The following is a 1066360-nucleotide window of genomic DNA, read 5'->3' as shown; positions in this document are numbered from 1 at the left end:
GTTTTAATAATACTATTATAACTACGTAGTATTTAAATGACGTCCTTATGAACTGATTCTTATATTTAAATATATGATCGCAGTAGCGAAGGGTGGAGGTAGGCTGTTAAGATCCGCCATAAATAGTGCATACAAAATTTTGTCAGTCATACGTATTTGTTTTCATAGAAATAAGACTACCATTTGCCCTGCGAAACCAAGCCATAATAGATAATAGTCAAAAATACTCGTATATCAATAAAATATCTAAAATTATGCAATAAAACCATACCTAAATAAAATTTCATATAAATAAAAAGGATTTCAAGTTATACACATTTATATTTTTATAAAAATCGATGTTTTTTAAAATAAATAAAAAAAAAACTATGAATTAGTCAAAAATCTGTACGAGGAAAAATTAAAAACTTAATTAATTAAATTTTAATAATAAATATGACCATAAAATATAATGTAATAGTAACGTAACTGTGTACGTAAATATGTAACAAATTTATCTTTGACCTAAAATAAAAAATATTTTTCTTTTTAATGTTTTCAGGTACATATTTAAAGTAATACAGTTGAAATAGTAAATTATCAAAAAAATGTCTCAAATAGCAAGCTTCGTATTTTTCCAATAGGTGCCTCTGGTAGGTAGAAGCAACCCCCTTAAGAGCAATCATTTCAATTGATCCAGTAACATGCCTACGTCTCTTTACTTGCCAACCCTGCAAACCATAATTTTAATCACCCTCATAGCACCGTTGTAAAATACCTACGTAACCATAAAATTAATTATAAATATAACAGTATGGCATTGAATTAAATTAATAATATATCGTAGGTTGACAGTTTCTGAATACAATCTGGTGATATGATGTCTACGGGAGACTTTTTTGAATGTGACTCAGACAATAAATAATATATTCTTTAAATGCAATCGAATGCCCCCTAATTAGGTACCGAATGCGGAGATAGCTCTTCAGGTCACCTAAAATTGGTAAATAAGATAATATAAACATTAAGTAGTTGGTTACATCATAATATTTATAATATATTAGAAGCAAATACAACCAACAAAAGTTTACTTTACCGTTTTTGGAAAATGAAATCTATTCAAAAAATGAATATTTTTTTTTCATTGTTATTTCACGGTAGAAAAAACATGGTATTAAGAAATAATAAACACGTGTTATGTTGTTATTATATTCTACTTTTGTACAATTTACACATTATTTAATTTAATTCAACCGTAAGATTTCTTCAACCGAACTGTAGATTGTCAAGGACGTATCCGGTCTTGAAGTAAGAAATAAAAATATTTTGAAATAATACAAAATAATTACAAGATAAAAAGAACTTTTTATATAAGTACAACGTTTTTAAATTTTCTGTTGAATCATATAAACTTGACTTGACTAGCTTAAACGATCAAAAAAATTGTACTTGATGGAAATACAGAATAAATATTGAGTACTGAAATGTCATTTTGACATTTTATATTGATTTTTATAGTAACGCATGTATATATTAATAATTTAGTTGCTAGGACCCCAGACTATCAACGAATAATAGTGTTTTACTTTTTACGGATTTCTTCCGAAATAACTTTTCATACAAAACAGAATTAACTGAAAATGAATTCAATTCTACTTAAAGATGGCTAAAAGTATTAAAATAATGCATTGGTATCGTGTTCTGATATATTCTAAAAGTTTCAAATGTCTAGATTGCAAGATTTGTACTGGATAAACAAGAATACGACCTAATAAAAACGTTGTAATAAAATACCACATACTAACTAATAAAATCGAGTACTAAATAAATCAAGTACTATGTCGTTACGTACTATATATTTAATAATTTAAATTGCTTGCAAATGAGATTTATAACCAACGCTCTGAGATCTCGTAAAATATAAGTACCTACAAGAAAGCGCTTATTTTACATATATTCTCCCAAAATACGAATTAATTATAAACATATAAGGTTGGATTTGCTTTTAATAGATTCATTTATCTTATTATCTTCTATGTAGGTGTGTGTGTTGTAGAGATTGTTTATGGATATCGACTTTTTGAAAACTGCGGTTATATTTTTTTTAAATCTCTTTGTGGCTATTAAAAAAGTGTGCTTACGAATAATATCTTTTCTGTTCACGATGAAAGCACAGCGTTAGGCCGGCCCTTTTCCGGTCTGTACGCCTTTTCGCCAAAATAAACGAATTAGGCGGGTTTTTTTATATCAGATTTGAGTTCTGAGCCTTATAAAAAATTAAAGATAAAAAAGTAATTTAGAAGAGTGTTTGAAACCTCGGTTTAGGATGACATGCATTTGTACAGTAATCTTTTCATCATCTCACAATATTATGTGTAAATTAGACGACGTTTTTAATTTTTAACAGTCCACGTATCAAATAATATGGAAGTAACCCAACTTGCTAGTCGCTAGTTTGGGGGCGTGCAGGCCCAACGCATCGACTGATTTTTTATGTAAAAGTACATAAGTATCTGTATGAGTGGTTATATTATGGGTCCATTTGATGTTATTTGCTAGGATTTGTTATGCTTCGGGTAATATGTTGTACACAGTTTGTGAGAAGTGTACGATTTCAATTTAATTTATTAATGGTATGACAGGCTTAAACTGTTTCGAGGCCTTCTTTTATTTCTGACAAATCTATCGAAGTTAAGTTAATGATAATAAAATTGAGGTTCTACTGTGCGTTATACGCAAGAAACACGGCTTCATATAACTGAACAATACACGCTCTCTTTATATTATTACTCTGAGGGTTTTTAAAAATATTTATATCTGAATCAATTTAGTTGAATATAGTTACTGCACTCCCAATTGGCATTATCAATAGTGTGTTAGCTATGCAGAAGAGTTATTTTGTACTGAGAAGTGAATAAGCAGGCTCCAGGAGGTGCGTCGAATCTCGTCGGTTTTAAATGACGAGCCTGCTGCCCAAGTAGTCAATAGCACGTCATGACGTGATAGTGCGCACAAAAAAGTGACATTAAACAAACGCATCACAAATTGACGTAAATATTTATATTAGCCTTGCCTATTTATCCTTAAATTAATTTTTGTCTAGAATTTTCAGTAAAATTTCATTAATATGGTCATGAAAATTAAAGAGCAAATTAATATTTTTTTTAATAATTCAAAGAAGTGCCTATGAATCATAAAGAAGAGACTTTATATTTTAATATTTTTAAATAATAGAGTGTTATTTATTATATACTATTGGCAGTGGCGTATCTTGGGAAGGAGGACCTTTTTTTTTTTTTTTTGAAAATAGGTATTTATCTACCAAGCATTTTATCATGAATAAAATAATTTTGCGTTGTTACATGTCCCAAATGGGTAAAACTGGAGACATTTGGGGCATATGCCGGCTCAAATATAAAGATTTTTTTCTCTCCATTAAATCACATAGAATGTTATTTTAAACGTCTTTCTTATAAAAATTTCAATAAAGTATTTATTTCGCTTTTTAAAATACTGTTGTCAACACGCGCTTAATTTGTGGTGTCGCCGACACGTTCAAACAGTTGCAACAACGCTTAAAATGGAAGATTTTACGGACCGGAGCGCTCGATAAATTTAAGAAAATAATATTAACAAAGTTATCCAATTTTATGTGTTATATTAATAAGTGTGTTAGAGTTTTTGTTATATTATAGCCTATCTAGTTCAGAGGGTCGAATTATGTTTTCCACAAGACCGAGTGGTAATTTTGGAGATTGTATGAACCGGGACGGTGCTCCGGTGCCCCCCGGTCCATTTCGAGTCCTGAGTTGCATTATCTATGGTCGGTTGAAAGTTTGCCTTGTACACATGCGCACTAATTATTAACTTACTAACATAATCAACTCATAACTATCATAATAATAATCAACATGTTTTTCAGTTGGTGACCTACAAAAACAATCCCACAAAACTTCCTTCTATCTTAAGGCTATACTTCGGTTGAGGCATGGTCTAAAAAGATCGTGGCTAGGCGATACGCGGATTGTGCAAATGACGCGTGCTGAACGAAATATAATTTGCCATAAAAATCCAACATGCGTCCATTTAATGTTATGTTTATTGTTATATTACTAATAATAATAGTATATTCACTGACATGTTTTCTTTTTTAAGTAGGTACATACGTAAAGTTTTTTAGTCATCTTTACACGATTTAAGAATATTTTCATCCGACGCCATGACAAAACAAATCGACGTGCGGACACCTCTACTTTCAGTCTCCGATTGGCGACTAAAAAACTTCCGTAGGTGTTACAATTTTACCTAAAATATATACCCACAAAAAAAACAAATACTTCCGATAAACAATTTAAATCTAGATAATGTATGGAGGTGTGGCGGCTGACTTACATTCAATATTGCGGTAAAGTGGGTTGTAATTAAGTTGATCGGGTGATTTGCTTAGAATCTCACATATGTGTCGAATCGCAGGATGCCGATCACATCCACTGGAAGTATTCTCATAATATTATGTTGGCTCAAATTCCGACCTGATCACAATAGCGAGAGAGAAGATAATTTCTGATCCAATGCCTCAACGGAAATAACAATATGTTCTTGCACACTATATTACACATAAATTACAACCATGGAAAAACAAAAATATCGATTTTTGCACACACCCAGCATAACTTTAACGGATAATATAAGAATAACTTTAACATAAAATGGAGCTTACATGGTATTTTCAGAGCATAAGCCTGGACATTTCTTAAACGTTGTAGATAATCTATTTATATAATTTTGAAGCCTTATTATCCTTATTATTTATTTTAAACATTTGATGATTGCATAAAGTATTTTTATTACATAAAATAGTATTCTTTTAAACCTCTCGATCTAATGTTTTGGAATATAGTCGTATTTCAGTACATCTATGTGCAGTGGTGTTAAGATTTTTTAGATTTATTATTTTTAAACATATTTATAAAACCATTCGTGAAATTGTTGTTAACTATAGTGAAATATTTACGATAAAAAAATATATTTATAATCTCTGTGATGCCAAAGATGACAAGAATTTACTTTCCTTTTGACAGCTTCTCAAACCAGTATTTTCCGACTTTCTTCAAGGTATGCTCGCCTTTCATTCTTTTGAAGCTCGTAGGTCACTTCTGCTATTAAAGCATTTTTCCCTGCTCTCGCGTGGTATAGTTTCCAATCCCGATATTCTGGTAAATTTGAATTTGTATGCACCCGTAAATTAGATGCGTGGTTATTTTGGGTAGCTGTTTCCTCATGTTAGGCTCACCAGGCACCAATAGCGAGGGCTGTACGGCTGGTCAATGCACTCCCTAGAGATGCAGACATTTTTAGCGATGCATTATGCATTCTGTTTTTTAAAATTCTATTTTATTGTTTAATTTGTATTTTTTTTTAATTATTGTTGTTTTTTTATTTTTTTTCTAAAAAATATTTTTTTCGCTTTATTATTTTTTCTCTAATTGATTTACTTGTACTTTTTATTCTAAATGTCATGTTGCGAACGTCTTGAATTAATAATTTGTTATGTGCTCAACGTGTCTTTTTTTAAATAAATAAATACATTATGTCGGATCTTAACAGCCTACCTCCACCCTTCGCCACTGCCCCCCTATTATTTATTCTGGTTACGCCCCCGTTTAATTGGCATAATTTTATGAACGAGTGGCAATATGAAATCAAAATACTTAAAACACTAATTTGTATAATGTACTTAGACGGTAGAGCACTTGAACTCGTGATGAAGTTTTACAATGATTCATCGTGCTTACATTTTTTTTTCATAATAAGAAAAACCTACAAGGAAGATTGAAAATTAGAAGCGTTACGTAATGTCTTAACTAAAACCTATAATTCTTAATAACAATTATTCGAAACTCTGATTGGCAAGATGACGTGTGACGTACGTTATTCTGCATCTTCAACTATAAAATTTTAAAGGCTCGTTCGCCTATTTTTTCCTAGCAATTATATTTTTTACGTTCAACTTCGCTGGAGATTTCCACCTTTTCGGAAGTTGTCCTGTCCTGCTTTTTGATATGGACGTCATCTTGGGAGAATTGGTTTGTCCATGGATATTTATTTTCCTGGTTGTATAATACGCCTTTCGTACTGCCTTTTAAGTAGTATATTCTTTAATCTTATTTCAATCTCAATATATTTTTTTAACATATTGTCGGCATTACAAATTATAAGTTTAAGACGTTCACAACATGACACGAAACATTATAAATAAAAAAATAATAAAAACGATAAAAATGGAAATATAAAAAGAGAACGAAAAGAGTAGTTTTGAGATAATCACGCTTTAATATTTGAACAAGTTATAATAGAAAACATGTCAGAATGTATCTATTCGAAATTGAAATATACCTATGGTTAATCGCCAGTTTTAAATGGAAACAATTCAAAATGCATCTGTACAAAACTGGCTCTCGGGGTAACTAAATTATTTTTTTCGAATTGTTTTTGTATAAAACTGGCAAGAGCTCATTTTCACGAATATTTGATACATACCAATATCTCAAAATGTCGAATTATTGACTTGTTACCGTTCAATACTGAGCCATCGATAATATAAACATACAAAAGCAGTGAAAATACAATTATACATAATATACTATTTTTAAAATTTATAAAATAGCGTCCATCTAAACTCATACTCACGCAAGTGGAATATATCAATACATGAAGCAATTTGGTTGAACATAGTTATCGCCCTCCTAATTGTCATTACCAGTGGCAGGTTAGTTCTGCACCTTGGGAGAATAAACAACTGATGCTCTCTATTTCTAAGATAGCTATCAGGGACACACGGGTCAACACTGCCCAGAATGACAGAGTTCTCATTTATACCTCGTATAAGTCGAAAAAAATACGTGGCTAAATAAAGATATCTTCTAAATTGCAGACTGCAGTATGTAAGCATACCTAACAGCCAGTGGCGCACCCAGGATTTAATATTGGGGGGGGGCCAAGGAGGAGAATGTAAATTAGTCCCATAGGCTCTTTTTCTTCTTCACAGCCTAATTTATCGTTAAACGGTCTTTTGTCTATTGCACTCGGTGTACCTATACAATGGTCCCCACATCCTGAAACGGGCCCTCAGGCTAGGATATTTGGCGGGCCCCCTACCTACCGCTAAGATTAAAGACAGTGTGAAACACTACATTAACGTTTTTCAAATTGTGTTATAGTTCAAATTAAGAGTACTTATACAGTGAATTATTGGCGATTTTCAATACATCTACTTTAATAATGGAGCTGTCGAGTCTCAACACATAATAATCAATAAATATATTGCACAATTATATAAGTAATTGAATTTTTACTATGAAAGCTAATTTATGATGTGTGTTTATCTCACTTATCTGGTCAACCCGACACGCCGACCCCCCACAGCCCGGGACCCCAGGCTAGAGCCCTGTCAGCCCTCCCCAGCCATGACCTACACCACTCCGGAATTCGGGTGGACACCGAGAATTTTTTGACAATTCCATTAGGGATTGGGTTTCTAAAAAAACCTGACATTAGTGTTTCGAAATTTTTGTGTTAGAAATTAAAATCTAAGAAATTTTTCAAAAAAAGGTGCTGGAGAATTATTACAAATCATTTTTTTGCCGTGTTTTTATTTGTCTAAGCCCAAAGGTATAGTTTATTGCCTGTCAATTTCAATGTTAAAAATCATTCTGATAATTTTCATGTTTGGGGGGTGCCAGGACCCCTTGCCGCCCCTGGGTGCGCCACTGCTAACAGAAAGTCAGTTGGATAAAGCCACGGATAGTATCCACTATCCATACAACCTCAAGTAAAGGAGTCTCAAGAATTTCTTCTGAACCCTTTCGACCATAAGTCCATACTTCAACTGATACGGCGTCCAAACAATAGACCCACTCTCAAGCCTGCTTCAAACTAAAGAATTAAACAAAAGCTTTAATACCGTAACATCCGAAAAGACCCGGCAAGTACGCATGACGAAGCCCAACATCTTAAGGCCTCTACAGCTCTAACTCCAACACTATATAAGAATAATATCCGTATAAGTAACGGAGTTTTTTTTTGCCTACGATAAAACTCAACTTACTCTTGCAACCCTAGGGCGCAAACACACGGCATTGCAGTCGACGTGACGTATAGACGTGCATCGACGCAGGTCTTATTTGATATCAATTGCATCTGATTACAATCACCAATGAGATAAAACTAATCCAATTAGTGATTCTAATCTCTAAATTCTAAATTCTACTGCATGTCGTGTATATACGGTTATGTACATGTAAATTGTACGTAAAACATTTCACCGTGGCACAGTTCGCCGTGAGTTTTCTATTGGAAAGAGATGACCGTATATATACATATATTTCCGATACAACATTTCATGGTGATAAGGCGAGTTGCATACATACAAGTTTCCGTTCACGTGTATTTACAGCCTTACCTGAGAGATATTCTAATATATTGCCAACCAGTATTGGCACTTCCATTCTTGTGTGTGCACAAGTGGGGGGGGGGGGTCTGTGAGTCTAACCTCATCTCAAATAACATCACAAATTATCTAGGCGAATGGAAAATTAATTATCGCGGTGGTATTCTAAAAAATGTTTGCTTTGATATTGCATCGAAAAGATAAGATAGCGCGATCCTAATAATAACGACCATCAGGCCATGTGCACATTATAACCACTTGTGGGTGTGACAAGTTGCTGCAATTTACAGGTAACCACCCCAGTGACGTCCCTAGATAAAATGCTGCTCCTAGGCAGTGTCAAAATGCCGCCATATTTTATTTATACAGTACTTTTTATCATCTTTTCGTGACTTCACTATCTAAGAAATGTGTTGTATGGATACATTACTAACAATATATATATACCACTAAATCTAATTTAAATGCCATTTCTGGTTCAATAGACAATATTGCGAGTCTACGATTTATTACGGATATAATACCTAATGATTCTCCTCGATTTGCCGCCTTTTGGGTAACTGCCGCCGCCAAGCGACGCTCAATCTGCCTACCCCCACGGGACGTCACTGAACCACCCTACATGTGGTGATAATCGCAGCCTCACAGTAGAACTTTATATCAAAGTGTGCGTATAAAGAATGTATTCGGTTAAGTACAGGGTTGCGCAGCTGAAGCGATAAATAATTTACATACTGGCGTTAAAACCGAAATAGCTATCGACTAAAAACATTTTTGTTTTTAAATTTATTATCCCATTTACTATCCCATTCATTATACGCCTTCCCAAAATTTAGAGTTTCAACGAATGATGAACAACCAATCATCTTACGAATGAGTTCATTAAAATACATATACCTACATTGTATTTCCTTTTGCTTTCTATAACATATAATATATCCGACATGTGACGTTGACAGGGCTCAAAAAGAAATGGAGCGCACCGGAGCGCCGTTCCGGTTCATACAATCCCCAAAATTATCGCTCTGTCTTGTGGAATAAAATATTTGACCATCTGAGCTAAATAGGCTATATAACAAAAAAATCTAACACACTTATTTTTATAAAATACACCCAAAATCAAAATTTGATAACTATGTTAATATTTTCGTAGACTTATCAAGCGCTACGGTTCGTAAAATTTCCATTTCGAGTGGTGGACGTTGACGATGATTTTGGCTATATTTCTCCAAATTTGTTGCTGCTCTAAACAATGATGTAATGCTGAGCTTAGACCAGTCTCTCAGATTCTTCAGCCAGGACGTTCTTCAACGGTCAGGACTTCGCTTACCAGAATTCTTATCTTGAATGATGAGACACATAAAATAATATCTTTCGGGGTGCCATATGTCGTATGATGTGATCAAAGTATTCTAATTAACCTAAACTAATCTACCTTTCTCAGTAGCGAAGGGTGGAGGTAGGCTGTTAAGGTCCGCCACAAATAGTTCACATTAAACTTTGTTAGTCATACGTATTTGTTTTTATTGAATTACGACTACAATTTACAGGTGGCATTGGTTAGTTTTTAAAAATCAATTAAGCCTTGCCTAAGCCAAACCATAATAGTTTTAGAATATTTTGGGCGATACGACAAAATTGTGCACACTTCTTCATTCACACTTATTTACTTTCGTTGGATTAAAAATACGTATTACACATATTGTTGGCTCATTTTTTTAAATCCACCAATCCCTGCCTAAACTAAACTATAATAATTGATAAAATAATATTATTATATCTATGAAACATTCAAAGTTATGTGTGATTTAATTGTCTAATTTTAGATATTTTATAGATAGACGAGTATTTTTTAAGGGGGGACATGCTCGTCGTAGGTCAAAATTGAGTTTTTATTGTATTTTCAAACCATGATCCTGGACACTCCTTAAACGTTGTAGATAATCTATTTACATAATTTTGAAGCCTTATTATCATTTATATTTATTTTAAACATTTGATGACTGCATAAATTATTTTTATTATATAAAATAGTATTCTTTTAAACCTCTCGCTCTAATGTTTTAGAATATAGTCATATTTCAGTACGTCCATGTGAAGTGGTGTTAAAATTTTTAAAATTTATTAATTTTTAAAAGATTTATAAAACCATTAGTAAAATTTATGGCGACATTATTATAGTGAAATATTTACAATAAAAAATTATATTGATAATCTCTGTGATCCCAAATTTGACAAGAATTAGGCATTTTATTATTCAAAAAAATGAGCAAAATTTACACATTTAAAGATAATTTTAAAGATACTAAATATAAGCTATGTCTTTGACCATTTAAATTTGATAAACATTCTACGAATAATGTTTGCTTTGTAATAATTATTGACCTAAGGATAAGGTAGTATTTTTTGAAATACACCATTTCTATTGGCATCAGCTAAGTAGCCCAGTAGCTAAGCCACAACATACAGCCGTAGCCATAAATTGACAAACAATAAATGAAGTAGGGAGTAAGATCATGTTAACGCGCGTGTTTGAACATGTACCGTTAAAAAAATCGGTTATGTACATGTTCAAACACGCGCGTTAACATGATCTTACTCCATACTTCATTTATCGTTTGTCAATTTTTGGCTAAGGCCGTTGTAGCATAGCCACTGGGAAATGCCAATAGAAATGGCGTATTTCAAAAAAATACTACTTACCTTATTCTTAGGTCAATAATTATTATAAAGCAAACATTATTCGTAGAATTTTTATCACATTTGAATAGTCAAAGACATAGCTTATAATCAGTATCTTTAAAATTATCTTTAATGTGTAAATCTTGCCCATTTTTTGAATAATGAAATGCCTAATTCTTTTCAAATTTGGGATCACAGAGATTATCAATATAATTTTTTAATGAAAATATTTCACTATAATAATGTCGACATAAATTTTACTAATGGTTTTATAAATGCTTTTAAAAATTAATAAATATAAAAAATCTTAACACCACTTCACATGGACGTACTGAAATATGACTATATTCTAAAACATTAGAGCGAGAGGTATTTTTTTTATGCAATAAAAATACTTTATGCAGTCATCAAATGTTTAAAATAAATATAAAGGATAATAAGGCTTCAAAATTATGTAAATAGATTATCTACAACGTTTAAGAAATGTCCAGGATCATGCTTTGAAAATAGCATAAAATCTACATTGACCTACGCGGCGGCGCACGTCCCCCCTTATTTTGGGCGATACAACAAAAATTGTGCACACCTCTTCATTCACACTTATTTGTTTTCGTTGGATTAATAATACATATTACCTACACATAATGTTGGTTCATTTTTTTAAATCCACCAATCCCTGCCTAAGCTAAACTATAATAATTGATAAAAAATATTATTATATATATAAAATATTCAAAGTTATGTGTGATTTAATTGCCTAATTTTAGATATTTTATAGATAGACGAGTATTTTTTAACTATTATCTATTATCGCTTGGTTTTCGCAGGGTTTAATTGAATTTTAAAAACTAACTAACACCATCTGTAAATTGTAGTCTTATTTCAATGAAAACAAATACGTATGACTGACAATGTTTAGTGTGCACTATTTATGGCGGATCAACAGCCTACCTCCACCCTTCGCCACTGACTTTTCTAGTTTTTACTTATCTTATTTTTTTTGACCTTTTTTATCCTTAATATTAGATCGGCATTCGTAACTTTGTCTTTTTAACTGATACGGAAATGCCATACCCCATACACTAACCCACGTTTTGAAAGCTTCAAATTTTCTGAGCGATCTTTCTGTGAGTGTCTAATAGTCAATGACTACGCCTTCACTCCATATGGTAGGCTTTCCTTATAGCAGCAAGACCATTCTACCATTTCGGTTTAGGTTTAGGTTTTGGTCATGGCCACATACTATTTTCCTCGGTCATGTAAAAGCCGCACTGGCTTCAGTTATATGGTATAGTCAGTTATCATCCGGGCTTAGTGAGGGCTCATCCAGCTAAGTGTGATAAACACACATCACAAATTTGCTCCAATAGTAAAAAAAAGTCGCCTGCGGTGCTATTTTACTTCAAGAATATTATCTTTTTTAAATATGATCAGGTAGGTATTATGATGATTGATATACTTTTTCTTTATTTAACCCATGTCCTAATAGGATCATATGGGCCTCCACAGAGTGGAGATTTTGTATTAACAAATTTTGTTTTTCCGAGTTTGATTAGATTTTGTTTTGCCACTTGCTCAACCTATTAGGTCCATACTCTGACTCATCCACAAATTGAAAAATAATATGACGTGTACTTGCCAGACAGACCCAGGATTCGAACCTGGGACCCACGGCGCTATAGCCCGATGCTTACTTAAATGATAATTATTCACAAGTAGAATCTTATTTTATATATTATATTTTTATTGTCAGAAGATAACCTCAACCTGGCTTGCCTGTTCTTCAAGCCGACCGGATTCCGGCGTCCTGGAAAGCCGCTAAATACTATCTACAGAATGTATACGGCGGAGCTATGGGATGCTGGTTTGACCTGGAACGAATCAAGAAGACTGGCGAGGGACAGGGATTCTTGGAGGCGCCGCGTGGTGTCCATATGCCCCAATTAAGGGGCTTATATGGAGATTAAGATTAAGAGATTAAGAAGAAGATTTTTGTTGTGTTTCCTGACTAATAAAAATGTCTATTTATTCAATATGGCGAAGTGTCGCGTTGTTACTTGGCTATTCAGCGCTCTAAATGGAAAAGTTTACGAACCGGAGCGCTCGACAAATATATTTACATAGTCATCAAATCGTATGTGTATTTTATAAAAATAAGTGTGTCAAGTTTTCTATTCTATGGCCTATCTAGCTCAGATGGTCAACATATTATTTCCACGAGACGGAGCGATAATTTTACAAATTTCACGAGCCGGAACGGCGCTCCGGTGCGTTCCTTTCCATTTCGAGCCCTGTGGCTATTGCAAAAAAGTGGTCGCGATCAATAGTTCATATGATGCCGAGTGCCTTAAAAAATCTTATATATACGTTTGTAAATAGGTTTTATACTATAATGTAAGTTTATTGACGCAAATATTATGTATCTTTGCTTTGATTATGCATGGTACAGAATTCACTATTATTCTGTAGGGATTTGATTGTGGCGACGATTTTGGGAGGTTTCCCGCCTTAATCAATTTCAAATTATTTTATTCCCTCCACATTATGGGCAGGACATTACCGACTCAAGTAGAAAGCCGATACATTCACAACGACTGGTCCTACTTTTTCCGCCCCTCCCGTTGTTGTCTATGTATGACCTGTCATTGATCTATAGTGTGCTCTTACTGACGCGTCTGTCGTGTTCACACAGGGAATGGTTAGATTTGGATAAATGAGTTAAATGATAAATAATACACTAGTATTAACACACCTTCTACAAATGTAATGCATAGATCAATGCCACATATTTTTTGGAAATCGATATTACCACCGGATTTTGTGTGAAGGACTAGCCTGACTTTGACAGCTGGTGAATAACAGGAATGCATATTATTTAAGTATACATAACACTGATAGTTAATATATTTTATTTGAGAATTTTTTTTATAATTGAATTTGAAACGAGAACGGGCGAATCAATATGTCAAGCAATCTGGGATCTGATTTTGACAGCTGAACAGTAGACCACTTGTTGCTTGTGCAAAAAGATATGCTCAGGCTTTATTAATATAAAGATGGCGTTGGCAGGATGCATCTTTTCACGTCAAATTGCGTTACTCTTATAGCAATATCCATGAAACATCAGACGAAAGGTCAAAGGAAAAGTATTATTATGTTTAATATTATAACCATAGAACCACCTTGTTTTTTTTTAATTTTATTTAAAAATTATCGTGACAAAACCAGTGACGGCTCGTGAGTCTTGAATGATTAGAAGCATAATAAAATTTACCATAATAAATTATTGTACTATTTCTAAAATATTATTTCATTCAGATGCCTGAGAATCAACGATTCAAGCTCTACTCTGTGCCACACATGGCGTAACACATTGGCAAGTGTCTTCAGGTTTTTAGAGATAAGTTCAAAGCTGAGATGTGAAACATTCAGATGTGCTTTGACTGAGTTTCTTTTCTTTTTCCTTTGACCATGTCCGACTTTCAGTTGGAGCATATTGGTACCACGTCACGTCGCCTCCAAGAATTCCTGTCTTTAGCCAGTTTGCTTGCGTCTACCCAATCCAGCATACTGTAGCTATATACCCTAACGATAGTTGTGGCAAAGGGTGGAGGTAGGCTGTTAAGATCCGACATAAATAGTGCACACTAAAATTTGTCAGTAAAGTGTATTAGTTTTCATTAAACTGAGACTACAATGTGTAGATAGTGTGTGCTAGTTTTTAAAAATCAATTAAATCCTGCCTAATCCAAGCCATAGTCGATATTCAAAAAATATTCGTTTATCTATAAAATATCTTAAATTATGCCATTAAACCATACATGATTTTAGATATTTTAGATAATTAGTTTGGCTAGATCTTAATGAATTTAAAAAAAACTAACCAATACCATCTTTAACATGTATTCTTATTTCAACGAAAACAAATAAATATGTCTGAAAAAGTGTGCATTATTGTTGTCGGATTGCCCATAGCATACCTACACTATTATAGTTTGGTTTAGGTAAGTTTTAATTGAATTTTAAAAACTAAACAGCACCATCTGTAAATTGTATTCTTAGTTCAATGAAATCAAATAAGTATGACTGACAAAGTTTAATGTGCACTATTTATGTCGAATTTTAACAGCCTACCTCCACCCCTCGCCACTGGTGGATAGTATTGAGTGGTATTCTAGTTAGCCAGAATCCGGTTGGTTTGAAGAGCCAGGTGGGTTGGAATTCTCTTGAGACATCCGCAGCACGTAGCTGAGCCAGGTCCAACGTCGTCTCTTCACTCTCGGTGTAGTGAGAGGTTGCTTGGTAAGTTATCTTATCTCCTCGTGATTCCTTCCTACTTCCTACTGAACATACATCAGTGAAACGGCAAATAATTTTCAATAGTAGGTGCGACGAAAATTCGCACTAGTCGCCAATCGGAGACCGGCAGGCGAGGTGTGAGCATGTCAATTTGTTTTGTCATGGCGTCGGAGGAATATATTCTTAAATCGTGTAAAGATGACTAAAAAAACTTTACGTATGAATTTGAAAAAGAAATCATATCAATGAATATACTATTATTATTACTAATATAACAATAAACATAACATTAAATGGACGTATGTTGAATTTTTATGACAAATTATATTTCGTTCGGCACGCGTCATTTGCACAATCCGCGCATCGCCTAGTCACGATATTTTTAGACCATGCCTCAACTGAAGTATAGCCTTAAGTCATACCACCCCACCGCACAGTCTTCGTAAGGTGCCATGACTCACTACCGTAAAGCAACACCGTGAGAATGAAAGAGTTGTATAACAAGACAAGTAACTGAGATTACCTAGTTAAATCCTTGACGTGCGATAGGATGGTGGAAAAACTCGAAAATTAAAAATTAAAAAATAATTCATATAAGTAACTATTTTACAGTTATTTTGGGATATACCTTATCCCAAAATATTATATATTTCTAATAAATATATCATTTTGCATATTCGAAAATTTCTCGAGAATTCCCGGCGGGAAATTCCCGAAACCCAACCCTAGTCACGACTCGAAAAAGCTCCGGAACGATGTATGTATCTATAGTCTAAGTCCGGAACGCATTTTGCGGATATCGTATTGGACATGTTTTCTCTCTTGCACGTATGCTTAGATTTTGTTCAGGCGATTTTCATTCGACTACGTCATTCAACCTTATAGTAGGAAAATATATTGAAAATTATTTAACTTATCAATACATAGATGGTACCTAGTAAAAAAATTGTGGGTTTTTTCTTTAACTCTGAATTAAACTCTATCCGAGTTGCTATGGCGATCAATAAAGTTTTTTTTTAATTTCAGGGACCTACAATAATTTAGTGTCTTTTTCAAATTTCAGTCATAAACATTAATTATGTTTATCTTGATTCTTTTTTCGACAGGTAAAATGAAGAAGAAAATACAAAAAATGGGATAGTACACTGGAAAAGGCGTAACTAGGCAAAGATCGCATCACGTGGGTAGGTATTAAAATTTGAGACTCATTATACCTAGATATTATATATTGCATTCCAAGACAAGAGGATATTCTATCTTCCTTCATGTTCGGTTTCCTGGTCAGTAGAATCACCTCTACGATAACCGATTTGCAGCTCTGCGATGAATGTATGCGAACAATATCGTCCCAAATTTCAGCGACATAGAGTCAGTAGAGCTGATTGTCAGACGTCTGTGAGCAGTGACGGCCCGTGGGGGTAGGCAGATGGAGCGTCACTTGGGGGCGGCAGTTACTTGAAGGGCGGCAAATCGAGAAGAATCATTATATATATAGGAATAGATACCTAAACTTAGTACCTACCTAATAACGGAAATATCTTTCCATTAAAAAAATAACCTCACCGTTAGGAAACAAAATATAAAAGGTTTAGTAGGACTGTATTTTTTTTGTTGGGTTCACGATGTCTAGTTTACTTCTGTTGTCCTTGGACGTCACGTCCTTGATGACCAGCAATGACACGTGCATATTTGTGAATTATAATTGAATTATAGGTAGGTACTTTTTCCGACCATGTCCGATCCTAATAGGATCATATGGGCCTCCACAGAGTAGAAGTTTCTATTAATAGATTTTCTTTTTTACGAGAAATGGATGTCAGCCACTTGCTCAACCTATTAGTTCCATACCCTGACTCACACACAAATTGAAAAACAATATGTGTACTTACCAGACCCAAGATTCAAACCTGAGACCCACGGCACACGCTTAAGCCGCGCGGCCACCGTGGGTGTTGTGGGTGGTACATACTTACCTAATTAATTTATCCAATTATTTTTACCAGTGATTCGCGAGTTTTGAAAGTGTATTTTTAAATGTATCTGAAACCGTGGACTCGCAATATTGTCTATTGATGGCATAAATTAGATTTTGTGATTATATTTTGTTAGTAATGTATCCATACAACATATTTCTTAGATATTGGAGTCATGAAAGGATGATAAAAGAATACTGTATAAAAATGGGGTGGAATTTTGGCGTAGCCTAGGGGCGGCATTTTGTCATGGGGCGTCGCTGTCTGTGATAACGTATAGGTCAGTGATCGGCAAACCGCGAGTCTTTGTGTGCGGCTCTGACACAAATGACTACGTGGGGATGCGCAGGCACGCCACGAAAGTACCTACTCGAAGCATAAAGTTACCTGTATTTAAAAAAAAAATAATCATGAGATACTTGCTTACGATTGCATCATTCATCTAGAAGCGCTTTGACTGCAGACATTTCCAGAAGAAATTTGGAACGTTATGGAATTGGTGATTAAGATTATCAAGTATTTTATAGCTTAAGCTTTTAATCATCGCCAATTTATAGAATTTTTGGTTGATATGGAGAGTAGGTACGCAGATCTTCTGCTGCATAACAAAGTACGTTGGTTATCAAGAGGACAGTTTTAAAACGTTTCCCTTCCTTATTAACAGAAATTAAAGCATTTCTCCTTGAGAAGAGTGTTCACTATCCAGAACTAGCGGACGATCAGTGGATCCAAAATTTTATTTCATGGTAGACGTTACGTCTCATCTAAATCTGCAGGGGAAATAAAATACAATTTCTTCGATGTTAGAAGAAGTTATTTTATTCGAAAACAAATTATCCTTTTTTTCTCAAAATTTTGAAAGAGAAACTTTGATTCATGCCTGCTGAAACATCGCCAAGAAAATAATTCTGATACTGACATTCGCTGTTTCAAAACAACAATTTTAAATATGAGGGTAGCTTTTCTCAATATTTTTCAGGAATTCAGAAACAGCAAAACAACTTTAGCCATTGTTAAAAAAAAAACCTCTTAATGCTACTGTAACAGAATTATTTTTTTCTTCCTTTATGACATTGGCAACTTTGAAATGCAAATTGATGGATTTAAATAACAAAGAATTATAGAGCTCTAAATTTGAACGTCTTTGTGCTGATATGGAAATATTGGAGAAAAACAAAAATGTTTACTTAGTTCACAGCACAAGTGGTCTTATTTAAAAGACCTGGAGAAGGAAGACATGATGATTTTTAACACGTGGAATAGTATACCTGACTCATATGATCAGTTGAAAAAAATAGCGTTTGCTGTTCTTTCCCTTTTCGGTTCTACATATTCATACGAACAATCTTTTTCAATCCCGTCCCGTGGGGGTAGGCAGATTGATTATCGCTTGGGGGCGGCAGTTACTCGAAGGGCGGAAAATTAAGGAGAATCATTAGACATAAATAGGTACCTAAGCTTAGTAATTACGGAAATATCTTTCCATTAAAAAATTCAGCTCACTGGTTGGAAACAAAATGTATTAATTACCATAAAAGGTTTAACAGGACTGTAATTTTTCTACGGGGGTTCGCGATGTCTAGTTTACTTCCGTTGTCCTTGGACGTCTCGTCCTTGATGAACAGTAATGATATGTGCAGATTTGCGAATTATATTTGAATTATAGATTGGTACATACTTACCTAATTAATTTATCCACATATTTTTGATAGTCATTCGCGAGTTTTAAAAGTTTTCAGGTGAATTTTTAAATGTATCTGAAACCATGGACTCGCAATATTGTCTATTGAAGTAGAGATGGCATTTAAATAAGATTTAGTGGTATATATTTTGTAAGTAATGTATTCATACAACACATTTCTTAGATATTGGAGTCTGGAAAGGATGATAAAAAATAATGTATAAAATGGGGTAGTGTTTTGACGCTGCCTAGGGGCGGCATTTTGTCAAGGGACGTCACTGCATGAGCCTTATCAAGAGTAAATTGAGAAGTCGTCTTATTTATAAGAACCTGACATCATGCCTAAACTTAAAAACAACAACATACAAACCTGATTTAGGTACCCAAACTTTCCAAGGAGATGCATTAAGACAGTGTTTGTCAGTCATTATCATGATTTAATTTTATGGGTACCTTACTTACAATTTAATTTTTATCAATAAATAAGATCATTATTAAGTATGATATCAAGTTTTATTCAGTATAGGTACCTATCGTTTAATTAAGACTTAAAACTTTAATTAAAGTTTATTAAGTTAATAACCAGTGTACATGCCTATTTAGTTTAAGTTTAAGAAATTTGGCTCTCAAAAGAAATCTCAATCGTTGTACTGTTGATATTTGTCTCTTTTGACTAATGAGTTTGCCGATAGGTAAATCGTTCTACAGTGGCACCGTATGCGACACGCGGTTATATTGGAATTGTTTTCTATAATGCTTGTTTCTGTGCTAGCAAACAATACCACTACAACTGCACGGTGCTTTTACCGTGTCCATGGTGCCACTGCATATCTACTGATTTACCTGTAAAAAACTGAAATAGTATGCAGTGGCGGGTGTAGGGACTTGGAGGGCTGAGGCACTGGCTTTTTTGACCCCCCCCCAAGATAAATGAAATAATGACCATAAATTTCAAATACCAACATACCCAGGAAACATTACAATATTATTACCATCTATCCAAACCTAACCAATTATTATTAAAGATTACAGTGATTACACATAATTATATTAGTCTATTCTGTGTATAAATAGATAGGTAAGTATGACCCTTTTGATGTTAGTTGCAGAAATTTTGTTATGCTTTGTGTAATATTTTATACGTAATTTCTGAGAAACACGCATCTTTAAAAGAATTTGATGTAATTTAACAATTTTATTATTTACCGGCAGGGGCGGCTCTACCTTAAGGGTTCGAAGGGACCATCCCCACATCGTTATGTCAAAAATACAGGTTCGATATTTTATCACTGTCATAATATACATAGGTACCCAATTACATGATTAAATTAACTATTTAATTTATTTTATCATACTGGGGAGCGAATCAAATGACCCCATGGTATTAATTAAGTTAATATTTTTGTGACGACTCAGGTATTCATTTATTTATTCTGAAAAATTACTCATTTCCTCATTATATTATATCATATTATTATAAATATCGTGGTATATAATGTACAATGTCAGAAAGTAGGTAGGTATGTATATTTAATAATAAATGGCTAAACCCCACTACCTAGAAACTCGTCGAGCCGCCACTGTTTACCGGTTTCAACTGTTTCGAGGCCCCCGTTTCAAATATTCTGACGAATCAATAGCGTTATTTGCGTCAAAGAAAACCGCCACTGAAAATATGCCCTGCTATTGGGAGACAGAATAACGCGGAGAAATCGTATAGCTAGAGTGTCTGAACACTGGATAATCACTCAGCTGAGAAGAAGCGATATGACAGTTGGTTGCAATAAAAGCCTCGCTAAACTTACTTGAAAACAAGATTCATTGTAGGTATATTGTATGTATTGCACCTGATATATTGGGCCGCTATTTGAAATACATGCATCTTGTAAAAAACTGATAGGTATGGCAAGTTGTGGTGTATGCAGGGAAGCGCCAAGGGTGGCTGCTGCCTGGGTGCCAGCCAAAATTGACCACCCCCTAAATAAAATAAAATATTTTAGTGGAATAATGACAGAAGCTAAAGAAAACTTGAAATAATTAGTAACAATAATAATTATGACATATTTTACCTATTATTTTTTTTCATCATAAAGTTCATTGTACTTATGTAATTTTTTGTAATATGATTGTAACTACATGCTTTTCTCGAATTTTTTCCGCCCCTGAATCCTATCGCCCGAGTGTTTCACACCCCTAACACCCCAGCTTGGCGCGCCCTCGGTTGTATGGCTCGGAACCCTAAAATACAGATAAAATGCTGATAATATTCGATGTAGGGAGCTCCGTGGAATGTTCGTTACCATAAAATTAATTACAGTCATTCAGGATGGACAAGGAGACATAACGAAAAACTCTATGGGTTGTACAAGGAGCCGCATTTAAAATCATTAAGATGAGACGTCTCAAATGATTGGGCCAACTCATGGCTCAGAAGGACCCGGTATGGCGGGTTGACCAGTTAAGTGAGATAAACATACACCACAAATTTTCTCTAATAAAAAAAAAGTCTTTTATTTTTTATCCAATATGGCGAAGGATCGCATATTACTTGGCTATCATAAAAGGAGATCGCGATCAGTGCTTCATATTACGATGCCGAGAGCTAACAGCTCAATAATTCAAGTGGATTTATTTAGAAACACAAAAAATTGCTAAAATACACTCGCGGAATTCTGGAGTTCCACGGAATACTATTTGGAGAACACCAATGTAGAACATTACACCTCAGTGATAGGTTGGGGGGCCGCCAAAGATCGTGGCCTGGGGGCCCACTTTAGGATGTGGGTCCCATGGGCCAAGTACCTACACGGAGTGGACCTGTTATAATATACCTAATACTAAAAGAAGATAAATACAGGTGAAAATTACTGATAAAAGAACTCTACCTGCGTTGTAATAATGGTTAATTTCCAAACTGCGATAATTTGTATACGTCAATATTATTGTTAAGTACTTTAATTTAAAATAAAATAGTTATATCAATTTTACGGGAAATTTTAAGAGAGATACATACATAATATTGTATGATGTCTGTCAAATATCTATAACATTTATTTAAACAGTACCTACTCATTGTTCTGTGATTATATTATATGAAATGTTGTAAACTAGTGTTTCTTAAAAAATTTACATTTGTGGACATTGAAAATAGGACTATTATTTATACAGAATATCAGGTTTAAGAGTTTTTAAATCTTGTACCACAACTAACGAATATAACATATTATTATATTTAACAGTTTGATTGTGAATAAAAAAAATATGTAGTGAAAATTCTATTGTTAGAATAGTTGACACTGTGGCATGTGGTTTCTCTATTTCATTTTACCACGTTTTTCCAGTACAAATCTTGCAATCGATTTTTAACTAACTTCCCGACTAGCTAGGCATTTGAAACTTTTAGAATACATCAGAACACGATGCCAATACATTCTTTTAATACTTTTGGTCATCTTTAAGTAGAATTGAATTCATTTTCAGTTAATTCTGTTTTGTATGAAAAGTTATTTTGGAATAAATCCGTAATCCAATCCACTATTATTGGTTGCAAAGGGTTGGTCCTAGAAACTAAATTATTAATATATACGTGCGTTACTATGGAAATCAAAATGACATTTCAGTATTAAATATTTGTTTGTTGCAAAATAGCAAAAAAATGATTTGTTGACAATTGTCTTATTTGTCCTAAATTATTAATACATAGAATTGTCAAGTTTATATGATTCCACAGAAAATTTAAAAACGTGGTACCTATATTTCTTTTTATCTTTTAATTATTTTATTACTGACATAGATGAAAAAACCTTCTCTTAAGAATGTGTAGTCGAAAATTCGGACAATAATTTAAATGATTTTAGTGATATCCAAATCTGAGATAATGTTTATTTTGAGTGGCATTAGAACAATAACAATATACATATACTTATATGTTTTTTTTTAGTGACGATTTGCTTGTAATGTTTGTCACATTATGCATTTTAAATGGGCGACACGACTATTTGCGGATTTGAGAAACACTGGTCTAAACTATAGATTATATCGGATGATATGGTGAATCATTTTAATTTATTGATGAAAAGAAACAGTTGCAGTAGTATTATAATTCATATTATATTGTTTCCACGGATAATTATTGATAATGTAAATAACCTAAAATTATAGTAAAAGTATATTATAAGACTATAAATAAAAACGAAAACAGAATTAAATAATAAGAAGAAACAATATAAAAAGAATATACAATAATTGTGGTGTATTTTAACTAATAAAATACAGTTACTAAAAGTGTAAAAACAAACACATAACATCGCGTCAGTTTACTGAAGGTGTGTCTATTAGAATCAATATAAACCTTACAATTCAACCAATAAGACTCTCTGTACGTTGAATATATTATTTTCGAAAAACCCAGTCGCTGGCACTGTCTAGGAATTCCCAGTCAGACAGTCAGTCGCCGTAGATATAACAATATTATAATAATAATTATGTTTTTTAATGTTTGCTGTCTATTCTAGGATTGCACAATACTTTTAAATATTAATAAAGTGACGCCGTGCGCCTATTTCAAGAAGAAGACGAAATTTCGTGATGTATTATCGCAATCTATAAAAGAATAAAATCAAAAGTTGCCATGATTCAACGTAAGAATTCGTTATTGTTCGGAACCTGTTTTATGATATTACGGTTTTTCGCAAATCTGTAATTATATGCTGCATGGTATGATTGCACAGTTACAGATTGGTCAAAATAATGATAGCTAGGTATATCAATTGCTGGGAAAATTTATTCAAATTTTTATATCGTACATCAATTTATTCTTCTGGGAAGTCTGAGAATTAACGCAACTAAAACCCACAGTTTCCAATCAACCGATAGGTAGACATTATCTAAATACAATTAGTATGCTATGAGTACCTAGACTAGTAGGGTATTAACAGGAATGTTAATTAATAAAATGTAATCATTCAAAAACCGTGTGTAAATACATAAATAATTAAGATTCATTGCAATATTCATAATAATGTAATTAAACAAATAAATCTCCAATTAACATTTTTTTTAATTTGACATACTTATTATAATTCACAAGATTTAAGAATGTAACATTCTAATTATTGAATATACATAATTTTGAAAAAATATATTATAACCAATATAAAAAATCTTTTTGAAAAAAGTAAGACACTTCGCAGGATCGAACCTGCATCTCTCGGGTATCGCGCCCACGCACAAAAAAATCTAGTGATCCGTGACGTCGGTTAGTGATTAAAGTAATACCTACTTTGATTTTAAATACAACAGACGATCGCCAATAGTAGCTCAATTTGGAAAGCGCGTCAGTGAGTATTAAAAGCTGTTAGTTAAAATTTGGTGTAATTTAAGTACATATGACTCCTTTAGCATAGTGGTCTATGTGCGTGGGCGCGATACCCGAGAGATGCAGGTTCGATCCTGTGGGGGTGTCTCATCCAGACCCGAATCACCTCCCCTCCCCCTCTCATGTGCGTGCCATAATGATGTTTTTTACATCACGACTTGCATTAAAATTTTTATAAAAAATGCTACGTTTCTCGCGACCGATCCGTTTTCAGATAAATTTTAAAATTAGAAAACCTCATGACTAGCTGATGATGAAAAATAAGTGGACGTTTTTCATGACGCTTTGTATTATTCCATTGTCGACTTTCTTCGAAAAAGCTCCAAATAATTTCACATTTTTTTTTTATTTCACCAGAGATTTACTTCAGGACGACCAATTATTTTTTATTCAACGGCAAACAATATCTGCGATACTTTTTTCAATTCGAGAAATCGAAAGTTTTTTCGCCTCCCAAATAGCTTCATTTCTTTATTGTATCAATTACTTTCTTCTTTGTCATAGGCATCAATCTAATTCCGGGTTGACTAAATGAAGGGCTCGAAATGGACCGGAGCGCCTATTCGTAAAACTATCGCTTCATCTCGTGGAAAAAATAATTTGACCATCTGAGCTAGATAAGCCATATAACAAAAAGATCTAACACTTATTTTTATAAAATATACATAAAGTTGATAACTTTACTATATTAATATCTTCAGAAAATTGTCGAGCGCTCCGGTTCGTAAACTTTTCCATTTCGAGCGCTGACTAAATGGCTATCAATCATTTCTTGTAAAATAGCATTTTAAAGTTTACCTTCTTTTAGTTAGTCTTCTCGTATTTGACAGCAGTTTTTATCTATCTCGTAAAGATAATGTGCCTATAGGTATTATCGACTCGTTTTCAAGATAACTCATCTCCAATACGGGTCTGCGTGTATGACGCAACACGTTGGCACGTGCGGCTCGCGTGAGATGATACTGGGAATGCATCACCCGAGAGTGGACTGTGATGTGAATGCTGTTTGTTGAATGCATTCTTCGAAATAAATAGAGTAATTTCTCTTCATTGGATTTACAAGTGCAATTCTGTATCAGTTTACCGTAATTTGTGATGAATCAACATTCCATTCAGTACCTAAATAGTTTTGCAAGTCAAAGACTAAGTATACCTGTGGGTCTATTCTATACTTATCGAACACTAAATTGATAAATAGTATCAAACTTAGGGTAGGTTTGTATCAAAATATTAGCACTTATTGTAACAATTACACGAAGCTGGTTTTTATTGTTGCAATAAGTGCGATATTTTAACAGCAGCAAGATAGGTGCTGTTAAAATATAGCACTTATTGCAACAATAAAAACCAACTTCGTGTAATTGTTACAATAAGTGCTAATATTTTGATACAAACCTACCCTAAGTTTGATAATATTTATCACTTTATCACTTTATCGGTCGATAAGCATAGAATAGACCCACTGATGTATAATTTGTATCATGGGACTTTTAAATTGACCGGTAGGAGTCTGAAATTTTAGTAAAATTAAGAAATAGGTTATGGTTTATATGTGCCTGTATTATGCCAGTCAGTGTATTCATTATTGAAACATAATTATTATGTATTTACTTGGTCATTTAGGTAGATACCACAGAACAGATAGTTCCCTGGAAGATACCGTGTTATGCCTCAAACGATTTTTTATACTTAAGTCAGTTTATAACTTGAAATTTTTAAGTACCTACCTGTATCGAATGTGTTTTGGTATGGTCATATTAAGGCAAATGCTCCACGTCTGCAATTTAATACAAAACGTACCTTTCTAATACATTTAAAAATATAATCCTAATAAAATGTGAATTCGTTTAAGGATCTCATTTTAATGTATGGTTATATTTTTCATTAAAATTTAAATTACGTTTTCCTCAATGTATAGAAAGCTTTTTTGAATAATTAACTTTTAATGCACCTATTTTACACTTCATTTAAAATACATCGATTTTTCTAAAAAAGAAAGATGTGTATAATTTATGTAATTCTTTTTTATTTAAGTGTATCGAATTTAGTTTTGGTAGGTATGGAATCATGGCCACCACAAGGGAGGGGCTGACAGGGCTCTAGCCTGGGGGCCCGGCGTGGCGAGTCTACCGAATACGTGAGATAACACACATAGTTAAAGTGGCGCAATTTTACTTACAATTTATATATGCGATGAGTTGTTGACTATTGTGTTGATACTTGACAAGTCTATAATTATTCAAGTGGATGTGGGTGTTAAAAAATACAATGAATACATACCCTTAATTTTACCTCGAACACCACTTGGAAAAAGCATCACACTGCCTTTAACCTCAGCAATAAGTAGTGAGGCCCTCCAAAATATTCTGGCCTCGGGGACCGTTTCAGGATGTGGGGGCCATGGTTATAATATTGAAACTTGATTTGAACACTTTTTGTGATGTTTTAAAAAAATTGCCCAAATGCAAACGATAAGTGTTTATTTTGCTACAAACGTATCTGCTGTGTGAATTGACTTACATTTAATATTCAATCATTAGTCTTAGAAATTTTTGATTCAACTTTACTTTCATAATATAATATTTTTTAGGCTTTTATTCCACGTCATTAGTAGAGATCTATAATATTATGATTCATCCATCATCGGCCAATGATTCCATGGTGCTGGACCATAAACACGTGTGATGTCAATTTGACGGTGCGGCTTCCAGAATACATACCATTGCCCCGTTCAAACGCTTCTTTGTGTCAACATCAGATATCTATCAACAAACACTCATGCGCCATGAATCGTGTCACTGCTGTGTAAGTTCAACCCTAGAATCTATTGGTAACATCAGTTCTCAAAATTCAGAAGCTGAGACATTGAGCTTTGGTAAAATGCCAGTGTAACAGCAAAGTGTTGCTGTATCTTGTAAATTAGTAAAAACAAAAGATATTTAATACACTCGTATCATCGAATATCTACCTTGTGTAAGATTCTAATACCCATGTTTAATCATTTAAGAAATCAATCCACAAAACCTTTGGTATTCGTACCCATACAATAGACTAAATTTAAACTTAATAAATACCAGCGCATCTATTCTATACACAAGGCTGCTATCGAGGGTAGTTTATCATATTTATGCATTGAGGTTTTATAATTGTTACAATAAATTAACCGTCCGAACTGTCAAAAAGTGCTATGTTTTAAGATCACCTCTCTTGGCTGTGTTAATTTTTAGAGCGAGATAGACAGTTTAGATGGCTAACTTATTGTAACAATTATAATACCTCAATACATAAATATGTTAAACTACCCTCGATAGCTGCCTTGTGTATAGAATAGATGCGCTGGAATAGCTATCATTTTATATAGACTTTGCTATTAACCCATTATTTCAATTTCGACAATCTATTTAGGCAGCTCAGAGCACAATACATTCACTCGTTGTGGGTACGTGAAATAAAAGCGCTGGTTACGAGTGTAACAATATTTATACTGATGATAGGTATCACAATTAATTTAAAAAAGTGTGTTATTCATAAATTTAATAGCAGCGTACAAAATAATCTTAACATTTAGAAGGACCTCAACTAAGAAATATTGCACATACCATGCATGTTATACTTAAGAAATATTAAGTTTATAACATATCAAAATAATATGAAACGTGTTTTTACCATGAGAAATTAAATAAACAATGAAGCAACATAGAATAATATAATTATACAATATGTATCAGTGAGGATCAGAAAACATGAATTGACACATAAAACATGCAATATATTTTATTTTGCTATATATAGGAAAAAGAAAGTCCGTTACCACATTGATTTTTTAATGAGTACGAAAAAAAATTCAATATATAATATATGAGTATCTAATTACAAAAAGCGACATGTCCACAATTCGATATTTGCGGGAAACAACGTTTTTATGTTTCCAGCTTCAATTATTTGTTTTAACGTAAGATTATTTTTTTATTTTTTCCGTTATATTTTATGTCGAAATTAGAACCAAATGGCAATTTGTTTCAGCCGATAAACTCTTAAATGTAATAAATATAGTCAATAATAGTATAATAATAAGTATAATAGCGCTACTTGTACCTAACTTTTTAATTTTGTCCGCATAAGGCACATATTTCCGTGGCACTGTCATGAATTTACCGGATGCTACAGCATGGGAGACGCCATTTATAATATTGAACGTTCCCTTATTGGTTGACTTAAACACGCGCGAAATCAACCAAGCTTTAAATAATATGAAACACGGACGTGGCGCAAAATATTTTTTTTCGTAGGGTTTTGTCGCGTTTTGGAATTTATAGATCAATACATAATGTGTAAAATTACACAAAGAATATGTCCGTAGTTTTTTCTCGATTTTGACCAAATGTGGACTTATCGCTTTTTGGAATTAGACGCCTCATATTATGAATTATGACCATTACTGTGGTTACATTGTACAATAGTGTATTAATTAGTAAAAAGACAGTGCTTATGTGAAACAGGAATAATGGAGATTTTTAAACTTATAGCTAAAAGATTATTTATAATAACCAAACATTTGTCGATAATATAAGATTAAACTATTGAGGTACTGAAGATTAAACAAGTACAAGTGAGATGAAATTAAAAAATAACAACTGTATATAAATCTAATTTAGATGTTTTGGCATGAATAATCCTTCTTCAAACACTAAAAACATAAAGAAATATCAATATAATAATAAAAAAGGAAAGTTTGAGAATGTTGAAAATAGTTATCTATAATTTCTTCTTTCTTTCGACCATGCCCGATCCTAATAGGATCATATGGGCCTCCACAGAGTAGAGGTTTGTATTGACAGATTTTGTTTTTTACGAGAAATGGATGTCAGCCACTTGCTCAACCTATTAGGTCCATACCCTGATACCCACAAATTGAAAAACAATGTGTACTTGCCAGAAACATTCGAACCTGGGACCCACGGCGTTATAGTCCAACGCTTAAGCCGCGCGGCCACCGTGGGCAACCTATAATTTACAATCGCATATTTAACTCTACTTGGTCACCAGTACACTTGTATCCGTTCAATCCTCAGGACCTTAGGTCATAATAAATTCTATGACAAGGTATACAAAATATTATTACTGCAATACTAACAAACTTGGAGTTGCCGCTGCCATTTAAGGCGGAATGACAATACTGGTAACCATCAAAATAACACGAAAACTATATTAAATTGTACGCTTCGTATTCTGTCGATAGATGTCTCTAGTAGAACTTCAGTGACACTGCATTTCAACAATAATTAAAAGAATAGTGACATTTTTATTCAAATAAAGCCAATCAGGGTGAATATTGGGTATTCCACGATAGTACATGATAAATATTTGACAGGTAATAGTTGACTGCTTTTGACTTATTACTAAAACATGAATGTTTTCTTACAAATTCTATATTTTAAAAATGGTTTTATTTTAACAAAAGTTTAAAAACACTAAATTCCATGGTAGTGAAGAGATTTAATATGATATCATATAACCCCACATGCTTATATATTTATTTGTATAAAAATGTTATTATTCATGGTAGTTATTTTGACAAATCACGTTTATTGAGACATTAGTGGGTGCAACGAGCACACATGACAGAAGTGAAACTTTTTATTTCACCATCAATTTTCATAATATTCATATCGTCGTCCGCAATGTACGGTAACTGCGCTCAGAGTTCTTGTTATCACTGTAAATCATTTCCCGAGGTTTTCTGACAATTTAAAAACATATATTATATTCTTTATAACACAACATCAAAAACTAAAAATAACAAAAATTTCCAATTACATCAGTGACTAATTTTACTCCATGTCTTCATCTGTATCCATATGAACACCTCCGAATGAAAAATTTAGACTGCCTGTATCACTGCTTTCCGAGTGATGCGAGCTTTTTCTGGACTTCCCGTTTTCAGCGGGATCAACTCCTGTGTGATGGCTAATAGCCGAATCGTCAAGTTCCGCAGACTCAAAACTTTCCGAGTGATGTTGGCTTCCTCTGAACTTCTCGTTTTCAGCGGGATCAACTCCTGTGTGATGGCTAATAGCCGAATCGTCTAGTTCCGCAGACTCAAAACTTTCCGAGTGATGTTGGCTTCCTCTGGACTTCTCGTTTTCAGCGGGATCAACTCCTGTGTGATGGCTAATAGCCGAATCGTCAAGTTCCGCAGACTCAAAACTTTCCGAGTGATGTTGGCTTCCTCTGGACTTCTCGTTTTCAGCGGGATCAACTCCTGTGTGATGGCTAATAGCCGAATCGTCAAGTTCCGCAGACTCAAAACTTTCCGAGTGATGTTGGCTTCCTCTGGACTTCGCGTTTTCAGCGGGATCAACTCCTGTGTGATGGCTAATAGCCGAATCGTCAAGTTCCGCAGACTCAAAACTTTCCGAGTGATGTTGGCTTCCTCTGGACTTCTCGTTTTCAGCGGGATCAACTTCTGTGTGATGGCTAATAGCCGAATCGTTAAGTTCCGCAGACTCAAAACTTTCCGAGTGATGTTGGCTTCCTCTGGACTTCTCGTTTTCAGCGGGATCAACTCCTGTGTGATGGCTAATAGCCGAATCGTCAAGTTCCGCAGACTCAAAACTTTCCGAGTGATGTTGGCTTCCTCTGGACTTCTCGTTTTCAACGGGATCAACTCCTGTGTGATGGCTAATAGCCGAATCGTCAAGTTCCGCAGACTCAATGCTTTCCGAGTGATGTGGGCTTCCTCTGGACTTCTCGTTTTCAGCGGGATCATCTCCTGTGTGATGACTAATAGCCGAATCATCATGTTCCGCAGGCTCACTGTTTTCTGAGTGGTGTGAGCTTCCCCGAGACTGCTTACTTTCAGGGAAATGAGCAATGGCCGAATCGTCAAGTTCTGCAGGCTCACTCCTTTCCGAGTGATGTGAACTTTCTCGTGGCTTCTCATTTTCAGCGGGATCATCTCCTGTGAGATGACCACTCCTGTAGGATGTTAATTTGTATAAATATAAAGCTTAATAAAACATCTACCTGTTTCTATTTTAATTTAATGACAGAAAATACCCGTGGCCACAAAAACCATTAATTTTAACACACATTAATATAACGGTTTTGAATCAATTTTTTTTGGTTAAGGGGGGACATGCTCAGCGTAGGTCAAAATGGAACTTTTATTGCATTTTCAAACCATGATCCTGGACATTCCTTAAACGTTGTAGATAATCTATTTATATAATTTTGAAGCCTTGTTATCCTTTATATTTATTTTAAACACGCTCGTTAACATGATCTTACTCCCTACTTCAATTTTAGTTTATCAATTTATGAATACGGCCGTATGTTGTAAACCACTGGGGAATGACAAAAGAAATGGCGTATTTCAAAAAAACACTACCTTATTCTTAGGTCAATAATTATTATAAAGCAATCATTATTCGTAGGATGTTTATCACACTTGAATGGTCAAAGACATAGCTTATAATGAGTATCTTTAGAATTATCTTCAAATGTGTTAGTTTTGCCCATTTTTTGAATAATAAAATGCCTTTCTTGTCAAATTTGGGATCACAGAGATTATCAATATAATTTTTTATCGTAAATATTTTACAAAAATAATCTCATCATAAATTATACTAATGGTTTTATAAATGCGTTTAAAAATTAATAAATGTAAAAAATCTTAACACCGCTGCACATTCATGTACTGAAATATGACTATATTCTAAAACATTAGAACGAGAGGTTTAAAAGAACACTATTTTATGTAATAAAAATACTTTTTGCAGTCATCAAATGTTTAAAATAAATATAAAGGATAACAAGGCTTCAAAATGATATAAATATATTATCTAGAACGTTTAAGGAATGTCCAGGATCATGGTTTGGAAATGCAATAAAAGCTCTATTTTGACCTACGCTGAGCACCTCCGCCCTTTATTTTATATTTGAGTTAAACACCCATCCTCAGAACGATCTAAATATAACTAAAACTAAAATTCACGTTCCACAAATCACGTCAGAAAGCAGTCATTTAGCTTGTACCTCAAAAATAACAATGACGAGACTTGATAGCAAACGATTATACAACATTTAATATCTATGTTGACTTGTAAAAAATTTATTATTAATTACGAGATCATTGAATTTTCCGGTTAGAGAATAAAATACATTACTCACAATTGGTCCGGAGATCTGGATCTCTCACGATGTATTGCAGCCGTGGCGGTCTCTTTTCTCCATCTCAAAAGCTGAGACCCATCAATGTCACATTTCTCAGACGATGAGCTACAACTCGTTATGAATTTAAAATCATATTAAACATTAGTCCTAGAGAAAAAGAACTATTACTTGAGGTGCAGTGATTTTGGAAAATTAATAACTCACAATACACTGACAAATAATAGTGACAATAAACCTTTTTTTACCTTTACATTCATAATTTTACGGTGTCTTAGAGAAGGTTTTCTTCAACAAAACCAATAAATTAATATGTAACATTGAAAGTAACGAGACCAACACCTAAAGAGTCACCTACACTGCCAGAAGAATCTGACACCATTCTATTACATATTATTTCTAATGCAGACTTTATTAAGAAAATCTGGGATTTTTAACTACTACAGTGATCTATTAAAAATGCAAAGCAATTTGGAAAGTAATAGCGCCTGTACACATCAATGGCGAAGGGTGGAGGTAGGCTGTTAAGATCCGCCATAAAAAGTGCACATTAAACTTTGTTAGTCATACTTATTTGTTTTTGTTGAACTAAGACCACAATTTTACAGATATTGGTTAATTTTTCAAAATCAATTAAACGCTACCTAAACAAAACCATAATAGTTTTGGTATATTTTGGGCAATACGACAAAACTATGCACACTCTTTCATTCATACTTATTTGTTTTCGTTGGATTAAGTATACATATTACACATATTGACGGTTAATTTTTTTAAATTCATTAACCCAGTGCTTTCCAAGCTTCATGTTAATACGCCTCCCTTTAAAAAAAATCTAATCTTGGCGCCTCCCCCCCTTTATTACATTAAATAATACAGACACCTTTTTAAATAGTCAACAATGTACTAATACAAAAATGAAAAAAAAAAATATTATATAAATTTTAATAAACAAGGTTTTACTACTTATATTATATTCATTTATAAATTAATTTGTTTTTCCTGCGATGAATGTGCTTGTTTATTAGCACAATCAATTTCAATAGTAGTCAATCCAAATTCATCACCGTTTATTGACAGATGGATTCTATCACAGGCCCCACACCCTGAAGCGGGCCCCCAGGCCAGGATCTTTGGCGGGCCCACCTACCTATCGCTGAGGTTAAGGGCAGTATGGTGCTCTAATGTAGTGTTTCCTAAATTATACACGGGAGTTATCATTTAAGTATTTTAATATCATATAGGTATCAATCACATCAAATTGCAACGCACAACCACATTTAAAATTCATAATAGCCCTGAAATAAAGCAGCTCCGCAGGCGACTTTATTTACTATTAATAAAATAGTATGAAAAGGAAACTAACCAAGAACTCGTAAATATATCTGGCGCAGAAATCATTTAAAAGTGGAAACATGGCGAACTTATTTTTTTTAAATTTTGATTTCCAAAGCTCCAACTTTTTATGAATGCTTTCACTTTGTCTTTTTAAATCAGTGAATGCATTAGTGGTCCTTGCACTGATTTATTCACTCAATTTTTTAAAATTTCAACCAAATAGACAAGTTTAACAACAAAATTATCATTCCTAAACAAATTTGCCTCAAATTTCAACATTATGATTGGACCCTTTTATGTCATTTTTTCATGAGATAGCCAGCACGCTTCACAATAGTATGGAAGTGAGGTATTATAAAATTAGTCTGAATCTTAGACTATAGATACATCTAGACGCCACCTGTTGCATTGCTAAATGAAGCCGCGTGCCTTGCGTTTGGTTTGTGGGCGAGCGAACGCATTCGTCTACAAATGTTCGAGACCATAGACCATTTCGCTAGTGCTCGCCCAAAGTGCTTGCACTAGACGCTCAGAATTAAAATATAATTTTCTATTTTTTTATGTTATATAGTATTTTTAAGCGGTCAAAATGCTACCATTAGATAAAGATATCCATAATTTAAGTTATTTTAAAGAAACACTAGGTCACTGATGTTAAAATATGCAATAAAATACAAATAAATTATCACGAACATGTATCAACTTACCTATGAAACATAATACCATCTTCTTGCTTATCAGTACGGCTACCATATTTTAAGACAACACACAGAACCATCTTTTCTACTTAATTAACTAAAAATATTTACCACTGACTTTATGTTTAACACAAAATATATCAATTTTAGCAACACGAGCTCGCAAGTTATCGACGCTATGTGAAGCGTTTCGCCCCGATTTGATGGCGATACTTTTGGAAACTAGCCCACACATATGTAGACCTTTTATCTTACTCTAGCGCGTGTCGCAGAGATTGTAAGGGTGCCGAATATTTTCTCACTCGCACTCATGCATCATTTGTTCAGACCTTGGTCTGAATATTTACAGACAGGTTTGCAAACAACTTTTTCTATGACTGTTTTTTATGTAGTTTATAACTAGCGGCCGTTATATAAATTTTGCAAACTGCAAACCTGTGGCTACATTAATTGTGTTAAACTTATCGCGCCACCCTTTGCAACACTCCGCGCCTCCCAGTTTGGAAATCGCTGCATTAACCCCTGCCTAACCAAACTATAACAGATAAAAAATATTATTGTATCTATAAAATATTCAAAGTTATGTATGATTTAATTGCATAATTTTAGATATACAAGTATTTTTTGACTATTATCTATTATGGCTTGCTTTTCGCAGGGTTTAGTTGAATTTTAAAAAGTAACCAACATCATCTGTAAATTGTAGCCTTATTTCAATGAAAAAAAATATGTATGACTGACAAAGTTTAGTATGCACCATTTATGGTGAATCTTAAGGGGGTGCATGCTCGTCGAAGGTCAAAATTGAGTTTTTATTGTATTTTCAAACCATGATACTGGACACTCCTTAAACGTTGTAGATAATCTATTTATATAATTTTGAAGCCTTATTATCCTTTATAGTTATTTTAAACATTTGATGACTGCATAAAGTATTTTTGTTACATGAAATAGTATTCTTTTAAACCTCTCGCTCTAATGTTTTAGAATATAGTCATATTTCGGTACATAACTGTGCAGTGGTGTTAAGATTTTTTACATTTATTAATTTTTAAACCAATTTTAAAAACATTAGTAAAATTTATTACGAGATAATTTTTGTAAAATTTTCACGATAAAAAATTATATTGATAATCTCTGTGATCCCAAATTTGACAAGAATTAGGCATTTTATTATTCAAAAAATCGGCAAGATTAACATATTTGAAGATGATTCTAAAGATACTTATTATAAGCTATGTCTTTGACCATTCAAGTGTGATAAACATCTTATGAATAATGATTGCTTTATAATAATTATTGACCTAAGAATAAGGTAGTGTTTTTTTGAAATATGCCATTTCTTTTGGCATTCCCCAGTAGTTAAGCTACAACATACGGCCGTAGCCATAAATTGACAAACTATAATTAAAGTAGGGAGTAAAATTATGTTAACGCGCGTGTTTGAACATGTACCTAACCGAATTTTGTTTTTTTTTTTTTTAAACGGTACATGTTCAAACACGCGCGTCAATATCATTTTACTTCCTACTTCAATTATAGTTTGTCAATTTATGGCTACGGCCGTATGTTGTAGCTTAACCACTGGGGAATGACAAAAGAAATGGCGTATTTCAAAAAAACACTACCTTATTCTTAGGTCAATAATTATTATAAAGCAATCATTATTCATAAGATGTTTATCACACTTGAATGGTCAAAGACATAGCTTATTATAAGTATCTTTAGAATCATCTTCAAATGTGTTAATCTTGCCGATTTTTGGAATAATATAATGCCTAATTCTTGTCAAATTTGGGATCACAGAGATTATCAATATAATTTTTATCGTGAATATTTTACAAAAATTATCTCGTAATAAATTATACTAATGGTTTTATAAATGCGTTTAAAAATTAATAAATGTAAAAAATCTTAACACCACTGCACAGTTATGTACCGAAATGACTATATTCTAAAACATTAGAGCGAGAGGTTTAAAAGAATACTATTTTATGTAACAAAAATACTTTATGCAGTCATCAAATGTTTAAAATAACTATAAAGGATTATAAGGCTTCAAAATTATATAAATAGATTATCTACAATGTTTAAGGAGTGTCCAGGATCATGGTTTGAAAATACGATAAAAACTCAAAATAACTGGCCAATACACAACATGGTGATATTACCTATTACTTTCCCTCTGATTCGATGAATACATAAAATTTCGGACTGGGGAGAAAATGCCATGTTTGTAATACTCACGTATTCATTGATACAGAAGAAATACTATTCACCAACTCTTCAATGGAAACTCGCTTCGGCTCATCAGGAGTAGATTGCCTTGAGGATACACTCTCTATGCAATGACTTTGAAACTCTTCTGAATCCTTATAAACGTTTTCGGAATCAACCACCGTTTTTATTGTGGGCATTTCCGTCTTACGTTTACTTATTACCAGCGACCTCTTGTTTGTCAACCTCCATTGTTTGACTGTATTTCTTTTTTTACCTTTGTACGGTTTTCGGTAACTGTCAACGATAACAAATAATATCCGATAAGAAACAAAATCATAGCAGGAAAAAAAATCAGCATGGTTATAGAAAATGAAAGGAAAAAAGTGAGACTTCAAAGTGCTGAAATAATAAGTTTTATTAACATATGTACAGGAAAAGTGGGATATTAAAAAGAATATTAACAATGACAAAGGAATTGAAATTCAATAATATAATACAGTGGCCTCTCATAATGAGCATAATTCATTTCAGAATCTTACTCATAATGTGAAACACTCGTTAAGCGAAACAATTTTTCCCACATAAATTAATGTAAAATATGATAATGCATTCCATGCGGAAAACAATTCTCAATATTTTTTATTTGTAACGTTTATTCAAAGAAAATTACTTATTAATTTATGACAATAACTAATTATTTTTTTTGCTAGAAAATTGTCTAGACATTTGTTTTTGCCAACGCTTCAAAATTTGGTGAAAATGTGACAGTCACCGCCTTATTAGGGTGATGCTTCTCAATATACGACGCAACAGTTTCCCATGCTTTCGGCATTTGCCAGAAGATTGTTGCTTTGCTACCTCCTCCACTGATAAACTCTTCTCCACAACCACAAACACGATTCAACTCCATAAGCTCTTCCGCATCACTCGTTATGCGGATTGCTCGTAATGAGAGGTTCCACTGTAATTGAAGGGTGTCAAGCATTTTGTATTTTATATCAAGCATCTTATTCCATGAACTATTTGAGGTAAGGATTACAGATCAAAGTTAAATATGTAATTATAAATTCTACAAAAATGTCAATGGTCTCATGTCTTGTCTTCAAATAATTAATATATTATTCCGATACCAAGAAGAAATATTGATAATTCTTTAATGTTTAAAGGGGTATAAGCAAAGAAAACAGCCAAATCAGATAATAAAATGAGTTCAAGAAATGTTTGTAATACATAAAAAATAAAATAATTATAATGTTCCATGCAAAGCAGTCCCACAGTTCAAACCTTATTCACTCATAAATATGTATATGGTGATGTGTGCTCTTATGTTACTTCTACTTCTTTAATCCTCGGTACCTCAATAATTCATTTAAGATTTTTCAATATATGCATAGCCAAGGATCGTTGCGCAAGGTGGAAAAGTGAAATCTACATTTTGATAAAACCTATTAGGCAAAAATTAATCCTGATCACAGCTATCCAAGCAGACCTCCGGGCAGGGTCCAAATAATACGTGAAGTCTGATGAGTATCACCCGCATGATAAAAAGCAGGCTGCAAATCCATATAACGGCAGACATCACAAAGTCGTTGAAATTCATATACATATTTTATCTTTATAATATATTGGGCTCGACGTCTATAGATACTGACAGGTATAACATGAGATGCGGCAGTTTGAAGAACTAATAGCTCACAGCACACCATCAATACTCACTATGTGTCTGTAGCGATATCGCCGCGCCTCAAGTTATAGTTGTCGGTATAAGTTTAAATATTGATGCAATTAATGACGGAACATGTTAATATTTATGATGTAATTTAATTACACAAGCAGACTTGTAGATGTATGCTGATCGTGAGCAATCATCAACCCTAACTAACAATAATTACACATGATTCAGATACCAATTCGATTGTGTCGACACTTGTTCATATTATCTAGCAGCATATTATTTTTGTTTTGTATTATTACTACATATGTATCTATTAAAATAATGAATAGTCAGGCGACTTATAAATTATAATGAGATTATAAAATGTCAACAAATATCAGAGCAACATATGTACTCACTTGAAGCTCACAGCTTCAAGCTAATCTGTCACCCAGATCATTGAGTTGTCAGGCTAAAGTAGAAATTGTTCTATTCTGCCCACGACTCATTGAAAAGATTCGTAATGACATTTCTATCGGCGAAACTGGTCGTGTAATCTGTGCTTTAGGGATCCCGTAGTAAAGCACTCATCTGCCACATTGCCCGTCCATAAATAAACCAACACTCGGAATAAAAAAGAAATCGACGGGTCCTGCAGATGGGTCGAGTCTTGGAGTCAGCAGCATCAGGATCGAGAATTATTGAGTCATATTACCAACCATTTATCTCTAGATTGATTAGAGAAGAAAAATTAGTGTAAAGCACTTTCGATTCAAATTTATTTTGACTACAGCAGTTCTAATTAAATTTCCAAAAATACTGATGTCTTAACTCTTGTGAAATGGAAATTTCAATTTCCAAGTTTTCTGTAAATCAAAATTTGCAGTTTTCTCGCAAACTGCATAACAATCCTAAATTGGGAGTTTGTAGGATAATTTTTCAATTCGTTATAGCGAAATTCCATATAACGAGCGTCCGTTAAGCAAAAGTTGAGTGTACTATATAATTTTATACTATAAAGGTCAAGTCAACCATTTTAACTAGGCGTTTCCTTGTTAATTAATCCATATCCTGTAAAAAAAATATCTATGGTTCAAAAGAAATGTTGGTGAAGGTGTACAAAAAAAATATTCTTCAATTGTTTATGATTTATTTCTTAAAATATTTAAAATACGTACAAAATTTGAAGAAAACTTAAAAATATCGCTTCATTTTTAGTACTATATTTCTAGCTAAGACCATTTTTATAAATATATTGTGTTAGTGTACAGATATTGTAAGTGCAATTTTTACCTAGATTAAAGTTATTAAACACAAAACACCCATTTTACGACATTCATGCTGTAAAAATATACATCCAAATGGGTATTCGAGAAGATATTGTCTTTTCAAACATATATTCATTTCGCTTTCAATTTGCGAAAACATACAAAACTGGACGTACAACATTTATCCACTAACACATTAATATATATATTTTTTAATGTATGTAATAAACACTGAATAATTACTATTCCTATGAACCTTGATATAAGAGACATGAAGTTATTATTTCTGGGTATTAATTCTCAACTAAATCAGTCAGAATTCCAACAAAAAATTAAATGAATTCGCCTATTTCGTTGAGAATTTTTTCCCTAATAATTTATTATGTCTTGTCATACCAAGATTGATAGGAGAATACGCTTGCCCAAAAGACACATAGGTCATATTCTTTGATATACTATTTCGTCACTGTTCAGGCAAAAGTCACCAACCCAAAAAACATCATTTCGAGATATCGTAATTTGAAAGTTTGGAGATGAAGGAAAAATCAGATTTTAATGTTTTTAAGGTATTATCTTATTTTCTCATATCTTCTTAATAAGTTATTTAGGTTACTTTTACTTTTTGATGCTAATTAATACATCTGGAAGGTTTTGAAGGAGGCAAGATGGCTGATATGTGGTTTGGTGACTTTTGCTTCTTAATAATCTGGACCAAAGCGATCTTATTATGACAAGTTAAAGTAGCTATTCCTGTTTAGTTATTGTTGCCTGTTTCAGACAAGTATTAGAAATTTTCAAATGACAAATCAGTAAGTCACCATACATAGTTTAGTAACTTTTGCTTCTATATTTATAATGAAGGATTTATTTTTTATAGTGTCAATAATGTCTATCTGCTTATAATGACTTATGCTTGTTAAGATTCTATCGAAAGTCATTCAGTGAAAAACAAATAATTCGGATTTAAGCAACATTTTACTAACTAATGTACCGTCGTGACGTTTGCATCTTAACCGCTTCGCCACTGTGCATTCAATTACCACATTTAATAACAAGCTAATTAAATCTAATGGCCCCCTAATGAGGGCACAACAGCTGTGCCGTCAGCGGTGAATGAGTTTTAAAGAACATAATTTTACGCTTCGGGTGACATACTCAACTCAAAACTGCCTTTTTGAGGGTTGGTGACTGCCTGAACGGTGACGATTTGTTATGAGTAATTTTTAACAATGCATACACTCAAAATATTTTCGGCTGATTTTAAATATACATTAAAAAAATCCACTATTGGATATTATTATTCACATTAAATCATTCTTATCCTGAAACCACTTACACATGTTGATTGAAAAAAAACAACATGTGGATTTAAATCAATCAATGGGAAAGACCATCTGGATCTATCGGGCACAATGTTGCCAACTATAGATCCACCCGTATAAGTTGTCCGCTGAGTGAGGGCACCACATGCGAACATTAAATTTGACATATTATCATTTAATACTTTTTATACTGTGATGAGCTTAGTTCTAAATTCAAACACCCGACGAATTTTATGATCTATAGACCATGGCATGCAGCAAATGAACACATTCATAATTATTTGTGTAAATAATGATTCAGAATTGAATTAAAAACAATATTGTGTTCGATTTACCATTAAAGTACATATGTATTATTTAATTTAAATTTTAAAATTGTATCATGACCATGTGTAGTTCTTTTGGGGCAAAATTAGTGTACATACATACATACTACTTTTGGGTAGAAAATGCATTTGTATTGGTAGAATTGTGACTTTTGTGAGGGGGAAATTATTCAAAGGTAGATAAGAATTTCCACACGCCCATCTCAACCACTTATACGAACTCACAAATGTCACAACTAAATGTAGCTACTCTACTTTAAAAAAAAAAATATTAAATTTTATTGAAGATCGATGAATTAAATCCATTAATAATAGAGATGTACAAAAATAATCCGATCCAGCGATTAGAATATAATTTATAAATAAAAAAAATCGGTTTCTAAATAATTCTATAACTATTTACACATAAGTAACATAAAACAATATCCTGAAAGTCCACCTCAGTACCTGTTGAAATATGAAAAAAAATGTTAGACACTTCATTGGATAAAAAATTCATTAACGGAAAAATCTCCCACACCAGACCTAAATAAATTTTAAAATAATATAATATAAAAATATTGGTACATTATTATAAACAGTTTATAAAAGTTTAAAATTGAATACATAACAGTGTGATAAATGGATATTTTTCATTAAATCGATAGATTCCATAGTGGATATCATTTCTGTCATCATCCAATAATTCTTTATAGTGTCATAAAAATAAATAATTCTCACACTGACAAATTGATTTATGATGATTATTTTGGAAGAAAGCGGTACAAATTTGTAGGACTCACCCCTGATTCTCTTGATCAGAATCTGCATTCTCGTCTACATCATCATCGTCTGCTTGACCTGGAGATAAAAAAAGATACTTAGTTAATATCCTAATACATATTATGTAAATCTATCTAGTGGAAGAAATTGATGGATCATCGGAATTGTATAGCTCTTTTACATTACGAAAACACTTTGCCGAGTTGGCAGCCTATTTTAATATTACATATTTTGAGAAATGAATCTCCATTGTGAAATGAATTACAGTAAATTTATTCATTATTATTAGTAACCTGTTTTCAGCTTCACTTTCATATTATATTTTTTTGGTTCTTTCTATATGGCAAAAGTTTTCACGCATGTCTATGATTTTTACAAATTAAAATGGTGTTTACATGGTCAAACTGAACTCCATTAGCATTCTTTGAAATTGAAATGTTTTGTTAGTTCTATGAACCAATCCAACATCCAATGAATCTACTAAAAATTTAAACAGTGATCATTAACGATCAGCTAATCATGTGGAAAAAGAGGTTACTGTGTTAACAAATCTGCTTTGGTCCTTGTACACGATGGTGGTCTAAGAGCCCATGCGGCCTGCCGCAACTGCGTATGGGCTCTAAGTACAAAATTAGAAAAACTTGTTCACGTTCAAACAATCAACACTCACCGTGGTCCTTGCGTTTCCTAGTATACACTCGTTTGGATGGTTGAGGTTGAGTCTCGGCTTCCCCATGCACGAGAGAATTTCTATAGAGCAATAGCGGTTGCCAGTCTTCGCCTCGCGATGAAGGCATTCCTGCTGCGATTCTTTGGTCCAATAATTTTAATCTGCAAAAAGAAGTCCACTTAATATTGAAATCCCAGGAAAATAAACAAATAAGTGTAATCAGGATTTTGGTTGTGATTTTCGCGGAGTATAGCATATCCTCATTAACCATCAAAACCGCTGTCCTGACAACTTTGTTAAAATATATTTTTTATATTTTCTGTTCATTTATATTAGATTTGGCAATGTTTTTCTTTGTTTAGACATTATTACGGGTATAAACAAAAAAAAATCGTAAAAATAAAAACTAAAAATGTCAGCAACAAATGACCGTATCATTCAAGCCGAAATGCAAAATGACAAACAATAACCATCGCCAATTGGCTAAAATAAAAGATCGTCCACCAATCACATGTGTAACCTTTCTTTGCTTAGTTTAATGATTGCCATACATTTAATTACATATAAGTAAATTTAATTTTTAATATTGTCCAAAACTTCATGATGTATATCGTCGCTTAAGAAACAACACCGCGTAAGTCATTTAATAAAAATTTTCAGGGGGAACAAAAAACGTCTCAAAAAATGGAAAATTGATACCTTTTAACTTTTTTTTTTTTTTGTGTTTAGTTAAAAAAAACATTTTTTTAGTTAAAAAAGTTAAAAGGTAGGATCAATTTTCCATTTTTTGAGACGTTTTTTGTTTCCCCTGAAAATTTTTATTAAATGACTTCCGCGGTGTTGTTTCTTAAGCGACGATATGTACATAGCACCGATATTTGAAAAACAATAATTCAATTGAATTCAGAACACTAGAATTAAAAATATGACAACATGGTACTAATACGGCCATACTTATTATAAGGGGTTAATCCAATCTTCGGTGAGTTTAGATTGGGCGATAATGACACAAAAGAGGGGTGATTAACATGAATTCATTCTTACACAACTCGTTTGTCCTGCTTGAGGAGTTTGTTGGTGAACTCGGTGAGGATCTCCAAGAACATGAGGTGGGGCGGTGGAGAGGAGAGGTCCATCCCAGGTGTCATGCTGCCATCCTCTGTGCCATTTGCGCCTCCCCACTCCTGGACGGCAAACGTTATCCCCGCTCGGTGAAGTGCCGTTATTGCTTCTCTGTTCTTCAGAGCGTCCAAGCCAAACGACAGGGCGAACCGCTTCGCCAATTCCTAAAAGAAATAAGAACATTTTGGATCAAAATCTCCCATAATAAAAGTTATATCTTCCTCTTTGTAGATTTGAGCCATAACACATTATTGTGGAACAAATTAACCTTGAAATTGTGCAGATTGTGATTACTACTGTGTACGAATTACATAGGATAAATTTAATTATTTTCTGACTATTCTTGCAAGATGCATATTTCATCGTTTTCTCTCGCTTACGTCAACTACGTCATATTTTCTGTCAAAACAATTGAACTTCACGCTTATATGGTATGTTTGTAGTACACAGATGTTGTATGTTTTGAGAAATGAATTAATCAAAACAAATACAAACTCGTCTCGACTGCAATATGTAAAATTTGTCGATGTGATTTTGTTGGGATTCACAGAACACATGTAACTTAATCTATAGCATCAACACAACATTGATGATTGAAAAAAACAACTGTTATCATACGCACACGACATGAATATCACTGAGGTGTGTGTAGTTCAAAAAGTCATTACCACACATACCTAGAGTCCATACTATTTATAATACACCAATCACTTTTCAAGCTAGTATAAATGATTGCCGCATGACTATGAGATCACGAAAGATCTTAAATAACATTCGTAATCAAATGACATTTCAGGTTAACAAATATTATTGGAACACTGTGCATTGGTATATTTCAAATTGATAATTAATGTGTTGCTCAGTTCACATATTTGAATAAAACAGTATCTTGCAGACAAGCGTGTCGCGTATATTAACTCAATGTCAGTGAAAAGTGGATTTACAACCACATTAATAGAGCGACATGTTCTTAACTTACCTTCAAATCAATGAATTCCTGCATGTTCCGTGCGACTCTGCCATCGCAAAGGGGTAACATGTCAGTGAATAGACTCTGCATACTTAGAACCATGGTCAGCGCACAGTTCAGCTTATTTATTTCACGTGCTTTACCTAGCGTCGCTTTGATAATATCTCCATAGTCATTGTAGCACTAGAAATAAACACAATTAATAATTAGTTTGAGATAATAAATGTATTCATATAGGATTACAATATTATTGTAGTTATGAAAATGAAGACATTAGGTATGTGTTTCACGAACAGATAATACGCGTTATGTCCTTTCGCTGTTAGAATCAGTAATGGAGTTTGCATTCGCAGTTGGAACTACCCAAGGATATTTGACAACCATATAATGAGGGTTAATTTTAGTGTAAATTTCTAATAAAACAAGTATCTTATGTAAACCGTATGTCATCAGTTTTCTCACCAGCATGGTATTTATGAGTGCTTGGTTATACATTCTATTTGGAAATTCAGAAATATCGTATGAGTTGCAGTTTTCCTAATAAATATGATGTGTGTTTAACTGTGTATTTGAGGTTTCACTAATATGTGTCATATTATTGCTTAAGAACAAATCAGTGTATGGCGTGAATATGTTGAAAGTCTAAAAACATCAATTCCGAGAACAGCTAGCTATATGCATATTTGGCTTTCTATGGTAAATCAGATTATGTTTTTAAATTTTAGTATGCTTGTAAATTCTCAAACTAAAATTTTAAAACATTTCTGATTTACCACATAATACCAACCTTACAAATATCTGCACTGAGAAATTCCATGCATGGAAATATTGCATTTAAAATTATTGTTTTTTATTATTTTATTTTTACTTTCACTTTATAGAGACGACATGGCAAAAATAAAATTTATAATAATCAATTAATATTACCCCCAATACTAGCCATTGGCAGGCCACTCATTATTATGAATATTTTGGCACGAAAGCATAAAAAGGTTCGCCATCGCTGCAATAGAAGAACTATAAAGAACTATTGAAAGGATGCAATAGCATGTTATCTGCATTGGGTTACTGACAATAATCTTTTTAAATTGTTTTAAATAGTAATACAGTAAAACCTCGTTAATAAGAACACGGATAATTCGAAATTCGCCGTAATTCGAAATTTTCGCAAAAAAGAAGTCCCTTGAACATTATTTTCATATAAAACCATACCTTTAATTCGAAATGATTTCAGAGTCCTGGCGTACAAAAATATTCAATAAATCGTAATAAAGTACACTATTTCATGAGCCAGTCATTGAAAATTGTGACAGATTTTTCTTATAACATCATAAATTACTTATTTTAAGAAGGTAATATAAATAATCCTGACATTTTATGACCCATTAACACACACGGAATCGGAAATTTCATAGGCGCATCTAAGATCGTAAACAAAATTAATGAAAATCAAACTTTTTTTTTTCAAAATTTTAATATTTTCCCCCCATACACTCATATCTCGAATTTTTTTTCGATTTTCGGTCTCGTGGAATTCGTACTAAGGAGGTTTTACTGTAAGTAGACAATTTTGGCATTTATATACCGGAGATCTGATAACAAGGACAATATCAATTATATTTCTCTTACCTTCACGTAGTGCTTAAAGATATCAGCTGCCCGTTTCGTAGGGAGTACATTGTAAACAATAAGTTTACAATAACCAGCTAAAAAGTTCCTCCGCTTGTGAAGCTCTTCTATTCTTCTTTCATCTTGGCCATCTAAAATAATAATCAAAGTATAATGAAGGCCTTCTTAACGTTAAAATAAAATGTTATTTGACTTATGTATGTGAATATATTTTCAACTAAAGGCCATTCGACAAGCAAGTTATTTCTAGTGTTAATAATAATAATATACTGTATGTTAAGAAAGCAGCGAAATAAATGCAATTGCTCGGTTATTTATTTTAAAATGATAAAAGGTTATTATTGTGTATTAATAATAATTGTAGTAGGTACATTTTGAAACTGTTTCAAGCATTTGTTTAAAAAAATACAGTCGAACTTGGTTATTACGAGGAAGATGGGACCGACTGAATTTGCTCATTATAAGTGTTACTCGCTATATCAGAGAATAGGTCATTTTAAATGAGCGGTCACATAACACAAAAAGTCGAAAATAAAAAATCTGAAAACCATCGTAAAAATCCCCGAAACAAGCATGGCATTCATAAACTACAAAAGAAGTTGTTTATTGTAATGAACGCTGGTAGGTACCTACTGACTTCACAAACCTTGGATTTTTTACTTATTTCAACCATATTATGCGTGGATACTTTTTCAATATTGTCGGCGAAAACACCAATTAGGTAGGTACTTAGACACTTAACTAGTAGACTAGACGTAATGCGGTCCCAGCGGCATCCTGTCTGGTCGGATTTTATTGCTTAGGATCAAAATGTTTTTAAACGATCGACACATTAACAGTTTTAAGAAAATTTTTGATGATATTTTAGCTCGGTATATCCGATAAGTTGCTCATTATAACAGTGAATAAATGTATGGAGAAAATCATAAACTAAAATGTCAACGAATGTTTCCTCATTATATCCGAGATCTCGCTATATCCGTGATTGTAATAACCGAGTTCGACTGTATATTTAATAAAAGCGCTTTACCACAAAAGAAACAAACCAATATTACAATAAAATAAAAGTTAGATTAAATATTCTGAGTGCGGCATGAGTATGTAGTTGTTTTGACACTGGGGAAAAATGTTAATATAAAACATAACGAAACACAAACAAACTGAAGAAAAATTAATGCAACCGGGCTAATTTTTCCTTAGTAATGATTGCTGATGTGTCGAGACAATCTCGTGTAATCCCGAACTGTCCCGATTGATTTTATAAAACTATTTTTCGAAAAAAAAGAAAAATTTTCCACAAAAAAACATATGCATTATTTAGAATGTACGAATCCGAATTGTACCGTTTATAATAACAACGTATCCGTATGCGCCAGAATATGGTTTAATCGGTTCACGGAAATATCTACCATCGTCTGGAGTTATTTTGGAATCGTGTTAAATTTTGCAGACGCTAAGTAACATGGCCGTTAGTCATTACTAAGGGAAAATAAGCAACCTTAATTTGGCAATGTGAGATAGACCATAATAATGTTCTTACCCAAATCGGAGCAATGAGTAAGCGGTCACGTTTTTTAATCGGTGTGACATGGAAAACAAAAAACAAACAACACAGAACATGAGCCGAATGCTTTCGTAAACTACCAACTATGTCACTATGTCACACTATTCCACATCATCATCATTGTATGTATGGGGCAGTATTCTGAATAATGCATATTATCTTTTGGCAGATTTTCGCTGAGGATCGATACTGAAGGCATTCTTCCAGAATAAGAGCCATCTCGACCGAAACATCAAATAATAATAGCGCTTACATAAGATAACTGTAGTCTTAAAATAAATGCAGTAAGTGATTTATTGGATATTGAAAGACCTACCGTAGTTCTGTTGATCGAAAACAAAGTGCTGGACAAACAGATTCAGTAATTCACACGTTTCCGAGTCAGGTTCGTACACGAGAGACTGCATTTTTGGTTCATCTTTATGGTGAACAGTGTAAAGTTGATCCGAGAAATATATGAGAAGATCGCAAACAGAAATGTATGCCTAGGAAAAATATAGTACACCATTAAAATAATAAAATTATAAGAGGATTCGTCCACTTAATAGTCAGTCCCTTATTTATATTACGAAATCGTGGGTTGTGATCAAAGTTTGATGTATGGTTTATTTAAGTTTACAATGACAATATAATTACTACGGCAAGTCTGATCATGTACCTAGATCAATCGACCAACGCGCTTGACTCTTGGCTGAACACAGCATATCCATTTTCAGAGGTCAGTTAAGCAAAGCTATTGTACTGAACTAGACGATCTACATAGTAGACTGAGCCGTACTCAATGATAACTGAGTGTCAAGTAGTCCTTTACATAGCAAAACGGGTGACCCCTTCTCTGCCTCTGCCTGAACAAGTGCGCGAGAAAGTATTTGAATACCCATGCGCTATTATATTAAAATTACGGATATGACATCAACATTGAGAGAACCACATTAGCCACAATAAACACATTCTACACTCTGAATAAAGTGTTAAAGTTAAACTTACTTCTTCTTTAAGTCCTTTATCAAAGCTTTTGGCAATAATATTTTTACATTGTTCAATGTAACTATGGAGTCGATCTCTAAGAATTTCAACACTGGTAGTAATGTCCATGCCGGCTAGCATTTTTTCTTCCAAGTCCATCAAGCCCCACGTGATCGAAAAGAAGCAGCATTTGATACAATACAAGAGAGCCTGAAAAAATCAATGTTTCGATTATTTTTTTACCTTGTCTTGAGATCGGAATACTTTCATACCAACAGAAATATTCCATACCTGCTTGGGAAAATCGGACGGTTCTATGCACTTGGGTAAATCCTCAAATATTGAATCCCATATATTTGTGTTGTTTAGATTGTGGCACATGTACATTATGGAAATTTTCTTTAGAGAGTTCGTTACGCTGAAAGTTTCGTCAGCATCTGGCTCCTCCCCCTAAAGTAAAAAAAAAACATAAAATCACTATAAAAATACGACAAACCTATTTTAAAAAGTCATAGGCATAAGCAGTTATTACAGCAAGCAGACTTGAGAGTGGGTCCATCGTTTGGGCCCCGCATCAGTTGAAGTACGGCCTTATGGTGGAGAGTCCAAAAGAAATTTTTAAGACTCTTTTACTTTCGGCTGTATGGATATTATCCGTGGCTCTATCCGACTGATTTTCTCTTAGGGATGCTTACATACTGTGTCACGGTGTCAAGTAGGAGGCAGAGGGCGATCGCCGATTAGGTAGCCTATAAATAGCATCAGCTGTAAGGCTTGTTGACGATAGAGAAAGGCAGAGAAAACTGAACCTGAATTCCACAGTATCCATTCCAGAGTAATCAGGATCCAGTCATGAGAGTGACCACATGGAAGAAGATGAAATATGCATCTTTCAACAAAGATTGTATTGACTGATTATAACATTTTGGTACCTTGGGAAATACTGTCTTAGGATCAAAAGATAAGTGTGCTAAATATTACAGCCTCTTTGAGTTGAGATCTAATTTCTCTTAATTTATTAGATTGGTTGAGAATGGAAAAAATTTCAACTATTTAGCGCGGAAATATTTACACAATTGTAGATAAAGCACTTACGCCTTCCATGAGATTACGCCACTCGTCAATGCCTTCTTTGTATCGGTTGACGCACATGTCTGTGATGGTGGACCGTGCAACATTGCAGCGCGTGTAAATCGCCGTGCCTTCCGTGCAGAGGATTTCCAATGTCTTCCCACACGTCTCCAACACCTCATTTTCAGTTTGACAAGAGACAATGTCTTTTAATTTGTTCAGCAAGGCGGTCAAATTCTGTAAATAAATTCTCCATTATTATCTTCAATACATTGACTGCTAACTAGATAATTAGTAATAATTTCCACATTTAAATAGTATGCTAATTTACGTTACGCGCTAGGCGCGTCGTTAGCGTTCAATGAGAATGATTGAAATTTTAATTGGGGCTTAGGTTTTGAATCAATAGATATTAAAAAAAGAATCATACAGTTTCTTGACGAGAAGTAGTGTACACATCCAAGTCAAAATATTGAGGAATGGCAACGAGATTTGACAGTTTCTCAGCGTCAGCACCGTATTTCTCCAAAAGAGGTGGTAAGGTTTGTATGAAATGAGCTGTCAGTCGTTGTCTATCTTCAGAAACCTGAAACATTAAATTTGCATCTATGAGAATAACATATCGGATAGGTACGATACGATACAGAAGGCTGATATTTTTACGAGCCTCACAAAGAATTGTAGAATTCATGCTATCCACACAAAGTTATGTAGCACTAGTGAAAAAGAGTACTAACATACGTTAAGACTAAAATTTGTGGAGATCCTGATGTCACTTAGGAATCAAGGTAAGTACCCATCAAGTAAGTGTTGATTCAATCCACAAAAGCCAGTCTTCAGTGGCATGAATATTATTTCATCGTAATTAAATAGTGCAGGTGGCTTAATTGGTACAGCACAATGGCCAGAATCTGATGGTTGCAGGGTAAGTTCAGTCAAGATTTATTCTAATAGGTATATTTCTGCGGTGTTTTCAAATTATGGATGCTAAATATATAAGACACCCATGATAGCCAAACAGTAATATGCCGGCTTATATTGCGTGTCAAAAGACCTGTCAAATTCACATATTTTTTTCTATGTTTGTTTGGACCGAGAGTATATATTCGGTAAGTTGAGCATGTGACCAACAACATGTGGATAACTAACAATTTTTTTAATAACTCAAAAAATAACAATGAGAAATAATGAATTTTCGAATGACTGGGTAAAATAAACTACATCACGTGTAAAACTATCATTCAGAGAATTCGGCACAAACCTTGTTCTGTTCTTTATGTGAGTGGTGGCCCTGCTTTCTTTGGGCGCCCCTACCAACGGGGGGCTCTCCCGTGGCGGCCTGTCTCGCGCAGCACACCATCAACTCGATGAGGGAAGACTCTTGCCGGTTGTCTAGTGCCTCTTCGCCTGCTCCCGCCTCTTCCAGGAGCAAATCTGTCATCGACTCCCAGTCTTTCATCATGGGATTGGATTCAATTAGAGAGTCCACTAAGTAGGCACCGTGTTCATGTAACTGAAATAACAAAATGTGCAATCTATTGAATCAGCACTCTATAATCACTGTTTTCGAGTTACTATAAGATGTAGGGTTACATGTAAGTTGTACGTATGCAGTTCTTCGTGGAACACTTATTCGTGCGCCGCAGTACGTGAAACATGAGTTCGTGCAACATTTAATCAAATGACGAGTTCTTCGTTGAACATTTCACCGTGGAATACATTTCACCGTGGAATACGTATTCTACAACATGTGGCGCTAGTTTGCTGTTCCAATTAGATTCAATACGAATTTTATGAGATGTCTTTAATGGTTTTAAATAATTTAATGTTGAAACTACATAAATAATATACCTATACGATGTGATTGTATTTATAATCTACTTACCTACCTATTTTTTAATGTGTGTTCCTTGTATTACGATGGTTTTATTACGTATTTTTAAGTGTTTTATGTATACATAATATTGTAAGTTACCGAAATAGCAATATTTTGTTAAATATTATAAATAAATAATATTATATTTATAATTCCCTGTGTAATATATTAGTATTAGCTAGTATTAGTATATTAGTAAGTAATATTGCACTTTAATGGTATAAATTATCAACAGCTATTGGTGGTAATTGGTAAAATATTATATTGTACGAGGGTGGGTCAATAATTCCTTAGAAAAAAGCATTAAAACAGTTTTTATTTTTGTATTTTTTTTTTATTTCTCAACATAATCTCCTTGGAGCTCAATACACTTGGTTAGACGTTTCTCAATTTTTTTTAAACCGTCAGAAAAATAAGTTTTCGGAAGGTCCTCAAAATAAGCATTTGTCCGATCGATGACTTCTTCATTTGAAAAAAAACGTTGTCCACTTAGCCATTTTTTTAAGTTTGGGAAAAGGAAAAAGTCACTGGGGGCTAAATCTGGCGAATACGGTGGGTGGTCGACCAATTCGAACTTCAATTCTTCAATTTTAGCCATTGATCGTAAACATGTGTGAACACGGGCATTGTCCTGATGAAAGAGGATTTTTTTCCTGTTTAAATGAGGCTGTTTTTCTTCAATTTTGTTTTTTAGCTGGTCCAATAAAGATGCATAATAATCCCCTGTTATTGTTTTTCCTTTTTCCAAATAGTCAACGAAAATAATTCCACGTGCATCCCAAAATACAGTAGCCATAACCTTACCAGCTGATTTTACGGTTTTCGCCTTCTTTGGACATGGTTCGCCTTTCGCAATCCACTGCTTTGACTGTTCTTTCGTCTCGGGAGTATAGTGGTGTATCCATGTTTCATCTACAGTCACAAAGCGACGAAAAAATTCATCCGGATTGCGTTGCATGAGTGACAACAGGGCTTTAGAGGCCACCACCCTATTGCGTTTATTGTCGACTGTGAGCAAACGCGGCACCCATTTTGCAGAAATTTTTCCATGCCCAATTTGTCATGTAAAATAGAAATGACGCTACCTTTTGAGATCCCTGTAACCTCAATTATATCACTCAACTTTAATCTTCGGTCACTTAACACCATATCGTGGATTTTATTGATCATTTCTGGTGTAGTCACCTCTACAGGACGTCCTGAGCGTGGTTCATCCTTTGTTGATGTACGACCACGTTTAAATTCATTTAACCAGTTATAAATAGTTGCAAGTGAAGGAGCAGATATGCCGTGAACTAAATCCAATTAATTTTTATTTCCTTTGCTGTTAACCCTTTTATATTAAAATGTTTAATAGCAGCTCTAAACTCAATTTTCTCCATTTTTGTAAACAAGCAATTTTTTTTTTTAAATGTACGAGAAACACGCAACAACCCGACCAATCTGATTGAAACTTCGCAGCATACTGAATCGGTAGTGCTGCTGCATGAAAACAAACCGCTTACAGTACTAGTCGCGCCACCTGTCGGCTTTTCTAAGGACTTATTGACCCACCCTCGTACCTAGTATCCGGAGTTAGGGTTTATAAATAAATGTACCTACCCATATAGATAAATGGTGTTATTTAATTCATTTTGAATACTACAATACAAAACTACATATAAATAGTATAGGTACCTATATTATGATATAATTGTATTTATAATATACTTACCTACCAATTAATTGTCTGCTGTGTGTCCCTTGTATTACGATGGTTTTATTACTTGTGGAAAATGGAAAAATGGAAAATGGAGAAAATTGAGTTTAGAGCTGTTATTAAACATTTTAATATAAAAGGGTTAACAGCAAAGGAAATAAAAAATGAGTTGGATTTAGTTCACGGCATATCTGCTCCTTCACTCGCAACTATTTATAACTGGTTAAATGAATTTAAACGTGGTCGTACATCAACAAAGGATGAACCACGCTCAGGACGTCCTGTAGAGGTGACTACACTAGAAATGATCAATAAAATCCACGATATGGTGTTAAGTGACCGAAGATTAAAGTTGAGTGAGATAATTGAGGTTACAGGGATCTCAAAAGGTAGCGTCATTTCTATTTTACATGACAAATTGGGCATGAAAAATATTTCTGCAAGATGGGTGCCGCGTTTGCTCACGGTCGACAATAAACGCAATAGGGTGGTGGCCTCTAAAGCCCTGTTGTCGCTCATGCAACGCAATCCGGATGAATTTTTTCGTCGCTTTGTGACTGTAGATGAAACATGGATACACCACTATACTCCCGAGACGAAAGAACAGTCAAAGCAGTGGATTGCGAAGACAAACCATGTCCAAAGAAGGCGAAAACCGTAAAATCAGCTGGTAAGGTTATGGCTACTGTATTTTGGGATGCACGTGAAATTATTTTCGTTGACTATTTGGAAAAAGGAAAAACAATAACAGGGGATTATTATGCATCTTTATTGGACCAGCTAAAAAACGAAATTGAAGAAAAATGGCCTCATTTAAACAGGAAAAAAATCCTCTTTCATCAGGACAATGCCCGTGTTCACACATGTTTACGATCAATGGCTAAAATTGAAGAATTGAAGTTCGAATTGGTCGACCACCCACCGTATTCGCCAGATTTAGCCCCCAGTGACTTTTTCCTTTTCCCAAACTTAAAAAAATGGCTAAGTGGACAAGGTTTTTTTGCAAATGAAGAAGTCATCGATCGGACAAATGCTTATTTTGAGGACCATCCGAAAACTTATTTTTCTGACGGTTTAAAAAAAATTGAGAAACGTCTAACCAAGTGTATTGAGCTCCAAGGAGATTATGTTGAGAAATAAAAAAAAAATACAAAAATAAAAACTGTTTTAATGCTTTTTTCTAAGGAATTATTGACCCACCCTCGTATATTACAGTGGCCAAATGTTTTTTTGTGCACACAATAACAATAGAAGAAACCTACACAATAAACTGACATAATTTCTATACAAAATCATTACCATCTGGATACGTCTTTTGTCTTTTTTATGAAATGCAGTCTCCAAAATACCACCACCAAAATACAACGGATTTGTAATTGATTTATTTCAAAACACTACATTTAAGTTATTGATTTTTTAATTATATTTAGGACATGTTGGTAGGTACTGCGTACTTTATATATAAAGATCAATATTATCCTAAATGAATTAAATAACGACTGCATTTATCTATATACCTCGATAAAAACATTTATTTTTTAAATTAAATAGGTATTGCTATCTTTGTGTTTTCAATAATACCTACTTACAATAAGTTTTAATTCACTTAGTCCACTGTCCGCACGCAAAATTATGTGTAGGAGAACATTTGATTAATTTATTTTTTTATACTTTAATACTATTATTACAATAATCTGATTAAAACATTTGAAACCATTGTGTGTTAATACAACGTAAAGACCCAATGGGTTGGGCGAATGGCTAACAAGTGACAACATTCTTCACAAAAAGTTTATTTATTAATATAATTTCCATTCAGTGGAACCCAATGTGTTTCGCTTTGGAGCAAAAATGTTAATTATTTAGCTAGGTACCTACTGTATTCTGTTTACTAAGTATTCACACATACATGATTTATAAATAATAATATATAATGTTTAATACACTTACGTTATGGGTTACTTTTGTTACAGTTGCATAATAGTGCATTTTAAATATCTATAGGTCATACCACAGAACTGAGTAATAAGATATGCGAAAGCCAGTCACCATCGACCAAGAATTTGAAGCCAGCAACACAAGAAATACTAAACCCGTTTAGTGTCTTCGAATATTGCCAATATTGAATGCGCGTTACGTTTATGTTAGAAACTTAAATGCATATTATGATACATAATGTAAATATTGAAAATAACATATTCTTTATCACGTGGTTGTTGACTATACTACTACTATGACTTATATACCTACCTAATATAATGTTTTCCTAATTCCCACCAATAAATCGTAGCTATAGTCGTGGCATCGAACCCACTCTTCATAAACGACCGCTCCCCCAACTCGGGCACAAATATTTAAAATTAAAGTAGGTACTATGTACTTATCTATAAAAATCAATAATATCCTAAATGAATTAAATAACAGCATTTATCTATATACCTATGTACCTATATACATTATTTTTTTTTAAATTAAAGTGGGTAGGTATTGCCATCTTTGTATTTTCAATAATGCCTACTTACTAAAGGTTTCAAATCAACTAGTCCATTGTCCACACGCAAAATTTATGTGTATAAGAAACATTTGATCTGGTTTTATATACAAATATAAATATACATATTAATACAATATAATATTTTACCAATTACCACCAATAGCTGTTGATAATTTATACCATTAAAGTGCAATATTACTTACTAATATACTAATACTAGCTAATACTAATATATTGCACAGGGAATTATAAATATAATATTATTTATTTATAATATTTAACAAAATATTGCTATTTCGGTAACTTACAATATTATGTATACATAAAACACTTAAAAATACGTAATAAAACCATCGTAATACAAGGAACACACATTAAAAAATAGGTAGGTAAGTAGATTATAAATACAATCACATCGTATAGGTATATTATTTATGTAGTTTTAACATTAAATTATTTAAAACCAATAAAGACATCTCATAAAATTCGTATTGAATCTAATTGGAACAGCAAACTAGTGCCACATGTTGTAGAATACGTATTCCACGGTGAAATGTTCAACGAAGAACTCGTCATTTGATTAAATGTTGCACGAACTCATGTTTCACGTACTGCGGCACACGAATAAGTGTTCTACGTTGAACTGTTTACGTACAAATTTCCGGATACGAAGATGTAGAGTTCAAATTACTCAGTTTCAACATCAAGTTTTAATCGAGGGTTGACTACACGATGGGTCTGGCCAAGTGATGGATGCTACAGGGGCTTTTAATAACCTCAGCTATGCGGACAGCAGAATGCAGGGATCGTTAGAAAGACATATGTAACTAGGAGATTTAAAAAGACAACAGTAGAGAATATGTAGATGAAATATTTAAACAGTATATCGCACCCTCGCAACTAAACTGCCACAATCCAAAAAACGTCAAACAGAGAAAATCAGCTTTGAAGTTTTTACCTTTCGCATTTTTCTACTGTGTTTTTGAAATATGTGTAGCTGTCAGTATATTAGCGATAATATATCAAATTATTCGACCATTCCCAGCGAATCATATTCCAGTAAACAACTTATCAGCGGATCGAATAGCGACATGAAATACGCTATCGCAATGGAAATGGATTCAAACATCTATTCCCATAATCTCATATTACATTACGACTGTAATAATATTATAACATTCACAGGTACTCGAATTTAATCTGCTGATTTCTGTAAGATAATTATGTACTAGAATATAATGTTATTGTTACTTTTGACTGTATAAATAACGAAGAATAATTTATCTAAATGTCACTCGAAGATACGTAACTAGTCTGTTACCATCGCAGTCTCGATATCGCTTCGCTCAACATCTGCCTGAGTTGGAGATCATCCATCTGACCTCGGCTCCGTACCTATCATATGTACTGTCATTGTAATCTGAACTGCTGTAACATCTATTGTACCGACCATTACGCTGCCAATAAAACTCGCTCCTGCATACGCCATTTACGACTTCATCATCATCATCCTACATCTCCCCATATATGTAAATTTGGACTTGTGGCGATTTAGTTGCGAGGGTGCGATATTATCTAATGTGTCCACATCTGAATATGCGGTCCAGCGTTTAATAATGTTTGTATGTTGTTTTTTCAATGGATGCTTCGTTCATAGCAAAAACTCAATGGGTTAGGCAAATGGCTAACCACCATCCCTCATAAAAATCCTTAAACAACCTCCACTCTATGGAGACTTAGAAATAAAAATGGTAATCTGCAGTAGTGTTAATATAAAGTTTATATTATAAACCTTCATTTTACCGATTATTAAACTCACAACTCTTTGCTTTGAGGTGATGATTAGCCAAATGATGCAGGTTTGTAATCATAGAAAAAAATACCGGAATTCGAAATTATGACATGATCCATGACGAAGAAATATGGTAATTTTTGCATATTTTTGTATATTTCTCAAATTCTTTATACATAAACGAAAACATATTGAAGATAATATAACATCTAATAGTAGATAAGTTTATTTACCTCAGATTCAATAAAGAACTGGACAAGATCTCTTATTAGCGGTGTATTAGGAAGCCGTCTTTTGCCTCTTTTTGTTCGAACACTCGGTGGATCATCTTCTAGTCTGAACAATCTGACGTTCAGAAACTCGCCGGCCGCCTGAAATAATACAATGTTGAGAAATGCTAACTTATAAACGGAGGAAGTCACAAACTTTCACTGTATAATGAAGAGCATCTTAATAACTCGTTACCTGGGCTACGGCTCGGTGAGATGAATAGACCAATTCATATACATGTTCACAGTCTTTGTCAGTCAAGATGTCATTATGAATTCTGAAAGAAGAAGAAATTATTAAGAGTTTGGAAAGTGTTACACATTGAATAATAAATATGTCCAGCCAAGTTAGAGTTATGTTAGATCTGCTTCAAAATTACAGCTGGGATTGAAATAATATAATACATAGATAGATATAAATTTAAGTGGAGTAATTAATGAGTCGAGTGACGGACTCGAGATGAGTGGTGAGGAGTTGATGGAGTGGTGAGGAGGATTGTCCTCGCTATTTATACAAACGAAATCAATACATTACAAGCAGAGTGTTGGAGTGGAGCTCAGAGCACGGAGCAATGGGATTTTACCCAGAGCAGGGGCACCGAAAATTTGTAGTGCTCCACTGCTCCGGATGTTTTTTTTCATTAATTTTCATCATAAAATCCAATGAATAGCATTTTGACTTAGCAACACTGGAATTATTGGAAATATGGCAACACTGCCGAGTGATAAATAACTTCACTTTTTTGACAGAAGAGGCAAATAATGAGACGATTTGCTGTCGGAAATTTTGTTTAATAGAATTAATTAATAATGAAAATGACAATTATTTTAAAACTACTTATTTTTTTTATTTGTATACATATAATACCTACTTATTAAAACTTTTTACCCGGAGTGGAGCAGACCTTGGAGCGGAGCCGGAGCAAGTGTTAGGTCCCGGAGCAGAGCAACTCAAAAAAGGGTCCACTCCAACGCTCTGATTACAAGTCATTGTCGCAATTAAATAAATCATAATAAGACACTGTTGATCTAGGTTATGATTGAGGAAATCCTGACAATCGCTTCCGCCACTTTGATTTGTTTTGACAACAAAACATAAATATTGAAGTGTCACAATTGAAATGCTGAGTGGTATGATTGAAATATACTTGAAATTTGGTACAATCAATGAACTGTTTTTACTTACTTTAATATGCTTATGACTAGCTTGACAGCTTGTACAGCCACATCATATTCTTTGTCTAGTGTCATAGAAACGATGCGGTCCTTGAATTTGCTGGTGAACAGCTCCAGTTTTCCCTTCAGTTCTTCGCAACTATACAGAGGTTGCAACGCTTGCAAGCATTTCAGTCTCACCTCACCCACCTGAAGCGAATATTTCATACGAAATGAAGATTTACTTTTCAAAGGCGAATATTTATATGACATGGAATGGCTGCGCGACAGTTTGCTGAATGGCACAACCACTCGCGTAAAATACAATATAAACTTATAGCGCAGAGCCACACCAGGCAGTCCATTTTATTGCCACGTGAGGCTCGTGCCACTTGAGAGTCAAGTTTTGCCAAAAAATCAGTTTTTTTATTATTAATTATAAAATATATGCTGTTGATCTACTTTCCATGATATGTAATTGAAGGCAAATATTTTCAGGAAAAATTTCTCTGGTGAACGCGATGTCATGCGTCTCAACTGTAGAGTGCGGTAGACATGCCACCCCACACCCTCTCCTGTGGGCTCTATGTAATATACTTCCCATTAAACATTTATGAAGAACCTTACCTTATCATGAAGGGTCCATCCGATATATTTCAAATAGAGATCATCTAAAAAGTTTCCAGGGAATTTGTCCATCCAAACTCCAATCTCCGCCATCGTAATGGCACGTATCTCAGGTAACGTATCTCTAAAAATAAACATTGCCGATTCAAAAGGCTATGTATGAATTTGACATTAATACATTGGAAGCTAAAGACGCACAACGATTAGGTGGCCATTTGATATAATTAGCATGCTATCTATGCTATTATAACATGCCTTCTTAAAATAAGTAGTTTGTGATGTTTTAAAAAAAGTCAGTCACAATTTATTTTCAATGACTGACTCATGAAATAGAGTACTTTATTACGATTTATTGAATATTTTTGGATGCCTGGACTCTGAAATGATTTCGAATTACGAAATTCGAATTAAAGAAATGGTTTTATATGAAAACAATGTTTAAGGGACTTTTTTTTCATGAAAATTTCGAACTATGGCAAATTTCGAATTATCCGTGTTCTGATTAAAAAGGTTTTCCTGTATAGCTTATACTGAAATTTTTTGAGTTAAGTAGAATATGGTGAGTACTGCATCGCTACAAATAGCGGTCATAGAATATATTATGAGAACCCATTAAAATACATGAGTGAATCACATCATTACCTGTATCTGTGTACAAAGACTGACTTAAACATGTAGGACAGCATATTTTTTATTTCGTCCATATTCTCTTCTAATTCTTGTCTCTTGGTGACCAACACCTCCAAGCGGTCGGATGCTCTCTTGTCTCTGGCTTTCAAACGCTCCGCTTCGTACTGCCTAAGGCAATTATCGGAATTTACACTACCCAATAACGCGACGTCCACTAAAGCCGTCATTAACTTCATTACTGGAAAATAAGAAAAATTATCATCACCAAACGGTAGATGGAATTCTGAAGTAGTCATTCAAACTAGGACTAAAAAGTAGGGACACATCTTTTCTGATTGGAAAATGTCACAAAAGTATGGAAAGATTCAAAGCAACAATGTAAGCCGGAAAAACCTCCTGCTAGTTTTTGTTTAACTCAGTTCTTTGTTTTGAATTATGATCAAAAATCAAAGTGATTCAGTTCATTAATCTGCCTCATTACAAGTTCATTTTTGATTGTGATCCATGGATTAAACTGGCTCGAACGCGACCCAGATTGAACATGTAATCCCTCTAACATATATGGCACGCGGCAGTGGCGAAGGGTGGAGGTAGGCTGTTAAGATCCGCCATAAATAGTGCACATTCAACTTTTTCAGACATACATATTTGTTTTCCTTGAAATAAGACTACAATTTACAGAAAGTGTTGGATAGTTTTTAAAATTCAATTAAACTCTGAGAAACCAAGCCATAATAGATAATAAGTCAAAAAATACATGTATATCTATAAAATATTTAAAATTATGCAGTTAAATCATACATAACTTTGAATATTTTATAGATAGAATAATATTTTTTATTTATTATGGTTTGGTTTAGGCAGGGCTTAATGAAATAAAAAAAATGAACCAATAATATGTGTAATATGTATTTTTAGTCTAACGAAAACAAATAACTATGAATGAAAAAGTATCCACAATTTTGTCGTATCGCCCAAATTAGACCAAAACTATTATGGTTTCGTTTAGGCAGGGCTTAATTGATTTTTAAAATATAACTAACACCATCTGTAAATTGTAGTCTTAGTTCAATAAAAACAAATACATATGACTGACAAAGTTTAGTGTGCACTATTTATAGCGAATCTTAACAGCCTACCTCCACCCTTCGCCACTGGCACGCGGCCATAAAGTAATCTCCGAAAATGTAACGAGAAATCAAATATCGGAAATACTTCTTGCGCAGCAAAGCCTGCATTAACTATGTAGAAATAGAGTGATCACGTGGAAACAATGACAAAATCCAAATCGAAACTACCTTATTGTATTCTCAAGTAAAAACATCTGCATTTTTTCATTATTTTTGTACTATGTTATTGACTGCAAATTAGGTTATGAGCTATCATAACAAGTGTTACCAATCCATTTTTCACTACTGACAACCCCACCCCACTTTTGAATATTATGTGAGCCATAAAATATTACCAGAATTTTTTTTTACGTTGCCGAAGGGCAGGTGATTTCTTTTTTAAATAAATTACTAACTAGAATGGGAGATTTTATTTCTTGTACCATAGATATTCTGGTGCCATATGAATTATGATACTTCATCAAACAAGTGTTTTTTTTTTTTTTTTTAATATATTATACTTCTATTTAATCAATCTATATTTAGAATTATTTATTGGAGAAACCTACCAGCTAATGTGGCAGTGTGTCTAAAGGCTCGGACTTGTGAATCGGAGAGACCGGTGAGGAGCGATATGATGTTGTCCATCAAGAACTGGTCATAGATGATGGAGTACTGACACAACTTCACCAGAGTCTGCACAAAGTCACAAAAGTTTGTGCGGAATTTCTTCCACGCCTGCCCGTTCATGATGAGAGGGTATTCACCGCTTTCCTAAAACATAAAACAGTATAAATAAATCTTGAAGAAGGTGTCCCCCGACTATATTGATTACCGCTGAACAGAAAATGTACGTCAAAATAAGATAATGAACATAACATGTCATAATTATTAAGATTCATAACATGTCATAATTATTAAGATTGATGTCTTACCTCATCAAACTCCTCAGTCATTTTTCTGATAATCATGACGTGTTCCATTTGAGCCATTTCGGGTGTGATGTGTCCTTTACATCCGGACGCGTTTATGAAGAACTGCATAAGTTGTACGAGCGCCGCCTCCTTGTTTGATTTGTAGCTTTCAATCCAATCGTCAACAATTGTCTGAAATTATAGTAAAAAAAGTTTTACAAATTTCCCTGGTAAAATTACAAATTACGATGATAAATTTAGAATTCAGAGAATATTATGGTACTTCTGCCCGCATAACAGGTATGTATACTGAAATAACAATATCATTTCTAAATGTCATGTTGTGAACGTCTTAAACTTATAATTTGTAATGTCCACAATATGTTAAATAAATAAATCAAAATACACTCAACAGGTTGACATTATATCAATGGGTCAGTGGCACATATTATAGTGTATGTCGTGTTTACCGAGATTGATACACAAAACACACGTCAGCATCATAATATGATATTATCTCAACCTTTATGCTCTAAAAGATTTTGTCTTACTCAAATCGACACCTCCTACGTACCTAACTGCAAAATGGTACTTTTCAATAGTACGATTTTAATAAATTTTAATGACATCTCAATGATAATTTTCATTGCTGGAATCGTAATTTTTTAGTTGAAATTATAGGTATATTATATTGATTGAATTTTTATTTATTTTCGATCTTTAAAATTATTTAATAAAGGCAATCAGGTCAAAATACCCAAAAACGCAATTCCGGCCTTTCACATAGGAGGTGTCGAAATACATAATGTCCATTTTGTCTTTAATTTCTTTTAAAAATATTTTTTTTGTAATTTCAAATCCTATGTAGTTTTTATAAAAGACATAAAATTGTATCAACTCTCAACCAAAAACCGCTCACGATGGTCTAGCACTAGCTGATTACGCGTCGGCTTACAATGTCGTGAGGCCCAGGTTCGAATCCTGTGTCTGGCAAATACACATATTGTTTATCAATTTGTGTTTGGAGTCAGAGTATGGACCTAATAGATTGAGCAAGTGGCTAACATACATTTCTAGTAAAAACAAAAATCTGTTAATACAAGCCTCCATGCTGTGAAGGCCCATACGATCTTCTTACAATCGGACATGGTCAAAATAAAAATAAAGAAATAGTGGCAAAAATGAGCATACACTTTTTTTATGATGTCACTCTTTCACAGATTTTTACTTGTCAGTACAGACTTGTCAATTATGCTTGTAATAGTTTAGATTCCATTGAGATTAGATAAGTAAACATCGCTTTGCATTATTTCAAGCACTAAAAACATTTCTTTATAACACAAGGGGAACGTTAAATAATCGCTTAATTAGAAGTCTTCGTTTACTACTAGTACACAATTTGTACTTTTGACGTGTGATTTTTGCGATTGTGAATGAGGCAAGTAATTTAAAACTTACATTTAAGGCTACTTTGTTGTTTCGGAGAACATAGTATAGACTGGTCTCATCGTCAGCAGTAGAAACAGTTTGCTGAGCAGCGTAATTCACTTGGTTGGGTTTGCGACCAGGCTTGCGTTTCTTGACCGGCTGAGAGATGGCATCCGGGAGCACCGCGGGCGGTGGCATCCGAGCTGATGCTGACGCGCTGGCACTAGCGCTTGCACTCACCACATTGTGAGGTACTTAAATAAATAAAAAAATATTTAAAGCCCCATAACCAATGAATGTTGCCAATAACCTTAAGACGATACATCAGTGAAACGGCAAATAATTTTCAACTATAGGCATGACGAAATTTTAGACTCGCTGGCATTTGGAGAGAGAACGTCGAGCTGGGAACACGTTAGTTTGTTTCGTGATGGCGACGGGGGTATTAATTCTTAAATCGTGTAAAGATGACTAAAAACGTTACCCATTTACTTGAAAAAGAAAACATGTCAACGAATATATTATTATTGTTACTAATAGAACAATAAACAGAACATTAAATGGACGCATGTTGGATTTATATGACAAATTATATTTCGTTTGGCATGCGTCATTTGCACCCGCGACCCACAATCCGCGCATCGCCTAGCCACGATCTTTTTAGACCATGCCTCAACTGAGGTATAAGCCTTAAGACTTAATTACATTGGCAGACGCGCGACCCAACCCGATCCACGCCGACCGTCGTGGCCAATGTTTTTACACTATTTGCAATTACACGCAACGATTCAATTGCGTTGGTCCTTGTTTTTGATTGGTTTAAAATAAACATAGTGTTGCTATTATTAAAAATATAGGTTGACCGAAAACTATTTCCTCGTTAGATTGTTGGCAACACTCAACAGTATTCCCGCGCAAATTTACGTCAACACTGAGCTGTCAAACCTAGTGGGCGGTGTTCGGATATCTTCGTACATTCTCGGCAATTTTCGCTTGGATCGGGACGACGGATAATAGAAATTATCCCACTTTACTCACGATCGCCCCCGATCCTTGAAAACCATAAAGAATAGATTTTGACAGTCGTGGCAGACGATCAGGCCAGACGCAATCTGCCAATGTAATTTGAGCTTAAAAACATTCCTTTGTCATGGTTAGGCGTAAAGCTTACCGACGGTCACACAACATTAAAGTGCAGAGCATTCCGTTCTCGAATTCCTCACCACAAGGGACACAAGACAGATTGAAAAAATTGTTGGTCGGTTGTCGAAAATTAACTTTTTCTTATTGATTTGATATCTTCACCATGCGATTCTTTGATTGGTTTATCGGTCTATCAAAGAGGATGAAAAAACCTTGTGCCAAAATGTATGAAATTGAAGCAAAAAAAGGATCACTGGTCCAGATATGAAGTTAGCTACAAGTGACTTCAGACTACAGAGAACTTCACTGCTATGACATTTGTTTGCCAATTTGCAGGGTGTATAAAAAGACAATCCATCACAATGAGAAGACAATCAGGCAGCATTTTATAAAATTTGTGTAAGTAATCACAATGAACATAAAAAAATGTCCCCCGTTGCATATGTAAGAAAATCGGAATGGCAACTGAGCGATCAACTCAATGTTTTTGCTAATTGATTTGCAAATAACACGTTAATTACAAAATTAAAATAAAAGTGCTTGCAAATATTTGTGTAGTTTACCAACTAAGCCACAATTCAAGCGCTTGCAAAATAATTTCAAATGTCAACTCAAAAATAACATATAAGACTCCTTCTATCTTTCTGCAAAAATCTTTCAATGTTCTTTCATTTGATATAGGCGACAATTAAAAGTGAAGGCAGTCACATACCTCTTCCTCTGCTTCGTGTAATCCTTTTAGTCGGCTGTGGAGTGGGCGGGGCATGCGGAGGTGATCCTTCGAACGAGTCCCCATCTTTCCCGGTCTCGTCCATAACACTGTATTCTCTACAATAGGTAAAAAAATCTTATTATAGATCCACCAGTATAAATTGTCTGCTGAGTGAGGGCGCCACATGCTAACATTTGACATATAATTTAATACTTTTAATACTGTGATGGGTTTAGTTCTAAATTCGAACAACTGTCGATTTATAATAGTATATCTATACCAAGGCATGAACAAAACCGCCATGTAAGTGTGACGGAGAATGTCTTCGAAAGCACTCAGAGAGAAGGACTCGAGTTGGTGAGTGCAGCCACTTTATCAATATTGACCTTGTAGGTGATCAGCCAAATACTACAATCACGGTACCATTTATTGTCATTTTTATGTTTGTGCAATGTGACAGGTAGAAGAGGCAACCACTTGAACTAAAAGCGATTTTGAACGCTACGAATAGTATGAATTCTGGATATGGTGACAACTTTTCGTACAAGTTGGGGTAAATGTGCCGCAGATGCCGTCATGAGATTTTATAACTTTCTTTTTAGACCAGACCAAACCAAACCAAACCAAACCTAACCTACCCCAACCTAATATTACCTAATATAATCTTAGTTTGTGATAATGATGCATCAAAATGTATAAAAATTTCAAATTTTAAATTAACAATTATTAGATCGAAAAGCCTTATGCGCCGACAGAAAAAGGTATTTATTATAATTGTCTACATGATATAAACTGTTTTCGTAAAAAAAAAATCATAAAAGCTCATGACGGCATATGCGGCACAATTACCCAAGTCGGCTATGGGGAAGCCAGCGGCAAACACATTTTGAAAATAGCCGATATACCTACTGAATTATTTGTTAGGTTGGGTTAGTTTAGGTTGATGAATTTTGACAAAATCGGCTATGACAATTAGCGCAGTTCCCGCCTGGCCTCCCCATAATCGACATGTACCCAACTTTTTGAACTACACACTTCAGTAACATGTATGAGAACTTTGTAGCAAGTGCTATAGATTCACCAGTATAAGTTATCCGCTAAGTGACGGCGCCACATGTTATCATTTGACATATTATCATTTCATACTTTTTATACTGAGATGAGCTTAGTTCTAAATTCTAACACCTGACGATTTATGTTATATCTATAACAGCTAACTTTTCAATGGACAATGTTGTGTAAGCCAGCTCTCACATCAAAACTCATCTTGCCTAAAACGTGTTGAATATGTCGATGTGACGTCATCGTTATTTAACACAAACAATAAAACATATATTGCCAAATCGAGCTCCGCTTGGCAGATTGGTCGAATGCGACAGTTTCGTTCGAAAAAAAATCTGCTGTTGCAATCGACAAGTTGCATCCTTCTCGGGCTCCGAGTCAAAATCACATACAAACACCTACAAATTGGTCAAAAGGCATTTTTATTTGGTGTGCCGTGGAACAAATCCCATTTACCAGTGTGCCGTGAAGTAAAAAAGTTTGGTAGACACTGATCTATACGTTTCGAAAGCTACGTGCAACTGTCGCTAGGTAGATGTGCGCGGTCATCACAAGCAAGTACTGTGCACAATAAGAAAATGTATGGGAAAATATGTACCTATTACCCTGCAGTTGGCAAGATTGCGTGCATGAACAAGTTTGGAAGGTTCCGAATTAAAGTAAGATTATTTTCGATCTGCGCCTGCGCAGTAGAGCGATAGGGGCGAACATGCCGGTAAAAAAACGAACTACTCATTTTGAGCTTAACCGTACACAGTACGTATTATCGTGCAAATTGCAAGACTGGATGCATGAATCAAAAAAGTTTAGAAGCTTCTGAATTTAAGTGACAATTTGAACTGTGCAATATCTGCGCATGTGCAATAGAACGATAGTAGCGAACCTGTCGGTAAAAAACGAACCACATCGCGCAGAGACTCATTTTAAGGTTTAACTGATTATCACTACCTGTCAAATAGTACTATAAAATGACAACATCGCGCCTCGCTTACTCTTGAAGAATGACATTGGAGAGACAGTCAGCACTTTTAAGCACTATTGCCGACAGTAATTCCATGCACGTGTACAGGCGCTATTATAAGTTTGTAAATATTATGATTGTGAAACGTAAATACATGTTCATATCTTTGTTGTATCGAGTGGAGAAATTGAAGAAAGAAACTCACGTTGAATTAATTGCTTCATTTTGATTGAATGCTGAGTAATTCATTTGAAAAGGCTCTGGTTCGTGCGTCGACTGTCCGCCATGGTCCACGATCGGGGTCATCGGCGTCATAGGATTTTCGTATTCCGGTGGAGGATCGTCCATCCGGATACGCTTTCCTCCGCGCCGCTGCATCTCTCAACGAATATTATTGTCTTCAATGAATAAAACAATGTCACTTTTACATTCCTGAAAGATAAAACGGACGTTTAGAAAATACGTGTATAGGCGTTGACTGATTTCAGACAATATGTGTTTGGCGGGAAAGCTATATACTAGCGTCTTGCTCTGTCTGGCAGATCAATAAAATTAATAACTGCAAAAGAGGACTGTATATTTCATTGAAAACTTTGCGGTTTTTTGCAAGTATCAAAAAGAATATTTATAACATTTGAATAAAACATATTAAAACGAGCACAGTGAAAGGTATGTTAAATAAATTTACTTTTTACGTCAACATAAATTTTCACAGCTACACAGAACACCACTGTCACCACGCCATTTTGAATCATCTATTTTGATTCAGTATTGCCATTTTTTTAAATGTAATTTTAGAACAACTAGGTACAACTCAAAAATAAAAAAAATTCTTCTAGTCGCAAATACCTACCTAAATCTTCTCTTTAAATATAAAAATCTCGTGTCACGGTGTTTGTGGTCGCACTCCTCCGAAACGGCTCGACCTATATTTATGATTTTTTTTAATGTATATTATTTGTTAGGTACAAAGAGATTGGACTCCTCCCTAATCTCTTTGGTTAGGTGTGAGAATAGATCGTAAAGTATATTTCATACCGCTAGGTGATTAGGGTGTCCCTATCCAGAAAAAAATTCTATTTTTTTAACAATTTTTTTTTATTCTCTCTCTTCTTGGTCGTGCACTCATGGCTGAGGATCGTATTTCGAGGACCACATTTAAATTTCGCCATCCTTTGAGCGACCAAGACTTTCCATCCTTCTCGATCTTCCGCTTCTCTCAGGGCAGAATGGATGGTGCCCCCAGTCAGCTCTTTCACTTGGTCGCTCCATCGCGCAGACGCTCTTCCTCTGCTTCGCCTTCCCTGGAGGCTACCCAAAACTACCAGTCTCTCCAGGTTGTCCGGTCCGCGCCTGACAATATGTCCAAAAAACTGCAGAATTCTTCTCAGACATATCGTCGAGAGCCGTTCCTTTATCTTCAGTCTCTGGATGATTGACCGGTTTGTCCTGTGCTCCGTCCTAGAAATGCGAAGCATTCGGCGCCAACACCACATCTCAAATGCATCAATTGCCTTCCGTTCTCTTGCCTTCAGGGTCCACGACTCGACTCCGTATATAAATATCGAGAACACTAATGTTTGCACAAGCATCATTTTTGTGGCAATCGAAATTCCCCGAGCCTTCCATATAGTGGTAAAGCGTATCATCGCATTTTTCGCAATCTGTGTGCGCCTTCTTATTTCTGCTTCGCATCCGCCCTTTCCACTGATGGTCGATCCAAGATATACAAACTCATCGACTGTGACGAGGTTTTGGAGTGTACTTGGTGTTGGTAGAAGGTTGGCCCGATCAACAACCATTAACTTGGTCTTATTCCTATTAATAAGGAGGCCGTATTTGCGACTCTATTCCTCTACCCGGTGTAGCAGCTCTGTGAGTTCTCCTTCATCAGCAGCGATTAGTGTAGTATCATCTGCGAATCTTAAGTTGTTTATTTTCTGGCCACCAATTGTTATTCCGCCTTGCCAATGATCATGGGCTCTTCGCATTATATGCTCTCCATATATATTGAATAACTGGGGAGATAAAACACATCCCTGACGAACTCCTTTATCAATTCGGAAACTCTCAGAAAACGCACTATTTACTCTTACCTTTGTGTGGCTATTGTTATATAAGTTTTTGATGAGACAGGTAAGGTGTGATGGAACTCCCATTTCCAGAAGTACCTTCCACATACAGTTCCATCTTACGCAGTCGAATGCCTTCTGATAGTCAATAAAGCATAACATCATAGGGGTATTAAACTCTCTGCATTTTTCAATTAGTTGTCTGATGTTTTGAATTTGCTCTCGAGTTCCCTTACCCATAACAAAATCTGCTTGTTCCTTGGGTATTTGTCGGTCGATGAAATGCTTCAGACGTCTGCTGATTATAATATGTAATAAGATCTTGCTTTCATGTGGAATAAGTGAGATTGTTCGATAGTTTTCACATTTACGTGAGGAACCTTTTTTCTGCAGGGGGATCAAAATTGACTCTGTCCAGTCTTTGAGCCATACACCACTTTTCCAGATGATGTTGCATTATAATTGATGTATGATTCTTTTTCGGTCATCATTGACCTTTTTAAGGCTTCTGCAGATATGCCATCGCCACCTGGTGACTTGTGGGTTTTTAGTATCTTTATTGCCTCTATCACTTCACTAAAAAGTATTTCAGGTTCTTGCTCATCGATACTTAGGTCAACCACCTCATCATCCTCTTCTGTATCTCTGTATAGGGCTTCACAATATGTTTTCCACCTTGCCGTGACCCTATCCAACTCCATAAGTAGTGTGCCATCCTCTTCCTCGATGGTCCAGTTCATTTTCTTGAAATCTCCTGTGATTTCTTTCACTTTTTGGAAAAGATCGCGAGTTTCTACTCTGACAGCATGGGTTTCGATGTCTTCACACTTATTTCTGTGGAAAAGATTCTTGTCCCGCCGACAGAGTCGCTGAACAACTCTGTTTTGTTCAGAGTACCTTGCATGTTGTATAGTTCAATTAAGTCCCTTATTTCTAAGATCGGCTCTTGTTTGTATGGCCTCCCATTTTTCATCAGATATCCAGATCTTGCGACGTTTTGGGATGTTCCTTACTGTTATTGAGTTTCTGGACTTCCTCCATCGCGCATAAGGTGGCTTCCTTCAACTTATTCCATGTTGTTTCGACATTGTCGCTAGGGTCTACTTATAGTGATGCCATTTTACGATTCACCTCCTCGCTAAATTGCGATGTCGTAGTATCGTTAAATATAAACGGTCGAGTATTCTCACATCGTTTAGTCTTTTTCAGCTTTAGTCTCATATTGGCAACAAGAAGTTGGTGATCGCTACCGCAGTCTGCACCTGGGTAGGTTTGTACATTAAACACTGATGACCGCCATCTTTTATTGATTGTTATGAAATCAATCTGGTTTCTACAGCGATCACCAGGTGAGATCCATGTATATAATCTCCTAGGGTGATGTTGGAACCATGTATTCATGATTGCAAGATCCTGCTCTACGCAGCACTGCAAAAAATCTTCCCCTCTTGCGTTGCGATTACCATGTCCAAATTTACCGATAAACTCTCTGAGATGATTGTCGTTCATGGTATTACCGACTTTGGCGCTCATATCGCTTTGAACAACGGTGATCTCTCTTTTGGGTATTTCTTGGATTGTGCTTCTTAGCTCCTTGAAAAATTCTTCGCTATCCTCGTCTGTCGATGCAGCTGTAGGCGCTTATAGTTGTATAATGCTGAGCAAACATGGCTGGGCATTGAGCTTTATTGTTATTATCCTGTCACTGATCGAATTGTATCCAATGACACTATCTCGGAGAGTTCGTGGTACAATAAAAGCTACTCCGTTTCGACTTTCGTCTTGTCCTGAACAATATACCATGTTGCCAAATTCAGTCTCGAAATGTCCGGATCCTTTCCAATGTGTTTCGCTTAAACCCATTATATTTACGTTGTATCTCTGCATCTCTTTTTCGATGATTGCGAGCTTTCCAGGGTGTTAAATATATAATGTATAGGGTATAAAAAAACCTATAACCCGAAATTTTCACCCCCCTACACCCACCCTCCCATTTTTAATCGCGACCCTCCCATTTTTTAATCGCGATTTTGGTATTTTTATGTAAACAAATTTAACCGTCGTTCGTATTTCAAACAGAACGAAATGATTTATGTTGTTGAATGACAGATGGCGCTACGTCCGAGAAGAATTCACGAGAAGCGTCGCGTCATTTTGACATTTCATTCGGCATATCACAACGCAGTGCGTGCAAAATTTTGTACGATTTATTTTAATTTATCTATTTGTGTGCGTGTATTACAGTGAACAATGCCAGCAAGACGCAAGGGGGCCCAATTGGGCCGTCGAACAAATAAAGCAACAAACATGTGAAATAGTAGAGCAGAAAAAACACGAATAAATCCAACAAGATAACGAAAATTTTCGTGTGAGCATGTCGCAATTGCGTGCATCTCGTGCAACAACGACAATTGGAACGGAGACAAGCGCGCCGGTTCGTAGTTAACACATGCAGAGCAAATGACCGACAACGCCAACAAGTACATCGAGCATTTACATCCGCTTCGTTCCTTCGTCTCGCTTTCGAGTACGAGCCAGATATTGAACATTCCGCTCATCCGAAAGTGCTGGTTGGTGCTATAGACAAAGAATGTCCCCATTGTCATGCGCTCAAATTCAAACATAGTCAGCCGGGATGTGTTGCGCATCAGGAAAAGTGCAACTACCAGAAATTGAGATACTACCAGAACCATTGAACGGCTTGCTTATCGGCACGGTTCCAGATTCAAACCTGTTCCTGAAGTCCATTCGCACATTCAATTCATGCTTCCAAATGACTTCGTTCGGAGCAACAGAAATAGTTCACAAAAGTGTGGCAATGGTCAACAATTCCATTCTACGTTCAAAATCAAAGGCCAAGTATTATATACCGCAATGTAGGCTCATTGCTGCCAATGCCAAACGAACTACATAATTTTTTACAAATCTACTTCATGGGCGGTGAGGACATCAATCGTGTGAATGCACGTTGCGGCTACAATAACCTCAATTCGCCAGGCGCATCGTCGCTGAACTGGACGCCCTATTGAATGAGCACAACGAATTATTGAAATTCTTCAAATCACACATGCACGAATTGCAAAGTGACAATCACGCTATTGTCATCAATCCTGATAAAACACCAGCTGGAGAGCACTTGCGTCGATTCATTGCGCCTGTTATTGACGACGTTGCTGGAATCATGGTTGGCGACCGCAGATCGACGCGAGAAATCGTGATTCGAAGAAGAAACAATAATCTGGAGTTCATCGCTGACACACACCGTTCATACGACGCTTTCCAATATTCGCTAATTTTCTGGAAGGGACAAGACGGATATTTCATAAACATTAAACAACTAGATCCCGCCACAGGTACTTAATTCATTAATTATGAACATCATTACTCATTTTGAATTAATATTTATGAATGAATTAATATTTTTGAATATGTTGTTACAGGAGCCGAAACAAACAAGAAAGTGAGCTCGATGGATTTTTATGCGTATCGTATGATGATTCGACGCGGTCAGGACAACGTCATTCTGCGATGTCGTGTGCTGTGCCAACATTTCATGGTCGACATGTGCGCGAAGGTAGAGAGCGAACGACTGCGATTCTTACGACACAATCAACAGAAGCTGCGTGCGGAAGAATACATTCACTTGCGAGACGCTATCATGAGCGACGCCGAAACCGCCGAAATTGGTAACTCTATCATTCTACCATCATCGTACGTAGGCAGTCCACGTCATAATGCAAGAATATAATATACAGAGTGCTATGACTTTCGTGCGCGAGTACGGACGACCGTGTTTATTTATAACGTTTACATATTGTAATCCAAAGTGGCAGGAGATTACATCTTTGCTATTGCCAGGCCAAAATGCAATACATCGTCATGACATTACAGCACGTGTCTTTAAACAAAAATTGAAGTCTTTAATGAGCTTCAATACAAAATTACACGTATTTGGTCCCGCACGTTGCTGGATGTAGTAGAATAGCGGTAGAATGGCAAAAGCGAGGATTACCTCATGCACACATTTTGATTTGGTTAGTCGACAAAATACGCCCTGAGGAAATTGATAGTGGAATATCCGCGGAAATTCTAGATCCGTCTACTGATCAACTACTCTTCGATATTGTTACCACAAACATGATTCATGGCCCATGCGGTGATCTGAATCGTTTTTCGCCTTGCATGGCAGATGGAAATTGTACAAAGCGTTTTCCTAAACATTTCACTAACGACACAAATGATGACGTATATCCAATATATCGTCGAAGAAATACTGATAATGGTGGACAATCATTTACGCAAACTATTAACAACGCAGACATTGACATTGACAATCGTTGGGTGGTACCATATTCGCCTCTGCTGAGCAAAACATTCAATGCTAATATTATTAATGTTGAGTTCTGCAGTTCGGTGAAGAGCATCAAATACATTTGCAAGTATGTGAATAGAGGTAGCGATATGGCTGTGTTTCAAATTTAAAATACCGATGTGAATGCTCCTCGATTGAATGACAACGACGAAATAATGGGCTACCAAATTGGTTGGTACATCAGCTCCAATGAAGCTGTCTGGTGTATCTTTGGTTTCTCAATTCATGAACGGGACCCAGCAGTTATACATTTAGCCGTCCATCTTGAAAACGGCCAGCGCGGATTTTTCACCAACGAAATTGCAATTGAGCGTGCCATAAATCCACCAAAAACTACACTCACCGAATTTTTCTAATTGTGTAATCGTGCGGATACTTTCGGTGCCTTTGCACGAACACTACTCTATTCCGAAGTAACACGCTATTTCACATGGAATCAAACAAAAAAATGGATGCCCCGAAAGCAAGGCACGCCAATTGTTGCGTGCCCCGGCCTATTCAAATCAAACACTTTGGGTCGAGTATATACAGTCAGTCCAAGGCAGATTGAGTGCTTCTATCTGCGAATGTTGTTGTTGGTTAATGTCACCAGCCGATTGTCATTTCAAGATATAGGTACGCAAACTGAATGGACAACAGTATTCAACATATAAAGATGCATGCCTTGCACTCGGCTTGCTCGAAGACGACAATCACTGGGACGACATGCTTGCTGAAGCAGCATTGGGCTGTACAGCAACACAAATTCGTCTACTATTCGCTATAGTGTTGACTACATGTTTCCCGGGACGAGCAGACACGTTGTGGGATAAGCACAAAGATACAATGACTGACGACATATTGCATCGTATTCGTACACGGTGCAACAATCTAACGATTACATTCAGCGACGCTATGTACAATGAAGCATTGATTGCTATCGAGGATCTTTGCGTTGTCATTGCCAATTTACCACTCAGTCATTTCGGTATGAGTTCGCCAAATCGAAGTACTTCTGATTTAATGGACACCGAAATGAATCGTGAACTGCAGTACGATACTGCAAAATGGCAGCGATTGTTACTCGCAATGTCCCACTACTGACTCATGAACAAAAAAATCATTTACGACCGCATTATGCTGGCAGTTTCGGCGGGACAAGGTGGATTCTTTTTTTTTGATGCACCAGGTGGAACTGGCAAAACATTTCTCATTTCGCTAATTCTCGCCGAAATACGATCAAATAATGGCATCGCATTGGCCGTTGCATCATCTGGCATTGAAGCAACTTTATTGGATGGAGGCAGAACAGCTCATTCAGCATTTAAGCTGCCACTGAATATTCAAAATAACCCAGACGCAGTGTGCAACATAAAAAAAACAATCGTCCATGGCCACAGTGCAAAATTATCATCTGGGATGAATGCCATAGTGCACACAAACATTCTCTTGAGGCGTTGAGCAGAACACTCAAAGATATAAAAAAAAACAACGACAAAATATTCGGCGGCACTCTGTTACTCCTTTCAGGTGATTTCAGACAAACACTTCCCATCATTCCACGTTCAACGTACGCTTGCTTGAAATCATCGCCACTGTGACGTAATGTTGAAAAAGTCCAGCTAAAAATAAACATGCGCGTCCAAATGCTACAAAATCCATCTGCTGACACATTCTCGAACCAATTGTTAGATATCGGCGATGGAAAAGTTGCTGTCTATGAAAATACTGGATGCATAAAATTGCCCACTAATTTCTGCATAATCGTTGATTAGCAAAATGCTCTCATTGACCGCATATTTCCAGATGTACGCACACAATACATAATTCATGCGAGGCTGGCAGAAAGAGCCATTTTGGCAGCAAAAAATGTGGACGTCGACGATTTAAACTTCAAGATACAGCAGTCGTTGCCAGGCGACTTGGTATCATATGAATTGATCGATACAGTTTGCGATGTCAACGAAGCTGTAAATTATCGAACAGGGTTTTTGAACTCACTGGATTTGCCAGGCATCTCAACACACCTTCTACGACTGAAAGTTGGATCTCTGGTTATTTTACTCCGGAATTTGAACCCACCACGGCTGTGCAATGACACGCGATTAGTCATTAAAAAATTGATGAAAAACATTATCGAAGCCACCATTTTGAATGGCAAATTCCGAGCCGAAAATGTTTTGCTGCCACAAAATCCAATGATTCTCACTGCGTGCCAATTGAATTCAAACGCGTTCAATTTCCTATTAGATTGGCATTCACAATGACAATCAATAAGGCTCAAGGCCAAGCGATGTCTGTTTGCGGCTTAGATTTGGATGTTTTTCACATGGACAATAATTACGTGGCATGTTCTCGCGTGGGAAACCATCGAGCTTATTTGTGTTGGCTAAAGATGGACTGACAAAAAATATCGTACACTCAATTATTGCTCTTCAAATTGATTTTCTTTATTTCATTTTTCTACTTTAGGATACAAAATATATTAATTTTGTTCACTTTACATTTAACTTTTAAGAGATCAAACAATGAATATGTACCTACGTTACTTTAATGAAATACTTACATTGAATTGAGAAAATGAATGGTTGGTGTTTTTTTGTTTTTATCGGCGGTCATCGTCTACAGCGCTCCATTCCTCTTTCTGTCATAGATCCCACCCCACACACTTACAATACATTAGTTATTTTTTTATTTATTAACAACCAAAATATTCACTATAAATAATTTATATGGCAGAACAACGTTTGCCGGGTCAGCTAGTATTATTATAATAAAATGAAAGTAATGAAGGGCAACAGTATATGAATAGTCACACTTATTATCCTCAAGCTTGTCAATGGAGCACCTGCATTATACATTTATATCAATATATCAATTAGAATATAATTTATAATCACACAAAAAACCATTTTCATGACAAAATATTTAGTGCCACACACTTCTACGCATGTATTCAGGTTTATATAATTATTTATTGAATAGTGAAGCAGGTATATTAAGCCTATTTGGTCTATGGAATAGTGTGAATGTTTTTAGTTTTTCTCTCACATGGCAATTATTAAATTTTTGCTCAGCGTCTGCCGACAGTTAACCTAAAATATTATTATTTTAGAATAACAAGTAAATATTGTTTTTGAATCGCTCTTTATCATATATTTTAAATAATTAATGCTTTCTTCGCCAGGATCATGTAATTTCTCATTTTTGTTTATGCAATGTTATTGAATATTTCTTTCAGAAATGACGATTTCAGAATCTCGTACCGAGTTTAAATTAAAAAATCCGCCGGAGGATACGATTTCATCTGTTAAATTTGCCCCAAAATCCAATCAGTTTTTATTGGTATCATCTTGGGACTGCACTGTAAGGCTTTACGATATATCCACGAATGTGGAACGACATAAATATACTCACGAACTGCCAGTTCTGGATGTCTGCTTCAAGGTAAATTTAATTGTTAATAACAAATCTTTGCTTTGTGAATAAAGCATTTCTTTTCAAAATATTTCCAAGTTGGCTTTGAACTTCGTAATCAGTGAAAATATCTTTAAAGAAAACCTTTCATTGAAGTTAACCTTGTATATGAAAAATCAAAGAAAATAGTTGAGTACAGTGTTCTCTCAGTAATCCGCCACCCCAAAAACCAGACAAGTGTCCAACTAGTGAAAGCGGCGGATTATAGTGCATACATACAAAATATGGTAAAAATTAAAACAGGTAATCGTAAAAATAGTTTTTATTGAGAAATTTGTACTAGCATATATTACTAGCATATAACTAACTTTACTATATTCAAAATAAAATATTTATTAAATTACATATATAATGTATATATTTATAAACTAAGTTTATTAACTACATAACAAACAGTAAATCACTTGACACAACCAGTTGTTCAGTGAGACAGATATTCTTTAATGGTCTAAGATTCCTTGCTTTCCCTATGACCAAAAGCTTCAGCTTGTGTGTCCCGGTCGCATTGGAGGACGGCATAATTATTGCGATGCGATCCTTGGGCACTTTCTTCGCGATACGTTTTACGAGGGAGAAGTTTCCAAAATAAAACCGTCCCATCTGCGGTGTTATTACGCGGTGGACTACTGAATTTGATACACGAATAAATTATAGAGCTTGTTTTTGTGCTTTCAACTAGTGAAAATAACAGCGGATTATAGTAGTTGTCGGATAATCGAGCGGCGGATTACTGAGAATGTACTGTACTGTGTTCTTTAATGTTGATGAGCAGAGATTAGTGCATTGCGCTTATAATAGTATCGGGGGACAATTTGAATCCTGCTTGCAGCAATTGAATTCACATGTTATTATTTTTAATATTTAGATCAAGGGTACCCAGAAGAACCTTTTGCAGTGCGTTTACTTAAGTATTGCAAATATAAATTGTATTTTCAGGATGCGGTTCATTCGTATAGTGGTGGTCTGGATAATACCCTGAAGATGTACGATTTCAATAGCAATATGGAGACCATAATGGGTGAGCATAAAGATGCCATTAGATGTGTGGAATTTGCTAACGAGATTAACGGCGTACTAACCGGTAGCTGGGATGGATCCGTCAAACTGTGGGACAGTAGAGCTCCGCAGTGCGTCGGCACATACAACCAGGGAAACGAACGCGTAAGATTTAATAATTACAATATAACTTAATGATTATTCTCATTATAGTTTTTTTTTATAACTAAAATGACATGCAAATGATCTTAATAAAACTGTAATACACTAATGGGGCGTTTTACGTGGGTGAAGTCGCGCGAAGCGTTGAGCGGCACGCGCAACTCAGACGTATAACCGTGTGTGAAAATGTTTGTAAACAGTCTTTTTTTGGTTATACGTTTGAGTTGCGCGCGCCGCTCATCGTTTCGCCAACGTCGCTCACGTAACACGAGCCGTTATAATACCCCACTATAGAGCTGCGCATCTTGAGCTGGTTGTATATATAGTACCTATAGGTCAAATTCATATCTGAATAAAACACTTAAAAATTAGTAATAACAACCACCGGAACACAAGGGAAAGACAGAAGAAAATAGGTAGGTAATTAAATTAGAAATACAATCATATTTATATTGATTTAGAATTCTAAATGATTCAAAATTAGGTTAGCAAGTAGGTGCACGAATGATGTGTAATTTTTTGGCCTCAATGCTATACGGTCATCTGTTTCCAGTATGACAGCTCACTATGACACATTTTTGTGGTGGAAATATGAAATTTGAATTTTTTTTCTTAATGCCATGCAAAATGAGTGGATTTGAAATGATTCGTTAGAAGGCATAAATATATATATATATATAATGTTGTATATGTGATGTTGGACCTGGTTCAGCCACATGCTGTGACAGCCGAAAGAGTCTGAGATTCTGGTGTCCTGGGAGGGTACTAGTAAATATCATCCACAGGGCATATACGACGAAGCTACAAGCTCCTAGCATGACTTATGAAGACGCAATAAGTCCCCGGCTAGGATGGACGCGTTCGGCGGAGCTTTGAGCGGCGTGCGCAACTCAAACGTATAAACGTATAACCAAAAAAAGACATTGTCTATGAATATTTTCACACACGGTTATACGTTTGAGTTGCGCACGTCGCTCAACACTCTGCCGGACGCGTCCACCCTGGCCGTACACTAAGACTTGCAAATGATAGGGATTTTCGGCTGTGTCGAATAGTGTCTATAACAGGGTCTATAACATACGGAAAAAATTAAAAAATAGTTATAAGAATTATATTTAAAAAGTTCTAAAAATATAATTGAGTTTTCGAGTATTACTTAGTTTGGTTCTTTACTCCAAAATATGCGCTAGAATTGCTCTGGTCAGACGAGACATTCTCACGCTAGAGTGGTCTCAAGTATTGTAAAGTGATTTAAATCAATCAAAATCAGAGGTTATAGGCGCGGCTTTTCCCGCCGCCTGTTGAGGTCAATGCGATAATACTATGTGTGACACATAAAATCCAAGGACTGATCTATGCAATTAAAATTAAACGCAATGCTTATTCTTGAAGAGTATCCGCCTACTATTTTTTATATAATGCGGGTCTGTCATTTATGCTTGAATTTAGTTTTCGCATCTATTGGTAAATATTATTAGAAACCGAACTATGTCGTCGTTATTTTTCAATATTATATAATATAGGTGCTTATATTTATTTGTAAAACTTTTTTCTAAAAAAATGTTTAAAATTATTAGGTATATCTATTTTTTTTCTCTTCAAACATTTGCGTGCCATGTAAGATCATCTCGCGTGCCACTAGTGGCATGCGTGCCATAGGTTCGCCATCACTGGTCTATAATATGCTGCACACAAAGAACTAATATAGACTAAAAAGAATTATTAGGAATGTCCTGTAAATCCCCAAAATTAATTAATCATGGATAATTTGAAATTTGTTGTAAATTGAATTTGAATTCGGAACTAAAGCTTTAATTACATTGAGCTACTTTACGAGCTGTTTGTTGGCGAATTTAATAGCGGGCGATTCAGCTACTGCGATTATGATGATGACACACAAAACTTTCCATTCGCTGAAAAGCCACAAGCCAGCGACTATTTTGACAGAACGTAGTTCGTTTTTTTACCGGGAGGTTGCTATTGCGCTCTACAGCACAGACGCAGTAGGCCCACACGCCGGCGTGTAGCGTGTATAGTTGACAGGCTTTCAACTTTTCTCGGCAGAGTGTTTACAATCTGCTTGTTAGCTTGTTTGATGATTACACTGGGCGACTTTACAGCCAAATTGTAAATTCGCCAACAAACAGCTCGTAAAGTAGCTCAATGTAATTGACGCTTAAAAGACAGTCTACAAGGACAGAGCGAATTGGAGATGTTTATTTGAAAAGACCTGGGCCCGCCCTGCATGTCTATAATTGTGGTTATTTTTACAGGCTTACATTATTGTTTGTGTGTTAATATTTTGGCTTCCTTGAAGGTATACACTATGAGCATCATCGGGGAGAAGTTTGTAGTAGGGACTTCTGGCCGGAAGATATTCGTTTGGGACGTTCGGAATATGGCACAAGTGAACCAAAGACGGGAGTCATCTCTTAAGTACCAGACCCGATGTATCCGAGTGTTCCCCAACAAGCAAGGATACGTGCTGAGCTCAATAGAAGGCCGAGTTGCGGTGGAGTATTTAGATAGCAATCCGGAAGTGCAGAAGAAGAAGTATGCCTTTAAATGTCACAGGATTAAAGAAGCAGGTATGGATATCGTCATTTTTGGTCTTCGGTTATTTATGTGTAATGAGTAGTTCTGAAGATACTCGTCCATTAGGATTACACCAGTGGCGTGCGGTGACTTTTAGTTGTTAAAAATCATAAAATATATTTTATTATTTTACTACATAGTAGGTATCAATTGCAACTGATTCAATCGTGGCAGGCAGCGGATGATGAAATATGGTGTTTATTATTGACGTATGGTAGCTCAGAAATATTCAAAAAATATTTACGAAATATACCATAAATAAATTATGAAATATTTCTGGGGATGTTTCGCATATACAGCATGTATGGACCGCACGTCTCTGGTGTACACCTATAATAGTGAAACGATTTAATCTTGAACATGTGCAGATGCGATTTCTTCTATAGATATACCATCATAAATCGTCAGGTGTTTGAATTTAGAACTAAGCTCATCTCAGTACAAAAAGTATGAAATGATATGTCAAATGTTAGCATGTGGCGCCCTCACTCAGCTGACAACTAAGTTGTCTTATACTGTCTTATACTAAGTCTTATACTGGTGAATCTATAGTGCATACGAAATACACATTGCAAATTTGATTATTGTTGCGGTGTCAATTCCCGACTTCACCTGAATCCGTCAAGCCTATTACATCACTTTCTCTTGCTGGGCGCCTCTCCGACTATGACTTAATTTCTGTCAAAACTATCAACTTCACGCTCATCTGATATGTTGTGAATAAGACCAAGTTAATGGTTATCGATCGGGTTAACCTTCTACCTGCTGCAAGTATTCTTCGAAATCTTGAAACAGTGAACTAGTATGTATATTTGGGATCGACCATTTGTCGAAAAGACGGATGTGAAGCAGAAATAAGAAGGCGCACACAGATTGCGAAAAATCCGATAACACATCTTACCACTATATGGAACGATCGAGGATTTTCTATTGGCACGAAAATGATGCTTGTGCAAAAATTAGTGTGCATAATATTTTTGTACGGTGTCGTATCATGAACCCTGAGGGTAAGGGAGCGGAAGGCACAACATATGAATATGTGTATTAATTAAGGCGCTAAGTACCAAAAAGTAGTATTGCTTGTGGTTACAAAATACTGAGTCATTACAGTAAAATTGCATGAAGCAGACATTTTTAAAAATATGTTTCACAGTGAAGAAATCTCGACAGCTTCCATTGTTTTAGGAATTAAGAACTCTTGAGTGTCAACACACCGTCGTCAGCCATTTTGTATTGAATGCCGTTGACCACTGCAGTGCTACTTACACCATTATAAATAAAACATGCCAACGGACTTACAACATCGCCAGATTTAAATATTTTGCTGTATTTTTTTGACTTGCTTGAGGCACTTAGACCATAGTTGACGTTATTGGTGTTGGTACGTAGAACATTTTTTGATAAAAATATCAGTTTTAAATTTTTTGGTACTTGGCCGCCTTATTCATATAAACGTATTTATATAAAGATTGTCTTACGTTTGAGTTTATGTAATCTTATGATTCATTGTACTTTTCTGTATTTACAGGCATCGAGAAGATTTACCCAGTCAACGCGATAAGTTTCCACTCAGCCTACAACACATTCGCTACGGGAGGTTCAGACGGCTATGTCAATATTTGGGACGGATTCAACAAAAAGCGCCTTTGCCAATTCCACCGTTACAACACGTCTATAACTTCGCTGAGCTTCTGTCACGACGGTTCGGCGCTGGCGATTGCCTGTTCAAATTTGGGAGACTCCGAAGATTCTGAAGATGCTAAACCAGAGGACACTATTTATGTACGATATGTCACCGATCAAGAGACAAAACCTAAATGAATAAGTAATGATAATAGTGCATAATAAACATTACCACATTTTCATGATTTCCGTGTATATTTTTTGTTGATATGTGGATTTATTATTAGTTTTTCCATCTAAAGAGCAAAGAGCAAAGAATTTACCAGTCATGTGTATTTTTTTTTGTAAATGTTACATTCATAATATTTTCTTTGATAACTTATTTCATTGCAAGTGTACTTTTCATTATGTATGTACTGAAATTTTTAAATATGTTCGATTCCTAGTTATAATCAACATGTGTTCAAATTGTAGAAGGAAAAACAATTTTTGAATGTCTTTTACGAAGTAAAATATTAATAAGTATCATATTTTATTTAAAACAACCGTTTTTTTATTCTTTGTGTTTATAGACTATAATTTATAGAATGTCATGAATCGGCCATTTTGAGTGAATATGTGTAGACTGCGAAAATTATAACTAGAAGTGTCATGGCCGCCGTTGTGGCGCTGCGATATATTATGAAAGGATCGCCAGTATTAGTAAAGACTTTTTTTCCCTACTTTGATTCAGAATGTGAATATTGAATACAATATCAGATGACACTATTTTTCCAATCTGTAGGGATATTTTTAGTTATAATTATGGTAACACTGAAATGTCAAAGAATATCTACCTGTCATTGCAGCGATTCTATCATCAACCTTATTTATGGGCCCAGTGAGCTCACTTTTTTTTTTCTTCGCAGTAGGCTATAACATGACTTATAATCCTCCTGCTATCACTCTTCAACACGAACTTGCAGCACACACAAATAACGAACGTCAAATGATTGCACGGCGAGGGGAACGAAGAGGAAAGGGTTAGGGAGGAGTGTAGTTCTCGAAACGGCCATGCTTCACGATATAGTTGCTGCAGTCTAGACCAGTATTTGTTTAAATGTGGGACCAAATATGGAAAGAGTCCATTTTATTTAATACTTATCGTATTCGAGAGAGAGAGATGAGGTAATACCATTTTCAAATTTGTTTTGTTGGAGTCTTCGGACTGCAATATAATATTTCAGTCAGTTGCACGATATTAAATGGACTTGTCTAAATATAAATAATTTGATCAATTTTTTTTAGCAAATAAAATTTAGCTTTAATTTTTTCAATCACAACAAAAGTGAAATTTGGTGCTGCCACCAGACGTTTCCATAGAACTGTCAATGTCAATTGTGCGGCCACAGTTAAATTTCATGTGAGAACCACTGGTCTAGACCGATGTGCGCGCTCGACAGATAGCCTGATAATCCGACATCTGTCATTTTTTAATCAGAAATTAAATAAACAATTTTAATTTTGCTTACCTCTTGACTCTATATTTTGACTATCGATTATATTATACACTAAGTAAGCATGTTCAACCAGAAGCGCGCTTCCGATTTGTGGGAAAATTTAAAAGAGGGCCTCCGAAGAGTTAAAACCTGCCACTCTGTTACAGTAAAACCTCATTAATAAGAACACGGATAATTCGAAATTCGCCGTAATTTGAAATTTTCACGAAAAAAAAGTCCCTTTAACATTATTTTCATATAAAACCATACCTTTAATTCAAATTTTGTAATTCGAAATTATTTCAGAGTCCTGGCATATAAAAATATTCAATAAATCGTAATAAAGTACATTATTTCATGAGCCAGTCATTGAAAATTGTGACAGACTTTTCTTAACACATCATAAATTACTTTAAGAAGGTAATAAAAATAATCCTGACATTTTATGACCCATTAAAACATACAGAACCGGAAATTTGGTAGGCACAGCTCTGGATCGTAAATGATATTAATGAAAATAAAAAAATTCAAAATTTTTATATTTTTCCCCCATACATTTCATAATTCGAATTTTTTTTCGATTTTCCGTCCCGTGGAATTCGTATTAACGAGGTTTTACTGTATTAAATTATATTGAAATTTGAAAAAAAGATGCATTTTTCTCACAAACTGAGTAGAAAATAGGTATTGCCCAAAGCATGCATAAAAGTAGGGGTTCTAATAGGTCTTGATTAGAAGTAAAAATAGGCTAATTAAGTAGGTACATAGATACAAGCAGTAAACAACAAAAAAATGTGCCTCATATGTATGTTTGTATCTTTGATATTGATTTCTTTTCAATGTACGCATGTACATATAAATATTAAGCAATTAACAGAGATCAGCTATTAAATTGGTAAGTATTCTGTTGTAGGTCATCTCCCATCAAGTGCGAGAGCGAGAACATGCATTCTCCTTCTCGCTCAGTAAGCCGGTTGACGGCATCGTCTCTTTGGGTCTTTGGGAGTGATCAACTCGGAATGATTGTCGAAAAACGGCGAGACTTATTTAAATAATACTGGTTACTACATTTTTATACAATTTTATCTGATTTTTGCGAAGGGCGAGATTGATGCTGTTTACAGTTTCAATGGCTAGAAGATTCTACTGCCAAAGATCTTTCGCGTTTCCGACATCGCTGCCGGGGAGGTATCGTTACCCCTTCCCCTTTGTGCAAGCTCACACACAAAAACAACGTTGCCGGCAATTTTTTTCAATGGACAAAATATAGAAATTTTTTAAAATAGATTTAGATACAATAAATTGAAGATTATAGTGTCAAAAATTGGTCTGTCTCATAATCGACCCTTATTCAATTCATATCACTATGAATCTGCTCGAAAATGATTCCGGCCTCTCTAGACCTCCAGAGGAGACATCCCGCGATTGGTGACAATTTGGGGATGTGACATGTATGTACCCATTTATGGATTATGATTTGGAGGAACAAAGGAGACTCATTTAATTAAACCATGTTTGCATAATTTATTCAAAATAAAAATTGCATGAACACATGGATTTATTAATTGGAAAATTAAAATTAGTTTGTTTTTTTTCTTAGGGGGTCTCAAAATCAGTCAGTGTGTCGGGCCTCTACATCACTAAATGCGCCACTGTGTTCAACACGTTGATCACTGAATGGATTTTGGTTGATTGCACGATAGTTCCATAGGAGTCGAGTCGTGGAAAATGCCTGTACATTCAGTTGTAATATAATATGATTTCATTGATATTTTGAAGGGGAGGATTTTACTCACCTAACCAGCTTAAGTGAAAGTTACCTAACAACATACAGTATAACCCCTATTTTACGTTTTTTAAGGGACTGGAAAAAAAAAACCTAATTGGAGGGAAAATGTAAAAGGGGGGTATTGAAATAAAGAACATAAAATTTTATGTTTCTAAAAAAATAACGTTTTATTAAAAAACAACATTCAATTAAAATTTTTATTGAAAAAATCATGTACATATGTATACTAGTTTGTTGCATTTTTGTTTTTTTTGTTATGTAATTCTCTTTCTACTATATAAACATTTAAAAGTGTCATCTTGGATATCAGCAAAGTTTGTAAAGTAGGTTTTTAAACCCTCGGTGAACCTCATTGCTTCTTCTTTTGTTGGAATATCAACCTCGTCTTCATCAGACAGTTCTTCAGAAGCGCGCGTAACTCGCATATTTTTAATATTTCCGACGTAAATCGCGGGAAATAAAAACGTAAATGTGGGTATTAAATGTACTGAAATACATCGGGACCGAAAAAATTACACGCAATTGCCGGGAAAACGTGAATACCGGGCACGTAAAAACGAGGTTATACTGTATATTATCTACATATATATGTCTAATAATATATGATCCATTTTGTCTTCAATTTTTTCCAAACATACGACATTTATGCACTGATCCATTGAAATTTTATCCTAAAGCAGATTCAAATTATATAGTATACATTCATTGTCATGGATTGGTAAGTTAAAGGTAAGGGTAAAACAATATCTTCATTCCGAGGCAGAAACCTGCATAGTTTGGAGATGACCGCATATAAGTTTTACAAGCAATTCAGATTTAAAATTTATTTCTTTACAAAATACAAGTTCAAATGAAATCAAATCAAATTTATTTATTTTACATATATAACAAATTATAAATTCAAAGCGTTCACGACATGACATAAAATAAGTGTTAATAATTTTTAAAAATAAAAATACAGAGAATAAGTAATAAAATAAGAAAAGAAATAAAATAAGTAACAAAATAAAAGTAGATGGAAGCACACAGAGTGAACTTTGATAGACCCTATCTTAAAAACTCATAAAACAACGTCCACCTAAATTCACCTCACGTAAGTGGAATATATCAATATCCGAAGCGATTTCATTAAACATGGTTACTGCCCTCCCAATTGGCATTACTAAGGTAATTATCAGAGACACACAAGCCAACACCACCAAGAATGGCAGAGTTCACATTTACGCCGCGTATAAGTCTGAAAAAATATGTTGCTAAATAAAGATCCCTTCTAAATTTTAAGCTACAGTATGTAAGCATCCCTAAGAGAAAATCAGTCGGATAGAGCCACGGATAATATCCATACAGCCGAAAGTAAAGGAGTCTTAAAAATTTCTTTTGGACTCTCCACCAAAAGGCCGTACTTCAACTGATGCGGGGCCCAAACAATAGACCCACTCTCAAGTCTGCTTCTAACTAAGGAGTTGTAGAGAATATTTAGTACCGTAACATCCGAAAAGACCCGGGAAGTATGCAAGACAAAGCCCAACATCTTTAGCACCTTTTTACAAATGGTATCTATATGACCACTGAACGTCAGTTTACCGTCAAACGTAATTCCAAGATCTCTTACAGATGATATTCGTGTTCCTGTTCGTGAAATCAGTATAATTATCGCTCCGCCTCGTAGAAAAAATAATTTGACCGTCTTGAGCTAAATAGGGCATGTAATAGAAAATTTAACACATTCATTTTTATGAAATACACGTATAATTTCGCACCGTGAGTGTAAAACCAAGACATGACATATTTTGGAGATATTAGGGTTTGAAGTCTTCGTTTTGTTAGAATAAATAGAGTTTCTAAAAAAAATCATAATATGTGTTTGGTTTATATCTACATTATATTGCATGTTCTTTCAGTTACTTCACTTTTACATTATCAAGTTTGCAGTCTCTAAATTGAAAAATTTGCAGATGCCTTGGTTTTACATTCACGGTGCGATTTGATAACTATTTAAATATCTTCATAAATCTGTCGTGCGCTCCGGTACATAAACTATTCCAATTCGAGCGCTGAAAGAAAGAGGTAGGTAGGTATATATCTTTTACTTTATGAAGGCGTACCCCCACTCTGGCAGCAGGATGCACTACATGTAATATTTTTTCCACAAAATTTATGATCCATTATGCAAAATAGAAAAATCAGAGGGAATATTAGTGGGGACGTGCCTTTGTGAGATAAAGGAATTATGATGTTATTGCCATTAGACAATGAATAGAAGAAAATTAAAAAAAACAGCACAATCATAAAATATCTTAAGATGGTACTTCGGTGAAATGGCAAATAATTTTCAACTATAGGTGCGACGAAATTTTGGACTTGCTGGCAATCGGAGAGCGAACGTCGAGCTTTGAACACGTCAATTTGTTTCGTGATGGCGACGAGGGTATTAATTCTTAAATCGTGTAAAGATGACTAAAAAACGTTCCCCATTTACTTGAAAAAGAAAACAAGTCAATGAATATATTATTATTGTTACTAATAGAGTAAATGTATCCATAAAGCACATTTCTTAGATATTGCAGTTATGAAAAGATGATGAAAAAAACTGTATAAAAAATGGGGCGGCATTTTGTCTAGGGATGTCACTGCAAAAAATATACAGACTCCAAGCAAAGAAGACTCAAACAGAATGTGTTTGTTTAGTACCTATGTACCTAGAGTTTATTCAATATAGTAAAACTACTAAGTAACAGACTCGAGCGAGGGAGTGTCAACAGAAAGTTAGTAAAATAGGTTTTTGAATGCGTGTGTAAAAAAATAAAGAATTTATTCAGAAAGAAACCTTTTTTATACATTCTATAGCAGTGGCTACCAAAATTTACATTACTACCCCCCATATCATTAATACCTAAATAAATTTTGTGGTGACAGGACGAATATTATCTTTAAAATCGCCTTAGTGGCTTAAAGTGGTGCGATAGTAAAAACATGAGTTTCTATTGTTTTATTGATTTAGGTGAAGTTAGGGACACTTGGTGAAGTTAGGGGGTTTTACGGTAAACTCTTGGTTTCGCCCCTTCCCTATTTCAAAAGTATATATAAAAATATTTTTTACAGGAAGCCGACAGTTTGGAAAACACTGTTCGGCTGCATGACATGACTGAACGGTGATTTTGATTTCAAAGTTCGCGGATAGATGGCATTAATGATCAGCCTTAATGTGATCAGCCATTGCCGACTCAAGTATCTAAAGATGGCCCCGATGGCGTGGATCAGCATAAAATTTTTATAGGTTTGCAAAAAGATTGGGTTCTGTCAAAACTCAAAAGTATTGTAGGTAGGTAGATGATAGAATAATATTTCCTTGTTCCCTCTAAAAATAATATTAATTGATTAGGTACCTATATCATCTAGAAATTGTTATTGTGTTATTGTTATCCAATGAAGAATAGGTACCTAGGACCTACCTACCTACAATCAATAGAATTATAGGTATCCCTATTCGCAAAATATAAGTCTATTCCACATTGGTCTATTCAGAGTACCTACCTACCTAAGGTGACACTTTCTTTGAACATATATTTTGAAGAATTTACTTGTTGAGGTTAGAAACTGAAAATAAAGCAAAACTGGAACTCAAAAGCTGAATTTAAATACAATATAAAACCGAAAATAAAATTAGAAAAATATTTTTAGGTAACGAATGTTAAATACAAAAAATTTGTCGGTGCCGCCACAGCGATGGTGGTGTAATGGTCAGCATAGTTGCCTTCCAAGCAGTTGATCCGGGTTCGATTCCCGGCCATCGCACTCCCCTTTTTGTTTTTCTTCATAATTTCCATAATGTTATCAATTTTATTACAGGTTACATACCTACGATTCATTTTTTTCTACATAATAATATATCACAATACACCTATTATATTATTACCTATGCCTCGGTAGTGCTCCAAAATAATTAATAATTGTGTTTGGTAGCTAGTTCTGTTATATTTTTTCGCGTGGGGCTTTTATTCTGCCTGGGTACCTACCTACTTATTTTATATTCCTTACCCACAAGCTAAAATATTAATATACCTACAAAATCAATAAACGCGAGATTCTCTGTTCATTTCATCACCTGGAAATTTTATCTTAGAAAACCAAAAAAAAATACATTGCTCTTGGGTTATTCGCGTTTTAATTAGGTCCTATGGGGCATGCCAAGGGGCCTAAAATAATGTAAGTAGGTAGGTATGTGCCTATAAATCTGTCTGAGAAAGGAAAAGGCGTCAGCTGTATGCAGAACTAGGTATTAATTATTCTAACTTTTGAAATTTTTGAGGGGAGAGTTTTTTGAAACAACTTTGAACTTGAACAACTTTATTTGAAATTATTTATGGGGATAGGCAAAGAGACTTTTGGCGTCTAAATTTGCTACGTATGTAAATAAGATTGAGTTTTGGGCAACTTCTGTTTTTATGTGAAAATTCTTAATTTATTCAGTGACGTTGATTCTACTCGTCAGTACATTATATTATATAATTTGGTACCTATGTAAGTAATTTTTCAAAATGTTAAACTTATCGCCCTTTTCCTTTCATGGGTGTTTGAACATCTTCACTAGGTACGCCACTGTACTTTACATAACTTTAATGTTGGTAGGTACCTAAGTACGTATTGTTAGTAGAAAGATATTTTATTTGCGTACCGATATGGATAAGTATTATTATTATTATTATATACCTATCAGTATTAGGTATATTGTAATAAGTATATACTTGCTAAATTAATATACTTATAACAATTAATACTTACTGCTATAATACGTAGGTAGTGTCATAGTACCTACCACAAAATTATTCAATACCTAATGATGAGGACCGGTTTTGTCTGTAGGTATTTTGTTTTCATTTTATATTACGTTACTTTGTTATATTATTTTAATCTATGATTACGGATAAAAATTATTAATAAGTGCATACCTAGGTAAGTGCTGCATATTATTATTTATTTGCATGCGCAATGAGATTATCACGCTGAGTAAAATCAATGACACTAGCTTTTTTAATATCTTTTGTTCAACTAGAAATATATCCGGTATGGTCTAGTGGCTAGGATACCTGGCTCTCACCCAGGAGGCTCGGGTTCGATTCCCGGTACCGGAATATCTTTTTAGATTTTTTTAGTAACATCCATAGCTTTTCAAATGACTTTTTTTTGAAAACTGTTTATATCTAGCAATAAATAAGAATAAAATGATGTGTAAAATTCAATTATTAGGTAGGTACCCATGTATTTTTCCCATTATTCCACGTCCCAATAATCCAGCACGTTCTTACGACGCCCAGAGAAAGCAATTTTTGTAAGGGATTAAGGGGGGACATGCTCGTCGAAGGTCAAAATTGAGTTTTTATTGTATTTTCAAACCATGATCCTGGACACTCCTTAAACGTTGTAGATAATTTATTTATATAATTTTGAAGCCTTATTATCCTTTATAGTTATTTTAAACATTTGATAACTGCATAAAGTATTTTTGTTACATAAAATAGTATTCTTTTAAACCTCTCGCTCTAATGTTTTAGAATATAGTCATATTTCGGTACAGAACTGTGCAGTGGTGTTAAGATTTTTTACATTTATTAATTTTTAAACGCATTTATAAAACCATTAGTATAATTTATTACGAGATAATTTTTGTAAAATATTCACGATAAAAAATTATTTTGATAATCTCTGTGATCCCAAATTTGACAAGAATTAGGCATTTTATTATTCAAAAAATCGGCAATATTAACACATTTGAAGATGATTCTAAAGATATTTATTATAAGCTATGTCTTTGACAATTCAAGTGTGATAAAAATCTTATGAATAATGATTGCTTTATAATAATTATTGACCTAAGAATAAGGTAGTGTTTTTTTGAAATACGCCATTTCTTTTGTCATTCCCTAGTGGTTAAGCTACAACATACGGCCGTAGCCATAAAATGACACACTATAATTAAAGTAGGGAGTAAAATTATGTTAACGCGCGTGTTTGAACATGTACGTAACTGAATTTATTTTTATTTTTTTTTAAACGGTACATGTTCAAACACGCGCGTCAATATCATTTTACTCCCTACTTCAATTATAGTTTGTCAATTTATGGCTACAGCCGTATGTTGTAGCTTAACCACTGGGGAATGACAAAAGAAATGGCGTATTTCAAAAAAACACTACCTTATTCTTAGGTCAATAATTATTATAAAGCAATCATTATTCATAAGATGTTTATCACACTTGAATGTTCAAAAACATAGCTTATAATAAATATCTTTAGAATCATCTTGAAATGTGTTAATCTTGCCGATTTTTTGAATAATAAAATGCCTAATTCTTGTCAAATTTGGGATCACAGAGATTATCAATATAATTTTTTATCGTGAATATTTTACAAAAATTATCTCGTAATAAATTATGCTAATGGTTTTATAAATGCGTTTAAAAATTAATAAATGTAAAAAATCTTAACACCACTGCACAGTTATGTACCGAAATATGACTATATTCTAAAACATTAGAGCGAGAGGTTTAAAAGAATACTATTTTATGTAACAAAAATACTTCATGCAGTCATCAAATGTTTAAAATAACTATAAAGGATAATAAGGCTTCAAAATTATATAAATAGATCATCTACAACGTTTAAGTAGTGTCCAGGATCATGGTTTGAATATACAATAAAAACTCAATTTTGACCTTCGACGAGCATGTCCCCCCTTAACATTATATTTTATTACAAAATATTGTGGTGAAAGGCTCAAGGCATCCTAGAAAATTGTGTCACACCAATTTTATTTCATCCTCATTAGTCACACTTGTTTTGTGTAGATATAGGTACGTGGTTAGGGAAATTAAAAATACCGCGCCGTTATTTTGGAGAACATAATATTTTATCATTTTTAACATGCGAACATATAAAAAGATGGAATCAGTTGGTTACCTACCCACCTATTATACTAAGTATATTTTATTCCAATATCATAATTCACGCATCGTTCAAAAATATTTTCAGCAGTATTAGGTACCTACCTTGGTAGGTAAGTATATTATTATCTCTGGTAAATGTGCGACAAATATAAATACATAAGTAAGTACTTAATAAAAAAACTGAATTTTAAAAATTGAATAGGCTCTTAATCCTTTTTAAATAACTGATCTAATTGAAATAACTGAAATAGTGATCTAATAGCCATAAAATAAAACGATGTTAACCTTTGTCCTACTATGTAAACTATTACATGCCGTTTCGTCCGGTGCCCATATTGTGTTACCGTATTATAATAGTTTATGATAAATATTTAAAAATTAAAATCCTGGTTTTGACAACATACCTATGTATTTATTTTGTCGATGCTTCAAGGACGAGAGGGGCCGGGGAAAATTCATTACGATAATTCCAATTGATTTGTGACCATACGTGGAGAAGTAAACATCTACATAAGATTATTTTCGCAATATTAGGTAATAATAAAATGTCCAAACCCAAAACTGACTTTGTATGCCAACAATTATTCCAACCATGACATTAATAAAAAATACGGTGTCATAATTAAATAAGTGTCAAATTCGCAGCAACAGTGATGTGTGATTCAGAAAATTGGTTGCATGTAAGTTGTACGTATGCAGTTTATCGTGGGACACTTATTCGTGCGCCGCAGTACGTGAAACATGAGTTCGTATAACATTTTATCAAATGACTTCGTTGAACATTTCACCGTGGAATACATTTGTACGTATCTTACAAAATGCGACGATAGTTTACAAATAGTACTGTTCCAATTAGATTAACCCTAACCTAACCTAACCTAATAAAGACATCTCATAAAATTCGTATTGAATATAATTGGAACAGCAAACTAGAGCCACATGTTGTAGCATACGTACACATATACTCCACGGTGAAATGTTCAACGAAGAACTCGTCATTTGATTAAATGTTACACGAACTCATGTTTCACGTACTGCGGCGCACGAACAAGTGTCCTGCGGTGAACTGTTTACGTACAAATTTCCAGATTCGCAGAAAATTTCAATCAGACAAAACGGATTTAGGAATCCAAGATGATCCACCGGCGAAATGACGAAATAATTCATCGGCGACATGATGAAATCGGTAATTGAATTAGATCATAGGCAAATAATTTATATATTATTATCACAGAAATTCGCATCTCCATGCTCTGATCTGATTGGCAAAGTGGACAGAATGAGTATTTACAGCATGTACAGCACAAACGTATGGACACGTGTAGAGTTGGGTTTCGGGAATTCTCGAGAAATTTTCGAGATTTTCCATCCCGAATCTCGAGAATAGAAATTTTAACATTTCGGGAAATCCCGGATCTCGAGAATCGTTTCTCGGGATTCGGGATTTGTTTATTATCAAATAGCGAAATACTATTAATTACTTAATTAATTAGTATTTGGAATTAAAAAAACGGGTTTTCGCAGAAGAGAAGCATTGTGAGGATATTATTAATGCTCTAAAACCTATACGTGTTGCTGTCGAAGCTCTCAGCGTATTATATTCTCAAAATTTTGTTCACAACATTGGAGAATCAGCACACCGAATTGGGCGACGAGTTCCTATCCAGCCTAAAAAGAAAACAAACAGATCGTAGATCTAGCCCTTTGTTATCTGCCTTTAAATATTTGCACGATCCAGTAAACAGCTGTCGTGACCGTGAGAAATCTCTATTCTTCCAGACGTGTCCCAAAACAGAATTAATTAAAGAAGTCTAAGCGTACCTGGTACGTCTTTTTTTCCATAATTTCCATAATTCAAGAAGAAATAGCAGTTTCCGATTCTGACGCTGATGCCGTATCCGTGATTGTGAACAACAGCGACGAAGAAGAAGATATGTCGAAACAATTTTAAAAATATGTCCAGCAATGCTCAAAACCAAACATTGCACAACATTCGACAATTGAACTTTTTCCGTCGTTTAAAAACGAAATAAATGTATATTATGAAAAATGTGGTCAGAAAACACAAAACGTTTAAAGACTGATCAGGGAATTTTGTGTCTCAAAAGCGTACGCGATTTTCAGACGCAGCCATTAACAGTCTGTGTTTTTTGAAACTCTATTTTAATAAGTAATGTTTTGAATTATTTTTGTTTTCCTGCTTCTATTTGTTCGTCTTAATAAAATTTTTTTTTTTGAATTTGTTTTTACACTGATTTTAGGATTTTTTATTTTTTCTCGATATCTCGAGAATTCTTTTCTGGAAATCCTGAATCTCGAGAATTCAAAATTTCATCATTTCGGGAAATCCCGAATCTCGAGATTGAGATTTTCACGGGAAATTCCCAACTCTAGACACGTGTTCATGGTTGTCGGGATAAAGAAATCATCATTTTTTGCATCAAGTTGCAGTTGAGTGGATAATTATTCATAATAAAGTCGAAAAAAATGATGTTCGCCGAGTGAAATGCCGGTTAGCCCCTAAAAGTAAAGAAAAGGGTTATTTTATGCATTTTGTGGAATGTTTGGAGGATATTTCACTTTGATTTTCGTAAACCAAGGGAAAAGTAAGTTAATTGCAGTAGTTTTTTTCTCGACAAAATTGGAAAGATTGAACCAGTAATTAGATGAGTAGATGATAATAATTATTAACTTAAAAAATAATTAACCGGAATGGGAAATTCTTCATCACTGGTTACTTAATAACCTTACAATAATAACCCGTAAAAATCAGGTCATTCAACCATATGACTTGAATATCGCTCAGCAGAATATGTATTATGTATTCAGGTAGGTATATGGAACAAACATTAAAAGATAAACGATTTACTAATGTGGACCCTTCACAGCCTCAAGGGTTTCGTCGCCGTGGCCGGCCCTCTCTCTACCTGCAGCAGTGTTACAAACGCGATCTATTGCTGCAGGTCTGAAATAGCGAGAGGCGCAAGAGTTGGCGATGGACCGAGGGAAACGACGCGAACTTGTGCTTGCCCTATGGCCCAATGCTGGGTCGTGACAGGGTGAAAGAAGAAGAAGAAGTATGCGGACGAAGTAAAAAAATCTTAATTCTTATTTCAATTCGAAACGGGTACTATTTTATGAAAAATGGAATCGAAAAGTTAGATGTTCGACAAGAGAGATGGGATACTAATTATTAATGGATATGAAAATTATATTCAGAATTAACATATGCCTAACCATTTTTCTTAGAAACACGTTTATTTTAAGAAATAAATGCTTTTATGCTATATTGATGACAGGGCTCGAGATGACGTGAGCGTGCCGGAGCACCGTTCCGGTTCATAAGATCTCCAAAAGTATCGCTCCGTCTCGTGGAAGATAATAATTTGACCGTCTGAGCTAAATAGGCCATATAAAAAAAATCTAACACACTTATTTTTATAAAATACACATAAATTTAGATAACTAAGTTAATATTGTTGTTCAATTTAATAAAGCGCATTATTTTTGTAGTACTTATTCCACTTTTAATCAATAAATTAGGACCGGTTTCGTCCGCCTCAGAGGAACATTTTCAACTGAGATTGAAAATGAGTTGAAAATGTCCCTCTGAGGCGGACGAAACCGGTCCTAATTTATTGATTAAAAGTGGAATAAGTACTACAAAAAATGCGTTTTATCAAATTAAACAACAATAGAATGCAGTTCCACCAGAATTGACAGTTAACAAAATAAAAGAAACTAAGTTATTGTTTTCGAAAAATTATCGAGCGCTCCATTTCAAGCCATTCGAAAAGTAAACTATCGTTAAAACTTATAATGTCGTTTACAATTAATAATTATCATTGCAAAGTGGACAATATCGGTTTTTGCTTACAGGCGCCTCAATTAAACTTTCATAAATCAACAGGTAGGTACTGACCAATCTAGAAAAATATGTATCAACTTATTTCAAAGACAAATAAGTAAACATTTTTTTAAAGATAAACTCACAATTAAAAAATATTGTGATATTATAATGTGCGTTCGTTGAACGGTTTCAGCTTATTAATTATTATATGATATTATTATGTTTTATGATAATTTTTTTTCATTGAAATGTAGTTTGATAAAACGTTCTCTCGAATGCGTATTGTAGTACTAAAATTGTTCAATAACTAATACTTAAATATATAATTTAAAAAACATCGATTATTTAAAAAAAAAAAAGTGTTCTAACAATTCAATTGCTTTTCTCTAATCGAGGTTAGGTAATAGAACAAGTACGTTGGTAGATAGGGCGATTAGTCGGAGCTAGGGATTGCAATACCGGTATTTCAAAACCGGACGGGGGGACATGCTCGTCGAAGGTCAAAATTGAGTTTTTATTGTATTTTCAAACCATGATCCTGGACACTCCTTAAACGTTGTAGATAATCTATTTATATAATTTTGAAGCCTTATTATCCTTTATAGTTATTTTAAACATTTGATGACTTCATAAAGTATTTTTGTTACATAAAATAGTATTCTTTTAAACCTCTCGCTCTAATGTTTTAGAATATAGTCATATTTCGGTACATAACTGTGCAGTGGTGTTAAGATTTTTTACATTTATTAATTATTAAACGCATTTATAAAACCATAAGCATAATTTATTGCGAGATAATTTTTGTAAAATATTCACGATAAAAAATTATATTGATAATCTCTGTGATCCCAAATTTGACAAGAATTAGGCATTTTATTATTCAAAAAATCGGCAAGATTAACACATTTTAAGATGATTCTAAAGATATTTATTATAAGCTATGTCTTTGACCATTCAAGTGTGATAAACATCTTATGAATAATGATTGCTTTATAATAATTATGGACCTAAGAATAAGGTAGTGTTTTTTTGAAATACGCCATTTCTTTTGTCATTCCCCAGTGGTTAAGCTACAACATACGGCCGTAGCCATAAATTGACAAACTATAATTAAAGTAGGGAGTAAAATCATATTGACGCGCGTGTTTGAACATGTACCTAACCGAATTTTTTTTTATTTTTTTTTAAACGGTACATGTTCAAACACGCGCGTCAATATCATTTTACTCCCTACTTCAATTATAGTTTGTCAATTTATGGCTACGGCCGTATGTTGTAGCTTAACTACTGGGGAATGACAAAAGAAATAGCGTATTTCAAAAAAACACTACCCTATTCTTAGGTCAATAATTATTATAAAGCAATCATTATTCATAAGATGTTTATCACACTTGAATGGTCAAGGACATAGCTTATAATAAATACCTTTAGAATTGTCTTCAAATCTGTTAATCTTGCCGATTTTTTGAATAATTAAATGCCTAATTCTTGTCAAATTTGGGATCACAGAGATTATCAATATAATTTTTTATCGTGAATATTTCACAAAAATTATCTCGTAATAAATTATGCTAATGGTTTTATAAATGCGTTTAAAAATTAATAAATGTAAAAAAACTTAACACCACTGCACAGTTATGTACCGAAATATGACTATATTCTAAAACATTAGAGCGAGAGGTTTAAAAGAATACTATTTTATGTAACAAAAATACTTTATGCAGTCATCAAATGTTTAAAATAACTATAAAGGATAATAAGGCTTCAAAATTATTTAAATAGATTATCTACAACGTTTAAGGAGTGTCCAGGATCATGGTTTGAAAATACAATAAAAACTCAATTTTGACCTTCGACGAGCATGTCCCCCCTTAAAAGTGGAAAGAAAATGTATTCATTAACATGGAAGGTTTAATTGTTTAATTAATTTAACTGTATTATTTATGTCTGGTTACGTCGTTAGTTTGTATTATCAGCCCTAGTGGCGAATATTTCATGATTGAATAATAATAATACTCTATAATGGACTTGTCTGAGCCTAATTTTTAACGTTTATCTATTAAAGAGTAGCCTATAGAATAATGAAAAAAATATAATTTTGTGAGCAACATTGCATTTTGTTTTACATTTACGGGATACAATTAAAGAGATTGCAAGTTATCAGTGGGACACAATATACACGTCGAAGAACAACTTTATAATAATATAAAGTTATTGAAAGATCATTCGAAGAAGAAAGTACCAATATTTCAACTACTAGGTATTTGTAAACATCGGTATCTCTACCGTACCTTACCATTACATAATTTTAAAGGTTTAAATAATTATATGTAGGTACCTATTTAGATAATTTTGCTATAGAATATTAATAATTTAAAGAAATTTTTGTATTTTTAGTTTTTTCATATATTTCACGAATACCGGTATTTAATAGGGAATACCGAAATACCGGTATTGGTATTTTCATTTGGTATTACAATCCCTAGTCGGGGCGCCAAAATTTGGAATACATTACAAACTATAAGTATATAGGTATTATATTTATATATTAACATTCAACTAAATTTGGGAAGAATACAATGACATCGGTGTTGCCAACTGTGGTTGACAAAAACATGCCAGACGAGGTATGAAAACAAGCTATTTGGAAAGAAAAAAACGCTAGATTTTGTGAAAATAAAATTTGCAAATAAATTTAAGTACCTACTTATTTTACCAAAGACGAAGTCCGAAGATACATTTGCTTTCGCGTATCGAAATAAAGTGCAAAATTGAAAAAAATGTTGATAAGTACGTGTAAAAACCACACATTTTAACAGAAACATATTTCAAAATTAACAACAAATACCTATATTGACTATGTCAATGGCGTTCAAGTTTCGTTTCATGTTTGAAGATGAAAGCTCCTTTCTTGTAGTCTTTCCATTTTATATACGCAGAAATTCGGAGTAATATAAGTACAAATAAAGCATGAAATTGTTTCAACGTGTTTTATTTCTCACTAAAATAGGTACCGACCTACCTGCATTAAGTATCTGATATTCAGAAATTTGATGTGCATGAAAATAAAGTAATAAACTAAATATCTAGCGTAGTAGATTTTTGGGTTTCCACCGTGTGTCCTTCTTCCTTCTTTACTCGACGTTTCGGACTCGTTGCAGAGGCCATTATCAAGAGATGATTTGATTCGGTGGAAACCCAAAAATCTACTACGATAAAAAACAACCGTGAAAGCCTCAAACATTATATAAACATCTAGCGTTTTTTCAACACATTTAAAGCTGTTGAAGGCATCGAAAAACCTTAGTAAAAACGCCACAAGCCAGATGCGTTTTTTGCAAGTTAGATGCTTATCAAAAAAAATCTAGATCTGGTAAGAAGAGCGCTAAATTGGCAAAGCTGAATGACATATATACATTTCCACTACATTATTCCACAGTTGATGGTTAATTACCGGCTATACAACTTGTAATCAACATTTGAGTCTTTTGTATATATGTATTTTAGCCTTTTGTTTTCTAGTTTATGTCAAAATGATACAGTACAATCACAAAATTCAGTAATAATGAGGAAAATAGTAGTTTGAGAATACTCTTGTTTCTGTACACAAGCTTTAGAGATACTAAACGGAGATGTATTTGATAATGATTACTGCTATTTACAGTCACCCATCGCTGATTAGATAACTTATGTAGGTACGCAACCGATTCGTCAGAAAAATTATAAGGGGACCACCAAATATTTCATTCCAGTCAAAAAGTTATTAAATTATACCAGAAAATAAAAAAAAATGCGTATCTACATATTTCTTACAAACTGAGTCTAAAATATTACCTAAATATATAAATTCATGAAAGCTATTTTGTCAAATACTGAATTGGTAAAAATTCTGATGTATGTATTGTGATTTGTAAAAAAAGGTGTTTGCTGCCGTAGGAGGTCTCTAAATTAGTCAGTGTCAGGCCTCTACATCACTAAATGCACCATTGAATTTATAGGGTACAATATTATCGAGATTAGTATATCTAAATACCTATAGTAATATAAACAATATTCAGGTCACAAGTGTGTTATTCGTATTACCAGACCAATTACATCTATATGTTTTCCATCCACGTCGGAAAACAAAAATACAAGGACATTTGTATAAGAACACATACATAATATTTTCGAAAATATACCTACGTAAAAGGTTACGAAAGGAATTTTCTGAAACACTGGTACACAATGTGTATACAATGTGTACCAGTTACCGGGTTTGTATACAATGTTCATTTGTTTATCGAACCGATATATCTAGTCTATTGCTACTGCGAGTACCAAGGTGAAATGCCATGGGCTCCGAAAAGTCACAGTCCGACTCTGATAACGACAACTCAAATATTATTTAGATTTAGGCTGTGCGATAAGAAATAGGAAATATGCAATCATACAGGTCATACACCTAGTGTGAGGGAAAATTCCCTGAAGGGGAAGTGAAGCTCCATGCATGGTAAAATTTGTGACTCATTACTAATAACTCGTTTTAGAACAGCCATTGAAAATTTGAAGTTATCCATCAAAGTATCTGACATTCGACGAGGTATGGAATTAAATGTATGGCTGAAGAAGATGTAGATTTGTTTAAAAATCATTGATATATTAAATAGTATTGAAATGATCGAATTGACTTTTCGAAAGAGGTAGACTGTGGAGATCAGAGAAAATAATTACAAGATAAAAAGAACTTTTTTTACACAACGTTTTTAAATTATCTGTTGAGTCATATAAACTTGACTTGACTAGCTTAAACGATCAAAAAAAATTGTACTTGATAGAAATACTGAATAATGAAATGTCATTTCATATTGATTTCCATAGTAACGCACGTATATATTATTTATAATAATTTTAGTTGCTAGGACCCCTAGCAACCAATAATGGTATCGAAATAACTTTTCATACAAAACAGAATTAACTAAAAATGAATTCAATTCTACTTAAATATGGCTAAACGTATTAAAAAATGCATTGGCATCGTGTTCTGATATATTCTAAAAGTTTCAAATGTCTAGCCAGTCGGGAAGTTAGTTAAAAATCGATTGCAAGATTTGTACCGGACAAACAACCACCGGACAAATAAGAATAAGACCTAAGAAAAACGTTGTAAAAAAGTATACTTACGGGAAATAAGAAGATAGTAGTTACGATATTACTACTGTGCGAAAACATCTTCTTGGCTATGCTTCTAGGCGCTGTTGTTTACTAAATGGGAGGAGCTTGTTAGTTTATAATGGAAGTGCAGTTAAAAATGGGCGGAGCATGTTAGTTCATAGTTTTAACACGTAGCCAAGATGATGTTTTCGCACTATACTGATGAATAGGTACAAACTCAAGACATAACGACATACTAAATCGATGAAATTTCAAAAGCTCACCGACGATATAAAATTGAGCGATGAGTTTAAATTATGTATTTTCCTAAACATTTATAAGTACACACAAAAAATCATAAGATAAAATTATTATCTATATTTATTTATATGTGATTTAATACCATAGATATTTTTTAAATATCTAATTATTAATTATTTTGGACAAAGCTATGGATTAGAGTGATTAGACAATAATAATCTATGCGCAAAGATTTTAGGCTTACGCATCAGAGCTTATCGTTTTGCATACATTGAGCTGAGATCACGTGACATAAAGTCCATACAAAAAAAAAACATCAAATAGCGCGCTGTGGCATATTTTTTAAAACATTTAACAGATGGTGCTGTAATCTGTATTTATTTATAATACATTCCTACATATACGACAGATGTCGTAAGCAAATTAAAATATTTTTATAGAATATTAGTGATTATACGTCAGTATACAATTAAAAAATATTTTTCTTAAGTACGCTTTAAATAATCGCCTAGTATGTAGTCTTCGCCATTATCGAATTGAAACGTAGTTTTACTTTAAATAAGAATAGAATATATTTTAATTTTCGTATTACGTACTCCATTTGTAAGTATTTTACCTGGGCTTTTCAGATTTCGCTGACACCTCCACCAATAGATTACAATCATAAAATGTTTTCAAATACCTACACATTGTTTTATAAATACACTGGGTGTTAAGTGCATTGTGATACAATTTAAATACTTGTAGCATAGTTATAGATTAGCTATAGATAGAGTCGCGAAAGCTTTACCGTAGTATATTTTGTGCAAATTTATTTCAGTAAAGTTCAGTTCAGTTGGCGTCGGGAGCTTATCGACGTCGGATGTACGATGTGTGTGCGACGCTCTCGGGCGCAGCCAATTTTTCTCGGAGTTAAAAACTGTTCCACTTTTACGTATTTTTTGGCGGTAAAACATAATAATACTGTCAATTTTTAAGAAGATGCTATATAAAATGATCGCAGTTCTTTTTGAATGAAAACTTTGTGAATTATTTGTTCAGTTACTGTTGAATACAAATTGATGAGCAGTCAAATTGATCACAATAATACAAGTTTGATAGTGTTGAAAACTTTTAGCTGTTGATAGAAACTGAGGCAGCTTGTTTGTTTGATTTTTGTTTATTGATAAACAATCATTTATTAATTTATTGTGTGGTATTTAAATTTAATGAAGTGAGCTGTATATTGACAGCTGAATTAGTTCGTGAACTTAATTTATTGAAAAGTGTTAGTTGTCTCCTTCCGTCTAATCAAAGAATTCAAACTGGCGGACGCAGCCATGATGGAGGGTAAGTAATCAAAATAAAATAAATAAATTACTATACTTAATTAAACTGCTACCTATCGTATTAGTATAAATGTCCCTATTCTGGTAATGTTAAATAACTAACTATAAGTACCTATAGGAATTTATGATTTCTACAATTTGTTCACTTATGGTTGAACTAGTTTTGTTCTGAAATTTTGTCAAGAAATCAATAAATATAGGTTTAGATCATTATTAAATTGAGTGGTCTATGTTATATATTATATATACATCACATACATACCGTAAGAGCCACAAATTCCAAAGCGTAATTTGACCGTGTCCGGAAAATTTGTACGTATGCAGTTCGCCGTATCACACTTCACCGTGAAATGTTGTATCGGGAATATATGATCGTATATTAAAGATTTTTACCTAAAACTCTTACAAAATACCTACGTAATAAAAACTACCGAAATACAAGGGAAAGGTAGTAGAAAATAGGTATGTAATTAAATTAGAAATACAGAACAAAGCGTAAATTTTTTATCTAGGTGCTATAGAGATGACCGTATAGCAGTGGCGAAGGGTGGAGGTAGGCTGTTAAGATCCGCCATAAATAGTGCATACTAAACTTTGTCAGTTCTACGTATTTGTTTCCATTGAAATAAGATTAAAATTTACAGATGGTGCTGGTTTGTTTTTAAAATTCAATTAAACCCTGCAAAACCAAGCCATAGTAGATAATAGTCAACAAATACTCGCATATCCATAAAATATCTAAAATTATGCAATTAAATCATACATACCTTTGGATATTTTATGGATAGAAAAATATTTTTATCTATTTATAGTTTGGTTTAGGCAGGGTTTTGGTTAATCCAACGAAAACAAATAAGTATTAATGAAAAAGTGTGCATGTATGAATGATAGATGAGTATTTTTTGACTATAATCTATTATGTCTTGGTTTTCTCAGGGTTTAATTGCATTTTAAAAACTAACTAACACCATTTGTAAATTGTATCTTATTTCAATGAAAACAAATACGTATGACTGACAATGTTAATTTGCACTATTTATGGCGGATCGTAACAGCCTACCTCCGCCCTTCACTACTGCTATGATCACAGAACAAATTAATAAATATAAATGTAAAAGCCAACGCCATGGACCAAAGTTCTGAAGCAGGGTAGTTAATGGCCAGACCGCCATAAAACCCAAGTATAAAAACCGCGTCGACTGTTCCAAAAAAATTGAAGCGCATTAGATTAACGTGACAGCTAAAATACATAGTTTTAACTTTTGAAAATAGGATATTCTTTTTATCGTTTTAAGTTTATCCTATATTTTTCCACACTCGAGATATTTAGAATGTTATAACCACACACAGTAGGGAAAGCCAGTTTCCTTTAATTTTGTGTTTCCTGACTATGATTTTTCACTAGAGATAGGTTCCTAACAATTTTGAAAATAAACCCAATTTAAATAATTTATTCGGAATAATTTTTAAAGAAATCATTGAATAAATTACCAATATTTGATTTGTAAGGAGAGTGTTATAATAATACAAACATAGTTTAACCGCATTTGATAACATTATTTTATTTGCGTAAACAGACACTTTTTTTACAAATCAAAATGCATACATTCAGCAAAATACCTACACATATAGTATTTAGCTTAATAGCTTTCATGAATTTATAATATTAAAATATGAATACAACGTCAGTCGGCGAATTACAATAATAAAGGTAAATCCCAGTGGCAAATGGTGGAGATAGGCTGTTAAGATCCTACATAAACACTGGATACTAAACTTTGTCAGTCAAACGTATTTATTTTCATTGAACTAAGACTCCAATGTGTAGATGGTATTTGTTGTTTTTTTTTAAATTCATTTAAACCTTGTCTATTCCAAGCCATAGTAGATAATAGTCAAACATATTCGTGTACCTATCTATAAAATATATAAATTTATGCCTTTAAACCATACATAATTTTAGTTATTTTATAGATAGAAGAATATTTTTTAACGATTATGGCTAGGTTCAGGTAGGGCTTAATGAATTAAAAAAACTAACCATCACCATCCCTACTAATGTATTCTTAATTCAACGAAAACAAATACGTATGACTGAAAAAGTGTGCACTATTTTTGTCGGATCGCCCATAGCATATCTAAACTATTATGGTTTGATTTAGGCAGGGATTAATTGAATTTTAAAAACTAACCAGCACCATCTGCAAATTATTTTCTTAGTTCACGACTGACAAAGTTTAGTGTTAATTATTTATATCGAATCTTAAAAGCCTACCTCCACCCCTCGCCACTGGTACCTACCTACCTTTGATCAAAATCTTTCAAAATATATCGACCCGGGCTTAGGAGGGGCCCGGCGTGATAAGTCGACCAGATAAGTGAGATAAACGCACATTACAAATTTGCTCTAATAGTAAAAAAGTCGCCAATTTTACTTTAAAGATATTAACATTTTAAAATATATGGTTATGCTATTCAATTTTTGATTATTGTGTGTCAATACTCGACAACTCCATAATTCAAGTACTTAGATGTTTTAAAAAATACAAAAATCGCTACATAAGTTTACCTCGAACACCATTAATTGGAAAATGCTTTTATAGTGTCACATTACGTTTAACCTTAGCAATAAGTATTGGGGAATGCACAAAGATTCTAGCCTGTAGCCCCGTTTCAGGATGTGCGGACCATGGATGTAGGTATATTATATTCACAATTTCTGCATTCAATTTTTGTTTTTAAGCAATTCATGACCTTTTTACTCCGACGAGATGTCACTGATTTTGTTGAAATTTGGTTTTGTGAGATACTGAGGTCTAAATCAATATTATATAAAAAAACATCAATTTAGAGAAAGACGCATAGTTTTTTGTAAACATTGGTATAATTTAATAATTTTATGACTCTCTTGAGGACCCCTTTTAAATTTTGAGACGAATCGGTTGCGTCATGTCGCAAAGTAATAAGGGTGGAGAAGGAAGCCATGGTTATACGAGGCATGAAAATGAGTACCTACCTAAACACATGATAAAGTTGATAATGCATTGATATAATTCTTAAATATTTCAGCAATGAGATTCGATGTTAAATTTGTTTATAACAAAAACACCTATTAATCACATGTTATGGAGCTTGCGGTTAAATTATTTGATAACATAATATTATCATTGTAAGAAAATATATTGGATTGCCAATGTATACATACTAGAGTCTGTCTTCTATAAGCTGGCGTTTACGTCACGTCATTTGCGGCGGAAAGCATTGTGCCATCGCGTTCGTCTGTTGCAAGTTTTCAATGGGAGGGAACGAGAGGAAATGCAGTGTTAAGATGCTGAAGCGGGGGGAAACCGCACGCCAGCTTATAGAAGACAGACTCTACTTGTTGTATTACAACACTTGATAGCGATTTCCGAACATAGCGTGTCGAGTTGTTGAATTGGTTGTCATAGAAAAAAAATCTATGCGTTGGCAGTATCTATTGTTTGTAAATAAATAAGATAGCGGCATATTTTGATATTTTGCGCGTTATGTGGTTGTTCATCTAAATATGTTTAATAGTGATACCTCATTGTTTTACGCTTGTAACATTTTTTTTATCTCAGTGTACCCCTGGCAAATATTTCTCAGGGTTGGGTTGCAAATGGGTTGCAGTGCGTACAATAATATTTTGGTATATTACAGTTATATATTTTTATACTTTGTCTCATCACTTAGGATGGCTATCCATATTGTTACCATCGTAATAGTACATCGGTAACACTAATTGTAAAACGATGCATTATTACAATCGTGATTAATAAGCCGAAGCATAGCCAGTTTGATTTTTGTTTGAAATCCACGCCATGATCCCGAGATGATCAGTAAAGCTGTCCTTCGCCTTTGCTAACATGAACAATATTCCATTAAAAATGTAACTTTCTATATCTTATATTTTTTCTGGCCGAGAGAGCGTGTTGTAATCTCGAGCCCCGTCAATAAGTTAAAAATCAAACGTACAACCCGTAAACTGTAAAATACCAGAAGTCCGGTGTCACAATATATGATATATCGTCCTGTAAAATGAATGTAACTATAAGTATATCTTTATTAAAAAAAATACTATCGACCGAGGGTACGCGATGAAATTTGAATTTAAATTTGAATTGATTTGAGTTTTGTACTATTCCATTTGAGTAACATTTTGTCAGTCTGTATTTGCCATTGGCAAGTGCGCATAGTGCCTGAAGTTGCCGAAAAGCGAAATCAGGCTCGCAAAAATTACTTAAGGGGGGAGGGAATGGGACGATTTGGCACCGCTAACTGGCCTCCGCCGATTGGCCTCCGGTAATTGGCCGCCGGTACAATCGAACGCCGGCCCAATTGGACGCCGACCCAATTCGACGCCGACCCAACTGGCCTCCGGGAGATTGGACGCCGCACAGTTGAATTAAATGCGCAAAGGAATAGACGTACGTTACGATTTGTTGGAGTAAATAAGCAAGTCAGTTTAATATGCTTCTATCTTCTCAGTAGGTGTACCTTATACATTTCGCGCTTGACACATTTTTAATATAGATTGAGAAAAATTATTATGCCTTATGATGTTTATTAAAAGAAAATAATTCTTCCCTCGCTAACACTATGTGCATAATCAATTAATTTATTTGTATTTTTTCATTTTTCGGGATTTCGGCCATTCGGGATTTCAGCATTCGGGATTTCGGCCTTCGAGATTTCGTCCGGCACCCAGTACCTAAGTAGTTTATCAATCAAACTACTAAAACATTTATACTTAGCAGATAACTTACTTAATATTTTGTTTGTAATTTCATACTTTCTTGAAATACGCATTTATGCATAATAATATACATGTTTAAGCTTTATTATAATATTAAGTCGATAAAACGCTGAAATATAATGTAATTTTCATTCTAACATCTAACATTATTTTTAATATTTGTTGTAAATATAAATAAGTACCCATGTACAGACAATAAATTAATTGACTATGCACATATTTAAGTTTTAGCGAGGGAAAAATTATTTTCTTTTAATAAACATCATAAGGCATAATAATTTTTCTCAATCTATATTAAAAATGTGTCAAGCGCGAAATGTATAAGGTACGACTACTGAGAAGATAGAAGCATATTAAACTGACTTGCTTATTTACTCCAACAAATCGTAACGTACGTCTATTCCTTTGCGCATTTAATTTAACTGTGCGGCGTCCAATCTCCCGGAGGCCAGTTGGGTCTGCGTCGAATTGGGTCGGCGTCCAATTGGGCCGGCGTCCGATTGTACCGGCGGCCAATTACCGGAGGCCAATCGGCGGAGGCCAGTTCGCGGTGCCAAATCGTCCTAGACCCAAGGGGGACATGCTCGTCGAAGGTCAAAATTGAGTTTTTATTGTATTTTCAAACCATGATCCTGGACACTCCTTAAACGTTGTAGATAATCTATTTATATAATTTTGAAGCCTTATTATCCTTTATAATTATTTTAAACATTTGATGACTGCATAAAGTATTTTTGATACATGAAATAGTATTCTTTTAAACCTCTCGCTCTAATGTTTTAGAATATAGTCATATTTCGGTACATAACTGTGCAGTGGTGTTAAGTTTTTTTACATTTATTAATTTTTAAACGCATTTATAAAACCATTAGCATAATTTATTACGAGATAATTTTTGTAAAATATTCACGATAAAAAATTATATTGATAATCTCTGTGATCCCAAATTTGTCAAGAATTAGGCATTTTATTATTCAAAAAATCGGCAAGATTAACAAATTTGAAAATGATTCTAAAGATATTTATTATAAGCTATGTCTTTGACCATTCAAGTGTGATAAACATCTTATGAATAATGATTGCTTTATAATAATTATTGACCTAAGAATAAGGTAGTGTTTTTTTGAAATACGCCATTTCTTTTGTCATTCCCCAGTGGTTAAGTTACAACATACGGCCGTAGCCATAAATTGACAAACTATAATTAAAGTAGGGAGTGAAATTATGTTAACGCGCGTGTTAATAGAATAAAAACTCAATTTTGACCTTCAACGAGCATGTCCCCCCTTAAATGGAATTGTACAAAACTCAAATCATAGAATATCATAATTACTTTGATATTTTATGTGCGTACTGTAATTGATAATATTTTATACGTAGGTACCTACGTATTTTCTTTGTTCTTGTTAGACTTCCTTTTCGTGTTTTTAACTGTCGAGGATCGTGACTCCATTCAAATATCCTCTTTATAGTCCTCTAGCGTTAGACCCTTGGTGTTTCTGCTGACGACGAGCGTGTTCAAATCGTCGTTTTCCCTTCAGACTATATCTACCTTAAAAGAACTACAGAACTCTCTGGAGACATATTTTGGAAAATAGGCCCTCTGTTTTTATTTCTTCCAGTACGGAATCGTTTGTACTTTTTGCCGTCGACGGAATCTTTAACATGTGTCTTCAGTACATATCTTATCTGTTAATAAATAAAATGAATAACACATTACGACAAAAATGTATTGTATTCTTAGAAGGGAACTCTATTACGAGAAAATATATAAAATAAAATGAAATCAACAGAAAAGGTTAACCTGATTTAAAAATACGTTTCCCCGTTAAGCACAATTTAAATTAAATAACAATGGTGTATATCCTCTGGGCTTTTGTCGAAAAATTAGGTGTATAAATGTAATTATACTCTAAACTGGATAAAAACAAAATTTCAGGTATAATTACAATGGTTCAGAGGCTAGGGGTGGAGGTAGGCTGTTAAGATTCGACATAAACAGTGCATACTAAACTTTGTCTGTTATACGTATTTGTTTTCATTGAACTAAGACTACAATAATTTGCAGATAGTGTTAGTTAGTTTTAAAAGATCAATTAAACTGCGTCAACGTAAACTAAGGCATTATAGGTTAGGCACAATTATACATAATTTTGGATATTTATAGATTGAAGAATATCTTTTATCTATTATGATTTGGTTTAGGCAGGGCTTAATGAATTAAAAAAAATAACCAACATCATCTGTAATATGTACTTATTCTTAATTCAACGAAAACAAATAAGAATGACTGAAAAAGTGTGCACTATTTTTGTTGGATCGCCCAAAGCATGTCTAAACTATTATGGGGCAGGGTTTAGTTGAATTTTAAAAACTAACCAGCACCACCAACAAATTGTATTCTTAGTTCTTAGTTTATTGAAAACAAATATTTATAACTGGCAAAGTTTAGTATGCACTATTTATCTCAAATCTTAACAGCCTATCTCCACCTTTCGCCACTGGAATGGTTTAAAGCAGTGGTACACAACCCAGCATGCTATTTATTCTCGGCAATCGATTAAACGAAATAAATCTTCAAAGAAAAATCTTGGTTTTTTTAAAATTACTATGTTATTACGTAGAATAGGTATTCTGTGAAACTGAAAATCCTTTCATCTGTTAATTATTAATTTTAAAGTTTACTTTTCTGCAATACATATTATTACGCTGCAGTGATTCCCAACCTTTTGTTTGGCGGAATTTTTTAAAATCTCGCGGATCCCCTGCTAGGTTGACACACATTAAAGTTCGGTTTGATCTTGGTAAGGAATAAGGTAATGACATTTTACCTAATCAGAGAAAATGTCAATAATCAGACTCAAAATGGCACTCCAATATTTAGTCTCAAATTAATGTTATCTGAATTCATTTACGTAGAGTTTAAGTTCTATATCGAGACGTACACGTCACTGCGGCCGTTTCTGGAACTAAAACCGTTGCAATACCGTTAACGCTCTTTTCACATTATACGGTTTTGTCCGTACGGCAAAAAATCGAACGGCGACATTATTTTAGTGGGTTGAAGAATAGCATGGCTCCGTATAGCAGTCGTCCATCCCACTGTATTCACGGTGGCCGGGCGGCCACCGATTACTCAGTCCTGGGTATCTCCTTCTAGGGCATTCCCGGCCTAAAACTTAACTAGATGCTTCACATCGCCAATGTAGGGCCACGTGATACGCCCGGTTAAGACCGGGTGTGGTGCGTGGCGGGTTTTGGTTTGGAGGGATTAACTTCAATGGTGCACGTGACCTAATGCACGCTTTCACATTAGACGGTTTAAAATCGTACGGTACAGCACGACACTCAACCACAAACTGAGCTTGTGATGGAAAAAAACCGTACATAAAACGTATAGTGTGAAAAGAGCGTTAACTTGTTGCCGATTCGGATTTATGTAAAAGGTTGAAATAAGGGTTAGCATGCAAAAATCGCGTGGCGTAATACTTGAATCGCAACCAGCGGCATGAGGTAGATGTCAATATATAGAAGGCGAACAGTAGGTACTCCAATTTTTATGTTGCTATCTTAAACAGGTAGGCCTACAGGTATGCATATAATTCACGAAACAGAACGATAATGTGAAGGATTTCATCAGGACCGGTCCCGATTGTTTTATGTGCGCGAGGCAGTAGCGAAGGGTGGAGGTAGACTGTTAAGATCCGCCATAAATAGTGCACATTAAACTTTGTTAGTTATATGTAATGGTTTTTATTGAACTACGACTACATTTTATAGATGGTGTTGGTTAGTTTTTTAAAATCGATTAAACCCTGCCTAAACCAAACCATAATAGTTTTGGTATACTTTGGGCGATACGACAAAATTATGCACACTTTTTCATTCATACTTATTTGTTTTCGTTGGATTAAGAATACATAATATTAGACATAATATTATTCGTTTATTTTTTTTAAATTCATTAAACCCTGCCTAACCAAACTATAATATCAATATTATTCTATATATAAAATATCCAAAGTTATACATGATTTAATTGCATAATTTTAGATATTTTATAGATAGACGAGTATTTTTTGATTATTATTTATTTTTGCTTGGTTTCGCAGGGTTAAATTCAATTTTAAAACCTAACCAACACCATCTGTACATTGTAGTTTTATTTCAATGAAAACACATACGTATGAGTGTTTTCAGAATTATGTATGTTAAATACGTATGACTGACAAACTTTAGTGCACACTATTTATAACTGATATCAACAGCCTACCTCCACCTTTCGCCACTGGCGCGAGGCCCCTCGGTATAATATTATGTATGCTCCATAAACGGTTTATTTCCCACTCCCAGTTATGTATGGATCATGGCGCCCACAAAGGGGGGGCTGACAGGGCTCTAGCCTGGGGGCCCGGGCTCAGGAAGGGCCAGATAACACATCACAAATTGTCTCGAATAGTAAAAAAAAATTGCCTGTGGCGCTATTTATCTTCAATGTTATTATTATTTCAAATTATGTGGTTGTACGATACAATTTTTAATTGTGTATCGATACTCGACAACTCCATATTTCAAATAGATGAATTCAAATATACAAATTACACTAAATATGCACATGAATTTGACCGCGTAGGTACACCATTTGGAAAACGCTACTGTAGAGCGTCACACTGCCTTTATCTTTAGCGATAGGTAGGGGGCCCGCCAAAGATCCTAGCCTAGGGGCCCGCTTCATGATGTGGGGGCCATGGTATGGATACTGTAGGCCAGTGCTCCGCAACCTTTTCTCACCCATGGCACACCAAAGGTATTCCCAGAATTCCGCGGCACACCACAGGTAAAACAATTTATACATCAAAATATGGACCCCACATGCTGAAGCGGGCCGCCTACCTATCGCTAAGGTTAAAGACAGTGTGATACTCTAAAGTAGGTAGTGTTTTTCAAAATGGTGTTCGAGGTAAAATTAATGGTATTCATTGTATGTTTAGCTATTTTTTGTATTTATTAATACAAACATTCCCCAATCGGATATTTAAAAATATTAGTATCAGCGTAGTAATATAGCGCCGCAGGCGACTTTTTTTAATCATTAGAGAAAAATTGTAATTTGTGTTTATCTCCCCCTTCACGCCCCCCCTGAGCCTGGCCCCCCAGACTAGAGCTCTGACGAAAGAGAAACCCGAAGTTCTTATCACCCGTCAAGTATGACCGCTTATCATTTTTAATTATAGGTTGAGTTGAAAAAAATTGCTCACATAGGTATATGTCGTATAAAATGGGAGCTGAACTGCGATAGCCTTGTCGGAAATCCGAGGATATTCTTTATTAACCAAAATCCAGAAAATACATGGAACATCGGCGAAATTAATTTTTAGCGTCAAGTCGTTCCTCAATTCAACAAAATTCCTCACGAATATAATTATAGTGCTTCTATAGAATTTCCGGCATTGGTTGCAAAAGGGTTTCGAATCCAGTCGAATTGATTGTATGAAAGTAATGATGAAATTTCTTTTGCAGCAAAGTTATAAGCTTTTGGGCCGGACCCAAAATTCATTGCTTGTTTTCAATGGTAGTGAATTTATTTAATATCCCTATGGTAGTGAATCATATCAATATATTTTCATTCTGACCTTGCATTTTTTTATTAATTTTATTCAGGTGCTAAAATATATTACCAGCCATGCACGCAAATTTGGCCATTAAGTAAGTATTGTATAAAATACAAAATTATTTGCATTTTTGACACAATGCGCCGCGTCGTCGACTTAGCATCGTCTCGCGGCACACCAGTGTGCCACGGCACACCGGTTGCGGAGCACTGCTGTAGGCTACGCAATCTACGTTGCCAATATTGGTATCTTAAAGATAAGAAAGCACTCCTCTCTTAAGTATGGTTCAGCATCACGATTTAAGCATTATAAATTTTGTTAATGCAGAAATGCTTAAAATAACATCATAAACATTACGTATAAATTTAGTACATCCGCGAGTCTGTGACCGATATTTTGTTATCAACAAAAGTATTTTTTTTTATAAAGAAAGTCTTGCTTAAAATAATTACGTTAAGTATATTATTTATAAATATTTCACTGTTGATTTATAAAGCATACGACAAATAGCAGGCGTTACTGATAAAATTAATAAACAATTTATTTTTGATAAAAAAGAAACACCCGCTTCCTAAATAAGATTAATTGGCTGGTCTGGTTTTTAATACGCAATGTTAAATATTTTATTGTTGTGAATGATTATTTTGATAAATGACCTTAACATACGTCATCAGATGTGGCTAGACACGTCACGTTATGTTGATATCGTGATTCATTAAAATTAGTTATATATATTTTTATATGAAGTATACTGTAATATCTACATCATATTATTGTAATACTAACTTATAACGTAGTAAATTGTTCATATACAGTAATATTAATTATTATCGTGTCCGGAAACTTGTACGTATGCAGTTCGCCATATCACACTTCACAGTGAAAATATGTTGTATCGGAAATAATATATGGCCGTATATTAAAGACCGTCCAATCTCTTTGGGTCGTATAGTACTTACTGACATAAAATTCATGTCTAAATAAAACACGGTTCTTGTCGGTTTACACTTTACAGGAAGGCAGCAGCAAACAAATTTTGAAAATAGCCGATATACTGGATTATTTGTTAGGTTAGGTTTTCATTCTTGAATTCATGAATTTTGCCAAGATTGGCTATGAAAATTGGCGCGGTTCCCGCCTGGCTTCCTGTAAACCGACTTGTACCTATAACACTTAATAATATAAAAATATGTAATAAAAACTACCGATGTACAAGGGAAAGACCGTAGAAAAGGTAGGTATATAATTAAATTAGAAATACAGAACAACGTGTAATTTTTTCATCTCGGTACTATAATAGAGATTACCGTATATAATACGGTCATCTCTTTCCAATAACCTCACGGCGAACTGTGATACGGTAAAATGTAATACGCACAATTTACATGTAACCCAGCAAAGCATCTTAAACAGACAAATACACAAAATTTTAAACTATTCTAACTAAAATCTTTAACTATTCCTGTAAACCGACAAGAACCGTGTTTTATTTCGACTTGAATTTTATCTCAGTACTATACGACCCGAAGAGGTTGAACGACCATACATTTCCGATAAAACATTTCACGGTGAAGTGTAATACGGCAAACTGCATACGTACAAATTTACGGACACGACCTAGCTGAAAACAAAATTCAACTTTAGAAATGAAAAAGGGCGTAATCCAAACAAATCAAATTTTACAGGAGGCACAAAAACGTTTTTTTTAATGTTTTCGGTCAAAGTTAAAATACAAAATAGACATTACCAGAGAATGATAATTAATTATTTGGTTTTTATATGCCTAAACTGATTTATTGAGTTAATTAAACCAAGAAATATGATGGTTACGTCGTTTTTTCGACTTCAATTCCTTCTTTTTTTTTTAAATAATACATCGGTATTTACAGCTTACGCCCTTTGGACACAACGTGTAATTTAGTCATGTACAACGTTATCTAAATAAACTTATTTCGAAAAAATGAGGGTTACATCCTTTTTCCTTGTTACAGTCGAAGTAATAAGATAGGTAAGTAGGTAGGTACCGAACGATTTTTCAGTCAATTTGAAACAAAATATGAAAGGGGGCAGTATTTGGGGCAAGTCTGTTTAAGGGCGGCGCTTTGTCTAGGGATGTCTCTGTGTTAGTAGCCGTAAGCCAGTGTTCAATGCTAGAATCGTGATCTGCCGTGATGCGGTCCTCGGTCGCGATGGTGAGCTGTAGACTGTTTGAACTCCATAGCGAATTGTATCTGGTCAACGCATGCTAGGACGTCACGAAGTCCCATATGACAGTATGGGGCATACAGTGTGCTACGTATGGTTACCACCGGTAGTTGTGGCTAGTAGTCATACATACGCCCACTATTATAAGGGAGTGGGTTAGAGTGGAGACAGTGTTTGAAAATTCTAAGTAAATGTAGAAGGATCACTATTTTATTAGTAAATTAATATTGACAATATCATTGTAAAGACTATTACAATTTAATTAATTAATATTCAAGTTTCCTGTTTGTCGAAGTTGTTTAAGACAAACACAATTAAGCCAAAGTGACTAAGTCTTGTACTTATTGATAGGACCTTGGCGCAAAAGATAAAGGCAATTTAAAATGTGCAAATAAAAATATATTATGTGGTTAGTGAAAAAGATATTATGTATTTTGTCGAAAATTATGACTAATATTTGTTTATAAATAATTGATATAAGGGGGGACATGCTCGTCGAAGGTCAAAATTGAGTTTTTATTGTATTTTCAAACCATGATCCTGGACACTCCTTAAACGTTGTAGATAATCTATTTATTAAATTTTGAAGCCTTATTATCCTTTATAGTTATTTTAAACATTTGATGACTGCATAAAGTATTTTTGGTACATAAAATAGTATTCTTTTAAACCTCTCGCTCTAATGTTTTAGAATATGGTCATATTTCGGTACATAACTGTGCAGTGGTGTTAAGATTTTTTACATTTATTAATTTTTAAACGCATTTATAAAACCATTAGTATAATTTATTACGAGATAATTTTTGTAAAATATTCACGATAAAAAATTATATTGATAATCTCTGTGATCCCAAATTTGACAAGAATTAGGCATTTTATTATTCAAAAAATTGGCAAGATTAACACATTTGAAGATGATTCTAAAGATACTTATTATAAGCTATGTCCTTGACCATTCAAGTGTGATAAACATCTTATGAATAATGATTGCTTTATAATAATTATTGACCTAAGAATAAGGTAGTGTTTTTTTGAAATACGCCATTTCTTTTGTCATTCCCTAGTGGTTAAGCTACAATATACGGCCGTAGCCATAAATTGACAAACTATAATTGAAGTAGGGAGTAAAATGATATTGACGCGCGTGTTTGAACATGTACCTAACCGAATTTTTTTTTATTTTTTTTTAAACGGTACATGTTCAAACACGCGCGTCAATATCATTTTACTCCCTACTTCAATTATAGTTTGTCAATTTATGGCTACGGCCGTATATTGTAGCTTAACCACTGGGGAATGACAAAAGAAATGGCGTATTTTAAAAAAACACTACCTTATTCTTAGGTCAATAATTATTATAAAGCAATCATTATTCATAAGATGTTTATCACACTGGAATGGTCAAAGACATAGCTTATAATAAGTATCTTTAGAATCATCTTCAAATGTGTTAATCTTGCCAATTTTTTGAATAATAAAATGCCTAATTCTTGTCAAATTTGGGATCACAGAGATTATCAATATAATTTTTTATCGTGAATATTTTACAAAAATTATCTCGTAATAAATTATACTAATGGTTTTATAAATGCGTTTAAAAATTAATAAATGTAAAAAATCTTAACACCACTGCACAGTTATGTACCGAAATATGACTATATTCTAAAACATTAGAGCGAGAGGTTTAAAAGAATACTATTTTATGTAACAAAAATACTTTATGCAGTCATCTAATGTTTAAAATAACTATAAAGGATAATAAGGCTTCAAAATTATATAAATAGATTATCTACAACGTTTAAGGAGTGTCCAGGATCATGGTTTGAAAATACAATAAAAACTCAATTTTGACCTACGACGAGCACGTGGGCCGTTAACGTAAAAGTACCCCCCCCCTACAGACAGATAATGATCATGACGTGGTATTTTCTTTCAGGAAGGCTTTTAAGTAATTTATTCTTCTTCTTTATGTGGTGGCGTCGTATAACAAAGGCTATCGGATGTGACGACACTGACATTATATAGACGAAGAAATTTGCACCTGTAAAGTTTCATTTGTTATTCCAAGATCAGAAAGTATTAATTAACATGCTCGGCTTTGTCCGCTTCAAAGGGGCATTCTCAGCTTTAAAAAAAAGTCAGCCGGTAATGATACAATATTTAAATTTTGGCAGCCATCTTGGAATTTAGGAACTTATAAATGTTAGAACGGCTCCACATCTTAAAAAATACCGCTATGATATGCCTATTCATCGTGCCATAGTTCAGGTTTTATACAAAAATGCATAATTGGTTGGATATTCCGATATATTCCGCCGGACTAGTAGGTATGTTTGATTTTTTTAAAGAACCGGAATGAAACCCCACGAGGTTTTTAATTTTTATTTCATGGCGGTGACATGCTATGTATTTTGTATTCCAAATTTTAATTTCTGTAAGTATAACATTGTATGTTTTATTATTTAATATATTCTCTAATTCTCTCTTGTGAGGGTAATATTTATTATAATGTAAATTTCATGTTGTTTACGTATTGAATTTAGATTTGTTATGTCCACAATGTTTTATTTTCTTAAATAAATAAATAATATATATTTCATTCCGCGTACGAAATGAAAAATTTTACGAACTGGTGAGCTCGATAATTTTCCTACCTTCCTAGCCTACCTAGCTCACACGGTCAAATAAAATTTTCCACGTGTCGGAGCGATTATCTCGGGGATTTTATAAACCGGATCTGCGCTCCGGTGCGCTCCAATTCATTTCGAATCCTGGATACATTGTAGATTGAAATTTAATATCGTACTTTCGAAATCTATTTACGATTTCCGGCAAAGATAAATGAATACATCGAAGTAATTAGCTTAAATGAAAAACAAGCAAAGCTTTCTCTAAGACCAATCGGAAAAAGTTCATCAATGAGATTTCCAAACAGAAAGCTTTTGAGTGAGTCAATAAGGATATCCGGCTGGCGCCTCAAAGGGCTCGGGGACGAGTTTCCGACAGGGCGCCTTTTACTGGATTTTTATCTTTCCCCTGTCACAGGGCTAGGCCGGGGATCAGAGAAATATCAAATTTATTTTCGTGACGTGGTGTGTTTGAATTATCGTCGAATGAATGACTTTTGTGGCGAGTGAAGATCGAATGTATAGGTAACCATTCAATGTCGCCGATGAGGGGTTTTCAAGGACAATAAAGCCTCTGTGTCTATGACCTACGTAATTTATCGAACGACATAGGTAATATATGAACTTACATATTATATTAATTTTATCATAACTGGATTTACTTAGTTAATGGCAAAAGGGTTTATGCTTTTAAACATAGATAGAATAAAATAATAAATTTGTGGTTAAAATAAAGTTTATAGCTTTCTTCTGCATATTATTATTATTGATCGTCAATTAGGTATGTTTTATTATTTTTTTTGCAATGATAAATCATATTTACCATTCCATCTAATGGTAGCCCTGCTGACTTACGTACATACAATTCACCGGGTTAAAAATACTACCGGTTTAAGCCGTTAGATTTTAAAATATATTATATGTAGTATTTTTCATGCTATTACTTTTATAATGGTTTAAAATATAATTTAAAAAAAAAGTTTTAAAGTGAAATACAAATTAGTAGAATAATTGACCTTTTATAAGTTAAATATTTACTTACTTAAATGAGATAATAGCGCCTGTAAACGTGCATGATTTTACGTGCAGCAATAGTATTTATGTATTTTAAGCTATCGCGATAATAACTGTTTACACGTAAAATTGCTGACTGTCTCGCTAATCTTATTTTTCAAATAAGCAAGTCGCGATGTTGTCATTTTATAGTACTATTTGACAGGTAGTGAAAATCGGTTCACCTCAAAATGAGTCTCTGCACGGTGTAGTTCGTTTTTTTACCGGCAGGTTCACCACTGTCGTTCTACTGCGCAAGCGCAGATATTGAACAAATCCAACTGTCGCGTGAACATTCAGAAGCTTCCGAACATTTTTGATTCATGCATGCAATCTTGCAACTTGCATGATAACACATGTTTACACGTGCATTTTCTTATTATGGCTGCGATAATACCTACTGTCAGCAGTAAATCCATACTTAAAATCCGAAATGAAATTGTTGGTTACTGCGCTACTTAATATGGTTCTTTACGCATAAATTAACAGCAGAATTTCTCCAATCAAATGAGGAATTCTCTCGCTACAGTGGTCTCCTCAAGCATTGTAAATCGATCAAAATCAGAAGTTCGCTCACGCGGCTTCTCTGTCATTTATTATAGTTAAAGGTATATTTTCTCTCTTCAAAATAAACATTCGCGTGCAATAGGTTCACCACCTCTGCTTTAGGATATAACGTGTATTTGTGTGAAATTATAATTGTTCATATATATATACAGAATGTAATGATATGTCAGTATATTGTATCAATCAAATATATTGGCTAGCCGTTAGTGTAACAAAGTTCCCAGATCTTTTTTCGTATATACTGCAATAAGCGTTTGGTACACGTATCCACTAAACTAACTATGTACAGAACACTTCTCGACCAATAAATAATTCTGTCACATATAAAATAAACTAACTCAGTTGAGACGAAAATAGAGCCCGTCTGCTTGGGTCAGTTTCCTCATGGGCATCCGAAAGCGATGTATCTTTGCTATATTTAATAATGCCAATGATTTTTAGACGTGCCAGCCGGGTAGTTTCGGATAATGATACTTTTATGATTGATACAATATGGTGGTCTGCTTTTAGATCGGCACTTTAAATTTATTTAATGGCATACTTTACTGAATTACAAAAATGTCTTCAGAAACACATATTCCGTGATGCAACGTATGCATATTGAATAAATATAATTCAATAGGTAGGCAGGATGGTGTCAAATTATTGTAGCAGCGCAGGCTACTGATTTGGGTGTTGACATATAAAAGAAATGAGAAAAAGTTAAAAAAATCTTTATTTTCATATAAATATTATGTATATTAAATACAATAAAAATTATCAGATATATTTTTAATAATACTATATACCTACATATATACTTAAAAAAATGTTTAATATCACGAAGGAAAACTCATTAAATAAATTCATGAGAAAATGTGTACATAATATTCATTTTATGTATAATATATTTTTTTGTAAATTGTTTTGTTTCGGGTATTTTGCCGCCCTGTTAAAACCTTGTTATAGTCCAAAATATATGGTAGGTTTTGGCACTGAAGTCGCATGGGAGATAGGCAGGTTATGCGTTGCATATGTGGTTCAAATAAACTAACGAACACAAAAATATTACAATTTTTGAGAGCAGTGGCGATTTTCCATTAATGGACGCATACACAATCATAACTATTGCTGTATTGTTATTCATTGTGAATTATGATAGCGATTTATCACACAGGCAAATTTTCCACAAAAGTCACTCCAAAGTTTTCAGTACCACTGACCTACACTCTGCTTGAGGGCGGCACTTTGCCTAATGATGTCACTGTATTGATAATTTGAAGATTAAATGTTTTGATTATGAATGTTCAGCTAAAAACAGCTGGTGTTACTGGTATAACATTATTGGCAGTATTATAAAATGAACCCACGTGCATACCAATTTCGTTTTTCACTGAGCATCGTCTTATTAAAGTAACATCACAACTTTGTAATCGTGGATAGATTTTCTACCCTATTACAATGTCGTAGTACCCAGTGACGTCCCGTGGGGGTAGACAGATTGAGCGTCGCTTGGGGGCGGCAGTTACTCAAAGGGCTGAAAATCGAGGACACTCATTAGGTATATCTAGAAATAGCTACCTAAACTTAGTAATAACGGAAATATCTTTCCATTAAAAAAATAGCTCACTGCTTGGAAACAAAAGGTAGGTATTAATATTAACATACAAGGCTTAACAGGACTGTATTTTTTGTCGGGTTCGCGATGTCTAGTTTACCTCCGTTGTCTTTGGAGGTTACGTCATTGATGACCAGCAATGACACGTGCAGAATTTCAAATTATAGGTAGGTACATACTTACATAATTTAAGTTTCATCCAAATATTTTTGCCAGTCACTCGCGAGTTTTGAAAGTTGTCAGGTGTATTTTTAAATGTATCTGAAACCGTGGACTCGCAATATTGTCTATTGAAGCAGAGATGGCATTTAAATTAGAGTTAGAGCTATATATTTTGTTAGTAATGTATGTATACAACACATTTCTTAGATATTTTAGTCATGAAATTATTGTAAAAAATACTTTATAAAAATGGGACGGCATTTTGGCGCTGCCTAGTGGCGGCATTTTGTCAAGGGGCGTCACTGGTAGTACCTAACTAGTACCACATTCTTAACATATATACCTACATAATATTAATATGTACTTGCTCATATCAATATCATATTATATTCAAAAGAAAATATTGTGTCGACGTCAAGTACCCAGTCTTAATAAGCGGGTTTCAACCGCTGGTCAGCGAAAAAGATATTACTAAATCATTAGTAGATACTTATTAGCTTATTACCCATCCGGAAGATGAATGTCCTAGGATTAATAATACCTGAATCGAATATGTCAGAACATGCGCACTTAATCATCGATAAAAAGAAAACCTGGTATCTAAACAAAAAATACAATCATTCAGGGGCACGTCAAGTGAGGTGTACGCAGCACCCGGGCGGCGGAATTCAAGTGCGGCAAAATATCAGATTTTTTAAAATCATAATTATTATTATTAAAACTATTGAATTTAATTACATGAACTGATATGTTGAAATAGATAAAGTATTAAGGTTACGATCGAAAGGGAAAACACTTACCTGTAGCGTGCAGTCGGGGTAGGCAGACCATGCGTTGCTAAGTTAGCTTAATTTCCTAATAGTTATCGTCATATAAATATTACAGTCTTTCATGAAGCGGAGATGACGTCATTTCATTATGAAGTACCGGCATTTTAGATTTTAAAATAATCAAAAGGGGGCCTCCAAACTAGTAAGCGCATGAAATCTTCATGTAGGTACCTAACACCACCGCTGTTTGAGAATTGATTTCGTAGAAATTCTCTAAGCCTCGGTAGATGATACGATTTTGCATACAATAATTTGAGATTTAAAATTAGCTGGACAGTATTCTAAATCTGCATTAGGGCAACACTTTGCCTAGGGACGTCACTGATACTTACTTATTGAAATAATTAACGTAACATGTTAATATGTTTAAACATATATATATATATAGTAAATAAACATAGGTAACTCGAAAACATCTCAAATATATACCTTCTAGAAAAAATCTCTTTTTCAAAAAAATACGACACCAGACGGGATTTGAATCTGTATAACCACTGGAATCGCGCAAATGTGATTTAACCAATCAAGCTACGGGTGTCCTACTTAATTAAGACAATTTTAAATAAAAGTTACATTAATTAATGGAATGTTACATTCTCAAATATTGTGAATTATTCGTTGAATAAAAAAAATGATTTACATATAATATAGATAAACCATTTCTATCATTCAACGAATAATTCACAATATTTGGGAATGCAACATTCCATTAATTCATGTAAGAACTACTAGTGAAAATTGTCGTAATTAAGTAGGATGTCCGTAGCTTAAATGGTTAAATCACATTGGCGCCATTCCAGTGGTTATATAGGTTCAAATTCTGTCCGATGTCATATTACAGGGTTGGCGAACCTTTTTGCATACGCGTGCCAACATTTCCCAAAAAATATTTTTCGACTGTCTGACGTGCCAAAGAGTTGACTCGTTTTTTCAAGGAAAATATTTTCTCCTCGGGCCGCAGATTGGTCAATTTTTCGCAGTCGGCTCGTTTTTTTTAGTACAATATTTTCGCCGCGGGCCGCAAGTCAATTTTTCACAGTCGGCTCGTTTTTTTAGATATATATTTTCGCCGCGGGCCGCAGGTTGCACAATTTTTTCAAATGTCGTCATTATTTTTTTTATATGTAGGTAAGTATAATATTCTTTTGTAAACCTTTTTTCAAATTTTTTATTGGTTTTCGTTCGCGTGCCGTGCAAATTCATCTCGCGTGCCATAGGTTCGCCACCCCTGTCATATTATATAGTATTAAGAAATCTTTGATCTGTGACGTAGTGTAATGTGTTTAAATAGTTTTTTCATGGATGGCAAAAAAACGGTTAATTTTACAGATCGGTAATTTAAAATTACTTCACGATACACGTATCTAGGTATGTTAAAGATATGTAACAATTAGTGATATAATATAAGAATGTATTTTGATGAAATAAAATTATTATTGATTGTTTTTTTATTTTTGTTTGTGTTTCTATGCAATTTTCAGTTACCACCTGGGCGGGAGCCACATTTGGTGTCACCCTGAAATTATTGTCTCGATTTTGGATATCACTGAAAAAAGAATATCCGCCTCTCAGTCACAGAGTACCTAATTAAATTGTTGGTCGTACTTTCAACTACTCGTACTAAATTGTGTGAGAGGACGTCTGGTTGAGCCCCTTCAGTGGAAGAACGAAGTAGATAAAACGAATAGAAAATAATATGTTAGTGCAAGGATTCTTTTCTCTGAAACTATATTGCAGTCACGTTTATCAAAATACTCCATCTTGTACTAGTTCATAAGCAGTACCTAACATTATTTTAATTAAAATATTGCATTCTCAAAAGTTTAAGAATATCCATTATTAATATTTTAATTTATTTCTTGGATTCAAGTTATTTTAAATTTAAATACCTACATACAGCAATTTTATTTTATAGTATCAACCCAGAGTCATCATTAATTTTGTTATACAACTCTTGGCGGGTCTTGGTCTCATTCAAAAACTTGCACGATCAAAAGCCGATACTCTTCAGTTGATTTGGACGAATATTACAGAGAGTTGGAGCGAACTTTTTTTAGATTCGCTCCGCTCCAGCTACGCTCCGGGACTTAATACTTGCTCCAACTAGACTCCAGGGTCTGCTCTGCTCCATGTAAAAAGTTTTAATAATATGTATTATAAGTAGTTTTGAAATAAGATTTATTATTCGTCCTTTTCATTCTTAAATTCTATTTAACAAAATTATCGGCAGCAAATCGCCTTTCATTGTCTGCCACTGTTGTCAAAAAAGTGAGGTTATTTATCATTCGGTAGTGTTGCCGTATTTCAAGTAATTCATGTGTTGCAAAGTGTCAAATATAATATTTTCATTTTATTTTAGGACGAATATTAAATTTAATAACAAAAATCATCCGGAGCAGTGGAGGACTACACATTTTTGGTGCTCCGGCTCTATTCCTGCTCCGGGTAAAACCCCATTGTTCTAGTGTGTCCGTGCTCCTGCTCCGTGCTCCTGCTCCGTGCTCCTGCTCCGTGCTCCTGCTCCGTGCTCCTGCTCCGTGCTCCGTGCTCCTGCTCCGAGCTCCGCTCCAACGCTCTGGAATTTTATTAATTAATCTTATGTGGTGCAGTCCAGCCATCTCAGTTTCGACTGTCAGGGTCTTATGTTGCCCCCAGGAACTGCGGACATAGCCTACCTTACTGGTAATGGTAATAGCCCAGCATTATATGCAGTTGGAAAATCAAACTCAGTTTCTGCATTTTTAAATGATCGTTTTTATTTGTGCTTTAGCGATCCGCGAAATATTTCTCATATTATTTTCAACGGTCCGTATGTTTAAAAAAGTTGAAAACCACTAATATAAATAGAGTTTTACGACATTGATCGTTCAATTGGTTCAACATTAACGCGAAGAGCAGATGATTGATTGATGTTTATTTTCCATGTCACTGATATTGTTTTAAATACATCGGTATTCGTGTTGAATATCGCTCAGGAATATTATTGTATTATTTAATTGTTTGTTTCGAAGAGAAAAACTTTCTGATAGACATCGATTAAAACTTATTTTTAGATTGATAGCAATAGATTAGTATGGCACACAGGGGTGGATTGGCCAAGCTTGGCAATTAGATATCCCATTTTACGGCTAGAGGTGGAGAAAAAAATAAACGGTAATTTAAGATAGATAATTGGTTGTATTTTAAAAATCAAGATAGATAATGTACAGTTTATAATAATTTATTCTAAAAATTAAAAAATAAAAATGAACCGAATTGTCCGGTGAGGCGCGCGCTGTGATAGCACGGCTATATACATAACTGACATCCGCCTTCTTAGAATTGTGGGACTAGGTAAAATGTTTGCTACACTACACAAACAATGACGCCCCCAAACAACCGGCCCCGCACCGCACTCAATTTTAATCTCGGGATCTAAACCATCAGCAGTTTTTTTAGGCCTAGTAATATCTCAAGAGCAGATACCCAAGTCTTGGTCAAGAGGTCTCCACGCTTCAAAAGTGAGCTTTGACTGAGTTGATTTAAGTTAATAAAAAGTGCTATGGGAGAGAAAGGCACGGAGAACTAACATAAAAGAAAATGAATTTAATTATAAATATAATACAAAAAGAAAGCTAAATAAATACGGATATTCAAAACCTACGCGAAGAGATCTTCACATCCGCAATAAGACGCCGCAAATTTTTTAAAAGCTATAAAGTTAGCCTTTGTAGCTACCAGTCGGTCCAACAGCTGGTTGGACCGACTTGAGCATCTCTTCCTTCTCGGAGCACATTCTCCGACACAGTGGCGCACCCAGGATTTAATATTGGAAGGGGCCCAAAGAGGAGAATGTAAATTAGTCCCATAGGCTCTTTTTCTTCTTCATATAATTATTTTTACATATTTTCACAATACATGTCGATATATTTGTACAGTTTCTCCTAGTTTTTATTAAATTGGAGGCATAGTGGCGGTAACCGTTGAGCGTGTCATCAGCGACTGGCGGATTGGAAGTGACTAACAGCGACCATGCTGGACATGTGCACCTAGTATGCTAAAACATTACTCAAATAATATCGGCTGTGCTACCCGCTTGGTCTAGAGCAGTGTTTCCCAAAGTGTGGTACGCGTACCCCCTGGGGTACGGGAAGAGTTTGGTGGGGGTACGCGCTGCACCGGGCTATGGCTGCGCCTGGTGCAACAAGCATTAATACAACATCCATGCTAGAAGGTTTATCGCATGCGGATTCTTGCAAAATAAATATAAGGAGTGTACTTAAACATCATCTAGGTTGCAAATGCAACATGTGTATCCAGTTTTAACAGAAAAAATCCTGAAATACATCTTGCCTTTTCCAACTTCATGGTGTGGAACCGCATCTCAGATTAAAATTAATAACCAGGGAACCAAATTACGATGATCTGTCGTTTCAACATAAACAATTTCATCCTTCTCATTGATTATAATGAATGTTATTTTTTATAATATAACTTTTATTTATATTTTATTATGAATGAATTTATTTTTCGTTTATTATTATTTTGTTTATGTACTACAAAAGGAAAATATAAATATATTTTGATTGTTATTAAAGTACTCATATGCATTTTTCTTTGACGAGGGGTACTCAGTGTTACGAGAATTATAGAAGGGGTACTCAGATGTCGAAAGTTTGGGGAACACTGGTCTAGAGAGTTACAATATTTATGCCGAATTCCACCGAAAAAAAATGTTCTTTTGATTTACACCACCACTGACTGTAGTGGGAGTAGTTGTTCTTTTCGCCGAATGTTTATCGTAGATTTTTGGTTTTGTAATATTGAGGTTCCAAAATATTAATTGAAAATGGACAAAAAAAAAGTATTATTGCATTTAACTTATACACAACCTACTCAACACAACACAGCCTAATATCTCGTTTATCGGTCTTTTGTCTATTGCACTCAGTGTACCTACACCATGGCCTCCACATCCTGAAACGGGCCCTCAGGCTAGGGTATTTGACGGGCCCCCTATCCACCGCTTAGATTAAAGGCAGTGTGAAACACTACATTAACGTTTTTCAAATTGTGTTTTAGTTCAAATTGAGGGTACTTATACAGTGAATTATTGGCGATTTTCAATACATCTACTTTAAGCGTCTACTGGAGCTGTGGAGTATCGACACATAATAATCAGAAAATATATTGGACAATTATATGATTTAAAATTTTCATGGTCATGAAGTATAATAGCGCCGCAGACGACTTTTTTTACTATTGAAGCTAATTTATGATGTGTGTTTATCTCACTTATCTGGTCAACGCGACACGCCAGCCCCCCCACAGCCCGGGCCCCCAGGCTAGAGCCCTGTCAGCCCTCCCCAGCTATGACCTACACCACTCTGGAATTCGGGTGGACACCGAGAATTTTTTGCGACTCCACCATGACCAATTAAAAACTGACTGGTGGTTTATTACACTATTATTTTAAATACTAAGTAATATTAATATTTGTCGCAGCTAACTCATTATTAAGCCGCATTTAGACCAAGCAAGCGAATGTTTTTTCTTCCCCCACTCCTGCGAATTTCTTATGCTCGCTCAACAAAAAGCGTTTACGTCAAGAGAATTTCGCTGGAGTGGGGGAAGAACAAATATTCGCTCGCTTGATCTAAATGCGGCTTTATACGAATGCCAGAAGACAGAATTAGTGTGAGGCCTCAGTGCCAGCGTTCGGCGCAGCGTTGAGCGTTTTGCGCAACTCAAACGTATAACCGTGTGTGAAAATGTTCGTAGACAATGTCTTTTTTTGGTTATACGTTTGAGTTGCGCAAAACGCTCAACGCTGCGCCGAACGCTGCCACTCAGGACGTACACTTAGGACGAATCTTCGGGTGAATTTAATGGTTAATTTGATGTTAGGCTGATAAGTCTCAAATGCAAAAAAATGTAGCTAAACTAATTTTGTAGATCGTTAATCACACATGTACAGATTTAATAAAGAAAATTAACATTTAAATGTAAATGCTGAGATGTGCAGTAGTTTTATTATCATGTTTTTTTTTTAAATAAATTTATAAGTATGGTTCTAGCAAAAATTTCTAGCACATGGAGGCAAGAACATGAAATGGCTAACGACCATTAAGATATCCACACCGTGTTATATCATCATCAGCCGGGATCAATCCACTGCTGGATGAAGGCCTCCCCAAGCTTCTTCCAACCCTCTCGGTCCTGTGTCTTTCGCTGCCACATATTTCCGCTCAGAACCGTTCAGAAATACCAGTTCGTCAATCCAGCGGCTTTTAGAGCGACCCTGTGGCCATTTCGTGTCCCTTGGGTACCATTGGATGACGGTATTTGTCCAGCGGCCATCCTTTCGGCGAGAAATGTGCCCCGCTCATCTCCATTTCAGCTGTTTGGCAACGTCTATTACATCGCGTACTCCTGTCTGCTTCCTAACCCATTCGTTTCTCCTACGGTCCTTTCGCGTGATGCCTCGCTGTGCGACTCTTAGCTTTTGGACATCTCTCGTGTTGAGGGTCCACGTCTCACAGCCATACGTGAGCACGGGTAGCACACATTGCTTGAACACCTTACGCTTAAGACATAATGGTTGGTCACTCTTGAAGATACTATTCATCGAAAGCACTCCATCCCAGCTTTGTTCTTCGAACAATTTCATCGTGCATGCTTCCGTCTATGGGCACCTACTGTCCGAAATAGACGAAAACTACTGACTTGCTCGAGTTGGGTGCCATTAATACAGATAATCGCAGGGTCCAAAAAGCAGTTCCTCATCACTTTTGTCTTTGAGATATTTATCTTTAGGCCGACCGTTTGACTGAACTTTGGAAGTGTTTCGGGTCTTGTGAGAGTATAACAATATCATCTGCAAAGCGCAGGTGACTGAGGTGTTTCCCATTAATTGGAACACCTTTTTCCTCCCAATCAAGTTTCCTGAATAAGGACCTTGCCGGACACCTTTGTTAATGGGGAATTTACACGACCGTTTGTGGAGTTTCACGCATGCTGTGGCATCAGTGGCGCACCCAGGATTTAATATTGGGGGGGGGGCCCAAGGAGGAGAATGTAAATTAGTCCCATAGACTCTTTTTCTTCTTCACAGCTTAATTTCTCGTTTGTCGGTCTTTTGTCTATTGCACTCGGTGTACCTATACCATGGTCCCCACATCCTGAAACGGGCCCTCAGGTTAGGATATTTGGCGGGCCCCCTACCTACCGCTAAGATTAAATGCAGTGTGAAACACTACATTACCGTTTTTCAAATTGTGTTTTAGTTCAAATTAAGGGTGCTTATACAGTGAATTATTGGCGACATCTACTATCTCTCTACTATCATCTAATACATCTACTTTAATAATGGAGCTGTCAAGTTTCGACACAAAATAATCAAAAAATATATTGCACAATTATATAAGTAATTGAAAATGTTCATGGTCATGAAGTGTAATAGCGCCGCAGGCAACTTTTTTTTACTATTAAAGCTAATTTATAATGTGTGTTTATCTCACTTATCTGGTCAACTCGACACGCCGGGCCCCCAGGCTAGAGCCCTGTCAGCCCTCCCCAGCCATGACTTACACCACTCCGGAATTCGGGTGGACACCGAGAATTTTTTGACAGTTCTCTTAGGTATTGGATTTCTAAAAAAACCTGACATTAGTGTTTCGAAAATTTTGTGTCAGAAATTAAAATCTAAGAAATTTTTCTAAAGAGGGTGCTGGAGAATTTCAAATCATTTTTTTGCCGTGTTATTATTTGTCTAATTTATTGGCTTTCAATTTCAATGTTTTTTTCAATGTTTTCAAATTTCAATTTTTGGGGGGGGCCAAGGCCCCTTGCCCCCCCCCTGGGTGCGCCACTGTGTGGCATCACTGTATATACTGTTCAATATGTTTATGTAGCGTCTGGAAATTCCATGGTTGCTAAGGGCGTCTGTAATTGAGAATTTTTTGATGGAATCAAATGCCTTTTCATAGTCTATAAAACCGAGATATAATGGCAGTTTGTATTCCTGGTAGCGCTCTATGATTTCCCTGACGACCTGTTATATAGCGGTAATTATTTTGTTTATTATAATTATGAATTTTAATTTGTAAAATATGACAATAGGATTTAATCGTAGCTGTTGTTATTTGTCGTTAATGAACGTGATCCATTGAAAAGTTCCCATCGTTATCTCTCCAGCGATTTTTGCTTTCTGCCGTCTGCATGACCGAAGATATCGAGAAGCCTGTAGAGTTCTATAGCATTGTAATATTTAACAAGAATTGATTAAAAAATATTGAATTTCGTTATTTCAAGATAAAATATATATTTAGTTGTTAATAATACAACTATTTATTCATTATTGTTTGACAACATTCTGGCTTAATTTTACTATAAAAAAAATCCTACACTTTTAATTATAGGATTTAAGGCTATACCACAGTTGAGGCACGGTCTAAAAAAATCGTAGCTAGGCGATGCGCGGATTGCGGGTTGCGGGTGCAAATGACGCATGACGAAATATAATTTCTCATATAAATCCAACATGCATCCATTTAATGTTCTGTTTATTATTCTATTAGTAACAATAATAATATATTCATTGACGTGTTTTCTTTTTAAAGTAAATGGGTAACGTTTTTAGTCATCTTTACACGATTTAAGAATTAATACCCCCGTCGCCATCACGAAACAAATTGACGTGTTCCCAGCTCGACGTTCTCTCTCCGCGAGTCCAAAATTACGTCGCGCCTATAGTTGAAAATTATTTGCCGTTTCACTGATGTATCATCTTAAGGGGGGACATGCTCGGCGTAGGGCAAAATGGAGCTTTTATTGCATTTTCAAACCATGATCCTGGACATTCCTTAAACGGTGTAGATAATCTATTTATATAATTTTGAACCCTTATTATCCTTTATATTTATTTTAAACATTTGATGACTGCATAAAGTATTTTTATTACATAAAATAGTATTCTTTTAAACCTCTCGCTCTAATGTTTTAGAATATAGTCATATTTCGGTACATGAATGTGCAGTGGTGTTAAGATTTTTTACATTAATTAGTTTTTAAACGCATTTATAAAACCATTAGTATAATTTATGACGACATAATTTTAGTAAAATATTTACGATAAAAAATTATATTGATGATCGTCTTAAGCGATGTCGAAAACGAATTAAGAAATTTACTTTTATGTTTATAAAATTTCAGTGTTTTACTTGTATGGGTGAAATCATCAAGGCGATTTAGAAATATCAGAAAAGTATTCGCGTGGAATGAAATAAATTGTCATCGATCAACACTAAACTTGACCGAATGATTGTGTTTAAGAAATAATAGTAATTAATTATTAAGGTTAGATATTTATTTAGAAACGGAGATCTTCAACTTATATTATATTAAAGAATTATTAAACATTAATTCGAAATAAATATGTATTAATAAATACAGAGGATTATTTACGTTCTTACGTTTAAAACATTCTGGATGTTCTCTTTGATTTACAATCTTTCAGAAATCTACATTCCATCTTCCGCGTGACTGAACGAATTCCACAGCGTCCTTTAAGATTTTTGTCTATAATCAGAATAGTTTAAAAAAATCTTTGTTCCACATTTTATACAATACAATAGAATAGTCAAGTCTCAAAATCAGTCGTAAGATCACTAAAAATAAAATAAATTATTTGATTATTATCTCTTAACATTCAGACGATAGTATCACTAAAAGCCATAGTGAATTTCACTCCACACATCACATTCAACCGATAGATGACAGTACTTAAATTAATATGTTTAATAAAGACTGATTTTAATGTGATTAGGTATGCTATTATTTTAAGATAGGTACTATGTATTATTATTTACATACTCTTATTCTAATTTTCATTTTACCACGTTTTTATTAGCTCGTATTCTTGTTTGTCCGGTACAGATTTTTTCTTGTGCAGTACAAATTTTTTCTTGTTTGTGCAAGACTTTTAACTAGCTTCCCGACTAGATAGACATTTGAAACTATTATATCAGAACACGACGACAATGCATTCTTTTAATGCTTTTGGCCATCTTTAAGCAGAATTGAATTCATATTCAGTTAATTCTGTTTTGTATGTTTCGGAAAAAAATCGTTAAAAGTTATATTTACTACTCTCTATTATTGGTTGCTAAGTGGGTTCTAGCAACTAAATTATTAATATATACGTGCGTTACTACGGAAATCAATATTAAATGTCAAAATGACATTTCAGTATTCTATAATAGTTATTCAGTATTTCTATCAAGTACAAAAAATAGTATTTATTAATACACAGAATTGTCAAGTTTATAAGATTCAACATAAAATTTAAAAACGTGGTATATAAAAAGTTCTCTTTATTTTGTAATTATTTTTAATTTAATTTTACGTTTTACGTAAACACTGAATTTCCACATTTCAACGTAAGTAATTTCGAAGAAAAGATTTAAAGCAACACAATTCTTCTTATTATTATCTGATTTATCGGTATATATCGTCGTTTTTAATTAAGTGTGCCATTGCTGAAATAAAATATTTAAAATTCTTTAATCATGAAAAAAGCTTCATTCTTTATGACATTATTATTACTTGTAATGAAGTGTATTAAATACTGACATTAAAAAGATTGCCTACAAAAAAACGTAAATGTCAGATATTGTTATTTAATTAAATAAATTAAAAATTAGGTACACGTTCATAAAAAACTGTAGTAATACAAATCGGGTAAATTATTATCAGTTATCGACTATACCTACACAAATAAAATAAGATACGAGTACGATAATATAATTGATTGAACCAACATTGGTTGGGCCAATTATGGTGGCCCTCATTCCTTTTTTCCCACCTACCTCAATCTATTCTATACACAAGGCGGCAATCGGCAGCTGTCGAGGGTAGTTTATCATATTTATGTATTGAGGCGGTTAATTGTTACAATATGTTAACCATCTGAACTGTCAAAAAGTGCTATATTTTAACAGCACCTCTCTTGGCTGTGTAAACTTTTAGCTCAAGATAGACAGTTTTAACAGCGTATACGGCTAACGTATTGTAATACAGTCGAACTCGGTTATTACGATCTCGGACATAGCGAGATCTCGGATGTAATGAGGAAACATTCGTTGACATTTTGGTTTATGATTTTCTCCATACATTATTATTCACTGTTATAACGAGCTACTTATCGGATATACCGAGCTAAAATACTGTTAATGTGTCGATCGTTTAAAAACATTTCGACCCTAAGCAATACAATCCGATCGGACAGGATGCCGCCGGGGACGGATTATGTTTATGACTCTAGTTAAGTGTCTAAGTACCTACCTAATTGTGTTTTTCACCGACAATAATGAAAAAAATATCCACGAATATTTTTTTTTTTAATAATTGTTAATAACCATGTCCTTGCTATTTCGTACAAGGTGGTTGTTAGTAATTTTGGACAATCACAAACACCCAGGTTTTGAGAAAAGCACATAAATATTGTGTCCTCACCGGAATCAAACCCAGAACTCTCGGGCGGAAGGCCAGCGCCTTACCCAGTGCATAACGAGAGCCGCCATCCAAGCAAATGGTTGAAAAATCCAAGCTTTGTGAAGTCCGTAGGTACCTACCAGCGTTCATTACAATAAACAACTTCTTTTGTTGTTTATGAAGGCCATGCTTGTTTCGGGGATTTTTACAATGGTTTTCAGATTTGTTATTTTCGACTTTTTTGTTATATGACCGCTCATTTGAAATTACCTATTATCTGATATAACGAGTACCGCTTATAACGAACAAATTCAGTCGGTCCCATCTTCCTCGTAATAATCAAGTTCGACATTATAATACCTCAATACATAAACATGATAAACTACCCTCGATAGCCACCGATAGCAGCCTTGTGTATAGAATATATGCGCTTATTTTGAAATTATGTATGTTATATTAATTTGAATTATACATTGGCGCCATAAAAGAATAAAATATTCACGACGGTCATATAACTGAATTTATTTATCTCCCAGTTGGTAAAATTAATTAAATTTAGACCCGGAAAATAATCGTCATGAGAAACAATACGAATAAAATCTTAATAAATCTAAAATAATTAAATTACACGGATACAACGAGTATTTCAAATTATTTAACATAATTTTTTAACATAGTTACCGCCTATATTTTTGGGTGAAGGTTAGGGCATTTTTATTGAATTAACTATGTTAAACAATCAATTATTGCCGCAGAGTGCTGACACAGAGTGCTAACATTTTCTAATTAATATCAACCGATCCCTTAACTTTATTTCAGTGTCCATATGAATTTTTTTTAAATATCGATTTTTTTAAATTTTTAAGCCTTTGAGGCGTGGTTGGAGACACGATTTGAAGAATTTAATAAAAAAACTAATTAAGAAAACAAAATCACAATAATAAAATCACACATAACCTGTCGAAGCATCAATACGTGGAAGTCAAAGCACGTAGAAACTAGTCTAGACTGTAACACGACGAAATTGTTGATGTGATTTTGTTTCCAAGGGGCGGTAGTTTATATGAAAGTATGGTGAAGCAAGCTAGGTATGGTGAAAAAGTATGGTGAGGCGGGCTGGTAATCAATTTGTGGCAAAATTTTCACGTTAACATTATATTATATGGGTACGTTATAATGACCAAAGTAAATCCTCCGTGATGCCCTGATTTTTTTTTATCGCGTCGCTATTTCTCGTAAGTTGTCGGCTACTGTTGGCCTGCTTCATTCAGTTCTTATTGCAGATTTCTTAGCCCTCTTTTTATTTAATATCTCTATGGTAGCCACATAGCGCCGTTGAAATATTTTTGGTAGAAAAAAACATCTGTCGCGTGTAACAAATTTCACTCGACATGGGCGCAGGTAGAATAGCAAAATGTCGCACCGACGCATGTGCAGAAGCTGCCTTTTTATTCATTTCAGCTAGTTACAACATTGCGCCTGGTTTTGATTTATATTGATATATCGATATTCACCAGACATGACGATTTTTTATGTGCGACCGGGCTAAAAGCAGGAAGCTCGTCCAGTGGATTCGCCATTACAAGGGAGTTCCTCATGCCCGATGCTTGTCGTCAGACATCTTCCTGCTTGCTCTCAGTCTGCAATCCATAAACGATTCCTCAAGTAAAACGTCTGTGGAGACAGTATTGTTCAGAAAATTATTATATTATGTTCTCTCTGTTATGCAGTATTTTTATGGACATATTTTTGACATAACATACCTACATCTTTCGAAGCGGCCAGGGAACTCAGAAATACTGGGAACTGAAATACCTAACGGGTGTGGAGTAACAGGAAACCGATCTCGAGTATGGAAGAATATGGGATAAACTTAAACACGTGTCAAGAATACGCTTGTCCTTCGTTCTGACAACTGCTCTCGGGTTATGCACTGACGATCATTCGATATTGTGGTTTTTGAAGGTTGGAACACACACTATTGCACGTCTATAATGTGTGGTTAATTTTCGTAGGATACTCACACATTCAAAACCCTGCGTTAAAATGTAGTGTAAGCCTATGGGAATTCTGTTCTGTAGAAGCGGCATAGTGTATTATTATTGGTAGAATCTGCAGCATTTTTAGAGGCACGATAATATCATCAATTTCATCAAATAACGATTAAAGAGGATTTTAAAAGTTTTAAACATTATTTTTCACTTAAAAGAAATCGGATTTCCCTTTTTTGATAAAAAAATCTTTATGTATTTTGGAAGATAATCTGCCGTGCATCGAAAAAGTTTCAAACTTGTCTTTGGTAAATTTTTATTAAAAAAAGAATTACGTCAGCATATAAAAATCGTAAATGATTTTCCAATATCTATATCTACCCTATATGCATATTTTGGGGGGTTTAAATTTATTATTTTTCATTTTTTTTTCAAGTAATTTTTTCCTCCGGTAGTTTATAATATCTGCTTGGAACTAGAAAAATTTATATCTGTCATCATATTTTGGACGCCATTATAAGTGAACGATTGCTATATTGGCGCCGGTAAAGATATTATGCGTTAGGTATATGAACGTTGTACATGTAGAAAAATAAATATCATAATAGTATGATCAAGTGAACGCAGCGCTAAATTTAGAACCTTGTACATGATTCCGAGTCTACATGATAACTGGTTTTGAAAAATCCCGATCTGCAATATTTTGAACAACCTTGTTTTGTTTCCTGAAAAGTAGAGATTTTAGACAAACAGTGCACGTTGACAATGGCAGTACTCACACATTATGGACTGAATCTCCCATATAGTATATCATCATCAGCCGGGGTCAATCCACTGCTGGATGAAGGCCTCCCCAAGCTTCATCCAACACTCTCGATCCTGTGTCGTTCGTTGCCACGTATTTCCACCGAAATTTACCAGTTCGTCAATCCAGCGGCTTTTAGGGCGACCCTGTGGCCGTTTTGTGCCCCTTGGGTACCACTGGATGACGGCATTTGTCCAGCGGCCGTCCTTTCGGCGAGCAATGTGCCCTGCCCATCTCCATTTAAGCTGTTTGGCAACGTCTATTACATCGCGTACTCCTGTCTGCTTCCTAACCCATTCGTTTCTCTTACGGTCCTTTCCCGTGATACCCAACATGCACCTCTCCATGCCTCGCTGTGTGACTTTTAGCCTTTGGACATCTCTTGTGTTGAGGGTCCACGTCTCGCATCCATACGTGAGCATGGGTAGCACACATCGGTCAAACACCCTTAGCGGTGAATAGTTTAGGTGAAATGGTATCACCTTGCCGGACACCTTTGTTAATGGGGAATTTACATGACCGTTTGTGGAGTTTCACGCATGCTGTGGCATCACTGTATATACTGTTCAATATGTTTATGTAGCGTCTGGAATTTCTTTGGTTGCTAAGGGCGTCTATAATAGAAGATTTTTTTATTGTATATATGGTATATCTATATATATAAAACAAAGTCGGGTTAGTTACACCATTTATAACTCAAGAACGGCTAGACCGATTTTTATAATCTTTGATTTGTTGGATTTGTCTCCGCCCGGAATAGCAGAATAACTATTAAAATATCGGATAAATCACAGGAAAAAAAATTATGAAGACAATTCATTTTCTCATACATTTTGACATTTTGAACAATGAATCTCGCGCATTCGAAAATAAAAGAAAATCACAAAAAATTTAAATCCATATATAACGCCATCTCTGATACATGACAGAAAGAATAAACAAGAAACAAACAAACAAATGAAAGGCGTTGTGTGCATTATCTATCATTTGACAGTTGATTCAGTTCAGCCGCAGATCCCAAAAGACTTTGTTGTAGACTCTGGCGAATTTTGGAGGAAGTTGTCCTGTCTGAATCTTTTTTACTTCTTCGACAGTACAACAGACAACATTGACCAGTTTCTTTTCGATTTGCTAAAGCGATCCGTTTGCACGAACGTTGTTCTACTCTGAGATGCCACGTTATTACACTTGAAACGCTTCATCGAAGAAATGTCAACGTCGTAAGCAAGGCGATGCGGTTTCTGATCATCCGGATATGCATTCTACTGATGCTCTTGGTCGTATTTACACAGTTCATCCGAAGAATGGCGAATGATTCAACTTGCGGTTGTTGCTGGTAAATGTTCGTGGGCCGACATCATTTGAATCACTTCGAACTGTCAAGTGTAGTGTGCCCAACATTTCGTGCTGCATGTCAAAAGCTCAATTTGCTTGAAAATGATACTCATTGGGACATGACAATCGCTAAAGAATTTTTTTCTGCATCTCCAAGTCAGATACGCACATTATTTGCTATCATTATTTCGACATGCTTCCCATCGAATCCACCTGAACTGTAGAACAACTACAAGGATGACATGTCAGAAGACATTTTACATCGAATTCGTGTCATTTCAGGGAATCCCGATCTTGAGGTGAATAAGGAGATACATAACCAGGTTTTCCTTTCCTTTCCTTTTGATCGAAGACATGTGTTACCTCATGTGCGGCAGTTTGTTAGTCAAGTCAGGAATGCCAATGCCACATCGTGGAGTGAATTACGCTTCCAATCTAGAATTGGAACGTGAACGTGAATAATATGATCGAGATGCATTGAACTAATTAGTTCGAACGAATGTACCAATGTTGAACCCCCAACAGAAGGTAGTGGACGATACGTTAATGAAGGTAATTGTTGATGGAAATGGTGGCTTATTTTACCTCGATGCGCCCAGTGGAACTGGAAAGACATTCCTCATGTCATTGATTTTGGCCACTGTTCGTGCGAGATCCGAAATTGCTGTAGCAGTTGCTTCTTCTGGGATAGCGGTCACGTTGCTAGATGGATGCCGAACGGCTCATTCAGCGTTGAAATTGCCGGTAAACCTTCAAACGACTGAAAAACTGACATGCAATATTGCGAAACATTCAGCAATGGCCAAAGTTTTGGTAGCAAGTAAAATCATTACCTGGGATGAATGTAGAATGGCGCACAAACGCGCATTGTGAGAGATGTTTTGGAGGCGCAATGATTCTACTATCTGGCGATTTCCGCCAAACACTACCAGTCATTCCAAGATCGACCGCTGCCGATGAAATAAACGCTTGCCTCAAATCATTGACTCTGTGGCGCTATGTGAAGAACCTTCAGCTGACGACAAACATGCGAGTTACATTGCTAAACGATCCATATGCCGAAGATTTCTCTAAGCAATTTCTGACAATCGTTAACGGCCGTGTTCCTGTCGACGAATCGAACGGATTGATTTCGTTTCCGCTAAATTTTTGCAATTTCGTGTCAACCATTGGTTGAGTGAACGAGCAATTATTGAGGCAAAGAACAAAGATGTGGATCACTTAAGCTTCACAATTCAAAATCAAATCGGTGGTCTACTGCATTCCTTCAAATCTATCGATTGTGTAAGTGCTCGGCCGTAGTAATTTGGTGGGCGCGGTGCGGCGGCGTCTTGCGAAACTCAAACGTATAACCGTGTGTATTATGCCCGAAAAAAGACACTGTCTACGAACATTTTACACATGGTTATACGTTTGAGTTTCGCAAGATGCCGGCGCGCCACCCCCGCGCGACCACTACGTTCTTGCACTAACAAACGAAGACGAAGCAACCAACTAGCCAACTGAATTTTTAAACTCATTGGATCTTCCTTGCTTGCCACCGCACAATTTACAACTGAAGGTTGGCTCGGTAGTCACCATGCTTCGAAATCTGATCTAACCAAAACTATGTAATCCATTTCATTTTTATTTGATTTTTGCACATTTATTGAACTTAATTCATTTTGAGTTTTCATTTTAACTTAATAAAAAAAATGAATTTAATTCAGCTAATAAGTTAACACAAGATTTTTGATTCTGAGGCGGTACGAAGTTCGCCGGGTCAGCTAGTATAGTATATATGGTACGTACATACACGCCATGTAGCATCCGTTGACCGGATCTGTGCCTACGTATTATAATGTATACACATAAAGAATAATTTGAAAAGGTGCTATATTCACGGATATACCTAATATAATGTACCAAAATATGGATTCAATCCTACTTTTAAAACGATGTCATTAACAAGACGTGTACTGTACCTATTAATACATATTGATCAGTGGCGTGCGGTTCGTGGATGCGGTGGATGAAAAGCATCACAAACATACTCGATGAACTATATTATAATGATAATTTTACATAATTTTAAACAATTGTATACACCTCGTTTTAAGATTAAATTAATTAAACATATAGTGTACGTATATATCAGCTATTCAAGTGCAAGCCCCTCAGAGTAATGTAATGGTATATAGAGAGCGCCTATTTTTCAGCAAAACGAAGCCGTGTTTCTTGCGTATAACGCACAGTAGAACGTTGATTTCACTATTATCAACTTTACTATGAAACGTTATACCATCGTGTTGCTTCTCAGTACGGCTACCAAATTTAAACACAACATAGTTAACGAAATGTTCTAGTAAAATAACTAAAGATAATTAAGTAACACTAACTTTATATTTCATACAAAACAATGAATTTCAGCAATACGTGCTCGAAGTTTTTAAATTAATGTAATCAGTAATCAGTCAATTACCGGCTACGTTTACAAAAAATATTTAATTCAGCCGTAGAAATTCTATCTTACTCCAACGCATACAGTGGAGATATAAGCGTGCTGAATGCTTACTCACTTGCACTTATGGTTCGTTTTTGTTCAGGCCTTGGCAGGCCTATTATCAAAAGTCACCGCAGACCACTGCTATTTATTACGTTTACGTGATCCTGACATAATTTATATAATATAAAAGATAGCACACCGTAGTGACTTTTATACATTTTACAACGTTTTTATTAGCTCGTATTCATATTTGTCCGGTGGTTGTTAGTCCGGTACAAATCTTGCAATCTTCTACTAACTAACTAACTTCTACTTACCTATCTAACTTCTTTAACTAACTTCCCGACTAGCTAGACATTTGAAACTTTTAGAATATATTATCAGAACACGATGGCAATGCATTCTTAGCATTTTTAAGCAGAATTGAATTCATTTTTAGTTACTTCTGTTTTGTATGGAAAGTTATTTCAGAAAAATCCGTAAAAAGTAAAAGACTATTATTGGTTGCTAAGGGGGTGGTCCTAGCAACTAAATTAATAATATATACGTGCGTTACTATGGAATTCAAAATGAAATGTCAAAATGACATTTCAGTATTCTATATTTGTTTGTTTGTTTTTTATTTACTTCATATCGAGTACAAGTTTGAGCATATTGAGCATAATAATTCAACAGAAAATTTAAAAACGTTGTACATAAAAAGTTCTTTTTATCTTGTAATTATTCCCTTATTAGGTCCAATAGATATCTCCTTCAGTCTTGAAGCGCCAAAGGTTTATTGTCGCTAATCGTAATAAAAATATTCATAAATAAACATTTATTTATGACGACAGAAAGAATGTTAAAATAACACATTTGCATTTCGTCAATATAAATGATGAATTGTGAAATTATTTAAATTTATATTAATGGCAGCAGTTGAGACCCACGCATATCCTGATCATTTTATTATGTATTTGACTGTCCGCTTTCAGATTGACCCCCCTAGCCCCTCCCGCGTGATGGAGCGCGTTCATCAACTTTACGATTCGTCTGAGAAAAACAAATTGCGGAGTCAGCCACTCTGAGACGACATTGATGGATGGTATAGTTCTGTCAACGATTCCTGACAGTTTATTTATTATTAATGGTAGTGGTACATGGCGAAGATTTAAACTGTGATTAGTATTACGGTACGGGTCCGTTGTGATAGTGTGCAACAAAAATGTACAACTTCATTTCTTAATACAAATAAATGTTTTGAATTTTGATTAAGCCATTTTTATTTCAGTCAATAATACAGTGAGATTGAAGAATATAAATAACAATTTTCCTATAATGTATCAGATAGATAAATCGGACATACTGTCCCTGCCTTTTGACGTATGTACGATTATACCTACGTATCTTTGGCGTATATTATAACGTTCATAAATCAGTCAATAGTTAAACCAGAGCGGTTTAGCGGAGCTCGGAGCAGAAGCAGGAGCACGGAGCAGTGGAGCAATGTTGTTTTACCCGGAGGACCGAAAATTTGTGGTGCTGTACTGCTCAGAATGGTTTTATTTTTTTATTATTAAATTTTCGTCATGCTGTTTCGTTATCATTCGTAATGTTGAGAAATGCTAACTTATAAACGGAGGAAGTCACTAGCTTTTACTGTATAATGAAGTGCATCTTTATAACTCGTTACCTGGGCTACGGTTCGGTGAGATGAATAGACCAATTCATATACATGTTCACAGTCTTTGTCAGTCAAGATGTCATTATGAATTCTGAAAGAAGAAGAAATTATTAAGAGTTTGGAAAGTGTTACACATTGAATAATAAACGAGTCCAGCAAAGTTAGAGTTATGTTAGATCTGCTTTAAAATTACAGCTGGGATTGAAATAACATAATACATACATAGATATAAATTTAAGTGGAGTAATTAATGAGTCGAGTGACGGACTCGAGATGAGTGGTGAGGAGTTGATGGAGCGGTGAGGAGGATTGTCCTCGCTATTTATACAAACGAAATCAATACATTATAAGTAGAGCGTTTGAGCGGAGCTCGGAGCACGGAGCACTGGGAGCAATGGGATTTTACCCAGAGCAGGAGCACCGAAAATTTGTAGTGCTTCACTGCTTCGGATGTTTTTTTTTTATTATTAAATTTTCGTCCGAAAATCCAATGAAATTATTATATTTGACATTTTGCAACACTGGAATTATTTGAAATGCGGCAACATTGCCGAGTGATAAATAACCTTACTTTTTTCACAGAACAGGCAGATATTGAAAGACGATTTGCTTTCGGAAATTTTGTTAAATAGAATAAATAATGAAAAGGACGACTGATAAACCTAATTTCAAAACTACTTAATTATTTATTTTTTATTTTTTAAGATTTGTACAATTACCTACATAGAATACCTATAAAAACTTTTTACCCGGAGCGGAGCTGGAAAGAGTATTAGGTTCCGGAGCGGAGCAACTCAAAAAAGGGTATGCTCAAAGAGATTGAGGAGTTGAGAGAAGAGGAGTCCAATCTCTTTAGGTCTGCTCCAACCCTTCGAGTTAAGCTGTGAATTCACGACGCTACTCTTTAACCGGTTCTATGCCTTCAGCAAGTTAGCTTGTTCTATGAGGCCGTGTTCGACAGGCCGCATATAGAAATTTCGCGAGTTATCTCGCCCGACTTTAAACCCAAATTACAAGCCACTGTCGATTGAATTGCATAATGTAAAAAAATAAAAACACAGTGACATCTGTTCGAATAATTATGAAAAACTAAGCCACAAATTATCGGTATTGCAGCGATTGTAGTAAGAGCTTCGCTCTACATTAAAGCGTGTTGTTAAAAATCTGCGGCCTGTCAGATACTGCCATAGTATTATCGTGAGGCATAAAAAAGGTTAATAGTATTTTTTTTTCTAAATTGAAGAACACGTCTCAAAAATACTAAACGTATATAAACTGTTACAATTAAAATACTACAGACGCTTGTAAAATGTTACATCGTATTCACAAATCTTGATATAAGATACCATCTGGTACTGATATAAATTGCGCTGGATTGCCATCCTAATTATGATCGAGTATAAGTAGTGGGTATGTTTCTGAGGCGTTCCAAATTATGTATGTTTAATAAATAATGCTACGTACTTCAATTATGTATACTAATTTAATGATTATATATATTTTTAATAATATTGTTGCTAGTACATTCAAAATATAATTTGCAGGGATCCTAAACCCATCTAGGAATCAAAATGAAATACCTTGATTTAAAATCATAAAATATGGTCGTCAATATTTTGGGAATTTGAAATAACACCTAGGACGCATAGGTAGGTGTTAGATCACTATTGAAAAAGTGAATGTGATTAATTTACCTGCATTGTATAATATTCTCGCAATTAGTTGATAAAGTGCCGAGAATTATCGGTAGTACTGTATCGAGATAAGCTTCGAAGGATCGACATGAAAGGACACCATTGTTGATATCCTTACAAAGACGATTTCGACATAATGGCGATAAAACAGCTGATTGATTCACATTTAAAAAATCTATAAAATAAGAAAACTGGTCTACAATTTAGTACCTATATAAAGAACGTTACTTAGATATTATGGGCAGTGGTCAATTTCACATAGAAAACGTCGGGCTGGGATAGTAAAAAAATGAATAAATTAAATATCGCCTTATTAGATCAGATAGACAGGAAAATGAAATCTGAAATAAATCCATTTATTTATATTTGCAAACGTGGCACAAAAAAAAATTAAATAAATGTTAAATAATTAGTAAACAAAATGATATAAGTAATACATTTAAATAAAACAGTTAGATACAAATTGATACCTACCTCAGGGAAATGATAATATAGAGAGCGCCTATTGTTTGGCAAAATGATGCCGTGTTTCTTGCGTATAACGCACATTAGAACCTCGATTTTATTATTATCAACTTAACTATGAAACGTTATACCATCGTGTTGCTTCTCAGTACAGCTACCAAATTTAAACACAACATAGTTAACCATTAATATGTTCTACTAAAATAACTAAAAATAATTACCACTAACTTTATATTTAACACAAAAACAATAAATTTCAGCAACACGTGCTCGTAGTTTTTAAATGCATGTAATCAGTGAAATCCAAATTTACCGGCTACGTTTACAAAAAATATTTAATTCAGCCGTATAAATTATATCTTACTCTAACGCATAGGACGGAGACATAACCGTGCCGAAAGCTAACTCACCCACACGTATGGTTCGTTTTTGTTCAGGCCTTGATACCTACAGTGTAATACGTATGTCTAAATAAGGTGATCGAGCCAGTGACGTTCCTAGACAAAATGCCACCCCTAGGCAGTGTCAAAATTCCGCCACATTTTTTTATACAGTACTTTTTATCATTCTTTCATGACTCAAATATCTAAAAAATGTGTTATATGGAGTGTGGATACATTGCTAACAAGATATAGGTATACCACTAAATCTAATTTAAATTCCATGCTTCAATAGACAATATTGCGAGTTTACGGTTTCAGATACGTGCGAGTACATTTAAAAATAAACCTGACAACTTCCAAAACTCGCGAGTGACTGGCAAATATATTTGGATACATTTTAAATTAGGTATGCACTTGTTCTGTTCACCAAGAACGTGAAATCCAAGGACAACGGAAGTAAACTAGACATCGCAAACTCTACAAAAAATAAAGTCCTGTTAAAACTTTTATAGTACCTAATTAATATATTTTGTTTCCAAGCAGTGAGCTGATTTTTTTAATGGAAAGATACTTCCGTTATTACTAAGTTTAGGTAGCTTTCGATGTAAGTATAACTAATGATTCTCTTCGATTTGCCGCCCTTTGGGTAACTGCCGCTCCCACGCGACGCTCAATCTGCCTACCCCCACGGGACGCCACTGGATCGAGCTTAGTATAACTAAATATTAAGAAATTATAAGATAATGTACACACATACTTACGCTAAACGCAGTTATCTATTCTTATCAAAATTGACATTACTAAAATTAATGGCAGGTTAGTTTTGCATATTGAGAGAACAAACAACTGATGTATCCGTCGAAAAAATAATATATATTATATAATATGTCTAGTTAAACAGGTAGAAATCTCTTCTAATATATACACTACAGTAGATATATTATGTATATACGATGCGTTGGCTAGGAGTTATGTCATACAAAATATGACTAAATTGACGATTATTGGAAGGCAGTGTTATCGTTAGGATGCAATGTTGTATTTTAGTCAGTGGTGTGGCGTGTCCAGCAGATGGTCACGGAAGTGAAAATCGCCATCTCATTGAAGTTTAATATTTTTGATTGTTTGGAAAACTGCGAATTATGTACGACACATAAAAATCTCTAAATATAAGACGATCAATTTGTGGAATGGTAGAAGGGAAAGACATATTTAACGACAGTAACATTGTAAAAAGGACCGCCATAGTCGCTTGGGTTTCTTGGTGACGTACGATGAATTATGACTGATAACCATGGCCCACACAAGGGGCGGGGTGCTGACAGGGTTCTAGACGGGGGGCCCGGCCCGGCGGGTTGACCAGTTAAGTGAGATATACACATACCACACATTTGATTTAACAGTAAAAAAAAGTGTAGACTTTTATTTTAATTATTATTAATGTGTTTCGGGACTAATAAAAATGGCTATTTATCAAATATCGCGACGGATTGCATGTTAGGGACTTGGATTTTTGACTTCTACAAAAAGAGATCGAGATCAGTGTTTCATAAGATACCAAGTGCCGACAATTCTATAGATCAAGTGGATATATTTAAAGATACAAAAAAGTCGCTAATAATACACAGAATGCTCTTAATGTTACCTTGCGGGACCCTGGAGGTCCGTGGAATATGATTAAGGGAACACTACTGCAGATAATTATACTGCTCTTAACCTTAGCGGTAGCCCGTCAAACGTCCTGGCCTGGGCCCGATTTCCTAACTATCGTCTCGTGTGGCACCAGACGACATGACGTAATTGTGACGTCAGCCAATACACGCTCGAGCGGGCGGCATGTATTGGCTGACGTCACAATTACGTCATGTCGTCTGGTGCCACACGAGACGATAGTTAGGAAATCGCGCTGCAGGGGGCCTTCTTTAGGACGTGAGGGTCATGCTGATAACTGCACAGTGTACGTACTAGTCGAATAGGCAATAACATTCACTACAAACCAGTTATTAGAGACAGCGTTCTGATAACAGTAAATTAATATTGTTACTGCTGACAAAGAAAGCCCTTTTAACAATTATAACTATTGTATATCTTCCAAAACCGATTAGAACTTGACAGATTAGAATAAAAGTTCACATCTTGATAGAAAATTGTAAAGAAAAAAATATCTCAGAACGCAAACAAAACTTTTCCTTGTGCCTTTTTGGTAATTGTGCGCACACCACTGATTATAATATACGGAGAAAGATTTATTCTGGAAAAAGATTTTCACTTGTACTTATCACGCTGAAAAAATATTCATATTTTTTTTGGTGACAGTAAGAATAGACGATATCTATTGTAGATCCGACGCGTGGAGAGCTTGGGCATTGTGTGACCCTCTTCACCCAAAATATTGTGGTAAAAGTTCCTATGCAAATTGGGTTGAAAACCCGTGAGAATTCCATCGTATATATTATGTAAATTTACATACCTGCCACGTGTTAAATGTGTTACAAACTATAGGTATACTATATTTTTTCAATCAACGTAAGTTTCACAGTTTTTTTTTGAATGGTGAAATGGTACTCGTGTGGAAATAGCCACAAGAAAATCATTCATGACTCATTTTCAGTAATTTTATTTTAAATATATTACATGACTGCTATATGGGTTTTTTTTACATCAATGAATGTTTAATACATTGATAGGTTAGCAGTAATTCCAAATTGGATTTCGCAGATTCCTGGGTCGTGCGTTGCTTAGAGCAATACATTCTGAGGGCGGCAAATTAAAGAAGGAATACGAATACGGAACGCGCGTGTTTGAACATGTATATGTTCAAACACGCGATTTAACATGTTCTTATTCCCTACTTTAGTTATCATTTGTCAATTTATGGCTACGGCTGTATGTTGTAGCTTAACCACTGGGAAATGCCAATAGAAATGGCGTATTTCAAAAAAATACTACCTTATTCTTATGCCAATAATTATTATAAAACAATCATTATTCGTAAGATGTTTTATCAAATTTGAATGGGAAAAGACATAGCTTATAATCAGTATCCTTAAAATTATCTTCAAATGTGTTAATCGTGCCCATTTTTTTTAAATAATAAAATGCCTAATTCTTGTCAAATTTGGGATCACAGAGATTATAAAAATAATTTTTTATCGTAAATATTTCTATTATTTAAATAGTAAACAATTTTACTAATGGTTTTATAAATGCGTTTAAAAATTAATAAATCTAAAAAATCTTAACGCACATGGATATACTGAAATATGACTATATTCTAAAACATTAGATCGAGAGGTTTAAAAGAATACTACTCGTATTTTATGTAATAAAAATACTTTATGCAGTCATCAAATATTTAAAATAAATATAAAGGATAATAAGGCTTCAAAATTATATAAATAGATTATCTACAACGTTTAAGGAATGTCCAGGCTTATGCTCTGAAAATACCATAAAACCTCCATTTTGACCTACGCGGCGCATGTGGGCCGTTAATGGTGGATTTTTTTGACCATGTCCGATTCTAAGAAGTTCATATGGGCCTCCACAGAGTAGACGTTTGTATTAACAGATTTTTTTGGTTTTACGAGAAATGGATGCTAGCCACTTGCTTTTTAAACTCATGACCATACTCTGTCTCCAAAAACAAATTGAAAAACAAAATGTGTACTTGCCAAACCCGTGATTGAAACTTGGGGCCCACGAATATACGTATAATATTTACGTGAATATTACAAAATTTTGGCGTACGACACTAGTTTGCAATTTATCACCATTGACAAATGTGTGCCAAAAAACGTTCAAGAGTTTTGTCAAACAAAAAAGGTTGGGAATCTATTAATACACTACGACCGTGTTTAGGAAAAAGGGCGTAACCCACACAAAACAAATTTTACAGGAGAGGCAAAAAACGTTTTTTGAATGATTTTGGTTAAATATTAATAAAAAAATAAGCACAAACATTGGGTGCATGATGATTGGTGATTTGGTGTAATATCTTTTCTATCTACTAATAATTAAAGAAGTTATTAAAGAAAATTGAGGGTAAATGGTTTTTTCCTTAAATTAAAACTTAATTAAAGCTCAATTAAAACCTGAATTTAGATAATAAATCGGCATTTGCGGCTTACTTCCTTTTTACAGAACGTGTATTTAGTTGTATACATTGTTAATATCTAATAAAAGCACTTTTCGAAAAATCGAGGGTTACGCCCTTTTTCCTAAACACATTCGACTGATACACTGTATAAATGTTTTGAAAAAAATCGTTTTTGTAAGATTAGAATTGATTTAAATTTGAATGGGACAATACATTCTCATATTAATAGTTGGGTATACAATATTTTTCCAACATACAGGTGTTTTGTGCATAATATTGCTCAATTTTAGTATAAACTGGAAATCCAATATCTGTGCACTAACCCATCGGAATATACAAGTAAAGTTATAACCCCCTACATACAATGTTTTAAATAATTTAATAGTTAAAGCTTTTGTGTAGATAGTGAATACCTAATATGAACATAGGCTTGCTATAAGCTGTTATGTTTTAAAGATATTCGAAATTTATTCATGGTGCGGTAGAAATCTATTATACGGACATGAGTGGAAGTGACTTGAAAATTCGATTATATCTATACTAGATTTTAATAAAGCTTAATAAATACCAACGACCATCTGCCCGTAAACAATATAAACGGTATATAATAAAATTTATGTACAAATACTTTAAATGATTTTTATACAAGCACCCATTTCTTTATATTTCTTTATCAGCTTTAGTCGCATGACGATTAGTTAATTTTGTTGTAAATAGATAGGCTGCAGGTGGCTAAATTGGTAAATTATATTAGCCGAAATCCGATGGATGCGGGTTCGAGTCCCATTCGGCACAATTTTTTTTAAAGTTTATTCTACTATGCAGGTATGTTTTTAACGAGTTTTTGAATTATGTATGTTTAATATATTATGTATTTGCACTTGCGAGTATTATTTTGAATATGTAATTCTTCTTCTTTCGACCATGTCCGATCCTAATAGAATCATATGGGCCTCCACAGAGTAGAGGTTTCTATTAACAGATTTTTGTTTTTTACGAGAAATGGATGTCAGCCACTTGCTCAACCTATTAGGTCCATACCCTGAGAGACACAAATTGAAAAAAAATATGTGTACTTGCCAGACCCAGGATCCGAATCTTAGACCCACGGCGTGATAGTCCAACGCTTAAGCCGCGCGGCCACCGTGGCTGATATATAATACTAAATGTTATATTATTTGCTGAAGATGCACAATTTGTTATAACCTACGTTTTTTTTACTAGGATTTTTTTAAAACTTATAGGTCAATACTCTGGGTCCATTTAATACACATTGGAAAACAATATGCGAATTTGCCAGACCTGGGGCCCACTACATTATAAGCCGATACGCTATTATAAATACTGCTAGGCCATCGTGGGTTTTTTCTAATATTACCTATACTATATTTCTAATTATAAGGTTTTTACAAATTATGTCAAGTATGTAATAAGTTTAAATAAACTATTTCTTTTTATTATTCAACGAATAAGATACAAGATTTCAGAATGTAACATTCTATATAAGTACTGAATATACATTATTTGAAAACATCTCATGCATATACACGCTAGAAAAAACGTTTTTGCAGAAAAAAATACGACGCCCTACGGGACTTGAACCTGTATCTGCTGGATTCGCGCCAGTATGTTTTATCATTAAACTACGGACGCCTTAGATAATTGCGACAATTTTAACTAGTAGTTGTTACATTAAATGTTTATCTCATTGCGTGATATGGTTGGCTATCGGTTTTGGTATATCAAATTAATGTAGGTATCAATTAATACCTTAATTACTAACCTACGTCGCGGATTACTCCACTATTTAATTTTTATAACGTATTTATACTTGCTAATAATTTTAATAAACTATTTTTTTTATTCAACGAATAAGACACAAGATTTCAGAATGTAACATTCTATATACTGAATATACTAGTTAAAATCGTTGAAATTATCTAAGGCGTCCGTAGTTTAATGGTAAAACATACTGGCGCGAATCCAACAGATACAGGTTCAAGTCCCATCGGGCGTGGTATTTTTTTCTGCAAAAACGATTTATTCTAGTGTGTATATGCATGAGATGTTTTCAAATTATATTATATTATGTAATAAGTATTTATAATAAAAGAACATTGTTTAAATGTCAAATAAAGGGAATAAGAAGGAACAAATTAAAAAAAGTAATCCCCATCCAGGCCAGCCAGATTTTATGAGAAAAATGTAAACAGAAAAATAATGAGGAAGCGTACACACTTCCGGTGGTCCATTTCAAGACTACGTAAGTACTGAAAATTCTGTACTTAGGAAAATTTTACGTTGAATAATGTAAAGCGGGCAGTAAGCCACTAGAAAAGTAATCTTGATGTTAGCGAACTATACAATATAATAATATACATATTTTAAGATAGTTCTAATATATAACAGGTATAGATTATTTTTCTCTTGATTAATACTTATATTTTTTTTATACAATTGAATGAAGCATTTTTTGTCATTGCTTGAGTGTGGAATAGTGATATAATATGATAAAAATATTCTTTTATGTACGAAATAGCAAATCGAAAATAATACTACACCGGATTGACTCACATAGGCACCATGAGGGAACATTATATGGTTCCATGTATTTGGCTTTCTATATAATATACCAGTGCCAAAGGGTGGAGGTAGGCTGAAGGTATCTGACATAAATAGTGTACACTAAAATTTCTCAGTCAAATGTATTTGTTTTCATTGAACTAAGCTACAATGTTTAGATTGCTTGATTGTAGTGTGATTTGTTAGTTTTTAAAATTCAATTAAACTCCACCTAATCCAAGTCATAGTGGATAATAGTCAAACAATGTTCGTTTATTTATGTAATATATTAAAATATTTAATCCATACATAATTTTAAATATTTTATAGATAGAAGAATATTTTTTTTTATCTATTATGGTTTGGTTAGGCAGAACACAATCTGTAATATATATATTTTAATTCAACGAAAACAAATAAGTATTACTGAAAAGTGTGCACTATTTTTTATCAGATTTCCCATAGCATACAGTATTGTGGCTTGGTTTAGGCAGGGTTTAATTGAATTTTAAAAACTAACCGGCGCTGTCGGCAAATTGTATTATTAGTTAAATGAAAACAAATAAATGTGACTGACAAAGTTTAGTATGTACTATTTACGTCAAATCTTAACAGCATATCTTCACCCTTCGCCGCTGCTATATACAATAACTGACAATGGTCAGATTACATATATGACAACAGTACCAAGAACATGGTAATATTATTAAAATATGTAATTAGTAAATTATACAACATTGTTTTATCGTCAATAGCTATTACAGTTTTAACGTCATTATTACTACCAAATGACCAAATATTATATACTGGGTTTTTGCTACGTAAACTCAAACTTAATTAATACATTGACAAGTTCAGAAAGTATAAATTAATGAGAATGAAATAAGTTAGCGTTTTCCAATTAATTAAAGTCACAGAACTGTGGGGTTCGATGTGCAATTAATAGTATGTTACCTAAACTTATGATAGGTACGGATCCGAGATCCGCATCTCGGTACAATGAGATGTTGTGCAAAGCGATACGGAGATTGAGATTCAAACAGACCGGGAACTTATATTCGAGTGACATTTCCGATGATTTATTATTCGCTATTTATATAATAAAAATAATATTCTTTTTATTGAAATAATTGAGTCAGCTATTATCTGGCATTACGTCAATGGATGACTGACTAAAGGCCATATTCCATTGGCAGACGCACAGACCCAACCCGATCCAAAGATCGACGCCAACCGTCGTCGCTAGCTATTTGCAATTACACGCAACGATTCAATCTCGTTGGTCCTTGATTTGATTGGTTAAAATAATACTAGTGTTGCTATTATTAAAAATATAGGATGAGTGAAAACTAGATATTTCTTAGATTGGTGGCTACACTGAACGCATTCCCGCGCAATTTTACGGCAACAAAACTGAGCTGTCAGCTGTCAAACCTAGCGAGCATCAGATCTGTTAAAATTTATGCGGCCGTTTGACATTTATAGAAAGTTTGTATACTTATTGTTAATTTACATCATGAATAACTGGGCGAGCTTGAATCTCCAAACCAATTGAGTAATTCGAATATCGAAATCGAATAATCCAAAAACTAATTTATTGTAGCGAGTATGGCTATATTTCAACTGGCTCAGGCGGTCAGGACTCGCCGTAAACGAAAACACTGGGTCAAAAGTTAGCTAACTGAAGAACAGCGTGATCGCCATTGAATATGGCGGGTTTTTTTACGTTCCACACCATATCTTTGGCGTGTATTTATTCGACGAGGACTGTGTCCTCGGTGATACCCCATATATATTTTTTAAGTTTTCGCCATCTTGTAGTTGTTCAGTTGAAATCGACCAGTATAATGAAATGAACGACCGTTTGCATGACTCAGGCGCATATTTGGCTATTTTCGTACGCTTTCGGCAATCTTCGCTTGATAATGAAAGGATCGCACGACGGATAATAGAAAATTTTCCACTTTCGACCCGATCGCTCACGATCCTTGAAAACCATAGAGAATAGAGTTTGACAGTCGTGGCAGACGATCGGGCCAGACGCAATCTGCCAATGGAATATGGGCTTAAATGAAAAATGGATATGCAGAATTATTTATTATTGAGGTCAGCTCCTTACCGAGTTTGCGATAATTTGACACTATGGAAAGTAGATATTTAATTTGTAATTCTATATCTCTACATAACTCTTTAATATTTTGTAAAATATAATTAACGAATCTCTGCAAGTATTTTTTGTAGCAATTTTGTAAAAATTGCGCCATAGGCGATTTTTTTTTCTCACTGGCAACCTATCCAAGTTCAAATTTTTCTCACGGTCAAAAATAGTGTTATATAACTTTTGCAAATATATTATTTTATCTTTCACATTTAAAATGTTTTTTTTTTCTTAGAGTTACAAAAATAATAAAGTGATAATCCTGTTAATACGTCCGAAAGAAATGCAATTTTAGAAAACTACGAAAAAATTTATGATCCAGAATATACCTATGCCGACAACTCGTGCCGTCGTTCAAATTTTGCCACCGGTTTTCTGAATGCAAAAGCAGCAGTGACGTTCCGTGAGGGTAGGCAGATTGAGCATCAGTTGGGGGCAGCAGTTACCCAAAGGGCGGCAAATCGAGGAGAATCATTAGGTATATAGAAATAGCTACCGAAACTTAGTAATAATGGAAATATCTTTCCATTAAAAAATTCAGCTCACTGGTTGGAAACAAAATGTATTAATTACTATAACAGGCTTAACAGGACTGTATTTTTTCTCGGGTTCGCGATGTCTAGTTTACTTACGTTGTCCTTGGACGTTGCGTCTTTGATGATCAGCAATGACATGCGCAGATTTGAGAATTACATTTGAATAATAGGTAGGTACATACTTACGTAATTTAAAATTCGCGAGTTTTGGAAATTTTTCATGTATTTTAAAATTCACCTATCTGAAACCGTGGACTCGTGGATATATGTATATTGAAGCAGAGGTGGCATTTAAATTAGAATATAGGTCTTGTTAGTAATGTATCAATTTCTTAGATATTGGTGTCATGAAAGAATGATACAAAATACGGTAAGTATAAAAAATGGGGCGGCATTTTGGCGCTGCCTAGGGGCGGAATTTTATTTTGGGACGTCACTAAAAAGCAGGACCGAGTGATGATTATTCATGTTCTCACGCATATTTTTGAATTATTGTAACTGTAATCAATTTTCATAAAATACTAACTAATCTAGTCTGATTCATCTAGCGTAGTTTTAAGTGTGGTTAAAAATATTTTTAGATAGTGTTCTTCAATCGCTTTCTCAAAATCATATCTACCAAAACACTTGCAGAAACGCTGGCAGTAATAATACTCAAACTATTTATAGAAACAGTGTAAAAAGAATATACATACTGAAATAATAATAAAATACTACAATTAGATGAATAGAATTATTATGAATTAACACAAGCAAATAAGCGAAATGCCTGTATGTTTTTTTATGAATTAGTAACATGACAAACGAAATTGTAATAATTTATTTAAGAAATGATATCGAAAACAAGTTGAAAATAAAAAAATCATTTCGAGAATATGCAAAGAAGTATTGAACATGTAAATACATGAACTATTAAAAAGTGAATGATTAAATGGAATTGATTTTACTAATAAAAAGTTTAATTTATAAAAATAAATATGAAATGGGTCGCATTTTTTCCAGAGTTACAAAATGTTGTGTATGTATTACAAAATTGTGACTACTTATTATTCAAATTGATAAGTAGGTACTTATTACTCTAGATAATATCCATAGTGGTAATACTTACTTCCTCTTTGCCAGTGGCGAAGACTTAATCTTATAAGATTATTTAATGTTTATCAAGACTTATAAAACATAATAATTAACAACGAGAATTTACTAAACGTACTATTATAATGCAATATTGCCACAAGCGCAAATTGATTTATTATTCCATAAGTAAGAATTAAAAATAACAATGTGAGAAAGTACAAATATATGTTATAAATACTACAAAAATATTGGTCTTATATAAAAAACTCTAGCTCCGCATTCTAGCGGAATTCAGTTTTCTATGAGTTTTCTTACCGGCGTTTTCCAAGGACCAATTAACCTTTAGAAGTTTTCTATGCAACTGCGCAGGCAAACAAATGGCAGTCTCAGGTATTATATTCTATTGAATGAATATTATCATAATATATTATATTGGCCTCTGGGCAAGTGCGTATTGTTATAATTATTATTATCTTTGTTGGATGATCTCTATAAAACCAGCAGTTTTCGACACTGCCTTTCGCTAGACGCCCGAAATGCGCTAGCGTCCACCTTTTGATGGAAGCGGTACCTATAGTAGTATTTATTCATCTTTATTCGTTTGAGAATTCTTCAAAAACTTAGTTTCTGAATATATCATCAACCCAGATCACTGTCAGGTTTTTTTTGATAGAACCATTTTTATATTTAGTGGTACCGTAAATGCGTCTATATACTCCATAAATAGGTATTGAGCATGGTATTATATCGATATTTTGGAACAACTTGAGTATTTCTTTGTTATGGTGTAGGACATATCTTGTTGTTCTATTTATTATTACTATGGGGGAAAATGGTAGATCACTGCCCGTTTTGATACCAGAAGCGAAGGGTAGAGGTAGGCTGTTAAGATCCGCCATAAATAGTGCACATTATACTTTGTTAGTCATACGTATTTTTTTTATTGGACAAGGACTACAACTTACAGATGTTATTGGCTAGTTTTTGAAAATCAATCGAATCTGGCCTAAGGCAAACCATGATAGTTTTTGTATATTTTGGGCGATAAAATTGTGTACACTTTTTCATTCATACTTATTTGTTTTTGTTGGATTAAGAATACATATTACACATATTGTTAGTTCATTTTTTTATATTCATTAACCCCTGCCTAAACCCAACTATAATAGATAAAAACATATTATTATACTATCTATAAAATATTCAAAGTTATGTATGATTTAATTGCCTAATTTTAGATATTTTATAGATAGACAAGTATTTTTTTTACTATTATCTATTATGGCATGGTTTTCGCAGGTTTTAATTGAATTTTAAAACTAACCAACATCTGTAAATTGTAGCCTAATTTCAATGAAGACAAATAAGTATGACTGACAAAGTTTAGTGTGCATAATTTATGGCGGATCTTAACAGACTTCCTCCACCTTTCGCCACTGTTTGATACGGGATACTAGCTGATAATAGCCAGCCTAAAATTAGACATGCCTGAAATAATAATATAGCATCGTACAAAGTGTATTCGTAATTGTGTCGCTAGATTTCAAAATCAGCCAAGTCCATAATAGATGAATAGGAGAAAAACATATTTTTGTTTTCTTAAATACACAGTCACAAGGGTGAAAGTTTATATTATTTCGAGTAAAGAATATTTAAAATTAATAAATTCCACATTTTGATAATGCAGAAATGTTAGATAGCAGTAGTTCTTCAGCAATTCACAAAAAAGTAAAAAATACCTAAAGGCCTACTTGTCTGATTTTGAAATGTAGGGACACAATTATTAAAGATTGAAATCTCTATCACGGATGAGGTCAGGCAATTATATAAAAAACAGCTTAAATACTCACATATTATGGCAATATTTATTCAACGGTGATTGCTGATTAGAGGAGGTATTGTAAAGTAAACGTACCCAAAGTATGATAACAAATTAAGATGATAAGAAACCACAGAAAACATTATGTATCAACTCATAAAGCAGGCAAATAGTGTGACAATAATAACTATTATTTATTCACACTGTGGTCAAATATTATGAATCAAGGGTAAACAAGTATACATTAAGTCTTGGTATTATACAAATTAATCCTATGTAACTGAGATAATCTTTTGATTACGTTGTATTGTAAAGATTGTGATATTATGTAATGTTTGCGATTTTTGCAGTGGACTGTAATATTAAGATGCTTGTGGATTAGGGATCTGGGGGGGGGGGTTAAACAGTGATTCAATACAGGTACTAACATTTGACGTTGAGAGGACTGGCGCGCTGGAGCTTATTTAATGTTTACGCACTCACGCACTGGTAAAAGGACGGTTTGGAATGTCACTCTCACGGTATCACTTGTGTTTTCGGATAAATGAAGAAGAAAAATTCAGGATGTATGATAGACACGACGTTCGCTCAAAAAATATCAGATTTAGCGTAACGAAGGTTGAACAGATGCATTTTGGATGAGTCACTCTGTGGTTAACACGGCATCAGTCGTATGGTATCGGATCACGGCGTGATGGAGTATTAGGTTTAACAAGCTTAGGCGCGTCCGCTGTCTTGAAATAAATGAATGTAACTGGATGTTCTACAATCATGGTCGACTGATGACCCGTAACTGCTGGTCGCCTTGACTTGCGGCAATATCGGGGTAGGTGGGAAAAAGCGGCCCTAATTGGCCCAACCATGTAGGTAACAATGTTCACTTTTTTGCTGCGAATAGCGTTTTCAACAGTTGAAAATGCCCCTCTGAGGCGGACGACCAGTCCATATTTAACTAATAAAAGTGGAAAAAGTACTAAGTACCTACTTATACAATTTTTTGTTTTATTAACATAATTCTTACGGGCCCATTTAATTAATTTTGTAATTAACGTGTTAATTTGCATTTGAAAAGCAATTAGCAAAAACACAATTTTGTGCGGCCCGTAAACAAATTGTTAAAATAAATTATTAATACAAAAAGCGATGATGTTCTCATTATCTGGGGATAATTAGTTCCCATAATTAATAAATTGGGTACCTCATTAAGCGAAACTGTTTTAAAAGGAGACAAAAATTATTTAATACAATAATTAATATTCACTGCTTTATGCTTTTATGTGGATTTTATTCCCGTTTATTATGTTTCTGTCTGTTTCAAAGCATTTGTGTAACTGCGATGACTCGTATACTGAAAGAATCTCTTGTTTTCAATGTTAGAGAATGTAATGAAATACTATTGAAAATGTTTGTGAATAGACAATTAAGGTTTTAAAGCCTTAATTAGTTTGGTGTAAGATATGACTAAATTTCCGGTGATATATATTTTATAATGGCAATAATTTGGATATGATTTATCCTGTAGTTATTATGGAACGGCGGGATTAACTTCATATAAATACCTTTTATATTTAAACTGACTTTAATAGAATGTAATATAGGTATATAATAGATTATGTTATGGACAATAACTTGTCAACCATCTGATTTGATACAGTGATTGAATGCAGTTGATGCGTCTTTAAGGTTGACGTAACATTAATTTGAAAAAATATTTTGATTCTATATAAAACAAACTTTAAGCTTTAAACTTTAAAAAAGAAGAAAACGCTGGGCTGAAAATAAACCAGTCAAAAACTAAGTATATGGTCAGCACACGCGATCAGGTACCGCTGCAGAATATAGACATAAGACAGCATGCATATGAAGGGGTGGACAAGTTCACGTATCTCGGATCCAGCCTAAATACCCAAAATAAGACAGCAGAGGAGATAAAAATCCGCCTTATCTCTGGGAATAAATGCTGGCATGCCTGCAAGCGACTAGTGGGGTCAAAAATTCTAGGCCGAAGAAGTAAACTTCTAATATATAAAACAATTATAAGGCCAGTGGTCATTTATGGCTGTGAGACGTGGTGCTTAACTCAAAACGAGGAAAACAAATTAGCTGTCTTCGAGCGCAAAATACTCCGAAAAATCTTTGGACCCACGTTGGAAAATGAGAACTACAGAATAAAAATGAACCACGAGCTGGAAGAGCTGATTAAACAGCAAACAATCATAAGATACTTTAAGGCCCAAAGACTACGATGAGCGGGACGCAAGCAAGGATCATGACAAAGTGGCTACCCCAACGGAAGAGACCCAGAGGCCGTCTAAGAAGGAGATGGGCTGACGCCGTAGAAGTGGACGGGCTTCATATATGAAGACCCGGTAACTGGAGAAGTGTGTCGAGAGACCGGAGTGAGTGGAGAGCGGTTGTGGAGGAGGCCAAATCCCACCCCGAGATGTAGCGCCGTGGAAGAAGAAGAATAAAACAAACATTATAAATATTATACATAGAATCTCAGACGTTTAGTTTGTTAAGAAAATTGGATATAAAACCATATGCGTTATAAAGAAGGTTTGAAACAATAAGCGATAAAGATGCATTGCGTTTTAGACATTTAGATTGACAATGGTAAGTATGATAAAGTAAATCTTTGTCAATTCATAACCAAACATTCATTATGCTGATTATACTTGATAAAAAACCGGTGTGTGTACTTATGTACGCGCGTTAGAAGTTATACTTATTTGGCGTAACAAAACAAAAACAAAACTTGTGATAATCTAGATTCTTCAAGTGGCTCTTAATTATCTTGTTAAATTACACACTCAAGAAAAAGGGCCGCATATTGGAGCACCGTTGGTTTATTTCTATACACTTTAACTTATATTACTAAATTATTTAATTATTTATCGTTGTTTTTATTATTTTAAAGTAACAACAACTGTCACTTTGACGTTTAATCATTTGTTTACTTAAGGAAATGCAAATGGCCGACAATAATAAATTCGTTGCCTATGCCACGGAACAATTCGACTACAGACCTACAAACTTATCTATAGAATGGCCAAAAATGGAACTACGAACTAAGACAGAACGCCATTTTGAAAATTTCATTTGAATGTCAGATTTTGTCCAGATACGAGTCTTGATTGGGTAGTTTTCGACAGTGGCTCCCCCATCAAATTCTTCAGGTAAGTTTGTGGGTCTGTATCAAACTTGCGCTTGTATAATAGCTGACTGATTCGCAGCTAACTTCATGGTGTCACTTCACTTCTTAACTAACGGTGTGCGCGCGCAGCTCTCAATTTCACTCAAACGCACCAAAAGAAGTATAAGTTCAATAAATAATAATAATAAAACACACAGTAAGTTTCTGGATAACTTATCCTGGATGAGTAATGGAGATAATACAAGTCAAAACAATGCTACCGGCATTGTCTTGATGCATTTGTTGAGAAATAGAAGATAAAAATGATATTGTTATGTTACATTTAAGTATAAACTAACTGAGATTCCATTGTGTTGTGAGGTAGTTTATCTCGGCGCTGACAGACGTCCAACAGGTGTTTGGCAAACTTCCAGGTAAATTAGCGCTGTTTCAAATACTGATTAATGTACTTACAGCTATTAATTGTCCGCTATGGGGGCGTTTGATAATATACTATTGTCACTCGAATGCATTATTTACAATTATTTTAATATGCCTCTTGGTATGTCGGTATGCAGAAAAGTATATTTATATTTAATTTCTTTATGTGTCGCTATGTAGGTTTTTTGATATACTGTATCATTTATGCTTTAGTGTAGGTATTAAAATAAAACAATGTGACCTCTACAGTGTGAAGATTAGTGATTTTTCTAAAACCCAAAATATAAGCTCACCTCCATACAATTACACAATACAATTTTTACCATAAATCTGTAAGGAATTACAAATTCGTTAAAACAGATGTCTAACGTTCGGTGTAATCACAGAATATATTATTAATAATAAATAAATACGCTAAAGCCAGCTGAGATAGATTAACATTTAGAAGGCAGTTTTGATTAATGACTTAATGGCGGTTAGGCTATTAATCGCAGTAACTACAAAACCCCCTGAGTGTCCTCAAATATTCGTTTACGTGACAAACTTTAGTGCATAATTGGAGGGGTTATCGCGAGACAATGATATGCCACATAAGTATGAATTTGTTGATTTAGAATAAAACCAATTCCCAGTGCTCATGTTTTACTAAAGACACTTTTTTAAAAAAATACTCAGATAATATGATCTATGTGTAGTTCTTGCAAATTCAAATTTTGTTCTAAAATGGTTATAACATGATACCATGACACACCAGTCAACATGGACACCGGTCAGTCATCCACGCCTTCTTGCTCCAAACAAAATAACCATTTGTGCGATATATCGAACATTAATTTAAATGCGGTAAGTAGAGATTTTTCCTGTTACAATATAGTGCAGGATCCCATAGACTTTTCGTATACGTAATATGCGGAACGCATTCTGACAATTGGAATAGGTTCTAGGGCTCACCAAGATATATAATGTCGATGTTGCCAGGCGATATTAGTGGTAAATTTTTTTTTATTGAGGTTTTAATTTTTTTTCTTATAACCCACCAAAAATTGTTCCGAGTTCTTCAATAAAACCAAGACCGAATCAGGGATTGATTGAAAATGCAATAATTGTACCATGCCATCGGCACGGTCGTAGAACGGTTCGTCCCATTTGAAAAAATAAAAATAGCGGGTACTGCAATGTGTTCAAAATTATCGATTCTTAGGATCCTCCTTGGCTTAAATTATTTTACTTAGTAGTATTTTTGTATAGAATCACCAATATTGCTTTTTTTATCATATTATATGCATATGACATTAGTTTTAGTATTATGGTTAATACAGAAACTCTGTAGGTTGCACATATAGGTAGGTGAATAAATGAAATAACGATAACCACTTACCACACTACGTACACATTTATTAAAAAAAAGAAACAAGTCAAGTGTTCAAACTGCTTTAAGTATCATGATCACAGTTTTTACAAACACTACTTACACATTTGCACAATGATAATATACATGTCAAAGCCGATTTCTTATAACTACATGATAATGTACGGCAGTTAGAATGACATTTGCATGGCTTAACTAAATAATTTGGTAGAGGTTCATTCGTCATTTTTCTTGGATACAAATTATTTTCTCGTAACTCAAAGCCAAGTTGTAGGAAATCAGTAGGCTCAATAGTGTATCAGATGAGCTTTTCCATAAATAAACTTGTGTTGAAGCCCTTAAACAGCGTTAAAGATAAAGAAAGATCCTTGAAGATTGTCCCTTAGATGTGGTGGATTAATTGCAAAGATTATTTTGTGAGTCCTCAAAATAAATTACAGCTTGTTAAATTTATTTGCAGAAATGCTCCCACATTTGCAAAAATCAACAAAGAAAGTGAGCTGTAGATTTGTGGTGGATTTGACGACCCCACACAATGGTTTAAATTGTAGTGATCAATTTTTAATGACGCCATTGATTTAAAATCAAAATCATTAGATTCTAGAATGAACTCTAGATTCTAGAATGTTTTGTTATATATTTCATGCTGTAAAAATGCAAAATTTGGAGAATAACACACTCCCGATACAGATCTTTTAATCTTAGGCATTTATTTCTGGATTAAACTTGCAACGATTGGTTGCCGTGGATTATGGTTTGAGGGATCTCAAAAGAAATCCCGTGGTTAAGGATGCCATTTGGCAGCTGAATCTCTTGGTGAAAATATTTGTAATATTTTGTCAGTATTACATTCTTTAACCGGCTGCTACACCACTAGTTGCATAGGTACAAAAAACAAGCTTTAACCATCTCGTCAAAGAGTTTTGTTCAGGATGCACTTTCAGCTTTAGGAAATGGTTTGTTGGAGACCACAGCAGTTTCAAGACCTGGAAAAAGTTTGCACTTACTTATTATGTAAACAAAAAACAACAGCGGATGAACTTCGATATAAATTTATTTCCCAAAATATTGGATTTAGTTAAAATTTGTCAAGAGTGATATGCACATATGATTCATTGTATTTACACTGTTTAAAGGCTTCAGCACAAGTTTATTTATGGAAAAGCTCACCTGATCCACCATTTGTAATTCTAACTGCCGTACACTATCATGTAGTTATAAGAAATCGGCTTTGACATGTATATTATCATTGTGCAAATGTGTAAGTAGTGTTTGTAAAAACTGTGATCATGATACTTAAAGCAGTTTGAACACTTGACTTGTTTCTTTTTTTTAATAAATGTCTACTTAGTGTGGTTAGTCGTTATCGTTATTTCATTTATTCACCAACCTATATGTGCAACCTACACTGTTTCTGTATTAACCATAATATTAAAACAATGTCATATGCATATAATATGGTAAAGAAAGCAATCTGGGTGATTCTATACACAAATGCTACTAAATAAAATAATTTAAGCCAAGGAGGATCCTAAGAATCGATAATTTTGAACACATTGCAGTACCCGCTATTTTTATTTTTTCAAATGGGATGAACCGGTCTACGACCATGCCAATGGCATGGTACAATTATTGCATTTTCAATCAATCCCTGATTCGGTCTTGGTTTTATTGAAGAACTCAGAACAATTTTTGATGGGTTATAAGAAAAAAAAATTAAAACCTCAATAAAAAAAAATTGACCACTAATATCGCCTGGCAACATCGACATTATATATCTTGGTGACCCCTAGAACCTATTCCAATTGTCAGAATGCGTTCCGCATATTATGTATACGACAAGTCTATGGGATCCTGCACTAATAGTGATGTTGGTCAAGAATATGTGAACAACGAACAAGAATGATAAATTGCTTATATCTCTAAACTAAGTTTAAGTGGCATATCATTGTCTTGCTATAACTCCTTCAATTGTGATACAGTGAAGTTACTATTAAAAATAACATACTATTCTTTAACAGCTGGTGTAACAAGTTTATTCCATGTTTCTCAACACCTACTTCCGTATTTTTGTGTTCCCTGGGTGAAATCTTTTCTATGGTAATTATTGTATGATGATAGTTATTATTGATTTTTGTTCGGGTGAGAGAATATAAGATTATTTATGTAAGGTGGCGGTCACTAATATTTGAAAATGTTTACATTAACTCAATTAGTGCTGAAAACGCGACTGGAACGTTTGCATTAGTTAGTCATTAGATATAATTAACATGATACTTAAATGTGTTAATTAAATATTAATTAACAGGTCAGCAGTGATTGTGAAAACAATGTTTTTTGTACATTTCGCACCAATTTTCTCCTGCCCACACAACGAAAACATGAGTTCGTGTAACATTTAATCAAATGACGAGTTCTTCGTTGAACATTTCACCGTTGAGTATATTTGTACGTATGCTACAACATGTGGCGAATTTTATGAGATGTCTTTACTAGGTTAGGTTAGGTTAGGGTTTATATAATTGGAACAGTACTATTTGCAAACTATCGCCGCATTTTGTAAGATACGTACAAATGTATTCCACGGTGAAATGTTCAACGAAGAACTCGTCATTTGATAAAATTTTATACGGACTCATGTTTCACGTACTGCGGCGCACGAATAAGTGTCCCACGATGAACAGCATATGTACAACTTACATGTAACCGCAATCAATATGTTTCTGTCGGCGGATTATTTAAAAAAAAATTGAATAATTAATTAAGAAATAGATAAATTATTGGGAGAAAAACTAGCACCTACTTATATAAACCATGCTATGTAAGTAAAACGCGTCATGTGGTGATGCTTTTCGCAAGTGGACTGTAATTTTAAGGATGATGTGGATTCCGGATCTAGGGGTGGGAGCGATTTAACAGGAAGCCAGACACTGACCTTTTATGATGTTGATCATGGCTCCGTGATCTGGTTGTACTATCACTCACGCGGTATTGTTTGTTTGGGTTACCCGGTGCGTAGCACTTGACGGTACACTGTTTATGGATGATAATGAGGTTGATGAATGATGATGATTGGTGATATGAATGATGAGAGCCGGTATCACGGCTTGGAAGGTATTCAGAAGTATTGCTTGAATGACGGTCATACTATATCAAGCTGACCCGGCCGGGGTCCACGAACTACTGCTGAATCAGTCTGTATAATAACGCTGTGCGGCAACACGCACAAGTGGTATTATTGAGCTGACTCTCGGGCGGCGGCGGTTTTGGAGTAACTCTTTTTGAGTCACGCTGTAGGTAAGAGACGACGGTAAAGTTTAACAACTTGCTCACGTCCGCTTGCTGCCTATTACTTGAGTTAACTGCAACTTATTTGCATCATGGTCTCTCATGACCCGTGTATGCCGGTCACTTGGTCTTGTGACAATAATACTGGGATTTGAGGGAGGTGGGAAGTAAGGATTACGGCCACCGCAATTTGGCGCAACCATATTGCTATACAATTCATTCGATTGAATCCAAATATTATTAGGTACGAGTATAATGCACAAGACTTCAAGCACATTATTTGTCGGAGAGTTTTTCTGTGGAGCGGTATTTTAGGATTGTGTTATAAATAATTAAGATGTAGTTACATAGTTCTGTAATGATTTTTTTCATCGGATAACAGCCGATACGTCATTTTTAGTCAATTTTTGCTGTTAGTAATACGAATTCAACTCGGGTTCATTGGTGAAGTAACCAAGTCACTTCTGTTTTGATCATGTCTTGACATCTTTATAAATTGTAGCTAAATTAATATATTTTTTATAGAATACAACGTTATAAAATCTTTACTGATCAATAAAATTTACGTAGAAGAATGTAAGCTATGCTATTAAATGATATATCATCAATAATCCATAGTAGCAGAGAAACAATAATATCTTATAAACTAATCTTATAATTCAACGAATAATTCCCAACCTTCATATTATATTAATACTATCGACCGAAGGTACTTGATGGAAGTTGAATTTAAATTCTAATGAATTTAAATTCTAATGAATTTAAGATTAATTTGTACTATTTCATTTGAGTCGTTTTTTGCGACCTGGGTTTCACATTTCGGCATCTTCAGGCACTATGTGCATTCACCAAAAGGTAAATACATACTGACATCGAATACAATTAATTCTAGCCTATATAATACATTAATACAATAAAGTAGGTAAAAACTATATCATCTAACTATTAAGCCACGCGCAATTGATAACCACTCGTGGATGCGGCAGCTCGCAATAACTCGTAGGTGAACACAGGACTCAAACCTATATCCATAGGATTCCAGCCAATATACATTAAGAGCATACTTCAGTGAAACGGCAAATGATTTTCAACTATAGGTGCGACGAAATTTCGGACTCGCTGCCAATCGGAGAGCGATAGTCGAGCTGGGAACACGTCAATTTGTTTTGTGATGGCGTCGGGGGAATTAATTCTTAAATCGTGTAAAGATGACTAAAAAACGTTACCCGTTTACTTTAAAAAGAAAACATGTCAATGAATATATTATTATTATTACTAATAGAATAATAAACATAAAATTAAATGGACGCATGTTGAATTTTTATGACAAATTATGTTTTGTTCTGCACGCGTCATTTGCACAATCTTCGCGTCGCGTAGTCACGATCGTTTTAGATCGTGCCCCAGCTGAAGTATAGCCATAAATTTGTAGTGTCTAATTCCTGACGCTAATTAGTAATCAAGGTAAGTACCTACCTGTTATTGGTACCTAATCTTCCAACGGCCACAGGACTTCTCTATCGTAGAATGGCAGGAGGATTGGGGCCAACCCTTTGAGAAGGTCTTTCGAGCCAAATTAAACGGGTCACTATCCTCAGTCATGAGGCCCTGACGAAGAGGAAGACGAAGTAATATTCCATTCACATAAATAATTAGTATTTTTTCCTTTACTGGTGAGTCAAGAGTCAATACCCAAAACCTCCCCCTTATGTGCGCGCCTGAGATTATGATGTTTTGTTCGTTGATGTTCTTCATAATTTTCAGGATATTTTTTTTTCTTAGCTTATCTATATTATTCACTATCGGATAGAGGCTTCTCCCATTTTTCTCCGCGTCCACAGTCCTATCTTACATGTGGAGTTATGCGATATTATTACTATGATGATTGTAAGTAGGGAATCCAATCCCGAGCCAAACTTCTGATCTCGGGATTTCGTTATTACAATTTGATAATCCCGGGATTGGCATTTTTTTCCATTGCTAATTTACAATTTTTATATTTACAAATAACATTGATAAAATCGGTCAAAAATAAATCTAGTATAATTTATACTATTTAAGACATTTATTGTTAATATTGTATACGTTCAATCTTGGAAATACATAAGTTTAATGGAGTAAATAATATTGTTATATAAATAATAATGTGAATTTAATATGAGATTTTTTTCTGACAGTAAAGACCTAATGAATGTACTTATGGCCTTTCCGCTTCATAAATCTAATTAATCAGCCAAATATGAAACCGCCGTAAAACGTATGAGATCGTGGTGGAATTACTTTGTTAATAGTGCGAAGCATTGTTTTTTTCCAATCTTTCTCATTTTTATTAATTTATGTGAAAAAATAAAATGAATCGGCAACTTACATATGGGTATAAATCAAACTTCATTCAACTCAGTTTATTTCTAATGCAGTTATTTGTTATTAAAAATATTTTTTCCGTTATATTTTCGTTTTTATTTTATTTTCCATAAAAAATGATAAAAAAAGCAATTAAGAAAGTTTTGGGATTATGTTTATCAATCCCGGGATTCATAGGTATCTAAAATAGCTCGGGATCCCGGGATTGGAATCCCTAATTGTAAGTAGCTAATTATGATGTTATTTTATTCGTTTTGTTTCTATTGAAAATTATAAAATTTTGCGGTCGTACTTTTGTAAATGCGTTTCCGTATTTCGCGCATTTGCGAGTGAGTCGATTTATAAATAAAATTAATCAATTAATTGCAAGCCAACATCAATAGTAAACCAATAACCATAAGTGTGTGGTCGATTATATTGAGTGTAGATAAATTTAATACAAAATGCTATTCAATTATAAAGTGCAGTATACAAACCAATACAATTCCGTTTTGATATTTGTATAAATATGATGTGAATTATGAATTGTCTGAAATTCATTGAAACATAGGGATTTCTGCATTAGTATTATCTATTCTGATCTAGATTCTGTGATAAAAAATAATTTATTTAGTTCTTAGCAAGTCTAAGTACAACACAAAACAAAATAATAGAATGATCCGTGACGTTAGTAATTAAGGAATTAATTTATACCTACCTTCATTTATTATAAAAAAAAATAACATTGTAACGGAATTCGATAAGCATTTCATGTAAGAACAACTAGTTAAAATTGTGGTAATTAAGTAGGATGCCCGTAGCTAAATTGGTGCTAATCCAGCGGTTACAGGTTCAAGTCACGTCGTGTGTCGTATTTTCTCTAAACTTATTTTTTTCTAGTGAGTATATGCATGAGATATTTTAAAATTATGCATGTTGAAATATAATGTTACATTTTCAAATCTTCTGTCTTATTCGTTGAATAAAAAAATAGTGTATTAAATAAAAATATGTTACTTAGTTAATTTTTTCAGTATATTATGTTTGTGTAAGTAGTACACAGTATTTTTTATGATTGATAAGTGAAACGCTATATATAGTTATGTAAGAAATGTGTTGACAATTCCATCGATAAAGCGTAATGTTTAATATTACGCTTAGGACCGGTCCTAGCAAGTACGAGGCCCAATTGGACCACTGCGCGAGGCCTCTGGGCTCTAGGTATGGGCCATGAATATTATTTTACATTAAAAAACGGTAGGTGCCCCCTCCCCCGGTGAATAAAAGAACGAACACAAATATAACTACTTTTGAGAGCAGTGGTGGTCTTCCATGAAGCAAGAAAGTCTTCATTATAAAGTAAATATCGATATCTTAGTTTAAAAAATAATTAAAGCATAAAAAATCGTGACAACATACTATGTGCCTCTATATATTGACATCAACGTCATGGCGCTGTCCGCGATGAAAGAATCACGTCACGCGCTTTTTGCATGCTGGCGGTATTGCAACGGTTTTAGTTCCAGAAACGACCGCGATGACGTGTATGTCACGATAGAGAAGCCGCAGTCTAACTATTATAGATACCTAATAACATTGAAATACCCATTGTAATACTTACATTTATTATACTGGCGGTTTATCAGCATTATCACAGATAATTCTTTTTCAAGGGTGCCTCCAAACTTGTCAGCACAACATATCTTCACGTACCTAACACCACTACTATTTGAGTGTAAATTTTGGGGAAATGCTCTTATTCTCTTTCGATGGTATATACTTTAATTTAAAGATTTTTGGTGTAAGTATTTATTTATTTAAGGTAGCGGGAAATAAATAATAAAATATGAAAGCTAGTAAATTTGCAGAAAATTTGAAAGAAAATAATTACAAGATAAAAAGAACTTTTTATATACAGCGTTTTTAAATTTTTCTGTTGAATTATTATGCTCAATATGCTCAAACTTGTACTTGATATGAAGTAAATAAAAAACAAACAAAAATAGAATACTGAAATGTCATGTTGACATTTCATTTTCATTTTCATTTCCATACTAACGCACGTATATATTAATAATTTAGTTGATAGGACCACCCCTTTAGTAACCAATAATAGTCTTTTACTTTTTACAGATTTTTCTGAAATAACTTTCCATACAAAACAGAATTAACTGACATGAATTCAATTCTGCCGAAAGATGGCTAAAAGTATTAAAAGAATGCATTGTCATCGTGTTCTGATATATTCTAAAAGTTTCAAATGTGTTGCTAGTCGGAAAGTTAGTTAAAAATCGATTGCAAGATTTGTACTGGACAAACAACCAGCGGACAAACAAGAATACAAGCTAATAATAACGTTGTAAAATGAAAGCGCCCGGTCTGCTTAAAGGCAGCATTCTGCCTAGGGACGTCACTGGCCATTTCCATTCAGACTGACAACTTTCTTTGTAAATTATCATCCCCAGGCATTTAATCCAGTACACATTGAAACAAACTTGATCTCATTTGATTGTATTTTTACATGTATCATCGTACTTCCGCTATAATTATGTACTATATTATATATATCTATGGAATTAATACTGCTTGTTGGCAACATTGCATAAATAATATTGTGCTCGACTTGATTAGGTAATAAAGAACTAATACGTTGGATGCGCATCGCCATATTATTTCAATTGATTCGAATCATCTTTGTATGAGTGATTACCTCTTGTGTTATGCCCTATTCATCGTCTCGGACAAACTGTAAATGGTGTCTACATTATCTATTACTTGTTGACAGGGTTGCCAACCGGACAATTGTAACCTAAATTGGTTTTACATCTATGAACGTATAACAGTGAGAAAATGTGAGGACGAATATTGACTCTTGGTACATTAAATTTAAATTTAAATTAATTAAAAAAATAATTACAAGATAAAAAGAACTTTTTATACACAACGTTTTTAAATTTTCTGTTGAATTATTATGCTCAATATGCTCAAACTTGTACTTGATATGAAGTAAATAAAAAAAACAAACACACAGGCAAGTATAGTAAAGAATAAGTCATTTATAGTAAATATAATGTGATTTTGACATTTCATTTTGATTTCCATAGTAAAGCACGTATATATTAATAGTTTAGTTGCTAGGACCACCCCCTTAGCAACCAATAATAGTCTTTTACTTTTTACGGATTTTTCTGAAATAACTTTCCTTACAAAACAGAATTAACTGAAAATTAATTCAATTCTGCTTAAAGATGGCTAAAAGTATTAAAATAATGCATTGGCATAGTGTTCTGATATATTCTAAAAGTGTCAAATGTATAGCTAGTCGAGAAGTTAGTTAAAATCGATTGCAAGATTTATACTGGACAAACAACCACCGGACAAATAAGAATACGAGCTAATAAAAACGTTGTAAAATAAATTACACCCTGCCTATTGTATAATTATTCACAAAGGTGAGAATGCAATACATATTTATATATATAGCTCCGTAGCTTACCTCCACCATTCTCCACTGATATAATAATATATATTAGGTACAGATTATTTGCAACACACAAGTTTGATAATTAAACGTATTGTTTTATTATAATATTAAAATAATATCTTTATCATGATGCCTAAAAAACGTTAAGATGCCTTTTGCCCCCTTTTTTAAATTAGGTAATTTGAAAAAATGCAGAATTAATAATTTTTTTGGGACAATTATAATATTTTAATTTGTACCTATATTGGAAAGAATATTTTCTCCTCATTCAAAAAATGTTGTGAATTATTAGGAAGCGTGTGGTTAGATTATTTCTTTTATTAGACTATCTGTTTATCTAGACGTGAGTACCTACAGATTCGAATTCCCTATCTGTAAAAAAATACATGTTGTTTGCTTAAGAGTAAACATCTTTCCTCTTGAATAATATACCTATATATTTCAGATAAAATTTCACTCTGTGGATTTCCATATACTTCGCTTAATGCCTTGATTACACGCAACGAGTAAAGTTGCGAGACAGGAAAATGTCACTAGGCTGAGAGAGTGGTGTGGGCGAGAGAGTGTTTAACGTATTTTTCTCTTTTCGACTTTTGTGGCGAGACAGTTCACTTTCGATCAAAAAGCAGGCTAGTTATGTGTAAGTACCGAAACGTACATTAAAAATATACTAAACTGCTCATACCACTCCTGATAGAAGAATTGAATGAATTATTGCGGGAATAAGATAAACGTCTTTGGACAAGACAGTAGATTTTAATGGGACCAGATCGTGGTGCAACATACACTCTTTTTAGTGGATTGGAGTTAGAAGACCCTGATGAATTTAGAGCGCATACGTTTTAATTACCATATTTAAATAACACATTAATTATATCGAATGGCCAACTGCTTCAAACCGCGCCAATCGCGGTGTTAGCCCTAAATGAGTTATTAAATTGTTAAAAATATTACTCCAATGATACAAAGAGAAGATACTGTCTTAAGAGAAGCTATAGGTACCTGCAAAGATTAAACTAAAAGTAGCTTTAAGCTATTTAGGCATGTTAAGACGAGTGGCGAGTACGCACCGTGTGTGTGTTTAAACATGTCGAGCGGGCTAGCGAGTCAGTGCCGGTAGGGTGTTGGGCACTCAGTGTAGTGAATGAAAAGGGTCCGGTGACTGTCTCGCCATCCTACTAGGCCAAACGCTCGTTAATATGTTTATACCAGAGCGTTGAAGCGGAGCGGAGCTGGAGCACGGAGCAATGGTTTTTTACCCAGAGCACCGACAATTTGTAGTGTTCCACTGCTCCGGATGTTTTTTTAATTATCAAGTTTTCGTCCTAAAATCTAATGAAAATAGTATATTTTGACACTTTGCAACACTGGAATAATTTGAAATATTGCAACACTGCCGAGTGATAAATAATTTTACTTTTTTGACAGAATAGACAAATAATGAGAGACGATTATTGCTGCCGGCAATTTTTTTAAATGGAATTAATAATGAAAATGACGATTTTTTAACATATGTATACATATAGTACTTATTACCTGGAGCGGAGCAGACCCTGGAGCGAAGCCGGAGCAAGTATTGGGTCCCGGAGCGGAGCAACTCAAAAAAGGGTTTGCTCCAACGCTCTGGTTTATACCAACCGAGCACTCAGACGAGAACACTGTCTCGCCACTGTATTCGTTACGTGTAATCAAGGCATAAGAGCGAGAACGGTATTTTTTTTACAAATATATATATTGTTATGTGGGTAATAAGTATGTGCATAATAAAACGTTATTTGGACTAGTATTAATTGTCATATGGTTCAGATACGTTCCCAGAAGCTGCAGATAGTCGAGCGGAAAATCATGCGAAAAATCTTTGGCCCGTCTGCGAGAATGGCATCCGGCAACGCCCGTCCCGTTATGATTATGAGCTCTATAAATTCTTCGTTGAGTCTGACGTAACCGAAAATATCACTCCTACAAATCTGGTATAGGCTGGCCAGTGGCCACCATCTGGCCCGTATGGATTATCGAGTATAAACGAAGCGATTCACGTTAAGTGGACCCCAAAATAGGGTCTGGAACGATTTAGCGCCGGGACAACTGGACGCCACGCATTTGAAAATAAATAGACGTTAGGTACTTATAGGTACATTAAAAAAATATTTAATATTAATAAATATTTAATATTAATATTTATTTTTAAATTATTATATTATGATTTAATAGTTGGTGAGAATTTAAATATACACACGTAAATAATGATTTAATCGTTAAAAAAGTTTTTATTTTTATGTAAAGCCTTAGGCATGGTAATTCTCAATCCGCAATAAAAAAACATTATGTTAAGAGTAAAATGAATTAAAACAATTAAGTAGTAGATAGAAACTGATTAAAATTCCTCTTCTACGTTCTGTTTACGTATATACGACAGTGCGGCGTCCAATAATTGTCCTGGCGTCCAGTTGTCCCATTCCCCCATATACAGTAACGGATGATGTGTATTTCGCTATATGTAAATAATACAGGAAACTCAGAAATAATTTTTACTAAAATACCTAACGGGTAAGGAGAAGCAGGCAACCGATTTCGAGTAAGGAAGGATACGGGATAAATTTAAAAACGTGTCAAGAATACGTTTCACGTCGAATACTAATTGCTCTCGGTTTATGCATTGACGCTCATTTAATATTGGTGTATTACACACACTATTGGACGTCTATTCATTTTTGTAAGACACTCACACATTCAAAATCCTGCATCAAAATTAAATGTATTGGTATATACTATATAGCCTCTCGGAATTCTATTTATTATCTGTTCTGTGTAAATAATATGATGCGCTGTTTCAAATAAACCAACGCCAAGTAATCAAAACACAAATATTGCTTTAATACTTTGCTATTCAAGTTTTTGGGAATATTAAGTAGGTAGTAAAAAGTAATATTAGATGATCTGTTGCCAAGTATTTCACAGCTGTGTGAGTTGGATGAAAGAGAGTGTCTAAAAACTTGTGAACGACCATCAGTTATTAAATTACAAAAATACAAATGATGTTTTGAAACAATGTATATGTTAACTCTACATACGAAATATCAAGAAAAATAGAGGGGAGACCTATGCCTTCAATGGATCCCATCGCACATGGGTATTAAGGGCAATGAAAGGTCGGATGATCTGGCGAAGGAAGCTGGCCAATCAGGGATGCCATATCAGTGGATACCAGAAAACCTAGACTGGAATGAGGGCTAAAGAAAATGTAACAAAGCATGTGGATAGATTTTCACCATAGGGCATCCCCAGAAAAGAGGAAATGGAGTAAGTCAATTCTACCATCCCAACGGTTGGTGCCCTGGTCCTTTAGAGAGAAATGAGCTTAAGCTGATACTACGGCTAAGAATAGGACACACAAAGGGTAAAAAATTTGACATCCTCGTGTAAAGAAGCGATTCGCAGCTCTGCGATGAATGTGATGTTTTGGAGAACATTGTACATAATAGCAATATAACAACACAGAGAACAGCTGCGAATTACGGATATCTTTGAGAATGTCGACGAATTGAAAGGTGCCCTGGTGGTGGGTACGACGGAAAAGCTTGGCAAAATTGTATTCTTTTACAGAATTGGAGTGAAGACCTGATCGGTAGATCCCCTTATAGAAGAGAAGAGGCGATATGACAGCGAGTCGCAGTCAAAGGCTCGGTAAAATCATAAAAAATACGAAATATCATAAACATTTCAAATAATTGTACGAGTACCTTCTAAAATAATAGTTCAATTATTACTAGACAATTATTATACTTTAAAAATTAATATTATTTACCCATATAATATAATAAAATATAATGTTGGCTTTTTCATTCACGATTTCATTCTGGTTATTATACTCGTATATAGCGACACGAAACATTTGTTTGTTTTTTGTACTGATATATGGGCATATTATGTAGCCTCTGTAATTAGAATCAATTGCCTGTGACATCGATTCGCAACGGTATATTACTTTAGTCAATCACTAATCGAGGTAGGTACTAGGGACTGCAATCCCGAAACAAATTTACTATCACGGTTACAAAAACTGTAATGTCGTATTTTACTGAAATAAAAAAGTCAGAACAAATATAAAAGATTTAAAAAAAAAATAATTTAGTATAAAATTGTATTGAAGCCGGTCACGTTGTTTTCCAATCAGAAGGCAAATCCTCTACCCACCAGAAACACCTAGCGAAAAAATTCGAAGCTTGCAATTTGAGACATTTTTTTTGATAATTTACAATTTAAAACAGTGGTTTCCAAACTTTACGTTACTACGCCTCCCTTTTAAAACAATCTAATCTTGGCGCCTCCCCCCCTTTATTTCATTAAATACATTCTTACACAAAGTGCTTTTTTCTACTATACGGGTTCGATATATGGATGTCATTGCATCTAATGCAGAAAATTCCGTTTCGAATAAATATGATGTTACGAATGGTATCAGTACCTACTCACATTGCTTTTCTTGACAAAGTATTATATTATTAGTCTTCAGTTCGATTCAACCAAAATTGAACAAAGGTTTTTGTTTCCATATAGCCATTTTTTAGTCAGGAAATACACTACAAATAATTATATTACAAAATTCACATCAAATTGTTTCATACAGACACATATCTTCTAATATATAAAAAATAATATTTGTGTGTTTGTTTGTTCGTATTTATTGCGCAGCCATACCGTTCATCCGATTGCGATAAAACTTTGTTAACTTATTGCTTGCACTTGCGCGAAGAGTATAGGCTATACTAATATATAAAAAATGAATGTCTGTCTGTCTGTATGTCTGTCTGTCTGTGTGTCTGTCCCGTATGCGTTCCTATACTATTCATCCGATTGCGATGAAATTTTGATAAGTGGTTGTATGCACACCCATGAAGGTTTCTGAATTAGAAAAATCATCATCTTCTTCTTCTTCTTCATTATATTTTCTTTTATTCGTATGGTTCCTATACCATTCATCCGATTGCAATGAAATTTTGATAAGTGGTTTTATGCACACCCATGAAGGTTTCTAAATTAGAAAAATCATCATCTTCTTCTTCTTCTTCATTCTATCTTCTTTTATTCGTATGGTTCCTATACCATTCATCCGATTGCGATGAAACCTTCGTCAGTTGTTGTGTTAACACCCGCAAAGGTTTCTGAAATAGTACAACCATATTCTTCTTCTTCTTCTTCCTCTTCTTCTTCTTCTTCTTCTTCTTTTATTCGTATGGTCCCTATACCATTTATCCGATTGCAATGACATTTTAATCAAGTGTTGTGCCCTTGCCCGCAAAGGTTTCTGAATTAGTACAATCATCTTTTTCTTTTTCTATTTGTATGCGTTCTTATGCCATTCATCCGATAGTGATGAAATTTTGACCAGTTGTTGTGCGCACGCCCGCGAAGGTTTTTGAATTAGTAAAACCATCTTCTTCTATTCGTATGCGTCCCTATACCATTAATCCGATTGCAATGAAACTTTGGTGAGTTATCATGCGTATGCCCACGAAGATTTCTGAATTAGAAAATCATCTTCTTCTACTATTCGCATGCGTTCCTATACCATTCATCCGATTGCGATGAAACTTTTGTCAGTTGTTGTGTGCACCACCTGCGAAGGTTTCTAAATTATTATTATATAAAATACAAAGTTTGTTGTTTGTTTGTTCCATCCAATTTTGTTTTTTTTTTACTACATATTAATAACATTAATAATGTTTTCATATTTTGGATTCGATTTTAATTTAGTGTTCTTATGTTTGACCTTTACTCCTATTAGAATTATTTTCATATTGCCATATTGTATTACACAGATATTTTAATTACCTCTTATTATTTTTTGTCAAATATCTAAGATAAATATTACCACGAAGCGACCCTGTGCGAAGCCGGGTACTTCAGCTAGTATATTATAAAATGTTAATATTCTGTAGGCGACTTTTTTTTTACTAATATAACGAATTTGTGGTGTGTGTTTATCTCACTTAACTGGTCTCTTGTTGTGGGGGCCATGCATGATAGTATAGAAATGGGGTACCTACCTATAATAAAATTAGTCTCCATATTATCTTCATACAGGTTTGCAAACAACCTAACTTTTATAGGACTGTTTTTTATGTAGTTAATAACTAGCTGCCGTTTTATAAACTATGCACTTTTAAACTGCAAACCTGTGGGTACATTATTGTGTTAAACTTTTTGCGCCAACCTTTGCAACAGTTCGCGCCTCCCCAGGGAGGCGCGCCCTCCAGTTTGGAAATGGCCGATTTAAACTGTATTAATAAATAAATACCTATGTGCTTATCTGAAAACATTCAAAAAAGATAAATTCTAATGGATTTAAGTTTTGTACTATTCCATTTGAGTCGTTTTTTGTGACTCGGGTTTCGCCTTTCGGTCTCTTCAGGCACTGTATACACTCACCAAAGGGCAAATACAGTGTCAGTGTCCATTAGAAATCCATTAGACCTTGAATTAAAATTCCATCAAGTACCATCGGTCGATAGTATTAATATTAAAAAAATGTTATAAAAATGCCAATTTGTTAAAGGATCTCATCTTATTAATACATATTATTTTATGGTTATGTTCATTATTAAGATTTTGTTTATTTAGTTTTCTATAATGTCAAGAAGAGATTTTTGACTAAAAATTCATAGTTACAATAATATTTTTTATATTTATTTTAAAAAACGTCGATTTTTATAAAAAAATATAACATAAAATCCTCTAGTTAGCAGAGTATTCGCCATAGTAAAGCTTGTAATTGAAAAAAAAATAAAAATAGTACCGGGATTGAGAAATCGAGATCCCGGAATTGTCAACCCTGGCTAATACATCTACCAATATACAAAGCAGGCTTATGGATATTATTTGCGATGTATTTTTGGATCAAGCATATTGTGATGGCTATTTATGATATTCCACTCCCCTTTATTGGATAAAACAGACCGCAATGTTATTATTTGAACAGAAGGGACGTGTAAACATTGCCCACCTAACACGCATTATTCTAAAAATACGACGTCTGAAATTATTATCAGACTGTTGGTAAAATCATAGGCATAAAATCATTATTTATATTAATATTTCGGAATGATAAATTCTGATAATAGAAAAAAATATATGTCGAACTATATATAGATATAAAAACATGGTTTATAAAAAATAAATAAAAAAGAATGGGTGACGATCAAACAGAAATTACATGTTTCGTTTAGATTTCCGTTCTCGGTCATTGAAGTTAATTAATCCAACGCTCTGGGTTGGAGCGGACATTTTTTTCGGATTGCTCCGCTCCGGGACCTAATACTTGCTCCGGCTCCGCTCCGGGTAAAAAGTTTTATAAGTATTATAATATGTATAAAAATGTTAAAAAATAAGTAGTTTTTAAATAATCGTCATTTTCATTAATTCTATTAAACAAAATTGTCGCCAGCAAATCGTCTCTCATTCTCTTCGTCCTCTTCTGTCAAAAAAGTGAGGTTATTTATCACTCGGCAGTATTGCAAAGTACGTGCAAATATACTATTTTCATTCGATTTTAGGACGAAAATTTAATAATAAAAAATAGTTCCGGAGCAGTGGAGTACTAAAAATTTTCGGTGCTCTGGCTCCGCTCCTGCTCCGGGTAAAATCCTATTGTTCCAGTGCTCCTGCTCCGAGCTCCGCTCCGACGCTCTTCACCAAACCACAACCGCCCCATATCACACTCGGTGTAATTGGGCGTATCACGGGACCCTACGTCTGATGTGAAGCATCATTTTTTATGACTGGGAATGTCTCAGGAGCAGTTACACAGTTACCCAAGACTAAGGTCGCCACGCACTCAAATGTCATTTGACTGAATTTACATGACTTTAAGTGAAGGCACCCATGGGAGAGATGAGCACGTAGAAGCAATATTAAAAATTGTAGTAAGTAACAAATTAAAGCTAACACAAAACTGCCGAACATTCTAATTGAAGAGATCTTCACGTTGGCAGTATGACACCGCAAATTTTTTAAATGCAATAAAATTGGCGTTTGTAGCGACCAGGTCGGACGGTCAGATGGGCCCATCATCATCATTTTCAATAGCATCAAAAAACCATAGTAAAAACGCCACAAGCCAGATGCGTTTTTTGCAAGCTAGATAGATGCCTATCAAAAATGCTAAATAGGGCAAGAAAAATGTATATTGGCAACGCTGATTGTTTTAATGAAGTACGTATGCATTTTTATACATACAATATAAGTAATTCAAAATTATGTGCATCGCACAGAGATAATAAGATTTAATGTACAAGTTATACAATAGCAGGTACTGCACTTTCGTCATGCAATGTAAATAGCCATATTATGTTTGGTTTCGTAATATTATGTTAAACTGTCAACCGTTATGTCGTTGTAAGTTTGATAGAAGATATTCGTTAACTACTATCGTATAGAGTTCATATAAGTTTTCAGTTACGTGAGCACATTTCACGGAACGGTGAGCGTTTCCGGTTTTTACTTTACTGGATAAAATGAGATGTGCATAATATGACGGGGACGGAGAACATTTTTCAGCTTGAATGCCATCGACAGAAAATCTATAAAAGGCGACTCGACGAGGTAGGTATTTGCGTGGTGTTTATGAGGCATTGCTCGACGCATACACAAAGCATTATCATTTCATTATCTCCGCAAGTAGATTGTGAAAAGTGGGTTAAACAAAATAATTTTTATTATTATTTATTATTTTATTTTACTATTTTTCTTCCTTAGTGGATCTTCTCTTGGTAATTGTTTGACAATAGAAAAGCTATCAACCAAAAACCGATTTGTTGATTTAGATATAATTCAAATCTGTCTCGATTAATGTACTTGTATATAATATTGATTTTTAGTTGTGGGGTAGTAATAATTTATTATTAGCATTAATATAAGCTATATAGCTATAAATACTCAATGACGGAAAGATCAAAAATTAAGAGTAGCGCAATGTGATGTGAATAGGATGATATTGGGGAAAACTCGATATGACATCAAACGTGGTTAGAGAAGCAAACATGAGTATGAGATCTAGCAGCTGAATTTTCACGAGCTAATTGATAATCGCTAGACCACCATACATAATATGTCAAACATAAGTCATACACATGTCACACTTGTCACAAATGCTACATATGTCACATACATGCCACAAATGTCACATATGCCACACATATATCAAAGCAGTAGCAAAAGGTGGACGTAGACTGTTAAGATCCGCCATAAATATTAAGCTTTGTTAGCCATACGTATTTGTTTTTATTGAACTAAGACTACAATTTACAGATGGTATTGGTTAGTTTTCAAAAACCAATTAAACCCTGCCGAAAACCAAACCACAATAGTTTTGGTATACTTTGGGCGATACGACAAAATTGTGAACACTTTTTCATTCATACTTATTTGTTTTAGTTGGATTAAGAATACATTTTACATTATTGTTGGTTAATTTTTTAAAAATTTATTTAGGCCTGCCCAACCAAACTATAATAGACAAAAAATATTATTATGTCTATAGAATATCCAAAGTTATGTGGAATTTAATTGCATAATTTCAGATATTTTATAAATAGACGAGTATTTTTTGACTGTTATCTATTATGGCTTAGTTTTCGCAAGGTTTGATTGAATATTTAAAATAACCAACACAATCTGTAAAGTGTAGTCTTATGTTAATGAAAACGAATACGTATGACTGACAAAGCTTAGTATGCACCATTTATGGCGGATCTTAAAAGAGCCTACCTCCACTCTTTGCCACTGTGTCACTCATAAGTCACACATGTGTCATACACATGTCATAAATTTATAAAAATAAGTATGTAATATTATATTATGTCATAACCTCCGTCATACATGTACCCTAAAATATGTCATACTATATTGATATATTGTACGATTACGTCAAATGTCACAATATAATATTATACAATATCTTATAAAATTAATTCGTCTTTGAAATAATTGTCAAGACAGATGACATGCAAACGTATCATACGTTGACTATATCTGAAATACATCATAATTAATGTATAATAATCTTCAAGACGGTACATTAAAGAGAGGTAAACGAAGTATTTTGTTAAACTACGGTTACAATAAAATCATCTAAGCAAGTAGGATTAACATAATCACTAGATTTTATAAATTGGCAGTTGTACGAATAGTACTTATATTATCAAGACTAAATACATTATTATCTACTACGTTCTAGGGTTTGCAATTCAGAATTTGTTAATGTCAAAATACCGGGATTTAAAATATAGGAGTACCGGGATTTCTCATATATTATGGAAAATTGCTCCACTTTTTTCATATTATTTTACTCTAATATTCATTGCAGTAATTGTAGCAATCATACCAATCAGCATTACAAGGGTGACACACTTTAATATATAATATGTTTTGTTGTCAAAACAAAACAATGTACCTACCTAGCGGAAGCGATTGTCAAAATTTATGCAGTCATAATCTAGATCTAGATAGAGTCTATTATGATTTGATTTATTGCGACAATGTATCTTGTAATATATGGACTACATTTGTATAAATAGCAATAACGATCCATAACTCGTCACTCGTTTAGAGTCCGGTCACTCGACACAGTCAATAAATATTCACTCGAGTCCAGTCTCTCAGTTATATTAACATCTCGATACATCGCCAGTCAGTTCATTAATATAGTCAATCTTATCAGTACATCCGCGTCCGCGACTATAAGACTTTGTCTCTTCTCATCTGATCAGTCCTCAAAAAGTCATTATTTCCTTTCCTCATATTAATTATTATGATGATAGGTATTGTTAAGAATGTTAAGATGAATAATTTACTATTATACAGTTTAGCTATCTACCAAATCACTAGAACAAATTACAATATTGTAAGATATTCGTCAATATGGCAATATTGTTTTTTTTTTTTATAGTAAAACAAAAAATAATTCAAATATTATTTGATTTAAGTTTTGTACTATTCCATTTGAATTAAATCCATTGACTTAATTTAAATTCAAATTTCATGTCTCGGGATTTTAACATTGGATCGAGATCAGTAATCTACTAATACCGAAATCCCGTGTTTGCAAACCCTACTACACGCTACACCGATTTGGATTCTTGTACAAACACCATCTGCTAAATTAATATCTCCAATAAAACCATAAAATTTGCATTAAATCTACTTACTGTATAATTAATATTTCCTTATTTGCAAGAATATACGATTCGTGTTAATGAATATATTAATGATTTAATTTTAATACTGATGTTAACAAATCATTTAAATGAGGAGGTTTTTATCTATATTGTATTATTACGGGTCAGAAACGTTGGATGAGAAAAGTTCACAAAATGGAAAATTAGCATGTTGTTTTTATCGATGTGTGTTTACGAGCCAATGGGTTTGGAGATTTTATTACTGTCAACCTTTGTAAACTAATTTGTTAAAGTACCTCCATGATGCAGGAGTGAAAATTTTAATTTGCCTATTAACTAAAAGCTTTCGAAAATGTAGTGAAGGCAACTAGGTACGAAGGTACCTAAATCAACGTAAAACATGTGAAGAAATAGGGCACGGGTTCGCAGCTCATGATACGCGTTCCCTGGAGAGTGACGAAAGGTTTTCTAGGTGGTCGCCAACCATCAAAAATAGTAAACTGAAAACAAATATAGTTTATAGGGAGAAACATATTATCGAAATTCGTTTTAATACGGATTTTCATAATTCTATTTATCAATGCATGTACATATTTATTATATTGGTATGTGACATTCGGAAAATCGACATTCAATTATCTTAGTCGACAAAAAATCAGAGAGTTCGACTGAAAGTGAGAACAAACAGGTTCAGTAGGTATAGAATTAATAAAAGTGAAATGAAATAATTACAAGATAAAAAGAACTTTTTATATACTTACCACGTTTTTAAATTTTCTATTGAATCATATAAACTTGACAATTCTGTGTATTAATTAATACTTTTTTTGTACTTGATAGAAATACTGAATAAAAATATAGAATACTGAAATGTCATTTTGATATTTCATATTGATTTCCACAGTAACGCACGTATATATTAAGAACTTAGTTGCTAGGACCCCCTTAGTAACCAATACTAGTGTTTTACTTTTTACGAATCTTTTACGAAATAACTTTCCATACAAAACAGAATTAACTGAAAATGAATTCAATTCTGCTTATTAATGGCTAAAAGTATTAAAAGAATGCATTGTCGTCATGTTCTGATATATTCTAAAAGTTTCAAATGTTTAGCTAGTCAGGAAGTTAATTAAAAATCTTCAATCGTCCAATACAAATCTTGGACAAACAAGAATACGAGTTTAAAGAAACGTGGTAAAATATATTCGTAAACAAAAAATGCCAGTTACTATTGAAAAAAAAAATAATTAGATGAGTTAGAATTCCATTTTACAAAATAAGAATATAATTAATTTATTGTAGAATTTAATATAAATTGCATTTTCGTTTTATAATACAATATGTATAGTCTTTATGATTCTAGGTATGACAGTAAATGTATTAAATGTAGTAAATGTAGTAATGTTTGCCAATTTAAAAAGAAACAAATTCAATGCGATAAACTGTAATGTTGACAGTCAACAAACTGACATTCATAATGTGAATAATGATCCATGCGAAAATACCAGTGGCGAAGACTCCATACTAGGCGATTATTTAAAGCCTAAGAAAAATATTTTTTAATTTTATATTGACATGTTAAATAATATAATCACATAATAATATATTCAATATGCCCAACGACATCTATCGTATAATTGTCATAATAATTTTACGATCTTTTCCACTATTTCAATAAGCACCATTTATGTTTGGAAGGTTTAAAAAAATAAGCGACATCTCGTTTCGCTTCACATATTGTATGGATTATGTTCGCGTGAATCGAATTTTTTTATATGAAGTTTGTTTCTCATAATTTCAAGACGTCTGCGGCGGCCCATATAAATTGGTAAGCTGTTTAAGAAGCTCTTACATTTTACGTAAGTGCACATTTATTCAAAATAATTTATTAGATAATTAAAAAAAAAAAAAATTCTATGGGATTCAATCACATATAAATATTGATTGTTGTTAAAAATAATAAATAATTTATCTCGTGATTTTTATTTGTCAGTTAGCTGATTCATAGACTAAGACAATTTATTCAGCCAATTATGTAAGTTGAAATCTGATATTGTATCTAAGTCTGTATTTTAAAATGTCTTGTTTACGGGTTAAATTATAAATTGTTATGGAACAGATTCACAACAACGGATATTTTTAATTTATTTTGAGCGTATCTTGCGTTTATATTTAGGAAAATACATAATTCAAATTAATTGCTTAATTTTATACCATCAGTGACCTTTTGAAATTTCATCGGTTTTTGTGTACCTACCTATTCATCAGTAGTTATGTCGGATTATCTTCTTATTTCCCGTAAATAAATCTAACAAGTGTGCTTTCTCCACAGCCTACCTGTTTTCAAAAGTCACTCTTCGCCACTGGAAAATACAGAGTTACTTAGAGAAAATAATAATATGAATGCGAAAATCAATAATTCACAATGTAAACTTGTATTTATGATTCTTTGAACTTATTCAAAAATATTTTTTACGAAAATATGCTGGGGGTTACTGCCTATTTGCATGAAGTATTTAAAGACGGTTACAACTTAATTGAAAATTCGTAGGAATAGAGGATACGTTTTTCATAATTTTAGTTATGTTAGTCACGAGTTTGAATTCCGCATCTGTCAAATACTGTTTTGTCAATATGATATTATCTATTCAACGTTTGCAATGAATTTTATGAATGGTTGATAACAATTACTCGCAAAACAGTTTCTAAGATAACCCCTCACCCTGGATGTAATAATTAAATTAGTACACCTTCATTTGAACATTTAGTGTACAAATGAATAAAATTGACAGATGTTAACTATGTAACTTTAATACGTAAAGAGGTTTGAGATATAGTCGACATATTTAATTCACAATGTAATGAAGATTGACAAACAATATGAAAATATAATACAAAGCGCGTCACCTGCATTGAAAATTGCCTCCATTCTCGCTTGGCATAATTATTTCAAGACGTTTAATTTTTGCCAGTTTCATCGCTATTAAACATTTTTTTTAAATTAAGCAAGCGTGTTTATTTTCTGTCAAATAATTTACTTTGCTCGGAAAAAGTTGTATAGTGACCAGCATTATAATGTACAGATAAGTAGATTGCATAATTAATATGTTATTATGATTGTAAATTGATTTGATTAAATACAGCTAATAATATGATTTAAAAAAATATATACTTAAGTATATTTATTTGAACAAATTTTCATATATACCAGGAGGTCAATGATAGTAACGGTTCTTTTTCTATCTTATCTGCTCTTGTTTAACAATGTTATAAATTTTAATTTCTCCCATCATTGTTTTTGGGGTAGAGAAGAACGTGCGTTGTTCAGTTTTCCCCACCCCCACCCTTTCTGTATTTTTGACTGATTTTGTTTTAATATGAACTCTGCAATATTTTTAGCTTAAAGCGTGTAGCTTTTATTTTGTATGAAAACTGACAGTAACATATTATTGTAACATTGATGACTAGGACCTTCAGTCTAACCCACAGAACAGATACATAAATTGGATTCCGATAGGCTATTATACTCCAATACACTACATTTTGACGGAGGGTTTGTGTGAGTGTCCTACGTAATAACCATGTTCGACTGTACGTCATTTATAATGTTGCAATTCTGTATCTTCTGTTAGATCTAATCTACAAGATTTATGAATGTTGATATAAAAAACAGCGAAATTCGAATGTTTTTGACCCCATTGACGTACTGAATTAATTAAAACATACAAATTTTAGATTTCCACCATAATTCATTTGTAAACAAGCATTTTCTGCCATGAGTTTAAAAAATAACGATATATTCTGCTTGTTTAAATTCCAATTTGCACCTCAGCCTTTTAGATGAATGGGTTGCAAGAGAAAACAGCTCAGAACAGATTAATAAATATAATTCCGATATACTCCAATACACTACATTTTGACGCAGGGTTTTGAATGTGTGAGTGTCTTACAAAAATGAACCACACATTAAAGACGTGCAATAGTGTGTTGCAAGCTTCAAATACACCAATATTGAATGAACGTCAGTACATAAACCGAGAGCAGTTGTCAGAATGAAGAACAAGCGTATTCTTGAAACGTATTTAAATTTATCCCATATTCTTCCACCCTCGAGATCGGTTGCCTGTTACTCCACACCCGTTACACATTTCAGTTCCCATTATTTCTGAGTTCCCTGGTCTAACCTAACCAAACCTGGCCTCACTGAGAATAACATAGGTACCTAACATAACCAGTATACCAGGCATTTTTGCATGTTTGGATTTATGGCTTGTCGGGACGTTGATCGGCAGGTACTATGAGGACTAATAAAGAATCCATATACATCAAAGAACATCGCAAAATCGTCATAACGTCAGAAAACCAACATTCCTTGTGTTCACAATACCCGAAGCCACTAGATGACGACTCATAGAATATACCTATTTGTAATCGTCAGTATTTTAAATAATTTTTAACTTAAAAAATATGGCACTATGAAACGTCATCAATATTTCATTATTACAATATTAATCTAATAAGATTTAAGTATAAGATTTCACTGATGTCAGTAAGTGCTCAGTTCGTAACATTTGAAACCGAGTATAGGTACAGCACAAAAGTTTAATTTCGCTTACCCATTCAGCGCATGCATATAACGCAGTGATACATACTATTTTAAGAAGATTTTGCACGTACGTAAACTAACCACTCATTATAAAAGTACGCAATATATTCGCCTGCATTTTACGCGTGCGCAGAACGCATTTCGGTCGTGCATCCAAACAAACTAAGTGCGAGTTCACGTGAGTTTTAAAATAAAATATTATATCGAAGTACTACTAATAGTAAAAAAAAATCGGCGTGTGTACTTATGTACGCGCATTAGAAGTTATACTTCTTTGGCGCAAAACAAAAACAAAACTTGTGATAACCTAGATTCTTTGACTAGCTCTTAATTATCTTGTTAAATTACGCAATCAAGAAAAGGGAGCGCTTATTGGAACGCGGTTTATTTCTATACACAACTTATATTACTAAATTATACAATACATTAACAACTGCCACTATGACGTTTAATAATTTGTTTACGTAAGGAATTGCAAATGGCCGACAATAATAAATTCACTGCCTAGGCAACGGAACAATTTTAAACTGTAATATTATACTGTATAATAATTTCGCTGCCGAGGCAACGGAACAATTCTAAACTATAATATTATACTGCATAATCGTCACGATTGGAGTATCATACTGTGGCGTAATGGTAGTGCGTTTGATTGATAACCGAACAATCGGTGGTTCGAATCCAATCGAGTGCGTTTATTTTTGTGTGAAAAAATAAATTATGTGTTACATGTCACACGCCAAAAATACACTCTGATCTGATTTTCCAAACGCACCTACAGAAGTATAACTTCAAAAATACTATATAATTACATTAGAATTATTCTTGCTGATTTTAAGCCGAATATTTTCCGATTGCGTGTTTTTAGTGGGGCGAAAACACGGACAATGTTGAGAGCCGCTTGCTTCAAGCTGCAGCTTCGTCATGATGGGAGTAGTTTATTTACCTCAGTTGACAGGAATCAGTCTGCGCCACGGCCATTGCATGTTTGTTTGTTTGTTTTGTTGAAGCTGTGACACGAACATTGTTGTTTTACGGATTTGTGAACATACTCGTAATTCTAAATAATTAATCAACACAACTAAAATAATACTATGAACGTGACGATAGTGAAAAATGTGTAAATAATTTAAGGCACTAATGTAGCTAGGTGAGTTTTTATGAACACACTTAATTTATAATGTATATAATAATTATTATTGTTCATGCATCGACATAAATGACATATATACATAATCACTTACTTACTATAAAATGCGTTGAACACTTAAGTAGAAACTTCAGTGAACACACAAAAAATCGCCGGATTTTGAGACACGATTCGAAAAATATCTAATAAATATAACATAATATGAATTTGTTAAGGTGATGTCTCTAGGTAAAGTTGTTATCGAAAAATAGCTAGAAAAGTTTATTAATCGGTAAATATATATTCAAAAGTAATGAGAAAAATAAAATAAAAAATTAAGATGTATCGTGGAGTTCTATATACCAAAAATACGTGTCAAATTCGGTACATTTCTATCGGGTGGTAAGAATGAATGACATAAGATTTATTATCAAAATTACGATAAAAATGTACGTAAATCTATTACCTAGGGAAACGCTAAACGTTAATTGGAATTTATTATATCCTTATATCTTTTTTTTCAAATTTAAAAAACATCGATTTAGAGGTTAGAAAGCATGCAATTAAAATCGAAACATCTCGGTTCAGATGTAGTTTATAGCAAAAATCGCTTAGCGTTTCTATTAAAAATATTATTTAATAATTTTTAGGCTAGTTATTTAAATTTAATCTTGTATTTTTGTATATTAACGAATCGATTGTAAATAAAATGAATATTTGACAAGACTTTATCGACATATGCTGCTAACGCGGAAATAAATCGAACTATTTTTGAAACAGTACTTGCATAGATTAAAAAATACATACACACACACATACATTGAAAATAAAGGTTCGCCAGGTACGAAGACAAAAACTGTGTTAATTCTGCTGTCAATAATTTTTGTTTGCGATATTGGAGCATATGTCAATGGACTACATATATCAACCTCCACTTTCTGAAATAGTGTTGTGTAATTATTTCAGATATTTATTACTGTTTTGACGTACCTACCTTTTATAAAGCGATTTTAAAATAAATATAGTTTCATAATAATATAAAGAAAGCATACGAGCGAAAATGCCTAAGATACTTCTGACACACATCAAATTTAATCTTTGTCTAGTAACTGTACAATTTATCCATAGTGTTTAAAATGTTATAAGTAAAAAAAAAATCGTCTATTCACGTGGTAGTCGCGAAAATTATGAACAATATACAATGTTAAAAATAATAAGAATTGTTAAAATTTCTAGTCACAATATTATTCAAAGACAAATTAACCCGATCAAAACAGCCTCGACAAACTTCCACTTCACTAACTTTTGTTCTATATGTTTATCCTGGATACAGCGGCAAACACAATTTTGAAAATAGCCGATATACTGGATTATTTGTTAGTTTGGGTTAGTTTAAGTTAGATTAGGTAATCCTAACAAATAATCCAGTATATAGGCTATTTTCAAAATGTCTTTGCCGCTGTATCCAGGATAACCGACTTGTACCCTAACTTTAATTACATACATACTATTGTACTATATTTGGGCCATCAAACGTTCATTCCTGTCTACGGCCTTAAAATTATTATCTACGTGCCTATATAACTGTATGCCGTCCTGTCAAAAAGTGGAGGTTGATAATTTAGTATGTAGAAAATAGAAGTTATTATTAGTCTCCATAAAATATAGGGTAAACAATTCAGTGAATGAACACATAAGAGGTGAATTTGAAAATAAATTAAATTAAAAACGATTAAATGAACTAAGAAAATTATAACAATAGGTAGGTACAATAAATTGTGTATAACCGTGGTATTACTAATTTTATGCCGTGATGCTTTGATAGTTGAACTTTTCATAATATTTGGATCACTATTTAGTTGCTCATTTATCTGCTACATCATAAAGTCGTAAATATTGTTTTTTTATGAAGCAATCATAAATACAAAAAATTAAGATCTACTTTTCAATCATAGTAGATACCTAGGAATATGGTATAGGTGTTGATAATTTTTAATTATTTATTCGAGATCTTCAGGGAATTACAAAAGTCCACACCTAGAAACCACTGGGCCAATAAGGTTTCTTTTTATATCTCCAAATCCATTTCACTTACACATTTATAGGTAAAATAAATAAAACTATCTTTTATTTTATCTTGCACTGTTCTTTAAAATCGACATTAGATTTTTTCAAAGAAGTAACGTTATGTCTTTTTCTTAGAATATTATGTAATCAGTGGTGCACTTACTTCAAATTCTAAATTTTTTTCTTACGTTTTACAATTTCTTTTTTAATTTGTCACTTATTTTGTCCTTGGGTTTGCTTATCAAGATTTGTTCGCATGTTTATTTACGTTTTTTCTTACCTCCAACTTCTTTTTTATTCAATTCGTTGCGTGTCTTACTTTATTCTTATCTCAGATATAGTTAGTTAGTTAATACAAACCGTCCACTCTGTGGAGGCCCATATGAACCCATTAGGATCGGACACGGTTGAAACGAAATGAATTGGGATGTCTATATAATATCGACATTGTCATAATTATAACTACAGTCGAACTCGGTTATTACAATCTCGGACATAGCGAGATCTCGGATGTAATGAGGAAACAGTCGTTGACATTTGGTATATGATTTTCTCCGTACATTTTTATTCACTGTTATAACGAGATACTTATCGGATATACCGAGCTAAAATACTGGTAATGTGTTGATCGTTTAAAGACATTTCGACCCTAAGCAATAAAATCCAATCGGACAGGATGCCGCCGGGGACAGATTACGTTTATGACACTAGTTAAGTGTCTAATTGTTGTTTTCGCCGACAATAAAAATACCTATTCTCTGATATAACGAGTACCGCTTATAACGAGCACATTCAGCCGGTCCAACCTTCCTAGTAATAACCAAGTACAACTGTATATTCCTTATTTTGTTTAATAATAATTCGAATGGCATTTGTTTTGCCATTCATTTCATATCATTCTTTTATTCCACATCTAGTAGAAATTCGATGCAATTGTACAAGATTAAACTCAATCTTATAAACATTTGTACTTAAATGTTCATTTACTACTATAAATGAATTTTACTGTAGAAAAATATTTATATTAATTCGTATTGACAACGTAAAAAAATCTGGTTCATTGACTGGACAGGATACCCTTGTATTGCCACTGTAAAAAAAACTACGGTAAACAAAATGTAAAAATCATAAACACTTTAAATCAAATCAAATAGACATGTTAGAATTGTAAATATTTTATGGGGTGAATATTAATTGTAAATATTTTTACATAGGTAAGTAAATATATAATAAATTTAAATGCATTTTTATCAAGCTTATGATTTTTAATATGTGGTGACACACAATATTTTATTTTATATTTTATTGCCATCTGGTTGCGATCGACGAAAGTTTTTAGTAACACATTTTTAGAAATTCATGGTAGATGCCTGTAGATGCCTTTAGATGGCGTTGAAGTCACATTTGATCGTAAATTGAGGCAAAGAATTCGCCTTAAGAGCATACATAAGTGAAACGGTAAATAATTTTCAACAGTAGGTGGAACGAAATTTCGCAGTCGTCGCCAATCGGAGACTGGCGGTCGAGGAGTGAGCACGTCAATTTGTTTTGTGATGGCGTCGGAGGAATATTAAATCGTGTAAAGATGACTAAAAAACGTTCCGCATTTACTTGAAAAAGAAAACATGACAATGAATTTACTATTATTATTACGAATATAATAATAAACATAACATGTAGTTAAGTAATGTTAAACGAAATATCAAAAGTTTGCGTCGGTATATTAAAGTAATAAAAGCGGTAATCGTTTGGTTTTTTTATATTCGCCTTATTGTATATTATGGCAATTCGATTTTTTGGTTCATCTTCAAATTTAAATTAGTCAGTCATTATTAATTGAATATTTTGCCATATTTCCATGTCAGTTTCTGTGTAGTATTTGATCCGTCAATAAACGAATGTGTAAAATAAGTCGGAGAAGCATTATTATAGTAAAATATTAATAAAATAAAAGGTCTATGGCTACACTCGAAATCATTAAAAATTAATAGTTATCCCGACGGCTCCCATAAGGGGCGGACTGACAGAGCTCTAATCTGGGCACCTGGCGTCGCGGGACGACCAGCTTAGTGAGGTAAACATACAACACAATTTTTCTGATAGTAAAAAAAGTCGCATACGGCGCAAATTCACTTTAAGAATCATAACATTAAAAACATATATTGTATGATACAATTTCATGTGATATGATGATTGATCTAATTAAATGATAGATTTATTTACGTGTAGAATTTTAGCGAGGGGTCTCATTTTACTTGGCTACTAGTAGGGGGTCACGATTAGTGTTTTATGTTATGATGCCGACTGCCGGCAACACAATATTTTAAGCGGATTTATTTAAAAATACAAAAAATCGCCAAAATTTTCCATTTCGAGCGCTGCATAGTAAGTATATAATATACACTATAAATCCACGTTTTCTATTTATAGACATAGGAAAATGTGCAGATTAATTAACTGTGTCGGCGTATCACAGTAATCATTTTGTACTTAAATAAATTAATTTATGAGATAGTCCAACGATCTTATTAGACATGGAATGATACACTAACGGTGTGATAAAAGCAATAACATTATATTATGAACAGTGCGAATTAAGTGTTAGTACAAATTATTAAAGAAATGAAACACGTGTTATGATTTACACATTTCGCTTACGAAACACTCAACATGTGATTTTTATTACTTATAGATATTTTTTTCGTGTCTTCCCTGTCCTGAAAAAATCGCCACATTATTTTAAAAACTTGAAAGACTACCATTATTTCTGTTTCCATAGAAGGCGTCCAAAGATTGAACACCGAGGTAACCTCATTGTGATTTCCCTGGAAATACTGTAGTGCAAAATAGGCACTAAGACATCAGTACCTAAGCCAAAAGTTTCTAATCCAAAAATAATCTTTGTTTACTGAATCGTTCAATAATATGTATGATTATTATCTCAGTGTATGCTTAATTAAGATCTAATAGATACCTATAGTTATGCCCCCCACATTCTGAAGCGAGCCCCCCGGCTAGGAGGTTTGGCGCCTTCTCCACCATCACCTATCGCTAAAGTTAAGGGCGGCAAATGGTATTCCCCGGAATCCGACGGTTCCACGAGGTAAAATAAAGGGTATTTTTAGAGTTTTTTTATATTTTTAAATTAATTCACTTAAGTTGTCGGCATTTGTAATCATATTACAAAGATTTGATTACAACCCCCTTTTTGTGATAGTCGAGTAAAATGCGACCTTCGCCATGTTGAATAAATAGTCATTTTTGTTTCACTGTCAGTCCTCCTCACGATGGATTTCATAATGCGTAAGACGGTTTGCCCCGACAGTGGGATACGCCTACATCATGATGACACAATCGATCTATGCGAAGAAAGACTGTGCGACGTGGAGTATGCAGACGACGCAGTCGTGTTTGACTCGACGATCGAGAGGTTGGAGGTGACCGTGAACAGGCTAGCCGCGAACTCGATGCGTGTGGGTCTTCATCTGAATGCCGCTAAGACCAAATCCATGTGCAGTGGTGCTTGCATCGACGCCGACACTCCTCTGCGGGTTTCTGGTCTGCCCGTCGAGCTGGTGTCCAGATTCAAGTACTTGGGTGCCACGGTTGCCGATGATGGTGGTATTTCTAGTGAGCTTGGAATCCGCATGGGTGTGGCGGGCTCTGCGTTCAACCAACTTGGAGTCGCATGGAGGTCAAGGCTGTATTCTGTGAGGACCAAATGTCGTTTGTTTAACGCGTGCGTGCTACCTGTGCTCCTGTATGGCTGTGAGACATGGCATCTTACTAAGCTTCAAGAGTCACGGCTTTTGAGCTTTGAGAATCGATGTCTCCGCAGAATCTTAGGGGTACATTGGTACGACCGCGTTACAAATATCCGAGTTCGTGAGCAGACACAACAGCCTTCGGTGATTGAAGTTATCACGAAGAGACGATTCACGTGGCTGGGACATGTATTCCGGATGCCGCCAAAGAGTGCGGCACTTCGTACCCTTGTGGCACAGCCTCAAGAGTTCCGTCGCCGTGGCCGGCCCTCCCTCACCCTGCAGCGATGCTACAAAAGCGACCTACGTGCTGCAGGTCTGACATGGCGGGAGGCACAGGAGTTGGCGATGGACCGAGGGAAGTGGCGCCAACTTGTGCTTGCCCTATGCCCCAATGTTGGGACGTGACAGGGTGAAAGAAGAAGAAGTCAGTCCTCCCCTTGTGGGGCCTTGCCTATAGTACCAAAATATGCCAAGGTTGTACATGGAGACTTTTCTTAGATCATTATATTACCGTAGGGCGTAGACTATATCATTATATGACATGAGGTTTTTTTTATGATTTTACCGCGGCTTTGACTACGACTTGCTGTCATATCGCTTCTTCTCATCTAGAGGAGTATCCGCCGATCAAGCTCTCACTCCAATTCTGTTAAAGAACTCTACAATTTTACCAAGCTCTTCCATCTTACCCACCGCCAGGGTAACTTTCACTTCGTTAACATTCTCAAAGATACCCGCAATTCGCAGCTGTACTCTGTGTTGTTATATCGATATAATATGTACAATGTCCTCCAAAACATCGCATTCATCGCAGAGCTGCGAATCGATTCTTCCCATGAGGACATCAAATCTTTTACCCATTGTGTATCCTGTTCTTAGCCTCAGTATCAACTTAAGCTCATTTCTCTTCAAAGGAGACTCTACAAACCAGGCCACTTTTCTAGGGATGCCCTTATGTCAGGGTTGGCGAACCTTTTTACGTGCGCGTGCGAACATTTCCCAAATATTATTTTTCTACTGTCTGACGTGCCAAGTACCTAGTTATGGTGAAAAAATAGTTTTTAAAAATACTATTTAAAAAATGACGATGTTCTAGATATCACTAGCATAAATGGGCACCAGAATTGCTTCGATCAGGTAAGGCATTCTCTCGCTACAATGGTCTCGAGCATTGTAAATCTATCAAAATTAGAGGTTTGCGGCGCGGCATTCCCCGCCACCCGATGAGGTCAGTGCGATAATATTATATGTATCGTATAAAGCCTAAGGACCGACCTATGCAATTATATATTTACATTAAACGTAATCTTTATTCTTGAATAGTATTTGCCTGCTATTTTTTATACAATGCGATCTGTCATTTATTATTATTATAGGTATTTTTTCTCTTCAAACGCGTGCCATGCAAAATCATCTCGCGTGCCATAGGCTCGCCACCCCTGCCTTATGTTGAAAATCGATCCACATACTTCGGCACATTTTCTTTATAGCCGCATTCCAGTCCAGGTTTTCTGGAATCCAGTGATACGATATTCCTGATTGGCCAGCTACCTTTGCCAGATCATTGCTCTCAATACCCTAAACGAGGCGGCTCTCGTGGTGCAGTGCTTAAGGCGCTTGCCTTCCACCCGAGAGTTCTAGGTTCGATTCTCGGTTAGAACACAATATTTATGTATTTTTCTCAAAGCCTGGGTGTTTGTGATTGTTCAAAATTACTAACAACCACCGTGTACGAAAAAAAAAGGACATGGTAATTAATAATTCTAAAAAAAATACCCTAAATGACACGAGTTTGTGGGATTTATATTCGATTCCGAATTTATATAAAAATATAGTTGATTGATGCTGATTGAAGTGTTTATAATATGATCCGCTTTAATTAAGACCCGATAAAGTGAATATAATTATCTAAGTTAAAAGAAAATATTATTCGTAATGAGCTTTAAAAATGTTAAGTACCTACCTGAAGTTCTGGCCTAATTAGTTCAAGGGATTAAGATTTCTCTAAAACTGGCGATTTCAAAAACGTTTGAAGTGCTTTATTGAAGGAAAATGAATTAATATCAACCTTCGTAATTTCATATAATTTCAATGAGAAAAGCTGTTGTGAATAATTAATTTTAATAATGTTTTATAAAAGAAAAATCTTTATTTTTCCGTTTATAATATCATTGTAACTAGGGAATCCAATCCCGAGCCAAATTTTTGATCCCGGGACTTCGGGATTACAATTTGACGATACCGGTATTGGCATTTTTTTGATAGTCAACATAAAATTTTTATATATACAAAAAACATTGATAAAATCGGTCAAAAATTAATAAAATAAATAATTTATACTATTTAAGACATTTATTGTTAATATTGTGCATGTTGTTCAATCTTGGAAATACATAGGTGTAATGGAGTAAATAATATTGTAATATAAATGATAACGTGAGAGTAAAACAGTTATATTTATTTATGAAATAAACAAATACAAGTACAATTAAAATAAAAAATAACATATTATGTTGATAATAAATAAAAGAAAAGTAAAAGAAAAATGAAATGTTTCATAAATAAAATGTTTGTAATATTAATACTATCGACCAAAGGTACTTGATGGAATTTGAACTTAAATTCTCATGGATTTAAAATATTTGTAAAAAGTAAATAATCATCGACAAACTTTGGTGAAATAAAATATAATTATAATGAATTATGGATAGTAATATATTTAAAAATCAAAGTAATATAACATAATTATTAAATAATAAACTAGTTACCCGAAACTACTAAAGCGAAATAGAGTAAAATATGTAGTGTGGTGTGAGATATGCTATATGATAATGAAAATAAATTATAATTCGTATAGACAGTGAAAATTTCAAATTTTGGTTTTAATAATACGTAAAGGTAGAATAATATTATACAGGCCTCTATTAAAAATGTATTTTTAAATAAGTTAATGATGTTTGACTTGCCTACTTTACATGGAATTTTGTTAGATGGCAATTCATAGATCTATGCTAGTCAAAAAAGGCAGGTGCTTAAATGATAAAAAAAATACCATCTATAACGTCTTTGTAATATGTACACATTATTTAATAGTTTATGGATTTAACTGATTGAAAAAATCTTCAATTGTGTTGAAAATATTGCAATGGTTTTTGACAGATGTGGGCGATAAAAGTATGTTGAAAATTTCTGATTTGTAAAATGACTTGTACCTAATTTCATTGTTAGTCTTGGTTATTTTTTTCAGCATCATTTTCTTACATTTAGATAAGTCTATTATATAGAACACGAATGTCTTTGATTACTACAATATGTATTATGTAAGTAAAAATATCGATATAATGTAATAATAATTGTTTAAATTATTGTTTTATAAGTGGTAAACATATTTCCCCCCCCCCCGTAAGTTATGCTAGTAAATTAATTTTGCCAATTTACTTTATTTACTAATAGCTACCCCAGAGTATCTATGTTGAAAATTGTGAAGGTTAATGTCATAGGTCTTGAATTTTATATTAATGAGACGCTTATGTCGAATCGGATTATATTAGTATATAATTAAGTAGGTAAGTACGGAAAATTTATAACAATTATTTATATTTTTCTGTTTGATCGTCTCAAGTCTGACGACTCAGCTGTGGAAACATAGCCTTTGCCAAGTATAATTAATAATTTCACACTCATTGGGCAAAGTTGCGCTCCGGTTGATTGGCCATGAAGTATCGTATTATTTCAATGACTTTTTAAAATTCGGGGTAACCTATCCATTAAATACCAATTTTCATATTGTTTAATTTGTTAAACATAATAAATGTTAAGTATCTATTTTAAGCCGCAAAATGCGACCCATTAAATACGGGTGACTGACTAACTGCCATATAGAATAAATTTCATATTATGTCTCCAAAATAAATAGTCTGATTATTACCTATTCCTAGACGTATATATAGTGCCATTTGCGATTACAGTTTTGTAAAAAATAATTTATTATTAATCGTCCATCAAACGTAGATGCGCCATAAATGCTGGTATACGCGTGAGCCTAAAAAATTACCGCCAACTTTTCTTTAAGAATGTAAAAGTTACATCTAAACTCGGTCGCATGAGGAAAATAGTTTCTACTGAGATGGTAGTCATAAATCAAAACGGTCGGCAATGTTGCAACTCTCTTCCGCGCGCACACGCGCAGCTAGTCAAAACTAATTTATTACTGACTGCAAAAAGCACTATCTCCGTATGCTTTAATGCAACATTTTGCTATTTTTGTACTTGCGGTCTATATCGAGTGAAATTTGTTACGATAAGTAGATGTTTTTAATACAAAAAATGTCGCACCGACAAAAATTAATGTTAGTTACATTTGCTGTGTAGTCCTGTGCGTGAGGCGCTGGTCTTATATCCGGAGGCTCCGAGTTCGATTCCTGGAGAGGCATGGCTCCCAGATCCTGAAGCGGGCCCTCAGGCTAGGATCTTTGGCGCCCCCCCCCTACCTATCGTTAAGGATAAAGGCAGTGTGACGCTCTACAGTAGCGTTTTCCAAATGGTGTATGCGATAAAATTAATGTGTATAGGTATTTGGTGTTTTTTTAATATATTTTAATACCTCCATTTGAATTATGGGGTTGTCGAGTATCGATACACAATTAAAAATTGTATCGTACAACCACATAATTTTAAATAATAATATTACTGAAAGAAAATAGCGCCGGAGGCGACTTTTTTAATATTAAAGCAAATTTGTGATGTGTGTTTATCTCACTTATCTGGTCGACTCACCTCGCCGGGCCCCTCCTGAGCCCGGGTCCCCAAGCTAAAACCCTGTCAGCCCCTCCTTTGTGGGGGCCATGCGGAGAGGTCACAATATATTAATGTGATTTTCTTAAAGTCTGGGTTTTTGTGATTGTTTTGCTTCTATTACTAACAACACTACTATCACTGGGCCTCATGGCCTGATGTAATATTAAATGTATAAAACTATATAATATAACAAAATCACACCAACAAATTCGACGTGTTGCCGTCAACACGAGTTTATATGTGCGACCGGGTTAAATGCCTATAAATAGGAAGCCGGCTCGGTGTGTGCGGCGGGTGTTTGTGATGCTTTTAGTAACTAACTTCTAAAAGTAACTGTAATATTATGCCTAACAAACTGGAGATAATTTTATCAGTGGTGTATATACCTAGAAATCGTGGGATATAATTCACGGCCCTCGTACTCCAAAGCGTACTCCACTGACGTGTGAGGCGTGAGGTCACTATAAATATAAATGCGATTTTCTCGGTTTGTTTCTGTGATGTTTTCACTGCTGCTACTAATACTATTGTTTAACTACACTACTAGAATTGGGCTTTTACTGTACTGTTAAAAACAAAGGAAAAAAAACATCCGCCATTTTTTAAACATAGAATGCCATAATTTCCCCCACATAGAATACAATACAATTTTAATTAGTAGGTATATAATATATCTGATTATAAGTTTCTTTTTTCTCGTTCATTGAAGTTCGAAAAAATAGCAAGTTTTTCAATTTCCATTTCTGGTGTTATTCGTTCAATGGCAAGGATAGTAGAATTGTTGAACCTTATTTGTAACATTGAATTTATTTTGTAATCTTTTATGATTTTAAACCTATTGGTATTTTAATAAATGTAGGCTTCATAAATATATTATCAACAGTGTGTATCTAATGCTCTATGATAATTCCAAGATTTTCAATTTAAAAAACACCAGATTTTATACTTCTTTACTTAGTAATAATGTTTTCATATTTCTTATATAAACGAGAATTAACTGTATTCTATATCAGTGTGCTTTTACCATTGGTAGTGTCTGAAGAGGCCGAAAAGCGAAACGTGGGTCGCATCAAATTATTCAAATGCAAATTTTAGCCAGTATCTGGCTACATTATTTCAATGACGACTCGCTCACGAGAAGACTGGAATCGCTCAGTTTCAAAACGTTCGTGACTAAACTGAAGAGACGCGGCATACTAGTCTCACAGTCTCTCAGTTTCCCCATAAAACAGTGGTGCCAATACGATAGCAGGTGCCCATAGACGGTAGCATGCACGATGAAATTGATCGAAGAACAAAGCTGGGATGGAGTGCTTTCGGACGTATGAATAGTATCTTCAATAGTGACCTACCATTATGTCTTAAGCGTAGGGTGTTCAACCAATGTGTGCTACCCATGCTCACGTATGGCTGCGAGACGTGGACCCTCAACACGGGAGATGTCCAAAGGCTAAGAGTCGCAGAGCGAGGCATGGAGAGGTGTATGTTGGGCATCACGCAAAAGGACCGTAAGAGAAACGAATGGGTTAGGAAGCAGACAGGAGTATGCGATGTTAACAGCTGAAATGGAGATGGGCGGGGCACATTTCTCGCCGAAAGGACGGCCGCTGGATAAATGCCATCATCCAGTGGTACCCAAGGGGCACGAAACGGCCACAAAGTCGCCCTAAAAGCCGCTGGATTGACGAACTGGTAAAGTTCGGCGGAAATACGTGGCAACGAACGACACAGGACCGAGAGAGTTGGAGAAAGCTTGGGGAGGCCTTCATCCAGCAGTGGATTGACCCCGGCTGATGATGATATGTTGTATATATATATTATAATATTTTATTTATATTTTGACAGTTTGAGGTTATGAGATTATTAATTCAATTGGGTTTCAGTAGCCATTGGCCAGTTTTTGAGTTCCATCAGCAACAAGTTCGTCGGATTTTAGTTTCTCCATGAGCGAAAGGAATAAGTATTTGACTTGGTTACTAGCTCGTCTGGCATACCGGAATCCCGCAGAGGAGTATCGGCGTCAATGCATGCAGCCATGTTTTTGGTCTGTTTGATATTTCAGTTTAGCAGAAGAAAAATCTTAAGGCTATACCTCAGTTGAGGCACGGTCTAAAAAGATCGTGGCTAGGCGATGCGCGGATTGCGAGTCGCGGGTGCAAATGCCGCATGCAAAAGAAATATAATTTGTCATATAAATCCAAAATGCATCCATTTAATGTTCTGTTTATTGTTCTATTAGTAACAATAATAATATATGCATTCACGTGTTTTCTTTTTAAAGTAAATGGGTAACGTTTTTAGTCATCTTTACACGATTTAAGAATTAATAGCCCCGTCGCCATCACGAAACAAATTGACGTGTTCCGAGCTCGACGTTCGCTCTCCGAATGGCAGCGAGTCCAAAATTTAATCGCGCCTACAGTTGAAAATTATTCGCCGTTTCACTGATGTATCGCCTTAATAGAGATATAAATATAATACAGCCATACGTTTGCGTCATTGGGGAATTATATGTCAGCTAACGACTCGTGTAAAGCCTTAAATAATAATAAAATACATTTATATTCTATAGGTATTTATAAAAATACTATCTATACAACATAAAAGGTTAAAATTAAACCAGTAATCATATTATAAGAAATATCATTGTTGCGTTTTTGTTGACCTTTTGCCAGTCAGCCTGTTGTGTGTTAAATTCTATAAGCTCCAATACTTCAATGCGCCACGAATGATTGGATGGTGTTATCTAAAATACCAGGTGCTTCATAATGTGGAGCCTTGGCTAGTATCCCAGGGGAAAATATCCCCCGTCATTTCGTCCACTGCTATTGCAAATATTCAAAAGGTCTCAGAATGCATTCCATTAGCTCGTGTCTGGCTATTTCAATATTAATTGACCATCGGGGATATTATTTAGTTAGCATATTGGCGAAAATAATAATTTATATATTTTGAAGTAGCTAAATGATAAATAATTATACTAATTCAGTGGTATTCCCGGAGGCGTCACAAACTATTCGTATACAATTTATTATCAATTCCTGCGAGGTTTTTCTAACATATCACTTAACATTAAAAAATAGCTATATGTGATAAATATATCACATTTATCAGTTTATGTATTCAGGCAGTTAATTATTACAATAAGTTAACCGTCTGAACTGTCAAAAAGTGCTATTTTTAACAGCTACTCTCGTGGCTGTGTTAACTTTTAGAGCGAGATAGAGTACGTCAAGTTTACATATTGAAAATTGAGATGCAAGATTCGACTATTTTGAAAAATAATTGCGTCACGCATGCCGCCTTAATTTATAGTTCTCCCTGAGCTGTCAAATAGCGAGTGGCTAGTAGCAGCTAGTAGTAACATAATATTTATTTTATTACATGCTGCAATCGCAATGACATGTACCAACACGAATATACCCGAATGTGGCCGACTTGTCTACCAACCTAAATTTTCGCCGTATTATGGATTACCAGTAGATAACCGTTTTGTGTATGGAATGCCTTCCGTATTAGTTTGGACCAATGAAAATAAAGGAAACAGTGCTAACTGTTTAAGAATAGCTGCGCTGACAATAATCCAACGCGTTGGTGGACGATCTCAATGAACAACTTGTGTGCTTATGTATCAGTTTTCTTCATTCAATTACAACATAATATAATCTGCTCTTCACTTATCGCTACAGTAACCATTCGTATTTTATTTTGGCGCTGTATATTTTAAATTCATTGTTAGTTAATAAAACTCACATTTGTCATTTATTTCTAAATCGGAAGTTTATGTTCGGTGAAATTTTGAAAAAGATAAAAATAGTTATATTGATTGACAACGAGAAAAAATGTCTTTCGCCTGATGCTTCTTCCTTCAAATGTCTAATCAGAATAGTTGAAAAAAGCTCCTAAAATGAATGCGGGTTACATTACTATAATACAGACCTAGGTAAATATTGAAAATAACATATTCTTTAACATGTTTATACCATATTTTTCCACACTCGAGATCCATACCGTGTTATCCATACATAGTACTGTAAGCCAGATCCTAATAGTTTTGATATTAAATATATATGCCATAAGTGGCGAAGGGTGGAGGTAGGCTGTTAAGATTGGCCATAAATAGTTCACGCTAAACTTTGTCAGTCAAACTTATTTGTTTTCGTTGAAATAAGACTACAGCTTACAGATGGTGTTTGTTAGTTTTTAAAATTAAATTAAGCCATGCGAAAACCAAGCCATAATAGAAAATAGTCAAAAAATACTCATCTATCTATAAAATACATATCTAAAATTATGCAGTTAAATCATACATAGCTTTGGATATTTTATAAATAGAATAATATTTTATTATAGTTTGATTTAGGCAGGGCTTAATTAATATAAAATAATTACAAGACAAACGTTTTTAAATTTTCTGTTGAATTATTATGCTCAATATGCTCAAACTTGTACTTGATATGAAGTTAATAAAAAACAAACAAATATAGAATACTGAAATGTTATTTTGACATTTCATTTTAATTTCCATAGTAACGCACGTATATATTAATAATTTAGTTGCTAGGACCACCCCTTAGCAACCAATAATAGTCTTTTACTTTTTACGGATTTTTCTGAAATAACTTTCCATACAAAACAGAATTAATTGAAAATGAATTCAATTCTGCTTAAAGATGACTAAAAGTATTAAAAGAATGCATTGGCATCGTGTTCTGATATATTCTAAAAGTTTCAAATGTCAAGCTAGTCGGGAAGTCCGTTAAAAATCGATTGCAAGATTTGTACTGGACAAACACCCACCGGACAAACAAGAATACGAGCTAATAAAATAACCAACAGTATGTGTAGGTATTGTGTATTCTTAATCCAACGAAAACAAATAAGTATGAATGAAAAAGTGTGTACAATTTTGTCGTATCGCCCAAAATATACAAAGACTACAGTGGTTTGGCTTAGGCAGGATGTAATTGATTTTTAAAAACTAACAAATACTGCCTTTTCTTGTTCCATTTTGTCACGACCCAGCATTGGAGGCATAGGGCAAGTACAATTTCGCGCCACTTCCCTCGGTCTATCGCCAACTCTTGCGTTTCCCGCCATGTGAGACCTAGGGCGATGGAACCCTTGAGGCTGTGCCGTAAGGGTACGAAGTGTCGCACTCTTTGGCGGCATCCGAAACACGTGTTCCAGCCACGTAAAGCGTCTCTTCGTGATAACCTCAATCACCGAAGGCTGCTGTATCAGCTCACGAACTCGGGTGTTTGTAACGCGGTCGTACCAATGTACCTAAGATTCGGCGGAGATATCGATTTTCAAAGCTCAAAAGCCGAGACTCTTACGCACAGGTAGCACGCACGCCTTAAAAAAACGACATTTCGTCCTCACAGAATACAGCCTTGATCTCCATGCTACGCCAGATTGCCTACGTTCATAAAAATTTAATTTTCGTGAAAACGGACCCCGAAATTTTTACTTTTGGTGTAACAACACAGAGATATTTTTTAAATACCGTTTTTTTAATGTTAACGAAAACGAGTTATGTAGTGACTGCTTAATTTTAAAATAATCTTTTCGATTGTAAAAAAATATAATTAAAAATTACGACTCCGTTTGGAATTTAATTTTGTCAGCAGACAGCGAAAAACATAACATTCTTAATTTTCCATCACGCGAGGCATTTAACACAAATGTTAAATTTTCTTTGTATTAAACGCGTTGATGAGTTTTCATCACGCCTTAATTAACTAAATGGAGTTTAATATTCATACAACTGGGCTTGTTAGTTTGTAGTTTTTTTTTGTTTAGCACGTCATATTTTTGTTGTCAAATAATAACTTAGGTCACGATTAATAACGGACTGTTCTGAGAGCAAAAATATTAAGGAGACATTATATTAGTCCAGTGGCATATCAAAAGAATTACTATGCACTTTTGTGTAAAAGTATTGGCATGGTCAGGGAACTCAGAAATAATGGGAACTGAAATACCTAACGGATGTGAAGAAGGGAATAGGACAACTGGACTCCGGACAATTGGACGCCGCACTGTCGTAGACACGTATACAGAATGTAGACGAGGAATTTTAATCAGTTTCTATCTACTACTTAGTAGTTTTAATTTATTGTAATCTTAATATAATGTATTCTTTATTACGGATTGAGAATTACCATGCCTAAGGCTTTATATAAAATAAAAAACTCTTTTTTTCGTTGGAACTTAAATAAATGCACGATTAAATCATTATTTACGTCTGCATATTTATATTCTCACCAACTATTAAATCATAATATAATCATTTAAATATAAATATAAATAATAATATTACATATTTTTTAATACCTATAAGTACCTAACGTCTATTTATTTTCGAATTACGTGGCGTCCAGTTGTCCCGGTGCCAAATCGTCCTAGACCCTGTGGAGAAGCAGGAAAATTGTGACGTTTGATGGAGCATCATATAGACCATATGTACAACCAGGGAACTCAGAAATAATAGGTACTATAAGGGGATGGAATCCTCTTTGTTCCTTCCCTCTTATTAATAAATTATAAGTCGTGGGTTCGACGAAGTGTGTAGGTATGGTATATTTTATCTTTTTAACTCTTTACATTACAGTAACTTGATACAACGCGAGTATAATAATTTGTGGGAATTTATAGTGAAACTACGGCATAGTCAGATCTTGTACCTAGGTTAATCGAATACCTAACGGGTGTGGAAAAGCAGGCAACCGACCTCGAGCGTGGAAGAAAACGGGATAAGCTTAAACACCTATTAAGAATACGTCATACGTCGAATATTAACAACTGGTCTCGGTTTATGCATTAACGCTCATTTAATGTTGATGTAGTGAAGGTTGCAACACACACTATTGCACGTCTATAATGCGTGGCTTATTTTCGTAGGACACTTTCACATTCAAAACCCTGCGTCAAAATCTATTGTATTGGAATATAGCATATCCGATTTATATTTATTAATCTGTTCTGTGGGTATGGTTAATGGAAGTATTTGTCACCTGTCATGTCCGTGCGAGATTTGTGGCTAATCATGCCATTCCAATCATGCCAAGGTCAGCATTGCGTTTCAACATAATATTACCGGCAGCCGATCATGTGTTTCGCAGTTTCCACGGCGCTACATTCATGGTTTGAAGATTCATCGGAGTACCCGCATTTCTTCATATTGTTTTTAGTTATGGTCTGGAATATTGAGATACTATCTACTTCTCGCTCTTTCCCAACGACCCGAAAGTAGCAACAGGTTATCTGAATCTTTAACTTCAGTTATAGTCGACCAATGACATTATTAATGGACAACTCACTCAGTACAGTAGCTAGCAAGTAAATTCGCTCATAGCGACATTCGCACATGCATAGGTAGACGTCAAACAATTTCCATTATGCGATATCACGCATCGGGAATTTATAGCAATATCACCTTTATTGTGATGGCGTTAGAACAGATTATGCCATTCGGCAGACCCGACAAAAAAGTGAGTGTCATTTTTTTGTCTAGATGCTTCGTCCATATTAAGGTCATTGTAGTCGACCCGCGACCGTTCAGAAGATGGATTTACGGACCAAAACAGCTGTCAACGTAAATAACAAACTTAAAGTAGAAATAAAACAAAACTATGGTGATACACCTATTTTTTCTCCGTTTATTTTTATTAAAATCTAGTTAAAAAAAAATCTAATAAGGCATTGACAATATTTAAAAATAAAAAGCGTAATAATAAGCGTCATAAAAAGAGTAAATTTAAAAATCAATATATATATATAAATATAGGTATATACGTACATAAGTACATAATTTTGAAAACACTTCTGAGAAAATATAATATTGTAACCAATAGAAAAAATCTTTTTGAAAAAAGTAATCGAACCTACATCTCTCGGGTTTCGCGCCCACGCACATAGACCACTATGCTAAAGGTACCATACTTAATTACGACAAATTTTAACTAAAGGCTCTTATAGTATTTTCTGAGGCGCTTTCTAAATTGAGCTACTATTGGCTATTTGTTTTCAAAATTATGTACGAGTATGTTCAATAATTATAATGTTACATTCTTAAATCCTGTGAATTATTATTCGTTGAATAAAAAAAGTAATTAATTAAAAATATATATATCTACAATTTTATTTTAATAATATGGAAGTACTTACACTGAAAAGTACGAGGACATGCATTGCTTTGTGAGATATTCCATCTGGAGAAAACATTCTGGAACAAATGAAATATCGGGATTTTAAATATTAAAAAAAGCAATGCGATGATATGATTATTTATAAGTGTTTAATATATGAAAAAATGTTTACAAAATCTCGGAAAAGTCTAGAATTTTGTGACTTTGCCATCGTTCCAACCCTTCGCTCAGCTGTCGCGTCAAATTAGCGTGTTGAACGTCACTCACATTTTTTTTTATCTTGCCCGCCTTTTCACCCTGCAGCGTGTCATATAAAATTCATTGCGTGTTACTAATAGAATGAAAAAATGTGGCAATGAGTTATTTTAATTTGACGAAGTTATATACTAGGATTAAAATATATGACAGAAACATGGCAACTGAGAATTATTGTGATATACCCTCATGTTAAAAATGTCTATATGTTGATTTATATTTGCAATTACTCCACGTATTTTACCGTTAAAACGATTAGAAGATGCACGTTTAACAAAAACAACAAAAAAAATACTTACATATAAAAAGCAATTTATATTTTTATATTCCTGCTTGTAATCAGGATTGGAAAGTATTTATTTTTTATATTCGTAAGTAATTTGATGTACCATTGTATTGTTGTAGAGAAGTCTCGGTTTTTGTTTTTTTTCCATGTTTAAAATGAGATGATACGAGATGTGTATTTTTTAAGGATTTTTTAACGTACAGATGTAGCTCAGTCATATTAGGGTTGTACCTATCTAGAAATAAATCCTCTAAAGGGGAGGCTTAGCAGTGACGTCCCGTGGGAGTAGGCCGATTGAGAGTCTCTTGCGGGCGGCAGTTACTCGAAGGGCGGAAAATCGAGGAGAATCTTTAGGAATATTATATAGAAATATGTATTTATACTTATCTAATAACGAAAATACAATTCCACTAAAAAAATCAGCTAACTGGTTGGAAACAAAATGAATTAATTAACATAAAAGGTTTAACATGACTGTATTTTTTTGTCGGGTTCGCGATGTCTAGTTTACTTCCGTTGTTCTTGGACGTCACGTCCTTGATGACCAGCAATGACACGTGCAGATTTGCAAATTATAGGTAGGTACATACCTAATCGTTAATTGATCCAAATATTTTTGCCAGTCACTCGCGAATTTTTAAAGTTGTCAGGTGTATTTTTAAATGTATCTGAAACCGTGGACTCACAATATTGTTTATTGAAGTAGAGATGGCATTTGAATTGGATTTAGTGGTATATATTTTGTTAGTAATGAAATACAACACATTTCTTAGCTTTCTATTTTTAAATCTGCGTCATGGAAAACCATCAGATGGTACTCGTAATATAGAATTATTATTTTTTATAAATAAAAAAAATATATTAAGTATGTTATATGGCTATACGCATATGTACACACTCAATATATAAAATAATATATTAAGTATGTATTAATAAAAATACCATATAAAATAAAACACTTATATCCAATTTACAAATGGGTGGTCCTCAAAATGTGTCCGTCCGTCTCCGTGAATGAAGAGCAAGACAAAAGGTGTTACTTCTCTCACGTGCGTTCGCTTCGTTCACATATGCAATTTTTTAACATTTTTTTTACCCACCCAGTGGGTATCGAACCTGTGACCCACCTATCAGATGAATAATAAGATAACTTCTGATTCACGATAGGCGGAAACTAACATATCATTAAAGTATGTAATCCTTATGAAACGAATATAATAATTTTATTTATGCTACAGCTTCAGATTTCCGAAATTGAAAACCATCAAGGGAATTCAGTAGGGGTTGTTTAATGAAGCGGTTAAGGGTTGGTTAGTTGAACCATAATGGTTCAATGAAAACGAGACAGTCAAAATATATACGCGACGTCTACCAACATAATATCAAAGGGGTGATTTTTTTGGAAATTGAAATCTGGATAATTCAATTTTAGAATAATCTCATTTCGACTGTATCTGAATTTAGTTTTTGTATGTATGAACATATAATATTAAGATTAATAAATATGATTAATAATTGGATTTCTCAGTGGGTTTATCAATTTTTGAATTAGGAATGTGGTGGCTTATTCATTGAAGGGTAATAGATAATAATTTAATTAAACTCGGGTAAGGATTTAAGTATACCTACCTTAATATTCTGGCCATAATGATCAAATACATTTTCTGAATTAAACTTGTCATTATAATATTTCTGTCCACCAACCCGGATCGAGATTTCTTCCAGATTAGCGACGGGAAATATTAGATCAGAGTGTGAACAGATTTCAATAACTGGGGGCACACATTACGGGAAATGTTACTTTACAAAGAGAGCTCTTTATCTGAATGCGAATGGTTGGAGCAATATTGAACTCGATTTGCAATGTCTGGGATTCAGGACGATACTTGCTTTAAGCCAAATGTCGCTTATTTGCTTATTGAATTCTGACAGAGTCTTGAGTCATGACACCTACGAAAGATAAAAGCAACCGTATACTGAGTTTCAACAACATAATTTTTTCGATGGACACTGAGTGTGTGGTCTGTAGGAGTAAGGATGAGATAAGAGAGTGGAAGTCTCTGACTCTGAAAGTGAAGAAGTGACGTTAGACCTGGTTCAGCCACTTCTACAGGTGCTTTAAGACAATTTAACTTGGCTCCCGTTCTTGAAGCCAACCGGACTTCGACGCCTTGGAAGGCCACTGACAGTGACGTCCCTAGACAAAATGCCGCCCCATGGCAACACCAAAATGCCGGCCCATTTTTTAGAGTATTTTTAACATCCTTTCATGACTCCAATATCTAAGTAATGTGTTGTATGGATACATTACTAACAAATTACATACTATGCAAGGTATCCATAAAAGCACATAGAAAAAAAAACAATTGTATATGTACCACAAAATTTCCACGTCCAGTCCAGTCCAGTCCACGGTTTCAGATTCATTTAAAAGACAACTGACAACTTTCAAAACTCGGGAATAATCGGAAAAAATATTTGGATACATTTATTAGGTAATTATGTACCTACCTATAATTCAAATATAATTCGCAAATCTGCATGTGTCATTGCTGGTCATCAAGGACGTGACGTCCAAGGACTACTGATTAAATTAGACATCGCGAGCCGACAAAAAAATATAGTCGTGTTAAACTTTGTATGTTAATTAATACATTTTGTTTCCAATCAGTAAGCTGAATTTTTTAATTAAAATATATTTTTGTTACTACTAAGAGTAGGTACATATTTCTATATATCCGAAATGATTCTCCTCGATTTGCCGCCCCCAAGCGACGTTCAATCTGCCTACTCCAACGGGACGTCACTGGCCACTGAATACTATCCACAGAGTGTATACGGAAGAGCTATGGGATGGCATGCCTTGGGAAGATGCAATAAGACTGATGAGTGACAGGAGTTCTTGGAGGCACTGTGTGGTGTCCATTTTCTATAACTGACGAGCGGATATGGTGAAAAAATAAGGAAACTATATTTTTAATGCCAACTAGGGACAGGTATTATAAAAAGAAATATTTATTATTTATAGAGGGACATTTAAATTAGGTTATTTTTTAGTCAAGGCTAACAGATAAGATTTAAGAATGTAACATTATGAAAATAAAAAAAATGCTTTAAGTAGCTGTAATTAATTATAATTAAAATCGAGTAGGATTCGAACTTACTTATATTGTATGCATGTGATTTATCAATAATTATTGTTGAAAATAATTTAAATATGTATTTTTGTTATTGATAAATATCGATATAGATAGATACTACTCGAGGCGGCAGCTTAATAATTGGTAAAACACTCGTTATTTCTTGTTATGTATTATATTTTGCAGTACATTTTTTTCAACATTATAAATTGTCTAGTACCCCCTCCAATTGGCAAATTCTAACAAACTTCTGTGATAATGATTAATTTTAAATATTGCTTACAAATAAAAATAATACATTACATTACATAAGTAAGTGATTCCCAATCTTTCTTGCGTGGAGGAACCGTTGAAATATTTTGAAAAATCTTGGAGAATCCCTACCTGACTGACCTACATAATATTTGCGTTACACAGTATCTTAGAATTATTTTTTGTTAATATAATATGTTAGTATTTTATATACTGTATTGCTGAATGATTTACCACCACGCGAATATCTAATTAAGATAAACAATTAAAATACTTTTCTGTTTTATTAATTTATAGGTCACGTGAAAACATTGGTTATGTTATTAATACTATCGACTGAGGGTACTTGATGGAATTTGAATTTAAATTCTAATGGATTCAAGCTCTGTACTTTTCCATTTAAGTCGTTTTTTGCGACCCGGGTTTCGCCTTTCGGCATCTTCAGGCGTCGTGTACACCATATATATGGTGTACACTCACCAAAGGTAAACACACACTGACGACGAACTCTTTTTACCTAGCTTATATAATAAATCGATGCAATAAAGTAGGTGGCCATATTTCTTAGAATTTACGATTTACACCTCTTGAGTGAAGTATTTTTATTGTTGATAAAGAATAATGATCTATTATTAGGCTTTGACGATTTATTATAATATGTTATCGAATATATTGTTATTAATAAGATAGGATTTTTACTAATTAGGTTTTTTACTGACACTTCAACTATTCATAATTTGTTTATTGTATTTTTTGTAACCTTTGACTTGATAGGTAGGTAATGGAGTTCTTACCTACTTTATTGCATTGATTTATTATATAAGCTAGAGTAAAGAGAGTTCGTTGTCAGTGTGTGTTTACCTTTGGTGAGTGTACACGACGCCTGAAGATGCCGAAAGGCGAAACCCGGGTCGCAAAAAACGACTTAAATGGAATAGTACAGACCTTGAATCCATTAGAATTGGTTATGTATTAAAAACAGAGTATGTATGACCAACATACGAGACAGACGTGCAACTATTTGTTTATTCTCTCCATTCTAAGACACACCGATTAGAAGTACCAGAAACTTCAAATTGAGCACGAAGCCCGATTGGGCCCAATCGGTCCGATCGCCCTAAGCCGAGGCATGAGTATAGGGCGTCTTATGCAGTTAAATTCTCATTTTTTTTATTTGGCGTGTGTTGTAATTGAATGTGAATTGTATATTTAATATGTGTGGTTTGAATAATCTATCTTTTCAGTAGTTTTAGTTTTTTGGTATTCTGGAGTAATCGCTGTACCTACTTGTGAGTGATATGATTTTTTTGAACGTTTTGATCATATCAGTTTTATCTTGTGTAAACAACACAATATGCTTGTCAATGATTTTGTCGGATCAGGGTTGTCTATTTGGGGTCTGGTGGCTGATTGGCTCTGGTTATTTCATCTGTAAAAAAATAAATATATATTTATAATAATAAATAAATATAATATAAAAATCCATTTTTCCAAAACAGTGGAATGGATTTCATTTGGAAACTTAATACTATCGTAAAAAGAAAAGTACTTAATGGAAATTGAATTTAAGTTTTAATTGATTTCATTTTTGTACTTTTGAATTTGAAACGTTTTTTAGAACCAGGTTTCGTCAATGAAAACTATACAACTGCCTAACATAGAAAATAGTTACTAACTGTTTTTTTTTTTAATATGTCCGAATGGAGGTTGTAAACATTTTTGTGTTTACGGAAAATTGATATTAGCCACATGCTCAACTTATTAGGTAAATACTATTAGTCAAAACACACATTGGAAAACAATATGGAATTTTCCAGACCCGGGATTCAAACCCAGGACCTGCGACATTATAAGCCAACGCGGTAACCGCTCGGCCATCGTGGGCGTGTATAGAATAAAAAAAATTCAGTACTTGCGCAGTTTCGATACGAATTATTATGTTATTCTGAAGATAACTAAGTATTTGAATTTGTTTATTGAAAGTAGGTACAATAAAACAATATAGTATTATATTTATTTCTTAAACACTTCTGATTTCCTACTGCTTATGCGTCAATTACATTGAGCTACTTTACGAGTTGTTTGTTGGCGAATTTAAAAGCGGGCGATTCAGCAACTGTGATTGTGATATGACACACAAAACTTTCCATTCGCTGAAAAGCCAACAACCTAGCGACTATTTTTACAGAACGTAGTTCGTTTTTTTACCGGGAGGTTGCTACTGCGCCTTATGCCTTGTTCGGACTGTGCCAGTGATTTAGTAAAGTAACGAGTGATTTGGTAAAAAACCGTGTCTGAAAAGACAAATTTTGTCGAGTAGTTTAGTAAAATGGTCAGTCAATCCGATCCATTTTATTCTATTATTTCGGGCGAGTAGTGATCCCCACTACCTCTCACTATATACTAAACAAGCCACAAAACAAGTCTGAACAGGCGAGTGCATTAGTTGTCGACTGCCGTAGGAATGGCACAGCGTTGAAACAAAGATTACTACTCGAAAAAATATAACTTAGGTATATTATTATACTTCAATGCGACAAAAAGTCGCGAACGTGTGTTGATAGATCCGTAGATAAATGGCGATATTTCACAGAAAGCTTGTTGTTATTGAGGATAGGTAAAGAGGTACACATTATCTTATAATTATTATATATATTATATTATTATATATAATTATTATATTCATTTATTATTCCGTTTAGGTACATTGTACACTCAGTATGAAGGACATTATGTCATGTCGGTAGGTAGTGTGGATAATTTGTTGATTAAAACTTTGATAAATAATGGAAATATTTCACAGAAAACTTGTTGTTATTGAAAGTAGGTAAAGACGTAGGTAGGTAGGTTAGGTACACAGTATCCTATAGATCTACCATCATAAATTGGCATTTCAGCGAGAGCGCTAGTATGACATTGAGAATGTTGCCATAACTAACAAAAAATGGTAATTTTTATTGGTAGTAGATATAGGTATAAATATTATTAAAATAAAAAATTAACACAATCAAAATAAAAACGTGTTACTTTTTTTATAACCATAAGGAAGAAATGCATAGTTGGAAAAATCATAAATTGGAAAATATAAAGTAGTATTGTGTATGGGTATTTTAGTCATGGAAAAAAATATAATAAAAAAGCGAAAGTAAATTAAATTAACTCTTAAGACAGTAAAATAGTATCAACATAAATGGAATTTTAAATGAAACCCGATAACTATAAATTACACAAACAATGTAGAAATTATATAACTACTATAATGGTTCAATTCCAGATAGACTATCATCTTGCTATCATCCGATTCTGTGTCACTCTTAGGACCATTTACAGTAAAAATAAAACCAGTCGAGGTCATATTATGGAATTCAAACTTGTAAATGTCAGTTTAATTAATATACTAAATTTCTTTATTAATCCGTTTACATACACAAATAATAAGTAAGTATTCATTTATATTGCTATCCGACATTAATTTTTATTTATATCATAACTTGGAACAAAACTAAAAAAAATAAGAAATTACTTGCGTTGTAATATAAATGCAACTTGGTAACACTGAACAACTGTCATGGCGACTGGTCGGTGTATTCCATTATCGATATAAATAATCATTTCGTTTTGTCCTTTTTCGTCATCGCAGAATTGCCATACTTTTAGAATGATGTCTCTGACATTTCCACGAACTGTTTTAGAACTATTTGCCATTATGCACTATACTTATTTCTTCTGTATTTTCAATAACAAAAAATATATCCCGAATTCTGCACGCTGACGTTTCAAAATGTAAACATTTGACTCAGTCTGGAATAAATTTGTCATAACGCCGAATCGCCCGGAGACATAATTCGTTGTTGATTATATTAAAATATAGCTTACTTTAAATACTTGCCAAATAATTGGTGCTAAGTAACTATCGAATAATGTCAAATATTAAAAGGTCACATTCGTTTATTAAAAATCGAAAATGCTCTTTATGTTTTCAAATGTACAAACAATAAAAATCTTGCGAGCAAGAAAAACAGCGTACCTACCTAAATTAGCAACAAACACTCATTCGATTATAAAATACTATATCAAATATAAAATTATGTATTAGGTACATTCCTTATTTAAAAGGAAAAAGCTTTTTTCACTTGTTGATATCTTTTTTTAATAGGTAGGTATATTTTATTTAGCAACACTAAATATAATGTGATCTTGATATTTTGACGCCATGAGAGCTAAATAAACGCAAGCGCAATCCATAATTCGAGAAACATGTTGTAAAATTAAATGGCGTTTGTGACAAATTTATCCTCGATAGACAATTTTAGTTTCAAATTCGACCGGCTGCCAATTTACGATGGTAGATCTATAGTGTTCATTAGAATAATTGTAATTTATAATTACTCATTGATCATTATGTTTATATTTTATAGTCAGTAAGGACAATGGAGCATAAAATCAGGGGCGGATCAAGTCAAGCGGAGGCCCTGAGCGGTAAAAATTTCGGGGCCCCCAAATTCAAGTTAGAAAAAAAGTTTTATACATAGAAACACTCATTAATTTATTAACATAAAATATAAAAAAGGTAATAGAAATAAAATAAAAAAACACGTTTTAAATAAATTTTCGTCTTGCAAATTCGTCAATTATTTTGGCAGTGTCAATTCGGTTTAAAATTTCTTGCTCTATATACAAAATTAAATCTGTTTCTCCCATAGTACTTCTCAAATAATTTTTTGCACGCTTTAAAGCAGAAACGATCTTTCACCTGATGCTAGGGAATCCAATCCCGAGCCAAAATCTTGATCCCGGGATTTCGGGATTACAATTTGACGATCCCGGGATCCCGGGACTGGTCCCGGGATTGGCATTTTTTTCCAATACTTAATATTTAATTTTTATATGTACAAATAACGTTGATAAAATCGGTCAAAAATAAATCTAGTAAAATTATATATACTATTTAAGTCATTTGTTTAATGTTTATGTTCAATCTTGGAAATACATAGGTTTAATGGAGTAAATAATATTCTAATATAAATAATAATGTGAAAGTAAAACAGTTTTATTTATTTAAGATAACATAACAAATACAAGTTAAATTTAAATAAAAAATAACCTATTGTGTTGGCAATACAATATAAAAAAATAATCTGAATATGCCCGAATTAATACCAAAGCATCTAGATTCTAGTGTTTCGTAATTTGATCTGGATCTAATTTTAGTAGGCATATTTTCAAATTTCAATTGTTGTTATTATTTTAAAAGGAGAGATAATAATAATAAATAACGTTTTTATTAATGACAAATGCATTAACCTCCCGGATGTTAGGTCAATTAAAAATAGTTGTCGTAACTATTACCGAGCATTAATACACAAAGATCGAAGAAACAAACTAAAAATAGAATCGAGTGTTGAATTCAGCTGTTATTGTTATTTTATTACATTATTTGAATAGTCAATTAGTGTAATTTTTATTAATGAAATGACTGGGGTTATTGTGTCTTCATATTACACTTCATATTTTATGGCATCATACTAATTTAAGCATAAAGTTGGGTCCACACTGTTTGAAAATATTATAATAATTAAATTTTTTTTATTTATTTATTTTAAAGTATTTTTCTGTTATAATTTCGTTTTTATTTCATTTTCCATAAAAATTGATAAAAAAATCAATCCCAAAAATTTCGGGATTATGTTTACTAATCCCGGGATTCATAGGTATCGAAAATAGTGCGGGATCCCGGGATTCTGGATCCCGGGATTGGAATCGCTACCTGATGCATTAGATAAGGGAATTGTTAAAAAAATATATCTACATTTGGGAATGTGTAAGACATTTCTTTGGCGGTTCGATAGATGTCTGGTGTGGTTTTGATGTTGTGCATAAAGTACTTATTTATTACCTAAACAAACTACAAAAATACATAGGCAAGCATACAAAAATGTATGCAACCACAAAAATATAATAGTTAGGTATCCTATGTAAATTAGTATTCATCAATAGGAATTTGGAGCATAAATCGATTTAATTCAACAACGCCGTGTTTGCATAGTGTCATTTGAAGTATTTTTGAAGTTACGACAGACGGCAGCACTCTCGTGTCGCGCGAATGGTGTCCGTTTTGAAATATCCGTCGCTCTTGACGCTCTGTTTATTTTGACGCGTCACTCACTAATGAACTGTGTTCGGACACTTTTCAGCTACTAATTCACTAAATCACTCGCCACTCTACTAAATCACTCGCCCGGTCCGGACCGGCCTTTACTGCGCAGGCGAAGTAGGCCCACATGCCGGCGTGTAGCGTGTAAAGTTGACCGGCTTTCAACTTCTCTCGGTAGATTGCTTACAACCTGTTTGTTAGCTTGTTCAATGATGACACTGGGCGACTTTACAGGCAGATTGTAAATTCATCAACAAGCAGCTCGTAAAGTAGCTCAATGTAATTGACGCATAAGTCAATTATTTACGTAATGATAATATATTTTCACGATCTTTAAATGCGTTAATATAGTATAGTATAAACAGTAAGCAGGTTATTATTGTCTGTGCCAATTGTACACTTGTCGTTAGTGAATATGCATAGTGCATGAAAACTTCCGTAAGGCAATATCCGGGTCGTAAAAGACGTTTCTAATGGAAAAGTAAAAAACTGAAATTATTTTTACATTAAGTTAATATAACGGGAGTCAGGATCATTTTTCAAAATGGTGTCTGAGACATTTGCTACTTTGTACAGCCTTTTTGATTATGTCAAAAAATATGTAAGTATATTGTGTAAGACATTTCATATTAATATCATAAAGTGAACGATTGTGTTGTTAGTAAAGTAGACAGTTTGAAATATTAGAAGATTCACTATAAACTTGCCTCATATCGCAAATTTAGAATGAACTAGCGGTTTGAATCATATTTAATAACGGTTCCAAATCTTTAAGAACGCAAAAAATAAACATTATGTGGTTGAACTTTATGTTTATGTTTTAGCAGTGATTTGCGCAGTGTGGCAAACTGCATATTAACTATAATATTTTAGCTTTAATTTTGGTATGCCTACTATATGCTATAATTATGTCATTGAAAAGAAAAAAATCCTTTATATCTCAATCCGAAAGGAACTTTTTCAATTGAAAAGTTAGAATACAGTCAGAAAAAAGTCTCACAAAGGATTAAAAAAACTATGTGAAATCTATGTATCTTTTAGAGACATCTCTCGGAATATTTGCATATTCACAGATGTCGCCAATAATTCTGTAGTTACAAATTTGAATGCCAGACAACATGATACAAACCAATTAAACATCTCAATTAATTCTTGACTTCATACGGTGACGCATCATTGAAACGCCAAATAATTTCCAACTGCAGGCGCGACGAAATTTTGGACTCGCTGCCATTCAGTGAGAGAATCTCGAGCCAGAAGCACGTCACTTTGCTGCGTGATGGCGAGGGAATGGGACGATTTGGCACCGCGAACTGGCCTCCGCCGATTGGCCTCCGGTAATTGGCCGCCGGTACAATCGGACGCCGGCCCAATTGGACGCCGACCCAATTGGCCTCCGGGAGGATTGGACGCCGCACAGTTGAATTAAATGCGCAAAGGAATAGACGTACGTTACGATTTTTTGGAGTAAATAAGCAAGTCAGTTTAATATGCTTCTATCTTCTCAGTAGTTGTACCTTATACATTTCGCTCTTGACACATTTTTAATATAGATTGAGAATAATTATTATGCCTTATGATGTTTATTAAAAGAAAATAATTCTTCCCTCGCTAAAACTTAAAGATGTGCATAATCAATTAATTTATTGTCTATACATGGGTACTTATTTATATTTACAACAAATATTAAAAATAATATTAGATGTTAGAATGGAAATAACATTATATTTCAGCGTTTTATCGACTTAATATTATAATTAAGCTTAAACATGTATATAATTATGCATAAATGCGTATTTTAAGATAGTATGAAATTACAAACAAAATATTAAGTAAGTTATCTGCTAAGTATAAATGTTTCAGTAGTTTGATTGATAAACTACTTAGGTACTGGATGCCGGACGAAATCCCGAAGGCCGAAATCCCGAATGCTGAAATCCCGAATGGCTGAAATCCCGAAAAATAAAAAAATGCAAACATCAATAATTGCGCAATTTTTGCAAGAGAGACAAAAACCCATTTTTTGCGGAAATATAAAAAAATGTAAAATACAAACATCAATAATTGCGCAATCGTGAGCGCAATTTTTGTAAGAGAGACAAATCCCATTTTTGCGGAAAATGGGTTTTTCCGATTGCGACAGGAGAGACCATTTTGTAGAACGAATGGATTTTGTGTCTCTTGAAAAATTGCACAATTTACGATTGCGCAATTATTGATGTTTGTATTTTACATTTTTTTATATTTCCTCAAAAAATGGGTTTTTGTGTCTCTTGCAAAAATTGCGCAATTATTGATGTTTGTATTTTTTTTATTTTTCGGGATTTCGGCCTTCGGGATTCCGGCCATTCAGGATTTCAGCGTTCGGGATTTCGGCTTTCGGGATTTCGGCTTTCGGGATTTAGGCTTTCGGGATTTCGGTCATTCGAGATTTCAGCCATTCCGGATTTCAGCATTCGGGATTTCGGCTTTCTGGATTTCGGCCTTCGGGATTTCGTCCGGCACCCAGTACATAAGTAGTTTATCAATCAAACTACTGAAACATTTATAATTAGCAGATAAATTACTTAATATTTTGTTTGTAATTTCATACTACGAGTATCTTAAAATACGCATTTATGCATAATAATATACATGTTTAAGCTTTATTATAATATTAAATCGATAAAACGCTGAAATATAATGTAATTTTCATTCTAACATCTAACATAATTTTTTATATTTGTTGTAAATATAAATAAGTACCCATGTATAGACAATAAATTAATTGATTATGCACATCCTTAAATTTTAACGAAGGAAGAATTATTTTCTTTTAATAAACATCATAAGGCATTATAATTATTCTCAATCTATATTAAAAATGTGTCAAGCGCGAAATGTATAAGGTACAACTATTGAGAAGATAGAAGCATATTAAACTGACTTGATTATTTACTCCAACAAATCGTAACGTACGTCTCTATTCCTTTGCGCATTTAATTCAACTGTGCGGCGTCCAATCCTCCCGGAGGCCAATTGGGTCGGCGTCGAATTAGGTCGGCGTCCAATTGGGCAGGCGTCCGATTGTACCGGCGGTCAATTACCGGAGGCCAATCGGCGGAGGCCAGTTCGCGGTGCCAAATCGTCCTAGACCCTGATGGCGACGGGTCAATTAATTCTAAAATCGTGTAAAGATGACTAAAAACGTTACCCATTTACTTTAAAAAGAAAACATGTCAATGAATATATTATTATTGTTACTAATAGAACATACGTTAAAGTGCCCACCACCACCCGTCATATATGCACAACCGTGGATATGCACGGCCGCTTTCTATGACGCTTTAAACGTGTCTGAAAGAAGTGATTTTAAGTGCTCATTCCGTCCCGAGACGGAGCCGCACGGGACTGATGCTGCAACCATGCACCGTAGTGCTGAAAGAAGAAAGTTAAGAAAGAAAATGTTTGTTTTTGGACTGGCTCTGCTGTCCGCTGACGTTAAGCGCTTTGTGTACCCGCATACTGAGTGTCACGAATTGAAATGGATGAGTCTACAGAAGAGTCGGGACTATCCCGCTCCCCATACGACGCTGCAAATTTCTCAAATGCCGCAAAGTTGGCCTCGGTTGCTACCAGATCTCCATGACCAATTGGGCCCGTGTGAGGACGGACCCTGGCAAACAGCTCCGCTCGTTCGAATTCCATAAGCGGGCAATCCCAGAGGATGTGTTCAACATCTTGGTGGTCATGCCCGCAGGTACAACCCGGCCCATCTACTATCAAGCCAAACTCGCGGAGTCTGGCGGCGAAGTTGCCATGGCCGGTGAGGAACTGGCTAATCCAGTGCGAAGGTTGGAGTCTTCTAGTTTGGTGCCTGCAGAATACGTCTGGAAAAAAACGGTAAGTGTGCCGCCCCTTGGGGGAGGCGGTCCACCTCGCCTGCCATGCCGCAAATGCGGTCTTGTACACAATGTCACTTACAGTCTTCCTGTAAGGAACGTCCTCGGATCTCTGCGGTGGTGTCAGATGGACACCGGCGAGTATTGTGCTGATCCCCCTCAAGAGGAGGGTGATCGATCCTCTGACTTGGACGTGCAGATCGAGGGGTAGCACCCCCGCGAGTACGGCAAGCGCGTCAGTAGAAGTTGTGCGGTAGGCTTTGGTAAGCGAGATCAGCGCAAGTCGCTGCCCGCTTAATAGTGCGCGTCTCACGAGAGTTAAGGAGTTTACTCGAGAATGCCAAATGCTGAATGCCCGTACGTACCCAGTCGTACCCAGTCGTACCAAAACGTACCCAGTCGGTTCCCTTGGTCCTGAAACGCCTCGGCAGTGACTCGCTCACAAGTGGAGCGAGAGACGCGTGGCCCCTCTCGGTCCTGTAGGCGAACGTGATCAGACGGTGGTCGCTTGCTGACGCTTCCAAATGGACAGTCCAGTTCACGACGCGTCCGGCAGAACCATTGGATATCAAAGTGACATCAATGTGAGATTCCCCATTGTTGGTAGAGAATGTGGCTGGACCATTAGAGTTATTCAGCACCGTCAGGTCGTGAGTTGCCACGAGTTCCTCGAGGGGCGCCGGATTGTCCCGGCCAGACCGCGGCCCCCGGGGGGCCCACAGCCATGATTGAACGTTGACGTCCGCTCCCACTATAATCTGTTTGCCGCGGCATGCAACCAGAATTTTATCGAGCTGCTCGACGCATTTCAGGATGTTTACGCTGAATTTAAAGTAAGAAGAGACCACCACAATGGAGTTCCCCGATCGGTCGGAGACCTCCGCTACGGCAAAGAGTTCGCTCGACAAGTGGGCAAGGTGTAGCATCACTAGGGTAGGATTCGCAACGAAGATGCAGGCCATGGACCCCAGGCCGTGGTGCATTACCCGACCCCCACTGAAACCCAGGTTGGGGCCGTAGGAGTAAGGCTCCTGCACCAGGACCAAATCGATGTCCATTTCCCGAACCGTCTTGATCAGCTCCGCCGTTATAGCCTTCCCTTTGCCCGCATTTAACTGACCGAACCGAATCATTGAATCGAATAATCCGTTCGGTTCCGCTCCTGTGCCATTGCGTACTTGCGCGCTGGGCAATCAGGGTCGATCGCTGCATGTTGATGCGGCTTCTTGTGCCTGGCGCAGGCCGGGCACTTTCCGGGGGCCTTAATATTAGGGCATTCAGCCCTATCGTGTCCTTCCTCGGTGCAATGGCCGCATGTGGTGCTTCTCGCCGAACAATTCTTTGCCATGTGGCCGTATAAGTGACACCTTGTGCACTTGACGACGCCACAAAAGTCTTTGGTTAGGAAGGATTCCCATCCCATATATATGCGCCCGTCATTGATGAGCGCTTCCCTCACCTTTGCCGGGACTGATATCACCATGTGACATTTTCCGATTCTGGGGCCTGCCCTGTGGCTCAGTTTAACATGGCGGTATGCCTCCGAGGGGAGACCCGTGACCTCTTGAGTGTTGGCCTTAATGGCTTCCTTAAGGTCGTCCTCCGTCGTCTTGACCGGCACGTTGAATACAATTATCCGCGGGAGCCTTTTTCCTGCGATTTCAGCCCGGAGACCGGCCTCCTTTAGACCAGGAGCGGCGGCCAGTCGTTTGGCCTCTTCCTCGGTTCTGGGGTGAATGATTACCCCACCTCCACGTACCATTCTCAAGCCCGTTATTTGGACTTTTAGTTCCGCGGGCACGATGGCTTTCTTGACGACTTCTTTAGTGGCCGGAGACTCCATTCCTTCTTGTGTAGGAAAAAAGAACACGCCGGGCCTTGCGGCGGTTGTTGGTGGCACAATTGGCCATTCCGGAGAAGTCTGTCTGACCGGCTTGGCGCCTTTTCGAGTGACGTCGCTCCAAGAATACTTGGTTCCTTCACTGACTGCGTCACCAGTGGCAGCGGCAACCGCGTTTATGTAGGAGGCACGATCTTCCAGTATGGCTTTGCTGGATTCAAGCTTGATTGCGAGAGACCAAGTCTCCGCGACGACTGCCTCCAGTTCCATTGTTATCGCCTTAATTGTCGATGCGGGGATATTTCCGTCGCCGGTGAGTAATTCTTTCACTCTTTGGATTGCTTGAGCAACCTTAGTAGCCCCGTTTTGTGAGTCCGTAACATCCGAGTCGGCTATCCTATCCCCGGGAGGGGCAACGCTCTTTGGATTCTTGGCGTTTGGCCTCGGGGTTTCCTCGGAGTCCTGTGGTATTTCCTCAGCCAGGGAACGTCTTTCCTTCCTGACCTTTTTGACCTTCTTGTTGGCCTTGGTGGCTGCCGCCTCTTCCTTCTCTTTTCTTTCTGTGGCCGCTTGGCGTTCGGATGCTTTGGCTTTCACGGCAGCTTCCGCTAGGATTTTTTCCGCTTTCAGATCCGCAGCCTTTCGAGCAAGGATTTTCGCCTTTGTGGCAGCCTCCGACCTAGTTCTCACCGTTTCCTTTTCGGATTTGGTGGTGTCAAGCACTGCATCTGTGTCAGAGTCCTCGGAGGAGGGGTCGGATTGCGTATTGTACCAGTCCTCGGGAACTATTGGCTTATCCCCTCCCGGGGGCGGATCGACTGCAGGTTTTCCCATGCCGTTGCTTTTCTTGTGGAGTTGCTGTGGAGAAGCTTATTATATAATATATATATATAAGATTAGTGGCATAAGTAAATGACTAAAGTAAAAGAAAAAGTAAAAAAAAAAAAAAAAATTTAAAATTAAAAAAAAAATTATATATTTTTTCAAATTATTGAAAAAAATATTTAAAGAAAAAAAAAATGTTATTTAAAAAAAATATTAAAAAACCATTTAAAAAATCCTTTTTTAGAATTATAAAAAAAAATAAAAAATATTTCTAAAAAATATATATAAAATATATATTCTTTATTAAAGAAACTAGGTAAATGATAATATTCAATTCAATAAAATAATCTAAATTAAATTTAAACTTAAAATATATATGCAAGTAATATTATTAATAAAAAAGTCCCTCGAAGTTTTCGATTTGCTCCAGTAGTTTCGAGAAACTTCTAGAAGGATTTGCAGTTAAGTGTAATTGCTATGCGGATTTCGAAATTCGATTCTTCCAGATCATTCGAGAAAGTTCTGGAAATCGTTCAAATCAAAACATGAATAATTTGCACGTGTTCGGGGAATGGTACAATACAAATTATGGTTTTTTGGAGCTAGAATCGGTTGGTCTGAACCGAATTTCTTCGGACAAACACCAAAACGTTGAGGGCACATACGCCTGTATCCCACAAACAATTTATCACTATAGCCCAAAGGGGGCCTTCACAATGTCACAAATAGCACAAAAAAGACAAAAAAAAATGGTTTTTCACTCGATTCACGAAGAACCTTGAGATTTTCCCAAAACTTTCCGACGACTTCGAATGCAAGGGGGCTCCCGTCGACGCCTGGGAGCAAAAACCGACTTTTCTGAAACACTTTCTCGCGACACTTTATCAAAAAACTAACATTCAAAAAGATTTTCCGGCTTTACGGCTTTCCGGAGGAATCTCTCGGAAAAGTTTTGTATCACCAGGTTGACATTCATGAGCCAAAACAGAGAAACCTTTTTTTTTTCAAAATCGGATGACTTTTCGATTTTTAAAGCACAAAAGACCCGGGAGCTACACGATGTACGTCTTACTCGAGAGTTTGTGGCAAAGCCAGTCTTACTAATAGAACAATAAACAGAACATAAAATGAACGTATGTTGGATTTATATGACAAATAATATTTCGTTTGACAGGTGTCATTTGCACCCGCGACCCGCAGTCCGCGCATCGCCTAGCGACGATCTTTTTAGACCGTGCCTCAACTAATGCATGGCCTTAAACCAGTAGCATCATCAATGTAACCCATTCAAATATCATTGCACGCAATTGGGCTTAAAAAAATGATTGTTTGGGGGGAGGGTAATTTATAGGGGGTTTTGCCCAGGAGATAATAGCCATCGAATTATCGCACAATATCGCGGTATTCACCCTAACTCATTCAAACAAAAATTACTTAACTTTTTTTTATTCGACGAATAATTCACAAGCTTTAAGAATGTTACATTGTTAAATCATGTGAATTATTCATTAGAATTTATTAGCAAGTTCAAGTAAGTTATAACAAAAAAATATGGAGTGATCCGTGACGCCGGTTAGCAATTAACGGATAGTGATTTAAAAATACAAAATCCGATCGCCAATAGAAACTCAATTTGGAAAGCGCTTCAGAGAGTATTAAGAGCCATTAGTTAAGACTTTTCGCAATTAAGTATGACACCTATAGCATAGTGGGTTCGTTTCCTGCGGGGTGGGGTGATTTACTTTTTTCAAAAAAGATTTTTTCTATTGGTTATAATATATTTTCTCAGAAGTGTTTTCAAAAATATGTATGTTCAAATATTACTTAAGACGATACATCAGTGAAACGGCAAATAATTTTCAACTATAGGCGCGACGAAATTTTGGACTCGCTGGCATTCGGAGTGTGAACGTCAAGGTGTGAATACGTCAATTTGTTTCGTGATGGCGACGGGGGTATTAATTTATTCTTAAATCGTGTAAAGATGACTAAAAACGTTACCCATTTACTTGAAAAAGAAAACATGTCAATGAATATATTATTATTGTTACTAATAGAACACACGTTAAAGTTCCCACCACCACCCGTCATATATGCACAGCCGTGGATATGTACGGCCGATTTCTATGACGCTTTAAACGTGTCTGAAAAAAGTGATTTTAAGTGCTCATTCCGTCCCGAGACGGAGCAGCATGGGACTGATGCTGCAACCATGCACCGTAGTGCTTAAAGAAGAAAGTTAAGAAAGATAAACTGAACATTAAATGGACGCATGTTGGATTTTTATGACAAATTATATTTCGTTCGGCATGCGTCATTTGCACCCGCGACCCGCAATCCGCGCATCGCCTAGCCACGATCTTTTTAGACCATGCCTATCATGTAAACAAACGAATAATTGGGGCCTTCGAGATGTGGCTATATTGATGTATACTCTTAATATTGTGAAGGTCTACTGTTCTGTTTCGGGTAGCAAATCGTCGCTGTAGGATTGGTTTGTCGAATAGATGAAATGTTCAGGAGACGAAAAACAAATTTCATAATCCTATATTTAGATACATCGAGATATTTAAATTGTTATTTTTGCAGCATCTGATTGATGTATTCGTTACCATAGTAATTTAAAGAAAAGGATGGTTCTAGTCCATCTAGATACAAAAAAAACATTCTGCATTAAAAGGTCGATTTTGACAAAAACGGATATTCGACAAACCAATCCTATAGCGACGAGATGGTAGAGCAAAGACCGTCCTGCTCAATTTTACTATTGTTTCAGTATCAATCCTCTCTCTACGGTTTCCATGGTTAGCATATTATTATGATCTTCAATTAATTACTTAAAACATTGTTTAATGTAAGGATGTTCAACCTACAGCACATGATCTAAGATACTTGCATAAAACTATAATCTAAATGTGTACTAACATGTTGCACGTTTAAGAAACACTGATAAGTACAGAATATTATGCATTATTTATCACGAAAATTGTATTCATTTTAAATTCACAGGCATTCTCTAAGTAATTTTTATTTTTTATTCTAATTTTAAAAAATAAAGCTGTTTACCCACAGTTGAACCGATTTGTATTTATTTCACACCGAGATTTCTTACTAATCATAAAATATTTTCCTGTAGTGTATTTTAGTATTCATGAAAGCCCCCTAGAGAAACTCGATAAAATGTGCCAGCTACCAGTAATAAGATAAAAAAGCAATTTTCGGTGAAATTTGCTGATCAATATGTTTTCAGAATCTATTTTAATATCACGAAATAAACAACATCGAAAATGGTGTTCGCTGGATATTTATTAAATGAAAATATACGTCATTTTATATTATATTTCAAAACAGATTTTCTGCAATATAATATGCAATTTTCCGATTTTTAGAAAAGTACATTTACCTAGTACCAATTTTAATATCGCTATTTTATTATTTTATTTTATCAAAATATCTGGTGCGCTTTTTGCAATGGACTGTAATATGAAGATGCCTGTGGATAACGGATCTACGTGGGAGGATTAAACAGGATGTCAGACACCGACCTTTTATGTTGAGAGGCCTGGCGCGCTGGAACTGGTTCGGTGTTCACGCACTCACGGTTTGGTAAACGGACGGTTCGCAATGTCACTCTCACGGTTTCGCGGCTTCGGTCGTATCGTATCAGATCATGGCGCGATAGAGTTTTTAACAGCGACCGCTGTCTTGAAGTAACTGCGACAAAGGTTCAAAGGGTACTCGATGGATGAATCACCCTGTACGCATAGTGGTTTACGATCAATTCACAAGTGTCAGTTAACGATGGTTTAGCTTTAACAAACCTAGGCCTAGACCTAAACTAAACTAAACCTACCCGATATCCGGGTTTCGCCTTTCGGTATCTTCAGGCACCATGCACACTCACTAAAACCATATCACTTAAGTAAAGGATCAAGTAAATAACATTTTTTTTAATATTTTGAATATTTAAATGGTTTGTTGATACCTGAAGATGTCGCAGGATGAAACCCGGGTCGCAAAAATGACTCAAATAGAACAAAACTCAAATCTTTTAGAATTTTATTTAAATGCCATGCAGGTATCATTATTGTTATGACGTTTCCACTTTTTCTTTTTTAATACATTTTCCAACATTGCGATGTTCACTCGCAGTGGTTTTCAACCTTTCCTATTTAACGGCGCCTTTAATGTGTAAAAATTCTTTCACGGGTTCTTACTTTTTTAGGTTTTTTTGTATTTTTTTCCAAAAAGTAGTCTAAACGATAAATGAGAAGTGGTACACTCTTCTTAATATTACGTTAGAGTTTCACTTAACCACATAATCTTGAGACGTTTATAACTCAGCCAAACATCAAACCGTTTTTGTGTATCTAAATATTTCTGAGAGAATATAAATCTGCAAGTATAAGTTATTACAATACCACTTGGTTGAAGCTAAAAAATACATATTGTAATATATACTTACATATTGTATACATATTATTATGAATAATATGTATTTTTGTTTGTTTTTGTTTTTATAATCATTAACTGTTATATATATGTAATAACAGTTGACTAATATACAGCTACATCAGTTTCAGCTGAGAATTTGTAGCTTAAAAATAATAAAAAAGAATGTTATGATAATTGCACAGTTTCTAATATAATGATCATTTTAACCGGATAATCGAATTATCAGGGAAATAAATTTATCAAAGTAATTAACTGTGTATCGTTTAAAATTAATGATTTTTTCTATAATCAATAAACTACAAAAATTATGACGTATTAACATTTAATGTGCGTCAAATTTTATGTAAAAATATTTACTCAACAGCCGCTGTCGTAAAATCATATATTAAAATACGTAAAATAAATTGCATGAGTGAGTCGTAAATAGTGTTGGATTTTATTTATCATTTTTGTGTATATTTTGGCTGCCAAAAATAGAATAGTAAATAAAAAATTAGCAAAGGAAGTGATAGAATCTGTAAAAGTTAACATGGAAAGATAAAAAAAAATATTGCAATGGATTGAAAGTTATTTAAAATAATAATGATCAAATCCATGACAAATAGAGATCCAACAAAAGATATTTGCATATATATTGAGAATGTAATGTATAAGTACCGATCCTAACTGTTGGATGATAAATTGCATGTATAATTCACATTGAAATACTTCCTAATCTACGTGTTTTTACGATATATCATCTTTTCAGACGTATATGGCGCATATATATATATATTTAAAATACGAGATATGAAACAAACATAACTTATAAAATGAACCCGAATGAAAAGATAGGAGGTATCTAATAAAAACAAAAATGTTTTTTTTAAATTGTGATATTTGTGGATATTTTCCAGGGAACTATATAGATATTTGTGTATAACACATTGCCATCAAAATCAAATCTATCAAAGAAATGAAACCAAGTTAGAATCGTCTGCTATTCAGGAATCTATTTTTTTCTTTTTTTATGTACTTTTAAATCATTCCGCATCCCGTTCATTTTAACCAGTGACGTTTGACGGAGCATCATCAAAGGCATAGGTACAATCAGGGAACTCATAAATAATAGGAACTGAAATAACTAACGGATGTGGAGTAACAGGCAACCGATCTCGAGTGTAGAAGAATATGGAATATATTTAAATATGTGTCAAGAATTTGCTTGTCTTTCGTTCTGACAACTGCTCTCGGTTTATGCACTGATGCCCATTCAATACTGGTATATTTGAAGGTTGCAACTCACACTATTGCACGTCTATAATGTGTGGCTCATTTTCTGAGGACACTCACACATTCAAAACCTTGCATCAAAATTTAGTGAATTTGTGGTATAGCCTATCGGAATTCTATTAATAATCTGTTCTGCGCTATTTTCTCTTCTAACCTATTCATTTAAAAGAGATGTAAATTGGAATTTAAACAAGCAGAATATATCGTTATTTTTTAAACTCATGGCAGAAAACGCTTGTTTACAAATGAATTATGGTGGAATTCCAAAATTTGTATATGTTAGTTGATTCAGTACGTCATTGAGGTCTATATTAATAGGGGTCAAAAACATTCGAATTTCGCTGTTTTTTATATTAAAATTCATAAATCTTGTAGAAAATATCAGTTTGCAGTTCTTCATGGCTTGTTGTGTTTTACATCTAACAGAAGATACAGAATTGCAACATTATAAATGACGTACAGTCGAACTTGGTTATTACGAGGAAAATGGGAGCGACCGAATTTGCTCGCTATAAGCGTTACTCGTTACCGATATCAGAGAAGAGGTATTTTTAAATGAGTGGTCACATAACACAAAAAGTCGCAATTAAAACAAAAATACACAATTAGAATTGTTCCCCGAAACAAGCATGGCATTCATAAACTACAAAAGAAGTTGTTTCTTGTAATTAACGCTGACCTACTGATATAACAAACCTTGGATTTTTTACATGCAATTTCAACCATGTGTGGAAACTTTTTCAATATTGTCGGCGAAAACACCAATTAGGTAGGTACTTAGACACTTAACAAGTGTCATAAACGTAATCCGATCCCGGCGGCATCCTGTCAGGTTGGATTTTATTGCTTAGGGTAGAATTTTTTTTAAACGATCGACACATTGAGGGGACGTTCTACAGAATTGGCCTTGAGAATTGAAAATACGATTTTTTAACATGTGGTCCATAATATCTGGTCTACTAGTTAACACAATGTAAACGGGCCCTTTTAATTAATTTTGTAATTAACGTGTTAATTTGCATTTGAAAAGTAATTAGCAAAAACACAATTTTGTGCGGCCCGTAAGCTATGGGTTAATATAAAAAGGTCGTGTCAAAGTTGTTCGTGTCAATAAATTTGCTCTATGACTCGCAGTGACGTCCCTAGACAAAATGCCGCCCCTGGGCAATGCCAAAATAACGCCCCATTTTGTATAATTACAGTATTTTTTATCATCCATGCACGTGTCATTTCTAGTCACCATGGACGTCAAAGGGCAAAGGAAATAAACTAGACATCGCGAACCTGACAAAAAAATACAGTCCTGTTAAACCTTTTATGTTAATTAATACATTTTGCTTCCAACCAGTGAGCTCCATTTTCGTTATTACGTAATAAGTTTAGGTAGCTATTTCTATATCTACCAGATGATTCTCCTCGATTTGCCGCCCTTCGAGTAACTGGCGCCCCCAAGCGACGCTCAATCTGCCTGCCCATACGGGACGTCACTGATGACTCGATCCGACTCATATTTCATCAGGGCTGTCGAAGACATAAATCATAAATATTTATAATTTTAAATTTTTATTTATAATATATTTTATTTAAGTTTTGTGCATCTAATGCCGGGTCCACACTGGCAACAAGTTAAGTTGCTGGCAACCTCGTTAGATTTTACGATAATTACGATGATTATCGTAAAATTTCTTAAGCAATTATGGTAAGTATCGTAAAATTTAATGAGGTTGCCAACAACTTGTTGCCAGTGTGGAAATAGCTTAATATCCACTGTGCTTCACATAGTGGCATGGACCTGGGGTTAACTAATTCAGGAAGTCAACACCCATGATAGAATTTTTTCAAGTTTTGGTTGCATTATATTCCAAAACCCTTCTGTAAAAATCGTTTCCGATTTTATAAACGGAAATTTCTCGGTGTACATAGTAAACAAACTTACGAATAAAAAAAGATAAGAAGGAACATACTTATTCATCGCAGTAAAATCTGGCAATCAAATTCGCCATTTTGAAAAACGACGATTTTGCGTAAACAAATATCACGTGGTCTGTACGTGTGCGGCAAACTTAATGTGTTTGTAATTTTTTGTATTTTATGTTTGTGTATCACGCATTGTCGGCCATATTTGCTGGCCTTTCTGATTGCCGTGATTTGTACACATCTTCCTTCCTGTCTTTTTTTATTCGTATAAACAAACAGTATTTTTTATTAGTTATATGAAGTTGGCTTTGAATCTGTAATAAAATAATACACAATTAAATGATTTTGAAATAGAAAAAAACACATTTCCAAGCTTTCAGCCGTGCTCACTCATGAATGTCATTCGTCATTTAGATAAGTATATACACATTTTGATGTTATCTTGCAAAGTGCGAATGTAATGTTGTCAAATAATTGATATAAATTAATTATACCATCCTTTTTTTTTTTTTCGAAATCATAAACATACTATAATAGTATTTGAGTATCAACCTATGTTCAATTTGAATTGGGTTATAATAATAATATACCTGTATATATATCAATAGTATGTTTGCTACAAAATCCACCCAAGTTATCAGTACGTACTTGCACAGGTTTGATTAAAAACTATGATGAAATTAACATTTAAAAAATATTAATTCATAATATTATTTTGATAGCCCTGTTTTCTGATCGGCGTACATCTTGCAGGTGTTTATAAAATAATAATAATGTTCAGCGGCAGACAAAATCAATAATAATAATATTGTTTCTTGAAATAAAATCTCCGATGATTAGTGATTTTTGCGAAAAGATCGATTTAAATTAACGTACTTACGACGCCGAGGTCTTTTTTATACTAACTTATATTCGAATGTCCAGCTCTTCAGCCTCCCCTTAACAGTAGATTTTTTTGACGATTTTTAGCTCGGTATATCCGATGAGTACCTAGCTAGTTAGATTTTGCTGGGATGCGCCAGGAGGAGGATATTAGAGGTGCGAAATATCCAGGAGGCAGAATTCAGGGGGCGGCCAAAGTCCGAAAGAACAATTTTAATCATATCTTTAAAAATATAATATGTTATTAAATTATTACATAAAATGAACTTTATGGTGGAACAAAAGTCGCATGCGGCTCAATTCTCTTTCATGCCATTAAGTAGTATAAATGCTTTCCTACTCCATCGATGTCAATATCAAATTAAATAAGAATTTACAATTTGTATTAATGGCAAGAAAAAAATTGTATTGGCATTTGATATTCAAATTATAAGTTTCCGAATTCCGGAGAAATATTTTTATTTGTTTTTCTCAGTAATGCCAGGTTGTGCAAATTTTTCCGTTTTCGTTTTAAGTTTTATAGAAAATCAAAGCTAATATAATATCATCCATTTTTCGTGTATCTTCGCGTGTCTTCTAAAAGAATTTCTAAAAGAAGTTATATTATTATCTTTTAAATTTCTTTAAAAACATTTAATAAAATATATACAAATAAAATAATAAAAGCAACCTATGATTTTTTTATAGATGTAAGATGTACAAAAATAAAATAATAATATTGTATCCTAACATTCTAATAAAAGTCGGTTAAAAATAACAATCATATAAAATAGAAGGAAATCTGATTTATCAAATCAAATTTTAACCATATTAGGACTGTCAAAAAGAACAGAGAGAAACAAATGAAAATACCTGCAGTCAATGTCGATTAATAATATTATCGCATATTAAAGCGGGTGAGTTATTAAATGACTCAACAGTTCTATATTGTGTTTGAAAATGAAAATATGAAAACAATTATATTTATTCACAAATTTATAATTAATATTATTATCTGGCTCTTACAATATGGAATTTTCATTGCAAAAACTGTGCCTGAATATTCTTGATTAAATAACTGTTCATAATTGAAAAAAAAATATATTGGTAACTTCTATTAATTTTACAACAATATAGTAAGTAGTCTATCTGTATGATACTAAAGCTATCATTGGTTGGTTTGTTATAGTCATCAGTGTGAAATCGCATGAGTAGAATGTTAAACATTTCATACAAAACATGTCAGATGTTCATGAAATTCTGAGCGGCATATCCGACTGATTTGGTGGAGGTGGCTATATACGCAGTTTCCCTTTATTCGTTTATCTAAGAGTCAGAACGAGAGGGTTGTCTGCTTTCTTATAAATAGAAATAATCAATGAGCCTTCACACCTAATGGAACTAATTTTGTGAGCATAAGCCGATCTATTTTTAATCTAATATTGAACATATGTTCCGGTGTAGAGATTTCGCAAGTCACTAAGCAGTGATAAATAATAATATGAACTCCAGTAATAGAACTTAGGTTTTTTAAAATCTATGTATCAATATGCCTGTTATTTTATTCGTTTCGTGTACAGAGGTTTAATGCAATTTAATCCTGAAACAGGGGAGCAATTTGCAAGAAAAAATACTTTAATAGTTTCATCATTATCATCATCATCAACTGCTGGGTGAAGGCCTCCCCTAACTCTCTCCACTCTTCTCGATCTCTAGTTATTCGCTGCCACGTAATCCAACGAACTTTATGAGTTCGTTTATCTAGCTGGTTTTAGGGCGTCCCTTTGGGCGTTTAGTGCCCCTTGGGTATCACTGCATGGTGGTATTTGTCCAGCAGTTCTCCACTCGCCGAGCAACATGCCCAGCCTATTGCCATTTCATCTGGTTGACGATTTCTATCATATCGCATACTCTCTGCTTTCTTATCCATTTGTGATCTTTTTGCATTATGCCCAAATTGCACCATTCCATGCCACGTTGCGCTACTCACAATTGAATGGCTTTTTGACAGAATCCCATTTGTTAAATTTATCAATTTTCAGGAGAGAGAAAAAACTTTCTCACGGGCATAAGTTTTATAATCATTTTATTATTATTATTATCAGTCAGGTGGGATTTTATCAGCGAATTGTTGTTGACAAGTTGTCTTTTGTCAGAATCAATGTTTTCCATGGCCTTATATTCCGGACATGTTTTATCAAAAAAATGTGAATGTAGAAATATAATCCCCAACGCCATCTACAAATCTGCATTAGGTATTAGATAATTTTACTCAATTTTTGACAAAAATGGGATTCTGTCAAAAAGACCTTCAATTTTTCTCTTACATTAAGAGTCCACGTATCATACGCACACGTGAGCGCTGGTAGCTCACATTGGTTGAACACTTTAGGCTTAAGACACAATAGGAGGTCACTTTTGAAGATACTATTCAGTCGCTCAAATGCACTCCATGGCAGTTTTGTTCCGCGAGCAATCTCGTCATACATACCGCCGCTTCCAATTGACATTTGTTGTCCAATATAGACGTCGTTGTTGACCCGTTCTATTTGTGTGTCATTAATGAGGATTGATTTTGGTTCAGAAAGCAGTTTATCATTATTTTTTTCCCTTCAGACATTTATCTTTAAACCTACTTTGCGGCTTTTATTTTCAAGGTCCTACATCTTGTTCTGAAAGCCTTCTGGGTCGTTCGCAAAGACAAAGGCAAAAGACAACAATATTGTCTGCAAAGCGCAATTGACAGAAGTATTTGTTATTTGATTATATTTGTCAATAATTGGCCTGGCCAATGGTATTAAGTTGTAACTTTAACACGAAGTAACCCATGATGGTGCACCTTTTTGTCATTGAAAATGATGTTCATTTTAAATAAGCCGACCAAATAAAATAAATAACTGATTGTTCCCATAATGTACCAAAAGCCGTTTTAGCTAAACACCCTTGACATATGAAAAAAATAATACGACATGCATTTTACTTATAAAGTATGCATTATCTATAATCACCTAAACAATTAATTTTATTATAAACTAAGTAACTATCTATGTTCGATCCTAAGGTATATAGTAAATGGTTACATGTAAATTGTACGTAAGACATGTCACCGTAGCATAGTTTGTCGTGAGCTTTCTTATCAGAAAGAGATGACCGTATACTATACGGCCTCCAATTTTATTAGATTCAATATGAACATTAATTTAATTTTCATAGGTGATTTAGGAAAAATTCATGAATTTAATAGGCCATCCACCCAATATTTTCGAATGCGATTTTACGCCAGATGGCATGCAGAACGTATAATTGCGTTCATGGAGATTTTGTACATAAGCATCTCGCCGAACCCGAGCACCTAATGCCCCTATACCATAAGCTTAGCAAACCGATTGCTAAATTCGGCAGAGTCGATTTTTGACAGATTGCAACTGACAGCCCGCGTTTGTTGATAATTGTCATATGTACTTGTTTTCTTCTGTATTTCATTATGATTCAGTGAATTATTTTGATTATTGTCTAATGGTATTATCTATTTTACAATTGATCCTATAATTGGTGCTTCATTTTATTCAATCATGACTGCTTTATTTATAGGTAAGTACTAAACTTTGCTTTCGTAGATGAAGCTAATCTACAATGCCGAAAATTTCGTAAAAGCGGCGACGCTTTCGAATTTAAGAGTCTCGTTAGTTATTTTATTTGATTTAGATTCATGAAAATCAAATAAATATATGTAATATAATATTTTTAACAACTCAATTCACATGATTATGCTGGAACTATTTATGCATAATAATTATATGGTAGGTAGGTATACTATCACGATAACCAGTTACTTTTATTTGTTTATATTGTAATGATTATATTTATTCAATAACGTTTATTGGGCATTCGGATTATCCGGCCATAATGTAATATAAATCGAAAAATAAAAGAAATAATATGAAAGTATGTAATAGCGAGTTCAAAATATAAAGACTACTAGGGATATCTAGCGGCAAAATGTGAAAATTTATCGTTTCTTCGACAGTTAAGTGCCCATAGACATCAAAAAGTGAACATAGAGAAAAAATATTGTTCTGTTTTAATATAAAGAATACTAATTGTTTCAAATAGACGTGCATGTACAAACACCGTTATTTGAATGGAGCATTATGGAACACGGCGGCACCCGAATATACAATTTTGCAGGCAAGTGGGTGAACACTCGACAAGTTTTATTACGGCAATTAACGGTTCCGGCGTAAGATGAGACCGTCATAAACGGTTCGTTTTGACCTATTTCCATTGACGGCCTATAAGAATGAAAACCTAACCTAACCTAACAAATAATCCAGTATATCGGCTATTTTCAACAATTGTTAGCTGCCGGCTTCCTGTAAAGTGTAAACCGACCATTGATATACTACTAGATGAGCAGTTCCCATACAAGTGTCATTTTAAAAATGTACCACAAAAGATATTACGAATATCGTCTTATAATATTTCCTTGTAGGTATAATGCGTTAAGACCGTTAACATGGATTCCCGAATTTCACCCGTATTGCCCTGGCTGTAAAACTAAATTTGCGTTCTTGGAATAGTGAACCTAAGGGTGGCTGCAACGCAAAACAGACAGAGCAAGTCGTCATGCGCTGACTATTAGTTAGAGTAAGATGCAAGCTAGAGCGGGCTTACTCAGTAAGTTTTAACAAAGGCCGAGTCGCTGAAAATCGGGCGTCATTTTAAGAAGCATATGATTCATCCAGTAGTATATCAATGAAACCGACAAGAACCGTGTTTTATTTAGACATGAATTTTATGTCAGTACTATACAACCCAAAGAGGATGGACTGTCTTTAATATACAGCCATATATTTCCGATACAACATTTCACGATGAAGTATGATAAGGCGAACTGCATACCTACAAGTTTCCGGACACGATAGTAAATAGTTTTGCTTATTATAAATAAAAATTAATATAGTGTTTTTAAATAAACTATTCTCAGTGATAAGAAAGCCTTTCACCACACCCATTTTTGGAGAGAGTACCTACTTAGTGACTTCGCTAACACGCTGTAATCGGGCCTCACACCTACATTTTTGAGAATGCAAAAAAACGGTAGCCAAAGGAATTGTAACCGAATTTTTACTACAGTTAGACAAAAAAAAAATGTTTTGTCAGGGTCTTTATCCTTTTTTGGTTTTTTTCCAATTACTAAATTTCATAAGACATCTTTTTGCTATCCTCTTTTTCTTGTTGAGCTTCTAAAATAAACCTAGTACATACTTTACCGTGAATTTATTACTTAGGAAAACCTCTTATTGGCCTCCTCTTATAAAAATGAATATGTACATACGTAAACATACATACATTCAACACTATCCAGACAAATAATGAAGATTATATCTTTTTATGGCTTACCTTATCTTGTGTATCTACACTATATTGATTGCAATGCTCGTTTTTAGCCAAAATATTACAATGTTTGCCAATCTTTGAAATTTTATCTAACGTTGTATTTACATAGTTTTGATTTTTCATATGTATAATGGTTCAAATAGACTAACATATATGCTAAGAGCGTTTTAGTGTCTATGATCAAATCTATGCCATTCCGACATATTATACATACATATTGTATGACAGCTATGACATCCTATTTATACTCTGTGACGTAGGACGCCAACATAAGAAACGGGTTTTTCGACATATAAATGACAAATCGTCATAGTGTATTTGAAGCATAAGTTTTTCTTTTTCGTCGTATCGGGTAAATTGTGCGAAATCACTTGTACGAATAATTATAGCTAATTGACATTTTCATCGACCAACATTTTGCCGAATGTACGATTACAATAATTCAAATTTATTTAATTTATTAATATTATGGTAGACATGTCAAATTGCTGAAAGCGTTCATTATGGAAACTTTGCTGGTTGCAATAACTTTTCATTATTATATTTTAAATTTTTGTAATTAATTTGTAACCGTTTGTTTCATTAAAAAAAAATAATATGACATACAAATGAAGAAAACAAGCAATACAAATATTTATAGAGAAACCATGGTTCTAAGAAGAATAAAAAACTACATGGAATACACTGAATGAGCTAAATAGACCCTATTTAAAATATGAGGTGTCTGGAAACAAAAACGGCAGTTTTAACAAATTGATAAAAACAAAAATGGAATTGTTCACCAGCTGCCACCATAATATTACCGTTTTTGTTTCTATCGATATATAAAAACTTATGTTTTTGTTTCCAGACACGTCATATTATATAAAACAACGTCCACCAAAACTCATCCACACGCAAGTGGAATACTTCTATAAATATGTCAAGTGATTTGGTTGAGCACAGCCATTGTCAATGTGAAGGTTGGGATAACAAATAACTGATGCTACCAATTTCTTAAGTTAGCAATTTATCAGAGTTATCAGGGATACATAGGTGCTACAACGAACGGTAGAATTCTCATTTACACCACGCATAAATCGGCAAAAATATGTGACCAAATACATTGCTTGTCTTCTAGCGATTAGTAAGACTACAGTATATAGGTAAGTATACTTAAGAGAAAGTCAGTCAGGTAAAGTCTTGTATAGTATCTAGGCATACAGCCTCAAGGAGTCTCAACAATGTCATTTGAACTCTCTTTACCATAAGGTTGTATTTCAATCGATACGGGACCCAAGCAATAGACTACTCTCAAGCCGGTTTCGAACTACGGAATTATAAAGATGCTAAGATAATTTTATATTACATTTCATCAAAATTTAAGACTAACATAATGTGGTAATGGGGCGGAATTTTCAGTCTGCATAAGGGCTGCATTTAGTCAAGGGACATCACTAGTTATTGCATATGAGTTAACGTGACTTTATGGTAATGTGTTTCTAGCAAAATTCTCTTCACCTGTCACTGTTTCTTTCTTGAGTGATGGCTTAAGCGGGCCGACACTTTTCCTCTGCTTTGCCTTCCCTGAAGGCTATCCAAAACGATCAGTCTTTCCATATTTTCTGGTCCGCGAAGAATGTGTGTCTAAAAAATATGCATCGATAATAGACTGATTTACTGGTGTGTAGTGTATTTTTATCCGAGAAATAAGAAACATTCAGCGTCAATTCATTTCAAAGGCATCACTTGCTTTAACTTCAGGCTCCATGACTTGATACCGTATCAAAATATGGAAAACAGTGATGTTTGCACAAGCATAATTTTCGCGGCAATTGGGATTCCTCGATTCATCCATTGGTGCCATCGCATTTTTGCGCAATCTGTGTACGCCTTTTTATTTCCGCTATGACTATAATGTTTAGTAAACAATCTTGGATACCTACAACTTGAGCACACGCGTGTAGCTACTTAAAGAAGATGTGTATAATTTAGGAACGTTTAACAAATATATAAGATGTTATGCCTGGTCCACACCGGCAACAAGTCGCGCGACAACTCGTTAAATTTTACGATAATTATCATAATTGCTTAAGAAATTTTACGATAATTATCATGCTTATCGTAAAATTTAACGAGTTGTCGCGCGACTTGTTTTCGGTGTGGACCCGGCATTATGTCTGAGACAAATGGCTACGTACGTAACACTATATTAATTTCATATTATGTCAGAGAGTAATGAGCAAACGCTGCAGTGACGTGTCTACTAATCCCTTCTCAAAGTAAACACTCTGCCAAATGACCTGACACGTTAACTTGTTTTACATTAAACTGTAGCTCTATGGAAGCTAACATTATTAATAAAATATAGCCAATGAATTAACAAAATAAATAAATACATATTATACAACAGATAGTTCATTTTCATATTATTATATAAAATATATAAATAGATAATAATTCATATAATATGAAATCTTTAGATTTTCCTAAATTACCACAACCGTCGGTGAGGCAGTACTAATGGATCTAATGGATATATTTGAATTTTCTACTTAGTGATAGAGTGGAGTGATGGCGAACCTATGCCACGCGAGATGATTTTGCATGGCACGTGAATGTCTTATTTTGAAGAGAAAAAATACCTTAAATAATTTAAAAAATAATGACGGCATAGCAATGCGTATTTTCTTAGATTTTTAATGTTATTTTTACCAATCGATACGCAAAAGGAAACGACGAAACTCATGCATAAATGACCGGTCGCTTGTATAAAAAATACCAGACAGATACTCTTCAAGAATTACGTTTAATGTAAATATATAATTGCACTGGTTGGTTCTTAGGCTTTATGCATTATACAAAATATTATTGCAATGACTTTATCAGGCGGCGGGGAAGCCGCGCCGCGTATTCTACCTCTGATTTTGATCGATTTATAACGCTTGAGATCACTGTAATGAAGAAGTGCCTCATTTTATTTCTACTTACAATAATGGTTGTATCAAATAAGGAACAAAAACTTGGTGGAGTTCAATTCTGGCAGACAGTGAAAATGGATAACCGTTCAGTTATGGGGAATATAATATTATGAAAAAAGCGTGGTTTAAATGCTCCCAAGATTACTTTGAATTTTTTTAAAACTAGAAAGATATGTAAAAAATAAAAGATAATATGTATTCGGCTAGAAACACGGTGAAAGATAGAATCTCAAGAACTCAATTGTAATTTTTAAAATGAATTCTTAAAAAATACATTTTCATTTTTCCCCCCCATAAATGACTGCCTGTTACATGTAAGTTGTACGTATGCGGTTCATCGTGGGACACTTATTCGTGCACCACAGTACGTGAAACATGAGTTCGATTAACATTTTATATGATTAGTTCTTCGTTGAACATTTCACCGTGGAATACATTTGTACGTATCTTACAAAATGCGGCGATAGTTTGCAAATAGTACTATTCCAATTATATTAACCCTAACCTAACCTAACCTAGTAAAGACATCTTATCAAATTCGCCACATGTTGTAGCATACGCACACATATACTCCAAGGTGAAATGTTCAACGAAGAACTAGTCATTTGATCAAATGTTACACGAACTCATGTTTCACGTACTGAGGCGTACGAATAAGTGTCCTGCGGTGAACTGTTTACGTACGAATTTCCGGATACGATGACTGCTCGGCACGTCAGATAGTCGAAAATTAATATTTGGGAAATTTTAGCATGCGTACGTATAAAGGTTCGCCAACCCTGTTATAGTGAGTGTTATATTTGTTGGATTCTAACACTGAGATCTGGACACAAATATAAAATTGATTTTGAAATAAGTTCGCATTTTCTGACAATATAATCTAGAGTGTCTGTATATTTGTTTGTTCGGTTTTAACTCAAAAACTATTGGAACAATTATTAAACTTATCTTATAACTTATCTTACTTATAGTAGACTTTTATCTTGATAAAAAGAAACTCATCGAAAAAATGCACTTGCAACACAATGCGTTGTAGTATGAGTTGAGGAGAGCGTGCCAGAAATCGAGCAATTAATAATACGAATCAGTATATTTCCGAACTGTGTGTATTTATCTACTCTTTCTAATCGTATTTCACAAGTATTTGTGATCATTAGTGTATTAAATTTATAATGTAATATTAATAGTCATATATTTTATCGTACAAAATATTGACGAAATATTCGTACCACTTTGAGTACGGTACATAAATATGATGATGAGCGTTGTAAACTAATATTTCCAGTGAATACTGAAATTGTCAGAAACAAGGATATGAGAGATTGGACCAGGTGAAGATAGGGCCATGCCACGGTGCTACGTTTTACGGATGTATTGATGGAAAAAAATCATAGCATAGTCTGCATTTTCTTCTAGCTAAGCAGGTTCCAAGGTTCTAAAATTCCTTTAAAGCACGGCAAAAAAATGATTTGTAATTCTCCAGCACACATTTTAGAAAAAAATCTTAGATTTTAATTTCTAACGCAAAAATTTTCGAAACACTAATGTCGGGTTTCCAATCCCTAATGGAACTGTCGAAAAATTCTCGGTGTCCATCCGAATTCCAGAGTGGTGTAGGTCATGGCTGGGGAGGGCTGATAGGGCTCTAGCCTGGGGGCCTGGGCTGTGGGGGGCCCGGCGTGTCGGATTGACAAGATAAGTGAGAAAAACACACATCATAAAATAGCTTTAATAGTAAAAAAGCTATTATACTTCGTGGCCATGAACATTTTAAATTATATAATTGTGCAATATATTTTTTGATTATTATGTGTCGATACCTCCATTATTAAAGTAGATTTATTAAAAATCGCTAATAATTCACTGTATAAGTACCCTTAATTTGAACGAAAACACGATTTGAAAACGTTAATTTAGTGTTTCACACTGCCTTTAATCTTGGCGGTAGGTAAGGGGGCAGCCAAATATCCCAGTCACTGATGACACGCTCAACGGTTACCGCTACTATGCCTCCAATTTAGTAAAAATTAGGAGAAACTGTACAAATATGTAGCCATCTATTGTGAAAATATGTAAAAATAATTATATGAAGAGAAAAAGAGCCTATGGGACTAATGTAATTTCTCCTCCTTGCCCCCCCCCCCCAATATTAAATCCTGTGTGCGCCACTGCTTACTACATCCAGTTGTTATATTTAAAAGTGAACTTGAAGTGATCTCCGTGCGAGAAAAAAAGACAATCTTAAAAACCCCTGTTTGCGTGCCAATGAATCAAAGTAGTGAGATTGCAATACATGGCTAATTTTTGTTATTTTTCTTTTCAGAGGAAGACGGGATGGAGCTAGAGGCTCTATATAGGCGATACTGCGTGCGCCTCAAGCACGCATTGTTCGTGTCGGCACTGTCTGTCGCGCTCATCACAACAGTCGTCGTGCTAATCGCGCTGTGTATATTACACTCGCACGTGAGTATAATAGCTACATACCTATTTTCCTTTTAATAATTCGTCAAATGATTACTTTCTGACTGCCTTTCTATGAGGCATTCTCGTAGGTCACTTCTGATCTTGAAACATTTTTGCCTGTTATCACGAGGGATGGTTTCCCATTATGGCATCCTAATTTTTTTTAAAATTTATATGCGCCTATCAATTACCTACGTGGTCGCAGTCATGACCTATTCTGGGTCAGAACTGTTTCCTCGAGTCAAACCTATCAGGCACCATTAGCGACGGGCGCAATACTTGTAAATGCGCTCCATAAAGACATACGTATACATTTTTAATGGTGTACTTTGCATTTTGTTTATGCAAAATTGTTTATGTTTTATTATCATTATTTTCTTCTTCTCTATTGTGAGAGTAATATTTATTGTAATGTAAATGTCATGTTGTGAGCGTCCTGAATTTTGATTTATTAATTATGTCCACAATGTTTTGTTTTCTTAAATAAATAGCAATAGGTACATTTTAAAATCATCAAAAGCCTGAAAGTACATTTTTGTATACAAATGCCGTGATTGATGCTAGTGTTGATAAATGTGTCCTCATGATACAGATTATGAGCATTCGTTGCTTGTTCTTTCAGGGTACAGAACTAACCTGTCAATAGCAATGCCAATCGGAAAGATAATAGCTGTTTTCAACCAAAATTTATTTGGATTTCCATTTGCGCAATGATGAACTGAGGTGAATGTTGTTTTATATATTATTATGGTAGGGTCTCTTAGTGTACTTTTTATGGTTTTGTTTATATACATTTTTTTTACATTTAGATTGATCACATTTTTTATTTAATCGTTCTAATAGTTTCTTTAGAGTTTAAAATGATCGACTAAAATCTATCCCACGATCGATATGTTGGACATGCTTGTCTTAGAAGAATAATATGTCAATGAAAGGTTATCGTTACTTATTATATTTAGGTATATTAGAAATGTAATCCCGAACCTATCTGTAAAAAAGCTTAATAGTATGAAAGAAGAATGGAACGTTGGAAAAACACTTAGCTGTCTTTAATGGGAATAATATTATGTACCTAAGTGTACTAAATATATTACAATATTTTTATTCAGTACACATTAATGTACGTACTTAATGGAATATATGCCTAAGTGCTGTGTTTGCTAGAGGTTTTAAGCAGAATCTCGTAGAAAGCTTTTACCAATATTTTTAATTCACCATCTTTATGAACCTGTACGGAGTGTCACACACCTGGAAGACATGACCAAATCGTGTCAACCGCTTTTCTGTGTTAACGTTTGCCACTAAGAATTCATGTACCTTGCTAATTCGAGTGTAGTGTACTTCTAAGATTCGGTTATATTGGATTTCTAAAACTCAAAAAGAGAGATCCATGAGCTTCGCGATGTCATATCGCTACACAGCAGAAATAGGAACATGAGCGTGGGGCATTTTCGGTCAACATAAAGAAAATTTTCGTCTGCTTTTAGAAACTTTAAAAAAGCTATTGTTTATCAGTAGTCACAGTCAGGTAGGGGGGGGAGGTAAACAGGATGTCAGACACTGACCTTTCATGATGTTGATGATGGCTCCGTAGTCTGGTTGCACTATCACTCGCGCGGTATTGTTTGTTGGGTTACCCGGTGCGCGGCACTTGACGGTACACTGTTAATGGATGATATTATGTGAGGTTGATGAATGATGAGAGGCGGTATCACGCCTTGCTAGGTATTCAGAAGTATTGCTTGGACGATGGTCACACTATATCAAGCTGACCTGGCCGTGGCCCACGAACAACTTCTGAATCAGTCTGTATAATTATTAAATTAATCAATAAACGGTGGTTTAGCGGTAACAGTCCTGCACGCACCAGTTGTTTTGAGCTAACTGAATGGTATTCGCAATTACGGTCATGTAATTGCTGGTTGCCTGGTCTTGTGACAATAATAAATAACGCTGTAAGGTAGATGGGGAAATAAGGGATGACGGCCACCATATTTGGCCCAACTAAGGCTAATATTAATATAATATACAACTATATCTCTAAGATGTCTAAAAGATTGTGTAGCTTAAGACAATTATATCATATTATTAATTATAGTTATTCATCTTCAATTACAGCGATCAGTCATCACATAAAAAATATAAAAGCAAGCAGCGACAACTGTCCTTTTAAAAATATTTATTGCCGATGTCCGGACATCAATAAATTGTATTACTTTGTGTGCGCAATTCACGTTTATGAAATTTAAAAAAATAAATTCAGTATTTCGGCTAGAAATGGCTGGATAGTGTTATTTGAATCTCCACACTCTTCACTGCATAGTTTTTTTAATGAGGCTCTGATTTATTAGTTGAGCGTAGACCCCATTAGGTCTACGCCTTTGCCTAGGTCACTCAAAAGGCTACCACCATCACACAAGGCCCTGTCCAGATGGCGCGATTTGACTCGCGCATTCCAGGTACATGTGATCTTATTGAGCCGTCCACATGTAATCGCTACGTGTCACTTCTCGCGCGCAGTCAAGGTACAGGTAACCTCATTGAGCTGTCCACATGCACTCGCGCCGTATCGTGGCGAGACACTAGTCATCTGCACAAGCTCTCACTGTGGCAACCAAGAAATTTAGAATCAAATATTTTCATATCAAAAATTAGGTACCCAATAATATAATACAATTATTTATTGTAATCAAATGAAAAGTAGGCAAATTTCTTTTAATAATTTATTATTAAAATCGCCTATAGTCTTTTTTAATTCGAATTCTTTTTATTATACAATTTTCCTAAGTAGTTAGTTACTTGAATATTTTATCGAAAACTTGACATAAGCTCAGCTCAAAGATGAATTAAAAATTTAATGTTGATAATTACAGAAATTAAAAATAAAATGGATTTTTAAAAAAAGCTGCGAAAAGTTTAAATTTAGAATGTAAGTACATGTCGTTATTTTTAGCTTGTACTATAATTATTAAAGCTGCGGGATATTTTTAGATATTGCTGTAATTATCTAATGACCAGACCGATCGATTTGTGTTTGATTATTTTTATTTTGGGATTATTTTTTTATTAATAGGTAACACATAAGTATTATAATACTTGTTACAATTTTGCTATGTATTATATTTTTGATCTGTAAAGATCTTAGATCGCCCACTAAATATAAAAAAATGGTGCTAGCGTCATTCATCTCAGAAAAAAATATAATGAAAAGCCGTATGAACTAATCCGACTAATAAAGTATAGTTGCTTGAACAATTTCAAAAGTAGGAAGAAATTAATATAAACTGTCAACTGTTAATTTTGATTTCAGGATATTACGAAGGCTAGACGTTACCATTGATAGTATGATGCAGTGGCGTAGGGTGGAGGTAGGCTGTTAAGATTCACCATAAATGGTGCACACTAAACTTTGTCAGTCACAAGTATTCGTTTTCATTGACTATAAGACTACAATTTACATAATTTGGTGTTGGTTAGTTTTAAAAATCAATTAAACCCTGCGAAAACCAGATTATAAATGATAAATGATTTGGGTCTGTGAAAGTTGTTAAGTCACACCCTGTGTTCCACCATTGAGGCAAGGAAATAATAAAATTGAATACAAGTAAAAACCTTTACATATTATGTCTCTGAAGCCGTGGGTCGTGGGTGTGTAAAATGCATGTTATTTTTTTATTGTGTGTTTAATCCCAGTGCAAGGGTCCAATCGGTTTGACAATAGGCTAACAACTAATCCTCGTAAAAAGAGGTAAAAAATAGTTTCTTGTAACTAATTATTTATTACGCCTACGATGGCCGAGTGGCTCAAGCGTCGGCTTATAATGTCGTGAATCGTGGGTCCTAGGTTCAAATCCTGAATCTGGCAAACAAACATATTGTTTTTCAATTTGTGATTGGAGTCAGAGTATGACCTAATAGGTTGAGTAAGTGGCTAACATCCATTTCTTGTAAAATACAAACATTGTTAATACAACGTCAACTCTATGGAGGCCCATATGATCCTATTAGTATCAGACATGGTCAAAAGAAAAAAAAAGAATTATTTATTAAGGCATCTACCTACTATATGGTTGGTGGTTGAAATTGCATTTTTGTGGTAATATATTTACGCCCACGAAGGCCGAGAGGTTACGCGTCAGTCCTATATTTTCATGGGTCCCGGGATTGAATCCCGGATATGGAAAATGCACATGATGTTTTTCAACGTGTGTTTGGATCCCGAGTACGCACCTAATAGCTTGAGCAAGAAACTAATAACACAACATTTTGTTTATAAAACCTCCACTTTGTGGAGGCCCATATGATCTTCTTATGATTGGACATGATTAAAATAATGTATCTATATATTGTAGGCTATTCGTGGCTTACTGTGTGGGTCTGGTAGTTGTCCGAGGTAGGCAGCTGAAATTTGGCAGGAATGTATTTCTGCCAAATTTCAGCTCCCACCATGAGACGGCGTATATGAAGCGCATAGTTTCAAAAGCCCCTAAAACGGTTTTCATAAAATTTTGAGTTAGATATATATTTAGAGATATGTTTTTGTCCACTATATGTTGGACAAAGTTATAGTTTCAAAAAGGCCTAAAACCGTCAATATTTATTATCAAAAATTAGGCTTAGTTTCAAAACCCCCTAAAACAGTTGGCGTGTGAATTTCAAATCCCCCTAAAATGAATAAGCCAATCAGCGGCTGATCTGATGGTCATGTGATACGGAAGTGACTTCGTGTTGATCGCTCTGTAGGTTAATAGTATTTTTCGATATTTATAATAAATGCTGAACTGATTAATGTCTTGAAACGTAAGCCCAATGAGTCAAGGAAGCGTTTACAAAGAAAATAAATGTGGAAAGTCAATATCGAACGCCAAAGACGGTAAGTGAATATTGACAATTTCTGCGTGTTATTTGTCCAATAATACAGTAGTGTCTCGTCATACTGTCCCAATTGTTGATTATAAAATTAATTGAATTAAAATAATTACAGTTTACCATTGAACACGTTAAATATGTACCTATTGACTTAATACTTTTTTCACATATTTCATTAATTATCAGGACCGGTTTTCTTTCTTCTTTTCTTTTGACCATGTCCGATCCTAATAGGATCATATGGGTCTTCACAGAGTAGAGATTTGTATTGACAGATTTTATTTTTTAACGAGAAATGGATGTCAGCCACTTGCTCAACCTATTAGATCCATACCCTGACACCCACAAATTGGAAAACAATATGTGTACTTGCCAGACCCAGGATTAGAGCCTGGGACCCACGGCGTTATAGTCCAACGTTTATGCCGCGCGGCCACCGTGGGGACCGGTTTTACCAACTTATTATTTTTTATACAAATATTTAAAAATGCATAATAACCAAATATAAAGTAGGGACAGCCACTAACTAGAATATAAATAATTATATGTAAACTATACCAATACCATTCATCCGATTACGATAAGAGTTTGGTGAGTTATTGCGTGCACACCTTCCAAGGTTTCTGAATTAGAAAAATCTTCTTATTCTTCTTCTTCATTCTATCTTATTTTATTCGTATTGTTCCTATACCATTCATCGCAATTGGATGAATGGTATAGGAACCATATGAATAAAAGAAGATAGAAGGAAGAATAAGAATAATATGTTTGTACTAATTCAGAAACCTTCACGGGTGTGCGCACAACAACTGACGAAAGTTTCACTGCAATCGGATGAATGGTATAGGAACGCATACAAATAGAAGAAGATAGAATAGAAGAAGAATAAGAAGATAGTTGTACTAATTAAGAAACCTTCGCGGGTGTGCGCACAGCAACTGACGAAAGTTTCATCGGAATCGGGTGAATGGTATAGGAACGCACACGCATAGGAGAAGATAGAATGAAGAAGAAGAAGAAAAATAGAGTTTTTGCAATTCAAAAACCTTTGCGGTGTGCACATAATAACTCACCAAAGTTTCGTTGCAATCGGATGAATGGTATAGGAACGCATGCGGGACAAATAAACATTCATTTTTATATATAAGTATACACTATTGTTCTATTTCATTATTATTTGTAATATTTTTAATTATATAATATGTATGTATACAATAGTAAATTCTATATCGTTAACATAATTTATATTGTTAATTTTAGTTAAGTACCTACTTTTTTAATTTGTACGAAACATTTTTATTTTTTCTCCAAGAAATATAGCCACAGGACGCCTTTTGCAATTTCCTCATGCACCATTGCTATAATGTAAGTTTCATAACCCCCTAAAATCATACATGTTAATTTCAAAAGCCCCTAAAACGGTAGTTGAGTTTCAAAGTCCCCTAAAATGAAAATAATTTGATTTTTAATATATTCTCTCAGTAAAATAAGCAAAAAGTGAGTAAAGGATACTAAATATGTATAAATCAAACAATAAATACATAGGTACAGTACACGCATTCAATAGATATGACTTTTTCTCATTTTTTTCAGAACTGTCAAAAGTCGTTTTAGGGGCTTTTGAAACTAGACGCTTCATATAATATCTGCATTATTAATACAAAATAAATGCAAACTAGGTATATCTTAATTATAGAAAAACTTTAAAATATAGAACGTTGATACGCGGACGATAACTAGTATTGTATATCTATTCTATATAGACAAGCACGTCCAATTTAATTCGTTGCCATCGGTGTAGGATTGTATTTTTTTAACCTTATAAAAAGGGGGTGAAAATGAGGAAATCGTTTTTCTATAATGATAACAGTTATCTATAATACTGAGCACAAACGTACATTTAAAGTGCTAACATTTTATGTATTTCAGCAATGGCTAGAAACAACAGTGATGCTGATCGTAAAAATATATTCGCACAATTTTTCAGGTTTCCAAATCATTTGAATACGAAGCAAATACCCTTTTGAATACCTACTATAATCAAGAGTTCAACAAAATCCCGGAAGAAATTTCGTAATATTCGGGAAAAGTCTCTCTAACATGTTCTAACAATAAAATAATGTTTCTAAAATCAGACAAACTTCTAAAAGCTTACAATTTAATTCTGATAATATAAGATAAAATAAATTTGCTCACTTTCCTGGAAACTAACTTATATGACAAATTTGAAAGTACGTAAATTGGAATACTTATTAAAAATAAATGAAACAACCTTTTCATCCCTAAACATAGAAGAAATAAGTTTTTGTAACACCTTTCTTTAGTAAATCGTGTATCTTGTAACCTAAAAGTTAAACTTATTCTCATGTTTTTTCCCGGAAATCTTATTTTGACTGTTAAATATGATAATATAATTATTGTAATGCCAGAGATAAAAGAGAAAAAAATAAATACCTATTAAGGCTATACCTCAGCTAAGGCATGGTCTAAAAAGATCGTGATTAGGCGATGCGCGGATTGTGTAAATGACGCGAGCCGAACGAAATATAATTTGTCATAAATATTCAACATGCGTCCTTTTTATTTATGTTATGTTTATTATTATATTCGTAATAATAATAGTATTTATATTCATTGACATGTTTTCTTTTTCAAATACATGCGGAACGTTTTTTAGTCATCTTTACACGATTTAAGAATATATTCCCCCGACGCCATCGCAAAACAAATCGACGTGCAAACAGGTCGACTATTGCTCTCCAAATGGCAACGCGGCCGAAATTTCGTTACACACACAGTTGAAAATTATTTGCCGTTTCACTTATGTACGTTCTTAAGAGGACGTTCTACAGAATTGGCCTTGAGAATTGAAAATATGATTTTTTAACATGTGGTCCATAATATCTGGTCTACTAGTTAATATAAAAAGGTCGTGTCAAAGTTGTTTGTGTTAATAAATTTGCTCTGTGACTGATCCGACTGATATTTCACATTTATTTCATCAGGGCTGTCGAAGACATAAATCATAATATATATTTATAATTTTAAATTTTTATTTATAATATATATTATTTAAGTTTTGTGCATCTAATGCCGGGTCCACACTGGCAACAAGTTAATTTGCTGGCAACCTCGTTAGATTTTACGATAATTATTGTAAAATTTCTTAAGCAATTATGGTAAGTATCGTAAAATTTAATGAGGTTGCCAGCAACTTGTTGCCAGTGTGGAAATGGCTTAATATCCACTGTGGTTCACGTAGTGGCATGGACCTGGGGTTAGCTAATTCAGGAAGTCAACACCCATGATAGAATTTTTTTCCAGTTTTGGTTGCATTATATTCCAAAACTCTTCTGTAAAAATCGTTTCCGAGTTTATAAATGGAAATTTCTCGGTGTACATAGTAAACAAACCTACGAATAAAAAAAGACAAAAAGGAACATACTGATTCATCGCAGTAAAATCTGGTAATCAAATTTGCCATTTTGAAAAGCGACGATTTTGCGTAAACAAATATCACGTGGTCTGTACGTGTGCGGCAAACTTCGAATGTGTTTGTAATTTTGTGCAAAGTGCGAATGTAATGTTTTCAAATAATTGATATGGATTAATTATACCATCGTACTATTTTCTCGAAATCATAAACATACTATAATAGTATTTGAGTATCAACCTATGTTCAATTTGAATTGGGTTATAATAATAATATACCCGTATATATATCAATAGTATGTTTGCTACAAAATCCACCCAAGTTATCAGTACGTACTTGCACAGGTTTGATTAAAAACCATGATGAAATTAACATTTAAAAAATATGAATGCTTAATATTATTTTGACAGCCCTGTTTTCTGATCGGCTTCATCTCGCAGGTGTTCATAAAATAATAATAATTCTCCGCGCGGCAGAAATTATCAGTAATAATAATAATATTTCTTGAAATAAAATCTCCGATGATTAGTGATTTTTGCGAAAAGATCGATTTAAATTGACGTAGTTACGACGCCGAGGTCCTTTTTATACTGAATTATATTTGAAAGGCGGGCTCTTCAGCTGGCCCTTAAGGAATCAGTTAACTTGGAGTAGGTGAATGTCGTAATCTTCACCTGACTTAATATCGGAAGTCTCACCAGTTACTGGCAAGTCTTCTAAAACCAAGCTTTCAATTTTTTAGTCAGTGAGAGAGTATATTATGATTTGTGATACAACATGTGTTTATCTTTTAAATTGGGTAAGTATTAGTATTAGTACACCCACGATGGCCACGCGGCTCAAGCGTCCGTCTATAGCATCGTGGGTCCCAGGTTCGAATCCTGGATTTGGCAAGTACACATATTGTTTTTCAATTTGAGTATGAGTCAGAGTATGGACCTAATAGGTTGAGCAAATGGCTGACATCAATTTCTCGTAAAAACTAAATCTGTTAATACAAACCTCCACTCTGGTCCACATGATCTTATTAGGGTCGGAAATGGTCGGAAAAAGTATTACAAATTAAAAAAAGTCTCTTAATAAAAAATAGATTCAATATTATGTAAGTACAAGGTACTTATAGTTTTCAGCAATCGATTGGCATGCTTATCTCAAAATCGACCTTTTCACTTTATCTATTATTGCTTTCAGGTAGTGATAGAGGCATTTTGATTACCGTTTTAAATTACTTTAAATTTCATGCCTTGGCGGTCATGATACCGTACCACAAATACATAAATAGCTGTTTTACATGTAAGTTGTACGTATGAAGTTCATCGTGGGGCACTTATTCGTGCGCCGCAGTACGTGAAACATGAGTTCGTATAACATATTATCAAATGACGAGTTCTTCGTTGAACATTTCACCGTGGAATACATTTGTACGTATCTTACAAAATGCGGCAAAAGTTTGCAAATAATACTGTTCCAATTAGATTAACCCTAACCTAACCTAACTTAACCTAGTGAAGACATATCATAAAATTTGTATTGAATCTAATTGGAACAGCAAACTAGCACCACATGTAGCATACGTACAAATATACTCCACGGTGAAATGCTCAACGAAGAACTCGTCATTTGATTAAATGTTACACGAACTCATGTTTCACGTACTGCGGCGTACGAATAAGTGTCCTGCGGTGAACTGTTTACGTACATATTTCCGGATACGACATAGCTGTACGTAAAAAACGAAATTGATTAACTACATTGTAACCATACATTTACAAATTAGCTTCCCTGAGCTTAAAGCTCTCAAGTGACCATACATAATAGTAGTAATAAATAGAGACGCTTTACCCATATGAAATCTACTGTCCCCACGGAAACGGCCTAAATTTGTCGGCGTCCCGCTTTGCAGTCAAAAACAGATATAAGAGGTATTCATCACATTATTATGGTAATCCGTGCTATGAATTTTGTCTCGTCGCGTAAGTAAAAAATTTATTTCACTCTGTCATTTTTGATCAGGTAATAAATTTTTGTCCGTCAAGCTATGGACTATTATTTCTTGCTTGATTTTTTCATGATGTCAATTTATTTTCTTTTTTTTAACAGAAGCTAAATATTAAGCCTATTATTATAAAAGCAAATTTAACGATATCAAAAACCATCTGAATTAGATTTTCGATTGTTTAAGATTGTTCTTTATGTTTTTCTAGGATTAATTCATATTTTGGAAGGAAAGATAATTTAAAAAATGTGTGAAATCATCTGAACATGAAAAGTTTGAACAGAAAATATATCATTTTCATAATCAAAACTTCTATAACTAATGTATAGTTTACAATGTTTACATAATCTTCAGCACAAAAGGATTTTAGGTCAAATCTGAAAATCGGTGTACTTTGCGAAATTCAAAATTCAAAATTCGAAAAGAAAACACCTCAGAGAAATATATATCCACTAGAAAAATCTTTATTGAGAAAAATACGACGCCCGTAGAATTCACGCGTGCTTTGCCAACTAAGCTACATGCATCATTTATAATTGAGACAAAATTAACTAACAGTTTTTACAATACTCTCTGAATTGCTTTCTAAATTTCGTTAATTTTTGGCAGTCGGCTTTTGTATTTCAAAACAAAGTATTAATATTACCTTAATTACTTACCGGGTTCAGGATCTCTCTAAATATTAGTTATAACGTACTTACACTTGTTTATAATTTAATTTACTAATTTTTTCGTCGAAAGGATGTTACATTCTTAAATTTTGTGAATTATTCGTTGAATAAAAAAATAGTTTAATTAAAACATATAGGTAACATAAATGAAATGGAATTGATTAATAGTGTTAAGAAAGTTGAGATAAAAATGTGGAGTATTGCAGACAGTAATGATCTAGTTGTATTAGATTCAATATGTAAGAATATTAATTTAAAATTGATTTGTATCAAATATATGGTAATATCGCTGTCATTATTGACAGATATTTGATAGGTAGAATGGTATCAGATTGTTGTTGCAGTGAAGGTGATTCATTTATGTGTCGTTATTTTCAAATCACACTAACACCATTCCAAAGCGGTTTCATTATGGTCGTGATGCGAGAAGAATTTGTCCTCCCTCCACTTGGTACTTAAAAGCTAAGCTAGTTCCGAATTAAGAATTTTTATAATATAAAAATAATTACAAGATAAAAAGAACTTTTTATACACCACGTTTTTAAATTTTCTGTTGAATCATATAAACTTGACAATTCTATGTATTAATAATTAAGGACAAATTGTCAACAAATTATTTTTTTTTGCTATTTTGCAACAAACAAATATAGAATACTGAAATGTCATTTTGATTTCCATAGAAACGCACGTATATATTAATAATTTAGTTGCTAGGACCACCTCATTAGCAACCAATAGTATTGGATTGGATTACGGATTACTTCTGAAATAACTTTTCATACAAAACAGAATTAATTGAAAATGAATTCAATTCGACTTAAAGATGTCTAAAAGTGTTAAAAGAATGCATTGGCATCGTGTTCTGATATATTTTAAAAGTTTCAAATGTCTAGCTAGTCGAGAAGTTAGTTAAAAATCGATTGCAAGATTCGTACTGGATAAATATAACCACCGGACAAACAAGAATACGAGCTAAGAAAAACGTGGTAATATACAATATGATTGTATTTCAAATTTACTTACCTACATATTTTTTTCTGTATGTCCCTTGTATTTCTGTAGTTTATATTACGTATTTTAGGTGTTTTATTTAAACATGAATTTTATATTAATGCTATACGGCCATCGGTTTCCGAAAAAACATCTCACGGTAAACTGTTAAACGGCCAACTACACACATACAAATTCCGGACACGGATTTGAGCATACGAGGTTAATTTTATTACTTTGAATAATTTTGCGGTATTCTCACCGCCAGACTAAAAATAAAAAGTGCACTATGACTACGAGAGGTTGCTATGCAAATGACGTGCAAACTTTTCTCGGCTATGTAAAATTTAGTCTGCTAAAAGTCATATTCTTTAACTTCTGTCATCATAGCGATTTTTTTTAGAAAATGTAACCAACCCTCAGCATTTCCAAGGATAAAATTCGGTTATACTCAGAGTTTTCATTTTGTAATAATGTTAGTGTTCTCGTATAAATAAAATAAAAAAGCCTTTTTATTTCTTACAAACAAAAATAAATGACAGTTAAATGACCATAATATCTAATGAATATATATATAACCTATGTATATATAACCTATATAACAGTGGCGAAGGGTGGAGGTAGGCTCTTAAGATCCCCCATAAATAGTGCACATTAAACTTGTTCAGACATACATATTTGTTTTCATTGAAATAAGACTAAAATTTACAGATAGTGTTGGTAAAATTTTAAAATTCAGTTAAACGCTGAGAAACCAAGCCATAATAGATAATAGTCAAAAAATACATGTCTATTTATAAAACATCTAAAATTATGCAATTAAATCATACATAACTTTGAGTATTTTATAGATAGAATAATATTTTTTATTTATTATAGTTTGGTTTACGCAGGACTTAATGAATTAAAAAAATGAACCAACAATATGTGTAATATGTATTTTTAATCCAACGAAAACAAATAACTATGAATGAAAAAGTGGGCACAATTTTGTCGTATCGCCCAAATTAGACCAAATCTATTATGGTTTCGTTTAGGCAGGGTTTAATTGATTTTTAAAAACTAACTGACACCATCTGTAAATTGTAGTCTTAGTTCAATAAAAACAAATACATATGACTATCAAAGTTTAGTGTGCACTATTTATAGCGAATCGTAACAGCCTACCTCCACCCTTCGCCACTGCTATATAACAGAACATGAAAAAACAGAACAGTGACAAAACAGAACATCATCATCAGGGGCGCAACAACCCGGTGTGGGTCCTGACCTCCTCCAACAGCTCCTTCCACCTGTCCCTATCCAGTGTGGCCGCTTTCCAATTTAGTACCCCCAGAATACGGCAGTCACTGGCAGCTCCATCCAACCAGCGAATCTTTGGCCTCCCTCTTCTTCTATGTCCTATTGGATTGCTGGACATCACGCCAGTGGAAAAATAAAATATTAATTTTTGTCGTATCTACTTATTAATAATTTAATATTTAAAAATTTTAAATTTATAAAATGAAAATATATACATATTTAATAATCTATTATATTATAATCTCTGCATGTTGTCCATTCGGCGTAAAAACCTCAATTTATTTGCTTGATTTTGATAATCATGCACACAACTTCACAGATATATTCAACTAATTTTTTGTTTGTTACCTAAGAATTTTGAACATAGGTATTACATGATTAAGACGAGATGTACCTAGCTTGCCGGCAACACCGAGTCGAATCCCGTATAATTGAGGTTTTCCAGCAATTAGGAATGCAGAAATGATTCATGGAACCGTTTAATTCATGATAGTGTCATGCATAACATACATGATTTCGTGGAGACACCATTGGAGACACTGACGGCATGAATTTTCTTGAGCCATGTTCACCCCTTAGCTGGAACTTATGGACACCACACGGCACCTCCAAGAATCCCTGTCCTCGCCAGTCTTCACGCGTTATTCCATGTTATACTAACATCCTGTAATCCCGGAATCCGGTTGGTTTGAAGAACAGTTTCGTCAGGCATCTGTAGCACGTGGCCGATCCAGGTCAAATGTTGCCTCTTCACTCTGAGCATGATGATGAGGCGGCTTGGTTAGTTCTCTTATCTCCTAGTTACTCCTAAAGTCATACCACCGCACACCCAGTATTCGTCGCAAACATCTGTTTTCAAAGCTCAGTATACGGTTGCTATGAGCCTTAGTATAGTACTCGTGAAAGAATACTGAGAAGAAAATATATTACGCACGACAAACATCAAAGTTTTATTTATTGTACGACAAAACATTTTAATGTTTTCTACTTAATTGTAAGCTTGAGTAGGCTTTGACTTACTTATTTCCCAAAGAGAGCCGTATTTTTACAGGTTTTTTATATTCCAAATATTGTTTTTCCATGTCGAGTTACATCTTTATTATCATGAAAGTAATAAAAATGGTAATGCAATGTACGGGAGCAATTTGTTCTGGTGACAGACAACAAGGTTAGGAAGGGAAACTACACAATTTATATTAAAATACAGTGGTGTCGTCTTTGCAGTATTAACAACTTGTTAAAATATGCCCTAATTTGCGAACCGGTAGTTAAAATTGGTAGTAGTATGAAAAAAATGTCTTGTAATATATAACTGGGTCTACGTATCACTATAGCCTGAGAATAATATAATTTTGAGCTATATCGAAATCATCATCATCAGCTTGAATCTATCCACTGCTGGATGAAGGCCTCCATAAGCTTTCTTCCACTTCTATCGGTCTTGTGCGTTGCGTTGTCACGTACTTCTGTAGAAATTTATCATTTGATCGATCCAGCGGCATCTAGGTCTAACTTGCTGACGTTTTGTACCTCTTGGGTACCACTGGATGACTATATTTTTCCAACGATTGTCCCTTCTTTGAGCTATGTGCCCATTTCCATTTAAGGTTTTTAGCGAACTCTATTACATCGCAAAACCTTGCCTGTTTCCTTATCTACTCATTCCTCTTATTTTACTCTCGCGTTATGCCCAGCATGCACCTATCTATATCACCACCTACCTATATTAAAATACCATTAACATAACATGCATATTTACGGAAGTTAATAAATTAATTGTTTCAATTTTATAAAATTCGATATTCCGAAGAACATTAAAATATTTTTTATTTGTAAGATTTATGATTAAACAATTCAAACGGCATAATATATATTTAATTTATAAATTAATTGTTAACTTTAAAAACTTTAAACTTTAAAAATTCGAAATTCAAATTTATTTATTTTACCTGACAATGAAGGTATAAATTCAAAGCGTGACATAAAAAAAACAAATAAAAATATTTGTTGAACACCATTTAAAAAATAATTTAGGGTTATATGAGTAAAAAACTACATGGAAGTACAGCAAGTGAACTGAGTTGACCCTACATTCATAACTTCAAAAACTATGTCCACCCAAACTCACCCTCACTTACGTACAATGAATTAACGGATTTATAAGTAAACTGGACCTAGTAAGCCATAGGGATAATGAAAAAGTAATAAAATTTGTATATTTTTGAAAAATTTAGTCTGTTTACGTTTTACATGTCACAGTGAAAATATTAATGTATTAAACGTATTTAATACCTGGTTTAAATGACAGATTTTCATTCAGATGTATTTATTTGCGATGCCCAGATGTCCATAATTGAATTGTCCCTTTTTTCATTAAACATTGCTGATTTGACCTTGGCCCAGCAGGAGGCTATGGAGCATATAGAAGAATTGAGAAAATCAGCATTTTGACAACTCTTTTTTGGTAATTTGTTGCTGCGCTTTTTCACATTGCAATTCATTGTCGATATTCGAAAAACAATATTACGTCAACAAGTAGCTTTGCGAACCCGTTGTGAGATCACTAGAGTGACTGCACTAGGAACACACCCCAGGCTTTTTCGTCAGCACGAATTCGCTTAATTCCTAAAAAAGTTTTTAGTTTCTGCCATTTCAGTTATTTATAAAATAAGCTTCCCAGAGGTTTATATACATATTAAAATGTATTTCTTACGAATAATTTCTCGAAACAATTTATTTTGATATTTTCGGCAGAGTGTAATAAGAATATTATTTTTTTTACAAACGAATTGTAAAGAGAGTTAAACATGTTGTATCAACATATAAAATATACAAACGTAATATGAATATAATTCATTTTATTTACTGTTTTTTTCTTACCGGAAATTGTTGATAGATAATATAAGATAAACAAATTTAACAATTTATTAAATTAGATGATAAAGTATATTAAACAAAAATAACTTTAATATACTATCGATAAAAGGTACTTGATGGAATTTGAATTTAAATTCTAATGTATTTAAGTTTTGTACCATTCCATTTGAATCGTTTTATGCAACCCGGGTTTCGCCTTTCGGCATCTTCACTCACTATGTACGATTAACTCTAACTTATATAATAAGTCATACATACCTACTAAAAATATCTATAGCTTGATAATTGTTAAATTCATTGATCCGAATCCAAGGCATGTGGGGTTGAGTCCCGTTTGGCATCATATTTTTTAAAGTTATATTATGTACCTATATCTGAGGTATTTTAAATTTATGGTTGTATCTTTAAGATGCTCCGTTAAAATGTCGCTGTTAAAATGAACGGGATGGAGAATGATTTAAAAGTGAATAAAGAAGAAAACAGTTTCCTAAATACCAAACGATTCTAATTTACGAGTACTTTCATTTCTTTAATATTTCGACGAAAATTTTATATATTTTGTTGGCAATGGGTTATAGTGGTTATGTATTTATACACAAATCTCTTAAAATTAGATAAATAAACAAATATGTAAAAAGAATACTACCCTAATTAAATACTCACAAACATTTCAATCATTAGAAAAAAAACATTTTTTGCTTTTTTCATTAAGTGTTATGAAAATAAGTGTTTATGAAAAACCCTTTAATTTTTTTGTGTTTGACTTATGTGTTATATACAAAATAACTTACTGTTCAAGATTAATTGTAGCAAATAAAATCAATTAATTTGATTAATTATTAAATTTACAAAATTTTTATTTTACACTTTTAAATTAATGTATTTTACACATTTTGCATCGCTTCTGGGCATTTAATAAATATGCGAGATAAAGCATATTTAAGTAATTTGAAATAACTAATAAATTTACTGTAAATATTGTATGATAAATAATATTAAATGCTAATCTGATTACACAAATATAACAACTTATTCTGGTCACAATAATTACGTGGACATTTTTACTCTAGAGCGAGCTTTCAAGCTTTTATCTAATATTCTACGTAGCCAATATGACCGCTTTAGGCAGCTTCTACCGTAATTAAGTTTTACCTTTACTCAATTTAATGCCTGCATATGACCGCTGATTCAATAATCTTCACTACCTGCCCTTGAGAGATACCCGTCTCTCGATGTGCCATCACGATATTAATCCACGTGGTATAATACATTAATAACATAATATTATTAGCTAGAAATTTCTACTCCAATATTATGATATTAAGTATTACATTCTAATTGATTTAAGTTTTGTACTTTTCATGACCTGGAATTCGCCGTTTGTCATCTTCAGGCACTGAGAGCACTCATCAATTCCAAAGGTACTATATTATGTAAATTCTAATGGATTTAAATTTGTACTATTCCATTTGAGTCTTTTTTTATGACCCAGGTTTCGCCTTTCGGCATCTTCAGGCACTATGTGTACTCACCAAAAGATAAATACACACTAACAACGAATACAATTAATTTAAACTTATATAACAAAGTAATGCAATAAAGTAGGTAAAAACTTTATTACCTACCTATTAAGTCAAGGATCATAATAAAAATATAACCAACAAATTATAAATAGTTGAAGTGTTTGTAAAAAAATCCTATCACTAATAATACAATCAATAGGAGTATTGTTGTTTTAATTTAATAAAACGCAATTTTTTTGTAGTACTTATTCCACTTTTAATCAATAGATTAGGACCGGTTTCGTCCGCCACAGACGGACATTTAATTGAAGTTGAAAATGTCCCTCTGTGGCGGACGAAACCGGCCCTAATCTATTGATTAAAAGTGGAATAATTACCACAAAAATTGCGTTTTATTAAATTAAAACAACAATACAATGCAGTTCCACCATGAATTGACAGTTAACAAAATCAAAGGAATCAATAGGAGTATACTTCGTCAAAACCTTAATAATAGATAATTATTATAAAGTTTATCATTTGATTATTTAAGTTATAATGAATTATTCTTTTTTTTTTTATTTATTTAAATGTAATGTTTTACTATGATAAACTAGGTAACCAACTATATTATTGAACAAAATATTTAATTAAAACGACCAGAAAATCATCCTGCGAAGAAAATATTATATTATTATGTAACGTTGAAACGTACTAATATAATTTTATATACGTATACAAAATAACAATATTACATTATGTCATGACTGCGGATCCTATAAATATTTATTATGAACCAATTTCCCAGCAGAAATACTCAATACGGATAGTTAAACCATAAGGGAGTAAAAGTATCTGGAGAGGTGAACACAGTACAATGTATTATATTTAACTAAAAGTTGTAGATTTTATTCCCAACAAGGGAAGGTAAAGTTTTGCCTTCCCGGATATTTATGACGGTTCCATCGTTATTTATCGTGTTATCAGTGATACCATAATTTGATAGCTAACGGTTAAACGGTAAAATTTTATTAGAGATATTACGTTCGGACCAGTGGTGGTTTACTGCAAAGGCACGTTGGGTACGTGTCTGTAGGCCCCGCGGTCTTGGGGGCACCTTGTCTAGCCAAAGCGAGCTTAACAAATTGTGGTGAATATTTTTCACTATAATTAGAGGGGTAGGTACAGGACTCACGAGTGAGCCATTTGTTTTCATATCAAACATCGTATGCATAAATAAGCTAATATAAAAAATGATTCTTTCGCAAGATAGATAATTTTTTTGCTACATATTTCTTCTTTCGGCCATGTCCGATCCTAATAGGATCATATGGGCCTCCACAGAGTAGAGGTTTGTATTGACAGATTTTGTTTTTCACGAGAAATGGATGTCAGCCACTTGCTCAACCTATTAGGTCCATACCCTGACTCACACACAAATTGAAAAACAATATGTGTACTTGCCAGACCCAGGATTAGAACATGGGACCCACGGCGTTATAGTCCAACGCATAAGCAGCGCTGCCACCGTATGCGACATATTTCGGTAACTTATAAATGAGCGTAGTTATGCGCAAAGCAGCCAGTCCACACAAACCTCAAACAGAGATAGAAGCACTTTTATGTAAAGTGTGTTTCTTTAAATCCAAAAAGCCTCTGTATTCTGTTTATACCTTTTGAAGATAGATATATAGTATATATAAGATCTATTAAAGAGATAAAAGCATTAATTCTTTGAAATTTTGGTGTTTTAGCAGTCCAGGCTGACTTTTGCAAAACCATTTTTTAGAATGTTCATTCTGTATGTAATAGAATGCAGCCAACTCTTATTTTTTCTCTCTTGTTTTCTTTAAAAAGACCTTCTAAAGTTACTCAAGTTTTATGGTAATTTCAAAGTTCTGAAAATAATTCGAAACACTTGTAAATTATAATTTATTATTTAGATGCCTGTAAGATATCTGTCAGATTCATTAGTCTTACAACGACTCGCTAAGTGACATGATTTGCAATACATTATTCTTTGTTTCCACGATACACTTTTTTTCTGCGTCAGATAGTAATTTTAAACACAGAATTACTAAAGTACCTATTACATAAAAACTCTATTCTTGACATTGAAAGATAAATCATTATAATAAAGATTTGGGTTCCCCGGCACGAAAATAATAAAAGAAAACCACAACACCTTTATATTTGGTTGACAAAAAATCAAGATTTAAGAAATCAAAATATTATATTATATTTTTACAGATTGTACGATTACATCATGGGATTAATAATAACTAATATAAACAGCCTTAAGTGTTTATTATCAATCTAAAAGCTATAACAAATCCAATATCCAGAATTAAATCTATGAGTATAACACCAATATAAAACTGTAGTTGACGGAAATATTTTTTGTACAACAAAATTAAAAAAAAATCTTTTTACGGGGCAAGATTTAGTTTTTTTAGGATTGGCGACTCCATAATGACGATGCAAAAAATTGCTTTTTCGCCTGCGGCGCTGAATTTATCGACTGCATGGGCATATCAAATTTATTATTATATATACATGCCCGTTTAGTATCTCTTAATTAATGATTAATATTATAGTTAGTAATACATTTTACATATTATTTAAAACTGAAAGCGATATGGATATTTGGAGTCAAAAATGATAAAAAGCAAAGAACTCAGAAATAATGGGAACTGAAATACCTAACGGGTAAAGAGAAGCAAGCAACCGATCTCGAGTATGGAAGAATACGGGTTAAATTTAAACATGTGTCAAGTATACGTCGTACGTCGAATACTGACAACTGCTCTCGTTTTATGCATTGACGCTCATTTAGTATTGCTGTATTACACACACTATTGCACGTCTATAATGCGTGGTTCATTTTCGTAGGACACTCATACATTCAAAACCCTGCGTCAAAATTTACTGTATTGGTATATACGTATATAGCCTATCGGAATTCTATTTATTATCTATTCTGTGTAAAAAAAAGTGTACTGCATTATCGCAACCACGAAGTCTACGAGAAAATTGAAAAACCCAACATAATATAAGGCAATCCAAATGGATTTATAGACGTAATGATCTTGTCTTGTAGGTTGTGAAGATATAACGTCTATTAATATTATGTAGAAGGTTGCTTCGTGTGTGTGATAATACTGATAATATAATGTTCGGGGTCACAATTGAAATGAGACACAGCTTTGATATGGATTGTTTTATATTGTCTTAAAACATTTAAGATCAATACGGCAGTAAAATAAGACTGTCACATTGTTTTTATACTTTGTTACTGAAGGTTACATAATGATTTCGAATGTGATATCGAAACTTTATGCGGAGTTGCTCGCATTATGACTGGATTGGTGAAGGCCCAAATTGCAACTGAATTGTTGACTCATTTTCGCTTAGTATTATTGTCTATGTTATACAAATGAACAAATACAATAATACCTCGGTTGTAGAGTTGGGTAAACCTCTACAGATTTGTGCCGACCAATCCAGAAAGTTTTTGAAGATAAACGGTCTGGGCGAAGGAGTGTCGGGAGATTCAAAGGAGTAAACGTCAGTGTTGAAAGCTCTCACAAAGCTTTTTAAAAATAGTTTAGTACTGAGTATATTACAGTGTTTGTTATAGAGCCATGGTACTGAAGCCGCTCGGTGACAATCACTGACTAAAAGGACTAATGTTAACAGTGTTAACATACAAGGATTGTACAATGTTCCGCTTGCTCGCAAAGAGAAACCTTAGACGGCCATATTACGGCCGATTTAAACAGATTATAAGGGTCCATGCATATTAAATGTTGGAAATTTTAGCGTTCGATTGTTTATTCACCTTATGAACTTAAATGGATTAACGTCAAATGAAATTACAGAAATAAATCTTGTATTTAACCTTAGGTAGCCATAAAGTCAATTGAGTTGAACATACATAATTATATCTGTAAGTTATTTAAATTAATCGGTGACAATAAAATTAATGGTTAAATAACATGATTTTGAAAAACCTCACAAATATGCATATTAAACAAAAAATCTAGAAAAAGTCGAACCAAGGTGGGTTGTATGGGATGTATGTTTTCAGGTTCATCAAAATTATGTTCATCATCATCATCATCTTCAACCTGAATCTATCTACTGCTGGATGAAGTCTTTTCCAAGCTGATTCCACTTCTATTGGTTCTGTGCGTTGCGTTGCCACGTAATTCCGCAGAACAGTATCATTTCAGCATTTCATCGATTTAATGGCCTCTAGGTATACCCTGCGGACGTTTTGTAGCTCTTGGATACCACTGGATGACTAAATTAGTTTGTCCAACGATTATCCTTTCTTCGAGCTATGTATCCGGCCCATTTCCATTTGAGGTTTTTAGCTAACTCTATTACACCGCAAACTCTTGTCTGTCTTCTTATCCACTCATTCATGTTTTTGTCCATTCGCATTATGCCCAGCATGCACCTCTCCATAGCACGTGGTGCTACTCTAAGTTTCTGGATCTCTCTTTTACTTAGGGTGCATATTTCACACGCATATGTGATTGCGGGAATGATTTGAGTTTCCTTATCTCCACCAGCCATGTATATACCGCGGTTTGTGCAAGGCGGCCTTCCATGACGCTCCACTCATTCCTTCACACATTCCACAACATGCACCTCTCCATACCACGTTGTGCTACTCTAAGTTTCTGGATCTCTCTTTTATTAAGGGTCCATGTTTCACACGCATATGTGATTACGGGAATGATTTGAGTTTCCCTATCTCCACCAGTCATGTATATACCGCGGTTTGTGCAAGGCCGCCTTCCATGTCGCTCCACTCATTCCTTCACACATTCCACCGCATGCACCTCTCCATACCACGTTGTGCTACTCTAAGTTTCTGGATCTCTCTTTTACTTAACGCCCATGTTTTTTTGTAATCAAACATTTTCAAAACTTTGTGTATATTCAATCTATCTAATATATAAAAAATCAATATTTGTTTGTTTGTTTGTTTGTTCGTATTTTATGCGCTGCCATACCATTCATCCGATTGCGATAAAACTTTGTCAACTTATTGCTTGCACTTGCACAAAGAGTATAGGCTATATCTTATATATAAAAATGAATGTCTGTCTGTCTGTCCTCTACGCGTTCCTATACCATTCATCCGATTGCAATAAAATTTTGGTATGTGGTTGTATGCACAGCCGCGTCGGTTTTTGAATTAGAAAAATCATCATCATCTTCTTCTTCTTCTTCATCATTCTATTTTCTTTTATTCGTATGGTTCCTATACCATTCATCTGATTGCGATGAAACCTTCGTCAGTAATTGTGCCAACACTGTTTCTGAATAAGTACAACCATCTTCTTCTTCTTCTTCTTCTATTCTATCTTCTTCTATTCGTATGCGTTCCTATACCATACATCCGATTGCAATGACATTTTGTTCAAGTGTTGTGCTCACGCCCGCAAAGGTTTCTGAATTGATACAACTATTTTCTTCTTCCTTTTCTTCTATTCTATCTTCTTCTATTCGGATGCGTTCTTATACCATTCATCCGATTGCAATGAATTTTTGATTAAGTGTTGTTCTCACGCCCGCAAAGGTCTGTGAGTTGATACAACCATTTTTTTCTCTTTTTATTCTATTCTATCTTCTTCTATTCGTATGCGTTTTTATACCATTCATCCGAATGCAATGAAATTTTGACCAGTTATTGTGCACACGCCCGCAAAGGTTTCTGAATTGGTACAACCATCTTCTTCTTCTTATATTCGTATGCGTTCCTATACCATTCATCCGATTGCAATGAAATTTTGATCAAGTGTTGTGCTCATGCCCGCAAAGGTTTCTGAATTGATACAACCATTTTTTTCTTCTTTTTCTTCTATTCTATCTTCTTCTATTCGTATGCGTTCTTATACCATTCATCCGATTGCAATGAAATTTTGACCAGTTATTGTGCGCATGCCCACTAAGATTTCTGAATTAGAAAATCATCTTCTTCTTCTATTCATATGCGTTCCTATACCATTCATCCGATTGCGATGACACTTTTGTCAGTTGTTGTGCGCACACCTGCGAAGGTTTCTGAATTAGTATTATATAAAAAAAAAAGTTTGTTGTTTGTTTGTTCCATCCAATTTTTTTTACTACATATTAATAACATTAATAATAATGATAATTTTCATATTTTGGATTCGATTTTAATTTAGCGTTCTTTTGTTTGACCTTTATTCCTATTAGAATTATTTTCATATTGCCATATTACACAGATATTTTATTATTAAAAAAATTATTACCTCTTATTATTTTTTAAATATCTAAGATAAATATAACCACGAAGCGACCCTGTGCGAAGCCGGGTACTTCAGCTAGTATTGAATAAAAAAAAATAGTAGTTAAATATTGATGATTTTGAAACGAATTTGTTCATAGTTTTTTACAGTCCTTGTCAGTTATAAACTCATATTTATAACAATAACTTTACTTAATAGAAATATCAAAACAACAGAATTTGATTCTTGATTCTAATATCATGCTACTACAATGGGAGTGGATGTTTTCAGTAACAGATTTGTTTCATCCGTACATAATATAATTCTACAAATTTAAATAAAAATAACATAATTTGTTGTGAACACTGAAAAGGATCATTTTAACAAAAGCTAAAATTTCGTATAAAGCAAAACACAAAAAGAACGTTCATTTAAAATATATGTACATGTGTATTTAGCAGGGGCGAAGGCTGGAGTTAGGCTATAAAGATCCGCCATAAATAGTGCACATTAAACTTTGCCAGTCATACGTATTTATTTTCATTGAAATAAGACTAAAATTTATTTATGTTGGTTAGTTTTTAAAATTCAATCAAACCCTGCGAATAAATAATGATAAAAAAATACTCGTCTATCTATAAAATATCTAAAATTATGCAATTAAATCATACATAGCTTTGGATATTTTATTGATAGAATAATATTTTTGAAGTTATACTTCTTTTGGCGCGTTTGGGAAAACAGATCAGAGTGTATTTTTGGCGTGTGACGCCGATGTAACGCATTTGACGTGTGACGGACGATGCGTGCGCCGATGCAACATAATTTTGTTCATTATTATGATTGTCCATTAGGATTTGAGGCTTTATTTATGTAAGTATTATTTATGAGTAAAATTATATATCAGTAAATAAATAAATTTTGTGAATGTTGAGTTGGTAAATAATTCAAACAATGATATGTTGTAAATTTACAATATTTAGACACTTCATACACAAAAATACATATTTAACAGTTTAGGATGATATTTGTCGCATATCCCATGTCAATTTATTTATTAGCGGTTTATAATAATTTAAGACAATAATAATTATTATGTTTCATCATAAAAGCCAGTATAAAGTTTCAGTTAAACCAGTGAATAGGCTATGTTTTACTTTTGATTTGTAATAAATTATTATTGTTACCTAACGAAAATAGTTGTACAGTCATCTGTTTGAGTAAAGATGGTAGAAGTAGCGGTTTGCTATTTTTTTTTGTTTTGATATTTTTTGTTTTGTTATTCTATTATAGTTTGGTTTTGGTAGAACTTAATGAATTTTAAAAAAGAACTATAAATATGTGTAATGTATTCTTAATCCAACGAAAACAAATAAGTATGAATGAAAAAGTGTGCATGGTTTGTTATGTTATGGTTGTGTTATGGTTTGGTTAGGCAGGGTTTCATTGATTTTTAAAAACTAACCAACACCATCTGTAAATTTTCTTTTGTAAAATGTATTTATTCAATAAAAACAAATACGTATGACTAACAAATTTTAATGTGCACTATTTATGCTGTATCTTAATAGCCTACTTTCACTCTTTGCTACTGGTATTTGGTTAGACACAATTAATTGTTATAAAAGAAAATTGTAGAATTTTTTTTTTTTCATTTTCATCAATTTCATTTTCATTCCTTTTTATCATATTTATTTATTTAGTATGCTATAGACCCATAGCATACCTAAACTATTGTGGTTTTATTTAGGCAGGGTTTAATTGAATTTAAAAAATTAACAAACACAATCATACATTGTAGACAATGAAAACAAATACGTTTGACTGACGAAGTTTAGTGTATAATATTTATGTCCTACCTTCACCCTTCGTCACTGCTATTTGTTGTTATTGTATTGTTGTATTTGTTATTGTTCGCCTCTTCACAATACTTCTACATTCTAAAAATTCTATTCGTCGAATTCCGCAATGGTACCTTTTAATGCAATGGCGAAGGGTGACTTTTGGAAACAGGGACTTTCTGTGGGAAAGCAGACTTGTTAGATGTATTTACGGGAAATAAGAAGATAATCTGACATAACTACTGATGAATAGGTAGGTACACAAAAACCGATGAAATTTCAAAAGCTCACTGATGGTATAAAATTAAGCAATTAATTTGAATTATGTATTTTCTTAAATATAAACGCAAGATACGCTCAAAATATATTGAAAATATCCGTTGTTGTGAATCTGTTCCATAATAATTTATAATTTAACCCGTGAACTAGACATTTTAAAATACTTCTATATTTAAAACACAGACTTAGATACAATATCAGATTTCAACTTACATAATTGACTGAATAAATTGTCTTAGTCTATGAATAAACTAACTGACAAATAAAAATCACGAGATACATTATTTATTATTTTTAACATCAAACAATATTAATTTATATGTGATTGAATCCCTAGAAATTATTTTTTAAAATTATCTTATAAATTATTTTGAATAAAATTTATATGGGCCGCCACAGACGTCTTGAAATTATGAGAAACAAACTTCATATAAAAAAGTTTTCGATTCACGCCAACGTAATCCATACAATATGTGAAGCGAAACGAGATGTGGCTTATTTTTTAAACCTTCGAGACATGCTATAAATGTTGCTTATTGAAATAGTGGAAATAATCGTAAAATTATTATGACAATTATACGATAGATGTCGTTGAGCATATTAAATATATTATTATGTGATTATATTATTTAATATGTCAATATAATATAATATTTTTCTTAAGAAGGTAAGCTTTAAATAATCGCCTAGTATGGAGTCTTCGCCACTGTTTTAATGCTAATAAAGCTCCACGCGATATCAAGTACACAGTAGCGTAGAATGTAGTAGCGGTGAAAGTAAATACGGGTAAAGGGTTTTAGTTCCAGAAATGACCGTTAACCGAAAGTCGCACTGCAGCATTGATGCACAGCAAAGGTAGCCCGCCATGACAACTACATCTTTGTTATAACACTAATAAAATTGTATTTAAAGCAAATCCAAAACCACACAATTGAAATGTAACTTTCAAGAATAATATTTACTTCTTCATCTGTACTGACTTTTAAAACTTTTAATACAATCAGACTATTCACGTAGAGTTAAAATCTTAAATGTTGTATTTAATGATACTATTTGATGTGTAAAGTGTTATAGCTGTCAGATAGTGAAACGTTTCTGTAAGTCTACACATCAAACGGCAGAGATCGTGCCAATATATAATATGTTTAGTGTTTACTTTATTTTTCTGTCTGTAGTAATATAAACATTAAACTTCGTAAGGAATTGCTTCAAGATACAGTTCAAAGCTAAAGATGCGCTCACTCGAAATAAATACTTTCCGATACGTTAAACTTCATCAAAATATTTTCCTTTTCGTAAAGTTTGCTTTCAAGATGGATGTTTTATGTATACTATAACATAGATACGGTTTAAATGCTCAGCCATAGAAAAACGATGCGATTTTTTTATAAAGGTTGTAACTTTGCAAAGCGAATTGAATATAAATTCAGAGTAACAATTATGCAACAAATGTCATCGTATTTACTACGGAAAAACTTTGCGTAGTGATAATAATTAGAGTTACTAAAAATACTATAACTACTCGTCTTACGTGAGCGACGTCGGCGAAGCGATGAGCGGCGCGCGCAACTCAAACGGATGCCGCTCAACGCTTCGCGCGACTTCGCCCACGTAAAACGCCCCGTTACAGTAACAAGCGTGAACAAAATTTGATGTAAACTGACTTCCAGATATATTAATGCACCACGCGCCACTGACGAACGTGGCAGAAGTCTACCGAATTCGTCAGCGAGATTAGGTATAAGTAGTTTCAGAACATAAGATATAAATTAAAAGTGAATAAAAAAAAACCAAAATAGATATATCAAACATTATGGGCCGGAGTACTGTGCGAAGGTCGATAATGAAGAATTTGAGGTATCTCTGTGAGCTTACCGTAGATAATCTGTAGACAAACAACGAATATGTCATTATGACAACATGTCTTTTCTTATCTAATTAACATTTAACGGCCCACATGCTCAGCGTAGGCCAAAATGGAGGTTTTATGCTATTTTCAGAGCATGATCTTGGACATTCCTTAAACGTTGTAGATAATCTATTTATTTAATTTTGAAGCCTCATTATCCTTACTACATAAAATAGTATTCTTGTAAACCTCTCGCTCTAATGGTTTAGAATATAGTCATATTTCAGTACATCCATGTGCAGCGGTGTTAAGATTTTTTAGATTTATTAATTTTGAAACGCATTTACAAAACCATGAGTAAAATTAATCCGTGTGATAGCACCTTTTCCAATCATTATTTTGTTAGCAAACACATTATAATATCGTCGCAGTTCTAAGAGCGCAGTTCCAGTTAGTGAAGTTATCGCTCCATCTCGTGAAAAAATAATTTGACTGAGCTATATAGATACCTAATATGAAAAAAAACATATTTTTATAAAATACACACTTAAGTTGATAGCTATGTTTATAGTATCTTTGTTGCTGAACCTCAGTTAGGGATACTCCACCTCTCCCACCTTTCAAATGAATATATTGCGAGTGATGAAATCACCGCCCCTGGAGGGAGTGCAGCTATAGTAATTTTAATGTATTTCAACTATATGAGTCTGATGGAAGTAATAGTCATGCTGCTAGATGAAATACTCCGCGACATCAGACATTCTAGTGCATGCCAACCAAGGTCTTGGGAAGTAGCTCCTGGGACACTTTCGGCACAAGTTACGCCACTATATACGCCTGCATAATAGGTGTGGAGACGTGGCGGGTGGTGGAGGGAAAAGCAAGCTATGTTTTTATTTTTAGAAAATTGTTCCGAAAAGCGTTCCGGTTCGTAAACTTTTCCATTTCAAGCGCTGAACTAAATATTTTTTATGATATAGTGATGGTATAACTAAATCTATACAGTTTCGAATATGCATTGTAATAAATTTATAATTTATTGGTTTTCCAAATAACGTTAAAATATACCTTAGTCAATTATTACTTGTAGTATTGATGTAGAAAATACTTTCCAAGTACATAATCGTTTGAAAGCTTTGACATTTCGATTGTGATAAGAGTTATTTATTCCTTTAAAGTTCTGAGCAAACAAAAATACCACACAAAGCTTACTTGATTGTTAATAATTATTAAACATGGCAACTTAAATAATCGCTTTCTCTTATCACACTATTTTAATTTTACTTCAATGTTTTTAAATTATGTTTTAAAACATAATAATTATCTAAATTATCAATATCCATTTCGGCAATTTCAGGCCATTCAGGCAACCAAATCGACGTGTACATTATTTCACTCTAAATGCCTGTTCGGACTGTTCCAGTGATTTAGTAGAGTAGCGAGTGATTTGGTAAAAACCGTGTCTGAACAGACAAATTTAGTCGAGTAGTTTAGTAAAATGGTCAGTCAAGCCGATCCATATTATTCTATTATTTCGGCCGAGTAGCGACCCCCACCACCTCTCACTATATACCTACTAACCAAGCCACGAAACAAGTCTGAACAGGCGAGTTCATTAGTAGTTGCCGACTGCCGTATGAATGGCACAGCGTTGGAACGAAGATATTACTCGAAATAATATAAATTATAATTATTATACTTCAACACGACAAACCGTCGCGAACGTGTGTTAATAAATGGCAATATTTCACGGAAAGCTTGTTGTTATTGAGGATAGGTAAAGAGGTACACATTATCTTATAAGTTATATTCATTTATTATTTCGTTTATTCTGTATACTCAGTATGACGGATATTATATTGTCATGTCGGTAGGAAGTGTGGATAATTTGTTGATTAATACGTTGATAAATAATGGCAATATTTCACAGAAAGCTTGTTGTTATTGAGGATAGGTAAAGAGGTACACATTATCTTATAAGTTATATTCATTTATTATTTCGTTTATTCTGTATACTCAGTATGACGGATATTATATTGTCATGTCGGTAGGAAGTGTGGATAATTTGTTGATTAATACGTTGATAAATAATGGCAATATTTCACAGAAAGCTTGTTGTTATTGAGGATAGGTAAAGAGGTACACATTATCTTATAAGTTATATTCATTTATTATTTCGTTTATTCTGTATACTCAGTATGACGGATATTATATTGTCATGTCGGTAGGAAGTGTGGATAATTTGTTGATTAATACGTTGATAAATAATGGCAATATTTCACAGAAAGCTTGTTGTTATTGAGGATAGGTAAAGAGGTACACATTATCTTATAAGTTATATTCATTTATTATTTCGTTTATTCTGTATACTCAGTATGACGGATATTATATTGTCATGTCGGTAGGAAGTGTGGATAATTTGTTGATTAATACGTTGATAAATAATGGCAATATTTCACAGAAAGCTTGTTGTTATTGAGGATAGGTAAAGAGGTACACATTATCTTATAAGTTATATTCATTTATTATTTCGTTTATTCTGTATACTCAGTATGACGGATATTATATTGTCATGTCGGTAGGAAGTGTGGATAATTTGTTGATTAATACGTTGATAAATAATGGCAATATTTCACAGAAAGCTTGTTGTTATTGAGGATAGGTAAAGAGGTACACATTATCTTATAAGTTATATTCATTTATTATTTCGTTTATTCTGTATACTCAGTATGACGGATATTATATTGTCATGTCGGTAGGAAGTGTGGATAATTTGTTGATTAATACGTTGATAAATAATGGCAATATTTCACAGAAAGCTTGTTGTTATTGAGGATAGGTAAAGAGGTACACATTATCTTATAAGTTATATTCATTTATTATTTCGTTTATTCTGTATACTCAGTATGACGGATATTATATTGTCATGTCGGTAGGAAGTGTGGATAATTTGTTGATTAATACGTTGATAAATAATGGCAATATTTCACAGAAAGCTTGTTGTTATTGAGAGTAGGTAAAGAGGTAGGTACATATTATCCTAGTGTTCATAAGAATAATAATTATAAGTTATATTCATTTATCATTCTGTTTATATTGTATAGTCAGTAAGGACAATGGAGCATAAAATGAGGGGCGGATCAAGTCAAGCGGAAGCCTTGAGCGGTAAAAATTTCGGGGCCTCCAAATTGAAGTTAGAAAAAAAAAGTTTTATACGTAGAAACTCTCAATAATTTATTAACATAAAATATAACAAAGGTAATAGAAATGAAATATAAAAAAAACATGTTTTAAATAATTTTTCGTCTTGCTTTATTTCTTGCAAATTCGTCAATTATTTTGGCAGTGTCAATTAGGTTTAAAATTTCTTGCTCTATATACGAAATGGCCATACTATTAAATCTTTCTTCTCCCATAGTACTTTTCAAATATTTTTTTACACGCTTTAAAACAGAAAACGATCTTTCACATGATGCATAAGGGGATTGTTAAAAAAATATTTCTACATTTAGGAATGTGCAAGACATTTCTTTGGCGGCTCGATAGATGTCTGGCGTGGTTTTAATATTGTGCATAAAGTACCTATTTATTACATAAGCAAACTACAAAAATACATAGGTAAGCATACAAAAATTTATGAAACCACAAAAATATAATAGGTAGGTATCCTATGTAAATAAGTATTCATCAATAAGAATTTAAAGCATAAATCGATTCAATTCAACAACGCCGTTTTTGTATAGTGTTATTTGAATTATTTTTGAAGTTACAAGTTTATCTGACAGACGGCAGCACTCTCGTATCGCGCAAATGGTGTCCATTTTGAAATATCCGTCGCTTTCGTCGCTCTCGTCGCTTTGTTCATTTTGACACGTCACTCACTTTGTTCGGACACTTTTCAGTTACTAATTCACTAAATCACTTGCCACTCTACTAAATCACTCGGCCAGTCCAAACCGGCCTTAAGAGCGATGGAATGTCGCTATCGTCATGAATGAAAATTTCAAAAATGATAAGAATAATGACTTCATATGTGACGTTACCTGAATACCTTAATGCGATTGTCGCAGGTGACGTTACATTTTGTTGTATGCATGTACTTTTAACGTTACTCGATATTCTATGCATCTCAGAATAAACAAAAATGGTGTACGGTATATTATTCGCAAAGAATTTTTCCCCATCACAATTCTTCAACTACAAATTGGCCGACGCATGTATTGAAAATTAAATAAGTATTTGATATAGTTATAGGGTTTCAAAAAGGGTTCATAGTATACATACTACTATTTGAATGATCAGTTGTAAACGATATACAAAACTCATATGCAGGCAGGAAGACTGATCATCAGTGATTTGTTTAGTTATTGTATAATATATGTATATATTATAATATATACATATTTTTTTTCGCGCGGGACTTGTTGCATATCGGTCTCTTCGACAAAACGCTGAACTACCAAGACAGTAGAATTTTATAGGACTTATATTAATAGTATGTTGTACAATTCGTTATATTATTATTCATGGACTATTTTCTATTTAATTACATAAGTACTTTATAATTTTGTTTTCTGAACATGATTGCAGTGTATTCTGAATTATTTTCTTTGTGAAATTTAATGCCTATTAAACCGAAAAGTCAGCTGGAAATATAATTATTATGTAATAATGAATTAAGGGTACATGCGATCGACTAAGTACCTACATACATCTTACATCAAAGGCGCCACACATTTGTATTCATTTTCTAAAAACGCCAAACAAATGCCGCCTAATTAAATATGGAATAAGGTAAAACGGTTTACATAAAAACACCGTGAAAAGACAAAACAAAATACAGGGGCGGGATTTTTGATTCAAATGCATTTAAAGGTTAATTCTTTTTGTTTCTTATTTCCTACCACTTAGTGTACTAATGAGCAATCGACTTCAATAGTGATTACGATCATTTTTGATTGGCAGAACCTTTGAAACATTTATTATAAAATCTCAGATAATTCATTCCTGGCTTTATAAACACATATTATATAGGTTCAATAGGAGTATAATGATAGAAATCATCAAGTTTTTTATTGCAGATTTCGCTTCCTAATGCTCAAATTACATTGACAGATTGCGTCTGGCCCGATCGTCTGCCGCGTTTGCCAAAATCGATTATCTATGGTTTTCCGGGATCGTGAGCGATCGTGAGCAAATTGGAACAAATTCTATTACCATCTGTCACAATCCATTCATTAACAAGCAAAGATTGCCGAGTACGTATAAAAAATATCCGAACACGTGTCCGCTAGTTTTGACAGCTGAGGTTTGACGTAAAATTGCGCGGGAAAACTGTTCAGAGTAGCCACCAATCTAACGAAGAAATAGTTTTCGGTCAACCTATATTTTTAATAATAGCAACACTATGTTTATTTTAAATCAATCAAAAGCAAGGACCAACATGATAGAATCGTAGCGTGTAATTGCAAATAGTCTAAAAAAGTTGGTCACGACGGTCGGCGTGGATCGTTGGATCTGGTTGGATCTGCGCGTCTGCTAATGCATTTAAGCCTTAAGTGAGAGTATACTATAAGTTTCTATATAGTAGATGCTGTACCAGTAGCGAAGGGTGGAAGTAGGCTGTTAAGATCCGACATAAATAGTGCACATTAAAATTTGTTACTTATACGTAAGTATTTGTTTTTATTGAACTGAAACTACAATTCACAGATGGTGATGGTTAGTTTTTTAAAAAATATTTAATCCCTGCCTACTCCAAACCATAAAAGTTTTGGTATACTTTTGACGATACGATACAATTGTGCACACTTTTTTGTTCATACTTATTTGTTTTCGTTGGATTAAGAATACATAATTACACATCTTGTTGGTTCATTTTTGAAATTCATTAAACCCTACCTATACCAAACTATAATAGATAAAAATATTAATCTATCTATAAAATATCCAAAATTATGTATGATTTAATGGTAGGTATAATTTTACATATTTTATAGATAAACGAGTATTTTTTTACTATTATCTATTATGGCTTTATTTCGCTGGGTTCAATTGAATTTAAAAAAAATAACCAAAACCATCTATAAGTTGTAGACTTAGTTCAATGAAAACAAATGCATATGACTGACCAAATTTAGTGTGCACTATTTATGGCGGATCTTAACAACCTAACTTCACACTTCGCCACTGTGCGTTACTATAGGTATACTATCATAAATCGTCATGTCAGTAAGCTCATCATATCACAGTATAAAAAGTATTGAATGATGGGTCAAATGATAGCTTGTGGCGCCCTCATTTAGCGGACAACCTATACTGGTGGATCTAAAACAGATTTTTTATCAGCCATTCCTCCACTCTTATAGATCCTTAAATCCACTCAAACACACATTTTATCCAGATTTTTAAGCCACATGCGGAATTAAACCTGAGACCCACGGCTTTCAATACCGAAACCAGTTTCGTTGTAATAATGATTTTTTTCTTGTGTATTGGCAAAGTATTCGTTTGTATTTATAATGTAACAATTTTGTGTTAATACTTATATACTTGTTATTCAATATTATTCAAAATACGAATAAAATGAAAACAAAAATTCAAAATGTTTCTTTGTCTAACTAATACGTCAGTGATATTTTAAAACCAGAAAAGTCAATTAAAAGAAATGTTTCAAGTATTTCGCTCGATTTTGTAAATGCGGTAAATGAGAATCAATGAACTAAAAAATATATATACATTTACAGGAATCAGGAGGTTTTTTAAGATAATAAAATATACCACTTTGTCAGATCATCTAATCAACCGTACAGTCTTGTGTAACACGTCATATACGTGTCAGTTCAGTAACCGTAATATATTTTCTATTAAATTGTGGAGAAGTTTTTGTACTATTCTCTATCAGAGGTAAGCCAACATAAGGGTGATTTTCACTAAGTGAAAGTCTTTGTCGTCTAGAACCAGAACAGTTCGACGGAGTTGCAGTCGTAATAATAATTAAGGTTATTACGTCACACATAGCGGCGTCGTCTTTTGTTACGTATGCTCTCCATCTTCCCATGATTTAACGAATGTTAGCTTTTTGTAGTCATATAAAGTGAGCGAGGAATTATAGTTTTTTTTAGTTCTGACGCTACGCGAAACTTATTGGATTTTTTACATTAGTTTATTGACGTCAATTATAATTGTCACCATGTTAGTATTGATGATACGTATATAGTCATATCTCTAAGGCTTGTGATATCCATTAAATTTCCTAGATTAGTGTTCATACTTCAATAACATACAAAAAGTATCTTGGTAAGGTTGAAGCTAAAGAAACGCCTCGTTTTGAGAAAGGGACTCATTGAAATATCAATTCTAGTTATAAACTGATTCATCTATATCGGTGGTAGTCAACCTTTTTTATACCTACCGCCCACTTTTGTATCTCTGTTAGTAATAAAATTTTCTAACCGCCTACCGGTTCCACAGTAATGGTAATTTATAAAGTAGTGAAGTAACTTTACCTTTTACAATTTATAAAGCAGAATTATAACAAGTTAAAGTATATAATAATAATTACTTACCAAATACTTTATGTCAGACTTTCGCTAAGTTTGACAGAATAAATCTTTATAAAACAACTTACGGTAGTTAAATCTATCTTTTTATTTATAAGTACTTTGCATACATAGAAGCATGAAGTCTGATGAACTTACATTTAATTAATTAAATTATTAATGAGATCCCTGAGGCTGAGCTAAATACTGGATATCTGGCTCAATTTTTGTGAGGAATAATAAAATTAATGAAAATGTTTTTAAAACCCCTACCGCCAACCATGAAAGCTGGAACGCCCACTAGTAGGCGGAAGGGACCAGGTTGACTACCCCTGATCTATATCTTACAATATTTTCTTTCATCGGTTACATTATTTATAATAAAACATCATTTCGCACAATTGTGACTAATTATAACTAACAAATTCGTTGATAGACGCGAGTTACCGGAATACACCCCCAGGGTTAGGTTTAATTTCGCTGTAAAATTGGATACTTTGCAGTCGTAAGGGCATCCCCCGTTGACTTTTATATTAGGGTCAACGAAGCTTATTTCGTAAGTCTCGGCCTTTATTCCGAATTCCAGAATAATTTAACAGTAGTGGAATTTATTATTTATTTTTTATTAAATACAGTTCCTGATCTTTTATGTTAATAAAAGTTCAATTATTTAGTAATGAATATTTTACTTTGTAGTACCCACCTATTGGAAAATTAGATTTATTATTTTGGTTTATAAAATAAAGGCTATAATATATAAGATAACGACGTATATATACATATATATTGAATTACTAATAATCATGTCCTTGGTTTTTCGTACAAGGTGGTTGTTAGTAATTTTAAACAATCACAAACACCCTGGCTTTGAGAAAAACACATAAATATTATGTCCTGACCGGGAATCGAACCCAGAACTCTCGGGTGGAAGGCAAACGCCTTACTCACTGCACCACCGTGCCGACGTTTATTATGTTAGTCTAAATATTTTTTAATATAAGTACATATTATATCTGTATATATCGATGGAAAAGTACCTCTTAGAGAATTTGTTGTATTAACTAATTGGTTTATTGTATAGGTATATTATTTTATCATTTTACATGGACCGTATTTACTTTGAATTCGGATATATACTTTGTAAACACTTCTGAGAAATATATAACCATTAGAAAAAATCTTTTTGAAAAAAATACGGTTTATACCTATATTTCTCAGAAGTGTTTATTAAATTATCTATGTTCAATAAAATAATGTTACATTCTTAAATCTTGTGAATCATTCGTTGAATAAAAAAATAGTTTATTACATTTGAATTAGGTACAAATAAATAAGATGTGAATATGAAAGCGTTGAAGAAAGCCTTATCTCTATATAGACGGAGCCCCATTTTGATGGAATGAAGTTGAGAAAGTTTACTGAGGCGAATGATGACATTAGCTGTTGCAAGTCATTGTAGAGTAAATTGTGGCAAATATCGCACTATTGTCGACTGCATTTATCTAAAACAGAAAGAATTTTAATTCAATATTGTTGCATCACTTAAATACTCAACTCCATAAATAAAATGTACAGTTAATGCCGAAAAAGCCCTGATAATATTATTATTTTGATATAAATCACAAAAATTATAAGCAAACAGTTTAAATGTATAAAGAACTAAAATTATTTAACAGGGTTGCAATGATATAAAATTAATTGTAAATATTTAATTAAAAATGAAAGCCGCAATCAACAAACGGATTTTTAGATTGATCAATCTGAAAAATAGCAAGCAATAGTATTTGGTTACGCTTTTTGTAGTGGACTGTAATTTGAAGATGCTGGTGGTATATGGATAAAAGGGGGGGGGGGGGGGTGGGGTTTAAATAGGATGCCAGACACTGACCTTTTTATGTTGAGAGGGCTGGCGCGCGCTGGAGCTGGTTCAGTGTTAACGCACTCACGCACTGGTAAAAAGACGGTTTGAGTCACTCTCACGGTTTCACTTGGGCTTTGGGAAAAATGATAATGATGATAATGATTTGGGATAAATGAGGATGGATGATAGACGCAACGTTCATGCAAACCTTATCAGATTTAGCGCCGGAAAAGTTGAACAGATGTGTTTTAAACTAGTCACTCTGTGGTTAACGACGGCTTATCTTTAACAAGCCTAGACGCGTCCGCTGTCTTGAAATAACCAACTATAACCTTCATCACGGTCGATCATGACCCATGACTGGTGGTCGCCCTTTCTTGTGATAATAATTGAGGATTTGAGGTTGGTTGGAAGAAAGGATGAATACGTCCATAATTGGCCATACCAGTATTTTATATGTAAATTATAATATAACCAGTGGCGGCTCGTGGATAAGATATTTGGGGTTGCTGCGGTTGATTAAAAATAAAAATAAATGTTTATTTGGATTGTATTTTACTATTAACATCAAAATTAAATATAAATAATTAATTATATTAATAATTAAAATAAAGAACTTTGCATAAATTGCTTGCAAAAATAAATTTTAGCAATGTTAATATATCATTATAGCTATATTTCCTTCCTCGGGGTGGCGCGCGTGCTCACGTGCGACGCAGAAACGGAGATATACTAAAATCGGAATGTCTGACCGGCAGTACCGATTAGGCTTCCAGCTGCGAGCATCGCTGCCTCCGCCCCTCCTTCGCCCACTCGAGAATATTCTATTGAAATCGGTACCTACTATGCAAAATCAAGTACATACCGCGGTGTATGATAATATTATTGGACATTGGATGGATCGCTGCGCGGGCGAGCTTATTACGCGCTTAATAATATTTATATTTTCATATAATATACATAAATTTATGTATATTAAAATATTACATTTTTCTCAATTTGCTTCGGGGTGCTGCAGTTCCGCAGTGCATATGGACGAGCCGCCACTGAATATTACGTCAAAGTAGGTGTCTCACAATATTATTTTTTACGTGAGCTCACTTAAAGTACTCTAAAAATTTTTGGAATCACCATAGATCAGTGGTTCTTAACCTGGGTTCGATTGAACCCCAGGGGTTCGGTGAGTCAGTCTCAGGGGTTCGGCGGAGGTCAAGACAAGAGGTGAGACAACAGATGTGAATGATGAATACCTCGATGAAATCAAATGAAAACAAATGGTAACGTACCCTGTTATTGTTACAACATATCTTTGCGAGCAATCCTTTTCGAGGATGCTGAACATAAAAACGAAGAAAAGAAACAGACTTTGTTGCGAAAATGAAATGAGAGTGGCACTTGCCAAGGTAAAGCCGCGCATTTCTGAACTGGTATCTGAAAGGCAACAGCAGAAGTCACACTGATTTGCAGTAAATATTCATTATTATGTTTTGGTTTTTGTGTGAAAATTATGTTTTAATGGTTTTGTTCTTTGAACACAGTGACGTTGATGCCCGGTTCATTTTGTGCACAAGTAAAATATATATATACCTATGTTTTGAATTTGAAAAAATCATATTTTATTTTTCCAATTAAGAAGGCTTCGGTGAATGCACATATAAAACTGGTGGGGGTCGGTACCTCCAACAAGGTTAAAAACCACTGCCGTAGATTGTTATAATAAAAAAACTTCAGTTATGTTAGGCTTACCATAATTATGAAACTCTAAACCGGAACAGGAACGGAAGATTGGTCAAAGAAACGAATTTAACCACCAAAACCTGTTATGAAAAGTATGTCCAAAAGAAGAATACAGAAAGTCTGCTGCAGCAGGAATTAAAATTATTCTATTTATATATTGTACCAGTTGTACCTACTTCTCGCTGGAATGAACTTTTTTCAGCACTTTTCAATTGCACGTAATGCCAAATGGCCAATTGAGTGATTCGAACTGTGGCTATGAACATATTATTTATATATTTTCACAAGAGCTAAAATTTTATAATGTTTGAGGCTTTCACGTTTATTTTTTATCGTATTAGATTTTTGGGTTTCCACCGCGTGTCCTTCAAGCGTGTGAGTGAACATGAGAGGGCATACCGACTTAAACATTACACGATGTCGGCAATTGCCGAGCACTCGATGGATACAAGACACAAATTTGACTTTGAAACCAAGATATTAGGTCGGAATAAAGGATATTTCGCACGATTGGCAAAGGAGGCCATTGAAATCCATAGAAACCCTGAAAATATTAATAGGGATGATGGATTATGGTTAAAAACGTCATGGCTTCCGGCACTATCAGCAAAATCCAATATTCGAGGCCAGTAGCGCACCCAGGGGGGGGGGCAAGGAGCCTTGGCCCCCCCCAAAAACATTGAAATTGAAAGCTAATAGATTAGACAAATAAAAACACGGAAAAAAAACTATTTGAAATTCTCCAGCACCCTCTAGAAAATTTTCTTAGATTTTAATTTCTAACACAAAAATTTCGAAACACTAATGTCGGGTTGTTTTAGAAACTCAATCTCTAATGGAAATGTCAAAAAAATTCTCGGTGTCCATCCGAATTCCGGAGTGGTGTACACCGAGTGCAATAGACAAAAGTCCGATAAACGAGAAATTAGGCTGTGTTCTGTTGGGTAGGTTTATGCACCTATAAGTTAAATGCAATAATACTTTTTTTTCAATTTTCAATTAATATTTTGGAACTTCACTATTAAAAAACCCAAAATCGACGATAAAAATTCGGCGAAAAGTACGACTACACCCACCACCATGGGCTGACAGGGCTATAGCCTGGGGGCCCGGGCTTAAGAGGGCCCTGGGTGGCGGCTCGTCTAATTGTGAGATAAACACACACCAGAAATTTGTTATATTATAAAAAAAAATCACATGTGGCGCTATAGATACTACTTCATCAAAATTAACATAAAAAATATGAAGTATGATGAAAATAATATGATACACGTAACTACATGATAATAATTCACGTGTATCATTTTATATTACAATTATTTTTAGTGTTTCTAGAAAAATAAAAATGTTTATTTATCCAATATCGATGGGTCGAATGCAACTTGGCTACCACAAGAGGGGGTCATGACCAGTGGTCTATAGTATGATAACGATCGATAATATGATATGAGGTCCGACAAATCAAGAATTCAAGGGAATTATTTAACAATATAGATATATCCACGGAATACCGTTTGGGAACACTACTGTAGAACATCACATTCCCCTTAACCCTGGTGATAGGTAAGGGGGCCCGCCAAACATTCATGATGTGGGGGCCATGCCCACCACAGTCGGTGGTGGTGTAAATTAAAAAAAAAACATTTTTTCGGTGGAATTCAGCATAAATATTGTGGCTCTTGACCAGTGGTTCTTAACCGGTGCACCGCTGGCTTGTTGCATGTGCACCGCGAAAATAATGATAAAAGCAGAAAAATCCGCGACATAGCGAAAACCGAAAAAGTCCTTCGTGAAATTATGAAAGCCGATGAAAGATCTAATGTGATTTCGATGTTGCCGAATCGATCGCACGCGTCTAAAATCTAAAATATCATGGAGGAATTTGTATGGATGGTGCTCCGTCAATGTTAGGCTCATTTAAAGGATTTGTTACCCTCGCAAAGACAAGAAATCCTAACATTATATCTACGCACTGTTTTATTTACACAGAGAATCTATAGTTTCGAAAACATAACAGCAGTGCTAAAACCTGTACTAGACCAATATGGTAAATTTCATCTAATCCAAACCTTTAAAAACAGGCATTTTAAAAAAAAACTTTGCATTTCTATGGAAGCTAAGTACGATTGTTTGCTTTTTCACACTGAAGTGAGGTGGTTACAGTGGCGCACCCAGGGGGGGGGGGGCAAAGGGCCTTGACACCCCCCAAACATGAAAATTATCAGAATGATTTTAACCATTGAAATTGAAAGCCAATAAGCCTTAGGGCTTAGACAAATAAAAACACTGGCAAAAAAAACACAAAAATTTCGAAACACTAATGTCAGGTTTTTTTAGAAACCCAATCCCTAATGGAACTGTCAAAAAATTCTCGGTGTCCACCCGAATTCCGGAGTGGTGTAGGTCATGGCTGAGGAGGGCTGACAGGGCTCTAGCCTGGGGGCTCAGGCTGTGGGGGGCCCGGCGTGTCAGGTTGACCAGATAAACACACATAATAAATTAGCTTTAATAGTAAAAAAAGTCGCTAATATACTTCTTGGCCATGAACATTTTCAATTACTTATATAATTGTGCTACGCTCTATGCTCTAGATGCTCTAGCAGCTACGTCTATATCGAACAGCAGGTGTCCATAGACGGAAGCATGCACGATGAAATTGCTCGAAGAACAAAGCTGGGATGGAGTGCTTTCGGACGTCTGAATATTTTCTTCAAGAGTGACCTACCATTATGTCTTAAGCGTAGGGTGTTCAACCAATGTGTGCTACCCGTGCTCACGTATGGCTGCGAGACGTGGACCCTCAACACGAGAGATGTCCAAAGGCTAAGAGTCACACAGCGAGGCATGGAGAGGTGCATGTTGGGCATCACGCGAAAGGACCGTAAGAGGAACGAATGGGTTAGGAAGCAGACAAGAGTACGCGATGTAATAGACGTTGCCAAACAGCTGAAATGGAGATGGGCGGGGCACATTGCTCGCCGAAAGGACGGCCGCTGGACAAATGCTGTCATCCAGTGGTACTCAAGGGGTACGAAACGGCCACAGGGTCGCCCTAAAAGCCGCTGGATTGACGAACTGGTAAAGTTCGGCGGAAGTACGTGGCAGCGAACGACACAGAACCGAGAGAGTTGGAGAAAGCTTGGGGAGGCCTTCATCCAGCATTGGATAGACCCCGGCTGATGATGATATAATTGTGCAATATATTTTTTGATTATTATGTGTCGATACTCGACAGCTCCATTATTAAAGTGGATGTATTGAAAATCGCCAATTCTTATGTATAAGTACCCTTAATTTGAACTAAAACACAATTTGAAAAACGTTAATGTAGTGTTTCACACTGCCTTTAATCTTAGCGGTAGGTAGAGGGCCCGCCAAGCCTAGCATGAGGGCCCGTTTCAGGATGTGGGGACCATGGTGTAGGTACACCGAGTGCAATAGACAACGAGAAATTAGGCTGTTTTACATTCTCCTCCTTGGGCCCCCCCAATATTAAATCCTGGGTGCGCCACTGTTCGAGGCGGTATCCCTGGTCGTAACGATTGACAGATTACTCTGAGCAACGTTTGCTCTTAGCTAATCAATCGGATTCCTTTTGACATTCTTAGAGCAATGTTTACATTCAAATACCTACACTACATTTTCATCATATAACATATCATCTCTTGATAATCGCCTCTGCAACGAGCCCGAAACGTCGAGTAAAGAAGAAAGAAGGACACACGGTGGAAACCCAAAAATCTACTACGATAGCTTCAATTTTAATTGGCAGACCATCCACAGTAGATTGAAGTGTACTGTGCGCCACATCAAATGCCGACGATATTAACACCAAGTTATTGTTTATATGCACAATTAAATCATTATTTACGTGTGCATATTTAAATTCTCACCATGTATTAAATTATAATATAATAATTGAAATATAAATAATTATATAAAATATATATTGTCATGTATGAAAAGGGATAGGTAGGTAAGGTGGGTAGGATGGGAATTACGAGGAAACGGCAGGGAATATAGGCAGGTGCGCCTGGGTACGGGGAGCGTGGATATGGGATATGAATGGGACGGGATAGGAGTGCGGCAGAGCTATGAGACTCGGGGAATGCAGGGTCGTGGGTAGTATGACATTACCTTTAAAACCTCAGTTACCTGTCGGTTGCTTTGCTCAAAATACATAGAAATGCAATGATGAATATATCTCGGTTTGAGCGCCACTCTATGAAATGCATGGTGACAATGATAAAGGTAATTTAAATAAAACGCGGGTAATAACTTTTAATAGCAGTATAATTAATGTATAAAAAATACTAGCGGGCGAGAGTGTATAAAAGTGTATAATAAGTTAATCAATTACGAGCGCCTGTCGTAGTATAATTTAGACAATTTAGATCACAAAAAAAATGCTAATTCAGTGGACCGTAACGTAATGAAATTACAATAAATACCACTATACAAAATATATGATCTCAGCTCGCTTCGCCCTCGATTCCTTCCAGGGCGGAATCGAGGAGTGTGTCTTCAATGTTTCGGGACTATGGGCTTCCTTCGATCTCCATGGCCTGAGAGGGACGTCCTTCGGTTGGCCATAATAATCGTCTCGAAACGTCAGGAACTGAGAGCCATGTGCTCCGGCCCGAGGCTCGGAACTTAAGAGCGGTCTTCTGAGAGAGGTCTTCTTCGCACCAACGTCAAGAACTGAGAGACTCAATCTCGCTTCGCCTTCGAGTTAAAAACCGTCTCGCTTTTTAGCGCCGGAAATAGTCTGCGTTCAAACTATCCGGCGTGCGCAGGCGTACTCCCGTAGCCTTCTCGCGTTGTGTTGCCATCATCACAAAAGTGTGGTCATGTAAATAACATGACAATATTTTAAATGTACAAATAATTCACAAACGTCTAGACTCTGGATGTTTTTGAATTTCATTCGATTGCGTGGCGCCCAGTTGTCCGGCGCCAAATCATCCTAGACCCGGAACGAAGGCGTATCTTGTAATAGTCTAGATCTATAGTTTAATGTGTGGTAGTAATGATAATGATGCTAATTTATTAATCATTCGTAGGCGAAAGTGTATACTATCGAAAAAAGATAATCATTTAAGTTTGAATTAGTAATATTTGCCGAATGTGTCTGAAAATTTTGACTATGTACATATTATTGAATTATAAAATTATATAACTGAGTTAAATTTTAGTTTAAGAGCATACTTCAGTGAAACGGCAAAAATAATTTTCAACTAAAGGTGCAACGAAATTTTAGACTCGCTGACAATCGGAGAGCAAAAGTCGAGCTGTGAACACGTCAATTTGTTTTGTGATGGCGTCGGGGGAATTAATTCTTAAATCGTGTAAAGATGACTAAAAAACGTTACCCATTTATTTGAAAAAGAAAACATGTCAATGAATATATTATTATTATTACTAATAGAACAATAAACATAACATTAAATGCACTCATGTTGAATTTTTATGATAAATTATGTTTTGTTCTGCACGCGTTGTTTGCACAATCTTTGCGTCGCGTAGTCACAATCGTTTTAGACCATGCCCCAGCTGAAGTATAGCCTTAAGAATAATATGAAATAAATAATTGAACAATTTCACTAATCTGGGAGTTGGAGACAAGGCAGGCGGAATCCCAGTACTAGTGTGTACCTGATAAATTTAATATTTGGCATTTGCGAATACTTAACAAGCCATGGTAACGGATGTAAAGTTTGTTTTTTCTCACTGGTTATCGTTCAACGTTGACACGAGTAAAAAGATGGCGAATAATTTCATGGCTTCAGCATGAATATTAATCAAATACATCAGTCGTTGGAATTATTCACTTTTACAAAATGAACAATTTATTATTGGTATAACTCATATCGGGTGCTGCAACAAATTTCGTATGTATAATATAAAAGACGTGGTTTATTTTGTTATTCGTCTACCATCGACGATAATATACGTGAGAAGTAATGTCACCATACTGAAAAGTGATCGTAACTCTCATTTATCACCTCCGTAACTTGATACTTGATAGGCACAGCAAATGTCGCGGCGATTAATAATATTTTATTCAATATGATATTGAGTATCAGTGGCGTGTGTGGTGACTTTTGTTTGTGGAGATTCTGGTGAAAAGCATAAATATTAATAATTTACAAAAATAAAAAATGTTATGTTTGTTACCAATACATTTGAGTCGTTTTTTGCGCCCCGGGTTTTGCTTTTCGTCATCTTCAGGCACTATACGTACTGATCAATTAGGTAGGTACCTACATATTTATTAATTAATGGATTTTATGAAGTTACGTATTTTTTATCATGTTCGATACTAAGAAGGTTATATAGGTCTCCACAGAGTGGATGTTATAGAGTTCAAATCCAGAATCTGGAAAAATTGTCATGTCATTTTTCTCATTGATATACGCAGTATATTCTGTGTTTTGTCTATCTGAGATGATAGTATATGCAAAAAATCGTGGTCCCAGGACCGGAAGTGGTTGTGTATGCCACTTTTCACCCCCCTTAACTGAGTCATCCTGAGCGCCAATGTGTTTGAAAAATTGAAAAAATCTCGCAAATTTGACTTGTTTAAGGTTAATTAAACCTGTGGTTTTTTACAATGCCTGATTTATAAAGTATAATCTCAGTATTTGTTTCCAACCCATATCAGCAATAAAATTATCACGACAATATAATCTCAATGATATGTACCTCAATAAAGCTTTATATTTACAAATGTCACGGATTTATTTTGGATTATCATAAATAACACGATTTACTGATGTTTTAAAGCATGTGACTTAAGTTAAGCCTTCTTTTGATGTGGTATTAGTGACTGTGTGTATTTCATAGATTGTAATATCACCATTATGAAGTCTTGTAAAAGATTTTAGAATTTATTATATAGACATATAATATATTATGATATAATATATGTGTGTAGGTTTTACAAAAATATCATACGTAGAACACGTTTAGTTTTACCAACAGATATGTTGGTGTCAATGACATATTGGTTGGTTTGCATTCGGGTAAGTACACGAAGGTATTTTTTTCGCATTATCAAATTACTTTGGTGCAGTATTGCCTAGGGATTGCAATACCGAATGAAAATGTCAATACCGGTTTTTCGGTATTTCTTATTGAATACCGGTATTTCTAAAACATTAAAAAAAACAGAAATAGGTGCTTATCAATAAAAATATAGCTATTAAAATCTTTTAAAAATATTATTTATTATGTTGACATTTTAAAATATGTATTAATCATAATTGTAGAACTACTAATTTTCTACAAATATTTTGAATATATTGATAATTTTAACAAAAGCCCTCAAAACTTCATCAAGTGCAAATAAGTCCGGCTGCAGGAAAAGCTTCTTAAATTCAACGCATGTACAGTCATCAATAATAAATTATAGAATAATTGAACATTTTTGTCAATTGTATACTTTCTATTTCGAAATAATATTATGATAATTCATCACGACAATTCAATGACATTAATATGGACGAAGCATCTGGAAAAAAAATGACACTCACTTTTTTTGTCGAGTCTGCCGAATGGCATAATCTGTTCTAACGCCATTACAATAAAGATTATATTGCTATAAATTCCCGATGCTTTTCGTCGGGTCTGCCGAATGGTTCGGCTCGAATGGGTTCGCTCAATTGAACATTGACACCAGAAACACTGTTCTAACGCCATTACAATAAAGGTGATATTGCTATAAATTACCGATGCGTGATATCTCGTAATGGAAATTGCGCGACGTCTACCTATACATGTGCGAATGTAGCTATGCGCGAATTTACTTGCTAGCTACTGTATTGAGTGCGTTGTCCATTAATAATGTCATTGCGACAATTAGATATAAATATATTTGATGAAATTTGTTATATTATTTTTTCACCTCTGTTGGATTCACTTAATATATTTGCATTTTAGCAGCACATAAATCATAATTCATTTTAAAAAACGTCAACGAGTGTGCTTTCTTGATACCGAAAATTCTGGTATTTTGGATTTTTAAAACGGTATTTCGGTATTGATAAATACTGGAATACCGATTTTGAAATACCTGTATCCTAGTATTGCCAACTGTCATTCATGAAAATATGCCAGATAGGGTGATAGAATAAGCTAGATGGCACAAAAAAATGCTAGATTTTCTCAACATATAAAAAAAATACGAGAAATTTGCATTTCAAAACGAGACATATTAATTATTTTCACCAGAACAAAAATATTGAAAGAAAAATGTTTCGGGGTCATGCTACAAAAAGTTATGAAACTAAACACTACTTCCCGACAACAATATCTCGGCGATAACAGGAAGTCACTGTAGTCGCTTGTAGAAGATTTACTAGTGTTGTCATTTTGGCAGATACAAAATTTGGATATCACATAAATATTATTGAATGTTACGTTCAGTTTTTGGTAATACAGCACGTTGATTATTTTTTAAAGCAATTCTACTGTAATATTCTCCCGTTTTTATAAGAAATTTGAAGCCGTTTGTAGAATCAAAAATGCAAGATTTAACACCAAACGCCAGATGCGTATCTTGCAAGCTAGATACACGATCAAAAATGCTAGATCTGGCAATAAAATGCTAAGATGGCAACGTTGCTGTGTTGGTCGCGTGGCAACGCGTGCTAATTTATTTTTCCCAACCATGTTCGATCCTAATGAGATCATATTATGGGCCTTAGGTTTGTACTAACAGATTTAGTTTTTACGAGAAATAGATGTCAGCCACTTGCTCAACCTATTAGGTCCATACTCTGACTAATACATAAAACTAAAAAACCATATGTGTACTTGCTAGACCCAGGATTTGAACCTGGGACCCATGACGCTATAGGCCTTTATCCTTTATAGTATATAATAATTAATACACCGGTGTAACTTTTTTTTTGTTTTTTCTCTTCCTGGCGCTACAACCCAATTTGGGTCAAATATGGAATTAAATAATATTTTTTTCATTCAATATTTGCGTTTTGCATTTTGAAATTAGTAAAATTGAATTATTCATTGCCTTAAGGAGTGTTTCATTGTTAAAAAATGCGTTCTACTTAAGATTTAAATAATTTAAAAAACCGTAATTGAAACTGAGGAAGGGAACTAATTATTTTCTCACACCATTCCACCTGCGTGGAACGTTTTAATTTAAAAATCGTTTTGGAGAGGGCGCCACGAGAGAGCCCATTATTAAGATCTCTTAGTAGAATCTTATCTTTTGCACTGCCAAAATGGTGTACAATACTTAATTGCTTTTGCCCATGATAATACGAGAGATATTCATATTAATAATGCCCCGTGAATCTAGGAACTTTTTAATACTGGAATTTATATTTTTCATTAAATCATTAAATCATCATTAAATTATAAAACGTTGTGTATAAAAATACAAACGTATAGAATATCTACAAAATGTGAGAAAAGAGATACTTCAGTGGCTATTATATATAAAATATAAAAGAGTTATTATCGGAATATCATTCTATAACCTCATACACACTTTGTTGACTTTAAACAATAGATAGCCACATAGCACCAATTATATATTGAAAAGAGGTTTCAAAAAGTAGGTTGACATTCGAAATGAGACATGTCACTTTCAGCTAATGGCGGGACTGTATTGAGTCACGTGACCAAGTATGTTGTCATACAATCCGACAGTTTGGTTTTTGTCGCGTGCGTGTTTTCGCACTGTGTTTTTATTTGAAAAGTTCATTTATCTCTGAGGAGTGAATAGTGGACAAGTCCAGTTTTGAAAAATAACCACTGACTTACTTTAAATTTCAATGAACGCATTGCTTGTATAAAAAGTGTTTGCAGTATATCGATAGGCGGATTGCGAAAACACTAAACAGCCATCCATAGACTGAAACTGCATACGGTTTTGAACCGTGTGCCGTACTAAACTTATGATTTCTGTTCATGAAAAATATAATTTCACTCATATTATAGTATCTAACCGTATCTGTTTAAATAACATATATAAAATTATGTAAGTATATACTGAAAATATATTCCCATGAACAGAAATCATTTCATCAAATCGGTTTAGTTTTTCACACAGTTCAATACCACATACGGTTTCAGTCTATGAATAAGATTTATGTTGTGTGTTCGGAAAAAGATTAAACCCTTACCCTCCTTTCACGTTATAAGGTTTTGACTGTACGGAAAAAAATCGAACGGTGAAAATCCGAATCGGCCACAAGTTCACGCTCTTTTCTCACTATATGGCTAATGCACGATTTTTTCGGCACAAGCTCAGTTTGCGGTGCTGTTTGGTTATAATGAATCGACTGACCGTACGATTAAAAACCCGTCTAATATGAAACCGTGCGTTAGGTCACGTACACCACTCAGTCATCGGTGATCATCCGGCCGCCGTGATTACACTGACAATGGACGGCTGCTATATGGTTTTGGTTTTTAACCATCGCCGTGTAATGTGAAAAGGGCCATGCTCTTCTTCACGCCACTAAAAGAATGTCGCCGTTCGATTTTTTGCCGTACGGTCAACACCGTATAATGTGAAAGGAGGAAGGGTGTACTCTTTTTCCGAAATATTAACATCAGGTCTCTATAAATTTTATTACGTAAGTGTAGAGATCGAAATAGACCCGGGTGCATATACTCCCCGAGATTATCGTTTCATCACTTGAATCAATATAATTTTGACCATCTTAACTAGGTAGGCCATAATTATAACAAACCATTTGTGTAACACATTTATTAAAAAATGTATACATAAAATTATATAAATATTTAGGGGTGAATGTGTAGAGATGAAAGTCTTATTGGAGTGGCTCGAATGAATCTAGGAGAGAGTTTATTTACTGACAAATAAATAAATACAATGGTAGAATGATAAGGGCAGAGTTATGATGTAGGGTACTAGTATACTGATAAGAATGACTATATTACGGACTGAGACCCATCAACACTATGACTTGCTATTTATATAAATTAATATTCAGTAAATTGCGAGAGTCATCGTTGATGTAGTGCATAATTAAAAAATCTGCATCGTTGTAACTTCGAGGCGTTTCGATGACAAAAACCAAAGAAGTCGACCCTCATCGAAGTATGGCACACCTGTTGAATGTGCTGATTGTAGATGGAGCAAATGTGCGATAATTGAATGAATCGATAATTCTTGCGCTGTCGTAATTAGGCTGATAAGACCCAAGGTTGTTCCCCGCTACAAATATTTTTTGAAAAATATCGAGCGCTCCGGTTCGTAAAATTTGTCAGTTTGAGCGCTGTAAGTAGGTGCTAGAACTAGGTAATTGAAAAAAAGGGGAGCATTCAAATATTAACAGGTTGTTTCAATACTCATTAGATATCTTTTGGCATTTTGGATTAGTATAATATATCAGTGGCGAAGGGTGGAGATAGGCTATTGGATATTTTATAGATACAATAATATTTTTTATCTATTATAGTTTGGTTTCGGCAGGGCTTAATGAACCAACAATATGTGCAATACGTATTCTTAATCCAACGAAAACATATAAGTATGAATGAAAACGGTCGCCACGCGGCTTAAGCGTTGGACAATAACGCCGTGGGTCCCAGGTTCGAATACTGGGTCTGACAAGTAGGTACACATATTGTTTTTCAATTTGTGTGTGAGTCAGGGTATGGCCCTAATACGTTGAACAAGTGGCTGACATCCATTTCTCGTAAAAAACAAAATCTGTTAATACAATCCTCTACTCTGTGGAGGCCCATATTATGATCCTATGAGGATCGGATATGGTCGAAAAAAAAAATAATGAAAAAGTGTGCACAATTTTGTCGTATCGCCTAAAATATACCTTAGGCAGGGTTTAATCGATTTTTAAAAACTAATCAACACGATCTGTCAATTTATTGTAGTATTCGTCCAATAAAAACAAACATGTATGACTAACAAAGTTTATTGTGCTCTATTTATGGCGGATATTAATAGCTTACCTCCACCCTTCGCTACTGTAATAATATATACTATTACGTTATTGGTCGTCTGACTTATTTAAATTTATTTTTATTTATAATATGTATTTTTTTTTAATTTCAGGAGCTGGAGACCAAGAGCACGTCAGTAGCGACATTAGTGAGCGTATCCGGAATCATAGCAGCAGTACTTTGCGCTACTAGATTGCCGGCATGGCTGGAGAGCGAGTTGGTCGCTCTGTTGGCCGCTCTGGTAGCCGCTATCGCCCTCGGTGCGGCCGCTCTATTACTCGCATCGCGACACGCGCCGCTGCCTCTCTTTTCTCTTATATTGGTAAGAAAAATAACTGTTATATTATTTACTGTAGTTCAATACGAACTGCACTGGGTTCTAGACGTATTGTGTCATCAGCTATGCATGACTGGCTGTCTGTGAAACAGACGTACACCAGCTTTAGCCGGCTCTCACATCAAAACTCATCTCGCCTTAAAACGTGTCGAATAGGTCGATGTGATGTCATCGTTATTCAATACAAAATAACAAAACACACGTTACCAAATGGAGCTACGGAGATTGATCGAATGCGACTGTTTCATTGAAAAAACATCTGGCTGTTGCTATCGACATGTTGCATCCTTCTCTGGCTCCGAGTCAAATGGTCAACGTCACATGCAAACACCTACAAATTGGTCATTTCTATACTGGCTTGCCGATAACCGCATTCAAATATCTATACCAGGGAACTCAGAAATAATGGGAACTAAAATACATAACGGGTAAGGCGATAGCAGGTAACCGACTCGAGTAAGGAAGAATCCGGGTTAAACTTACATAGTGTCAAGAATACGTTTTACGTCAAATACTGAAAACTGCTCTGGGTTTATGCATTTACGCTCATTTAATGTTGGTGTATTCCACACACTATTGCACGTGCATAATGCGTGCTTCATTTTCGCAGTACACTCACACATTCAAAGCCCTGCATCAATATGCGGCGTATTGAATATAGCCTATCGGTATTCTATATATTAACTGTTCTGTGATCCATATGTTTCGAAGGCTACGGGCGACTGTTGCTAGTTTAGTTCAGTTCAACTAGAGCAGTTCTCAGAAGTTTGTTTGGCACACGGACGAGTTTTGAGGTGAGAGCCGGCGTATGCGCATGCGTCATGACTGATTCATATATCATAATCAAAAAACGATGTTTACATTCAGCCAACGTCTTTCTTGAACATTTTGAAGATAGAGACGTGTCAAACGATACTTAGTTAATTCTCTGAAAATAGAAAGAAATTAAAACATTATCTGTAAATACGTTCGATTAGAATATTACTTAGGGGCCTTTCATCCAATATTTTCGAATGCGATTTTACGCCAGATGGCGTGCAAAACGTATAATTGCGTTCATGGAGATTTTGTACAAAACATTTCGCCGAACCCGAACACCTAATGCCCCTCTACCATAAGTTTAGCGAACCGATTACTAAATTCGGCAGAGTCGGTTTTTGACAAATTGCAACTGACAGCCCGCGTTTGTTGATAATTGTCATAGGTTCTTGTTTTCTTCCGTATTTCATTATGTTCAGTGAATTATTTTGATTATTGTCTAATGGTATTATCTATTTTACAATTGATCCTATAATTGGTGCTTCATTTTATTCAATCATGAATGCTTTATTTATAGGTACTAAACTTTGCTTTCGTAGATGAAGCTAATCTACAATGCCGCAAATTTCGTAAAAGCGGCGACGCTTTCGAATTTAAGAGTCTCGTTAGTTAATACACATCAGACTCAGATTCATGAAAATCAAATAAATATAATATAATATTTTTAACAACTCAATTATGCTGGAATCGATTTATGCATAATAATTATATGGTAGGTAGGTATATTATCACGATAACCATTTACTTTCATTTGTTTATATTGTAATGATTATTTATTCAATAACGTTTATTCGGCATTCGGATTATCCGGCCATAATGTAGTATTAATCGAAAAATAAAAGAAATAATATGAAAGTATGTAATAGCGAGCTCAAAATATGTGGACTACTAGGGATATGACGATACCCCGGTCCTGGAATAGTCTCAAAGGTACTTTATCTTCAACCGGTCCTGCCCTCGGACCGATTAAGAACCTTTGTTTGGCTAGCTCGGTACTATTGGGGGAGAGAGTGATCAACTAAAGTTCTTGATTGACACTTTTGGAATACACTTAATCAATATTATCTAACTTTATATTATTTAGGATCACCACCTAACAATAGGTTGGTGTCTAGGTTATTAATTATCCGATTGACTTTCAAATCGAATTTATTTTCGTAAATATTTACGTAAACGTCAAAGACAGCTGACTATCTGTCACTTTCCTTAGTATCAGATGTTTTTCGTAAAATGTTTCGTTGGTTATTTTCAAAATAAAAACTCCTTGTGGTAATTCAGTTTAAATTATTTATTAAATTATTCTCGATAAGTAAATTTATTTTCTTTAATTTAATTGTTTATTAACAATTATACACTTTAGTTTAATTTCAAATAATTGCATAATTATTTTATAAAAACTTATTTAACTTAATTATTAAATAAAGTTAATTAATTATAATTATTTTATATTTATTATATGTACGATTACACTCTTATAACTATGAGTCGCCGACCGAAAACTTGAGGAGCTATGCTCTTTCAAAAAAAATATTATCGCGGAAACAAACTCGCGAATGATGACGTGACGTGGTATTATTTACGTTATCAACTGACAACCCGAATCACACACGTCATCCACCGTGACGTCAGACTGTGACGCGACAGAAATATCCCGCGAACGAATATATCGGGGAAATATCCAAAAACTAAGCGAATTCGAATCGCCTTCGAGCACAACCTCCCAGCAATATTGAAAAATCGACGACTGACGGTATAGAAAAAACACGTTCCTTTATACTCTTTGGAAGGGAACTCCCCGAAATTTTGACGTCATTTGAAAAATGGTCCAATGGGAGATCTTTCTACCTCCTCTACAGAGCCAAGAGTCAAAGTTATGGACCAATCACAGAAAAGCCGTTCATTTCCCGGCTTTTCCGGAAAATTATGATCGTTTAATAGAATAAAAATAAGTAATTAGTTAATACCTATAGGTGGTACAAGTTTGGTAACATTCGTAAAAGTCTTTATAGTACTTTTGACATAGATTGTCCAAATATCTATTAATTCGTTTACCGGGTTAGCGGTAAAGAAAATGAAAATTTCTTTCGCTAAAAATAAAGCGTAACAGAGGCGTGAATCATTAAAACCACCGATCGGCTACGTATTCGCAAAGAGAATGGTAGAAATCGAACTTGTCCGTTTCTTTTATGCAGAACTTTTGCGGGCTAATTACGGACAGCCAGAAGGGATTACAATTAAAATTTATTTAATTACATTTATAGAACACTTTAACTTAAAGGTATAACATTAGTTTCAGTCTAAATTTCTATGACAAGTATTCATTTATTGAGTTTGAAAATTACCTATTTCGGGTAATTTAATATTGATCTGTCAGGGTTAATTGACAGATCTAAAGAACAATTTTTATTTGTAAATTAGGAAAGCAACCGAGTCCTAAGACTTACATTATCAGAATTTTCATTTTCGAAATTCCTTCATTTAACTTTTACAAAAGTAGGTACTTAAATTGGTACCCTTTTTATTACGGTTTGAAATATTAATTTATTATTTAAATTGAGTGTGCGTAATCAGTACTTACAAAACGTAATCATTAGATTTTAATTACGACAATATTTGATATCATAATTTATTTATTTAAGTTATTTTACTTTGGTATCGGCAATTAGATCGAGACCAAATTTGAAAAAATAAAATTTATTTTTATATAATTCAAAATCAGATTAAATGCAAATGGACATTTATTTACAATGTTTAGCAAATGATATCCCATAAGTCGTTTACAATTTATTATCTATTTTTAACCTCAATCTTATACATTTCAATTACTTACATTTCACCTTATAAGACCGTTTGGTCTCCTTGAAAGAAAATTCATCCGTAGTTCACTCTGAGGGGCTATAAGTCGCTCAGATTGTACTATGGGACTTAATACACAATTACTATTGCTTTGTTTAGAGATAGGCCGCGTATTTTCAAGTAAAATCGACAATTACGGTCGGATCGAAAAGTTGTGACGTCACTAATTCATTAAGGGGAAATGCTGGCTGATGGCCTGCATTTTGGGGCCGTGTCAGATATCTAGCGGCAAATTGTGAAAAATTATCGTTTATTTAACAGTTAAGTACCTATAGACATCAAAAACTGATCATAGGGAAAAAATATTTTTCTGTTTTAATATAAGAAATACTTGTTTCAAATAGACGTGCATGTACAAACACCGTTATTTGAATGGACCATTATGGAACACGGCGGCACCCGAATATACAAATTTGCAGACAAGTGGGTGAACACTCGACAAGTTTTATTACGGCAATAAACGGTTCCGGCGTAAGGTGAGACCGTCATAAACGATTCGGTTTGGCTTATTTCCATGGATGCCCTATTATTCGTGACTCGAATGACCTAATCAGTAAGAACGAGACATGACGTACTTGACGCGAAGACTTATATTCAAATTTAATTGATTCATTCCTTCATCCGGTAGCTTCCGGTCTATTTCACGGTGAGGTTACAAACTAAAATTACTATGTGATTTTCTCAAAGCCTCGGTGTTTGTGTGATTATTTCACAACTACTATAAATATTATTGTGATTGGGTTTCATGGTATGTTGTAATGTCAAATGAAAAAAAAACTTACATTGTCCTGAAAAACAATCTAAAGAAAAACAATGTTATGTTCATATGTATTTATTTTGAACAGTGACAGAAAGAATAGAGAGTGTGCCGAAAGATTCGTACATAAATACATTTACAAGTTTTCAAAAACTCAATTTTATTTTGAATTTCCTGGAAAGAAGTGATTTTATACAATTTCGTTTTCCTTTTACATCATGGCCCCCACAAGGTAGGGCAGACAAGACTCTAGTCCGGTGGTCCGGGCTTAAATGGGGCCTGGCGTGGCGATTCGACTAGTTAAGTGAGATAAACATACCACAAAGTTGCTTTAAAATTTAAAAAGTGCCTGCGGTACTATTTTACTTAAAGAATTAATATTAAGAAATATGTGGCTATCCGATGCAATTAAATGTGATATGATGATTGAGAAATTGAATGAAAATTCAAGTACTTATAACATTTTATTTTATGATTTATTTGCAGTGTTATAATGAGACGAAGTGTAGCATGTTACTTGACTATCACAAAAGAGGATTTTGATCAGTGCTTCATAATAATAAGTACTAAATAATTAAAGATTTATTTAAAAATACAGAATATCGCTAAAAATACATGAAATACTTGGAAATACCCATAATTTTACCTCGCGGAACCTTAGGGTTCCACGGAATACCAGTGGTAATACTACTAACACTGTAAAACATTATACTGCCTTTCACTTTAGCAATATGTAAGGGGCCCGCTTCAGGATGTGGGGCTATGTTTCGTACACATTATAATATATAACATAATCATTTTGAAACAAGTCTTGCATATTATATTTTACAAGTACCTACGTGGAATTTTTTTCGTATTAAAAAACAATCATAATACTATTCTGATACAATTCGCACAACACTGATATTCAAATTGACATAAAGTATTACTTATTATTATATTGTTTACTGAATCTTCGTGGATATTTTTTAATTAAATAATAACCAAAGCTATTACTGAATAATTTCATTTCACGTTCAAATAACGGTAAACCGAGTAAAATAGTAGATGTAAATCCGTTTCATATGAGTACTTTGGTACAATTTACTCGGAAAGCATTGAAATTATATAATACTTTTTCATTTGAATGGTGAGTAAGAACAAAAACAAACATTTCGCTCACAAACTCTGGCATGAAATGATTTAAATAAATAAAAAAGATTTTTTTCCAGAGAAAATAAAATATTTAGTTGTGCAGAATATACCGCCTCGGCTTTGATACCTACTCTAATAAACTCCCTTACCTATTTAGGTTTTGGTCATACTTATTATTAAATTATTCATGTTTATTCTTTTGGTCTGTCCTTTGTCCTGCAAAATATACGAAACGTTATTACTGTATTTTATAGTTACCTAAGTCAGGGCCGCTTCGAGGGGAGCATACGCATGTGTACAAAAAAATACCACCTTAAGCTAGAAATATCTACTAATAAAAAGAAATACTCAATCAGAAGCGACCAGGGAACACAAAATGAATGGTAACTTGCTTTCCCAAAAGGGTGTGGTAGTAGTTTTGAAGTAGGGTTGAGTATATTACTTTAAGCCATGAAAACAAGGGACACAAAGCGCGCCGACTGTCAGCTTGTTATTCTTACCTGCCAAACTTTAATAAACAAAATAACATACATGTGTTTATATTTTCCACATATCCGTATCCTGTTAAACAAGACTGCTATCGGCAGCTATCGAGGGTAGTTTTGTATCAAAGTATTAGCACTTATTGTAACTGTAATTGTTACAATAAGTGCTATGTTTTAACAGCACCTCTCTTGGGTGTGCTAAATTTTATAGCGAGATAGACAGTTTTGACTATTTAGACGGCTAACTTTACTTATTGTAACAATTATAATACTTCGATACAAACATATAAAAAAAACTACACGCGATAGCTGCTAATAGCAGACTTGTATATTCCAGTTCCAATTAAGACGGTACTTCAGTGAAACGGCAAACATGTCAATGAATATATTATTATTATTAGTAGTAGAACAATAAACATAACATTAAATGGACGCGTGTTGACTTTTTATGAGAAATTATGTTTTGTTCTGCACGCGTCATTTGCATAATCTGCGCGTCGCGTAGTCACGATCGTTTTAGACCGTGTCCCAGCTAAAGTATAGCCTTAATTTTATGTTTTCTGGTAGCGACACATTCTATTACGTCCTGTATATTATTACAAAACACATTTCTAACGTAAATTACCGATCATTAACGACGCGTACTTTAATAATTAAAGATTGTTTTTATTCAAATTGGCGCCATATATCGTCTATAATCATAGGCCCGAATTATTATGTACTATAATAATTACAAAAAAAAAAATAACTTTTTATATACCTACAACGTTTTTAATTTTTCTGTTGAATTATTATGCTCAATATGCTCAAACTGATATGAAGTAAATGAAAAACAAACAAATATAGCATACTGAAATGTCATTTTGATTTCCATAGTAACGCACGTATATATTAATAATTTTGTTGCTAAGACCATCCCCTTAGCAACCAATAATAGTGGATTGGATTTCGGATTTCTTCCGAAATAACTTTTCAAACAAAACAGAATTAACTGAAAATAAATTTAATTCCAATTAAAGATGGCTAAAAGTATTAAAATAATGTATTGGCATCGTGTTCTGATATATTCTAAAAATTTAAAATGTCTAGCTAGTCGGGAAATTATTTAAAAATCGATTGCAAGATTTGTAATGGATAAACAACCACCGGACAAATAAGAATACAAGCTAATAAAAACGTTGTAATAAGAAGACTATAGTTGATTCCATTCATCTAAACTTAACTACTCCGTTGATTTAGCGGTTTTAAGGACTACCTGTCGGATGTAAGTTGGCACCACTAGTTTTTTTCCAGATATTGTCTCATCTTTGAGCTATGTCCTGCTATTTCCATTTCACGTTTTTAAAAATTTCTATAAAATAGTATACCATGCCACCTACACTTCTTCTTCTTCTTCTTTGATGGCGCTACAGCTCAAGTCGAGCCCTGGCCTCCTCCACCGCCGTCCTTCAGCCGGCACGGTCCTCCGGACGTTTTTTCCAGTTTCGTATTTTTAGCAGCTGGTTGGCATCTTTTGTAATGTTATCCCCCATCGTGTGCGTGGCTTTCCCACTGGCCTTTCCCCCCTGGGTTTCCTTCGAGGATCTTCTTCTGTATCCGTGACTCAGGCATGCGCTGGACATGGCCTGCCCAGTTTAGCCTCTGGAGTTTTATGAAGGTGGAGAGTTTTGAATCTTGGTATAAGCGGTATAGTTCCGTGTTGTACCTAATTCTCCACTCCCTACCATTGGCGGCCGGTGGTCTTCAGAATAGCATTTTCTGGTAGTGCGCAATGGTTTACTACCTATACCCAGCATTGGAGCATAGGGCAAGCACAAGTTCACGCCACTTCCTCGGTTCAACGCCAACTCTTGCGCCTCCCGCCATGTCAGACCTGCAGCACGTAGGTCGCTTTTGTAGTACCGCTGCAGGGTGAGGGAGGGCCGGCCATGGCAACGGAACCCTTGAGGCTGTGCCATAAGGGTACGCAGTGTCACACTCTTTGGCGGCATCAGGAACACTTTTCCTAGCCACGTAAAGGTCGTAAAGCGTCTCTCCATGATTACCTTAATGACCGAAGGCTGCCGTGTCAACAAGCTAAGATAATATCTTAGTTTAAAAAGACCGAAACGTTGAACTTCTCAGAAGGTAAATTAAATATGTCTTTGTTTATTTATTATATTTCTTAAAAAGAGTTTTTAAACAGTTCAAATAATTTAATATCAATAAAGAAAAATAAATGTCACGGTTTACGACTTTACGCTCTGGGCAAACAATGCTTCAGCCAAATAAATAACCGCTGATGTGTTTTTTTGTTTATTGAATTTATTTGAGTGGTTTAGAAATAAATGCGGTAGTTTGTATTTTCGTAAAAGTTTGGTGATTCATTAAATCTTAAATGTGAAATTGTTAAAAATTAACTCGCCAACATTGTTATAAAACAGAAACTGGCGTTTTTGTTTCTAGAGTCCTAATTTCGTGCGCCGATCTAAAAGTGTGTAAAAAATTCTACACAACCGTCATTACGGGGCATTCGACCACGGTTTAAGAACTATATAATGACCTCATTGTAATCCTGTGCAAACTGAAAATCTGTTTGGATCGTAATCGCTTTGCGCACAAACGGAGTATTGTTCATAGTTCGCGATGTGAGTGATACACGTATGAATAACAATGAAAAGTTGAGCGATGTCTTCAAAGATGCAGGCGGTGCGTAGCACTTGGATGGTATTAGAGGAGCCGCCGCTGCTCCCTACCATCATTAATGGGTCCGTATATCCGCCTCAGAATCTTTCTCTCAAAGCAGCCCACCATTTCAGCTGCTTCCATATTTAGCGTCCATGACTCGCACCCGTATGCAACGACTGTGCGTATGACGGTTTTATAGAGCCGGGTTTTACTTTTTCTATTGACATTTCTGGATTTTAATATGGGCAGCAATAAGGAGTACGATTTATTTGCAGCGGCTATTCGGGCCACCTACACTAAAATAAAATTAATAATTCATATTATATCTCATTAAAAGTTATTCACCCCCATAGAAAAACGCTAAAATGCTGCACATGTGTGTGTAGTAAATAATCACACGTTACACATGTGATTACATTGCCTATTTCTCTGTTTATGTTCTGTGTTGATTAGCTGCTTTCTGCATAAATACGCTTAATTGTAATGCGGCCACCTGCATACGTATGCCTGAAATATCGCGGGAGTCACAGGGGCCTAACTACAAACATGCATGTTTTGAGTTTGCCCCGGTTTCAATAATGCCGTAATCATATTATTGGTGACACAAAGTTCTATGTCGTACATAATATCCGTTGACAAGACGTAGTTGAGTAAAGTGTGCTTTATTTAATGAATTTAATAGTATCAAAATCTTTATTTGTGTTTATCTCAAAACTGTGTTTTGTAGATAGGTCCCTGTGAGCCTACGAACCCGTCGGTTGCTGCATGTGACACAAAAACCGCTCATTTTTTTAGGCCGCCCTTATGCGATGCACACATTGCGTATAAGGAGGCGACGTCCCTGTTCTATATCATGCATTGTTTTGACATATAAATCCCAACCAGTATTCAAGGGATCGAAGAAAACATTCTGCTAAATAAATTCCATTTTGTCCAAAAATATTATCTCTGTCTTATTTGAATACATTTTTATGTGGGTTGTATATTGTATGTTTTACTCATACAAAATAATAATATTATTATTTTAATACCACTCCCATAAAAATCATTTCGAAATATATGCCACAAATTTTTGTAAACAGTTTCCACGAGAAAATAATTCTCTTTATAACGATTTCAAATAATTTCACATTGTACCAAGTGTTTCAGAAAGTATTATAATGTCGTTTATTAATATGATTGAAAATACACTGAGTATACAGTGTATGTATTTTATTGAAATAGAGGTGGTAAAATATTAACACTGAAATAAAAATGTAGTGTTACTGAAACGAAAATGTTTTTCATGGCAACAAGATAATTTATATAATATATTTAAAAATAGACACACTTGAGTTAGAAATTATGTGGTACATTCAAGTAGGTAGAAATAAATGTAAAAAAGTTTTTACATTTATTTGCGTTTGTTTGCGAATATGTACAGAATTAAAAAAATATATGATGTGTTTTAAAATTTAATATTAACTTTTAATCGATTCTACGATAGTAAATCTTCCCACTCTAACGGTGTTATTAACTTATTTCAGTTTTTAGTTGAAATATATTAGTAATCGATGTTTTTATTTTAATTAAAAATAAATATCTTATTTTATTATCTTATATAAAAAATATTCCTATGATAGAGTGTGATTTATTTGTACTACATTTTAATGATAAAATATTTTTATTATTGGATATACATAATTTGAAAACACTTCTGAGAAATATATACCACTAGAATTTTTTTTTTCGAAAAAATAAGACACCCAGCAGAATTAGTAGCGCACTTTAGAAAGCGCTTCAGAGAGTATTGTAAAAACCGTTAGTTAATTTTGTAGCAATTAGATAAGCTTCGTGTAGCATAGTGGCCAGTGCACAAGGATGCTATTCCCGTAGGGCGCAGGTTTATTTTGCTGGGTGTCGTATTTAAAAAAAAAAAGAAGATTTTTTCTAGTGGTTATATTATTATATTTCTCAAAAGTGTTTTCAAATTATGTATGTTCGATAAAATAATGTTACATTCTTAAATCTTGTGAATTATTCGCTGAATAGAAAAAATAGTTTATTCGATAAAATATTTTGTTATAAAAAGATGAATTCATCCAAAGAATGGGCATTTACAAGAGATTTTTTTTTAAATTTTTAATTATAAAGACGATTTTAATGTTTTTATGTATGTATTGATTAGGTATTGGGTATTGAGGTATTTAAAATGAAAATAATCAGTAAAATGTATTTAATTGCATTTTCCAAACTCATTCGTCGAAGCTTTAAAAATACTCACCAGTTTAAATAGTAAAGTTGTTTCAATTGCATTTTTTATATATAATAATATGTTGGCACTATCAAATTAAGTTGATTAATTCAGTTCTGATCTTGATTAAATTAGGACGATTAAGTACTGGTAATTTTGTAATTAATTTTAATTAATAACTATCTTGTCTTTCTTGCTGTCTTATAATTGACTATAATCACGACCATTATAGAACACTGCTGAACTTTATTCTGCCTTCTGTCAGCCATAAAACGGATATTAAAGGTTTTCAGTGATTTCTCCAGCCTAATCGCCTCATCTCATTACTCACGTCCTTTATATTTTTTCTTGGCAGACTTGATTACTCAGAACTGTTTTTGGGGTTGTTTAGTCCTTGGTGGGTAGTGTGCTGACAAAAACTGTACATATGTCGAAGGCAGACTGTCCTCATAGTAAGGTTTTTGTCACGTATTTAGTCCACAATAATCAATAGTGAGGGATTAATTTCGGAGATACATTCATTAAGAGAAATTTAACTTCCATAGATGACGTGTTCTTATTTCAAATTGTTTACGTACTGTATTGTATCTTCTATTAACATTATTGAAATAATTCAGGGGGTTTATTTATTCACGCAATAACTGAGTGTATTAATTATTTATTGTATTTACCATTTTGTATCGTATATGCGTTCAGTATTCAATATGAGAATGTTTAATTATGCCTCCCCCCGGACACAAATCTTAAAAAAAAAACTTTTTTGAATCCTTTTATTTCATGAAATATATAATTTTTTGTCGAAATGCTTAAAAACGTAGAACGTATAACGCAAGCACATTTTTAATACTAACATATTATAGGTGTTGAGAGTTAGTAGAGGTTATTGAGCCGCAGGCGAAAATTTTGCTATAGCTATATGAAAAAATGTGTAAGAAATAATTGTAACTTTTTATCCGAATTAGAAAATAGAATTAAATAATAAGAATGTCCATTTTACCTAAGTTAGTGACACAATATATTATTGTATCTTTTGGAAGACATGTAGGTACTTTAGTTTGAAGCGATGGTTGTACATCACTTGTTATGACATTTAACAACAAAAATATGTTAGAAAAATATGTTAGAAATATCTATATTACCATTGATGTTACCGCAAAAAATTAATAGTTGAATCAAAGTTACCCTTGCATGTTTCAAGCTGTAATAATATGATCATGACTCTCACATCCTGAAGCGGGCCCCCCGGCCAGGATCTTTGCCGTCCCCCCTACCCATCCCTAAGGTTAAAGGCATTCTTACGCTCTACAGTGGCGTTTTCCAAAAATGGTGTTTAAGGTCAAATAAAAATCGTGTATTATTTAGTGATTTTTTAACACATCGAATTATAGAGTTGTTGAGTCTCAACACACATCAACCAAAAAATACATCACACAATCATATATTTTAAAAGGTAATAACCCCGACGTAAAATAGCGTCGCAGGTGAATTTTTTAACCTTTAGAGGAAATTAAAGATGTGTGTTTATTTCATTTATCTGGTAGACCCGCCACGCCGGGCCACTCTTGAGCTCGGGCCCCTAGGCTAGAACTCTGTCAGCCCTGTTGTGGGGGCCATGAAAATGATAAGCCATATTGGATTTCCGTAATATTTCCGTAAACGGGCATTATAGACGCTGGGATCACTAGCAGGCACTGTAGTGTATTTTCATCACTGCTTGTGGTGAATTAAATTTGCTGAATCTTTGAAATTAACTTATTCAAATACATAGTTATAGTTACTATACAATAATTTTATGTTATGGCACGTGAATGTTATCGTAAATTCCACGCGTGAGGAATTCAAAAAGCCGTAAAGCGAAAGCAACTCATGCGTCAAAAACCGACATGTGTCTGCGTAAACATAGTTTAACAAAGTGTGAAACTTAGATCGAATCTATTTCACTTTTCGACGAAAGCTGTGTTTTATGGGAGCTTTTTTTCTTGGTTAAACAATTTCACACCTTTTTAAGAATAAAATATACCTATAAAGGTATAAATTCTTTTAAAAGTTTTAAGGTCATCATAAAAGTTTGGATCTATCAGAGATATGCGACGTTCACACCATTAGCTTTCTTTTGTTGTTAGTCCAATCGATATGAAATTTTCGACAACCGATTTTTAGTTGTCGATTTTCATAAAAGAATGTGCCGTCAATCTACTTTTAAATATAAGTACAAACGTTTCACTACGTTGTCGCCTTTTGTGTGCGTTCACCAAAGCTTCGATGCTTTCACAATGCTTTCTGTGTGCTTTCTGCGTCAAGTTAACTTCCACTGATATTATGACCATTGATAGTAGTTAATTATTGATAGTCAGTTAAGTATTTGTAAACCTTACGTCTTTGCGACTTCCATCCTTCAATATTTTGGTCTGCTCGGATATCTTCTCATAATGTGACCAACAAATTGCGTGTCTTGTACAACACAACTACCCCTCCAAACAAACCCTCCCCGCACCATACTCGGTTTTAATAGAGTGTGTCACGAGCTCCTACATTTGCGGCATGGCAGCCGAAGTCGATCGCCTCCCCCAAGGGGCGGCACACTTTTTTTCCAGACGTATTCTGCAGGCACCAAACTAGAAGACTCCAACCTTCGCACTGGATTAGCCAGTTTCTCACAGGCCATGGCAACTTCGCGGCCAGACTCCACGAGTTTGACTTGATAGTAGATGGGCCGGGTTGTACCTGCGGGCATGACCACCAAGATGTTGAACACATCCTCTGGGATTGCCCACTTACGGAACTTGAACGAGCGGAGCTGTTTGCCAGGGTCCGTCCTCACACGGTCCCAATTGGTCATGGCGATCTGATAGCAACCGAGGCCAACTTTGCGGTATTCGAGAAATTTGCAGCGTCGTATGGAAAGCGGGATAGTCCCGACTCTTCTGTAGACTCATCAATTTCAATTCGTGACACTCAGTATGCGGGTACACAAAGCACTTAACGTCAGCGGACAGCAGAGCCAGTCCAAAAAAAATCTTTCTTAACTTTCTTCTTTAAGCACTACGGTGCATGGTTGCAGCATGAGTTCCGTGCGGTTCCGTCTCGGAACGGAATGAGCACTTAAAATCACTTCTTTCAGACACGTTTAAAGCGTCATGGAAAGCGGCCATGCATATCCACGGCTGTGCATATATGACGGGTGGTGGTGGGAACTTTAACGTATTTAGACTTGAAGCATCAGCAGTTTTTTATGCCTGGCAATGTCTCAGGAGCACATACCAAGCACTGAGGTCGCCACATTCTCAAGGAGCTTTGACTGAAAAAAAATCACTATGAATTAACATAAAATAACACAGGTATAAGATAAGATACGTTTTTTGATGTTCAGGCTTTTCGATTTGTAGAAATTTGTATGCATGTCCATGAAATGACGAGGATACTTCACTAACACCACATTGCATAATATGCAATATATTTATTTACCATGCCCGATCCTAATAAGATAATATTATGGACCTCCACAGATTGGAGGTTTGTATTAATAGATTTCTGTTTTTACGAGAAATGGATGTTAGTCGTTTGCTCAACCTATTAAGTCCATACTCTGACTCCAAACACAAATTCAAAAACAATAATATGTGTAGAGCGTTTTCAAATTATGTAGGTAGCTACATAATTTGAAAACACTTTTGAGAAATATAAAACCAATAGAAAGTATGTTCAATAATTAGAATATTATATTCTTAAATCTTGTGAATTATTCATTGAATAAAAAAAGTATTTATTTAAAAATTCTTAGCAAGTTCCAGGACGCTAATATACTAAAATATCTTGGAGTAATCCGTGACGTCGGTTAGTTATTAAAGTAATACCTACTTTGATTTAAAATACAAAAGCCAATATTGCCAATATAGCCAATATTAGCTCAATTTAGAAAGTGCTTCAGAGATTATAATAAGAGCCATTACCTAAAATTTGTCGTAATTAAGTATGGTACCTTTAGTATAGTGGTCTATGTCTTATTTTTATTGGTTATAATATATTTTCTAAGAAGTGTTTTCAAAAATTATGTAAGTATGTTTCGTATTTTAAATAAAAGTATGTATTAGTGCCATTTCGTTATGTTTTCCTATATAATAGCCATAATATTTCAACAATGAAACCTCGTTCAATAAAGTAAACCTATATTTAAAAATAATGACTCAACAGTGTAAAATTATTTTCTTAATGACGCTTTTCCACAAAATTATTAGGAGACAATGACAGGACCCTCTCTATTTCTGAAGATTCTGTACCGTTTGATTTATTACCGGTGTTGATCCCATATACGAGGCCTTATCTTATCGCGGAAATAAATCTTGTCCCCCAATTTCCCAGCCCTCAATGTCGGCACATAATAGCACCCCCTGCTACCTCTTGTTTACCATGTCGCAACCTTATATATCTTATATAGATACTTAGATTTGTAGCTTCGTCTAGATTTACAGCCAACGTATCAGATAGAATATCAAGTGTTTGGCGGAAAATGTTTATTTTCTTTATGTAGGTATTAATAAACTTGAGAGAACACTCTATTGTATTGGTTTACTTAAACGACATATATATTGAGTTTACAGAAATTTAAGTAGAGGATAATTACTTATGGCCGTGGCGTGGCTTAAGTGCCGGTCTATAGTATCGAGGGTCCCAGGTTCGAATCCTGGGTCTGACAAGTACACATATTGTTTTTCAATTTGTGTATGAGTCAGAGTATGGACCTAATAGGTTGAGCAAGTGGCTGACATCCATTTCTCGTAAAAATAAAATCTGTTAATACAAACCTCCACTCTGTGGAGACCCATATGATCCTATTAGGATCGGACATGGAATAATAAATAATAATAATAAATAATAATACACTTGTCTTGTTTACTACTAGGTGGCATCTATAATAATATGAGAAAGTGGGTTCCATGACAAAACAGAACATGAAAAAACAGAACAACGATAAATATAACTATGACCTTTCAGGAAAAATATAAATTTATTATTGAAATTGTCCTATCTCTATTATGTTGATAGATTTTTAATAGCACAGATTTTCAATACGCCATAATAAATCAAATTAAATACCTAATTTTTACATTCCTAATCGCCAGAAAGCCTCAAATAAACGGGACTTTGCCGGCAAGCTTAGGATATCTCATCTTAATCATTTTGAAAATATTATGTTCAAAATGATTGGGGTGACTAGGTACAATGAAATAATGATCTAACCTAACCTAACCTAAATAGATTCCACAAAAATTAATGGTTCATTTTTCTCCTGGCTGTTTTGTTTTGTCATGTTCTGTTTTGTCACTGTTATGTTTTGTCATATTCTGTTTTGCCCGGTTACTGGTAAAGTGCCTCTTGTAAAACAATATAAATAGATAAATAATTACAATGAGTTAGGTAGTTGATTACAAAAATACGATTTTTCAGGAAAGAGAAAATTAATAACGTTTTCGTAGAAACAACGATTCTTCTCTTTATCGTGCCATCCCCTAACGGAGATAGCCCACCATCAGTGCAATATTTGCTCTATCAACCGCTATCCGGAACAGTTCAGCCAATCTGCACAAATCACGGAGGTTCTTAAGTCACGAATTGCAGCCTCGTCCTCTGATACATTGAGCATCAATATTTCCTAAAATGACAAGTTGAGGAATGCTGTACTAGAAACAACGATTGTTCAAGTTTAATATTTTCAGGTCTTTGAAATGGCGGCTCGACGACTTTCTAGGTGGTGGGGTTTAGTTATTAAGTAATTATTAAGAGCGTACTTCAGTGAAAAGGCAAATCATTTTCAACAGTAGGTACGACGAAATATCTCACTAGTCGCCAATCGGAGACGGACTGTCGAGGTGTCCGCATGTCGATTTGTTTTGTCACGGCGTCAGATGAAAATATTCTTAAATCGTGTAAAGATGACTAAAAAACTTTATTTATGTACTTAAAAAAGAAAATATGTCAATGAATATACTATTATTATTAGTAATATAACAATAAACATAACATTAAATGGACGCATGTTGGATTTTTATGACAAATTATATTTCGTTCGGCACGCGTCATTTGCACAATCCGCGCATCGCCTAGTCACGATCCATGATAGACCATGATAGATCCATGTTAGACCATGCCTCAACTGAAGTATAGCCTTAAATATACATACCTAGCTACCATATCATATTACATACCAAGCTACTTCTTTTGATTTAATTATTAAGGAAATGATTAATTTTTCAGAATAATTAATATTATTATCAGAGTCGTTACTTAAAAAGCGTGCTCAAAAATATTAATTTAATCAATAGTAATAACTATTATAGATTTTCCATTATCAGTTTTAAATAACGACATACAGCGAGCGTTTTTATTCACCTAGGGGTTATTTGATTCACTCGCCAGTATGCGTATATTAACGGCAATGCATTCACATCCTTTGTAGAACGAGATTTGTACTGCGGCAACGGGATGAGACTGAGTGACCCTAGTCAGTAAGGAATAGACGCCACAGCTTTCTTAATTTGTACATATGTGTCACCTTGAAATAGAGCGTATTTAATTTCATCAATTACTTTAATACCGCGTAATCAGCATTATGTTATTACATAATTTACAAACATTGTTTTATTTATTTGTATAATAATAATAATAAAAATCTCTACGAAAATGTGACAGATTTAGATGGATAAAATAAATTAAATAGTTCATTTAGTCATATTATTAAGTAGGTATATTATGACATTATGTTATTGAAAACATCAAACGTGTATTTTTGACATGATAACGATGTGGGGATGGTTCCTACGAACCCTAAAGGTAGAGCCGCCCCCGGGTCTATGCCATATTTTACAAGCAAAAACAGGGATATGTTATATATATATATATATATATATATATATATATATATATATATATATATATATATATATATCGTAAACGTCCGTAAGATGGCATTGAAAAATTGATTTCGATTATATCTTTTTTGTATTTGACTCATCGTTTTTTCTTTAAGTCTCCCTATAAAGCTGGCACTTAATCCCATCATTATCTATTTACAACTGCCAAGGAAAATGTCATGCTTATGTAAAATTATTTTGCCATAATTATTCATATCTAACGAAAACATTTAAATGGAAATCAGAACGTGATCTAAAACCTTCCAATAAATCTTTTACATAATTTAAAAAATGTTCCCATTATTTGAAGAAAGTGGATGTGAGGGTGGAAGTAGTCCGCAGACAGTGCAATGTGTAGATAGCAGTTAAAACCTAAAAATTACAACATTTTAAGAATTCAAAATTTTAATAATCAGCAAAACACTGCTGTGCGAACGGACATATGATCGCCTTTCGCCGGCTGAAGAAATGCTTACGTGCCGGGTGTCAGTTGTCGCATCACAGGAATGAACGAGTAAACAGTGCATTCCTGTCATTGTGTCGTGTGAAATCCATTGTTGGATTGATAACGTTTGTACCTTGATCAAATTTCGCAGACAAAATCCCAGGAATCAATCCGCAGTGTGGGAACAAGAACAATAATTTACCCACGCTGTGGATAGCATTTTCTTTGTCTACTTTCAATATAAAAACAGACGTGGCAATCCAACAAGAGATCAGTACCTTAAATTCGTTCGTCTTAATCACACGCTTCTCGTTTCAACGTTAAAATAATTTGTATTACAAACACTATCGTCGTAAATCTAGTTTATAAACTTTATATTGTACAAGCTGTAAATTGAATTTGTAATTTGTGTTAAGGGATAATAAATTTGGGGAATTACTTTTATACGCATCAAAACCTTCTGATTCTATTCATCACCTACCCCTCATCACACCATCCCTGGCAACAGATGTGAGTTCAATTTTTCATGTCATATCTGAGGTGTTTTAAAATTATGTATGTGTACTATATTATAAGTACTTACCAAAAAGTCAGAAACTATAAACCTCTATTGTATCGGTATCTACATAATTTAAAACGCTTTGGTTTAGTTTAGTATTTATTCGGAGGTAATGCTGTTATAGGGATGAGGTAGTACCGGGGGTGAAACATGAGATTGGCCTCACTGTAATTGCTGTTAGATTAGGTTTTAATACTATTAGTTCAATATTGTGATAGACAATAATATGTGACAGATTAGACTGTAAATATCCACTTGTTCAGTACTGAATTATTTAGTGAAGGTTACTAGTTATAGTTATATCTTTATTTTGACACAGATAAGGTGAAATCAGAGAAAGGATAGAAGGAAAGAAATAATTGACCTACTGAGAATTAAACCAATATAAGGAATATATTATTAAAAAATAGTTTAGAGCAGTTTTCACTCGAATACATTCATGGATATTTGGATGCGGCAATCGGCGAGCCGGTATAGGAATGACCAATTCGTAGGTGTTCGTATGCGTCCTGGCTTCTTCAAATCGCAGCCCGAGAAGCATGCGACTTGTTGATTGTAACAGTAAAGGTTTTTTTTCAAACTAAAAAGTCGCATTCGACCAATCTGCGGAGCTTCATTTGGGAACGTGTGTTTTGTGAATATCGATGACGACACGTTGCAGGCGAGACGAGTTTTGATGTGAGAGTCGGCTTATGGTTTGGTTAGACAGGGGATAATTGATTTTTAAAAACTAACCAACACCATCTACAAATAAGTAGTCTTAGTTCAATAAAATTAAATACGTATGACTAACAAAGTTTAATGTGCACTATTTATGTTTGATCTTTATTGCCTACCTCCACCCTTCGCTACTGTTTTGCATTAGTATTTTATTGTGAAGTCAACTTACGTGAACAGTTTTTTGACATTTTTTGTGCGCCGCAGTACGTGAAACATGAGTTCGTGTAATATTTAATCAAATGACCAGTTTTACGTTGAACATTTCACCGTGGAGTATATTTGCCGTATGCTACAACATGTGGCGAATTTTATGAGATGTCTTTACTAGGTTAGGTTAGGTAAGGTTAGGTTAGGTTAGGGGTAATCTTATTGGAACAGTACTATTTGCAAACTATCGCCGCATTTTGTAAGATACGTACAATTGTATTCCACGGTGAAATGTTCAACGAAGAACTCGTCATTTGATAAAATGTTATACGAACTCATGTTTCACGTACTGCGGCGCACGAATAAGTGTCCCACGATGAACTGCATACGTACAACTTACATGTAACCATGGCCAATATCTTTTTTAGTATTGAAACGTAACGAAAAAATATATAAATCATTCATACAACCACGAAAAGAGAAAAGGAGTCTGAAAACATTTATGAATTATTATATTTCGATTGCAGGTTATGTTATAATATATTATGTTGGAACAACTTGCGTTGAGAGGTTTCAGCAAAAAACAATAATTTAGCGCCATAAAATTTTGAAACTGTTAACATGATGTTCAAAGTTTACAGTGCACAATGTAAAAGTTTTCAGAGAGCGAAACGAAAGTTTTTGTTGTACGCATTATGGCGGTAATCTGAGTTAAATAATAAATTACAATGTAAAGCTAAAACTCTAGTTTAATTTAAACAATAATAAATATTAGCATAATGATTCATATTATCAAACCCCTCATAGAACCAGTTCTATCATATGGATCAGAAACTTACAAACTTTGCTCCAAGGAGTCTCAGATGTTGAAAAAAGTGTTTGAGATTAAAATCCTGTGAAAGATTTTTGAGAAATATTATCTGACGGTGTCGGTACAAGTGGTACAACCATGAGCTTAATTTATTTATTCAGTAAACAGTATTCGTGTCCAGAAACTTGTACGTATGCAGTTCACCGTATCACACTTTACTGTGAAATGTTGTATCGGAAATAAATGGCCGTATAACCTCCCGTACAACCTCTTTGGGTTGTATAGTACTGACATACAATTCATGTCTAAATAAAACACGGTTCTTATCGGCTTACACTTTACCATGCCAGCAGCCAACAATTTTAAAAAATAGCCGATATAATGGATTATTTGTTAGGTTAGGTAAGGTTTTCATTTTTGAATTCATGAATTTTGCCAAAATCAGCTATGCAAATTGAATTAATGTTCATATTGAATCTAATAAAATTGGTAACCGTATAGTTTACGGTCATCTCTTTCCGATAGAAAGCTCACGGCGACCTGTGCCACGGTGAATTTTTTTTATGTACAATTTACATGTAACCAACATAGCCGATATAATGGATTATTTGTTAGGTTAGGTTAGATTTTCATTCTTGAATTCATGAATGTTGCCAAAATCAGCCATGAAAATTGAATGATGAATGAATTAATGTTCATATTGAATCTAATAAAATTGGAGACCGTATAGTATCCGGTCATCTCTTTCCGATAGAAAGCTCATGGCGACCTGTGCTACGGTGAATTTTTTTAATGTACTATTTACATGTAACCAACAGTATTATGTAAAAAAGCAGTAATTAGGCAATGCACCTCAATACGCAGTACAAACAGGGTGCCTATACGGCGATGTCGGCGTTACCAAGGTTACAAAAAAAAAAATTCCATTGTATTGTTTTCTCTTCTGTACATAATAATGTTTGGGAAATTCCACATGTTTATATTTCGTGAATTAAAATACAAATCCGTCTCATTTTTCTTGCGTTGATTCAAATTTTGACCAAAAAATCTTTAAGTACATTTAAATCCTGGACAAACTTTACCTCTTATATTATTGATTTTATTTTAAAATGAAGTTGAATTTCTTCGGTATAAAGAGTATTATGGGATATATTGTTTTTGATTCGAAATTTTCAATAATTTTCACATTTTATAATTTTTCAGTATTAATACTTTTAATTTGTAATTATTTTAAAATATACACTACAGAAATATTCCAAAATCCATGAGTGGGTATAATGTTACGTGACTTAAAATCAGGACTGTCAGCCGAGTCCCTTAGAATATTCCAAAGGGTTGTTTTGTAAATAGGTTCCCCACAAAAAATAAAACAAAACAGCGGGGCGACCTCTTTTTATTACGTACGGACACCGTTTTTGTCTTTGGGTGGTCCCTTTATGAAAATCAAATCCCCGGTCTTATTAGTTTGACTTATTTTCCCATCCTTACTTGTAGCTTTTACATTTTGGGATGAGATGGAAAGTGTTGTCTTAAAATTAAACTGAAAAAGTTGAAAATAAAGCCTCTTTAAACCACTAAAAAGTACGGCAAAAATTATTAAAATTTACCACTAGCTCTCTGGCGACGCGGTAATTTTACCACGTTTTTCTTAGCTCGTATTCTTGTTTGTCCGGTGGTTATTTATCCAGTACAAATCTTGCAATCGATTTTTAACTAACTTCCCGACTAGCTAGACATTTGAAAATTTTAGAATATATCAGAACACGGTGCCAATTCATTATTCAACACTTTTAGCCATCTTTAAGTAGAATTGAATTCATTTTCATTTAATTTTGTTTTGTATTAAAAGTTATTTTGGAAGAAATCCGTAATCCAATCCACTATTATTGGTTGCTAAGGGGGTCGTCCAAGCAACTAAATTATTAATATATACGTGCGTTATTATGGAAATCAAAATGACATTTCATTATTCTATATTTGTTTGTTGCAAAATAGCAAAAAAAAATGATTTGTTGACAATTGCCTTATTTGTCCTAAATTATTAATACATAGAATTGTCAAGTTTATATAATTCAACAGAAAATTTAAAAACGTGGTATATAAAAAGTTCTTTTTATTTTGTGATTATTTACTTTTAATTTTAAATACGTGCAATTTATTTGATATACAATATTTAGGTATTTTAACATAATGATGTTTTACCTTGATTATACTTACTAGAAAACAATATATTGGTTTTATTGTCTTACAAAAATAAGCTGAAGATTTAACAGCCTCTAAAAGAAACCAAAGTGTCCGAATAATTTATTGTCGCAATCGATTATTTATTGCTACTGACAATATGTGATACATGTGTTTGAATTTAGTGTATTGGTTTTTTTTTAAAAGTGGTCAATATTCAGCTGTGTTCCGTTATTTCATATTTTATGCCAGAATAAATCTTGAAAAGGATCTCGCAATTATTGTTGTTGTCAGAGGAGACCGAGATCTACATAGATAGACTGAGCCACTGTAAACAATTGGTTATCGTTTTTCCATTTCACTTATAAGTTATCACATATTTCTATGAATATTTCTCATTATATTATATTGGAATTACGTATTTAACATAGTTTTCAGTATAAGTCGAACCATTCCCACATATTAATTAGAAGGTTTATTTGGCAGTAATACACGGTGACGTCCCGTGGGGGTAGGCAGATTGAGCGTCGCTTGGAGGCGGCAGTTACTCGGAGAGCGGCGGACCGAGGAGAATCTTTTGGTTTATATAGAAGTAGCTACCTAAACTGAGTACTTTAAAACGAAAATATCTCTTCTTTAAAAAAATCAGTTCACTGGTTGGAAACAAAATGTATTAATTAACATAAAAGGTTTAACAAGACTGTAATTTTTGTCGGGTTCGCGATGTCTAGTTTACTTCCGTTGCCCTTCGATGTCTTTGATGACCAGAAAAGACACCAGCACGGATGAGACATAATTTTGTATAAAAATGGGGCGGCATTTTGTCTTGCTTCATAAGCTGAATCCAATGATCGTAACCATTAGAAAAAAATAATGATGGAAGAAAGCTTTGATTAGTGATTTTATTTCAAGTGAGTGGAGTGGTAAAATAAATGATAATAAATAGTTTACCAAATGTTATATTAAAGTTAATTACAAACGAGAAGTTAGTATGATGGTTAAATATTTTTCCTCTTCTCCAAACAACTAAAATAGCGCAGTTCACATTACAAAATATGAATTATCGGGTCTAAGACGATTTGGCGCCGGGACAACTGGACGCCACGCAATACGAAAATAAATAGACGTTAGGTACGTATGCGTACATTAAAAAAATATATTCAATATTATTATTTATATTTAAATTATTATATTATAATTTAATGGTGCGAGAGAATTTAAATATGCACACGTAAATAATGATTTAATCGTATATTATGTTTAAATTCCACGAAAAAAGAGTTTTGTATTTTTATATAAAGCATTTGGCAGTGTTATTCTTAATCCGCAAAAAAAACATTATGTTAAGAGTAAAATAAATTAAAACTACCAAGTATCTAGTAGATAGAAACTGATTAAAATTCATCGTCTACGTTCTGTTTACGTGTCTACGATAGTGCGGCGTCCAATTGTTCTGGCGTCCAGTTGTCCCATTTCCGAATTATTTGTTGTATAGACAAGGGCGTGGTAAAATGGATAGTGATAAATCCGACCATCCAAGATCACACCTGTTTAATTTTTATAAATTGTATTTATTGTCAACACAATAGGTTATTTTTTATTTTAATTGAACTTGTGTTTGTATTTGTTATCTTTTCATAAATAAATAAAACTGTTTTACTTTCATATTATTATTTATATGACAATATTATTTACTCCATTAAAGCTATATATTTCCAAGATTGAACGTACACAATATTAACAATAACTGTCTTAAATAGTATAAATAATACTAGATTTATTTTTGACCAATTTTATCAACGTTATTTGTATATATAACAATTTAATATTAACTATTGAAAAATATGCCAATCCTTGAACCAGTCCTGGGATCCCGGGATCGTGAAATTGTAATTCCGGGATCAATATTTTGGCTCAGGATTGGATTCCCTACTTGTTACAGTGCAAATTCAGGAAATTGTGCAATTACTTACATTTTATGTAAAATACAATACAAAAAATGTGAGCGAACATTGGAGCATAGGCAATGTTCTACAATGAGGTGTAAATACAATGTGTCACCGGAAAAATATTATGTGTATATTGATTGTCGTAAAACACGTAGGTACGTTATTCTAATGGATTTTAGTTTCGTACGTTATTGACGTTATGGACGTTTTTACCTCTTGGATACCACTGGATGACTAAATTTATCCAACGATTCTCTCTTCTTCGAGCTATGTGCCAGCCCATCTCCATTTGAGGCTTTCAATGAATTCTATTACATCGCAAACCCTTGTCTGCTTTCTTATCCACTAATTCCTCTTTTTGTCCTTTAGCGTTATGCCCAGCATGCACCTCTCCATACCACGCTGTGCTACTCTAAGTTTCTGGATCTCTCTTTTACTTAAGGTCCATGTTTCACACGCATATGTGATCACGGGAAGCACACACTGGTTGAACACTTTGCGCTTTAGGTGCAGTGGAAGGTCACTTTTGAAGTTCAGGTGGCCAAAAACACTCCAGCCTAGCATTACTCTGCGAACAATTTCATCAAAAATATACATCCATCTATAGACACTTGTTGTCCGAGATAGATGTAGCTTTTCACCTTTCGAGCTGAGTGCCATTAATGAGGATCTCTTTTTGGCTCGCAAAGCAGTTGAACATGACTTTCGTCTTTGTTACATTTATTTTCAAACCTACTTTGTTTCTTACTTCAGCTATTTCCTGCATTCTGCTTTGGAGGTCTTGCGAAAAAATTACTATGTCATTGGCAAAGCGCAGATGACGCAGGTATTCTCCATTTATGGGGATCCTTTTGTCATTCCAGTCAAGTTGCCTGAATAAGTCTTCAAGGGTAGCTGGAAATAGTTTAGGTGAGATTGCATCACCTTGTCGGACTCCTTTGCTGATAGCAAATCTGCCTGATGGTTTATGGAGATTGACAGTTGCTGTTGCGCTATTGTATATATTATTGAAAATATTTATATACCGCCCAAGGATTCTTTGATTTCTGAGTGTGTCGATTATTGAACATTTCTTTATGGAATCGAACGCCTTCTTGTAGTATATTATAAAACCCATGCATAGTAGCAGTTTGTATTCCTGGCACTGCTCTATGAGTTCTCTGATGACTTGGATATGGTCCATAGTGCTGTATCCTCCTCTAAATCCGGCTTGTTCTCTCGGTTGGTTCTCGTCTCGTACATTTTGCAGACGGGTAGATAATATCATACATTCTCGTATGTAATACTCGTAATACTCGTACTAGCGATGGCCCACAACTTTGTCCCCATGAACATACATAATGATTTAAAAAATGAATGTGATAAAAACGAACTACTATTTAGTACATTTTTTAAGGTTGTAGCTAAGTTATTAGTAGACAGACATTTTATTTTAAATATAATGTTTTGTGCTTAGGTATTGTGGAAGAGGTGAAAGCCCTAAATAAAATGCAAATATTTAGAAAGCACAGATATACACTTCAATTTTATTAATAGTATAAAGGTATAGTGATATAATAAAATTAACTATCCGTAACACTGATTAGATTACCACAATTTAATCGACATGTTTTATCAGATAGGTAAGTGCTCAATAAATAAAAATTCACTTTTTGGGTTGATTATCTAATAAACTTGGCATTTTTGTTATTTTGTAATGTAAATATATTTTACTCTACCTAATTTTGCTTTTATTTCCGACTGATAACTCGTATTTTACAATATGGTCAATACATAACTATTTTTTTGCAAATGATTTTTTTTAATATCGCAATAAGTATGTAGTCTATAGTTTGTTTTTTGAATAAGCACATGTACCCGTTAAAAATATAATTAATTAGTGATAATCAAATACTTGTAGGGCCTGCAGTAGAGTGGTAGATGAAACTCTGTGATTGGCTGTTTCAAATCATTAATAATTATGGATATTAAGACAATGCCTAAAAATTAAATTAAATTTAACTTAATTATTATATAAGTATTAGAAACTTTCTATTTTAATAACGAATGTATATACATATTCTTGTTAACACTACAACTGGTAGAAGTGGAACAATCAAACACCCGGGTTATGAGAAAATCATTTAATTAATATATATTGTGACCTCATCAGGAATTTAACTCAGAGCGTCCGAATGAAGGGCCAGTCAGTGTCTTACGTACTTGATTACGATAGGCGCTATTCTTCGCAAGAAAATCAGTTTATTAATTAAAAGATAAAAATAACTTTTTATATACCACGTTTTTAAATTTTCTGTTGAATCATATTATAATCTTGACAATTCTAGGTATGTATTAATAAAAACTTTTTATTGTACTTGATAGAAATACTTAATAAATATAGAATACTGAAATGTCATTTTGACATTTCATATTGATTTCTTTCGTAACGCACGTATATATTAATAATTTAGTTGCTAGGAACCCCTTAGCTACCAACAATAATAACTTTCCATACAAAACAGAATTAACTGAAAATGAATTCAATTCTGCTTAAAAATTTCTAAAGGTATTAAAAGAATGCATCGTCGTTGTGTTCTGATATATTTTAAAAGTTTCAAATGTCTAGCAAGTCGGGAAGTTAGTTAAAAATCTTCAATCGTCCAATACAAATCTTGGACAAACAAGAAAAAAAATTAGTAGTGGACAAACAAGAATACGAGCTAATAAAAACGTGGTAAAAAGGGGACAGGTTACATCCATTGTCGATTAAGTACATACAAATAAATCTAATGTGTGGGAATCTTATAACGTGTGTATGTTTATTTTTACAGGCAGTCCACACAATGTTGCCAGTTTCCCGTTCCGTGGCTCTGGTGATTGCGGCGCTTTTGTCAGCCGCCCATTTGGCCCTGGCATTCGCGCTGGGATTTCACAACAACGAGCCTCTGTTCTACCAGCAGGTGAGTTTTACGACTCGCCATAAAGCTAAATTGTTTTTAACAGGTCGCCGATTTCACTACAACACAGTCTGTTGCGAATATTTGTCACTTTTTATCTAGTATGAACAATGTTTATACCTCTAGGCTCTGTACACAGGTAATGCATTCAATAAAATAATCTCATGGTACAGGTATTAATATATTTTTAAGATACTCGACATAGATCGGTGGTGTGCATTCACGATAACTTCTAAAATGAGTTTGTCACTTATTTTAAAATTGGCAGTAGTGAAACTCGGTGGAAGTGAGTACTATGTGGTGAGATCTGCTCAGTCCAAGGCACGATGATAGAGTGTACTACTATTATATCATATCAACTCTGACTCGCTATTTATTGAAATATTCGATAAATTCCGGCAAGCTATTATTGATGTAAGTCACAATTGGGTAATATACTGACTGTTTCACCGCTGCAACTTTGCTGCGTTTTGCTGACATGGCCTTGGGTTGTCCACTCTCATAGAAGTATGTCATACTTGCAGAATGTATTGACCGTAGATAAAGTGATGTGCGATACTTGTGTAACTAATAACCGAATATCGCATTGTTATAATCCAGGTCTGGGGTTGTTGACCCCCACAACTATTAAATTTTTATCTATCAATGTAATAGTTATTAATTTTTATTCAATATCGCAATGGGTATATAGTTAATCAACCTAATAGTTGTATTGAATAAGCTTGAAATTGTGCACAAAGTGAATTCTTCAAATTTCAACAATTTTCTTTCTTTCGGTTATGCGGTACTGCATTGTAGAAATTACAGGAAAATGATGTCTATTTTATTATCTTACAGCTATTCGCGAGGTCATACCATTACATTATACTAACTAATGCTTTCAAATTTAATTGAAAATTAGTAAAAATATGATGCGAAGTCATGATAGCACCTTGTAATGTCAATATTACCCCGTCATTGCACAGTGCTTCACTAAGAGTACGGAGTGAGTTATTAGTGACCTTTCTTAGGGTGCCCCTAACAAGATTACTTAACAGCACGCTACTGTGTCAACTCATAAGACACACTAAAGCGCTCTGCTTTGTCAGAGCTTCTCTTGAAACTCCTTCCTGCGACCTCAGTTTTGCTTTGACTCATCTATTTATCTCCTGTCTTTCCTTTGGAGGATGTATTTTATTGGATTTCCTTTAGAGCAGTGGTTATCAAATGCTGCAGCAATTTTCATTCATATATTTACACCCACGGTGGCCGCGCGAATTAAGCGTTGGACTATCACGCCGTGGGTCTCAGGTTCGAATCCTGGGTCTGGCAAGTTCACATATTGTTTTTCAATTTGTGTGTGAGTCAGGGTATGGACCTAATAGGTTGAGCAAGTGGCTGACATCCATTTCTCGTAAAAAACAAAATCTGTTAATACAAACCTCTACTCTGTGGAGGCCCATATGATCCTATTAGGATCGGACATGGTCGGATATATAGATGGATGTCATTATTATATTTGATGAAATTGTTCGCAAAGTAAAGCTAGGGCTGGAGTGCTTTTGGCTGCCTGAATAATGTTTTTAAAAGTGACCTTCCACTGTGCCTAAAGCGCAAAGTGTTCAACCAATGTGTACTTCCCGTAATCACATATGCGTGTGATTAGTAAAAGAATAAGTAAAAGAGAGATCCAAAAACTTAGAGTAGCACAGCGTGATATGGAGTGGTGCATGCTGGGTATAACGCGAAAAGACAAAAATATGAAAGAGTGGATAAAAAAGCAGACAAGGGTTTGCGATTGCATTAAAAGCCTCAAATGGTTGGACACATAGCTCGAAGAAGAGACAATTGTTGGACAACTTTAGTCATCGAGTGGTATCCAAGAGGTACAAAACGTCCGAATGGTAGACCTAGAGGCTGATGGATCGATGAAATGATAAAGCTATGTGGAAGTACGTGGCAACACAATGCACACGACCCAGAGAAGTGGAATAAGCTTTAGGAATGGAATCAGGAGAGGCCTTCATCCAGCAGTGGATAGATTCAGGCTGATGATGATGATGATACATACATGATAAGGGAAAGTGGTCCATTAAAAAAAAAGCATTAATAATTTATTATTGGGTTTCAAGGTAACGGGAGGGTGTAAAGTAAAAAAATCTAGCATGTATCACCGACTTACTTACTACATTTACCCTTCTTACTACTTATAGTTTCTCGTCGGTTCAACCGCGGACTTATCGCACTTTTCCGGTTCCATTTCACACTTTGATTACGTATGAATAGCGATGGACACCCGGTTACTGGAATAATGTAAAATCATTTTTTTAAAAATACGAGTATCGCAACATGGTATAGAAAAGAGCATATTGGGTATTACGCAGAAAAACTACAAAACAAATCAATGGATAAGAAGGCAGACAAGAGTGCACGATATGATAATGGCATTCGAGGTGATGAAATGGCAATGGGTCGGACATGTCACATGGTGAATGGACAACCTCTGGATAAATACAGTGACTAGGGATTGCAATACCGGTATTTCAAAACCGGTATTAAATTATCTATCGATACCGAAATACCGGTTTCAAAATCTAATATACTGGTATTTTCGGTATTAAGAAGCATACACGTTTATGATTTTCGAAAAATTTAATGTTATTTTGTTCATTATTAAATACTATAATGTAAAAGTTTTATTCTAACAAAAAGCAAATAATATTATATTGACTGAAACCAACAAAAGTTAAATAATATTAAATCAAAATCTTTCAAACATAATAAATTATAGAATTGTCGCGATGAATTAACACAATAATTTGGAAAAGAAAACATTCGTGGCAAATATGTCCAATTATTCTATAACCATTGATCCAATATTGATAGTACATCCAAAATCCGTTGTATTAGAGAGAGAATTTCTTGTACCCGGACTAATAGTCTAAACATATTTATAAAGTTCAACATAATACATGTAAGTAGGTTGCTATAAAATAGTGTTTTAAATAGATTTTAATAGTTATATTTATTGATAGGTACCTTCTTCTTTTTTCTATACTTAATATATTTTTACGAATGAATACCGGTATTCAATAAGAAATACACAAATACCAGTATTGATATATCCATTCGGTATTGCAATCCCTAAGTGGTGTATAATGGGCCTTACAAAATATCAAAAATCCGCTAGAAAAACTTATTCAATTAAATTCTATTCAATTTATTTATTTTTAACATATTGTGGACATTACAAATTATAAGTTTAAGACGTTCACAACATGGCATGAAACATTATTAAAAAGAAGAAAGAAAAAAAGTAATAAAAGCGATAAAAATGAAAATATAAAAATAGAACATAATATAAACATACAAAAGCAGTGAAAATACAATAATTATACATAATATATATATCATAGAAGTCCAAAGAAGTATACCGAGTTTGCTAAGGAGGCCCTATTTTGAAAGTTTGGCGGATGTACATCGAATACCTATGTACCAATAAGATTAAGGTCGGCTTGATGTGATGTAATGTTACCAACATTAATTAAATAATTGAACATACATAATTTTGTAAAACACTTCTGAGAAAATATATTAAAACCAATAGACAAAATCTTTTTGAAAAAAGTAAGACACCCGGCAGGGAATCGAACACTGCATCTCCTGGGTTTACGCCCCGTCCGTGCATTACCTCTATGCTACAAGGTGACATACTAATTGTGACAAATTTTAACTATTTGCCTTTTTAATACCTACGCATCAGCGCTCTTCTAAATCAAGCTATTTTGGCAATCGGTTTTGTTTATTAAATCAAAGTAGATACCTATTACTTCAATTCCTAACCGACGCGACGTCGCGGATTTCTCCAATATTTTTATGATGTAACTTACTTGAACTTGCTAATAATTTATAATTAACTATTTCTTTTATTCAACGAATAATTCACAAGATTTAAGAATGTAACACTTTTGGTTATAATATATTTTCTCATAAGTGTTTTTCAAAATTATGTATGTTCAATAATTAGAATGGCAGGTATATTCTTAAATCTTGTGAATTATTAGTTGATTAAAAGAAATAGTTAATTATAAATTAAATAATTGTTTATATAATATTATGAGATCATAGAAATATTAAAAATATGATTTTCGTTTCCATTTCTTACGTGTTATTATTTTTATAGACCTGTGATAAAACCTGATTAATTTGAAATAATAATGGAAAATTGAAAAAGCTCCATGTAATAATTATCTATTATAATATTTTTAATCAGTGTATTATATACTTGCTACGGCTCTAATTCAATATGTGTGTTCCGACATATTAATTTTGAGGATTTCAGTTAATCCAATTTCAAGATTGAATCAAAATACATATTATAATACGCGGTGGTATAATAATACTGGAGAGTAGAATTCCGGGTAACAATGACTTAAGCCTTGCGGATCAAAATATAGCAATGCCTACGAAAGACCAACCCTACATACACATGTGGTAGAGGGCTGATGCCAATTTAAAAAATTATTCTTACGGCATGTTAGAAAGAGAATAACGACATTTACATAAGGGCGTAACTTAATAATACTGTTCAAAATATAGTTTTGTCCAGGCAGAGATGTTATATTATAAAAAATAAGCCCACGACATTTTTTTTCACCATGTCAGATCCTAATAAGATCGTATATGAGCATCCACAGAGTGATGATAGCCCACGACATTGTCCGCATGAAATACATAAATAAAAAGTAGACAGATATACAATTGCGAGTCCGGAAACTTGTACGTATGCAGTTCGCCGTATCATACTCCATCGTAAAATGTTATTTCAGAAATATATTTCCGTATATTAAAGACCGTCCAACCTCTTTGGGTCGTATAGTACTGACATAAAATGCATGTCTAAATAAATTCAAATTCAATTCAATTTCAAATTTATTTATTTTGACATACGGCGAACATTACAAATTACAAATTCAAGACATTCACAACATGAATATTCGTTGTTCGGCAGGAGCTTTCAATTGTATATATTTTTTCAAATCATCAGGCCGACGCCGCGTCAGTATCACAATCGACTGAAAGCTTCAGTAACCCCATCAGATCGATACAAAATTGATGTAGACATGCGCACCTCTAACCTCACCTCACCTCATCATTGCACCGCTGCTATATGACTACTTTATCAAATCGTGATGAATTGTTGCTATTGTGAAGTTTTATTTTGTAACCTTGGAACTATGGATATCATGATAAAACTTTACTGAATTTGTAACTATCTACTGCTAGTATATGAGCTGTTTAAGTTTCACGTGGGTATATGCGAAAGTAATTTATTTAATTTTTTTATCCTTAGATTTCACAAGTGCCACTTTTCCACTGGGCCATATTTGTCGTTGTGTGAATTTGAACAGTGATATTTTTTTAGTTGCGTCGCCTTTCCAGTACGTATATGTGAGAAATATCTTCAAAACATGAACTGTTTTTATTATATTTTTGTCTCATTGTTTTACCGAGAATCAAAGATCGAATAAAAATTAAAATGTCTCTCCTGAATAATTGCAAATTTTGAGTTAAGTCACTCTTCTAATACATGTGCGTTACTTATTAGTATAGATAGACGGTTTCTCTCTTGAAAACCACTGGCTAAATAAGCGAGAGCCATAACTTCGAATACGTCATACTATGATGGGTTGGAAGTGCATCGGTGCCTCGAGGATACGTTGCTTTGAGAAATAAACTATATGAAATTAATCATAATAAGGACATGAATTGCTTTCTACAAAGCTGTGTGTAATATTGTAAAATACTTTTTTTTTTAAATAATTAAATATTGTGTTATTTTGTATTGTTACCAACAGAAAAATGGCCCTAACGACAGAAGACATAATATAGTGTTGTGTCTGGAAGACTTGACGAAAACAGTATATTTAATCGTTTAAGATTTTGGAAACACAAAAGATTTAACAAAAATCAAGTCGCCCTCCCTATCGCAGATGGTCAACACGGTTCTACATTTATTAATTCGTTTTATGGCAGTACATAATATTATCTGCTCCTAACTAAATTAGAATGAAGATTTATTTTGAAAATATAATACACATTGTGTTTACTGCATGGCCCCCGCAAAGGTTGGCTGACAGGGTTCTAGCCTGGGGGCCCGGCGTGGCGGGACGACCAGTTAAGCTAAAAAAATCGCCTGTGGCGCTACTTTCTTTAATGATTATTAACAATTAAAAATATGTGGCTGTGTGATGTAATTTGATGTGATCTTATGATGATTGATATAATTAAAAGATAATTCACGTACTTATAAAATTTTATGTTATAATTAATTTGTGTGTGTTTCCTAATTTACAAAATGGCTTTTTATCCAACATGGCGAAGGGTTGTATGTTACTTGGTTACCACAAAAGAAGGTCGCGATCAGTGCTTCATAATATTATGCTAAATCAACTGGATTTATTTAAAAATCGCTAAAAATAAAAATAAAAATACCTTCAACCCTGGGGTTCCGTTAAAACCACTTGGGGAACATTATCGTAGAAAATCACACTGCCCTTAACCTTAGCAATAGGTAGGGGGCCCGCTTCAGGATGTGGGGGTCATGGTTTACTGTGTGGATGCAAAAGGATTCAACCATCGTATTAGTATCCTAACTCACATTTTGAAACTTTTACCGTTTGAAAAAAAAAATCGGTTAGGTACGAGGGTGGGTCAATAATTCCTTAGAAAAAAGCATTAAAACAGTTTTTATTTTTGTATTTTTTTTTTATTTCTCAACATAATCTCCTTGGAGCTCAATACACTTGGTTAGACGTTTCTCAATTTTTTTTAAACCGTCAGAAAAATAAGTTTTCGGAAGGTCCTCAAAATAAGCATTTGTCCGATCGATGACTTCTTCATTTGAAAAAAAACGTTGTCCACTTAGCCATTTTTTTAAGTTTGGGAAAAGGAAAAAGTCACTGGGGGCTAAATCTGGCGAATACGGTGGGTGGTCGACCAATTAGAACTTCAATTCTTCAATTTTAGCCATTGATCGTAAACATGTGTGAACACGGACATTGTCCTGATGAAAGAGGATTTTTTTCCTGTTTAAATGAGGCCGTTTTTCTTCAATTTCGTATTTTAGCTAGTCCAATAAAGATGCATAATAATCCCCTGTTATTGTTTTTCCTTTTTCCAAATAGTCAACGAAAATAATTCCACGTGCATCCCAAAATACAGTAGCCATAACCTTACCAGCTGATTTTACGGTTTTCGCCTTCTTTGGACATGGTTCGCCTTTCGCAATCCACTGCTTTGACTGTTCTTTCGTCTCGGGAGTATAGTGGTGTATCCATGTTTCATCTACAGTCACAAAGCGACGAAAAAATTCATCCGGATTGCGTTGCATGAGCGACAACAGGGCTTTAGAGGCCACCACCCTATTGCGTTTATTGTCGACTGTGAGCAAACGCGGCACCCATCTTGCAGAAACTTTTTTCATGCCCAATTTGTCATGTAAAATAGAAATGACGCTACCTTTTGAGATCCCTGTAACCTCAATTATCTCACTCAACTTTAATCTTCGGTCACTTAACACCATATCGTGGATTTTATTGATCATTTCTGGTGTAGTCACCTCTACAGGACGTCCTGAGCGTGGTTCATCATTTGTTGATGTACGACCACGTTTAAATTCATTTAACCAGTTATAAATAGTTGCAAGTGAAGGAGCAGATATGCCGTGAACTAAATCCAACTCATTTTTTATTTCCTTTGCTGTTAACCCTTTTATATTAAAATGTTTAATAACAGCTCTAAACTCAATTTTCTCCATTTTTGTAAACAAGCAAATTTTTTTTTTAAATGTACGAAAATAAAAAACAACAACCCGACCAATCTGATTGAAACTTCGCAGCATACTGAATCGGTAGTGCCGTTGCATGAAAACAAACCGCTTACAGTACTAGTCGCGCCACCTGTCGGCTTTTCTAAGGACTTATTGACCCACCCTCGTACATGTTCAAACACGCAAGTTAACATCATTTTACTCCCTACTTCAATTATAGTTTGTCAATTTATGGCTACGGCCCTATGTTGTAGCTTAACTACTGGGGAATGCCAAAAGAAATGTCGTATTTCAAAAAAACACTACCTTATTATTAGGTCAATAATTATTATAAAGCAATCATTATTCTTGGATGTTTATCACACTTGAATGATCAAAGTAATAAGTCTCTTTAGAATTATCTTCAAATGTGTTAATCTTGCCCATTTTTTCAATAATAAAATGCCTAATTCTTGTCAAATTCGGGATCACAGAGATTATCAATATAATTTTTTATCGTAAATATTTCACTATAATAATGTTGACATAAATTATACTGATGGTTTTATAAATGCGTTTGAAAATTAATAAACATAAAAACTCTTAACACCACTGCACATTTATGTACTGAAATATGACTATATTCTAAAACATTAGAGCGAGAAGCTTAAAAGAATACTATTTTATGTAATAAAAATACTTTATGCATTCATCAAATGTTTAAAATAAACGTAAAAGATAAAAAGGCTTCAAAATTATATAAATAGATTATCTACAACGTTTAAGGAATGTCCAGGATCATGCTTTGAAAATAGAAAAAAAACTCCATTTTGACCCACGCTGAGCACGTCCACCCTTAAGCAATGTAAAAAAAATAGTAGGCTGTCAAAAATTATTTTAAACCTTGTGAAAAGTCTTTCTAATCAATCAGGGAGCTCTATTTCTCATAATTTGCTGTGTGTCTGCACCCTTAGGAGTATTATATATATTTAAAAAAAATAATGTAAATCGACCCACTCATTCATTAATATTCAAGAGAGTTCTGTACTTCTCTTCTAATTACATAAAACAGTGCTCTGGTGGTTTTTTGCGATTATATAAAAACTTGATTTTTGGGATATGTGAGTTATGACTCTAGGCAGCTCAATTATATCATAAAAAATAATCATCCTTCAGGAATCTAACCCTGTAAAATGATTTATATTCATTTATCAATCAGTTTCATTTAAATGAAATCACAACTCAAAGCTTTTCATTGAAAAGTAGCTGGAAGTCGAAAGGTTGCAGTATTTACTTAAATAAATTATTTAATATTCTCCCAAAAATTCAAATATTTAATGTCAGAAAATGAAAAGAAGTTAAGATAAGACATTGCTCATTCTACCAATAAGTTTATTAAAGGTTTTAGGTAAAATCTAATAAAAATTAGGACAATGATTTCTGTAATAATTATTGGTGACTTCAGAAAAGTAATTATTACTTATCTGAAGTCGGTTACAATCTGGGCAATCTTTCCTTTATAGGCCCGAAACATTAATTTGGCGGAGTTTCACTAGTAAGTTAAAAGATAACCCACGATTAACCCATCGTAAACATGTCATCATCATCATATTATATATCTGGACTATTTCGATATATAAGATTTTCATTCTACCTTATTAAAAATGTTGAACATTTTGTTATATTTACGTATTATAATATAAATATTCTTTTTAACACTTCAATATGCCATGAGTAGGGATTTCAATCCCGGGATCCCGAGCTATTTTCAATACCTACGAATCCTGGGATTGGTAAACATAATCCCGAAGATTTCGGAATTGTTTTTTATCAATTTTTATGGAAAATAAAATAAAAACGTAAATATAACAGAAAAAATACTTTTAATAACAAAAAACTAAATTAGAAATAAACTGAGTTTGAATGAAGTTTGATTTATACCCATATGTAAGTTGCCGATTCATTTTATTTTTTTACATAAATTAATAAAAATGAGAAAGATTGGAAAAAACAATGCTTTGCACTTTTAACAAAGTAATTCCACCATGATCTCATACGTTTTACGGCAGTTTCATATTTGGCTGACTAATTAGATTTACGAAGCGGAAAGGCCATACGCCACGATTTGATTTACTATTTTAAATCTCGCTAACCCATTCATTGAGTCTTTACTATCAGAAACAGCAATCTCATATTAAATTCACATTATTATTTATATTACAATATTATTTACTTCATTAAACTTATGTAGTTTCAAGATTGAACGTACACAATATTAACAATAAAGATGTCTATTGAAATAATATGAAAGAGATTTAGGTACTGTTCGGTTATACCGGAGGCAGCGGAAAACGCATTTTGAAAATAGCCGATAAACTGGATTATTTGTTAGGTTAACCTAACCAAACCTAACCTAACCTAACCTAACCTAACCTAACCCAACCTAACCGAACCTAAACTAACCCAAACTAACACATAATCCAGTTTATCGACTATTTTCAAAATGCGTTTTCCGCTGCCTCCGGTATAACCGAACAGTACCGAGATTTATTTATGACCGATTTTATCAATGTTATTTGTAAATATAAAAAAAATATATTAACTATGGAAAAAAATGCCAATCCCGGGATTGTCAAATTTTAATCCCGAAATCCCGGGATGAGAATTTTGGCTCGGGATTAGATTCCCTAGCCATGAGGCCCAATGATAGGAATTTAGTAATATAATGTGTCATAATCACAAACACCCAGACTTTAAAAATGAGCATAATTGTACTGTGATCTTACAAAAATTAAACCCGAAGCCCCTTAATGACAAACCACTGCATACGCGATTGTTGAAAGTTTCAGATTCCTACCTCGAAAACTTGTTTTATTTTAGTAAAATGCGTACGTACGTAGAAACATACTTAGCAAAGGTAGTTTAAACTAGAAAAAAGTTGGATAGAGTGTCCTGTACCCGGGTGAGTGCTTTTATTCTTTTAGCTATAATTCAGTTTCTGACTCATGCAAATTATTCCTAATAACTACGCTATCTGAGAGTTTCAAATTCTGCCAGTACCGTGACTGGAAATATTGCACCTTTGTGTTAAAGTTATAAATAAAAATATTAAAGATGTACATACTTATACAATATAATAATTACATGATAGTAATAGAAGTAAAACAATCAGAAATCCAGGCTTTGATAAACCTCACTGGGAATCGAACCGGGAGAATTCGGATGAAATGTCAGTAGTTCACGTACTAGATTATGAGGATACCCCAGTATAATAGCCCAGTATAATAGCCCAGTATAATACCCCAGGATACCCATAAAAAAGATAAACCCAAAATTAAAGTCGAGAGTTTTTTGTTTTTCCTTCTAAAAATTTTCCTCCAATCCAATTGGATTTCCTCGATTTCTTTTTAGGAAACCATGATGTAGGTATAAGAAAATGGCATACTCTGTCTAATATTACAATTCTGACTAAAATAAAAAAAAATAATAAAGCCTAATAAGTAATACCTAATCATCAAATAAACACAATATTTACAATTAATACCCTTAATTTGTGTTATTCTAAATATATATATCATCGGACTTGTGATTTATAACAATTATTCTTAACTTACATTGATAAATTTTATCTAGTAATTTAGTAACTAATCTATACATACGGGCAGTTAAAATGGTTTTTATTTTAACCTTAAGCGGCTTTTTCCATTTTAAACTTTCAGAGCTTAGTCATTAAATATCCTTGTTTGGATTCTGTGAGTCGACCGTTTGCGAAATGCAATTTTCCACGAAAATATTTTTTTGCCGTCCAATTTTCTTTGGGAAATGAATTGAAAACTTTTCATATCATTTTGCTCCTAACACAGTTTTAATAAAGTCATAGTAAATATTATATAGTATCCTAGTAATCGATGTGGATTTAATTGCAGTAAAAAATTAACAAGTTAAAATAGAGTAATAATTATGTATTCATTTTTGTTAGTACCAAATTATTAATAATAATAATAGTAATTAACGTAGATATAGATGTAACGTGTCCATTAATTGATCGTCTATATTACAACCCTTTAAACAAGGGTGATCACCGGAGGCATCGAAGGAAGTATAACGTGAAAGCAAGCGCTTTCCTGATGGACTAACAATATCAAAAATAGTAACTGAACTAATAATGACTGAATGCCCTGTATCTAAGGATTGAAATACTGGGATTTCAAAACCGGTATTCAATTATTTTATCGATACCGAAAGACCGATTTAAAAATCCAAAATATCGGTATTTTATAAAGAATACACTAAGTATGTTTTTAGGTACATATTATACTGTATATTCAATTTAATGTATACGTTTTATGCTATCAAAATGCAAATATATTGACTGAAACCAAGAAAAGTTAAATAATATAATAACAAAATCCCTCAAAAATACTTATATATATAGAATTGTCGCGATGAATTGTTAACATATTTCGAAAAAGAAAACATTCGTGACAAATACTTCCAATTATTCTATAACGTTGATACCTAGTACATCCAACAAATGTTGAATTTCACAGAGATTTTTCTGTACTCGGACTTATGTAAAAATTAGCAGTTCTAAAATATTATGATCTATACATATTTACAAATGTCAACATAATAAATGTAGGTGGGTACTTTATGTTGCTATACAATAGTGTTTTAAATACTTATATTTTATTCATGGGTACTAACGTCTTTTTTTCTCTATAATACGTATTAACGAATACCGGTATTGTTATATTCATTCGATATCCTCAGAAATGAAGTAAAGAATCTTAAAAGAGAATTGCCAAAGTAAAATTTAATCATTCTATTGAGAGAAATCACTGTGGGTTGGACTCAAAATAAATAATCATGCTTAGATAAAAATGTTGAAGAATAACCTTTATGAGCTTTAAAATGCATTAATCTTCAATGTGGCAAAAGGACACATCTGCAAGTGCACCACAAACACTAAAAATGCGAAAAGAGCCATCTGAAAATGTAAAAAATAACGTACTAGATGCCAGTTGGCACTTCTGCCATAGAAACTTCTGAAGATTTTTACAGATTCCATGTTATACATCACATGCGGACCATCAACATAAATTAATATGCACCTTATGAACAATACTTAGTATAGCTTGGAATTGAAAATAGCCTGTCCTCTGGTGGGCTTGTGCAGCTACTGTGACCGCATATGAGAACCACTGGTATGGATATATTCTACAACCTAAAAAATATCGATTTAAATACACAATCTCACAATAATGAAAAAATTTAATGTTTTTACTACCAATTTGAACAAGACAAAATCAACAAAATTGCAATAACATTTTCATGGCAAAAGAGGCCATTTGCATCATATTGTCAAATATCTCGATTAAACCGAATATGATTAATTTTTTCCCTCAAATTAACAAATAACACCCCAACAGGTTAAATAATACTACATTTTTTTGTGTATCACTCAATTATTTTGTTTACTAGAGTAAATTGAAATATTATTTTTGCTCTCCTGAACATTCTCGAAAATATGACTCCCAATATATTATATTAATTAGGTGTTGATTATATTTTCAGAAAATTGGCGTATTTATATGTTATAATATTTTTGGCTTATAAATAATTTTAGTATGAAATGTTTAGAACAAAGAAATTAATTGGAAATGTTGATTCGATTAAACAGACTTTGAATATTATAAATTATGAAAACAACATTAATAATGAAATTTGCTACAGAAAGAGGTACTTAGATAATATTTCACATTATTCATATCCGCCTACTTATATACCATAAGAGAGGATACATAATATAATTTTGTACCTGAGATCTAGTGTATCTTATATACACAAAAATAAACATTTTTGGAACAACGAAATATAAGATTTTTCATGACCATAATAATATAATGTTAATGTAAGTACCTACTTACGGCTTTATGATTTTAATAAAAATATCGAGTTTCTATTATGAATAGACTCGAAAGGTGAATACCTTCTTGGGTTTTAAATATATTATGATAATTTAGGTATGTACAAAGTCTATCCTACGTTTTAAATCATTTTAGACAAAATCTGATATAATTATGGATAGGGAATCCAATCCCGAGCCAAAATTCTGATCCCGGGATTCGCATTTTTTCCATTGTTAATATAATTTTTTTATATTTACAAATAACATTGATAAAATCGGTCAAAATAAATCTAGTATAATTTATACTATTTAAGACATTTATTGTTAATATTGTATACGTTCAATCTTGGAAATACACAAGTTTAATGGAGTAAATAATATTGTAATATAAATAATAATGTGAATTTAATAGAAGATTGCTGTTTCTGATAGTAAAGACTTAATGAATGGATTAGCGAGATTTAAAATAGTACCTAAAGCAAATAATCATGGCGTGCTTATGGCCTTTCCGCTTCATAAATCTTATTAGTCAGCCAAATATGAAATTGCCGTAAAACGTATGATATCATGGTGGAAAAACTTTGTTAAAAGTGCGAAGCATTGTTTTTTTTCAATCTTTCCATTTTTAATAATTTATGTGAAAAAATAAAATGAATCGGCACCCTACACATGGGTTTAAATCAAACTTCATTCAAACTCAGTTTATTTCTAATGTAGTTATTTTTTATTAAAAGTATTTTTTCTGTTATATTTTCGCTTTTATTTTATTTTCCATAAAAATTGTTAAAAAATCAATCCCGGGACTATGTTTATCAATCCCGGGATTCATAGGTATCGAAAATAGCTCAGGATCCCGGGATAACGGGATTCGGGATCCTGGGATTGGAATCCCTAATTATGGATACTCGTCTATACTATGGATCGTCTCGAAGCGGTACAAAAGAGATTTCGTAAGCACGTAAATTTTAAAGCTTACTGTTATGATTTATCTAATTCTATTTCGACTACTGCAACTTTTATGGTACTATCTTTGGAAAGTCGACATTGTATATCTGATAAATATTTTCTTTTTAAAATTATTATCAATGGTTTTGTTGACTCGCCAAACCTACTCGAAAGGGTGGGTTTCTATTGTCCATCAAGATTTACGCGAAACCAAACTTTGTACCATATCAGTCGTAGCGGTTCTAATTAGGCACAAAACTCCTTTATTCGGCGTTCTTGTTTAAATTATAATATGTATTTCTCCACCGTTGATCCTTTTAATAATCCACCTGTTTCATTTTAACGCGCTATCTCCAAAATTTTGTATAAATAGATATATATATATATTTTTTTTTTGTTACTTTTTTTGTATATAATTTAACTATTCATTATTCTTCCTCATTTTTCTCATGTAATTTTCTAATGTAATTTCTTTATATTTATGTTATTCTTACTCTCTATCTTGTTAGGCTTAACTATATTATAATGTATACATGGAAACTTTGCTGGTTGCAATAACTTTTCATTATTATATTTTAAATTTTTGTAATCAATATGTAACTGTTTGTTTGGCATGGAATCGAATACAATTTCGTTGTTTGCAAATAACGATACTGAAATATCGACATTATTTATATAAATATTTAGAAAGTTTTTTTTATTTTTTAGGTTATTCTTTTTTTAAACAATGATGACGATATAAATACTAAATATATAATACTATAATGTAATGTGGGATAGGGATTTATGAAAAATTGAGGATTACAACATTAATTAGGCTGTAATGTTTTCTGTGGTCGCCTGGTCTTACGACAATAATTTGAGATTCGAGGTAGGTGGGAAGAAAGGAATGAGTACCACCATAATTGGCCCAACCAATTATCATATGGTTAGTAATGCCTTGGGTTTTTAATATTTTTATGAAATGAAGTTCAATCGTCTACCTACGTCTTCAAAGTTTTCTTGCACTCCAGTTTAAAAAATACTGATATTGTGCAAATCTATAATTTTATTCATGCCATATTATACTATACTAACAAACAATTTAATGAAAAAAATAATCTGGTCTAAAAATAATAATTCGATGAAGAGAAATTGCAATGACAAGTAGGCAGTACCTATGTATGTTTCCTGGTTCTTTTTGCAAGCCCTAAGATACTCTGTATACGACCCTTGACGATGTTACGTCAAATTACGTGAATTTCCATATGGCATATAACAGAGATTCGCAATCGGTGTGCCGCGAGCAATTGGGAAGTTTGATATTAATTTTATTGTTGTGTACGGTAAAATTCAAACGTCTACTGAACGGTAGACAACAGATGGATTTTCCATATTCTATCCAAATATGAAACGAATATTCTAGTACTCGGCATCAGCGGGCATTTAGTTAAGTTAAATCCAATGACAGATATTATAATTTATAGACTTTCAAAATATTTCTTGCGTTTATTTTAATCGCTAGCTGTGTCGCAGTCCAGAAAAGCTATTATATACTATACACAAGGGGGCTATAGACGGTAGTTTATCATGCAATGAAAATATAATTAATATTAAATTCTACAGGTTTTTAAAAGGTTTGTCGATAGCTATTTCGGTTATAATACCATTATCAAGACTATTCAGATAGATCGCTTGCCTTTGCTTAAATACTATACGTGTATAGATGGAGACATAATACATTTTATTATTCATTCCAACAATATTATGAAGTTGTACACTTATTATTAATTGTAATATTATTAATACTTTGAAAACCCTAAGTGGGTTTTTTAATGGATATCAAAATTTACAAAATTTATCAAAATTACAGTGTTCGAGTACTTTGGTTATTTATTGACATTATTAATCAATTAAAATAATATTAGTATAATTGTCTTAATCGTGTGTTTAAATTATATTTAATAGTGGCGACAAATGCATTACCAAATTTTCATTAATTATGTGATTACTTTTGGATAATTCGCGATTAATTTCCAACTGTTCGAGTAAATTTAATTTTAGACCTTTATTACATATATGCAAACATTCGGGTGTTTTATTATTACTGATGCTATGCGAATTAGCATCAGTAATAATATAGTATTTAAGCAAAGGCAAACGGCCTATCTGAATAGTCTTGATAATGGTGTTACAATCGAAATAGCTATCGACAAACCTTTTAAAAACCTGTAGAATTTAATATTAATTATATTTTCATTTCTTGTAAAATGGAATTCTACCAAGTAAATGCTAACTCAATTAATAGTAGTTTATCATGTTTATAAATTGAGGCCGTTAATAATTGTTATAATAAGTTAACCGTCTATATTAACCGATAATATTTATCAATTTCGCCGTCGATAGCCGTCTTGTATACCTATAGAATATACCCACAGATGGTATTAATTATTGATACGAATACACTAATAATTGCTATGAAACATGCTTATTTTTATAATTTTTATATAAGTAATGTAATAATAATAATGAAACACCTTATTTTAAAGAATCATGTGTGGTTGTTTTTTCGTGTGAATATATAAATTTAAATGACTGAATAAAATTATTGGTAGGCATTATAGGTATTATTTTTCAGTATATCTACTGTGAAAAAAAATAAATTAAAGGTTCCATGACAAAACAGAACAGCGGCAAAATAGAACATGACAAAACAGAAAATGACAAAACAGAACATGACAAAACAGAACAGCCAGAGGAAAAATGAAACATTAATTTTTGTGGAATCTATTTAGGTTAAGTTAGGCTAGGTCGTTAGGTAATTATTTCGTTGTACCTAAATAAGCTACCTAGTAACCTAGTACCTAACCTAAATAGATTCGACAAAAAATAATGTTTCACTTTTCCCCTGGCTGTTCTGTTCTATTTTGTCGTGTTCCGTTTTGTCCGGTTACCAAATTAAACATGGTGTTGTTACGCGAAAAAAATTGACAAGTGCTGGCATTCCGCCTTATATTATATGAAAACACCGTAAAAAGAAAATGCCACGAACGTTTTGTTATTCCAGTGCTTTGATGTATTGTAAAATGATTTTATCCAAAACATTGCTTCACAGTCCTTACCTTGAATATCAAAATTACAAGGAAGTCCTTTCACAAACACACACATGTCCGTGTATTATTTTTAGATGGAAAGAAAAATATTTTAAACGGTATCTATTTGACAAGGAAATCTCATTCTAATTTTATTCAGTTGAACATGTTGTTAACGAAATATTCCATTATCATCATCATCGGCTGGGAACGATCCACTGGCCTCCTCGAGCTCTATCCACTCTTCTTGGTCCCTAGTACTTTGCTGTCACGTTCATTCACCGAACTTAATGAGCTCGCTGATCCGGCCCATAGTATTTTCATCTGCTTAGCGACCTCAATCACATCGCGTACCTACTCTTGTCTTCCATTGGTTTCTTTTGTAATCTTTACGCGTTATGCCCAACACGCACCTAAAATCGCAAAAGATACCTGCTTTGGGGATGTATCAAGTAAAATATAATAATAATATGTTGTTACTTGTTATTCGAGTTCTAACTTACTTTCAGTGTGATCTATTGTTTTGGGTTAATCGCGTTTAATGATTGAATTTATTACCCGTACGATGTCAATACAATATAATATATCGATAATCGTCATGATAGCAAAGACGTCCATTGGTACATAATACATTAAAACTGACATAAGACCAAACCTACACACATTTCTTATAATAAGATTGATGGAATATCTTTGGACGACAAAACTGTACACTGCGCAAACCCAAAAGTACGGCCTGCGTAAAATTTAGCTTGCTTGAAATTTAAACCGAGTCGCAGTCAAACCTGTGCGTGTGGATGGTGTACGGGGTACAAGCCGCGCTTGTTCTCAGTTCGTCGAAGGTTACGGTCGTGCAACATCTGTTTAATATTTATTTTATAAAATATATTATTATAATATACTATATGTTGGGCGATACGACAAAATTGTGCACATTTTTTCATTCATACGTATTTGTTTTCGTTAGATTAAGAATACATATTGCTCATAATATTGCTGGTTCATTTTTATAAATTCATTTAGCTCTGCCTAACAAAACTATAATAGATAAAAAATATTATTCTATCTATAAAATATTCATATTTATATATGATTTAATTGCATAATTTTAGATATTTTATAGACTAGTATTTTTTGATTATTATCTATTATGGCTTAGTTTTCGCAGGGTTTAATTGAATTTTAAAAACTAACCAACACCATCTGTAAATAAATTGTAGTCTTATATGTTATATATGTCTTAAAACAAATACGTATGACTGACAGAGCTTAGTGTGCACCATTTATGGCAGATCTTAACTGCCTACCTCCACCCCTTGCCACTAGTATATATTTAGCACCCCCAGTAAGATACTGTCGTAAGTCTGAAATGGGCGTTTTCGAGTTATGAATGTGGTTGGATTCGTTTTTTTTTTTTTGCTATTTTAATAAAATACTGTCGTATGTCAAACTCAAATAGTGTCAGAGAGAAAGCACTTAATACAGTACATTACTTTCCGAAAACTGTTAAATCGATAATAACGTAGTGTTGTAACTAAGTTACGGCAGTATGTTACAAGAAGCTTTCTAAAAAACTAAAACAATAATTTTCAAAAAAATACTGTCGTAACTCTGTTACTACAGGGAGATCTTAAGATAGAGCGTAATTTTCTCACTAGTTGCATGGATATTATTGTTCCAAAGTATTCAAACAAAAAAACTGGAAGCAGCAAAGGCAACAATTTTTGTTATCAACTTCAATTAAATGGAAGTAAAATACAAGTATGCAAAAAATACTTTATCAACACATTTAGGGTGAGTGAAAGGTACTGCTCCATTGCGTGGAAAACAAGAGATCTCCTTTCCGGAACGCCAATTCCAGAACAAAGAGGTCACCATAGCAATCACAAAAAAATGATGATGTTTTAAAAAATGATATGAGAGCTCACATTAAATCTTTCCAAGTGATCGAGTTAAATTATTTGCGTGCATAGACGTCTAGATTATATTTAGATGGTAAATTAACTTTAATAATTGTTGAAATGTATCGGTTATACAAAAAACAAGCTGCCATTTGGAAACAATATGCCATTTGACAACAATATGCCATGTGGAAAAGAACACTTGTACGCATCCATATTATTAATAACGAGTTTAATATCGGCTTATTTAAGCCTAAAAAAGACTAGAAAGTGCGTTGAATGCGACCTATACAATAATTCTTCACCAGAAGAAAAATAAAAACTTCAAGAAAAGTTTAGACACATCAACATGGAAAAAAAGAGGCAAGGGATGAAAAGACCAAAGACGTAGCAGGGTCTTAAACTAATGGCCAAAATAGGGTCATTAATATAGCTGTAGATGATTTGCAGGCTGTTTTATCGCTTCCTTGCGGAAATGTGTCAACTTTCTATTATAAACGAAAGTTGGCAATGTACAATCTTACAGTCAATAATATCACTGACAATATTGCAAACTGTGGGACGAGTCAAACTGCACGAGGATCCAATGAAATTGGTAGCTGTGTACTCGATTACATTGCATATTATATAAAATATCACCACATCGAGCATTTTATTTTTTACAGCGACAATTGTGCCGGGCAGGATAAAAATAAATACATTGCTGCAATGTATTTATAAGTCATCAAGAATTCACCAAAAATTAAAACGATCACCCATAAGTTTTTAGTCACCAAGCATGCCCAAAATGAAGGCGATAGTGTCCATTTTACAATTGAGCAGCAGAAGACTAGGTCTCTAAAATGTGGACCGATATTTGTGCCCAGCCAAAAAATTACCATTTTAAAGACAAGTTCGTCAACTGAAAATAGGAGAACCGTTACCAATAGGTGGTCTCAATTTATCCAAAGCATAATCAGAGGGGTCAAAAATAACGACTATTAAAAAAAAGGATTTGCTTTCTCTCTGCACTGCTAAGCATCATGAATTTTATTATGATTTTTTTGGTTCTCTTCCAAGTGATGATTAAAAATTAAAAATTGTACCTAAAAATTTTATTTGCCCATTAAATTAAATAATTAAATGATTTTTGTTGTTTTGAACTAATAATTGTATTTTTGTTGTTTTTTTCAATAAATCTTTAAAGATTGTACCATAACTTAATATTTTGAAATCCTTCCTTTACAGTGCCCTATAAATTAGTTAAAATTATTAGAGTGATGGTAGGGAATTTTACATAGGAAGTATTGAGTTGATTCAAATTTTAGCATGAAATTTTCAAATTTCCTAATAAAATACAGTCGTAACTCAGAAATATTCAAATATCTTCATTTGTATATGTTTTAGAGAAAAATCATGAATACAGTTGAAAATAGATCATGTTTTTCCATAAAAATGAGTAATAATTTTTACATTCAGACTTTTCCTGTATTTACTAAGAATATTTGAAACTTCAAATGGCTCTCCTGCAAAATGCCAATTTTTGGATTACTACAGTATCTTACTAGGGGTGCGTTATATTTAAACAAAAAATATTGATTTATTTATAAACATGGTCTACATAAGCTTTTAACTACGGAGACAAGTTTCTTAGCAAATTTATGTTACTTCGTAATTTGGGTATCACCATTCTTGAATAATTCCGCCAGTTAGCTGGATTGTCTCGTAAATCGTTGGTGAATTTATATGCGAGTCTATGTTTCTACTCAATAGCCATTATTTGGTCCACTTGGATCTGTAGGATTTATTTCTCTTTTTTTAACCAATGAACAATAGAAAAACGCTTGTGACAAACACAAATCGTCACTTGACGACATTGCTGCGATTCCGAAAAACAATGTTTTCACGACGGCGACTTCTGACGTAATGAAATTTGCGCAGTTTTACTTGTGCCGTGTGACCACGCGAAAGTGTTCCATTTTTTTTTGCACAGGCAAAACCGCACAGGCAAGTTGCTGCCGTGTGGCCGGCGCATAAAAATGATGAGTCTGGCTCCGTGGTCTGGTTCTCACTTACTAGCATTAACACACTCTCCCAGTTACACTTTACTTGTTGAGTCGTTCTGTAGTTTGTTGAATAGGTGTTTGGGTAATGAGTTTGATTATTTATTGGACGGACTGATATTTTTTAATGGAATTATTTCTGTGATGCAGAGGAGGTAAGGTAGAAGAGGTCCGGAGGTAATTAAATTGTCATTTATTTATTAATGTGTCTGGTACTGCAGTGCCTGGATGGCGGCAATAATTATGGGCTGGTTCTCACTCATTAACATTACCATTCACCCGGTTACTTTTTGCGTCACTCTGTAGTTTATTAAATATATGGTTGAGTAATAAGTTTGATTGTTTATTGGGCGAACCGATAAAATGTAATGGGATTATTTCTGTGATATACGTCTTGAAGTGTTTATGGTCTGGAGGTAACTGAATTATTATTTATTCATGAATGTGCCTGGATGGCAGCAATAATTAGTTATGGACGTGGGTATGGAATTTGTATGGAATTCGCGCTAGTATAATTGGCTCAAACAGCCAACTAGTTTTAGCATATTTTTACTAAGAGAGTTAGCTATATTATATGACAATCTCCTAATATAGAATATTGTCTTTTATTTTTTAGTTGTGTGCAGAAATGATACTATTATGCTGCGCTTCTGGAATCGGCCTCTACTATAGAGCATTGACGGAAGCTGCTCACAGAAGAACTTTTGCCGGTACCCGAACCTGCATCGAGTCTCGTGTCAAGCTCGAGTGCGAAAGGGAACAGCAGGAGCAGTTACTTCTCAGTGTCATTCCAGCGTACATAGCTGCTGAGGTAAGTGCTAAGCATTGTATTCCCTGACACAATTTTCAATCTTTTTCTAAAAATTTCAAATTGTCTGCCATTTGCACATAATTCACAGAAATACAGAGAGAGGCGTCTGATCGGGTGACTCATAACACTCGTGGTTAAAGACGTCATTCTTTAGATACAATACCGGTACCAGGATTCGATATGACGTCCCTACTTGTGGTCCTCGATTGACGATAGGTATATTCTCAAACTGTCTCAAACTGTCTCAAACAGTCGACATTATTATCACGTTCGAAAATACTCGATGTTTTAAAATATAAAGTAACACCGTTTAGTGTTGGCAGGTAAAACAATATTTATTTGTATTGCATACCCTATAAAACCATATAATATTATGTAAGTATTGTTTACGCAAGAATGTAAAAGCTGTATACCTATAAATTTAAAACAATACAGTGACTGCGTGGTCACTTATATTTTCTTTCAAATACACCACTCACTCGAAATGAAGTCACGACGAATAATTTTCTGTCGTCTATTAGAAAGTAATTAAATGACTAAAGGTCATAATAATTCCAAATATTATTTATAATCTATGCAATTATTTTTTACTATGGTACTGCGGAGAAAAAGTTTTTAGGTTCTGCCTACCCGATCGTGCATCCATCTGATTCCGATAAATAAATGACAATATATGGAGGCAACTTTCAAACACTTTAATAATGATCACAACCAGCATTACTAACTTAACGTTTTTCTTGCCAAATATATCAACATCTAACAAAATTTGTATCTGGCTTATATCGCTAAACCTAGTGTTTTCGGCACCGCAAACAGCTTAAAACTTGTCATAATAAAGCTAGAATATTTTACAAGATTTTATTTAAAATGAATAGGGTGATCTTTTGTACCCTTATATACCTTATAAATATTACATACAAAAATATGACTAAACTTATTATATGTGTGGGGTTCGATGTGGGTTACCACTGTGGGAGTCGTCGACTTGTCGTAGGTCATGGTGTTGAGGATGATGAAGAAATCGACGATGGATGTAGGAGCGAGGTACAATAATGTTACAGGAGTCATGTTACAATACTTACGAATATAAGTTACCGGTCTGTTAGAATTAATTTTATTATTTGTAAAACACGAATTTCTTCTTCGATCTTAGTTCTTGTAAAAGCAATGTTAATAATTTATGAGACATTTTTTAAATTTTGAGAAAATCTACCATTTTTTCTGCCATTTAGCTTATTTTCTTGCCCTATCTGACATATTTTTGTAGATAACAGTTGGCAACACTGATCACAACCGGATTCTGCCGATTATAATTACATCGCTAAAAGCTGTTTTACCATGTTTTTCTTAGCTCGTATTCTTGTTTGTCCGGTGGTTGTTTATATGCAGTACAAATTTTGCAATCGATTTTTAACTAACTTCCCGACTAGCTAGACATTTGAAACTTTTAGAATATATCAGAACACGATGCCAATGCATTCTTTTAATACTTTTAGCCATCTTTAAGTAGAATTGAATTCATTTTCAGTTCATTCTGTTTTGTATGAAAAGTTATTTCGGAAGAAATCCGTAATCCAATCCACTATTATTGGTTGTTAAGATGGTGGTCCTAGCAACTAAATTATAAATATATACGTGCATTACTATGGAAGTAAAAATGACATTTTAGTATTCTATATTTGTTTGTTTGTTGCAAAATAGCAAAGAAATGATTTGTTGACAATTGCCTTATTTATGATTCCAAAGAAAATTTAAAAACGTGGTATATAAAAAGTTCTTTTTATCTTGTAATTATATTTATTTAACTATTTATTTGCTGATCTGTGATATATTTTTGGTAAGCTGTAGTTGTAAAGCTATATACAATAAACGACTTCTCATTTTTTTTCTTTATTTTCATATTGATGCGTTTTATTGGTGCGTTGGGGGTAAATTTTTTGTATTTTTGCCCGCCCCCCATTTCGTTTTAAAATCTTTTATTCACTTTAGTAATAAATTCCGCCCCCCTAAAAAAAGTAGTTGAAAATGATCCATTTCAGTATTATGTTATGAAGCAATTTTATTCTCAGATAAAAATAAGTTTATATTTCGACGATTTTATGACGTCATATTTTTCAAAACTCTCCCTATCCCTTTTGCCACAAATTATCAAATTATAATCAAACTCTCTCCCCTACCTAAAGTCGCGACGATTATAAATGAACGACTCATTACGGCTATTCATTTTCCAAGAACACTGGACAGTATAATGGAAAAATTTAAGGAAAAATATTGTATTTCCTTTAAGTTACAGAATATTACAGTACTTATAAGCTTTTTTGTAACTATTAGTAAAAGTTAGTAGTACTTGAAAGTTAAAACAAATTGTTTGGTTCTTTTCATTAATTCTGGTTACTACTTAAGTTGTGGAACGAATTGTTATAAGTAATTTAGTATGAAACAAAAGAGTTTATGAACAAAAATATAACATAATGAATTATATATTATTATACCTAGTCACTGAAGCAAGCTTATAAAATATTTAGATAGGTATATATAAGTTTAACCAGAGTTTATTAAGCTAAATATCTGTGACCCGAAAAAGTTTATATTATATTTATTTTTAGTCAAAAATCAATTTCTCTCTTGTGTATTTAGGACATCGGAATTTATCTGAATTAAATTATTGATGCTGAAGAATTTTCATTTAAGCAAGAAGTATTTTTCGTTGTAAACAAATTTCTGATTTTGGGCAGCGAATCAGTAAAACGGATCGGGCAAAAATTAAAATCTTATACAATTTTGTTTACCCGTAAATAACGTAGTATGCGTAGACCTTATATTGAAAATATATATTTTTTAAAAATTATGAATGAAATATTTTAGATAGAAAACTAAAGTTTTTAAGAGTAGATTTTTTTTACAAAAGCATAAATTTAATATACTGGCCTACAAATGCGTTTTTAATACGGTGACGAAACACATATTGGTTGGGCCATTTATATTCCCATTCCACTCATTATCTCCTCAACCACCTCCTAATCCCCAGTGTTATTGCCACTAGACAATCAATAAGCAATTACGAGTCATGAGAGACAGTTGCATCTCGATAGCGGGCTTCTAATAGCTTTCCGTCACTTAAGTGATTGAATCAATATATACAGACTCATTCGGAATATATCACTATCATTCATACACCCTCACATATAATCCATAAAACTGTGTCACAAAGTGCGTGAGTGTACAAACCGGGTGACCCAAAACACCGCGCGAGTGACAGTTGAAACCAGACCACGGAGCCATCAAAAATCATCACAAAGGTCAGTGTCTGGCATTCTGTTCCATCGCCCCCACCACTAGATCCGACCTCTTCATCTTCCCTAAAAATAATTACAGTCCACTTGAAAAGCTCAACCACATATAAAATTGCAAAAAAAAATTTAGGATGCGGATTTTTTATGTTGTACAACCAAATAGAACTTCATAAATATTTTTGGTGTGGTATAAAAAAATGTTTGGTTCTAGGTGAAATAATTAATTTGCGCCTGTTAATTACCTACTTGGTCGCAGTCATGACCTGTTCTGGATCAGAACTGTTTTCTCGAGTCAAACCTATCAGGCACCATTAGCGAAGGCTGCAAGATTAGTCAATGCGCTCCCTAAAGACAGACATTTTCAATGATGTGCTGTAAATTTTGTTTTTGAACATTATTTTACTGTGTACAATTGTTTATGTTTTTATTTTTTTCTTCTCCCTTGTGAAGGTAATATTGGTTATAATGTAAATCACATGTTGTGACTGTCCTGAATTTTAATTTGTTTGTCCACAATGTTTTCTTTTTTTAAATAAATAAATAAATAATCATAAATAGAGCATTAATTAATTTTACCAGGGGGAAGGCAACTGCCTACACATTTTGTCTTACATATTGTCAAGACCCATAAGTACGTGCAGCCGCTATATAAAAGTAATTTTAACAAGTGCTGATGAAACGTTAGGTAATTTTTTTCTGTATTATATTTTCTGTAGGCATTGTATTTCATGACAACTTTCATTTCCGACGCTTGTCAATCCAATTGTAATAATATCCAATAATAGCTGTCATTATATTTTTGATTCTTAGCTCAAGAACAAGTTAAGGTCAAACTGGGTGCTACCCGAGTTTTTAGACTATTTTCTCTGAAAATTCTGAAACGTGATTCAAATGCTTCGAATGAATTTTCTTGATTTATCGCTGTTTTCTTTTAAAGTTACGTAGGTACTGTAAATGATGCATAATTTGAAGTATTATGTACAAGATCTAGCAAATATTACTAGTCATTGTTCATGTATTGCTAATGTATTTTTAACACAATGCTATAAACAATTCGTTGTATGTTTGTTGAATTATAGCTGTGTTTAATAAAATCATCACATATTGGTATATTTCACTTCACGTGAGATAAGTTTAGGTGGATGATATTTTAAGTGTTTTTTTTTTTTTAAATAGGGTCTACGTTCACTCTTTGTGGTTACACTAATATGTAGTTTTTATTTTATTTTTTGTAGATTTTTAATTTTGCATCATATTATCCAAAAAAATTTACGACCCCTTAGAAAACAACTAATATCATTTCTATTGAAAATTGTGATTATTATTTTAATTAAATATACGGTTGGATGATTTATCTACATAATATAATAATGATATTATTTTCATTTCTTACTCTCCATGTCAAGTGAATATATTATCAATTGTAGGTAATGTTTGAATGTATAATTTAAGAGGGTTTGACTTTAGTTGATTTATTTAGTTAAAATAGATAGATACTGTGATTTAATATATTATTGTTATTTAAGAATTATCGAAACCTGAGATTCTAATAAACTTTATATCAGTGGGTCTATTCTATACTTATCGAACACTAAATTGATAAATAGTATCAAACTTAGGGTAGGTTTGTATCAAAATATTAGCACTTATTGTAACAATTACACGATGCTGGTTTTTATTGTTGCAATAAGTGCGATATTTTAACAGCAGCAAGATAGGTGCTAATATTTTGATACAAACCTACCCTAAGTTTGATAAAATTTATCACTTTAGCGGTCGATAAGCATAGAATAGACCCACAGGGCCGCATTTACGATCACGGAGAGAGAAAACATAATTGAAGAGAAAGAATTCATTTTAAGAATAACTGAATGGAAATTACCTATCACTTTGATGATGCAACCGAAATTTTATAAAAGTTAAGAGTATACATAAGTGAAACGGCAAATAATTTTCAACATTAGGTGGAACGAAATTTCGCAGTCGTCGCCAATCGGAGACTGACAGTGGTGGTGTGAGCACGTGTCAGTTTGTTTTGTGATGGCGTCGGAGGAATATATTCTTAAATCGTGTAAAGATGACTAAAAAACGTTCCGCATGTACTTGAAAAAGAAAACATTTCAATGAATATACTATTATTATTACGAATATAATAATAAACATAACATTAAAAAGACGCATGTTGAATTTTTATGACAAATTATATTTCGTTCGGCTCGCGTCATTTGCACAATCCACGCATCGCCTAGTCACGATCTTTTTAGAACATGCCTCAGCTGGCCTTAAGTGAATAAAATTAATAAACATATTTTTATATAAGTACTTGGAATAGAAATAACAATGTGGTTGAAAGGGTCGACCGAAAATTAACCGCGGTGAATAATTGAGTATAGACTAAAAGTTACATTGTATTTTCTGGATATTAAAAACTATGTATTTGTTTAATTTATGGTTGCTACACTATTCACTAGTGAATAAAAAAACATTCTGTAGTGCAGTGTCGGCAAATATTTTTACGAACGCGTGCCAAAAAATCCAAATATTATTTTTCGACTCTGACGTGCCGAGCAGTTTTTCATGGAGAAAAAAAATATTTTTAAGAATTCTATTAAAAATGATGATATTATAGATATTACTCATAGAACATAGCATACATATAACTTTATTACTTTTTTTAATTACTCCATACATTTCGGTCTAGCAATTTTGAAACTGTCTGCCAGAAATACTACTACAAGCTCCACCAAGTTTTTGTTTCTTATTTGGCACAGCTATTTTTGTGGGTAGAAATGAAACTTTTTGTTACTATATTACTTAGTTTGCACGTTACTTAGTTTACGTTAGTACGCACACATTGACATGACAACTGCTCCGATCAGATGTGGCATTCTCTCGCTACGGTGGTCTCAGGCATTGTAAATTGATAAAAATCTGAAGTTCGCGGAGCGGTTTCTTCCACCGCCTGATGAGGCTAGTGCGATAATATTTATTATACGTGGCGCATAAAACTTTTTTGTACGTAATGCCTATTATTGAAGAGTATTTACCCACTATTTTTTATACAATGCAATCTGTCACTTATTATTTTAATATGTTTATTTTTTAAATTTCAAAATAATACATTGGTGTGCCATGCAAATTCGTCTCGCGTAACATAGGTTGGCCACCACTGCACTAGTGTAACTCATTCGATTATCTGCAATCTCAAATTATTCAAAATTTTAAGGAGGCATTGAAAATCTTATGTTATGTTATTTATTGTGAAGAAAATTAGTCCGTTGAATACACAATTATTATTCTTTTGTAATGGAAGACGACTGATAATTATTATTTTCTTCAATATTGTAATAATGAGTAAAGTTATTTTAATAAGCGCAGTCATCGATCCATATTATATAGAAAAAAATAGGTAAGAAAATAGAGCTGTTCATAATTAATTATTTTCTTTTATGGTGTTGATTGTCAATTTATTGTTAGTGGAAATACACTGTATTGATTAAAATAAAATATAATAAGCAGTACTAATTTTACTTAGATTAATATTAATCAAGACCGGTTTTGTCAGCTTCAAAGGGACATTGTCAACTGGTAAAGAAAACAATAATATAGATATTTGATAATATCACATATATTTGATAAGATAAGCGCAAGTATCAGAATTGCACTAATTCGATGATAAATACTCATATTATATTATTGAATTTATACAAGTAAGAAAAAGCCAAAATTTACAAACTAACTTAACATTTTTGAAGGGTTTGTTACTTATTTATAATATATAATATTTATTTCGTAATTACAATTTCCGTTACTAATTTTCTGTATTTATCTAGACTGCCCCGGGCACGTTCTTAAGAACTTCTAGGCAAAATGAATGAATAGTTATGTGTACAGTGTACTTGTTATACAAAGGTTATTGGATATTATATTTGACTTTATGGAATATAAACAAAGGACTATTGTATAGATGCCTAACAGCTATACTATATGTGTTTTGTTATTATTTACACGATTGTTATTCAAATTACCCCGTATAAGTTTAGTTATCCAAGTAGTTATCAAGTATAGTTGGAAAATCTTAATTTTTTTTGCAGAAGACTTGAGTAGGTAGCATAAAGCACTCGTCCAGTATGATGGTTTGAATCTTTGATTCTTCTTAGGTTTGATTTTTTTACGTATTTTTTTGACAAGTAGGTATGTTTCTGAGGTTATCTTGTTGTTATCTATTTTCAGATAATGTCTAATATGAAAACTGTCATCTCTTAATTTTCATATAGTATTATTGTCATTTTTATTCCAGTGCCGTAGAAACATTATCATCAGGGGCGCGACAACCTGGTGCCTCCTCCAACAGCTCCCTCCACCTGTCCCTATCCAGTGTGGCCGCTTTCCAATTTGGTACCCCTAGAACACGGCAGTCATTGGCAGCTCCATCCAACCAGCGAATCTTTGGCCTGCCTCTTCTACGCCCGATTGGATTGCCGGAAATCACTCTCTTTGCCGGTTTATTGTCATTCATACGGTGCACATGACCTAGCCATCGCAGTCTCCTAATCTTAATTGATTGAACTGCGCTGTAATCTTCGTATAGTCCGTAGAGCTCAGCATTAATCTTCTCCTCCAATTGGTGCCGTCCCTGATCGCTCCATATATACGGCGGAGAATTTTTCTTTCAAAAATGTTCAGGGCTCGTTCATTTTGCAGAGTTAATGTCCAGGTTTCCGATGCGTAGGTCAGCACTGTCTTTACACTTGTGTCTTGTAAAGAGTGCTTTTAGTTCGGCGAGATGTCGAGATAGATAAAATGTCTTAACAGGCCAGTGCCGTAGAAACAAGTACACTTAAATTGATTTCAAATACACAATAAAAATTATAACATCAGCATATTATAAATTATATTTTTAACTACGGATAAAAAGTAATCATCAATTTTGATACCTACGTATTATAATTCTATTGAAACCATTTTATTGAGATATTTTAGGTAGATATTTACAAATAGTTGGGCAGCATATAAAATACGTATTAATGGTTAAATAATTTAGACAAACTATGGAGTCATCATGTAATATTTTGTTATTATCTTTATGTAATAAGCAGTGACGTCCGTGGGGATACGCAGATAGAGCGTCGCTTGGGGGCGGCAGTTACCCGAAAGGCGGCAAATCGAGGAGAATCATTTGGTATATATATAAATAGCTACCTTAGTAATAAAGAAAATATCTTTCCATTAATAAATCCAGCTCACTGGTTGGAAACAAAATGTATTAATTAATAACTGTATTTTTTTTTGTCGAGTTCGCGGTCTAGTTTACTTCCGTTGCCCTTCGACGTCCATGGTGATAAGAAACGACACCGTGCACGGATGATACAAAATACTGTATAAAAAAATGGGGCGAGATTTTGGTGCTGCCCAGGGGCGGCATTTTGTCTAGGGACATCACTGGTAATAAGTAGAATGAAGGTTGTAAGCCGGTCACGGAAATGGAGAAATGTTGAAACGAAGATTTTAATAGCATGTTATATTATTATTTATTAGTAATGAAACTACTTAATTACATGTTGACAAATTCAATTAAGGACGGAAGGTGATTTTAGTTGGATCAAGCTGATGTTGGTTGCGTCCCGATTAAGCGAGTTTAATGATAGGTACTATCTGGCTGTTCAAATACATAAATATATCAGCGAGAGTCGATCCAATGCTGGATGAAGGCCTCCCCTAGTTCCCTATACTCTTGTCGGTCCCTAGCTATTTGCTGCTACGTACATTCACTGAACTTTATGAGTTTGTTTGTCCAGCGTATTTTAGGGCGTCCCTATGGGCGTTTAGTGACACTTGAAATGTGTCCAGCGGTTGTCCATTGGCTGAGCGACATGTCCAGCCCATTGCCGTTTCATTTGCTTAGCGATCTCTATCATACCGTGTACTATTGTCTGCTTCCTTATCCATTGGTTTATTTTGTGATCTTTACGCGTTATGCTCAACATGCATCTTTCTATACGTTTGTGTTACTCGTAATTTTTGGATTTCTCTTACGCTTAAAGTCCATATTTTACACGCATACGTGAGCGTTGGTGGTACACATTGGTTGAACACTTGACGCTTCAGGCACAATGGGAAGCAACTTTTGAAGATACTATTCAGGCGCCCAAATGCACTTCATGCCGGTTTGGTTCTGCGAGCAATCTTGTCATACATACCACAGTCAATTGATATTAACTCGCTCGATTTGAGCGCCATTAATGAGGATTGCTTTTGGTTCAGTAAAACAGTTTATCATTACTTTTGATTTTGAGACATTTTATCTTTAAACCTGGTTTGCGGCTTTCATTTGCAAGCTTCTGCATCCTGTTCTGAAGCTCTTCTGGGTCGTTGTTGTCAAACAATGTCATCTGCAAACCGCAGGTGACTAACTACATAATTATTGACGACAGTTTCATTACTTATTCATTATACATTATTACATCATTATTCTATATTATATTATATAATATATATATTATATATAGATTAATTATACGTTACTTACATCGTTTTTATTAGCTCGTATTCTTGTTTGTCCAAGATTTTTAACTAACTTCCCGACTAGCTAGACATTTAAAACTTTAAGAATGTATCAGAGCACGACGACAATGCATTCTTTTAATACTTTTGGCCATCTTTAAGCAGAATTGAATTCATTTTCATTTAATTCTGTTTTTTATTTACTACTCACTATTTTTGGTTGCTAAGAGGGTCCTAGCAACTAAATGATTAATATAATATACGTGCGTTACTATGGAAATCAATATGAAAATGTCAAAATGACATTTCTGTATTCTATAATATTTATTCAGTATTTCTATCAAGTACAAAAAAAAGTATTTATTAATACATAGAATTGTCAAGTTTATATGATTCAACAGAAAATTTAAAAACGTGGTATTTAACAAGTTCTTTTTATCTTGAAATTATTATTTTATTCGGTACGAGAGGCTACGTCATAATAATATTATTTAAACTAATATGTTGTAAATTCAGTTTTGTTATTAAGGTATTTAATTAAACTATTTTACCGAGTACCTACGCTACTTTCTATTTATTTGTCCGAGATACAGGCTGTGCTAACAAAACCTTCTTTATTGGATTCTTCGGCTCGATTTTTTTCCAGTCCATTGAACCAAATCAAATTTGATTGTCGCCTACCGACTTGATGCTCTTATCAACAATTAAAGAATCTGTTGAATACCTTCGACTTAGGTATATTATACATCACCAATTCTGAAAGTCAATATAAGAGAACGGACATATTGGATAATTTAGGTAGGTATATTATAATGATGGATTATGTACCTATACTTATATATATATATATATATATATATATATTATATTGTAGACAGTGACGTCTCTAGATAAAGTGCCACCCTTAGTCAGACTTAGAATACCGCCCCCTTTCATTTTTAGTCTCAAATTGTATAAATTTTTTTAGGTACCCAATTATTTTGTTATTTATTTTCGTGTATCTTAACCGGCTCTTACATCTACACTCGCCTCATCTACCGCACAACCATAAATCAAACCTTTAGGAAATCGCTTCTATGTTGCATAATACGAAGACCGCGAACATAGACACCTAGCGACAGTCAAGCATAGCCTCTCAGAACGTGAATATTTTGGGATGCGGCGATCGGCGAGCCGGTATAAGAATGACCAATTTTTAGGAGTGCGTACGCATTCTGGCGACTTCGACTCGCAGTTTGAGACGCATGGGATTTGTTGCTAGTAGCACAAGATATTTTTTTTCAAATTATAAACCTCCATTTGGGCACGTGTGTTTTGTGAATAACGATAACGTCTTATTGACGTATTTGACACGTCGTAGACGAGACGAGTTTTAATGTGCGAGCCGGCCTAAACAGACAAGTGCAAAGACATAGACATCATTTAATAATAATAAGAAAATTTCCACGAAACATACTCTCAAACAACGACAATTTTAGGTACATAGAGGTTCCCTTGTTATGTTTTTTTTTGGTACTTTCTGACAAAGCAACTGGATCATCTGATCCACGGAAAACCGTTACTACTCCCAACACTTTGTAATATTCGTAATATTCTGCTCCTAAACAACGCATGCCCTGCCTACACCCACGGGACGTCTCTAATTGCAGAGTAGCACAATGTAGTATGTAAATATGTTATTGTTGTGCATAATTTATTCATATGTATCACATAACACTTCATGGGTTTCCAATTTGTTTAAAGTCGGGATCTTCTTTTATTAGGTATATTATTATCTAAGTAACATGACGTGACTTCCAGCAACGATTAGGGATTGCAATACCGAATGAAAAGATCAATATCGGTTATTCTGAATTTATTATTGAATACCGGTATTCGTTAAAATATATAAAAAGGCAGAGATATTTGTTAGTACATATAGCTATTAAAATCTCTTTAAAACATTATTTTGTAGCAAAATCCTTCTTACCTACATTTATTATGTTGACATTTAAAAATATGTATTGATCATAATATTGTAGGACTGATGATTTTTACAAAAAATTTGAATACCTTGATAATTGTAAAGTCCTCCAAAAAGATAGTTTATCAAGTTAAAATTTGTCTGGTTGCAGAAAAATGTTATTAAATTCAACGCTTGTACCATATGATGAACATTTTGTCACGGATTTTTTCTATTTCGAAATAATATTATGTTAATTCATCGCAACAATTTTATAAATATATTTGATGGATTTTGTTTTATTATTATTTCACCTCGATTCAGTTAATATATTTGCATTTAGTAGCACATAACTTACACTCATTTTAACACAAAATAGTACAAAGTAATGAAGAAATAACATAAATTTATTCATTTTCAAACACGTTAACGAATGTGCTTTCTTAATACCAAAAAATCTGGTATTTTGGATTTTCAAAACCGGTATTTCGGTATTGATAATTACTGGAACACCGGTTTTGCAATACCGGTATTGCAACGATGGCATACAAATAAATTCTAATACGGTAAATAAAACATATTATAAATAATCATGACAAAGATATATATACGCGTTAATTATCAATATTTGTCATATTTGCTTTCACTTTATTATGTATACATGTGAATTTGTAATCTTCACATTTTGTATTTTAATATTACGCTTTTTTGATATCATACGCAATCATCATAACATTTTTTTTATTAACTTTGCATGTTTCTGTTTGCTTTAATGCCAAATATTACATTTTTTTTAATATCTGGAAGAAGATTTTATATTTTGTTCAAAATATGAAATAATGTTTTCTGATAATAAAGTATTCCGAACGAATGGAATGTGAGTTTAAAAAAATAATTACAAGATAAAAAGAACTTTTTATATACCACGTTTTTAAATTTTCTGTTGAATCATATAAACTTGAAAAATTCTATGTATTAATAATTTAGGACAAATAAGGCAAATGTCAACAATTTTTTTTTTGCTATTTTGCAATAAACAAACAAATATAGAATACTGAAATGTCATTTTGATTTCCATAGTAACGTACGTAGATATTAATAATTTAGTTGCTAGGACCACCCTCTTAGCAACCAATAATAGTGGATTGAATTACGGATTTCTTCCGAAATAACTTTTCATACAAAACAGAATTAACTGAAAATGAATTCAATTCTACTTAAAGATGGCTTAAAGTAATGCATTGGCATCGTGTTCTGATATATTCTAAAAGTTTCAAATGTCTAGCTAGTCGGGAAGTTAGTTAAAAATCGATTGCAAAATTGGTACTGGGTAAAAAACCACCGGACAAACAAAAATACGAGCTAAAGTCTAAAAGACAAGACACCGCGGATGACACAAATGGAAACTAACGATCCTAATGATTATGACTGTTAACCTGTGAACACCCTTAGTTATACCTGCAGGTCAGATGTTTATCTCTAGACTTAAGACGATACATCAGCGAAACGGCAAATAATTTTCAATTATAGGTGTGACGAAATTTGTGACTCGCTATCATTCGGAGAGTTAACGTCGAGGTGTGAATACGTCAATATTTTTCGTGATGGCGACGGAGGTATTAATTCTTAAATCGTGTAAAGATGACTAAAAACGTTACCCATTTACTTGAAAAATAAAACATGTCAATGAATACATTATTATTGTTACTAAGAGAACAATAAACAGAACATTAAATGGACGAATGTTGGATTTACATGACAAATTATATTTCGTTCGGCATGCGTCATTTGCATCCGCGACCCACGACCCACGCATCGTCTAGCCAAGATCTTTTTAGACCATACCTCAACTGAGGTATAGCTTTAAAGTGTGGAGTGTCTGGGTATGATGAATGTAGAAGGGGTAAATTTGGTCAGTGACACCTGCTAGACCCGTTAACCCCGTCCCCTCATCTGTCTGAAAAATCAATAAAAAATATTAAGTATGGATATTTTTTTCAAAATGGACCCCTCTCAAACTATTTTTCTGTGTGCGTGCCTGATATGATTATTTAAAACGCCTCTAAAGGCATCCTGTCAATGTAATCCTGTGTTAATTATATTATGTTCTGTAATTTCGCCTTTAGATGTCTCTAGTTTTTTTTTTTTTTTTTTTGAATTATTAATAACCATGTCCTTGCTTTTTCGTACAAGGTGGTTGTTAGTAACTTTGAACAATCACAAACACCCAGGCTTTGAGAAAAACACATAAATGTTTTTTGTCATGACCGGGAATCGAACCCAGAACTCTCGATCTGATCTGATTTATGATTAATAAGTTAATACTAAAAGCTTATCGTATTCGAAAATAAGCTCCTTCTGAATTTCCTGCCTACCTAAGTATTTACAGGAAGGCTTTGATCACTATATTATTTATCCACGTACGATTCGCCCACTGCCACCAAACGTAATTAACTTTGCTTGGATGGTGGCTATCCTTCATTTGATTTTTTTACTATTTACCTTACCGCTTGTGTAAATGAAGATAAAAAGCTCTGTGAAAATCAAATTTAATCGTGTATAGATGCAATAATTCAAAATGTGAAAAAGCTCTTCTGGAGTTCTGGTATTACGAAATATCCATTATATATATTATATATTTGTTACACCGAATGTGTGAAATTGCGTATTACACGAAATCGGCAATATTTTGCCTAATTCATGAATAAGACAACGGGCTTGCATTATTCATGAATTTAGCAATTTATCTGCCGAGTGCGTGAATTTGGCAGGGTATGGAATTCTTAAACTGTCAACATGACAGTAGAAAAAGTAAATTTAATACGGATGGTTTTATTAGTTATAATTGGACATAATATAATATTATTATTATTAGGTTAGGTTAGGTTTTGTAATTATGAATTCAACTGAATGTCCATTTTGAGGTTAGTTAACAAAAGTGTCAACAAACTATCAAATTATACTATCACAAACAAACAATCGACCATTGCCTGATACCCAAGCATGAATCAAATCGCAAAAATACCTTTTAATAAAATTCTTCCGTTATCATATTATAGTTCTAGTTTTTTTTGGGCATAGTAAATGGATATGAACGTCATTGTAGTTATTGATTGGTATATTTTTATATAATCAATGACATTTGACACATTTGGTTAGTTTAAATAGTTGCAAAAAACACCACCGGAGCGCGACCATCTATTTTGACCAATGCATGAGCACTCGACACATTTGATTTAGTTGCAAAAAATACCACCATAGCGCTACTATTTAATTTGCCCAATGCATGAACTAGGCAGAAAAAATACTGCCGAATTCACGCACTCGGCAGATATTTTGCCTAATTCATGAATAAGACAACGGGATTTAATTTTTCATGAAATAGGCAAAAATTTGCCGATTTTATGTAATACGCAATTTCACATATTCGGCGTAACATATATATAGGTAAGTACATAGTTACTAATTATTAGTGCGAGTATACCTATATATTATTATCTACAGTAAAATTAATCGTCTTTATATATATTTAAGACAATTATTACCTAGACATTTAAATTAGTAAATAGGTATATACAAAAAATGCTAAAATCATTATAAAATTACGTTAGTTAATTTCGTCGTGATAATAATATGGAAAGCAAAGTGTTCAACCAGTGTATGCTTCCCGTAATCACATATGCGTGTGAAACATGGACCCTAAGTAATAAAGAGATCCAGAAACTTAGAGTAGCACAACGTGGTATGGAGACGTGCATGTTGCGCATAAAGGACAAAAAGATAAATGAGTGGATAAGGAAGCAGACAAGGGTTTGCGATGTGATAGAGTTCGTTAAAAGCCTAAAATGAAGATGGGCTGGACACATAGCTCAAAGAAGAGACAATCGTTGGACAAATTTAGTCATCTTGGATCAATGAAGTGATAAAGTTCTGCGGAAATACGGGATAATGCAAAGCACAGGACCAAGAGAAGTGGGATCAGCTCGGAGAGGCCTTCATCCAACAGTGGATAGATTCAGGCTTATGATGATGATGATGGAAGTTATGGCACAGATGGCTTAATTTATAAAGTAGATTGTCCGAAAACCAGTGGGTGCTGGTTCAAGCCGCGTCCTCTTAGATAATATGTTACTGAGGTACCGATTCCAAATTATGTTTGGTTAATTAGTATTTATATTTATTTTCTCATCGTGCTCATTACAAAGACCATTCTCAAGAATGTATTCAGTATTGAAGTACAACACTGCTTACACCTACGTGTAAATGAGTGGAAAGAAAGTATACATTAATAACATACGTTGACTGCTCAAAAACCAAATATATAATATATATTTATATATTTAAAATATATTTAATAAATATTTATATATAATAAATATATTATATGTGCGTACGAATAGATTGGAAAGAATGGTTATTGATCGGGCTACTCTTCTACTCGCAGCAAGAATGCAAGTATCTAGAAACAGTAAAGGAGCTTGAATATTTATAATAGATCGACCATTAGTGGAAGTTGGATGTGAAGCAGAAATACGAAGGCCCACACAGATTGCAAAAAATACGGTGATACGAAAATTATGCTTGTCTAAACATGCATATAATTACATATTTTCATGTACGTTTTCATTAGACATGTAAGTAACCCGAGGGCAAGGAGCCGGAAGCCAAGTAGTGCCTTAAAATGTGGTATTGGCATTGGATACTTTATATTTATTGGACAGAGCATAGGATGAAAAAGTCAATTATTCAGAAACTTTAGACACATGTGCGGCTCTCGACAATACGCCAGACACGCAAGAGACATTCTACATCTTATTAGGCGCGGTCCGATACCTTCGAGAGACTAGTGGTCTTGCGAAAGCTCCATGGAAGACGAGGCAAAGAAATGGAGCAAACAAGTAAAAAAGCTTACTTAGGGACAGCCTTCACCCGGTCCTGAGAGAAGCAGAGGACCGTAAAGGTTCAAATATATTACTATGCTCACGTCTCGTACTGTTATTTTGAATGATCACTATCTCTATATATTCAATGATTGAAAGTGCCAACTCTAATGTATTAGTATTTTGAACTATTATTCATTATTCATGCTAATTTCAATTCATTTTAACAATTTGTGTGCGTACGTTAAAATTACTTGCGATATTGCATCCATAGATAATATTTTGAACAATACAATACAAACGCAGCCCTTCCAAACCAAACTCGGTCTTAATCAAAATATTTTGAACAGAACCCAATCTGCAGACCATAGATAATAGACAATATTCTTAAAGAAAATACATAGTGCCAAAAACTAAAAAAACACACGAGTCGAAAATGTGTAAGCATATAGAATATGATAAAAAACGTTAATTGAGTAATGTGAATGTCAATGTAGCGCGGTACGCGTGAGGTGACCTCATTGTTGTTCTGGTGATTTTACTACGTGACAATGTTCGTGTAAAGATTCAAGATGTGCTACGCGATGGGAGCATCAGTCTAATAACATTTTAAATACCAAGAAAAACGACACACTTTTCCCCGTAGCGGCAGCTTACTGTGACAGCATGTGACAGCACATAACGTGATCATAATGTGTTTGTACCTTGAGGAGTGGCACTCAGACGTTTACCGCATTTCAAGTTGGTTACGATCTTCATCCATAATCCATTTTATGTGTAGGTACACACTATTATATATGTACATTGTATGTAGTACCTACATAGTTGAAAGTTTTCTATATGAACATTCCAGCATTTCACACAATTTCCACGAGAGCCGTTACTACTGATGGCGCCAGCTTTTGAATAAAGAATAACACATTTTGCAATTTGGTGGGAAACTAGCTGTACGTCACCCACTGACAAGAGGTATTTTTCCACATCCCATACGAAAGGATATTTATTATATTTTTCGAATGTTGTTGGAAATTGTGGGCATTTGTTATTTACAATCTATTTTGTGGTTTTTATTTTAGCCACACCAATCAATAACGATTGCTTTGTTTTTTCTCTTTTCTTCGTTCTACGGACGAACTATATGGATTCGTAATGTATTGTTATATATTATCTTTTTGTATAAAATTATTATTAAAACTATTACCAGCTAATATTCATCATCATCTTCCTGTCACTACTATTCTCGGTTCTTGATTATCTCATCGATCCATTTTAATATATCTTGGGTACCCACCACTGCATAATAAAACTTCGATCCCATAGCTATATACGAAAACAACTAAAGAAACCTTGTTCTTATATAATGACGTTTGAAATTGTCCCACAAATTCTTATTTTATTTAAAAATATCGATTTTTAAAGAAAATTTTTATTTTAATGTAGTCCAATTTCATGCAGCTCAATGAAATTGTATAACACAAATTTAACTCTGAAATTTCTGTAAACTGAATTATGTAATGGTTGATCAAAAATAAATCCCTTTACTCGATTTAATGACACAATCAAATTGTTTTTACCATGTTTTTTTTTACCGAATTATGAAAGGTGGATCTATTATCTATGGCAATAATAACTCAAAACCTTAGGATTTTTAGTTATTTACCTACATAACTAGGGTATGGATTTGTCCAGCGATGATCTGTTCTTCTATCGATGTGGCTTGCCCATCCCCACTTCAAGGTTGTCTGATGATTGCTCCCTTGCTCGTTTATTTCTCTCCTTTGACCGACATGTATATCTTAAAATCCACAAAATTAACCACCCTTAGGAGATTATGGCCGGAATTAGTTTTTAGTGGTCCTAAATTACGAGTTATCTTAAATTATTAATGATAGCATTATTTTATGTCTCTAAACAAATATGTTAATAGACTAAAGAGTTTATTGTAAATTATAACAAATGTCTGTTCAATAGAATATTAGCGTTCCAATATTCTGAAAAGGTCGCACATTACCTCAGTGAGTGTCAGCTTCAGATAAGAGAGAAAACGGGAGGGATCGATAATTAGATATTGTCGTCATTGACCACTTATCAGAGAGTCAAGGATGACTCATAAGGCCATATTCCATTGGCAGACGCACAGACCCAACCCGATCCCACGATCGACGCCAACCGTCGTCGGTAGCTATTTGCAATTACGTGCAACGATTCAATCTCGTTGGTCCTTGATTTGATTGGTTAAAATAATACTAGTGTTGCTATTATTAAAAATATAGGTTGAGTGAAAACTAGATATTTCTTAGATTGGTGGCTACACTGAACGCATTCCCGCGCAATTTTACGTCAACAAAACTGAGCTGTCAGCTGTCAAACCTAGCGAGCATCAGATTTGTTAAAATTTATGCGGCCGTTTGACATTTATAGAAAGTTTGTATACTTATTGTTAATTTACATCATGAATAACTGGGCGAGCTTGAATCTCCAAACCAATTGAGTAATTCGAACACGAAATCGAATAATCCAAAGACTAATTTATTGTAGCGAGTATGGCTATATTTCAACTGGCTCAGGCGGTCAGGACTGACTGTAAACGAAAACACTGGGTCAAAAGTTGGCTATCTGAAGAACAGCGTGATCGCCATTGAATATGGCGGGTTTTTTTTACGTTCCACACTATATCTTTGGCGTGTATTTATTCGACGAGGACTGTGTTCTCGGTGATACTCCATATATATATTTTTAAGTTTTCGCCATCTTGTAGTTGTTCAGTTGAAATCGACCAGTAGAATGAAATGAACGACCGTTTGCATGACTCAGGCGCATATTCGGCTGTTTTCGTACGCTTTCGGCAATCTTCGCTTGATAATGAAAGGATCGCACGACGGATAATAGAAAATTTTCCACTTTCGACCCGATCGCTCACGATCCTTGAAAACCATAGAGAATAGAGTTTGACAGTCGTGGCAAACGATCGGGCCAGACGCAATCTGTCAATGGAATATGGGCTATACAGCTTCTGTCCTAAGCAGGCCTTCGCATTGCGTACCTATAGCATATGTATTTTTATAGTATAATCATCATTTAACAAATAAATATCTCACCCCTATCAAGTTAACGTATATTGGAACCACCCCCAGCCTTAATACTCTCCATACCTCGTAGTTTTACGGCTTCCACCCACTACAACGTTTAGCCGTCGTGTTTGATCCCGCTACACTCCGCACTCATTTCCCTCGTAGGAAGTGTGGAAGCTAGCCGGCGATTGATGCCTGTACGAGTGATAGAGAGACAACCTAAGCATCTTGTGGTTATGTAGGTGCGCGGCTTAGTTCATGTTTTGTTAGTATTGAAATAAGACCTTATGTTTCAGGAATATTGTGTATCGTCTCGTATATACCTATATATGTCTCATGGAAGATTTATCAACACATTTTTTGAATGTTGTAGTAAGTACATACGCACGTTCTTGCTCGATGGTTTTACGCTGTTTCCAACATGTCTCAACGTGTGTACCATCTGGCTCGATGGTTTTTTTGGTCGACATCGAACAAATTGCGCTATCCAAAAAAGATTGAAGGTCTGTAATTCTTGCGCGAAGTGATTTGAGTGAGGGAGTGAGGACGCACCGGCAAGGTGTGGCCTCGCTCTCACTCGTGGTCGAAGTCGTGGCCGTGCGACAGTGGCCTCACAGCGTCTTGTGTCGAGTCGCTCGACTGTGTGGACGCAACGACGAGCATGCTCGATCGAGCAAAACCGTCGAGCAAGAACGTGCGTGGGGGCAAGGCTTAACAAATCTTAAATGCGTTAAAATTATGAGTAGTATAACACCGACGACATATAATAAAACAATACGTTATTATTATTAAAAATATATTATCACATTTTATTGGTAATGAGATTTCATATTACAATGCTAAGATCTAATATGTTAATAAACATAATTAATATTTATAACATCACATTAAAATTAAAATAAATATTAATATAGAGCACAGCAATACAATAATTGTTAATAATTACATGAGCATTTTAAATGTAATTAATCATTAAAACTATTGAAACCTTGAGCACTCTCATGTTGATAGTTTTTCAACATCCAGATTTCTTCTTTCAGTATATATGGACTATTTAATTACAGTTGTATAATAAACAGCTATAAATATACCCTATAACATAATAATATATAGTCTGACGATTCCTACCAGTGTTCCAATTTTATATGGCATTCATTTTTAAATCAATTTCCATTAACCACCCTTTGTTGATAGCATTTAAAAATACATATTATTACACTATTTTTCAGTCTCAAAGGATTTTTTTCCCTAATGATGTGAATTGAAAAACTGCTTATTTAATATTCTCACGGAAGAGAACAAAAAAAGCTAATTTCTATTAAAAAATAATGTTACTGATTGGGCTATTGTGTTTAACTTTGGATGGAATAATCACTAAGTGCATGTTTTTAGTAAAAGCCATGTATGTAGGGAATTATACATTGATGTAGCCTACTAGTCTAGACTAGAATAATTGAAGTAATTATTAGAATAACATTATTCTGGTTCAGCAAGTCAGCATTTTTATCCCACAGAGCATCATAATTATTAAGCCTAGTCCTGAAAAATATACATCTGCCCACACACAAATTGTTTGTAAACTTTTATCTTGAAAATAATTCAAAATATTTTATAGCAAAAATATCACACTTTGAGCATTGGTATAAAATCATTTAAAGTGTGTTTTATAGAAGTCTTTAAAGAATTTGCATATATCATTTATTCGTATTTGGGTAGATGTACTTATATCAGTCTGGATAAGGCTATATTAGTATTTATTTAACCTATGGATATAGTAATAAACTGTAAATTATCTAACATACATAATTTTGAAATACTTCTGAGAAAATATATAACCAATAGAAAAAAAATGCGACGCGTAGCAGAAATCGAACCTGTATCTCTCGGGTTTCGCGCCCATGCACATATACCACTATGATATAGGTATCATACTTAATTGCGACAATTTTGAACTAATGGCTCGAACGGCGAAACCCGAGAGATGCAGGTTTGATTCCTGCTGAGTGTCGTATTTTTTCTTCTTCAAAAAAGAGTTTTTATATTGGTTATATATTTTCTCAGAAGTGTTTTCAAAATTATGTATGTTCAATAATTAGAATTTTACATTTTCAAATCTTGTGAATTATTCGTTGAATAAAAAAAAATAGTTAATGTAGGTACATTATCTGTTCGATCGGAGACGTTGTAATGATGAAACTATAAATACACGTGCATTGTATTTAAATATTGACTCTTAATGTAATATTCTCTACCTATAAATTCAGAAAACAAATGGTTTTTAGAGTTTTATTTTAGTCCTATACTCTACGTGATCGATCTATATTTCTTATTTCCATACATATCGCACATGTATTAGAAAAGAGACCTAACTCAAAATTTGTCGATTTTCAGTTATCATCACCACTGAAATCTCGCTAGCGCCATCTACATGTGCGAAAGTAATTTATGACATTTTTTTAGTTGCGTAGCTTTTCGTTTTTATTTTATTTTTGTCTCATTGTTTTGAAAATATGGAGAATCAAAGATCGAATAAAAATTAAAATGTCTTCTGAATAATTGCAAATTTTGAGTCAAGTCTCTTTTCTAATACATGTGCGATATTATTTTATAACATAAGAGAGAGAGATATAATTAGTTATGCGAATGGTTCGATAAATAATTTATAACTAAAATATCATTTTATTTACAACAGTAAAATAAACTGTTCTTTAATAACCAAGGGGTTAATTGTTACAAATATATGAACGTTTTCACCCGGCCAAGATCTTATTGGATAGTCAGTTCTTTGAACCAGAGTCTTTTTACTGTACGACTTATTATCGACAACCATCGTAGTTTTATTACTAATAGATCTACTGGTGAATTCAACTAATGCGCAATACGATTGTTTCGTGACTGCTACATTAGAATCTTCCACCTCATTCCTAAGTCTTTTCATGATTACAGATATGTGTAAACTAAAATTGAAAAATGAAATTTTGACAACAAACGCGTTCCCATGTGTCAATAAACATATCTTGTATTTGTGTCTCGTCATGGCCGTTCGCATCATCTTGGTCTCGAACCTCTCGATGACTATGTTGACTCTTCCTGAATTGATTGCTGTGATGCCGTGCATTGAGATGATGTGACTTCCAAGGTTATTCATTGGAAGGCAACAGCCACAAGATTCGTCGATCGGGCAAACTATCTGGCCGAAGCTGCAAGTAGATTCGTGGGCCAGGCGAGATTCTGAAGTTAATTTGGTTACACAACCCCACCTAGAAAGAAAAAAATAAATGGTAAAGTATCTCTGATTGACTATGGTATATAATTCTTATCGTATTGAAAAAGCTTTAGCTGGCCATTTGAACCAACGCCTATGTGGTAAATTATTTTTACAAAATGATGTTTGTTGTAAAATGGTTCATTAATTAATTTAAACGAAATAAATCTTTATTTACTGCAAACAGGTAAGCGCACTAAAGTCAAAAATAATCAATAACTAGCACTACCATCGAAACTCGCAACTTGATTATAGTAGGTCTTGGTTTAAGCCCAACGACAGGCGACACTAAATATATCTACTGTATTGTCTTCTTGACTATTCTGCACATTGCAACCAGCAGAATAAATTATATTCTATCAAAATTAACTTTAATAACTATTTTATAATATTTTTACCCCAAGATTTAACAGTATTAATATTTCATAGTATGTTTGAGTAACTGTTATCAATATTTTTTTTGTCTATTTATTGTAAATGGGCATTTTCGCCAAAGTTTGTACATGTTTGAAATTTGGGTGATATTATTTTTTCACTCAAATTAATCATTTTTATATAGCTAGCAGATTCCTTGTTCTGTTGCCGAATTAGTGACAGCAATTTTTCAGCAAAATATTGATTAATACAATATTTATATCATTTTTCTTATCAAATTGGGCATAATAAGTTTCCTTTCCGTGACCATGAAACTAAGCTTATAAAACATGAATGATACACTTTTAATCACTTAAAAAAGCTTTATTAGATTAAAAAAACCATACACTTAAAAATAAAACTACAAATAGTCAAAACATATTATTGAATTTTAATTCGTGGGCACATTTCGTTCCTCTCCGTTACCGTATGTCTATAATGGCAGAGCATTTTTCCTTTAGTTTTTGAAAAAACCAATCAATGTTCGTTCTGCTATTTTTTTAAAGACAGTAATCACTTTTACTACATTTTATTGGAAAAATACATAAGTTTCGTTATTTAATAATCAAATGAAAAATAGTTAACGTTCAACTTTTTTTGGGACATTTTCGGAATGTAACGAAATGGTAACGGAGTGTAATTTGTAAAGCTAAAGTTACATGTAACCATAAAAACAATTTTTTGTTTTATAAAATTTATTTGAATTTTTTGATAGTTAGATATTATTCAACGTGCGTCACAATAACAAAACAAACCAAACTTAATCACTAAAATAGACATATTTTATAATAAATTTCACAATACTAGTAAAATAAGGTAGGTAATAATTTTGACACACTACACATTACCATAACTTTTATTTGGCATTTATATTATTTGTAACTCAGATAAAAAATATTTTAAAGCAAATTAACAATATATGAAAAAAATTAAATCAGCAAGGGATTCGGACGCGAGTTCCTAGCGCGGCACGGAGTATATAACTTTTACGAAAATAATTACAGTCGAACTCAGTTATTACGATCTCGGACATAGCGAGATCTCGGATGTAATAAGGAAACATTTGTTGACATTTGGTTTATGACTTTCGCCATACATTTAATTTATTCACTGTTATAACGAGCAACTTATCGGATATACCGAGCTAAAATACTGTTAATGTGTCGATCGTTTTAAAACATTTCGACCCTAAGCAATAAAATCCGATTGGACAGGATGCCGCCGGGGTCGGATTACGTTTATGACACTAGTAAAGTGTCTAAGTACCTACCTTATTGGTGTTTCGCCGACAATAATAAAAAAGTATCCACGCATATGGTTGAAAACTCCAAGGTTTGTGAAGTCCGTAGGTACCTACCAGCGTTCATTACAATAAACATCTTCTTTTGTAGTTTATGAATGCCATGCTCGTTTCGGGGATTTTTACGATGGTTTCCAAATTTTTTATTTTCGTCTTTTTGTGTAATGTGACATGCTCATTTAAAAATACCTATTCTCTGATATAACGAGTAACGCTTATAACAAGCAAATTCAGTCGGTCCCATCTTCCTCGTAATAACCAAGTTCGACTGTATGTTGTCTTGAAATTTACTTGTATTCATCAACATAAAATGTAGCTATACAGGTTGATTGTAATCAAGACGTACTTTTCTGACATTTCGCGAATACCTACAGTTCCAGGTATTAAATCTAATAGGGTACACATTTCTGTTAAACGTGACAAAAAAATACTTTTTCATACATTTTTATAAATTTCTATGCCTAAAATGTATGGAGAAGTTTTAAAATTTTGGTGGCGTATAACAGAAAGAGTATGATAGAGTCAGTGCCTGTCTCGCAATTATTTCAGTCTGGTGTATTTTCTTTTCCTTCTGTTGTTTTTTTATCTGTCCATACTTTTATCTGCGCTAGTTTTGCGTATTCAGACATATCACATACTTTTATAATCTTTATTATATAGCCAGCTTATTTTCTATATTTTTTAATGAAAATATTTTTGTTTTTCATACGAACAGACAAAATAAAACTTTTTATAATCTATGAAGAACTAAACACACAATGTAAACCCAACTTTATGCATTCCATTTCGTTACTTTTACATTCCACATATACGTTACCACCAATATAGTTTCGGAACGGAAGTAACGGATTGTGTTTCAGAAGTGGTTGAAGCCAAAATTTAGCTTAGTTTTATTGTTAAACCTGCGATATGTTTTATTACATCTGTAGTATGAAAGATAAGCTCCATATATATAGTATGTGAAATGGAAATATGTGATTTCTTACCTTACAAATCGTGGTAACAGTAGTGGAACTCCTTAAATGACCAACCCAGAAAGCAACCTGTTCCGATAGCGATACCGACACACACCAACAATTTAAAATGTAAATGGCGATCAGTGTTATACAAAAGTGTTGCTACATTAAAAAAATACATATTTATAGTGGAATTTTTTCGCCTTCATGCTAAAATCGTGGTAACGGAATGTGGAATTCCGCTTTTTCAAATATCCTGGGACACACTTTAAACGTGATTTTTTTCAATATTGGTCCAAATTTACGGAAAAACCTGTATATGTTCCAAAAATATATAATGTAAGCTGTTGAAGACACTTCGAATTTAATTTTACACACTCAAAATTAATGACGAAATCAGACTTTGTTTATTTGAATTTAGGGGTGGGACATGGTAAAAACACACTACCTTTCGATCTAAATAATCAATTAAAAATATATACTGGTCAGACAGTTGTATTTAACTGATCGAATAAAGTAAATTAATAAATTTTCATGTTAAAAAGACATAACTTTCCAATATTCTATAATATAATAACTATGAAAAAATCAATCGAAGTCATGGGACATGCCAAAAACGCAATGTACAAACTTTGGCGAAAATGCCCAAATATCCAATGAAAGAACCCATGAGTTGGGCGAATGATTGCAACTATTCCTGCGCATCTATTCTATACACAAGACTGTTATCGGCCGCTATCGAAGGCTATTGAGGGTAGTTTTTCATATTTTTGTATTGAAGTATTATTTATTTATTTAGTAAAACAAAACATTGTGGACAAATTTTTAAAATAAGTTAGTTGTAATTTGTACAGTATGTGCCATGTTCTAACAGCACCTCTCATGGCTGTGCTAACTTTTAGAGCGAGATAGACAGTTTTGAAAATTTATACGGCTAGCTTATAGTAATAATTATAATACCTCAATAAATAAATATGATAAACTACCCTCGATAACCACCGATAGAGGCCGATAACAGTCTTGTGTATAGAATAAATGCGTTGGTGAAAAAATATGTTAACATAACGTCCTTTCTTTGGAGGCCCATATTGTGCACCATTTGTAAATGAAGTATATTACATAAACTTTTACGTCAGTCAATAAAATTTCAAACTGTTAAAAAACGATTTGAAAAACAGAACTACCAAAATAATATTATAATTAATTTAACATTGAAAATATATTTGTCGAAAGACTTGTTTTACGCATTCCAATTTTATAAAGACAAATATTATGTTAGGAATAGCGTTTTATACACATACGGCTATTTATACGACACATTTGATATGATTTCATTTCCGTAGAATTAATTATTGCATCTAACAGGGAAATTGTACTGATTATTTTGAAGAATTGTTCTCTTGTGAAATTGTTATGATCGATTTATATATTTTTACCCAAATACCACAGAAGTATTTCCGAATTATTTCATAAGCTATAGAGCTACAGATAGAGCTGGGTATTTCCCGAGAAAATCTCAATGTCGAGATTCGGGATTTCCCGAAATGATGAAATCTTGAATTCTCGAGATTCGGGATTTCCAGAAAATAATTCTCGAAAATTCTCGAGATATCGGGAAATTTTAAAAAAACCTGTAAATATCCTAAAATCAGTGTAAAAACAGACAAATTACGAAAAAATATGTTTTTATATATTTATGTAAGAAAACAAACAAAATAGAATTAGGAAAACAAAAATAATTCAATATATTATTGCTTATTAAAATAGAATTTCAAAAAACACAGACTGTCAATCGCTGCGTCTGACAATCGCGTACGCTTTTGAGACACAAAATCCCCAGATGTAGTAAAAATTGCGCCCATTTTGAGTTGACGTTGGCTTAATTGTGTTAAATGCCTCGATCAGTCTTGGCACGTTTTGTGTTTTTTGTCCACTTTTTTCATATAGAAAATCGTTTTTTCAATTAATATTTTTATAATAAAGAAATCTCGAATCCAGAGAAAAGGTTCTCGGGATCCGGGATTTCCCGAAATGTTAAAAATTTCAATTCTCGAGATTCGGGATGGAGAGTCTCGAAAATTTCTCGAGAATTCCCGTCGGGATTCCCGAAACCCAACTCTAGCTACAGATGCTGAAACAGGTTCAAACTACTTTCGCAGTATGGGTCGTATATTATATTATAATGCATTATCATAATTATTATTAATAAGTGACAATCTTTTAGATAATTTAACAATAAACTGATAATAATTTTATTATCACTGACATTAATCGGTATTGGCCGTATTAAAATAAGACATATTATTATTTACATACGTTTTATTTCAGATTTCTTCCTATTCGTAATATTACTATCTATATCTAGCAGAAAAAAAACAGACGGGAATACAAAAATTGTATTTATAATTTTTTTTTGTTTTTACTCTATAATATTTTCATTTCTCATACCTAAGGGCCGGATTTGTATATGAATGTCTAAAGTGAAGAATTTAAGGTATTTTTGCGTGCTTTGCATAGACAATCTGTAGACTCTGTAAATAAAACGGATATGTATGTCATTATGATACCATGTATTTTCTCTTCTTAGAAATTGACATTTAATGAACACGTAAAATATATTGATTCCATAAAAGAGTATTATTGTAAACATTGTCGTGTTAAAATTGAGAATAAGGCCGTATTTTTGGTACCTACATCAAATTTTTGTGGTTGAAGCACTTTTTCAAATTATAATTTTGTTAACACACGCATTATTAGGGATTGCAATACCGATTGAAAATACCAATACCGGTATTTCAGTATTTACTATTGAATGCCGGTATACGTAAAATAATTGAAATAAAAATAATTAGGTAGGTATCTACCAATAAATACAATATATGTAAAAATCTCTGTAACATATACATATTTTGTAGCATGTGTCATTGCTGGTCACCAAGGATGGCAAAGAGCCACGGAAGTAAACCAGACATCGCGTAACCTGACAAAAAAATACAGTGCTGTTAAGCGTTTTATGTTTATTAGTACATTTGTTTCCACTGTCAAAACCGAATATATCGGTATTGTCTGATTTTTACAACCGGTATTTCGGTATCGTAAAATACTGAGATTCCGGTTTTGAAATACCGGTATTGCAATCACTACGCACTATAGGTATGTCTTCAATTTTCATAAAAAATAACAGATTATAGTGAAATAATATATTCGGTAAATTATTAGATGGGGTTTGTGATCGATTCATAATTTTAGAGGAATTGCAACACTTTACGTTGCGTATTTGACTTCATATATATATAAGTATATGATTTTATAATAATATAGGTTTTTTTATAGACGGTCTGTTGGCAATTCAGACATGTAAAATCACGTTCCATTATCAAACCATTTTTTATAATATAAATTCATAGGTACATAGTTTAATTTTAATATGTGTACCAAATACGGCTTTATTATCAATCATAACACGACGACGCTTCAATAATACTTTTTTATTGTATTAATATATTTTATGTGGTCATTAAATGTTAAGTTCTAAGATGAGAAAAGACAAGGTATCATAATCACATATACGTTTTTCCTACAAAGTCTACAGACTATCTAGGCTAAGCTCACAAAGATACTCAACATTCTCAGCGCTCCAAGCCTTATATCTTTTGTACTAAAAAAATATATAAATTACTTTAGACTCTAATTTAGCTCCAATTATTAAATTTTCGAGGTTGAATGCGGCCTATTAGTCTGAAAAGCTTACCAAAACCTGCTGTACTTATAGTGAGAAAAATTTAAATAAAAAAAGAGCTTTTTTTTCATCTTACCTTTGATTCCTACACGGTAAACTGAGATCTCGTAGTAATCTTGCAAGGGCGGCGCACGGAGCTTTTGGTGGAGGGGCGCGACAATATGGACACTTTGTCATGCGACGAGCGCACATCCCGCACCATAGACCCCCACATCGGGAACATGCGGATACGCCAGAGTTCTATAAATAAAGATGCATAATTACGTTAATTGGAGGCGTGTTGATGGTCTGTTATCTTTGAAATATTAACTGAAAACATTTAAGGGCTCTGGAAACAAAAACGGCAGTCTCCATTTTCCCAATATGTTGGCGAGTCACTAAAAATGTCTTAGGTCAGCGCCATATTTAGATTAATAAAGCCTGAGCATATCTTTTTGCACAAGCAACGAGTGGTCCACTGTTCAGCTGTCAAAATCAGATCCCAGATTACTTGACAAAAATTGATTTGCCCGTTCTCTCTTTTAAATTGAATTATAAAAAAAATCTCAAATCAAATAAGTATATTAACTTTCAGTTTTATTTATAAATAATATGCATTCCTGGAATTCAACAGCTGTCAAAGTCAGACTAATCCTTCATACAAAAACAGGTGGTACCTAATAACGATTTCAAAAAAATATGTAGCATTGATCTGATAAAATACATTGTACTTTCATAACTAAAAATGTACAAATTACTAGATGATTGAGATAAAGGTTGGTCACGCGAGATTAGTATTAATAATCAAGACTCGGAGGAAATAATTTTAGTTTTTAAATCGTATTTATATTAAGATACCTAATATTGTTTCTTTTGAACTGATTATCAGAATCGCTGTAGCTCTCAACTACCTGGCTGGAATGTGACCTGAACGACCCTTAGGGTAAATCCTAGGTAGAGGCCGAGCATTTCGCCGCGGGCGAGAATGACAAAGAGGGGTGAACGTTCAGGGGTAGATTGAGAGGGACAGCGATAAAGCCAGGAAAGGTAAGAATCAGTTAAGTGACGTGAATCGCGATTTGTTTTTTTTTGTTGGCTACACAAGGTGCCCATACTTGTCTTGATAATTTAAAAATCGAGAAAATTAACTTAGATAACCCTTCTATAAATAATAGTGTAGCCGTGCGATCACTACAAATAAAAATATAAATGAATCTACTCGTGAAAATTTAATTAATATTCTGCAAACTTTTGACCGACCTTTAAACTCGAATGTACCTGTAATTTTATAAACTGTGAAAAACTTAATAATTGTGTACCTGTGTGTTGTGTTGTGTATGTAACCTTAATGTGAACCATAATAAATAATAAAAACCGTTGACCTTTGCGTCGATTAATTGGTGCGTTCATCATTTTATCATCCAGGCATCCTATATTTACCCAACTGTCAAGAATAACCTAACACTGAACGTGCTCTACCAATACCAAACCCAGCTTCGATTGACCGCCCTGAACAATTCACCATCACTGAGCTAGTCGAAGGGTGGAAGCTGGTCGTGTAACTTACATGTATTGACCGACGGCGCGCTACCAACGGCGTCATTAACGCCAGGTTGACCGGAGAGCTGAGTGCGGAGGTCGAACGGGCTGTGAGGCCCCGACTCCCCCTCTACCCGGACTTCCGGGGTGTCAGATCTATGCATTACATTATTGTAGAAGGCATGTTAATGCTAGTGTTTTGTTTATCATATAACTCATATATCCAAATAAAAGCGCGTCAGTATGAGCACTCTATAAAACAATCACAGGTCATCCATAGACAACAATGGGAGGAGGTAGGACCAGTCATTGTGAATGTATCGGCTTTCAACTTGAGTCGGCAATGCTTAGGTACACCTTTCTTATAGGTATAATTTCCGAAAAACGTATTATGACATGTTATATTATTATTAGTATACATACAATATATCAAAATCCTTTTTTTTATAGAAATTATACCTTGAAAAAAGATATACCTGAGACATTTTTAATGACTCGCCATCATATTGGAAAAATGGAGACTGCTGTTTTTGTTTCCAGTAGCCTCATTTCATATTTATTATATTTTGTCATATTAAGCTACACTGACTAGTAAGATAGAGAATCTGCAATTAATGTAGGTATTATCAAATTATTATAAACAAAATTTAATTAAATACATAATACATAGGTATCATTGTAATTTTGATTGTGAAGTACCTACACTAAATGGACCATAACTATAATTATATTTTATAATATAAAATTAATCTTTCTAATTATTTTGGTAATGGTAAAAAAAATAATTAAAATTAAAAAAAATCGGGGTGTGCACTTATGTACGCGCGTTAGAAGTTATACTTCTTTGGCGTAACAAAACAAAAACAAAACTTGTGGTAAACTAGATTCTTTGACAAGCTCTTAATTATCTTGTTAAATTATACACTCAAGAAAGAGGACCGCTTATTGGAACGCCGTTGGTTTATTTCTATACACTTTAACTTGTATTACTAAATTATATAATGGTTTCACGTTGTTTTTATTTTTAAAGTACCAACTGTCACTCGGACGTTTATTAGTTTATTTACATAAGGAATTGCAAATGGCCGACAATAATAAATTCGCTGCCTAGGCAACGGAACAATTCAAAACTATAATATTATACTTTATAATCGTCACGTTTGCAGTATCATAATGTGGCGTAAAGGTAGTGCGTTCGTCTTATAACCGAACAATCGGTGTTTCGAATCCAACCGAGTGCGTCTTTTTTCGTGGGAAAAAATAAATTATGTGTTGCATGTCACACGCCAAAATACACTCTGATCTGATTTTCCAAATGGGCCTAAAGAAGTACAACTTCAAAAAACACAATATCTAGTACTAGTTCCTCTTATTTTAAAATTAATTAGATCCGGTCTGATCCGATTCAAAAGGACAAGTTGACAATGTCTTTTGAAGCAGATGAAACTGGTCCTAAGTAATATTACAATATTATTTTTTTCCCAAATAAAATGCATTTTCACTATGAATAATTGACAGTTAACACTATAAAAGAAAGTAAAGAACATTCATTGACAAGACTATGTAATACGTCATGTTCCGCGAATTTATCAGAATAGTACCGAAGTGTGTGAAAACAAACTATTATTGTCTTACTTTCGTGTACTATGATATATTTATGCGAAGCATGATTTTCTTATTATGCTGCAACGAAGTCAAAGTCACACCAGATTTAATAACCCAACTAACCAATATTTGTCTGATACCGAGAAGATTTTCAAATTCAAGGACCCAAAATCATCGAAGATATTAAGATCATCATTCATTTATATTATGTTTATGTGTTATGTTATAAAAAGAATTAAGTACTAAATAAATAATAATTGTTTTTTCTCATTGTTCATTTGATTTCATTGATTATGTATTATTTAGCAGCAAAATTTGGGAAACATCATCATGAAATATCTAAAAAAATATATTGCAAAATGATACAAATTCCAATATAAAGTTTTACGAAATATATATTATTTTACTAAATTGCATACTGAATACATTACTGAAAATTAAATTAAATCTACACAAAATTAGTGATATAGTACCTACTAAATTTATATTATATTTAGTTCAGAAACCATTTAATATTATATAATTTTTGTCAATTCAACATAATAATATGATCAATAATCAATCCGATAAATTGACAAAAAGCTCAACATAAAAAGCTACTATTCGATCACAAATAAGAGTATAACATAACATTTTCTTTTGTAAAATGTTACTAAGCAAAAATTATTTAGGTATTATAGCTTTTCAGTGTTGAAGCAACTTTAGATAGGTTTTTCATGCTCGAATGATTAAACATAGGTTAAAGCTAATTTCACAGTCCGTAGACCACTGATAAGAAACTGGTTATTAAACCCTTTCGATTAAAAAACCTTTTACATACCTAACTAGATATATCTACCTTGCTCACCAATGTGAAAAAATCTAAACGTGCTTTGTTTTGATATTTATGAACCTAATAGGGATGACTTAGTAAAAATGCAAGTTTTAAATTGCTGAGAAAATTATCATTATTTTTGTTTGCAGGTTATATATTTTATAATATGCGATTATTTCATTACCCGACTTCTTCTCATGTTCATGTAAACGTTTATAGAACGTTATTGTTATTAGTATGCAAGAAGCAGTTTAATTCAATTATATATAAGTATAATATGAGGCACCAAGGCCAAATGGCCTTTTATCCTCGCCATCTGTAGTACTCGCGTTTGTACACCTATTAAGGCTATACTTCAGTTGAGGCATCGTCTAAAAAGATCGTGGCTCGGCGATGCGCGGATTGTGCAAATGATGCGTGCCGAACGAAATATAATTTGTCATAAAAATCCAACATGCGTCCATTAAATGTTATGTTTATTGTTATATTACTAATATTAATTGTATATTCATTGACTTGTTTTCTTTTTTAAGTACATACGTAAAGTTTTTTAGTCATATTTACACGATTTAAGAATATTTTCATCCGACGTCATGCAGACACCTCGCTGTCTGTCTCCGATTGCCGACTAGTAAGAAATTTCTTCGCACCTACTGTTGAAAATTATTTGCCGTTTCACTAAAGTACGCTCTTAACGAAGAGCGCATGACTCTTTGTCGTGGGTCTGAAGGAAGAAAAGAAAAAGGACAAAGTAATAAAGGGGTCATAGAGGTTTCTCCTTTGAATTGATGGAGTCAGCACAGAAAAATAATTTATTTTTTAAATCTATGCAGATGGAGAGGGAACTAAAGAAATTGTCTCCCGTTTGTCTCCTATTGTAGGAAAAAAATATAGACTACTAAGACATTGACACAGTGCTTACGGGCCCTTTTAATTAATTTTGTAATTAACGTGTTAATTTGCATTTGAAAAGTTATTAGCAAAAACACAATTTTGTGCGGCCCGTAAGCATTGGGTTAAGAGCAGTATTACTCGTGGTCTTGAAAATTTGGTGGAGATGGCTGGATCGTAATTGTTTAGATCTTTGATTGATTGGTTTGGGAAGTCTGCATTCAAGCAGTTCATAAAGCTCTGAGATATATAGGTCTATTCTTGCAAATTTCATAGATTCGTTTACATATAACTATAAATGACTATAAATTAATAAGCGTAGGTGTACATCGTAAAACCCTAATAATAGATCATTAAATAATAATTAATAAACACTACATTCAAGAGATCTAAAATCCTCAATACTGAGAATTTAATGAAATTAACTAATGAAATAATTATATCAATAATACCTTGTTATATTAGACAAATATTCTTACATGCTACTTTTTTAATATATAACAAATCCACAAATAAGCACACATACAATATACCCAAATACACACGCTATATGTATTAATTTAGTATATAAGTTAGAATTAATTGTATTCGTTATCAGTGTGTATTTACCTTTTGGTGAGTGCACATAGTGCCTGAAGATACTGAAAGGCGAAACCCGGGTCGCAAAAAACGACTCAAAAATAGTACAAAACTAAAACACATTAAAATTAAAATTTCATCAAGTACCTTTAGTCGATAATATTAATATTGTAGATGAATGTGTTTAAAAAATAAAATCGACCTTCATTGCAATAAGGGTGTAACAAAAATAATTACAAGATAAAAAGAACCTTTTATTTACCACGTTTTAAAATTTTCTGTTGAATCATATAAACCTGACAATTCTTAACTTATTTAACTTACTTTACAATAATTGATAGAAATACTGAATAAATCTAGAATACTGAAATGTCATTTTGACATTTCATATTGATTTTCAATAACGCATGTATATATTAATAATTTGGTTACCAGGACTGGACACAAGAAAAAATGTGTACTGGACAAACAAGAATACGAGCTAATACAAACGTGGTAAAAATGTATGCATTCATTCAATACTGAGTTTTTCTATATAAGGTTATATCATGTATAAGTCAATCCATTTTTTTGCAGTTAATTCGAATATACATTTAATGGGTTTTTCATAATGACATTAAAAATGACAGTGTCCATTATTTTTTTCCTTAAAGTGTTTCGCCTGGAGCGCTGCTATTTTTTGTTTCCTCAAATAAATAGTTACGTGGTTTTAAAATTTATGCGAATTGATTATTATGTTACAATACTCATCGATTTTACGATTGCATTTTAACGAAAAATATTTATTATTAAACAATATAATATAATATGAAAAATTCAATTAAGACTTTTGTACATATTTATATTTTTTGGTATCATGGCATTATTTTATTTAAAGAGAAGTATTAATAATAATAAATCCAGAATTTTTAAAGAATGTTTCCATTATTGAAAACAAAATTAAGCCGTCTCTGAATAAAATCTTTTTTTTCGCTACCTATTGAAATGTAAATTCATAAGAGTTTTCCATTATCATATTTTAGATTCTAAGAAATTTCCTTAATGGAATATTAAATAATTGATACGACTTTTTACAAGTTTTTTTCTTCGATAAGCATTTACTTAGAACAGAAAGAATTTTTTCACCCGATTTTTTCCCTAAATATTTTATACATACTTCATCAGTAAAGGAAAACTTTCATTTGGTAAAGGTTATAGAAAGATTATAGGAAAATAAAAGAATACGGTCGCTTGAGACTTCAGACTTATATTTTTAAACCTATATTATATGTTTCGTTCGCAAATAAATAACTCTTAAACCCATGTCTTATTTAAGAAACTATAATATTTAATAATACCATATCAAATTTAATGTTAAAATTTGTCTGAATTTAGAAATATTTTTTAAAACATTTTTATTATGTCTTGAATTTATATAAGAATATAAGGGATATTAGCAATAGCCACAATATAGGTACTTACTGATTTTTAAATATTGTCGGTCAAACGTATTTGTTTTCCATATATTGAGCATACATAACTTGTACGTATTCACGTTCGTATATACGGGTTCAAATCTCGTTTCTCGAGTTTCGTATTTTTTTCAAATATGATTTTTTTCTAATAGGTATAGTATATCTCTAGTATATTTCTAGTATATCTGAAGTGTTTTCAAGTTATTTAAGTTCAATATATGGAATGTTACATTTTTAAAATCTTGTGAATTATTCATTTAATAAAAGAATTGGTATTAGTTTTCATTGAACTAAGACTACAATTTGCAAATGGTATTGATTAATTTAAAAAAAAAATCCATTAAGCCCTGCCTAAACAAACCATAATAATTTAGGAATGCTATGGGCGATCTGACAAAATAGTGCACACTGTTTCACTCATACTTATTTGTTTTCGTTGAATTAAGAATGCATAATATTACAGATGGTGTTAGTTTTTGAAAATTCATTATACCCTGCCTAAATCAAACTATGATCGACACAAAATATTATTCTATCTATAAAATATCTTAAATTATGTATGGTTTAATTACAAAATTTTAGATATTTTATAGATAAACGAATATTTTTTGACTATTGTCTACCATGGCTTGGATTAGGCAGAGTTTAATTGAGTTTTAAAAACTAACCAACACTATCTGCAATTTTCAGTCTTAGGTCAATAAAAACAAATAAGTATGACTGACAAAGTATAGTGTGCACTATTTATGTCAGATCTTAACAGCTTACCTCCATCCTTCGACACTGAAACTAATACTGACAAAATTTTGTGTGCACTATCACTGTGCACTTTTTTTACCAATAATGAAATACAATTTGAAAATAAACAATAAAATTGATGTAGGTATCAAAATTTACACTAAAAATATATTTACTACATATTTTTACAGATCGAACTATTTTTTAAAAATCCCACCGTCAACAACAAAAGTTACTTTTAGGCATAAAGCCCATCAAGACGGATGAGCGGGCGCAGTCGGCGTAAGAAGCGTATATTCATAACCATAATCACACGCCTCTTGCCGCGCATTACCCTTCACCTATGTAATAAGGGGCCCAAGAAGCACAAAATAATTATTATTACAGCGTCTCTCATAACAAAGCAATAAAAATATTATATTATTTTTCGAGGCTTGTAATTAAATATCGGACACGCAATAACTAAACAAAGTGTACACTGTTCTTAATAATGGCTTCTCGCCCGTCTTATCGACGACGCTTCAAGGAGCGTGATTTTGCTTGCTGTGTTCAATGAATAGACTTCGTTGTATTTTCGTAAAATCGTATCGCTGAGAAGCGAAAAACGGCGACTCATGCGGCACGCGGGCACAAGGCGTCGTAAAATCCAGTGTGCGCTGGCGTATTTGATTACGTTGTATTTTCGACGATTTACGCGCTACTTGTAGAAATTTTGCGCGAGCGCCCCACTCGCTGCGTCAATGGGCTTTATGCCTTAGGAAACGAAAACCTTAACGAAAATACAATGGAGTCCATTCATTGAACACAACAAGCAAAATCACGCTCCTCGAAGCGTCGTCGATAAGACGGGCGAGAAGCCATTATTAAGAACAGTGTACGCTTTGTTTAGTTATTGCGTGTCCGATATTTAATTACAAGCCCGGAGAAATAATATAATATTTTTATTGCTTTGTTATGAGAGACGCTGTAATAATAATTGTTTTGTGCTTCTTGGGCCCCTTATTACATAGGTGAAGGGTAATGCGCGGTAAGAGGCGTGTGATTATGGTTATGAATATACGCTTCTTACGCCGACTGCGCCCGCTCGTCCGTCTTGATGGGCTTTATGCCTTAGACCTTCATATTATTTTTTGACGTTCTGGATATTTTATAAAATTTATTGTAAATTAAATTAATATAAATATATTTTCACGATTCGGTGAGGTGAATATTTTTTTACAATTTCTGGGAACTGTGTGTCTAAGTACAAATAATATCATATACAATGAATCATTACAAATGATTTGATATTTCAAAATAAAATAATATAAGAAATATCATACCATAACAGAATCCGATAATAGCGCGAACACTTAGGACATTTGAAACGTTGATAATAAAAGTGCAATTTTTCCGCGTAGAAAGTAAAATCTGTTTCACCGAAAGATTCCCATTGCTATCCGATCTGATATATTAACATAGTTACTAGTATTCTATTATAATTGTGGCTAACCTATGTAATGGTATGTGTAATATATTATATTTTCTCAAATCGATCTAAAATTCCTAGTAAATCGAATTTTTATTTGAAATTAAATTAAATGATTCAGAATATATTTACTTCTGACCGTGTTTTTCAAACACTATTTAAAACATTTTTAGTGAAATCCATTCAAAATTTCCATTTCAGTGAAATTAAAACATAGTTTTGTTTTTCGGCTGCTGTTGATTTTCCGTTAACTGGTCACCATCATCCCGCGACATCGCAATATATTGTTCTAGTATATGGGTCGAATTAACAGTTGAAATTTTACCATTTGAATATCGTGTCTGGAAATTTGTACGTATGCAGTTCGCCGTATCACTCGCCGTGAAATGTAACTGAAATTGATGGTCGTACATTAAATAAAGACTGTCCAACCACTTTGGGTTGTATAGTACTGAGATACAATTTATGCTTAAATAAAACACGGTTCTTGTAGGTTTACAGAAAGCCAGCGGCAATTTTTTTTGAAAATAGCCAATATACTGGATTATTTGTTAAGTTAGGTTACGTTAGGTCAGTAGCGAAGGGTGGAGATAGGCTGTTAAGATCCGCCATAAATAGTGCACATTAAACTTTGTTAGAGAACGTATTTCTTTTATTAAACTAAGACTACAATTTACAAATGGTGTTGGTTAGTTTTTAAAAATCAAATAAATCCTGCCTTAACCAAACCATAAGAGTTTTGGTATATTTTGGGCGATACGACAAAATTGTGCACACTTTTTCATTCATACTAACGTTTTCGTTGGATTAAGAATATATATTACACATATTGTTTGTTCAATTATTAAATTGATAAAGCCCTGCCAATCCATATTATAATAGATAAAAAAATATTATTCTTTCTATAAAATATCCAATATCATTTAATGTTGTAATTATAGGTATTTTAAAAATATACGGGTATTTTTTGGCTATTATCTATTATCGCTTGGTTTTCGCAGAGTTTAATTGAATTTTAAAAACTAACCAATAAAAACGAATACGTATGAGTAACAAAGTTTAGTGTGCACTATTTTTGGTGGATCTTAACAGTCTACTTTAACCCTTTGCCACTGGGTTAGGTTAGGTTTTCATTCTTAATTCATGAATTTTATCAAAATCGGCTATGAAAATGCTCCACGATACGCACAAAATAAATAACCTTTGAATATAGATACCCACTATAATTATATTTAATGTTATTTAGACACCATAATCGCTACATGAAGTAAAGCCTACACACAAATAAATTCTATCTCATCGAAATGGAATTTTCTATTCGATTTAACTATTCAATACTCGTTGAGAGAAACGTCGTGAATTTTACTTCTTTGAAAATAAATGTAAGATGAGGTGCTTTTCATGTTTTCAATATGATTTGATGATCGGTAAGCCTTACCTGCAGTGGATTCATGCATATTTCGCATTCTGAGAGCTTCGCCAGCAACGTAGAGCAGTTATTGCCGATGCATCCATTAGCGTTTTCTGGCTGATGCAACGTGTTCTCATCTGGAAAAATTGTGTCAAATTATGCCCTTGAACGGAAAACCGATAACCATTTTACTAAAAAATTGATTCAGCGTTTACACGTTGGTGATTTCATGTTGTTGTATTACTTTTTATCACATAATAATTGTTATGCTGACCCGCCCTAATGAACTCGACCGCTGGTTTTCAAAATACAAAATACCACATTAATACCCTTCTATCCTTATTAAAAATTTAAAAAAAAAACAAAATAAGCCGTTACCTGAGTCTATTGCTATTACAGTGGATTAGGTTGATGGAAATGTACGCGATTCATCTGTGTCTCATAAAGAAAATGATAATTGTAATTTAATTGTTGTATTGGACCTCATCTTTGCCATAGAGCGGTTATAATCGGAAGTGCCCATGATGAATTAATAAAAAATCAAATTTTAATATATTTTTTAAATTATTTGAATTATTTACCAACTCAACATTCGCAAAATTTATTTATTTATCGATATATAATTTTACTCATAAATAATACTTACATAAATATAGCCTCAAATGTACCTTTGAGACCGAAATGAATATAATCATTATAATAAATAATGTGTTACATCGGCGCGCGCAACTTCGTCACACGCCAAAACTACACTCTGATCTGTTTTCCAAAACGCGCCAAAAGAAGTATTACATATAATATTTTATTAAACTATTTTTTATATAATGAATAATATAATAAAGAAAAATATTTTAAAATTTACCATTCTTTATTGAATACTATTATGAATAGAATCGTAAAGTGTAGTTACAAATTAGTATTCGATATACATTTTATTGTATATGTTTACGAACGTTCTACGAAATAACTTTGTTCAGAGAGATATATTACGTTCTGTTTGTTCCTTTCTATATTAGTTTTGTGGTAGTATATTAATAATGTTGTAGGTATATGACAAAAGATGAAAACAAAAAGCCACCCTCTAAATTTAGCCGCCTTAGTGCGTTGGATATTTGCACAGTAGAGCGGGCATGTGATACATTGATATGTGTGATGGCAATAGGATAAAACCACTTTGACTCCTGACCCTTACATCAGTCGATTTTTTACTGGAGATGGTGAATTCGCTGTCAAACTCTTCGAGCTTGGACTTGTCACCCAATAATCATGTCCATGTGGCGGAGAAGTACAGGATGCAAACCACATTCTTTGGAAATTTCTGAGAATGTACTCCAAAAGGGAGTGCTCAAGTCAGTCCAACTTGGTTGCCACAAAGGCCAATTTTGTTGCATTAGAAAATTTGCGGCGTCATACTCTCAACATGAAGATCTGTTTACTTAGATTGTTTGGCAATTTAATATGTTTTGTTATTTGGTTAATTTATAAAATTTTGAGTGTACATAGAGACCCAGTCTTGGGTAACTGCTCCTTTAATATTCAGTCATCAAAATTAATGTTGCTTTACTTCCACAACGAGGGTCCCGCGATACATCCGATTAAGACCGGGTGTGGTTTGTTAGGGCCATTAATTTAATTTACAATTATTTATAACGATCGAGTTGGAATGACCGAGTGAAGGAATTCATTGGAAAACCGATAATATCGATCACAAGTAGGGAATCCAATCCCGAGCCAAAATTCTGATCCCGGGATTTCGGGATTACAATTTGACAATCCCGGGATTGGCATTTTCTTCCATTGTTAATATAAAACTTTTACATTTACAAATAACATTGATAAGATCGGGCAAAAATAAATCTAGTATAATTTATACTATTTAACACATTTATTGTTAATATTGTGTACGTTCAATCTTGGAAACACGTAAGTTTAATAGAGTAAATAATAATGTAAATTTAATATGAGATTGCTGTTTCTGATAGTAAAGACTTAATGAATGGGTTATCGAGATTTAAATTAGTAAAGCAAATCATCGTGTACTTATGGCCTTTCTGCTACATAAATCTAATTAGTCAGCCAAATATGAATTTGCCGTAAAACGTATGAGATCATGGTGGAATTACTTTGTTAATAGTGCTAAGCATTGCTTTTTTCCAAACTTTCTCATTTTTATTAATTTATGTGAAAAAATAAAATGAACCGGCAACTTATACATTTGTATAAATCAAACTTCATTCATACTCGGTTTATTTCTAATGTAGTTATTTGTTATTAAAAGTATTTTTTCTGTAATATTTTCGTTTTTATTTTATTTTCAATAAAAATTGATAAAAAAAATCAATCCCGAAAGTTTCAGGATTATGTTTATCAATCCCGAAAGTTTCGGGATTATGTTTATCAATCCCGAAATTCATAGGTATCGAAAATAGCTCGGGATCCCGGGATTGGAATCCCTAATCACAAGGCTTGCAGTGAAGATGGAAAGTTGGAGAAGAAAAATCCTCAGTCATTAGAGTGATGACGGGAAAGAAAATAAAATAGTCCTAGTTGTAGATAAATAAGAAAAAGTGACGGAATAAATGACGTGTAAGAAAAAAACAGCGATTCAATACCAACTTAAACAATATTAGGTAAGGGTTTATTTACGTCACAAAACAACTATATATCATGGTGACTGTCGTCTAAAAACATATATAAACAAAATAGATAAAGATTGATTTTATCAACGAATTATTACGGTATATATATTTTCTCTATATATCGAACACGTCATCAAGATAAAAACATAAATATGTGTATAGCGAAAAGTCACATAATATTTTCTACGTACCTAAGCCACGACACGTTAATTCATGAAATTAAATTAAATATCGGTGAAACACTTAGAAATTTACTTGAAAAAATAATTAACGTCATTTTTACAACTTCCGTTTGACTCACCTGTCAGATTGTTGGAATCTCCACCGATCTTTACTACGCTATCTGCAACTGAATCGTTGTCTGTCCTACTCCCGTACACGTCTCTTGGTTCCGTATCTGTCTCCGTCTCACAGACAGAAAGTCGTCGAAACTATAAAATAAACAAATAAAATAATTAAAAGGAATCCTTAAGCTTTTTATGAATGTGGTTGTTCATTGGAATGAATAATTTCGTAAAAAAAATCGTTAATATCTATCAAATGGCATTAGTTTAGGCTAATAGTAATATTATTCTTCTTTTGATATCGTTTTCTATCGAACATTGGCAACCACGTCGTCTTGTCGTCGTCGGCCAGTTGTGTCAAATCGGTTACATGTAAATTGTACGTATTACATTTCACCATAACACAGTTCGCCGTGAGCTTTCTTATCGGAATGAAATTGGGAAAATCAATTAGCTAACATCTATTTATCATAACGACTACCCGGTAAATGAGGCGACGCCATGGAAGCTAATAATCTTGGCTAAAATACGATATCATGCAAGTGAGCGTACTGAATGTAGCTAGGGTTAGCATTCATTCAACAGTTAGCAGATATACTACCGATGATATACTCTGGTCGGCGACATATAATGAAATTGATGGATTCAGAAAAGTATTGAGGACACGGAATTAAATTGTTTTTGAAATGTCTAAATGTAGATAAGCAAATATATTTCGAAAACTTTTTAGTAGGTAGTTTGATTTATATGGAAAGTTTCTTATAAATGTCAAGCACATAAATAATGGACAGACTTAAATCAAACTCCTGCCAAAATTGATGGTTGGAGAGTTGTTTGTTTTCTATTGTTTTATAGTAGGTTCTGTTTACTAACCACAGCAATACTATTAATATTGCGACTTTTCAAGCTAATTTAATTTAATTCAATAAGTATTTTCATGTAATAACTGCTGGTTAAAATCGTCGTAAGTATGGTGCCCGTAGCTTAATTGGAAAAGCTCACTGGCGCGAATAAAGCTGATTCAGGTTCAATTCCCGTCGTGTGTCGTTCTTTATATATTGTGTGTATATGCATGAGATGTTTTCAAAATACCTATGTATTATCATGCTAATTATTAAACTTGTGAACTGGGGAGTGTGGTATTATTAGGGATCTCCATCGGCATAATACGAAAGATTGTGACAATATCTAAGGTTTTTCGATGTAAATAAAAAAGGTTTCAAGTTAAACACGTTCATATTTTCAAAACAATACATACATAAGAATATAACTTATCTATAACATTCGTGATGTGTTTAATTAAACAAGATTTTAATGATTAAATAGCCATACAAGATCACTTAAACACGTGCCAAGAATACGTCATTCTAAGCATGTCCTTCGTTCTGGCGACTGCTTTCGGTTTATGCTGACGCTCATTCAATATTGGTGTATTTGAATTTTGCAACACACACTTTCACCCAAGAGATCCATCCAAGTTTGAGGACTTTCAACGCAATCGGAGATCCGGATTTGATGATTCACGTACTTTGGCACACCCTTAAGACGAAGACATTCACGATTAAACCAAGTTGTGATGATAAGCTCTGTTTTATTTTGTATTTCTTATATAATACGGTAAGTTTTGCCGTACTGGCTTTCTTAATTTCTTTTATTGTGTTAAGTGTGAATTCGTGGTGGAAATGCATTAAATTTAATGAAACACAAATTTTTTTTAGTACTTTTCCCACTTTTAATAATGATATTCATTATATATAATGATATAATATACGAAATTCCAAAATGTATTCAAATATTAGCATATTAATCACCTAATACGGGAATAAGGTTTTTTTTAATGAATAGGAAATATAATAAAATGTATTAAGTGGATAAGGAAGCAGACAGGGGTTTGCGATGTAATAGAGTTTATTAAAAGCCTTAAATGGAGATGGGCTGGACACATAGCTCGAAGAAGAGACATCCGTTGGACAAATCTAGTCATCCAGTGGTATCCAAGAAGTACAAAACGTCCGCAAGATAGACCTAGAGGCCGCTGGATCGATGAAATGATAAAGTTCTGCGGAAGTACGTGGCAACGCAATGCACAGGACCGAGAGAAGTGGAAGCAGCTTGAAGATGCCTTCATCAAGCAGTGGATAGATTCAGGCTGATGATGAAGTATATAACATAGCAAGGGACGTGCCTTAGAAAGGTAAAATAATTATACCTACTTACCTGTGGGTCTATTCTATACACAAGGCGGCATATTTATGTATTGAGGCGGTTAATTTTTACAATAAGTTAACCGTCCAAACCAGGGGTAGCTAAGCTGGTCCCTACCGCCCACTAGTGGGCGTTCCAGCTTTCATGGTTGGCGGTAGGGGGTTTAAAAGCACTTTCATTATGTTTTCATAAAATTCCCCATAAAATAATTTAATTAATGAACTGTAATTTCATCAGACTTCATGCCTCTATGTATGCAAAGCATAAATAAAAAAATAGATTTAACTACAGTAAGTTGTTTTATAAAGATTTATTTTGCCAAACTTAGCGAAAATCTGACATAAAGTATTTGCTAAGTAATTATTATTATATGCTTTAACTTGCTGTAACTCTGCTTTATAATTTTTTTAAAATAAAGTGACTTCCCTAGGTACTTAACTAGGATAAATCACCATTACTGTGGAACCGGTGGGCGGTTAGAAAATTTTACTACTAACAGAGATACAAAAGTGGTCGGTAGGTATAAAAGGTTGACTACCCCTGGTCTAAACTGTTAAAAAATCCTATGTTATAACAGCCCCTCTCTTGGTTGTGCTAACTTTTAAACCGAGATAAACAGTTTTGACAGTTTAGATGTCAAACTTATTGTAACAATTATAATACCTCAATACATAAATATGATAAACTACCGTCGATAGCTGCCGATAACCGCCTTGTGTGTAGAATATACCCCACTGGGAATCATTATGCGTATTGAGTACATATTATTACTAATACAAAATAATTTATAGGCAATGCCTCGTATGTTATATTATTATTTTCGAAGTTGCTATTTATGATTGACAAAGTTTTAAGTAAGTTTGCACAGTTAGAAATGTTCGAAACGAGCTACTGTCACTTTGATAAACTTTTATAACGTATTTACTTTAGAAGTTTGTAAGTACGAATAAGTAAAAGTCTTTTTATAAAATATATACTGTATATTTAAGTTAAATTCGAAAGTTGTTGCGAGATTGGCAAAGAGTATTTTGAAATATTTTTTCTTACAATATTGAGGTACGAGTATCTATTAGTTGCAAAGTCGATAATCTCCATAAACTTTTATTTCGAGATATTCACAAGAAAATGACTAGTTAATATGAATTTCGAATAATATATCTGCGATGACAAAAGTAGGTTCTATTAAATATAATGTTTGCGACTTTCAAAGTTGTTTGTTATATTATTAAGTTTTTGGGCTGTTACCGTGTGTATTTTTTATTTTTATTTCTCGTTGCATAGGTCCATCATTTATATTATCTTAAGACTGGAATTATATGTAACGTGCCTGAAATGTCGAGGAAAGAAGGAAGAAAAATACACAGTGACCATACCATCCCTACCAGACCCTAAACTACACAAATCCATAATATTATATTATCTAATAAAAAATATGTCCATTCAGCAGACCTCCCAAAAGATAGGATAGTTGGCACTGAACTTAAAAAAATCTAATGGAAACTAGCCAAAATATGCATGGTTGCATCATATATAATGTGTATAAATACGGTGACCATATTATTTTCTTGAAAAAGGAGAAATCTTAAAAAAAGTAGGTATATAACAATTGAAATGGATTGGATATATTATTTTCAAAACTATCGAAATACAGTAAGTACTTGTGGTTTGACAACTTAAAAATAAGAAAATCACAAATATTGCATACTAATTAAAGATCTTTTAAAATAAGTAAGATGTTTGTACATAATAATTAATATACAAGTCGAAATTTTGACCATCGAGAAACGCTTAATAACAACTCCCGGAGCAATCCATTTGAACTCGATATGTATTCTATACAAGCAAAAAATGATATAAACACTTAAAACATTATATAAAATGTATGACACTGGTTTCATTTATATGATCCACGAGCTCTTAAGCTGTCATTATATAGTTTAAGTAACAAATAGCCGATTAGAAGACAAAAATGGGTTTTAGAAAATAAAATGAATCTAAAAGACGGTGACCCACAATAAAGGATTGTCCTCTGTAATAAAATACATATTCTTCTTCTTCTTCTTCTTCCATCCTGTCACGTCCCAACATTGGGGCATAGGGCAAGAACAAGTTGGCGCCACTTCCCTCGGTCCATCGCCAACTCCTGCGCCTCCCACCATGTCAGACCTGCAGCACGTAGGTCGCTTTTGTAGCACCGCTGCAGGGTAAGGGAGGGCCGGCCATGGCGACGGAACTGTTGAGGCTGTGCCACAAGGGTACGAAGTGCCGCACTCTTTGGCGGCATCCGGAATACGTTTCCAGCCACGTAAAGCGTCTCTTTGTGATAACTTCAATCACCGAAGACTGTTGTGTCTGCTCACGAACCCGGGTGTTTGTAACGCGGTCGTACCAATGTACCCCTAAGATTCGGCGGAGACATCGATTCTCAAAGCTCAAAAGCAGAGACTCTTGAAGTTTAGTAAAATGCCATGTCTCACAGCCATACAAGAGCACAAGTAGCACGCACGCGTTAAACAAACGACATTTGGTCCTCACAGAATACAGCCTTGACCTCCATGCGACTCCAAGTTGGTTGAACGCAGAGCCCGCCACACCTATGGGAATTCCAAGCTCACTAGAAATACCACCATCATCGGCAACCGTGGCACCCAAGTATTTGAACCTGGACACCAGCTATATACACAAAATATATATTATAGGGTCTATATACCTATATTATTTTCATTGATGGTGAATTATCGGTGATATGTATGACGAGATTGACCAAACTGGCATGGAGTGAATTTGGGCACCTGAATAGTATCTTCAAAACTGACCTCCCATTGACCCATAAGCGTAAAGTGTTCAATCAATGTGTACTACCAAAATTAATGTATGCGTATGAAATATGGACTCTTAATGTAAGAGAAATCCAAAGATTATGAATGTGCTCAAAGATCCTAAAAGAAACCAATAGATAATGAAGAAGATAAGAGTACCTACGCGATGTGATAGAAGTCGATAGACAGATGAAAAAGCAATGAGCTGGACATATCGCTCAGGGTGAATGCCGTCATACAGTGGTACCTAAGGGGCACTGAACGCCCACAGGGATGTTCTAAAAATCTAAAACCTGCTGAATAGACGAGCTCATAAAGTTCAGTGGATATAATAGGGGACAAGAAAAGTGGATGGAGCTAGGGTAGGCTTTCATCCAGTGGTGGATTGACCTCGGCTATACATGTTTAATTTTAGCGTTATAAAGAGACCAACTAACACATTATATTATTATTTAAACTCACCGATTCTTGTAACTGGGTGTACATTTTCAATATACAAACACTTTTAACTGTCAAATAATATCATTCATAAACACTCACTGCTTAAAATCTAAAACCACACTGAAGAAAATTGCAAATTGGCTCTCGTTTAGACGCGGCAGAAGTGATTCATTTATCAGTAAATCTTCAGCTGATAATGTGTCGTCATATCAAGTTATCTCGGAACGACTGCCTTAGTGTTTGTTTTTGAAGTGATTGCGATTAGTCGGCAAATAAAAAGATAACGAATTCAATCTGTCAAAGAAGGAACATTCGAAAGTCTCTGCTTGTAGTATTTGCGAATTATTTTGATTTATCACCTTTATCAGCTGATTGTTATGAATTTCGGATTTACATAAATAATGTTAACGGCTGCTTTTAGCGTAAGTAAACAGAGATAAGCCGGACTAACATAAATGATGACATCTAACACAGGTAAAAGAGATGGGTTAATGTTGACATAATTAGGAAATACCTATCCTATGCTAACCGAAAATTTGTACTTCGATCAGTGTTACCAACTCTCGTTGATAATAATACGTCATAATAGCATTGATAGGTAAATCATTATACAGCGTGGGTGATCCGTGTGTGCATTAGAATTAATTTATTGCTACGATGCCTACATATTACTAGCGGCAATTTTCTTTTACGCAAAAAACGCAACTTATTCGTTAAAAAAATAGAAATGTAAAATAGAAACATAATTCAGAGCAGTTTTAAAAGCACATATTATTATTAATACATAAAACAATAAAATATACGTATTTCTCACAAATTGGTGTTGTATTTAAAAAAAAAATGATTTAGATTTCACAGTCTGTGACGTCCCGTGGGGATAAGCAGATTGAGCGTTGCTTCGGGGCGGCAGTTACTCGAAGGGCGGCAGAAATAGCTTACCTAAACCAAGTACCTAATAACAAAGATATCTTTCCTTTAAAAAACTGGTTGGAAACAGAATGTATTCATTAACATAAAAGGTTTAACAGGACTGTATTTTTTGTCGGGTTCGCGATGTCTAGTTTACTTCTGTTGCCCTTAGACGTTCTTGGTGACCAGAAACTATCCTAGCACGGTTGATAAAAAATATTGTGTAAACAAATGGGGCGGCATTATGGCCCTGCCCAGGGTCGGCATTTTGTCTAGGGATGTCACTGTTCACAGAACAAGTGTTGAACTATAGTAAACTCAATAACGTCACGTGAAAGTAAGCAAATCATGCGTTGCTAAGAGGTAGTAAAAAATCGCAGAATATTATATACTTAGATTTTGTAGACGTGAAATTGTTATTTGGCATCAAAATCAATCACTGCATCAGGCCTCTACGTCACTAAACGCGCACTTGCTTATCAATGCTATAATAATTAGCAGTTGGTTGCAATAGTAACTGGGAAAAAAGATTGCTAGATTTTTTCAAAATAAAACAATACTTATATAAAAATGATTATTTGAAAAAAAAATCGGTGTGTGTACTTATGTACGCGCGTTAGAAGTTATACTTCTTTGGCGTAACAAAACAAAAACAAAACGTGTGATAAACTAGATTCTTCGACTAGCTCTTAATTATCTTGTTAAATTACACACTCAAGAAAAAGGACCGCTTATTGGAACGCCGTTGGTTTATTTCTATACACTTTAACTTATATTACTAAATTATATAATTATTTATCGTTTTTTTTATTTTTAAAACTGCCACTATTACGTTTAATAGTTTGTTTACGTAAGGAATTGCAAATGGCCGACAATAATAATATACTGTATAATCGTCACGATTGCAGTATCAGCGCTCGGAATGGACAGGAACGCACCGGAGCGCCGTTGTGGTTCGTGGAATTCCAAAATATACCGTTCCGGCTCGTGGATTCATTTAAAATTGCGTTGCGGTTCGTTAGATTGAGATAATTATATATGAATGTATCTTTTAAAGTTTTTCTCAAAATTAAAAATTAACGAAGTTATGTTATGCCGGGCGTGCAAGGGTTAAAAATAAAAATTATGACATCCCTAAATTTCTTTCAACCTTCTTATTTTGTGTCGATATGTCCATGCCTAAATGCATTGTCTAAATAACAAGAAACAACCAGCTGCAAGCGTAAATTACTTTATTACCCAAAAAAATGTGCCTTGCTGACACTATTTGAAAACTCTTAAAAAATAAAGTATACATTGTTTAATAATTTCTAAAGGATGAAACATTTCAAATCTCAATACAATCTTGCCTTTGACTTACGCATTGTTAATTTACTTACCTACTAATTTATTATATTATTTTATTCGGAGTGACAAAAATTATTACTTCGCCATTTATTTTCGGGTGAATGAATTGTGTTTTAAAAGTTTTGTGTTTCTAAGTGGATAATCACCCTTACAATTATCATTTTTAATAAGTACTTTCCTGTGGGATACAAATTCGCCATTTTTACATAATTATATTATTACATATATACCTATATAGTATATACTATTGTCGCTGGTATCCAAACTGATTTAAGATAATTCTGGCCACACGCACAATTTGATAATTTTGTGGATATTTATAAAAATAATGAAGGCTTAATTACGTAGTAGGTACTTCGTGTAAATCTGCTAAAACATTAGGAATTCTTTCCGGTGGACAATACAGTGGCAACATCTGTTCTGTGATTCAACAATTATTATCATCTCAACAACTTGACTTGTGTTAAAAAAATATTTATGATAAGTCGTAAACCCCAATTTTCACAATGAATAATGAATGATTTTTTCTACAAAAATGTGTTTGGGCCATTGATGGTTTGGGCAGAAAATATTGAATAGCCTTCTGCAGAGTTTTATTTATTTGGGACGTTCCTATTGTATTACAATTATTATTACATGCATTGTAGCTTGTGACTTTAAAAATAATAGAAATAATACATAGGTAGTGTGGAGAGAACTTTTACTTAATTTTTGTTTGTAAATTTGTTTAAAAAAAATATAGGAATATCCTTTAATAAAAATGTACGACTATCATAATATCTGTATTGTATGTAGGTACCTATTATCATTTCCATGGCAATAATAATGTGAGTAGGGAAGGACAAACAACATAGATTGAATCGTTTAGAATAAGTAGGTACTAACAAATTAGGTACCTATGTGTCCAGTGCGGACATCTAATTATCTTAGGTGGTGTTAGTCATAGATTATTAAATAAATACGGTGGTAGATGTATATTACAATAATGGTAACCAAATCATCACCATTGTAACATAACATGCATACAATACAATATTAGTCCTTATAATGTTGAATATAGTAGGTACTAATTAATGACAATTTTATATTATTCTATAAGAATCGTGCTTAGCAACCTGAGTTTCACCTTCCGTCATGTTTTATCTTATATAAATGAAAATGACACACCATTGGTAATTTAATTACAAATAATGCTATGTTTACGTTGTTTGGATGACTTGAAACATTTATTAGATGTAGGTACGGCCTTATGCCCCTTATAGTGGAGAAGGTTCAAAATAAATCTTTGAGAATCCTTTAAAGCTGTGTGGATAGTGGATACTATCCATGGTTTTATCCTATTGATTTCTCAAGACGTATGCTTACATACTGTATTCTGAAAGTTAAAAAGAGAGCTAGGTATTTAGGCTACGTACTTTTCCCAACTTATATCTACCCAGTACAAATGAGAACTCTGCCATTATTGGTACTTAGTATTGATTTTATTATATATTATTTTATAACTTTCTTGATAATCTAAGTTGTTTGTTCTGCCAAGGTGCAATAATTGCTAATGATAATTGGGCAGGAAATAACTATGTTCAACCAAATCGCTTCGGATAATCGTATATTCCACCTGCGTGAGAACGAGTTTATGTGAACGCTATTTTATAAATTCTTGGTATAGGTAGGCACTTACTGTTTTTTCTAATACTATTTCTTTATTTTTTAAACACTATTTTAATACTATTTCTTGATGTTTGATATTCTGTGCTCGTATTTAAATGGAATTTGTAAAATTTTCTATAAGTACGTAAATATTTTTTTAATTTGAATCTATAAGGTACTTATGTGGATATGTTGTTTGTTATGACTAATTAATTACAAACTTATCTATCCCAAATGAGACAGTAAGTTATAATCAGTGACGAGTGGTGGTAGAGGTATCATGCACTGGTTATAGTGGTAGATAAAGTAAAAATAAAGAATAATACAATTTTTGACGGTATACTTTGTTAAAACAAGATTATTTCGCCTGCGGCGCTGACAATCCTTACCAACCTGCCCAATATAGATCCGCGTAAGAAGTTTAAAGTTTATTGTTGCATTTTTATATCAAAAGTACGTACGTACGTAAAGAAAGGATTAGCATAAGTACTTAGTTTCGGAAAATTATACAGCGTTCCTGTTCGTGAAATTTTCCATTTCGAGCACTGTGCAGTATCATATTGTGGCGTAAAGGCAGTGCATTCGGCTGATAACCGAACAATCGGTGGCTCAAATCCAATCGAGTGCGTTGTTTTTGTGTGAAAAAATAAATTATGTTTTACATGACACACGCCAAAAATACACTCTGATCTGATTTTCCAAACGCGCCTAAAGAAGTTTAACTTTAAAAATACCTCATAATTATGATTTTTTTTTCGAGGGAGTATTCAAAAAGATTTTTTTATTTCACAATTTACCTACTAGTAAATAAATTATATAACTAAAAATGAATGTCAGTATAAAATTTGGTAATCGTAAATCGAAATATTCTACCTATTTATAACAGTTTTTAAGCTGTTTTAACGCCATATTATGTATGGCATATGCAGGTTTTGTGCTAGATATGGATAGAAAAAATAAGTTGGCAACACTGGCCTCGGTGTATACAGCTACGAATACACAGTACCACTCTCAAATATATATATATAATTATGTAAATATAGATCGATCATATCGACTTTATCGATATTGTCGACTGAGAGTATTCGATGAAAAATTAATTTAAATTTAATATTGTTAGAAAATAGAAATATAAAGTAGGATAACACTTGGATTGATTCACATGTATGTTAAGAAAATATTAGGTACCTATTCACTGCGATACTTATGGATAATAATTTTCACTGTGATATTATAAAACAATAATAAATTATTGTGTATCGACCATTTTTTTTTGGAATGATTATGTATTCTTTATGATGTAAAAAAAGATAACCGATTGAATGAGTTGCTTTAGTGAATTAGTTATTTTATTTGTATCCACTTCTAAACAATACAGTAACGAAAAAAATGTAAATTAAACCAGTAATTAAAATACAACCACAGTATAGATAATAAATAGAATTACGAAAGGTTATTTTCAATACGCTACATTTTGATGCCGGGTTTTGAACGTGTGAGTGTCCAACGAAAATGAAACACGCATTATGCACGTGCAATAGTGTGCAGTGGCGAAGGGTGGAGGGCTGTTATAATCTGCCATAAATAGTGCACACTAAACTTTGTTAGTCATACGTATTTTTTTTCATTGAACTTAGGCTACAATTGACAGACGGTGTTGGTTAGCTTTTAAAATTCAATTAAACCCTGTGAAAACCAAGCCATAATGGATAATAGTCAAAAAATACTAGTCTATCTGTAAAATATCTAAAATTATGCCATTTAATCATATATTATTGTGGATATTTTATAGATAGAATAATATTTTTTTTTCTATTATTGTTTGGTTTAGGCTGGGGTTAGTGAATTCAAACAAATTAACCAAAAACGTGTATAATATGTATTCTTAACTCAACTAAAACCAATAAGTATGAATGAAAAAGTGTGGATAATTTTGTCGGATCGCCCAAAGTATACCAAAACTATTATGATTTGGTTTAGACAGGGTTTACTTGATTTTTAAAATTAACCAGCTCCATCAGTAAATTGTAGTCTTAGTTCAATGAAGTTCAAAGTTTAATGTGCACTATTTATGTCAGATCTTAACAGCCTACCTCCACCCTGTGCCACTGATAGTGTGTGTAATACACCAATATTAATTAATCAATATCAATAAATAAACTGAGAGCAGCTGTCAGTATTTGACTTATGACGTATTCTTGACACGTGTTTACGTTTATCCTGGGTTCTTCCTTACTCGAGATGGGTTACCTGCTACTCCTTACCCGTTAGATATTTCAGTTCCCATTATTTCTGATTTCCCTGAATACGACTTAGTTTTTTGTCTACGTACATTAATGGCTGCAAATTTTTCATAAACCAATCCATCTATCTATCGTTCTATATACGTTATCAAGATGAAGAGAGCCCTAAGTTTACTTATCACGTGTTTCTTTGAATGAAATTACTTATTTCCGCAATGTGATGATAAGTATAGTTTTGTTGTTTTATTAATAATATGATTTCATTCCAGGAACTGTCTCACATAATTCTCCTTACCATTAATTCCCTTTCAATTATTTGGCGTATATTAATAGCTTCATTTTTCATATAGATTAAGTTATTTACCTAGTATGATTTAGTATTTGGACTATGTGATATTGAGATTAATAATTTGAAATGTTAAAATGATTATTTATTTCGACATATTATTTGCGACAATTTTATAACTTCGAAGTTTTATTCGAGAAGAGAGAGTCAAAACACGTCATAGTAATAAAATAATATATACCTACATCCAGCACAGTGACGGCTCGACGACTTTCTAGGTGGTGGGGCTTAGCCATTAATTATTAAATATACATACGTATCTAATTTCTCATATTATACATTATAAAATATATATCGATGAAGGAATGTTCAATACTCGACGCACTCAGAAAACAAGGAATCCCACAAGGAATAATATATACAGTAGCGCAACAGCATCTGTCAATCTCTATAACCCATCGCGCAGATTTCCCATCAGCAAAGGAGTCCGACAAGGTGATACAATCTCACCTAAGCTATTTACGGCTACCCTTGAAGACTTATTCAGGCAACTTGACTGGAATGACAAAGGGATCCCCATAAATGGAGAACGCAAAGTGTTCTTCCCGTGATCACTTATGCGTGTGAAACATGGACCCTAAAGAGAGATCCAGAAACTTAGAGTAGCACAACGTGGTATGGAGAGGTGCATGCTAGGCAAGGACAAAAAAGGAATGAGTGGATAAGGAAGCAGACAAGGGTTTGCGATGTAATAGAGTTTATTAATAGCCTTAAATGGTGATGGGCTGGACACATAGCTCAAAGAAGAGACAAACGTTGGACAAATCTAGTCATCCAGTGGTACCCAATAAGTACAAAACGTCTGCAAGGTAGACCTAGAGGCCGCTGGATCGATGAAATAATAAAGTTCTGCGAAAGTACGTTGCAACGAAATGCACAGTACCGAGAGAAGTGGTAGCAGCTTGAAGAGGCCTTCATCCAGCAGTGGATAGATTCAAGCTGATGATGATGATGATACTAAGCTACTTATAATACTTCATATGATTTAATAATTGGGAAATGAGTAATTTTTCAGAATAAATAATACATATTATTATCTAAGCGTGCTTAAAAATATAAACTCAATTAATGATAATAATTATCATAGACTTACCATTATCAGCTTTGAACAAGAACAACAACATGCAGCGAGCGTTTTTACTCACCTAGGGGTTATTTGATTCGCTCCCCAGTATATTGCGTATATACTAACGCTAATGCATTCACATCCTTTGTAGAACGAAATTCAGCGAAAAATAGACGACATAGCTTTGTTAATTTATACATAGGTGTCACCATGAAATAGAGAGTATTTAATTTAATCAATTATTTTAATTCTGCTTAATTTGTTTGTATAATAATAATAATAAATATCTATATAAATTGCGACGGGTGTAGATGGATAAAACAAATTAAATTTGTCACCCTGACAGTCTAAATAACGTTGAGGATATATATCTCTAATAATAGAGCCACATCTTGAAGACCTCAACTCTTCATGATATTTATATCTTCATACCATAGAAAATAATTATTGGCATGCTATAATAACACAGTAGCGAAGGGTGGAGGTGGCTGTTAAGATCCGCCATAAATAGAGCACATTAAACGTTGTTAGTCATACGTATTTGATTTTATTGAACTATAACTACAATAAAGTTTACAAATGGTGTTGGTGAGTTTTTAAAAATCAATTAAGCCCTGCCTAAACCATACAATAATAGTGTTAGTATACTTTGGGCGATACGACAAAATTGTGCACACTTTTTCATTCGTACTAATTTGTTTTCATTGGATTAAGAATACATATTACACATATTGTTGGTTATTTTTTTTTAAATTCATTAAGTCCTGCTTAAACCAAACTATAATAGATAAAAAATATTATTATATCTATAAAATATCTAAAGTTATGGATGATTTAATTGCATAATTATAGATATTTTATATATAGACGAGTATTTTTTTTACTGTTACCTATAATGGGTTGGTTTTTGCAGGGCTTAATTGAATTTTAAAAACTAACCAGCACCATCTGTAAATTGTAGTCATATTTTAATGAAAACAAATACGTACGATATGCACTATGTATGGCTGAATTTAACAGCCTACCGAAACTTTTTGCCACTGACTGACAGCTTTGGGGATGATAATGTTGGAGGAGTAAGACTGGTTGAAGGTTACTCGAGTGAACTGAGGAGAGCATTTATTAATTACTGATAAATAAATGTAATCTGAATTTAACCGTGCAAAGTTACGCGCGGTGAAGTCAGCTCAGTTCGAGGCGTTCTGATGATGAGTACCACTGTCCGAGGCGTATTGGTAGAGTGCCATAATCCATCAACTGTGATTCGCTATTTATTAAAATGAATATTCGATAAATTATGCCAAGCTACTATTGATGTAGGTCAAAATTGTGTAATATGCTGACTAGTGCATTGCTGCTACCTCACAGCATTTCGCTGACAAGGCTTTGGGTTGTCGACCGGCGTATGTCACATTTGTAGAATGTGCTGACCGTAGATGAAGCGATATGCTGTAATCACGGAGCATTTGCTGACACGGCGCGGGGTTGTTGACTGTTGCACACAGGAAACCAACGCATCGTCCGGAGCTGGCTTTTATATTATTGACACAAAATCTCCACGAATATCGATTGATTGTAATATATAAGTATCTGATTAGGATAATACACTGATTGAGCACAATACAATCTTATCTCAATCGGTTTTGAGTGCATTAAAGGAAGCAAGATCAATTAATCAATGTATATTTTGAGTGAAGATGTCAGTTGATATATCAATATTTGATATATTATAAATGATTGTTTCCTTTCATATGTGTCAATACTTACGGTATAAAATGTGACGAGATCTAGAATTTGTGAGGGGTTTACAAGGAATAATTGCACAACACACAGACAGTACATGCGTTTTCTTTACCAATATTAGTAGGGAAGGGTGAAATATTCAGCATTCATAATCTCGAAAATTAACTCGACGGCATACTTTTTTTTTTTTTTTTTAAATATTTATTTTTGAAAAATAACCACGAAGAATCGATTGGAAAAAATTTCAGATCAATAGGATGCATAATAAAAACAGATACACCGGTGGCAAGAGTGTATTAAGTAATATATAAATACAATATTTTAAGTGTTACTTCCCGTTTAGGTAAGTGTTACTTCCTGTTTACAATTATTAATCCTATTTTTATCAAACCTTTTATACAACTTAAACGTATTCAATAATCACTATGACTTTCTATAAGAGCCCGTTTACATGATTCACTTTTCACGATCATCGTGGAGGAATCATCCCGTGACTCGTGTAAACGTACATTCATCAACGAATCATCGTAAGTAATCATCAGGAATCAAAATTGAATGAAATTCAATTGGTTCTACTTTTTTATCACTACGAATGATTCCAAAAATACTGCCCACGCCACGCATGCGTACTGCGCCCCTGAGTACTGTTATTATCACAGAACAGATAATAAATAGAATTCCGATAGGCTACATATCAATACAGTAAAGTTTGATGCAGGGTTTTGAATGTGTGAGTGAAAATGAATCACGCATTATAGACGTGAAATAGTGTGTGTAATACACTAATATTAAATTAGAGCCAATGCATAAACCGAGAGCAGTAGTTGTCAGTATTTGACGTATGACGTATTCTTGACACGTGTTTAAATGTATCCCGCATTCTTCCTTATTTGAGATCGGTTGCCTGGTTCTAAAGCTTAACCCATATTTAGATGCATGTCACGGTGCATGTCGCCTACTGTCACTCTGTCGCGGTGAAAATTTAGTCTATGGTTTCGTCATTTTGCAGAATATTTTGCGTAAATTCACTAAAGAATGACACTGATGAAGACTGCCTACTATATTATATTAGTAATTAGAATTATTATTAATTATTAATGCTAATTTCAATTAATTTTAACAGTTTCTACGTGTGCGTACGTTAAAATTACGTTTGACATGACATTCATAGATAATATTTTTAATATAACTCAACTTGCAGACCATAGATAAAAGACAACATTCTCATAGAAAATACATAGTGCCAACCGCTAAAAAAATCGTGATTTTGACATGACATTCGAAAAGTGCAGACATGTGGAATATGATAAAAATGTGCAAAACGTCATGCAGGTGCCGATGAAGTGCAGTTCAACCTGAAGTGCCCTCATTGTTATTTTAGTGATTGCGGCAGATTTTGCCAACTGAAAATGTTCGTTTAAAGGTTCAAAATGTGCTACGGGAAGAGAGCATCAGTCTGATAACATTTTAAACACCAAGAACAACGACATTACACACTTTTCCCCCCGTAGCGGCAGCCCGTGACAGTAGGCAACAAGCACCGTGACATGCGCCTCAATGTGGGTTGCGGCTTTAGTGGTAGCGGCGCGCAGCGCAGTGTGCAGCGTTCTCTGCTCTGGCCTTAGTGCACAGTGAGCATTTTGAGCGTTAACCAAAGTGAACATTTTAATAAGCGTCTCTCTCGCGGACGGAAATGTATTGAATGTCTTTTTGGGATTTTCTTTGCAAAGTGGTGTATATTAAGTAAAGTGATGGAAACGAGCGTTGAACATGCTTATCTAATAATAAAAAGCTACATGCATTTTACACAATGTTATAAGAGATATCAATGGTAATTTTGATCATCATTACATTATAAATAATATTGCTACAGAATCAACTACGCATCAATTCTCAGGTTAATGACGAAACAACAGTTCTTATACTAAATAAAAACATTATGTACCTTTAATTCCGACTTTAACTGGTGATTCCCTCCACCGTTTTTTCTTTATTACTATATTCTTATAAAGAGGATTAGAGCAAAGCCATATTTCAGGCATAGATTGTATTTCAGAAGTAATTTCTTCGAATGACATTACGAAAACAATTTGCACGCCGAACTAAACGCTGTTAAATTTCAAATTGGTATGTCATGCTCGCCCGCGCGCTAGTACGACGCAAGCAGCATCGCTGTTTTTTTATAGCCACTAAGGCCACCTGCATTTGCGTAGCACGTGTTCGTCCTACACGCTGGACTCCACGCTGTGCAAAACGCTGCTACTGAGGCCAAACACTAGTATAGTACACATGTATTGCAGTTCCCATTATTTCTGAGTTCCCTGGTCATCATATTACCCATGATATTACGTCACCTAACTGCCCTAACCCATGGTTTTATCCACCAACGTCTCTTTTTCCAATTCATCTTTCTCTCAATGAAATTTCCGCATTCATATAACAAATATTCACATATTGTTTGAATTCCAAACTGCACTGTAATTTCACTTGACGCCATTTTAGAATGAATTGAGTATTTCACTGTCGGTAACACGTGTAAACAAAAAGTGAATGCCTGGATTCAATTTCCTGCGGACGATCAACTGCAGTGATTCGTCTAAATGAGCCTATAGTGTTGACAGTCAAGAAAAATAACTAAGTATATGAGTATAAATGATGTAGGTATAACAATTGTAAAGAACATCGATAAAGGTGACACAATATTTTCAGTGTTTTTAAACCGAATGATAAATACAACTTACAGGTAAAGTTTACAGATAAATGTTATCACTTATCAGTATGTGAATACATTTTATTTGAAGAGAATCTCTTTCAACGTGCAAACTTTATAGGTAGTAATGAACGAATAACTGTTTTATGATTACAATAATCGTGTTATACTTTGATCTCACGTACATGCATAATATTATCAATTGTATATTTGCAGTTTTCAATATTTTATTATTAAACTAGATTTTACTAAATGATGCATTCTTGAAAATACTCATAAATAATGAAAATATTAGTGTCAGTCAATCGCTACCATTAAAAAATATATATTTTACTCATATTCCATTGCAGTGCTATTGTGGTGCTGTTAGAGAGATCTAGCTGTCAGTATCCATTTGTGTCGTCCACACCGCGTTGTTTCGTCTCTTGACGCTGCATGGCCACATTAAAAGCAAACATTTCTCTTAGTATCAGCAAGGATGGTTATATTTAATTAACCTAATTTGTATTTTGTTTTGTTCTTGGAACGTAAAATGTATGGTCTTCTTAATGTGAAATGGATAATCGAAGACTTCGACTAATAGATGGAATCCATAGCTCATGTCATATATATGTAATATTTTTTTCAGATATACTATATTATATTTCGTCACCACCATATTTACCAAGGAACAAAACTCATATAGAAAGACGACATATTTGAACATGTATACTCTTATAATCATCAGTCTTAGTCAATCCACTGTTAGATGTTGACCTACTTATAGCTCCTTACATTCTTTCTGGTCCCTAGTTATTTGCTACCACGTAGGTACATCCACTGAACTTTAGTTATATACAGTTAGTAAACTATGAATAAAACAGCAAGTAATGTAACGAAATCATTTAATTAGGGCATTTTATAGTAGTATACATTAATTTAATTCAATTTTAATGTATAATGCTTAGATTTTATTTATCGGATGGATTTTCCTGATAAATATAACACTTTTGATAACCACCCAAGATATCTTCTGTATATACGCTGGAAATTGTTATATAATAATAAAAAATAAGCATAACGTCTTTTACAAAATATCATTTAAAATATATATGATTATAGTAAAAGCTTAAAAATGAACAATGCGAAATCAAATTTTTATAACATAATTACTTCAAAGTGTTGTTATTAGGCTTAGTATCTCTTTTTAGTACATTAATATAGACATTAAATTTTATATCTTATAATGGTAGAAACTAAACAACTGTTTACTTGATTAGATTTATTTGGTTTTTGAACTGTAAACTACTGTGTTACATTACGAATAAAAATATAGAATCAATGAATTTATAATTGCACGTGTCGTGTATTTTTCCAACACATTTTATGGTATTAATATTTAACAATTTTGTCTAAACAAATCTGAACCTTTTGCCCCAAATGATATCGGCTTATCTATTGGCTAATACATAGCGTTGGTCATGCATGTACATGTTGTACCATCAATCTTGCAGATACCAGTGGAAAAGCCGTGGGCTATACAACGCATGTTACACTCCAGAGGAATGCAGGTTTCACCGATGTAGCTATGATCTACCACAGCAGCTGTAAAATAAAACGTAGAATTATACGACATGGTTATTAAAAGGGTTGGCTGTACTGAAATAAATACAATGTACCCGTCAGTCATTTTTGTTCTTACACACATACCTTAAAGTAATTTGCTTTTCTAGACTGATATTTTCTATAAAAATAATTTATAACTAATGTAACATTTAGACTACGCGCGGAATGGACCGGAACGCATCGGAGCGCAATTCTTGTTCGCAAAATCCAAGAGATTATCCATCTTCGTTTGGTGGAGAAATCAAGTGATAAAATTAATTAACTTTATATATTTAAAACTTGTTGGAATCAAAGTAAATAACAATATGACGCGATTTTCGTTTGTGGTGACGACAATATTATCCCTTAATTATGCATGCCACTACTTTAAAGACAGTTATTTACGCACTATATTTTAACAATCTGAGCTAGGCAGGTATATTTCTATACAATACATACAATTATTACATATCGAGCGCGCTCCGGTGTGCAAAATTTGGTTTTTCCAAACACATGGCAAACAGTTATAGTTATTATTGGTTCGTTGTAGAAATCGACACTTTAGAACTTAATAGATGTTTTGGAATCACGTAAGTATGTAAAGTTTGTTACATAAATCCCCGACCATGTCCGATTCTAATAAGATCATAATATGGGCTTCTACAGACTGGAGGTTTGTATTAACAGATTTTGTTTTTTTTTTACGAGAAATGTATATCAGCCACTTGCTCAACCTATTAGGTCCATAATCTGACTCATACACAAATTGAAAAACAATATTGTGTACTTGCCAGACCCAGGATTCAAACCTGGGACTCACGACGCTATTGACCTACATTTAATCCGCGCGGCCATCGTTTAAAATAACTATGGAGTTTCGTATCCTAAGTCATCACTTTTTATTGAGTTTAAATACGATTTAGAAACTGGAACGAATTACCTGCCGTCATATATCACAAAAATTGGTGAATATGATTATAATTAATGATCATAGTTTAAATATATTTTTCTTACAAAACAATAATTGATATTACAAAAAAAACACAATAAATTCTGTGTTACACACGCTGTCAACATTACATTGATAAAGTTGGAATAAAATAAAAATATCACGATTACAGGTTAATCACATTTTATCATCACAATCATAAAATTTTTTTAGTCGCCGTTGGTGCAATGATTTTATTATTGTCTATGGACACATATTATTATTATCTAATTTAACGTGGTCAGAATAATCTAATAGATAAACTGTAACCCTTATGCTATTTTGATATCGGTCCTTGGGCAGTAATTAAAAATATTTTATTTTTACCTTCAACACTGTTGTCTCTCAATTCTTCGATAGGTTGAGCTGAAGCCCAGGAGACTACAGCCACAAAAACGACTGTGAAGAAAATCAAGAACTTTATTTTAAGATATTTGGTAAATTTTAAAAACAATGAATGTCTTAAACCGGTAAAAGGTATCAATATCTTGCAGTGTTTCTCTAAGATTTTTTTTATGATTTGCACTCACTTTTTCACAGTTCCAGTTCACACCAAGGAAATAGTTCTTATAGTACTAGTAGTATGGATAGTACTATAATCTTTATATGGAAATTTTACGATTTGGTAAATTAGATTGCCAATATTTTGTCATAAATCGTAATTAGAAATAGTACATGAAATGCATATGCAGTTGATAAGAAATTTTTGTGAACGTGTATTGCAATAAATCTATCGGCAGCGTAATCGGTAGAGCATACCGCCTGTAATGCTATGGATGTGGATTTAAGTAACATTCAGTATATATTATATGATGTTTTCTGATATTTGACTCTACGGTAGAAGTCAAAGGACAGTATCACATATTAGAAATGGTTCTAGAAAAACTAAAATATAAAAATAAATTCAATGTAGGACATACATTTTTTTACAAATATGTTTTAATAAAAACGAATTACGATATTCATAACACATTTTCGTAAAAAATGGACATGTTATAAATTTTAGTATAAGCCAGTGGCGAAAGGTGGCTTTTTGAAAGAGAAATGCTGTGGGAGTAACCATGCTTGTCAGGTGTATTTACGGGAAATAAGAAAATAACCCAATATTACTACTGATGAATAGGTACGCTAAAACGAAGAAATTTCAAAAGCTTAATTGGTTTGTTATAATTAGTTTATAAAAATAAGCAATTAATTTGAATTACTTATGTATTCTCCAAAACATTTATAAACGTAGCATACGCTCAAAATATATTACCTATCATCTTTGAAAATATCCGTTGTTGTGTATACCTATATTATGTTCCATAACAATTTATAACTTAACCCGTAAAACTAGACATTTTAAAATACTTCTATATTTAAAACACAGACTTAGGTAGGTTCAATATCAGATATCTAAATTATCTAATGAGTGACCTAATAGGTACATAACAATCACGAGATAAATAATTATATATTTTTAATAACTATCAATACATATTCATGTGATTTAATCCCATAGAAATTATTTTTGAAATTATCTTCTTATTAATTATTTTGAATAAATGTGCTTTAGCGATGTAAGCGCTAACGAAACAACTTGTAGATTTGTATGCGGTACGCTAGAAATTTTGAAATTATGAGAAAAAAACTTCATATTGAAAAACCCGACGATTCACGCCAAAATAATCCTATAAAATATGTGAAGCGAAACGCGGTTTGTCTTATTTTTTTAAACTTTCGAGAGATGCCATATATGGTGCTTACTGAAATATGGGAAAAAATCGTAAAATTATGACAATTATTTATACGATAGATGTCTTTTGGCAAATTGAATATATTATTATAATACGTCAATATGAAAATATAAAATATTTTTCTTAAGAAAGTACGCCTTAGTACTTAGTTTCGCCACTGGTATAAGCCACCCCAAGAAGAATAATGACGAAAGAAGTAACTAATTTGCTCTTATCTAGAGACATTCTATATCATTTCATATACCTGAGCTCAAGCCTTTATGACAAAGGTAGCTGTGAGACGGAAATTCAAAAATGATGATGAAAAGATTTGCAAAAGATTCTTCACTTCACATTCTTAGAACGGATTAGTAGGTAAGAAACAAAAGAGCTTTTCGCCATTATTGAAATACACTACATTCACTTTTTGAAATGTTCAAATTAGACAAAAAAACTTTATAGGTCTTAATTTAAGCACTGGTCAAAATAAATCAGTATATTAATATAATATAAGTAATCAAAATAAATCAGTATATAAATATAATATAATACGATTTGTTAATTAAATATAATATAATACAATGTGTTAGTATTTTTATGCGCATATCCACCGCCATCTGTAGATTAATAAAGCCTGAGCATAACTTTTTGCACAAGCAACGAGTGGATAAAAAAGCTTGCAAGCAGAGTTTGGTATTCTATAATGACTGAAGAGTATAAATAAGTTATTAGTTATTTTCGTTTAGAATTGACAGTCAAATTGACAAACGTCCTTGTGTATTATGATATTATTATATGCAGAAGAAGTTTATTTACGTTGATTGTCACTTCCAATTATTAATAACACAGAACCACTAAATCAGATGAACTCCAAGGTCTTCAAGGTCTCCAAGATTCATTAAAATAATCTGAAAGAAATCTGAAACTATGAATACTCCGACAAGTGAACACGACAGACGCGCCAGTTTGAGCACTCTATAGACAATGACAGTCAACGACAGGTCATTGACATGACCCGGCTCACGGCTAGCTCAATAATGCTACCGGGCCGTCACTGAGGAGACTAGTGATGAACTAGGAGAGGTGGATCTCCTTTGTAGTATCACAACTTTTGAATTCCCAAATAAAACTCTCAGCTGGTGTGGTGCCGAATTTATTCGGGTTCTAGAGTTCACGGTTTCACAATAAAGTTAACTGTCATTGTTCCCGTAATTAAATCTCATTAAAGTATCAGTAAACTATTTATTTGTTCACTATGGATCTCTGTGAAATCTTTCACAAGTTTCCAAAAAGTCACACCTAACTCGGAGAATGTATACGCAGATATTCTTTGAATATTTTTATTTCATGAAATATTTTCCCGTAAGAAAAATATAAATTATTCTTTAGTCACATAGTATTGGGTTTATAAAAAGAATAGAATTTATTTTATTGTTGTTTATAAAGTTTATTTATGTTCACAGTATGTTTACAAATATTTATTTGTGTTTACAAACTTGTTTACAAAAGGTTTGCTTAATGTTTACAAATTTATTTACTAAAATTTGTTTCTTATAATTATGTTTACTTAATAAAGTTTCAAAAATTTATTTTATAATTCCGAAAAGATTTGTAAAATTTATTATTACGAACTGAGTTTATTAATTTGTTTTTATAAAACAAATCCGATCGCGTAATTTATCCCGATTACGTCACCTCGTATGATGAGTAATGAAAAATAAAATTACTCCGCGTCGTGCGTCACTACCGGCAGATACGTGTTATTCGCGCTACGTTTTAGCGGCGTACGTCACTACCGACAGATACGTGTTATTCGCGCTACGTTTTGCCCGCCGAAGGGGACTTACTGGTACGTATGAATCGCGAATGTACTGAGAACCATGTCTCACAACTTAGCAGTAAGGACTGCTGCTTGTTGAAGATCGCTGGTGAAGAGTGTAGAAACTAAAGATTTTACGGAAAAAGTGGTCGCCTTTTATACCCTTCGGATAGAGGTTTAACAGGAAACAGTCCGTAAGGGATAGCAGATGTATATCTTTCTCTCACGGGATAAATTTACGTATATCTCCCGTTCCTGACAATTTTCTAATAGAGATATCTTCTACTTTAGTCGGGTTAAATTTACTCTACTTTATTTCCGCAAAATTAAGACTTAATAGGGGTGTTTTAAGCACCCTCTAGAACATGTCCTTTAAATACGCAGTTACGGTGACGTAAGCAAAATAGTTGATTTTATATGATTTTTCGTGTTCAAACGAAGGGGAAAGTTTCTAGCTTTCCAACGAGGTATCGGAATAGGCATTCGTGTACTAGATAAGGGGATGGCAGTCTTTAAATTTAAAACGTCAAAACGAAAGGTTGACACCCACGTTCTGGTCTTTTCCACCACTCTCGGCCTTTTTAGGCCAATAGAATTTTACTAAGTTTTAATAAAACTATTTATTCCCGCAGAAAACGTTTCATTCGATATTTACCTTCCGGACGAATATTATTACGTAGAAACTCTATAATATTATACTTAACATTTCAACTTAAATATATAAATGCTTAATCCTAACAAGATGTTAATTACGAGCGACTACAAATTTATTTAATCTTTAATAGTGGCTTTTCCATAGTAATCTAAACGTAACCTTGAATCTATTTTTATCTTGCAACTCAACACAGCTGGGCCGTAAATTCGAGTCGAACAGAATTCAGTTAAAGTTCAAGGTCACACGTCAATTTGTATTTTTAGTTGCAGTATTTGATTCTTTTATTTACCCAAGATGCGATTAAGATTTATTATTGTTTATGGGTAGAAACCCATCTATACTAGAATTTTAAGTTTTTCCAATTGTTACTTTTACAATATTCATTATAGTCAGCGAGTTATAGCATTAATAAAATCTATAATTATAATTACGCGTCTATAAGTATAGGTACGCGTTTACAGTATTTTTATAACAGTAGTTAGCTTCTATCTTGTATTGATAAAATTAGTATTAAAATTTTTTATTCATAATTATACAGTATATAAATTTATAAATATTCAATTTTCTTTTTCAATTTTCATACACTTCCATTATTGCTATAAAAGTTATTGAAGCATGTACTGGCTAAATTTTACGTAAACAATCTCTCCCATAACTTATTTTCTAAGTTTAATGGAGATTTCCCGGAAATTTATATTCAAAATAACATCGCGCTGAAGTTTCACGACGTGACATTTCGAGGGCTGTGGTCACAGTGTTCCAATTACACTTGAGCAGTCTCGATTCTCCGAGGCGAAATTCTTTTACGTAAAATTTTATTACATTTACAAAGAAAAGGTTAACAACATACATTTTACTTCCTATTACTAAACGATTACGCTACTGGTTACCTGTTCATGGTCCCTTTCGACCATTTCTTCCCTGCTTCTTCCATAGTTTAGAACCATGGGACTTGTATATCCTGTTTATATCTTGTCGTGAGGTTGTCGCACGGCTATTGAGAAGTAGAATTGACTACAAGGCTAGATTTGTATAGTTATGTCGTTAGACCATACTCTGCCACAAACACTAACTGAAGGTCGGCGTTTCTGCTCGTGTCAAATGTCCACCCTTAATAAAGACATAACTGTATATGTCTAGTCTCAATTCACCATTGCAACACCTCAGGACACAGTAATATGCAAAGCGATAAAGCAACAGTAAAGCATATTCAAAATAAAATACACAAAATCTGCGCATGCACACAAAGTTTTTCTTTTACTTTTTGTAATTAATATTCGCCCAGATTCGGGTCTTAAAATTCTAATTAATAAAAGAAAATTATACATTGTAATAATTCTGAAGTTAAAAATTTTATTTTGAGGACGGTGAGTGCTGTATGGGACGACTACTGCTTTTCCTGCCGAGGGACAACCGCAAGGAAGAGGGCTCACGGAGACGCTCCCTTTACGACCCATGGGCAGAAGTAGATTTCGACTTCCCGTCGCGAATCACGTTCCCGCTTACTAGAAAATACGGCATAGTACCATGATATGCCAGGGAGACTCCCCTGACAATACCTTTAATATTAAATTACACAGGGTCATTTAAACCTATTCAATCTAACGCTCAATACCCCTAGCTATATATTACATTCTACAGAATTTGAAATCAATCCCAATCAAGAGACTTATTTCTCGCAGCTCCGAATACCAATAAGGACTTAGCGTGAAAGTTACGAACTTCCCCACGCCTAAATTAGCAACGCTCTCTTCATTTCGCAGCTCCGAATACTAATAAGGACTTAGCGTGAAAGTTACGAACTTCCCCACGCCTAGATTAGCAACACGTCTTCATTTCGCAGCTCCGAATACTATTAGGGGCTTAGCGTGGAAGTCATGGACTTCCCCATGCCCTAATTAGCAACACTTTCTTCGTTTCGCTCTCCCCGAAGACTTATTTCTTTCTCGCTTCGAGAAAAGACTTGTTTCTTGCTTCGATCAGAGACTTATTTCTTTATCGCTCCTCTCGAAGACTTGTTGTTTGCTTCGATAATAGACTTATTTCTTTATCGCTCCTCTCGAAGACTTGTTGTTTGCTTCGATAATAGACTTATTTCTTTATCGCTCCTCTCGAAGACTTATTGTTTGCTTCGATAATAGACTTATTTCTTTATCGCTCCTCTCGAAGACTTGTTGTTTGCTTCGATAATAGACTTATTTCTTTATCGCTCCTCTCGAAGACTTGTGGTTTGCTTCGATAATAGACTTATTTCTTTATCGCTCCTCTCGAAGACTTGTTGTTTGCTTCGATAATAGACTTATTTCTTTATCGCTCCTCTCGAAGACTTGTGGTTTGCTTCGATAATAGACTTATTTCTTTATCGCTCCTCTCGAAGACTTGTTGTTTGCTTCGATAATAGACTTATTTCTTTATCGCTCCTCTCGAAGACTTGTTGCCCGCTTCGATAATAGACTTATTTCTTTATCGCTCCTCTCGAAGACTTATAGCTTGCTTTAGTTAGAGACTTATTGGTCGCTCTAACTAGAGACTTGGCTTACAGGCGATGGCGGTAGCGATCGCTTTGAGCGACGCTTACCTGATCGGCCTATACGCTGATACTGACGTTTGGGGGGCGCATTCCGGATGGGGGCGTCTCGTAAGACTGCGTCCAACGCATCCCGCCACTCGCCAAAGGTAGTACCTTGATCTTTGCTCCCGGGCGTCGGGAAGTCGGTCCTCGCAGGGCGCCGCCCTCCCGATCGTCCCATCCTCCTAAATTCTCTCTTGGGGGGCGCTATCTTGATGGGGGCGTCCCGTAGGACTGCGTCCAACGCATCCAGCCTCTCGCCAAGGGTCATCTCTTCATTAGATATTGTCGACTCAACAATTCTTTCCACCTCAACTCCTCCATCGCTAAGTTCGGAATCTGTTCCTGAACTCGCCAGTAGTTCTTCCCGCACACATTCCTGCGCATCCATACGACGTTCTGACAGGGCGTGCACTCCCTCGTCTCCGTCGCTGGTAGCTTTGGAAAGTGGCGCAGGTGGTTCCACTGGGTCGTCCGCTCTTTCATTAGCCAGATTCTTCTCAAACTATTTCGCACCCCAGCTCCGAATACTCGTAAAGGACTTAGCGTGGAAGCCATGCGCTTCCCCACGCCTTAACTAGCAACACTCTCTTTGCTATTAATTTAAAATATATCACACTTATCACAATCATATATATCAATTTAACACTAGTATTTAAAACACTTTTAACACTAACATTTTTATCAAGTAAAATATTTAAACCTTTATGAGGTAAACTATTTCTATTACGTGCAATTGCAGTAGTTGGCAATTTCTCTTCACCCGGCGCATCCAACGTACTACCTACAATTGTCCACGTACTTCTGACTACGCTATTTGGACGGTCTGCAGTCGTTATAGATGGTAGTGTCTTTCGACACGCCGCAAAATTCTGTCCTCGACTACACCTGTCCCTAGGATCTAAAATATTTACAGAACCGAGAAAATCCGTAGAAATTTTGTTTTGTTGGTTATGGGCAGCCGTAGCTGAGTCCCATAACTCTTGTTCTTCGTCATTGTGTATATCACCGCCTTTGAGACGATGATCACACACAACAACTCTTTCGTCACTATATCTAGCTTTATCTATGTACATTAAGTTCATATTCCTTAGTTCAAACTTAACGCTATCAAAATTAATCTTATTAAGCTTATGTAACTTATTTTTAATAATCTTAATACTAAAGGACTTACATTTACTTGATTTTTGCTTAAGGGGGGACATGCTCGTCGAAGGTCAAAATTGAGTTTTTATTGTATTTTCAAACCATGATCCTGGACACTCCTTAAACGTTGTAGATAATCTATTTATATAATTTTGAAGCCTTATTATCCTTTATAGTTATTTTACACATTTGATGACTGCATGAAGTATTTTTGTTACATAAAATAGTATTCTTTTAAACCTCTCGCTCTAATGTTTTAGAATATAGTCATATTTCGGTACAGAACTGTGCAGTGGTGTTAAGATTTTTTACATTTATTAATTTTTAAACGCATTTATAAAACCATTAGTATAATTTATTACGAGATAATTTTTGTAAAATATTCACGATAAATAATTATTTTGATAATCTCTGTGATCCCAAATTTGACAAGAATTAGGCATTTTATTATTCAAAAAATCGGCAAGATTAACACATTTGAAGATGATTTTAAAGATACTTATTATAAGCTATGTCTTTGACCATTCAAGTGTGATAAATATCTTATGAATAATGATTGCTTTATAATAATTATTGACCTAAGAATAAGGTAGTGTTTTTTTGAAATACGCCATTTCTTTTGTCATTCCCTAGTGGTTAAGCTACAACATACGGCCGTAGCCATAAAATGACAAACTATAATTAAAGTAGGGAGTAAAATTATGTTAACGCGCGTGTTTGAACATGTACCTAACCGAATTTTTAAAAAAAAAATTTTAAACGGTACATGTTCAAACACGCGCGTCAATATCATTTTACTCCCTACTTTAATTATAGTTTGTCAATTTACGGCTACGGCCGTATGTTGTAGCTTAACCACTGGGGAATGACAAAAGAAATGGCGTATTTCAAAAAAACACTACCTTATTCTTAGGTCAATAATTATTATAAAGCAATCATTATTCATAAGATGTTTATCACACTTGAATGGTCAAAGACATAGCTTATAATAAATATCTTTAGAACCATCTTGAAATGTGTTAATCTTGGCGATTTTTTGAATAATAAAATGCCTAATTCTTGTCAAATTTGGGATCACAGAGATTATCAATATAATTTTTTATCGTGAATATTTTACAAAAATTATCTCGTAATAAATTATGCTAATGGTTTTATAAATGCGTTTAAAAATTAATAAATGTAAAAAATCTTAACACCACTGCACAGTTATGTACCGAAATATGACTATATTCTAAAACATTAGAGCGAGAGGTTTAAAAGAATACTATTTTATGTAACAAAAATACTTTATGCAGTCATCAAATGTTTAAAATAACTATAAAGGATAATAAGGCTTCAAAATTATATAAATAGATTATCTACAACGTTTAAGGAGTGTCCAGGATCATGGTTTGAAAATACAATAAAAACTCAATTTTGACCTTCGACGAGCATGTCCCCCCTTAAGATAACGATTATAGTCATCTAATGCTATGAGCTCTTCTTCATTAAGTTTATTTCGCCTTAATTTACCGAAGGTATTAATGTTTTGTAGTCGACGATTAGTTCGACTCTTCCTAATAATATTCTTAACGTCAGCCCCGTGGGGTCTGTTCGCTAATTTAAAAGGTGAGTCCCTTCCTAAAATTTCGTTGCTCGATTGCAACGACGATCGACTATCTAAACTACATACATCGCTATTAATATCAAGTAAACTGCCAGCTTCGGCTTTAGTATAGTTAGTACTATTAATATTTTTACACAAATGGTTAGCGGAAGCACAATAATTCGTTAAATTATTTGTTACAAGAGATCTGTCGTCAGTATCGACGAGACTACAGTTACTTACGTTTGCCGACGTTCTCAGCACACCAAGAGCGCCACTGCTTACGCCTTCGCCTGCTGCTACTGCTAGCTGTCTTTAACTGTTTATCTTGATAACCTTCTTCCTTGCCGCCAACATTTATTTCATAACTCCCTAATTCTAATTTATCTAAAAACTTTTTATATTCTATTCCGCCGCCGGTAAAAGAATTATTAGCTCGCGAAGTCTCAACATTGGACAACGTCTTACCGCTATTCTTTTTATTAAAATTTTCTACTATTTTACTAGCAGAATTCTTAATATCGCGTTTGCGATATTTCTCCGGTCTTACGCTGCTATCCTTTACAAGAGGACCTGTACAAAGATTAACTTGGTTACTGGGGCCAGCTTCGACCTCACAGTGAACCTAAGGGTTAAATGATTTCACCGGAAGGGTGTCCTTCAGTTCACTTTCACAGTTAACCCTATTCGCCAGAAGAGCGTCTATGTCACTAGCTAGAACTCGGCTGAACGGTGTTCGAGGAACGTTCGTGTCACTTTCTTGAATCTTCTCTTCGGCGGTCCGCCCGTGTTCGTCGTCTTGGAGCCATCGACGATCAACCCGGTCCGCGAGCCGTCTTCATGGCTCCTTTCTGGTCTGCTGAGCTGCTTGCCTGTCTGGGCAATCCTTGTTTTCATGGAAGCCAGGACAATGTTGACAACGCCTTTGTCTGGCACCGCCTCGCTCATCAATGCGAGGACGTGGGCGGTACGCAGGTCTTTCCGAATCGTTTTGCTGGTCCGATTGCCGTGGAGGCCTTTTATCAACAGCCTCCGTGGTTTTATCAGATTTCATGTTAGTCTCTTGTACCGAACGCGGCTTCTCGCGCCAAGTATTTTGCTGAGCGGGCCTCTTTTCATTATTCGCCTTGACGGCATTTAATGGAGATGACACGGAAGCCAATGCCGATTTCAATGGTCGAAGCGTATGAGCTACTTCAAGCAGCTCGTCCATCGTCTTCCATTTCTCTTGATTAACCCTTATCTGATCGCTCACGGTGAGTAGGTCATAAAAGGTTGAAGCCAGGGTTTCCGACTTCATTTCCGGAAGGAGTACCTCGGCTAATTCCATCTTCTTCAGGAGGAAACCATAAGCTCCCTCTTGAGGTCCTTGCTCTTTATGTTCGAGCTCCGTTCGTTGGGCACGACGTCTTGAAGGTGATTCGAAGTGCTCTTTCAGGTCGTTACTAAACGACCGCCAACTGTCCGATGTGTCAATATTTTTGGCCCAAGTCTTGGCCTCTCCTCGGAGCTGACGTATAGCCAACTCTGTCCAATTCTCAGCTGGGTACTTCACAGCTTCGCAATATTCTCTGCAGCGTCGGAGAAAAAGTTCAACACTCTGCTTTGGGCTACCCTCATAGGTGGAATGGAGTTCCGGCTTAACATGGCACGGGGTACAAACGGCTGGTTCTGGTGGTGCTATTTTTTGTTTGGGAGCCGACGTGCTTACTTGCAAAAATGAATCCTCTTCGGGGAATACTTGCGCGTTTTGCAAGCCTTCTTCCAATATAAATTCTTCTTCTACACTCGGACCCGGAACAGGGTTCGGCATAATTTCTTCGAATTCCTCCGTCCCCTGGAGTTGGAAGAAGCGGACCTTCGACCGTAAATTCATATAAAAATTCAGCTATCGATTACGCCAATTTTCAGCTTCTTACGACCACCCGTTCGGCCGCAATCGACGTTTAAAGTTTTTGGAGGGCATGCGCTGCTTGTCGCTGATAACCCTGAAGGCTTGCAGCTCCTGTTACAAGCGTCCAATCTTCTCCGTTTAAAATCTTATATTGTAATAGGTACAGGCCTTCATGTACCTACACCCATGACGTCACGGTAATTATGGTAATTATCGAGATTTTAATGTACAAAGTAGTATAAATTTATTTTTTTCAAAATTTTTTTTCTTTGTCTGGGTTCTTGTACCTATACTTGTATGGTACTCAACTTTAATTTAGAAAAAAGCTTAAAAATTCACGCGAAATTTTTTTTGTGCATTTTATTCTTAATTCTATTATTTCTGTTACGGTGAGTAACACAATTTATTTTTATACTTTCTTTATGGTTTAAAAGGGTCAGAGAGATCCTTTAGATAGTCTCATCGACATACTTTTGCTTAATGTCGGTATCTGACTCTAATAAATTACCAAAAGTATTTATTTTATTTATTCTTTCCTTTTCCAAGTATATCAAGAAAAGTATTCTATATACAGTCGCCTTTACGTATATATTCTTCTCCAAATTATATTTTTCAAAAGTATTCATCACTGGTTCCTCGTTAATGCGAGTTACACTTTATTTCATTGTACTCACATTTATAAAGTTGAGGTAGATCGCTCTTGTAGCTCCGGTATAAGGTTCTTAAAACCTCTCAGGTAACCACAATTCATTGATACACTTAACAATATATTGTTTTTAAAATCTTTTAGTAGATCTTAGTTGTAGGATCGTTCAGGTTCACGCAACCTGAAGATGCCGCACGCATTTGGGCGCCATAATGACATGACCCGGCTCACGGCTAGCTCAATAATGCTACCGGGCCGTCACTGAGGAGACTAGTGATGAACTAGGAGAGGTGGATCTCCTTTGTAGTATCACAACTTTTGAATTCCCAAATAAAACTCTCAGCTGGTGTGGTGCCGAATTTATTCGGGTTCTAGAGTTCACGGTTTCACAATAAAGTTAACTGTCATTGTTCCCGTAATTAAATCTCATTAAAGTATCAGTAAACTATTTATTTGTTCAGGATCTCTGTGAAATCTTTCACAAGTTTCCAAAAAGTCACACCTAACTCACCTAACTCGGAGAATGTATACGCAGATATTCTTTGAATATTTTTATTTCATGAAATATTTTCCCGTAAGAAAAATATAAATTATTCTTTAGTCACATAGTATTGGGTTTATAAAAAGAATAGAATTTATTTTATTGTTGTTTATAAAGTTTATTTATGTTCACAGTATGTTTACAAATATTTATTTGTGTTTACAAACTTGTTTACAAAAGGTTTGCTTAATGTTTACAAATTTATTTACTAAAATTTGTTTCTTATAATTATGTTTACTTAATAAAGTTTCAAAAATTTATTTTATAATTCCGAAAAGATTTGTAAAATTTATTATTACGAACTGAGTTTATTAATTTGTTTTTATAAAACAAATCCGATCGCGTAATTTATCCCGATTACGTCACCTCGTATGATGAGTAATGAAAAATAAAATTACTCCGCGTCGTGCGTCACTACCGGCAGATACGTGTTATTCGCGCTACGTTTTAGCGGCGTACGTCACTACCGACAGATACGTGTTATTCGCGCTACGTTTTGCCCGCCGAAGGGGACTTACTGGTACGTATGAATCGCGAATGTACTGAGAACCATGTCTCACAACTTAGCAGTAAGGACTGCTGCTTGTTGAAGATCGCTGGTGAAGAGTGTAGAAACTAAAGATTTTACGGAAAAAGTGGTCGCCTTTTATACCCTTCGGATAGAGGTTTAACAGGAAACAGTCCGTAAGGGATAGCAGATGTATATCTTTCTCTCACGGGATAAATTTACGTATATCTCCCGTTCCTGACAATTTTCTAATAGAGATATCTTCTACTTTAGTCGGGTTAAATTTACTCTACTTTATTTCCGCAAAATTAAGACTTAATAGGGGTGTTTTAAGCACACTCTAGAACATGTCCTTTAAATACGCAGTTACGGTGACGTAAGCAAAATAGTTGATTTTATATGATTTTTCGTGTTCAAACGAAGGGGAAAGTTTCTAGCTTTCCAACGAGGTATCGGAATAGGCATTCGTGTACTAGATAAGGGGATGGCAGTCTTTAAATTTAAAACGTCAAAACGAAAGGTTGACACCCACGTTCTGGTCTTTTCCACCACTCTCGGCCTTTTTAGGCCAATAGAATTTTACTAAGTTTTAATAAAACTATTTATTCCCGCAGAAAACGTTTCATTCGATATTTACCTTCCGGACGAATATTATTACGTAGAAACTCTATAATATTATACTTAACATTTCAACTTAAATATATAAATGCTTAATCCTAACAAGATGTTAATTACGAGCGACTACAAATTTATTTAATCTTTAATAGTGGCTTTTCCATAGTAATCTAAACGTAACCTTGAATCTATTTTTATCTTGCAACTCAACACAGCTGGGCCGTAAATTCGAGTCGAACAGAATTCAGTTAAAGTTCAAGGTCACACGTCAATTTGTATTTTTAGTTGCAGTATTTGATTCTTTTATTTACCCAAGATGCGATTAAGATTTATTATTGTTTATGGGTAGAAACCCATCTATACCAGAATTTTAAGTTTTTCCAATTGTTACTTTTACAATATTCATTATAGTCAGCGAGTTATAGCATTAATAAAATCTATAATTATAATTACGCGTCTATAAGTATAGGTACGCGTTTACAGTATTTTTATAACAGTAGTTAGCTTCTATCTTGTATTGATAAAATTAGTATTAAAATTTTTTATTCATAATTATACAGTATATAAATTTATAAATATTCAATTTTCTTTTTCAATTTTCATACACTTCCATTATTGCTATAAAAGTTATTGAAGCATGTACTGGCTAAATTTTACGTAAACAATCTCTCCCATAACTTATTTTCTAAGTTTAATGGAGATTTCCCGGAAATTTATATTCAAAATAACATCGCGCTGAAGTTTCACGACGTGACATTTCGAGGGCTGTGGTCACAGTGTTCCAATTACACTTGAGCAGTCTCGATTCTCCGAGGCGAAATTCTTTTACGTAAAATTTTATTACATTTACAAAGAAAAGGTTAACAACATACATTTTACTTCCTATTACTAAACGATTACGCTACTGGTTACCTGTTCATGGTCCCTTTCGACCATTTCTTCCCTGCTTCTTCCATAGTTTAGAACCATGGGACTTGTATATCCTGTTTATATCTTGTCGTGAGGTTGTCGCACGGCTATTGAGAAGTAGAATTGACTACAAGGCTAGATTTGTATAGTTATGTCGTTAGACCATACTCTGCCACAAACACTAACTGAAGGTCGGCGTTTCTGCTCGTGTCATCATCCATCATAGATAACGGGAGGGGCGGAAAGGTAGGACCAGTCGTGAAATGTATAGGCTTTCCTCTTTAGTCGGCAATGGCATATTTCAATGTATAAGTGCTATAGAGTTGCAGTAGCCCTCTTGCTTTTAGCCTACTCAGATTCAATTGAGCCCTGAAAAGTAGGTTCTTACTGTTGGTGTCGAAGGGAGAAGGTGATGAAGGCATGCAACTTCCATGACATTAAGAGAGATTATCCACCCACATAAAAGACACAAAACCACCACATTTGAGCGGTTTATAAGTGAATGCTGATTTAAGATATTCCATTATAAATCAACGTAATGCGGATGGTTTGAAAAACCACTTTAGATTTAATGGTTGTTTTATAAAGATAATGACCCGCATAAACCAGACACGATATAAACTAATTAAAAATTAATTACGAGCAGGGTTTTTAGAATCACTGTAGAATTGTCCTTAAGATTTTCTTGGAATATAATGCTCCTTTTAAATAGTTTTTAATATGTAGGTGCACATAAAGATAACCCAGTAAATACAGGGTGGCCACTGAAAGACTGAATGATATGAAACACAAATAACTTTTACAAACACGTCATGTTTTTTTTTTAAATTTTTTTATTAGTTTATTTGAAAATATAATAAACGATTTATTTTCAGTTTTATGTGTGAAAAATAACATTCCTCAAATGACCACAATTTTTTGGTCAGAAATATAGGCTCTTTTCACAGCATTTTCCATGACCGTACGCAAGGTTTCAGGTTCAAAACGTCGGATTTTGGCTCGAATGTTCTCCTTAAGAGCTCTTTAACTGACATTTAGTGGTCATATGGATACAATTTGTAAAAAGGCGCTACAAATGTTTGTCTTACGTGTTTTCCTGTTCTTTTCGGATGTTACGGTACTAAAAATTCTCTATAACTCCATAGTTAGAAGCTGACTTGAGAGTGTGTCTATTATTTGGGGCCTGCATCAGTACGGTCTTATGGTGGAGAGGGTCCAGAAGAATTTATGAGACTCCTTTACTTTCTGCTGCATGTATATTATCAAGGTGCAGAAGTAACCTACCATTAGTAATGCCAATTGAGAGAGCAATAATAATGTCTAATAAAATCGCTTCCGATGTTGATATGATCCACTTATGTGAGGGTGAATTTAGATAGACGTAGTTTTATAAGTTTTTAAGATAGGATCTATTAACCTGTGTGTTGTGTGCTTCCATGTTATTACCCTGTATTTTTATTTGAAAATTTTACTTCATGTCATGTCATGAATGCTTTGAATTTATAATTTGTCATGTTCAGTATAAAATATATAATAAATATATTTTAATTTGAATTTATTTTTGAATTATTAAGTTGTTGTTATCTTTGGCTAGGTGTGAAACCGAATAGCGCAATGCAGCCGCTGCTGAGTATTTTTGGGTAGTAAAGCTTTAAAGCTTGGACCATTTGGATCTTGTAGGGAAACATTTTCATAATCTTCTGAAGCGATGTTCTGACGGTTCCATGACAAAACAGAACATGATAAAATAAAATATGATAAAACAGAACATGACAAAACAGAACAGTCAGGAGAAAATAAAAGATTCATTTTTGTGGAATCTATTTATTAATTAATTAAAACATAATTTTATTGACCAGTATATAGATATTTAATATTTTCAATTTTTCAATTTTTAAGTGAAATCATCAACTGTTTATTAGGTACTTATATATACATTTTTTAAAAAACCGTTTTACAATGCTCTGACATTAAAATGTTGTCAGTATTTTCTCTGAATTTGAAAAACTCATTGAGTTTTACAACTATGCTGGATATCATACGTATCCATTTTAATCTACAAGGAATGCTCTATAATTTACGAAAAAAAGAAGATAAAAAATGAACAAGTTATGGTTTTTCAAACCCTTCAGTATTCAGTGGCCAGTCTGTATAATAAAATTCACTTACAGTGAAATAAATACACAATAATTATTAGATTGAAGTGATTTTGAAACTACGATCCTCTAGAACAAAAGAACTAATTAGTCAAGTACTTGAAAATAACAATAAAGGTAGTATCTATCATTAAGCAATTTTTGCAATGTGCTTCCTCGTACTAATTTTTATCAGCACAAACTAATCGAAGTGTTTGCAGAGGGCAGTGATCTTCCATTAACTAGAAAAACGGTTTTATGGAGTGAAGTGTCTTCTTTATATATATATATATATATTTAAAGTCGACAACTGATTGAATGAGTTACGTTAGTGGCTTATTTTCTTTGTATTTTCCTCTAAATAATGCAGCAACCATACAGTGAACAAATAAATGGTAAATGATAATGTTTTTTATTTTTTGTTTTATGTTAATAATTAGTTATTTTGGTTTTAGTGTCCTGTAAATGATGCATTATGAAATATTAATATTCAATTAATTCATAATAACTACCAAATGTGATTGCCATAATAATGTTTGATAGTCTACTGTATGGCCCCCACATCCTGAAGCGGCCCCCCAGGCTATGATCTTTGACGGGCCCCCTACCTAAGATAAAGGTAGTGTGATGCTCTACAATAGCGTTTTCCAAAAAATGGTGTACGCAGTAAAATTAATGTGTTTTAGTTTTTTTTTTGTATGTTTGAATTCATCTATTTGCATTATGTAGTTGTCAACTATCAATACACATTTAAAAATTGTATCGTACAACCACATAATTTAAAAAATAATAGTATTGAAGATAAATAGCGACGCAGGTGACTTTTTTTTTACTATTCGAGAGAATTTGTGATGTGTGTTTAAATCACTTATCTGGTCGATTCGCCACGCAGGGCCCCCAGGCTAGAGCCCTGTCAGCCCCCCCTTTGTGGGGGTCTACTGAAACGAGTTTGTGAATGTTTCTGTCTCTTTTACAATTTGTTTGTTATGAATTTCTGTTTTGTTGTATATTCTTTTAGTTGAAAATGTCCCTCTGAGGCGTCCACTAACTTAATAAAAGTGGAAGCAGTACAATAAAATGTGCGTTTTATTTAAATTCATATTGATACAATTTTTTGTCTACGTAAAAGTTTAAATGGTGGTAAATTTTTACTTGGTACTTTAGTAGTTGGATTTAATGTTTTGGGGTTGATTTTCTATCCTGGATGGTCAATTGTAAACCAGTCCGTGCTTCGGGCCTATAAGTCCCCAAACCCTTCTAACCCCTAAACTTCTTATCTTAGTCCTTTTCCATTCCTTCAAAAACGTCAAATTTTGTCACCCTGACAGTCTTTGAGGATAAAGGTATCTACAGAGCCACATCTTGAAGACCTTAACTCTTCATGATATTATATCTTAATATTATGTATTTTGTATTCGAAATTTTATTTTTTCTGTAAGTATAAAATTGTACTTACGAATGTTTTTTTTTTGTTATTATTATAATTATTAATAATATTACTTTTTATATTCTCTTCTTCTCCCTTGTGAGGGTAATATTTTGTTATAATGTAAATCTAATGTTGAATACGTCTTGAATTTAGATTTGTTATGTCAACAATGTTTTGTTTTCTTGAATAAATAAATCTTGAAATAATTAACATGCTATAACGGCTTTGTGGATGATTATGTTGGTGGAGAAAGACTGGTTGGAGGTTGTCGAGTGAATTGAGGAGGGCGTTTTTTTAGTGATAAATAAATACAATTACAGGTGTGAATTTAATGGTGCAAAGTAACGCGCTGTGAGATCTGCTCAATCCGAGGCGTTTTGATAGTGAGTACCACCGTCCGTGGTGCCATATTCCAAAAACTCGCTATTTATTGAAATGAATACTCGATAAATTGCGGAGAACTATTATTGATGTAGGTCACAATTGTGTAATATGCTGACTTGTGCATTGCTGCTACCTCGCAGCATTTTGCTGACAAGGCTTGGAGTTGTCGACCCTCATCAGCGTATGTCACACTTACATAATGTGCTAACCGTATATGAAGTAATGTGCAATAATTATGCAATTTTTAGATTATCGCGTTGTTATAATTACCAAGCATATGCTGACACGGCCTGAGGTTGTTCGCCTCCACACAGCGAACCACTAAATCATCAGCTGGCTTCTATAATATATTGATACAAAATCTCCACAGATATCGAATGATTGTGACATGGAAGTATCTGATCAGGTTAATACACTGATTGAGTACAATACAAGTTTATCTCAATCGGTATTGAGTGCACAAAAAGAAGCACGATCGATTGATAAATTGATGTATATTTGAGTGAGGATTTCGGCTGATCTATCAATATTTGACAGGTAATAAATTAATTGCTTGCTTTCCTATGTGTGAATACTTACGGCAGAAAGTATGACGAGATCTAGAATTTGTGAGTGGCTTACAAGAAATAATTGCACAACAGCAGATGCGTTTTCCCTATACATGTTATTAGTAGCGAATGAGTGAAATATTCAGCGTTCATAATCTCGAAAAGTAGTTTTTTTACGTTTCTATTTCAAAAATATCTACGTCGAATTGAATAATCGATTGGCAAAAATTTCAGAACCAAGATAACTCCTAATATCGAAATGTGTAACGCTCAAGGAAACACTTTCAGCTAACCAATTCAATTGTGTAAGTCAGACATACACCAGTATTGTTTTAAACTGAGTTCAAATATGTTTTTTCTCTAATTTGGTAGGCATGCCATCAATTATTTTTTAAAAGAATCTCAATGACTTGAATAGTCAGCCCAATGCTTCATGATAATAATATAGTCTACCAATAGATGATTCTAACTTATTTTTCAATTTCTTTGACTCACACCACTGTTGTATTTCTCAAAGGCTCATATATTATATTCGTCCAAGGAAGAAAACTCATATAGATCAACGACTTGTTTATAATACGTATACTAATACTTATAATTATCAGTCAGGGTCAATCCACTGCTAGATGTAGGCCTTCCTATTTATAGGTCCTTACATTCTTCCCGGTGCCTAGTTATTTGCTACCATATATATCTATCCAACATTATTTATACACTGTAAACTATTGTGTTGGTGGTCAACGGCTGGTCGTTCCCACATTAACGCCAGTAGATATTTCCATAGCAAAAGTTGGGAAATGCCAAACTGTCAGTAAGTCCCATCCTCTGGCCTCCTCGAGGCGACCTCCGGGAAATGCAGCGTATGTTGTAGCTAACATCAAGGGGCAAAGAGCGAGTGACGGGGACACAGTAGTTTACAGTTCAAAAACTAAATAAAACTAATCACGTAAACAGTTGCTTCGTATCTACAATAATAAGAAATAAATAATTATTATCTTGTTTTACATAACAATAAGTATACAAAATTTTTTATAAATGTCAAACGGCCGCGCAAATTTCAACAGACGCTCGCTAGGTTTGACAGCTCAGTTTTTTTGACGTAAAAATGCACGGGAATACGTTAAGTATAGCCACCAATCTAAGAAATATCTAGTTGTCGGTAAACCTATATTTTTAATATTAGCAACACTATGTTTATTTTAAACCAATCAAAAGCAAGGACCAATGTGATTGAATTGTTGCGTGTAATTGCAAATAGTGTTAAAACGTTGGCCACGACGGTTGTTGGATCGGGTTTGGTCTGCGCGTCTGCCAAAGTAATTAAGCCTTTACACCAGAGGAGGGCAAACTGCGGCCCGCCATCATTAATTGTACTTCTGATTACGAATAACTGTTTTATAACTTTAAAAAAATATTGATATTGATTAAAATTTGTTTAGCAATAGTACGCGATCCATTTTAAATAGATGTTGATAGTATACTGACAGAGCTACAACTTGAAATTATTGATCTGCAGTTTGACACTGATTTAAGAGAATTGCATCGTCGTGAAGAAATCTCCAAATTTTACAATGCCCTTAATTCAGATAAATTCGACCAACTTAAAGATCATGCAAGAAAAATATTCGTTATTTTTGGATCAACCTATCCATGTGAATAAACATTTTCGATCATGAACCTCAATAAAAATTCTTAACGATCAAATATCTCCGATGCCCATTTAAAAGCAGTTTTGAGAATACTAACTACAAAATTAACACCTGAATTAAAATAAATGTACAACAGTTTCATTCTTCTCAATATTTTTTTTGTAATGTTTATTTTTCGTGATAATAAATAGTGTATCTCCATAGTGTATCTCTAACTCATTTAGAATTCTTGAATTGGGACCTCCATCCAAAAAGTTTGCCCCGCCCTGCTTTACACCATTGGATTGGCTAGCTGTCAGTTTTGCTTGGAGAGTTACACATTTCGATATTAGGAATTAACTTGGTTCTGAAATTTTTGCCAATCGATTATTCGATTTGACGTAGTTATTTTCATCTGTTCTTGTGAATCCATGGAGGAGAATTGGACTAGGTACGGGTTATTTTCATTTTATATAAAAAAAAACGCTGATTAGCATGAATTAATATCTGGCATGCTTGTTAATATTCTAATATTGTATTTGAGCTCGTTAGATCAAGAACAGAACCAAAATAATATAATGATCGTTGTCATCATAAATTAACGGAGAAAATACTTTTTATAAATATCACTTTCCTACTTTGGCACTAAAATTCATTTCTTTTGAATATCATTCTGTCACTGAGAATAATCAGAAATTATTCACTTACATCACAGTAGTTCTCAAGGGCTCATTTATCATATTCATCCAAGGAACGAAACTCATATAGAAAAACGACATAATATTTGAACAGTCGGAGTCGATCCACTGGTGGATGTAGGCCTCTCCATAGCTCCGTACCCTCTCCCCGGTCCTTAGCTATTTGCTACCATGTACATCCACCGAACTTTAATTATACACAGGTACGTAAATTATGAATAATAAAGTGAAAAATATATATAAATAACTTTATTGTGGTATTTTTATAGTAGTATACATAAATTTTTTCCATTATATTATATATGTTTAGATTTTCAGTATCCGATGGATTTTGTAGAATAATAAAACACTTTTGATAACCATCCATAACACCTGTATATACGATAGAAATTGACATATAACAATATAACATAAGCATTATCTTTTATATATTATTTTAATACAATATGATAATTTATATTGTTTCAATGAGAAATCAAATTTGTATAATATAAGTACGTAAAATGGTTGCTATTAGGTTTAGAGTTTCTTTTTAGTAAATTAATATAGACATTATAACGTCGATCATTTAATGCAAAGCAATTTTATATCTTATTATTGTAGATACCAAATAACTGTTTAAATGATTATATTTATTTGGTTTTTAAACTGTAAACTACTGCATTACACTAAGAATACTGATATAGAATCTATGAATTTTTAAGTGGATCTGTCGTTAATTTTTAAACTTTATCGTATTAATATTTATAAAATCTCTATAAAGTCTCAATAAATTTGAACCTGTTTTTCCAAATGATATTAGCTTGTCTATCGGCTAATACATAGATATTTTGGTCTGACATGTACATGTTGTATCATTCATGCAGATACCAACGGCAAAGCCGTGAGATATGCAACGCAAGTTACACTCCAGAGGAATGCAGGTGTCACTGCTGTAGCTATGATCTATCACAGCATCTGTAAAATAGAATGTATCATTATACGACATGGACATATCGTGGTTAATTAAAGGATTGGCTATACTGGCGGTAACTTAAATACAAAGTACCTGTCAGCAATTTTAGTTTTTACACATTTATAAAAGAAATTAGCTTTTCTAAACTCATAATGTATATAAATAATTTATAACTAATGTAATATTTAGACTACGCTCGGATTGGACCGGAACGCACTTCGCGAAATTCCCGAGATTATCGTTCCGTTACGTGCAAAAACTATGGCATTCCGATTCGTGAATTATTATAAAGTTATTTTTTTTTATATATTTAAAAAAATATATACTTATAGTAATACAAAACTTGCCGTAATCAAAGTAATGAAATAATTATGACGCAATTTACATAAGGTATGCCTTAATCTTGCATGCCATAAGTTTAAAGACAGTTTGGTAGATCGTAGGTAAATCGAGCGCTGATTTTTCCAAATACGTGGCGAAAAGGTAGCGTTATTTTGGTTTCGTTGTAAAAATCACCATTAAGAACCTAATAGTTATTTTGGAATCTCGTAAGTATGTAATATTTGTAACATATTATATAAGTTTAAATAACTAGTCCTAACACAGGACAGATAGATAAATAGTATTCAGATAGGCTATGCCCCAATACATTACATTTTGACGCAGGGTTTTTAATGCGTGAGTGTCCTACGAAAGTGAACCACACATTATATAGGTGAAATAGTGTGTATTGCAACCTTGAAATACACCAATATTGAATGAGCATCAGTGCATAAACTGAGAGCAGTTGTCGGAACGTAGTTCAAGCTTAGAATTACGCATTCTTGACACTTGTTTAAGTTAATCCCGTATTCTTCCACTTTATAGATCGGTTGTCTGTTACTCCATACTCGTTAGGTATTTCAGTTTCCATTAATTCTGTGTTCCCTGCTCGTAAGTATGTAATATTATGACATATATTTGTAAAAAAAAAACTATAGAGTATAGCATAATAACTCATTACCTTTTATAAACAAAAATAAATTGCGTTTTATTAAATTAAACAACAAGGCATAAATAATGATAAATTATTTAAGACCGTTCGAATGTATTTTTTGTACAAAATAATAATTGATTTAATTTTTTTATACCTACATTTTAATTGAATGAATATTAACGAAGAAAAAACACAATAAATTCTGTGTCAACATTATATTGATAAGGTTGGTTTTAAATAAAAATATCACAATTACAGGTAAACCACAATATTTTAGTCGCCTTTGGTGAAATGATTTCTTTATTGTCTATGGATATATATTATCTAGTTTAATATGGTCAGAATAATTTATTATAGAATGCAACCCTTATGCTATTTTGGTAGTTATGTCATTGGGCTTGTAATAAGGCTATAATTAAAAACAATTTATTTATACCTTCAATGCTGTTGTCTTTCAATTCTTTGATAGGTTGAGCTGAAGCCCAGGAGACTACAGCCATCAAAACGACAGTGATGAGAATCAAGAACTTCATTTTTAGGTATTTGGTAGTCTTAATAACAATGAATGTCTTAAACCGGTAGAAGGTCTAAAGAATGTATGAAGATTCATCGCGTTGTAGCTATGTTTTATAGTCCATTTCTTGCAGTGTTTGTCAAAGTTTTTTTTTATGATTTAAGCGCACTCTTACATTACTAATAAAAATAAATATGGACGATGATATATGTTATATAATATTTCCCGATCGCAAAGGTGGGACGTGCGCCGCGTAGGTCAAAATGGAGGTTTTATGCTATTTTCAAAGCACGATCCTGGACATTCCTTAAACGTTGTAGATAATCTATTTATATAATTTTGAAGCCTTATTATCCTATGACTGCATAAAGTATTTTTATTACATAAAATAGTATTTTTTTTAAACCGATCTAATGTTTTAGAATATAGTCATATTTCAGTAAGTACATCCATGTGCAGTGGTGTTAAGATTTTTTATATTTATTAATTTTTAAAAGCATGTATAAAACCATTAGTAAAATTTATCTTGACATTATTATAGTGAAATATTTACGATAAAAAATTATATTGATAATCTCTGTGATCTCAAATTTGACAAGAATTAGGCATTTTATTATTCAAAAAATGGGCATGATTTATACATTTTAAGAGAATAGAATCTAAAGATATTGATTATAAGCTATGTCTTTGACCATTCAAATGTGATAAACATTCTACGAATAACGCTTGCTTTATAATAATTATTGACCTAAGAATAAGGTAGTATGTTTTTGAAATACGCCATTTTTATTGGCATTCCCCCGTGGTTAAGCTACAATATACGGCCGTAGCACAAAAATTGACAAACGATAAATTAAGTAGGGAGTAAGATCATGGTAACGCGCGTGTTTGAACATGTAGGCACCGTTTTTAAAAAAATATTTTTTTTTAGTTAGGTAATAATAAATTAATAGGTTAATAATAAATTTTGAAATGAGCCAAATTGAGTGGTTTATAAGTGAATGCTAATTTAAGATGTACCATTATAAATTAGCGTTATGCGGATGGTTTGAAAAAGCATTTAATATTTAATGGTTGTATTATAAAGATAATGATCCTCTTAAACCAGACACAATGTAAACTAATAATTAATAATGAATTACGAGCCTGGTTTTTAAGTATTATCCTTAGGATTTTCTTGGAATTTAATGCTCTTTTTAAATAATTTTTAATATGTATTTGCACATAAAGATAACCCAGTAAATTTAATAAAAATCACTTAGAAGTGAAGCAAATAAACAATTATTAGATTCGTAAATAACACTATTTTTAATATCATTGGCAAAAAAATACGAGGTAACAGTAATACTAATGGCTAAAGAACGCGTCGATTTGAATACAAATATTGATCGGTAGGTATCTATTTAGACAGAGGCGGTGTATTTCACATGGATAAGCGTGTGAACAAAATGCATATACGCGACTATACGATTAAGTGAAGCACACATTATTAGGATGCAACGTGCGTATTATATCTGTGAGATCGCGCAACAAAGGCGCAAAGTTTTGCATACGATCAGTAATAATATTAGGTTCATAGCGTTGCTAACTTCATAATATACAAGTAGCAGCTAACAGCTTACGTTAATTTATTGCCATTTTGGTTCTATTTGGTACATTGCAAGGCTCTCATTTTGGTCCAATATGTTGTACTTCAACGATAGGAAGTTCCAAATTCTCATTCCACTTTACTTTCCGCGTGTAACGTTTATAGAAAAGTAACATTGAAAAATGACAAATTTGATATGATTGTTGCAACGTATTTAAGTTTATTATATTAAATCGTACGATGATTTTGAAACAACGATTCTGTATAACCCAAGAATTAATTAGTCAAATACTTGAAAATAACACTCATGGTAGTTCAAATAACTGTAGTATCATGAAGCAAATTTTTGCAACGTGCTTCCTCGTATTGATTTTTATCAGCATAAAATAAACAAAGTGTTTGCAGAGGACAATGATTTGCCATTAACTGCACAAGCGGTTTTATAATAAGATAGTAACACAACTTTTAATAAAATTTGTAGACACATTTATCTAGCAGTGGCAAACACTATAATTTTTTTCAAACACTATAGTAGTTTCAAAATTATAAATGAGTTTTTAAGATTCTATCTGATACCGTGTTTCTAGCCGAAGGCATATGTATATAATACTATATTTTATTCTTTGTTTTTTAATTTTTCAAAGAGATTGTGGGAGCATTTTAACCATAAAATATATTTTTATCATTGAACGGTTTTCCATTTTTAATGATTATGTTTGAGGCAAAATAACAAACAGCTGTTTGAATGACGGTCGATAAATTTTATTACGTTTGTTGATTGATTGTTTTTATTTTTAATTGTTTGATCAATATTTTTTTTTGTTCGTCCTTTATTTTCCCAAGGCATGTTATATGGATTGATAATACCGTTTATTAACGAGGTTCTGTATACAACTGTCCCAGAATACAAAAAAAAATAATTCTTTGTTTTCTTTATTTCCACTAGCATTAAATTAAATTAATTTCATGCACTTGTATTCACTGACACTAATTGCTACGGCGAACATCAGCTGGATCTAATAATTAATGTACTTAACCAAAAACAAACATAACAAAATTTGTTGGCATAATCTTTGTTTGTTGGCTACACTACCATTGACATTTAATGTCCGGAAATACTATGCATAAAAAAGTGAATTTTTAAATCGTTCACGTGCCAGCTAAATTTTCGTACGTGCCACCTCTGGCATGTAGTCGTACGATTTTTCTTATTTTCCACAGTGCGGTACTACCTACATTATTTTCATACACATCTTAGACTGATCTATACATATCATAATATACGCCGTTTGTGGTAGTATTTCCCCCGCGTGCCCCCTATAACTATTTTAGAAATCTGGAACATCGGTAATCTGTTGTTTGTCATCCCAAGGTGCAGAACTACCCTGCAATTGATGATGCGAGTTGGGAAGGCAATATCTGTATTCAACTAAATCACTTATCGTTATCGGAGATTTACCAAACCATTGCAAAGCGAGCAGGTCTCTGATTAAATCGAGGTAATGTATTACTACTCGTAACACGACTAGTAGATGACACCAGATATTATGTACATATTTTTTTTTTTATTAAAAACTGAATTGATTTTTATGTCATGTTCTGTAGGTTTTAAATTCTGATTTGGAAATCTTCACTATACTAAATATATATATTATTGTATTTACTAAATTTCCAATTCTTCAGCATATTTATAGTTATTCAGTTATTCTTATAACAATTTTACAACGTTTTTATTAGGTCGTATTCTTATTTGTCCGGTGGTTGTTTATCCGATACAAATATTGCAATCGATTTTTAACTAACTTCCCACTAGCTAGACATTTGAAACTTTTAGAATATATCAGAACACGATGCCAATGCATTTTTTAAATACTTTTAAGTAGAATTGAATTCATTTTCAGTTAATTCTGTTTTGTATGAAAAGTTATTTCGGAAGAAATCCGTAATCCAATCCACTATTATTGGTTGCTAGGAGTATGGGGTCCTAGCAACTAAATTATTAAACAATATATATGTGCGTTGCTATGAAAATCAAAATGAAATGTCAAAATTTCATTTCAGTATTATTTCTATCAAGTACAATTTTTTTTTTGGTCGCTTAAGATAGTCAAATCAAGTTAATATGATGTGTTGTGTATTTTGTACAAAACGGTGACGGATCGAATGGAAATATTATTGTTATACGAAAAAAATCCGAAAATGCTCAAATTTGATGTGGAAAATGGTGTCTATCTGCATCGAAGTGTCTAGAAACTAAAAAGAAATATTATCTATCTGCCTGATTTATTTTATTATGACATTAAAATTTCCAAACATACATCTTAAAATGACTGTTTTAGTACTAATAATAAATCATTTCACTTGAAAAATAAAAATAGTACTGATACCAACAAAACCAGTTTTTTGAACTCCCTGAAAAATTTACTATAAATGTCAGATAGCTACTATTGCTAGATCAACGTCGAAGTATCACATACTTCCATATAAAATAGATAGGTAGTTATCATGATTCAGTAATAATTGTATTATTTTTACATTTAGGTAGGTAAATGAAATTGATGTGACGTTTAATACAAGTAGGTACTTAATTAAAAATTAATGATGTTTATATATTTTATAATAATAATTATTGTATATAAAATTACAATAACCTTTCTTCTTCTTTTATATCATTAGTAACTATTAATACCTACTCAATAAAAATAACATTCTAATAATGCTTCGTAATATGCATGTTGTTTGCTTTTTTATCATTCACCACTTATAAGTGAAATATAATATACTTATAGTGAAAAATAGTCAATTATGACATTTTTATTACACAATTAGGTACAATATTTATACTTACATAGTAGATACTTGCTATTTTTCCCACTTTTTTACATGATAAAAATAATATTTTTTTTATTTCCCCATCCAGATAATTTGTTAAATAATAAATTTAGCATGTTGGAATTTATTCATTAGTATATTAAGTACTTTAAAGAATTTTAAAATAAAATACCATTTTTGTTCCTAAGCAAAGCATATGAACACACCGCTTCAGGGTGGTAATTACGAGTATCTTAAAAGACGTTATGAGAAATAGTTTTAACATTTTTTCAATCTAATGGGATCTTCTCCTATTGAATAAATAACACGTATTATAACGCAATAATCTAAATGTAAGAAAAATTAGACTATCCTGTAGTGGCGATGGGTGGAAGTAGGTTGGATCCACTATACATAGTATAGACTAAACTTTGTCAGTTATACGTATTTGTTTACATTGAACTAAGACTACAATTTACAGATGGTGTTGGTGAGTTTTTAAAATTCAAATTAAGCCTGGGAAAACCGAGTCATAATACGTATCTGTCCATAAAATATTTAAAATTTTGCTATTAAATGATACATCATTTTGGATATTTAATAGATGGAATAATATTTTTATTACTGTTGTTTAATTTAGGCAGGGTTTAATGAATTATAAAAAACTAACCAACAACATGACGTGTAATGTATGTTCTTAGTTCAACGAAAACAAATAAGAATGAATGAAAAAGTGCAATATATAAACATATGATATTCTATTAAAATGTCAGTGGTAGCAATCGGCGATTGCCAGCTGTTCTGCTAGGCCTATCAGTCTGAAGTGGTGTCAGACGATATTGTGAAGGCCAGACTCCAGAAAAGACTACGCATATGACCCCAAATTTATATTGGCAGTGACGACTTGCAAATCGTAAAACTGACTAATCGGCGTAATGTCAAACTGTCTGAGGTGAATGTAAATCCATCCCGAAGGGAAAACTATGGCGCCGTCTATGCATACTTCACAATTATATTAATATCCAACACCGCCAAGCCACCTGCAAAACCTAGCGAGACAGACTGGCGACCGCCAGCTGGCTCTGCTAGTCTCTTATATATTATTATCCTAAGAGATTTTGGAAACCGCACCATATTTTTTATTTTAATACCGTTTTGTTGATTTTTAATCTATTTTAATTCATTTTTTAGAGTCCCGAATTTACTTCAATTTAAATCCGGCACAATCTGATAAAACTCGACACAATCACAGGTAATATCGTTTTTAAATCGCGTTTTATATCCGTCACCATACATTTTCGCTACTTTACTGTCTATCTACCGCAAATTAATTATAATGTCGCTTAAAACTTTCTATATAATCGATATTTCACAAATCTAAATTAATATTCCACAAAAATATTCAAATCTGAAATCGCCACATTGGCGTTCTATGGGTTTTAACAAGAAATAAATGCATATTTCTTCACTAATTACTACGAAAATATAATCTAAAACCACTTCACTGCCTCTTATCTGTCAAACTAATAGACTAATGATTGTCAATGTTTTCGCCTATAACAAGATCATTTGATGTGTCAGAATTCAAATTTAGAATTTGCAGGAATAATCGAAAAAATGTGACATTTCTATTAACACCCATAAATAATCAATTTCAATCAATACATTTATTGTAAGATGATTATGTTATTGTAAATTATGAATATTGGAAAAAATTACATTACGTATCATTTATTCTTTATCACCTAAAATATCACTTATTGGCAAATAATGTTATAATAGTCAATTATTACTATTTTACGCCATAATTAGGTAGGCACTATAATTAAGTAGTTACTACTTTTCCATTTTTGTACGTGATAAAAATAATATCATTTTTATTTCCTCACCCAGATAATTTGTTAAATAATAAATTAGGGATGTTGGAATTTATTCAGTAGTATTATTAAGAACCTACTAATTTTAAAATAAAATACCATTTTTGGTCCTAAGCAAAGCATCTTGATACACCCCTTCAGAGTGGTAATAACTATGAGTATCTTGGTATCTTGAAAGACTTATTACGAGAAATAGTTTTAACATTTTTTTTCAATCTAATGGGATCTTCCCCACATTGAATAAATAAAACTTATTGTAACGCAATAATCTAAATGTATGAAAAATTAGACTATCCTGCTGCGGCGATGGGTGGAGGTAGGGTGGATCCACTAAGCTTTGTCAACTATACGTATTTGTTTACATTGAAATAAGAATACAATTTACAGATGTTGTCAGTTAGTTTTTAAAATTCAATTAAACCCTGGGAAAACCAAGCCATAATACGCATCTGTCTACAAAATATTTCAAATAATGCCATTCAATCATACATAATTTTGGATTTTTAAAACTCATTCACCGCGGAGTATTTAATTACTAATTTTAATTACCACATTTAAATAACATGCTAATTATATCTAATGGCCATCTAATGCGGACACAACAGTTATGCCGTCAGCGCTTTAAGGATTTTAACTCATTTTTCCGACTATTTCCGATCCTAATAGGATCATATGGGCCTCCACAGATTAGAGGTTTGTATTAACAGATTTTTGTTTTTTACGATAAATGGATGTCAGCCACTTGCTCAATCTATTAGGTCCATTCCCTCACTCACACACAAATTGAAGAACAATATGTGTACTTGCCAGACCCAGGATTCGAACCTGGGACCAACGGCGTTATAGTCCAATGCTTAAGCCGCGCAGCCACCGTGGGCGTAACTCATTTACGGGGTGTTTTACGTGAGCGAAGTCGGCGCTGAGCGGAGCGGCGCGCTCAACTCAAATGTATAACCGTGTGTGAAAATGTTCGTAGACAGTCTTTTTTTCGTTATACGTTTATACGGTTATACGTTTGAGTTGCGAGCGCCGCTCCGCTCCGCGCCGACTTCGTCCACGTAAGACGTTGCGTTAGTCCTAACACCGCGACTGGCGCGTTTGGAGTACTTGGCCATTAGATATAATTAACGTGTTATTTAAATGTGGTAATTAAAAGGTATTTAAAAGTTCAGCAGTGATTGTGTTAATAGATAGAAGAATATTTTTAACTGCTATTGTTTGGTTTAGGCAGGGTTTAATGAATTATAAAAAAACTAACCAACAACATGCGTAATATCTATTCTTCGTTCAACGAAAACAAATAAGTATGAATGAAAAAGTGCAATATATAAACTTATTATATTCTATTAAAATGTCATTGGTAGGAATCGGCGATTGCCAGCTGTTTTGCTAGGCCTATCAGCCTGAGGTGGTGTCAGACGATATTGTGAAGGCCAGACTACATAATAGACTACGCATATGACCTCAAATTTATATTGGCGGTGACCACTTGCAAATCGTAAAACTGACAGATTAGCGAAATGTCAAACTGTCTGAGGTGAATGAAAATCCATCCCGAAGGGAAAACTATGGCGCCGTCTATGCATACTTCACAATTATATTAATATCCAACACCGCCAAGCTGTCTGCAAGACCTAGCGAGACAAACTGGCGACTGCCAGCTGGCTCTGATAGTTATTATTATTATTTGTTTTTTTATTAATCACCACAACAGGCCGTGAAGCCCAATAATAGTGGTAAAACTCCTAGGTTTGAGGAATTTACATAAATAGTAGATTATGTAAATATATTTTGACCTCACCGGGAATCGAACCTAGAGCTCCCGGATGGAAGGTCAGCGCCTCACGCACTGCACCACGAGAGAAGCCTAAGAGATAATAATTAAAAATGATACGATGGCCGGAATAGCGTAATTGGGACCGTGTGCGCCAGCTAATCGAATGGCATCTGGTTTGAGGCTAACCGACGTCGAAACTTTATTTTCCAATTGTAAGATCAATCATCATGGTTTTTCGTAGTAGCGGGATTCAGTTTACCGAAAATTTTTGTAATCCGCATATAAAAAAGTTAAAAAGCTATATTTTAAACTATGTATATTTTTTTTATATATTACAATGTGTAGTTATATGCCCACTATGGCCTAGCGTCCTAAGTATTGGCGTATAATATCGTGGGTCCCATGTTCTAATCCTGGGTCTGGCAAATACACTCATATTGTTTTTCGATTTGTGTAGGTTGAGCTGGCTAACATCCATTTATCATTAAAACAAAAATCTGTTAAGAGCATACTTCAGTGAAACGGCAAATAATTTTCAACTATAGGTGCGACGAAATTTTGGACTCGCTGGAAATCGGAGAGCGAAATTCTAGCTGTGAACACGTCAATTTGTTTATTATTATTAATTTTCTTAAATCGTGTAAAGATGACTAAAAAACGTTATCCATTTACTTGAAAAAGAAAACATGTCAATGAATATATTATTATTGTTACTAATAGAACAGTAGACAGAACATTAAATGGACGCATGTTGAATTTTCATAACAAATTATGTTTTGTTCTGCAGGCTTAGTTTCCACAATCTTTGCGTCGCGTATTCCCGATCGTTTTAGACCGTGCCCCAGCTGAAGTATAGCCTTAATACAACCTCCACTCTGTGGAGGCCTATATTATGATCCACTCAGAATCGAGTATTTTAAAGTAGGTCAGTAAGTAGTTAGTAATAAATGAATCACGGCATATCAATGCAATAAATAGCTAATTGCAATTTAATCTTATCAATATTGGTTACCTCATATTAGTGCATAATATAAGCTTTATAAACAGAAATCATATATAAGTGCGATGTACACGTATTCTGTGCATTTATTATATTATTATATATCTAATAATTGTAGACCTTAGTTATAAAATAGTATTGCGTTAATTGAATAAAGTTTAATTATTGCAATGACTAGCTGATATAATAATTATCGATTTGTATTGTTATTTGCTAAGCAACCAAAAGAATGATTAATAATTCACAATATATTCAGCTGAGAATTTCTACATATATAATAATATATAGGTATGTCAGCGGCAAAGACCGTCTATTGGACAGAAATAGACGATTAGCAAACGTAAAGAATACAAAATATATACACTTAACGGCCCACATGCTCAGCGTACGTCAAAATGGAGCTTTTATGCTATTTTCAAAGAATGATCCTGGACATTCCTTAAACGTTGTAGATAATCTATTTACATAATTTTGAAGCCTTATTATCCTTTATATGTATTTCAAACATTTGATGACTGCATAAAGTATTTTTATTACTTAAAATAGTATTATTTTAAACCTCTCGCTCTAATGTTTTAGAATATAGTCATATTTCAGTACGTCCATGTGAAGTGGTGTTAAGATTTGTTATATTTATTAATTTTTGAAAGCATTTATAAAACCATCAGTAAAATTTATGTTGACATTATTATAGTGAAATATTCACAATAAAAAATTATATTGATAATCTCTGTGATCCCAAATTTGACAATAATTAGGCATTTTATTATTCAAAAAATGGACAAAATTTACACGTTTAAAAATACTTTTAAAGAAATTGATTATAAGCTATGTCTTTGACCATTCTGATGTGATAACCATTTTACGAATAATGTTTGCTTTATAATAATTATTGACCTAAGAATAAGGTAGTATTTTTTTGAAATACGCCATTTCTATTGGCATTTCCTTCTAATACTATTTTATGTTATAAAAATACTTTATGCAGTCATCAAATATTTAAAATAAATATAAAGGATAATACAGCTTCAAAATGATGTAAATAGATTATCTAAAACGTTTAAGGAATATCCAGGATCATGCTTTGAAAATAGCATAAAAGCTCCATTTTGACATACGCTCAGCATGTCCCCCCATATCAGTATTACGTTAGATAAAATTACCCTAATTGCATAATAAAATTGTATCGGTGGCGAGGGGTGGGGGTAGGCTGTTAAGATTCGACCTTAAAAATAGTGCACGCTAAACTTAGTCAGTCATGCTTATTTGTTTTCATTAAGCTAAGAATATAATTCGCAGATGGTGCTGGTTAGTTTTTAAAATTCAATTAAATCCTGCCTAAAACAAACCACGATTTAGTTTAGGTATGTTATGGGCTATCCGATAAAATATTGCACCCTTTTTCAATTATGCTTACTTGTTTTCGCTGAATTAAGAATACGTATTACAGATGATGTTGGTTAGTTTTTTAAAACGTTTTTCTTAGCTCGTATTCTTATTTGCCCGGTGGTTCTTTGTCCGGTACAAATCTTGCAATCGATTTTTAACTAACTTCCCGACTACATTTGAAACTTTTAGAATATATCAGAATACGATGCCAATACACTCTTTTAATATTTTTAGCCATCTTTAAGTAGAATTGAATTCATTTTTAGTTAATTCTGTTTTGTATGAAAAGTTATTTCGACACCATTATTGGTTGCTAGGGGTCTGGGGTCCTAGCAACTAAATTAATAATATATACGTGCGATACTATGGAAATCAATATGACGTGTCAAAATGACATTTCAGTATTATTTCTATTAAGTACAATATTTTTGATCGTTTAAGCTATTCAAGTCAAATTTATATGATTCAACAGAAAATTTAAAAACGTTGTATATAAAAGTTTCTTTTAATCATGTAGTTATTTTAATTCATTAAGCACTGCCTAACCATAATCATATTACATACATACAGAGATAATTTAAAATATTATAATAAATAGTATAATCTATATGTTACGCCGAATGTGCGAAATTGAATATTACATGAAATGGGCAAAATTTTGCCTAAATCATGAAAAATGCAAGCCCGTTGCCTTATTCATGAATTAGATAAAATATCTGAAGAGTGCGTGAATTCGGCAGTAATTTTTCTGCCTAGTTCATGTATTGGACAAAATAGACAGTAGCGCTACGGTGGTATTTTTTGCAACTAAACTAAATGTATCAAATGCTCATGCATTGGTCAAAATGTACATATATTATCTATGGTCAAAATAGATGATCGCGCTTCGGTGGTGTTTTTTGCAACTAATCAAACTAAGCAAATGTGTCAAATGTCATTGATTATAATATAAAAATATACCAATCAATAACTACAATGACGTTCATATCCATTTACTATGCGCAAAAAAATCTAGAACTTTAATATGATAACGGAAGAATTTTATTGAAAAGTATTTTCGCGATTTGATTCGTGCTTGGGTATCAAACGTGCAATCGTCGATTGAATGTTTGTGATAGTTTGTTGACACTTGATAGCTAACCTCAAAATGGACATTTAGTTGAATAATTTAATGCAGAATTACAAAACCTCACCTAACCTAACCTAACCTAACCTAATAATAATAATATTATATTATGTCCAATTATAACTAATAAAACCATCCGCATTAAATTTACTTTTTCTTCCGTCACGTTGACAGTTCAAGAATTCCATACCCTGGCGAATTCATGTACTCAGCAGAAAATTTACCTAATTCATGAATAAGGCAACAGGCTTGACTATTACATGAATTAGCCAAAATTTTGCCCATTTCATGTAATAGTCAATTTCGCACATTCGGTTTAACATATTATATAAAGTGATATTTTTAATGTTGTCTATTTATGAAAAAAATAATAATTAATAAGAGATTATCATCCGTTAATAAACATATTATTATAATATATATTTGGAATACCTCAGAAATACACATATTTGTTTCCAGCAGGACTGAAACGTGCATGCATTTTATCTGAATACACATGGGTGGAAGAATAAATGTATTTATCTCCACCTTTTATGGAACTTTATTCAGTTAACATAACTAATTTTTATAAGCTATCATAATTATTAACATAAGTCAAGATAAACGGTAAATAATTGTTTAGTACGTATGCAGATTTTCCTTTCAACGTCCAATTCACAAAGTAATGAAAAATAAAATTAGAATCATATTTAATAGACTTTCAAAGCCGACAAAAATTCTGAGATTATGTTAAATTGGTGGAACACTTTAACGTTTGTCGTCTAGAGAAGACTATGGTTCGAAAACTTTTGGAGAAGTGGCACCTCTTAGGCCAGAGGGGGGCAAGCTTTTTGGATGGAGGGCCGAATTCAAGAATTCAAAATGAGCGGTGGGCCGCAAGTAAAATACCATTTTTAGATATACACTATTTATAATCACGAAAAATAAACATAACAAAAAAATTAATGAGAAAAATTAAACTGTTGTACATTTTTTTAAATTCAGGTGTTAATTTGTAGTTGATATTCTTAAAACTGCTTGTTAATGGGCATCGGAGATATTTAATCGTGAAGAATTTTTATTGAGGTTCACGATCGAAAATTTTTGTTCACATATTATATAGGTTGCTCCAAAAATAACGAACATTTTTCTTGCATAATCTTCAAGTTAGTCGAATTTGTCTGAATTAAGGGCATTGTAAGATTTGGAGATTTCTTCACGACGATGCAATTCTCTTAAATCAGTGTCACACTGCAGATAAATAATCTCAAGTTGTAGTTCTGTCGGTACACTATCAATATCTATTGAAAATGGATCGCGTACTATTGTTAAACTAAACTAAACTAAAAAGTCACCAAATCTTTGTGAAAAATCGTCATTCAACCATATTCCTCAAATTTATATTCTGGTATATTCAGCAACTTCAAAGTTGAAAATTGGTCCACGTTGTTATTCGATATTCGTCGAAGGAATAACTTGGGTTTTAATTGAAATCCATTCAAACTTTTTACAATATCATGGGCATATATTTTTTTTCCTTGCAACGCGGAGTTAAAAGTATTTAAATGTGTCACGAAGTTCAACGTAGAAAATAGTGGTTACATAGTGTGAGACGAGACGCAAGGAAGACGTACTGAGATAATTCATTTACGAAACAACTAATTCTTAAATTTTAATTTATTGTCAATATCTTTTTTAAAGTTATTCGTAATAAAAAGTACAATTAATGATGGCGGGCCACATGCGGCCCGCGGGCCGCAGTTTGCCCCCTTGTCTTAGGCTATCAAAAGATTTTAAGTATGGTTAGATATCGCATCAATAATTTAGGCTATTTTCGGCAATCTTTTGGCGAGTGATCCGATAATATGAGAGGAAAGCTAGAAACAGAAAATATTAAAAATGCGTCAATAATAAAAACAATATAATATATTATAAACGATAAAATAAAATAACACCAGTAATTATTTACATTGTATGTTATCAATAAATATGAAATAATGCATACATTAAAACTAATCATTTATTACGTATAGTCTAAGAATAATTTTCAAAAACTTGCTTCATAATATAATCTATTAATAATTAATATATATGTCCACAACATAATTACAAGGGTACAATCGGTACAATAATATAAATAAATAATTCTGTTTTGTATGAAAAAATATTGCGGAAGAAATCCGTAAAAAGTGAAACACTATTTAATTATTGGTTGTTAGGGGTCTGGGGTCCTAGCAACTAAATTATTAATATATTTATTTATTTATTTAAGAATACAAAACATTATGGAAATAACAAATCCAAATTCAAGACGTACACAACATGATTAACATTAAAACAAATATTCCAACATAGAATATAATAATAATAATAATATCAGAAAAACAAATTAAATCAAAACATACGAAAAACAAAATTTTAAAAACAAAAAACATGCAATTTTACACAGAAAAAAAAAGTTTCAAAAACAAAATGCAAAGTACATCACTGAAAATCTGAAAGACAAATCTTGCACCCCTCACTGATGGTACCTGGTAGGCTTGACACCAGGAAACGGTTCCGATCCAGAATAAATCATGGCTGCGACCACGTAGGTAATTGGCAGGCGAATGTAAATTAAAATTTATTAGGACACCAGGATTGGAAACCATCCCTCGCGCTAATAACCAAAAGTGTTAAGCAATACGTGCGTTACTATGGAAATCAATATGAAATGTCAAAATGACATTTCAGTATTCTATATTTATTCAGTATTTCTATCAAGTACAAACTTTTTTGATCGTCAAGCCAAGTTTATATGATTCAACAGAAAATTCAAAAACGTTGTATATGAAAAGTTCTTTTTATCTTGTAATTTATCTTGTTATCTTGAAATTGAAGTTTCAAAAAAAATAAAAAACTACAAAGTTTTGCTAGATTATTATCATTTTGCTATTGCATATCCTCAGTAATATTTTATATGGTAGTTTGACACCTTCTTAAGAACCACTGATCCAGAGAAGTGATACGGCAGCGTTTGGAAATCGAATTATTCCATCCGATACGGTTTTATTTGATTTTCAATATATACTTCAAAGAAAAAGTCATCCGAATAAATTTCAATATGAAAAAGTTTCACACTACGTTAGCAAAATGATACCCAGCAGAGTCGAGAATTCAATCCAATTTTTATTACTCTTATTTGCATAGACTTATGAAAGAATGCCGGTATGTATTTATTATCTTTCAATAAGCAGTGTTGTGAAATTTTCATGAAAAAAGTAAATAATATAAACCGTACATAATTTTGAGAACACTTCTGAGAAAATATAGATATAACTAACAGAAAATATCTTTTAGCAAAAATACGACACCCAGCCGGAATCGAACCTGCATCTCTCAGGATTCGCGCCCACGCACATCAACCACAATGCTATAGGTATCCTATATAATTGCGACAAATTTTAACTAATGGCTGTTACAATACTCTTCGAAGCGCTTTCCAAATTGAATTCCAAGTTGAGAGAATAATGTGTGTTGCAATTTCAAATACTTACACCAATATTGCGTCAGTGCATAAAACGAGAGTTGTTAGAACTAAATACAAGCGTATTCTTAAGACGTGTTTACGTTTATCCCATATTCTTCCGCACTCGAGATCGGTTGCCTGTTTCTCCACCCCTGTTAGGTATTTCAGTTCCCATTATTTCTGAGTTCCCTGATATAGCCATTAGAAAAAAATACGATGCCCGACGGGACTTGAACTTTAATCATAAATATTTGTTGATATTAATGTTATTGTAAGTGTTGATTGTTTCATATTTTTTGTTTTGTTAATATTTTAAAATAATTTGTTTAATGCCCCAGTGGGTCTATTCTATGCTTATCGACCGCTAAAGTGATAAAGTGAAAAATATTATCAAACTTAGGGTAGGTTTGTATCAAAATATTAGCACTTATTGTAACAATTACACGAAGCCGGTTTTTATTGTTGCAATAAGTGCTATATTTTAACAGCACCTATCTTGCTGCTGTTAAAATATCGCACTTATTGCAACAATAAAAACCGGCTTCGTGTAATTGTTACAATAAGTGCTAATATTTTGATACAAACCTACCCTAAGTTTGATACTATTTATCAATTTAGTGTTCGATAAGTATAGAATAGACCCACTGATGTAGTATAAAATATTAATGTCCAACGTCATTAGTTTTATATTATTTCTGTCGCCTTGGATTTTGTGTGATAAATATTGTTTTAAAAAAAATGTATTCAGTTGAAAATGTCCCTCTGAGGCGGACGAAACCGGTCCTAATTTATTAATGAAAAGTGAAGTAATACAAAAAAAAAACAAATAGCGTTTTATAAAATTAAACAACAATACTTGAACTTGTAACTGCTCGATTCACGCTAGTGTGATTTTCCAACTAAGCTACGGGCATCCTACTTAATTACGACGATTTCAACTAGTAGTTGTTACATGAGATGCTTATCAAATTACGTTATAATGTTGACTATCGGGTTTCGTATATTAAGTGTATGTATAAATTAATTCCTTAATTACCTATACCTACTTTAAAGTTGAAACATACATAATTTTTTTGATTTTTTATTAGATTTCGGCTTTTAGGATTTCGACCCAAACCCGTCAATCATCCCGTATAGTATACACAAATTTTCTATAATACGATGAGTAAATATGCGAATATAATTAATCAAGACAATAGATAAGTACCTCTGTTGTTCTCATTTTATAAAGATAAATACAATGTAGAATCTGACAAAGATAAATAATTAGCATCACTTTTTTGTTCTACAATATTATGAACAGGACAAAATTCAATTTATTTCGCGGAATATCTACGTTGCAAGCTCCATTAAGTTCATGCACCACTGACTGCACGTAGCTTTAGTTAAAAGCTTTTTAAAAGCATCAAAACGGTTGCTGATTGGTTGAAGTTGAAACACACACCAATTAAAATATATATTCTACATCTCCAACGCATAATAGATTTTAAGAATAATATGAGAGTGATTGTATTATATATATTATATATATTCATAATATAATTATATGTCTGTCACTTCGAAATATTTGCATTTCGTCAGCGTTTTGACTATTTGTAGGTATATTATTAGTTTAAATTGAACATACATAATTTGAAAACGCCTCAAATATAATATACCTACTACGAAAAATCTTTTAAAAATACAACACCCAGCGGGACTTGAACACGCATCCACTAGATTCGCGACAATGTATTTTGTGTGACGTTTAGAATAAAGAGTACATGTAAATACACTTTAAAAACAAAATACATATTGCATCGCTTAAAATGTCTACATCTCTAGGGAGTGCATTGACCAGCCGCACAGCCCTCGCTATTGGTGCCTGGTGAGCCTGACATGAGGAAACAGCTTTCACCCAAAATAGGTCATGGCTTTATGTAAGTTTCGTTTCTTAACCCTCGATATATAATTAATATTACCCATATTCTATCCACAATATATTTTTATAGAATATATTATTTTGTATTTTAATGAAAATCGTTAATAGTTTAGAGAATGTGTAAAGTTATAAACCATGTTAAAGTTGCTACTATTGTGTATGAAGTTACAAAATTTTAATGAAATGAAATGTCTATCAGACTAAATTGAATAGCTAACAGGCGCGAAATGGTATAAGCTAAATTTGTTTATAATACAGCCATCAAACATGTAAACAAAATCGTGAATTAAAAATTTAAATGGCATTTAGGTATTTGGGTATTTTTTTTATTATTTATTTATGATCACTTTAACGAATTAAAAATTATTCATCGCGATTGGTTATAATATTTAGATTTATCTAACCTATATATAGGTATATACCTGTAATTTCATTAAATACTTTGGTGTTTTTTTTCAGTTATGGCGGAGAGTAAAGTTTTTAACAAAACTTGCAATCAAATAATTGAACATTTTAATGATAACTTTTATTTTAAATAATCAATACGCATTTAAGAATACTAAAAAAAATTGTAGTTAAAAAATAAACTTTATAAAATGCGTGTTTTTTGGAAAATAGATTTTTATTAGTACATCATATTTTATAATTATTTGACATTAAAATGTAGCTGATAAGTTCTAAGTGATTTTTGAAAAAGATTTTTCAAAAATTCATAGTATTAACGTATTTTGTTTTTAATTTAATTTATCAATAAAATGTATTAAATTGATTCAAATTAAAATTTATTTATTTTACATAATTATAATGAACATGACAAATTATAAATTAAAAGCGTTCAAGACATGACATAAAATAAGTGTTTATATTAATTATATGTATTAAAAATACAGGGTAATATAAGTAAATAATACAATAAGAAAAATAAAAGTACATGGAAGCACACAGAGTGGACTAAGTTGATAGACCCTATCTTAAAAACCTATAAAACAATTTCCACCTACATTCACCCTCACGTGGAATATATCAATATCCGAAGCGATTTTATTAAACATAGTTATTGCCCTCCCAATTGGCATTACTAATGGCAGGTTAGTTCTGCACCATGAGAGAACAAACAACGGATGTCCACCTAAAATAATAAAATTATCAGATGTTTGATTAAATTCACTCGCTGGTCATTATGATCATTCTTAACAAATCAATAATAGCGATATTGATATTGAAATGAAAAATAGTTGGTATTAATTAACATTTTATAGTTATGTATGAACATTTTTTTAAATACCTAGTGTAACAAACCACGAGGCCCAACAGTAGTTTATTAAGAGAAAGAATCACAAACACCAAAATGTTGAGAAAATCACATGAATATAATATTGTGACCTCACCGAGATTGAACCCGGAACCTTCGGATGAACGTCCAGTCCCTTAAGCATAGAACTACAAAAAGTTGTAGGGATTGCAATACCGAATGAATATATCAATATCGGTATTTCGGTATTTCTTAATGAATACCGGTATTCGTCAAAACTTATTACAGAAAAAAAGTACCTATCAATAAATATAACTATCAAAATCTATTCCAATTACTATTTTATTGCAATCTACATACATTTATTATGTTGACCTTTATAAATATGTATAGATGATAATATTTTTTGAACTGTTAATTTTTACAAAATACTAGTCCGGGTACGGGTAAATCTCTATGAAATACAACGATTGTTGGATGTACCTACTATCAACGTTGGATCAATAGTTATAGAATAATTGGAGACATTTGCCACGAATATCTTCTTTTACGAAATATGTTAATTCATCGCGACAATTATATAAGTATATTTGAAGGATTTTGTTTTAATATTATGAAACTTTTGTTGGTTTCAGTCAATATATTTGCGTTTTGGCAGCATACAATTTATACACTACATATTTATACAATATAGTAGCAAATAATGAAAAAATAACAATAATTCATTTTCGAAAACATAAACGTGTATGCTTTCTTAATAACGAAAATACCGATATTTTGGATTTTTGAAACCGTTATTTTGGTATCGATAAATAATTGAATACCGGTTTTGAAATACCGGTATTGCAATCCTTAATGAGTTGTGATTATGAAAATTCTTCTTTTCTTCTTTCAACCATCTCCGATTCCAATAGGATCATATGGGCCTCAACAGAGTGGAGGTTTGTATTAATAGATTTTGTTTTTACGAGAAATGGATGTCAGCCAGTTCCTCAACCTATTAAGTCCATACTCTGACTCATACACAAAATTAAAAACAATATGTGTACTTGCCAGACCCAGGATTCGAACCTGGGACCCACAACGCTATAGTCCGACGCTTAAGCCGCGCGGCCATCGTGGGAGCACAACAAATATCCATTTTGACTTGTATTTTAATTGTTAGTTTAGTTTATCTCTTCGTGTGCAGTTAATAGCACATCACAGCAACTAAGTAATAATATACATAACAACAATGTGAAAACGTGCCTTCACTCGAGAATATTATGTTAATGTTGGATTTCTGCCATTTTCTACCTGACCTAGCTGACGTATTTCCATTTGGTTTGCGTCACATTTTTCCAAGATTGCTAGCATATTAATATTATCAGTAAGAGTGCTTGAAAACCGACAGATAAAAAAACAATACAGAATTTTTAGCTCTCCCAAAATTAAATCATATCAGTATGACAAGTTGCGTTACCTGCAAAAACTGCGGTGACTAACTTAGTTTTGGCTCACCAGCCCTTAAGCGATTTTGCTGATTGAGCTTTTATGATCGTGACCTGAATAAATAGGCCAAATAAAAAGCTCATTGGAGCTTTCAAAGCCTCTCTTCGCACAGACCACTCAAGATGATCTCGAAAGCCGCTCGAGTGACAGCCAGCCGCCTCCTAAAATTAACTCCGAAAGCTCAATTTGTGCTTAAGATTTTTCGCGCTGGAAGTCTTGAGTGGACGGAATTAATTTCGGAGAAAACAGCATTCAAAGGATTAAGTGAATGAAGTAATCGGAAGAAATTCTGATGTGACATACAAACTACGAGTATTATGTGTTAATAATTAACATACGTTCACTTTTATCACATTAACCGAGATTTATACAATCTGGACGCTGGTTTACATGATAAAATAATCAGATAGTATTTATTATTATTTGATAGAATTATATTTTACAATGCATTACACAAATTGATCGTCAAACAAGATTTTGTCCAAATTGTAGAATTTAATACATGTAGGTACTTGCTTTTCACTCCACCACCTGCCACGTCTCCACACCCGTTATGCAGGCGTATACCGTGGCGTAACGAACGATAGGCGCTGTTCAAATTTGTGCCGAAAGTGTCCCAGGAGCAACTTCTCAAGACCTTGGTTGGCGTGCACTAGAGTGTGCGTGATCCCTAATTCCATATAATGTATTACGGTCAATTCTCGATGAGAAAAGACCTTCTCGCTCGCCGTATAATGCCGCAAACTTTTTAAAAGCTGAGAAATTTTTCCTCGTAGATACCAAGTCACAATGGCCGACCGGTCCAACTGAGGGTCGGACCGACTTGAGAAGAAGCTCTTCCCTTTCAACCCACATATGGGGACACTCCCAGAGGATGTGATCGGCATCCTGCAATTCGCCACATAAGCAAGTCGGAGATTCTATTAGGCCAAGCTGACAGAGCTTGGAGGCAAAACCACCGTGTCCGGTTAAGAACTGAGAAGTCCAATGGTCTGGAGTCAATCTGGTTATCTTCATGCGCCACTTAATATTAGGAAAAAACAAATGCGTTTGTCTGCCCTTGGAAGAAGTGGTCCATCGCCCCTGCCACACACGCAGCGCCGTGTCATACGCCAGGTCGCGTACAATAACTTTTCGAGCGCACCGGCTCATGGATCCAAGACCTAAAGGCGGCGATATAAAGATACCGCCAACCTCCGCCCCCAGACCCCCGAGCAAGGCGGTTGTGGCACCACGGACTTGAATGTGCAGGTCTAACGGAAGCACTCCAGCAAGGACAGGCAACGCGTCGGTAGAAGTCGTCTTATAAGCCTTAGTGAGGGCAATTAATGCTGAGCGTTGACCGCTGAGAAGAGTTTTCCGGATGGACAATAACTTACATCTATGATACCACGTGCTGGCGGCATATCCAGCGATACTCATAAAGATTGCATCATAATCTATTTTAAGAAATCTGAACTTAAGACCCCAATTACTTCCAATAAGCCAGGAGACCTGATGGTAAGCCGCTTTGGCTTTAGCCACCGAAGTTTTGGCGTGGTGCAAAATGATAATTTGTCATCCAATAAAATGCCTAGATATGTAACCTTATCTTTGACTTTAACTAAGGTACTACCCATATGGATGGTGGGCGACCTTGAAGTGAGGTTAGCTGCTCCCTTGAGGAGGATGGATTCTGTTTTATGCGGAGCAAAAGTGAGTTTGTTAGTAAAACCCCAGGTCATAATGGTTTCCAAAGCCTCGTTAGCAGCTAGTTCAAGACCATTGCGGCTGTTCGCATAGGCATCCGCATAGGCAATAATACTACAGTCGTTTGGAAGCGTGATCGACAGGAGGTCATCAAAAAGGATAATCCATAGAAGGGGTCCAAGAACTGATTCCTGGGGACACCCCATTGTGGATTTCCTAGATATTATTGTATTGCCAGTATCATATAATATAGATCTGTCACTGAAATAATTTTGGATTAGTGCATATATGTCTCCCGGTACACGTTTTAATCGAAGTTTACACAATATTAATGGCCAAGAAGCACTGTCGAAGGCACCCGCTATGTCTAAAATAATGCCTAGTACGTATTTACTTGTTGCTGTTTCAGTGTAGTTGATAACTTTTCGAATCGCATCCTCAGTGGATTTACCCGGCCTGAAACCATATTGGTTCGGGGAGAGTGGAGCAGTCTCTGCGAGGTGAGTCTCAAGTCGTGTGCACATAAGACGCTCCAGTACCTTGCTGAATGTAGGCAAGAGTGTCAGAGGGCGACATGTAGGTACAGTGGTGGCTCGACGATTTTCTAGATGGTGGGGTTTAGTCATTAATTATTAAATAAACACACATACATACATTTTTATAATATTATACACTATGTATCAAGCTACTCGTATTTATAATACGATTTTATGAATGGGAAATGAGTAATTTTTCAGAATAAGTGTAATATAATACGTGTAAGTTGTACGTATGCAGTTCATCGTGGGACACTTATTCGTGCGCCGCAGTACGTGAAACATGAGTTCGTATAACATTTTATCAAATGACGAGTTCTTCGTTGAACATTTCACCGTGGAATACATTTGTACGTATCTTACAAAATGCGGCGATAGTTTGCAAATAGTACTGTTCCAATTAGATGAATCCTAACCTAACCTAACCTAACTCCATGTCATCTCCACATGTTGTAGCATACGTACAAATATACTCCACGGTGAAATGTTCAACGAAGAACTCGTCATTTGATTAAATGTTACACGAACTCAAGTTTCACGTACTGCGGCGCACGAATAAGTGTCCTGCGGTGAACTGTTGACGTACAAATTTCCGGATACGGATTATCTGAGGTAATTAAAATATTAACATAATTAATAATAGTAATTGTTACCATTATAGCTTTTGAAGAACGACATACAGCGAGCTGTTTTTAACTAATCTAGTGGTTATTTGAATCACTCCCAGTATGCGTATATGACGCTAATTCAGCCACTCAATGTAATCTTTAAATTAAACCAAAAACGTTGTTATTTTTAATTAAAAACAGCGGTCAAATTAGCTCTGTATACATTACTAATATAATATAATGTATGTATCTAAAAACCCCACAATTACTTAGGTAATTAGGTTTATTCACGTATTTTATTGGGTACGTGATGGAGATTATTAATATAATCATATTGTTTTTATGCTGCATATTTCATCCAATGGGTTGGGTAGACTATTTATCGCAAGAAAATCTTTTTATGTTACCTTCATATCATCATCATCATCAGCCGGGGTCAATCCACTGCTGGATGAAGGCCTCCCCAAGCTTCTTCCTATTCTCTCGGTCCTGTGTCGTTCGCTGCCACGTATTTCCGCCTTTACCAGTTCCTCAATCCAGCAGATTTTAGGGCGACCCTGTGGCCGTTTCGTGCCCCTTGGGTACCACTGGATGACGGCATTTGTCCAGCGGCCGTCCTTTCAGCAATGTGCCCCGCCCATCTCCATTTCAGCTGTTTGGCAACATCTATTACATCGCGTACTCCTGTCTGCTTCCTAACCCATTCGTTTCTCTTACGGTCCTTTCGCGTGATGCCCAACATACACCTCTCCATGCCTCACTGTGCGACTCTTAGCCTTTGGACTTCTCTCGTGTTGAGGGTCCACGTCTCGCAGCCATACGTGTTTACGGCTACAACACATTGGTTGAATACCCTACGCTTAAGACATAATGGTAAGTCACTCTTGAATATACTATTCAGACGTCCGAAAGCAGTCCATCCCAGCTTTGTTCTTCGAGCAATTTCATCGTGCATGCTTTCTGGTACCTGCTGTCCGAGATAGACGTAGCTGCTGACTTGCTCGATGCCATTAATACAGATGATTGCAGAGTCCGAAAAACGGTTTGTCATCACTTTTATTTTTGAGACATTTATCTTTAGGCCGACCGTTTGACTGACATCCGCGAGTTTTTGCATTCTACCTTGGAGGTCTTTCGGGTTTTGTGAGAATATGGGTCCATATAAGCTCATATTGTGAAATAGAAATTGTGTAATTTAATGTAATCAACAGTGTATTTTTAATTAATTGAAGATATTTTCTCAATATCTTACAGGAATATTATAAAAATAAATAAAATTGTGCATTTGACCATAAGTTTTAATTAACGGAAAATTACGGATCATTTTGCGACTTAAACAAATACGAATCGACTCGATTCAAAATAATGTTGTTTCTTCGTCGCACCAGCACATGTTAAGGGGCTGATTTTTCATTTTTTTCAGCTAGCCGCGTGACGTCACTGTCCCGGCCATGGGTTCGTATATGTATATATGGGCATGAAATAAAGTTGCAACATTGCTCCCGATGTGCGATCAGGCTTATACCTGTGCCACATGTCGTGTGAAAATTGTTGATTTCGACACGAGTGGATCTATTCTATATAACTATATAGAATATAAGGCAGCTATCGGTGGCTATCGATGGTAGTTTATCATATTTATATATTGAGGTATTATTATTGTTACAATAAGTTAGCCGTCTAAATCATCAAAACTGTCTATCTTGCTTTAAAAAATAACACAGCCAAGAAAGGGGCTGTTCAAACATAGCACTTTTTGATAGTTTAGGCGGATAACTTTATTGTAACAATTAACCACCTTAATACGTAAATATGATAAACTACTGTCGGTAACTGCTGAAAATAGCCTTGTGTATAGAATAAAAGGAGTTTTTTTAAAACTAAAATGTTGCATTCGAGCTGTGTGCGGAGATATATTCAATGACATGTGTTATGTAAATACCAGCAAAATGACATCGACATATTGCAATAATGCACCACGCGTTGCATTCGAAACGAAATAATAAAGCACATTTTTTTAAGACCTTTCATTTATTTTTAAATTATAATACGAAAAATCTCACTCTACCTCCAAATCTGAATTAAAACATTTTTTAATTGTATTTAAAATTTACTGTCTTAAAAAATGTATTGTTTGTAATGAAATTCAATAAAATCTGTAACAATGAAAATAGGGAAGGCCTGTTTAATTAAGTGAGATAAACGAGTTTAAATTGAAAAGCGAATCCGCCGTACCTCGTCTTAATTATGGTTTAAATTTAAAACTTTAGCGTAATTGGTGTTTCAAACTTTTAAATCATTATGTCCTCTCACAAAGAGAACTCGCAGATAAAAACTTTAACCTTTGCTGTGTCGTCTGCTTTACATTATATTTATTACTGTGGAAACTTTTGAGCGTGGTTAATTTTAATAAAGTTCCACTGTATATTTGATAGTAATACTAAGCACGACTTGTAATAAAAAAAATATATTTTGAACACCAGTGAGTTTAGAATAAAACTCATTTTGTAAAAATAATACAGTGCCACAAACTTATCTGAAGAATTGATGGTAGAGCCACAATCGAAAACTACCCAATCAAGACTCGCAACTCGCAGAATGAACAGATTCGAATAACGTTTTCAATAATATAGCGTCCATATGGTAGTTTTTAGTTCCATTTTTGACCGTTCTTCAGATGACTTTGTAGGACTGTACGTTTTGTTTATTCAATTGCATACGATCCCATTTGATTGATAAAAATGACTAAAAACTATATCTCGTAAAAGATCTTTTAATATAATTACCACTAGGGATTTAAATACCGGTATTTCAAAACCGAAATTTAATTATTGATCGATACCGAAATATTAAGTATTACGAAAGGATACACGTACCTACCTATATGTTTAAAAAAATGAATTTAATGTTATTTTTTCATTACCAACTACTAATTTGTATATTATTAAATTTATTGTACTTATATGTTTTATGCTGCCAACGCGCAAATAATTTATTAAGACGGTACTTCAAACGGCAAATAATTTTCAACTACAGGTGCGACGTTGACTCGTTGGCAATCGGAGAGCGAAAGTCGAGCTGTGAACACGTCAATTTGTTTTGTGATGGCGACGGGGGTATTAATTATTAAATCGTGTAAAGGTGGCTAAAAACGTTACCCATTTACTTGAAAAAGAAAACATGTCAATGAATATGTTATTATTGTTACTAATTGAACAATAAACAGAACATTAAATGGACGCATGTTGGATTTATATGACAAATTATATTTTGTTCGGCACGCGTCATTTGCACAATCCGTGCTTCGCCTAGCCACGATCTTTTTAGACTATGCCTGAACTGAGGTATAGCCTTAACTGAAACCAACAAAAGTTAAATAATAATATGAAAGAAAAATCTCTAAAATATTTAGAAAAAGAAAACATTCGTGGTAAATATTTTCAATTTTTTTTATAACTATTGGTCCAATTTTGATAGTACATTCAACAAACGTTGAATTTCAGAGAGATTTTTCTGTACCGGACTAATGATATTTATAAAAATTAGCAGTTCTAAAATATTATAAAAAAGATATTATATTCATTAAGTATTGCAATACATAATTACCACTATGTAAGGGTATTCAATAATCATTAAACGACAATGTGTACTTATTAGATTTAAATAAACTTATCGAATGTCGTGAAGAGACAATGTATCTATATTGAACGTAATGAGCTTATATATCTCTGATTATTTAATTATGCTCGATTCAAATGGTAGTAATTTTGGGACTGCGAAAATTGAAGTGTCAACGTTTAAAAACCAACAAAACGGTGTTTAAATAAGAAATTAGTGTGCTATTCAAGAGATTAAGCGTATTAATAGTATTATTCTTCTTTCTTCTTCTTTCACCTTGTCTCAACCCAGCATTGGGGCATAAAGCAAACACAAGTTTGCGCCATTTCCCTCGATCCATCGCCAACTCTTGCGCCTCCTGACATTTCAGACCTGCAGCGCCTAGCATCGCTGGAGAGTGAGGGAAGGCCGGCCACGATGACGGAACCGTTGAGGCTGTGCCACAAGCGTACGCGTCGCACGTAGTGTCGCACTTTTTGGCGGCATCCGGAACACATGTCCCAACCACGTAAAACATCTCTTCGTGATTACCTCAATCACCGAAGGCTGCTGTGTCTGCTCATGAACTCGGATATTTGTAACGCGGTCGTACCAATGTACCCCCAAGATTCGGCGTAGACTCTGATTCTCAAAGCTCAAAAGCCGAGATCTTTGAAGCTTAGTAAGATGCCATGTCTCACAGCCATACAGGAGCACAAGTAGCACGCACGCGTTGAACGTATTATAATGTAAATAAATATTCATTTTATAGGAAATGGTTTTTTCTAGTTCTTTTCGAATAATCTATTACCAAAAATCTAAAAAAACTATACAATTATTTGTTTAATTACTATGAAATAAAAAAAAAACAAAAATACAAGCATTTTCAAATAAAGCATACAATATACTAATTGATATACATCTAATAATTCTTGGTAGAAATTAATTCATTAGTGAGAAGTGTTGACGAACGGGTATTCGAGTTTTTTTAAAATAAGAATTTATTGCAGGTGTGGTAAATTAAATCGCTTTATCGTCTCATCAACTCAGTTTACCTGGAATTGACAGGTGACGGGAGAATCCAGTTTTACTTAAATGGATGTCATACTACGTACATATCGAAATGTGCGGTTTAATATTCTTTAATGGGCAAACCATTTATATTTTTAACAATCGTTATCCGTATCAGATTCCGACAATTTTCTATTCATTGCTATTTTTTAACGAATTTAAATGTTTTATTTTTAAGGCAGTATTGGCGGAGTTTGAAATACTACGCATCTATGCGTATATATTTGGGTCTGTCATTTAATTGGTTAAGACACCACCATCTTTAGATTAAAAAAGCCTGAGCATAACTTTTTTTGATTTGATTTGATTTAAAAATGACTGAAGAGTATAAATAAGTTATTAGTTATTGTCGTTTCGAATTGACTGTCACATCGACAAACGTCCTAGTGTATTATGATATTATTATTATACACAGAAGAAGTTTACTTACTTTACGACACTTCCAATTATTAATAACACATAACCACTAAATCTGATGAACTCCAAGGTCTCCAAGATACGTTAAAATAATCTGAAATAAATCTGAAACTAAGAATACTCCGACAAGTGAACACGACAGACGCGTCAGTATGAGCACTCTATAGACAATGACAGGCAATGAAAGGTCATCCATAAACAACGGGAGGGGCGAAAAGTAGGACCAGTCGTGTAATGTATCGGCTTCCTTCTTACAATAATATATTTATGCTGTTTTATGAATCCTAGGAATATAATTTTACAGTTTTTAAACAAAATATGCATATTGTGAGTTTTCGATAATGATTATTTTTAACTAAACTCTATGACAGATGAACAAAACAAATGAAATAGCGTTGACATCGTTCGCATTACGGACTGAAAAAAATATTAAAATAGTGCTTGATATACAATAATGTGATGTGTTTCTTATTATATTGCGGAATTGTTTGCAATGTATGAGAAAGTTTCGTATAGTAGTTTTAGAAAACAGTTTGTCCATTTACTCAAATGACTTCATTAACAATTACTAATTGTAAAAACAATATGTTTATATATCAGTATAGTAAAAAAGATGTAGATGACATTAAGCACCAACTTTATAGGAAAACTTAAGATAATATTTTCTGTTATTTTAGATGAGATGAAATTATAGATACCAGCATAATATAATTAACAACAATTTAGATGTTTGTGAAAAAAAGTTTTTATGTGTTTGATTCTACTATATCTAAGTTATTTTATGTTCACAGCAATGAAGCCATTTTTGGAACGGTTTACTATAACTGTAGACGAAGATTCAAATAACCTTCTTCTAATCTCGGATGGTTGTGATATATACCCTTTAGCTCTATCCTTGGTATTGTCACAATAATATAAATAAAAAAGAGTATATTAAAAATATTCCAGAATGTACTAAAATTCTAAAATGAATGTTTCATTAGCAGATGTCCGTAATTACTATTTTCTGTATGTTATATACTACTTGATTATTGATAATTTGTATTTTTGGTATTAGTTTTATGAATCCAACATAATACTGAAAGATTATCGTTGAGCAATTGTTTTTTTATTTTTGGACAGATTATATTGTCAAGAATAAATATATGAAAGAAATGATTTGCTTGGGAGGCCGTAATTATTATATTGTATCCAGTAGGTGGGTATAATATATTTTATGTATTACTTTATAATGAACAATATAACGCATTTTTTTAATAATTTATCTTTATAATGGACTATATTTTACACACTGTTTACATATATGTATATGTATGGATATAGATGTGTGGATGATTATGGATGAGGAGGAGAGTGATGTGTGGAGTATGTAGTAACGGAAGTATGTAGATTGGTAGTTGCCAGTAGAGATGGCGAGTTTATTTGATACATTGACAGGTACAGTCTACATGGATATAATGATAAAAGATCATCGCTAGATAGGTGTTTTTGGGCCGAGGTAATCATATGATACGTAGTGCCAGTTCTCTGCCAAAATAAAATGCGGACTGTGATATTTGTTCAATCGTGAAAGCATTTTTATTGAAACCCAGCACGATTAAAATGCTTGTACTGAGTATCCCAGGCCTTTGGTGAGAAAATGCATTTATAACATAATAAATATTATTAAAAATTGCTGAGGTGAAATTTGTATGCAATTAAAATAAATTGTGATAAACAATGTTATTTTCGGCGTTTCTCACTGAGTCAGCATTATTTAAAACTGCCGACGGTCTGTGAACAATGCACAAATAATAATTTTTAAAAATAATATCAACTTGAGAACTATTAGAATGTCAGGATTTTGCTGACACTGCTAATTCTCACGGGACTCGTTGATCGCCACACATATTATACTATATGTAGCGTTATGAAGAAGAAGCGCTCTTAGCTCCGATACCGTGATAGAAAAACACCGATGAAATTAACCAAATTTCGCCGTGTCCGGAAATTTGTACGTAGCATGAAATGTTGTATCAGAAACAAATGGTCGTATATTAAAGTATATTAGGTTAGGTAAAATTTGAACATTTTTTTATCTCAGTGCTATAGAGATGACCACAGAACAGATAATACATAGAATACCGATCGGCTATATTCAATACGCCGCACGTTGAAGCAGGGTTGTTGAATTTGTGAGTGTCCTATGAAAATGAAGCACGCATTACGCATGTGCAATAGTGTGTGTAATACACCAACATTAAATGAGCGTAAATGCATAAGCCGAGAGCAGTTTTCATTATTAGACGTACAACGTATTCTTGACACGTGTGTAAGTTTAACACGGCTTCTTCCTTACTCGAGACGGTTACCTGCTATCGCCTTATCCGTTGTGTATTTCAGTTCCCATTATTAATGGGTTCCCTGGAGATGACGGTATAGTATACGGACATTTCTTTCCGATAAGAAAGCTAACGACGTACTGTGCTATGGTGAAATGTAATACGTAGAATTTACATGTAACCGAATTTTGTATATATTATTTATTGTTTGAACAGGCATTTACGTGTTAAAGACTCTGATATTAACAGTTTTGTCACTGTAGGAATAAAATTAATAAAAATATATGTAAATAAAGAGAGACAAGTTATGCGTTACAGAGAAACAGACAGATAAATCAAGACAAATATAATTACTATAATGTAATTAACATAAAATGAAGTTTTGTTCATTACCTAATACTAAAATAGAAGCGTCATGTAGGGAACTTTTCGCGGTAGTTCAACGATATGGGGCGGTTAATCTTCAGCCAAAAAGTTTGGAGAGTAATTTAAAGCATATTCGGTTAACGGCTTTCCCACAAATTTCCCAGTCAGTGGTGAGATAATATAGATAAAGTATTTTGAAGTTGGCGTGGAAAATTTCATTACAAGCGAAGTGTGCGTTGAGGATTTTAGAATTTCTGCAAAGAAAAATCATGGAAAATTAACTGCGGCTGACACTCATAAATGTGAACGATTGGGAATTGGAATTTTTGTATTTTTAAGTTTAATATTTTTATCGTTATGACAACGTCATCATCAATCCAGACTGGTGTTTTTTTAATGGACTGTAAATTTGGATGTTGAGTTTGTATGGGTTGTATGGGTAGGGTAGACTTTTTTTGACTTGTTTGACAATGTTTTTCTTAGCTCGTATTATTATTTGTCCGGTGGTTCTTTGTCCGGTACAAATCTTGCAATCGATTTTTAACTAACTTCCCGGCTAGCTAGACATTTGAAACATTTAGAATATATCAGAACACGATGCCAATGCATTTTTTAATATTTTTAGCCATCTTTAAGTAGAATTGAATTAATTTTCAGTTAATTCTGTATTGTATGAAAAGTTATTTCGACACCATTATTGGTTGCTAGGGCTCTGGAGTCCTAGTAACTAAATTATTAATATATACGTGCGTTACTATGGAAATCAATATGACATGTCAAAATGACATTTCAGTATTATTTCTATCAAGAACAATTTTCTTTAATCATTTAAGCTAGTCAAGTCAAGTTTATATGATTCAACAGAATATTTAAAAACATTGTACCTAACGTTGTAAAAACGTTGGTATATAAAAAGTTTTTTTTTTATCTTGTAATTATTATGTTATCTAGTTATATGGTTGAGTTAATTTATTATTGCTGTTATGGGTTTGTAACTGATGTTTGTCAGGTGGCGGTTGATTCTATACTAAATTAAATGTGCCCGAGAGGTACATACATTTGGAAGGATTTAAGTGGGAATTTTGGCATATTGACCGTAAACAACATAAGTTTTACAATAATAACAAATAATTTAATTATTCAGTCTAGCAAGGATGTGTGATTTGAAAACTTTCTCATTATTTATCAGCGAAATATAGAACGTAAAAGTATGTCTAATTTATTGAATTTAAATTTCAGATTTTTTTTTAAAATTCAATTTGTAATAATATATACCTATCTACTTTAACAGGCCGTAGATATTTTTTAAAAACTTTTTATTAATACCACTTTCATATTCATATTATATAGTAGGTTTAACCCTTGATAATATTATGGTTAGGGAATCCAATCCCGAGCCAAAATTCTGATCCCAGGATTTCGGCATTACAATTTGACAATCTCTGGACTGGTCCCGGGATTGGCATTTTTTTCCATTGTTAATATAAAATTTTTATATTTACAAATAACATTGATAAAATCGGTCAAAAATAAATCTAGTATAATTTATACTAATTAAGACATTTATTGTTAATATTGTTTACGTTCAATCTTGAAAATACATAAATTTAATGGAGTAAATAATATTGTAATATAAATAATAATGTGAATTTAATATGAGATTGCTGTTTCAGATAGTAAAGACTTAATGAATGGGTTAGCGAGATTTAAAATAGTAATGCAAATCATGGTGTACTTATAGCCTTTCCGCTTCATAAATCTAATTAGTCAGCCAAATATGAAACTGTCGTAAAACGTATGAGATCATGATAGAATTACTTTGTTAATACTGCGAAGAATTGTTTTTTCAAATCTTTATTTTTAATAATTTACGTGAAAAAATAAAATAAATCGGCAACTTACACATGGGTATAAATCAAACTTCATTCAAACTCAGTTTATTTATAATGTAGTTATCTGTTATTAAAAGTATTTTTTCTGTTATATTTTCGTTTTTATTTTATTCTCCATAAAAATTGATAAAAAAATCAATCCCGAAAGTTTCGGGATTATGTTTATCAATCTCGGGATACATAGGTATCGAAAAAAGCTCCGGATCCCGGGATTGGAATCCCTAGTTATGGTGACATCCTTCCCAAATACAATTTGGCTTTTTCTATCGGAAAATATTCAAAGTATTCCTTACAACCAGGCCATGGGAAAATCGTTCCTACATAGTTAGAAATTATGCCAATAAATTATACATAATTTTGGATATCTTATCTATAAAAGAATATTTTTTTATCTATTATGGCTTGGTTTATGCAAGGCTTAAATAAAAAAAACTAACCAACACCATCTGTAATATTATGTTTCAACGAAAATGTATGACTGACAAAAGGGACTCTATTTTTATGATAGGATTGTGCATATTAACATCATACGTAAACTATTATGGTTTAGTTTAGGCAGGGATTAATTGTTTTTTTTTAAACTAACCAGTTTCATCCGAAATTTGTATTCTTAGTTCAATGAAAACTAGTGTGCACTATTATTTACATCGGATGTTAACAGCCTATCTCAACCCTCGCCACTCCAGAATAATAATTATATTTGATTTCTAACATTATGTTAATAATAAGACTAATTTAGGAATTTATTTGTTTTACCTTATTTGCGTTTTAAAATATATTTTCTTTCAAGATTTATGTTTTTATACAATAAGCACGTTGAATGCACCTGCGAGTACTAAACAAACTGTAACTAGGGAGTGATGTCAAAAAAGTATGGATAATTTTCAAAGACCCATCAATACTTTTTGATCGATATTTCAATACTTACATAAAATATGTATCCACAATTTTCTTTCATCTTTTGTCTCACGTGATATTTTTTTGCTGGGCAGACCTGAAAATAATGGGTGACAGAAATATTACCCCCTGGATTAAAATTGATGATGCCAGCCCCGGAAATGGTCGTGGCTCCCACTCCTCATCTCCATAGCTTGGTATTTTAAGGGCATTATGCGCACGCCTCATTTTCTTTACATAAAGATTCAAGGTACCAGCCTCAGAGAAGATTGTTCATGCCATGTCATCGAAAGTGCGTCGTTAATATTTTGTATACTCAGACCTAAGGATTGCAATACCGGTATTTCAATATTTATCAATACAGAAATACCGGTTTTAAAAATCCAAAATACCGGAATTTTCGATATTTAGAAAGTACACTCGTTTATGTTTTTAAAAATTAATCATAAGTAATGTGCTACTAAAATGCACATATATTGAGTAAATCCAACAGAGGTGAAAAAATAAAAAAACAAATTTCATCAAATATATTTATATAAGTAATTGTCGCGATGAATTATATTATTTCGATATAAAGAACATCCGTGACAAAAATGGTCAATTATTCTATTATTATTGATACAAGCATTGAATTTAAGAAGCTTTTCCTGCAGCCGGACTTATTTGCACTTAATGAAATTTTGAGGGCTTTATTTAAAATTATCAATATATTCAAATTATTTGTAAAAAATCACTAGTTCTACAATTATGATCAATACATATTTTTCAACGTCTTTTAAAAGATTTTTGCTATAAAATAATATTAAAAAAAAAATAATACCTATATTTATTGATAAGCACGTATTTCTTACCGGTATTCAATAAGAAATACCGAAAAGCCGGACATTTTCATTCAGTATTGCAATCCCTACTCAGTTTTTCATTTTAGATACCAGCTAGAGTCCAGTGTACTAACTAGCAAAATTCCTCTGCTGCACGAAAAATCTTTTCGACATCTAGACTTTTCTTCTGTCTCTTGTTATTTTTTACAATACGATACTTTTCTTTCGATATGGCATCCCTACGTGCCATGTAAGTCATAAATCAAAGTTTAGGAATTTAAATTAAATTTCGGTACCATGTTAGGAAACACTGAAACTCTGAAGGAGCGAACACTTACAACTTTGAAACCGTGATGGCAGAAAAATGAAAACGTGATAATGACTAAGTACCTACCTATTTTCTTAATTTACGTATATACATATTTGAATAAAAAAATTTTTTTTTCATCAAGTAGGGCACAAAAATTGCAGATCAAAAATAATGACGTATTATGAATTATGTCGTAAGAATTTTAAAGTTCAAGACTTAAAAAGGGTTTATATGTCGATTACCTGGTGTCCTTATGAGGTTTCCTATAAGCTTATTTTAGAACGCGTCCAGAAGAAATTTCTTCGATGTCTTTATTTTAAGACATATAACTATTTTCCTTTTAATAATTTGTCAAATGATTATTTTCCGACTGCCTTTCTACAAGGCATGCTTACTTTTCACTCTCTTGAATCTCGTCGGTCTCTTCTGCTCTTGAAATACGTTTGTTTGTTAGCTGCGAGGGATGGTTTTCAATCCTGGTGTCCTAATAAATTTGAATTTACATGCGCCTGCCAATTACCTACGTGGTCGCAGCCATGATTTATTCTGGATCGGAACCGTTTCCTCGTGTCAAGCCTATCAGGCACCAATAGCGAGGGGTGCAAGATTAGTAAATGCGCTCCCTAAAAACATAGACATTTTAAGCGATGTACTTTGCATTTTGTTTTTGAAACTTTATTTTTCTGTGTAAAATTGTATGTTTTTTTTTTTTCAAAATTTTATTTTTCTGTATTAAATTGAATATTAAAATGTACTTAAGAATGTTTTGATTTAATTTGTTTTTCTGTTATTATTATTATTATTATTATATTCTATATTGTACGAATTGTTATAATGTAAATCTCATGTTGTGTACGTCTTGAATTTAGATTTGTTATGTCCACAATGTTTTGTATTCTTAAATAAATAAATAATAAAAATATTATTGTTCGATATTCCAGTGATATTCAAAAAGTTATAAATTGAGCGCGATAGAAAAATATCGTATGTAATGTATGTCTGTAAAATAGATCAATTAAAAAAAAAGTGGTAACGTTTACCATGCCATTGGCATGGTCGTGTGACGTAGTTCGTACAAGTTGTCATTAAAAACTAAATATTGTTTATTTCATAATCTGTTTAGCGTTGTCGATTCATGGAATTCACTTAATTTATCTGGCAAATTATATACTGGTATTTTTGTAGATAAACACTACATCTGTTTATTGAACTTAATCTGACATATAGGAACTTATTTGACTTAAGAAAAAGCTCATAATATATATAAATGTATCGATGTGACTCTTCGCTGCTTCCAAGGATGATTCTACATAATATTATGCCGCATGCTCCATCATCACGTTAGCCCCAGGAATGCTGTATTGTATTCTATACCTAACGAGTGTGGAGTAACAGTCAACCGATCACGAGTGTGAAAGAATATGGGATAAACTTAAACACATGTCAAAAACATGTCATTCTAAGCTTGTAATTCGTTGTGACAATTATTGTTCTCGGTTTATGCACTTACGCTCATTCAATATTGGTGTATTTAAAGGTTGCATTACATACTATTTCACGTCTATAATTATTGTGTTTCATTTTCGTAGGACACTCACACATTCAAAACCCTGCTTGAAAATGTGGTATATTGGGGTATAGCCTGTCTGAATTCTATTTATTAATTTGTTCTGTGGGTTACTCTCATTTTTATTTGGTCTTTTGAAGAGGAGTTTCTTTGTGTTTAATTGTTTCTGAGACGACTGATTGAGACATGGCCTACGCAATGAAGTCGCCACATTTTTACCTGTGAGATGACGAAGATCGTTGTACATCTAATACGTAGTAAGCTTTTACCTCAACATGAAATAATTTCAGACCAGTTCCGATAGATGTAGTAATTACATTAATTTGCTAAAAAATACGTATCTACCGATTGAAACTGATGTTTTTACCGGATATTTGATAAAACCATAATTAATTGATGAGAAGTGATCCTTGTTGTATATTATTGGCCTTTTTACAGTATTTACTTTTTTTTTTAAATATACGTGCAAGGCAACAATGCTGTCTATATGGAAAACTGGCTTTTCCAAAAATGTAGTATTGACAAAATCATAAATCAAAAACAAAATATACCTACTCTAAAATTGCACTGTAAACGTAGACATAAAATAATTACAAGATGAAAAGAACTTTTTATATACAACGTTTTTAAATTTTCTGTTGAATTATTGTGATCAATATGCTCAAACTTGTACTTGATATGAAGTAAATAAAAAACAAACAAATATAGAATACTGAAATGTCATTGTGATATTTAATTTTGATTTCCATAGTAACGCACATATATATTATATTTTAGTTGCTAGGACCACCGCCTTAGTAACCAATAGTCTTTTACTTTTTACGGATTTTTCTGAAATAACTTTCCATACAAAACAGAATTAACTCAAAATGAATTTAATTCTACTTAAAGATGGCTAAACGTATTAAAAGAATGCATTGGCATCGTGTTCTAATATATGTTAAAAGTTTCAAATATCTAGCTAGTCGGGAAGTTAGTTAAAAATCGTTTGCAAGATTTGTACTGGAAAAACAATCACCGGACAAATAAGAATACGTGATAATAAAAACGTTGTAAAATGGCTTTTTCAAAAATGTAGTATTAACAAATCATAAATCAAAAACAAAATATACCTACTCTAAAATATCTCGCTTTTTTCACTGGCTTTTTTTCGCAGAAAAATATAGGTCCGTATGTATGAGATTCCCAAATTCTTTATAAGCTATTTAACCGATTTTCCACCATATAGCGTTGAAGCACTGTTTGTGACGTAAGCAATCTGACGTCACACGTCATTCAAATGGCTGCTTCATCTGTCACTTTAATAATGGATTCCGTACAGCAAACACGTATATTAACAGCTATGCAGCAGACATTTGTTGCTGGATTGATGCCATTGATGGATTCATTATTTAAATTATTATGAAATAACTAGAAGCGATCAATCGGATCAATTAGAAATGTCAAGAAGCGTTACCGGCAAAAACTCTATATGTTGCCATATGGAAATGTTTACTGGTAATACTCTATCCTTTCGTACAGTAGAATTATAAAATAAATGTGATAAAATAACTGATAAATTATTTAAAATTCACAATAATTATTCATTTATAATTATTAAATTTATATGGTACCGTTCGCACACTTTCAGACACATTTACAATTTCAAAATTTTAAATTAGTGATCGGGGAATGAAATTTTATAAGTTTGCCATTATATGAACGCAATGACACATAATGACGTCACATTCGTGACGTCACTAAACAACGGATTACATTTGTACTCATGCATGCAAACGAGCAGTATTTAGCTTATAAAGTATTTGGGAATCTCATGCATACGACCCTTAGCCGTAGGAACAACCCGACGATCAATGACTTCAGAAACGGTCGCTCAACCAACCAAGCCATAGAAGATGCTAACATTAAACAATAAAGATAATTATTTTATTTAAATGTACAGAATAAAAACCAGTGGTATACTCACCGTAGGTAATTATTCAACACGTAATAATTAAATATCACTTTTTTTCACAGGTAAAACGCAGCATTATGCTGAAAATGGCGGATGCCTGTCAGATATCCTCGAAGCAGACGCGTTTTCACGAGATGTACGTCCAGAGACATAACAACGTGAGCATCCTCTATGCAGACATCGTAAATTTTACACCGCTCTCTGAACAGCTGAGCGCCTCTGACCTGGTCAAGACACTAAACGAACTATTCGGAAGATTTGATCAAATTGCACAGGTAAGATTTTTATTTAAAATTTATTAAAAACGTAATCAAGGTACCCCACATGTATATATTTAATCGTTATGGTAACACCTTTTAAATTGTTATGAGTGTAGCAATTTATGTATAAAATTTAAAAAATGCATGTAGTTTTTATAACGAAATACAACTTTAATTTATACATATTAAGTATAATAAAATTTGAGTTTAAAAGTGTCTGTAGATGTGTTCTTTTTTTCAATTATAACTCAAAAACTACTTAATCAATATTGATGAAACTTGAATAGATTATTGACTACATTGATGATGCCAACTTTCTTAGTAGACCAGTATTTATAGTAGTAGATTTTTATCTCGAGAATCGATATGTCAATGAGGCGACTATAAATCGAACAATTTATATTTATTTTCCATTTTAACACCAAATCAGGCCACGTGACCTAATAATAGTAGTGTCCTAGTAAACATGAAACAATTACAGAAATACCCAGGATTTGATAAAATCGTATAATTATTCTCTAGTGAGTCAAAATCAAACCTAGAGTGTTTGGAAAACAAGCATGTGCCTAAGGGCTAAGGGCGAGTAGGGATTCTGGTGTACATGTACCGTTTTAAAAAAAAAGCATACATGTTCCAACACGCGCGTTAACATGATCTTACTCGCTACTTCATTTATTGTTTGTTAATTTATGGCTACAGCCGTATGTTGTAGCTTAGCCACTGGGAAATGCCTACAGAAATGGCGTATTTCAAAAAAATACTACCTTATTCTTAGGTCAATAATTATTATAAAGCAAACATTATTCGTAGAATGTTTATCACATTTAAATGGTCAAAGACATAGCTTATAATCAGTATCTTCAGGTATCAGGTTTCAAAATTATGTAAATAGATTATCTACAACGTTTAGGGATGTCCAAGATCATGCTTTTAAAATAGCATAAAAGCTCCATTTTGACGTACGCTGAGCATGTCCCCCCTTGAGCAAAAACAGTGAAACACAAATGTGGTGGCTTTGGTGAAACTTTATAAAGTCAAGACTGAGCTTTAGTGTGTGAAGTTTGTAATACTGATAATATGGGTATCGCTTTCATAAAATGAACAGAATTATTACACATTTTTGTTAAAATCCGTATTTTAATATTGCAAGGCGGTTTATTTTCCATAGCTTGCCTGAAATACGAAGAAAATTAATATTAACCAAGTTTTAATGATTAAACAAAAACTTACCGTTGTAAAACGGCTCCTGGAAATGTGTTAATTATATTTAGGGATTGTAATACCGGTATTTCAATACTGAAATACCGGATTTTTTGGTATTAAGATTACGTTTTTGAAATTGAATTATAAGTTATGTGCTTCTAAAATGCAAATATATTGAGTGAATCCAACAGAGGTGAAAAAACAATAAAACAAATTTCATCAAATATATTTTATATTAAGTAATTGTCGCAATGAATTATCATAATATTATTTCGAAATAGAAAACATCCGTGACAAAAATGTTCAATTATTCTATAATTATTGATGACTGTCTTCTTCTTCTTCTTTCACCCTGTCACGTCCCAACATTGGGGCATAGGGCAAGCACAAGTTGGCGCCACTTCCCTCGGTCCATCGCCAACTCCTGCGCCTCCCGTCATGTTAGACATACAGCACGTAAATCGCTTTTGTAGCACCGTTGCAGGGTGAAGGAGGGCCGGCCACGGCGACGGAACCCTTGAGGCTGTACCACAAGGGTACGAAGTGCCGCACTCTTTGGCGGCATCCAGAATACGTGTCCCAGCCACGTAAAGCGTCTCTTCGTGATAACTTCAATCACCAAAGGCTGTTGTGTCTGCTCACAAACTCGGGTGTTTGTAACGCGGTCGTACCAATGTACCCCTAAGATTCAGCGGAGACATCGATTCTCAAAGGTCAAAAGCCAAGACTCTTGAAGCTTAGTAAGATGCCATGTCACAGCCATACAGGAGCACAGGTAGCACGCACGCGTTAAACAAGCGACATTTGGTCCTCACAGAATACAGTCATGACCTCCATGCGCTGATCTGATGACTGTACAAGCGTTAAATTTAAAAAGCTTTTTCTGCAGCCATCCACTTGATGAACTTTTGAGGGCTTTTGTTAAAATTATCAATATATTCAAATTATTTGTAAAAAATCACTAGTTCTACAATTATGATCGATACATATTTTTAAATGTAAAAATAAATGTTGGTATGTTGGTTTTTTCTATAAAATAATATTTTTAAAAGATTTTAATAGCTATATTGTTATTGATAAGCACCTACTTCTATTTTTTAATGTTAAAGAAATACCGGTATTCAATAAGAAATATACCGAAAAACCGGTATTGACATTTTCATTCGGTATTGCAATCCCTAATAATTATATCATGTGAATTATTTAATTACTCTATACAAAAGATTGTATTAATATAAAAATCCAATATTGTATTCCATCACATCATATTATGAGATATAACCATTCAGATAATACCTACACATGATAAGTTTTATGTTTAAAACTTAAAAGCTATTAAATTCATCTTTTTATCATTCAAATCACAACTATTTGCTGACTATTATGTTGTTTATTAACAAGTGGACTGTATGGAATATTGGTGTGTGGGGGTGTTGTCGGTGAAGAGGTCGAGATTAAATTTGGTGGTTGCTCCGATGTATGGAGGAGCGAGTTTTATTTGCAGCATAAACAGTCAGTATAAGAGTAAATATGTTACAGTAGTTATGTTACAATACTTATGATACTATTCCGAGGTCCAAATCGCGGTAGAATAAGATGTTGTGCGGAGCGATATAGAGACTAAGATACTAATAGACCGGGAGATTATATTCGAGTGACATGTTCAATTAATCATAATGCGCTATTTATTGACGTACTCACAATCAAAATAACATATTGAAAAGAACATTTAAGATAAAGTTTTTATAATTAGTCAGCTACTATATGGAGTTTGCGTCATCGGATATATAGCTGACTATGTGATAAAATGAATATCGTGGAAATAACAATTGCAGTAAGCTATTCACTGAGTTTGCCATAATTGGATACTACGGGAAATGGATGTTAAAGAATTTGTAATTGCGGTAATGTATTTAATATCGCCGATCAATATGCTGTCACGAAATGAGTTGTTTATCCCCATAGGTGTAATTGCAATAATAAATAAATAGGTGCAGGGGTATGCAGCAATGCATATACGATGGGCTAACACTGGCCTTGAACGATGCCTTCTGACGAAGGTGATCGCACACACAAAATGTGTGCTTATTAAGCGAAATATGTGCTTATTATTATATGTCGCATCTGTTTTAGTTTTTTTTTACAGCTAAACAGGTGTTGCTTAGTAAACGTTATTTTATAGTTTAATTTTCACTTATCCACCTCAAATATCTACCTATATGTAAAGTCACAGCCGCGAATGTGTAATAATAATTGACTCACGCAGGACTGACGAGAGTATTTTTATAAAATATTTTTCTAAACAAAAAAAAAACATTTAGGACGAATCACAGAAGATGGAATATAAATAAATTTAATCATGTAAAGTTAACGATTCGTCACGCTTTTATGTCTCTAAAGATTTATGGGTGCATTAAATCTTAAATAATAAATGAGCGGTAAAATATTGTCATTTCCCCAAAGAAATGCGAATGATAGACAGTGACATCTGTTTCCGGATTTCCCAAGACTATTTCAGAATTTCCCGCCCTTGAGAATAATATATTACGTTTTTTTTCATTTGAACACTTTTATTAGATTGATATCAATCAGCAAAGGTGTTTTTCGCGCATGCCAGTGTCGAAAAAGTACTCATTTAGTTAGGCGGGTATTTTTAAACGCCGAATCATTCTCGGAAGAGGATTTTTGTTTGGTGAACGGAATCTTATTTTCCGATGATATATTAGGCCACAGCTTTCCAACTGGTGAGCCAAAACAAACCAAAGAAAAAAAATAAAGGAAGTGGGCTGCCTTCTAGGCGAGGTTGTAAGAATGTTTAACTCTTGAGTATATAGTGAAATATGGGATAAACTTTACTTTAACACGTGTTAAAGAATGTTTTATTTTCAATAACATATTATATACATTATAGTTTGTCACGTGAAAAAATCTGCTATATGTTTCTTGCATTTTATGGCCTGACCGTCATAAAGTAATAAACCCAATCCTGCTTCAAGGTATTAATCCACGACGACTGGTTTTCACATTTATATGTTATTAATATGTTATTTGGCCGCAATATATTACTGCATGTAACAAATACAGAATTAAGAAATAGACTGATTTAAATATTTTTTCAAATCAACGAGATATACAACGGTGGGATTTAGACGTGTACCCCTCTTTCGAAACCGGTTAATTTCCACAAAAATATTAGCATCAGTGAAACGGCAAATAATTTTCAACTGTAGGCGCGACGAAATTTTGGACTCGCTCGTATTCAATGAGAGAACGTCGAGCTAGAAACACGTCACTTTGCTTCGTGACGGCGACGGGCCAATTAATTCTTAAATCGTGTAAAGATTACTAAAAACGTTACCCATTTACTTTAAAAAGAAAACATGTCAATGAATATATTATTATTGTTACTAATAGAATAATAAACAGAACATAAAATGGACGTATGTTGGATTTATATGACAAATAATATTTCGTTTGACAGGCGTCATTTGCACCCGCGACCCGCAATCCGCGCAACGCCTAGCAACGATCTTTTTAGACCGTGCCTCAACTGATGTACGGCTTTAACCCACCAATCTACCGCTGCTATCAGTATCTGATCAGTTACCATACTCGTTATAAATTGTTGCAAGTGCATTATTTTTTTGAAAATGATTTATCTTGAAACTTATGAAATAATATGATATTATATGAAAATTTACTAAATTAGTACCAGTAATGTATTTTATAATATGTGTTAAGTCCACACTATTCTCGACTATTCATTATTAATTTATTTGATTGACTGCCCTTTACGCCTTTGATTTTGAGTTATTCTTGCATACCACTGAATGATTCTCCAGTCATGATCTGTCCTTCGAGCGACATATTAGACTCATCCCCACTTAAAGATCGTATTTTCTTCATTACCCACTTATTTATTTTTCGATTCCTGCACGTTATGCCCAGCATGTATCTTTCCATACCGCGCAGCCATGACGTGTTTTGGGTGAAAGCTGTTTCTTCATGCCAGGCTCACTAGGCACCAATAGCGAGGGCTGTGCGGCTGGTCAATGCACTCCCTAAAGATGTAGACATTTTTAGCGATGTATTAAGTATTTAGTTTTAAAAATTCTATTTTATTGTTTTTTTAATTAGATATTGTTGTTTTTTATTTTATTTCTTTTCTATAAAATTATTTTTTGCTTTGTTTTATTCTCTACCTTGTTTTTTCTCTGTTTGATTTACTTGTACTTTTTATTCAAAATGTCATGTTGTGAACGTCTTGAATTAATAACTTGTTATGTGCTCAATGTGTCTTTTTTAAATAAATAAATAATATCGATGATAATAAGCCAAAATAAATTATTTAAAACGTCATCTTCAGCCATCCAAGAGTGTATTATTATAATATATATGACGAGACCAATGAAAATTCTTTTTGCTTTGCTACTGTCGATATAATTACGAAAACCTTTGTTACAGAGAATTGCTAGTTTTCAGGAAAAATACGTCAATCGTGTTAATTTCAGAGTTTGTGGAAAGAAAGTTTTAGTGTGTTATGATGCATGAAGGTTGAAAAACATTGTATTATGTATTAGGCAAGCGAGAGAAAAAAAAACATATATTTGAGAGGAAAATAAAATTTTACTGCGAGGTAGGTCGTGGTTAATTTATTGCTCTGGCAACGAATCTACTAATAAAATACTCCAGATGTTGTCCTAAAAGCCACGAGGTTTTAAATAAATTGTGTTACATAAAAAGCCTGCACAAAATAATTTCAACTGCTGTAATAAATCGAATTATAATTATCTATAATCGAATGTCCAATTTTACCGAAAATAACTTGAGTACAGAATTTTTTCGTAAATTATGATAACTGTCAGGTCAAATTCAGTTTGAGTTTATTCATGACAGTTACATATCGACTGTTAAAAGGAAAAAAAGGACCTTACCCACACGAATCAAATTTTACAGTAGGTATGCACAAAAAGTTTTAGTTATGATTTTCAGTCAAAGTTAAAATATAAAATATACATACGTAAACCTTGATGATAATTAATTTGGTTATTTATTTTCCTGTGTTCCTTTTTACATGAGTCAATGAGAAATGGGACCAGTCTCAGGAAATAAAAACTAGAATCGAGATCTTAACCTAGGTCTGAGACTGCGTATGGTACGTTGTTATGTGCTCTCAATTCTTTTCTATGGTATGGAAGTATGGACGCTAAACCAAGAGATGTCACGGAGACTTGAAGCTGTCGAGATGTGGCTGTATAGACGCATCCTCAAAATTCCTTGGACTGACCGGGTGACAAATGTTGAAGTTCTCAATCGAATGGGGAAGGACCGAGAAGTTCTACGTAGTATCAAAACCAGGAAACTACAATACCTCGGCCACATTATGAGAGGACAAAAACACAGCATTCCCCAACTTGTCATTCAAGGAAAAATCAATGGGAAGCGTAGCAGAGGACGGCGCCGCATTTCTTGGCTTAAGAACCTCCGTGATTGGTACGAGTGCAGCTCCATCGAACTGTTCCGGGTAGCAGACGACAAATATAAGATCGCCTTGATGGTGGCCGACCTCCGCTAGGGGATGGCACAATAAGAAGAAGAATTTATTTTCCTAATCTGATATTAATTATAAACGTAGGTATTAAAAAAAATGACAGTTAAGTCTTTTTTCCTACTTTACTTTTTTCTTTTGAAAAAATATAGGCTAAATTTAGATAATAATTTGGTATGTGCAGCTTATATCCTTTGGAAACTGTGTGTTCGATGTTATTGTCCAATAAAACTTTGGGATTCACGTTGTAATGTAAAAGGACGAGAGAACCACGTAAGTCGTGACATGTGTTATAGAAGGAGAAGAGACTGGTTGGAGATTGCTCAGATAAATGGAGGAGCGATAAATTATTGCTGCATATCAGTATACAGTTGCTACAAAAGTAAATGCTACAGAAGAGATGCTAACGGTCCGAGGCTCGGTGGAAGTGAAAATTGAGTCCTAGACACGGTGAGAGAATGCTTCCGGGCGAGGCGCGTCGAGAGAGTGCACTGGCATGGTATTTATATACATGAATATTCGGTAAATTGCGAGTCATTGTTGATGTACTTCACAATTGGGAAATCTGCCGATAGCCGCATCGTTGTAACTTCGAGGCATTTTGATGACCAAGCCCGATATAGTTGACCCTCATCGAAGTATGTTACACTTGAATATGCTGATCGTAAATGCGTAAATGCGATAGTTGAATGACTCGCTGATTCTTTCGATATCGTAATTACGCTGAAAACGTCCGAGGTTGTTGACAGCTACACACATATAATTTATGATTATGTTATATTACAAGATTTGATAGTTAACCCGGAATACAGCAGTCATAAATCTTTACAAAAGCACTGTTGCGTCTGTTACTATATTATATATTCCAGCAAAAAACATTGTCAATTTATGCTTTTAATTGGTAGGTACCGATTTTAAAAATTAAAATATATTTTAAAAAAGTAAACTTGCACAATATCTTTGAAGATATTTCACCCTAAGGTATAATTTTCAAAGTCGACTATACGAAACATAATCGTAAACCCGGCGAAAGAAAATTTTTAGGTGTAAAATTTACGATTCCTTTTATTTGAGACAGGGAATGACGTGTGAATTGGAAAATTTAAGTCCCTACGCGCGAGTTTCTTCTTCAGATTATAACTCATAATGTTTTCATTTTTTTAATATGAAAAGCAATTTTCTTTTGATTAACGTGTAAAAAAATATAGTGATTATATAATTTAATAAATAATATTAGAAAGTAATATAAATTATTAGCAAGTTCAAGTAAGTTACACCATAAAAAATATTGAAGAAATCCACGACGTCGGTTAGTAATTGAAGTTATAGGAATCTTATTTGATTTAATATACAAAAATCAATTGCCAAAGTAGCTTGATTTAGAAGAGCGCTGATGAGTGGGTATTAAAAGTGGTTTTCAGTTTTTCAAAATTATGTATGTTCAATATAAGAAAGCCTAACTTTACTGTGATCATTAATTACCCTTCTTGCTACGTAATTTGGCCATAATTAAAGGCTTAATAATAGTATATTATCATGACGACCTTTTTGTAATATTGAGATGACAGCCGATGAAATATTTCATACTATCCCTAATAATAAACTCTATTTGAAATTACATAGTCTAGACTGGAAGGAATATTGTCATTTTTTTTCTATACATTGTCAAATATCGTGCATATCACATTTTTTCAAACGACGAAGCATTTTTCCAATAAATTTTGTTTCGAAATTCACGGTTTTCTCGGCAACAAAATGATATGGGACCAATTTACTAGAGATGAGAATTTAACGGCGACATATTATCTGTATTTGACACGTAGTTATTAATTTCTGATCTAAGTAAGAACTAAGGTTGGCAACGTTTTATAAGGTATATTATGGAAAAAAATATGTTGCATCAGAGAAGCACAAGTTTAAACATAATTGAGCGTAGTTATACGCAAAGCAGCCAGTCTACACAAACCTCAAACAAAGATAGAAGCACTTTTATGTAAAGTATGTTTCTTTAAATCCACAAAGCCTCTGTATACAGTTTATACCTTTTGAATGATAGATATTATATATATACTAGCTGAGCCAGCTGGCTCTCGCCAGTCTGTTCCGCTAGGTCTTGCAGACAGCTTTTCGTCATAATGACTTGGTGTTGGATTTTAATATAATTGTAAAGTATGTATAGACGGCGCCATAGTTTTTCCTTCGGGATGGATTTTCATTCACGTCAGACAGTTGAACATTTAGCTGATTTGTCAGTTTAACGATTTGCACGTCGTCACTGCCAATACAAATTTGGAGTTATATGCGTAGTCTATTCTGGAGTCTGGCCTTCTAAATATCGTCTGACACCATTTCAGGCTGCTAGGCCTAGCAAAACAGCTGACAATTGCCGATTGCTACCACTGTCATTTTAATTTAATACAATATGTGTAGGTATGTCCATTTAATAATAAATAAAATAATTATACATCTCATTCGTGATTATCATAAATAGCGATCCAATATATCTTTCGGGTCCCATTTACATAATAGAAAAAGGTTAGCAGTATAAAAAATAAACATTATTTTGTTTCATTGTCTATACAAAATAAATGCTTGGAGCTACAGAATAATATTTTAAAAATCATATTTTGATTTAAAAAATAACCTTAAACAATATAGTTTTCCGGTGCGGGACATTCATATCGAGACAAATGTTGATAAATAATAAATCAATACATATTATATCTGAGTCTATTCTAGACCAATTCTGATCTGAAGATTAAGAATTTATATGACCTAAAGATATGGAATCAGCTTAAAGAGTCCTTCATCCAGCATTCGATTGATACAGGTTAATGACGATAATGACGATATAAATGGGTAGGTATATAAAGTCACAAATTAAAAAAAAATATACCAGTTTACATAACCAAGAAAAGTAGAATTATGTTAATATAACCTTCATCCAGCAGTGGATTGATCTTGGTTGATGATGATTATGACGATATTATGAATGGGAAAATATAATATCAGCAATTTTGATAAATATAGCAATTCATAATTATGACCGACAGAAATGCAAACAACTTAAAGAGGCCTCCATCCACCAGTGGATTGATTCAGGCCCATGGGCAATATAAATAGATATAATTTAATATCACCGATTTTGATAAATACAGCAATTCAAATGACAGAAAGGAGTAGAATCAGGCTAGGAAGGCCTTTGCCTTTATCCAGCAGTAGATGGGTTCAGGTCGATAATGGTAAGGGCGACAGAAAAAGGTATAATATCACAAATTCGTTTAACCGCTAGTAGTAGAATCAGGTTGCGGAACCCTTCATCCAGCAGTGGATTGATCCTGGTTGACCATGATGATGCTGATGATAATGACGATATGAATAATATGTAGATAAATATAATATCACCGATTTTGATAAATACAGCAATATAAATGACAGAAAGGAGTAGAATCAGGCTAGTGAGGCCATTACCCAGCAGTGGATTGCTTCAGGTCGATGATGATAAGGATGATAGAAATAAGTATAATATTACAAATTCGTTCAACCGATAGTAGTAGAATCACGTTGCGAAACCCTTCATCCAGCAGTGGATTTATGATGATGATGACGATATGTATATGTAGATAAATAACATTAGCATTTTTAATAAATATAGAAATTCAAGACTGTCAAGAATACAATCAACGTAGAGAGGCCTTCATCCAGCAGTGGATTTATTGAGGCTCGTGATATTATTGGCATTATATATAGATAGGTAGGTAATAATATAATATCACTGGTTTTGATAAATATAGCGATTCATATGACCGACAGGGATACAATCAGCTTAGAGAAGCCTTCATCCAGCAGTGGATTGATACTGGTTGAAGACGATAATGACGATAATGATGATATAAATGGGTAGGTATATAAAACATAATATTTAAAAAATATGGCAATTTCTATGACCAAGAAAAGTCGAATCAAGTTGGGATGACCTTCATCCAACAGTGGATTAATCCAGATGATGATGATGATAATGACGATATGAATAGTAGATAACTTTACTATCGTAAATTTTGATAAATATATATTGGTTCCAAAAAAATTGTATTTATAGAGCCATACTTACAAAAAAAAATAAAACACTATCTAGGTATGTGTGTATTCATGTCTTTTGAGGTTATGGGTAGCTATTTACTTTTTGAGACGATGTATGAAATAATTCGCATTTAATATCTCTTGGAAACATGATTAAATTAAATAAAGTATGTGAATCAGTCGATTCGATTAAGAATAGTTTGTCAAAAATGAATTTTAATTTTAAATTCTATATTCAGGCTTTAAATAATTTCCATTGGTTCAAAAAAAAAATAGTACTGATAGCCATATTTACAAAAAAAGAACACTATGCGTGTATACATTAAATTTTATGATGACGTTACATATATTTTGAGGTTATGGGTACCTATTTAATTTTTGAGACGATGTTATGAATTAATTTGCATTTAAAATCTCTCGGTAACACGATTAAATTAAATAAAGTATGTGTATCAATCGATCCGATTAAGAATAGTCTGTCAAAATGCATTTTAATATAAATATCGCATTAAAAAGTATATTAGTACTACATTGTGACAAACATGTAAACGTGACAGCCATAAAAAAGTATTTAAAAAGAATCAAATTTGGAATTGCAGTGGCGGACGTTGCTGTCAAAAGATAATTTACGTAATGAATTGTACTCGTACCTAGATTATGGTTTTCTTACCGGAAAAAAGTGCGCTAATGCCTACATTACGATATTTGAATAAAAATAATTGATTCCGTTTGTCAATAAAGGATTAGAAGGTCTTAAGCGACGAAGACGTCATTCTGTTGTGCGTTCAAAGAAGTATGACGAATCTTATACGGTAAGTAAGAAGATATCGGATATAAACGTCACGTACCTGTAAAATCATGGAAAATTTCTGAAATGTGTTCAATTCAATCGGTAGATGAATCGGCAGAGCACATTTTGAAGTGAAAATGTAAAAATAACAATAAAATGGCGCTTAAATGAGCTGTTGGTGCGTTTTCCAAAATATCTTTGGATAATAATATATAGGAAACTAGCTGAGCCAGCTGGCTCTCGCCAGTCTGTCTCGCTAGGTCTTGCAGACGGCTTGACGGTGTTCGATTTTAATATAATTGTGAAGTATGCATAGAGTTTTCTCTTCGGAATTGATTTTCATTCGCCTCAAGACAGTTTGACATTTTGCTGATTTGTCAGTTTTACGATTTTCAAGTCGTCACTGTCAATATAAATTTGAGGTCATATGCGTAGTCTATCATGGAGTCTGGCCTTCACAATATCGTCCGACACCACCTCAGGCTGATAGGCCAAATAGAACAGCTTGCAATCGCCGATTGCGACCACTGACATTTTAATAGAATAAAACATGTGTAGTTATATAAATGTTTCGTTTAAACACGTGCATTTAAATATGATAAATAATTATACATCTCATAAATTCGAATATAAAGCAATGTATGTGATTATTATAAATGGTGATCCAATATAACATGAATATTAATCTTCCACGGGACCCATTTAGATAATAAAAGGTTAGCAGTATATAAATAATAAATGCTTGCAGCCGTTAAATAATATTTAAAAAATCAAATTTTGAATTCAAATTTAACCTTAAATAACATAGTCTTCCGGTGCGGAATGTTATTTTGGGTATTGTAAATAGGTAGGTATATAAAATCACAAATAAAAAAAATATAGCAATTTATATGACCAAGTAGAGTAGAATTAGGTTGGGATAACCTTCATCCAGCAGTGAATTGATCCTGGTTGATGATGATGATGATTATGATGACGATATGAATATGTAGATAAATAGCATTAGCATTTTCAATAAATATAGAAATTCAATACTGTCAAGAATCAGATTGCGGAACCCTTCATCCAGCAATGGATTGATCCTGGTTGATGACGATGACTATATGAATATGTAAATAAATATAATATCACAGATTTTGATAAATACAGCAAATCAAATGACAGAAAGGAATAGAATCAAGCTAGGGAGGCCTTTATCCAGCAGTGGAATTGTTCAGGTTGATGATGATGAGGATAATAGAAATAGGTATAATATCACAAATTTCTTTAACCGCTAGTAGTAGAATCAGGTTGTGAAACCCTTCATCCAGCAGTGGATTGATCCTGGTTGATGATGATGACTATATACATATGTAGATAAATATAATATCACAGATTTTGATGAATACAGCAATTCAAATGGCAGAAAGGAATAAAATCAGGTTAGGGAAGTCTTTGTCCAGCAGTGGATTGGTTCAGGTCGATAATGATAAGGATGATAGAAATAGGTATAATATCACAAACCGCGTACAATCAACGTAGAGAGGCCTTCATCCAGCAGTGGATTTATTGAGGCTCGTGATAATAGATGGGTAGATAATAGATAGGTAGATAATAATATAATATCACTGATTTTGATAAATATAACAATTCATGTGTAAGTAAGGAGTAGAATAAGGCTGAGGAGGCCTTCATCCAGCAATAGATAGGTCAAGATTGATGATGATAGGGACGATAAAAATAGGTAGATATTATACAAAATCACACATTTTGATGACTATAACAATTCGTATTAATTTCTTTCATTGTTTGCAATGGCAACTTTGTTAGTTTAATATGACTATATTCTGATCTATGGAAATAAGTAGCCTGGGTAATTATTCAATAAAAACAGATTGAGTGAACAGCCACAAAGAAGTATTTAAAAAAATCAAATTTGGAATATCACGTTATCTATGAAATGGTGGACAGTTGCGAACGGCGCTGTCAGAAGATATTATACGTAGTGAATTGTACCAAGATTATGGTTTTTTCACCAGAAAAACGTGCGCCAATGCCTACATTACGATATTTGAATACAAATAATCGAATTCGTTTGTCAAATAAAGGATTAGAAGGTCTTAAGCGACGAAGACGTCATTCTGTGAGGCGTAAACAGTAAATATGGCGATTGTATACGGTGTGTAAGAAAATATCGGATAGAAACGTCACGTACATGTAAAATAATGGAAAATTTCTGAAATGTGTTCAATTCAATCGGTAGATGAATCGGTAGCGCACATTTCGAAGTGAAGATGTAAAAATAACAATAAAATGTCGCTTAAATGAGCTGTTGGTGCATTTTCCAAAATCTCTTAGGATAATAATATATAGGAGATGATTTTGTGTAAATTATAAAGAGATAAAAGCATAAAATCTATAAAATGATGGTGCTTTGGCAGTCCAGGCTGTTTTGTGCAAAACGGGTTTTTTAGAATGTTCATTCTTGAATGCAGCTAACTCTTATTTTTGTAGGAAAAATCGTTATGTTTGCATCGATTTTCTTAAAAAAAACCCTCTAGGTTATTCAAGTATTATGGGAATTTCAAAGTTCTGAAAATAGTTCGAAAAACTTGTAAATTATACATTAATATTTAGCTGCCTGGCACTAATTTTTACATGAAAAATCTATAAATTATATTATATTATAATCAAATGAAAAACATATAATGTAATTGAGAAAATAATGTTTATTATTTATTGAATGTAGAAAAATACAGCTTACAGTCAAGATTTTAATAATTAGGTAAGTACATAATATTATAACGTGGTTGCTTTTTGCATATCGAATATGGCATATTTTTAGAACGCATATTTATATGACATTTTTGTATGACAGCAGCTTATTTGCTTTATGCAGATCATATTCTGCGATTTGCAAAATCTTTGAAACGCATTTATATGAGATTTTTGTATGACGGCAGCTTGGCTGATTTATACAGAATATAAAACAAACGTGTGAGATGATGGAAATCACAATAACTATTTTTTTCAAAATTGTGGCCTGGCTGCTTTGTGTATAACTACGCTCAATTGCTGCATGCATTGCATTTTTACTATGGGTACGTGAACAAATTATTTATACCTACAAATATTATGAAAATGGATCACTTTCTTCATTCTTCGCCTAGCATATTTTTGTCAATGAGAGTTGGCAACCCAGGTGAAGATGCACCAGCGCCCAAGTCATGTTGGCGATCCTTGATTTAGACTTATAGAGAATGAGCTTTCTCGAAGTTGTGTGTATAATTTTGGATTTCAAAAATATAATTTGGAAATGAAATTGCACATTAATTGATTGCTTAACTATATTGCTCACTATTATTAATGACAATCAAACTAGTACAATTTAACATTATAATAAATGAGATGAAAGAGTGTGGACTTTCGATAACAATTTTGATTCTATTAAGGTTAATATTAAATTCTTCTTCAAATCTTTTCGGTAAATTAAGTATTTCCACTAAAATTCTATTTTTAGTCAAAAACTTCTGACTATACTAAATGTTATCCACCTTCAAATTAATACGATGATGGAAATGAAATTTAAAAAAAAACACTTAAGTATCACAGCCCATACTATTTCACCGTGGCACAGTTCATCGCGAGCTTTAATCTTTAAGTTTTAACTTATCGGAAAGAGATGACCCTATACTATAAGGTCTCCAATTTTATTAGATTCAATATGAACATTAATTCACATTTCATAGCTGATTTTGGCAAAATTCATGAATTCAAGAATGAAAGAATAACCTAACTTAACAAATAATCCAGTATATCGGGAATTTTCAAAATTTCTTTGCTGCTACCTTCCTGTAAAGTGTAAATTGTCAAGAACTATGTTTTATTTAGACATGAATTTTATGTTAGTAGGTACTATACGACCCAAATAAGTTGGACGGTCTTTAAGGGCGGACGTGCTCAGCGTCGGTCAAATTAGAGCTTTTATTGCATTTTCAAAGCATGATCCTGGACATTCCTTAAACGTTGTAGATAATATATTTATACAATTTTGAAGCCTTATTATCCTTTATATTTTTTTACCGTTTAAAAAAAATAAAAAAAATTGGTTAGGTACATGTTCAAACACGCGCGTTGACATCATTTTACTCCCTACTTCAATTATAGTTTGTCAATTTATGGCTACGGCCGTATATTGTAGCTGCCACGTATGCCAATGTAATATATTGTAACCACTGGGGAATGCCAAAATAAATGGCGTATTTAAAAAAAACACTACCTTATTCTTAGGTCAATAATTATTATAAAGCAATCATTATTCGTAGGATGTTTATCACACTTGAATGGTTAAAAACATAGCTTATAATTAGTATCTTTAGAATTATCTTCAAATGTGTTAATCTTGTCCATTTTTTGAATAATAAAATGCCTAATTCTTGTCAAATTTGGGATCACAGAGATTATCAATATAATTTTTTATCGTAAATATTTCACTATAATAATGTCGACTTAAATTATACTAATGGTTTTATAAATGCGTTTAAAAATTAATAGATGTAAAAAATCTTAACACCACTGCACATGCATGTACTAAAATATGACTACATTCTAAAACATTAGAGCGAGAGGTTTAAAAGAATACTATTTTATGTAACAACAATACTTTATGCAGTCATTAAATGTTTAAAATAAATATAAAGGATGATAAGGCTTCAAAATTATATAAATAGATTATCTACAACGTTTAAGGAATGTCCAGAATCATGCTTTGAAAATGCAATAAAAGCTCCATTTTGACCTACGCTGAGCATGTCCCCCCTTATTTTTGACACGACATTTCACGATTAAGTGTAATACGGCGAACTGTATATGTACAAGTTTCCGGACACGGCTTTATAAAGTGGTTTCAGTTTCGCTGCTATCTTTGAATTAAATATATTACTACTTTATGCCCAGATTATGGATACATAATTTTGAAGATATTATACGTCCTACTATGTGAAAAAAGATAGTTAATTAAATTGCTCCTAGGTTACGACTTAAAACATTATGCCCGAGTAGAATTAGGTCAGCCAATTAATTCTATAACAAGACAAAGTCATACGAGTTAGTCAGTTGCCTTGATACTTAAAACAAACGAACTTTAGTCGTAGTTAGTGATAATTTTAATGATTATTTAAGTAAGTTTCATTCTATATTAAAATAGTATTAGTAGAAACAGAGTTAATATTATTATATACTGGTAATCCTTTAAGGAAGGCCATATTGTAATAAAATAATTCGAAAATTTAAGAAAGTATTAATTATTGTCCTGTGTATATTTTTTCCTGAACTTGCAAAACATTAATTATTAACATACTAATCAGAAATATAAAACAAATAATTAATTATAAGATAAAAAGAACTTTTTATATACAATGTTTTTAAATTTTCTGTTGAATCATATAAACTTGACTTGACTTATACGATTAAAAAAATTTGTACGTGACAGAAATAATACTGAAATGTCATATTGATTTCCATAGTAACGCACGTATATATTAATATTACTAATAATTTAGTTGCTAGGACCCACTTAGCAACCAATAATAGTTTTACTTTTTACGGATTTCTTCCGAAATAACTTTTCATACAAAATAGAATTAACTGTAAATGAATTCAATTCTACTTAAAGATCGCTAAAAGTATTAAAAAATGCATTGGCATCGTGTTCTGATATATTCTAAAAGTTTCAAATGTCTAGCAAGGCGGGAAGTTAGTTAAAAATCGATGGCGAGATTTGCACCGGACAAACAACCACCGGACAAATAAGAATACGAGCTAAGAAAAACGTTGTAATAAAATACATGTATGTACCTACCTAGATATAATATATTTTGTGGGTGTTAATATAATGTTAATGTCAATAAAGCTTATTATCGATATAGGTACTTTATTAAATTAAGAGTCAAACCTATCAGGCACCATTAACGAGGGGTGCAAAACTAGTCAATGCGCTCCCCAAAGACACATTTTCAGTGATGTGATGTGTAATTTATTTTTGAAACTTTATTTTACTGTTAAAATTTCTATGTTTTTTTATTATTTTTTCTTCTTCTCTCTTGTGAGGGTAATATTTTGTTATAATGTAAATCTCATCTCATGAACGCCCTGAATTTTGATTTGTTACACTGTTTTGTTTTTTTAAATAAATAAATATGAAACTGGGCTTAAGTTCCATTTGATAGGAAACATTCCAGATTTTTAAATACAAATTAGTGTATGTGAGCATATTATATTCTTCTTAGACTTGTGAATTATTAAAGTATACTCACACAATAAAATTAAAATTAAAATTGATTTATTTACATACAGTGAATAGAAGAAGTCATACTAATTACGAATTCAAGACGTTCACAACATAACATTTAAAACAGCATAAAAAGTAAGAAATAGACGTTGTGTTATAAAAACAGTATACCCAGTAAATAATACAAAAAATATAAAGTAGATTGGTACATGGAAGAAAAATTAGCTATGTAGATCTTATTTTAAGAATTAATAAAGCAACGTCCACCCATACTAATCCTCACGTTGGTGGAATATATCAATATCCAAAACGATTTTGTTAAAAAGAGATATTGCCCTCACAATTGGTATCATATGCATCTTAGGAGAAGAAAAAATTAACTGATGCTACCGATTTACAAAATAGTTATCAGGTGCACACAAATGTAAATGCTACCAAGAATGTCAAAGTTCTCATTTTATACCGCGTATAAGCCGGAAAAAATACGTGTTTAATCGAAGAATTAAAAAAGTTTATATCGACCAGAATCGAGTTTGATCACCTTTGTTGTTTTAGTAAAATTAATATAATGTCTTTCTACTGTGATTTAACTCTACATGAGTTAAAACCATTAAAATTCAATTTCAGAATACTAAAAATTAAATTATGAATGCATGTAACAGTGGCGCTAGTGAGTGTTGGCATTTTGATTATTTGTATTGTCTTACTAAACTAGTTTTAACATGCAAACAGAAATCAACCGCAATTGTGTTGGGTCGCGATTTTTCAATGCATGCTGATGACATTTTGATTCAACGAAGCAAGAGACCTCAGTGACGGTGTTTTGCGGGGCGGAGCGAGCAGTATGCACGTAGTGTTCACTTGTTTAACAATCATGTCGCACCCCGCTCCGCAAAACGCTGACACGCTTACGTTTATATTAGCTATAAATACGGAAAACATATGTATGCTGGTAAAATAAAATACTACGTAATATACTAATTGATTGTAAAATAAACCATTATTATTATTGAATAATAGTGCAAGTGTGAATTACTTATAGTCAAAATCATAGTTTATTCCATAGATAATTGAATACACGAAGTAAAATAGGAACTATAATATAGTTCAATATTTGAAATTAATGTCAAATAAGTTAAAGTTATGTACGCAGAAAATATTTATGTGCCATCGGTTACGCGTTAATAATTACAAGATAAAAAGAATTTTTTATATACAACGTTTTTAAATTTTCTGCCCTTTATTATGCTCAATATGCGCAAACTTGTACTTGATATGAAGTAAATAAAAAAGAAACAAATATAGAAAACTGAAATGTCATTTTGACATTTCATTTTCATTTCCATAGTAACGCACGTATATATTAATAATTTAGTTGCCAGGACCACCCCCTTAGCAACCAATAATAGTCTTTTACTTTTTACGGATTTTTCTGAAATAACTTTCCATAAAAAACAGAATTAACTGAAAATCAATTCGATTCCGCTTACTCGTCGCTTTAGGATTTGTTTCCCGAATAGACCAAATGTCAATTTTTCAGGAGACGAAAAACAAATTTCATTGTCGTATATTGAAATATCAGTAGATGTATCAATCATTCATTCAACACTGTATGATTGCAACATTATCTAAGAATAGATTCCAAGAATAATATACTGGTATAAATCAATAAATGCACAGAAAATGCGTTTTATTTACAAGTACTCGTTCTGGATATTCGGGAAATTTTGAGCGCTCTCTCAGAATAATGGATATTCGGGACAAAACAAGGACGTTCGGGACTTAAGACCGTAGCGTATTGCTGCACGGCCCACGGATTACTGAGTGGTCAAAAAGTACGCACCTCAAATGTTATTTTTATTTACACGATAATTGCTAATGATTACTTTTACTATTTAAATACTTAATGATCGTAATAACCCAAGTTCATAGGTAATAATAACATGCGGCATTCGTTTTTTTCGGTTTTTTTCGTAATAAGTAATAAAATAGTTTTTAATAATCTTTTTTTATTATTCAACGAATAATTCACAAGATTTAAGAATGTACCATTCTAATTATTGAACATACATAATTTTGAAAAACACTTCTGAGAAAATATATTATAACCAATAGAAAAAATCTTTTTGAAAAAAGTAAGACACCCGGCAGGAATCGTCCCTGCATCTCCTGGGTTTACGACCCAGTCCACGAATCATCCACTATGCCACGAGGTGACATACTTATGACGACAAACTTTAACTATTGGCCTTTTAATACCTGCTCATCAATATTCTTCCAAATCAAGCGACTATCGGCGATCGGTTTTTGTTTATTAAATAAAAGTAGGTATCTACTACTTCAATTACTAACCGACGTCACGGATTTCTCCAATATTTTATGATGGTACTTACTCGTACTTGCTAACAATTTTATATTAATACTTTTCCAAAAAAAAAAAAAAAAACTATGTATATAATATATCTGTATATTATTATATCTATATATTTCTATAATTAACAATTAAACTTATTACAAACCACCAAATAAATATTATATATTTACTATTGGAATGACAACACAAAATAATAGCATCTATAAATTAATTACCATTGGGTGCTAATATTAGGTAGATACCAATATCCTAAGTATATAATATTCACCAAATAAATAATTACTAACATACATATTAAATTAAATTAACTATCAGCGCATTCAAAAATAAATAATAGCATCGCCTTTATTTTCATAGAAATACCTAGATTAAAAGTAAAATAAAGACAAACAATGTTTGATTAAAAATAATTTGAAATAATAATTATTATTTACGTCATAGTAGTTGCCGGGTCATACTGTAGAATTCATATAACCGTTGGGATTTTGTGTCATTTATCAAAACAAAATGCAGTTATTTAGGTTAAAATACTCACTTCCATAACTTTACTATAAGTTCAGGGCGAACTGGTGATGTATCAGCTATAAATGATCTCTTCAAATTTGATGAATTCACTATTAAAACAATAGTAACTTTAAAAACAATATCAATAAGACGAAATATGAAAGAGCACTCCGGACGGCCGAAAAATATGAAAGTGGGCGTGATTGTTTTAGAGCTAGACAGCGTGAATGTGGGAGCGAGATGCACGGCGTCAGCGCGGTTTGATTGTTAAAAGTCATATTCGGGAAATAAAAACTCAGCCAGAGATTTATTTCGACCGAAATTAACTTGGATATTCAGGTACGAATAGTTGGACATTCGGGAGAACAACACGGAGTAATTGTAACTTAACATGGCGTATTCGGGTTTTTCAAAAAAATATCTCTGTTCCTAGATAAAAATATATTGTTTTTATAAATGATTTCGGTAGAGTTCGATAAAAGAAATTGAACTGCATTAAAATGTCGATTTCAACAAAATGGATATTCGGGAAACAAATCCTATAGCGACGAGATGGCTAAAAGTATTAAAAGAATGCATTTGCATCGTGTTCTGATATATTCTAAATGTTTCAAATGTCTAGCTAGTCAGGAAGTTAGTTAAAAAACGATTGCAAGATTTTTACTGGATAAACAACTATACGACAAACAAGAATACGAGCTAATAAAAACGTCGTAAAATGGAATTTCTTCCAATATTCCAAAATTGTCTATAATATAAAAATTATAAAACTCGTAAGAAATCTTCGTAAAAATACCGTCACGACATCTCTTCATAATATTATATTATGGTTAGGTTAGGTTAGGTTAGGTTAGGTTAGGTTAGGTTAGGTTAGCTTGTTAGTTAGTTGGGCTATGGAACCAGGGAATACAAAAATACTGGGAAATGGGTTTGCCTTCTGGGTGAGGCTGAAACAAGTTCTAATTCTTACTGTATGCATCATCACAATACGCAAAAAAACATTTTGGTGATATTTGAGGACATTTGGAAGGCTTTGTATTTCTTGTCACAAAGTAAATTATTGGTCTAGTATGGCGACTGACTTCACATGTTTAAATGTCTATTTATTCATTATGTTTTGTATCACATAGTGCATCTTAAAAATGTAAACCAATCAGCATGAAAAAGCTGTTGCAATTTTTTAAACTAACTATAGGTACCTCCCCTAGCTGTAAAATATTTTTTAGGCTGCATATTTTGCAATATTTTATTTCGAGTAAATTAAAATTCAAAAGCAGGAAAAACTTTTAAAATCATTTGGCATACATTGAAGTTCTCCCTGTGGCCTGGGAAAATGTTATAAATTTAACACCACTACATCCACAACTGCCTCGCACTCTGCCCTCAGTGATATAATTCACACTATTGTAATGTAATCACAGCTGGTGCAGTCGGGCTATTATTAAGGTCAACTTAGACATGTCACTGTATTTTCAGTATAGTGCCCGTACTGTTCTGTCAGTGTCAGTTTCAATCTATTGTTACCGTGAGAAATTAGTCTTTCCGTATATAAATTACTTTAACGGGCAAAATCAAGCTTGAGGAATTAAGGGTATATTTTATAAACTTTGTAATAGAGACATTTGTGTCATTATCGTGATTTATCTTTTTTTCTTAAGCTAATAAACATTTTAAATAATAATATATATATATTTTCTATATCATAAAATGACGTTATTTAAAATGTTTTTGCTTCAGAATTTAGAATAACGCAATATAGTGTTTCGTCAGTTATCCGTGGTTATAATTTATAGGAAATTGATTACGCAGATTATTGTCAAAAAAAAGATATATTTTTTATCCAGAATATTTATTTTCTTTATTTTATGGTTACTGCATTATTGAGAAATCAAGAAACTTTCAAACTCAAGATTTAAATACATATTGTTTTTGTAATGTGACACTGCTTGGGTAATGGTTTTTTTAAGAGACTTGTGAATCTATCCACGCGTAAAATTGTTCAGATACGCTTCCTGTTGGGTCGCCAATGAACAATAATTATTCATTATTTAAACGTGGCTTGAAAACAACGCGGTATAGATGCTAAATTTACAAGGTATCTACTAACTGAGATGTGTAAATCAGAGATATTAAATCCCTCAATTTCTTTCGAAAGGTTCGGTTCCGGGTTCGGTGACAGTATAAAAATCGAATAAGGTTTGATTTTTGGGTTCAGTTCTGTTTCTTTTATGGTTATATTTATTGGTTTATGTTTTTTATATCTTTCACAAACACCGGTATTGGTATTTTCATACGGCATCGCAATCCCTAAATGTAACCACCGGAATTCTGCCATTTTTAAAAGGACCCGATTCCGGTTCGGGGTTCTCAAGATTCTGAATTCAGGATTCCGGTTCGAAAATGATAAACGAGTTGTCATCATTCTAGTGTTCGGTTTTGGTTCCATTTCCTACTAGGGTGGACACCGTGCTGCGTGCATGGCAGGGGCAATGGACCACCTCTTCTAATGGCAGACAAATGCATTTGTTTTTTCCTAATATAAAGTGGCCCATGGAGATAACCAGTTTGACTCCAGACCATTGGACTTCTCAGTTCTTAACCGGACAGGGTGGTTTTGCCTCCAAGCTCTTTCAGCTTGGCCTAATAGAATCTCCGACTTGCTTATGTGGCGAATTGCAGGATGCCGACCACATCCTCTGGGAGTGTCCCCACATGTCGGTTGAAAGGGAAAACCTTCTCAAGTCGGTCCGACCCTTGGTTGCACCAGTCGGCCATTGCGACTTGGTATCTACGAGGGAAAATTTCTCAGCTTTTAAAAAGTTTGCGGTATTTTACGCCGAACGAGAAGGTCTCTTCTCATCGAGAATTGGCCGTAATACATTATATCGAAGTAGGAATCACGCACATTCTAGTGTACGCCAACCAAGGTCGTGGGAAGTTGCTCCTGGAACATTTCCCGCATAAATTTGAAGAGCCCCTAACGTTCGTTACGCCTGCATAACGGGTGTGGAGACGTGGTGGGTGATGGAGGGAAAAGCAAGTTCTTGGGTATACCTATACAATTTGACTGCGCAAAGAAATGAGTAACTAATATGGTTGCTAGCACACCTCACCAGGACACTTGTTAATAATGTGTACTTGATTTATTACCTGTAGTGCGCTTTCTTGCCACAGAAATAAATTACTTTACATTGTTGTTTATGTGCACGTATAAGGTTGTAGGTGGAGCTTTTACGTCTATTTTAAATTTTAAAGCTTTCATTATTATGGTATACCCACAAAGTATAATATAATAATATCGTACTATATATATATATATATATAATATATCAATAATTCCCAATATTTTTCATGTCACGGAACACTTTTCAATATCTTTGCAGTATGTTGAAGCAGTGACGTCCCATAAGGGTAGGCAGGCCATGCGTCACTTAGGGGTGACACTTAATAAAAAGGGGAAAATGAAAGAAAGAATATAAATAGTATAGCTTTTGAAAGCAGTGACGGTTTTCCATTCAGCTGACGATGTCGATGGCTCAGTTATATAGTGCTACAACTCGGAATTAGTAGTTTTAAGTAATGACTCACCTACTCTTACTTGTAGAAAAGTGACATTATAATACTCGTAATAAGTAATATAAGTACTAAGTGGGATTTGAACCTACATTCTTATATGCTTTGACAATTAAGCAAACGGTACCTACTACTAATCATGACAACCTTTCCTAGCAAATATGTAAGGGTTTTTTCAAATGAAGTTAATATTAGCCATTTTTATGCATTTATATTTAGATATTAACAATGCTTATTTTGATTTAAGATGCTATCATAATCTATTCAATGTTTAGTTTTAATGTACCTACTTGCACTTGTTGTTAGATTTATTAGTTAACTTTTTTTTATTCAGTAAATAATACAAAATAGTTATGCTTTAAGAATGCAGCATTCGTTAATGAAAATAATTTGAAACACTTCACACATTGTCTGGGTCAAAGTCATACCTATTCCAGAAACTATACTAGATATAAATATAAAGATTTCTAGTTATACAAAATTTTATGTTGTAAAAATCAATATTTTTTTTAAAATTAAATATAAAATATATTAAAACTGTGACTTTTTCAAAAACCTTTTCGACACATGTTAAGGTATAGATATGACGATCTTTAGATCTGTATCTGTCAAATAAGATAGCTTCAATAAAAATACGGTAAATTCCAATAAGGTATTGAATCAGGAAATTCAATAGTTATTAACGAGTTTAATAGCAGTATGAATAAAATGAGTTAGTGATTTTAGTACTGGAAGTAATGCATAAAAATGGAAACTCAAATCTAAGTCAAATTTTAATTAAATTTTACTTTAATTTATTTCAAAAGTGTCAATAAGTTATTTGTAATTATTGAGAGTTAAAACTCACTTATCAAAAATTCAAAAATTAGTTTTAAATAGAATAGAATATTCTCACTAGTATATTGAAAAACTGTGAACAAAAACTACCTAAATTGAAGTAACTTGAAAAGTTAATATTTCAGAATGTCCTTTATATGAAAGCGACCCACTGTTTTACCGGTGGAGTCTGCAAGTAAGTAAACTGTAGGAGACAGTTTTTATTTTAAAAACTAGTTCTGAAGGAACCGAGAGAGGAAAGAAAGGAGAAAAATTAGTAGCAGTTTGACAGTTGAATTCAAGGCAACTTGGACATGAGGTAAATAAGTAGCCCACGAGTGTTGGTCTTTCCCAACTAAAATTGTTAAAGAGGTACCAAACATATGGGAATCTGAGAAAATTAAGCAAGTACTAAACTGATATTCCCTTCGCTCCAAGTCCAAAAAGGCAATTACAGGCTACAAAAAGAACACAATCCAGCACCAACTTGTAATTTCTATAAATATTTATACTTGTAAAATATTTAAAGAGAGAAAAAAAAATGCGAAAGAACGCCCATATATTTAGTGATAGGAATAACTTGAGTTTGGGTTTTCAACTCGACGGTGTATACTAACTTACCATTTAGCAGTCCGTACATTTATAATTAATAGTTAAGTATTTAATTGTTAATTATTAATTAATTGATTGAATACATTAATTAATGATCAAAATAAAAACTATTTAAATTTGATAAATTTACTATATTTTTTTTAATAAGAAAGTTATTTATTCCTTTCTATTCAACAAAACTGTGTACCAATAGTTTGATTATATCGACTACTGCTAACACAAACATGACATTTTTAATTAATCTAGAAAAAGGACCGATTAGGTCTGCGAAAAAGTATAAGTAGTATCCAACAATTGTTAATATTTATTAATTCAGACGGGAGTCGTTTTATTATGATAATAGGAGAATGACTATTAGAAATCAGAAAAAAAGACTAAAGTAGGTATTTATGGTTGAAAGAAGCAAAAAATGTGAAATTCCAATACCGTTTAAGAAATAATGAATAGTATTCTCAAACAACATGGATTAAAAATTGGAAATTTAGTAATTAAATCTTAGATCAGAACCGCAGGAACAAATTGGAATAACTTAATAAATTTAATTAAATAAATTTAATAAATTAACTTAAGCTCTGTCGTATTACGGCACAATAGTAATTTCTAACTAGAACGATCACAAATAGAATAATAATTAAATTATTTACTACTGCTCAATATTTGATCCAAGCGAATCCTATATATATAAAAAAACCTACCTGCTCAGTATGTTGGCAAGCAGTTTATTGAAATGAGAAAAATCATCACTACCTAGATAGTATGTATAGGAAAGTAACTCTTTTCTCTTTTTAAAATTGAAAAACATTAAATATTTCACAGCAGATACACAGGGATCGAACCTGTGTTGTTTTGTTTGAAAATCCATGCTATGTTTGCAACGAACCCAATTTAATTAATCAGAAAAAATATTAGCAACACAGCACAATAATAATTATAAGTATAATATCACTATTATATACCTATAATAAGTTAAAAATAAACCCGTCACCAACATTGAAATAACTAACTTATATAGTAATGCCGCAAATAGATCCGAGCGAATATTATAATAATGAAAAATCCTACCTACACGATAAGTTGGTAAGTAGACTTTCATAGAGAGACAAAGAAAACCCATCACACACAAAAATTCTTCGACAGGAATCGAACCTGAGTTGTGTCAATAATCACACCTACCCAACTTGAGGGAGACTATCTTCACATCGAGTTAAAAGGAACCCACAGCGTAGGTAATTAGTAAATTTCAATGCTGTCGATGATGGATGAAAACAGGAATCGAACCTGTGTTATTTCGATTGCAAAACCGAAATATTGTTTGCAACGCACAATTCAATTCATCAGAAAAGATATTAAAATAGGTAATCCCGCAACAAAAGTCGTGCGATGGATTATCTAATAAACATACAGGAACATAGCAACAATACGGCCCTGTATAAACGACCCGCATGATTCACTGTATTAATTAACCATATGTGAATCACACAACAATTTTAAGAAAACACTTCAATAAATTAAATCCACTTAGCTTTTTATTCTTCGCTCCGCTATTTCTTCTTGCTGGAACAATCTCGATATGTGGTGAGCTGATGATTGTTCTTCTCCACTCCCTGCAAATCCGGCAGGAACCGACGTCCGCTGCACCTCCAAGAAACGAGAACTTCTCTCCCATCCCACAAGACACGAACGCAAAATAGACAGTGGGTAGCAAGCTATAGACAGGTTTGCAAAGAACATTAGTATTGAAACACCAATTAATTAATACAAAAAAAAAACGGGTAAATATTTCAAAAAACGTGCCGTAATCGAAACGACACCAAAAATAGCGAAGCACTATTTATCATTTTAAATACATATTTAAAATGCTTAAATGGTTTAACTATTAAAAGTTTAAATATTGAAGAGGGCAAAAAGTGAAAAAGAATGTTGCTGGTCGCACGGTTCGTCAAGGTAGATCAACTTCCAGTGAGAAGTTGTAACAAAATTAATTACCCGTTCTAGAAGGTAATTAACGAGCCGTGTTATAAAAAGTAACAACATTCGGCAAAAAATTCCGACCCCACAGAACATCTATAGGCATTAGGCATGAACAAATGTGTATAAAATATCACAAATCCGAACAGAAAAACGAGCACTGGAACACTTTCAGATTAATAATTGCAACAACAAAAAAAGCCGCGCACAAACTGTAATGAAATATTTTTTTTTTTTTACATATTCCGAACAAAATACACACGCGGTCGAAAAAATAATGCATCACGCTGTGAGTCACTTGTAACAAATTCGTCGCATAGACGCGGGCAAACAAAAATCCTCACGGTGGGTCGACACTGTAAAGCTATCGACACTCGACACAGCGTGCAATGAAAAAAATGCCCCACTTGGTTCGCCACTGTCAAGCAGTGCTCGAAATGGAAAATTTTACGAACAGGAACGCTCAATAATTTTTCAAAAATGTGCAATATTAGATATAATATCTGTAATATAAAAAAATATCTTAGTTTTACATAATGTACTTTATAAAACATTTTCCTCATCACCTTCGCCCGAATCAGTTGTTTGTAACATAAAAAATATATCATAATATAAGTTTACGAAATCGTTTACTAAAAAATACATCATTCATAATAATAATAATTATACAAATAAGTATACCTAAATGTAAGTATATGAATCTTATTGGAGTAGAAAACATAAAAATATATGAAATAATGGACAAACCAATACAATTGTCCATTTGTTTCGTCAGTAGTTTGAATAAAAACATGTAAATAAGTGTAAATGGAAACATGAGTGAAGATACTTTATCGTTATTGATTTTTAGGTTTTCACCACGTGTACTTCTTCCTTCTTTCCTCGATATCATATAATATCTCTTGATAATGGCCTCTGCAACAAGCCCGAAACGTCGAGCAAAGAATGAAGAATTACACACGGTGAAAACCCAAAAATCAATAACGATAAGGTATCTTATCTTCAAGTCTCAAACAGAAGATAAGTACATTGGTTAAACCAAGTTACATGCTACTTTATTTAAAGCTAGTACCTTAATTGGAAATATTTTGATTAAACAATTTTTTAATCACATCAAAATTTATCATGTACGAAAAAGTAGGAGCATGGTTCATAATAAATTAATTTAATAAAATTAAGCACTTAATGAATACACCAGTTTTACGAATGTAGCATTCATTATTAAATATGCATAATTTTAAACAACCCCAGACTTGTAGATATTAGAAAAAAATATTCAAATATTTACACCATGTGGGCATGTGGGATAATTTATTCTAATAGGTTTCTGATGTTGTTGAAACTATTAATTATTATGTTAGTAAATTCCCATTGGATTCCTCTATGATTTTATTTAAATGTATGCTACCTCTTTTATTTCGTCAACATCTATCGCATGAGTTTTCGCAATGTATTATTTGCTCAATGCAATCTATATGTTATGTATTATATAATATATAGGTGCATATGAGGGTGAGAAGAAACACGTCACACAGTGATGTTCCTAAACAAAATGCCGCGTCAATTTTTCTACAGTATTTTAAATCTCCCTATGAGACTCAATTACCTCTGTAATAAGGAATCTGTTCTATGAATATATAACAAAAAATACCTTTGCGATAATAGGTATATGAAATTAATAACTAATACGTAATATTTATTCGCTTTTTATGTTACTAGGTATAAGATAGAGTTTAGACACTTACCCAAATCACCGGAGTGGAAGGTACTATTCGATACCCAACTTCTATAGGGAAACAACTCAAAATACATTGTTCTAAGATTTCGTCGTTACCACTTGGCAATACCTACACAGTTTTGTTATTTTTACTCATTTGTACTCTGCTATTATTGTACAGTAGGTACCTATATAAAAATCCTTAGTACTATCATAGTACCACTATGTTTGTGGTTTGCATAGTATGCGACAAGTTTCTCCAATCACAAGACAAACAATAATTCAAAACACCAACAAAAACTCACAATCAATAATTATTATAGTAACTACTTGATTTAGGTGGGTATGTACTTTTTTATAATTATTATGGTTTTATAAATAAATACTACGACGATGTAAACGACCACGACCACGACCTCTTGTTAGTCTAGGATTGCTGTTTAAACTAATATTTTGTAAGAAAATTTATTCTTTCAAAGCCCTCAAATCAAAAATTACATGTGCTATTAGTTATTGTTTATAAAACCTTTTTTTGAGACAAAAAAATCTCTTCCTTACGTCACATTTCTGTGGATTTGGGAGCAATAAATCTTCAGCGACAATATTTTTTTTAATGCACAATAGGTAGGATTCATTGTATTATTATTGAATAGTAAACAGCTTTGCTACGTAGAAGTTTTGTGAAACAAAAAATATGAACTAAGTAGGTACCTACCTATATTGATTTAATGATTTATTTCAAAGGACCGTATTACTATGGTTATTTTAATATCCTCAACAATATATTTTTTCCATTAGCTTTATTTTCTGTATAACATGAAGGATAGGTAAAGAGTTTAGGTAGGTACCTACCTACGAGTATTTTTTCACTGCGAAGTATTTCTGCCGAACTAAAACCGAAATAAAAAATAAGAGTAGGTACCTAGCTCAGCATGATATGGGTAATACTATGAACGTTTAAATGTGTTCGTTCCCCCTGATGAAGATGCCCATACACGCAAAAATTGTACAGAGACCACTGACATTTTAATTTACTTGCACAATAGCGTTATTAAACCTCCTCGGTTGTATATCGCTCCATACCGATGGGAAGACACCTTGTTGGTTGCATACCATCTAATATCAACAGGTCGACTAATGAACGGCCTCGATTGTCTTATGATGTATTGTGAAAACTATGAATGCGTCAAGCCTACCTAGTACCTAAAGTTAGCTATCCTATATTTTACGCAATCGTCAATCGGACAGTTATTGTTTTGTTTCTTCCATCCATTTCTCTCCCGTTTCATTCCATAAAATATTGTGACTTCCACTCCCGTATTGATTACAAATTTAATGTACTCAAAATCATAACTGTTTGGGAACCCGCGATTTACACTCTTACCCAAGTCAGCTAAGCCCTGTGGTTCATACCAAAGGGTCTAAAATCCAAGTCTAGGTAGATACCTACACAGAGGTAATTTATTTAGTCATAAAACATTAATTAACAAATGAATTATTTTTCACAATACCTATGTAGATATTTCATGTGTTTTAATTGAAAATCAAAAAAAGGTGCGTAATAATTTAACGTTATTATCGATATTAGTAGTAGGTACCTACCCTAAATAAATGATGTATTTTGTGATTTTGTCTACAAGCAAAGCAAAGCAAGCAAAAAAAACTTGTTGAATAGCACTGAAGAATAGAATAATATACTATTATCTCATATTGTCTTAAAGAAAACGGAAGAGAGCAATACAGTCATGTAAGGGTGCTTTCTTCAATAAAAACTGTATTTTTTATTATCAGGCATGGGTTGTCTAGAAATGCATTGTTAGGAAAAAATATACCTAGATGCATTTCTAAGAAATTTGCCTTACTGTGGCACCCATTTGTATCGACATGTACGAATTATTAAAAATCAGGGGTAGTCAACAAGTAAAATCATTGTTTAATAAAAAGATTTTTTTTTTTTTTTAATATATTTATATACCAATTCATATTCCTCAATTTCAACACAATCTGAACCGGAACGCCATATTAAATATTCTGATGAGGCTCGAGAATTTTATGAGACATCTCGCTATCAGGATTCCACGAGAAGGAACGGTAGATTCGAGGAATCCACGAGACGGAACGGAATTGTCAACGAATTCACGAACCGGAACGGCGCTCCGGGGCGTTCCGCTCCATTCCGAGCGCTGTGTCAAGGTATAGATAATTACAATACTAGTGTGTACCTATAACATTATTACTTCTGGACTAGCTCAATAAATAACACAAATGGCGGTATAGCATAAGAATTCCCATCATAACCGAGGGTCGTGAATACCTTGACATCGGTTCGGAATAAATCCTCCAGGTTCCAGCACTTCAGGTCAATAATGTTACATTTATTATTATGTAATTGTGTAAAGAGGCGCCATCTTGGCCAGATTTCTCCTTACGGCATAATTAAATACACGGGACATATCAGGACAAGAAAATAATAAAACCGTTTAAGTACGTTCCAGAATGGACCCTATGCAAATTTATTGAAAACAGTAGAATCGACAGGTCACACGCGGATAAACCGCAGAAGTATAATAATAAAAGTTACAATTAGACTCGAACAAATGCCAAATACCTAACAACACAACTAGAGTTTTCTGTGGGGAGTTATTACGAGGTTAAAACAAGGAATCTAATCCTGTATTCAAGTGATACAATGGATACCTGTTGCAGGAGTTCGCCATGTTGGCCGACGGCCGACCGAAACCGTCTCGCACGTACAAAACGTGACTGCACTACGCCAGATCTGGATCAAGACTGCACTTCGCTGCGACGCGCACTTCTTGCAGGGCAACGCGCAGGAAGATACCATCTTAAGAATTCTTTCCGCTCAGTTCTGCCACGTCAATGATACAAAAATATATCCGGCAATAAGTGTCTAGTGTTCAAACGTAATTTATCCTTAGATACGGGAATAAATTACGTTACACACATCAGAGAATAAACTAATAATAAAGTAACCATAAAATAATATGAAGTGGTCGAATGAGATCCCTTAACAAACATAGATTTTAAAAAGTTTTTTTGTATTATTTTAATTATAAATTGTTTTACACTGTAAGTTGCGTATTCAGCCGCTATGTGCTTTAAGTAGATAGAGTCAGGATACGAAATGGACCGCTGCGCGCCGGAGCACCGTTCTGGTTCATAAAATAAAAAAATAATTTTAGTATCTGAGCTAGATAGGCAATATAAAAAAAATCTAACACACTTATTTTTATAAAATATAGATAAAGTTAGATAACTATGTAATATTTTCAGATAAATTATTGTGCATTCCGGTTTGTAAGTGCTGGACAGAGTAGGTATTCGCTTTAAGATATTTTCCACTGAAATTTATACATTTAAACAACATTGTATTACGCAAACTTTCGTTTATTGTAAGAATATAATATTATTTTGGTTGTACTGTTGACACGTTAAACTATCTCAGGAATTATTGTTACATACTGGATAACAAATAACTGTTTCTTCATTAGGTATGCCTTTGACACATGTACATACCAGTATGCTACGTATATTACGTCCACCTGTGGCAAAGATTGATATATTGTATTGTCATATTAAGTCAGAAGACAGCACAGTATTGGAGTCGTTGGATAATCAAAATGACATTTACGTTTTGTAATATAAAGCAAACGAGAGCTTTTGTGTAAAGCTTCAACCGATGTAAAGCTACCACTATTTAAAAAGCTCAAGTTTCAATGCTTACACAAAACAGTGGAAGAGAACGTACAATTGAATCTAAAATAAATACGGCACTTTGAAAATAAATACAGTTTGTATAATTCTCATTTGAAGGAAACTCTATAGTCGTCAATTCCACAAAGTAAAGAGGGAAAAGGAAAATTTGAAAATATTTAACAGAAAGAATAATAATAATTGTTATTTCAGATTCACAATACAATAAATTAGCCAATCTTTCATTTTACCTTTTTAAATAATATGTATTTTGTTTCATGGCTAAAATTAGATGAGAGTTTTATTAACAGCTTGTATTATGCAGCAACTCAATCTTTTATACCCACCAATATGTACACAGAACAGATTAAGGCGATGTCTTTACCTACCAGAGTCACCTAGCTGAAAAAAACGAAGCTTGCAATTTGAGACATTTTTTTTTGATAATTTACAATTTCAACTGTATTAATTATTAAATATGTATATTAAAAAGGAAAATATTTTTTATTTCAAGTCAAAGATAAACTTAAAAAGTGCCTCTGGTAGGTAAAAACATCTTCGTAATAAATAGAATAATTCCGATAGGCTATATCCCGATACATTTTGAGGCAGAGTTTTGAATGTGTGTGTCGTACGAAAATTAGCCACGCATTATATATGTGCAATTGCAACTTTCAATATATCAATATTAAATGAGCGTCATTGCATAAACCAAGAGCAGTTGTCAGTATTCGACGTATTCTTGACACGTGTTTAAGTTTATTCCGTTTAACCGTATTCTTCCGCACTTGATATCGATGCCTACTTCTCCATACCCGTTAGGTATTTTAGTTCCCATTATTTCCATTAGTTCCCTGTATGTAATGTATTTATTAAATTATATATATTAAATAAAAAGTAAGTTAATAATTAATTAAATTATTTTATTCTTGACCTAATATGAGGTATTTGGTGATAATTTTGAGCTGAGCGAAAGAAATCTAACAATTATTATGCTTTAAGGGGAAGGGCTATGCTATTCTGTTATTTTATCTTATTTAAGGGTGAGGAGTTCAAATAAACAAAAGATGCCTATATTTGATAGCATGACCTTCGCAAGTGGGAGGAAAGCTGAAATGCATCTACCCTAAGAGCCAGGGCTTAGGTGGAGCCCAGTGTAGCGAGTCGACTAGATAAGTTAGTTAAACACACATTAAAAATTTGCTCGAATACATAGAAAAGAAAGATAGTATCATGCAGCGCTATGTTACTTCTAAATTATAACATTTTAAAATATGTTGTGCGATACAATTTTTGATTTTTGTGTGTGGATACTCCACAACTCTATAGTTCAAGTGGATGTATTAAAATACAAAAAAAAAATACTTAATTTTACTTCGTTGAAAAAGCCATTGTAGAGCATCATACTGTTTTTAATCTAAGCGATAGGTAGTAGGGCCAGCCAAATATCCTGGCCTGGGAACTATCCTGGGAAAGCTGACAGTGTTCTAATAAACAGGACAAAAACAGTACTGATCGTTATAAAGTTTAGCGGAATTATTGCCTACTACATATTGCGTTTTATATTAATTGATACAATGTCTTTCCGCTATGATTAAAATTGACAGTTAATACCAACCAGTTAATAGCAAACAACCACGCATGGTTGTCCAACCTCTGACCTATATCATATATTGTATATCTATACCTAATATCTATATTTATTTTTGTTACAGGAGAATCAATGTATGCGGATAAAAATTCTGGGCGATTGCTACTACTGCGTATCAGGGTTGCCAGTATCCAGACCCAACCACGCATACAACTGCGTTAATATGGGGCTGCAAATGATTGAAGCTATCAGGTTTGTGATACCAAATTATTTTAGATTTCCTAGCGATTGTTTTAGAGCATTTATTTCATCAGCTCCTCACTTCCACCACTTTACCCAGTGCGTTATTTTCAAGTGTTATTTCCGTAACTTAAGAACCTTTGAGATGAAACTTCAAAAAGTTGGTACCTACAATATAGCCTAATTATCAAGTCTTATCAATACCAATTGGTTATTTATTTTTTGACTTATAACCAGAGCGTTGGAGCGGAGCTCAAAGCAGGTGCACGGAGCAATGGAGCAATGAGCTTTTACCCGGAGCATCGAAAGTTTGTTCTCAATCCACTACTCCGGATGTTTTTTTTATTATTAAATTTTCTTCCTAAAATTCAATGAAAATATTGTATTTGCCACTTTGCAATACTGGAATTATTTGAAATACGGCAACACTGCCGAATGAACAATAGCCTCAACTTTTTGACAGAAGAGGAAGAGGTAGATAGTGAAAGACGATTCGCTTTCGGAAATTTTGTTTAATATAATTAATAATGAAAGGACGAATAGAAAACCTAATTTCAAAATTACTTTTTTCTACGTTTAAGAAACAAAAGCCCAAATTCCGAAAGCCGAAATCCCGAAGGCCGAAATCTCGAAACATAAAACATTTCAAACAGTAATATTTGCGCAATCTTGACACTTATCTTGAATTGCGCAATTTTTTTATATTTTTTCTTTCTTTATATTTCTTCTATTTTCGGGATTTCGGCATTCGGGATTCTGTTCATTCGGGATTTTGGCCATTCGGGATTTTAGCATTCGGGATTTCGGCATTCGGGGTTTCAGCCTTCGGGATTTCGGCTTTCGGAATTTAGGCTTTCGGGATTTCGGCCATTCGGGATTTCAGCATTCGGGATTTCGGCCTTCGGGATTTCGTCCGGCACCAGGTGCACGTATTAGATCCCGGAGCAGAGAAAATCAAAAAAAGGGTCCGCTCCAACCCTCTGGTTATAAAAGAACAAACGTAAACGTACAGACATACCATTAGAGAGACAGTCAACCAAATTAATGTTATTAAGTAGTAATTATAAATTATAAAATAATACGTTTTATTATGTCATCTACCCATCCCTATTACTTTGACCATAGACAAGCTCAATATAACGATACGGCTTTTATAAATTGATCGCTATCAGATACTAAATAATAAATTCAACTGTCTAATACCGCCATCTGAAAAGAGCAGGGCCGCTATTAGGTTGACTATAGCTTACAACTATTAGGTATACGTAAAAATAGGCTGCTAGAATAATCTACACTCGGCCGAGCCCATACTGTACTGAGGAGAGAAGATAGAAATTTATTATTTTTGTTACACAGAAAATAATGAACAGCGTTTGAAAACTACTGAAATAAATGTGCAAACATTTTGTCGATTTCAAAAACAATGAAAGTCTATAATATAATATGTATTGATATTATCAAAACAAGATATCGGAAAGGATAATTGGGGTGCTGGGGATTAAAACGATATAAATTAATGTGATCAATGTAAAAAAATAGTTAAGAGCAGTTTTCACATAAATACCTACATCTGACTGTGTATGAAATATGCGAAAGAACACTAAAAAGTAAATAAAATTATCTTGTATTGGTCAGTAGGTATGTGAGAATTGTAATGACAGGTAATTTTATTCTATTAGTAGAACTGTTCTCCATAGATAAAATACAATAATAATATTATTGTGTATGCAAACTGATTTAAGCTACAAGGTGTTTTGAAAACTCATGCATACGACGGTATACTGTGTGACTTAAATGTAAAGACCTAATTGCACCAGAAGATTTGCAGACTCAATCAAATTCAACGATCGTCGTCTATAGATTACCTTTTTAGCAAAATAGCAAGCTATGGAGCCTAATGATAGTAGTGTATTAGAACAGTAGTGTAGTAATAGAAGTAAAACAATTGCAAATATCCAGGTCTTGAGATCTAATCGGGAATCAAACCCGGAGCCCAGCGCCTTACGTTCTAGACCAGTGGTTCCCAAAGTTGACTGGGCTCCGACCCATCTAACAAAAATTTCCAATCTTGAGACCCACCTCTTAGCTGTCTTAGAGAAGAGAGGGCATAAATATTCGTAATGCTCAGATTCCCTAGTGGCGAGTCGTGGAACTACTTAATGCTGTCTTATTTGTTCTAATTGAAATGAAAAAAATATTTTTTATAAGTGTTACCAATATGAAGGAAAGACTGTTGAAATAAGAAACATAACTTAAATAAAAAAAAATATTACTTAAATACCTACACCTGAAAGGTTTTTTTACAAAGTTATTTCAATGGGAAGGATGTACCTATTTGTTTCCCTTTTTTCTTCATAACAGTTTTAGCATCAACTTCAACGTTGGTTACTTTTAATCGCAGTGAGTTTGATATATCCAATTTTTTTCAGTATTTAGTTTTAATGTTCACCATAGCCGAAAATCCGACCTCACATAGATATGAGGTAGTAAAGAGGAGGAGGACTTTCATAGCTTCATCGAACAGGCAAGGATAATTATCAGCAACTGAGAGCCAGAATTTCGTTAACTGTTGAAACTATTTTTCAGTGACGTATCTTCTGATAAATCAATGAGTTCTTCACTTGCTTTTGTTGACATACTAGTTGGTAAGTCGTCTTGAAATGGGTTACAAAACCAACGCAACGAATCAAACTTTTTCATCTTTTCCCCAAAATAGTCGTCAAAGTTATTTATTAACAGTGATCATCATCATCATCATTAGCCGGGGTCAATCCACTGCTGGATGAAGGCCTCCCCAAGCTTTCTCCAACTCTCTCGGTCCTGTGTCGTTCGCTGCCACGTATTTCCGCCGAACTTTACCAGTTCGTCAATCCAGCGGCTTTTAGGGCGACCCTGTGGCCGTTTCGTACCCCTTGGGTACCATTGGATGACGGCATTTGTCCAGCGGCCGTCCTTTCGGCGAGCAATGTGCCCCGCCCATCTCCATTTCAGCTGTTTGGCAACGTCTTTTACATCGCGTACTCTTGCCTGCTTCCTAACCCATTCGTTTCTCTTACGGTCCTTTCGCGTGATGCCCAACATGCACCTATCCATGCCTCGCTGTGTGACTCTTAACTTTTGGACATCTCTCGTGTTGAGGGTCCACGTCTCGCAGCCATACGTGAGCACGGGTAGCACACATTGGTTGAACACCCTACGCTTAAGACATAATGGTAGGTCACTCTTGAAGATACTATTCAGACATCCGAAAGCACTCCATCCCAGCTTTGTTCTTCGAGCAATTTCATCGTGCATGCTTCCGTCTATGGACACCTGCTGTCCGAGATAGATGTAGCTGCTGACTTGCTCGAGTTGGGTGCCAGAAATACAGATAATCGCAGGGTCCGAAAAACAGTTCCTCATCACTTTTGTCTTTGAGACATTTATCTTTAGACCGACCGTTTGACTGACATCCGCGAGTTCTTGCATTCTACCTTGGAGGTCTTTCGGGTCTTGTGAGAGTATAACAATATCATCTGCAAAGCACAGGTGACTGAGGTGCTCTCCGTTAATTGGAACACCTTTTTCCTCCCAATCAAGTTTCCTAAATAAATCCTCAAGAGTAGCGGTGAATAGTTTAGGTGAAATGGTATCACCTTGCCGGACACCTTTGTTAATGGGGAATTTACACGACCGTTTGTGGAGTTTCACGCATGCTGTGGCATTACTGTATATACTGTGATAACAGTGATAAATAACTGAAAATTTCAGACAGTACGTTCATCTTAGGCTGCAATTGGTTTTCAATAATAAAAGTTTCAAGTGTTTCAAAATAATCATACTTGCCATTCTCAATACAACTCTTCCACAACATAAGCTTTTTCATGAACGCTCGAATTTTATCGTGAACTGCAAAAATGTCTGATCCGTTTGATCCTTGCAAATACAAATTAAGGCGTTGTATGGCGGCTACCCATATCTTCACATAGTTTTTTTTAAATAGGCGGGCTTGTAAGGGTTTTGTTTTAATATAATTTACAATTTTGGAGCTAGCGCCACAATGGGAGCCACCTAGGCTCCAATTACCCGAATGTCAACTACTTTGAAGGTTGATAAATAACGCAACCAAACCATTTTAAACCTTGATTCTGAAACTACTAAACAAAAATACATGTATCTGGCTATACAATGGACACAAAATATGATAAAATAAGTAAAATTTTAAGTACTTACGTTGATGTTTATGTATTGTAAATTGATATAAGGACCTAGCCCAAAACACACTTCCACTCGCCACGCGCGTGCACGTGCCACTAAGCAGCCGACAGCGATCGACAGGCTTAGACGACGATTGACGAAGATGTTTTGGTTATTTTCGAGTCATTTTAGTTTTAGATGGTACCTGTTTTGCAGTCGCTCCCATTACCCCACGCTCCCCTAATAGTTATATTATTCCAACAGACTGCTCTGTATGAAAACATTAGATTACACTACTTCGATGTATGTGTGTAAAAGTGTTGTTATTATCATTTTAGCAACGTATATAATTTATTTTGAATGTTTTGGCCTGATGTGACCTTCTTAGAATACTAAAAGCATTAATAAGCATGAAGGAATAACAGTATTTTTCTTCGAATAGTAATAACTAATCATACTAATTAGCATTGGATGCACTTGAATAATATTGTCGTTTACTCATTTAATCGTTTTACTTACTTAAGGCTATACTTCAGTTGAGGCATGGTCTAAAAAGAAATGACGCGTGCCGAACGAAATATAATTTGTCATAAAAATCCAACATGCGTCCCTTTAATATTATGTTTTTTTGTCATATTATTAATAATAATAGTATATTCATTGACTTGTTTTTTTTAAGTAGATACGTAAAGTTTTTTAGTCACCTTTACACGATTTAAGAATATTTTCATCCGACGCCATGACAAAACAAATCGACGTGCGCACACGGTCTCCGATTGGCGACGAGTGAGAAATTTCGTCGCACCTACTGTTGAAAATTATTTGCCGTTTAACTGAAGTACTCTCTTAACGTTGTCTTCGATTTACTAGAATATAAAAATGAGTGATTTATATTATTAGATTTTTCATTATAATATAACAGCAGTTCCAAGCTTTCTACTATTGTTATTAGTGGTAACAATATAATTCTATGAAAAGTATTACAATCCATTATACAACATTTCAATTAATTTGAGTGACCACTGAGTAATTACTTAAATAATCACACGATATTAAATTTACTAATGGAATCAAACAAATCATATGAAGTAGGATGTATCTATTCATTCGTTATTAAATCAATTGGGTAGACAAAATTACTACCAAATTTTACTAATACATTATTTTTAGTATATATCCACGTCATTGATTTATATAACTGCCCTATGTATACGCATTGTAAATAAACCAAAAGATTTTTATGGCAAAATTTAAAAAAAAATAACGATTGTGCACTGTATTAAAATATAAAGACGGTGATTATAAATTCAGAATTGATAAAACATGTCAGCTGTGCTGGAGTGCTATTGGCCGCCAGAATAATATCTTCTAAACTCTAAAGTGACATCCCACTGTGCCTAAAGTGTTCAACCAGTATGTACTTCCCGCAATCACATCTGTGCGTGAAACATGGACCCTAAGTAAAAGAGAGATCCAGAAATTTAGAGTAGCACAACGTGCACACGAGCTCCGCAAATTGGTCGAATGCAACTTTTTAGTAGTTGTTAGTAACTTTATAAAAACATCTACTGTTGCAATCTACAAGTTGCATGCTTTTCGGACTGCGAGTCGAAGACACCAGGATACTGGTCATTCCTATACCGGCTCGCCGATCGCCGCATCCAAATATCTATACGTTTCGAAGGTTAAGTGCGACTGTCACTAAGTAGATGTGCACGGTTTTCATATGCAATACCGGATCGACGTTCTTCGAAGGATTGATTTATGGTTGTGCGACAGACGAGGCGAGTTTAGATGTGAGAGTCAGCTTATACCTGTTACCCATGTCGAAAGAAATTTGTTGTTTATTTTTTCAAAACAAATTGTCTCATTCGAGTTCGGAGGTACATTAAATTACATGTACCTATTTTGTGAATATCAACATAATCACATCGACGTGTTGCAGTCGAAATGAGTTTAGATGAAGAACCCGGTTTAGGCTGGTGAACAGGCCCGTCATTATAAAAATAAAAACGAATGAAAAAATTGTACTTTTTACTCGATTTTTAATTTTTTAACCAGATTATCGTATTATTTACTATAATATACAAAATTTGACTAATTTAAAAATTAGTATGCCGGTCGCAACAAACCCGACGTCAAATCATAATTAAACTTTTACCAAGCAAGCTTAACTGGAAATTTTGACGTTTAGAGTTATTGTCCTATACATAGACATTATCTTTTGTGTTGCGAACACGATGTAAACTTTAAAACGTTAATATTTCCATTTTAACGGAAAATTCTCTCTCGCTGGGTGCTGGAAAAGCGTTTTATGTATCATAAATAAAAGAAAACTGTACATTTTATCAGCGGAAAATAATATGTTAAACTTTGTTTATACACATAAACGTCTATTTGAATTTCATTAATACCGCTAACATCTGTATAATAATTACCGAAAATAATAAAACAATAATAATAAAATTTAGTATACCGAAAATTAAAACCGTGCTTATATTATGCTATACAAGTAAAGTTATCATTATTTAAAATGTTTTTTATTACTATAATAACGATTTCAATCTCGAAGCTGATTTTTAGGACAGTGTTCTGTAACAGATGTACCTTGAAGCTTTTCCCAAACGTTTTGTTCGAATTGGTACAAATCATATACGTTAAAAAACCCTTCTCTACATATGCTAATAAAAAGAAACAGGAATCTAAATATTGAATCTTATATGTCACTCTATACGTACATTTTAGTTCAATATAAAAAAGTTTGGATGATCAAGAAAATAATAATCTGAAAAAATTAATTAATAATTTAAAAAAGAAAATGTATTTTTAACTTTGATAAATTCATGATTTACTCCTACTCCAAGCATGTCAAACTTCAATTAGTAGGCTGCGATTTACTATACAGCATTAAAACTGTTATGTGATCTACCCACACTCGAAAGTTATCATTCTTCAACTTCGAAAAAACGACTCAAATGAAATAGTACAAAACTTAAATCCATTAGAATTTAAATTCAAATTCCATCAAGTACCTTCAACCGATAGTATTAACATTATTAATATTGAACAAGCGTAACTCATTCGACGCGGATGACACGGCTGCCCTTTCCCCGTTAAGCGGCCGATCGATCCAATTAGCATGTTATTTAAATGCGCTAATTAAAAGGTACGCAGTTAAAATTCACTAAGGACACTGGAGCGTTACAAATTAAGCAACACCTGTCTTCCTTCCCTGGATAGAATTTATCCAAAGATTTTGAATATATACGGGATGGAGCTTTTCGAGGTATCCCTGTCGAAAACCGCTGAAAAGAGTTTCATGCCATTATAAACATGCATTGCTATGGAAATCTTCAAAAATAATGTAAAATTTGCTATTACTAATATACTATTAAAAAAGCTTTACTTGGCATTGCAGAGCTTTAAGAAGTTCTGCACAGTTAGAAAATTAATTGTGAGATTATTTTTCCCAGCAGTTCTTTTTATTGCTCCATCTCTATTTAAAAAAGCCTTTTTTAATTTCTTCAGTTTTATGTTAATTTTATTTGAATAAAAAGAAAAGTTATGTAAAAATACAATTAAGCCTCGTAGCGTTTATTAACTAGTCTTTGACCATCTATCAAATCTGGTAAGGCTATAGATTAAACTCATTCGATTAACTGGAAGAGCTCTCAGATACACGGGTTTCGTTTGTAAATAGTTCGGAAATAATCTAAGCTAATATACGCGTGGAAATTTCAACCATGATTCTGATAAACTTTATATTATATAGAGCATTATATTCCAGCTTAAAACTTTAAGCTTGATAATTTTAACGGGAATTTAGATGCATCGTAACTATTTGTGAGCTTTTGGCATTCTCGTATAAAGTTAATATCTTACTAGTTTACAATCTCTTTGATAACAGTATGCTGTTTTTGACTGGGTTTTGAAAACCATGGCGTATCGATAGTCTTCCTTTGAAGTATGTTTGGTAACGGAAAACGCATTACATACTATGGATTATGATCCTGATTTTTTATATCCAGGATGCGATTAGTATATTATCTCTGGTATCTAGCTCAGTACTCTATCCCTGTAAGAGCAGCGACAGATATGGGTGTTATGTGGTTATCTCAGCAACAAGACGGGTAGGTACGAGTAGACCGATCAATTTGAAAATTAACTTGTAATTTTATTCGTCTCAAAAGAGCACAAATATAAAGTATCAAATACAGGAATTCAGCGTCAAGAGTTTTAGAGGGTGTTTGAAATGAATATAAATAATTACAAGATAAAAAGAACTTTTATATGCAATTTTCTTTTAAATTATTATGCGCAATATGCTCAAACTTGTACTTGATATGAAGTAAATAAAAAACAAACAAACAAACAAAAATATAGAAATACTGAATACTGAAATGTCATTTTGATTTCCATAGTAACGCACATATATATTAAGGCCATGCATTAATTGAGGCACGGTCTAAAAAGATCGTCGCTAGGCAATGTGCGGATTGCGGGTCGCGGGTGCAAAAGACGCCTGTCAAACGAAATATTATTTCTCATATAAATCCAACATACGTCCATTTTATGTTCTGTTTATTATTCTATTAGTAACAATAATAATATATTCATTGACATGTTTTCTTTTTAAAGTAAATGGGAAACGTTTTTAGTCATCTTTACACGATTTTAGAATTAATTGGCCCGTCGCCTTCACGCAGCAAAGTGACGCGTGTCTGAATCGACGTTCTCTCAATGAATGCGAAGCGAGTACAAAACTTCGTCGCGCGTACAGTTGAAAATTATTTGGCGTTTCACTGATGCGTCACCTTAATAATTGAGTTGCTAGGTCCATCCCTTTAGCAACCAATATTAGTCTTTTACTTTTTACGGATTTTTCTGAAATAACTTTCCATAGAAAACAGAATTAACTGAAAATGAATTCAATTCTGCTTAAAGATGGCTAAAAGTATTAAAAGAATGCATTGTCATCGTGTTTTGATATATTCTAAAAGTTTCAAATGTCTAGCTAGTCGAGAAGTTAGTTAAACATCGGTTGCAAGATTTGTACTGGACAAACAACCACCGAACAAACAAGAATACGAGCTAATAAAAACGTTATAAAATACACTTTTTTTTAATTATTAATAACTATGTCCTTGCTTTTTCGTACAAGGTGGTTATTATTAATTTTGAACAATCATATAAATATATTGTGTCTTCGCCGGGAATCAAACCCAGAGCTCCCAGATGGAAGGCCAGCTTCCGCACCAGAGACCGCCTGGTCATTGAGGCTATGCTGTGCTACTGATTGATGTGTATATTTGTGACGTATGCTGCAAATATAATAAAACTTTTATTAAAAAATGATACATAATGAAAAAGAGAAAACATTTAATAATTTATTTGGATTTTGAAATACATATTAAGTCGGTATGATACAAGTTTACTGACAAAATATCAAGTATGTAGGAGTAAATAATTGTTATTCAAATGAAATGTAATTTTCTTTCTTTGCAAGAAAGAAAATAGTCAGCAAATTAAATATTCAATTAGTTATGCTGTAATAAATATTTGAAAATGGGAAGATACAAAGAAATAAACACCGTGCAAACTTATTTCCAGTATATTTTATGTGTTCTGAGTTTTACGATGAAAAGAATTCACCCTTATAAAAATGTTCCAGTAAATAGTTTTACATTATTTTCTTTCGGTCAGTATATTTAATAAAACAGACTAAGGCAGGGTAAGCGAACCTTTTTACGTAGGCGTGCCGAAATTTCCCAAATATTATTTTTCGAATGTCTGACGTTCCGAGCACTTCTTAATAAAAAAAAATGATTTTAGGAATTCCATAAGAAAAGTTTAAAAATTACAATCTAGTTCTATTTTAAAGTGTTTCTAGCCGAAGGCATAGGTATCCTTTATTCTTTGAATATTTTTTTTACTTATTTTAAAACTATCTAAGTAAAAAAATCGTGGGAGCATTTTAACCACGCTTCTTTCATGTTTTCCCGCCGCCTTAACGAGGTCAGTGGAATAATATTACATGTGATGCATAAAGAGTAAGGACCGTCATATGCAATTAAACGTATTGCTTATTCTTGAAGAGCATTTATTTGCATGCAATTTTTTCTATTACAAAGCGACCTGTCAATTATGCATCCATTTTGTCGTTTCCATTTCCGCATAGATTGGTAAATAATATTAAAAACTGACGAAAATACGCAAGGCTATGTCATCATTATGTTTTAATATGAAGTATATATAAGTATAATATATACCTATACTTATATTTTTATTTGTATTTTTTTTTCTTAAGCAAATTTTATTAATTAGGTAAGTACCTACAGTATACTCTCAGTAATCCGCCGCTCGATTATCCGACAACATCTATAATCCACCGTTATTTTTACTAGTTGAAAGCACACAATCAGGCTCTATAATTTGCCGGTATCCGATTGTCAAATTCAGTAGTCCGCCGCGTACAAGTATACAACGCAAATGAGACAGGCTTATTTTTGAAACTTCTCCTTCGTAAAACGTAGGTACGTTCATAGCGAAGAAAGTAATGTACCAGGGAGGAAAGTGCCCAAGTACCGCATCACAATTATGCAGTGCTCCAATGCAATCGAGACATGCAAAATGAAGCTTTTGGTCATATGGAAAGCCAGGAATCCTAAGCCATTCAAGGATTCAAGAATATCTGCCTCACTGAACAACTGGTTTTGTCAAGTGATTTACTGTTTAATATTTAGTTATTAAACTTAGTTATGTTTATAAATATGTATTATTTAGTAAATACTTGATTTTGATTATAAATAAAACCGTTATTTGCTAGTACAAATATCTCAAAAAAAAACTATTTTTACGAAATATCTTTTTTAATTTTTACCATATTTTGTATGTATGCACTATAATCCGCCGCTTTCACTAATTGGACAGTTGTCTGGTTTTTGGGATGGCGGATTACTGAGAAAGTACTGTATATATTTTTTTTCTCTTTAAAATAAAACATTCGCATGCCATTCAAAATCATCTCGCGTGTCACTGGTGGCACACGTGCCATAGGTTCGCCATCACTGGACTAAGGCGTCTGGTTAACCATTTTACTTAGTAGTCTTAGAGGAATTTTTAAAGTGCTATTATGAAAAGCTTATAAGATAATAATTATCTATTGCTTAGGGATACTATTATTGTTTTAAATTATATTATACTTACATGACCTGATCAATGTCAAAAAAGTATATGTTTTATTATTTTTAAGCTTGGTATTCTACGTAAATCTATTGTTTACAGCAGTTGCATCCAATGTAGGTCCGCAAGTCGATCCGTTGGCGTACGTGAAGAAAAAGTTTTATATTGTAAGAAAAAATAGAAATTGGTTGAAGAATAACAGTTTTTTTTTTTAACTTATTACGTGAATCCGAAATATTATTATGGACAAATATATTGTGTGTTTATGGTATATTAAAATGTAATAAAATCATTATACAGTAGTACCATAATTTATTTTGTATGATAAAAGCTGTATTGGTAAGTTTTACTATAATGCCTGTTTCAATGCTAGCAAATAATATTAATACAACTGCAAATCGCTTTTGCCGTACTTATAGTGCCACTGTAGAATAATTTCAGTATACCTACCTCGCTGATATATTCGAAAAAGTAAATATGCTCTTTTATCTATACTGAGACACTAAGCACAGAGGCCGTATCTGCATTTTAGGCAAGTGGGAGAAACGAACTCACACATTATTTTACTTTTGCTGCTTCTACTGTAGAACTTTTGGTTTATTTTATAAGCCTATTATGCTTTATTTTGGTGTAAGATTTGTTAACATCCCTTAAAAATCTCATATCTGTCATTTTTCACATAAATAATGCATTTACGGCCTCCTTCATACAAAGCATTTCTTAGAGCGCACTAAGGTAATATGCCCGTATCTACATTTTCTCCCCATTAATATCAGATATCTTTTTTTCACACAAGAATTCTGGAGTAAATGGGATATAATAATATTTAGGATTTCTTTAGGATAATAAAATAATATGGTTTATGATCTTAACATTATATTGTAAGAAAATTTATTAAAAATGAATATAAAAATAGAAAACAACAGAAAAGCAGTCATAAAAGTTGAAAGTAGTTAGTTGTAATTAATATCTAAAATAAGTAAGAATAAAAATAGAATTAAAACAATATAATATACTTAAATGATTTTAAAATCATATAAATCAGTATTTTGTCTAAAAGTTGTTAAGAGTTAACAGGCAAATCTTTCCAAAACTTACCTTAATAATAATACCCTTTCCAGAGTCGATTAATTTAGATATATTATTATCCTTTTTTTTCTTTAGTTATTCCAATTGGAGTTTTAATAATACTAGGAAAAGGTATACTGGATTTTAATACTTTTGCATACAAGAAGTTCAATTCAATCAGTGGTCCGGCAAATGTCTTTTTGTTTGTTAAAGTATTTTGTCCTTTATTTGCGATAACAGAAATTGTTGAAAAAGTAATCTTACTTTCAATACATAAAATAAATAAAAAGCACACGGAAAGGCAAGACTTGTACCATGTCATGCAAGTATGGCCTTTCCGTGTGCTTTTTATTTATTTTATGTATTGAAAGTAAGATTACTTTTTCAACAATTTCTATTTGTAAACATGATGCCTATTACATTTAATATATTTATGAAAACAATAAATACATAGGTTCGCTGCCACTTTTTATAATATAGAATAATCCCAGTGCCAATCCACGAAAACATAAAAATGAGGTCAAGTAAACGAAACTAACTGATGACGTTGTTATGTATATGCCCTTTTTTACTATATTTTATTCATTGTTATATTATTCTTTGTTACCCCTGTATAATATTGAGAAGCCCTGATGTATAATTATCAATACTTATCGTATTTACTCGTCGCGACATTATTTAAACTAACTAAGTGCTTTCCATTGTAATGTAAACAAACAATACTAAATTTCTAGCTAAATTACTTACTATCATAAACATACATCCCTGCATAATAAGTGCAACGTCCAAAACTTTCCTTTGTCTCATTCCATTATAAATTGCTAGATACTCACAAGTATCGACACCTCAGAGGCCAGTAATAATCCTAAGTTCCGACTGTCCAGGTCTATCCAGACTTCTCCGTATTCTGACTTGTAAGTAATGTAAGTGAAAATTATTATAACTGTACGTGTGATTTGTGTTGTGAATTGAATAAATAAACATAAAATAAATTATTAGTGTTTAATTTTATTAAATCCATAACAACGTGATGACTAACCATTTTCATAATATTTTTTTTTATTAGTTACAACCGGAGGCACCATAACTTAAACTTGACCGTGAGAGGTATTTGTTATAAGAAGTAATTGTAACTCATAAATTAAAAAAAAATTCACACTACCAATATAATGGTAACATTCAAGTAGACTTTGTGAATGTCGCCATTGAAAAATGGTCCAAACTATTTTTACACAGTTCGAGCCTGACCCATAAATTTGAAATTTAACGGTTCACTAATTGCTTTTATGGGGTTTGTGCTCACATGTTATGAAAAGTATCAAATATCACAGCAAAATGAGTGACCAGGCGTCTCCGACCGGCGCCACCGGCAGCGAACCTGTATGATAATGTTACGGTAAAACTTTCGACTACGTAAAAAAACAAATATTTACTTACTGTGCGTTAATCAACCAAAGTCAAAGTAATCAATTATAATATACTTCAAAACAAATATAAGATATTATCACTGCAGTTATCAATCAACTATCAAACAACTAATCAAATACACGGTTATAAAATCATTAGGTTCACACTGAGTAACAGTCAAATGTTGAATGCGGATTTTGCAATCACGCAATAGCGATCGAAATATGGTATTATAACTAAAGAAATTTGGCCGTAACAACAGCGATACTAAGCCAGTTCGGCCGTAAGTCCGAAAAACTAAAGGATGTTAGCCGTATCTGTGTCAGATACGTCTTAAATCCTTTAGTAAATGCTAGTTACGACCAAATCGCTTAGTATTTATCGTGTTTTTCCTCACACTGCATATATACGGCTTTTAAAAAACTCAATTTTCTTTGGAAATATAGCAGTTTTGGCTGGTTTCTTTTTACTGATCTTATACAAAAATTCTGCTGAATCCAAATTCATAAAAACATGAAAATACCTTAATACGTCAGTTACGGCCTGTGTGCTTAGTACGGCAGAAAATATCTCTTCAAGGAAAAGGAAAAATTTTAACAATTAAAGGAGAAATACCTATCTGCGAACTTATGCAATCATACTGTTTGATTTTACTTACTTGTGTGAGGTATTATTTTTGGTGATGGAATTATAACTAAGTATCGAGGAAAACCTTTTTATTGCACTACCAGTGAGCATCAAGCCAGATTTTTCAGATTATTATTAAGGCTATACTTAAGGTGAGGCATGCTTTAAAAATACCGTGACTACGCGACGCACAGATTGTGCGAACGACGCGTGACGAACAAAACATAATTTGTCATAAAAATTCAACATGCATCCATTTAATATTATGTTTATTGTTATTTAAGTAATAATAATAATATATTCATTGAAATGTTTTGTTTTTCGAGTAAATACGTAACATTTTTTAGTCATCTTTACACGATTTAAGAATTAATTCATCCGACGCCATCACAAAACAAATTGACGTACTTATAGGTCGACTATTGCTCTCCGATTGGCAACGTGGCCGAAATTACGTCCCACCTATTGCTGAAAATTATTTGCCATTTCACTGAAGTATGCTCTTAAACAAAAGGAATTCCTGTGTTTACATTCTGGCTGCGCTTTTTGTGGACTATATTATTGTATTGACTGTATAGTATTGAAGATGAGGTGTGATTCGATACTAGAGGGGGGTTATATCAAGGATACCAGACATTGACCTTTTGTTATGTTGAAGCTGGCTTCGTGGTCTTGGTCGTCACTCACTCTCACTATGACTCTCGCGCGCTACTGCTTATTTTGAGTCACTCCGTAGTTTATTGCTGTGTTGTTTTTTGACTAACGGTACGTTCCACGGCAGTAAGCTACAGATAGTTCGTATGCGAATTATTTTTTTAATGCACATCTAACCATGTTCATGTTTTGGAGGCAATAGATTTTTTTTTTATCATGCCTGGACGATTGTATGGAATTTATAGGTGATTGCGCTGCCATAATTGGCCCAACCATATTCAATTATAATGAGAAAACTTAATGTTTGTATTGAAGCTGTTTATAAAATAAATAATGTGTAATAATATAATTGTTTGTTTATTTTTATTATATTATAATGACATTAGGGCCTATTTTTCTTACAAAACTCTTCACTGTATATGTACCTATGCTCAATTAAATCGCAAATATACATGTATATATAAATTTGATTCTCTACATATCAAGGGTACACACTTTTTTCTGCCTTATAGGTAGGTAGGTACGCAGTCAAAAAAAAATAGAGTCTCTTGGTTTACTGGTAATCTGTAAGAGATACCCGATCTTTCTACACTAATATCAATTGGTCTATTCTATACTAATTATCGATCACTAAAGTGATAAATATTATCAATCTTAGGGTAGATTTGTATTAACGTTTTAGAACTTATTGTAATAATTACAATGAGTTCGTTGTAGTTATTGCAATAAGTGCTATATATTAATAGCATATCTCTTGGCTGTGGTAAAATTTAGAGTGAGATAGACAATTTTGACTGTTTAGATGGCAAACTTATTGTAAGTAACAAATTATAATAGCTCAATAAAAATATGTAATAAATACTATCACTTTATTACTTTAGCGGTCGATAGTCGCCTTGTGTATAATAAAGACCCGCAAGGTGACAAATAGTAGACATTTTGGTTATGTTTAAAACCAAAAATTAAATCTTTGACTACCACGAACAATCTATGACATTCTAAATAATATAAGAGAGTGCGGTCAGCTTCAGCACCATTGAGACTTGATCAGTTTGAGATTTTCTATGGGTGACGTCTGTACTGGGTACAACGAGGTCATGTCGCAACGGTTAGACGATATAGTGGACGCGCGCTGTAATCCGTTCAATCAGCAATTTTTATCAAAATGTTACTTATTATATTATTTGTTCTAAGCAAACTAAATACATATTTGAAAAAAATACAGTGCTGTTTGTACAAATTAGGAAATTGTAACGCTTTTTTTTTAATAAAAGAAATGAAAATAAACAAGATGAAAATGTAAAAACTAAAAGATACAACGTAATTTATTTAACGCCATTTCTGTTTATAGAAGTAACCCTTGTTTATTTCAGAATATTCCTAGCTTACTTTTTTTGTTTTTTTTTTTAATTTTATATCAGAAAATGAAAATACAAACAATATTCTAATATCGTTTGAAAACTCCGATCGAAAATACAAACAAAGAAAAGGTTGTAAACAATAAATGTTAACTTCATGTTGGTAGATCTCGGTAGAATCATATCAAATATAATACGATCATAAATAGTACAATATACAATGTCATATTATGGATGGTAGTTTGTAAAAAAAATCATTTTTACTTTTAGGCTTACATTTTAGGCTTTGACTGCGACTCGTTGTCATATCGCCTCTTTTCTTCTGGAAGGGGATTCGCCGATCAGGTCCTCACTCCTATTATGTTAAAGAATTTTACAATTTTGCCAAGCTCTTCCGTCTTACCTACCTTTCAATTCGTCGACATTCTCATAGATATCCGCAATTTGCAGCTGTACTCTGCGATCATATTTAGGGAATTGTACTGCTATACTATGTACAATGTCCTCTAAAACATTACATTCATCGCAGAGCCGCGATTGGCTTCTTTCTATGAGGACATCAAATCTTTTGCCCATTGTGTGCCCTGTTTTTAGCCTCAGTATTAGCTTAAGCTCGTTCCTCATAAAAGGAGATCCTACAAACTAGGCTACAAACCAGGGCACCAGCCGTGGTGATGGTAGAATAGAATTACTCCATTTCCCCTTTTCTAATGATGCCCTATGGTGAAAATCTATCTACATACTTTGGCACATTTTCTTTTGTTAAAATGTGCATTTATTTGTGAGACGCTTATTTCTTAGAAACATTATGAAAAAATAAAAATGTATTCCAACACGTCGATTGTTATTAAGTTTTAAAAATATGTAAAAAGCGTGTACATTTATTTGTAATAAAATATGATTATATTGAGATTTTTAAGGAGAAGAATTAACCTTTCATATCTTTACTTCCATTACACCATGCTACGGGCATCTTTTTAAATTACGCCGATATTAAATATAAGTCGTTACATGAAATGCTTATCAAATTGCGTTATAATGTTGGCGGAAATGCAGCAGATACAGATTCAAGTCCAGTTGGGTGAGATGTTTCAAATGATGTATATTTAATTTGTATATCATCAGTGACGTCCCTAGACAAAATGCCGCCCCTAGTCAGCACCAAAATGCCGCCCCATTTTGTTTATCATCTTTTCATGACTCCAATATCTAAGAAATGTGATGAATGGATACATAACTAACAAAATATATATCACTAAATCTAAGTTAAATGCCATCTCTGCTTCAATAGACAATATTGCGAGTCCACAGTTTCAGACACCTGACAACTTCCAAAACTCGCGAGTGATGTAGTGTAAAAATATTTGGATAAATTTTAAATTAGGTAAGTATGTACATACCCATAATTCAAATATAATTTATAAATCTTCACGTGATATTGCTGCTCATCAAGGACGTGACGTCCAAGGACAACGGAATTAAACTAGACATCGTGATCACGACAAAAAATACAGTCCTGTTAAACCTTTTATGTTAATTAATACATTTTGTTTCCAACCAGTGAGCTGATTTTTTTAATGAAGAGATATTTCCGTTACTACTAAGTTTAGGTAGCTATTTCTATAAATACCTAATGGTTCTCATTGATTTGCCGCCCTTCGAGAAACTGCCGCCCCCAAGCGACGCTCAATCTGCCTACCCCCACGGGACGTCACTGTATATCATTATTAAATAATATGTGAATCTCTATTTTTTAAACTGAGGCGTAGTTTATTCTGACCGTCGCTCAGTAGGCCCTTTTCACATTAGCATTAGGATAATAGATTGACAATAAGTGAATTAGTGACCAACGTGATGATTTTCACAACGAATGGGAAATTGAGTATTTCTTTGCGTTGGTCGAAAAACAAGTATTGTTTTCAGTGTCCTCAGCTGATAATATAATACACTTATTTAATTTGAAGAATGTCAATGAGACATAATGATAGATCATTGCCAGTTTTGATACTGACATTACAGCCTACTTTAAGTTGATGTGCCTGATGTATATAATATGTAATTAAAACGAGAAACGCCGATCAAAACCTTATGATATTTTTATTTGTTTCTTTATTTAAGAAAAAAAAACACTGTCGACTAAGGATTGCAATACCGAATGAATATATCAATACCGGTATTTAGGTATTTCGTATTTGAATACCGGTATTAATACTGATATTCGTCAAAACATATTATTGAAAAAAGAAGTATCTTTTGTCACACTTATGATTATTGGGCCTCTCCCGATAGATAAAATTAATTATTAGGTATAACCACAGAACAGATAATAAATATAATACCGATAGGCTATATTCAATACACCGCATATTGATGCAGGGTTGTGAATGTGTGATTGTCCTACGAAAATAAAGCACGCATTATGCACGTGCAATAGTGTGTATAATAATCCAACATTAGATGAGCGTAAACGCATAAACCGAGAGCAGTTTTCAGTATTTGACAAAAAACGTATACTTGACACGTGTGTAAGTTTAACCCAGATTCTTCCTTACTCGAGTCGGTTGGTTACCTGCTATCGCCTTACCCGTCATGTATTTCAGTTCCCATTATTTCTGAGTTCCCTGGGTATAACCATGTCACCTGACCTTCTAGTCAACAATGGGCGTACGTACGTCCAAAATTCTTTTATTAACTGTCAAAATATTCAACATGTACTTAACACGTAAGAATTGTATCTAATTATAATTATAGTATGTCAGAGAAGAATATGATTTACCGAATAAAAGAGACGAAAGCCAAAGGGATTTAATAATAAGGAGTATGTAAGGGAAGGATGGCAACACTGTTCGATAAAAAAAAGTCACTAGAGAGTAGAGGGTCGCCATTTTAAAACGGTGAACATCGGTCCTCACGACTCGGAGAGTAAAATAAATACAAATCGAGTATGGAAGTGAAAAATGGGATACGGAGTAAAAAGCCATAATTGTGAACGATAATAATTACTAATAACGAAACTAAAATTAAGAGCATAAAACATTTGGAGGTGTAACTAACATGAGTAATCTAACAATATAAATTGACCGAAATAAAATGAGTTTCATTTAATCTTACCATGAAACAGATAGCAATTTAGTTTAATTTTTGTGAATCTCGGGTCCCAACTAAGATCCCGAGCTAGCCACAGTATCCGGGATATCACACTATGAATAAATATAACTATCAAAATCTATTTTAAACACTATTTTATAGCAACCTAATAAAGTACCTACTTATATTTATTATGTTTACTTTTTTAAAATACGTATAGATCATAATATTTTAGAACTGGTAATTTTTACAAATACTCGTAGTACTGGGCACAGAAAAATCTCTGTGAAAATTAACGTTTGTTGGATGTACTATAAACGTTGTATCAATAGTTATAGAATAATTGAAAATATTTCCCACGAATGTTTTCTTTTTTGAAATATGTTAATTCATCGCGAAAATTCTGTATTTACGTATATTTGAAGGGTTTTGTTTTAATATTATTTAACTTTTGTTGGTTTCCAGTTATATTTTCATTTTGGCAGCATAAAACTTAAAATTTAATATACAATACAGTAGTAAGTAATGAAAAAAATACATATCCGTGTATGCTTTCTTAATACCGAAAATACCGATATTTTGGATTTTTGAAACCAGTATTTCGGTATCGATAAATAATTGAATACCGGTATTACAATCCCTACTAGGGACATAATAAATCAAAATTGAGGACGTTCACAATATGAGATTTATATTATCACAAATATTTCTCTCACAAGAGAGAAGAAGAAAAAGATGAAAAACAAACAATTTTAAACAGTAAAATAAAGTTTTTAAAACAAAATGCGCAAACATCATTAAAAATGGAGTGAATTGGAGTGCATTGACTAGTCTTACACCCCTCGCTAATGGTCCCCGATACGCTTGATTTGAGGAAAGAGTACTGACCGAAAATAGGTCATAGCTGCGACCACGTAGGTAATTAACAGGCAGATATAAATTTAAATTCTTTAGGACGTGGGATTGGAAACCATACCAGGGAAAAGTGTCTCAAAAGCTTTAGTGAACTACGAGATTAAAAGGAAAATAATTATATGTCTTAAAATAAAGATATCGAAGGAATTTCTCCTCGGTGCGCTATAAATAAAGTATGCTTGTAGGAAACTTCATAAGGACTCCAGATAATAGACCCATATTCAAGAATAATACTATAAAAGCCTAAATATAATATGAAAGTAAATCTAAAAAAAATATTACTAGGACAAATTTAATAATTATATTGCCCACAAATTTTGTTCTTCAGAGGTATTTCCAAATGATGTAAACATTGTAAACTATTAAATAATTATTAAAATCTTGCCATTATTTTTCTTGAATCTTAAATTTGTTTAATATTTATATATTGGCATAAGCTGTATGCATATAAATAAATATATTCTTAAGTGTGTGTTGTCAAAATTTTATGGCGAGATCTCCAACAGTAATCCAACATTTATTATTTGGTGTAAGATTATTTTTAGGTGTTTGTGTAAGTTATAGGTCAGGGTTGGCGAACCTTTTTACGTACGCATGCAAAAATTTCCCAAATAACATATTTCGACTGTCTCAAGTGCCAAACAGTTTTTTAGGGCGAAAAAAAAGTTATCTAAAAAAATAGTTTTTAAGAATTCTATTAAAAAAGTTTGAAAATTACAATAGAGTTCTTGATATTCCATATTTCATTGTATTTCTAGATGAAAGCATATCTTTTATTATTTGAGTATTTTTTTCCTTGTTTTCAAGTTTCTCAAAGAGATCGTGGATGCATTTAAAACACTCTTCTTTCATATTATATTCCTCATCACTGAACGGTTTACTATTTTTAGAGATTATGTTTGAGGCAAAATAACAAGCAGTTATTATAATATTTGAATGACTGCCGATAATTTATTAATTTCTTAAGGCTTGTTGATTGGACATTTTTATAATATTTAATTGCCCGATCCTAAGGACCGACCTAGTTATGCAAATGAATGCAATATTCTTGAAAAGTATTAACCTGCTATTTTTATACAATGCGATTTGTCGTTTATGCATGAATTTCGTCGTTTCCGTTTGCGCATCGACCGGTAAATAATATAATATAAACTATATTATACTAAATTATAATATTAAAATAACATACCATGTCGTTATTTTTTAAAAATATTATATAGGTACAAGACAAGTACTTACTTAACTAGGTACCTACTTATATATTTATTTGTAAAAAAATATATAAAAAACACTTTTTAAACATATAAAAATGAAACATTCGCGTGCCATGCAAAATCATCTCGCATGCCAGAGGTTCGCCATCCCTGTTATAGATACTATTGCTAGAGCCTTTTGCCGATTCGTCGTAATCATTAGTTATCTATTATACTACTATAAATTATTAAATTTCTTAACATCATTAATAATATTGTCGTATATGTTAGACGACGTGCTTTTTAGACAATATTATATGAAATTCTAATGAAATTCAAGTGAAATATGATAGGTACTGTATTTTAGTTTGAGTATTCATCACTCACGGGTGGTAATTGAATTGTAACGTAACTGTAACAAAGTATAGCCTGAGAGGAGCTTTTTAATACTGATTAACAAACGTATTAGGTATAACATCATGAACACTAGACACACTTAATTATTACACATTACAATATTGTAAAACTAAGTACTAATTCATTTTCTCAAATTTTCTACCCATAATTTTTAGTTTACTGTATTCGTTTCACTGCTTTATTTATTTTTCGTTGATGGCGTAATGACTGACTTGATCAGAGCTTTCCGTTTTCTTGCAGTCGGTCATCTTCATAATATATTCTTCACCAATGTAGTCCGTAGCCTGGGATTATCAAGTGTTAAACTTAAAAATGTATTAAATAATATATATTATGTTATGTGTAATATTAACAACGTGCATTTAAGTTTGTCATGTAAATGCAGCGTGCAATTAATGCCGCAAATATGCCCTTCATTAAATCATTAACCAAAACTACCGTCACTATCTTGGTCTATTTTTTGTTATTTTTCACTTCCTGAATTATATAAAGGTATACCAGAATAAATTTCTTAAATAATTAAAAATATTTTAGATATTGTTTCGTAAATCATTGGATGGGTTAATCCAGCCGTTCATTAACGGTAGCGTAGGTAACATCAGCGTAGGTCAAAATGGAGGTTTTATGCTATTTTCAGAGCATAACCGTGGACATTCCTTAAACATTATATATAATCTTTTTATATAATTGTGAAGCCTTATTATCCTTTATATTTATTTTAAACAGTTGATGACTGCATAAAGTATTTGTATTACATAAAATAGTATTCTTTTAAACCTCTCGCTCTAATGTTTTAGAATATAGTCATATTTCAGTACATATAATTATGTGAAGTGGTGTTAAATTTTTTTATATTTATTAATTTTTAAAAGCATTTATAAAACCATCAGTAAAATTTATATCGACATTATTATAGTGAAATATTTACGATACAAAATTATATTGATACTATCTGTGATCCCAAATTTGACAAGAATTAGGCATTTTATTATTCAAAAAATGGGCAAGATTTACACATTTTAAGATAATTCTAAAGATATTGATTATAAGCCATGTCTTTGATCATTCAAATGTGATAAACATTCTACGAATAATGTTTGCTTTGCCATGAAAATAGCATAAAACCTCCATTTTGCCCTACGCGGCGCACGTCCCTCCTTAAAAAAATAAAGAAAAGAGATAGATGGGTATTTGATAAGAAATGTTATTTTATAATAATTAAACATTTCAACTTATGTAACTTTATAAATGAATTTTGAAGTTTAATATTATTGTTATATCAAGAGTTAAACATAAAAGTGAAATAAGTAATCAACTAAAATATTTACAAAGAAAATTAATCCCACAAAAGAATACATAAAAACTGTATACAAAAAGTCACGTACAAAATATGAAAGATTAATACCGGTCAGTACTCGCTATTAGATATAAGCAGAGCGTTGGAGCGGACCCATTTTTGGGTTGCTGCGCTCCAGCTCCGCTCCGGGACCTAATACTTGCTCCAGCTCTGCTATAGGGGCTGCTCCGCTCCGGGTAAAAAGTTTTAATAAGTATTAAATGATAAAAAATAAATAGTTTTAAATAATCGTCATTTTCATTATTAATTCTATTAAACAAAATTTTCGGCAGCAAATAGTCTCTCATTATTTACCTCTTCTGTCAAAAAAGGGAGGTTATTTATCACTCGGAAGTGTTGCCATATTTCAAATAATTTTGGTGTTCCAAAGTGTCAATACATACTATTTTGTGGATTGAGTGGAGTACTACACATTTTTGATGCTCCGGCTCCGCTTCTGCTCCGGGTAAAATCCCATTGCTCCAGTGCTCCGTGATCCTGCTCCAACGTTCTGAATATACGCTTTACAGAAATTTTGCTTGTAGCTCTAGAGAAGTATATTTAATATTTTATCTGCGTTGGTAAGCATCTAATTTGGTTAATTTTTAGATATTTGCTATAACTGTTTGGATTGTGATGAACAATATCTATTACCTATTTTTTTCATATCCACCTATTGACAATGCTCTAATTTATTTATATTATAGATATAATTTGATATATAATTTATAATCACTAGACATTTTTATTTGAAAAGAATGCAACACCCAACAGGTATAAACCTGCGCCCCAAAGGATTGGCGCCCATGTGCACTGGTCACTCTAATATACGTATCCTATCAGATTGCGACATAGTTAACTAATATTTTTACAATACTCTCTGAAGCGATTTCTAAATTGCGTTACTAATTGGCAATCAGTTTTTTGTATTTTAAAGCAAAGTATTGAATTGCCTTAAATACTAACCGGTGTCGGGATCACTCTAAATTTTTGTTATAACGTACTTTGTCTTGCATATTAAACTATTTTTTTATTCAACGAATAATTCACAAGATTCTTTTATTATTTAAAAACACTTCAGAGAAATATATTACCGCTAAAAAATATTTTTGAAAAAATATGACATCCAAAAGGATTTAAACCTGCATTTTTCGACATTCACGCTCATGTGCCTGACCACTATGTTGTACGTGTCCTATCTAATTGCGACAAAGTTAACTAAGAGCTTTTACAATCGAAGCGCTTTCTAAATTGAGTTACTTATTGGCATTCGGCTTTTATATTTAACTTTGTTGCAATTAGATAGAATACATATAGCATAGTGGTCAGTGCTCATGAATGCAAATCTCGCTGGGTATCATATTTTTTCAAAAAGATTTTTTCTAGTGGTTAAGTATATATTTTCTCAGAGGTGTTTTAAATTATGTATGTTCAATAAAAGAATGTTATGTTCTTAAATTTTGTGAATTCTTCGTTGAATACAAATTTATTATTTTTATATAATATATATCTTATTTTTGAATCCGTATTAACCTCAAAAATAGTATATACACGGAAAGGTTATTGCTGTATGTATATTATATAGGTAAGTTTTTAATCGATCGTGAGCAGTTTGAATCTTAGTGGTTGAAGCAAAAATCCATGTTATAGATCCATATAATTTTGAAATATTTCAGAAACATGGATTAAAAAAAAACTTGGTACCAAGTAAATAGGCGACATTTTAAATTCTTTAATTAAACCTTCTTATTTCCACCTTCATCAATTCTTTTTTTCACCCCTACCAAAACTAAATAATAATAAAAAAACAATCTTCAATGAAACAAAGTTTAATGAAGGAATATAAAAAACATCCCTTCGTTGATAATTAAAGGAAAATACGGATTTCGTTTTAAGGGGGTTGAAAAGAAAAAAATATATAGAAGCAGGTCATTAAAAGGATTCTTTGGAAATTTTAGACGTCTTAACGAAGAAAAACAACAGTCAGCGTTTAAAATGAGAAACAATTATTTGACGTCCATTATATTAGGCTTTCATTTTGTATCCTGAGATTATTTTCTAGTGTAGATTACCTATAATATCCTGTCCATATTTAATAATTAAAGATTGTTTTTTTGTTTAATAAAATCATTCATTATAATATCAACATAATAACATTTATATAATATATTATACTTAGTATATTATAAGTAACGTATTAAATACTTAGAGACGCGCCAAGCGGTGGTGTGATATTAGAGGTGCGAAACTCCTATGTTGCAGAATTCAGGGGGTGGCAAAAGTCCGAAAATAATTATTTTCTATTGATTTTATTACATAAATGAAATGTTATGATATGATGTAATTTTATATACAGTCCCAAAGGACGGACACAATACGGCAAATTGAAAAAAATACAGAAAAGTATTCTTTCAAAGTCTCAATAGTATGGATTAGCTTCATGGCGTAATAATACAACGTTTATGCAAAATATAACTCTTTGCACGACAGAGGGCGCCATAAAATGAGAGTCATAATAATATATGGTTACGGCATTCCATGAAAAAAAATAGTTCGTGTCATAAGTTTCTTTTATGGACAGTAAAAAAGTTGCCTGAGGCAGAATTTTCCTTCCTCAGTTAATCGCCCACACCAAATATCGATATTTTAAGTGGCTTTACGTTATAATTCAGAAAATAATATTAAAAAAATTAAATAATTATTTCAAGTTTGCTCTGATATCTTTCATATTTCCATTGGAAATACGGAATGGGAGGTTGGGCTGAGATCCGGGCAGCGGACACGTTTAACTGTGGCCGTGCGTATAATAATAAATTGCTTATTAGTCCACAAGTATTTTATTATAGTGAAAATAATCATTAACGAGTGTGACATTCTCTTTTAATATGCTTGGATTATACATAAAATGACGCAACTTTAAAGCTTGGTGTCCACAGAACAGATAATAAATAGAATACCAATATGCTATATTCAATACGCCGCATGGTGAAGCAGGCTTTTGAATGTGTGAGTGTCCTACGAAAATGAAGCACGCATTATGGACGTGCAATAGTGTGTGTAATACACCAACATTAAATGAGCGTAAATGCATAAACCAAGAGCAGTTTTCAGTATTCGACGTTAAACGTATTCTAGACACGTGTGTAAGTTTAACCCGGATTCATCCTAACTCGAGTCGGTGACCTGCTATCGCCTTACCCGTTGTGTATTTCAGTTCCCATTATTTCTGAGTTCCCTGTCGCTGTCAGTGGTGTAGCAGTGACAAAGCTTATTTGGCGATTATTTACAGTCTACCTAAATAAATACCGTCATACTAAGGGTAATTTAAATAAATAGTTGTAGTAATTAGCAAGTAATGTATATATCTACATATGAGCGGTTCCATGACAAAACAGAACAACGATAAATATAAATATGACCTTTCAGGAAAAATATAAATATAAAATTTAAATTGTCCTATCTCTATTATGTTGATAGATTTTTAATAGCACAGATTTTCAATTATTATATATTACAAATCAAATTATATACAGTGTTGCCATACAGTATATATAGTGTTGCCGGCAAGCTTAGGATATCTCATCTAAATCAATACAATATGTTTAAAATGATTGGGTGACTAGATACAACGAAATAATGACCTAACCTAACCTAAATAGATTCCACAAAAATTAATGTTTCATTTTTTTCACTGTTCTGTTTTGTCATTTACTGCTTTGTCATGATCTGTTTTATCACTGTTCTGTTTTGTCATGTTCTGTTTTGTCATGTTCTGTTTTATCCGGTTACCATATGAGCGAACACCAACTTTCAAAAACATAAACATGATACACAATTTCATATCTCCACAGTGTGCACAGCAACTATAATGTAACGAAAAAAGTGAATTGTCTACATAAGTATTATAAAAGTTCTTTGTATATGGAAAAATGTTCAAATTCAGTTTTCCCCGGTCAAAGTAGATTAAAATTGATTGTGTGTAACACATAGGTATGGTAGAACAGTACAATTTTAATAATATTGAATTTGATAAAAAAAATATTTAAGTTTAAACACTATTATCGAGTCTGCAATAAATAAACAATCTTTACAAAGTTTCTTTACATAAGGAGTTGACTAAAATATAATATAAGTAAAATGTATAAGCAAGGACAGGCCAACATTAATATTTTTGTTACAGCGCTCGAAATGGAAAATTTGACGAACCAAAGCGCTTGATAATTTTACGAAAATATTTATATGTATTTTATAAAAATAATGTCTTCGATTTTTTGTTATTTGGCCTATCTAGCTCATATTATGGTAAAATATTTTTTCCACGAGACGGAGCGATAGTTTTGGGAATTCGGAAAACTGAAACGGCGCTCCAGTCCATTTCGAGCCCTGTCTTATTGTCTTGATAATGGAATAACCAAAATTAGTACCTAATCATATATTCAAAACTTATGTTATGAAAGTTTATATTATTAATATTGTACTGTTGTAAAATTGAACCATATATAAGTAATTATATTTTAGAGGTTTTTAATGTGGTCAAAATTATTATTATGGCTCCAGAAAATATTATGCTAATAACAAAATTGTCGGAAAACTGTAAAAACACATAATATAAATACTACAAATCAGCATTTTATTAATATGATTATTTTTTAAAAATTGATTTCCACACACAATTCCATCGAGTTAAAAATCTAAATGAAATTTATGAATTTAAAAAAACTGTACACACTATTTTTATCAATATATATAATTATAGATATGAATGATTGCATCTAGAAATTTCAATTCATTTAGAAACTCTATGGCAATTACGTACCTATGTTATGATTTTTTAACAGTGCATATTTGTTGTTTTTTTTTCAGCATTAAAATTAGAGAGGAGATTGGTACAGAGCACCCCAAGAGAACATGTAGTGTTAGGTGGAAAACAAAATGCTGGTTTCATGACATTTTTATTTGACAACTGCCCACTGAGGAGATTCAATTGAATAAGATAATCATTTTATTTTTTATTAAATGATGTTTTCTCTTGTGGTTAGATTCGTGCGCGAGGCGACCGGTTTCAACGTGGACATGCGCATCGGAATTCACACCGGAAACGTTCTGTGCGGTGTCCTCGGGTTGCGGAAGTGGCAGTTCGACGTCTGGAGCGATGACGTCACCCTCGCCAATCACATGGAGTCTGGAGGAATCGCTGGGTGAGTAACCAATGACCAAAATTATCATCGGTAATATTATATTATTTGTCACCTACAAGTAACACCCTATTCAACTTGGTTACATGTAAGTTGTACGTATGCAGTTCATCGTGGGACACTTATTCGTGCGCCGCAGTAAGTGAAACATGAGTTCGTATAACATTTTATCAAATGACGAGTTCTTCGTTGAACATTTCACCGTGGAATACATTTGTACGAATCTTACAAAATGCGGCGATAGTTTGCAAATAGTACTGTTCCAATTAAAATAACCCTTACCTAACCTAGTAAAGACATCTCATAAAATTTGCCACATGTTGTAGTATACGTACAAATATACTACACGGTGAAATGTTCAACGAAGAACTCGTCATTTGATTAAATGTTACACGAACTCATGTTTCACGTACTGCGGCGCACGAATAAGTGTCGTGCGGTGAACTGTTTACGTACAAATTTCCGGATACGATTCAACTTACCAAAAATTAAAAAAAAAAAAAAAAAAACCTTAAGGACGCTGCATTTCATTCTAAATAGTCTAACCATCTCGTTGTAGGTCTTTAGTAATTCATTTCTCTTCCAGTATATTAAAGAGGAGTTGAATTAGATGACCAATTATTTAAATAGGTCACAAGTTGAATCGAATTGCTGTAAAGGCGATACCTCTATCTAGCAGAGGCACCTAGCGGAAAAAATACGAAGCTTGGAATTTGAGACATTGTTTTGATAAATTAAAATTTCAACTGTATTATTTAATAAATATGTATCTGAAAACATTAAAAAGAAAAATATTTTTTATTTTAAATCAAAAATAAACTTACAATTGAGCCAAAGAGAAGTCGAGTGAGCCAACCGACATTTTTGAAACAAATGAGTTAGGTGCGTTATGGTATTCTACATGCCATAAATTATCATAAAAGTGAAGTGAGCTAAGTAAATATATACTAAAATAGTGTTTTAATGTTTAAAAAAAATCATTGAGCTATCGTATTATATTGTCAAATGGCGAAGTGAGCCAAGTCATTAGCTGACTTCACCGTTCTCACCAACTGGTTAACGTGTTGTTATCCTATAGAAGTGAACACAGCTAACACGCATGTTGCTATGGTAACATGCTTGTTAGCTGTGTTCACTTCTATGCATTCATGCAAGTTTCCCAAGTTTGTTTTGCAAGTTAGAGGTGAACACGACTAACGTAGGCTAAAGTAAGCCAAGTGACATTAATAAGTGAAGGTGAAGTAAGCTCACCCCTTTTATTATCTTATTACAATCAATATTATCCATAAATACTTTTTTCTATAATATATATAACTTTATGTAATAAACTTCCATTTAATATAAAAAATGAATACAGCTCCATATAAAAAATGATGTAAAAAGTTCATTAAACTAAAACCTTCAATAAGAAAGTTTCACCATTTTTTTACTTGGACTACTTCACTTCTTGAGGGCTCAATTATTGTAAAATTGTGTTGTGTGTTATGTGAATTTGTCAAAGAATCCCATCTTATTGTTACATATTATATTTTATGGTCATATTTATTTTTAAGTTTTCTATGTTTTGTCTAAGAGATTTTTGACTAATTCATAGTTTTAATATTTTTTATATTTCTTTAAAAAAAAAGTAAAATAAAAATATAAACGTGTATAACTTGAAATCTTTTTTATTTATATCAAATCGAGCTTCAATATTGGGACCATATCTAAATAAGATTTCATATAAATAAAAAGGATTTCAAGTTATATACATTTATATTTTTATAAAAATCGATGTTTTTAAAAATAAATATTAAAACTACGATTTCGTCATAAATGTCTTAGACAAAATATAGACAACTTAATTTTAAATGACTATAAATATTCTTATGCTTGATTAGATTAATTCTAGATTAAAAGTCATATTAACATATTATTAAGTTTAACGTAGTCCATTAAACATGCGATATTATTTGACATTCACACCCACGATGGACGCGTGGCTTAAGCTCCGGTCTATAGTGTCGAGGGTCCCAGGTTCGAATCCTGGGTCTGGTAAGTACACATATTGTTTTTCAATTTGTGTATGAGTCAGAGTATGGATCTAATAGGCTGAGCAAGTGGCTGACATCCATTTATCGTAAAAATAAAATCTGTTAATACAAACCTCCACTCCGTGGAGGCCCATATGATCCTATAAGGATCGGACATGATCGAAAGAAGAAGAATTATTTGAGTATCTATTGGTATAAATTTTAATAGTCTCATACAATTATATAGAATATTGATTCAAATCTTCATATCTCATATAATAATATAGAGCAGCTTTGCAGGACTTGACATTGATTCATTATTTTATTATTGACGTGTGCCATAGTTATTGCACACTAAATATTGTATTGCATCTATCTAGTTTAGTATTTGATACTATTCGGAAAATGGTAGTTATATTTTGTGAGAGAATTCTTGGAATAGATAGATGTGTTAGAATTATTCAAAAGCGGACGATTTTTCTTGCTAGGTTGAGTGTGCTACGTACAAGTATTACGGCACAGCGGACATGAATATAATACTTTATTTTCACAGTAAAACGCCTAAAGCCCATATTCCATTGGCAGATTGCGTCTGGCCCGATCGTCTGCCACGACTGTCAAACTCTATTCTCTATGGTTTTCAAGGATCGTGAGCGATCGGGTCGAAAGTGGAAAATTTTCTATTATCCGTCGTGCGATCCTTTCATTATCAAGCGAAGATTTCCGAAAGAGTACGAAAATAGCCGAATATGCGCCTGAGTCATGCAAACGGTCGTTCATTTCATTCTACTGCACCGCGATTTCCTAACTCTCGTCTCGTGTGGCACCAGACGAGATGACGTAATTGTGACGTCACGCTCGAGGCATGCCGACCGCGCACAGAATAACCATAGAAAATTTTATTATGATACACCTATATGTGTATGGTGACAATGAATAGCGCCGCTGTCTGACCACTCGCTATTTTCTCGAATGCTATTATCACTCCGGTAGTACGTCATAATGATGTCATATGACGTCATCTCGACCGGGAAGCTTGCACTCGCAAGTTCTAACATAGAGCCCCTGGTCGATTTCAACTGAACAACTACAAGATAGCGAAAACTTAAAAAATATATATGGAGTATCACCGAGGACACAGTCCTCGTCGAATAAATACACGCCAAAGATATAGCGTGGAACGTAAAAAAATCCGCTATATTCAATGGCGATCACGCTGTTCTTCAGTTAGCCAACTTTTGACCCAGTGTTTTCGTTTACGGCGAGGCCTGACCGCCTGAGCCAGTTGAAATATAGCCATACTCGCTACAATAAATTAGTCTTTGGATTATTCGATTTCGATATTCGAATTACTCAATTGGTTTGGAGATTCAAGCTCGCCCAGTTATTCATGATGTAAATTAACAATAAGTATACAAACTTTCTATAAATGTCAAACGGCCGCATAAATTTTAACAGATCTGATGCTCGCTAGGTTTGACAGCTGACAGCTCAGTTTTGTTGACGTAAAATTGCGCGGGAATGCGTTTAGTGTAGCCACCAATCTAAGAAATATCTAGTTTTCACTCAACCTATATTTTTAATAATAACAACACTAGTATTATTTTAACCAATCAAATCAAGGACCAATGAGATTGAATCGTTGCGTGTAATTGCAAATAGCTAGCGACGACGGTTGGCGTCGATCGTTGGATTGGGTTGGGTCTGTGCGTCTGCCAATGGAACATGGCCTTTACGCTACTCTCAAATGCACGTGGATTGTAGCTAATGTGGCATTTCAAACTCCACACATGTTTAAATACTTAATCCAAGCGTAAATGTTTGACAGTGTTATGCACATCTCGTAAAATTAACCTGAAATTATCACGGAATGAAAATTCTCACAAACGGAATGTAGGAAAGTTATTAAGGCAATTAAAATTTCGCTGGTAGAAAATCGTGGAACCCAGAGCTTAAATGTTTCAACTAAAATACCGATAACGCTTCTCTGTAATTAAGAATTATCGTCATTAGTTTTCGTTCAACTACTTTAAAACTGAAAAACTTCAAAAAATTGGACCCAGAGAGGCAAACTGATATCACCGTAATCAAAGCCATTAGAATTTTTTAAAGAGACAAATATTTTGTCAACCAATAAGTATCTTGCGATTGGAAATTACTTGAGTGTATGACAATTAATAATTGCTTTATCTGACCAAAGAAATAATAAATATTACAAGAAAAAAAGAACTTTTTATATAGGTACCACGTTTTTAAATTTTCTGTTGAATCAAATAAACTTGACAATTCTATGTACCTATTAATAAAAACTTTTTATTGTACTTGATAGAAATACTGAATAAATATAGAATACCGAAATACCATTTTTACATTTCATATTGATTTCCATAGTAACGAACGTGTATATTAAAAATTTTGTTGCCAGGACCCCCTTAGCAACCAACAATAATAACTTTCCATACAAAACAGAATTAACTGAATCATCTGCTTAAAGATGGCCAAAAGTATTAAAAGAATGCATTGTCGTCGTGTTCTGATATATTCTAAAAGTTTCAAATGTCTAGCTAGTCGGGAAGTCAGTTAAAAATCTTCAATCGCCCAATACAAATCTTGGACAAACAAGAAAGAAAATGTACTGGACACACACAAAAAAATTAGTACTGGACAAACAAGAATACGAGCTAATAAAAACGTGGTAAAAAATACAGTTTTTGGCCAAGAAAAGATATATATTTATTTAAGAAAACAAAACATTGTAGACGTAACAAATCTAAATTCAAGACGTTCACAACATGAGATTTACATTAAAACAAATATTACCCTCACAAAAATAGAGTAAGGACAATTTTATACAGAAAAATAAAATCTCAAAAAACATAGCACGTCACTGAAAATGTCTATGTCTCTAGAAAGCGGAGATTGACTAGTCTTGCACCCCTCGCTAATGGTACCTGACAGGCTTGACACGAGGAAACGGTTCCGACCTATAATAGATCATGGTTGCGACCACGTAACCATCCCTCGCGATGATAAAAGGCAAAAATGTCATGTGCTGTTTCCATGACAACGCAACAGTTTACACTATATAGTAGTTGCAATGAATTCAGTTTTGAATAAATTGATACATCATCTACTTAAGAAGTAGATTTATTCATTCTTTTTTTATATATAGAGAAATCATGGGTGGTAATTACGTTAAAAATTTGATTTGGCTTATTCAAAGTTGACAATGCGGGTATAGTATAATTGGTACGGCGAGTCTTATCATGTTTCTATTTCACCTTACGTAACTCTGATATGGTGACCGAATATAGCATAACCATTTTCAGAGGTCAAGCTAGTCTAATGTATTGAACTAGGCGAGCTAGATATTATATTGAGCCGAACTCAATGATAGCGGAAGGTCAAGCAGAGCTTTATTTAGCGAAGGTGGTGGAGAGCAATATTGGAACCGGTCAATAATAACAAAGACATGGCTAGAAAGCAACTACATGTTTCTGAATATCATGGTAATGTGGTATGTTTATCAGTGTGTTGAATTAAAAAAGCTTATACTGAAAGCTTAAGAATGTATTTTATTCACAGGGTTTAGGCCAAAGTAATAGATACGTAGAGCTGAAATTTGCAGTAAATTGACACAAGCTGTCGTGGTTCTTGCTTGATTTAAATTGGATCCATTTAGAATCAAGCAAGCAAAACCTGCGTTGACTTTAAGCGCCCTGTAATTTGTCTTTTACTTATTAAATTATCCTTTTATCGACAAGGTGAATTTATTCATAAATGAATAACATATAACAATGTGAAGTTCATATTGTTATTATTATGGTGGCACTTTTGCAGTGGACTGTAATTTAAAAGATACTGGTGGATTACGGATCTAGGGGAGGGGGTTACACAGGATGCCAGACACTGACCTTTTATGTTGAGAGGGCTGGCGCGTGCTGAAGGTGGTTCGGTGTTCACGCATTCACGCACTGTTAAACGGACGGTTCAGAATGTCACTCTCACGGTTTCACTTGTGTTTATAAGATGAATGATGATGAAAAGTTCAGAACGGATCATAGACGCGACGTTCGCTCAAGGTCAAATACTCAAACATATGCGTTTTGAGTCACACTATGGTTAACGACGGCTAAGTATATCAAGCCCGCACACGACCGCTTTCTTGATGTCACTCGAGCTAACTTTTGAATCAGTCTGTACAATTCAATTAATCAATAAACGGTGGTTTAGCGGTAAGAGGTCTACACGCACCCGTTATCTTGAGCTAACTGAATATTATTCGCAATCGCGGTCGTCTCATGACCTGTAATTACTGGTTGCGTGATCTTGTGAGAATAATAAATAAGGACGTGAGGTAGGTGGGGAATTAAGGAATAACGGGCACCATATTTGGCCCAACCGTTATAAATAATGCTGATAATAAAAGAAGAATATAATTTTTATATCAAATAAAAGGTATCTGTTATAATACCCTCATCAATGGAGATAACCGCTTTGACTCCGGATCATTACACCAGTCAAAACTTGACTGGACATGGTGGTTTCGCTGGCAGGCTCTTTGAGCTTGGACTTGTTACCCGTTCGACATGTCCATGTGGCGAAGAAATACAGGATGCAAACTACCTCCTCTGGGAATATCCTAAAATGTGTACGGAAAGGGAAGAGCTGCTCAAGTCACTTCAACCAGCTGTTGGGCCCATCGGACCGTCCGACCTTTTTGACTTATGACCTAGGCCAATTTTATTGCATTTAGAAAATTTGCGGCGTCTTACTGCGGGCGTGAAGATTTCTTCAAATATTTTTTGCCATCCGTTTTGCTAGCTTCGTTTATTGTTATACTTAAACTAAATTCATTTTCTTTTATGTAATTGCCATGTGCCATTCTCTCCCCGACACTTTACTTTAGAGTAAATCTTTAAAATAAGTCAAAGCTCACGTAGAGCGTGGCAACCTCAGTCTAAGGTATCTGCTCCCGGGACATTACCAGGCGAAAAAACTGTATATATGCCTCACATCAGTAATTTTTTTTACCCTCGTCTTGAAAAGTGTACTTCTAGAAATTTGACGATATTATTTTTATTAGAGTAGAGATCGTAATGTGCAGTAGTATGGCGTCGGGCCGCAGTGAGACGCGCCGTTGAAAAATGCGCATTCACAAACTGCATTCGCAATTCAAACTGTCGCCTTAATTATATTCCCGCGGGAATAAAAAAGGACGTCTTCTTTTATATTTAACTTTCAAAAGGATCTAGACCAAAGAACGGATTTCTCAGGCGAGGCGAAAATTTACTTAGCCGAACAGTTTTATTCTTATGCAAACGCAAACTTCAGTTTTTGTTTTTAAATATTCATTTTTATAAAGTGGGAAAGCGGATGATAACTTTGTGTGGAATATATAACTTGAATTTTAATAAGATTATTTACCCAGTTTTGCTTAAATTTATACTGAACTGGGAGAATGTAGTAAATATCTACTGATACTCATTCAAAGATGGCTCATGAAATTACCATAATTTAATTGAAAATAAGAGATATAATATTTGTAATATTCTGCGGGATGCCCTATTTTAAGGACGTTTTGTCCTGGAAAGCCAACAAGATAAATGGGTAGATTGTCATGGTGTTGGACATCAAAATTTATGATACACTCCCATCGATATGACTGCGATACACTTTCTCATTTTTAGGGCACATAGTTCGAAACAAATTGTAATATTTTACGACAGAAATGATTTTGGAAGAACATAATTATTATTGCCTTGATGCATATTTATTGAAAAAATATCTTTGTAGAACATGATATGGGTTCAAAAGCGCACACAAAAAAAATGATTGGGGAGGGGGCATTTTGTATTTTTAAATTCATTATTAATGCGGCGGGAGGAGCGGGGGGGAGAAGATTGAACGAAATCTAGCAGGTGCTACATTTACCTCATCTACTATTTATACCAGTGGCGAAGGGTGACTTTTGTAAAGAGGTAGACTGTGGAGTTACCACAGAAAACGAAAAATATACGTTGTTGTGTATAATGTGTTCCATAACAATTCATAATTTAACCCGTAAAACTAGACATTTTAAAATACTTCTATATTTTTAATACAGACTTAGGTATTAATAACTGATAAATAAATATTGAGAGATAAATTATTTTATATTTTTAACAACAATCAATATTTATATGTGATTGAATCCCATAGAAATATTTTTTTAAATTATCTTCTTATTAATAATTATTTTGAATAAATGTGCTCTAACGGATGTAAGCGCTAACTAAACAACCTATGATTTCGGAATAAAAAGCCGGACAGTGATCGGCGCCATGCGACTGAAGTCATACAAAACAGATCTGAAGAAGGGATCGAATTAATTCATAATATAGTTGAATCCAGACGGCGCTAGTTATGGTTATAAACTTTACTAAATAAAATAAAACTTCTAAATTCTGACGATAGATGACTTTCAATTGGCTTGGATTTTCCAGTGTATTTATTTATTTTAAATTAAATTATTAACTTGAAGAACTATTTTTCTTAGAAGGTAGGCTTTAAATAATCGCCTACTATGGAGCCTTCGCCACTGATTTATACCTATATCTAAATCAGGTGAAAGAGGAAACGCATTTATCTCTTTCGATCGTGATCAGAGTAAAGGTAACGGAGGCGGGCACTAGCAAATAATTAATAAAGTCAGGGTGTATTAAATTGAATAAGTGATTCTAATAATTGAATATTGAGGCATGTGGCATTTATATTTTATCCTTTGTGGTAGGGGGGGAATGCGGGCTATAAGAATATCATTAAAAGTTATGAACCATCTATGGGCTGTGCAAAATAGCCAATCTAAAACGACAGTGGCTTTGAAATTTAATGAAAATGGCGACATTGGTGAAATTATGCATAGCGTAAACCTTTTACAAGTAATATGCACGTAAAGTTTTGTGCGAATATGTCGGTTGCTTGAGCTACAAAGCTTTTAAAATACTTTAAGCAACCTTGGTTGTTATGATAATATGAATTTATAAATATGTTTAATAAGCACGCTGTAATACTGTATCGTACAAAATATGGAAATTTTGTTTGTAAACTAAAAATATACTAATGTAATATCTTTATAAATGAAGCAATATTCACTCAGCTCAAGAGTTTATATTTATATTATACTAGTTGCGCTTTTTATATTGGACTGTAATTGATTTTGATGCAATGATTGTCATGGTGGATATGGATGCGGGGGGGGGGGGTTATGTTGGGATGCCAGGCACTAATCTTATTGCTGTTGAGGCAAGCTCCATGATCTGGTTGCACTATCGCTCGCGCAGTATTATTTGTTGGGTTACCTGGTGCGCGGCACTTGATCAAGTTGACCCGGCCGTGGTCTACGAAAAACTTTTGAATCGGTCTGTATGAGCTTTGAATTACTCGTCACAGTTTAACTATACCAAGCCTAAAACATGCCCGCAGTCTTGGCCAAACTATATATTGTTATTATAATCAGTAATAAGCTTAATATGGACATTGGCCGCTTATGGGAAACGTCTGTAATCCTTTCTGTCTTGTGCAACCCCCTTCAATGCAACATGGATGCTGTGAATCTTTTTATACAGTCTGACCACCGCACTCGGAGTCTGCCAACCCTTCTTATTTTTCTCATCGAAGAAGAGACTCTTGGATAACAATGTATCTTATATTTTTGAAACATGGTCTACCCCAACGATTTCTAAACTGTAAGTCGCGCCTACCTGGGGAGGCGTGGAGTGTTCCAAAGGGAGGCGTGAAAAGTTCAACACAATTAATGTAGCCACAGGTTTGCAGTTTGCAAATGCATAGTTTATAAAACGGCCGCTAGTTATAAACCACAAAAAAAAACAGTCCTATAAAAGGTTGTTTACAAACCTGTCTGAAAATATGGAAACTAATTTTATAATACCTCACTTATATTCATACTATTTTGAAGCGCGCTGGCTATCTCGTGAAAACTGAAATAAAAGGGTCAAATCATACTGTTGAAATTTGAGGCAAATTTGTTTAGGAACGATAATTTTGTTGTTAAACTTGTCTATTTGGTTGAAATTTTAAAAAATAGTGAATAAATCAATGCAAGGACTACTAATGCATTCACTGATTTAACATAAAGTTTGGAAACTACTAGCTTACCCAATGGAATTACCCCATATTTACGTGTGAAGCAGAATATATGGCTTGATATGGGTTTATAGATAACTAAACTCACTGCACTATTGTCATTAGGGCTCGTTGCCGGTTGTAGTGTCGTAAAAAATAATATATATGTACAACGAATAAGGTGCTATGAAAAATTGTGCTAAAGATATTTTTTCAAAAACGAGTTATTAATGGGTTACATTATTTAAAATGTCTTATTTGTCATATCAAAAGATTGCCAAAAAGAGTCAATAAGATGAAAAATGTACTGTGTAAATTCTCAACAACACCCTTTTAATTTAGCAAAGCAGATAATATATTTATATTTTCATAATGCTGATTAAACAAGATTTTAAGGCATCATAGTGCATTGAAAAATATTTATGTAATTGTATGTATTTTTTTCAGGAGAGTTCACATCACAAAAGCAACCCTCATGCAGCTTGGAGACAGATTCGCAGTAGAACCTGGTGACGGAGGATCCCGCGAAGGATATCTTTGTGATCACAAAGTCGAGACGTACCTCATTGTTCCACCGAAGGTAAGCCGCAATTATTTTCACACAAGATAAGTCTCGCTGCGACACATGACAGAAGTGCAACTTGTATTTTTTTCCTCAAATTCATAATCTTCAAGATTGTTTTCAATAATGTATGGCAACTGTACGTAAAGTTCTCTTTTTATGACATTATTATGTACATTATAATGGTTCGTCTTTGATGATTCGAACACATTATACATTTTATTTAACTTTTAGATTTTTGTTTTGCTTATTTATTTTTGAAAATTTCAAAGCTGCGTGAACGTTGAGCAATTTACTCGGTTGGCCGGCCGAAGAGTAATCAAAGCAAACCACCTTATCTATTTTGTCGTGTATTTTTATGTTCTCTAAAATTTTCACATTTACCACTGACTCAACGGTGCAATTAGTAGCATGCTCAGCTATTGACCGAAATGTTGATGGGTTGAAGCCGATGATTTTTGTTTTTAATTTTTAAATTGATTGTGGTCATTACACAAAAGCCAGATTCACTCTACTGACGAAATTGCTATTCCACCAAAAACTAGTAGACCAAGTATTTTAATAACGATTCTATAGTATTAAATTTACGCGATAAACCAGTAGAATCAAGGAATCACTCGGAACAGGCTAACAACTAGTAAATAAATTTGGTTTAAAAGTATTTTTTTTAGTAATTTTGTTATAATTAAATATAATTACAATTAGATGCATGAAAATGTGTGATGTGGAGTTAAAATCATACCATCATGTTAGACGTAGCCCTTCTGATAGAGGTAGCCCAGGGGTCGGCAAACTTTTGGACCAAAGGAGCCAAATATGAGTGGCACAACGGTTAAAAAAATCGAGAGCCATACGTATATGTTTATAAATATGATTTGTTTAAATGAATTAATTACATTTTATAAGTGTTTATTTATTAAGCGAAGAATATTTACCGAATAAAACTAACGTAAATATATGTTTTTATTATTGAAATTATAGATATAATTTTTACAGAATATGAATTACATACAATTTTCCCGCATTCCTTAAAACTAATGTGAACAATGACCTACCTTCCTTGCATTTCTTTGGAGAGTTTCTGTATGTTTGGTATGTAACTTGTAGTTTTTAATTTCAGGCGCGACTCCAAATTCTCATCAGTTATTTAGCTTCTCTAAATGCTATTTATATTGTTCATGTTTGAAAATGATTGTTCACATACATATTATGTAGATTCAAATATGAGTTGGGAAAGCTATTCCATGTATTAAAAATCGTAGTATCTACCTTATGTCGATGTTTTAGAGCGCTCCACTTGTGTTGTGAAATTAAATTGCATTTTTCTCTCTCCAAATCCTCAATTTTGGCGGCAAGACCTACAAATTTGTAGCTTCATAACTCTTTGGTTGTTAAATCCACCGATAAAATTGTATTTCAAAAGTGCTCGTACCCAAACAACAACAATCGTACTTTTTTGCTTCAACCATCACGGAGGAAAAATTAGTCTCGCGATAATGTCATTATAAATAATACAATAAGTGTACAAATCCATGATAAAAAAAAATGTGAATTTTGCAAAAGTTTTTGTAAAAATTGGGAATTGGGAATTTGGCAAAGAGCCACACGCCGATACCCGAAGAGCCGCATGTGGCTCGCGAGCCGTGGTTTGCCGACCCCTGAGGTAGCCCATCCATCAAATAAATTTCTCACCGATTATTTTTATAATTTATTGTGAATAATGTAGACAATTGCTAATTATTTATATACCAGTGAATTAATTTCTAAGTTTATAAAAAATCAGTAAAGAACCAAATAAAGTTATAAGCAAGCTGGTTGTGCTTTTTGAAGTGAACTGTCATTTGAATATGCTTGTGGATTACGGATCTTCGAGGGAGGGGGAGGGGTTAAACAGGATTCCAGACATTGATTTTTTATGTTGAGAGGGCTGGCGCGCGCTAGAGCTGGTTTAGTGTTCATGCACTCACGCACTGGTAAACGGACGGTTTGTAATGTCACTCTCTCGGTTTCACTTGGGTTTTGGGATAAATGATGATGACAAGTTCAGGATGGATGATAGATACGAAGTTCGCTCAAACCGTATCAGATTTAGCGCAACGAAGGTCGAACAGATGCGTTTTGGTTGAGTCACTCTGTGGTTAACGACGGCTTAGCTTTAACAAACCTAGGCTCGTCCACTGTCTTGAAGTGACTGAATGTAACTCAATTACGGTAAACTCGTGACCCGTGACTGCTGGTCACCTTGTTTTGCGATAATAATACATATGGATTTGAGGTAGGTAGGAAAATAAGGAATTACGGCCACCATAATTGGCCTAACCACAATCAAAAATAGTAACGTACGATTACCGCTATTAATTCTACAATACTTTAAAGCAAACTTTTTGTGATTTTTAATCACTTCTGAATATTTATTAATTATTTAACTGTTCATGTTCACATAAATGTTTCAAAATATTTATATTTTGATCAAAATAGCCGTATTTCTTACAACGTTTTTATTAGGTCGTATTCTTATTTGTCCAGTGGTTGTTTATCCAGTATAAATCTTGCAATCGATTTTTAACTTACTTTCCGACTAACTAGACATTTGAAACTTTTAGAATATATCAGAACACGATGCCAATGCATTGTTGTAATACTTTTAGCCATCTTTAAGTAGAATTGAATTCATGTTCAGTTAATTCTGTTTTGTATGAAAAGTTATTTTGACACGATTTTTGGTTGCTAAGCGGATGGTCCTCGCAACTAAATTATTAATATACGTGGGTCACTATGGAAATCAAAATGACATTTCAGTATTATTAATTCTATCAAGTACAAAGTTTTTTGATCGTTTAAGCTAGCAAGTCAAGATTATATGATTCAACAGAAAATTTAAAAACGTTGTATGTAAAAAGTTCTTTTTATCTTGTAATTATTTTTTTTATTAAAATTAATGATATAAGTTTAACAGTTGCCGTTAAAATTTTCGCACGAGAATTTTATAACCCGGACAAACTGCACACATATTTTCAATGTGGTAAATTTTCACCTTTTATGAATGTTGATAGCTTCCATTTAAATAATGAGAATTTATGATGCCAACATGTAAATATGCAGTTTAAACCAATTTATTATAATACCGTGTGGTAATAATGTTGTGTCATTAACCAACATACTGCATGCTATTAACGATGTAAAAACGTTCATAACTCTTACTTTTTAACAAATCCGTAAATACTTTGGAATTTAGCAATAGGTACCGGTAATTCGGAACTAGGATTTCAGTACTTTATAGATACCGAAAAGGTACCGGTTTTTGAACCCATTGAAGACAATCAGCGCCGGTGTTATAGGATTCAGGACAATGTGGTGAAAATCAAACATTTTAATTATATTTTGATTTTTTTTAAAGTTAAAATTACTTAAGGCTATACTTCAGCTGCGGCACGGTTTAAAACGATCGTGACTACGCGATGCCATTGTGCAAACGACGCCTGCCGAACGAAATATAATTTGTCATATAAATCCAACATGCGTCCATTTAATGTTCTGTTTATTATTCTATAAGTAACAATAATAATATATTCATTGACACGTTTTCTTTTTCAAGTAAATGGTTAACGTTTTTAGTCATCTTTACACGATTTAAGAATTAATACCCCCGTCGCCATCACGAAACAAATTGACGTATTCACACCTCGACGTTCGCTCTCCGATTGCCAGTGAGTCCAAAATTTCGTCGCGCCTATAGTTGAAAATTATTTGCCGTTTCACTGAAGTATCGTCTTTAGGTGTAGCTATCACTTTATGATGTTAGTTAAATAGAGTCCGATATATTTTTAAGAATTATTTGATTTATAAAATCTATTTTTATTTAAATTTGTCAAAATAATTATCAGTTTGGTAGGTATGAGGTGTTTGAGACAGTAAAAAACAGATAATGGCCCCCTTCTTCTATATTCCAAGTGTCTTGAAGATTTTTATATTTAGCTCCAGTTCTAGTACATCTTTATTTACTTCTACCATGGACTTATTATCTATGTAATTTTGTATTCAAAAAAGGCTAAAAAACCAAAAAAACTATACTTGACATGTTTTCTTGATTCCACTGTTACACAAAGTTAATCTAAAATTTGAATAAATAATAGAATAATTCAATAACTATAAATATTTAAAAGATATATTATTTGAATTAAATGAATAATAAAATAAACGAGTCAAATCAATTTTAGTAATCAGTGTGCCTTTTAGTCAGTACTAATTCCATATAATTTTAAAGCGGACGAAGCCGGTTTAGAATAATATTAACGGCCCACATGCGCAGCGAACGTCAAAATAGTGATTTTATGCTATTTTCAAAGCATGATCCTGGCCATTCCTTAAACGTTGTATATAATCTGTTTACATAATTTTAAAGCCTTATTATTAAATGTGTAAATATTGCCCATTTTTTAAATAATAAAATGCCTAATTCTTGTCAAATTTTAGATCACAGAGATTATCATTATATTTTTTTATTGTAAATATTTCATTATAATAATGTCGACATAAATTTTACTAATGGTTCTATAAATGCTTTTAAAAATTAATAAACATAAAAAAATCTTAACACCACTTCACATGGACGTACTGAAATATGACTATATTCTAAAACATTAGATCGAGAGGTTTAAAAAAATAGTATTTTATGTAATAAAAATACTTTATGCAATCATCAAATGTTTAAAATAAATATAAAGGATAATAAGGCTTCAAAATTATGTAAATAGATTATCTACAAAGTTGAAGGAATGTCTAGGATCATCCTTTGAAAATAGCATAAAAGCTCCATTTTGACGTACGCTGAGCATGTCCCCCCTTAAGAAAGCGGAATTGGTACTAAATATTGTGATTTATTCAATTATTAATACAATGCATTTTTACCATGGATTGACAGTCAGCACGATAAAAGATAGTAAACTAATATTTAACCTATTTGAATATTTTTTTGAATGAATTAAATTTTTAGTTTTATTGACGATGATGATAAGGAATTCATAGGTTCTGATCCTGTTAGATTTCTCGTTAGAAGAAAAACTATAAAAAAACCACATCTAAAATGACGAAATCTAACATAACGAAAGTGAAATAATAACATACTCATCTATTTATTTAAGAACACAAAACATTGTGGACATAACAAATCTAAATTCAAGACGTACACAACATGAGATTTACATTATAAGTCAAACATTACCCTCACAAGAGAGAAGAAGAGAATATAGAAAAAATATAACAATTATAATAATAATAATAACAAAAAAATAACATAAATAAATATACTTAAGTACAATTTAATACAGAAAAATATAATTTTTGAAAACAAAAAACATACAATTGATTGTAAATTTTTACTTAAAGTCCAGCAGTTCTGTTAGAGCTATTGGTAATGAGCTTGGAAGAATTTTGGCTAAGTTATCTAAAGGCGGAGTAGACTGTAGCAAAATCGACATTGTGGGTCACAGTCTTGGTGCGCATATTGCTGGTTTTACCGGTAAATCTTTCAAGAAATTCTCCGGTAAAACCATCGGCAGAATAACCGGTCTTGATCCTGCAGGACCGTGCTTCTTCAATGAAGAATCTGACTTCAAGCTTAAATATACTGATGCTGACTTTGTCGATATAATTCATTCTAATGACGAATTGCTTGGACTTGTTGAACCGCTCGGACACGTTGACTTTTTTCCTAATGGAGGGAAAAGCCAACCTGGTTGTCTGAACCCAGCATGCAGTCATGGTAGAGCTTGGCAATTGTATGTCGAATCATTAAATTCAGGGGATGCATTTCTTGCTGTCAAGTGTGCTTCGTGGGATAAGTTTACGAGTGGTGCCTGCAAAAATAAATCGCGCGTCTTTATGGGAAAAGATTGCGATCAATCAGTGAGAGGAGTTTACTATCTTACGACTAATGGAAAATCACCATTTGGTATGAAGGAAAGAGGGATCTCGACCAAACCCCAACACATTTTGATAGATAGATTGCCAGTATTTTCAGGAACGGGTTTACAAGGCATTTAAAAGTACAAACAAATTGGGCAATTATGTATCGCCCATGTAGAATCGAAATGGGCGATACATAATCGCTCACGTAGAATCGAAGTAGTGAAAAAATTACGGATATCTACTTGAATGATAATATGCAATTATCTTTGTGTGCGTAGCAACATGATTTAAAAAAAGAACATTTTTCCAATAAAGGGTTTTTGTGACAGGAAACAAAAGAGTTCAAACACTAGAATTTTGCAAATTGGACGTAATTAAAAATAATAATAATTGTTAATCGGTATAAGCGGCGATTTCCAAACTGGGAGGCGCAGACTAGTGCAAAAGGAGGCGCAAACAAGATGGTGAATTTGAAAATGATAGAATTATCAAGCCATATTAAGAAACCTTAGCATAATAAAATTTTGGTTGAATCGAAGTGCAGATTATAATACTTTGTCAAGCAAAGCAATGCAAGCAATGCTGCGATCCGTAACATCCTACTTTTGCCAAACGGGATTTTTTGAATTAGCTGCAATTGATAGACTTTGTTCTAATAAACATGCACATCCATCGCATTAAAAATCCATTAATTTAAAAATTATTACCTATATTATTATATACTTTTCGTAAAACCTTGTTTTTCTGTCAATTACATTTTTTTGTATTAATACATTCATTTATTATCAATTAAAAATTATTTTTCGTCATAACACGCTTTATTTGTATTATTAGTATAAATTGAATCAATGCTAAAACTAAAAATGAATTTCACGATTTATGTAGTTTTTTACCGGATGTTTATATACATAATATTTATATTATGTAATTGAAGGGTTTGTATTTTTATCCATGAACTGTTTATTGTACTTTAAGCTTTGATTAAAACTTAAACTATACACACTGTCTCGCTGTAAAGTGTATAGCGAGTGCATTGTTTGTAATCTCTGTATCCGCTTCCGCTGACGTGACCGAGAACATGACGTCGTCCAGCGTCGCGATGCCCTACAAAGCTGCGTGGAGGCTTTGCGCGAGGGGGGGCTCTTTATTGAGGCGTGTACACATTTACGGTCGGCGTGGCTCGGATTAAGCACACCTCGGCGGGCCTTCTCTGCAGCCACGCAAGGAGGACGAATTGACAAAGCTATGCATGGTTGAAGGTTAAATTGAAAGCATTGTAGACAGAGTTGACCGTGTGTAGTTAGTCAAGGGTGATATATTATGTCTTACTAGCGGCAATGTCACAGTTAGTTGGGGTGTAATAGGTAAATAAATGACGGAATTAAGAGATATTTAATGTTTTATTTTATTTATTTATAGTCAACCAACGGCGATCATAGAAATATACAATATTAATGATTATATTATTTATTTATTTAAAAAAGACACGTTGACCACATGGCAAATTAGAATAAAAAGTACAAGTAAATTAACTAGAGAAAAACAAAATAGAGAAAAAAATTAAACAATAAAATAGAATTTTAAAAACAGAATGCATCGCTAAAAATATCTACATCTCTATGGAGTGCATTGATCAGCCACACAGCCCTCGCTATTGGCGCCTGGTGTGCCTGACACGAGGAAACAGCTTTCACCCAAAATAGGTCATGGCTGTGACCAAGCATGTAATTTACTGGGGTTATAATAATAATACCCCTTTACATGTGCATGGATTTACTGCTGACATTATTTATTATAGCAGCCATAACAAAAAATGGACGTGTAAACACGTGTTATCGTGCAAATTGCAAGATTGGATGCATGAATCAAAAAAGTTCAGATGCTTCCGAATTTTCCAAACAGGACCGTGTAATAATATCTGCGCCTGCGCACTACAACGATAGTAGTGAACCTGCCAGCAAAAAACTACACCGCGCAGAAACTCATTTTGAGGTTAACCGATTTTCATAACCTGCCAAATAGTACAATGAAATGACAACATTGCGTGTCGCTTACTTTCATAGAATGAGAATGGCCAGACAGTCAGCAATTTTACGTGGAAACAGTTATTATCGCGATAGTTTAAAATAAACACTATTGGTGCAAGTAAATCCATGCATGTGTACAGGTGCCAGAAGTTACAAAATAAACGAATAAGTGATGGTCCTAATAACAGGCGGACACAGAAAGGATTGTAGAAAGAGAAATTAAAATGACTACATAAACAGATAGTTAGTATAAGTAAACAGGTAGGTAGAAGAAAGAATAAAATAATCACACAATACTAGAAAAAATACAATTGACATATTATGGGTAATTTCAATTTAGAAAATCTATACTATTGACCAAGGGTACTTGATGAAGTTTTAATTAAAATTATAATCGATTTGAGTTGTCTACTATTCCATTGATTCGTTTTTTGCGACCAGGGTTTTGTCTTTCAGCATCTTCATGCACTTTGCGCACTCAACAATGGTAAATGCACACTGACAATGAATAGAGTTAATTATTCACGTTTATATAAGAAAATTAACACATCGTTTTAAGTTAAATCCTTATTACCTATTACGTAGTAGATCAGTGGCAAAGGGTGGAGGTAGGTTGATAAAGTTAATTTACCCTATTTTAATTCTTGCACAATTGAAGAAATAAGTTGTTTCACCATATCTATACAATTACACGCAATAACCATGTATTTTAATCTAGAGCAACGTTCAACAAATGAGCTCCGTGGAGAAATAAAAAAATGTACGTACATATTAAAAGTTAAACATAATATTATTATAGATACGTTTACATCAAGTATTAAGTATTAAATATTGTTTCAAGTTTTATAACTTTGCACTTTTTTGCACATTTTACTACACTGATACGCCTATTTGCGTGATTATCTCGCATAAAAATTAGATCAAATGATATTCAGTTATATGAATATAATATGTAGTAATAAGTAAATAAATAGATAATATACGTATTTAAAAAAATATTTTTAGAATAATATATTAGATCATTTTCATCCTAGTCGAAGTGCAAAGTGATGAAGCATAATATTATACTCTATTTTGGCTCTGACCGTATTTACTGTACAGCTTGTGTTCAAAACTGTCATTGTTTCACTTTATATTTTGTATTAGCCATATTTAAATTCGAAATGAATTTTGACAGTTGCTTAAAGAAAGAATTTTAAAGAAAGAAATATTTATTAATTAAAATTGTACGAAATGTACAGCAACTGAGAAAGAATATCAATGCAGCCTCCCAATAATTTACACACATTTATTACGCGCAGGTTTATTACGTTATGTCTATCTTTATATGAAAATATAATGACCGTGTTAAAAATCCATTAACACAAAATAAACCTGCCAGGTTTTCTAACGTAGATCGGCGATGTGATTATGTCAAAGGTAGATGTTTGATATTAAAAAATATTTTAAAAAATAAACAAATAATGATCAATTAAAAATCGACACAATTTATTAAAATACATGTCATTAATAAAAATAATCTTAAAAAAGAAAGCACCTAATCAAGAGAATTGTTTTTAACAATAATTATGTTTATTTAAAAGAAATAAAGGTTTCTAAGATATCGCAGATTTTTTTAAAAAAATACTTACCTAATTTAAAAACATTGGTTTTATAAAAAAAATAAAACGTGTTGTTATTACCATGCCATCGATTCGATATAAATAAAAGAATTTCAAGTTAAACACATTTTAATTTTCAACCACCTAGATAAACTACAATATTTTATATTGTGTAAAGGCTTTCAACCAATACTTTAACAGTTGTTATTTCATTGCAAGCAAATATTTCAATTACATTATTTTTTCTTTTGATTTTAAATAAATATACCTACGTTTTTTAAAAATTGAAGCAATTTATTACGTTAATTGTACTAAATTGCATCCTTTATATTATGATATTACATTTTGTTTCTAATAGTATTACATTCCCCTAAAAGACATTCGTAGGTAATCAATAAATAATTAGTGAAGTGAATTTCTTGAATATTTTGAAATAATATTCTATACTTATAAAGATATAAGCATGATTTTATTTTTATTTTTACAACGTTTTTATTCGGTCGTATTCTTGTTTGTCCGGTGGTTGTTTATCCAGTACAAATCTTGCAATCGATTTTTAACTAATTTCCCAACTAGTTAGACATTTTAAACTTTTAGAATATATCAGAACAAACACGATGCCAATGCATTCTTATCTTTAAGTAGAATTGAATTTATTTTCTGTTACTTCTGTTTTGTATGAAAACTTATTTCGGAAGAAATCCGTAAAAAGTAAAACACGATTAATGGTTGCTAGGGGTCTAGGGTACTAGCAACTAAATTATTAATATAAACGTGCGTTATTATGGAAATCAACATGAAATGTTAAAATGACATTTCAGTATTCTATATTTATTCAGTATTTCTATCAAGTACAATTTTTTTTTTGATCGTTTAAGTTAGTCGAATCAAGTTTAAATGATTCAACAAAAAATTTTAAAACGTTGTATATAAAAAGTTATTTTTATCTTGTAATTATTATTGAATTATCTTGAAAAGTTACGCTTTGAACGTGGTTATCAATGGAATGAACTTTACGGATCTCATGAATATTTTGCTTTCGCTAACGAAATTTGCATATATTTTGAATCGGTGCAATTTTCAGAGTTTTAGTTAAGCCTGTTTCAATGAACCACTAGCGACGGAAGTTCCTATATCGGTAATACAAAGCCTAGGCGAGTATATTTTGTGAAATAAAAATCATTTATCATTAATTTAAGTAAGCTAGCCCTATTTATTTTAATAACACTACACTTAACCTTTTATAATACAAAACTCGATGTGGTTATGTTGGTAGACATCGAAAAGTAATAATCTGTATGCTGCATAAGAAAATATATGGATGCGGGCGACTATAATTAGCCCAACCAGACTATTTTATATATTTTATGTAGTCGTCATCTTTGTTGGTATATTTATAAATAATGTGCGGTACGGTATGGGAGCATCAGTATGATAACATTTTAAATACCAAGAAAAAAGATACAATTTTTCCCGTAGCGACAGCTTACTGTGACAGCACATTTTTTTTGACCATATCCGATCGTAATAAGATCATGGGCTTCCACAGAGTAAAGGTTTGTATTAACAGATTTTGTTTTCTACGAGAAATGGTTGTCAGCCATTTGTTCAACCTATTAGGTCCATACCTTGGCTCACACAAATTTAAAACCAATATAAGTACTTGCCAGACCCAGGGAGATTCGAACCTGGGACCCACGGCGTTACAGTCCAACGCTTAAGCCGCGCGGCCATCGTGGGTGTAACAACACACTACGTGATGATAATGTACTTGAACCATTATTAAATTATTAATACAATGCATTTTCATACATGTCATAAAAGATATTTTAGTAATGTTTAACCTATTAGGATATTTTTTGAATAGGTGATAAAGAATTTTTTAATTCCATGACGATGATGACGAAATCATAGTTTCTGATCCTGTTAGCTTTCTCGTTAAAAGAAAAGGTACAAAAAACCACATAATATAAAATGACGAAATCCAACATAACAAAAGTGAAATAATAACAACTTAACAATATTAATAATATCATATCGAATTTATTTATAAATTTTTTAATAGATCCCGTTCATTTTGTCATTAAAACTGTTTATAATAAAATGTAATAATTGTATGTCATTTTCACATAAATCAATGATACTCGTGTGAAACAAACATTAAAATGAAAAATGAAAATTGTGATCATTTTAAATAATAAAATTGCATGCATCTTAAATTGAACAATAAATTGCGTGGCAATGGTGGGGAGTCACGTTTTTTTGCGTTATGTATAATATAAATTCATTTTTGACTTATTTTTTTAATCAAGTAATTACAAAAAAATGCTCGCAGATATAAAAAGCGGAAATGGATTAATTTAAAGATATGTTTGAAGACTACGCTCGATCAGTGAACATTATATTTGATTATCATCCGAATACGGGGTGACTTTGTTACATAGTACAAGGATGTCCAACATTTCCACACATTTCCACATTTGTGTTGGCTGCATGCTGCACATTAATGATGGCCAGATCAGTACTCTGTCAGATTGAGAAATTATTCTCAAATATCCAGACTACAGGAGAGAGTACAGTGTCAATTGTTTCCAGTCAAGGACAAAAGATGGTTGTTCTAGCTACTACATATGAATGTGAATCTGCGAAAACGATTCTTGGAGTGAATTCTAAACAGTTGATCGGAGACAGTGAACCAGACGTTTCGAAGTTATTAGTGGCCTTTTGGAAAGGTAACCAAAAGACGCTTTTTAGTATTGTCAATGCCAATACTACGCTTCTGTCAGGGACAATGATCAATAAAGAACTCCAAACAACCATCTTCCTGCACGGATTCTTCTCAAATTCTGAAGGTGATTCGGTCTTAGAGATTGTTAAAGCGCGGGGATACCAACGTCTTAGATTTGGACTCTGGTAAATTGATTGGAAATTTTTACTTAAAGTCCAGCAGTTCTGTTAGAGCTATTGGTAATGAGCTTGGAAGAGTTTTGACTCAGTTATCTGAAAGCGGAGTAAACTGTAGCAAAATTCATATTGTGGGTCACAGTCTTGGTGCGCATATTGCTGGTTTTACCGGTAAATCTTTCAAGAAATTCTCCGATAAAACCATCGGCAGAATTACCGGTCTTGACCCTGCAGGACCCTGCTTCTTCAACGAAGAATCTGACCGGAAGCTTAAATATACTGACGCCGACTTTGTTGATGTAATTCATACTGATGGAGGAGTGCTTGGACTTGTTGAACCGCTTGGACACGTTGACTTTTTTCCTAATGGAGGGGAAGCTCAACCTGGATGTCCGATTTTTCCATGCAGTCATAGTAGAGCTTGGGAACTATATGCCGAATCTTTAAATTCAGGGGAAGCATTTTCTGCTGTGAAGTGTGCTTCATGGGAGGAATTTACGAGTGGTGCCTGCGAAAATGAATCTCGAGCCTTTATGGGAAAAGATTGCGACCAATCAGTGAGAGGAGTCTACTATCTTAAGACAAATGGAAAATCACCATTTGGTATGAAAGAAGAAGGGATATTGACCAAACCCGAACCTATGTTTATAGATATATATAGCCAGTATTTTCAGGAACGCCATCTTCAATTTACAAAAGTGAGCATTAGTGAAAAAATTCCGCAGGTGGCGGTGAAGTGAGATTGTGGAAATATCGAGTAGACATTGTAAAGTAATATTCTTTACGCTAGTATATTGATAGATGATGGCAATAAAAACTATGGTTGCGTTTTTTATAGTGGACTGTAATTGATTTTGATGGAATGATTGTGATGGTGGATGCTGGGGGTGTGGTTATGTATAGGATGCGATGTGGAATTATCGAGTAGACATTGTAAAGTAATATTCTGTACTCTAGTACAATGCTCCGCAACCTTTTCTCACCCACAGCACATTAAAGGTATTCCCAGAATTCCGCGGCACACCACACGTAAAACAATTTATACACCAAAACATGGACCCCAGGCCAGAATCTTCGGCGCCCCCCCCCTCCTTATTGCTAAGCTTAAAGACAGTGTGATACTTTAAAATAGCATTTATCAAATGATGTTAGAGGTATAATTAATCGTATTGATCCTATGTTTAGGGATTTTTTGTATTTATTAATACATCAACTTGAATCAAATTGAACAATACATCAACAATAATTATTTCTCGAGTATTGACACAATAACAATAAAATTGTATCCCACATATCAATCAATGCCAGTGAAGTAAAACAGTGGACTGTAATTGATTTTTAAGGGATGATTGTGATGGTGGATGCTGGAGGTGTGGTTATGTATAGGATGCGCGGTTTAGGTTATAAGTGTCTCTGATTCCTGAACTTTAAAAAGATGTTATTTTTTGGAATAACACTTTATAGTGAGAGTCTGTATTTTAGACTCAATGTTTCTTAACCTTTTTACATCCACGGACCACAAAAAAATCAAAAAATGTTTTGCGGACCATCAACATTGGAATAAAATAATAAATGTCTATATTTACACTATTTTTGAAACAATTGTCGAAATATAATATAACCCCACTTCAAATGTTGGCTTTCTAGGTAACTATTTTGAACTGTAGAAAATTTTTGCGGCCCACCCAAAAATCTTCGCGGACCACCGGTTAAGAAACTATGCTCTATAATATGATGCTCAGTGCCAATAATTCAAATGAATTTATTTAGACACGGAATGTCCTTAATTTTACCGTGAAATATAATTTGGTATCACTATTGTAGAAAATCACATTGTCCTTAAGGGGGAAGGTGTTCCATGTCAGCTATTTTCTGGTATTTTCGGAGGTTAAGCCTGAATCTTACGTAAGATTTATAGAAAAACTATTTATATAATTATGAAGCTTATTCATCGGCAAATATTTATGTTAAACATTTGATAACTGCATAAAGTATTTTTATGACGTAAAATAATATTCTTTGGAACCTTGAAATGTAATAATTGATAACGAAGCCATATTTTTGTGACATTAATAGACTGTGTTGATAACCGTTTTTTCCACTAAATATTATGTCAAAACGTTTATTATAGATAGCTTTAATGTTATCAAACATAATGTAGTAAAATATATTCAGTATAATTATAATATTTGCAGTTTCTGTTCCCTCTAAATCTAACGGAATCGACTAGACATTTTGTTATTAAAATATGCTATAATTATAGACATTCCAAATAATCTAAAGCTACGTATCAGAAGGGTTATCATTAATCATTGAATAAATGATGAAACATCTTGTTAATTATAAATTTATAATACTAAATAGTGAAATATTTTAAACGACAATTTCCGTGAAATTTTCGACAAGCTAATCTTCCATTAGAATCGCCTACGAACTGGCGCATGATGTCTAGTATTTATAGCTCGTATTATTTTCACTTTATATGTCCAAAAAAATACGCCAACACACTAGTATTGTACACAAATTTGTTTGTAACACTAAATGCTACAAATTGAGCACAAAAATAGGTTAAATAAACGGATATTCAAGCGTATTATAGCAAACGTAAAATCATTTTGACAGAAGGATCGGAAAGCAAAAAAAATCTGAAGAAATTTGTGTTTGCGTAAATTCTACGTAATGTCATACTAAATCATACATTCTAATTTTTAACACTGTTGCAATCTATTTTGCCTAATATTGCAACATAGCAGTTAGTTTTCTGTCCCTTTCTACAACTATCTCCCTCTACATTCAAAATAATTATGATTGTAGTAGGTATGTATTTTATAAATTGTGATAGATTTTATTTTATTTCAGTGAAATATATCGGGTCGTCCAGTATTGCCATATCTACTAAAATATTATTGGATTGATATTTTAGTAAATAAGTGAATGAAGTTTTTCACCATTTGTATCTACTATTAGTTTTACTATTTTTATTTAATAAATAATACACATGAGGTTTTACGAATTTCACATTTGTTATTAAACATACTTACATAATTTAGAACACCCCAAACACATCGCGAAGTAAAAATATCTATATTTTTTACTTAGCCAAATTATGAATCTACCTAGGTTAGGTACCTACTGATATTTATATTACAGAAAATTTAACTTTTACTAAATTATGAATTTGCGAGATTATAATAATACAGATGATTTTAAAGAATACTTTCATCAAATAATAACATAATAATGGATGCCTGTACTTACATAATATTTTCCAATGAAATATTTTTTTCTTTTAAATTAACTTTAATTTCGAAAGTTTAGCCTGGCAATACTATGAACGTCATTTATTTCAGCGGGAATGCGAAATTTTCATCCTCGGTTTTTGACATAGGTACCTAACAATATTATCACAATTATTTATATCGATTGTACTTACAAAAAATGCCACGAACTCACTATCCGATGGCTGGAAGTTCCAAAAAAAGACGTAGGAGAAAAGATGGAAATATTAATACATTAAAAACACAAAGGTTTGAAATTATTATTTTATAATTTTACATAATTATACATAGTTGAAAAAACCACATTTCACAGAAAATTTTGGTTCACAATATTTATTTATCTTGCAAAAGGAAGTTTTGCGTATTACTTATTAATACACACAATTAAGTATAATGATCATTTGTACTTATATTATGTTTGTGCCATGTCTTATTCGAAATTAGTGTGTCTGTGACAAAAATTATAATCTGGTACAATAATTAATAGCAGCTATACATTTTGTTTTCTGTTAACTATCTACTAAACTAATATTTTTGAATGTATTATAGTATTGATATATTGCCGAAGACTATGCCTGAGCATGGAAATCCTCAAAGCATACTACCTGAACCAGAATTTCATCCCACATTTGAACACGAACACGAAGAATTTATTATAGAAAATGAAATTGAAGATTCAAGCCCTAAATTCCGTGTAGAAGGCCGTAGAATTATAGACTTTTCATATTTTTTCCAACAACTTCAATTAATTAGCCACCATGATTCTCCATTTAATTGTAATTTATCACATTTAGAAATTTTTGGGGAAAATCGGGATAACTTTAGTAGTACATTTTTTATCCAATGTAAACTTTGTGGTAAAAAATTAAAATTATATACCACTGAAATGAACAAAAACAAAATGAATCTGTGTGACGCATTTGTATCCAGTATAATCAGTATCGGCAGTGGATTTTCAAATCTGGAAGAAATGTGTTCAGCAATTGACGTACCATCGATTACAGCAAGAACATATAGAAAGAGTCAACAGAAGGTGTACGAGTGGTTTGAAGAAACCAAAAATAAGAGTATGGAAAACGCTGCGAAAGAAGAGCGACAACTTGCAATCGAAAATGGTGACGTCGATTCTTCTGGTATTCCCATGATATCAGTTGTTGCAGACGGCTGTTGGTCGAAACGTTCATACAGATGCAATTATTCCGCAGCATCTGGCGCTGCCACGATCATTGGTCAAAGAACCGGAAAGATTTTGTACATGTCAGTGAAAAATAAATATTGCGATTTGTGCGCCAAAGCTAAAAATAAAAATATCCCTGCTCAACAACATAAATGCTTTTTAAATTACACCGGTCCGTCAGCTGGAATGGAATCTACAGCAATATTAGAAGGCTTTAAAGAATCTAATAATACACATGGATTGATTTATTCAAAATTGATTGCTGATGGAGATTCCAGCACATACAAAAAAATTCTTGATTGTCACCCATATCCGAATGTAACTGTCGAGAAAGTTGAATGTAAAAACCATTTAATTAGAAATTATTGTGGCAAAATAGAGGCATTAACCAAAGACACAAGATATCCCTTGAATGTAAGAAAAATCATTGCGTCAAGAAAAAGACGTCTGCGGAAAGCCGTCATAGGGTGCAATCAAGTATAGAAAACTACAAGATAGTACTTTCGAAGAAAAGGTTATCGCTTTGAAAAAAGATTTAATTAATGGACCGCACCATGTTTTTGGAGACCATACTTCTTGTCTACCAAATTTTTGTACAAATGAACCAAATACAGAGGACATGCTTGATGTAAATTATGTACCAGCATTAAAAGAATGCAGTCTATTTTCTCAATTAATGATATATAATTCTCGTTTGGTGCTAAATTCAAAAAGTTTAATTTATAATTTTTCTACTAATATTTCAGAATCTTTTAATAACATGATTGCAAAATTTGTAGGCGGCAAGAGAATTAACTACTCTCAAAGACAATCGTACATGGGACGATGTGCAGCGGCGGTAATCGCATTTAATACAAATAAGTTACATTGCACAATTCAAAAACAAGTTTATAAAAATAGCCCAAAAGCCTTCATAAATCGCTTAGAATCAAGAAGGTTGAAAATAAATAAAAAGAAAATAGGAAAACCTTGGCGAAAACCAATACATTCTGTTCCTTTATCTAATCCAGATTATGGATAGAGTTGCCAAAAACCTGATATGGACAAAAATCAATATCAATAATTGTTAAAAGAAACTTTTTTGAAAAAACTCAAACTAACAAACTATGAGAGGAGGGATATAGAAAGACGCACTGTATTACAATCTGAATGTGCAGAATGGCTAGAAAGGCGACGAAACCTTCTTACTGCCTCTGTTTTTGGAAAGGTGTGTAAGCGGCGAGAAAATACAAAATTTGGGCCTTTGGTAAAACGTTTATTATATAGCCAATCATTAGCCAACGTGAAAGCGGTAAAATATGGTAAAGAAAATGAATCAATAGCTTTACAACAGCTTAGTGTACAAGAACGAATTAAGATTGAGAGATGTGGATTGTTTATCGATGATGTGTATGATTTTATCGGTGCAACGCCAGATGGCATCAGCGATGATGATACAATTATTGAAATAAAATGTCCTTTCTCAGCTGCTGGAATAAGTGCAGATGAAGCTATTGTACAGAAAAAAATTAAATTTTGGAAAGTAGATAAAGACAGGAATATGGTAATAGATAAAAATCACGATTGGTACTTCCAGATTCAGGGGCAGCTTCATATTACTAAGAAAGATGTCTGTTTATTTGGAGTTTGGACGGGACATAATTTTCCTGTTAAAATAGAATTAATCAAAAAAGACGAGACATTTTGTATTGAAACGATTGAAAAAAAGATATATCACTTTTATATGAATTGTCTACTGCCAGAAATAGTAGATCCCAGAACCAGTAGATCTATGAATATTAGAGAACCAGAAAGGCTGAATTTCTAAATTTTTATTTTAAATTTTATTATGCTTAATATATTTTCAACAAGTCTATATTACATCACTATTTTATAGTTCATCAAGATATATCTAATTTACTAATATAGTTTACTGTTACGAGACACCTAGAACGAGTGTAATTTTATGAAATTCAAAATAATATGTATACTTACATCTAAATAATGATACCTACAGATTTTGCTGGCGATTCCACTGTGCCATATTTTGTATAAGCATTCGTCTCTGCAGCCGTGGGGTTTGGTTCCGTGTAAAAAGTACATTTTGTTCTCAAGGTCAAAAACCAAATTGGTTGTGCCAATGGCTTATAACCATTCCTCATAAATGATTATAACTGATATCACCTCATAACTGATCAGTGCCACGCACGAGTTAACTCGCGGGATCTTTTAAACGTCATAACTTCTGAATGAACTGTTTGTGTATATTTTCTTAACAATATTTATCATTTTAGTGTGAAAATATTCACGTTAAACATGTTGATTTGGTAAATTTTCACAAATATTTATCATTCTATTCTTATTTCATATTTTTTAAGGGATTCATTTTATTCCAAAAATAACTGACCTACAAGTACCCACCTGGTAAAAATTGGATTTGGATTGGATGGAATTTCCTAGTAGATTTTCCAACTAAACAACATGACGCTTTCTATATATTATTTACTGTTAGTTTTGAAATTATTGTATTTGAAATAAATAATGTATCAATAATACACATAGAAATCAATAGATATATAAAATAGATATCACAGTTTAAAAATCAGAAAGATCAATGCATATTACCATTGTTTATGTTACAATATAAAACAACATTTATCATTGAACGTAGGTACCAAGAAAAATAGACTTCATTAAAATGTGTCAATATAGTATATACCCGATATAATTATATAAATTATTATATTGTTAATTACTCTGTGGGGTCCATATATACTGCTTCAATTGTAATTTAATTTTACAGTATAATTATTTATGTTAAGTACTTGATTTACTTATTATATGTACAAATGTAATATACTTACCTACTTATTAGGATATATCTTGGTGAATTTTAAAATAAGAGGAAATTAAATGGAGTTCATCGTGTCTAACTAGATGTCAGCCGTTGTTAAGTCTTATATAAATATTTATACATTATTAAATTGTTTTTCTGTTTTTTATTGATGTAAAGACATGGCATGTATTCAAAGTAATAACAAATTAGCTGTGTACTATTTATTTAACTTATATTAAAACCCCAAGATTGATTTCGTCTTACGACATATTTTATTCTTCTAAGTTTTACTATGACATTGTAATATGAACCATGGATATAGTATAGTACTTAAAAAAATCAAAACTGGTAATATATTATTTCAATATTTAATTGTCAATTTTCATTTGAAGTCAGCATTTAATTACTGGTATAACACATAATTATTAACTGATATCTACAACTTCAGATGGACAAATTAATTGATATATCATAATATCAGTTTTCATTTCCTTTCAACAATGTATTCATTCTAGCAGCTATTTTAAATATCTTACTAGTTTTTATGTCATGGCACCTTACAAAGGCTCCGAGCAACCGTATACTGAGCTTCGAGAACAGATGTTTACGACGGATACTGGGTGTGCGGTAATTTTAGAAGTAACGGGAGATAAAAGAACGCACCAAATAGCCTCCCATCACGCTGAGAGTGAATACGCAACTTTGTACCTGGCCCGGCCACGTGCTGCGAGTGCCTGAAGAGAGTCCCAATCTGGTTTGCCTGTTCTTCAAGCCAACCGGATTCCGGCGTCCTGGATGGCCACTAAATACTATCTATATAGCATATCTGGCGGAGTTACGGGCTGCTAGTATGACCTGGAACGATGCAAAAAAACTAGAGTGACAGAGATTCTTGGAGGCGCCGCATTGTATCCATATGCTGCAACTAAGATGCGGATATAGCCGAAGAGAAGAAGTAATTAATATACAGCATCTAGAAAACTTAAAGCCTTTGAAATGTGTGTGTATAGATACATGCACCTTTCATTGGTGTTGGAAAGACAATTTTTCTAATATCAAAGTGATATTGAGGCTGAAAAAGACAAGACTTGGAGAGTAAGCTCTACCAAATGACATACCTAATATGATACAAGTAACTGATATGCACAATTATATTATATTTTATATTACGAATCAAAATAGCAACTTTTATATCATTATCGATAATAATAAATTTAGTGCAAAAATGTTTTTATAAAATTGTTTTATTTTTTAAACATTAGTCACTTTATATTTACCTTGTGTAATTGTACTATTAAATCTATAAAATGGGTGTATATGCTTTATGGTCGACGTCATAAATCACGCCATGTTCGAAACGTACGCCGAAAGTTGGATTTATTTCATTATTAATTAAAAGATTTATTTCATTCCATCTTATTCATATGAAACCGTCGACAAGCAAAGATCTCGGTAGACATTTTCTCCATCTGCAAAAAACATAACATAGGAACTGTTAATAGTGTGATTTTTAATCTTTTATAGTTGGCGACTGTTTGAAGAGTGGTAATTAAAACGGATTAGTGATAATACAAAGCATCAAAAAAGATTGATTAACTAAAATAAAGTAATCAGGTAGGTAACATGTTTAATAACAACTAGAACGCCTTAGATTATATCAAACAAATATATATGAAATCACAGGTTTTATATAATTCTGGAATGAATGTAACTAACCTCAAAAAAAGGATTGTATTACGTCGGAATTATGAAACATTGAAAGTATGTATAGACTAAGAAAACAATAAATAAACACTTGAATAATATATGCAAAACACACAGAATACTACGATAGTAATAAATAACATAATATTGTACTTACAGATAGTGTTTCTTATTCCTGATATAAAACACAATTGTTTTAGGTACCTTGCAATTTGCAAACATAATATTTGACAGGAGAGAGATTTTTATATTAGTCTATGGCCAAAAATACGGATTTATTTGGCCGGCTAAAAAAAAGATTTTAATATAGCAAGAACATTTTAAATATGCGACAAATAAATAAAAGTATATATAATATAGTTGTTAAAAAAATCTGTGTACATTATAAAATATATTTAATATTATAAATACATATATTTTTTAAATTTATGTTATAATTTGTAAACGACGAAGCACGTCAGCTAATACGCATAGTAAATGTTTAAACTTCGGTAATCAAATTCGAATGTGACAGAAAGAGAAAGAATAACTTTTTAATCATATTAGCATGCGTAAAAGAGATGTAACATAATATCACTTTCACTTTAAAAATCATACCTAGTATTCAATGTCATAGTTCAACTTTAAATGAAAAAACAGAAACTCTAGGTAAGCATGTGTGCCCTTAACCTTAGCGGTATGTAGGGGGATCCGCCAAACATCCTGGCCTGAGAGGCCGCGGTGTGGGGAGCATGACCATTATTCTTATTGTCTGAAACATCTCAATTTAATATAATAATAACGACATCCTTTTCATTAACATTTTACTAAGATAGGAATAATTAAATGGAGACGATTTAATAACAGTTTAGCAGCAAGCAGTTAACAAGCTTTCTTAGAGGAAAACTTTTCCAACCACTAAAAATTTTCACGCCACAGAATTTCACTTGAAAGTTTTTCTGCCTTATAAATAAATAATTTATTGGCGGAGCTTTCTGAAGTTTACCATCCTGGTAAATATTGTTGCCCACTCATCGGGATACAATGTGAATATTATAATCTTATGAGAGAAGCTCGCCAACTTGCGTTACGATTTTAAACTAGTAACTTTTACTTTGCAAATTACAAGCGGTGGCCAACCTTATCTGTTAAAGGGAACTAAACGATAGTAAACCGAAAAGATTAACGCAAATTTCGTAGTTATACCCACGAGACTTAGTTTGGTATGATAAACGCGTTGTTCACCTTTGTTGGCTTTCTTAGCGGTAATTGTATCTTTTAAGTATAATTATGTTCACAAAAACTGATATATATTCACTTGTTTTTTTTTTTTAATATACCTTATGAATGGTTCTTTTTACAACGTTTTTATTAGGTCGTATTATTGTATGTCCGGTGGTTGTTTATCCAGTACAAAGATTTTTAACTAACTTACCGACTAGCTAGACATTTGAAACTTTTATAATATAATATCAGAACACGATGCCAATGCATTCTTTTAATACTTTTGGCTATCTTTAAGTAGAATTGAATGCATTTTCAGTTAATTCTGTTTTGTATGAAAAGTTATTTTGGAAGAAATCCGTAAAAAGTAAAGCACTATTATTGGTTGCTAGGGGTCTGAGGTCCTAGCAACTAAATTTTTAATATATACGTGCGTTACTATGGAAATCAATATGAAATATAAAATGACGTTTCAGTATTCTATATTTTTTCAGTATTTATATCAAGTACAATTTTTTTGATCGTTTAAGCTAGTCAAGTCAAGTTTATATGATTCAACAGAAAATTTAAAGACGTTGTATATAAAAAGTTCTTTTTATCTTGTAATTATTTAATTTAATTTTTACTAATAGCCTATAATTTATATTTCATGTAACTTTTGTAATACATGGCCAACAGTCACAACCATGTCACAACCTAATAATAGTTTTAAGGATACATGTAATTTAATCTCAAACTTTACTGTCTTACAAAAGTTTTCTGTAAATGTGTGAATTCGATTGGCCAGTTGGTGATTAAAGAATATAGGGAAGTAAGTAAGTAACGTCTAGCACATAGCACATCCAATTGTATGTATTCAAAAGTGTTTATTGTTTCTATACGAGTCTTTGCAACTTTGCTTTATTATAGGTATATGTACAATGGTAAACATGCGTGTTTTTTATTGGTTCAAACGGTTCAATACCTAACATTATTTTATTTACGTATAATTTTTCATGCATTTTATTTATCAGTAAGGTACCCACATGTCCATCATCAGCGTCATTCAGTTGTCCTGGCGTCCAGACGGTGACGCCGATTTGCTCTTTTCCCAGTAACTATATTCAAACTAGGAGTTATGCAGTGGCATCATGAGTACAGTAAGAGCGATTTGCAGTTGGAGCGGTATTGTTTGCTAGCATTGAAAAGGGCATTCTACCAAACAATGCTAATACACCTGCGAATCGCCAATGGTATCACTGTAGAATGATTTACCTATATCGTAAATAAATAAATACACGTAACATTCATTCGAAATGATGTCGTTGAAGGCTCTGAAAACATAAATTTAGGTACCTACCTTCTACAATAGTTTTCGCATAGTGCATCAGAGATACCTAATCATACAATATTTAGTATATAACATAACATTGTAGTGTCCCGCTCAACTCAGTCGTGTCTCAGTCTATTGCAAGCCTCGGAAGAAGGCACACGCATTACACAGTCACGCACACAAGTCAAAATTACATATTTATTTAATCAACTGAAATAAACGGAAGTCAAATGTGTCACATCACTTCCCTCCACCAACACATCCCATAATAGTGACCCCGACGTGATAAATAAATCCGTGTAGGTATGGCAAGAAAATGTTGATAAGTCTAAAAATATAAATTTTCAGGGCAGCTATTTGTACGTTTGGCATTCTGTGGTAAATCAGGAATGTTTTTAAATTTTAGTTCGTCGAGAATTTACAAATATTTTACTGAAATTTAAAAACATCCAAAAATATATAATAATTTGATTTACCACAGAAAGCCAAGCGTATAAATAGCTGCCCTCAGAATTTATGTTTTTAGACTTATCAAAATATTCACACCATTCACGGATATAACTATAAAATGAACATAAAAACTCCCGTGAAAAATTAAACGTAGCATCAAATGAGCAAGACGCTACAACGTTTTATTTAAATTAATTCAAAATAAAATTAATGAATTAATATTTTAATCGCAGCATGGCTATAGTAGTTTTAATACAATTATTATTATCATCTGACAGTTGCCTGACTAGTTAAAATTGCAATAATATTAATAATAGTTAGATTTAACTTAAAAAAAACGAAAAATTGAACGAATAAAATATCAATTTTATTTAAACCAATTGTGGCAGTTGCATAATATTGTAATGGCAATACCAATATCGATATAAAGTAAAAACAAATGTTCAGTTATGTAATTGTTTAGTGCTGAGTTTTCGCCAATGCTACTAAAGTGTGTGCAGGTTATATTGAATCAAGATTTATAGCATTGCAGCGGGAATCATAAATATTTTATAACGGAAAAATATATGTTGGGAAGGAAACTGTTTTTCCAACCGTACTTTAACATTCTACGTTCGATTTAGACGGAAAGACTCAATAGCAGGAAAGAGTTATGTATTGGATTTTGTTTATTGCACATAACCTGCTACAATAATATGTATGTGTGTAAGTACATGTAAGTGGAAGTATGTGTGTATATAACTTACTGTATTCGTATATACGTAAAAGAAAATATGAAATATTCTGACCGTAGATAGACGGAAATATCTTTGACGTTTGCTTTATCGGGTAACCAAGCATTAATATTTGTATTTAAAATTTTGAAATAATAAAATAAATATAAAATAAAAAGGATAACGGTGCACGCAGAAGCGATCATTAGCCACAGCCAACGGTGGCACTCACACGCTGCATACAAAATTTTAAATACTTGTGACACATAGGGATTGCAATACCGGTACTTCAAAACCGGTATCCCAGTAATTTTCAATACGGAAATACCGATTTTAAAAATCAGATAATACCGATATATTTGGAATTGCACGCAGAATCGATCATTAGCCACAGCCAACGGTGGCACTCACACGCTGCATACAACATTTAAAATACCTAATGATTTTATGGGTAGCTTGTGACACGTAAGGCTTGTAATACCGGTATTTCAAAACTGGTATCCCAGTATTATTCGATACCGAAATACAGATATATTGGAATTGAAAGTCTAAACAAAATGTGTTAATTAACATAAAAGGTTTAACAAGACTGTATTTTTTTCGAATTACGCGATGTCTAGTTTACTTCCGTTGCCCTTCAATGTCTTTAGAGACTAGCAATGGCACATACTATAAAATATTCATATTTTCAAGAGATTTTTATATATTACATAAGTACCTATATCTATTGGTAGATACTTCTGTTTTTTATAACGTTTTTCTTAGCTCGTATTCTTATTTGTCCGGTAGTTTTTTGTCCGGTACAAATCTTGCAATCGATTTTTAACTAACTTCCCGACTAGCTAGACATTTGAAACTTTTAGAATATATCATAACACGATGCCAATGCATTTTTTTTAAATACTATTAGCCATCTTTAAGTAGAATTGAATTCATTTTCAGTTAATTCTGTTTTGTATGAAAAAATATTTCGACACCATTATTGGTTGCAAGGGGGTCTGGGGTCCTCGCAACTAAATTATTAATATATACGTGCGTTTCTATGGAAATCAATATGACATGTCAAAATGACATTTCAGTATTATTTCTATCAAATACAATTTTTTTTGATCGTTTAAGCTAGTCAAGTCAAGTTTATATGATTCAATAGAAAATTTAAAAACGTTGTACATAAAAAGTTCTTTTTATCTTGTAATTATTGTTCTATATATTTCACGAATATCGGTATTCAATTGGAAATACCGGTATTAGTATTTTCTTTCAGTATTGCAATCCTTGGTGACACGTAACGGAGTACAAACGGGTCAGTTAGCCATTGCAACTGGATTCCAATAGTACTCATTTCATTTTCTTACCGCGTGTTGTTGCTTTCATGTGCGGACCCGCTAACTTGTTTACTAATATTCTTTGAATTACACCGAATAATTTGTGTTACCAATCAAAATATTTAATTAAATGCACGTACAGATTGATTGATACATAATATTAGAAATTCCAAATACTATTTAACGGATTAAATTAATGATCAAAATTATTGATCCAATTAGGAATGCAGATATTGTCAATTAATACTAATCTATCTATTTGACATAATTCCGATTATATCTATAGAGTTAATTGCGCCCAATTGATTTCCATTAATTATAGGTGAATATAATTATTGTCATGCATTACAATAGCAACTTAATAATAGTCAATAGCACTCAATAGCAAATATTAAATATACTCAATAGCAACTATTAAAACAAATTTGTGTTTGTGTTTTTCTCATTATCTGGTCGACTGGCCTCTCCGGGCCCCTCCTGAGCTCGTGCCCTTATCGGACTTATCTATGAAAAATGTGTTTTTAGATTTTCTAAAAATGACAAATAAAATGTTGTCTTGTGAAAGATATCATTAATATTATTGAAAATACAGAATAATTTTGTATAATCCCAATTATGTAGATACTATATCATGGGGTGTTTATGTTATAAAATAAGGGAAACATATTATGCTTACCATACATTTTGATTGCGAGGAATCACAATCAGTTCTCCTTGACTTACAAATTAATAGTGTCTTTTTCGGCCACTGGAGATAATTAACCTACTTATCTTACTTATGATACTGTTTTATGTAAATTAAAAGTAAAAATAAGTTACTGTACAATTTGGTATTTACTTATATTACCATTACATCGTGGCTGCAGACGTCTTAGCGGCAATCTGCTGAGCTACAGATCCAGTGATGTTCCGCGGGGATCGGCAGACTATGCGTTGTTTAGGAGCGTCAAACGTAGGAACGAATATGAATATTACAAACGTTGAGAGCGGTGGCGGGTTTTTATTTAGCAGATTATGCCGTCGCTTCATTAGAATGTGCACATTTTTTTGCACGATGGCCACGCGGCTTAAGGGTTGGCCTATTGCGTCGTGGGTTCGAATCCTGGGTCTGGCAAGCACACATATTGGTTTTCAATTTGTATATGAGTCAGAGTATGGACCTAATAGGTTGAGCAAGTGGCTGACATCCATTTCTCGTAAAAAAAAAATGTGTCAATACAAACCTCCACTCTGTGGAGGTCCATATGATCCTATTAGGATCGGACATGGTCGGAAAAAAGAATGTGCACATATCTTACTTTAAAAAAAAATGGAAGTTTAAAAAATCCTCGCCAACCTCCTATTTTTGTTTTGTAATACCTAATGGCGGCTCGTCACATAGGTGACATTTCCACAAAAAGGCCTCCAAACCTATCAGTGCCTCAGACCTCCGCGTACCTAAAACACCGATGTTTGAGGGTATTTTTCGTATAAGCGCTCTAATTAACAGTTGATGATGTGTATGTATTTTTTTTTATTTTAGCTTTAATAAATAGATAATGAAATGGGTAGATATGTAGGATGATGTCAGATTCTTTTGGTGATGCAGGCGGATCATTTAGGTGTTATTATCGTTACTTTGAAATGATACTAACACCGTTTCATTCAAAGTGATTTATTTCTGCTAGATTCATTAGTGCTATTAGTCCTTCGTGGCCAACCATTTTCTTCATGAACATAGAAAAACAACGCATTTTCTTAGTAAATCGTATATATTTTCTTTTGATCATTTACGATCTTAACAGGGTCGAGATCATATGGGTTTCCACAGTGTGGAGGTTTGCATTAACATAATATTTTTGTTTACGAGAAATGGATGTTAGTCACTTGCTATTAGGTCCATATTCTGACTCCACAGACACAAATTGAAAAACAACATGCGTTTTGCCGGTCCCAGGATTAGACCCGAGCCTGGGAACCACGGCATTATAAGCTAACGCGTAAGTCGCTCGGAAACTGTGGGTTACATCGTATATAGTAGAGAGTGACGTCCCGTGGGGGTAGACAGATTGAGCGCCGCTTAGGGGCGGCAGTTACTCGAAGGGGGGCAAATCGAGGAGAATCATTTGGTATAATATATAAAAATACCTAAAATTATTTTGTTTACATGTTGTACAAAAATAGCATAGTAAAAATGGTGTGAACATAATACATCTGTGTATTGCGAAATGGTACAAAACAAATGTGTCAGAAATATCAACCAAATATTATATTTATTCACTTTTTATATCTAAATTTAATTTTGTATGTTTTAGTGGTATATAATATTTTGTTAGTAATGTATCCATACAACGCATTTCATAAAAATACCATATTAAAAAAATGGGGTAGCATTTTGTCTAGGGACGTCACTGATTGTAGAATAAAATAAGTATTTATGCTGAGTTTTCTTTGTCTTTACTACAGCGCTACGCAACGAGTACCAATGAAAATGGAAAACTTTCTGTGGCATCCAATTTCCTGAGTGAGCGAAAAGCCAGCATCGTCAGCGGTTCCCTGGCACCAGAAACCTCGCCGACAGCTCCCGCCGGAGTGTCACCGGGAACATCGAGCCTCGCGATCCAAGCATCACCAGACAATTCCATTCAGCCGGCTCCGAGCCCCGAGCAGATCCTCAGGAATGCCTTGGAGAACAACAACATCCCGCCAGTCCAAGCCGCTGTCCTACAAACTGTTGCTGCGACTATTGCTCATGATGGAGTCGGTCATGGGATGAGTTTCGGTAGCGGAGGAGGCAGCGTCAAAATGAAGAGTCGGAGTGGATCTATCATACCGGTTAGTCCGGTGATGGGAATGGGTAAGTTTGTTTATAATTAAAAGATCATTTTATTACTCATTGTTACAGACTATGAATTATTATGAACCCGTTATTTTTTCAGAGTACCGACCTTTTTTTATAGCATTTTTTTTTTCGACGTGAATAGTTCAATTTATTCAATTTTTTATTTTTTAACATATTGTGGACATTACAAATTATAAGTTTAAGACGTTCACAACATGACATTTAGAAACAAAGATATATAAATATAACAGTATTACATAAAAAAGAGATAGATGAGTAGATAAATTAGATAGGTACAAGGAAGTACACCGGATGAGTTAAGCAGACCCTATTTTAAGAATTTATAAAACAACGTCCACCTAAACTCATTCTCACGTAGGTGGAATATATCAACACCCGAAGCAATTTCGTTGAACATAGTTATCGCCCTCCCAATTGGCATTACCAGTGGCAGGTTGCTTCTGCATCTTGGGAGAATAAGCAACTGATATAATCTGAAATATCACTGACATTGAGACGTCGAAAGGAAAAATTAACACTCACATAAGATTTGGTGAGATGGTCCCAATATTGAAGCTCGATTTGATAATATAAATAAAAAGGATTTCAACTTATACACATTTAAATATAAATAAATAAATATAAAACATATTAAAACTATGAATTAGTCAAAAATCTCTTCATTACAACATAGAAAACTTATATTATGTTTTAATAATATAACCATAAAATTATAAATGTGATATATTAATGATATGCTTATATGTGATATCATATGGGATGCTTTAACAAATTCATGTTTTCAGATAACGTCTTATAAATAATGTCTCAAATTGCAAACTTCGTATTTTTCCGCTAGGTGCATCTGGTAGGTAAAGACTTCGCCTTAATTGCGAAATTAAATTTGTTCATATTATAATATGTACAAGCAGAATGTTGAACAACTTTAAAATATTTAAAATGACACATACATACAAGTCAAACCGTTGAATTGTAATGTATTCTTTTTACAAACAAACGACACATTACTCCTGATGACTCAAGAAAGTCAGAAAGTGAGAGGTGTCGGTTTGTACTCATTACCCCTTTTGAGCAATGCACATATTATATCATTATCTCTCTTGTCTAAATTATTGATGTAGTTAGGTACTATATAATATACCTATATAAAGGATTGGTTGTATTAGGAGTAAGGATTTAAAAGGCGACAGAAATATCTACTATGTTTAATTTAATTTATAAAAAAAATATTAATTTTTTGAATACTCTACCTACTAGAGGCACCTGTCGGAAAAATACGAAGCTTGCAAATTGAGACATTTTTTAAAATTGACATTGGAACATAGTTTTATGTTTTATCCATTCTTTTATTATAATACAACTAGGTATGTTTTAAAATCATTTCCTTTATTTTAATCTAGGAGGTATCCCGAACAGACAGAGGCCGTCGAGTAAAATGACAAAGTACGTCGAGTGCTGGGGAGCTGATAAGCCTTTTGCAAATATCACGGATTCTACTCTTGCAAAGAATATCGGCATCACGGTTGGTTTTTTTTTTATCTTACAAAATTTATCATGATTTTGTTATACTGCTTGCTTTAAAATGAATGTAACTGCCATCTGTGCATTTTCTTCAAAAGCTGTTTAAAATACTATTATTAAATAATAAAGTAGTAGCATCTATACGCAATTATTAAAAGTAGTGTTATATTTAGTATTGACAAATTCGCCTAGATGTCCATTAAAACTATACAAAATAAAACTTATAATATTTTTACTTTCAGAGCATTGCCATGATTGAGTCAAATCTTCTTCCAAGCAGTAATACTTGCTGGGATTGCAAGTGAGTATCTACAAAACTATTTTCAATATTATCTCACTGGCCTATTTTCATTAAAGGTACTGTTGAATAGCGGAAAAAAGATAGTTTTCATCGACCCCTATCAAAAATTGTGCATCTAGATGGTTGGGTTTTTGGCCAATTTAAAGCTAAGCTAATGAACATATTATTATGTCAATATTTTGAACATTATTTATTATGTTTGTAATAAAATCTAGAAAGGTTTGGAAAAACTTTCACATTTTTAATTACAATTTTTATTTGAATTGTTTTTACCATTTTTCATCAGCAGAACTAAGCAATTTAGTTAATAAAGGGGTTTATCTAGATCAGGGGTTCACAAAGTGTATTCCGCAGGCAAATTATGTCCCGCGTGACTTTTTGATGTGTCCCGCGAGATTAAATCTGTATTACTTTTTTAATCTTCATATCGAATATTAAAAATTACATTTGAAATTAAAATTATCCTCTGGAAATATTGAGGGCTTTCACTTGAGGTATATCCAAATATAGTAAAGTTAAACATGCTCATCAAATGGCTTCTTTAATTGGAAGTACCCATACTTTGTGAACTTTTTTTTACAATGAGCATTAATAAAAAATCAAACTTAAGATCAAAATAATTAACTGACAACCATATCGAATTTGTTTTGTGTATTCACACACTAAAATTTGAGCCTAGATTGCAGGATTTAGTTTCAACCAAACAATTATTGAATAAATTACAATATGGTGAAAAAATTTAATATTATTGTTTAGTACCTATATTAATAAGAGTGTGTAATAATAATGTATATTTAGTTAAAAATATAAGTTTACACAATGAGATAAGAAATTTATTATTTTATTTATTTGCCTTATGTTTATTAAAAATAGAAAATATTTACAAACGAAAGGGAGGCCCAAATACTTTTGATTTCAAAATTGTCTCTTTGATGAAAAAGTTTGTGTACCCTTGATCTAGATGCTCCACTTTTACCACACATCTGCTACGACTGGGCATTGTGCAATGGGCATATTATGAAGGGAATTAGTAGCCGTAGACCGATAATGTGCTTCTTAGGGGTGACTGGGCATTCTAGAAGGAATATTACATAAAAATTTTGTTTTAAACATTTATTTTTCAGGTTTAATTCTGAGGAGCTCAATCCAGTGGCGCTATGGTTCAGACAAAATACTCATGAGCGGCAGTACAGAAGTCAGCCCGATGCTCAGTTCCGATGCTACGTGGCTTGTTCAGCTGCTCTATTTCTTGCCCTTACAGTCATACAACTCCTCACAGTTCCTAAGTAAGATACATTGATAGACAATATTATAATCATCTCTATAGGTCAGTGTTTCCCAAATGAAAAAATGATCCACCAAACAAAAAAATGAGAGGTAAAAATATAATATTGCAATTTCCGATATCAGCTGGGGAGAAAACGTTTGATATCTTAACCGGATGGCTGCCAATGACGTCCTAAGATGCGAACTTTTCTGTGAACGGAACGCCGCTTATACAAAAAATTACGTCTTTGGACGTCCGTCCCACTGTAAACGGGAAATGGGGGGTTAATCAATTAATTTAAACATACAAATATGTTGAACACACAACGACATACATAATAATATATTGAGAATGTCGTCACATACTCGGAATTGAAACAGAATTCATTTTTACCACTTGAAACGTTTTTATTTTTTTATTTTTGCAATAGAATTCGCAGCATTCAAGGTACCGCCATACATACACCTACCGGCAGTAATCTGCAGAGACTGAAGAGAAAACTCATAATAATGTTGCAGAACATTAAAAAATTACACACTTTCCATGCTTTAATAAGAAAAACTACCATCATCATTGGTAGGTACTACAACCCAATATAAATTAACAGCCTCTGGGAAATATCTCCACACCCTTGTTTGTCACAAGCTCCATACACTGCCTTAGCTTCAGGGATGCTGTCTTTATTCCTACACAGCCCAACAGTCGCAGTGTCACCCCTCTATTTCCTTTCTGGTCTGTTTTTTGAGGAGCTTCTTTGGTGGTTGGGTGTCTAGCATCGTTGACACGTGACCATTGGTATGCCGAGGGGTAACAGGGTGATCATTGTACAACATGTTAATAATGAGTTGGTTTGAAATCCATTCGTACAAGATAAACCAGCCAGAATTTCTAACATAATTTCAATTTAATGTACCTATTTGACAATTGAAAAATTTTTTTTTTTTAAATTCTCTTTGAATTTTCAGGGGTATAGTCTTATATGGTTCCTTTGGGCCGACGCTGATTACATTGGGAGTTTTCCTCTACCTATGTTGGCTCGATGGCGGGCCTGTTGAGGAAAGCATTGAAGATGAACTAAACCAACCCACAGAAAACCAGCACATCACTCGCAACGATTACTCAGAGAATTGTTCAAAACCTGGCCAGGTTGTGTCAGGAAGTCGGTGTTTGAGGATGGCCGTATTTTTGGTGTCTGTCATTTTGATATCAGCTTGCGCAGTGATAAACTTAGTGAGTATTTCAAAATTACAGAATTAGAAATGATACTATATGCCCACTTAAAAAAACATTTACAACATAAAATAAAATTATATGTACATAAACTTTCAGTAACATTAAACCTTTATACATTCTAAAATAAACCCACCAAACACCATAGAAAAATCATTTTGTAGAAAAAATATGACACCCGACAGGACTTGAACCTGTATCTGCTGGATTCGCGCCGGTATGCTTTTCTAATTAAGCTACGGGCATCTTAGTTAATTACGACGATTATTAATTTTAAAACACGTACATCATACATAGTTACACAAACTGATCAATGGATTATGACTAATTTGGTTCATTATGTTTTAGGTTGATTTCGATACTGATCTACCCGTAGAAGTGCAAACAAATTCAACCCTTGCTACTGATATATTTGAAATCAAACCAGTTATATTCGACAGGGGGTTGATTGAATCTGTACCTGTAAGTACTTACAAAGTTTAGCACTAACTATACAAATGTTGTTGAACATTAATATTATGAATAACATGAAGTAAAGATTTACTTGTATGCAATTAAATGTTATCTTTTCTATTTTCAGAGCTATTTATACAGTTCTGCGTTGACTCTGGCCGCCATTTCTGTCTTTCTGAGAGTGGGATTTCTGTTAAAACTATTCCTCATGTTGATCTCAGTCATTTTCCATGTGACGCTGTTCAGCACCATCGAAATTTTCAACCAATATCACCACTTACATAAAGATGAGGATGAGTAAGTATTTTTACATAAGTTCGCATTTTATAGGAACAGCTGCTAAAATATTCACAATGTACCGAATTTGGTTATAAAGACAATATGCCGTCTATTTATATCAGTTGCGTGTGGTGGCTTGCTTGTAGGGATACTTTTTCAAAAAACCTGCTTACCACATAATATTATTATCCGAAACCTAAATAATTGTTAAGCTTGTAGAATAAAAATACTTTGTCATTATGATACCTTAACGGCCCACATGCTCGTCGTAGGTCAAAATTGAATTTTTATCGTTTTTTCAAACCATGATCCTGGACACTCCTTAAACGTTGTAGATAATCTATTTATATAATTTTGAAGCCTTATTATCCTTTATAGTTATTTTAAACATTTGATGACTGCATAAAGTATTTTTGTTACATAAAATAGTATTCTTTTAAACCTCTCGCTCTAATGTTTTAGAATATAGTCACATTTCGGTACATAACTGTGCAGTGGTGTTAACATTTTTTACATTTATTATTTTTTAAACGCATTTATAAAACCATTAGTATAATTTATTACGAGATAATTTTTGTAAAATATTCACGATAAAAAATTATAATGATAATCTCTGTGATCCCAAATTTGACAAGAATTAGGCATTTTATTATTCAAAAAATCGGCAAGATCAACACATTTGAAGATAATTCTAAAGATACTTATTATAAGCTATGTCTTTGACCATTCAAGTGTGATAAACATGTTATGAATAATGATTGCTTTATAATAATTATTGACCTAAGAATAAGGTAGTGTTTTTTTGAAATACGCCATTTCTTTTGTCATTCTCCAGTGGTTAAGCTACAACATACGGCCGTAGCCATAAATTGACAAACTATAATTAAAGTAGGGAGTAAAATTATGTTAACGCGCATGTTTGAACATGTACCTAACCGAATTTTTTTTAATTTATTTTTTTAACGGTACATGTTCAAACACGCGCGTTAATATCATTTTACTCCCTACTTCAATTATAGTTTGTCAATTTATGGCTACGGCCGTATGTTGTAGCTTAACCACTGGGGAATGCCAAAAGAAATGGCGTATTTAAAAAAAACACTACCTTATTCTTAGGTCAATAATTATTATAAAGCAATCATTATTCATAAGATGTTTATCACACTTGAATGGCCAAAGACATAGCTTATGATAAGTATCTTTAGAATTATCTTCAAATGTGTTGATCTTGCCGATTTTTTGAATAATAAAATGCCTAATTCTTGTCAAATTTGGGATCACAGAGATTATCATTATAATTTTTTATCGTGAATATTTTACAAAAATTATCTCGTAATAAATTATACTAATGGTTTTATAAATGCGTTTAAAAATTAATAAATGTAAAAAATCTTAACACCACTGCACAGTTATGTACCGAAATATGACTATATTCTAAAACATTAGAGAGAGAGGTTTAAAAGAAAACTATTTTATGTAACAAAAATACTTTATGCAGTCATCAAATGCTTAAAATAACTATAAAGGATAATAAGGCTTCAAAATTATGTAAATAGATTATCTATAACGTTTAAGGAGTGTCCAGGATCATGGTTTGAAAATACAATAAAAACTAAATTTTGACCTTCGACAAGCATGTCCCCCCTTAACTTTTCTCAATTTGCATATCATCATTAATAAATTATTGATACTGTGGATACTTCATCGGGTCGTGAGCACCGAATATGCCTAAATGGTTTACTACTTACTTCACCCTGTCACGCTCCAGTATTGGGGCCACAGCCCCCAGCTAATTGAGATTAACATCTACATCAACTAGCATCTCAAATTTACTCTAATAGTCAAAAAAGTTGCTACTTTGCTTCGGGGCTATTAAATATTTAAAATATATGGTTGTTGTGCATTGCGATTTGATGTGATATGATGATTGATATACTTAAAAGATAATAATTACTGTGTAGAATTTGGGAAACACTACTGTAAACCATCATACTGCCCTTAACATTAGCGTTAGGTAGGTGGGCCCGCCAAAGATCCCAGTCTGGGGGCCTGCTTCAGGATGTAGGGGCCATGATTGACGCGTAGGGCTATCGCCACTTCCCTTGGTCCATCGCCAACTTCTGCGCCTCCCGCCATCTTCTCTCTGGAACTAATAAGTGAATATTTTTTAAGGGGTGTTCCTTATAAGAGCGAAAAACATTTTTCGATTGCCATTTTGCATTGATAAAGAGCCTTAACGATACTTTTATAGAAAAAGGCATTTAGGATTGTATATGAAATTTTATAGCTAAGAAATAAATGGTAAAACATGTTGTTAATGATGTCACCTCTTTTTTTCTTTCTTTCGACCATGTCCGATCCTGATAGGATCATATGGGCCTCCACAGAGTGGAGGTTTGTATTGACAGATTTTTGTTTTTACGAGAAATGGATGTCAGCCACTTGCTCAACCTATAAGGTTCATACTCTGACTCATACACAAATTGAAAAACAATATGTTTACTTGCCAGACCCAGGATTCAATCATACATTTATTTATTTAATGATTTTGTAATTATTTAACAAATTAGTTCTTACAAATATAGTAGAACAATTTAATTTAACCTTGAACATGCACAGATGCGATTTTTTTTAGTATGCACTATGCAGCAATAAAATTAGACAGGGTGAATGTGAATAGTGTTACCATTCTCGACTAGCAATTACATCACTTTATCTCGCTCAGTGCCGCTTCAAGTATGTATATTCTATCAAAACTTCATCGTAATAAAATTACTAAAATAATCTTATGATCAATATTTCAGCTTTGAAGTATTACCCTTTGGAGCTAAGGCGGCTCTGATGCTTTCGGTGGTGGTCATTTTACTTCACATATTGGACCGACAGATTGAGTTCACATCTCGGACAGATTTTCTATGGAAGGCAAAACTGAAGGTTGAACAGGAAGAAGTGGAAACAATGAGAGGGATCAACAAGGTAAATACATTCTATGTTCCATTATTAATAATATATTATTACATAATATTATTACCAAAGCGGTGAAAATAATGGTAGATAAATATTTTTTAATCAGAACAATCAGAACTCTCTGGTGTGTTGCACACATACTATAGTCTCAGACAGGGTAATGCCCTTGCCTGTTTGCTATTCAATATATGACTATAAAAAGTCGTCAGAGACTCTCAAATACAAACTACAGTGGTCATATACAATAAATGTATGCAACTCCTTGGCTATGCCGATGATATAGACATAGTGGCAAGATCAGAACCAGCCTTAAAAGAGGCATTTATCGCACTGGAAAGAGTTGCCGTAGAAATGGGACTCCAGGTCAATCAAGAAAAAACAAAATACAATCCTTCAAGTTCACCACTCACGATTGACACGTATCAGTTCGAAAGGGTCGACGAGTTCATATATCTGGGGTCACGTATTACCCCTCAAAACGACATCAGCCAAGAGGTTAGCAGAAGGATTACTCTGGGAACAAAATCTTACTACGGTTTACAGAGACACTTCAGATCAACACTCCTCTCAAAGAAAACTAAGATAAAGTTATACAAAACCCTCATCAGACCCATATTAACCTATGGGTCGGAATGCTGGGCTTTATCAAAAAAAGATGAGGAAGCTGGATATCTTTGAAAGAAAGATATTAAGAAGAGTCTTCGGAGCTGTATGTGAGGAGGATGGCACGTGGCGAGGAAGGTACAACCATGAATTATATGCGTCGTATGAAGATCCCCCTGTAGTCTCACACGTGAAAGTGGGGTAACTTCGATGGGCAGGCCATGTCTCAAGGATGGAAGACACCCAACCACCAAAGAGGCTTCTCTTCAACAGACCAGAAGGGAAAAGGAGGGTCGGGAGACCTAGACTGCGGTGGCTGGACTGTATAGAAAGAGACACAGCATCCCTGAGACTAAGGCGGTGGAGGGAGCTTGCGGCACACAGAGGGTAGTGGAGACGTTTCCTGGAGGCGGCCAAGACCCACATTGGGTTGTAGTGCCGATGATGATGAAATATTTTTTAAAATTGATGATTTTGTTTTCACACTTACCACTGGCTATGTTTGCTAATAATTATAACTGGGTAATACTTATAATTATAGTGGGTGTGAAACTTGACCGACTCTCAAAGAGGTTTCTTAACAATTTTTGGTCTATATAACATGTACCTGTTTAAAAATATATTTTCAGATATTATTGGAAAACATCTTACCAGCACACGTTGCCGAGCATTTCTTACTAACGAGTGCAAGCCAGGTGATTTATACTCTAAATTATTGATTAAGACTAAGTGATATGATATCATTAAATTGCGAGTTCCAATGGTAGTGCTAGTTAATGCAATACAGTAACGTGTTCGCAGTAAACGAATATTTTTGATTCTATATTTCGTTCATATTACATAATGTATTATTTCTAATATTTTTTAATATGAAACAATAGGAAACATTGTCAAAAAAAATATTTTATAATATTGCATTTGAAGTACATATACCTAAGCAATAACTAGTACTATGATCAAAATTCACAGTTGTGTGCTGTGGCCTGACTATAGATGGTTTTTTGTGATACTATAGGGCCCAGTGACGAACGGTGGACGTAGGCCGTTAAGATCCGACATAAATAGTGCACACCAAACTTTGTCACTCAAATGTTTTTGTTTTCATTGAACTAAGGCTACGATGTGCAGATAGTGTTTCTTAATTTTTGAAATTCTATAAATAAACCCTACCCAATCCAAGCCATAGTAATACACAATAGTGAAAAAATAATTGTTTAGTTTATAAAATATCTAAAATTATAGAATTCAACCATACATAATTTTAAATATTTTATAGATAAATGAATAATTTCTATTGATTACGGTTTGGTATAGGCATGGTTCAATGAATTTTGAAAAACTAACCAACACCACCTGTAATAATATAATATATTCACAATTTGCGAAATTAACGAACACTGATAAGTATGACTGAAAAAGTGTGCACTATTTTTGTCGGATCGCCCATAGCATACATAAACTATTATGGTTTGGCATAGCCAGGATTTAATTGAATTTAAAAAATTAACCAGTACCATCTGCAAATTGTAATCTTAGTTCAATGAAAACAAATAAATATTACTGACAAAGTTAAGTGTGCACTATTAATTTGTGTCAAATCTTAACAGTCTACATCCACCCTTTGCCACTGATAGGGATTATTATAAAGACAATATCATCTAGTGATTGAATGTGAAACACTAAATAGAAAACAAATTATTAGTATAATTTTTAATAAAGGATAAACTTGCAATTTTAAAAAGTTGTTATATAATATAGTCGGTTGAAAGGTTTCATCTTTTTATTTGATGTTTTATGACTGTTTTTATCATCAAAATGTAGTTTCAAATGTTTTCTTGAATGCAGAAGAGATTTTTTAAATGTCGATTGTGTTTGTCGATCAAAATTTGTTTATATTCAAACCCTTTTTATTCAGATCGAAACGAGCTTCAGTATTATTATTTGCAGTGCTCTTTATTTATTAAATTATTAAAACTTTGATTGTGTGGAAGAATATTCACAAATAATAAAAACACAACTATTTTTAATTAGTTATTCATGTTTTAAATAATGGAATCAAAAGAAACAAGTGAAAAAGTGACTCATTTGTTTCAATACAAATGCCAATAATAACAATATGATTCTATTTTGTTTTTAAAACAAATGAAAATACCGTAAACTGCATTACCGCTCGAGCTGTCATTTATTATTTTCACTAATAATTATTGATGTCACTACATAATTGGCTGCAATCTCTTGTTATAAAAATAATCAAATACAACCATCTCTGATTTGAAATTATAATGTATTTAACTGAATTTTTTAATTGATTATTTCAGCAAGATTTGTATCATGAGCGTTATTCTTGCATCGCTGTAATGTTTGCTTCAATACCTAACTACAAAGAGTTTTACGATGAAAATGATGTCAACAAACAAGGCTTGGAGTGTTTTAAGATTACTCAATGAGATCATTTGTGATTTTGACAAGGTAAATTACCTTTTGTAACTCATGTCCATTTTAAGGTAGATCATTTACAGATTTATATTTCATTCCCAGATGGCTCTTAGTGTGATACCTACGAGTCATCAGCATGTCTGAACATGCTACACAAACAGTCAATGTATTAGTAAAGCGTCAATTACATTGAGCTACTTTACGAGCTGCTTGTTGGCGAATTTACAATCTGCCTGTAAAGTCGCCCAGTGTCATCATCGAACAAGCTAACAAGCAGATTGTAAACACTCTACCGAGAATAGTTGAAAGCCCGTCAACTTTACACGCTACACGCTGGCGTGTGGGCCTACTGCGTCTGCGCAGTAGAGCGCAGTAGCAACCTCCCGGTAAAAAAAGAACTACATTCTGTCAAAATAGTCGCTGGCTTGTGGCTTCTCAGCGAATGGAAAGTTTTGTATGTCATCATCACAATCGCAGTAGCTGAATCGCCCGCTATTAAATTCGCCAACAAACAGCTCGTAAAGTAGCTCAATGTAATTTACGCTTAACTAGCAGTCCATCTGACTAGCGTGTGTACACCAACAAACCTACGAGTAGCTCATATATGACCTACACGCAAGAAGCATGCTTTTTCAAGTTGATTCCATTTCTCTTGATCCTATGAATTGCATTCTATATTGAACAATCAGCATTTGCCACTTAGTGAGACTGTCAATAATTATCAGATTTATGCAGGGTTATCCTAACATATCACTTAACATCGAAAAAGAGCTAATTGTGATAAATATATCACATTTATCACTTTACGTATTCTGGCGGTTAATTATGTAAAAAAGTTAACGGTCTGAACTGTCAAAAGTGATATCTTTTAACTGCGCCTCTGTTGAGCGTGCTAACTTGAAAACGAGACAGAGTACGTCGATTTAACATAATATTGAGAATTGAGATGCAAGATGTTTCGAAAAATAATTACGTCAACATTTCCGTGTCCGGCTGACATGACTGGCAAAATTGTAGGTTATGTTGACCGTTTGAGGTTTAAATGTTTAATGTTTATTGAAAAAACTTCGCGCATTTCGATGTTCGGGAACCAAAACCATATGACATGACTAATAAAATTGTAAGTCATGTTGATTTGTCAATACAAATTCTAGTGTTCGGCGCATTACCGATTAGATGGCGCTAGTGGCATAGATATGTGCACGAACATATCTGAATTTGACTGACATTTCTGCCAAGAATTAAAGATAGCCGCTGCTAACCGTTTAATCACGTTTAGTGTAAAGAATTCCTAATGTGATAATTTTGACCAATGATAATAACGGAAACATGCTAAAGTGATAACTGTTAAGAGACCTGCTGGTATGCATTATTTTCAATAGGAGAATTTTTAATGATTCATTTTATTTTGCAGTTACTGCTGAAACCAAAATTCAGTTGCATTGAAAAAATCAAAACCATTGGAAGCACGTACATGCTAGCATCCGGTTTGAGACCAGGAAAAGAGGATCAAATTGGGGTAAGGAATAATTATTATCTTATACATATTATTTTCTCTCAGATAAAAACATATTATTATAATGAATGAACAGTTTTGTCTAATCAACTGTTACAATTTATTTTTATGCCAATAATGAAGAATGAGTCAAAGGTGAGATTTTCAAACTGTCAAAACAATAGAAAACACGCATTTTTTTATTTCCAGTTTTTCATTTTGACAGAGAAATCTTCACATTATTTTCATATTGCAATGATATTTTCATATTGTGTTGCTATCCTACACGTTTTGCAGTTGTTAGTGTAATAAAAATCTGTGGCAACATTTTGTGGTAGTTTCGTATCATTCAACCTGAATTGAACAAATCAAATGGAACGGTTTGATTTGGGACCGTTTGGCAGAATGTCCACGGAAACGCTTTTCTGACGACTAATTAGTGTTGCCAGTACTTAAAATAATTTCAATAACATATTCGTCTCTAAAACAGACACATTTATTGAAACGTCAACTTGCTATGAAATTCTAACCTATCGTCGTCTACAATAACACTGAATAGGCAGCCATTTAGTACATTTATGTAGATTTATAGGTATGACAAAAGTTTTTAAAATTCGTTTTGACTAAAGCTTTTCATATTTGCCCACTTGTTTGATTGTTTTCATGTCGACAGTATGATATTGTGACTAAGACGACAATCGAACATAATAAATTCATAAAATTCGTTAGGTAATATAAAACCTGATCATTCCGAGATGATTTAACACAGTTTGTAGTTTAGAATCTCCGTTACAAAATATAAATAAAATGAAAATAAATTCTAGGTCTGACAAGTTAATTATAGTAATGATATTAAATCGAACTCTTTGCATAGAAAATATGGCTGGATTTTTGGATAATAAGACCTAAAGCGGCTTCTTGTTCGCATATGGTTACTTATGAATAATAGGTATTGATTATTAATCTATAATATACATATTTCAATTGAACTCCTATGGTGTAAATGTATAACATATTAATATGAACATCTCACGATATATAAATACCAAATAATGCTTATCAACACTTTGACAGATTGTCATTAGTCTCCGAATTGGTTTGACGTTTCATACATTACATATATTGTCTATGGTTTAGTTTGATTTGTTTGATTCAGGTTGAATGATACAAACCTATTAAATTGACAATATCTAAAAAAACACAAATAATATACCGAATGTAGGATAATAATTCTATACAGAAAATCTATATAGGTCATGTAAGTATTGCTCAAACTACTCCCATACCACAAAATGTTATCACATCATGCTTTTTCAACATACTTAGTGTAAATTATTACCATTTTTTTTTTATTACCTACATTAATATATTGTATTAAAATATTATTTGAATGATCATTAAAATATATAAATCATTCTGAAAATAAGAATCATTCTATTTATGATTGGTATTATATGCATTTATTATTATAAAGCTAAATAAACAACTATTGTTTTGCTGCATGTCCAAATATTTTAGATTTTAAAAAAATCCAATTTCATGGGAAAAAGTAACTATTATTATTTTCTAGGTTGCTTGCATATTATGAAATTTAGAGGGATACTTTAATGCTACTGGAGACATCTAGTGATGGAATTACGAACTTATTTAATTGCATTTACTGAAAATGATTTTCATTATAGGCTTTTATTTTACTTTTAGATAGTTTTATTAATCATTTTTATCATGGAAATGTAGATTGATAAGTCTTGAATATGTAGAAGGTTTAATCAAAGTATTGACGTATTTTTAATTAATATGAATATCACCGATTTTTATAGAAAATTAACTTGAAATTATTTGTATTTTATAAACTATTTTTGGGATTGTCATAGTAAGTGCGTCTTTTTCACCTATTGATGAGTAATTTTACAGTAAATGGTATTAAAATGCATGTTTTTTATTCCGTCACTAGATATAGCTAATCACCACACTTTCCTTTAAATGGTATGTGCCCATTATAATGTATTTAAAATATTTCAGGACGCCAGCAGGAAGCAGGAACATATCATTACAATCCTGGTGGAATTCGCAATCGCTCTGATGACGATCCTCGATCAAATCAACCGAGAATCATTTCAACGATTCAAACTGAGAATAGGTATTCACTTCATTTTCCAGTTTTGACTGCATCATTTACTGAATGTCTTGCAAATTTAACAATGCACTACTGATACCTACATAATTAAAATTATTACTGGACGAAAAAGATTTATGAGTTAGGTTTGATTTAATTTCAAACAGGTGGAGGGGTAAATGCTAATCATATTTAAAATTAAACAGAGACGTAAGTACAGAAGGGGGGATGTTATGGGTGGAATTAAATTTAAGGCTTTGCCCGCAAAGATGCTCTTTTTTTTTGACATACACATGGCATCTGTGCTGTTAATATTTTTTTCATTTGATTACTAAAGTACATTAATTTTATTATTTTCAGGGCTTAATCATGGGCCGGTGATTGCCGGCGTGGTGGGTGCTCAAAAGCCGCAATATGATATTTGGGGTAACACGGTGAATGTGGCTTCTCGGATGGATTCTTGCGGAGTCATGAACAGAATACAAGTCACCGAGGATACTGCCAAGTAACGATAACTTTATTTATCTGTATATACATAAATTTAATATGGACATTAAATGAAAGGTATAGAATATTGAGATCAAATATTTTAAATTGATACGTGTTGAAATGACAAGCATATACCAAAATAAAAATGACAGCCACATAACTTTTAATTAGTAATGTAACATTGCGAATCCACTAACATTATTGTTGTCATTAAAATTATCCTGATAATTAATTATTAAAATATTTCTTATTATTAATTTTTTTTAAAACATCCATGGTGGCAGCGGGGCTTAAGCGTTGGACTATAATGCCGTGGGTCCCAGGTTTGAATCCTGGGTCTGGCAAGTACACATATTGTTTTTCAATTTGTGTCTGTCAGGCTATGGACCTAATGCCAGGTCTACACTGGCAACATGTCGCGCGACAACCTCGTTAAATTTTACGATAATTATCATAATTGCATAAGAAATTTTAAGAAAATTATCATACTTATCGTAAAATTTAACGAGGTTGTCGCGCGACATGTTGCCAGTGTGGACTCGGCATAATAGGTTGAGCAAGTGGCTGACATCCATTTCTTGTAAAAAAACAAAATCTGTTAATACAAACCTCTACTCTGTGGAGGCCCATATAATCCTATTAGGATCGGACATGGTCGAAAGAAAGAAAAAGAAAAATATTTCTTATTGAATTATGAAAATTTCCCAATATAAAATGAATAGGTAGTTTATATAAAATTTAAACGGATTAACACATTGCGGATTAAGTATACCTAGTAAACACTATATAATATATTGTAAATGTATATTTTTTATTGACATGGCAAGAAATTCGTATGTACGGCTGTCTGTTTACGAAAATAAATATCAACATTGCTGATAACATTTATTGAATAATACTGCTTGTCTTTTCGTATATGCGTTCCACAATGTGTGTCCTCCAACAAATTTCACAAGTTATGTGGTTTTAAGCGGTTTATTTTTATCCTGGAACCCATCTCATGATTTTGCCTGAGCTTCATGTCTCCTTATCTAGGTGTCAGCATCTTTAAGTTTTTTTAAATTATATTTTTTTGATTTCCAGAATTTTGATGAATGCTGGGTATTCCTGTGAATGTCGGGGACCTACGTATGTCAAAGGAAAAGGAACTCTAACGACGTATTTTGTTAAAACACAGTTTGACGATAAATAATTTGTATTGGTATCAAACTGACTGATATGTGACAGATATTTCACAAAACAAGAATGGAAAATACGTAATCATTGTAGAAATGACATTATATCAGGGGCGAAGACTGCTTGTTGGACAAAGAAAAACGACTATATCAAGTGGAACAAAAGACACACTTAGACAGTGATCAATGTTTTATAATATACCGTGTGTCAATTCTTTCTGGCATATTTGACTCAACCTGAAAATATCTGAATAGCATACTGAATATTATATTAGGATAATTTTGAATATTTTTTTCTTCATTTCCAAATTGCAGCGCTGGTTATTTGCATATCGTTGCTGCACGCGAAATTCCTACAATTTTGCGAAAATGAGTTTTTGGTGTAGAAAAATGAAAAATTCCTTGATTTATTCATTATCTCTGACAAAAACATGCAATGCGCTATGTCGTTTTGGTTGAAAGCTATAAATCTCCAATGTGATGTATTTCTACCAAATTTTATGATGAACACAATATCTAAATAACTCGATTTGTGCACATTGGAGAAATTGTGCATGCACTCGCGATGTTAAATTGTGGCAACATAATAATTATGTACAGACTGTGCCAAATAAACCTCCAATGTAAAAATATCCACGTAAATAAACGTGGTTTTGCCACATTGGAAGTAAGTGGCGTGCAGGGATGATATTACATTATATTACCATTTCAATCCTAAGAGAATCATTTGCCCCCCCCATAGAATCTCAGCAGTGATTCAGATTTTTTTTTTTTACGAGAAATAGATGTTAGTCACTTGCTCTAACTATTAGGTTCATACATGTTCAAACACACATTGAAAAAAACATGTGAATTTGCTAGACCTGATTCGAACAAGGGACCCCAACATTATAAGCTAACACGTTATTACTCAACCATTGTAGGCATCTCCTACATATAAATAAAAGATATAATTACAAATCAATGATTTCATACTATTAATAATTAATGATGACTCAGGGGTCCTCATTATCCGAGTATTCGTTATCTGAGTCCCCGTAGTTATGAATATGCAGGAAAAAACTACAAAAACGCAATATAAAAACACAAGCACAATAGCTCACAATCGTCGACTGTCACTTTCAATCTTTCAAACCCATACTCTTATACCCCGTCTACACATGCATGGGATTACTGCGCATAGTAAGAAAATGTATGGGAAAACACGTACATATTATCCTGCAGTTGGTAAGATTGCGTGCATGAATCAAGCAAGCTTGGAAGTTTCTGAATTGTTCTGATTTTTTATGCGCAAGTAAGATCTGCGCCTGAGCGGTAGAACGATAATGGCGAACCTGCCGGTACAAAAACGGACTACACATTTTGAGGTTAACCGATTTTCAATATCTCCTGTCAAAATAGTACTATAAATGACAACAACGCGTCTTGCTTATAGCGCCTGTAGACATGCATGGAATTACTGTTGGCAATCGTGCTTATTTTAAACTGTCATGATAATAACTGTTTACACGTAAAAGTGTTGACTGTCTCTCCAATCTCATTCTTCAAGAGTAAGCGAGACGCGGGGTTGTCATTTTATCCTACTATCTGACAGTTCGTATTGAAAATCGGAGCTCAAAATGAGTAGTTCGTTTTTTGCCGGCATGTTTGCTACGATCGCTCTACTGCACAGGCGCAGATCGAAAATAATCTTACTGTCGCATTGGAGATTCGGAATCTTCCAATCTTGTTTGATTTTTGCACGCAATCTTGTCAACTGCAGGATAATACATGTTTCCCATACATTTTCTTACTGTGCACAGTACATCCATGCACGTGTAAACGGGGTATTACTATTGAATAATGAGATTGGAGAGACAGTCAGCACTTTTACATGTAAACAGTTATTCTCACGATAGTTTGGTGGTGACAGTAAATCCATGCACGTGTACAGGCGCTATTAAACTATTTCTGTCTTACTCACGAGTCTTTTTCTTTTTTAAACGTGTCAACGTGTTCCAATTAAGAGATATTTTTTCCGTCCCAATTACATATTTACAAGTCAACGTTAATGATAAATAACCGTTTAATATCAAATCTTTGCTACTGCATTATAATTAACATTCTGGTTGCTACCTATGTTACAAATGATCATTTCATTCTCAAATATTTATTAATCTATAGTAAATATTATAATATTAAAAATAAATTATCTGTAATTTAAAATATTATATTATGTAAGGTTAATAATTCAGTAGATATTTTTTAAGTATGTACTAGGTAGGATATTATTCTGGGCATTTGGTAAATTACCAAAATTATTAAAACTACCATTTACCGTTTAGTCAATTAGAGGAAATAACTACCTATATGGGCCTATTTTAAAATATTGATATTTGAAGACAAGTTATCTATAAAATATAATAATAATATGTTGACTAACATAGTAAATAATCAACGTACTGAGCCTAATTCTCCAAAAATATAATAATGTTTATAATGGTATTATTATTCCACAAAAAATATTATTCACTTCTTATATTATTTGGTAAGGATAATGAAAGTGTATATTATAAAAAAACTAAGTATTTTTTAATATTTACCCACTATTTATTATTAAAACAACAAAATATTGCCAAAGAGAATAAATAAATGTGACTGAATTAATTTTATTTTATTATATTATATTATATTACATTTTTTCTTCTTTTTTTTATTTCATTTTTTCTTTCTCATATTATATATTATTTGTGTTATCAATGTTAACATAAATAAAAGATTTATTATGCCGTGTCCACAATGGCAACAAGTTGCTGACAACGTCATTAAATTTCACAATAATTATCAAAATTTGTTTGAGCAAAAATTATTTTAATAGAAATTTAATGAGTTGCCAATGTGGACACGGCTTTTTAGGTAACATTATTATTATTAAAATAAACAATGTAAACTGTTAATATATTATAATGAGTATATTAAAAATTATCGTATTATTCACAGGCAACCTGTAATATTTTATTTATTATCGTAATGTTTTAAAAATATTTTAAAGTATTATAATAATTAATATATTCATAGATTACTACCTACCTATTACCACTTGATGTGCGGTGACTTCTGAGATGAGGGATGCTTTTCAAAATAAGTAATTTTATTTATCAAAATATCTAGTAATACGTTTAATTTAGAGATGCGCTGCATTCATAGCATCTATGGACTGCATGGCACTCCCTATTACCCGGTTATGCGAAGGGTGGAGGTGGTCTGTTGAGATCCACATTAATATTGCATACTAAACTTTGTCAGTAATATTTATTTGCTTTCATTGAAATAAGCATACAAATTACAGATGGTATTTGTTAGTTATTAAAATTTAGTTAAACCCTGCCTAAAGCAAACTATAATAAATAAAAGTAAAAAATGTTCTTTTATCTATAAAATATCTACAATTATACTATTAAATCATAGTACATAATAATTTTAGATATTTTATGGATAGAAGAATATTTTTTATCTACTATGGTTTGATCTTGATAGGGTTTAATTGAATTTTAAAAACTAACCAACACCATCTGCAATTACTTTGTATTATTAGTTCAATGAAAACAAATAAGTACGACTGACATTGTTTAATGTAGGTACACTATTTGTATCGGATCTCAACTAGAGGTGGGAAAGCTGGTCGATTTTGAAGACTAAGTATAGATACTTACTACCAGTATTAAAAAATACTTAGTATCAAAACTTGTTCCAAAATACTAACTAGTATTTGGAATACTATATAGAGCGGTTGGCGTGCGTATGTGACATAAGTCTCATACTAAACTGGAACTAAAACCATATTAGTATTTGAAATATCGACTTCAATAGAATTGCTAAAAATACACCGAGCTGGTCTTTTCGAAATGTCCCATTTATTATAAAATTTTAAACACATTTTAAATTTATGAGTTGTTTTTATGATATGTTATAATATTCTTGTTACCATAAAGTGAATTACAATGATTTTTTTTATTGTAAACTGCGTCACCTCAGTCACCTCACCACATTTCCGAGAGAATAATATGCTGCTACATAAAATTTATGCATTGTCATTCGCATGCATAGACTGATAAATTAAAATATAATTGTATTCAAGTGCTACTTGGCTCGCGCGCATTTAATGTCAATAGTATTGAAAATCTACCAACTAGCCAGCGACTCGCGATGATATCATCACAAGTTTTTTGGAACAAGTTTATTGGGTCACACGTACGGAGTATGGGTAGTTTCATCCGATACTTGAGTACACAGACTGGTGACAGTATTTCCAACTCACCTCTAATCTCAACAGCCTATCTCCACCCTTCGCCATTGCTATTACTTATAATTATTAAAAAAAAATTCATGTTATTTTCATTCAAAATATTATTAAATGTGTATAATATATTTAATAAAACATCAACAAAAATAGTTAGGCACGTAGGTACAGACCTATAAACTTATCTGAAGAATGAAATGGGGGAGCCACTGTCGAAAACTACCCAATCAAGACTCGTAACTGGACAAAATCTGACATTCGAATGAATTTTTCAAAATGGTGTCCTATGGTAGTTTGTAGTTTCATTTTTAGCCATTCTACAGATAAGTTTGTAGGTACCTACTTATCTTTGGTTTCAAAAATTATTGTTCTAATACCGTATCATAAAATATATTTATATAATTATAATTTTATACAATTTTCATGTATGTAGGTACTATGGTTTTGTAGAAATACGATTTTTTATATTGCTTGTGACAGTTTTTCAGGATCAATGTTACATATTATATTACAAATGGTGATTCAAATACATGATATTTTTATTTTTTGGTAATAATTAATAATATAAATACCTTATACCATTTTCCAAAATAATTATGTTACAATGTCACATGGGTACCGTGCGATGTTGGGCTTTAGAAATCACATTATGTCTTATGGTGTCGTAAATTGAATCAATCTTTATCACAATCGTTTACTATTACTATAACTGTGGTGTGAAGACGGAGCATCCTTCACCACTCATTCAAATGGTTCTTGTCAATATTATGTTACATACAATAATTTTGAGGAAAAAAAGGAAGGAGAGAAGTTGGCAACTTCAATAAGTAACTATATTCATATCCAGTCATATCAAAAAGCAAGAGAAGTGATTAGTCAGTTGAATTCCAAAATGATTATAAGAAACTTCTTTCCATGCGGTACCTCCAAGAATCTCTTGTCACTTTTCTTGCATCATTCCAGGTCATACCAGCATTTATAGCTCCACTTTATACTTATTATAGATCATATTTAGCGGTCTTCCAGGATGCCGGAATCTGGTTGGACTAAAGAACAGGCAATCCAGGTTGAGGTTCTCTTCTGGCAGGTGATGTGATGAGAGGCTGCTTGGTTCGTTCTCGTATTTCCTCGTTATTCCTAAAGTCGTACCGCTGCACACCCAGTATCTATCGCAGACATCTTTTTTCAAGGCTCAGTATTTATACAGTTGCTCAAGTATAAGAAAACGTATTGCCGTTTTTACTTAGCTCACTCAGTGGTATTAGAAATTTCCGTTAGGTACTGAAATATCGAGTATGAGAGTATGATGTGGTGATTAGAATTTTAGCAGACAAGGGACCCGACACTTTAATTTAGCACTATTTACCGCTGAATAACTATCATAAATATTTATGAAATTTAATAAATCACACCAACATATTTAAAATATTTTTATATTCTATATAAAACATATCTATTTATTCAAAAACTGTGACAATTTTCTGTAGTCAATGATGCAACAATATTATAACTTTTACAAAATATTATATTTTTCAATGTATTTACAATCTAATGTCAAATTATTGACTTCTACTCACTATCTCTACTACTGCCTTTTATTGGTACCTATTTAATATAATGTCATTCTAATGTCTTTATGTTAATCATTATTTCAATTAGGTATAGGTGTAGATTATTGTTTTATTAATTATTATAAAATTACTACACCAATAATTTCCTACCGAGCAAGACTTTCCTTTATTACCAATTTTATTATTAAATGGTGGAGTGTAATGCTAGTAAGGGCATCTAGTGACAGAATATGAAAGATACAATTGGTACCTATTATCTAAAACGTTCAACGATAAACTTACAATTATTAAAAAAACCTTTATAAAATGTGCGTTCTTTGAACACTTCTACCGTATTATTATGTGGTTGATTATTATAATATTATTTCACAGATTTTTCAGTGATTTTTTGAATAATTCATGGTTTTTTAAATCGAAATTGATTTTTCTATAAAATAAAAATTTATCTACTGTCATTGAATTTTTTTTTATTTATATCAAATCTAGTTTCATTATAATCACATTATTGAAGCTTTATTTAATATGTTATCTCAAGGAAGAGATCTTTGAAAAGTTTATGATGTTAATTAATATATTTCTTTTATTTACAATATCAAATTTAGTTTTGGTATAGTCAAAATATTGAAACATAATTTTATTGATGGTGCCTGATAAGTGAAGTTTTAATGGATGTTTGCCAGTGTTGTTCAACCTATTAGGTCCAGAAATAATAATATGTACCTACCTAACAATGAGATGAGACCTTTTGACCAACGCACTTTTTATAATGGTTTTTTTCGATTGAAATTTTATCACATTGTTGTCATGTAGTGATTAATTAAATTGCATGCTTCGTGTTTTGTCACTAATGTCCTAAGTAGGATGAGTGTCAACCTAAAATACATACCTGTCAGAGTTTACTTATAGTTGACGAGGCAATTTCAGCCTCCTCTTTTCGTAGATATCTATCTTATGATTTATTATTTTTCTGTACCTATGGAATAAGAATCAATTAATATTAAAATGAATTTTAAAAGATGTTTTATTATGGAACGATATAGAAGATGATAATATAAAACAATAGATATTTTTGAGTTTATAACAGGTGCGCACACAATGAGGGGGTTTTCGGATCCGGTCCTCTCCCAGGAATGGTGTATGGATTATAACTTCTTCTTTTTCATCAGGACCTTATGACTAAAGATCGTGACCCGGATGACTTAGCTGTCGAACAGCTTTCGGCATTCTATGACACACAAAGCGTGTGTCAGTGGAACTCATGGATTATTGCAACGACAATAATTGCTGTAATACTCGGACGCGGCATGTCTAAAGACAAGATAGCGTGGATGATACAAACGGACACTAACGATCATAGTTTTATGCAATAGCATTCGATAATCACTCGTGGATGCGATCGGTTGCAATAACTCATATGTGAGCAACCCTATTTATAAGTTGTGTCCAGATGTCTATAGCTGGACTCAATGTGTGAAGTGCCTGGGTATGGGGAATGTACCCAGAAAAGTGTGGGGCCCATGGTTGAAGCGACAAGAAGTTATACGTAGAAGACGGGGTAAATGCAGAATTCAATGCCACGTTAAAAAAAAAAATATTATTGATATTTTTTCGAAATGGACCCCTCATACCATTTTTCTGCGTGCGCGCCTGGGTTATGAAATGTATTAATATCACATTTATTAATTCTTTATATAAATTCAATGTAGATAATACTATGATATTTTCAGAAAATAATATTGCAATTATTTAAATGTAATATTATAATAACAATTTTAAATGTAATATTAATTAATATTATTAGTTAGTACTAAGTAATAGAAAAGGGTTTCTATGAAAAACTCAATAAAAAATGAGATAACAATATTAAAATTTCAGTGGAGTTTTCATGTTGGGCTATAGATGTCTAGTGTAGTAATAATCATACAATTATTTTTTAATGGTCTCTAAAAAAACTAAATTAATTTCCATGTGGTGATAAAATATTGATTATTATATTTATTATGAAATAATTGCTGTGATTATTTTTTATGCTGTACCAAATAATTTGGTAGCTTGAAAAAAGAGGAAAACTAAGGTTTGGATCATGACTAACATAGTCATAAAACTTTCACAATTTTATCATAGGTGTCTGTCAATTTATTAAGAAAATCAAAAATTATTAATATTGTATTTAGTGAAGTTCTCAAAACAAGATTCCAGGATTATTGGCCATAATACAAAATGAAATTGATAATCAACGGAAAGTAACTTTTACATAGGTAGCCGTTTATATTTCGGGAATTGGCAACTCTGGTGTTGCTAGGTGGAGTTTGACTTCTGTATTTTGAAGTTTGACATTTTTAACGGAAAAGTACTCAAAAAGTTTTAGCAAACAGACGCTTTTTGTTTTTGTTAAATTCATTTGAAAAATTTATCTCGGCCAAAAATGGAATTCAATCGTGAAAATTTTCGTGCGACTATTTTTCACAAATTTCGACGTAGATTATCGCGGGAACAGTGCATCGCTGAACTTAGTCTTTTATATGGCAATAAAGCACCATCAAAAACTACGGTATATCGCTGGTTTAGTGAATTTTATCGTGGCCGTCGTTTGCTCACAGATGAGCCGCGTGAAGGTCGTCCAAAATCGGTTGTTTCTCCAGAAAACATCGATGCTGTGCATGAACTGATAATACAAGATCATCATGTGACATACCTTGAGATTAAGGCATCCTTGGACATTAGTAACACTAGCATGTATATGATCTTACATGAATATTTAGACGTGAAGGAGGTATAGTCGCGTTGGATCCCGCATAATTTGACAATCGCATAAAAAATGAGGCGTGTCAATTGGTGCAAGGAAATGCTGAAAAAATACGATAGAGGTGCTTCAAAAAACGTTTACAAGATTGTTACAGGTGACGAATCTTGGATCTATACGTATGAGCCCAAAAGTAAACACAGTCGACCATATGAGTCTTCCAAAATGAGCTTAAACCAACAAAAGTTGCTCGCGCTCGAAGCACTTCGAAGCAAATGGTCTCCTGTTTTTTCGAAAAAACGAGCGATGTCGCAACTGTGCCTTTAGAGAATTGGAGAACAGTCAATTCTGAGTGGTACACAAACATTTGTTTGCCAGAAGTTTTTGGTGAAATAAGGAAAAGTAACCGTCGGCGTCAAATCATCCTACACCAAGACAATGCGAGCTCTCACACATCGGCTCAAACAAGCGCCGATTTGAGCACTCAAAATATTAAATTTATGGGTCATCCGCCGTAAAGCCCCGATTTGGTATCAAATGATTGCTTTTTATTCCCGATAATCAAAGATAAATTGCGTGGTCAACGATTTTCTATACCAGTGGGTCTATTCTATACCTATCAACCGCTAAAGTGATAAAATGATAAATATTATCAAACTTAGGGTAGGTTTGTATCAAAATATTAGCACTTATTGTAACAATTACACGAAGTTGGTTTTTATTGTTGCAATAAGTGCTATATTTTAACAGCACCTATCTTACTGCTGTTAAAATAAAGCACTTATTGCAACAATAAAAACTAACTTCGTGTAATTGTTACAATAAGTGCTAATATTTTGATACAAACCTACCCTAAGTTTGATACTATTTATCACTTTAGCGTTCGATAAGTATAGAATAGACCCACAGAAGAGGCGGTTGATGCATTCAAAAACCATGTTTTGGAGTTACCTTCTGCAAAGTGGCAAAAATGCTTTCCAGGTTGGTTCAAACGCATATAAAAGTGTATAAATTATCGTGGAGGATATTATTAAAAACAATAAAACTGTTTTCATTTATAAAAAAATCGTTTTTGTTTGTTGTTCCCGAAATATAAACGGCTACCCTCGTATCACTGATGATAGTGATGTCGAAGAATTGATTATAATTCTGATTATTTACAGAATTATTATTAATGAATTAAAGATGATGTCACATCATCATAATATTATAATGATATTTCGTCACATGTTTAAAACTTGTAGTAATGGAAAACTATTTATTGAATAATTCATGAGTATCTGAATATTGTGTACCTTTGGTCTCTCTTCAATATAAATTGCCATATTTTATAATGTTTCCTACCATGTATTATATTCTGTCATATATAAGAGCATGATAGCATAATAATATGTTTGGATTCAATCTAATTAAAATGAATCAAAATCGCCATTACAAGTTATAACTGGGATGATGAGTTATTTAGCGAAGCTATTCTATACACAAGGTGGCTATCGTTGGTAGCTTATAATATGTTTATGTATTGTGGCGGTTAATTGTTACAATAAGTTAACCGTCTAAACCAGGGTTAGTCAACCTTTTTATACCTATAGCCCACTTTCGTATCTCTGTTAGTAGTAAAATTTTCTAACCGCCCACCGGTTCCACAGTAATGATTATTTATAAAGTAGGGAAGTAACTTTACTTTATAAAATTTATAAAGAAGAGTTACAGCATATTAAAACATATAATAATAATTACCTACTTTATGTCAGACTTTCGCTAAGTTTGGCAGAATAAATCTTTATAAAACAACTTACTGCGGTTAAATCTATCTTTTTATTTATATTTTGCACACATAGAAGCATGAAGTCTGATGAAATTATATTTAATTAAATAAATTATTAATGAGATCCCTGAGGCTGATGCTGCGAAACTAAATACTGGATATCTGGCTCAATTTTTGTGAGGAACAAACGAAGGTCTCCTCTATCGGAAATATTCAGGCGGTTTCTTTCTTTTGTCATAATATGAGTAACAGCACTAAAGCCTGATTCAACAAGATATGAGGTAGGGAAAGGTATCAAAAAACTGCCATAGATACATAATGAAAATGTTTTTAAAACCCCTACCGCCCGCCATGAAAGCTGGAACGCTCACTAGTGGGCGGTAGGGGCCAGGTTGACTACCTCTGGTCTAATCTACAGGTTCTCAAACTTATTTTGACCACCGCCCACTTTGAAATTTAAAAATATCTAGTGCCTCCCATATTTTTTAACTTACCTTTTTATATTACCATCTGTTGCGTATCTTAAAAACAGTTAATGCAAATATAATTTTTAAACCTGCATTACTATATGGATAGGATAGATCTGATAGGGTGTGTGACCCATATCCTATTTCTAAGATAAAAGAATGTTTCAATGAGAGAAAATAAAACTCACACTTAATCATATTCAGAAGTATTTTTATTAATATTTAAAGAAGGCTTCGAATTTAAAACTTATCTAATGTGAAGGATGAATCTGATGCATTTCGACGAGTTTGTTAATATCAGGCTCGAATTCACTTAAAAACAGCCGTCAGTTGCCGCGTTCAGTAACTGGCAGCCGATTTCTCTTATTAGTCAGCAACTTTGCTACGGCACTAAATCCACGTTCACACAAATACGACGATGGAAATGCTATCAAAAATCGTTGAACAACCAACCATAACCCAGAGTACAGTTGACAGATTCTCTTCTGCAGACTCTAATTTAACCGTCCATACGGGACTCCAAGCATTCGAGTATTAAATCGCATCTCAAGTGGTGTCGTGTCTAGATTCCGTTGGATTTTTACAGATAGAATTTGTCTGCCGTCGCCCCTCTAGGTTTCCTTAACGCCCCTTAATTTTCTTTGAGCCTTCTACTGCCCCCCTGAAAGCCTCCAGCGCCCACGAGGGGGCGTTATCGCCCACTTTGAGAAAGACTGTTCTAAACTGTCAATAAGTGGTATGTTTTAACAGCCCCTCTCTTAGGTATGTTAATTTTTAGAGCGAGATAGACAGTTTTGACGGCTAACCTATTGTAAATAATATAACCTCAATAAATTAGTGATAGTATTTGCAATTGAAAGTGATAATATGTATCACTTTACCCGTCGATAGCCGTCTTGTGTATAGAATAGACCTATATAAGTCTACTAATAGAATAATGTTACACTTGAGTAAAATATTATTACGAAAATATATAAAAATACTATTTTTATTTTTAATAATAATATGTTATGGTTTTTAGGTATCTAATGCAATGCCTAATTATTGTTATATAATTAAGTATTCTTAATTTACAAAATATATCATACAAATATTTTTTTTTTAGAAATTATTTCCTATTGATTGAAATATTATAGTATTCTTATTATAAATAAATAAATTATACTTTTATTATTTTGAGGAATTGAGGAATGTTTGTAAAAAATATATTTAAGGTGAAACAAGTGTTTTAAATAATGCAATGTATTGCATTAATTTGTATGGCATGGTTTATAAAAGAAATGTTTATTTTTAAATTTAAGTCTATGTGTTCTATTAATATAATATATTGTTTTTCATTATAATAAATTATTAAATAATTACTGGTCTGTCATTTTTATTTGTCCCTACATCTAAATAGCCGCGTACTGACTGAGCGAGCAGCCTCGCGAGGCTGTTTCGCCCATTTGTTTTGCGAGGCAGCTCGCAAAAAAATTAACGTTATGCGAGGCAGCCGCCCGCAGCACCTTTGCGCATCCATAATCCGACAAAGATTGGATCGGTTGCGGCACGTACGTTTGCCTCGGGCGAGTCGCGTACTGACTGAGCATTTTGCCTCCCGAGGCTTTTACGTATAGATATTATCTATGGCGAAGCTGTCTCGCGACCACGCTCAATCAGTACGCGCCTAACAAATAATGGTAGAGTAAATAGCCTCCACATCCTGAAGCGGGCCCCCCTACCTATCGTTAAGGTTAAAGACCGTCTGATACTCTAAATTAGTATTTTTCAGATGGCGTTCGAGGTAAAATTAATAGTATTCACTGAATGTGTAGCGATTTTTTTCTTTTTTTTACAATTAGAGAAAAATTGTAATGCGTGTATATGTCACTTATCTGGTTGAACTGCCACGTCGGACCTCCCCTGAGCCTGGGCCACCAACTGTCTTGTCAACCAGTCTTGTCAACCTCTTGTGATAGCCATGGTAGAGTATGAAATGTGATTCTATAATATTTAAAATATTATCTTTCCTGAAATAACAACAAAATGAGAAAAAGTGACCCATTTGGAATGCAAGAGCAATACAAATACATTAGTTTAAAAATTATCGAAGCATAAAAATGAGTAAAACTATTGTTGTATTGTAATACCCATTGTAATACACATTATAATGTATCACACATGACAAATTGGGTATCTTCAAATCTGTTAACGCCATAGACCTCCACAAAGGTATCTAAAATCACCGCTTTTTGAGAGTAGGTTTCATGGAAATGTTCTAATTCTCAGTAGATGCTTACTGTGTTTGTGAATTTTAAGATTTTTGATATTGTATTTTGTATGTTATAGCCGAAATAATGCTAGATAGGTAGGTAACCCAACGAATTTGTAAATAATTTGGAATTAATAATGAAAGAGTGTGACATTCTAAGTTTGCGTAAAGGCAGTCCTTTGCATAGGGATGTCACTGGTTGTGGGCAGTGACGTCCCTAGGCTACGCCAAAATGCCGCCTCATTTTTTATCATCCTTTCATGAGTCCAATATCTAAGAAAATGTGTTGTAAGGACTTAGGATACATTACTAACAAAATATCAGACTAATTATTCGCAAATCTGCACGTGTCGTTCTGGTCACCAAGGACGTCGAAGGGTAACAGAAGTAAACTAGATATCGCAAACCCGACAAAACCAGTGAGCTAATTTTTTTAATGAGAAGATATTTTTGTTTATTACTAAGTTTAGGTAGCTATTTCTATATATTATTCCAAATGATTTTCTTCAATTTGCCGCCTTTTTAGTAACTGCCGCCCGCTCAATGCTCAACGCGACGCTCAATCTGCCTACCCCCACGGGACGACACTGGTTGTAGGCTATCTAAATTTTGCCGAATTCATAAATTATATCTTTTTAAATTTAAACTAACTAGGTATTTATTCTCTTACGGTAACCCTATTGTATTTTACAGTTACGATATAAATTATTTAGATGCTAATCTAGAAATTTAAGGGCTTTAACACTTTCTATCCCAGAATACAAGGGTTGGAAATTGATAGATACCCCGGGATCACAATCACTGGTAGAGCTAGATAACATATTTTTCAATCAGCATCCTTGAATGGGTAATCGTTAGGTATTTAAATTTTATAATGAAAAACAAAATATCTCACAATATATCGCGGTGAAAATGTTGGGAAACTTCATAACTGGCAAGAACTTTGACAGTGAGGTAGGTATCAGTGAGCGTTACTAACTTGAAGAATAATAACTGATTTAGAATATTTATCAACCTTTGGAGTGGTGCAATAATTACTAAACTATGTAGGTATGTGTCATTTTTAAATGTTAAAAGTTTAAGAAAGGTTGATTTATACCCGAATCAAGGGCTGCCCAACCTTCCCAGAAACAAAATATTGGATACGTACTACAGATTGATTAATTTATAGGTATGGTGTGTCGATAACGATTTTGGTTGTCACATCACCATTATCAAGGCTATATAATTATTATTATCCTAGTCTGTCAAGTAAATGTAATAAGAACATTGCTATTTTTTTGATAGACTAGTTTAATTAAAATGTAGGTATTGAGATCATGCGCTAACAAGATGGGTGGACAACGTCCAAATATTTTTGGGAATGTGGTCCGCTCAAGGCCTGAACAAAAACGATGCATAAGTGCGAGTGAGAAAATATTCGGCACTCTTATAATCTTTGCGACACGCGCTAGAGTAAGATAAAAGGTTTACAGATGTGTGGGATAGTTTGCTGTAGTATCGCCGCCAAATCTTAGTTTGTTGCTTAACTAAGCGTCGATAACCTGCGAGTGCGTGTTGCTAAAATTGATATTTTTTGTGTTAAACATAAAGTCAGTGGTAAATATTTTTAATTAATTAAGTAGAAAAGTTGGTTCTGTGTGTTGTATTAAAATGTGGTAGCCGTAGGTACTGACAATCAATAAGATGGTATTACGTTTCATAGTAAGTTGATACATGTTTGTGATAATTTATTTGTATAATATTATATATTTTAATATCAGTGACCTAGTGTTTCTTTAAAATAACTTAAATTATGGATATGTTTACCTAATGGTTGCATTTCGACCGCTTAAAAATACTATATAACGTAAAAAAATAGAAAATTATATTTTAATTCTGAGCGTCTAGTGCGAGCACTTTGGGCGAGCACTAGCGAAATGGTCTGTGGTCTCGAACATTAATTTGTGTACGAATGCGTTCGCTCGCCCACAAACCAAACGCACAGCACGCAGCTTCATTTAGCAATGCAATGGGTGGCGTCTAGATGTATCTATAGTCTAAAGGTCCGCTGGTCCACATAATGGACATGTGCGCTGGAGCGGGACGTGTTCATTTAGCTTTGATGTCCATGGTGATAATTTCGTTTTCAAAGACTCATGTTCTATTAATTATGATTAGCATATTATTATCATAATATCATATATCAGAACACGATGCCAATGCATTCTTTTAATACTTTTAGTTATATTTAAGTAGAATTGAATTCATTTTCAGTTAATTCTGTTTTGTATGGAAAGTTATTTCAGAAAAAACCGTAAAAAGTAAAAGACTATAATTGGTTGCTAAGATGGTGGTCCTAGCAACTAAATTATTAATATATACGTGCGTTACTATGGAAATCGATATGGAATGTCAAATTGACATTTCAGTATTATTTCTATCAAGTACAAGTTTTTTTGATCGTTAAAGCTAGTCAAGTTAAGTTTATGTAATTCAATAGAAAATTTAAGAACGTTGTATACAAAAAGTTCTTTTTATCTTGCAATTATTTTAAATTATTTTCGGCTATATACCAGTGCAACAAAAGTCTTAAAAAAATAATACATACCATCTACTGATGATTAGAGAATTACAACGAAAAATACTCTCAAACAGCGGTGCTTTAAGGTGCTTGAAGGTCTGAGGCGCTGATGAGTTTGGAGGCCCCCCTTATAAAAGTATTAAAACGCAAAATAGTACATACAGGTTGCCAAACATTAGTATGCTTCTGGCTCTTTTTAACGAAGCTACCGTATAGTCTGCTTTCATGGAAAACAACCACAGCTCTCAAGAGGTATAATATTTATATCCGTTACTTTATTTTCCGCCCCTAAGCAACGTACAGCGCGGCTTAAGAGTCGGCCTATAGCATCATGGGTTCCAGGTTCGAATTCTGGGTCTGACAAGTACACAAATAATATTGTTTTTTAATTTGTGTATGAGTCAGAGTATGGACCTAATAGGTTGAACAAGTGACACATCCATTTTTCGTAAAAACAAAATATGTTAATACCATACTCATTTAGTGCCAACACCGTGACTGGCGTGGTTTGGAGCAGTTGGCCATTCGATATAATTAACGTGTTATTTAAATGTGGTAATTAAAATGTAATTAAAACTTCAGCAGTCACAAGGCCCATCATAATATGATCTTATTACTGTCGAATAAGATCTTCTTGGCTACGTGTTAAAACTGTGAACTAACAAGCTCCTCTAATTTTTAACCGCACTTCCATTATAAACTATCAAGCTCCTCCCATTTAGTCGACGACAGCGCCTTCCGGCTTGTGAATAAATCTTCATGTTGGACAGTAGGATCGGACATGGTCTAAAAAATAAATAAAGGCAATGTACGGCAAAAAACCAAAAGGTTAAAATCTGAATCGGCAACAAGTTCTTCACGCCACTAAAAGAATGTCGCCTTTCGGTTTTTTGCCGTACGGCCAAAACCGTATAGTGTGAAAAGAGGGTAACGAGACATTGATTTTAATATACTAGCCCCGAATGGACCCGTTGTCGACAGTTTTCTTTCCCTGCACTAACTAGAACCGTTCTTTTAAGTCAGCTTATAAATTTAAAATTAAAGTTCTGTATCAAATGTCGGAATGACACGAGTCGTGGGTGAAACTATTATTTATGAATAAAACTCTTTAAGAGTGTCATCGCAGTTGTGATCTCGATTTTATGTAAAAATATTATCCGCTCTAACGTTATTTGGTCGCCCACATCATAATAATATTCTTATTATTTGAACAGGTTTATATTCTTGTCTAAAAGGAAGCGAAGTTCACGGAAAGGTTAAAGAATTTGAATTTATAGGAAATACACATGGCACACAGTGAAGTATTCTTTTAGGCTTCCACGCAAATGTAGTGTATAAAGTCAAATTAGTAATATGGGGATAAACAACTCAATCCGCGTCAGCTTATTGATCGGCGATATTAAATAACTGACCGCAATTAGAAATCAATTTATATCAATTTCCGTAGTGTCCAATTATGGAAAACTTAGTAAATAGCTTACTGCAATCATAATTTCTGCAATATCCATTTTTCCACATAATCAGCCATATCCAATGACTTAAAATCCATATAGAGTAGCTGACTCAATTATAATAATTATTTCCTAAATATTCTTTTCAAGATATTATTTTGAATGTGACTTCGTCATTCGTCAATAAATAGCGGATCATAATTCATTGGACATGTCACTCGAATATAAGCTTCCGATCTGTTAGTATCTCAGTCTTTGTATCGCTCCGCACAACAACTCATTCTACCGAGACTCGGACTTCGGAATAGTATCATAAGTATTGTAACATAACTACTGTGACATACTCTTGTACCGACTGTTTATGCTGCAAATAAAACTCGCTCCTATATCCATTGGAGCAACCACCAAATCTCGACCTCTTCATCCACACCATGACCCACACAGTACTATACATGTTTAAAACGTAATATCAGTGGCGAGGGGCGGAGGTAGGCTGTTAAGATTCGACATCAATTATTGATGAATAGTGCACACATTAAACATTGTCAGTCATACGTATTTTTTTCATCGAAAAAAGATGTTGCTGTTCAAGAATGGTGCTGGTTAGTTTTAATTCAATTGAACCCTGTCTAAATCAAACTATAATAGTTTAGGTATGGTATGGGCGAGCTGCCAAAAATTGTGCACACTATTTTAGTCATAGTTATTTGTTTCCGTTGAATTAAGAATACATATTACATTTATTTTATGGTGTAGGTTAGGTTAGGTTTTTTTAAAATTTATTAAGCTCTGCCTTAACCAAACCAAATTAGTCAAAAAATATTCTTCTATCTTCAAAATATCTATGATTTAATGGCATAATTTTAGATATTTTATAGATACACAAATATTTTTTTATTATTATCTATGTACCTATCTATTATGACTTGAATTAGACAGGGTTTAATTGAATTTTAAAAACTAGTTAACACTGTCTACACATTGATTATAGTCTCAGTTCAATGAAAACAAATACGATTAGCTGACAAAGTTTAGTGCGCACTGATTATGTCGGATCTTAACAGCCTATTTCTACCCGTCGCCACTGCAGCCATTTTTTTCTATTCACACCAAAATTGATATTTGTGTTCAGTACTGTTTGGCAAATATACACGGAAAGACACACCGTTGTAGAGCGTATACAGATTGTTAAAATGTATTACAACTTTCAATAATGAATCTATTCGAGCTATATTTCGGGTATTATGTGAAATTTATGGTCAAAATAATCGACCTACCTATTTGTAATTTAATTGAAAAGTTCGATTCGAATGGTAATGTTTGTGATGTTAAAAATGCAACCCATTAAAACCGTAAACGTACTGCTGAAAATATCGATGTTGTGAATCAAAATATAGAAGAAAATCCAGAACAATCAATTACACCTCGTTCTCAAGAGATTGTACTTTCTTATGGCATATAAATATTGACATTTGAAGGCGTATAAAATATAGTTATCACAAGGACTTAAACCGAATGACCATTTGGTGCGTCGAAATTTAGCTGATTGGACTTTAGAGCAACTTAAAACTTGAAGAAAAATTAATTTCAAGAATTACGAAACTGCGTGCGGAAGAGAAGGATCACCTATCCCATTAATTGGTTAATTTTCAGAGCACGGTGAAAAATCTTTATACCATCAGGCGAGTGTGCTATGAGAGGGATGAAAAAGTTTAAGAACCAATGACCTATGTGTAGAACACCTCTCAAAAAGTATGTTATTACTAGGGCCCGGATTTGTATGAAACAAAAAACATGGTTATATGCATGCACGTATGCACTTCAAATCATTAAATATGCACTAAAACCGAAGAAATATGCAGTTAAAAATTGTAATTTTTGTGGGAAAAAATTGTAAATACCCACTTTACCCAATAATACTGACAAAAAATCGAATAACTAGTTAATAATTTTTCAACATAATATGATATCAGAACAAAAAACACAAACAAAGAATATAAAGTTAATCAATTACAATTTTCAAGATAGTTTTTTCACAAGTACCTAAAAATAATTGAATAATAAATGCAATGTAAACCAAACATAACTTAAAAAACAAAAACGACACACTTAACTATTCCTAAATACTATTTTCTGTTTTTTGCCCGAAAAAAAATACATTATTTTTTTCAATATTATCAATATTATGCTCTGGCATTAAATTTTTCCGCATAAGTATCTGTCAGAATTTTGTTTATATGCGGAAAATTACCTCTCAACGTCCACTTGGGCAAACTTTAAATAATAGAGCCCGAGTTGACTTCACCTTTTCCACTGATAAATCTACAGCTCGGAGATGGCATTAAAAATGCAAGTGCATCTAAACTATCGTTCTTCCTAAATTAGTTATATTTCGATAAAATAATTAAAAAAAAACTAAAATTATACATTCAAAAGCTCTAAAATATGCATTTATTTATGAAATATGCACTAATGTCTCAAATATGCTCTAACGTCTCAAATATGCATTTATATGCACAATAAAATTTTATTTTTGGATTTTGTGTCTTTCAAAACAGATTTCTGTGCAACTCTCATAGCTGTGCATACACCCAAACAAAACATGCACTAGCATATAAATCCGGGCCCTAGTTATTACATAACCAAACTGATGTTGTCAATATGCTCCATCTTGCAGCGAAAATAGTAGATTACTTTACGTGTATTTTATGAGAGATTGTGAATACTTACTACATATATGGAAATATAACATACTTACACAATATAATAATAGTTCACCTTTAAACCAGATGATACGGTTTTACTTGAACTTAGGTCATATAAAAATATACACTCTCGCATGATATAGAAATGCCAACATGTGGCCATATATTTGTTGGCAAGGTGGGGTATATATATATTATATATGTATTGGCCCGAACATTTTTTTAGATAGTCGATGATTACTGTGATTTTCGGTCCATAACTCTCACTTAGTAGGTACATTGCCTACGCGCCAATGTGAAGTTAACTGCGTTTTGTCGGCAAACAGGTGTTTTCATTTGAATATCGTATTATTTTGAATGTATTCTTTCTATTAACCATATTATATTAGGTTTAATTGTGATCTATATTTATATTGACGGGCGTAACCGTCATTTTTTTCAAAATAGTTTTTTTTGTTGATAATAACGTTGTACATGATTAAATACAAGTAGTGTCCAAAGGATGTAAGGCTGCAAACGCCGATTTATTATCCAAATTTAGTTGGCAATTAAAAAAAAAGGTATAAGTGAAGTGGGAAAAATAACTGAACCATCACATTTGTTGGATTTTCTTTAATTAACTCAATAAATAATATCAGATTACGATTATAAAAACCAAATTATTAATTGTCATGCACTTCAAGGTTATGTTTATTTTATCACGTTTTTATTAGCTCGTATTCTTGTTTGTCCAGTATAATTTTTTTCTTGTTTGTCCAATATAAATCTTGTTTAACTAACTTCCCGACTAGCTAGACATTTGAAGCTTTTAGAATATAATATTATCAGAACACGATAACAATGCATTCTTTCAGCAGAATTGAATTAATTTTCAGTTAATTCTGTTTTATATGGAAAGTTATTTCGGAAAAAATTCGTAAAAAGTAAAACACTGTTATTGGTTGCTAAGGGCAACTAAATTATTAATATATACGTGCGTTACTATGGTAATCAATATGAAATGTCAAGATAATTGTCATATAATAATATAATTGTCAAGTTTATATGATTCAACAGAAAATTTTAAAACGTGGCATATAAAAAGTTCTTTTTATCTTGTAATTATTGTATTTTAACTATGACTGAAGGCCATAAAAACCTTTATTGCCTTCTATAAAATTTGATTTATGTAGATTACGCCCTTTTTCCTTTCTAGAGTCGTTATATACCTACATTTCTGTGATGTTCGAGTGAAAAACTACAAAAGTATGGCGAATTTTTTAGATTTTTTTCGCTCTACCTTTACTCTACGTGAGTCATCAGTAAATCATTTAAAAAAATATTATATAAATAGCAGAGAATTAACAAAGCTAAATTAATTTGATGTACCTATATGTGGCGTCAGGATTACTTCAAATTAATGTTGTCACATTCGTATACTGATATTACTTTTTAGTTTGAATGATTTTTTAAGGATTAATATCGAAGATTTAAAAATGATACTAGGTTAGATTAAAAAAAATAACTCAGTAGAAAATCTTGGTTTTTTTTAATAGACGGTATGAATGCTTCTCAGATGACTATAAGTTTAATGTGTATTTTTCATGGCGGATTTTAACAGCCTAGCTCCACCCTTTACTACTGATAGACGTGCAATGTGTGTGTTGCAACTTTCAAATCCACCAATATTGAATGAGCATCCGCGCATAAACCGAAAGCAGTTGTCAGAATGAAAGAAAAGCGTATTCTTTACAGGTGTTTAAATTTATCTCATAATCGTCCACACTCGAGATCGGTTGCCTTCCACACCCGTTAGGTATTTCAGTTCCCATTATTTCTGAGTTCCCTAGTCACCACTAACTTAGTCGACGGCCGAATCCAGGCACCTAACGTTGTGTGGGGTTAAGTATGAAGTCTTATCATCTGGGCCTAAGTCTGACCGCAGAGTGCAGATTGATTGCACCGGTCTCACGGTGTGTTACATCGGCTTGCGGGCCGTGGGATATTTCACACTTTGGGTCAATAATTGGGGCGACTGCTCGCTCACATATCGCTCGATTGCGCGGAAAGGACGAGTAGAAAACAATCATAAAACCATAAAAAATATACCCAAAGATCAAAGATAACCGCCGATCAAATTGTTTTAGATAGTTTTTTTTATTTTGGGAATTTATTGATACATTTTTTTCAAAACTAGACCGTATGAAATTGGTAATATGGGTACTTTAACATTTTCGCGTGGCATAAATAAAATTTTAATAATACACGCATGGCATGATCAGTTGGATTAAAATTGTCGGAATTTTATTCGCTTGAATCTTTGACACGTATTTTTGACAATAACTTACATATTTATGGGCAGTTTCATATCCGTCATTTTTTTACGTTCCCATTGATTTGATGTAGTAGGTATCTACAACTGATATTTTAAATCAAGTTGAAATATACGTACTAAGTGGCGCGTTTAGTGATGCCAGTGACGTCCCTAGATAAAATGCCGCCCCTAGGCAGCGCCAAAATGCCGCCTCATTTTTTTCTACATTATTTTTATCATCCTTTCATGAGTCCAATATCCAAGAAATGTGTTGTATGGTTACATTACTAACAAAATATCGAACTAATTATTCGCAAATCTGCACGTGTCGTTTCTGGTCACCAAGGACGTCGAAGGGCAAAGAAAGTAAACTAGATATCGCGAACCCGACAAAACCAGTGAGTTTAATTTTTTAATGTAAAGATATTTTCGTTATTACATACTAAGTTTAGGTAGCTATATATATTCAAAATGATTTTCCTCGATTTGCCGCCCCCAAGCGATGCTCAATCTACCTACCCCCACGGGACGTCACTGAGTGATGCAGAGGCCCGATGCACTAACTAATTTTGAGGAATTTAAATATTTCAAATAAATTCATATATTATGTGATTGATTTATTATTTTTATTTTCTATAAATTATAGCTCATGGCCTCCACATCCTGAAGCGGGCCCCCAGGCCAGTATCTATGGCGGCCTCCCTACCTATCGCTAAGGTTAAGGGCAATGTGATTTTCTACAGTAGTGTTCCCCAAGTGGTTTCCACGGAAACCCAGGGTTAAGAGTATTCCGCGAAGCGATTTTTAAATAAATCCAGTTGATTTATTGAGTTGTCGGCACTCTGCATAATATTGTGAAGCAATGATTGCGACCTCCTTTTGTGGTACTCAAGTAATATGGAACCTTTCGGCATATTGGATAAAAAGCCATTTTGTAAGTCAGGAAACACACATAAAATAATTATAAAATAAAATTCTACGCGTGAATTATTTTTTAATTATATCAATCATCATACCACATCAAATTCCATCGCACAGTTACATATTTTGAAATGTTGATAATCATTAAGGGAAATGGCACCGCAGGCAACATTTTTTACTTTTCGAGCAAATTTGTGTTTTTCACATTTAACTGGTCGACTTGCCACGCCGGGCCCACGCCTAAGCCCGGGCCCCCAGGCTTGAGCCCTGTCAGCCCCCCCCTTTAGGGGACCATGTTATAGCTGCAACCACTATTAAAAAAAACAATATAATAATACTTACCTACAGCAGTATTTATACCAGTACCATTTAATTTGTATACATGTACACTACTTGAAGGCACCCTTTTAAATTTTATTATGAATCGATTGCGTCATTTACGCCAGACAAAATTGCCGCTGTATATACTGATTCTTTGGATCAAATTGTCTTTATTTTGACTTGTTAATTATTCACACCTTCACAAAATGTAAACAAATAATTTAGATAAGTGGGTGAGTAGCATCCCCAGACATATTCTGTAAATTTATGTATTATGCCTAATCATATTATGTATTTATTGCGCGATTATGTGGAAAGTTGTAAACTACTATAATTATTCTTTTAAAGGTTCTATACCTATTATTAATTATGGTTGAGACTTTCCCGGTCGGTTTTTCACGTTTTCTATTATATGTGCGGATCTGACTAGTGTCACTCGTCACCCGGTGAAGTAAATTTACACCCCCCCCCCCACAAACACACGTAAATAAATCATAACATAAATCCGTACTTTCATCAACAATTATTGTATGAAACCGAGACTTCGGTAATTCGTCAAAAAAATCTTTTTTAATGATTGCGTTAATGCATTCGACGAATTCGAACGCATAATTTTTACTTCGCCAGCTTTCTGGAATATATGTGTATTTAGATACATGATTATAAATATCTTGTACAGAAAGCATAGAAGCGTTTTTATAGCCAATAGTAAATTATCAATTATTTTGACTAGACTGCACTATAACACTTTGACTAGACCGCAACCAAATTTTTTGCGCTCAGTGATCTTAATCCTATTTTTTCGTTCTTCTGGTGTTTCCGTCATTCTTTTCAAAAGTCCACCTTTTTTCAAATTGTTCAATTTCGTAATAACATCCTGGTGTACATTTTGACTTAAATGCCTTTTTAAAAGATACAGCCTCCATTCAATCCACTTCCTTCCAGACATAAATTCTCCTTCTTGCATATTTGCTGCGGAGCATATGATGCATTTGACACAATCATCACTGTTTCCGAATGAACAATTAATACCTATAACACCAATTCTTACTTTTTGCGAATGCATTGAAGATGGCATTTCCGTTTCGACGATTTCAGAGAGCCATTCCAATTTAAATTTAACGTAGGATTTCTTCTTAATGATCGCATTTGAAATATTACATCCACTCCTATGACATTTTTGGGGGACAAGTTTTCTATAATTAATAAGTATATTAATTGTACTATGTATTATGTAACTGTGTAAGCAATCGTATTGTTCACTTAAATTGTTTGTTACGTACACTGAAAATACCTGTAGTAATTACTGAAATCTGGCAAAGGAAACTTACTTTTTCAATATTTTTTTTTCAGGAATGTGCGGGGGATGAATGTGTGCGGAGACATTTTGATAGGTGTGCGCGCACACCTTACAAGGAACATTGATATCTACATAATACGAAGTCAATAGTCGTTATACCTACATGTATTTAACACTACAACATAACGGCCTCTTCAATTCTGCTTCCTCCATTCTACTTGGTCTCCAGCAGTTTCCGGTCAATCTTGCACCCTCCTTCACAACGGGGTGTTGGGTGAGAATTATTATTAGAATGCATGTATTTGACTTGTATGGTGGATATACCTTCCTACACATTAGACACGACATTTGCTGGATGCACTGTACCTGTCGTACAGTTATCCATCGTATCGATTTTTTAAAATACGTAGCATCTAACATCTTTAGGGAGTCAGAATCTCAGCCGGACAGTGGAAGACGTGAATTCAAATTTCAATAGGTCAAACTTTTTATATGATATTTTCTAATATATTCTGAGGTGGTTCATAATTAGGTTAATAGTAAAAGAAAAAAAAAACTTTATAAAATGTGAATTCGTTAAAGAATCCCATTTAACTATTACATATTATTTTATGGTCATGTTTATTATAAAATAAATTTCTGATGTATCGAAAAGAATTTCGCTACTTCATGGTTTTGATATTTTTATAGTTATCTAAAAAAATATATCGATTTGTTGAAATACTTTTTCTGTAATCATATTGTTAGTGATTTTAATGATAACCTTGATTACTTACATAGGTAAGTTAGCCTTCCATTGACAATAGGTATAACGTAGTTATTACAATTAATCCGGATGACTCAAAACGGATCAGTAGTTGAACGCATAAAAGCACCCAGCTGGATAGCTTTAAAGATGTGATGTTTTTACAAAATTATGTAGGTATGTTCAATACTAAGAATATTACATTATTAAATCTTGTATATTATTCAGTAGGTATTGAAATGGAATGAAAAATATATGTATTTTCAAAAGTTACTCAACTCAAGCAGGTGGACAACTAAGTCTACATCTCAGACAATAAAAATCTATATATAAACTTATGTAGTGACATCATCAATTTGCGAAAACAATAAACGAAAGCTTGAGCGGTAATGCAGTTCACTGCATTTTCATTTGTTTTAAAAACAAATGAGTCATGCTTTCACTTTTTATTATTAGTCGCTTTTTCACTTGTTCCTTTTGATTCCATCATTAAAAACATGAATACGTAATTAAAAACAGTTCTGTGTTTTTATTATTTGCGAAAATTCTTCTCCACGATAAAAGTTTTAATTGATAATAACTAAAGAACAATATACTTATAATTAATAGTTATTTTCATGAAAACAGAAAAGGGTGAATATAAATATTATATAATGAATTAAGTAAGTAAATACTTATATATATATTTAGATAGTTATTGAGAGTAATGAAAATATAATGAGAAAACCCAGTGCTTATTACAATGTTTTTCTTAGGTCGTATTCTTATTTGTCCGGTGGTTATTCGTCCGGTACAAATCTTCCAATCGATTTTAAACTAAATTCCCGACTAGCTAGACATTTGAAACTTTTAAAACACTTGAAAATTTCATTGAACAAACATTGAACTTTTAACATTTGAACACGATGTCAATGCATTTTTTTAATACTTTTAGCCATCTTTAAGCAGAATTGAATTAGTTTTTAGTTAATTCTGTTTTGTGAGAAAAGTTATTTCGATACCATTATTGGTTGCTGGGGGGTCCTAGCAACTAAATTATTAAATAATATATACATGCGTTACTATGGAAATCAATATAAAATGACATTTCATTATTCAGTATTTCTATCAAGTACATTTTTTTTGATCGTTTAAGCTAGTCAAGTCAAGTTAAGTATATGATTCAACAGAAAATATAAAAACGTTGTATATAAAAAGTTCTTTTTATCTTGTAATTATTTTTGTATAAATGTTTTCCATAACAATATGGAAGAATTTATGTTATGGAAAAGAAGTGTCAAGTAAAAGCATACTATATACTTATTTTTATTTATATAATCCATTAGTAGTTTATAACATAAACCTACCTGCTCGCTTGCGATGAACCATCGTGGTATGGTGAACTTTCCCACCTGGTCATGGCAATAACTTATCAGTGGAGCTTTTATATGGAAAACAATCAGGTCGTAAAGCATTTTTCAATGGCAGCGATGGACGACCAAGAGAACTCTCACGATGATCTGATTACGGTATTATGTAAGAATGGAAAATTATTGTGAATAGGTATAATAATAAATTATTGCTCCATTTATGACTAACTTCGTAGTGCATAATGTCTACTTTTTAAGGTCAGAAGGCATTTGATAATGGATAAATAAATAGCAAAAAAGGTTTTTTATAATCAAATGAAAAAAATGAATATTAAATTTGATACTCAGCTACCAAAGGTATTTAGGTAGTTGTAAAATTGTAATTTTGAATCGTTTTTTTTTGTTTTTCTTCAAAATAAAAATAATATGGTTTTTTGTAGCGACATGACTTCGAAAGGAGACCCACAGATGGCGTTGCCCATTTCCTGGATATCGCAAGCGTTATGCAGACGGATTAGGATTTAACCCTATGTTAAATCCGTAATTTTTACTCACAATCTCACAACCTCAGTTTAGAGCCTGTCCACATGGCGCTTTGTGAGTGCGAAAAATGCATTGCGCCCAGATGACGCGTATTACGCGCGAGTAGCAAAAATCCTTTGAGCTCAGTATTCAACATGGAAACCAAGGAAGCGGTAGTTATAGGTGGCGGAGTTGTATCGGAATTTTTACTTGATATCGGAGAGCGGATTAAAACTAGTCGACAAATCACTTCCGCGCGTGCTGGCGATCGCGATGTTACTGGGCGCAATAATTGGCGGTCTAGTACCTCGACTCGCGCACAACACGCGCGAGGTCGAGAGTCTGGCGTATGCCCGGCGCACTCTGCGCAAGAGTCGTCACGCGTGAGCACTTGTGGACAGCTGCATTGGGTCACATGCACCTGGAGAACGCGCGATTTGTCACTCGCGCGTAAAAACGCGCCATGTGGACAAGCTCTTAGTCTGATTAGCTTTGACTCTTTTGATCATTCATACAGGTCCTCTATTTGAAAACTAAGCACATTACACTATCAAAATTTTTTTCTAGCGTTAAGTGTGGTCATCTCTTTGTCAAATGTGATACTTACCTGGACTGAACAAATCCTTTGGCTAGTTCATATGGTTATTTGGTCGAGCCAGTCATCTTATCTTGTAAATCTATTTTCGTATTCTGTTTGAAGTATTCTCATTTATTATTGATTAATCTCTGTGAACTCTGAATAAATTATTGTTTTCTCTCCACCACCCGCCACGTGGTGGACGTATACAATAAAACGCCCTTCAAAATTGTGCTGAAATTGTCTCAGTAGCAACTTTCCAAGCCTTGGATGGCGTGCGCTAGAGTGTGCGTGATTACTAGTTCGATATAATGTAATATAACGGTTGATTCTCGATGAAAAAAAACCTTACCTCTCGTCGTAAAATGTCGCAAACTTTTTAATTGCTGATAAATTTTCCCTCATAGATAACAAGTCACAATGGCCGACCGGTCCAACTAAGGCTCGGACCGACTCGAAAAGCTGATCCCTTTCAACCGACATATGGGGACATTCTCAGAGGATGTGATTGGCATCCTGCAATTCGCTATATAAGGAAGTCGGAGATTCTATTTGGCCAAGCTGAGAGATCTTGGACACAAAATGACCTTGACCCGTTAAGAACTGAGAAGTCCAATTTATTTAAATAAATCACATTTTTTTTTTTATAAAATACTTATTCCACATTTAATTAATGTAGCCACCGGTTTCATGCGCTTAGCAGCATATTCTCAACTGATGAAAGTAACATATTATTATGTCGTGACGGGTGACAGTACTGACAGTTATTTAATAAATCGAAATTAGTGTTATAATTATGAGAATATTGCATTTTATTTTAATTATAATAGTAAAGCATAATAATATTGTTAATATTTTCAGGATGCAAAGGGACCTGTTATGTCATTAAATGTGATAGATTTAGAAGTCCTTATAAGGTTTATGAAGGAACACTAGTAGGCACTCGGCCCCTGAGGAGATGGACGTCCAACGTCAAGAGACTACATGTGATCGATTGGAAAAGAGCTCAGCATAGAGATAACTGGAGGACGATTGTGCAGTTGGGCATTAGCGTAAATGGTTTGTAGCATCATATTAATAAATTAAGTGGAGGTATTGGTTTCAAAGTCAGTGATCTACACTTTTACTTTTTTATATTTACTTAATTATAGCGGAAATCACACATAAAATCCAGTAACGTTTGTTAATAAAATAGAATTAAGCTGGAGTTTGATTGCAAATGAGATTATATTCATCAGACGCTATTTTTTATATTTTTCGACCAACTGAAACCATGATTTTTATTTTATTAATTTTAATGACATTAAAGACAAATTTTTGTTTCGCTTTTTTATTTGTTTAAAAGCGAAAAAGAAAATATTCTATGTGCAGTCCTAAATATGCTTGACGTTTTTGCGATTATCTTAAAATAGTGTAATATGGACATAATCGACTTGGGAACAAAAATTCGATCAACTCAATTTTAATTAACGTCACTTATGAAATTTTCATACCATATTACCAGACAAGACGAATACTTAGCTACGCAATCAAACGGGTATGGAGAAAGAAACCAGAGAGGCTAGAGATTAACACTTTGGAGGAGGCATTCACCCGAAGAGGGGTTCTTACAAACCAAACAAACTAATTACATACCATTGTTCAATTTATAAACATTATCTAATAGTATTAAATACGCGCGTTAACATAATTTTACTCCCTGCTTTAATTATAGTTTGTCAATTTATGGCTATGGCCGTATGTTGTAGCTTAACCACTGGGGAATGCCAAAAGAAATGGCGTATTTCAAAAAAACACTACCTTATTCTTAGGTCAATAATTATTATAAAGCAATCATTATTCGTAAGATGTTTATTACACTTGAATGGTCAAAGACATAGCTTATAATGAGTATCTTTAGAATTATCTTCAAATGTGTTAATCTTACCGATTTTTTGAATAATAAAATGCCTAATTCTTGTCAAATTTGGGATCACAGAGATTATCAATTTAATTTTTTATCGTGAATATTTTACTAAAATTATCTCGTCATAAATTATACTAATGGTTTTATAAATGCGTTTAAAAATTAATAAATGTAAAAAATCTTATCACCACTGCACATTCATGTACCGAAATATGACTATATTCTAAAACATTAGAGCGAGAGGTTTAAAAGAATACTATTTTATGTAACAAAAATACTTTATGCAGTCATTAAATGTTTAAAATAAATATAAATGATAATAAGGCTTCAAAATTATATAAATAGATTATATACAACGTTTAAGGAGTGTCCAGGATCATGGTTTGAAAATACAATAAAAACTCAATTTTGACCTACGACGAGCATGTCCCCACTAAAAAAAATCAAGTAACTCAGAAATAATGGGAACTGAAATACCTAATGGATAAGGAGAAGCAGGCAACCGATCACAAGAATACGTCATACGTCGAAACTGACAACTGCTCTCGGTTTATACATTCACGCTCATTTAATATTGATGTATTACACACACTATTGCACGTCTATAATGCGACGTTCAAAACCCTGCGTCAAAATTTACTGTATTGGTATATAGCCTATCGGAATTCTATTTATTATCTGTTCTGTGAAAAAAAATAGAGTCTAAAAACTGACCTGTTTTTTCGTTATAAAATTTGCTGTAAAACCTTGAATCTATGGTAGGTAGTTGAAATTATAATACTTGCGAGCTAAGACGAGGCTATCATTTAGCACTAAATCGACTGCAATTGATGATAATGATTATTCATCTAATACAAACGAGCATTTTTTACTAATATGGCAAGAACATTTTTAACAATTTTAGTGATAGATTTATTACGCCCACCAGTCTCAATTATGCAAATTAAATTGAATGAAATATTTTTTAATTTATAATCTATACGAGATTTGATGATACAGTGCTCCGGGCTAAAGTTGTTATTTCATACAAAATCTTCGGCGTCTATTCATTGCATTATTTATACTATTATTTTTTTTATCAGTAAATACTAAACACGACGATTCATTTTTTTCTAATTAATATTCAATTTGAGATTTTTATAAACGATAAGGATGAAATAGATAATTGAAAGAGAATGATGTATAAATAAACTAGTATTTATTTAAAACATTATTCATAGTAGAATTGCTACCGCAAATTCTTATTGTCTAATTACAACGTTTTTCTTAGCTCGTATTCTTATTTGTCCGGTGGTTCTTTGTCCAGTACAAATCTTGCAATCGATTTTCAACTAACTTTCCGACTAGCTAGACATTTGAAACTTTTAGAATATATCAGAACACGATGCCAACGCATTTTTTAATACTTTTAGCCATATTTAAGTAGAATTGAATTTATTTTCAGTTAATTCTGTTTTGTATGAAAAGTTATTTCGACAGCATTATTGGTTGCTAGGGGTCTGGGGTCCTAGCAACTAAATTATTAATATATACGTGCGTTACTATGGAAATCAAAATGAAATGTCAAAATGATATTTCAGTATTCTGTATTTGTTTGTTTATTATTTACATTAATATTTACATATTAATGACATTTCAGTATTATTTCTATCAAGTACAATTTTTTTTGATCGTTTAAGCTAGTAAAGTCAAGTTTATATGATTCAAGAGAAAATTTAAAAACGTTGTATATTAAAAGTTCTTTTTATCTTGTAATTATTTTTAATTAATTTAAAAGGTGAATTTAGTATCTAGCGAAGCTATTATAAAGCACCGGCTAGACGCTCATGCTTCACGCCAAGCTTATTTGCGCAAACCGGTTTGTATCGGGTAGCCCGTGTGTATGGACGGGAAAACGGTAGCTCGCGCAAACGGAAGAGCGCTGTAAAAGTGTTGTTGCACAAACTATACCGCGCAGGCAAGTCGCTGCCATCTAGCCAGCCACCACATAGCACTTAACATCCAAAAAGAGCTATATGTGTTAAATATATGCATTTATCACTTTACGCATTCAGGCGGTTAATTATTACGATAAGTTAACCGGAAAAAGTGCTATCTTTTCACATCTCCTCTCTTAGACCGTGTTAACTTTGAAAGCGAGGTAAAGTACGTAAATTTTACGTATTGAGAATTGAGATGCAGATTACGTATATTTTGAAAAATAATTATGTCGCGGCCGCCGTCTTAATTTATAGTTCACTCTCGACCTGACGCAGAAATGAGAGATTGAGCATATATGTGAATTCCCGTGCTTCAAACTAAGATGGAGCTCCGATTACCGTCACGAAGTAGGCTCTTTGCTAGTAGGAGAACAGTTTGTCAATGCATGAATGCGAAATTGAGGTGAAGGACAAAAGTTGTTTTTTAAGCATTAGTGTCCTCAGTCAATTAATATAATACGTTTGTTCAAGTTGAAGAATGATGATTTGATATTGTGGTTGATCTCTGCCAGTTTTGGTTCTGGATAGTAGATCACAGCCTTCTTGAAGTTTGACATGCCTGGAGTAGAAGATGTAATATTATCTTGGTAAGAAAATAAATATACGATAATAATAATTATAAGAAATAACATTTCTTAAGTATATTAGATTAACATAACCGTGTTAGTATTCTTTAATATTACACCTGAGATGAATCTATTTTCTTCTCTTTGAAGTTATCGCGGCTCGATAACGCAGTCATATTTGTTCATTGTGTTGAAATTCACGACATAGCGGGACAATAAACATAAAAAAACGCATCAAAATTATCAACGCCGTGTGATTTTCAAAATCATAACACCTTCATAATTCAAAGTTTAGTCGCGAGTCGCCCACTAAAATTGCAAATGACTATATTACACCATACGTTACAATTCAAACTATTACTCAGACGATAAAAAATGAAAATCATATGTTACATATATAATAATTACTACAATATCACCGGATAGGTTTTCCATGAAGACGTAGTGTTTTGGCCGCAAACTTGTAGTAAATATATATATTAACCATCACTCTATTTGATGAAAGCTTTATAAATACTAATTATCAATAAATTCAAATAATAATTATATAATATTATAATAATATTAATCAATAATTACAAGATAAAAAGAACTTTTTATATACAACGTTTTTAAATTTTCTGTTGAATTATTATGCTCAATATGTTCAAACTTGTACTTGTTATAAAGTAAATAAAAAACAAAACTGTAATAAACTGAATACTGAAATGTCATTTTGATTTCCATAGTAACGCACGTATATATTAATAATTTAGTTGCTAGGACCACCCCCTTAGCAACCAATAATAGTCTTTTACTTTTTACGGATTTATCTGAAATAACTTTTCATACAAAACAGAATTAACTGAAAATGAATTCAATTCTGCTTAAAGAAAAAATTATTAAAATAATGCATTGGCATCGTGTTCTGATATATTCTAAAGGTTTTAAATATCTAGCTAGTGGGGAAGTTAGTTAAAAATCGATTCCAAGATTTGTACTGGACAAATAATCACCGGACAAACAAGAATAGGACCTAATAAAAACGTTGTAAAAATACTAAGTTTTTTGAGAAAGTCACATTAATACATTATTGTGTCATCATCGGGAATCGAACCCGGAGCTCTCGGATGGAAGGCCAGCGCTTTACGCATTTTACCACGAGAGCCGCCTCCATTATATGAGTGATTCTAAATCGCCAGTATTAACTTCCTTGATTTTCACTATTTTATGCCAAAAATAAGTATTTCAAGTTATACACATTTATATTTTTATAGAAATCGATGTTTTTTTAAATAAATATAGTCAAAAACCTTCTCATCACAATATTGAAAACTTTAAACTAAAATTAAATTTTAATAATAAGTATGATCATAACATAATGTGTAATATTAAGATAAGATCTTTTACTGATTCACATTTTATAAAAAAAAATTTAATTGTAATTTTATCTATGACTTAAGAGCGTACTTCAGTGAAACGGCAAATAATTTTCAACAGTAGGTGCGACGAAATTTCTTACTAGTCACCAATTGGAGACAGACAGTCGAGGTGTCGATTTGTTTTGTCATGGCGTCGGATGAAAATATTCTTAAATCGTGTAAAGATGACTAAAAAAACTTTACGTATGTACTTAAAAAAGAAAACAAGTCAATGAATACACTATTATTAACAATAAACATAACATTAAATGGACGCATGTTTAGTTTTTATGACAAATTATATTTCGTTCGGCACGCGTCATTTGCACAATCCGCGCATCGCCTAGCCACGATCTTTTTAGACCATGCCTCAACTGAAGTAGGATAGCCTTAAAATAAAAAAATATTTTTCTTTTTAATCTCTTCAGATACCTACATTAATTATTATAGTTAAAATTGAAAATTAACAAAAAAATGTCTGAAATTGCAAGCTTAGTATTTTTCCGCTAGGTGCCTCTGGTAGTTCGCCTTAATTAAATAAAACCGCTGAGTTGAAGAAATACCTAACAAGTTTCTTGGACTTTGCTTGGAATATAAACAATCTTCGTAATGGTTTCCAAAGATGTGCGATTTGTTTGAACGACTCAAAACTGACACAGTCGGTCTTTCGATGTAATACAGCAATAATTATTACTAGAAGAGGAGAGACTTATCCATCTTAGGCGATGTCCCCACATTAATATCTTGATATGCGATCTCACGGAGATATCTGTTCCACCGCCCTACAGTTTCTGTAACCATATTTTGAAAGAAACATCGAAAATAAAGAAAAGTTAATAAATTAATCATCGCATCCCACCAGATGTTTCATGAATTGCGCGTATCAAATAAATCTTCAACTTTTATTTTTTGAGAAAAAAGTCCGGTTCATAACGTTCATACATCTATTTTTTAATAATTTCGATTTATTATCAGCGTAGATCTTGAAGGATTTCCAAAAATTTTTTATTATTATTATATATTAAAAAAATACAAGATAAAAAAAACTTTTTATATACAACGTTTTTAAATTTTCTGTTGAATTATTATGCTCAATATGCTCAAACTTGTACATGATACGAAGTAAATAATAAACAAACAAATACAGAATACTGAAATATCATTTTGACATTTCATTTTGATTTCCATAGTAACGCACGTATATTTATTAATAATTTAGTTGCTAGGACCACTCCCTTAGCAACCGATAATAGTCTTTTACTTTTTACGGATTTTTCTGAAATAACTTTCCATACAAAATAGAATTAACTGAACATGAATTCAATTCTGCTTAAAGATGGCTAAACTTATTAAAAAAAATGCATTGGCATCGTGTTCTGATATATTCTAAAAGTTTCAAATGTCTAGCTAGTCGGGAAGTTAGTTAAAAATCGATTGCAAGATTTGTACTGGACAAACAACCACCGGACAAACAAGAATACGAGTTAATAAAAACGTTGTAAAATACCAGGTGGTAGTGTCATACAGGTAGTACTATTTAATTAACAATAATATCACAAGAAAAATAACAATTTTAATAGCTAAAGAACGCGACGATTTATATAATAATATAGAGTCCGTATACTTTATGGTGGCGGAGGGGGGGGGGGGGGGGAACCGCACGCCAGCATAAAGAATACGGACTCTAGGTATCTAAGTCGGTGACGGTTGCAAGACAGAGCTACCACGCGGGCCTCGTTTGCATAATTACTATGCAGCGTAATGCAATTGCTCTGGTGCAGAAAGAGTGTGTGTGTGTATATGCGTACTGCATTACGTTACAGACTGATAAATCAAGACAAATATAATATAATGTAATTTGTCATTTAAACTTTGAACAGGGGAGTCTCCTTTTCAGAATAATTAAGGGCCGTATTGTACTTTTCAATATAATAATTAGGAGTTATTGTCTGTACCGACATGAACAACGAAACTTTGCGTTCAACTCCACGCTCGCCTGTCGACCCTTCCGCCGTAGTAAATGTAGAAACACGGGGCATACATACCTACATAACAATGGAACCACAGACGGCGTTTATGGGCATACCTATAATAAGCTTATTAATAGAATCAATGAAGAGATATTACATTATTTACCTTCATTATTATGCTGACAGATGTCGCTACAAATGCTCTCCATTTTATTAAAAGGCCGTGTAAATAATTCAGTCTCAAAACCCCCCTTTTTATAAATTCTATTATATTTCCTTGCGAATTAGGGTATTTGTCAAAGATCGTCTTAAGTTATTGAAGAAAATAAAATTTGATATACTGATGTTGTAGGTGTGAAGTGAAAACTGTGTTTTGTGATTTTTTATAAAATATAATAGAAATCTCTAAAGCGGATTTTGTGACACAGCGACAAAAATGGGCCTATATTCTAATCTGGTAACCACTCGGAAATAATACATAACGGGTAAGGCGATAGCAGGTAACCGTCTCGAGTAAGGAGGAATCCGGGTTAAACTTACACACGTGTCTAGAATATGTTTTACGTCGAATACTGAAAACTGCTCTCGGTTTATGCATTTACGCTTATTTAATGTTGGTGTATTACACACACTATTGCACGTGCATAATGCGTGCTTAAATTTTGTAGGGCACTCACACATTCAAAACCCTGCATCAAGATGCGGCGTATTGAATGTAGCCTATCGGTAGTCTATTTATTATCTGTTCTGTGCTGGTAACATTATGTTTATTTTTCTGTTTAAAAATAATATTGCTCCAATGAGACTGTGAAATATGCTTAAGTACTTATGCTCTTATACTGAAATGTGTACTTTATTGACTTGTTTTACCAGAAGAAATCAGAATAGTGAAGAATCATTGAAGATAAGTTAGTAGAATAAATTAGTGTTAGAAGTAATAACTAAGCTGAGGAATAGATTTTTATGTTCCAAATTATAATAAACTACAGTGACAGTCAATTTTTTTATCCGATGCCATTTCCAGAGTGAAGGCCCTAATAATAACGATACAATCGCGCCTGTCTACAATCTATCACGCTAAATCTCCCACCTTATTTGTACGTGAAAAGAACGATGTTATTAAACGGCATTATTTATGTCTCGATGGGAAGTCATAAATCAATGGATACCTCTCTAGATCCAGCGTTCGCGCAGTTAACCTCTCAGAGTACTTGCTCTGTGAACTTTGAAATCTTTTGATTCGAATGAACCGAGCATAGGAAAGCAGGTGAACTGAAATGCAGGTAAAGTGAGTTGCGTTATACCTACGTACTGTTGTCAAACATGTTATATTATTTTTATTTATTTATTTATTTACATTATCTACATAACAGTATCAGAATTCAGAACTTTCACAACATGACAATTATTAAATTTAAAAATTACTAGTTATATTATGTAATTATGAAAGTTAAATAAAAATGAACCTCAGAATAGAATAGAAAAATAGTATGTATCTGTAAAATTCGGCGCTTTGCGTCTCGCGGGGGTTCCGCCCCCCTGGGCCCCTCAGATGATGGTTACTTAAACCCTGATGGCTAAAATTATTAAAGATGGAACATGCTTTGCCTACTGATTCTCTGAATTCTGGTTGTCCAAATTCGAAAGAAAAATTATTTGTCAAAGTAACCGAATCCAAAGGATTCAAACAATTTTACTTTTCTGAAAATTATGTAATTACAATAATAAAACTAAAGAAGTAATAATAACAGACGAACAATACGTTGCACAGAATGTATGCTACTGCCGCTACTGAACGTAAAATGAAAATAATCGGCGCGCGTAAGTAATCGGGGTGGGGCGCGGGTAGGCTGCGCGTCTGTAGTTATTCTACGTCTATTTTTCGTAACGCTTTTGCGTAGGAGATTACGAGTAAATGTTAAAATCGGTGTGTGTACTTATGTACGCGCGTTAGAAGTTATACTTCTTTGGCGTAAGAAAACAAAAACAAAACTTGTGATACCCTAGATCTTAATTATCTTCTTAAATTACACACTCAAGAAAAAGGGCCGCTTATTGGAGCGCCGTTGGTTTATTTCTATACACTTTAACTTATATTACTAAATTATATAATCATTTCTCGTTGTTTTTATTTTTAAAGTAACAACTCTCACTCTGACGTTTAATCGTTTTTTTACGCAAGGAATTGCAAACGTCCGACAATAATATTGCCTAGGCAACGGAATAATTATACTATCAAACTGATGACCGATTTGCAGCTAACTTCATAATTTCGCGCACTTTCGTAACGGTGTGCGCGCGCAGCTCGCAATTTCACTTTCTACCAAACGCCCCAAAAGAGGTATAACTTCAAAAACAACTGGTTATGTAATAATATAAGTTGAATAAAAATTAACGTCAGAAGAGAATAGAAAAAAAACATAGATAATGTAAAACAATAAAATTTCAAAACAACACAGCACATAAATGAAAAATTCCATGTCTCTGGGTAGCGCATTGATTAGTCTCGCACCCGTCGTTAATGGTGCCAGATAAGCCTGGCATTTATTGACCAACTTCGAAATTTCTTTGCAATGTGTGACAATACAGCTCGTTCCAAATTAGAGGTTATAATTTTATTTGAAATCATCTGCAAAAAATAAGAACTCTATTCCATCCATGGCACTTACTATATCATTGACAAATATAAGGAACATAATTGGCCCAAGATTTGATCCTTGTGGAACACCTGATTCAAACCACATAGTGACAGCGATGGGAAAAGTAGGATTTAAAAACAATTATAAAATTAATGAATCCGCCTAGTCGTAGCCTAGTCCGCCTAGTCCTAGCCTAGCCAAGTTAGTAAGTAGTATATCATGATCAATTTGATCAAAAACCTTTGACATATCCATATTATAAATCGTGTCCACAGTCCACATGACAATGTTCGTCTACTGAACGAGATAATATAATATTCTCAGTGTATGCCATTAGGTTGATAACTGCTGACTGAGCAGATCGATATCTATGTTTAACGTTAGTCAGCTGACCATCCACATGTATAATTTTTTTTTTTTAATTAATTCAAATAATTTCGCCGGTGCAGCCAGAATAGCTACTTAGCAAAAGCTGGGTATTTCAGAGACCGAATCTTTTTTATACACTAATCTTACGCGACATTTTCAAGCTCCAACAACCAGGGAAAGTAGATATACTTTAACATAATATACCTACAGGATATATTATTTAATATATTATATTTTTGACGTAAATACATTGTAATTAGGGATTGCAATACCGGTAATTAAAAACTGATATTTAAAAAACGGTATTTAAAACCGGTATTCCAGTATTTATCAATATTGAAATACCTGTTTTAAAAATCCAAAATACCAGAATTTTTGGTATTAAGAAAGCACATCTGTTTAGTTTTTTGAAAATGAATAATAATATAAGTTATGTGCTGCTAAAATACAATATATTGACTGAATCCTATAGAGGTGAAATAATAATAAAGCAATATTCATCAAAATGTATTTATATAATTGACACGATAAATTATCATAATATTATTTCAATACAGAAAACATCCGTGATAATTTTTCAATTATTCTATAATTATTGATGACTTTACAAGCGTTGAATTTAAGAAATTGCACTTGATGAGCTAGTATTTTTGATGGCTTTTGTTAAAATTATCAATATGTATATTCAAATTATTTGTAAAAATCACGAATTCTACAATATCAATGCATATTTTTAAATGTCAACATAAAAAATGTAGGTACTTAGGTAGGTTTTTGCTATAAATAATGATATAAAAATATCCTAAAGTACCCTCCTCTGATTTTTTTAATGTTTTAACGAATACCGGTATTCAATGAGAAATACCGAAAATCGGTATTGATATTTTAAATTCGGTATTATAATCCCTAATTGAAATCTATCGTGGGTGGTTTCAATTTATTTTTGAATGAAACCTTTGCAAATCTTTATAATAATATTAATACAATTAAACACGTTATATAAAATGAAAAAGTATAATAATTCGGTTTTAACCACATAATTATGTATCTTCATGGAAAACGGTTACGTCTAAATTTGCGTTCTCCTACTCGCGCTTTACCTCACCACTCCATCGGCTGCTATATATCACCACTTTATCTACTTGTGGTTTAATTTGATTTTTAGCTCTGAATAATCTCGCGCGATCGATAACCGTTGGATGTAGGATCGCACCTCTCTACTCACACTCCTTTAAAAAATAAATAAAATTAATATAATATATCAATACCCTATTAGTCTACTATGACTGTTCGAGATTGAAGGAGGTTTTTATTTTATTTAATTCATTACGAACCATGCTCTTGTTAATTCGTGTAAGGTGGTTCAAAGAGATAATTAAATATAATTATTAATTACATATTGGGATTAAATTTGTCGTTCAGTTATTAAATATTTGCCAGTTTATAGTGATTTTCAGTTTCAAGTGATATTGGTAATGGATTATGTTCCTACATTAATTTTTTTAATTTTCTTAATAACCAGTGTTTCTTGTGTTATTTTGTTGTTTAGTAGTTTGTACATTTCATGATTATGTTATCAACATAGAATTCCAAAACCCCATCACTCTTTTTATATTATTGGGCAGTCGTTGATGACATGTCACACTGCTTGAGACGTTTAGCCGTCTCATGGACTCTCAATTTAAATATGTTTATATAGGCTCTCAGTGATCCGTGGCCGCTTAACGGCCCACATGCTCAGCGTACGTCAAAATGGAGCTTTTATGCTATTTTCAAAGCACGGGTTTATTCGGCTCATTCGGTTAGATAGAAAATAGTATAAAAGCTCCATTTTGACGTACGCTGAGCATGTCCCCCCAGTGAGTTTGTGTGATTTTTTTACGTTCCGGCAAGTGGTGGTGGACATTATATTTGGAATAATTTTTCATGTTATTGATTATGTGGTGGATGTTGTATATCTGCTGTTCGGTAGTTATATCTTGAATTCATTTGTCTATTTGTTTTCGTAGATTATGGGAAGTGTGTACGGGTTAGTAGCCTGAAACAGATGTCAACATAAACTACTAAATTATCATAGGATTATCAATAATAATTAAGTACAAGATAAAAAGATTTTTTATATACCACATTTTTAAATTTTCTGTTGAATTATAATATAAACTTGACAATTCTATGTATTAATAATTTAGGACAAATAATAAATAAAATGTCAACAAATCATTTTTTTTATTGCTATTTTGCAACAAACAAACAAATATAGAATACTGAAACGTCATTTTGATTTCCATAGTAATGCACGTATATATTAATAATTTGGTTGCTAGGACCACCCCCTTAGCAACCAATAATAGTGGATTGGATTACAGATTTCTTCCGAAATAACTTTTCATACAAAACAGAATTAACCGAAAATGAATTCAATTCTACTTAAAGATGGCTAAAAGCATTAAAAGAATGGATTGGCATCGTGTTCTCATGTATTCTAAAAGTTTCAAATATCTAGCTAGTCGGGAAGTTAGTTAAAAAACAATTGCAAGATTATTACTGGATAAACAACCACCGGACAAACAAGAACACGAGCTGAGAAAAACGTGGTAAAAAATAAAACTTTGTTTCATAACTATTAATTTATAATATGTAGGAGCTAACATTTTCTTTACGAAAATAAATGAACGTGTGAACAACAGAATAATGCCGAGATTCTAAGATTGGCCTGCAAGTAAATGCCTGAACAACTTCGTTTGGTTGTTAACATAATATAACACTACAATAAAACGCGTCCATTTAACTATATCAATAAACGCATTCCTTACTTGGATCTATCAAGATCGTAAAATCGTTGAGGGTGTACATCGAGAACAAATAAAAATGTCGAATTTCCCACTCAACACATTTTGTAGGTTTTAAAACTGTTCTTGTAGGGTCTTGTCTAGGGATTCCAATCCCGGGATCCCGAATCCCGGGATCCCGGGATCCCGAGCTATTTTCGATACCTATGAATCCCGGGATTGATAAACATAATCCCGGGATTTCGGGATTGATTTTTTTATCAATTTTTATAGAAAATAAAATAAAAACGAAAATATAACATTAATAAAAAATAACTACTTTAGAAATAAACTGAGTTTGAATGAAGTTTGATTTTTACCCATGTGTAAGTTGCCGATTCATTTTATTTTTTCACGTAAATTATTAAAAATGAGAAAGATTGAAAAAAAACAATGCTTCGCACTTTTAACAAAGTAATTCCACCATGATCTCATACGTTTTACGGCAGTTTCATATTTGGCTGACTAATTAGATTTATGAAGTGGAAAGGCCATAAGTACGCCATGATTATTTGCATTACTATTTAAAATCTCGCTAATCCATTCATTACGTCTTTACTATCAGAAACAGCAATCTCATATTAAATCCACATTATTATTTATATTACAATATTATTTACTCCATTAAACTTATGTATTTCCAAGATTGAACGTAGATATACAATATTAACAATAAATGTCTTAAATAGTATAAATTATACTAGATTTATTTTTGACCGATTTTATCAATGTTATTTGTAAATATAAAAAAATTATAATAACAATGGAAAAAAATTCCAATCCCGGGACCAGTCCCGGGATCCCGGGATTGTCAAATTGTAATCCCGAAATCCCGGGATCAGAATTTTGGCTCGGGATTGGATTCCCTAGACTCTTGTCTACAAATAACTTGACACACATTGGGAGATATTTATTTTTATTTTGAAATGATTGGAATCTTCATTAGTGATATTATTAACTACAAGACATTATCGTATCAATATCTGCGTTACGTAGTGTAGTAAAGAACTTTTTATATACCACGTTTTTAAATTTTCTGTTGAATCGTATAAACTTGACAATTCTATATATTGTAGTGTTCGATGTGTGGGTTATGGTGTTGAGGATGATGATGAAGAAGTCGAAGATGTATGCAGGAGCGAGTTTTATTTGCAGCGTAACGGTCGGTACGATAGTATAAATACAATGACAGTACATGTTATGTACTGAGATAGTTACGAGCCAGGTACTTAGATTCGAGTGATATTTTGATAAATCAGTATTCGCAATGTATACAGTCGAAAGTAATACCTAAACAGTATATTCCAATACATTATTATATTGAACGAGTCAGCGGTTTAAATACGAATAACTGTGAATTTTATTCATTATTACAGACATAATATAATAATATGATACTATGGGAATAGATATTAGACTAATTTTTCATTGCGATATCGTATTTAATATCGCCAATCAATCTGCTGACACAGGTAAACAGTTGTTTACCGGTATATGAGACACTGGGAATTTATTATTGCAGTCGAATAATTTGATACATTAAAAATAGGTATTTGATCAATAATATACTGACAGCTACACAGTATTAATAAAAACTTTGTATTGTACTTGATAGAAATACTGAATAAATATAGAATACTGAAATGTCATTTTGACATTTCATATTGATTTCCATAGTAACGCACGTATATATTAATAATTTAGTTGCTAGGACCCACTTAGCAACCAACAATAATAACTTTCCATACAAAACAGAATTAACTGAAAATGAGTTCAATTCTGCCTAAAAATGGCTAAAAGTATTAAAAGAATGCATTTTCGTCGTGTTCTAATATATTCTAAAAGTTTCAAATGTCTAGCTAGTCGGGAAATCAGTTAAAAATCTTCAATCATCCAATACAATTCTTGGATAAACAAGAAAAAAAATATACTGGACTGATAATTCCTATTTGATACATATTATTTTTTTTCAATTATTGTCCCTGGACTCAGATGAGATGATGGATATCCTATCTCTTTCATGATTGGATATTTTTGCAGTTCTTTCTGTATTTTCTTATAATGTACACATATATACCGTATACAATACTTTATATATACCGTAAAACGAAGTAAATATGACTGTTTTTATTTCATATTTAATTTAAAATTAAATTCGTTTGCCAAAAGTTGTGTCTGTGATTCATCAGTATAGTTTGGTGAATGTGAACACTCAATATTCACTCGCCATCGATATATTTTCCCAAAATTATGGTCTGTTCGTATTTACCAGCGAAACGGGGTCAATAGAAACGGAAAGGGAAAACCGAAAATTTTATTAAAACACATGATTAATATTTATTTAGAAAACAGAAACTGTGGTGGATTAGCTGGAACAAAAGTTTGTGCATATTTAATTGTGTTGAGTTCATTCTTGGCCTAGACACGTTAGACAAAGCTTTACCACACATGCAAAATATGCAAAAAGCAATAAACTTTTTCACGTCTGATGATTAAGGCTTCAGCTGGGGCACGGTCTAAAACGATCGTGACTACGCGACGCGAAGATTGTGCAAATGGCGCGTGCAGAACAAAACATAATTTATCAAAAAAAGTCAACATGCGTCCATTTAAAGTTATGTTTATTGTTCTATTACTATTGATAGTAATATATTCATTGACATGTTTTCTTTTTCAAGTAAATGGGTAACGTTTTTTAGTCATCTTTACATGATTTAAGAATTATTTCCCCGTCGCCATCACAAAACTAATTGATGTGTTCACAACTTGACTTTCGCTCTCCGATTGCCAGCCAGTCCGAAATGTCGTCGCACCTATAGTTGACAATTATTTGCCATTTCACTGAAGTACCGTCTTAACAAACGGTCAACTTTCCTGTCCGATCGGTGTTTCCAAAAGGCAGAAAAATAAATTATGTGTCAAATAACATACAATAATATATTGGAATGCAAACGATACCATTTTGGCAATTGCACCACTCTGAATCTTTTTATCGGGAACTGTTCCTATTCACCCCATTTTACGGTAGGTATACCTAGGTACAAGTTAATTTCTCTTTTAACTTTTCTTTTTTAATCCATTCTACAAACAGTGTAATTAATTTTATAAAATAATATTTAATATCTAAGGATTAATATCCTGAACCTAAAATTATTAATAAGCGCCTAGTATTTTATTTTGATGTTTAATTTAAGTGTGTACTATAATAATATTCAAACGATAATTAAAATTTCCCATTCATAAAATTTACACAGTTTAGAATCAATACTATCAAATTGAAATGATCGATCGAAACGCACTATAAGTCATTCATCGAAACGATTCCGATTGTGGATTGTCTGTAGCGAGCAGGATGCAAATGAAATAAAACATTCGTAAGAAGTGCGACCATCATAATTCAATTGATTTTATTGTAAGTCGTAAAATCTGTCTATATGTAAACACAGAATCGTATTAAATCATTCCGGAGAGCTTTTACAGTTCATTAGGAGTTAGAGCGTTTGTACGCTTTGATCGGTAACTCTGCAAAGATTGAAATACTGTTTGTGTAATGCGCGATTAAAAGCCCACCAATGAAGATATGCATATTATTAAATGGGTGGTTCAAACGAATTATGGACCAAGTCCATCAAAATGGATCCTGAGATATTTGGACCTAAAGTTAAAACTCTTTTTGTAAAATTCAGGAATGTTTTCACTGTATATACTTGCCATATTATTTTGATAGTACATGGATCAATTAAAATAAATAGTCAAAACATAAAGTATATTCAGGTTTTATTAACAATGACGTCCTAAGACAAAATGCCGCCCCTAAGCAGTGCCAAAATGCCACCACATTTTTTTTATACAGTACTTTTTATCATCCTTTCATGACTCAAATATCTAAGAAATGTGTTGTATGGAGTATGGATACATTACTAACAAAGTATAGGTATACCACTAAATCTAATTTAAATGCGATCTCTGTTTCAACAGACAATATTGCGAGTTTACGGTTTCAGATACGTACGAGTACATTTAAAAATAATCCTGACAACTTCCAAAAGTCGCGAGTGACTGGCAAACATATTTGGATACATTTTAAATAATGTATGCACCTGTCATTACCGTACACCAAGAACCTGATGTCCAAGGACAACAGAAGTAAACTAGACATCGCAAACCCGACAAAAAAATTAAGTCCTGTTAAAACTTTTATAGTAGGTACCTAATTAATATATTTTGTTTCCAACCAGTGGGCTGATTTTTTTAATGGAAAGATATTTCCGTTATTACTAAATTTAGGTAGCTTTATATGTATACCTAGTGATTCTCCTCGATTTGCCGACCTTTGGGTAAGTGCCGCCCCCACGTGATGCTCAATCTGCCTATCCCCACGGGACGTCGCTGTTTATTAATATTGGAATATTAATGTGAGCAAATACCTCTTTATACCGCTGAAGGTACTGTCAGAGTGGTCACGCCACAAGTGCATGTGGACGGCTCAATAAGGTCACATGTACCTGGGATGCGCGCGAGTTAATTCGCGCCATCTGGATAAGGCCTCAGCATACATTTGATTTCAATAGTATACGGTCATCTATTTCCGTTATAACATCTCGAAGCCGACTGTATACGTACAATTTTCCGGATACGGTCTACAACTACTCTACAATATAGTATTTCTGGCCACAGGGGTAGTAGAGGTGCATTGAAAGGTTAGTGGGCTGTATGGGGCATATTAATATTATTATTATGAACAAACTGACAACACGACAGGGTTATTATTCTCGTTCGTTATTATGTTTCATTTTACTGATTTGATTACTAATAATAGTGACCAATCTTTATTTTAATTTTAACTGAAAAGCTTAGCAAACTATGATGCTCAAACAATCTGTATTGTATGTACATGATATTGAATATTTTTAGCGGATAATTCTCATTTCTTTAATGCGCCTACTTATCTTATTTTGCTTGACTTGTTCCATGGCGCCAGCATACCCGCTTATGCCGGCTAAGTTTTTGTGTAAAACCACTAGAAGGCTCTTAATTGAGTATGACTATGTATTGTTCGGTTGCTAATGGCCAATTAAAATAATAAATCCCGCCTTTTTTGTCATCATTTAGTCACTTTAGTGCTAGCTGTTAAATGCCAATGAGGTTTTACTGTAAATGTACTTATTCTAGTTTTCATTATTTTCAGGGCTCGAAATAAACTGAAGCAAATCGGAACGCAGCTTCGGTTCGTAAAACCCTCGGGGTTATAGTTCCATTTCATGGAAATTTTATAAATTGCATTATCGTACATGAATTAATAAAAAAATATTAAATTAATTTATATTGCATATTTTTTCTTAAAATAATTTATAGTAGGTAGTGTCATTTCCCTCCATTTTCGTAAGTGAAAACACTCTGTCACTTTGCTTCGTTGTATGGATTTTCTTCTGGATTTAGGACTTGGAGGTGGACAAATAACACACCGGAATTGTGGTGGAAACGGCAAGGTATATTTACGTTAATATATTCTAAATGGTTACATTTTTATACAAATTCTTTTCAATTTAATTTTGACGGATAGCGAGGTTAACACTGCTTACTGCGTTGCTGTCAAAAATGCTTCTCTCGCGCTAAAACAAACGACCGTTTACGAGCGATACAAATGCGGCGTTGCCGTTCGTATTTTTTTGTAATGGCATTCAGACAATGTTGCTGGTCAGATATTTAACATTATTTAATTATTTTCGCAATCAACCCTTACTATTTGTTGGATTTGATACCAACTTGGGCCTGTCCATATACACAGAGACATCCCCAAATTGGGACCATTCGGGGGTGTAACAGTAGGTATATAATAGAAAAAAATGAGTACATTTTAATATTTTCGGGGCGATCCGTTCTGTAAAATTATTCATTTCGAGCGCTGATTTAAAAAAAAGTAAGAGTCGGATAAAGGTCACCACTTACTGTAGTCGTCTATCAAGATTGTGAGAAGACCGAAAATGATACGACATTGTGCTTGCTGTATGCTCCGAGACTGGAGCGTGATAGGGTAAAGTAAGTATGTTTTAGTCAAGTAGGTAATATTATTAATATTTTCTACTGTGAGAAGTATGATTTATTTAATCTCATAGTGATTGAAAAGGTAAAGAATAACAGTCATATTAAGTAGTAACTTAATGTCCAAGGCGTTGGTGATTTGATATGACTGGCGCAGGAGATGAACTGCCATTTTGTTGCCAACCTTCAATAGAAGATGGAAATATTTTAATTAAATATATGGGTGGATCACAATAATTATGTATCAAGTCCAATTTTTATAAAATTGGATTTTTTTAATTTGTGGCTAGATAAAATAGATTTCTATGTTACGTGTTAATATCACAATCGTGGCTCTACAATTTTTTGTATAAATAATGACAATACTATACTTGATAAGACATCACATTGAATGTCAATCATGTCCATTTTAACAGTTCCCTCAACAGTATAAAAATGTATTTGCTAACATTAATTTGCTAATATTAATAAAGCCTGAATATACTTTATGTTACGACTATATTTATTTAAATTGACCCATTTACTATCAAACTATGGTAAGTATATTTAAAGTGAAAACATTCCTGCATTTTACAAAAGGAGTTCTAACTTTAGGTGTAAATATCTCAGGATCCATTTTGATGGACTTGATCCATAATTATTGTGAACCACCCATATATCTAAAAATCTTTTAGATATACGTCAATATATTAAACCTTATGAATTTGATTTGTTGTATGCTTTTTTAATAACAGTAATTTATTCATATTACGAATGTGCATATTATTTATTTAGAAAGAGTATTACGGCATTACAGCGATTGGCCAATGCACCATAATACATAATTTATACAAAATTATAAAAATGACTTAATTACAAAATAATAACCAGTATAGCAAGAAAGTAGAAAAGTCAGTATATTATGCTTATGAAGATATTGGAGTAAAATGATAAATACAATTATAAATCTAACCTATTTAACACGTCCACAAATATGATATAGATATAATTATAATTATAAAAACAAATTAACCTTAATGGTGCCATCAAATAAGTTAATCGCACGATACACGGCATCATGAAACATCACATCTGTTCTGTGACGAGGTATCATGAAGACCGTAGTGTTACGAGTGATATTGGTGGAAACATGAAAATTAATATTTGCCAATATATAAGAATTGTAAATGAACCCACGAAGAAGTAAAAAGAAATGATTTAAATGAGCAATCACTATTCGGGTGGACAGCGATTGCATTGATAGTATACCCAGAAGAAAACTAGTCGGAAAATTTATTTTATTATCTTTATCATAAGGAAAGAATCCGTATGTCTTTAAGTAGATAAATCTAAGAAATCTATTGTGGACTCGATCTAACTTAATTGTATGGACGGATCTATTAGGACTCCAAATAATACTGGCATATTCAAGAATACTCAACACAAATGATACATATAATGTACGTAGCACTCGAACGTTTTCAAATGATATTGAAACCCTCATAACAAAACCAAGCATTTTGCTATATCTAGTACATACACGTATACACATTTTTTAAATATCCCGGGATTTAAATAAACCATTATCTCGTAATTCCGGAGTTGAATATTCTGTTAATATTGAATTTCTTTCTTAACTATTGACCGATATTTCTAATCATCAGAATATTATGCTACACACAAAAAAACAATATTCCCTAAAGATTTATTGTGATTTCAATAAATCGGTTTCAAAGTGCGCCGACAATGTGTATTAATCTGAAAATACCACGTTTCAGTCGAAAATAATTGATATCATAAAGACATCCATAAATTGTATGAATATTTCATTAAATTTTAATCACAGTGAGACCTGACTCTTTTAGGAGATGCTCCCAAAATGACCGCATTAACGGAAGGATATTATAAGGGATTGGAGTTGATGAAAATTTGGAAGCTTATTTTATTCTTATTATACACAACATTAACCTCCACTATGTGGAGCTCCATAGGATGGTAAAAAAATATTATAATGCATATATAAGGAGTAACATATTATGTGCTATAATCTAGGATATATTATTATGGCCTTATTTTCCATTTTTATTTCTATTTTCTATTCTTTATAAACTATTTATGTAATGATATTGTTTGTATGTAATCAACCTAATATACTTATTTTTTTTTCATATAACGTCGTGGGTCCCAGGTTCAAATCCTAGGTCTGGAAAATAAACATACCAATTTATGCTTGAGTGAGAGTATGGACCTAATAGGTTGAGCAAGTGCCTAACATCTATTTCTCGTAAAACAATACCTGTTAATACAAACCTCCATACTGTGGAGAACTATGAAAAAATAAATATGTGTATTATTTGAAATTGTTTTTATTTATAATGAATTGAGTTTCAATGTTTTTTTTTTTTTAATATTAATAAGCATGCCCTTGCTTTTTCGTACACGGTGGTTGGGTGGATTAGTTGCATTGATGTGGGACTAATTAGGTTCCTCCATTTATATCTTTAATTTTCTTTATGGCCAGGATTAAATATTTTGTGTAGTGTTCTTGTGTTGTTCTATTGCTTAGTACTTCGTGAGGCTTTTGGAGGTCAATTTCATGATTATGCTGTCTACACCGAGTCCTTAGAGTCCACCGCTCCTTTTCTAGTATAGGGCAGTCGTTGATGACATGCCACACAGTTTGAGATGTGTTGCCGTCACATGGACAAGAGTCATCATTAAATCTTTTTAGATAAGCTCGCACCGCTCCGTGGCCTGTTAATATTTGTGTGATTTCTTGTGATTTTTTTGTTTTTTGTTTTAATGTTATCACAATGCAACTTAGAACTTAGAATTTAAAAACTATGTATTTATTAATGATTTTGGATAATAATATGTTTTGATTACTTAAAATTAGTAGTAAAATGTTTTATTTTATCGCTAGATGCCTCTAGTAATTCTACAGTATCATTGCATTCCCTCTAAAGAGAGCAGAATACCCGGTCTTAGTTCGCCAATGTATAGCTAACTAATTCAGATGTAAGAAGAAAGGCCATTAATTCAGCGAGGTTGATAGTCACACCACGTAACACGTATTAAGCCAATATGTAATTTTAATAAGCGGCCTCGTGCTATAAAAAAGGCCACACTGACTGGAGAAGATTCCTGGGCAAGTGTCATCTTCTTCTTTCCGAGCCCTAATTGCGCCGTAATGAGTCAATTAGGCCCATTTCAGACGGGACACTGGTGTCGCGCTCGATATAATATAGGGGGTCTAGGACGATTTGGCACCGGGACAACTGGACGCCACGCAATTCGAAAATAAATAGACGTTAGGTACTTATAAGTACTTAAAAAAAATATTTAATATTATTATTTATATTTAAATGATTATATTATTATGATTTAATAGTTGGTGAGATTTTAAATATGCACACGTAAATAATGATTTAATCGTGCATATGTTTAAGGTCCAACGAAAAAAGAGTTTTTTATTTTATATAAAGCCTTAGGCATGGTAATTCTCAATTGTTAAGAGTAAAATGAATTAAAACTACTAAGAAGTAGATAGAAACTGATTAAAATTCCTCGTTTACGTTTTGTATATGTGTCTACGACAGTGCGGCGTCCAATTGTCCTGGCGTCCAGTTATCCCATTCCCAATATAGGAGGCATTTGTATTCGAATAAAGGTGCCTTTGTATTAAGTTTATGAACTCCCCATAGCTAATGAGTCAACGCATAATTTCGCGTTATAAATTAGAACATAAAACAGGCTGCGGTAATAAAAATAAGTGTATCGGCGGGTTGAGAATTTAACGGGCGACGGAAAAGTGTACCGGACACGCGTTGACTCATTAGCTCTGGTGCATTCATAAACATAATATAAATGACCTTTTATTTGAATACAAAGGCCTCCTTAATATATCGTCACTGTTCTGGCAGAAAACACTAATTCGAAAAAATGGCATATTGAGTTAGTACCAAAATGTTCCTTATTTCAAAATTTACCGTCTGGAAACCTCCTTAATAAATACACAGTCTTTATTTTAAAGTCATTCTTTTTACGATTTCTTAATAAACTCACATGATATACCATTATTTCAAACATTTTAACAACTTCAAAGTCAAATTACTCAAAACTAGTATTCTCCAGTTAGTGTGTTCTGCCAGAAAAGAGACGATATACGAGCGCGACACCGGTGTCCCGTCTGAAACGGGCCTTAAAATTTTGAGCGTGAATTTTCGACTTCGCCACATTTTCAGACAACTTTATTACGAAGGGTCAATCCTTAAAAACGGAAACCCTGATAATAATTATTAAGAGTACTAAAAATATTTTACGTTTACGGTATTTAAATAAGCTTTAATACAATATCGTAATTAATATACTTTTTTATTCAACGAATAATAATTCACAAGATTTGAGAATGTTACACAGGTTGCGAAATTAATCAGAATCCAATAAATACAGGTTAGGTTTGAATTTATTCTATCTGGCGTCATATTTTTTCAAGATATTTTCAAGTTGAATAGTCTAAGAGGCAGTTAGTGAAAAATACAAAGCTTACAATTTGTGATTTTTTTGTTGATAGTTTATATTTTAAAGTGTTTTAATTATTAGATACTCATCTAAATACATTAATACGATACATATTAATCGAGTTTTTATGTTGTGACTATATCAAAATTAGATTTGATATAAATAATATATCTTTGCTACTAAATGTCATGTTATGAATGTCTTCAATTAATAATTTGTAATGTACACTATATCTTTATAATTACAAGATAAAAAGAACTTTTTATATACGACGTTTTTAAATTTTCTGTTGAATCATATAAACTTGACAATTCTATGTATTAATAAATATAGAATACTGAAATGCCATTTTGACATTCCAAATTGATTTTCATAGTGACGCAAGTATATATTAATAATTCAGTTGCTAGGACCCCCTTAGCAACGATTTTTTTCCGAAATAACTTTCCATATAAAACAGAATTAGCTGAAATGATTTTAATTCTGTTTAAATATGGCGAAAAGTATTAAAAAAATACATTGTTGATATATTTGTATATATATTCTAAAGATTTCAAATGTCTAGCTAGTCGGGAAGTTACTTAAAATCGATTGCAAGATTGGACAAACAAGGAAAAATTTATACTGGACACACAAGAAAAAATCTGTACCAGACAAACAAGAATACGAGCTAATAAAAACGTTGTAAAATGAATAAATTTTGAATTTGAATTCAAAATTTGAATTTAGAATTTTCATCCAGCAGTTTATTGAATGTAAGTTGAAGGGTGCTGTTATTATTTTTTTTTGTTAATGCTATATCATGTAATAATTTCACCAAAATCGAATCATAAAATCAAGAATTGTATATCCGCGAGTGCCCGCAGGTGTGCGCAACCTGCGGCCCGCGATTAAGCCAACATCGCCGGCCACACATTACGCGACACGAAATCATGACACCCTGAAATAATTAAATTGTTATTAAACCTTTTTAATGTGGCAAGATGGCGGCCGAGGACAATTTAAATTGCCGATACGCCGCGAGGGAAGATTCTTGGCCGGTGGCCGAGGTTTACTTTTACCCACAATTCTGTATCAAGGTAATATTATAATTTTTCAAGACGTTGTATTATCAATACGGGTAACTTCGCCTATACTATAATGTATTTTATATTGTAACATTGGCACAATTGGTATTTTATTTTTATTTAGCGGAGCTGTTTTGTTAATGAGACATTGAGAGAATATCCCAGTGCTTTCCAACGTTTTATGTTTGGCGGAACAATTGAATTTTAAAAACGAACCAATATCATCTGAAATTAACATTATTAGTTCAATGACAACAATTACTAAATTTGACTCGTTTTTTGTGACCCGGCGTTTGCCAACATAATTTGACAGCAGAAAGATTTTTCTATTAGTCTATTAAAGATTTTAATATAGCAAAAACATTTTAAATATGCAACAAATAAATAAAAGTATATTTATAATATAGTTGTTAAAAAATCTGTGTATATTATAAAACATATTTAATATTATAAATACATATTTTTTAAAAATCTATGTTATAATTTGTAAACGACCAAGCACGTTAGGTTATACGCATAGTAAATGTTTAAACTTCGGTTATCAAATTCGAATGTGACAGAAAGAGAAAGTATAACTTTTTAATCATATTAGCATGCTTAAAAGAGATGCAACATAATATCACTTTCACTTTAAAAATCATACTTAGTATTCAATGTCATAGTTCAACTTTAAATGAAAAACAGAAACTCCAAGTAAGCATGTGTGCCCTTAAGGCACTATGTATACTCACCAAATGGCAAACATAGACTGACAACTTACCTACCTGTCAAAATGGACACCGGTCAATCATCCACGCCTTCTTGTGCCAAACAAAATAATTATTTGTGCGATATATCGAACATTTTAAATGAGGATATTAATTTTTTCTGTTACAATAGTCATGTTGATCAAGAATATGTGAACAACAAACAAGAACATTGAATTGCTCATATCTCCAAACTGTGTTTCTGTGGCATATCATTGTCTTGCAATAACCCCTTCATTTGTTCGAATAGGGACAAGTATCAAAGATTTTAAGGATTGCTCATTATTTTTAACAACGCTTACATTACTCTCACAAACGTGGTTTATTTGTTGGCCTTTTGTCGTCCCGTTTTGTATTGTTTTATTTCATATTATTTTCGCTGTGATTACGTACGGTGAAAGTTACACGCAACTTATTTATTGAATTGTTTATCGCCTGACAGCGATATCAGATAACAAGATCCTCCGAAAAGATATTCAGAAAAAATGTGTTTTTAAAATAATGTTAACATTATTTCGACTGAACCGGGAACTCATCCACTAGCTTTATACAAATAATATCGTATCGTATAAATAATTTCATTTGCCATTTCAACTCTAATATTAATTTAATATTTAATACATTTCATTTGATGTAAGACGTAATTTTTACATGTGCCTAATTGCTCGAAAATTTTGAGCGAGCGCATTTGATTATTCGTGTATATAATTTATACCAGCGATTTCAAAACTGGGAGGCGCGTCTCTCTGGGGAGCCTCAGGCCAGTGCTAAAAGAAGCGCCAACACAATGGCGAATTTAAAAAAGGATAGAATTATAATGCGATAATTCATTGAAACAAAATTTAGGTTGAATTAAAGTGAAGAATATAATACTTTGTCAAGCAAAGCAATGCAAGTAATGCTGCCATTCGTAACATTATATTATTTTTGCAAAACGGGATTTTCTGAATTAGCTGCAATTGATAAATTTTGTTCTAATAACAAGCACATACATCGCGCAAAAAATCAATTAATTTAAAAATGAATATATTATATTATATAGTACAATTTTGTTATTATACTGTCAATTACATTTTTTTAAATTTTTCTTTGTGTTAATACTTACATTTTTTACCATTTAAAAGTTATTTTATGAAATAGGGGGTATGCGCCAAGAACAGATTTTTGTATAGGGGGGCGTAGTAATGTAAAGTTTGGAAACCACTGCTGTATACTATCGTCTAAGGTAGATGAATCATAAAAGAAACTATTTCTCTAATATTATGTATAATCAGACGCACTGTTTACCTCGACTAATAATAATAACATTTAAATAATTTTATTCGTGTATGACGAAATTGCACGCAGAACTAATTTGGAAGTTTGAATAGTATTTTAAAAAGCGACCTGACCGACACGAATGCATGTCAAATATTATGTAGCTACCCTTAATGTGATAGAAATCCTAACACTACGATGGTGCAATGGATGAGGCGGCAGATAAGAGTAGCACGTTATGTGATAAAAGTCGCCAAGCTAATGAAATGACAATGAGCCTAATACGATGATTAAAAAGTAGGCGAACGCTATACGATACCAAGTACGATGAATCGAGTAATATATTATTATAAAGCTCAGCGGATGAACTTGGCAACGAAGAACTATGGACTGAGAAGACAAGTGTGGTAGGATGCTTTCATCCAATAGTGAATTGACTCCAATTTCAGTTGTATCCAATGGGTGTGAATCCTAGATAATATTGGTTGTTTTACAAATACTTAAAATAAGGTGTACTTAGTTCATTTGGTGTACCTTTTTATGATATTTCTATTTACTGAATCTCAAACTTTTTCATACCACGGCCCCCGAAATCAGGAAAAAAATCCAAGGCTCCCTCTCAAAAAATTTAGTCTTTAGTGACAACAGTACTTTATATACCATTAATTATTATTATAGGTACAGTTTTATTAAAAATAATACTTTATTTTACAATAATTTTTATTTACTTGCTTGTAAAGCAAAAATTAAAAAAAAAATACTTTTTTTTAGTATTTTTGAGAGATTTTGACTAATTTGTATCAGGTATCGTCCAGTGATCACATTTTTATGATTTTTTTTTCAAATACCTACTGAAATATTTCGCGACTCCCTGGAAGGAGCTTCAGTGGGTCTATTCTATATTTATCGACCGCTAAAGTGATGAAGTGATAAATACGACGGCTAACTAGGGTAGGTTTATATCAAAGTATTAGCACTTATTGTACCAATTACAATAAGTTGGTTGTAATTGTTGCAATAAGTGCTATATGTTTACAGCACCCCTCTTGGCTGTGATAAAATTTAGAGCGAGATAGACAGTTTTGAATGTTCAGACGGCTAGCTTATTGTAACAATTATAATACCTCAATTCAAATAATATGTAATAAATACTATCACTTTAGCGGTCGATAGTCGCCTTGTGTATAGAATAGACCCGCAGGGCCTTCCAGGGCACCGTGCCTTCCAGTTTGAAAAGTGCTGCTCTAAATTACGCTCTTTTCGTATAAATAATGTTTGTACTGTTACAACGTTATTTGTTTATTTCATGTCATATTGTCAAATTCGTGAATTTATAATTTATATAGTATTTTGTAAAATAAATACATTTTAATTAGGATTGGCAGTGCACACCAAATATATAAGTTAGTGTACTATATACTATGTATTTACAAACTTAAGTATTATAGCTATAAAAATTCTCACGCAAAAACCATAAAAATAAGTTAATCAAAGATATCTAAATTGATTATTGTGCAATAAAGAACATTGTGGGTGTTCCCGCTATGGTCGTATACAATAATAACCATAATTCTTTGAGAAAAGTGTAGCAAAATTTTAAGTTATGTGCGGATTTCTTTATTCGATGACTGTTCCAAAAAATGTGTCGCAGTTGTTGGCGTGGGCGATTCTGTACAAACAAATTTTAATAATAATACGTTTCCGATTTTTCATACTAACTGTTCGCCGAATTTTCGACGATGAGTGCATTTATATATTTTTTTATTATTATTAACTTTGTATTAACTTGGATTAATCTTGGGTTAAATTGATAAATTTTATAAAGAATCATGGTAGAAAAATGTTCCATTGTTATTATATTATTCACAATAATTGTCATATAAAACAAAAAAGAACATGTTACAATGTAAATAACAGCGATTAGGAAAAAAAAATAATATATTTTATAATATCAATATTACTTACTTAGGTACTTACTTAACCTGACACTACAGACCAGAACACCCACGATGGCCGCGTGGTTTAAGCGTCGGCTCATAGCGTCGTGGGTCTCAAGTTTGAATCCTGGGTCGGGCAAGTACACATATTGTATTTCAATTTGTGTATGAGTCAGAGTATGGACCTAGTAGGTTGAGCAAGTGGCTGACACCCATTTCTCGTAAAAACAAAATCTGTTAATACAAACCCTTACCCTGTGGAGACCCATCTGATCTTATTAGGATCGGACATGGTCAAAGAAGACAGACCTTTCAGGTCCATGACTGACTGCACAACCGTTCTCGAGGAATCAATATCAGGAGCTCTCTCTCTCTTCAATAGGTCACACTCTTAACGTTATACCCCCAAGGGTTGAGTGCATGGCCCCCACATCCTGAAGCGGATCCCTACTTCTACTACATACCTATTGCTAAGGTTAAAGGCACTGTTATGCTCTACAATTGCGTTTTCCAATTGATATTCGAGGTTGAATTAAAGATATTGAGTGTACTTTTAGCGATTTTTTGTATTTTTAAATACAAACACATAATTTATGGAGTTGTTTGTTGAGTATCGATACTTAATAATAAATAATTGCGTCGTATAATCATATGTCTTAAAATTTTAATATCCTTGGAGTGAAATAGCGCCGCAGTCGACTTTTTTTACTAATAAGTAGAGCAAATATTTTGTAATACGTGTTTACCTTACTTATCTGGTCAATCCGTCATGCCAGTTCTATTCAGAGTTTATTCTTCGTGTGGTGCCATCTTAGTATACCACCCTATCCTGGGTCATTTGTATTAGATTCCCAACGCCTTAGAAATTGAGCTACTTATGGGGTTGAGTAGCCAAGATGATATCATTCTACCTATATTCTGCATTTTGAGTAAATTATACTTCTCATTGCGCGGAAAATATAAATATATTACAATTTGGTAAATAAACAACACACATTATATCATTATGTAATAAACTATTTTTTTTATTCAATGGATAAGACAGAAGATTTGAGAATATAACATATATTGAATATACATAATTTGAAAACATCTTATGCATATACACACATTAGAAAAAATAATTTAGACACCCGACGGGACTGGAACCTATACCTGCTGGATAAGCATTTCATGTAACAACTACTAATTTAATAAGATGCCTGTAGCTTAATTAGAAAAGCATACTGTAGCAAACCTAGCAGATACTGGTTCAAGCCCCGCCGGATGTCGTATTTTTTTTTCTTTCTACAAAATGTTTTTTCTAGTGTGTATATACATGGGATTTTTTCAAATTATGTATATACAATATTATATTTTGGTTGAAGACTTTGTAGAATAGTTTAAAATTTATAGCGCAGTGTTCACAGTGACAGAATTGTGTAAATCCTATTGCTCGAGTTGGTCCATATAACACAATTAAACCGAACCACATACCTTAAAAGGTTACACTACCGTAAAGCCCACGAAATTTATTATTATATTTTAAAAGAGCATAATAAAGACCATTTTCTTTATACATACCTAAATTCCGGGTATGCTAAACAGAGGAGCTACCTGTTGACATGTTTTATTCCGAGTTTTTTAAAAATAATATTTGACCATATGGCATGTATAATGTAAAATTAATTAGTGTACAATTTTGGAGACTTCAATGAATTAAATTTGAATGAATTGTCATGCCAAATACGTATTGGTATTTAAATAAATAAAATAGAATATATTATTATAGTATTAAGGTGGTCCTCACAGTCCATTGCATAAAGCACTGACTTCTCCGGGCTCGATTCCTGGTGAGGTCGAAATATATTTATGTATTTTTTAAATATGTGATTGTTTCAATTCTACTACTGAAATACTATGTTTCACTACACTACTGTCATTAGGTCACATGGACTACCGTAGTGTTAAAAAAAGTATTCCAACAAATTACCCATTCTGGCGAATTGACACCCTTTTAAACAGGTTTAAAGTACCGCTTTTTTACGTCGAATCTAGGCTTGGTCTACTCAATTCTCCTCTTTCATTCTACTGGATAAAGTCTTGCATGTACCCAGATCAGATACTGCATCTTTTCATACTCCAAAGATCTAGCGGACTAGGTAGTGATCTTCCCAAATGTTTAGAATTTTATTCATATTTTTGTCCTGCTTGCCTATCTATGTATGTACCATCACACATTCTTCAATTTATTCACTATAGTAGAATTAGCAATTTATGTCTTTCAAAGATAGCAAAATGCATTGAAAAATAGCATTAAATTACATTTAAACTCTTTGTAAGTATAGTTACATTTTTTTGGTATGACATTTTTTGAAACAGAATGCTATATTTGACACAAGCTTCATAAAAAAATACTGTTATCAGACGTATTTCTGCAAACAGAATCCAACCCACACGATTTTTACTGGATAAACAACCACCGGACAAACAAGAATTCGAGCTAAGAAAAACGCTGTAAAATACTTGTATATTTATGTTAGATAACTTGTAAACGTTCTATATTTGGTTTCTTTATTCTGGTTGAGCCCATCTGAATTTTAAGTGTCGAAAATTTTATTCGTCAGTTCGGATCGTGGGCCGGGGTGATTATGGATCTCCGTTAAGTCGAGGTGATAACATAACTTACTGTCAAATGAGAGCGTCCGTCAGGTGAGGTTGTTCAACTTACGAGTCATTCTAGAGATGGCAGGTAGAGCAGAAAAAATGCCTATTACGAGATCCCTCACAGAAATAGATTATTGAAGTGAATTAAATGGCGCCGTATGGCATATACAAATTATTGAAGATGGAAAAAATGTAGGACTAACGTGTGTTTACAAATAATATATGTTATTATACTTATTATTGTCGTCAAAAACAAAAATAATGACGCTTCCTAATAGGTACAATAGTATGAAAAAATGTTTTTCTTCTAAAACCTAATCAATTTATTAAGTCCTCTGTTTGCCTTAAAATCAAATTTTACTCTTTGGGGCACGTTTTACTCTAATTATGCCATTGAAAAACTAGCGCCAGTTATTAGGGTGATGAAAATTAGAATAATGCAATGACATTTAACCAATAAGCTAATTCTAGAGTACCAAAAGGTTTATGCCTCAAATGATGGTATTTATTAACACAACTTTGAAAATGTTCATACATACCTATGAGTTATTTAGAGAAGGATTAATTAATTGTACACTATGAATGTGCTATAACATAATATTATCACGGTCGAGTTTCATGATTAACAATATAAAATAAGCAGCCAAAATCTAATTTAATCGTTTCATAAAAAAGTTAAGTGTGTTACTAATTTTCATCGAATTTAACCAATTCCTTGATTTAGTTTGCAATCACAAGGGGTTTGAAAAATGTCAAAAATATAGGTACTATTTAAGGTTGATCTATGTTAGTGTTGTATTAATTAAGAAATATGTAAATGAAAACATTAAAAAGATTTTTTTTATTTTAAGTCAAAGATAAACTTACAATTTATTATTGAAAAAAAATGTGAATTTGTTAAAGGATCCCATCTTATTATAAGGTCGATACATATTATTTTATGATCATATTTTTTAAGTTTTCTATATTTTATTTAAAAGATTTTTGACTAATTCACATATAAATGTGTATGGCATGAAGTGCTTTTTATTTAAGTATATCAAATCTTATTTTGGTATGGTCCCAATATTGAAGCTCGAGTGTACTTCCATGTATTTTACTTTATATTTTTTATATTCATTCTTTATACTGGTTTTATAACACTGCATGTTTTTCTTTATTTTTTAAATGCCATATTGTAAACGCCTTAAACTTATAATATGTAAAGTTTAATATTTGTAAATAAATAAATTTGAACTTAATTGAATAAAATAAAAAAAATTGGTGTGTGTACTTATGTACGCGCGTTCGAAGTTATAGTTCTTTGGCGTACCAAAACAAAAACAAAACTTGTGATAAACTAGATTCTTTGACTAGCTCTTAATTATCTTGTTAAATTACGCACTCAAGAAAAAGGACCGGTAATTGGAACGCCGTTGGCTTATTTCTATACACTTTAACTTATATTACTAAATTTTATAATTATTTACCGTTGTTTTTATTTTTAAAGTAACAACTGCCACTATGACGTTTAATAGTTTGTTTACGTAAGGAATTGCAAATGGCCGACAATAATAAATTCGCTGCCTAGGCAACGGAAAATTTCTAAACTATAATACTATACTGTATAATCGTGACGATTGCAGTATCATACTGTGGCGTAAAGGTAGTGCGTTTGGCTGATAACCTAACAATCGGTGGTTCGAATCCAATCGAATGCGTTTTTTTCGTGTAAAAAAATAAATTATATGTCACCGCCAAAAATACCCTCTGATCTGATTTCCCAAACGCGCCGAAAGAAGTATAACGTCAAAAATTGTACCATGAAATCTCGTATATTATTTTTCTTAAGTTGTGAATAAAATAAAAATCATATTTAAAAAAATATATTGAAAATTAAGTTTCTTGGAACCCTATTATATAGTACATATTATAACGATATACACTTTTTGCAGTGACTTGTATTAGAAAGAAGATTTCATGATGACCGACTCGCCTCCGTTTAAACGATGTTCGTTTCGTTCTAAATTATATTTTCTAGAATCATTAGAGCATTTTTTGCCTCTGAAAATTCACTATGTTTATGGTCATAATTGGATTAGCATGTGCAACAGTCAAATTAATATGAAACTGTATGATTGATTTAAGAGAGAATTAGAGAGGAATGATCATATGCAATTAATTATTTAATAAAATAGTATTTTAAAATTGATACTCGAATACCAATTTGAATATAATTATTATACTGGAAGTCATTTCTATTGTGGCTTAATTTTCTTTCTTACGAACCATAATGATAATGCAATTTTTTTAATAGGTACCTCTATAAACTTAATATATTAGAAATTACGGTACTGCTCGGTTATGAGGAATACAGCGGAAAACACATTTTGAAAATACCAGATTTACTGGATTATTTGTTAGTTTGGGTTAGTTTAGGTTAGGTTAGGTTGGGTTAGGTTAGGCTAGGTTAGGTTTGGTAAGGTTAACCTAACAAATAATCCAGTATATAGGGTATTTGTATTCCTCATAACCGAACAGTACCGAAATTACGTATATTGTTGGTAGTTGGTATAGTATTGTATATTGTCGTCATCATATTATCATGAAGGCGATTTGACATTTCGGCTGATATATTCATGTAAGTACTTACCAAAAGATAGTGAACACATGTCAATAATATACCGTTATATAACTATAATTTTCTTATTTGGTTTTTACTTTGGGTCAATCAAATATATGTATTTTAATTGAAGTTTTAATTTATTTAAGTATATTAGGTGGTATAGGGACTGTTCAAATCTAACATACGCAGTGAACATTAAATTTAGTCAGTCTTATTTATTTGTTTTCATTGAACTTATAATACAAATTGCAGTTGGTGCTGGTGAGTTTTTAAAATTATTATGTTATATTAAAAATATATAATACACACGTGAGTCGGCCCATTTACAAAAATCATTTTGTCCAGTTTTCACCAAAAAATTAACTGAATATTCAATTTTATTTCTTATTCAAAGGGGCACACACATATTTTATAAATAATTCCAAAAAACTTACAAAAAACTTACTTTGCTCATTACGGGAAGGTATATTATGTTCTGCAAAAGTTTAAAGTATTTGATTGAAAAAGCTCTGTAGTTAAAATGAATTTTGGAAATGGGCGACTCCTATTATTTTATATTCTTTAATTGAAAAGTGCGTTAACCAAGACATAATAGAAATAATTACAAGATAAAAGGAACTTTTTATATACCACGTTTTTAAATTTTCTGTTGCATCATATAAACTTGACAATTCTATGTATTAATAAATATTTTTTTTGTACTTGATAGAAATACTGAATAAAAAAAGAATACTGAATTCATTTTCATTTAATTCTGATTTATATGGAAAGTTATTTCAGAAAAATCCGTTAAAAGTAAAAGACTATTATTGGTTGCTAAGAGGGTGGTCCTAGCAACTAAATTATTAATATATACGTGCGTTACTATGGAAATCAAAATGAAATGACATTTCAGTATTCTATTTTATTTGTTTGTTTGTTTGCTTGTTTTTTATTTACTTCATATCAAGTACAATTTTGAGCATATTGAGCATAATACTCGTAATTCAACAGAAAATTAAAAACACGTTGTATATAAAAAGTTCTTTTTATCTTGTAATTATTTCCTTTCTCCTATTTTTTGACGGATCAACACAGTCTACCTGCACTTTTATGATTTGGTCTAGGCAGGGTTTAATTGAATTTTAAAAACTAACCAATACAATCTGTATTCTCAGTTCAATGAAACTATTAAAAAAGTATGACTGGCAAAGTGCAGTGTGCTCTATTAATTTAGAATCTCCATAACCTACCCCTTTGCCACTGATATGCATAATTATTATATTTACAGCCATACCTAATTAATTTTTTTATTTATATGTAATAACATTTATTTTATATTAATTGCATTTTTGTTGAATGAATTGAAATATCTCCCTAAATATAGGCACACTTGGCAAAGAGGTAGGTACAATCAGATTACAAAAGAAAATCCGAATTAGTGATAGTTCTATTTTACTCTCTATGTAACGTAGTAACTATCATTTAATATTCATTTTGAACTAATATACTAGTCGCTATAATATTTTATCGGTTCAACTACTTACAAGTAAAAGAAACGTTAATCATCGTAATTTTCGCGCACAAACTGAGCAAATGGGCCTCCATAGAGTTGAAGATATATGATTATATTTTTTTTTGCCGAAAACGGTTGCCAGCTATTTGCCCAAAGAGACTGATATTAAAAAATGCACATTCTCACCTATTTTTTGGAAAATGAGAGACGAGTATTTTTCAAAAAAAAAACACAACGGGGAATTAAAGTGGTTACATGTAAGTTGTACGTATGCAGTTCATCGTGGGACACTTATTCGTGCTCCGCAGTACGTGAAACATGAGTTCGTATAACATTTTATCAAATGACGAGTTCTTCGTTGAACATTTCACCGTGGAATACATTTGTACGTATCTTACAAAATCCGGCGATAGTTTGCAAATAGTACTGTTTCAATTAGATTAACCCTAACCTAACCTATTCAAGACATCTCTAAAAATTTGCCACATGTTGTAGCATACATACAAATATACTCCACGGTGAAATGTTCAAAGAAGAACTCGTCATAATTTGATCAAATATTACACGAACTCATGTTTCACGTACTGCAGTGTCCTGCGGTGAACTGTTTACGTACATACGTACATATTTCCGTATACGAATTAAAATAGGGCGAAATAAGATTATGAATATAGTACTAGGTACTTACTTATTTTTACATTATCTATGCATCTATATATGGAGTGAAAGAAAATACAGATAAATTTATTGTGAATTAAAAAAAAAAAATAACAGACAATTAACCGAGTAATCAACGTGGTGATTGTCGACAATAATCCTTATTTCACACTATACGGTTTTTAATCATAAAATCAAACGGTGAAAATCCGAATCGGCAACAAGTTTACGCTCTTTTCACACTATACGGTTTCTGCACCGTTTTTTCCCATCACAAGCTCAGTTTGTGGTTGAGTGTTGTGCTGACGGTACGATTTACAATCGTCTAATGTGAAAGCGTGCATTAGGTCACGTACACCACTGAATCATCGGCGGCAGTCAGTGGTCATAGACGGCTGCTATACGGCGCCGTTTCGGTTTTTAACCGTCGCCGTGTAATGTCTCTTCTTCGCGCCAATTGAATGTCGCCGTTCAATTTTTGACGCACCGTCAAAACCGTATAATCTGAAAGGTGCGTAACGCTCTTTTCACACTATACAGTTTATGCATAGTTTTTTTTCCATCTCAAGCTCAGTTTGTAGTGTCGTACGATTTAAAGCCGTCTAATGTGAAAGCATGCATTAGGTCACGTACACCACTGAGTTGTCAGTGGTCGTTCGGGCGCCATCAATACAGTGGTATGGACGGCTGCTGTACGGTAGGTACTGTTTCGGTTTTCAACCGTCGCTGTTTAAGGTGAAAAGGGCCTAAGTGTACAGAGTTTAAGGCTATACTTCACTTGCGGCATGGTCTAAAAATATCGTGGCTAGGCTATGCGCAGATTGTGCAAATGACGCGTGCCGAACGAAATATAATTTGTTATACAAATCCAACATGCGTCCATTTAATGGTATGTTTATTGTTATATTATAATTTTAACTTTTTTAAGTACACACGTAAAGTTTTTTTAATCATCTTTACACGATTTAAGAATATTTTCATCCGACGCCATGACAAAAAAATCGACGTGCGGACACCTCGACTGTCAGTCTCAGATTGACGACGAGTAAGAAATTTCGTCGCACCTACTGTTGAAAATTATTAGCCGTTTCAGTGAAGTACGCTCTTAAGTAGTTTAAAGCGCATACTTAAAGCGATGTATCATCCATATAATATTGTTAACGTCCGCAGTGTAAGAATGGCAGAACGCGTACATCCACAGTATCGTTCCGGAAGCTTGGATCCCCGGCCTGTGCCAAATACCCATTCTTTGAAAATACTTTTTAGATCCAGAGCCCATTAAAATCTACTGGAAACCCAACAAAATTAATAAAGGTGACGGGTTACGTTTGAATTTTAATAGCTTCTGGTTTCTTTAGAAAGATTCATCGTCCAGCTTAGCGCCTGTGATATTAATTGAGACATTTTTCATCTAATCACCATTCATTGTCCGCTAGCCCTAACATTTACGACCCATACGATTATGTAGGTATATATAATTAACTGGATTTTCAAAAAAATATATGGTTGCGTTCTTGGTAACTCATTTATAATTATTTCTTGTTAAATTGCATTCCGATAAAAAACGTCAAATTATTCCGGTAAGTTGTCGTACATGAAAGATTCTCGATTCATGGATACTTGAGTAATATTGCCCATATAACCCATATTTACCACAAAACGGTAAGCGAGTAGATGATCCTTATTTTTTGTCCAAGTGATTACACCGCTAAGCGAATCAATTACTGAGTTTTTCGTCCCTATTTTCGCGCCCAAAAATCGCCGATCCGCTTCGAAAAAAAAATTTTCATATTTATAATATTATGTACTTAACCGGTTTTGATGCATTAAAACAACTCACGGAATGTGATTGATAGCCAAATGTGTCGTCCATTTTTGGCAAAAGGGTGAATATACCATTCTTGTTTAAACTGAAATATTGTGTATAATCTATACTTTTTCTTTAGGTGTCATTTTCCACAGAAGTTGGCGTCCAAATTGTAGTTCATCTCCATAACCATAACCAGTAAACATTGAGTATGCCATAGTCAATGACATTATTAATAGACGACGCACTCAATACAGTAGCTTGCAAGTAAATTCGCGCATTCGCATGTATAGGTAGACATCACGCAATTTCCATTATGCGATATCACGCATAGGGAATTTATAGCAATATGGCATTTATTGTAATGGCGTTAGAGCATTGTTTCTAATGTCAATGTTCATTTGAGCGAACCCGTTCGAACCGAACCATTCGGCAGACCCAACAAAACGCATCAGGAATTTACAGCAATATCACCTTTATTGTAATGGAGTAATATAACCTTTGTTTATTGAAGAGACTGAATTTATAAATGATGAACTGATAAATAATTTTCCACAAGCTGTGTACTCTCTAACAAAAAGATTTAGGCAATAGCCGGAAGGCGCTGTTGTCGACTAACTGGGAGGAGCTTGTGAGTTCACAGTTTTAACACGTAGCCAATAAGACGTTGTTCGAGTATAGCTCAAAAATTATGTCAAGTGGCCATTGATATACTACTGGATGAATCATATGCTTCTTAAAATGACGCCCGATTTTCAGCGACTCGGCCTTTGTTAAAATTTACTGAGTAAGCCCAATCTAGCTTGCATCTTACTCTAACTAATAGTCAGCGCATGACGACTTGCTCTGTCTGTTTTGCGTTGCAGCCACCTTTAGGTTCACTATTCCAAGAACGCAAATTTAGTTTTACAGCCAGGGCAATACGGGTGAAATTCGGGAATCCATGTTAACGGTCTTAACGCATTATACCTACAAGGAAATATTATAAGACGATATTCGTAATATTTTTTGTGGTACATTTTTAAAATGACACTTGTATGGGAACTGCTCATCTAGTAGTATATCAATGCAAGTGGCACAGCCCAATAAACCAAGACGACACCGTAAAATAGCGTCTTTTCATTCTATAATAATCCGTATTCGCAAAATATTTACTAACCATCTTGGCAATGAGTTATCACCACTCCGATATCATCATCTACAAAAGTACCGGGGATGAAAGGTATCAATCAGGGAATACAGAATTAATGAGAACTGAAGTACCTCATGGGTGTGGAGTAACAGGCAACCGAGTGTGAAAGAATATGGGATAAAATTAAACACGTCTCAATAATAGGTCATTCTAAACTTGTCGTGTGGCGCACCCAGGATTTAATATTGGGGGGGGGGGCCAAAGAGGAGAATGTAAATTAGTCCCATAGGCTCTTTTTCTTCTTCACAGCCTAATTTCTCGGTGTCTATTGCACTCGGTGTACCTACACCATGGTCCCCACATCCTGAAACGGGCCCTCAGGCTAGGATATTTGGCGGCCCCCCTGCCTACCGCTAAGATTAAAGGCAGTGTGAAACACTACATTAACGTTTTTCAAATTGTGTTTTAGTTCAAATTAAGGGTACTTATACAGTGAATTATTGGCGATTTTCAATACATCCACTTTAATAATGGAGCTGTCGAGTATCGACACATAATAATGAAAAAATATATTGCACAATAATATAAGTGATTGAAAATGTTCATGGCCATGAAGTATAATAGCACCGCAGGCGACTTTTTTTACTATTAAAGCTAATTTATGATATATGTTTATCTCACTTATCTCGTCAACCCGACACGCCGGGCCCCTCACTGCCCGGGCCCCAGGCTAGAGCCCTGTCAGCCCTCCCCAGCCATGACCTACACCACTTCGGAATTCGGGTGGACGCCGAGAATTTTTTGATAGTTCCATTAGGGATTGGGTTTCTAAAAAAACCTGACATTAGTGTTTCGAAATTTTTGTGTTAGAAATTAAAATCTAAGAAATTGTTCTAAAAAGGGTGCTGGAGAATTACAAATCATTTTTTTGCCAGTGTTTTTATTTGTCTAAGCCCAAAGGTTTATTGGCTTTCAATTTCAATGTTTAAAATCATTCTGATAATTTTCATATTTGGGAGGTGTCAGGGGCCCTTGCCTCCCCCCTGCGCCACTGTAACCACCTCACTTCAGTGTGAAAAAGCAAACATTCGTACTTAGCTTCCATAGAAATGCAAAGTTTTTTTTAAAAATGCCTGTTTTTAAAGGTCTGGATTTGATGAAATTTACCATATTGGTCTAGTACAGGTTTTAGCACTGCGGTAATGTTTTCGAAACTATAGATTCCCTGTGTAAATAAAACAGTGCGTAGATATTATAATAATAGGGTTTCTTGTCTTTGCGAGGGTAACAAATCCTTTAAATGAGAGTAACATTGACGGAGCACCATCCATACAAATTCCTCCATGATATTTTAGATTGTTCTAAATATGAAGAAATAGAATCAAAAACATCTTGTCATGTCGTACGCTCGGTGAGTTCTTTGCAGCATAGATATTGATCCACTATTTTGTTATCATTTATGAAACGAAAACCTGAGGCCAACGGTAGACGCGTGCGATCGATTCGGCAACATCGAAATCAATTAGATCTTTTATCGGCTTTCATAATTTCACGAAGGACTTTTTGGTTTTCGCTATTTCGCGGATTTTTCTGCTTTTATCATTATTTTCGGGGTGCACTTGCAACAAGCCAGCGGTGCACCGGTTAAAAACCACTGGTCTAGAGCCACAATATTTATGCTGAATTCCACCGATAAAATGTTTTTTTTTTTAATTTACACCACCACCGACTGTGGTGGGCATGGCCCCCACATCATGAATTTTTGGCGGGCCCCCTTACCTATCACCAGGGTTAAGGGGAATGTGATGTTCTACAGTAGTGTTCCCAAATAATGGTATTCCGTGGATTTATCTATATTGTTAAATAATTCCCTTAAACTCTTGATTTGTCGGACCATCATATTATCGATCGTTATCATACTATGAACCACTGGTCGCGACCCCCTCTTGTGGTAGCCAAGTAGCATTCGACCCTTCGATATTGGATAAATAACCATTTTTATTTTTCTAGAAACGCTAAAAATAATTGTAATATAAAATGATACACGTGAATTATTATCATGTAGTTACGTATATCATATTTTCATCATACTTGATATTTTGTTATGTTAATTTTGATGAAGTAGTATAGCGCCACATGCGATTTTTTTATAATATAACAAATTTCTGGTGTGTGTTTATCTCACAATTAGACGAGCCGTCACGCCGGGCCTTCTTAAGCCCGGACCCCCAGGGTGTAGCCCTGTCAGCCCATGGTGGTGGGTGTAGTCGTACTTTTCGCCGAATTTTTATCGTAGATTTTGGGTTTTTTAATAGTGAAGCTCGAAAATATTAATTGAAAATGGAAAAAAAGTATTATTGCATTTAACTTATAGGTACACAAACCTACCCAACAGAACACAGCCTAATTTCTCGTTTATCGGACTTTTGTCTATTGCACTCGGTGTACACCACTCCGGAATTCGGGTGGACACCGAGAATTTTTTATTTCCCGACATTAGTGTTTCGAAATTTTTGTGTCAGAAATTAAAATCTAAGAAATTTTTCTAGAGGGTGCTGGAGAATTTCAAATCATTTTTTGCCAGTGTTTTTACTTGTCTAATATATTGGCTTTCAATTTAAATGTTTTGGGAGGGGGGCAAGGCCCCTTGCCCCCCCCCCTGGGTGCGCCACTGGACACTATTGTTTAATAGCGGAATTGTTTAGGATCCATTTTGTAGTTAATGCGGCGGGAGGGGAAAAGGTTAACAGTATATAGCAGCAGAACTATCCTTAATAGTTAACACGGCAAAAAGAAACGTGTTACCGTTATGTTCATTTCTCTAAATACATGAACAAGGCGATTATCTACAATAAATGGTAACACAGTGATAATTTGTAAAACGGTGTCGTGTAAAATACGTCTTATTGCGGAGCTCGGTCAAGCTCGTGTATGCTCGTGTAGCGTATCTCTAGTCTATGGCTTTCCTCTCCGAAGCCAATTTTTGTGTACAAACGTCAAACTATAATCGAACATAACCTACAATATTTGATAGCTCGGGGTACAGACCTACAAACTTATCTGGAGAATGGCCAAAAATCGAACTACGAACTTGAAAAACGTCATCTGAATGACAGATTTTGCTAGTTACGAGTCGTGATTGGGTAATTTTCGACACTGGCTCCCCCATCTCATTCTTCAGATAAATTTGTAGGTCTGTAGCTATAAGTTGAGGCGGTTATACGTTGTTCTGTACTAGCAATAGATAATGCATTTTGCATTATGTTTTTGAAACTGTATTTTTCTGTATAAAATTGTACTTAAGTATGTTTTGATTTTTTTTTTGTTATTATTATTGTTATTATATATATATATATATTTTTTCTATATTCTCTTCTCTCTTGTGAGGGTAATGTTTGAATTATAATGTAAATATCATGTTGTGTACGTCTTGAATTTAGATTTGTTATGTCCACAATGTTTTGTATTCTTAAATAAATAAATAAATAACTCAAGTCTCTCGAATTCACCTACATCACATATTCACACAAAGTATCGCGGCCACATCGCGCATGTCCGAATTGCACTGAAGTTTCGATATGAAGTAAAGTCTATGTTTACGCGTAATAAGGGGGTACGTACACAGAATCAATTACGCCACTATCGTGAGAGGTCCATCATAGCCACTTCACCCCTGGGCCACAAAAATTGAAATTAACACGCAATTTTTGGACGGAACGGCCTATCCGCATGCATTATGCATCGTGAAATTTGATTTTCGCAATAAGCATCTGCCGAGTAATTGATTTAAATTATAACCCATAGCCGATGAATGCGTGAAGATTAATAGAAAAATAATTGTTATTTAATATCAGGTAAATTATTTATACCTGTATTAAAATTTCGTATCGGAGATGACGACATAGTTTACATTCAGCTTAGGGCAAAAGTATCGTAATATAAACATTGTCTAATATCTAAGACAGTGATTCTTAACATTTTTATAGGAACCCTTAAAACAGGTTGTAAAATTGCGGGGAACCTTTGAACATTTTCAGACTCAATTATCTCAGAGCAAGGTTTTTTTTTTATTTATCTTTATATTGAACGAAAGTATATACATAAATAGTACCAACGTAAATATAGTATAATATTTTAATGTATGTCTAAATTCCTTTCCGAATAATATGTAAAGTGATTGTTTGTTAATAATTACTCTCAAATACTACTAATATCAAGGCCTGAACAAAAACGATGCATAAGTGCGAGTGAGAAAGTATTCGGCACCCTTATAATCTCTGCGACACGCGCTTGAGTACGATAAAAGGTTTACAGATGTGGGAGATGGTTTGCTACGGTGTAGCCGCCAAATCTTACCTTATTGTTTAACTAAGCGTCGATAACCGTTGCTATTTTTTTTATGTTAAAAGTCAGTGGTAAATATTTTTAGTTAATTAAGTAGAAAATATGGTTCTGTGTGTTGTATTAAAATGTGGTAGCCGTACTGATAAGCAAGAAGATGGTATTACGTTTCATAGGTAAATTGATACATGTTCGTGATAATTTATTTGTATATTATTATATATTTAAATATCAAGTGACCGTGTTTCTTTAAAATAACTTAAATTATGGATATTTTTAACTAATGGTTGCATTTTGACCACTTAAAAATACTATCTAATGTAAAAAAATAGAAAAATATATTTTAATTCTGAACGTCTAGTGCGAGCACTTTGGGCGAGCACTAGCAAAATGGTCTATGGTCTCGAATATTTGAATACGAATGCGTTCGCTCGCCCACAAGCCAAACGCACGGCACGCAGCTTCATTTAGCAATGCAATGGGTCTAGATGTATCTATAGTCTAAGACTAATATTCAATAGTGTGTCATTTTTTAATGATTTGTCTAAAAATATCCTGAGAAGTCTTCTCAGAACTTAAAAAAAGACGAAAATGTTTTATAAATTCAATGAATATTGGTGATGTATTTCCAAGATATCGACAACCTCATGGAATTACATTAACTTAACAATTTCAACTATGAGAGTAAAAACAACAAGAGAGAAAAAAATCGTATTAAAAAAATTGTACTAAAAACCGTTAACAAAAATCACATAACGGAAATGTTATTTAAATTAAGGATGATATATAAATGATGCATAATATACTCAAATTTGTCGTGATATTAAATTAGGACAAATGGATTAAAATATTTTTTTTCACGTTATATTTGAGTACTAAAATATTGCATCTAGATTTGATGTGATTTTTCATATTGTGGTTGTTGCAGTATTTTTTTGCATGAAAAAAATACCGCATAATAAGACATGGTGTTTTTCCACGCTAATTTGAAAATAAGCAGTAATTAATTTTAAATTGATAATAATTGATGAAGGTTTCAAGGGTTGTTTTAGAAAAAAATCTTATTTAAACAACTTAAAAACCAAGTAAGTATATGTATTTTTTACAAGTAATAACGCCAGTGTCGCATAGAAAAATATGCTGGAACCAACTCGATATATGTTTGTATTCCATGCTATTTCAAAATCATCATAACACATTTTTTTGACTTGGTGTATTATTTGATAATTAAATAAACAACAAGACCTGAACATTGTCCAATATCAGCCCAATTTCCAGGCAAATCTTTTCAAAAATTTTAGCTACCTTTATACAATGTTAGAACTCGCTGTCTACAAATTAAAAGGCAGGGTTTTAATCTACATTCCATTATTAAATAATGTGATTTGTTAACACAATAATAATGATGAGACTTTCAAAAACGTCACTTATAAAAGTGAAATAGCCGTGTGTTTATTCAGTTATATTATACAGGTCTTGTATTATTTTAAAAATATTAATTTTATTATACATAGAAACGATAAAAAATATATTTTTACCAACAAAAAGAAAACACGTAAATGTTCACCGTAATTGACGAGGAAAGTATCGCTTTTCCATACGCAAAAGCGGTCTGCAATTGGTAATAGCTTATTTTGGTAACACTGTCCATGTTTCCGATTTTGAAAGGATCATTCAGAAAAGCACGTCAGGAATACAAATGTCCTCGTTTACGTATGATATTTTCTTGATAAAGCTACTGTACCGTAAAATTTTATAAATGGATGAAGATTATACGTATTATATCTTCGTAAAATTAACATTGGAAAGTACCTTTATTGTTATTACAGCGCCCCGGACACAGTTTTGACCAGGTATTCTCTGGCTTCGTGGTATTGATACCGATATAACACGTTGAAGCTGTCCAAGGAGTATGCTTTAGGATTTAGGGCGGTATTAGAGTGTTTGAGTAATAATTTATCAAACGTTTTTAGAGTAGGGGTGCATAAACTTTTTCGTCAAAGGGACAATTTTGAAATCAAAAATATTTCTTTAGTAAATTATTTCTGTTTTTAAAAAACATAAGGCAAAAAAGTAAAAAAAAAATTTTGATTGTGTAAACTTATATTTTCACTAAATATAAATTATGATTTGTCTTATTAATATACTAAAAAATAATATTAAAATTTTTTCACCATGTGTTTTATGCAATTGTTTGTCTGTAACTAAAACCTACAATCTAGGCTCAAATTTTGTGGTGTGAATACGTAAACCAGTGCGATATGGTTGTATGTTATTTTTGATTAATGCTTATTGTAGAATTTTTTTTTAGAAATATAGGCAGCTCCAAATAAAGAAGCCATTTGATGAGCATATTTAACTATATTTTGATATACCTTTAGTGAAAGTCCTCATTCTTGCCAGAGGATATTTAATTGTAAATGTAATTTTTAATATTCGATAAGATGAATAAAAAATAATACATATTTAACATAAATCTCGCGGGACACACTTTGTGAACCCCTGTTTAAGAGTATTTATTTTACTATATACCATTAAGTTTAATGTACCCAGAGTTAATATTCGTCCTCACATATTTCCACGTATATACATTCATATATTATATAAAACCAATCTAGGTTACAAAAATTGTCTAGTGGTTCGATTCTGCAGAACTAAGAATCTTCACAGTGATCGAGTGAAACTGTTTTGTTCTCTTGCCGCCTTCGAATTAAGTTGATCCAAAATTTACGACTAATTATATCTGAACGACTGCTTTTTTGATGGTATTTTTAATTTCTTATATTGCATTCTCTATAATAAAATATACTTATAGTTTTTTATGTTTTTCTGTATTTTTCTATTTTTCGTATGGTTATTATTCATGTATTTTTCTTTTTAAAGCTTTTTCAATAACTCTCTAATATAACTGTACCTACTTAACACTTTTTGATCTAATTTAATTTGATTTATTATGCTTTTTTTGTCTGCCTGTTGGGATCATCACATTATTTTAATCAATAGTCTCATTATACTTATTCTCTGTAATTGATCCTATTGGTTGATATTTTTTTTTTTAAATGACCATTCAGAGAGAAAGAAAGAGAGGGGGGGGGGAGAGATATTTCATATTTTTCGTTTTCTATAATCAAAAAGTTTATGGGGTGTTAATTTCTTTTCGTCTTCCATTTTTAAACGTGCTGTCCGAATAGTATTTCAGTGTTTCCATGTTTACTGAAACTTAAGCATATTTAAGGCTATATTTTCGTATTTTTTTAGAAAAATAAATATTGTGTTAATGATCTTTTATAGTCTAAGGCCGGGAATATACGGGCAACTTCGTGTTGCTGTTGCCGGCAGTGGCAACTCGGAGAATCTCAATTTTTCCATACAAAACTCATAATGGACGCACACACAGCAACTCACTGCTGTCGACCTCGGCATCTGCAGTCGACGTACTGCCCGGAACCGCCGAGTTGCGGCAGTTAATTTGTCGCCGCGTCAAACATACACTCGGCAGCGCTGGCTGTCCAGTATAGCAACTCACCCCCTCCTACTTCTCTCACCGCTTGGCGCCTAGTCATGCTCACCGTCATTCCAATCCGAGTTTTTGCTAAAGATGGACGACAATAATTTTGACACGGACGCTTTTATAAGTGACAAAAAAAAACTATGAGTGTATTTGGAATCTAAAATATGATTTATCTGTAAAATGTGCCGTAGTTGCATATAGAGTATGAAATTTACCATGTCCAGCCCTTCGAGACATGATAGTATGTATCCAAAATCTATGAGTTTTTCTACGTCTTCTTTTACGTACTAAAAACACAAGGAACAACACAGCTTCTCCTTCAACATTCATTTTGGATATGAGTCGACATTCGTTCGTAAACTCCAGCTCCCGCTGACACATTTACTGCCAAGCACAGCAACATGAGTTGCCTTGGTCGGCAGCTCGTTTGCTGCCGATTACGGCAGCACGAGTTGCTCTAGTCAGCTGCTCGTTTGCTGCCAGCAGGAGCAACACGAAGTTGCCCGTATATTCCCGGCCTTAGGCGTAACGTAATACGAGTCTTATGTGTAACACTTTTACTCAGTTATCCTAATGATGTCACATGTTATAAATATAATATGCATAATAATGTAGGTATCTTTATTAAAACACTTTTATACAAATAAAATGCTCCATATTAGTATATTAGATAATTATATATATACACAGCTCTAAATTTTTTATGATTTATAAAATAAATGGTTGTGTAAGGATGAATAATTGCGAAGATGAATATAAACCAGAAATTTGGCATACTTTGGCCATATCTTGCGGTATCCATAGAAATATCAAATTCTGGCTTTTACCATCGAAGGGATGATTTTCGATAAGCGAGGCTTTTAGAAGTAGAATATTCTGAATAGAATATGAAGAACATCAGAAATTGATATGGTGCAAGTCGGTTATGTGGAATACAGCGGCAAACACATTTTGAAAATACCCGATATACTAGATTATTTGTTAGTTTGGGTTAGTTTAGGTTAGGTTTGGTTTGGTTAGGTTAATCTAACAAATAATTCAGTATATCGGCTATTTTTAAAATGTGTTTACTGCTGTATTCCATATAACCGACTTGTACTATTGATTTGGGTTCAACACTCCAGCCCTAATATATATATTAGGTTATTTTTAATATGACGATTCCTCTTGTATTAAATCGTCATTGAAAATATATAACAAATAACTGCGATTCCTTTTCAAAGTGGAAATGGAAGTAATGGACAAAGGATGTAGATATTTAATTAAATAAACAAAGGCACGCTTTTAAAGAAGTGGATTGAATGACAAAAGAAATTTTGCGGTAAATAAACGATACGCGAAACGAGGAAAAGAAACCCCAAAAGCGACTGCTGCGTACATCACCGATAATAAATGCCCCATAACAAACTGTTCGGCCATCTCATTAAGCGCTGTTAACCTGGCTGGAGATCGGAAATAAAGGCAAAAAATAAACCAAAACACCGCGAATATCGCCGGTCAGCTGATTTAATATCGCCATTAAACCGCGGAATGATTGTACTTGGTCCAGATTCATTCGCATGTTGGTCATGTAAAAAGCGCTTCGTTACAACTTCGCGACTGCAAGATGGACTGCGTACAAAGAACAAAACCAATGTTAATACTTGCTACTGTCATGTTATCTGTGATGCCAGATAAATCCGTGGTTTTAACTCTCAGCGTTATACGTTAATGGATCACGCTGAAAGTTAAAACGCCCAAAAACGCTAATTAGATTTCGAAGAACAAAACCAATGTTAATATTCACTACTGTCATGTTATCTGTGATGCCAGATAAATCCGTGGATTTAACTTTCAGCGTTATGCCTTTACGGATCATGCTGAAAATTAAAACTCACAAAAACGCTAATTAGATTTCGCTTTGAAATTTTGTATATCTAGATCAAGCGATCAGTAGCGAAGGGTGGAGGTAGGCTATTTAAATTTGGCCTAAATAGTCCACATTACACTTTGAGAGTAATACGTATTTGTTTTTATTGAATTAAGACTACAATTTTATTTACATAATACTAAACAAAACCATGGTATGATTAATTTTGGCGATTCGACAAAACTTTGCATACTTTTTCATTCATACTTATTTGTTTTCGTTGGATTAAGAAAACATATTACACTTATTGCTTTTTCATTTCATTTTCATTTCAAATTCATTAAGCCCTGTCTAAACCGAACTATTATATTAGATACAAATATTATTCTATCCATAAAATATTCAAAGTTATGTACAATTTAATTACATAATTTTTGATATTTTATAGATAGACGAGTATTTTTGTATTATTATCTATTATGGCTTGGAATCGGCAGGGTTTAATTGATTTTTAAAAATTAACCAACACCATCTGTAAATTGTAGTCTTATTTGAATGAAAACAAATACGTATGACTAACAAAACTTAGTGTGTACCATTTATGGCGGATCTTAACAACCTACCTCTACTCTTCACCACTGAGCGATATACTGTACCCAAGGCTAAAAGGGCTCTAGCCTGGGGCCCCGGAGTCACACTGTACAAATTTGCTTTAATAGTAAAAGTAGTTTATTTCAGAATTTTCAATAAACTATGTAACCTTCATAAATATTTTGTATATCTAGCGACAGAATACGACAGATACAATATTTTTACTGCATATAAAGTCTAAAATATTATATTATAATGCTTGAGACTTTCACGGTTGTTTTTTTATCGTAATATATTCTTGGGTTTTCACATTAATTATAGAGATGATGGGTTACGATTAAAACGTCATGGCTTCCGGCACTGCAAAATCTAATATTCGATCCGGGAACTCTCGTTGTAACGATTGACACATTACTCTGAGCAACATTTGATATCAGCTAATCGGATTCCTTTGGTATTATTAGAGCGACGTTTGTATTCATAGATAATATACACTAAACTTCACCAAAACAAATATTTTTGATAATAGCCTCTGGAACGAGCCTGAAACTTCGAGGAAAGAAGGAAGAAGTACATTTGGTGGATACCCAAGAATCTATTACGATATATACAGCATCTATACACCGCACGCCACTGGTAGGTACTTCATAAATTTAATGGCGAATAAGTTCTATTTTTTTTAATTGAATATTATCGTTGATTTATTAAAAATATTATATCTACACATCCACAAACTTTAGAAAAAAATGACAGTTTAAATATACAGTAACATTTCGATACCCTAGTTCTACCTATCTATAGGGAAACAACCCATAATACCTTGTTCTAAATTTTGCACAAATTTCCATTCAAATACTAAAGCCTTGATTTTTGAAGGAAATGTGTTTACTATTACCATGTTGTTATTAGCTCGTATTATTGTTTGTCCGGTAAAGATTTTTTCTTGTGTGTCCAGTAAATTTTTTTTCTTGTTTGTCTATGATTTGTATTGGACGATTGAATATTTTTAACTAACTTCCCGACTAGCTAGACATTTGAAACTTTTAGAATATATCAGAACACGACGACAATGCATTCTTTTAATACTTTTGGTCATCTTTAACAGAATTGAATTCATTTTCAGTTAATTCTGTTTTGTATGTTTCGGAAAAAAATCGTTAAAAGTAATATTTACTACTCACTATTATTGGTTGCTAAGGGGGTCCTAGCAACTAAATTATTATTATATACGTGCGTTACTATGAAATGTCAAAATGACATTTCAGTATTCAATAATATTTATTCAGTATTTCTATCAAGTACAAAAATAAGTATTTATTAATACATAGAATTGTCAAGTTTATATGATTCAACAGACAATTTAAAAACGTGGTATATAAAAAGTTCTTTTTATCTTGTAATTATCTTTTATTTAGTTCAAATGCAAAACAAAATAAAATTTTACAGCTTAACAAATAATTAACTCGACATTCCCGTTTATAATTGAAATATTGATTAATCCCAGAAAGGGTTATTCGATTTTTTGACCCGTTGAAGAGATTTTTGATATTTTTTTATTGAGTTATAAATTTATAATTTACAAATATTTTATTGAATGGCATTTATTAACTCAAAACCTTGAAGTTTTTAGTTGTTTTGATATAGAATTAGGGAATCAATTTATTGAATTGCATTTTCGTATTTTGTCACTTGATTCCTAGTAAATCCATTGTAGTATTGCACTCCCACTTAAATCTTGAATACTATTTATAAAAAAATATAAACAATAAAGTAAGATGCAGAAAACTACTGATAAAAAATGAATTAACATCTCATCTCGCAGAGCAAGTTACCAGACAGTTAAGTAGTGCTGTTTTGTGTAAAAACTGTGATTAATTCCCATAATAAATCATATGCGGTGCGGTAGTTCGACTTCAATCAGAGAGGAAAGCATAGAAAATGAATACCATGAAAAACAATCAACCAGTTGCCCTTATTTCTATTAACTTGTCAGCCGTCCATAACTGATGATTTGTGACCGCCGCGCAAAACTAGTCGGCTAGTTTAAAATACTATTCAGAGATGCTTATGTTCACAAGCGAAATCACAATCAGAATTCGAGTGCTTAAAGTCAGACAACGTTATCTACAAAAAAGTGTTTTTTTTTTTTAGATAACGTTATTTTACATATACGGCTACATGATAGTCAAACAACGTTATGTCAATCTTTTCTAATTTCTTATTAAATCGTCAGTAAAGTTTAACGCTAACTACATAAGTTACCCTTGTTTTCATATTTTTTTAAAACTATCCCTATAAATTTTAACATCATTATAAGCAAGATAAATGTACAATACACAATAAATTATAAAATATTAACACTAGGTTTTAAATAAACATTTCCCTTGTTGAGTTACAAGAATCTAAAATAACGATTTTTGGCTCTCCTGTAAAGTTGCACTTTTGTAGATAGTGTTGTTTGACACTAAGCCCTCGAATTAATAAAGTAAATATAAATATAATACAAATGGAGTGAGATCGTGAATTGAAATAGGAATTAACACGTTTCTCCTCAATTTTCTCCCTTGACACTATGCTATTCTACTGCATAAAATCATTAAATTTCTTCATTTTATAATCTGTATTATTTTATTTCCGTATTTCATTAAGATAAATCCATGGGGTATTGGTAATGCCAGAGGGTTATGTTTTAAGTAGTTGGGTAAGTAGGAAGACAGTCAATCTTCCAAGATTTATATCCTCAATATAACCAAGCAGATGACTGGGCTGAGAGCAGTGGTGATTTGCAACGAAGAAGTTGATGTGATCGTTTCCTCAGAACGACCTGTATAAAATATCGATTTACGTATAAATATCCTGGAAACGTAAAGTGGTTTCAAATTCTTCTGGCAATGTAGGTATGTCTGTAATGTTTAAATGATTTTATCGTGGTTGCAATGCCAGGAGAATCTATCTTTCCTCTACCTACCTCTACCAATGGCAAATTTATAAAAGAATTATATCCAAACCTGTCCTTCATAGATTGTCTGTCATTTATACAATTATTCTCCGCCCTTAATGGTGTTCAGATGGATGTCAGACTAGTCATATAATTGGCTGAAATGTTGTCATCTAAAAAAGTAGACACGGATGAAACCATCATCTTAAGCCTAGATACATCCATCGCTAGATGAAGGCTTCTTCAAACTTATTCTAATTCCCGCTGTCATGTGAATTATTGTTATGCCATACACTCCCGCAAAATGGCAGAAACAAATTATCACCACCTCACATGACATAATATGTTAGAACCATCAGAACATTCAATAATAAAACTTATAACCCACAAAAACTGTGTGTACCTGCCATTTGTAGCTCCTTTCAAAACCATTAAAAATAAAAATACGTGAAATTACGTGACTCCAAAATGCTTGAGGTTGGTGGTGTGACGTGTTACGAGTGAGGCAACTTCAGTGTGGTTTTGATACATGTATGCACACCATTATTGTCCGTGGTGTGAATTAACCTTGAACTGAACTTGTGTAATAAATAACGTGACGTGATAATACTGTGTTTCTGCCTTAACTGTCTCGTCAATCCAATGGGCTTTCGGACATTTTATATCTCTTAAACTAGATTTGTCAAGTGATTATCTCTTATTCGAGCTATGAGTCCTGCCCAATAAGAAATGAATTACATAATCACAATTAAATTAATTATAGATTTGAGTAAAATAAATTTTATTTAAATCAAACGATACTTATATGTTGCAATATATTATTTTTCAATGACCTATGTTCACATTTTTATTATGATTACGAAAATAAATATGGCGCCCTATAAAGCAATCATTAAATTATATAAATTAAAACATATTATGATTTATGATTTCATCCGTAAATAAATTAAGCAAAGCATTTTTTAGTATTATTAATGATACCATATTGTAATGGATTATTACAATAAAATTGAAAATAATAATATAACGTAACACTGAATTAAAAAAAAATTGAAGGTCTTCCGATACGTTGGGAGTTATTAGAACTGCTCAATTAGCTAGTTGTTACATCGCCAGAAGTAATTGATACAAATTTGGATCGTGTGAACTCGTATTTGGCTCGAATCACTTTCGTGAGTTGGTTCCACGGATTTAACAACTGGAACCAAATAGTTAATCGCGGACCGATTGTTACCGGACGATTATCGCATTAGGCGGCGTGTTTGGCTCAATCTCTATTCGTACAATCTTCATGATGGTGCGTAATATTGTGTTCGTGGTAAAGCGAAGCGGGGAATGAAAGCAATAACATCTTTTGGGTTTAATAGTACGTAACGGTATATTACAACGTTTTTATTAGCTCGTATTCTTGTTTGTCCGGTGGTTGTTTGTCCAGTATAAATCTTGCAATCGATTTTTAACTAACTTCCTGACTAGCTAGACATTTGAAACTTTTAGAATATATCAGAACACGATGCCAATGCATTCTTTTAATGCTTTTACCCATCTTTAAGCAGAATTGAATTAATTTTCAGTTAATTCTGTTTTAGATATTAATTCTGTAATAGGAAGTTATTTCAGAAAAATCCGTAAAAAGTAAAAGACAAGTAAAAGAAATTATTAGTATATACGTGCGTTACTATGGAAATCAAAATGAAATGTCAAAATGACATTTCAGTATTCGATATTTGTTTATTTGTTTTGTATTTACTTAATCAAGTACAAGTTTGAGCATAATAATTCAACAGAAAATTTAAAAACGTTGTATATAAAAAGTTCTTTTTATCTTATAATTTATTATGTAATTTAGCCAACACGATATGTACCTTATAAAAAGGAGCTGTACAGAAGATTGCATAGGTACGTATGATAGAGTAAGTAACGGGGCCTAATTATTATTTTTATTCAATATTGAATATACACAAGGCTTAGAATATTAATTTCTTATACTTAACTATGTCTTTAAAATATTAATACTATCGACCGAAGATACTTGATGGAATTTGAATTTAAATTCTAATGGATTCAAGCTCTGTACTATTCCATTTAAGTCGTTTTTTGCAATCCGGGTTTCGCCTTTCGGCATTTTCAGGCGTCGTATACACTCACCAAAGGTAAACACACACTGACAACGAACACTCTTAACTCTAGCTTATATAATAAATCAATAAAGTAAGTAAAAACTTCATTACCTACTTATCAAGTCAAAGGTCACAAAAAGTACAATAAACAAATTATGAATAGTTGAAGTGTCAGTAAAAAACCTAATTAGTAAAAACCCTATCTTAATAATAACAATACACTCGATAGCATTTATTACTCTAATAAATCGTCAAAACCTAATAATAGATCATTATTCTTTAATAAGTCTAATGAGTGTACACGGCGCCTGAAGATGCCGAAAGGCGAATCCCGGGTCACAAAAAATTACTTAAATGGAATAGTACATAGCTATGTCTTTATAGTAAGCAATATAATTTACAGAAAATCTAATCTACTTTAATATTTTCGGAAAATGGTTCTGGTTCATAAAAAAATATATTTCAGGCGATGAATATTATTTAACTTTTTGGAGTATGAACCTAAAAAATTGTTTTGAAGACGTAAAAATATATTGACTTTTCACAAAATCATACTAATGTTACAAAATTATTACATTTTATATTTAAAAAAAAAAAACAATTCGTCATGTCGTTTCAATAAAAATAGTATTTAATTTTGCTCCAACGCATGTGAGTAGTAGTATATGGCACTTAATTCTATCTGAACGGAGTAAAAAATTACTTGCCAAATCCTACACTGAATAGGGTTTGACAGTGCACTCTCTATAAGAGGTACCTATTGAAATAATTAAGTCGCTAAAAACTACATTGATGTGCGTCTTCTCCTTGCCTGACTATTTTTGTGATCAATAGGGTTTGGCAATCCACGGTTTGGTCTTTGGGCGAATAGACTAATTTAGATCAAATGGGGCTCGTACTATAGTTAACTCATTTGCTGCTGAGTAGATAATGATTTTTTAATTAGCACCTTTAAAATGCACGTTAATTACATCGATCGGCCGCCTGGTCATTACGCGCATGTGCGTCTTCAGCGTCCAAAGTATTAATTTCGGCCGTCGTTGCAAAATAAAAACAATAATAATAAATCGGCAAGAGAAAGATTGATTTGTGAATTTAATTACATATTTGATAGTATGATATAATCGATCTATTAAAAGAAAAACTTTCCATCCTGATTGTGAGTGACTTATACAACTGTCCAACAATACAATTTCGTCGATGTAGTCGCATATATAAGACTTCGCAGTGCCGTACCGCTCATGGCGGCAACGCATGTTTAACTAATGTATCGGCTCTCTATTTTTTAGATGCGACTCCTTTTCTTCTTTGCAATAAACTAAAATTTTACTAATAATAATTCTAAGGCCAATCCTGAATATTTTAGACATATTTTTATTATAAAAAATATCAAATTACGTAAATTGATATATCCGTACACCACGGAATTTGGGGGCGTTCCTCATTTGAAAACGGAAGAGCAATTAACTGTGTAGGAAGGGGATTGTTAGTTCACAGTTTTAACACGTAGACAAAAAGTTCTTGTTTGACAATAGAGTGTACTCCTGCCAAATCTTCCTGGAAAATGTCAATCGTACTGGTTTAATTCACCGCTTAACTTTAGTGTGTACACAATCTAATGAGGCCACATACGACTTTGTCAATGTCACGAACGTCGACGGAAGGCAGTTTAATGTCGCGGTGTTATTAATTTCGAATACAGTTTGTATCAATCATCAGTCATCATAAATGTCTCGGAACTTACAAACGGATTTACTTTTTATTGTGCGTGGATCTAATGCGAGCTTTTCTTGATAAAACAATGTTGATGGAATTTTAAAAATAACGCAAAATACAGTAAATGATGATTATGATTTATTATTAAGGTTTTACTATTGTTTACGTCTTTTCTTCGCGTCTTTTTCTTCTTACAGTGAAGATCGCTTTATCAGTCGTGTTTTGCAGATTTTGTTAAGGTAAAGGCTGGTAAGTGTGAACATAGATCATAAATGGGCTAAAAATAAATCTTTGATAATTGACCTCTATGGTATTCTGTTCAAACAATAATTGGCTATTATATAAATCAACAATTATTTTTATGGTACCATCTTTGGAAAGTCGACGTTCTATATCTGATCAATATTTTCTTTTTAAAATTATCAATGGTTTTATTGACTCGCCAAACCTACTCAAAAGGGTGGGTTTCCATTGTTCATCAAGATTTACGTGAAACCAAACTTTGTACCATATCAGTCGTAGCGGTTCTAATTATGCACAAAACTCTTTTATTCGGCGCTCTTGTTTAAATTATAATATTATGTATTTCTCCACCGTTGATCCTTTTAATAATTCACCTGTTTCATTTAAACGCGCTATCTCCAAAATTTTGTATAAATAAATATATATATATATATATATACATATATATTTTTTTTTATGTTACTTTTTTTGTATATAATTTAATTATTCATTATTCTTTCTCATTTTCTCATGTAATTTCTTTCTATTTATGTTATTCTTACTCTCTATCTTGTTAGGCTTTACTATATAATAATGTATAGGTACATGGAAACATTGCTAGTTGCAATAACTTTTAATTATTATATTTAAAATTTTTGTAATGAATATGTAACTGTTTGTTTCCTTAATAAAAAAAACAATTCATACAAGAATCTGCTTTTCCATCGGTCACCAAAATATTTATACGCATCGACTTGTAGAAATACATGCAAACTACAATTTATAATTAACAGCGTGCTCATAGAACTGCTTAATTCATCGATAAAAACTAAGTAGCGAGTTATTTTTTATATAAACACAAATGTATAATGAGCTTACGTGTAGTATACAAGTCAAAACGGCCGTAAATTCTATTTAAATTAGCAGAAATTTATGAATTTCACTTGCTTCACTAATAATGACATGGAAGGCAAGTATGAACCGATAGGGTAAAGTAAGTCGGGATGGTGTTTACACTTGCCTCATTCAATAACGTAATGGAATGCGTATTAACTGGTTATTTAAAACTTTACATATTATCTAATAATGGTTACTTATTATGTGAAGAAATCTTTAAGAGCTTTTAAACATAGCATCCCAGGAAAAATTTTATATCTTTTATATCAACGTGCATCGACTTCTTAGGGCATACTAAAATATATAATAATATAATAAAGTCATACTCAAAAATATTGTTCACGGACAGCGATATTATATAACTTGTAGAAAGCAAAATGGACGTGTTAATGTTAATGTTAAAAAACGCTGGGTTAAATTATGTTTCCTGGGAAGAGTGTCTGAGAATATTTCAAGAAAAATAGATAAAAAAACTTTTCAATGTAACATTTTACAACACACAAAATTTAAATTCAATACTGGTGAATACTAAAGATAGATTAGATAAACTTAACCAAAGTGGAATTTATCTATTAAGTTGTGACTCTTGTGATGCCAAATATGTTGGACAAACGGGACGTTATTTTAATACTAGGATCAAAGAACATTTAGCCTGTGCTAAAAATGGTAATGAATCTTCAGCTTTTGGAAATCATTTAAGTTTAAATAATCACTCTTTTAATATCAGTAAAAATTTTAAAATCTTGCATTTGAATGAAAAATCTATAAAATTGGATAAACAGGAAATCCTATAAATTAATAGGTATAAATTTTTACCCAATTCTAATTTGTTAAATGATCAATTATATTTTGTGTCTTCTCCATTATTATACCCTATTTAATATTTGGGATTGTCATAACATAACTTTATATATTGTACATTATTTATTATTTTAATTTTTATTCAGTTTTGACTCATATTTTGGTTGTAATTGTTTTTTATTCGATCTCACTTCAATTGATAATATTGTTTTATTTTATTTTTTATAAAATTTTTATTGTAAATTTTGACTAATCATAATTATTTGTTGATATTGATGTTATTGTAAGTGTAGATTGTTTCATATTTTGTGGTTTGTTAATATTTTAAATAATTTGTTTAATGCCCCTGACGTAGTATGAAATATTAATGTCCAACCTCATTAGTTTTAAATTAGTCTGTTATTGGGAAGGTATTATTGGACGGATAATTATTATGTACCTATTGTTATATTATTTCTATCGCTTTGAATTTTGTTTGATAAATATTGTTTTAAAATAATGTATTCAGTTGAAAATGTCCCACTGAGGTGGACGGAACCGGTCCTAATATATTAATTAAAGTGGAATAAGTACTATAAAAAAAAATGCGTTTTATTAAATAAAAACAACAATGAACGTAACCCTCAGATTTTTCAAAATAGGTTTTATTGGATAATAACGTTATACATGACTAAATACACGTCATTGTGTCTAGATCAGTGGTTCCCAAAGTTGACTGGGCTCCGACCCATCTAACAAAAATTTCCAATCTTGGGACCCACCTCTTAGATGTCTTAGAGAAAAGAGGGCACAAATATTGGCAATGCTCAGATTCCCTAGTGGCGAGTTGCGGAACTACTTAATGCTGTGTTATTTGTTCTAATTGAAAGATTGAATTACAAAGTTATTTCAATGGGAAGGATGTATTTTTTTCTTATTTTTCTTCATTACAGTTTTAGCATCAACTTCAACTTTAGTTACTTTTAATCGCAGTGAGTTTGATATATTCAATTTATTTCGGTATTTAGTTTTAATGTTAACCATAGCCGAAAATCCGACCTCACATAGATATGAGGTAGTAAATAGGAGGAGGACTTTCATAGCTTCATCGAAGAGGCAAGGATAATTATCAGCAACCGAGATCCAGAATTTCGTTAACTGTTTACGATTGAAACTATTTTTCAGTGACGTATCTTCTGATAAATCAATGAGTTCTTCACTTGCTTTTGTTGACATACTAGTTGGTAAGTCGTCTTGAAATGAGTTACAAATCCAACGCAACGAATCGAACTTTTTCATCTCTTCCCCAAAATAGTCGTCAAAGTTATTTATTAACAGTGATAAATGACTGGAAATTTCAGACAGCACGTTCATCTTAGGCTGCACTTGGTTTTCAATAATAAAAGTTTCAAGTGTTTTAAAACAATCATACTTGCCATTCTCAATACAACTTTTCCACAACATAAGCTTTTTCATGAACGCTCGAATTTTATCGTGAACTGCAAAATATTTTTTTTTTAATTCATGTATACAGTGGCGAAGGCCCACTCAATATTCGTTCGCGACCCACTGGTGGGTCGCGACCGATAGTTTGGGAAACCATGGTCTAGATGATTAAAGCTGTAAATGCCGATTTGGAAGGAAGTGAAGCGGGTAAAATGACTTAACCATGATTTTTGTTGGTTTTTCTTTAATTAACTCAATAATATTATATTATCAGATTAGGAATATAAATACCAATTATTAACTATCATGCATTTCAAGGTTATGCCTATTTTATATATATTTTTTTAACTTTGACCGAAAATCGTAAGAAAAACATTTTTGTGCTTTCTGTAAAATTTGATTTGTGTGGATTACGTTATTTTTCTTTTCTACACTCGATATATATTTATATATGTGGAGACAAAGAATTCGGTAGTTATATTAAAAAAATGTCATAAATACGGTATTGATGTCACTTTTTTCATATGCATTTTTTAAAACATTGAACTCTGTCGACCTTCGAAATACGCGAATTTTTCGACTTTCTCTTTTTTGAGAAACGATGTTCATCTGTTGGCATTTCAATAAATCACACGTAATAAAGCAATTATTTCGTTTTATTAACTTAAAAATGTCTTCGGTTTGAAGTTTAATCATAAATCAACATAACACTTAAACTTGACTAAAAAGGAATTATTAATACACAATAAAACGTCGTAGGTATCCTCCGGGCAAATCGCTGAAGCTGGTTTTATTTCACTAGCAGCACATTCGTTATAGACGCAATGAAATAATTATTTAAATGCTGACACTGAATTTACATAAAGCCCTACACAAGAGATGTAGTTAACCTGTTAAATGCCAACTACTCACCTCCCTGTCGCCTGCTGAGATTTCGCTGACGCCACCACTGCACCGGTATGTTGCATGATTTATGAACGACTTTCATTCATTTATTTTTAAATATTATATAAAGTATATGAAACATTTTACATTTTTATTGTATTTAATGAATACAGATTCATAGAAATTGATATTTTAATAATAACTTATTTAAATAATTGATAATAATATTATGCTTGTGTTGAATTGTCTAAAATAAAATTTTAAATACTGTCATCAATTCACTTTAACTTATTTGCTAAAACTCGCGTCATTGGACGTTCTAATTACACCAATTCTAATGTTAATTACTATCAATTAACTAATTGCGGCATAGAAAAGATTAAAGTGCCTCGTAAAAGAGCAGCGCGCTTGAAATGAGTTTGCCATCACTTATTTCTTGAGTATACGCCAGAAAAGTCATTAGTGTGTTGACGTAACTCTATTATTTGTAGTTATATTATTAATATAAACTCCGGATGAAAAAGACTTTCTTCATGCCAGAGGACGGTTGTTAAGATCGTTATAGCATTTTTTCCAACCTGAAACTTAATAGCGTGGAAGAAGTCTTCTGCACCCACTAGATATACTTAATTATTGACTAAGATCTTTAAAATTAGCCTTTTAATAGCCATTTTTCAACTTCAGTTAAACATTAATGTTATTAGTGGGTTGATGGTATAAAGTTTTAAGTCTTATATTGGTTAACCTTTCCCTTACCATGGTAAAAAAAATTACGCCCGTTCCCATGCCGTCCACTCAGTGTCCCGCTAGAAATTTGGCATTTTAAGGCATTTTAAAAGCTAATTGATTGCTTCAAAAGGTAAAGTATGTTTTTAAATACTATTTAGTCATCGTTTAACATGTTATTCTGTGTATATCACATGCAATTATCTTATAATCGTGTATAATAATCGGACATCGATAAATGTACGTCATAACCAAACCACGGTGTGTCTCGATCTGTTTTAAATGGAACAACGAACACACGCTGTCATTTCACGGAGAGTGGGGATGGCTAATTCATCCGAAGCGGACGAGGGTGTTGTAAGGTAGAATAACACGTGTGCAGGCGTTCGTTATTACGTTCGCCACATAAAATAATAGATACCTAGCATATTATGAAATAATATTGGCTTCGATATATTTTAATGAACACATTAAGTTTTATTGCTTACATTTTGTCCAATATATAGTGGACAAAAACATATATCTAAATATATATCAAACTCAAAATTTTATGAAAACCTTTTTAGGGCTTCTGAAACTAGGCGCTCCACTTGAAGAGTTAAAAAATACCAACAACATGACGTGTAATAATAATATGTATTTTATATTTAACGAAAAGAGAAGTATGAATGAAAAAGTGTGCACAAAATTGTAGGATTGCCCAAAGCGTACCGAAACTATTATGGTTTTATTTCGGCCTGGGTTTATCTGATTTTTAAAAACTATATAACACCATATTATGTAAATTATTGTAGTATTAGTTCAATACAAACAAATAGGTGCGTATGACTCACAATGCACTATTTATGTCGGATCTTAACAGTCTACCTCCACACTTCACCACTGAGAAATAATATAATAGTATATTATTATGTATATACCTACATCAGATTGAGTATGATAATATTTATTTATATAATAATATTATTTGGTAAGTACTTATGAAATTAGAATGATTCAGTAATCTTAATATGAATTTCTTGTACCTACATACAATCCACCGATATTATGGACATATTATTATATATAGTTAATAATAATATATAATATTATAACACAATATCATGTAAACACAACAGGTTCACTATGATTATTTATTTACATATTAGGTATGTAAGTAGGTACCTACTTTATAATTTTATTATTGGTACTTGTAAAATTAAAAAATAAAAATGCTGCAAACACTATAAAATATTTTTTGCAACTGTGTGTCTACTTCATAAACAAAAGAAACTCCACGTTTACTACCTAGTTGCACTTAAATTGCATTTGCTGACTCATTATTATTTTCGGATGAAAGCTATTATTAGTGATTTACGACGACAATACAATTTATTACGGTTCAACCATGGACCAACAAAATAATGTCTCATTTATAATCTTTTATAATTAAAAAAAACTAATATAGGTAGGTATTAGTAATATCGTCAAAAAAAGGATATTTTAGAATATCGTATTAACCGCACCGTACCGCAATTTACAAAGCTACAGTTAACTATAGATACAAATATATTATTATTGATGCTAGTCATTAGAACATACCTACATTTTCTGTAGCTGTCTGATTTCAATGCAGGGTATTTATTTAAATGGGTTTAATATTTGGGTTTGAATACAACATTTGAATGGGTAGGTACATCAATATTATGAAATTTATCGCATTGTATTATTTTCCTAAAATTCTAAAACAGAATGAAATAATATTACCCTTGCCAATATTTAACATATTGCTTTGCCTAATATGATAATAGTATAAACATGTAGAACATGTGAATACGCCACGCCACATGCTGTGCTGTTTTTATTTAGCCCGCTCGAGAATTTTTTTCAATTGCCTATGTCCCACAAACTGATGTAATCTTTACAAACCTTGTAGCAAGGGTCTGTATTCTAAATCCGGGAAAAAAGGTTTTATGACTTGACTAGACAATGGTCAATAGCATTGGATCCTTTTCGTTAATTGTTTATGAATAAACGCCACATGTAGCGAAGTTAACACGGTAAAATGAACACTAATAACATTGCGTTAAGGGTTGCTTTGGCGTTTATCGTCAGATGTATTTGAACAATGTATACTTCAAGGTTCGATATATTATGGGAGGCTATAACTGATTGCATTATTCACAGAATTATGTTGAACAAAGACATACATTTCTATCTCTGACTAACAAATGACATTTTAAAATAGTGTCTCATGTTTACATTACTATTATGCGCGTTTCTCTAACGTATATCTTTCTAGATAGCCCTATCACTGTCTTATCAAAATATTGATTAGACTTTCGAAAAATGATTAATTTTACATATAAAACATTCAATTCAACCACCTATATATTTTTCTTTTTATGCCTAAATATTTTATCTACAAATAGCTAAAAGTAGACGTTTATATACATAATAATAAGTGGGGTATCTATGATTTAAGGTCATTTCTAAACTGCGAGACCATCGTGGCAACGGGAGTGTTAAAAAATATATTTTAGTTAATGGAAAATAAACAGGCAGACAGAAAAAAAATACTATATTTTTGTTCTTGGAAATATACAAAATGCTGATAGATACTTAAATTTTATTAATTATTAGTATAGATAAAAATGCACTTTACAACGCATATTTATTATTGTATTATTGCATGTTAAGGGTTAAATCAATGAGAGCGATTGCAATCCTCGAGATGAGAACCAAACACGCACGCATATTAAACTACTGCAATACGCGCTAATTTTCCGATGTCTATCATTAGCTCTGAATGCCTATTTATGAGAGATAATATAAATCCATGTGATGTTCCTATCACTTAATTTGCCTTGTAATCGAACGCTTGGTTTTAATCTTCTCAAGGCATGTTTTACAACGTGTATTGGAATATTTCATTATTGCTATTAATTTTTATGTCTCAAATTTATTTATTTTACATATACTTAGTAAACTTTACAGATTACAAATTCAAGACACTGTAAACGTGACATGGTCAAAAAACCAATAAATAAGTAACAGTTTTAAGATCTAATTAAAAGAGCCAAATATCATCAAAAGTTAACGGAAAAAGGTCTAAGAAGATCCTACTTTATAAAAGTTTATAAAAAAAATCCATCTAAACTAAAGTCATCCTCACGAAAGTTAATATATCAGTATCCGTAACGGCTTATTTGAGTTTCTCAGTCACACAGACATTGCCCTTTCATGTGGAAGGTTAGTTCTGCACACTGGGAGAACAAGCAACTACTGATGCTAAAATACTCATCTGGGATACACAGGTCAATATAATAAATAATTACAAGATATAAGAAATAATACTGAAATATCATTTTGACATTTCATATTGAATTCCAAGTAACGCACGTATATATTATTAATTTAGTTGCTAGGACCCCAGACCCCTAGCAACCAATAATAGTGGATTGGATTACGGATTTCTTCCAAAACTAACTTTTCATATAAAACAGAATTAACTGAAAATGGATTGAATTCTACTTAAAGATGGCTAACAGTATTTAAAAATGCATTGGCATCGTGTTCTGATATAATCTAAAAGTTTCAAATGTCTAGCTAGTCGAAAAGTTAGTTAAAAATCGATTGAAAGATTTTTACCGGATAAACAACCACCTGAAAATAAAAAAAAAGTTGTAAAAAATAACAAAGTTATCATTTACACCGCGTTTAAGGGGAAAAAAATACGTAGTCCAATTATAGATATTAGCATACATAACGTGAAATCACCTCATATATGTACCATACTATTAAAAAATGACGATGTTATAGATATCACACATATAGCTTTATTACTTTTTTTAAATACGCCATTCATTTTGGTCCACCAATTTTTAAACTGTCTGCAAGAATTACTACTACAAGCTCCACCAAGTGTTTGTTTCTTATTTGTTACAGCGATTTTTGTGAATATAAATGAAATTGCTTGTTAATATATTATTTCGTAGTTTGGTTTTTTACGCACACATTTACACCAGAATTTCTCCGATTAGATGACGCATTATCTCGCTTCAGTAGTCTCAAGCATTGTATTAAATCAGAGCGTTGGAGCGAACCCTTTTTTGAGTTGCTTCGCTCTAGCTCCACTCCGGGACCTAATACTTGCTCCGGCTCCGCTTCAGGGTCTGCTCCGCTCCGGATAAAAAAAATAATAAGCATATGTATACAAATGTAAAAAAATAAGTATTTTTAAAATAATCGTCATTTTCATTATTAATTCCATTAAACAAAACCGACAGCAAATTGTCTCTCATTATTTGCCTCTTCTGTCAAAAAAGTTAGGTTATTTATCACTCGGCAGTGTTGCCATATTTCAAATAATTCCAGTGTTGCAAAGTGTCAATATATACTATTTTCATTGGATTTTAGGACGAAAATTCAATAATAAAAAAACATCCGGAGCAGTGGAACACTACATTTTTTTGGTGCTCCGGCTCCGCTCCTGCTCCGGATGAAATCTCATTGCTCCAGTATTCCTGCTCCGAGCTCCACTCCAACGCTCTGTATTAAATCAGAGGTTCGCGGCGCGGCTTCTCCCACCGCCTGATGAGGTTAGTGTGATAATATTATATGTAACGCATAAAACCTAAGGACATACCTTTGAAATTATATATGCACTTTAAACGTATTGCTTATTCATGAAGATGATTTATCTGCAACTTTTATACAATGTGATCTGTCATTATTATTCAAGTATGTGAGTATATATTTTCTCTTCAAAATAATACATTCGCGTGCCATAGGTTCGCCATAACTATCCTATATCATGATATGATATATATTATATATATCCGCTATATATTATATAGCGGATAGACTGACAAAAAGACGTACATTGGTTATCACTAACTACATAATTGATAAATTTTCCATCAGTAGGTATGTAGATTGATTGTCTTACACAATATATGTTATTAATTTGAACACTAACCTTTAAAAATAATACGTATTCATTTCAAATTAAGATCATTCTTTACCTACTAAATTCGTCATAAGATCATAAGATCAAAACCAGAAAAGTCATTAAAACATAATCATTAATGTAGAGAAAGTCATCATAAAGGTTTATAAAAAACTTAAATTGAAAAAGTGTGACTACACTCAATTACCTACGTATAATATAGTGACACTCCTTTATTATTTTAAATTAATTGAATTTATTAATGAAAATACGTATGCGCACTCAATGAGAACCATCTCAACAAAAGCTCCCGAATTTGTATGGTTGCATTATAAACACTCGTAAATAGTGCATTTTACAATCGTTACGGACTTTACAGTTGTATCAATGGCAGGTTAGTGTATCGTAATTTCTTTAATAAAAATCACCCAAATACAATTCGACAGGTATAAAGTGTCATCCCACGCTGAAGTCACCCACCATCTATTGTGTGATAGGTATGCGTTGGAGATTTTTTATTACACCGCGATATATTTAAATAAGTATTAAACACAACATTGTACCATAATAATAATATACTGATATAAATATATATTTTTACAATACCGCAATATATATATATATATTTAAATATATATTAAACACAACATTGTACCTACGATAATAATAATATACTGATATAAATATTGTAAACAAAAATCTCCCTATTAAGTTAGTGCCTTTTTTACTACTACCAAAGTATATTATGTAATAGTAATATTTCCACAATCAATAATAATTAATGAAGTCATATGAATGGCAAGAATCTTTTTCCTACAAAGTATTCCCCATTATTTTAACACTTAATTACATGGTGTTGCCTTTCAGCAACAAAGTGTATTATTTTTTATATTTTTTTTGTGAGAATTAAATTTTATTTAATACTTGCAGTTCTCTGCAGTGGACAAGGAATGTTGAAAAAATAGTTATAGTTTTTATTCGCAGGTGCCATTATTAATTTTAAACAATATTAAACAATAAAATATGTGATCGATTGGAAAGAAACATATATACCTATATTAAAGGGTTGTCATTACCCCTACTACTTATTGCGAGCTGTAATATCCACAAGTGGTTATCGAATGCCCGCGGCGTAACGGTCATACTTACAAGGATCGTTAGTGTCTGTTTATGTAGTCTGCGCTGTCATCTATTTTAGACATGCCGCATCGTAACATTAAAGAAAACATTGGATGTCTCAGATTGTAGCACCAATTTTTAAGTGCCGTGAGTTTTACTGTGGCCTCAGATCTTGCGTATCGTAGAATGCCGAGAGGAGTAAATCCAACATGCGTAGAAGGTTGCTCGAAAACCAAATCGTATGGGTGACGGTCCTCAGTTATGAGATGCTGGCGAAGAAGAAAAATAACTAGTAAGATATTGAGGTGTTAAATAATTAGTATTTTTTAGCGATTCTGGGATGGTTCAAATCCCCTTCTCTTGTGTGCGCGCCAGTCAATAGGATTTATACTTACTTAGGCTGTCACTGAGAGGATCTTAATATATAGAAGAAATTTACAATTTTTTGCATATTGAATATCGAGTAACTCATATTATTATGCATCAAGCACCTAATTAATAATATTGATATCCATGCATACTAGTACGCGCCTTCTTATCATCAGTACGATTGTTAATAAGAAGACATATCAAAATGGTAGCCATAAAGAAACGCAGCGGTTTTTTGAAATTTGTATCAGACTAAACTTTAATCTTAAACATTATTAATTTACGCACACCGTAAATAATTAAAACTGACATTACCATTTTGGTAACCGGCATATTGAGAAGAAAATAAAATTATTCGGATGTCATGCGCCCTGATAACAAGACAAGCACTTACACTGAGAGACCCGATTATCGTATATGGGAGACAATTATTACAACAAACACATAATTTAATATAAGTAATCATAATATTATTCTAAGGTCTTATTATTAAGGTCCGGCTTTTGAGCTTTGAAAACTGAATTGTCACCACCGAATCTTAGGGGTACATTCGATTGATACATTACAAACATTCGAGTTTGTAACGTTTCACGTGGCTGGGACATGTGTTCCGTATGCCGCCAAATAGTGAGACACTCCGTACCATTCTGACACAACCTCAAGGATCCCGTCACCGTGGCCGGCCCTCCCTCACCCTGCAGCGGTGCTACAACAGCGATCAATGGGCTGCAGGTCTCGTATGTTGGGAGGCACAAGAGTTGACGTACTTGTGCTTGTCTTATGCCCCAATGCTGGAGTGTGACAGGGTGAAAGAAGAAGAAAAATATTATCACGTAAATGCCAGTTCAGTTAACGAGATATTACAACTTAAAGAAAATAGTATTGAATTTTGCTAAATGTTGGAGCTTCAATCTGTAGCAGCTATTGTCATGACAAAGTTACTAACAGTGTAAGAACTTATTCGATAGTGGAAATCAATGCATGTGTCTGGTTGGTCGTAAATTAATTCGAGTTTCGCGGTGTGATGCAATTTTTTATAAGCCGGTTCCAGTAATTGCGATGAACTGAAATTCAACGATCAATTTTACAATGCGAGATATCATTTACGAGGTGCGATGAAAAAAAGACAAGTCACAGACAAATAATATACGAGGCGGCTCGCACAAGGAGACATCTCTCGTCCAAATCATATCGGGTGCATTTGTTATTACATCGTCGCCACTGCCTTATTTGGAAACCCATCCGAATCAAGCTTGAATTGGGGTAATCATTAAATTCGGTTCCAAGTGATAATTTGATATTGACCGATAATTCTCATATGAACACCTCTCTGTGTTATTACGTTGCCACTTATCCAAGAATGGTATGGCCGAATATAAATAAGTCTATTATCAGATTAACGAAAATAATAAAATTTTCAGTATGGAAAAATTTATTAATTGTCTTACCATATTTTATGAATATTCTAATTAAATCGGCTATAAAAATTAAAATAAAATACAGTATTATAATAATATATACAGTTGAATTAATATTGTATTTAACGATATTCATAACGGTTATGTTATTATTATTAATTTATTATATAACATAATATATTATACGAATTTGAATTAAAATAGCTTACCTATTTCCGGTAGATATATTGTGTATTTGAATTCAGAGTACCTAAGGGTTGAGGTAATAACCAATAGTTGTAAAGTCCGTAAGATCGTATCCGGAAATTTCTACGTAAACAGTTCACCGCAGGACACTTATTCGTGCGCCGCAGTACGTGAAACATGTGTTCGTGTAATATTTAATCAAATGACGAGTTTTTCGTTGAAAATTTTACCGTGGACTATATTTGTACGTATGCTACAACATGTAAAGATGTCTTTACTAGGTTACTAGGCAAACTATCGCCGCATTTTGTAAGAAACATACAAATGTATTCCACGGTGAAATGTTCAACGAAGGACTCGTCATTTGATAACATGTTATACAAATTCATGTTTCACGTACTGCGGCGCACGAATAAGTGTCCCACGATGAACTGGGTACGTACAACTTACACGTAATCCCGTTAGATTGGCATCATTTTATCTTACAAAAATGGTATTTAGAGTTTACCTGAATATACTTTTTTAAAATAAAGCGTGTTCCATCTTAAAGCTCTAAATATCCATACCTATTGATTAAAAATATATCAATTGTTTTTCAATGTTTATGCTTTTGTCTTTGACTTTTCTTCATGATAACAGGATTCAGGCATCCTGGAAGGTTACCAATTGTGCATATGATGAAGCTGTGGGTGTTGGCATAAGGGGTCGTCTTTAAATGACGTTCAACTATTTTTGATATTTTTTCCCTACCCATTCATTTAAAATGGTCGATTTCAGTATAATATTTTCACTAAAAATAATTATATTCTCAGGAAAAATGAGTTTATATTTTGTTAGTTTTGTGAAATTACCCCTATTACAAACAATACTTTTTCCTATTTGAAGGGCTCTAGAAACAAAAAAAGCAATTTCCATTTTTGAAAAAGGTCAATAAAATGTAAAATTATTATATTTTATTAGTATGCAAACAAAATAAAAAATTACTTTTTTTTAGGATAATAATATACCCATAAGACAGATAAATGATATTTTTAGTAATTCCCCAATATTTTCGAAAATGGAAACTGCTATTTTTATCTTTATGACTCTTCTTGTAAAGATTGATGACATATATGAACAGACCTTTACCAGTGTAGATGCAATGATTGATGAGTGAAATGTATTTTAAGAGGCATAAGAGTCCATATGCTTCAATGTTTTAATATGTTTTGAGTGAATGAAAGAAAGGATTTTTCATTTATGTGTTTTAATATTCCTAGATTCGCTTAGTCCAGTTAACATCAAACACAATATGAAACTGTAGAAAGATAGCCATTTTTTTTTGGAGCGTACGGTATATTAGAGCGAAATAAAACAACTGTAGCACGCACGTATGGTCTTAAAGAGAAATTGAATTTTGAAAATGATATGTGATCATCTTGATAACTAGATACTACAGCAATTGAATCAATGTATAGTCGAAGTGTCGGTTCGTCTCAGAAAATGTGATAATGACATTAATAAGAAGATATCATATTTCCATGTATGATTCTTACACTCAAATTACATGCAAATTTAGCGAATTTACGTTTCACACTTTCAAAACAAAATTTACATAAATACACCGAACTTTTTTTAATGCATTTTTTGTATTTATAATAAGCATGGAACACAAAAGTAAGCAAGTATAAATAATTATATGAAAATTTAAACAAAATGAGCTTTAAGCTATATATGACTTTTGCCTTGAAGAAAAATATAACATTTGGCTGATAAAGCTGCTTAATTGAATGTTAGTGTTTATATTAGGTAATTAGTTCACTTTCCTTATAATGATTGCGATAATATAAGCATGGATTTGTGGCCGTCATCGGATCGACGTGATCCAGTTCTTAAATTAAAACCATTTATTTAATTGTCATTTATAATTTTAAGGGTTCACAGGCAGTCAGCAGTTTTGTATAGCGCTGTCTCGATGAGAAAAGAAAATAAACAAGTTGTTCATTACGTATCTTCTTTTAGCACAAGTAACCACTTTTTCTTCTCGGTAACATTATTAATGTTTCTTTATATTGTTTTTTTTTTTTCACCAAAACCCTGAGATGTTCGTGTAAGCATTTATTTTAACCGTGCTGGATTAAATAAAAAGCTAAAACGATCGAACAAATGTATCACTTTGTAAAATCACTTCAAATCGAAAACTACCACTCGATATTGCCTCGTTATTATATTTTACAATTAAACCTGTCAAATAAACTCGCCAGGAACACAGCCAGAAACTACCAGTCTTCATACTTCAGTTCATTTCCTTCTCAAACCATCATCATAAACTACTTCTCTAAAAAGTCACACTTGCGCAGAACCGATTGACTGTGTAAGATGATTTAATTTGAACTAACGATAGTTTTACAGTAGTTATTCTAAAAAAAATATGAAAATAATTAGAAAAAGTCAGATGAGGTTTTAAGCCGCTAATCGCTTGAATGTTGGCTTTAGAAACTTTCTACCTCCAGATTCCATCTTCTTGAAAATTGCCAAAGATTCTTCACAAGCCTCTTAGAAATCCATTTTTCTAGTAGGTATTATTAAAATCATGAAAGTTGGTTCATTAGGTATTACCCATGTATTATTATACAGATTTATTATTTCAATTAAAATTACATTTTAATTTGTACTAAATTGATATTATTTTTTTAACATTTTTTTTATTTATCAACATCATCATCAGATGGAGCCGATCCACTTCTGGATAAAGCCCTCTCCTAGCTCCCTCCACTATTCTTGTTCCCTAGTTCTTCGCTGCCACGTACACCTACCAACTTTTATGAGTTCGTCTATCCAGCGGGTTTTAGGGCAATCCTGCGGATGTAGCCTTAGGCATAAAGCCCACCAAAGCGGGCGAGCGGGGCGCAATCAGCATGAGAAGCGTATATACATAACCATTATCACACGCCTCTTGCCGCGCATTACCTCTCACCTATGTAAAAAGCGGCGCCGATCACATTTCGCCTCGTGTTTTTTTGCAAAGCTATAAAATTTAGTAAATATTTTGTCTGCTCTAAATTCATTTTCACAATGATGTCTTTGTTTGCAATAACAATACTCTTCTCTGCTTCCTTATCCATTGGTTTAATTTGTGATATTTACGCGTTATGCCCAACATGGACATTTCCATGCTACGTTGCGCTACTCGTAATTGTTAGATTTTTCTTACATTCAACTATATCAGACTATACTGGTGGACTTTGACTCACGTAAAGTTTCTTAGCGTATGATAGTTTGTTTTCAAAATTTTTATTTTTCTGTATAAAATTATAGGTAAGTACTTAAGTATGTTTTTATTTTTATATTTATTATTATAATATATCGTCACTGTTCTGGCAGAAGACACTAATTCTAAAAAATGACATATTGAGTTAGTTATGCCAAAATTAAAAGAAAACAAACATTGTGGACATAACAAATCTAAATTCAAGACGTATACAACATTAGATTTACATTATAACAAATATTACCCTCACTAGAAAGAAGAGAATATATCGTCTCTGTTCTGGAAGAACACACTAACTGGAGAATTGTCTAGTTTTGAGTAATTTGACTTTGAAGTTGTTAAAATGTTTGAAATGGTCCATCATGTGAGTTTATTAAGTAATCGTAAAAAGGATGACTTTAAAGTAAAGACTATTTATTTATTAAGAAGGTTTCTAGACGGTAAAGTTTGAAATAAGGAACATTTTGGTATAACTAACTCAATATGTAATTTTTTCGAATTGGTGTCTTCTGCCAGAACAGTGACGATATAGGTATCACATTAAATTGCAACGCACAACCACATATTTAAAATATTTAACAGGTCCGATACAAAGCAGCGCTTTTTCTATTAATAAAATGATGTGAAAAGTGCATTAGCAAACTAACCAAGAACTCAGTAATTAGATTTTTGTTTGCTTCAATATATCTGACGCAGAAATCATTAAAAAGTGGAAACAAGGTGAACTATTTTTTTTGTAATTTTGATTTTCAAAGCTCCAATTTGTTATGAATGCCTCCGCTTTGTTTTTTTTTGAAATTAGTGAATGCATTAGTGGTCCTTGCATTGATTTATTCACTCATTTTTTTTTAATTTCAACCAAATAGACAAGTTTAACAACAAAATTATCGTTCCTAAACGAATTTGCCTCAAATTCCAACATAACGATTTGACCCTTTTATTTAATTGTTTCACTAGATAGCCAGCGCGCTTCACAATAGTATAGAAGTGAGGTATTATAAAATTAATCTCCATATTTTCAGACAGGTTTGCAAACAACCTTTCATAGGACTGTTTTATATAGTTTATATCTAGCGGCCGTTTTATAAATAAAGCATTTACAAACTGCAAACCTGTGGCTACATTAATTGTGTGAAGCTTTTCGCGCCTTCCATCGCAACACTCCGCGCGTCCCAGTTTGGAAATCGCTGCATTAGAACATGAAAAGCTCAGATTTGCGGCAACAAGAAAAAAAAAAGGCTTATTATTAGTTCTGTATTATATTTAAGTAAAATAATCCATTGTGATATACTTAACTCATGTTATTATATCCTCTTTATTACGTGTTACACATTTATGGAATATTGTATTTGGCCACTTATAAATTTTCTGCTTCGGCCTCACTTCCAATTTTCACATAATTCGATCGGGAAGGATTACTTTAAATCTCTTGGCGTTAATCTGGTCATGATCAAGAAATAAGTAGGTAGGTGTTCCAAGGTAGTGCAGTGCCCATTATCAAATTTTGCGGCCAACCCTATATATCCGAGTGTTTCAAAAAAACGTTTATTTGACATTAAATCAGCAAAATAAATGGGCGCTTGTCCCTGCTCACATATAAATATGATATATATATATATAAATATATTTATTATTCTTTAAATTATGTATGACATAATTTAAAATAAAATTAGAAGATAAAAAAAACTTTTTATATACAACGTTCTTGAATTTTCTGTTGAATCATATTGACAATTCTATGTATTAAGGCAATTGTCAACAAATCATTTTTTTGCTATTTTGCAACAAACAAATATAGAATACTGAAATGTCTTTCTGATTTCCATAGTAACGCACGTATATTTTAATAATTTAGTTGCTAGGACCACCCCCTCAGCAACCAATAATAGTGGATTGGATTACGGATTTCTTCGAATTAACTTTTCATACAAAACAGAATTAACTGAAAATGAATTCAATTCTACTTAAAGATGGCTAAAAGTATTAAAAGAATGCATTGGCATCGTGTTCTGATATATTCTAAAAGTTTCAAATGTCTAGCTAGTTGGAAAGTTAGTTAAACATTGATTGCAAGATTTGTACTGGATAAACAACCACCGAACAAACAAGAAACTAGAACTAAGAAAAACGTGGTAAAATATATGACGTGTTACCCTAAATGGTAATTTTTATTATTTTTTTAATTATATAAATAATATAGCTTTTTAGTGTCCCAGGGTAGATCACATATTATATTTATTGTGCAAATTTATATTTGTACTTTTGTCATTTCATATATTCGCATTTATGGCGATATTGAAAAAAATTGCTCGATTACAGGTTTTAGGTAAAGTGTGCAGTTAATTATATTCCTCCATGTATGTTTATGTGTTTTATTTCATTTATTGCCAGAATTAAATATTTTGTGTATTGCCCTTGTGTTAATTTATTGATTGGTATTTCGGGGTCAATTTCATGATTACATAAATTTCCGAGAGTCTATCGCTCCATTTCCACTCCAATCTTCCAGCTCCAGTCTCAATAAATGATTTTTTTCTTAAATTATTAATAACTATATCCTTACTTTTTTGTACAGGGTGATTGTTAGTTATTTTGAACAATCACAAATAGGGAATGGGACGATTTGACACCGCGAACTGGCCTCCGCCGATTGGCCTCCGGTTATTGGCCGCCGGTACAATCAGACACCGACCCAATTGGCCTCCGGGACGATCGGACGCCGGTACAATCGGGCGCCGACCCAATTGGACACCGGCCCAACTGGCCGCCGGAAGATTGGACGCCGCACGGCTGAATTAAATGCGCAAAGGAAAAGACCTACGTAACGACTTGGTAGAGAAAGTAGACACGACACTTTAATGTGCTTCTATCTACTTAGTGGTTGTACCTTATACATTTTTCGCTTATGATTGATAATAATTATTACTTATGCTTTATGCTGTTTATAAAAAGAGAAGAATTCTTTCCTCGTCAGAACTTGAAGATGTGCATAATTAAGTAAGCTATTTATTGTGTATTCTATTCATATTAAAAATATATAATATATATTAATAATGAATTGGTTAGTGAAAATAATATCTTTCGGCGTTTTCTCGATTTCATGTTATTATAATTGAACTTTATATTTATTCATCATCCGTAAATAAGTATTTTGAAGTTTATGAAATTACAAACAATATAAGTAGGTAAAATACTTGAAAGGTACCTACATATTACATTATATATTATATTATTGTTTGAAATGTGTTGGTCAATCGATCTTTAATAATTAGGTACAATTTATATTAATCAAGGCGTTTACGTAATAAATAAAATAAGTCTATAATAATTGACAAACTATACCGTATTCAGTACCTACATGTATTCTGTACCTACATTATTATATATTATGTTGACAAAGCGAATTTGTATGTAGGTGCACATTATTATCAATAGACTATCGTTTGAAATAGGTGTTAGGTTTCTTCGGCTTAAAATTGCTTATTCCATTTTTATTTCTAAACGTATTTTATAAAAAACGCGCTAACTCACATTAGAAAAATTTCAAGAAAAGTTGACTCAAAAAATTCAGCACGGTGCATAGGTAAATGAATATTTTTTCATAGTGTGGTATATTTTTTTTACATTATTTTTAAAATAACTGGAGTAGAGTGTACTAGATATTAATTTAAGTCAAAATGTTCATATGTTAAAAATTTCACCTTTAATTTAAAATGTGTACACATATTTTTGTTGAAAGATAAATAGTATGGCTAACATCAATACATTATTATAAACATTATTATGGACGCTAAACCAAGAGATGTTACGGAGACTTGAAACTTTGGAGATGTGGCTGTATAGATGCATCCTCAAAATTTCTTGAACTGACAGGGTGACAAATGTTGAAATTCTCAATCGAATGGGAAAGGACCAAGAAGTTCTACGTAGTATTAAAACCAGGAAACTACAGTACCTCGGCTACATTATGAGAGGACAAAAGTACAGTATTCCCCAACTTATTATTCAAGGAAAGATCAATGGTAAGCGTAGCAGAGGACGGCGCCGCATTTCGTGGCTTAAAAACCTCCGTGATTAGTACGAGTGCAGCTCCACTGAACTATTCCAGGTAGCAGACGACAAAGCTAATATTGCCTTGATGGTGTCCGACCTCCGCTAGGAGATGGCACAATAAGAAGAAGAAGATAAATATTTATTTCTGAAGAAAATCTCACAAATGGAAAATTCACTGTTGGAATATGAATACGTATAATATAACAAAAACAGTAAAACAAAATAGTAATAAGTAGCAGTGTAAACTTAATAATTATATATCCTCTTTGACAACAAAAGTCAATACCACCACCTGTCACCTGACCAAGGCTACTAAATACCATCCACACATTATATATATGGTGGATACAGAATGGTGACATGACTTGGGAAGATAATAAGAAAATAAATAATCTAGGGAAAAAAATTATATTGACTGGTGAAACATTTCACCAAGCATGGATTTATATTTTATGAGTTGTATTGTTTTGTGTAACTACGTCTAAATATATAATACTCGTACCTATTATATTAATCACTAGGAAGCCGATGTTTGTAATAGGGAATTATTTTTAATTTATCTGTGGAAATACCTGGGTACGTGGGAAAGCCCCAGATATTTAAAAATAATCTGATCTAACTACCTCATTAGCTCGATTAGGGGTTAGAAAATGATTGGCCTTTGTCATGAGAATTATTCAACATATTTTAATAGCGTTAGAAATATTTTTAATAGGACAAGAATTTCGAAAAATGTCTAACTCATCGGCTAACAGTCTAAGAGCCGGCTGTCCAGTGAATTCGTCCAAAAATATCAGCCAAATATAATATTAAACATTGGAGTGATCCTGAAATCGATAATTCAATACCTACTTTGATTTAAAATACAAAAGCCGATTGCCAATAAGTAACGCAATTTAGAAAGTGCTTCAGAGACAATTATAAAAGCATTAGCTCACTTCGATACAAGTAGATAGAACTCGTATAGCTTAGTGGCCAGAGCACGCATCTGGGCGCGAATCCTGTTGGATGTCGTATTTTTTTAGTTAGGTTAAATAATACTGGGTAATTATTGAGTTTGGAAGAAAATAAATCATTAAATCAACATTGACTGATTATATTGCAGCACGTTTTTATAAATTAAATAATTAGTATAACACAAATTATGACTTAATAAGTAGAATTGAACAGTAAACATATTATTAAATATATCGATGACCCAATCACATGAACCTTTTTTTAACTGCAACCGGTTTCGTCCACCCAGAGGCTAGTCTAGTCAGTACGATAAAAATTGCGTTTTATTAAATTAAATCAATAATAGGATTCATTTCCACCATGAATTTACAGTTAACATAATTAATAAAAGAAATATTATATTAAACAGAATTATACGAGTGAACACAGTTTGAAAACCCCTTTTTTTGAGAAAAAAATAGGTTTAATAGTATTATTTCGATCAGGGTTGGCGAACCTTTTTACGTACGTGGGCCAAAATTTCCCTATTATAATTGTTCGACTGTCTGACATACCGAGATTCATGAGAAAAAAATGAAAAACAGTTTTTAAGAATGCTATTGAAAAAGTTTAAAGATTATAATTGAGTTCTTGAGATTCTATTTTCACTGTGTTTCTAGCCGAAGGCTAATCTTTTATTCGTTCAATAATTTGTTCCTTGTTTTCAAAATTTCAAGGAGATCGTGGAAGCATTTTAGCAACGTTTCTTTCATATTATTATATTCCCTATCACTAACTAAGCGGTTTTCCGTTTTTAGCGATTATATTTGAGGTAAAATAATAAGCAGCTGTTTATATTTGAATGACTGCCGATAAATTTCACCAAGTTGTCATCATTGTTGGATGAATATTTTTATTTTTAATCTGTCATTTTTGCCTGACTTTCGTTGATTGGTAAAAATAATATTAAAAACCGAAGAAAACATTGCTCTGTCGTCATCATTTTTTAATATTATATACTTACTTATAAGAACATTAATTTATTTGCAAAACTTTCTTGTATATTATTAAATTATTGTAGGTTTTTTTCTCTTCTCAAAATAAAACATTCGCGTGCCATGAAAAATCATCTCGCGTGACACTAGTGTCACAGGTTCGCCATCACTGATCTAGATTCATTCCGCTGTAGGGTTAATGCTTTTAACTTTTGCATTATCTACTTAGTATTAGTATTTTGAGATGTTTAAAAAATACCTAATGATTATTTACCTTTGTATACATAGACCATAATTTCGGAGTATATTTTCGTGGCAAATTTTCATAACAGCTAAATATGGTAAAATAAAAAAATGTATAATCCTCGTCATAGACATTTTCTTTGATCATTGTAAGTGGCAATATGATGCAAATCCTTACTGCTTATTTTAATAATAATCTAGTTTATATTCTAAATTTAATTAAACGTTAAATTTTTTTTTCTAACAGTGCTTTAATGAATTAAATTTACAGAAAAGATGATCGCATATACATTACAAGTTTTAGGTAGATAGGTAGGAAGGTACCTAATATTGTATTATTAGGTTCCTCCATTTATTCCTTTATTTTTATGGATAGTAATAAATATTTTGTGTAGTTTTCGTATTTTATTTTGTTATGAGGTTTTTTGAGTTGAATATGTACGTATATTATGTTATTTAAATATCATAAGCAGGATTATAAAATACCCATACGATGTGTATTTATGAACTGCATTTTGTTTTTATATTATTAAAATGTATTGTCTAAAATAGGTTGTCATTGAAAATAAATGTATTATTATAATTGTCGTTTTATTTATCAATTTTGCTTAGCACTGCATAATATTGTGTTTTATTTTATTATTTAATATTGGTATTGTCTTTTCATAAAGGCTTCACTGTGAGTTAATACCGTTAAAGAAATTCATATGTAAGTATTATTATAAAAAATATGACTTAGCAAATAGTGAATATTATTAATTACTATAAGGTTACTTTACATATTTATCCATCAACCTACTGAAATATTTACAGCAGATTATTTTCTTAAATTTTTAAAGATATTTTTATTTACCCTAAAACACACTTTAAAATGTATTGTTTTAATTTAAGAAAAGTCTGAAAGAATATTATTTTCATTCAAACTGGCTCAATTTAACTAATAAACTAGAAACAGACAAAAAAATAAAAAACACACGACGAAATAAATAACAATAGCTTAAGTGTTTTATGGTTGTATTTTAAATCATATACATTAAATAAACTTTTAAAAAATATGTACCATATACGAATACATATATTTTGGTTACTTACTGTTTTTATTTGGTGTTTTTCCTCGCTTTCTGTAAAGTTGAGTTTCGCATAACATATACTTAATTATCCTCTTTATAGGGACACCTACAGATTCGTAAATATAAATAAAAATACGTAAATTTAATTGTGCACATCTTTAAAATTTTTCCATTATTTTTATAAACATCATATATATACTATACTTAAATAAAAATGACTAAAACTTCCAATAAAGTTACAAATTCGCTTTGTCAACATAATATCTAATGTAATATGTATATACCTTTCAAGTAGTTTACCTACTTATATTGTTTTTAATTTCATAATCTTCAAAATACTTATTTACGGGTTATATACACATATAAAGTTCAATTATAATGACATGAAATCGAGAAAACGCCGAAAGACAATATTTTAACTAACCAATTCATTATTAATATTTGTTGTTTTTAATATGAATAGGTAGGTATACACAAAAATTACTTAATTATGCACATCTTCAATTTCTGGCGAGAAAAGAATTCTTTTCTTTTATAAACAGCATAAAGCATGAATAATAATTATTATCTATCATAATAAAAATATATTAAGCGCAAAATGTATTAGGTACAACCACTAAGTAGATAGAAGCATTTATTAAAGTGTCGTGTCTACTTTCTCTACGAAGTCGTTACGTAGGTCTTTTCCTTTGCGCATTTTATTCAGCGGTGCGGCGTCCAATCTCCCGGCGGCCAGTTGGGCCGGTGTCAAATTAGGCCGGTGCCCGATTGTACCGGCGTCCGATCGTCCCGGAGGCCAATTGGGTCGGTGTCCGATTGTACCGGCGGCCAATAACCGGAGGCCAATCGGCGGAGGCCAGTTCGCGGTGCCAAATCGTCCTAGACCCTCAAAAATACCCACGTTTTAAGAAAATCACATAAATATATTATGTCCTCGCCGGGAATCGTACCCAGAGCTCCCGGATGGAAGGCAAGCGCCCTCTCTCAATAAATGATTGTGTATAATAACGTGGGAACAAAAATTTACAAGCCATGATAGAATTTGGTGCCGGGAATATGTTGGTAGATTGGACTGAACCTTCACAAACAAAAATATTACACATTATGTATATTTGATTGCAAAATAAATTATTCTACTTGCATATCAATAACGGCGCAAATTCTTGATCATGTCTATCTTTCTAGCGCGTAAACATGAGAGTTTGAATCAACACTCTATATTGCTAATCTCTCCGTCCCTAATTCGATAATAAATTAATTTTGTTTTATTACCACTGTTACACGTACGGTATATAATTAAATATATCATTTCCTGTAGGGGTTATATTTTCGGCATTATACATTATTAAAGTCGGACTTTGCAATTGGAAAAGTGGACAGTGCAGGTTGGTAACTGACTCTAAATGGGTAAGTAGTCGATCGTGCTCTTAAAAACACTATCGTCTTGTTATTGCCGCACGAGAAATTGATTATTACAATATAATGATAAGAATTAAGCCATACATATTTTATAAATTTGCAAGCAGGGTGAAAGTTTGTTATGCCACACTATATAATAAAATTATTTCAACAAAAAATCTACAGACTGCACTTGAAAATTAAATTTAAATTCAAACATAGAATATTTATCTAAAATGTTGACATTCTATTTTTATACATTATTGTAAAAGCTTTTTGATCGTGTGATCGTAAGTATGTGTGGTCTAATACCTCTAATGCGACCGTTTTGATTTTAAATTGACGATCAAAAAAATGATGTGATGTGATGTCGGTTAGTTATTAACGTAATATCTACTTTGATTTAAAACACAAAAGCCGATCGCCAATAGTAAGTAGCTCAATTTGGAAAACGCTTCTGAGAGTATTTAAGCCATTAGTTAACATTTGTCGCAATTAAGTATGACTCCTTTAGAATAGTGATCTATGTGCGTGGGCGCGATACCCGAGAGATGCAGGTTCGATTCCTGCGGGGTGTCTTACTTTTCAAAAATATTTTTTCTATTGGTTATAATATATTTTCTCAGAAGTGTTTTCAAAGTTATGTGTGTTCAAAATCGACAAAATTTATTATATTATGAGAAACAAGGTAATTTTGATACAGGTACATAAATAATTAGTGGATAGAAAAATTAAGTACTTCTATTTGGTGTCTTATAATATTAAAAATCTAGATTTATTTATTATTACAAGCCTGGAATAATCCACTATTAAATGAACGTATTTCCAAGTTAATTCAATCTGTTCCAATATGTAACGTACATTGCAACGGTACATATATCTACAGAATGTAACTATCTCGTCGAAATAGTGGCATTTAGGGCTGTCATCTAGATAATTTGTACCTTTAGAATACCTACCACTGGATGAAAAAATATTTTTTTTATATTATACACAATGATACTTATATTCATTTTATTAATGTGAAAGATTTTTTTAAATTTATTATTTTCTATATTATGCATTGTTTTATTAATTTAATTTTAATATTAACACCTCATTAACCATTTTATTTTAACCGACTTTACTATTAATAGTGTGTAAATATTGAGATACTTAGACAAAAAAATATTTTTCCAATAAAAAAATTGATTTCATAAATTTTGAATTAGGATGTATCTTTAAAGGTAGGTACATGCAACGTTATACAGTACTATATAGTGTAGTTATAGAATCTATAAGATGGTACCTCAAAAAAGATTCCCGCCCATCAAACTTGAATCTAAATATTATGAGGGTATTAGTTTCAAAGTTGGTTACATCTAAATTCCGCCATTTTAGATAATCGAAAAAAAACTGTCTAATTCAATATGTTAGACCAGGGGTAGCCAACTTGGTCCCTACCGACCACTAGTGGGCGTTCCAGCTTTTGTGGTGGGCGGTAGGGGTTTTAAAAACGTTTTGATTATGTTTTCATAAAATTCCCCAGATATCTTGTATTTAGTTTCACAGCATATGCCTCAGGGATCTCATTAATAATTTAATTAATTAAATGTAATTTCATCAGACTTCATGCTTATATGTATGTAAAGTATAAATAAAAAGATAGATTTAACCACAGTAAGTTGTTAAAGATTTATTCTGCCAAGCTTAGCGAAAGTCTGACATAAAGTATTTGGTAAGTAATTATTATTATATGCTTTAACTTGCTGTAGCTCTGCTTTATAATTTTTATAAAATAAAGTTACTTCCATAGTTTATAAATCACCATTACTGTGGAACCGGTGGGTGGTTATAAAATTTTACTACTAACAGAGATACAAAAGTAGGCGGTAGGTATAAAAAGGTTGACTACCTCTGTGTTAGACTACAAAGAGAAAACTTTATTTTTGCAAACATTTTATTAAGTTGGGTAAAAAATTGTTAGGAAAAGTGAAATAAAATTACTTACATAAAAGTCAATCAAATGAATAAAAAGCATGTCTTAAAAATTGGTCTAAAAATTAAATACTGCGGTTAATGAATATAACTGACTTTGCAACAAACTTCGGGCTTAATATATTATTATTATCAGCTAACAGAACTGAATTTGACATTTTAAAATATATTATAATATGATCGCAAAGTACTTAAAAAACCAGAAAGAAGAAAAACATAATATATTAAAATTAAAATAAATAATGTAGGTAACTGATGTTGAAACGTATAGTCTCATATAATATAAGCTTGCAAAGGTTTAATATAATATTATCAATATAATAAAGCCGACGTACATCTTCGTCTCCTCATGGAGAGGTTTATTAATAGATTAACTGATGGTAGCCACTTGCTTAATTCATTAGGTCCATGCTATTATGAGTTCAAAGACATGTTGAAAAACAACATTTGAATTTGCCAAAACCGTGATTTGAGTTCTTCGCGGACTTTTTAGGTTTTACGTTAATAAGGTTAAAAACGTTTATTTAGATACCTACTCAAATAATAAAACCAGCAACGGTAAAAGAATCAAATTTGTAAATCAAGCAATTGTAAAAATGTCACCCGCCAACGCAACTTTGGCACGAGTACAATTCATGCATTTTTGTTATCGTGAAATTGTTTTTTTTTCGTTCGGATTATCGACGTAATTGCGATAATTTATCCTCGAGTATCGCGCGAGCTTTACGCACGTCTGCCTCCATTATGCCCTTGTCACGTCTCGCACAATCACTTCGATTTCCGGCGTTTTAATTATTTTGGTAGCGCGCTTATAAATATAGAGCTTTTAACTCGATCAAAAGCTACCGAATTGATTCCATAGCGGATTTACGTAATTAAAACATTTCTTTGGAGTATGTCATATTTTACGTATTAATAAACCATTTATATTATTTATCGAATAATTCACAAGATTTTCAGAATGTAACATTCCATATATTGAACATGCATAACTTGAAATCACCCCAGATATATACCCACTAGAAAAAATCATATAGGAAATTTGCAAAGTAGGCGCGATACCAGTGGTTATACGGGTTTAAATCCCGTCGAGCATCGTATTTTTTTCAAATATTATTTTTTCTAGTTGGTCTGAGGTGTTTTCAAGTTATGTATTTTACGTATTAATTTGAATAAATAATAAATGAACGTAAAAAACATCATCTTCTTTTAAATCCATGTACTCCTTAGTGGAAGCATATTAAGATCCCGAGGCGACTCCAGATTTTCTGTTGCTCGTTTTATTGTGTCTTATTAGGTCATACCATGCAGCAGTGGCATAGGGTGGAGGTAAGCTGTTAAGATCCGCCATGTTACAGTAACACATTGAAAATGAAATAAGATTACAATTTATAGATGGTATTGGTTAATTTTTAAAATTCAATAAAAAACCTGCGAAAACCGAGCCATAATAGATAATAGTCATAAAAAAATCATCCAAACTTTGAATATTTTATGGATGTAATAATATTTTTTAACTGTTATAGTTTGGCAGGGTTTACTTAATTAAAAAAAATGAGCCAACAATATGTGTAATATGTATTCTTAATCCAACGAAACCAAATAAGTATAAATGAAAAAGTGTGCACAAATTTGTCGTATAGCCCGAAGTATACCAAAACTATTATGGTTTGGTTGGGCAGGGTTTTATTGATTATTAAAAACTAACCAGCATCATCTGTAAATTGTAGTAAAATAAAAATAAATACGGATGACTAACAAAGTTTAATATGCACTATTTATGGCGGATTTTAACAGCCTACCTCCACCCTTCGCTATTGTCATGCAGTATACGCGTTGTGAACGGTATTTAGCATATTTATAGGAGGCTAGAATTCCGTTGGATTGAATAATAGACAGGCTAGTTTAAAGGCCTCTTGATGCATCCATGGCATGGAACTGAGGCTCAATGTTACTTCTTCGCTTTAAAAATGACGAGGTGCTACTTAGTTTGATATCATATCTCCTGGTTACTTCCAAATTCATACTATAGTATGTGGTGGGTATCAGTGGCGCACCCAGGATTTAATATTGGGGGGGTGGGGGCCCAAGGAGGAGAATGTAAATTAGTCCCATAGGCTCTTTTCCTTCTTCACAGCCTAATTTCTCGTTTATCGATCTTTTGTCTATTGCAATCGGTGTACCTATACCATGGTCCCCACATCCTGAAACGGGCCCTCAGGCTAGGATATTTAGCGGCTCTCCTACTTACCGCTAAGATTAAAAGCAGTGTGAAACACTACATTAACGTTTTTCAAATTGTGTTTTAGTTCAAATTAAAACTTAATTATACAATTAAATTACTTATACAGTGAATTACTGGCGATTTTTAATACACCTACTTTAATAATGGAGCTGTCGAGTATCGACACATAATAATCAAAAAATATATTGCACAATTATATAAGTAATTGAAAGTGTTCGACTTTTTTACTATTAAAGCTAATTTATGATGTGTGTTTATCTCACTTATCTGGTCAACCCGACTAGCCGGGCCCCCCCACAGCCCGGGCCCCCAGGCTAGAGCCCTGTCAGCCCTTCCCAGCAATGATCTACACCACTCCGGAATTCGGGTGGACACCGAGAATTTTTTGACAGTTCCATTAGGGATTCGGTTTCTAAAAAACCTGACATTAGTGTATCAAAATTGCTGTGTTAGAAATTAAGATCTAAGAAATTTTTCTAAAAAGGGTGCCGGAGAATTATTACAAATCATTTTTTGCCGTGTTTTTATTTGTCTAAGCTCAAAGGTATAGTTTATTGGCTTTTAATTTCAATGTTTAAAATCATCCTGATAATTTGCATGTTTGGGGGGTGCCATAAGATCCTGCAGGTAGATTGTTTCTTCTAAAATTTTCACCTATCTTAAAATAATATTCATATCGCATGTTTTGAAAAAAATGTATCAGGCTCGCATAGAACGCTGCAGGTAGATCGTTTTTAAAAAAATGGCCATGTCTTCTAAAATTTTCAACTATCTTAAAATAATATTCATATCGCATATTTTGAAAAAAATGTATCAGGCTCGCATAGAACCCTGCAGGTAGATTGTTTTTAAAAAAATGGCAATGTCTTCTAAAATTTTCACCTATCTTAAAATAATATTCATATCGCATATTTTGAAAAAAGTGTATCAGGCTCGCATAGAACCCTGCAGGTAGATTGTTTTAAAAAAATAAAAATTTCTTTTAGAATTTTCACCTAGCTTAAAATAATATACATATCGCATTTTTTAAAAAAAATGTATTAGGCTCGCATAAGATCCTGCAGGTAGATTGTTTATGAAGAAATGACAATGCCTTCTACAATTTTCACCTATTTATTACTACGCTAAAAATAATATTGATATTCCATATTTAAAAAAAATGTATTAGGCTTTCATAATATAGATAAAGTAGATTGTTTGTGAACGAAATATAAAATCATCATAATGTTCTATTTTTCAAATATTATCGATGCACTGGAAAAAATGTATTAGGCACTCATAAACTTATGTAGGTATATATTGCTCTATAATCAAATAAAGACAATTCGTTTTTGATTATTGTTTAATAGTTACCATGGTAATTTCTTTTAGAATTTTCGCATTCTTACTAAATTTAAATAATGAATAAAGATATTTTCATACTAGGCGAATGTATAAGGTTCTTATAAAATCCCTGTATAGTGTAGGTAGTAGATGATGGTTTATGAAATACAAAAGAAGGTGTCATGATACTATTTACTTTAGTCTACATTCTTATAAAAGCACTGGAAAATGTCTAGGCACTCATACAACCCAGGCGATGCTTTTTTTTGAAGTTATACTTATATTGGCGCGTTTAGGAAAACAGATCAGAGTGTTTTTTTTGCGTGTGACCAGCCGCGATGTAACACATAATTTTTATAATTTATAATGCATTTTGGTTGCGTAATACTTTGAAATATAGATAGTTCGATGAACCAAACACTTTTATTTATTTTGTGAACCTGATTCTAAATCACCACACCAGAGCTAGCCGAAGAATCTAGGTTATTACAAGGTTTGTTTTTGTTTAGACGCCAAAGAAGAATAACTTCTAACGTGCGTACATAAGTACACACACCGATTTATGCAATATTTTTGATTGTTTGAAACTAAATACTGTAATCTAAGCTCAAATTTTGTGGTGTGAATACGCAAAATAGATGCGATATGGTTGTCTGTTAATTTTAAAATCTTATCATGATATAGAATCATACTACGAAACGGCCACAGGGTCGCCCTAAAAGCCGCTGGATTGACGAACTGGTAAAGTTCGGCGGAAATACGTGGCAGCGAAAGACACAGGACCAAGAGAGTTGGAAGAAGCTTGGGGAGGCCTTCATCTAGCAGTGGATTGACCCCGGCCGATGATGATACATAGTTCATATCACAGAATAGATTAATAAATATCATTCCGATAGTCTATTCCCCAATACATTACATTTTGAAGCAGGTTTTTGAATGTGTGAGTGTCCTACGAAAATGAACCAAACATTATAGACGTGCAATAGTGTGTGATGCAACCTTCAATACACCGATATTGAATGAGCGTCAATGCATACACCGAGAGCAGTTGTCAGTATTTGACGTGTGACATTCTTGACACGTCGTGTTTAATTTTATCACATATTCTTCCACACTCGCGATCGGTTGCCTGTTACTCCACACCAGCACCGTCTTTAGATTAATAAAGCCTGAGCATATCTTTTTGCACAAGCAACGAGCAGTCCACTGTTTAGTTGTCAAAATCAGATCCCAGATTGCTTGACATATTGATTCGCCCTTTCTCGTTTCAAATTGAATTATACAAACATCTCAAATCAAAATATATTAACTATCAGTGTTATTTATAAATAATATACATTCCTGTTATTCATCATCAGGTCAAGGTCAGACTAGTATTTCACACAAAAACCGTTGGTAATATCGATTTCCAAAAAATATGTAGCATTGATCTATGCATTACATTTGTAGAAGGTGTGTTAATGCTAGTGTATTATTTATCATGTAACTTATCTATTCAAATCAAACCATTCCCTGTGTGAACACGACAGACGCGTCAGTATGAGCACTATATAGAACAATGACAGGTCATCCATAGACAACAACAAGAGGGGCGGAAAAAGTAGGACCAGTCGTTGTGAATGTATCGGCTTTCTACTTTAGTCGTAAATGTCCACACTCAGAGTTCCCTGATAGAGTATATGCTTCATAACTTTGCACTCTGAAAATGATTTAAAATATTCAAAAATTTTTTTTTTTACATGTATTGTTTGTCTATTTATTTATTAGTAAATAATATATTATATTAATACAAGTAAATATCATTTGACCTAATTTTATGCGAGGTAATTACGCAAAGAGGCTTATCAGTATAGTAAAGAGTGCAAAAAAGTGCAAAGTTATAAAACGTTTACTCTGGCAACCCTTCGATATGCAGTATTAACTAAATTAGCCGTACAATTTTAGAATATTAATGGAAGGGGTTGCATTATTTTATTCTGCTTTAGGGCGGCACTTTACCTAAAGACGTCACTGTGTCTATGTGCTTGGTCAAACGGAATCTTTGATGGAATCTACTATTGTTATTGAATATATATACAATTATAGTTGATTACAGTGGCGCACCCAGGATTTATTATTAGGGGGGGGGGGGGGGGCGAAGGAGGAGAATGGAAATTAGTCCCATAGGCTCTTTTTCTTCTTCATATAAATATTTTTACATAATTTCACAATACACGGCGATATATTTGTACAGTTTCTTCTAGTTTTTATTAAATTGGAGGCATAGTGGCGGTAACCGTTAAGCGTGTCATCAGCGACTAGCGGATTGGAAGTGAACAGCGACCATGCTGGACGTGTGTACCTAGTATGCTGAAACATTGCTTAAATAATATCGGCTGTGCTACCCGCTTGGTCTAGAGCAGTGTTTCCCAAAGTGTAGTACGCATACCCCCTGGGGTACGGGAAGAGTTTGGTGGGGGTACGTGCTGCACCGGGTTATGGCTACGCCTGGTGCAACAAGCATTAATACAACATCCATGCTAGGTTTATCGCATGCGGAAGAAGAGCAATTGTTGGAATTACTAGCTTCAGACGGATTCTTGCAAAATAAATATAAGGAGTGTACTTAAACATCATTTAGGTTGCAAATGCAACATGTGTATCCAGTTTTAACAGAGAAATTCCTGAAATACATTGCCTTTTTCAACTTCATATCTATGTGAAGTTGCTTTTTCAGCATTTGTAGACATTAAGTCAAAAAAAGCAACAGCCTTTGGGTGTGGAACCGCATCTCAGATTAAAATTAATAACCAGGGAACCAAATTATGATGATCTGTCGTTTCAACATAAATAATTTCATCCTTCTCATGGTTTATAATGAATGTTATTTTTTATAATATAACTTTGATTTATATTTTATTATGAATGAATTTTATTTTTCGTTTATTATTATTTTGTTTATGTACTACAAAAGGAATATATTTTGATTGTTATTAAAGTACTTATATGCATTTTTCTTTGACGAGGAGTACTCAGTGTTACGAAAATTATAGAAGGGGTACACAGATGTCGAAAGTTTGGGGAACACTGGTCTAGAGAGCTACAATATTTATGCCGAACTCCAACGAAAAAAATGTTCTTTTGATTTACACCACCACCGTAGTGGGTGTAGTCGTTCTTTTCGCCGAATGTTTATCGCAGATTTTTGGTTTTTTAATATTGAGGTTTCAACATATTAATTGAAAATGGACAAAAAAGTATTATTGCTTTTAAATTATACACAACCTACTCAATACATCACAGCCTAATATCTCGTTTATCCGTCTTTTGTCTATTGCACTCGGTGTACCTACACCATGGCCTCCACATCCTGAAACGGGCCCTCAGGCTAAGGCAGTGGTCGGCAAACTGCGGCTCTTTGGCCCCTTGAGCGCGGCTCTGCCGGCTCTGATATGGCTACAAAGAAGAAGCAAAGAAAATGGAAGAGGATAGCCGTAAATGTAATGTTGAATAGACCGAGACTTCGCGTTTATTCAAAACTTAAATGGCTTACCGACCTTTATTTATGTGTCGGGAAAAATTAGCGCATTCAAATTTAGAGAGATACTACAACTAAAAACTCGTAATTTTGCGCTAAATATTCTGTCGATGATGCAAGGAAGAAAGCAGCTGAGGAGAAGAGTCAAGAAAAATAAAGTTCTGTATTTAATTAGGTACTGAATAAAATCTTTCAACAATGTTAATATTGCAAGTTTTGTGATTAGTTAAAAGATTTCCAAGAGAGGAAATCAAGAGTAAATTGAGAAATCGATTTATTGATGAGAACCTGGAATCGTGCTTAAAATTAAATCAACAACATACGAACCTGACTTACCCAAACTTTACAAGGAGATGCAAGGCCATTATTCACATTGAGTTTGTCAGTCATTGTCATGATTCAATTTTATGGATACCTGACTTACAATTTAATTTTTATTAATAAATAAGATCATTATTACGTATGATATTCAGTTTTATTCAGTGTACCTACCTATAATTTAATTAAAACTTTAACTAAAGTTTATTAAGTAAATTAGCAGTGTACCTACTTACTACCTACGCATATAATTTCAGTTTAAGAAATTTGGCTCTCAAAAGAAATCTCAATCGTTGTACTGTTGATATTTGGCTCTATTGACTAATGAGTTTGCCGACCACTGGGCTAGGATATTTGACGGGCCCCCTATCCACCGCTTAGATTAAAGACAGTGAAAAACACTACATTAACGTTTTTTAAATTGTGTTTTACTTCAAATTGAGGGTACTTATACAGTGAATTATTGGCGATTTTCAATACATCTACTTTAATAATGGAGTTGTCGAGTATCGACACATAATAATCTGAAAATATATTGGACAATTATATAATTTAAAATGTTGTGATGATGTGTGTTTATCTCACTTATCTGGTCAACCCGACACGCCGGCCCCCCACAGCCCGGGCCCCCAGGCTAGAGCCCTGTCAACCCTCCCCAGCCATTACCTATACCACTCCAGAATTCGGGTGGACACCGAGAATTTCATTAGGGAACGGGTTTCTAAAAAAACCTGACATCAGTGTTTCGAAATTTTTGTGTTAGAAATTAAAATCTAAGAAATTTTACTAAAAAGGGTGCTGGAGAATTACAAATCATTTTTTGCCGTGTTGTTTGTCTAAGCCCAAGGTATAGTTTATTGGCTTTCGATTTCAATGTGTAAAATCATTCTGATGATTTTCATATTTTGGGGGGGGGCCAAGGCCCCCTGCCCCCCCCCTGGGTGCGCTACTGGTGGGTATATAAATGGTATTATTGTGTTGTGGAAAAGAGATAATTCCAAGTCATAATTGAGTGAAGGTAGAAATAAGTGAGCATTTATGCATATAATATAAATAAATAACAAAATTGACACACCGTAGGATTTAACAGTTCAACAACGATATGTGATTTAATACTTATATCACATATTATTAATATAATATTATATATGAAAAATGAACTATTTCAATAAATTAAGCTAATTACACAAAAATAATATTATAATGTTTGGTGTAAGTATAGTAAAATAAAAAGAACTTTTTATATACCACGTTTTTAAATTTTCTGTTGAATCATAATATAAACTTGTCAATTCTATCTATTAATAATTAAGGACAAAACAAATCATTTTTTTCTATTTTGCAACAAAAAAATATAGAATAGTGAAATGTCATTTTGATTTCCATAGTAACGCACGTATATATTAATAATTTAGTTGCTAGGATCACCCCCTTAGCAACCAATAATAGTGGATTGGATTACGCATTTCTTTCGAAATAACTTTTCATACAAAACAGAATTAACTGAAAATGAATTCAATTCTACTTAAAGATGGCTAAAAGTATTAAAAGAATGCATTGGCATCGTGTTCTGATATATTATAAAAGTTTCAAATGCCTAGCTAGTAGGGTAGTTAGTTAAAAATCGATTGCAAGATTTGTAGTGGATAAATAACCACTGGACAAACAAGAATACACAAAATCCGCCACAGGATCAATAACGCAGAAATTTATTTAAAAAATAAACTCTGCCATCACTCCTGGCAGGAAGTTAAAAATATCACACGAACTCACACAGATTCTAACAGGCCACGGAGCGGTGCGAGCTTATCTAAAAAGATTTAAATTGAGGTACGAGTATCATGACTGTTGTCCATGTGACGGCAACACATCTCAAACTGTGTGGAATGTCATCAACGACTGCCCTATACTAGAAAAAGAGCGATGGACTCTCAAGACTCGATGTAGACAGCCTAATCATGAAATATACCTCCAAAAGCCTCACGAAGTACTAGGCAATAGAACAACACAAGCTACACAAAATATTTAATCCTGGCCATAAAGAAAATTAAAGATATAAATGGAGGAACCTAATTAGCCCCACATCAATGCAACTAACCCACCCAACCACCTTGTACGAAAAAGCAAGGGCATGGTTATTAATATTTTAAAAAAATCTACTCTTATTGGTTGCTAAAGGGGTGGTCCTAGCAACTAAATTAATAATATATACGTGCGTTATTATGGAAATCAAAATCTCATTTCAGTATTCTATATTTGTTTGTTTGTTGCAAAATAGCAAAAAAATGATTTGTTGACAAATTGCCTTATTTGTCCTAAATTATTAATACATAGAATTGTCAAGTTTTTATGATTCAACAGAAAATTTAAAAACGTGGTATATAAAAAGTTCTTTTTATCTTGTACTTATTTAGTTATTCAGACAGTGGAATGCAGGAATTGCTGAAGAGACACGACTAGAATATTTCATGATCCACAATACTGAGGGACGTAAAAACGAAGAAGAATATTTGACTGTAATCAACTCAAGTTAACGTGAGGCGAGAAATAATTATGGTAGTTTTATCTAGGTTGATTCCAATGTTTAAGACACTATGTAATAAATAGCAGACTAACTCACTCCACGAATTAGGATTTTTAAAGCATTAAATTTTTTTTAAAGATACTATGGGTGACGTAAAACGAAAAACATTCAAAATCACTGACTTAACAAGTGGCGACGACGCACGATAGGGAAACCATTAATTTCAATTTCCATTCGAAAATGTCAAATATTGTCAGTAAATTGTATACTAAGCCTCGTACCGTGAAATTTGTCGAATAACAAAATTAATGAATCGTAAAAAATGCTCCAAAATTTATATACATCGACTGTTGAACTGGTACATATTATAATCCGTTCAACTTATATGGGAATTCCCACGCACGCCCAGAAATTTAATATCTTATAACTTCGCGGAACGAATGAATTTCACAATTTCCGTAAATTGCCCCCAAATAAACGGATTATGTTCTTCTTTCTTTCGACCATGTCTGATCTAATAAGATCATAAGATGGGCCTTCACAGAGTGGAGGTTTATATCAACAGATTTTGTTTAGACGAGAAATGGACCAACTATGGAATTCAACCTATTAGGTCCATACTCTGACTCATACACAAATTAATAAAAAACAATATGTGTACCAGCCAGACCCAGGATTCGAACCTGAGACCCATGACGCTATAGATAGACTAACGCTTATGCCGCGCAGCCATCGTAGTTGTATAATATATTAATTAATTAAATCATATTAATATGTAGTAATGTAAATTCTACAAACAAATCAAAATCAAAATACTTCACGTCACAGAGATCAATAAGAATGATGTACGTGGTAGTAAAGAACGGATTGAGAAGTGGAGGGAGCTCGTAGATAATGATAATAAGTGTTATAAAATATTATTAGATATAAGATGTGAATCAATATTATAATTATATAATATGACTTAATGAACCTATGTCAATAACTGACCAAATTCTCACAGTGATATATAATATTGTTAATGTTATAGCAAGAAATGTTTTTATATCAACGAATATGAGATAATTTTTAGATTAGGTACTAATTATTGTAGACTAGATTTATTGTGTAGTTTTAAGAACTAACTATATTCCCACAATGTTGTGGGACGTAACAATATAAATTGTGATGTAAGCATCACGGGATCGATAGTTATGATGTTTTTGTGAACATCTGTTGAGGGACTCTCCTCTTATCATTGTCCGTATGAATAATATATCGGAAATACAATAAATCAGAGCGTTGGAGCAGACCTTTTTTTGAGTTGCTCCGCTCCGTGACCTTATACTTACTTCAGCTCCGCTCCAGGGTCTGCTCCGCTCCGGTTTAAAAGTTTTAATAGGTGTTATATTATGTAGGTACCTATACAAATGCTAAAATTTATAAAAATAAGTAGTTTTGAAATAAGGTTCTTATTCGTACTTTTCATTAATTGTATGAAACAAAATTCCGGCAGCAAATCGTCTTTCATTATCTGCCTCTTCCGTCAAAAGGTGAAGTAATTTATCACTCGGCAGTGTTGCCATGTTCCAAATAATTTCAATGTCGCAAAGTGTCAAATATAATATTTGCATCGGATTATAGGACGAAAATTTAATAATAAAAAAAACATCCGGAGCAGTGGAGCACTACAAATTTTCGGTGTTCCGGCTCCGCTCCTGCTCAGGGTAAAGCCTCATTGCTCCACTGCTCCGTGCTCCTGCTCCGAACTCCGCTCCAACGCTCTGCAATAAATGTATATGTATTCACTATCCAACAAAATATTATATATTGAGCATCTAGCCAATATAACGAGAGTATTGTATCAGACTTCATGTACCTGATTATTTATTATTATTATACAATCAAAAAAGTATTTTAATAAGATAAAATCAATTATTACTATTTATGGACCAATTGTACCAGTCTGGTCAAACCGTGCTATAACGTTAGGTACTTAGAGGTAATAAAATTAGAAAAAATGTGATTTTTGGTTGCTACTTTGGTATTTCATAAGGTTTCGATTAAAAATATCAAGTTGAACATCGAAATAATAATATAAGTACTATTAAATACGTACATATATGTTTAAATATAAAATCAGATGGTAGGTGATAATTATTTAAAATAAGAATTTTGGCTATCATCTAGGTATTCTATAAGCTTTCAATTGGAAAATTTAAAGTTTAACACCAAGTGTTCAGCACCATATAATATGTATCCAAACTGAAAACCAATCATATTAAACGGTAATTATAGAAAATTAATTTGGAGGGTTCTGAAAATACTTGGCAGCTCAATGTCTTATAAAATGATCCTTCAGATATGCCTATTATTTACAATGCGTTTATACAAAAGTGCACAATTCGTTGAATTTTTGGAGCCTGTGCTAGATACAAATAAAAATGACGTACACGTAGTCGTAAACAAACCCTTAAAAATAAAAAAGGGCTAAAAAGAGTAGGTGCAGTAAAATACTCACAAAATTAAACGAAAATAAAATAAAGTTAATATATAAAAATGTTTGAACATGCCAATAGTCTATTTAACAGAGAAAAAAATCCTTGATATTGAAGAATTCATGGGCATATTTTTTGTGTGCCTAGCGAGGATATAAAATTTGATTACACTATTCGTATCCACGAGTTGAAGGCAGCCGAAAACAGAATTTACGGTTTGAAACATAACTTAAATTGAAGTTATTTCTAATAAATTACGGTAGAGAATAGATTCAGCTAAACTACCAATTTTAAAGTTAATAAAATGTAGATATTTATGTTCACATTTGTGTCAATAGTTTGGATGTGAAATTATATGCATAAATAACCAATGTAATTCGAAGCTGTAACTATAAACAAAACACTTTGCGCAAATGACAATAGCAAAGTCGTAAATAACGACTCCGTGATAAAGCGATAATAAATGAATTGAATAAAACCTGGACCCCACAGGCTCTTGAGCCTGGAATAAAAGCGCAGAAGCTACAACCTTAATGATTTCCCAAGCCTCGTAAATTATAATCAAGCGCAAAATAAAGCCTGGCGTCATATCCGACTTTGAGAAGTTGTGCTTTCACATGTATGGGGGCGTTTATATGGAGAGCTTTGAATCATAGTTTTTGCAATATTCCTAATGAAAACTGCTAACAAAGTTTTTGCAAAGGTAATTTATCAATATGTTAGACTACCTTGGACTACCTATACCAAAATAATGCTACAGTATGTTAAGATATTTCTATTTTAAAATATGTAAAAGTATCTATACAATTTGAGTAGATTATATTATATTTTGTTAAGTACAAGTTGACATAAAATTTTAACTTGATATTAATTGAAAAATTCAATTATAAAATTTTAACAGCGGAAGTTACGGTATGACGATGAAATAATGTTATTTATTTTATAAAACTGAATTTATTACAATTTGAGGAATACCGTATTGTAATATACATTGGATGTAATATATACCTATATAGGTATATATTATAATTTAGAAAATCCTCAGAAACACATTTAATTGAAAAACTTGGACTCACACCCGTCGCAATCTGGGCAAAGATTTACCAATTAACAAATCGCGTCTGAAGTAGTTTTTATTCCGTTAATTTAAACAGAATTCAGTTATTGTTCAGTTTTCAATGATAAATAAATTTAAAAAACGAATTGTGAAGGATTTTTATTAAAAATTATAAATGTTTAACGCATTTTAGAAGTCAAATTCATAATATTATCATTTCCTTTAAAAATATTACAAAAGTTTGGTTCTATTGATGATGGAATAGATAGCTGGATTATTTGATAAAACTCTCGCTTGGATTACGGTGTAAGTATATAGGGTTAGATCTGAAATAAATACATATAATATTATAATGTATTCTGATAAATTATTAAATATAAAATTACTGGCCATATTATAAATTGCAACAGCTTCAGAAGAATGAGTTTTCAAAAAGATGTCATGAAAAACCATAATAATATATTAAATTTGTGAAATATTTTTAGATTTTAACAATGATTACGCATGTTACGGTATATTACAATATAGTAATATATCTGCGACATCTTTCACGTCTGAAAAATAACCATTTATATTTGATTTCATTAATTTTGAAGTAACTTACTTATAAGTTTTTCTCCGTGGAATTAATTAATCTGCACTACACCCAGATGTCCGTTATCTAGTTGTCCCATAGTCCAATTACCCTGATATCCAGCGGGCGTTGTTCAGTTGCTTGAACCAAATCTTCACATTCCCCGTCTGACCAAGCTAACAATTTCCACGTTATTTCCAATAATAATAACGTAATATATAAAATATTATTATATTGCAGTGTTCATTTACTTAATAATATAAATACAATATTTGCAATGCTTTCAATTCGAGTAAGAAATAAAAGCAAACAGACCAGAGCTTCCGACCAAGTAAATGATATTTTGCCTTAAGCGATTTTGTTGTAACTCCGAGTTTACTTTACATTCATAATCATTGTTTATGATTTCATTTAGTTATCTGCATATTTTGCTATTCACTTGTTTGATTTCTATGTGAAGACAGGTTAATAGTAAACATTATAGCACACCTGTAAAATACACTGATTTATTATCAGAAGCTATATTATTATACAATACAATGTAACATATTCTTATAATCAATATAATAAAACGTATATCACATGCATTAATTATATTATAACGAGTTTACTAGCATAACTTTTTATAATAATTGTTATGTATCCATAACTCCCATCTATGATATCTCTAGGGATTGCAATACCGAATGAATATATCAATACCTGTATTTCGGTATTTATTATTGACAACCGGTATTAATACCGGTATTTGTCAAACCTTATGGAAAAAAAGAGGTACCTATCAATAAATATAACTATTAAAATCTATTTAAAATACTATTTTTTGCAATCTACCTACATTTATTATGTTGATCTTTATAAATAGGTATAACCGTACCTATATGGCAGAAGCTTATGTCATTTTTTCGCATTTTACAGGAGAAGGTTTTTAAGGTTTAAAGAAGTGTCACAAATCAGGATATGAAGGAAATTGGATTGTTTAATGTTATTATTACAAAAAAACTAGTATATTTTTAAAATATCTTTAATAAAAAAAGAAAATCAAGTAATTCAATGAGTTATGGAGCATTTAATGACATTTGAGGTTTTGGCATAAAATATTTTCAACATTTTGACATATCATTTACAATAATAGATATTTTATTATATAAAACTTATGAAATTAAAACAAGATCTTGGAAATTAAATGAACACATGATAAAATGAAACTGACAGTATTAATAATAGTTGGTAAACAGTTGTTTATGAGTATTACTTATAGTATTTATATAAAAAATTAAAAGATATTTAAATTTATATAAAACGGATGATAAACCAGATCTGTCAATGGCAATAAACTGATGAGGTCAGCTTTCTTAGATTGATTTATTGGCAGAGGACTGTTAAAGCATTGCTTAATGTTAAAAATGTTCCTTCTTCCTCTTGTCGTATGGCGTAAATCAAGTTGAAGAAATGGGTCATCTTCATGAAATGAATGTTTAAATTTTATTTAACCAAACTCCGTCTCATACCTGAACCATCTAATTTTATTCCAAACGACATTTTTCTCCAACTGTATTAATTTTTCGCTTCACCAGTTGATTAGAAAGAAGGCTTGAATAATTGTAAATCTCATCCTGAGACATCTCTTTAACAATAAAAGATTTCTTGCCCCATACTATTCTAACAAACTGATACCAATCATGAGGAATATTAATTTCTATGTTGGAAGTTTTCTTGGATTTTTCAATACGTGAATGGTCAGTGTCACATTCAAGTCGCGTAATCCTGGGAGAAAATATTTATGATCCATGACCTGAATAGTTGGTGATGTACGTACAAAGTAAGATAGAGCTGCAGTTATTATGTTATTTTTATTTTGTCCCGGACAAAATTCAAAGGATGCAATAACACTTTCAACAGTTGGACTTGAGGTATTCAGAAGACTTATCATACAAAACACTATTTCGTTGGCTCCCCTTGCAGCTATTCCCTCGTGCCACATAGAACATGAGGTTTGGTTCGATGTGCAATTTCTTACGGTCAAATTATATGTGTACAATTGCCTTTTATAGTACACTATATTTGAGTGAAGAGAAGGCGTTGGCAAACACTGCTGCAGGTCGAATGCTAAAAAAGCAATTTTACCTTCAGATTGGAGAGCTTTGGTCTTATCGTTTTTTTTTTAATTCATAGCCTTCATCTGCCACTTGCAAACTTGTCAGTTTCCAATTTTTGTTTTATTTGTAAATCTGTAGCACAATTTAATTAAATATTGTATGTATCACAAATTTTTCATGTGTTTTTGCTAGGTACTTTAAATTTATATCCAGTGTTTTTAAAAATTGAAGCATACATACTATATGACACAAGAATAATATTTTTTTCCGTTTGCATATCACACAATACATTTCAAACATTTTTGATATGTTTAGCTGGCCAGACAGGGAGATATTCATTGGATATGCGACGACGTGAATAATGACTTTCATATTTTGGAAAGCTTTTTATATGTGCAGTAACTTCTTCCCTTTCGTTTGTTTTCTTGTTTATGGGTTAGTGTTATCTACAATTATCATTACCAATAAATCCTGTATCTTTACTTTGTTTGCAGTGATTCCAAAGATATGTTGAAAGATTTTTTTGCATACTTTATATTCCAGTCCCTCTGTATTGCTAATTTTATAAATTCAATAAAGACAGCTGCCAAAAATGCAGTATACCATAGATAAGTCTGCGCATGCGTAATTTTATATTATGCCAAAAGTGTATATGTCAGACATAATATATGCTTTTGCCTTGTTAGAGTTTGAAATTTTATATTATGCAAAAGCGTATATGTCAGATATATAATTATGCTTTTGGCTTATTAGAGCTTCACATTTTATGACATGTATTGTTTTTCAAGTCGTTTTATGAGAAATCTATAGGTTTAAGAGATATATGCTTTTGACATAACATAAAGTAGGCATTTTTTGACATATTGGCATTCAAATCTCAAAATCGCCAAAACACGACTTATATGCTTCTACCATAGAGGTACGGTTATAGATGATAATATTTTAGAACTGTTAATTTTTACAAAATACTAGTCCGGGTACAGTAAAATCTCTCTGAATTACAACGTTTGTTGGATGTACTATCAACGTTGGATCAATTAGTGTTAGAATAATTTTCGAAATATGTTAACCCATCGCGATAATTCTATAAGTTAGTATATTTCAGGGATTTTGTTTTAATATTATGTAACTTTTGTTGATTTTAGTAAATATATATGCGTTTTGGCAGCATAAAATTTATACACTAGTAAATAATGAAAAAAAAACATTAAATCCTTTTCGAAAACATAAACGTGTATGCTTTCTTGATACCAAAAATACCGGTATTTCGGATTTTTGAAACTGGTATTTCGGTATCGATAAATAATTGAATACCGGTTTTAATATACCGGTTTTTAAATACCGGTATTTCAATCCCTAGATATCTCCCAAATGACAATAAACTGTCTTTTGTTTAATTCATTAACACCCTAAGTAACTAATTATAATATAACCATTGTTATGAAAATTTATTTGGTGTGGTTTAGACTATTGAAATATTCGTCTTACTCAATACTGTATTATAGCGCTTGTACACGTGCATGAATTTATTTGGAGCATTAGTAAGTATTTTAAACTATCCGACAATAACTGTTTACACGTAAAAATGCTGACTGTCTCTCCGATCTCATTCTTCAAGAGTAAGCAAGACGCGATGTTGTCATTTTATGATACTATTTGACCGGTCGTACAATCGGTTAACCTCAAAATGTTGCAACAATCTTCTACGCGTACAGACGAAACCATGCCTTGTATGAATGACAATAAAATTACAAATTCAAAAACGACAAATTCGACATGTTGTAGAGACAAGCTTCTACGTGCGACCTGGTAAAGGTGTATAAGTTTATGCGTGCTATCATTCATTTGGAGGAATCAAATCATCTTATCATTCAAGGAAAAATTTACAAAAAGCGAGGCAGGAAAATAACATTTTAGTTCAAGAATCACATAGAGTGTGGTTGGGCCAAATATGCTGGCCCTCATCCTTTCTTCCCACCTACCCTCGAATCCTAAATTATTATTGTCGCCGGACCAGGGTGACCCGCAGTTACGAGTCATGAGTAGACAGTGGTTGCAATTTACATTCAGTTACTCCAAAACAGCCGAGCGCGTAGGCTTGATAAAGCTATCGCGCTATTTCTGATATGATACGAACAAGGCTGCGTTAACTACAAAGTGATTCATACAAAACGCATTTATGTTCGACCTTCGATGGTTTGAGCGAACGTCGCGTCTATAATCCATCCTGACCTTATCAACATCATTCATCAACCTCATATACCTATCATCCATCAAAAGTGTACTGTCCGTTTACCAGTACGTGAGTGCATGAACAACCGGCCCCAGCGTGCGCCAGCCCTATCAACATAAAGGTCAGTGCCTGGCACCCGTAGATCCGTAATCCACCAACCAGCATCACTATCCTTTTTGAACAGCGAAAAATAGGGGAAAAGATTAATATACTTATATAGCCCAAGAGTAGTTAAATATAAGGTTGGTAAAAACAAATTGACATAATCTTGATATTATATATTTCAATTTGTTTTAAAGCCTTGACAACCGTATCGTCCACTAAAACCGCTCTCACCGCGACAGAGTTAAAAGCTGTTTAATTACCCCTCTACAGTGTGTAAAGTCGCGATCCGGTAATATGACTCAAGCTGTCGATGTGAGATTTATATCCCAACTTGGATCAACAGACCTCTCCGACAATTAAACACTCGTTGGATTTATTGCGAATGAGTAGGCTCTGGATACAATCAGTATTATTTGTCAGCAATCGTTTAGACTTCATACTTAAGTTAATTATTTACCAATACGTCTTTCTACAAGAAGAACTTATTTCAGGGCGTCAAAAAACGTCGTTCGGCTAATTGTAAGTGACTAATTATTCGGTCACATACGAAAAAATATCCGAGAAGCCTGAAGATAAGAGCGATGTCTGATGGCGTCCAAATGAAGAAGTTACGAAGGCATGCATCTTCCATATATAGCAACTTTGTCAAGTAAGCGATTGAAGCAATACTATCAGATCAAGGTCACTCTAGAATCTAGAGAAGACTAAATTATTTAGCCCACTTCCTCCTTTCCAGAAAAACAAAACTCAATGCCCCCATGGAAATCTATCTCCAGCAAAAAAAAAAACAGAAAGATGCTGTGGCAAATTTCGTGTACATAATTATTTATATTTTTACCTACGAATCATACATAGTGAAGGAAGATGGTGTTTTTTTAAAATTAATAATAACTAAATCCTTGCTTTTTTGTACAAGGTGGTTGTTAGTAAATATTGAACAATCACAAACACCCAGGCTTTGAGAAAATTACATAAATATATTGTGTCCTCACCGGAAATCAAACCCAGAGATCCCGGATGGAAGGCCAATGCCTTAAGCACTGCACCACGAGAGCCGCCTTGGATATGAAGCATTAGTAGTTGTTTACGCCTGAGATGTCTCAGGAGCAGATACCCAAGATTGAGGTCGCCACGCTCTCAAGTAAGCTTTGACTGAGCTTAATAAAATATGTAATTTAACACAAAGTGTTATGGGAGAGAAGAGAAAGCAATGGCGATAAAAATAAATGAATTTAATGATATATAAGATAAAAAAAACAAAGCTAAAACAACACGGACAAACTATGCCGCCATTTCAACATGAATACCACCATCAATAGAGTTTATATGAAAGGAGATTATTAGCAACGCGTGTAATTCCAGTGATCCCCATCCTCAGTAATGAGGGAATGGATATAAATATATCGTGCGTTGAAATGAATAAATTAAATTGGAATTTTCCTGGCAAACGTTTGAATTCCAAATAAGAAAATTAAAAGGATTAATTTATTGTATAGAGTATCTTGTATAATATGAGAATGTAAGTGTAGAAGTAAATCGCTACAAAAAACGTAATGACCAAAAGGTATGTTATTGCACAAAAAAGGCAGTTTATTGCATTAATATAGATTACTTTGGGCGATTCATCATATTTAATTATAGGAAGTGGCAAATTAAATATCACCTCTAATTACTATTGCCACAAAACGATCCAGACGAATCAAAAATAACGAATTGATTCTACAAATATTATTTTATTATTTACCGGTAGCATTTATCTCAATTTGTGTTGGTAAATAGCCCCGGGCAATTGTCATAATTCATAATCATAATAATATAAAAGTGCTACGTTCATTAAATTCATTCGACATGCAGTATATACTCTGATAGGAGTATGTATACCAATAGATTGTTTTCGATTAGGTGTAAATAGAACGATAATAATGAGAAGTAGTTCTAGATGTTATGAGAAATATTGCTGAGTTAGCACCAAAGAATATAATTATATTACAGATTTAATGAGATTCACATTTCTGGGGTCTAGATATCTCAGATTATTTAAGGTTTAGTGTACGAAATTTATTAATTTATTATTAATATTATTATTAATTGAACATGTACGTAATCGATTTTTTTTATTTTTTAAAAACGGTACATGTTCAAATATGCGCGTCACCATGATCTTACACCCTACTTCATTTATAGTTTGTCAATTTATGGCTACAACCGTATGTTGTAGCTTAACCACTGGGAAATGCCGATAGAAATGGCTTATTTCAAAAATATACTACCTTATTCTTAGGTCAATAATTATTATAAAGCAATCATTATTCGTAAGATGTTTATCACATTTGAATGGTCAAAAACATAGCTTATAATTAGTATCTTTAGAATTGTCTTCAAATCTGTTAATCGTGACCATTTTTTGAATAATAAAATGCCTAATTCTTGTCAAATTTGGGATCAAAAAGATTGTAAAATATATTTTTTTATCGTAAATATGTCACTATATAATGTTATCATTAATTTCACTAATCGTTTTGTAAATGCGTTTAAAAATTAATAAATCTAAACAATCTTAACACCACTTCACATGGACGTACTGAAATATAACTATATTTTAAAACATTAGAGCGAAAGGTTTAAAAGAATACTATTTTATGTAATAAGAATACTTTATGCAGTCATCAAATGTTTAAAATAAATATAAAGTATTATAAGGCTTCAAAATCATAATATGATTTTAAAAATATATTATTATATATATAATTAATATATTATAAATAGATTATCTACAACGTTTAAGGAATGTTCAGGGTTATGCTCTGAAAATTACATAAAAGCTCCATTTTGACCTATGCTGACCATGTGGGCCGTTAATATTATTTGTAAAGTAAAACTGATAAATTATTTATTTTTATTTTAGTAAATGAATTATGCTTTAGATTAGCGATTTTCACAAGCCTCTACCATAACTAACCGACAGCAAATTGCTTCCGCGGCACCTAGTAAATACTCGTGTAATCTTTTTAAAGTTGCTCGTATGGATATTGATCATGGACAGACCTCCGAGATTAATGCCCCCATTCGTTAATTAGTCAATAAAACGCATATTAAAATGCAATTAATATCACAGTGGACTGGTCGTTATCCTTTTTGATTTAATTGCATACTGTCGAAAATCGTTTAATCTACTTTGGATTACGTCCATAATTACATATCACTACCGCAAAAAACTTGATTATACGACAAGTGTAACAATATTATATAACGTATAAATAAATAATCAAACTATTCAAATGTTAGTTTGTTACAATGATTTTAAAACTAAGTTTTTAAGTTTTGACAGCTCTTATCAATTTTCAAAAATAATTTTGGTAAATTTGCAGCAGAGGTGGACATGAGATTTTACAACTTTCTTTTTAGACCAAACCAAACCTTACCTAACCTAAGCTAACCCACCCCAGCCTAATATTACCTCATATAATCATAGTTTGTGATAATGGTGTATCAATGAAAATTTAAAATTTTCAAATAACGATTATTGGATCGAAAATCCGATGCGCCAACAGAAAAAGGTATTTATTATTTGTCTACATGGAATAAATTGTTTTCGTAAAAAAAATAATAAAAGCTCTTGTCCACCTCTGAGGCATAATTACCATAATCTTTTACAAATGGTTTTGTAGCTTAAAAGAGCTGTTTAAATTACAAATTCAGAAGTGTAGAAATAATAACATTGTATTGAAAAATTATTATAGTGTCAAATCATTGGTACTAACAAGGTAGGAACTGTCAAATGTCAATGAAAATGTAAACACTTGGATTTTTATCAGTGTTGCCAACTGTCGTTGACAAAAACATGCCAGATATGGTACGGAAAACCTGCTATTTGGCAAGAAAAAAGCTGTGAAAATAAAATTTCAATACTTTTTTTGCTTATAGAAAAAAAGTGCAAAAAAATCAAACGACATTTTTCCAGAAACTTATTTCTAAATTATTGACAAAAAATAATTAATTAATCTCAACCTACGATAAGTAATAATTAGTTAATTAATACCAGTGAGTGGAATTCCCAATCCAATGCCACATGCCTATGCATACAATAAATTATAATATCTGATACCATTTTATCACTATAACGCCAAGAATGCTCCCATTGTTTTATTGTGTTCTCAATCTCAAATACCAACCTACTTTTACTAAATATCTGAATAAATAAATTAAAGCTTATTTTCATCACATTTTAAGCTATTGAAGGCATAAAAAACGCTAATAAGAAGGCCATAACCCATATGCATTTTTTGCAAGCTAGATGCCTATCGAAAAATACTAGATCTGGCAAGAAACACGCTACGCTGGTAAATATTTAAAAAAAACTAATGTGAAAATATATAGGTAAAATGATAAATGATATTGAAATATTATAAGTATAGAAAACATATCTTTAAAAATGCAAGATCATTCATTTCATGACATCTATACCTATCTAACATATTACGTAAGTACTCTGGTGATGATAATTATGCCAACTAGTTTTTTTTTTTTAAATTATTAATAACCATGTCCTTCTTTTTCGTACAAGGTGTTAGTAATTTTGAATAATCACAAACACCCAGAGTTTAAGAAAATCACATTAATATATTGTGTCCTCACCGGGAATTGAATCCAGAGCTCCCGGATGGAAGACCAGTGCCTCACGCACTGCACCACAAGAGCCGCTAATGGCAACATGTTAAAACTAAATGAAAATAATTAATACGATACTTGAATACATTGTTATAAGAGAATGTAAAATTTTGGCTGGCTTATTGTAAAAACATTATCTATCGTTTTAATGGAACAGTTTTCGATCGCAAACAAAATCAAAAGTCGTTTACGCGGCGCCGAAATATGTTCCAGATCCGAGTACGTCCGCCATAATACCAGACGTATACTTAAAAATTCATTTTGGTCCACCGAGACACCGTACTTTTAGAGGAATAAGTCATTTTCGTGCTTAATTATCAATCATTTGCCAAACACGCATGCAAAATGATTATTGAGTCAATTGAGTCATTTGCGTGCAATTATTCCATTCACGAGGAAGCTGCGAATAAATCATTATTTAATATTTTTTCAGTTTTTGAACGTAAATCACCACCGCTAAGTAATGACATATTTTATGTATTTTACAGCAGTAAAATTTCTCTTTAACTGCATTCGTTTAAAGTACTTAGTTTAATATTTCATGACTGTTCCCATGAGTAATTTAAAGATGATAATTAAAACCTGTTTACATAATCCACTTAAACCGAATACTCATCATTTATACATTTATTATGTATGTGAATTTATATTATTCAATTTACAAGGCCATACTAATATTAAAAAAAAAAAACACTTATAATCTGTTTATTGAATAGGTACATCTATTTTTGGAAGTATTTAGAAGTAAAAAAAAAATACAAAGCCAAACCATTTTATACGTCTAATATAGCGTCTAAATAATTATGTAAGTAGGGATTGCAATACCGAATGAAAATTTCAATACCGGTTTTTCGGTATTTCTTATTGAATACCGGTATTTAATAAGAAAAAGAAGTACATAAGGAAAAAAGAAGTACCTAGGTGCTTATCAATAAATATGGCTATTTAAATCTTTTTAAAATATTATTTTATTTCACTACATACCTACATTTATTATGTTGACATTTAAAAATATGTATTGATCATAATTGTAGAACTAGTGATTTTTTACAAATAATTTGAATATATTGATAATTTTAACTAAAGCCCTCAAAAGTTCAAAGTGCAAATAAGTCCGGATGCAAGAAAAGTTTCTTAAATTCAACATTTGTAGTCATGAATAATTATAGAATATTTGAACATTTTTGTCACGGATGTTTTCTATTTCGAAGTAATATTATGATAATCCATCGCGGCGATTACGTAAGCATACAAATATATTTGATGAAATTTGTTTTATTATTTTTTCACCTCTGTTCGATTCACTCAATATATTTACATTTTAGCAGCACATAATTCATTTTCAAAAACGTTAACGAGTGTGCTTCCTTAATACCGAAAATTCCGGTATTTTGGATTTTTATAACCGGTATTTCGGTATTGATAAATACTGGAATACCGGTATTGCAATTCCTATATGTAAGCAAAGCTGAAAAATATATTATTAATTAAATTGGCGTTTACGTGGTTAAATATGTGAAGACGAATAAAACAAATAAAACCTCGTTACTATTACAGATTTATTTAAGAATGATTAAAAGAATGTTTCTAGAAAGTAAAAAGGTGTCCAAAATGCACTTTTTTTTAAAAGTCATGTCCTGGAACCATGTTTATAGCCTGAAAAAAGCTGTCAATGTAGTGAACTAAAATATTGTATAGTTAACAAAATAAAATATGGTCATGAAAATAAGTTACAAAATTAATGGGTACTAGCTGAGCCAGCTAGCTCTCGCCAGTCTGTCTCGCTAGGTCTTGCAGACAGCTTTTCATTATAATGACATGGTGTTGGATTTTAATATAATTGTAAAGTATGTATAGACGGCGCCATAGTTTTCTCTTCGGGATGGATTTTCATTCACGTTAGACAGTTTGACATTTCGCTGATTTGTCAGTTTTACGATTTGCATGTCGTCACTGCCATACAAATTTGGAGTCGTATGCGTAGTCTATTCTGGAGTCTGGCCTTCACAATATCGTCTGACACCACTTCAGGCTGCTAGGCCTAGCAGAATCGCCGATTGCTACCAATGACATTTTAATTTTAATACAATATATGTATAGGTATGTGCATTTAAATATGATAAATAATTATACATCTCATTTGTTCGAATATACAGCAATAATATGTGATTATCTTAAAAAGCGATCCATTATATCAAAATATTAATCTCTTTTGGGTCCCATTTACATATTAAAAAAAGGTTAGCAGCATAAAAAACAAATTTAAACATTGTTTTATTTCATTGTCTATAAAAAATAAATGCCTGCAGCCATAGAATAATATTTACAAAATCAAATTTTGAATTCAAAATTAACCTTAACCAATATAGTTTTCCAGTGCAGGACATTCAAATTGAGACAAATGTTAATAAATAATAAAACAATACATATTATATCTGAGAGGAATCGACCAATTCTGATAAAAAAAGGAATTTATAAAACCTAAAAATGTGGAATCAGCTTAAAGAGGCCTTCATCCAGCAGTTGATTGATACAGGTTGATGACGATAATGACGATATAAATGGGTAGGTATATAAAATCACAAATTTAAAAAAATATAGCAGTTTATATGACTAAGAAGAGTAGAATTAGGTTGGGATAACCTTCATCCAGCAGTGGATTGATCTTGGTTGATGATGATAATGACAATATTATGAATGGGTGAATATAATATCAGCAATTTTGATAAATATAGCAATTCATATGACCGTATGACTGACAGAAATACAAACAAATTAGAATGGCCTTCATCCATCAGTGCATTGATTCAGGCTCATGATATAATATAAATAGATATAATATAATATCACCAATTTTGATAAATACAGTGATTCAAATGACATAAAGGAGTAGAATCAGGCTAGGGAGGCCTTTATCCAGCAGTGGATTGGTTCAGGTCGATGATGATAAGGACGATAGAAATAGGTATAATATCACAAATTCGTTAAACCTATAGTAGTAGAATCAGGTTGCGGAACCCTTCATCCATCAGTGGATTAATTCAGGCTCAAGATATAATATAAATAGATATAATATAATATCACCAATTTTGATAAATACATCAATTCATATGACAGAAAGGAGTATAATCAGGCTATGAGAGGCCTTTATCCAGCAGTAGATTGGTTCAGGTCGATGATGATAAAGATGATAGAAATAAGTATATTATCACAAATTCGTTAAAACAAACCCTTCATCCAGCAGTGCATTGATGATGATGATGAAATTCAAGACTATCAAAAATACAATCAACGTAGAGAGGCCGTCATCCAGCAGTGGATTTATTAAGGCTCGTGATAATAATGGCATTATAAATATAGATAGGTAGATAGTATAATATCACTGATTTTGATAAATATAATATTTGATGTGTAAGTAAGGAGTATAATAAGGCTGAGGAAGCCTTCATCCAGCAGTGGATAGGTCCAGATTGATGATGATAAGGATGGTAAAAATAGGTAGATATTATACAATATCACAAATTTTGTTAACTATAACAATTCGTATTAATTTATTTCATTGTTTGCAATGGCAACTTAATATGACTATATTGTAATCTATCGAAATTAGTAGCCTAATTATTCAATAAAAAAGAGTTTGTGAACAGCCACAAAGAAGTATTTAAAAAAAATCAAATTTGTTATCTCTATATATATATAAAAATCTCGTGTCACGATGTTTGTGGTCGAACTCCTCCGAAACCGCTAGACCAATTTTTATGAATTTTTTTATGTATAATTTTTAGGTATGAGAATAGGTCAACAAGTATATTTCATACCGATAGGTGATTCGGGTATCTCTATCCAGAAAAAAAATTCTTTAAAGCTCGACCAATTTTTATGATTTTTTTTATGTATATTTGGTAGGTATGAGAATAGGTCAACAAGTATATTTCATACCGCTAGGTGATTTGGGTATCTCTATCCAGAAAAAAATTCTTTTATTTTTTTGACAATTTTTTTTTTTGTATTTTTTTTATTTGGCATCAAAAAATACCTATAACCCGAAATTTTCACCCTCCTACTTCCACCTTCTTATTTTTTAATCGCGATTTTAGGATTTTTGTATGAACAAATGAACCGTCGTTCGTATTTCAAACAGAACGAAATTATTTATGTTATTGAATGACAGATGGCGCTACGTCCGAGAAGAATTCACGAGAAGCGTCGCGTTATTTTGACATTTCATTCGGCATATCACAAGGCAGTGTGTGCAAAATGTTGTACAATTTATTTTAATTTATCTATTTGTGTGTGTGGGTTGTGTTACAGTGTACAATCCCAGCAAGACGCAAGGGGGCCTATTTGAGCCGTCAAACGAATAAAGCAACAAACATGCAAAACATTAGAGCAGAAATCACAGACGAACAAATCCAACAAGATAACGAAAATGTGCGTGTGAGCATGTCGCGATTGCGTGAATCTCAATCACAAGAGGCACGAGCTGAACGAAATCAACAACAACAATTGGAACGGAGACAAGCGCGCTGGTTTGCAGTTAACACACGCAGAGCAAATGACCGACAACGCCAACAAGTACATCGAGCATTATCCGCTTCATTCCTTCGTCTTGCATTCGAATACGAGTCAGATATTGAATATCCCGCTCATCCGAAAGTGCTGATTGGTGCTATGGACAAAGAATGTCCCCATTGTTATGCGCTCAAATTCAAACATGAGTCAGCCGGGATGTGTTGCGCATCAGGAAAAGTGCAACTACCAGAAATTGAGACACCACCAGAACCATTGAACGGCTTGCTCATCGGCACGGATCCAGATTCAAATCTGTTCCTGAAATCTATTCGCACATTCAATTCATGCTTCCAAATGACTTCGTTCGGAGCTACAGAAATACTTCACAATACTGCGGCAAATGGTCAACAATTCCATTCAACGTTCAAAATCAAAGGCCAAGTGTACTACAAAGTAGGCTCATTGCTGCCAATGCCAAACGAACCACATAAATTTTTACAAATTTACTTCATGGGCGGTGAGGACATCAATCGCGTGGATGCACGTTGCGGCTACAATAACCTCAATTCGCATAATGCTAGGCGCATCGTCGGCGAACTGGACACCCTATTGAATGAGCACAACGAATTATTGAAATTCTTCAAATCATATATGCACGAATTGCAAAGTGACAACCACGTTATTGTCATCAATCCTGATAAAACACCAGCTGGAGAGCACGTGCGTCGATTCAATGCGCCTGTTGTTGACGACGTTGCTGGAATCATGGTTGGCGACCGCACATCGCCGCGAGAAATCGTGATTCGAAGAAGAAACAATAATCTGGAGTTCATCGCTGACACACACCGTTCATACGACGCTCTCCAATATCCGCTAATTTTCTGGAAGGGACAAGACGGATATTGCATAAACATTAAACAACGAGATCCCGCCAAAGGTAATTCATTCATTAAACACATCATTATTCATTTTGAATTAATATTTATGAATGAATTAATATTTTTGAATATGTTGTTACAGGAGCCGAAACAAACAAGAAAGTGAGCTCGATGGATTTTTATGCATATCGATGATGATTCGACGTGGTCAGGACAACGTCATTCTGCGATGTCGTGAGCTGTGCCAACAATTCATGGTCGACATGTACGCGAAGGTAGAGAGCGAACGACTGCAATTCCTACGACACAATCAACAGAAGTTGCGTGCGAAAGAATACATTCACTTGCGAGACGCTATCATGAGCGACGCCGACACCACCGAAATTGGTAACTCCATCATTCTACCATCATCCTACGTGGGCAGTTCACGTCATATCCAAGAATACACACAGGATGCTTTGACTTTCGTGCGCGAGTACGGACGACCGTGTTTATTTATAATGTTTACATGTAATCCAAAGTGGCAGGAGATTACATCTTTGCTATTGCCAGGCCAAAATGCAATACATCGTCATGATATTACAGCACGTGTGTTCAAACAAAAATTGAAGTCTTTAATGAGCTTCATTACAAAATTACACGTATTCGGTCCCACACGTTGCTGGATGTATTCGGTAGAATGGCAAAAGCGAGGATTATCTCATGCACACATTTTGATTTGGTTAGTCGACAAAATACGCCCTGAAGAAATCGATAGTGTAATTTCCGCGGAAATTATAGATCCGTCTACTGATCAACTACTGTTCGATATTGTTACCACAAACATGATTCATGGCCCATGCGGTGATCTGAATCGTTTATCGCCTTGCATGGCAGATGGAAAATGTACAAAGCGTTTTCCTAAACATTTCACCAACGACACGATCACAAATGTCGACGGATATCCAATATATCGTCGAAGAAATACTGATAATGGCGGACAATCATTTACGCTAAATATCAACAACGCAGACATTGACATTGACAATCCGCGACCCGAGAACTACAAGGTTCTAAGTGTCGATTTTTGGCCAAACTAAAGTAATAATGAGGCAATCTTCCAAGTCACATTATCTACATACTATATCAATATGAGGTCGATATTTCTTATATTTTTTCATTAAACCCCAATACTACCGAGTTCTATGTGCACTTTACAAAATATCTGTGGTTCTACAGAGTTCTATATTAATCCAAAAAGATCCGTCGTTCTACAAAGTTCTATGTGCTTTGACATTTCGTGGTTGTGAATACATTTAAAGTTCTTAAAATGGTTTTAAATGCAATATGAAGAGTAAAATCTTGTTGTTTTCTATTTTAAATTTATTATTAAGACTTCATGCAGTGTATTTAACTATAAACCACGAGTATTTGCATAAACTACTATAGCTTCGAGATACATAACCTCAAAAAAATGTTTCGTGAGATTTGATATCAACAGAAATTGTGAACTCAATAATAAATGAATGAAACATAAGTAAAATTTAATTATATTATCGTTATTTTTTTAAATTTCGTTACAAACGACATTACAGTTACATATTCACAAACCGTTAATTATAATACCTACATAATTGATTATTTTCATAATGTGAATGTCGAACGAACATTGTACATTTTATTCTTTAACCTTTTGTTAATAATAATGTCTAAAGAGAGTATTTTAAGGCAATTTCATTCATGATTTATTGTTTTAGGTTTAAAAGTCTTCCTGGAAGTGATGTAAATGTTTGAAATGTGTCCAATCTCAGTTGATGAGGTGAAGAAATGGTTATGTTGTATTCTAAAATCCCTATTCCTGAGAATTCCCACACTACAGAGATTGAGTATATTATACAATATCATTATGGATCTGAAAGATATGCCTCTTGCTGGCTTGAAGTTTATTCTAAAACTGAGGCGAATAAAATTTAATAGAAGAATTTTTACACAACAGTCCCTCAGCCATTAGTAACAACAATCTTGTATACACAATAATTACAATAAATGTATCTGATGTAGATGAAGACAACAAGCCAGTTGAAATTGAACAATAAACATTGGGCTTGTTGCATCAACAATAGTTTTATATTTTCAACATAATTTTCATTTTAAAATGGTATTAAACAAAAATTACAAAAAAATATTTAAGCTTTTCCGAATTTCCCATTTTCCCAACAATTTCCATACATTTTCTGCGGGAAAAAGTATTATATTAGATAACATTCAAGAATTTTATTTATTTTAATATGAAAAGTGAAACCACGTGTCCTGAAACACCAGGATTTTCATACAAATTTCAGTTAGAACCTTGTAGTAAAGGCGATTTGTTTGAGTTTCAGGTGGACAAAGTTCTAACTGAATTTGTGATATATAAAATTAACCATTAAAAACTAGTTTTAACGTAGTTTTATTGATAGTTACAACATAACAGTACCATCATTGATATATTCAATCAAAAAAATAATTGAAAATATTCACAATTAACAAAATACAAGCGTTCAAAACTTCAACAGCCCATAACTTTTTTCCTGCAGTTGTCCATTTAGAACCCTGTAGTTCTCGGGTCGCGAATCGTTGGGCGGTACCATATTCGCCTCTGCTGAGCAAAACATTCAATGCTCATATTAATGTTGAGTTTTGCAGTTCGGTGAAGAGCATCAAATACATTTAAAAGTATGTGAATAAAGGCAGCGATATGGCTGTATTTCAAATTCAAAATACCGATGTGAATGCTCCTCGATTGAATGACAACGACGAAATAATGCGCTACCAAATTGGCCGGTACATCAGCTCCAATGAAGCTGTCTGGCGTATCTTTGGTTTCCCAATTCATGAACGGGACCCAGCAGTTATACATTTAGCCGTCCATCTTGAAAACGGCCAGCGCGTATTTTTCACCAACGAGACAGCAATTGAGCGTGCCATAAATCCACCAAAAACTACACTCACCGAATTTTTCGAATTGTGTAATCGTGCGGATACTTTCGGTGCCTTTGCACAAACATTACTCTATTCCGAATTACCTCGCTATTTCACATGGAATCAAACAAAAAAATGGATGCCCCGCAAGCAAGGCACACCAATTGTTGCGTGCCCCGGCCTATTCAAATCAAACACTTTGGGCCGAGTATATACAGATTGAGTGTTTCTATCTGCGACTGTTGTTGGTTAATGTCACCGGCTCATTATCATTTCAAGATATACGCAAAGTGAATGGGCAACAGTATCCAACATATAAAGATGCATGCCTTGCACTCGGTTTGCTCGAAGACGACAATCACTGGGACGATATGCTTGCTGAAGCAGCATTGGGCTGTACAGCAACACAAATTCGTCTACTATTCGCTATAGTGTTGACTACATGTTTCCCGGGACGAGCAGACACGTTCTGGGATAAGCACAAAGATTCAATGACTGACGATATATTGCATCGAATTCGTACACGGTGCAACGATCTAACGATTACATTCAGTGACGCTATGTACAATGAAGCATTGATTACTATCGAGGATCTTTGCGTTGTCATTGCCAATTTACCACTCAGTCATTTCGGTATGAGTTCGCCAAATCGAAGTACTTCTGATTTAATGGACACCGAAATGAATCTTGAACTGCAGTACGATACTGCAGAAATGGCAGCGATTGTTACTCGCAATGTCCCACTACTGACTCATGAACAAAAAAACATTTACGACCGCAATATGCTGGCAGTTTTGGCGGGACAAGGTGGATTCTTTTTTTTGGATGCACCAGGTGGAACTGGCAAAACATTTCTCATTTCGCTAATTCTCGCCAAAATACGATCAAATAATGGCATTGCATTGACTGTTGCATCATCTGGCATTGCAGCAACTTTATTGGATGGAGGCAGAACAGCTCATTCAGCATTTAAGCTGCCACTGAATATTCATAATAACCCAGACGCAATGTGCAACATAAAAAAACAATCGTCCATGGCCACAGTGCTGAAACAATGCAAAATTATCATCTGGGATGAATGCACTATGGCACACAAAAATTCTCTTGAGGCGTTGAACAGAACACTCAAAGATATAAAAAACAACGACAAACTATTCGGCGTCACTCTGTTACTCCTTTCAGGTGATTTCAGACAAACACTTCCCATCATTCCACGTTCAACGTACGCTGATGAGATCAACGCTTGCTTGAAATCATCGCCACTGTGGCGTAATGTTGAAAAAGTCCAGCTAAAAATAAACATGCGCGTGCAAATGTTACAAGATCCATCTGCTGACATATTATCGAACCAATTGTTAGATATCGGCGATGGAAAAGTTGCTGTCTTTGAAAATACTGGATGCATAAAATTGCCCACTAATTTCTGCAGAATCGTTGATTCGCAAAATGCTCTCATTGACCGCATATTACCCGATGTACGCACACAATACCTAAATCATGCGTGGCTAGCAGAAAGGGCCATTTTGGCAGCAAAAAATGTGGACGTTGACGATTTAAACTTCAAGATACAGCAGTCGTTGCCAGGCGATTTGGTATCATACAAATCGATCGATACAGTTTGCGATGTCAACGAAGCTGTAAATTATCCAACAGAGTTTTTGAACTCATTGGATTTACCAGGCATGTCAACACACCTTCTACGACTTAAATTTGGATCTCCGGTTATTTTACTTCGGAATTTGAACCCACCACGGCTGTGCAATGGCACGCGATTGGTCATTAAAAAATTGATGAAATACATTATCGAAGCCACCATTTTGAATGGCAAATTCCGAGCCGAAAATGTTTTGCTGCCACAAATTCCAATGATTCTTACAGACGTGCCAATTGAATTCAAACGCGTTCAATTTCCTATTAGATTGGCATTCACAATGACAATCAATAAGTCGCAAGGCCAAACGATGTCTGTTTGCGGCTTAGATCTGGGCACACCATGTTTTTCACACGGACAATTGTTCGTGGCATGTTCTCGCGTGGGCAAACCATCGAGCTTATTCGTGTTGGCTAAAGACGGACTGATAAAAAATATTGTACACTCAATTGCTCTTCAAAATTAATATTGATTTTCTTTATTTCATTTTCCTACTTTAGGATAAAAAATTTATAACTTTTTTTCACTTTACATTTAACTTTTAAGAGATCAAACAATGAATATGTTATCGGCGGTCATCGTCTACAGTGCTCCATTCCTCTTTCTGTCATAGATCTCATCCCCACACACTTACAATACATTCGTTATTTTTTATTTAACAACCAAAATATTTACTAGAAATAATTTAGATGGCAGAACAACGTTTGCCGGGTCAGCTAGTTAATTAATAGAAAACTCATCTTACAATAAAAATGTCTTGATTGAAATAGATTATTTAACATGCTAATAGAAATGTCACATTTTTCGATTGTTTCTGCAAATTCTAAATTTAAATTCTGACACGTCAAATGAACTTGTTATAGGCGAAAACAATTGAAAATCAATCATATATTTCAGTTTGACAGATAAGTGGCAGTGAAGTAGTTTTAGATTATATTTTCGTAATAATTAGTGAGGAAATATGTATTTATTTTGTGTTAAAACTCAAGAATACGCCAATGTGCTACTTACAGATTTGAATAGTTTTGTGGAATATCAATTTAGATATTTTGCAATATTGATTATATAGAAAGAATTAAGCGACATTATAATCGATTTGCTGTAGACGAAAGGCAAGATGCGAAAATGTATGGTGACGGATATAAAACGCGATTTAAAAATGATAGTATCTGTGATTGTGTCGAGTTTTATCAGATTGTGCCCGATTCAAATGGAAGTAGATTCGGGACTCTAAAAATTGAAGTGAATTCCTTTAATAATCAACAAAACGGTGTTTAAATAAAAAAGTTGACGTATTTTCCAAAACTTCTTAGGATAATAATATATAGGAGATTAATCATTTATAATAAATGTCTTTTTTTACATTAATTTTTAAGAAATACGTCGAACCTTTTTAATGATGGAGCCTTTTGTGGTTTTTCTATAAACAATAGTGAAACATATTTCAGTTCCATGTAACTAGTATTTTTATATGGAAGAAAAGACTAATATGGTGGAGAATGTATGGAGAGTTCGTATGAGAATTAAGGTCTCAGAGATCACTTCCAATTTCTCCAACATCCTTAATCACGCGTGTTCTGATATTTTATTTTCGCGTCTTAAATCAACAACGTCTTGAATTAAAAATAAATGTTAAGAGCACTCACATGGGCAGTAAAAGATGTATCCTTTTTAATGGATTTTTTCCCCAGGTTTATCAAAATTATGTATTAAAAAAAATAATATTATTGAATACTGTGTGTATTTGGTATCGAATGGAAAAATAATACTTTAATTTATAATAGGTAGGTATGTATGTTTTCAAATCAAATGTATATTTTTTAGAATGCTCACCATGACAAATGGTTGGTGGTGGTGTGAACTCACTTTTTCAGCTAGGAGACTCAAATGCCGTTTTAACTTATTTAGTCCATCTAATGTTATGTAAAAACATATTTTTTTTGACACATAGTCATAAAGTAGAGATTTACACAATTAATTTATTATTGATTAAATAAATAAAATTATTTTAGTACTTTTAATAAATGAAAGTTGAAGTTGAAAATAACCCTTTGAGGCGAACGAAACCGGTCCAGATTTATCGAAATAGGTTTTTGGGTTTCCACCTCGTGTACTTCTTCCTTTTTTCCTCGACGTTTCGGGATCGTTGCAGAGGCCATTATCAAGAGATGTGTGTTATGATGGAGTGTAGTGTAGGTGTATGAATGCAAACGTCGCTCTAAGAATGCCAAAAGGAATCCGATTAGCTAAGAGCAAATGTTGCTCAGAGTAATGTGTCAATCGTTACGACCAGAGATATTGGATCGAATATTAGATTTAGCTGACAGTGCCGGGAGCCATGAGGTTTTTAACCGTAATCCATATACTAATACTAATATAATCCCTATTAATATTTTCAGGATTTCTATGGATTTAGAGTCCGAAAAGTCGAAAGTCGAAAGAAGGAAGAAGTACACGCTGTGAAAACCCAAAGATTTATTATGATAAAAATTTATTATACATCGGTCCAGATTTATTTATTAAAAGTGGAATAAGTACTAAAAAAATTGGGGTTTTATTAAATAAATCAATAATACAATACAAAATGCAGTTCCACCATGGATTGACAGTTAACACAATAAAAAAGAAATATGATTTCATTCATAATACTTACAAATTTTTTCTTATGGCGGTTGATGTAGATGGTTTTCAATCTCTGAGTTTATTATCGTACCGCCAGTTAAAAATAATGACTACAGACTGAAAATCTGGAGTAATACTCCCAAATTGCTAAGTATGAAGTCTTTATTAAAGTAAATGTCATTGATCGAAGGTTGAAGATTATGAAAAATTACACGGACGGCGAAGAGAGGTATGAAACTTATTGCTGTTGCTATAATTTTAAATAATTCATATGCATGGGTGGGCTTTTAACACGAATCTATATTTTATTGTAAAATTATCAAGAATACTAAAATTTCGTGTTTTTCAACCTCTTTTAGTATGAGGCTCTCTTTTTCAAGTTTTATATTTATCTTTGCCCTCCTTACCCGGACCCATAATAGTTTGTCGGAGGAAAAATAAAAATTAACATTAAATAATTACAGGATAAAAATAACTTTTTATATACAACGTTTTTATATTTTCTGTTGAATCATATAAACTTGACTTGACTAGCTTAAACGATCAAATAATTTGTACTTGATAGAAATAATACTGAAATGTCATTTTGACATATCATTGATTTCCATATTAACACACTATATATTAATAATTTAGTAGCAACCAATAATGTGTGGAAATAACTTTTCATACAAAACAGAATAAACTGAAAATGAATTCAATTCTGCTTAAAGATAGCTAAAAGTATTAAAAGAATGCATTGGCATCGTGTTCTGTTATATTCTAAAAGTTTCAAATATCTAGCTAGTCGAAAAGTTAGTTAAAAATTGATTGCAAGATTTGGTAGTAGGACAAAGAACCACCGGAGTATGTGATATAATATGAGCTAATAAAAACGTTGTAAAATAGCACAGCTTATTTTAAAACCACAAAATTTTTATGAAATGTTATTGAAAAATAATATACAAGATTTCATGTCTAGCTAGTCGGAAAGTTAGTTAAAAATCGATTGCAAGATTTGGTAGTAGGACAAAGAACCACCGGAGTATGTGATATAATATGAGCTAATAAAAACGTTGTAAAATAGCACAGCTTATTTTAAAACTACAGAATGTTTATGAAATGTTATTGAAAAATAATATACGAGATTTCATGGTAAAATTTTTGAAGTTATACTTCTTTTGGCGCTTTTGAGAAATCAGATCAGAGTGTATTTTTGGTGTGTGACATGTAACACTCGATTGGATTCGAACCACTGATTGATTGGTTATCAGCCAAACGCACTACCTTTACGCCACAGTTTGATGGACTTTACGTGACGATCATAGTTTAGAATTGTTCTGTTGCCTAGGCAGCAAATTTATTATTGTCGACCATTTACAATTTCTTACGTAAACGAACTATTAAACGTCAGAGTGACAGTTGGTACTTTAAAAATAAAAACAACGAGAAACCATTATATAATTTAGTAATATAAGTTAAAGTGTATAGAAATAAACCAACGGCGTTCCAATAAGCAGTCATTTTTCTTGAGTGTGTAATTTAATAAGATAATTAATAAGAGCTAGTCAAAGAATCTAGTTTATCACAAGTTTTGCTTTTGTTTTGTTACGCCAAAGAAGTATAACTTATAACGCGCGTACATACACACACCGATTTTTTTTTCATTGTGACTGATGCAAACTTGCAAGTTTTTTTTTATTTGTTATTGAAATTCTAGTGAGAAACGTAGATCGCCATTATTAAGCTGTGGAAATGTACTCTTTTTTTTTATTTCTCCAGAAATTGACATTGTTTTATTTGTATTTAAACGCAGCTCTATGAGAATTTTTTGTAATTTAATTGCAATATCAATTAATTATTTCATTCATACTAAATCTATATTTAATTTAATCTGAAATATAAACAGTTTTCACTCAAAAAAGGTTATGGTTACGACCACGCATGTAATTGACGGGTGCATAGAAATTAATATTTTCCAGAATATTAGGATTGGAAACTATACCACGTGAGAGCAGGGAAAAATGCTTTAAGAGCAGAAATGATCTACGAGCTAGAAAAGAATGAAAGGCGAGCATGCCTTGAATAAAGTTAGTCGGAAAATACTCGTTTGAGGAACTGTCAATATCTTATATATAAAAATCAATGTTTGTTCGTATTTTATGACGTGCTGCCATATCGTTCATCCGATTGCGATAAAACAATGTCAACTCATTGCTTGCACTTGCGCGAATGTTATAGGCCTAGTAACTTACAGTCAGTCTTATATATAAAAATGAATGTCTGTCTGTCTGTCTGTCTGTCTGTCCCGTATGCATTCCTATACCATTCATCCGATTGCGATGAAACTTTGGTGAGTGGTTGTGTGCAGGCCCGCAAAGGTTTCTGAATTAGTAGTATATAAAATACAAAGATTGTTGTTTGTTTTTTCCATCCAATTTTGTTTTTTTTTTTACTTCATATTAATACTATTAATAACCTTTGCATATTTTAGATTCGATTTTAATTTAGTGTTCTTTTGTTTGATCTTTACTCCTTATAGAATTAATTTTATATTGCCATATTATATTACACATATATTTTAATATTAAAAAGATAATTACTTATTATTATTTTTTAAATATCTAAGATAAATTTATCCACGAAGCGACCCTGTGCGAAGCCGGGTACTTCAGCTTGTATTATATAATAATATTATGATGTCTTTTATTTCAATCTGTTCCAAATGCTCAATATGTCAATAGTCGCTAATGATTTTCGTATAAATTACGTTAACTCACGATGTCCAATATAACTTTGAAAAGATTGAGATTCCGAGATAAGTGAGAATGATTTTTTTTACACATAATGAGATAACTCTAATGATTTCCCCCGGTAACTGTTTTAGTTAAATTATTGTATTTACATAGGTATAAAATATTGTACTTTAAATATTCTGTGGATGTGTTAAATAGGTTAAATTTATAATTATATTTATCATTTTACTCTAATATCTACATAAGCATAATATACTGTCTTTTCTACTTTCTTGTTATACTAGTTGTTATTTTGTAATTAAGTCATTTTTATAATTTTGTATTAATGATGTATTATGGTGCATTGGCAAATTGCTGTTTTGCCCTAATACTTTTCTAAATAAATAAATAATATAAAAATAAAAAAAATAATAATACACTTGGAGTATTTATTTATTAGGTTGATAATGATGAACATGACAATGTAATGCAATATGAACATTTGATACATTACTTTTAAGAGAGCAACTTATACTTACCACATATTGGTATTTACATAATAATATAAAACTTGGGCACACTTAGATTTCATCGACCATACAAGTAGTGTACTAAACTTTTAACGATATCAGCCCAATCATAATAATATTTCAATGAGTTCCTCCTTCGCACATCTCCCACGACCCTTGGTGCATCTCACGGATAAGGTACCAGGAAATATGCTATTGTATCAATACTATTATTTATGTATGCTATAAATCACACAGGTATTAAAAATCATAAATTACTATTGCCGAAGTAGCGCCAACAAAAAAAATCTTTAATAAGTAGCCATACATGGGTGGATATTTTGTGATTAAATAATATTAAGGTTCATATTTTATTAATTTATATTACATAAGAGACTTTTTTGAGCAGAATTCGGTAAAGTCCAAGGGCAAATAAAATCATTTAAGTGCAAAATACAAGTAAGGTATACATAAAATCCTCATGATAATTAGAACATATTTAATTATTAAATCACAATATACAAGAGAGACGGCGCTTTTCAGTGGACTGTGATTGGGGTGAATTCTGGATGCTGGGGGAGGACAATTTATGCGGGAGTCAATCCAGGCTTGCTGTTGATTGGATAAAGTGATGGAGCTGGTCCTGGGTTTCGCGCACTCACGCACTAGTAAACTGACGGTGGTTTGTCACTCTCACGGTTATACTTGTTTTTTGGAATGTATGATGATGCTAAGTTCAGGATGGATGAGAGACGAGGCGTTTGCTCAAACTATAGCAAAACAAAGGTCGAACAGATATGTGATGGATGAGTTACCCTGTGGTGTTGTTAACGTGGCTTTAGTCGTATCGTATCATTTCACGGCGCGATGGAAGTTGAAAGGGTACTGAATAATTAATTTATTAACTTGGCTCGTATTAAAGTGCCTGATTGACAATAAATGATTGTGATATACAGGTAGGAAATATTGGATCATAATTCGCCCAAATACAAGAGGGCCGATCTCAACTGATATTGACCAGTTAATTTTGAGAATAAATTTCATTAAACCAATAATCAGAAATATACAATAACAATAGAAATCAAAATTTTTAAATATACCTACCTATACCATTACAAATTACGAATAAGTCAACTTTTAATTACTAAAATATTCACTGTATTTTTAAATCGATTATTACAAATTTCAATCAATACAAATAATTAATTAACTATAATATTTTAGGTATGCTATGGGCGATCTGACAAAAATAGTGCACACTTTTCAGTTATACTTATTTGTTTTCGTTGAATTAAGAATACACTTTACATATGGCGTTAGTTATTTTTTTTTTAATATATTAAACCCTGCCTATATCATACCATAGTCGATAAATATTATTCTATCTATAAAATATCTAAAATGATGTTAATGGCATAATTTTAGATATTTTATAGATACATGAATATTTTATGACTATTACTATTAATTGCTTGGATTAGGTAAGGTTTAATTGGATTTAAAAACTATCTACACATTGTAGGCTTAGTTCAATGAAAACAAATATGTTTAACTTACTAATTTTATTGTGCATTATTTATACCTCCATAATTTGCCACTGCGGTATATAGCTATTTTTTCCAACTGACAACGTATTTTGAGATTTCATAATCCAGATTTAATAATATTTCATTGTTTTAATCCAGGGATAGTCAACCTGGTCCCTACCACCCACTAGTGGATGATCTAGCTTTCGTGGTGGGCGGTAGGGGTTTTAAAAACATTGTCATTATTTTTTCATAAAATTAACCATGACAATTTGAATTTCAGAAAACATATCTACTATTTGTTTCGCCCTCGCATAAGTTTGCGGATCTAATTAATAATTTAATTCATTAAATGTAATTTCATCACACTTCATGCTTCTATGTATGCAAAGTATAGATAAAATGATAGATTTAACTACAGTAAATTGTTTTATAATGATTTATTCTGCTAAACAAAAATCTGACATAAAGTATATGGTAAGTAATTATTATTACATGCTTTAACTTGCTGTAACTCTAACTAGGGAAGTAACTTTACTTTATAAATTTTATAAAGTAAAGTTACTTCTCTACTTTATAAATCACCATTACTGTGGAACCGGTGGGCGGTTATAAATTTTTACTACTAACCGAGATACAAAAGTGGGCGGTAGGTATAAAAAGGTTGACTACCTCTGTTTTAATCTATCTAGATTTGTATTTACTTCATAGTTACAATCTTATACAGCTGTGGCAACTGTTTCTACTTATTTAAATATGGTTCTTTCAATTGACAAGATTTTAACTTCAATATTGCTTATCACCATGTATACTGTCTTTGTAGATAACAAAAAAACAAAACAGAATAATAAATCTTCACTTGTATGACTGGCTAATGATGTGGGCAATGGAATCGTACTGAGAACAGACGCGCGGTAGCCGGCAACTGTTGCGACTTGATTGATTTTGTAAATTATGATTACTTCGGGATTGAATTAGCGTCATTACTGTAATTGGATTTCAATAGATCGAGCTCGATTTTTGATATGCTTAAAATTAAACTCTCTTTCACTACTCATTCTTTCATATATAATAATACTCTATCCTTCTCTATTATTTCTTATCTTACATTCTTAGTAATGATGTTGTTTTTTTATTCTCTATTGAACGAAAATATTTTCATCAATGTCATTTTTATTGTATTCGAACAAATTATCAATTTGACACTAATCCGATTTCTATGGATATGTATTCAAATTAAAAAGAATTTTAAACTATTTCATTTATAAAAGATTAAGATTATAGTAAAATAAGGTTGAATTTTTCACATCATCAATATTATAATATGACGTAAAATTAAACTCATCAATTAAAATATGAACTGTCTAGTATTAATGTTAACCGTCAAATCTGAATTTTATTCTAGTATCATGACTGGCAAAAATGTTGAATAATCAACAAATTAATATGGTGCAGACCGGTTATTATATGAAGTTACAGTACAGGCAATAGGCTGACTTCTTATAATCAGGTATCGGTTGTTGGCAATGTACAATAGTAGGTATCAATTATTTGCCTTCTTGGAATTAGATCAGCTAACATTTGGAAGGTAAACACTTTATTACAATCTTAAGTTGATTAGATTTGTAGGTATATCGTAAACGTGTAAAATAATATTAATAATAATAATACATTAAATTGTAGCAAAGTTCTGGCTATGAGACCGTCAAAAGCCAATTCCGAAGAAGGGTCAGTTTAGTTTAGTGTTTAGTGGATGTTACTAGGTAAAATATGTCATATCGTCACCCCAGTTTTCAATTATGGATAGACACGATTTAAGTTGTAAGCAATCCAGAGGCAGACTCGGAAACAAGCAAGTTAATTAAAAAAAGTAAACATTACCGTCAGAAGATAGAAGAAAATAAAACATAAATTATGTTAAAATATTTTTTTCAAAAATAAAATACACAGCACACCACTGAAATTATAAGACTCTCTGGAGTGCATTGATTAGTCTTGAACCCCTAATGGTGCCTGATAAGCATGGTATGAGAAAACAGATATGATGTAGAATTGAATGAAAATTAAAGACAGAGCTGAGAAACGGAAACTTGAGAACTGGGACAGTTCTAAAAACATAATTTTATTATCTTTATTAAACGCTTAATATACAATAATTATTGCCTTCACTATTGTAATCTGATTCTTAGCAACAAAACTTCTTCCCTACAGTGCGACTTTCATACCGAGTCTTCTACGTCACAGGGCTGCATACACTGACACTATGGTTTTTGTGCGCTGATACTATTACCTCACGTGCTGTTTACGTGTCATATTGTCATAAAAAATACTAAATTGGGAGAAGTTAAAAGCTTTCTTTTCTGTTACAATACTTCTACATTCAAAATAATGCTCTTTTTTGCTTTTGCAAATGTTTCAATTTTTCAATTTTTTTTTTAAAAATATTGTGGACATTACCAATTATAAGTTAAGACGTTCACAACATGACATTTAGAAACAAAGATATATAGATATAAAAGTATAACATAAAAAAGAGATAGATGAGTAGATAAATTAGATAGGTACAAGGAAGTACACCGGATGAGTTAAGCAGACCCTATTTTAAGAATTTATAAAACAACGTCCACCTAAACTCATTCTCACGTAAGTGGAATATATCAACACCCGAAGCAATTTAGTTGAACATAGTTATATCAAACTGTTGATATCAAACACACAGAATTTTGGGTACGGGGAATTGTAGTGTTGAAAGTAAATGCGGGGGAGGGTTTTAGTTTCAAAAACAATCTTAATGATGCTGAAAACTTGATATAAAAGTCGCCTTGTAATGAACAGATAAAATGGGCATAACATAGTTGTGTCGCTACATTTCAAAATCAGCCAAGTCCACTTTTAGGTATTTTTTACTTTTTTGTGAATTGCTGAAGAACTACTGTTTTCTAAGATTTCTGCATTATCAAAATGTGGAATTTATTGATTTTTAATATTCTATACTCGAAATGATATAAACTTTCACCCTTGTGACTGTGTATTTGAGAAAACAAAAAGCTGTTTTTCTCCTATTCATCTATTATGGATTTGGCTGATTTTCAAATCTAGCGACACAATTTCACCAATCATGTTATCTAGAAAACCCGGGATCGTGACGAAAATGCAAAGCCAATATCCAGTATTCTATTATGGATAGCAATCCCTAGCAGTTTCAAATACAGTGAACTTGTTCCAAAGACATTTTAATCTTAACATTTTCTCGCGTCCGTACTATCGTTTCTCGTTGGTGTAAATAAATTATGCACAAACTAGATACGATGAAAAACACGTGTAAACAGAGCGTCGAGTGAATATCGAGGGAGATAGATAAATGTGCTAGGCTTAGAGGTTGAGTCGCAGACCTGTATATCGGAAAGCCTCCACATTTAATGTCTACAAAATATCGAGATGCGAAATGTTATCGCTATTCTGTTTATTTTTTTTATATAAAAAATAATAGGTAATATTTTTTTTAAATCAATAGCTATTTACGGTCATCTTCATAATATATCGCAATCTGTGTCTCTGATAACTATCAAATAAATCAAGAATTTATTTATTACAACGTTTTTATTAGCTCGTATTCTTGTTTGTCCGGTGGTTGTTTGTTCAGTACAAATCTTGCAATCGATGTTTAACTAACTTCCGGACTAGCTAGACATTTTAAACTTTTAGAATGTATTAGAACACGATGCCAATGCATTCTTTTAATACTTTTAGTCATCTTTAAGCAAAATTGAATTCATTTTCATTTAATTCTGTTTTGTATGGAAAGTTATTTCAGAAAAATCTGTAAAAATTAACAGACTATTATTTGTTGCTAAGGAGGTGGTCCTAGCAACTAAATTATTAATATATACTATTAATATATACTATGCGTTAGTATGAAAATCAAAATGAAATGTCAAAATGACATTTTAGTATTCTATATTTGTTTGTTTTTTATTTACTTCATTTATCAAGTACAAGTTTGAGCATATTGAGCATAATAATAATAACAGAAAATTTAAAAACGTTGTATATAAAAAGTTTTTTTTATCATGTAATTATTTTAAGCTTTAGGAAGCCAATGACTGTGTTCAACTAAATCACTTCAGATAACAAGATATTTCACTTATGTCAGAGTATAATATTTAGGTGGAAACCGCTTAAAATGTATTGGAATAAGTTAAAATCTAGACTTGATTCAAGTAGAATAACGGATGTTCTATGTCGAATGAAGAACTCGTAACAATAGCTTGCAATATTATAAAACCTACGTCTCGTGACGGACTCGACGAGTTGAGTGTAGATTCATAGATTGTTCTTCTTATTTAAATTAATGAGTACATAATATATTACAATAGTGATTGTCGTAATTCTCAATCAAAACAAACACTACTTACCGGTTTAGTTATGATTGAGAAAATGCTGACAACTATTATTGCTAATATTTTGTTTTAATAACAAAACGTACACATTAAAGTGTGCCACTAATTTAATGCAGAGTAGCATTATCGATATAAGGGCATTGGAAACAAAAATGGCTTTCTATTTTTGTAAAAGGTTGACAAGTCAATAAAAATCAGAGCATTGAAGCGGACCCCTTTTTCAGTTACCTAAATTCTTATATTTGTGTGCCGGATTATAATGGAACATTTAGGCAAAGGTAGCAAAAAATTGTAACTCATCTTTTTAGTTAATTGAAAACATTGGTAAATCTATACATGCATAGTATAGTAAACATTAGGTTGTAAAAATATCCTAATACCTACATCATTACAACGGTACCCGTGTAATCTATTGTTTTGAACCCATGATCTATATTCAGCAGGTGAATGCTTTAAAAACTTTGTGCGCCTAAAGGTGCTTGCCTATTAGCACTCTATACGGGTAGATTGTGCAGATTGCAAGGTTTAAAAACAGTTTCAAATAATGATTCAGGAAATAATTTTAAACCTTATTTAAATTAGATGTATTTACAGGTATTTTGGAAATTTAAATTAGATTTAATAAAAATTCTAATTAAATTAAAACAGGTATATATATTTTAAGGTTTATTATTGTTTGAGCATATGGATTAAAGTGTAAGTAAATCTATTTATAAAATGAATTCTTATATGAAAAGGTGAGTAAGTACCATCGCATTGAGATCGCGAGGAAATCTCACAACGGCGCCAGTTCGTGGGACCTTTACACATTACCTGGTGGTATCGAAGAATCAAGAATTCCATAAATCACAATATAGAAATAGTATCTATTTATTGTATTTTAGAAGATTATAATAGTATTACTATAATAATATATAACAAGGTCTTGTTAAACTTATCTACATATCTTACAAAACATACTTAGGCATCTTGTAATTATTTAAAATAATATCTATTAGTGCTGACAAAAGTAAGTTTTTCTAACCTGAAGTTGGATTTTTGATTTATCATTGTATATATATATATACATATATATCTATAGGAAACTAATACTTATGTATATAGATATGTTTAATCTCAATTTCTTCTTCCAGTTAGGTCCATTATTTGTTTGGCCTGCGTGATCTAAAGGCTGTCAAAACCGCGTGAATAATGCACCCCTCGCACGAACCGATGCACATTGTTTATAGCTGGCCGCAGAATTGACACTTCTCGCGAATTGCATTCGTGTATCATAACATATTTTATTATATAGGTCACCATGGAAACGAGAAACCAATAACTTTTCCATCATATACGTTATATAATATATTATAAAGATGTCGATGAAACCCTTCCTTGATCAAGTTATTATATAATACATATTAAGTTAGTTATTAGCTAAGTCTTAAATTGGTTTTAAAATGCATCACATTGTTTTCTAGCACTATAGTCCAAAGTAAAATTTTACATTATTCGCCATTATTATATCAGATCTATAGTTATAAAGACTAATCTATAAAAGGTAGAATGCCATAAGTCTCATTTCTAGGAGGACTTCTTCTTCTTCTACCATTGCACACGATCAAAGTTTTTGCTACTATCATTGAATCACAAATGCACAATATAGCAAGTAAATTCCCTGTATTTATTATTATCTAGTGTACGTTCAGGATTTGTTTACGACTAGCTTTCCTAATCTTTTTGAATTTTCCAGCTAGTATCTTCATAGATATTTTCCACAGAACAGATAATAAATAGAATTCCGATAGGCTATATACCAATACAGTCAATTTTGACGCAGGGTTTTGAATATATGAGTGACCTACGAAAATGAACCACACATTTTAGACGTGCAATAGTGTGTGTAATGCACCAATATTATATGAGCGTCAATTCATAAACCGAGAGCAGTTGTCAGAATTTGATATATTATGACGTATTCTTGACACGTGTTTAAATTCTCCTTACTCGAGATCAGTTGCCTGCTTCTCCTTACCCGTTAAATATTTCAGTTCTCATTTTTTTCTGAGTTCCTTGATATTTTCTGAATACACTAAAATTTTAGGTACTTACGCGAAAGATCGGTGAAATCGTGCGATAGTTTCCACACTTTCCTTTATATATGAATAATGTCAGATTGTCATTCGTAAACTCAATTTGCCGTCTTTTAAACCGTATTCCAGATATTCAGTAGAATAATGATTCCATTATAAGAAACATTATCAGAATTCTATAGTCTATACTATTTAAAAAAAATAGTTTGGATAGCTCTTGAGTTATTAAAATATCGCAATAATTACTCATTGAATCGTGTAGACGAAAATATTGTTGTCTTCGTTCCTATTTTGTCCAATTAAATGGGTCAAATAATAAGAAGGCTCGGTCCACCGTCACGTCTCGCATATTCTGCACGCAGCGCGTAGATCTCTGCATTGGTGACTTTATCCATAAGGTTGCCCCACAAGGGTACGGAGTGCCGAGCATCAATTGTGTGTTCTTCCAAGGTGCATAACTAGCCTACCATGGATGAATTGGGAAGGCAATAAGTAAGTACGAGAGAATGAATGTTGGACATTGTTTTATAAATTCTTAAAATAGGGTCTAATTAACTCATTCGGTGTACTTTCTTGTATCTACTTTATATTTTTCGTATTTACACTTTTTACTATTTTTTTAAATACTGAATCTAGGTATTTTATGTTTTTAAAAGTCATGTTGAATAACTTAAAAATTATAAAATAATCAACTTGAACATTTTAATTACTGCAAAGCAATATGTTGCTGTTCAAATATCGTCTGTGTTCTTGCAGAACACACTAACTGGAGAATACTAGTTTTGAGTAATTTGACTTTGAAGTTGTTAAAATGTTTGAAATGGTCTATCATGTGAGTTTATTAAGTAATCGTAAAAAGGATGACTTTAAAATAAAGACTGTTTATTTATTAAGAAGGTTTCCAGACGGTAAAGTTTGAAATAAGGAACATTTTGGACATTTTGGTATAACTAACTCAATATGTCATTTTTTCGAATTAATGTCTACTGCCAGAACAGTGACGATATATTGTTTAATAAATGGTAATTTTTAGTAGCAATAAATTAAATGTTTGTATTTTATAATATTTTTTCATTATTATTTGGTTTTTTTTTAAAGATACGTATTGTATAATTTAAGGAACATAATAATACTATATTAATAATTAGGTGGACAACTAATAACAAACGTGTTCATTTTTCGATGGAATCTTTCTCCCGGCGTGCTTTATAAATTAGTGTAACCTTAAACAAATGCTCAACATGTATCATCGAGCATATCGCTAAAGTAAATATCACACCTGAAATACCAATTTAAAGAAAATAACTGTCATAATTATTACAAAATAATAATATTTTTCTCAAAGACCTTTTACGTTAAAACTGCAAATTCAACAGGGAACAGCGTGTTTGAACATGTACCGTTTAAAAAAAAAGATTTTTTTTCGGTTAGGTACATGTTCAAACACGCGCGTTAACATGATCTTACTCCCTACTTTATTTTAGTTTGTCAATTTATGGCTACGGTCGTATGTTGTAGCTTAACCACTGGGGGATGACAAAAGAAATCCCGTACTTCAAAAAAACACTACCTTATTCTTAGGTCAATAATTATTATAAAGCAATCATTATTCATATGATGTTTATCACACTTGAATGGTCAAAAACATAGCTTATAATTAGTATCTTTAGAATTGTCTTAAAATGTGTTAATTTTGCCGATTTTTTGAATAATAAAATGCATAATTCTTGTCAAATTTGGGATCACAGAGATTATCAATATAATTTTTTATCGTAAATATTTTACTAAAATTATCCCGTCATAAATTATACTAATGGTTTTATAAATGCGTTTAAAAATTAATAAATGTAAAAAATTTTAACACTACTGCACAGTTATGTACCGAAATATGATTATATTCTAAAACATTGGAGCGAGAGGTATAAAAGAATACTATTTTATGTAATAAAAATACTTTATGCATTCATCAAATGTTTAAAATAAATATAAAGGATAATAAGGCTTCAAAATTATATAAATAGATTATCTACAACGTTTAAGGTATGTCCAGAATCATGCTTTGAAAATAGAACAAAAGCTCCATTTTGACCTACGCTGAGCATGTCCCCCCTTAAGGAGTCGATATTATGATATTATGAATACAGCTAATAACTATTTTGTAAGCATACTTTGTTCACCGCAGTTAACTGCGAGTTATTCAATGGAAAAAAATCACACAAAAAATATATATTATAATGAATAATAAAGACACACAAAGTTAAGATTACAGAAAACAAAGGTATTGGGTACTTGTTGTCTATTTATTTATTTAATTTTACATTTAATAATATTTGCTGTACATTTTTATTTATTTATTAAAATATTGAATGGTAAAAGTTTGTGATATCGCCTTCAAGAGAGAAGGCGATGAGAATACATGTTATCTATGCAGATTGGCGTTCACCTGTTGTGTTATAAATGCAAATGAGATGGGAACAAACTTACGAAGCCGAACACTAAACTACTTATAATGAAGTTGCTTAGAGATCTCTTACAATGTTTATATAATATCCTGTAGAGATTCACCTCACGGAAGTATACTTTTCTTGTCTCTTTTTCACAATCGTTAACTGTAATAGTGGCCTTGTTAATGGACCCGATAATGATTGAAGATACATTAATTGCACCATTAAAAAACGAATTCAGTAATTATTATTCATAGAATCCAATCAATATATTAGTGTATATTTTATGTGTCTAATTAAAATATCAATTATTAAGTCATTAAAAATAAACTTGTGTATTTATCTGGTTAACATTAAATTTCTATTTTACATACTGCCTTGAGATTCCATCAAGTACTCACCATGTGTTTAACTGTTACCTACATAATTTATTTTTTCAAACGTTATGTTATGATATTAATAGATATCTATTCACTTAAATTTAAAAAAATAACAACTGGCTTTATTAGATCAAATTAATTGACCGTAGATCCATACCATACAATAGATTATTAATTTAAAACAATATGTTAATATCTTGGTGTAACCGCCAAAAGGTGGTAGGTTTCGAAATCATGTTATGGTGTAATTGCAAGTTGAAAATTTAACATGCCTTCTAAAATTAGTTATAATGCTAATGTGCATGTTCTATATATCAGATAACCTTAAATATGCTTTATAGCATACGTGTATATATATATATATAGAGTCATAATCCATTGTTAACTCTAAATAGGTAAGTACCTAAATTATCGACTTACCAACTTTTGGCAGTAATATTAATATTTATTTATTTAAACAAACAAAACATTGTGGACATAACTAATTTAAATTGAAAACGTTCACAGCATTAGATTTACATTATAACGAATATTACCCTCACAAGAGAGAAAAACAGAATATACCTACACAATGATAAAAATAAAACAATACAATAAAATAAGTACAATTTTATTTTAAAGTAGAATTTTTTTTTAAATTTATTAAGGAAACAAACAGTTACATATTTATTATAAAAATTTAAAATATAATAATGAAAAGTTATTGCAACCAGCAAAGTTTGAAAACAAAAACCCACAATTTTATACAGAAAAATAAAATTTCGAATACAAAATACATAGCACGTCACCGAAAATGTCTACGTCTTTGGGTAGTGAGAGCGCATTGACTAGTCTCGCATCCCTCGCTAATAATTGTGCCTGAAAGTGGTTATTAAAATAATTAACAGCAAGGATTTTTACTAATTCTAATTCAAAAAACTAATCAAACTGCCGGTTTTGAAGACGCAAGGTTGACAACGTTGACGTATTATTATTTATAGCCAAAGTTACTACAAAATAAAATGGATTTAAAATTTTAGTCCGGCACTTCAGTGTCCGGAATCATTCCATATGTTTTTTGTAATAAACAGACATACACAGATAAACGTAATGCAAATATAAACTCTACCTAAATTATAAAGGTAAATTTCCAAACTTCGAATTAAAAAAAAAGATATGTTTAAAAAAATGTTCTACATATTGTGTGTACCTACTTAAAGTTGAACTGTACTTGCATTGCAATAAGGGCAGCGTTTGAAATGGAAACATTATGAACCAGAGCTCTCGTTACTTTTCTGAAAATATTAACATAGTTATCTAATTTTGTGTGTTTTATAAAAAGAAGTGTATTAAATTTTTTGTAATTATATGGTCGATCTAGCTTAAACGGTAAAATTATTTTTTCCACAAGACAATTTTGCCAATTTCAAGTACCTGAACGGCGCTCTGGTGCACTCCGGTCTATTTCTAGCCCTGAATAAGGGTGATTCTTATAGATTTTTGTCAGATGTCTATAACCTTTTCAGGAAAAAGTACCAATTTTTCTTTGTCTATGAAATGATGTATCCTAAAGCTATATCAATGATTGTTATAGAATACATTACACAAAATATCACTGGGAGTACATAAAAATATTGATACTACGCTGTTAAGATATTCAATTTTTAATTGTACCGATTCTTATCGGAGCTTTTAAACTTTCAATTCTGCCGTCGGTTAGCTGTCATATCAACGTAAAGACAAATAAGGCGATGTAAGTTAAGCATTAAACGGCCATAAAATCGCTTGCCAATGTAAATTAGTGCAGAAGACTCCTACTGACATGACAATATATCGAAATGGATTGCACCATGCGTGTAGAAATTACTAATTATTTTCATATTACCGTGAATTGTATGCTACTATTATCGGTTGAGCTGGCTGCTTGTTGGAGGACTAAATACTTTGAAACAAAAATATAAGTAGATATAATATCGTCACCTTACTATTAAGATCTCGTAAGTCTAATATTATGGAAAAATGAAGTTTTTTCGACAAAATTTAAACAAAAAAATCATTTTAAATCTTATAAAAACCTCGGTTCTCTAGACTAGTATGCTGTCCAATCGAAAAATTTTAAAAACTCGTAAGTCTCGTGGTTTCAAATATGGAATTAAAACCTCGTATTTCACTACCAGTTTAAGCAGATTCATCGATTAGAGAGATGTTTAAAATATTGTTTTACTACTTTTTTTACCTTACCCTCAACATTCTTCTCAAATAGACTTACGAGGTTTTAATAGTAAGGTGACGATGTATTCTACACTAATAAACGCCTAAATTTTTTATCAAAAATCCTGTAATCACTAGAATTAAGAAAAATATTTAACTTGTAATTTTATTATATTCGTTATTGTGAAACAGAACAATCAAAGGACGCTAGACTAGTAAGAAGTAATATGCTCTATACTATACTAATAAATAATTCTATAAAATTTTAGCATATCGGTAAATGTACATTTATTTTCACCCTCGCATGGCTTAAAGAAAAATATAACAGTTAGAATCACTAATATTCTGAGGTCAAGAAGGCTCAGATGGGCGGGCCACGTTGTACGATCTGAAAGATCTAGAACTCTCTATAGGATTTACAAAGGCACACCAGCTGGCACTCGACCTCTTGGCCGCCCTCGGCGGAGATGGGCGGACAACATTCAAAGGGATGCGGAAAGGCTGGGGATAGTCAACTGGGAAGAGAGAGCGCTGGACAGAGATGCCTGGAGAAACGTTGTGCAGTCGGCCATGGACCTGAACGGCCCCTAGCGCCAGTTTAATAATAATAAGTTATAGAATATATATATTTTGAAAATATCTCATGCATTATACACACTAGAAAAAATCATTTTGTAGAAAAACATACGACACCTGACGGGAGTTGAACCTGTATCTGCTGGATTCACGCCAGTATGCTTTTCCAATTAAGCTACGGGCATCTTAGTCAATTGCGTCGATTTTAACTAGTAGCTGTTACATGAAATTCTTATCGAATTGCGTTATAATGTTAGCTATCGGTTTTAGTATATTAGGTTAAGATAGGCATCAATAAATTCCTTAATTACTAACCGACGTTTCAGATTACTCGATTATGTAGTTTTTATATCGTAGGTACTTAGACTTGCTAATTATTTAATAACATTGTGTGTATATGCATGAGATATTTTCAAATTACGTATATTTAATATAATTATATAATATTACATTCTTTAATCTTGTGTATTATGTGTTGAATAAAAAAAATATCATTGAACTCCGATACATACCGTCTAGACGTGCCCCAAACCTAAAGACCACATAACAGATTAATACATAGAAATTTAAAAGCCATCACCATGGATAAAACTTTTGAAGCAGGGTACTTTTATCGTGGACATGACATAAAACCCAAATGCAACGAAGCATACCAACAGCTTTCAATATTGCATGGACGTTAAATTTACGTGACAAAATTTAATGCATATTATTATCATACAGACGATTCTATTGAAAATGACATATTATTTAACAATTGTTTAAGTTTATCACATATTTATCTCACTCAACAGCGTTAGCCTGTTATTCCACGCCCAGTAGGGTAAGTCAATTTTTCCCTTACTACATTGCGCACCAATGTGCGCGTACCAATCCGCCGATATTTTAACAATACTTATGAACACAGACGTAAAATTAGTACATAAAGTTACAAAAAAACATTGTAGCATCTCTGTCAACCAACAGTGTCTGTGACATCGTGATAATTATAAAATAAACTTACAATTATGTTTTTGTTCATTAGATAAATCTCTGTTCTATACTTAATATAGAACAGAAATTTATCTAATAAACAAATGATATTATTATATATTATCATATGTAAAAATACATACCGATTAGGTTTAGCTTATGACGTATAATTAGGTATTATAATAAATTATTTTAATATATATTATATAATTACATTTTGATTCATGTTAGTTAGTTAATTTTTTGCGAAGTTTGTGATTTGATTGCAGTTAAGAATTTAAAATAATGTTAATTATTCAATTATCTTACAATATTACGCTTCAGGCGGCTCTCATGGTACAGTGCATAAGGCGCTTTGGATCCGGGATTTCTGGGTGCGATCCAGGTGAGGACACAATAATATTTATGTGATTTTCTCAAAGCCTGGGTATTTTGTGAGTGTTCAAAATTACTAATAAGCACCTTGTACGAAAAAGTAAGGGCATGGTTATTACTAATTAAAAATAAAATTTTACGCTTCGGCATCCAAAGATAGACAAAATGAAATGCTGTGTCGATTCTTTTAAAGCCCGTAAATCGGTCTTGTATCACTCTACTAGACTTGCGGTCACTCATGCATATTATTAGTTGTATGTAGTAGCTGTTGACTAAATACAAATAAAATAAATGAAAAACTAAAAATATAAAAATTACAAGAACAAACCTACGTAGTAAAAAAATGATGGTAGCAGGTAATGATTAATCTTTTTTTGTCTGCTTTTGTAATAAAAACTGTAATTATATAGGCCAGAATTACTCAAACTTTTTCGAAACTAATACTTTATTAGTCAGTCGAAAATATTACAGAAAAAAAATATAAGTAGATAGATTACCTATAAGTAGAGTATTCGCTTCATAACTTTGCACTCCGGTTCTAGCATGAAAATTATATAATATATTCTAAAAATAACTTTTTCACATATATTATTTAGTTATCTAATTATTACTACATAATAATATATATTATAATAAGTGAATATCATTTGATCTAATTTTATGCGAGGTAATCAGGCAAAGAAGCGTATCAGTGTAGTAAAAAGTGCAAAAAATTGCAAAGTTATAAAAGTTATACTCTACTTAGGTACTTAATTGTTATTATTATTTTGAATTTTTATTATATTTTATTTTTAATTATTTTATTAGGTACAAGTCTGTTTACTGGAAGCCAGGCGGGAACAGTGGCAAGTTTCATGGCCAATTTCGGTAAGGATTCATGAATTCAAGAATTTTAATCTAACCTAACAAATAATCTAGTATATGGGCTATTTTCTAAATTTGTTTGCCCCTCGCTTCCACTAAACAGACAAGAACCTAATATTATAATACCACTTCAAATACATAAAATGACACTTACTGGATCACAGCCAGTAAGGTTTCGGCCACGGAAGCAGGTGCCTTGCTTGGTGGCTACGTGCTAGGTGACATATCCTAGTGAACGAACGCACACCATTCTATCGCAACGGCCACACTGCAAGCTTCGTGCCTCGCTACGTGATTATGAGTCACCTCGTGAGTCTCCCGGCGAACAAACGTGTTGGTTTTTATTGTGTCACCTAGTGATTTTGCCATTGTCTATGGATTTTGCAAGATGGCGAATGTTTTTTTAGTATGAAAAACGTCAAACACCGTATATTTTGAGGTTATGAGTAATGACGCATGGGATGAATAATTGACAGTACGCACCCAAGTTCGAATTTGAGACTTTCGAAATTTTAAGCTTAAATTCACTGTGAGAAGTAGCTTTCCGGTTAGTTTTGAGAATGACATATCGTTGTTAGCTTGAGCGCTCCCAAAATGTCAAATGAATTTGTACCTAAGCACGTAGCATGTAATGTGGCAGTAGTGTTGTTAGTAGACAAGCATAGCATCTAGCTCAGGACTAGCAAAGCATCTGCCAATGTGGCCGAAGCCTAAATGCAAATTTATTATTTTATATGGCTATAGTCTGGTCGCAAAATACATTAAATGATTTTAACTAGATTATAAAAAGCATGGCGTATCGATTTATACTCTTTGTCACTTTTTAGTAGTGGTTGGGCCGATTATGGTGGCCGTCATTCTTATTCCCCACCTACTCAATTCCCCTAATTTATTATTGTCACAAGACCAAGTGACCGATAGTTACGGGTCATGAATCGACCGTAAGTGCGAAGAACACTGGGTTATTTCAAGTGGTATGCAGCAAATGGACGTGGGAAAGTTTGTTATAACTTTACCATCGCTACCAACAAAGTGACTTCAAGAAAGCCGACGCGCGTGAGTTATCTCAACGATACGAACGGGTGCATGTTGCCGCACCGCGTAAACTACCGAGTAATTCAAAACATATATGTTCCACCTTTGTTGCAATAAATCTGTTATGGTTTGAGTGAACGTCGCGTCTATATCATCCATCCCAAAGTTCTCATCATCATTCATCAACCTCATAATATGTCAACCATCCAGAAGTGTACCGTCCGTTTACCCGTGCATGAGTGTGTAATCACGGGACCAGTTCCAGTGCGCGCCAGCTTTCTCAACATCAAAGGTCGGTGTCTGGCATCCTATTAACCTCCCATCTAGATCCGTAATCCACCATAAACCATCACCGTCAAATTACAGTCCAGTGCTAAAAGTTTAGTGATTACTATTGTGCCCTTTATCCATCAATGCTTCAATTTCGCCTACTTTAAGAATCACTGATATAGACTAATATTTCCAAGAATTCCAAAAAACCAGCTAAAACAGTCGAGATCACACTTTGTTTTGGTCTTGATAGTAAATAAAAGATTGTAAGGCAATCCGGTTATTAATGAAAGAAATCCAATTTGAAATATTCTCATGAAAAATAATTATGCCGTAAAATCTAATGGTAAGTCAGCTGATAAACACACCAAATTATAGTCAATTCGCAGATAAATCTAGGAGAAGATGCTGCGGCCATTTTTGTCATCATCTTATGTTTATTTGGTGACAAAGTATTCATAAGTTATAATATTAATTAATTTTTATAATATATTAATACTATCGACAGAATGTACTTGATGGAATTTGAATTTAAATTCTAATGGATTTAAGTTTTATACTATTTCATTTGAGTCGTTTTTCGCGACCCGGGTCCGCCTTTCGGCATCCTCAGGCACTATGTGCAGTCACCAAAAGGTAAATACACACTAATTCTATCGTATATAACAAATAAATACAATAAAGTAGGTAAAAACTTTATCACCTACCTATTAAGATAATGATCACAATTATGAAAACTTTTTATGGTTTGATGATTTATGAGTAAATGGAATGAACTAATGAGATATATCAATAATACGTATCAGTATTTAAAAAGTTATATGTATTTGTTAAACAAATATTCTTATATACTAGCTACTACATTTTTTTTAAATTTATTATTAGTGATAGAGGAGGGGTTATTTACAAACATTTAAATTATTTATAATTTGTTGGTTATATTTTTATTGTGATCCTTGACTTAATAGGTAGATGATAAAGTTTTTACCTACTTTATTGTATTCATTTGTTATATAAGTAAGAATAAATCATTGTATTCGTTGTCAGTGTATATTTACCTTTTTGGGTGGTGCAAATATTGCCTGGAGATGCCGAAAGGCGAAACCTGGGTAGCAAAAAATTACTCAAATGGAATAGTAAAAAACTGATATCCATTAGAATTTAGATTCAAATACCTTCGGTCGATAGTATTAATATTTTGTAGAGTTGTGAATTATTCAACTATATTGAAATCATTCTAGTTATATTATAGTCTAGTGTTATATAAATTTTGATTTGATTTCTCGTTTTTGAACAACACAATATTTATTTGTTTTTTTTTGTGCCTCTTCAAAAGCTTTCATTTTTAAATCATGACCAGTTACTTTGATTAAGTTGCTTCATAAGTTCAAGTTCACATGATTTACATTTGTTGTTATTTGATTATATTAATATTAATTTGTGAATATTACCGCTTGGTTACCATACATTACAAGCCGCCGGTGAGTCGGACATCGTAACTCTAGATTAATTGATTCCTTAATGTGACTTTTTGTAAGATTTAAGAAATGTCACCTCTAATGAAACGGACGCTTCAGAATGAATAAATTTTACTGATATAATCGCTCGAAGTAGATAAGACGTTAATTTCATTTAATGTAAGTCATTATAAAGCCTATTAGAACGTTACTTTCCTATTTAATTATCAAAGTATTTTTTTCTTGTATTATCTTATATTATGTATATGGGAAAGAAAGCGATTAACCTTTAAATTATTGTAAAACATAATATCGATACCAGATTTTTTACAAGATTTTCATTAAATAAATAATATTTATCGCATCTATTAGTAGCATTAGTAGGTAAAGAATTTTTATAGCGTAACAATTTTTTTTTTATAAAATAAAAATAGGTCCAACAAAATTGGATTCGAGATATAATATGAGTTATTCAATTTTTTTTTCAATCGACTGAATAATCCAACCTACTTCTCAGGTAATGTATTTTTTTAAAGTTATACTTCTATTGAGAGCTGCGCGCGCACACAGTTACAAAAGTGCGCGACAGTATGAAGTTAGCTGCGAATCAGTCAGCTGTTTACAAACGCAAGTTTGATAGTAGACGAATTTATAAAAAAGTATATAGAAATAAACCAACAGCGCTACAATAAGCGACCCTTTTTCTTGAGTATGTAACTCTTAACAAGATAATTAAGAGCTAGTCAAAAAATCTAGGTTATCACAAGTTTTGTTTTTGTTTTGTTACGCCAAAGAAGTATAACTCCTAACGCCCGTACATAAGTACACACATCGATTTTTTAAATTTAGGTCGGCCAACAGGATCAATCACAGAGAATAACCAAAATTATTATTATATATAATAAAATAATATGTGACGGTCCCAATCACACGCGGACACAAAAAGGATAATAAATCAAATTTAATTAGATCAAATTTAATATTAGGTACAGCTGTAACGAATATATTTATTGGAGAGTTATTAAAAATGGTTAAAAGTAAAAAGACACATTTAGTAGTAATCATATTATATAACCATAAGAAAAATAGAGAAAAAAAACACGGAAAAATATAAGAAAGTATCTAGGGAAGACAAGCAATATTAGAAAAGAAAAATATAATAAAAAGGCAGTCGTCTAGATACAATAATTAGTCGTGGATTTTGGAGTACCTTAATTTGAAAGAGGCAAGAGAACAAAATCGATCTACTCAATCACTGTGAATATTCAATGTTCTGCAGAGTCGAGCTACCGGCGAATAATTGTAACCTAGATTAGTTTTATATGACAAATTTTAATGTAATGATACCTACTAATTATATTACACATATTTATATAATATTTCTAAGTTAATATGAATATACTATCTAAATTTATCACAAAAACATATTTAACTTAAATGGTGGTAAAATAGTTAACTGATCACCCATGCTAATAATAATATGATATGCTTAATTTTGACATTCCGTAGTACACGTCATAATATTATGATTGTTGGCGTTCTAAATGAAGTTCTGGACCTTAAAACATTATGGATATGTGAAATAATATGTCTCTAAATTTGGAGTATGGGTATTTTTGATGAGCTTTTAATTAATTAATATTATTATAGTTACATATACATAATGTGCAGTAATTATTCCATATATTTTAATAATAATCAGTACCGGTTTTATTCGTTTCAATAAAATTTCTCAACTGTTTACAATATTACATCTACAATTTATACTGACCGATTTAAAATTTGTCAGTATAACTATAATTTAACATATTTTTTATTAGTTGAAAAATTCTTATTGAATCGGTCTAAACTTTAATTAATTTAACTTTATTAAAAAAATATTAAACAATAACTGCAAATTAGGTGTAAGTATATTACGTTAACATTAATACCTAGTTCAGTTGAAAGCATATTATGGGTAACTTAAAATAATACGCCTATCATATAATAATTAATGATAACTGTTTGATCAAATTTCACTTACGTGAGGATAAGTATTATGGGTGAGTATTGCTTTATAAATTTTTAATATAGGGTCTTCTTAGCTTATTCTGTGTACTTCCTTGTATCTAATTAATATTTTTTGTATTTACACTTTTCTACTGTTTAATAACTTAATATTGATTTTTTTTATATAATACTGTTTTAATAATATTTCTTTGTTTCTAAATGTCATGTTGTGAACGTCTTAAATTAATAATTTGTAATGTTAACTATAAAATATAAAAATAAATAAAGTTTGAATTTGAATATTTTTATGGGTAAAAAGAAAAGCTGTTTTATTATTTTTGAAAAGAAAATTGTATCGCATAATAAATGCCTATCCAATATTATTGCCAGTGTAAATTCGATTATATATTCCAAACTTAAGACCAAAAACCAAAAACACCTGCTTGCTATAAAACAAAACCTAAATTAACATGTCAACTTTGTTTTGTAAATTATTCCTCGGGCTTAAATTAGCTAGTATTAAACCTAAAAAGAGGTTTAATAATATTATTATGTATCTCACACAGATATTATGTTTTGAGATCAATAAATTTACATACAGAATAAGCGTATTATAATTTTATTTTCAAAATATTATAACATATTCACAGAATTCTCGGTGAATTATTTCTAGATAAAAAAAATAAAGAAATAATCATGAATTTCATTAAGTTTTAATGAAATCAAAAATCAAGTTTTATCGCAGAAATTATGCATTACTTTTAAATCTCAGTCGGTATTGTTAGTTAAATGATCATCCATCTGGATTTGCATACACAATCGATCGATTTATTTGAAGTAAGCCGTATATCTTTTTGCTAATGTGATATACTTAAAAATATAATAAGATCAAACAGGTTATAATATATGAACGCGTAGGCAGCAAGCACACGAGTATAACATATATAAGCATATTATGTATGACAGGGGCTACAATTATTGAAGTCGTATAATAAAAATATTCGTTTCTGTTGTGTGATTTCGGAAAATTCGAACTATTTATTTATCTAAGAAAACAAAACATTGTGGGCATGAAAAAATCAATATTCAGGACGTTCACAACATGAGATTTATATTATAACTAATATCACTCTTACAAGAGAGAAGAAGAAAATAATAATAATAAAACACAAACAATTTTATACAATAAAATAAAGTTTCAAAAACAAAATGCAGAAAAGTAGATCATTGAAAATGTCATTGTTTTTGGAACCTGTATAATTTTTCAGTGAATGCATGCTTCGGGATGGATTAATGCTGAAGTTTCCATACATTACAATGAAATAAATAATACTTATATAGTTTAATGCACAAGACATTGGCTTCTGGACTAGTTTCCTGACGATGTCACAATACATAAAAGTATGTGATTTTATCAAGTGTTTGAATGTATTCGTTTTAGCGACACTTCATTGGAAAAGTTCTGGCGCCTAAAGAATTTTTATGGTAGTTAGTAGTAATTTAAGTCAATAATGTTTGTTACGCAAAAAGAAAATACATTTTATTTTAAATCGAAATAGATACAAGACCCTGGCATTAACCTCAAAAAAGAGGGCTTGTCTGATTGAAAGAAAATATCTGGGAACAATTTTCTTTACAGATGAAACTATTTGGTCATAACAAACGCATCGTTACGGCATACTTACGGCTACTTACATTTACGACTGCGAGTTTTTTTTCTATACCTACATATAATTGGGATTATAGAATTCTCAATTAAATATATCTATTGAACATACATAATTTTGAAAAACACTTCTGAGAAAATATATTATAACCAATAGAAAAAATCTTTTTGAAAAAAGTAAGCCACCCGGCTGGAATCGAACATGCATCTCTTGGGTTTACGCCCCGTCCGCGCATTATCCTCTATCTTATCTATAAGGCGACGTACTAATTGCGACAAATTTTAACTATTGGCCTTTATAATACCTGCTCATCAGCGCTCTTCGACATCAAATTATGTATGTTCAATAATTAGAATGGTACATTCTTAAATCTTGTGAATTATTTGTTGAATAAAAGAAATAGGTAGTTAATTAAAAATATATCTATAATATGAAATTTGAAATAATAATTCTAAAAAGCCACTACAATATCGTTGAAAAAACGACACGCAATAAACCACTGCTTAAATTCCATTATCTCGAAAAATAAATTGATGACACCCATGTCTCTTACATTTCTACCTGAAAATCGTAAATGTAGAATTTCTTAGTACCTAACCGTTTAAGATCATCCAAAAGCTATTTTTTTAAGAACACTGTATGAGGACCCAGTTTAGAGTACAGATTTGTCTCAACATTTTAAATGAATTTATTGTCATTGTATTAACATAATATGTGTACCAAATTTGAAATCTATTGGTTGGTATGTTAACGGTAATATGAGAAAAATGAGAAAAACAGAAAACTTATCTTGTAGCGTCCATGACTTCGAAAAGAGATCAACATAATATGGTGCAGCCTACTTTCCTGGAAGTCGTACGCGTTATGCAGATGGAATAGGATTAAGTCCTTCGTTCACTTCGTAATCTTCACTCACAATCTCTCAGCTTCAGCTTAGTCTGATTAGCTCTGACCCTTTTGATCATACATTACCTCTATTTTGAGAATTACACTATCGAGATCCGTTTCTAGTGCTAAGTGTGGTTACTTACTTGTCAAATGCGATAAACACCTGAAGTGAACTAATCCTGTTGCTCATTGAATCGAGCGTGTCATTTTATCTTGTTAATCTATTTCCGTGTACCATTTGAAGTAATCTATTTTATTGTTGATCAATCTCTGTGAACTATGAATAAAATTTATTAAAACCGGAGGTGTTTCTATTTTTTAAATAAACAATCTTTTTATATTACAGACTAGAGAGTAATATTATATTTATTACAACGTTTTTATTAGCTCGTATTTTTGTTTGTCCGGTGGTTGTTTGTCCAGTACAAATCTTGCAATCGATTTTTAACTAACTTCCGACTAGCTAGAAATTTGAGACTTTTATAATATATATCAGAACACGATGCCAATGCATTCTTTTAGTACTTTTAGCCATCTTTAAGCAGAATTTAATTCATTCTCAGTTAATTCTCTTTTGTATGGAAAGTTATTTCAGAAAAATCCGTAAAAAGTAAAAAAACTATTATTGGTTGCTAAGGGGGTGGTCTAGCAAGTAAATTATTAATATATACGTGCGTTACTATGGAAATCAAAATGAAGTATCAAAATGACATTTCAGTATTCTATATTTGTTTGTTTGTTTTTTTATTTACTTCATATCAAGTACAAGTTTGAGCATATTGAGCATAATAATTCAACAGAAAATTTAAAAACGTTATATTATATAAAAATTTCTTTTTATCTTGAAATTATTTTTAGTATTAAATTAGAGTTCATTTACCTAACTGATTAACAATACCATTACAAATTATTAATATCGTATTTTTTGATAGTAAGTAGGTACTTTTGGGCTGATTTGAATAAAATTATTGAAATCTGTTGATAATAAAGAAAATTTAAAAAAAACCATTAATCCTCCAATTATTAATATTTTATCAAATACATAGAACAAAATATTTATCACGGTTTCTGTGATTCATAATTGTATCGTTTATAGTTTTTGCTAAAACAGGTTTGTGTGTGGAAGTGTCAATTAGATAAATGGTCAAAAATGCAAATAAGATTTCGGCACTGGTCCTTTTAATCATGTTATGTACATAAAGATCGGAATAATCATTAATTTGACGATTATTATTCAAAACAGTTGGCGTCTCTTTTACCCTCTTGTTTGGCGTAGATGTCACAACCGTAAGGATGTATTCTGAATCGACATTTTATTGAAATTTTGTTGGCGTGACGCGATCGTATTGAATATTTGCATACGAAACTTACACGAAAAGATCATAAACGTAGTCTTACGGCCATTGCTTCAAGTTACTCGGTCAACGTGTCAATAGCTGATTTTACTAACCATATTATAATATCCACTCGAAGTAAAACTGTTTAAATATCTAAGGGGGTAGTAAAATTATTATCTGCTTGATTGCAAAATATGTGATCATTTTACAACGTTTTTATTAGGTCGTATTCTTATTTGTCCGGTGATTGTTTGTCCGTCACAAATCTTGCAATCGATTTTTAATTAACTTCTCGATTAGCTAGACATTTAAAACTTTTAGAATATATCAGAACATATACTTTTAGCCATCTTTAATACTTTGGACGCGGAAGACGCACGCGGTGCGTAATGACCAGGCGGCCGATAGATGTAATTAACGTGCATTTAAAAGGGTTGCAATTAAAATCTCATTATCTCTTCAGCAGCGAAAGCGTTAAGTAGAATTAAATTCATTTTCAGTTAATTCTGTTTTGTATGAAAAGTTATATCGAAAGAAATCCGTAATCCAATCCACTATTATTGGTTGCTAGGAAATTATTAATATATACGTGCGTTACTATGGAAATCAATATGAGTGTCAAAATGATATTTCAGTATTATTTTTACAATTTTTTGATCGATTAAGCTAGTCAAGTCAAGTTTATATGATTCAACAGAAAATTTAAAAACGTTGTACATAAAAAGTTTTTTTCATCTTGTAATTATTTAATTTAAATATTTGATGTTTTACCTAAATTTCATTGATCCTTACCAAAAAAAAAATCGCTCTGTGTACTTAATATGTACGCGCGTTAGAAGTTATACTTCTTTGACGTAACAAAACAAAAACAAAACTTGTGATAAACTAGATTCGTTGATTAACTCTTAATTATCTTGTTAAATTACACACTCAAGAAAAAGGTCCATTTATTGGAACGCCATTGGCTTATTTCTATACTCTTTAACTTATATTACTAAATAATATAATGGTTGCTCGTTGTTTTTTTTTAAGTACCAACTGTAACTCTGACGTTTAATAGTTTGTTTACGTAAGGAATTGCAAATGGCCGACAATAATAAATTCGCTGCCTAGGCAACGGAACAATAATTCTAAACCATAATATTATACTGTATAATCGTCACGATTGTAGGATCATACTGTGGCGCAAAGGTAGTTCGTTCAGTTGATAACCGAACAATCGGTGGTTCGAATCCAATCGAGTGCGTTTTTTTCCGTGTGAAAAAATAAATTAAATCCGTTGCCTAAGAAACGAATTTATTATTGTGGCTATTAAAACGTCAATTCTATCTTATATCATACTTTATTATTTGACAAATCTGTAACATAGCGTCTCGCGCAATGACGTGATAATAGCCGACCATCGTGCCCATAGAATAAGGAGTATGGATTATTTTTAATAGTTTTCCAGATTTAATCGTTTTCCTCCTAATTATGTTGATAAGGAAATTATTCGTTGTGGAAAAACTATGTTTATTGTGATGCCTATATGCTCCGCCTATAAGAGAAGTAGTAATGTTATTATTGCGTTTCATACATTTTGTTACGTAATTCTAAGATAATATTAATATTATTACGTAACAAAACAAAATATTATTCAAGGTACGTGAACGAAATGCTGTAATTTTCGAGGAAAATTTTTTTTTTAGTAAAAAAGTACCTAAATATATAATAAAGTTACTATATTGTACGTATTGTGAGGGAAATTCTACTTTTCTAACAAATTATTTCAAAAGAAAATCAAAACAGTTGTCAGAGTTCCGGTGACTTCGACGTGCAAATTTTAAATGAGCCGGATCCGCTGGCGAGGGGGGGTTTTTTTTTTTTTTTTTTTTTTTTCCTACCTTTTCTTCTAACTGAAACCTTGTGAGGTCTGAGAGGCAGACCTCGGCTTCCTGACTACTATTTCTAGGGTTGGGTCTTGTAAGTACATTAATGCCCTTTCCCGCATGTAATCTAGCTAAGTATTGAGCTGTTGAATTTACATTTACCTTCGCTTTTCAAACAAGTCTTTCGAGGGAAAACAGTTAAGAATAACCCTCTTCCGAATATTGTCCTTATGGGTCCAACAAACAAAAAGTTCATCCTTTAGCGGGATGTTCGGCTTGAGATTATGATCTTGTGTGGATCATTTTATAACATCAAAGATGTTCGCCCAGTCCCTAGGGGGTATACCCCGTTTTCTGTTTTCCACAAGTTTAGCTCTCACCTGGGCTTTGAGCCCGAGTCTCATTCTGATGTACATTCTAAAGCTACCTAGTTTAACTCTTAGGGCTTCCAAACATTCTTTTACCTCTACCGCTAGACCCTGGAAGAGATCCGGCGGGGTCAGAGTACTTCCGGCCGCATCCGCTGTGGAAGAGGTACCTGTAATTGAGTGAGGAGGGGGTGGATCATCAGGATTTGGAGAGTCAGGGGGCATCATCTTATGACGGAGCCTAGCTTCCTTGCGCTTGTGCTTAAAATTTTGAATTTTGTTGGCAAATAGTGTAGGTTTCTTATGAGGCCCTTCTGTCAGTCTATTCAAGAAGGTCTCTCTGTATTTAGTTATGGTTTCGGCAATGTCGATTCCATCGTGTTTAGCATTGATGCGTTTGATGCTATGGTGAGGCTTGAGTTCGTAGACGATTCGAAAGCATCTGTTCTCTATTGTTTGCAGCATCTTTAAATTGGATTTGGTGATGTCAGTAGTCCAAATTGGGGATGCATACAGCATGGTTGGTTTAATAACCATGCTATATAGTGCCTTTTTGTTTTTTTCTGAGAGACAGCTTCTACGGTTGAAGATGGGTCTAAGAACCCCCATCGCCATAAAGGCTTTTCGCCTGGCTTCTAATAGGTGAGGTGTCCAGTTCAATCTATGGTGAAGGTATACCCCGAGGTATTTCACAGTGTTACTGAATGAACAGGGGATGTCACAAACAGTAATTTTTCCTTTATAGGATTTTTGGCTCCGCGAGAAGAGAATCGCCTCCGTCTTCTCCGCGTTAACTTTAAGTCTCCAGCGACTGAAATAATCAGTTAGCTGTCGAGTGCCCTTTTCTAAGTTCCTAATCGCCGTGTCAGTCTGGCGGCTGGTGGAAAGGATGGCTGTGTCATCTGCGTATAGCGCCAGTGTGCAGTTGGCGGGATTTGGCATATCACTTATGAAATGATTGAAGAGCCTAGGCCCCATCAAACTGCCCTGTGGTACCCCTTCATCGCTAGTGCGGTGAGATAAATTCTCCCGTTTGACCACTGCAAAAAGCGCTCGACCGCTTAAGTAGTTCTGGATGATTTTTGTGATGTACACGGGCATGTTTGTGGTAAAAAGTTTGTGGATTAGACCGTCATGCCAGACCGTATCAAATGCCTTTTCGAGGTCCAACAGAACCATACCAGTGGTCTTGCGCTGCCTCATATCGGCCATCACAATCCCGGTAATTCTGGAGAGTTGTAGGGTCGTTGATAGACCCTTCCTGAAACCATATTGGGTATCCGGGAGGACTTGATTGTGGGATGGGAGAAAGCGTCGAAGGATCACTTTCTCGAAAAGTTTGCTTATGCCATCTAGTAGACTTATAGGTCTGTAGTTTACAGCCAAAGAGTGGTCTTTCTTGGGTTTTGCTATAGCGACAACGTGAGCCGTTTTCCAGGTCTTTGGAAAGTATCCGCGCAGCAGACATGCATTGAAGATCTTAGCAATATGTATCCGCGCCTTCTCGGGAAGTCGTTTCAACATGTAATTTGTGATATTGTCTCGTCCGGGTGCCTTTCTGGCGATCAAGGTATTGATAGATCTAGAGATCTCGCGCGGTTCAACAATTTTAACATCATCGGGATCGATGTCTTCTTTCGCAAGTGCAAGAATTGAGTTGTTCACCAAGGCTTTAGTAGCTGAATCGGTGTCCGACTGGATTTTAGTATTATTGACGAACGCATCGGCAAGTGCGTCTGCTTTTTCGAGATCTGAGTACACGAAATTTCGACTAGTCGCATTCTCTCTGAGGGGCTTTATAACAGACGGGCCCGTTTTAATCGCCCTGGATAGTGCCCAGAGCGAGTTCCGCGGGTCGTCTGTATAAATTCTGCAGTCTTTGAGTTTATTGTCCCAATGCTCGGCTTGTAGTTCTGATACTATCTTCTTGATTTTACCTTGCAAAGTATTGATCTCACGTTTGATGAAGTGATTTGTGCGTCTAGCTTTGTTCCAGTCCTTGCGTAGCTGGTTTCTAGTATTGATGAGCTCTCTGGCCTCATCATTAAGATCCACCCTGATGGGATTTTTCTTGATTTTCGGAATATAGCGACGTCTCGCTGTGAGAATAGTCTCAGTGAGTTCGACGGCCGCTGTCTCTATCTCTACCTCCGTTTGAAAGGTTCTAGGCGTGAGATCAATGCATCAATTAATATGCCTCTTGAATAGGTGTCATTTGGCTTAAGAGTAGTCAAATTGGATTTTACTTTCTTTATCGTATTCGCCTCCAACTTCGAAATAAATTGGCAGGTGATCCGACTTCAGAGCATTAACAACTCTCGGGACACCGGTTTCTGGGGAGTTGTTTGCTATCACAAAATCTAAAACTGCTGGGTTGCAACGAGCTTGGACACGAGTCGGCTCGTCAGGATGTGAGATTGAGAAATCGTATTTCTCTGTAATCTTTAAGAGGGCATTGCCACTGGCGTTGTTGGAATGGCAGTTCCAAATCTTATTATGTGCATTAAAATCACCTGCTAGGATGACTGAGCCTCTGAGGTTGGCAAGGTAGACCACCTCTGCCTCGCTCATTTTTTCTTTGGCATGCCCATATACCGAAATTATGGCATGTAGGCGTCCATTTAAGTTTACTTCAACTGCCGTGGCTTCAAATCCAATGAGAGGCTTAATTGGGATGTGAGCATGTTTTAAGTCTTGATTGACTAGTATCATGACACCCCCACCCTTAGCTGGGAGAGGGCGGTCCTCACGATAACAGTCAAAACCGGGAACGGAGAAACGGTCTTTTGGTTTAAGGAATGTCTCCTGAATTAAAGCAATGTCCACGTCTAGTACCCGGAGTAGGTCAGTCAACTCCGGTCGCTTATCGCGCTGAGCAATGCTGCGGGCGTTCCAGGAGATTATTTTTAGAGGGCGTGTGTTAGCCATTTAGGGCAACATGCCGCATTTAATAAGCAGAGATTCGGCTCTGTCAAGCCTTTCCTCCATGGACAGGGTAGGCTCTGCTCGGATAGAGCGAGTCATTTTGATACATTCCAGTATGGCTGGAATGTCATCAATGGTGACACCATCCCCTCCATGAAGGAGTGAATTCAGTGCTTCTACCAGAGTTGAATGAATGGTCCTACTGTGGGGGCTTGACTGATTGGCTGCTGCGGAAGCAGATGTTTGCGGTCCCGTGAGAGCTGCCGTGTATGATAGTATTTGGGGGTCTGCCGCTCGGGAGACTGATTTGTGCGGCATGGCTTTGGTCTTAGGAGTCGCTGAGGCTGCTCTGCGAGCTGCTATTGCCTTAGCGTAGGCAATACGCTTAGGGCATTGCCTGAAATTGGCTGGGTGGTCCCCGCCGCAGTTGCAGCACCTGACTCCTGGGGAACCTATGGCACTACCTTTAGGGCGGGGGCATTCTTTTGATGCATGAGCATCCATACATTTGACGCACCTTGCGTCTCTATTGCAGTTATGGGCTGAATGACCGAACTGTTGGCATCTATAGCACTGAGTGCCACCATTGTTTGATTTGCCCCTGAATTTCTCCAGGGACACCTTGACATGAAAAATTTCTCTAACCTTGTTTGACATAAACTGCATGTCGGAGCCAGGGGGCATTTGAACCAGGAAGAGGGGATTTCCGGTGGTGGTCGGATTTTTGGATCTCATTAAGAGACTGATATTACCTCAAAGCCTCTCGCTCTGAGGTCCTCTGAGATTTCTCTCGGTTCTATGTTGGGAAGTCCCTTTATAACTACCTTGCAGGTTCTATCCTCTGCAAGGGTGAATGTGTGAAAAACGGCTCCAGAATCTCGTAGACCGTTAACAAGAAGTTTGTGCGCAACTACTGATTCCGTTTGCACGGAGTAGTTTGGTCCTCTAATTTGGATGGAGCATTTATACCCCTACGATATTTTATAGTGAGAAAATGCGCATGCGCGGATTTTTTGGGCGACCATTTTTTTCATAGAATGTCTTTTGTTTTCGATTTTTCTCGGAGCGGCTGTCAAAATCATTTTCCATTTTCAAATAACCACGTGGAGATTTCGATATCACATTTGCAACTCTTTGGTCAAGAAATAATATTGTTTTTTTTAATTTCAAAACTTTATCCCAATATAATAATATTATAGATATTGCTCGTGAGTGCCAAGTAAAATTCAGATCACATCGACTGCATGGCTTTCAACTACACTACATTATAATCCAATAATATGTACTATCGCCAAATACATCGTTTGATCGTGGTTGATCTCGCTAAAGCTCTGTAAGCCAGATAAAAGAGTGTATTTTTGGCGTGTGACATGTAACACATAATTCATTTTTTCACACGAAAAAATACGCACTTGATCGGATTCGAACCACCGATTCCTTGCGTATAACTTCTAACGCGCGTACATAAGTACACACACCGATTATTTTTTGTGTGTTTCCTAATAAAAATGATTATTTATCCAATATGGCAAATTGAGGAGAATCATTAGGTATATATAAAAATAGGTAGGGACCACAGCTTAGCTAAAATTCAGCTCATTGGTTGGAAATAAAATGTATTAATTAACATAATAGGTTTAACAGGATGGTATTTTTTTGTCGGGGTCGTGATGTCTAGTTTACTTCCATTGTCCTTGGACGTCACGTCTCTCAACATTGTCTATTAAAATAGAGATGGCATTTAAATTAGGTTTAGTGGTATATTTTGTTAGTAATATATCCATACAACACCTTTCTCAGATATTGGAGTCATGAAAGGATGATAAAATATACTGTATTACAAAATGGGGCGATATTCTGGCGCTGCCTAGGGGCGGCATTTTGTTTAGGGACGTCACTGTGTGAATCGTATATTATATTCTTAGGCTTGATATGTTTCGGGATCAATCACCCAAGATTAGAATTATGGTATGCTTTGATTAAATTTAATAAGTACTAGTTAAGCTTTTTAAGTGGACTGTAATTATTTGAAGGAATGATGAGGAGGTCCGATCCAGGGGTGGAGGCAATGGAACAAAATGCCAGACACTGACCTTTGTGATGATGTATGATGGCTCCGTGGTCTGGTTTCAACTTTCGCTCGCGCGGTATTATTATTTTGGGTCAAACGTCACGCACTTTGTGACACAGTTTTATGGATTATATGTGAGAGTGTATGAATGATGATAGATTCTTAATGAGTCTGTATATATTGAGTAAATCACTTAAGCGACGGAAAGCTATTAGAAACCCACTCACGCCCAATATCGAGATGCAACTCAACGTCTCTTTGCAACACGGTCTCTCACGGCCCGTAATTGCTTATTGATTGTCTGGTAACAATAACACTGGGGATTAGGAGGTGGCTGAGGAGATGGAATGTAATGGGAATATAAATGGCCCTAAAATTAATTATGGAGGAAAATAGTAAAGAAAAGGACAACTAAACATAGTACATAAGTCTAAGAACATGATCGCTTACTAAGTAAAGAGATTCTTTTGTTTGTTGTTTTATTTGCCGTATTTGTTTTTAAGGCAGTGACATTGATTCTTTGTGGAAACTGGATGGTAGGAGGTGTACAAGTGTTCTTTTTTATACACATTTTGCTTAATCGACCTTGCGATTATTAGTCATACCCTGTAAGGATGGCGACTATAAATTAGAAGAAGAATAAAGAGTAGTTTAATTTTTTATTTTATTTCATGTTTGAAAACAATTTTCAAAGAATTTAAATTTTGTGGAAAATGGAATTTAATTTTCACTTTCACGGTTAAAACTGAATGCTAGAATAAGGCTTTACGGTTTACAGTGGACATTATAGTTTTAAGATATTGTAAGTTCCACGCTTTCTGAATCGAAATTATTCAATTGTTCAGTCATAACTTCTTTGTAGTAAGGTAAATAGTAAAACAATATTATAGGGAACCAAATATGTTGAACAAAGCCTTCTTATATAGAAATTAAGCTTAAACATTTATATTATATTTCATACAATTTATGTTATTTATTGTACCTATTTCAATTTATTTCAATTTTTTTTAAACATATTGTGGACATTACAAAATATAAGTTTAAGACGTTCACAAAATGACATAAAACATTATTATATAGAAGAAAGAAAAAAAAAGAAAAGTAATAAAAGGGATAAAAATGAAAATATTAAAAGAGAACATAATATAAACATACAAAAGCAAAAGCAGTGAAAATACAAATATACATATTATATAGAAGTTCAAAGAAGTACACCGAGTTTGCTAAGGAAATCCAATTTAAAAAATATATAAAATAGCGTCCACTTAACTCACCCTCACGTAAGTGGAATATATCAAAACCCGAAGCAATTTGGTTGAACATTTTTTTCCTTTTCTCTTTCTTTCTTTTTATTTTTCTCAGTTTTTTCAAGTTCTGTTTTGTCCGGTTACCGAAAAAACATCTCAAATATATTATACCCACTAGAAAAATCACATTTAAAAAAATACGACGCCCGACTGGATCTGAACCCTTATCATAATAATATATCTTATAACCTGGTATCGCGCCAATACGCTTTACTACTTGTGGTTGGAAATACCTGATATATATGTAAATATACATAATTTTGAAAAACACTTTCTGAGAAAATATATTATAACCAATAGAAAAAATCTTTTTGAAAAAAGTAAGTTACCCCGGCCGGGAATCGAAACCTGCATCTCTTCGTTCTTCTCTGCGTTCTTCCAAATCAAGCTACTGATGAGTAGGTATTAAAAAGGCCAATAGTTAAAATTTATCGCAATTAGTATGTCACTGCGTAGCATAGAGGTAAATGCGACGGACGGGGCGTAAACCCAGGAGATGCAGGGTTCGATTCCCGGCCGGGGTGGCTTACTTTTTTCAAAAAGATTTTTTCTATTGGTTATAAAATATTTTCTCAGGAAGTGTTTTTCAAAATTATGTATTTTCAATAATCAGGATGGTCCATTTATAAATCTTGTGAATTATTCGTTGAATAAAAGAAATAGTTAATATATATAAATGTAATTAAAATTAAGTGGTTTCAGTGACAATACAATGAATTTATTCAGATAATTTATGATGTCTATCAACTAACCTTTGATGAAAAGGAAGATGTTCAGAATAAGTATACATGATATATTTTAATCGCCAACCTTTGATGAAATTGACAGGCTAGAAAGAATAAAATAAAAAAAAAAACCTCGGAAAATAAGTATTTATTATTCTACATCTCGTGTTGGCATGAAAATGTTGCCCGCGGCTGATAACGATTCCATAACGTAATGACAAAAGCACGCTTCTCTGATATCTGTTCCAATTTTGACACAACAGTTTGTTCGAGTGCCATAGAAAACGGTCCGCTATGCAGCTGTGAAATAAAGGTGAAAACATGATATCCGACACGGCAGGTGTATTCCAATCAAGCATTTAATTGCAGCGAAAGGTCTGCATGATGATGAGACATCTTGGTAAACCGATGCACCGTCACGAGATAATAAAATGTATATAATAAGATGGTATTAAATGCTAACTGTCTATTGTTGTGGCGGGAAGCTGTGCCACGTAGATAATTAATGGTGGTCACAGGGTGATATGTAGATTCACATTTATAAGATTTATCATAATGTAATAGTAAGTTGTCGTGAATCTAAATAAGAATATTGCAAATTTCAACTAGTACCTATTTTTGTGCCAATACAATAATGCATCATCGGTGCATGTGAGATGATTTACTGTTGTGCCCGGATGATCATTTGAGACCATTGAGCCATAAGAGACAATTTGATTTTATAGCGGCGTGACTTAGAAAAGAGACCTATAGATGGCGTGGCCCATTGACTGGACGCCGTAAGCACTATGTAGATTGATTAGGATTTAGCTCTATGTTAACTCTGTAATTTTTATCTCTCACAGTCTTACAGCCAGTCAGCTTAGTCTGATTAGCTCTGACCCTTTTGATCATACAGGTTTTCCATTTTAAAACTATGCACTTAACACTATCGAGATTCATTTATATTTGTAGTAATAAGACTGACAAGTGTGGTTTCAAGTTGTCAAATGTGATACCTACCTGAATTTAACTAATTCTTTGGCAAGTTCATCTGGTTATTTGGTCAAGCGAGTCATTTTAACTTGTTAATCTGTTTTCGTGTACCGTTTGAAGTATTCCCTGTTATTGTTGATTAATCTCTGTGGTAAGCACTCAAACTGGAAGTGTTTCTATTTTATAAATACTAAAACTGGCGTCCAACGTGGGCCAAAAGTGTTTCTATGTTATAAATAAATAAAACCATCCTATAATTTTTGATTTAAAAAATCGATAGGTCTTGAGGTTTTGAGGCAAGCAAGGTGCGATAGAATAACCAACGTACACCTTAATAATAAAACCTGAGTACCTGGGGACACATTTATATGTTGCAAACCTATTTTTTGGCAGTCGATGGCAAACAATGTGTTTGTAACAAAACCAGAAAACTGCCAGCATGGTTTTTAATTATAAAATTAAGGCTATACTTCAGCTGGAGCACGGTCTAAAACGATCGTGACTACGCCACGAAAGATTGTGCAAACGACGCGTACAGAACAAAACATAATTTGTCATAAAAAGTCAACATGCGTTCATTTAATGGAATATTTATTGTTCTATTAGTAATAATAATAATATTATATTCATTGACATGTTTTCGTTTTTAAATAAATGGGTAACGTTTTTTAGTCATCTTTACACGATTTAAAAATTAATTCCCCCGTCGCCATCACAAAACAAATTGACGTATTCACACCTCGACTTTCGCTCTCTGATTACCAGCGATTCCGAAATTTCGTCGCACCTATTTATAGTTGAAAATTATTTGCTGTTTCACTGGTTTTTTTTGGGTCAAGCTAAATTTTACAAAAAAACAACTTGCGCCTGCGTACCCACGGTGACTGAGCGGTTACCGCGTCGGCTTATAATGTCATGGGTCCGAGTTTGAATCCCGGGTTCAGAAAATTATTAACATCCATTTCTCGTAAAAAAAAAATACAAAATCTGCCCAATCTGTGGAGACCCAAATTATAATATTCTCAGGATCAGACATGGTTTAAAAAATTAAAATAAATCTCTTGTGGATTGTTTACTTACTGACTTCATATGTCGAGTACCTCATATTATAAATTCGTAAGTACTGTATCCTTTTTATGAGTGTTTTATCGATGAATCACAGTGGGCAGTCGAATCGCGTGACTTCACGGCTATAAGTGGACGAAATCAACTCCGTAAGCCTGTTCCGTAATCGAAAATTGTCAATAAAGTATTGTTACAAGATGAACGAAGTCATTAAAATATTTTTATTATCCTCATACATGGTATGGGTAAGAGAAAATTTTGAATACATAATTGTTATTAGTCAATTTCAGGGGTTTAATAATATACCTGCCAGCAGCCCGGAACAACTCCCAACAAGAGCAAATCTGATATGGTATGAGATTTGCTATTTGCCAATGAACAATAAAATTATTTTAGTGAAAATTTCAATTTTTTTTTCATAATATATTACATATAAGTGGAATAATAATAAAGGTATATGTTGAAAATTGTATTGTAAATAAGTTAATATCGCTTAGCTTACCTACATCACACACATTTTTGTTAGATAGCATTTTTTATATCTATATGTTAAAAAACTGAATATAAATACATATTATGTTCATAAGTCAAAAGAGAAAATACATTTAAAAAGAGCTTATTTACCTTGCCCACTCCACATGCAATTTTGTTACATAATAAATAATTCTTATATCTAAATAACTTCGAAAAAAAACAACTTAAATGAAAAGAATGAATAAAAAGTAGACAGTACATTTTTAAAATTGCCATGGCACCCAATTTGTTCCTATAGGTTTAAACATTTGTAGCAATCGAAACACAAGAATACGTTTGAAAAAATTACACTTTCTTTAATATTCAATAAACTATCATAAATAAGCAGTGTTTGAGTGTAAGTGAAAGAATATGGAATAGATAGGTATTTGTTTTTCTTTTAATCTTCTATAGAGTGAGTGAATAGTATGCAATTGACAGTATTTGCGACTTTCTTTTTTTTTTTTTTAATCTTGAAATTAGTGAATATCAGAATAATGCATTTTGAAATTTGAATTTAGAATATAAAGAAACATAATATTTATCGGAAAATTCCAAAAAACATTTTCACTACATTCCAAATAGACCAAGCTTCTTCATGTATTTTTTCATAATATCTAATCATCATCACCATCAACCGACCACGGACAACCCGGTGTGGGTCCTGGCCTCCTACAACAGCTCCCTCCACCTGACCCTATCCAGTGTGGCCGCTTTCCAATTCGGTACCTCCAGAATACGGCAGTTACTGGCAGCTCCATCCAACCAGCGAATCTTTGGCCTCGATCTTCTTCTACGTCCTATTGGATTGCTGGACATCACTCTCTTTGCCGGTTCATTGTAATTCATACGGTGCACATGACCTAACCATCGCAGTCTCTCAATCTTAATTGATTTAACTGCGCTGCAATCTTCGTACAGCCCGTAGAGCTCAGTATTATATAATCTCCTCCAATTGGTGCCATCCCTGATCGGTTCATATATACGGCGGAGAATTTTTCTTTCAAATAATAGTACTCTAAATAATTATAAGTCAAAATAGAGTTTTGTTGATTTCTTAGTTAAGTATCTCAAGAAGAATTTAATATCGTCAAAAATTTTAATCTATATAATTGTAAGCAAGATTTTTCCTTACGAATCAAAGGTTGTGGCCAAAACACTGGATAACCCACAAGCAGTGACGTCCCGTGGGGGTAGGCAGATTGAGCGTCGCTTGGGGGCGGCAGTTCTCGAAGGGCGGCAAATCGAGGAGAATTATTTGGAACATATAAATAACTACCTAAACTTATTAATAACGAAAATACCTTTCTATTAATACTATCGACTGAAGGTACTTGATAGAATTTGAATTTAAATTCTAATGGATTCAAGCTCTGTACTATTTTGTTTAAGTCGTTTTTTGCGACCCGGGTTTCGCCTTTCGGTATCTTCAGGCGCCGTGTACAATCACCAAATGTAAACACACACTGATAACGAACTCTCTTTACTCTAGATTATATAATAAATCAATACAATAAAGTAGGTAAAGACTCCATTACCTACCTATCAAGTCAAAGGTTACAAAAAATACAATAAACAAATAACAAAAAAACACTTCAACTGTTCATAATTTCATAATTCTAGAGTAAAGAGAGTTCATTATCAGTGTGTTTTTACCTTTGGTGAGTGTACACGGCGCCTGAAGATGCCGAAAGGCGAAACCCGGGTCGCAAAAAATGACTTAAATGGAATAGTACAGAGCATGAATCCATTAGAATTTAAAATATCTTTCCATTAAAAATTCAGCTCACTGGTTTTGTCGGATGCGCCATATCTGGTTTATTTCCGTTGCCCTTCGACGTCCTTGGTGACCAAAAACACGTGCAGATTTGTGAATAATGATGTCTGATATTTTGTTAGTAATGTATCCATACAACACATTTTTCCTTAAATATTGTACCCATGAAAGGATGATAAAAATACTGTAAAAAAAATGGGGCGGCATTTTGTCGCTGCCTACGGACGGCATTTTATCTAGGGACGTCACTGTCCAAAAGGGGATTTTTTATTGAATTAATTATGTTTGAAAAATTTTCTAGTATATTGTTTTTACCTAAATGATTGATTTTTTATAAGCTTTAGGATCACAAGGAATAGAATCCTTTTATTTAAAGGTTTGAATCGTCGAAATATTCCTAAAGAATTTTTATCAGCGGTATTGTATATCGTGTTCACTTATTTATACGTATACAGTAGGCCGTATTATAGTTTATCGTAAGCTGCAACATTTTAATATTTTTTATTTTATTATTTATTACAATACTAGCTGACCCGGCGAACTTCGTACCGCCTTAGAATCAATAATCTTGTGTTAACTTATTAGCTGAATTAAAATACTCAAAATGAATTAAGTTCAATAAATGTGCAAAAATCAAATCAAAATGAAATAGATTACATAGTTTTGGTTGGTTCAGATTTCGAAGCATGGTAACTACCAAGTTAATTTTCAGTTGTAAATTATGCGGTGGCAAGCCAGGCAGATCCAATAAGTTTAAAAATTCAGTTGGATAGTTGGTTGCTTCTTCTTCGTTTATTATACAGCCGATAGATTTGAAGGAATGCATTGGACCAACGATTTGATTTTGAATTGTGGAGTTTAAGTGATCCACATCTTTGTTCTTTGCCGCAAAAATTGCTCGTTCACTTAACCAATTGTAATTTGTGTGGTTAGCAATGACGTACGGGAACACTTTGTTGATGAGGTCGTCCTTCGCTGAGACGAAATTACAAAAATTCGGCGGAAACGAAATCAATCCGTTCGATTAGTCGACAGGAACACGGCAGTTACCGATAGTCAGCAATTGCTTAGAGAAATCGTCGGCAGATGGATCATTTAGCAATGCAACTCGCATGTTCGTCGTCAGCCAAAGTTTCTTCACATAGCGCCACAGAGTCTATGATTTGAGGCAAGCGTTCATTTTATCGGCAGCGGTCGATCTTGAAATGACTGGTAGTGTTTGGCAGAAATTGCCAGATAGTAGAATCATTGCGCCACCATAACATCTTGAGTAATTGCGCAGATTTTTCATAGTTCGATTGAGTGCTGCCAATGCGCATTTGTGCGCCATTGTGCATTCATCCCAGGTGATGATTTTACTTGCTACCAAAACTTTGGCTATTGCTGAGTGTTTCGCAACACTGCTTGTCGGTGTTTCAGTCATTTGAAGGTTTAATGGCAATTTCAACGCTGAATGAGCCGTTCGGCATCCTTCTAACAACGTGGCCGCTATCCCAGAAGAAGCAACTGCTACAGGAATTTCGGATCTCGCACGAACAGTGGCCAAAATCAATGTCATGAGAAATGTCTTCCCAGTTCCACCAAGCGCATCGAGGAAAAATAAACCACCATTTCCATCATCAATTGCCTTCATTAACGTATTGTACACTTCCTTCTGTTTGGGGTTCAACATTGGTACATTCGATCGAACCGATAGGTTCAATGCATCTTGATCATATTCACGTTCACGTTCCAATTCTCGATTAAAAGCGTCATTCATTCCACGATCAGGCGTTGGCATTCCTAACTTGACTAACAAACTGCCGCACATGAGATAATACATGTTTTCGATCAAAAGCAAAGCCTGGTTATGTATTTCCTCATTCACTTCGAGATCGGGATTCTCTGAATTGACACGAATTCGATGTAAAATGTCTTCTGACATGTCATCCTTGTACTTATTCCACAGCTCAGGTGGATTTGATGGGAAGCATGTCGAAATAATGATAGCAAATAATGTGCGTATCTGACTTGGAGATGCAAAAACAAATGCTTTAGCGATTGTCATGTCCCAATGAGTATAATTTTCAAGCAAATTGAACTTTTGACATGCAGCATGATATGTTGGGCACACTACACCATTGAAAGTTCGCAGTGATTCAAATGATGTCGGCCCACGAACATTTACCAGCAACAACCGCAAGTAGAATCATTCGCCATTCTTCGGATGAACTGTGTAAATGCGACCAAGAGCATCAGTAGAATGCACATCCGGATGATCAGAAACCGCATCGCCTTGCTTCCGACGTTGAAATTTCTGATGAAGCTTTCCAAGTGTAATAACGTGGCATCTTAGAGTAGAACAACGTTCGTGCAAACGGATCGCTTTGGCAAATCGAAAAGAAACTGGTCAATGTTGGCGCTGGAGATATTTCAGCACGTTGAGCAACATTCGATGCGTTGAAATAAACTTGTTGACCATTCTCCAGATGCACCGCCAAATGTACAGCAGTGGGATGACGTTCATGAATGGGGAATGAGAGAATACGCCAAATTGCTTCATTGCAGCTCACATATCGACCAACTTGATAGTGCGTGATTTCATCGTTGGTATTGGGAGTTTGAACGCCAAAAACTACAATATTGCTGCCTTTGGTGACATATTTGCAGATGTATTTGATGGACTTCACTGAATTGCAAAACTCCACGTTGCAATGCGCCTTGAATGTTTTGGAAAAAAGTGGTGAATACGGAACAATCCAAGTGTTGTCGACCACGATATCGTTTCACTTCATTTTCGTTGTGATAGTTCTACCGTTATCATTGAGTGATCGACGCCGATACAGTGGATAACCATCATTGGCAGTGATAGTCTTCGCCGTTAAACTTCATGGATAACGCTTGGAACACTTGACGTCGACCATGCACGGTGATTGGGGGTTGATGGCGCCACACTGTCCATGAATCATGTAAGTAATTACAACATCATGCAGGTCTGGATCGGTTTCATCTTTTTGGTCTGGTCGAATTCTTTCGACTCACCAAATAAGAATGTGTGCATGCGGCAAGCTTCGTTTTTGTCATTCAATCGAATACATCCAGCATCGAGTATCCCCAAAGACGCGACAATGTAGTTCATCAGCGACAGGATTTTTTGTTTAAACACACGTGCGGTGATGTCGTGCCGATCACTTGATGTTTGTCCGGGGAGTACCAGTTGAACAATTTCTATTCATTTCGGATTTCATGTCAAGGTGATGAATAGATTTGGACGACCGTAATGACGAACATATGTCATTGCATCTTGCGCATATTCATGCATATGACGTGGGCTGCCAATGTACATCGCCGATAGAATAGTCAATCGACCAACATTAGCTGCATCTCCTACGGTGCTGATTGCATCGCGTAAATGAATATACTCCTCCGATCGCAGTTTGGCTTGGTTCAACCGAATGAAAGTGAGGCGGTCCGTCTCGATTTTAAGCAATTTACGAAATCGCAGCAAATAGTTGTCAGCATTTTGATGAATCATCAAATGATAAACACTGGAAAATTAATCACATAATTCAAAATTACATAATGAAGCAGTTATCGATGCACACACAATCACAAATTTGATAACCTTACAAAGTGAACATCTTCGAAGGCAACTTACCGTTTGAAAATCACGATCGAAATAGCTATTTGCGCACCTAGCTGGTAATCGGCTCGATTATTTACGTAGATCGATTGTCGAATGAAGTTCGAATGATGGTTTTTGAAATTGGTAGGTAAATAATGAGCAATACCAGCAATGAGATCATGTAATTTTATCCTTGGCTTTATTTTTGGACGCTGTCGAAGAAGTAAAAAAGATTCTGGCAGGACAACTTCCTCCAACATTCGCCGGAGTATACAACAAAGTCTTTCGGGATTATCTGAGGCTGAACTGAATCAACTGTCAAAGGATAGATAATGCACACAACGCCTTTCATTTGTTTTTTTGTTTCTTGTTTATTCTTTTTGTCATGTATCGTTGTATATGGATTTAATTTTTTTGTGATTTTCTTTTATTTTCGATTGCGCGTTCATTGTTCAAAATGTCAAAATGTATGAGAAAATTAATTTTCTTTATAATTTTTTTTCCCGTGAATTTTTCCGATGTTTTAATAGTTATTCTGCTATTCGAGGCTGAGACAAATCCAACAATGCAAAGATCGTAACAATCGGTCCAGCCGTTCTCGAGTTATAAATGGTGTGACTAACCCGACTTTCTTTTATATATATAGATAGATTATTATTAACGATACTCTTGCTTTTTCGTACAAGGTGGTTTGTAAGCAATTTGAACAATCAAAAACACCCAAGGTTTGAAAAAATCACATAAATATATTGTGTCCTTACCGGAAATCAAACAAGGAGCTCCCAAATGGAAAGCCAGGGCTTTACACACTACACCACAAGAGGCGGCTAAGCTGTTGTATTGGAAATACATGGCTAAATAGTATTGATATATATTGCATGTCTAAACAAAACATTTAATAATTACAAGATAAAAAGAACTTTTTATATATAACGTTTCTTAATTTTCTGTTGAATTATTATGCTCAATATGCTCAAACTTGTACTTGATATGAAGTAAATAAAAAAACAAACAAACAAACAAATATAGAATACTGAAATGTCATTTCGACATTTCATTTTGATTTCCATAGTAACGCACGTATATATTAATAATGGACTATAACGCCGTGGGTCCCAGGTTCGAATCCTGGATCTGGCAAGTACACATATTGTTTTTCAATTAGTGTGTGTCAGGTTGTGGGTCTAATAGGTTGAGCAAGTGGCTCACATCCATTTCTCGTCAAAAAACAAAATCTGTCAATACAAACCTCTACTTTGTGGAGCCCCATATGATCCTATTAGGATCGGAAATGGTCGAAAGATATTAATAATTTAGTGTCTAAGACCACCCCCTTAGCAACCAATAATAGTCTTTTACTTTTTACGGATTCTTCTGAAATAACTTTCCATAAAAAACAGAAGTAACTAAAAATGAATTCAAAGGTGGCTAAAAGTATTAAAAGAATGCATTGGCATCGTGTTCTGATAATATATATTCTAAAAGTTTCAAATGTCTAGCTAGTCGAGAAGTTAGTTAAAAATCGATTGCAAGATTTTTACTGGACAAACAACCACCGGACAAACAAGAATACGAGCTAATAAAAATGTTGTAAAAATACGTAATGAAACCACAACAATACAAGAAAAAAATAAAAGAAGATATTATGTAGGTAAGTAAATTACAAATACAATCATATCATATCCTGTCAGCAATGATTCACAAACAACGCGCTATTTTTTTTTATTTTAATGCCGTACGCTCATCTCTCTCCGGTAACACAGCTCACGACAAACTGTTTTACTTAAGATTTACATGTAACCATTTTTATGTAGGTATAATTGTCATCTAAGAGTACCTACATGTAGTAGCTAATTAAAATCATTAAAATATTTTCAAAATAATCACTTTTATCGAATGAAGTAGTTAATTCAAAATATCACATGTTGTTCAATTCCTTTAATTAATCGATTTGTCATTGGTTTGAGATAAACAATAATATTGAGATTTTTATTGACACTGCTTAGCTTAGATATTATATTTCACTGAAAACGATATTGACAGTCAAATTAATTAAATATTTTTATTTTAGTTACTTAAATGGTTACAACTAATAATCGTTAAAATATTTTTAACTATCACTTGTTTTACAAGAAAACTATTTGCGGAACGGAAAAATATAATAGAAAATGTAAAACGATAGTTTTTTGGCCGATTTTTGACAGACATTGTGTTAAATGTAAGTTTGTTTTTTAAATTTAACCGTAATATTTACTCGAACAAACAATCAAACGACCGTAAATTAAACAAGTTACGATTTTTAAACTACTCATAAATGTCATTTGCAATTTTTAAAGATATCGTAAAATATTATTATTATTGAAACCGTTTTAATTAAAGTGGGTAGATAAAACAATTAAAAAGAATGAGTCTTTTACGACTCAAAATATCTGTTGAGCCTTTTTAGCATAGCGAAAAGGCCCGAATCATACTTCCTGTCGGGGTATAACAACTATATTATAACAATAAACAAATCAAACAGGAACATATATTTTTAATATAAGTAGCCAAACAGTCAAATATTTTTGATATAAAATATAGAAATCATCATAATATTGCATATCATAGTGCATAACTCTTGTAAAAATACAATATTAATCCCATATTAGGTGATTACGAGATAAATAACTGTAAAAATTTTGACATTCTAATTACAATATATTTGCAAAAGTATTAGAGAAACGGAATAAGATACAATTAAACATTTATTAATTATTGCAATAAAACATAATTTATAATAGGTACTATAATGCAAGGGACATATTATTTAATATAACTTTTAAAGCTTTATAATTGCATCTTTAGAGTCAACGATGTAGACGTGACGTAGTAAAATGTGTTTCACTTACTTTACCCTGTCAAGCTTCAGCATTGGATTATAAGGTACGCACGAGGTTGCGCTGGTTCCTTTCTTCCATCGCCACGTCTTAACACTTCCCCACCGTGCGAAACCTTTTGTAGTAGGTACCGATGCAAGCTAAGAGCCTGTCCACATGGCACGTTTTTACGCGCGAGTAACAAATCGCGCGTTCTTCAGGTACATGTGACCCAATTCAGCTGTCCACAAACGCTCACGCGTGACGACTCTCGCGCCGCGCAATGCGCCGGTAAAACGCCAGACCTCGCGCGTGTTGTGCGCGAGTCGAGGTACTATGCCGCTAATTATTTCGCCCAGTAACAACGCGATCGCCAATGTGCGCGGAAGTGATTTGTCGGCTAGTTTTAAAATATACATTATTTTTTTTCAAAATGGAGCGTGAATACTTCGATACAGAATTATTTATTGATGAAATGGAAATAAAGGAAGGCTATATGGAACATGGTATCTTCTGATTATTCTAATAGAAATATAAAACGCACAAGCTGGGAAGAGCTCGTAGAAATATTTTGTAAACCTGGTGATTCGGAAGAACAAAACAAATTCTAGGTAAGTGAACAACTTTATTTAGAAAAATTTAGGTGCTCTAACAATGAATTATAGTTAGTTATATAGTTATAGTAACTCTCAGTACCTAGAGCCGTATTTCAATTAAATTTACTTATTATTATTATTATTATTATAATAACAGTTTGTACAATAAATTGGTGACAGTGTATTTTTTATTTGTTATTTAAGTAGGCTCGGCAGGTACATAGATATCCTAGATTTTTGGACCGAATGGCCTAAAATATTTACATGTTAACCTTTTTCAAAAAAAAAAATGGTGACCGGGTGACAGGGTCTATGGGGAGGTGAACCCATGGTGAATGAATATATGAGTCGCCTAGAGTCATTACTAATATTTTTCAATTTTATAATTTTGAGTTAAATAATCAAGTGGCTTCAAATGCATTAATATATATAAAAAAAATAGTTGGCTATCAAAAGTCACTTTAAACCATGTGAAAATTGTTGAAAAAGGTGACTGTAACTCATAACTTACATTTTTCAATGAATGCTGCGAGTACTGTCATCAAGGTCTTTCTAACCAAATCAAGGAGCTCTATTTTCATAGTGCTGTGTGTCCGCAGCTTTAGGAGTATTGTATATATATTTAAATAATGTAAATTGACTGACTCGTTTATTAATATTCAAGGGAGTTCAGTACAAAAACAGTGCTTTGGTGTTTTTTTGCGATTATCTCAAAACTCGATTTTTGGAAGATGTGAGCTATGACTCTTCTAGGCAACTCATATTATGCGGCTTCACCAATAGTGTGGTAGTGTCGCAATGTCTGTTGGTATACTCAAAGCTCAGAAGTTGAGACGTTTGGGCCCTGATAAAATATGACGTCTCCGAGACACATAATTATGTAGAACGCACCCGTTGAACAGGTAGCATCTGGGTCTAATAGGATTATAACGTTGATCTCTAAGTAATATGTGTTGAATGCGATAGTTTTTTTTTTATAAATTACGATGAATTTTACTACTTAGGCTGCGCGCACACGGCAAAGCGAAGTTTCGGATTCATCCGCCAAACGACGTTTGCGTTTTATTTGCGTTTTATTTGCGAGCCGATTGCGTTTTAAATGCGCTTCAAATGCGTCAATATTTCGACAATGCTGTCCAAGAGAAAACACGGTTTTCAAGGGGATTCATAAACGCCTTTATTTGAAACTGCACCCTGCTGCGAGAGTATTTATCTTTCATTACAGTGGCGTACAAGGGTAAATAAATCAATATAAAATCAGTACGTAATATTGCATTATACCTACATTTATTTTCCCACTATTGCTTCTTGTGGGGCTGGACTGTTTTATATCGAAAGCGTTTTGAAAATTACCTATTGTTGAGCCTATTATATACCATCATCATCAATACTATCGACCGAGGGTACTTGATGGAGTTTGAATTTAAATTCTAATTGATTTAAGTTTTGTACTATTATTATTTATTAATACAATAAAAAAAGATTATAAGTTAATACACGAAGAAAGGGTAAAAACCTTATTACCTAGATACCTACTAAGTAAATGATGAAGTATAAAAACATAATATTTTGAATAATTTGAATATTTGCAGTGTTTCTAAAAAAACCCGTTGTAAATACGATTAATACATTCGGTAGGTAAGCGTATTAAAATGTCATTTCTCGTAAACAATAGTTTTCTCGTTGTGCAATATGTTGGGAGTTTAATAATATTAACTAATGAGAGATGTCACCAACTGTAACTACTCACTAAATAAAAAAAAACGAATAAACAATGTTAAGGTATAGTTCGTAATATGCAAATTTAAATAATTTTTGATGAATACCTATATACCTATACCGAAAATATTTATATAAGTACCTATAGATACGTATTGAATTACCCACCTACCTATTCATATTATATGAAATACATATTTAAAATAACACCATTCTTTTGGGAAGAATACAAGTAGGTATGCATTTGGTTATATTCGATATTAAATAAGTATGTATCTTTAATAGAATCATGCCTCCGTTTTAGTAGTAGAATCTTTATGTAGGTATCGAATCTATAAAATATTTTTATTAAATTTAATCTGTTTTTAAGCGTGAAGGCTCGCCATAACTATAAGGTAAACTAAACCATTATTATTTATTTTGTAGTAAGTATGTACTTCTTTAATTATTTTTTTTATTAGTTGACACTTTTATCTTCTATAGATACACTAAAATGGAAACGGGTGCCAATAATAACATATTGAAGTGAGAATAATGAATACCTTCCTACTACTATCGATAGGTATGTTCCTGTGTACTTGTGTAGGTACATGTATATTTATATTAATTATTGTTTTCGTGTTATAATATATTATTTGCGATTAATTGATAACAAAATTTAGATAATTTATCTATTCACCCGCTACAGTAAAATCTATAAAATATTTTAATTAAATTATATCTGTTGCTCTACATTGCATGAACGCCACTGAAGCAATGGAGTAATTAATTATGTCATGCAATACGTGCCATGAATATACTACCTACCACATGTTCTTTTAAATCTTCCCATTTAGGCCAGGACCGAACTTTTGAAAGCTGAAATTTATGGGGGCGCGTATTAAGAAATATTACTGATTAACCACATAATTATGTTCAGAAAGGCCTAATAAATTTTATTTACCAATGACAAACTCATGACCGGATGAGTGGGTATTTTTCATTAAAAACTTGGGTATAATGTAAAGGTTTAAGCCTACGCAATCTGCACCTAGCACATTGTCATATATAATAATATGAAGAATGTTAAATCTCAGTCGGTTCCATGACAAAACAGGACAGTGACAAAACAGAACATGACAAAACAGAACACCTGGAGAAAACCTGGCTGTTCTGTTTTATCATGTTCTGTATTGTTATTGTTGTCGAAGTCATGATGAATTGTTTGCAACCAGAAAGATTCACTTGAATGATTAATGCTTATTTGGACTATGTCTGCATTTGCGTATAGCTAACAAAAATCCGCATGAAAGTCATTAAAAATAATTTCTACACTATGAAAATATCATCAAATTAAAAAACGCTTTCGATATAATATAACAGAATTCTATTCCAAATCAAGCAATAGTGGAAAAAATAAATATAGGTAAAATGGTAAAAAAGAAATACTTAATAATTATGTAGGTAATGTTTACATATTATATTTTTATATTTTATTTATCTTAGTTCGCCACTGGCGACAAAAAAAAGGTTTTTTTTAATTCTTCGGATAGTGCAATAAATAAATTCTTACATAATAACACTAACGGTGAAAACAAAAAGTACTAATATCCATAATAGCTATAAGTTGGCGAACACAATAAGGCACATATTGTATGACTTAATTTATTACTTTAGTCCGAAAAAATTAAAAAAATCTTCCTTCTTTCTTAATTAGTGTCATCAAGAATTTCACAGTGGCGTTAATGCAATGGGGAAAACAGATATAATTTAATTAAAATATTTTATAGGTTTTTTGTATATAATTTGTTAGAACAATGTAATATATTATTATACCTATTGTATCTTTTATTAAATAAACATTTAAAACATATTATTCATAAACATTTGAAATATCTCCCCTTAAAATCTGTTCATATTTCCAATAGAATATTATTGCTTAGAATTCAATAGCTACATATTAAAAAGATAGCTATTGTAATGAGACTATATCAGGTAATTTCGTGTTAGTGTACCTACTAATATTTCAATCTATTTTTTATGAAAGGTGTTTTGAATTCATAACTACCAACTTTTTTTGAATATGTAATTGAATAATATGGTACTGTAGCGGCTAAATAGATAAATTATCAAAATTTTATTGTCAATTAATCGCAACTAATATATTATAACAAAAAAACAATAATTAATATAAATATACTTGTACCGATACAAGTACACAAGCACATACCTATCAATAGTAGTAGGTGGGTATTCATTATTCTCACTTCAATATATTATTATTAGTACCCGTTTCCATTTTAGTGTATCTATAGAAGATGACAGTGTCAACTAATAAAAAAATTAATTAAATAAGTACATACTACAAAATAAATAATAATAGTTTAGTTTACCGTATAGATATGGCGAGCCTTTCTTCTCGTGAAATACTTCTTCTCATAGCTGTGCTGTGTCACAACTTTTTATTATACGAGTATTTTGTAAAACTGCTTACCTACCGAATGTATTAATAGTATTTACAACAGGTTTTTAGAATACTGCAAATATTCAAATTATTCAAAATATTATGTTTTTGTACTTAATCCTTTACTTAGTAGGTATCTAGGTAATAAGGTTTTTACCCTTTCTTCGTGTATTAACTTATAATCTTTTTTTATTGTATTAATAAATAATAATAGTACAAAACTTAAATCAATTAGAATTTAAATTCAAACTCCATCAAGTACCCTCGGTCGATAGTATTGATGATGATGGTATATAATAGGCTCAACAATAGGTAATTTTCAAAACGCTTTCGATATAAAACAGTCCAGCTCCAAAAGAAGCAATAGTGGGAAAATAAATGTAGGTATAATGCAATATTACGTACTGATTTTATATTGATTTATTTACCCTTGTACGCCACTGTAATGAAAGATAAATACTCTCGCAGCAGGGTGCAGTTTCAAAAAAAGGCGTTTATGAATCCCCTTGAAAACCGTGTTTTCTCTTGGACAGCATTGTCGAAATATTGACGCATTTGACACGCATTTAAAACGCAATCGGCTCGCAAATAAAACGCAAATAAAACGCAAACGTCGTTTGGCGGATGAATCCGAAACTTCGCTTTGCCGTGTGCTCGCAGCCTTAGATAAATTACTGATGTTGCGTTCTACCCGTACTACGTTGCAACCAACGCAAAATATGTTTATGTTAACAATTTAACGATACTAAAATCGTTCTGAAAGTATTATGTAGAATATTATGTAGAAAAACGTTCGTATTGTTATTTGAGTTAATATAATAATGAGTTAATACTAACTTTGAAAAAATCTTAATTTTTTTTTATTAAAATATTATAACACTTATACTAACGTATATTTATACTAACTTATACTAACGTATAATGTAGATCGGTGTATTAGTATTAGTCGATAGCTTTTGCGGTTGTTACGCCATTATCAAAACTAAAAATATTTAGGATTTTTATCTGATTAGTTATTTAGATTATAGAAAGATATACGTATAGGAAACATTCAGAAGCATTCAGAAACAATTTCCTAATTATTAATATTTTTGGAAACCGTATTAACGTATTATTAATTATAATTTAAGCGAGATATTAAAATATGTTGTATAATTTGTATAAATTTGCGAGTTTGCATCAGCGTTGCCAGAAATCTCTTTTTCTAAGCAAAAATAGATCGTCCTGTACGGGATTACTAAATTCACGATTATTCAACAAATACCAATAAGACTACAAGTTATTCTCTGAAAAAGAGATTAAAAATATTTTTAAGCAAATTTTATGTATTTTAAGTATACCAACATCTAATATCTATACCAAATGGGTATTTTCTTAGATGAATTTAAAATAATTAGATGTGCTATTGAGTTGATTAAATCTGAATAACTTGTTCAATTCAACATGATATAAGTACTAAATTATAATGTGCTGAATTTTACCAATATATTAAACAGCAGAAAGAAACTCTTCAGAAAGTAAAATCTTCAGACAAGTACAAATAGGTGTGTGCCGGGAAAATATTGTTTAATATTATTATTTTGATAGTTAAAGAAGATTGTAGATTGTTTTGTGTCAGTTATGATTATAGAAATAATCATAAGAAATATTCATCTATGCGTATTTAGGTTATCCCGTTTTTTGCTCCTAAATCCAGATTTTTTTAATATCACGTAGTAAAAATCCCAATTTTGTAAAATAATTATCTGGTAACGCTGATTGTCGTTCCTCCAGGCATTATTATTATTAAATATTTAACTAGGTAATAAAAAAACATATTAAATAGAAGTTAATTATTATCAAAATTATTCAATCAACGTTTACGCGCCCCAACTGACGATGCGACCGAGGAAATTAAGGATAGATTCTATGAAGATCTGCAAGGAGCCTGCGAAAAAGTCTCTCCACATGATGCTCTAATTATCTTGGGAGACTTCAATGCAAAAATTGGAAAAGAGGAAGCATTTAAAGAAGTAGCTGGGCAGCACAGTTTACATGAAACGACAAGCGATAATGGTGAACGTCTATGCTTCTTAGCATCTGGAAATAATTTAATAATTAGTAGTACACGGTTTAAACATAAAAATATCCACAAAGAAACCTGGAACATATCTGGAAGTAATACATGCAACTAAATAGATCACATTCTTATTTCGAAAAGAAGAGCGACAACAGTGGAGGATTTGCGCGTCTGCAGAGGAGCCAATTGCGATTCTGATCACTTCCTGGTGAGAGCAAAATTAAAATAAAAAATCTCCTTAATACTGAAAAAAGAAGGCCAGAGAAGAACTTATTGGAAAACAGAAAAATTGAGGGATGAATAAATTTCGGATAAATACCAGGAATCTATAGAAACAAACTTAAAACTGACTTTAATAACCAATGATGTGAAAACTACAAAAAACTGTATTATCACGAGTACCACAGAAATTCTGGGGGAAAACAAAGCAAAAATAGATGCAAGATGGTTTGATGATGATTGTAGGCAAGCATTGTTTGAAAAAAATGAGGCAAGGAAGAAATTCCTACAAAGGGAAATGCGCCAAAATTACGAAACTTATAAAGAAAAGAGAAAAACTGCAACAAAGCTCTGTCGAGAGAAAAAGCGAATTATGCTTAAGAGAATACTTTAAGACATGGAATATCAAAGAAGAAATAATGATCCCAGAAAATTTATATAGACTCTTCGAAATCTAACGAAATCCTATCAACCCAGATTAAACTCCTGTAAGGATAGTGAAGGACAAATGCTGATCGAAAAGGAGGACATTATGGAAAGGCTATTTCACAACACTTTTAAATCAGGCTTATAGTGATGATCATGAGGAAACGGAAGAAGTATTGTACCACACTTCTGAGGAATTTATTAATGAAGCTACTCTGCCTGAAATATGAAGAGCATTAAGTGTTTTTTTATCTTTCATTATCTTTAATTGTGTAAATCTTGCCCATTTTTTGTATAATAAAATGCCTAATTCTTGTCAAATTTGGGATCACTATAATATTTTTCTTTATTGTAAATATTTCACTATAATAATATCGACATAAATTTTACTAATGGTTTTATAAATGCTTTTAAAAATTAATAAATATAATACCACTTCACATGGATGTACTGAAATATGACTATATTTTTAACATTAGAGCGAGAGGTTTAAAAGAATACTATTTTATGTAATAAAAATACTTTATGCAGTCATCAAATGTTTAAAATAAATATAAAGGATAATAAGGCTTCAAAATTATGTAAATAGATTATCTACAACGTTTAAGGAATGTCTAGGATCATGGTTTGAAAATAGCATAAAATCTCCATTTTGATGTACGCTGAGCATGTGGGCCGTTAAGTCGTTATTAAAAAAATGAATTCCAGAAATATTTGTGTAATTAAATTGTATTATATTAGTAGTTCAATCTATTTGGAACAATCCTATAAAGATGCTCAAACATTTTGTCGCGTCAGGCAGCCACTCTTAGCGATGATGCACACAGGACGCGTCGGGCGCGCGAAGTCCGCGTATGCAGTGTTTATTCATAACCATTATCACACGTCTCTTCCCGCGCATTACCCTTCACCTATGTTATAAGCGGCCCATGCAGCACAAAATAAATATTATTACAGCGCCTCTCATAACAAAGCAATAAAAATATTATATTATTTCGGGTCTTGTAATTAAAATTTACGATGACATTATTCAACCAGCGATAAACTGAACATGCAATAAAATAAAACAATGACTTCTCTGTAATTAAATAATTGCTTTCCGCCCGTCGATCGACGATGCCTCGCGCAGCTTGTTTTTACTCGTTGTGTTCAATGAATGGACTCCATTGTATTTTCTTTCATTCGTATCGCCGAGAAGCGGTGATTCGCAAAAAAACCATGATTCATGCGGCGCGCGCGTAAAATGCGTCGTCAAATCCAGTGGGCGCTGGCGTATTTGATTACGTTGTATTTTCGTTGATTTACGCGCCACTTGTAGAAATTTTGCGCGAGCGCCGCACTCGCTGCGTCAATGGGCTTTATGCCTTACACACTCGCATTGTTATTTCCAATGTACCGAATGACTTGAGTTTTTTTGACATTTTTTCTTTAGCACCGGCTTGTCGAAAATTCGGTACAAATTAGCGTGATAAGTAAGTGGCTCTCCTTTATTTAACTCACGATTTGACCTGACATTGAAGATTTATGGCTGTTGAAACAAGCAAATCATTAAATTGCCAGATTCCAGAAAGTAAAGCAACGTACACCAGTAATTAATGTCGCGTTAAATGGCGTTTTGTCAAAGAATTTCGAGAACGGTAAAAAGAAAAGGATAATTATTGTGGTACAATTATTTCGACTAATTAGAACAATGACTCCCATTCTTGTTTAAAAAAGAATTCAATATCACATCGCAAAAATGTCTGAACATTATTAAACACTACGTGAAAGTCCATGCAAGGATGTACAGAAAAATCTAAATTCTTGTAAATTATAAAGAACATTATGCTAGGGTTTTGGGTACATTCCTTATGTAAAATAAGAGGAAAAAAATGTCTAAAGTCCTCATATAAAGCGTGTCCGGAAACAGTTTGCCGTATCACACTTCACCGTGGAATGTTGTATCGGAAATATGTGGCAATATATTAAAGACCGTCCAACCTCATATCTAAGTAAAACACGAATCTTGTAGGTTTACACTTTACAAGTTTCTAGCAGCAAATAAATTTTGAAAACATCTGATATACTTGATTATTTCTTAGGTTATGTTAGGTTAAGGTTTCATTTTTGAATTCATGAATTTTGCCTAAATTATCTATGACAATTGAATTAATGCAGATATTGAATCTAATACAATTGGAGACCGTATAGTATACGGTTATCTCTTTCCGATAAGAAAGCTCACAGCAAACTGTGTCACGGTGAAATGTCTTGCGTACAATTTATATGTAACCCTAATAAATGGTATGTAATCTTTTTATCGTTTTTCATACTATCGCCAAGTAGTCTTGTGAAAAATATATAAAAAAATATTCTTTCCACAATTAATAATCAATATCAGATGAGCATAATATCTTGTAAAGCCTTTCATTATTTTGTTTTGTGCTTATTTCCTATTTTTTGTTCGACCATGTCCGATCCTAATAAGATCATATTGCCCTCCATAGAGTAGATGTATGTATTAACATATTTTGTTTTTATGAGAAATGGATGTCTGCCACTTGCTCAACCCATCAAGTCCACACTCTGACTCGTACACAAATTGAAAAACAGGTTGCATACTTGCCAAACCCAGGATTCGACCCTGGGACTCACGATGTTACAGGCCGACGTTTAAGCCGCGCGATATAGGTAATATTATTCATGTATAATGTAATTAATGAGGAAATATCTTTTCAGTGCGTAATGCGAATGATAGCAAAATTTGTCATTGACTGTCATTTTTATATATTTTAATAAAAAAAAACTCGGAGCTTTGCGCCTCGCGGTGGGGGCAAAGCCCCCTGGGGCCCTTAGATGATTGCGCCTTGTGGAGGGGAGGGCTCTACTCCCCTGGGCCCTTCAGATGATGGTTTTTTAAACCCTGACGGCTAAAATTATTAAACATGGAACATGCTTTGCCTACTGATTCTCTGGTTGTCCAAATTCAAAAGAAAATTTATTTGTCGAAGTAAATAAAAAGACTAAAGAAGTAATAATAACGGACGAACAATACGTCGCACAAAATTTAGGCTACTGAACGTAAAATGAAAATAATTGGAGAGCGTAAGCAATCGGGGCGGGGCGCGGGCCGCGGGTGGGCTGCGCATCTATAGTTATTCTATGTCTATTTTTTGTAACGCCTTTGCGTCGGAGATCATGAGTAAAACATGTTCCATATTAAAAAATATTTGGAACATCGTTGGAAACATTCTAAAAATATAAATTGAATTCACAGAATATCACAATCCAGATGAGCAGCTTTATGTTAGTCATTCTGTGTACCTACTTCAATGTGGGTACTGTTTTATAAAGGTTTTATGATTTTTTTGCCACTGCTATAATTACTCTATATTTATGTTTAAATATTGTTAAGGGGGGACATGCTCGTCGAAGGTCAAAATTGAGTTTTTATTGTATTTTCAAACCATGATCCTGGACACTCCTTAAACGTTGTAGATAATCTATTTAAATAATTTTAAAGCCTTATTATCCTTTATAGTTATTTTAAACATTTGATGACTGCATAAAGTATTTTTGTTACATAAAATAGTATTCTTTTAAACCTCTCGCTCTAATGTTTTAGAATATAGTCATATTTCGGTACATAACTGTGCAGTGGTGTTAAGATTTTTTACATTTATTAATTTTTAGACGCATTTATAAAACCATTAGTATAATTTATTACGAGATAATTTTTGTAAAATATTCACGATAAAAAAATATATTGATAATCTCTGTGATCCCAAATTTGACAAGAATTAGGCATTTTATTATTTAAAAAATCGGCAAGATTAACACATTTGAAGATAATTCTAAAGATATTTATTATAAGCTATGTCTTTGACCATTCAAGTGTGATAAAGATCTAATGAAGAAATATTGCTTTATAATAATTATTGACCTAAGAATAAGGTAGTGTTTTTTTGAAATACGCCATTTCTTTTGTCATTCCCCAGCAGTTAAGCTACAACATACGACCGTAGCCATAAATTGACAAACTATAATTAAAGTAGGGAGTAAAATAATATTGACGCGCGTGTTTGAACATGTACCGTTTAAAAAAAAATTTAAAAAAAATCGGTTAGGTACATGTTCAAACACGCGCGTTAACATAATTTTACTTCTTACTTTAATTATAGTTTGTCAATTTATGGCTACGGCCGTATGTTGTAGCTTAACCACTAGGGAATGACAAAAGAAATGGCGTATTTCAAAAAAACACTACCTTATTCTTAGGTCAATAATTATTATAAAGCAATCATTATTCATAAGATCTTTATCACACTTGAATGGTCAAAGACATAGCTTATAATAAATATCTTTAGAATTAACTTCAAATGTGTTAATCTTGCCGATTTTTTGAATAATAAAATGCCTAATTCTTGTCAAATTTGGGATCACAGAGATTATCAATATATTTTTTTATCGTGAATATTTTACAAAAATTATCTCGTAATAAATTATACTAATGGTTTTATAAATGCGTCTAAAAATTAATTAATGTAAAAAATCTTAACACCACTGCACAGTTTTGTACCGAAATATGACTATATTCTAAAACATTAGAGCGAGAGGTTTAAAAGAATACTATTTTATGTAACAAAAATACTTTATGCAGTCATCAAATGTTTAAAATAACTATTAAAGATAATAAGGCTTCAAAATTATATAAATAGATTATCTACAACGTTTAAGGAGTGTCCAGGATCATGGTTTGAAAATACAATAAAAACTCAATTTTGACCTTCGACGAGCATGTCCCCCCTTAATGCGGTTACATATTTCTTCGTTATTTTCCCCTAGCGGAAAAATACGAAGCTTGCAATTTGAGACATTTTTTTGATAATTTACAATTTAAACTATGTTAATTATTACATATATAAGTATCTAAAAACATTATAAGCAAAAATAATTTCTATTATAAGTCATAGACCTACAATATTGTAAAAAATGTAATAAAATTTGAATTTGTTGAATTGAACCCCATCTTATTATTACATTTATTTTATTGTCATATTTATTATTGTCAAATAGTTAATTAAGTTTTCTAAGCATCTTATAAGAGATTTTTGACAAATTCATAATATAATTTATGATATAAATAAAAAGGATTTCAAGTTAAACACATTTACGTTTTTATAAAAATCGATGTTTTTTTAAAATATATATAAAAAATAAGTGCCTCTGGTAGGTAAAGACATCGCCTTAAATATATTAATAATAAATAAATGACTCTCATAATATGAAAATAATAATTAGGAAATGAAAATAATATATGAAGAAGTAAATTAAAATATCGATAATCTTATTATCATTGTAATACAATTACGTAATATTAAATATAATAAATCTCTTGTCCAGTAATAATAATTATGTAATATGCGTGATATCAGAAATTTGCATTAATTCACTTATTATTTTTAAGATCGTAAACATTGAACGTTTTTCGTTACGCTGACATTTTTATGTACGATTCTTGCAATAACAATAAACATTTTTACACTCCTGATCGCCATTTTGTAATAATTTTATTGTCATCCTTATGACTAAAAGATGATAATATTGTACAAATTTATTATCAAAACGTGTTTATTCGCAATGTGTTACATTTGAGGGGACTATTTGCAAAGACAGTTACCCACATTAATTTATATTCAGAGATAATAGCAAAAATAACTCTGTGATATAGAAATAAGCCTACTAGACATTACGATTTTGTTGGTCGATTTGATTGAAGTGATTTGATTGGTATCTGTATCAACATTATATTGTTATAATAAAATAGTTTTTTTTTAAGTAACGTTTCGAATAGCCTATCAGAAGGAGCCGCGAAACCGGGTATGTTGAACTTCTTAGTCAACAAAAATACCAACATTATAACAAACGATTAAGTCAACAAAGACAAGAACACATAGCAACCAACCCATCCCTCCTACGAAGATCTCATACATGAACATACTATAACATGAAACAAAAACCATCTTCCAATACGGCTGGTCACCGAGGAAGATCACGACCATAACCATCCAAAGTAAAATACAACCACGCAATACAACAAACCTTGCATCTATCCCAGAGTCCAGTGGGATTTCTTTTTTTGGAGGAGGCCTACATCCGAAGAGGGTTTCTTACAATCCAAATAAACCAAAATATTATTTAAGTTACAAATACAAAAATATATACTATGTAAATGTTACGTAACACTGTTTAATATATAAACATTATTTATCAGTATTATATACAAAATAAAAATCTTAATATATATATGTAGGTATTATAAAAAAAATATAAAAATATACTTAGATAAAATATAAAAAAATCATAGATAGATAGATATATATATACATAACAGATATAATTATAGGTTATATATACATTAGATATAGTCAATTCATTGTCATTTACTTTTTATCTGTAAGAAATAAAAAAGCTCTTTTATTTTATTTTATTTTATTTTTATAACCTTGGAATACTGAGTCATAATATAACTGTCAGTAGAACACACACGTCAGAGCTTGAGAATACTTTTTTTTGTTACAATATTCATTTTTTGATAACAAATAAATAATGTAGCTGCTTGTGCGATATAAAATTTTTAGTTTTCGATAAAATATATTGCACGGATGCATATTGTGCTCATCATAAAACCATAAACTGATAAAATCGTAAAACCTTAAGTTAACACTCAACTCGACATTAATGACATTTTTAGCCAACCAATTCGGCACCTTATTACAACGACAATTAGACACCCACGGTGGCCACGAGGCTTAGGCGTTGGACTATCGCGCCGTGGGTCCCAGGTTTGAATCCTGGGTCTGGCAAGTACACATATTGTTTTTCAATTTGTGTGTGAGTCAGGGTATGGACCTAATAGGTTGGGCAAGTGGCTGACATCCATTTCTCGTAAAAAACATAATATGCAAACCTCTACTCTGTGGAGGCCCATATGATCCTATTAGGATCGGACGGTCGAAAAAAAAACTTTGTCAGTCATACATATTTCTTTTCATTAAACTAAGACAACAATTTGCAGATATTGTTGGTTAGTTTTTAAAAATCAATCATCAAACCACAATAGATTAGCTATGTTATGGGCGATCCGATAAAAATAGTCCAGACTTCAGACAGAGGTTGGACAGAGGTCGGAAAAATTCGTAACCTTTGAAAAGTATTGCAACAAAAATATCTGATTTGACAAGCATTTAATAAATTAGAAATATGTAATTATTAATTAATATTAATTACTAACTGACCCGGCAAACGTTGTTCTGCCATATAAATTATTTCTAGTGAATATTTTGGTTGTTAAATAAAAAATAACGAATGTATCGTAAGTGTGTGGGGATGGGATCTATGACGGAAAGAGGAATGGAGCGCTGTAGACGATGACCGCCGATTAAAACAAAAAAACACCAACCATTCATTTTCTCAATTCAAAATGAGTAATGATGTTCATAATGAATGAATTACCTGTGACAGGATCTCGTTGTTTAATGTTTATGCAATATCCGTATTGTCCAGAAACTAGCCAGAAAATTAGCGGATATTGGAGAGCGTCCTATGAACGGTGTGTGTCAGCGATGAACTCCAGATTATTGTTTCTTCTTAGAATCACGAATTCTCGCGTCGATGTGCGGTCGCCAACCATGATTCCAGCAATGTCGTAAAAAACAGGTGCATTGAATCGACGCACGTGCTCTCCAGCTGATGTTTTATCAGGATTTATGACAATAGCGTGATTGTCACTTTGCAATTCGTGCATGTGTGCTTTGAATAATTTCAATAATTCATTGTGCTCATTCAATAGGGCGTCCAGTTTGCCGACGATACGCCTGGCATTAGGCAAATTGAGGTTATTGTAGCCACAACGTGCATCTACACGATTGATGTCCTCACCGCCCATGAGGTAGACTTGTAAAAAAATATGTGATTCTTTTGGCATTGGCAGCAATGAGCCCATTTTGTGGTATACCTGGCCTTTGATTTTGAACGAAGAATGGAATTGTTGACCGTTTGCCGGAGTATTATGAACTATTTCTGTTGCTCCGAACGAAGTCATTTGGAAAGATGAATTGAATGTGCGAATGGATTTCAGGAACAGGTTTGAATCTGGAACCGTGCCGATGAGCAAGCCGTTCAATGGTTCTGGTGGTATCTCAATTTCTGGTAGTTGCACTTTTCCTGATGTGCAACACATCCCGGCTGACTCATGTTTGAATTAGAGCGCATGACAATGGAGACATTCTTTGTCCATAGCACCAATCAGCACTTTCGGATGAGCGGAATATTCAATATCTGGCTCGTACTCGAATGTGAGACGAAGAAATGAAGCGGGTGTAAATGCTCGATGTACTTATTGGCGTTGTCAATCATTTGCTCTGCGTGTGTTGACTACGAACCGGCGCGCTTGGCTCCGTTCTAATGTTGTTGTTGATTTCGTTCAGCTCGTGTCTCTTGTGATTGAAATGCACGCAATTGCGACATGCTCACACGCACGTTTTTGTTATCTTGTTGGATTTGTTTGACTGTTTTTTCTGCTCTACTATTTCGCATGTTTGTGGCTTTATTCGTTCGACGGCCCAAATGGCCTCCCTGCGTCTTACTGGTATTGTGCACTGTAATACACGCACACAAAAATAGATAAATTAAAATAAATCGTACAAAATTTTGCACGCACTGCGTTGTGATATGCCGAATGAAATGTCGAAATGACGCGACGCTTTTCTAGAATTCTTCTCGGACGTAGCGCCATCTGTCATTCAACAATATAAATAATTTCGTTCTGTTTGAAATACGAACGACGGTTAAATTTGTTCATACAAAAATAATAAAATCGCAATTAAAAAAATGGGAGGGTGGGGGTAGGAGGGTAAAAATTTGGTGTTATAGGTATTTTCTGATGCCAAATAATAAAAAAAATAAAAAAAATGTCAAATTTTTTTTTTCTGGATAGAGATACCCTAATCACCTAGCGGTATGAAATATACTTGTTGGCCTATTCTCATACCTAAGAAATATACATAAAAAAAATCATAAAAATCGGTCGAGCCATTTTGGAGGAGTGCGACCACAAACATCGTGACACGAGATTTTTATATATATAGAGATTAATATTGTAATTACCTATACTTTTTTAGTTAACCATGTCCGATCCTAATAAGATCATAATATCGGCCTCCACAGAGTGAAAGTTTGTATTAACAGATTTGTTTTTACGAGAAATGTATGTTAGCCATTTGCTCAACCTATTAGGTTCATATTCTGACTCAAACACAAATTGAAAAACAATATGTATATTTGCCAGACCCAGGATTCGAGCTTAGGGGTTGCTCGGCCATCGTGGGGATGAATAATTATATTAGAAAATCATATTTTGGTATTGGTCAAATATATCATTATCGGCTAATAACTACGAGTATTATTATAGATATCGCAACTTTTCAACTAAATTTTACTTGTGGAAGGAGCTGGATTTTATATTTTATGATTTGAATATAGTTAAATTAAAAATTGTACGTAGGTATGTATATACAGGTAAAAGTTTAAAAAGTGGAGATAACTTATTTTGCAACAAATATCCTCGTTTATCCGATATCAAAATTGAATTGACCGAATTTTATATTTTAATAAAAAAAATCAACAATAAATAACGTTTGCAACATTAAGTAGGTGCTTAAAAAAAACGTTATTTTTTACTGCCTGATGATTGTGTGGAGAAAATTATTATTGGTTACACTGAGGGGCACATAAAATATTCGATCATTTTTATAAATCATATCGCTTTTTATTGTCCAAGCCATTAAAGTTGCACACACGAGAATGTTCTAGAAATTATGCCAGTTTATAACGTTTGTTATACGAGTATATGATATATATAACAAGTTTCCAAAACAGTAACCTTATAAAATGCTCTTAATGTGTATAAATATATTATATTGTGTACTATTTTTTTTTTATTTATATCGAACCGACTTTCACTATGGTCAGAATACCGAATATCGATTCGTTATAACACTTATAACTATATTTGAATTTAAAAATCATTAATTATAATAAAAAATAAGTAATTTAAAATTAATATTATTATTAGGAAAATATTATATTAAATTGCAGCTTTTATATTTTGTTTACAACAGAAGCTTTACATCATTGATATCTAACGTTTTCTATATTAAGATCGTCTTTTTTAATAACCAAGTAACTTACAATCCTCCGCGACATTTGCATAAAGATACAGTTTAATAAAGCAAAAAACACGTAATATTAAAAATATTTACAAAATAAAACATCATTATTTTTAATTGCTACATTTTTATTACTATTAATTTAAGCTTATTTACTGTCAAAAATTACACTTTTTCGTATTTGATTTGATTCTACTTTTAATAATTACAAAATAAAAAGAACCACGTTTTTAAATTTTCTGTTGAATCATATAAACTTGACAATTCTATGTATTATTAATTAAGGATATATAAGGCAATTGTCAACAAATCATTTTTTTGCTAAGACCACCCGCCTTAGCAACCAATAATAGTGGATTGGATAACGGATTTCTTCAGAAATAACTTTTCATACAAAACAGAATTAGCTGAAAATGAATTCAATACTGTCTAGCCAGTCGGGAAGTTAGTTAAAAATCGATTGCAAAATTTTTACTGGATAAAAAACCACCGGACAAACAAGAATACGAGCTTAGAAAAACGTGGTAAAATAGCAAATATTATATTTAGTTTTACTTTGCCAGTTTTCTGTTTATATACTGTTAAAACTTAAGGCCCCTAACACATCGTTAACCAGTCGCTAGCAACCAGGTTAACAAGAACTTTAAAGCATAAAAAAGGAAATCACCATTTGACGCACGTGATTGCGGCAACAAGCCAGTGTTCCTGGTTGTTGGTAATCATGGTTGCAGGAAAAGAGTGGACAGTATGTAAGAAGGCCTAAGAGTCTCTTAAAAAGTTCATATAAAAAATGTTAATATAAAATTTATTTAAAAGCATAGCATTCAAAGATCCACTTAAAATTAATATTCGCATCACAGTACACACCTTTATAGTTTATATAAATAGTAATAATAATAGGCGAACACTACAGAAAACATATTACCACCTTTCTGAAAGTCGCTATCAATGCGTTGAGAAACAGTATTATAAAGGTATGAAAAAATCATACAATAGTAAATGTGTAACAGTATAACTAATGTTCTTTAAATTAATTGGTATAGATTACGATCACAGAATATGTTGAATACATACGAGATTCTGCGGTAAGTAATGACATTAGTTATCGCGTTCGTTTTTTTTAATCTTGCATACAATGGGTAAGTAGTATGAGATTTATGGAATAATGAATTTTGAAATTGGAATAATTGAAGTGAAAATGATTACATACATAGATTATAAATATCCAAAAATACTCTTTTTTAGGTTATTTTATGGTTAAATGTAAACACATCGTCATAAATGAAGACTTTTTCCGCATTGCATTAATGTCAACTTTATGAGATTATGACATACATTGTATTAGAAATAGATGAAAAGTTCTATTGATAGTTTAAACACAGCTATGTATGTATACTTATTCCGAGTGAAGTTAATAAGAGGTAAGCAAAAATCATTACAAGATTTTAGAAGTTGACGAATATTATCGTGAAGATAGAAACAAAGAATATGAAAATAAAGTTAGAAAAGGTTACTATGAATAGGTGCCTAGTATCACTTCCGAAGGGAAGGTAGATACCTTTAAGTACTCCTCCTCGCTGTATTTGGTATATAGTGACATCGTCTGCTGTTTTATATACTTAGAGTGATAAAGAAACAAGGATGGTTACTTAGAAAACATACATTACTGTGGAAAAATCACAAAAATCATAATATGAAACCATAGGTATATTGAAAATCGATAGAAGAAAAATATTAAAATAGGCCTCCTTATTTGTATAAATTATTTAATTCTGGAAACGTATGTTCAAAGTATTATTTTTATAATTAATATAATCAAATTGAAACGGTTCTTCAAATACATTCTTGTGTTGTAAAACAAATTCAAAAAATGTCTAAGTGATATAATATATTATATTCTTAAACTCTGTCAGCATTTATGAGCCATTTATTACTATATTATCCTGTGTATTATAGGCATGGTACTGAACAATGATTATAATATTTGATAGGTCTAATGTTACTTAATAAGGCAATTCAAAGAAATAATTTTCCCCTAAATTAGAAACGTTGTGATGATTTAAAAAGTGTCACACTTGCGAAATATAATGCCTCCAAGACAATATTTTTTACATTGTAAGATTACGAAAGTGATAGGGTATGGTATTTTGGACATCAGTAAAGTGGCAAAAAGCGATGCCTGGCATTGGGTTGGCAAGCATTCTTCGCAAGTAATCTCGTCGGCACGCGCGGAGTTATGATCTGGACCTCCATTGTTTATGAAACTGGTCCGAGATGGCGCTGTCTTCGGCAGTAACCAATTTAGCCAAATTGCCGCTCTTGTGTGATATCAAAATATTATCTGCCACTTTTAGCATAACAGCGAATTAAAAGTAAAGTATTTTAACTTGGCAATGTATAAGATCACAGTCATAATATTTTTCTACTGTTAAATTGAAACTTTAACTAAGAAAACAACTTAAATAAATAATTACAAGATAAAAAGAACTTTTTATATACAACGTTTTAAAATTTTCTGTTGAATTATTATGCTCAATATGCTCAAACTTGTACTTGATATGAAGTAAATAAAAAACAAACAAACAAACAAATATAGAATACTGAAATGTCATTTTGACATTTCATTTTGATTTTCATAGTAACGCACGTATTCATTAATAATTTAGTTGCTAAGACCACCCCCTTAGCAACCAATAATAGTCTTTTACTTTTTCCGGATTTTTCTGAAAGAACTTACCATACCAAACGGAATTAACTGAAAATGAATTCAATTCTGCTTAAAGATGGCTAAAAGTATTAAAAGAATGCATTTGCATCGTGTTTTGATATATTCTGAAAGTTTCAAATGTCTAGCTATAGTTAAAAATCGATTGCAAGATTTTTACTGGACAAACAACCACCGGACAAACAAGAATACGAGAAAATAAAAACGTTGTAAAATATAGCAACATCGAAAATCATACACATGATTTGGGTTCATTTTTCTAAAATTCGAAAAATAAGTCCTAGAATATAATACGAGTAGCTACATGATGATTTTGCATGTAAAAAAATTGCCTACGTCTTGTTGATTGACGTTATAAGGGGAGTAATTGATATTTGTTTGGTCAACTACCCCCGTTATTATTTTATATTTAGACGGTTTCTTTTGTATGTGAGATGTGATATTGTATGGGCAGTATTAAAGGAAACACACGTTGGTATTTATATCGTTGGTATTATCTTTTTCTTATATGTAACAAATACACTATACACTACACGGCAAGATAGCATAGAGTTATATTATACTATGTTTTACGTGTAAAGATTTATCATAATCCTTTTTACTAGGTATTTTGAAAAAGGCTGAGTGCCTTGTAACCTCTACTTTTATTGAAGGTCTCTAGACAACTGTCATTTCCGACTGGCTATTGTCTATGCTCTGAACGTGAGCAAAGTCAATACCATGTCAGTTGTAGAGCAGGATAAAACCTCTACAACGTTACTGATAATGTATATACATAGGTAGTGTCACCAGATGGAAATATCAGTTATCTGCCAATGGACAATTATTATTTAAATGTTACCCAAATTAAACATTACTATCACTAAACGTAGCCTTTTTGGGATGAAGTATGCCTAATGGACAGTGACGTTCCGTGGGGGTAGGAAGATTGACCGTTGCTTGCGGGCGGTAGTTACCCAAAGGGCGGCAAATCGAGGAGAATCATTAGCTACATGGCCCCCACATCCGGAAGCGGGCCCCCAGGCTAGGATCTTTGGCGGGCCCCCCTATCTATTGATAAGGTTAAAAGTCGGTATGACGATTTACAGTAGTGTTTTATAAATGGTGTATTCAGTAAAATTAAGGTGTATTTTTAACACATCCATTTGAATTATGGAGTTGCCGAGTATCGACACACAATGAAAAATTGTAATACACAACCGTATATTTTAACATAATAACACTATTAAAGCAAATTTGTGATGTGTGTTTATCTCACATATCTGGTCGACTCACCACGCCGGGCCCCTTCTGAGCCCGGGCCCCCAGGTAAGAGCCCTGTCAGCCCCCCCTTGTGGGGGTCATGATTAGGTATGTATATAAATAGCCACCTAAATTTAGTAATAACGGAAATATCTTTCCATAAAAAAAATCAGCTCACTGGTTGGAAACAAAATGTATGAATTAGGTACTATAAAAGTTTTAACAGGATTTTATTTTTTTGTCGGGTTCGCGATGTCTAGTTTACTTCCATTGTTCTTGGACGTCACGTTCTTGGTGAACAGCAATGGCACGTGAATACCTAATTTAAAATTTATCCAAATACGTTTGCCAGTCACTGGCGAGTTTTGGAAGTTCTCAGGTGTATTTTTAAATGTACCTATCTGAAACCGTAGACTCGCAATACTGTCTATTAAAGCAGAGATGGCATTTAAATTAGATTTAGTGGTATACCTAGATCCTTTTAGTGATGTATCCATACAACACATTTCTTAGATATTGGAGTCATGAAAGGGTGATAAAAAATACTGTACAAAAAAAAGTGGCGGCATTTTGGCACTGCTTAGGGGCGGCATTTTGTCTTGGGACGTCACTGCTAATGGAACTCGAAATCTTTTTTACTAATGTTGTAACTTATTACTTGAACTTACTTATAATTTTTATTAACTATTTTTTTTATTCAATTAATAATTCACAAGATTGAGATCGAGAAGAATGTAACATTCTAATTATTGAACAAACATAATTTTGAAAACACTTTTGTTATTTTTAATAAATATTATATTATATATTTCAAATTTTTCAAATTTATTTATTTTGCATATATTGTTTTATATATATATATATATATATATATACATATATGTTTAATTTAGAACACTCCCCCCGTTTATATGAACATTTTAAAATCGCATAACTGTACGAAACACTTGTAACAATAAGTTAACATCAAAGATTGCCAAAATATTCAGCCCATATCAATACAATAACTTCAACTTACACAACCATGCACTTTTATTACCAGTGCTAAGAGAATAATGATAAAAATGAACTAAAAAGCTGCGTACGCTTTACATATTTTATAGTGGAATCTTTGAATTTAAAGTAATGTTTCAGCCGAGAGTAAATTTGTAAAGCTCAAATTGTATTACATTATTTAATCTTAATGCCGAATCGACAGGTTCACGACAGGCCGTTTTGACGATTAATGCAACGCCTCAAAATTATGTTGATCCAACGGGCCAGATAAAACCGAGTAAGACTTAACCGTCAAAACATTTCAGTCATTTGACCGCCTATTATTTTTAACTGTTTTTCAAGATGCGTCGGTTTTGATAATCGTGAAAGAGAAATCGCGTCCATTTGGACTTTTGCGGATGGGTATTGACTGGATTTATCATTAGGTATTATGTCTTAATATTTTATTTTATTACAACGTTTTTCTTAACTCGTATTCTTATTTGTCCGGTGGTTGTTTGTCCGGTACAAATCTTGCAATCGATTTTTAACTAACTTCCCGACTAGCTAGACATTTGAAACTTTTAGAATATATATTATCAGAACACGATGCCAGTGCATTCTTTTACCACTTTTAGCCATCTTTAAGTAGAATAGATTTCATTTTCAGTAAATTCTGTTTTGTATGAAAAGTTATTTCGGAAGAAATCCGTAAAAAGTAAAACTATTACTGGTTGCTAAGTGGGTTCTAGCAACTAAATTATTAATATTTACGTGCGTTACTATGGAAATCATTATAACATTTTAGTATTATTTCTATCAAACACAAATTTTTTTGATCGTTTAAGCTAGTCAAGTCAAGTTTATATGAAATTTAAAAACGTTGTACATCTTACTCATATCTTGTAATTATTATAGAATATATATTATTCTGACATTATTAAGAATATCTAACCAAAACAAAATAAAATAAAAAAATATTCATAAAATATTTTACGATTGAAAGTATGAATTGAAATATGTGAACTCAAATTTAACTGGGTCTCTATTTTTTCTAGATTTATTTTAATTAGTAGATTTTATTAGATGATAGTGATATTTACCTAACTAAACACTTAGTATGGAGACAATCAACAAATCTAAATATTAAGACCAAGGAGACCAATGACACAATATCAGCTTTGAAGGGTGAGATAGGCTGGTAAGATCCAAAATAAATAGTCCACAATAAACTTTGTCAATCATACGTATCTGTTTTTATTGAACTAAGTCTACACTTTGCGGATAGTGTTGATTAGTTTTTATAATATAAATTAAATCCTGTCTAAGCCAAACCATAATAGCTTTAGTATATTTTGGGTGATACGACAAAATTGTGGACAATTTTTCATTCATACTTGTTGGACTAAGAATACATAAAATGATAGGTATTGTTGTTATTTTTTTAAAGCCCTGCCTAACCAAATTATAATAGATAAAAAAAAATTATTCTATCTATAAAATATCCAAAGTTATGTATCATTTAATTGCATAACTTTAGATATTTTATAGATAGACTTTTTACTATTATCCATTATGGCTTGGTTTTTGCAGGGTTTAATTGAAATTTAAAAACTCACTAAAAGCATCTGTAAGTTATTGTAATCTTATTTGAAAACAAATACGTATGACTGACAAAGTTTAGTGTGCACTATTTATGGCGGATCTTTCCAGCATACCTATACCCTTCGCCACTGCACAATATGCTTACCTTTTTTTAATAACATGGAATTTATACGAAAGATAAAAAATTCTCCGTCAAAATGCTAACAATATAATATAGCATTTTCTTTTTTTTAGATCTTGATATAGTATAAAAGTAGAGTATGTGTACTTTCTATATTTTCTATCAAGTACATAAATGGAAACATTGATAATATGCTCGTTTCATTTTTTTTGATCTTTTTACAACGTTTTTATTAGCTCGTGTTCCTGTTTGTCCGGTGGTTGTTTGTCCAGTACAAATCTTGCAACCGATTTTTATCTAACTTCCCAACTAGCTAGACATTTAAAACTTTTAGAATATATCAGAACACGATGCCAATCCATTCTTTTAATTTTAGCCATCTTTAAGCAGAATTGAATTCATTTTCATTCATTATGGAAAGTTATTTCAGAAAAATCCGTAAAAAGTAAAAGACTATTATTGGTTGCTAAGTGGGTGGTCCTAGCAACTAAATTTTTAATGTATACGAGCGTCACTATGCAAATCAAAATGAAATGTCAAAATGACAATTTCAGTATTCTATATTTTGTTTGTTTTTTATTTACTTCATATCAAGTACAAGTTTGAGCATATTTAGCATAATAATTCAACAGTAAAATTTAAAAATGTTGTACATAAAAAGTTCTTTTTATCTTGTAATTATTTGACTTAGATTATTAAAATCTGTTATTTTGGTTATATTTGTAGAAAAAATAGTTTTCGGTTCATTTTTGATTTCTCATGTATAGTACCTTTACATAACGTCGGTCCCAATTAAAAAAGTCGGATCTGCAAAATGCTATTTTTCAGTACGAGCAATCAAAGATCTTTTTATCCATAAAATCGTTAATTAATGAAATATTGTTACCAAATTTGGCAAAAACGCTTATTTTTAGATGGTTCAGATATTTATATTACAATTTTTGAGAATTACTTATAAAAACTCGAGAAAAGTCACATGCGACATTTTTAACTGGAATAAATTAAGTAATTTTGTCAGAAGTGTCAGTTATGACAATTTTAATGGGACTATGTTGAAATTAATATGTCGAATGTGTCAGTTCCGACTATTTTAACTGAAATTTGATGAAAATTTTATGTCGGATCTGTCAAATAAAGCAATTCCGAGTACTTAATTTAAAGAATGTATGTATAAAATCGAAATCACAGATAGATATAGCTACTTACAAAAAAGAAAACATAATCATAAAATTTACATTGTAAACATAAAAAATATAACTTATAATCATAAAAACTGGACATTGTTGTAGCTTAATAAAATTTCTATATATTTAAGTATTTTTTTAACTTAAAAATCCCCACAAACTATGGTTAGTAATACTATTACTATAACTATTACTATCAATGATATCCTCCGCTTGTATTTTTTAAAATCTTTCAATATGGGCGAGCTCCATGTAAAAGTTGTGATATTTTTCTGGAATAAGATTACTCTTACACATATCTTGCAAATCTTTATACTTATAGTAACTGACAGGAAGTGAGCCATCATAAGCTTCCTTCAGATCAAATTCTCTTGAAAATCTGAAAATGTTTCGTGTTGCACATCTTAGCACAACTATAGCTTTTACAGGTTCACTTAAATCATATTTATACTCAATCGTGTCGCATTGTTGTGCATTTACCTTTAGTTCTGTTACACGAGTCAATTACATAAATTCACGAAGTATTTTTTGTCCAATTTTTGTTTGCTAGTAATGATTTAAAATCCTATAGGTACATTATTGTAAAGACTTTCTTTACTATGTATGGTTCACCTTCAGCTTTTGCCCAACGAATTAAGCAATACCTACCATTTCTCAGGAACATACAAACATTTTGCGATCACTAGCTCTTTCAATGGTTGAGTGGACGCTGTCATTCTCATTCTGAGTGTGGTCCTTTTCCATAAATCTATGTGTAATGGTGACAGTGACTTAGTTGCAAGCATATAATGGGTATATACGATGCGGTTTCTATTCTGACCACCACAATTATTGTCGGACCAAAATTGAAATTCTTTTACACCGATAAATAATGCGGTTCTTTTATAAAATTGTACAGACAACTTACTAAAAACCTCATTTGCTCCCCGTTTTGTAATTCCTTCGTGCCATATATAAAAAGATCTGATTTTTATTTTCATATTATGCACAGTAACATTCAAAGTTGGTAATTTTCGTTTGTAATCAAAAATACGTCATACTTCCCCGTAGTCGAGTCGTTAGTACTTTTTGAAAGTCAAATATATAACAATTACAATACCTTTACTCTGTAAGCCTCGTTTTTATCTTCATTTTTAAGTGTGCGATGTGCCTTCCTAAGGGCTAAATGTTTTCCCTGTCTTTTTTTGTCTTCGTCTGTTGGACCGGTCTTGATCGAAAATGCATGATAAAATCAATCTTTTTTTGGCCGGTGAAATGCTATATTGAACTATTCATTTACAATATCTCTGTATTACTCTTTGGTAAGTGACTCGTTAGAATATTTATTCAGATCAAACCACTCGCGATATAAATTGAACATTCAAGAGTCACTTAGTTTACAGTTTTTTAGAATCTTTTCGAATATAGTGCGATTCTAACAGAGAAAAATAGTTTACGTGATCGCATATGCTTTTCACCATCTCGTTATCTATGACGGTTTTTTATGGTAGTATTTACCACGTTGATCAGGCTCAATACTATTATCTCCATCATGTTTCTTCCAAGCAGTGCTTATAATAGTACGTTTTCCAGATGAAATAGTATTCAGAAACATAGTCATACAAAATATTTCTTTTTTTTATCCTCAATAGGCAGATAATAAACAAATGAATTTCAACAATCATGCTTGGTGATTTTAGTTGTTTGACGACGCATCAGAATTTTCTCGGTATATTTTACGACTAGAGACCAAAATTTGTGAAAAATGTGTAAGCGTTGCTCTTCAGAAAAAAAATATTATAGCACTTCAGTCGGCATTTTGGCATGGATTCTTCAAACATTTTTCACTAGCTGAAAAATAAAAAAAGTCATTCTTAACGATATACTAAACTAAATAATGAAGAATAATATGTAAATTAGCCATTCTATAGATATTGCCCGTAATCCTTAAAAGTTAGTTCAAACATTTTAATAAAAAAATAATTTAATCAAAGAACATTGTCGGTACTACAATAATTTTAAAACACCAGTCCCATTAAAACTGTCGGTTCTACCACTTAACACAAAACAAAATTGTTGATGTACAGTGAAAATAGTCGGTTGTACCACTTATGACATTAGGCATAAAGTTTTGTCAAATTAAAAACGTCGGATGTCCCACATCCGACAGAGATCTTGTTAAAATGTAGGTTAAAAAAGACACTATTATTTGGAAACACCTAGTTGTGAACTATTTTTAGTACATGTAAAAATATTACTTATTTAATTTTATAAGAATGCCAGTTAAAAATAATAGTTTGGTAATATTTTACCTAACCTACCTTTCCTGTCAGAATGACCGTTGAGATTTGAATTTTCAGTGATCATTTCTTTCTTTTTCTCCGGGAATTTGTCACTATACTTTGAGCTTAAAGCATTCTTCAATATCCTTTGTGACCTATTGCTTACCATGATGAATAAAAATATGGATTATAGAAACTTTTCTAAACTTTTATAAAAATATCCGTCTGTCCGGTGAACATAGCAGCAACTGTAAGATCCGACGCATCTTGCTCACCCGCGCCCTGCCAACAATATCAGTTGGTAAGAACTGACATTGTTATTCGAACACTGTCGGTAGATCCGTCATTTTTAACTTGAGTATCTCGGAATTTTTCAAACAAACAAAAAAAACTGTGATTGTGGTATAAATGTTTAAAGTGTTTAAATAACTTTTACGTAATAATCCGAAAATGACAAAAATTCAGATCCGACTTTTTTAATTGGGACCGACGAATTATTATGATACATACATAGATAATAAAGCAATGCATTGAAAAAAAATTATATAGGTATATAATATTATACCTATGTATATAATGTACGAATAGTTTTTGAGAGCTAGTTTTCATTTAGTTTTGAATAATTTAATCTTATTAAACCATAAATCTACCGTAAACAATCTGTGCAATTTGTATTAATTGTAACTTAATGGTCTTCATAAGAAACATTGTTGAAAGAGGCCATAAAAACCTGTCAATCGGCTTTAGCATCTAACCTAACCTAAACTAAGCACCACTGTCAATTTAGATACTTTTAAAATAAAAACAAAAATATTATAAAGTTTTATAAGTGAAAAAAAACTATTGTTAGTACAATTTTAATATAGACGCTACATTAAAAGAATCTCTCCAGAATATCTGAATCCTGAATCAACTGCCATAAACCACCGAAAAAGCACTTTACAAAGCGTCCACCAAATTTATTTGTCAAGTGCAGTTTGTGTTGTGGACAGTGGACAATATTTTGTCGGAGATTTCACCTTGATTCGGAATGTGGTTGCGCGACAAACATTCAAACTAATGTTTACTTTTTACATACAAATATCCAGTAAAATGTATTGGAAGCGCATTCCTTTAGTGTGTAATATGATCCACCTAATGCAATTACCCACTTCATATGAATACGGTAGATAATTATTTAAATGTATACTTGAGTGATAAAAATAATTATTGAAGTCATATAGATCCCACACATTATTTCTTTGGTTCATCTTATAGAATTTTAGAATATTTTTTCGGGTATTTTAAAAACGGGATTTTTTTAAAAATATTTATTTGAAATAGGCAATGTTAAAGAATGGAAATAAAGTTATCTAAAACTGTTGAAATCGAAGTTTATTATTACCAATTATTTAGGATTGAAAAATCAATATTTTACAAATAAATTTATAATAAAATTGTTCTGTTTAAACTTAAGAACATTCATAAGTGAATCGGCCAATAATTTTCAACACTATGTAGGACGTAATTTCGGCCGCGTTGCCATTCGGAGAGCGATAGTAGACTTGTGGGCACGTCAATTTGTTTTGTGATGCCGTCAGGAGGAATATATTCTTAAATCGTGCAAAGATGACAAAAAACGTTCCGCATGTACTTAAAAAAGAAAAAATGTCAATGGATATACTATTATTATTAGTAATATAAAAATAAACATAACATTAAATGGACGCATTTTGGATTTTTATGACAAATTATATTTCATTCGGCTCGCGTCATTTGCACAATTCGCGCATCGCCTAGTCACGATATTTTTGGACCATGCCTCAGCTGAGAAAATTCATACTAAGCTACGTAGTACGTACAATAAGATACGTACCTATTAAATAAAACATTTCTTTTACAGATTTGAACATACATAATAAAACGTCTCACGTAGTAGAAAATATATTTTTTTTTTTTTGAAATACGACATCCGGTGGGCCTTGAGCCTGACACCATTGGATTTGCGCTAATGTGCTTTTTCAATTAAGCTACCGACATTCTACTTAATTACGAAGAATTTAACTAGTAGTTCTCACATGAAATGCTAACCAAGTTGTGTTAATAATGTCGGTTATCGGTTTTTGTATATGAATGAATTCTTTCCTTATGATAATGATAATAAAAATAATTTTCCGAATCGTTTTCTTCTGGGTATGCTATCAATGCAATCCTTGTTTACTCAAAAAGTGATTGCTTTGTAGAGCATTTTTCTTTATTATTTCTTATTGGGTTCATTTACAATCCGTCTATAATACTGGCAAATATTAATTTTCGAGTTCCCACCAATATCACTCATAACTCTGTAGCCATCGTGATACCCCATCGCAGGACAAATGTGATATCTCATGATACTGCGTATCGTGCGATTTACCTGTTTGATGGCACCATAAAGGCTGATTTCTTTTAAAACTATATAATATTGGTGGATGTGTTAAATATGTAAAATTTGTAATTGTTTTTATCATTTTACTTTAATATTTACAACATACTTTCTTTTCCACTTTATCGTTCTATTGGTTGTTATTAATTTCAAGTAGATAATTCTTACCAAAATGCCGTTATTTAGTAGTACTCAAGGAGCCATAGCCCCCACATCCTGAAGCAGGCCGTCAGACCTGGATCTATGGCGGGCCCCTCTACTTATCGCTAAGGTTAATGACGGTGTGATTTTTTACAGTAGTGTTCCCCACGTGGTTTCCACGGAAGCGCAGGGTTAAGGATATTCAGTGTATTTATAGCGATTTTTAAATAAATCCAGTTGATTTATTGAGTTGTCGGCTCTTAGTATATTATGAGGCACTGATCGCGACTTCCTGTAACATGCAAAAAGCCATTTTGTAAGTTAGGAAACACAGTTAAAATAATTATAAAATAAAATTCTACACGTGAATTACATATAATTATGCTTATCATCATATCACATCAAATTACATTGCACAGCTACATATTTTTTTAAGTTACTGTAGTTAATAAGCAAAATAGCGCCGCAGGCGATTTTTTACCATAACAGCAAATTTGTGGTTTTTCTCACTCAACTGGTTGACCCACCACGCTGGGCTCCCTCTTAGCCCGGGGCACTACAATACATATACGACCACATGGACGCCCTAAAACCGCTGAATTATAAATTTCGGTGCACGTACGTGACAGCGAAAAACTACAGAGAAGAGTAAACGGAGCTAGGGGAAGCTTTCATTCAATAGTGGATCGATCCCGGTGATGATGATGATGATAAATATTATATGTGAACCTCATGAATGATACAAATTAATACCCATTAAGAGTCGGAGAAGAAGCAAGTAAAGAGTATAATACAATTTTTTTAATAACACTTTTATTTATTCCGAATGTAATGCGTTATCCAAAATGTGCATTGAATCACGATTTTCCCTTAATAAATCGTATTTTAATCATATGTGAATAAAGAAAGCATCAAACTGAGAATCTTACATCAATTATTCGCCCGCGGATTTTATTCCAGTTCGTTTTTCACGTTGGTACGCATTATAATTTTGTGCTTTCGAGGCAATAAAACTTAAATTAATGCTACGAAGGGGTATCATAAAGATAAACAGCATGTATTACACTCGATGCCTTTATAAAGTATTAGAGCTTTATGCGTTTTCCACTATTTTGTCTTAAATACATTACAATATATCAACGCATCTCCGCTAGGGATTGCAATACCGAATGAAAATGTCAATACCGGTTTTTAGGTATTTAATATTGAATACCGGTATTCATACCGGTATTCGTTAAAACATTAAAACACAGTACTAATCAGTAAATATAGCGAATCAAATCTCTTTAAGGTATTATTTTATACCAAAAACCTAAGTATCTACGTACATTAAATGTAGACATTTAAAAAAATGTATTGATCATAATATTATAGAACTATTGATTTTTACAAATAATTTCAATATATTGATAATTTTAACTAAAGCCTTCAATTCAAGTGCAAATAAGTTCAACTGTCATAAACAATTGTCATAAATGGTTTCTATTTTGAAATACTATCATGATAATTTTATTCATCGCGACAATTATGTAAATATATTTGATGGATTTTGTTTCATTATTATTTCACCTCTGTTGGATTCAGTCAATATATTTTCATTTTAGCAACACATAACGTATAATTCAATTTCATAAACGTAAACAATTAGTGTGCTCTCTTTAATACCAAAAATTCCGGTATTGTGGATTTTTAAAACCGGTATTTCGGTATTGATAAATGCTGGAAAACCGGTTTTTAAATACCGGTATTGCAATCCCTAATCTTCGCGGTGTAACTGTAAAAACATTTTGAATCTTATCCCAATAATAATCAATATTGATTTAATTAAATTATTTTTATCCAATTAATAATAGGATATGATTTAAGATTGCAACGTTTCTTATAGTATAGCAAACAATATAGAATAAGCCTAAAAACATTATTAGTATATTATTCTTTTTATGTTTTTTTTTTAACAACTGAAAATAAGCTTTTTTCTTATGGTTTTAATATTAAGTGATTATGATGGGCAGATGATTGTCGAATTTTCTGGAGAGTTTCCGGTCAGTGAATTTTGGAAGGCTCATAATATGTTAGGACAAAAGTAATGAAAGAAATCAAGAATTATTATAAAAGATCCTTTACATTGTTGTGTCTGACATTTAAAATGGCGGCAAAATTGATTAAAATCATTGCCGTTCTTTATTGATCTCCCGGCGGAATAGTTTTCAATGAGTCGTTACCATTTGAACATGAGAGATGCAACAACCCATCGGCGGACATTGCAATGCGCTACTGCTGTTTGCCGGTTCAATTTGCGTATTTCAATGAATAAAAAAATTTCCCGCGCACGGCTGCGGAATTAATAATGGAATTCTCTATTCAAATTCAAATTGACTTTTGTATTTATTGCCTTTGAGGGTATCCGACCGAACCACTCCGACAACGCAGTCGTTTGCCATAGCCAATAGGAGTACCTACCCGTAAACCAATTATAAGTCAGTCATCATATTAATAAATAAAAGAAATGTTTTTTTCCATAATTAATAAGACTATTAAGGGCCCACATGCTCAGCGTAGGTAAAAATGGAGCTTTAATGGTATTTTCAGAGCATAACCCTGGACATTCCTTAAACGTTGTAGATAATCTATTTATATAATTTTGAAGCCTTATTATCCTTTATATTTATTTTAAGCATTTGATGACTGCATAAAGTAGTTTGGTTACATAAAATAGTATTCTTTTAAGCCTCTCGCTCTAATGTTTTAGAATATAGTCATATTTCAGTACATCCATGTGCAGTGGTGTAAAGTTTTTTTAGATTTAATAATTTATAACGCATTTACAAAACCATTAGTAAAATTAATGTTAACATTATATAGTGACATATTTGCGATAAAAAATATGTTTTATAATCTTTGTGATCTCAAATTTGACAAGAAATAGGCATTTTATTATTCAAAAAATGGGCAAGATTAACACATTTGAAGATAATTCTAAAGATAATGACTTTAAGCTATGTCTTTGACCATTCAAATGTGATAAACATCCTATGAATAATGATTGCTTTATAAAAATTATTGACCTAAGAATAAGGTAGTACTTTTTTTAAAATAAGCCATTTCTATTGGCATTTCCCAGTGGTTAAGCTACAACATGCGGCTGTTGCCATAAATTGACAAACGATAAATGAAGTAGGGAGTAAGATCATGGTAACGCGCGTGTTTGAACTCTAGATCTACCTTGCGGATATTTTGTACCTCTCGGATACCACTGGATGACTAAATTTGTCCAATGATTGTCTTTTATAATTTATTCAAAATAATATAGGTATCCTTTTTTTCATTGACAATCCGATATGGATCTTGGCCGTTTCCTGAAGAGTTTTTTTTAACATTATATTTTATTTTCACTTCATACTTTATCATACTCGATAACGTTGACTACTAAATAGGTATGAGTTGTACATCATTTTGAAATGTAGTAAATTTAATTATCACTTTACTGTGTTAAGATCCAGCGTTGGAGGATAATATGGGAAGCATAGGGTCGCGGCAATTCCATTGGTCCATCGCCACATCTCGTGCCTCTCACCATGTGGGGAATAGTTACATGCTAATTGTACGTAACACATTTCACGGTAGCACAGTTTGCCGTGAGCTTTCTATCGGAAAGAGATGACCTTATACTATACGGTCTCCAATTTTATTTGATTCAATATAAACATTAATTCAATTTTCACAGCCGATTTCGGCAAAATTCATCAATAATTCAAGATTTAAAACCTAATCTAACCTAACCTTACCTAATCAAACCTAACCTACCTTAACCTAACCTATCAAATAATCCAGTATATTGGCTATTTTAAAAATTTATTTGCCACTGGCTTCCTATAAACCGACAAGAAACGTGTTTTATTTAGACATACATTTTATCTCACCTATAGATACGACCCAAAAACGTTGGATGGTCTTTAATATACGACCATATACTTTACCATTATACCATTTCGATGTGAGTGAATATATCCCGGAACAAAATCACCAGCTACCAACGCGGTATAGAACGTAGTATGCTAAATATCAACAAAAGACAAAAAATAAGACACAGAAAAATAAGAAATGTTTCAAAAGCCACAGACGCTCTAATCCATGCTCAAAAACTTAAATGGAATAGCGGGTCATGTAGCGCGACTACAAGATAAAAGATGGACAAAAATGTTTACTTCATGGAACGGCCCAAAAGAGAAACGCTATAGAGGAAGACCCCATGCAAGATGGCAAGACGAAATCATATAAACAGCGGGCCCAAATTGGCTACAAATAGCCAAAAACAGAGTCCAGCGGAACTCTTTGGAGGAAGCCTTCACCCGAAGAGGGGTTCTTACAAACCAAACAAACTAATTACATATCACTGTCTAATTAATAAACATTATCCAATAGTATTATATACAAAATAAAAAATCTTAATATATATATATGTATTATACAAAATAATAATAATTAATTTTATATAAACTAGAAAATAAGTAGATAATACAATCATAGATAGATATATATACATAATATAATATATATATATATTCAAAGATTATAATATTATATATTCATTAGATATAGTCAATTAACTGTCATTTACTTTTGTTTGTAAGAAATAAAAAGGTTTCTTTTTTTTTATATATCCTGGATAATAACGTGTATACTTGACTCTATATAACTTTAAAGAGGACTGCTCAGTATATATATTATTAAATAAGTACACGTATTATTAAAGAGAAAGAGTATTTGACTAGTGGTAAAGTGAAAGACTGAGTGTGTTAAAAATAAGACCTTTTCTTAGCTTTCATGCAATCTGAATAAAAATTATCATTTTAATGAGGTGTAACTTTATATTAAATGGCTGATTATTGCACTCAAACAGTCTATAATAGTCTTGAGTGGAGTATACGAACAATGTAGTATTTCCCTTGTATTATAAAGTGTGTTAAAATGGTATTAATTCTTGTGGAGTTTACGACGGCGCTATGTTGGGCAAAGGTGGTCGGCGTCTCTCAAAGGCCGCATTGGTCTATCAATTGTTCGGAAAATGGTCACATGACAATGCCCATTTGATCATTTATAAATACTGCCGGTAAAGGCAAAATACTTGCGGCTTAAAAATAATCTATGGCAAGTATGGTGTAGTTATTATGTCCGCCTGATTAAATAATATGACAATTTTTATTAGGAAAATTGACTAAGTATATATTTTATTTATATTTGTGTTTATCATACTCGTCAACATAAATCATTACCCCTAACCAAAATCTAGTAAGCTTGGAATCCGCATGGGTATGACGGGTTCATTCAACCAACTTAGCTGTATTTTGTAAGGACCAAATGCCGTTTGTTCATCGCGTGTATACACGCTACCTGTGCTCTTATATTTGTCTGAGAGACGTGGCATCTTACTAAGCCTCAAAGGTCTCGGCTTATGAGCTTTGAGAATCGATGACTCCGCCGAATCTTAGAGGTACATTGGTACGACCACGTTAAAAACACCCGAGCTCGTGAGCAGACACAGCAGCCTTCGGTGATTAACGTAATCACGAAGAGACGTTTTACGTGGCTGGGGCATGTGTTTCGGATGCCACCAAAAAGTGCGACACTTCGTACCCTTATGGCACAGCCTTGAGGGTTCCGTAATCGTGGCCGGCCTCCCTCACCCTGCAGCGGTGCTACAAAAGTGATCTACGTGCTGCATGTCTGGAATGGCGAGAGGCGCAAGAGTTGGCGATGGATCGAGGGAAGTGGCGCGAATTTGTGCTTGCCCTTTGCTTCAACGCTGGGTCGTGACAGGGTGAAAGAAGAAAGAAGAAAAAGAACCAACATCAAATAGCTTCTGAATGATAGTCTTCTGTAGGTCCTTTAACGCTTTTGGGTTGCGCAATTGTGCCATTTCCTGTAATTTTAGTACATCCCCCCAGGTATTTGCACACTCAATGTATTTATAGGCCATCACTAATCACGGGAAATCTACCACAATATACACAACTATTTCCTGTATGGTAAATACATAGCTAACTAGTTTGTACGCAATGGGTGTAAATAAATTACTCGATTTTATAATAATCAGTTCATCAAGTTCATGTGTTACGTGACCAATTCAAATATTTGCATATATCATGATAGACAATCGTTTCATGGTATTAACCAGGCATCGAATGCTTTGCTATCATCTACAACAGTCGGCATCCGAGGCATGAGCATCTGCATACCAAACGCTGACGTGTGCCACTCCACCCTATTTCACACGGAGTCTAGAAAGAGTTACCAGGTCATTAAAAGGTAAACTATAAAAGTAAATTAATACATATTAGATAATTAATAACATTTATAATAATATTAGATTTAGGTATCTAAATAAATCTAATAAAAGTAAAAATTATAAAACATACATAATTTTGAAAACACTTCTGAGAAAATATATTATAACCAATAGATTTTTTTTTTATAAAAAGTAAGACACCCCACAGGAAACGAACCTGCATCTCTCAGGTATCGTGCCCGCGCACATTGACCACAACGCTAAAGGAGTCATACTTAATTACGACAAATTTTACCTATTTTTTTTAATACTCACTGAAGCGCTTTCTAAATTGAGCTACATCCTTTCCTGCGGGGGTGGCTTACCTTTTCCAAAAAGATTTTTTCTATTGGTTATAAAATATTTTCTCAGAAATGTTTTCAAAATTATGTATGTTTAATTATTAGAATGTTACATTCTTAAAATTCTCTCTAAAAATGGTTAATTAAAAATTGTAAGATATAATAATTTATATACCCATGAAAAAATGTTCATCGGATTAATATTATAATTACCACGTTTTTATTTTTTTCTTGTTTGTCCAAGATTTGTATTGGATGATTGAAGATTTTTAACTAACTTTCCGACTAGTTGAAACTTTTATAATATATCAGAACATGACGACAATGCATTCTTTTAATACTTTTAGCCATTTTTAAGCAGAATTGAATTCATTTTCAGTTAATTCTGTTTTGTTTGGAAAGTTACTATTGTAGGTTGCTAGGGGTCTGGGATCCTAGCAACTAAATTATTAATATATACGTGCGTTACTATGAAAATCATAATGAAATGTCAAAATGACATTTCAGTATTCTATAATATGTATTCAGTATTTCTATCAGTACAATAAAAAGTTTTAATTAATACATATAATTGTCAAGTTTATATTACGATTCAGCAGAAAATTTAAAACGTGGTATATAAAAAGTTCTTTTTATCTTCTAATTATTATGTTTGTAATTTTAGAGCAATTTAAATCAAAATTATAATACATGTTGAAACGTAAAGCCGTAATTGACCCATAGTAATTACGTGATTGCCATAACATAATATTAATATTATAAGGAAGTTTCTTTGGTCAAAATTAATAATTTAAATTGTTATTTATATTTTTATTTCGTCATTATAAGTAAAAGCATATTTAGTTAATAATCATAGTTTCAATTAAATAATAATTAAACATTAATTTATTACTCTCACACATCAAAGTAAACGTAAGCTGATCAGTGGCAAAGGGTGGGTGATATGTTGCTAAAATCAAATCGGTGTTATCAAATTATGTAATAAAAAATGTTTATTGACGTATAGTTTTCAATGCAATGCTCTTCATATTCTTTACCTTATAACTAAAGATAGTGATCAGTGAAATTACAGGCTTTGCAAATAATCTCTTTTTGTTGCTTCAATTGCTTTTTTGATTGTGTCGCTCCATCTGAAAGGCGCATATCCTTTCGATACCATCAGAGATTTTTCTTCTCTCCAAGCTGCTCAGATATCTTTTTATTATCTGACTGAACAATTGGATAACGCGTCTCTTGATGTTGGTTTAAGATGTGCTTTGATGTCAAGCACTTCTGGTACCAAGATATTTAAACGCCTGGCCGTCCAAGGAATACGGGAAATCCTCCACCACTAATACATCTCGAACGCGTATTTTTCCCCAATGGATTATTTGAAAATTCAGGTTTCAACACCTTATCGGGGGTAATAGGAAAACGCCTTTTTCGGGATGTGATGAATAAAACAAAAAAATGGTATTTTCATGGTTTCATATTGTGGTAATAAATTTAGTATAAACACGGCACAAAGTAAATGACTGTCACATTTATATTAATTGATTTAAGTAGATTGAATTTTGAATTTAGAAGGATACGCAGACGAGCGGTGTGTATTGATACCGGGGGGAAAGATGAACTCACAGGTCTTCTAGGTAGATGTGCGGATCCGGCATCACTTCGGGTTGCAGGTCATGTGTGGACATCAAGATACATAATTCAAGATAAAGCACGTCTTTGATTTGACAGTCCCACGTGGAACTACATTTATTTAGGCTAGGGCATAAGCAAACATTGATAATATTACATCATTTATATCTAAAGAGGTCTTAAATTAGTCACCACACTGTCTTTATATTAGGGGTCGGTTTATCATTATTATCCCGCGCACTAAGCACTGATTCACTTTTTCTCTCACTAGGGAATTGATTAACTTTCGTTGGATTTTTGCGCGAGTCACCGATTGGTATTACAACGATTACGGGTTATTAACGATTGATTTAAAAATGGGCCGGGAGCGCCATCAATAGCTCGGTGGCACACCTCGCCGGCGCGACGGTTATTTTTTGCGTTATCCTTTCATTGTAGGTAGATTCAAACTGACTTTTCTTTTCAAAAGCATCTTTTAATTTTGGCGGGTCCATTCTACGGAGGGGAAGAGAGAGGGGAAGGTAACTGAAAAACGGTACATTCACTCGGCCGCTTGCATCCCGTGGTAGGTAAAAAAATATGCACCCTTGTCCCTCGTCGGCACGCTGCGCCGCCGACAGAATGCGTTTGGCAATTATTATTACGTGGATCAGTGGGTCTATTCTATGCTTATCGAACACTAAATTGATAAATAGTATCAAACTTAGGGTAGGTTTGTATCAAAATATTAGCACATATTGTAACAATTACACGAAGCTGGTTTTTATTGTTGCAATAAGTGCAATATTTTAACAGCAGTAAGATAGGTGCTGTTAAAATATAGCACTTATTGCAACAATAAAAACCAACTTCGTGTAATTGTTACAATAAGTGCTAATATTTTGATACAAACCTACCCTAAGTTTGATAATATTTATCACTTTATCACGTTAGCGGTCGATAAGCATAGAATAGACCCACAGGAAAGCTAAACATTTAGCTGGGGGCGTTTTGATGTGTTCGTTGTTAAATTGTTGATTCGGAATTTGAAACGTCATCGCACCATAGTCTTTTTTATGTCTGGTGATAAACCTCCCTACTGCAAATTGTTTCAAATTTCATATCAGCGATCATGTAATGTTAATGGGGCGTGTATTGATAAAACAAAGAAAATCTTACTAATAAATCGCGGGGGTTTTGAATGGTTCGCGTTGGTAACACATTGATAGGGTTTTCATGGGGCACGTTTTGCGGTTACGGGGTGGATGTTGTCGAGATTTCTAGTTCATCTTGCGAGATACCCTCAGCAAGTGCCAACGATTCTGGAGGGGTAGCCGGTTTCAGTAGGGTGTCGTCACATCATAGGCTTCTTCGGACTGCTGCAGTGGTCGGGGTTGAGATGCCTTTTCAGGGGTAGGCAGAGGGTTGCAGATATCAGGTGTCGTTCGGCGGGAGGTGCAATCTGGACGTGTGCTCGAGTCCGGCGACGCCGTCACAGGATTGACGCGGAGATGCGAAGACAGGGCTGAGTTCTCGTGCTAGGGGTCGTCGAGCAGAGGAGGGCGGCCTAAACTGGGAAGTTGTACCCTGAACTTTTCCAGGACCTCCAGCGTCGGTGGTCTCCGACAGCTGCTGGTAGACGAAGGGCAGCTGCAGCATCGTAGGAACGTCCATTCTGTGAGAACCCACGTTCATGGCATTTTCGGGTTTCGTTGCACTTGATTCCTTTTCATGGACGTTAACATCGTTTTAATTTTTGTAGATAGATCATTGTATACCTAATCACTAATAATACATTTAATGAGTGTATTAATCGTCAAAACCCTACATATTATATCATCAGATAACTAATCATTAATTATACAATCAATAGGCGTACAAATCATCATTACTGGGGAAACAATAGTACTGGGTGACGTATTGAGAGTTAAATGGAGATAACTAATGAAAAATATCAATAATATCAATACCTACTAATAATAAATAACGATGGTTATTAACAATCCTTAATTGGTAAAAAAAAATGGTTTACTACCACTAAGGTTTTTGTGATGTTTCCATATTTTGGTTTGACCACTCATAGCGTTCTTGGATATTACAATTATACGACTCGTATTAACAAATACAATGAATGGATTTATTTTTCTTTTAATAATAATTATTGAATCGTTATAAACAATGAATGGGTTTAGAAACGTGACAGTATCATAACAAAGGATATTAAATTTAATGAGTATACTTAAAATGATAATACTACATTTATTACCTGTTGATATTCATTAAAGTTAGTATCGAAGGAAGCATGAATCCCTATCGTACACCTGCATTTCAGAAGTGCATAATATCAAATCTGATGTACGGTGTTATTGTGTTGACGCGTGCTTTACTATGCATTCTCGTCACGTTTGCTGCACATAGACTTAGGACAGAGCAGGTTTTCAGTGTTCATAAACATTTTAGTTATGACATTAAGGTAAATTCGCCTTCTACAACAGGCAGCTATTTGAAAAATACAATGCTTCTTAAAATTTTCAAAAAATATTTTTTTGTTGATAATTTACATTTCAAAGCATTAAATAGGTAAATAGATAACATTAAAAATAAGTTTTTTTGCATTTAAATTCAAAGATAAGCTTCTAATTAAAACGTTCTAAAACGTGAATTTATTATAGATCCATCCTATTATTACATATTCCCTATTAATAACTATTTTCCTTTTGATAATTTGTCAAATGATTATTTTCCGATTGCCTTTCTACAAGGCATGCTTACTTTTCACTCACTTGAATCTCGTCCGTCACTTCTGATTTTAAAATCATTTTGCCTGTTTTCGAATCCTGGTGTGCTGAATAATTTTAATTTACATGCGCCTGTCGATTACCTACGTGATTGCAGCCATGATTTATTTTTAATCGGAACCGTTTCCTCGTGTCAAGTCTATCAGGGACTATTAACGAGGGGTGCAAGACTAGTCAATGTGCTTCCCAAAGACGTGGATATTTATAGTGACACGCTATGTATTTTGTATTCGAAATTTTATTTTTTTTATTTAATATTTAATTTTTATTTAATTTTATTATTATTTTATATTTTATTATAATGTAAAACTCATGGTGTAAACATCTTAAATTAGATTTGTTATGTCCATAATGTTTTTTTTTCTTAACTAAATAAATATTATCACTAATAGTGATGTTTATTATTAAAATTTAGTTTAAATGTGAATACTCTACCTACCAGAGACACCTAGCAGAAAAATAGTAAGATTAAAGAATGTAATAGATTAAAGAGATAAAATTTTTACATACTTATTTAAATTGACGAAAACAAACCTATCTAAAAACAATAAAATGATTTTTTTATTTAAAGTCAAACATAGTGTGAATTGATTAAAAGATTCCATCTTATTTTTTACATAATATTTTATGGTCATTTTTATTATTAAAACTTAGTTTATTGAATTATCTCTCATGCGTTAAAAAGATTTTTTTTACTAATTAATAGTTTTAATGTTTTCATATATATTTAAAAAAAAAAAAAAAAAACATCGATTTTTTTAAAAACATAAATCGATTAGATCCAATAACTTAGATAATATTTACAACTCTTTACTTTGCACTCATATTCCAGAAGTTTTCATCGCTTTTCTCTATAAGTATATTGTATACCTACCTACGATCTTGGGGGTTCGGTTCGTTCAAACTCAACAATGGCCATTCCATCTGACAATACTCTCGCTATATCAGTTGACTCATTACAGTGCTAAGTATTTTTCTTCTACTGTTTAGCGTCCCTTGAAGTCAGCCGCTTATTGACAATATAAAAGAAATTAGGTGACTCTTAATTGAACTCTATTAGACAGTCACTTGGATAGGTGGGATACTGAATACATTTCAAAACAGAGTATATTTTTTGGATAATCTGTGTAAATATCAAATGAATTATCGTTAAGAATAAAAGTATATAAATTTGTGATTACTTGTTCTAGTATCTTGAAAGCATTTTGACTATGAAATAAGTATCTAAATTACTTATTAATTTATATTATAATACATTTTTACATAATAGTAATAAAATTAAAATTTCCAATTAGCCTAATGACTTTGGATTTTATGTATTTAAAAGCAGATTACCAAAAAAAGAAAATATCTCTATTATGTATATATTGTAGCCTGAATATATAAAAATGATGCTGAACAAATGGTTTAGAAGGTTATTAATAATTGTAATTATTTATTTCTTTTATTCAACAAATAATTCACAAGATTTTAAGAATGTACCATTATAATTATTGAACATACATAATTCTGAAAACACCCATGAGAAAAAATATGGCAGTTAGAAAAAATCTTTTTTGAAAAAAGTAAGACACCCGGCAGGAATCGAACCTGCGTCTCTTGGGTATCGCGCCCTGTGCATTACCACTATACTACGACTGCCATGCTTAGTTTTGTCAAATTTGAACTATTGGCCTTTTTAATACCTGCTCATAAGCGCTCTCAAAATTGAGTTACGGTAGGCAATCGATTTTTGTATTCTAAATTAAAGTACTTATTACTTTAATTACTAACCGACGTCACGGATCACTCCAATATTTTTTTCTGTTGTAACTTACTTGAACTTGCTAATAATTTTTAATTAACTATTTATTTTATTCAACGAATAATTTCACAAGATTTAAGAATGCACTATTCTAATTATTGAACATACATAATTCTGAAAACATTCATGATAAAATATTGCCAACAGAAAAAATCTTTTCCGAAAAAAGTTAGACACCCGGCAGGAATCGAACTTGCATCTATTGGGTTTCGCGCCCTGTGTATTTGTAATATTGTCATTTTTTCCTACTGCCATTGTTAAATAATAAAGGTTGAAAAAATAACTTAAATTAAACCCTCATAATCCGTATGATATAATTAATAATAGTGGTACATCATTTTACTACTGGTTTAAACGAGGCCTCATAGTCCAGTGTGTAAGGTGCTTGCTTCATCTGAGGGCTTCGGGTTCGATTACCAGTGAAGTCACATTGTCTCGAGGCTTGTGTTTTGTGATTGTTTTAATTTTATTACTAATCACACTACTGTCATTGCGTCTCGTGACCTGTTGTAGTGTGTAAAAAGAATATAATATATTTATATGAATGTGTATTATACAGGTAAATGCATAATAATAATTTACTTTAAAATATAAATTACTGTATACACACAAGCTTACAACATCATAATAAGACAGGAAATTAAACTTGAGTTGGATATAAGAGAAAAATAATTTAATCATTGTTAGCGCAATCTCTCGTGAAAACAGTTCATAGTCAAATAAATAATAATACATCGGAGTACAATGTCATTATTGTCTCGGGATCAAATCTCAGGTATTAGAAAATTCACTTTATTTTGTATTATGTACCCTATAAGTTGAGTACATGGTTATCCATTTCCTTCTTTGGGAAGTGGTCAAGATGTACATAGGATTATAGAGCGAATTACACAAAAAGAAAAAACGAATAAATCTACTTTAATCTGTGTATATACGGCTTTAAGTAGGTACCATTATTCCAAAATATATCGTGTGAATATAACAAAATATGATAAAGTTGTTTCATAAAAGTATTAAAGTATATATCCACAAAATAATACTTCGTGCGCTATAAATAATATTTCTGTTTGATGTGGGAACTTTTTTCGAGTGTGTCAAGACGCTAGCGTATTTCGAAACGAGATCAAAATTTAAACAAATCTATCACGAACTAACACCACATGTTACAATTACCACGAAAGGTCACGGATAAAATTAATAAAAGGTCGTGTCTTTACTTGCCGAGCAAAATTTTATTAAGAGGAGAGGTAACAAAAAAAAATGCTAAGTACTTTTTTTGTGAGAGAGGAGTTCAGTATTGTGTCGCTGTGTCAGGTCCGAATTCAGAATTAAATAAAAAAGATTACAGCTACGATATACAGAACTCTATAAATCGTCGCTATATATTAAATACCTCCTATGTGGTGGTTCTAAATAAAATCGATATTAAATTAATACTATGTGAGTGTTTTATCCAAAATCATGCATCGTAATTAATCCTATGTGAGCGTCTTCTGCAATAGATCGGTATATAATCTTATGTGAACCGGCATGATTCAACGAATTCAACACGGTGCATATAAAATTAATCCTATGTGATAAAAACATGGCAAAAGCTACAATTTTTCTATTAAATAATAGATATAGTATTACAAAAAATATGATTATCCAATTTTAATTTATGATTAGGATCTACAAAAAATGTTGAAACATATTATATTATGTACTTACATCATTTACGATTATTTTTTAAAACGGTTATTTTCGATTATCTCAGAATATGACTCAAACCACATAGGAAGTATTTAATATACAGCGGCAAAATATTATTTTATATTATATACTTTTGTATTAATTTATTTTAATCTGTTACGAACTGATTGTTATTTTGATTAATAATTTAATTGTCGTTTACGTAGTGAAGCTCCATTAAAATGATTTTACTAATTTCTACATTAAATAAGTTATTTACGTTGCCTGCTGTTTTGGACTCTTAAGGGCCCACATGCCCAACGTAGGTTAAAATGGAGATTTTATGGTATTTTCAAAGCATTAGCCTGAACGTTCCTTAAACGTTGTAGATAATCTATTTATATAATGTTGAAGCCTTATTATCCTTTATATTTTATTTAAAAAAATTGATGACTGCATTAAGTATTTTTATTACATAAAATAGTATTATTTTAAACCTCTCGATCTAATGTTTTAGAATGAAGTTATACTTCAGTACATCTATGTGCAGTGGTGTTAAGATTTTTTAGATTAATAATTTTTAAACGCATTTATAAAACCATTAGTAAAATTAATGTTAACATTATAAAGTGAAATATTCACGATAAAAAATTATATTTATAATCTCTGTGATCCCAAATTTGACAAGGCACATTTGGCACGATTAAAACGATTGAAGTTAATTCTAAAGATACTAATTATAAGCTATGTTTTTGACCATTCAAATGTAATAAAATATCCTACGAATAATGATTGTTTTATAATAATTGTTGACCTAAGAATAAGGTAGTATTTTTTTTGAAATATGCAGTTTCTATTGGCATTTCCCAGTGGTTAAGCTACAACACACGGCCGTAGTCATAAATTGACAAACGATAAATGAAGTAAGGAGTAAGATCATGTTGTCGCGCGTGTTTGAACATGTACATACCCGGAAACAAATCGTTTTTTTTAAACGGTACAACTGCATTGTATTATTGATAAGTTTAATAAAACGATTTTTTTGTACTTATTCCATTTCATTTAATATTTACAATATACAAATATTTATAACGATTAGTCAATATTTAATAAAATAAAAAATTAATTACAAATCATTTAAGTATAAAGTTTATAATAAAAAAAAAAAAAAAAAAAAAAAACACTTGATGGATACATACACCAATGCAAACGAAAAAATGTGGGTCGACATTTTTAATAACAATAAAATAAGTAAACACGTTATGTTCAATCAATAAATATTAAATAGGATATAACAACGGAGATGACACAAAATTTGAAAAAGTGGAATAAGTACAAAAAAATAAGCGTTTTATTAAATTAATCAATAATACAATTCTTTTAGGTAAATGTTACAATATTTTAAATATTAAAACATCACAATATGATTTTTGAAGTTATACTTCTTTCTTTAGGCGCGTTTGGAAAATCAGATCAGAGTGTATTTTTGGCGTGTGACATGTAACACATAATTTATTTTTTCAAACAAAAAAAACACACTCGATTGGATTCGAACCAACGATTGTTCGGTTATCAGTCTAACGCTCAACCATTACGCCACAGAATCACACTGCAATCGTGATGATTATACAGTATATTGTTTAGAATTGTTCCGTTGCTAGGCAGCGAATTTATTATTGTCAGCCAGTGACAGTTGGTACTTTAAAAATAAAAACAACGAGAAACCATTATATAATTTAGTAATATAAGTTAAAGTGTAAAGAAATAGACCAACGGCATTCCAATAAGCGGACCTTTTTCTTGAGTGTGTAATTTAACAAGATAATTAAGAGCTAGTCAAAGAATCTAGTTTATTACAAGTTTTGTTTTTGTTTTGTTACGCCAAATAGGTATAACTTGCACACATCGATTTTTTTGTATGATATTGTTATAATATGACGTATACTAATAATAATCGGCCTTTACAACATAATTTTACTTCACGTGGCTCCTTAAAAAGATTATTCCTATATAAATATGATATTTATTTTATTTTGTTTGTCTGGTATGTTTGAGAGCTTTGGATACAAGTACTTTAAATATGCAAAAAAAATATTATAATTTCAAGTTTGCTTCTGTTAAAAAATTAACAAAAAACACCTTATGAGTCTGTATAAAAATTTCGTAACGTCGTTTTTTTGTGTCGGTCAGACGCGGGTGTAATAAAAAATAATGTGAATTGAAAGATAAGTAGCTCTGGGCTGGCATGCTGACACGACTACTATACCACCTCCTCCATCAGAGGAGAAGCTCCTCCCCTCTCGCCGAGAGGGAAATAATAAAAAAAACTGCTCCAATTTCCAGCTGTTACCGTGAGAAGTTCAAAGATCGACAATCATGCTTCTCTCGAGACGCTTCTCCTTTGGCCCGACAATCAGAGTCAACACGCAATTCGAATACAATGTGATTCGGATGACAGGCTAATAAATATGAAGAAATATCAGCTCAAAATAAAAATGCTAACAATGCGATTGTTTTAGCATAACATATAGTTGCGTTTTCTATTAGCCAGTGTTTTTGTATGGATCTAGAATGTGGAAAAATATCAGATAAACTTAAAAACTTGTTAAAAATATGTTATTTTCAATAGCTACGTCCATATTATAATAAATTCTAATGTTTTTAAGTTTTTTACTATTCCATTTGAGTCGTTTTTTGCGACCCGGGTTTCGCCTTTCGGCATCTTCAGGCACAATGTGCACTCACTAAAAGGCAAATACACACTGACAACGAATACAGTCCATGACCGAAGATAGTCAGTTCAGGCACATAGTTCAACGAACATAGTCCATCAAGTACTTTCGGTCAATAGTATTAATATAATATATCTTTATTTGATGAGGAATGGACGATAGCTACTTGTTTAACCTATTAAATCCATACTCTGACTCCAAACACAAATTAAAAACAGTATATTTGCCAGATAAAGGTTTCAATCCTGGGATCCACCACATTTGAGCCGTCGTGTAAACCGCTCGGCCATGGTGGAAGTACATATTATGTATCAAAATAAATATTCATAAGTTGAATGCTTTCAGTATAATTTAAAAATGGTTTAAATTCAGTTATAATTTTAATGAAAGCTACGAACACGCTGTGAATGCTAGAGGCCACTAGTAGCTGTCGGTCTAAGTTAAGTACATGTTTATAAAAGATATGATTATTTGACTTTCGTGAGAAACATTTTGCCAGCCGAGAAGAAAAAGATCTCATTTTAGGGATTCCGTGACGCTGTAAGTGGTATGCCGACTCGCCACAGTGAACTATACAACGAGATACGTAACGTAATGTAACAGTGATTGAAATCAAAATAATATTTGCAAAGGTTATACTTTCTACAGTAGACTGCTCACTTTTCTTTTGTATACGTTGACTGCAAAATAATCGTATCCAGAAATTTGTACGAAAACAGTTCACCGCAGGACACTTATTCGTACGTCGCAGTACGTGAAACATGAGTTCGTGTAACATTTAATCAAATGACGAGTTCTTCGTTGAACATTTCACCGTTGAGTATATTTATACGTATGCTACAACATGTGGCAAATTTTATGAGATGTCTTTACTATGTTATGTTAAGTTAGGGTTAATCTAATTGGAACATCACTATTTGCAATCTATCGCCGCATTTTGTAAGATACGTACAAATGTATTCCACGGTGAAATGTTCTACGAAGAACTCGTCATTTAATAAAATGTTATACGAACTCATGATTCACGTACTGCGGCGCACGAATAAGTATCCCACAATGAACTGCATATTACGTACAACTTACATGTACCTAACCCAAAATAATATAGTAAACGTAGTAAGAATTGAATAAAATGTAGGTACTTTTCGCGCATGGTGTAGAAAGTTGTTGAAATACACCGCAACCCAATATTAACCACAACTGAAAGTTTTTCGTTTTGTTAATTATTCTACGATATTTGAATTATCTATCTTGGCAGCTATGTCGGACTATATCCATGGGATTAGAGATTGGAATACAAAATGAAAATACCAGTACCGATATTGCGGAATTTCCTATTGCATAACGGTATTCGTGAAATATATGGAAACAAAATAGAAGTGTCGGTACAAGTCGGTTATGAAGAAGCCAGCGGCAAACACATTTTGAAAATAGCCGATAAACTGGATTATCTGTTAGGTTTAGTTAGTTTAGGTTAGGTTAAGTTACGTTAGGTTAGATTATGTTAGGTTAGGTTTTCATTCTTGAATTCATGAATTTGCCAAAATTGGCTATGAAAATTAGCGCGGTTCCCGCCTGGCTTCCCCATAACCGACTTGTACCGAAGTATCTACAAAAAAAAAGATTTAACCGGGATTTCAGATATATCTACTTAAAAATACACCTGATAACTTTAAACCCCGCGAGCGACTGGCTAAAATATTTGAATACATTTAAAATTACGGAAGTAGGTAATGCAAATGTATTTCGCAAATCTGGTGCTTGTCACCAATGAAGTCAAATGGCAACGGAAGTAAACTAAACATCGCGTAACCCGACAAAAAAATACAGTCCTGTTAAACTTTTTATGTTAATTAATATAATATTGTTTTCACTTTCAATACCAAATACATCGGTATCGTCTGATTAACTATATAAAAGTGCTATTTTGGTATCAAAAATACTGGGATACCGGTTTTGAAATACCGTTGATGCAATCCCTACACGAGATAGTATACGATAAAATAATCCAGAATGAGTGGGTGTAATATTATTATGCTACCACCAGGTCTTCGTCTCAATCACAACGGTGGCGTGGTTTCATATTATATTTATTTATTTAAATATTTATTAGCCATTTTATTAAATTTACAAAAAACGCTGTTATTAACATAAGTATTATATTCTCTCATTCTATATTATATTTATCATGACTAACTGAGTATGAAAGTTTGCTGTAGGACTCTTTTAGGATGAGTTATCATAGATCATTCCTACGACATAAATAAAATTTTGTAGAATTTACAAAAGTGTTCCCGAAATTTAAATTTTGTATTATCAATATAAACCAGTAATAGAAAATGAAAACTATCTATTTCAGTGGTTCCCAACCTTTTTATCGCCGCAGACTGGTCAACGTTTGATAATTTTACTGTGGCCCGCTGAGGGGGGGGGGGACGTTGGTTGTATATATTTTAGAATGTTTTGATTTAATAATTTAAATTTAATTGTATTTAAAATTTCAAAATAAAATAGCGTTACACCAAAAAATGAATATATAGTGATTCGATATTTTAACTCACTAGAACGCTAAATCAATAAGAATACTGAGATGGTTTCTTTGAAACGAGATGGTTTCATCTAGGGGTAATATGATACAATGACACCCGAAGTGTGGTCATGCTTATGTCCAGTTTATTCCGTTGTTTTGTTTTGGTTGCTGTCATTGCAGAAAACCCCGCTTCACACAGATAGGATGTCGGAAATGGTAATAAGGATTTAAGTGCTGTGGTAGCAATCTCAGGGTATTCCGCCATGATTGTAATCCAAAACACCAGCAGAGTTCTTGTCTCGAACGTAGTTTTAAGGCCGCCGTCATTTGCAATCTCCAGCAGTTGATCTTTTTCTTGCACAGACATGCTAGATTCACCATGAAAAGTCGCAAAACCCGAGAGAAATACACCACAGTAAATAAAATGGAAATAATTTAATGTTCCTTTAGCAGCCCGGTCCCATTTGATTCACGGACCGGGGGTTGGGGACCACTGATCTACTTAACCAAAAACGTTAATTTCACCCTTAACCTTGTCCACTCTCTGATGTTAAAATCACACTACACTTCTTATGTACAAAGTCCGCATAACGTAAGGAGGCAGATGAGTTGTGAGGGTCGTTTAGTTAACGCCACTAAAGGTTATTAATTCCCTCCTGGAGGTTGGCCACACATGTCATGGCGATCATTTTTCGCATTTAACGGCAAATAATTTTCAACCATAAGCGCGATGAAATTTTGCACTCGCTCCCATTCGGAGAGAGAATGTAGAGCTGGAAACACGTCATTTTGCTTCGTGATGGCGACGGCCGTAATAATTATTAAATCGTGTAAATATGTCTTAAAACGTTACCCATTTACTTTAAAAAGTAAACATGTCAATGAATATATTATTATTATTGTTACTGATAAAACAATAAACAGAATATTAAATGGACACATATTGGATTTATAAAAAAATTATATTTGGTTTGACATGCCTTATTTGCATCCGCGACCCGCAATCCCCGCATCGCCTAGCGACGATCTTTTTAGACCGTGTCTCAACTGAGGTATGGCCTTAAGCTTTGCATCCTTTTTATCTGGTACGCAAAATAGTTCGGCGGAGCTGCATTTATGTCAATTAGGGAGGTTTATAAGCCGTGAAATGAAGAATCTTTCTCTGCCACAAAACACTTTTTACAATTAGTATTTTTTAAAAAATCGGTGTGTGTACTTATGTACGCGCGTTAAAAGTTATACTTCTTTGGCGTAACAAAACAAAAACAAAACTTGTGATAAACTAGATTCTTCGACTAGCTCTTAATTATCTTGTTAAATTACACACTTAAGAAAAGAACCGCTTATTGGAACGCCGTTGGTTTATTTCTATACACTTTAACTTATATTAGTAAATTATATAATTGCTTATCTTTGTTTTTTATTTTTAAAGTAACAACTGCCACTATGACGTTTAATAGTTTGTTTACCTAAGGAGTTGCAAATGGCCAACAATACTAAATTTGCTGTCTAGCAATGGAACAATTCTAAACTGTATAATCATCAAAATTGCAGTATCATTCTGTAGCGTAATGATTGTGCGTTCGGCTGATACCCGAACAATAGTTGGTTCGAATCCAATCGAGTGTGTTTTTTTGTGTGAAAACATAAATTATGTGTTACATGTCACACGCCAAAAATACACTCTGATCTGATTTCCCAAACGCGCCAAAAGAAGTATACCTTCAAAAAGTATGTGTATATTATATACAAAGCAGCTTTGTAAATAAATTTAAAAAAAAATGACATTACAAATGAAAACAGTCACAGATAATATACGCGACGAATAAGTTTCGATTTTAAGAATTGTGAGGTAGAAATAGGAATCGAAGAATTTATGCTCATATAATTTTAGAGGAAGAATGTTCCGGACATTCTGTAGAGGTTTACAGAACTCATCGAATCTACAACCGACATGTTTATTGACTATGCTCATTTATATAGCATAGAAAATAACGCAACGGAGACGACACAGTTGTTATATAACGCTTTCAAAATGTAGTCGACACGAGCAGGTCGTCCTTTCATTTTATTATCTAAATTCAAAACTATTATTATAAACCTTTACACTCAAAACATAGTTTAATATACTGTCATTTTATCGTACCTTGTAATATGTAATAAAATTGTGCTTCATACTAAATATTAATCAATATAAACGTCCACATGTGTTTCAGTATATAAGACCCAAACCATATTAGATCCCACACACTATCGCAACCGTCAAAAATATATGTAAGATCACAACTTCTTTCATCCCCGATAAGTTGTGACCCCGACGTCCTCTACGTCCTGAAAAAAAATGAAAGGACGAAACAGCGAACAATAATAAAATTATGTAGTCTCAGGTTAAAGCTGAGGTCTCTATTAGGAGGTATCACTTTTTGAAAAATGCACTGTCTATTTAAAAATAATTACAAGATAAAAAGAACTTTTTATATACAACGTTTTAAAATTTTCTGTTATATTAATATGCTCAATATGCTCAAACTTGTACTTTATATGAAGTAAATATAAAGCAAACAAACAAACAAATATAGAATACTGAAATGTCATTTTGGCATTTCATTTTGATTTCCATAGTAACGCACGTATATATTAATAATTTAGTTGCTAGGACCACCCCCTTCGAAACCAATAATAGTCTTTTACTTTTTACGGATTTTTTCTGAACTAACTTTCTATACAAAATAGAATTAACTGAAAATTAATTCAATTCTGCATAAAGATGGCTAAAAGTATTAAAAGAATGCATTGGCATCGTCTTCTGATATATTCTAAAAGTTTCAAATGTCTAGCTAGTCGAGAAGTTAGATAAAAATTGATTGCAAGATTTGTACTAGACAAAAACCACCGAACAAACATAAATACGAGCTAATAAAACGTTATAAAAATTGGTATCATTTCGCATTGAACCATGTTTTTAAATACCTACCTGATTAAAAATCAAAAATATTATGATGAAAATATGACCGTATAGTAAATAAATGTCAAAGATGTGCAATGTATGGCGATTCTCGCATACTTAAAAAAATTACAATAATCACACGTAAGTGTGTATTAAATTATAAACACCATCGCACATTGGAATCGAACGATAATAAAGCACGAAGTGCGTGGATAAAAAAATCAAATAACACTGCGATAAATCATTAAGTGCATGTTGTATCAGGAATGAAATGTTGCACCCACAGACCGTTTAGTATGCAAATACCTCGCGTATTTTTTCCCACCAGTGCAGTGCTGGAGTCGTGATGCTTGCGCCCCCCGAGGGTCGCGCTGGTACCGCACTGTTTCCGGCGCCTCCATTTTCGCGCTGGGCCACTCATTGCCGTACGCCGCCAGGAGTGCTGTGCGACCGCCACGTCACGATTAAAAGCATCTCCAAACATTTAGTTAGAAGTGAAACAGGAAGAAGTCGGTAATTATTGTGTATTTACTGGTGGGCATAATACTCTAGCGATATTTAGCGACAAAATATAAAGCATGCGATTCGCTGTATTTTTTTCCCGGATAATTAAGATTGAAACGTGCTTTAATCAATCAATAATTTGTTATTTTAAAGCCTGTGGTATTATAAGTACATACAGTTTTATATACGCTAAATATGAAAGCAGCTGAAATAGTGGACTGCTTTGAGAGAAAGATCCTGAGGCGGATATACGGACCCATGAATGATGGTGGGGAGTAAAGAATTAGGTACAACACGGAACTATACCGCTTATACCAAGATTCAAAACTCTCCATCTTCATAAAATTCCAGAGGCTAAACTATGCAGGCCATGTCCAGCGCATGCCTCAGTCACGAATACCGAAGAAGATCCTCGAAGGAAACCCAAGGGGGAAAAGGCCAGTGGGAAAGCTACGCACACGATGAGGTGATAACATTACAAAAGATGCCAACCAGCTGCTAAAAATCAGAAACTGGGAAAAACGTGCGCAGGAACGGCGGTGGAGGAGGTCAGGGCTCGAATTGAGCTGTAGCGCCATCGAAGGAGAAAAAGAATATTTATCGACTTGCCGTTATCAAATCTAATTCATTCGTTGATGTTTATTTTATCTTACTCTAACGCAGATATTAGTTATACGGGTGTAGAATGCTTTCTTACTCGCACCTATGGTTAGTTTTTGTTAAATATTTGTATCGATATTATAATTTAATTATTTTAGAGTTGTTTACTTTTTTTTGACATGTCATATAAAAATATTATTCAAATTAATTTGTTAAAATAGTTTAATGTCATTCAGCACCATAAAAAGTTATTATCAAGGTGATATTTTAAACGGTTATAAAAATTGCCCAATTTCAAATGAATTACTGAATATTTGTTTGAAGTCGGGTAGCTATTTGGCTGACAACATTCCATAACGATGCGACATAATGACCATCGAGAGTAATAACAGATAACAATAAAAATAAACAGTTTTCATTGAGCGGGTTTTATGCGTGAATCGTGTTCAGATACTTTGAACGAACGCAGAAAATGAATAAAGGTAACATTATTTTTGGATAATTTTGTTACAGATCAATCAGAATACAATCTTCCGACTTTCAAGACAAGATAATCAAATTTGACAAAAAAGAAAACAATATAAATGCTAATGTATATGATGTTTATTCAAAAAATAAATTACAGGTTTTCAATTACGATTTTAAAAATAATAATGAGGATTATATGTTATGTAAAAATATCTCAATAAAAAAAGTAATAATCCGACATGAAAATAGTTAAAATAACATAGGAACGGAATCCGACAAAAGCGCCCAGACATTGCCGTCAAACTAAATCCGCCCGAACCAGTGCACGTCAATTAATACTAATTAGTAGTAATTTGTAAATTTCTAGTGAGCTTGGAATCCGCATGGGTATGGCGGGCTCTGCGTTCAACCAACTTGGAGTCGCATGGAGGTCAAGGCTGTATTCTGTGAGGACCAAATGTCGTTTGTTTAACGCGTGCTACCTGTGCTCCTGTATGGTTGTGAGACATGGCATCTTACTAAGCTTCAAGAGTCTCGGCTTTTGAACTTTGAGAATCGATGTCTCCGCCGAATCTTAGGGGTGCATTGGTACGACCGCGTTACAAACACCCGAGTTCGTGAGCAGACACAACAGCCTTCGGTGATTGAAGTTATCACGAAGAGACGATTTACGTGGCTGGGGCACGTATTCTGGATGCCGCCAAAGAGTGCGGCACTTCGTACCCTTGTGGCATAGCCTCAAGGGTTCCGTCGCCGTGGCCGGCCCTCCCTCGCCCTGCAGCGGTGCTACAAAAGCGACATACGTGCTGCAGGTCTGACGTGACGGGAGGCGCAGGAGTTAGCGATGGACTGAGGGAAGTGGCGCCAACTTGTGCTTGCCCTATGCCCCAATGTTGGGACGTGATAGGGTGGAAGAAGTGAGAAGAAGAAGAAATAGTAATTTGAGATTTAATCCGTTCCAGCTGTTAGTAAAGTAATAACTTAAAATCATCAATTTAGCATTAAAAACAAAAAAAATGCCGATAATACGTGTTTAATCCGATGCATCTATAGTATTTTAGCGTATCCGGAAATTTGTACGTAAACAGTTTACCGCAGGACACTTATTCGTGCGCCGCAGTACGCAGTACTTTACTAGGTTAGGTTAGGTTAGGGTTAATCTAATTGGAACAGTACTATTTGCAAACTATCGCCGCATTTTGTAAGATACCTACAAATGTATTCTATGGTGAAATGTTCAACGAAGCACTCGTCATTTGATAAAATGTTATACGAAGTCATGTTTCGTGTACTGCGGCGCACGAATAAGTGTCCTACGATGAACTGCATACGTACAACTTACATGTAACCGTATTTTAGTACCTACGCGTACTTGGTACATTGTAAAATATTTTTTATGAGGTGAACACCTATTAATTAGTAGTATAATTTTATAAAATATATATAATTATTCATTTATATAAAATAATTATCAGTTAGTGTTTCGCATAAAATACGTATGTCATCTGTTTACTGTTGAAAAATGGGTTTAATACACAGGCATATGACAATATTGTTTATAATGTTTCAATTATGTTATAAAAATGCTTGGTTTACGTCACTTTAAACATTTTATTATTCATTATTTTGTTCAGATTTCTGATGACAAAAATAAACATTTATGTCAAAGTTTTTACCGCAATGAAATAAATATCTGATATTACAGAAAATTCCTGAGAAAAGCAATTTAATGCGCAAAACTTTATATTTTATTCAGTCTGTTAAAAAAACAAACAAAAATAATGATTGGTTTTTATTAAGTACACATTTTATCTGAGATAACTCTCTCGGAACAGTTAGTTAAGTTATAATACAATAGCGTGGTTAACGAGCATGCACCAATTCGTGATATAAATAACATGGCATTATAATCGGAGCTTACAAAACCAACCCCTAGGGTAAAGACAATCACTTTTTTAAAGTCGATCAGGCAGAGCTTTTCAGCTTGAAAGCGTGTTAACCCAGATCAAGAGAATACACATACTATTACACCATAAGATGTTATACATTTAAACTTAGTGTTAAACTTTTAAAAACTTTTGGACTTTCTGAAGGGTCTATCTATATAGACTCTTTATCAAAGCTGTCAATCCAATGAAATTGTCTTATATTGTAATGTCAGGAATTCGTATTTACTAAATTTGGTCTTAGTGGTCCACGCCTATTTTACATAGATTAAATAGAATAAACGATACAACGTTCAAAAGGTAAGTAATAAATTGTATAGGTTTAAGAATCTGAAATATTTTGAAAACTGAAAAAAATAGTAGTCATGTGGTAATCATCTACAATATTTAAAATCTAGTGAAACACTCAACATACGACGATGAATACAAATATACTCCGTATTAAGGATTGTAATACTGGTATTTCAAAACCTATATTCCAGTATTTATCAATACCGAAATAACGGTTTTAAAAATCCAAAATACCGGAATTTTCGGTATTAAGATAGCACACTCATTAACGTTTTTGAAAATGAATTATAAGTTATGTGCTGCTAAAATGCAAATATATTGAGTGAATCCAACAGAGGTGAAAAAATAATAAAACAAATTTCATCAAATATATGTATATACCTAAGTAATTGTCGCGATGAATTATCATAATATTATTTCGAGATAGAAAACATCCGTGACAAAAAGGTTCAATTATTCTATAATTTATTGATGACTGTACAATCGTTGAATTTAAGAAGCTTTTTCTGCAGTTTGCACTTGATGAAATTTTGAGCGTTTAAGTTAAAATTATCGATATTTTCAAATTATTTGTAAAAAATCACTAGTTCTACAATTATGATCAATACATATTTTTTAATGTCAACATTATAAATGTAAATTTTTGGTGTAAAATAATATTTTAAAAAGCTTTTAATAGCTATTTTTATTGATACGCACCTACTTATGTTTTTTTTTAATGTTTAAGAAATACCAGTATTAATATGGTATTCAATAAGAAATACCGAAAAACCGTTATTGAATTTTACATTCGGTATTAAAATTCCTACTCCGTATAAAGCTCTCTTACAATATCCTATAATATCGTTATAAATATTACATTATATCTTAAAGGTTTACGTTGCCGAGACTAACTGCTGCAAAACAGCAAGAAAACGGAAACCGAAAAAAGAATGTAGAGGAGGGATAACTTTGTAAATAAATAAAATCTCTACTTACGGTTAAAATCATTCCCTTCTTTCGTCCATCCTTCATTAAAGCAGCTAAAATAGTTTTACACCCGTAAAAAGTTGCAAAGGGCTAACGCATAATTCTGGGTCTGGAAAATATATGTTTTATTTTTCAATGTGTGTTTAGAGTATATACCTTATAGGTTGAGCAAGTAGCTAAAATCCATTTCTCGTACAAATAAAAATCCGTTAAGGCTATACCTCAGTTGAGGCACGGTCTAAAAAGATCGTGGCTAGGCGATGCGCGTATTGCGGATCGCGGGTGCAAATGACGCTTGCCAAACGAAATATAATTTGTCATATAAATCCAAAATGCGTCTATTTAATTTATTATTCTATTATTAATAATATTAACATATTCATTCACATGTTTTCTTTTAAATTATTTCTTGTAAATCGGTAACGTTTTTAGTCATCTTTACACGATTTAAGAATTAATACCCCCGTCGCCATCGCGTAACAAATTGGCGTGTTCCCAGGTCGATGTTCTCTCTCCGAATGGCAGCGAGTCCAAAATTTCGTCGCGCCTATAGTTGAAAATTATTTGACGTTTCACTGATGTATCACCTTAATACAAACCCCGACTCTGTAGAGGTCCATATTATGATCTTCTTAGAATCAGAAGTGATCAAAAAGTCTAACTTTTACACGTTTCAGTCATAGTTTGAACATCGGCGTTTTTTCATCGCGCAGAAAGTAGAATCGAATCTTCACGCATAATACTGCCGTTTTAAACAATGTAAAAGTAAGTACTTTACAATATTGATATCTCAATTTACAAGCTGCAAATTTGCGTAGAATTTCGTACGGTCAGTATAAAGTTGGCGTGATCGAGAACCATTCCAGTAAAGAATTTTGAGAATTCTTTCCTGCAACATGGTCAGCTTAAAACACTTAAGATCGTATCCTGGCACTTGTGTGTGCTGAATATTGTGTACTCCAAGCTTTACATCCTCTTTGGGATGAAAATTAGATAAGATTTACTTTAAATATACAACACGAATTGAGACAGCGTGAAGGCAACTGGCAAATTAATATACTTAATAGTTGCTACCCACCTTAAAGTTGCTTAGTTTAGACTTGCTCAACTTATTAGGTACATACTATGACTCCAAACACACATTGAAAAGCAATATGTCGACTGTAGAAAGAAAAAAAGGACGTAATCCACACAAATTAAATTTTACATGAGGCACAAAAACGTTTTTGTTATGGTTTTCGGTCAAAGTCAAAATACAAAATAGACATAACCGTAAAGTGTATGATAATTCAGAATTTGGTTTTTATATTCTTAATTTGATATTAATTATTATTAAATTAATTAAAGAAAAATCAACAAAAATGATGGTTAAGTCGTATTTTCCACTTCACTTTCTTTTTTTCCAGCTAAATTTAGATAATAAATCAGCATTATTTGCAGCTTAGGTACAACTATTGGACACAATGTGTATTTAGTCGTGTATAACTTTATTATCCAATGACACCTATTTTGAAAAAAACTGAGAGTTACATCCTCTTTCCTTTCGAAAGTCGATGTGTATTTGCCAGACCCAGGATTCGAACCTGGGATCCACGATATTATAAGCCGATGCAGCAGCCACTTGGCTATCGTGGTTGTTTTAATTTTAATTAAGTATTATCTTATTATACGGGTTAAATATTTCAACATATTTAATACACACCATCTATTATAAATAATTGTGATCTTGAATTTGTATGAATTTCTTTGCATATGTTTCAATAAAACAATGTTATTTATGGTTATTGGCATACTGAATATCACAGGTTCTTAACTAAATTATTATATAAGTACCTATACTAGTTATAAAGAAAGCTTTGCTTTGTATAGTTCAATCTAAGTCAATTAGAATACTACCGAATAACATATTATACATATAGCTGTTTGTTTTTTTTTGCAGTGGTGTAGTATTAATTATTATCAGATGACAAAACTTATGAAATATAATATTATGATGTTATAAATTTAAAGAACAAATATTGCTTTTGCAGACCTGTATTGATTATAATAATAATTTTGTTTTTATAGTTACAGATAATGGTATGGTATTGTCTTTTCAGAGGTGCCTAAATATGAAGCTTGCAATTCGAGACTTTTTTTGTTGATAATTTACATATGAGCTAGGGTGGAGAAATGGATGTCAGTCACTTACTTAACCTATTAGATCCATACTCTAACTCATAAATAAATTGAAAAACAATATGTGTACTCGCCAGACACAGGATTCGAACCTGGGACTCTCGACGCTATAGGCCAACGCATAAGCCGCGAGGCCATCGTGGGTGTCACATATTAAAGCATTTTATTTAATAAATACGTCAGTTAAACTAACAATTAAAAAAATGTTATAAAATAAAAATTAGTTAGACGATCCCATCTTATTATTACTTATATTTTTTTTTTTTTTTAAATTTATTTTAAAGAAAATTGATTTCATAAAAAATAAATAATCTTGGAGTCCTTTTTATTTATATCATTTTCAGACGTTTTAATAATTATATAACCAAGGATATGTCAATTACGTAAAATTGTTTGATACTCGACAAATGCATAACGTGATTTAATTACCACAACGTAAACGCCAAACGCGCTGAAATACAAATAGAGCGAAGAAGGTAGAAAATTTACCGTTCATTAACGCCCGCTAAAAGATCCAAGAGGCAATTTATTTCCATTATTTATACTCCGCCACTGGTATTATGAATATCATTAAACATTCAATGTGATTTATTGTCCATTTCAGTTATATTATCAACGATGCGAAGTTAGCCGTAATTAGTAAAAGAGTTTGGTTAAGCTTAACAACACAGTAAAGACGTATTATCTATTTTATGAATACCATAGAGAATTTTCACACTTATGTAAGTTCCTGATAGAGTTTTCTAGGGGGATTAAAATCATTTTATGGTTATGTTGTAAATATAAATTTATTAAAACTAACTGTACTCAGTTAGGAGAATAATAATAATTATTATTAAGTAATGTTTAAAGGAATTTATTATATAATTGCCTCTATAAACATACACATAATTACTATTTTAATGAGTGGGTCAACATAAAGTCAAAGACACTTAATTATTATTCACAATTCGCATCACATTGAATATGACCGGGGAAGTTTTTAAAAAATAGATCTTCCAATCATATCAACATCCTAAGCATTTGATTGAACAGAGTTATTGTCCTCCCAATTGGCATCATCAATGGCAGGTTAGTTCAACACATTGGGAAAATAAGCAACTGATGCTCCCGATTTATAATCGGGGACACGCAGGCTATGCTGTTATTATGCTGCAGCTAGACTTGACTAGTGACCAATTAAATGATTTATATGTGGCGTATATATAGTAAATACGTCTTATTCTTTTCTATATTATACAGCCCTGCTAATTTTTTTTTTTTTTTGTGATTTTACCGAGGCTTTGACTGCGACTCGCTGTCATATCGCCTCTTCTCTTCTAGAAGGGGATCCTTCGATCAGGTCCTCACTCCTATTCTGTTAAATGGCTTTATAATTATTTTGTCTAGCTCTTCCGTCTTTCTTTCTTTCTTCTTTAGACGCCAGTGTTTTATGCACCAGAATCGCTCTCCTCCGTATCCATCCCTTCTGTATTTTCGATACATCGTGTAATCATTGAATTTCAGATAGTCTAATTCAGACCTCAGCCAAGTCTCTGAGATTAATGCTATTGAAATTTTTTGTCTTATTAAGTAGAGTTCTATATCATCCTTTTTTTGCTTCATACTTCTGGCATTCCATTGTAAAATCCTAATTTGTTTTTTATTATCCATTTTGCTCCAGAACCTCCCCTAGAATTTTCTTTAAGTGCCCTTCTTTGAATTGTTTGCATACCCAGTCCACTGCTTTAATTATTAGTTGTTTAATGATCTGCTGCCAGTCTCCCCCTTTCAGCAAGACTTTCATAATTTCTCCCATCGCGTTAACCTCTGTCTTCCCCTTTGAATTTTTCTTATTTTTTGTAGGCTTTACGCTACTACCTGTAGATATTATTGTTGAGCCTGAAGCTTCTACCACCGCTTCTTCTTTCTTTTTGTTTTCCTTAGTTTTTTGAATTGTTTCGCTTTCATCTCTTCCTACGATTTTTTTTTGTTTTAATATGTCAGCATAGCTATTATTTAACATATTTTTTTTTGCTTCCTTGAAAGGTATGTTCATTTTTTTCATTGCTTCTTTGCAATTCTTTTCCTCTTGCCACTTTGGGCATTTTTGGCTGTTTGCCGCGTGGTTACCTTTGCAATTGATGCACGTAATTTCCTCATTTTTTTCGCAGGTTTTGTGGTTTTCACCACACTTAGGGCACGTTTCTACTGTACGTCCGCAATTGTTCGCGATATGCCCATATCGCCAGCATTTGTAGCATTGCATAACCCTGAATACATACGGTTCTACAGCAAAAGAGACTCCATATATGTAAATTGTTCTCGGCAATATTTTCTCCCCAAATTTAATACTGACTGACGAGGTCTTTGTCAGCTCTCCTGTATCACCTTTTCTTATCAACCTCTTAAGGTTGATTACTTTTGCATCACTTTTGATTTCCATTTGCAGTTCTTGGAGGTCCATATCAATATCGACTTTTCTTATTACTCCATAAGAGCAGGAGTCATTCTCTTTGGTCACAAAACCGAGATCTTTGAGTTCTCCAGCTTGTTTCACTTTATCTGCTTCTTTTTAGTCTTCTACTTGGATGTACGTCTTTAAATTTTTATTGTAAATTTTCTGTACTTTTACTCCTGCCTTATGCAGCATCTGCGCTATTTTCAATTTTAATGGAATTTTACTTCCCGTCGCTATCATGACGATGTTTTGGTTTCCCTTTGGAGTGACCCCAGAGTCTCTTCTGGGTTTTTTTCCAGAGGTCACCGTTTGCCATTCTTCTTCTTTTTCTCCAACCACTTCCTCTTCATCATCGTTTCTTTTCTTCTTCGTTTTTTTGGTTTCATTCACTTCCATCGTGGTGTTTTCCATTTTATTGCTTTTGCCGTTCACGCGGTCTTGGAATTCGCGCAACAGTGTGAACAAAAAACAGTGTGGACAACCCCTCGCTTCACAGCGTTTGACGCACTCCCCGCACAAAGTGCACTATCCGTGCAACAATAAATATTTTTCACTTTTTCTCAAGCACTGGCACTGATTGTCAAAATCACATGGGACCACACAGTTGAGTTTATTGTCAAATTCATTTACAAACAATATTATTTTTGTTGTATCCCGTATTTATAACCGTTCGCGAGTAACCAGGCGAATAGCGTCCCGAATACGCAAGCGAAGTTGTACAACCTCACTCCACCGCTGTTGGCTTCCGACTGCGCCCTGCTAATTAAAAGATAGTGTTTTTGGTTTTAAGTGACACAAAAACCCAAGTTTTTAACTAGCTTTTCTTTTATAGTGTGTACTATATAGACCGTTTATATTTAGAGATTATGTCAAAACAATCCAATAATTTTACATAATATAAGAGAAAATATAATTAAAAATTTGGGTTCTCATTCATTAAAACTAAATGCACTGTCTTTACATGATTCACTTTTGACGATCATCGCGGAGGAATCATTTTCAGTGGACCGTGTAAACGCGCATTCATCAACGAATCATCAAAAGTGATCATTCGGAATCAGAAGTGAATGAAGTTTAATTGGTTCTACTTTTGGATCATTTTTTTATCATTGCGAATGATTCCAAAAGTCCTGGGCATGCGCACTGCGCTTCTTAGTACTGACATAATAATTTCCCATGATATTACGTCGCATTACCCATGTATATTATTAGTCTATGGTTTTATCCACCGACGACTCTTTTCGCTATTCCTCTTTCTCTCGATGAAATTTCTGCATTCATATAACAAACAATCACATTTTTTTTGATTTTCAACCTGCAACGTAATTTCACTTGACGCCATTTTGGATGCAATGTGTGATACGTGTAAACAAAAAATGAACGCCTACATTTAATTCACTGCGGATGATTATCAGCAGTGATTCGTCTAAATGAGCCTTAATATCCAATAAAAAGGCAGTAATTGATATCAAAATGATAATACATCACTATATAAAAAACCCTGATATTCCAATACGGATCAGCAAATAGTTGCATCTTTACTTGGACGCCTAGGCAATGATTACCGACGCCATAAATAAGGCCAGCCGCAATAAATTCACAGGAATTACTCGGCTACTTGTCAGCCGGGCACCGTTTGTACGGTCTCGCTAAGCCTGTCCAGGTGACAGGCGGCATAAAGGTGAACATGTAAATAGCGATGCCATCTGCCGGCGCAATGCGGAATCGGCGCGCTCTCTGACGTCCGAACCGGACATGTACCAACCGGACCACGGCTCCTCCGGTACAATTATGTTACATGAGGCCTTTTGTACCGGCTGTCAGGTATATCGCTTCTGTTTGCTGGATGAAATGGAGTATCGATTTGAAGATATTATCATCATAGTCAGCAGTAAATTACGGCTTTCCGTAATACACACACGGGAAATCCTTACATGGACGACAGTTTTCTATTACTATAATATTTTCAACAGTGAAAACTTTTCGAATAGACTTATCGTTGTAAGAAAGCTTTTAAAAATACGAGCAAGTATTGTACGCAAATTTATTTGTAGTGTTTATACAAACAAGTAAAAATACCTATGCAATATAAATAGTTTTATAATTTTTATACCTTAAACTATTATTTTTTATTTAACTTGATAATTTATATTTTTATTCTGAAAAACATGAGATATTTCTTTGGCCACATCCGCCCCTTAGTTGGAGCATAATATGGACACAACGGCGCCTCCAAGAATCCCTATTGCTCTCCAGTCTTCTTGTTTTGTACCAGGTCAAACCAGCATCTCTTAGCTCCGTCGTATATACTGTATAGATAGTATTTAGCGGCCTTCCAGGACGCCGGAATCCAGTTGGCTTGAAGAACAGGCAAACTAGGTTGAAGCTTCTCTTTTTGCATCGGCAGCACGCGGTGCAGTATCTTGGACTCACAATTATTGTACTCGGTCAAAACCAAATCCCGCCTGTTCGACACTTTCATTCTGATGGTGCTGCTTTATGGTAGCGAATCATGGCACCTTACGAAAGTTCAAAGCAACCGTATACTGAGCTTCGAAAACAGATGTTCGTGACGGATACTGGGTGTGCGGTGGTTAGGAGCAACGAGGAGATAAAAGAACGCACCAAGCAGCCTCTCATTACACACATTCAGATTCTGACACTCGCCAAGACAACATCACGCTCTCCACCGATCTCAGTTCTACCGTTGAATTTATTCTGAAAAGAAAAAATTTAATAATCCTGACCATCGCAAAAGAGATTGATACTACTGCTCCACTGCTATTTTTCGCCAGCCAGAAAATACCTAGCCGACATCTTCCTGCCGCTGTATAGTCTTTTTCAAGATAGACAACGACAGCAGACCAAACTAGTGTTTTCATCCGGGCTATCATAGCAGAGCTGCAATACGTCAAACGATTTCAGATTTTGAATTCCTCTCCTCTATCATCCCCAAAGTGAAATATCAAGTGTGTGCCAGTGCCTTATACCAAAAGTGACAGTGTCTCAGTGCGTGAATCCGGGTATCTCAAGTGGCAAAGGCGCTGCTCTGTTCAGTGTGGTGTTGTGCTCGATCGCAGTCATCATCTCAACATAGTGATTTCGGCGACTGTGATCTTGTTGACGCCAGTGCTGTTCGGTTCAGTGCAGTTATCACCGAGTGCTTCCGGGAGTGCGCCTGAGCGCCGCGCCTGAGGAAACAGGGACACATCTGGATATATTTACTCACTCACTGTCCACAGCCGCATCCTCTCTTCTTTTCTTTTATTTTCTTTTATTCTCTTTTTCACTATACCACAAAATCATACATTATCTCCGTTTTTTCTTTTATTTTCCATAAATTAATACTTAAATTCATTGCCACTTACCTATACTAACATCATCATTGCCATAAAAGATTTCTTTTGAATATAACTTATCTTTTCTCCTCTATTTTTAATTCATATCACTTTACTTACTTCAACTATAAACATGTCATCGCCCAGATTTGATGAGATCCGAGAGGAAGCTACCGCAGACATAAATCACCTGATGGAGACCCCAGCAACTCCAACCCCCAGGCAACTTCTGGAACAGGACCCGGCGACGACTCTCCAGAATATCGCATACATGATAACGACAAACAAACGGCAAGACCCTCAAACAATTATCCGTTCCATTTTCAGCCTACTGATCTCCTGCATGGACCCCTCGACAAGAGCCCAATGTCGCACCCCATCGACCAGCCATCCAGCCGCCCCGAACTTCAACTTCAAGATCAAGAAATCAAAGAGAGGAACATCCCAGAAGAAGCTAGAGACCCTGCCAAACTCACAAGAGACGATAGCGGCCACTCAAGATGACTCGGAATATGAAGACTTGAATGACGACACCACCTTCGCCTCAGCCGTTCGCAAACGACAGAGGCAACCGACCACCCCAAACGCCACTCAGAAGTCACCACAGCAACTTCAGAAAAAGAAGCCAGCCCCGAAAAATCACACTCCACCAAAACAAAATACCGCAGCGCCCGCCAAAAACGCCCAAAAAACCAAAATCCCTCCAGTAATACTACACACCAGACGCGATTATACAACGATCGCTAAGGACATGAAGCTGGCCGGCATAACACCAGGTATTGCAACGTTACAAAAGGACAATACTCGTATCGACTTCGATGACATCATCACATACCGGAAAACAGTGGCGTTCCTCGACCAAAGAGGGATATCATTCAATTCTTACAAGACAGAGGAAGAGAAAACCTACAAGGCCGTCATCAGAGGTATACCGACAGAAACGGACCTCAACGATGTAAAAGAAGAACTAATTGATCTTCAATTTCCGGTAATTGCCGTCCAGAGGATGCGCCGCAGATTCGACCAGGAGCCGTTACCACTTGTACTGGTCGACCTGGAAAAAAGCGACGCGGGAAAGAGCATATTTGAACTAGAGACTCTACTTTACCACCGAATCAAGGTGGAGTCTCTAAGGAGAAAAACAGCCACCGGACAGTGCCACCGATGCCAGGGCTTCGCCCACTCGGGCAGCCACTGCCACGCACCACCAAAGTGCGTGAAATGTGCAGAAAGCCATTGGACTCACGAGTGCGATCACACTCGGGAGATGGGCCCGGCCACATGCGCAAACTGCGCTGGCCCTCATCCAGCAAACTATCGGGGTTGCCCGAAATTCCCGCGCCCAGGACAGACCAACCCCAACCACAGACGAACCTGGCCGTCTCCCCCATGGCAGAGACAACCCCAGCCGACCCAGCCTACCCAGAACGAGACCCGCCAAGCCCAAACCCACACACGACCCCAACAAATGGACCATCGCAGCGGTAGGACGACGCACACTAATAACAGGTCAGTCGCTTTCCCTACCCAATTTCCGATTACAAACAACTCGCCCTCCACCAACTCCAGTTCAGACCTAAAAAGTCTGGCAACTGCAATTATCCAATTGCAAAAAACTATGGAGCAAGCTACCGCCATGGTAGCCCAAGCCACGAAACTTGTCCAGCAAAATGGCTACTAAGACCAATCCAGCCTCACTACAGACGGCCATCTGGAACGCTCGCGGTACCTTAATTATTGATAAGGGGGAAATCATCAATTTCCTATCCAAGCACGACATCGACATACTCCTAGTTAGCGAGACCCACCTTAAACCTACTTCCCGCATCCGTTTTCCAAACTACACCACGTACAGAACGGACAGACCAACCAACAGGGGCGGCGGAACCGCTATTTTTATTAAGTCTCATATAGACCATTGTGAGGCACCTCCAACCACACAAAGCCGGGCACTAGAATCATGCTCAATCATAGTTAATACCCGCTCCTCCGGCAGCGTTAAATTCACGTCAGTCTACGTTCCTCCTTTCAAAAAGGACGATTCTATTACCAGAACAGATCTAGATAGCCTACTGGACACAAACGTTACCTCAGTAGTCATTGCGGGCGATTTCAACGCTAAGCACTTAGCTTGGGGTGGCCGCTCTTCAGACTTCAGAGGTAAAATGATCTACGAATTCACTGACGATAATAACATAACCATAGCCGCTCCATCTGAGCCCACGCACTACCCAGCTAATAACACACATCGACCTTCTATTTTAGATTTTGCTTTACTCGCGGAAACTGATTTCATTCACGAAATCAGCGTAGTTAACGAACTATCCTCAGACCACAAGCCGGTACTTTTACACTTAGGAGACCCATCAAATGTGGTCCTAGCAATTAACAGACGTATCAGAACCCAAACATCATGGGAAGACTTTAAATCATCGTTAGAGGAAAAGCTCACGCAACCAACCCTTCTCAACACTGAGGAGAGCATAGACTCCGCAGTCGCGACATTCACGGGCGAAATACTAGATGCCGTAAACGCAGCCACTGTAGTTAGACCATCAAATCATACACTCCGCCCAGACATATCACAGCGCCTTAAAGATAAAATCAGAGAGAAAAATAAAGCACGTTTGGAATGGCAGAAGCAAAAACTCCGCGCATCCAAAACGATTTACAACAGGTTGATACCAGAGATTAGGAAAGAATTAGCCGAACTTGATGACGCCAGCTGGTGCCAAAAAGTCAATAATTTAGTCAAGGGCAGCCCACCATACTGGTCCCTAACAAAACTTTTAAGACAGACCAGGCAGAAGATTACACATATTCAAGGACCGAATGGCCCAGTATACTCTTCTATAGACAAAGCTGAAGCATTTGCAGTCAGCATAGCAAAACAATTCTCTCCAAACACTATAGACAGGAATAATTCTGAAATAGTTAATCATGTCAGACAAATCACCAGGAAAGCCAGGGATATTTACAATAAGAGGTCAGATCCTCCCCCAAATCCTCTAACACCGGCCACGGTCACGGAAATCGGTTGCCTCATTAAGTGGCTTAATAACCGAAAAGCCCCTGGTAATGACGGTCTTACAAACAGAGCCGTCAAAAACCTCCCAGACAGAGGTATAGAAATACTTACGCAGATAGTTAACGCCAGCTTAGAGCTCCAATACTTCCCAGCAGCCTGGAAAGTAGCGGACATAGTCCTTATTCCAAAACCCGGCAAGGACCTGACGTGTCCAGAAAATCACAGACCTATTAGCCTATTACCGACTTTAAGTAAAATCTTTGAACGAGTCATAAAACGCAGACTTCAAATCATGATCGATGAAGCAGACCTCATCCCAGAAATCCAACACGGATTTAGGGCAGGACATTCGACCAACCATCAACTACTTAGGGTAATCGAATACATAACTAAAGCTTTTAATTATAAAACCTTTACAACAGGTCTCTTTCTAGACATAGCAAAAGCCTTTGATAAGGTCTGGATCAAAGGCCTTATAGTCAAGCTCTCAGAATCAGGACTCGACACAGCCATGATCAACATGATAAGCTCCTTTCTCCGGAATAGGAGCTTTAATGTTAAACTTAACGGAATTAGATCCTCAACAAAAATACCCACAGCCGGAGTCCCACAAGGATCCGTGTTAGGTCCCACCCTGTACAACTTGTACACAAAGGACATACCGATTCCCACCGACAGTTACGGTAGCTCGACCATCATTGCCCAATACGCAGATGACACAGCTATCCTAAGCAAATCGCTCAATCTCAACAAAGCAATTATGCAAGTCCAGACAGCGGCAAACCAAATATCCAACTGGTGCGATAAATGGCGTATTCAGATTAATCCAGCTAAGAGCGCTGCCATTCACTTTGCCAGGCATACGAATAGGCACCGCCTTAAAATGATAAATCTCAAGATGCACAACCACATAATCCCTTGGGATAAGTCGGTTAAATATCTAGGTCTTACGATAGACAACAAACTCACGTTTAATAAACACATACAAGAGAAAAAACGCCAAGCCATAATAGTTAACGCAAGACTTCGACCCATGATGGGCCCCAAGAGTAAACTGTCTACTCGAGCAAAACTTCTGCTCTACACAGCAATCACCAGACCAACAATCACTTACGCAAGCCCCATATGGGCTTACTCAAATCCCCGACACATTAAACTCTTTCAGACTATTCAAAACAAGACATTGCGACGAATCACGGGCGCTCCGTGGTACGTACGCAATACCACACTTCACAGAGACCTTAACATTGAAACCATCCACGAACATATCATGAAGTTGTCGAAGAGATTCTACAAATCCATGATAAACCATCCCAACGCGTCTATTAAAAATTTATTAATCGAAAATGGAAGCGACACAGACTACGTCTATAGGAGGCCGAAGGCAATCCTGCTGGACAAGCATCCACCATAGTTCCTTCACATCCTCACCACAGACTCCTTCTTACCCAAGCGACTAATCTGTTATTTTTCAGTGCAACAAGAAAAGACATTGATACCCGACCTCCCCCCGAGGATAATAAAAGATGAAGGGCACCCCGCCGCCTGACATAAGTGCAGGCGGAGGGAACCTTCCTCCCTAGTATTAAAAAATTTAAATACACACACATTTATCATGACTCAACACAGGGACTCAAGTATAAAAGACTAAATACTGCTCGGCGGGGTTGGACAATCGGACTATCAATGTCAATGCAGAGATCTTCACCGGATTCCACTAGACCAATGATTTGACCTGAAGCTGGGTCATATCATCATCCTACACCTTGTATTTTATGTTTGTACCCTTTCTTTTTTGTTGACTATCTCAACAAAGAAGAAATGTTTGTATGTGAGTACAAAATCGGTGCGTGCACTTGTATGCAATTACAAGGACAAGCACCTTGCCAAAGCCTCTCAACGCCATCATACATAGATGAAGGAGATAGGGGGCATAGCCCCGGGACTCCAATTAAAAGTAAAAAGGCAATATACTAAACAAAAAAAAAAAACCTCTCATTACGCTATGAGTGAAGAAGCGACGTTGGCCTGAGATATTCAGCATACTTATAAAACGTCCTAGAAAAAAAGTGGGGTGAATGGAGTTCATGCTGACATCTTTTACTGTCCCGATAAATGCTTTTAGTATTGTTGTTTTAATTTAATAAAACGCAATTTTTTGTAGTACTTATTCCACTTTTAATCAATAAACTAGGACCAGTTTCGTCCACCTCAGAGGGAAATTTTCAACTGAATACATTTTTTTTATAAAACAATATTTATCACACAAAATCCAAAACGACAGAAATAATATAACATCGACTTGAATCAACGCTCTCAGTTTAATATCTCGATCACATCGATTTCACCAGTACATCCGAACCCGCGATTATAAACTCTACGCTTGTCATCTTTATATTTTGTGTTTATTATATTCATGTACATACGAATAAACGCTCTTGTCACAGATCATTCATTACATATTTTGTGAAATCACACATGGAATTTGTGCCTATTTATCAGTGGCGACGGGTGAAGGTAGGCTATTAAGATCCGACATGAATAGTGCACACTAAACTTTTTTAATTATTCGCATTTGTTTTCATTGAAATAAGACTACAATTTACAAATGGTTTAGTTGGATTTTTAAATTCAATAAAATCCTACGAAAACCAAGCTATAATAGATAATAGTAAAAAAAATACTCATCTATCTATAAAATATCTAAAATTATGTAATTCAATAATACATAACTTTAGATATTTTATGGATAGAATAATATTTTTTATCTATTATACTCATAGTATCTAGTATCTATTATAATTTAAAATAATGAACCAACAATATGTCTAATATTATTATGTATTCTTAATCCAACAAAAACAAATAAGTATGAGTGGAAAAGTGTACACAATTTTACCGCATCGCCCAAAGTATATCAAAATAATTATTATAGTTTGTTGTAGGCAGGGCTTAATTGATTTTTAAAAACAAACTGACACCATCTGTAAATTTTAGCATTAGTTCAATAAAAACAAATACGCATGACTAACAAAGTTTAATGTGCACTATTTATGGCGGATCTTAACAGCCTACCTCCACCCTTCGCTACTGCTATTTTTATTGATAGATTTTGGCTATTGATGTACGTAAAAGTTTTTGAAAATAGATGCCTCATAATATTATGCGAGTTACAATTTTATATACTTATTATAACAATGTCAAATAAAATAAAACACTGTTAAAGCGTAAATAAAAAGACATTCCTAAAGAGATAAGTAATTTTTATACTACAGTTATGTGTGTTCATTATATCCGAAAGCATTAAATATTTCACCCACGGATCGTTAGTCACCAAAACCGTAAGAAAAAGTATTGCCGTGCCAAAGAAGCGCTGAATTACATACCTTTAGGCCTGACAGTATGAAAATGGATTTAAATGCCAGTTTGACAAATGAACTTGGTCAGTTTTGGCTGATATTAAGATGCGTGAAATATAAGTTATGAAACTTTTACTGCGGGGCGTATTGTAAGTAGATATTTTTAATATTAATAATTACAAGATAAAAAGAACTTTTTATATACCACGTTTTTAAATTTTCTGTTGAATCACATAAACTTGAAAATTCTATGTTTTAATAAATATAGAACACTGAAATGTCATTTTGACATTTCATATTGATTTCCATTGTAACGCACGTATATATTAATAATTTAGTTGCCACCAATTTTAGCAACCAATAATATTGAGTAGTAAATATTACTTTTAACGATTTTTTTTCCGAAACACACAAAACAGAATTAACTGAAAATGAATTCAATTCTGCTGAAAGATGCCCAAAAGTATTAAAAGAATGCATTGTCGTCGTGTTCTGATAATATATTCTAAAAGTTTTAAATGTCTAGCTAGTCGGGAAGTTAGTTAAAAATCTTGGACAAACAAGAAAAAGTTTGTACTGCACAAGAAAAAAATTGTACCGGACAAACAAGAATACAAGCTAATAAAAACGTGGTAATAAAACAATGCAACGGAATTTCGATTAAATAGTATGCTATTTTATGAATATTTCCATTCAATTATATAATAATTAAATAGTATTAAATGATATGAAATTTACTGGCAGCCCCAAGCTTTTCAATAAACAAGCATGCTATTTCATTAAACAAACCTGCCCACTAAATGCATGTCAATAATATGCTTTACCAATTAAACCACGCACGTCCTTCATAATAACGATGAAATTAAATTGTATTATATACCTACATCTGAAGCGTTTAAAAAATGCGTTAATTATATACCAATATGGTACCAATTGGTAGTTACATTACCTTAATTGCAGGCTTATGTCAGGAACAAGGACTTTTTCCTTTTTCATTGATGGATATCCCAACTAATGATTAACATCTCTTAATCAACAATATAAAAAGAATATCAATTTCAATAAACACCGGTGTTATTCAGTAAGAATGGATTATATGGAATAAATATCTACTACATAATTTGTACTGTGTTTTATTTTAATTGAATTTTTTACCAAGAATTGAAATCTAGTTACATTTTATCACATTAAACTGATCGAACTATTTTACTGTGAAATTTTGTAAAATTATAAATGAAATTTCATCATATTGATTCCCGATTCAATCAAAAATAGTATTGATGTCTTATTTGATGACCATAAAACAATATGACTTTACTCATATATTGATGTCTTATTTCGATATCATTTATTCATAAGCGTTGCCTGCATTCATAGGTTAATGGTTACTTTAAATATTCAATTGAACGTATTTTGCTATATGACATGAAATGAGTCTATGTGTATTAAGAAAATAATACAGAATCTATCGAAATACGTGACTGAAAGTCGTGTGGACATGGTTATTGAGTTATTAAATCGAAGGAAAATGATAAATACGAATTTGATTGTGTTTCAATTCTAGAAAATAAGCCACAGTTGAAGACAGGCAGTCAAACGCTAGTGCTATGTTATTTGAAATGTAAATATAAGTTTTTCGAATAATAATAGTGTACAATATTTGAAATATCCGAAAAAACTCTTTTACATAACTTCAATAATCGATTGTTAATATAGCAGATATAGTTTATTCAAATATAGATGTTTTGACTAATAAATTTAAATTAAAAGGTTACATAAGTGACAATATGAATAGATAAAACAAGATAATATATAAGATTTGAATTCATGATAACTCATTGTTATAATAATATACTTTTTACAAACAATATTTGGACACGGTAATGACGTGTAGTAAACAATAATATGTATATTGAACTTTATTATTCATAATAATGCCCAAAATAAACATATTGTAGTTATGCATCACTTTCCGTCGGGGTCACCATTTACAGTTGTTTTGTATGATGTCTAAAGTTACTAAGATTCGTTTTATATGGGTACATGTTTGATTAAGAAACACGTAACTCTTTTTCTGGATGTTTTCTTCTATGCACTTGTACACCATACGACATTTTTTTTGATGATTCAAATTCAAACGCATACAAATTTATTTATTTTACATAATGAATATTATAAATTGTAAATTCAAAACGTTCACGATATGACATAAAGTAAGCGTTAACAATTTTCAAATAAAAATATAGGGTAATACGAGTAAATAAAACAATAATAAAATAATAAAGTACACGGAAGCACACAGAGTGAACTAGGTTGATAGACCCTATCTTAAATAACGTCCGCCTAAATTAACCTCACGTAAGTGGAAAATATCAATATCCAAAGCGATTTGATTAAACATAGTTATTGGCCTCCCAATTGACATTATTAATGGCAGGTTTGGTCTGAACTTAGGGAGAACAAATAACGGATGTCCCCGATTTCTAAGATAATTATCAGAGACTCACAAGCCCATACTACCAAGAATTCCAAAGATGTAATTATTTTTAAATAATATTAATTTAGTTACCTATGTGAATTTAGTACTTAATGGTTTTACACCATTCTCTGACAAACACAGTGTGCGAGGAACGATTATTTAATTGAGAGATTATTTTGTGAACTGCGTGATTGATCGGTTTGATATCGACAAATCATATATATATATATAATAAAGAATAGTACTTAATGATAATTTGAGATGTCACTAGATCAACATATTATACGTAGTAGGTACGAACGCATTAATGAAAAGTGTAAGTATATATTTTATTTTAATCTAATAAATACTATTGTTTCTTGAGATTATTTTTTTATGAATAGATACATAATAATTTTATAAAATCTTAGATTGTTTTTGTAAAATAATCGGAGTAGGCACTTAGTTTGGTAGTGTTCATTCTTCCCCTCAATACTCCTTGAGGATGATGTAACGATTGATGGATGGTATTCACGATGCCAGGAGATATGGACATGGACATGAAAAGACGTTAGGACTATTATACTAAATATTGTAAAGCATGAAGAGTAGCTGCGTAGTACACGTTTAATTAAATTGTATAGAGTTTTAAAGAATAAACAGTGTTCAAGGTATAAATATCTTATTTATTACCGCCACTAGAGTGCTGAAAAGAAAGCGAATAAATAAAAATTAAGCACACAATGAGTTTCACTATTCAATAAGTCAAGATGAGATACACAGAACAGATAATAAATAGAATTCCGACAGGCTATATATACCAATAGTGTAAATTTTGATGCAGGGTTTTGAATGTGTGAGTGTCCTCTGAAAATGAACCACGCATTATAGACATGCAATAGTGTGTATAATACACCAATATTAAATGAGCGTCAATGAATAAACCTAGAGTCTTCTTCTTCTTCTTCCACAGTGTCACGTCCCAACATTGGGGCATAGGGCAAGCACAAGTTGGCGCCACTTCCCTCGGTCCATCGCCAACTCCTGCGCCTCCCGCCATGTCAGACCTGCAGCACGTAGGTTGCTTTTGTAGCATCGCTGCAGGGTGAGGGAGGGCCGGCCACGGCAACGGAACCCTTGAGGCTGTGCCACAAGGGTACGAAGTGCCGCACTCTTTGGCGGCATCCGGAATACGTGTCCCAGCCACGTAAATCGTCTCTTCGTGATAACTTCAATCGCCGAAGGCTGTTGTGCCTACTCAAAAACTCGGGTGTTTGTAACGCGGTCGTACCAATGTACCCCTAAGATTCGGCAGAGACATCGATTCTCAAAGCTCAAAAGCCGAGACTCTTGAAGCTTAGTAAGATGCCATGTCTCACAGCCATACAGGAGCACAGGTAGCACGCACGCGTTAAAAAAACGACATTTGGTCCTCACAGAATACAGCCTTGACCTCCATGCGACTCCAAGTTGGTTGAACGCAGACCCGCCACACCCATGCGGATTCCAAGCTCACTAGAAATACCACCATCATCGGCAACCGTGGCACCCAAGTATTTGAATCTGGACACCATCTCGACGGGCAGACCGGAAACCCGCAGAGGAGTGTCGATGCATGCAGCACTGCACATGGATTTGGTCTTGGCGGCATTCAGATGAAGACCCACACGCTTCGAGTTCGCGGCGAGCCTGTTCACGGTTACCTCCAACCTTTCGATCGTCGAGTCAAACACGACTACGTCGTCTGCATATTCCAAGTCTTTCTTCGCATAGATCGGTTATGTCATCGTGATGTAAGCGTATCCCACTGTCGGGGCAAACCGTCTTACGTATTATGAAATCCATCATGATGATAAAAAGAAAGGGCGCAAGTACACATCCTTGCTTGACTCCTGACGTGATTTCAAAGAGGTCAGAGGATGTTTCGGCTGCTCTCACGCGACAATCTGTATTGGAGTATAGGGAACAGTAGTGATTCCGAGGGCGGTGATCTCCGACGGAATATTGAAGGGATGAAATGGAGGTGGACGATTCAGGACATCACTGAAATGTTGGCGCCATAGCTCCTGGACCTTTGCAGGTTTAGTGACTGTCACTCCGTCAGAGTTGCGTAATGCAGTGACCACTGGAAGTTTCATACCGCTAATTGCTCTGGTGGTGCGGAAGAGAACACTTGGATTATTCTTGCAGGCAGCAGATTCCGCATCCCGAATGAGGTCATCCAGGCGTCGGCGCTTATCGCAGCGGGCAGAACGCTTTACCACACGGTCTATTGTCTGGTATTCCGCGCTGCGCTGTGGGTCGTATGTACCATTGTCTTGCAATTATTTCAGGAGCTTCCTCTTCTCAATCATCTCCCATGTATGAGGTGACATCCAGTCCGGCCTGTGCGTATGCCGCTCTCCTAAGGCAGTAGTTGCGGAGCTCATTATAGCATCCCGGAATAATATCCATTTTCCTTCCAAGGGGTCCGGGTCGATGAAAGACGTAAAAGTTCGAGCTTCATATAAGCGCTTCCGCAGCTCCAGCTCATAGGTTGCACGCACACGGGTACTTTTCAGTTTTTCCACATCGAGTCTGACCATCCTTTTGGGTTTTGGGACTCGTTTGAGGTCTATACGGGATTTCCCGACCAAGAGTTCATGGTCACTGTGGATGTCTGCACCTCTATATGTCCGCAACCTAGAGTATTCGATGTATGACGTATTCTTGACACGTGCTTAAATTTATCCCGTATTCTTCCTTACTCGAGACCAATCGCCTGCTTCTCCTTACCCGTTAGGTATCTATTTCAGTTCCCATTATCTCTGAGTTCTCTGATGGGATACTTAAACAGACAACATGTTTTGTTAACTCAAAACCTGTTAATAGACAATTTAGTCAGGGACAGTATTATGATATTTTTATCTAGAGTAATATTAGTATATTATTATTGACTTATATTTTTAATCTATAAAGACGGAGAATAATATTCTAAAAATGGATTAAGAGTACTATTTCCGGCTTTGAGTAAAAAAAATGAGAAAATTTCATTAGATTGTTAATGGTATGAAACTGTAGAATCAACTAAATATTATTTTTTGTCAATAAAATGTATCAAATACTATTATTACTTTATAGTATTATGTACCATTTTTATTGGTAATTATTTGATCGATAGTCGATGTAAGTAATTCATTGAAAGTCCAATGCAGTAACTATGAGTTTCTCACGAAGTCCATACACTTAGCATTTGAAATAAATTGAGAGCAATGATAATAATATAATAACGTAATAATAGTTGGTCACACGAGGCGTAGAGTATAGCGAGGCTTCCCTACTACACGAACAACTATTTCAACACTCCACTTAAAAGGTGTAAATTCAACCATCAACATAAACAATCACACTTGTTGCCCTTTTTTGCATCTCTCGTACACACCGTATTTTGCATGTGAAACGCTGCAGGCAGGTGTTTTGAATCTGTTCCAAGGCACTTAGAACAAACCTTAGCAGTTAACCCGTAAAATAATTACATTTAATGATGACATCTTTACTGTATTTTAGCATGTTTAAAAAAATCTGCTTGCCTGGAAGTTGCAATCGTTATGCAGACGGAATAAGATTTAACCTTATGTTCACTTCGTAATCTTCACTCATAACCTTTTAGCCTCAGCTTAGTCTGATTAACTCTAACCCCTTTGATAATAAAGGTCATGGCCCCCACAAGGGGGGGCTGACATGGCTCTAGACTGGGGGCCCGGCGTGGCGAGTCGACCAAATAAGTGAGATAAACACACATCATAAATTTTCTCTAATACAATTAAAAAATTCGCCTGCGGCGCTATTTTTCATTATTCATGGTTATATTTTAAAATATGTGGTTGTGTGAAGTAATTTTTAATTGCGTCGTTACGTGATAACTTCATAATTCAAGTGGATGTAAGTATTAAAAATACACTAAAAGATACCCTTAATTTTACCGTGAACGCCATTTGGAAAATGCTACTGTGAAGCATCACACTGCCTGTATCCTTAGCGATAGGTAGGGGGGCTCGACAAAGATCCTAGCCTAGGGCCCGCTTCAAGATGTGGGGGCCATGATAAAGGTCATATATTTTGAGACTAAGCATCTTACACTATTGAGATCCATTTATAGTGCTAAATGTGGTTATCTAGTTGACAAATGCGATACACAACTAGAGTAAACTAATCCTTTTGCAAATTCATCTGGTCATTGGGTCGAGCAAGTAGTCTTATTTTGTTAATCTATTTTTGTGTACCGTTTGAAGTATTCTCTTTTATTGTTGACACATCTATGTGCCCTCTGAATAAATATTAAAACCGGAGGTGTATTATTTTATAATTATCAATCTTTTAATGCACTTTTTATATCACGCGTAATCAGCGTATCATCTCAAACGTAAAATGCGTCGTGTGCCTCAAGTTAATATTATATTAGTACTGTTATAATTATTTATAAACTATATGCACATAGGTTCATACACAATTGATGTAGTTTTCCAGTAATGAGTCCACAACAGATTTCTTCAATTTTACAACGTTTTTATTAGCTCGTATTCTTATTTGTCCGGTGGTTGTTTATCCAGTACAAATCGTGCAATAGATTTTTAACTAACTTCCCGACTAGCTAGATATTTGAAACTTTTAGAATATAATATCATAACAAGATGCCAATGCATTTTTTAAATACTTTTAGCCATCTTTAAGTAGAATTGAATTCATTTTATTCTGTTTTGTATGAAAAGTTATTTCGGAAGAAATCCGTAATCCAATCCAATATTATTGGTTGCTAAGTGGGTGGTACTAGTAACTAAATTATTAATATATACGTTCGTTACTATGGAAATCAAAATGACATTTCAGTATTCTATATTTGTTTGTTTGTTGCAAAATAGCAAAAAAATGATTTGTTGACAATTGCCTTATTTTCGTCCTAAATTATTTATACATAGAATTGTCAAGTTTATATTATGATTCAACAGAAAATTTAAAAAGGTGGTATATAAAAAGTTCTTTTTATCTTGTAATTATTTTTACAAGGACATAATAATATGGACATATTTTTTCCTTGTGATAATGATTATCAAAATAATTCATCTACAATCCGTCTTTGTAAGCAAGTATTAATAATTGTCAGGTTCCCACCAATATCACTCGTAATTCTGCGATCTTCAAGCTTCCCCTTATCGCAGGACGGATGTGATGTTTCATGATGCTGTGTATCGTGCTAATAACCTATTTAATGATTGACATGTTTATTTAATTTTTGTGGGCGTCTTAAAATGGTTAAATTTATGATTGTTTTTGTTATTTTACGTTCATATTAACTTATTTTCTCTTATTGTTTCAAGTTTTATGTTTTATGATGTCATCACGAATTTAAGTATTTTTTAAATCAATTTCGTAATTATTGTACACTTACTTAGTATTGTATATTTTGCAACAAGCTACTTTGTAACTAAAAAAAATGTGCTAAACGATAAGATTATGTAAAGAATTAAAAAAATATATATTTTAATGAATATGGAGTTAGATAGTATTAAAAACTATTATGTCTGTTTTTTTATATTCTTGTTATAAATATTTATTGAACGCATTTTAAATACTAATTATTTAACAAACTGATTTTTTTATTCAACGAATGGTTAACAACATTGATTAATGTATCATTCGTTACTAAACAATTTATTATTATTGAGTAATTAAGGTAATATTATTACTTTGATTTAAAATACAAAATTGCCAAAATATAATAACGAAATTTACAATGTGCTTCAGCAAGAATTATAGAAAACACTAGTTATCTGTATCGCAATTAGATAGAACATACGTAGATTAGTAGTTAGAGCACATGGGCGCGAATCCCAAGGGCGCATGTTGCAAAACAAAATAGTACTTATTATTTATTTTGCTAATACTAGATGTAAAATAAAATATTTATTACCACCGTTATACATTGTTTATTTAAAATCACAAATATAAAATAAACATGTGAATCTGAAATTACTATCTGTCTAACAAAATAACAAATCTCACTGAATATTAATTAGTCCTTATTTAGGTTGTCCATTATGTTTTATAAAAGAATATTTTGTTTTCATTCAATTTGATTAGTGCAAAAAAAGTTAACTATAACATTTAAGGCATGCAATATATTTTTAAACGATTCATACAGTAAGCTTTACAAGCTTCTGGATTAGAGTAAAAAGCTGTCGGGCATAGTAAGAGCAGAGCTTATCAGATGATTAGGGCTCGCACCGCATAATTGTGGCCGCAGGATGACTGTTTAAAGGGAACGTACGGTTAAGTCAGTATAACCCGACTTTTAAATAAATTAAGTATACCTACATGTATTGAAATCCGGCTAAGACATTTAATTTTTGTACTATTTTGATTCAGTCGTTATGTTGCGATGCTGGTATTGCCTGTTTCGGCATCTTTAGGAACTATTTGCACTCGCCTATACTAAATACATAATGATACCAAATACAGTAAAAAATCCCCGTTTATATATCAAACAGATACAATAAAAGCACATGAAAAACTTATTGCAAAGTAAAAAAGTGAGAATAAAAAATAATTTTGGAATGTATGTACCGCCTTCCATGAGGCCATAAACATGTCTGAAAGAAGTGATTTTAAGTGCTCATTCCGTACCAAGACGGATCTGCACGGGATGGCAACTGTGCATTATAGTGCTTTAAGGAGGAAGTTAAGAAAAAGAAAAAAATGGATTGGCTCTGCTGTCTGCATACGTTAAGCGCCATTATATATCCGCATACTGAGTGTCACGAGCTGAAATAGATGAGTGTACAAAGGAGTCGGGACTATCCCGCTCTCCATACAACGCTGCAAATTTTTCGAATGCCGCAAAGTTGCCATCAGATCTGCGTGGCTAATTGGGTCCGTATGAAAACGGACCCTGATAAACAGCTCAGCTCGTTCAGGTTCCACAAGCAAGCAATCCTAAAGGACGTGTTCAATGTCTCGGTGGTCATGTCCGCAGATAAAACCTGGCCCATCTACTATCAAACCAAACACTGATTTTAATTGGATCGGACATGATGAAAAAGAAAAGAAAAAAAAGAGTCTATTAAATGTTACTAGACATGAAATTATTGGGAGCATATTTAAAAGACATAATAATATATAATACACTTTTGTCATGAGATTTAAAAATGCAAAATATAAAATGAAAATATTTTAATTATAATAAAAAAATCACCTAAATGATTGTTGAACATAAAGGGATCTTTGCTGTCATATCCCAAGCCCTCGGCGTTAGAATAGATTTTAATTGAGTCATTATTCTTGCAAAAGCTAGCGTATCGCTGGGAGCCAGGCTTTTGCCTATGCTAACTTCTTCTTCTTCTTCCTTCACGCACAACCTTTCTTATAAATATTAAATCTATTCTCGAATGGCGTGATATTTCAGGCGCTTCTATCTATATCATCTGGTGACTTTGCGAGTCATACACGTTGCACGCCTCTCCTCTGCCTAAGAAATATTCTCATTTTAGAACAGGACCGCTTTCAGGCATGACGTCGACCTGCCATGTAAACGCCTAATATTATAAAATTGAGATTTATCTCAAAACTATGTTTTAATAATCTGTAGACTTTGTACGAGAGATATAATATATTGACATTATTATGCAACGTAGTTTTTCATTTTACAAATCAAAATTTTATAATAATGTAAAATATATTTAAAGCATAAAATCACATTGTATTCGTCGTCGTATAAAATTCAAAATAAAACTGTATTTTACTATATAAAATATCCGTAATTATAGCAGTTTTTTTAAATTATTTTTTGTAAGTAAATGATATAATAATAACAAAGAGGTATTTAAATAAATTAAATATAGCGAAATACATGTAGAAAATTTTATACTTGTCTTTGCAATTGACAGGTTATTTTGAAAAAATGCAGCATGCTGTGTTCAGTATTTTCCGTGATAGTAGGTACTATATTTTATTATGCATGTATCTATTTTATGATATTACTATCTTAAGGTTTAACTTTCAGCATTTGAGAAATGCATGTTAGTTTTTCAAATTTTATTAATTTGTTGCTAATATATAGATTACAATTAGGGATCCCAAGCTATTTTCGATACCTATGAATCCCGGGATTGATAAACATAATCCCGGGATTTCGGGATTGATTTTTTTATCAATTTTTATGGAAAATAAAATAAAAGCGAAAATAAAACAGAAAAAATACTTTTAATAAAAAATAACTACATTAGAAATAAACTGAGTTTGAATGAAGTTTGATTTATACCCATGTGTAGGTTGCCGATTCATTTTATTTTTTCACATGAATTATTAAAAATGAGAAAGGTTGGGAAAAAACAATGCTTCGCACTTTTAACAAAGTAATTATTCTACCATGATATCATACGTTTTACGGCAGTTTCATATTTGGCTGATTAATTAGATTTATGATGCGGGAAGGCCATAAGTACGCCATGATTATTTGCTTTGCTATTTGAAATCTCGCTAATCCATTCATTATGTCTTTACTATCAGAAACAGCAATCTCATATTACATTCACATTATTATTTATATTACAATATTATTTACTCCATTTCCAAGATTGAACGTATACAATATTAACAATAAATGTCTTAAATAGTATAAATTATACTAGATTTATTTTGACCGAATTTATCAATGTTATTTGTAAATATAAAAATTTCATATTAACAATGGAAAAAATGCCAATCCCGGGACCAGTCCCGGGATCCCGGGATTGTCAAATTGTAATCCCGAAATCCCGGGAACAGAATTTTGGCTCGGGATTGGATTCACTAATTACAATACATATTCAAAAAGCTAAATTTCCATTTTTTATCTCTTCAGAATAATTATTAAGCTCATTATTTCGTTGTATCTAGTCACCCAATCATGCCGGCAACACCGAGTTGAGTCCCGTTTAATTGAGGTTTTCCAGCGATTAAAAATACAGAAATTATATAATTTGATTTTTTACGGCGTATTGAAAATCTGTGCTATTAAAAATCTATAAACATAATAGAGATATGACAATTTCAATATTAAATGTTATATTTTTCCTGAAAGGTCATAATTATATTTATCGCTGTTCTGTTTTGTCACTGTTCTGTTTTTTCATGTTCTGTTTTTTCATGTTCTTTTTTTTCATGTTCTGTTTTGTAATATTCAGTTTTGTCATGGAACCATTATAATAATGTATGATTTAACTCCATCCTTATTCTCTGGCACAAATTACATACTTGCCTATATTTATCTGAATACGTCTTTTTTTCATGATATAATATTCTAGCACCGGTTTTTAAATTCAAAACATAATAATATTAAATCCCACAAAATTAAATTTTAGAAATAACACTATTTAAATTATACAACATCTAGTATCTCATTCTCCTTTGGCCATGTTCGCTCAGTTGGATCATAACATGGACACGATACAACGCCTCCAAGAATTTCTGTTCATCGCTAATTTTCTTGTATCATTCGAGGTTATACCAGCATCACGTAGCTCCACCTGCTTTCCAGGACGCCAAAATCCAGTTGGCTTGAAGAACATGCAAGTTTGGTTAAAGTCTTATTCTGGGGTCCGCAGCACGTCGCCGAGCCAACTTTGCAATAATTCAATGAAATAATTATTTATATTATGATAACTATTATAAGACCTTAGCAAGGAAATAATAACAATACAGTGGGTTTTTAGTTACAAAAATTATCAATAATACGAAGTAAAAATATTTAAAATTTATTTCATACTTTTATATCATTAACAATGATATGACTTAATAGTTTTTTTTTAATTTGGCCTTTATGATGTCTCCTTATAATATAATATAATATTTATGTAAAAATTTATCAACTTCATCTGTGACAGCAATGCGGCACTGTGCAAGTACAGAGTGATCGAGAAGCGAAGATGGGCGTTGATTGACGCTAATGGAATATATTGGAATTCCAAATAAAAACACCCATAATGACAGTAATGGTATATATTTTAGAAAGAGTAATGTTTCCGCATATTGTAGCATCAGGATTTACATGAAATAGTTCATGGATATGGAGTTAACCATTTATTGCAAGATAGATGATCTAAGAAGTGTTTGCCTTATTATGAACGTTGTCAAACGACTGGGAAAATGTGAGAGATGCAGATATGAAACTATTATAATTTTTAAATTAATGCCACAGTTATCAAATTCACTTTACTGAGCATTAATAATTAATTGTTCAATTTATTCATAACATGACATGTAACACGCAAGAAAAAATATTAATAAATAACATAATAATATATAAAACAATCAGTAAATATAAGAAGGGTTTGCGTTCTATATATTTCAACTGAACTATTACTCCTATGAATAGTTTATCAATCAGTATATTTATTTTAGATTTAAAATGTCTGTAATCTGTCTTTCTTTCATACCTTTGCCTGTTTGATGAAAATTATTTTGTAATAATGTCTTACGACGAATGCTCATCAAAACGTACGAGTATATTAAATGTACTCATAAGCAATGTTCCCTCTAAAGTGTGCACGTGTGCGCGCGCACATCTACCAAAATATGTCCGCACACAATATGTTTTCATCCCCCGCATAGTTTTCACACAAAAATATTGTAAAAAAAAGTTTCAAGAAGGGATCACCATATCCATCTCATTCTATCGCTTGCCAAAGTATACGAAAAAAAAGATACATATTTTAGTGTTTAGTAATGACCACATATGTGCCGGGTCCTCTACATTTCTTAGTCTTTGACATGTTTCAACTTCCAAGAAACATTGTCAGTACAGTCTCATAGTAGTCCTTATTGTGAAAACATCACAGTTCTTACATTATTTTTTAAACGGCAAAAGTGTTCATGCCAACAAGCAATGTTTATTTACTTAAAATAGTTACAATATACAAATAATAATCAATTTTTGTAATAAATAACTACAGGTGTATTTAGTGTAGGTACAAGGGGGGAGGTGTAAATTTACCGCCTTGGATGCCACCAACCCTGCACAGATGCGTTGATGATCCGCACATACAATAAAAAAATTAGAGGGAACGTTGCTCATAAGTGTAACTAATCTATAGTTATCTCATAGACAATACACAATTTTGAAAACCTTAAAATAAATCTATTAGAAAAGAAATGTCCAAGTGACTGCTCTTATTATTGAGCTATCGCTTTGCCTACGACTTATATAAAATAATTATAATAATTTTTTCGGAGGTGTTTCGTCACTGACGTGCAACTAGAATTGCAATTAAATCAAGGTAATTATAATAAATTGTAATTATAAAAAAAATATGTTTTTAGATGGCGCCTGGTGTTAAGCCCACAAATTTATTCTGTATTAACCGGGAATAAGTAGGTAAGATTTGTATGAGATTTGGTATGTCGTATAACTTTAATAAAATTACATAAATTATTTAAGAAAAGTAGGTAAAATATTCAACTAATTTATAAAACTATTCCATTTCATTTGTTACAATATTTAAATATATATAATATTGCACAATTAAATTTAAATAATAACGTTTAAAATCATTCCATTGACAGGTTGCTTCTCGTGTAGTTATTTACTTCTTCCCGGTTGATACAATACTAATGACGTTCTTGCACTTGCTTATTATTCTTACTGTTTATATGGAATATGCAACAAATTTCAGAATGTGATAATGGAATAATGCAAATATATATTTGTAAAATCTCACACACATATTTTTAAGGCTAAGGCCACATAGGCAGGTGCCTTGCTTGGTGGCTACGTGCTAGGTGACTATCGCAATGGCCAAACTGCACGCTTCACGCCTCGCTACGTGATTATTAGTCACCTCGTGAGTCTCCCGGCGAACAAACAATATGTTGGTTATTTTTATTGTGTAACCTAGTGATTTTGCATGATAGCGGATGTGTCTTTAGTATGACAAATGTCAAACACCGTATAGTTTGAGGTTATGAATAATTATGCACGGGATGAATTGACATTATGCACCCAACAAGTTCGAAAAGACTTTCAAAATTTTAAACTTAAATTTTCTGTGAGAAGTAGCTTTCTGGTTAGTTTTGAGAGTGACATATCGTTGTCAACTTGAGCGCTCCCATAATGTCAAATGAATTTGTACCTAAGCACGTAGCGTGCAATGTGGCAGTAGTGTTTTTAGTAGACAAGCATAGTACCTACCTATGTGGCCGAAGCCTAAAAAAATATTATATTATTGTTCACTACTAAATACTTTTCCATACAAATGACACACGCATATTTTGCAGAAAATTCCATTCCTATCTTCTCACATAGGTACCTAAAACAATTAATATATTAAGTATCATATCAAACATTTTAGAACTTAACTATTATACATGGTACATGGCAATCAGAACCCACTGCTAAAATAATATCAAAAATAATAATCTTCTCTTGTCGTTTCACAGGAGCTTAAGAACTTGTGATATATTTTTCGATAACAATCTTTCTTTTTTGAGATAAGAACTACTGATCAAGACATTTTCTTAAACGCTTTATCTTATCGCGGTCTTCCTTGTTTCAGGAACGAGAGAATGTGGTATGAAAGCTTTGTACATAAGTAGGCTCTATGTTTTATTTTTTTACACACCTTAGCGGGCTCATACATTTAATATCGCTCGCAATTTCTTATACATGAAATTATATTCTTACTATTTTAAAATAATATACCTATAAATCATCCATATTTTTAAACATCGTGTTTGATCGTAGATATTAGTAGCAAAGGGTAGAGGTAGGCTGTTAAGATCTGCTATAAATAGTGCACATTAAACTTTTTAGTCACACGTATTTGTTTTTATTGAACTAAGACTGCGATTTACAGATGGTGTCGGTTAGTTTTTAAAAATCAATTAAACCCTGCCTAAACCAAACCATTATAGTTTTGGTATATTTTGGCGATACGAAAAAAATGTGCACATTTTTTCATTCATTCTTATTGTTTTCGTTCCATTAAGAATACATATTACACATATTGTTGGTTCATTTTTTTTAAATTCATTAAGCACTGCCAAACTATAATAGATAAAAAAAATATTCTATCTATACATTATCCAAAATTATGTATGATTGAATTGCATAATTTTAGATATTTTATAGATAGACGAGTATTTTTTGACTATTATCTATTATGGCATGGTTTTCGCAGGGATTAATTGAATTTAAAAAAAACTGACTACCGCTGTCTTAGTTCAATGAAAACAAATACTTTTGACTGACAAAGTTTAGTGTGCACTATTTATGGCGGATCTTATAAGTCTACCTTCACCCTTCGCCACTGGTAGATATAAATATTTGCAATATTTTGCTGCCATATACCTACATTTACCTAAACTTGATAAGTTCTTTTAATAAGTCAATTTTAAAGCGCTCTTTTGGGATAATATATAAGTAGTACAGTATGTATTTAGCGATTGTTCATTTACCAAGCAATATGCCTGGCTCATTGCAATTTGATTGCTTTCTGGTCTCTATCATTTTACGTACTCTTGTCAATCTCTTGATTCATTTGTTTTTGCCTTTACTCGTTATGCCTACAACGCATCTTTCAATGCCACGTTGTGTTAATTGTAGTTTTTCGATTTCTCTAACATTATTCACGTATAATGCCATTGACAAGGATTTGTTTTGAGTCATAAAAACATATAATTTAGAGAAATTTATCTGTAAACTAATTTTCCGGTTTTCATTTGAAAGTTCCTGAGTAATTGAATTTGTCGAATTTATTCAATGATAATGTTGTATGGAAAGCGCAGATAACTGATTTATTTACCGTTAATTAGAATTCCTATGTTTACCCATTTGAGTCATTTAAATTAATCGCGAAACTTACGGTGCATAGCTTGGGTGTGCCTTCGTGTTGCCTTGCCGAACACCCTTTCAGGAACCTATAAGAGAGAAAGAATGTAGAGAGATCTTACTGATAATGATGGTTATAATTATATATATGCCAATAGTATGACATAGGGGTTTATATATTTTATGCTGATTGTAAATCGGAATATGTTGTATGTATAAGATTTACGTCTTCCAATTCAATTTGAAATTCATCAAAAACATACTTACATAGTAGACCAATTTGTACTGAGATAAATTTGAAGCTGCATACACTAGATTCTGGCCCATGTGATTTACAGATTAAGCGACTAGAGTAATATTAATTAAGAAAAAAACTGTATACCCTAGGTAATATCTCAAATCAGGATCTTTCAAAAATTCAGATTTATTTGCATTTGCTGATAACTTTTATTCAATTATTTTTTATTTTAATAAATATTTTAGGTACAAGATTTCAGGAGGTGGCCGCGCGGCTTAAGCGTTGGACTATAACGCCGTGGGTCCCAGGTTCGAATCTTGGGTCTGGCAAGTACACATATTGTTTTTAAATTTGTGTGTAAGTCAGGGTATGGACCTAATAGGTTGCGTAAGTGGCTGACATCCATTTCTAGTAAAAAACAAAATCTGTTAATACAAACTTCTACTCTGTGGAGGCCCATATACGACCCTATTAAGATCGGAGATGGTCGAAAAAATACATAATTTAGAACAAATACAGTTTTTATAGTTAACATAATATGGTATGTAACTCTGATATAATTATGTAGGGTGTATATCTACCTTAAGTATATAATGCCTGAAAAATCTAGGTTGCTATAAAATGTATAGAAATAGAAGAGTACAATACTTTGATCACTCAGAAATCAGATTAAAATGTTCTTGGAAATATCGATGTGAGAGGTCACTAAATGTTTGAAAATATCAGGAGTTTGCATAGTTTGGAGAAGTAATAAAGATAAAGAAAAGGACGCCCGTTCAATTCCTGTCCAGATCATTGGGATAAACTCACCGAAATACGTCGAGAAATGCGAGAAATTCATCGCTTACCGCGAGAACCTTGGAATACCTTAAATGCCTTCCAGACTTTTATAAGTGTTTTGCTTAAGTAAAAGCTCATGTATAACTGAGTCTATTTAAATATATGCGTACGATTAAGAAAATGATTACACAGTAGTGTATTAATTTAAGTTAAAAGATAAGCAATTATAGTAACTCTAAGTGGATCGTTTGAATTTGTATTTATTATAGATGTTTGACAAAATTCATTACCAAAGGCTTCAGGATATATTAACAGTAGGTATACTAAAATAACTAGCTACAAATAATCTATCTTTATATATTATTTAATATTAACAAAGGATCAAATGCATAGTAATATTTATATAAATAGGTGCACTAATACGTTAGTCAGACTATTTTTGAACTCAATAGATCGACAAATGTGAAATTTAAAAATATTACAGTTCTCATAATTACGTATTAAAAACAAAAATTAAATAAATATAGTTATCAATCCCATTTAATTATTTTTCACAAAGCAAAATTGTGTTAAAGACTATCAAAATTATTAAAAAAATACGCAATGAAATGCTAAAATGTAATATTTTAATCCCATAAAAACAAAAAAATATATTTATATTGGTTTTGGGGTTGACGTTATTGAATTTTAAAATAATAAGATGTTAATTAGATATATTATTAATGGGCTGGGTAACCTAAGATGATAATGCCAAAATTTCTAATGTTTTAAAGTTTTTTTTTATTCGTTACCTATATTGTAACATAATAATAATATATGCTTTACGAAAAATGACCCGGAAATACTGCGATATTCTATTAATTTATAGGTTAAGTTTAAATTATTTAACTTTAACTTACTAAGCACCCCATTTTTAATTGAAAACGTCACTGACTTCTTATGGGACGGGATAGTCTATGGTGCGTGTTAGTTTCAGACGTATTTGTACGCGGAATGGCACAAACGGACTATGAAGTGAATAAAAGGGCGTCAGGTGCTGGCTGGATGTAAGGTGACAGTATAATGCATTCCTCTCTGCGCTGAGTGGTTATCTTTCGCGACTATCTTTGCTAAACGCTACTCTTCAGAATGGTCGCAACTAGGCACCGGGGAACCGATAACCGTGGGCCGCAATTATATTTATTTTCAATTTTTCTCTCAATTTCATCGGGTCATAATATATCTTTCATATTTAAATCAATTTGGCGGTCCAATTTGATCATGCAGTAAAGGATCTTCCAATATTTTCATATTCAATTTGACGCCTACATTTTTTAACGTTTCTCTCCCACCATTCCTCAATTTTACTCACTACCACCTTAGTAAAAGTTTTGTGATTAACCATTTTAAAGTTTTGTTCACATATTGATTGCCTCTGAAGCAACCATACCACTCAGCATTAAATGAGTGACTTACTTTAATATGTACGTTTTGTTGTTAAAACAAAAAATGGAGCGATAATGATTATCAGCATTTCTTGAATCATAACTAGATCAGTAGGGTCTGTTATTATTTGTTAATTGTGACTAGAGTTGGGTATTTCCCGAGAAAATCTCAATCTCGAGATTCGGGATTTCCCGAAATTATAAAATTTTGAATTCTTGAGATTCGGGATTTCCAGAAAAGAATTCTCGATAATTTCCAAGATATCAGGAAATTTAAAAAAAAACCTGTAAAAATCCTAAAACCAGTGTAAAAACAGACAAATTCCAAAATAATATGATTTTTTTATTTATGTAAGAAGACAAACAAAATAGAAGTAGGAAAACAAAAATAATTGAAAACATTACTTATTAAAATGGAATTTCAAAAAACACAGACCTTCAATCGCTGTGTCTGACAATCACGTACGTTTTTGAGACAAAATTCCCTGATGTTGTAAAAATTGCGCTCATTTTGAGTCGGCGTTGGCTTAATTGTGTTAAATTCCCCGATCAGTCTTTGAACGTTTTGTGTTTTCTGTCCACTTTTTTCGTAGAGAAAATCGTTTTTCCAATTAATATTTGATAATAAAGAAATCCCGAATCCAGAGAAAAATTCTCGAGATTCGGGATTTCCCAAAATATTAAAAATTTCAATTCTCAAGATTCGGGATGGAAAATCTCAAAAATTTCTCGAGAATTCCCGATGAGAAATTCCCTAAACCCAACTCTTATTGCGACAATATCTCTTGCACATCCATGCACTGCATTTGTATAAATTGGAAGGACAATCCATGAATCGTCACTAACTCATTGAGTCCATCACCCGACGCACTACTATTGTCACGAGTCCTTGGCTCAAGGTAGTAAATTGTCATTCCACTTGAATCAAGTTTCTTAGTTTATTAATAACATCAATCTCTAGACTACATCGATCTCATGAGTACATCAGTATCCGCGATTATAATCTCACGTTATTATCTTTATTAAGGTAATATTTTATTCTTGTATCGACAAATAAACTATCTATTCAAAACATCCAAGCTCCAGCGACCTTTTATCTTCCAACACCTCATCATTCTTATTACTAACTATGTTGATCTAATTTGCGACGAGTGCAAGAAAAAGGATGACTGTGTGAATGACTAGCATCAGATTTTCTGAAACTGTGGATCCGCTGGATGAGCTTCCTGACTTTAGCGTTCCTCGCAAATATAGCGTATGTTTGAACTGAATGCAATATAGGTATTCCATGTGTGATTATAGTATTATACCAAAGTGCGTCTTGAAATAGTTCTCAATTTGTGAGTGTTTCATGTTACATGTATAATGCCTATCATGGAGAAGTTTCAGCCATACTATTATACCGGGCTAAACCGGAAGCTATTGCTTCGATTGATGTCTCGTCGGTTCCGCTGTGATCTGTTATATGACTAGTTCTGTAATTTTATTACGTCGGTTATCTAGATAGATATATCGTCATTATAATGAGTTTGTACTAGCATGTCACCTGATTTTTTCATTACTGTTATGGTTAAGTGTTGCTTAATGCCACTTATGACTATGCATTTGACTATGAGTTTGAAAGTCGAATATCATCAGAGAAAAAATATAAGATCATGACCCTCACAAAGGGAGGGCTGACAGGGCTCTAGCCTGGGGACCCAGGTATAGGAGAGGCCCGGCATGGTGGATCGACCAGCTAAGTAAGATAAAAATACACACCAAAAATTTACTTTATCAGTAAAAAAGTAAGGCACTATTTTGCTTGAAGAGTACATTAGAATTAAGTGGCTGTGAGGTACAATTTCGTGTGATTTGATGGATTTAATAAATCATAATTTACGTGTATAAATTGTTTTAGTGTGTTTTCTGTCTTATAATAATGGCTATTTATCCAATATGGCAAAGGGTTGCATGTTGGTTGGTTACCACAAAAGGTTTCCGACCAGTGCCGAGAACTCTTTCAAGTGGATTTATTTTTAAAATTCAAAATATACGGAATACCTCTGATTTTACCATTAATTTGGGGAACACTAACGTAAAACATTACAATGCCCTTATCCTTAGCAATAGGTAGGGGGGAGAGGTGCATCAAATAATCTGGCAAGGGGTCCGCTTCAAGATGTGGAGGCTATGTATAAGATACATAATCAATAACCATAGTTTTGAATCATTGCTGTGTTACATATTATAAAAACCCTATCAGGACATAATTGATTATAATAAGATATTTTTATTATTTTTAGATTTAGAACTATCATCATGTGCTACTATCCTACTATATTTTTCACACTATATATGTTATTTATTATAGCAAACAAAAAAAATAAATGATTTAAAAAACCACTACATTTGAGAATCGAAAAGCGATCGCCCATCTTCGGCAAAATAATTCCGTTTCAGTGGTCTGCGCCTATTTTGGATTGAAGTTCAAATTGCCAACGTGTTTGTTCATTTGTTATTGTCGCCGGCTTTAATTACCTGCCGCTACTGTCTGATTGTTTGCATTTTTCTCTCAAACTGGCAACACTCAGATTAACTAATGATTCCTTTGGAGAAGTGCATTCAATATATTCAACATTATCAACAAAACTATTTAGTAATTGGAAAAATGGTTTAATTACTAATAATTGTAGCAATGATACAACTCAGCATTACATTGTTAATGACACACTTTAAAATGTAGGTTTTGTTATTACGGCTATAATACTTCAACTGGGGCACGGTCTAAAACGATCGTGACTACGCGACGCGAAGATTGTGCAAATAACGCGTGCAGACCAAAACATAATTTGTCATAAAAAGTTAACATGCGTCCATTTAATATTATGTTTATTGTTCTATTACTAATAATAATAATAAATTCATTGACATGTTTTCTTTTTCAAGTAAATGGGTAACGTTTTTTAGTCATCTTTACACAATTTAAGAATTAATTCCCCCGTCGCCATCACAAAACAAATTGACGTGTTCACGGCTCGACTTTCGGTCTCCAATTGCCAGCCAGTCCGAAATTTTGTCGCACCTTTAGTTGAAAATTATTTGCCGTTTCACTGAAGTACCGTCTTAAAACAAAACATTATAGCAATAATAATTGTCAGTGTTTACTCAATCATAATTAGACCAGTAGTGTTTGTTTTGATTGAGAATTACGACAATATCATGGTTATATATTAATATGTACTGCATTAATATAAATAAGAAGGAACATCTATGAATCTACACTCAACTCATCGAGTCCGTCACGAGACGTGCTGCCATTCTCACAAGTTCTTTACTTGACATAGTAGGTATATCCGTTTTTCCACTTTCAGAGAATTCTTATAATTAATCCCCTGATCATATCGATCTCACCAGTAAATCATTACCTCGCAATTATAATCTCACGCCATCATCCTTATTATTGTATTCAGTGTATTCTTGTATCAATTAATTAACTCTTATCTCAACAACCAAGCTACAACGACCTTCTATCTACCACCACCACCGCAGTTTATATTATATTATGACCCACTAGCTTAAATTGTCGTAATTCGAGAAAGGGCTTGTAGCATAATTGGTTAATGCACAGTTGGCGCGATACCAGGGATTATACGGGTTCAAATCCCGCCGAGCATCGTATTTTTTAAAATATGATTTTTTCTAGTGGGTATATATCTGAGGTGTTTTAAAGTTATGTATGTTTAATATATAGAATGTTACATTCTCAAAATCTTGTGAATTATTCGTTGAATAAAAGAAATGGTTTATTATGAAAGTGTTGAGAAGACATAATTTTCTTCCCCATTATATAAAAACTGTCGTAAATATGTTATGAAATTAGAAACTAATGACAGTAACACTACATTCATTTATATTTAAAATCTTTACTTTAGTATTCAATAAAAATTACAATGAATTTCAAAATAGGAACATTCCGCTTGTCAAATCTGTTATAAGTATCTGAAAATAGCCCTTCGAAGGAATTTGTTTTAGAAAAAACACTGCACGCTATTACCATTTATATACCAGTAGCGAAGGGTGGAGGTGGGTTGTTAAGATCGGCAATAAATAGTGCACACTACAATTTGTCAGTCATACGTATTTGTTTTCATTGAAATAAGATAACAATAATTTACAGATGGTGTTGGTTAGTTTTTTAAATTCAATTAAACCATGTGAAAAGCAAGCCATAATAGATAATAGTCAAAAGACACTCCTATATCTATAAAATATCTAAAATTATGCATATAAGTCATGCATAACTTTGAGTATAATTTTATAGATAGATTATTGTTATTTATCTATTATATTTTGGCTTAGGCAGGGTTTAATGAATTTAAAAATGTGTAATATGTATTATTAATCCAACGAAAACAAATTGTAAGTATGAATAAAAAACATATGTACAATTTTGTCGTATTGCCCAGAATATACCAAAACTATTATGGTTTGGTTTAGGCAGGGTTTAATTGATTTTTAAAACTAGCCAATACCATCTGTAAATAATAAAATTGTTGTCTTAGTTCAATAAAAACAGATACGAATGACTAACAAAGTTTAATGTGCACTATTTATGGCAGATAATAACAGTCTACTTCTACCCTTTGTAATTGCTATATACTTATCTTGAAATTACCGGCTCAGAATTTAACCAAAGATCACAATTATAATAATATTAAATAACAAAAATTTATTGCTGAGATAGATTGATTCGTGACCGTCCCGTATAAGTTATAAAAAATTTGCCCATGTATTACAATATTATGTTTGATACCAACCCAAGAGGTAAATAACATTCACCCGACATTCGTTTAGTGTTTGACCGATGAGTTTGGCCATTTGGACATCAAATTGAGCATGTTCGGCTCAAATCTTCATTATTAACTGTCCCTTTTGGTCGGAAGTTGGACGTATAAATTTATTACACTGCTACTCGTAAAAAATGATTCATTGGACGTTCGCTTGCAATCAAAACTTGCGCCTTACTTGAACTTTGTGGAATTTAATAATAATATAATATATGAACTCTGCAACTAAAATGTTATATATATATGTGACAAGAATGTTTGATCATTTGAAGGGATTGTGTGAGTGGTTAAAATAATAGATAATTTTTTAGATCGCTATCATAACGGTTTTGCATTTATAAATCTTCGTACACTGTGCACATTCAATACACAGAATATAGTTACGTCTTATTCTTGATCTTTTTTTCGATGGCTGAGGATTGTGGCAATCTAGAAATTCCATTATCTTTGAACGTCTTAGACTCTCCATACATTTTAATACCAAATAACGCTTCCATGACAAAACAGAACAGTGACAAATAAGAACAACGCTAATTTAACTATGACCTTTCAGGAAAAATATAAATTTAATATTAACATTGTCCTATCTCTATTATGTTGATAGATTTTTTTATAGCACAGATTTTCAATACGCCATAATAAATCAAATTATATTCCTAATTTCTGCATTCCTAATCGCTAGAAAGCCTCAAATAAACTCGGTGTTGCCGGCAAGCTTAGGATATTATCTCATCTTAATCAATATAATATGTTAAAAATGATTGGGTGACTAGGTACAACGAAATAATGACCTAATCTACCTAAACCTAAATAGATTCCACAAAAATAAATGTTTCATTTTTCCCCTGGCTGTTCTGTTTTGTCAGTGTTCTGCTTTGTCATGTTCTGTTTTGTCATGTTCTGTTTTGTCATGTTCTGTTTTGTCATGTTCTGTTTTGTCACTGTTCTGTTTTGTCATGTTATGTTTTGTCTGGTTACCAAATAACACAATAATTGCCTAAATTTCCCATCGATAATCCCATATAATCGACAGAATTGGGAAGAAAAATATTATATATAACTCGAGTGTAGTTTTCAAATTTTTAAATAAACGAATTAAAGTGAGAAAGTGAAATAGAAATACTTATTGAAAGTACCGTTGTTTTTTCACTCAGCGGGGCTCGAAGGATAGAGCCGCCAGTCGGAAAGCATCATTCCTTAGAAACCGCCTAACTGACCTACTCTCCGCATTTCTTTTTTTTCGCGCCAAAGTTTTGTTATTTGAGTTGCTAGAAGGTGATGGATTTCTTGAAAGTGGTTATTTAAAGATGAAAAATGCGCATTAAAAGAACTTATGCCAGCGCTTCATTGGCGAGCCAAAAGTCCGAGGACAATAAATCGTCCGATTTATCTATGCTCTGCTACTGATCAACGAACGAATAAAAAAGTCGAGTTGTCAAAAGTCAAAAGTTGCGATTATCGTAATGTCTTCCGATAATCCTATAATTTTGTGTTATTTATATGTAGACGTGCATAAAATAATAAAGCAGTGAAAACAACACAGGTTTTAGATTTTCTTTTATGAACTTCATAAATAAATATAAAAAAATAATTGATTAATATGACAAGACGAAAAATTTGATATAATATAATAATTTGTCAAAATATTAAAACCATTGTTTGTCGTCTACTCACATACTATTCAGTTAAGATTATTTATTTTTAGAAGGCAATGTGACAACAAAATTGGAACTTGATAATATATAGTATTTTAAAAAAGTATTTACATTAATTTAAAATGTACTTATGACTAATGAACAAATAATATAATATATAACATTTTCCGTTTAACAACTTGTTTTTTATTCATCGTTTCTCGTTTAATAGGAGTGATAGCTTTGACTAATTACACTCAATCAGAAGGGTAAATTAACTGCGATGTTTATTTTAGAATCCGCCAGCTCCCCCTTTCCTTATAAGGCCTGCCAATCCAATTCAACTTGTTCAAATACCTTTAAACTAATCATGAATAAACAAGATTTACTGAATGCATCCATTGCACATATCTTATAATTATATTAGTAACTACTTCTTAATAATATAACTGAACGAATCTCTAAAATATTGGCTTATAAAAAGAGGGGTTTATACGAATTTTTTCTAATGAATGATGTGACAGTAATTAATAGCAATAGAATAATTTTAGTATGGTTGAAAAATTTAATAATCTTCAAAACTAGAGTCACGAGATTTCACGTATATACCTACCTGCTTTTGATATTTTCGAATTAAACATTAAATTTGCTGCAACTTGCATAACATCTTGATGCTTATAAAATTGCGTTAATTTTTTAATCAGCTTTTGTGTAAATTAAATCAAGGTATCAATTATATTACCTAACCTAATCTATCAGACGTCCGTATCTTCCAATATTTTTAGGTATAACGTATTTGCACATTTAATATTTTTTTTATTCATGAAACATTTTAGAAGATTTTGAGAATGTTAGATTATTTATATTGAATATACCTACATAATTTTAAAATACTTCAAATATATTATACCTACCTCCAGTGACGAAGGGTTGAGGTAGGCTGTTAACATCCGATCTAAATAGTGAACTGTAAGCTTTGCCAGTCATACGTATTTCTTTTCATTAAACTAAGACAACAATTTGCAGATATTGTTTTTAAAACTCAATTAAGCCCTGCCTCCATCAAACCACAATAAATTATGTATATTGTGGGCGATCCGATAAAAATAGTCCACACTTTTTTAGTCATACTTATTTGTCTTCGTTGAAGAAAGAATACATTTATTACATAATATAATATGTTAGCTCATTTTTTTTTAATTCATTAAGCCCTGCCTAAACCAAACTATATGAAATAAAAAATTTTCTTCTGTCTATAAAATAATATCTTAGACTATGTATGATTGAATGGCATAATTTTAGATATTTTATAGATATACTAGTATTTTTTGACGATTATCTAATTATGTCTATATTCAGTGAGGGTTTAATTAATTTTAAAAAGCTAACCAATAAATACTATTGGCATATTGTAGTCTTAGTTCATTGAAAACAAATATGTATGACTGATAAAGTTTAATGTGCAATATTTATGTCGAATCTTAACAACCTACATTCAGCCTTTGCCAGTGCTACCTACTAGAAAAAATCTTTGAGATTGTATTTTTTAAAACGATGTTAATAGTATGTTCAATATAAAGAATGTTATTTTCTCAAATTTTATAAATTGTTCGTTAAATAAAAAAAAAATAGTCATTCAATAATATATGAACACCTTTAAAATGTATTTATACACATTATGAAAATAAACAGTTGGTATGCAAATATTATAAGGTTATTATAGGATAATTATATAAATGTGGATTTGTACCAGGCATCATGCTCATACTATGTGTTCAATATATTATTCAGATTAAATGCCATTTGAGACATTTACTTGAACGTTTAGTGAAGTCAGTAATTATTAGTGCTAGTAAGTGATATATAAATGCATGGTATCACTTATGACACAATAATTGGAGCGTTTAAGAGCGATTCCATAAAAACATTGACACCTCAGTAGAAGCTTGCACAGGATAGTGTTTTTATTAATTATTATGCACTGGTAATGGAATAGAATAGAGTATTAATTTAGTGTAATGTATGTAAAGATTGTAAAACATTTTAACTAATATACCCAGGTGCTCACACATTGGGGGTGGGGTTGAGGTCATACCCCCTCCCCGGAAATGGAAAAAATACAAATTATTTTTAAAGAAATATTCCTTCTTCTTTATCTTCGTCAGGACTTCATGACAAATGGTTTGACTTCGAATAGCCTTTTAATTAAACGGATTAGCTTCAATATTCTACGATACGCCGCAAAGCCTTAATGTCATTGGGAGACCCGCGGCACTCGTGAATTGGTGCAACCAACTGAGACATCCAAAGTTTGCTTTGATTTTAACACAGCATGTCTAAAATTCAAGACGGCGCGGACAACATAAACGAAAACTAACGATCCTAATAATTATGACCATTAAATGTGGATGTGACAGGTTACAGTAAATCCTAAGTGAGCACACGTAGTTATAGATGCAGGTCAGGTTTTCAACAATATACTCAAAGTGTAGACTGTCTGACTATGGAGAATGCACTTGAAAAAGTGCGATAGTCCGAGATTGAAGCGACGAGAAGCTATAAGAAGGGGTAAATGTGGAAGTTACTGTCACATAGTAAATTTTGTTACACCGCTCTCTCCCACCGCCTCAAAAAAATCAATAATAAATAATAATTATTGATATTTCATTCAAATAGACCCCCCCCCCCCAGCTATACCAAGTATAATACAATACATTTCATTTCTTGGTGGAAATACAATATGGTACCTATTTAGAAATAACAAACACTTAATTATATTTTGTTAAATATATATATATTATATTTTCCAGAATTATATTCACTCCATGATCAGTTTTGTCCATTTTCATTTAATTAATATTTTTCAATACAGGAAAAGAATATCGAAATTTGTAATAAAAAGTATTATACGTGTACATCATTTCATTGGTGTTAACTATCAATAAGTTAAAGTAAACTCTACGGTGAAGTAGTTGATAGAGCGCTCGTCTATGAAACTATAGGTTTAGGGTCAAATCTCGCAAGAGTGCAAAGGTGCGGTGGAATTAATAGGTAACGATGTGTCAAATACCATAAAATATTATATTTTGGATATTAAGACCTTCATCCTTCTTAAAATCGGTTTCTTGTTGTCATATTATATAGCACTCAACGTGATACATATCAATAATGAGAGATGAAAAATATATTATACCTAATATAAATCAATAAAAAATATCCTAACAAATGTTTATGTTTTATTGAGAATATAATTATATTTTTTGCCTTGGTAACTTCTTTCGTTCATCCTTATTTAAAGCCAGCCTTTAAACTATGCCAAGTATTCGAGAAACCGGTTCATTTCTTTTACCAATCAGTCGTAAATCAATCCGAATTCAATATTATTTGATCCACTGTCACTCCGGTCGATCATCTTTCACTACGGTTTTATTAACAGAATAGGATACGGTATTGTAATATAGGACTTTCTATTATTTTTTGTTTCGAACTTTCGAACACAATTAACTGTCAAGAAGAGCGCGTAATCTCTCAAAGCATCTTTGGCCAAATCAACAAGGATTACATCTGGCGACGCCACATTAATCGTTTGCTCTACAATCTCTTTGATGAACGTGGCATATGACAGATTTATCAAAACCTAACGTCTGATATGAAGACATGTAAAAATGAAAGAGTGCCATTAGAGCAACTCACAATAATGGTCCAAAAGGAAATCGAAATACAGGAGGTTTAATGGCTTTATAACAAATAAAAAACTCTGTAGTACTAGGGGTGGTTGACTGGAGAAAGTAAACGGAAGACCAAAGAGATTGGACAAGTGTGCTTGAAGGCTGTTGGTTGTGCCAGAGAAAAATATGAAAGTTTATTTATGAATTTTATAATCCTAGTGCCTACAAATATTCATCTCACAATAAAATAGCCATCGTTCTGCAAACTTATAATAAACTTATAATAAAATGGTATTATACTAATTATTATTAATTGATTCAGTCAATAAATTCAATATTTATTGTTCTTTATGAAGTCTTAATATATAAATTATCGCTTTAGGTACATGTCTAAAGCAATGTAATCAATGTGTAGATCAAAGAGATTTATATACATACATATTTTTTACCATGTCCGATCCTAGGAAGATCATAATATGGGCCTCCACACGGTGGATGTTTATATAAACAGATTTTGTTTTTACGAAAAATGGATGTTAACTACTTGATCAACCTATTAGGTTTATACTCTGACTAAAAACACACATTGAAAAACAATATGTGTATTTACCAGAATCATCTGGGACTCGGGGTTTTTTTTTCTTTTCATTTATTTAGAACAACCAACAGGATCAATCAAAAAGAATATATATGAATAAAATATAGAAAAAAATACATGTGATGGTCCCAATAACAGGCGGAAACAAAAAGCATAATAAATCAAATTAAAATTATATCAAAAATATTATATACAGCTGTAATGAATATAATTAGAGAGTTATTGAAAATCGTTAAAGAAAAATATAGAGCGAAAAAAAACATAAAAAAGTATATACATAGATAAGACAGGCAATGGAAGAAAAGAAAAACACAATTAAAAAAACATACAATGAAAATAGGCAGTCGTCCAGATAAAATAATTAGTCGTGGATTTTAGAGCAATTTAATTTGAAAGAGGCAAGAGAACAAAACAGATCCACTCGATCACTGTGAAGAGGTTCTGCAGAGTCGAGCCACCAGACAACCGGATATTACTTTAATATAATATATATACATAAGCGTGATGTTTTGAATAAACATATGGAATTTTAAATATCTTTTAGAATGTCGGGTGGGACTCGAACCCGTATCTATTGAAGTGCTACCTTTTTACAATGAAATTTGATAGTTTCAATATGACAGGTTTGTAGGGATTCAAAAATTGTGTTTATATTGACATTCAGCTTTTCGTCGTTGCACCTTCAAAATCGGCTATGTGTATTTTTCAAAACTTTACAGAAGAATCTAAAAACAATGAGAATTACAATTAATACTTGTTACCTACAACATCGAAATATTTTTTAAGCAATTCCAGAATACTTTTTATCATATTCATTATATTTTGGCCCTGGTATAGAAGGAATTATATTAAAGCTTTTTGTGCAAAAAACATGTTTTGTGAAATTTAGGCACATAGCCAATTTTGAAGACGCTACACCGTTTTGTAGTTAGTTTAATGCCAATAAATATTGTAATAGGCGGCATTTAGTTTTGACCAAGTACAATCGTGAGTCCCAGACATTCCGCATCGAGTTGAATGTTGCTCCAGCCATTCCCATTTGGATAGCGAGCTCTTTCTGCAAAATGCCATCTCCCGTGATGTGTACCCCCAAGTACTTGAAGCTGTCTACGCTCTCGATGTTTTGTCCGTCGCTAATCAGAGGGAAATTTGGATCAGGACAGGTGCTATTACACAATTCCGCCTATTCGACGCTTGCATTCTGACAATGTTGCTTTAAGGTAGCGAATCATGGCACCTTGCGAAGGCTCAGAGCAACCATATACTGAGCTTCGAAAACAGATGTTGGCAACGAATACTGGGTATGCGGTGGTATGATTTTAGGAGCAACGAGGAGATAAGAGAACGCACCAAGCAGCCTCTCATCACGCTGAAAGTGAAGAGGCGATGTTAGACCTGGCTTGGCCACGTCCTGCGGATGCCAGAAGAGAACTTCAACCTGGCTTGCCTGTTCTTCAAGCCGACCGGATTCCGGCGTCCTACAATCTACGGAGTGTATACGGCAGAGCTACGGGATGCTGGTTTGACCTGGAACGAAACAAGAAGACTAGCGAGCGACAGGGATTCTTGGAGGCGCCGCGTGGTGTCCATATGCTCCAGTTAAGGGGCGGATATGGCAAAAGAAGAAGAAGAATATTGTAAAAAATTCATTGAATAAATAAATATTGGTTGATTGTTTTTAAAAACAATGAAAAATAAAAACATAAAGTAGCAATAAGTCATTAGATAAACAATATATTTATGCTTATAATATATGGGTTAAAAATATCTCAGTAAATTAATGTATTGGCCTTCTTGAACATACTGGAGTATGCCATCTAATTAAGATGTTTGTAACCATGGCATCGCGGCTTCCAGAGAAAACCACATCAGCATTATCGTACTACCGTATCATTTTGCTCCCGTTTCGTGGTCCAAACGAAACAGGTGACCTGAATATTTATCGCTTAATTGCTTCACTCCCGAGAGAGATAAATTTGTCTCATCGACCAATAATTGGTCGTCAAAGATTGGGGTTGCGCGTCGATCGACCACGACTCAATTGTTTTTAATGTTTCCAGGAAGCGAAAGCAACAAAGCAACAGTTAATATAATTTATTACACCACTTCAATACTTTTTACAATCAACTTAAGGCGATGTCTTAACCTACCAGAGGCACCTAGCGGAAAAATACGAATCTTGCAATTTGAGGCATTTTTTTTTTGTTGATAATTTAGTTTTTTTTAATATTGATTCTGTTAAATGAAAATTATTTTGAAAACGCTTTCAATGAAATTAGTGTATTCAAAAAGTTAATAACTATTAGAATTCAAAATATAAATCTGAGTACAAAGACGGACTGTATAACCTATAGAAGTATAATTATATAATATCGTCACCTCAATTACTACAACTAGATACTTAACTTGATTTTTTCACTGCTTTTGAGATAGTTATTGAATATGATTCAACATTTCCTTCTCTACAAAATGATATAACTAGGCAAGTCAGAAGTTAAAGGGAACTGTATTAAGTTTGTATATAAAAATATGAAATAACTTTAAAACAATAACTTCACTAAAAATTAAAATAATATATCTACAATATTTCTTCATACAATTGAACATTATTTAATTATTGTTCCCAATTAGACAAGCAAAATTTTATATTATTATTTAATATAATAATAATTATAGCCTACATTTATGTTAATCATGTAAAGTTGAATTTTAGTCTCCCAACAATAACCAATTCAGAGTTATTTAGTTGAAGTATAAATATTGAGGTGACGATATAATATAGATGTAATGGCCAGCATACTAAACTTGCAACATATGAGAGATTCATTTACAAATTATTATGCAGAGGAGGAATGCCAAGGAGTTAACTTACTAGTAGACGATTGGAGCTGAACAGTAAAAGACAATTTTAGGCATCACAATAAAAAAAAATTATTGCCCAAACTCCATTGATATAATACAAAAGAGATGATTATTTAAAACCTGTCCATATGTTATAATTTATTATGCATTGTCCATTTATCTTGCTAATAATGATGTGAAAATTTAAAGATATTATTTTAAAAAAATATGTAAACAAGAGTAACTTTATGTAGTTAACGTTAAACTTTACTGTTAATTTAAGAAACTAGAAAAGATTGTCATAAAGTTGTTTGACTATCATGTAACCGAAAATGTAAAATAACGTTATCTAAAAAAAACATTTTTTGGTTGATAAAGTTATTTGACTAACTGATTTTCACTCGATAATCCATTAATAATTTAATATTAAAGAGAAACAATATCATAACCCATGATAGTTTACACGTGTATTGTACTAAATGGAATCATTATTTAGTATGAGAAAATCGAGAAGGAAATCGTAAAAAAGTGGGAATGTATAAATATCATGTAAACACATAAACATGACATTAAGAACAATTAACGTAATCAGATATGGAAGACGGTCTTCATTTGATGAGGAACAAAAAAGGTAATATGCCCTAAATGAAATGAAGCATAACTCTCACCAGGGATCATTTTTCCGATTCAGCGAAACATTTTTTAATTACCTGGCCGTCATGCGTCCGCAGGTATGTTAATGTTACAAATATGCGTAATTAGCGAAATCAGCTGCCAGGAGGTCGGCGGAATGGACCCTGCGCTGATGATAAAACAACCAAAAAGAGGTTTTACGATATTTTTAACGCAAAAAGACGTTGGCGATAAAAACGATGTAGGTATCAAAAAACGTGTCGACCAGTTTAGTTTGTTGAAAAAAGGCTCCAGAATTATTTCGCTATAAATACGAATAAAATATAATGATAATAAACATATTATAATATATTCAATAAAGAATAATAATATACTTTAGAACTTTTGTGTAATTATTTTATTCAAAATTACAAAATATGGTCATAGAAATTAATAAAATTTTAAAATACACCTCAGTTACTGTTCTGGCAGAACACACTAACTGGAGAATACTAGTTTTGAGTAATTTGACTTTTAAGTTGTTAAAATGTTTGAAATGGTCTATCATTTGAGTTAATTAAGTAATCATAAAAAGGATGACTTTATAATAAAGACTTTTTATTTATTAAGAAGTTTTCCAGACGGTAAAGTTTGAAATAAGGAACATTTTGGTATAACTAACTCAATATGTCATTTTTTGAATTAGTGTCTTCTGCCAGAACAGTGACGATATTATGTACTGATAAGAAATTTCTGTAGTAATTATCTGAGGCATGCTTGGCGATTCTAAGTCGGCCTCTGGTGATTTTGCAACCGCCAAAGGTCGATGTAAGTAAAGTAATATGTTGTATGGTGAGTTTATCACCTGAACCATCGTCGATTCCTTTCGGGGCTGTAGCGCTGCATTTCTGGCGTGTAAACCATAGGAAATACAACACTGAAGAACAAAAGTTGGCGCTTGGGTGTTATTGAATCGCTAGTAGATAATATTGTCACAGAAACAAAAGAAAGATTACCATACGTCAAAAATAAACGACTTTTCTACGCTACGTATGAAACTCACGGAATGAGATGGCTTGATCTCTTTCCGTTACTCTGGGAATATTTAAGAATCTTAAATGTTATATAATACCTATACATTTGGATGAAAAATATAACAAATTTATGACAAAACGTTTATTCAGGTTACAAAGACTGCAGTGAGCAGATGACATTGTAAAAATACCAGACAACTAGACTCCAATGATACTAATTAGATAGGTGCACCAATGGAAGCGATGTGGAGGTCGATCGCAAAAGAAGTAAATTTAGGACTAAAATTAGATTAAAAGTCCTGGAAACTGGAAAAGATTGGAGCAAAACAGGAATCAAACTATGTGCTAGGATGTAGCACCAAGGAAGAGCAAAGAGAAGATTTACAACTTTATTTTTTAGAATATTGATAGTTTCTTTACTTACACTATTTAGAAAATTATTGTTTTAAATACTTACAACATTTTTAATGGTCAAAATATAGTTTACAACGATTTTAAAATGTAGGTTTATCATCATTGTCAAGTTCCTTGGTCTAAAAAAGTGACAGTGGTTGTATACTAACTGCAAGAAAGATTGATAAGCAAATAGGAGTTATTTGAACGTATAGGTATGTAGGTATTTTTTTAAATATCTACGCAGTTAAAACGTATTGCTAATACGTTTTTATTTTATATTAGAGAACTAGTTGAAAAATCACTTAGGCTCATAAAATTTTATTATGAGAGATTTATAAAAATCTCCAAAAAAAATATTTTACTTAGGTACCTACTAAATAGTTTTATTGTTAGAAAACGATACTTTCATAAATTAATTTAATATAAATATCAGCTAAAGTATGTTATCGACTTTGCAAAATTACTATATTATAATATCCGATTTTATTCAAATTTTACTAGAAGATGTACTAATAGTATATATTAAACTGGAGTAGTGAAATACTTAGGCTTGATAAAATCACATACAATATAATATAATATGTATTGTGACTCCAATCGGGATCAAACTCAGGATCCGTGCAGCAAGAAGCCAGTGCCTAACATATTATCTATGTGCCTAAAGCATTGTACTTACTATTGTCGCCAAATGGTATGGTGGGTAAAACTCCCACCTCCGCACCCGTTATGTATATGCAGCCACATCATACGCGGCCGCCTAACATAACCCTTACGTGTGCCAGATCAAAGAATTTAAGCCCTCATTTTGTCCCGAGCAGAGCCGCACGGGACTGGTGATACAACCTTGCACCGAAGTGCGAATGCATGATGTTAATTTATATGGCAACTATCAGAGTGACTTTAATTTGAAGAGTCGCAAGGTGAGTCGAGAGTGTCCCGCTCTCCGTACGCTCTGGCGAATTTAGTAAAGGCCGCAAAATTGGCCTCGGTTGCCACCATGTCCGCGTGTCCTATTGGGCTTGAATGGGGTCAAACCCGGGCAAAAAACTCGGCTCATTCGGGGCCCATAAGTGGAGAGTTCCACAGGACGTGCTCTGCGTCCTGCTTCTCGTGTCCACATGAGCAACCCAACCCATGTCTTGGCAAACCAAACCCCTGCAGTTTGGCCGCAAAGTTTCCATGGCCTGTCATGAATTTAATGGTCCAGTGGGTCGGCATCAGTCTCCTGGTCATGTGCCTCACCGAGACATCTGGAAAGTATAGAAAAGTCTGACGGCCCTTAGGGGAGGCCACCTATTTCGCCTGCCATGCCGCATAAATGCGGTCTTGTAGACCAGCTCAGATACAATCTTTCTGTAGCTCACGCCCTCCACTCCGCCAAATGGTACGAGTATGTAATTGCTATAATTTTATTATTACTGATTTCAAATTAGTAATTTATAATGTTCAGAATTATTGTTCCTTGTTTTTCCATCCGCCACCTGTGACCTGTGACTTGTCCATATCTATTATGCAGGCGTAATTCTGTGGCGTAACGAGAGTTAGGCGACCTTCAAAGTTGTACCGAGAGTGTCACAGGAGAAACTTCTTAAAACCTTGGTTGGCGTGCACTAGAGCAGTGTTTCTTAACATTTTTACACCTGCGGACCACTAACGCAGGCATAAAAAATATTATTTATATGGTAACGTATAATAACGTCTGATCGTGGTAGATTTTGTCACTTAAAACTATTAATATATTTAAAGAACAAAAATACTTGCAGGTGCACGGATTTTGAAGATTTTATTGGATATTTTAGCATATGCATTTGGACGCCAAAAATTCGCGGACCACCGGTTGAGGAATACTGACTAGAGAGTGTGTAATTTCTGCTTTGATATACTTAGTACTTAGTAATTATGGCCAATTCTTAATCAGAAAATACTTACACTAAAAATAAATATGAAATTGAAATTGCGCCCACGGTATTGTGCTAAAATAACTGCCATTGAGCATGTAGGTGATTTTTATATACATATTTAAATAAAAACATTCAAATTCTATAAACAAAATAATTACAAGATAAAACGAACTTTTTATATACTTAACACGTTTTTAAATTTTCTGTTGAATCATATAAACTTCACAATTCTATTTATTAATAAAAACTTTTTATTGTACTTGATAGAAATACTGAATAAATATAGAAACAGTACTGAAATGTCATTTTGACATTTTATATTGATTTCCATAGTAACACACGTATATACTATATTAATAATTTAGTTGCTAGTACCCACTTAGCAACAATAATAACTTTCCATACAAAATAGAATTAACTGAAAATGAATTCAATTCTGCTTAAAAATGGCTAAAAGTATTAAAAAATGCATTGTCGTCGTGTTCTGATATATTCTAAAAGTTTCAAATATCTAGCTAGTTGGGAAGTTAGTTAAAAATCTTCAATCGTCCAATACAAATCTTGGACAAACAAGAAAAAAAATGTACTGGACACACAAGAAAAAATCTGTACCGGACAAACAAGAATATGAGCTAACAAAAGCGTGGTAAAATAATGGAGAGCATTGAATATAGATTTAAAAGGTATTTCTATAACTTGAGTAAGTATGGTTTTAGTATTTTTTTTTTTTAAAGTGTAATAAAGTATTAAAGGTTTGAGACGAGATAATAGAAAGTAACTTAACAAAATAAATAGTGATATGTAGAATATTTTTGAATCGTAAGAAAACCAAACATAATGATACATAGCTTTTAAACTAATAAATTCTTAACTGGTGTATGCAAATATTATTGTAATGTTAAACCACAAACTACACCAGTATTTAAAATTTACGATATCAACGCACGCAATTTGTTGATTGAGACCGCACGGCACTAGCTCTTCGGCCGGCATTTAATAATAACTTTACCCAGAAAACATCATACACGGAGAACTCGGCTCAAAAGCCATCGGTCGACTATACAGAATACATTAGCATTCTTATCAAAATTCGATAATTTACGACTCAACACGTGTTTTTTTCGGCTGCGCTCCTGCCTCGGATATGGTCAAGTATTGTCGAGCACTTTTGATTGATTCACATCACGTACGCCTGGCTTTTTGAGCAAGGGAAAAACAATGAAATACCTTGGACCGGTGGTGCTATGGTATGACGCGGGTGACACATTTGGGCATACAATGAGATCGCCATCCGTAAGTAGTTTTATTGCCGGACAAACGGTATCAACAACTTGTTTTCGTACGCCTTGGCAAGTTTTGGACGCGTTTTTTCGGCTTTACCATCATGGCATATGTTTCCGATGTATGAGTGAAAATTTTACACAATTCAGTACACTTTTCAATAGTACCTCTATAATATAAATCACTATTTTATAAATGACAGGTACTAATATCACATATTATAAATTTAGGATGAATACAGGTAACTAATAAACATTACAGTATTATTTACCATTAATTAGATACATAATATAGACAAATTATTACATATTATTAATACTATCGACAGAAGGTACCTAGTTGATGAGGTTTGAATTTAAATTATAACGGATTTATGTTTTGTATTATTGAATTTGAGTCGTTTTTTTGCGACCCGGGTTTTGCCTTTCGGCATCTTCAAGCACTATGTGCAATCGCCAAAAGGTAACTACACACATATAAGAAATACATGTGTGTATTTCTTATATTTTATTATTATTATTATTATAATTATTATTTTACCACGTTTTATTACCTCGTATTCTTGTTTGTCCATCACAATTTTTTTTTGTTTGTCCAAATCTTACAATCGATTTTAACTAACTTCCCGACTAGATAGACATTTGAAACTTTTAGAACATATCAGAACACGATGACAATGCATTTTTTAAATACTTTTAGCCATCTTTAGGCAGAATTGAATTCATTTTCAGTTAATTCTATTTTGTATAGAAAATTGTTTCGGAAAAAAAATCGTAAAAAGTAAAACACTATTATTGGTTGGTAAGGGGGTCCTGGCAACTAAATTATTAATATATACGTGCGTTACTATGAAAATCAATATGAAATGTCAAAATGACATTTCAGTATTATATATTATTTATTAATACAGAAAATTTATAAACGTGGTATATAAAAAAGTTCTTTTTATTTTGTAATTATTTTAAATCAGCAATAAACACTGACGAAGTCACCTTTTGGCGAGTGCACATATTACAAAAATTGAATCCATTAGAAAAATTATTATAGTATTAGATAGTTTTAAGTGGGCCTTCACAGAGTTGAGATTCTATTAACAGATTTTTGGTTTTACGATAAAGAAAGTTAGCCACTTGCTCAGCTTGTTAGGTCCATACTTTGGGTCCAAACACACATTGTAAAATAACATGTGACTTTTTGCCAGTCCAATGACATTATAAACCACCCAATCATTGTGGATGCACAGGCGAAAGTCAATTTACTTGTAATAAAATAGGCAGTAATTAAATCTCGTGGCTGGGACATGTGTTCAGGATGCCGCCAGAGAATGCGACACTCCTTTAGTGGCGAGGGTATACCTACTATGATTTGTCTTATTTGTTTTTATTGAAATAGGAATACAATAATTTTGAAAATAGCCGATTTATTTGTTAGGTTAGGTTAAGTTAACGTAAATTAGGTTAGGTTTTCATTCTTGAATTCATGAATTTTGCCAAAATTAGCTATAAAAATTGAATTAATGTTTGTATTGAAACTAATAAAATTGGAGACCATAATTATAGTATACGGTGGTGGCGAAGAGAAGAGGTAGGCTGTTAATATTCGATATAAATAGTGCATACTAAACTCTGTTAGTCATCCTTATGTCTTTTCATTTAACTAATAATACAATTTTCAAATGATGCAGGCTAGTTTTTAAAATTCAATAAGGCCTTGCCTAAACCAAACCACAATAGTTAAGGTATGCTATGAGCAATCCGATAAAAATAGTGCATAATTTTCAGTCATACTTATTTGTTTTTGTTGAATTAAGAATACATATTACAGATGGAGTTGGTAAGTTTTTTAAAATTCATTAAGCTATGCCTAACCAAACCATAATCAATAAAAATTAATATTTTTCTATCTCTAAAATATTTAAAATTACGAATGTTTTAATGGCATAATTTTATATATAATAATATGTATACGAATGTTTTTTGACTATTATCTACCATGTTTTGGATTATGCAGGACTTAATTGAATCTTACAAAACTGGTATGGAAGTATGGACGCTAAACCAAGAGATGTCACGGAGACAAAATTCCTTGGACTGACCGGGTGATAAATGTTGAAGTTTTCAATCGAATGGGAAAGAACCAAGAAGTTCTACGTAATATCAAAACCAGGAAACTACAGTACCTCGGCCACATTATGAGAGGACAAAAATACAGCATTCCCCAACTTATCATTCAAGAAAAGATCAATTAGAAGCGTAGCAGAGGACGGCGTCGCATTTCGTGGCTTAAGAACCTCCATGATTGGTACGAGTGCAGCTCCACTGAACTGTTCCGGGTAGCAGACGACAAAGATAAGATCGCCTTAATGGTGGCCGACCTCCGCTAGGGGATGGCATAATAAGAAGAAGAACAAAAACCAACAAACATTATCTATACATCGTAGTCTTTGTTTAATGAAAAGAAATACGTTTAACTGACAAAGTTTACTATGCACCATTTGCCACTGCACTCCGTATCCTTGTGGCACAACCTGAAGGGTTTCTCCCTCACCCAGCAGCGTTGCTACAAAATTTGGCATGGTGGGAGGCACGAGAGTTAGCGATAGACTGAGGGAAGTAGCCCGAACTTGTGCTTCCCCTCTGCTACAATGCTGGAATGTGGCAGGGTGAAGTAGTAGTGGTAGTAAATAAGGTACATGCACTATCATAATTTTTGGTAAGTAGCACCATATTATGTTTCTCATGTGTTTACAAATTATGTGCGTTTTTTTTTTAAATAATTACATACAATATGTATTTAAAAACGTATCAATTTGTTACTGAACATACGCAATTTGGAACACCTCTGATGGTGTTTAAATAATGTAATTCAAATACGTTCCATTCATACATTGGATAGTGTTTTCTTATTTATTTTTTTGTGGCTTCTGTCTTGGTTGTATTAAGAAATTTAAAAAAAAAGCCAATCGAGTGCGTTTGAATATCAAATTATTTTTTGTACATCGCACGAATAGTTGTATAAATCAAATTAAAATTAGTTTTTAAGAATCGTTTTTATAAATAAATATTAATTTGAATGCACTTAGTAAATTCGTGATTATATGTTTAATCTGACATGTATCGTTACCAATATGTAATTTTAATCTAATTTTTAACCTGAATTAAAATTAAGAGCACGATATATTGTTTTTATATCAATTTATATAATTTTAGTGTCTTTATCAGAGATATATAGAAAATTATATATTATTTAATTCGAATGATATTTAGGTATTATACATAATTGAGACTATTGAAACATCATAAATATATTATTATGGCACATTTTTAAAACCTGTTGGTAACATATTATTTTGTAAATGATTTATTTTTGAATCTCGTACAGATATAATAAAATTAAAAAAGCATTACCTATCATTGAGTGTATTGAGGACAGCAATCGTTTTAAATATTTCTAGAGATATAATATGAGTTGCCTAGAGTCATAACTCACATATTTATTCCAAAAATCGAGTTTTGAGATACTCGCGAAAAACCACCAGAGCACTGTTTTTTTTGTAATTAGAAGAAAAGTATTCAACTTCCTTGAATATTAATGAGTAAGTGAGTCGATTTACATTTTCTTTAAATATAAATATATGTTGAACTTCTAAGGTTGCAGGCACATAGCATACTATGAGAAATAGAGCTCCCTGATTAGTGAGAAAGGCCTTTATGACATCTAGCAAAATGCTTGGTTTTGTTATGAGGGTTTCAAGACCATTTGAAAATGTCCGAGTGCTACGTACATTATAATTATGTATAATTTGTGTTGAGTATTCTTGAATATGCCAGCATTATTTGGAGTCCTAATAGGTTCGTCTACACAATTATGTTGGATCGAGTCCACAATAGATTTCTTAGATTTCTCTACTTAAAGACATATGGATTCTTTCCTTATGATAAAGATAATAAAATTAATTTTCCGACTCGTTTTCTTCTGAGTATGCTATCAATGCAATCTCTGTCCACCCGAAGAGTGATTCCTCTTTTAAAGCATTTCTTTTTACTTCTTCGTGGGTTCATTTACAATCCGTATATACTGGCAAAAATTAATTTTCATGTTCCCACCAATATTACTCGTAACACTACGGTCTTCATGATACCTCGCCGCAGAACAGATGTGATGTTTCATGATGCTGTGTATCGTGCGATTAACTTATTTGATGGTACCATTAAGGTTGATTTATTTTTTATTAACCATGTCATGTTTGTGGACGTGTTAAATAGGTTAGATTTATAATTGTATTTATCATTTTACTCTAATATCTATATAATCATATACAGACTTTTCTACTTTCTTGTTATACAGGTTATTATTTTGTAATTAAGTCATTTTTATAATTTTGTATGAATTATATATTATGGAGCATTGGCCAATCGCTTTAATGTCGTAATATTCTTTCTAAATAAATAAATGACAGAGCTTACAATATTCATTGAAAAATGTGAGTTATTACACCTACAGTCAACTTTGTTAACAATTTTCACGTGGTTTAAAACTACTTTTGATAGCCAACTATTTTTCTTTATCTAGATTAATGGCTTTAAAATCACTTGGTATATTTAACTAAAAAAATGACTAAATTGCAAAATGTGTGTTTGACTCTAGGGAAATCATAATATGTAGGTATATTATTATATAATATTGTATGGATAACGCATTTAATATATTATTATTATTTTATAAACCAATTTTACAGTAGATGAGAGAAGATTTCTTATTAAGGAGAGTTGAATTTTGTATTCTTAATAATTTAATAATTGATTTGTTTTTTGGATAATTATTTAGCATATCATGGGCTGATACACTGCTGGATGTAAGTCTCCTCTAGATTTATCCATTTTTCTTGGTCTCGAGTTATTAGCTGCCATGTATATCCATCAAAAATAATGAGTTCATCAATCCAGCTAGCCTTAGTTCGTCCTTTTGGTTATTTAATGCCACTTCTATACCACTAACTATTTTTTTGACTGTTGTACACTTACTGTGTGAAATATCCAGCGTATTGCCATTTCATCAGCATGGCAATGATAATAATTATTAAACTATAGGAATTTATAGTTTAAAGCATTATACTAAATTAACATAATTTAATGAGAATATCATTAAAATTACATTATTTAAAAATATTTATTTGTAAATAGTTGTCGCCAATACCAACTTGACAAAATTGCCAACAAACGTTAAATATATTTGATTTTACATTATCAATTTATTTACTGTACAAACTAATAAAGTTAACAAGTAAAAATGATAGAAATTGGTTCAATAATTAAAAATTGTAAATTTGAATATAGTTTGTTAAAAAAGCAGAGTAAGTAAAGTTTTATAGTAACTAAAGAAACTCTAGATATTTACTACTTATATTCTTTCAAAATAACTAAGTTATTGAGCTATATGTGCAGGTTAATGATAAAGTCGTACTTTATTGACAATAAACAAAGTAATCTACAATTCTGTCGACAAATAGGATTTATTGCTTCTAAGACGTTGTTTTTCTTTAATTGGAAAACGACATAGTTTTTTATCTCTCTTAGGCTTCCAAAAACTTCGAATCAGATCCAACCAAACAACGTACGAGAAATTAACATAAATATCCTATTAACACTTACCAAACGACGGCAATTCAGTTGATAATGTACGATACCACAGCCGATACTAGGACGAATACGCTTCTATTTATTTTTTTAATTGAAATATACCGATTTAGTTTACAAAATTTATTTGATTCAACATTTTAATGGTAATACTACATGAAAATTGTCGATTAAAGGTTTTTGAGGTAATATTTAAGCGGGTGAAGAATGCGGAACCTTTATCTGTTTTCTATACAGAGCACAAGATGAGCCAACAGTGATGAATTGTACTTTAAATAAGTTAATGGTGCTTAAATTAGCTATTTCAATAAAATTACATTTCAATACGTAAATTCAAAATAACTTGTTCAGTGAACTACGAAAAAACTGGCTTCAATTGCCCATAATAAAAATAATGAGTGGCCACATATTATAATAAAATATAAATCAAGATGAATTCACATAAAAAACGTTTTGGTTCTTATAGAAAGTGGTTGGTTAAAAACAGGATTAATGTATTTACTTAATTTAAAAAAATACTTATATCCTGTTCAATAATTTAACACAGATGGATCTAAATAAACATTAATTTATATTTTTGAAGTTATACTTCTTTTGGTGCGTTTGAGAAATCAGATCAGAGTGTATTTTTGGCGTGTGACATGTAACACATAATTTATTATTTCACACGAAAAAAACGTACTCGATTAGATTCGAACTAGCGATTGTTCGGTTATCAGCCAAACGCACTACCTTTATGCCTCAATATGATACTGCAATCGTGACGATTATACAGTATAATATTATAGTTTAGAATTGTTTCGTTGCCTAAGCAGCGAATTTATTATTGTCGGCCATTTGCAATTCCTTGCGTAAACAAACTATTTAACGTCAGAGACAGGTAGTACCTACTTTAAAAATAAAAACAACGAGAAACCATTATATAATTTAGTAATATAAGTTAAAGTGTATAGAAATAAACACACGGCGTTCCAATAAACGGTCCTTTTTCTTGAGTGTGTAATTTAACAAGATAATTAAGAGCTAGTCAAAGTATCTAGTTTATCACAAGTTTTGTTATGCCAAAGAAGTATAACTTCTAACGCGTGTACATAAGGACACACACCGATTTATTTTAAGATATAAGAATGTAACATTCTAATGATTGAACATACCTACATAATTTTGAAAACATTTGATTATAAAATACAAATGCCGATCGCCAATAGTAAATCAATTTGGAAAGCGTTTCAGAGAGTATTGAGAGCCATTAGTTAAAGTTTGTCGCAATTAAGTATAATACCTATAACATTGTGCGCATGGGTGCAAAATCCGATAGATGCAGATTCAATTCTTGCTGAGTGCCGTATTTTTTTTCCAAAGAATATTTTTTCTATTGGTTATATTTTCTCAGAAGTGTGTTCAAAATTATCTATGTTAATTAATAATTAATAGTTGTAATTTAGTAACATTTTAAATATAAACTTACTTATGAGAATACCCCAAGCAGCTTCTCATCACTCTGAGAGTGAAGAGAGGACGTTGGCCCTGGCTCGGCTACGTGCTTTGGATGTCAGAAGAGAACTTCAACCTGTCTTACCTGTGTTACAAGCCAACCGGATTCCGGCGTCCTGGAAGGCTACTAAATACTATCTATCGGGTGTATACGGCGAAGCTACGGGATATTGGTATGGCCTGGATCGATGCAAGAAGACTGGCAAGCAACAGGAATTCTAGGAGGCAACGTGTGGTGTCCATTTGCTCCAACTTAGGGTGGGATACGGCTGAAGATGAAGACACGTCTAATGCAAGTAGTTTAAGTAATGAAATTTACAGTGTGTAGTGTAGTATTTATTAGTAGTTGGTTGAGCCAAATATGGTGGCCATCATCCCTTATTTCCCCACCTACCTCACATCTTTATTTATTATTGTCACAATACCAGACGACGAGTAATTACGGGTCACAAGACGACCGTGATTACGAATAACATTCAGTTAGCCGAAGAGAACGAACGGGTGCGTATTACCGCACCGTGATATATAGACTATAGAGTGATTCAACAGTTACTCCAAGACAGCCGAGCGCGTAGGCTTCCTAAAGCTATCGAGCTATATCTGATACGATACGAATGAGGCCTGGTTAACTACAGAGTGATTCATACAAAACATATCTGCTGAACTTTTGTTGCACTAAGTCTGTTACGGTTTGAGTCAAGGTCGCGTCTATATCATCCATCCTGAACTTATTATCATTATTCATCAACTTCATTATATTATCCATCCAAAGTGTATCATCCGTTTACCAGCGCGCGCCAGCCCTCTCAACATAAAAGTCAGTGTCTGGCATCCTGTGTAAACCGCCCCCCCCCCCATGATCTGCAATTCACTATTCACTATCACCTTTAAATAACAGTCCACTGCTAAAAGCGCCACCAGTCGTAAATATGAATAAAATACATACTTGATATTTTTGTAACTGTATTTTTAAACTAGACTCGATAAATTCAAAAATATTACACTTAAACATATCCAAATGTTTCCTTAATAGGAAAAATTGTAAATTATGGGTTTATATATCGCATTGACAAATGTGCCGAAAATACAAGTCATTAATGCCAGAAAACACGAAAACATAAAACTTGAGGTCGTCAACCCAATATTAATATCGCGTCCATTTGACATAGATTACATTTTTATGTGAAACATTCCGGCTTTACGACTAATAAAATATTAATTTTTATGATTGCCTCTTAAAGGATCAATGCCGTGTTTCCGAATTTTTGGAATAAATCAATCAGGCAAATCACAGGACTTGCGAGATTTTGCACTTAGCCAAATTAAAAATTATTAGCGAAAAAACCCGTATCTCGTTAAGTGTATAACAAAGTGGTGTGGTTTTATTTGAGATTTATTTATCTTTTGAAATCGCGATCTTTGCGGTCAAATTGCTTAAAATACTGCCTCTGATTTATATTTTAATTAAAGATACTGCATTCTTACCCTTTTTTTTTCAGTAGTAGGATTTGTATATTCTTTTTTTTGTTCTTTAATAATTGCAATTAAAATGTTATATTAAAACATGTTACCTTTTTTATATTATGCGTCACATATGTAATAAAATATATTTCGTATAATTAAGATTAAATATCGTAATTTTACCACGTTTTCTTTAGCTCGTATTCTTCTTTGTCCGGTGGTTGTTTCTCCAGTACAAATCTTGCAATCGATGTTTAACTAATTTTCCGACTAGCTAGACATTTAAAACTTTTAGAATATATCAGAACACGATGCCAATGCATTCTTTTAATACTTTTAGCCATCTTTAAGCAGAATTGAATTCAGTTTCAGTTAATTCTGTTTTCTATGAAAAGTTATTTCGGAAGAAATCCATAATCCAATCCACTATTATTGGTTGCTAAGGGGGTGGTCCTAGCAACTAAATTAACAATATAATATATTATACGTATATTACGTATATTATACGTGCGTTACTATGGAAATCAAAATGACATTTCAGTATTCTATATTTGTTTGTTTGTTTGTTTGTTTGTTGCAAAATAGCAAAAAAATGATTTCTTGACAATTGCCTTATATGTCCTAATTTAATAATACATAGAAGTGTCAAGTTTATGTGATATAACAGAAAATTTAAAAACGTTGTATATAAAAAGTTCTTTTTATCTTGTAATTATTTTATCATTAATTGAACGGTAAAGAACTCACCTTGAGATAATCATAATACAAAATAAAATTATTATACAATATAAATCATCATCGTTAGAATTAGCAAGGGTCGATCCACTGCTAGCTAAAGGCCTTCCCCTGCTCCCTCTACTGTTCTCAGTCCCCAAGTATTCTTGGTTGCAACATATATTCACAAAACTATAATTTTATTATGAGTTAGTCTATTAAGCAGGTTTTATTGCGTCCCTGTGGACGTTTAGTGTCTAGTAAAATCTCCAGTTACATGTAATTTGTACGTATGCAGTTCGTCGTGAGACACTTATTCGTGCTCCGCAGTAAGTGAGACATGAGTTCGTATAACATTTTATCAAATGACGAGTTTTTCGTTGAACATTTCACCGTGGAATACATTTGTATGTATCTTACAAAATGCGGCGACAGTTTGCAAATAGTACTGTTCTAATTAGATTGACCCTAACAGAGTAACCTAACCTAACCTAACTTAGTAAAGATATCTCCACATATTGTAGCATACGTACAAATATACTCCACGGTGAAATGTTTAACGAAGAACTCGTCATATGATTAAATGTTACATGAACTCATGTTTCACGTACTGCGGCGCACGAATAAGTGTCCTGCGGTGAACTGTTTTCGTATAAATTTTCGGATACGAAAATCTCCAACTTGCTTATGTGGTGAATTACAAGATGCCAATCACATCCTCTGAGAGTATTCCCATATGTCTAAAACAGAAAAAAAACTATCTAAAATCTTGTCTATATTATTCAGTATCTATTGGAAAAAATTACTAAATTATATTATAAATATTATTCAATTACCTATTTTATTTATGAAATTTACTCTAATATTATAATGTTTTTTTCTCTTGAGAGCAAGATTTTTATTCAATACTTTTCGACGCTCTTAGTGTATGTTTGAAATATCTATTGTTCTTCTTTGGCCATATCCGCCACTTAACTGGAGCATATGGACACCACGCGGCGCCTCCAAGAATCCCTGTCGCTCGCCAGTCTTCTTGCTTCGTTCCAGGTCAAACCAGCATCCCGTAGCTCTGCCGTATACACTCCGTAGATTGTATTTAGCGGCCTTCCAGGACGCCGGAATCCGGTCGGCTGCAAACATCTGTTTTCGAAGCTCAGTATACGGTTGCTCTGAGCCTTCGTAAGGTGCCATGATTCGCTACCGTAAAGCAACACCGTCATAATGCAACTGTCGAATAGACGGCATTTGGTTTTGACCGAGTACAATCGTGAGTTCCAGACATCCGGCATCGAGTTGAATGTTGCTCCAGCCATTCCCATTCGGATAGCGAGCTCTGTTTGAAAAATGCCATCTCCCGTGATGTGTACCCCCAGGTACTTGAAGCTGTCGACGCTCTCGATGTGTTGTCCGTCGTTAATCAGAGAGAAATCTGGATCAGGACAGGTGCTATTACACAAGACGTTGGTTTTCTTTGCGTTGATTTTCAAACCAACGCGAGAGGAGTTGTTGAAATATCTATAGCATTATCAAAATTCCAATAAGAATAAAAAAAACTTGGAAAGTTCACACTACGCTTTTTGACAGTTTAATAAATAGCTTTTACGATAACGAATAATAAGTTTGATGCACTTGTAAGAAATCCTGAAACAAATTGACTCGATAAGGCGGCACGCTTATTTGATAAAAAAATACCATTGGAATGGTAATATTATATATATTTTAATTGAATTGCACCACGTGAGTTTAACGAAATACAAACATTGAATTAATGTGTCTAGACTTGATCAGTCACCTATAATACTAACATGTTTAATAAAGTACCATAAAAGAACAAAAACAAATTGGAAAACATACACATTAGATGCATTTAATATAAAATTATTTTAAGTCAACAAACAAATAATGAAATAGTATTATGTTTGGGGTATGTTACTTTGATGGGTACCTAGATGCTCAGCCCTTACCCCCTTCATCTCATTATTTTTTTTATCTCTGGGGTGTGTAGTGAATTTAAGCCAACCCTGGAGGCTTTGCGTCCGCCAGAGGTATGTGTGATAGTGGATGTTTTGGTGATTTTATGTCACCCGGAATCTCCTCGATATTCCGTTGTGGTTGCGTCGATTCAGGAGTGGTGATTTTTTTTTTGAGACTATAGATTACATTAGACATATAATGAATAGAATATACAGACATTTGGTTAAGTAAAAAAATGGAGATACGCATTTTAATGATGTATCCTGTGTAACCTTATAAATGCACATTATTTTTTACAAGTTAATCTGATACATGCAATGATTGTAATTATTATCTTTAAATATTTCGGTTTACAAAACGTTTTTAGTATGACTGAATTAGGAATTGTGGAATAATAGATAATTAAATTTCAATTAATCGACAAAAATTGCTTTTTATATTTTGCTTCGGATACTTATTTACGTGGGTACGTTAATTACTATTGTAAGTATTTTTTCATTGTTATATTTTTTTTTCAATTGACTACAATCCGATACACGAGAAGTTTATAATATCAGGGATTCGAACCCTTATCAAGCGGATACTTTACCGGTCAACCAACGCAGGTATAATTGGAAAATCGTAATAATTGCACATAGAAACTTCTCCTAGGAAATAACATTTATGCAAGGCATTTATAATGTGAGTGTGGAATGTGGTGTGGTTTGGTGAAAATAAATTATACTACGAGGGTTAACTGAAATACGAAATTTTCTGCTATCTGATTTTCATATAACATACAACTTTCATAAGTTTACCAAAAGTTTTTAATAATAATTGATTAATTAATTAAATTAAACATCTTAGATAAACTAAAAAACTTACACTTTACTCAACATCAAAACCATTTAAAGTATATTATGCAATATTTTAATTTTCAGATGATAAAAATTGAGTATGTAAATTTCATTCATTCACACTCGGTATGGTGCATGTGGAGTGTATATAAACTCAATGAACTTCTTATCATTTGAGACATTTAAAAATAAAATATTTAAATACAAGATGAAGAGAGTGTAGTCATACAAAAAGCAGTCAGTCCGAATTTGTATACAAATGAATTGGTGTGTTTATTTTAAGCTACGCTAATAAATTATTTAATATATTCTTATTCTTTCGTGTCCATTTGATATTCCTTAAATCTTCTTAACCATTCCTTAGCCTCCGTATTATTTTAAACGTTTCATTGATGGTTGCAGTTGGATGCAATTAACAGATGAACCATTACGTATTCTGCAGTTTTCTCGGTGCAACATTCACGGCTAGAATAATTACGGAGTATTTTCTTCTTCATAATATTGTTTTTCATTCTGATTATTCCGGTTTGTATCCAATTTATTATCCTCAAACTGCCAATTTTTTTTATGCCATCATACCTATAGTAGTTTCTCATAGGACACCAGGTATAATCGAAATGGCTATGTATGCACATCTCACACCTCACCTTGTAGTTTTAATATAAAAAATATATTGGAAAGAGTATTTAAATCCATGTGCCCCTATATAATATAATGGAGCATATTGTAGCGTATAATAAGGTGGTATTTTAACGAGTTTATTATTATCATCGGTGATGATGAATTCTAAGAAAGTAAAGTTATCCACTCTTTTGAAATTATATGACCTGAATAAAACTATTCTTTACTATATCATTTTTACGGCATCTGAATATTATTTATTATTAATAATATTTTTTGGGTTTGTTTTGGGGCAGCATTTCTATGGCATCCTATATTTTTGCATTGCACTTAAGAAAGTACATTATTTTTACTGAATTAAAATCAAGCGAAGTGGGAAACAAAATAATAGTGTACTGATAGTGAGAAGAGTGAGGTGTCCAAGAGCTTCTCCGGCGGGGAGCATCATCTCGCGCCACTTTATTGGCTCGTTAATAACAGTTTATTTGTCGTGTTCACTGGGTTCACTGTAATTCCAATTCGATATCGGTTTTACGATATTATATTATTATTTCTGGTTTTTGAATAAACATTTCTCGCTCAGCGAATGGTTCAAATTGACCCCGATAAGAGAGGCGAACATTTTCGACAAGTCTACAAATGGTGAGCGTGCTTCTAAAACATTCCCAAACGATGCGTAAAAATAGTCTTCAATTAAAATAACAAACAAATAATTACAATATAAGAAGAAATTTTTATATACCAGGATTTAAAATTTTCCGTTGAATCATATAAACTTGACAATTCTATGTATTAATAGATATAGAATACTGAAATGTCATTTTAACGTTTCACATTGATTCCTATAGTAACGCACGTATATATTAATGATTGAGTTGCTAGGACCCCCTTAGCAACCAGTATTAATGTTTTACTTTTTACGATTTTTTTTCCAAAACCTACAAAACAGAATTAACTGAAAATGAATTCAATTTTGCTTAAAGATGGCCAAAAGTATTAAAAGAATGCATTGTCGTCGTGTTTTAATATATTCTTAAAGTTTCAAATGTCTAGCTAGTCGGTTGAAAATCTTGAATCGTCCGATACAAATCTTGGACAAACAAGAATACGAGATAATAAAAACGTGGTAATAATTAAGCATACCTACATAAATTTGAAAACACTTCAGAGAAAATATATTACAAGCAATAGAAAAAACTTTTTGAAAAAAGTTATTTATGCCCCGCAGGAATCGAACCTTCATCTCTCGGGTATCGCGCCCATGCACATATACCACTATGCTAAAGGCGTCATACTTATTCGCAACAAATATTAACTAATAGCTTTTAATACTCTCTGAAGCGCTTTCCAAATTGAGATACTATTGGCGATCGGCTTTTGTATTTTATATCAAAGTAGGTATTACTTTAATTACTAACTGACGTCACGGATCACTCCAAGTCTTTTTGTTGTAACTTACTTTAACTTGCTAATAATTTTGAAATAACTTTGTTTTTATTCAACGAATAATTCACAAGATTTAAATATACAACATTCTTATTATTTAACGTACACAATTCAACATCATCATAAATTATGTATGTTTAATAATTCGAATGTTACATTTTTAAATCGTGTGAATTATTTGTTGAATAAAAACATTGTTAATTAAAAATTAAGCACTTGATAAAATTTAAATATAAATTATAATTATTATCTGTTTAGGTTTTGAACTTTTCCATGTGTGTATTATTTACGAGCCGGGTTACGTATTGCCAAACCCTACTTTCGGACAGCTAGGCAGCGGAGTTGTCATGGTACAAATAGATGTAGTTTTTGACAACCTCATTTTAGTGAACAAGCAAAGTGTCTAAAGATGCCAGAATTTTAGTACAAGTTATTGACTAATATGGTACAGTAAACTGATCATTCTCAGTATACAAAAGTTTAACATTATTATTTTATAGTACTATCTTTATCTGTGTTACCATGTAAAAATATGTGATAATGACATTATGTAAAGCTCCTCGCAATATCAACGAAACCATATTAAAAAATGTAAAAATCTTCAGATCGAGGTCCTGATAACTTTGCTATCGATTAACCTTTTCTATGACTTGGCTCCACCCTCTTCGATATTCAGCGTCATATATTATACCTAGTCTGTATTAGTGGAAAATCTGTTAGTCTCGTTCTATTAATCAAAAACCTGAAAAAATGTGTCACATTATCTAGAGCTAGACTGTCAAACTTATTACTTTATGAAGTATAAATAAGAAGATGGCTTGCAGATTCAAATGAAGTAAATTCAAATTGGGTGCAAGAATAATATTTTCAACATATCGTCGCTATAGGATTTGTTTCCCAAATATCCATTTTTGTCGAAATCGACATTTTAATGCAGTTCAATTTCTTTTATCGAACTCTACCGAAATCATTTATAAAAACAATATATTTTTATCTAGGAACAGAGATATTTCTTTAAAAAACCCGAATACGCCATGTTAAGTTACAATTACTCCGTGGTGATCTCCCGAATGTCCAACTATTCGTACCTGAATATCCAAGTTAATTTCGGTCAAAATATATTTCTGGCTGAGTGTTTATTTCCCGAATATGACTTTAGCCAATCAAACCGCGCTCGCGCCGTGCATCTCGCTCCCACATTCACGCTGTCTAGCTCTAAAACAATCACGCCCACTTTAATATTTTTCGGCCGTCCTGAGACTTCTTTCAAATTTCGTCTTATTGATATTGTTTTTAACGTTACTATTGTTTTAATAGTGAATTCATCAAATTTGAAGAGATCATTCATAGCTGATACATCACCAGTTCGACCTGAACTTACAGTAGAGTTGTGGAAGTGAGTATTTTAACCTAAATAACTGCATTTTGTTTTGATAAATGACACAAAATCCCAACGGTTATATGAATTCTACAGTATGACCCGGCAACTACTATGACGTAAAAAATAATTATTATTTCAAATTATTATTAATCAAACATTGTTTGTCTTTATTTTACTTTTAATCTAGGTATTTCTATGAAAATAAAGGCGATGCTATTATTTATTTTTGAATGCGCTGATAGTTAATTTAATTTAATATGTATGTTAGTAACTATTTATTTGGTGGATATTATATACTTACGATATTGGTACCTACCTAATATTAGCAGCCAATGGTAATTAATTTATACATGCTATTATTTTGTGTTGTTTTCCTTACAATAGTAAATATATAATATTTATTTGGTGTTAATTATTGAAATATATAGATATAATAATATACAGATATATATAAATAGATTTTTTTTTTTTGGAAAAAGTATTAATATAAAATTGTTAGCAAGTACGAGTAAGTACCATCATAAAATATTGGAGAAATGACCGTGACGTCGGTTAGTAATTGAAGTAGTAGATACCTTATAATATATTTTCTCAGAAGTGATTTTAAAAAAATATGTAAGTATGTTCAATTATTAGAATGGTACATTCTTAAATCTTGTGAATTATTCGTTCAATAAAAAATAGTTAATTACTTAAAAACTATTTTATTACTTAATCCGAAAAAAAACCGAAAAAGCGATTGCCGCATGTTATTATTACATACGAACTTGGGTAATTACGATCATTAAGTATTTAAATAGTAGAGGTAATTATTAACAATTGTCGTGTAAATAAATATAACATTTGAGGCGCGTACTTTTTGACCACTCAGTAATCTGTGGGCCGTGCAGCAATACGCTACGGTCTTAAATCCCGAACGTCCATGTTTTGTCCCGAATATCCATTATTCTGAGAGAGCGCCAAAAATTTCCCGAATATCCACAGTGAGTACTTGTAAATAAAACGCATTTTCTGTGCATTTAATGATTTATACCAGTATATTATTCTTGGAATCTATTCTTAGATAATGTTGCAATCATAAAGTATAGAAAGAATGATTGATACATCTACTGATATTAAAATATACGACAATGAAATTTGTTTTTCGTCTCCTGTAAAATTGACATTTGGTCTATTCGGGAAACAAATCCTATAGCGACGATATGTGTACCTACCATCAGTGCCAGTGCAGTACTTTAATGTTAAAAAAATCCAAAAACTGTATATCGTATCGCAACATGATATAAAAAGGAGCAAACTAGTGATAATGCGGAAAGATGATAACATCAATAAATTGATAGACAGATAAGAGTACTTGGTATAAATAGGCTGGATATATTGCTCGATGACCGTTGAACAAATAGAGGTCAAAAATAGTAATCAAAATACACTAAATGATAACAAGAGCATTCTAAAACTCACTGGAACGATAAATTAATTGTTTTTTTAATACTGAAAAACTAGAGACCAATAAAAATAAAATGAGCTAAGAAATTCTTTTATTTAGTAGTAGCTCAAAATAAAACCATGCCTTTAAAAAGATATTTAGTTTTTTAGAAAACGAAAAAAACTCTAGTGAAAAGTTAGTGAAACTGTGATTTAAAAGGATCCATGCTGCCCCCGGATCTGGAAAAAATGACCCGAATCATTTACTAAATAACAAGTAATAGTGTCGTAATCTGCACCTCGCACGGCATATGAATGACGTTAATTGGTCGACTTGAATGATAATTTTGGATTAATGCCATGCATTTGAAATCATTTTCTTGTACAATGACACACGCATTATGCAATCGACTTAAAATGTTTCTCGGTACTCATCATCTAATCTCGTTATTTATTGGATTTGTATTTTAAACGTGAATAAATAATTTAGAGAAACTTTTCACGTATATCGCCGTTAAAATGGATTTAAAAGTTGATTACATGCTATAACTGCATTTTAAATGTTAAATTTTACAATATACAGTTAAAAAATCTGTGTTATTGATTGAAAAAAGGTGTGAAAAAAACCTCTTAGGTAATAATAATCATAAAGCTACTGTACGATAAATGCGAGGTCTGTTCAAAAAGTATTCAGCCTTTGGTCGAGAAAAATACAATTAATTATTGCGTGAAGTTTTCTACCCCTAATTCCCTTAAATTCCTAAATATTTTGTCATGCTAAGTAAAAAAATAGTGTTTTTGATTTTAGTGAAATAACAACCCGCGTTTTAAACTAACCTTTCTCTTATATTATGTAAAATGATTGTATGCACTTCTTGCCAATTTGGTTCTGCGATCAGTCTTGTCAGTACATACCACCGTCAATTGACATCTGTCATCCAAGATAGATGTAGTTCTTGACTCGCTCGAAGCAAAGCAGTTTATCATCACTTTTGTCTTTGAGGCATTTATATTTGAACCTGACTTGTGGCTTTCGTTTGCAAGCTTCTGCTCACGTTCTGAAGGTTTTATCCATTGCTGATTAAGCTGACTGTCTATAATATTTATTATATATAGATTAGACGGATTTTTCTGGACAATTAATTCTTACACCGACTTTCGGATCATTATTTGCACCTGATGGTATATAGAGAAAGATAGGTATTTTTAAAACTACGTTACATATAAGATTATTCCTCTAGTAGATTTATTAGGGTTTTCTTTATCCTGCTGGTTCTTCGTTCTTCATTAGTTCCAACCATCTTTTCATCTTAATCATCGTATAATACCTACCATGATGTTAGCAAACAAAATATCGGATGGCAAATCACAGTATTGGCAGATATTATGTTTTGTCATACAATTATACATTTCACTCAAACCGAAACGAAAGATGGCAAAATGAGATATTTTGCTTTATGAGCTTCTGTCAACTTTCGAAAATCAATATTTTGGGGATATAACAAAATGAAAATGCTCATAACTCCGATACTAGTGGGTCTACGATATATTGCCATCTTATAGATCTCAACGAGAGGAGTCTGAATATAGTGATAACTCAATTTCGTCATAAAGTCGAGTTATCAGGTTTTGTCATCTGAACACTGATATATTCCCATATATCTTAAAAGCGACTAGACTGACGATCATTCATAATATAGACTCCATACAATTTAGATAAAAACAAATGACGTTCAAAAATAACGGATTAACTACAATTCGTCACGAGTAGACAAAGTGGTCAAACAGCAGACACGTAGTGGCGAGATGAGGTACTGGCAAAGGGGCGCGTGTCCATATCCTTCTATTCGAAATGGGGCGAGCTTGAGCTGTCAATCATTGAGTTTGAAGCTGGCGTATGTATATATTTGTATAGTTATAAGCCACTTGCTTAACCTATTAGTTCCATACTCTGAATCGAAAGATACATTGAAAAAAATTGCAAGTGAGTTTTTCAGTCAAGGAATTCGAGCTCGGGACCCACGATAATATAAGCTGACCAATATAAGTTACCGCTTCGAAAATCATAATCGCATACATATTATAATATATAAGTATTAAAATAGTGTTGATTCACTGCTCTTTATAATTGAAAGAATATCACATCGTGGCTGCGATTAATTATGTAAAATACAGGTTATTCATTATTTCAAAGTTATTTTAATCCATATACCACGCTTTGAAGAAAAAAAGTGGATATGTTATGATATACCGAAAACATTATTAATATTCAAAAGTATATAAATTTTAATATATTACTATTAATATATGTACATTATTTAAGATGTAAATTTATCCTAAATATATTGAAAACTCACAACTGTAAAATAGTTTATATGTATATTTTTGTTATTTAGTGTTACAAATACTGCATCATTAACAGAATTCTTATATAAATAAGTACATAGGTATATTTTTCTTACCGAGTTAGCTTACTTGCTAGAAAATTGGTTTTTGCAAATAGAGAATACTATAAGCCTTGACAAAATTCATACATAAGGAACATGTTTATTTAATAATTATATAATATTTTATTATACATACCGTTGCTCTATATAAGTTAAATTATACGCAATCTGAGATCTGTGATTTACACTGTAAATGGTCTTCAATCTCGTAGTATTGTGTTAAATAAAGACTAGAATATGAAGACATGAACTACATGAAAAAGATGTTAAATAAAAAAATATTATTTTAAATTTAAAACGTTGATAAAATCACCATAGCAGATGAATCTTTGCTCGTTGTCCTGTGCAAAAGACGCAGGCTTTTCATCTGGAGCTCTTGGTTTAATTCCACATGAGATATAATAATGTGTTTTTTTTTACTTAGATTAATTACTAAATACACTATTGTCGTTGCGCCATATGGTCTAATACAGTGTTAAAAATAATATCTCTCTTCTTGGTCGTGCACTCATGGCTGAAGATCGTAACCAAATTTAAATTTTGCCATCCTTTGAGCGACCAAGACTTTCCATCCTTCTCAATCTTCCGCTTCTCACAGGGCATAATGGATGGTGCCCCCAGTCAGCTCTTTTACTTGGTCGCTCCATCGCGCAGACGCTCTTCCTCTGCTTCGCCTTCCCTGGCGGCTACCTAAAACTACCAGTCTCTCCAGGTTGTCCGGTCCGCGCCTGATAATATGTCCAAAAAACTGCAGAATTCTTCTCAGACATATCGTCGAGAGCCATTCCCTTAGACTATAGATACATCTAGACGCCACCCGTTGCATTGCTAAATGAAGCCGCGTGCCTTGCGTTTGGTTTGTGAGCGAGCGAACGCATTCGTCTACAAATGTTCGAGACCATAGACCATTTCGCTAGTGCTCACCCAAAGTGCTCGCACTAGACGCTCAGAATTAAAATATAATTTTCTATTTTTTTTACGTCATATAGTATTTTTAAGCGGTCAAAATGCAACCATTAGATAAAGATATCCATAATTTAAGTTATTTTAAAGAAACACTAGGTCACTGATATTAAAATATATAATAAAATACAAATAAATTATCACGAACATGTATCAACTTACTTATAAAACGTAATAAATACCATCTTCTTGCTTATCAGTACGGCTACCACATTTTAAGACAACACACAGAACCATATTTTCTACTTAATTAACCAAAAATATTTACCACTGACTTTATGTTTAACACAAAAAATATCAATTTTAGCAACACGAGCTCGCAAGTTATCGACGCTATGTGAAGCGTTTTGCCCCGATTTGATGGCGATACTTTTGGAAACTGGCTTGTAGCTAGTAGAAATGCCACAAAAATGATGATTGTGCAAAAATAATATATAGTTTAAAAAAATCTAAAATCTAATCTAAAAAATAACTACAGAATATTGGGCATTTATATATACTTAATTGTGAATTTATCGCGAAATATATTTATAACCCTCTGATCTATTGCAAAACGATTTGATTTTCAGTTTATATACAGATAATATAATAATATCTCTCTGAATATCATATGATTTTATTAAAAGTACCAAGCAAAAGGCAATAAAATTTACTTGACTGTAGTGATTTCATATCTAACGACCTAAATTTAAATTATTTTAAAATAAATAAAACAATTATTATAAACTAATCAGTATTATTTAGTAATTGTTATTTCCAGTGACGGAATTTGAAAACAATAAAAATTAGAAATAATTCAAACGGACAAAAATAAATTGACATTTTCTTTGAATAGTAAAGTTAACTAAATTTATGCAAATGATCAGTGAGAATATGTTTTCTCATTAACGAGAAACCATATTGAGAGATTGATGAGCGGGGTTTATACAAACATACTGGTTCTTGGTATTCATGTGTCATCTAAAAATTCCGCTTAATATAATCTAAAATCAGTGGTGCAATATGAAGAAAAATATAAACTAGATAATATTCAGTGAAGGAAATGACGCCTGAGCCATTTGAATTCATTATAATTAATTATTGCGATGAAAAATGCAATTATTTTGGAATGACCTGATAATATTTTAAATGTTTAGTATAAAAGCTGTCAATTAGTAACAATATGATCCGTTATCCCTCGGCGATGCTAATTTATGAATATAAGAATGCACCATAATATTGTATTATAATGTGTGAAATAATTAAAGTCTATCTAATTCTACTTAGCTGATTAGCTGATCGTTAACGGTATATCGTGATGTGATTGATAATCAAAGGAACCGACATTGTAAACTTAACATTTTTCTTGCAAAATTTAGATCTTCTAGTTTGCAAAATATGCAGCTGACATAATAGTGTTAAATGTAGAATTTTTAGATACCCCAAGTATCTTACATTTTTTCTTACAACGTTTTTATTAGCTCGTTTTCTTATTTCTCCGGTGGTTGTTTGTCCGGTACAAATCTTGTAATCGATTTTTATCAAACTTCCCGATAAGTTAGACATTTTAAACTTTTATAATATATCAGAACACGATGCCAATGCATTCTTTTAATACCTTTAGCCATCTTTAAGTAGAATTGAATTCATTTTCAGTTAATTCTGTTTTGTATGAAAAGTTATTTCGGAAGAAATCCGTAATCCAATCCACTATTATTGGTTGCTAAGTAGGTGGTCCAAGAAACTAAATCCTATGTGCGTTACTATGGAAATCAAAATGACAGTTCGGTATTCTATATTTTGTTTGTTTGTTTTTTATTTACTTCATATTAAGTACAAGTTTGAGCATATTGAGCTTAATAATTGAATAGAACATTTAAAAACGTTGTTTATAAAAAGTTCTTTTTATCTTGTAATTTATAATATAAGCTAAAATATTTCACCAGATTTACTTAAAAACCAACATTCTGGTCTTTCGTACCTTATATTATTAATTATCTTAACAATAAAAAAAAAATAATGAAAATCTGCATTCATTTTTACCTGTTATATCTTATGGCGGTATTTTTATGTGGATTGTAATCTACGGTTCTTTGGATTGTTAGGGTGAACTAAGGAACTCCGGGCACTAACTCTTTGTTGATAGCGAGCAGAGATAATCACGTACTCTTGGCTCCCAGTAACTCACTCTCACGGCTGTTTCACAACCTTATAACTTTACTTTATTTAGAGCGCACAGATTGTACAGATGCGTGGTCACCCTGTAAGTCAGTATTTATTCGTTTAATTATGTGTGTTTGTTGGTTTTGCAGATAGATTACAAAGCTACATACATTTGGAAGGATTGATGTAGGAGTTTGGATATATTTGGCGCAAACATCTTATTTATTAGAGAAAAAGTAATGGGTTCTTCCCTAATTTTTGTTATTGTTAAAACAACGCACACAAATTATTAAATATATTTTTAAAATGTTTTCTAGACATTTTTAAATTTTGAATTTAATTTGAAATACTTTAAACAATTTGCCTTTTTTTTGATAGCGCTATAATATATATTTTTTGTAATTTAAGTACCTCTTATATTAATTTACTGCCAAATTCATGAAAAGCGTGTAACCTGCTATTAAGCTAGATGCAGCATCTTACATCATCTAACAAAATACAGGCTGGGAACTGTTTTCCAAATTTTTTGTTGTTGGGCTGTCACATGGTGGTATAATACAAGCATTTTTTTAAATGAAATATTTAAAAAAAAATTGGTGTGTGTACTTATGTACGCACGTTGGAAGTAATACTTCTTTGGCTTAACAAAACAAAAACAAAAAACTTGTGATAAGCTAGATTCTTTGACTAGCTCTTAATTATCTTATTAAATTACACACTCAAGAAAAAGAACCGCTTATTAGAATGCCATTGGTTTATTTCTATACGCTTTAACTTATATTTCTAAATTATATAATGGTTTCTCGTTTATTTTATTTTTAAAGTACCAAATGTCAATCTGACGTTTAATCGTTTGTTTCCGTAAGGAATTTCAAATGGCCGACAATAATAAATTCGCTGCCTAAGTAACGGAGCAATTTTAAACTATAATATCTGTACCTCGGAGGCATACAGATGCAAATCCAAATACCCAATTGTTCAGGAGAGCCAAAAAACAATTTTTATTTTAAACGAATACTCATAACTTCTAAAAAAATATATATAGAATAGTTCTTATTCAATTAAAGCACTTCTGGAATATGTAAGAAAGGAATAAATATAATAAAATTTTGTATCTAAAAAAATAAAATAAAAAACGTAGTGTGGATTTGCATCCTTCTGCCTCTAAAGATATTTTGTTAATGTGGATTTGTATCTTATTTACCTAGCCAAAATAAAACAATTTATAAGTTAAAAAAATTTATAGGTATAAATATAACAAAGCAAAACACATTTTTTTTTAAATTTTTATTATGTCATCATCATCATCACCAGCCTGAATCTATTAACTGCTGGATGAAGGCCTCGCTAACTCCAAGCTGATTCCACGTCTCGTTCCTGTGCGTTGCGTTGCCAAGTTTTTCCGCAGAAATTTATCATTATTTCATCGATCCAGCGGCCTCTAGGTCTACCTTGCGGATGTTTTTTACCTCTTGGATACCACTGGATGACTAAATTTGTCCAACGATTGTCCTTTCTTCGAGCCATGTTCCAGCCCATTTCCATTTGAGGATTTTAGCAAACTCTATCACATGATTAATCCTTGTCTGTTCCCTTATCCACTCATTCCTTTTTTTGTCCTTTTGCGTTATGCCCAGCATGCACCTTTCCATACCACGTTGTGCTACTCTAAGTTTCTGGATTTCTCTTTTACTAAGGCTTAATGTTTCACACGCATGTGGTTACGGGAAGTACACACTGGTTGAACACTTCGCACTTTAGGCATTTTCGAAGAAATTATTCAGGCGGCCAAAAGCACTCCAGTCTAGCTTTACTCTGCGAACAATTCCATCAAATATACATCCATCTAAAGACACTTATTGTGCCAGATAGATGTAGTTTTTCACCTGTTCGAGCTGAATGCCATTGATGAGGATCTCTTTTTGGCCCGCAATGCAGTTGAACATGACTTTATTCTTTGATACATTTATTTTCAAGCCTATTTTGTTGCTTACTCCAGCGAGTTACTGCATTCTGCTTTGGAGGCCTTCTGAGTCTTGCAAACTACTATTTATTGTTATCGGCAAAGCGTAGATGACTCACGTATTCTCCATTTATGGGGACCCGTGTCATTTCAGTCAAGTTGTCTAAATAAGTCTTCAAATGTAGCTGTAAATAGTTTAAGTGAGGTTGTATCACCTTGTCGGACTCTTTTGCTGATAGGAAATGCGCGATGGTTTATGGCGATTTTGTTGCGCTACTGTATATATTATTGAAAATATTTATATAGCACCCGGGATTCCTTGATTTCTGAGTGCATCGAGTATTGAAAATTTCTTTATCGAATCGAACGCTTTCTCATAGTTTATAAAACCCATGGATAGCGGCAGCTCGTATTTCTGTTACCGCTCTGATTTCTCTGATGACTTGGATAATATTGTCCATAGTGCTGTATCCTCCTCTAAAGCTCGTTCTCCTGGCTGGTTCTCATCTAGTACATATTGCAGATGGTTTGAGAGAATTTCATCTTAGTGGATTATTGGATTTGCATCCTTCTGCTTCTAAGGTAGGTATGGCATTTGCATCTTTATGCTATGCATATCTTAGACTAGGACTTTCATCTCTCTGCCACTAATGGATAAAGTCTTTAGCATGACGATTCTTAAAAAAACTTATTTTCCCCAAAAACGGAGTTGCATCCGTCTGCCTCTGAGGTACAGATATTATACTGTATAATCGTTACGATTGCAGTATCATACTGTTGCGTAAAGGTAGTGCATTCGGCGGATAACCGAACAATCGGTGGTTCGAATCCATTCGAGTGCGTTTTTTTTCGTGTGAAAAAATAAATTATTTGTTTCATGTCACACGCCAAAAATACACTCAGATCTGACTTCCCAAATGCAAAAAGAAGTATTACTTAAAAAAATCCCTCACATGTCTAACTAAGCTCAACTTTCAAAATTGCATATCGCAGGCTTGTGATTTTGTAATGTGATTTTTTAGCTAGATATACAAAATGTGTCAAATTATTGCAAAGTTTTCATAAACTTTTGTGAATTCTCGCAGAACAGTGATTTTGAATCACTAATCTAATGTATAACGTGGTCAATTTATTTAATTTGGTATTCTATAAACTAACGAGAGGCTATAATTTCTAATGTCTTTTTCAAAGTACCATACTTTAAATTCCAATCGGTATTTAAAAATAGATAAAGTTGTAAACTATAATGGATCGCAAAAATAACCATGTTAACGATTTCCTCTTTACCTCAATTTATTCGTTCAATATCTAAGTCGACTGCTTTTATACGCAAATCGAAAATGAACAAAATAAACAAAGATTAATAATTGGATTTTGTACCTAATCTCTCTAAAAAGGACATTTCGAGTCGTAAAGACTCGAGAAAAATAAAATACAAGTATTTTATCACTAATAACGAATGTATATCTCAGATTTAACTGTGAAATTGTCGTTTTCAAAAATATTTCGACTTAAAATGGGTTAATAATATCGGCAAAATTTGCAAAGGAGTTTTCTTATCTAAATTCATTATGGGATCATGAACCAAGGCCTTATTTTTAGTAGAATTTTATCGTCAAAATAACATCATTATTAAAAGTATAATATTTCCATGAAATTGTGAAAATATTCGTTAAAATCTATTTAGGTATTTTAAATAAATACTAAATATATAATAGTTTTAAGAATGTAGAACCTATTACTTCTACTGAAAATACATATTTACCAATATATTATAGGAATTGTGATACCATATAAATGTATAAAATTATTTAACGTTGTTACTTTGGTAAAATTACAAAGAAAGCTGTCATATTGACGGTTTTTAACACATTCTCAGTTAGACACCAAATACCTCACGAAATACTGAGAAATAAAATAACACAGGAACACCATACCTACAAAATATACAATACAGGTAATTTAAAAAATTGAAGAAACAAATGGTGGAACTACAGAACAGATTAATAGGCTAATGTGAAGCCAGTCGCCATAGATCAAGAGTTTGAAGCAAGATTTGTTTTACGACTTATGCGCAATAACTATAAGGTCTCCAGAATGTCCTCAAATATTACTCATATTAAATGCGCATTTCATTTAAGTGACAAACTTATATAATACAGACGTAGTTATTAAAAATAGCGTATTAATTTACTCATGTTTAAGTTTAGTTATCCCAGGTTGCATCACCAGTCCCGTGCGGCTCTGCTCGGGACAAAATGAGGGCTTAAATTCTTTGATCTGGCACACGTAAGGGTTATGTTAGCCGGCCGCGTATGACGTGGCTGCATATACATAACGGGAGCGGAGGTGGGAATTTTACACACCATCCCATATTTCTATAAGTTCGAGAATTAAACCCTGTTACAGCCTCATCCAGAAAGCATCCGATTTCCCATTATATTTAGGGAGGATCATAAAGTGCCGTGTGTGTCGTCGATCTTCTTTATGAGACAATAACATGTAAACATAATATTAATGCATGTCGTCATTTTGCGCATGCAGCGAATTCAAATCTAAAAAAAAATACATACAGTGAACATTACAAATTATAAATTTAAGACGATCACAACATGACATTTGTACAGAAATGTGTTTGTAAAGAAACTTGTGCCAATGCAGTTTACTGTATCACACTTCACCGTGAAGTGTTGTATCGGAAATATATGACCGTATATTTAAGACAGTCAAACCTCTTTGGGTCGTATAGTACTGACATAAAATTCATTCAAAATAAAACACGGTTCTTGTCGGTTTACTCTTTACAGGATGCCAGCAGACAAGCCAGCAAACATATTTTGAAAATAACTGATATACTGGATTATTTGTTAGGTTAGGTTAGGTTTTCATTATTATGACAGAATACGGTCATGTCTTTCCAATAAGAAAGCTCACGGCGAACAGTGCCACGGTGAAATGTTTTACGTTCAATTTACATGTAACGAAAGTTATTACCAAATGTGAGATATTACTATAGTGAGCCAATTTTTATTGTTAACATAAAATCAACAATCAAAAGCGGTTATCAGCTTATATACAAACAATACCGACATAATTATATACTTTTTACAACGTTTTTCTTACCTCGTATTCTTATTTGTCCGGTGGTTCTTTGTCCGGTACAAATCTTGCAATCGATTTTTCATCGATCATCAATCGATCAACTTTCCGACTAGCTAGACATTTGAAACTTTTAGAATATATCAGAACACGATGCCAGCGCATTTTTTTAATACTTTTAGCCATCTTTAAGTTGAATTAAATTCATTTTCAGTTAATTCTGTTTTGTATGAAAAGTTATTTTGACACCATTATTGGTTGCTAGGGGTCTGGAGTCCTAGCAACCAAATTATTAATATATACGTGCGTTACTATGGAAATCAACATGATATGTCAAAATGACATTTCAGTATTATTTCCATCAAGTACAATTTTTTTTTATTGTTTAAGCTAGTCAAGTTAAATTTATATGATTCAACAGATAATTTAAAAACGTTGTATATAAAAAGTTCTTTTTATCTTGTAATTATTGTATTGCCTTTCCTACAACTCCATATTTCTTTCTCTTTAGTGAAAGAACTTATAAATGATAATTATATAAAACTGATTTAAAGAAAATTAACTTAAGTATCTACACTAAGTGCTGTAAATACTTTTATATAATAAATTAAGATGAAAACACCATAAGGAATGTTGTCGAGTTAACTATATGATGGATTCATATAAAAATAAGTGCAAATTTTTATAAGGTGCTATAAATCTCACTTGTTTTAATTCCTTTTTAACGACTACTCACGGAATTAAATAGAACGAATTAATAACAGACTGAAAACGGAATGTAAGTGAGAATTTGCTATACTTGCGTTAAAGAAATATTTATAATATTTCAGCCGTGGTATAGGTACCTATATAAAAAAATATATATTAATATTTTTTATTGCGTTCAGTAAAAGTAGTCGTATTTTATGAGAAATAGTTTACATAAAAATGTCTATTTGTATTATTTAATTGACATGCTTTTAAAAATATTTTTTTATTATATAATTGGATATTTATGTGAAGTATAACACGTTTAGTATCATAACTTTGGGGATATTTTATTGGAAGCTGTTAACAATTTACTAGTTAATAACCTGACATAAGGATGTGGAAAATAGTATAGAAAGTTATAATCCGAAATTTATTTCAGATAAATATTTTGTAACTTTTTAGTAATAAAAACAATTATTATTAGATACAAGAGAGAGGATATTACTAGTGATGTTTGTGAAATGTGTTGTTTATGAAGATTCCCCGAATAATTTGCATTAGGTATATTTACATAATATAATATTCCCAGAAAGTGTAATGAAAATACCTATAAGAAACGAATTTTTTTCTAATTATTTGTCACGTGTGAAATAACTATTTGCTTGTTTTTGCCACTGGTATTTTTACATTAAGTTAAGTGCCAAATACCTTGTTCAATTATTAAGAGTGTGTGAAATTGATATAATTTAAATCTACTGATTTCCACTTTGACTTGGGGTGATCTTGTGGCTAGGAGTTAACTTAAATTTAATATGACGTAATAATTAATATGTAGATTAATGTATTAATTGCTCAGTTTATGCATGCCTTTCTCAGAATTTTGGGTATGCCAACGTTTGATTGAGCAGGAATTATGTTATAATTTACAATAATTCTTATGGATAATCTAATTTTGACGGAATCATAAAATACTCTTCATTATTTTAATAATCATCTTCTAATTAATCTTCATGAGCGCTTAGCATTATTTGTGGGTATTTTATGCTTCTGTTCAAATTAGATTATTCTTAAGAAATTTTAATTAAAACTAATTTATTGCTCAATCTAACCTTAGCGTACCTATAATTCTAAGAAGTGCACACAGAAACTCAGCGACGCAACGGCTTCACGTCAAACCATGACTAAGGGATGATTATGATTATGATCACCTGAGATCACACACGTAAGTCATTCGGGTACTGTTATTTTAGTACTTTGCAGTGTGTGCAAAAGTGCATATTTTTTACCATGATACTCACAGATTTTTTTTTCGTTTTTAAGAAAACTGGACGTTAGCCAGATCCAAGATTCAAACACGGGACCCATATTATAAGGCGACACGTTATCCGTTCGGATAAATAGTTTTAGATTTCTATTAATAATTATAATACATTACGCTATAATTATCAAAATACCTCTTCGCCTTCAAATTCTTATTGATTATTATATTTGCCTATGCCTAGTCGTAATACTACGTTATAACATGCGGTTAATGTACAAGTGTTAAATGATCAAATAATGTGAGAGTTGCGACTGAACTGTCGAGCCGTGCGGACGTGTTTTTGCATCGCTATTATTTCGCTTTCGTTATCTTCAATTTTGACCCTGCTATTCACAAGTTTTTGATCCCGTTTCTATACTAATACCTTCGCCTGCCCTTGGAATACGATTTGTGAAACTTTTGTGTGTTTTCCCCTTGGACTTTCCCGGGAATTGTGACTTTTAATTCGTTTAATAATAGTTACGTAATTATTGTAACAATAATATTTATTGTGCGATAAATTGTGGTTGAGTGAGTGACGTGTGACGAGTGTTACCTAGCGCCATGGTCAACCACAAAGGGGACCCCATGCAAGTGGAAGGAATGTCCACTAGGAAGCGGAAGTCGGACGTGGCTGAGGGTATTGGTGACCCAAAGCAGGCCCCCAAGGTCAAGGATAAAAGGCCTGAGAAAGAAAAAGAGAAAGACAAGCAGACCACTTCCACCACTTCAAAGGGCAAGGGCGTTAAGTCAAGGGCTGGTTCAACCTCAGCATCTTGCGAGGAGATCAGTCCCGTGGCTTTGAGTATTCTCTCTGAGTCTCAGGAGAGTGCGTCCAGGGCGACGATTGCCATCAAAAGGGCGCTTGCCACCCTCGAGAAGGACAGTCGTATTGCCAGAGCAACCGTGAACGCAGTTGCCGAGGAGCTTGAGATGGCAATCACTGAAACGTGGGCCATGGCGATAGAGCTGGAGGCACACAAGGCAATTGTGAAGGATCGTGCCTCCTTAACGAGAGCCATCATCCAGGCTCCTTCTAATGCTCCTCCCAGGGCTCTTTGGAGTGACGTAACCCGTAGAGAGGCTCAACCAACTAGAGTCTCCGAATGGCCACCAGTTCCTCCGAAAACTGTCGCCAGGCCGGGGGTGATGTTTTATCCGACTAAGGAGGGCCAAGAATCGACTGCCACAAAGGAAGCGGTCATGAAGACTATTGTGCCTGAAACTTTGGGAGTGCACATCACCGGGGTACGCAAGATCCGGGGAGGCGGGATCATCGTGCATCCCAAAAGTGACGACGAGGCTAAGCGGCTCATGGCTGCCCCTGGGCTGACTGAGGCCGGCTTAAAGGCCCAAGTCGCGGGGAGAAAGCTTCCCCGCGTCATAATTTTTAATGTACCCATTGAGACGACAGAAGAGCAGCTCAAGGAGGCAATCATAAACAATACCCAGGAGGCGTCTGGCCTTGCATCTGAGGGTTACGCTGGAACTAAACTGAGCCACAAGGCGGGACCGAAGACCGAACGTTGTCATATGATAATGTCGATCCCTGGAAAGGCTCGAGAGGCGCTGCTTAATGATGGCAGACTTTTCATGGGGTGGAATTCGTTCCCTGTGCGTGACTTTTGCGGAGTTGTCAAGTGTGCAAAGTGCCACTTATACGGACACATGGCTAAGGGTTGCAACGCTAAGGTTACAACGTGCGGCCACTGCACTAAAGAAGGGCATGACAGAGCAGACTGCCCCACCGCTGACGAACCGGGCAAGTGCCCTGCGTGCACGCGCTACAAGAAGCCGAACGGCCACTTGGCCACCGATCCCGACTGTCCCGCGCGCCTACACGCTATTGAGGAGGAAAGAAGCCGCACTGATTACTATCCGCAATGATCTCCTTCGCTCAGATAAACGTGGGCAGAGGTCGAGCCACATCTGCCGAGCTACTTGAGGTTGCTCGGGATCAGAATACGGACATAATTATGATACAAGAGCCATACGCCTTTGGTCCCAATCGGGGCCTAAGCGGTGGCCGTATCATACAAGCTACCCCGAAATCTCTAGCTTGCATATTTGTAATTGACACCGCACTGACTGTGTTGCATCTCTCGCATCTATCCAATGAGCTCTTCGCGGTGGCGGAGATTGCTAATAACAGGGGGCTCTCCATTGTAGTTATATCTGCGTATTTTCAGTACAGTTCTTCTACCCTGTATTGCACAAAACAACTGGAGAAAATCTTATATGCTTGCAGAGGCAAGCAGATAATTGTTGGGGCGGACGTTAACGTCCAGTCCTTGCTCTGGGCCCCCTCTGGGCCCAGACGTAACAAGGACAAACCTGAGCCACTCGAGGAGCTCTTGGCCGCCTTTGATTTGACGGTGCTAAATGACCCTAACGGGCCGGCCACTTTCTCCACCAGAAATGGTGAGTCACATATTGATGTCACTCTGACATCCAGTGGCGTTGCCAGACGCGCCGTGGACTGGCAGGTCCACACGGACGCGGTGGCTAGCGATCACCGTCTGATCACATTTTCGTTCAGAGTTGCGGGAGATGCGGCCCCATTGAGCCAAACCGAGAGCCTACTACTTCCCAGGCGCTTTCGGACGAGCGGTGTCAATTGGGATGCTTTTGACGTCAAAATTGGTGGACTGGCCTCTGCCATGTCGGCTGACGATCTCCACCAAAGAGCCAATGACTTGACTGCGTTCATTACTCAAACTGCGGAGTCCACGCTGGGTAGAACCTCTCTGAGGCCACCCAACCTTGCGCCATGGTGGATACCAAAATTGACGTCTTTGAGAAGGACCATGAGACTTGCCCAAAGAAAATTGCAAAGAGCTAGAAGATCTCAGAACGACTTACCCAGAAATGACGAACCTACGGAGATTGCTTATAAATCCGCAAGGGCAAAATTCAAAAAAGAGTTAAATAAAGCCAAGAAAAAGCACTGGCGGGATTTTGTCTCTGAAATGGGGGGCTATGATCCGTGGGGACCGCCTTTCCGCGTGATAAAGCTGGGCTCAAGGCCTGGTAAAGTCATGGCGGCTATGCGGCGCCCCGATGGCACCTTTGCGATGGACAGCGCAGAGTCTGCATCCATACTGCTGGAAGCTCTAATTCCACAGGACATACCTACGGCACATGAAGATGACAGAACCTGTCAACTAAGACTATCTGCAATCTTGCCGTTGGAAACTCACCATTCTCCTGAGCTTACCCAGTCGGAGGTGGGATTAATTTTTGATGGCCTCAGGGCGGGCAAAGCCCCCGGACCTGATGGGATTAGCAATGTGATTGCCAGAAGGGCGTGGCTTCGAGCACCTCATGAGATAGTCGGGCTGTATGCTGACTGCATGAGCAGGGGCATCTTCCCGGACTGTTGGAAGAAGGGTCTCCTTAGGATTATACCTAAGATGAGCACACGACCACCGCATGACCCAAAGGCGTACCGTCCAATCACTCTTCTGCCAGTGCTGGGTAAGATATTGGAGCGGTTAATCAGCAGAAGACTGGAGGGCCACCTTGAGAGAATCTACCCTATCTCGGAGAGGCAATTTGGCTTTAGACCCGGCAAGTCTACTGAGGACGCTATCAGATTTGCACAGAAATTTGTTGAGGACTCAGAAGGAGTTATTGTGGCAGGCTTCTTTTTGGACATAGCCGGTGCCTTCGACACCGCATGGTGGCCATTAATTCTATCTAAGCTTCGGCTCCGACAGATCCCGGGGGACCTCTTTGCCCTAGTGCAAAGCTATTTTAGTAAAAGGGAAGTTATATACGACTCTAGCACTGAATTGATTTACAGGGAGACCACCATGGGGTGTCCGCAGGGTTCCGTGCTTGGCCCCTTGCTATGGAATATACTTTTTGACGATGTTTTGACGTTACCTCTGCCACCGGGCTGCGCGCTCGTCGCGTACGCTGATGACCTTCTTTTACTAGTTGGCTCGTCGAGCCGTCCGACACTCGAGCGCGTAGCTAAGGACGCATTATCGAGAATCCTTAACTGGGGTAAGCTTAATAAGCTTGCATTTGCACCTGGCAAAACGGAAGCTATCCTCCTAAAGGGCAGCTCAAGGATAAACATAAATAAGCGATCACCCGCAGTGCGCTTCGGCGACTCTGCTATAAGGTTTTCTCGAGAGGTGACCTACTTGGGGGTCGTTCTGGACGAGAAGCAGACCTTTTTGAAGCATGCTAAAGTAATTGTGGCTAAGGCCAACTCAGCCTATCAGAAGGTTGCTCGCCTGGCGGGCAACAATTGGGGCCTAAAGCCTCGGGCCCTGAGAATCGCCTACGAGGCTATATTCATGGGCATCGCTGGCTATGCCTCCAGCGTGTGGCACACCAAAGCCTCGCTGACAATTGTGAAGAAGGCTCTGCTTAGCGGACAGAGGGCTGCTCTGATTGGCCTTACTAAGGCCTATAGGACCACATCTTCGGATGCCCTGGCGGTCCTTGCGGGGGTCTTTCCCCTCGACTTGCACGTTCAAATTAGAGGATCGATCACTCTCCTTATGAGGAGGATCAATACAACTCTCGCCGGTGTCCCTCTGACACCGCCATCGAGAGTGGAGGGCGTGAGCTACAGAAAAACTGTATCTGAGCTGGTCTACAAGACCGCATATGCGGCATGGCAGGCGAGATGGGTGGCCTCCTCTAAGGGCCGCCAGACTTTTCTATACTTTCCAGATGTCTCGGTGAGACACATGACGAGGAGACTGGTGCCTACCCACTGGACTAGTCAATTCATGACTGGCCATGGAAACTTTGCGGCCAAACTGCAGGGGTTTGGTTTGGCAGGACATGGGTCGGGTTGCTCATGTGGACACGACCAGCAGGACGCAGAGCACGTCCTGTGGGACTGTCCACTTATGGGCCCCGAACGAGCGGAGTTGTTTGCCCGGGTCCGACCCCATTCGGGCCCAATAGGACACGCGGACATGGTGGCAACCGAGGCCAATTTTGCGGCCTTTACTAAATTCGCCAGAGCGTACGGGGGGCGGGACACTCTCGACTCCCCTTGCGACTCTTCAAACTAAAGTCACTCTGATAGTTGCCATATAAATTAACATCATGCATTCGCACTTCGGTGCAAGGTTGCATCACCAGTCCCGTGCGGCTCTGCTCGGGACAAAATGAGGGCTTAAATTCTTTGATCTGGCACACGTAAGGGTTATGTTAGCCGGCCGCGTATGACGTGGCTGCATATACATAACGGGAGCGGAGGTGGGAATTTTACACACCATGATCAAATAATGTGAAAATGATGGGGATGTTCTGAATCAATCATTGCAAATCCTAACCGTATTGCTTCCGACTTATGTTCTAATATTTGTTTAGTTTCTACTTAAGTAATTTAGAGGTCTGCACGATTTGTAATAATTTCATACTCTTCGCTGTGCCCGTCTCATCGTGACGGTATTGATTCAGATGCACATAAATCAGCAAAGTTCATCAGATTTGTATCAGAAAATTCAGAACCTATATCAAGCAGCGTGATTTTATAAAAGCTATTGTTAGCATCGTGACACATGTGAATTGATGGATTATTGTTTTTGTAATCGATTTGTTATAATACTTATTATTATACTTACCAAGTTTTGCAAGTTTATAAGGGTTAATAAATAATAGCCATGTAATATAATGCAGTACCTTCAGAATATTATTCTAACTTTAGCTAACTTTAACTCTAACTATTATAAACATAAGTGTTAGGCCGTCAGACGGTCATTCAACTATGAACCTATGCCGGACTTCTCACACAAGACATCAATAAACTAATTAAAATGTTATCACTAAAAATGTATGAAAAAGAATACGCACCTCATGTCTTTGTCTATTATTTTAAAATATTTGTAATGCGTATATCTGTCCGCTGTATTATGTGCTTGCATTTCCGTTGAATAGTTTTTAATCTTTTAACTTTCGTGAAAGTTTATTGCTTTCCGATCATTTTCTCGCCATCTAGCCTAAATACATTCCTAAAGGTAAATTACCTGACAATTACCATCAACCCGACGGTCTTTAAACGTAACAACTGTGAATACTTTTCAGGAGTTGCACATAAGTCCAATCTTTGGTAAGGAGATGAAGGAAAGATAACACCATCGAACCACGTCCTGTCAACCCAAGCTACCTATTTCCTTTGCCTTCATCATTGAGGGATATAACAGATTGATCAAAGCAGAGCCGGTTTAATTTTATTTGAAATTGGTGTGTTTTTAGCAAGACGTACCTTGTATTGAAAACAAATTACACTTTAATTCAGTCATTGCTTGAGGTACTATAGCATATCGCGATCTCGACCAATAATTAAAAAAAAACAATTGTGTCTAAATGCAAAGTGTTCAACAAGCAACCGATGTATATACTTCTCGTAATTAAACGTGGATGACAGGTATGGTACTTTAGTAAAAGAAAGGTTAAGAATTAATTCAGAATAACACAGTGTGATATAGGAATGTGTAGGCTGGTAATTATAGATAAAAAAAATCAAAATAATAATTATTGTATGTGGGAACAAACTGCGTGAACGTATACGTGTGTGCTTATTTTTTTTTTACTTAACTAAAACCGAAGACAGTTAAAGATGTTTAAATTAAAATTTGTTAAAACATACAGCAATATGTACTTGAATTAATATCTCATTTCTTGTATCAGTAACCGTTAGTCAATTTACAATAAATCACGAATAAAATCGATTTTGAGTCAGATTCATTTCAAATTATTAGCTCATCTCGGAATTCGAAGATATTTTAATGAGTCGATAACATTATCGAAAGACATTTGATTCGCGTGATATACTGTATCTCCCAATTAACTGTTTCAAACTTTTGAATAATAATTACTAAGTTATTCTGAGTAAAGTGTTATTGAGCGTATTATGGCGGGAATAAACATATAAACGTTTTGCTTTATCGCATTTTTTATTTCATTCATGTTCTAATATTTCACGGTTGGGAATTTTTTAATACAAAGTATCAAATATACAGCGTCAGTATAATCTCCTTGATCGATATCTAAATGAGGCATATGTACTGAACGAATTTATTAACCAACTTTGAATGAAACTGGTTATCAGTTATAATACGCGACAAAATTTTGGAAAAGCTTATTTCTCATAATATTATTCTTTTCGCGACTCACTTTTTTTAATTTAAATTAAAATTTGTTTAATAAACTATAAAAATACGTTCATTATTTAAAAAAATCGGTTCTGTTCGATTATCAGGAATACAGCGGAAAACACATTATGAAAACAGCCAATAAACTGGATTATTTGTTAGGTTTACCTTACGAAACCTAACCTAACCTAACCTATCCTAACCTTACCTAAACTAACCCAAACTAACAAATAATCCAGTTTATCGGCTATTTTCAAAATGTGTTTTCCGCTGTATTCCTGATAACCGTACAGTACCAAAAAATCTAATAGTCAAAGTTTATCAATAAAATCAATGAACCAACTACCAGTTTGGCGTAAATGCCTTTTTACCATGTAAAAAAAATAACAACATTTCCTCATTTCATAATACGGTATTATGTACGGTATTCCCAGAGCTCTTTTTTGTCTAATTTTTACGTGTTTTTGTTATAATCACAATAGAAAATGGTTTTCAAATTTGTCGAATTTAGTATTTTATGTAGATACAATAAATTTCATAAATCTTCAAATAGACAATCTAGAAAAACAAAAATCGCCCGGTGTTAGAATTTGCAATTAAACTTATCGGTATTAAAAATACTATAAATACTGGAAAATGTATTTTTTATGCTACCATTTGGTATTTAATATCACTCAGTGGACTTTTTGTATTGGTAGATTTACAATAATGTAGTATTAGTTGGCAGATCACCCGTATTTGTAGTTGTGGGTGCGATTTTGATTTTAGCGTCCGAAAAAAATCTTATTTTTGAAATTTTATATTTGTTACAGAGAAAGCAACCAATGCTTTAGGCAAACGGCTGACAAACAAATAAGATAGTGAATAAGAAATTCCATTTAGTGATATATAATATCGACTGTTTAATCTGAAAACCAGCTGACTCCACATTTGAACACACATAAGATTTCGATGACATTTTATTATAAGGCATGTTTTATATGGTAAAAAAAATCAAACTCCTAAACCTATAAATAAATGCATTATCGTTCTTCACACAAAACAGCCAACTGCAGGTGCTAATTTTCCAATATCGTAAACGGAACAACTCCGCTCTTTGTATAAATTTTCTTTATATGTAAACAGTGAAGCTAAAATACAGTTATAAATTCATAGTGCAGCTTATTAGTAAAAGTTACTCGATAGTTAAATTATTAAGTTTTTTTGGGTTTGGGTCAAAATTCCGAAGGCCGGAATCCCGTAGGCCGAAATCCCGAATGCTGAAATCCCGAATGGCCGAAATTCCGAAAGCCTAAATCCAGACAACCGAAGTCCTGAAGGCCGAAATCCCGAATGCTGAAATCCCGAATGCTAAAATCCCGAATGGCCAGAATCCCGAAGGCCGAAATCCCGAAAAATAAAAAAATACAAACAGTAATAATTCTCCACAACTACCAACTCGGAAGCAAAAAATACTACTTTTTATAAAAGAAAATGCAATAAAAAAATATATTTTGATAAATATTATTATCTAAGTTTCCATTTTTCCACAAAAAATTGGTTTTTGTCTCTCCTGTAAAAAATCGGCACCCAGTTTTTTTATATTTCCTGAACAATTTTTCGAATTCGGGAGATTAAGCAGTCAATATGTGAATTAGTTTACAAATCCGCAGATTTTTTAACATGCTCTCACTGTAATGACATATATCAATATATACAGAAAGTTAATAATTATAAGTATATAATAACACTTATATTTATATAAGAATCAAAGATCTTGGCGTATCTCTCACACGGACGTTATTTTATATTATTACTTACCACCTTTGAATAAAAAACTGGACATAGAGATTTTTTCACTTGAGCTAGCAATAAAATAAATAAGTAGGTGATTATTCTGTCAGATAAGTTAATTATTTAATTTATAGCAATCATCATGTTATGAGATTTATTATTAATTGTGGCGGTTTATGATAATATTTCTTCTAAGACAACTTTCTATCAAGTGATATGGTTATTTCCATGAGAAAATTAAGTTGTCTGTACGGTTCAGTATGTCTCTCTTCTTCTGTTTAGATATTAATTATATTTGTAACTTATTAATATAATATTTATAATTCTACTATAAATAAACTAGTATTTGCATATCAATTAAATAATCCGGGTAGGTATAAAGATTTATAATGGAAGCATAATAATAAAACATAATACCAATAAAATTCAATATTAAACTCTTTATAAAATAATAAATAGACTTTCTAATGCCAATTTAATAATAAATGACGCCTGTTGTTCTCGTGCATGGGATTACTGGCACCAATAGTGTGTAAATTAAACTATTGCGATAATATCTGTTCTTCAAGCTTAATTATGCCGTGTCCACACTGGCAACAAGTTGCTGGCAACCTCAATAAATTTCACGATAATTATCAAAATACATTTGACCAAAAATTATTTTAATCAAAATTTAATGAGGTTGCCAGCAATTTGTTGCTAATGTGGACACGGCTTAAACGAAAAGCGTCGCTGTCTTTGTATGGTGCTATTTCACTTGTTGTAAACGTCAAAATGCTTTGCGCGGTGTAGTTCGTATTTTTTTCGGCTGGTTTATCACTATTGTTCAACTGCGCAGGGGTAAATATCGCACAAATTCCAACCCTAGCATAAAAATTCAGAAACTTCTGAACTTTTTTGATCCATGTATGCAATCTTGCAACTTGCGCGATAATATGTACCGTCATCAATAAATCCATGCACGTGTAAACGCGCTATAATGTTGGCAAATATTTACATCCTCAAAGGAATGGGAAAGAACCAACAAATTTTGCGTAATATTACTACAGTTTATGCTAGAGCAGTATTCTTGTACACTCTTAAAGGTTCAGTAAATTCATCTCTGCCTTTAAGTAATGCTTTGAAGCTACAGATATTTTGTTCCATATAGGTAAATTATCTGGAGCCCTTATAAAGTCTCCTATAGAGCACACCCAAAAAATCTTAGATGTCTTAATTTTAACGCATATAACTATTTTCCGTTCGATAATATGTCAAACGATTATTTTTAGAGTATCGGCCTGCTTGGCTCATTTTACAATCTATTAAAACTTGTACTTCATTTCTGCTCTAAATACATTTTTTCCTGATCTCACAAAAGGTGCTTATCAATCCTATTGTCTTGAAAGTCTTGAATTTATATGCATCAGTTAATTACCTACGTGTCTCAGCCATGGCCTCTTATGGTTTAAAACTATTTTCTCATGTCAAGTGTCTTAAGGTAAATGGATAAATGAATAGAGTAAATGAGTCTACTTGTGAAGACCAAGGTCTGTTTAAGATAAAAAAATAAGCCTCTCAATTTATGCACTACACAAATATGGATTTTGACAGCTTAAAACTTACTAACCTAACCGAAGTACGTGTTTTTTACCTACAGCAATGAAAATAAAATTCTATTTATTGCGGCTTAAAGTGTATTTTTAATAAAAACAGATATATTATTATGTATATAATTGTATCCAAATACTATAAATGTCTTAACAACGTTTACAATATTAAAATTTAAAAAAACAGAGAGTAAGTACAGAACACATGAATGAAAATGTCTAAAATATAATATAAACAGCTTAACTGAATCTAATCGAAAGTTAGTGTTAATTAAAACCATATTCTAACCTATGCTCACGTCCATACAAGTAAATCATTCTAGTGTAATATAAATAAAAATTTAAAACAGTAGGTACATAACACTGTTGTATGAAGGTAAGAAGATAGATTAGATTAGGTTACAGTCGTTTTTTTCAATATGAATTGGGAGTTCCAAATGTTTTAGTTTGAGTTTATAAAAACTAGTAATTCTATAATTGTTCTGAAAGTAGTTTTATAGCCCAAAACAACTGTCAATAAAAATAGCTTAAATAGTATAAAAATTACAAAAAACTTTGTTTTTGAAAAAATATCATAAGATTAGTAAATATTCGAAATGGTGAGATGTGAGTTGAAAGCTTAAGCCGCTTTATTTTGCGATGACCATCAAAAATGTATTTCAATTTTGTCACCGATTATTTTATTCAGATTGCCCGTCGTTAAAGCGAACGTCTGACATATTTTTAACATCAAGATCTTAACATTATCGTAAATCTGTCGTAAAACGTCTTGCCTCGGTCGTGGAGTGCCTTAAAAACGTAATATCAGATCTAATATTCAATGGCTAATGGCATTGCTTGAAATATCTGGTGAATACTTGGGTGTGTTTGATACAAATATATTCGAAGATGTTCTCAAACTTTTATTCGATTTGGTGTATAGATAAATCATTCATCAGTAACACCATGAATACATAAAAAGGAATCTGTAGTTGTAGTGATATTATTTTTTGCTGGCATTAAAACAGGCATTGTCGCAAATAATACCAATTCACTTGCAAATTGGCGATGGTGTAACTAAAGAATAGTTTACCTCTACCTACAGCCATTTCTTTAGCAATATCTGCCTCTTAGCTGTTAATAATATTAATACTGTCGATCGAGGGTACTTGATGGAATTTACATTTAAATTCTAATGGATTTAAGTTTTGTACTTTTAAATCTGAGTCATTTTTTGTGACCCGGGTTTCACCTTTCGACATCTTCAGGTACTGTGTACAATCACCAAAAGGCAAACACACACTGACAACAAATACTATTAAATCTAACTAATATAACAAATGAATATAATAAAGTAGGTAAAAACTTTATCACCTACCTATTAAGTCATTCTCTCATCCATTACTCATCCATTAAATACCATAGTTCCCAGACTGGATGATTTTACACCTCTTGAGTGTAGTGTTTTTTATTATTTATAAATATTAATGATCTCCTATTAGGTGTTAACGATTTATTATATGCTTATCGACTGTATTATTATTGATAAGGTAGGAAATATTTTACAAACACTTATACTACTCATAATTTGTTTGTTATATTTTTTTATTGGATCCTTGACTTAATAGCTAGGTGATAAAGTTTTTACCTACTTTATTGTATTGACTTGTTATATAAGGTAGAGGTAATAGTGTTTGTTGTCAGTGTGTGTTTGCCTTTTGGTGATTGTACACATTGCCTGAAGATGCCGAAAGGCGAAATCTGGGTCGCAAAAAATGACTCAAATGGAATAGTATAAAAAATTAAATCGATTAGAATTTATATACAAATTCCATCAAGTACCTTTGGTCGATAGTATTAATGTTTTTTTATTCATTTTTTTAACCTGTATATCCAATTATTCAAGAAAAAAAACATGGACTTTATTATAACCCACTAATTATCAAAACTGATGGTATTTGAGTACAGGGTATTCTGAAATATCCTTTGGTAAATATATAAAAATAGAGAATATTAGTGTGATCACGACGTATATATTGTATGCGATGTGATTTGCGTAGAAATTCCGAAAACTAGAAAGGCAAAATCTTTTAATCTTAAATTCCGAAAGCTGAAATCTAAAAAAACATGTATATTTACTTTGAATATGTAAATTCTTTTAATAACAATAAGAAACTTTATAATAGTTTTTAAAACAATCTATAATAATGTAAATTTATTTTAATTCTTTAAAAAATAGTATGTATGTATTCATTGTAAAAAGTAATACTGCAACTGAACGAAATTATTTCTAATTGATTTAGGCATGTCTATTGTATTTGATTTTAGCTATTATGTAAATACAGTTCACAAATAAATAATCATGATATATGTAACATATTTTTTCCCCTTTAATAAGGTATTTCGATAACGCATAAATGAATGTAGTCATTTTTGACATAGAGGCGTAAATATAAAAACATACATATGAATAATAAAAAATGGCTTATTATATTATAACGAAAAATTGAGAAACAGCGCATTTTTTCACAACAAAATATAATATGTTTTTTTAAAATGAAATAATTTCATGGAATCGGTATAATATCTGTAACGTCGAGGTTCATGGTCAAACTTTTTTTTGAAATCTTCTTTTGGCCTGCTTTATACATCCTGTTAAATCTAATATGGATCATAGTTTAAAAATGTTGCCACCCATAACTGGTATCGCCGTAAATATTTTAAAAATTTAACTAAACATACGTGTAAAATATTGTATTTAGTTTATTAGCAAGGGAAGTATTAATTCGTTCTGACAATTATTAATTTAATAAAAAACAAACGATAAAATTTTATTTCAAATCAAGTGATCATACTTAACATACCTACTGTACATTTGAATTAATCTTATTTTAATCGATTTGGTGTATAGGTAAATCATTCAACAGTGACACCATGAATACATAAAATGGAATTTGTAGTTGTCGTGATATTATTTTTTGCTGGTATTAAAAAAGGCATTGTCGCAAATAATGGAAATACATACATGCAAATTGGCTATGGTGTAAATAAATAATGGTTTACCTCTACGTACAGCCATTTCTTTGGCCATATCTGCCTCTTAGCTGTTAATAATATAAATACTGTCGATCGAGGGTAGTTGATGGAATTTACATTTAAATTCTAATAGATTTAAGTTTTGTACTATTCCATTTGAGTCGTTTTTTGCGACCAGGATTTCTCCCCAGTAAAAGATAAATACACACTGATAACGTATACAGTTATTTATTATAATTAAGTAGATAAAAACTTCATCACCTGAAAGTGACTTAAAAATTGAAAAAAAACAAAAGCTTTAATACGGTTTCAATAAGTTTTTGTCTTGTCTTAGCGTTGAAGTCTTTTAGTACACACTATTTATAATAAACACGTTTGCAAGTCTATCCCAATTTTTAATCCCAAAATCAATGAAAAAGTGATAAAAATAAAAATACTATAACGTCTTACAAGACTAAACTGTCTTGATATATGATTTGTCAAAAGTAACGTTTCTTAACACCGGCAGCTATACTTACCAAATTGAGAACACTATTACAAGTTGAGGTGCGGTGATTGGGAAAATTATAAATACCTACACATGACACTGACGCCATCACTGTACCTAAAGTTATAGTTGTCATCGTCCATGTTCACAAGTTGTCAAATTTAATGTCATTGATTATATACGTAAAATATTTTCAACAGATTGCAAAAGTTATACATCACTGCCTTATCTATTCAACTTAATAAAAATGCAATGGGGTAGACTAAGGCTTTATCAGTGTCTCCTTAGTAAGAACTTTTTCTGACTATGTGATATTGTATAGGTTTCTGTGCATACGTTTATATTATTTTTCCTACTACCATATGAGTGTATAAATAAATTAGAATTGATTTTGTGTTGTTAGTAGTGATTATTTTTTGCATGTGCAACAAGTTCCCATGCTGAATTCAATGCAAAATCAATATAAATTATTATTTTATTATTTATCAAAAATATTCCGTATATATATATATATATATATATATATATATGATAGGGTCAATTCAATTATAGGAATGCTATGGTAGGTACTATGAGGAAGTGAACGAATGAGTATTATCACTTAAGCCAGAGATTGCATGGAAACCGATGAATACGGGTAGCATATCTTAACGGTCGATACTAATTTTGTATTGAATTTTATGCATCAAGCAGAAATCTCATAATTTAATTATTAGTGTTATTTATCTATATAAGTTTTTTTGTTTATTTGGAAGAATTTCATAACAATATATACCAAAGATTTATAAACACATACAATACTATAACTATATCAAATAGTTATATCCTATTTATATTAAAAAATAATAACTTGAAATACATACTATATTATTAATTATTATATTATTTCATTGAAAATAGTTAAATATATTAGGTACCTACATGGAAAATTAATAAAATATATCGCACACTGAGATCTATAGAGTCATAACTGCGAAAAAACCGAAAAATGACTTATGAATGCAGTTCGGTGGAAAAAAAAACTATTTTTAATGCTATATGGCATTAACTGCTACTTGGAAGCAGTGGCCTCCTTTACAATTGTGTCCATATGGTTATTTTATATTTAAAGATTTTATTTAGAGCTATATGGCATTATCTTACATGAGGGTTTTTTGCCTAAAAAATATTTCATCTTTTGGTACAATATTTATTGTGCTACACCGCCGTATTTGCAGATGATTTGCGTTCTGATAAGCACATATATATATATATATATATATATATATATTAATTGTCCGATATTGAAATAAATTATATTTCGTATCATATTAATGATTCGGTAATTTTTATTGTACTTCTTTATTTTTCTATGTTTTATATTATTTTTATTAATTTTTTTATTTCTATAATAAAACAATTTTTATAGAAAACACTAATTTTAATAAAATTTTATATGAAAATGGTGCATTTTATTTTTTTCTATTAAAACTATCAAGCCGAACCTGCAAGTTTGTTGGAAGTTTGTGCGTTCATTTTCAAACTATATGTCCGCAACTGCTAAAATCCCCAATATAATTTAAATAAATATATTCATAATTTATATATTTAACTACAATAGGATAAAGTACATAAAATTATTCTAACATGGTAAAATTTTTAGCAGTCTACTGCAAATTAATTAAATTGTAGTTAATTATTTAACATTCAAACTCAAATTACTCAAGATCATTTTATTTGCAGTTACGACCCTATAGATCTAAGTGTACGATATGTAAACAATATTAATAATAATAAAAGAGTAATACAAAATAACTAAGAAAAGGTATAACATTAAACGTTATTAATACATTGTATATTATATAAATTAATATTTATAAAACTATTGATATTCCAGGTTTTCCCAAGTATATATTATCTTCTAGTACCTTGGATAAATCAAGAGTACCTACAACAGTAAATGCATTACCTCTTTGGATTTATATACGTTTTTGATGTTTCAGTTACTCAGTTGATCGACACTCACCTGTTTTATCTGCCAAGCTACGACCAATCTCTGCCACCATCTTCGAACCAGAGAGTTCTCAGGATCCAAATGTCTCAAAACACAGGGGATAGATAATATTATTAGGTGACAGTCAGTCGTACATATGTAAGATGAATAAAATTCCAGAATGATAATTTTTAACCTATATATATATATTATCTAGCTATTTGCTATCTGCCCCATTAATTTTTAACTGGTCTAAGTATTAAAATTATATTTATATATTGCGCGTTTTTAGTATATTATATAATAATAATGAATACTTTTATATTATTTATCTGTTGATATATTATTATTTTTAATATTTAAAAAATCTAGTTAGGTATGAACGGAAACTTGGTTACTATAAAAATCTAGCTGAAATAATCGGCTTATACTTATACTATATATACTATATCTTACTTAACAAAACAATAATAAATAATATTGTGTAATATCTTCAGTATTAAATCTTGGCATAAAAAATGTCAAAATGAAAATAATTCTGACAACTATGTCAAATAAAAAAACATCAAATTAAAATCAAATCCAAAATATGCATACTTTATCATCTGTCGTTAAAATTTAAAATTGCAATTGATAGGAGAGGCGATTTGAACAAACAAGCTTAATATTTTTGGGCCAAGTAGAAAAAGGAAATAAATAAACAAATTTTGAGTTTCAAATATTATTTTATAGATAAATAAAAAAAAATATACGTCCATTGCACTTTGTTCTGAAAAAATGATTGCCATCTGATAGTGTGTTAGATTGCTTACGTAAATGTTCTCGGTTCCATTGAAGTCACAATCCTTTGACGAAGCTAACGCATCGACGGCAGATCAGCTGTGATGATTGTCACAGCGCATCTTCGATAGGCGGCCGTCCAGAGAAGAGACACGGGCTGCCTGTCTAATGGAATCATCGATATCTGAAGTCAATAAATATAAAGAGAGATTGGTTAATAGTCAAACAATTTGTCGACAAATTTAATCGAATAATAGTTTTTTAATTACTAATTTTATTTGAATGTTTTCATTTAAATTATTGTTTTAACATAGAGAATATAATAAAGTATCCTAGTTATCCTTCGCAGTATTGTGGCCGGTGACGTTATTACAACTATGTCCACAGATTACTATAATAATTGAGTCATCACAGAGGTTCTCTTTTGTGTCTCAATATAGTAGGTACTTATATTATGTACTGATAACAACTTTCAGTTTAGATTTAGACTGTTTTTAAGACCACAGAAGGTCTTTGGAGTTACTTATTCACCCGTAGGCATTAATTTTCTCAGGGGCGTGGTAAGTTAAGTGACCCCATGAATTATAAATATTAAAGATTTCTTCGCTACTAAGGTCCTGAGACTCCGTGAAGTATCGGGACGCACCACGACGAGATGGATCTTCTTCTCACTATATTATTAACAAAATCTAAAACAAAAAAATATTTAAACTACATTTTTATTGATTAAGTCATTTAACCCTTTATAGGACAACTTTTTTTTTTAAAGATATGTGCTTAATTATTTTTTTTATGTATTCTATATTCATTTTGATGAACAGAAAAAATATTTTTTTTTTTGAAATGTATATAGTTTTTTCGTAATTATCGATTTCCCAGCGGTCAGTTTTCTGACCAGTGTCCATTTAGGTAAAAAAAATATTTGTTCACGGAATTTTTTTTTAATAATAAAAAGACAGTTTTTTTAGGAAAAAATTATAATTTCATTTATTTCTGTAATAATAATAATTACTTTATTAATTTTATAGAAGTTTCTCAAAATAATAAACATTTCTAAGGCCTTGTTGGCTTTTTCTTTTGTTCAGATAATTGATACGGCATAAAACACGGTATGCAAAGGGATACTTTGCAATTTGTTACTGAGCTGCGTATAACTTTCAGCGTAGTGCTGCAATAACCTCATCTACGAAGTGTACATTTTTCTGGATAATGATTTGAATTGATATCGTCAGGAAATGAAGGTCGACCAACCCTTTTTCGTGAAGTAAAAGATCCTATCAGCTGATCAGCCAACTTGTTTCTAAAGTGAAGATGTATAATAGGTTTTTTTTAATTATCCTACACAGCTTCGTATTCTGTAATTCCTTCAAATAATCTCAGGAATGCGTCTTCACCCATGTCTTCAAGGTCTTTCGCACTAAAACCTCCGCTTCTCCCATTTTCCATCCTCAGACAATAAAAACAAAATTTTGTTCGGCAATATAGGCTTTTACTTATACATATAACATTCCATAACTATTTATTTCATTCTGAGATATGTATTTCAAAAAAATATTACAGTTTGAATGAAAACAAAAACAATTATTTTTACCCGCGATTTTTATGGAAAACATTTTTTCAAAGAATGACACATATCATCAAATAACTCGATAGCGACTAATTATCCACAAAAAATAACTAATAATTGTGAAAGTTCTCTATATTGTTATATGAAATTAGATGTATTGTGGTTTAGAAATTATTTTTAGTGTTTATATTATGTAAATCAAAAAGAGTCCAAATTATACAATTTGAGGTTAGATTTTCGACATGCCACTCAATAATTTGATATTATTTTACTATAACACATACAATTTATAGGTTAAATACAAAAAAACTATATATTTTTATGTATAGTATAAATGTACATACTTTGTTTTCAGTAAACAAGTCACAATTTTCGAAAAACAAGAACTTAAAAACACTGTTGTTGAAAAACTGGCAGCTATCATGTCGCTAAATGGACACTGGTCAGATAACTGACCGGGACACATTTTTCGTAATATACTCAATATGTGCGAACTTCAGGGCGATTGGTCAGATTCAAGACCTCTGTGCATTATCTGAGAATGATTAAAATCCATAAGGGTGATTATAACTTGTAAAATTATAGAAATATAGACCTTAATGTTGCCGGTCTCAAAACTATCCGTTTTTCGCTTATGACCTATAAAGGGTTAAACACAATTATTTAATGAGCTATTTAGACGGTTAAATAGTTTAATTGTAAAAGTTGTTTAAAGATTAATTGAAATTTTGAATAAGTAAATCTACTTATTGCCATTATTCCTCACAAAAACTTCGATAAAAATATTTTTTTTCCGGCCATGTCCGATTCTAATAGGATCATATGGGCCTCCACAGAGTAGACGTTTGTATTAACAGATTTAATTTTTTACGAGAAATGGATGTCAGCCACTTGCTCAATCTATTAGATCCATACCCTGACTCACACACAAATTGAAAAACAATATGTGTACTTGTCAGACCCAAAATTCGAACTTGGGACCCACGGCGTGATAGTCCAACGCTTAAGCCGCGCGGCCACCGTGGGCGTTAAAAATATTTATACTGCATTTAAATGAAATAACAAGCGATGGCCGAGTTGTAATATTATGTTGACTTATAAAAACGTAGGTCTTGACTTTGAATCCCATATCCAGCAAAATTACATGTTCTTTTTTTCAATATGTATTTATTACATGCATACGTAGAAAAAGTAAGTAATGTCTTGTAAAAGCAAATTTGTTACGAATTCTCTTCGTGAGGTGGCAAAAATCAGGTATATTGAGTAAATTAAAAAGCTCAGTTGTTTATCGTGGTTAAAAAATACTGTTGTATAAAATTGTGTAGTTATTGTATAAAATACTTTCTGTCAATTGTTTAGAAACGACTAATAAAGCCTACATACTATTAATTAATAAACTATAGATTTTTCAAACAAAAAACACTTGCCGACCAATAAAATACGGTAGATCGCTTTTCTGAAGGGGGCGATATGAGACTATAATTGCACGTTTATTGAATTATGGTCGATGTTTCAGTTTGTACCCATTCTCTGTTAACAACTAGACTTCCTGCCTAACGCGGGTGGTCGTAGTGTATTAAAGACACGTACTATAATTAATAATAGTGGCATACACCTGTTCTAATGTTTTTGTTTTCTCTAACAAGCAAACTAAATTCTATAGTTGATACTTACAATAATTTAAAAGAGTGACATTATTCTGTCATGTATTTTATAAATAATTATACTTTTATTTTTATTAAATGTTTACCCTCGCTTTAATATGTACGTTTTTAAATTAAACGAATACCTCCCAAAATTTAAAAATACAATATTATTTATTTAATATACTTACATAAGTCAGAAATACGTCAGGAATTTATATTATATAATATATTATTAGAAATAATCTAGAAAAAATGGATTTCCCAGAATTTGATAGATGCAAGTTTGAGTCCCTGTCAGCACCTATATTCTAATATGTGTATTTTTGAAGTATTTACGAATTATTATGTAGCTATGTACATTATTTCAGGTGTGTGTTTTCAAATTAAATGACGTGTTCTTAAATTTGACGAAAATGAGTTATGAATGCAAGAATAGGATAAAATTTTGAAAAAATATTTCTTATATAGAAGAACCGAAAAGCATTCAATCCAGTAGAAAAATCAACTTCTAAATCTGTGTTAGTTACAAAAGTAACTTATCCTAATACCAAAAACATATGTAACATCAACACCGTAAACAGTTTTTTGACGTTTGCCAAAAATTTGTTGAAATGGAATAAGTTCACTTTGAAAATACACCCCTCATTTATTTATTCAATGAATACAAGATTTAAATATATTATGTATTTATGTTAGATCAATAATTTTGGCTTAGTTTAGGCAGGGTTGAATTATTTTTTAAAAACTAACAAACAATCTCTGTATAATAATATTATTGTAGTCTTAGTTCAATGAAAACAAATACATATGACTGAAAAAGTTTAATGTGCACTATTTATATCGGAACTTAACAGCCTACCTCTACACTTCATCAGTACTAGAGATTGATAACAAATGTGAGATTTTTAGTATAATAAATTATAGTCAGTGAATTCATGAATTTTGAAAAGTCTTCTTAAAAATTATACTTATCAGACAATAAAATAAATTAATGTTTACTAAGTATTATAGCTGTTGGATGATGGTATGCACTATTATACTGTGGAAGAACTGTACTGGTCAGTTCGAAGATAAATGATTTTTCAATCAATATACCTGTATCTGAATCCTAAGAATATTAGTTTTTTGTATTCATGATATTATTGTATATGACTAGACCAGCTTTTTTGAAACACATACAATATAGATGAAACGTTTTCTGATCTATAGTTTGCAATCAAGTTTTTGTGCATTAATTATAAAAATGAGCTGCATTTAAAGATCACCTCTCCTATACGTCATAGTTTTTTGGCACTTATAACCATAAATCATGTTGAGAATATCATGTATCTAGTTCCGTTTGATATTATTTGACAGGTAAAAGTTGAATCTTCGAAATAATTTACTCCGATATATATATGTAATACTTAATATTATACTATATCAGATTCTGTAGTAAGTATGTTAAATATTCATATGTAAATATAACTAGTTATGAACCTTAGAGACAACATCTTAAAAATTAACTTTCCTACACAAAAAATCTTGAATGAACCCAGAATCACACCTGTTACAAAATATTAAAAAAAGTTGTACCAAATGAGGTTCAAACGATTATTTTAACTGTCCACGTGAGTATTTTTATCCTTTGAGCTATCGATACTTATTTTTATATCGTCTAAATAATTTATATATATTTTTGTAAAATTAATACTTGATAGTATTTGAATTTATATTCTAATTTTATTCATTTAAGTTTTGTACTATTCCATCTGAGTCATTTTTTGCGTTCGGTCTTATGAAAACGTCTAGTTTAGTGAATCTAATAATATTTGGCTTATTATGAAAATTATAAAATTGTGGTTGCTTCGACGCCAAAGAAATATTAAATAAGTATGCAAGTTATTTAGAGACAGTTCGTTTAGTTAACGTTTTATACTATACCATTTTACCACGTTTTTATTAGCTCGTATTCTTGTTTGTCCGGTACAGATTTTTTCTTGTGTGTCCAGTATATTTTTTTTCTTGTTTGTCCAAGATTTTTATTGGACGATTGAAGATTTTTAACTAAGTTCCCGACTAGCTAGACATTTAAAACTTTTAGAATATATCAGAACACGACGATAATTTATTCAGTATTTCTATCAAGTACACAAATAAAGTATTTATTAATACATAGAATAAAATTGTCAAGTTTATATGATTCAACAGAAAATTTAAAAACGTGCTTTATACCTTGTAATTATTTTACTCCATTCCACAGAACTTTAGAAGAGTAATACATAAGATATAGGTTATTTTGTTGGTCAGTAAAAAATGGAGACGATATTAAAATGACTGCATAATATATTAATTGAAATATCTAATTTATTTTTGATTCGTCGTAAAAAAGAAAACACTCATCCGTGATGCAATTGAAGTCTTGTGAATTTAAATCCTATTCACAATATAACTAATTATCAATATGTAATAATTACTGATCGAATGGTAGATTTTATGACGTTGAGAGGTGTGAAATAACTTCTATCATCTGCTCTCTAATTAAGTTGTCAATACTGATGAAGACTTCATTATTTATTTGAAAGCCGAATCTAAGTCCAATATAAAAAATCACAGCGGTGCTTATTTTGAAATAAACTACCTAGCAATTGTACCAAAAGTTGCAATAAGGATTTCTTTACAAGTTTTTTTTATAGTGTTTTTATGTGCATTATATAAAACATTGTAAATCTTAGAAATGCATATGTGATTTTTACAATAGGTGATATTTTTTTCAAAGTAGATTTCTCAGTAAATTAGGAACCTCATTACTGACAATCGTATTTATGTTTAAATTTTATCGAGGACTTAATACATTTCAAAGTTAAGACAATTTGAAAAATATGATCTAAACCAGAAATATATAAAGAAGACTAAGAAGAATTTTGGAATTAAAACAATTAGTTACCTGTTTGAAATAATACACTATGAAAACAATGATTATATATAATTTGAAAACATTTTTAGCATATACACACTAGAAATAATCATTTTGTAGAAAAAAATACAACACCCGATGTTTAATGGTTCAATTATATAGATAAACAACAATTATCTAAATAATGATTTATTGTTGTTTTTTTTTGACCATGTCCGATCCTAATAGGATCATATGGGCCTCCACAGAGTGGAGGTTTGTATTAATAGATTTTGTTTTTTACGAGAAATGGATGTCAACTACTTGCTCAACTTACTAGGTCCATACCCTGACAGACACAAATTGAAAAACAATATTTGTACTTGCCAGACCCAGGATTCGAACCTGAGACCCACGGCGTGATAGTCCAAGCCATATTGGGTTTTAAAAAAATCAAAAAAAAATTATTCTTTGAAACGTTATAGTGTTTCTAACATAATTAATTTGGGTTTTACCATTTATTTAATTATTAGCATAATATTAAATGAGTGCAATAATTATACTCCGATCTTTCATCTACTTACTTTTCTTTTTTATAATAATTCTCACTAGTATTTTTATAAAATTTTATATATTAAAAAGACAAGCTATTACGCCGTGGGTCCCAGGTTTTTATTTTACATGAACATAATACACGTGCATTACACACTTCCGCACACGAGTCTAAATTAGCATCTTTATTTAATCAAATAAACGGAAGTAAAATGTGTTCGAGAAACAACATTCGAAGTGAAAAGTCAATCAACAAAAATGCAAATTCAAAATAAAAAGTGCAATGCAAAATAAAAAAATGATTATGATACTTGTCAAATTGTATAATTATAAGATTTTTATGCATCAATTTACTAGGTATGATTATTGTTTAAAATTAAATAATAATCATTACGTCACACTTAAATACTATTACAATGCTACGAAATCTTTACTATAAGAATTTCACTACGAGAGGGATCCTGTAATGCCCTGCTCAATTCAGTCATGACTCAGTCCATCACAGGCATCCTAGCGCAATACATGCACATTACACACTCCCGCATATGAGTCTACATTAAACTCTTTACTTAATCAAATCAAATGCACGGAAGTCAACTGTGTTCAAGAAACAACAAACAACCTAAAAAAAAACAAGTGAAAGTCAAATGTGTTCACACGTGTTTCATTTGTCATCAACCATACCGATCCCACAGGTTGATGATGAACATATTGCATTGCTTAAATTAAAAAAAATTAAAATAACAGCTAATGTATTTAAATTAAATACATATCTACCATTATTATTATATTGTGATAATTAATATAACCGATCGGTATGCATAAGTACAAATATATTATATTAGACTATTAGAGTCTCAGACAAAGAGTAACACTGAAGGTTGATTGTGTAAAAAGTACGAAAAATAAGTTTTGAATACAAAATAATACATCATAGCACAATAACGGTTTATTAATGCTAATGGTTTTTCGAAGGTCACCATGTCATAAAATGGATCCCGTCCTGACACGTTTGATTCATGATTCGTCTACTCATCCAAACCATAATTATTTCAACCTTGATGGTAACATTACAAATAGTAATGTCGGACAAACATTGATCGAGATCACGTAGAGATCAGCCTGTGAATATATTTCTTGTAGATCACTTAGGCATACACAGCCGTTTTTTTATTTTATTATTAAATTATTACTATTGGTTATGTACACCAATAATAATTATTTCCTGTACCATAAACAAATACAAAAATACTTGTCAATAAACGATTCACTGTTAACAGTGTTGCCACCCGTACTAAATATAAAATAGTAGGTTATACCTATGTACTGTAATTCTACCTAAAATACCTATGCCAAATATTACTATAATGTTGAAGGATACAAATAAAAAAACTGTGTTATACTAGAAATTTTTCACATTTTTGTACTATATAATCAGCATAGAAAAATATGGCAAAGATGGTGTGTGATGATTTTGAAACAAAGTTATTTTGTTAACTATATTTTATCTGAGTCATTTAGGTTGCAGCTGTTTCGGGTTATAAACCGATTATCGGTACTGTGACTTTAAGATTGATCCGTGACTTACTGCTAGAAATTCATACATCTGAAAAAAATCACGATATAAATAATTATCATCAATATGGGTCGATTCACTGATAAGTGAAAACCTTTACTAACTCAATCCACTCTACTGTGCAATTTTAAGGTTAAGTTGATCCACTAATAGTCATTCGCTGCCAAATACATCCACCGAACTTTACGAGTTTGCTTATTCAGCGTACCGCATGGGTACCACTGTTTAACGGTAACTGTCTAGCGGTTGTCCACTCACTAAGTAACATGCTTAGTGATCTCTATCACATAATCATACTATTGTCTGCTTCTTTATATATTGGTTGATTTTGTGATCTTTACGAATTATGCTCAACATGCAACTTTCCATGCCCGCTACTCATAATTCTTGGATTTCTCTTAGATCATACTGGTGAACTTTGACTCACGTAAAGTTCCTTAGTGTATAGATGCTGATCGAGATCACGTAGAAACTATCATTTGTCAATATATTTTTTCAAATCACTCAATCAAATAAACCCGTACGAATACTGACATATTTTAAACAAATAGTTGTATATGTAAGCAAAGATAATTACTGTTGCAATGTTTCATAGCATACTTGAATAACATTTGAAAGATATTTAGTTTTTAAATTAACTTAGTTAATATATTTTTTTATTCAATGAATTCTAAATTCAAAATTCGTTATCAAACACAATCAAAAACATGTACACATTGAGTTTTTTTCCAAATTAGTTATGTTCATTTAAGAATGTTGGGTATTATTTGTTGATTATTATAAAACATTTACAATACTTATAAAAATATTGAATGTCGGTATTCTTACTGGACATAATAATATCCTGATGTCGTCAATAAATCAAAGTTAGTATTATTTTTATACTTCGATATCATATTTGAAAATATAAAAAAAAATATATAACACCTCAAATAAATAGTAATTATTGAGAAGTTATCGCGTAATTGAAAATTGTATTGGTAGCCTAATTGATAAAGCATACAGTCGGGATTGTGATTGATAAGGCTCAAATTTCTTTGCTGTACAATATTCTTTTATATAGGTTTTGTAATTGGGTATATCTCAGGGTGATTGATAATTACCCTGAGACCAAAATTCTAAGTTTCACGAATCCCGGAATTGACGATTTTTGACAATTATTCGGAATTTTGATGCAGAACTACGTATCTTTGTATGTTGACATGGGACATTACCAACTTTACTGCTCGGTAATGTTGTCCAAAAAAGTATTTTATAAGGATTGATTATACTTTTTAAAGAAATATGCATAGCGAAACAAAAATAATATCACTGTATATTAATAGAGTCACCTGAGGGTAAATTTCAGATATAAATCCATTGATCCCTCAAGATCAGCGATACGATTGTGGAAAACATACATCGATAACTACACCCCGGCGGCCTTTTTACCACCTTCGCTGACTAATTAACCATCAACTTTATTTACACAAATTTATTGCTTTTACATTTTTAAGAAAAAAATAATTGTTAGATAACATCTACTTCTGATCGTGTCATCTCCTAATAGAGGTCTTCCACCATTAAGAGGCAATCTTTGTTCTATCCCTTGCTACTTGAAACAGTTTGATGGAGCCGCACTAGTACCAATATTTACTACTATTTTTAATTATGTTATTAACAAAAAGTATCCAATAATCCGTAATATAGATAGTTTTATAGTTTCAAAGTGTAAAAATAATATAACTGTGAAAATATTAAAATGTGGTAATAGTAAGTTATAAATTATTTTTTTATTACAAGGGATGTAGTGATAAACAATGTTGATCGCAAAACCTTAACATTTGACTGATCTAGATAATTAAACAGCGCACCGATATTCGTGCAGGTGTCAAAAAGGTGGAATATATGATGGTTGATTGCAGTCATGCTCTGATATAGGCACTCACGATTTCTCTGAAGAGGCGAAGGTTTTTTTAAAAATCAAACGTGATTATCCATTTGAGTTGGGAACCGAACCAACGACGACAGGTGGCGTTAAATGAGGCAGTATTTTGATATCGAATTAAGTGCGAAATGATTTTTGATCTCCTTTCTCGAAAGCTCTTATACTTGAGCTGTTGACTGATAATAATTAAGTGTGTATAAATATATTATTTGGAAATTGGATGCATATAGTTATTTATTTATACTGGGTCTACAAAAAGATAAGGGCGATGCATATAATATTAATTTTGCCTGATTAATTAATAGAATACCAATGCATATAGTTAATAATTCAATAAATAATATACAAAATGTTTGCCCTCGTAGTCCTTTTAGTAAGATTCTCATCCGGGGACCTCGGGTTCGATTACCGGTAGGTCACAATATATTTATATCATGTTCTCAAATCCTGGGTGTTTGTGATTGGGAAAAAAATTAAAGACCATTCACTAATTATTGTAATGTTGCATCAAGGTACGAGTATTAACAATAATTAGATAAGTAGTTACCTTGACTCATATATTGCGTCAGGATCGTCAGGGCTGTCTAAGTTTTGTAAGAGGGTATGAATGTCCAAGTCGTCGGAGATATGATACTATTACCCAGGATAGGGAAATGTATCACAAATTGATGTGATAGAATGCAATTACTGATACAAATTGGGTATGTGAAAAGATTTATGAGTTAGCACAAATGAGAATATATAGTAGTTATAGTAAATGGGAGTCATGTATTGTATTATGTGCTAAAATGGCTTTTAATAAAAATTCGGAACAAAGAGGTTACTTGTAAATCAACTCATCTTTAAGATTCGCAACCTTCAAATATGATATAATAATGAAATTAAAACAAGTTTTAATCTGAGATAAAGGCATGCGAATAAAGGAATGGCTAGCCAGTGGAGCGCTCGAATTCAAGGGTCAGGAATTATTTGTTTCAATGTACCGTTCAACCAGTGACCGATTATTTAGATGATAGACTAGAAATAAAAGAAGTTATAAATGAGTAATTTGAATACATTGTGATAAAATTAACTGAGCAAAAGATAATGTTAATGTCCTGTAAGATTGTGTGCGAGTAATTAGGATTTAAATGGGCGCTATTTCTCACTTCAAGAAGTTATCAACGTAATTTTATTTACTTTATTATTAAATAGAACAGGTACAAATATTACTAGTAATTAATAAACAAACAAAAGTAGGTGTACAAAAAGATTAAAGCTAGCATATGGCTAATAATAATAATAAAATATAAGCTAGTATTAGTACCAAAATTCGGTGGAAATTTAAATAAGTAGACACATTACAAATAAGTAAAGACGAGACAAATTGCAACTTCATGGCATTGGTTATCCTCTGTTTGCCACCTCTAGGCGTCCGAAGATCTGAAGAGAACTGAAGAACGTCTTCTTCGTGTGAAGCACTAGGACTAAGATAAACATAACATCCTGCTAATAATCCTCTCAACGTTACTCGACCGACCCATTATTCGGCTGATATATAATACATATTGACAAGTTGTCGGATAAACTCAGGTAGTTTGATAGACCAATACGTAAGACGCTGACCTTTCATTTGGGGGCTCTGGGTTCAAACCTAGCAAGGTTACAATATATTTATGTTATTTACTCAATGTCTGGATGTTTGTGATTGGTTTACATCTATTATTTATTACACCACTGTCATTGGGGCTCGTGGCCTATTCTAGTGTTAAAAAAATATAATATATGGATATAAATATATATTATTTATATAAAAAAAATATAAAGAGTTGATAAGATTTGAGAATATAATGTTTTTATTGAATACACATAATTTGACAACACCTCAGATAGGTATATGTATTCCTTTTTTTCGACCATGTCCGATACTAATAAGATCATATGGGCCTCCATAGAGTAGATATTTGTATTAACTGATTTTGTTTTTACAAGAAATGGATGTCAACCACTTGCTCAACCTATTAGGTCCATACTCTGACTCTGAATCTGATGCAGGATTTGAACCTGGGACCCACGACGTTATAGGCCGACGCTTAAGCTGCGTGACCATCGTGGTTGTACCATTTATGTATGTATTCCTACTAGAAAAAATCTTTTTAAAGAAATACAGCGCTTCAAAAATGTAAAAACAACTAGTTAATTAAAAACATCGTAATTAGATATGACACACATGGCTCAATTAGTAAAGCACATTTGTGCAAATCCAGTGAAAGCTGGTTGGCGTCCTGCTGGGCGTCGTATTTTTTCAAAAAGTTTTTCTAGTAAGTATAATTATAAGATTCATGGGGGTTGCTGCCAAAAGTATTTAGAGTTAACAATGAATTATGTGTCTCTATATAAATAATATGTATGCTATAAAAAATTCAAGCTCATCCGATATTATAATATAGAACATGCACATAAAGCACAAATAAATCAGCATTATTGCTAATTATGAAATTGCAATAATATAATCCATAACATGATTTTGAGACTTACCAACTTTTGGCAGTAACTCCACGATATTATCTAAGGTTTCAGAATTTCCAAAATTATGTATGTATAACTAATAAAATTAGTCGGCAACCTTCGATAGACGACTGCTATAAAAGAATAATATAATATGATATAAATTATATTACGTCGAATGTTATATATCAGTGGTAGCAAACCTATGGCACGCGGGATGATTTTCCATGACACGCGTTTGAAGAGAAAAAAAAACCTATAATAATAATAAATGACAGATTGCATTGTATAAAAAATAACAGGCAAATACTCTTTAAGCGCCAGCTAGACGCTCATACTTTACGAAAAACTTATCTGCGCAAAACAGTTTGTATCGGACAGCCCGTGTGTATGGACGGAAAAACGGAAGCACGCGCAAACTGAAAAGCGCAAAAAAGTCGCTGCTGTCTAGCCGGTGCTTTAGAATAAGCATTACGTTTAATGTAAACATATTACTGCATAGGTCGTTTTTTAGGATTAATTTTTCAAAAAAATATTATCGCACCAACCTCATCAGGCGGCGGAGAATGCCGCACGGCGGACCCATAATTTAGATCAATTTGCAATGCTTGAGACAAATGTCGCGAGAGATTGCTTCATCTGATCGGAGTAATTATGTTGTCAATTTGTGCATAAATAACCAAACTAATTAATATATTAACAAATAATTCAATATCTACCCACAAAAAATAGCTGCACCAAAAACTTGGCGTAGTTCTGGCAGACAGTTTCAAAATTGGTGGATGAAAATGTATGGCGTAATTGAAAAAAGTGATAAAGCTATATGTGTGCTATGTTCTGTGAGTGATATCTATAACATCATAATTTTTAAATAGGATTTTTAAAAAACTATTATTTTCCATGAAAAACTGCGCTCGGCACGTCAGAAATAATATTCGGGAAATTTTGGCACCCGTACATAAAAAGGTTTGCTAGCCCTGTTCTATATATTATAATTAAGAAAAATGTTTAAATTATAATTTATGATTAATCAGAAAAAAAATGTTGATGAAACGAAATGTTAAAAATTACGTATGTACCTAATATACCAATCTGTTTTTTGTTATGTGTATGTTGTTATGCAATGTTATGGTTTTTTCATGGCTCACACACGAACGAACTAAGAAAATGAGATCTGGTTCATTATCGTGATTTATTGCATGACTAATAAATTATGGAGTAAATTCATAAACGCACTGCCATTATGCATCTTACGTTTTCCGATTAATTAAGATCACGTTTTACCATACGGTTCCTTGCGTCACTCTTTAACTTATGCAAATCACTTCTTTACCGGATTAATGTCTGAACACACGAATCTAATAATATTGAAAACCGAATTTATTATTATCTTGTTATAAATTAAAATTGTAAGTTTGTTAATACGAGATATTATATCACGATTAATTCTAATTAATTAAAATTATTTTGATGAACTCATTTTATACAAGATGGTGACACTTTTAGCAGTGGACTGTATAATTTTAAGGATAGTGGACTCCGAATCTAAGAGTGGGAGCGATTTATCAGGATGCCAGACACTGACCTTTTTATGATGTTGATGATGGCTCCGTGGTCTGTTTGTACCACTCGCGGGGTATTGTTTGTATTGTTAACCCGATGCGAGGCACTTGGCGGTACACTGTTAATGGATGATAATGAGTTTGATGAATGGTGATGATTGATTATATGAATGATGAGAGTCGGTATCACGGCTTGGAAGGTATTCAGAAGTATCGCTTTTACGACGGTCATACTATATCAAGCTGACCTGGCCGTGGCCCACCAACAACTTCTGAATCAGTCTGTATTTTACGCGGTGTAACAACACGCACTCGTTTGTTTGTTTGAGCTGACTATGCGCAACAGCTGTCTTGAAGTCACTTTTTTTGAGTCACGCTGTAGGTATGAAACGGCGGTAAAGTTTAACAACTTGCTCACGTCCGCTTGCTGCCTATCACTTGAGCAAACTAGTTGTTATTTGCATCACGGCCTATCATGACCCGTAATGGCTAATTGTCTGGTCTTGTGATAATAATACTGGTATTTGATGGAGGTGGGAAGTAAGGATAATGGCTACTACAACCAATAGGTAATAGTGATATATGATTTTAGATTGTATTTTTTCTTAGATCGCCTGTGTCCTCTTCATATGCTACGTACTGTCCGACAATAAGATCTTGTCTATAACCGGAAGTCTCTCTAGTCGCATATGGAAGACTTATCAGTAACATACCTGTCATGGCGGCAACGCGTGTTTAAATAATGTATCAGCTCTATTTTTAGATGATAATAATAATTTAAATATCACTCCTGATCGTTTTATATATATTTTTATTATAAAAACCATCAAATTACGTAAATTGATAGACCGTTACACTACGGAAGCGTAAAATGAAATGATAAATTTAGGGGTGTCCCTCATTTGAAGCGGAAGTACGATTAACTGCATATGAGGGGCTTCTTAGTTCACAGTTTTAACACATAGACAAGAAGTTCTTTTACATTTTTAAGTAAAAATTATTTTTCATTATAGATAAGTACCTTATTTTGAAAACATCTCATGCATATATACACATTAGGAAAAATCTTTTAGTAGAAAACAATACGACACCCGACGGGATGTGAACCTGTATCCACTGGATTTGCACCAGTGTGCTTTTCCAATTACGACGATTTTAATTAGTAGTTGTTACACGAATAACTAAATAATCAAAATGCGTTATTATATTCTCTATCGATTTTAGTATATTAAATTAAGGTAGGTATCAATTAATTCCTTAATTACTAACCGACGTCACGGATCACTCTGTTATTTAGTTTCAAAAGCGTACTTAGACTTGCTCATATTTGACGAGATGTTTTCAAATTATGTATGTTCAAAATAATATATTATTATATTATAATAATTCAAAATAGTAATGTACTTTAAAAATTTAAAATTTTCACTGTATAAATTTCATAATAACTTATTATTTAAATTAAATTAAATTTATTATTTTACTATTTAAATACTTATTACGTACCAAATTAAAAATCTCTATAAACACCATACTATTTTTTGTCACATAACGAGCAGTATAGAACAAGTAATCATAAGTGTATAAAAATTGTACAAGGTATTGCAATTTCTAAATACATTATTTCTACTCAATAATAACGTAGTAAACCTCAGTGGTACATATTATGCTAAAACCCACTGGAGACTATAGATATATCTAGACGCCATCCATTGCATTGCTAAATGAAGCTGAGGGAACGTATTCGTATACAAATGTTTGAGACCATAGACCATTTTGCTAGTGCTCTCCAAAAGTGTTCGCACTAAACGCTCAGAATTAAAATATAATTTTCTATTTTTTTACGTAATAATTTTCAAATTGCGATATCTCAAAACTATGCTTTTAGGGTTGGTGACTTTTGCCTGAACGGTGACGATATAGTATTTTTAAGCGGTCAAAATACAACCATTAAATAAAAATATCCATAATTTAAGTTATTTTAAACAAATACTAGGTCACTTGATATTAAAATATATAATAATATACAAATAAATTATCACGAACATGACGTATCAACTTGCCTATAAAACGTAATAACAGCTTCTTGCTTATCAGTACGGCTAACACATTTTAATATAACACACAGAAGTATCGGTTCTACTTAAGTGACTAAAAATATTTACCACTAACTTTATGTTTAACACAAAAAATATCAGTTTAAGCAACACGCGCTCGCAGGTTATTGACACTTAGTTAAGCAACAAACTAAGATTTGGCGGCGACACCGTAGCAAACCATCTCACATATCTGTAAACCTTTTATCTTACTCTAGCGCGTGTCGCAGAGATTATAAGGGTGCCGAATACTTTCTCACTCGCACCTATGCATCGTTTTTGTTCAGGCCTTGCACTGGATAGACGAAATCATAAAGTTCAACGGATCTACGTGGCAGTAAAGAACAATTGACCAAGAAGATTGAATGAAACTATAGGAGGTCATCATCCAGCAGTGAATCGACCTCGGCTGACAATAATGAAGATGACTAGATAATATACAATTTTCAATAAATAGATGAATGTGGCATTTCCTATATTTTAAAAAAATTATTTACGTGTAAAATTAGTTTGGTATTATACTTAAAATACCTAAATGAAAGACAGAATAATCTACATTTATGTAATATTAAATTCTGTACCAAATGGAAATTTCCACACAACACACGATCTGCTGTCATAGGTAAAAGTAACGAATTTGTGGTATTTTTAATATTTTTGGTTCATCATTCTGTTCCAGAGAATCAATTATATTTTGAGCATAAGTAAAAAACAAATGCTTCCATTTTCTGTGTTATGGTATATTATAATTATTATAATAGTCTTATTCTAGACAATGTAGTGATATGTAGAGTTAACATATATTTTTATTGTTATTACGTACCATTGTGTTGCTCTAAAACAGAGCACAAATATATTGCAATAAAAGGTGGTCATATTGACAAATATTTGCTTGGTAGTTACTTGTTTGTTGTGTTTGTGTATTCAACGTTCACATAAGAGTTTTTTCATCGAATTTTGACTTATAAAAGTGTATTGGAATGTAGTATGTAATTAAAAAGAATGCAGAACATAGACTTAAGTTTAACTTAAGTATATATTTGAATATTAAACAGATTATGAGCATTTCACAAAAATAATCAATATTAATAAATGAAAGTATTTGCAATCAAAATATATCTAGTTTTAAATTTGAATATTGATCATCAATTTAAATTAATGACATATACTCAAAGATATCGCGTTGATTAAAAGTCGGTCAGTACGTGAGCATGAAGTTTTTTTTTATAAAGTGCATTTGAAAATGATTGTTTTTTTATATTAGAATTTGTTTAAAGTTATTATGAAATATATTAATTACAGTTTTCACCAAGCAATATATTTCAGCAAAATGATCTTTGTCCATGTGAAACTAAAAAATAACTAGGCAATTAGTTTAAATATGGAATAAGCATATATTTCTAAATACTGAAAAGTTTACAGTTTAATATTTATGGAAAATGCCGTTTTTGTTGCAAGTAATAACGGATGATTTTACAGTTAATTTTATTTTTCTATCGTATACCTATTTTAAAATTAAAATATAAAGACAATCTGGGTTACCTACTATTATCCGGTGGGTCGATTCTACGGAACTATGAACCATCATAATGATCGAGTGGAACTGTTTTGTTCTCTTGCCTTCTTTAAATTTAAATTAAGTGGCTCCAAAATGTATTAAAAAATATATTTTTGTTTGCGTTTTTTTTCTAATATTGCCTGTCTTCTCTTAACGTACCTACTATATTTTTTTAGTATATTTAATTTTAATAATTTTCTTATAGTAACTATCTGTTTTTCATTTTTAATGAATTTTAATAGTTCTCTCACTGTATTTTTAATTAATGTATTTACTGTTTGATTTAATAGTGCTTTCTGTATTGCACTGGCGTATGTGCAGATGCTGCTGTCTCATTCGTTTCGGCTAGCAGCGTGACGTCATTATCCCAGCATGGTTTCGCCTGTCTACACGGAAGAGAGTTGCATTACTGCCAGCAGTTTTGATTGACGACCATATCCCAGGCGAGATGATTTGTATGACTTACAGGACTAATACTTAAACGCAATTTATTATGGCTGGTACGTATCACCAAACAAAGCTATCAGATTTTCTTTTTCTACGTGTGCTCGTCACATACTCTTAATCATTATTTCTCTTTAATCATTTTACTCACATCAATATCGATATACCAAAATATTAAGATGGGTACTTACATCTTATACTTAATAATTATTATACTTCATACTAAAATCTTAAGCGTAGGTAGTTAAACAGTTTATGTTTTCGTACAAAAAATACATTAATTATTATGTAAACCTAGTTTAATACCACGCAATTATGAAAATTATTTTCTTAATACCATCGGTCATTATGTTGAGATGACGTGAATAATAATAATAATTATTATTGTCTAACACGTTCTGTATAAGACCTTCAGATCTTCGTCTGTCCTTTCATTTCTCAGATGCATTATATTTTGTTACAATATAATTCGAAGAAGATAATGAATCTCGATGCAATTTTCCATCAATGTATAGTGCATGCAGTGACGTTCTTATAAAAAGTGCAATTCATAGCCACATAATAGATAATTAATATAGCATACTTGTATAAAATCAACAGTTAAACTATCCAATATTTCAAATTGAGAACTATCAACGAAAAATGTTTTCAATCAGTTATACCTACAGTGACATTCATATTATGCAATCGGAGACACATAAAAGAGACATTCACCATTAATACATGTTGTATAGAATCAATAGTCGAACTATCCAATATTTCAAATTGAAAACTATCAACTGAAAATATTTTGTATCTATTAGACAGTGACGTTTCTGTGAAAAGTGTTGTTTGTATCCACGTATTAGCTACATATAAAAATAAGGCATACGCATTATGTAGAATCAAAAGTTGAACTATCCAGTATTTTAAATTGAGAACCATCAACTAAAAATATTTAGAATCTATTATACAGTAATATTCATATGCAAAGTGCTATTTGTAGCCAGATAATAGCTACATATCGAAATATAACATACTTAATATATAGAGTAATAATTATCAGTCAACTATCCAATATTTAAAATTGAGAATTATCAATGAAAAATGTTTTGATTATATTATACATTATCATTACCATGTAGTCACATAATATAGAACTATAATAGCTTGTTGTGTATACACACAAGTTGAACTATCCAATATTTAAAATTCAGCATTATCAACTAAAAATGTATCGTATCTATTATACAGTAACGTTCCTAAGCATAGTGATATCGGCATCTGCATATGAACTGTACAGAATATGATAACATAATATGTGTTGCATATAATCAAAAGTAGAATTATCCAATAATCTAAATTGAGATTTTTAATAGTTAATATTGTGTATCTTAAACACAGTGACGCCCGTATAAAAATATTTAACATAAACTGCATTCTGGAAAAGCCAATGACATTATGAATGGACAACGCACTCAAGAGAGTTTATTTTATAGCAAGTAAATTCGCGCATAGCTACATTCGAACATGTATAGGTAGACGTCACGCAATTTCCATTATGCGATATCACGCATCGGGAATTTATAGCAATATCAACTTTATTGTAATGGCATCAGAACAGTGTTCCTAGTACCAATGTTCATTTGAGCGAACTCGTTCGAACCGAACCATTTGGCAGACCCGACAAAAAGCATCGAGAATTTTAGAGCGTTAGAACAGATTATGCCATTCGGCAGACCCAACAAAAAAGTGAGTGTCATTTTTTTCTAGATGCTTCGTCCATATTAATGTCATTGAGAAAAGCCCAAATAATGCTGCACATATGAGCAATAATAGTTATTTATTTTTTTAAGTTTTATTTTCTATCAAAAACTGATAATTATTATAATTAGTGTGTACATTAAATACATAATATATTTATATTTAATATGAATGAATTGATGTAGGTAGGTAGATATTTATTTAAAAAGTATCTGCAATATTGTAACGCAGATTTTTAAACTTATTACATATTATGATTTTTCATTATTGATTTCTTAGAATTATCACCAATTAGCAAAACCTCAATTGTCTCCAACGCACGTTACTGACCATTTGCTGCAAAATTATATTTTTGCAATAGTCATGGAATGCATATAAGATAACATTAAAAGTTGTTCTAATGCAGTGTATTCAAATAGACCAAGCCATTATAGATTAAATAAGATGCTACCACTCATAATGGGAGGCAGGTATGAATTGAATAAAATTATTACAAGGATTGCTTTGAAAAACATTCAAGAATTTCAGATATTATTTTTCGTAATAAATATACTTACTATTTTTTGTGAAAAAAATAATATAATATTCTTATTTTATGTATTCGAGAAAATAAACTACGTTTATGTAAAATAAAAGTATAGTCTAAATGTAATTAAAATATTTTTTATTAATCATCAAGTACGATGGTGACCGGACAAAACAGAACAAGACAAAACAGAACATGACAAAACATAACACGACAAAAATGAGCCAGGGGTAGACAACACTAATTATACCTACCGTCCACTTTTATATCTCTGTTAGTAGTAAAATTTTCTAACCGCCCACCGGTTCCACAGTAATTGTGATTATTTATAAAGTAAGAAAGTAACTTTACTTTATTTAGTTACAGCATGATAAAGCATATAATAATAATTACTTACCAAATACTTTATGTCAGACTTTCGCCAAGTTTAGCCGAATAAATATTTATAAAACAACTAACTGTAGTTAAATCTATATTTTTATTTATACTTTGCATACATAGAAGCATTAAATCTGATAATAATACATTATTAATTAATAAAATTATAAATGAGATCCCTGAGGCTGATGCTGCAAAACTAAATACTGGATATCTGGCTCTTTAAAACCCCTACCGCCCACCATGAAAACTGGAACGCCCACTAGTGGACGATAGGGACCAGGTTGACTAACCTTGGTCTAAACCATCTCCCGAGGAAATTTTGAAATAATTAAATTGTAAGTCACACATCAATTTTCATAATAAAAAATGTTACATTCTTAAGTCACGTGAATTATTCTTTGAATAAAAGCACATTTTTTGACCATGTTCGATCCTAAGAAGATTATAATATTATGTGCCTCCACAGAGTGGAGGTTTGTATTAACAGATATTTGTTTTTACGAGAAAATGATGGCAGCCACTTGTTCAACCTATTAGGCCCATACTGTGACTACAAACACTCATTGAAAATCAATATCAAAACAGAACAGTGACTAAACAGAACAGCCAGGGGAAAAATGAATCATTAATTTTTGTGGAATCTATTTAGGTTAGGTTAGGTCATCATTTCGTTGTACCTAGTCACCCAATCTTTTTGAATATATTATATTAATTAAGATGAGATATCCTAAGCTTGCCGGCAGCACTATAAGTATATACTGTACAGCAACACTGTATATAATTTGATTTATTATGGCGTATTGGAAATTTGTGCTATTAAAAATTTATCAACATACTAGAGATAGGACAATATCAATATTAAATTTATATTTTTCCTAAAAGGTCATAGTTATATTTATCATTGTTCTGTTTTGTCACTATTCTGTTTTGTCATTTTCTGTTTTGTCATGTTCTGTTTTGTCAAGTTCTGTTTTGTTTTGTCATGGAACCGTTTTTGTATATTATATACTGTGACATATTTCTTTGTTAACATTTAAAATTTATAATATGAACGGTTCAATAAGTATTTGTAAAAACAAATAAATTTGAATTTGAAACCACGAAAACATTATTAGAACAATACGATATTATTTCAATACAATGGGAGAAGGTTATTGGTTCATTTCATAAATCTGCGTGCACGGGTATATCATTTGAATACAAATTATAATCGTAACAAATTCATATCACGCTTTATCGTGTTACGGGTAAACTGTTTTTAATGTTCCATGGAACGATTCGTTTAAGCCACTCTGTAATAATATAATAATCGTATCTCTCATTGGTAATGTCTAAAAATATGAGCCTTGCTTTTCATAGTGTAAGTGAGTCATTTTCTCATAGCTGTAATTGAATGGCCTTCGCAATCTGTTTGCGGTGCACTCACACTTCCGTCGATCTATGCACGAATCAAGTGGAAAATGTAAAAATTAATATCCTTCTGTTTGTCTTAGTCACACAAAAGAAACAGGAAAATGAATGTTTGAATGATTTGAAAAATGACTCAATATTTTGAATATAATGATGCATCTGAAAAATGTACCTTGTAATATCAATGATATATATCAAGATTTTTAACTAACTTTCCGACTAGCTAGACATTTGAAACTTTTAGAATATATCAGAACACGATAACAATGCATTATTTTTATACACCACGTTTTTAAATTTTCTGTTGAATCATAATATAAACTTGACAATTCTATGTATTAATAAATACTTTTTTTTGTTTTTGATAGAAATAGGTACTGAATAAATTATAGAATACTAAAATTTTGAAATGTCATATTGATTTCCATAGTAACGCACGTATATATTAATAATTTAACGACCATCCCCTTAGCAACCAATAATAGTATTTTGCTTTTTACGGAATTTTCTGAAATCAATTTCCATACAAAACAGAATTAACTGAAAATGAATTCAATTCTGCTTAAAGATGGCTAATAGTAGTGAAAGAATGCACTGGCATCGTGTTCTGATATATTCTAAAAGTTTCAAATGTCTAGCTAGTCGGGAAGTTAGTTAAAAATCGATTGCAAGATTTGTACTGGACAAAAAACTACCGGACAAACAAGAATACGAGCTAATAAAAACGTTGTAAAATAATACTCCGCGTGTGCATATTGAAATGTACAAATTATAAATTCAAGATTTAAACAAACAAAAATGTATTACAGTATTGACAATTTAATATACAAAAGCAGTATAACTAGAAGAATATAATATAAAAAAATACACGGAATGAGTTAATTGGCCATATTTACAAAATTAATTAAATAACCGTAAACTATTGCTTTGCGAGTGGCTAAGACGTCGGCTGTTAATGTCGTCCGAGGTTCAAATAATGAGTCTGGAAAATATACATATTGTTTTTCAACATATTGTGTATTATTTTTTGTAAAAACAAAAATTATCAACAAAATAATACTAAATACGTGAATACAAACATAGGCTTAGCAGCCTCTAACCTAACCTAACCCCAGCACGCATTATATTATTATTAAAACATTACAACATACGCCTGTTTCAGTAACGCTAGAATAATATTTTAGAAAAATGTTTAATATTAAATATTATATTAATTTATTCGCTGATGACTTGAAACTCTTTTTGGAAGTTATCACCTCGGATGATTGTCGTCAGCTCCACTTAATATAGATAATAATTATATAAGATTCGGGCAGGTGTAACAAACAAGAATTCAATATTGATAAATGCAAACTTTTCTCGTTTACCAGAGCCTCAAAAGTGTTGCTTTTTCAATACTCGATGCATGACAGAGTTCTGTCACGAATATCATCTATAAGGAATCTTGGCATTACGTTTGAAAGTAAACTGACATTTATTAGCCATATAGTTACCATCTGTAACAAGGCGCTTAAAATGTTGGACTTCGTTATGCGTACTTCCCGGGTCTTTTCGGATGTTACGGTATTAAAATTTTTGGTACTGTTCGGTACAGCGGAAAACGCATTTTGAAAATAGCCGATAAACTGGATTATTTGTTAGTTTAACCTAACCAAACCTAACCTAACCTAACCTAACCTAAACTAACCCAAACTAACAAATAATCCAGTTTATCGGCTATTTTCAAAATGCGTTTTCCGCTGTATTTCGTATAACCGAACAGTACCAAATTTTTATTTAATTCTTTATTTCAAAGCAGACTTGAGAGTGGGTCTTTTGTTTGGGTAGCGCATCAGTTGAAGTATGGCCTTATGGTGGAGAAGGTTTAAAAGAAATTCTTGAGAATCCTTTACTTGAGGTTGTATGGATACTATCCGTGACTTTATCCAACTGACTTTCTCTTAAGCATGCTTACATACTGCAGTCTGCAATTTATAAGAAATTTTTATTTAGCTATGTATTTTTTTCAACTTATACGAGATATGAATGAAAACTCTGCCATTCTGGGCAGTGTTGACCTGTGTGTCTCTGATAACAATCTTAGAAATAGATACCATCAGTTGTTTATTCTCCCAAGGTGCAGAACTAACCTGCCACTGGTAATGATAATTGGGAGGGCGATAACTATGTTCAACGAAATTGCTTCGGGTGTTGATATATTCCACCTACGTGAGGATGAAAATAGGTGGACGTAGTTTTATAAATTCTTAAAATAGGGTCTGCTTAACTCATCCGGTGTACTTCGTTGTAACAATCTTTTTTGTATTTACACATTTCTACTGTTTAATAACATACTATATATCTCTATACTGATCTATCTCTTTTTTTATGTAATACTGTTTTATATTTCTTTGTTTCTAAATGTCATGTTGTCAACGTCTTAAACTTTAAATTGAAAATAAAAGTGTTAAATTTAGTAACTATTTAACTGACTGTATGTTAGATTGTCATGATCCAATTTCCCTATGATAAATGTCTAAAATCGTTTATCCACAAGTGAATGGTTAGTACCTACCATGAATGGTTAACCGAATCCGTATAACGTCACGTTTATTTGAGAGATGCTCTCAATGAAATCTATCATAATTTATCTGTTTTGTGTAATCCTTGAGCGTCTATCGTTTGCTCGTTTATTAAAAATTGAGAAAAAAATAATAAACATGTTTTAACGATGCGTTGTCACAGAAAAGATCACAGACTATTTTTCAATCAATAACATTCCAGAATATATTTAATGTACTAATAATCTCTTTCAAGTACTTTGATTTCAGCTACTTCAAGAGGGATGATGGTAGGTATGTATCCTTGCCGGGCAGTGGCTGAGGATGAAGGTAGGCTGTTAAGATTCGACATAAATATTACACATTAAACTTTGTCAGTCAAACGTATTTGTTATGATTGAACTGAGACCACAATATGTAGATAGTCTTTGTTAGTTTTTAAGATTAAATTAAACCCTGCATAACCAAGCCATACTATAATGATGATAGTCAAAAAATATTAAATTTGTTTGTCTATAAAATACCTATCTAAAACCATGCCATTAAACCATACATAATTTAATATATTTTATAGGTAAAAGAATATGTTCTATCGATTACAGTTTGGCTAGGCAGGAATTGATGAATTTAAAAAAACAAGCCAACACCATCTATAATATGTATTCTTAATTCAACGAAAACAAATAAGTATGACTGAAAATGTGTGTACTATTTTTTTCGAATCGCCCATAGCATGCCTTAACTAATATGGTTTCGTTCAGGCAGAGATTAATTGATTTTTAAAATATAACCAACGCCATCTGTAAATTAATTATAGTCTTAGTTCAATACGGATTACTAACAAAGTTTAATGTGCATTATTTATGGCGGATCTTAACAGCCTACCTCCACCCTTCGCTACTTTATGATGGTATGTATCTTTGCCGGGAAGGTTTTATGTTTTACACAACAAGAGATAAACAAATAACTGAACTGAATAAATGCAACATAAATAGATAATTTTAGTCAATGTTCGATGAAACTGACATATTATAATATGTTTATTTAAATATATTGTAACTTTTTTAAAGTTACTTATAAATTAGAGTACTCGTACCTAACTAACAATTTTATTTTGTATCATCATCGTCATCAGCCGGGGTCGATCCACTGCTGTATGAAGGCCTCCCTTAGTACTCTCTACTCTTATCGGTCCAGAGTTCTTTGCTGCCACGTATATTCAGCGAAATTTATGAATTTGTCTATCGAGCTGGTTTTGAGGTATCCTTTGGTACCACTGTATGGGGCGGTATGGTATTTTTTCAGCGGTTGTCCATTCGCCAAGTAACATGTCCAGCCCCATTACCATTTTATCTGCTTTGTGACCTTTATAACATAACGTACTTTTGTCTGCTTCCTTATCCATTGATTTTTTGTGATCTTTATGCGTTACGCCTAACATGCACCTCTGCCACGTTGCGCTTGTTTAATATCGCTATAATTATGATGGGACAAGAATGTTTACGCCACAGTGAAAGAAGTGACCCACGTACTTAATGGTAGGAAATAAGGCTTCATATATAAGAAGTTTTTCGTGATAAAAGAATGATTCAATGGCCAAAAAGATTCATTACATAATATTATTAAATAACAAAATTGTAGTTTTTCATCGAATAATATGGGTTATTTAAAAATGAAATATTATATTGAACACACAATATAATATTTATATAGGCCGAAAAATGTTATTACTTGAACGAGGTATCGCAGAACCAGTATTATTATAATATTTCAGTAGAAGACAATATGACTGTAAAAAAATCTTATTAAAGGATTTGATAGTGTTGTTTCTGTGTCCTTGGATTATTTTGTAGTCTTTCCGCGATATGCTCAACATACGTTTTTCCATGTCATGATATGCTACAAAAAGTTATGGTAGATATTGGTGGCGCTTTTCGCAGTGGACTGTAATTTGAAGATTCTGGTGGAATACGGATCGAGGGGAGGGGTTAAAGCAGGGTGCCAGGTACTGAACTTTTATGTTGAGAGGGCTGGTACGCGCTGGAGCTGGTTCGATGTTCACGCACTCACGCACTGGTAAACGGGCGGTTCGTAATATTGATTTCATGGTTTCACTTTTGTTTTGGTATACATGATGATAAAAAGTTCAGGATGGATGATAGACAGGACGTTTGCTCAAATTATATCAGATTTAGCGCAACGAAGGTTGAACAGATACGTTTTGGCTAAATTACTAGGTAGTTACCGACTGCTGAGCTTTAATAAGCTTAGGCACATCCACTGCGTGAAGTAACTGAATGTACCTTAATCACGGTCACTCATCATCCGTGACTACTGGTCAGCTGGTTTTGTGACAATATCTGGGGATTTGAGAATAGGTGGGAAGAAAAGATAAATGCGACCTAGGGGCGGCAGGTTGAAAGTATGCTAAAGCAGGCAGGTAATATAAAGGTATGGTGAGGCAGGCTGGTAATCAAGTTGAGTCAAAACTTTCACGTTGACAATATTTTATTATATGAGTACGTTATAATGACGGTCAAAAAGCCAAAGTAAATCCTCCGTGATGCTCTTCATTTTTTTTTTTATCGCATCGCTATTTCTAGTAAGTTGTCGGCTATTGTTGGCCTGCTTTGTTTAGTTGTATGAGAAGGCCGATTCCTTGCCCCTCTCTTTATTTAATACCTCTATCATGTATATAATCACAAATGAACTATAGTTTTTTTTATTATTGCAAATTTTCGTTAATTTATTTTGGCTAATTCGTTTGACGTTTTCATTTTACTATTAAGATTTTATATGTGAGAGATTATCCAATCACCGTTCTATTAATAATTACATAACATAATATTATATTTGGAAAGTTTTACTGTGAGTTTAAAATATTAATTGCAGCCAAGTAGCGTTGGTAACTATTTTAATATTGTAGGTAATAATTACGCAAAATGTTATGGGTGAAATATACAGTTTTTAAAGAATTCATATGGCTTGCATACCACGATACTATTAAATTGTCGGCAGGTGACTGAGAAAACAAATATGGACTTACATACTACGATCGTTTGATTGAATTCCTTACTTCCGCTTCGGCGCGATTTGTTCTGTGAGAAAATACTGCAAAGTAGGCGCGGCAAACACAGCCTTTTGCACAGCTCGACATACTGTGTGCAGTTTATGAGCGCATGCCTTAAAAGTCATCCCGTAAAACGTATAAAATGCATATTAATATTTAATTTTGTCGGCATAAATATATACATATTTTTAAATAATTTAAATTTATGTATATTATATTACAAGCTATAATGTGAATGTTTTAAAACTGTGGTTTTATGAGAGATAGATGATAGTCATGTAAAAGGAAATAAGATTGTTAATATTATATAAACATCCAGTTACAAAACAGATTAATACACATAAACATGTAAAATCAGTCTCCATGGGCAAAGAATTTGAAATTAGATTTGTTTTTACACTTAATGAATGTCAGGTCATAAAATCTATGAAATTAAAAACTTCTTAAATATCCTAAAAATGCGAACTTTGTTTCTGTCATAAACTTTAATGCGTAACTATTGAAAAATAACGTATTTTTATCACATATTTATCCACACTATAATTAAATCTTGTTTCAACCGTATCCAAAAGGCCCCATTATTTTAATGTTTACTAGGCCGGCGTTACAGATAATGCTGATATTACGTCACCATCATCAATTCACTGTTGAATGAAGATCTTCCTTAGTTCTTTTCAGTTAGCCGCTGCCATGTACATCAAACTTAATATTATATTATTGAACTTTATAAGTAAGTTTATAAGGACAGATCCTGATTAAGATTTATTCTCGTTCAAATACTTTTCATTTATTTATGTTTATTGACATGTTCAGTACCTTTAAAGTGCTTAAGCTCTGCAGTAAATAAGTATTTTTATTGTGAATTTAATTTGTATTATAATATAATACCATTAAGTATTTTCTTATTCAACGAACAATTCTATGGATTTAAGAATGTAACATTATTTTTATTAAACAAACATAATTTTGAAATCACTTCTGAGAAAATATAATATTAGCAATAGAAAAAATATTTTTTGTAAAAAACGACACCTAGCAGGAAGAAAGACGCAGGTTCGATTCCTGCTGGGTGTCGTAATTTTTAAAAAATAATGTAAGTGTATAATTATAATACCTTATTCTGTCATTTATTTTTATTATTATTTTAATATTTCTATGGGTTTATGTGTATCTTAAACTTTTTAAATATCATGCGCCATTTCAATATAAAATATTGAAATTAAGCTAAAAAGAATGCTACTAAATTTAATGAATAAATTACATAAAAAAATTGCTTTTAATTGGTTTTTTGCAAACTTTACTCGATAATCAGCCGTGTCTGTCAAAAATTATGAATTATAAAAATACGTAAGTATTGTAAACATAAATAATGCAATTTAAATTAATTGGTATTGTAACAATTATTATTTAGATGAAATATCGCCTAAAATTGCATTGTTTGTATTTATCAATGTCGATATTAATCGATATCAACTAATTTTTTAGTTCTGAATTTTCTCTTTACAATTCAAAATAGACTCAAATGAAGAATATTTTACGGAAAAAAATCTACATTAAAAATGTGTATAAAAACATACCATCGTCCTAGGTATCTCCTCTTCAAAAGTTTTTATCTTCGTCACGTGACACGCGAAGCTTCTGCTTTGTCCTAGGAGAGGTCAGTAATTGCAATTAAAAGTCTCTCGCATATTATAATCTGTTCCCTACATCTAGCGCACGCCACATTGTAAGCACCCTGTACTGCTGTAGGAAAACTTTAATCTTTGCGGAATTTATACCTACATTTTTATCTTGTGTGAAGAATGTCTTTTGAAAGAAAACAATAAATGTTTTACAACAACAATTTAAAAAAAAAATCAATAAGTTTAGTATCGATCTATTATACAAAACACCAAGAGTTTTACAGCTAAAAGTAATTTATAAATGAGTTGCCTAGAGTCATAACTCAAATATTATTTAAAAAATAGAGTTTTGAGATAATCGAAAAAAACATCAGATCACTGTTTTTTGTAATTAAATTAAAAGTATTGAACTAGGTAGGTACATTGAATATTAATGAGTGAGTGAGTGAGTCGATTTAGATTTAAAAAAAAATATAATACTCATAAGGCTGCAGATAAAAAGCACAGTAATTGGTTAGAGATACCTTGATGATAGAACTCCACTATTCATTGAAAAATGTGAGTTATGACACCAAAAATCAACTTTGTCAACGATTTTCACATGTTTTTAAGAGACTTTTGATAGCCAACTATTTTTATTAATATATTATATTAATGCCATTAGAATCATGTAATATATTTAACTAAAAAATGACAAAATTTCAAAACGTTAGTTATGACTCTAGATGGCTCAAATTCAACATTATTATGAAAATACGTTAAACGATATATCGCAAAACTTACCTTAGTTTTATTGGTAGGTAGTTTGAAACTTTAATAGTCGTAAAAGACCTGTGTAGGTACTTGTAAAACATTCTATATTAATAATAATAATATGGTTAAATAATGAAAAATATAAGTTAATGACGATATTTTGCATACCGATTATATTTTTTATAATGTTATTATTGTTATTATGTTGTGTTATCACAATCACTGCTGAACTTTTAATTGCCTTTTAATTACCACATTTAAATAACACTTTAATTATATCTAATGGCCAAGTACTCCAAATGCGCCAGTCGCGGTGTTAGCACTAAATGAGTTAATGGCACGTTACGTATCTTTCAATATGTAGAAACCCACCCCAACCCCTTCGCGGAATCTTATATATCAAAGACATTACTGTATCTCCTCTGAATTTTAATACTAATCCACTGCCGAAGATATGTACTCACTTGAAAGATACTTCCATATTGTACACTAAACGAAGCCCAATTTCATCCACTAAAATTAATTATAAAGGTAGAGGATCTCTGTAATTCAAAGGTTTTGAGCTCTAAGAGGCAAAAATATTGTATCGTTTTGTTTAAAATTGTTTTATAAGCCTTCTTAGTCGCTTATTCGTAAAGTATTGGTTTTGTATGCCAGAGATTGACGGTTGAATTTGTCGATGTTATCACAATCCATATTAATTATTATTTAATGTGTTTTTTTCAAGCCTGTGTATTTATGTGTGATACATGCTTTATTATTTTAATATGGTCATGTGGTTTTATTTGGTAAATATTTTGATATATTTACATAATTTTTACCTGAGCAGAGAAGTACTACCTATCTATAATAAATCCATAAAACAAAATTGCACAGAACGACTTAAATACCTCCTTATGAACCTAAAAACCTTCATGTCAAATATAAGTTTAAAGACGAAAGCTATATATATATTTGTTTTATGGAAAAAAAAGAGTTTCTGATTATTGAAGAATAAGCATTGCAATCATTTTTCACAACACATCCCGGAAAAAATCTTTCTCGTCGACAGTCGCAATAATTGATTTGAAATCATCACTATCAGTTAGCTCTTTATGCATTTAGTCGGAGACATATTTATAGACATAAAATGTTTTATTCTCTTGAACAAAGGCAAGTATGTCATTGAAATAATGGTAATTATAATAATATTACATAATAGATGTTATATTTTATTAACTTACTGTCCATTTGTCAAAATTACTTAAATAAATTGATAATCATCCATTAGTATTTCCCATTATTTGATAACCAGATTTCGGCCACTGAATTCTGTATTATATAGTGCATACGGCAAAGCTGCGGGATGCTGGTATGAACTGGAACGATACAAGAAGACTGGCAAGCGACAGGGATTCTTAGAGGCGCCGCCTGGTATCCATATGCTCCAACTAACGGGCAGATGTAGCCGAAGAAAAGATTTCCCATTATATGGGAAGAATTAATAATTAGAAAAAAAAATAATAATACTCTGGAAATAACATCCATGTACTTGTACGATGTCATTTGAGTATTTTTGTATCAGGCTCACATACATCGTTTGCATATTTAAAATATACTTTAACGCTGTTAAGGGCAAAGTGACGACACTTATCATTACTTTTCAATTCAACATACATGGCAACATTGAAAGTCCACCCTATGTATATATAAGATTCAGTGCCATGAAATCACTTGGGTACAGATTACAACATGTTATATAAACTTTGCGCAGTTTGTACTGCCTGAATTTCTTGCCGGAGCTTATAACACTTATCATTGTTTTGCAATGCAGGACGTATGGCAACATTAGCGATGCACCCGATACGGCCACGCGTGGAAGGAGCCACTCCGCTAACAAACGAGCCGCTAGTTGCCTGATAGATAGATCTGCAAGGAGCTGGGGAAAATAAAACTGCAAGGGGATCAAAACGAGCGATCGGGGTCGCTATTCGGACCGGCGCATCGTTGTCGGTATAGTTGATGACCGCGTGTGGTTAATTGGCTCTATAAAAGGCCGCCCTGCTCTTATATCTTTTCCTTCGATATTGCAACAGTCTGATTTTGTTCAGAAAATAAACTATACGTAACAAACACTGTCATAAAAATAAATATAGTATACGCTTTTAAAAGTTCTGTGTGTATTATTTTAAAACTGTTAAACTTCGAATATCATAAAATAGTTTTAAACATTATAAATATAATAAAACAATTATTGTAGACGCAAACTAATAAATAATTATTTTTTTGTTATAAATTTTTAATCAAGAAAAGCAAATAAGATTTACTTAATAATTTAAAATAAGAAATTGATAACGTCAGAAAATATTTTATTTTGAACAAAATAACCATCTTTATTAAATTATTTAAAAAAAAAAAACATATTATAGTGCTATTTACTATAGATCGTACTTATGATCTACGTGTCCGAGAATGGATAGAAAAGTCTCACTTTTACCGCGTGTATTCGATACACACACATTATCACCATTAGCCAGGATCAACACACCAGGATGAAGTCATCCCAATTTTCTTCCACTGTTCTCACTCTATAGTTCTTTGATGCTACTTGCACACACCGTAGTTTGCAGTTTATAAATCCAGCGGATTTTAGGACATTCCTGTAGTCGTTTAGTGTCCCTTGATAACCACCGTATGATGGCATTTGTATAATGATTTTCCACTCACCGAGCACCATTCCAGACCATTGCCATTTCATCTGCTTGGCCGCTTGGTTTATTTAGTGGTATTTTTGTTTATGTCCACCATGCAGCATATTGGTTAAATACTTCATGCTTAAGATACATTGGGAACTCAGTTTTTAAGGTACTATTCTAGCATTCAAATGCACTTCATGTGACTTTAGTTCTGCGAGAAATTCCATTTTGCATACCTCCTCCGTGTCAATTTACATTTATTGGCCGAGATAATGTAGTTTTTTATCATTATTTTTGTCTTAGAGACATTTAGCTTTAAGCATACTTTGCGCCATTTATTTGAAACATACTTACACCATGTTTTATGCTTTTACTGAGGCTTTGACTGTGATTCGCTGTCATATCGCCTCTTTTCTTCTAGAAAAAGATCTACCGATCAGATCCTTACACCTATTCTGTTAAAGAACTTTTCAATTTTGCCAAGCTCTCCTATCTAAGCCACCGCCAGGGCACTTTTCAATTCTTTGCCATTCTCAAAGATATCCGAAATTTGCAGCTGTATACTGTGACGTTCGTATTTAGGGCATTGCACTGCTATAATATTATGTATAATGTCCTCCAAAACATCATATTCATCGCAGAGTTGCAAATCGCTTTTTACCATGAGGACATAAAATCTTTTACCCATTGTGTGTCCTGTTCTTAGCCTCAGTATCAGCTTTACACAATTTAATAGGAAAGCAAAAACAAAGCTTTGAAATCAGTCTACCAAGAGTTAGTTTACAGGATATTTTGAAGTATTTTATATCAAAATAAGCGGATTTAGCATCCCAATACAAACTTCAAAGAAAGATCAAAGTTTTATCTATGTTTCATTTTAAGCAGATATATATTTTTGCCATATCAACTATTTTTCACATTTGGTTAGATGCCAATATAGCTTGATATCAAAGTAGGCCAAACGCCATTCTTAGCGAAGTGTATGTTTTAATTACTTATTGTAGTGCAAGTGATGCTCTTTTCAAAAAATGTAACAAAAGTATCAAAAACGGTAGTTTTTATAAATATTTTTGAGTTTAAAGTTGGTATGTTATATGAAAAATGGATACTTCTTACACGTCATGTTTGTGAGTCTCCTGTAAATTTTTGTAAATAATGGCGTTTGGCCTACTTTGATATCAAGCTACTCTCTTTTAACGTTACTTTATGACCAATAAAGTTGCAGCTCTAATATTTTGGCACATTAAAGAATATACAATTTGGAACATATTATTATAGAACAACATTTAAATATAAAAAATATGCACATGCAACCGCCTGCCATCACAATATTATCATTTGTATATATTTTTTTTAATTTTTTCCCTTAAGCCGCGTTGACATGGTCCAAGTACGATCCAAGTACACTTGGATCGAGTGCCATCCAAGTGACAGTTTCATACTATTTATTCCTATCCAAGTTAACTTGGATGAGTAGGATGCGGTCCAAGTAGCTTGGATAGAAATAATTAGTATGAAGATGTCTCATACGAGTGCACTTGGATGGCACTCGGTCCAAGTGTACTTGGATCGTACTTGGACCGTGTCAACGCGGCTTTACTACCATTTTATTGCGATGAAAAGTTGCGATCGAATTTTGCTAGCAAGAATCGCAAACGGTAGCAAATATCACCCATTGTAAACTGAAATAATAAAAATAAACCATCCACCTCTATCGATCGCTCCATCGATATACCGAGAGGCAGGCGAGACCATTGCGTGCAACTGAAACCTAAGATGATAATGAACGAACCTAAAGAATACTCCGCCATGTAGTAAGTGCTTATAGGAATTCCGTTTAGTACACTCTCAACAGTAGGCGTTAAGTGTTGCATCATTAAGAAAATAGCTTAATGATAATATCAATATTATGTACCTAACTAATAATAATTAAATACTCGATTAAGATCTTGAGAAAATTTCATCGCAACACGACTTAGTGGAATTTATGTCTATACCACTAGCATTTCTTATCAAAGATAATTTTGAAATACTATATTATTATAATAGTTATCAATGTAGGGATCTTTCAAATACTCCAAGAAACCGTCTCCGGTACCTATGCAGTTCGCCGTATCACACTTTACCGTGAAATGTTGTGTCAGAAGTATATGCCGTATATTAAAGACCGTATAACCTCTTTGGGTTGTAAAGTACTGATGTAAAATTCATGTCTAAATAAAACACGGTTCTTGTCGGTTTACGTTTACAGAAAGCCAGCGGAAAACAAATTTTTGTTACAAAATTCTGTTTAAATACTATTTCTTTGTTTCTAAATTTCATGTTGTGAACGTCTTAATTTTTAATAAATTTTAATGTAACTATGTAAAAAAATAAAAATCTTTTTTTATAATATTTGAATTTTTTTATTAGTAAAATATCTTATTAATACTATCGACCGAAGGTACTTAATGGAACTTGAATTAAAATTCGAATGGATTTAATGGAATAGAACAGTACTAAAATGGAATAGTATAAAACTTAAATCCATCAGAAGTAAAATATCTATTTTAGTGTATGTAGTTTTTTTTTATTGAAATAACTAAATAAACAAACTATATCCTACCTTCCTTTAACAGAAACCCGTTGCCACTTGTGCATAATAATAATATGTATATCACGTCATTATAAAAATAGTTTTTTATATGTGTTCATTAATATATACATGGAAAGGTAAACTAATTAATACCCCATGTAAACAGTGTTTAATTGCAAAATCAACGTGTATCGTAAAAAATCGTAAAACATTGCTTCAACGTGTTATCAAGTACTGTAGTTAATACATTATATGCGGTGAATACCAATTATTGATTTATATAATTTTGTTTGAGTATTGAACCATGACTATCAATGGAAACCTGTTATTAGGTATTTACCGATTTTTTTTTCAGCGTTGAAAGTATTATACCGGACAGTAAAGTTATAAAAAAGTTATATGTTTAATAGTTAAATTACGCAATGAAAACGAAACAAGTTATACTTTGTATAAAGAGCAATGAATTGCATTAATTCGCCACGTATTTTTAAATGTTAACAGTTCAAAAGGCTAAAATATGCTAACAGTCTTTCTGTTATAACTGGCAATTATAAACATTTAAACGTAAGATCCGCCGCCAATCAACCTGGTGCATTGTGATTAGTAGTGGCGTCCAATAAATCACTACACATATTAACTACAATTAAATATACTTAGTGAAATTTTAATTTTTCAATTATATAATACATAATAATTATATTTTTTCTTACTATTTCACACTATCACGGCTAAGAATCAGTGAACAGTGTAAGTACACGGTTTAACAACTTCAATCACCAAATCCTAAAGTTCTTATCATGCGAGATGATTTACTGAGTAGATCGCTATAGTCGCACTGCTGAAAGGTAAATGAAAAAAAAAGTTTGACCAAGGCGACATAGTTTATGGTAATTGGGCCACAAGAAAGTAGGTGCAACACTATTTAATGGAATATGAAACACATGAAGCGTCTTTTCGTGATTATGTAAATAATTGAAGACTAACGTATCAGTGTAATCCGAGTGTAATTTCATCATTCCAGTGTAGAGTTGCCACTTCATAACTTTGCACTCAGGTTCTAGGATGAAAATGGTAATATATTCAAAAAATTACATTTTATAATATGATTACAGGTGAATATCATTTGATCCAATTTTATACGAGGTAATCACGCGAAGAGGCGTAGCAGTGTAGTAAAAAGTGCAAAAAATATATATAAGCCGTATACTCTACCTTTAAGATTTTCCGGAAAAAATCGAGGCTTTTGGGTTCTGATAAAATGCTACATGTGCATCGTCTAACAACAATCATTATTTTATTTAGGATCTAATATACACATGATTTATAATTAGTCCCCTACACCGTTTATGTTTATGGTATATAAAAACCTGGCGTATCAAACAAGAATCATGAAAAATAAATGTTATTCATCAGGGGTTAAAAAAACGATATTACGAGTACAATAATTGTATTAATGGATATAATATGTATGTCGTATGATATAAAATACAGTGATCATAGAAAAGGAAGTACGTAATAATAACAGTGAATAGTCAATGAAATGAGTTAAATAAATTCTTTTTAAAGAATAAACTTTTAATTTCAATATAAATAATTTAAAAAAATCTCATGCATATACACACATAGAAAAAATCATTTTGTGGGAAAAAAATACGATAGTTGACAGGACTTGAACATATCGTGTCTGCTTGATTTGCACCAGTATGCTTTTTCAATTAAATTAGTTAATTAGGACGATTTTAACTAGTAGCTCTTACATGAAATGCTTATCGAAGAAAGAAAGATTTAAAAAAATTATAAAGCACTTTTATTCCAAATTTAATACACTATTGCGTGTTGATATTAAAATAACGACATCCTAAATGATTTGCTTGAACACAGTTATTGTTACCCCAATTGACGATCACCGATTAGGGGTAGTTCTTCACCTTTAGAAAACAAAGCTCTCAATTTATTTGATATTTTTTCAGGTACAGCCACATAGATTTTTTAGCTATAATGTCATTCCTCATTGACACCACATTTAAATCATACCCTATTACTTAACTACATTATTTTGTAATGATAAAAATAAATTTAATCCGGTAAAGACACTATAAATATTATAGTCATATAGCTTCAAGTAAATGTAGGCACTTCACTGGTTCATGCTGGCAGATATGTAAAATGTATGGGCATGAGTAGATTACAATGCACTAATCAGTGTCGGATGATACGACAATTATCCACATGCAATAATATCTATAGATATCGTTTTATGAAATTGATATGATAGCATCTAATTATATGCATTATATAATAAAAATGTATAAAAGTACCATTAACACCTATCACTGTTATATTTTAATTTTAGAATCAACGTATGATTAATTATAGTATTATAATAGTAGCATTTAGCATAAAAAATCTTAGGTATAAATACATTTTATTAATATTGCAAAATATATACTTAAAATATATAATATATAATTTTAATAAGTTTCGTGAAGGTTTAAATTATATATTTTTAATTAATACCTAGTTAGTATGGTACACTTTTATTGAATGGCCTCGAGGTGATAGAGAAAAAGATGCCACTGTCTCATTATATGAGTTTTATAAATACTAAATAATGGGAGTTCCATCACACCTTACCTGCCTCATCGAAAACTTATATAAGAATAGCCACACAAAGGTAAGAGTAAATAGTGCGTTTATGAGAGTTTCCGAACCTAGAAGGGAGTTCGTCAGGGATGTGTTTTATCTCCCCAGTTATTCAATATATAAGGAGAGCATATTATAATGCGGAGAGCCCTAGATCATTGGCAAGGCGGAATAACAATTGGTGGCCAGAAAATAAACAACTTAAGATTTGCAGATGATACCACACTAATCGCTGCTGATGAAAGAGAACTCACAGAGCTGCTACACCGGGTAGAGGAAGAGAGTCGCAAATACGGCCTCATTAATAGGAATAAGACCAAATTAATGGTTGTTGATCGGGCCAACCTTCTACCAACACCAAATAAACTCCAAAACCTCGAAACAGTTGACGAGTTTGTATATCTTGGATCGACCATCAGTGGAAAGGGCGGATGCGAAGCGGAAATAAGAAGGCGCACACAGATTGCAAAAAATGCAATGACACGCCTTACCATTAAATGGAAGGATCGGGGAATTTCGATTGCCACAAAAATGATGCTTGTGCAAACATTAGTGTTCTCGATATTTCTATACGGAGTCGAGTCGTGGACCCTGAAGGTAAGAGAACGGAAGGCAATTGATGCCTTTGAGATATCTTCGCATTTTTTAGACGGAGCACAGGACAAATCAGTCAATCATCCAAAGACTGAAGATAAAGGAACGGCTCTCGACGATATGTCTGAGAAGAATTCTGCAGTTTTCTGAACATATTGTCTGGCGCGGACCGGACAACCTGAAGAAACTGGTAGTTTTGGGTATCCTCCAGGGAAGGCAAAGCAGAGGAATAGCGTTTGCGCGATGGAGCGACTAAGTGAAAGAGCACCATCCATTCTGCCCTAAGAGAAGCGGAAGATCGAGAAGGATGGAAAGTCTTGGTCGCTCAAAGGATGGCAAAATTTAAATGTGGTCACGATCCTCAGCCATGAGTGCACGACCAAGAAGAAGAGATAAATACTTAAGCGTGGACAAGTCATTTATTTTTTGTGGTATTAATAACCGAAATAACTATCAACTTATAGAACATTTTGTAGAGTTTATTATAATTTAAATTATCATTTTGTAATATGTATATAAAATAATAGTATTATCACTACTGGTTTAAATTCAGGTTCAGATTGTTATTGTGACACTCAGCACTTAATATTGTTTGTACCGTTAAAGTGATGTAAAACTGATTAAACACACTAATAATCCTAAATATAGAAAAAATAAAAGAATTGAAATGACTGAAAGATTTTTTTAAAACTATTAATTTAAAAAGCAGATAAAACGATAGAAGAAAAAATGGTTGTATTTTGTATGAAATTTCTTTATATTAAAACGATGATCGTAGCTTTTTAGTGCCTATATGTTATATTAATATTTACTATGGCAAACCCAAAGTCTGGTGATTGGACAATATCCACAAAGATGCTATATCGGCTGGTAGAGATACCTGGAGGACACTAAAGTACGGTAGAATACATGAAGAAAGTTCTTGCAGGAGGCTACAACCTACCCTGGCATGCTAGATTACTAAAATATATATGATTATGCGAAAAAACCATGTATTTCATTAAATCATTTAACATGTCATATTCAAGTAATTATCAAATTACAAAAAAAAACTTGAACATTCCTGTCTGTATAAATAATATTATTCTTTAAAAAATGTATGGAATAATGTTATATGGACATCTAGATATTATTTTATAAATTTATTTGGTATTTGTCAATTTAATTCTCATTCATATAATAATATAAAGTAAGAATTTTAAATGTCTGATAAAGAAAAATAACAATGTCAACCGTAGCAAGTATAACACAGTATACCAAAAGAAAACTCATAAACACTGTTATGTATCGATTCAGATGTCTCAATATATATTGTGACATTATCGTATGTCATGTTTATTGGTTGAGTTTCAAAACATGTTCACTATATAATTTATATCGTTTGACTCATCCTACATATTATACAAATTTTTGTACACTTACGGAAAAAATAATTTCAAATTACTGATTCGCTTTTATATACTTATTGCTCGGCTGTTTTATATTTTTATACCTAGTTATTAGTTTTTTAGATATCAAAAAGAATATACAAAATTATACATATAGTTATAGTCATTACTGACTCTATGAAAGTAATGCAATATGAGTGATCTACCTACTAAAAAGTGGCACGAAATGAATCACAAAATAGAGTATTGGACCGAGGAATAGACACAATTGTATAATTCTCATGTACTTTATGACAAGTGATAATATTATGATTCCGCAATATGATACCGCTGCAACTTTTATGGTACCATCTTTAGAAAGTCGACGTTCTATATCTGATCAATATTTTCTTTTTAAAATTATCAATGGTTTTGTTGACTCGCCAAACCTACTTGAAAGGGTGGGTTTCCATTGTCCATCAAGATTTACGCGAAACCAAACTTTGTACCATATCAGTCGTAGCGGTTCTAATTATGCACAAAACTCTTTTATTCGGCGCTCTTGTTTAAATTATAATATGTATTTCTCCACCGTTGATCCTTTTAATAATTCACCTGTTTGATTTAAACGCGCTATCTCCAAAATTTTGTATAAATAGATATTATATATACTTATATATAGATATTTTTTTATGTTACTTTTTTTTGTATATAATTTAATTATTTATTATTCTTCCTCATTTATCTCATGTAATTTTCATATGTAATTTCTTTATATTTCTGTTATTCTTACTCTCTATCTTGTTGGGATTAACTATATTATAATGTATACATGGAAACTTTGCTGGTTGCAATAACTTTTCATTATATTTTAAATTTTTGTAATCAAAATGTAACTGATTGTTTCCTTAATAAATAAATAAATAAATAAATAAAAAAACAAAAATTAGCATTTGATAATATCCCAAAGTTATTATCAATTATAAATATACTAATTATTATCCAAAAAACTTTTAAAACTTCTACAATTTTCATAATTGTAGTTATCCAGTGGCATGAACCCAAGAGGCAGAAAATATCTGAAATGTAGATTTAAATTCTAGATGATTCTAGATTGATTCAGACAGATAATAATATGTGTATTTATATGTTTATAAATTTAGGATTCCCTATTTCATCTGTCATAAATTGAATCGCAGTGAATTGTACCTATATAAAATCTCAACTTATAATACTTATACATTTATAATATCAATACTATCGACCGAAGGTACTTGATCTAATTTGAATTGAAATTCTAATATATTATATAAGTTTTGTACAAATAATAGTTCAAAACTTAAATCCATTAGAACTTGTACATTTAATCTTAATGAATAGTTTTTAGGATATTTATTTATGTATCTGTGGACGTAAAGCTAAATACGATGAATATCGGTTCTAGTATTATTCGATTTAAATTTGTTCCAGATTTTTTTAAACAAGTTTGTTTTTAAGCTAATTCCAAAATATGTTCATAATATATTTAATAAAGAATGGTATACCTATTTTTAAATACTGTGTGTCATTCAGTCTTGAATAATATTTCAGTAATTATGCGGATGCAACGCACTGGGTCAAGTGGAATAGAATCAATTTAGAGAGGTTCTTACATTGATCAAAGCTTGAAACAAAAACGGCAGTTTTCATGTTCGTAAAATGTTAGCGAGTCATAAAAAATGAGCTATATTATCTTTCATATAAGTATAATATCTGAAAAACAAAGTATTTTAGATGTTGTTCGTGTACTAATACTAGATTTTATAATCCTTTTTTACAATAGAGAATTATGATATTTTTATTGTCTTTATGCAAAACAATAATTATCATCGTATTATCATTCTGTTTCAATTTGAATTGAATACAAAACTTTGTCTACGATTGTATAGTAATGTACAAGAGTGATATCGTCGCATGGGCAAGACAAAAACCCGAAAAGAAAAATGACTTAACATTGAAAAATAATGCGTTGGAATTAAACACCTAATGAAACGGTATTAATTTTAGATGTCAAGACAAGATAGAGTGCCAATATTATACGAGTGGGCGTGCGAATCGTGACATTTTTGAAAAGTCTTAATAATGTTGTCTTTTGCGGATACAGGCAATAATGTACATATTCGGAAACACGTGGTGACAGGTCTGTTGAGAAATTAATGTAACTCATGATTGATTCAGATGCATTTTTATTGGTAGGTATTAAATGTCACTAGTATGCCAAGGATCAAGGAAAAACACTAAATCACATTAATAATGATATTTTTATGAGATATAATGCCATATAAGTTGTTATCAAACAATCGAGTATTTGATTGATTATACTTTTAGACTTAATTTATTTTCACACTTAGTTTGCAAAAATTATAATTTATTATAACGAAATGGTGATTGGTAAAATGCGCAGAAGGTTATAGCTTCTTCATCTGGTAGTGCGTGCTTGTGGTGGTTTTGGTTAAATGAATTATTATCTATTTTAATTTCCTGATTTAGAGGATTATTTAATATATTATATAATATATATGTATATTTGTGGCGGGCATTGAAATTGTGTAGTGAATTGTATTTCGGAGTCAAGTGGTAGTACTGCGATATAATAAATCGAAATTAAGTTAAGAAGATCTGTAAAGATTTCACCCAAATCTACAACTGTCATGTTATTGTATATGCTCATTTTAAGAGCATAGATAATAACGAAACGGAAATGTCAGTTGTCTAGAAAACTTAAATTTATAGAAATAAAAAAGGCACAGGCTTTCTAAAAATATCAAATTAAAAGGATCATGATAAACCTTTACGTACAAAACATAGATTAATATACCTTTGTGTTGTCCTGCCGTATTATATCACCATTGTAAATGTGCTATCTATAAAATACAAAATGGTATAAATACTCACTCACGCGTGTTTCTTTATTAGATACCCAAATAATCTCAAATCCCATATTCAAACGCAACCATCTGAATACGATAATAACGGGGGTAGTTGACTAAACACATAACACCTAGACCCATTATAGATCATAATATGAGCTTCTACGTTGTGGAAGTTTGTATTAACAGATTTTTGTTTTAACGAGAAATAGATGTTAGTCACTTGCTCAATCAAATAGATCCTTACTCTGACTCCAATCAAAAATATAAAAAACAATGTGTATTTGCTAGACTTAAGATTTGAACCTAGGCTCATGACACTATAAGTCGACGCATAAGATACTCGTTATTCATAAACATATTAATATAATATTGGTTTTATAGATTTTTTGGAAAACAACACAATTAGACAATGAATAAATACTTCCATATAATTCTTAGAGGATGACTGTATGGATTATTTTTGTAGATGCTCTCCATCTACAGCATCTATGAATAACACGTTACCTACTGAGATATTGGAAATATACAATATATTTTAACTATTGTTATTAGGAAACTAACGAGTAGTAAGTTTATATTCAGTTACTACTTCGTCATTTAATAATAATTAATTCATATTTTTTACGCAATACTGAATATATGCAATACTTGAGAATGTCCGACCCTTTTATTAAATGTACCTATAGATATGTATTGTAAAAAAATATTATATTATTTTATATATTATATTATTTTTTTTAATCTTATATTCACAAATCTTGTATAATGTTCACTATTGAATATGAAAACAATATTTAAAAATGTTAGCTTGTGCATGGAAGTCATAACGTAAAATTGGGTAAATCTTATCGCCAGCTATTCATTTGCCATCTTAACTCTTTATATAGCGTTGGCAATAATATACTTAAATGATACACAGACCTTTTGATAATGTAATCAATAAGCTTAGTCTGAATCCTAATTGGTTATTTTTTTCAAATCTAATGTTACTGAGGTATTTCAAAAGTATGTGTTTTAACATTAAACATGTAAAATTTCTAAAACTAGTATCTATTAGATAAGAATATCTACATATTGAAGATACAGGTAATTGATCTACGAAATATTGAATTCAAATATCAGATGAAAAGATTAGAATAATATTAAGGTTACCTAATCTAGGCTAAGGGCCATGTAATTAATAATACTATTACAATCATAAAAGATCGTTATTAAAAATAAAAATTGAAATCATGTAATCAGCGAAGCATTTAAAAATTTAATTGTCGGTGTCATCAAAGTGTATGTATTTTATGACATTTTATATTTTAGGACAGTTTCATAAAATTGAGCGCTAGAGATTTTTTATTAAGAAGTTGTGACAAGAAAAAAATATCTAGTAATATTTAATTGATATAATTCCATTTTGATAATAGTCTAATAATAAATAAATGGTTTTTTCCATAGTAATAATAAGTAATAAAACAATAATTAAAATCATTTATTTTTTATGCTTTTCCGATTCGATTTGCGGTTTCACCATATTGTGTCTGAACATCAATAATTTAACATTGCAGAGATAATTCAGGATTCAATATTATCATATTATACCTTTAAACTGGATCCATTAATAGTTAAAAAACGTCATATTAAAAATATTCACAAGATAAACATAAAATAAAAAGTTTTTTTTAGTTCCAATATCAAGTCGAATTTTTAGTTTTAGTATTTATTTATCTAACAAACTGTTATAATACAATCATATAATTACAATAATGTCTTACGTAAGTATGCTTTCTATAAACATAATATGAATGGGTAGGTTCTTTTAAAATCTTTAATTTTTATATGAAATTAGAAACAATGAGTTTATTTTAAACCTTGTTATTATAAACATACAAGATGGATTTCGTTCACTTTATAACTTATAACTAATGACAAACCATTCTTCCATGAGCAGAATCGTGTATCTATGAGCGAGTGGTGATGACTCCATATTAGGTTAATATTTAAAGCCTACCCTTTTAAGATAAATAATTTTTAATTGCATTGTAACGTAGTTGAACAATAAACATCATTGTTTTATATTCTACAAAAATAATATAATTCTATTGTAGGTGTATATTATAAATTAATTGTCCGCTTGCCTAACTAGACCAACACGTATATGGTACTAATACATAACCAGCTATGGCACGAACACAATCAAAAATATAGGCTGCAAGTAATTTCGAACATTTCACGCATTCAACACATTGTACACAACAAAACAACATATTGTAAAAAACAGTCGCAAACGCACAATGTCAAAACCAGTGTCATATTATTGCGTGACCTGAAGCTTTATGTGTTTTAGCCTAACGTGCTTATTGTGATGTATTTTTCTAACTAATTACATAAATTCAGGTATATTAGGTTTGCTGCCAGGTAGCAACACGGTCAAAACGCTTAACTATTGTGACAGTAGAATTTTATAGCCAGAGCTCGAATCGTAGTTAGGTATTGGTTTTTTAAATATCTATTTTAGTGCGTTGTTTTTTCCGTTATAAATTTATTATAAAAAGGTAAAATATACAGTGTTTTGTTCAGTAAGATATACACGATTAACAAAATTTAAATTCAAGTCCTGTAAATATCGCTATACTCTTCGGTTACATTTCACAGTTTACCTACCTTCAGCAGGTACCATTCGCCATTTCTATGAGCCATTGCCCACTGAAGAAGAAAGCCGATACATTACACGACTGGTCCTACTTTTTACCCCTCCCGTTGTCTGTGGATGCCCTGTCATTGCCTGTCATTGTCTATAGAGTGCTCACACTGACGCGTCTGTCGTGTTCACTTGCTGGAGTATTCTTTTCTATTTTCTGAAAAAATATTCCTTCACTATTCATAATATATGGATACACTGCTAATAAAAATATGAGTATTAAAATTCTATTACAAATCGATATTTCTAGCTGCCTTAACACAAGCAATGGTTTGATTTGGATAGATAAGTTAAATGATAAATAATGCACTAGGTAGCATTTATTTAACTTTCTACAAATGTAATGGATAGATCAATTCTACATATTTTTTGGAAATCGATATTATCACCGGTTTTTATGTGAAGGATTTGCCTGACTGATAGCTGATGAATAACAGTAATGTATATTATTTATAAATAACATTGATACCTTGTTAATATATTTGATTTGAGAATTTTTCATAATTCAATTTGAAACGAGAAAGGGCAAATCAATATGTCAAGCAATCTTGGATCTGATTTTGACAGCTGAAAAGTGGACCACTCGTTGCTTGTGTAACAAGTTATGCTTAAGCTTTATTAATCTAAAGATGGCGGTGTATCAGTACAATAGTTTACGCATGTCATTTTATTATTCAAGTGCTTAGTTTATCAGTATGTTAATATTAATTGTTATATTAAACTTTGTTTTTAAAGTTTTTGCCTGAAAAGCACAATGAAGTCCAAAAAGTTATCAATTCGTAGCAATCACATTAGACTGGTCGTGCTTCAAAAAGGTACTACGAAATATGTTATTAAGACTTAAGGGTCATTTATATATCCTAATCCTTTGATTCATTGCTAAATATAACGGGAAAACATAACTAGATACTAGTTTTATGATACTAAAGCCATGTTGCACATAAAAATCGAAGCCAATGCGTAAACGCTGAAGCCAGTCTAATAAATTGTATGCAAGGTATAATCCATAAATCACGTTTCAAAAAACTGTAATTTTCAATGTTTCGAAATCAAAATTTCACTAAAGAAAAACATGTTTACTTCATTATTTACAGTCCGATTATACTGTAAGTATTAATCGTCTCCCGAAGTGATTCCGAAATGCATTTTTTTAATTTAATTATCGTTGAAAACTTACTCTAAATTCATACTCTGGATATAAATCAAACACAAATTGAATATAGGTACATAACGTAAATATTCCATAGACGAAGTAAGAAGCAGTCAGTTTGCGAATTTAAAAGTAGATAATCTGATTATAGCATTAGCGAAAGGTGGAGATAGGCTGTTAATATTCGCTATAAATAATGCGCATTGAACTTTGTTAGTTATGCGTATTTGTTTTTATTGAACAAAGACTATAATTTACAGATGGTGTTGGTCAGTTTTTAAAAATCAATTAAACTCTACCTAAATCAAGTCATCATAGTTTTGGTATGCTTTGGGCGATACTACAAAAATGTTTACACTTTTTCATTCATACTTATTTGTTTTCGTTAGATTAAGAATACATAATATATATTATTACACATATTGTTGGTTAATTTTTTTAAATTTATTCATCCTTGCCTAAACCAAACTAAAATAGATAAAAAATATTATTCTATCTATAAAATATCCAAAGTTATGCATGATTTAATTGCATAATTAAAAAAAAGAATAGTAGTTATATTATTTTTTTAAACAAATTTATTTTTATATGCTTCTATTTTGATGGTGCTGCTTTGCAAATTAACCTATATTGAGCACCAAGAATTGATTCTTGCAGTAGATACTGGGTTTTACTTTGATATATCTTAACTAGATCTGAATGTAGATAATGCAACATCTTACCAAATTATAAGTGAATAAATGACATTATGAAACGGACATATTATGAAACGGATACTTCAATTTTGTTTGCTTGTTTTTCAAACCAATCAGATTTCGGGGTCTTAAGGGGGGACATGCTCGTCGAAGGTCAAAATTGAGTTTTTATTGTATTTTCAAACCATGATCCTGGACACTCCTTAAACGTTGTAGATGATCTATTTATATAATGTTGAAGCCTTATTATCCTTTATAGTTATTTTAAACATTTGATGACTGCATGAAGTATTTTTGTTACATAAAATAGTATTCTTTTAAACCTCTCGCTCTAATGTTTTAGAATATAGTCATATTTAGGTACATAACTGTGCAGTGGTGTTAAGATTTTTTACATTTATTAATTTTTAAATGCATTTATAAAACCATTAGTATAATTTATTACGAGATAATTTTTGTAAAATATTCACGATAAAAAATTATTTTGATAATCTCTGTGATCCCAAATTTGACAAGAATTAGGCATTTTATTATTCAAAAAATCGGCAAGATTAACACATTTGAAGATGATTCTAAAGATATTTATTATAAGCTATGTCTTTGACCATTCAAGTGTGATAAACATCTTATGAATAATGATTGCTTTATAATAATTATTGACCTAAGAACAAGGTAGTGTTTTTTTGAAATACGCCATTTCTTTTGTCACTCCCTAGTAGTTAGGCTACAACATACGGGCGTAGCCATAAAATGACAAACTATAATTAAAGTAGGGAGTAAAATTATGTTAACGCGCGTGTTTGAACATGTACCTAACCAAATTTTTTTTAATTTTTTTTTAAACGGTACATGTTCAAACACGCGCGTTAATATCATTTTACTCTATACTTCAATTATAGTTTGTCAATTTATGGCCACGGCCGTATGTTGTAGCTTAACCACTGGGGAATGACAAAAGAAATGGCGTATTTCAAAAAAACACTACCTTATTCTTAGGTCAATAATTATTATAAAGCAATCATTATTCATAAGATGTTTATCACACTTGAATGGTCAAAGACATAGCTTATAATAAGTATCTTTAGAATTATCTTCAAATGTGTTAATCTTGCCGATTTTTTGAATAATAAAATGCCTAATTCTTGTCAAATTTGGGATCACAGAGATTATCAATATAATTTTTTATCGTGAATATTTTACAAAAATTATCTCGTAATAAATTATGCTAATGGTTTTATAAATGCGTTTAAAAATTAATAAATGTAAAAAATCTTAACACCACTGCACAGTTATGTACCGAAATATGACTATATTCTAAAACATTAGAGCGAGAGGTTTAAAAGAATACTATTTTATGTAACAAAAATACTTCATGCAGTCATCAAATGTTTAAAATAACTATAAAGGATAATAAGGCTTCAAAATTATATAAATAGATCATCTACAACGTTTAAGGAGTGTCCAGGATCATGGTTTGAAAATACAATAAAAACTCAATTTTGACCTTCGACGAGCATGTCCCCCCTTAATAGAACGACAAATAGCATTTATATAGTGCAAAACTAGAGAAGAAGCAAGAAGACACTAGCGACAAGGATTTTTAGAGGCCCCGCATGATGTCTATAATATGCTCCAACTAAGGAGGTGAACAACTACTGTTATTTTTACTTACTTAATTAAACAAATAAAATATTGACTTTTAAATTTATTGTAGATCTAAGACGCCTATTAAAGAGATTTTGTAAAACAGTTTAAAAACAAAAATTATTATTAACTATCTAATAAACTAATTAATTTCATGCCTTGAATCCAAACAACATGTTAAGCTGTCGGACGCAAATTTTACATCCAAGGTTCCACTTATTTACAATGAAAAACATATATATATATATATATATATATATATATATATATATATATATATATATACTGTAAATGTGATATATTTGTCATATACTTTACAACCCCTTACAATAGTGTAAAAAAATAATCAACATAATATTTATTATGGTTTTGAAACTGTTTTTTTTGTTTGTTAAATCTACTGATGGCTCTTTTGCATGTGTTCACGCACTCACTCACTAGTAAACGGATGGTTCGGAATGTCACTCTCACGGTTTCATTTGGTTTTGGGATGAATGATGATGAAAAGTTCAGGATGGATGATATACGCGACCTTCGCTCAAACCGTATCAGATTTAGCGCAACGAAGGTCGAGCGGGTCTATTTTGTCTGAGTCACTCAGTGGTTAACGTCAGATTAGCTTTAACAAGCCTAGGTACGTCCGCTGTCTTGACGAAACTAACTTAACTTGCAATCACGGTCGACTCATGACCTGTAACTGATAACATGCCTGGCTTTGTGACAATAATTGGTTGGGGATTTGAGGTTTGTGAGGAAAAAGGATGAGTGTGACTATAATTGAGTCGCTTAGAATCATAACTCACATATTCCAAAAATCAAGTTTTGAGATAATCGCTAAAAACCAACAGAGCACCATTTTTTGTAATTAGAAGAACAGTATTGAACTCCTTAGAATATTAATGAGTGAGAGAGTCGAATAACTTTTTTTTTTTTTTAAATATATATACCTAATACTCCTAACGTTGCAGACATACAGCATACTATGAGAAATAGAGCTCCCCGATTGGTTAGGAAGGCGTTGGTGACAAAACTATATTCTTTGAAATATACGACATATTACACCAACAATGAACTTTGTCAACGATTTTCACATGGTTTAAATTGACTTTAAATACTCAACTATTTTTCGGTGTATGGATTAATTCATTTAAAATCAATTGGCATATTTAACTTAAAAACGACAAAATTGCAATATGTGAGTTATGATTCTAAACGACTCAATTAGCCTAACCATCTACTTTATCTGAGTTATTTATATTGAGAAGAGTTAAGGGCTATAAACCCATCTTAGGAACGGCTGACATATTTTAAAATAAATATCATATAGTTCTACCACGTAAACACCACTTCAAATAATAAACAATTTATTATTCTTGTATAAAATTTTCCAGAGGCTTTATATCGTAAGCAATATGCGATTTAAGAAAGCGTTATTGATTTATTTTTTTAACTAAAAAAAATAATTTAAGCTAGTAATGATTATAATCTTTATGATTCTAATAATATATTCGACAGATATATAGGTATTCCTATATAAGAATATTTAAATTTTCTAAATAGTTACATTTAAAATACATAATTTCTCCAGAAAAATAAATTAGTTAAGTATTTAGACAGTTTTATATGCATACCACATGTTGACTTCTTTTAAATTATTTATCTGGAATTTAACCTAGAATACTAAATTTACATACTTGATAACATATTATGAGATAAACATTTTTTTTGCAATAATTTTAAATAAATTACCAACCGATAGTCGAATAAATTAAAAACATATAATCACTGAATTAGATAGCATTCTACTGATATATTTTATTCAAATGAAAGTATGGGACCATATCTCACCAAAGCTTTTCATAATACAATTATAAAGGGTGTTTTTTTTAGAGGTATAGAACTTTGAAATGAAATAAAATAAAGATGACTTTTTATATTGACATGAAATTTACTTTATTCAAAAGATGCTCTTCTGGCATTATAATTTAAATATGACTTATGGCATATGACCGCCACGGCTGGCTCCGACGTAGTCTAATCTGGAGGTCCAATTTTCGATGACTTTTTCCAACATTTGTGCCCGTATATCGGCAATAACGCGGCGAATGTTGTCCTCCAAGTAGTCAATCGTTTTGGGCTTATTGGCGTAGACTAGCGACTTTACATATCCCCACATAAAATAGTCAAGCGGCGTTAAATCGCACAATCTTGGAGGCCAATTCACGGGTCCGAAACGTGAAACTATGCGGTTACCAAACGTTTCCTTCAATAAATCAATTGTGGCACAAGCTGTGTGACATGTTGCGCCGTCTTGTTGAAACCACAGCTCTTGCACATCATGGTTGTTCAATTGATGAACGAAAAAGTCAGTAATCATGGCTCTATAGCGGTCACCATTGACTGTAACGTTCTGGCCAGCATCGTTTTTAAAGAAATACGGACCAACTATTCCACCAGCCCATAAAGAACACCAAACAGTCAATTTTTCTGGATGTAACGGTGTCTCAACATACACTTGAAGATTATCATCACTGCAAATACGGCAGTTTTGTTTATTGACGTATCCATTCAACCAAAAGTGAGCTTCATCGCTAAACAAAATTTGCTTATGAAAATCGGGATCAACGGCAATCTTGTTTTAAAATAAATTTTCACAATTTGGAAGCGTTGTTCAAGCGTCAGTCTATTCATATTGAAATGCCAAACCAAACTAAATATAAATCACTTAACAGCTGACAAAATGGTCGCCAATTAAAAAAGTGCTGCCAACTTAAAGTTCTATACCTCTAAAAAAAACACCCAATATAAGCAAGTTTGTGTTAATTAATCTCGTGCTACATAGGGCGATAGATAATTCAGGTATATGGCCAATTCGGACGTTTTTCTCCGAACTGTCAGAACAGACGTCTCTATATTAGTATAAGAGTACAAAAAGGATAAAGTATGTTTTTATGAATGTTGCCACCAGGATTCGAAATGAACCGGAGTGAATCGGTATATAATAGCTTTGCTTTGCAAAATTTAAAGATTGCGATCCAGTTCATGAAATTACCTATATTTACATAACACATTTTTTTCATAATTCAATGAACACATTTTGTTTTTATGAAGTGTTAGTGTATGATGCAACAACATTCCATTAGGGTGAGCATTTTAAAAGGGAATCGAAAAAACAGTATAAAATTATATTATATTTGGTAAAAATAAGATTAGTTTTTCTTTCTTTCGAAGCTTTCCTATTTTCAGTAAATATGTTTGTTAAAGTTTGAAGATTGTTAAAAACTTGATTTGTGGATGTTTTTCGAGCACTGGTTAATATTACAATTTATATATCTCTTCTAATGGCACCCATTTCTACAGAATTGACTTTGGTACAGGTTAGTTTGCCATATTTAAAGTAAGGTAAAAATATTTTTTTCTTCCACTAGTGTCAGAGTCGTCCAAATTATATATAATATTATGTACTATGCATTGTATTGAATAAATGCCATATTATGTTATACTAAACGTGTGTAGCATTGATCTTATTTTAATATGCATTATCTAAAATTCTTTTCTTTTGTCACATTATTTATATCAAATATATTTGAATAAATCATCAAAATTGAATAACAAAAAAACGCACTCATAACAAGATACATTTATTGTGACACTGCTGTTCATAATTGCATATTTACTTTTATATTAAAATCGTAAGGGGCATTGATGTAATAATTTTTGTTATACGAGATATTCCAAAATTTTAAATAAATTACTTTAACACTTATTAATTAATAATTTTAAAAATAAATGAATATATCATTTAATATCATGAGTAATAAATTAAAATTTAATTGTGTATATTTGAAAGTAAAATAATACAAAACTATTTGCAAAGTATAAAAAAAAATTATGGGAAAGTTTAAGCAAAAATTTTTAGCACTTAAGTAATTTATATCTATTGTGAAATCTTAATACTCCTGCATAATATGCAACACGTTTTTCTTAATAATGATGCGATTTATGATCAGTTTTTATTCAGTTTTTTTATAGAAAATATAATCTAAAAAATTCGCATTTGAAAACTTAGGTGTGAAATCGGAAAACCAATTTGTTTTAACTTATTTACAAATTAGTTATCTATTAATAATGATAAATGATAATAATATTCTACTTTTATGTAATATTTAAATCAATACTAAAAAGCAAGTCTATCATGAGACCTATTATTTATTATATGCTCACCAAAGGTACAATAATAGGCAGTTAGTACCTACAATATATTTTTTAAAGTAAGTATGTATAATTATGAATAATTTTTTTACAAACAATTTCAATTTATCTTTTATCATATTGTAGACGTATTATAAGTTTAAAACGTTCACAACATGACATGAAACATTATAATGAAAAAAGTTATAAAAACGATAAAAATGAAAATATAAAAAGATAACATAATCTAAACATACAAAAGCAGTGACAATACAAATTGTACATCTATAGAAGTTGAAAGAAGTGCACCGAGTTTGCTAAGGAGACCCTATTTTAAGAATTTATAAAATAACGTCCACCTAAATCAATGACATTAATATGGACACAGCATCTGGGAATAAAAATGACACTCACTTTTTTGTCGGGTCTGCCGAATGGCATAATCTGTTTCAACGCCATTACAATAAAGGTGATATTGCTATAAATTCCCGATGCTTTTTGTCGGGGCTACCGAACGGTTTGGTTTGAACGGGTTCGCTCAAATGAACATAGACACTAGAAACACTATTTTAACGCCATTACAATAAAGATGATATTGCTATAAATTCCCGATGCGTGATATCGCATAATGGAAATTGCGTGACGTCTACCTATACATGTGCGAATGTCGCTGTGCGTGAATTTAATTGCTAGCTACTGTATTGAGTGCGTTGTCCATTAATAATATCATTGAAGTAACCTGACTCTCACACAAAGGAAATATATCAACGCCCGAAGGAAATTGGTTGAATAATATAGTTATCGCCCTCCTAATTGGCATTACCAGTGGCAGGTTGGTTCTGCACCTTGGGAGAATAAACAACTGATGCTCTCTATTTCTAAGATATTTATCAGAGACACACAGGGCAACACAGCCAAGAATGGCATTACAGATTACTATTTCATTTGAATATCAAAAGATTATTAAATTAAGTATAGTTATTATTTGTTTAATTAAATAAAACGCAATTTAATAGCTGTTCTTATTCCGCTTTATTAACAATTAATCAAATAATACAATGCAGTTTCACCATGAATTTACAGTTAACACTATAAAATAAATTAAATATAGTTAGTTATTATTAAGTCATAGATTTATTAGAAAATGTACTAATTATATTACTTATTAAATTAACTTTGATAATATAATTATTATAAGAGCATACTAAAATCTATAAAGTCTGTTTGGTTTTTTTAGTAGTATAGAATTATAATATATTTTGATCTATAAGAAGTCTTGTGAAAGTCAAAATCATGTTAAACTCGTTTTGATTTTATTAAATCAATAGGTCTGTTCAAAAAGAAGCTCTCGCATGACCCCCAAGTCATGGCCTGCTCTTTGGAATATATATTTATTTAAATATTTCCGATATCGATCATAATAAAACTTTTATTTGCCTTCAAGAATACGTCTTCGACTTTTAGTTCAGATTTCTCGGGTCACCATTGAATTGCTTTAGATATGTACTAGGAAAAGTGATCCCTGACAGAATTTAGATTATTAGAATCAAAACGAGTGAATATTTCACTAATTATTTTTTTCTAATGGATTTAAGTTTTTTACTATTCCATTTGCGTCGTTTTTTGCGACCCAGGTTTTGCTTTGCATAAAAATAATAATATATAAAAAATATAAAAGTTGGTACAATGTAGAAGTATAATTGAGTATTGGTTGTTTAATACTTTGGACGCTGAAGACGCGCATGCGCGTAATGGCCGTAATAATAAATTCCATCAAGTACCGTCGGTTGATAGTATTATTTTTTTTTCTTATTTAAAAGATATAAATATAAATACATAATTTGAAAACATTTCTTAGAAAATATATAACCAATAGAAAAAACACACAGCAGAAATCAAACCTGCATCAGTCGGAATTTGCGTCCACACACATCGAGCACAATGCTATAGGCATCTTATCTAATTGCGACAAATTTTAACTAATGGCTCTGATAATGCTCTCTGAAGCGCTTTCTAAATTGTGTTACTATTGGTAATCGGCTTTCGTATTTTAAATCAGGGTAGATATTATTACCTTAATTACTAACCAACGCCACGGATTACTCCAAGATTTTTTATTGCTACTTGAACTTGCTAATAATTTAATTTGAAAGAATGTTACCTTCACAAGATTTAAGAATTATTTGTTGGATAAAAAAAATAGTTTATTAAAAGAAATAATATCACATAAATTGTTTGCATAATTAATATTATTATCATATAATTGAAACTACAAAAAAAATATGTCTTGGTCACCCACAGGAATGTCTCTACTACTCACTTTCTATGACAAGCTATCATAACTATCTTAAGCCCAAGTATATTAAATCTCTTTCTAGACAATGAAAACAACATAGTGTGTTTTTATTCAATTTTGGTCTAAGCTGCTCACTGTCAGAGCCGAGTTTATTCATCAAAGCATGTATGTCGCGTCAGGCCATGGACGAGTTATCTCGTGCATTCTTATAAATGTCATAACTTTTAAATAAACTGTTTGTGTATATTTTATAAACAACATTTATCATTTCAGTGTGAAAATATTCACGATAAACTCGAGAAACCTGTTGATTTAGTAAGATTTTACAAATATTTATCATTGTGTTCTTATTTAATGGATTTATTTTATTTCTAAAATAGCTGGCATATAAGACGTGTCCACCTAGTGAAAATTAGCTGAGAAATTTAGTGAAAATTAGGTTTTTACGTTCTTTTATTGTATTAAATTGATACTTAAACAAAAATTAGCTATATTTATTGTCAGTGTGTATTTCCCATTGTCAATATGTGATACCCGGAGCGAAAAAATACTCAAATGAAATAGTACAAAACTCAAATCAATTAGAATTTAAAGTCAAATTACATCAAGTACCCTCGGTCGATAATATTAAGTACTTATATATTTATATTTCATACTATATTTTATATTCAAAGTATTCAAATAATACTCAAAGGTTAAAGAAAATCAAAGGTGACACATCAGAATGAATTATTAATTCCGAAATCAATTAAAGCCTAATATAGTCAATGTTTTGAGGGCATGAATATCATGCATGGGCATGGGTCCATCATGTTATTAGATGCGATGAATCTAGAGCACTCCGTAAAGTTTATGAAGTAACCAATATCAGTGGCGCACCCAGGGGGGGAGCCAAGGGGCCCTGGCACCCCCCAAAAATGAAAATTATCAGAATGATTTTAAACATTGAAATTGAAAGCCAATAAACTATAACCTTTGGGCTTAGACAAAAAAAAACACGGCATAAAAAATGATTAGTAATAATTCTCCAGCACCCTTTTTAGAAAAAATTCTTAGATGTTAATTTCTAACACAACAATTTCGAAATACTAATGTCAGGTTTATTTAGAAACCCAATCCCTAATGGAACTGTCAAAAAATTCTCAGTGTCCACCCGAATTCCGGAGTGGTTTAGGTTATGGCTCGAGAGGGCTGACAGTGATCTAGCCTTGGGGGCCTGGGCTGTGGGGGGCCCGGCGTGTCGGGTTGACCAAATAAATGATATAAACACAAATCATAAATTAGCTTTAATAATAAAAAAGTCGCCTGCGAACATTTTCAATTACTTATATAATTGTGCAATATATTTTTTGATTATTATGTGTCGATACTCAACAGTTCCATTATTAAAGTAGATGTATTGATCGCCAATAATTCACTGTATAAGTACCCTTAATTTGAACTAAAACACAATTTGAAAAACGTTAATGTAGTGTTTCACACTGCCTTTAATCTTAGCGGTAGGTAAGGGGCCGCCAAATATCCTAGCCTGAGGGCCCGTTTTAGGATGTGGGGACCATGGTATAGGTACACCGAGTGTAATAGACAAAATACCGATAAACGAGAAATTAGGATGTGAAGAAGAAAAAGAGCCTATGGGACTAATTTACATTCTACTCCTTGGGCCCTCCCCAATATTAAATCCTGGGTGCGCCACTGACCAATATAGGCACCCGGCCCCTGGAGGAAACAGGTGGATACCATCATGAGGCCGAGTGTGACCGACTGGAGAGAGAAAAAGAGCTTGCGATAGAAATTTCTTGAGTACTGTTGTGCAGTTGATCATGAATCTTATTGGTCAGTAGCGGCAGATTAACTAAAATTTTATTATGTTAGTATTTTTGAAACAAATTACTCAACTCAATACGACAAACATTAAATCTACATATATCATTATCAAATCTAACATCACTAAAACCATGTGTCGGAAGCTTTTACATTTTGTACAAACCGTTTCATCTTTAACTGTAAAATTAATTTTCAGATTTAAATTAATAATTATGATAAAAATAAATGAAGTTCGAATGCTCATTGTAACGACAACATATTATGTAAGTATAATAGCATAAACAATATTTGTGTCGCTAGATTTCAAAATCAGCCAGTCCAACTTTAGGTATTTTTGACTTTTTGTAAATTGTTGAAGAACTACTAACTGCTTTCTAACATTTCTGCATTATCGAAATGTGGAACTTATTAATTTTAAATATTCTATAATCGAAATAATATAAACTTTCACCCTTGTGACTATGTACTTTAGAAAACAAAAAGCTGTTTTTTTCCTATTCATCCATTACGGACTTGGCTAATTTTGAAATCTAGGGACACATTTATACTGCTCGGGTAATTTACGCGCATTTTATGTATTTTACCTGAAAATTCATTAATATTATAATCTATGATTGATTTGCTGAATGATGTGTCATTTCTAACTTTATATGTATCTTAAATATTATTTAAATTTGTTACAATCATCTAAATTTTAATGCAGTAGGTATATTCACGAGACGTAATTTTTATTTTTACTGTGGTTTTTCTAGACTAGTACCTACTTAAATACTTAAATGAAAACTGTTATTTTTATCGATGTAACAATATTTTTAATACAGTATAAGTTGAGAAATTTTTCTTATAAATTTTGTAAAAATAAAACAATATTTTACCACTATAATAACCATTTACTTCATACCTTTTGCGTTAATAATGTTGTTTTTCACGAAGACGCCGTCATAAAAGTAAACGATTGTGTTTAAACTCTGAACAAAAACCGTTCCGACGCTTTTGCATTGCTAATAAACCGCCACGGTACTTGATATAACGGCGTAAAACAAAGCCTTGTGATGCAGCTTTCCGGACATGAACATTAAAATAGTTTACGCGGGTGGCATTGCCGAAAAAAGTAGGTTTCATTTTTGGAAAGTAACTGAATATAATATGATGTTTACAAAGCCTGATGTTATAGTACATAATATTGTACCTGTCAGTATATTAGTGATCAAATATCTATTTTTAATGTATCAAATTATTTGACCGCAATAATATATTCCCAGCGAATCATATTCTAGTAAACAACTTTTATCTGTATCAGCAGATTGAATGGCAATATGAAATACGCTATCGCAATGGAAAATTATTCGAATATCGATTCCCATAGTCTCATATTATATTATGACTGTAATAATAAATAACATTCACAGGTACTCGAATTTAAGCCGCTGACTTGTTCAAGATAATTATGTACTAGAATATAATGTTTATGTATTACTTTCGACTGTATAAATAACGAAGAATGATTTATCAAAATGTCACTCGAATCTAAGTACCTGGCTCGTAACTATCTCAGTAGATCATATGCACTGTCATTGTATTTATACCGATCGTTACGCTACCAATAAAACTCGCTCCTGCATACATCTTCGACTTCGACACACATCGAACAACACAGTGATGACACCAACAGTGGTAAACCCAACATTCTACGCAATCTTCTGACTAAGCAGTTCTGACATCACGACATCGACATCATCACCACGACAATATGGGCTTCCAAAGTTAACCAAGCCGCCGGACGCATTGAGTGGTTACACCAACAATATACTCTGATTTTATACAAGCTGGTGTTGTTCGATTACTTACTACATAATTACTCATATATTGTATTTTATTGTTTTAAAAGCACCCATTTAAATTCTTATCAAATATAAGAATTCGGAAAATATGTCATCTGGATAAACCTAAAAAATATGACAAATAAAAACATTTTTAATTAAAATAGTACTAAAAATAAAACGTAAAAAATGCTTTACTTTGTCTAATAATATTAGATGGAAATGATCGTCTGAATCAAATAAACTTATTTGTATACTTAACTACCAGTCGTTTTTAAAATCAAGTTACTTTCTTTATATTATGTAGGTACATTGCGAGCTTTCGCTCATGTAAGCTCAGCATAACGTAACATATTTTTTGTCTCAAAAGGTCCGTTTTTCATTTGTTCTCGTGTCACTTTTACAGGATCCAGCTCAACCGCAATTCGTCAACTTGCTGTCAAAGCATGTCACGTGACACGCCGCCCAGAATATTATTGCTTTCGCAGAGTCGAAAGTTTAAATTTTCAGTGGTATTAAAGTGTTGGTACACAATTATTTTTTTAAATATACCAAATATTCGTTTAATAAAATATTATATGTTGGTATAGAATATAATATTATATTTACCTTATTTTGAAAAGGTTCAAACTGACATTTTGGCTTAAAATGACTTTTTGGTGTGAAAAGGTTCCATTAGCCATATTATATCATATATGTTCATTTTAGAGTCATCTATTGTCAAATATGGGAATTAGCAGTATGCCGGAGTTCTATCTACATGTCTTTTTATATTGAAAATATGACCATTCCAAATTTCAAACGCTCATAGCTCAAAACATGGTCAAGTGCAATTAGAACCTTTTCAAAGTAAGGTAATGTATTGAATATTTATTCAATTTTTTTTAACATATACTTAGTGTTATTATATATGTTAATATTATTAAAACGGTATTATACAACAAAGAAATAGATCAGTATTAAGTTATTAAATAGTAGAAAAGTGTAAATACAAAAATTATAAATTTGATACAAGGAAGTGCACCAAATGAGCTAAGCAAACCCTATTGTAAAAATTTATAAAACAATGCCCACTTATACTCATCCTCATGCAGGTGGAATATGTCCATATCCGAAGTGATTTGGTTCAATAGAGATATTGCCCTCCCAATTGGCATTACCAATGGTCGGCTAGTTGTGCACCTTGCAACAAACAACCGATGCTCCCGATTTTTAAGATAGTTATCAGGGACACACAGGTCAATAATACCAAGAATGGTAGAATTCTCATTTCCATCGCTTATAAGTCGGACAAAATATCGTCTAGTGTTTAAACTACTGTATCTAAGCATACCTAAGAGGAAGCCATTTGGATAAAACTATAATATTATAAGGTTTCGAAAAAATATCTTCACTTAAAATTCTATTTAAATAAAATACCAAGTGTTTCTGTTTATTTATTTTCATTCAGATTATAGTAAAGTTTGTATTTTTTTTATTCGATTTTAAATCGGTGTTCTTTTATTTGATTTTTACTGCTGTCAGAATTATTTTGAATTGAAAAATGTAATAATTACTGATCATGAAAGCGATATCTAGCAAAACGGAGTACTTCAGTTAGTTCTATATAAAAATATTTACGTATAAATTATGATATCTGGATTGAATTGTAGTATTATTTGTTAAAATATTGTACCTTAATTTTGGTATAATATAAATTATACATAATAATAAATATATTCTATAGAAACTGTTGCATATTATTGTTTTATTTAAAAATTTGGAAAAAGGTAACATTTCAAATATTTAAAAATGTTTTATCATTAATCCTTACGTTACCTTTATGCTACAGTTTGATGAATATATGAATAAATAAAAGTAGGGAAAATACACTCATTCTTGGAAAAGAATGACTTATGAATTATTCCAAATTTGTTCACCTGCATTCCAGATTGATAACCAATACAAGGAAACGCTTTGATTTAAGTCAGGTGACAGTTTTTACATCTTTTTTATGGGAAAAATATTCATTTGTGTAAATTTTATGTATAAAATTATAAATAGTCATAAAAAATTGTCGTGCATCGGAAAAGCTGTTTTTTTAATAAAGACATTGGTTTTAAAAGTTGTTACATATAATTATTAAAACAGTATCACGAATATTAGGAAAGTGAATAATGTAATAAAAGAGAATGTATTTTTATATTTATATTATATTTCTAGTTTACGATTTGTTTGTATTTTGGAAAAAAACAATTATTTTTTCAAATAGACCTACTATAAATATTTAATTTCTTAACCATTATGCGAAAACATCTCTTTGGCTACTCTTCTAGGCGCTGTTGTCTACTAAATGGGAGGAGCTTCTTAGTTTACAATGGAAATGCGGTCAAAAATGGGCGGAGCATGTTAGTTCACAAAAATTGTAATATTAAGGTAATAATTAAATCCGTAATTTGAATTTTTCTGATATTATCTTGATTTTACATAACATGTAAATGGACTTTATCAAAAAGGAACAACACAAATAAAAAGATTAATACCTATGAGAGAGTCAAGGTATTTTTTCACGTTTTTTAGAAAATGTTTCTTTTATTTCAAATCTTAGTACACTACAGACATTCTTTTTATTTTCTGACACACGTAATTAATTTTTATTGAATTTAGAATATTTAAAAAATGTAAAAATAGGAATTAAATGTACTAAAATTGACTGAAATAAAACAAATCTGAATAAAATACACGCAAAAAGTTGGAACACCGAACACGTAAAATCGAGGTTTCACTATCTTCCACTAATCGTATTTTTTAATCCATAGTACACATAACTTTCACACCATAATCCAACTTATCTTGTAAAATAGAAAGCTATTAGCTATTTCTGTGTTAATTATTAATAAACTAATCTTGTTTAAAAATTAAAAGAACTGTTACTAACCCAATTTGTAACTTAGTTTTCTATTAACTCAATAAACATGTATCTGTCCCAGTTTATCTTTATGTTAAATATAGTTTTAAAATATAATTCATCAAACCATTATTATTTTTATTAGAAATGTTCGTGTAATTCGTTATAAATTTTACTTTTACTGAGTAATATAATAATTATAGTAAATAATATATTTAATATTCAGGAATATTTTTTTTTTTAAATAATAATTGCATATTTATTATTCGCGCATACAACATTTTGCGATCGTTAAAATATATGTTGATTTTTCTTTATGCGTGGCTCAGTTACATTACAGTGTAAAACAAACAAACAAAAGCTTGCACTGCAGTCATTGTTTGGACTATTTAAAGTCGAACTTGCTCTCCAAAGAAAAAGTCCAGACATAAACCAAACAAATAATACAGCATTCTTTTATTTCGCAAAACAGTCGGTGATTTATGATTTTCGTTTGCTTACAATCCAATACGTACTTTCGTTTTATGAAGTTTTTCCCAAAAGTTTGCTTGCGTATACAGGACATTGGTTCTCCAACTTACATAAATAAATATAAAAATTACAACATTCGCCGATTTTGATTAAAATTATTACTTTACCCTAGCATTAGGGCACAGGGCGAGCATAAGTTTGCACCACTTATCTCGGTCCATCGCCAAATATAGCGTCTCCTGCCATGCCAAACATGCAGTGGGCAGATTGCTTTTGTAGTACTATTGCAGGATGTGAGAAGGTCTATTAGTGGGATGACTCGATGGTTGAATGGCTGGAGGTAACCATGGAAATGCTCGCCACAAAATCTAACAGTATAGGTTTTCACCTGAATGCGGTGAAAACCAAATCTATGTACAGTGCTGAATGCATTGACGCTGATACTATTCAACATATTTCCGGTCTGCCCGTCAAGCTAGTGACCAAGTTTAAATACTTTGTTGCCACAGTTGCCGACGATGGCAATCTTTTCAGTAAGCTTGGAATCCGCATGGATGTGGCGGGGTCTGCTTGAAGCTAACTTGAAGTCGCATAGAGGTCAATATTGTATTCTGTCAAGACCAAACATGTTGTTTTTGTGCTCCTATATGGCGGTTAGTTTACATTTTTTTTAATGGAAAAAATATATATTAGCAGCCACTTGCTTAACTTAGTACAATACTTTAGGCCAACATAATAAACAACATGTCAATTTTTCAGATTCATAATTTGGACACGAGATCCACGATTATTTCATAAGCGGACATGTTACTAACTCGTCAATTGTGGGCATTATTTTGTCTAAATATTATACAAAAAATTGGATGGGACATTAAATCATAACTAAATTACAATAAAGAAGATATCTCGTAAAAATAGATAGATACCATCTAAAATTGCTACATAGTACATGATAATATAGACTGAGCGGGATTAACAACATCGATAGAATGACAGAGTCGATACTAATAAGGTGGGATATGTATGCATACTTTGACTGGGTAAACTGAAATAGTTGAACTATAAAGCGGGTGATTGGATGATAAACGTAGCAATTTAAATGCATATCATTTTTTAAAGATTCTATGGTGCACAAAATGACTTCGTCACTTTCTATAACATTAGGGCTCGTTTCGTCGTTCACCAAATCTGCTATTTAAAAGTGAGAACTAAATAATAACCATGTGCACTTCTGAGAAATATGACTTTTTTACTTATTTATTTATATTGAAAGATTCCATACAAAGAGTTCTTAGCCATTTGCCTATTTTATTAGGTCATTCTGTTAGATCAGATACCTTATTAAAAAAAAAACAGCATGCATTCTTTATTTGGCTATACCGTGGAATAGATCATGACGTGAATCCTTTCATATACTGTCGTTATACCAACTGAGCTATTGTAAATGAAAAATACAAATAACATGATCTATGAAGATCCATAGAAAATGAGAAGGCCAGATTAACAATAATTATTATTCAACATACACTATTATAGAAAAAATCAATAGATTAAAGTCATGGGACTAAAAACTTTGTTTCAAATCTAACCTAATTTGATATAATGTTCAATAATAAAGTTTATATGCAGCACTCTGTTAGTTTATAATATAATATATACCTATGTTATATCAAAACTAATATTTTTGTACTTAATATTTTCCTATTAGTAAGCAACGGCGGATTTTGCCTTTTTATAGGTACCCATCTTGTAAGTATACGGGAGCATAGCTTTTTCACCACTTTAAGAAGTGCTGATTGATATTGATGTATAAGAAGTGAAAAAGGAATCAGGTCTCTCATTGTGTGGATGATTTACGTGCGCATATTTTGTGATATTTTTATTCTTTTGAGCTTTCCCAACTGACAATAATAATTGATGATGGATGATTGGATGAAGAAATATATCGTAAAATACTGAACGGCTCTAAATGAAGTATTAAGTAATAAATAATAATAATTTTTTTTAACACTAATTATACAGTTTTAAGTTAATATTGTTGCAAGCATTTAGTGGTTTAGTAATTGTGAAGGCTTTGATGATAAATTGACTGTCTTTGAAACCATCGGCATGATTACACGGCAGGCATGAAAAACGTTTTTGAACGAATATTTTCTCCATTGCTAAGTCCCAATAGGTTGGAAAAATCACTAACAAGCATTATTTGTAACAAAAAGGATATTATTATAATTTCTATTATATGGAGACCAATATGCTCTGTCTTTTAACAAATATGGTAATTTACCAACTTTTTACCTATTGTACACATCTGACGTGGTATCAAGATTGTGAGTTCAATACATAAAGTTATTAGTTTACTGAAAGAAAAATGGAAATAGACAATTCTTAAAACAGTTTATTTATTAATTATTCAATGAACCTCTTATTATTTACAAAAAAACCTTTAATGTTGCCAATGCATTGAAAAGATTTTGTATACAATTCAACAATACTAATTGACATGGTATGATATTATTATGATAATGAAAAACAAGGCGCCGAAAAGAGTGAGAAGAGCTTGAAAAGGCTTTGATCCAGCAGAGTACTGAAACAGGCGAATGATTATAATGAATTCACATATTATACTCATTTAGCTTTTAGCCTCCAAATAAATATACGCTTTCTTACCATATTGCGATAAACATACTGGGCGCGTTTATAAAAATAAGGTTTAAAACAAATTTAAAAACAATCTATTATCATTTCACAAAATGTAACTAAATACATCTTTCTGCACTGTCACTGAAAGTTTTGATCTCTCCAGTACATACAATGGTATAATAAAATGTGTCAGATGATTTTTATGGCTTATTTTAAAGCTGATACTCGTATATATTATGTACACATCTGTTCATATACTGTGATGACATATACATGAAATTATTCAGTCGTATTGAAGAATAAGAAAGAAGAAACCAAAGTAAGTATTTTTAGTAATTTTAGTCTATAAAACATTTACTAATAATTAATTTTATTTGCATCAATATTTATTTTTACATTATAAAATAGAATAACTCTAAGGCCGATTTTATTCTGACAGACTAATAATTGAGAATGTACGTCAGGGCAAAATTGGTTTTTTCGGAAACGGAATTTGACTAGAAATATTTTATGTTTAAATACGTCGGACTGTCAAACTTTTACCTTATGCCTTTACCTTTACCTAATGCTAAAACAATTACACTCATTCGATTCATGACAATTTCCTTGAAATGCGGCGTCTTTTTTTAGCCACGTATAATACCATTTCTTATATAACAGGCTGAGAAATACTATATTTCTATTCTCTTATAATATATATAAGGTATTATTATATTTTTATAATTCCAATACCACGCAGAAATTTATAAGACGTAAATTTGAGAAATTTTCACGTATACGTATACATAATATATAACGACATCTCGAAGGCTTTACCATGTCCTTGATATTTCCTACTTAATTTCTCACACCCTCATGTCATTGATATATTTTTTAGTCTAGACTCTATAGCAGGGTTTTCCAAACTATTTTCCGCGGAACACCAGTGTTCCGCGAAACCTGAGTAGGTGTTCCGCGACAATTTGGAAAGGTTTTATACACTGTAATATATCTGGGTGGGCAAAGGCTGACTATGGCCTCAATGATGTATACTGATGCCAATAGGTCAGCAAATCCAAGAAAGTCAGCAAATCCTATCTCTAGCTTCCGCGTGGCATCCCTCGGGAAATGCAGATAATGTGCTGTATAACGCAACATATCTGTAGCTAATAGAGAAGGGTGCAAGGCGAAACTCTGGCGCCTTAAAATGAGAGACCTTTGGTTACGGGAAGGATCACCCAGACAGAAAAACCACACTTAACCGTCTGGACAGCGTGGTGTGTTATGTCCAAAACCTTCATATGAAAACAAAAACTTCTAAAACCCGGCCCTTATTCTCCGGAGGCCAACCTGATACTGATCACGGCAGCGATCAGCGAAGGAAGGCAGAGGGTGCTAACAATCCCCGGAGACCCGGAAAAGGCTGCCAACAGATGACCATTGCTACATATAACGCAAGAACATTGTCCAGCGATGCCAAACTTGTAGAGTTTCAAGAATAGCTCCGGAATATCTACTGGAATGTTGTCGGACTCAGCGAAGTAAGGCGTAAAGGTGAGAGTATTATCACTTTACAAAGCGGACATGTGCTGTATTCCAAAGGAACTGATAAAGGACGCACGAGCGGTATTGGATTTGTTGTCAAAAAAGCCTGGAGGGACCGCATAGTCGAGTTTAACTGCATTTCTGTCAGGGTCACAAGCGTGATACTTAAAATCAATGCAAGGTACCGGATTCAGATTTTGCAAGTATATGCTCCGACACAGAGCTATCCTGATGAAAAAGTGGAAGAGTTTTACGAGGAAATAACATCCTTGAAAAATAAAGGTAAATACCACTTCAACATCATAATGGGAGATTTCAATGCACGTATTGGATCATACCAAAGAGATGACGTAGCGGTCGGACATTTCGGACATGGCTCAAGGGATGGTAGAGGGGACATGCTTGTGAAGTTTGCTGAAACCAACAATCTTCACATCATGAATTCCTTTTTTCAACATAAACCTACACGTAAATGGACGTGGAGAAGCCCGTCAAGAAGGACCAGCAAAATCGATTACATCCTCACTGACAGAAAATATATATTTTTAAACTGTAAGGTGATCAATCAGTTTAACACCGGTAGTGATCACCAAATAGTGATATGTAAGATAAGATTGAACGTCAAATCAGAAAGATCCAAACTGCAGAAGAAATCAAATGCTCGCGTATACCTGCAGAACAATACTGAATTCCAAAATGAACTCAAAAATGCACTATCGGCTTTCTTAGATGAGAACGAAACCGTTTCCTTATCCAACGCGGAGGATATAACGAACATTATTCTACAATGTGCAGAAAAAACAGGCGTAAAAAGCTCATAAGTTACACCTTCCACCAAGCTTTCGAAGGCAACATTGAATCTTATGGAGCAGAGAAGAAAAACCAAGAGCAATAGACAGGCACAAAACGATATGGAGTTTTCATCACTTTGCAAAACCCTCCGAAGGAAGATAAGAGAAGACCTTCGTAAATTCAATGTAAACTTCATACAAGCAATTGTGAAAGCAGGCAGAAATTTAAACAAAAAAAAGCAATGCTTGTTGATAGGAAAACGTCAAATCACAGCACTAAAAGCAAAAGATGGTTCTATCGTCAGAAATTGGGAACACTTGTTAAGCCGAGTTGAAGAGTTCTACAGCGATCTCTACAGTGATGACACTGACAATACGACTATAGACTTAGATCTTCAGAGAAATGGAAATTCGGAAGACCATACTCCCGAAATCGCATCCTGGGAAGTAACCCATGCTTTAAATTACATGAAAAGTGGGAAAACCCTCGGGAAAGATGGTTTAACGATAGATATCCTCAAAAAAGCAGGAAAGGATGCAAATGAAGTACTTGCACAATCGCTCACAGCCTGCATATGCAAATAGGATGTCCCAGAGGTATGGAAAAATGCCAGCATTGTCATTCTTCACAAAAAAGGTGACAAAGAAGACCTAGCAAATTATCGTCCAATAAGTCTACTCCCTATTCTCTACAAGACGTTCACAAAAATTCTCTCAAACCGTCTGCAAAATGTACTAGACGAGAACAAGCCGGATTTAGAAGAAGATACAGCACTATGGACCATATCCAAGTCGTCAGAGAATTCATAGAGCGGTACCAGGAATACAAACTGCCACTATGCATGGGTTTTATAGACTATGAGAAGGCGTTTGATTCGATAAAGAAATGTTCAATACTCGACGCACTCAGAAAACAAGGAATCCCTGGGCGCTATATAAATATTTTCAATAATATATACAGTAGCGCAACAGCATCTGTAAATCTCCATAAACCATCGCGCAGATTTCCTATCAGCAAAGGTGTCCGACAAGGTGATACAATCTCACCTAAACTATTTACAGCTACCCTTGAAGACTTATTCAGGCAATTTGACTGGAATGACAAAGGGATCCCCATAAATGGAGAATACCTGAGTCATCTGCGCTTTGCCGATGACATAGTAATTTTATCGCAAGACTCAGAAGACCTCCAAAGCAGAATGCAGGAACTCGCTGAAGTAAGCAACAAAGTAGGTTTGAAAATAAATGTAACAAAGCCGAAAGTCATGTTCAACTGCTTTGCGGGCCAAAAAGAGATCCTCATCAATGGCACTCAGCTCGAACAGGTGAAAAGCTACATCTATCTGGGACAACAAGTGTCTATAGATGGATGTATATTTGATGAAATTGTTCGCAGAGTAAAGCTAGGCTGGAGTGCTTTTGGCCGCCTGAATAATATTTTCAAAAGTGACCTTCTACTGTGCCTAAAGCGCAAAGTGTTCAACCAGTGTGTGCTTCCCGTGATGACATATGCGTATGAAACATGGACCCTAAGTAAAAGAGAGATCCAGAAACTTAGAGTAGCACAACGTGGTATGGAGAGGTGCATGCTGGGCATAACTCATATCGCGAAAGGACAAAAAGAGGAATGAGTGGATAAGGAAGCAGACAAGGGTTTGCGATGTAATAGAGTTTATTAAAAGCCTTAAATGGAGATGGGCTGGACACATAGCTCGAAGAAGAGACAATCGTTGGACAAATCTAGTCATCCAGTGGTATCCAAGAAGTACAAAACGTCCACAAGGTAGACCTAGAGGCCACTGGATCGATGAAATGATAAAGTTCTGCAGAAGTACGTGGCAATGCAATGCACAGGACCGAGAGAAGTGGAAGCAACTTGAAGAGGCCTTCATCCAGCAGTGGATAGATTCAGGCTGATGATGAATATATTCTACAAAGATCTTCTTCTACGTAGAAGTAAAAATATAAGTAAAACTAAAATAAGTAAAGAAACTAGTAAGGACGATTTTAGGGTTCGGAATCTATTTTCCGTGATAGCTAAACCAGTAAGCTTAAGCGCATTTACTATAAAAATCTACCTAATTGGTTTAATTAGTGACTGATTTAAAACTAAAATCAGCTTCTAAATGATTTCTGGGCGAGTTTGTCAAAAGAGTACCCCAATTTTTCAAAACAAGCTATTTTTGTTTTACTTCCGTTTTCTACAACCTATTTATGGGAAAAGGGATTTTCTTTTTATGCTTCAACGAAGTCAAAGTACAGGAACAGGCTCGATGCCACACCAGATATTAGAATGCAACTTACCAATATTGTGCTTGATATCAAGAAGATATGCAATTCAAGGATTCACCATCATCAAAGTCATTAAGTGATTTATTTATTCATATTTTCATGTTTATATTATTATTATAGTTTTATATTTAAAAATAATTACTAAATAAATAATGTGTTTTAATAACATTTTTTTTAAATTTTCACTAGTAGGAATTACAAACTTAAAAAATAAGCCAAGTACTACGTTAAAATTTCTGGGTTTGTGAAGTGTCCCATTGCAAAAGAAGTTTGAGAAACCCTACTCTAGAGTAATGATTCCCAACTGGGAATGGCAAAATTTCTTTAAGGACTACTTACAGATAATGAGCGACGATAATTTGACTCCGCTCATGAGTGGCAAGTTGCTTGGGTATATCACTTTACATTGATTTTACACGTATGTTGTATAATTTACCTCTCTGTATCTCTGGAGTAGGTACCATCCAGAGATTTTACAAAATGCTCCAAGAGTTCCGCCATTTAGAAAAAGATTTAAAATCACTAGTCTGTAGTGATGTGTCCCGTGATACAGTGGTATCTGAAGCTTAAAAATTTACTCGTTTTTACTAATAAGTCTGATTCTATAACGATTATTTCACTATCAGAATATTATATATATTAAATTATTTAAAAATTATCTGCATTTAGTAATGTCAAAACATTAATTTCTTAAAAACTTCTTATAAAAATCATGCGTTCGTGTCATTAACAAGATATTATTTAAATGTATAAATAAAACATTTTTAATATAAGAGAAAAAGATTATTCAGAAGTGTGTTCATCCGCATTAGTTTATTATAAATCAATAAATATTTTAACGTGATCAAAGGTCATTAATAAACACCATATAATTCATTTTATTTAAACACCATTAATACAATTATTAATGTATGTTACTTGAAGGTACACCTTTTGTGAGCGCCAATCGAAATTCGTTTATCTTTGATTGACATTGGTCACGGAATACTTAAATTAAATTACGAACACTTAGGCGAGTAAAGGTGTATCTCTGAATGAATATTTCATCGAAATAATCAGAATGATTGCGATAAATCAAATCAATGTAATTTTAAGAAAGATGTTATTAATGAATTATGCGATGTAATTATAATGTTCGTGTCAGCCGTATGATGTAACAAAATGCTTGTTGTACAATGCTTTTGGCCTCTTAAAAAATGTTCATTATTTAATTTAATCAACAAGAGATGAGCTCATTGTTTTAAAATACATATCGATACCTCAGTTCCAAAGTATAACAAGTGAACAATTTTCAGTTTTGAGTAAAAAATAAGGAAATGTTTAGAATACCGATATCTACCAGTTTCAAAATGCAACAAGTGATAATCTATGATTATTTTAAAATATCTGGTTATCATTTTTAAGAATTATAGTATGTTAATCCTGTTGAAACCTCTGAAAATTCCTATAATAATATTATAAATATAAATATATAGATCTACAAAAATTAGATATACACTAGAAGATTAAACCTGCCCATAATCTTGTTTCTTCATTATCACAAAACTATGCCTTTTTGAGTTGTTACACTTTTTAACTGAGGTATTGATATATAAAAAAAAGTTAAAAAGTTCTAACAAAACAAATAAGACATATTTAATCTCTATACAAGTATTTATTTTCTTTTGTATGATTTTCCTTATTTAAAATGAAATGCAACATGTACTTAGTGCTAATTTCACTTAAATGAATAATAATTAGCAATGGGTTCGCCTGTTTCAAAGAGGTAGGTATGTCAACTTTTATAAAATATACAATACTACAGATAATTTATAATAATAACAATTTTTAAAAGGCAAAAATATTTAAATAAATAATAATGTTGAATTTTAGTTCTGTACTATTCTATTTGAGTCATTTTTTTACGATACGTGTTTAGTCTTTTGGCATCTTCATGCACCTTGCGCAGTCACAAATGGCAAATGCACACAGATAAAAACTGACAAATATGATTGTCACAGTATTATGCATGCTGCAGTGCGTAAGGCGCTGGTCATTCATACTGGAGCTTCGGGTTCGATCACGGTGAGGTATATTATTTATAAGATTTTCTCATAGACTGGGTGCTGTGATTTTTTCACTTCTACACTACTAAATATACTACTGTTAAACTACATCATTGTCATTCAGTCTCTGTGCTTGTTGCAGTGTTAGAAGAATATATATTGTATGCTTGTAATATATTACGAAGTAAAATAATACTGCATTAAAAATATAATATTGAAGAAAACATGTACGATTACAAAAAAAAATATTCAAAAAGACTAAATATAATCACGTGTGTTAAATTATAAAAAAATGGTGTCAATATATTTTGATATCGATAAAGAACTAAGACAGAATAATATAATAATATTTTAGCAATAATGTAAAATTTACAATAAAATTATGGCAAATCGACAAATTTCCTATAATTTAACGTGTGTTTACATAAAACTAATACACTTCCTCTTCCCAAGCCCAATTTGCCTTGAAATCACACAAAGTTGTTGGCGTAATGTTTTTATTTTAAGATATATCAAATTGATAGAGACATCGATCTTTGGTAAGTCCGCCCATGATGAGATCGAGTGTGGGCGGCAAAATGTTAATAGGTGGCTCCCCATCGACACGGGCGGCTACACTGGCACTCGTTCCTCAGGTACAAGAAGGTATTACAACTTTGTGTGTGAATGATAAATACTCACGCTACATGGTAAACGTATTTAGGGTGATAATTATTATTATACTACTTGAAATAATGCAAGTAAATATATTGATAAAAAAATATATTATTGTTAGCTTTATCTTATGCATGCAAATATTTCATACTTATATACTATATGACGAATAATAATGTAAAAATTGGCGCTCAAAATAGAAAATTTTACAAACCTGAAAATTCATTTATATTCAATTTTCGGATATGTTTAATTTTTCTGTTACCTACTATGCATTTCATATTAAACTTTAAGATAAAGTATGTGATTTAAATGAATCTAATATTTTCTAATAATTCACAAACCGTAACACAATTTATAGATTGTTTACGAAACGAAGTGATAGTATCAAAGATTTATAGACAAAAAACTGCGTTTTGGTTCATTTCAGGCAATTCAATTACTAGCATTTACTACCCAAAATTAAATTATTAAAACAATATCGTGTAAAAAGAAATTAAAATCAACTAAATTGTACGTAGACACAGTGTGAGCAAATAGTGAGATTAATATTATTCAAATTGAATGCATGAACTACTTTAATTTTAATTTTAAAAACCATTTTCATTATTCATTAGAAATTGGCAAACGATTCTGCGATGGCTTGAAACGAGGGTTCTCATATACTGATTTAATGACAATATAGATAGTAACAAATAAACAAAGCCTTCTGAAGAATAACTAATAATACATATAAAATGAAAATAATAGTTATTAATATAGTCGACTTACAAAATTGAAAAATCATCACGATATTTAGAAAGCCTTGCCATTATTTCAATCCTATATATATAATTTATATTTAATATATTTTAAAGTTTGAATTATTTCCAAAACGTTTATTTAAAACTTACTCCTATTTTCTGACGCCTAAAAAAAGGCATCAAAGAAAATCAGTTCACTTAATATTATAAAATTATCCTGCGCCCAATATTAATATATGGTTAAAAATTCTGGACACTTAAATATTAGCAATAGTAGAAAATATTAAACAGATAAATACATAGAAAAACAAAATCACACAAATCATTACGATTCGTTATATTCATGAGATTAATGGGAGTGAATTCATCACACGACATACAAAAAGCAGAATATTAGATCGTTAAGGGTAGATAATAGCAGGGTGGATAGCCTAGGTTGCCGAAACTAAGGTGGTCTAACTAGATTTGAAGATGCTGAAGCTTAAAGAATTGGAATACGTAATACTGAATCTTCCTGGATCCAGGAAAGTTTCTGAAGAAAATCAAGATCCAACAGGGTATGTATAGCCAAAATTAATAATCATATTATAATATTAATACTATCGACCGAAGGTACTTGATGCAATTTGAATTTAAATTCTAATGGATTCAAGCTCTGTACTATTTCATTTAAGTAGTTTTTTGCAACCCGGGTTTCGCCTTTCAGCATCTTCAGGCGCCGTGTACACTCAACAAAAGTAATCACACACTGACAACAAACACTCTTAACTTTACCTTATATAGTAAATCAATACAATAAAGTAGGTAAAAACTCCATTACCTACCTATCACAAAAAATACAATAAACAAATTATGAATAGTTGAAGTGTCAGTAAAAAATCTAATTAGTAAAAACCTTATCTTATTAATAACAATACACTCGATAGCATATTATTATAATAAATCGTCAAAACCTAATAATAGATCATTATTCTTAATTCGTCAATTCTAAGAAAATTAATAATTAATGGAGTTAGCTAATGAGATGTTAGTCTTTAATAATACTCTTACATGGTACCTACTTTTATAACATTATTTAAAAAAAAAATATACATATAAATTCGCTTAATATAATACATATATATCACCTAATATAATATATATGTATATACACATCTGTGCATACCTAAATCTTCATCCATACATTCTCATACATACATACAAATATAAATTTTGTGTCAATGACATTGACCATATTATAGTCTCATTTATGTAAAACATCATATCTAATATATAAAAAATAATATTTGTTTGTGGGTTTGTTTGTTTGTTTGTTTGTTTGTTCGTTTTGAATGCACTGCCATACCGTTCATCCGATTGCGATAAAACTTTGTCAACTTATTGCTTGCACTTTCGCGAAGAGTATAGGCTATACTAATATATAAAAATGAATGTCTGTCTGTCTGTATATCTGTCTGTCTGTGTGTCTGTCCCGTATGCGTTCCTATACCATTCATCCAATTGCGATGAAATTTTGGTAAGTGGTTGTATGCATACCCATGAAGGTTTCTGAATTAGAAAAATCATCATCTTCTTCTTCTTCTTCATTCTATTTTCTTTTATTCGTATGGTTCCTATACCATTCATCCGATTGCGATGAAATTTTGGTAAATGGTTGTATGCACACCCATAAAGGTTTCTAAATTAGAAAAATCATTATTTTCTTCTTCTTCTTCATTCTATCTTCTTTTATTCGTATTGTTCCTATACCATTCATTCGATTGCGATGAAACTTTCATCGGTTGTTGTGGTAACACCCGTAAAGGTTTCTGAATTAGTACAACCATCTTCTTATTTTTCTTCATTCTATCTTCTTTTATTCGTATGGTTCCTATATCATTCATCCGATTGCTATGAAACCTTCATAAGTTATTGTGGTAACACCCGTAAAGGTTTCTGAATTAGTACAACCATCTTCTTCTTCTTCTTCTTCTTCTTCATTATATCTTCTTTTATTCGTATGGTCCCTATATCATTAATCCGATTCCGATCGTCAGTGGTTGTGCCAACACCCGCGAAGGTTTCTGAATTTGTACAACCATCTTCTTCTCCTTCTTCTTCTTCTTCTCCTTCTTCTTCTTCTTCATTATTTCTTCTTTTATTCGTATGGTCCCTATATCATTCATCCGATTGCGATGAAACTTTCGTCAGTGGTTGTGCCAACACCCGCAAAGGTTTATGAATTTGTACAAACATTTTCTTCGTCTTCTTCATTATATCTTCTTTTATTCGTATGGTTCCTATACCATTCATCCGATTGCGATGAAACCTTTATCAGTTTTTGTGGTAACACCCGTAAAGGTTTCTGAATTAGTACAACCATCTTCTTCTTCTTCTTCATTATTTCTTCTTTTATTCGTATGGTCCCTATATCATTCATCCGATTGCGATGAAACTTTCGTCAGTAATTGTGCCAACACCCGCGAAGGTTTCTGAATTAGTACAACCATCTTCTTCTTATATTATATCTTCTTCTATTCGTATGCGTTCCTATACCATTCATCTGATTGCAATGAAATTTTAATCAAGTGTTGTGCTCACGCCCGCAAAGGTTAATGAATTGATAAAACTATTTTCTTCATCTTTTTCTTCAATTCTATCTTCTTCTATTCGTGTGCGTTCTTATACTATTCATCCGATTGCAATGACATTTTGACCAGTTGTTGTGCGCACGCCCGCAAAGGTTTTTGAATTAGTACAACTATCTTCTTCTTCTTCTATTCGTATGCGTTCCTATACCATTCATCCGATTGCAATGAAATTTTAATCAAGTATTGTGCTCACGCCCGCCAAGGTTTCTGAATTGAGGCAACCATTTCTTCTTCTTTTTCACCTATTCTATCTTCTTCTATTCGTTTGCGTTCTTATACCATTCATCTGATTGCGATGAATTTTTTGTAAGTTGTTGTGCGCACACCTGCAAAGGTTTCTAAATTAGTATTATATAAAATACAAAGTTCGTTTAATCCAATTTTGGTTTGTTAGTGCATATCAATAACATTAATAACGTTTGCGTATTTTGGATTCGATTTTAATTTAGTGTTCTTTTGTTTGACCTTTAGTCCTATTAGAATTATTTTCATATTGATATATTGTATTACACAGATATTTTAATATTAAAAAAATAATTACCTCTTATTATTTTTTAAATATCTAAGATAAATATAACCACGAAGCGACCCTGTGCGAAGCCGGGTACTTCAGCTAGTCTAATATATAAAAATTAATATTTGTGTATTTGTGTGTTTGTGTGTTTGTTTGTTCGTATTTAATGCGCAGCCATACCGTTCATCCGATTGCAATAAAACTTTGTAAACTTATTGCTTGCACTTGCGGAAAGAGTATAGGCTATACTAATATATAAAAATGAATGTCTGTCTGTCTGTGTGTCTGTCCCGTATGCGTTCCTATACCATTCATCCGATTGCAATGAAATTTTGGTAAGTGGTTGTATGCACATCCATAAAGGTTTCTGAATTAGAAAAATCATCATCTTCTTCTTCTTCTTCATTCTATCTTCTTTTATTCGTATGGTTCTTATACCATTCATCCGATTACGATGAAACCTTCGTCAGTTGTTGTGTTAACACCCGCAAAGGTTTCTGAAATAGTACAACCATCTTCTTCTTCTTCTTCTTCTTCATTTTATCTTCTTTTATTCATATGGTCCCTATAACATTCATCCGATTGCAATAAAACCTTCGTCAGTTGTTGTGTTAACACCCGCAAAGGTTTCTGAAATAGTACAACCATCTTCTTCTTCTTCTGCTTCTTCATTTTATCTTCTTTTATTCGTATTGTCCCTATACCATTCATCCGATTGCATTCAAACCTTCGTCAGTTGTTGTGGTAACACCCGCAATGGTTTTTGAATTAGTACAACCATCTTCTTCTTCTTCTTTTTCTTCTATTCTATATTCTTCTATTCGTATGCGTTCCTATTCCATTCATCCAATTGGAATGAAATTTTGGTAAGTGGTTGTATGCACATTCATGAAGTTTTCTGAATTAGAAAAATCATCATCTTCTTCTTCATTCTATCTTCTTCTATTCGTATACGTTCTTATACCATTCATCCAATTGCGATGAAAATTTGACCAGTTGTTGTGCGCAAGCCCGCGAAGATTTCTGAATTAGTACAACCATCTTCTTCTATTCGTATGCGTTCCTATACCATTCATCCGATTGCAATGAAACTTTGGTGAGTTGTCGTGCGCACGCCTGCAAAGGTTTCTGAATTAGTAAAACCATCATTTTCTTCTTCTATTCGAATGCGTACCTACACCATTCATCCGATTCCAATGAAACTTTGGTGAGTTGTCGTGCGCATGCCCACAAAGATTTCTGAATTAGAAAATCATCTTCTACTTCTATTCTTATGCGTTCCTATACCATTCATCCGATTGCAATGACATTTTGATCAAGTGTTGCGCCCTTGCCCGCAAAGGTTTCTGAATTAGTACAATCATCTTTTTCTTCTTCTATTTGTATGCGTTCTTATGCCATTCATCCGGTTGTGTTGAAATTTTGACCAGTTGTTGTGCGCACGCCCGCAAAGGTTTTTGAATTAGTACAACCATCTTCTTCTTCTTCTATTCGTATGCGTTCCTATACCATTAATCCGATTGCAATGAAACTTTGGTGAGTTGTCATGCGCATGCCCACGAAGATTTCTGAATTAGAAAATCATCTTCTTCTACTATTCGTATGCGTTCCTATACCATTCATCCGATTGCGATGAAACTTTTGTCAGTTGTTGTGCGCACACCTGCGAAGGTTTCTAATTTATTATTATATAAAATACAAAGTTTGTTGTTTGTTTGTTCCATCAAATTTTGTTTTTTTTTTTTACTACATATTAATAACATTAATAACGTTTTCATATTTTGGATTCGATTTTAATTTAGTGTTCTTATGTTTGACCTTTACTCCTATTAGAATTATTTTCATATTTCCATATTGTATTACACAGATATTTTAATATTAAAAAAATAATTACCTCTTATTATTTTTCAAATATCTAAGATAAATATAACCACGAAGCGACCCTGTGCGAAGCCGGGTACTTCAGCTAGTAGGATATAATAAAGGGCTACTAGGAAAGCTTAGTTGATCATTTAAGATAGGTAAGGTCTGCAACTGTGCTCTATTTATTTCTAATAGTTCTCAGTAGAATAATTTATAATCCATTTAGAATAATCCATTAATCCTTTAGAATTCCTAAGAATCCATTAGAATAATCATATTGTTTAACGTCAGAAAAAACTGTTTTTAAGTAACTTATATAACAATATGATTTCAATGTATAATAGTTTTATAATTTTTTTTTGATTCATGGTAGAACTGCATTGTATTGTTGTTTTTATTTAATAAAACGCATTTTTTGTAGTACTTATTCTACAACACAAATATTTTTATTCGATAATCGTTTTTATTTTAATATTTTTATCAGTAAAAAAACACAATCTATTTTATTTTTCTATATCTAATCAACATTACTCATAGCAATCGTTACTCTCCATAGAGTAAATATTATACACACATATTTTAGAAAGAGTAATATTGCCCGTTAAAATTAGTACTTACAGAGTGGGGCATAACGAGAATCGGTCACTTAATGGAGACAAATGGACCGCGAAGAGAGGCAACAAACAATGAATGGTTTTTGAGAAAAAAAACAGAATGAACAAAAAGTTCATTGACTGGTTAGAGTAACGGCCCCCTAAGTGAGTGAGTGTTTTTCTTAATAAGAGGTCAAATCATTGGCACTTATGAATATGCATTAGCTCATATACGCACCTTACATAAATGCCGAGTACTTTCGGAGACTGAATAAAAGTTTGCCAATTATGTTTACCAATAGCTGAAAGTTATTTTACATTGCAATTTAAATTGTAGCAAACATTACAATTTTGTGGTCTGTCAGAGTTAGGATAAAAAAATGTGTATTTAACAAAGATGAAACAATTTTTTTATACAATATACAAATAGTCATCATACTATTAAGACCTCGTAAGTCCGATATGATAAAAAATGAAGTTTGTTCGACAAAATTTAAACAAAAAATCGTTTTAAATCATATCAAAACCTCAGTTCTCTAGAAATGTATGCTCTCCATCTATCGACAAATTTTAAAAACTTATAAGTCACTTGGTTTCAAATATGGAATTAAAACCTCGTATATCACTACCATTGTTAGCAGATTCATCGATTAAAAAGGTATTTAAAATATTGTTTTTATTACGTTGTTTTCCTTCCCCTCAACATTCTTTTCAAAGAGACTTACGAGGTTTTGATAGTAAAGTGACGAAATATTATTTTAAATAAATTCAACTCATTTTGATTCAAGACTGAAGAAGATTTTAGAATGTAGCATTTTTCATTGAAAATATATAACTTTGCATTAATTTGTCAATTTCAATAATGGTAGCCATTATTGAAGGGAATTCAAAACACCTCAAATTACGCAGTTATCAAGAAATGTCTGTAATAAGTACTTTAATTGGAAGCTTAGTAATAATAGCACTCATTCGCCAAACGACAGACATCCGTTCAAATCCCGTGCGGTCAAAATTTTTTTGTGTAGTTTTTCCAAATTTTTAGATAAACAATCATAAAAGTCATAGTAACAGTATATTATTATCAAGCGTACAGCACATAATAAAAATTACAATAAGAGGTTATTGATTCCAAAGTCGGGCACCTCCATTTTTTATGTTATCCTTGATTCTGTTTCTTTACAATCATTCTAATAATAGTACTTGTAATTATGTATATTAATAAACTATCAAATCTTGCTCAGTTTTCTAGTAAAATTTTCTACTAATCGAAAACACCGTTTTATATTATTTTAAAGAACTTTAGGTAAATTTATTAGTAACTAATAAATATTTACGAAAACAACATATTCTACTTACAGTCTTAAATATGACAGTTTTTTTTGCTAATATTTCAAAATAACGGAATATGGAGATAATACATTTTGAAATTAATAACTTCAGATGATAAATAGTCATATTTAGGAAAACTAGAGTAAATAAAAAAAAACTTTAACCAGCTCTAATTCAGATCCTAATCGTATTACTAGCACTAGATAATCACATTTTCTTTTGATTTGTATACTACTAACACTGCTACATTTATAAATTCGAGCATTTTCTTCCACCGAACATACTTCCCAGTCTTTATTACTATAATCCGGTTTTTGACATTATCCTGAGTCTGGTAAATTCACATATTGTTAAAAATCATAGTAGATTTTTGGGTTTCCACCATGTGTCCTTCTTTACTAGACGTTTCGGGCTCGTTTCAGAGGACATTATCAAGAGATGATATGTTATATAATGAAAATGTAGTGTAGGTAGGTGAATGTTAACATTGCTCTAAGAATGTCAAAAGGAATCCGATTAGCTAAGAGCAAACGTTGCTCAGAGTAATCTGTCAATCGTTACGACCAGGGATACCGGCTCGAATATTGGATTTTGCTGATAGTGCCGGAAGATATGACGTTTTTAACCGTAATCCATCATCCTTATTAATATTTTCAGGGTTACTATGGATTTTAATGGCCTCCTTTACCAATCGTGAGAAATATCCTTTATTCCGAGTTCCGACCCAAAATCTTGGTTTCAAAGTCAAATTTGTGTCCTGTATCGAGTGCTCGGCAATTGCCGGCATCGTGTAATGTTTAAGTCGGTATGCCCTCTCGTGTTCATTCACACGCTTCTTTACTGTTCTAGAAGTTTGGCCTATATACTTTTTCTGGGCATCCGTAACAGCTTAACTGGTATACATCTGCCAAAAAGTCCAAAGGTTGCGAGTCCTTTACTGGTCTTAACATATTTCGGACCTTTGTCGATGTTGAGAATATTGTTTCGATTTCATGTTTCCAAAGTATCCTGAAATAGTGTCGGTGGTGTTTTAGAGAAACGTTTACATTCACATACCTACACTACATTTTCGTAATAAAACATATCATCTCTTGATAATGGCCTCTGCAACGAGGCTGGAACGTCGAGTAAAGAAGTAAGAAGGACACACGGTGGAAACCCAAAAATCTACTATGATAAAAAACAACCGTGAAAACCTCAAACATTATATTATTGTTAAGTATGTTTTGATTTGATTAAGGAAGTGGTCAACATCCATTTCACGTTATAAAAACTGTTAATATAACCTATACTCTGTGGAGGACCATAAGATGCTCTCAAGATTTTTTTCATTGGCATTTGTCATATATTTTAATATTAAATACCAATGGAAAATTAAAAATATCAATAGGTTCATGGTAAATTTTAATTTGTAAAGTAATATCACCATACGACTTTAAGTAACTTTAAATATGGTTGCAAAGAATAATATTGATGGACCGTTTAATATTAGAAGCAAATATATTGCTCCGTATTTGGCAAAAACAAACTAATTTTGTGTGAGACTCAGTTCGTGATTTACGAAACCAGGTGATCTCAATTATGCTCCCCTGTTTGGCGTATCAATTACTACGCGGAGCAAACATACCAGCTAAATGTGATGTGTTGATTTTTTGAGTTAAGTAGAGTACAGATCATTATTGTTCCACCGCGAGTTCATGATGTGATCATTTAGGAGGAGGCTACTTTTCTACTAACAGGTGTTAACAATGTGCCATTCATAAGTAGCTCCAGCTCATTTTAAGGCAAACAAAATATTCTCAATAACAAAGTTTTGAAATATTTTTTTTACGAAATGTGTGGGTGTGTGATAGATGTTATGTGAATGGAAACAAGTCGGAAGTGCTAATTTTTTTATCTAAAAAATCTAACAATGAAATTTCATACCTATATACATGAGCACCTTTTTTTTATTCCTACCAGAAACCTTATATTATTGTAATGAGATAAAGTTTGTGATATTTTTGATAATTTTTAAATTTTATCATAACTTTATTTATATAATCAAATCAAATCAAATTTTTTTATTTTACATATAATGAACACAACAAATTATAAATTAAAAGCGTTCACGACATGACATAAAATAAGTGTTAACAATTTTTAAAACAACAATACACCGAGATGTGACTTAATAATACAATAAGTAATAAAATAAGAAACAAAATAAGAAAAGAAATAAAATAAAGCAACAAAAATAAAAAAAATGGAAGCACACAGGGTGAACTATCAATAGACCATATTTTAAAAACTTATAAAACAACGTCCACCTAAATTCACCCTCACGTAAGTGGAGTATATCAATATCAGAAGCGATTTCATTAAACATCATCATTGCCCTCCCAATCGGCATCACTAATGGCAGGCAATTCAAGTTTTCAGGGGAGCATAAAAACAGTTTAAAAAATGTATGGCACTTGAATCAATTCAAAAAAGGGTTTTCACAATTTCAACGAAAATGCAATTTTTGTAAATTGTGTTATTTTGCATGTGTGTAAAGACGATTTTTTCGATTTTAATTATACAAAAATGTCAAAAACGCATATTTTGCAGGTAAGTATATAATTTTGCAATAGAAACGACGATATGTTGGCTTTGTATGGTGAATTTATCCGGTGGCGACTCTACAATAGGGGCTCAAGGAATGATACCCGGTTCCTAACAATTAAATGAAAAAAATTGTTTTTTTTTATTGGCATCAACGGTTTTTTCTAACTATACGACATATATATGTATTGTATTACAGACAATTCAATATATTATATACCATTGAAATTAATTAAGTATTTAGGTACTTACCTAAATTTTATATTTTATATGAAAATTTTTTTGTAAATGCATATCTGGGGTATTTTCAAGTAATGCACGTTCAATATATGGAATGTTATATTCTTAAAATCTCGTGAATTATTCATTAAATAAAAGAAATGGTTTTATTAAAATTGTTAGCAAGTTCATGTAGACGTTTTAACTAAAATATTTCGTGTGAGTCGGGGGTCGGTTAGTAATTAAGGTAATTTATATTCCTTGATTTAATACACAAAACTGATAATAACGCAATTATTTGATAAGCATTTCATGTATGATCTACTAGTTTATATTATTACAATTAGGCAGGACGCTCGTAGCATAATTGGTTAATGCAACAGTTGGCGTGATACCAGTGGCTATACGGGTACAAATCCTGTCGAACTTCGTGTTTTTTTTTCAAATATGATTTTTCCTAGTGGGTATATAATATCTAAGGTGTTTTAAAGTTATGTATGTTCAATATATGGAATGTTACATTCTCAAAATCTTGTAAATTATTCGTCGAATAAAAGAAATAGTTTTATTAATGTTGTACGAGTATAAAATTAATAGTAAATAAATTGATTTCGCATGTTAGTTGGCTACCAAAAAAATGGGGTAGTAATCAGTGGTTTATTTTATGATGCCAAGTACTGACAAGTCAGTAATTCAAGTGGATTTATTTTAAAATACAAAAAATACACGAAATATCCTTGATTGTATCTTGCCGAATACCATTATTTGGGAGATCATACTGTAAAGCATCATACTGACCATAATCTTGGCAATAAGTAAAGTGAGCCTGCCAAAGATCCTGCCCTAGGAACCTGCTTTAGGGTGTGGGGGCCACAAACAAGAAGTTAGGAAAAATGTAAAAACTTGGGTACGACTTAATCTACTGGTGAATAGTCGATGAATTTTGATGATGATAAATGCGAGATTAAATTGATTGAACTTGATGTTCTGATATACAAATGTAAAAGAAGATCGTGAAAAAAATCGTTAAAGTCACCAAAATGAACACATATTCATGGAATGCGTGCTAATAATAAAAATCAGTTTATTTTTAAATATCAGATGAAAGTGTCACACTTCTGACTCATTAGAAAAAATATCATGACATAAATTTATTAAAGGAAATCTCAAATGACACTCAGAAAAAGAATGTTCACCTTTTCCGGGTAAATTATCACGTATTGGATTTCAACTAATTCACTGATAATAAAAAGAAGTTTCACCGATTCATCTGCATATTTTGATAAGACAATAAGTACAAATGAATTTTAATACGAGCTTTCTATAAAAATACCGTATCCGTCCTAAATTTACGTTATAAAGATGGAAAAAAACTTTTATGTGCTCATGTCATCGTTACAAGAATTATTGCAATGTTTTTTGTTTCATTTTTATGTGTAAAAAATATAATAATAAGATAAAACAAATGCATGGCCTCCAGGTACTATAAAAGAAAAACTTAATAATAAATTAATAAAAAATTTATTCAACGAATAATTCACGCCCACGGTGGCCGCGCGGCTTAAGCGTTGGAATATCACGCCGTGGGTCCCAGGTTTGAATCTTGGGTTTGGCAAGTACACATAATGTTTTTAAATTTATGTGTGAGTCAGGGAATGGACCTAATAGGTTGAGCAAGTGACTGACATCCATTTCTCGTAAAAAAACAAAATCTGTTAATACAAACCTCTACTCTGTGAAGGCCCATAATATGATCCTATTAGGATCGGACATGGTCGAAAGAAAAAGAATAATTCATATGAATTAAGAATGTAACATTCTAATTATTGAACATACATAACATATTGAACATACATACTCGGGCGCGAAATCCGAGAGATGCTGGTTCGATTCCAGCTGGGTGTCGTATTTTTTTTTCTTCAAAAAAACGCTCTATTAGTTATACCTATATTTTTATAGAAGTATTTTTAAAATTATGTGTTTAATAATGGATATTACAGTGGAAATCAATGATTTTTGCAACGTATTAACATAATATTCAATTCTAATATTTGCGATACTAATAACTCTTTACGAAAATTGTGGAAAAATACGGTGCTTATGGCAAATGCAAATATATGTCATCAGCAATGCTTGACCTTAAATAATAATATAGATTATGTACGCTCACTCTAATACACGCCCAAGAAGATCTTGGATGGTTTCTTTTGGGATCCTCGCACACTAACACAAGTTTAAAATGCGATTAACATGTTTGTGCCACGGTATACGCCTGAATATTGGAATAGTTGACAGAACAGCGTGGAATAAAACACACCATAAAACAATTTTTATATTATGTTATTCAGTTATTGTATCGAAATAATATTTTAAATATAACAGATTAAAATGTAGTACTGATAGTATTATTTTTTTAAACCATGTCCGATCGTAGAATGGGTATCCACAGAGTGGAGGTTTATATTATCAGACTTTTGTATTTACGAAAAATTGATTTTAGCCACTTGTTCACCTTATTAGTTCCATACTGTGACTCAAACACAAATTGAAAAACAATATGTGTATTTGCTAGATTCCGGATTCGAATCTGGGACACACGGCGTTATAAGTCAACGCTTAAGGGCCATCATAGGCATATACATAATATTAATCAGGACCGGTTTCATCTGGTCTAAAGGGACATTGTCAACTGGTTAACAATATAATCGATAATCCAGATATTTTTACTAAAAAAAAAAAAAAAATACTTGTTGAAGTTATCGTGAAGATATTATCTACGAAAATTTGTTTTGGTGTATAAATTTGTATTATTGCATAATATTATTTACCAATTGACAATACCCGTTTGAAGTGGACAGACCTGGTATTAATCAATGTTAAACTAAGTGGAATTAGCGCTACATAATATTATACTGTTTTTTTTAATCACTAGATTACTCTAGTGATCAAATCTTAATTGGATAATCTCTTGCATAGAATACGATGTAATTTTAAATATTTATGTTTATCTATGTAGATTTATTTAGAGAATATTACATAGGCACATTAATCTTGTATATTATTCAGAATTGAATAGTTAATTAAAAATATATATTAGAGCGGTTAAATAAACAAGTTAAATTCAGTTAAAATACTTCGCTGTACTGCCAAATCACAGAATTGCCGTAGGTTATTTCCTGCCACAAAAGTGAAAATGAACAAAATGAGCCTCAGCACAATATGCACATAGTATAAGATCATGTAAATAATTTGATAGTATGCCCATAAATCACTTGAACCGTTCTGATGCTGCCAGCTATTTCGATGGTATCAGATTTCGTGTGCGCATCTTTCACCGCCGAGTTGTTTTATGCGAGGACTGTAGATGCGCACTGCGCATACTTTGTAAAAGTACAATATGCGCATGTCTTAAAATATTACACGCAATGTATCTTCGCTACATCAGTTTCGTCAAAGAAGAACGTGTAAGTGAGAGAGATATAAGAAGAATTTCTGTTATGCTGAATTATTGAAAGTTTGCGTCGTAATATCAGACAAAAAAGTAAATATAATAAAAAAAAAATAGTTAATTAAATTATTAGCAAGTTCAAGTTATGGCAAAAAAATCTTCGAGTTATCCGTGATATCGGTAAGTAATTAAAGTATCTAATACCTACTTTGATTTAAAAATACAAAAGCCGATCGCCAATAATAGTAACTTAATTTGGAATGCGCTTCAGAGAGTATTGTAAGAGCCATGAGTTAAAATTTGTCGCAATTACATAGGATACCAATAGGATTGTGGCCAATGTGCGTGGGCGCAAAATTGGAGAGGCGTAGGTTTGTTGGTTGGTCTATCAGGTTATATATTTTCTCAGAAGTGTTTTCAAATTTATGTGTGTTAAATATAATAAGTTTAATAGATTGTTTTTTTTGTAGAAACTTAAGTCATTTTCATCATGAAGCCACTTATAGCTCCTTATACCTTTTTTGGTTGATATTAATTTGCTGCAATGTACATTTGCTTTATGAGTTGTTCTATCCAGTGGTCTATTGGGTACCGCGGATGTTTACTTGCTGAGTGACATTTTAAACCCATTACCACTTCATTGGCTATCATCTAACATATCGCGTAGTCTTTTATACCACATTATCAATTACTTTATTTTATGATCTTTCGATGATATTCCCAACATGCATTTTTCCATGTAATGTTGCAGCACTTATATTTTTTGGATTAATCTAAGAATAATCTCAAGTCCGTTTTATAAATTTATAATAGCATATAAGGTAATAAGAAAACATGTCTTTTAATAAAGATGCTAATAATTTTGCAATTGCATTAGTACAATAATGGATAACATTATTTACTAATTAAAATAAAGCACTACAATGCATCATTATTATTATTATTATTATTATCAAGCTTATTAAATCTATTCACTGATAGATGAAACCTTCTCCTTTCTTTTATTTTGTTTACTGTCAATTCATGGTGGAACTGCATTGTATTGTTGTTTAATTTAATAAAACGCAATTTTTTGTAGTACTTATTCCACTTGTAATCAATAAATTAGGACTGGTTTTGTCCGCCTCAGAAGGACATTTTCAACTGAATACATTTAAAAAAAAAATATTTATCAAACAAAATCCAACGCGACAGAAATAATATAACAATGGGTACATAAATTATCCGTCCAATAATACCTTCCCAATAACAATTAAATTTAGAATTAATGAGGTCGGACATCAATATTTCATACTACATCAAAAAAAATGTATTCAGTTGAAAATGTCTCTCTAAGGCGGACGAAACCGGTCCTAATTTATTGATTACAAGTTAGTGGAATAAGTACTACAAAAAAATTGCGTTTTATTAAAGCTTCTCCTAACTGATTTTACTCTACTTAGTATTGTGCATTGTATCGTCACACTTCTTCACAGCTTCACTTTCAACATCCAAAATTAAAGTTACTAGTTGTGTATAGTACCTTAAAAAGTAAATTAAATTACAAATATTTAGAGATGACACAGTAAGAAGAAAATAAATTTATGATAAAAAACAATTAAATCAAAAGTAAAATCATCCAGCATCTGACTGCATCCAGATTTGTCCAAAGCTGCTTCTCACCCTTTTAGAATGCCCAAGATTTTTAAATCCAACTCCACACTATACTTTCATCTTGTATGACGTCAACCAGACCTTTATTTGTCTTCAGGCTTTCCAAAAGTCAGTTTTTTTGTCATGCGTGACTTGCCTATAATGTGTTCATAGCCCAGACATCTAAGGCAACCCAATTTTATAGTCAAAGCTAACAAATGAGTGAAATGGTCCTCCGAAAACGTCTATAACAACCTCACTTTGATACGAAACTTCAATAAAATATTAATTAGTATAATATATCAGCTAATAATAATATATGTATATAAATACATAATTATTATTTAACTGACAATTTTTATGACAATGTTTAACTGAAAAAATAAATAAAATATAAATTAATCACCTGAATCCTTTCTCTGTCTACTTTGTCTCACATCACATAAACTAACAGGTGTCCGCGTTCCTCGCATATATTTAAAACTAATGTTTATTTAATGCGACCTGCTCTAATACCTGGCCCTCTATATAGAGAGATAGATTTGTATTTCACTTGGCAATGTATTTACCATTTGATACCCACTTTTATTGATAGGTGTAAGTAGTCTTTCAAAGACTGACTGCCACAAGTTTTTGCAGTGGCGTATGATAAGGGTTGGTTATTAAATATTTTATAACAATTTATTATAATATATGTGAAAGCCCATTTAAGGATGTACAAAAATATGTCTGTATTCTTGTTAATTATTAAAATATTTTATGCTGGAATCTGTAATAATTTGGGAACGAGCCTAATATAAGTAGCAGAAAAAGATTTATTTAGGTCTTCGTCAACAAAAGTACAGTTCATACATGGTTTTTAACTTTGCATTCCGGCTTTAGGATGAAAATATTGTACTTAATATATTCCAAAAAAAATTTTTTTTACATAATATACTATCTATTTATTTATTTATTACTACATATTATATTAATATAAGTGAATGTCATTTGATCTAGTTTAATCTTATTGCAAAAAGGTGTATCAGTGTAGTAAAAAGTGCATAAAAAGCGAACAGTTATAAAACGTATATTATGTAATTACATATTTTATCACAATATTTTTTTAACACTTTAAGGGAATATAATAATATGTAAAACCTTCGAAAAATTGCCTTGCTTTGAAAAATATTTCCCATTATTTTAAGAAACCATTACGATATTAGATACTTGTTCATGTTTGATTCTAATCGTTATAGAGCTCCACAGAGTGGAGAATATATTAACAGATCATTTTTACGATAAATATACGCTAGCCACTTTCTCAACCGCACATATCCATACTCTGAGTCTAAACACATATTGACAAAAATAATACTTGTGTATTGGTGTACTTGGTTTCCAGACCCGGCATTCGAATCTCGGATTCGGACCCACGGCATTATAAACTGACGTAGTAGCTACTCAACCATCGTCTATTATACACATGTATAATAATTTTAATTGTTATGAGCAAGTAATGCAATTAATATAATTTGTTTTGTTCATTTGTGTCACCTACTTCAAAATGATATTTTTTAAAAACGGAACTGCTCAGAAGAGTTTCATCCTTCATTTATGAATAAAAAAATATATAAATACAGAAAAAACATGACTCATTACTTTTTCTTACTTAAACTTTAAAGTTAACTAAATTAATTAACCATTGCATAATGTATCGGATTTCCATAGTTACGCACGTATATATTAATAATTGAGTTGCCAGGACTACCCCTTAGCAACCAATAATAGTCTTTTACTTTTTACGGATTTTTCTGAAATAACTTTCCATACAAAACAGAATTAACTGAAAATGAATTCAATTCTGCTTAAAGATGGCTAAAAATATTAAAACAATGCATTAGTATCGTGTTCTGATATATTCTAAAAGTTTCAAATATTTAGCTAGTTGGGAAGTTAGTTAAAAATCGATTGCAAGATTTGTACTGGACAAACAACCATCGGACAAACAAGATTACGAGCTAATAAAAACGTTGTAAAATAACTGGTGTTTATTGCGAGATTTTTTAAAATCTCTCCATGCCATTTCACTTCGTGGTTTTTAATAGGTACTTAATAAAAAATATTTAAAAAAAATACGTCTTATAATATGATGTTCTTTTAAAGGTGATTTATATTTATTTAATTACATGAGACACTACACTGAATAGGTGGCTTCTTGCAATAGATGGCGTTTGGTTAATAAGGCGAAGACGAGTTGCGTTTCTCTGCCTTTGCTTTGCTTCGTGTTTGCGACAAACGGCGCGTTGTTTTGCGAATTATTCTACCTTTAATATATAATATACTATGTATTTTTTTGCCAGTACCGGTAATAAAGGGTGGAAATTAAAAACACATTTAATAAACCAACATTTAAAATAAAAAAAAATTGGAACCTTGCCACCATTAACATTTAATTCAGTTAGAATTTATTTATCGATCAATTACTAATTGAAGAGTGTGTATTATACGAGTATGATAAATCAAATGATATTTGTATAATTTTCCCAAACTAATGATCCTTGCTAAGATAGTGAAAAACTGAACTAGGTACTTACTAAAAATAATAAGGCAATTTCCAAGTGTAGAATTCAGACCAGCTTTCCTAGTGAACGCTATTGCATCTTGTAGTGGCGAAGGGTGGAGTTAGGCTGTTAAGATCTATCATAAACAGTGAAAATAAACTCAGTCATACGTATTTCTTTTCACTGAAATAAGACTACAATTTACCGATGGTGTTGGTTAGTTTTTAAATTTCAATAAAATCCTGCGAAACCAAGCCATATTAGATAATAGTCAACAAATACTCGTCTATATATAAAATATTTAAAATTATGCAATTGAATTATACATAACTTTAGATATTTTATAGATAGAATAATATTTTCTATCTATTATAGTTTGGTTTTGGCAGGGCTTAATGAATTTAAAAAATGAACCAACAATATGTATTCTTAATCCAATGAAAACAAATAAGTATGAATGAAAAAGTGTGAAAAACCAACACCATCTGATAATTGTAGTCTTAGTTAAATAAAAACAAATACGCATGACAAACATAGTTTAATGTGCACTATTTATGGCAGATATTAACAACCCACCTACACTCTTCGCTACTGGGCCATGTTGCTACCGCGGTTACTAGGTAGAAATCAGTATCATTTATTTGTAGTAATACAAACCTTGTCCTCACTATTTTACTCATAATATATTAATACTGGAAAACGAAGAGTTTTATATAAAGTTGTTTTGGTTTTCTTTGAGAGTGGTTTCTTCCTGAGAAGCCTTTATACCAAAACAGCACCTGTTGGCAAGGGTGATCGGGCAATTTATTTCGTCACTTGTGTTATTAGTATTTGTGAACAAATAAATAAGTAGGTGGTCAATCTACTGCTAGATAAAAGCTGTCTTTAGATATTTTTACCCTTTTTGAATTTCATCCGTTTGCTGCTTTTTAAATTCGTCTAATCAGAAGATTTTAGGGCTTTCCCATGTTCGCTTAGTACCCTACATGTATCACTGTATGACGGAATCTGTCCACTGTGACATGTCCACCACATTGACATTTTATCTGTTAAGTGACCTCTGTCATATCGTATAATCTTGTTTGCTTTCTTATCAATTAGTTCCATTTGTGGTCTTTCGGTAGTATTCCCAACATGAATGTTTCCATACCTGGTTGCGCTACTTTTATTTTTTGATTTCTCTTATATTAATGGCATGCGATTTGCTTAGCGACCTCTATCACACACACCGTTTTGTTTATATAGTAAATATTATATTAAATTAAGTATACATCTAAAACAAACTTCAATCAGTAACAGTAATCAGTAACAGTAATCAGTAACAGTAATAAGTAACAGTAAACTTTAATCAGGTAAACACAGTTAATTATAATTTTATGGATTTAAGTTTTGTTCTATTAAATTTGAGTCGTTTTTTGCGACTCTTGTGTATTTGCCTTTTGGTAAGTGCACATAGTGCATGAAGATGCCGAAAGGCGAAACTCGGGTCGCAAAAACGACTCAAATAGATTAGTATAAAACTTAAATCCATTCGAATTTTAATTCAAACTCCATCAAGTACCATCGGTCGATAGTATTAATATTAAAGTTAATCATAATTATAATAGTGTAGTAATAAATAGTTAATAATAATTAACTTGTATTATATTTAATTTAATAATGCGCGAGTAGATCATAATTGGAATATAAAAGACGTATTTTCTAATGTTTAATTTTTCGCACACATTTTTTCGTGGTTATTAATTTCTATATATTCTTAAACTTTGTTCCACTCAACATTTTCCCGTGTGAGAATTTTATTTACTGCATAGAAAAGAGAATACAACATTTTATGTATTATACATAATTATATATATAACCGTTGTTTCCCAAACGCCACCACTCAAGCTGCAGCTTGAAAGCTTTTATAATTATAATAGCTAAAAGTACAAACGATAGGGTTGAATTAATTGAGTTAGCATTTACTTGGTAGAATACCATTTTACAAGAAATGAAAATATAATTAATATTAAATTTTCATTTCATGATAGGGTTGAATAATGTTATAAATATTTATTCAAATATATATTTTACGCTAATTGATAAAAAAATACTAAGTTGAAACATATTTAAATAAAAAATAATTTACGGTGGCGGCTCTGTGTGTGTTTTTATACGATTTCGCATAATCTTTGCAATGCGAGCAAGCAGAAAAAAGATCTGTGAAGATTGAAAAATTTGTCTCGCTTATCTCGTTTTGGGCCCACTCGCAAACGGAAGGTTTTTTTTAAACAGAAATGGGTGCGCATAGTGTGACTACAAATTATATAAAAATGATATTATTATATAAGGTAAAATTGATGTATTTAAAATATACGCAATAAATTAAAGATTTTTGTAATGAAGTCGAAAGGCGTAGTAAACGATCCAATGGGAATAGCGCGACTTTGTGCTTGCCAGATGCGGTGATGCTAGAGCCTAATATGCTATATTAGGTTATTAGGATAGTCATTCTCATCACTTTAATGTAAACTAAAGCTCAAAGTCCACTGTGAGACTACAAAACCGACCACTGATCGTTGAATTTACTAATTAAATAAATTACATAATTATAGTTATTTATAAACTATAAAAACCATATATAATTTGAAACATAGATTATCATAGTAAATTCAGTCTTTTCCTTCGTCATTTGGAAGAAACAAGATGTATTAATACATGGTGACAGACCAAAAAAAAATACAATATTTAACCAAACCTAAACGAAAAACTTCAAATAATAAAATTATATTCCACTTAATTCGTTTAAATATTGGAATTCAGGAAAATAAGATAAAAGACAGCTTAGAAAAAAATGAAACTGATAAGAGGAGAATTTTGAATTATTTAAAAAAAAAACTACAACAAAAATAGAAAATACTCGTACTTAAAAAAAAACACGTACAACGAAAGGCAACGAGTATTTCTATAGTAAAACAAAACCCTTGTACGCCAAAAAAATGCTTGGTAGGAAAATAAAATTTTACCAATTATTTTTCGCTGCATTACTCATAATTACAATTTCGCAGTATCCCTAGCTCACTTAGCTACTTATAACAAACGATCCTAAATGTTATTCAATAATTAAGATATCACATTATTTGGTACAAGTAAAAGCTTCGTGAAAATCATCACTTAACTTTTTATGTTTATAGTTCAGCCAAACATCAATATGTTTTGCGTTTCCAATTATTTTTGAGAGAATGTAACTAACAATATAATGAATTATAATATTATTTCAAGTAAAAATGTAATAATGTACCTAATCAATATGGATATGATTTAAGTTACCCCATTTTCACCCGTAAAAATATATTATTATATTATGCAGCCGTACATAATATGTATTTTTTTCCATAATCACTAATCGTATAATTCTTAAAAAAATGTATATTGATCCATACATACTATCCTGAACCACATACATACTTTATAGTTATATATTATTATATTCAATCTTATTACATAAAAAAATATGTTCCGACGTGGCTAATAGCCTCCCATTAATGAAACATAAAGCTAACACATTAAATGACATAATTAATACAGTAGTCGCTATTCAATCTGTATCGGGAGATAAGTATGACTAAATAATATACAGACGTGTGCTTGGAACACTTAGCACTGCCACTTGCCCAGTCTTGTACGTATTATTTTTGTATCGCCGTAATCTGATACACATCTCTCAGAATTTGTTAAGTGTTATCGTTTAGGGAAACTACGCAAACAACTTTCATTACTCGAGACACTTACAGATAGCGAAATTCCCACAGTAATTTGATCAATATTTATAGAGCCGCTTTCATAAGCGGATAAGTTATGGAAGTGTAACAGTGGAATGAAACAGCGTTTGAGGTATGGATTGAGCAATAATAGTAATTTAAAGACAAGATTTGCAGGCCATACTCGAGATAAATACATTTATAACAAAGTAAATTGTTTAGAAGTTTTGGATCCTATTGTAAGAGTTTAAAAAATTCAAAATACAATAATATCATCATCATCAGCTTGAGTTCATCCACTGCTGGATGAAGGCTTCTTCAAGTTGACTCCACTTCTCTCGATCCTATGCATTGCATTGTAACGTACTTCCGCAGAACTTAACTTAACTTTGAGGTTTATAGTGAACTCTATTACATCGCAAACCCTTGTCTGTTATTTAATCCAATCATAGTCCTTTTTGTCCTTTCGCATTATGCCCAGCATGCACCTCTCCATACCGCGATGTGCTTCTCTATGTTTCTTGATCTATCTTTTACTCAGGGTCAATATTTCACACGCATATGTGATTACGGGGAGCACACATTGGTTGAACAGCACTTTAGGCACAGTGGGAGGTCATTTTTAAAGAGATTATTCAGACGGCCAAAAGCAATACAATAATATAAATCAAGGAAAATAAAAATGTATACGCAGACCAATTTCATAATTAATTAGAAACAAAGCAATTATTGTTTTATTGACAACTTACTGTTGATACGTATATGAAAAAAAAATATTCGGATTATAAGGTAGGTACTCGTATTTTAACAAATCACTCGATACGTTTTTTTTACATAATAATATTTTTAACAGGTGGCGAGAAAAAATTATAGTAATATAAAACATTACAAAAACACTCAGTTTTCAGCATAACAAATGAATAATATTATATTTACACATATCAGTGGCAATTGAACCCGGAACCCCGAGTAATGAAACATTATACTATGAAAACCGCCAAAAAACAGACCACAATGACTGCTGATGCTTTAATTACATTTTAATTACCACATTTAAATAACACGTTAATTATATAGAATGGCCAAATGCTCCAAACCGCGCCAGTCGCGGTGTTAGCACTAAATGAGTTAAGATAATATTTATATAGTGCATTCATCGCTATCATTAGCTGGTATATTCTATCCACTATCAAAGCTCCGTCTATTTTTATTTGCCTTTAGTTCTTTGCCATCACGTAATGCACCAAATTTAATGAATTCGTCGATTCAGCGGGCTTTAGGGCATCCCTGTGATGGTTTATTACACCTCGGGTACTACTGTATGACTGCATCGGTCGTCCACTTACCGAGAGTTCTTTTTTAATGAACCATGTTATCCGTTATCGCACGTTGGCAATGACACCATCGCTGCTCTAAATAATAGGGATACTGAAATACTGAGCTCATACGATCTTTATGGTTCTTGAGGCAGAATTTCTTCTACGAAGTCGCTTTATTCCCTTGAATGATAAGATGCAGAATTCTTGGGATGCCGCATGATGTAGCCTACTCATACCAACTTTGTTGTTTTTATTTCTAAGATTATTTCTCTGGTCTTTTAGATCTTCGGCATTATGTTGATATTCATAACCTTGTCTTCCCAGTTGATACGGAACATGCATCGATAATATTTTAAAAGCTTCATGTTTTTGAGCACTGTTTCTCTAAGTTTTCACTGCATATAGTAGAACTTTATAACTATATAAAGAAGAAGCAGAAAGAATAAAAAAAATATTACTATATTATAATAGAACACATATTACACAATCAGCTTCGGGATTGGATTAGGTCATGGTTATATAGTATTTTCCTCAGTCGAGCTTTTCATACTAAATATTTTCATAAGTCAATAAACTTTACTTTGACACCATCATTAAAATTAAGATAGCCTTTCTAAAATTCACAAGTAGGTAACTGTCAATTGAATTTAAAATATTTATATAATTACACACATTTTATAGTCATCTTTCAATGCGATTTGTTATACATTACATCACCTAGGTGTATTATAATATTAATCGTTTTAAAAATAAATACCGAAGTGTATTAGTAGGTAATATGATAAATTAATTAATCATAACATTTATAAATTGTCACAATTTTTATATATCGACTTACGAGGAAAAAAGGCGTAATCCACACAAAACGTTTTTGTTATGGTTCTCGGTCAAAGTTAAAATATAAAATAGACATAACTTTAAATTTCATGATAATAATTAATAATTAGGTTTTTATATCCTTAGTCCGATAATAATTTTTGGGTTAATTACAAAAAAAATGATTGTTAAGTCATTTTTTCACGTCACTTCCTTCCTTTTTTTTAAAAAAAAAAATTGCTAGATAAAATTAGATAAAAATCGGTTTACATAAATTTTGGACACAACGTGTATTTTTTAATCATGTACAAGTTATTATGCAATAAAACCTATTTTGAAAAAAACTGAGGTTAGCCTTTTTTCCTGTAGAAAGATGAGTAATGATTAAATTTTTATTATGTACCTGGGGATAATAGAGCTTGAGTTATTTTATATCATGATGTCCAAGGAACTTACAATGACCAAAATTCCCTCCATGTATGGCTTCATAAAATAGATCATTATGAGACGATAACTAGATATGAAATATTTTCGCATGTTTCGTCAAATCATGCAGCCACCGCCATCTTTAGATTAATATAGCCTGAGCATAACTTTCTGCAAAAGCAACGAGTGGTCCACTTTTCAGCTGTCAAAATCAGATCCCAGATTGCTTGACATATTGATTCGCCCTGTCTCGTTTCAAATTGAATTATAAAAAAATCTCAAATCAAATATATTAACTACCAGTGTTATTTATAAATAATATACATTCGTGTTATTCATCAGCTGTCAAAGTCAGACTAGTCCTTCACACAAAAACCGGTGGTAATATCGATTTTCTAAAAATATGTAGCATTGATCTATGCATTACATTTGTAGAAGGTGTGTTAATGCTAGTGTATTATTTATCATGTAACTCATCTATTCAAATCAAACTATTCCCTGTGTGAACACGACAGGCGCGTATGTGCACTCTATAGACAATGACAGGTCATCCATTGACAACGGGAGGGGCGAAAATTAGGACCAGTCGTGTAATGTATCGGCTTCCTTCTTCAGTGGGCAATGATGCAGCGCATGCTTTTGGTCAATCATATTATCATTTTTTTTACCTATTATGAATTAATTTATGATCTGAACGCGTCAGTAATTTTTATTACAGTCGTTTATTTTCGACGCGATTAATTTTATTTTAGCCAACGTCAAAAATATAAATGAAAATGTTATATTATATTTAATATTATGCCATAAAACTAACTTTTGATGCGTTTAATAAAATTTTATGAATCAGAATATGTAAATTAAGATATACTAGGTCACATATACTTATTTAAATTTATTTTATTTTCAGTATTTGATTCATATTTTGAACTTTCTGAAAAATTAACATGAAATACTACATAATAAGACATACCCTAGGATGCGTGTGCGGTTGGAATTGAAGAGATCTATCTCACTACCAACGATGATATGACAAGGCCAGGGCTTACTATGAAATATTACAACATGAGTGATGTAAAGAGCTGATTTATTTTCAGGGTATTTAATTTAAATTTTGTTCTAGTTTCAAAGCTTAAAAACTCGCCACTGTTAAGCTTTAATAATCAATGTTGCCACAAAACTACAGTAACAAAACGTCTAGCTTGTGAGTTGACACAGCAACCCTCGGTGGTTGAAGTAATCACGACGAGATACTTAATGTGCCGGACGCCGCCAGAAAGTGTGACATAACCTTAAACTTTCCATAGATGTGGCCGACCTGTCCTCAACCTGCAACGGTGCTACAAAAGTGATCTCTGCGCTGCTGGTCATACATGACGGGAGGCACGAGACGTGGCGATCGATTGAGAGAAGAGGCACGGAATTGTGCTTGCTTTATGCCTCAACATTGGGGCATAACAGGGTGGATTATTTAAGTAGTATTAAATGGATGTATAATGTTGCCCTTTTTACTATTAAATAATAATAAAATACTGATATAATAGAGTAAGTATATTTATTTTTGTATAAATAATAAAGTCAAATAACAAAATGAATAACAAAAAAAAAATGTTTGAGACTACAGTTTTCAACATTATGAGGACCATTAATTTAGTTGTAGTATTATAGTAGACACTATAAAATATTGTTGTCATATAAAAATATAGACTGCTGTCAATAATATATTAAACGGTTTAAAAAATACTCATAGATCAATAAATACAGTAGGATAACTTCATTTGTCAGTGTTGTTGTATGCGATGATTGATGATTTTCAATTTTTTGTCTATCATTTTATAAAAATAATAATTATTATGCTTTAGTTGGTAGACAGTGATAAACACGATAAAGTACATATACGATACAATGTCGCCCGTTTGACGTAAGCCGCCACCCAGGAAACTAGTGGCGTACATAACGATTAGTTCAAAAGGGTCTTTTGTGTATTATATTACCTTTTTCATTGTATAGGTTTTATTATAGTATCTGTTTAATCGAGAAAGTGTTGATCTAGAAATACTAATACAATATTATTACATCTCACAAGCAGGTAAAAATCTACAGACAATACAAAATATAAAAATTAGCTTTTTATTGTTAGCTGAAAATAGACCATTATTAAGCCACATAGTACCTACAGAATTTGATCAACATTCAAGTAAAATAATGAACTGGTATTAATTTACATGGTAGACTTCCATTAAATACTGTAGTCGACTGACTCTCTACCCTACACAGTAGTTATCTCCTCCATGGATAAGGTGAAGGCATCCTCAATAATCTCCTTTATTTAATCACTCTAGTGCTCTTACTTTGGTCTACTTTTTGTGATATATACAATATTGTATACCTATATAATATGTCCATTAGCTATAAAATGTTTTTACAAAGTTTAAAAATCCTAATATATAATGAGAATGAATTTCGTGGCTCGTGATGTCACATAATCCCTGAATTATTATCAGATAATTAATAATTAAGTTATTCCACTTCATGTAATTGAAAGAGGAATAACAGTATTAAATAAGTTCCTGATATCAAAAAATATGTTGTTATATAATAGGGTGACCTTAGGTGGACATTGTTTTAATATATATTAATAACTACTTAGTTGTTTCGGCGTATTTACTTTAATGAATTAAATTAAATTTAATGTAATGTTGTGAATGTCTTAAATTCGTAATTTAAAATGTTTTTGCCAAATCCTTATATCGAGTCATCCTTCTTACCTTCACGGTGGTACAACAATAACACAGCGAAATGCCACCGAACTAATACAATGCAGTGTTAAATTTTGTATTTTAAAAGTCATCAATGAGATAGGTAGGTGCTGATGTCTTATACGCCACCAACGCAAAAAATGTACTTCAACTGGGAATTTAAATCAACAAAGGTGATTCAATTATTTTTATATCCACATTCTCACTAGAATACACATATTTAGTGCAAAAGTCCATAGTAAGATTATTCTTTCTTTGTTTTTAAATGTCATGTTGTGAACGTCTTAAATTTATAATTTGTTATTTTAAGCATGTGTAAAATTAAATTAATTTGAATATGAATTTTTGAATTTAAATTTAATTTGGATTATTTACATACAACAACAACGTTAGTGCTTGTGAACCCACACTCCATAAATACAGTCCACTTAGATTCCAATCAAAATTACCTTGAATTCTAACCAAAATTGTTTGTATGACCAATTTATGACATACTTATTTTTCTGAGATGAACATGAATGGAGAGCCCTTGTTGAGTTTGTCACTGATAATATGGCAAACCACTTTGCGCTGCCTTGTCAGAAGAAAGTCAGTATGAGGAATTATTTTGATTCAACACCGATCCAGACCGAAAGATATTTATGTCATCGCTTTGTCTCTTGCTAACTGTGTTACCTACCGCAGAATAGTGATTGAAAACGTTGTGTTACTAAAACTTTATAGAAAATATTCAATAATTTCATACAAAGAATTTAACCATAGATATCAATATTATATAGATATCTCATCTTTACTTAGCTAAACTTCAGGTAATTTAATATTATTCGATATTAATAATACGATTCCTATCAAATTTTAAATTTTGAAATGATCTTTAATATTAATATGTAAGTATCTACACAATTTGATAACGATGTATTTTTAACTTAAGTATTTAAGATAATAGTACCCGGATACCTACCTTTATTATAATATTTCCAAAATTATATCATAAATTACAAATAAGGGAAAACAATATTTATTATGAATAATTGTACTGGTAATAAGGTTAAAAGGATTTAAAGTTGAAAAAGAGATTTGTGTTCTCAGGTTACGTGTTTCACTCACATTATGAAGAACTAGCGAGTACCCGGCATGCGTCGCAATGCCACTCAAAAAAATAAAGTGTTTTTGTTTTAATTCTGTTTATTAAAGTGCTTTTGGATACATAATATTTTTTGCCTTTCCGTCTGGTGCATACACGAATAAATAATAAGATATAAAATTTTCCAACGCGTAAGCAAGCCACATCCAGCTGTCCATGTGAGAAGCATGGATTTTTCAAATTTGGTATGGGAAAGAATAGAATAGAAGAAAAAGAAGACAGTTTTACTAATTCAGAAACCTTTGCGGGCGTGCACACAAGAACTCACCAAATTTTCATCGCAATTGGATGAATTGTATAGGAACCATATAAATAAAAGAAGATAAAATGAAGAAGGAGATGATTTTTCTAATTTAGAAACCTCAGCGAGTATACACACAATAACTCACTAAAGTTTCATTGCAATCAGATGAATGGTACAGGAACCATACGAATAAAAGAAGATAGAGTGAAGAAGAAGAAGATGGGTTTTCTAATTTAGAATTCTCCGCGGGTGTGCATACAACAATTCGCCAAAGTTTCATTGCAATCGGATGAATGGTATAGGAATGGATACGGGACAGACAGACGAACAGACAAACAAAGATCAATTTATATATATATAGATGATTATCGATATTTACAATTAAGTTTCATCAGATTTTGGTCAATTTGCTTAATCAATTAAGCTACGTGTATCATGCCTGATTATGTCGTAAATATGCGTCCAAGATTATATAAAATATGCCTAATTTTGGCGATTATCTCATATTATTTAAAAAAAAAGATTATTATAAATATTGAATTCATTTTTTGTTGAATAAAATATTAACTTAATAAACAATTATAATGTGCACCAATAACACGATTCCATAATAATATGTAATACGTTGTGTTTTAATTTGCATAATAAATTATTTAAATATGTATAAAAATATAGCAAAAATTATTCAAACATAAAATATATTAGTAGGTGGTACCTATGTTATAACTCGTTACAAAAGTACATTTTTTTGTGACAATATAATATTCTCAATCGTATTACTTCGTAAATATTTGAAACCCTTCGACTTTGACGAGAAGATAAACATTAATTTAGAATCTGTGTGCAATGTCCTGCACTTGGTAGGGCGCCTGTGACAAAGGCGCCGCTAGTTTTTATTATTTGGAGGCAAAATACCTGTCAGGTAACTCCTTGCTTGGCTGTTACGATTTGTGACGCCAATGTTTTTCTCTCTATGCAATTTTCATTAAAGAAACTTGAGTAGTAATGACTGTAATTTGTGATTTTGCCATTTACTTGTTTAACTGACAGTCATTTTATTGTATAATTAATTTATGTTACTAGTAATTAATAAATAGGGGAATATTATAATAATATTAAATACATATTAAAACTTTAAATAATTAATAAGATTTTCCCAATTTTATAATTATGACTAAAGATACGAAAATAGTATAATGGTAAAATAGTTATACAATATTGATGGTTATAATCTACACTTATGTACATGTTGGTGAATCATTTTTGGAAGACGATTAAAGTTATAACTTACTTAATTTTAGAACCAACAACATAATATTGTAAGAACCGTATTATATTATAAAGTTATTTAATTAAATTACATATTACGTGGATCAATTAATTAGCGATATTTTTTCCACTTACTAAGAGGAAGATAATTGTCAAGTTACTCATAAATATATTTTTATAGGTATTGATTGATTGAATCAATTATATTCCTTATTTTTCCACCTACCTCAAATTCTTATTTATTATTGTCGCAAGACAAGGGGGACCAGCAGTTACGGGTCAAGAGTAGACCGTGATTGCAAGTTAAGTTTAGTGACGTCAAGAAATTGGATGCGTGCAGGCTTGTTATAGCTTTACCGTCGATAACCGGCACATGAATTGTTCGTGAACCGCTGTGCGTCTGCGTATAGAATGCTAGAACTGAACGAGTACGCTTTAGACGTTACAGGTATTTACATCAAGACAACGGGCGCATGTAGGCTTGTTATAGTCGTTAACTACAGAAAGACTCCGACAAAATACATCTGTTTGACCTTCGTTGCGCTAAATCTGATATGGTTTGAGCGAACTTTGCGTCTATAATCCATTCAGAACTTGTCATTATCATTCATCATCAAAAAACAAGTGAAACCGTGAGAGTGACATTATGAACCGTCCATTTACTAGTGCGTGAGTGCGTGAATACCTAACTAGCTCCTGTACGCGCCAGCCCTCTCAACACAAAATCAGTGCCTGGTATCCTGTTAACCCCCCCCCCCCCCAACTAGATCCGTAATCAACTAGAATCTTCAAATTACAGTCCACTGCTAAAAGCGTACCCATTGATATTATAAGGATTTTTAATATAACATAAAAATGTACTTTCTCTATTTCGTAGCAATTTTTTTTTACTCTCGTCAAGGTTACTTATTAATTGGTTACCATGGTTGGTTTATATTAAAACCTATTTTGAAGTTAATACCCATCAATCAGATATCAGATAGATATTTTTTCGATGTATTTCTCATTATGTATAATATATTTAGTTTATCTCGATGTTCGCAATATTTTCCACCAAGAATTACTGTCATAATTAACACCATTAAAGTAACTAGAATAACGTTTTTATTATCTATATCTACTGTTAACAGAAGAAAAGTATAATATTGTTTATTTCTGGTAAATGAAGTATCCAACAATTGTTTAATTTACATGTTGTTACGTGTTACGAAATACTATAAGTAAGTACATAATAGGTTTAAAAAAAACACATGATTTTAGGTATTTCTTGTTCCGGACAGTTTAGTATATTAGTCAAATAAGCAATCTCAATGAATATTTTATAATATAATAATCTATAAACTCAAGAAAAAGAGGATATGTTTACCTCAGGATGATATTGCGCTGTAATTTAAATGACGATAAATATTAAATTTAGACTGTTACATAACTAAAATATCCATTCAAAACTTAAATTACTTAATTTAAAATACTTATTAGTAGTAGTGTTAGTTTTTATGAATCGATACTCAATTATTTATTATTAAAAGTCGATCACAAATTGTTGTTAATCGACTTTGTAAAAAATGTCTACAGAAGTATTGTTCAGACACGCTTTGTTATTATTTTTTTTTGTATTGCCATTTAAAATACTGAAGTTGATGGTCAGTCTTCAGATGTGTACCATATCTTTTTGTCAATTAAATATTTTTTTAAGATCTTAAGCAGTGATGGATTATATATAATATAGTTATAAAAATAATGTAGATTATTCTAAATATATAAATGTGTTTTTAAATATTTTGAGTATAATAAAATATAATATAAAAATTAAAGGAAAAGAGTATATTTATATAAGTACATTGATTTTAACATACACAACTTGTTACAAGTATCTTCAATAGATAGTACTGTTAAAAATAATAATATATTATATTTAATAAATGATTTTTTTAGATAGTATGTATAATTAATAAATACTTATGTTTCAAATGGATTTTTTTTCATAATTAATAAGACGTATTTAATAAACAAATCAAGAGAATACATATTAATACTATCGACTGAAAGTACTCGATGGATTTTAAATTTAAATTCTAATGGATATAGGATATTATGTAATATTCCATTTGAATCGTTTTTTGCGACACAGGTTTTATCTTTTCGCGTTTTTAGACACTATGCGCACTCACCAATGGTAAATACGCACTGATAACGAATACACTTAATTCAACATCAGCTAACCTTTTCCAATAGCCGATTGCTCTATTCAATTTAACCTAACCTGACCAAAACCTCATTTGAATATTATATACCATCACATTTTTAATATACATAGCATCACAGCGGAGCTATTATAATAGGTCCGATATATAATATTGATGAATTATGCATGACAAATTATTTAACTAAATAAAGTTATTTAGATACTATTAATTGTTGTACTTATGAAACAGGTTTTTGTCTTTTCTGTAAATTTTACTTTTATCACAATAAAATTAACAGTTAAATAAGAATATATATAAAATTTCCTGATCAATTTTTATTTTAAAATAGTAAAAAAGGCAAATTCTTATGTGATTTATAATTGCATGCAAAATGTAACTCAAAAATATTTATCTGTCAACACACATTTTATAACTAATAAACATCGCCCAGTTGGATACCAATTAAAACACACATAAAATTTTATTGTAAAGTAAAAATATAAATAATATATAAATTTAGTTCTTAACTATTTTTACCTGTCCAACTCTGAAAATAGTCTCAGACACCTGACGCGACTGAATTGAGTATTCCGCGTTCATAGTGAGCAGCCTTTGAAACAAATTACCGGTCGTATTTTTTATTGCTAATCTTTTCCTTGAAACGTGCATACAAACAATAAATGAATTAAATTGAATTTCATTTACTTCTTCAAGCGGTATTTTTCACCGCGACAGCATCACGGTTGTTTTTGCAAATGGCGCCTTTGAGATGTGTTTTATTTTGTCATTGAGCTAATTATAATGATTTGTCTATGGTATTAATTTTTAAAGACCACTAGTATAATGTTATTCGCTTAAAAAAATAATAATTCAATATGTAGGAAGACAAAAAATAAAATGTATATTATTGATTGCTTATATTATTATTATCCTAAGCCAGGCTTTTTAACACGACGCCCGTATGACCATTGTAAATAAGGTACTAAATATTAATAAAAAAAAGTTTATTAAACCAATTTTTTTGTTCAACGAATAATTAACAAGATTTTGGGAATGTAACATTCCACATATTGAACATACATAACTTGAAAACACCTCAGAATTTGATAAGCAATAATTCATGTATGACCTACTAGTTTAAATTGTGGTAATTAGATGGGAGGCTCGTAGCAAAATTGGTAATGCACAGTTTACGCGATACCAGTGATTATACGGGTTCAAATCCAGTCGAGCAGCGTATTTTTTTCTAGTGGGTAGGTATATATCTGAGGTGTTTTCAAGTTATGTATGGTCAAAAAAAATGTGTGCGAAATGTATGTAATGCACGCGTTTTGTACTATATTTTCTCTGGTAACACTGAAGCATACCATCTTACATTTAGTAGCGTTTATTAAATCAAATCCTATTTCGATTTTACTTAATCAATATTTTCAACGATTAAGATAATCATATAAAAAATACAGATTTTGACTAACCAATACCAATTTTGACCAACGATTGCTTACATATTGGAATATCATCATATAGCCCGAACTGTGATAAAGTAGTCGATAAAATTCACTGTCAAAGTTTAGTTTAATTTAAATATTAATCCAACTACTCTTTTCTCCGCCTTTATTATTTTTTAACTATATATTATATTTGTATATTTATATTTTATAAATAAATTAAATGTCAAATTATTTATCTATTAACTGCGTTTTTTTCTTCCTAATAATAACGATAAAGAATAATAAGTAAATAGTAACATTTTCACACTGAAACTATATACTAATATTATGTCCTATTTTGATAAGGAGTAAGTCTAATTTTGTAAGAATATAACATTATTTACCACTGAAAAAAAATATTGTTACTTTTTCCATATCTCGAATGTGTCCGCAACCACAAAGCTGTTCAAAACCTCTGATCTAAACCATTTTGAAGACTGTTCAAATTAATACCATGAGTAAACACCTTATTTGCAAGTTATTATATTGTGATAATCTCACTTTTACTTAGATATGTCAATAGGGAATCCAATCCCGAGCCAAAATTCTGATCCCGGGATTTCGGGATTACAATTTGACAATCCCGGGATCCCGGGACTGGTCCCGGGATTGGGATTTTTTTCCATTGTTAATATAAAATTTTTATATTTACAAATAACATTGATAAAATCGGTCAAAAACAAATCTAGTATAATTTATACTATTTAAGACATTTATTGTTAATATTGTATACGTTAAATCTTGGAAATACACAAGTTTAATGGAGTAAATAATATTGTAATATAAATAATAATGTGAATTTAATATGAGATTGCTATTTCTGATAGTAAAGACATAATGAATAGATCAGCGAGATTTAAAATAGTAAAGCAAATAATCATGGCGTACTTATGGCCTTTCCGCTTCATAAATCTAATAAGTCAGCCAAATATGAAACTTCCGTAAAACGTATGATATCATGGTGGAATAACTTTGTTAAAAGTGCGAAGCATTGTTTTTTTACCAATCTTTCTCATTTTTAATAATCTATGTGAAAAAATAAAATGAATCGGCAACCTACACATCAAACTTCATTCAAACTCAGTTTATTTCTAATGTAGTTATTTTGTATTAAAAGTATTTTTTCTGTTATATTTTCCATAAAAATTGATAAAAAAATTAATCCCGAAATCCCGGGATTATGTTTATCAATCCCGGGATTCGTAGGTATCGAAAATAGCCCGGGATTGGATTCCTTATATGTCAATTCACGAGAGCTTTCGCTTAATAAACAGATCTTTATAAAAAAATTACATAAGCAAAGATATGAATATGTGCTTTTTATAGTCGTTCAAAAAGAAATGAAAATTTAATTAATTTTCAATTTTACAGGTTTTTAAAGGTTTTGTCGATAGCTATTTTGGTTGTATCCCTAGATAAATATTCTTTATAATGGTTTTAAAACCAAAATACCTTTCGACTAAACCTTTTAAATACCTGTAGAATTTAATATTAATTATACTTTCATTTTTTGTAAAATGTAATTCTACCAAGTAAATGCTAACTTAATTAATAAGTCGTTTAAAACAATATACTATGTCTTTATTCGAACATATTCCACCAACATATTCAAACCCGTTAAAAATAATATATAAACAGAATACTTAAAAAATGCGTATTTCCCCATTATTACTGCAATCAATATATTCATGAAAATAAATATTATCTAATAACTCTGTACCTACAGTTTTATATACCTGATTATAATGTTTACTAATCGTTATAATAATAATATGTAAGATGCCATTTCACGTTTTTAATTATAAGTAGATTTTCTATCACTGGTGGAGGACTAAAATATCCTGGAAACTGGAGAAGTTTGGCATAGGATAAAATCCTGTGGAGTATAAATAAATACTCGTAGGTTAAGTAAAATCCAGCTTTGTGATGTGGCGTTGAAAACGACGAAGAATATTAATAAAATATTAGTTCACAATATGTTTTCGAAGTAGGTAATTAAATATACTTAATATATTATATTATATATTAGCAAATACATGCGTAGTGACTTCTAAAACGTGTACATTAGATCTGGAAGTATTTCAACCATAAAATGAAAAATAGGAAATCATTAGACTAAGTGCATTCACAGGTCGGCCATTTCCCGCATCGTGTTGGCAATAGTATGTCGCAAAAAATGCATGTGCAGTGACCGATACCGAGAAGTGCATGCGATAAAATCTCTATTCCTATTGTGTTAATGGTTAAGGGTTTGTGGCATTCTATCCAATGCGTTTCGGTGGGAAATCAATTAAAAATAAACACATTTTTTTTTTGTAAAACATCTAAGTAATGTGACAACAATTATTGTTTTAAACATTTTTCGTATATATAAATGTAAATAATTATTGTAAAGGTGTTGAAAAATACATCATTAGCTACGTTGTTTATTTGTTTTTTTAAATTCTTTGGATAAATTATGAAAAACATCAACAATTCTTATATTTAGGATTAGCCACGAAGTAATACGATGATGCATTCGTACGGGCTGTAAAACTACATGATGTTTTGTCGTCTAAATAGATTCGCATTGTGATTTTATGTCGTTCTTTCGTGTTGGGATAAATAACTTTTATTGGGATGATAGATTTTCTAAAGGCAAGATTAAAGTTATTAATTTTGTTATTTTAAATATATGCCTAAAGAATCTGATGTTTTGCGGAGTAATATTTTAGTGGGAAGTTATCAAAACAGTACCGACATATTTAATAATAATATGTTAAGTTATAGATCTAGATAATTCTGATATGAAACAAAAAATATAATATAATATGTACATAATACATGATTATTTCTGCATTATATCGATGCAATTTTTTATTTTATATGGCTTAAAGAAACCTAATAAAAATTCAGAAAATATTTTGGTACTTTTAATATATTATAAATATATAAATCCTTCAAACGTTTGCAATACAATAAAACGTCTTGAAACCTCGCCATTTTTGTGCATTTCTCTATTTATATTGACTTATAAATGTTTAAATATTTATTATTAAGTGGTTTTAGTAAAAATATTTAATGAAAACTTTAAAAAGAAAATTTTTATGGTGTTGATATTATATACTTACATATTTATTTATTAAAAATGCATATTGAGTACATAATAAATGATTGAGGTATAATAATATCAACATTGTTAGCACTCGCGCAAATGCTAACACGCTGATAGATCAAGATTAAAGGTTCGTATTTCATTTTAAGAGCACCTCTAAGTGATCGTTAATTCGGAAGATAAGTTTCAAATAACATATTTAATGTATAGTGGTGTGAAAGTAGTCTCATAAATTGAGTGAATTGCAAATTTTAATAAAATAACATGCATAATAATTAATGTACAATCCGCGAGTAATTTAAACACCAAGTTTGCACGATTCCCACATTTTTTTTACACTTTTACTTAAATTTATGTATATCTAGGAACAGTTTTTCTTGATAAGCTTGTATATTTAAAGTAATTTTCATATATTTTAATGATATCGCCAAACTTTTCGATACTGCATTAATATTCAACTGTCAAAAATCATGTCGTAGTCGCTCAATACGTTTTATATTATTCATATTTTTAAATAATTATAGTTGGAAGTAGTACAAAGATAATCTATATAATATAATAATAATATGTCTAATTACCAAGTATTTTAATAATCAAATATACAAAAATAAGTGATAATTTTAGAAGAATATGTAGGTATATTTATATATTAATATTTTTTATTGTTACATTTAAATATTATATTAAAAATTTCAGCCTGAGCTTTTATATCGGACAGATATGGCCATGACGCATTGAAATCAAAAAAATACGCGCTGTTTTTTATAAATGTATTTTATAAAATCATTTAGATGCGACGCTTGTTTGCAGACAGTAATAACGCCGGTACACGTGCAGGGATTTACTTGAACCAATAGTGTGTATTTAAAATTATTGCGATAGTGACTGTTTACACGTAAAAGTGGTGGCTGTCTCGCCAATCTCATTTTTCAAGAGTAAGCAAGACGCGATGTTGTCAATTTATAGTACTTTTTGACAGGTAGTGAAAATTGGTTAACCTCAGAATGAGTTTGCGCGGTGTAGTTGATTTTTTTAAGGGCATGTTCGCCACTATCTTTTTACTGCGCAGGCGCAGATATCGCACACTCCAATAATTGTCGCTTGAAAATTTGGAAGCTACTGAACGTTTTTAATCTATGCATGCAATCTTACAATTTGCACGATAATACGTCTTTACACGTGCATTTTTTCTGTTATGGTCGCGATAATACGTACTGTTCGCAGTAAATCCATGCATGTATAAACGGGGTACAATGCTCCAATTTTATTGTTTTAATTAACAACAATAATTTAATATTATTTGATATGTACAAGCAGTTACATGCTAAATTACTTTTGAAACATTCAGAATTCTATATAAATAAATAAATACGATATGATTGTATTTCTAATTAATTTACCTACCTACTTCTTTTATTCTATATGTCATGTATTTCGTAGGTTTTATTTTCAATAGGTATATATTTTAATATTTTAATTAGCTATTTATCTGATCTCAATAATATAATATATCGGTTTCTGCATACGTACAACTTTCCCGAAACAAATTGTTATAGAGGCTTGTGACTGCTAGAAAATGAAACATAGATAATTATACTTAATAAAAAATATTAGCTATGTATTATGTAAGCTTTAGTACCTAAGTAGGTTTACAAATATCTTATATATTATAATCGATCTGTTTTATTTTATTTGATAAAATCACCGCCATTTTATTTATCTTGCATTCAATAAATAAAACAAGGAAAGCAGTTACTTTTCAAGCCACTGAAGCTGCTAGTTGGTCGCAATATGAACAAATTGTGTGTTCTCGAAGATGTGTTATGGCTTGATTTATAACACGTGGAAATTCTGTATATGAGAGTCTGACCAAAGATGTTCACTCTTTATTTATGTTTATGTGTGTCCATATAGAGATAACGTATCTTTTGTCTACCCATTAACACGTCTTGCTATTTTTACTATAAAACCTACATAATACTTAGTTCAATGTATCATAGTTATTTTGTTGGATGTCTTTTATAACAGTATTTGTGGTTTTTGGTGAATTTATAGTGTTCATTGCACATATTATGTTCATAACATTGATAATTTTGGTATTGGTATGTATACAGTTTTAGTATGTGAGTATTTTAAACATTGTTTAGTATTATTTATAAATATATCGACTGTGTTTGGGAAAAAAGGCGTAACCCTCGATTATTTGAAAGGTGCTTTTATTAGATATTAACAATGTATACAACTAAATACACGTTCTGTAAAAAGGAAATAAGCCACAAATGCCGAATTATTATCTAAATCGAGGTTTTAATTGAGCTTTAATTAAGTTTTCATTTAAGGAAAAAAGTATTTACCCTCAATTTTAATGATTTTTTTGTAACAATATCTTTAATTATCAAAAAGATATTATACCAAATCATCAATCATCTTGCACCCAATGTCTGTGCATATTTTTTTTTTTGAAATTGAACCAAAATCATCCAAAAAACGTTTTTTGCCTCTCCTGTAAAATTTGTTCTGTGAGGGTTACGTCCTTTTTTCTAAACACGTTCAATATAAATATAAAATATTATAATTATTTTATAGTGCGACTTTTATGTCAAGTATTTTACATTACAGAGCTCTGTTAGGTCAAGTGCTCTTTGCGTTTTGACTTATCATATCAGATACTTTTTATTTGGATTTATTAAAAGGAATAAAAAAAAATTCTCTTCTGATTCTCCTCCTTACAATACTTCTACATATTTTTAACAAGAAGCTCTTGGACTGTTTCTGCAAAGTTTAAGACATTTTCATATTAATAGAAATCTACGGTATATCGAGCACACACTGTATTATGGGTGCGGGGTAAGTGAATACATGAAGATGGCTTTATTTCCGGTAACGACAGTAGTGACGTAAAAGATTTCTGTACTACCATATTTTAAAACTTGAATACTGGTTACATTATTTGGCATTTTCAGTCAAAATAGTACAAGGAAAAAAAATCTATACCTATAACAAATCAGTAGAAGTTTGTTATTTCTTAATTCTAAGCTATTACCACAGTGGTTATTGAAGGTCAGTTTTATAAAAATATTATTGCAGTTTTTACAGGATTTACTGGGAAAAAATCAAACACTTTGAATTCAAATTTCAGTTTTTCACTCAACTTTAAATTAAGCAAATAATATAGATATTTTACTCATAGCTCAAGTTTATGTAATATTATCATTTCCTACGAAAAATCTAAATTTAAAATATCATAGTAGTAATGACATTTTTAGATAACGTTGCTTGAGAGGAATACAAATACAGTTCTGATCTTTAGTTAATGGTTCGGAATTGTTCTATAATATACTGAGTACAGAGTATTTCCCCTGAAAATTGTTAAGAATACTCTTGATGGAAAAGTGGTCATGGTTATTAAATGAAGTAGTTTTTTTTTTAGTCATCTAAGTGGCGAGTTAACATCATAATATCGACAATTGAAATACTGACAAGCTTAAACCCTGATATTTTTATTATCGGGATCCAGATCGGCCTCCTATGAAAATAAGAGCCATGGTAACAGAGAAAACAGAATTAATTTTGGTACCTTGTAACTTAGGTTTTTTTACTTAGTTTTGGAAAATTAAAAACTAGCAATGATTAGAATAATTATTAAAAATTCTCCTGCCAATGCAAAATCAATGCTGGAGAAACATACTGACAAATTTAATATTTAAAATATTCACACTATGGTGAAATTTGAGTAACAATCATGATTTCGTATTATCTATCTTCTGTTTGAATTTATTACCCGAATATTTCCACCCATATTAAAATTTACTTATTCAGTAGAGTGGTTGTTTTTAAAGCTGTTTGATTTCGTTGCTGCAGAAAGAACATGCGGTTGTTTCAATGCGTATTTTATGCAGAGTAAAGAACTAATGTGTTGGGTAAATATTGATATCAATATGGGTAAATGATTAAAAAAAATACTTGTAAAATGTTTGTCAATATATTTTCCACGCTATGGGGGGGGGGCATAATATTATGTTCCACTTATAACCAGCTGATATTTATGTAAATTTACAGTTTCCATAAAAATAGCTCAAAATATACAAGGTCTTCTGTGAAGTTTAAATATAAAAAAATGAAAATATAATCTGTCCATATTATTATAAACATTGCAGTGCCTATTTAAAAAAATTGGGGAACATTTTGCAAAGTAGGTATGATAAAATATTAAAAGACACCTTCCTTGGAAGTGGAAAAAAAATATGATGGGATTAGAAAGATACAAACTTGAACTTAACTCTGTTATTTTAAATGAGACACATTGCCAGCATAAAGATCCTAATCATTAAAAAGAATTTAGTTATTTAGAAAAAAGCTATCGTGATGATTATTACTGAAATTATATTTTGAAGAAGCCATTTTTTTGTGCACCATTCTAGTATTTAATACCAATTTATAATAAATAATTTGTATCGAATATTATTTACAAACAAATACGTGATAGTACGTACGGTCAGTAGTAGCGGAAACGTCAAATTCGCAAGATAAGAAGAGGCAAGCAATTGCAATTTTTTCGCCTGTCGGACAGACTTTGGTGTTGTCTCACACCACATAAATTCAACGGCCTGGCCATAAGTCTGCCTCAGACCAAAACCGTACCGGTTTATTTATCCTCTTGCAATAATATATTCAGGGGTATTCCAGAGGTATTATTTTAACGCAATGAAATATGTAATTGATATTATCATTTTTCAATAAAAAAAAAGAAGTATTCTTTCCCACTCAGTTAGTCCCACTCGGTTCAACTCGTAATAGACATAATACTTCAAGTGTTTACGTTGTATTCTCAAAAGAAAATCATATTTTATCTACTGTAATATGTAATCCCTTAGTGATACACGAAAAACTATAAATAAATCCGTATCATAATTATCATCTCTGCATTTCTTTATCTGTTCTGGAGTAATGCCTCTTCAAGCTGATTTCATTCTTTTCTATCATTTGCGATACGTTACTACATTCATCCACATACTATTAGATGAGAAACACTGCAGTTGTAAAAGAAATAAGAAAGATGCAATATGATAAATAATTAACTTTCAATATCATGGCATGAGATTACGCTATCACGTGGATTTGACTAACAGAAAGATTTTATCTTTGAAAGATAAAGCGCATTTCAATCTAATTGAAATAAACCAAAAAGATGAGACATGATTTGAGTTTTTTTTAGCAACATAGACTTGTGATCCTTGTTTGCAGAAACAGAAAATTTGAAGAAACATTCTATTTAAATATACTAATAAAGCTACGTATTAAACTTAATTTAATTGGATGCCTTCGGATTGGCATCCGTCAAAGTAAAACTGATCAGTAAAAAGATCCGACCACAAGTGAAATCAACGATAGACTTCACGAGAAGAGAAGTTGAAAAATATCACTTTCTTCCTACGGTAGCGTTAAAATTTGAACGAAAAAGTCTCTATTAATCTAAAAATCTCTTGTATTTGTCGTCAAGGCTCTAGATCAGGGGTCACAAACCATTTCCTGTCGGAAGGCCGCATTAATTTTTCCTAAATCAAATAAGGTCGCATTTAAGAAACATAGATAAAAATGCATCAATATTCATCCCTCAATTTACGCGGTAGATAGGTTCCAAAAGATTTTTTAAGAAAAGAAAAATTTGTTATCCGGATGATATTCGGGAAACGGATGTTAATTCATTTGATGAACAGTTTCGCAGAACTAGGTTTTTACCTATTATTTAATCGGGAAATATTGATTATTATTGTTTTTCACTTACTTTTAGTAAAGTTAATCGTAGGTTCATGAATTATTTCAATGTTTCTTAAATTTTCAATTTATTAAAAAAAAAAAAAAAAAAACGGAATAATTTTAAGAATAACTAGAGAGAGCCTTTTTAAATATCTGTATTGCAACGATTCATAGCAATGAATTATTCTTCTACATTTTTAGTATCGTCAGTAAGATAAAAAATGGCGACTATAATCTTTTGTTTATTACTGCAATCAGGAGGTCGTTTAAATATTTCGGTATTATATTATAAATACAACCAAAGCGATTTATACAACCTTCACTTGATAAAAAGTCAAAAATATCAATTACCACTCAATCTTGAGATTTTTATAGCTCAGCCAAACATCAAAGCAATTTTATATATCTAATTGTTTTTGAAACAATATAACCAGTTATATAATACCACATGACGGAAACTTACATGTAAATATTATCTACGTAGGTACCTACTCACTATGAATGTGTATTTTTTTGGTTTTGTTTTGGTTAATTAAATGAAACAAGAGTATATTATAAATGTACCTATAGCTTATTGAGTCTAGGCTGAGACTTCTGTGAGGTCCATATTATGATCATTTTAGAATTGAACATGGTGATGTAATTGTAATGGATCTGTAATAAAAAAAATAACAATAGTAAATGATTTTTTTTTCTAATGGATTTAAATTTTGTACTATTGCATTTGAGTCGTTTTTTGCGACCCAGGTTTCGCCTTTCACATCTTCAGGCGCCGTGTATACTCAATAAAAGGCAAACACGCACTGACAACGAGCACTAACTCTAACTTATATAATATATCAATACAATAAAGTAGGTAAAAACTTATCACGTACCACAATCACTGTTAATCTTCTAATAAAATTTTAATTACCACATTTAAATAACACGTTAATTATATCGAATGGCCAACGACTCCAACCGCGCCAGTTGCGGTGTTAGCACTAATTGAATCGTCAAATCTAATAGATCATTAGTAATAATTGTAAACAATAATATTTACAACATAAAAAAAACTTTTTATATACAACGTTTTTAAATTTTCTGTTGAATCATATAAACTTGACTTGCTGGCTTATACGATCAAAAAAATTTGTACTTAATAGAAATAATACAGAAATGTTATTTTGATTTCCATAGTAACACACGTATATACTAATAATTTAGTTGCTAGGACTATCCGCTTAGCAACCAATAATGGTGTCAAAATAACTTTTTATACAAAACAGAATTAACTAAAAATGAATTTAATTCTACTTAAAGATGGCTAAAAGAATTAAAAAAATGCATTGGCATCGTGTTCTGTTATATTCTAAAAGTTTCAAATGTCTAGCTAGTCAGGAAGTTAGTTAAAAATCGATAATCGAAAAAACGTTGTAAAATACTACACTCAAGAGGTGTAAAATAGTCCATTCTAGGAACAATGGAATTTAATGGAGTTACATAATGTGATTTATCTATGATATCATTCTTTAAAAGTTACTAGTTTAACAATAATTAATATCCAATAATATTCTTATTTTTTCTGTTTCTTTATTAAATACCACAACAGGCGCCGTGAAGCCCAATAATTATTGTACATAGTACCTACTTTTTATGTTTATTTTTATTTTTTATAATATTATTTTTAATAACATATACCAATCCACAAATAAACCCACCTTATATATAATTTGCGATCCATTAGATATTTTTTTCTATCTATTTTACAATTACTGATAAGTAAATTTACTTGAAATAAAAAATTTTAGACAATTGTAGGCAAAAAATATTCACGTTACATCACTGGTTGATGCCAAATCAAACTATTTCGGAATGAAAAGCCCTGTGGCCAATAACTTGAGATGTACAGCTGAAAAAATATGTTCGAACATGTTTCCAATAATTTATTAACCTCTCGAGCCCCTAAAGTGAGCGTGTACCGTTCACAGAAGCTGAAAGCGGCTCAAAAAATTGTGTTAAACAGAAAACCGCTAAAAAACTCGATGCAACTTTTTGTTTTTCGCTGCTTAATGAAGAGTACATAATTTACGAGTTGAAAGGGTTAAAATCGTTTACCAATACAAAAATGGTGGTTTGATTTTAAAGGTGAGATATTATATTCTTTTTGCGACCGCCATAAGAATTTTAACGATATTTTAAGTAAAGCTTTTTACGGAAACTCAGTCGTCTTTTTAAAATAACGCTAATTTACTCATAATAAGGTAAGATTGCCTAAAAGGAAACTAAAATCAAAGTATCGGGAAAGCATGATATACTACAAGGAGGTTTGCGATTGGATTCGAATACGATATAACAGAGTGTAAGTCTCATTTCGTTAGTAATTAGTTATTCATGAGGTGAGATTATTTTGTAAAATGTTTCTTTACCGTTTTGACCTATGGCCTCAATTCGAGTTTAATATTTTTCTTTGCAATTTTTATATGGAAAATGAAAAAATACACGTACATTAAAAATTACACCGTTTTAAAGTAAAATCATTTTTTTTTTAAATTATAAAATAAATTATGCAATGTGACCCTTGTGACTTGTGCAAAGTAGGTAGCAAGTTTTTAATGTCTGGTTACTCTATTACTCTATGGTAAACAGCAAACAAAGATTGCCTCTATTTACAAAATTAATTTATGATGTCGGGATTTTAAAGACAAATGAATAACTTAACCAAAACCTAATTCAACAAAATAAGATATTTTGGGAATTAATGAAATAAAATAAATTTACTCTCTCCAATGGGCATATTATTCTTGATTTGTTTCTACCTAACTTTACTCATTCACTGCGGACCTATTAATTACTATTTAATTAACACATTTAATTAACATACTAATTGTACCTACGGTGGCCGCGCGGCTTAAGCGTTGGACTATAATGCCGTGGGTCCCAGGTTTGAATCCTGGGTCTGGCAAGTACACATATTGTTTTTCAATTTGTGTATGAGTCAGGGTATGGACCTAATAGGTTGAGCAAGTGGCTGACATCCATTTCTTGTAAAAACAAAATCTGTTAATACAAACCTCTACTCTATGGAGGCCCATATGACCCTATTAGGATCGGACATGGTCGGATTGTATCTAATGACCAACTAATGGTAACGCACCTGTTGCTTTGGATGCACAGAATGAGTTGCTTTTCAGTTTTATAAGTCATTTTCGTTACAATTTCAGCACCAATTACATTCATACCAAGTGGATCTATCACCAAATCTAGGATATTTTATTTATCATATCACTGAAAGAAACTTGCATATTTACATGTAGCTATTTTAAATCACATCAGCTCAATATTCATAAATATTACTGCGTTCACTGACGGCGGCCAATATAATTTTGATAGATTAACTTAAAAAAACTACGGTAAGAGTTCCTTTACACATATTTCTTTATTTAAAATTACTAGTTATTGTATTTTATTTATATAAAATACTTTGATTGTAAATCGTCTTCATAAAGTGTGTGTATTTTATTATGGTTAAAACTCGCTTACAATATTTTGTAGTGGCAAATGCCCGCATAGCTCTCGATTAAAATACATTTGTTTGGAAGTATATTATTATCTTTATAACCCCAACGGCGTGTTAATAATAGTTCACTTGTGACAAAATTATAATTATTTTTATACCGTAGTTAGTGCAAAAAAATATATAACTAAGCGATAAAATTCACTTTTCAAATAATTGCTCCCTTGTAAAGTTTTTAATTTTTTTTTTTAATAAATGACTATACTCTAATAATATAAAGTGGTCTTCGTTTAATGCTTAAGCAAGTTTCCTAATTTTATATGACCTCAAAATAAATTTACTGCTTTGAATCATTTTTTGTTCCAACACTCAAATAATGCTAATGTTATATGTCGTATTCAAAGTCGAAAGCGCTCAATGATAAAACAAATTATTTGTTGTGTCTTAACTTGTGAACACGTAAAACACAAGTCCCACTTTGTCATTCAATATTTATTAAATCAATCTTGTCTATTTTAAGTGCACGGCATATCGAAATACAGTGGTCATTTAGTAACCGTTTGAAACAGAAAAAAATGTGGGTTTATTTGAACGCAATCATTAGAATCACAGTAAAATACGTTTAGCTTGATAATAATCTTTGTTTTGATAGGTACTAATCTTGTTATTGATTTTTTAGGTTGCTTTCAAAAACTAAATCAAACATGAAAATATCAAGACTGTCTGTTAAAAACAATATAGAATACCAATTAAATACATGAAAGCTTTGTAGTATCGCCGAAAAATGGAAACACTATTAGCTTTTGTAATTATTAACACCGTGTCTAATGTGTCTCGAATTTGACATGGCGTTCGTTAATGAAGATTTCGGTACACATTCGAGATGCGACTATTCCTTTTGAATATTCAAAATCGTCAAGTGTTTTGGTCAATACTACTTGTCATTCTGGTGAGGTTCTTGGAATACCTATACGGAATACTCGTCCGTTGAATCAGTCTACGTCACATTTTATGTGATATCGTAACTCCATATTACCGAAAATGTAAAAATATACTTGAGTGTGTACATGTTTTTATGATATTGGTTTGCATAATGCGTGGGGGTCTTCATATTTTATTAAATCACATGATAATCTACCTACAGGGATATTTATTTATTATATACATCTGTAAAGAACCAATAAATGTATATGATTTTATAAATACAATACATACTAAATGTAATAGTTTATATGTGATATAATTTATGCCTTATGTAATATAATTGTATTTATTTCTTTAATTTAGTACACAATTAAAATAGTTACAATGCCTACCGTCTGTTAATTATACATACATACGAGAGGAGTTCCATAAATTCACGGAATGGGACAGAAAGAAATGAATATAGATGTTCTATGTTTTTATTTTTCAATATAATCTCATCAGATATGAATAAACTTCTTAGTTCTATCGATTAATTTCTCTAGACCTTCATTAATATAAATTCATTAAAAGAGAATCATATGGGTCGGCAAATATACTAATGACTTCATAATCAGCAAACTCTATATTTGATTGTCCTCAATTTGTCTTTACTGGACTGGAACGGTGTTTTCTACCGCTGACTGCCAATAAGGATGCAGCCATGCCATGGAGATGGCTGTCAAATGCCCAAATCATCCGTTATAAGGTCCCGAAGAGTATTTTTTTTTATATACGAAGCTTCCATAGCCGACGACAATAAAACCATCGCAATGAATTTCAAATTGGTGCTACAATACGATGGCGGTACTAGTTATTGACTAACTGAAAACACAACGCGGTTATCTGTTTGCAATAAATTAAGAATTTTGATTGCATATTTCGTCCAAATTACCATTTAATTCAATAAACAACTTCCATAAATATATAAGACATTCCAATACGGTAGTAAAAATTAGAAAAAATATATATTATAATATCGGAAGAAGTTGAACGCCCACGGTGGCCGCGCGGCTTAAGCGTTAGACTATAACGCCGTGGGTCCCAGGTTCGAATCCTGGGTCTGGCAAGTACACATATTGTTTTTCAATTTGTGTGTGTCAGGGTATGGACCTAATAGGTTGAGCAAGTGGCTGACATCCATTTCTCGTAAAAAACAAAAAAATCTGTCAATACAAACCTCTACTCTGTGGAGGCCCATATGATCCTATTAGGATCGGATATGGTCGAAAGAAAGAAATATATTATATATAAGCGCAGCAGTTGGATGTTTTAACTTTCCAACCACAGAATAATATATCGTTTTTTTTTTTTGGAGCACTATAGTCTTCTGAAGTGGCACCAGGCTGCCTGAGAGCATTTGTTACAAATCTGAGTAACAATGGCTTATTCAGAAGCAACCAGTCCGTGTAATCTGAAAGAACAATTTGTATATTGGAATATTTACGTATTTATTGAATCAACACTCGTTCTCTGACGTGACCGAGTATCGAACCAGATATTTTGTTATAAAATTAGCAGAGGCGTGTTTTCTTATGATAACATTAATATTATTTATAATATAACGTTAACAAATGATGAGAAACTTGGCTCACGATATAAGTTATACTGGAATTTTTGCTTTATACACTTTTTTCGTTTATGGTGAACTGTCAATAATCCTTGGTCGACGTACATTGTATTAATTAAAATAATATACATTATGTACAATAATACAGATATTTTAAACTAGCAAATTTTAAAATTCTAAAAAATTCTTTACTCAAAATTTAAACAAATTTATTTACTTAGCTTTTCAGAGCTTAATTTTAGTGATAAGCAAAATATATATGCTTTTTTGTATTCATTAGGTAAGTAGAAATTCCTCAAGGTGGATTTGGCCATGGACCTGAATAGTCTTTAGCGCATAGCTTACGTATGAGTAACTATAAATATCTGTATTATGGTAATTCTGTATTACTTGACAGTGTCTCTTTGAAGTGGGCGAGACCGGTCCTGATTATAATTAAACACAGTGAAATTAGTACTACATAATATTGTGTTTTATTTTAATTAATTTACACATTTTAAAGTTTAAATTCCTGAAGTATTTTTAAAATATGTAGGTACTTACTTTAATATTGTTAACTGACAATAATTATTAATAAACTGACACAGAATAATATGTAGTTGATTAAATTAAATTGGACCTATATTATTAATACTTTCGACCGAAGGTACTTGATGGAATTTGAATCACCTATATATACCTATAATTTGAATACCTATATTGAACGATCAACTCAGCTTTCCTAGTAGCCCTTTGTTATATCCTATAATATGATGTTTTACATATGAGACTATATTATGGTCAATTGTATTGACACACAATTTATATATGTTTGTATGAGATTATATATATTTGTATGAGAGTCTAGGGATGAGGATTTAGGTATGCATAATTGTATAAAATATATATATATATATATTATATTAGGTGAGTTATATATTATATTATATTAAGCGAGTTTATATGTATAATTTTGTTTTTGTTAAAAAATAATGTTATAAAAATAAAAGTAGGTACCTTGTAAGTAGTATTATTATAGACATCTCATTAGTTAACTCGATTAATTATTTTTCTTAGAATTGACGATTTACACCTCTTGAGTGTAGTATTTTTTATTGTTATAAAGAATTTTGACCTCTTATTAGGTTTGACGATTTATTATAATAATATGCTGTCCAGTGTATTGTTATTAATAAGATAGGGTTTTTACTAATTGGGTTTTTTACTGACACTTCAGCTATTCATAATTTGTTTATTGTAATTTTTGTTGTAATTTCTGACTAAATAGGTAGGTAATGGAGTTTTTACCTACTTTATTGTATTGTTTTACTTATAAGGTAGAGTAAAGGGTGTTCGTTGTCAGTGTGTGTTTGCCTTTGGTGAGTGTACACGACGCCTAAAGATGCCGAAAGGCGAAACCCGGGTCGCAAAAAACGACTTAAATGGAATAGTACAGAGCTTGAATCCATTATAATTTAAATTGGACCTGTTTAGTTTACTCAAACTTACGTCAAATTTTAATTATTTTATACATTTAATTTTATTATCGATAAGAGTAAAAAAAACATAATATACGCTACTGCGGATGTTAGAGGGTACTTAAATATTTATAAGGCCGTTTGTCCATAAATAACATTTGACATGAGAAATTCCGAGTGTGATTTTTTTGAGGATTTTGTCTTATGGGAAAGAGTTATGCGCAAGTCATCTGTATCGAACGAAATTGAGCAGTACTCAGAACAAAAGGAATGTTAATATCTCGAGTATCTTTTACCAGGAAACAATTTTAAGAGTCATCGTTGTTTTGGTCATTCAATACAAATATTTATTTTGTCACATTATTATAAAATATATATTTGAAACCATTGTTATTGCTGATACATATATAATACTTATTTATATATCTAGTTGAGCGGGTCACCTGAAAATCTTTGTAACCAACAAAATGGTTTAACATACATAATTTGAAAATACTTAGAAGATAATAATATTATATAACCAATAGAAAATTAATTAAAGTGTTACATTCTTAAATGTTTGTTGTTGTAATTTTTTTTTTATTAAAAGTTAAATTTTGTTGCTTATAACCTTTTCCAGGTGACTCATTTAGTTATATAAATTAATAATGTTTTGAAAAACATCCTTATAACTCCACTAAAATGAAAAATTTAACTGATGGACACGGGTCTTTACATAATAATACTATCATTTACCTGCTAACCCAACAAATGATAGTAACAACTTTCAACTTTGGAGGAGGGCAGTTTCAGAACTGAATTGTATTGCTTTCAGCATAATGTTTTACTTACTACCATAGAAAAAAAAATAGTTTAAATATTATCAGAGTATAACTTTTTCTGATACATTGTTGATTTGTTGAGATGCTGAAGTTCCATTGTTTGTTCTCGCGAGGTGCAGCATTAATCTGTCATTAATAATGTCAATAAGAAGGGCAATAACTATGTTTATTCACATCGCTTCAGATATTAATTTATTCCACTTACGCGAAGGTGAGTTTAGGTGGACGCTGTTTTATAAGTTTTTAAGATTGGGTCTATGACTTTTATTTTTCTTATTTTAACACAATGCTTACGGGCCATTTTAATTAATTTTGTAATTAATGTGTTAATTTGCATTTGAAATGTAATTAGCGAAAACACAATTTTGTGCGGCCCGTAAGCTATGGGTTTTAATATTGTATTATTTGCTCACATTTCCCTATATTTTTATTTGAAAATTGTTAACACTTACTTTATATCATATCGTGAACGCTTTGAATTTTAATTTTACAACATTGTTAATAATCTAATTTTATAATTAACTCATTTTGGCCATAATTATAATAATACATAATGAAATTATTATTTGAATAGGTAAATAAAATTACTATTTTTAAAGCTATAAATATAAACAAAATATTTTAATAAAAAATGATGAAATTGTAAAGACAAATGTTTTTTGTAAAATTATATTATTACTTTGAATATAAAACCAAAATGTATCTGGAGTAGAAAGATCTAAAGTCGTAACTCAAATCTGGGTAGTCATCTAGTATTGTAATCTAAATTTAGCCTTACCTAATAGATATTGTGTGATTTTATGATTTTGACTGCCCGGTGCTTGATTAGCACCCAGCTAATACATGGCTACATAAAAGTGATGTGGGCATAAGAAAACAGCATTGAAGTATATATTATTATTATTCATTAATCTAAACTAAACTAAAGTTTTACTGTAAAAACTCTAAAAGAATACTTACAAATTGACTGCACTGACGGATTCATTTACGTATTCAAACAAGTATTTCTTAAATACTATCATGCATAAAAAATAATCGTTGAATTCAATATTATTACCACACAAAGCATTTAATTGTCTCCCTTCGAATATGTTATATTACTAGGAAATACAACAGCCATAATATATTATATAAAAAATACCTTGATCAAAATATTATAAAATATAAGTAGGTTACTTGGGATGGTTAATTGAAGCAGCTTGGGGTGGTGTAGTAGCAGTGGATAGACTCCAGTCAATGATAACGATGATAGTAGACTATACGTTTACGTTGAAAACATCCAATGAAAAAGAAGAAACAGAAATATTTCATTATATTATTCTAATAAATTGAAAGCACTTTGTAGTATTTTGCATTGGGTGAGATAAGGTGATACCCCGCCGTTTTTGCATGCGGCGTTCTCACGACAATTCTGCCGGCGTTTCCTTATACCTCACAAAACAGTACGGCCTTCCATCTCCTCAAGCAGATAGAATTGATAACAGAAGTGGAAGAGCTGTCTCCAGCATTTGCATGTCCAGAGATTTGTGCCATACCAGGCCAACGGACATTCTTTACCATCTGGACTTGTCGCAGTTCGGTAAGTTCATCTTGACAGAAACTCAACAGTGATTTATAAAAGCTTCTTTATTTAAAATAAAGCTAGCCCACGATAGGCGAGTGGTAAAATGTACTATTTTGAAGTCACAGGTTCGAATATCTCGTTTGATAATAATCAAATAATATTATTTCAACATACATACACATAATTTGGAATTTGGTATCGATCAGATTCTAGCTAATGTACCTACATTGGCAATAATTACGTAACTGGTATAATATTAATCACACAGAAACTAGCCGTCCGATGTTTCTATTGTTTTAAATTCTATATTGGAGACCATCTTTTGTAATTTTCAATAAAAGTAATGACAGTTCTTACCAACTTACGATTCATTGAAGCCCAAATATATAATAAAACATACTTTACTTGAGTACCTAGATCAAAAGCGAAAGAACCTCTCTACGTCACCTATATATTCGCATAAAAATAATGTTGAGAAGTTTTAAAATAAATTCATTTTAAGTTTTATTATGAGGAGTTTAGGAACAAAAACGGCAGTTTATATTTTCGTAAAATGTTGGCGACTCATTGAAAATATCTCATATTATCATTCTCTCTTATAGGTACGATTTCTAAAAAAATATTTATAAATATTGTGTAAATACTAATAATATAACATTTTATAAGACATTTTTTTATAAAGTATAACTATAAAAGAGATATAAGACATTTGCATTGACTTCTTAACATTATTTTTTCAAAAATAAGAACTGGCATTTTTTTCTAGAGCCCTCATATTATATCAATA

At 32.8% G+C, this 1066360-nt stretch overlaps 8 protein-coding genes, 1 long non-coding RNA gene, 2 other non-coding genes and 1 pseudogene across 12 annotated transcripts; 7 read left to right on the top strand and 5 right to left on the bottom strand.

Annotated features, from left to right (window-relative positions):
• Nucleotides 1–39657: 39657 nt before the first annotated feature.
• On the bottom strand, nucleotides 39658–68806 carry SA1 (stromal antigen). 2 transcript variants are annotated; one of them, XM_085959768.1, is made up of 23 exons: nucleotides 68752–68806; nucleotides 68269–68495; nucleotides 66041–66156; nucleotides 64216–64439; nucleotides 62779–62949; nucleotides 62413–62617; nucleotides 60747–60972; nucleotides 60105–60228; nucleotides 59509–59687; nucleotides 58519–58600; nucleotides 58287–58424; nucleotides 51454–51705; nucleotides 50623–50778; nucleotides 50217–50429; nucleotides 49413–49571; nucleotides 49143–49331; nucleotides 48472–48640; nucleotides 46592–46722; nucleotides 44972–45145; nucleotides 43915–44156; nucleotides 42871–43031; nucleotides 42221–42278; nucleotides 39658–41885 (listed from the first exon to the last, which is right to left on the bottom strand). In XM_085959768.1, exons 2-23 carry the CDS (start codon nucleotides 68439–68441, stop codon nucleotides 41879–41881), a joined length of 3549 nt encoding a protein of 1182 aa, XP_085815894.1. In that variant the 5' UTR covers nucleotides 68442–68495; nucleotides 68752–68806; the 3' UTR covers nucleotides 39658–41878. The 2 variants fall into 2 exon arrangements, with proteins under 2 accessions (XP_085815894.1, XP_085815895.1); XM_085959769.1 differs by having other exon boundaries at nucleotides 46592–46713.
• An 8736-nt stretch (nucleotides 68807–77542) lies between these two features.
• On the top strand, nucleotides 77543–83878 carry Bub3 (mitotic checkpoint protein Bub3). The gene is made up of 5 exons (XM_085959767.1): nucleotides 77543–77609; nucleotides 77728–77933; nucleotides 78900–79124; nucleotides 81439–81709; nucleotides 83245–83878. Exons 2-5 carry the CDS (start codon nucleotides 77730–77732, stop codon nucleotides 83535–83537), a joined length of 993 nt encoding a protein of 330 aa, XP_085815893.1. The 5' UTR covers nucleotides 77543–77609; nucleotides 77728–77729; the 3' UTR covers nucleotides 83538–83878.
• A 6451-nt stretch (nucleotides 83879–90329) lies between these two features.
• TRNAG-UCC (transfer RNA glycine (anticodon UCC)) lies at nucleotides 90330–90401 on the top strand. The gene has a single exon. It is a non-coding gene; the product is annotated as a tRNA-Gly (tRNA).
• Nucleotides 90402–91666: 1265 nt separating this feature from the next.
• On the top strand, nucleotides 91667–91738 carry TRNAE-CUC (transfer RNA glutamic acid (anticodon CUC)). Its single transcript has one exon. It is a non-coding gene; the product is annotated as a tRNA-Glu (tRNA).
• A 12257-nt stretch (nucleotides 91739–103995) lies between these two features.
• Nucleotides 103996–589860, top strand: LOC147063233 (adenylate cyclase type 2-like). The gene is given in 24 exon segments (XM_085959766.1): nucleotides 103996–104123; nucleotides 243672–243811; nucleotides 294905–295114; nucleotides 322614–322742; nucleotides 345015–345209; nucleotides 469722–469934; nucleotides 504802–504929; nucleotides 533377–533535; nucleotides 544116–544248; nucleotides 573092–573482; nucleotides 574889–575010; nucleotides 575252–575310; nucleotides 576435–576596; nucleotides 577543–577807; nucleotides 578156–578269; nucleotides 578388–578557; nucleotides 581344–581515; nucleotides 582739–582804; nucleotides 584428–584538; nucleotides 584540–584578; nucleotides 585960–586064; nucleotides 588063–588180; nucleotides 588517–588661; nucleotides 589729–589860. Coding segments are annotated over 24 exon segments (3465 nt in total). The 5' UTR covers nucleotides 103996–104113; the 3' UTR covers nucleotides 589838–589860.
• On the bottom strand, nucleotides 367449–376255 carry LOC147063238 (uncharacterized). The gene is made up of 3 exons (XM_085959984.1): nucleotides 376130–376255; nucleotides 374650–374813; nucleotides 367449–368159 (listed from the first exon to the last, which is right to left on the bottom strand). Exons 1-3 carry the CDS (start codon nucleotides 376253–376255, stop codon nucleotides 367583–367585), a joined length of 867 nt encoding a protein of 288 aa, XP_085816110.1. The 3' UTR covers nucleotides 367449–367582.
• On the bottom strand, nucleotides 383847–393575 carry LOC147063237 (uncharacterized). Its single transcript, XM_085959982.1, has 4 exons — nucleotides 393461–393575; nucleotides 387992–388121; nucleotides 385079–385188; nucleotides 383847–384032 (listed from the first exon to the last, which is right to left on the bottom strand). The coding sequence occupies exons 1-4, from the start codon at nucleotides 393482–393484 to the stop codon at nucleotides 383847–383849; spliced, it is 450 nt and encodes a 149-aa protein (XP_085816108.1). The 5' UTR covers nucleotides 393485–393575.
• LOC147063236 (lipase member I-like) lies at nucleotides 549595–550272 on the top strand (the record flags this gene model as incomplete). Its single annotated transcript, XM_085959981.1, has 1 exon — nucleotides 549595–550272. A coding segment is annotated over one exon (678 nt), but the record flags the coding sequence as incomplete, so codon positions are not given.
• LOC147063235 (lipase member H-B-like) lies at nucleotides 556275–557409 on the top strand. Its single transcript, XM_085959980.1, is given in 2 exon segments — nucleotides 556275–556630; nucleotides 556632–557409. Coding segments are annotated over 2 exon segments (1134 nt in total).
• LOC147063234 (uncharacterized) lies at nucleotides 564108–565933 on the bottom strand. Its single transcript, XR_015072119.1, has 3 exons — nucleotides 565801–565933; nucleotides 565217–565408; nucleotides 564108–564794 (listed from the first exon to the last, which is right to left on the bottom strand). It is a non-coding gene; the product is annotated as an uncharacterized LOC147063234 (long non-coding RNA).
• Nucleotides 589861–642828: 52968 nt separating the features above from the next.
• Nucleotides 642829–731455, top strand: LOC147063232 (uncharacterized). The gene is made up of 5 exons (XM_085960016.1): nucleotides 642829–642924; nucleotides 728612–729749; nucleotides 729833–729852; nucleotides 729903–730077; nucleotides 731427–731455. The coding sequence occupies exons 1-5, from the start codon at nucleotides 642829–642831 to the stop codon at nucleotides 731453–731455; spliced, it is 1458 nt and encodes a 485-aa protein (XP_085816142.1).
• Nucleotides 731456–810368: 78913 nt separating this feature from the next.
• LOC147063231 (uncharacterized) lies at nucleotides 810369–823255 on the bottom strand (annotated as a pseudogene).
• Between the last annotated feature and the right edge of the window lie 243105 nt (nucleotides 823256–1066360).

This window comes from Rhyacophila brunnea, unplaced genomic scaffold (genome assembly GCF_057557595.1).
Source record: "Rhyacophila brunnea isolate RB1 unplaced genomic scaffold, BYU_Rbru_1.0 scaffold_9, whole genome shotgun sequence".
Taxonomy (NCBI): domain Eukaryota; kingdom Metazoa; phylum Arthropoda; class Insecta; order Trichoptera; family Rhyacophilidae; genus Rhyacophila; species Rhyacophila brunnea.
This window is presented reverse-complemented; position numbering and strand designations above follow the sequence as displayed.

Bases quoted from the DNA above. Each gene is read 5' to 3' on its own strand.
- SA1 (XM_085959768.1), bottom strand. From the start codon at position 68,441: ATGCAGCGGCGCGGAGGAAAGCGTATCCGGATGGACGATCCTCCACCG. The intron at 62,950-64,215 runs GTAAGTTTTAAA...CTATAATTTCAG, and splicing joins ACAACAAAGTAGCCTTAAAT to ACAATTGTTGACGATTGGAT. The intron at 60,973-62,412 runs GTAGGTTTCTCC...CTTATTTTCCAG, and splicing joins ACACACTGCCACATTAGCTG to TAATGAAGTTAATGACGGCT.
- LOC147063238 (XM_085959984.1), bottom strand. From the start codon at position 376,255: ATGCATAGATCTGACACCCCGGAAGTCCGGGTAGAGGGGGAGTCGGGG. The intron at 374,814-376,129 runs GTCAATACATGT...CTTTATTTATAG, and splicing joins CCGTTGGTAGCGCGCCGTCG to AACTCTGGCGTATCCGCATG. The intron at 368,160-374,649 runs GTAAGATGAAAA...TTTTCTTTCTAG, and splicing joins TTACCGTGTAGGAATCAAAG to GTGGGGTTGTGTAACCAAAT.
- Bub3 (XM_085959767.1), top strand. From the start codon at position 77,730: ATGACGATTTCAGAATCTCGTACCGAGTTTAAATTAAAAAATCCGCCG. The intron at 77,934-78,899 runs GTAAATTTAATT...TTGTATTTTCAG, and splicing joins TTCTGGATGTCTGCTTCAAG to GATGCGGTTCATTCGTATAG. The intron at 81,710-83,244 runs GTATGGATATCG...CTGTATTTACAG, and splicing joins TCACAGGATTAAAGAAGCAG to GCATCGAGAAGATTTACCCA.
- LOC147063232 (XM_085960016.1), top strand. From the start codon at position 642,829: ATGGCGGCCGAGGACAATTTAAATTGCCGATACGCCGCGAGGGAAGAT. The intron at 729,853-729,902 runs GTGAGCTCGATG...CGACGTGGTCAG, and splicing joins GAGCCGAAACAAACAAGAAA to GACAACGTCATTCTGCGATG. The intron at 730,078-731,426 runs GTAACTCCATCA...TTATTGTTTTAG, and splicing joins CGCCGACACCACCGAAATTG to GTTTAAAAGTCTTCCTGGAA.
- LOC147063237 (XM_085959982.1), bottom strand. From the start codon at position 393,484: ATGTACACCCAGTTACAAGAATCG. The intron at 388,122-393,460 runs GTGAGTTTAAAT...TTTATTTTATAG, and splicing joins ACACCCAGTTACAAGAATCG to TTTCGACGACTTTCTGTCTG. The intron at 385,189-387,991 runs GTGAGTCAAACG...CAATTTTTCCAG, and splicing joins AGATTCCAACAATCTGACAG to ATGAGAACACGTTGCATCAG.